The 1153433-nt window shown below is 45.1% G+C and overlaps 2 protein-coding genes, 1 long non-coding RNA gene and 1 pseudogene across 3 annotated transcripts; 1 reads left to right on the top strand and 3 right to left on the bottom strand.

The window, feature by feature from the left end:
- Positions 1–56938: 56938 nt before the first annotated feature.
- Positions 56939–73396, bottom strand: LOC143803911 (piwi-like protein 1 pseudogene; annotated as a pseudogene).
- Positions 73397–83589: 10193 nt separating this feature from the next.
- PLG (plasminogen) lies at positions 83590–263267 on the top strand. Its single transcript, XM_077289158.1, has 19 exons — positions 83590–83856; positions 109285–109420; positions 150250–150356; positions 151110–151224; positions 164547–164686; positions 165168–165288; positions 170638–170756; positions 174398–174560; positions 176162–176283; positions 182491–182656; positions 217375–217550; positions 232706–232854; positions 237954–238050; positions 252678–252798; positions 255759–255833; positions 257611–257751; positions 259524–259630; positions 260836–260981; positions 261772–263267. Exons 1-19 carry the CDS (start codon positions 83808–83810, stop codon positions 261931–261933), a joined length of 2412 nt encoding a protein of 803 aa, XP_077145273.1. The 5' UTR covers positions 83590–83807; the 3' UTR covers positions 261934–263267.
- A 2566-nt stretch (positions 263268–265833) lies between these two features.
- On the bottom strand, positions 265834–836723 carry SLC22A3 (solute carrier family 22 member 3). Its single transcript, XM_077289157.1, has 11 exons — positions 835969–836723; positions 626111–626214; positions 491304–491458; positions 452345–452513; positions 410674–410791; positions 360851–360948; positions 351575–351789; positions 341950–342058; positions 325053–325165; positions 292999–293098; positions 265834–267224 (listed from the first exon to the last, which is right to left on the bottom strand). The coding sequence occupies exons 1-11, from the start codon at positions 836386–836388 to the stop codon at positions 267146–267148; spliced, it is 1680 nt and encodes a 559-aa protein (XP_077145272.1). The 5' UTR covers positions 836389–836723; the 3' UTR covers positions 265834–267145.
- A 283926-nt stretch (positions 836724–1120649) lies between these two features.
- LOC143807527 (uncharacterized) lies at positions 1120650–1132211 on the bottom strand. Its single transcript, XR_013221756.1, has 3 exons — positions 1131932–1132211; positions 1129744–1129857; positions 1120650–1120983 (listed from the first exon to the last, which is right to left on the bottom strand). It is a non-coding gene; the product is annotated as an uncharacterized LOC143807527 (long non-coding RNA).
- Between the last annotated feature and the right edge of the window lie 21222 nt (positions 1132212–1153433).

Genomic DNA, 1153433 nt, shown 5'->3' with positions numbered 1-1153433 from the left:
TTGGAATGCAGACTTTGATAGAATGGTCTGCGGGTGTCATGTTACGTTAGCAGAGCCCCTGATGTGCCTAAACAGTAGAAACCCCAACCAATTGACCCCATTTTGGAAACTAGACCCCCCAAGGAACTTATCTAGATGTGTGGTGAGCACTTTGAACCCCCAAGTGCTTCACAGAAGTTTATAACGCAGAGCCGTGAAAATAAAAAAATCATTTTTCTTTCCTCAAAAATTATTTTTTAGCAAGCAATTTTTTATTTTCACAAGGGTAACAGGAGAAATTGGACCCCAAAAGTTGTTGTTCAGTTTGTCCTGAGTACGCTGATACCCCATATGTGGGAGGGAACCACTGTTTGGGCACACGTCAGGGCTCGGAAGGGAAGTAGTGACGTTTTGGAATCCAGACTTTGATGGAATGGTCTACGGGCGTCACGTTGCATTTGCAAAGCCCCTGATGTGTCTAAACAATAGTGACCCCATTTTGGAAAATAGAACCCCCAAGGAACTTATCTAGATGTGTGGTGAGCACTTTGAACTCCCAAGTGCTTCACAGGAATTTTATAACGTACAGCCGTGAAAATAAAAAGTCACTTTTTTTCCCCACAAAAATACATTTTTAGCCCCCAATTTTTTATTTTTCCAAGGGTAACAGGAGAAATTAGACCCCCAAAGTTGTTGTCCAGTTTGTCCTGAGTACGCTGATACCCCATATGTGGGAGGGAACCACTGTTTGGGCACATGTCAGGGCTCGGAAGGGAAGTATTGATGTTTTGGAATGCAGACTTTGATGGAATAGTCTGCGGGCGTCACGTTGCGTTTGCGTCAGGGCTCGGAAGGGAGGGAGCACCATTTGACTTTTTGAACGCAAGATTGGCTGGAATCAATGGTGGCGCCATGTCACATTTGGGACCCCCTGATGTGGCTAAACAGTGGAAACCCCTCAATTCTAACTCCAACACTAACCCCAACACAGCCCTAACCCTAATCCCAACCCTAACCATAACCTTAATCACAACCCTAACCCCAACACACCCCTAACCCTAATCCCAACCCTAAGCATAACCCTAACGACAACCCTAACCCCAACTTACCCCTAACTCTAATCCCAACACTAAGCATAACCCTAACCACAACCCTAACCCCAACACACCTCTAACTCTAATCCCAACCCTAACCACAAGCCTAACCCTAACCCCAACACACTCCTAACCCTAATCTTAACTCTAATTCTAACCCCAACTCTAATCCCAACCCGAACTTTAATTCTAACCCTAAGGCTATGTGCCCACGTTGCGTATTTGTGTGCGGATTTTTCCCCACCGTTTTTAAAAAATCCGCAGGTAAAACACTGCATTTTACCTGCGGATTTATTGCGGTTTTACACCTGTGGATTCCTATTGAGGAGCAGGTGTAAAACGCTGCGAAATCCGCAAAAGAATTGACATGCTGCAGAAAATACAACTCAGCGTTTCCGCGTGGTATTTTCTGCACCATGGGCACAGCGGATTTGGTTTTCCATAGGTTTACATGGTACTGTAAATGCATGGAAAACTGCTGCGAATCCGCAGCGGCCAATCCACTGCGGATCTGCAGCCAAATCCGCACCGTGTGCACATACCCTAATTCCAACCCTAACCCTAATTCTAACCCTAATTGCAACCCTAACCCTAGTTCTAGCCCTAACCCTAGTCCTAACCCTAACCCTAGTTCTAACCCTAATCCTAGTGGAAAAATAAATATATTTTCTTTATTTTATTATTTTCCCTACCTGTGGGGGTGATAAAGGGGGGGTTATTTACTATTTTTTTGATTTTGATCACTGTGATAGGTTGTATCACAGTGATCAAAATGTACCGGCATTGAATGAATGAATCTGCCGGCCGGCAGACTCGGCGGGTGCACTGCGCATGCGCCCACCATTTTGGAAGATGGCGGCACCCATCGCTGAAGACTGCCGGCATCGGGAGGGACGCCAGGACTCGGGAGGCACAGAAGGGGTGAGATCGGACAGCGGGGGGGACGGAGGACAGGTGGGGGGACAGAGGACTGAACAGAGGACAGGACGGGGAGGAGGACAGGACAGAGGGGAAAGGAGGGCTAGCGGCAGATCGTCGCTGTCAGTCGGCGGCAGGGGATGGATCGGGGTCTCCAGCCATGGCCAATGATATTGCAGCATCAGCCATGGCTGGATTGTAATATTTGAGCAGTTTGACTGGTGAAACATTACAAATTGCTCTGATTGGCTGTTTCATTTTCAACAGCCAATCAGAGCGATCGTAGCCACATGGGGCAAAGCCACCCCCCCGGGCTGAAGTACCACTCCCCCTGTCCCTGCAGATCAGGTGAAATTTTAGTTAACCCTTTCACCCGATCTGCAGGAACGCGATCCTGCCATGACGCCACATAAGCGTCACAGGTCGGATTGGCACCGACTTTCTTGACGCCTACGTGGCGTCACAGGTCGGGAAGGGGTTAAGCAACCGTATGAATTGACTATGTATACCTGCATGCTGTTTCATTTTGTTTTACAGAAGCGGATGTGTCGGGGACAATACTTTTCAAAAGGGGAGACATGGTATCCCACAAAGTGGCCATTTCTATGGGATACCGGAGATATAGTGTGTTTTCGTATAAATGCTGTGAATTTTTATGTGGACATTGCCTTTAAAATACATTGTGAGACCTGCTGACAGGCAGTACAAAAGGGTTAATCATCTCGCAGGCTTGATCAGGTGTCCCAGCTATGTTTTAATATGCAGAAGGTTCATGAAAAATACCTCAGGGTAGTCAGCCAATCACTGCAGCTCTACAGTCACATAGAAGGGGAGGAGCCAAGTCCTGTAAGATAGTTTTAATTTGAAGTGGGGTTGGTGGTCGGACATCTTGAGAAGAGGAAGCCATTTTGTAGGTGAAGGAATTACCTACCTTCTCCCTGCCTGCTTTGCTTTAAAAGGAGACTGTCACGATAAGGGGAGATAATGGTCTTCATGTGAGGAAGACTACTATTGCACCTCTAGGATGAAGCATTACCTCATCAGAAACAGCACAGTGCTGAAGAAGAAATATTCAGACTTAATAAAACCAGAGGTTACTAACATCTGCCTGTCTGCAGGTACACAGCAATCATCAACCGTGAGTGTAATCCTGCACCTCAGTTTCCTGCTGTTTGTAAATAATAATTTGCCCCATTGCCTTCATTAAAAAGACTTCTGTTTTAAATTCTTACAGCTGCTTCATGACTGGGGCTCAAATGCACCAACTACTACCACCATCATCATCTTCTGCCTAGAGGCAGCTACTGTGCAAACATTGTATTGTGGAGTTTCATGTGTGTGTAATTTGGGAAGGAAAGACTCTTCTCCTGACAGAAAGCTTGGCCACCATAAGATACATCATACCCTGTCAGGAGTACAACCCTCAGCCATACCCCACATGAGAACACCACAGTTAGGCTGCGTGTCCACGATCAGGATGGCCGGCGGTATCGCCGGAGCGGCGAAGCCGCTCCGGCGATAAGCCCCGCCCCCTTCTGGGACGCGATGATGCCGGATGTGTTAACTGTACACATCCGGGATCATCGCACCCCTCCCATAGGGCCCTGTGTTATGCCTTGCGGGGACGCTGCGTCCCCGCAAGGTGAACGGACATGCTGCGATCTGAAAAGACGCGCAGCATGTCCGGAGTCGCAGGCCCGCCGCGTGCGGGTTTCCACGCATAGTGGACACGGGATTTCAAAAAATCCCCTCCACTATGCTGGAACATCTGGACGCTGCGTGTTTGACGCTGCAGCTCTGCGCAGTGTCAAACAAGCAGCATTTACTGACCGTGGACACACACCCTTAGGGTATGTGTCCACGTTCAGGATTGCATCAGGATTTGGTCAGGATTTTACATCAGTATTTGTAAGCCAAAACCAGGAGTGGGTGATAAATGCAGAAGTGGTGCATATGTTTCTATTACACTTTTCCTCTAATCGTTCCACTCCTGGTTTTGGCTTACAAATACTGATGAAAAATCGTGACCAAATCCTGATGCAATCCTGAACGTGGACACATACCCTTAGACAACCTGAACACATGCAGGGATTGCCTGTTTGTTAGGGAATCCCCACAAGTATTCAGGCTGTCTAGCAGCCGCAAATCATGCAGCTGCGGGGACTCAAACATAATCTACGAACGCACAAGATAATCGGAGAACACCCTAGCATGCTTGGAAATCTCGAGTAACGAGCACACTCGCTCATCACTATTGCACACACACGCAGAGCAACCTGCATGTGTTAGGCTACTAAATGAGCACCGATGAGCAAGCAGGCTCCAGATCAGCGGGCGGCTGTTTATGGCCGAAGATTAGTTTGTGTAAGCAAATGTATCATCCCAAAAACAATATTTCATCAATGTAATGTATTCAAGTTTTAATTTAAAAAATATGTATATTTTAATTGTTGTTATAGTATAAAAAAAATCTTTAAAGCCAACCTGTCACCAGGTTTGGCCGATACGAGTTACGGTCATCACCTTTCAGGGATGATATACAGCATTCTGTAATGCTGTATATCTGCACCCGATCTGCAAGAGAAGAAAAATAACTTTTATTATACTCACTTGTGGGGTGGTCCGGTTCGATGGGCATTGATGTTCTTGGTCTGTCGCCTCCTATCTTCTTATGATTACTACCCTCCTTGCTTTGTGTGGATGACGCGTCCTTGCATCATCCATACAGTGTCCCCTGTTATGATCCCAGTGGCTTAGGATCACAAATCTAACCAGCTAAGTCAGAGACAATAGGACGAGCTCTGGGGATGTGGTAACTGGACTGACCGCAAAGCTGATCCTAACCAAACACACTAAAGGTAGCCGTGGAACGTTTCCTGAAATCCTAGACATCTCTTCACGGCCTGAGAAACTGACTACCCCTAGAGATAAAGTAAGACCTCACTTGCCTCAGAGAAATAACCCCAAAGAAATAGAACAGCCCCCCACAAATAATAACGGTGAGTTAAGAGGAAAAGAAAAACGCAGAGATGAAACAGGTTAAGCAAATGAGGCCCGCTAACACTAGATAGCAGAAAATAGCAAGGGATCTGTGCGGTCAGTAAAAAACCTATACAAAAATATCCACGCAGAGAATGCGAGAACCCCCACACCAACTAACGATGTGGGGGGAGCAACTCAGCACCCCAGAGCTACCAGCAAGCAGAGAAATCACATATTAGCAAGCTGGACAAAACTCATAATATTCTAGGAACATATTGAACACAGATGAGCAAGAATAAGCAAACAGAACTTAGCTTCTCTTGAAGAGACTGGTAACGGATGTAGACAGGAGCAAACAGAATAGCACTGAATACAACGACAGCAGGCATAGACTGAGATTCCAAGTGAGCTTAAATAGAAAACCAGCCCACAGATAACGAGACAGCTGATGCCAGTCACAAACCTGCAGAAAGACAGCAGTCACACAGTACCACTTGTGACCACAAGAGGGAGCCCAGAAATAGAGTTCACAACAGTCTCCGGCATCACGCTCCTGTCCTGGCGTACTTCTCTGCCCTGTTGAGGGCAGTGCAATGTACTGCAGCGTGCTGGCGCTCTTTGACCTTTCAACAGGGTAGAGAAGTACGCCTGAGCAGGAGTGCGATGCTGTAGACCCTGTGTGGATGGCGTAGGGACCCATCATCCACAGGTAGCAAGAAGGATGGCATCACAAGAAGATGGGAGGCGCCAGACAAAGAACATCGACACTCCTCGGGCCGGACTGCCCCGCCCCGCAGATGAGTATAAAAAAAGCTCTTTTTCAGGTCGGGGGACGATATACAACATTCTATAATGCTATGTATCAGGCCTGAAAGGTGGTGGCTGTATCTCATATCGGCCAAACCTGGCGACAGGTTCCCTTTAAAAGTATTGAATGTTTTCAATTTTTAACCGCTTTCTGCCAGCTGACGGAATAGTACGTCAGCTGGCAGTATCCCCCACTTTGAGGTGGGCTCCGGCGGTGAGCCCACCTCAAAGCTGCGACATGTTAGCTGTTTTCAAGAGCTGACATGTGTGCGCAATGGGTGCGAGCGAAATCGTGATCCGCCCGCGCCCATTAACTAGTTAAATGCCGCTGTCAAACTCTGACAGTGGCATTTAACAAGCGCGTCCGGAAGTACTCGCACCGCTAACCCCCGTCACGTAATCGGGGGTCATCGGTGCCTTGCCATCACAACCAGAGGTCTCTTTGAGACCTCTATGGTTGTTGATGGCAGATTGCTATGAGCGCCACCCTGTGGTCGGCGCGCATAGCCATCCTGCAATTCTATTGCATAGAGGTGATCTGAGCATCACCTCTATGTAGCAGAGGTGATCAAGTAGTGCATGCTGCTAGCCTCCCATGGAGACTATTAAAGCATGCCAAAATTAAAAAAAAAAGTGTTTAAAAATATTAAAAAATATAAAAGTTCAATTCACCCCCCTTTCGCCCCAATCAAAATAAAACAATAAAAAACAAAATAAACCTACACATATTTGGTATCACCGCTTTCAGAATCGCACGATCTATCAATAAAAAAATTAAAATGCAATAATGGGCTATCAAAAGAACGTATCTTCACCAAAATGGTATCATTAAAAACGTCAGCTCAGCTCGCAAAAAATAAGCTCTCACCCGGCCCAAGATCACGAAAAATGGAGATGCTACCGTTATGGTAAAATTGCGCAATTTTTTTCTTTTTTTTTTTTTTTAGCAAACGGAATATTTTTTACCACTTAGATAAAAGAGAACCTAGACATATTTGGTGTCTATGAACTCGTAATGACCTGGAGAATCATAATGGCCGGTCAGTTTTAGCATTTAGTGAACTTAGCAAAAAAGCCAAACAAAAAACAAGTGTGGGATTGCACATTTTTTGCAATTTCATCGCACTTACAATTTTTGCTCCCATTTTCTGTTGCACAACATGGTAAAACCAATGGCATCGTTCAAAAGTACAACTCATCCCACAAAAAATAAGACCTCACATGGCCATATTCACTGAAAAATAAAAAAGTTATGGCTCGGGAAAGAAGAGCAAAAAATGAAAAAAAAAACGAAAAAAGCTCAGGAGAGAAGGGGTTAAACACTAGGGGGAGCAGCTGCTGAAATTTGTCATCAAAACCTAGCATAGTGCTAGCTCGCACTTCAACTGCAGTAAATGTGGACGGGATCTGCTTCATGCATCTGATGCCACTACTCCCCATCTAGGGTTTTTGCACATGGAGGAGGCAGGCTAACGTTTAGGGCTCGCTCACACTGACACATAACATGGCCAAGTGCTTTGTGATGTTTTATCAAATTGCACTCGGCCCAGTGTTATTCTGTGGGGCAGAGCAGATGTGCGATTATTTTGTCATGCTGATTTGGTATGAGAAAATAATGGCAGCTTGCTGCAAGTGCATCCGATAATCAGATTGTACTCAGCCATTAACATGTGTGGGTAGAAGTGAAACATCGGATTGCACTCTGATGTAATCTGTTCTCACATAGAGGCAATGGAGGAGATTGCGATTTCCTCATGCGAGAGAATCAGATCACAGTAAGGGGACACTCGAATCACCCTCTAACAGAGCTTGATCTTGGTGTCATTAGCATAATCAGCCTCATTCTCTGGTCACAGAGGGTATACACCAGTGTGATCGAGCCCTTAGGATCACAGTCCAGCTTATTTTGTTGGTGACTGCAATATAATACTGACAGCTGAAGCTGGCCGCTCTGATTTTGGCTTCCATGCCAAGGGGAATATTCTTGTTTACATGCATTTTTTTACACTTTTTATTTCTTTTTGTTTTTAGAACTACAGGTGCTCCTCACAGAATTAGAATATCATCAAAAAGTTAATTTATTTCAGTTCTTCAAAACAAAAAGTGAAACTAATATTATATAGAATCATTACAAACAGAGTGATCTATTTCAAGTGTTTATTTGTGTTTATGCTGATGATTATGGCTTACAGCCAATGAAAACCCAAAAGTCATTATCTCAGTAAATTAGAATAATTAACAAAAAACACCTGCAAAGACTTCCAAAGGATATGTTCCCACGGTCAGGAACCGGCAGCACTTTGGATGCAGCACAAAACACAGCAGCTTTTGAACGCAGGTGACTCCGCATGTGTTCATTGAACCGTGCGGAATCACTGCGCCCTATACATTGTACGGGGACATTTATCTTGCGGAGACTGAGCGTCTCCACAAGATAACTTCTTCAAATCCCATCCGCTATGCTGCAACATCTGGCCACTGCAGGTTGGACGCTGCAGATGTACGCAGCGTCCAACCTGCAGCATTTACTGACCATGGGAACAAACCCTAAGGATTTAAAAAGGTCCCTTAGTCTGTTTCAGTAGGCTCCACAATCAAGGGAAAGACTGCTGACTTGACAGATATCCAGAAGGCAGTCGCTGACACACTCCACAAGGAGGGTAAGTCACAAAAGGTCATTGCTAGAGAAGCTGGCTGTTCACAGAGTGCTGCATCCAATCATATTAATGGAAAGTTGAGTGGAAAGAAAAAGTGTGGTAGAAAAAGGTGCACAAGCAATTGGGAAGATTTGGGGAAGATTCACAAGGAGTGGACTGCTGCTGGAGTCATTGTTTCAAGAGCCACCACACACAGACATATCCAGGACATGGGCAACAAGTGTTGCATTCCTTGTGTCAAGCCACTCATGACCAATAGACAACGCCAGAAGCGTCTTACCTGGACCAAGGAGAAAAAGAACTGGACTGTTGCTCAGTGGTCCAATGTGTTGTTTTCACATGAAAGTAAATTTTGCATTTCATTTGGAAATCTAGGTCCCAGAGTCTGGAGGAAGAGTGGAGAGGTACACTTCAAGTTTCACTTTTTGTATTGAAGAACTGAAATAAATAACATTTTTGATGATATTCTAATTTTGTGAGAAGCACGTGTATATACAGTTCAGCAGTCAAATCTCTCTGACTGTTGAACTCTGTACACTGACTCAGCGCTGCTTAGGGGAACCTTCCCTCACTTTACCCAGGTTGTACAGATGAGTTTTGTTTTATTTTCACATGTGATGTGTGTCCTTTCTTATTCAGATTTATTCTAACTGCCTTATCATATATTTACCTTGGGAATGGTGTTTTCCATTCCGAAAACAGGCTGTGCTAAACGCTAAGGTGTACATACAGTGGGGTAAAAAGTATTTAGTCAGCCACCAATTGTGCAAGTTCTCCCACTTAAAAAGATGAGAGAGGCCTGTAATTTGCATCATAGGTAGACCACAACTATGAGAGTCAAAATGAGAAAACAAATGTAGAAAATCACCTTGTCTGATTTGGCAAGATTTATTTTGGAAATTATGGTGGAAAATAAGTATTTGGTCAAAAGTTCATCTCAATATTTTGTTCTATATCCTTTGTTGGCAATGACAGAGGTCAAACGTTTTCTGTAAGTCTTCACAAGGATGGCACACACTGTTGGTGGTATATTGGCCCATTCCTTCATGCAGATCTCCTCTAGGGCAGTGATGTTTTGGGCCTGTCACTGGGCAACATGGACTTTCAACTCCCTCCAAAGGTTTTCTACGGGGTTGAGAGCTGGAGACTGGCTAGGCCACTCCAGGACCTTCATATGCTTCTTACGAAGACACTCCTTTGTTGCCCTGGTGGTGTGCTTGGGGATTATTATCATACTGAAAGACCCATCCATGCTTCATCTTCAATGCCCTGCAATGCTGCGGTAGGACCGTATGCAGTGAAGAGGCAGTGACCCACTAAGTTCAAACACAAAAGTCTCTTTAATGTGTTACTTCACACATAAAGGTGCATAGCATTTTATAGTACTTGCACAATTGGTGGCTGACTAAATACTTTTTTTCCCCCATTGTATATTCTATGACCACTGAATGGATTATCGGTGATACATGTCAGTATTATATGCTCAATTTGTGTATGCCACCTGTAGCTTATTATAAATTTTTTGGTTTCTGGACTATCCAAGATGGGAATATAATTGTCTATTAGACTACAACAGTGGTCCCCAACCTTTCTGACCTTGAGAGCTACATTCAGCTCTGCAAGAGGGTCGCGAGCCACATACAGCTCCTGCCCCCCTCACAGTAGTGGCAACCAAAGCCTCCATTATGGGTATAATGATAACCAAAGCTTTTCCACACAAATCACTCTAAAGCAGTGTACCAAGATCCAAGGGTTCCTACCAAACCGCCTTTCAGTATTCTTCCATCACGCACTCCCAACACAGTCATATCCATCTTCAAGCACCTCCTCTGACCGGTAGTATCATTCTGTCTCCAGCCTACCATACTTAAATTATCTCTAAACCTCCAAGACCAGTAAATGTGTACCCAGATGATCTGCTCTTCTGCTCAGGGCTACTCACAAAGTTCACCATTTTACCAGTTTACCAAATCTGGAGCTAATGCACCAAGCTGGCAGACAGCCGCCAGCCACAATTCATGGGACTGCGAGCCACATGTGGCTCCCGAGCTACAGGTTGGGGACCCCTGGAATACAACAAGATATGGTCTAGATTCCACTATTTATTTATATTGTTGTTGAGCGCCCGTATTATATATATATTTATATATATGTATATATATACAGTGGGGCAAAAAAGTATTTAGTCAGTCAGCAATAGTGCAAGTTCCACCACTTAAAAAGATGAGAGGCGTCTGTAATTTACATCATAGGTAGACCTCAACTATGGGAGACAAACTGAGAAAAAAAAATCCAGAAAATCACATTGTCTTTTTTTTTAACATTTTATTTGCATTTTATGGTGGAAAATAAGTATTTGGTCAGAAACAAACAATCAAGATTTCTGGCTCTCACAGACCTGTAACTTCTTCTGTAAGAGTCTCCTCTTTCCTCCACTCATTACCTGTAGTAATGGCACCTGTTTAAACTTGTTATCAGTATAAAAAGACACCTGTGCACACCCTCAAACAGTCTGACTCCAAACTCCACTATGGTGAAGACCAAAGAGCTGTCAAAGGACACCAGAAACAAAATTGTAGCCCTGCACCAGGCTGGGAAAACTGAATCTGCAATAGCCAACCAGCTTGGAGTGAAGAAATCAACAGTGGGAGCAATAATTAGAAAATGGAAGACATACAAGACCACTGATAATCTCCCTCGATCTGGGGCTCCATGCAAAATCCCACCCCGTGGGGTCAGAATGATCACAAGAACGGTGAGCAAAAATCCCAGAACCACGCGGGGGGACCTAGTGAATGAACTGCAGAGAGCTGGGACCAATGTAACAAGGCCTACCATAAGTAACACACTACGCCACCATGGACTCAGATCTTGCAGTGCCAGACGTGTCCCACTGCTTAAGCCAGTACATGTCCGGGCCCGTCTGAAGTTTGCTAGAGAGCATTTGGATGATCCAGAGGAGTTTTGGGAGAATGTCCTATGGTCTGATGAAACCAAACTGGAACTGTTTGGTAGAAACACAACTTGTCGTGTTTGGAGGAAAAAGAATACTGAGTTGCATCCATCAAACACCATACCTACTGTAAAGCATGGTGGTGGAAACATCATGCTTTGGGGCTGTTTCTCTGCAAAGGGGCCAGGACGACTGATCCGGGTACATGAAAGAATGAATGGGGCCATGTATCGTGAGATTTTGAGTGCAAACCTCCTTCCATCAGCAAGGGCATTGAAGTTGAAACGTGGCTGGGTCTTTCAACATGACAATGATCCAAAGCACACCGCCAGGGCAACGAAGGAGTGGCTTCGTAAGAAGCATTTCAAGGTCCTGGAGTGGCCTAGCCAGTCTCCAGATCTCAACCCTATAGAAAACCTTTGGAGGGAGTTGAAAGTCCGGGTTGCCAAGCGAAAAGCCAAAAACATCACTGCTCTAGAGGAGATCTGCATGGAGGAATGGGACAAAATACCAACAACAGTGTGTGGCAACCTTGTGAAGACTTACAGAAAACGTTTGACCTCTGTCATTGCCAACAAAGGCTATATTACAAAGTATTGAGATGAAATTTTGTTTCTGACCAAATACTTATTTTCCACCATAAAATGCAAATAAAATGATAAAAAAACAGACAATGTGATTTTCTGGATTTTTTTTTCTCAGTTTGTCTCCCATAGTTGAGGTCTACCTATGATGTAAATTACAGACGCCTCTCATCTTTTTAAGTGGTGGAACTTGCACTATTGCTGACTGACTAAATACTTTTTTGCCCCACTGTATATATATATATATATATATATATATATATATATATATATACTCAAAAAAGAGGCAGCACTCCATACTCAAAGTGAAAAATGTGGTAGGTTTAATCGACCCACATAGCCGGGTGACGTTTCAGCTCAATCTGAGCCTTTATCAAGCAGTGAGTAACCATACCTGTTACTTATTTATACATGCTTCAACAAGTGTTTCATTGAATCCAATCATAATTTGCATTTCATAATTATCTATAAAATTTTCACATTATTCATTTTATATTGGTGTACAGTGCTTATTAATAAAGTGCTTTGTGTTCTAGTGCTATAAGAATCAAAATTCCAACAACTCTTCAGGTAGTTTAACTTATTCAAACGCCATCATATTGATAATCGGTCCCTTTTTTATTAGTTTTTATTAATACCATCTCAGTTATACACTCACCCACAGCTGAAAGTAGGCTCATGGAGGACGCTGTATTTGAAAGTCGGCGTTCCCTAATGCACACTGCGCATGTCCAAGCTACATCATCATGCCAGGAAGTCACACAGACCAATAGAACGCTCCGTGTGGCAATTTTCACACGGCGCATGCGCAGTAGCGTCCGTGGTCGCCATATTGGTTGTGACTCCCTTTCTATTCACAGCGCTATTTTCCAGCTCCTGCGCAGTGATGAATATCAAATCTTCCAAGCAATAGTGCGCTCCTTATGGCGATTAACACATGGCGCATGCGCAATAGCGCTTATAATCGTCACATTAATAATAGCTATCTATCTATTAGTAGCCTTATATTTTATTTCTCATATAGCGTCGCTACCAATAAAGAGGCTTTATATTTAAGACCTCATCGACCTTGCCGGGTGGCCACAAATAGTTTTCTATTGGTTATTTTAAAGTTAATAGATCGGATATGTCACTAAATCCAACATATATATACCTTTTTTATGGGCAAATATAAAGTCATTTTGCTAGTTTTTTTTGGCAATTCATTTATGCTGAGCAAGTGATATTATAGTGTATCTTGGCCACACGGATGACCATATTCACCATACAGCCCCCGTGAGCCAATAGAGCCATTCTGCCCCTCAGTTGTCCCTCCGGACCAAAGTGTTGCAGCCATGACTTCTACATGATACACATACTCTATATTTGTTCTGCTTCTTTATAGGAGGTATGGATAAAAGGACAATATACCATATTAGGCATATTATGGTCATGCTGTTGTCTGTATACATAAATTACCAGCATATATTAAAGGCAACATACTGCCCCCAGTTGTCCTTCAGGACCTTAGTCCTACATCTCTTATCCCATAAATAAGAACAATTACTTTTTTATTTTATTAAGTGTTTTATTATTGAATTCAAGTGACACATCCAATTAAATACTAGCTATTATGCGGCCACACAACAATGTCCACAAAAAATATAGAAAATGGTAGAGAAAATTTCTTTAATCAATTTTTTGTCCTCCATGTGCCTCTTTCCCTGTACGTGAGATTCATTGTTTGAACTACCATCTGAGGAGTAGATACATAATATTAGTTACATCAAACTTTAAAAACATCCGGATATCTACTACATCAACAGAGAATGAAGTAACACTTACCCCCCTAAAACACCGTATATATATTAAAATCCACGTTTAAACCCTTTGGTTTGAGTGTTTTGAGTTCATAGATCCATTTGAGCTCCTTCTTTTTCAAGATTTGTTCTCTATTTCCTCCCCTCCTCTGAGCTGGGACCACATCAATTATCCTACATTTCAGATCTTTCTCCTGATGATTACTTTCTACGAAATGTTTAGGTACCGGGAAATCTTTTCTTTTTTTCCGAATCGTATACCTATGTTGGTTCATCCGAACCTTAAATGCACATGTTGTCTCCCGTACGTACCAGATATTACAGGGACACGATAAGAGGTATATTACATGGTCTGTGTCACATGTCAAAAATTCCTTTATATGATAAACTTTACCTGTTTCTGGATGTTCACAAATGTAGACCCCTTTATCATGTGTGAACAATTCACACATGACAAACAGGGAAAATATCCCCTTCTTTTTTTGCCTGTTAGAGTCAATTGTTGGTTCCCCGCTAGTGATCCAATATTGGATCTAACCAGATAATCCCCTATGTTTTTACTCCTTTTATAAGAATATAGCGGTGGCCTTGTAAATTCACTAATTCCAGGGTGACACCTACCCAACATGCCCCAATGTTTTGAAATGATATTAGTCACCTCCCTGCTTTCCTCTACATATGTGCTAACAAACGGGACTCGATTAATACTTTTTTTCTTTCTCGTACCTTTCATGATTAGCATCTTCCTTTCCTTTTTCTTTACTTCCTCCTTGGCTGATAACAATACTCTTTTAGGGTACCCTCTCTCTCTAAATTTTTTTATTAAGGACTCTAATGCTTCATCCACATCTTCCTCCCTTTTAACGATTCGGCGTACCCTTAGCAATTGGCTTAAGGGTATTGAGTCAACCATTTTACGTGGATGCTGACTATCATATGCTAGCAAATTGTTCCTGTCTGTTTTTTTGACAAAGAGTTTCGTCATCAACTCCTTGTCCTTTTGTAGAATCATTACATCTAGGAATTGTATCTCCTCGGTTGAAGAAACTAGTGTAAATTTTATGGTTTCATCTATTGTGTTGAGATATTGATAAAATTCATTTAGCATCTCATTTGTTCCTGTCCATAGGAGGAAGATGTCATCTATGTATCTCCACCACACCTTGACATATTGAAAGTGGTGGGATACATAGATGAGGTCCTCCTCCATGACCTCCATAGTCAAATTTGCATAAGAGGGGGCCATATTGGCCCCCATAGCTGTACCTCGTCTTTGAGTATAAAAACTATCCCCAAAAAGAAAATAGTTTTTAGTCAAGATTATTTCTAACAACTTTAATGCAAAATTGCTACCCTCCTTCGTGTATCCAGCTAGATCTAGCTTCTTTTTTATTGCACTGAAACCTCTCCTGTGGTCAAAAGACGTGTAAAGAGAAACTACGTCGAATGACGCCATAATTACCTCTTCACTCAAATTTATCCCCTCCAATTTTGTAAGGAAATCGGTTTTATCTCTTATGTATGATTTTCCTTGTTTCACAATAGGGTTTAAAATCTTATCCAAAAATATACCCATTTTGTTAAAAATTGACCCCACCCCTGAGATTATGGGGCGTCCTGGCGGGTTGTCTAGCCTCTTGTGTATTTTGGGAATTATATATATCGTTGATGTTCTAGGGGTTTCCACCCATAAATACTCATAAATTTGTTGGTCTATAATATGCATACCCAATGCTTCTTTTAGACATTTCTCTATTTCCTTACTAATGTTAAATTTAGGATCTCCATCCATCTTTTGGTATACTTCCCCATCTGCCAATTGTCTGCACATTTCGGCCATATACATAGCCCTGTCCATGACGATGACAGCACCCCCTTTATCCGCGGGTTTGATGATGATGTCGCCGTCACGGACTAGCTCCTGCAATGCCAAAACCTCATGCCTTAAAATATTGGGGTGTCTATATGTTTCCACTTTGTTATTTCTCAGATTTTCAACCTCTTTCATAACCACTTGCTCAAATGCTTCTATGGCTGCTGAATTACTAGTTGGAAAAAAATTACTTTTGTTTCTCAATTCCAAATTTTCCATATCAAACTCGCTTGTCCTATTTTTAGTAATAATATCCTTTTGATAAAACCATTCCTTCAATCTTATCGTTCTACAAAAACGCGCTAGGTCCACTTGCAGTTCAAACCAGTCCATGTGTGAACACGGACTGAATGATAGCCCTTTGCTCAATACAGATACCTGATTTGTGGTCAGTTCTTTACATGAAATGTTCACTACGAGTTCTGTTCCCGTTTCCTGAGGTTCGGTGGTCTCTGTGTTGGTTGCTGTGATTTGTTTCTCTCTGTTTTCTTTTTGTTTCCTATGGTGACGTTTACCTCCTCTCCTTTTGCGTCCTCCATTCCTCCTACATTCTCTATGGGAAATAATTAAATTATTAGTTGCAAAGTCATAAACATTGTTATCATTCCTTTTCTCCAATTGACCTCTCTTTTTCCAAGGCATTTTGGAGTTGTCAAATTGCCAGGCGTACACATGACCAGTTTCATAATCTCCAGTGTCTCTATTCCATTTCTTTCTCTTAGTTTCCTCTAGATCACCCCGAAACTTGCACAGATCCTTGTCTCTTTTCTCTTTAAATACTGTCCATTTCTCTATTTTTAAATCTTGTTGTATTTTGACTTCGCATTCTGTTATGTTTTGTTGTAATTTTTTGATGTCTTCCTGAAGGAACTCAATATTTAAAAGCATTATATCCATGGCATATTTATTGGAAATCATAGAAAATCTTGTGCAAAAAGTTGGATTATCCAAAAACAGGTTTGGTCTGATGTTAGATCTCAGCCCCCTTGGGATTTTATGTTCTTTACTAGCTGTACTACCCGGCTTCGCCCGGGTTAATGACTGCTGTTAGCAAAATAGAATGTGTTAACAAAAATTTATTCTGCACACAAAAACCACAAAACAAATAGATAGAAATGTAATTATTAAAAGGCAAAAACTAAGCAAATAGAAGCATTTCACAACATATATTAGCTTTGTTATACTGAGAATGTCTTTGTTGCCTATATTAACCAATCAGAGCTCAGGTTAATTAACTGTAGCAAAATAGAAGCTGAGCTGTGATTGGTTGCTATTGGCAGCCTGATAAATCCCCAGCCAACAGGAAGCCCTCCCCCCTGGCAGTATATATTAGCTCACACATACACATAATAGACAGGTCATGTGACTGACAGCTGCCGTATTTCCTATATGGTACATTTGTTGCTCTTGTAGTTTGCTTATTAATCAGATTTTTATTTTTGAAGGACAATACCAGACTTGTGTGTGTTTTAGGGCGAGTTTTATGTGTCAAGTTGTGTGTGTTGAGTTGCGTGTGGCGACATGCATGTAGCGACTTTTGTGAGATGAGTTTTGTGTGGCGACATGCGTGTAGCAACATTTTGTGTGTTGAGTTGCATGTGACAGGTTAGTGTAGCAAGTTGTGTGCAGCAAGATTTGTGCATGGCGAGTTTTGCGCGTGGCGAGTTTTATGTGTGGTGCATTTTGAGTATGTGCAAGTTTTGTGTGAGGCAACTTTTGCATGTGGTGCAACTTTTGTACATGTGGCAATTTTTCTGTGTGTGCAAGTTTTGCATGAGGTGAGTTTTCCATGAGGTGAGTTTTGCACGTGTGGCGAGTTTTGCGTGAGCCTAGTTTTGCATATGGCGAGTTTTGCATGTAGCGAGTTTTGAGTGGTGACTTTTGTGTTTCGACTTTTATGTGGCGAGGTTGGTGTGTGTGTGTGGTGAAATGTGTGCTGAGGGTGGTATATGTGTTCAAGCACGTGGTAGTGTGTGGCGCATTTTGTGTTTGTGTTCATATCCCCGTGTGTGGTGAGTATCCCATGTCGGGGCCCCACCTTAGCAACTGTACGGTATATACTCTTTGTCGCCATCGCTCTCATTCTTTAAGTCCTCATTGTTCACATCTGGCAGCTGTCAATTTTCCTCCAACACTTTTCCCTTCACTTTTTCCCCATTATGTAGATAGGAGCAAAATTGTTTGGTGAATTGGAACGCGCGGGGTTAAAATTTCACCTCACAACATAGCCTATGACGCTCTCGGGGTCCAGACGTGTGACTGTGCAAAATTTTGTGGCTGTAGCTGCGACGGTACAGATGCCAATCCCGGACATACACACATACATACATACACACATTCAGCTTTATATATTAGATATACCTGTATGTAATCTCCTGTATATAGTATATACCTGTGTGTCATCTCACCTATATATAGTATATATCTGTGTGTCATCTCCTGTATATAGTATATACCTGTATGTCATCTCCTCCTATACATAGCATATACCTGTGTCATCTCCTCCTGTATATACTATATACCTGTAGGTAATCTGCTCCTGTATATAGTATATACCTGTGTGTCATCTCCTCCTGTATATAGTATATACCTGTATGTCATCTCCTCCTGTATGTAGTATGTACCTGTATGTCATCTCCTCCTCTATATAGTATATACCTGTGTGTCATCTCTCCTGTATATAGTATATATCTGTGTGTCATCTCCTCCTGTATATAGTATATACCTGTGTGTCATCTCCCCTGTAAATAGTATATATCTGTATGTCATCTCCTCCTGTATTTGACCTCGTTCACACGTTATTTGGTCAGTATTTTTACCTCAGTATTTGTAAGCTAAAATGGCAGCCTGATAAATCCCCAGCCAACAGTAAGCCCACCCCCTGGCAGTATATATTAGCTCACACATACACATAATAGACTGGTCATGTGACTGACAGCTGCCGGATTCCTATATGGTACATTTGTTGCTCTTGTAGTTTGTCTGCTTATTAATCAGATTTTTATTTTTGAAGGATACCAGACTTGTGTGTGTTTTAGGGCGAGTTTCGTGTGTCAAGTTGTGTGTGTTGAGTTGCGTGTGGCGACATGCATGTAGGGACTTTTGTGAGATGAGTTTTGTGTGGCGACATGCGTGTAGCAACTTTTTGTGTGTCGAGTTGCATGTGACAGGTTAGTGTAGCAAGTTGTGTGCAGCAAGTTTTGCGCATGGCGAGTTTTGCGCGTGGCGAGTTTTATGTGTGGTGCCTTTTGAGTATGTGCAAGTTTTGTGTGAGGCAACTTTTGCATGTGTTGCAACTTTTGTGCATGTGGCAATTTTTCTGCGTGTGGCAATTTTTCTGCGTGTGCAAGTTTTGCGTGTGGCGAGTTTTGCACGTGTGGCGAGTTTTGCATGTGGAGAGTTTTGCGCGTGGCGAGTTTTGAGCGGCGACTTTTGTGTTTCTACTTTTATGTGGCGAGGTTGGTGTATGTGTGGTGAAATGTGCACTGAGGGTGGTATATGTGTTCGAGCACGTGGTAGTGTGTGGCGCATTTTGTGTGTGTGTTCATATCCCCGTGGTGGTGTGATTATCCCATGTTGGGGCCCCACCTTAGCAACTGTACAGTATATACTCTTTGGTGCCATCGCTGTCATTCTTTAAGTCCCCCTTGTTCACATCTGGCAGCTGTTAATTTGCCTCCAACACTTTTCCTTTCATTTTTTCCCCATTATGTAGATAGGGGCAAAATTGTTTGGTGACTTGGAAAGCGCGGGGTTAAAATTTCACCTCACAATATAGCTTTGACGCTCTCAGGGTCCAGACGTGTGACTGTGCAAAATTTTGTGCCTGTAGCTGCGACGCCTCCAACACTTTTCCTTTCACTTTTTCCCCATTATGTAGATAGGGGCAAAATTGTTTGGTGAATTGGAAAGCGCGGGGTTAAAATTTCACCTCACAACATAGCCTATGACGCTCTCGGGGTCCAGACGTGTGACTGTGCAAAATTTTGTGGCTGTAGCTGCTACGGTTCAGATGCCAATCCCGGACATACATACATACATACATACATACACACACACACACATTCAGCTTTATATATTAGATAATAATGTCCCAATGTTGTTAGGTGTAATTGTAGAGTAATCAAACGTCTAGAGTTATTCTCATATCTTTTTTTCATCTCAGTAATGGATGGTGTTTTAAGAAAAGCAGCATCTCCCATAGCGCCACTAAGTATGCGCTCCTCATCCTCAGGTGTGTAATTAAACACCCCAGGTTCCATAAAATTTTCATTCATGTTACCATAAAATGGCTTAACCCCTTCCCGACATTTGACGTACTATCCCGTCGAGGTGGGGTGGGCCCGTATGACCGCCGACGGGATAGTACGTCATCACCGATCAGCGGCGCTCACGGGGGGAGCGCGGCCGATCGCGGCCGGGTGTCAGCTGCATATCGCAGCTGACATCCGGCACTATGTGCCAGGAGCGGTCACGGACCGCCCCCGGCACATTAACCCCCGGCACACCGCGATCAAACATGATCGCAGTGTACCGGCGGTATAGGGAAGCATCGCGCAGGGAGGGGGCTCCCTGCGGGCTTCCCTGAGACCCCCGGAGCAACGCGATGTGATCGCGTTGCTGCGAGGGTCTCCTACCTCCTTCCTGGCTGCAGGTCCCGGATCCAAGATGGCCGCGGCATCCGGGTCCTGCAGGGAAGGAGGTGGCTTACCGAGTGTCTGCTCAGAGCAGACACTTGGTAAGCCTGCAGCCCTGCACAGCAGATCGTCGATCTGGCAGAGTGCTGTGCACACTGCCAGATCAATGATCTGTGATGTCCCCCCCTGGGACAAAGTAAAAAAGTTAAAAAAAATTTTTTCCACATGTGTAAAAAAAAAAAAAAAAAAAATCCTAAATAAATAATAATAAAAAAAAATATATTATTCCCATAAATACATTTCTTTATCTAAATAAAAAAAACAAAACAATAAAAGTACACATATTTAGTATCGCCGCGTCCGTAACGACCCAACCTATAAAACTGCCCCACTAGTTAACCCCTTCAGTAAACACCGTAAGAAAAAAAAAAAAAAAACGAGGCAAAAAACAACGCTTTATTACCATACCGCCGAACAAAAAGTGGAATAACACGCGATCAAAAAGACTGATATAAATATCCATGGTACCGCTGAAAACGTCATCTTGTCCCGCAAAAAACAAGCCGCCATACAACATTATCAGCAAAAAAATAAAAAAGTTATAGTCCTGAGAATAAAGCGATACGAAAATAATTATTTTTTCTATATTTTAGTTTTTATCGTATAAAAGCGCCAAAACATAAAAAAATGATATAAATGAGGTATCGCTGTAATCGTACTGACCCGAAGAATAAAACTGCTTTATCAATTTTACCAAACGCGGAACGGTATAAACGCCTCCCCCAAAAGAAATTCATGAATAGCTGGTTTTTGGTCATTCTGCCTCACAAAAATCGGAATAAAAAGCGATCAAAAACGGTCACGTGTCCGAAAATGTTACCAATAAAAACGTCAACTCGTCCCGCAAAAAACAAGACCTCACATGACTCTGTGGAGCAAAATGTGGAAAAATTATAGGTCTCAAAATGTGGAGACGCAAAAACTTTTTTGCTATAAAAAGCGTCGCTGGTTTCACACTTGCGTTTTTGTCTGCAGCGTTTTTTGCACAAAAAACGCATGCATTTTTTCCCTATATTTAACATTGAAAACGCATGCGGTTTTTTTGTACGCGTTTGGTCGCGTTTTCAAACGCATGCGTTTTTTTTCTGCATGCGTTCATTTTCAGAAATACAACCTGCAGTATTTTCTTGCGTTTTTAAGCACATGCGTTTGTTTGCGTTAAAAACGCATGCATTTAAACACACTGAAAAGCCACCCACCACCATCAAGGTGATAAAGGGATCCAAACCCTAACCCTAACTCTACCCCTAACCTCACCCCTAACCGTTTAATGAACATTTTCTGACAGTCATAGTGCCACGTATTTCAGTGCCACGTATTTCAGTGCCACGTATTTCAGTGCCACGTGTTTCAGTGCCACGTATTTCAGTGCCACGTATCACATATTTCAGTGCCACGTATCACGTATTTCAGTGCCACGTATCACGTATTTCAGTGCCACATATTTTAGTACCACGTATTTCAGTGCCACGTATTTCAGTGCCACGTATTTCAGTGCCACGTATTTCAGTGCCACGTATTTCAGTGCCACGTATTTCAGTGCCACGTATTTCAGTGCCACGTATTTCAGTGCCACGTATTTCAGTGCCACGTATTTCAGTGCCACGTATTTCAGTGCCACGTATTTCAGTGCCACGTATCACGTATTTCAGTGCCACGTGTTTCAGTGCCACGTATTTAAGTGCCACGTATCACGTATTTCAGTGCCACGTATTTCAGTGCCACGTATTTCAGTGCCACGTGCCACGTATTTCAGTGCCACGTATTTCAGTGCCACGTATTTCAGTGCCACGTATTTCAGTGCCACGTATCAGTGCCACGTATCACATATTTCAGTGCCACGTATTTCAGTGCCACGTATTTCAGTGCCACGTATTTCAGTGCCACGTATTTCAGTGCCACGTATTTCAGTGCCACGTATTTCAGTGCCACGTATTTCAGTGCCACGTATCACGTATTTCAGTGCCACGTGTTTCAGTGCCACGTATTTAAGTGCCACGTATCACGTATTTCAGTGCCACGTATTTCAGTGCCACGTATTTCAGTGCCACGTATTTCAGTGCCACGTATTTCAGTGCCACGTATTTCAGTCACGTTTAGGGTTAGGGTTAGGGGTAGGGTTAGGGTTAGGGCTAGGGTTGGAGGTAAAGTTAGGGTTGGGGCTAAAGTTAGGGTTGGGGCTAAAGTTAGGGTTAGGGTTTGGATTACATTTACGTTTGGATTAGGGTTGGGATTAGAATTATGGGTGTGTCAGGGCTAGGGGTGTGGTTAGGGTTACCGTTGGGATTAGGGTTAGGGGTGTGTTTGGGTTAGGGTTTCAGGTAGAATTGGGGAGTTTCCACTGTCCAGGCACATCAGGGGCTCTACAAGCGCGACATGGCGTCCAATCTCAATTCCAGCCAATTCTGTGTTGAAAAAGTAAAACAGTGCTCCTTCCCTTCCGAGCTCTCCCGTGCGCCCAAAAAGGGGTTTACCCCAACATATGTGTTATCAGCGTACTCGGGACAAATTGAACAACAACTTCTGGGGTCCAAGTTCTCTTGTTATCCTTAGGAAAATAAAAATTTGGGGGGCTAAAAATCATTTTTGTGGGAAAAAAAAGATGTTTTATTTTCACGGCTCTGCGTTATAAACTGTAGTGAAACACTTGGGGGTTCAAAGTTCTCACAACACATCTAGATAAGTTCCTTGGGAGGTCTAGTTTCCAATATGGGGTCACTTGTGGGGGGTTTGTACTGTTTGGGTACATCAGGGGCTCTGCAAATGCAACGTGACGCCTGCAGACCAATCCATTTAAGGCTGCATTCCAAATGGCGCTCCTTCCCTTCCGAGCTCTGTCATGCACCCAAACAGTGGTTCCCCCCCACATATGGGGTATCAGCGTACTCAGGACAAATTGGACAACAACTTTTGGGGTCTAATTTATCCTGTTACCCTTGTGAAAATACAAAACTGGGGGCTAAAAAATCATTTTTGTGAAAAAAAAAAAGAATTTTTATTTTCACGGCTTTGCGCTATAAACTTTAGTGAAACACTTGGGGGTTCAAAGTTCTCAAAACACATCTAGATAAGTTCTTTGGGAGGTCTAGTTTCCAATATGGGGTCACTTGTGGGGGGTTTGTACTGTTTGGGTACATCAGGGGCTCTGCAAATGCAACGTGACGGCTGCTGACCAATCCATTTAAGTCTGCATTCCAAATGGCGCTCCTTCCCTTCCGAGCTCTGTCATGCGCCCAAACAGTGGTTCCCCCCCACATATGGGGTATCAGCGTACTCAGGACAAATTGGAAAACAAATTTTGGGGTCCAATTTATTCTGTTACCCTTGTAAAAATACAAAGCTGGGTGCTAAAAAATCATTTTTGAGAAAAAAAATAAAAATTATTTTCACGGCTCTGCGTTATAATCTGTAGTGAAACACTTGGGGGTTCAAAGCTCTCAAAACACATCTAGATAAGTTCCTTAGGGGGTCTACTTTCCAAAATGGTGTCACTTGTAGGGAGTTTCAATGTTTAGGCACATCAGGGGCTCTCCAAACGCAACATGGCGTCCCATCTCAATTCCAGTCAATTTTGCATTGAAAAGTCAAATGGCGCTCCTTCCCTTCCAAGCTCTGCCATGCGCCCAAACAATGGTTTACACCCACATATGGGGTATCAGCGTACTCAGGACAAATTGCACAACATTTTTTGGGGTCCAATTTCTTCTCTTACCCTTGGGAAAATAAAAAATTGGGGGCGAAAAGATCATTTTTGTGAAAAAATATGATTTTTTATTTTTACGGCTCTGCATTATAAACTTCTGTGAAGCACTTGGTGGGTCAAAGTGCTCACCACACATCAAGATAAGTTCCTTAGGGGGTCTACTTTCCAAAATGGTGTCACTTGTAGGGGGTTTCAGTGTTTAGGCACATCAGGGGCTCTCCAAACGCAACATGGCGTCCCATCTCAATTCCAGTCAATTTTGCATTGAAAAGTCAAATGGCGCTCCTTCCCTTCCAAGCTCTGCCATGCGCCCAAACAATGGTTTACACCCACATATGGGGTATCAGCGTACTCAGGACAAATTGCACAACATTTTTTGGGGTCCAATTTCTTCTCTTACCCTTGGGAAAATAAAAAATTGGGGGCAAAAAGATCATTTTTGTGAAAAAATATGATTTTTTATTTTTACGGCTCTGCATTATAAACTTCTGTGAAGCACTTGGTGGGTCAAAGTGCTCACCACACATCTAGATAAGTTCCTTAGGGGGTCTACTTTCCAAAATGGTGTCACTTGTAGGGAGTTTCAATGTTTAGGCACATCAGGGGCTCTCCAAACGCAACATGGCGTCCCATCTCAATTCCAGTCAATTTTGCATTGAAAAGTCAAATGGCGCTCCTTCCCTTCCAAGCTCTGCCATGCGCCCAAACAATGGTTTACACCCACATATGGGGTATCAGCGTACTCAGGACAAATTGCACAACATTTTTTGGGGTCCAATTTCTTCTCTTACCCTTGGGAAAATAAAAAATTGGGGGCGAAAAGATCATTTTTGTGAAAAAATATGATTTTTTATTTTTACGGCTCTGCATTATAAACTTCTGTGAAGCACTTGGTGGGTCAAAGTGCTCACCACACATCAAGATAAGTTCCTTAGGGGGTCTACTTTCCAAAATGGTGTCACTTGTAGGGGGTTTCAGTGTTTAGGCACATCAGGGGCTCTCCAAACGCAACATGGCGTCCCATCTCAATTCCAGTCAATTTTGCATTGAAAAGTCAAATGGCGCTCCTTCCCTTCCAAGCTCTGCCATGCGCCCAAACAATGGTTTACACCCACATATGGGGTATCAGCGTACTCAGGACAAATTGCACAACATTTTTTGGGGTCCAATTTCTTCTCTTACCCTTGGGAAAATAAAAAATTGGGGGCGAAAAGATCATTTTTGTGAAAAAATATGATTTTTTATTTTTACGGCTCTGCATTATAAACTTCTGTGAAGCACTTGGTGGGTCAAAGTGCTCACCACACATCTAGATAAGTTCCTTAGGGGGTCTACTTTCCAAAATGGTGTCACTTGTAGGGAGTTTCAATGTTTAGGCACATCAGGGGCTCTCCAAACGCAACATGGCGTCCCATCTCAATTCCAGTCAATTTTGCATTGAAAAGTCAAATGGCGCTCCTTCCCTTCCAAGCTCTGCCATGCGCCCAAACAATGGTTTACACCCACATATGGGGTATCATCGTACTCAGGACAAATTGCACAACATTTTTTGGGGTCCAATTTCTTCTCTTACCCTTGGGAAAATAAAAAATTGGGGGCGAAAAGATCATTTTTGTGAAAAAATATGATTTTTTATTTTTACGGCTCTGCATTATAAACTTCTGTGAAGCACTTGGTGGGTCAAAGTGCTCACCACACATCAAGATAAGTTCCTTAGGGGGTCTACTTTCCAAAATGGTGTCACTTGTAGGGGGTTTCAGTGTTTAGGCACATCAGGGGCTCTCCAAACGCAACATGGCGTCCCATCTCAATTCCAGTCAATTTTGCATTGAAAAGTCAAATGGCGCTCCTTTCCTTCCGAGCTCTGCCATACGCCCAAACAGTGGTTTACCCTCACATATGGGGTATCAGCGTACTCAGGACAAATTGTACAACAACTTTGGGGGTCCATTTTCTCCTGTTACCCTTGGTAAAATAAAACAAATTGGAGCTGAAATAAATTGTGTGTGAAAAAAAGTTAAATGCTCATTTTTATTTAAACATTCAAAAAATTCCTGTGAAACACCTGAAGGGTTAATAAACTTCTTGAATGTGGTTTTGAGCACCTTGAGGGGTGCAGTTTTTAGAATGGTGTCACACTTGAGTATTTTCTATCATATAGACCCCTCAAAATGACTTCAAATGAGATGTGGTCCCTAAAAAAAAATGGTGTTGTAAAAATGAGAAATTGCTGGTCAACTTTTAACCCTTATAACTCCGTCACAAAAAAAAATTTTGGTTCCAAAATTGTACTGATGTAAAGTAGACATGTGGGAAATGTTACTTATTAAGTATTTTGCGTGACATATGTCTGTGATTTAAGGGCATAAAAATTCAAAGTTGGAAAATTGCGAAATTTTCAAAATTTTCGCCAAATATTCGTTTTTTTCACAAATAAATGCAAGTTATATCGAATAAATTTTACCACTAACATGAAGTACAATATGTCACGAGAAAACAATGTCAGAATCGCCAAGATCCGTCAAAGCGTTCCAGAGTTATAGCCTCATAAAGGGACAGTGGTCAGAATTGTAAAAATTGGCCCGGTCATTAACGTGCAAACCACCCTTGGGGGTGAAGGGGTTAAAATTGTTGAATACACATATAGCAAAAATAAGGATATTTTTCAGTGTGCAAAAATTTCCGGACAAAACCATAGTAAGAAAAAGAAGAACAGCACAACACTAGTACTTATCTTCGGGTGCAGGGCCCCAGGTAACCAGTCCAACGATTACACCAGATTCACATAGACTCAAAAAAGAGGCAGCACTCCATACTCAAAGTGAAAAATGTGGTAGGTTTAATCGACCCACATAGCCGGGCGACGTTTCAGCTCAATCTGAGCCTTTATCAAGCAGTGAGTAACCATACCTGTTACTTATTTATACATGCTTCAACAAGTGTTTCATTGAATCCAATCATAATTTGCATTTCATAATTATCTATAAAATTTTCACATTATTCATTTTATATTGGTGTACAGTGCTTATTAATAAAGAGGCTTTATATTTAAGTCCTCATCGACCTTGCCGGGTGTATACAGACAACAGCATGACCATAATATGCCTAATATGGTATATTGTCCTTTTATCCATACCTCCTATAAAGAAGCAGAATAAATATAGAGTATGTGTATCATGTAGAAGTCATGGCTGCAACACTTTGGTCCGGAGGGACAACTGAGGGGCAGAATGGCTCTATTGGCTCACGGGGGCTGTATGGTGAATATGGTCATCCGTGTGGCCAAGATACACTATAATATCACTTGCTCAGCATAAATGAATTGCCAAAAAAAACTAGCAAAATGACTTTATATTTGCCCATAAAAAAGGTATATATATGTTGGATTTAGTGACATATCCGATCTATTAACTTTAAAATAACCAATAGAAAACTATTTGTGGCCACCCGGCAAGGTCGATGAGGTCTTAAATATAAAGCCTCTTTATTGGTAGCGACGCTATATGAGAAATAAAATATAAGGCTACTAATAGATAGATAGCTATTATTAATGTGACGATTATAAGCGCTAGTGCGCATGCGCCATGTGTTAATCGCCATAAGGAGCGCACTATTGCTTGGAAGATTTGATATTCATCACTGCGCAGGAGCTGGAAAATAGCGCTGTGAATAGAAAGGGAGTCACAACCAATATGGCGACCACGGACGCTACTGCGCATGCGCCGTGTGAAAATTGCCACACGGAGCGTTCTATTGGTCTGTGTGACTTCCTGGCATGATGATGTAGCTTGGACATGCGCAGTGTGCATTAGGGAACGCCGACTTTCAAATACAGCGTCCTCCATGAGCCTACTTTCAGCTGTGGGTGAGTGTATAACTGAGATGGTATTAATAAAAACTAATAAAAAAGGGACCGATTATCAATATGATGGCGTTTGAATAAGTTAAACTATCTGAAGAGTTGTTGGAATTTTGATTCTTATAGCACTAGAGCACAAAGCACTTTATTAATAAGCACTGTACACCAATATAAAATGAATAATGTGAAAATTTTATAGATAATTATGAAATGCAAATTATGATTGGATTCAATGAAACACTTGTTGAAGCATGTATAAATAAGTAACAGGTATGGTTACTCACTGCTTGATAAAGGCTCAGATTGAGCTGAAACGTCGCCCGGCTATGTGGGTCGATTAAAGGGAACCTGTCACCTGAATTTGGCGGGACCAGTTTTGGGTCATATGGGCGGGGTTTTTGAGTGTTTGATTCACCCTTTCCTTACCCGCTGGCTGCATGCTGGCCGCAATATTGAATTGAAGTTCATTCTCTGTCCTCCGGAGTACACGCCAGCGCAAGGCAATCTTGCCTTACACAGGCATGTACTACGGAGGACAGAGAATGAACTTCAATCCAATATTGCGGCCAGCATGCAGCCAGCGGGTAAGGAAAGGGTGAATCAAACACCCGAAAACCCCGCCCATATGACCCAAAACTGGTCCCGCCAAATTCAGGTGACAGGTTCCCTTTAAACCTACCACATTTTTCACTTTGAGTATGGAGTGCTGCCTCTTTTTTGAGTCTATGTGAATCTGGTGTAATCGTTGGACTGGTTACCTGGGGCCCTGCACCCGAAGATAAGTACTAGTGTTGTGCTGTTCTTCTTTTTCTTACTATATATATATATATATATATATATATATATATATATATATATATATATATATATATATATATATTGTATATACAGTATATATATATATATATATATATATATATATATACAGTTATATGAAAAAGTTTGGGCACCCCTATTAATCTTAAGCTTAATATTTTATAAAAATAGTTTTTTTTGCAACAGCTATTTCAGTTTCATATATCTAATAACTGTTGGACACAGTAATGTTTCTGCCTTGAAATGAGGTTTATTGTACTAACAGAAAATGTGCAATCTGCATTCAAACAAAATTTGACAGGTGCACAAGTATGGGTACCCTTATCATTTTCTTGTTTTAAATACTCCTACCTACTTTTTACTGACTTACTAAAGCACTTTTTTTGTTTTTGTAACCTCATTGAGCTTTGAACTTCATAGCCAGGTGTATGCAATCATGAGAAAAGCTACTTAAAGAGGCCACTTGCAAGTTGTTCTCCTGTTTGAATCTCCTCTGAAGAGTGGCATCATGGGCTCCTCAAAACAACTGTCAAATGATCTGAAAACAAGGATTATTCAACATAGTTGTTCAGGGGAAGGATACAAAAAGCTGTCTCAGAGATTTAACCTGTCAATTTCCACTGTGAGGAACATAGTAAGGAAATGGAAGAACACAGGTAAAGTTCTTGTTAAGGCCAGAAGTGGCAGGCCAAGAAAAACATCAGAAAGGCAGAGAAGAAGAATGGTGAGATCAGTCAAGGACAATCCTCAGACCATCTCCAGAGAGCTGCAGCATCAACTTGCTGCAGATGGTGTCACTGTGCATCGGTCAACTATACAACGCACTTTGCACAAGGAGAAGCTGTATGGGAGAGTGATGCGAAAGAAGCCGTTTCTGCAAGCACGCCACAAACAGAGTCGGCTGAGGTATGCAAAAGCACATTTGGAGAAGCCAATTTCTTTTTGGAAGAAGGTCCTGTGGACTGATAAAACCAAGATTGAGTTGTTTGGTCATACAAAAAGGCATTATGCATGGCGGCAAAAAAACACAGCATTCCAAGAAAAATACTTGCTACCCACAGTAAAATTTGGTGGAGGTTCCATCATGCTTTGGGGCTGTGTGGCCAATGCCGGCCACCGGGAATCTTGTTAAAGTTGAGGGATGCATGGATTCCTCTCTGTATCAGCAGATTCTTGACAATAATGTTCATGATTCAGTGACAAAGTTGAAGTTACGCAAGGGATGGATCTTTCAGCAAGACAATGATCCAAAACACCGCTCCAAATCTACTCAGGCATTCATGCAGAGGAAAAATTACACTGTTTTGGAATAGCCATCCCAGTCCCCAGACCTGAATATCATTGAACATCTGTGGGATCATTTGAAGAGGGCTGTCCATGCTCGGCGACCATCAAACTTAACTGAACTGGAATTGTTTTGTAAAGAGGAATGGTCAAATTACCTTCATCCAGGATCCAGGAACTCATTAAAAGCTACAGGAAGCGACTAGAGGCTGTTATTTTAGCAAAAGGAGGATCTACTAAATATTAATGTCACTTTTCTGGTAAGGTGCCCATACTTATGCACCTGTCAAATTTAGTTTGAATGCAGATTGCACATTTTCTGTTAGTACAATAAACCTCATTTCAAGGCAGAAACATTGCTGTGTCCAACAGTTATTAGATATATGAAACTGAAATAGCTGTTGCAAAAAAAACTATTTTTATAAAACATTAAGCTTAAGATTAATAGGGGTGCCCAAACTTTTTCATATAACTGTATATATATACTGTATTCCTTTATATATATATATATATATATATATATATATATATATATATATATATATATATATATATTTTATATATATATATATATATATATATATATATATATATATATATATATATATATATATATATATACAGCTCTGGCGAAAATTAAGGGACCACCGCACAGTTTTATGAAAATCAGCTTCTCTGCATGTCCATCAGCCATTCCATTCTAGTGTCAGTTGAACTCCAACCAGAGTACACCTCATTCTGCTTAATCCATTAGAAGAAAGAAAAAAATACAGCAACACTTCAAAATCCAGTGACGAAAAAACTTTAGTCCTTTATTTCAAGCGAATTGCATGGACAAGGTAATGCAAGCAGGTACAGGGCAGATGGTACAGGCAGAGAAACAGGACAACGGCCGTTTCGCATTATACACGCTTCCATGGGTCCAGATAGACAAAACAGTATGTCATTTCCTATTAACCAACACACATATCGATATTTGCATATCATTAAGCAGCACCTGTGTCGATCATTGCATTAGCTGAAAAGTGAAAAGAGTGCTTGTAAAATAAAAAACAGTTTGATAAAAACTATTCATACAAAATGACAAAACATATTAAAAATAAAAACATATTACGTTGACAGCAGAATTTAACCAGTACCAACCAAACAGATTCTATAAAAAGCATGAAAAGTCTAATCTTTCATTTCATGCTTGGAACTGAGATAGGGTCAGATTAGGGCTTTTATTAGTGTGGGTATACCATCATTGAATCCACATATCCAGCTAAACCAACAGTCCTAAGGACTAATAACACGTATATAGATTGCAGTGCTAAGTAGGCAGGGGAGTGTATGTGCGTATATACACATCAGTGCAAGGCATGCAAGCACTGTATGTGGCTATATAGATATTGCATACATCAAGAGGGTCCATTACTGTCTACTGCTGCCTATTACATATATACCTAGCTCCAGGTATCAGTGACTAGCAATAATTTTTTTTGCACCTTAATCCAGATTATTTTATTCCAAAGCAATCCAGACCCCTTTTTTTTCACCATTTGCTTGTTGACAATGCAGACTACAGCCAGATCATTTTAATACTACAGCGTGAAAATCCAGCAATTTTAAATGGCTTTGCCCATCCCAGGCATCACATCTGAGTGCACAGAAAATTCTGGCATTTTTGTGGTACTGTAGTATTTTTTGGAGTGTCTTATAAAAATTCTTGACACCATTTTGCTGACCAAAAAATATTTCTCTGCTCTAAAAATTTTACAATTTTAGTCCTCCAAATAATTTTTTTGTAGTGTCAAAGCCTATAGATTGACACACTTTTGGTGGGCAAAAAAAAAATCCAAGCCATAAATTTAACAGTGTGTGTCAGTATTCCGGGTTTTCCAAGTCACCTTGTGAATGAACTTGCCCTTTGTTAAGATGGAGTTTCCTGTTTTTGTCTGCCCTATTTCCTGTTCATTTGTTTAAAACCCGGCTCAGGTGTTAGCTTCCTTGCTGGAGTATTCTGCTTCCGTTCCCCTTCAGCTCAGCTGCTTGCTCTACTGTGCTTCTACCCGTGGCTCTGGACATTCTCTGTGTATGTAAGCTACACTCTAAGTTATCTTTAGTCTGTTGACTCTAGAACTTAACCCTTGTTTCACTACTCCTGGTAAGAACTCTGTTTCTGAACTGTGTTTTTGAACTAAGTTGCTGGACTGTGTTTTGCTACTTAATCCTTCATTTACTCCCCCTGGTGGGAGCTGTTGGAAACAACATCAGTATAATACTTTAATGTGAACTTGTTTCTGGACTTACCCGTGTTCATGCCACACCTGGGATTAACCTGTGGACTTGTTCTGGACTTCCCTGTGTTTACTACATACCTGGATTTGACTCTTTCTGCACCGACAGTGGTTTGGATCTGCACCATGTCACCGTTCACACTCACCTTTTGATCACCTTGCCGAGGACTCTGCCTTAAGAACTCTGCCGATTTGCTATATATGTTTCAAGGACTTGTTTCATTGCGGGTTATCAGTATATTGTTTTGGGTGTTATTGCTGTCGTACAAATACACTATTTGCACTAAAGAAACCCGTCTCTGTCTGTTCATTGCCCCACGCTACTAGAATCCTCGAGTTCCTACAATAGTATTACAGGATACTCCAGCCTACAGAGGATTCTGCTGGGGCAATCAATGATACACGGGTAGACAAACTTTGCTATGATTAAATCCTTGCAGCAGGAGGTGGAGGCTGTACAAAATAAGATTAGAGAAATAGACTCCCGGGCTGGCCACAATGTGCAGGTGTTTGGTCAGGCTCTCCCAAGATTTGCGTACTTTAATAGAAGCTCAGGAGACCTCACTTGCTCAGCATACACCACCCAACAGTATGCCTAAATTGCCTCCATTCCGGTTTAATGGTGACGGAAGTCAATTCCGCGGGTTTGTTAATCAGTGCATATTATTCTTTGATGTACATACCTCCTACTATCAGTCTGATAGATCTAAGGTACTATTTATTATTATGTTGTTGACATCACAGGCACTGGCTTGGGCAAATCCTATGGTTGAAAGTCACGATGTAATAATTTGGATGATTTTCTGGCAGCTATGGTGCAAATGTTTGATGATCCCAACCGCCGTGCCTCTGCTGAAACTGCCTTGCTTTCCTTATGCCAGGGGAAACGTTCAGTCATAGAATATATTACTGAATTTAAGAGGTTAGTAGTGGATAGCAACTGGGATAACAATGCCTTATTGCCAATTTTTAAGAAAGAGTTGTCCAGTACAATCAAGGATGAGCTAGCTCGCTCAGAGTCTCCACAGGAGTTTGAATTCTTTTTACAACACTGTGTGCGTATTGATATCCGCCTAACTGAACGCAGACAAGAGAAATGGGCAGCTTGAAATCTCATCACTAATTTTGCTCTTCCGTCTAGGGAAACTACCAGCAAGAACACGCGGGAGGCTGAGGAGGTGCCTATGCAAGTGAACTCACTACAAAAATGTGAGAGTAATGAACGCCATGAATATCGTTTTCGTGAGTGCTTATGTCAGTGAGTGCTTATGTGCTGCAGTCAATCGGATCATTTCCTCATTAATTGTCCTAAATGTCCCAGGCGACCTAATAAGGTGTTGGCGGCAGTAGGGGATTATGACAATACAGACACTGAGTCAGAGGTTTCGGAGACCAGTTTACATCTAGATGCTGTGGCTCCCCTAACAGCGATGTCGACTTCCCCTAAAGAGGTGAAATATTCACATTGTTCTCTTCCTATTCAGATTCAGTGGGAGGGACAGTGGATATCAAGTTCTGCTATGATAGACTCTGGAGCAGGCGGGAATTTCATGGATTCTTCTTTTGCCAGGGAACATGGTATTAAAACACAACTAAGAGCCTCACCAGTCACCATGGAAACAGTGGATGGTTCTCCGTTAGTTTCCGGACCAGTAGACCGGGAGACGGTGCTTTTGAAGTGTAAGATGGAACCAGACCATCAGGAAACCCTTTCATTTATTATAGATAAAAAGAAAAAAATGATGCATGGCACTGCTACTAACTGTTTCTAATACCACCACAGAGATTCCAAGCTGTTGTGCCTGTATGCCTGCTGCTGGACACTTGGATGCATGCCTGTCAGTCCATGATAATCCAAAACAAAGAAAAAAAAATGGAGTGCACTCACCGGTCCAAAATGCAAACAGTCCTTTAATCAAAACATGTGCAGGTACATTGTGTGTCCTTCTGTTCCACGTTCTTCCAGTGTACCTGCACATGTTTTGATTAAAGGACTGTTTGTATTTTGGACCGGTGAGTGCACTCCATTTTTTTCTTTGTTTTGAACCCTTTCATTTATGTTAATAACTTCTCATTTTCCTGTAATTTTAGGAATTCCCTGGTTACGGTCACAAAATCCAAGCATCAATTGGGAAACCAAGGAAATATCCTTCCTCCCGAAGTGTAGTCCTACTATCAGTCCAACGGTAACGGCTCCAGTTACCCAGAATTTGGAGGAAACAATACAGGTAGCTACTCTCCCTCTGGTTTACCAGGAATTCTCAGATGTTTGTGACAAGAGGAAGGCAGACCAACTCCCTCCACATAGACCATATGACTGCCCCATAGAACTGCTTCCTGGGGCAGCGATTCCTTTCGGCCTTGTTTACCCGTTGGCAGCTCCAGAATTAAAGACATTACGAGAATATAGAGATGAGAATTTAGCCAAGGGATTTATCCGACCATCTTCTTCACCAGCGGGAGCCCCCATATTCTTTGTAAAGAAGAAAGATGGGACTCTAAGACCTTGCATTGACTACTGGGAGCTAAATAAGGTAACCATTCGTAACAGGTACCCGTTGCCGCTAATTCCTGAATTGTTGGAGAGAGTTCATCAAGCTAAAATATTTACCAAATTAGATCTTCGCGGGGCATATAATTTACTCCGTATACGTCCCGGAGATGAATGGAAGACAGCTTTCAGATGCCGGTATGAATATTTTGAATATTTAGTGATGCCATTCGGACTCTGTAATGCTCCTGCTGCTTTCCAACACTTAGCCAACGATATTTTCAGGGATTTACTGGATCATTATGTAGTAATTTACCTGGATGACATCTTGATTTTCTCTGATTCCCTACAGGAACATCAGGAACATGTCAAGACCGTGCTCAGACGTTTGAGAGATAATCATTTGTACATCAAACTCGAAAAGTGTGAATTTCATTGCTCCAAAATTCAATTTTTAGGCTATGTTATTTCTCCCCAGGGATTGAATATGGTGTCCAGCAAGATCCAGGCGATCATAGATTGGCCGGTACCAGGAAACATTAAAGAGGTACAACGAATCATTGGTTTTGCTAACTTTTATAGACGCTTTATCCGGAATTTTTCGGAAATTGTCCATCCCATCACTCTCCTCACTAAGAAGGGGAAGAAGTTTGTATGGTCTTCATATGCCCAGGGAGCCTTTGACCGCCTCAAGGTTTGTTTTACAACGGCTCCGATATTGACGCACCCGGATCCTGCACTGCCTTTTGTCGTGGAGGTGGACGCTTCTGACTGTGCACTGGGAGCAATCCTCTCACAACGAACCGGAGACAAAGGTTTGCTGCACCCGTGCGCCTTCTTTTCCCGCAGGTTATCATCTGCTGAACTGAACTATGATATTGCAGATAAGGAACTTTTGGCAATCATTTCCGCCTTTAAGGAATGGAGACATCGTTTGCAGGGAGCAACTCAACAGGTAGTAGTGCTCACAGATCACCGTAATTTGGAATTCCTTAAGTCCGCCAGATGTCTCTCTCCTCGACAAGCTAGATGGAGTTTGTTCTTGAACCAGTTTGATTTTATTATCTCATACCGCCCAGGTTCACGTAATGGGTAAGGCTGGTTTCACATTTGCGTTTTTTGCCGCTGCGTTTTAGCGCAAAAAAAGCATGCGTTTTTTCCCCTATATTTAACATTAAAAACGCATGCGGTTTTTTTAATGCATTTTGCCGCGTTTGACGACACATGCGTCGTTTCTATGCTTGCGTTTTGTTGCAGAAATGCAACATGTAGTAATTTCTAGAAGCGTTTTTTTGCCGCAAAAAAACGCATGCTTTTTTTGTGGCAAAAAAACGTATTGCTGTCTATGTAAACACATGCGTTTTTAAGCACATGCATTTGGTTGCGTTTTTAAACGCATGCGTTTCCATAGAAAAAAAACAGAATACACACTGATAAGCCACCCCCCACCATCAAGGTGATAAAGGGATCCAAACCCTAACCCTAACCCTAGGGATACTAACCCTAACCCTACCCCTAACCCTAGGGATGCTAACCCTAACCCTACCCCTAACCCTAGGAATTCTAACCCTACCCCAAACCCTAGGGATCCTAACCCTACCCCTAACCCTAGGGATACTAACCCTACCCCTAACCCTAGGGATCCTAACTCTAACCCTACCCCTAACTCTAGGGATACTAACCCTACCCCTAACCCTAGGGATCCTAACCCTACCCCTAACCCTAGGGATCCTAACCCTACCCCTAACCCCAACCCTAGCTATTTCTATTTATAGTGGGTTTTCTTGTTGATTTTGATGATTGGCAGCTGTCACACACTTCTCAGCATGCGTTTCAAAAATGCAAACGCAGGAAAAAACGCATGTAAACGCGGCAAAACGCCGGGGTTTTTTTACCGCATGCGAATGCGTCTAAAAAACGCAGCGTTTGCACGCGTTTACATGCGTTTTTTTCACCACCCGCGTTTGCGTTTTAAACGCTGCGTTTTTAAACGCAAATGTGAAACTAGCCTAAGCCGATGCATTATCCCGAATCCACACTATGGACTCCGTGCCTGGGACCCCGTCTAAGACCATCTTGTCTGATGCCAATTTCATAGGAATGCTTCAGGACCGGGACTTGTGTGAGGAGATCAAGCTGGCCTATGATGGTGACGTATTTCTTGCTGCCCCACCTGACAATGTGAATCCTGTCTTTCAGAATGGTGTATGGCTTAGAGATCGATGTATTTATGTCCCTGAGGCTGTGAGACTTCGAATTCTTAAATTGGTCCATGACTCCGTATTGGGTGGTCATCGGGGGGTACAGAAGACGCAGGAATTTTTAAGTCGTTTTTTCTGGTGGCCTACCTGCTTGAAAGATGTGAATGACTATGTCCGCTCTTGTGAGGTTTGTGCCCGGTACAAAGTTCCTCGTGTTTCACCTACTGGCCTTCTTAAGCCGCTACCCATACCATCTCGCCCTTGGGGGTCTATTTCGATGGACTTACCCACCTCTGGCAGTAAAAATACTATTTTGGTGGTAGTGGACCGTTTAACGAAGGCTGCTCATTTTATTCCCGGTACCGGTCTTCCCTCAGCTACAGAGACTGTGGATCTGGTTATCCAGAATGTTTTCCGGCTGCATGGGGTACCAGATGAGATTATTTCTGACCGGGGAATACAATTTACCTCTAGGTTTTGGAAAGGATTTTGTTCTGTGCTCCACATTAATGTTTGCTTGTCTTCCGCATACCATCCTCAGACCAACGGGCAGACCGAACGGACCAATCAAACATTGGAGCAATATCTATGCTGTTACATCACTCATTTGCAGGATGATTGGCTGAAGCTACTTACGTTAGCGGAATTTTCGTATAACAACTCACAGAGCAGTTCCACGAAGGTAACACCTTTTTTTTCCCCAATCTGGGATATCATCCGAATATTTTGCCTAGGTCTCCGGTTGCTACTTCGGTACTGGCCGTTCAAGACAGAGTGGCGGTGTTGCAACGTAATCTTGAAGTTTTGAAAGACTCCCTTACCGTAGCACAGGAGCTTTACAATAAGTCGGCCGATAGATTCCGGAAACCGGCACCTTTGTATAAGGTTGGAGACTCGGTTTGGTTGTCCACCAAGAATCTAAGATTGGGTGTTCCTTCGCAGAAACTGGAACAGAAGTTCATCGGACCATTCAAAATCACTGGGATTGTGAGCTCTGTTGCTTGTCAGCTGAAGCTACCACGAACTCTAAAGGTACACCCAGTATTCCATGTTTCTTTATTAAAACCGGTTTCTCTTGACACATTTCAGGGACATATCGTACCTCCTCCTCCACCAGTGTTGGTTGATGGCGAAGAACAATTTGTGGTACAGGACATTATTGATTCAAGACTTCATAGGAACTGGCTACAGTATCTAGTTAGATGGCAGGGTTACTCTCCTGAAAATGATTCTTTTGAACCAGTAAGTAACATCAATGCTCCCCTGAAGATTGCTCTGTTTCATCGTAGATACCCAGCAAGCCTGGTCCAGGATCATCCTGAGGCTGTTTCTACGGGGGGAGTAATGTCAGTATTCCAGGTTTTCCAAGTCACCTTGTGAATGAACTTGCCCTTTGTTAAGATGGAGTTTGCTGTTTTTGTCTGCCCTATTTCCTGTCTGTTTGTTTGTTTGTTTGTTTAAAACCGGGTTCAGGTGTTAGCTTCCTTGCTTAAGTATTCTGCTTCCGTTCCCCTTCAGCTCAGCTGCTTGCTCTACTGTGCTTCTACCCGTGGCTCTGGACATTCTCTGTGTGTGTAAGCTACACTCTCTAAGTTATCTTTAGTCTGTTGACTCTGGAACTTGACCCTTGGTTCACTCCTCCTGGTAAGAACTCTGTTTCTTAACTGTGTTTATACTAAGTTGCTGGACTGTGTTTTGCTACTTAATCCTTCATTTACTCCCACACTCTGGTGGGAGCTGTTGGAAACAACATCAGTATAATACTTTAATGTGAACTTGTTTCTGGACTTACCCGTGTTCATGCCACACCTGGGATTAACCTGTGGACTTGTTCTGGCCTTTTCTGTGTTTACTACATACCTGGATTTGACTCTTTCTGCACCGACAGTGGTTTGGATCTGCACCACGTCACCGTTCACACTCACCTTTTGATCACCTTGCCGAGGACTCTGCCTTAAAGGGAACCTGTCACCACGTTTTTGGAAGATGGGATAAAAATAGCGTTAAATAGGGGCAGAGGTGGGCATTACATTAGTGTGTTTGTTATGCGTTTATTACCCACCTAAGTTGCCGAAATACCTTTGCAAAGTCTCCGTTTTCGCCTGTCAATCAGGCTGGTCTGGTCAAAAGGGCGTCTTGTCTTCCCCCAGATTTTGCGTAGTTTTCCGTTGGTGGCGTAGTGGTGTGCGCATGCCCAAAGTCCTGAATCCTCTGCCAGGGGATTTAAAAGAGCGCGCTGTTCGTTTTCATTGGTGATCGGTGGGCGCGGCCATCTTCCTTTGGCCGCGCGTGCGCAGAAGCGGCGCTCTGCTGGCCGCGGCTGCAAGAAAATGGCCGCGGGATGCCGCGCGTGCGCAGATGGATATCGCGGCGACCATTTTCCTGAAGCCGCGGCCAGCAGAGCGCCGCTTCTGCGCACGCGCGGCCAAAGGAAGATGGCCGCGCCCACCGATCACCAATGAAATAACGAACAGCGCGCTCTTTTAAATCCCCTGGCAGAGGATTCGGGACCTTGGGCATGCGCACACCACTACGCCACCAACGGAAAACTACGCAAAATCTGGGGGAAGACAACGCCCTTTTGACCAGACCAGCCTGATTGACAGGCGAAAACGGAGACTTTGCAAAGGTATTTCGGCAACTTAGGTGGGTAATAAACGCATAACAAACACACTAATGTAATGCCCACCTCTGCCCCTATTAAACGCTATTTTTATCCCATCTTCCAAAAACGTGGTGACAGGTTCCCTTTAAGAACTCTGCCGATTTGCTGTATATGTTTCAAGGACTTGTTTCATTGCGGGTTATCAGTATATTGTTTTGGGTGTTATTGCTGTTGTACAAATACACTATTTGCACTAAAGAAACCCGTCTCTTGTCTGTTCATTGCCCCACGCTACCAGATTCCTTGAGTTCCTACAATAGTATTACAGTGTGCTGATCTATCTGTGGCCTACAAATTGTGGTATTTCAGGCCTACATTCTCCTTTTTTGCCTGTGTCTTTGTTCTGTTTCCAACATTTAATCTGTTATATCTGATTATTTGTTTGCATAATGCTGCAGGTTATTTATTAATTTGTCTGTACTGCTTTGGCTCCCTCTAGCTTCCAGAGTTATGTTTGCAGTCCTATTTTCTGTTTTCTCCCATTTCTTATGTCTGAATTTCCTCCCATTTTTGCAATGCATTATGGTAGCTCAGCCTCCGTATCTCTCCATTTTCCTTCACTCTGCATTCAAGGAATGACTCCTCCATTACGTCCCCCTTGCGATTGCATTGCTGGTATGTATTTGTGCTCTTTATAGTTAATTTCTGCTCTAATATTAGCCTAGCTTTGTATCCCAAGGTCAGTTATTAGCTTTGTAAATGTTCATGCATAATGTACAACATGTGTAGTATGTATTTCTGCTGTACCATGCACTGATTGTATGCCTTATGTTTGTTGACAGTTTCACCGCCATATACTATCACATTCAATAAAAGCACAGACTCAACCACAGTCTCCTTATTAGACTCCAGTATAGCGGTTTAGGTGTCTGTATAGCTACATGAGCCTGCCTTATTTAGTGAGGACAGAACAGTGATATGGCAGCCATCCAGCTAGTGGGAGTCAAGTCACCGGCTACACAGAGACTTAATACAGCTACAGCAATCTCTGCACAGCCAATCATTCCCCCAAAACACCATGTCCCACAAATCACACAGGACAAGATCTGTTACTTCCATCTCCTCAAAGACAACATCCTTCAGCAGTGCGGTCGCCATTGCCTGGGCAAATGCTGAAGCCGCCAAAATGCGAGCAAGCTTTGCTGACCAAGAGATGCAAGTTAAGTTAGAGAAGGCACGTATGGATGCCGCCTTAGAGAGCCTAGCAGCAAAGAGAAGCTGCCGCAGCCCTCGCCGAAGCAGAATTGCTAGAAGCCACGCAAAATCCTGAGCTGCATATCCGAATCAGTATGTCGAGTCTGGAATTTCCACTGCAAGATTCACTACAACACACATCTCAGTACATTAATGAACTTCCTGATCCAAACTATAACCCTGAACTGGTACCAAAACAAGAACACGACATCTCTAGTGAAGCGAGTGAGAGTCGTCATGAGGCTCAGCTCCAGGACAGAAACAAACTAGGAAACATGGAACAAAACAACTCTGCTAATGACTAACTTGCCCCTCACCAGGTAACTAGCGTAAATCACCTTGCTGACACATCGTACTGTACGTCAGACCGAAGCAATTTGACACCTTATGGCGCCACCCAGAGGATACTAACAGGTACGAACAGGGCGACCCATCACCTTTATACTCTGCTGACAATCTGTTCACAATAGAATTTGCTAAGTTCACACAACGTGAACTGGTTGCCAAGGGACTCATAAAATTCACTGACCAAGCTGAAGGTTAACGAGGTTTAGAAAGCTTCCTTCCAAACTAAAGACTAAAGTACTAAAGACTTAGGGCTACAACACAGGGAAGAGATAGACCCCTTAGTCAAATAGAGACTGGCCTCAAAGAGATCTGGAAGAGGCTGGATAAGTTTTACGGTTCAGCAGAGGTAATAGAAAGAGCCTTGTTCAAAAGAATCAATGACTTTCCTAAAATATCTAACAAGGGTCTCCAGAAACTTAGAGAACTTAGTGACCTGCTAATGGAAGTCCAAGTTGCCAAATACGAAGATGACCTACAGGGACTTGCGTTCCTCGTCACAGCCAGAGGTGTTAACCCAATAGTCCAAAAGTTGCCCTACAATCTACAGGAGAGGTGGTTCACACATGGTTCCACGTATAAATACAAACACAGTGTTCCATTCCCTTCCTTCTCCATTTTTGTAGACTTTATACATCAACAAGCGAGAATTAGAAATGATCCCAGCTTTGACTTTGCAATGTCATATGCCACACCGTCACCAGCTGCAAATCCACACAGATCGTCTGTGGCAGTGCACAAGACTTATGTTTCTTCTCCAGGTTCTAATTACAGGTCTGCTGGCTGCTCCCAATCAGAGACAAAGGTGCAGGACACTGACAAGTAGTGCCTGCTCCATCAGAATCCTCATCCTCTCCTGAAATGCAGAGCCTTCAGAGGAAAATCTATGCCAGATTGCAGAAGCTTCCTGAAAGAAAACGGTATCTGCTACAAGTGCTGCTCGTCCACAACACATCTCACCAAGTATTGCAAGGCAGTGTAAAATGCACAGAATGTGGCACCACAGATCTTAGCACTGCTCTACACCTTGGCCCAATTCCATGGAGTACACAAAACACAAAACATGCCAGCTGACAGTGAGCATGGCAGGGAGGAAAGGAGCACTGATGCAGCTACACCATAGATCACTTCACAATGTACAAAAGTCTGCAAAGGGACAATAGACAGTAGGTCCTGTTCAAAAATATGCCTTGTCAGAGTGTACCCAAAAGGCCATAGAGACCAAGCTGTAAGACTGTATGCTATCTTGGATGATCAAAGTAATCGATTCTTGGCTAGATCATCATTCTTTGACCTATTCAACATCAAAGGGCCAAGCACTTCCTACTCATTAAAGACGTGTGCAGGTACTGTGATAACAGCAGGCAGAAAAGCTACTGACTACCAAATCCAGTCCTTAGATGAACAATTCTGCCTACCACTACCTACGATCATTGAATGTAACCAGATCCCAGACAACAGATCTGAAGTTCCTAAGCCAGATGTAGCAATCCATCACGCTCACTTAAAACGAATAGCACACCTTATACCGGAACTCGACCATCAGGCCCAGATAATTCTGCTGTTGGGGAGAGATATCCTGCAGGTTCATAACGTGAAACGTCATATCAATGGACTCCACAACGCTCCCTATGACCTAGGATGGGTCATAATTGGAAACGTATTCTTGGGACGCATGCACGCCCCATCTTCTGTGACAAGCATGCTGACAAATACATTGGAGAAAGGACGCCCATCTCTGTTTCAACCTTGTAACATGAGTTCCATGTCAGGGAACTGCCACACAGCATCCAACTGCCCAATCATTTACCGTATATACTCGAGTATAAGCCGAGATTTTCAGCCCAAATTTTGGGGCTGAAAGTGCCCCTCTCGGCTTATACTCGAGTCATGATCGGTGGTGGGGTCGGCGGGTGAGCACTGTCATATACTTACCTAGTCCCGGCGATCCTGTCGCTCCCCCTGCCCGTCACACTGTCTTCGGTGCCGCAGCCTCTTCCCCTGAGCGGTCACGTGGGACCGCTCATTAGAGAAATGAATAGGCGGCTCCACCTCCCATAGGGGCGGAGCCGCCTATTCATTTCTCTAATGAAGCGGTGCCGGTGACCGCTGATAGAGAAAGAGGCTGCGGCACCGAAGACAGGCAGGGGGAAGGAGCGGGACGCCGGGAGCAGGTAAGTATCTCATAGTTACCTTCCCTCGTTCCACACGCCGGGCGTCGTGCCATCTTCCCGGTGTCTCTCCGCTCTGACTGTGCAGGCAGAGGGCGCGATGGCGCATATAGTGTGCGCGCTGCCCTCTGCCTGATCAGTCAGTGCGGAGAGACGCCGGGAAGATGGCGCCGAGGAGCTGCAAGCAAGACAGGTGAGTATGTTTTTTTGTTTTTTTTTTATTGCAGCAGCAGCAACAGCTATGGGGCAATAATGGACGGTGCAGAGCACTATATGGCACAGCTATGGGGCAATGGTGCAGAGCATTATATGGCACAGCTATGGGGCAACGGTGCAGAGCACTATATGGCACAGCTATGGGGCAATGGTGCAGAGCACTATATGACACAGCTATGGGGCAATGGTGCAGAGCACTATATGGCACAGCTATGGGGCAACGGTGCAGAGCATTATATATATGGCACAGCTATGGGGCAACGGTGCAGAGCATTATATATATGGCACAGCTATGGGGCAACGGTGCAGAGCACTATATGGCACAGCTATGGGGCAACGGTGCAGAGCACTATATGGCACAGCTATGGGGCAACGGTGCAGAGCACTATATGGCACAGCTATGGGGCAACGGTGCAGAGCACTATATGGCACAGCTATGGGGCAACGGTGCAGAGCACTATATGGCACAGCTATGGGGCAATGGTGCAGAGCATTATATATATGGCACAGCTATGGGGCAATGGTGCAGAGCACTATATGGCACAGCTATGGGGCAATGGTGCAGAGCACTATATGGCACAGCTATGGGGCAACGGTGCAGAGCATTATATGGCACAGCTATGGGGCAACGGTGCAGAGCACTATATGGCACAGCTATGGGGCAATGGTGCAGAGCACTATATGGCACAGCTATGGGGCAACGGTGCAGAGCACTATATGGCACAGCTATGGGGCAACGGTGCAGAGCACTATATGGCACAGCTATGGGGCAACGGTGCAGAGCATTATATATATGGCACAGCTATGGGGCAACGGTGCAGAGCACTATATGGCACAGCTATGGGGCAATGGTGCAGAGCACTATATGGCACAGCTATGGGGCAATGGTGCAGAGCACTATATGGCACAGCTATGGGGCAACGGTGCAGAGCATTATATGGCACAGCTATGGGGCAACGGTGCAGAGCACTATATGGCACAGCTATGGGGCAATGGTGCAGAGCACTATATGGCACAGCTATGGGGCAACGGTGCAGAGCACTATATGGCACAGCTATGGGGCAACGGTGCAGAGCACTATATGGCACAGCTATGGGGCAACGGTGCAGAGCATTATATGGCACAGCTATGGGGCAACGGTGCAGAGCATTATATGGCACAGCTATGGGGCAACGGTGCAGAGCACTATATGGCACAGCTATGGGGCAATGGTGCAGAGCACTATATGGCACAGCTATGGGGCAATGATGCAGAGCACTATATGGCACAGCTATGGGGCAACGGTGCAGAGCATTATATATATGGCACAGCTATGGGGCAACGGTGCAGAGCACTATATGGCACAGCTATGGGGCAACGGTGCAGAGCATTATATATATGGCACAGCTATGGGGCAACGGTGCAGAGCATTATATATATGGCACAGCTATGGGGCAATGGTGCAGAGCACTATATGGCACAGCTATGGGGCAATGGTGCAGAGCATTATATGGCACAGCTATGGGGCAACGGTGCAGAGCACTATATAGCACAGCTATGGGGCAATGGTGCAGAGCACTATATGGCACAGCTATGGGGCAACGGTGCAGAGCACTATATGGCACAGCTATGGGGCAACGGTGCAGAGCACTATATGGCACAGCTATGGGGCAACGGTGCAGAGCACTATATGGCACAGCTATGGGGCAATGGTGCAGAGCATTATATATATGGCACAGCTATGGGGCAATGGTGCAGAGCACTATATGGCACAGCTATGGGGCAACGGTGCAGAGCACTATATGGCACAGCTATGGGGCAACGGTGCAGAGCACTATATGGCACAGCTATGGGGCAACGGTGCAGAGCACTATATGGCACAGCTATGGGGCAACGGTGCAGAGCATTATATGGCACAGCTATGGGGCAACGGTGCAGAGCATTATATGGCACAGCTATGGGGCAACGGTGCAGAGCACTATATGGCACAGCTATGGGGCAATGGTGCAGAGCACTATATGGCACAGCTATGGGGCAATGGTGCAGAGCACTATATGGCACAGCTATGGGGCGACGGTGCAGAGCATTATATATATGGCACAGCTATGGGGCAACGGTGCAGAGCACTATATGGCACAGCTATGGGGCAACGGTGCAGAGCACTATATGGCACAGCTATGGGGCAACGGTGCAGAGCACTATATGGCACAGCTATGGGGCAACGGTGCAGAGCATTATATGGCACAGCTATGGGGCAACGGTGCAGAACATTATATGGCACAGCTATGGGGCAACGGTGCAGAGCACTATATGGCACAGCTATGGGGCAATGGTGCAGAGCACTATATGGCACAGCTATGGGGCAATGGTGCAGAGCACTATATGGCACAGCTATGGGGCAATGGTGCAGCGCACTATATATATGGCACAGCTATGGGGCAACGGTGCAGAGCACTATATGGCACAGCTATGGGGCAATGGTGCAGAGCACTATATGGCACAGCTATGGGGCAACGGTGCAGAGCATTATATATATGGCACAGCTATGGGGCAACGGTGCAGAGCACTATATGGCACAGCTATGGGGCAACGGTGCAGAGCATTATATATATGGCACAGCTATGGGGCAACGGTGCAGAGCACTATATGGCACAGCTATGGGGCAATGGTGCAGAGCACTATATGGCACAGCTATGGGGCAACGGTGCAGAGCATTATATATGTGGCACAGCTATGGGGCAACGGTGCAGAGCATTATATATATGGCACAGCTATGGGGCAACGGTGCAGAGCACTATATGGCACAGCTATGGGGCAATGGTGCAGAGCACTATATGGCACAGCTATGGGGCAACGGTGCAGAGCATTATATATATGGCACAGCTATGGGGCAACGGTGCAGAGCACTATATGGCACAGCTATGGGGCAACGGTGCAGAGCATTATATATATGGCACAGCTATGGGGCAACGGTGCAGAGCACTATGTGGCACAGCTATGGGGCAACGGTGCAGAGCACTATATGGCACAGCTATGGGGCAACGGTGCAGAGCATTATATGGCACAGCTATGGGGCAACGGTGCAGAGCACTATATGGCACAGCTATGGGGCAATGGTGCAGAGCACTATATGGCACAGCTATGGGGCAATGGTGCAGAGCACTATATGGCACAGCTATGGGGCAACGGTGCAGAGCATTATATATATGGCACAGCTATGGGGCAACGGTGCAGAGCACTATATGGCACAGCTATGGGGCAACGGTGCAGAGCATTATATATATGGCACAGCTATGGGGCAACGGTGCAGAGCATTATATATATGGCACAGCTATGGGGCAACGGTGCAGAGCACTATATGGCACAGCTATGGGGCAATGGTGCAGAGCACTATATGGCACAGCTATGGGGCAACGGTGCAGAGCATTATATATATGGCACAGCTATGGGGCAACGGTGCAGAGCACTATATGGCACAGCTATGGGGCAACGGTGCAGAGCATTATATATATGGCACAGCTATGGGGCAACGGTGCAGAGCATTATATATATGGCACAGCTATGGGGAAACGGTGCAGAGCATTGTATATATGGCACAGCTTTATGTGGAGTATCTATGGGGCAATGGTGCAGAGCATTGTATATATGGCACAGCTTTATGTGGAGCATCTATGGGGCCATAATGAACGGTGCAGAGCATTATATGTGGCACAGCTTTATGTGGAGCATCTATGGGGCCATAATGAACGGTATGGAGTATCTATTTTTAATTTTGAAATTCACCGGTACCTGCTGCATTTTCCACCCTAGGCTTATACTCGAGTCAATAAGTTTTCCCAGTTTTTTGTGGCAAAATTAGGGGGGTCGGCTTATACTCGGGTCGGCTTATACTCGAGTATATACGGTAATAGACTTTACTCACGACAGCAGTATAGTGTCAGGAAGCTATGAGGATCAGTTAAGGTGCACAGTCTTCCAGAGAACTAAGCAGGACAACCAAGTGGCAATGTCGTTAGACGACAAGTTGTTCTGAGAGGTAATGGACAAGGGAGATGAGGGACAAGATGAGACCAACAGCTGGGTCGCACCTCTTCCTTTCAAAATCCACAAACCACATCTACCGAAAAACAGAAATCAGGCATTAAAACGTTTCTCCTCTCTCAAACATAATCTACAAAAGAAACCAGAAATGAAAGATCACTTTTTCTCCTTCATGTCAAAGATTTTTGAAAATGTCATGTAGTGTCATGCAGAGCTAGCTCCCGCTCTCAAAAACTCTGAAGAATGCTGGTTCCTGCCCATGTTTGGAGTATATCACCCTAAGAAACCAGGTCAAATTAGAGTCGTGTTCGATTCCAGTGCTAAGTTTAATGATGTCTCCCTGAATGATGTTCTACTGACAGGACCAGACCTCAATAACAAACTGCTGGGAGTACTTATGCGCTTCGGTAAGGATTCCATTGCCTTCATGGCTGACATCCAGCAAATGTTCCATTTTTTCTTGTGAGAGAGAAAGACAGGAACTTCCTAAGATTCTTCTGGTACAGAGACAATGATCCTACTAAAGAAGTCACAGAGTATCGCATGAAAGTGCACATCTTTTGCAACCGTCCTTCACCTGCAGTCGCCATTTACCATCTCAAAAGGTCGGCTCAAGAAGGAGAAACAGAATACGGAGCAGATGTCAGACAATTCATAGAAAAGGACTTTTATGTCGATGACTGTCTGAAAACCATACCTTCAAATGAGACTGCCATCAGTCTTCTCAGGAGAGCCAAGGAGATGCTTGCCTGCTCGAACCTCAGGCTTCACAAAATAGCCTCAAACAGCCAAGAACTCATGGAAGCATTCCCTTCTCAGGACTTATGTAACAGTCTCAGAGATCTGGACTTGGAGTCAGACCCCGCACCAATGCAACGCAGCCTCAGGCTTCTCTGGAATCTACAGTCAGACACTTTCACCTTTCAGGTCAGCCTGAAAGAAAGGCCTTTCACACGTAGAGGTGTCCTGCCTACCATCAACAGTCTGTATGATCCCTTGGGTTTTGCTGCTTCTGTTACTATACAAGGCAAAGCCCTACTAAGAAACTTAACTAGGGAAACATCTGACTGGGATGCATCTCTGCCACCTGAAAAGAGAATCCAGTGGGAAGGATGGAAGAACTCATTAGCATTATTGATGAGCGAACGTGCTCGCCACTACTCGTTACTCGCCTGAGTATCACTAGGCTCGGTCTACTCAGCAAGCACCTAGTATTTCTGGGATTATTCGGTGGGAGCTCGGGTCTCCGCCCTGCAATTCTGGTGCTCTTTAGAGCGCCAATGACAGTGCAGGGATTGTCATCCATGCACTGTAATGCCGCAGCCATTTTTGTTGTGATATTACAGTGATTGGCTGGCTGCACAGTGTCATCGGGTCTATGAGAGACCTGACACTGCCCTGCTCGCCGCATTCTGCTCTGGACTTAACTAGTGTAGGGAGAGCTGCTGCTGAGATAGGGTCAGAATCGTGCTTTTAAGGGTATGTGCACATGTATCTGTGAGGGCTGCGGATTTTTCAGCAGCGGATTTGATAAATCCGCAGGGCAAAACCGCTGCGGTTTTTCCTGCGTAGTTATCGCGGTTTCTATTGCGGATTCCGCTGCGGGTTTACACCTGCAGTTTTCTATTGGAGCAGGTGTAAACCCGCAGTGGAATCCGCACAAAGAATTGACATGCTGCGGAATGTAAACCGCTGCGTTTCCGCGTGTTTTTTTCCGCAGCATGTGCTCTGTGGATTTCGTTTCCCATAGGTTTACATTATACTATACTGGGAAAGCGCTGCGGAAACGCTGCGGATCCGCAGCAAAATCCGCAGCGTGTGCACATACCCTTAGAGTTAGTGTAGGTCTGCAACTGTTCAGTCCACAACTCCTGAGAAACCAACAGTCCTTTTTAGGGCTAATCCGGGGGTCCCGAGGTTGTAGCGCTAGGTAGGCAGGGGAGTCTATGTGTACATATCCTCATCAGTGCATGGCCTGCAGGCCCTGTATGTGCATACATAGCTCTCACTGCATACCTCCAAAAGCTCAATTTCTGTCTGCTGCTGTTGCTTATTTAATATATATCTGGCTGCAGTTTTCTGTGGCTTTTTTTTTCTTCACCTGATACCTGCTCCTTTTATTCTAAAGCAATCCATAGCCCCCTTATTTTAACATTTATTTGCTTGTTCACGCTGCCTACTACAGCCAGGTTATTGAAATCTAAGAACGTGCAAATCTTTCTCTCTCAGACACCAGATGTGAGTGCGCCAAAAAATCTTTTTTGTTTGTGTGTGTCATAGCCAACTTGTTGACACAATTTAGTTGTGCCCAAAAAAATCAAGGCCACATTTACATCAGTCTGTTATCTGAGGCTGATGGCTGGTGTATCGGTGGTGGAAAAATTGTAGCTTTGCAGGCATAAGTTTCATAGTTCTGTTTGCTACGCTAGTTCACTCTTTTTTTTTATTTTAAAAATTCTCCAAAACTCCCCCAAAAACTATACAGTCTGTTATGTCAGGCTGAGGCATTAAGTATTATAGTTCTGTCTGCTAGTCTTGTTCCACTCTTTTTTGTTATTTGAAAAATTTTCCAAAACCCCCCAAACATTATACAGTCTGTTATGTCAGGCTGAGGCCTGTTGTGTCTGTGGTGGAAAAATCGTAGCTTCGCAGGCATAAGTTTCATAGTTCTGTCTGCTAGCCTTCTTCCACTTTTTTTTTTTTTTTTTAAATTATCAAAAAAAAAAAAAAAATGTATACAGTCTGTTATGTCAGGCTGAGGCCTGGTGTATCCGTGGTGAAAAAATCGTAGGCAATTATGCAGTCTGTAATGTTAGACTGAGGCCTGTTATATCTGTGGTGGAAAAATTTACCTTCGCAGGCATAAGTTTCATAGTTCTGTCTGCTAGCATTGCTGTACTCATTTTAATTTTTTGCCAAATTTCACATACAAGAGAAAAAAAAATTAGACTGTTATCTGTGGCTGCGGCTTGGTGTATCGGTGGAAAAATCGTAGCTTCGCAGGCAAGTTTCATAGTTCTGTCTGCTAGCCTTCTTCCACTTTTTTTTTTTTTTAATTATCCAAAAAAAAACAAAAATGTATACAGTCTGTTATGTCGGGCTGAGGCCTGTTGTATCTGTGGTGGAAAAATCGTAGCTTTGAAGGCATGCTGATCAGATATAATCATAGCTTCGCAGGCATAAGTTTCAGAGTTCTGTCTGCTAGCCTTGTTCCACTCTTTTTTTTTTTTATTTTAATAATTCTCCAAAACCCCCCAAAAAATTAAACAGTCTGTTATGTCAGGCTGAGGCCTGTTGCATCTGTGGTGGAAAAATTGTAACTTCGCAGGCATAAATTTCATAGTGCTGTCTGCTAGCGTTGTTGTACTCATTTTTAACTTTTTGCCAAATTTAACATACAAGAGAAAAAAAATAAGACAGTCTGTTATCTGTGGCTGCGGCCTGGTGTACTGGTGGTGGAAAAACCGTAGCATCGCAGGCATAAGTATTATAGTTCTGTCTGCTAGCCTTCTTCCACTTTTTTTTTTTAATTATCCAAAACCCCCCAAAAATGTATAAAGTCTGTTATGTCAGGCTGAGGTCTGTTGTATCTGTGGTTTGAAAAATCGTAGCTTTGAAGGCATACTGATCAGATATAATTTTGCTCCAAATAAATACATTTGTGTTGAGCTTTTGAAATAGTTCAGTAGGCCATTTAAAATGGTCAAGGGACGGGAAAGTGGATGTGATGTTGATGGTGCATGCAGAGGACGAGGCCATGGCCAAGCTGAAAGTGGGCCACAACAAAGACCCACATCTTGTAACTCGACTTTCCTGTCCCAGTTTCTAGGGGATCACAGCACACCACTATTAAAGCCAGAGCAGTGTGAAACGGTTGTTGGTTGGATAGCGGATAATGCTTCCAGTCACTTAGCCACCACCACCATGTATTCCACACGGTCAAGTCTGAGTAGCCGTGAGTGTGGACCGGATATTCCTCACCTTGATCTTCCTTCCTCCCACCATGCCGAGTGCCCTGAGACAACTGATCCCACACTTGGACACTCCAACTTGGACACTCCAAAGAGCTGTTCAGTTTTCCCTTTCAAGATTCTGGACTCTCAGCTGGTCAACTTGAAGTGGGGCCAGATGAGATCCCTATAGCGATGCCCAAAGCTTTGACCAGCCACGGTCACACGAAGGCGATGGTGGGAAAGTGTCACAAGAGGTGGACGATGATGAGACACAATTGCCACGAAGTCAGGAGGAGGAGCAGGGTGCAGATGTGGAAGACGAGGTGGTGGATGACATGGTGACTGACCCAACCTGGCAGGAGGAAATGCAGAGCGAGGACAGCAGCACACATGGGGAAGGAGGCATATCACCCCAACAGGCAGGAAGAAGCAGTGTGGTGGCCACAGACAGTAGGCATGCATCCTTTCCCCATAACACCAACATGAGGGAAGTTGCCATTCCAACTGTTAGATCTTCCCAAGTCTGTTTTTTTTTAAATACTCTGCTGATAACCCCAAACAGGCCGTTTGCAGCACCTGCCATGCCCGCATCAGCAGGGGCAGCAAAACTACCAGCCTAACCACCACCAGCATGATCAGGCACATGGCAGCAAAGCACCCGACTTAGTGGGCCCAACCCCAGGCTCCAGGAACTCTCTGCAGGTGACACCACTGCTTCTTCCACTGTTTTGTGTAGAAGCCAATCCCCAGTCCACCGTGCATGTGAAGATGCCTCTAGCCCTGCACTTGTTGTTGCCCACAGTCAAGCAGCACCATTATCATGCCCGCTCATGTCCTTATCCCAGTTGTATATACCCCAGTCATTGGAATGCAAACGGAAATACCCAGCCAACGCCCCAAAGGCCACAGTCCTAAATTCTAACATTTCTCTTCAGCTTACGCTCAAAATGTTTCCTTTTTGGCTCAGTGAGATGGAAGCTTTCCACAACCTGATGGTGGCGGCCATCCCAAGGTACTCAGTCCCCAGTTGCCACTATTGCTCCCGGTGTGCTGTACCGGCTTTACACCAGCATGTGTCCCACAACATTACCCGTGCCCTCAACAATGCTGTTACTGGGAAAGTCCACCTAACCACGGACACATGGACAAGTGCTTGTGGCCAGGGATGGTACATCTCACTGACGGCACACTGGGTTAACATAGTTGAAGTCGGGACCCCGGCGGACCTTGGGATGGAACACATCCTCCCCATGCTGAGGATTGTGGGCCCTACGTCAATCAGGGTTGCCCCAACAGTCTACAGCGTGTGCACCTCCTCCTCTTTAGCCTCCATCTCTGAATTCAACATATCAGTCAGAAGCTGGAAGCACTGCAGCACTGCCTCAGCCAATCGGCAACAGGCTGTGCTGAAGCTAATCTGCATAGGTGACAAACCGCACAATGCAGAAAAGTTGGGAACAGCGCTAAAAGAGCAGTCAGATATTTAGATGAAACTGCTGAACCTACAGCCAGGCATGGTCGTGTGTGACAATGGCTGGAACCTGATGGCGGCTCTGAGGCAAGGTGAGCTCACACACGTACCTTGCTTGGCCCATGTGCTTAACCTCGTGGTTCAACATTTTCTGAAAAGCTACCCGGAGCTGCCAGATCTGCTAGTGAAAGTACACCGTCTGTCTGCCCATTTTAGAAAGTCAGCTACAGCTTCAGCCGCCCTTGCCCTGCTTTAGCAGCATTTGCAGCTTCCGGCTCACCGACTGGTGTGTGATGTCCCCACGCACTGGAACTCCACGCTAAATATGTTGGAAAGGATTTGTGAGCAGAAGAGGGCAGTTGTTGACTACCAACATCAATAAGGCCGTGGATATTCAGTTCAGACTCCACACATAAGACCTCAGGAGTGGACATGGATGTCAGACATATGTACCATCCTACAAAACTTTGAGAACTGCACCAAGATGGTGAGCGGCGATGACACCGTAATTAGCGTCACCATCCCACTTCTCAGCATTCTGAAAACCTCTCTGCTCACAATTAAAGAGGATGCATTGCAGGCAGAGCACGAGGACATGGATCAAGGAACCATACAGGGGGATTACACTCATGCCGGCCTCATGTCTTCCCAACGCGGATTGGTAGGCAATGAGGAGGAGGAAGAATAGGAGCTACTTTCATGCGCTATAGACGGTACTACAAGCACAGCTGTCATACCGTCTGTTCAGCGGGGATGGCCTGAGACAGGGAGGATGAGGAGGACAGCATGGTCAGTTGTCCTGTTGGTGAGGACATGGAAGTCTTGCCTGTTAGCAGTCTGGCATGCATGGCTGACTTTATGTTGCGCTGCATTTCATGTGACTCTCGCATTATAAAAATGTTGGTGACACTCATTACTGGTTCGTGACACTTCTAGACTCACGCTACAAGATAACTTTCAATCTCTTCTGCCAGAGGCAGAGAGGTGTACTAAAATGTTGCAGTACCAGAGGGCCCTTATAGCAGAATTACTTAGAAAATTCCCATGTGAGAACGCTGGCAGCAGATGTCAAAGTTTGTTGTACAACCAAGGAGTCCAAGCGAGAGAGCCAGAAGTACAATCCAGCTCTGGCAGGGGAACAATGGCAAAGTTCTGAGACAGTTTTCTCAGACCCTCCCATCGTGCCAGCACAGAGTCAAGGGGTGCTGTCACAAGAAGTGCAATGTTTGGGAACATAGTGAGGGAGTACCTTGCAGATTATACAAACGTCCTCCGGGATTCCTCTGTGCCTTTTAATTATTGGGGATCCAAGCTGGACACGTGGCATGAACTGGATCTCTACGCCTTGGAGGTCCTGGCCTGCCCTGCTTCTAGCTTTCTGTCAGAGTGGGTTTTTAGTGCTGCTGGTGGAATTATAACAGATTAGCACATCCGCCTGTCAACTGAAAATACTGACAGGCTGACTCTTATAAAAATGAACAAGGGATGGATTTGGAAAGACTTCTGTAGACCACCAAGTGAAAACAGCGAAACATAACCTCTAATACATTCTATTTTTTGGGGAGGTGTATTCTCTTGCACCTCTTCACAACCACACATGGATGGGTATACGCTTCCGGATTTGGTCTGTTTGTTGTTATCCTCCTCCTTATCCTCATCCTCATCATCCACAACCAGTAGAACACCAGGGTGAACGGATTCCATGATGCCAAAGTCACAATTTTTTTTTGTGAAAGGGTGTTTTTATGATGCCCGTTTCTAATTGGAAACCAAAACAAATGTTACTCCCACAGAGGGAAATGTCATAAAAAAGAGATGTATGTCTATTATTCCCATTTATTCTTATATTTTCCATTTTCCCTGTCTCTGGACAGTCCTCAAATGAGGTAGTGTATACCTCTACAATAGAAAATTATTCAAAGACTTTTATATTATATTTTTATTTATAGCCCTGTCTCTGAGCAGTTGCTAGGGACAAACATATCTCGTTGGACACATTCTGGCTTCAAATCAATAAACCTGTGTTCGCCCCTCCCTTTTGTTATTTACTTTCATCAGTGGATTCACATTTCTTATTTATTCAGTTGATTTCATTATGATTTATCTTTATGTCTCCTCATTCTCCACCACTAGATCACCAGGATTAATGTCTTCTGTGCCGCTACAGGCAGTCCAGTTTTTGGCAAGCATGTCAATGATGCCTGTAGTATATTTGTAAAAAATGTATCTCCCTTGGGGAAATGTTTGTCAACCCATGCACTGCGTGTATGGGCATTACAAGTCTAGGAGACACACTCCTTTACATTGTGCCTATTTTTTCATGAGGCCTTCAGCAATGTCTCCTCATTCTCCACCACTAGATCACCAGGCTTAATGTATTCTGTGCTGCTATGGGCGGTCCAATATTTGGCAAGGGTGTCTTTGATGGCCATAGTATATTTTCAAAAAAATGTATCCACCTTGGGGAAATGTTTGTCAGCCCATGCACTGCGTGTATGGGCATTACAAGTCTAGGAGACACACTCCTTTACATTGTGCCTATTTTTTCATGAGGCCTTCAGCAATGTCTCCTCATTTTCCACTACTAGATCACCACGCTTAATGTGATCTGTGATGATACAGGCAGTCCAATTTTTTCCAAGCCTGTCTATGATGTCCATAAAAGATTTTTTAAAAAGGTACCCCCATGGTGAAATGTTTGTGAGTCCATGCACTTCGTGTATGGTCATTACAAGCCTAGTAGACCCACTCCTTATTATTGGGCCTAGTTTTTATTATTAATAATAATAATAATAATAATAATTTTTATTTATATAGCGCCAACATATTCCGCAGCGCTTTACAAATTGTGCTAGTTGGGCAGGGGAGTCTATGTGCACATATCCACATAACTTCAAGGCTTGCAGGCACTGTATGTGGGTGTATAGATCTCCCTGCATACATCAAAAGGCTCCATTACTGTCTGCTGCTGCGTATTTTATATATACCTAGCTGCAGTTATCCGTGGCAATTTTTTTTTTTTAAGATTATACCTGATCATTTTGTTATAAAGCAATCCATAGCCCCCTTTATTCAACATTTATTTGCTTGGTCATCACGCTGCAGACTACAGCCAGGTCATTGCAATACAAGAGCATGAAAATATAATTTTTTATCTATTTTTGGGGGGGCCCAGGCATTAGATGTGAGTGGGCCTCACAATCTGTCCTTTTTTGGGGTACTATCTGATATTTTGCAGTGTCTTATAACATTTGTGGACACCATTTTGCTGGCTATCATTGCTCTAAATATCTTAAAATTTTAGTACTCCAATTTTATTTTTGGGTGTCAGCCAACTTTTTGACAAAATTTTGGTGTGCAAAAAAAAGGCCATATTTTGATCAGTCTGTTATCTCTGGCTGACGCCTGGTGTATCAGTGGTGTCAAAATCCATGCTTTGCAGGCATACATTGCATTCTTCTGTCTGCTACCTTTGGTCTACTCAGTATTTATTGTTTTAAAAAAAAAAAAAAAAAAATTATATGGTCTGTTATCTCCGTCACGCCTGGTGTATCTGTGGTGTAAAAGTCTTCTGTTGCATACGTTGCATTGTTCTGTCTGCTAGCCTTGGTGTACTCAGTATTTATTGTTTTACAAAAAAAAAATGAAAGAAAATGTATACAGTCTGTTATGTCAGACTGAGGCCTAGTGTTTCTGTGGTGGAAAAATCGTAGCTTCGCAGGCATAAGTTGCATAGTTCTGTCTGCTAGCCTTGTTCAACTCATTTTTATTTTTTTTTCAAAAAATCAGAAAACAACAAAAAAAATGTATACAGTCTGTTATGTCACGCTGAGGCATGGTGTATCTGTGGTGGAAAAATCGTAGCTTTGCAGGCATAAGTTGCATAGCTCTGTTTGCTAGCATTGTTCTACTCTTTTTTTTCTTTTTTTAAAAATTCACCAAAAATCCCCCCAAAAAGTCCTCGACTTCAACCAACACCGCCCGGTTCATCTTGTGATCTTGAACAAGTTCTGCAGAAGAGCGTTCGCCGCGTCCTAATTTCTCCGGGTGTAAAACAGCAGCCAATTATTCATATCTCAGGGGCTGATCAGGACGGGACCTCTCTGCTCTTGCAACCAATCAGCAAACTGTGGATTATATTCAGCAGATTTGTCTTTTTGCATGATTTGTTTACAGAGGTGCGATTCTCCCTTCGAACTCTAGCAGTTCGGTATTGAAATTCAGCCTCCAGTCACGTAGCTCTTTCTGAACTCTGTCATCCTTGTGTATGTAGTTCATGAACTTCCCAACTTGCCGCTCCCTCTGTTCTGGTGGTAAGCGGGTGTGAACGGCCAGGTCTTTCATGATATTGAAGTCGTTTCTCATTCTGTCGGTCAGACCTGTTAGGTTACAGAACTCTGGCACCAGTATAATGGCTCCGTCTGTGGCTCCCGGCTTGGACCTCCAGGGGGATGTTCACTATTAGCGGCTGGATCATGTCTTTCACTTGTTCATTGTATTGGTTCTTATAGTAGTCCACAAAGCTGATCTCGCTTCCGTCTGCCTTCTTGAAGGTGGACGCTGTAGCCATGTTCCGGGCAATCTCATCTATATGGTAGGCTTTAGTGTTGGACTTGGTGAGGACGATCTGTCCGATCAGCTCCTTGCAGCAGGCGTCCTGGAACCTCTGAAGGCCACACGAGGAGTAGAGGCTGCTCATGATGTCATGCACAGTCTCGTTCCTGAGGACTTTATGGCTGACATCAATGCTCAACATGACGCTGGACTTGTACTGGAGTATGGAGGTGGAAAACCTTCGGGCAGATGGCGAGTCGGTGGGCTCTGACTTCGGTGGCATCGCTCGGGTTGTAATAGTTGCGTCTTATCTGCTTCATATCCATTATCTTCAGGAGTCTTTGGGAAATGATGTTATAGAAATGGAAGCAGGTGGGCGAGGTCGGTGGAAGCTTGTTGGTCAGGGTGATTGTTAATTGCACTTTCTCTCCATTTCGAGTTTGGCTGAACACCTCGGTGACCTTATTCAGTCTTTTTGGTAAAAACAACATGGTTCCATCAAACGCTCGTGCCTTCCCGATGGTTTCTTCATGATGGTACAGGAGGCCATACCGCAAACGCTTGGACTCCATGGCGTGGTTGAAGTCAAGGTGATACTGGTACAGGGCCTGCTGTGGGTGGGACACCAGCTTGATGTGGTTGGTCACAAGAGCAATCTTGGTTCCAGAGGCGCCAGCTTTTGATTTTTGGATGTGTTCGATAGTCTGCCGGGTGTTCACCCCGATGTCATGGAAGTCATGCCTACAGCCGCCTCGTTCCCCGATAGACACTTTTGCAAGTCCAGCTGACACCTGCAGAACCTCAGGCGATGGTCTCTCTGCTGCCTCTGCCGGCGGACCTATCTGTCACCCTCTTCTGACTAGCAAAGACTGAGACGCTGGATGCTGAGATATGACTGCTGGCCGGTCCTTAGGGCTGCTGTACCTGTCCAGGTGGTCTTTGTGGGGCCTGCTCCTGCACATGAGCTCAGCCGTGGGCCCGGGATCTTGCTCATCAGCTCATCTTTTACTTCGAACACAAACCACGCACTAATGTTTATTGTACCTAGTTTTTAATGAGGCCTTCATCAATATTTCCTCATTCTCCACCACTAGATCACCATGGTGAACATGTTGTATGCTGCTATAGCCATTCAATTTTTGGGCAAGGGTGTCTATGATACTACCCATAAATATTTTTTTAAAGCTGTAACCCCCATGGGGAAATGTTTGACAGGCCATGCACTTATATGGGCATTACAAGTCTAGGAGACCCACTCTTTTAAATTGGGCCTAGTTTTTAATGAGGCCTTCGTCCACCTCTCATCATTTTCCACCACTAGATCACCAGGGTTCATGTGTTCCGTGCTGCTATAGACAGTCAATTTTTTGGAAGGGGTGTCTCTGATCCCAATTAAATATTTTTTAAAAATGTATCCCCCATGGGGAAATGTTTGTCAGCCCATAAACTTAGTGTATGGGCATTACAAGTCTAGGAGACACACTCCTTTAAATTGGGCCTAGTTTTTAATGAGGCCTTCCTCCACCTCTCATCATTTTCCACCACTAGATCACCAGGGTTCACGTGTTCCGTGCTGCAATAGACAGTCAATTTTTTGGCAAAGATGTCTGTGATCCCAGTTAAATATTTTTTAAAAACGTATCCCCCATGGGGAAATGTTTGTCAGCCCATACACTTAGTGTATGGGCATTACGAGTCTAGGAGACCCGATCCTTTGTAATGGGACAGTTTTTTATGAGGCCCTCTTCCATGTTTCTTCCAAGGGGGATTGGGGTGCGTGCAAATTTGGGTCAAGGCGGCCCTTGCATTCAATGCATAAGGAAACAGTATGGCAGCACCAACTGAAGAATGTGAAGTGGGTTTTCCTGTGGCCATCTATTACCTGGGTTCAAAGGCTTATTGGGGTGCATATGACTTGGTAGCAGGGCAGGCCTTGCAGTTAATACATAAGAAAACAGTATGGCAGGACCAGCTGAAGAATGTGAAGTGGGTTTTCCTGTGGCCATCCAGTACATGGGTTCAAAGGCTTATCGGGGTGCATATGACTTGATAGCAGGGCAGGCCTTGCATTCAATTTTTTCAGGAAGCCCTCATGTATTGGGGTGCGTTGTAATTGTTGGCAGCTCAGCCACTCACTGCATAGGCAATAACAGCATAGGAGACCCACTGTTTAATAAGAATATTATTGCCGCCTGAGACCCCTCTAAAATAGGCTTTGTGACTTTAAGAGTCCCTCCTTCATAAATGAAACAAGATGTGTCTCCTTTTGTGTCACACACCACATGGCCAGCTAGGTTTGTTAAATGTTACAATGACATTTCCCAGTGAATGCATTTGTATTGGTTGAAAGCAATATTAAAGTTGAAAAACGCATCAAAAACGCTGCGTGTGAACATAGCCCAAGTGGTGGAGGAACATTTTGGTCTGGGGTTAATTATTTTGCCTTATATACAAGTCATTACCCTGGAAAGGATGTACCTTAACATAATTCAAAGCAAAATCCATTTTGGTTTCATTTTTGTATGTTTTTTGGTGCACCTGTAAAAATGGCATGAAACTCTGACAACAGCTCTGATAGCTGTGACCTTGGAGTCAGAAATGCTTCCAGGGGCGATCCCCATGATGTTTCTATGTTACTTGAGCAACGTTTCCATCATTTTCAGACGTTTTTAGACCTTAAAGGGAACCTGTCACCCCCAAAATTCAAGATAAGATAAGCCCACCGGCATCAGAGGCTTATCTACAGCATTCTGGAATGCTGTAGATAAGCTCCTGATGTATCCTGAAAGATAAGAAAACGAGGTTAGATTATACTCACCCAGGGGCAGTCCCGCTGCGGTCCGGTCCGATGGGCGTCGTGGTCCGGTCCGGGGCCTCCCATCTTCTTACGATGACGTCCTCTTCTTGTCTTCATGCTGCAGCTCCGGCGCAGGCGTAGTTTGTCTGAGAGACAAAGCCAGAGCCGCAGCGCGAAGAGAAGAAGAGGACGTCATCCTATGAAGATGGGAGGCCCTGGATCAGACCGTGACGCCCATCGGATCAGACCGTGACGCCCATCGGATCTGACCGCCCGCCCAGGTGAGTATAATCTAACCTCTTGTTCTCATCTTTCAGGATACATCGGGGGCTTATCTACAGCATTAAAGAATGCTGTAGATAAGCTCCTGATGCCGGTGGGCTTAGCTCATTTTCGACTTTGGGGGTGACAAGTTCCCTTTAAAAGGACCCCCGGGGGGATTGCGTTAAAAATACTTGGGTTTCCCATAGACTTACATTGAGCTCGTTGCTCGGGTCGAGTACCCTAGTATTCCAATTTGCTCGCAACGAGCACCCGAGCATTTTAATGCTCGCTCATCACTAGTTCTAATGTGAGTTGAGAATCTTCATCTTATCTTTTGTCATTATAAATAGACAGGTTTGGGAGATGTAGAAATATTACAAAAGTATTACCATATATACCAGTCTGCTCACAGTAGCATGACTGTTTGTGCAAAGAAAAAGAAAGTACAGCAAAACTAAAGAAATGAGCCGGAACATAAGTTAGTGGATGTGTAATGCATTAGAGCATGTGGACACCATGGACATTTCACAGGCAAAAAAAAAGAACAAAATGAGCACATACCCTATAGTAAGTAAATAAATATATAGTAAGAGTACATGTACTGTAAATAACACAGGGTATTTGGTTAAAACTATTTTGATCAAAAAGCGTCACTGTGACAAGGTATACCTAGTCAGGAGGTCCTATCCTGTATCTAGTATTAAATCCTTACCTGATGTCAGCCAACCTAAATGTGAATAAATGCAGTGCAGTACAAAGGCATGCCATCTCTCTCTTCTTCCTTCAATTTAACATCTAAGGGACATTCTCTGGTGTCAAAGCACTCCGCTGGAAAATCTTATCCTAGGGTCATTCATCTCTCTTCTCCAGTCACCAGGGAGTTAAACGTACTGCTGAAAGTCTATCCTGTTTCTACTGGTGGACAAAGTGGAGGCAAGATACCAAGGAATTCCTCACATCTTGCCCTCAGTGTGCGCAGTTCAAATCCTGTCATCAAGCACCTCTTGGTCCACTTCAGCCTCTTCTTATTCGACAAGAGCCTTGGGCTGGGACCTCTATGAATTTTGTTATTGATCTTCCTGAAATACAGTGGTTCACTACTGTCTGGGTTTTAGTACACCACTTCGCTAACGTCTTGTTTTGTGACTTTACAAGGTCTTCCATCCACCTGACAGTTGGTGCAAGCATTTTTTAATGAAACTTTCCTGTTCCATGGCCTCTCAGCTCATTTTGTCTTGGATCGTGATGTACACTTTGTTTCCAGATTCTGGAGGGCACTCTTGAAGAACTTAAATATTTCATAATTAGCAAGGCGAAAAAAAGACATTTGTTCATCCAGTTCAGCCTATATTCCCGCAGAATAAATCCCCAGATCTACATCCTTCTAAAGACCCTAATAACTGTAAGATACAATATTGTTACGCTCCAGAAAGACATCCAGGCCTCTCTTGAACCCCTCGACTGAGTTCGCCATCACGACCTCCTCAGGCAAGGATTTCCAGGTTCTCACTGCCCTTAAAGTAAAGAATCCTCTTCGATGTTGGTAGAAAAACCTTCTCTCCTCCAGACGCGGAGAATACCCCCTTGTGACCATCACCTTCCTTGGTATAAACAGATCTTCGGAGAGATATTTGTATTGTCCTCTTATATACTTATACATGGTTATTAGATCACCCCTCAGTTGTCTTTTTTCTAGACTAAATAATCCTAATTTTGCTAATCTCTCTGGGTATTGTAGTTCCCCCGTCCCCTTTATTAAGTTTGTTGCCCTCCTTTGTAGTCTTTCTAGTTCCATTATATCCTTCCTGAGCACCGGTGCCCAAAACTGTACACCGTATTCCATGTGTGGTCTAACCAGGGATTTGTACAGAGGCAGTATAATGCTCTCATCATGTGTATCCAGACCTCTTTTAATGCACCACATGATCCTGTTTGCCTTGGCAGCCGCTGCCTGGCACTGGCTACTCCAGGTAAGTTTATCATTAACTAGGATCCCCAAGTCCTTCTCCATGTCAGATTTACCTAGTGGTTTCCCGTACTGTGTCTAATGGTGATATTGATTCTTTCTTCCCATCTGTATAACCTTACATTTATCATTGTTAAACCGCAACTGCCACCTCTCGGCCCAAGTTTCCAACTTATCCAGATCCATCTGTATTAGAATACTATCTTCTCTTGTATTGACTGCTTTACATAGTTTTGTATAATCTACAAATATCGATATTTTACTGTGTAAACCTTCTACCAGATCGTTAATAAATATGTTGAAGAGAATAGGTCCCAACCCCGACCCCTGCGGTACCCCACTGGTCACAGCGACCCAGTTAGAGAATATACTATTTATAACCACCCTCTGCTTTCTATTACTAACCCAGTTACTTACCCATTCACACGCATTTCCCTCCAGATCCAGCATTCTCATTTTGTGTACCAACCTCTTGTGTGGCACGGTATAAAACGCTTTGGAAAAATCAAAATATACCACATCCGATTACTCACCTTGGTCCAGTCTATAGCTTTACCTCTTCATAAAAACTGATTAGATTGGTTTGACAGGAGCGATTCTTCATAAACCCATGCTGATATGGAGTTAAACAGTTATTCTCATTAAGATAATCCAGAATAACATCCCTCAGAAACCCTTCAAATATTTCACCAACAATAGAGGTTAAACTTCCTGGCTTATAAATTCCAAGTTCACTTTTAGAGCCCTTTTTTAATATTGGTACCACATTTGCTATGCGCCAGTCCTGTGAAACAGACCCCGTCACTATAGAGTCTCTAAATATAAGAAATACTGGTTTGTCTATTACATTACTTAGTTCTCTTAGTACTCGTGGGTGTATGCCATCCGGACCCGGAGATTTATCTATTTTAATCTTATTTAGCTGGTTTCGCACCTCTTCTTGGGTTAGTTTGGCGGCCTTTAATATAGGGTTTTCTTTGTCTCTCAGCATTTCACCTAGCATTTTATTTTCCACCGTGAATACCGTGGAGAAGAAGGTGTTTAATATATTAGCTTTTTCCCCGTCATCTACAACTATTCTTTCCTCACAATTTTTTAAGGGGCCTACACTTTCACTTTTGATTCTTTTACTATAGTTGAAGAACAGTTTGGGGTTAGTTTTAATCTCCTTAGCAATGTGCTTCTCTTTTTCCTTTTTGGCAGCTTTAATTAGTTTTTTAGATTAAGTATTTTTCTTCCTATAGTTTTTTAGAGCTTCAACGGTGCCTTCCTGCTTTAGTAGTTTAAATTCTTTCTTTTTTACTTTTAATGGCCCCTCTCACTTTTTTGTTTAGCCACATTGGGTTTTTCCTATTTCTTGTCCTTTTATTCACACAAGGTATAAACCGCTTACAGTGCCTATTTAGGATGTTCTTAAATATTTCCCATTTATTATCTACTAGATGGTGGCCCGATTCTAACGCATCCGGTATTCTAGAATATGCATGTCCACGTAGTATATTGCACAGCCCAAGTAGTATATTGCCCAGCCACGTAGTATATTGCCCAGCCACGCAGTATATTGCCCAACCACGTAGTATATTGCCCAGCCACGTAGTATATTGCCCAGCCACGTAGTATATTGCCCAGCGACGTAGTATATTGCCCAGCCTCTTAGTATATTGCCCAGCCACGCAGTATATTGCCCAACCACGTAGTATATTGCCCAGCCACGTAGTATATTGCCCAGCCACATAGTATATTGCCCAGTTACATAGTATATTGCCCAGCCACATAGTATAATGCCCAGTCACATAGTATACAGCACAGAGCCACGTAGTATACAGCACAGACACGTAGTATACAGCACAGACACGTAGTATATTGCCCAGTCACGTAGTATATTGCCCAACCACGTAGTATATTGCCCAGCCACGTAGTATATTGCCCAGCCACGTAGTATATTGCCCAGCCACATAGTATATTGGCCAGCCACATAGTATATTGCCCAGCCACATAGTATATTGCCCAGTCACATAGTATACAGCACAGAGCCACGTAGTATACAGCACAGACACATAGTATACAGCATAGACCCACGTAGTATACAGCACAGACACGTAGTATACTGCCCAGTCATATAGTATATTGGCCAGTCACGTAGTATGCACCATATCCCTGTTAAAAAAAATAATTAAAATAAAAAATAGTTACATACTCACCCTCCGTTGGCCCCCGGATCGAAGCGACCGGTTACCGATGCTCCTCGCGCCCTCCAGTCTGAAGAGTGCATCGTGGTCTCGCAAGATGATGACGTAGCAGTCTCGCGAGACCGCACATCATCATCTCGCGAGACCGCAATGCATGGAGCGGTCACCGGGGCGTCGCGAGGAGCGTCGGTAACCAGCCGCTTCGATCCGGGGGCCAACGGAGGTTGAGTATGTAACTATTTTTTATTTTTTTTTTGTTTTAACATTAGATCTTTTTACTGTTCATGCTGCATAGGCAGCATGAATAGTAAAAATTTGGTCACACAGGGTTAATAGTAGCATTAACCGAGTGCGTTACACCGCGGTCAACGCTGCCATTAACCCTGTGTGAGCGCTGACTGGAGGGGAGTACGTAGCGGGCACTGACTGCGGGGAGGAAGGAGCGGCCATTTTTCCACCGGACTGTGACCGTCGCTGATTGGTCGTGGCTGTTTTGCCACTACCAATCAGCGACTTGGATTTCCATGACAGACCGAGGCCGCGACCAATGAATATCCGTGACAGACAGAAAGACAGACAGACAGACGGAAGTGACCCCTAGACAATTGTATATATAGATATTCTTATTTCTGAAGACATTATTCCAGTCAACCAGATTAAGGGCATCTCTAAGCTGGTCAAACTTTGCCTTCCTAAAGTTCAGTGTTTTTGTGACTCCTTGACAATGAAAAGTCCCCCTAGCGAATTTCCCTGGACATCTTCTTGGCCTTTCAAAACTAATGGGCAGACTGAAAGAATTAATCAGTCCATGGAGCTGTATTTACGAATATTTTCTAACTCCCACCATATTATCTGGTCAGACCAGTTTCCATGGACTGATTTCATCAATAACAATTCTGTTCCAGAGTCTTCTGCGAAATCCCCATTTGCTGTTGGCTGGGGGCATCTTAGTAGGTGCACGCAATGCCTCTTTAAGACCAGGGGGAACACACATATCCACTAGGTACACTGCCAGGAAATGCATGGACAGAGGCAGGAAGCCGGAAGACACTATGTCTTTTAGTGGATGACAGCAGCCAAACAAAAAAAACGATATAAATCTGGAAATGCTGTAATCCCACCAACCTGAACAATAAGGTCATCTAATCACTTATACCGCACAAGAAATGGTATAAAAAAGCTAAAACCAATTCTTAAGCTGCTGTTGATTTGTTCCTTCTGCCTCCCAAAGATCGCAGTAAGGCTCAGCTCACATTTATTTATCCTGAGCTCTATGCTGAGCGCTTTCATCTGGATTTCCATGTAAATTTATGAAATATGCGATTCAGACGGATCCCCTGGTGGAAGATTCCTTATAATGAGGCAGATGGGGACACTGTGGATGCCCATTGCCATTAAAGGTATCTTGCTTACAAACTGAATTATTGATACTCATATTACAATACATACTAATTGAATTAATTTGCTCTCTCTCTGCACTTCCTCTATTTTAGCTGTAAATTTTTTGTTTACTGATTAACAAAAATATTTTCAAAACACTTAAATTCTGGATAATTATTCCTGTTAGGCTCTGGTCACATCTAAGCTCCATCATAGATTCTGGCAGATTTTATGGTAACAATACAGTATTGAGCTTTAAAAACTATTTCCTTTATCTATTACAAATTTATGAAACATGTATTAGCTACAATTGAAGTTTCCCTGTGTTGTTAAAGACCATCCTCTGCATTTGGAATCAAAACCTTTGCTCAAGTTGTAACTATTACAGATTGTTTCCGGTGATACTGCTTTACACAGTTTCAAGTATTGATTTTTTCACAAAGTATTTGTGCCCTAAATTTATGACATTTTACTTATTGTGTTGTTGAACATAGTGGACTTAACATTATTTGTGAAATCCATTATTATGAGCCTATTGACCATATAACAAAAAAAATCTGTGGTTACATTTTAACTTTAATGCTAACACATTGATCCAAAAAACTTCACAACCCTGATTTAAGCTTTGATAAATGGATTGACCAACCAGTTCTTTCTGTACTTTAAACACATTTTTGTCAACATTGGGCTCAAACAGATGTATTATACCAAATCTATCACACATTAGAGCACAGTGCTATGTATAAATACAATTCAATTTTTACTGTTGTTCCTTCTCTAAGCACTTTTCTTCCCTAGTGAGTGATCCAGAGTGTACATGCAAGGAAAACTGGAAGAAAATTACATAAGTAACAACATTTTAAACATTTGTCACAATACAAACTGTACACATTATTAAAGGGAATCTGTTATCAGGTGTTTCCTGTGTAATCTAAAAACAGCAAGGGATAGAGACTGAAACACATAATTCAGGGATGTATTACTTTGCTGCAGTTTTAAGGGTATGTGCACACGTCCGGATTTCTTCAACAAATTTCCTGAAGAAAACCGGAAATTTTCTGCAAGAAATCCGCATTTTTTTTTTTGCGTTTTTTTTCCGTTTTTTTCGCGTTTTTTTTAGCATTCTGCAAGCGTAATTAGCTTGCAGAATGCTAAAGTTTTCCAAGCGATCTGTAGTATCGCTTGGAAAACTGACTGACAGGTTGGTCACACTTGTCAAACATACTGTTTGACAAGTGTGACCAACTTTTTACTATAGATGCTGCTTATGCAGCATCTATAGTAAAAGATAGAATGTTTAAAAATAATAAAAAAAATAAAAAAAATGGTTATACTCACCCTCTGCACACAGCCGATGTCCTCAGCGGCGTGCGTTCCTATAGATGCCGGTGTGGTTCAGGACCTTCGATGACGTCGCGGCTTGTGATTGGTTGCGTGAGTCACATGAGCGGTCATGCAACCAATCACAAGACAGCGACGTCATCGCAGGTCCTGAACCACACCATCTATAGGAACGGAAGAGAAAGCATGCACCGGAGAGGCGGGAACACTTCGGGGGCCATCAGAGGGTGAGTATATCACTATTTTTTATTTTAATTCTTTTTTTTTTACCAATTATATGGTGCCCAGTCCATGGAGGAGAGTCTCCTCTCCTCCACCCTGGGTACCAACCGCACATAATCTGCTTACTTCCCGCATGGAGGGCACAGCCCCGTGCAGGAAGTAAGCAGATCAATGCACTCCTAGGTGTGCGGAATCCCAGCAATTCCGCATTTTTAATGAACATGTTGCTTTTTTTTCCGCGATGCGATTTTTTCGCGGAAAAAAATGCAACATTTGCACAAAAAATGTGGAATACCCTGTAAATAATAGGAGGCATATGTTAGCGTTTTTTTCGCATTTTTATCACGTTTTTATAGCGAAAAAACGCAAAAAAACCGCAAAAAATCCTGAACGTGTGCACATGGCCTAACTGTGAAGGATTTATCACTAAGAGATTAACATTGCCCAACTACCCCTCCCCCTATGATAAGCACCTCTCTGTCTATAGACTTTGTACACAGAGAGCCTGGTGTGGGCGGAGTTAGCTTTCTCAGCTCTGCTTCATTCTAAATCTAAAAGCTCTGATTATTTCAGAACTGCTGCACCCAGCAAACTAAGTGATACATTGCTGAAATCAGGGTCTCGTTACCCACATTACGCTGCTCTCAGATGTGGTAGCAAAAACCTGCTGGCAGATTCCCTTTAACTTGATCTTTGGAATCTGATAATGATGCTGCACTCACTTTGAGAATCCACTGTTAGAATGGTTATATCATTTCTAAAAAAGTTACTCCATCCGCTTAGCCTTATTGATAGACTTATTGACAGCTCCTCAGTGTACTCCCTCCTGCTGCCAAGATATCCTTATGTTCAATACAGTAAGGCTGGGAGGCAGAGAATGAATATTATTTGGTTGAGATGCGCGGACACTTGGATGTTCTGGTTCAGCCGAACAGTTACAAAAAGTTTAGGTTGGGTACCAGAATGGTACCCAGACCCCTTTCACTTGAATGGGGGGGCCCGAACATCCAGTGTTTGCCATGCTGTCATATATACATGACAGCGCAGCAAACACTGCTTCTGATTGGCGATAAAATCATTACTGCCGGTCAGAGAGCCGTTATTCCCATGCTGTCAAAAGACAGCATGAGAGTACAGCTGTGATCGGAGTTATAAAGTTTAATAGTGACAGTGACATCGAGGAGCATCACACAGGAAGTGAGCTCCCTGTCTGCTACCATAAGCACAATGCGATGCGATCGCATTGTGCTGATGGTCCCCATGGTGACCCTGGGCTGCAAGATGGCCACGGAGTCCTTCAGGGTCCTGCAGGAAAGGTGGCTTATAAGCTCCTGCTAAGAGCAGGCACTGATACGCCTCCTCACCTGCTTGTTAGACACTGCTCTGATGCCCTGAATTGCAGAAGCATTGCAGAGTATCAGATCAGCGATCTGTCAGTATAAGGATGATGTACCATGATTGAACAATGTAAAAAGGTTAAAAAAAACTAATTAAAAGTGTAAAAATATATTTTTTTTAAATCCTCAAATATATATATACAGTACAGACCAAAAGTTTGGACACACCTTCTCATTTAAAGATTTTTCTGTATTTTCATGACTATGAAAATTGTACATTCACACTGAAGGCATCAAAACTATGAATTAACACATGTGGAATTATATACTTAACAAAAAAGTGTGAAACAACTGAAATTATGTCTTATATTCTAGGTTCTTCAAAGTAGCAACCTTTTGCTTTAATGACTGCTTTGCACACTCTTGGCATTCTCTTGATGAGCTTCAAGAGGTAGTCACCGGGAATGGTCTTCCAAGAATCTTGAAGGAGTTCCCAGAAATGCTTAGTACTTGTTGGCCCTTTTGCCTTCACTCTGTGGTCCAGCTCACCCCAAACCAGCTTGATTGGGTTCAGGTCTGGTGACTGTGGAGCCCAGGTCATCTTGCATGTAGAGTCCATCCGTTCACCTATTCTGCATTGCACAAAGACACGGTGGTTGGAACCAAAGATCTCAAATTTGGACTCATCAGACCAAAGCACAGGTTTCCACTAGTCTAATGTCCATTCATTGTGTTCTTTAGCTCAAACAAGTCTCCTCTGCTTGTTGCCTGTCCTTAACAGTGGTTTCCTAGCAGCTATTTTACCATGAAGGCCTGCTGCGCAAAGTCTCCTCTTAACAGTTGTTGTAGAGATGTGTCTGCTGCTAGAACTCTGTGTGGCATTGACCTGGCCTCTAATCTGAGCTGCTGTTAACCTGCGATTTCTGAGGCTGGTGACTTGGATAAACTTATCCTCAGAAGCAGAGGTGACTCTTGGTCTTCCTTTCCTGGGGCCGTCCTCATGTGAGCCAGTTTCTTTGTAGCGCTTGATGGTTTTTGCCACTGCACTTGGGGACACTTTCAAAGTTTCCCAATTTTTCGGTCTGACTGACCTTCATTTCTTAAAGTAATGATGGCCACTCGTTTTTCTTTACTTAGCTGCTTTTTTCTTGCCATAATACAAATTCTAACAGTCTATTCAGTAGGACTATCAGCTGTGTATTCACCAGACTTCTGCGCAACACAACTGATGGTCCCAACCTCATTTATAAGGCAAGAAATCCGACTTATTAAACCTGACAGGGCACACCTGTGAAGTGAAAACCATTCCCGTTGACTGCCTCTTGAAGTTCATCAAGAGAATGCCAAGAGTGTGCAAAGCAGTCATCAAAGCAAAAGGTGGCTACTTTGAAGAACCTAGAATGTAAGACTTAATTTCAGTTGTTTCACACTTTTTTTGTTAAGTATAAAATTCCATCTGTACTGTATATATATATATATATATATATATATATATATATATATATATATATAGTGCCTTGCAAAAGTATTCGGCTCCCTGGAACTTTTCAACCTTTTTCCACATATCATGCTTCAAACATAAAGATACCAAATGTAAATTTTTGGTGAAGAAGCAACAACAAGTGGAACACAAGTGTGAAGTTGAGCGAAATTAATTGGTTATTTTAAATTTTTGTGGAAATTCAAAAACTGAAAAGTGGGGCGTGCAATATTATTCGGTGTGACATCATCTCCTAGGCCTTTAACCCCTTTCTGACATTGGGCGTAATTGTACGCCGATGTCGGACTCCCTCTGTTTGGTGCGGGCTCCTGCCCTGAGCTCGCACCTTTCCAGATGCCTGTCAGCTGATATATATAGCTGACACGTGCCCGCAACAGTCGTGGGTGGAATCACCATCCAGACGTGATTTTTAGCTAGTTAAATGCCACTGTAAGTCTCCGACAGCGGCATTTAACTCTTGTTTCCGGCAAGCGCAACAGAAGTCTCGCCCTCTGGTGACCCCATCATGTGATCGTGGGTCACCGATGGGTTGGCATGATAACCAGAGGACTCCAGCAGACCTCTCTGGATGTCATCGCCAGATTGCTGTGAGTGACGCCTAGTGGTCGACACTCATAGCAAGTGAGCATTTCTGCTACATACAGGTGATCTAATCATTGCCTGTATGTAGCAGAGCTGATCGGACAAGTGCATCTATCAATTTAAAAAAAGAATTAACTTGATCGTTAAACGGTGTAATGAGAAAAAAAGTCATAATGCCAGAATTACGTTTTTTCGGTTGCCGCAACATTGCATTAAATGCAATAATGGACGATCCGAAGATCGTTTCTGCACCAAAAAGGTATCAATAAAAACATCAGCTCTGCACACAAAAAATAAACCCTCACTCAACCTGAGATCACGAAAAATGGAGACACTACGGGTATTGGAAAATAGCGCTTTTTTAACAAACTTCGGAATTTTTTTTCACCACTTTAAAGAAAAGTGTTACGCACTCAGGGTGTGGGGATGTATAGTGGACTCACTAGACCACTGATGGAGTAGTGGTAGCTGTATACCCAGTACCCAAGAGACAAGAGAATGAGCTTCCAAAAACCAAAAGGTATTTATTTAAAGGAAGATTAACAAAAGAAAGAGGTGCCTGAGAGAAAAACCCTCTGGACCACGACACAACCACGTAGTGGAGCACCGGTCAAGGTGTACCTCTATACAGGGATTCCCCCTGTCGCAACAACAGGTGGCCTAAAAGCCGCGGTACCCGGACCAGAGCGATGACCCGTACAGACCGTATTAACAAGACGGTGGAATACTGGCTCAGTCAGTGGAGCAAATTCTGGAAGCTCCATGTAATCCCGGAAAAGCTAATACAGCTGGCAGTGATATCTGGATGGTTCCGTGAGGAGTGGCTTGGTCAGCCTGGAGTGGAAAACGGAGAGTCCAGAAGGATCCAGAATTGGAAAATGCCAATGGAGGATTCTGAGGAGACTGAGGCATTAGTATAACGCAAGTAACAAACTTCAGTTCGCAGAGCACAGCAGAGTGTGGCCCGAGCAGGAGGCCACAAACAACCTTAAGGGGAGGATGCCTTTTATGCAAAGAGCATCATAGCACAGACAGCCTTAATAGAGAACAGGTGCCCAGCTGTTTTAAGTATGTGGAGGAAGCGGTGCACGTCTCTAAGAGCATTTCCAGGAGACCTGCCAAGAGGATGCAAGCCGCTGATCGTCTGGAGCAATGGTCAGGGTGAGTAGTACCAGTGGAGCTGCGTGATAGGTGCCCATCTCCCTGCGAGCAGAGATCGGGCCTGCGGCTGAGGGCATGACAGTACCCTCCCCCTTACACTCTCCTTCTTATAACCTGCCATGAACTTTCTTAGAAGAACCAGGGCATTAATGTTCTACTCATGTTCCCAGGAAATCTCTTCAGGGTCGTATCCCTTCCAGTCAACCAGAAAGAGCAACCTGCCCCCTCTTTTTTTATGGCCAGGATGTTCGTCACTTCATAGATGCCCTCAGAACTGACAGGAGGAGGAAAATTGAAGTGAAGTGAAGCGACTGAGAACAACTGGCTTCAGCAAGGAGAAATGGAAGGAGTTATGGATCCGTATGGAGGCAGGCAACTTCAAACGATAGCACACATCATTGATCCGGTGGAGCACTTCAATGGGACCGATGAAATGAGGAGCCAGCTTATAAGAAGGGACCTTAACACAGATGTGCCTGGAAGACAGCCATACCGTATCTCCAAGTTGGAAAGGTGGCGGATCCAGACGTCTCTTATCCGCATGCTTCTTGGTTCGAACCGATGCCTGCTCCAGTGAGGTCCTGGTCTCTGTCCAGACCTTAGTGAAGTCCTTGGCCAGGGACTCAGCTACAGGATTGCCAGAAGCAAGAGGCAGTGGAGTCAGGATCCTAGGATGCTGTCCATAAACAATGAAAAATGGGGACTTAGAGGAGGACTCACCAACATGATTGTTGTAAGAAAACTCCGCCCATGGCAGTAGGTCAGAGGACTTGATTGGTGAGGACTTGATTCACTCTCTCCACTTGGCCTTTAGATTGTGGGTAATAGGCCGAGGACAAGTCCAGAGTGACATCCAACTGCTTACTGAGGGACTGCCAGAAGCGGGAGATGAATTGAACTCCTTTGTTGGAGACAATGTGGAGTGGAAGTCCGTGAAGCTGAAGGACATGCTGAATTAAGAGCTCTGCGAGTTGAGGAGTGGAAGGGAGACCAGACAGTGGAGTGAAGTGTCCCATCTTGGAGAACCGGTCAACAACAACCCAGATTACTGTACAACCGGACAATGCTTGCAGATCTATGATGAAGTCCATGGCAATGTGTTGACAGGGAGCAGATGGAATCGGGAGTGGGAGGAGGCATCCGTCTGGCAGTTTCTTGGGTGTCTTATTACGAGCACAGGAGGAACAGGCTGTAACTACATCCAGAACATCTTGGCGCAAGGTGGACCACCAGTAGTGTTGAGATATTAGTTGTAACATCTTCTTTTGACCGGTATGTCTGGCAAGCTTAGAAGAATGACCCCAGCATAGAACTTGCTTCTTATCTCTTTCAATTACAAGGGTCTTACGGGGGGAGCTGCGACAGCCAGACTGGAGCCACCGTGATCATCTTGGACGGTTCAATGATATGCTGAGGCTCCTCTTCAAGGTCTTCTGACAGGAAGGACCTGGAAAGTGCATCAGCGTTGACTAGTCTAACCAGCGGCGGACACCGCGTTAGATGCGCAGTACCACTGGCCCATCTTGGGACGCCAATTCATCAGGAACGTCTTCCTTATTTTTAATGACGTATTCCATTGAACTGCACTGAGTGGGTCTGGTCCATATACACCCTGTGCACTATTAATGCCAAGTGATTTATATTAGTTATTATCCTATTAACAAACTGAAGTCCTATACCTAGATGTCTCACTAGATGTATGATTGCATCTGGGAGATTACTCTCCCTAGAGAATTTTCTTTGTTCAGTCTCCACACACTTGGACCTACTTTGATGTATAGTGATACCTTTCTGATATATCACAAGAGCAGTCAGTTTACTGAAGAAGGTCTGGCATTGACCAAAACGTTTATTTATTTTGGACTGCAATAAATTATTTTCTTTCAAAGCATCAGCCGTTAACAAGTTGAGTGCCAAATTATTTACTATAATCCGAATGGCAAGGGATATTAGATCATCCAGGGTCTTGGGTAGGTCCTTGACTGCCAATTCATCCTTGATTCTTCCTGATAACCCTCGCCGGAAGGCTCTGACCAGAGGTTCATGTGTCCACTGGAGCTCCGAAGCTGGGGTGCAGAAACGGATGGCATACTGACCGACGGAGAGAGAGCCCTGTTGCAAATTGAAGAGAGACTCCATGGCAGATGTGGCACGACCAGGCTCATCAAATATCTTGCAGAACGTGTCCATGAATACCTGCAGATCAGACACGGTGGGATCATTCCGCTCCATTAGGGGGTTGAACCAGGCTAAAGCTTCTCCCTTCAGGTGAGAGTCAAGGAAAGACACCTTGACCATGTAGGTTGGGTAATGCAGAGACAATAAACAAAAATTCAGCAAGCATTGGTTGAGAAATCCTCTGCACAACTTGGGATCACTATGATAATGATGAGGCTTGCAGAGATGAGGAGAGGGTCTGGTAGTGGGCACAACCGTCGGATGCTGCACCGGAGGCTGTCAAACTGGGAGGGCAGCAACCAGCTGTACCTTAGTTAACCGGTCATCCATGGAGGTCATGTCGTCCAACAAGCGGGTCTGCATCTCACGTTGGCAAAAAGTTCCTGATGGAGTTCAGCTAGCTGTGTCGCATCGGTGGGCTCGGCAGCCTGTAGAGTAGACAGGCGGGTATCCAAGGTTTGCATGAAGGCCACTAACCAATCCTGGCTCTGACAAAGCGTAGCCAGCTCTCTCTGGACTGAGTATCGGGTATCAGCGGAGTCCATGGCCTGGGCAAACTGTTACGCACTCAGGGCGTGGGGATGTATAGTGGACGCACTAGACCACTGATGGAGTAGTGGTAGCTGTATACCCGGTACACAAGAGACAGGAGAATGAGCTTCCAAAAACCAAAGGTATTTATTTAAATGAAGCTTAACAAAAGGGACCCTCTGGACCACGACACTGAACCACGTAGTGGAGCATCGGGCAAGGTGTACTCCTATACAGGGATTCCCCTTACGCAACACCAGATGGCCTAAAAGTCGCGGTACCCAGACCAGAGGGACGACCCGTACAGACCATATTATCAAGACAATGGAATACTGGCTCAGTTGGTGGAGCGAATCCTGGAAGCTCCATGTAATCCCAGAAAGGCTTATTCAGCCTGCAGCGATATCTGGATAGTTCTGTGAGGAGCGGCTTGGTCAGCCTGGTCAGCCTTGGTCAGCGGAGGATTCTGAGGAGACAGAAGCATTAGTATAATGCAAGTAACAAACTTTAGTTCGCAGAGCACAGCAGAATGTGGCCTGAGTAGGAGGCCATGAACAACAGAATGAACAAGTTGCCCAGGCACCACCCTTAAGGGGAGGATGAGAACAGGTGCTCAGCTGTTTTAAGTATTGCAGGAAGCGAGGCACGCCTCCAAAGAGCATTTCCAGGAGACCTACCAAGAGGATGAAAGTTAGCAGACAAAGGGGCCGTGATCATCTGGAGCCACGGACAGGGTGAGTAGTACCAGTGGAGCTGCATGATAAGCGCCGGTCTCCCTGCACAGCGGAGACCAGGCCAGCGGCTGAGGGCATGACAAAAACCTAGACATGTTTGTTGTATATGAACTCGTAATGACCTGGAGAATCATAATGGCAAGTGAACATGGTAAAAAAAAACTTTGGAATTCCACATTTTTTGCAATTTCACATCACTTGGAATTTTTTTCCCATTTTCCAGTACACTATACAGTATGTTAAAACCAATGGTGTCATTCAAAAGTACAACTCGTCCCACAAGATACAAGCCCTCACATGGCCATTTTGACTAAAAAATAAAAAAGTTATGGCTCTGGGAAAAAGGGGAGCAAAAAATGAAAATGCAAAAACAAAAATACCACTGGTCGTTAAGGGGTTAAGACCCACTAAGACACACACCTGTGTCTTAGTATTAAGATTCTAGTGTTTAGTGTACTCCACCATTTGTGCTCCAACTTTGATTCTGCATACCTAAAGCTCAAGCTGGTTAACCCTCATTTTGTATCATTTGTTAAAATGCACAGACACAACAACTATAAAAGTCAATGTCCCTCAACAGGACAAACTAAAAATTAGCCAAATTTGTCAAATCAAAGGACCAGCTGTCTACCACAGAGCTGCGTATACCAGTACCACTGGAAATATACAAAAATAGACATAATAAACCAACAAGGCCAGAGCTAAATATATCAAAAATCAATTATCTCATATATTGGCCCAAATGCACAATGAAGATCCATATGAGATAACAACAGGAACAGTCTCACCCATCCAATGGGAAATAGGATCTCCACGGTAGTTCACAAAATCTCCTGTGGAACTAAGGGCATCACACCATAGGGACCAACATCCATCCAGGAGAGAACGAATGATTTTATGCCAATCCAACCAGGAACCGCCTCCCGACATGTTTCATTTCTCCGGGACTCATCAGTGGATATAGCAGCTGGGAAAGGAGAACTCCATCATGGTAGGTGATACGCAAGAGTCACCTGCCACAATCACCTGCCATGGTGGAGCTCTCCTTTCCTGGCTGCCATATACCCTGATGAGTCCCGGAAGAACTTAAATAAATTAACTTTTTGATGATATTCTAATTTTGTGAGAAACACCTGTATGTTATTTAATGTGTCAGTGTATTAATACACTCACACACCACTGCTATCTCTGGTGTCCAGTGTTGTTCCACTCCTTTTTTGAGCGACATCACCACTCTGCAGACTCTCCGGGTCATGATGGGTTCTGTGTGACCGGGAAGTGGATTTTACAATGTAAGCCTAGGGAGCGTAAAAGAGACTCTCAGCTCATGCTGCCTAATCTGAAGTGTGGTGATGGTGACATAATTAAGAAGAGGAGCAGAATGGCACTGGATCCCAGAGAAAGCAGCAGTAGGTGAGTATAATTATATACTCACACTACACATTTGAGAGTTCCTTTAACTGGATAGACATAAAAAAATCTAGTTAGGTAAAATGAGATTACCTAAGGAAGACAATGGTAAAAAGAGATTTCCAAAGGAAGAATATTGTAAAAGGAGATTACCAAAGGAAGAAAATAGTAAAAGAAGATTACCAAAGGAAGTTAACAGTAAAAGGAGATTTCCAAAGGAATGCAACGGTAAAAGGAGATTTCTAAAGGAAGAAACCGGTAAAAGGAAATTTACCAAAGGAAGCTAGCAATAAAAGGAGATTTCCAAAGGAATGCAACGGTAAAAGGAGATTACCATAGGAAGAAAATGGTAAAGGAAGATAACCAAAGGAAGAAAATGGAAAAAGGAGATTACCAAAAGAAGGCAACGGTAAAAGGAGATTACCATAGGAAGAAAATGGTAAAAGAAGATAACCAAAGGAAGAAAATGGAAAAAGGAGATTACCAAAAGAAGGCAACGGTAAAAGGAGATTACCATAGGAAGAAAATGGTAAAAGAAGATAACCAAAGGAAGAAAATGGAAAAAGGAGATTACCAAAAGAAGGCAACGGTAAAAGGAGATTACCATAGGAAGAAAATGGTAAAAGAAGATAACTGTTGTGAATTTGCTTTTTGCTCCCTCTAGTGGTTACTAGTTTTTTGACTCTGGTTTTTCTGTCATTCCTTTTATCCGCACCTGGGTCGTTAGTTAGGGGTGTTGCTATATAAGCTCCCTAGACCTTCAGTTCAATGCCTGGCAACGTAGTTATCAGAGCTAGTCTGCTGTGCTCTTGTCTACTGATCCTGGTTCCAGTTATATCAGCTAAGTCTGCCTTTTGCTTTTTGCTATTTGTTTTGGTTTTGTATTTTTGTCCAGCTTGTTCCAAATCTATATCCTGACCTTTGCTGGAAGCTCTAGGGGGCTGGTGTTCTCCCCCCGGACCGTTAGACGGTTCGGGGGTTCTTGAATTTCCAGTGTGGATTTTGATAGGGTTTTTGTTGACCATATAAGTTACCTTTCTTTATTCTGCTATCAGTAAGCGGGCCTCTCTGTGCTAAACCTGGTTCATTTCTGTGTTTGTCATTTCCTCTTACCTCACCGTTATTATTTGTGGGGGCTTCTATCCAGCTTTGGGGTCCCCTTCTCTGGAGGCAAGAAAGGTCTTTTGTTTTCCTCTACTAGGGGTAGCTAGATTCTCCGGCTGGAGCGTGTCATCTAGAATCAACGTAGGAATGATCCCCGGCTACTTCTAGTGTTGGCATTAGGAGTAGATATATGGTCAACCCAGTTACCACTGCCCTATGAGCTGGATTTTTGTATTCTGCAGACTTCCACGTACCTCTGAGACCCTCGCCATTGGGGTCATAACAGTTTGCCAGGCCAGTATTAAATGTTTAATGCGTTGCAGAAGAGGGATTATAAGAAAGAAGATTCTGAGTTTTTTTTTTTTTTTCTTTCTTCTTCCCCTTTACCTCAGAGTGGCTATGCTTGCTGCAGACATGAATGTCCAGACCTTGATTACAAGTGTGGACCAGCTGGCTACTCGTGTGCAGGGCATACAAGACTATGTTATCAGAAATCCTAGGTCAGAACCTAAAATACCGATTCCTGAACTGTTTTCCGGAGACAGGTTTAAGTTTAGGAATTTTGTGAATAATTGTAAATTGTTTTTGTCCCTGAGACCCTGTTCATCTGGAGACTCTGCTCAGCAAGTAAAAATAGTTATTTCGTTCTTACGGGGCGACCCTCAGGATTGGGCTTTTTCGCTGGTGCCAGGAGATCCGGCATTGGCTGATATTGATGCGTTTTTTCTGGCGCTCGGTTTACTTTATGAGGAACCCAATCTTGAGATTCAGGCAGAAAAGGCCTTGCTGGCTATGTCTCAGGGGCAGGACGAGGCTGAAGTGTATTGCCAAAAATTTCGGAAATGGTCCGTGCTGACACATTGGAACGAGTGTGCACTGGCCGCTAATTTTAGAAATGGCCTATCTGAAGCCATTAAGAATGTTATGGTGGGTTTTCCCATTCCCACAGGTCTCAATGATACTATGGCACTGGCTATTCAAATTGACCGGCGGTTGCGGGAGCGCAAAACCGCAAATTCCCTCATGGTGTTGTCTGAACAGACACCTAATTCGGTGCAATGTGATAGAAAAACCGCAAATTCCCTCATGGTGTTGTCTGAACAGACACCTGATTTAATGCAATGTGATAGAATCCTGACTAGAAATGAGCGGAAAATTCATAGACGCCGGAATGGCTTGTGCTACTACTGTGGTGATTCTACACATGTTATCTCAGCATGCTCTAAACGTATAGCTAAGGTTGTTAGTCCTGTCACCGTTGGTAATTTGCAACCTAAATTTATTCTGTCTGTAACTTTGATTTGCTCACTGTCGTCTTATCCTGTCATGGCGTTTGTAGATTCAGGTGCTGCCCTGAGTCTTATGGATCTGTCATTTGCTAAGCACTGTGGTTTTACTCTTGAACCATTAGAAAATCCTATTCCTCTTAGGGGTATTGATGCTACGCCATTGGCAGCAAATAAACTGCAGTATTGGACACAGGTTATCATGTGCATGACTCCTGAACACCGCGAGGTGATACGTTTCCTGGTTTTACATAAAATGCATGATTTGGTTGTTTTAGGGCTGCCATGGTTACAGACCCATAATCCAGTCCTGGACTGGAAGGCTATGTCAGTCTCAAGTTGGGGCTGTCGTGGTATTCATGGGGATTCCCTGCCTGTGTCTATTGCTTCTTCTACGCCTTCGGAAGTTCCGGAGTATTTGTCTGATTATCAGGATGTCTTCAGTGAGTCTGAGTCCAGTGCACTGCCTCCTCATAGGGACTGTGACTGTGCTATAGATTTGATCCCAGGCAGTAAGTTTCCTAAGGGAAGACTGTTTAATCTGTCGGTACCTGAACATACCGCTATGCGTTCATATATCAAGGAGTCTCTGGAGAAAGGACATATTCGTCCGTCTTCTTCCCCCCTTGGTGCGGGATTCTTTTTTGTGGCAAAAAAGGACGGATCTTTGAGACCTTGTATTGATTATCGGCTTTTAAATAAGATCACTGTCAAATTTCAGTATCCTTTACCGCTGTTGTCTGACTTGTTTGCCCGGATTAAAGGTGCCAAGTGGTTCACCAAGATAGACCTTCGTGGTGCGTACAACCTTGTGCGCATTAAGCAAGGTGATGAATGGAAAACCGCATTCAATACGCCCGAAGGTCATTTTGAGTACTTGGTGATGCCTTTTGGGCTCTCCAATGCGCCTTCAGTTTTTCAGTCCTTTATGCATGACATTTTCCGGAAGTATCTGGATAAATTTTTGATTGTTTATCTGGATGATATTTTGGTTTTTTCTGATGATTGGGATTCGCATGTGGAGCAGGTCAGGTTGGTCTTTAAAATTTTGCGTGAAAATTCTTTGTTTGTCAAGGGCTCAAAGTGTCTCTTTGGTGTACAGAAGGTTCCCTTTTTGGGGTTCATTTTTTCCCCTTCTGCTGTGGAGATGGACCCAGTCAAGGTCCGAGCTATTCTTGATTGGACTCAGCCCTCGTCGGTTAAGAGTCTTCAGAAGTTCTTGGGTTTCGCTAACTTCTACCGTCGTTTTATCGCTAATTTTTCTAGCATTGTGAAACCGTTGACGGATATGACCAAGAAGGGCTCCGATGTAGCTAACTGGGCTCCTGCTGCCGTGGAGGCTTTCCAGGAGTTGAAGCGCCGGTTTACTTCGGCGCCTGTTTTGTGCCAGCCCGATGTCTCACTTCCCTTTCAGGTTGAGGTGGATGCTTCAGAGATTGGAGCAGGGGCCGTTTTGTCGCAGAGAGGCCCTGGTTGCTCTGTTATGAAACCTTGTGCCTTTTTCTCCAGGAAGTTTTCGCCTGCCGAGCGAAATTATGATGTGGGCAATCGGGAGTTGTTGGCCATGAAATGGGCATTTGAGGAGTGGCGTCATTGGCTCGAGGGTGCTAAGCATCGTGTGGTGGTCTTGACTGATGCTCCTGGAGTCGCTGATCCTGTTGGTATTCTTAAAGATGGAGTTATCTTGTCAGCTATTTCTCCGGATCTGCGACGTGTGTTGCAGAGATTTCAGGCTGATAGGCCTGAGTCTTGTCCACCTGACAGACTGTTTGTCCCGGATAAATGGACCAGCAGAGTCATTTCCGAGGTTCATTCCTCGGTGTTGGCAGGTCACCCGGGAATTTTTGGCACCAGAGATCTGGTGGCCAGGTCCTTTTGGTGGCCTTCCTTGTCAAGGGATGTGCGGTCATTTGTGCAGTCCTGTGGGACTTGTGCTCGAGCTAAGCCTTGCTGTTCTCGTGCCAGCGGTTTGCTCTTGCCCTTGCCTGTCCCGAAGAGACCTTGGACACATATCTCCATGGATTTCATTTCTGATCTTCCGCTATCTCAGGGCATGTCCGTTATCTGGGTGATATGTGATCGCTTCTCCAAGATGGTCCATTTGGTTCCTTTGCCTAAGCTGCCTTCCTCTTCCGATCTGGTTCCTGTGTTTTTCCAGAACGTGGTTCGTTTGCACGGCATCCCTGAGAATATTGTGTCAGACAGAGGATCCCAGTTCGTTTCTAGGTTCTGGCGATCCTTTTGTAGTAGGATGGGCATTGATTTGTCGTTTTCGTCTGCTTTCCATCCTCAGACTAATGGACAGACGGAGCGAACCAATCAGACTTTGGAGGCTTATTTGAGGTGTTTTGTCTCTGCTGATCAGGACGATTGGGTGACATTCTTGCCGTTGGCTGAGTTTGCCCTTAATAATCGGGCTAGTTCCGCCACCTTGGTTTCGCCTTTTTTCTGCAACTCTGGTTTCCATCCTCGCTTTTCTTCGGGTCATGTGGAGCCTTCTGACTGTCCTGGGGTGGATTCTGTGGTAGATAGGTTGCAGCGGATCTGGAATCATGTGGTGGACAACTTGAAGTTGTCACAGGAGAGGGCTCAGCGCTTTGCCAACCGCCGCCGCGGTGTGGGTCCCCGACTACGCGTTGGGGATTTGGTATGGCTTTCTTCCCGCTTTGTTCCTATGAAGGTCTCCTCTCCCAAATTTAAACCTCGTTTTATTGGGCCTTACAAGATATTGGAAATCCTTAATCCTGTATCTTTTCGTCTGGATCTTCCTGTGTCGTTTGCTATTCACAATGTATTTCATAGGTCCTTGTTGCGGCGGTACATTGTGCCTGTAGTTCCTTCTGCTGAGCCTCCTGCTCCGGTGTTGGTTGAGGGCGAGTTGGAGTACGTGGTGGAGAAGATCTTGGATTCTCGCCTCTCCAGGCGGAGGCTTCAGTACCTGGTCAAGTGGAAGGGCTATGGTCAGGAGGATAATTCCTGGGTGGTCGCCTCTGATGTTCATGCGGCCGATTTAGTTCGTGCCTTTCATGCCGCTCATCCTGATCGCCCTGGTGGTCGTGGTGAGGGTTCGGTGACCCCTCACTAAGGGGGGGGTACTGTTGTGAATTTGCTTTTTGCTCCCTCTAGTGGTTACTAGTTTTTTGACTCTGGTTTTTCTGTCATTCCTTTTATCCGCACCTGGGTCGTTAGTTAGGGGTGTTGCTATATAAGCTCCCTAGACCTTCAGTTCAATGCCTGGCAACGTAGTTATCAGAGCTAGTCTGCTGTGCTCTTGTCTACTGATCCTGGTTCCAGTTATATCAGCTAAGTCTGCCTTTTGCTTTTTGCTATTTGTTTTGGTTTTGTATTTTTGTCCAGCTTGTTCCAAATCTATATCCTGACCTTTGCTGGAAGCTCTAGGGGGCTGGTGTTCTCCCCCCGGACCGTTAGACGGTTCGGGGGTTCTTGAATTTCCAGTGTGGATTTTGATAGGGTTTTTGTTGACCATATAAGTTACCTTTCTTTATTCTGCTATCAGTAAGCGGGCCTCTCTGTGCTAAACCTGGTTCATTTCTGTGTTTGTCATTTCCTCTTACCTCACCGTTATTATTTGTGGGGGGCTTCTATCCAGCTTTGGGGTCCCCTTCTCTGGAGGCAAGAAAGGTCTTTTGTTTTCCTCTACTAGGGGTAGCTAGATTCTCCGGCTGGAGCGTGTCATCTAGAATCAACGTAGGAATGATCCCCGGCTACTTCTAGTGTTGGCGTTAGGAGTAGATATATGGTCAACCCAGTTACCACTGCCCTATGAGCTGGATTTTTGTATTCTGCAGACTTCCACGTACCTCTGAGACCCTCGCCATTGGGGTCATAACAGATAACCAAAGGAAGAAAATGGAAAAAGGAGATTACCAAAAGAAGGCAATTGTAAAAGCAGATTTCCAAAGGAAGGCTACTTCTTTATTTGCAAGACATTAAAAAAATGTCAAAAAGTTTTATTTGTTGATTTATTCTAAATCTACTTCCACCAGGGTACACATTTAGGAAAGAATGAAAATATTGCTCATTAGTACTGGGATTTGCACACTCTTCTAACCAAACACGGGCTTACGACACTTCCTTTCAAGGCTATGTTTGAGCAATTTGAAGCATTGGAATCCAGAGTTCACCTGGATAATGATTGATTAGAGCTTGGAACTGTGTTTGCTAAACTAACTTTTGTGTCCATCACCCAAAGGGCATTTAAGTTATAGTTCTCCACTCATTCGTAAACCTCATCTAAAATGGTCACTAGCAAATCAGTGTTTCTCCTTCTTTTCTTGCCTTGTGCAGGTAAGTTATTTCAGTTTAGTTTCAACTGTTATTGCTTAGTTATTTAGCTACTTAGTAAATATTTACTTACCTCTATTGAGTCCAAGGTACCCAACATCTGTAGAAAAATATTTTGAATATGTCCATTGCTCTTTTTGGTAGAATTGATGCCATGGCTACATATTGATTTTACACTGCATAATTTCATATGGCATTGTAAAAAAAATATATTTTTTTTTTTTTTGGGGGGGGGGCATTTACATGAGCGCTCTACAGCTTGCTCACAAAGTGAGATAAGAGGCAAACTAATAGCAGCTACCTGTATAGTTTATATTCACCTGGAAAGAGTTCATGTAAATTGTATCTGACTGGAGTGTCAAGGTACTTAATCACTGTCAATATAGGAACTTATTCTAAGCTACACTGTAACAAAACAAAGGGTTAGCTATTTTCAGTAAGTCCATGTCAGGCATTTCGACTTTTAATCCAGTCCAGTTTTGCATAAAACAACATTTCTTAAAATGCCTATTACATTATTTGTTTTCAGTTTACACTGAGTAATTCAGTGTAGTTAATATAGTTCTGTTTCTGTTACATTTTTCATATATGTACTGATTATAATCTGAGCTGTGACTATTCAGAACCAGTATTAAAATTAGTTTTCTTACTGCAGTTTATTTTCGCATTTCAAATATGAGTGCAAATGATTGATTGCCATAAATAAGACTACCTTTCCGAGCCCTTTTTGAAAGAAAGCATTAGCTAAGTGTGTTGGTGACATAGTCATGTTAATAAATTGTTATTATTGTTTAATTTCTTATAATATTCCCTTTCCTGTAACCCTGTTCTTAGTGTGTTTTGATGATTGAAAAAGAAAAGAAAAAGCAAGTGTAAAATGTGGCCATAGAAAGTGGTCAGCAAAAAACCAACAAACATTAGATACTCCAGAGTAACAAGCTGATAAAGGTTTAACCCCTACCCCCTAAATAACACAAAATTCTAACACTTAAAAAAATGAGTTCATCCTAATTAAAAGGGTTTGTTCAAACATATTAGATGTACATTGACTGAGCGGCTCTTCTCCAATGGGATTGGTCAACTAAGGCTATTTTCACATTAGCGTCGTGCACTGCACGTCGCAATGCGACATTTCGGCGCACCGACGCATAATGTGGAAGCGCCACACAACGGGGGCAGCGAATGCTGTTTTTCAATGCATCCGCTGCTCCATTGTGAGGTGCGGGGAGGCGGGGGCGGACGACGCACCAAAAAACGTTACATGCAACGTTTTTTGGTGGCGACGGTCCGACGCAACACGGCGCAACCGTCGCACAACGGTTGCGACGTGTGGCAATGCGTCGCACTGCGTCGCTAATAAAAGTCTATGGAGAAAAAACGCATCCTGCAAGCAATTTTGCAGGATGTGTTTTTTCTGCAAAACGACGCATGGCGACGTGCAGTGCACGACACTAGTGTGAAAGAGGCCTTACTGTGTATGGTGACTCCCTAATCAGCCCCATAGAGCAAATTTTTGTGAAACTTGGGTTCATTTTGTTCTAGGGAAGATAAGAGGCAATCAGATGATTCTGTCAGTTTCCTCGCCTTTTTCAACTGAGAGCAAGCTTGTTTGTGGGTGGATCTAATGAAATAGCTATTGGCTGTCTAATGTTTATGGCTAGCCTTAGTTGGTCCAGCTTCTGGCACCCTCTGAAGATATGCTAATTACTTGCACTAACCATTGCAGAGAAAATGTAATATTAAAGGGATTCCATTAAATAAATAGATAACTACTAGGGATGAGCGAACATGCTCAGTGATACTCAGATATCACACAAGCACTTGGGTGCTTGGATGTGCTTGGCACTCGACGAGCATTTGCCAGTGCTCGATTTCAAACTCAAAACCCTGCCCCGCTTGTTTGGCACCTGTTACACAGCCAATAAGCATTGGGGCTTGCCTGTCAGTCGCTGCAATGCCGTAGCCATCTTGGTAGTAGCATTACTGTGACCGTATGACATAATCAGGGGTTATAAAAGAACAGGTGCCACCAGGCTTGTCACACTGACATCATTACACAGCTCTGTGACAGTTCTTATCGGAGAGAGTGTGTGTACAGTTTAGCGAATCAGAGTCCGGTAGTGTTGATTTTGGTTCTGAAGCTGAACCATCATACTAGCAGACTTAATTTTGTGCTTTACTGTTTGTATCACATACATTCTGCATTTATCCTAGATAAGGAGAGAGAGTTGCAGGAGCAGGAAGAGTGGCTGAATACAGTCTCTAGGCAGGAATTAAGGCTTTGCAGTCCATTGCTTAATTTACAGCTGCGGCAGTTGTCCACATTTTTTTGATGTGAAAAAAATGTCATCCTTAGAGTATTATGTGCTTTGTGGTACATTTCAGTGTTATAAAACATTCCCAAAAAGCATTGAAACATTTTTCTGTGTTCAATGACTCATCCATATACTATTACGTGCTATGTGGTACATTTTAGTGTTATAAAACAGTCTAAAAAATGTGTTGAAAAATATTTCTGGATTCAATTACTCATCCATATACTATTACATGCTCTGTGGTACATTTTGGTGACATATAACACTCCCAAACAGCATTGAAACATTTTTCTAGATTCAGTTACTCAACCATAGAGTATTGCATGATCTGTGGCACATTTTGGTGCGATATATCACACTCCAAGAAAGCTTTCAAAAATTTTTCTGGATTGAATTAGTAATCAATACAGTGTAACATGCTTAGTGGTCGGCAAGGTGACAAAGATAGCAGAATTTTGTGAGACTCCCGAGAGAAGACCGGAGAAATGCTGGTGCCAGATCAAGCTAGCGTGCCAACGAAGGTGGCAGCAGTCTGTGGTCTGTAACCGTCCGCTTTCCCAGAACCATCAAGGCCCAAACTCAGGCCGCATCTTTCACTGCTGAAATAAAAACCAAAATTGTCTTGCTACAGGTGTAGAAATATGGTTGCTCAAAAATTGGGTGTTACCATCACGACTTTATTTTGTATTTACTTTTTACAGCAAAGATATTTTGTCACACAGTTTTCTTTTACTTAACAATCTTTTCGGTAAAAGATATTTTGTTTCTTGCAAACTGTAGAGTTAAACAAATTTAAAATAATGGAGAACAAATGGGTTAACTGTCATATATACTGTAGAACTTGGTTTGTTTGAAATTTCATTGGTTTGAAATAAAACCCAAAATTGTACTGCTACAGGTGTAGAAATTTTAGTTGTTCCAAAATTGACTATTGTCATATATACTCTAGTAATTGGTTTGTGTGAAATTTTGTTGGTTTTAAATAACAACAAAAATTGTCTTCCTAAAAGTGTACAAATGTCGTCCCTTTGTACTCAGTTGTGCTAAGGAGGGGAATGAGAAGGAAAAGATGGAGGAGGAGGAGTAGATGATGGAGTGTAGTCATCATGGTGAAGGAAGTATTCACTGTAGGGACCTTGACACATATGGCAGTCTCATATACAGCTGCCTTTTCCGTGACCCTCACGTTACATTCATCTTGGCCAAAAAAGAGTATTGTTCACCCTGCTAGACCCACCCTGCAAAGAGAATGTTGGACCTTTTCATCCTAAGGTGGAGAGGTCGTCTAAAAAGGTGCTATAGCAGAAGGTCATTGTGGAAAATATGTTGAAAAAATTACAAACCACTCCGGCGCTACCCTAAATAGAAGAGGAGAAAGCTGTTTATGAACACTCAGTAAAGTAGCTGCTGGTATTAGAAGGACACTGTGCTGATTTCCGTCGATATAATGAAACAATAATAATAAACTTCTGTACCATGTCCTCACCAATCTCATATTAACAGTTCCCATCGAACACCATATCACATACATAGCGATCAGCTTTTGTTTTACTCTTTTCTGGCATATTTTTCTTTAAGCGAACGTGTCACATACAATTTTTAAAACGAGCAACAATACAGCATACAAAGGACAAATACTTTCACGCCATGACTAGATCACATATTACCACCACATAGTGACTGAATAATATCACATACAAGGAACAAATACTGTCACTCCATGACCAGACCATATGTTACAACCACATAGTGAACAAATAATACTACATACAAGGGACAAATACCGCAAGACCACATATTGCACCACTCCATGACCTGACATCATATTACCACCACATAGTGATCGAATACTAGAATACTGATCATTAATAAAAACTACAATACTAATATTGCCATAAGCGCCATTATACACAGGAGCTCTGTACATAGATGTACAGTGTATAGTGTCAGTGTATAGGTAACTCCCTGACTCACCAGTGACATTATCCACAGGAGCTCTGTACTGTATACAGTGTCAATGTAGAGGCAATACAGGGCTCACCAGTGACCTACCTACCCAGTAACGCTGTATATAATGTCAGTGTACAGATAATACAGTGATCACCAGTGACAGTAAACACAGGAGCTCATCCAGTGCAGACCGCCATCACTTCTACCAGCCAGAAGCACTCCCATTAAATGTTTTATTTCTGAAACTTATGGAAATGTGACTGTGTGAGCATGTTAAAGCAGCATTAATTCATTAAATGTGAGCATATATGCATGTCATGTTTTGTAAGTTTATTAATATATTCATCTTCTGTTGCTTTCTTCAGGATCCAGTACCTTTTCTTTTCTGCTTCTCAGTGACATCACTGCTCTGAAGACTGGCTGCACATGCTGCGCTCTGTGTGACCCGGAAATGACTTTTACAATGTAAGTCTATGGAGCGTTAGTATAAGGCACCATAGATTTACATAGTGAAAGAGACTTCCGAATCAGACATAGAGCATAAAGTGAGAAAACTAGTTGCAATTGCCGTGATGTCACTCAGAAGATTAGGCGGACAGTGTTGGACACTGGAGAGAGCGGCAGTAGGTGACTATATTAATACACTCATACTATATGACATGCACATATGCAGACATTTAATAAAAAATTAGTGGAAGCGCTTCTTTAAATGCGTTTTCCCACCAACAAGCTATGGATGTGTTTGAAAGAAAAAGTTCCTGTGCTGGGATAATCTTATCAATGTGCCCCTGCTGTGTACTGTGTAATGGCCGTGTCTGACTGTACAGGGACATGGTCTGATCATATCACAGCTCCTGGGCTGGAGAGGAAGTAAAAGATAGTATACAGACAGGCAGTATAGGATCACAGCTGATTCTTTTTGTGAGGTAAAAGAATTCACTTCCTGTTTTTAATCATGTTTTACCTCATAGAAAGAATCAACTGAGGTCCTCTGCTGTAATGTCTGTATACTTTTTTATTCCTTTCCAACCCAGGAGACATAGTATATCCACCATGTTCCTGCACGGTCAGACACGGCCATTACACAGTACACAGCAGGGCACATTTATAAGATTATCTCAGCACGGGAACATTTTATTTAAACACATCCAACTGTGGAACTAATTATTTTTCAAAGATCTATTGATTAAAATGTTGATTACAATTAACTTTCTTCTACTGAGTCACATGACGGCAATTCAGACTCTCTTGATCACACTGCACTTTGTGTGAGCCAAAAGTCTCTTTTATAATCTAAACTTCATTCTTATGCTCCACAAGTTTACATTTTAAAACCACTTTTCGGTCACACAGAGGAAAATGTGACCTAGAGATTCTAGAGAGCAGACGTCACTCAGAAGTGGATCGGAATAGTGCTGGATACTAGAGAAGATGGTGATAGATGAGTATATTAACACATTGACACTACAATATACTAATATTTACACAGGTTTAGGAAGTAAAATATTTAATTCTTTAATACAATTATTTTATTATAATCATGTAACAATTAGGTTGTTTGTGATCTGCTGCTCTACTGATGGCTCTCCAGTATATCACTAGAGATGGCCTGGATTGAGCCTCCTTCACTGCTTTCCTGCTTGTCTGTTGCTACTTCTTGCTTATTTTTGTGTGAAATACATATATATCTATATATGTGTATATGTACACCATATTCCAAATTATTATGCAAATTACATTTTTCTCAGATTTTCCTAAATGGTCGGTGCAAATGACAGTCAGTCTAATAAAAGTTATCACCCGTTAGAGTATACACTCACTGGCCACTTTATTAGGTACACCTGTCCAACTTCTTGTTAACACTTAATTTCTAATCAGCCAATCACATGGCGGCAACTCAGTGCATTTAGGCATGTAGACATGGTCAAGACAATCTCCTGCAGTTCAAACCGAGCATCAGTATGGGGAAGAAAGGTGATTTGAGTGCCTTTGAACGTGGCATGGTTGTTGGTGCCAGAAGGGCTGGTCTGAGTATTTCAGAAACTGCTGATCTACTGGGATTTTCACGCACAACCATCTCTAGGGTTTACAGAGAATGGTCCGAAAAAGAAAAAAAATCCAGTGAGCGGCAGTTCTGTGGGCGGAAATGCCTTGTTGATGCCAGAGGTCAGAGGAGAATGGGCAGACTGGTTCGAGCTGATAGAAAGGCAACAGTGACTCAAATCGCCACCCGTTACAACCAAGGTAGGCCTAAGAGCATCTCTGAACGCACAGTGCGTCGAACTTTGAGGCAGATGGGCTACAGCAGCAGAAGACCACACCGGGTACCACTCCTTTCAGCTAAGAACAGGAAACTGAGGCTACAATTTGCACAAGCTCATCGAAATTGGACAGTAGAAGATTGGAAAAACGTTGCTTGGTCTGATGAGTCTCGATTTCTGCTGCGACATTCGGATGGTAGGGTCAGAATTTGGCGTAAACAACATGAAAGCATGGATCCATCCTGCCTTGTATGGAGCATCTTTGGGATGTGCAGCCGACAAATCTGCGGCAACTGTGTGATGCCATCATGTCAATATGGACCAAAATCTCTGAGGAATGCTTCCAGCACCTTGTTGAATCTATGCCACGAAGAATTGAGGCAGTTCTGAAGGCAAAAGGGGGTCCAACCCGTTACTAGCATGGTGTACCTAATAAAGTGGCCGGTGAGTGTACATCGAATTTTATTGAAGAAACCTACCAATGATAACAGTATAATCTCCAAAATGAACAAAAACTGAAAATGCACTGTTCCAAATTATTAGGCACAGGAGAATTTCTAAACATTTGATATGTTTTAAAGAAATGAAAATGCTCATTTGTGGAATTTGCAGCATTAGGAGGTCACATTCACTGATCAAAAAAGCTGTTTAACTCCAAAACATCCTAACAGGCCAAGTTACATGTTAACATAGGACCCCTTCTTTGATATCACCTTCACAATTCTTGCATCCATTGAACTTCTGAGTTTTTGGAGAGTTTCTGCTTGTATTTCTTTACATGAAGTCAGAATAGCCTCCCAGAGCTGCTGTTTTGATGTGAACTGCCTCCCACCCTTATAGATCTTTTGCTTGATGATACTCCAAAGGTTCTCTATAGGGTTGAGGTCAGGGGAAGATGGTGGACACACTATGAGTTTATCTCCTTTTATGCCCATAGCAGCCAATGACTCAGAGGTATTCTTTGCACCATGAGCTGGTGCATTGTCATGCATGAAGATGATTTTGCTCCTGAAGGCACATTTCTGCTTTTTATACCATGGAAGAAAGTTGTCAGTCAGAAACTCTATATACTTTGGAGAGGTCATTTTCACACCTTCAGGAACCTTAAAGGGCCCGAACAGCTGTTTCCTTATGATTCCGGACCAAAACATGACTCCTCCACCTTCTTGCTGACGTCGCAGCCTTGTTGAGACATGGTGGCCATCCACCAACCATCCACTACTCCATCCATCTGGACCATACATGGTTGCTTGACACTCATCAGTAAACAAGACTGTTTGAAAATTAGTCTTCATGTATGTCTGGGCGCACTGCAACCATTTCTGCTTGTGAACACTGTTTAGGGGTGGCCGAATAGTAGGTATATGCACCACAGCAAGTCTTTGAAGGATCCTACACCTTGAGGATCGAGGGACTCCAGAACACCAGCAGCTTCAAATAACAGTTTGCTGCTTTGTAATAGTATTTTGGCAGCTGCTCTCTTAATCCAATGAATTTGTCTGGCAGAAACCTTCCTCATTATGCCCCTATCTGCATGAAGTCTGTCTGTGCTCTGTTTCAGTCACAAATCTCTTCACAGTATGATGACCACTCTTACGTTTTTGTGAAATATCTGTTTTTATACCTTGTCCAAGGGATTGCACTATTTAACGCTTTTCAGCAGCAGAGAGATCCTTTTTATTTCCCATATTGCTTGAAACCTGTGGCCTGCTTAATAATGTGGAACATCATTTTTAAGTAGATTTCCTTCAATTAGAATCACCTGAAAAACTAATTATCACATGTGCTTAAGATTGATCTCAGTGATCCATTGAGCCCTGAGACACAATACCATCCACGACTTTATTTGCATAATAATTTTGAACACAGTGTATGTGTATATATATATATATATATATATATATATATATATATATATATATATATATATATATATATATATATAGTACAGACCAAAAGTTTGGACACCCCTTCTCATTTAAAGATTTTTCTGTATTTTCATGACTATGAAAAGTGTACGTTCACACTGAAGGCATCAAAACTGTGAATTAACACATGTGGAATTATATACTTAACAAAAAAGTGTGAAACAACTGAAATTATGTCTTATATTCTAGGTTCTTCAAAGTAGCCACCTTTTGCCTTGATGACTGCTTTGCACACTCTTGGCATTCTCTTGATGAGCTTCAAGAGGTAGTCACCGGGAATGGTTTTCTCTTCACAGGTGTGGCCTGTCAGGTTTAATAAGTGGGATTTCTTGCCTTATAAATGGGATTGGGACCATCAGTTGTGTTGTGCAGAAGTGCGGTGGATACACAGCTGATAGTCCTACTGAATAGACTGTTAGAATTTGTATTATGGCAAGAAAAAAGCAACTAAGTAAAGAAAATGAGTGGCCATCATTACTTTAAGAAATGAAGGTCAGCCAGTCCGAAAAATTGGGCAAACTTTGAAAGTGTCCCCAAGTGCAGTGGCAAAAACCATCAAGCGCTACAAAGAAACTGGCTCACATGAGGACCGCCCCAGGAAAGGAAGACCAAGAGTCACCTCTGCTTCTGAGGATAAGTTTATCCGAGTCACCAGCCTCAGAAATCACAGGTTAACAGCAGCTCAGATTAGAGACCAGGTCAATGCCACACAGCGTTCTAGCAGCAGACACATCTCTACAACAACTGTTAAGAGGAGACTTTGTGCAGCAAGCCTTCAAGGTAAAATAGCTGCTAGGAAACCACTGCTAAGGACAGGTAACAAGCAGAAGAGACTTGTTTGGGCTAAAGAACGCAAGGAATGGACATTAGACCAGTGAAAATCTGTGCTTTGGCCTGATGAGTCCAAATTTGAGATCTTTGGTTCCAACCACAATGTCTTTGTGCGATGCAGAAAAGGTGAACGGATGGACTCTACATGCCTGGTTCCCACCGTGAAGCATGGAGGAAGAGGTGTGATGGTGTGGGGGTGCTTTGCTGGTGACACTGTTGGGGATTTATTCAAAATTGAAGGCATACTGAACCAGCATGGCTACCACAGCATCTTGCAGCGGCATGCTATTCCATCCGGTTTGAGCTTAGTTGGACCATCATTTATTTTTCAACAGGACAATGACCCCAAACACACCTCCAGGCTGTGTAAGGGCTATTTGACCAAGAAGGAGAGTGATGGGGTGCTACGCCAGATGACCTGGCCTCCACAGTCACAAGACTTGAACCCAATCGAGATGGTTTGGAGTGAGCTGGACCGCAGAGTGAAGGCAAAAGGGCCAACAAGTGCTAAGCATTTCTGGGAACTCCTTCAAGATTGTTGGAAGACCATTCCCAGTGAATACCTCTTGAAGCTCATCAAGAGAATGTCAAGAGTGAGCAAAGCATTCATCAAAGCAAAAAGTGGCTATTTTGAAGAACCTAGAATATAAGACATATTTTCAGTTGTTTCACACTTTTTTGTTAAGTATATAATTCCACATGTGTTAATTCATAGTTTTGATGCTTTCAGTGTGAATGTACAATTTTCACAGTCATGAAAATACAGAAAAATCTTTAGATGAGAAGGTGTGTTCAAACTTTTGGTCTGTAATGTATATATATATATATATATATATATATATATATATATATATATATATAAGCTGAATGTGTGGGTGTATGTATGTGTGTGTGTATGTCCGGGATTGGCATCTGCACCGTCGCAGCTACAGCCACAAAATTTTGCACAGTCGCACATCTGGACCCCGAGAGCGTCATAGGCTATGTTGTGAGGTGAAATTTTAACCCCGCGCTTTCCAATTCACCAAACAATTTTGCCTCTATCTACATAATGGGGAAAAAGTGAAAGGAAAAGTGTTGGAGGCAAACTGACAGCTGCCAGATGTGAACAAGGGGGACATAAAGAATGAGAGCGATGGCGCCAAAGAGTTTATACCATACAGTTGCTAAGGTGGGGCTCCGACATAGGATACTCACCACACACAGGGATATGAACACAAAATGCGCCACACACTACCACCAGCTTGAACACATATACCACCCTCAGCACACATTTCACCACACATACACCAACCTCGCCACATAAAAGTCGAAACACAAAAGTCACAGCTCAAAACTCGTCATGCGCGAAATTCACCACATGCAAAACTTGCCACATACAAAACTAGGCTCACGCAAAACTCACCTCATGGAAAACTCGCCACATGCAAAACTTGCACACGCGGAAAAATTGCCACATGCACAAAAGTTGCTACACATGCAAAAGTTGCCTCACACAAAAGTTGCACACACTCAAAACGCACCACACATAAAACTCGCCACGCGCAAAATTCGCCATTCGCAAAACTTGCTGCACACAACTTGCTACACTAACCTGTCACATGCAACTCAACACACAAAAAGGTGCTACACGCATGTCACCACACAAAACTCATCTCACAAAAGTCGCTACATGCATGTCGCCACACGCAACTCAACACACACAACTTGACACATGAAACTCGCCCTAAAACACACACAAGTCTGGTATTATCCTTCAAAAATAAAAATCTGATTAATAAGCAGACAAACTACAAGAGCAACAAATGTACCATATAGGAAATACACCAGCTGTCAGTCACATGACCTGTCTATTATGTGCATGTGTGAGCTAATATATACTGCCAGGGGGAGGACTTCCTGTTGGCTGGGGATTTATCAGGCTGAGAATTTAGTTTTCAAATACTGAGGTAAAAATACTGACCAAATAACGTGTGAACAAGGTCTAATACAGGAGGAGATGACATACAGGTACATACTATATACAGGGGAGATGACACACAGGTATATACTATATACAGGGGAGATGACATACATGTATATACTATATACAGGGGAGATGACACACAGGAATATACTATATACAGGAGGAGATGACACACACATATATACTATATACAGGAGATGACACACAGGTATATACTATAAACAGGAGGAAAAACACCACAAACACTATTCAGTGTAATGAAGTCCAAGTAATACAAAAGTATATTTCAAAGATATTTATTAGTAATTAACAAAAGATCAAATGGCAGAAGCATGGCTAAAAAGTGACAGATCTTACCACTACAAAACAACGGCGGACCTGATGGCGCAGGGGAGGGCGGGAGAGTGTGTGTATCCCTGCGCCATCAGGTATGTGATTGGAGATACTGCCACTGTGCATTATGGCTTTGTTTATTTATGGCCTTTGTTTACTGATGTCTGTAATTTAGTGATGTCTCCCAGGGTGTCCACATGCTCTTTCGCCATTGTTTTGTAGTGGTAAGATCTGTCACTTTTTAGCCATGCTTCTGTCATTTGATCTTTTGTTAATTACTAATAAATATCTTTGAAATATACTTTTGTATTACTTGGACTTCATTACACTGAATAGTGTTTGTGGTGTTTTTCCAGTTGGATTTCAGTGTGTCATTACATGTCCTGAGATTTGCTATGGGTTATATATGTACCTATGGTATTTAATGCCAATATGTTGCATTTCCATAGTTGTATGTGTTTTTCCATTTATTACTATAAACAGGAGGAGATGACTTTCAGGTATATACTATATACAGGAGGAGATGACACACAGGCATATACTATATACAGGAGGAGATGACATACAGGTATATACTATATACAGGAGGAGATGACACACAGGCATATACTATATACAGGAGGAGATGACACACAGGCATATACTATATACAGGAGGAGATGACACACAGGTATATACTATATACAGGAGGAGATGGCATACAGGTATATACTATATATAGGAGGAGATGACACACAGGCATATACTATATACTGGAGGAGATGACATACAGGTATATACTATATTCAGGAGCAGATGACACACAGGTATATACTATATACAGGGGAGATGACACACAGGTATATACTATTTACAGGAGGAGATGACTTACAGGTATATACTATATAAAGGAGGAGATAACATACAGGTGTATACTATATATAAGAGGAGATGACATACAGGTATATACTATAAATAGGAGGAGATGACATACAGGTATATACTATATACAGGAGGAGATGACACATGTATATACTATATACAGGAGGAGATGACATACAGGTATATACTATATATGAGGAGATGACACATAGGTGTATAGAGGAGATGACATACAGCAGGTATATACTATATACAGGGGAGATGACATACAGGTATATACTATATATAAGAGGAGATGACATACAGGTATATACTTTATACAGAAGAGATGACATACAGGTATATACTATATACAGGAGGAGATGACACATAGGTATATACAATATACAGGAGGAGATGACATACAGCAGGTATATACTATTTACAAGGGAGATGACATAAAGGTATATACTATATACAGGGGAGATGACATACAGGTATATACTATATACAGGAGATGACATACAGGTGTATACTATATATAAGGGAGATGACAAACATGTATATACTGAGGTGAAAATGAGAGATGTGAGGTGAAAATGAAAAGGTGTGAGTGCAAAATGAGAGGAGTGAGGGAAAATAGTGGAGTGATCGGAAAATGACAGATGTGAGGTCGAAATGACAAGTGTTAGGGGGGAATGAGAGGAGTGAAGGGGGAATGAGAGGTGTGTGAGGGAGGAAATGAGAGATGTGAGGGAGAAAATGAGAGGCGTGATGGTAAAATAAGAGAAGTGAGGTGCTATAACTAACCACAGATATTTACTATGCCCAGGCAATGCCGTGCTCTTCAGCTAGTACATATATACACCTTGAGCAAGTGGTAAATCTAAATTTAATGTCAACATATTTTACATGGTGAATCCTCATGCCAAAAGGAACAAATTTGAAGGGCAAGACTTACCAATTTGCAGAGTTCATTTTTCCTTGGCACCCTCATATCCCATATATATATATATATATATATATATATATATATATATATATATATATATATATATATATATATATATATATATACAATGGGTACGGAAAGTCCCCATTTTTCACTCTGTTTCATTGCAGCCATTTGGTAAATTCAAAAAAGTTCATTTTTTTTTTCATTAAGGTACACTCTGCACCCCATCTTGACTGAAAGAAAACAGAAATGTAGACATTTTTCCAAATCCATCTATATTATTTCAAAACACTGTTTTTCGGTGATTACTTTGTATCTCCATTCACACTGCACCCACACACACAAATGATACACCATTTGAAAGAAACAAACCACACATCCACAATGTGATGACAGAAAACACTTTAAACATTAATTTTCATAAAACTGCGGTAAGGAAAAATGACCTGCAGGTGGCACCACACTACCCCATGCATACTACCACTAAGGCTACTTTCACACTGATCCGTCGGTACGGGCCCGTCGCAATGCGTCGGGCCGACGTACCGACGGATGCTGTGAAATTCTGCAAGACGTGGGCAGCAGATGCAGTTTTACAACGGATCCACTGCCCATTCTGCAGTCCGGGGAAGAGGGGCGGAGTTTCGTCCTCGCATGCGCGGTCGAAAATGGCGGACGAGACGCACAAAAAAAGTTACATGGAACTTTTTTTGTGCCGACGGTCCGCCAAAACACGACCGATGAGACGTGCGGCAATCCGTCGCAACGCGTCGCTAATGCAAGTCTATAGAGAAAAAACGCATCCTGCAGGCAACTTTGCAGGATGCATTTTTTCTGCAAAACGACGCATTGCGACGTACATCACACGATGCTAGTGTGAAAGTAGCCTAAGCTGAAACAAATCCTAACCTTTGCCTTCGGGGCTTTCTAGCTTATAGAACTCCATGCCCAGCCGATTTCAGGCAGGTACATATAAAATATTTGCTACATATCTGGAAGTAGAATAAAAGTAAAACTTTATCTATTTAAGACTTCAGCTTTAAAACTGAAGATGAATGCAGCCTAAAAGGGACCAGACAGGTTCTGAACCATCAGAGTGTCCCTATTATTGGACAGTCATTGAAAAGTCTATCTTCCTTCTAAGGTTGCAGCTTATTGGTGACCTGGAGTCACCTCTGGTTCCAAGTAAAAAACTGCAGCATTGACATATCTCAGACTGTACATTGTTTCCCGATGGGAGAGAATGGTGGAAACAACCTTGCAAAACTTGAAAAAAAATATCCAACCATAGGGGAAAAAAAGGTAAAATAATCTGCAGATATTAATTTTTTTTAAAGGGATATTCCAATTTTTACACAATGGTGTAAATACACTCGGTTATGGAGTCAATTTGCCTTCATCATTTTTAGGCCACGTTTACACGTTCAGTATTTGGTCAGTATTTTCCATCAGTATTTGTAAGCCAAAACCAGGAGTGGGTGATAAATGTAGAAGTGGTGACGTGTTTCTATTATACTTTTGTAAAAAAGAAAAAATGGTCAGCACTCACCATTCCCGATGCTTAAAAAGTCTTTATTAGAACATGGACACGGACAGGGAGAGCATGGTGTCCATGTTCTAATAAAGACTTTTTAAGCATCGGGAATGGTGAGTGCTGACCATTTTTTCTTTTTTACTTTGGTCATATGTATATCTTTTGGTTGAAGCACCCCATAAGCCCATGCATTGAGTAGTGGGAATAGGAGCTGGTACAGCGCATCGTGGCACGCCGTTAGGTGATCGCAAAAAGCAGCAGTGCGAGTATTTATTCTTTTTATTGGACTATTTGTATTCTGTTTTTTTCATACTCAGCACGCTGCTGGCGTTTCATTCTAGGCGTTTACCTACAGGGTGATTAATCACCAGCTGTGTTGTTTTCCAACATGGAACCAGCAACCTTACCCCTCTCTAACGGACTGTTAGCAGGACGGGAGAATGTGGACTCTTTTTTTACTGAATGTGAGTCACAAGAGGATGTTTTTACTTTGAGCACTAAGACTTTGGAATATAGACTTTTTAATACAGCGGAGAGGGAAGTTAATTTGTTTTGGACTAATAATTCGTTGAAGTCCTATGTCGACTGTGGACGTGTACCCCGTGGCCTGAGGGTCTTAAAAGAGATGTCCCAGTTCAGAGATAACCCTGTTTTTGTCTTGGAGTGGGAAAAGATCTTGCTTAAATGTTCCCAGGACTTACTCCAATTAGTGTTACAACAAAACATCATGAATTATGAGACCACTAAACTCGAGTTGAATAAAACAAAGGAGGAGCTAAAAACTCGTCTAACGGAAGCCCAGTGGGCATTAGTTGACAAAAGATTGGACATCAAGCTGGTGAATTTGCAAACAGAAATCAAGCAGAGGAAGCGTGATAAATTCATCCGCGATAAGCATGACTTCGACACTGGTAAGGTGTTTACATGGAATAGATATGGCCACCAACAGAGTAACCGCAGATCAATGAGGAGGAATTATAGAGCCAGAAATTCTAAGAAAAACAACAGGAGAGACTATCTTACCACGGATTCGGACTCTAGCGCTAATGAAGACAGCTTGGCGGAGGTCACCATTGAGACCCAGACGGGTACAACCTTACCTGTTACAGCCCCTTTAGACGTAGGACACGCCGGGGGGGGCGCAAGAAATCCGCCCCGAAAAAGGAAACAGGTCTCATGGAGACCGATGGTATAAATAACTTACCGGTTCATACTGTGATAAATTTGACTGACCACGTTTTGACGCAGGCTCATTACATGGTTCTCTCTAAAGGTCTTAATTACTGCTTACCAGAATCGTTTGATCTAGCACAATTTAAAGTGGATCTTTATAAAGCGGTTAGGAAAATTCATTTACATAAATTTTTTAAAAACACAACACAAGAAGTGGCACATAGCAACCCGGGTGAGGTTCCATGTAAAGTGGGCCCTTTAGGGTTCATGGTGGCGGATGATGGGCATACACAGTCACGGCAGGATGCAGACCTATTGCTTAGTCTCTCAGACACTGGATCAGTGATAGCCCAGCCTCGTGCAACCCCCACGGAACGTTTTTTAGGGGGAGTAAAATCTACTTTTTCACCCCCCGTTTCCCCGGGTAGCCCCATAGACATTTTCGAGGCACGGGTCAGTAAGGATATGGAGGCGTTGCTTTATCGTACTACACCACCTAACCTCACTAGCATAGAGTCTTCCGCACTTAGAGAAATACAGGGTTGGTCTGACGTGATAGTGCGCCCCGCGGATAAAGGGGGTAATATAGTGCTTCTTTCCAAGGAGCAGTATATGATAGAAGCACTCAGGCAGTTGTCTGACACCTCTACGTATAAGAAATTAAAAAATGACCCCACACATAAATACAACAATGAGTTGCATACTTTTTTGCGACTGCAGGTGGAGAAACGTGTTCTCTCAACAAAACAAGCCGAGAAGTTGATAGCTGAATTCCCGAAAAAACCGTGTTGGTATTATGTTCCTAAGGTGCATAAAAGCCTAGTGAGTCCTCCAGGTCGTCCAATCGTGTCGGGGGTGGGTTCGGTTACAGAATCTCTATCCAGATATTTGGATTGATTACTAAGACCCCTATTGAACGATGTACCGTCCTATGTAAAAGATACTGGTCATTTTTTGCGCATTATGCGGGGCTTCCAATGGCAGGAGGGGTTTAATTTAACCTCGGTAGATGTGGAGAGTCTTTACACTCGGATCCCTCAAGATCTGGGGGTGGAAGCAATCAGGGAAGTTCTGATGCACACACCTACGGACACAAACACCATTGAGTTTATTTGTGATGCCTTATTATTTGTCCTTAAGCATAATGCTTTTCAATTCGACAACACATGGTATATACAGGAGGAAGGTACAGCCATGGGCACGTCGGTCTCTTGTACGTTCGCCAATCTATTTCTAGCTGTCCTCGAAGAAAGGTTTGTTTATTCAGTTTCTAACCCCTTTTTGAAACATATCAAACTTTTTATTAGGTATGTCGATGATATCATGATTGTATGGGATGGAGATCAGGCTAGTTTTGCACAATTTGTACAGTATTTGGGACAGGTCAACACGATGAATATGAGGTTTACATCCCAGTATGGGGGCAAAGCTTTGGAGTTTTTAGACGTCAAAGTAGAGATTGTGGATGGCACGGTTCACACCAGTGTTTTCCACAAACCGACTTCCACAAACTCTTTACTCCACTATGGGAGTGCACATCCCCAATATACTAAATGTGCCCTACCATACAGCCAATTCCTCAGGGTGAGGAGACTTAACAGCACAGTAGGGGGTTACAAGGAACAATCTACAGAGATGTATAAACGTTTCCGGGATCGGGGCTATCCTGCCCCGGTTTTGGATGCGGCTTTGGAAAGAGTTGAGGTGAACACAGGGCGTTCTACTTCGGATCTAGATCCTGGACGTAAGAGGGGAAAGGAGGGAAAAGAACATTTCGTTTTTTCTTTCAAGTTTAGCTCTATGGATAGAGAAATTAGGTCCGTGATTAGGAATAACTGGGATATCCTGTGCAGGGACAGTGATCTGGTTGATAAGACATGTAATGGTCCATTGTTCGCGGCTCGTCGCGGTAAGAATATAAAAGACCTGTTGGTACATAATCGAATACGGTCCCGTAGCAATAATTGGCTGTCGGGGAGTACTCCGAAAGGCAATTTTAAGTGTGGGCACTGTAGTTTCTGCCCCTACCACCTGACCGGGAAAACCTGCAAAATAGGCCCTATCGAGCACTTGGTACGTGATTTTATTACATGTAGAAGCACACATGTAGTATATGTGATATTTTGCCCTTGTGGCTTCTATTATATAGGTAAAACCTTCCGTCCACTTTTTGTGCGCATACGTGAACATTTTAACTCTGTACGTACCGGCAAAGGGGTCCCTCGCTTCATTCGTCATGTTAGACAGTTCCATAATGCTGATACTAAGTTGCTTTCTTTTGCAGGAATAGAAAGAGTTTCACTGCCACCTGGTGGCGGTGATTTGAATAGGACTCTTCTGAGAAAGGAGGTGATGTGGATTATACGTACAAATGCACAGGGACCGCTGGGACTTAACGAGAAGATCGACATGTCGGTCTTCTTGTGAGATTCCTTTCATTCTGCCGCTATTGTATTTACTGATTATCCAGTCTTATGTATTGTTTTTATTATGCACTTTGTTTGCTACGGTTTAATATGTGTTAAGTGTTTCACAATTAGTTCAATGGGAGGTGTCAGATGTGGTGTCAGAGGGAGGGGGGGAGGGGTTTTGGTAGCTATATCATTTGCCTCACTCCCCCCCCTCTGACATCGGGATCTGTGGAAGCGCATGTAGCGCGAAACAGCTGTCATCCCTGGACACCATGCTCTCCCTGTCCGTGTCCATGTTCTAATAAAGACTTTTTAAGCATCGGGAATGGTGAGTGCTGACCATTTTTTCTTTTTTACTTTGGTCATATGTATATCTTTTGATTGAAGCACCCCATAAGCCCATGCATTGAGTAGTGGGAATAGGAGCTGGTACAGCGCATCGTGGCACGCCGTTAGGTGATCGCAAAAAGCAGCAGTGCGAGTATTTATTCTTTTTATTGGTCTATTATACTTTTCCTCTCATGTTCCACTCCTGGTTTTGGCTTAGCTACTTTCACACATCAGGCACAATCCAGCGAATGTTTGAAAAACTGGATCCGGCGCAGATTGTGAAAAATTGATGCGACGGATCCGTTTTTTCGACGGATCCTGCTAGCATATCTAGAATATTGGATAAAAAAAAATTTGGAGCATGCTCAGTTTAAAAAAACAGAATCCGGCGCCGGAATCCATCATTTTCCGGATCCGGCACCTTCCGGCTCCCATAGACCTCCATCCTAGCAAACAGCCAGAAGCGCTTCCGGCTTTTTTGCCGGAGACAAAAACGTTGCTGTGGACGTTTTTTCAAGAAACCGGAAACAGCAGATTTGCCGGATCTTGCGAAAACCGGACGAAACGCAATGTCATCAGGCGCAATCCTGCACTAATACAAGTCTATGGGGAAAAAAACGGATCCGGCTGCAACATTTGCCGGTTACAGTTTTTTGAAAATTAGCCGGATTGAGCCTGACGCTGAAAACCTGATGTGTGAAAGTAGCCTTACACATACTGAGGTAAAATACTGACCAAATACTGAACGTGTGACTGCAGCCTTACTGTCAAAGTGGCACTGCTGTACAGGGAGCTGCTCCGTTCACATACATAGGGCTATGTTGCACTTCCCTACACTGCAGATAGAGGGCAGTGCTGCTGTGGAGGGGAAAAAAATGCTGCTGCCCCTGTTCTTTTGCAAGGTCCTGACAATCAGACCCCTTCTGATCAGTAAGGCTTCTTTCACACATCCGTCGGTACGGGCCCGTCACAATGCGTCGGGCCGACGTACCGACGGACGCTGTGAAATAACTGCAAGACGTGGGCAGCGGATGCAGTTTTACAATGCATCCGCTGCCCATTCTGAAGTCCGGGGAGGAGGGGGCGGACGCGACGCACAAAAAAAGTTACATGGAACGTTTTTTGTGCCGACGGTCCGACAAAACACGACGTGTGGCAATCCGTCGCAATGCGACGCTAATGCAAATTTATGGAGAAAAAACCCATCCTGCGGGCAACTTTGCAGGATGCGTTTTTTCTCCAAAACGACGCACTGCAACGTATGTCACACGACGCAAGTGTGAAAGTAGCCTAAGTAAAATACCATTATGTTTAATGTTGGGGATCTCCTTTAGGCTGGAGTCACACACAATGTATAAAAGAATCGGTCCCTTTTACACGGACGAGAATCGCAGAAATGTTCCCTAAACAGTGATTCATATGTCATCTGTGTGCAGTGCGAGGATGCGATTTTCTCACATGTAAGCATCCGTGTGACATCCGTATGGCGAGATTTTCTCGCCGGCTTGCAAAATGGACATATAGTGTGTATATATATATATATATATATATATATCAGTGAGACACATACCTCTCTGTGTTCATCATCTCATTAAATACATTTACATTTGACCAGCTTAATTTTCCTGAAATTGCGCCCCCGACAACCAATGTGCGAAAATTTCACATGGGCCAACTAGTTTACTAAAAAAGAAAAAACAAAGTATCACATGGTCATAAGTATTCAGATCCTTTGCTCAGTATTGAGTAGAAGTACCCTTTTGTGCTAGAACAGCCGTGCGTCTTCTTGGGAATGATGCAACAAGTTTTAGAATTATCACCAAAAGGTCTATCTTCGTCTCATCTGACCAGAGAATCTTATTTTCTCATAGTCTGGGAGTCCTTCATGTGTTTTTTAGCAAACTGTATGCAAGATTTCATATGTCTTGCACTGTGGAGAGGCTTCTGTCAGGCCACTCTGTCATAAAGGCCCAACTGGTGGAGGGCTGCAGTGATAGTTGACTTTGTGAAACTTTCTCCCATCTCCCTACTGCATCTCTCGTGCTCAGCTACAGTGATCTTGTAGTTCTTCTTCACCTCTCTCACCAAGGCTCTTCTCTCAAGATTGCTCAGTTTGGCTGGACGGCCAGGTATAGAAAGACATCTGATGGTCCCAAACTTCTTCCATTTAGGCCCCATACACACGTTCAGGAATTGATGCAGAAAATTCCTGGGAAAATCCTGACATTTCTGCCGGTTTTCTGCATGAAAACCGCATGCGTTTTTTGCGCGGTTTTGACGCGTTTTTTACGCGTTTTTGTCGCGGTTTTTCCCAAACATTTCCCAATGCATTAGACAGTGGAAAAACTGCGAAAAAAACGCAAAATTAATGAGCATGTCCGGATTTTTACCGCAATGCGTTTTTCATGCGGAAAAACGCACATCATGTGCACAGAAATTGCGGATTTCATAAAAAATGATAGGATGCTTAATGTATGCAGATTATTTGCGGTTTTATAGCGTTTTTAAAAAACGCTAAAAAACCGCAAATAATCTGCACTGTGTGAACATAGCCTTAATGATTATGGAGGCCACTGTGCTCATAGGATCCTTGAGTACTGCAGCAATTCTGTTGTAACCTTGGCCAGATCTGTGCCTTGCCACAATTCTTTCTCTGAGCTCCTTGGCCAGTTCCTTTGACCTCATGATTCTCATTTGGTCTGACATGCACTCTGAGCTGTGAGTTCTTATATAGATAAAGTAGGTGTGTGCCTTTCAAAATCAAGTCCTATCAGTTTAATTAATCACAGCTGGACTTCAATGAAGGAGTAGAACCATCTCAAGGAGGATCACAAGGAAATTGTAAATTTGTAAATTGTATTGTAAATAAAGACACAGAAAGTATAAAGTCATTTATTTGAAATATAAAATACACTTTTCCATTTTTATTTAAAAATAACAAACACATTTATAATCACCTATAGCCCATTCCACTGAAGCCCTCGTACTCATGTAATAAAACGAAAATAAAAAACAACAATATCCCTCACCTGTCCGTCGTTATGTCCAGCGCCGTAATCCATGTCTGGGGGATAAATAGTTTTCAACCTTGACTGTGCCAAGATCCGACCGTCCAGGCTGAAAACCACTGGGAGAATGAGCAGCTGCAAGTGCAACAACAGCACAGTAGCTGTGACGTCATCAAGGTTACTGGCTGGTCACTGAGGCTGCATTCCCAGCCAGGCCAATGAACTGCGGTGACCTTGTTGAGATCCCTGCTAGCACATTGAGAAAAAGTCTCATGGTATAGAGGCAAGTTCACCCGGAGAATTTCACCTCAGTGAATTTGAACTGTGGTGAACTCGCCTCTGCAGCATGAGACTTTTTTTCATTGTGCTAGCAGGATCTCTCCAAGGTCACCACAGTTCACTGGCCCGGCTGGTAATGCAGCCTCGGTGACCGGCAGTAACCATGCTGATGTCACCGCTAGTCACTGATGCTGCACTTGCAGCAGCTCATTCTCCCAGTGGTTCTCAGCCTGGATGGTCACATCTTGGCACCGTCCAGGTTGAAAACTGTTTATCCCCCAGACATGGATTACAGTGTGGGACAGAACAACAGACAGATGTTTTTTATTTTTGTTTTATTACAGGGGACGAGGGATTAATTGAAATGGGCTTTAGGTGAGTATAACTATTATTTTTAAATAAAAAAGTAAAAGTGTGTTTTTTTTTGTTTGAAATAAAGGTCTTTATTTTGGCTTTGTCTTCATTTACCATATAACTATAGGATTAGTAATGGATAGACATCTCTCCATTACTAATCCGTGGTCTTGATGTCACCAGACAATACAAAGGTGACATCAACCACACAAATATAAATCCCACTTGCCACCACTACAGAGCAAGTGGGAAGAGTCGGACAAAGTGCCAGAATTAGCGCATCTAGTAGATGCGCCCTTTCTGGGTGGCTGCAGGCTCCTACTTTTATGCTGGGGGGCCAATATCCATGGCCCTTTACCAGCCTGCGAATACCAGCCCCCAGATGCTGGTTTAGTAAGGCCGGTTGTCAGAAATGAAGGGGGTCACAGACAGTTTTTTTAAATTATTTATTAAATAATTAAAAAATTAAAATTATGGCCTGTGGATCCCTCTATTCTTGATAGCCCTCCACTGTGAATTTTGCCTGGCTGGTTATCAAAAATACAGGGGAACCCACACCATTTTTTTTCATTATTTATTTACAGCATGGTTACCAGCTGATGAATACTCCTATCAGCCATTCCTGCTCTCACAGGCGTCGGCTGATCGGAGCAGTAGTCCCATCAGCAAACAACAGTGACTGGAGGTGGACTTTATACCTCCGATCACACCTGCGGGAACCACGACTATCTGACCGGTAGTGATGATTTTACCGCCGTTCAGAGGCAGTGTTTGCTGAGCTGTCATGAACAGACAGTACAACTAAAACCAAGTGTTTGGGGGGTGAATCCAAACAGTGACAAAGATTTCCTGGTGTAATGCGTGTTTGGTCTCCATGTCCCAAACAGTAGGTGTTCGGTACGAACGTCAAACTTTACTGTTCAGGATCGCCCATCTCTACGCTCTAGCAATCCTACCAGCAGCTCTCACTGAAATTTTGTTTGGTCTCCCAGACCTTATCTTGACCTCCACTGTTTCTGTTAACTGCCATTTCTTAATGACGTTTATAACTGGGGAGAGGGCAACTTAAAAACATTTTGCTATCTTCTTATAGCCTTCTACTTTGTGGGCCTCACCATTTTCATCTTTAGGCCGGAGACACACTGGTGCGAGATACGGCCGAGTCTCGCTGGTTAAAAGCAAGCTGTGGCACCGGCACTCCAGAGCGGAGCGTGCAGCTGCATAGCAATACATGGAGCCGCACGCTCCGCTCCGGAGTGCAGGTGCCACAGCTTGCTTTTAACCAGCGAGACTCGGCCGTATCTCGCACCAGTGTGTCTCCGGCCTTAGAGTGCTAGGGAGCTGTTTAGAAGAACCCATGGCTGCTGTTTTTCGGCACGTGGTTAAAAGTAGGCGGGTTTTTATAAAGCTGATAAATTTGCATCACCTGGCCTTTCCTAACGATGATGGTGAACAAACCATAACCCTAACAGGCTAATTAAGGTCTGAATTATTGGTCAAAGTTACCTGAGCACTTAAATCTCCAAGGGTATCCAAACTTTTGCACCATTTATTTTCCTTTTTGAAATTGTTAAAATGCAAAAAAAAAAAAAACATGTGGTACATATTTTTGCATAAAATAGAAAGTAAATGTATCATTTTTAACCTTAGGCATTTTAGAGAACATTTAATCTTCAACTCGCTTAACTGTTCGCAAATACAGTAATTCTACATACCCAAACTTTTTCATGCTATTGCTATTGTGAGTGAGTGTATATATATATATATATATATATATATATATATATATATATATATATATATATATATATATATATATATATACTGTATATATACACATACATACACATATCTATAGATATACAGCTCTGACAAAAATTAAGATACCACCACATCAAAACCCTGTCATGGGCAGCCTAATCTCCAGACCTGAATCCCATTGAAAACCTCTGGAATGTAATTAAGAGAATGATGGATAGTCACAAGCCATCAAACAAAGAAGAACTGCTTACATTTTTGCGCCAGAAGCAGTGTGAAAGACTGGTGGAAAGCATGCCAAGACGAATGAAAGCTGTGATTAAAAATCATTGTTATTCCACAAAATATTGATTTCTGAACTCTTCCTGAGTTAAAACATTAGTATTGTTGTTTCTAAATGATTATGAACTTATTTCCTTTGCATTGAGGTCTGAAAGCCCTGTTTTTTTTTAAATTTTGTCCATTTTTCTTTGTCAGAAAAAAAATACTAAAATTATTGCTTGGAAATTCGGTGACATGTTGTCAGAAGTTTATAGAATAAAAGAACAATTTACATTTTACTCAAAAATATACCTATAAAGAGAAAAATCAGATAAACTGAACATTTTACAGTGGTCTCTTAATTTTTGCCAGAGCTGTATATAGTACAAATATTCTTGTCTATACAAATGTGTTTTACTTTAGTGTCTCCATAATATTGTCTCCATATGAGTTGTGATTACCGTAAGTGTGTGCAAAACCATTTCTATGTATCTGGTCATCTAGAACATGGAGGAGGTGGGGAAGAGGCAAGGCTGGCAAAATGGGCAGATGTTAAAGTAAAAGTTTTAGTGCACGCCTCGTATGCCACACTCCTCACTTTCCTTGAAAAACTGCTTTAAAAATTGATAAGTATGAATTAAACTAATTGTACAGCAAGAATGTTAAAAATTTTAGCATGAAGAGAGGACTACTTTTTCCTGACAATCCGGTGCCCATGGTATCTACTAATCTTCCACTGTACAAGAGCAACAAATGTTAATGCTATCTACAAAACATATTTAGCAAACATAGTTCAAATAATGATGGTATTAATACTAATTAAAAAAATTACAAAAGTATATTGTATATTACACACTTATGGGCAGGGGTTGACAACTTTATGGCAGCTCATCAGTGTAATCTTCACCAGCTCAGAAAAATAATAAACACTTTTTGTTCAATAGTTTTAAGTGATGAACTTGATAACTATGTGAAAACTGAAGGAGCATGGCTGGTGGGTAAAGAAAGAGAATTTTATACAACAGCTGATGATTTGGAATGTGCGAAGATGTGTGACGCTGAACAGAAGTTTACTTGCAGGTAAGTTGTGCATACAATTTTGAACATATCTGGGATCGTTCAGTATATATAACTATTTGCATTATGCACAATTCTGTTGTTAATTTAAGATGATATACTTTGCTATATTATAACCTAATGTGTTTTTTTTTTTAATTCCCAGAAACAATATTGTAAGATAATAATGATAATTTTATTTATGCTGCTCCAACATATTCCGCAGCACGTTTCAGTTAGGCAGGGACATACGAAAGTATTAACCCCCTTGGCATTTTTGTGTTTTGCTACTTCACCACCTGGGATTTCACAGTTTTTTTTGTTTTTGAGGGTTTACATCAGTTCATGTAAATAATCTTCAACTGTGAACAATTAGATTTATTTTTATTGTGAAGCAAACAACAAAGGAAAAAACTTGAAAACTTTAGTGTGCATAACTATTCACCCCCCAAAAGCCAGTACTTTGTAGAGCCTCATTGTACTGCAATTACAGCTGCAAGTCGCTTTGGATAAGTCTCTATGAGCTTCCACATCTTTCCACTGGGATTCCTCAAGGCAAAACTGCTCCTGCTTCTTCAAGTTAAATGGTTTCCTGTGGTGAACTCTGACCACAGACTCCCAATTGGATTAAGGTCTGGGCTTTGACTAGGCAACTCCAAAACATTTATACATTTCCCCTTAAACCACTCAAGTTTTGCTTTTGCATTATGCTTTGGGTCATTGTCTTGTTGGAAGTTGAACCTCAGTCGCAGTTTCAAATCACTGACAGTCTGAAACAGGTTTTGTTCAAGAATATCCCTGTATTTCACATCAAACATGTTCCTCTCGACTCAGACCATTTTCCTGTCCCTGCTGCTGAAAAATATCTGTACAGCATGATACTACCACCATGTTTCACGGTGGAGATGGTGTTCTTAGGGTGATGAGCTGTGTTGGTTTGACGCCAGGCATAGCGTTTAACTTGATGGCTAAAAAGTTCCATTTTGGTCTCATCTGACCACACCACCTTCCTCCATACATTTGCGGAGTGTCCCACATTTATTTTAGCAAACTCAAAATGAGCGTTACAATTTTTATGTGTAAGTAAAGGCTTTTTCTGCCCAATCTTCCATAAAGGCCACCTCTAGGGAGTTTCTCAAACAAAGAAAAGGGTGAACTGCACTAGTGGAATATACGGTATATATATCACACATGGAGTTGGTAGACCCTATATTTCTGAAGTATAGCAGTTCATCAACTGGTGTACGATGCTCAGCATAGAAAGGCAACATGTATGTGTTTTAACTGTTTGAAGAAAATGCGACACTCACCAAGTTGAAAACAAATATTCATAAATCCTTTATTCCACAATGCGGGGCATGGATAACAAATCGGACTTGCAGGTTATGGAGGCATGTGAGGACAGAAAAAGTGGACTACAGCCGTTTCGCATGTGATCGCTTCAACGGGTCCAGGTGAATAATTACTTTAGGTAATTTTGTTTAAAAGGATTGACCATACAAAAATACGTAATAAACACATGTGATAAATATTATGAAAAAAACATTAATTTTGTGTATACAACATTAATTCAGTAATTACATTCAGATAGCAACAAATTATTAATAGAGGAAAATAGATAGGTCTAATCTGTCATTTAATCCAATGAGACTTTGCGCATTGGTTTTCATGATCCACTTAGCTTCATGTCTAAGTAAAATTTTATTGTGGTTACTACCTTGAGGTGGGTAGTTAACAACTTCGAGACCTGCAAATTGCAAGGTCTCAGGATCAGAATTATGTTTTTCTTGCATACTGTATGTCTTATAAGTAGTGTTGAGCGATACCGTCCGATACTTGAAAGTATCGGTATCGGAAAGTATCGGCCGATACCGGCAAAGTATCGGATCTAATCCGATACCGATACCCGATACCAATACAAGTCAATGGGACTCAAGTATCGGACGGTATCCTGATGGTTCCCAGGGTCTGAAGGAGAGGAAACTCTCCTTCAGGCCCTGGGATCCATATTAATGTGTAAAATAAAGAATTAAAATAAAAAATATTGCTATACTCACCTCTCCGACGCAGCCTGGACCTCACCGAGGGAACCGGCAGCGTTCTTTGCTTAAAATGCGCGCGTTTACTTCCTTCCGTGACGTCACGGCTTCTGATTGGTCGCGTGCCGCCCATGTGGCCGCGACGCGACCAATCACAGCAAGCCGTGACGTAATTTTCAGGTCCTCAATGCCTAATTCTAGGCATTGATGATTTTAAAATTACATTCCAGCTTGTGATTGGTCGCGTCGCGGTCACATGGGCGACGCGACCAATCACAAGCCGTGATGTCACGGGAGGCAGGAAACGCGCGCATTTTAAAATTACGTCACGGCTTGTGATTGGTTGCGTGCCACCCATGTGACCGCGACGCGACCAATCACAGCAAGCCGTGACGTAATTTCAGGTCCTGTATGCCTAATTCTGCATTGAGGACCTGAAATTACGTCACGGCTTGCTGTGATTGGTCGCGTCGCGGTCACATGGGCGGCACGCAACCAATCACAAGCCGTGACGTAATTTTAAAATGCGCGCGTTTCCTGCCTCCCGTGACGTCACGGCTTGTGATTGGTCGCGTCGCCCATGTGACCGCGACGCGACCAATCACAAGCCGGAACGTAATTTTAAAATCATCAATGCCTAGAATTAGGCATTGAGGACCTGAAAATTACGTCACGGCTTGCTGTGATTGGTCGCGTCGCGGCCACATGGGCGGCACGCGACCAATCAGAAGCCGTGACGTCACGGAAGGAAGTAAACGCGCGCATTTTAAGCAAAGAATACTGCCAGTTCCCTCGGTGAGGTCCAGGCTGCGTCGGAAAGGTGAGTATAGCAATATTTTTTATTTTAATTCTTTCTTTCACACATTAATGTTGTTTCGATACCGATACCCGATACCACAAAAGTATCGGATCTCGGTATCGGAATTCCGATACCCGCAAGTATCGACCGATACCCGATACTTGCGGTATCGGAATGCTCAACACTACTTATAAGTCTAAGACATATGCAAGTTTCTAGTTTTTCTAGTTCAATATCTAGTTTAAAGGTCTTATTGTTTTTCCTATGTAGTAAAACAAAGAAGGATAGAATAAAGTATAAACTAGAAATTTAGTTTTCCAGGATATAAAATCCGTAGTTTGATATAAAATAGGTCCAATGCGTAGTCCACTTTTTCTCTCCTTGCATGGCTCCATAACCTGCATGTCCGATTTGTCGTCCATGCTCCGCATTGTGGAATAAAGGACCTATGAATATTTTTTCAACTTGGTGAGTGCTGCATTTTCTTCAAATAATTTATACACCTCTAGGGAGTGTACACTTATTGTGGTCGTATGGTCTGGTACTCCAGTCTCTGCTTGGGAACTCTGCAGCTCCTTCAGTGTTACCTCTGGTCTCTGTGCTGCCTCTGATTAATGCCCTTCTTGCCCAGGCTGAGCGTTTTGGTAGGCGGTCCACTCTTGACAAGTTTGTTGTGATACATTGTTCTTTTCATTTGATGATAATGGATTTGATAGTGCTCTGGGGATCATTAGAGATTGGGATTTTTTTTTTTATAACCCAACCCTGACTTGTGCTTCTCAGCAACTTTATCCCTGACGTGTTTGGAGATCTCTTTGGTCTTCATGGCGTCGTTTGGTAAGTGGTGCTTCTTGTTTAATGGTGTTGCAGCCTTCGTGACATTTCAGAAGATGTGGGTATATACTGACAGACCATGTGACACTTAGATTGCACACAGATTGACTTAATTTCACTAAGCATGTGACTTATGAAGGTAATTTTTCGCACCAGAAATTTTATGGGGCTTTATCGCAAAAGGGGTGAATACATATGCACATGACAATTTTTAGTTATTTAATCCCATAGATTTAATTAAAGCCTATATTTTTCTCACTTCACTTCTTCATCTTCTTCATCTTAGACTATTTAGTGCTGATGCATCACACACAAATTGAATTACAAAAATATTTAAACAGAGGTTGTAATGTAAGAAAAAAGAAACCAAGTAAGTGAATACTTTTTAAAGACACTGTATACAGACAATAAAGACATTACAAATTAAAATATTGTTCAACAGTTACAGGACAAGTGAAGGCTCGGCTCGCAGGCTTACAATCTCTAAGGAAATAGCGGGACACAATAGATAAAAGTGCTTGTCATGTATGGTCCAGCCGTGGTTATAATCAATGTGCTTTATTCTATAAAGCTGCATGAGGATGTTAGTGTTATATCAGTTGCAGAACTGAGAGCACTGGTTCTGGTGATAGAGATGAGGGAGGAGATAAAGGGTGGTGCAGAACTGTGGAGAGCTTTGTGGATGAGGGAGATACATTTATATTGTACTGTAGATGTTTAACAAGTGCAATGACTGCCACAAGGTGGAGGCATTGTTGTAATGGCTGGACAGAAATATAACTCTGGCTGCCGCATTCAGGATGACTTGGAGGGGAGAAAGTTTGGCTAACAGAGACTAATCTGTACTGATTTGCAGTATTTCAGCCGAGAATGATTAAGAGTGACAGTAAGAATTTTTGCAATTCGAAAGGTGAGAAAACGTCAGATTCTGGAGATGTTTTTAACCCCTTCATGACCTTGGGATTTTCCATTTTTCCGTGTTCGTTTTTCGCTCCCCTCCTTCCCAGAGCCATAACTTTTTTATTTTTCCATCAATTTGGCCATGTGAGGGCTTATTTTTTGCGGGACCAGATGTACTTTTGAACGACATAATTGGTTTTACCATGTCGTGTACTACGGGAAAAAATTCCAAGTGAGGCAAAATTGCAAAAAAAGTGCAGTCCCACACTTGTTTTTTGTTTGGCTTTTTTGCTAGGTTCACTAAATGCTAAAACTGACCTGCCATTATGATTCTCCAGGTCAGTACAAGTTTATAGACACCTAACATGACTAGGTTATTTTTTATCTAAGTGGCGAAAAAAAAATCCAAACTTTGCAAAAAAAAAAATAATTGCGCCATTTTCCGATACTCGTAGCGTCTTCATTTTTCATGATCTGGGGTCGGTTGAGGACTTATTTTTTGCGTGCCGAGCTGGCATTTTTAATGATACCATTTTGGTGCAGATACGTTCTTTTGATCGCCCATTATTGCATTTTAATGCAATGTCGCGGCGACCAAAAAAAAAGGAATTCTGGCGTTTCAAATTTTTTTCTCGCTACGCCGTTTAGCGATCAGGTTAATGCTTTTTTTTATTGATAGATCGGGCGATTCTGAACGCGGCGATACCAAATATGTGTAGGTTTGATTTTTTTAAAATTGATTTATTTTGATTGGGGCAAAAGGGGGTGATTTAAACTTTTATATTTTTTTTATTTTTTTCACTTTTTTTTCACTTTTTTTTTACTTTTGCCATGCTTCTATAACCTCCATGGGAGGCTAGAAGCAGGCACAACGCGATCACCTCTGCTACATAGCAGCGATCTGATGTTCGCTGCTATGTAGCAGAAATGCAGGTGTGCTGTGAGTGCCAACCACAGGGTGGCGCTCAAGGCTGCCGGGGATCAGTAACCATAGAGGTCTCAAGGACCTCTATGGTTACAATGTACAAGCATCGCCGACCTCCGATCATGTGACGGGGTCGGCGATGCGCTCATTTCCAGCCGCCCGGCCGGAAGCGCAGGTTAAATGCCGCTGTCTGCGTTTGACAGCGGCATTTAACTAGTTAATACGCGTGGGCAGATCGCGATTCTGCCCGTGCCTGTTACAGGCACATGTCAGCTGTTCAAAACAGCTGACATGTCCCGTCTTTGATGCGGGATCACCGCCGGAGCCCGCATCAAAGCGGGGCTTCTGACCTCGGACGTACTATCCCGTCCGAGGTCAGAAAGGGGTTAAGATGCATGTAGCACAAGTGAGTGAGTGATTGCATATAGGGAATATAGGAAAGTTCTGTGTCAAATATCATCCAAAGATGGCAAACTTCTGTTTTGGAGTTATGGTTGAACCACTCAAGGAAAATGTTAAAATGCAATATCAGGTAAGATAGCATAAGGACTGGAGGTAAATCAAACTGACCACATTTTCTTTAAAAGGAACTCTGTTTGCACAGAATGACTGTTCACACCAAGTGCAGGTGCCTGTTGCAGCCTTGGAGTGGCTAAACATATAAATGCCCCTTCCTCCTACTTATTTTCTCTCCAGGTCCAATCCCTCTTCTTTGATTGACAGCTCTGACTTATAGATGGAGAACAAGTAGGTCGGAAGGTGTACTTAAATTTTTGGCCATGACGGTGATGGTGATGACAGTCATTTCATGCACATGGCAAAGCTTGAACTGTGATTTGGCTGCATGCAACAATTGTGTATGAGACCTTAAAGTAACACTCCCTCTAACTTTTTCAGTCATTAAATTTGTGTGTACATGCATGATATGTAGTATGAGTGCATTAACCACTTAGTGACAGAGCCAATTTGGTACTTAATGACCAAGCAAATTTTTACAATTCTGACCACTGTCAGTTTATGAGGTTTTAGCTCTGGAATGCTTCAATGTATCCCACTGATTCTGAAAAAATTTTTGTGACATATTGTACTTCATGTTAGTGGCAACATTTCTTCGATATAACTTGCGTTTATTTATGAAAAAAAACAAATTTGGCAAAAAAATTTAAATTTTTCAATTTTTAAACTTTAAATTTTGTACACTTAAATCAGATAGTGGTGTCACACAAAATAGTTAATAAATAACATTTCCCATATGTCTACTTTACATCAGCACAATTTTGGAAACATAATTTTTTTTGTTAGGGAGTTATAAGGGTTAAAAGGGTTAAAAGTTGACCAGCGATTTATTTTTCCCAAAAAATTTACAAAACCATTTTTTTAGGGACCTCCTCACATTTGAAGTGAGTTTTTCGGGGGTCAATATAATAGAAAATAATCAAAAGTGACACCATTATAAAAACTGCACCCCTCAAGGTATGCCAAACCAAATTCAAGAAAAGAAGTTTATTAACCCTTCAGGTGCTTCATGAGAACTAAAGCAATGTGGAAGGAAAAAATGAACATTTTACTTTTTTCACAAAATTTTTTACTTTGGAACCAATTTTTTTTTTATTTTCACAAGGGTATCAGGAGAAAAAGGAACCACAAAATTTGTTGTGCAAGTTCCCATGAGTATGCCGATATACACCCTTTATGTGGGGAAAAGCCACTGTTTGGGTGCATGGCAGGGCTCAGAAGGAAGGGAGCACCGTTTGACTTTTTGAACGCTAATTTGGCTGCACTCAATGGTGGCGCCATGTCGAGATGTACCTAAACAGTGGAAACCCCCCAATTGTAACTCAAACACAAACCCCAACACACTCTAATCCTAATTCCAACCCTAATCATAACCCTAACCTGTCATGTCGGACGCTGTTCATTCTAGGGCGTTCGACAGACAGCGGTAATTCCGCTTTTGTCCACTATGCGCTCAGTGGCGTCGGCTAGATTTTGTCTAGCTGGTCCGGGGTTAATTTAGCTGGTGCTCGGATTGGAAGCTGGGCCAAGCCCACTGCCTTTAAATAGTTCTTCTGAACATTGGGCGTGGCCGATTATAGCTTCTGTCTAGTGCTTGGTTATCTCGGTCTGGAGTGGTGAGCTAGGAGTTGGAGTATCGTATCTGGTGGTGTATTTCCCTTTGTCTTATTTACTCCTTCCTATATTTGTATTTGTTTTGCCCTGTGCACTTATTGTGTATTCCTGAGTGATTGCGGCTTGGTTCATATTTTCAGTTATCCTTGTTTGTGCTAACTGTGGGTATTGGTGTATTTTCTCTTCACTGGGTGGTGGGTGGTTGGTTTCAGCCTAGGGTTGAAACAGGAGATAGGGTGAGGGTGGAGGCCTAGACATGCACACCATCAGTGTAAACTCTAGGAAGAGGGTCAGTCAGGATTTCCCTAGTCTTAGGGAAATTGCAGGGGCCCGGGTTATTAGCTCTTGCCCACCTAGGCTTCCCGTGACATAACCACAACCCTAACCCCAACACACCCCTAACTCTAATCCCAACCCTAACCGATATCCCAACCATAACCACATCCCTAACCCTAGCCCAACCCTAATTTTAGTCCCAACCCTAACTTTAGCCCCAATCCTAACTCAAGCCCCAACCCTAAGTTTAGCTCAGCCCTTACTTTAGCCCCGCCCTAACCCTAGCCCCAACCCTAACCCTAGCCTTACCCTAACCCTAACTTTAGCCCAACCCTAACCCTAACTTTCCCAGCTCACTAATGGAAAAATGGAAATAAATACATTTTTTTATTTTATTATTTTTAGCTGACTAAGGGGGTGATAAAGGGGGGTTTGATTTACTGTTTTTTTTTTTTTTATTTTGATCACTGTCATAGGGTCTATCACAGCGATCAAAATGAACCAACCAGAAAAATTTTCTATTGTTGCGCCCACCATTTTCTCCTGGAAAAAGATGCCGGCGGCTCGAGGGACTTCACGGGGGTTGCAGGGACAATGGAGGCACTGGGGGATCAAGGGACCCTATTTCTCTCTCTTCTGATGTGCGATCACATCAGAGGAGAGAGAAATTAAATGGAAAATCAGAGTTTTTGACGGTGATCACAACACTGAGGTCAGTAAAAACCGACCCAAATCATGTTCTCTGGGGTCCAGGCTACCCATGGTAGCCGAGACCCCAGAGAAATTCTGACTCTGGGGGGTGCTATACCCTTATTCCCCAGCGCCATTAAAAAGTGGTGCTGTGGCCTAAGTACCCTTAACTGCCACCTTTAAAAGGCGTATTGGTGGTCATTAAGGGGTTAAAACACTCACATACCTCTGATCTCTCCGGTATCCAGCACCTTTCTTCTCTGCTTCTTTGTGATGTTACGTCAATTCTGATTAGCCAGCTCATTCTATGCACTCGCTATGTGTGAGCTGGAAGACTATATTACAATGAAAGCCTATGGAGCCTTGCTCTGATGATCCTTAGGCTTTCATTTTAAAAGATACTTGTTGGTGCAGAGCGGTAACATCACAGGGAAGTAGAGAAGAACGGCACTGGACACTAGAGAGAGTAGCGGTAGGTGAATATATTAATGCACTTACACTACATAACATGCAGGTACATGCAGTTAATGAATGAACAAGTTAGTTGGAGTATCTGATTTCTGCTGCTCCTGCACTGATTAAAAGCACTTCACCATCATATTAAATGGTGCAGGTTTATTTTAGCAGTGCAGGGTGTAAGCTCAGTTGAGAGCTCCGGGAAGCTTTCCTGCATTAAGACTCTCAGTGGTTCAGTGTTAGTGACTCCCATCTCCTATATAATTTGGGCCCTGGCAAGCACTCAATGCCAGAGTTAGCTTATGCTGCATGATTGAAGGTTGTTGGTTGGTGATTGTTGTTTGAGAAAGCATTTGGTGGATTTATCTGTGACTGTTGCTAGGTTTTGGGTGTGTGCTAATTTCCACTCCTTCTCTTACTTTAGTTTTACCCCATCCTCCACTCCTCGGTGCATAACTCTGTTGTTTGTGTGAGTATATTTGTATGATTGGCATTTTCCTTTATCCCTGTTTGTGTTACCTTGTTAGTCTGGTTGGTGTATTACGGTACACTTCTACTCTCCTCTTCCCTGTGTGGAGGAAGTGTACAGACTGAGAGTGGATTCAGGAGCTAAGGAAAGGTACGTGGCCCCAGCGTCTTCACCATCAGAAGTATCGAGGGAGCAGGGCAAGCTAGGGCGTCCCTAGCGTTAGGGACAATGAAGGAGCCCCTAGTCCTGGGACACCCGACAAAAGAGCTATGACACTGCCAGTGTAAATGCACCCTTAAGTGTAACTGTAAACAGGTACACAAATGCAACAGCGCAGAGGATGAGGACACTGTGGTTACTTAACCAACAAATATTTATTTGATTAAAATAAATATAAGTGATGCCTGTGGCACAATATAAGGAATAAAGCAAACGCTGAAGGGACCGTGAGTTATTGTACAATATAATACAGCAACTCAGCTATACAGAATAATAACACCGTTCTAATCAGACACTATTGTTCAGTTATTACAATTAAATAAAATATTGTTGTCACTATCAGTCTCGCTACCACTGTCTCTCTGTCACTCTGCAGGCAATACGAGTCATAATACAGGCCCTAAAGGAGGGCTATGATACCAGGCCTTTAGGCAATGAGTCCCTTATCTATGAGTCACTTTGTACTCCAGACTCCTCCTCCTTAACTACTCTCTTGGGCCATTTATAATTACTAACTGCACCACAGCTATCACTTTCCCTGGTGTCTCCTCCTACAGGGAACATGCGCTTCACTCTTCAGTTCCTGCTGACTCAACTCTCCTTTCCCGTTTCCTATCATCTTTGACCAGCAGATGTCGGAGTTCGCTTGCAGACATTCTGTTAAGCATTAACTGTGTGTGAGTTCTGTGGGATAGCGCGCACTGCATGTGTTGGGGGACACTCCCTTGGCATGGGATCCAAGCACTCAGGCACAGTTTTCTCACATAAAAAGACTATTTGGTTTATCAAAGACTCATAAACCATATCACGAACAGTCCATTACATACTCTTTCAGGACATCACATTAAGTTTTGCATCATTAGTTTACACATAGTCATGCCTGTATCTCTCCAGTCACCGGGTGACTGCACAGTTCAGTAACTGTCCTTTATCAGGGCACATAGTTCTTTCCCCATATCTGTGGTGACCTCTCAGGAGCTGCTGCTCCACAGGCTGACTCCTCGTCAGTCCAAGGTCCTCAACACAGGTGACCTGTCCAGGTGCTATTCAGGACGTCCGTCCCCGACTGGGACCGTCCAACACCCAGGCCACCAGTACCAGAGTCCCACCATGTGCTCTTCAGGGAGACAGCACTCCCAACACAGGCTTCCAGGACCTTCCAGCACAGAACCATTCAAGTCCACACTCAAAGACCATATGACCAGACCTCACTCACATTATATGGTTGTAACCACTCCCCTAGATGGGAGAGTGTGTGGCTAGTTCGACCCGCCCATCTCTCATAACTAGCCCTGCCAGCCCCCCTTCATAATTATACCAACAACACAATTACTTGTAGGACTACAGGTCCCAGAACATCCTTACTTCAGGCTGATAGTGTAGAGTGTCTTTCCCTGTGACAAACATATCGGCCATTCACAATACTGCCGGATTTTAACTCATTACCACCGTTATGCCTGCGATTGCCATGCATTCCTATGGCCTCAATACGCCTCCATGCGTGTTCCACCTGTAACAGGGGTCACTGCATCACATATCCCCCCTCTGTTCAAACCTGTGGGGTTAAACATTTGTCACACACCAGGAATCTCGAGACCGGGTACCCAAGTCACCTTGTCCTACCAGTCGAGAGAGCCCTCTCAGTCGGGTTTGAGCATCCCTCCTCATCACACCCTTGTTAGGTTTTTCCTGCCGCCAGCGGTCAACATGTAGGCCTTGAGCTTGGGCCCTTATGTCACAGTCCGTTTGCGTCACCAGACCTTTAGTCACCGCCTTTTTCCAGTACGCCCCTTTACCCAACCTCTCTCTCCATGGCCGCTATCCACGGTTGGTGCGGTCCTGAGACCCACTTACAGTCAAACCTGCTGTCTGGTCTGGGTCTGAATCTGAGTCTGGTCCGTCTAACACTTAACATGGGCTACTGTCCAGGTCCGTCAGCCTCATACTGAGACTAGAACTGCCACTTGCAGATTCTCAGCATCCGAGTCTTGTTGAGTGTCTTTGGCTGTGAACAGTTCCATCACTTGGGCGCAGCAGTCCTGTGAGGCGCTGTCTTTCAAGCCTTAACTGCTCCATCTCTCTTAGATATGCCACCCGATACTCCAGTAGAGTCTGTAGACTTCCAAGACTCTCCTCTGTTCCCAAAACAAAGAAGGGAACCATACCCTTTTCCCGGGGTAACTGGTCTTCGTGGACACCTGGTATTCTCAACGTCACCACTCCAGACTTATCCACCATCTCTTGCATGGCTTGACCATTCCTCCCAATGACTCTTTTTACCATAGGAATAGGCGCCTGCATTACAGCTTCCTGAAGACTCTGAGCTTTCCTCATATGCTCCAGCCACCTAGCAGCGTCTTCCGCAATTTAACCATCCACTTTGTGCGCACCTATCTCAAGTGCATGTCACTCAGTGTAGCTACTCTCTTTGCTGTGACATCAGTTGTGGACAGAATCACTAACTGACTATTTTCTGGGGTCCAGTTCACCTTACACGCCCCACAGCCTTCTTGAACCTTTCATGCATAGACTCCCTGGCACATGCCTCTTTCAGGTCTTCAGGTACGTCTATCAAGCATTTAAACAGAGAAGTCTCTTTCTCTCCTGTTGTCATTAGACACTCATCTTGTTCAGTTTTCAGAGCCAACTTCCTCTGAATGTCACCAGCTTCCACATGTTTGGTCAGGATAGACATCCGTTGCTCCAACTTCTTCAAGGCTGTTACATTCATCGACTGCCAGGCGACCTCTGAGCTCCGCCACCTCTTTTCTAAGGCACCCACACGACACTCAGCAGCCTGTCTCCAAAGCTCCTCTTGCTTTAACCGTGTTTCTACAGTCTCCTGGACCCTCCTTAGTGCGCTTCCTCCATCCTCTGGATTGGTTGAGCCTTCATCACTTGAAGAGGTATCTGCTTCATGCCCCACTTCTTTCGTTGCCTTCTCCACTTCTGCACCCCCGGACTTCACCTGGGATTCAGCAATGGCATCTTCAACCCTCTCTTTGGTATCCGGGTACCCCAGCTCTTCTGTATAAGGTACTACTGAGCCTTCACCAGACTCCGCTATTTTACCCCTCTCTGTCACCACAGACGTGGGTTTACAACAGGTCAGTTCCTCATGAACTCCATGGATTCTCACGCCACCAGCGCTCTTCAGGTTTTCTTTGCCTCTAGCGCTATCAACTGCTCAGTCATCTGACTCCAACCTAGCGGTTGCTATGGGCAACATGAATGCACCCATCTTCCTGGTACAGTCTGGAAGAGAATCCACATCCTGAACAAAAGCAAGGGGCAATGTTTTTCCTTTATTCACTTCTTCACCAGGTGCAACTGGTTCAACTTCTTTGCTCCTTTAACGCCTCCGACACCGGGAGGACTTTCCCTTGTTGTGGGGCTCTTCTTTTCTGTACTTCATTACTTCCTCAGAGTCACAGTCACGCCCGGAGTCTGTGTCACACCCCACAGTATGGTGAACCCCCTAGTCACACTCTATCTGGGTGTCAACTCCACTCATTTTACCTACCACATCATTATCAGTCACATTGTGGTACCCATCAGGTGATGTCAGGTCAGTAAGTTGGGCAGGAGCATCCTTTCCTCCGGTCACCCTTATGTCTGACCCGTCAATTTTGGGAGGTATTACCGCCTTTAAGTATGCAACCCCACCAGCCGAGAGCCCTCCATTCTCCTGCTGTAGAGAAGCTCCCCTCTCCCACAGGTCTGTGAACAGCCTAGAGTTCCGACCAATTATCACCGGACTGACAATTATCACCGGACAGGGTAAGTTTGAGACTTTGGCCACATCATGTATTGCACTGTCCCTGGCCGTCTCGAGGACCACCCTGGCCACTGGATAACCCTTAGTGTGCCCATGGATGCAGGTGACCCTGACTTTCCTATTGGGTATTTCAAATCCATCGGGTGCCACCCTCGCTAGAGTCACCGGGATCCCAGAATTGACCAGTCTGCACATCTCTTTCTCATGCATCCGCAGGGCACACCTCCATAAACTCTCGCCGGGTGGGTAGCTCACATAGCAGACTGGACACACATAACTCATTTGCCCCAGGCACCAGTTAGTCTGTGGCACCCCTTCAGGATGCTCCGCAACCTTTTGGGAAACTACCATTCCCTGGGACTCCACCCCCTTTTGGGCCACTATTCCTGTTCAAGTTACCACCCCTTTTGGGATTCCACCCTTTTTTGGGCAACTATCCCTATTTGGGTCACCACCCACTTTTAGGGACACCACCCCTTTTATTTACACCACCCTTTCCCTGGGGTACACCCCGTGGACTCCCCCACGGTACTCTCAGGCCCCAGTTTGCACAGTCCACCACTATGACTGGGCGTGCACTGGCCCTTCAAGAGTCTGCACGATCTGGACTAACAATGTCTTTTCGACACCTCACCAGTTCCTGCTGGTACTGCCACAGCTCCTGCTGCAGTCACAAGCCATCTGTACCTCCGGCTGCCGATCACAAGCCGCTACTGCTGCCACTGAAGCTCCGGCTGCTGTGGAACCTCTTGCTGCAACTGCAGCTCTTTTCCACAAGGCTCTGTACGGCGCCACCACAGACTTTGCCGATCCACAGCAAGATGCTTGGCAGCTTCGTGGATCCACAGCAAACTTCATGGCCCTGCCGAGCCACAGCAATTAACTCCGCACGTGCTTCCTGGACTGTTTCCCACAGTCTAGTACCATATGTGGGATAGCACTCACTGCATGTGTTGGAAGACATTCGCTTGGCACGGGATCCAACCACTCACGCATGGTTTTCTCACATAAACAGACTATTTGGTTTATTAGAGACTCATAAACCATATCACGAACAGTCCATTACATACTCTGTCAGGACATCACATTAAGTTTTGCATCATTAGTTTACACATAGTCACACCTGTATCTCTCCAGTCACCGGGTGACTGCACAGTTCAGTAACTGTCCTTTATCAGGGCACATAGTTCTTTCCTCATACCCGTGGTTACCTCTCAGGAGCTCCTGCTCCACAGGCTGACTCCTTGTCAGTCCAAGGTCCTCAACACAGGTGACTTGTCCGGGTGCTATTCAGGACGTCCATCCCCGGCTGGGACCGTCCAACACCCAGGCCACCAGTACCAGAGTCCCAACACATAGGCTTCCAGGACCTTCCAGCACAGAACCATTCAGGTCCACAATCAGAGACCATGTGACCATGTGACCAGACCTCACTCACATTATATAGTTGTAACCACTCCCCTAGATGGGAGTGTGTGTGTGGCTAGTTCGCCTATCTCTCATAACTAGCCCTGCCAGCCTCCTTTCATAATTATACCAACAACACAATTACTTGTGGGACTACAGGTCCCAGAATATCCTTACTTCAGGCTGACAGTGCCTCTAAAATGTTACTTTAGCCCCAATTTTTTTCACTTTTCTATGAGGTAACACCAAAAAGTGGACCCCACGGTTTGTCAAAAAGTTCTATTTGGACAAATGGCAGGGCTTGGAATGGAAGGCGCAATATTTGAAGTTTGGAACACAAATTTGGCTGAAAGATTGCGGGCACCATGTCGCATTTGCAGAGCCTAATGTGCCTAAACAGCAGAAACCCCCAAGTGACGCCATTTGGGATACTACACCCCTCAAGGATTTTATCCAGGTTTATAGTGAGCAATTTAAACACACACTTACTATACAGAACTTGATAACATTAGATAATCATATTGAATATGTCCTCTTCGTCATCATTTTTTTGTAACTTTTGAAAAAACCCTAATCTTAACCCTAAGCCTAACCCAAACCCCAAGCCTAACTCTAACCCTAACAACAAAGAATGAAAGAAATGAAAATTCTAAAATATAAAAATGTAATCTTACTAAGGGGATGACACGCGGGCGTTGGGGGTGATCAAGGAGGTGCCCAGTGATGCACAGCACAAATGTTGTTCTATTTACTAATTAAATACAGCTTTTGATTATTGTGATAGGGTGTTATCACAGTGGTCAAAAGTCAGAAACCAATAGGAAAAATCCCTGCGGTTGCCAGATGCTGGCTGATGGATCTCGTCGGGCGCACTGCGCACTCGCCTGCCATTTTGCTTTATCTAGAGGAGGAGGATGGCCAGGGGAAGGAAGATCCGCTACTAAGGTACCATAGGTGTTTGGGACACCATTTCTCTCTCATCTGACATGTTATATCATGTCAAGGGGCAGAGAAATATTTTTTACATCGGATCTCACTATTTTTTTACGTGATCACCGACCGGAAAAAATGATCCCAATCGGAGAACGGGTTGTCAGCAATGATGGAATAAGGCCCCTTAGCGTCCACCATTTGTATGCATATTGGCTCTCATTAAGAGATTAAAGATTCTTCAGAAAATATGTGCTGCCGTCATTGGCTGTAGGCAGCAATGAAACCTGCTGCAGGACTGGTTCATTGGACATTTGGGTTTGTTGGTGCTCAGAAGTAAACATATTATTTTGTAATTTTTGACTCAAAAAGTACCTCCAGTCTGAATTATATAGCCACATTATAAAGTGTGATCCCTGTTTGAAGCCCATCTGTTACAGGGACACCAGCAACATGCTGCGTTAAGTAGTGACAAAAATCTAGATTTCAGCGTTAGGTCAGTTATTATTGGTGCAGTAGTTTTCATTGCATCACTAATTATTAGGCTATATTCACACATCCGTGTGATAAGTCCTTATGTTGTCATTATTTTCTAGGACAGCACACTGACCCATAGAGTTTCATTGAGTCATACACACATTAGTTTTTAAAAATGGGTCTGCGTCTCTGGTCCATGAGACTCGGAGCATGTCTTATTCTTGGAGAAACAGTAACTCTGGAGGGAGAAGTGCACAATGGAATTAAACCCTAATATAAGAGATTGATTATACTGTAGCTTTGGCTCACCTGGGGTTGTTGTGTAGAGACACAACCACCATAAAGACTCAAGTAACCACTGCCGCTGTCTCATGGCTAGAGGATAAATTCACGAATTGGAAGCTTTCCAAACTAGGATAAAAATCATGTTTAAAAGTTACTGTGCTTCTGGAAAAGAAACCTCTTGCTGTGATATTCCTTTAAGGTTCTTTATTAACCACTAAGTGTTTCAACGCCATACCGGCAGTTTTCTCAAGTGTAAGAAAATCAACAGGTAACACATATAGTACACAGACATACAGACATACAGTAGTGTTTAAACTAATAGTATTCAATATGGCTAATCAGATTAATCACTGTTTTTGATATAAATTATATTACCACATGTCAAACAATTTACCAGTTGGTGCAGTAGAGTCTAAGAAAACCAACAGACTCAGCATTCATGATCTGCATGTTTTTGAGTCTGTGTATTAGAATAATTAATTGAAAGGGTGTGTGTTAAAAAAATAGCAGTGTGGAGTTAAATTAGAGAGGTCAATCATTCTGTGAAGAAGCAGGTGTGAATCAGGTGGTCCTTATTTAAGGGTGAAGTCAGGACATGTTGTACATGTATTTCTCCTTGAAAGCCTGAGAAATATGGGTCATTCAAAACATTGTTCAGAAGAACAGCGTACTTTGATTAAAAAGTTGATTAGAGAGGGTGAAACTTATGAAGAAGTGCAGACAATGATAGACTGCTCAGCTAAAATCATCTCCAATGCTTTAAACTGGAAAGCTAAACCAGAGAGATGTGAAAGAAAATGGAAGACTACATTCGAATGGATGGAAGAATAGCCAGAATGGCAAAGGCTCAGCCAATGATCAGCTCCAGGATGATCAAAGACAGTCTCAAGTTACCTGTGAGTACTGTGACAGTTAAGGTACCGTTACACTAAACGATTTACCAATGATCACGACCAGCGATACGACCTGGCCGTGATCGTTGGTAAGTCGTTGTGTGGTCGCTGGGGAGCTGTCACACAGACAGCTCTCCAGCGACCAACGATGCCGAAGTCCCCGGGTAACCAGGGTAAACATCGGGTTACTAAGCTCAGGGCCGCGCTTAGTAACCCGATGTTTACCCTGGTTACCATTGTAAATGTAAAAAAAAAAAAACACTACATACTTACATTCCGATGTCTGTCACGTCCCTCGCCGTCAGCTTCCCGCACTGACTGTGTCAGTGCCGGCCGTAAAGCACAGCACAGCGGTGACGTCACCGCTGTGGTCTGCTTTTACTTTACGGCCGGCGCTCACAGTCAGTGCGGGAAGCCGCCGGCGGGGGACGTGACAGGCACCGGAATGTAAGTATGTACTTTTTTTTTTTACATTTACAATGGTAACCAGGGTTAACATCGGGTTACTAAGCGCGGCCCTGTGCTTAGTAACCCGATGTTTACCCTGGTTACAAGCGAACACATCGCTGGATCGGTGTCACACACACCGATCCAGCGATGACAGCGGGTGATCCAGCGACGAAATAAAGTTCTGGACTTCGAGCTCCGACCAGCGATGTCACAGCAGGATCCTGATCGCTGCTGCGTGTCAAACACAATGAGATCGCTATCCAGGACGCTGCAACATCACGGATCGCTGTCGTTCTCGTTGAAAAGTTGCTCAGTGTGACGGTACCTTTAGATGCCTGTGGGAAGCTAATCTCTTAGCAAGAAGTCACCACAAAGTCCCACTGCTAAAAAAAAAACATACCGAAGCGGATACAATTTGCCAAAGAACACATCAACTGGCCTAAAGAAAATGGAGAAACATTTTGTAAAATTGTTCTTTTAGGGTCCAAGTGCTACAAACAGTTCACGAGACGACCCCAAAACTCTGCATTCAAGGCACAGTACACTATGAAGACTGTGAAGCATGGTGGTGCAAGCATCATGATATGGGACTGTTTCTCTTACTATGGTGCTAGACCCATTTACCACATGCCAGGGATCATTGATGACCAGTTTGCAAATATTAAAATGCTTGAAGAGGTCATGTGCCTTACGCTGAAGAGGATATGCCCTTGAAATGGGGGCCAGCTCAATCCTCGGACCTTAATAAAATAGAACACTTGTGGGGTGACATAAAAAATGCCATTTCTGAGGCAAAGCCAACAAATCCTCCAAAATTTGGGGATATGGTCAAAAGCATTCTGGGCTGGAATAATAGTTGACAGGTGCAAGAAGTTGGTTGACTCTATTCAACATAGATGTGAAGCAGTTCTAAAAATCTGTGGGTATACAACTAAATATTAGGTTAGTGATTCACAGAAATGCTAAATCCTCCAAAAAATAGTGCATATTGTGAGTCTGTAAAGACAAATGCAGACACTGTTATTTTTCAGAACAGCCCAATGTTCATTTTTATTTTTTTTATTTTCTGTGAAGTAGTTAAAAATGTATATACATTTCTCTTCATATTTTGAATTAGAAAGCAGTGTGCAATGTTCCCAATGCATGGAAATAAAAACTATTTTAAAGGTTTTGTGATTAACTCAAGTTTTTGAATACATTGCTTGTATTTTGAACACTACAGTACTGGATACAACAGGACAATTAGGCTGGCCTCACACTCAGCGTATGTAAATACGGTCCGTTTTTTACGGTCGTAATATGCAGAAAAGTCCCCAAAATAGTGATCCGTATGTCATCCGTAGGCAGGGTGTGTCAGCATATTTTGCACATGGCATCCGTATGTAGTCCGTATGGCATGCGTACTGCAATATTTTCTCGCAGGCTTGCAAAACCGACATCTAATGGATTTATGTGCTCAAATGTTCGTTAAAACATATATACAGTATATATATATGTCATTGAGACACATATATACAGTTAGGTCCATATATATTTCGACAGAGACAACATTTTTCTTATTTTGGTTATAGACATTACCACAATGAATTTTAAACAAAACAATTCAGATGCAGTTGAAGTTCAGACTTTCAGCTTTCATTTGAGGGTATCCACATTAAAATTGGATGAAGGGTTTAGAAGTTTCAGCTTCTTAACATGTGCCACCCTGTTTTTAAAGGGACCAAAAGTAATTGGACAGATTCAATAATTTTAAATAAAATGTTTATTTTTAGTGCTTGGTTGAAAACCCTTTGTTGGCAATGACTGCCTGAAGTCTTGAACTCATGGACATCACCAGACGCTGTGTTTCCTCCTTTTTGAGGCTCTGCCAGGCCTTCACTGCAGTGGTTTTCAGTTGCTGTTTGTTTGTGGGCCTCTCTGTCTGAAGTTTAGTCTTTAACAAGTGAAATGCATGCTCAATTGGGTTGAGATCAGGTGACTGACTTGGCCATTCAGGAATATTCCACTTCTTTGCTTTAATAAACTCCTGGGTTTCTTTGGCTTTATGTTTTGGGTCATTGTCCATCTGTAGTATGAAACGACGACCAATCAGTTTGGCTGCATTTGGCTGGATCTGAGCACACAGTATGGCTCTGAATACCTCAGAATTCATTCGGCTGCTTTTTTCCTGTGTCACATCATCAATAAACACTAGTGGCCCAGTGCCACTGGCAGCCATGCATGCCCAAGCCATCACACTGCCTCCACCGTGTTTTACAGATGATGTGGTATGCTTTGGATCATGAGCTGTACCACGCCTTCGCCATACTTTTCTCTTTCCATCATTCTGGTAGAGGTTGATCTTGGTTTCATCTGTCCAAAGAATGTTCTTCCAGAACTGTGCTGGCTTTTTTAGATGTTTTTTAGCAAAGTCAAGTCTAGCCTTTTTATTCCTGATGCTTATGAGTAGCTTGCACCGTGCAGTGAACCCTCTGTATTTACTTTCATGCAGTCTTCTCTTTATGGTAGATTTGGATAATGATGCGCCGACCTCCTGGAGAGTGTTGGTCACTTGGTTGGCTGTTGTGAAGGGGTTTCTCTTCACCATGGAGATTATTCTGCGATCATCCACCACTGTTGTCTTCCGTGGGCGCCCAGGTCTTTTTGCATTGATGAGTTCACCAGTGCTTTCTTTCTTTCTCAGGATGTACCAAACTGTAGATTTTGCCACTCCTAATATTGTAGCAATTTCTCGGATGGGTTTTTTCTGTTTTCGCAGCTTAAGGATGGCTTGTTTCACCTGCATGGAGAGCTCCTTTGACCGCATGTTTACTTCACAGCAAAACCTTCCAAATGCAAGCACCACACTTCAAATCAACTCCAGACCTTTTATCTGCTTAATTGAGAATGACATAACGAAGGGATTACCCACACCTGTCCATGAAATAGCCTTGGAGTCAATTGTCCAATTACTTTTGGTCCCTTTAAAAACAGGGTGGCACATCTTAAGGAGCTGAAACTCCTAAACCCTTCATCCAATTTTAATGTGGATACCCTCAAATGAAAGCTGAAAGTCTGAACTTCAACTGCATCTGAATTGTTTTGTTTAAAATTCATTGTGGTAATGTCTATAACCAAAATAAGAAAAATGTTGTCTCTGTCCAAATATATATGGACCTAACTGTATATATTCTGTATTTATATTTAATTCAGCGCGATATATGTGAAAAGCCGGTAATTCAATTGCCGGCTTTTCATTTCTCCTTCCCAAACCCGACAGGATATGAGACATGGTTTACATACAGTAAACCATCTGATATCCCTTTTTTTTTTTGCATATTCCACACTACCAATGTTAGTAGTGTGTATGTGCAAAATTTGGGCGCTGTAGCTTGTAAAATAAAGGGTTAAATGGTGGAAAAAATTGGCGTGGGCTCCCGCGCAATTTTCTCCGCCAGAGTGGTAAAGCCAGTGACTGAGGGCAGATATTAATAGCCAGGAGAGGGTCCATGGTTATTAGCCCCCCCCCCTGGCTAAAAACATCTGTCCCCAGCCACCCTAGAAAAGGCACATCTGGAAGATGCGCCTATTTTGGCACTTGGCCACTCTCTTCCCACTCCCGTGTAGCGGTGGGATATGGGGTAATGAAGGGTTAATGTCACCTTGCTATTGTAAGGTGACATTAAGCCAGATTAATATTGGAGAGGTGTCAATTATGACACCTATCCATTATTAATCCAATTGTATGAAAGGGTTAAAAAAAACACACACATGATTACAAAGTATTTTAATGAAATAAAGACACATGTTGTTGTAATATTTTATTAGACTCTTAATCCACCTGAAGACCATCGTCCTGAAACAAAGTTAAAAAAACAAACAACAATATTCCATACCTTCCGTTGTTATGTCCTACGAAGTAAATCCATCTGAAGGGGTTAAATCATTTTACAGCCAGGAGCTGTGCTAATGCACTCGCTCGTGCCTGTAAACCCCCGGGTACTGAAAGGAAAGCTTGGTGATCTGTAGTTACCTTGAGTTGCGGTGATGCGCCCCCTGCTGGATGTCCTCATATGAACTCGAGCGTGGGAACTTTTCTAAGGCTCCAGTTCATGAGGACATCCAGCAGAGGGCGCCTCACCGCAACTCAAGGTAACTACAGATCACCCAGCTTTCCTTTCAGTACCCGGGGGTTTACAGGCACGAGCGAGTGCATTAGCACAGCTCCTGGCTGTAAAATGATTTAACCCCTTCAGATGGATTTACTTCGTGGGACGTGACAGATCATCGGAAGGTATGTATATTGTTGGTTTATTATTTTTCAGAGCGAGGGTCTTCAGGTGGATTGAGAGAGCAATAAAATATTAAAACAACCTGTGTGTTTATTTCATTAAAATACTGTTTAATAATGTGTGTGTGTTTTTTTAACCCTTTCATACAATTGGATTAATAATGGATATGTGTCATAATTGACGCCTCTCCATTATTAATCTGGCTTAATGTCACCTTACAATAGCAAGGTGACATTAACCCTTCATTACCCCATATCCCACCGCTACACAGGAATGGGAAGAGAGTGGCCATGTGCCAGAATAGGCGCATCTTCCAGATGTGCCTTTTCTGGGGTGGCTGGGGGCAGATGTTTGTAGCCAGGGGGGGCCAATAACCATGGACCCTCTCTAGGCTATTAATATCTGTCCTCAGTGACTGGCTTTACCACTCTGGCGGAGAAAATTGCGCGGGAGCCCATGCCAATTTTTTCCGCCATTTAACCCTTTATTTTACAAGCTACAGCGCCCATGTTTTGCACATACACACTACTAACATTAGTAGTGTGGAATATGCAAAAAAAAAAGGGATATGATTTGGTTTACTGTATGTAAACCATGTCTCATATGATGTCGGGTTTGTGAATGAGAAATGAAAAGAAAAGCCGGCAATTGAATTACCGGCTTTTCACTAACACCGCTGCGTATTTCTCGCAAGTCACACTGCTGGTCCGTGTGGAATCCGTATTTTTCTCGCCCCATAGACTTTCATTGGCGATTTTTTTTGCGCAATACGGTGACAAACGCAGCATGCTGCGATTTTCTACGGCCGTACAAGACCGTATATTACGGATGCATAATATATGGCAGATAGGAGCTGGGCCATAGAGATTCATTGGGCCGTGTGTAATGCGTATTTTACGGACGTAGTTTATGCGCTCATACGTCCATAAAACTCGCAAGTGTGAGGCCGGCCTTAAAGGCTGAAGGTGGGGGAGCGAGGACTAATGCAGGAAAAAAGCAGTAGAAAAAATGCTGCATTTATGCATACGTGTAAACACGGCCTCAACATTACATTTTTATTACATTTTTTAATAGGTTCAATAGTGAGAATATCAGTCACTCCATTTTTTTACATTTACTGATTCCCATAAATAATCTGATCGCTGTGTTGTGCGGGTCGTTACAATTACAGGGACACCAAACCTCTCCATGTTATTTGCTGGTTTGTGATGTTTATTATTAAAATAATTAAAACTGATATTTTTGTAATTGTTTTTCATTATTTTTTGTAATAATGATGAGCGAATGTGCTCAAATAAGGTGTTATTATTGCCTGAGAAACAGGCAATCCCTGCATGCGGGGCGGCTGTTGAACAGCCACGAGGCATGCAGTCGCGGGGACTCAACATATTTTTCAAGGACGCCGAAGTCACTTGATTAGCACACAAGCATGCTTGGATAACACATGGATCTGAGCGAATCGAGCATCCACCATATTGGCTCCTACCAGACTATCTAGTAGGACAGATATTGTCTCCATTTCTGTACCAATAATCACTTCTGCAGGTAGGATAAACACACCTGTGGAGGAGATATATACGCCCAGGTTGTAATCTTCCACACAATCTGGGGTCAGAAGTTTTCCGATGTTTTCTGGAGTTTAGGTATAGATGGACAAACCCCCCAAAAATTACCCTTTTAAAAGCACACCACCATTTTGCGGCGAACTGCAAGAGACCCATAATGCCCTCTTAACTGCATAGGTTCATTAAAGTACACGGGAGAACTTCAGTCTTAGGAAGTACAACGGGGGTTGGGTTAATACTGGTGGCCTCAAACGACGCTGGAGTCTCGTATAGGTCCAATGCGTCTTTTAACTGTTCAGACAGGCACTGACAAAACTGACCACTAAAGGCATGGTCATTCCACTGGGTGTTAATGGCCCACTTGCAGAATTCTGAACAAAATTCCTCTGCCGGTCCGTCTCCCTACTAGAGTTTACATAGTTTAGATTCCGCAAGGGAGACCTGGTCCAGATCATCATAAAAGAGGCCAAGAACCCCGAAAAATCCATCCACTGACAGAAGTGGTAATAAGTCGCATGGGAGTGAGAAGGCCCAGGATTGATGGTCTCCTTGAAGGAGGGAGACAACAATCCCCACCCTCTGTACCTCACTCCCAGATGACTGCAGATGAAGCCTGAAACAGATCTTACAGGCTTCCTGGAAAATGACAAATTTGTCCTGACCCCCTGAAAACCTATCCGGGAGTGCTACAGTAAGTTCCAGTCCAACTATCTGGTGTGTGCAAGGTAAGCAATGGGATCCATGTCAGGATCAAAAGATATGGGGCCTGTTTAAATGTCACGCTATGACGTTCTTTGGTAAGGAAGGGGGACCTCTATCTGTCCCTGGAACTGTGACCCTAATTGTTATGACCTGGTGGTTAAGGAGCAACATGGGACCGCAGTTCCTAATCCTAACACCAACACTAGAAGTAGCCGTGGGATGTTCCTGTCACTCCCTAGACACCTCGTCACAGCCTGATAACTAACTACCCCTAAAGATGGAAACAGAAAGCTATCTTGCCTCAGAGAATATCCCCAAAGGAAAGATAGCCCCCCACAAATATTGACTGTGAGTGGAGAGGGAAATGACATACACAGAATGAAAACAGGATTTAGCAAAGGAGGCCAAAACTACCTAGATAGACAAAGCAGGAAAGGATACTGTGCGGTCAGTATTAAAAGCTAAAAAATCCACGCAGAGTTTACAAAAATAATCTCCACACTGACTCACGGTGTGGAGGGGCAAATCTGCTTCCCCAGAGCTTCCAGCTAAGCTGAATATATCATACTGACAAGCTGGACAAGAAAAAACATAACATGAGCTGAACGATTAAGTCCACAGCAAGTGGACAACCAAAAGAACAAGCAATGACTTATCTTTGCTGAAATGGACAGGCTATCAGAGAAATCCAAGGAGAGATCTGAATCCAACCAAGAAACATTGACAGCTGGCACTGGCTGAAGCCTAGAGCCAGGCTAAATAGCAGAGCCAGGAGAGACAATCAGTGGAAGCAGCTGCTAATGCTAAACCCAAGGAGCAGCAGTTCCACTCAAAACCACCGGAGGGAGCCCAAGGGCAGAATTCACAAAAGTGCCATTTACAACCACCGGAGGGAGCCCAAGAACGGAATTCACAACAGTACCCCCCCCTTGAGGAGGGGTCACCGAACCCTCACCAGAGCCCCCAGGCCGATCAGGATGAGCCAAGTGAAAAGCACGAACCAAATCGGCAGCATGGACATCGGAGGCAACAACCCAAGAATTATCCTCCTGGCCGTAACCCTTCCACTTGACCAGATACTGAAGCTTCCGCCTCGAAAAACGAGAATCCAATATCTTCTCCACCACATATTCCAACTCCCCCTCAACCAACACCGGAGCAGGAGGATCAACAGAGGGAACCACGGGCACCACATATCTCCGCAACAAAGATCTATGGAAAACATTATGGATGGAAAAAGCAGCTGGAAAGGCCAAACGAAAAGATACCGAATTGATAATTTCAGAAATCTTATAAGGACCAATAAATTGAGGCTTGAACTTAGGGGAAGAAACCTTCATAGGAACATGACGAGAAGATAACCAGACTAAATCCCCAACACGAAGCCGGGGACCAACACACCGACGACGGTTAGCAAAACGTTGAGCCTTTTCCTGGGACAACTTCAAATTGTCCACCACATGAGTCCAAATCTGCTGTAACCTGTCCACCACAGAATCCACACCAGGACAGTCAGAAGGCTCAACCTGCCCTGAAGAAAAACGAGGATGAAAACCAAAATTACAAAAAAAAGGCGAAACCAAAGTAGCCGAACTAGCCCGATTATTAAGGGCAAACTCGGCCAACGGCATGAAGGTCACCCAATCATCCTGATCAGCAGACAAAAAGCATCTCAAATAGGTTTCCAAGGTCTGATTGGTTCGCTCAGTTTGGCCATTTGTCTGAGGATGAAATGCTGAAGAAAAAGACAAATCAATGCCCATTCTAGCACAAAAGGACCGCCAAAACCTAGAAACAAACTGGGAACCTCTGTCAGACACAATATTCTCCGGAATGCCATGCAAACGAACCACATGCTGAAAAAACAATGGAACCAAATCAGAGGAGGAAGGCAACTTAGGCAAAGGTACCAAATGGACCATCTTAGAAAACCGGTCACAAACCACCCAGATAAAAGACATCTTCTGGGAAACAGGAAGATCCGAAATAAAATCCATGGAAATATGCGTCCAGGGCCTCTCAGGGACCGGCAAAGGCAAAAGCAACCCACTAGCACGGGAACAGCAAGGCTTGGCCCGGGCACAAGTCCCACAGGACTGCACAAAAGAACGCACATCCCGCGACAAGGAAGGCCACCAAAAGGACCTAGCAACCAAATCTCTGGTACCAAAAATCCCAGGATGACCAGCCAACACCGAACAATGAACCTCAGAAATTACCTTACTAGTCCATCTATCAGGAACAAACAGTTTCCCCACTGGACAGCGGTCAGGTTTATCAGCCTGAAACTCCTGAAGCACCCGCCGTAAATCAGGGGAGATGGCAGAAAGAATCACCCCCTCCTTGAGAATGCCAACCGGCTCAAGGACTCCCAGAGAATCAGGCAAAAAACTCCTAGAGAGGGCATCAGCCTTCACATTCTTAGATCCCGGAAGATACGAGACCACAAAATCAAAACGGGAGAAAAACAGGGACCATCGAGCTTGTCTAGGACTCAACCGCTTGGCAGACTCGAGGTAAATCAGATTCTTATGATCGGTCAAGACCACAACTCGATGCTTGGCTCCCTCAAGCCAATGTCGCCAATCCTCGAATGCCCTCTTCATAGCCAACAACTCCCGATTGCCGACATCATAATTACGCTCAGCAGGCGAAAACTTTCTGGATAAGAAGGCACACGGTTTCATCAAAGAACCATCAGAACTTCTCTGAGACAAAACAGCCCCTGCCCCAATCTCAGAAGCGTCAACCTCAACCTGAAAAGGAAGAGAAACATCTGGCTGACGCAATACAGGGGCAGAAGTAAAACGACGTTTAAGCTCCTGAAAGGCCTCAACAGCCGCAGAGGACCAATTCATCACATCAGCGCCTTTCTTCGTCAAATCGGTCAGGGGCTTAACCACACTGGAAAAGTTAGCAATGAAACGGCGATAAAAATTAGCAAAGCCCAAAAATTTCTGAAGGCTCTTCACAGATGTGGGTTGAATCCAATCATGAATGGCCTGGACCTTAACAGGATCCATTTCTATAGCCGAGGGAGAAAAAATGAAACCCAAAAAAGAAACCTTCTGAACTCCAAAAAGGCACTTAGACCCCTTCACAAACAAAGCATTAGCACGAAGGATCTGAAATACCATCCTGACCTGTTTCACATGAGACTCCCAATCATCGGAAAAAAACAAAATATCATCCAAATATACAATCATGAATTTATCAAGATAATTCCGGAAGATATCATGCATAAAGGACTGAAACACAGATGGAGCATTAGAGAGCCCGAATGGCATCACAAGGTATTCATAATGGCCTTCGGGCGTATTAAATGCTATTTTCCATTCGTCACCCTGTTTAATACGAACAAGATTATACGCCCCTCGAAGGTCAATCTTAGTAAACCAACTAGCCCCCTTAATCCGAGCAAACAAATCAGAAAGCAAAGGTAAAGGGTATTGGAATTTGACCGTGATCTTATTGAGAAGGCGATAATCTATACAGGGTCTCAAGGAGCCATCCTTTTTGGCAACAAAGAAGAATCCAGCTCCCAACGGTGACGAAGACGGGCGAATATGCCCCTTCTCCAAAGACTCCTTTACATAACTCCGCATGGCTGCATGCTCTGGCACAGACAGATTGAAAAGTCGGCCCTTAGGGAACTTACAGCCAGGAATCAAATTAATAGCACAATCGCAGTCCCTATGAGGAGGAAGGGAGCTGGACTTGGGCTCATCAAATACATCCTGGAAATCCGACAAAAACTCAGGAACTTCAGAAGAGGGGGAAGAGGAAATTGACATTAAAGGAACATCACTATGTATCCCTTGACAACCTTAACTAGTCACAGACATAGATTTCCAATCCAGCACCGGATTATGCACCTGTAACCATGGAAAACCCAGCACAACAACATCATGCAAATTATGCAACACCAGAAAATGACAATCTTCCTGATGTGCTGGAGCCATGTACATGGTCAACTGTGTCCAGTATGAGGTTTATTCTTGGCCAATGGTGTAGCATTAATCCCCCTTAAGGGAATAGGGCTCTGCAAAGGCTGCAAAGAAAAACCACAGCATCTGGCAAACTCTAAGTCCATTAAGTTCAGGGCAGCGCCTGAATCCACAAATGCCATAACAGAAAAGGACGATAATGAGCAAATCAGGGTAACAGACAAGAGAAATTTAGGCTGTACAGTACTAATGGTAACAGACCTAGCGACCCTCTTAGTACGCTTAGGGCACTCAGAAATAGCATGAGCAGAATCACCACAGTAAAAACAAAGCCTATTCTGACGTCTGAATTCCTGCCGTTCTGCTCTAGTCAAAGTCCTATCACATTGAATAGGCTCAGGACTCTGCTCAGAGGACACTGCCATATGGTGCACCACCTTGCGCTCGCGCAGGCGCCGATCAATCTGAATGGCCAGAGACATTGATTCGTTCAAACCAGCAGGCGTGGGGAACCCCACCATAACATCTTTAAGGCCTTCAGAAAGACCCTTTCTGAAAATTGCTGCCAGGGCATACTTATTCCATTTTGTGAGCACAGACCACTTCTAAATTTCTGGCAGTATACTTCTGCCGCTTCCTGACCCTGACACAGAGCCAGCAAAGTTTTTTCTGCCTGATCCACAGAATTAGGTTCGTCATACAGCAATCCGAGCGCTTGAAAAAATGCGTCTACATTGAGTAATGCAGGATCCCCTGACTCAAGGGAGAATGCCCAGTCCTGAGGGTCTCCACGCAGCAGAGAAATGACAATCTTCACCTGCTGAATGGGGTCACCAGAGGAACGGGGTCTCAAAGCAAAAAACAATCTGCAGTTATTTTTAAAGTTCAAAAATTTGGATCTATCCCCAAAAAACAAATCAGGAGTAGGAATTCTAGGCTCTAAAACAGGAGTCTGAATGATATAATCCGAAATACCCTGTACTCTAGCAGCAAGTTGATCCACACGAGACGTCAATCCCTGAATATCCATGCTAGCACCTAACCACTGAGCCACCCAGAGGTAAGGGGAAAAAAAAAGACAAAACAGACTGCAAAGAAAAAAAAAAATAAAATGGCTCAGAACTTTTTTTTCCCCTCTTTTGAGATGCATTCAACACATTGTTGGCCAGCTGTACTGTTATGACCTGGTGGTTAAGGAGCAACATGGGACAAGCTCTGAGGAAGTGGTATCTGTACTGACCGCAGTTCCTAATCCTAACACCAACACTAGAAGTAGCTGTGGGATGTTCCTGTCACTCCCTAGACACCTCGTCACAGCCTGAGAACTAACTACCCCTAAAGATGGAAACAGAAAGCTATCTTGCCTCAGAGAATATCCCCAAAGGAAAGATAGCCCCCCACAAATATTGACTGTGAGTGGAGAGGGAAATGACATACACAGAATGAAAACAGGATTTAGCAAAGGAGGCCAAAACTACCTAGATAGACAAATTAGTAACAGACACAGAAATGACACCTATATAAAAGATATTATCACAGTGAAAGTAGAATTAATATCCAAAAATTATAGTCAATGGGTCAACCCTTGTGCCAAAATTATAGTGTGAAACCACTACCTAGAAGGAAAAGCTGCACCGAAACACAGAGTTGGACCAATAAGAAAGTGACAGGGAATAGTTATCACAAAATTAATTTTTATTGGTAGCAATAGTGACAAGCATAAAAATATATATGTTAAAAAATGTATATATTATAATTATATAGTACAATACAAAACTGTGCACAAATTAAGCCGCATATAATAAGGCAAGCCAATTTATATCAAAGATAAAGGGCAATCTATAGCATATATTATCCCGGGACAATGGATAAAAATATATGTGCAGGCAAACAACCAAATATAATACTATCACAAAAACAGTGTATAAAATCCGTAAAAAATATATATAAGGTGTAAAAAAGTGCTATGTGCAAGAGCCAATTTCCACCACAAGGTGGTGCAATAGGCCAAATCAAGAAAAACTGTGATAGGAATATAAAAAGTGCTATGTGCAATGACTGCTTACCATCACAAGGGGCATCTTGGTTCAAGGACCAAGTGAAAGTGCTCAGTGCTATATTAGTAAATATGCCAGATTACTTACAAATTATCAGGGAATGATTCCAAGGCTGCCAGTGGCTAAGTGTGTGCACCCTGACGAAGGACTGAGCATCCGAAACGCGCATCGGGGTGCACACACTTAGCCGCTGGCAGCCTTGGAATCATTCCCTGATAATTTGTAAGTAATCTGGCATATTTACTAATATAGCACTGAGCACTTTCACTTGGTCCTTGAACCAAGATGCCCCTTGTGATGGTAAGCAGTCATTGCACATAGCACTTTTTATATTCCTATCACAGTTTTTCTTGATTTGGTCTATTGCACCACCTTGTGGTGGAAATTGGCTCTTGCACATAGCACTTTTTTACACCTTATATATATATTTTTTTACGGATTTTATACACTGTTTTTGTGATAGTATTATATTTGGTTGTTTGCCTGCACATATATTTTTATCCATTGTCCCGGGATAATATATGCTATAGATTGCCCTTTATCTTTGATATAAATTGGCTTGCCTTATTATATGCGGCTTAATTTGTGCACAGTTTTGTATTGTACTATATAATTATAATATATACATTTTTTAACATATATATTTTTATGCTTGTCACTATTGCTACCAATAAAAATTAATTTTGTGATAACTATTCCCTGTCACTTTCTTATTGGTCCAACTCTGTGTTTCGGTGCAGCTTTTCCTTCTAGATAGACAAAGCAGGAAAGGATACTGTGCGGTCAGTATTAAAAGCTAAAAAATCCACGCAGAGTTTACAAAAATAATCTCCACACCGACTCACGGTGTCGAGGGGCAAATCTGCTTCCCCAGAGCTTCCAGCTAAGCTGAATATATCATACTGACAAGCTGGACAAGAAAAAACATAACATGAGCTGAACGATTAAGTCCACAGCAAGTGGACAACCAAAAGAACAAGCAATGACTTATATTTGCTGAAATGGACAGGCTATCAGAGAAATCCAAGGAGAAATCTGAATCCAACCAAGAAACATTGACAGCTGGCACTGGCTGAAGCCTAGAGCCAGGCTAAATAGCAGAGCCAGGAGAGACAATCAGTGGAAGCAGCTGCTAATGCTAAACCCAAGGAGCAGCAGTTCCACTCAAAACCACCGGAGGGAGCCCAAGGGCAGAGTTCACAAAAGTGCCATTTACAACCACCGGAGGGAGCCCAAGAACGGAATTCACAACACCTAATATTACGGATGTGTCAGAGGGTGCAGACTGTTGCACTGCATCTGTCTGCAGAAGGTCTCGGTAGTTTGATTTGCACACTAGTGGACACCTCCCCCGTTGCTAATGGCCACACCTGGACCTGGGTGTTTATAACTCCCATCTTCCTGTTGGGAGTTGCTGATGATATTTTCTATTTGCACTTCCCTGCCTGTTGAGGCTTGGAGCTGTAGCAGTCGGCTAGCTTTCTCTTGGAGTTTGAAGGATGATGGTGTTTTTCTCTGTGTCTACTCAAGCTAAGTGTTCCCTTGTTTTATGTATCCTAGTTGTCTTTAGCAGTAGTGAGGATTGACTAGCACTTATCGTGTCCTTCCTGGTGCAGGGCTTATTGCCAGGGTCAGGCAGGGATTAGGTATCCTTATCGGCGATAGGTGCGGAACCTATATAGGGATGATAGGACAGACAGAGTGATGTTAGATATGTCTAGGGGTTTCCACTCCCCACTTCCCTAGTGTTTGGTTCCCTTTCTCATCATCCCTTGCTGTTGCACTTAGTCTGTCCTACACTGTGTGTGACACCTAACTATCCCTGTCCCAGGGATACTCTTAAAGATAGAGAGGCTTACTGTGCTCCTGTTAATGTCCTAAGCTGTCCCCTCCACCTCTCCTAGAAGGCCTGGGACAGATATCTTAGTGTATATATGCGGAAGACTAACAGGAATGACAAAAAGCAACTTACATACAAAAACACTCACCAAGGGTAGAGAGGAATAAAGGGAAGGATAGGAAGCTACAAACCAAATGGGAATAGGATAATGGAGAAAGCATACACCCAAAAACAGCAGGCAACAATCTCCAGCAGCAACTACGAACGCCAACTTCAGAACATCAACTCCAGCAAGCCAGGAAGGAAAAATTTCACAGACAGGGATGAGAAGGTTAGGCCAGATTTTATAGAGATAGAAATCGAGCAGGTGAGGAGCAGCTGTAAGATGGAGCTGCATGTCTCTACATAGCATACAAAGAGTCATTAACATCTTCAGTGACAAAGGCAACAAAGTCCAATTTAATATGAGGAACAAAACACACAGGCTAACTGGAAGATTTGCAATTGACAGTAAAGATCAAATAACCCCAGATCTCCCATGAGGATGTGACACACTCCTGACATCAGCCAATCAGAAGAGACTTTTAAAACATGAATAGAACCTGATCTATGCTGCATATCTCCCTGCACCCTTGATATCTGTTTACATGTCTGCTGTATATTTCTACATGGAATACATTTCTTGCTTCTTTGAAACAAGAGCGTGTGATGAATTTCTTTCTATATGTACCAGGGAATCTACATCCTTGTATGGAAGCTGAGGTATGGAATGCAGCAGTTATTTTAGGGTGATTCTGCATAGTGAAAGGACACCACTGCTCACAGTCCAGCAATACAACAATAAACAATAGGCTGAGAATTATAAACTTAACATGTATATTACCAAATCATCGTGTTTATAGATTTATGCATCTGTTCATGTATCCATGACATTTATTGCATTATACGTTCTTGTTTTTCTTTGTATAGAAAAAACCCTTGAAAAAGGCCATAAAGGCCGAAATGTTGGGGATATTATTTTCTGTTATCTTAATTTTTCAGCTGTGGATTCCAATAAACCTGAAAATTTCTTTCATCACATGGACTACGGTTTTTTGATGTTTTTTGAGTGCTTGAGGTTATCTATACTGTATTATACAATAGGATGAGAAAGCCATAAAACATTGGACAAATACTACATTATGTGTCGTTCAACTAAAGTACTGAAGAAGATGAAATAGAAGATATTCATACCTGATGATGTGGTGGGACAAACACTAATACTTTACCAGTCACGTATGTACTGGCAAACTAAAGCAGTGACTAACTCTATCATGTAATTGACAAACTGGAGCTTGGGTTACTTTGAAATCAGCCATTAACAGCTGATGAGAGATGTGTGTCGCCATCTATGGACAATCAAGGAAGTTACTAAATTTGTCAGTAGGGAAAACTGGGGTACTGTATGAATTATTTCATTCCCCATGTAAAAACACTTGCAAGTGTGCAACCAGGAATGGAGCAAGAAGAGCAGTTTCTATATGTTCTTCGCTGCCCTGGGTCTGTTGGAGACCCATAAGGTCCATGTTGCCTGCAGCAGTATGTACAAGAGGAAAAGGAAGGGGAGCATCAAAAGGTGAATGTGGAGGGTTACATTGTGCTGTTTCAGGTACAGGCAGGGGCAGGGGGCAAGGCTGCCAGTCAATGTGAAAATGATCATAATGATAATGATCAAGAAAACCAACCCTTCACAGTGAGGTGCTAATTTCTATCATCGGACATTTACAATATGTAGCATACATATAACAAAAGTATCAGGAGACGAGATGCCAGGGCTGCCATTTTTGGACAAACGGTACTGCCTCATTCTTAAGATATTTATAAGTTTATTCCAATTGATCTTTCCTTCTCTACTTCTGCTATTATTGAGGCATATTGCCCATATAACCGTTTCTTATTGTTGTTGTTTTGCCGCTTTCCCAGTAATACCCATTTATGGAGAAACATCAATCATGTTTGTTCTCTTATAAAAAATCTGGAAGGGTACTGAATAAACTGTTTGTCCATAATGCAGTCAGATCCAGCCAATTGTTTGCTTAAAGAAAATATGTCAATAGAAAATGATAATGTTTAACCAGCCAATTTTGTGCTTAATGACCAAGCCAATTTTTACAATCCTAACCACTGTCACTTTATGTGGTTATAACACTGGAACACTTCAACAGATCCCGCTGATTCTGAGAATGTTTATTCGTGACATATTGTACTTCATGTTAGTGGTAACATTTCTTCGATATGACTTACGTTAATTTATGAAAAAAACGAAAATATGGTAAAAATTTTGCAAATTTTGCAATTTTCAAACTTTGAAATTTTATGCCCTTAACCCCTTCCCGACCTGTGACACAGCGTATGCGTCATGAAAGTCGGTGCCAATCCGACCTGTGACGCATATGCTGTGTCACAGAATGATCGCGTCCCTGCAGATCGGGTGAAGGGGTTAACTCCCATTTTACCCGATCTGCAGAGACAGGGGGAGTGGTACTTCAGCCCAGGGGGGGTTCACCCCCCCGTGGCTACGATCGCTCTGATTGGCTGTTGAAAGTGAAACTGCCAATCAGAGCGATTTGTAATATTTCACCTATGAAAATGGTGAAATATTACAATCCAGCCATGGCCGATGCTGCAATAGCATCTGCCATGGCTGGAGACCCCGATCTGCCCCCACCCCACCCCACCGATCGCCTCCCCAGTCGTCCTTTTTGCCCCGATCTCCGTTCCGCTCCCCTCCTCCCTCCTGTCGGCTCCCCCGGTCCTCCTGTCCGCTCCCCCGGTCCTCCGATCCCCCCCCCCCCGTGTTCCGGTCCCACCCCCCCATACTTACCTAGCTCCGATGTCCCTCCCGGTGTCCGGCCGTCTGCTTCATGGGCGCCGCCATCTTGGAAAATGGCGGGCGCATGCGCAGTGCGCCCACCGAATCTGCCAGCCGGCAGATTCGTTCCTGCACATTTTGATCGCTGTGATAAGTTCTATCACAGCGATCAAAATAAAAAAAATAGTAAATAAATCACCCCCTTTATCACCCCCATAGGTAGGGACAATAATAAAATACAGAAAATATAATTATTTTTGTTTTTCCATTAGGGTTAGGGGTAGGGTTAGGGGTAGGGTTAGGGGTAGGGTTGCACTTAGGGTTGCACTTAGGGTTGCACTTAGGGCTAGGGTTGCATTTAGGGTTGCACTTAGGGTTGCACTTAGGGTTGCACTTAGGGCTAGGGTTGCACTTAGGGTTGCACTTAGGGCTAGGGTTGCACTTAGGGTTGCACTTAGGGCTAGGGTTGCACTTAGGGTTGCACTTAGGGCTAGGGTTGCACTTGGGGTTGCACTTAGGGTTGCACTTAGGGTTGCACTTAGGGCTAGGGTTGCACTTAGGGTTGCACTTAGGGCTAGGGTTGCACTTAGGGTTGCACTTAGGGTTGCACTTAGGGCTAGGGTTGCACTTAGGGCTAGGGTTGCACTTAGGGTTGCACTTAGGGTTGCACTTAGGGTTGCACTTAGGGCTAGGGTTGCACTTAGGGTTGCACTTAGGGTTGCACTTAGGGCTAGGGTTGCACTTAGGGTTGCACTTAGGGTTGCACTTAGGGTTGCACTTAGGGCTTGGGTTGCACTTAGGGTTGCACTTAGGGTTGCACTTAGGGTTGCACTTAGGGCTAGGGTTGCACTTAGGGTTGCACTTAGGGTTGCACTTAGGGCTAGGGTTGCACTTAGGGTTGCACTTGGGGTTGCACTTAGGGTTGCACTTAGGGTTGCACTTAGGGCTAGGGTTGCACTTAGGGTTGCACTTAGGGTTGCACTTAGGGCTAGGGTTGCACTTAGGGTTGCACTTAGGGTTGCACTTAGGGCTAGGGTTGCACTTAGGGTTGCACTTAGGGTTGCACTTAGGGCTAGGGTTGCACTTAGGGTTGCACTTAGGGCTAGGGTTGCACTTAGGGTTGCACTTAGGGTTGCACTTAGGGCTAGGGTTGCACTTAGGGTTGCACTTAGGGTTGCACTTAGGGCTAGGGTTGCACTTAGGGTTGCACTTAGGGTTGCACTTAGGGTTGCACTTAGGGCTAGGGTTGCACTTAGGGTTGCACTTAGGGTTGCACTTAGGGTTGCACTTAGGGCTAGGGTTGCACTTAGGGCTAGGGTTAGAATTAGGGTTAGAATTAGGGTTAGAATTAGGGTTAGAATTAGGGTTAGGGTTGGAATTAGGGTTAGAATTAGGCTATGTGCACACGGTGCGGATTTGGCTGCGGATCCGCAGCGGATTGGTCGCTGCGGATTCGTATCAGTTTTCCATCACGTTTACAGTACCACGTAAACCTATGGAAAACCAAATCCGCTGTGCCCATGGTGTGGAAAATACAGCGCGGAAACGCTGCGTTGTATTTTCCGCAGCATGTCAATTCTTTGTGCAATTCCGCAGCGTTTTACACCTGCTCCATAATAGGAATCCGCAAGTGAAATCCACACAAAAAACACTGGAAATCCGCGGTAAATCCGCAGGTAAAGCGCAGTGCGTTTTACCTGCAGATTTTTCAAAAACTGCGGAAAAATCCACACAAATCCGCAACGTGAGCACATAGCCTTAGGGTTGGAATTAGGGGTAAGACTAGGGTTAGGGGTGTGTTGGGGTTACGGTTGTGGTTAGGGTTGGGATTAGAGTTAGGCGTGTGTTGGGGTTAGTGTTGGAGTTAGAATTGAGGGGTTTCCACTTTTTAGGCACATCAGGGGGTCTCCAAACGCGACACGGCGCCACCATTGATTCCAGCCAATCTTGCGTTGAAAAAGTAAAATGGTGCTCTCTCCCTTCCGAGCCCCGACGTGTGCCCAAACAGTGCTTTACCCCCACATATGGGGTACCAGCGTACTCAGGAGAAACTGATCAACAACTTTTGGGGTCCAATTTCTCCTGTAACCCTTGGGAAAATAAAAAATTGCGGGCTAAAAAATTATTTTTGAGGAAAGAAAAATGATTTTTTATTTTCACGGCTCTGCGTTATAAACTTCTGTGAAGCACTTGTTGGTTTAAAGTGCTCACTATGCATCTAGATAAGTTCCTTGGGGGGTCTAGTTTCCAAAATGGGGTCACTTGTGGGGGAGCTCCAATGTTTAGGCACACAGGGGCTCTCCAAACGCGACATGGTGTCCGCTAACGATTGGAGCTACTTTTCCATTCAAAAAGTCAAATGGCGCGCCTTCCCTTCCGAGCCTTGCCATGCGCCCAAACAGTGGTTTACCCCCACATATGAGGTATCGCGTACTCAGGAGAAATTGCCCAACAAATTTTAGGATCCATTTTATCCTGTCGCCCATGTGAAAATAAAAAAATTGAGGCTAAAAGAATTTTTTTGTGAAAAAAAAGTACTTTTTCATTTTTACGGATCAATTTGTGAAGCACCTGAGGGTTTAAAGTGCTCACTATGCATCTAGATAAGTTCCTTGGGGGGTCTCCTTTCCAAAATGGGGTCACTTGTGGGGAAGCTCCAATGTTTAGGCACACAGGGGCTCTCCAAACGCGACATGGTGTCCGCTAACGATGGAGATAATTTTTCATTCAAAAAGTCAAATGGCGCTCCTTCCCTTCCGAGACTTACCATGTGCCCAAACAGTGGTTTACCCCCACATGTGAGGTATTGGTGTACTCAGGAGAAATTGCCCAACAAATTTTAGGATCCATTTTATCCTGTTGCCCATGTGAAAATTAAAAAATTGAGGCTAAAATAATTTTTTTGTGAAAAAAAAAGTACTTTTTCATTTTTACGGATCAATTTGTGAAGCACCTGGGGGTTTAAAGTGCTCACTATGCATCTAGATAAGTTCCTTGGGGCGTCTAGTTTCCAAAATGGGGTCACTTGTGGGGGAGCTCCAATGTTTAGGCACACGGGGGCTCTCCAAACGCGACATGGTGTCCGCTAAAGATTGGAGCCAATTTTTCATTCAAAAAGTCAAATGGCGCTCCTTCCCTTCCGAGTTCTGCCGTGCGCCCAAACAGTGGTTTACCCCCACATATGAGGTATCAGCGTACTCAGAACAAATTGGACAACAACTTTCGTGGTCCAGTTTCTCCTTTTACCCTTGGGAAAATAAAAAAATTGTTGCTAAAAGATCATTTTTGTGACTAAAAAGTTAAATGTTCATTTTTTCCTTCCATGTTGCTTCTGCTGCTGTGAAACACCTGAAGGGTTAATAAACTTCTTGAATGTGGTTTTGAGCACCTTGAGGGGTGCAGTTTTTAGAATGGTGTCACTTTTGGGTATTTTCAGCCATATAGAACCCTCAAATTGACTTCAAATGTGAGGTGGTCCCTAAAAAAAATGGTTTTGTAAATTTTGTTGTAAAAATGAGAAATCACTGGTCAAATTTTAACCCTTATAACTTCCTAGCAAAAAAAATGTTGTTTCCAAAATTGTGCTGATGTAAAGTAGACATGTGGGAAATGTTATTTATTAACTATTTTGTGTCACATAACTCTCTGGTTTAACAGAATAAAAATTCAAAATGTGAAAATTGCAAAATTTTCAAAATTTTAGCCAAGTTTCCATTTTTTTCACAAATAAACGCAGAAATTATCGACCTAAATTTACCACTAACATGAAGCCCAATATGTCACAAAAAAACAATCTCAGAATCGCTAGGATCCGTTGAAGCGTTCCCGAGTTATTACCTCATAAAGGGACACTGGTCAGAATTGCAAAAAATGGCAAGGTCCTTAAGGCCAAAATAGGCTGGGTCATGAAGGGGTTAAATCAGAGAGTGGTGTCACACAAAATACTTTATAAATAACATTTATCACATGTCTACTTTACATCAGCACAATTTTGGAAACAATTTTTTTTTAGGAAGTTATAAGGGTTAAAAGTTGACCAACAATTTCTCATTTTTCCAACAAAATTTACAAAACCTATTTTTATAGGGACCACCTTGCATTTGAAGTGAATTTGGAGGGGTTAATATAACATAAAATATCCCAAAGAGAAATCATTCTAAAAACTGCACCCCTCAAGGTGCGCCAAACCACATTCAATAAGTTTATTTACCCTTCAGGTGCTTCACGAGAACTAAAGCAATGTGGAAGGAAAAAATGAACACTTTACTTTACTTTAAATCCACTGTTTAGTTCATGGCAGGGCTCAGAAGGGAGTGAGCACCATTTGACTTTTTGAATGCAAAATTGGCTGGACTCAATAGTGGCCCATGTCATGTTTGGAGACCCCATGATGTACCTAAACAGTGGAAACCCCCCAATTCTTACTCCAACCCTAACCCCAGCACACATCTAACCCTAAACGCAGCCCTAACCATAACCATAACTACAAACCTAACCCCAACATACCTGTAACTCTACCCTAATGCACCCCTAACCCTAATCTCAACCCTAACCATAATCCTAACAATAACTCTAACCCTAGTCCTAGCCCTAACCCTAACCATAGCACTAACCCTAGCCCTAAACCTAACTTTAGCCCAACCCTAACCCTAACTTTAGCCCAAATCACTTTAGCCAAACTCTAACCCTAATGGAAAAATGGAAATAAATATATATTTTTTTTATTTTATTATTTTCCCCTAACTAAGGGGGTGATAAAGGGGGGTTATATTTACTATTTTTTATATTTTGATCAATGTGATAGGGTCTATCATAGTGATCAAAATGAACCAATAGGAAAATGTTCCTATTGTTGCCAGATGCTGGCAGGCAGATCCTGAAGGGCGCGCTGCGCATGCGCCCACCATTTTCTCCCGGAAGAAGATGTCAGCGGCCTGGGGGGCTTCATGGGGGGATGCCTGGACACCATAGGCACTGGGGGGGTGATCGAGGGACACTATTTCTCCTCTGATGTGCCACCCACGGAAGAAGCAGAGGGCGAAATGCGCGTTGGGGCGCCAGAAAGGAATACCCGTCGGACCACGTGTAGGTCCTTTTTCATACAGTCAGTGGCCTAGGGAAAGGTAATATTATGTGCTATTTAGCATGCACTTTAAGGTGTACTATGATGATGTGAATTGTAATATTATCCCAGTACAGACGGAGTTTTAATATGGATGCTGTCTAGCACCTTTAATGTTTTCTTTGGTCTGTGCTCCATAATAATGAATGCTACTATGTATTGAATCACTCATTTATATGTATATAATTATTGCACATTTAGTTCATTTTTTTCCTGTGTATGCTGTACCTCAAGATCTCTATGCCTAGGGTCTTGTTCAGCTGTTCCTCTCTGATTTGGGTTGTATGTTTGTGAAGATTATTATGTGGTCATTTGGATCTTTTTAACTTTATTTAATAAATGATACATTTTAATGAATTTTTAATTGGCTGGCTTCCTTGAGTCAGCAGTGTAATTACTGCTGCCTGGGTTGTATATATCCCCTACAAGGCTAGGTGCTTAGTTTATACAGTCAGTTTAGGCTGACAGACACTATGTGTTCACACTGCTTTTCTTTTTCTTTTGTGTAGTTTTAGTTAAAAAAATCTAATATTTCTTGCAGGTCATTTCTGTACAGCACAAAAATTCAATTTTGTGTTACCCTCACTAACAATCAGAAATTGGCAGCTGTGCACAGACGAAATGATATAGCCTTGTATGAAAAAAAAGGTAAGTATCGGTACTTAGTATACTAAAATGGTATAAAAACTTCAGCACGCTTGTCATATATGAGTGAAGCTTTAGAAATTTCCTTTGACTAGATATAGGCCGAAAAACATATCTTAATTTGCTACAATTTATATTTTTACACTGGCGGTCCTGAATTGTAATATCTTGTAGAATGATAATTAGCATCTCCTATATAGATTACAGTTACATATAGTCACGCTAAATGATTAGAAAGGTTAGACTTTTTTTTTTTACATCCGAAAAATGAATAATTTTTCATCAGCATGCTAGATCTGGTTTTTAACCACCTTTGATCTGTGTGTCCATATTTACCATCCATATGACATCCTCAAAAAAAGAGACATTACATGACATCTGGGAAAAAAAAGAAATTACTTTCTTGTGACGTCCTTTTATTTTCACAGACCCATTCATTTGAATTGGTCAAGTTTTAAGTATGACTTGGATCAAAAATGGAATGTTTTTTTGGTTGCACATACTTAGCTTGTAAGTTTGTGGGGTTGAGCAGCAAAGTTGTAGCAGCGGCATAGCGCAATATTTGGCTCCATAAAATGTATGACCCAAGCCGTAAAGTGGATCTATGGTTTATATGACCTAAGATAAAAAATAACAGATTTACACTGTATATCCTAATATCCAGTTCTTGTTGGTCAACTTATGTACATTAAGTCTGTGAATTAATTTGTAATTTAAAAATGTATATTTCAACATATGATGTGATTAATTATGTAGTCTACCTGGAAAACTGCATCACTGGAGATGGAAAAGATTACAGAGGAACAGAATACAAAACACGTTCTGGGAAAACCTGTCAAGACTGGACAGCGACCTCTCCTCATACACCAAAGTATAGTACAGAAATGCTACATTTATGTATAAGTGAATATTAAAGCACGCATTGTAAATTGTTTTGTTGTTTAGCACATTTCCGTTCAAAATGTCAAAATGTATTTTGTATGCCATCATGAGGTCGAGATGATTTATTCTTTGCTAGATTAATCTACTATTAAAAACATGCTGCTAAATTTATTTTAAAATGATCTATAATATGTTTTAAAACAAAGTACCCCCCACAGGCTTGGTGTGCATAATCTAAAAGTCTCAACATTTTTGCTCAACTCAGGATATTTCAACATATTAAGCTTTTTGTTTTGTTGCATGCAAAAATTCTGGTGTAAACACTTTAAAGGGAACCTGTCACCCCCAAAATCGAAGATGAGCTAAGCCCACCGGCATTAGGGGCTTATCTGCAGCATTCTGTAATGCTGTAGATAAGCCCCTGATGTATCCTGAAAGATGAGAAAAAGAGGTTAGATTTTACTCACCTGGGCGGGCGGTCCTGGTACGATTGGCGTCGTGGTCTGGGGCCTCCCATCTTCTTACGATGACATCCTCTTCTTGTCTTCACGCTGCGTCTCCGGCGCAGGCGTACTTTGTCTGCCCTGTTGAGAGCAGAGCAAAGTACTGCAGTGCTCAGGCGCTGGGCCTCTCTGACCTTTCCTGACGCCTGCGCACTGCAGTACTTTGCTCTGCTCTCAACAGGGCAGACAAAGTACGCCTGCGTCGGAGACGCAGCGTGAAGACAAGAAGAGGACGTAATCTGATGAAGATGGGAGGCCTCGGACCGGACCGCGACGCCCATTAGACCGGACCGCAGTGGGACCGCCCATGGGTGAGTATAATCTAACCTCTTTTTCTCATCTTTTAGGATATATATCGGGGGCTTATCTACAGCATTACAGAATGCTGTAGATAAGCCCCTGATGCTGGTGGGCTTAGCTCACCTTCGATTTTGGGGGTGACAGGTTCCCTTTAGGCTATGTGCACACGTCAGGATTTCTAGCAGAAATTTTCCTGACAAAAACCGGACATTTCTGCCAGGAATCCGCATGCGTTTTTTTCGCGTTTTTTCATGCGTTTTTGACGCGTTTTTGTGCGTTTTTTTCCAAATGCATAGAATTGCGGATTTATGAACATGCTGCTTTTTTTACCGCGATGCATTTTTTTCCACAAAACCATGTGCACAAAACATGCAGAATGCATTCTAAATGATAGGATGCATAATGTATGCATTTTAATGAGTTTTTATAGCATTTTTATCACGAAAAAACCTGAACGTGTGCACATACCCTTAATGAATCGATCATCCTGATTCTATCCGAATGCAAAGAGGCCGTTTCCAGTAATCAATGCAAGGCTTAGTCTTGTTCCATTAGCCATCAATTTACTGTTAGTTGTAGATAATATATCAAGTGAACAACACATAACATAAATAAAGGCATTGCACAAACTGTAATTAATAAAATTTCACATTTCGCATCTTTTTTAATTTCCACTGGTCTATCTCCTCTTTTTCACTGCTTCTCGTTTTGATTAAATTCAATCCTTCAAGAGGATCAACCCTCCTATGCTGCCTATATGGGCATTTAGACCATAGAAAGTTGTATAAAATTATACCATGTTATCCTCGATCTAATTTCTAATTCTAGAAAATCCATTTTTTCTTAATATATACATAGTTATTAAGGTTGAAGGAAGACTTTAAGTCCATCTAGTTCAACCCATAGCCTAACCTAACATGCCCTAACATGTTGATCCAGGGGAAGGCAAAAAAAACCCATGCGGCAAACAGTAAGCTCCACCATGGGGAAAAAAATTCCTTCCCGACCCCACATACGGCAATCAGACTAGTTCCCTGGATCAATGCCTTATCAAGGAATCTAATATATATACCCTGTAACATTATGCTTTTCCAGAAAGGTATCCAGTCCCCTCTTAAATTTAAGTAATGAATCACTCATTACAACATCATATGGCAGAGAGTTCCATAGTCTCACTGCTCTTACAGTAAAGAATCCGCGTCTGTTATTATGCTTAAACCTTTTTTCCTCCAGACGTAGAGGATGCCCCCTTGTCCCTGTCACCGGTCTATGATTAAAAAGATCATCAGAAAGGTCTTTGTACTGTCCCCTCATATATTTATACATTAACATAAGATCACCCCTTAGCCTTCGTTTTTCCAAACTAAATAGCCCCAAGTGTAATAACCTATCTTGGTATTGCAGACCCCCCAGTCCTCTAATAACCTTGGTCGCTCTTCTCTGCACCCGCTCCAGTTCAGCTATGTCTTTCTTATACACCGGAGACCAGAACTGTACACAGTATTCTAAGTGTGGTCGAACTAGTGACTTGTATAGAGGTAAAATTATGTTCTCCTCATGAGCATCTATGCCTCTTTTAATGCATCCCATTATTTTATTTGCCTTAGAAGCAGCTGCCTGACACTGGCCACTGAATATGAGTTTGTCATCCACCCATACACCCAGGTCTTTTTCATTGACGGTTTTGCCCAGAATTTTAGAATTAAGCACATAGTTACATATCATATTACTTCTGCCCAAGTGCATGACCTTACATTTATCCCCATTAAAGCTCATTTGCCATTTATCAGCCCAAGCTTCTAGTTTACACAAATCATCCTGTAATATAAAATTAATATTGAAATTCTACTCTGAATGCCCCCTACAAGGTCATTAATAAATATGTTAAAAAGAAGAGGGCCCAATACTGACCCCTGTGGTACCCCACTACTAACCGCGACCCAGTCTGAGTGTACGCCATTAATAACCACCCTTTGTTTCCTATCCCTGAGCCAGCTCTCAACCCACTTGCACATATTTTCCCCTATCCCCATTATTCTCATTCTATGTATCTGCAGCACCCCAGAGTCCTGGTTGTTGCAGTGCTGTGGCTCCGCCACTACGGGGAGCTATGGTGCGTCTGATTGCACTAGGGAGTTTCTCTGATCAGGTACACTCACACCACACTTCACACTCCGGCCACCAGGGGGGGTGGTCCTATCTAGTAGGCCACTCCTCACAACTCTGGTAAAACTGGGGGTTGGACAGGAAGACAGAGAGAAGTAGCTGGGAAGAGCTAGTGAGAGGACCTGTCAGGGATGGGATCCTGGCAGACTCCTCAGAGCAGAACTAACCAGTAAACAATGGGAATACAGAAAAGGAGAAATACCAGAAGGGGTCTTGCTGTTAGACCGAGGCAACATCCTTCTGAGGCGCAAACAGTCGGTGGCCGGAACGCCGAGCAAGTAAGAGACTTTAAGTACATTGCAAACCATGGCAGGGCAGCTAACTACAGGTTGGCTGTCTCACTTAACACCTAAGCAGACAACGGAGGCAGCTGTGGGAGAGGGGCGACTCTAGGGTCCCGGAAGAACTCCAGGCCTACCCCGTCATACGGGTGCGTCCTACCATATCAACTGGAGGACGGAGGAGGAACAGTAGAGACAGAAAGAAACAGTTGTGAGGACTATCCCGGGAGCTCAGCAGGGAAGAACTACAACACACAGCGCTAGAAGGTAGATACTGATTCCCACCTGTAAAGAGAGCTCCTGATGTGTCGTTGGACCAGCCGGTCTCTGAAAACCCAGTTAACAGCGCTCTGGACTGAGGTCTCCCACATCTTCAGTAAAGAGGTAAAGAGACTGCAACCTGGTGTCCTCGTTATTTACCGCGACCTGCACCCCACAACTGCACCGCTATACCACCGTTAACAGCACCTATTTGCAACGGACGTCCCCCACTGACAGACAGGGCCACGGACCGGGTCTAGCCACCGTGACAACCCCAGGACTGAGATCCCAGAGGCCCGGCTCCGGGTACCCCTCGGCCCTGCGGCGGTGTGGGGGCGCTCCAAATCTTGGCGTCACGAACAGGATCTACTTAAGCCTGAAGAATCAGGTCATGTGTGCCTAGAGACTGTGATTTGTCGTGCTTGAACTGTACTTTATTGAGAGAACTGTGTGCTACTGCTTGCCGCGGAAAGTTACCGCCAAAATTCGCCATTGCCGCACGCGGAGGGAGGAGCCTTAGCTACGTGGGCGGGATCGGCCAAAAGAAGCGCGGAACGGAAAGCGCGGTGAGACGCCAATCCCGGAAGAGGAACTCCGACCTCCAGCAGGTTAGTGGGAGGAAGGGACGGCCATGTCCGAGTCGGGAGGAGAGGAGGTGGCGGTCGCAGCCGCGGACGCAGGGGCAGCTCCGGTCCCCGCAGCGGGCGAAGCCGTGGCCCTAATACCGCCACTGGCTGCCGCAGAGCCCGCTGCCCCCATCAGCCAGTCGGACACCGCCGCTAACGCAAAAGCCATAATGCCCTTCTCCATGCCCTACCTGCCCGGAGCGACCTGGCTCCCACGATACTCTGGGGAGGCGCATACATTCACTGACTTTAAAGAAGGGCTCTGCAGCCTACTCGAGTTCTATCCCCTAACCGAGCCTCAGAAGGTCCATATGATAACCGGTCAACTCTTTGGGGCGGCTCTGAGAGAAGTGAAATCCTGGCCCGCTGAGGATAAAGGAACTGCACAACAGATTTTTGCCAAGCTTAAAGCCACCTTTGATACTCGCACTGCCACAGAGATTAAACTGACTTTCTATGGATGCAAACAGAGGTCGCAGGATAGCTTACGGGACTATGCCCTTAATCTCCAGGAAGCGATGCGGGCCATTAAGCAGAGTGACCCCGGCAGCATGCAGGATGAGGATAAAATCCTGAAGGAGCGGTTCATCGAGGGGCTCCTGTGCAGTCACCAGCGGGGCCAATTGCACTTCCTGGCCATGCAAAATCCAGACTTGACTTTTGCGCAGTTCAAAGATAAAGCTATCCAGGCATTGCAGGAGCGGCAGCCCAGCCGCGCAGTGCCACCCAGGCGCCCCGCTCTCACCTACCACCAGGAGGTGGCATCGGATACCCCAGTTGCCGCGGAGGCCGACGCCCAGAGCTTCGAGGACGACTCCCCTGCAGGACTCCGTCTCCAGATGCAAGAGCTAACCAAGAGCGTTGCTGCCCTGGCCTGGACGGTGCAGTCCCTACAGGAGGCCCCCAAAGAGAAGATCCAGTTGGCTTCCAGCCCGGAGGATGTCCCTTGGATGCGACGGAGGAGGACTCCGCCGACCAGGAGCCGGCCCGACGATCGCTTCCACCAGGATGGACGACCCATCTGCCGCCGCTGTCATCAGGTGGGCCATCTTGCAAGGTACTGTCCTTTAAACGAGCAACCCCTGGGGCAAAGGGCCAACCCCCAGGAGTAGGACGGTCAGGCCCGCAGCATTGGAGAACCAAGTATATTGGAGGACGACCAGTTCTCCCTGTAGTGATTGATGGAATCCCCTTGAATGCTTTGCTGGACACCGGTTCTCAGGTGACGACTATACCTTACGTGCTCTACAAACGGTATTGGGAGGACGCTGATATTACTCGTGGCCCTGACGATGATTTCACCATAATCGCCAGTAATGGTCAGCCGTTGCCACAAGTGGGGTATAAGGAGGTCACCATCAAAGTGGGGCGGGTGGAATTGAAAGCCCAAGGGATTGTGATTGTAGATATTGATCGTCGAGAATGTAATCCCATGATGACTCTTGGTACTAATGTTATAGAAAATTGTCTTGCAGAAGTGATTGTTTTGTTGCAACAGGTGGCAGAAAACGCTGGCCACAGTGAGCAACGTGCCCTGCAGAAGGAAATCAGAGCTCTGATGCAGAGACAGCAGGTAGAGCTGACTGGTGGTGAGATTGGTCGTGTCACTGTAAGTGATTCAAACCCCATCGCGATACCTCCCAAGAGTGAAATGTTAATATGGTGTCGAGCAGCCATAGGCCTCAGGGGTAAGGACTACCAGGCCTTGGTGGAACCTGTATATTCAGACAATAGGCCTACTGTTCTGACAGCCCGGGGGGTGGTTGACGTCCGACAGGGGAGAGTGCCCGTACGTGTCCTCAATTGTGGGGAGGAAGAGGTCCACCTAACCAAGTATACCATGCTCGCCAAATTGTTCACTGTCAATAATAGTGTAATACAGACACCTGAACCCTTGGTCCCGTCAAACGTGGCGGAGAACAAAGGTTCTGCAGAGCACTCGAAAGACTGGTGTCGGGAACTGCATGTGGGCACTGACTCCACCCCGTCTCATCAAATACAGGGGGCTTACAGGGTGGTACACGAGTACGAGCAGGTATTCAGCAAACACCCCTCAGATTTTGGGCAGGTGAAAGGGATCCAACATGACATCCCCACGGGAGATCATCGACCCATAAAAGAGAGATATCGCCCTGTACCCCCAGCTCATTACCAGTGTGCCAAGGACATGTTGCGGGAAATGAAGGAGGCTGGGGTGGTGAGAGACAGCTGTAGCCCCTGGGCAGCTCCGTTAGTCCTCGTTAAAAAGAAAGATGGTACAATGAGGATGTGTGTTGATTACAGGCAGTTGAATCGCATTACACATAAGGACGCATACCCACTGCCCAGGATAGAGGAATCTCTGGCTGCTTTAAAATCTGCTAACTACTTCTCTACCTTAGATCTCACCAGTGGGTACTGGCAGGTTCCTGTAGCGGAGGCGGACAAGGAGAAGACGGCCTTCACGACACCAATGGGTCTCTGCGAGTTCAACTACATGCCCTTCGGACTGTGCAATGCTCCAGGAACGTTCCAGAGGATGATGGAGTGCTGCCTAGGACACATGAACTTTGAAACTGTGCTGCTGTATTTGGATGATGTCATTGTCTTCTCTAAGACCTACGAAGACCATCTGAAGCACCTGGCCGAGGTGTTCGAAGCCCTGTCCAAATTCGGCTTAAAGGTGAAACCGTCCAAGTGTCATCTGCTCAAACCTAAAGTGCAGTACCTGGGCCATGTGGTGAGCGCTGAAGGAGTGGCCCCAGACCCCGACAAGGTCACAGTGATCAAGGACTGGCCAAAGCCTAGTGACCTCCACGAAGTCCGGCAGTTCCTCGGGTTGGTAGGTTACTATCGGAGATTCATTAAGGATTTCACCAAGAAGGCCGCACCCTTGCAAAATCTGCTGGTGGGCCAACCAAAGAAGACCAAGGGGAGGAAAACCCCCTTTGATTGGAACGAAGAGCTGGAGGAATCCTTCACCTGTTTGAAGTCGGCACTGACGGGAGAAGAGATACTGGCTTACCCCGAATACGATCAACCGTTTGTGCTGTACACAGATGCCAGTAATGTGGGATTAGGAGCCGTGCTGTCCCAGGTTCAGAACGGCAAAGAAAAGGTGATCGCTTACGCCAGCAGGAAACTCCGTCCCACGGAAAGGAACCCTGACAACTATAGTTCCTTTAAGCTGGAATTCCTGGCCCTCGTCTGGGCAGTGACAGAGAGGTTTAAGCACTACCTGGCCTCCGCGAAATTCACCGTCTTCACGGACAACAATCCGCTAACGCATCTGGGTACTGCCAAACTCGGGGCTTTGGAACAGCGGTGGATGGCCCGGCTGTCCAACTATGATTTCACCATCAAATATCGGGCAGGACACCAGAATGCCAATGCCGATGCTCTGTCCCGAATGCCCAATCTACCAGAAGTGGGAGAAGACCCGGAGGCACTTGAAGAGGTGGAGCTGCCTGCCTTCCATCGCCCCAAAGCCACTCAGAACTCTCACCATGTGAAGAACAGGCACAAGAACCAACCGGATGCCACGCTGAATCCCCTGCCCCACCACGGATGGGCAGAAACCCAGGATAGTGACCCCGCGGTCCGTCAGGTGAAGGAACTCTTGACGCAGGCTGGGTTGCACCCTGGCCCAGATGATCCACAAGAAACTCAACAGCTGTGGAAGGGGAGAAGCAAACTGTTTATCCATGATGGCAAGTTGTGCAGGAGGAGCATCGACCCACGTACTCATGAATTGGTGTGGCAGATAGTGGTGCCAAGGCGAGATGCGCCCATGGTTCTGGGAGCCTACCATGATGGAGCCGGACACTTCGGATGGAGGAAGCTGGAGAAGCTGCTCCGAGGGAGGTTCTATTGGATTGGCATGAAGAGAACCATTGAGAAGTGGTGTCGAGAGTGTGGTCCGTGTAGTCTGCGAAGGAAGGACCGTGACAGTCAACGGGCTCCCCTGCGGCCTATCATCACCAAACGGCCGCTCGAACTGGTCGCGCTGGATCATGTGAAGCTGACGCCTAGCCGGTCGGGCTATATCTACGCCCTTACCATCGTGGACCACTACTCCAGGTTTTTGGTGGTTGTGCCTGTCAAGGATCTAACAGCTAGGACTGCCGCCAGGGCCTTCCAGCAGCACTTTTGTAGACCCCATGGCTACCCAGAGAAAGTACTGACCGATCAGGGGCCTGCATTCGAAGCGGAAGTGTTCCAAGAATTCTGCCAGTTGTACGGGTGTAAGAAGATCAGAACTACACCGTACCACCCCCAAACCAACGGGATGTGCGAGAAGATGAACCAGGTAGTAATCGATTTATTGAAGACCTTGCCTGTGGAGGAACGGAACCTGTGGCCGACAAAGTTGCCTGACTTGGTGGATATGTACAACCACATCCCAGTAAGTTCCACCAACTGTACTCCAGCGTACCTGATGCGAGGAAGGTCTAGTCGGTTACCCGTTGATCTGGACATGGGGGTCCTAGTACCCGAAGATACCTCGCCGGAGGCAGATTGGGATACAGAAAGGCAGCGAAGATACCGCGAAGTACAGGAGTGTGTGGAGAGAAGTCTCGCCCAGGCTAGGCAGAAACAAGAAAGGGACTACAATCAACACGCTCCTGCGATTCCCCTGTCACCTGGTGAGCAAGTGCTTAAACGAAAGAGGAGGTTACACAAGCTTGATGACCAATGGGAAGCGGAACCGTATACCATCTTGCCATCCGACTTCGACAACACTAAGGTCTGTCTCATCAGCAAGGACAGAGGGGAGACCTCGACAGCGGTATCCAGGGATCACCTTAAGGTCTGCCCCGATAAGTTGAAAGAGAGGGGCACGGCCCCAGAAATCTCCCCGCCGGTGGAAAAGGAGAAGATGTTCCATACTGTCCTTGGTGACTTTCCCCAGTCCTGGACTCAGATAAATCAGGCCATCGCGGTACCTGTTCTAACGTTTCCACAGCCGGACCCACCAGAAACAATGGTGGTACCAGATCATCCGGTCCCGCAACCTCAACAAGCCTTGCCTGAAGAAGCCATGCCAACCGTTGAACCGGCAAATCCTCCCTCTGCTATCAGTGAGCCTGCCGTACCCACTGTTGATAGCAGCAGCTCTGAGAGCCCCAACCTGCCAGTGCTACCTAGACTCACTAGAAGTGTAGTTAGAAAACAGCGCACTACACCAGCGGTAGCAAGCATAGCGGGCCCTGTTAGACCAATAGCAACCCCTGCGCTGCGAAGGTCCACACGCAGCACTCAAAATCAAACTCCCCTCCGCTACAAAACTTGGAGGTATTGATAGGGCTGCTATGTAATTGAAAATGTTTGTATGCATATCCTTTTGTTACAGGTTTTTAAATGGACACTAGAGTAATGGACGGTGAATTGCTCAAAAACTTCCACAAGGGGGGCCCCTTTGTTTACCCGGGGTCCCCGCTGTTTCAACCACTGAACTGAGAGTCATAAACTGTGCATGACCAAACTTTCGCAACGTTCAAGAATCCTCACCTCCCGTAAAGGGAAGCTCTGTTATGTTCAATTGTTATGCTATTTCAAAAATTTGTGTGTTTTCTGTTAACATGTATTATTGTTCTTGTTTTCCCAGTCCCGGAGTACTGGATTTAACCGGGGGGGAGTGCAGCACCCCAGAGTCCTGGTTGTTGCAGTGCTGTGGCTCCGCCACTACGGGGAGCTATGGTGCGTCTGATTGCACTAGGGAGTTTCTCTGATCAGGTACACTCACACCACACTTCACACTCCGGCCACCAGGGGGGGTGGTCCTATCTAGTAGGCCACTCCTCACAACTCTGGTAAAACTGGGGGTTGGACAGGAAGACAGAGAGAAGTAGCTGGGAAGAGCTAGTGAGAGGACCTGTCAGGGATGGGATCCTGGCAGACTCCTCAGAGCAGAACTAACCAGTAAACAACGGGAATACAGAAAAGGAGAAATACCAGAAGGGGTCTTGCTGTTAGACCGAGGCAACATCCTTCTGAGGCGCAAACAGTCGGTGGCCGGAACGCCGAGCAAGTAAGAGACTTTAAGTACATTGCAAACCACGGCAGGGCAGCTAACTACAGGTTGGCTGTCTCACTTAACACCTAAGCAGACAACGGAGGCAGCTGTGGGAGAGGGGCGACTCTAGGGTCCCGGAAGAACTCCAGGCCTACCCCGTCATACGGGTGCGTCCTACCATATCAACTGGAGGACGGAGGAGGAACAGTAGAGACAGAAAGAAACAGTTGTGAGGACTATCCCGGGAGCTCAGCAGGGAAGAACTACAACACACAGCGCTAGAAGGTAGATACTGATTCCCACCTGTAAAGAGAGCTCCTGATGTGTCGTTGGACCAGCCGGTCTCTGAAAACCCAGTTAACAGCGCTCTGGACTGAGGTCTCCCACATCTTCAGTAAAGAGGTAAAGAGACTGCAACCTGGTGTCCTCGTTATTTACCGCGACCTGCACCCCACAACTGCACCGCTATACCACCGTTAACAGCACCTATTTGCAACGGACGTCCCCCACTGACAGACAGGGCCACGGACCGGGTCTAGCCACCGTGACAACCCCAGGACTGAGATCCCAGAGGCCCGGCTCCGGGTACCCCTCGGCCCTGCGGCGGTGTGGGGGCGCTCCATATCAACCTTTTGTGTGGCACCATATCAAAAGCTTTTGAAAAGTCCATATACACTACACCTACTGGGTTCCCTTGGTCCAGTCCGGAACTTACCTCTTCATAGAAGCTGATCAAATTAGTCTGACATGATCGGTCCCTAGTAAACCCGTGCTGATACTGGGTCATGAGGTTATTCCTCTTCAGATACTCCAGTATAGCATCCCCTAGAATGCCCTCCAGGATTTTACCCACAGTAGAGGTTAAGCTTACTGGCCTATAATTTCCGAGTTCAGTTTTTGTCCCCTTTTTGAAAATTGGCACCACATTTGCTATACGCCAGTCCTGTGGTACAGACCCTGTTATTATGGACTCTTTAAAGATTAAAAATAATGGTCTATCAATGACTGTACTTAATTCCTGCAGTACTCGGGGGTGTATCCCATCCGGGCCCGGAGATTTGTCAATTTTTGTGATTTTTAGACGCCGCCGTACTTCCTGCTGGGTTAAGCAGGTAACATTAAATTGGGAATTTTTATCACTAGTCATATTGGCTGCCATGGGATTTTCTTTTGTAAATACTGATGAAAAAAAGTCATTTAGCATATTGGCTTTTTCCTCATCCTCATCCACCCTTTCACCCAGACTATTTTTAAGGGGGCCAACACTATCATTTTTTAGTTTCTTACTATTTATGTAGTTAAAGAATATTTTGGGGTTATATGTGCTCTCTCTAGCAATGAGTCTCTTTGTCTCAATCTTTGCTGCCTTGATTTGCTTTCTACAGAATTTATTTAATTTTTTGTATTTATTTAATGCCTCCTCACTACCTACTTCCTTTAATTCCCTAAATGCTTTCTTTTTGTCCCTTATTGCGCCCCTTACAGCTCTATTTAGCCATATTGGTTTCCTCCTATTTCTAGTATGTTTATTCCCATACGGTATATACTGTGCACAGGTCCTATCCAGGATGCTAATAAACGTCTCCCATTTTCGTTGTGTACTTTTATGTCTCTGGATATCGTCCCAGTTAATTGCACCAAGATCCTCTCTCATCCGTTGAAAATTTGCCCTCCTGAAGTTTAGTGTCCTTGTCACCCCTCTACTACACATTAACAATATGTTAATAAGCTGTTAATAATATCTATGGACTGAGCACTGTTCTGCATGATAATCTGGAAGGGGTTATTACCAGTGTGAGACATGTAATGGCTGACTGTTTGCTCGCCTTATCTCTCTGCAGAGCTGTTTGGGATTAGAACTAACAAAATACAGCAGAGCTGAACTTTGTCTCTTTACAGATATATTTGCAGCAGCAGTTGTCCTCTCAGTGCTTCAGTTTCCTTCTTATGCAGCCAATGTGAAGTCAAGGTCAGTACAGCAGAGCTTACAGCTCTGTGAGAGGACGCATTCAATACTGTCTGTAATAACATGAGGTTAATCTCTGCTGAATTGTGTTAGTTGAAATCAGGCACAGCTCTGTAGCAGATTTAATATCTCTATGAGAGGACAACTGCAGCTACAAATGTCTTTGGAATAGTACAAAGTTCAGCTCTGCTGTGCTTTGTTAGTTGTAATCAGATACAGCTCGGCAATGATATCAGGAGTGGAAAGTGTAAGTCATGACACTGGTAAAACCCCTTTTCATTTAAAATAAACTCTGGAGGCAGATTCTAATGGAGTTAAGTGTCCTGTCTATATAGTTCTTAATAGTTTACGTATTAAAAAGAATTACTAAAGGGTATTTATTTCTCAGAAATTATTAGCATACATATATAGCTCACATGACGTGTACACCACTAAAATAAATGATAAATTTAAGGGTAAAAGGGGAGGTGGGAATAAGAGGAAAGATGAATACGAACTGAATAAATATTATAATAATGTACAGACTGTGAGCCCCCGCGGGCAGGGTCCTCTCTCCTCCTGTACTTGTGTGTGCCTTGTTTTACTCATGTTTATTGTACTTGTCTATATTTGCCCCATTCACATGTAAAGCACCATGGAATAAATGGCGCTATAAAAATGTATTATAATAATAAATGGAAATATATGGATTTCTTTGAAATAAAAAAATTGGATCACAGACTGTATAATTTTATTCAGCTTCCTATAACCTACAGTACATGCCCATATAGACAGTTTAGGAAGGTTGATCCTACTGACAGATTCTTTTTAATAATACAAAATAAGAGTGTAAAATAAAAGTGAATGCCCCATTCTTTTCTAGCCTCTCCCAAGTCAATCTTAAAGACAGCATAGAGCCAGTCATAAAACAGGAGTTGCTGAACAGCTACCAATCAACATAATTATACTATTATAACTAGAATACATAGTAAGATGTAATGTCATAGTCTATGATTTTATGATAAAGTGACTGTTTTTTCTATTGTGTTTGATACCATTAGGGTTACTACAAAAACTGTGATCAGCAAAGTAAATCCACAATTTGGTATACATAAGCTTTTGTAAATAAGCTATTGCCTTAGCGTTTTTCATGGATTTTAAGAAATAATTAATTGGTCAATTTGAGTGATTAGTGTGTTTTTTTTAATACTAATGTTGCATTTGTGTTTTCCAGCTACAAACCTACAAATTATCCAAATGCTGGCCTGGAATCAAATTTTTGTCGAAACCCCGATAGTGATCCTAATGGCCCATGGTGTTACACTACAGACCCAAATCAACGCTTTGAGTTTTGTAATATTCCACAATGTGAAGGTCAGAAGGAGTAGCATAATTAAAGGAAGGGGATTCTGGTTTCAGAAAACCCCTGTACCCCCCAGGGCAGTTTGATTCAGCGCTGCTCTCAGCATTTTTTATTTTCTACAGTGCTGCTATCCCGTAGACAGCAGCACAGCCAGTAAGAGAGTTCAGCAGATCTGCGTGAGTTAACGGCACCAGCCACTCAGAAACACTAAGCTCAGTTATTGGCTGCAGCACAGTCGACATGATGTCAGCGCTGCAGACAATAAGAAACACTGGGAGCAGTGATGGATACTGGGCACTGGACCCTGGTAGGGTACATAATGCACAGTTTGGTTTTATGCAACAAACCGTGCCAGTGGGAAAGGGGTTTTCCATAACTGGAAATCCCCTATAATTGACAGAATATGTGGCATGCAAACCTCTTGAATCTCAAGACTGCTTGATCTAAGGATTTAAGGTTCTCACATGTTTTTTCCTTTGTTTCTTTGTACAGAAGATTGTTTTCATTGTACTGGAGAAAATTATAGAGGTAAAGTTTCAAAAACAAAGTCTGGATTGGAGTGTCAAAACTGGGATTCTCAAAATCCCCATACTCATGGCTATAAACCTGATAGGTAAAAAATCAATTAACACTAGACACAGTATTATTTCTTATGTTTTACTAAACATTTTGGAAAACAAGCATGATACAAAGTTTAGTTATGATTTTTTTTTTTTTTACAAATTGTTTACAAAATCCTGTCTGTGCGCTTTAAAAATATAAAGTTTTTTTTGTCATCAGGTTTCTCAGGGAAACAAAATATTCTGTAGGTTGTTATCCAATTTATTTGTCAGAGGCTTTATATAAATATTCACTGTGCATGGTGAGGTCTTTAGAATGTACTGCAACTTAAAGGTCTTTTCAACATTTTTTTCATATAGAAATGATGTAATAGTGGCTGTAGAGTGAAATAGAAATTTTTTGCCATTTTTTATTTAATTTCTCTTAATTGTTGAGATATTAACAATCAAAGTATTTTCATACCTAATCCATATAACTACGGAGCTAAAAGTTAAAGCTCTCCACAAAGTTCAGCTCAGCATGTGTCTCTGAGCAGCCGCCGGCACCTGAATGGCTGCTCTGAACGGCTTTACTTGGCGTGCACTCCTCTGTGTGCCAGCTGTCACCCGGACATCCGCGCTGCAATGGTCTGCCGCGCATGACCCTGCGTGCCCACCGATATCAGCAAGTCTCTCACGCAGCCACCCCGTCTATGCATGCTGTGGCCTAACGTGCGATCCGCACCTGCTCAGCGTTCTGGCGGGAAGACCTTTCCTGTTCCCGCACAGCACCTTTTTGCTAACTGTCCCTGGCCATGCCCCCTTTACCTAGGTTACCGGCTCGCTCCAGCTGCAATTGCATTCCCTCCAGCTGCAATTGCATTCCTTCCAGCAACTGGAGGTGCTGCCCCAGTATGTCTAGACCCGATACTTCAGCAACCCGTCCCTGCCTTCTACACCCACATCTTCCTTAAGCTCGCCATTCCACAGGCGAGAGCGCCTTTACTAGTCTTTCATAGTGCTCGACTTCTTGGATAATTTTCTGCCAAATAAACTGATCTTACTTGTAGCAGGTGAGAGGCACTCCAGTTGTGGTTCGCCTTGACCGGCGTAAATCGGGCTGACTCGTGGGCGGTAAAGGGATGCTCTGGCTCGGTGAGTCTGCCTCTCCAGCGACTTCCAGCATTGGCGACTCAGTGTTCGTCTCCTCAGAAGGGGTAGGTAGCAGATCATTGGCGGTTGAACACTACCTCCTTTCAATTGAAGTCAGGCACCGGAGCTGGGGACATCTTCCCGTTTTTTGGCAACTCTTCTTCACTTTTGGGTTCTTTGGACAAGCAGGGCCGCAACATGCTGCAATGGACTACTCTAGTGAATTCTCCCTCCTCCTGTTCAGGCTAAACATCATAGACCAGCCCATCAGTGCGGAGTCTGCTCCTACCGACTTTCCAATTTTCACCGCGACTGCTTATTCCGGACCAAGACTCGGTCCCCAGGTTTCAGGGCTGTCCCACGAATAGGTGGTGCTTAAGTTCCTGAAACTTCATATTCCACCGCATTCCTTAGCCAAGGGTGATACACCAATCTCTGTAGCTACCGGAATGTTTTCTCTGCATCGAAATGGGTTCCTTGCTCATGAGCCTTGGTGGCCACCATCTTGATCGCCTTCTCTGGGAGCACTACTTGCCAAGTGACTCCCTCCTCTCACAACAACTGCATTTTTCGATATAGCAATCCATCCTTCAAGCAAAGTCTTTCCCATTGTCCTAGAATTCGCAGGGTGCCTGAGGACAGCACATTTCTCTCCCTTCGACTAGGAAGTTACTTCAACGCCACCCACTGTCGCAGCTGAGCAGTCTCCATGTCCTGCTGTTGGAGTTCGATCCAGTCATACCGGGACCGCCCTAGTACTTGATCTTCGGACCCCTCTTCGATCTCTGCTTGCGTCACCACCAACAAGGTGAACAGGTTTCGGAAGCCAGGGATCTCCTCTGCATCAAGCTCTTCATCTCAGTCACGGTCAGGAAGTTCATGTGTCACCCTGGAGAGGGCGTCAGCATGGGTATTCTCGGCCTTGGCCTGGTAGAGAACCATGTACCGATACTTCATCATGCTGGTCACCCATCGTTGTTCCAGGGTCCCTAGCTTTGCATTCTCAAGGTGGGCCAAGGGATTGTTATCCGTCTTCACCAATACTTCCGATCCAGAAAAGTACTCTGCAAACTTCTACATCATAGCCCATACTAGGGCCAGAAGCTCCAACTTGAAAGAGCTATATTTGTGGGGGTTTCGCTCTGAATCATGCAGTGACCGTCTCGCATAGGCTAACACCCATTCTTTTTGTCCTTGTACCTGCGACAGGACTGCTCCTAGGCCGTGCATACTTCCGTCAGTGTGAAGGATGAATGGCTGTGAAAAATTGGCATAAACAAGTATTGGGGCCTTGGTGGGGGCCATTTTCAAAGCCCGGAAGGCCCCCACTGTTTGGTTTAGTTCATTGACCTGGCCGACTCTCCCTTTAACAGTTCCAACAAGGGGTTCAAAATACGGGTGAAGTTTTTCACAAATCTCCTATAGTAGCCAGTAAGCCCTAAGAAAGCCCATACATCTTTCACCATCATAGGAGTCGGTCATTCTCATGCAGGTCTTACTCATTCATTCGACACAATATGTCCCAAATACTCAATCTGCTTACGGAATAGATGACATTTCTGTGGCTTTACTTTCAGGCCATGACTCTGTAACCGACTCAGCACTTGTTCGAGTTGCTGTAGGTGCTCAAAGGTGGGTGTGTAGACGATGATATCATCAAGGTAGATCAAGGTAGCCTCAAAATTCCTATCTCCCAAACATCTCTCCATTAAGCGCTGGAATGTCCCTGGAGCATTAGTCAGACCAAAGGGCATACGATTGATTTCGAACAGTCCCATGGGCAATACAAATGCTGTTTTTGGCCAGTCATGTTCTGCCATTGGCACCTGCCAGTACCCGCTAGCAAGATCAAGGGTGGAAAAATACTTTGCTTGTCCCAGGGCAGTGAGGGATTCCTCAATTCGGGGCAACGGATAAGAGTCTTGCACTATGCAAGTGTTCAGCCACCTATAATTGACACAGAACCGCAGTGTCCCATCTTTCTTTTGAATCAGCACAATGAGGGCCGCCCATGGTCTCTAACTCTCTCGTACCACTCCACTTTGCAGCATATGAGCCAGCATTTCCTTCACCTCTTTATACATCTGGGGAGGTATATGATGATAACTCTCTTGGACTGGAGTGGCATTCCCAGTAGGAATTTCATGAGCAACGGTCTGAGTGCAACCGAAGTCATCTACATGGTGGGCAAAGACCTCCTGATAGCGCTCCAGTACCTCCTCACTGCACTTGTTGAGGTGATAGTCCCATCAGTTCCGCCCACATCGGCTCTAAAATTCTACGACCCTCTCCTTTGCTACCAGACAGAGACTCCAGTATAGCTGTACCTGCTAGAGTATGGAATCCCCTTGCATAACGGCCAGTTGAACTACGCCAGGTGGCATTAGCTTCTCCGGCATGCCCAAGATTTGGGCTACTTCACTCTTAGGTAGAAGGGTGAGACTTTTGGTCCCCAGATTGACACACTACACTACAATGTTGCCGTCTCAAACTGTGGCTAGGGTCCAAGTGACGAGCAATCCAGAGGGTATTTGATCCACTGTTTTTGGCTTCTGCATTGGGGTATGCTCTATGTAGTATGGGCCAGTGTCTATGAATGATGGTATAACTTCTTGTTCTAGTTGTTATTTAGGTTTTTATCTCCAGGAGGAGGTGAGAAGGGTATCTATCAAGGAAGTTGTTGGATATTTCTTCTAATATGGAAGAATGGACAGAGTGAGCTGGTACAATTCTGTTTACCTTATAAAATTGGGAGCGAGGGAGGCTGTCTTTGGTGGATTTTGAATGACAGCTAGTGTATATTAAGAAACTGTTGCGATTGGTTGGTTTGGAAAAAAAGTTCTTAATGACAATAGTATCTAAACAAGAGATTTGGGAAGTGTCAAAGTTAAGTTGTAGTTTCAGCCGGATGGAGTTTAGACTAAGGAGAAATTTGGTCAAGGTGTCAATGGAACCAACAGGTGGAATATGTGGAAAGCAGGTCAATGGTGTAGACATAATGGTTCACAAAGTAGTCCACATAGCTACTTGCGTAGGCTGATGGCAAATTAGAGCCTATAGCAATGCTACGTGTCCGCAAATATAAACCATTACTGAAGAGACTGAAGAGGAAGAAATTATCTTGTTAAATGATGGAAAGAAGCTTAATACAGAATAGGGAGTTGTCCCCAGAAAGATGAGAATTTTGGAGCATGGTGGTGACCAAAAGACTATTGGGAGACATTTTTGATAAATCTCTGATGATCTGGAGAAAATGGTCAGTATCAAGGATAAATGACCGTGTGGTCCTTATGAGTCCTAAAAAGATTGATAAAGGAGACAAGATGGAATCCATTGAGGTGACAATTGGGCGACTCAGTGGGTTATCAAGATATTTGTGTATTTTAGGAAAGATGTAAAATACTGGTATAACTAGGTGTGGCTAAGTGATTAGTGAGAAAAATGTCTTTCCTTTGGTCAATTATTTGCATACATATTAGTCAATAACCTTTTTACTACACCATCAAACTCCATATCAAAATGTATAACACATAATTCAGATCCACAAAATACGGAAAAAAAAGTGATGAATTTATAATAGAAAATAGACAATATTGTATTCAAAATTCAAAATTCAAATAAAGCAATTAAAAAAGGTGCCTCATGTCAACAGGAGAAACAAAGGGAAATAACACAAATTAAGTATAAAGAATCATTTCTTTGCGATAGTATACTTAGGATAAAAATATTCAGCAAGAACTCATAAAATTTATGGAGACCTTAGTATAGAGCAATAGAAATAGCTTGATAGCATGTATATAGACCTATTTGGCACAGTGCCTTTTGATTAAAGTATATGGGTCCACATGATCATTTATAAAATCAATAAGGTGCTTGAGTGCATACTATTTCTCGATGTCGGAAAGGGGTTAATGGGTTTCAGTAACTAACTTTTCTAGCTTGATTTCTTGTTTACATTTCCTATTGAGATCTTTACACTCCTGATATGCTATTTCTGACTTCTCTGCCTTCAAGGTTTTAAATGCCCTTTATTTATTATTGATAAACTTTGGTATAATGGTATAGTATTTGTAGTAGGAAATGTAATATTTATAATTTAGCCTAATATGGCCTTAAGCATGCATAAAAACTGTAGGGAAACATAGTGTACCAGGACATAGAGTGATATTTTTATGAAAAGATACAATGAATCCATGTAATATGTCTTAGTATTTCAGATTCAAAGATATTTCTTTTTCAAAAATATTTATTAATTTTTAATACTTTTCCAGCATTCCAGAGAAAAATCTTATAAATAATCATTGCCGCAACCCAGATGGAGAACCGCGACCATGGTGCTTTACTACTGATCCAAACAAGCGATGGGAATTCTGTGAAATTCCACGTTGTAGTGAGTTTATTTTTATTTTTCTTCTTTACTGTGTGTAGTATTAAAATTGCTACCAGATTTTATATTCTATTATATTCTCATTTTAATAGGATTTTGGTGAAATTATATTTTCTTTTGGAAACATGTATGAATATATAATGCTTAAATTCAAAACTGGTAGCAATTAGACTAAATCAGTCACCAAAAGACGATAGGCAAAAGACAAACAGACCATAAAAATAAACTGGTTAAGTCGATAAATATAAAGTAAGGTGCACAATAATATGTATGCCAACAAAAAAAAAGAGATTTGCTACATAAAATCAAAATCGTATCAATAAAGAAGCTTAAACCTTGATATAAAATAAACTTTAATAAATCTGACAACTAAAAGACATGAAAATGGAGACCACTACACTCCTGCAAAGATAAATTAATTTATAAGGATTTGCACTGGGGCTGTCAAGGTAATTGAGTATACAATGTGAACACAAACTCAAAGGTACAAAACACCTAAAGATGTCAATAAAATTACAGTTTTATCCCAGAGGAAACATACAGAGAGATATACCGTAGATGTCAAGTGCTTGAGCCTCAGACAGAAAATGCAAGGATATACCGTATGTGCTGGACAGGTAGTTTAGTAAAAAATCACTAAACATACAGTACAGACCAAAAGTTTGGACACAACTTCTCATTTAAAGATTTTTCTGTATTTTCATGACTGAAAATTGTACATTCACACTGAAGGCATCAAAACTATGAATTAACACATGTGGAATTATATACTTAACAAAAAAGTGTGAAACATCTGAAATTATGTCTTCTATTCTAGGTTCTTCAAAGTAGCCACCTTTTGCTTTGGTGACTGCTTTGCACACTCTTGGCATTCTCTTGATGAGCTTCAAGAGGTAGTCACCGGGAATGATTTTCAATTCACAGGTGTGCCCTGTCAGATTTAATAAGTGGGATTTCTTGCCTTATAAATTGGGTTGGGACCATCAGTTGTGTTGTGCAGAAATCTGGTGGATACACAGCTGATAGTCCTACTGAATAGACTGGTGGATGTTGTATTTTGGCATGAAAAAAGCAGCTAAGTAAAGAAAAACGAGTGGCCATCATTACTTTAAGAAATGAAGGTCAGTCAGTCCGAAAAATTGGGTAAACTTTGTAAGTGTCCCCAAGTGCAGTGGCAAAAACCATCAAGCGCTACAAAGAAACTGGCTCACATGAGGACCGCCCCAGGAAAGGAAGACCAAGAGTCACCTCTGCTTCTGAGGATAAGTTTATCCGAGTCACCAGCCTCAGAAATCGTAGGTTAACAGCAGCTCAGATGAGAGACCAGGTCAATGCCACACAGAGTTCTAGCAGCTGACACATCTCTACAACAACTGTTAAGAGGAGACTTTGTGCAGCAGGCCTTCATGGTAAAATAGGTGCTAGGACTAGGTGCCACTGCTAAGGGCAGGCAACAAGCAGAAGAGACTTGTTTGGGCTAAAGAACACAAGGAATGGACATTAGACCAGTGGAAATCTGTGCTTTGGTCTAATGAGTCCAAATTTGAGATCTTTGGTTCCAACCACCGTGTCTTTGTGCGACGCAGAAAGAGTGAACGGATGGACTCTACATGCCTGGTTCCCACTGTGAAGCATGGAGGAGCAGGTATGATAGTGAGTGGGTGCTTTGCTGGTGACGCTGTTCGGGATTTATTCAAAATTGAAGGCACACTGAACCAGCATGGCTACCACAGCATCTTGCAGCGGCATGCTATTCCATCCGGTTTGCATTTAGTTGGACCATCATTTATTTTTCAACAGGACAATGACCCCAAACACAGGCTGTGTAAGGGCTATTTGACCAAGAAGGAGAGTGATGGGGTGCTACGCCAGATGACCTGGCCTCCACAGTCACCAGGCCTGAACCCAATCGAGATGGTTTGGGGTGAGCTTGACCGCAGAGTGAAGGCAAAAGAGCCAACAAGTGCTAAGCATCTCTGGGAACTCCTTCAAGATTGTTGGAAGACCAATCCTGGTGACTACCTCTTGAAGTTCATCAAGAGAATGCCAAGAGTGTGCAAAGCAGTCATCAAAGCAAAAGGTGGCTACTTTGAAGAACTTAGAATGTAAGACATAATTTCAGTTGTTTCACACTTTTTTGTTAAGTATATAATTCCACATGTGTTAATTCATAGTTTTGATGCCTTCAGTGTGAATGTACAATTTTCATAGTCATGAACATATAGAAAAATCTTTAAATGAGAAGGTGTGTCCAAACTTTTGATCTGTACTGTAGGTCATGTTTGATATGAAAATCAGGGCAAAAAATACTGACAGACAAGATAGATTTTGGGGCTGATTCATTAAGGTTGCACAAAAATTCGACTTTCAGGTCTTGCTCACACCAGAAATGATTCTCTCTCCCAATCTTCTTTCTCATCAGAGTTTGAGCCAAGTGTCAGTTTACTGTGATCTGATTCTCTTACATGAGAGAATTGTATCGCAGGTATGGAGAAGACAGAGAACTTAATTTCTCTATCTTCTCCATTGTTTGAGTCTGTGTCAATTGGACTGTTGATCATTGTTATTAATAAAATACGTGATTCATCAAAGATTTTATGTCAGAAAATTTGTGTAAAAATCTTTGAATAGATGCAAAATTTTGGCATTTTATACCATTTTTGCTTGACAAAGTAGGTGGAGCTGAGGTGTGATGAGGTGTGAAATTCATATTAAATGGTAGCATACCTTACACCATAAATTTTACTCAAGTCTCTGAAAGATTCAGGTGCTCCACACTCCACCCCGCCTTGTCATCGAGACTGGTGTGAAAAATGCCAGTGTTGATGAATTGGGGCCAAAGTCTGTGGGCTCTATTCATGATTTGCATTTGTTTACGGCCACTTTTCTTTTTGACATGTGGTTTACGCTGACTTTTTTTGTGACAAATTCAATGGTACATGCATGAATTTTGTTCAAAACTCAGAACTATCTTTTTTTCTTCATATCGTTAAATGGTTTTGAGTTTTCTTAGCAGGAGAAGTCATACGTTTTGCAAAAAAAAGCTAAAATAACTAGTAGAGTTGTGCCAAATTTGTCTAAAACATCTGGAAAAGCCAAATTGACGTAAAAATTGGAAAACTAACTAACTCGCAAAAGAAACCTTGAAAAAAGTTTGATAAATTTGTCCCAATTCAAAAAAGTCATTAATTGTGATATAGTCATGCAGAAATACTAGTGGAAATACAATGAATCGGAGACGCCTATATATTATGAATTAATATGAGTTTCTTATTCAAGCAATGTAAGACTCACCTTGTCTGACCTAATAAAGACTCTATGTTTATGTCTATGCTACGTATCATTAATCTTATTAGTTATAGTATTGCTTTTATTTTTTGTGCAGTTTTTTTGATTAATCAAGGTCAACTCCCCTCAGATGACTAGGTAGATAGCAAATTCAACAGTGTAGTTTTATTTTAATATTTTTGTGTGATTACTTCTCTAATTTCTCTTTTCAGCATTTTATATTGTACATGGTAGGTAGGTGACATTGTGGTAAAATGTGCATATGCGTTAGATTCAAGTAAGCAATTTTAGTTATCATTCTAACGTTCTAAGAAATCGCTTTGCTAAATAATATTTTTCTACTTTTCACATTCCAGCTTCTAATACCCCACAATCACCACCAGGGTTGCAATGTTTATCTGGCAATGGAGAGTCGTACACTGGAAAGATTGCTGTAACAGTAACTGGAAAAATATGTCAATCTTGGAGTTCTCAGGAACCTCATACTCATGGGAGAACTCCAGATAACTATCCCTGCAAGTAAGGGATATTTATTTCACTACATTGACAAATAAAGTGGTTGTAAAATTTTAAGGTAAAAGATTGCCAAGGTAGACAGCATAAGGCCATGGAGCTCAGTGATTAGCTGCACCATTCATGATATCACCACTGCAGTTACATTAGCGAAGACTGGCAGGTCATGAGCTATAGACGTGACATCACAGCTGCAGCCACATCAACAAAGACTGGTGGGAGCAGCAGAGAGACAGCACTGGGGAGGCATTACGTAACTAATGATGATTTTTGCTATTTTACTTTGATAGCAGACAACCCCTCAAAAAGGACTGTACTTTTAACAAACTGCATACATCAATAGTACAAACAAATATAAGAAACTTTGTATTACATTAGAGAAATCAGCTTCCTTCCCCACTTTTCAGATACTTTTTCCTGTCCACTCTGCCTCCTAAACTTATCATCCTCTTTGAAAAAACATCTTGCTCAGACAAGAGAGACTACAGGCTCATGGTGATGTCACATTACAGAGGCCAGTATACTGTATGAAGAGGAGAGCAGGAGTGAGGAACACAGTGAAGGTACAGACATAGAAAGATCGTACTAAGCTTTCTAGCTAGTCTTTTACCTCACCCCAGAGCTGGATTCACATACACTCAGCACAGATTGGGGGTTTAATTTCCTTGCTCTGGCTTCTGTCAGTGTGCTACCTGAGGAATGAAGAGCAGAAATCCCACTCTATTTGCTGTGTATGGTAGAGATCATAGCAGCTAGTCTTATTCCACCAGCTCAGAGCCAATTGCAATTAAGGGATAAAGCCTGTAGAGGGAAAATATCCAGATTTACTGTATATTTTTAAAATAAGTAGTTAGCCGGGTATCATTTATTTAACATTTCACAAATACTTGTTACTATGTGTTGGTATATCAAATCAAATCCAAATAAAACACATTTGTGGGTGTAACGTGAAAAAATGTGGAAAAGTTCACAGGGTATGAATAGTTTATCAAGGCACTGTATAACGGTCAGATGAGGCTTTATTAATTTCTGAACAAATGCCACTACCTTTAATAACTCCTGAACTGCATTCCACAAAGTTGTCTATTGTCTCCCAAGTCCTGAATCCCCCTGTATAACCCCCAAAATATCTTGTGAAATGCTACTGCACCGTATTTAAATCTGATGGCCTGGTGCGATGGGCATCATTACTGAGGTGTCTGTGTCTCCTCTCTGCTTCTAATCACCATCCTCTGGCTTTCATTCATGTGCATCATTCCCAACAAAATCACGCGGTTGCACAGTTGCATCACCGGCTTGCGCTACTTATTGGCTCTGTTACATAGGAGCTGAAATGACGTGTCTCTGCACATACACAGTTATGTTTTATGCTCTGCCCAGTAGGGCAGAGCAATGTGTACCTGAATGAGCTGGCAATGCTACTGCACAGGCGCGTGACTTCTTGGGCTAATGGATGACGTAGAACGCAAAGGTGATTTGTTCATACACTACAAAACTGTTGACAGGTTGCCTTTAAATGCATTCACTACTGAAAAATTGCTTGTCGTCTGTAAAAATATGTATATTTTAAAATCTTCTAAATTGCCATAAATTAATCTGACTTCTAGAAATCTTGAAAAGAATTATTGTAGAAACCCAGATGGAGAGTCCATGCCCTGGTGTTATACCACTGACAAGTTAACACGATGGGAATATTGTGACATACCTAGCTGTGATGATAAACCCGTTGGTAAATACGTTTATTTCTTTATTTGAAATTGAAGATTTTCAGCTCCCAAGCAAATATGTGTTTAATGCATGGTGATAATCTTATTCCCAAAAGTTACTATTTATCCTGTTTCTGAAATATCGATTTGGGAACAGTTTTTATGAATGAGGACCGATGTATTTTTGTGTTGTCAAAGAAGGTGTATAATTACGTTATGTACACTCATTAATGTGTAAAATGTAACACCAAGAAGGAACAGTATAGGTTTTGTGGAAATCATAGGAACATACAGTTGTGGCCAAAAGTATTGACACCCCTGCAATTCTGTCAGATAATACTCAGTTTCTTCCTGAAAATGATTGCAATCGCAAGTTCTTTGGTATTATTATCTTCATTTAATTTGTCTTAAATTAAAAAACACAAAAGAGAATGAAGCACAAAGCAAAACATTGATCATTTCACACAAAACTCCAAAAATGGGCCAGACAAAAGTATTGGCACCCTCAGCCTAATACTTTGTTGCACCACCTTTAGCCACAATAACTGATCAACCGCTTCCGGTAACCATCAATGAGTTTCTTACAATGCTCTGCTGGAATTTTAGACCATTCTTCTTCGGCAAACTGCTCCAGGTCCCTGATATTTGAAGGGTACCTTCTCCAAACTGCCATTTTTAGATCTCTCCACAGGTGTTCTATGGGATTCAGGTCTGGACTCATTGCTGGCCACCTTAGAAGTCTCCAGTGCTTTCTCTCAAACCATTTTCTAGTGCTTTTTGAAGTGTGTTTTGGGTCATTGTCCTGCTGGAATACCCTTGACCTCTGAGGGAGACCCAGCTTTCTCACCCTGGGCCCTACATTATGCTGCAAAATTTGTTGGTAGTCTTCAGACTTCATAATGCCATGCACACGGTCAAGCAGTCCAGTGCCAGAGGCAGCAAAGCAACCCCAAAACATCAGGGAACCTCCGCCATGTTTGACTGTAGGGACCTTGTTCTTTTCTTTGAATGCCTCTTTTTTTCTCCTGTAAACTCTATGTTGATGCCTTTGCCCAAAAAGCTCTACTTTTGTCTCATCTGACCAGAGAACATTCTTCCAAAACATTTTAGGCTTTTTCAGGTAAGTTTTGGCAAACTCCAGCCTGGCTTTTTTATGTCTCGGGGTAAGAAGTGGGGTCTTCCTGGGTCTCCTACCATACAGTCCATTTTCATTCAGACGCCGATGGATAGTACGGGTTGACACTGTTGTACCCTCGAACTGCAGGGCAGCTTGAACTTGTTTGGATGTTAGTCGAAGTTCTTTATCCAACATCCGCACAATCTTGCGTTGAAATCTCTTGTCAATTTTTCTTTTCCGTCCACATCTAGGGAGGTTAGTAACAGTGCCATGGGCTTTAAACTTCTTGATGACACTGCGCACGGTAGACACAGGAACATTCAGGTCTTTGGAGATGGACTTGTAACCTTGAGATTGCTCATGCTTCCTCAAAATTTGGTTTCTCAAGTCCTCAGACAGTTCTTTGGTCTTCTTTCTTTTCTTCATGCTCAATGTGGAACACACAAGGACACAGGACAGAGGTTGAGTCAACTTTAATCCATGTCAACTGGCTGCAAGTGTGATTTAGTTATTGCCAACACCTGTTAGGTGCCACAGGTAAGTTATAGGTGCTGTTAATTACACAAATTAGAGAAGCATCACATGATTTTTCGAACGGTGCCAATACTTTTGTCCACCCCCTTTTTTATGTTTGGTGTGGAATTATATCCAATTTGGCTTTAGGACAATTATTTTTGTATCTTTTCATTTAAGACAAATTAAATGAAGATAATAATAACAAAGAATTTGTGTTTGCAATCATTTTCAGGAAGAAACTAAGTATTATCTGACAGAATTGCAGGGGTGTCAATACTTTTGGCCACAACTGTATGTAAGGGTCTGGCCCAGGGCAGTAGACATGGCCAACGACACCTGGCTTTCTGTGCTCTGGCCTCACCTCAAAGGAAAATTATCACCATTAGTCAGCATACCTGCATCTTCAGATCCGGCTCCTTCTGGGTCTTCCCTCCAGGCTGATTTGCATTAATTGAGACACAGTCCATTTCAACATCAACAAGAACATCTTTACTAGGTTCTTCACACAGTATATCCAAAGTTTTCACAGCTTTTACAATAGGCTTCATAAAACGGTGTTCCTTTCCTTTCCCTGCACTTCTCTCATGGTCTCATAGCACGGACCCAGGTGGGGCCATCCCTGGCAGTTCCTCAGCATCCTCCCTGCATCGCTCCACTATGGATACGCATCCCTCGGTCTGTTTCGCCCAGACAAAAGATCATTAGTTCCGGAGTCAGAAGCCACTGGCAGAGCGACCTGTCCTTCTGTGCTGTTTCCTGCGCTTGTACCACATCTCTACTGTCCAAACTCACAGCATCTGTAGATTCCTCTTCCTTCCTGAGGGTCTCTAACCAAGCGATGAGTTGCCACATACTGGAACCGCTATTGTCCCCCAACTGTACTGTTCTGATGATCTGGATGACTGGGCCCCAATACTTTAATGTTTTGTGGCTGCTCTGGAGCCCTGGACTTATAGCCCATGTGGACGGTTCGGGAGTCCCTCGTCCTCTGGCTCTATCCAAACACAGCAACTTACCATACAGCAGCCCCTCCTACTATTAACCATCTATTTACTCTATGCACTATCTAAGAGCTGTGTGCACTAAAATGCCCCCATCTAGTGGCTATAAACGGGTGTTACACTGTCCCTACCCACTAAACATTTACAATAAAAAATATGTACACTGCAGCAACAGTAAATACATACAATGTGGAACATTTCTACAGTAGCACAAATCAGCAATAAAACATTACATTAAACAGAGCGTATGGTATGGGGACGAGTAAGGAAGCAAAACACGGTAATACACATAATAGTGTAGCAGTACCAGATTATGGAGTGATACACCAAGTTAGTGTAGCAGTATCACATTGTACAGACAAATATACATAAAAGGCAAAAAGGAACAAAACAATGCACCATGTCCCCTACACATACATGGCAATTATATAAAATAATGACAAAATGGGAACAAAATTTTCAAAATATCTTGATTTATTCAGTATTGAATATGGGCTCCAGGTGAAGAAATCGCCACACTTACACTTCTTGGCATTAAGATTATTAATGGTTGTCTAAGAAATGTTCGGTCACGCTGAATGTACTAGGGCATGCAAATCATCAAAATTTTCTGTTGGCAGCTCTCTTTGCAATTGTTGACCAATCTCCTCCCAGATGTGCTCCATGGAGACAAGTCTGGAGGCCATGGTGGCACTTTTAAGCCACCGCAGGCTGCTCACAGTAGTACTGGCATCATGTGGTCTGGCATTGTCGTGTTAAAATACTGCCGTGTACGACCATGTCCAAATCAATATAGTGCTAATCTGTTAGTGTACCTGGAATACAGGCAAGATGGGACCGGCTCCTGTCCATTATGCTACCTCACACCATAATCGCAGGTGTAAGACTGGAGTGACTTCCCCTCATGAAGGCTTCTTTGTGGTGTTGTCCACATGTTCTCATCAGATTTGAAGAATAGCGTTTAGTGATCCAATGCGTATTGTAAGCGAAATTAGACCTCATAATACCAAGCCTGAGGTGTTAAATAGTGTCTAAACAAACCATCAGGCAAAACATTAGGCTACAAGCCAGATGTCCAGCTATAGGTGGTGTCCCATGAAATAACGCCACTGCTCTCAAAGACTATTATAGTGCCGAGAAAGTCGGCAATGGAGGCTGGAATGGAGGTCTATACTCGTTACAGATGAGTCCTGATTTTGGACACAGTGTTAGTTGGAAATTGGTCTGGAGACCACATGGGAAACACCATGAAGAGTTCTTCATGAGAGACTTTAATAGTGTCCCAGAAGCAGTTTTTCTACACGACAATGCCAGGCCACATGTAGCTGGTGCAAATGTGGGCATCCTGAGTGTCCCAAACTCACTACCATGTCCTGCAGCGTCTTCATATTTTTCTTCCATCGAGCACATCTGGGACTTCATTAGTTGGCTATTGCGATGGTAGATGGCAGCAGTGGATCTTAATGATTTGCGTACCCAAGCGCATTCAGCGTGGCAGAACATTTCTTAGCCAACCACTAATACCCTCATTGATAACAAGCCAAGGTACGAAAAACGTGTAGTTTTCATACTCGATAGTAAATAAATGTATGTTTGGAAAGTTTTGTTTCCATTTTTTCTCCATTTACATATCATTGCCATATCTATCTGTCCTGTAATTTCCATAGTGTTACGATTTTGAGGAGTGTAGTTAACTCCTTAAGTTCAAAAATTTTAATCCATTAAAATATAAAAATAAACTTTATAAATTTGATATCACAATTATTGTACTGATCTGGAGAATCATATTTGTCCCGCCATTTTTACCCTAAAATGAACGGTGTATAAAAAAAGTTATAAAACAATGATGGAATTGATTTTTTTTTCCGCCATTTCATCCCAGTTGGATTTGTAAAAAAATGTTTCAGTACATTATAATGTAAAATGAGTGGTGTCAAGTTAAAACCACAATTCATTATTCGAAAAACATCACTCATATGGTTATACCGATGGAAAAATAAGAAAGTTATAACTCTTGAAAGAAGTAGAGGAAAAAACAAAAGTGCAAAAATGAAAAATCAGCAGGTCTTGACAGGGATAAACAAAGTAATATTATGATTAAAAAAAACCCCACCAAATTAACATGATTGCGAACCGGAAAAAGTACTGATAAATAACTTGCTTCATTAATTCTTGAATAGCTCAAATCCTAAAAAAAACTGCATTGGACAATGGATGAATCCTTTACATTATTTGCTCTTATGGATATATTTCTGGCTAGGAGTGACAGAAGGTGTAGAATGAATTTCAGCCTCCCAAAAGGCCCACTGCAAAAATCAACATCTTGCATTAGCCAGAATTGCCAAATTGGTAGTTATATATTACCTATAGAAATACAAAACTTTGAATGTGAGACAAACTGCAGTACTCAGCAGTGGACACTAAAAATCACACAAAGCTGTTGAGTTCTGCATACATCCAGTGCTGAGAACGGCAGATACCAGATGTGAGGGGCCCCACCAATCTCATACTGATGATGGTGGATAGTCATCAATACTTTAAAGGGAACCTGTCACCCCGTTTTTTCCGTATGAGATAAAAATACCATTAAATAGGGCCTGAGCTGTGCATTACAATAGTGTATTTTGTGGACCCTGATTCCCCACCTATGCTGCCGAAATACGTTACCAAAGTCGCCGTTTTCGCCTGTCAATCAGGCTGGTCTGGTCAGATGGGCGTGGTGACATCGCTGTTCCTTCCCCCAGATCTTCCTTATTTTTCCGTTGGTGGCGTAGTGGTTTGCGCATGCCCAAGGCCCGAATCCACTTCATAGGTGTGGAAAAAGAGCGCGATCTGCGCTATTCCCCTGGTGATTGGTGGGGGCGGCCATCTTCCTGTGGCCGCGCGTGCGCAGATGGAGCGCTCTGCTGCCTGCGGCTTCAGGAAAATGGCCGCGGGATGCCGCGCGTGCGCAGATGGAGATCGCGGCGGCCATTTTCCTGAAGCAGAGTTCGCATCTCGGCTTCAGGAAAATGGCCGCCGCGATCTCCATCTGCGCACGCGCGGCATCCCACGGCCATTTTCCTGAAGCCGCGGGCAGCAGAGCGCTCCATCTGCACACGCGCGGCCACAGGAAGATGGCCGCCCCCACCGATCACCAGGGGAATAGCGCAGATCGCGCTCTTTTTCCACACCTATGAAGTGGATTCGGGCCTTGGGCATGCGCAAACCACTACGCCACCAACGGAAAAATAAGCAAGATCTGGGGGAAGGAACAGCGATGTCACCACACCCATCTGACCAGACCAGCCTGATTGACAGGCGAAAACGGCGACTTTGGTAACGTATTTCGGCAGCATAGGTGGGGAATCGGGGTCCACAAAATACACTATTGTAATGCACAGCTCAGGCCCTATTTAACAGTATTTTTATCTCATACGGAAAAAACGGGGTGACAGGTTCCCTTTAATGCCAAAGTTTTTGCATACGTCCTAAAATATGGGAGTAACTTCTTTCTGCTGCTATTTATGTGTATTGAATAGTCTAACCATTGCATTAATGCTTAAGTAAATTACTTGTGTATGTATGAAAGTCCTTTTTATTATTATATTTTACAGAAAAACCTGCACCCACCACATCAGCTGCAGTTTCAGATTGTTACTCCGGAAATGGAGAAAATTATAGAGGTACAATATACATGACGATTTCAGGTAAAAGATGTCAGGAATGGAGCTCTATGGTGCCTCATACACATGCGAAAACTCCCGATAAATATCCAAATGGGTGAGTAAAGTTTTCACTAGACTATATGACATTTCCCTTCACCACTTTGCAACTTTCTGTTTTTGCACTTTTCTCCTCCCCTTCTTCCAAGACCAATAACTTTTTTAGTTTTTTGTCAATATAGCAGTATCGGGGCTTGTTTTTATGGGACAAGTTGTACTGAATGACACTATTGATTATACCATATATTGTACAGGAAAACGGGAAAAAATTACAAAAGAGGTGAAATTGTGAAAAAAAAGTGCAATTCCACAATTTTTTTTTGCACTTTTATTGACCATGTTCACTGTATGGTAAAATTGATCTGGTATTATGATTCTCCAGGTCAGTACGAGTTTGTAGATACCAAACCTATATAGGTTATTTTCTATTTAAGTTGAGAAAAAAATTCCAAAATATGTAAAAAAAATAATTTTGCTCTGTCGCCATTTTCCAAGACCCGTAGTGTTTTCATTTTTTGGGATCTGGGGCTGGGCGATGGCTTAATTTTGGCAGCTTGAGCTGAAATCTGTTCTATGATACTACTTTGGGGTAGAAAGGATGTTTTGAATGCCTCTTATTGCATTTTATTGCAATGTTGTGATGGCCAAAAAAATGTAAATTTGGCGTTTTGATTTTTTTCTTGTTAAGCTGCTTACCGATTAGATTAATTAATTTTATGTTTTGATAAATCAGACATTTCTGAACTCAGCGATAATAAATACGTGTATTTTTCTTAATCGTTTTATTTTCAATGGGGCAAAAGAGGGGCGATTTGAACTAATTATTTTTTAATTTATTTTAAAAAAAGTCACATTTTTAGTGACTTCAATAGCCCCCTTAGGAGACTAAAAGCTGCAATTGTTGGATCACCTGTGCTACACATGGCAGGTCTATAGCATTGCTACAGTTGTGCTCAAATGTTTACATACCCTGGTAGAATTTTTACTTTCTTGGCCTTTTTTCAGAGGATATGAATGACAGCACCAAAACTTTTTCTCCACTCATGGTTAGTGGTTGGGTGAAGCCATTTATTGTCAAACTACTGTGTTTTCTCTTTTTAAATCATAATGACAACCCAAAATATCCAATGACCAAAACTTTTGAGCACAACTGTATATATAGTAGAAATCACAATCTCCTATCAACGCCAACAATGAGCCAGTGTTCACAAGAGATTCACAACCACAGACATGGGGGTCATCAGCAGACCCCCTGCTGTCATGAAAACCCATTGGTGCCCTGCGATCATGTGACAGGTGCACGGATGGCTGGGATTTATAACAAAATACCGGCTGGCGACTGTTAAATCTTGCTGTCAGTGATTAACAGGAGGATTTAACAATTTGACAGCTGAGGGTGGAGCAGCACTGTACCCGTGACTGTTAAGTGTATATATTTAAATCAGCCATCAAGTGCGGGAAAAGATGCAGGCTCATCGTCAGAGCCCGCATCAAAAGCAGGGACACAGCCTTTGATGTACTAGTACAACAAAGGTAGTGAAGGGGTTAAAGTGAACCTGTTGTGACCAGAAACATTATTTACCTGCAGAAATAGGCAGAACATATCCTTAGCCAACCACTAATACTGTCTTTGATAACAAGCCAAGGTATGAAAAACATGTATTTTTCATTACTCGATAGTAAATAAATGTATGGTTTGACAGTTTTGTTTCCATTTTTTCCCCATTTGCATATTATTACCATATCTATCTGCCCTGTAATTTCCATAGTGTTACAATTCTGAGGAGTGTAGTTAACTCCTTAAGCTCAAAATTTTCTAAGAATTTAAATATAAAAATAAACTTTATAAATTTGATATCGCAATTATTGTACTGATCTGGAGAATCATTTTTGTCCGGCAGAAATAGGGTTATTCTGCAGGTAATTAGTGTTACAATCATGTTAGGCAGCCTCACTGGAACTACATTGGCTACAGGGAGAAAATAATGGACTTATAGCCTCGCCTCCAGCCATAGGGGCAGTTGTAATACTTTGATAGACAGCTTGCATTGCCCACAAACAATGCACACATGTGGTGCCCACAATCGCTGCAGTGCATTCAGTCAGCCAAAGCAGAGGGGAGTGATTGTAGCCACGCTCGCTATATAGAGATAGCATACCAAACGATAGCTGAATTGTAAACCGTGAAGGAAATAAGTATTTGATCCCTTGCTGACAAAGACATGAACAGTCTATAATTTTAAGGGTAGGTTAATTTTAATATTGAGAGATAGAATATCAAAAATAAAATCCAGAAACTCACATTGTATAAATTATATAAATTTATTTGCATTTTGCAGTGAGAAATAAGTATTTGATCCCCTACCAATCATTAACCCCTTAATCCCATATGATGTACTATACCGTCGAGGTGGGGTGGGCCTTAATTCCCGGTGACGGTATAGTACGTCATACGCGATCGGCCGCGCTCACGGGGGGAGCGCGGCCGATCGCGGCCGGGTGTCGGCTGCATATCGCAGCTGACATCCGGCACTATGTGCCAGGAGCGGTCACGGACCGCCCCCGGCACATTAACCCCCGGCACACCGCGATCAAACATGATCGCGGTGTACCGGCGGTACAGGGAAGCATCGCGCAGGGAGGGGGCTCCCTGCGGGCTTCCCTGAGACGATCGGTACAAGGTGATGTACTCACCTCGTACCGAACGTCTTCTCCCTGCAGGCCCCGGATCCAAAATGGCCGAGGGGCTGTATCCGGGTCCTGCAGGGAGCACTTCCGGGTCGGAGCAGGCTGCAGATGAAAGCTGCAGCCTGCTCCGATGAAAGTATGATCACGGATCTGATAGAGTGCTGTGCACACTATCAGATCTGCGATCTGTGATGTCCCCCCCTGGGACAAAGTAAAAAAGTAAAAAAAAAAATTTCCACATGTGTAAAAAAAAAAATAAATAATTCCTAAATAAATAATAATAAAAAAAAAATATTATTCCCATAAATACATTTCTTTATCTAAAAAAACCAAACAAAAACAATAAAAGTACACATATTTAGTATCGCCGCGTCCGTAACGACCCAACCTATAAAACTGGCCCACTAGTTAACCCCTTCAGTAAACACCGTAAGAAAAAAAAAAAAAAAACGAGGCAAAAAACAACGCTTTATTACCATACCGCCGAACAAAAAGTGGAATAACACGCGATCAAAAAGACGGATATAAATAACCATGTTACCGCTGAAAACGTCATCTTGTCCCGCAAAAAACGAGCCGCCATGCAGCATCATCAGCAAAAAAATAAAAAAGTTATAGTCCTCAGAATAAAGCGATGCCAAAATAATTATTTTTTCTATAAAATAGTTTTTATCGTATAAAAGCGTCAAAACATAAAAAAATGATATAAATGAGGTATCGCTGTAATGGTACTGACCCGAAGAATAAAACTGCTTTATCAATTTTACCAAGCGCAGAACGGTATAAACGCCTCTCCCAAAAGAAATTCATGAATAGCTGGTTTTTGGTTATTCTGCCTCACAAAAATCGGAATAAAAAGTGATAAAAAATGGTCACGTGTCCGAAAATGTTACCAATAAAAACGTCAACTCGTCCCGCAAAAAACAAGACCTCACATGACTCTGTGGACCAAAATGTGGAAAAATTATAGGTCTCAAAATGTGGAGACGCAAAAACTTTTTTGCTATAAAAAGCGTCTTTTAGTCTGGTTTCACACTTGCGTTTTTATCTGCATGCGTTTTTTAAAAAAACCGCATGTGTGAAAAAATGCATGTAAACGCGGTAAAACGCATGCGTTTTTATAGAAAAACACAAGAAAACAAGAAAAAAACAAAAAACCCTAACCCTACCCCTAACCCTACCCCTAACCTGAAATACGTGGCACTGAAATACGTGGCACTGAAATATACGTTTATATACGTATATACGTATATAAGTGCCACGATATTTCAGTGGCCACGTATATAAGTGCCACGTATTTAAGTGCCACGTATTTAAGTGCCACGTATTTAAGTGCCACGTATTTAAGTGCCACGTATTTAAGTGCCACGTATTTCAGTGCCACGTATTTACGTGCCACGTATTTACGTGCCACGTATTTTTCAGTGCCTGAAATACGTGGCACTGAAATATACGTTTATATACGTATATACGTATATAAGTGCCACGATATTTCAGTGGCCACGTATATAAGTGCCACGTATATAAGTGCCACGTATTTAAGTGCCACGTATTTAAGTGCCACGTATTTAAGTGCCACGTATTTAAGTGCCACGTATTTCAGTGCCACGTATTTCAGTGCCACGTATTTACGTGCCACGTATTTTTCAGTGCCTGAAATACGTGGCACTGAAATACGTGGCACTGAAATATCGTGGCACTGAAATATCGTGGCACTGAAGTATTTACGTGCCACGTATTTTTCAGTGCCTGAAATACGTGGCACTGAAATACGTGGCACTGAAATACGTGGCACTGAAATACGTGGCACTGAAATATACGTTTATATACGTATATAAGTGCCACAATATTTCAGTGGCCACGTATATAAGTGCCACGTATTTAAGTGCCACGTATTTAAGTGCCACGTATTTAAGTGCCACGTATTTAAGTGCCACGTATTTACGTGCCACGTATTTACGTGCCATGTATTTTTCAGTGCCTGAAATACGTGGCACTGAAATACGTGGCACTGAAATACGTGGCACTGAAATACGTCGCACTGAAATACGTGGCACTGAAATACTGTGGCACTGAAATATTGTGGCACTGAAATATTGTGGCACTTAAATACGTGGCACTTAAATACGTGGCACTTAAATACGTGGCACTTAAATACGTGGCACTTAAATACGTGGCACTTAAATACGTGGCACTTATATACGTGGCACTTATATACGTTGCACTTATATACGTGGCACTTATATACGTGGCACTTATGACTGTCAGAAAATGTTCAGTAAACGGTTAGGGGTAGGGTTTCAGGTAGAATTGGGGAGTTTCCACTGTTCAGGCACATCAGGGGCTCTCCAAACGCGACATGGCGTCCAATCTCAATTCCAGCCAATTCTGCGTTGAAAAAGTAAAACAGTGCTCCTTCCCTTCCGAGCTCTCCCGTGCGTCCAAAAAGGGGTTTACCCCAACATATGGGGTATCAGCGTACTAGGGACAAATTGAACAACAACTTCTGGGGTCCAAGTTCTCTTGTTATCCTTGGGAAAATAAAAATTTGGGGGGCTAAAAATCATTTTTGTGGGAAAAAAAATATGTTTTATTTTCACGGCTCTGCGTTGTAAACTGTAGTGAAACACTTGGGGGTTCAAAGTTCTCACAACACATCTAGATAAGTTCCTTGGGAGGTCTAGTTTCCAATATGGGGTCACTTGTGGGGGGTTTGTACTGTTTGGGTACATCAGGGGCTCTGCAAATGCAACGTGACGCCTGCAGACCAATCTGTCATGATCTCAATGGCAAGAGAACATAGCATCAGCATATATAGGAACTAGCTCTTGGAAGATGGGAACTGAGCTGACCATGAACTAAACCTAACGCACAACTAGCAGTGGCCGGGTAGCATGCCTACGTTGATTCTAGATGCCCAGCACCAGCCGGAGGACTAAATAATGCTAGCAGAGGAAAATATTAGTCCTAGCTCACCTCTAGAGAAATACCCCGAAAGGAGACAGAGGCCCCCCACATGTATTGGCGGTGAATTAAGATGAAATAACAAACGTAGTATGAAAATAGGTTTAGCAAATTTGAGGTCCACTTACTACATAGCAGAAGACAGAAAGGACACTTTCATGGTCAGCTGAAAACCCTATCAAAACACCATCCAGAAATTACTTTAAAACTCTGGCATTAACTCATAACACCAGAGTGGCAATTCCTGTTCACAAGAGCTTTCCAGACACAGTAATGAAACTACAGCTGTGAACTGGAACAAAAATGCAAAAACAAACATGGACAAGAGTCCAACTTATCTAGTAGTTGTCTTGGAGCAGGAACAAGCACAGAGAGGCTTCTGATAACATTGTTGACCGGCAAGCAACTAACAGAGCAGCAAGGTTATATAGCGACTCCCACATCTTGATGGGAACAGGTGAACAGAGAAGATGAAGACACCAGTTCAATTCCACCAGTAGCCACCGGGGGAGCCCAGAATCCAAATTCACAACAGTACCCCCCCCTCAAGGAGGGGGCACCGAACCCTCACCAGAACCACCAGGGCGATCAGGATGGGCCCTATGAAAGGCACGAACCAGATCAGAGGCATGAACATCAGATGCATTCACCCAAGAATTATCCTCCTGGCCGTATCCCTTCCACTTGACCAGATACTGGAGTCTCCGTCTGGAAACACGAGAGTCTAAAATTTTCTCCACAATGTACTCCAACTCACCCTCAACCAACACCGGAGCAGGAGGCTCAACGGAAGGCACAACCGGTACCTCATACCTGCGCAATAATGACCGATGAAAAACGTTATGAATAGAAAAGGATGCAGGGAGGTCCAAACGGAAAGAAACAGGGTTAAGAATCTCCAATATCTTATACGGGCCGATGAACCGAGGCTTAAACTTAGGAGAAGAGACCCTCATAGGGACAAAACGAGAAGACAACCACACCAAATCCCCAACACAAAGCCGAGGACCAACACGACGGTGGCGGTTGGCAAAAAGCTGAGTCCTCTCCTGGGACAACCTCAAATTGTCCACCACCTGCCTCCAGATCTGATGCAATCTCTCCACCACAGCATCCACTCCAGGACAATCCGAAGATTCCACTGTTGTGAATTTGGATTCTGGGCTCCCCCGGTGGCTACTGGTGGAATTGAACTGGTGTCTTCATCTTCTCTGTTCACCTGTTCCCATCAAGATGTGGGAGTCGCTATATAACCTTGCTGCTCTGTTAGTTGCTTGCCGGTCAACAATGTTATCAGAAGCCTCTCTGTGCTTGTTCCTGCTCCAAGACAACTACTAGATAAGTTGGACTCTTGTCCATGTTTGTTTTTGCATTTTTGTTCCAGTTCACAGCTGTAGTTTCGTTACTGTGTCTGGAAAGCTCTTGTGAACAGGAATTGCCACTCTGGTGTTATGAGTTAATGCCAGAGTTTTAAAGTAATTTCTGGATGGTGTTTTGATAGGGTTTTCAGCTACCATGAAAGTGTCCTTTCTGTCTTCTGCTATGTAGTAAGTGGACCTCAAATTTGCTAAACCTATTTTCATACTACGTTTGTTATTTCATCTTAACTCACCGCCAATACATGTGGGGGGCCTCTGTCTCCTTTCGGGGTATTTCTCTAGAGGTGAGCTAGGACTAATATTTTCCTCTGCTAGCTTTATTTAGTCCTCCGGCTGGTGCTGGGCATCTAGAATCAACGTAGGCATGCTACCCGGCCACTGCTAGTTGTGCGTTAGGTTTAGTTCATGGTCAGCTCAGTTCCCATCTTCCAAGAGCTAGTTCCTATATATGCTGATGCTATGTTCTCTTGCCATTGAGATCATGACAGTTTGACCGGCCCACTAAAGGGTTAAAATCCTTGGCTGAGAAAGGAGAGAAATAAGTAGTCTGCTGAAATTTTTTTTTTTTTTTTTTTTTCTCTCCTTCTAATCTTTGAATGGCTCTGTGTCCACCTGTTTGTAATGGATCTTCAGAGTGTAACTGCAGGTTTGAATAATCTCGCCACGAAGGTACAAAAATTGCAAGATTTTGTTTGTCATGCACCTGTATCTGAGCCGAGAATTCCTCTGCCGGAATTTTTCTCGGGGAATAGATCCGGGTTTCAGAATTTTCGAAATAATTGCAAATTATTTTTGTCCCTGAAATCTCGCTCTGCCGGAGACCCTGCACAGCAGGTCAGGATTGTGATTTCCTTGCTCCGGGGCGACCCTCAAGACTGGGCTTTTTCATTGACACCAGGGGATCCTGCGTTGCTCAATGTGGATGCGTTTTTTCTGGCCTTGGGGTTGCTTTATGACGAACCTCATTTGGAGCTTCAGGCAGAAAAAACTTTGATGTCCCTATCTCAGGGGCAAGATGAAGCGGAAATTTACTGCCAAAGATTCCGTAAATGGTCTGTGCTTACTCAGTGGAATGAGTGCGCCCTGGCGGCGACTTTCAGAGAGGGTCTCTCTGATGCCATTAAGGATGTTATGGTGGGGTTCCCTGTGCCTGCGGGTCTGAATGAGTCCATGACAATGGCTATTCAGATCGATAGGCGTTTGCGGGAGCGCAAACCAGTGCACCATCTGGCGGTGTCCACTGAGAAGTCGCCAGAGAGTATGCAGTGTGATAGAATTCTGTCCCGAAGCGAGCGGCAGAATTTTAGACGGAAAAATGGGTTGTGTTTCTATTGTGGTGATTCTACTCATGTTATATCAGCATGCTCTAAGCGCACTAAAAAGCTTGGTAAATCTGTTTCCATTTGCACCTTACCGTCTAAGTTTATTCTATCTGTGACCCTGATTTGCTCTTTGTCATCTATTACCACGGACGCCTATGTCGACTCTGGCGCCGCTTTGAGTCTTATGGATTGGTCCTTTGCCAAACGCTGTGGGTATGATTTAGAGCCTTTGGAGACTCCTATTCCTCTGAAGGGGATTGACTCCACCCCATTGGCTAATAATAAACCACAATACTGGACACAAGTAACTATGCGTATTAATCCGGATCACCAGGAGATTATTCGCTTTCTGGTGCTGTATAATCTACATGATGATTTGGTGTTAGGATTGCCTTGGCTGCAATCTCACAACCCAGTCCTCGACTGGAGAGCTATGTCTGTGTTGAGCTGGGGATGTAAGGGGGCTCATGGGGATGTACCTGTGGTTTCCATTTCATCATCTATTCCCTCTGAAATTCCTGAGTTCCTGTCTGACTATCGTGACGTCTTTGAAGAATCCAAGCTTGGTTCGTTACCTCCGCACCGAGAGTGCGATTGTGCCATAGATTTAATCCCGGGTAGTAAATACCCAAAGGGTCGTTTATTTAATCTGTCTGTGCCTGAACATGCTGCTATGCGAGAATATATAAAGGAGTCCTTGGAAAAGGGACATATTCGTCCATCGTCATCTCCTTTAGGAGCCGGTTTTTTCTTTGTGTCAAAAAAAGACGGCTCTTTGAGACCATGTATTGATTATCGGCTTTTGAATAAAATCACTGTTAAATATCAATACCCATTGCCGTTGCTGACTGATTTGTTTGCTCGCATAAAGGGGGCCAAGTGGTTCTCTAAGATTGACCTTCGTGGGGCGTATAATTTGGTGCGAATCAGGCAGGGGGATGAGTGGAAAACCGCATTTAATACGCCCGAGGGCCACTTTGAGTATTTAGTGATGCCTTTTGGTCTTTCAAATGCTCCGTCAGTTTTCCAGTCCTTTATGCATGATATTTTTCGCGATTATTTGGATAAATTTATGATTGTGTATCTGGATGATATTCTGATTTTTTCGGATGACTGGGACTCTCATGTCCAGCAAGTCAGGAGGGTTTTTCAGGTTTTGCGGTCTAATTCTTTGTGTGTGAAGGGTTCTAAGTGTGTTTTTGGGGTACAGAGGATTTCCTTTTTGGGATATATTTTTTCCCCCTCTTCCATTGAAATGGATCCTGTCAAGGTTCAAGCCATTTGTGATTGGACGCAGCCCTCTTCTCTTAAGAGTCTTCAGAAATTTTTGGGCTTTGCTAACTTTTATCGTCGATTTATTGCTGGTTTTTCGGATATTGCTAAGCCATTGACCGATTTGACTAAGAAGGGTGCTGATGTTGCTGATTGGTCCCCTGATGCTGTGGAGGCCTTTCGGGAGCTTAAGCGCCGTTTTTCCTCTGCCCCTGTGTTGCGTCAGCCTGATGTTGCTCTACCTTTTCAGGTTGAGGTCGACGCTTCTGAGATCGGAGCTGGGGCAGTGTTGTCGCAGAAAAGTTCTGACTGCTCCGTGATGAGGCCTTGTGCCTTCTTTTCCCGTAAATTTTCGCCCGCTGAGCGGAATTATGATGTTGGGAATCGGGAGCTTTTGGCCATGAAGTGGGCTTTTGAGGAGTGGCGCCATTGGCTTGAGGGGGCCAGACATCAGGTGGTGGTATTGACTGACCACAAAAATTTGATTTATCTTGAGACCGCCAGGCGCCTGAATCCTAGACAGGCGCGCTGGTCATTATTTTTCTCTCGGTTTAATTTTGTGGTGTCATACCTACCGGGTTCTAAGAATGTTAAGGCGGATGCCCTTTCTAGGAGTTTTGAGCCTGACTCGCCTGGTAACTCTGAGCCCACAGGTATCCTTAAGGATGGAGTGGTATTGTCAGCCGTTTCTCCAGACCTGCGGCGGGCCTTGCAGGAGTTTCAGGCGGATAGACCTGATCGTTGCCCACCTGATAAACTGTTTGTTCCTGATGATTGGACCAGTAGAGTCATCTCTGAGGTTCATTCTTCTGCGTTGGCAGGTCATCCTGGCATTTTTGGTACCAGGGATTTGGTGGCAAGGTCCTTCTGGTGGCCTTCCCTGTCACGAGATGTGCGAGGCTTTGTGCAGTCTTGTGACGTTTGTGCTCGGGCCAAGCCTTGTTGTTCTCGGGCTAGTGGATTATTGTTGCCCTTGCCTATTCCTAAGAGGCCTTGGACGCACATCTCGATGGATTTTATTTCAGATCTGCCAGTTTCTCAGAAGATGTCTGTCATCTGGGTGGTGTGTGACCGTTTTTCTAAGATGGTCCATTTGGTTCCTCTGCCCAAGTTGCCTTCTTCTTCCGAGTTGGTTCCTCTGTTTTTTCAAAATGTTGTTCGTTTGCATGGTATTCCTGAGAATATCGTTTCTGACAGAGGGACCCAATTCGTGTCTAGATTTTGGCGGGCATTCTGTGCTAGGATGGGCATAGATTTGTCTTTTTCGTCCGCTTTCCATCCTCAGACGAATGGCCAGACCGAGCGGATTAATCAGACCCTGGAGACATATCTGAGGTGTTTTGTGTCTGCTGACCAGGATGATTGGGTTGCTTTTTTGCCATTGGCGGAGTTCGCTCTCAATAATCGGGCCAGCTCTGCCACTTTGGTGTCCCCGTTTTTCTGTAATTCGGGGTTTCATCCTCGATTTTCCTCTGGTCAGGTGGAATCTTCGGATTGTCCTGGAGTGGATGCTGTGGTGGAGAGATTGCATCAGATCTGGGGGCAGGTGGTGGACAATTTGAGGTTGTCCCAGGAGAAGACTCAGCTTTTTGCCAACCGCCACCGTCGTGTTGGTCCTCGGCTTTGTGTTGGGGATTTGGTGTGGTTGTCTTCTCGTTTTGTCCCTATGAGGGTCTCTTCTCCTAAGTTTAAGCCTCGGTTCATCGGCCCGTATAAGATATTGGAGATTCTTAACCCTGTTTCCTTCCGTTTGGACCTCCCTGCATCCTTTTCTATTCATAACGTTTTTCATCGGTCATTATTGCGCAGGTATGAGGTACCGGTTGTGCCTTCCGTTGAGCCTCCTGCTCCGGTGTTGGTTGAGGGTGAGTTGGAGTACGTTGTGGAGAAAATCTTAGACTCTCGTGTTTCCAGACGGAGACTCCAGTATCTGGTCAAGTGGAAGGGATACGGCCAGGAGGATAATTCTTGGGTGAATGCATCTGATGTTCATGCCTCTGATCTGGTTCGTGCCTTTCATAGGGCCCATCCTGATCGCCCTGGTGGTTCTGGTGAGGGTTCGGTGCCCCCTCCTTGAGGGGGGGGTACTGTTGTGAATTTGGATTCTGGGCTCCCCCGGTGGCTACTGGTGGAATTGAACTGGTGTCTTCATCTTCTCTGTTCACCTGTTCCCATCAAGATGTGGGAGTCGCTATATAACCTTGCTGCTCTGTTAGTTGCTTGCCGGTCAACAATGTTATCAGAAGCCTCTCTGTGCTTGTTCCTGCTCCTAGACAACTACTAGATAAGTTGGACTCTTGTCCATGTTTGTTTTTGCATTTTTGTTCCAGTTCACAGCTGTAGTTTCGTTACTGTGTCTGGAAAGCTCTTGTGAACAGGAATTGCCACTCTGGTGTTATGAGTTAATGCCAGAGTTTTAAAGTAATTTCTGGATGGTGTTTTGATAGGGTTTTCAGCTACCATGAAAGTGTCCTTTCTGTCTTCTGCTATGTAGTAAGTGGACCTCAAATTTGCTAAACCTATTTTCATACTACGTTTGTTATTTCATCTTAACTCACCGCCAATACATGTGGGGGGCCTCTGTCTCCTTTCGGGGTATTTCTCTAGAGGTGAGCTAGGACTAATATTTTCCTCTGCTAGCTTTATTTAGTCCTCCGGCTGGTGCTGGGCATCTAGAATCAACGTAGGCATGCTACCCGGCCACTGCTAGTTGTGCGTTAGGTTTAGTTCATGGTCAGCTCAGTTCCCATCTTCCAAGAGCTAGTTCCTATATATGCTGATGCTATGTTCTCTTGCCATTGAGATCATGACATTCCACCTGACCAGAGGAAAATCGAGGATGAAACCCCGAATTACAGAAAAACGGGGACACCAAAGTGGCAGAGCTGGCCCGATTATTGAGAGCGAACTCCGCCAATGGCAAAAAAGCAACCCAATCATCCTGGTCAGCAGACACAAAACACCTCAGATATGTCTCCAGGGTCTGATTAATCCGCTCGGTCTGGCCATTCGTCTGAGGATGGAAAGCGGACGAAAAAGATAAATCTATGCCCATCCTAGCACAGAATGCCCGCCAAAATCTAGACACGAATTGGGTCCCTCTGTCAGAAACGATATTCTCAGGAATACCATGCAAACGAACAACATTTTGAAAAAACAGAGGAACCAACTCGGAAGAAGAAGGCAACTTGGGCAGAGGAACCAAATGGACCATCTTAGAGAAACGGTCACACACCACCCAGATGACAGACATCTTCTGAGAAACAGGCAGATCTGAAATAAAATCCATCGAGATGTGCGTCCAAGGCCTCTTAGGAATAGGCAAGGGCAACAATAATCCACTAGCCCGAGAACAACAAGGCTTGGCCCGAGCACAAACGTCACAAGACTGCACAAAGCCTCGCACATCTCGTGACAGGGAAGGCCACCAGAAGGACCTTGCCACCAAATCCCTGGTACCAAAAATGCTAGGATGACCTGCCAACGCAGAAGAATGAACCTCAGAGATGACTCTACTGGTCCAATCATCAGGAACAAACAGTTTATCAGGTGGGCAACGATCAGGTCTATCCGCCTGAAACTCCTGCAAGGCCCGCCGCAGGTCTGGAGAAACGGCTGACAATACCACTCCATCCTTAAGGATACCTGTGGGCTCAGAGTTACCAGGCGAGTCAGGCTCAAAACTCCTAGAAAGGGCATCCGCCTTAACATTCTTAGAACCCGGTAGGTATGACACCACAAAATTAAACCGAGAGAAAAATAATGACCAGCGCGCCTGTCTAGGATTCAGGCGCCTGGCGGTCTCAAGATAAATCAAATTTTTGTGGTCAGTCAATACCACCACCTGATGTCTGGCCCCCTCAAGCCAATGGCGCCACTCCTCAAAAGCCCACTTCATGGCCAAAAGCTCCCGATTCCCAACATCATAATTCCGCTCAGCGGGCGAAAATTTACGGGAAAAGAAGGCACAAGGCCTCATCACGGAGCAGTCAGAACTTTTCTGCGACAACACTGCCCCAGCTCCGATCTCAGAAGCGTCGACCTCAACCTGAAAAGGTAGAGCAACATCAGGCTGACGCAACACAGGGGCAGAGGAAAAACGGCGCTTAAGCTCCCGAAAGGCCTCCACAGCATCAGGGGACCAATCAGCAACATCAGCACCCTTCTTAGTCAAATCGGTCAATGGCTTAGCAATATCCGAAAAACCAGCAATAAATCGACGATAAAAGTTAGCAAAGCCCAAAAATTTCTGAAGACTCTTAAGAGAAGAGGGCTGCGTCCAATCACAAATAGCTTGAACCTTGACAGGATCCATTTCAATGGAAGAGGGGGAAAAAATATATCCCAAAAAGGAAATCCTCTGTACCCCAAAAACACACTTAGAACCCTTCACACACAAAGAATTAGACCGCAAAACCTGAAAAACCCTCCTGACTTGCTGGACATGAGAGTCCCAGTCATCCGAAAAAATCAGAATATCATCCAGATACACAATCATAAATTTATCCAAATAATCGCGAAAAATATCATGCATAAAGGACTGGAAAACTGACGGAGCATTAGAAAGACCAAAAGGCATCACTAAATACTCAAAGTGGCCCTCGGGCGTATTAAATGCGGTTTTCCACTCATCCCCCTGCCTGATTCGCACCAAATTATACGCCCCACGAAGGTCAATCTTAGAGAACCACTTGGCCCCCTTTATGCGAGCAAACAAATCAGTCAGCAACGGCAATGGGTATTGATATTTAACAGTGATTTTATTCAAAAGCCGATAATCAATACATGGTCTCAAAGAGCCGTCTTTTTTTGACACAAAGAAAAAACCGGCTCCTAAGGGAGATGACGATGGACGAATATGTCCCTTTTCCAAGGACTCCTTTATATATTCTCGCATAGCAGCATGTTCAGGCACAGACAGATTAAATAAACGACCCTTTGGGTATTTACTACCCGGGATTAAATCTATGGCACAATCGCACTCTCGGTGCGGAGGTAACGAACCAAGCTTGGATTCTTCAAAGACGTCACGATAGTCAGACAGGAACTCAGGAATTTCAGAGGGAATAGATGATGAAATGGAAACCACAGGTACATCCCCATGAGCCCCCTTACATCCCCAGCTCAACACAGACATAGCTCTCCAGTCGAGGACTGGGTTGTGAGATTGCAGCCAAGGCAATCCTAGCACCAAATCATCATGTAGATTATACAGCACCAGAAAGCGAATAATCTCCTGGTGATCCGGATTAATACGCATAGTTACTTGTGTCCAGTATTGTGGTTTATTATTAGCCAATGGGGTGGAGTCAATCCCCTTCAGAGGAATAGGAGTCTCCAAAGGCTCTAAATCATACCCACAGCGTTTGGCAAAGGACCAATCCATAAGACTCAAAGCGGCGCCAGAGTCGACATAGGCGTCCGTGGTAATAGATGACAAAGAGCAAATCAGGGTCACAGATAGAATAAACTTAGACGGTAAGGTGCAAATGGAAACAGATTTACCAAGCTTTTTAGTGCGCTTAGAGCATGCTGATATAACATGAGTAGAATCACCACAATAGAAACACAACCCATTTTTCCATCTAAAATTCTGCCGCTCGCTTCGGGACAGAATTCTATCACACTGCATACTCTCTGGCGACTTCTCAGTGGACACCGCCAGATGGTGCACTGGTTTGCGCTCCCGCAAACGCCTATCGATCTGAATAGCCATTGTCATGGACTCATTCAGACCCGCAGGCACAGGGAACCCCACCATAACATCCTTAATGGCATCAGAGAGACCCTCTCTGAAAGTCGCCGCCAGGGCGCACTCATTCCACTGAGTAAGCACAGACCATTTACGGAATCTTTGGCAGTAAATTTCCGCTTCATCTTGCCCCTGAGATAGGGACATCAAAGTTTTTTCTGCCTGAAGCTCCAAATGAGGTTCGTCATAAAGCAACCCCAAGGCCAGAAAAAACGCATCCACATTGAGCAACGCAGGATCCCCTGGTGTCAATGAAAAAGCCCAGTCTTGAGGGTCGCCCCGGAGCAAGGAAATCACAATCCTGACCTGCTGTGCAGGGTCTCCGGCAGAGCGAGATTTCAGGGACAAAAATAATTTGCAATTATTTCGAAAATTCTGAAACCCAGATCTATTCCCCGAGAAAAATTCCGGCAAAGGAATTCTCGGCTCAGATACAGGTGCATGACAAACAAAATCTTGCAAATTTTGTACCTTCGTGGCGAGATTATTCAAACCTGCAGTTACACTCTGAAGATCCATTACAAACAGGTGGACACAGAGCCATTCAAAGATTAGAAGGAGAGAAAAAAAAAAAAAAAAAAAAATTTCAGCAGACTACTTATTTCTCTCCTTTCTCAGCCAAGGATTTTAACCCTTTAGTGGGCCGGTCAAACTGTCATGATCTCAATGGCAAGAGAACATAGCATCAGCATATATAGGAACTAGCTCTTGGAAGATGGGAACTGAGCTGACCATGAACTAAACCTAACGCACAACTAGCAGTGGCCGGGTAGCATGCCTACGTTGATTCTAGATGCCCAGCACCAGCCGGAGGACTAAATAATGCTAGCAGAGGAAAATATTAGTCCTAGCTCACCTCTAGAGAAATACCCCGAAAGGAGACAGAGGCCCCTCACATGTATTGGCGGTGAATTAAGATGAAATAACAAACGTAGTATGAAAATAGGTTTAGCAAATTTGAGGTCCACTTACTACATAGCAGAAGACAGAAAGGACACTTTCATGGTCAGCTGAAAACCCTATCAAAACACCATCCAGAAATTACTTTAAAACTCTGGCATTAACTCATAACACCAGAGTGGCAATTCCTGTTCACAAGAGCTTTCCAGACACAGTAACGAAACTACAGCTGTGAACTGGAACAAAAATGCAAAAACAAACATGGACAAGAGTCCAACTTATCTAGTAGTTGTCTTGGAGCAGGAACAAGCACAGAGAGGCTTCTGATAACATTGTTGACCGGCAAGCAACTAACAGAGCAGCAAGGTTATATAGCGACTCCCACATCTTGATGGGAACAGGTGAACAGAGAAGATGAAGACACCAGTTCAATTCCACAAGTAGCCACCGGGGGAGCCCAGAATCCAAATTCACAACACCAATCCATTTAAGTCTGCATTCCAAATGGCGCTCCTTCCCTTCCGAGCTCTGTCATGCGCCCAAACAGTGGTTCCCCCCCACATAGGGGGTATCAGCGTACTCAGGACAAATTGGACAACAACTTTTAGGGTCCAATTTATCCTGATACCCTTGTGAAAATACAAAACTGGGGGCTAAAAAATCATTTTTGTGAAAAAGAAAAATAATTTTTATTTTCACTGCTCTGCGTTATAAACTGTAGTGAAACACTTGGGGGTTCAAAGTTCTCACAACACATCTAGATAAGTTCCTTGGGGGGTCTAGTTTCCAATATGGGGTCACTTGTGGGGGGTTTGTACTGTTTGGGTACATCAGGGGCTCTGCAAATGCAACGTGACGCCTGCAGACCAATCCATTTAAGTCTGAATTCCAAATGGCGCTCCTTCCCTTCCGAGCTCTGTCATGCGCCCAAACAGTGGTTTCCCCCCACATAGGGGGTATCAGCGTACTCAGGACAAATTGGACAACAACTTTTAGGGTCCAATTTATCCTGATACCCTTGTGAAAATACAAAACTGGGGGCTAAATTTCATTTTTGTGAAAAAAAAAAAAAAATTATTTTCACGGCTCTGCGTTATAAACTGTAGTGAAACACTTGGGGGTTCAAAGTTCTCACAACACATCTAGATAAGTTCCTTGGGGGGTCTAGTTTCCAATATGGGGTCACTTGTGGGGGGTTTGTACTGTTTGGGTACATCAGGGGCTCTGCAAATGCAACGTGACGCCTGCAGACCAATCCATTTAAGTCTGCATTCCAAATGGCGCTCCTTCCCTTCCGAGCTCTGTCATGCGCCCAAACAGTGGTCCCTCCCCACAAATGGGGAATCAGCGTACTCCAGACAAATTGGACAACAACTTTTGGGGTCCAATTTATCCTGATACCCTTGTGAAAATACAAAACTGGGGGCTAAAAAATCATTTTTGTGAAAAAAAAAAATAATTTTTATTTTCACGGCTCTGCGTTATAAACTGTAGTGAAACACTTGGGGGTTCAAAGCTCTCAAAACACATCTAGATAAGTTCCTTAGGGGGTCTACTTTCCAAAATGGTGTCACTTGTGGGGGGGTTTAATGTTTAGGCACATCAGGGGCTCTCCAAACGCAACATGGCATCCCATCTTAATTCCAGTCAATTTTGCATTGAAAAGTAAAATAGCGCTTCTTCCCTTCTGAGCTCTGCTATGCGCCCAAACAATGGTTTACACCCACATATGGGGTATCGTCGTACTCAGGACAAATTGCACAACAACTTTTGTGGTCTAATTTCTTCTCTTACCCTTGGGGAAATAAAAAAATGGGGGTGAAAAGATCATTTTTGTGAAAAAATATGATTTTTTATTTTTACGGCTCTGCATTATAAACTTCTGTGAAGCACTTGTTGGGTCAAAGTGCTCAACACACATCTAGATAAGTTCCTTAAGGGGTCTACTTTCCAAAATGGTGTCACTCGTGGGGGGTTTCAATGTTTAAGCACATTAGGGGCTCTCCAAACGCAACATGGCGTCCCATCTCAATTCCAGTCAATTTTGCATTGAAAAGTCAAATGGCGCTCCTTCCCTTCTGAGCTCTGCCCTGCACCCAAACAATGGTTTACACCCACATATGGGGTATCAGTGTACTCAGGACAAATTGCACAACAATTTTTGGGGTCCAATTTCTTCTCTCACCCTTGGGAAAATAAAAAATTGGGGGTGAAAAGATAATTTTTGTGAAAAAATATGATTTTTTATTTTTACGGCTCTGCATTATAAACTTCTGTAAAGCACTTGTTGGGTCAAAGTGCTCACCACACATCTAGATAAGTTCCTTAGGGGGTCTACTTTCCAAAATGGTGTCACTTGTTAGGGGTTTCAATGTTTAGGCACATCAAGGGCTCTCTAAATGCAACATGGCGTCCCATCTCAATTCCAGTCAATTTTGCATTGAAAAGTCAAATGGCGCTCCTTCCCTTCCGAGCTCTGCCCTGCGCCCAAACAATGGTTTACACCCACATATGGGGTATCAGCGTACTCAGGACAAATTGCACAACAATTTTTGGGGTCCAATTTCTTCTCTCACCCTTGGGAAAATAAAAAATTGGGGGTGAAAAGATAATTTTTGTGAAAAAATATGATTTTTTATTTTTACGGCTCTGCATTATAAACTTCTGTAAAGCACTTGTTGGGTCAAAGTGCTCACCACACATCTAGATAAGTTCCTTAGGGGGTCTACTTTCCAAAATGGTGTCACTTGTGGGGGGTTTCAATGTTTAGGCACATCAGGGGCTCTCCAAATGCAACATGGCGTCCCATCTCAATTCCAGTCAATTTTGCATTGAAAAGTCAAATGGCGCTCCTTTGCTTCCAAGCTCTGCCATGCGCCCAAACTGTGGTTTACCCCCACATATGGGGTATCAGCGTACTCAGGACAAATTGTACAACAACTTTTGGGGTCTATTTTCTCCTGTTACCCTTGGTAAAATAAAACAAATTGGAGCTGAAATAAATTTTGTGTGAAAAAAAGTTAAATGTTCATTTTTATTTAAACATTCCAAAAATTCCTGTGAAACACCTGAAGGGTTAATAAACTTCTTGAAAGTGGTTTTGAGTACCTTGAGGGGTGCAGTTTTTAGAATGGTGTCACACTTGGGTATTTTCTATCATATAGACCCGTCAAAATGACTTCAAATGAGATGTGGTCCCTAAAAAAAAATGGTGTTGTAAAAATGAGAAATTGCTGGTCAACTTTTAACCCTTATAACTCCGTCACAAAAAAAAATTTTGGTTCCAAAATTGTGCTGATGTAAAGTAGACATGTGGGAAATGTTATTTATTAAGTATTTTGTGTGACATATGTCTGTGATTTAAGGGCATAAAAATTCAAAGTTGGAAAATTGCGAAATTTTCAAAATTTTTGCCAAATATTCGTTTTTTTCACAAATAAACGCAAGTTATATTGAAGAAGTTTTACCACTAACATGAAGTACAATATGTCACGAGAAAACAATGTCAGAATCGCCAAGATCCGTTGAAGCGTTCCAGAGTTATAACCTCATAAAGGGACAGTGGTCAGAATTGTAAAAATTGGCCCGGTCATTAACGTGCAAACCACCCTCGGGGCTTAAGGGGTTAAGAGTTCTGGCTCATACAGACCAGTTAGACGCTCCTAAACAACTCGTTACCTACATTAAAAACAGCTGTCTTACATAGTCACCTCTATAAAAGACTCCTGTCCACAGACTCAATTAGTCAGTCAGACTCTAACCAGTCAGGGACAAGATCTTAGATTTGCACAAAGCTGGAATGGGCTACAAAACCATGACTAAGACTCTGGGTGAGAAGGAGACAACTGTTGGTGCAATAGTAAGAAAATGGAAGAAATGCAAAATGACTGTCAATCGACATCGACCTGGGGCACCATACAAAATCTCACCTCATGGGGTATGCTTGATCATAAGGAAGGTGAGATATCAGCCTAGAACTACATGGGAGGGAACTTGTTAATGATTTCAAGGCAGCTGGGACCACAATCACCAAGAAAACCATTGGTAATACATTACGCCGTAAAGGTTTAAAATCCTGCAGTGACCGTAAGGTCCCCCTGTTCAAGAAAGCACATGTGCAGGCCCATCTGAAGTTTGTCAATGAACACCTGGATGATTCTGTGAGTGATTGGGAGAAGGTGCTGTGGTCAGAGCAGACAAAAATTGAGTTCTTTGGCATTAACTTAACTCGCCGTGTTTGGAGGAAGAAAAATTATGCCTACGACCCAAAGAACACCGTCCCATTGTCAAGCATGGAGGTGGAAACATTACGTTTTGGGGGTGTTTCTCTGCTGATGGCACAGGACAACTTCACCGCATCAAATGGGAGAATGGCTAGAGCCATGTACCATAAAATCTTTAGTGACAGCCTCCTTTCCTCTGCAAGGACATTAAAAATGGATCGTGGCTGGGTCTTCCAGCTAGACAATGACCCAAAACATACATCCAAGCCAACAAAGGAGTGGCTAAAAAAGAAGCACATTAAGGTCATGCAGTGGCCTAGCCAGTCTTCAGACCTTAATCCCATAGAAAACTTATGGAGGGAGTTGAAGCTCCGAGTTGCCAAGCGACAGCCTCAAAATCTTAATGATTTAGAGATGATCTGCAAAGAGGAGTGTACCACAATTTCTCCTGACGTGCGCGAACCTCATCATCAAGTACAAAAATCATCTGACTGCTGTGCTTCCCAACAAGGGTCTTGCCACCAAGTATTAAGTCTTCTTTGCCAGAGGGATCAAATATGTATTTCTTACTGCAAAATGCAAATAAATTTATATAATTTATACAATGATAGTCTGGATTTTATTTTTGATATTGTGTCTCTCAATGTTAAAATTAACCTACCCTTAAAATTGTAGACTGTTCATGTCAGTGGGCAAACTTACAAAATCAGCAAGGGATCAAATACTTATTTTCTTCACTGTACGTAATCAAATTAAATTATACTTAGGCCTTTCAAAGTGCATGGAGCCTATTAAAGTGTCACAGAATCAATTAGAGCCAACATAAGATACAACACTAACCTGAAATAATCATCAGATACAAAAGAGAAAATCTGTATCATGTATACACAAACGTCAACAAAGAGTTAACATTCGGAACAAATGATAAGGGAAAGTAAAGCATCATCACCAGAATATTGTTACAGTATTATATAGATATAGTAGAAATATTTCATGGTACATGTATGGTAGCATATACAGTAAATGATCACATTTGTCATAACAGTGACAATTAATATGTTACAATCTGCAGCATCTTAGGATGTACATGTAATATCTGTAAATAACCAGTAGAGAGCAGCAGACTGTAATAAATTGTGGTATGCTCCACAAATAATCCACCCTCCCCCCCCCCCAAAAAAAAAAAAAAAAAGGTGCTGCAGGCTGTATGGTAAATATGGTCAGAATATAATCAATGAAATATTTGCATTTTATAACTTTTTCCACACAATTTTATCACAAAAACTGAAGGATTTTCTAGTATCAGCAAAGTGAATGCAATTTTTGAAGTCTTATGCACTTTTTGCTTATTTTTTCCATGTCAATTATGACAGCATTTTTGTAGGATTTGTCACATAGTCTGATGAATGTGGGAAAAAAGCACATAAAAAACAAGCCAAAAATGCACATACCTTGTTTCCCTGAAAATAAGCCCTAGCAGGAATTTTCGTCCTTTCTGGGAGTAGGCTAGAAATAATAGCCCTACTTCAAAAATAATTCCTATATGTAGTTTAATGAGGAAGTGTCCAGGCAGCTAAAAAATTTAAAGAATACAGCAGGACCCTTAATTAAAGAAATCAGACATCCCCCCAAAAAATTGCACTCACCAGACCCCAAACTGGAGCTGACAAGTGCCAATGGTGGATGGGCTCTTGCACAGAGATCTGCATCGCTTCAATGTCCCTCGTCATTCCACCTGCATTGCACTGGGGCGCAAACACACAGATCAGGTCCCAGTATCTGACACTCATCCTGGATCCAGATGTAGAAGGTCTTTGCGATTAGCTCAAGCACCTTCTTGATCGTTGTATCTCTGTTGTGAAGCCATATCCACCTCCCTTTAGAACCCAATGGTTATCTCCACCTTCTGCTGCTAATTAGACTCCTTTGCTAAGGGTTTATATTCATTCCATGTCTGCAGCATGTTTCTTGTGTTAGCTCTTACTTGTCTCTGTCTAGTTGGAAGTACTAACAGTCAATTTGTACCTTCTCAGAAGACTCTTGGAGGATTGCTGGCATGACATCTCGGGGTCTTCATGCTAAGTGTTCCCTTGTTCGTCTACCCTTTCTGTCTTTAGTGGAGACTGACTAGTGGGCACCCCATCCTCTCCCTAACCAGGGCCTATCACTAAGGTCAGGCAGGGATTAGGTTCCTGCTCAGCAATAGGTGCAGAACCTATTTAGGGATGTTAAGGGCAGACAGGATGATTTTAGATCTGTCTAGGGGTCTCTACTTCCCACTTCCCTAGTAGGCTCCCCCTGCCTCTTCCCTTTGTTATGCACTTACTCCTTCCTCACCCAGCGCGACAGTATCACTTCACTGTCACTCACACATCGAGTCACAGTCTAATTCTGCTCGCACACACAGGTTACGTCCCAGTATTACTTCTCTCTCACAAACTCCGCTTGAGTGATACTGCTTCTGGCAAGCTGGTGTAGCCAACCACTATGAAATGCAGGGAGACGAGAGTGAGGCATCTTTGTACTTGCCAACTCTAATGTAAAGGGTCTGGTATGTGCAGTTCTTTTGGGGGGAGTCTGCTTTCTTTGTGGGTAAATAGCAGATAGAGAATAATGCATTTAAAAATGGAAATGAAAGTCTAAATACTGTATGTATTTAGCCAGAAGATGCCACCACATAAAACTGAGAAAAAGCAATAGATTGGGAATAAAAGGCCACCTGAAAGTTCATAGCATCTCATACTGTCAAGTGCAAAGCAGAAAAACGTGAGCGTTTATATTAATATGTCATTTTTACTAGGTCACTAAAATGAAAAAAAATTCTGCAATAATGTCTTTCATCCTGTAATAATATCTCTCATTATAGACCTTCCTGTTCTAATTTGGAATGGTATCATAATTAAACAAGCAATAATCTTTATTACAAAAAATCACAGAAGGAAAAAACAACAGTACGAACAAGCCCCTAAAAAACCCCGTAAAAACAGGGCAGCGTGGTTCAGACAAAGTGCAACTTGCATATACATATTATAAATAATTACATGCAGTATAACAAATACACGAGTACATAGCCATGTTAGAGATGATTACAAGGCAATGGAGTGAGTATAATGAGCAAGACAAAATAGTTGTTCGTAATCTGCAATAGGCAGTAATTCTTTTAAAACAGCTTAACCAAGCATAGTTCAATAATACAGACCATGTGCCATTATAGTTGGTAGAACCACACTACCCAGCACCCCTGATGGAGAACATTATTTCTGGAAGGGGCTGAGGATGGGCGACATTATACAAGGAAGGAGCGCATAAGGAGGGGGACATTATATCAGGAAGGGGCCCAGGATTGGTGACATTATAACAGGAAGAGACTCAGTATCTACCCAGTAGATATTAGAGCAGGAACTTAATACAATGAAAAACGATTTGCAGACATCAGGAAATAGTATCATGTGGGGGAAACCACTATAAGAGTTAATTCAGACCAATACTGCTACTTTAGATATAACAAATATAAATTGAAATTATATCATAATTAAACAAGCAATAATCTTTATTACAAAAAATCACACAGCAAGAAAAACAGACAGCACAAACAGTGCTCTGCAATACACTTCAGCTGAGTGTCATCCTTAGATGAACATCCAGCTAAAGTTGGTGCTGGCATTGGCAAGCCCTCATCCCACCCGGACCTGGTTGTGGTCACATCGTTCGCACTTGTTACTCCCCTGACACAAGCATTTTTTGATGTATGCTTTTAAGGGCTTTGGCAGACGGACAAAGCTTTTCTCATCCAAAAGAGTCGGACCGATAAATGACACTCTGATCAAACTATGATCAGAGTTTGATCAGAGTGTGGTCAAAGTGTGATCCTATCAGGGGCTGGCTGGCAATTTTCAGCCTGGGGGGCAATCACAAGGCAGTGGCCCTCGAGTTGCGGTGGCCCTCCTTTTTCCTGCCTATATCTGGCCACTGCATTAAAGTAGCAGAGATAACAGACTTTAAAAACAGGCTGGTACACAAATATGGGAACTGAACGGAGCTTGCTGCATAGATATGGGAGCAGAATCGAGCTTACTCCAGAGATATGGGAACAGAACGGAGCTTACTACAGAGATATGTGAGCAGTACAGAGCTTACTACAGAGATATGGGAGCAGAACAGAGCTTATTATAGAGATATGGGAGCAGAACCGAACTTACTAGATTCAGAGATATGGGAGCCGAACCGAGCTTACTGCAAAGATATAGGAGCAGAACCGAGCTTACTACAGAGATATGGGAGCAGAACCGAGCTAACAGCAAGGATATGGGAGCAGAACCGAGCTAACAGCAAGGATATGAGAGCAGAACCAAGCTTACTGCAGAGATAGGGGAGCAGAACCGAGCTTACTACAGTGATATGGGAGCAGAACCGAGCTTACTGCAGAGATATGGGAGCAGAACCGAGCTTACTACAGAGATAAGGGAGCAGAACCGAGCTTAATAAGTCTACTACATGGAACCAAGTCTGCTACATAGAAACTGGAGCAGAACTGAGATTACGACATACATACAGTACCATAATCTAGATTACTACATTGATAGAGTACCAGAACCAAGCTTACTGCTTAGATATGGTGCCATAACGGAGCTTACTTACAAACATACACACAACAATACAGCTACACAGTGCCTAGTACTATCTCCACTACACAGAGAATACATAATATTATAATATCACCATTACCTCTACATGAAACTACATTCTATACAAAGACCAATGATGCCACCATACACTCCCTGACAGAAGTTATGTCGCTTATCCATGTTATGTAAATAAAAGCTTATAACCTGATGTTAAATTCATCCATTGGTTGTATAAGTTATTCTTTTGAAAGCTGGAACCCTCCAAAATGTGATTTAGGTTAAGAAAATAAATTGTTATCAAAGCAGAAATATTGATCAGTTAATGGACACAGAATGGTCAGATTTTGGCATGACAAAATTTTTGTTGCCCACAGACAAATAATTAACTTAAAATACAAATATATGTTGCATAACATTGGTGAATGAAGTTGTGGTGCTCATCTAGATTCTTTGGTTTTGTCTTCCAAGCTTCCTCTTTCATCCTTCCCCAAACATGCTCAATGATGTTCATGTCTGGTGACTAGGCTGGCCACTCCTTGAGCACCTTGATCTTTTTTGCCTGGAGGAACTTTGTTGTAGAGATGGATGTATGAGATGGAGCACCATCCTGCTGCAGAATTTGACCTCTTTTATGATTTGGAATATAAGAGGTAGCTAATACTTCTTGATATTTTAGGCTATTGATATTGCCTTCCACCTTGCAAATGTTTCGCACACCCCAAAACTGAATGTAACCCCAGACCATGATCTTTCAACCACCAAATTTAACTGTCTTCTGGGTGTATTTTGGATCCATACTGGCTCCAGTAAGTCTCCTGCAGTGTTTGTGGCAGCTGTGGTGTAATTCTACTGAAGAGAAATCCATCTTCTGCTACTTTTCCAGTGTCCATCTATTTAGCAGGCTGTGGGAGTTTGCAAATGCCACACGGTTTTTTATTTGCCTTTTGTTTAGTGCTGGCTTCTGGGCACTGATTCGACCATGGAGGCCATTTTGAGACAGAATCTTACAAACTGTTCTAGTTGACACAGGTAAAGGTTTAGGTGTGCACTCAGCCTTAATATGGCGAGGTGCTGGTGTAACGGACCAATGGCCCAGAATAACAGTAAAAGTTAAATTCACTGCACTCTCTCAAGGTTTCTTATGCAAAGTCTGGTATAAATTTATTATACATAAACTGGGAGCGTAACAGAATATTACAGCATCTGTGATTTTTTTATATACAACGTTTCGGCTCAACCAGAGCCTTTGTCACGTAATCGCTTGTTCCAGCTAAGATAGTGATATACACAGAAGGCGGAAAGTCCCAGCGGTGCAATATAAGCTCTATTGTAATCTAAATGTCCGCCTATGGAAGATCCTGTCCAGTAGTGTGGACCTGCAGTGTCTGTTATGACAAGCGGCGCTCCCGCGCCTTGCTAACGATCGGCGTGTCACATGCGGTGAATTTAACCTTTACTAGTTGACACAGGGACTTGAGGTGACCAGACCTGTTGGAGCTCTGCTGCTGTGGAAGAGGGGCTTGCTTTGGATTTTATAACCAACAAACATTCCTCCTGAGCAGTTGTCTTGCGGGGTCTGCTGGACCTGGGCTAGTCAAACACATCTCCAGTCTCTTCAAATCTTTTTTTTAATTCTTTGTACTTGACGCTGAGACACAGCAGCTTCTGATTGGTCGCGTGACCGCTCATGTGACCGCTCACGCGACCAATCAGAAGCCGCGACGTCAGCCGCGACGTCATCGAAGGTTCTTCACGGGCTCATTCTTAGGAACGGAGGCTCCCGGTTACAGCGGTAAGGTCCAGGGGCCACCAGAGAGGTGAGCATATCCATATATATCCATATACTCACCTCTCCGGCGGCCCCTGGACCTTACCGCTGTAACCGGGAGCCTCCGTTCCTAAGAATGAGCCCGTGAAGGACCTTCGATGACGTCGCAGCTTCTGATTGGTCGCGTGAGCGGTCACATGAGCGGTCACGCGACCAATCAGAAGCCGCGACGTCATCGAAGGCCCTTCGCGCGCTCATTCTTAAAAACGGAGGCTCCCGGTTACAGCGGTAAGATCCAGGGGCCACCGGAGAGGTGAGTATATCCATATTTTTTATTTTAATTCTTTATTTTACACATGAATATGGATCCCAGGGCCTGAAGGAGAGTTTCCTCTCCTTCAGACCCTGGGAACCATTCCGATACTTTGCGTCCCATTGAAATGCATTGGTATCGGGTATCGGTATCGGCGATATCCGATATTTTTCGGGTATCGGCTGATACTATCCGATACCGATACTTTCAAGTATCGGACGGTATCGCTCAACACTACTGATCATTAATTTTACAAAAAGCACAACACTAAGTGCCATTGTATACAGGAACTCTGTATTTACGGTCAGTGTAAAGATACTACAGTGATCACTGGTGACATTATACACAGGAGATCTGTATGAGGTGTCAGTGTACAGGTAATACAGTGATCACCACTGCCAGTGACATTATACACAGGAGCTTTGTATATAGTATACAGTGTATAGTGTCAGTGTACAGGTAATACACTGACTCACTAGTGATGTCTCTAGCTGAAGTCCTTCATCTTTGCTTTTCATTTTCATCCAGCACAGACTGCCATCACTTCTTCCAGCCAGGACTCGTCTCTGCATAAAATAACACAGTTACCTAGAGCACGGCTTCCAGACCACATTCCCCACTTTTTCCCTTTCTTCTACACCATGTTCCAAATTATTATGCAAATTATATTTTTCTCGGATTTTCCTAAATGGTCGGTGCAAATGGCAGTCAATCTAATAAAAGTCATCACCCGTTAGAGTATACATCGAATTTTATTGGAGAAACCTCCCAATGATAACAGTATAATCTCCAAAATGAATAAAAACTCAAAATGCACTGTTGCAAATTATTAGGCACAGTGGAATTTCTAAACATTTGATCTGTTTTAAAGAACTGAAAATGCTCATTTGTGGAATTTGCAGCATTAGGAGGTCACATTCATTGAACAAAAAAGCTATTCAACTCCAAAACATCCTAACAGGCCAAGTCACATGTTACCATAGGAACCCTTCTTTGTTATCACCTTCAGAATTCTTGCCTCCATTGAACTTGTGAGTATTTGGAGAGTTTCTGCTTGTATTTCTTTGCATGAAGTCAGAATCGCCTCTCAGAGCTGCTGTTTTGATGTGAACTGCCTCCCACTCTCATAGATCTTTTGCTTGATGATACTCCAAAGGTTCTGTATAGGGTTGAGGTCAGGGGAAGATGGTGGCAATACCATGAGTTTATCTCCTTTCATGCCCATAGCAGCCAATGACTCAGAGATATTCTTTGCAGCATGAGATGGTGCATTGACATGCATGAAGATGATTTTGCTCCTGAAGGCACAATTCTGATTTTTATACCATGGAAGAAAGTTGTCAGTCAGAAACTCTATATACTTTGCCGAGGTCATTTTCACACCTTCAGGTACCTTAAAGGGCCCTTCCAGCTGTTTCCCCATGATTCCAGCCCAAAACATTACTCTTCCATCTCCTTGCTGACGTTGCAGCCTTGTTGGGACATGTTGGCCATCCACCAACCATCCACTACTCCATCCATCTGGACCACCCAGGGTTGCTCGACACTCATCAGTAAACAAGACTGTTTGGAAATCAGTCTTCATGTGTATCTGGGCCCACTGCAACCATTTCTGCTTGTGAACACTATTTAGGGGTGGCCAAATAGTAGGTTTATGCACCACAGCAAGCCTTTGAAGGATCCTACACCTTGAGGTTCGAGGGACTCCAGAGGCACCAGCAGCTTCAAATAACTGTTTGCTGCTTTGTAATGGTATTTTGGCAGCTACTCTTTTTATCCAATGAATTTGTCTGGCAGAAACATTCCTCATTATGCCTTTATCTGCATGAACTCTGTCTGCTCTGTTTCAGTCACAAATCTCTTCACAGTATGATGATCACTCTTAAGTTTTCGTGAAATATCTAATGTTTTCATACTTTGACCAAGACATTGCACTATTTAATGCTTTTCAGCAGCAGAGAGATCCTTTTTATTTCCCATATTGCTTGAAACCTGTGGTCTGCTTTATAATGTGGAACATCATTTTTAAGTAGTTTTTCTTTAATTAGAATCACCTGGAAAACTAATGATCACATGTGTTTAAGATTGATTTCAGTGATCCATTGAGCCCTGAGACACAATACCATCCACAAGTTTATTTGCAAAACAAAACAATTAAATCTTTATGACACTTAAATCCAATTTGCATAATAATTTGGAACATGGTGTACACTAGACATCTGAATACAGAGGTGCACCCACAAACAATATATAATTGGTTATTATGCAACCTCATAGATTGTAAGCTTGCGAGCAGGGCCCTCATTCCTTTTGGTATCTGTTGATCTATGTGTTTATTGTTATGCTTAATGTCCATTGTCTGTACAAGTCCCCTCTAAAATGTAAAGTGTTGGCACTATAGAAATAAAATTATAATTATTATTATTAACCGACCATTCCAAATATAAATTATAATCCACCACTGTGCACCCACTAACTATAAATAGCCACTTTCCCCATTTAATATATAAATTAATTAGCACCTGTACTCGTTCCCCCAATTCATTACCAGTCACTTCATCCTCAACGCCCCCCACTATGTACCTACCACTCTAACCCTAACCCCGATTCATTATAGTTACATGCCCCTCCCGCCCCAATTCATTGTCATGTCTTTCTCTCTCACCCTCTATTCATTATCAACTGCTCTACCCCACATTCAATACATCATTTACTCCCCCACCCTTAAAATAAATTATTTGTTCTTCCCCTAGATCATCATTTGCTCTCCCCACCCCCACCTTCAATTAAATTGCTGTCCCCTGTCCCTCACACTGAATTTATTATTTTGCAGTCCCCCCACTTTAATTTGAAGTCCCCTTACTTCATTCATTGCAGTCCCCTATCATCCCCTCACTTCATCTGCAGTGCCCCTTCATCATTTGCAGCCCCCTATCCCCCTTCCATTTCATCATGAGCAGTCCCACATCAGACACACTTCATCATGTACAGTCCTGCAGTCCCCTTCTCCCACTTCATCATGTGCAGTCTCCTTACCCCCCCACTCCATCGTGTGCAGTCACCCTTACCCCCCACTTCATGTGCAGTCCATCTTACACTCCACTTTATCATGTGCAGTCCCCATTACCCCCACTTCATGTGCAGATCACATTACCCCCACTTCATCATGTGCAGTCCCCCTGCCCCTTCATCATGCGCAATCCCCCTTACCCCCACATCATCATGTGCTGCCCCATTCCATCATGTACAGCCCCACTCTCCCCACTTCATCATGTGCAGTCTCCTTTATCCACTAAACTATCATGTGCAGCCCCACTCCCCCTTCATCATGTGCAGCCCCACTCCATCATGTACAGCCCCACTCAACCTTTATCATGTGCAGCCCCACTTACCCCCTCACTCCATCATGTGCAGTCTCCTTTAACCCCCAAATTCCATCATGTGCAGCCTCCTTACACCCCCCACTTCATAACTTGCAGTTACCCACCATTAAATTTATTTTATAAAGAAAACAAAAAATTTCTTCATACTTACCTCATCAGTTGCTCACCTGCAGTGCCTCTCTGCTTCTAGCATCCAGGTCATGTCGGCGTGTGCGTGAGGATGCCATCGCGCATGCCCAACACCTAACCTGGAAGTATAGAGAACATGAAGGGAGCAGTAGCTGCGCAGCCGTAAAGGTGACAGCCAAGCATAGCTCCTGGCCCCAGCGCAGACGTGTGCGCTAACTGTGATGCGGCTGTGTCTGCTGCCAGCCGCATCACAGTACAGCAGACATGGCTGTGCACAATTTGCTGTGTGGTTTTAGCCACCACCAGGCAGCCGGCCCTGAACAGCTGCTGGGGGAGCGGCCCGGGGGGCATTTGCCTCTTTGCCACCTGGGCCAGTCAGCCCCTGGATCCTATTCTCTTGAATGAGGAGAAGATGGAGAAATAGGTTTCTCCATCTTCTCCATTGGGCCAGTGTGTGATGTTATCCGAGTGCAGTCTGATGATTTCCACGCACTCATTGACTTGCACAGCCGACTGCGATCCAAATATCGTCCACAGCCTCATAGACTAAGATTGGTATGGGTGCGATACAGATGCGATATGTTTTGTGGTATAGTGCTAGGACCGATAATACGACATCTGCAATATATATTTCATTCTGTTCCTAAATATTGAGCTAATTAATGGAATTTTCGGGGCCAATTACAAACTAGTGAGGGAGCATTCTGTGCAGAACCCTCTGGCCTCATTCAGGCATCCGATTTACGCAATTGATTGCTACCTGTGGTTTACTTTTCACGGATAGCGCTTGTACCTGTGATATTCTATGGGGCCATTCACATGTCCATGCTTTTAGAGTGGAAAATTACAGTGACATGTCCAATTGTGACCTGAGGGTTGAATCAAAATCAACAATGCAAGTTTATGAATCCGTAAAAAAATTGCAACGCACTCAAATGACATCAGAGTGCTGTCCGATTTTCACGGATTGTCAGAAAGGAGAAGGTCAAGAAACCTTTTTTTTTTCACTTATGAAATTAACTGATGACACTCGAACCACAGAGTCAGATCAAAATAATCAGTCCGTGTTTTCCCATGTAGGATAAAAACAAAGTCTAAATGAGCCCTAATTGTGTGTAAAGTACTCGCTCATATGCAATGTGCATACTTGATATCATATGATACTCTCTCTTCCACTTCTCTCAATGGTCTCCATGAAGAAAAAGAGGTAGTTGGCATCTCAAGTATGCAAATCTCAGATAAGCAGTCATGTGAAGACCGCAAGGAATGTGAAACAGAGCGAGAACACAAAACACAAAAGCAAAATGTATTTATAGTACAAAAATAAACAAAAATGAACGTAGAGAAGTGTAATATGGGACTCACCCACTGAGTACAGGTAACACTGTATTTAGGCAGCACAGTGAATAGTGTAAAGTTTAAAACACAAAAATAATTGCAGTTTTACTTATACTCCTCCCTGTAAAGTGCTAATAAAATTAAGTAAATAAACTTTTTTTATTTCATGAATTTATTCAGCATTGGAATTATATAAATTTGCTAGTCACTTTCTTAGGGGATTTTCTTCATTTCTGTGAAAGAAAAATGCAGTGAGAGGCTATTTGCCTGCCTTACCTGCAAAGATATTAGAACATGTTGATTTGGAGTACAGATGTCATTTTTTTTAATTACAAGAATGAAGGCAAATCCCTTAATCAAATGATTTGTAACACTTCCCAACTCCCCATGCTGGACAAAATTATATAAAAATAAATGTTGTGTTACTTTTTAACTTGTATATACTGTTCCCTATAAGCTGTACACTCCGGACATGGTAGATAGAGGTAAAGAATATCATATTTTGCAGACCGTTAGCTCTGTAATTGGGCTCGTTAACCTCATTATTAGGCTGTTCTAAAACTTTATTTCCCAGTTAGCTTAGAAGGAACAATGATTTTATCTATGTATCAGAAAACAATGCTACTGACAAATGCAACTTGTTTCAAAACAAGTAAGTGTTTATGTCCGTACTTTGAAAAAAAACATACTGTATAAATACCTGGATTGCGTTGATAAAACAGTTATTAAAATGTTTAGTCATAAAGGCCAAAGCTCGCTTTGGCGTGAAGGGGTGAAATAATATTTTACTACAATATCGCGTTCTTTCGCCTACACCCTGATTCATCAGTTTTGGAGTAAAACTGTAACGCTCGCGCCGAGACTGGTTGGCACGGGCGTGCGGGGGGGTGGCCCCACTGGACCACAGACCAAACTTCCCTGGAAGGGGCGTAACTAAGTAGCTTCCTAGGTGTTCACTGGAGCCTCCGATGGTGAGGTCAGACTTGTGCAATAGGAAGCTACCACGTAACACTCCTGGGTGGAGTCTGACTGTGGATGCTGATCCCGCCGGGGACAAGACACAGGCAGGCATGGCAGTGACACTGGCTGACAGATGGGTACGGCAGAGGCCCTGACGGGCAGACTGGCTTGATGGAGATACAGGCAGACGGGCACGGCTGGCACTCTGGCAGACAGGCGGGCACGGCTGGCACTCAGGCAGACAGGGCTGATACTCTGGTAGGAACTGGTATACAGACGGGTGTATGGAAACAGGTAAGAACCTGTTCAGACTGGTGAATATAAAGAAACAGGTAGAGACCTGTACGGCAAGTTGGTGAACAGAGGTAGAGCAAGAGCGGATGCAAAGCAGAACCACAGGAGGCGGAGTAAGAGCAAGAGGTGGAGTAAGAGCAGAGAAGAAGAAGATGGAGCTAAGAGGGAGAAGGAGAAGGCAGAGGAGGAGGCGGAGCTAAGAGCGGAGATGCTGGAGGCGGAGCCAAGAGTGGAGACGCTGGAGGCGGAGCCAAGAGTGGAGACACTGGAGGCAGAGCCAAGAGTGAACCGCAGGAGGCAACGCCAAGAGCCAGAACCGCAGGAGGCAAAGCCAGGAGCAGAGAAGCATAGAGCCACAGGTAGTGGCAAACAGAGCAGAGAGATGCAGAGCCACTGATAGTGGCAAGCAGAGCAGAGAGGTAACGCAGAGGTAAACACAGCAGAGTCAGAATGGTAAACAAACAAAGAAGGAACAGGAACGGATATAGACCAGAGTACAGACACAGAAGTAACGGAACACAGATAAAGGCCTGCGAATTGCAGCCCTCAGAGACAGGAAACAGACACGACCTGGCATCTCAGTAGCAAATGCTAACTGAGGGAAATAGTTTGCTCAGGCATCCTTCAATGGGTGAGGATGCCTTAAGTATCAGAGGCCACTAGGCTATTGGCCAGGGACACCTTAGGGAGGTGCACACAGTCTCAATAAGAATCCGGAGTTGCTGCGCCGCCCCCCTATGCACACAGCCAGGAAGTGTACACAGAGTAAGCGGCCATGGAACACACGGCATGGAGCCGGCAGCAGACAGATCTCACAGCATGGCACTGGGTGACTGAGTTGATGTAACAGGCAGGTGGGGAATGGAAGGCCATGCAGTGATGCCGGCAGGGTTGTTACAAAAACTAGTTGAAATTTCTCAACATTTTTAGGCATCTAAAAAATGCAACTTTTTGCTTTATTACGCCAGCCAATTTTTGAAAAATGAGCGAAGTACAAAAGACAAAAAAATCATCAGAATTAACTTCACAAAAGTTGTGTAAATTACAGCAGAAATGTAATCCAGTCCCCCACTTGGGTACATTTTTTACACTGGCACAAGCCGCTTAATGAATTTTGCACATCTTACTCCAGCGCACACTTTAGCCAGACTGGCATGCAAAATGCAAACTACGGTAAATCAGCATATTACATACATGTATAATCCCTTAGGCTGTGTTCACACGCTGCATTTTTTGTATCAGAAAATGTACTGTTTGAATTGATTTCAATAAAAAATGTTACTTTTGGCCTTCGCAGGTGAATACCACATTAGAGCAGTTCATCTGTTTAGAGACTTAAGTACTTTTGTCGCATCTTTGCGTTGTGCTCTTGCCATTGGTTTAACTCTGCTGTTAAAAAATTAAAAATAATATTCAGAGTCAAGATTTGAAAGCTGTGCATTATGAAACACATTTTGTATTTGCAGGGGACTTGAAAGAAATTACTGCAGAAATCCAGATAATGATAAGAGTCCATGGTGCTACACCACTGACCCGAGTGTGCGATGGGAGTATTGTAACTTGAAGAAATGCATTGAAACGCCACAAATAGAACAACAACCCATTCAGACAACAAAACCAGCCATAGTGTCATCGAGCCCAGGTGAAGGAAAGTATAGCTATTGTATCAAACCTATTAAAGGGGTAATCATATCAATCATTTTGAGGCCACATTCACACGTTCAGTATTTTACCTCAGTATCTGTAAGCCAAAACCATGAATGGGTGATAATACAGAAGTGGTGACTAGAGATGAGCGAACATCGTTGGCTCCCTCCTTATTCGGCAAGCTATACCATACCAAATAAGCTGCATCGGGAACCTGGCTACCTGGAGCGCTCCCGATAATCAGTTGTCCGGCACTACAGCTGCATGTGTCGCGGTTGTGTCACAGTCACAACACATCCATGGAGAGCCTGTGTATTGGGCTCTCCATGTATGTGTTGTGACTGTGAAACAATCGCGACACATGCAGCTGTGGTGCCGGACAGCTGATTATCGGGAGCGCTCCAGGTAGCCGGGTTCCCGATGCAGCTTATTCGGTAAGCTCTATAGTTTGCCGAATAAGGAGGGAGCCAACGATGTCCGCTCTACTCTAGTGGTGACATGTTGCTATTATACTTTTCCTCTGATTGTTCCACTCCTGGTTTTGGCTTACAAATACTGACCCAAAACTCAATGTGTGCACGTGGCCTAATGCTATACGTTCAGAAAGACTTATGGTGTTTATAGCTGTAAATTGAAAATATTGCTCATTTTTTCAGATCTATGCAATGAATATAATATTTAATAGTGGTGCCACATCTTTAAGGCGAGTCTGTCAGTAAGCTCAACTTGTTAGTCAACCAAATAAACAACTATATGTGTGGTCGTGTGTCTGTATAAATACATAACACCTATAGATATGAAACAACAACCAATGATTTAAGATTAAAATATAAATTTTATTATAAACACAATAATAACAGTTTAAAATTCAGGAAAGGACCACCAGGTGGCAGTAGAATGCAGGTTGTCATACAAGGGCATGTAAATAAATTTGGAATAATTAATTTCTTAAGGAAATCAGATAATGTAACGAGCATGGAAATCTCACCATAAATGATCAAAAATTGAGGTAATTTTGCTTATATCGCACTGTTCACATTTCATAGTATATTCCATATGGAAAAGTAATAGATAAAATGAACATAGTGCATGTGGCAGAATTGATATTACAAATAAGTACTCAAAAAATAAATACAGTGACAAAAAAGTCAAATTTACCCAGAAAAGTCTAAATAAATAAATAAATAATTAATAATAAACTACCTCTAAAGTGCACCAAATAAATCACATTGCACTGCGTGTTAATAATCTAATATATAAAGCTGAATGTGTGTATGTGTGTATGTATGTATGTATGTCCGGGATTGGCATCTGAACCGTCGCAGCTACAGCCACAAAATTTTGCACAGTCACACGTCTGGACCCCGAGAGCGTCAAAGCTATGTTGTGAGGTGAAATTTTAACCCCGCACTTTCCAATTCACCAAACAATTTTGCACCTATCTACATAATGGGGAAAAAGTGAAAGGAAATGTGTTGGAGGCGTCGCAGCTACAGGCACAAAATTTTGCACAGTCACACGTCTGGATCCCGAGAGCATCAAAGCTATGTTGTGAGGTGAAATTTTAACCCCGCACTTTCCAATTCACCAAACAATTTTGCCCCTATCTACATAATGGGGAAAAAATGAAAGGAAAAGTGTTGGAGGCAAATTAACAGCTGCCAGATGTGAACAAGGGGGACTTAAAGAATGACAGCGATGGCGCCAAAGAGTATATTCTGTACAGTTGCTAAGGTGGGGCCCCGACATGGGATAATCACCACACCACCACGGGGATATGAACACACACACAAAATGCGCCACACACTACCACGTGCTCGAACACATATACCACCCTCAGCGCACATTTCACCACACATACACCAACCTCGCCACATAAAAGTCGAAACACAAAAGTCGAAACACAAAAGTCGCCGCTCAAAACTCGCCACGCACAAAACTCTCCACATGCAAAACTCGCCACACGTGCAAAACTCACCTCATGGAAAACTCGCCACACGCAAAACTTGCACACGCGGAAAAATTGCCACATGCACAAAAGTTGCAACACATGCTAAAGTTGCCTCACACAAAACTTGCACATACTCAAAAGGCACCACACATAAAACTCGCCACTTGCTGCACACAACTTGCTACACTAACCTGTCACATGCAACTCGACACACAAAAAGTTGCTACACGCATGTCGCCACACAAAACTCATCTCACAAAAGTCGCTACATGCATGTCGCCACACGCAACTCAACACACACAACTTGACACACGAAACTCACCCTAAAACACACACAAGTCTGGTATTATCCTTCAAAAATAAAAATCTGATTAATATCAGACAAACTACAAGAGCAACAAATGTACCATATAGGAATCCGGCAGCTGTCAGTCACATGACCAGTCTATTATGTGTATGTGTGAGCTAATATATACTGCCAGGGGGTGGGCTTACTGTTGGCTGGGGATTTATCAGGCTGCCAATTTAGCTTACAAATACTGAGGTAAAAATACTGACCAAATAACGTGTGAACGAGGTCTAATACAGGAGGAGATGACATACAGATATATACTATATACAGGAGGAGATGACACACAGGTATATACTATTTACAGGGGAGATGACACACAGGTATATACTATATACAGGAGGAGATGACACAGATATATACTATATACAGGAGAGATGACACACAGGTATATACTATATAGAGGAAGAGATGACATACAGGTACATACTACATACAGCAGGAGATGACATACCGGTATATACTATATACAGGAGCAGATTACCTACAGGTATATAGTATATACAGGAGGAGATGACATACAGGTATATGCTATGTATAGGAGGAGATGACATACAGGTATATACTATATACAGGAGGAGATGACACACAGATATATACTATATATAGGTGAGATGACACACAGGTATATCTAATATATAAAGCTGAATGTGTGTATGTATGTGTGTATGTCCGGGATTGGCATCTGCACCGTCGCAGCTACAGCCACAAAATTTTGCACAGTCACGTGTCTGGACCCCGAGAGCGTCATAGGCTATGTTGTGAGGTGAAATTTTAACCCCGCGCGTTCCAATTCACCAAACAATTTTGCCCCTATCTACATAATGGGGAAAAAGTGAAAGGAAAAGTGTTGGAGGAAAATTGACAGCTGCCAAATGTGAACAAGGGGGACTTAAAGAATGAGAGCAATGGCGCCAAAGAGTATATACCGTACAGTTGCTAAGGTGGGGCCCCGACATGGGATACTCACCACACACGGGGATATGAACACAAACACAAAACGCGCCACACACTACCACGTGCTTGAACACATATACGACCCTCAGCACACATTTCACCACACACACACCAACCTCGCCACATAAAAGTCGAAACACAAAAGTCACCACTCAAAACTCGCCACGCGCAAAACTCGCTACATGCAAAACTCGCCATATGCAAAACTAGGCTCAAGCAAAACTCGCAACACGTGCAAAACTCACCTCATGGAAAACTCACCTCATGCAAAACTTGCACACACAGAAAAATTGCCACATGTACAAAAGTTGCACCACATGCAAAAGTTGCCTCACACAAAACTTGCACATACTCAAAACGCACCACACATAAAACTCGCCACGTGCAAAACTCGCCATGCACAAATCTTGCTGCACACAACTTGCTACACTAACCTGTCACATGCAACTCGACACACAAAATGTTGCTACACGCATGTCGCCACACAAAACTCATCTCACAAAAGTCGCTACATGCATGTCGCCACACGCAGCTCAACACACACAACTTGACACATGAAACTCGCCCTAAAACACACACAAGTCTGGTATTGTCCTTCAAAAATAAAAATCTGATTAATAAGCAGACAAACTACAAGAGCAACAAATGTACCATATAGGAATCCGGCAGCTGTCAGTCACATGACCTGTCTATTATGTGTATGTGTGAGCTAATATATACTGCCAGGGGGTGGGCTTCCTGTTGGCTGGGGATTTATCAGGCTGCCAATAGCAACCAATCACAGCTCAGCTTCTATTTTGCTACAGTTAATTAATCTGAGCTCTGATTGGTTAATATAGGCAACAAAGACATTCTCAGTATAACAAAGCTAATATATGTTGTGAAATTCTTCTATTAGCTTAGTTTTTGCCTTTTAATAATTACATTTCTATCTATTTGTTTTGTGGTTTTTGTGTGCAGAATAAATTTTTTTTATCACATTCTATTTTGCTAACAGCAGTCATTAACCCTGGCGAAGCCGGGTAGTACAGCTAGTTCAATATAAAGTGCATATGTCAGGAAAGTATCCATTTAAAGTGAACGCTGTGCATGAGTAAACTATACAGATAAATAGATAAAATACCTCCAAAAATAGATATAATAAAGTGCCGTGCACAGTAAATAAAGGAGGGAAACAAGGATATAAATAAAAATCAAATAGTTACCAAGTACACCAAAATGTAGTCATGTGAAATGTTTCCATGGTCAGACATACCCTGATGATAAGCCCGCACGGCCCAACACGTGTATCGCTTCAGCTTTGACGAGGGAGATATCCTAAATAGCCTAAATATCAATGGGAACAGATAAATTGAAGAGACAAAAGCTAAGAAGCAATTAAATTCATTACCTCCTGTGGGATGAAATGCCGAGCCTCGACGCGCATTTCAGTGCGCTGCCTTTGTCTAGGAGTGGCATCACACCAACAGAAGCATGTTCTTATACCCATATGGGACCAATCAGCACAGAAAATACACATAAGCATTAATTAACAACTACCATAACTGTGCCTGAAGGTGAGTGGGGTCGGACGAATCATGATACTAAACCCCTTAGTGATGGAGCCAAATTTTTTAAATCTGACCAGTGTCACTTTATGTGGTAATAACTCTGAAACGCTTCAACAAACCTCAGTGAGTTTGAGAATGTTTTATTGTGACACATTATACTTTATGATAATGGTAAATATAGGTAGATATGTTTTGTGCTTATTTATAAAAAATATCAGAAATTTTAGAAAAATGTAAAAAAATTTGCAATTTTCAAACTTTGAATGATTATCTCTTTAATCCAGATATTCATACCACAGCAAGTCATTAATAAATAACATTTCCCACATGTCGGCTTTACATCAGCACCATTTGTAAAATATTCTTTTATTTTGTTAGTATTTTAGAAGGTTTAAAAATGTAGCAATAATTTTTCATTTTTTCAAGGAAATTTACAAAATTTATTTTTTTAGGGACCTATCCATATTTGAAGTGACTTTTGGGGTCCTAAGTATTGGTAAAACCCCTAAAGTTATATCATTTTAAAAACAGCACCCCATGACATATTGAAAACTGCAGTCAGGTTGTTTATTAACCCTTCAGGTGATTTTCAAGAATTAATGCAAAATGGCATGACATAAATGAAAACGTGTATTTTTACCACCTAAATGTCACTAACTTATGTTTAATCTGGTTTTTATTGAAAAGAACTTCAAAACAAACAAAGGATTCAACAACATAAAAAGTATTGAGTACAAAAAGAAATCTCATACAACTATATATCAAGACCTGTAACCAACAAGTCCCGAAATAGTATAACTTTCAGGTCAAAATCATTTTCAATCAAGTCCAACAAGATCTGAAAAGAAAAAAAAAATCCATGGCGGATGTAGGTATCCCCCTATCCAGGGAGACTGTATGACCTTTGGTGATACATATGAGGTATCCTCTGAAAGAGAGCGACCCAAACAAGAGGAACTAGGTCACTCCAAGTAATAATGGTATAAACACGAACGGAAAGAATGAGACTAAGAAGAGGAATATGGGGGAGGAGAGAGGATGAAAAAAAAGCGGGGAGGAGGCGGAACCAGTCTGATATAGAAGGGGGCAACTTGCACCCCTATAATGACATCCGTCTAACCCGTATTGTTCAATCTATCTTCCTTATGGCTTAGAAAAGAGGGATTGAAAGTCCTGAGAGTCCATATACAAAATCCAAGGACTCCAAACCTGCAGATATTTCTCCATTGAACCATTAACCTCAGCGGACAATTCCTCCATACTTTGAAGGCTGGTCATCTCCTTGACCCATTCAGACACACTAGGAGATTGGGAGGATTTCCAGTGTCTCGGGATCACAGTGCGCGCAGCAGTTAAGCAGAATCTTAGGAGCCCCTTTTTCTGGAAGCGAAACGAGCCCGGGAGGATAGAAAATAAAGCCACCTGGGGGAGTTGGTCACCAAATGACCGCTAATAGCTTGATAAGCGGAAAAGACAGAATCCCAAAATGGCTTAATATGCTTACATCCCCACCAAATGTGTAGCATGGTACCTCTCTCTACTCCACAACACCAGCACCTTTCGGAGACGGAGGGAAAAGCGGCATGTAAGACATCCGGACAGCGATACCACCTGGTGAGAATTTTGTAATTCTTTTCCTGTGCGGCACAGGCAATAGAGAATTTATGTGAATATACGAACGCCTTCCTCCACTCCGCCTTCGATATAGCAACTCCCAACTCACCCCTCCACCTCTCCAAAAACTTGGGGAACTTGTCTTTGGTATTTTGGTTCAAAAGAGCATATATTAAGGAGACAGCATGTGCAGGCGGCGACCCCAACAGGAAAAGCTTTTCAAACGGTGTAGGAAGGGAGGCGTATGAGCCTGCGCCCTCTGGAGACGAGAGGAAGGATTTTAGTTGGAGGTATTCCAACCAATCAGAAGGGCCCCCTCCCTCTAACAGCTGCACTGATTCGAAAGTGGGCATAGCCGAACCCTTGAGGACATGAAAGCATCTGGTATTGTCCCCTCTCTCCCACCCAAGAAAACGATCCCTCTCCACCCCCGGGGGAAACTCTGCGGGTCTCCAGGTCCCATCCTCTAAGTGTATCTTTAAGGAGGTCAGCTTCAGAACTGAATTGACCTCTACTTTTAGGGCTGATCCAGGGAAGGTTATGGAGTGGAATTGTAAAGCTAATTTGTTCTATTCCCACCCATTGTTTGTCTGAACTGTGGAACTGCCAGTCTAGCATGCGTGTCAATAGCGCTGCTCTGTGATACCATTTGAAATTTGGAAGACCTGCGCCCCCTGAGCCTTTGTGCCTATATAAAGTACCGATCTGGGGTCTACCACCCTCCCACACAAATCTCGAGATGGCTGATTGGATTCTGGAAAAGAAAGAAAGGAGGAGGAATCAGAGGAACTGTTTAATGTCACTAACTTATGAACAGGTCACTGTAGCCGTCAGACTCTAAGGCCGCTATTTGGTCATGAATTGCCATGGCAAACATCAGGATCACACAATCATGATCTGAAGGCACCAATTGGGATAAAGAGGAAGCCCCCACACTCTGTTAACCATTTATATGATGTAGTCACTATTGACAGCAGCATCTAAGGGGTTAAACAGATATGGACGGTGCAAACACTGATGCAGCAAGTTGTCAGCTATAGTGGACAGCCGGCAGCTGCTGGATTGTCACCTGTATAGGGATGCTATTCTCTTATATGTCAGGTCAGTTAAAAGATGTATTGGCGGTCATTAAGAGGTTAAATCAATACCATTTAACCCAATTTGAGGGGTGGGCCCAGTTAAATATATACCTTACTAACATCATCATCAACCCATCTAAAGCAAAGTTATACCAACAAAGGCGTGGCAACAAATCCTTCGGTGCCTGAGAAACCCGCCCATAACTAGTCATCCATTACAATCAATGAGGAATCATATCATACAGAGATCTATTGCACCCTCTAGTGGATCACTCAATGGTGTCCACTCAGGGTATGGCTGCAATGCCTATGTAGGTCAGCGCATGTTACATCAATGAAAAAGGGAGGGCACATCCAAAGAGGTTGGTCCAGTTAAGGGAACCAAGTCGCTACCCTCTAATGTGTGATTGTGGTGCCATCTTGTGGTTTCCTACTTTGTTAATAGTTTTTAATGCACTATTTTTATAATGTTGTAATTAATAAACATTTCTACTGTTTTTGCTATATGTGGTTCTCCTGTAGAACTCTACCAGCCATGTGTGCAATGAACTCAGACCATTCCTGGTAACCTGTTAAAGGGAACCTGTCACCCCCAAAATCGAAGGTGAGCTAAGCCCACCATCATCAGGGGCTTATCTACAGCATTCTGGAATGCTGTAGATAAGCCCCCGATGTATCCTGAAAGATGAGAAAAAAAGGTTAGATTATACTCACCCAGGGGTGGTCCCGGTTCTGTTCTGGTCCAATGGGCTACAAAATGCTGTAGATAAGCCCCTGATGCCGGTGGCCTTAGCTCACCTTCGATTTTGGGGGTGACAGGTTCCCTTTAAATGCTGCTGTTTGTCTATTTCATCAGCATTTACAGTGCATGTCTTCGGGGTGAAGGTGTGCTGGCTAACTGTCCATTGCAGCACCTTTCAACATGATTACGGGGCACCAAAGAGATGCCGTGATAGCCAGGGGTCTGCTAAAGACCAATGTGTATGTCGTCACGGTACTCCTGTGAAAGCCAAACATTGATAAGAGACAGTGTGTTTTGCTTTACAGAGCAGTACTGTAATATTGCATGCAAAGTACAAGCAATCAGGTTCCAGTCCCCTAAGGGGACTAATAAATACAATAATAAAAAAAAAGTTTTAAAAATTATGAAAAAAAGAAAAAAGCCAATCTTAAATCATTAGTTTTCCCCATTAAAATTGAATCAATAAGTAAAAAAATATATATTCCGTAAAAGTACAATCTATAAAATATAAACTTAACCCCTTCCCGACCCATGACGCCACGTAGGCGTCATGAAAACCCGTGCCAATCCGACCCATGACGCCTATGTGGCGTCATGGAAAGATCGCATCCCTGCAGATCAGGTGAAAGGGTTAACTCCATTTTCACCCGATCTGCAGAGACAGGGGGAGTGGTACTTTAGCCCAGGGGGGGTGGCTTCACCCCCCCGTGGCTACGATTGCTCTGATTGGCTGTTGAAAGTGAAACAGCCAATCAGAGCGATTTGTAATATTTCACCTATGAAAATGGTGAAATATTACAATCCAGCCATGGCCGATGCTGCAATATCATCTGCCATGGCTGGAGACCCCGATCTGCCCCCCCCACCCCACCGATCGCCCCCCCAGTCGTCCTTTCTGCCCCGATCTCCTGTCCGCTCCCCTCCTCCCTCCTGTCCGCTCCCCCGGTCCTCCGATCCCCCCCCCGTGTTCCGATCCCACCCCCCCATACTTACCTAGCTTCCATGTCCCTCCCGGTGTCCGGCCGTCTTCTCCATGGGCGCCGCCATCTTGGAAAATGGCGGGCGCATGCGCAGTGCGCCCGCCGAATCTGCCAGCCGGCAGATTCATTACAAGTACATTTTGATCGCTGTGATAGGTTCTATCACAGCGATCAAAATAAAAAAATAATAAATAAACCCCCCCCCTTTATCACCCCCATAGGTAGGGACAATAATAAAATAAAGAAAATATTTTTTTTTTTTTCCACTAGGGTTAGGGTTAGAACTAGGGTTAGAACTAGGGGTAGGGTTAGGGGTAGGGTTAGGGTTACGGGTAGGGTTAGGGTTAGGGGTAGGGTTATAGCATGTGCACACAGAGCGGATCGGCCGCGGATCCGCAGCGGATCCGCAGCGGATCGGCCGCGGATCCGCAGCGGATCGGCCGCGGATCCGCAGCGGATCGGCCGCGGATCGGCCGCGGATCCGCAGCGGATCGGCAGCGGATCGGCAGCGGATCGGCCGCGGATCCGCAGCGGATCCGCAGCGGATCGGCCGCGGATCCGCAGCGGATCGGCCGCGGATCCGCAGCGGATCGGCCGCGGATCCGCAGCGGATCGGCCGCGGATCCGCAGCGGATCGGCAGCGGATCCGCAGCGGATCGGCCGCGGATCCGCAGCGGATCGGCCGCGGATCCGCAGCGGATCGGCCGCGGATCCGCAGCGGATTGGCCGCGGATCCGCAGCGGATTGGCCTAAGGAAAACCAAATCCGCTGTGCCCATGGTGCGGAAAATTCCGTGCAGAAACGCTGCGTTGTATTTTCTGCAGCATGTCAATTCTTTGTGCGGATTCCGCAGCGTTTTACACCTGTTCCTCAATAGGAATCCGCAGGTGAAATCCGCACAAAAAAACACTGGAAATCTGCTGTAAATCCGCAGGTAAAACGCAGTGCCTTTTACCTGCAGATTTTTCAAAAATCGTGCAGAAAAATCTCACACGAATCCGCAACGTGGGCACATAGCCTTAGGGTTAGGGTTGGAATTAGAGTTAGGGTTGGAATTAGGGCTAGGGTTTGAAATAGGGTTAAGATTAGGCTTGTGGTTAGGGTTACGGATAGGGTTAGGGGTGTGTTGGGGTTACAGTTGTGGTTAGGGTTGGGATTAGGGTTACGGTTGGGATTAGGGTTAGGATTAGGGTTAGGGTTGGAATTAGGGTTACGGGTGTGTTGCGGTTAGGGTTGTGGTTAGGGGTGTGTTGGGGTTAGGGTTGTGATTAGGGTTATGGCTACAGTTGGGATTAGGATTAGGGGTGTGTTGGGGTTAGTGTTGAAGTTAGAATTGAGGGGATTCCACTGTTTGGGCACATTAGGGGTCTCCAAACGCAACATGGCGCCACCATTGATTCCAGCCAATCTTGCGTTCAAAAAGTCAAATGGTGCTCCCGCCCTTCCAAGCCCCGACGTGCGCCCAAACAGTGGTTTACCCCCACATTTGGGGTACCAGCGTACTCAGGACAAACTGGGCAACAACTGTTGGGGTCCAATTTCTCCTGTTACCCTTGTAAAAATAAAAAATTACTTGCTAAAACATAATTTTTGAGGAAAGAACAATTATTTTTTATTTTCACGGCTCTGCGTTATAAACTTCTGTGAAGCACTTGGGGGTTGAAAGTGCTCACCACACATCTAGATAAGTTCCTTCGGGGGTCTAGTTTCCAAAATGGGGTCACTTGTGGGGTGTTTCTACTGTTTAGGCACATCAGGTGCTCTGCAAATGCAATGTGACGCCCGCAGACCATTCCATCAAAGTCTGCATTTCAAATGTCACTACTTCCCTTCTGAGCCCTGACGTGTGCCCAAACAGTGGTTTACCCCCACATTTGGGGTACCAGCACACTCACAACAAACTGGGCAACAAATATTGGGGTCCAAATTCTCCTGTTACCCTTGTGAAAATAAAAAATTGCTTGCTAAAACGTCTTTTTTGAGGAAAGAAAAATGATTTTTTATTTTCACGGCTCTGCGTTGTAAACTTCTGTGAAGCATTTGGGGGTTGAACGTGCTCACCACACATCTAGATAAGTTCCATGGGGGGTCTAGTTTCCAAAATGGGGTCAATTGTGGGGGGTTTCTACTGTTTAGGCATATCAGGGGCTCTGCAAATGTAACATGATGCCCGCAGACCATTCCATCAAAGTCTGCATTCCAAAACGTCACTACTTCCCTTCCGAGCCCCGGCATGTGCCCAAACAGTGGTTTACCCCCACATATACTCAGAAGAAACTGGACAACAACTTTTGGGGTCCAATTTCTCCTGTTACCCTTGGGAAAATAAAAAATTGTGGGCTAAAAAATCATTTTTGAGAAAAGAAAAATTATTTTTTATTTTCATGGCTCTGCGTTATAAACTTCTGTGAAGCACTTGGGGGTTCAAAGTGCTCACCACACATCTAGATAAGTTCCCTTGGGGGTCTAGTTTCCAAAATGGAGTCACTTGTGGGGAGTTCCTACTGTTTAGGCACATCAGGGGCTCTGCAAACGCAACCTGATGCCCGCAGAGCATTCCATCAAAGTCTGCATTTCAAAACGTCACTACTTCCCTTCCAAACCCCGACGTGTGCCAAAACAGTGGTTTACCCCCACATATGGGGTATCAGCGTACTCAGGAGAAACTGGACAACCACGTTTGGGGTCCAATTTCTCCTGTTACCCTTGGGAAAATAAAAAATTGTGGGCTAAAAAATTATTTTTGAGAAAAGAAAAATTATTTTTTATTTTCATGGCTCTGCGTTATAAACTTCTGTGAAGCACTTGGGGGTTCAAAGTGCTCACCACACATCTAGATTAGTTCCTTGGGAGGTCTAGTTTCCAAAATGGGGTCACTTGTGCGGGAGCTCCAATTTTTAGGCACACAGGGGCTCTCCAAACGCGACATGGTGTCCGCTAATGATTGGAGCTAATTCTCCATTCAAAAAGCCAAATGGCGTGCCTTCCCTTCCGAGCCCTGCCGTGCGCCCAAACAGTGGTTTACCCCCACATATGGGGTATCATCGTACTCAGGACAAACTGGACAACAACATTTAGGGTCCAATTTGTCCTATTACCCTTGGGACAATAAAAAATTCTGGGCTAAAAATCATTTTTGAGGAAAGAAAAATTATTTTTTTATTTTCACGGCTCTGCGTTATAAACTTCTGTGAAGCACCTGGGGGTTATAAGTGCTCACTATGCATCTAGATAAGTTCCTTGGGGGGTCTAGTTTCCAAAATGGGGTCACTTGTAGGGGAGCTCCAATGTTTAGGCACACAGGGGCTCTCCAAACGCGACATGGTGTCCGCTAACGATTGGAGCTAATTTTCCATTCAAAAAGTCAAATGGCACGCCTCCCCTTCAGAGCCTTGCCGTGCACCCAAACAGTGGTTTACCCCCACATATGAGGTATCGGCATACTCAGGAGAAATTGCCCAACAAATTTTAGGATCCATTTTATCCTGTTGCCCATGTGAAAATGAAAGAATTGAGGCTAAAAGAAATTTTGTGTGAAAAAAAGTACTTTTTCATTTTTGCGGATCAATTTGTGAAGCACCTGGGGGTTTAAAGTGCTCACTATGCCTCTAGATGAGTTCCTTGGGGGGTCTAGTTTCCAAAATGGGGTCACTTGTGGAGGAGCTCCAATGTTTAGGCACACAGGGGCTTTCCAAACGCGACATGGTGTCCGCTAACGATGGAGATAATTTTTCATTCAAAAAGTCAAATGGCGCTCCTTCCCTTCCGAGCCTTACCATGTGCCCAAACAGTGGTTTACCCCCCACATGTGAGGTATTGGTGTACTCAGGAGAAATTGCCCAACAAAATTTAGGATCCATTTTATCCTGTTGCCCATGTGAAAATGAAAAAATTGAGGCTAAAATAATTTTTTTGTGAAAAAAAGTACTTTTTCATTTTTACGGATCAATTTGTGAAGCACCTGGGGGTTTAAAGTGCTCACTATGCTTCTAGATAAGTTCCTTGGGGGGTCTAGTTTCCAAAATGTGGTCACTTGTGGGGGAGCTCCAATGTTTAGGCACACGGGGGCTCTCCAAACGCGACATGGTGTCCGCTAAAGATTGGAGCCAATTTTTCATTCAAAAAGTCAAATGGCACTCCTTCCCTTCCGAGCCCTGCCGTGCGCCGAAACAGTGGTTTACCCCCACATATGAGGTATCAGCGTACTCAGGACAAATTGGACAACAACGTCCATGGTCCAGTTTCTCCTTTTACCCTTGGGAAAATAAAAAATTGTTGCTAAAAGATCATTTTTGTGACTAAAAAGTTAAATGTTCATTTTTTACTTCCATGTTGCTTCTGCTGCTGTGAAACACCTGAAGGGTTAATAAACTTCTTGAATGTGGTTTTGAGCACCTTGTTGGGTGCAGTTTTTAGAATGGTGTCACTTTTGGGTATTTTCAGCCATATAGAACCCTCAAAATGACTTCAAATGTGAGGTGGTCCCTAAAAAAAATGGTTTTGTAAATTTTGTTGTAAAAATGAGAAATCACTGGTCAAATTTTAACCCTTATAACTTCCTAGCAAAAAAAAAAAAATTGTTTCCAAAATTGTGCTGATGTAAAGTAGACATGTGGTAAACGTTATTTATTAACTATTTTGTGTCACATAACTCTCTGGTTTAACAGAATAAAAATTCAAAATGTGAAAATTGCGAAATTTTCAAAATTTTCGCCAAATTTCCGTTTTTTTCACAAATAAACTCAGAAATTATCGACCTAAATTTACCACTAACATGAAGCCCAATATGTCACGAAAAAACAATCTCAGAATCGCTAGGATCCGTTGAAGCGTTTCTGAGTTATTACCTCATAAAGGGACACTGGTCAGAATTGCAAAAAACGGCAAGGTCATTAAGGCCAAAATAGGCTGGGTCATGAAGGGGTTAATTAACCCAATTAGTAAACGGTGTAACTAGAAAAAAATCATAATGCTAGAATTGCAATTGCATAATTGCCGCAACAACACAAAAAAATGCAATAAGAGGCAATCAAAATATCATCATTACCCCCAAATGATATGAATTAAAATGTCAGTTCAGGGCAAAAGAAACAAGACCTCACATAGCTCCATCACCTGAAAACTGAAAATGTTATTGCTCTCAGAAAATGGCAACAAAAGGAAAATTTTGTTTTTTAAAATTCTACATTTTTTTTCATCACTTAAATAAAAGAAGAAATAAGCATGTTTGGTATTTCTGTGATCATACTGACCTAGAGAACATATCTCTAGGTCAGTTTTACCGTATAATGAATGCTGTAAATAAAAAAATAAGAAAACAATTGCGAAATTGCTTTTTCTGATATTTTGCAGCACTAAGATTTTTTTTTCCCACTTTCCAGCACATGGTGTCATTCAAAAGTACAACTCATCCCGCAAAAGATAAACCCCTTATTCAGCTATGTTGACAGAAAAATAAAAAAGTCATGGCTTTTTGTAGAAGGGGAGGAAAAATCAAAAGCACAAAAAAAGGAAAATCGCCTTTTTATGGTCTTCTCTCGTCTGGAAAAGCAAAATAATTTTTCCAGTCTATATCAAGATAGTTAAAGCGGTTGTCCAATATTGTCTGAAGCACAAACTAAAAACATCTACACACTGACCTCCCAGACTAGCGCTGCTTCTCTGATCTCTGAGCTGTGTTTCCCAGTGGAAGTCAGCTCTGATGAACGCAGATTGATTGCAGTCATAAGGAGACATATTATGGAGATTGAAGGAGCATCACTTCTCCATGAGCTAAGTATGTATTTTTTTTTAGTTCTGAACTTCAGAATGGAACTCTTAAGAAGGGGTTGTCATTGTCAGGTAATGTACAGCGCTTTAATATTTTTAAATGATGGAAAATCTCTGGTGACGCTTCCAAAAATAATTCTTTGTATGCATGTCTTCCAGACTGTATGATTGGTAAAGGTCAAGACTACCGTGGCAAAAAATCTGTAACCGTGAAAGGACATACCTGCCAAGCATGGAATTCCCAGACACCAAATACACATTCAAGCTTTACTCCAGAAACCCACCCAAACTCTGGCTTGGATAATAACGTAAGATACACTGAGAAATGTGTAAATTGCATATAACTGTATGAATGTACAGGTCCTTCTCAAAAAATTAGCATATAGTGTTAAATTTCATTATTTACCATAATGTAATGATTACAATTAAACTTTCATATATTATAGATTCATTATCCACCAACTGAAATTTGTCAGGTCTTTTATTGTTTTAATACTGATGATTTTGGCCTACAACTCCTGATAACCCAAAAAAGCTGTCTCAATAAATTAGCATATCAAGAAAAGGTTCTCTAAACGACCTATTACCCTAATCTTCTGAATCAACTAATTAACTCTAAACACATGCAAAAGATACCTGAGGCTTTTAAAAACTCCCTGCCTGGTTCATTACTCAAAACCCCCATCATGGGTAAGACTAGCGACCTGACAGATGTCAAAAAGGCCATCATTGACACCCTCAAGCAAGAGGGTAAGACCCAGAAAGAAATTTCTCAACAAATAGGCTGTTCCCAGAGTGCTGTATCAAGGCACCTCAATGGTAAGTCTGTTGGAAGGAAACAATGTGGCAGAAAACGCTGTACAACGAGAAGAGGTGACCGGACCCTGAGGAAGATTGTGGAGAAGGACCGATTCCAGACCTTGGGGAACCTGAGGAAGCAGTGGACTGAGTCTGGTGTGGAAACATCCAGAGCCACCGTGCACAGGCGTGTGCAAGAAATGGGCTACAGGTGCCGCATTCCCCAGGTAAAGCCACTTTTGAACCATAAACAGCGGCAGAAGCGCCTGACCTGGGCTACAGAGAAGCAGCACTGGACTGTTGCTAAGTGGTCCCAAGTACTTTTTTCTGATGAAAGCAAATTTTGCATGTCATTCGGAAATCAAGGTGCCAGAGTCTGGAGGAAGACTGGGGAGAAGGAAATGCCAAAATGCCTGAAGTCCAGTGTCAAGTACCCAGTCAGTGATGGTGTGGGGTGCCATGTCAGCTGCTGGTGTTGGTCCACTGTGTTTCATCAAGGGCAGGGTCAATGCAGCTAGCTATCAGGAGATTTTGGAGCACTTCATGCTTCCTGGCACCTGCTCACAGTGCCAAAACCACTGGTAAATGGTTTACTGACCATGGTATTACTGTGCTCAATTGGCCTGCCAACTCTCCTGACCTGAACCCCATAGAGAATCTGTGGGATATTGTGAAGAGAAAGTTGAGAGACGCAAGACCCAACACTCTGGATGAGATTAAGGCCGCTATTGAAGCATCCTGGGCCTCCATAACATCTCAGCAGTGTCACAGGCTGATTGCCTCCATGCCACGCCGCATTGAAGCAGTCATTTCTGCCAAAGGATTCCCGACCAAGTATTGAGTGCATAACTGAACATTATTATTTGATGGTTTTTTTGTTTGTTATTAAAAAACACTTTTATTTGATTGGACGGTTGAAATATGCTAATTTATTGAGACAGGTTTTTTGGGTTATCAGGAGTTGTAGGCCAAAATCATCAGTATTAAAACAATAAAAGACCTGACAAATTTCAGTTGGTGGATAATGAATCTATAATATATGAAAGTTTAATTGTAATAATTACATTATGGTAAATAATGAAATTTAACACTATATGCTAATTTTTTGAGAAGGACCTGTATGGTATATTTCCCAAGTTTCTTATATTAATTCATCTACTTAAATGATCTGTCCATTGATTTTTCTTTCGATTTGCTTTATGCAGTCTCTATCTGTACCTCATTACTATATTCCTATATACAGTGGGAATGGAAAATATTCAGAGCCCTTTACATTTTTCACTCTTTGTTTCCTTACAGTCATTTGGCAAATTCCAAAAAGTTAATTTTTTTTATCATTAATGGACACTCTGCACTCCATCTTGACTCAAAAAAACCAGAAATGTAGAAATTTTTGCAAATTTATTAAAAAAGAGAAACTGATATGTCATAAGTATTCAGACCCTTTACTCAGTATTGAGTAAAAGCACCCTATTGAGCTAGTACAGCTACGAGTCTTCTTGGGAATGATGCAACAAGTTTTTCACATCTGGATTTGGGGATCCTCTGCCATTCTTCCTTGCAGATGCTCTCCAGTTCCATCAGGTTGGATGGTGAATGTTGGTGGACAGCCATTTTCAGGTCTCTCCAGAGATGTTCAATTGGATTTAGGTCAGGTCCCTGGTTGGGCCAGTGAAGAATTTTCACAGAGTTGTTCTGAAGCCACTCCTTTGTTATTTTAGCTGTGTGCTTAGGGTCATTGTCTTGTTGGAAGGTGAACCTTTGGCCAAGCCTGAGGTCCAGATCACTCTGTAAGAGGTTTTCATCCAGGATATCTCTGTATTTGGCCGCATTCGTGTGTCCGTCAATGGCAACCAGTTATTCTGTCCCTGCAGCTGAAAAACACCCCCATAGCATGATGCTGCCACCACCATGTTTTACTGTTGGGATTATATTGGGCAGGTGATGAGCAGTGCCTGGTTTTCTACACACATACCGCTTAGAAGTATCACCAAAAATGTCTATCTTCTTTTCATCAGACCAGAGAATCTTATTTCTCATAGTCTGGGAGTCCTTCATGTGTTTTTTAGCAATCTCTATGCGGGCTTTCATATGTCTTGCACTGAGGAGAGGTTTCCGTCAAGCCACTCTGCCATAAAGGCCCGAGTGGTGGATAGCTGCAGTGATAGTTGACTTTGTGGAACTTTCTCCCATATCCCTACTGTATCCCTGGAGCTCAGCCACAGTGATCTTGGAGTTCTTCTTTACCTCTCTCATCAAGGCTCTTCTCTCACGATTGCTCAGCTTGGCTGGATGGCCAAGTCTAGGAAGACTTCTGGTGGTCCCAAACTTCTTCCATTTTGGGATTATAGAGGTCACTGTGCTCTTAGGAACCTTGAGTACTTCAGAAATTCTTTTGTAACTTTGGCCAGATCTGTGCCTTGCCACAATTCTGTCTCTGATCTCCTTGGCCAGTTCCTTTGACCTCATGATTCTCATTTGATGTGACATGCACTGTGAGCTGTGAGGTCTTATATAGACTGGTGTGTGCCTTTCCAAATCAAGTCCTATCAGTTTAATTAGACACAGCTGGCCTCCAATGAAGGAGTAAAACCATCTCAAAGAGGATCAAAAGGAAATGGACAGCATGTGACTTAAATATGAGTGTCTGAGCAAAGGATCTGAATACTTATTACCATATGATATTTAAGTTTTTCTTTTTTAATAAATATGGAAAAATTTCTACATTTCTGTTTTTTTTCAGCCAAGATGGGGTGCAGAGTGTACATTAATGAGAAAAAATGAACTTTTTTTAATTTACCAAAGGGCTGCAATGAACCAAAGAGTGAAACATTTAAAGGGGTCTGAATACTTTCCGTACTCACTGTACATATACAGTGGGGGAAATAAGTATTTGATCCCTTGCTGATTTTGTAAGTTTAAGATCTTATGAAGAAGAAAGTGTAGCAGCACTGCCCCATAAGCGAGATCAAACATGAAATTCAGAGGTCACTATTAGAGCCCAGTATTCTCGGGAGCTGCTCGCATCCAGAATGAAGACGGGAATATACAGCAGAGAATAGAAAAGAATGCGGCAACACTCACCGGACCTGTGATTCAGACTTTTCCTTTTATTGAAGAAACTGTGAACACTAGGGTTGAGCGAAACGGGTCGGCAATTTTCAGAAGTCGCCGACTTTTGGCAAAGTCGGGTTTCATGAAACCCGACCCGACCCCTGTGTGGGGTCGGCCATGAAGTCGGCGATCTTCTGAATCTGGAATCGGAATTCCGATACCGATTCCCGATATGTTTAAGATATCGGGAATTGGTATCGGAATTCAGATTTAAGTGTAAAATAAAGAATTAAAATAAAAAATATCGCTATACTTACCATCTGACGGGCCCTGGTACTAACCGGGAACCTTCCTTCCTTAGAATCAGCCTTCCAGGACCTCGCGGTGACGTCACAGTGACGTCGCGGCTTGTGATTGGTCGCGCGGCCGCCCATGTGACCGCTCGCGACCAATCACAAGCCGCGACGTCACCGTGACGTCACCGAAGGTCCTGGAAGGGCTGATTCTTAGTAAGGAAGGCTGCCGGAACGAAGCAGGGTGTGTCCGAGGGTGAGTATATACCTAATAGGAATATACTCACCCTCGGCTTCGTTCCGGCAGCCTTCCTTCCTAAGAATCAGCCCTTCCAGGACCCTCGGTGACGTCACGGTGACGTCGCGGCTTGTGATTGGTCGCGCGAGCAGTCACATGGGCGGCCGCGCGACCAATCACAAGCCGCGACGTCACCGTGACGTCACCACGAGGTCCTGGAAGGCTGATTCTAAGGAAGGAAGGTTCCCGCTTAGTACCAGGGCGCATCAGATGGTAAGTATGGTGATATTTTTTATTTTAATTCTTTATTTTACACTTAAATATGGATCCCAGGGCCTGAAGGAGAGTTTCCGCTCCTTCAGACCCTGGGAACCATTGGAAACCCAATGCACTGCATTGGGTTTCGAGTTTCGGCCGACCCCGACCCCGACTTTTTTATAGGATCGGCCGATTTCACTCGACCCGACTTTTGAAAAAGTCGGGTTTCGTGAAACCCGACCCGATCCTATAAAAGTAAAGGTCGCTCAACCCTAGTGAACACATCTTCACGGCACGGGGGAGACGACAAACAAGTGAGGTGAGCGGGGAGAGGACGACGGCCGTTTCACCTGCCGCATTCTTTTCTATTCTCTGCTGATTTTGTAAGTTTGCCCACTGACAAAGACATGAACAGTCTATAATTTTAAGGGTAGGCTAATTATAACATTGAGAGAATATCAAAAATAAAATCGCATTGATACGTGATATGTGGCTAGCATTTGGCTATTAGTTTTGTGTGTTTTTTCCTTGAGATTCATTGTTTATTTGGGTACAAAAAGTATGATAGAACCAAAAAAATAAACATTTCATAAATAGCACTGACTCACTAGTTTAAATGTCAGACCTTCCTTCAGCCTTTAGCAGAGACAGATCCACACAAGCAGGTCTTTTCACCTTGCACACTCTGTGTCCAAATGATATAGCTGGACTTCCTTATTACTTTAAAATATAAAATGTATTCTGTTTTTCTCTTTCTCATATGTAGTACTGCAGAAACCCAGATGGAGACATCAATGGCCCTTGGTGCTTCGTTACAACTCCTGGATCAGTAAGCTGGGATTATTGTGATATTCCTGCCTGTGGTAAACATTTTTTCAGTTACACCAAAACTTAAGTTTCATAAAACAAGTCATATCTGCTTTGAAGTTGTTATCTGCTGTCAACTACTATTGCTTTTATCCTTATTGGATAGGGAATAATATTTATTACATACAAAATGTATTTTTATATCATAAGTAATTGCTCAGTCGCCCTTCCCTATACAATGTTAATTCACCTTGCCGAATTTATATCTCAAGATAAGGTAATCTGGGATCGTAAAGGGGATGTAAGAGATAATCTATTATTTAATTCAGATTCTTATGTTAAATGTTTTTTGTAATGATAAAATGCTTTTTTGCTTTTTCTTTCTGTGTGTATATATATATATATTTATTTTTTTTTTGCATAAAATAAGTATTTGATACAATAGAAAGACAGAACCTTTGTTTGAAATTACAGAGGTCAGACGTTTCCTGTAGTTCTTGACCAAGTTTGCACACATATATATGAATATATACAGCTCTGACAAAAATTAAGAGACCACTGCAAAATTTTCAGTTTGTCTGATTTTTCTCTTTATAGGTATATTTTTGAGTAAAATATAAATTGTTCTTTTATTCTATAAACTTCTGACAATCTGTCTCCAAATTTCCAAGATATAAATTTTGTATTTTTTTTCTGAAGGAGAAATGGTCAAAATTTTAAAAAAAAACAATGCTTTCAGACCTAAAATAATGCAAAGAAAACAAGTTCATAATCATTTGGAATCAACCATACTAATGTTTTAACTCAGGAAGAGTTCAGAAATCAATATTTTGTGGAATAACCATGATTTTTAGTCACAGCTTTCATGCGTCTTGGCATGCTTTCCACCAGTCTTTCACACTGCTTCTGGCGCAAAAATGTAAGCAGTTCTTCTTTGTTTGATGGCTTGTGACTATCCATCATCCTCTTGATTACATTCCAGAGGTTTTCAATGGGGTTCAGGTCTGGAGATTGGGCTGCCCATGACAGGGTTTTGATGTAATGGTCTCTGAAATTTTTGCCAGAGCTGTATCTATGCACCAAAATGGTGCATATATCACAAAATGGTTCCTTTGCAACTTACAACTCATTCCACAAAAACAAGCCAACATGTAGCTATGTCAGCAGAAAACTAAAGAGGTAATGACTCATAGAATGTGATAATGAAAATACAAAAAAAAGTTTGAGCTAGTGTAAGGAAGTGAAGATGCTGTGCTGAAAAAATGCATTTAGTTGTTTTGCACATTTACTGCATTGCATGTTTAGTAATGTGCATTGTCATTTGATGAAGTTGTTGTCTGCCCAAGAATAAGTAGTAAGTAGGGATAGACAGTTAATAGTTGGGATTAGCCAAGAATGACGGGAGCTACGCTGGGGCACAGGAGACTACTTACTGGTAGTTATGCAGATAGGGCTGTCATGGTTCTCAATGGCAAGAGAACGTAGTAAAGCATACAAATGGACTAGCTCTTGGAAGATGGGAACTCGAGCTGACTGTGAGCTAAACCTACCGCACAACTAACAGTGGCCGGGTAGCGTGCCTACGTTTTATCCCTAGACGCCCAGCGCCAGCCGGAGGACTGACTGACCCTAGCAGAGGAAAATACAGACCTGACTTACCTCTAGAGAAATTTTCCCCAAAAGGCAGACAGTAGCCCCCACATATATTGTTGGTGATTTCAGAGGAAATTGACATACGAAGTATGAAAATAGGTTTAGCAAATTGAGGTCCGCTTACTAGATAGTAGGAAGACAGAAAAGGGAACTACACAGTCAGCTGAAAACCCTTTCAAAACACCATCCTGAAATTACTTTAAGACTCTAATATCAACTCATGACACCAGAGTGGCAATTTCAGCTCACAAGAGCTTCCAGCCTCAGAAATATACAATCACAGAGAACTGGAACAAAAATGCAAAACAAACTTAGGACTAAAAGTCCAACTTAGCTGATAGTAGTCTAGGAGCAGGAACATGCAACAGAAAGGCTTCTGGTAACATTGTTGGCCGGCATAGAAATGACTGAGGAGCAAGGTTAAATAGAAAACTCCCACATCCTGATGGAAACAGGTGAACAGAGGAGATGAAGCACACAAGTTCAGTACCACCAGTGACCACCGGGGGAGCCCAGAAACCAAATTCACAACAGTACCCCCCCCTCAAGGAGGGGGCACCGAACCCTCACCAGAACCACCAGGGCGATCAGGATGAGCCCTATGAAAGGCACGGACCAAATCGGAGGCATGAACATCAGAGGCTGTCACCCAAGAATTATCCTCCTGACCGTAGCCCTTCCACTTGACCAGATACTGAAGTCTCCGTCTGGAAACACGGGAGTCCAAGATCTTCTCGACAACGTACTCCAACTCACCCTCAACCAACACCGGAGCAGGAGGCTCAACGGAAGGCACAACCGGTACCTCATACCTGCGCAACAATGACCGATGGAAGACATTATGAATAGAAAAAGATGCAGGGAGGTCCAAACGAAAGGACACAGGGTTAAGAATCTCCAATGTTGTGAAATTGGATTTTGGGCTCCCCCGGTGGCCACTGGTGGAATTGAACTGGTGTGCATCATCCTCTCTGTTCACCTGTTTCCATCAGGATGTGGGAGTCGCTATTTAGCCTTGCTCCTCTGTCACTTCCATGCCGGTCAACATTGTAATCAGAAGCCTTTCTGTGCATGTTCCTGCTGCTAGACAACTCCCAGCTAAGTTGGACTTAGTCCTTGTTTGTTTTTGCATTTTGTTCCAGTTCACAGCTGTAGTTTCGTTTCTGTGTCTGGAAAGCTCTTGTGATCTGAAATTGCCACTCTGATGTTATGAGTTAATACTAGAGTCTTAAAGTAATTTCAGGATGGTATTTTGATAGGGTTTTCAGCTGACCATGAAAGTGCCCTTTCTGTCTTCCTGCTTTCTAGTAAGCGGACCTCAATTTTGCTAAACCTATTTTCATACTACGTTTGTCATTTCATCTAAAATCACCGCCAATATTTGTGGGGGCCTCTGTCTGCCTTTCGGGGAAATTTCTCTAGAGGTGAGCCAGGACTATATTTTCCTCTGCCAGGATTAGTTAGTCCTCCGGCCGGCGCTGGGCGTCTAGGGATAATACGCAGGCTACGCTACCCGGCTACTGTTAGTTGTGCGGCAGGTTTAGTTCATGGTCAGTTTAGTTTCCATCCTTCCAAGAGCTAGTTCGTATGTTTGCTGGGCTATGTTCTCTTGCCATTGAGAACCATAACAGTTTGACCGGCCAGAAGGGTTAAATTAATTGACAGAGAAAGGAGAGAAAAGAGAAGTCTGCTGAAGATTTTTTTTTTTTTTTTTCTCAGTTCTGAGTGTGCTTGTAATTGAATCTCTTGCAAGTCTGCCTATATTTCAGCCTTTCTCTCTCTCTCTCCTTCTAATCCTGGAATGGCTCTGTGTTCACCTGTTTAAAATGGATATTCAGAGTTTAGCTGCAGGTTTGAATAATCTCACCCCGAAAGTTCAAAACTTACAAGATTTTGTTGTTCATGTTCCTATATCTGAACCTAGAATTCCTTTGCCTGAATTTTTCTCGGGGAATAGATCTTGCTTTCAAAATTTCAAAAATAATTGCAAGTTGTTTTTGTCCCTGAAATCTCGCTCTGCTGGAGATCCTGCTCAGCAGGTCAGGATTGTGATTTCTTTGCTCCGGGGCAACCCTCAGGATTGGGCTTTTGCATTGGCTCCAGGGGATCCTGCGTTGCTCAATGTGGATGCGTTTTTTCTGGCCTTGGGGTTGCTTTATGAGGAACCTCAGTTAGAACTTCAGGCGGAAAAGGCCTTGATGTCCCTATCTCAGGGGCAAGACGAAGCTGAAATATACTGCCAGAAATTCCGTAAATGGGCTGTGCTTACTCAGTGGAATGAGTGCGCCCTGGCGGCGAATTTCAGAGAGGGTCTCTCTGATGCCATTAAGGATGTTATGGTGGGGTTCCCTGTGCCTGCGGGTCTGAATGAGTCCATGACAATGGCTATCCAGATCGATAGGCGTCTGCGGGAGCGCAAACCTGTGCACCATTTGGCGGTGTCTACTGAGAAGACGCCAGAGAATATGCAATGTGATAGAATTCTGTCCAGAAATGAACGGCAGAATTTTAGACGAAAAAATGGGTTGTGCTTCTATTGCGGTGATTCAACTCATGTTATATCAGCATGCTCTAAGCGTACTAAGAAGCTTGATAAGTCTGTTTCAATTGGCACTTTACAGTCTAAGTTTATTCTATCTGTGACCCTGATTTGTTCTTTATCATCTATTACCGCGGATGCCTATGTCGACTCTGGCGCCGCTTTGAGTCTTATGGATTGGTCCTTTGCCAAACGCTGTGGGTATGATTTGGAGCCTCTTGAAACTCCTATACCCCTGAAGGGGATTGACTCCACCCCATTGGCTAGCAATAAACCACAATACTGGACACAAGTAACTATGCGGATTAATCCGGATCACCAGGAGATTATTCGCTTTCTTGTGCTGTATAACCTACATGATGTGTTGGTGCTTGGATTGCCATGGCTGCAATCTCATAACCCAGTCCTTGACTGGAAAGCTATGTCTGTGTTAAGCTGGGGATGTAAGGGGACGCATGGGGACGTACCTGTGGTTTCCATTTCATCATCTATTCCCTCTGAGATTCCTGAATTCTTGACTGAATATCGTGACGTTTTTGAAGAACCTAAGCTTGGTTCATTACCTCCGCACCGGGAGTGCGATTGTGCCATAGATTTGATTCCGGGTAGTAAATACCCTAAGGGTCGTTTATTTAATCTGTCTGTGCCTGAACATGCTGCTATGCGAGAATATATAAAGGAGTCCTTGGAAAAGGGACATATTCGTCCTTCGTCATCTCCCTTAGGAGCCGGTTTTTTCTTTGTGGCTAAGAAAGATGGCTCTTTGAGGCCGTGCATTGATTATCGGCTTTTGAATAAAATCACGGTTAAATATCAATATCCGTTGCCACTGCTGACTGATTTGTTTGCTCGCATAAAGGGGGCCAAGTGGTTCTCTAAGATAGATCTTCGTGGGGCGTATAATTTGGTGCGAATTAAGCAGGGGGATGAGTGGAAAACCGCATTTAATACGCCCGAGGGCCACTTTGAGTATTTGGTGATGCCTTTTGGTCTTTCAAATGCCCCTTCAGTCTTTCAGTCCTTTATGCATGACATTTTCCGTGATTATTTGGATAAATTTATGATTGTGTATCTGGATGATATTTTGATTTTTTCGGATGACTGGGACTCTCATGTCCAGCAGGTCAGGAGGGTTTTTCAGGTTTTGCGGTCTAATTCCTTGTGTGTGAAGGGTTCTAAGTGCGTTTTTGGGGTTCAAAAGATTTCCTTTTTGGGATATATTTTTTCCCCCTCTTCCATCGAGATGGATCCTGTCAAGGTTCAGGCTATTTGTGATTGGACGCAACCCTCTTCTCTTAAGAGTCTTCAGAAATTTTTGGGCTTTGCTAACTTTTATCGTCGATTTATTGCTGGTTTTTCTGATGTTGTTAAACCATTGACTGATTTGACTAAGAAGGGGCTGATGTTGCTGATTGGTCCCCTGCTGCTGTGGAGGCCTTTCAGGAGCTTAAGCGCCGCTTTTCTTCCGCCCCTGTGTTGCGTCAGCCTGATGTTGCTCTTCCTTTTCAGGTTGAGGTCGACGCTTCTGAAATCGGAGCTGGGGCGGTTTTGTTGCAGAGAAGTTCCGATTGCTCCGTGATGAGACCTTGTGCTTTTTTCTCGCGTAAATTTTCGCCCGCCGAGCGGAATTATGATGTTGGGAATCGGGAGCTTTTGGCCATGAAGTGGGCTTTTGAGGAGTGGCGTCATTGGCTTGAGGGGGCTAGACATCAGGTGGTGGTATTGACTGACCACAAAAATCTAATTTATCTTGAGTCCGCCAGACGCCTGAATCCTAGACAGGCGCGCTGGTCGTTGTTTTTCTCTCGGTTTAATTTTGTGGTGTCCTACCTGCCGGGTTCTAAGAATGTTAAGGCGGATGCCCTTTCTAGGAGTTTTGAGCCTGACTCCCCTGGTAATTCTGAACCTACAGGTATCCTTAAGGATGGAGTGATATTGTCTGCCGTTTCTCCAGACCTGCGGCGGGCCTTGCAGGAGTTTCAGGCGGATAGACCTGATCGTTGCCCACCTGGTAGACTGTTTGTTCCTGATGATTGGACCAGTAAAGTCATTTCTGAGGTTCATTCTTCTGCGTTGGCAGGTCATCCTGGAATCTTTGGTACCAGGGATTTGGTGGCAAGGTCCTTCTGGTGGCCTTCCCTGTCTCGAGATGTGCGAGGCTTCGTGCAGTCTTGTGACGTTTGTGCTCGGGCCAAGCCTTGTTGTTCTCGGGCTAGTGGATTGTTGTTGCCCTTGCCTATCCCGAAGAGGCCCTGGATGCACATCTCGATGGATTTTATTTCGGATCTTCCTGTTTCTCAGAAGATGTCTGTCATCTGGGTGGTGTGTGATCGTTTCTCTAAGATGGTCCATTTGGTTCCCCTGCCTAAGTTGCCTTCTTCTTCCGAGTTGGTTCCTCTGTTTTTTCAAAATGTGGTCCGTTTGCATGGTATTCCGGAGAATATCGTTTCTGACAGAGGTACCCAATTCGTGTCTAGATTTTGGCGAGCATTCTGTGCTAGGATGGGCATAGATTTGTCTTTCTCGTCTGCTTTCCATCCTCAGACTAATGGCCAGACCGAGCGGACGAATCAGACCTTGGAGACATATTTGAGGTGTTTTGTGTCTGCAGATCAGGATGATTGGGTTGCTTTTTTGCCTTTAGCGGAGTTTGCCCTCAATAATCGGGCCAGTTCTGCCACCTTGGTGTCTCCCTTTTTCTGTAATTCGGGGTTTCATCCTCGATTTTCTTCTGGTCAGGTGGAATCTTCGGATTGTCCTGGAGTGGATGCTGTGGTGGAGAGGTTGCATCAGATTTGGGGGCAGGTAGTGGACAATTTGAAGTTGTCCCAGGAGAAGACTCAGCTTTTTGCCAACCGCCGGCGTCGGGTTGGTCCTCGGCTTTGTGTTGGGGACTTGGTGTGGTTGTCTTCTCGTTTTGTCCCTATGAGGGTTTCTTCTCCAAAGTTTAAGCCTCGGTTCATCGGCCCGTACAAGATATTGGAGATTCTTAACCCTGTGTCCTTCCGTTTGGACCTCCCTGCATCTTTTTCTATTCATAATGTTTTTCATCGGTCATTATTGCGCAGGTATGAGGTACCGGTTGTGCCTTCCGTTGAGCCTCCTGCTCCGGTGTTGGTTGAGGGCGAGTTGGAGTACGTTGTGGAAAAAATCTTGGACTCCCGTGTTTCCAGACGGAAACTCCAGTATCTGGTCAAATGGAAGGGATACGGTCAGGAGGATAATTCTTGGGTGACTGCCTCTGATGTTCATGCCTCCGATTTGGTCCGTGCCTTTCATAGGGCTCATCCTGATCGCCCTGGTGGTTCTGGTGAGGGTTCGGTGCCCCCTCCTTGAGGGGGGGGTACTGTTGTGAAATTGGATTTTGGGCTCCCCCGGTGGCCACTGGTGGAATTGAACTGGTGTGCATCATCCTCTCTGTTCACCTGTTTCCATCAGGATGTGGGAGTCGCTATTTAGCCTTGCTCCTCTGTCACTTCCATGCCGGTCAACATTGTAATCAGAAGCCTTTCTGTGCATGTTCCTGCTGCTAGACAACTCCCAGCTAAGTTGGACTTAGTCCTTGTTTGTTTTTGCATTTTGTTCCAGTTCACAGCTGTAGTTTCGTTTCTGTGTCTGGAAAGCTCTTGTGATCTGAAATTGCCACTCTGATGTTATGAGTTAATACTAGAGTCTTAAAGTAATTTCAGGATGGTATTTTGATAGGGTTTTCAGCTGACCATGAAAGTGCCCTTTCTGTCTTCCTGCTTTCTAGTAAGCGGACCTCAATTTTGCTAAACCTATTTTCATACTACGTTTGTCATTTCATCTAAAATCACCGCCAATATTTGTGGGGGCCTCTGTCTGCCTTTCGGGGAAATTTCTCTAGAGGTGAGCCAGGACTATATTTTCCTCTGCCAGGATTAGTTAGTCCTCCGGCCGGCGCTGGGCGTCTAGGGATAATACGCAGGCTACGCTACCCGGCTACTGTTAGTTGTGCGGCAGGTTTAGTTCATGGTCAGTTTAGTTTCCATCCTTCCAAGAGCTAGTTCGTATGTTTGCTGGGCTATGTTCTCTTGCCATTGAGAACCATAACACTCCAATATCTTGTACGGGCCGATGAACCGAGGCTTAAACTTAGGAGAAGAAACCTTCATGGTTCAGGGACAAAACGAGAAGACAACCACACCAAGTCCCCAACACAAAGACGAGGACCAACACGACGACGGCGGTTGGCAAACTGCTGAGTCTTCTCCTGGGACAACTGTGAGGGAGGCTGGACACGCGCGCTTTTCAAAATACGCGCATGTCCAGCCTCCCGTGACGTCACGGCTTGTGATTGGTTAATGGCGGCCATGTTGCCGGGACGCGGACCAATCACAGCAAGCCGTGACGTAATTTCGTCACGGCTTGCTGTGATTGGTCCGCGTCCCGGCAACATGGCCGCCCTGACCAATCACAAGCCGGGACTTCACGTAACCAAGTAAAAGCGCGAAATTTAAACAAACAACGCTGCCGGTTCCCTCGCTGAGGTCCCGGCTGCGTCGGACAGGTGAGTATAGCGATATTTTTTATTTTAATTCTCTTTTTTACACATTATTACATTAATGTTGTTGCGATACCCGATACCCGATACCACAAAAGTATCGGATCTCGGTATCGGAAATTCCGATACAGCAAGTATCGGCCGATACCCGATACTTGCAGTATCGGAATGCTCAACACTAATCAGCACCCTTCTTAGTCAAATCAGTCAACGGCTTAGCAACATCAGAAAAACCAGTTATAAATCGACGATAAAAATTAGCAAAGCTCAAAAACTTCTGAAGGCTCTTAAGAGAAGAGGGTTGCGTCCAATCACAAATAGCCTGAACCTTGACAGGGTCCATCTCAATGGAAGAGGGGGAAAAAATGTACCCCAAAAACGAAATCTTTTGAACCCCAAAAACACACTTAGAACCCTTTACACACAAGGAATTAGAGCGCAAAACCTGAAAAACCCTCCTGACCTGTTGGACATGAGAGTCCCAGTCATCCGAAAAAATCAAAATATCATCCAGATACACAATCATAAATTTATCCAAATATTCACGGAAAATGTCATGCATAAAAGACTGAAAGACTGAAGGGGCATTTGAAAGACCAAAAGGCATTACTAAATACTCAAAATGGCCCTCAGGCGTATTAAATGCGGTTTTCCACTCATCCCCCTGCTTAATTCGCACTAAATTATACGCCCCACGAAGATCAATCTTAGAGAACCACTTGGCCCCCTTTATTCGAGCAAACAAATCAGTAAGCAGTGGCAAAGGATACTGATATTTAACCGTGATTTTATTCAAAAGCCGATAATCAATACACGGCCTCAAAGAGCCATCTTTTTTAGATACAAAGAAAAAACCGGCTCCTAAGGGAGATGACGAAGGACGAATATGTCCCTTTTCCAAGGACTCCTTAATATATTCCCGCATAGCAGCATGTTCAGGCACAGATAGATTAAATAAACGACTAGTGTTGAGCATTCCGATACTGCAAGTATCGGGTATCGGCCGATACTTGCTGTATCGGAATTTCCGATACCGAGATCCGATACTTTTGTGGTATCGGGTATCGGGTATCGCAACAACATTAATGTAATAATGTGTAAAAAAGAGAATTAAAATAAAAAATATCGCTATACTCACCTGTCCGACGCAGCCGGGACCTCAGCGAGGGAACCGGCAGCGTTGTTTGTTTAAATTTCGCGCTTTTACTTGGTTACGTGAAGTCCCGGCTTGTGATTGGTCAGGGCGGCCATGTTGCCGGGACGCGGACCAATCACAGCAAGCCGTGACGAAATTACGTCACGGCTTGCTGTGATTGGTCCGCGTCCCGGCAACATGGCCGCCATTAACCAATCACAAGCCATGACGTCACGGGAGGCTGGACATGCGCGTATTTTGAAAAGCGCGCGTGTCCAGCCTCCAGTGACGTCCCGGCAACATGGCCGCCATTAACCAATCACAAGCCGGGACGTCACGGGAGGCTGGACATGCGCGTATTTTGAAAAGCGCGCGTGTCCAGCCTCCCGTGACGTCACGGCTTGTGATTGGTTAATGGCGGCCATGTTGCCGGGACGCGGACCAATCACAGCAAGCCGTGACGTAATTTCGTCACGGCTTGCTGTGATTGGTCCGCGTCCCGGCAACATGGCCGCCCTGACCAATCACAAGCCGGGACCTCACGTAACCAAGTAAAAGCGCGAATTTTAAACAAACAACGCTGCCGGTTCCCTCGCTAAGGTCCCGGCTGCGTCGGACAGGTGAGTATAGCAATATTTTTTATTTTAATTCTTTCTTTTACACATTAATATGGTTCCCAGGGCCTGAAGGAGAGTTTCCTCTCCTTCAGACCCTGGGAACCATCAGGAATACCGTCCGATACCTGAGTCCCATTGACTTGTATTGGTATCGGGTATCGGTATCGGATTGGATCCGATACTTTGCCGGTATCGGCCGATACTTTCCGATACCGATACTTTCAAGTATCGGACGGTATCGCTCAACACTATAAACGACCCTTTGGAAACTTACTGCCCGGAATCAGATCTATAGTACAATCGCAATCTCTGTGCGGAGGTAGTGAACCAAGTTTAGGCTCCTCAAAAACGTCACGATAATCAGATAAAAATTCCGGAATCTCAGAGGGAATAGATGACGAAATGGAAACCAAAGGTACGTCCCCATGAGTCCCCTGACATCCCCAGCTTAACACAGACATTGCTTTCCAGTCGAGGACTGGGTTATGAGATTGCAGCCATGGCAATCCAAGCACCAACACATCATGTAGATTATACAACACAAGGAAGCGAATAATCTCCTGGTGATCCGGATTAATACGCATAGTTACTTGTGTCCAGTATTGTGGTTTATTACTAGCCAATGGCGTGGAGTCAATACCCTTCAGAGGTATAGGAACTTCCAGAGGCTCTAAATTAAACCCACAGCGTTTGGCAAAGGACCAATCCATAAGACTCAAAGCGGCGCCAGAGTCGACATAGGCGTCCGCGGTAATAGACGATAAAGAGCAAATCAGGGTCACAGATAGAATAAACTTAGACTGTAAAGTGCCAATTGAAACAGACTTATCAACCTTCTTAGTACATTTAGAGCATGCTGATATAACATGAGTTGAATCACCACAATAGAAGCATAACCCATTTTTTCGCCTAAAATTCTGTCGTTCGCTTCTGGACAGAATTCTATCACATTGCATAATCTCTGGCGCCTTCTCAGTAGACACCGCCAAATGGTGCACAGGTTTGCGCTCCCGCAAACGCCGATCAATCTGAATGGCCATTGTCATGGACTCATTCAGACCTGTAGGCACAGGGAACCCCACCATAACATCTTTAATGGCATCAGAGAGACCCTCTCTGAAATTCGCCGCCAGGGCGCACTCATTCCACTGAGTAAGCACAGACCACTTACGAAATTTTTGGCAGTATATTTCAGCCTCATCTTGCCCCTGAGACAGGGCCATCAAGGCCTTTTCAGCCTGAATCTCTAAATGAGGTTCCTCATAAAGCAACCCCAATGCCAGGAAAAACGCATCCACATTGAGCAACGCAGGATCCCCTGGTGCCAAAGCAAATGCCCAATCCTGAGGGTCGCCCCGGAGCAAGGAAATTACAATCCTGACCTGCTGTGCAGGATCTCCAGCGGAGCGAGATCTCAGAGACAAAAATAATTTACAATTATGTTTGAAATTCTGGAAGCGAGATCTATCCCCGGAGAAAAATTCAGGTAAAGGAATTCTAGGTTCAGATATAGGAGCATGAATTACAAAATCCTGTAAACTTTGAACCTTCATAGCGAGATTATTCAAACCTGTAGCTAAACTCTGCTGATCCATTTTTATCAGGTGAAAGCAGAACCATTCAAGGATTAGAAGGAGAGAGAGAGACAAAGGCTGCAGAAAGCAGAGATGCAAGTGAATCAACTAATGAGCAAACTCAGGGAAAAAAAAAAAAAAAATTCTCTGCAGACTTCTTTTCTCTCCTTTCTTCTGCCAATTATTTTAACCCTTGGCCGGCCAAACTGTCATGGTTCTCAATGGCAAGAGAACGTAGTAAAGCATACAAATGGACTAGCTCTTGGAAGATGGGAACTCGAGCTGACTGTGAGCTAAACCTACCGCACAACTAACAGTGGCCGGGTAGCGTGCCTACGTTTTATCCCTAGACGCCCAGCGCCAGCCGGAGGACTGACTGACCCTAGCAGAGGAAAATACAGACCTGACTTACCTCTAGAGAAATTTTCCCCAAAAGGCAGACAGTAGCCCCCACATATATTGTTGGTGATTTCAGAGGAAATTGACATACGAAGTATGAAAATAGGTTTAGCAAATTGAGGTCCGCTTACTAGATAGTAGGAAGACAGAAAAGGGAACTACACAGTCAGCTGAAAACCCTTTCAAAACACCATCCTGAAATTACTTTAAGACTCTAATATCAACTCATGACACCAGAGTGGCAATTTCAGCTCACAAGAGCTTCCAGCCTCAGAAATATACAATCACAGAGAACTGGAACAAAAATGCAAAACAAACTTAGGACTAAAAGTCCAACTTAGCTGATAGTAGTCTAGGAGCAGGAACATGCAACAGAAAGGCTTCTGGTAACATTGTTGGCCGGCATAGAAATGACTGAGGAGCAAGGTTAAATAGAAAACTCCCACATCCTGATGGAAACAGGTGAACAGAGGAGATGAAGCACACAAGTTCAGTACCACCAGTGACCACCGGGGGAGCCCAGAAACCAAATTCACAACATAGGGCCCAGCTTGCAGCTGTAGCAGACCTCAGGTCTGAAGGTTGGCAGATCTGCATCTAATGGGTGTTCGTGTGGCAAGTGGGAGACCTGAGAGACAGATAGTAATATTCCGAGGAGAATAAAGACACCGTGAGAGGCCAGATTACAGGCAGGAAGTTTGATAAGAAAGGAATGAAAGAACATGGACTTAGTCATAGAGCAGAAAGCCCAAAAGGGTGGTATGGAGTCTCAGAGATGAGAGTTAATGGGAGACTATAGTGAAGAGGAGAAAAAGGAAGATAATATACACTCACTGGCCACTTTATTAGGTACACCTGTCCAACTTCTTGTTAACACTTAATTTCTAATCAGCCAATCACATGGCGGCAACTCAGTGCATTTAGGCATGTAGACATGGTCAAGACAATCTCCTGCAGTTCAAACCGAGCATCAGTATGGGGAAGAAAGGTGATTTGAGTGCCTTTGAACGTGGCATGGTTGTTGGTGCCAGAAGGGCTGGTCTGAGTATTTCAGAAACTGCTGATCTACTGGGATTTTCACGCACAACCATCTCTAGGGTTTACAGAGAATGGTCCGAAAAAGAAAAAAAATCCAGTGAGCGGCAGTTCTGTGGGCGGAAATGCCTTGTTGATGCCAGAGGTCAGAGGAGAATGGGCAGACTGGTTCGAGCTGATAGAAAGGCAACAGTGACTCAAATCGCCACCCGTTACAACCAAGGTAGGCCTAAGAGCATCTCTGAACGCACAGTGCGTCGAACTTTGAGGCAGATGGGCTACAGCAGCAGAAGACCACACCGGGTACCACTCCTTTCAGCTAAGAACAGGAAACTGAGGCTACAATTTGTACAAGCTCATCGAAATTGGACAGTAGAAGATTGGAAAAACGTTGCTTGGTCTGATGAGTCTCGATTTCTGCTGCGACATTCGGATGGTAGGGTCAGAATTTGGCGTAAACAACATGAAAGCATGGATCCATCCTGCCTTGTATGGAGCATCTTTGGGATGTGCAGCCGACAAATCTGCGGCAACTGTGTGATGCCATCATGTCAATATGGACCAAAATCTCTGAGGAATGCTTCCAGCACCTTGTTGAATCTATGCCACGAAGAATTGAGGCAGTTCTGAAGGCAAAAGGGGGTCCAACCCGTTACTAGCATGGTGTACCTAATAAAGTGGCCGGTGAGTGTATATGACATTGTAGTTACAAAGCTTGTATACTAAGTGGATGCCATATTGGGACACACACTCTTAAGGAGAAAGAGAGATGCAGACAATGGAATGAAGTCTATGACTCTTGCGCTTGGACTTTAGCGATGTTGTTGAGGAAGATTGGAAGAAACGTCCGTGATGATTCATACCTACTATCTGCTGTATATAATTTCTACTGTTATTCTTCAGTAAAAAGAAGTTTATTTTGAAACAGTGGTCTCCCTCACTTAACTCCTTAACATTTGGCCCTGGCCAGCCGAATACAGTGGCACTATGCGGTCTGCCAAGGCATATCCCTAAAGTAACAAAAGTCTGCACACCCAGCTAGGACCCTCATTTTCATGCAGCATGTAGTTACTTACATTAGTAAGGCCAAAAATAAACCAGTTACTAAGGAGTTAAACCTTTAAGTAGATATTAGATGATACTTTCCTATACATTATGCCATATATTGTCAAGTTTATTTTATCTGACCAAATTGTGTCCATTCAGCTTCAACTGAAATTGAATGTGGAAAAGCAAAGAAAAGGCAGAGAAAGTGCTTTGGAAGAATTGTCGGTGGGTGTGAAGCAAATCCCCACTCTTGGCCATGGCAGATCAGCCTGCGTACCAGGTATGTTTCTATGTCTCTAGGCTCAATTGCATACACAATTCACTATAAAAAGGACATACATTTAAAATAAATCACAGAAAAAAGGCAGCATGCCATGTCTAAATAAATGTACTAAAAGGATGCAGCACACCCCCATGGTAAAGGTGGGGATCAGCACAGGGACAAAATACTGATGAAGCAATGAATTGCAAATACACACTGGGTTGCCATTTATACCATTATGCGTGATGTATCGTTGTCCAGATAACTGCCCATTGCCAACACAACCACTATTAGCTCAGATGGGCTGCCCAGTACTACATGGTGGACCATTTATATGGATACACCTAAATAAAATGGGAATAGTTGGTGATATCAGCTTCCTGTTTGTGGCACATTAGTATATGGGAGGGGGAAAACTTTTCAAGATGGGAGGTGACCATGGCAGCCATTTTGAAGTCAGACATTTTGGTTCCAACTTTATTTTTTCCAATGGGAAGAGGGTCATGTGACACAGCAAACTTATTAAGAATTTCACAAGAAAATCAATGGTGTCTTTGTTTTAACATAACTTTATTCTTTCATGAGTTATTTACAAGCTTATGATCACTTATAAAATGTGTTCAAAGTGCTGCCCATTGTGTTGGATTGTCAGTGCAACTCTCTTCTCCCACTCTGGACACACTGATAGCAACAATGCAGAAGAAATGCTAGCAAAGGCTTTAAGTATCCAAACAAAGAGAAACTTGTAAATTACTCATGAAAGAAAAAAGTTATGTTAAAACCAAGTACACCATTGTTTTTCTTGTGAAAATGACTGGAAAAAGGCATCCATACTTACCAGTACCATGCCCAAACACAATGTGCTACAGGATGCTGCAGACCCCGATAATAAAGACATGGACAGCACAGCTGCCAAATACGAGAATACGAGCTGATCTGCAGCACCTGGCAGCATCCACTACTACACAGTGTACATAACTGAGCTGTTAACCTTCCTACATTGGTTACATCACCGAAGCTAATAACATCTTGTTGGCGGGGGTGTTGGGTGTCAGACCCCCACTGATCATATATTGATGACCTCTCCTAGGGATGGTTGTCTGTACAAAAGTAGGGGACAACCCTTTTAATTAAAACTTTTCTTTATATTAACCCCTTTCTGACCTCGGACGGGATAGTACGTCCGAGGTCAGTAGCCCCGCTTTGATGCGGGCTCCAGCGGTGAGCCCGCATCAAAGCCGGGACATGTCAGCTGTTTTGAACAGCTGACATGTGCCCATAATAGGCGCGGGCAGAATTGCGATCTGTCCGTGCCTATTAACTAGTTAAATGCCGCTGTCAAACGCAGACAGCGGCATTTAACTACCGCATTGGGCGGCCGGAAATTAGGGCATCGCCGACCCCCGTCACATGATCGGAGGTCGGCGATGCTTCAGCATTGTATCCATAGAGGTCCTTGAGACCTGTATGGTTACTGATCCCCGGCAGCTGTGAGCGCCACCCTGTGGTCAGCGCTCACAGCACACCTGATTTTCTGCTACATAGCAGCGAACAGCAGATCATTGCTATGTAGCAGAGGCGATCGTGCTGTGCCTGCTTCTAGCCTCCCATGAAGGCTATTGAAGCATGGCAAAAGTAAAAAAAAAAAAGTTAAAAAAAATGTGACAAAAATAAAAAAAATATAAAAGTTTAAATCACCCCATTTCGCCCCAATCAAAATAAATCAATAAAAAATTAATCATTAAAATGCAATAACGGGCGATCAAAAGAACATATCTGCACCAAAATGCAATCATTAAAAACGTCAGCTCGGCACGCAAAAAATAAGCCCTCACCCGACCCCAGATCATGAAAAATGGAGACGCTACGAGTATCGGAAAATGGCGCGATTTTTTTTTTTTTTTAGCAAACTTTGGAATTTTTTTCACCACTTAGGTAAAAAATAACCTAGTCATGTTAGGTGTCTATGAACTCGTACTGACCTGGAGAATCATAATGGCAGTTTTAGCATTTAGTGAACCTAGCAAAAAAGCCAACCAAAAAACAAGTGTGGGACTGCACTTTTTTTGCAATTTCACCGCACTTGGAATTTTTTTCCCGTTTTCTAGTACACGACATGCTAAAACCAATGATGTCGTTCAAAAGTACAACTCGTCTCGCAAAAAATAAGCCCTCACATGGCCAAATTGACGGAAAAATAAAAATGTTATGGCTCTGGGAAGGAGGGGAGTGAAAAACGAACACGGAAAAACGGAAAATCGCAAGGTCATGAAGGGGTTAATCGGTAAAACTAATGGAATAGAAACCTATAGAAACCTTCCCTGTGTGAAAAAGGTGTATAGACTTGACTTGCATGTACTAATGCATTTTCTTGTATCTTTGTCTCTTTGGACTGGTATACTGTGTGCTTTGGAAACAAGTTTTGTATTAAGCTATAGTAAGTTTATTAATGATGACTATTGTAGGTCCTTGTATATATACTGTGCTATTGCAGTTTATGCTCACTTTCTTGTAATTACTATGTATATTTGACAGTGGAGATCTTATGAATAGAAATACAAAGTGTATTAGAATGTTACATTATTTTTCATATCTTGTTTCCATCAGATTTTAATGGGGTTGTTCACTACTTTTTTATTAATGGCCTATCCTCAGGGTAGGCAACCAATATCTGGCTGGTGGGGGTGAAATGCGCAGTGCTCTACCAATCAGCTGTTACCAGCATCGGCAGCAGCCATTATTTCTGTAATGGCCGTGCCCAGGTACTACAGATTCACCCCCTAAATGAATAGAGGGTGGATCTGCAGTAGCCGGCCACAGTCACTATAGTTTTGATGGAGCTGCCAGATATTGGTAGCCTATCCTATCATTAAACAAAGCAGTGGCCAACCTCCTTAATGTGTTATTAATAATGTTGTGGTACAAATGTAAGTTCAGATATTGTTTTTACTTCCTAACCTATGGTTGTTATTTTCCAGCTATAATTTGCACTTCTGTGGTGGAACATTGATCGATCGCCAGTGGGTTCTTACTGCTGCACATTGCCTGGAACGGTATTTTCCTTACAAAAATTTGTGGCAATCATGCAGTTTAGATAAAATCCAGAAATAGCATAGCAAAATTAGCACGGCTGTTTAGAAATACTCCAGTGTTTCATGTCTGTATCGCCTATGTGCTTCCTTTTTTTTCTTGCTGTATACAGTATCAGTGTTTAAGCATCTGATTCTAAAGCATTGCTTCAGGGCAAGATTATTCTACAGCACGGAGGTGCCACAAATCAACACATTTATGGGTTGATTCAGTAAGGTATTTATGTCAGAATTTTAGGATAAAACACCTTAATAAGTCACAATATTTTTGCGTAATTTAGAAGTTGCACAAAAATATTGCGGCTTTTGCCATATTCACATCAATCAAAACATATGGGTGTCTATAGATGGAATATGGTGTGTCTACAGGCACCTATCAAATTGCTGAAAATTTCAGCTACTTTAGTGGCGTAACATACTCCAGTTTCTGAGTGGAGTACATTTTTGCCGGAGGTGCACATCACTTGTATGGTGCTCCTAATTCATTAAGTAGCATACAACCTCTCAATGAATTAGGCCGGGGTCTTGCAATGCAAGAAACTCGAGCGATACCCAATACCCGGCACTGCCACCGGCGGTCTGGACTGGAGCGTTCAGCTGCATAGAAATACATGCAGCCGCACACTCCGGTCCCGAGTGTTGGGTATTGGTGTGAGAGACTTGCTCGAGTGTTTTGCATTGCACTCGCAAGTGTGACACCGGCCTAAGGCTACTTTCACACTAGCGTTAACTGCAATACGTCGCAAATGCGTCGTTTTGCCGAAAATACGCATCCAGCAAAAGTTCTTGCTGGATACGTTTTTTCGTCATAGACTAACATTAGCGACGCATTTGCGACGCATTGCAAAACGTCGCGTCCGTTTTGCGACGCTTGGGCGTGTGGTAGCGGACCCTCGGGAGAAAAAAACGTTACATGTAACGTTTTTTGCTCCCGACGGTCCGCTTTTTCCGACCGCGCATGCGCGGCCGGAACTCCGCCCCCACCTCCCCGCACTTCCCCGCACCTCACAATGGGGCAGCGGATGCGTGGGAAAAATGCATCCGCTGCCCCCGTTGTGCGGCGGAGACCACGCTAGCGTCGGGAACGTCGGCCCGACGCACAGCGACGGGTTGTTCCCGACGCTAGTGTGAAAGTAGCCTTAGTCACATCTTACTCCATCAGCCCTGTTCACTATGGGAACAACTCCAGTCTTAAAAAGTCGGAGCCTAAAGTCCACATTCTGTTACATATTAGCAGTTGCTATTTCTATTCGGCTGTCATAGGTCTTTCTTTTTTAAAGGATTGTTCTCATCTTCCATCTTCAAGAGGGCACTGCTCCTCTGCCTCCCAGCTTCCTTTTTTGCCTAGGGTTTGGTGCACTCATGAAAATTGACAGTTTGGGTTGGCAGCACCGCTGAAGTGTTGGCCTGAACCATTTTTGCCTATGTGACCAAACACGGACATCTGAATGAAGCCCAAAGCTACTCTTATATGGGAATCTACTGCTTGATTCTGTTATTCCAGTTCTATGCAGCAGACACCAGACATATTTTAATTATTGTAGATACCCAGCGGGACGAGATTTGCTTTGTTTTACACTAGGATGTTTGCTCTTTTACTAACTATAATAATACTATAAGGCAATCATTCTCCTCAATATAATAACAATGGCATTTTACAGGAGTCCAATTTTCTAGAATATTCTGGATTACCTGCAGTATCGTCTAATTACAATTGTGTCTCTCATAATTTGGTGTACAGATCAAATCGACCATCATCCTATAAAGTGCAACTTGGAATTCACAAGGAAAAAAGCTCTGAGCCTTCAAAACAGGTTCTAGATGTTGAGAAGTTATTTTTGGGACCTTCAAAAGCAGATATAGCTTTACTGAAGCTGAAAAGGTAACTGACATTAATGCAGCATTGTACGTGGTAATTCTCAATACAATGTCCAGGTTTTACTGTGTTTCATGCTGTGCGGATTCATTTCATGACATTTTATTCAGTTTTTAGGCCTAGGGTATGACTTTATGTAATGTGCAACTGAGCTCATAGAAAGAGAAGTTCTAAGTACTAAATGACAAACCTATTTAAGAACAAAATATATTCATTCTTTCAGTCAGTGGATTTAAATTGTCACCAAGCATACAATAAATGAATTACATGGCCATTAGCTAATATATATTTAAAGGCAAGGAGGCAAAAAGAACTACCGTATTTTTCGGATTATAAGATGCACTTTTTTCCCCCCAATTTTTTGGGGAAAATGGGGGTGCATCTTATAATGCGGATATACCTTACCGGCCGCGATGGAGCAGGGTCCCGGGGTCGCTGCTGGAGGAGGCAAGAGTGGAGCGTTGCTGCAGGCTGGGATGAGAAAGTGTTCAGATGTGCGCTGCTGTGGGTGTCCAGTGCTGCGGGGGGTTCTGACGACCTTTTCTGAAAGCCCGGAGCCCTCGCACTCACATGGTTTACTGTGCGGTGGACTCCGGGAAAATGGCTGCTTGGGGCGGCGCATGTGCAGATGGAGATCTCAGCATCAGATCTCAGGAGATGAGATTTCAGCGCTGAGATCTCATCTACTGAGATCTTGGTGCCGAGATCTCCATCTGCACATGTGCCGCCCCCGGCAGCCATTTTCCCGGAGTCCACCGCACAGTAAACCATGTGAGTGCGAGGGCTCCGGGCTTTCAGAAAAGGTCGTCAGAACCCACCGCAGCACTGGACACCCACAGCAGCGCACATCTGAACACTTTCTCATCCCAGCCTGCGGCCTGCAGCATCACCCCACTCTTGCCTCCTCCAGCAGCGACCCTGGGACCCTGCTTCACTGCAGCCATCACCTCCAGGAAGCAATAAGGTGCATGAATTTGTAAGAAGCACCACCATTTTATTAAAAAAAGTATTTTTTTCCTATTTTTCTGTACAAAATTTGTGGGGCGTCTTATAATCCGCAAAGTACGGTACATACAACCTGCTATGACTCTATAATAGGGTACTATTAGTAAGTGAGCACTATTAGCTTTTACTAACACTTTGGTAGTTTTATACCCAGTTAAATTGAATAAATGTGTACCAAGCTATACAGATGACAAAATAAAGGGGCGCAGACTCATGCCCCTTTACATAACTGATCTACCGGTACAGGTCTGGAGCTGCAATGTGCTGCATTTACATTGGCAGCATATTTAGTTGATTGCCATAATCAAAAGTTATTACCGATCCACTGGATCCCAAAACTGGGCTTTGCAGAGCCAAATCTTAAATGAAGTAGATGAGCAAATGCTTGACCTTCTTTATATTCATTTTGTGGCACTGCCAGAAATATCCAAGGACTTGGCTTTCTTCAGCAATGAATGGGAATGAGTTTGAGCCTACATACCTCTGATCAATTCAAGACGGAGCTCTGCAGAGCTTGTTTCTCAGGATCTACGGCCCTGTTCTGCTGGTTGCCAGGAGTCTGACCGTTATGTACAGGGGTCAGCTTTTGATTCTGGGAATACTCCTTGAAATAGTAAAGAATTGTACCCCGTATTTATAGTATTCTCTAAGATCAGTGTTGCAGGCCAGGCAATCTCAGTTATAGGAGTTTATTTTGAAGTTTTAAAAAGCAAATCATATAGCCCAAATGTTCAGATCGCAAGCGTACATCTAACTGCCATTTTGTTCTACAGCCCAGCTGTAATAACAGATGAAGTTCTCCCAGCTTGTCTACCCCCTCATAATTATGTGGTACCAGATAAATCAGAATGTTATGTTACAGGATGGGGGGAAACTCAAGGTAAATATGCTGCAATTCTGTAGGCTAATCGTGTTGTAGACCATTGTTATTCAGTAATTTGCTGCTTTTGTCATTTATGTCATTGCCATTGAATTTTTTTTATAAATTTTGGACTTTACATAGATAATATCACTATATAATCATCATAACTATTAAAATAAATATGTCAGCACAAAATGACTGTTCAAATCAAGTACAGGTGCACCCTTGGTGTAGCCGAACAATTCAGTTACGGTACTTGTTTCCCATCGATCTCCTTCTTTGTCTTCGGTGAATTCAGATTTTCCTGTTCCTGAGATAAATGACAGAGGTTCTCATACAGTTCTATGGAGAGGTGAAGTGGGAGGATGTAGACCTGAACACAAATGTTCTGCTGCATGTTAAAAACATTTTTTAGAAATTTTTTTCATATCAAGATCTTTATTAAAAAATACAAACATAGTAAACTTGCAATTTTCACACTCGCCACTGGGGCTTTGTTAGACTCATACTTCCTGCTCTTTCAGGAAGAGGTTTAAGTAAGGCTCCTTATTAACAAAGGCAGGATAACATTGACAGGTAGCACCTGTTTATCATAAAATCAATGCATAACATTGACAGCAATACAAAAACAAAAAAACACACCAGTGACTCTTCTGCAAATCCATACCTTCAGGTAAATTGTGCACACAGGGTCATATAAAGTTTATCAAGAGTTTATAGCACATTCCCAATCATATGAACGCTATAATTGCTACAAAGATATCCATATATCTTGCATCACAATGGGACCACATGGATTATATGATAATGGGAAAATATCTGCACAATACTTCTCAGGATTTTTCCTATACCAGGTAATTACCTGTGGCCATTGTGGAGGAGAAGGGACCCACTGTTACACACCTCGACGCGCGTTTCACCGCCGCCTGCGATTTCATCACGAGGACACAGGCGGAAGTGAAATGTGAAAAGCAATGTTTGTATCTTGATGCAGAATGCCTAGTTGAATATTATTCTTCTATCCTTCAGTTCGGTGGAATAACTTTGGCTTACTTTGTGCATACATGTATTACACTTTCCGCAATATTAATATATTTTAGCTCTTTGAACCTTTTGTGTATCAGATTTCCTAAGAATTACATGAAAAATTCTAATATCCTATACCTGATATAAAAATTATATACTCTAAGTATAAGTACTAACAATATGTGTGATACTATCAGGCAGTGGTAAAGAAGGAGTCCTTAAAGAAGCTGGTTTCCCTGTGATTGAAAACAAAGTATGTAACAGTCCTGAATACCTCAATGGTAGAGTTACAAGCCGGGAGCTGTGTGCTGGGAATATCCAGGGAGGAGTGGACAGCTGTCAGGTATGAGAATTAGAAAACTGTAAACTGGTTCTATTTTATTGCAGATTTTATTTCTGAACTGGTGTATAAGCCAAAGATTTCACCCTTTGTTTGACTTACTATATACAGTATATCTATTGGAGGCTGTGGCTGCCTCCTTTTCTGACTGAGCACTCCTCCCATCAACCTAAGACTGTTTTTATTTAATGCTTGATCCTACCTGCCCTTTACATTTGTAGACTTTTAGCCCGGGAGAGGCAGGTTTGATAAATATTAGGTGTATGGTTCAATCAATGAAAAATCACCTTGTCGTGGCTGGTGGGCTCTCATGCATTGGCCAATTTATAAGCTAAACACCTTAATTTTTATAGGCATATTCTATATAGCAGTAATGCATTAAAAGTTCATATATTCCATGTTTTCATAGACGTTAGCACTGACAGAGTGCTGCATTCTTTCGTATCATATTAGCATATATTAGTATCATTTATATGTAATACTGATTACATACTTACACATAACACACTGATGCCATTTCACTGTGGTTTGTGGATCCATATTACAGATTGAAACAGTCCTTTCATCATGGAATTTGAGAGAACAGGACTCAAGACAAAATAATGGCGTATATAACAAAGATTCATAAATTTACAAAGACAGATCAATAATTAAATAAACTATTTACAATTTCTTATATATGTCAGAACTCAGAAGCTTTAACTGGCATATGTGAAATGGAGGCTATAAACACGAAATGAACTGAGCATTAGGGTGACTGTTTTTGTTAAAACGGGTTCATTTTTTCTTCCAGGGTGACAGTGGTGGGCCACTATCCTGTTTTGATGGAGAAAAGTATATTGTGCAAGGTGTTACTTCCTGGGGTCTTGGTTGTGCAGTCGCAATGAAGCCAGGTGTATATGTACGTGTCTCCATGTTTATACCATGGATTGAAACGACCATAAAGGAAAATTAATCAATTAATATTATCTTTGTGCTTCTCTTATGGAGGGAACTGACAAGTTACATTTTAATGAATAAAAAACAACTTTGTATCTACTGCTTTTATATATATATATATATATATGATTTTTACAAATATATGCTATTGACAAAGGAATCCACTTTTTTAAATGTTTTACTATGCTGATGTACACAAAGACACATAACTTCATTTTTGTGCTGATTTCTCTTTTTATAGCCCTTAATGAGTTTACCTTTCCTTGTACAGACTCATATCATGCAGAAGGGTGTGTGCCATCTCTCCTGTCTCTAGTGCCACCTGATTGATATGTTCCCCCTCAGCATGCAGATTTTGTTGTAGGCTCTCCTCTCTCTCCACAAAGCTTGTAGTCTTCCCCCTCATCTCTCTTTTATCTCTGCAGATTCTGGGTCCACTACTTCCTTTCTATTATTAATGTCAGGTTTATTGACATTTTGCACAAATAATACAAGCTGAAATACAAAATGAAGGTTAATGTCCAGAGTTCTGACCTCTCAGTAATAAGTAGATTTCAATGTTTAATAAGAAGATAAAAAGAAAACATGAAAAGGATTGAAATACAACAAGATAAATGGTAAGAAACAAGGGTAGGGTTAGGACAAAAGGGTCATAACTTCATCAGGCTCCTAGGAAGTTGGTTGTGCTGTACGTGTTTTCTAATACTTGTACTGCCAAATATAACTATCTTTAACACTTATCCTTCTACATTATTTCAAAAAACATTTTTTCGGTGATTACTTTGTATCTCTGTTCATACTACACCCACACAAACAAATGATACACCATTTAAAAGGTAAACTTGCCCCCTAGAGCAAGAAAATAGCCAAACAAACCACACATCCACGATGTGATCACAAAATACACTTTAAATATTAATTTTCATAAACCTGCAGTAAGGAAAAATGACCTGCAGGTGGCAGCACACTACCCCAAAGCATACTAATACAAAGCTGAAACAAATCCTAACATTTGCCTTGGGGGCTTTCCAGCTTGCCGAACTCCTTGCCCAGCTGATTTCACGCAGGTACATCTAAAATATTTGCTATATATGTGGAGTAAAAGTAAAACTTTACTCGCTTAAGACTTAATCTTTAAAACTGAAGATATAAATGAATGCAGCCTAAAAGGGACCAGATAGGTTCTGACCATCAGATTGGACAGTCATTGAAAAGTCTATCTTCCTTCTAAGGTTGCAGCTTATTGGTCACCTGGAGTCACCTCTGGTTCCAAGTAAAAAAACTGCAGCGTTGATATAACTCAGACTGTACATTGTTTCCGATGGGAGAGATTGGTGGAAACAACCTTGCAAAAATTGAAAAAAAAATCCAAATGTAGGGGAAAAAAAGGTAAAATAATCTGCAGATATTACTTTTTTTTTAAAAAAGGGACATTCCCAATTATTATACAATGGTGTAAATATGCTCAATTATGGAGTAAATTCTCCTTAATCATTATTACTGTCAAAGTGGCACTGCTGTACAGGGAGCTGCTCCGTTCACATACATAGGGCTTTGTTGCACTTCCCTTCACTGCAGATAGATGGCAGTGCTGCTGTGGATGGGAAAAAAAATGCTGCTGCCCCTGTTCTTTTGCAAGGTCCTGACAATCAAACCCCTTTCGATCAGTAAGTAAAATACTATTATGTCTAATGTTGGGGGATCTCCTTTAGGCTGGAGTCACACACAACGTATAAACAATTGGTCTGTTTTACACGGATGGGAATCGCAGAAATGTTCCCTGAACAGTGATCCGTATGTCATCTGTGTGCAGTGCGAGGATGCGATTTTCTCACATGTAAGCATCCGTGTGATATCCGTGTGACATCCGTATGACAAGTATGGCGACATGGTGTGCAAAGCAGTCATCAAAGCAAAAGGTGGCTACTTTGAAGAACCTAGAATATAAGACATATTTTCAGTTGTTTCACACTTTCTTGTTAAGTATATAATTCCACATGTGTTAATTCATAGTTTTGATGCCTTCAGGGTGAATGTACAATTTTCATAGTCATGAAAATACAGAAAAATCTTTAAATGAGAAGGTGTGTCCAAACTTTTGGTCTGTACTGAATGTGTGTCACAGAGTGACAGATGCGTGTATGAGCAGCTGCTAAGAGTGAATATAACGTTTGATGTATGAAAGAGGCCTCATGATTCATGGTATGCTGAAAAAAGAAAAAAAACTTGTGTTTATTGGAAATAATGCGATTCAGTTAAATTACTAGAATATTAAGTATCTACTCAACATATACCATATTTTCCAGCATACAAGACGACTTTTTAACACCTGAAAATCTTCTCAAAAGACGGGGGTCGTTTTATATGCCGGGTACGGCGTGTGCAGGGAGCGGTCCTGGATGGTTCCCAGGGTCTGGAGGAGAGGAGACTCCTTCAGGCCATGGGATCCATGTTCATGTAAAAAAAAAAGAATGAAAATAAAAAATATGGATATACTTACCTTTCGACGGCCCCCGGCTCTCAGCGGTGCAAGCGGCGGCCTCCGTTCCCAAGGATGCATTGCACGAAGGACCGGAGATGACGTCGCGGTCATATATTAAAGCTACATTTTATCTATGGACTTTGTTTTCTTATCAACATTTGAATTTATGGACTTTGATTGACACAAGACACACGGTCTCTACAATATCTACATGCTATCATCTATTTCAAAAGAATTATAATAAAGATTGTTTTAAAAAGAACCAAGCAGAAGACATCAAGATGAAGACCAGATGATTATGATCGGACCTGAGATGCTTCAATTAGATATAGGGAAGTATAATTATATATTTTATATGAACATTGGTCACGGCTTACCATAACATGAATTTACATATCATTATGTTATTGAGTATGTATAACAATATTATTATTATTATTATTATTAACATTAAATTATTTTGCCAAAGAAGAAAGAATATCTTATTATTAATATATTTACTTTGAGGGTTCCAATCAATGTCTGTCACCCTCAAAAGGGGGAATTATCAAATATTAATTATTAATTGAATTATTCTTATTCTCAATTCGGTACTGAGCACATTGCCTTTCGCTGACATTACAAAAGCTATTCCTGTATATAGAGTAAGTTAACACCATATAGAGAGAACACGTGTTCTATGGGACACATATGTAATCACATCTCTTAGGAGGTGGGGGTCTCTCTTTTATTCTCCACGGACTTCAGACTACTCACAGAAGGAATGAACAGCTGGTAGCCATGATGACTTCTACTCCATGACAAAGACAGACGCCATTTACTATTCAGAATCTCAAATGGACAATCTCTTTGTAACTACTTCACCTATTTTATGTTTTGCTGCAATGTGTTTTTTTTTGTGGACAATTCAATAAACCACTATATTTTTTATGAAAAAATCATGAAATTTTTCTTTAAGAGTATCGCATCTGGTAAAGAGTCCTGATTAAATAAATACATATTCGTAAAAAAAAAAGAGAGAGAGAGATTAACGTTTTAGACTGTGCTGCTGTATAAATGAAGATGTTCCAGAGTGGAAAAACAATTTTGCAGTTTTTATTTTGCATCCCTATTATGCCTTAGTGTGCAATGTCTAGACCAACCATACTTCATAAATCCTTTTAATGGGAATTTTAGGTGGCAGTGTAGGGTTTGTGTTGCTCTATCAACATACTGTTGTTTACAAGTGGATTGTATGAGGTACACCACATAACGGGATTCGTAACCCAGATGCGTTTTAAATGGAATAACCTCCCCTGTGTGAACAGACTGGAAGATTTGTGCCTCATGTGTGATACCAAACTTACAAATGACCAGACACGATTCTCATTTGGATTTAATATTTAAAGCAAATAGAAAAATGTGTATTAAATGATTACTTCACACTTACAAACATAAAAGTAACAGGAATATTTATTATATATAATAAATAAAGCATCTATCATGAATTATTACACTGTGAGACAGATCTTGTGTCCTGCTTGATTTTTACCATCAATATAATTTTCTGTATGAATTTCACATCTCCAGGTGTCACCGCCTAGAGATCCAACACACTGGGCCTGATTCATCAAAGCTTCCTGAATTCTGGGGTAAAAGCTTTGAAAAGTCACAAAATGTAGGTGCAACTTGGAGTGGCTCTAAAATGAAGCAACTTTTGATGTTTTCACACCAGTTTCTTCCAGCTCTGCCAAAATTAACAGAGCTGGGGAGGGATGGGGAACAGCGGGCTATGACACCACAGTTTGTCTAATTCATGATGAGCTCTGGCGTTCCCTACTCCAGAACTTCACTCCAGTACCTGATGGGAAAAAGATCTCTGGCACGACGCACAGAGGTGCATGCCACCTGTCAGATGCTCCAGATTCACGAAAATGTGTGTACTGTAACTCTTCATGAATCAGTTCCGTTTGACGCCAGTACGTCCCCTCATCAAGACCAGCATGAACAACCCTGGTCTTGATGAATCGGTGTCCCATTATTTATAAATAAAAGATGCCTGAATGCTGCAAATGACAGACGTCATTTTTTATTTAACAGGATCCCTAAGCTGTATGTTAATGGTGATTATAGTACATAGTGGGATACAGCATAGGTACTGAGTGTATGTTAACAGGGTAACAAAGACAATGGCCCCAATTCATCAAAATGTCAAGAAATCTAGAGCAAAACACTTTGAAAAATTGCTAATTTTTTGCACAACAAGGGGTTGCTTAAAAAAATTGTAGACTTTTGTTGTTTTTACGCCAATTTCTGCCACATCCGTCAAAATGGGTGGAGCAGGGGTGGGACTGGGTATGATGATGCCCACTCATCTAATTTATGATGAGTTGTGGAATACCTTATGCCATGACTATTACTCCAGTTCCCCTCATAGGTTAGACTCTGACGTCAGCACACCAATCTTGATGAATCAGGCCCAATGTGTGCAGTTTCCATTAATATATCAGCAGATTAAATTATATTTAAAACTTAAAATAAGAGTGCAGTATGTGAAAAACACAAATTCTGTTTTTAAAAAAGTTCATATATATTTCAATGTATAAAATAACATTACAATTGTTCACACTAGTTGGTACTGCAGCACAATATTTTTATACTTCCCGCTCTAGACCTAGTAAGCTATACACTTTATGGATACATTTACAAATTTATAAGCATATTTATTTCCACTGGCTTTGTAGCATTTTAAGAAGTGCTTGAAAAGTCATAATCTCAAGCCATCACTTTTTAGATGACTGTCAAGAATAGGTGTCTCCAACTTCTCTTTCTTGTTTCTCATTGACCTAAAATGAAAAGTTTTGATTAATTATTTCTACTGAATAACAATCATCCTAAAACTCATGAAAATAAGAAAATAAAAAATTGATAAATAAACTACAGGCTATATTGTACACTGTGTTCACAATTAGGTAAATTGTATTTTTGATGATTACTTATATTATTAAACAACTACAGCGCTGTTGGTCAGTCCAAAAGGTTAATAAACCTGAATATTTAAGAAGTTAAAAGCGAAGTTTTGTCTTTCGTGGGATAACATCAATGTGTATACTCGAGAACAAGCCGAGTTTTTCAGCACATTTTTTCTGCTAAAAAAGCCCCCCTCGGCTTATACTCAAGTGAGGGTCTCATAAGATGGAGGAGTGGCAGCGGCACAGTAGTTGCAGGCGCCAGCTTCCAGCAGCTGCCGGGCGATCACATGTGCCCGCTGCTTAAGTGTATGAATATTCACTGCCCTCCACTCTCATGGATGAGGAAGGCAGTGAGTATTCTGGCAGCTGTCCTCTGCTTGTTAGCAGCACATTACATCACTGCCATGCACTGCTTACAAGCATAAATCAGTTGCTGGTGGAGCGCCCCCACTGCCGCAGGGCCGCGGGGTACTCGGTACCGGGCCTCTCTGTCTCGGTTCTGGGATTGTCACGGTGGCTAGACCCGGTCCGTGACCCTGCTGAGGGGCGTCCAGTGAAAGTTGAGAATGATGTGGTGTGGTGCAGGTCGCGATGAATAACGAGGACACCAGGTTGCAGTCTCTTTACCTCTTTACTGAAGGCTTCAGGATTCTCAATCCGGAGTACGGTTAACAGGGCTGGCTGAGACCGTCCGGTCCGATGGCACCTCCAGAGTTCCCTTTGCAGGTGGAAATCTGTGCCTACTTTCTAGCGCTTGTGTGTTGTAGTCCTTCCCTGCTGTGCTTACGGGATAGTCCTCACAACTGTTGTGTCTGTTTCTGAAGTTCCCTCACAACTGATTCTGATGTTCTTCTCCGTCCCCCAGATGATATGGCTAGGACGCACCCGTATGACGGGTAGGCCTGGAGTTCTTCCGGGACCCTAGAGTCGCCCCTCTCCAACTATTGCCCCCTATGTCTGCTTAGGTGATTTGGGTGAGACAGCCCGCCTATAACTGACTGTCCTGCCATAGGTTTGAAGTAAGGCCTGGAGCTCAATACTTCCTCGGCGTTTCCGGCCACCGGCTACGCGCCTCAGTAGGATGTTGCCTCGGTCTTACAGCACGACTCCTACTGGTGTTATCTCCTTGTTGCGTTGATCTCGTTTCTCACTCTTCACAATAAACCTCGCTTCTTGTCCTTTCTTGGGGTACCGCCGCAATGAAGTGCAGGCGCGGTCCCGTCACGTTCTTTCTGTTCGCTAGGCCTCTGTCAGGATCCCACCCCTGACAGGGACCCCCCTGAATCTTCCCCTGCAACACCCTCTGCCACAGAATGTTGCCTGGTTCCAACCCAGTCAGCTTTTCTGTCTAACTTCCTATCTAACCCCCAGTTTTACCAGATTGTGAGGAGTGGCCTAATACATAGCACCCTTAGCTCCCCTTGGAGGCCAGACTGTGAAGTGTATTGGTGTCTGTGATACCTGGTCAGGTGAACTCCTTCAGTGCCATCAGACGTACCAACACCCCCCTTAGCGGCGGAGCATCAGTACTGCAACGACCAGGACTCTGGGGCGCTGCACTGGCATCGGAACAAGACACTGCGAGGGAGCGCAGGAAAGTAAGTAGGATGTTTTGGTTTTTATTATGTTTTTGTGATGGGGGCTATGCATACCAGGATAGGGATGAGGAGACCATGCACACCAGGAGGCCATGCCTACCAGGATAGGGATGAGGAGACCATGCACACCAGGATAGGGATGAGGAGACCATGCACACCAGGATAGGGATGAGGATACCATGCACACCAGGATAGGGATGAGGAGACCATGCACACCAGGAGGCCATGCATACCAGGATAGGGATGAGGAGGCCATGCATACCAGGATAGGGATGAGGAGACCATGCACACCAGGATGGGGATGAGGAGGCCGTGCATACCAGGATGGGGATGAGGAGGCCATGCATACCAGGATAGGGATGAGGAGGCCGTGCATACCAGGATGGGGATGAGGAGGCCGTGCATACCAGGATGGGGATGAGGAGGCCATGCATACCAGGATAGGGATGAGGAGACCATGCACACCAGGATAGGGATGAGGAGACCATGCACACCAGGATAGGGATGAGGACGCCGTGCATACCAGGATAGGGATGAGGAGGCCTTGCATACAAGGATAGGTTTGAGGCTATGTGCACACATCAGGAATTCTTGCAGAAATTTCCTGACAAAAATTGGACATTTCTGCCAGGAATCTGCATGCGTTTTTTTTGCATTTTTATGTGTTTTTGCGCGTTTTTTGTGCATTTTTTTCGTGTTTTTTCCCAATGCATTAAATAGCCGGAAAAACGCAAAAAAACCCACAAAATTAATAAACATGCTGCTTTTTTTACCGCGATGCGTTTTTTTTGCGGAAAAAAAACGCATCATGTGCACAAAAATTGCAGAGTGCATTCTATATGATAGGATGCATATGTATGCGTTTTTATCTCGAAAAAACACGAAAAAAAACGTGAAAAACCTGAACGTGTGCACATACCCTGAGGGTACCATGCACACCAGGATAGGGATGAGGAGACCATGCATACCAGGATGAGGATGAGAAGGCTATGCACATCCGGATAGGGATGAAGTGGTCACGCATACCAGGATAGGTTTGAGAAGCCTTGCATACAAGGATGGGGATGAGGAGACGATGCATACCAGGATAGGGAAGAGGAGGTCATGCATACCAGGATGGGGATGAAGAGGCCATGTATACCAGGATAGGGATGATGGGGGCATGCATACCAGGATAGGGATGAGGTGTCCATACACACCAGGATAGGGATGAAGGGGGCATGCATACTAAGATAAGGATGAAGAGTCATGCATACCAGGATAGGGATAATGAGACCATGCATAACAGGATAGGGATGAGGTGGTCATGCACACCAGGATAGGGATGAAGAGGCCATGTATACAAGGATAGGGATGAGGGAGCCATGCATACCAAAACCAGGACAGGGATGAGAAGCCATGCATACCATAAGATAGGATGCATATATGATAGGATGCATATGTATGCGTTTTTAATGCGTTTTTATAGCGTTTTTATCTCGAAAAAACGCAAAAAAACCTGAACGTGTGCACATACCCTGAGGGTGCCATGCACACCAGGATAGGGATGAGGAGACCATGCATACCAGGACAGGGATGAGGAGGCTATGCACATCAGGATAGGGATGAAGTGGTCACGCATACCAGGTAGGTTTGAGAAGCCTTGCATACAAGGATGGGGATGAGGAGACAATGCATACCAGGATAGGGAAGAGGAGGCCATGCATACCAGGATGGGGATGAAGAGGCCATGTATACCAGGATAGGGATGAGGGGGGCATGCATACCAGGATAGGGATGAGGAGGCCATACACACTAAAATTAGGTGCATAGGCTTATATTTGTGTTGGCTTATCTATGGTAAATCTTTCCATCTCAGTTATTTATTTTCATCTGTTAAAATGAGAATAATAACCATTGTAATAGAGACCAATATAGCCGCACTTTTCAATAGCAGTCATTAACCTTCCATCTATGGAGTCTGTCAATTTCTTAATCTGTTGACTATCAACTTTTTGGCAACACCAACCACATCCTCCTGACATTGTTCAGAGAGGTATACTGTTTTCGTTCACTTTAAATCTCGATTAAAAGGAGGGTGCACAAGATCTCAATAGGGTTTAGGTAATTTGCGGAAAGAGCCATGTTATTATTGTTTCATCTTTAATACCTTTACAGGTTAGCCAAGGAGTGGAAGACTTCTGTGCATGCAATGGAGCTTTGTCCTGTATAAAAATCATGGTTTTCTTGACAGATGCAGATTTTTCCTGTACCACTGCTTGAAGAATGTGTCTTCTAAAAATTGGTTTAGGAGTTGATTTTAACGTGACATTTTATCATTCATTTAATTTTTACATTGTGTTCGTTGCCATTTTTCTGTACCCTATTCTTGATTTACTAAATTTATTGTAATGGTTGCTGTGTTTAGTAAAATAACAACAATATTGTTGGTAGAAAAATGTATTCCTCTTAGGGATATATTAATTTTGGCATATATACAATTCTAGTAAATGTTATGTAACAGAGGAAAAGCTTTTTGTTACTAGCTTCATGAGCGACTTGCCTGGATTAATTCATTTGACTTAATTAGCTTGGCATACCATTGAGCATTTCCTAAACTCTGATATTGTTTTAGTTATTACTAGCTTTTTATTGTTTTTGACACTTACCAATAGAGATTGAATTTTAAAAAAAAGCAAATGTGCTGCCGCTAAGTATATTGGGGGCTCCAGACTTTAACTTGACTGGAGTTGTGGGAAAAAAAATCAAAACTGTCATGTTGGATGTTAACTTGAACAATATTTTGCTCTTACAGGAGAAAACTCTCTTTGAGATCAGTTTGACAATGGCCTCTCTTATGGCATCTCATTGCATAAATTGGGGTGCGTTGTACTGCAGAATAAGCCAAGGTACCAAACACAGCCACTCATTGTCCAGATTGTCTCTGTGGCTTAGGAAAATGAGTCCTAAAGGGAAATTAGAAAATGGCCTATTCTTTAGACATTTTACTTAAATGTATTTTTTAATATGCAAATACCCTCTTGAAAGATATTACAGTAGCCTGCTCTCTGATGCCTCAGCAGTGTAGGAAATAGTGCAGTTTTTTTTTTACTGAGACGTGAATTGAATCTCAAAATGTTTGAATTTGTGTGAACTCGATTCTACATGGATTGATCCGCTCATCTCTACTAATCACAAATGTTTTGTGAAAGTAGGCTTGCACAAATCCTTTGATCTTGTCATGAAATCCCACACAGACTCAATAATGCCGAGATTAGGGCTCCGTAGGGCCCATATTATGTTAGCTATAAAACAGTATGTAATTCAGAAGCGTAGCTAGAGTTTTGGTTCTGGGCGAGGGCAAAACTTCTGAGTCGGTCCCTAACCAAGTAACATTAAAACTATCGTGGCAATCCCTAAGGCTGGAGTGACACACATTGTATAAAAATACCGTCCGTTTATTACGGACCAAATATGCAGAAATGTTCCCTGAACAGTGATCCATATGTCATCCGTTGGCAAGGTGTGGCTGCGTATTTTGTGCATGTAAACCTCCGTATGGCATCCGTACGGCGAGATTTTCTCACCGGTTTGCAAAATGGACATATAATGGATCCATGGGCTCAAATATTCGTGAAATCATATATACACTCTCTTTCTCTCTCTCTCTCTCTATACATATATATGTCAGTGAGACACACACACATATATATATATATATATATATATATATATATATATATATACAGTCATGAAAAAGTTTGGGCACCCCTATTAATCTTAAGCTTAATGTTTTATAAAAATGGTTTATTTTGCAACAGCTATTTCAGTTTCATATATCTAATAACTGTTGGACACAGTAATGTTTCTGCCTAATGTTAAGGCCAGAAGTGGCAGGCCAAGAAAAACATCAGAAAGGCAGAGAGGAAGAATAGTGAGATCAGTCAAGGACAATCCTCAGACCATCTCCAGAGAGCTACAGCATCAACTTGCTGCAGATGGTGTCACTGTGCATCGGTCAACTATACAACGCACTGTGTTTTTTTGCCGCCATGCATAAAGCCTTTTTGTATTACCAAACAACTCAATCTTGGTTTCATGAGTCCACAGGACCTTCTTCCAAAAAGAAATTGGCTTCTCCAAATGTCCTTTTGCATAGCTCAGCCGACTCTGTTTGTAGCGTGCTTGCAGAAACGGCTTCTTTCGCATCACTCTCCCATACAGCTTCTCCTTGTGCAAAGTGTGTTGTATAGTTGACCGATGCACAATGACACCATCTGCAGCAAGTTGATGCTGCAGATCTCTGGAGGTGGCCTGAGGATTGTCCTTGACTGATCTCACCATTCTTCTTCTCTGCCTTTCTGATGTTTTTCTTGGCCTGCCACTTCTGGCCTTAACAAGAACTGTACCTGTGTTCTTCCATTTCCTTACTATGTTCCTCACAGTGGAAATTGACAGGTTAAATCTCTGAGACAGCTTTTTGTATCCTTCCCCTGAACAACTATGTTGAATAATCTTTGTTTTCAGATCATTTGACAGTTGTTTTGAGGAGCCCATGATGCCACTCTTCGGAGGAGATTCAAACAGGAGAACAACTTGCAAGTGGCCACTTTAAGTAGCTTTTCTCATGATTGCATACACCTAGCTATGAAGTTCAAAGCTCAATGAGGTTACAAAACCAAAAAAAGTGCTTTAGTAAGTCAGTAAAAAGTAGGTAGGAGTATTTAAAACAAGAAAATGATAAGGGTGCCCATACTTATGCACCTGTCAAATTTTGTTTGAATGCAGATTGCACATTTTCTGTTAGTACAATAAACCTCATTTCAAGGCAGAAACATTACTGTGTCCAACAGTTATTAGATATATGAAACTGAAATAGCTGTTGCAAAAAAAACATTTTTATAAAACATTAAGCTTAAGATTAATAGGGGTGCCCAAACTTTTTCATATGACTGTACTTAATACAGAGCTACATAGCAGAAAAGCCGGTAATTCGATTGCCGGCTTTTGCTATGTCCTTACCAAACCCGACAGGATATAAGACATGATTTACATACAGTAAACCATTTCATAGCCCGTATTTTTTACATATTCCTCACTAATAATGCTAGTAGTGTGTGTGCGCAAAATTTGGGAGCTCTAGGTGTTAAAATAAAGGGTTAAATCACAGAAAAAACTGGCGTGAGCTCCCGCGCCAGAATGGGAAAGACAGTGACTGAGGGCACATATTAATAGCCTAGAGAGGGACCATGGTTATTGCCCCCCCTGGCTAAAAACATCTGCCCCCAGCCACCCCAGAAAAGGCACATCTTACAGATGTGCCTATTCTGGCACTTAGCCACTCTCTTCTCACTCCCGAGTAGCGGTGGGATATTAAGCCAGGTTAATAATGGAGAGATGTCAATAAGACACCTATCCATTATTAATCCAATAGTAATAAAGGGTTAAATAAACACACACACATTATGAATAAAGTATTTTAATTAAATAAATACACATGGGTTTTAATATCTTTATTGTACTCTCAATCCAACTGACGACCCTCGATCTTCTGAAAAAAATTGAAAAAAAAAACAAAACACCAATATCCCATACCTGTCCGCCATAGTCATGTCCCACGATGTGAATCCATCTAAAGGGGTTAAATAATTTTACAACAAGGAGCCTGCTAATGCAGCTGCCCCTGGCTGTAAAAACTGGGGAATGAATGGAATGCAGCTTCGGTGACTTGCGGTGCTGCGCCCCCTGGTGGCATAAACTCATATGAACTTTAGCGTGGGAATTTTTCTCAATATTTCTCACGCTAGAGTTCATATGAGTTTATGTACAGTACAGACCAAAAGTTTGAACACACCCTCTCATTTAAAGATTTTTCTGTATTTTCATGACTATGAAAATTGTACATTCACACTGAAGGCATCAAAACTATGAATTAACACATGTGGAATTATATACTTAACAAAAAAGTGTGAAACAACTATAATTATGTCTTATATTCTAGGTTCTTCAAAGTAGCCACCTTTTGCTTTGATGACTGCTTTGCACACTCTTGGCATTCTCTTGATGAGCTTCAAGAGGTAGTCACCGGGACTGGTCTTCCAACAATCTTGAAGGAGTTCCCAGAGATGCTTAGCACTTGTTGGCCCTTTTGCCTTCACTCTGCGGTCCAGCTCACCCCAAACCATCTTGATTGGGTTCAGGTCTGGTGACTGTGGAGGCCAGGTCATCTGGCGTAGCACCCCATCACTCTCCTTCTTGGTCAAATAGCCCTTACACAGCCTGGAGGTGTGTTTGGGGTCATTGTCCTGTTGAAAAATAAATGATGATCCAACTAAACGCAAACCGAATGGAATAGCATGCTGCTGCAAGATGCTGTGGTAGCCATGCTGGTTCAGTATGCCTTCAATTTTGAATAAATCCCCAACAGTGTCACCAGCAAAGCACCCCCACACCATCACACCTCCTCCTCCATGCTTCACAGTGGGAACCAGGCATGTAGAGTCCATCCGTTCACCTTTTCTGCGTCGCACAAAGTCACTGTGGTTGGAACCAAAGATCTCAAATTTGGACTCATCAGACCAAAGCACAGATTTCCACTGGTCTAATGTCCATTCCTTGTGTTCTTTAGCCCAAACAAGTCTCTTCTGCTTGTTGCCTGTCGTTAGCAGTGGTTTCTTAGCAGCTATTTTACCATGAAGGCCTGCTGCGCAAAGTCTCCTCTTAACAGGTGTTGTAGAGATGTGTCTGCTGCTAGAACTCTGTGTGGCATTGACCTGGTCTCTAATCTGAGCTGCTGTTAACCTGCGATTTCTGAGGCTGGTGACTTGGATAAACTTATCCTCAGAAGCAGAGGTGACTCTTGGTCTTCCTTTCCTGGGGCGGTCCTCATGTGAGCCAGTTTCTTTGTAGCGCTTGATGATTTTTGCCACTGCACTTGGGGACACTTTCAAAGTTTGCCCAATTTTTCGGACTGACTGACCTTCATTTCTTACAGTAATGTTGGCCACTCATTTTTCTTTACTTAGCTGCTTTTTTCTTGCCATAATACAAATTATAACAGTCTATTCAGTAGGACTATCAGCTGTGTATCCATCAGACTTCAGCAAAACACAACTGATGGTCCCAACCCCATTTATAAGGCAAGAAATCCCACTTATTAAACCTGACAGGGCACACCTGTGAAGTGAAAACCATTCCCGGTGACTACCTCTTGAAGCTCATCAAGAGAATGCCAAGAGTGTGAAAAGCAGTCATCAAAGCAAAAGGTGGCTACTTTGAAAAACCTGGAATATAAGACATAATTTCAGTTGTTTCACACTTTGTTGTTAAGTATATAATTCCACACGTGTTAATTCATAGTTTTGATGCCTTTAGTGTGAATGTACAATTTTCATAGTCATGAAAATGCAGATAAACCTTTAAATGAGGTGTGTCCAAACTTTTGGTCTGTATATATATATATATATATATATATATATACCTATTCTATGTGTAGACATTTATTTTAGATATTCTATTCTAACCTGTCAGTGTGATTTTACTGTACACCGCACTAAATTACCGGCCTTTCTATAGAACACCGGTGCGTGTTTCTCGCAAGTCACATGCATGGTCCGTGTGTAGTCCATATTTTTCTCGCCCCCATAGACTTTCATTGGCGGATTTTTTGCACAATACGCTGACAAACGCAGCATGCTGCGATTTTCTCAGCCCGTAAAATACAGCAGAGAAATATACGGCTGATGGAAGCTGCCCCATAGAGAAACATTGGTCCGTGTGCAATGCGTTGGTCCGTATTTCTCTCTAGTGTGACCCCGGCCAAATAGTGGATATAGCCGAACCTCAGCAGACGACCCCGCTGTTACTAATAAAAATCTCAATACAAACAACAACACTGATATTATCACCATATAGTGACCACATAGTGGTAGATACCAGTCCTGCAGAACATGTAAGATTACATGTACAACTTACCTGGAGCAGCCAGTGCCAGGCAGCAGCTGCCAAGGCAAACAGGATCATGGGGTGCATTAAAAGAGGTCTGGATACACATGATGAGAGCATTATACTGCCTCTGTACAAATCCCTAGTTAGACCGCACATGGAGTACTGTGTCCAGTTTTGGGCACCGGTGCTCAGGAAGGATATAATGGAACTAGAGAGAGTACAAAGGAGGGCAACAAAGTTAATAAAGGGGATGGGAGAACTACAATACCCAGATAGATTAGCGAAATTAGGATTATTTAGTCTAGAAAAAAGACGACTGAGGGGCGATCTAATAACCATGTATAAGTATATAAGGGGACAATACAAATATCTCGCTGAGGATCTGTTTATACCAAGGAAGGTGACGGGCACAAGGGGGCATTCTTTGCGTTTGGAGGAGAGAAGGTTTTTCCACCAACATAGAAGAGGATTCTTTACTGTTAGGGCAGTGAGAATCTGGAATTGCTTGCCTGAGGAGGTGGTGATGGCGAACTCAGTCGAGGGGTTCAAGAGAGGCCTGGATGTCTTCCTGGAGCAGAACAATATTGTATCATACAATAATTAGGTTCTGTAGAAGGAAGTAGATCTGGGGATTTATTATGATGGAATATAGGAATATAGGCTGAACTGGATGGACAAATGTCTTTTTTCGGCCTTAATAACTATGTTACTATGTTACTATGTTATACAGTGGGTACAGAAAGTATTCAGACCCCTTTAAATTTTTCACTTTTTGTTTCGTTGCAGTGATTTGGTATATTCAAAAAAATTTGTTTTTCTCATTAATGTACACTCTACACCCCATCTTGACTGAAAATAAAACAGAAATGTAGAATTTTTTGCAAATTTATTAAAAAAGAAAAAAATTATTAAAAAAGAAAAAACTGAAATATCACATGATCATAAGTATTCAGACCCTTTGCTCGGACCATCATATTTACATCACATGCTGTCCATTTCCTTGTGATCCTCCTTGAGATGATTCTACTCCTTTATTGTAGTTCAGATGTGTTAAATTAAACTGATAGGACTTGATTTGTAAAGGCACACACCTGTCTATATAAAACCTCACAGCTCAGAGGGCATGTCAGACCAAATGAGAATCATGAGGTAAAAGGAACTGGACAAGGAGCTCAGAGACAGAATTGTGGCAAGGCACAGATCTGGCCAAGGTTACAAAAGAATTTCTGCAGTACTCAAGGTTCCTAAGAGCACAGTGGCCTCCATAATCCTTAAATGAAAGAAGTTTGGCACCACCAGAAGTCTTCCTAGACTTGGCTGTCCAGCCAACAGAGCAATTGTGGGAGAAGAGCCTTGGTGAGAGGGGTAGAGATGCAGTAGGGATGATGGGAGAAAGTTTCACAAAAGTCAACTATCACTGCAGCCCTCCATCAGTCGGGCCTTTATGGCAGAGTGGCCCAACGAAAGCCCACATAGAGTTTGCTAAAAAACACATGAAGGACTCCCAGACTATGAGAAATAAGATTCTCTGGTCTGATAAGATGAATATAGATCTTTTTGGTGATAATTCTTAGCGGTATGTGTGGAGAAAACCAGGCACTGCTCATCACCTGCCCAATACAACCCCAATAGTGAAACATGGTGGTGACAGCATCATGTTATGGGGGCATTTTCCAGCTGCAGGGACAGGACGACTGGTTGCAAATGAAGGAAACATGAATGCGGCCAATTACAGAGCTATCCTGGATGAAAACATCTTCCAGAGTGCTCTGGACCTCAGACCTGGCTGAAGGTTAACCTTCCAACAAGACAATGACCCTAAGCACACAGCTAAAATAACAAAGGAGTGGCTTCAGAACAACTCTGTGACCATTCTTGACTGACCCAGCCAGAGCCCTTACCTAAACCCAATTGAGCATCTCTGGAGAGACCTGAAAATGGCTGACCACCAACGTTCACCATCCAACCTGACGGAACTGGAGAGGATCTGCAAGGTAGAATGGCAGAGGATGCCCAAATTCAGGTGTGAAAAACTTGTTCCATCATTCCCAAGAAAACTCATGGCTGTACTAGCTCAAAAGGGTGCTTCTACTCAATACCGAGCAAAGGGTCTGAATACTTATGACCATGTGATATTTCAGTTTTTCTTTTTTAATAAATTTGCAAAAATTTCTACATTTCTGCTGTTTTTCGTCAAGATGGGGTGCAGAGTGTACATTAATGAGAAAAAAGTGAACTTTTTTTAATTTACCAAATGGCTGTAATGAAGCAAAGAGTGAAAAATTTAAAGGGGTCTGAATACTTTCCGTACCCACTGTATATTAGATAACCTACAGCTGACGTTCTTTCTGAGAGTCATTAACTTTTCTAGTCTTTTCCATCTGGCCCAGACCGACATGACAACTTCTGAAGCCAGGACTTACAACAAAAACACATCTGACTTCTCACATTTCAGGCACCGTCCCCATCTATCCGCAACCTGCAAAATCTCCTCATCTTGCTGATAACCCCAATACTGAGCCACTGCTGCAGTATGTGTTTCTATTACTGCACCTACTGTGAGGTGCTGTGTGTCATCTAAATGGTAATACAAACCTCTAGAATATATTAAAGCCCTGTGCAAGTGCGCTAGAAAACAGTGTACACATTTTGCCCCTTAGAAAGTAATAATGCCTTCTGTGAACCCCTTTGACAGTCACAATAACCAGAGTGCCCCTATAACAATAAGTGCCCACTTAACATTTAGTAATTTTCTGAGTCCCCCCATTCAGGTTCCCTCTACACTGCATGATTCTCCCCTATACACAGTACAATGCCCCCACACAGTACACTGATCCCTTAGTATCCCCAACACTGTATGATGGCCCCCTCACTGTAATCTCCAGCACTGTATTATGGCCCCCAAATTGCCTCCATATAGTATAATGCATCCCATAGTCCTCCATATAGTATAATTCACCCATCATAGGCCTCTATGTAACTCTCGATCGATGGCACGAGTGAGGATTGTGGCCCCACCGCACCACAAACCAGACTTATCCTGGAGAGGAGTGACTAAGCAGCTACCTTGGTGTTCACTGGAGCCTCTGGTGGTGAGGTCATGCTTGTGCGGCAGGTAGCTTCCAGGTACCACTCCAGGGCGGCGTCTGGCAGTAGCAGCTGACCCCTAAGGGGAGAGGACACTGCAACGACAGGTGCTGGCAAGCAGGACTGCCACTAGGAATTTCGGGGCCCCATACTGGCAAAATTTTCAGGCCCCCTCGAGACACTGCCCAGGCTCAACCTCAGCTCCACCTCCACCCTTCGAACCATGTATCGTCCCACCGCCCACTCTTGGAAAACCTCAACTTCTTTACCACATTCTCAATTAATCAGATATTAACAGTTCCCATCAAACCACATTCATAACCAGCAGCTTTTGTTCTGGCCAAAAGAATTTTTAAGCCACCACCATGACACGGTAGACTCTATTGGTCGAGCCCTACTCTACTCTAGCCTATTAAATATAAATATATTTGTATGTATTTTTTTTAAGGGAATGAGTCACATACATTTTTTTTAAAAATGACCATTAATACAACATAGAAGGGACAAATACCATCACACCATGACCAGACCACATATTGCCACGACATCGTGACCAAATAATACCACTTACAAGGAATAAATACCACCACACCATGACCAGATCACATATTACCACCACCATACAGTACACTAAAATACTGAGCGTTAATACAGTAAATACAAAACACAATACTAAGTGACATCATACACAGGAACTCTGTATAAAGTGCAAGTGTAAAGGTAATACAGAGATCACCGGTGACATTATGCACAGGAGCTCTGTATATAGTTCACAGGTAATACAGGGATCACTAGTGACATTATACACAGGAGCTCTGTATATAGTGTATAGTTTACAGGTAATACAATGATTATCAGTGACATTATACACAAGAGCTCTGTATATAGTGTCCATGTACAGGTAATACAGTGATCACCAGTAACATTATACACAGGACCTCTGTATACAATGACAGTGTACAGATAATATAGTGATCACTGGTGACATTATACACAGGAGCTCTGTACATAGTATACATATAGTGTCCATCTACAGGTAACACACTGACTCACCAGCTGAAGTCCTTCATCTTTGCTTTTCATTTTCATGCAGCGCAGACTGCCATCACTTCTTCCAGCCAGAACTCGTCTCTGCATAAAATAACACATAGTTACCTAGAGCACGGCTTCCAGAGCACATTCCCTACTTTTTCCCTTTCTTCTACACCACACATTTGAATACAGATGTGCACCCATTATATTTACATTCCCCTTCTGCCTCAATTCATTGTCATGTCTTCTCTCTCTCCCACCCTCTATTCATTATCAACAGCTCTCCCCACATTCAATACATAATTTACTCCCTCACCCTCAAAATTCATCATTATTTGCTTTCCCCCAGATCATCATTTGCTCTCCCCACCCTCCACCTTCAATTCAATTGCTGTCCCCCATCCCTCACTCTCAATTCATCATTTGCAGTGTACTGACCACTCCCCCCACTTCATCATGTGAAGTCGCCTTCCCCTCACTTCATCATGTGCAGTCCCCTTACCCCACTTCATCATGTGCAGTCCCCTTTAACCCCCATTTCATTATGTGCAGTTCCCCTTACCCCACACTTCATGTGCAGTCCCCATTACGCCCCACTTCATCATGTGGAGTCCCCTTTACCCCCCACTTCATTATTTGCAATCCTCCTTCCCCCTCAGTTCATTATTTGCAATCCCCCTTCCCCCACTTCATCATGTGTAGTCACTCTCACCCCCCACTTCATCATTTGCAGTTCCGCCTTCCCCCTTACCCATTTAATTCATTTTGGAAAGAAAACAAAAACTTTTTATGCTTACCTCACACACGTTCCCCAGCAGTGCAGCTCTGCTTCCAGCATCCGGTACATGTCAGCGCATACGCAATGATGTCATTGCGTACACGCCGTCCCCTGACACGAAGTACACAGAAGACGGGGGGAGTGGGACTGTGTAGCCATCAAGGTAAGATTGCAGTGCACAGCTCCAAGAAAGCTCCCGGGCTCCAGCCCTGATGTGTGCGCCACAGCGCGCACCACTTTAATGCACAATGGGGCCTGTTGAGCAGAAACACAAACGGGGCCCCAGACCTGCGGGCCCCTCTGTGCTCTTCTGCTCACCGGGCCCCATACAGCAGTAAGGGCAGTAATGCCTTGATGGTGGCCCTGCGGGCAAGTACTATAGATATTCTGTCTGGCTCAGCTGATGTATAGTCAGGCCAGTACTGGCGAGCATGGGTGATGTACAGACGGGCACGGTTGACACTCTGGCAGGCAGGCGGGCATGGCTGACACTCTGGCAGGCAGGTGGGTGGGCACAGTTCAAACTGGAGGGACAGGAACAGTTTCAAGAAGGACTGGGACACAGGCAGGTACAAGTGGGATACAGGGACAGGTAGGACCCAGTACAGATTGGACAGACAAGGAGCCACAGGTACAGAACAGATGCAGAGCTGCAGGTGTGAAACAGGTGCAGAGCCGCAGGAGCGGAACAGATGCAGAGCTGCAGGTGTGGAACTGATGACAGGACCAGATTCAGGCAAGTACTTACAATGAAGTAGCAAGTGTACACAAAGATCACTAACATTTTGCAGAGACAACAGAATAGAGATAGGTGCTGGTTCAGATATTGCAGTTTTTTTTAGTTAAGTGTCAGTACAGACACTGCAGGTCTTTAGCGATAGAAGCTGGTTCAGACACTGCAAGATTAGGTAATAGAGACAGGGACAAACACAACAGGTAGGGAAGGATCAATGCTTGGATATAAACAGGTACAGGGATAGGTCCTAATTCTTAATAGGACAGGTATAGGTTCAGGATACAGGATTCAGGCCTGGGTATACAGCCCCCAGGGTGACAGAAATTAGAACAGGAACAGTACAGGACCTGGCAACTCAGTAGTTGAACACAGACTGAAAGAGAATGTTGCTCAGGCATCTTTCCATTGGTGGAGATTAGTGATGAGCGAGTATGGTCGATGGTTTCTCCGAGCATGCTCGGGTGGTCTTCGAATACAGGTAGTCTCCTGTTTGTTAGGCATGTATTCAAGCTGTCTAGCAGCCGCAAGTCATGCAGCTGTGTCGAGTTGTCGACATAAACTAAATCTCCGAGCATGCCGAAATACTCAGAGACCACCAGAGTATGCTCGGAGAAACTCGAGTAATGAACATACTCGCTCATCACTAGTGGAGATGCCTTAAGTACCAGGTGCCTCTTGGCAACAGGCTGGGGACACATTAGGGATGCACACACTGTCTCTTTAATCAGGAAGAGTAGGAGCCGCCGCTCTAAGCATATAGCCAGGACATATGCGCACAGCAAGCAGAGGACATATGGTTTACAGCATACAGAAAGCAGAGGGCAGAACTCAGTGCATGACCAGAAGTGCTGAGTAAGTCGGTGTATCTGCCTATTGCGGGATGGGAAGCCAAACAGTGATGCCGGCAGGGATGTTGCACTCTATATAGTATAACGCACTGCACATAAGCCTCCATATGGTATAATGCATCCCATGGTCCTCCATGCAGTATAATGCACTCCCCATAGGCCTCCATATAGCATAATGCACTCTCCATAGACCTTAATATAGTTCGATGCACTCCCCATAGGTCTCTATATAGTATAATGCACTCCCCATAGGCCTACAAACATATAATGCACTCCCCAAGGCCTCCATACAGCATAATGCACTCCCCATAGGCCACCATATAGTATAATGCGCACACCATAGGTCTCCATATAGTATAATGCACTCCACATAAGCCTCCATTTAGTATAATGCACTCCCCTTAGGCCTCTATAAAGTATCATGCACTTCCCATAGGCTTCCATACAGTAAATGTGCTCCCCATAGGCCTCCATATAGTGTAATGCACTCATAGTAGACCTCCATATCGTATAATGCACTCCCTATAGGCCTCTAGCTAGTAAAATGTACTATCCATAGGACTCTATATAGTACAATTCACTCTCCAAAGGTCCCTATATAGTATAATGCACTCCTCATAGGCCTCCATACAGTATAATGCACTCCCCATAAAAAATACAATACGCACCGCTTCTCCTCTCAGCACAGAGGGCGCCAAGTACTGACATAATCGTGACCGCTGTCAGTGTCTGTGCCATTGACTTCAGAAGCAAAGGGAGAATGATGGGAGAGGGGCTCTCAGTCTTATCATTTCTTTCAACTGTATCATCATCCATCAAGTCTCCCTGCTCTGTCACAGAGTGTAACTGTATGGGTGTGCTGCGCACGCTGATACTGTTACAATAGAGTAGCTCCTGGTGGGCCCCTCAGAGCGTGGTCTCCGTGGCAACACCCTTTCCCCCCCCCCCCCTGGTAGCTATGCTACTGATATATATATATACTGTATATAAATAATAAATTATATAAAACAGATACAGGTGTCTATACAGTAAGTAATCAGCCCACAAAGAATGAAAGATAATCACTAGTGATGGAAGTAAATATTCGATGGTAAAACAAAGGCTCACCCTCCAAATGGTGGTGAGTATTTTATATGATTGATATTTTGTATATACTGTTTTATATTTAACATAATACAGTGTGTTCTATCTTCATTACCCTGGGGTTCCAATGGTAGCTCACCCACCAATTGTACATCTGGAATTATTGACATTTTACTGTTTTTAGTATTTATATTCTAATAAAATTTTTAAAAATTATTATTTGAATCTTTATACTTTGCACTGGCACACATTTTTTGGCTAATATTTGTTGAATTTGCCTCTGATGGCGATACTAATATTCATTATTCTGTACGTTTACGAATTTCAGGTTTTCATTCTTTTAGAACAGTGTTTCTCAACTCCGGCCTTCAAGACCCACCAACAGGTCAAGTTTTCAGGATCTCTTAGTATTTCACAGATGATAATTTCATCACCTGCTTCAGCATTAACTCCATCACCTATGGAAATCCTGAAAACTTGGCCTGTTGGTGGGTCTTGAGGACTGGAGTTGAGAAACACTGTTTTCGAATAAATTTGAAGCCAATCAGACATCCTCTTTATGGTATTGCATTTTAGATAAGTATCTGCCTATATTTCTCAGTATTGAGGACATCAAGAAGTGGCATTGTAGAGGATTGTAGACACAGTGGGTGGACCAAGAAAACTTAACACAGCAGATGAAAGACACATCAAGCATACATTCCCTAAAAATCAAAAGATGTCCCTTAGTGCCAGCAGCTCAGAACTGGCAGCAACACCCTGCTACACCTATCTACTGTTTGAAAAAGTCTTCAACTTCGAGAATTCCATTCATACAAAGACTTCAGCTCAAAACTATACCTTCGACGTGGAAACAAGCCCAAGCGACTCAACAGTCTGCAAAAATATATCAACTGGCGTGCAGGAAAATGGCAGTTTGTTTGCCAAAGGTTTGTTTGGAGGCAACATTGAAGTACACATGTGGGGTTGAATGCAAACATCCCCGTAGCAAAGCATCCCCAAGATAAGCATCGAGATAAAGCAGTTATTCCATGGCAAAGAACTAACATCCATCTTCTCTCTTCACACAGGTACTTCTGACCTCTGATTGCTGTCTCATCTCCTGCAATATATTCTAATGGTACAACTTCCCACCTCTGATTGCTGTCTCATCTCCTGCAATATATTCTAATGGTACAACTTCCCACCTCTGATTGCTGTCTCATCTCCTGCAACATATTCTAATGGTACAACTTCCCACCTCTGATGTTAGGGGTCGAGTTCCCGTCTCTGCACAGGGGGAATCTCAGGCCATGTCCGCTGCGGTCTCCCATTCTTCTCCTGCCGCAGTGGAGCCTGCTCAGCGGAGACGTTGGTCCCAGCGTCTTGCTCAGTCCCACTCTGTACAAAGAGTTACTGCTGCTTTTCCTGCTTCTGCCATTGAAGTCAGTGCTGGGCAGCGGCGAGCAGATGCTTCTGGGACTAAGTCCTGCTTTTCTCGTTCTGAGCATGCCCTGAGTAAGATCTCTCAGTGGGGATCGAGGGTCACATGGTCAGATACTGTAGCTAAGTCCATTGGTCCTTTCAGGAAGGTCCTGTAGGTGCTAGGACTAAGTCCTGCTCTGCACACACTGAGCATGCCCAGGGCAAGATCTCTCAGTGGAGATCTAGGGTCACATGCTCAGGTTTGGCAGTCTCTCATTGGTCCTTCTAGGAAGGTCTTTTACTTGCTGCAGCTATATAAGGCTCGCATGGCCGCACGGCCATGCGCTAGTATCAAATCTGTTATGTGCATGCGCCAGTGTGGTCACATTTATGTGTGTTCAGGGACTCGGCTGAAATAAGCCCCTAGAATGCCGGCACCTCCGGCGAGGAGATTGTGTGCGTGGATTTAGGGCCCCGGCTGAAATAAGCCCCTAGAATACCGGATCCTCCAGTGAGGAGATTGTATGTTTGCGTGACCACAGACTGCCTTCAGCTCGGCAGTTAGCTGTGAACTCCTGTGGGGTTAACAGGGCACAGGGTCTTGTTTCCGTGCGACTGTGAAGTAACAGAGTTCGCTTAAACCGCCATATAGTGCCGTCATTTGCTAGCAGCAGGTTCCTCCTGCACGGTGGACCCCGGGCTGCGAACGCACCAATAAAAACATCTATATTTAATCAGTGCGTTCCGCTAGCCCTAACATCAGATTGCTGTCTCATCTCCTGCAATATTCTAATGGTATAACCTACCACCTCTGATTGCTGTCTCATCTCCTGCAATATATTCTAATGGTACAACTTACCACCTCTGATTGCTGTTTCATCTCCTGCAATATATTCTAATGGTATAACTTACAAACTCTGATTGCTGTCTCATCTCCTGCAATATAGTCTAATGGTACAACTTAACACCTCTGATTGCTGTCTCATCTCCTGCAATATATTCTAATGGCACTACTTCCCACCTCTGATCGCTGTTTCATCTCCTGCAATATATTCTAATGGTACAACTTCCCTCTGCTTGCTGTCTGCTGTCTGTCATCTGCAGCTTTACAATCTTGAAAAATATTTTAATGTGCCTGCTAATTCATTGGTATAATTCATTTGGTGCATTGTACTTAATACTCACTGTTGCATATCCATGACTGGGATCAGTCTAGATGTTATCTGGTGGAAGGTGCTATAGCAAATAGCTGAAGCCAGGCCCATCTAACCACCCCCTGGTGTGCTGGCCCCAGCTGCCAAATTATCCCTGATCTGTTCCCACAATCCATCTCTTCTGACCCAGTATTCTGGACTATAAATTTAGACATCTCCTTAGGGCATGTTGGGGTGCATGCAAACATCCCCTAAGCAAAGCACCCCAAAGATAAGCATCGAGATAAAGCAGTTATTCCTATTCCATGGCAGTTAGTTAGGTAACTCACACTTTGCTCTCCCTTCTATCCATGTGCTTTAGTTCTATCCTCCTATTTCGTCTTGCCATCCACATTCACGGCACCATTCCCCCTCCATCATGACTCATATACATCAGCTCCTCTCTCCTTCCCTCTCCCATGTAAAGCTCCCATGCACTTCTCACCTTCCTGAAAAACCTCAGCCCATCTTGCCCAAACACACTGCACAAAAAAACTTCGTAAAATTCCAATACCTACTTGCTCTTTATCTTCCTACTCCTACTGATTTCAGGGGACATCTCCCCCTACCCTGATCCACCATCCCCCAACCTCAACCCCTACCCTACCTCACATCGAAACTTTACTAATCTTACCAATATTAGTTGCACTCCTTCATCTCCTTTTAATTGTGCCCTTTGGAATCCACGGTCTGTATGTAACAAGTTTCCTTTCCTACACAATTACATTTTGAAAAATGCTCTTAATCTTTTGGCCCTCATGGAAACTCTGACTCAGGACTCTGACACTGTCTCTCCTGCTGCCATTTCCCATGGTGGCTTACAAATCTCACATTCCCCGAGACCCACAAACAGACATGGTGGTGGAGTCGGCATACTCATATCCCCACAATGCACAATGCTCATCCCCCCAGTTCTATCACTCTCATTCCCTTCTTTTGAGGTCCACAACATCAAGCTCTTTCGTCCCCTCTCTCTCAGAGTAGTGGTCATATACCGGCCCCCAGGCTCACCCACCGGCTTCCCGAACCACTTCTCAGCCTGGCTGCCTCACTTCATGTCCTCAGAACTACCAACCCTTATCCTGGGAGACTTCAACATCCCCATTAACAGCCCCACTTCCACATCTGCATTCCAGCTTCTAACCACTTCTCTAGGCCTCTCACAGCTCTCAACCTCTGAAGCACACAAAGACGGTAACACCCTTGACCTGGTCTTTGTCTGGCTCTGTTCAATCTCCTACCTAGATAACTCACTGCTTCCCCTCTCTGACCATAACATTCTCTTCTTCACACTCACAATTTCTCGCCCACCCCAGCACACTCCTACCTACCACACATTCAGAAATCTACGTGCTATTAACCCTCATACACTTTGACTCCCTACACTCATCATTGTCCCCAATCTCCTCTTTTTCCTGTCCTTAATCTGGCTATACATCACTACAATGACACTCTTAGGCTACGTTCACATTTGCGTTGTTGGGCGCAGCGTCGGCGGCGCAACGCGACGCAGCCAACAACGCATGTACACAACGCAGCATTTTGCGACGCATGCGTTGTCATAAGATCCTACAGATCGGGACTTTCGGCGTAGGGAAAACGCTACAAGTAGCATCCCCTGCGCCCTGTCTTTTGCGTCTATATGACGCATGCGTCATAAAACGCAGTACAACGCATACCGGCGCATGTCCATGCGCCCCCCATATTAAAGAAAGGGGTGCATGACGCATGCATCGGTATGCGTCAACGACGCTGCGCCCAACAACGCAAATGTGAACGTAGCCTTAGAAGCATTCTTGACCAAGTAGCTCCCCTCAGTACCTCCAAACACAGAGTAAAACAGCCCTGGCTCACATCGCAAACCTGATTTCTCCTGTGATGCTCTAGGTGTGCTGAACGCTTATGGAGGAAAACTTGCACACCAGAAAACTTCATACACTTCAAATTTATGTTAATAACCTATAATTCTGCCCTTCGCCTCTCCAAACAGACCTATTTTACCACTCTGATCTCCTCACTATCCAACAACCCCAAGAAACTTTTTGACACCTTTCACTCCCTCCTCAGGTCCAAAAGCACAAGCCCCTATGACAGACATTTGTGCTGATGACCTTGTCTCCCACTTTATAGAGAAAATAGATAATATCCTTCAGGAAATCTGCTCCCAGCCACCAAGTGCAATGACTCTCATCCCTCCCTGCAATTCCCCTGGCTCACTCTCCACATTCGATCCCATCACAGAAGAAGTCTCCAAGCTCCTCTCTTCTTCTCGCCGACTACATGCACTACCAACCCCATTCCCTCTGATTTCCTCCAGTCTCTCTCTCCAGTCGTCACAACTCACCTAACTACAATCTTTAATCTCTCCCTCTCCTCTGGCATTTTCCCCTCCTCCTTCAAACACTCTATCATTACTCCATTACTAAAGAAACTCGCCTCGACCCATCCTGCACAAAAAACTACAGAGCAGTCTCCAATCTTCCCTTCATCTCTAAACTCTTGGAGAGCCTAATCTACTCTTGCCTTACCAGTTACCTCTCCACTCATTCCCTCCTAGACCCTTCACAGTCTGGTTTCCACCCCCTATGTTCGACAGAAACTGCACTCATCAAGGTGACCAACTACCTTCTGACAGCAAAATGTAACGGTGACCCCTCTCTGCTCATTCTTCTCGACCTTTCAGCAGCTTTTGACACTGTTGACCACCCTCTTCTACTCTCTAGGCTCCAGTCACTAGGCATTAAGGACACTGCTCTCTTCTGGTTCTCTTCCTATCTTTCTGACTGCTACTTTAGTGTTGTGTTCGCTGGCCCCACTTCATCTCCTCTTCCTCTCACTGTCGGGGTAGCTCAGGGCTCAGTCCTTGGCCCCCTTCTCTTTTCTCTCTACATGGCCCCAATTGAACAGACATCAGCAGATTTGGCTTTCAGTACCATCTTTATGCCGATGACACACAACTTGACAAGTCATCCCCTGACCTTACCCCCGCTGTACTACAGAACGCCAGTGACTGTCTGTCCGCACTCTCCAACATCATATCTGCTCTCTATTTGAAACTCAACCTCTCCAAAACTGAACTTCTTTTGCTCCCACCATTTACTAACCTCCCTAAATCTGACATTTCCCTCTCCGTGGGTGGCACCATAATAAACACCCCGGCAGCAGGCGAGCTGTCTGGGTGTTATGTTTGACTCCGATCTCTCATTCACATCCCATATACAATTTCTTGCCCACTTATGCCGCTTACATCTAAAGAACATCTCTAGAATCCGCCCTTTTCTCACCATGGAAAGAACAAAAACCCTCACTGTTGCCTTGATCCACTCCCGCATGGACTATTGCAATGCTCTATTAATTGGCCTCCCCCTTACTCGACGTTCCCCTCTCCAGTCTATCCTTAATGCAGCAGCCAGGGTTGACCATCTAGCTAACCGGTATTCAGACGTGTCCACTCCTCGCCAGTCATTACACTGGCTGCCCATTCATTATAGAATCCAATTCAAAGTACTTGTTCTCACCCACAAAGCTTTCCACAGTGTGGCACCCCCTTACATCTCCTCCCTCATTTCGGTCTATCGGCCTAACCGACCGCTGCGCTCTGCAAACGACTTTCGACTAACCTCTGCACTAATCCGTACCTCCCACTCCCGACTCCAAGACTTCTCCCATGCTGCACCAATCCTCTGAAATGCTCTTCCCCAAGATATTAGGATCATCCACAATTTGCATAGTTCCCTCAAAACACATTTGTTTGGAGCGGCCTATCACGTTCCCTAATCAGTCATTTGATGTTTGTGTGTGTGTAGCCCATTCACTACTTCCATCTACCCCCACCCCCTGAAGATGGCTGGACCATCATTGTAAATACATCATTGTAAATACACACCTGTACTTTGTATCTCCCCCACCTCATTGTAGATTGTAAGCTCTCACGAGCAGGGTCATCTTACTTTGCTTTAATTGTATTGTTAACGTCGTTACTTATGACTGTTGTGTTTCAAACTGTTAAACTATAAAGTGCTGCAGGATTATATTGGCGCTATATAAATAAAGATTATTATTATTATTATTATTATTATTATTAAGTATGCTGCAGGTTCCTTACAAGTTTGGGGCTGCATTTTAGAAAATGAAGTTGGGAATTTGATAAAGATTAATGGTGCCCTTAATGCTGAGAAACACAGGAAGATAACCTAACTTAACCATTATGCAATACCATCAGGGAGACGTCTGTTTGGCTTTAAATTTGTTCTGCAGCAGGACAATGCTCCAGAATATACAGCCAATGTCATTAAGAACTATTACTAGCATAAAGAGGAATAAGGAACCCTGCAAGTGATGATATGGCCAAAACCGTGCCAAGATTTCATCATCGAGTCTATCTTTGATCATATGAAAAGGCAGGATTTGCGTAAGCCAACATTCACAGAAGATATTTGGTTGGTTCTCTAAGAGTTTTTGGAGCAACCGCCCTGCCAAGGTCATTCAAAAACTGTGTATAAGTGTATCCAGAAGAATCGATGGCTTCATGCTGTTTTGAAGTCAAACAGTGGTCACAGAGAATATTGATTTGATTTAGATTTCATTTTTTTCCATCTTGCTGATAAAAAAATATTAACACTTCTACTGTTGAAAGCATTCTTAATTTGCAGCATTTTTTTTCCCACTGCCAGAAACTTTTGCACAGTATTGTACATGTGACACAAAAACATAACTTTAAAAATACAGAATTTTCTAATGATAGCTTCTTTTTAAAGAGCTAAATTAATATTATATATCCGCGCTAGGAAAACCCCTCTCTGTTTGTATGACTTAGTAATCCAAAAGATAATATTCTGAACCAGCCCTAATTGTTATGTATGATCTATAAGAAAGTAAGGGTCCTTTAATTTTTATTTGTTACCAGCTCTCACTAAACTCTTTTCAGAGTGACTTTCATAAAGAATACTACCAAAAAATAAACGTATAGGGTGATTATTCCATAATATGAGTACACACTCACCCTTCCAAGGAGATCATGGTATAACTCAATGTAGTTCTCCGTACGTTTATGTCCGTATTAATAATCTTTGTTCTTCGTCACGATGTCCGGATCAATATATGCCAAGGGTGTATACGCGTGGTAAGCGCTGCCCCGGCTGGTGACAGAGCTCGCCCGCAGTATTCGCTTGCAGTAACTAGCGCGAGGTGTGTGCGCGCTGTGGTACGTTAGCCGCTCGGTCTCCTGACAATGCCTGAGGAAGAAGTACGTTTACTTCGAAACGCGTCGGGCTGTCTGATCCATCGCGCTACCCATAGCGAGTCACGTGTGTCAACACGTGACTGTGACGTCACGCTAGGTCCTGCATTGTCAGGAGACCGAGCAGCTAACGTACCACAGCGCGCACACACCTTGCGCTAGTTACTGCAAGCGAATACTGCGGGCGAGCTCTGCCACCGGCCGGGGCAGCGCTTACCACGCGTATACACTCTTGGCATATATTGATCCGGACATCGGGACGAAGAGCAAAGATTATTAATACGGACATAAGCGTACGGAGAACTACATTGAGTTATACCATGATCTCCTTGGAAGGGTGAGTGTGTACTCATATTATGGAATAATCACCCTATACGTTTATTTTTTGGTAGTATTCTTTATGAAAGTCACTCTGAAAAGAGTTTAGTGAGAGCTGGTAACAAATAAAAATTAAAGGACCCTTACTTTCTTATAGATCATACATAACAATTAGGGCTGGTTCAGAATATTATCTTTTGGATTACTAAGTCATACAAACAGAGAGGGGTTTTCCTAGCGCGGATATATTATTATTTACATAATTTTTTATATATCTAACACGGAGAAGTGGTACGTGTCAATATCTGCTGCAGGAAATAAATATAGCAAGCGCCACTAGTATCTAAATATCAACTCCTAAATTAATATTATGTTTATTATGGAAAAATATAGAAATAGTATTTACCTTCCAAGATTTTCAACATCTTCAACTGTTTCTGGTAAAGAAATACCCATTGTCTCAGGCAATAACAATACTAGTCCACCACAAACAAGGCCAAGTATACCTACAGAAAACAAAAATATGCATTGCATTATATCAAATAACCATTGCGTAGATGATTTTACAATGTTTGCTTTTTTTCAAAATGATAGCTGTGTTACCGACATGGCATGTTTAAGAAGGTGCTTTGGTCAGACGAGACCAAAGTAGCACTTTTTTTAGCTAAATGCAAAATGCTATGTGTGGTAATAAAATAATTAACACTGCACATCACCTCAAAACACTATCCCCATCGTCAAATATAGTGGTGGCAGCATCATGCTGTAGGGGTGATTTTCTCCAGCAAGAACAGGGAAGTTAGTCAGAGTTGATAGGAAGACGGATGGAGCTAAATACAGGACAATACTGGAGGAAAACCTGTTAGAGGCTGCAAAAGACTTGAGACTGGGGCATAGGTTCACCTTCCAACAGGACAATGATCCAAAACATACCACCAGAATTACAATAGAATGGTTTAGACTAAAGCATATTCATGTGTTTGAATGGCCCAATCTAAGTCCATACCTAAATCCCATTGAGAAAATTTCTGTTCATACATAGTGATGAGTGGACCCGTGGATGTTAGGGTTCGGCAAGTTCGACAGATATACTGTTAAAAGTTTGGTTCAGGTCAAAACTTGACCCCTAACCTGAACCCAATGCAAGTTAATGGGGACTCAAAGTTTGGTGCAGTAAAATGGTTCTAAAATGGTCGTAGTAAGGGACAATTGCCCTGCAAACAAATGTGGATAGGTAATTTACTTAAATCCTTTAAATTTCAGTAAACATTGATTTTATTAGTTTCCCCAACAGACTTGATAGCATGAATAGAATGGTGTGAGGCTAGATAACACACAGTACAAAAAATGTAAGTCAATGTAGACTATTTTTATCAATGTCATGTGTAAATATCCACACATTCATTGAAACCCATCCAGAGTTAAATCACATTAGTGAGAAAAGCAGACAGCTGTGAGCTGTTGTTATTATTCTGGGAAGGGGCCAATATCCATGGATTTTCCCACACTATTAATATCAGCTCACAGTTGTCTGTTTAGCCTTTACTGGTTATTAAAAATGGGGGTCCAAAATTAGAATGATGTGGGGTCCCCCCTATTTTTAATAACCATCTGAGGGAAAGCAGACAACTGAGGGAAAGCAGACAGCTGGGGCTGGTGTTATGATTCTGGGAAGAGGCCAATATCCATAAAAGTTCCCAGCCTATTAATATCAGCTCGTAGCTGTCTGCATAGCCTTTACTGGTTATTAAAAATGGGACCCCTGAAAAAAGATTTTTGGGCCCCCAATATTTACTAACTAGCACAAGCTATGTAGACAGCTGAAGGCTGATATTAATAGGATGATAAGGGGCCAGGGATATTGGCCTCCTCCCAGACTAACAACATCAGCCCTCAGCAGTCCCCGAAATGCAATTTCTGGCACTTAGCCTTGACGTGTCCCACTTGCCCTGCCCTGGTGTGTTGGCAAGCGGGGTAATGGCTTGGGGGTTAATGTCAGCTGTTTCATGTCCGCTGACAAGCCCAGAGGTTGGTAATGGAGAGGCGTCTAAAACACCCACCCATTACTAACATCGTAGTCAAAAGTAATGAAAGGCACACACAGAGAAAAATCATTTATTTGAACAAAACACTACCCAAAAAATTCCCTCGTTTACCCAATTATTAAGAGAAGATTAAAAATAGAAAATCAAAGTAATCCTAACTTGTCCACCGTTAATCCATAATGATGAGGTCCCATGACGATCCCCAGGTCTGCTACATCCAGATGCAGTGCTGAGCGGTGACATTAGTAATGTGACCGCTCAGCACGAGCAGCTGGAATACACTGACAGTAGTGTGTGAATCTGGCTGCTGCGAGGAGCGATGACATCACTAAGGTTGTTACAGTTCATAGCCGATGAGCTGTGGGAACCTTACTGAGGCCACCTAAGTTGACAGGTGCCGGACTAATGAGCAGTTGCTTATTTGTCCGACACTCGCGCTGAACTTGTGAGAACTGGTGCACGTGAACTTAGGTGACCTTAGTTGACCTTACTAACAAACATGCAATCCCTGCATGTGCTACCTCTGTCAAACAGCAGCGAGACATGGAGCCGCGAGTACTCAAACATATTTTTCGAGGATACCGAAGGCACTCGGTTAGCACATGAGCATGCTTGGATAACGCCTTATCCAAGCACAACCGCTCTTCCCTAGTACCTAGATTACAGTTAGCACTCATATGTATGGCAATACTGTAGTGGGGAGGGTCTACTACATGTCTCCAGAAGTGCAATGTCTCCAGAAGCACAAGCTGAGCACAATATATTGGTTTGGCATGTTTGAAAGTTTCACTCTGCAACACCAACTGCAGTTTTTTCCTGGAAAAAAACAGAGATGTTAAAATCGTCACTATATCTATATAACAATTCTTAAAGGGTTGTAAATTTCAAAATGGGGTTAAGTGAGCAGGGTTCAATCAGGCGCTCTTCAAATAATGCCTGCAAACTATTTCAGGAAAATTTGGATTGGAAAGTCAAATAGTGTTCTTTTCCTCTGGAGCTCTTACGTGTGACCAAACTGCACAACACATATCATGTGTTGCCGCATCATGGTACCATAACTGCACCCGCCCCAACCAATGACAAAATAACAACCACAAAGCAAAATTTGGCAGTAAAAGGCCTCTGTGTATATTTTTGGGTTACCAATTAAATTAACCACTTTCTGACATCAGAAGTAATGATCCGTCCCTGTGCCCTGAGCCTATTTGACCAGTGACAGAGCATTACATCTGAGTGATCACCCGCGTACACGGGGGTGTGCAGGCAATCGTCGCCGGGTGTTAGCTGATTCACAGACCACTCCCGGAACTTTAACCTCAGAAATGCTGCGATCTGACAGCCTCTCTGCCTTTGGATTGGAGACCCTGTGGCATAATGCGGGGTCCCGATCCTTGTCATGGTGACGCGATGTTGTCATAATGACATCCGGGTCATCAGACCTAGCAAACTTGCTGATCATGCCCAGTGCATGATGAACAAGTGTGTGTCAGTGCAGAGCTGACAGTTTCTGCAGCATGGGGATGTTGCTTCATCTCCATTCTGCAGAAGTGATCAGCCTGTAAAAAATGATTGTTCCATAGTGGAACAAAGTAAAAAAATTTACGGTAGATAAAAGTAAAATTAAAAAAAAATAATTGCTAAAATATAAAAAAAAATAAAAATAATAATAATAGTAATAATAATAATAATAATAACAATAAAACAAAAGATATTGCATCTCTAAATAAATATTTGAATGAAAAAAAAACAATAAAAGTACACATATTTGGTATCGCCGCGTCTACAAAGACCCGGCCTATAAAGCTGTCCCACTAGTTAACCCCTTTAGTGAACACCATAAAAAAAATAAAAAAACAAGGCAACAATGCTTTATCATCATACTGCCAAACAAAAAGTGGATTAAAATGCGATATAAAAGACAGATATAAATAAACATGGTACTGCTGAAAACGTAATCTTATCCTACAAAAAAGAAAGCCACCATACAGCTCCATCAGTGGAAAAATAAAAAAGTTATAGCTCTCAAAATAAAGCAATGTAAGCATAAATATTTTTTCTATAAAATAGTTTTTATTGTATAAAAGCGCCAAAACATAAAAGAAAAATAAATGAGATTATGCTGTAATCGTACAGACCTGAAGAATAAAACTGTGTTATCAATTTTACCACACACGGAATGGCATAAACCCCCTCCCCCCAAAAAATTCCTGAATTGCTGTTTTTTGTTCATTCCGACTCACAATAATTGAATAGAAAGCAATCAAAAAATGTCATGTGTCCAAAAATGGTTCCAACTCCTCCTGCAAAATCAAGCCCTCACATGATTCTGTGGGCGATAATATGGAAAAATTATAGCTTTCAAAATTTGGTGATGCAAAAAATAGTTTTTGCAATAAAAAGCGTCTTTTAGTGTGTGACAGCTGACAGACATAAAACTCTATGTAAAGCTGGTATCGCTGTAATCGCACTGACCCGAAGAATAAAGTTGCCTAATCACTTATACCGCATGAGGAATGGCGTAAAAAATAAATAAAACTTATTCTTCACGTGCTGTTGATTTTTTTCATTCTGCCTCCCAAAGATCGCAATAAGGTTCGGTGCACATTTATCCTGCGCTCTGCGCTGAGTGCTTGCACCGCGGTTTCTGTATAAATTTCTGAAATATGTGATTCAGACAGAACCTCTGGTGGAAGATTCCCTATAATGAGACAAATGGAGGCCCTGTGGACGGCACCTGACCTGTGATCCGGTGGTGTCCGTCTTGTTAGGATTGCATAAAAGTGCCGTCGGCCACAGTTTTGTGCACTTCTGAAAAGGACACCGCTAAACAGAGGCCAGATGGAGTCCAGAGTAACTCTGCTGCCTCATTATAGTGAATGTGGGTCCCTCAGGGATCTGAATCCCATCAGTCGGAGATTTAGATGGAAACCCCAAAGTAAGTGGTCAGTGTAGAGTGCCGGATAAATGTGAACCCAAACGTTATGTAAAATGTTCCCAATAAAAGCTTCAACTCAATCCATGAAAAAGCAAATCTCCACTCAGATCTGTCATCTGTTAATGGAAATATAGGGGGCTTCCAAAGGCTCTGGAAAAGTGAAATGGCTACTCATACGCCAAAAGAAATTCAGCAAATTTTCCACTCCCACATAAAAATGTCCCCCTCCCTTCTGAGCCCCACAATGTACCTAAATCACATATTGCGTCCATGGTTGGCATTTCTGAAGTGATGAGAGCCTGCCTAACTTACGGGTGCGTGCCTCCAGAAGCACAGGTTGGGCATAATGTACTGGTGACTGCAACGTACTAGTCACTACTAGGGTTGAGCGAAACGGATCGTTCATTTTCATAAGTCGCCGACTTTTGGCAAAGTCGGCGTCTCATGAAACCCGACTCGATCCCTGTGTGGGGTCGGCCATGCGGTACGCAACTTTCGCGGCAAAGTCGCGTTTCAATGATGCTAAAAGCGCCATTTCTCAGCCAATGAAGGTGGACGCAGAGTGTGGGCAGCGTGATGACATAGATCTCAGTCCCCACCATCTTACAGAAGGGCATTGCAGTGATTGGCTTGCTTTCTGCGGCGTCACAGGGGCTATAAAGGGGCGTTCCCGCCGACCGCCATCTTACTGCTGCTGATCTGAGCGTAGGGAGAGGTTGCTGCCGCTTTGTAAGAAGCAGGGAGAGCATTAGGCAGGGTACATTCACCCCCAAACCGCTTGTGCTGTAGCGATTTCCACTGTCCAACACCACCTTTTGTTTGCAGGACAGTGGAAGCTACATTTTTTTTTCCTCAGCGCTGTAGCTCATTGGGCTTCCCTAAAAGGCTCCCTGATAGCTGCGTTGCTGTGTGTGTACGCCGCTGTGCAAACCAACTGCTTTTTTCAAAGCACAAATCCTGTTGTTCCTTCCTTTCTGCACAGCTATCTTGTTTGTTTGTCCACACTTTTCTGTGCAGCAGTCCTTTTTACAGCTGCCTGCCATACTTTTCTGAGATTACTGCAGGGAGATAAAGATTGGCAAGTCTGCCTCTGTGCCAGTGCTGTGTGTGGTATCTGTCTCTCATTGTGTGCCACAGAAAACCTAGTGTGTAATATTGTTTTTTTTTTTTTAATTCTCCCTGAAAAAAATAAATAAATAAATAGTGGGAGATAAAGATTGGCAAGTCTGCCTCTGTGCCAGTGCTGTGTGTGGCATCTGTCTCATTGTGTGCCACCGAAAACCAGTGTGTAATATTGGGCCATTTTTTTTTTGGTAAATTCTCCCTGTAAAAAAAAAAAAATAATAGTGGGAGATAAAGATTGGCAAGTCTGCCTTTGTGCAAGTCCTGTGTGTGGCATCTGTCTCTCCTTGTGTGCCACCGAAAACCAGTGTGTAATACTGGGCCATTTTTTTGGGGGGGGTAAATTCTCCCTGTTAAAAAAAAATTAATAGTGGGAGATAAAGATTGGCACGTCTGCCTCTGTGCAAGTCCTGTGTGTGGCATCTGTCTCTCATTGTGTGCCACCGAAAACCAGTGTGTAATATTGGGCCATTTTTTTTTTGGTAAATTCTCCCTGTAAAAAAAAAAATTAATAGTGGGAGATAAAGATTGGCAAGTCTGCCTCTGTGCCAGTCCTGTGTGTGGCATCTGTCTCTCATTGTGTGCCACCGAAAACCAGTGTGTAATACTGGGCCTTTTTTTTTTGTGGTAAATTCTCCCTGTTAAAAAAAAAAATAATAGTGGGAGATAAAGATTGGCAAGTCTGCCTTTGTGCAAGTCCTGTGTGTGGCATCTGTCTCTCCTTGTGTGCCACCGAAAACCAGTGTGAAATATTGGGCCATTTTTTTTTGGGGGGGGGTAAATTCTCCCTGTTAAAAAAAATAATAATAGTGGGAGATAAAGATTGGCAAGTCTGCCTCTGTGCAAGTCCTGTGTGTGGCATCTGTCTCTCCTTGTGTGCCACCGAAAACCAGTATGTAATACTGGGCCATTATTTTTTGGGGGGTAAATTCTCCCTGTTAAAAAAAAAAATTAATAGTGGGAGATAAAGATTGGCAAGTCTGCCTCTGTGCCAGTCCTGTGTGTGGCATCTGTCTCTCATTGTGTGCCACCAAAAACCAGTGTGAAATATTGGGCCATTTTTTTTTGGGGGGGTAAATTCTCCCTGTTAAAAAAAATAATAATAGTGGGAGATAAAGATTGGCAAGTCTGCCTCTGTGCAAGTCCTGTGTGTGGCATCTGTCTCTCCTTGTGTGCCACCGAAAACCAGTATGTAATACTGGGCCATTTTTTTGGGGGGGGTAAATTCTCCCTGTTAAAAAAAAAAATAATAGTGGGAGATAAAGATTGGCAAGTCTGCCTCTGTGCAAGTCCTGTGTGTGGCATCTGTCTCTCCTTGTGTGCCACCGAAAACCAGTGTAATACTAGGACATTTTTTTGGGGGGGTAAATTCTCCCTGTTAAAAAAAAAATTAATAGTGGGAGATAAAGATTGGCAAGTCTGCCTCTGTGCCAGTCCTGTGTGTGGCATCTGTCTCTCCTTGTGTGCCACCGAAAACCAGTGTGTAAAATTGGGCCATTTTTTTTTTTGGTAAATTCTCCCTGTTAAAAAAAAAATTAATAGTGGGAGATAAAGATTGGCAAGTCTGCCTCTGTGCCAGTCCTGTGTGTGGCATCTGTCTCTCCTTGTGTGCCACTAGATTGACCGCAACCTGATCCTATCCGCAAACAACTATAGGTAGCTGTGGAACGTTACCTGAAAATCCTAGACGTCTCTTCACGGCCTGAGAAACTGACTATTCCTGGAGGGAAAGAAAGTCCTCTCTTGCCTCAGTGGAATGAACCCAAAGATATAGAATAGCCCCCCACAAATATTAACGGTGAGTTAAGGGGAAAGCACAAACGCAGAGATGAAATTAGATTTAGCAAATGAGGCCCGCTAATACTAGATAGCAGAAAATAGGAAGGGAACTGTGCGGTCAATAAAAAAAACCCTATTCAAAATATCCACGCAGAGATTGCTCGAGCCCCCGCACCAACTAACGGTGCGGGGGATGCAACTCCGTACCCCAGAGCTTACCAGCAACAAGAAATCACATATTAGCAAGCTGGACTAGACTCATCATACACAGAAATCATATTGCAGGCAGATGAGCAAAAAATATTCAAACAGAACTTAGCTTATCCTGAAGAGGCAGAAAACGAGATAATCAGGAGTAATCAGAATAGCACTGAATACATTGACAGCCGGCAACAAGTGGAAGTGAAGCAGAGCTAAATAGGAAACTCCCTGGTGAATAACGAGGCAGCTGATCCAGCCAAACCCGCAGGATAATAAACCAAACCACCAGGGGGAGACAAAAAACCAAAGTCACACAATACCATCTGTGACCACAAGAGGGAGCCTGAAAACGGAGTTCACAACAGTGTGGCATCTGTCTCTCCTTGTGTGCCACCGAAAACCAGTGTGTAATACTGGGCCATTTTTTTTTGGGGGGGGGGTAAATTCTCCCTGTAAAAAAAAAAATAATATTGGGAGATAAAGATTGGCAAGTCTGCCTCTGTGCAAGTCCTGTGTGTGGCATCTGTCTCTCAATGTGTGCCACCGAAAACCAGTGTGTAATACTGGGCCATTTTTTTTTTTGGGGGGGGTAAATTCTCCCTGTTAAAAAAAAAATTAATAGTGGGAGATAAAGATTGGCAAGTCTGCCTCTGTGCAAGTCCTGTGTGTGGCATCTGTCTCTCATTGTGTGCCACCGAAAACCAGTGTGTAATACTGGCACATTTTTTTATTTTTTTTTTAAATTCTCCCTGAAAAAAAAAAAAATAGTGGGAGATTAAGATTGGCATTTCTGCTTGAGTGCCGGTCCTGTGTGTGCCATCTGTCTCAAATTATTGGGGCACAGAAAACCTAGTGTGTAACATTGGGCCTGATTTTCCTTTCAGTGTCAGGCACCTATAAAGGTATATATAAATCCTACAGAAGTTTGAGTTCACCTTATAAGTTGTTTTACAGTAACAAATACCGTTACTTTGGTTACATTTTGCAAACAATGAGGAAGTCTAGTGGAAGAGGTCGCGGCCGTGGGCGGTCATTGTCAGCTGGTAATGATGGTAGTAGTGGTGGAGCATCAGGTGGTCATGGTAAAAGCAGTACAGCACCTAAGTCTCGAGTTGTTGAGCCAGGTTCGTTGTCTGGCTACACAAGGCCTCGAACGCTCTCTTTTCTGGGAGTAGGAAAACCACTTTTGAAGCCGGAGCAGGAGGAACAAGTATTGGCTTTCATTGCTGACTCTGCCTCTAGCTCTTTCGCCTCCTCCTCGGAAAGTGCCAAATGTCAGAGCAGTGCATTGTCAGTGGATGCTCCCGGTCAGGAACAAGTCGCTTCCTTGTGTCCTTCACCCAGAACAACAGTGAAGGATGCGTCAGTCGACACAACAGGTTACTCCATGGAGCTCTTTACACATACCGTTCCTGGGTTAGACAGTGAAACAGTTAACAGGCCATGCCCATTAGAAGTTGAATCGGACATGGAGTGCACAGATGCACAGCCACAGCCAGATTACTATGCTGTTCCTTTGACTCAGACAGAACATTGCCCTCGCAGTGTAGTGAGGCAGAATCAAACCCAGCGGAGACTATGGTGCCCCGTCACGAACGCTATACCACCGGCTTACACGGTGACACAGACGAAGTTGCACACGACATAGAAGAGGAGGTCATAGATGACCCAGTTGTTGACCCCGATTGGCAGCCATTGGGGGAACAGGGTGCAGGCGGCAGTAGTTCTGAAGCGGAGGAGGAGGAGCCACAGCAGGCATCAACATCACAACAGGTTCCATCTGCCGGGCTCGTATCTGGCCAAAAACGCTTGGCAAAACCAAAACCAGTTGGAGGACAGCGTGGCCATCCGGTTAAAGAAGCTCAGTCTGCAATGCCTGAAAAGGTATCCGATAGTAGAAAGAGTGCAGTCTGGCATTTTTTTAAACAACATCCAAATGATCAGCGCAAAGTCATCTGTCAAAAATGTTCAACTACCTTAAGCAGAGGGCAGAATCTTAAAAGTCTAAATACAAGTTGCATGCATAGACATTTATCCACCATGCATTTGCAAGCCTGGACTAACTACTAAACGTCCCTAAAGGTTGCAGCACCCTCGGCCAATGAAGCTAGTCAGCAACGCTACATCCCTTCCCTCACTGTAAACCCACCATTTCCCGCACCACCTGCAGTATCTGTGCAGCTTTCGTCGCCAGGCCAAAGCAGTCAGGGAATCACCAGGTTCGCAGTAGGAAACACTGCATGTAGGGCACCGGCAAGAATACCATCTCCAACCCTCTCTCAGTCACCCATGTCCACCGGCACCACCGCTAGTTCCACGATCTCCAGCTCTCCAGTCCAGCTCACCCTACATGAGACTCTTGTTAGGAAAAGGAAGTACTCATCCTCGCATCCGCGTACACAGGGTTTGAACGCCCACATTGCTAGACTAATCTCATTAGAGATGATGCCCTACCGGTTAGTTGAAAGCGAAGCTTTCAAAGCGCTGATGGACTACACTGTACCACGCTATGAGCTACCCAGTCGACACTTCTTTTCTAGAAAAGCCATCCCAGCCCTCCAACAGCATGTTAAAGACCGCATCGTCCATGCACTCAGGCAGTCTGTGACTACAAAGGTGCACCTGACAACAGATGCATGGACCAGTAGGCATGGCCAGGGACGTTACGTGTCCATCACGGCACACTGGGTGAATGTGGTGGATGCAAGGTCCACAGGGGACAGCAATATTGGGGCAGTTCTGCCTAGCCCACGGTCAAGGAAAGAGTTGGCTGTAGGCGTTCGCCCCCCCTCCTCCTCTTCCTCCTCCTCCTGCAGAAGTGAGAGCTCGTCCACAGACCGCAGTCGCACATCCACTCCATCCACAGCTGCCACTGTTGCACACCAGGTGTGCCATTATGGGACAGCTAGTGGCAAGCGTCAGCAGGCTGTATTGGCAATGAAGTGTTTGGGCGACAACAGACACACCGCGGAAGTTCTGTCCGAGTTCTTGCAGAAAGAAACTCAGTCATGGCTGGGCACTGTACATCTTGAGGCAGGCAAGGTAGTGAGTGATAACGGAAGGAATTTCATGGCTGCCATAGCCCTTTCCCAACTGAAACACATTCCTTGCCTGGCTCACACCTTAAACCTGGTGGTGCAGTGCTTCCTGAAAAGTTATCCGGGGTTACCCGACCTGCTCCTCAAAGTGCGCAGACTTTGCTCGCATATCCGCCGTTCGCCCGTACACTCCAGCCATATGCAGAACTATCAGCGGTCTTTGAACCTTCCCCAGCATCGCCTAATCATCGACGTTGCAACAAGGTGGAACTCCACACTGCACATGCTTCAGAGACTGTGCGAACAGAGGCGTGCTGTTATGTTTTTGTGGGAGGATACACATACACGGGCAGGCAGTTGGATGGCAGACATGGAGTTGTCAGGTGTGCAGTGGTCGAAGCTACAAGACCTGTGTCAAGTTCTTCAGTAGTGTTGAGCGATACCGTCCGATACTTGAAAGTATCGGTATCGGAAAGTATCGGCCGATACCGGCAAAGTATCGGATCCAATCCGATACCGATACCCGATACCAATACAAGTCAATGGGACTCAAGTATCGGACGGTATTCCTGATGGTTCCCAGGGTCTGAAGGAGAGGAAACTCTCCTTCAGGCCCTGGGATCCATATAAATGTGTAAAAGAAAGAATTAAAATAAAAAATATCGCTATACTCACCTGTCCGACGCAGCCTGGACCTCAGCGAGGGAACCGGCAGCGTTGTTTGTTTAAAATTCGCGCTTTTACTTGGTTACGTGAAGTCCCGGCTTGTGATTGGTCAGGGCGGCCATGTTGCCGGGACGCGGACCAATCACAGCAAGCCGTGACGAAATTACGTCACGGCTTGCTGTGATTGGTCCGCGTCCCGGCAACATGGCCGCCATTAACCAATCACAAGCCGTGACGTCACGGGAGGCTGGACACGCGCGCTTTTTAAAAGGCGCGTGTCCAGCCTCCCGTGACGTCCCGGCTTGTGATTGGTTGCGCCGCGGTCAACCAATCACAAGCCGGGAGGCTGGACACGCGCGCATTTTAAAATTTTAAAATGCGCGCGTGTCCAGCCTCCCGGCTTGTGATTGGTTGATCGCGGCGCAACCAATCACAAGCCGGGACGTCACGGGAGGCTGGACACGCGCCCATTTTAAAATGCGCGCGTGTCCAGCCTCCCGTGACGTCACGGCTTGTGATTGGTTGCGTCTCCCATGTGACTGCGACGCAACCAATCACAACGCCGGAACGTAATTTTAAAATCCTGAAGGACCTGAAATTACGTCACGGCTTGCTGTGATTGGTTGCGTCCCGGTCACATGGGCGGCACGCAACCAATCACAAGCCGGGACTCACGTAAAGGAAAGAAAAGCGCGAATTTTAAACAAAGAACGCTGCCGCTTCCCTCGGTAAGGTGCAGGCTGCGTCGGAGAGGTGAGTATAGCAATATTTTTTATTTTAATTCTCTCTTTTACACATTTTTACATTAATGTTGTTTCGATACCGATACCCGATATCACAAAAATATCGGATCTCGGTATCGGAATTCCGATACAGCAAGTATCGGCCGATACCCGATACTTGCAGTATCGGAATGCTCAACACTATTCTTCAGTGTTTTGAGGAATACACACGGCTGGTTAGTGCAGACAATGCCATAATAAGCATGAGCATCCCCCTAATGCGTCTGCTGATGCAAAGTTTGACGCACATAAAGGAGCAGGCGTCTGCAGCCGAGGAAGAGGAAAGCCTTGATGACAGTCAGCCATTGTCTGGTCAGGGCCGTGTAGAGGACGCGGTAGCGGGTGAAGAGGAGGAGGAGGATGAGGAGGATGATGGGGATGAGTACTTTTTTAATGAGGAAGCTTCTCCTGGGCCAACAGAAATTAGTGGCGTTGCAAGGCCGGGTTCTGTTTTTTTAAGGGAGACAAGTGACGTAGATTTGCCTGTAACTGCCCCTCAAACCAGCACAACCGCAGATTTGACAACTGGAACTTTGGCCCACATGGCGGATTATGCCTTACGTATCCTCAAAAGGGACCTATGCATTATTAAAATGATGAGCGATGACGATTACTGGTTGGCCTGCATCCTTGACCCTCGCTATAAAGGCAAATTGCAAAATATTATGCCACATGAGAACCTCGAACAAATATTAGCAACCAAACAAGCTACTCTTGTAGACCATTTGATTCAGGCATTCCCAACACACAGCGCCGGTGATGGCTCTCACACGAGCTGCAGGGGGGTACAGGGCAGAGGTGTTAGAGGTGCACAAATCAGAAGTGGCGTTGGACAGAGGGGTTTTCTGACCAGGTTGTGGAGCGATTTCGCAATGACCGCAGACAGGACAGGTACTGCAGCATCTATTCAAAGTGACAGGAGACAACATTTGTCCAGTATGGTTACTAACTATTTTTCATCCCTTATCGATGTTCTCCCTCAACCGTCATTCCCATTTGATTACTGGGCATCCAAATTAGATATCTGGCCTGAATTGGCAGAATATGCATTGCAGGAGCTTGCTTGCCCAGCAGCTAGTGTGCAATCAGAAAGAGTATTCAGTGCTGCTGGTTCAATATTAACCGAAAAAAGGACTCGTCTGGCTATCCAAAATGTGGATGATCTAACCTTCATTAAAATGAACCACTCCTGGATTTCAAATTATTTTGCCCCACCTTTCCCGGCTGACACCTAGCTTTCCTATAAAAAGGTCTTGCTTGTGGACTGGTCTTACTGAGTGTTCCAATCTAGGGTTGAGCGACTTTCATTTTTTAAAGATCGAGTCGGGTTTTGTGAAAGCTTGTCAATCTTAATTAACTTTATAATAATAGTTGTTCAATGGAACTTGGGGGTCATTTGGCAAATTTGTGGGGAGTAGGGCTGGTTCAAGGTTTTAGTGGGCCCAGGAATCGTGGACTACGTCACGGCGGTGGAGCAGGGAGAGGTAAGTATTTCAACGTTGCAAGTGCTGTGATCCTGAGCAAGCAGGGGGGCACACTTGTTCGCATTGGCACTGGCACAGGGCCCCTCAAAGTACAGCGGTGTGTTTGCACGGCGGGGGCGCCTCCCACCAGCAGCGACACTTTTGCGTACTCTGAGGGGCCCTGTGCCAGTGACGTCGCCAACGAGTATGCCCCCCCACCTGATGAAGGAACCTGCACTTTCATCTGCACCTTCCTCTTTGTCCCTGTGTAAGGTGGTATAACATGCGAGAAGGGGAACCTTACTTTCAGCAGGGTCAGATTCTGGCTGTGTAGAGTGCAAGGGGAATGTAGTGGTCTAGGTCAATGTACCAGCAGACTCATCTAGCAGTGGCTGGGCAATGGGCAGGATGAGGAGGAAACAGATATAGGGCCAAAGAATAAAGTAGGCTACATGCAGTTCAAAATTGGTAACAGGACTAAACAGGCGGCATTGCTTTGTTCAGTGGAGTAGCAAACCCAGGAGCAGCAGACACTGTTTTAAGGGCCCAAACACACTAATAGGCCAAATGCAGTTTAATATCTGATACTTTAGGCCAAAAGCCTAAGACTGAAGCTCAGCTTTATTCAGTTGAGGGCAAACACCAGGGAGGGGCAGACACCGTTAGTAGGCCCTAACCACCAATTTTTAAAAATACAGCACTTAATGAGAGCCAGAAGGTTGAAGCTCAGCTTTATTCAGTTGAGGACAAACACCAGGCAGGGGCAGACACCGTTAGTAGGCCGTAACCAAAGTTGAAGGCCAAATGCACTTTAATATCTGATACTATAGGCCGAAAGCCAGAAGGTGGAAGCTCAGCTTTATTCAGTTGAGGGCAAACACCAGGGAGGGGCAGACACCGTTAGTAGGCCCTAACCACCAATTTTTAAAAACACAGCACTTAATGAGAGCCAGAAGGTTGAAGCTCAGCTTTATTCAGTTGAGGACAAACACCAGGGAGGGGCAGACACCGTTAGTAGGCCGTAACCAAAGCCAGAAGGTGAAAGCTCCGATTTAGACAGTGGAGGACAATTTGAATTAGGGACTGCAGACAGACTTAGTAGGCTGTCCCCTGTGGACCATGCATCCACCACATTAACCCATTGCGCCTTAATGGACACGTAATCTTCCGTGGCCATGCCTACAGGTCCATGCGTCTGTTGTCAGGTGCACCTTTGTACTCACAGATTGCCAGAGTGCATGGACAATGCGGTCTTTTACATGCTGGTGGAGGGTTGGGATGGCTTTTCTCGCAAAAGAAGTGTCGACTGGTTAGCTTGTAGCGTGGTACAGCGTAGTCCATCATGGCCTTATTAATAGTAAATAAAATATATAACTAGGCTCTATGAACTTTTAATTAGGTTCCAGGGGTCCACGGGCAGCATTGGTGTGGTCAGTGGAGGAGTATTGCAAGTAGGGGCCGCAGACAGGCTATCAAAGGCCTAAAATAACAAACAATAGGCAGGCATGGCAGTTTTAAATCGGTTACATGGATACACAGGCAGGCACTCCAGGCAGCATTGTGGTCAGTGGAGGAGTATTGCAGGTAGGGGCCGCAGACAGGCTATCAAAGGCCTAAAATAACAAACAATAGGCAGGCATGGCAGTTTTAAATCGGTTACATGGATACACAGGCAGGCACTCCAGGCAGCATTGTGGTCAGTGGAGGAGTATTGCAAGTAGGGGCCGCAGACAGGCTATCAAAGGCCTAAAATAACAAACAATAGGCAGGCATGGCAGTTTTAAATCGGTTACATGGATACACAGGCAGGCACTCCAGGCAGCATTGTGGTCAGTGGAGGAGTATTGCAAGTAGGGGCCGCAGACAGGCTATCAAAGGCCTAAAATAACAAACAATAGGCAGGCATGGCAGTTTTAAATCGGTTACATGGATACACAGGCAGGCACTCCAGGCAGCATTGTGGTCAGTGGTGGAGTATTGCATGTAGGGGCCGCAGACAGGCTATCAAAGGCCTAAAATAACAAACAATAGGCAGGCATGGCAGTTTTAAATCGGTTACATGGATACACAGGCAGGCACTCCAGGCAGCATTGTGGTCAGTGGAGGAGTATTGCAGGTAGGGGCCGCAGACAGGCTATCAAAGGCCTAAAATAACAAACAATAGGCAGGCATGGCAGTTTTAAATCGGTTACATGGATACACAGGCAGGCACTCCAGGCAGCATTGTGGTCAGTGGAGGAGTATTGCAGGTAGGGGCCGCAGACAGGCTATCAAAGGCCTAAAATAACAAACAATAGGCAGGCATGGCAGTTTTAAATCGGTTACATGGATACACAGGCAGGCACTCCAGGCAGCATTGTGGTCAGTGGAGGAGTATTGCAAGTAGGGGCCGCAGACAGGCTATCAAAGGCCTAAAATAACAAACAATAGGCAGGAATGGCAGTTTTAAATCGGTTACATGGATACACAGGCAGGCACTCCAGGCAGCATTGTGGTCAGTGGAGGAGTATTGCAAGTAGGGGCCGCAGACAGGCTATCAAAGGCCTAAAATAACAAACAATAGGCAGGCATGGCAGTTTTAAATCGGTTACATGGATACACAGGCAGGCACTCCAGGCAGCATTGTGGTCAGTGGAGGAGTATTGCATGTAGGGGCCGCAGACAGGCTATCAAAGGCCTAAAATAACAAACAATAGGCAGGCATGGCAGTTTTAAATCAGTTACATGGATACACAGGCAGGCACTCCAGGCAGCATTGTGGTCAGTGGAGGAGTATTGCAAGTAGGGGCCGCAGACAGGCTATCAAAGGCCTAAAATAACAAACAATAGGCAGGCATGGCAGTTTTAAATCGGTTACATGGATACACAGGCAGGCACTCCAGGCAGCATTGTGGTCAGTGGAGGAGTATTGCAAGTAGGGGCCGCAGACAGGCTATCAAAGGCCTAAAATAACAAACAATAGGCAGGCATGGCAGTTTTAAATCGGTTACATGGATACACAGGCAGGCACTCCAGGCAGCATTGTGGTCAGTGGAGGAGTATTGCAGGTAGGGGCCGCAGACAGGCTATCAAAGGCCTAAAATAACAAACAATAGGCAGGCATGGCAGGTTTAAATCGGTTACATGGATACACAGGCAGGCACTCCAGGCAGCATTGTGGTCAGTGGAGGAGTATTGCAAGTAGGGGCCGCAGACAGGCTATCAAAGGCCTAAAATAACAAACAATAGGCAGGCATGGCAGTTTTAAATCGGTTACATGGATACACAGGCAGGCAGCATTGTGGTCAGTGGAGGAGTATTGCAAGAAGTGTCTGACACAGTTAGTACTCCCAAAAAATAAATAGATGTTAATGTCTCACAAAACAACTATAAATAAAAAAAAGGGTGGCATGCTTAGGTACAGGGGTGGGCTCATCTGCAGAGTTTATGACAAAGTAATTTGGCAGTAAATTAGTATTTACTGGTGTCAATATAGGACACTGACCCAGACTACTGTAACTATCATCATAGATGTCAACAAATTGGTATTGATTGTCAGTGCCAGGCATTGAATGATGTCAGCGCATAGACTAAACATTGGTGGAGCTGTGCGAGATCATTTGGCACGTGGTAGAGCACAGTTTCAGCTGGGGGGGACTCTCTTGTGGCCGGCGGTACCGCCCCAGGGCCCCTCATGTTACAACGGTGTGTCTGACGTTGGGTGCGCACCACCACCGCCAGAGACATTACATTGTACTATGAGGGACCCAGTGGCAGTGCCGTCGACCAAAAGCGAGCACACCCACCTCTTCTGACAAACAGCACTCTAACTAACGGGTGCTTGCGCCAAGTGTCGAGAGTGAGACAACGGCCCCGTGGGGGGAGTTTTCCCATTGGGGGAGGTGTAAACATGTCGTATGCTGGTCAAACAGCTGCTGCAAATTAAGAGATTTTAACACTCAGTAAGACCAGTCCACAAGCAAGACCTTTTTATAGGAAAGCTAGGTGTCAGCCGGGAAAGGTGGGGCAAAATAATTTGAAATCCAGGAGTGGTTCATTTTAATGAAGATGAGATCATCCACATTTTGGGTAGCCACTAGCCAGACGAGTCCTTTTTTCGGTTAATATTGAACCAGCAGCACTGAATACTCTTTCTGATAGCACACTAGCTGCTGGGCAAGCAAGCTCCTGCAACGCATATTCTGCCAATTCAGGCCAGGTGTCTAATTTGGATGCCCAGTAATCAAATGGGAATGACGGTTGAGGGAGAACATCAATAAGGGATGAAAAATAGTTAGTAACCATACTGGACAAATGTTGTCTCCTGTCACTTTGAATAGATGCTGCAGTACCTGTCCTGTCTGCGGTCATTGCGAAATCACTCCACAACCTGGTCAGAAAACCCCTCTGTCCAACGCCACTTCTGATCTGTGCACCTCTAACACCTCTGCCCTGTAGCCCCCTGCAGCTCGTGTGAGAACCATCACCGGCGCTTTGTGCTGGGAATGCCTGAATCAAACGGTCTACAAGAGTAGCTTGTTTGGTTGCTAATATTTGTTCGAGGTTCTCATGTGGCATAATATTTTGCAATTTGCCTTTATAGCGAGGGTCAAGGATGCAGGCCAACCAGTAATCGTCATCGCTCATCATTTTAATAATGCGTGGGTCCTTTTTGAGGATACGTAAGGCATAATCCGCCATGTGGGCCAAAGTTCCAGTTGGGAAATCTGCGGTTGTGCTGGTTTGAGGGGCAGTTACAGGCAAATCTACGTCACTTGTCTCCCTTACAAAAACAGAACCCGGCCTTGCAACGCCACTAATTTCTGTTGGCCCAGGAGAAGCTTCCTCAGTAAAAAAATACTGATCCCCATCATCCTCCTCGTCCTCCTCCTCCTCTTCGCCCGCTACCGCGTCCTCTACACGGCCCTGACCAGACAATGGCTGACTGTCATCAAGGCTTTCCTCTTCCTCGGCTGCAGACGCCTGCTCCTTTATGTGCGTCAAACTTTGCATCAGCAGACGCATTAGGGGGATGCTCATGCTTATTATTGCGTTGTCTGCACTAACCAGCCGTGTGCATTCCTCGAAGGACTTGACACAGGTCTTGTAGCTTTGACCACTGCACACCTGACAACTCCATGTCTGCCATCCAACTGCCTGCCCGTGTATCCTCCCACAAATACATAACAGCACGCCTCTGTTCGCACACTCTCTGAAGCATGTGCAGTGTGGAGTTCCACCTTGTTGCAATGTCAATGATTAGGCGATGCTGAGGAAGGTTCAAAGAACGCTGATAGTTCTGCATACGGCTGGAGTGTACAGGCGAACGGCGGATATGCGAGCAAAGTCTGCGCACTTTGAGGAGCAGGTCGGGTAACCCCGGATAACTTTTCAGGAAGCACTGCACCACCAGGTTTAAGGTGTGAGCCAGGCAAGGAATGTGTTTCAGTTGGGAAAGGGCTATGGCAGCCATGAAATTCCTTCCGTTATCACTCACTACCTTGCCTGCCTCAAGATGTACAGTGCCCAGCCATGACTGAGTTTCTTTCTGCAAGAACTCGGACAGAACTTCCGCGGTGTGTCTGTTGTCGCCCAAACACTTCAATGCCAATACAGCCTGCTGACGCTTGCCACTAGCTGTCCCATAATGGCACACCTGGTGTGCAACAGTGGCAGCTGCGGATGGAGTGGATGTGCGACTGCGGTCTGTGGACGAGCTCTCGCTTCTGCAGGAGGAGGAGGAAGAGGAGGAGGGGGGGCGAACGCCTACAGCCAACTCTTTCCTTGACCGTGGGCTAGGCAGAACTGTCCCAATATTGCTGTTCCCTGTGGAGCCTGCATCCACCACATTCACCCAGTGTGCCGTGATGGACACGTAACGTCCCTGGCCATGCCTACTGGTCCATGCATCTGTTGTCAGGTGCACCTTTGTAGTCACAGACTGCCTGAGTGCATGGACGATGCGGTCTTTAACATGCTGTTGGAGGGCTGGGATGGCTTTTCAAGAAAAGAAGTGCTGACTGGGTAGCTCGTAGCGTGGTACAGCGTGGTCCATCAGCGCTTTGAAAGCTTCGCTTTCAACTAACCGGTAGGGCATCATCTCTAATGAGATTAGTCTAGCAATGTGGGCGTTCAAACCCTGTGTACGCGGATGCGAGGATGAGTACTTCCTTTTCCTAACAAGAGTCTCATGTAGGGTGAGCTGGACTGGAGAGCTGGAGATCGTGGAACTAGCGGTGGTGCCGGTGGACATGGGTGAGTGAGAGAGGGTTGGAGATGGTATTCTTGCCGGTGCCCTACATGCAGTGTTTCCTACTACTAACCTGGTGATTCCCTGACTGCTTTGGCCTGGCGACGAAAGCTGCACAGATACTGCAGGTGGTGTGGGAAATGGTCGGCTTACAGGGAGGGAAGGGATGTAGCGTTGCTGACTAGCTTCATTGGCCGAGCGTGCTGCAACCTTTAGGGACGTTTGGTAGTTAGTCCAGGCTTGCAAATGCATGGTGGATAAATGTCTATGCATGCAACTTGTATTTAGACTTTTAAGATTCTGCCCTCTGCTTAAGGTAGTTGAACATTTTTGACAGATGACTTTGCGCTGATCATTTGGATGTTGTTTAAAAAAATGCCAGACTGCACTCTTTCTACTATCGGATACCTTTTCAGGCATTGCAGACTGAGCTTCTTTAACCGGATGGCCACGCTGTCCTCCAACTGGTTTAGGTTTTGCCACGCGTTTTTGGTCAGATACGGGCCCGGTAGATGGAACCTGTTGTGATGTTGATGCCTGCTGCGCCTCCTCCTCCTCCGCTTCAGAACTACTGCCGCCTGCACCCTGTTCCCCCAATGGCTGCCAATCGGGGTCCACAACTGGGTCATCTATGACCTCCTCTTCTATGTTGTGTGCAACTTCGTCTGTGTCACCGTGTAAGCCGGTGGTATTGCGTTCGTGACGGAGCACCATAGTCTCCGCTGGTTTTGATTCTGCCTCAGTACACTGCGAGGGCAATTGTTGTGAAATTGGATTCTGGGCTCCCCCGGTGGCCACTTGTGGAATTGAACTTGTGTGCATCATCCCCTCTGTTCACCTGCTCCTATCAGGATGTGGGAGTCGCTATATAACCTTGCTCCTCTGTCAGTTTCTTGCCGGTCAACAATGTAATCAGAAGCCTTCTGTGCTTGTTCCTGCTACTAGACAACTCCCAGCTAAGTTGGACTTTTGTCCTTGTGTGTTTTTGCATTTTGTTCCTGTTCACAGCTGCTGTTTCGTTACTGTGTCTGGAAAGCTCTTGTGATCGGAAATTGCCACTCTGGTGTTATGAGTTAATGCTAGAGTCTTAAAGGAATTTCTGGATGGTGTTTTGATAGGGTTTTCTGCTGACCATGAAAGTGTCCTTTCTGTCTTCCTGCTATCTAGAAAGCGGACCTCGATTTTGCTAAACCTATTTTCATACTACGTTTGTCATTTCATCTAAAATCACCGCCAATATATGTGGGGGCCTCTGTCTGCCTTTTGGGAAAATTTCTCTAGAGGTGAGCCAGGACTGTCTTTTCCTCTGCTAGGATTAGGTAGTTCTCCGGCTGGCGCTGGGCATCTAGGGTTAAAAAACGTAGGCATGCTACCCGGCCACTTCTAGTTGTGCGGCAGGTTTAGTTCATGGTCAGTATAGTTTCCATCTTCCAAGAGCTAGTTCTCATATATGCTGGGCTATGTTCTCTCGCCATTGAGAATCATGACAGGCAATGTTCTGGTCTGAGTCAAAGGAACAGCATAGTAATCTGGCTGTGGCTGTGCATCTGTGCACTCCATGTCCGATTCAACTTCTAATGGGCATAGCCTGTTAACTGTTTCACTGTGTAACCCAGGAACGGTATGTGTAAAGAGCTCCATGGAGTAACCTGTTGTGTCGACTGACGCATCCTTCACTGTTGTTTTTAGTGAAGGACACAAGGAAGCGACTTGTTCCTGACCGGGAGCATCCACTGACGATGCACTGCTCTGACATTTGGCACTTTCTGAGGAGGAGGCGAAAGAGTTAGAGGCAGAGTCAGCAATGAAAGCCAATACTTGTTCCTCCTGCTCCGGCTTCAAAAGTGGTTTTCCTACTCCCAGAAAAGAGAGCGTTCGAGGCCTTGTGTAGCCAGACAAGGAACCTGGCTCAACAACTCGAGACTTAGGTGCTGTACTGCTTTTACCACGACCACCTGATGCTCCACCACCACTACCATCATTACCAGCTGACAATGACCGCCCACGGCCACGACCTCTTCCACTAGACTTCCTCATTGTTTGCAAAACGTAACCAAAGTAACGCTATTTGTTACTGTAAAACAACTTATCAGGTGAACTCAAACTTCTGTAGGATTTATATATACCTTTATAGGTGCCTGACACTGAAAGGAAAATCAGGCCCAATGTTACACACTAGGTTTTCTGTGCCCCAATAATTTGAGACAGATGGCACACACAGGACCAGCACTCAAGCAGAAATGCCAATCTTAATCTCCCACTATTTTTTTTTTTTTCTGGGAGAATTTACCCTAAAAAAAAAAAATGGCCAAGTATTACACAGTGTTTTCGGTGCCACACAATGACAGACAGATGCCACACACAGCAATGGCACGGAGGCAGACTTGCCAATATTTATCTCCCACTAATTTTTTTTTTGGAAAAGGGAGAATTTAGCAAAAAAAAAAAAAAGGGCCAAGTATTACACAGTGTTTTCGGTGGCACACAATGAGAGACAGATACCACACACAGCAATGGCACGGAGGCAGACTTGCCAATATTTATCTCCCACTAATTTTTTTTTTGGAAAAGGGAGAATGTACCCCAAAAAAAAAAAAAATGGCCAAGTATTACACAGTGTTTTCGGTGGCACACAATGACAGACAGATGCCACACACAGCAATGGCACGGAGGCAGACTTGCCAATATTTATCTCCCACTAATTTTTTTTTGGGAAAAGGGAGAATTTAGCAAAAAAAAAAAAAGGGCCAAGTATTGCACAGTGTTTTCGGTGGCACACAATGAGAGACAGATACCACACACAGCAATGGCACGGAGGCAGACTTGCCAATATTTATCTCCCACTAATTTTTTTTTTGGAAAAGGGAGAATGTACCCCCCCCAAAAAAAAAAATGGCCAAGTATTACACAGTGTTTTCGCTGCCACACAATGAGAGACAGATGCCACACACAGCAATGGCACGGAGGCAGACTTGCCAATATTTATCTCCCACTAATTTTTTTATGGGAAAAGGGAGAATTTAGCAAAAAAAAAAAAAAGGGCCAAGTATTACACAGTGTTTTCGGTGGCACACAATGAGAGACAGATACCACACACAGCAATGGCACGGAGGCAGACTTGCCAATATTTATCTCCCTGCAGTTATCTCAGAAAAGTATGGCAGGCAGCTATAAAAAGGACTGCTGCACACAAAAGTGTGGACAAACACACAAGATAGCTGTGCAGAAAGGAAGGAAAAACAGGATTTGTGCTTTGAAAAAAGCAGTTGGTTTGCACAGCGGCGTACACACAGGCACAGCAACACAGCTATCAGGGTCAGGGAGCCTTCTAGTGCATCCCAATGAGCTACAGCGCTGAGGAAAAAAAAATGTAGCTTCCACTGTCCCTGCAATCAAAAGGTGGTGTTGGACAGTGGAAATCGCTACAGCACAAGCGGTTTGTAGCTTTATGTACCCTGCCTATCACTATCCCTGCTTCCGAAGAAGCTGCAGCAACCTCTCCCTACGCTCAGATCAGCAGCAGTAAGATGGCGGTCGGCGGGAACGCCCCTTTATAGCCCCTGTGACGCCGCAGAAAGCAAGCCAATCACTGCAATGCCCTTCTCTAAGATGGTGGGGACTGAGATCTATGTCATCACGCTGCCCACACTCTGCGTCCACCTTCATTGGCTGAGAAATGGCGCTTTTAGCGTCATTGAAACGCGACCTTGGCGCGAAAGTCGCGTACCGCATGGCAGACCCCACACAGGGATCGGCTCGGTTTCATGAGACGCCGACTTTGCCAAAAGTCGGCGACTTATGAAAATGAACGATCCGTTTCGCTCAACCCTATTCCAATCTCTTAATTTGCAGCAGCTGTTTGTCCAGCATACGACATGTTTACATCTCCCTCAATGGGAAAACTCCCCCCACGGGGCCGTGGTCTCGCCACTTGGCGCAAGCACCCGTTAGAGTGCCGTTTGTCTGAAGAGGTGGGTGTGCCCGCTTTTGGTCGACGGCACTGCCACTGGGTCCCTCATAGTACAATAAAGTGTCTCTGGCGGTGGTGGCGCGCACCCAACGTCAGACACACCGTTGTAACATGAGGGGCCCTGGGACGGTACCGCCGGCCACAAGAGAGTTCACCCCCCCAGCTCAAACTGTGCTCTACCACGTGCAATCTTATCTCTCACAGCTCCACCAATGTTTAGTCTATGCGCTGACATCATTCAATGCCTGGCACTGACAATACCAATTTGTTGACATCTATGATGCTAGTTAAAGTAGTCTGGGTCAGTGTCCTATATTGACACCAGTAAATACTTACTGCCAAATTACTATGTCAGAAACTCAGCAGATGAGCCCACCCCTGTACCTAAGTATGCCACACTTTTTTTTTTGTTGTTGTTGTTTTGCGAGACATTAACATCTATTTATTTTTTGTGAGTACTAACTGTGTCTGCGGTCCCTCCGTGCAATCCTCCTCCACTGACCACAATGCTGCCTGTGTATCCATGTAACCTATTTAAAACTGCATAGAGCCTATTTTTATTTATTTTAGGCCTAGTAAGCCTGTCTGCGGTCCCTCCTTGCAATCCTCCTCCTCCGCTGACCACAATGCTGCCTGTGTATCCATGTAACCGATGTAAAACTGCCTTGAGCCTATTTTTATTTAGTTTAGGCCTAGTAAGCCTGTCTGCGGTCCCTCCTTGCAATCCTCCTCCTCCGCTGACCACAATGCTGCCTGTGTATCCATGTAGCCGATGTAAAACTGCCTTGAGCCTATTTTTATTTAGTTTAGGCCTAGTAAGCCTGTCTGTGGTCCCTCCTTGCAATCCTCCTCCTCCGCTGACCACAATGCTGCCTGCGTATCCATGTAACTGATTTAAAACTGCCTTGAGCCTATTTTTATTTATTTTAGGCCTAGTAAGCCTGTCTGCGGTCCCTCCTTGCAATCTTCCTCCTCCGCTGACCACAATGCTGCCTGTGTATCCATGTAACCGATTTAAAACTGCCTTGAGCTTATTTTTATTTAGTTTAGGCCTAGTAAGCCTGTCTGCGGTCCCTCCTTGCAATCCTCCTCCTCCGCTAACCACAATGCTGCCTGTGTATCCATGTAACCGATTTAAAACTGCCTTGAGCCTATTTTTATTTATTTTAGGCCTAGTAAGCCTGTCTGCGGTCCCTCCTTGCAATCCTCCTCCTCCGCTGACCACACCAATGCTGCCCGTGTACCCCTGGAACCTATTTTAAAGTGCATAGAGCCTATTTCTTTATTTTATGTAATATTAAAAAAGCCATGATGGACTACGCTGTCCCACGCTACGAGCTACCCAGTCGACACTTCTTTTGCAAGAAAAGCCATCCCAGCCCTCCACCAGCACCACCTCCATTGTCCATGCACTCTGGCAATCTGTGAGTACAAAGGTGCACCTGACAACAGACGCATGGACCTGTAGGCATGGCCACGGAAGGTTACGTGTCCATTACGGCGCAATGGGTTAATGTGGTGGATGCATGGTCCACAGGGGACAGCCTACTAAGTCTGTCTGCAGTCTCTAATTCAAATTTTCCTCCACTGTCTAAATCTGAGCTTCAACCTTCTGGCTCTCATTAAGTGCTTTTTTAAAAAAAATTGGTGGTTGGGGCCTAATACCTCTGTTTGCCGCTCCCTGGTGTTGTCCTCAACTGAATAAATCTGAGCTTCAACCTTCTGGCTCTCATTAAGTGCTTTTTTAAAAAAAATTGGTGGTTGGGGCCTAATACCTCTGTTTGCCGCTCCCTGGTGTTGTCCTCAACTGAATAAAGCTGAGCTTCAGTCTTTAGGCTTTCGGCCTATAGTATCAGATATTAAACTGCATTTGGCCTTCAACTTTGGTTACAGCCTACTAACGGTGTCTGCCGCTCCCTGGTGTTGTCCTCAACTGAATAAAGCTGAGCTTCAGTCTTTAGGCTTTTGGCCTATAGTAGCAGATATTAAACTGCATTTGGCCTACTAGTGTGGTTGGGCCCTTAAAACAGTGTCTGCTGCTCCTGGGTTTGCTACTCCACTGAACAAAGCAATGCCGCCTGTTTAGTCCTGTCCTGTTACCAATTTTGAACTGCATTTAGCCTACTTTATTCTTTGGCCCTATATCTGTGTTTCCTCCTCATCCTGCCCATTGCCCAGCCACTGCTAGATGAGTCTGCTGGTACATTGACCTAGACCACTACATTCCCCTTGCACTCTACACAGCCAGAATCTGACCCTGCTGAAAGTAAGGTTCCCCTTCCCGCATGTTATACCACCTTACACAAGGACAAAAAGGAAGGTGCAGATGAAAGTGCAGGTTCCTTCATCAGGTGGGGGGGCATACTCGTTGGCGACGTCACTGGCACAGGGCCCCTCAGAGTACGCAAAAGTGTCACTGCTGGTGGGAGGCGCCCCCGCCGTGCAAACACACCGCTGTACTTTGAGGGGCCCTGTGCCAGTGCCAATGCCAATGAGTGGGCCCCCCCTGCTTGCTTAGGATCACAGCACTTGCAAACTTGACATACTTACCTCTCACTACTCCACCGCCGTGACGTAGTCCACGTTTCCTGGGCCCACTAAAACCTTGAACCAGCCCTACCCCCCCACAACTTTTGCCAAATGACCCCCAATTTCCAATGCCCAACTATTATTATAAATTTAATTAAGATTGACAAGCTTCAGAAACAAGAATGGATGTTTTTGGCATTAAAATGGGCACTGTAGGTGTTTTCCTGGCCTCCACTCACTGCCGACTATGCTTCCCCATTGACTTGCATTGGGTTTCGTGTTTCAGTCGATCCCCGACTTTTAGCGATAATCGGCCGACTGCACTCGACTCGACTTTGGACAAAGTCGGGTTTCGCAAAACCCGACTCGATCTTAAAAAAATGAAAGTCGCTCAACCCTAGTCACTACAGCATACTTTTCACTACAACGGCAGTTTGCAATTTTCAACATTTATTGCTGCTTGTTTCAACATTTATTGCTGTTTGTTTCTGGAAATACTCATGGGTTCAAAATCATTACTACACCTGTAGATAAATTCCCCAAGGGATATAGTTCTGGGGTCACTTGAGTGGGATTCTGCTCTTCTAGCAATTAGGGGCTCTGTATATGGATCCACAAACAGTTCTAGGAAAATCTGCACTCCAGAAGGCAAATAGCGCTCCGTTCCTCCTGAGTCTCTCCGTGTGGCTAAGTAGTACTGTACAGCCACATATGGAGTAATGCCACGTTCAGTAGAAATAGTGGGACACTGCCTCAAAAGTAGTATTCTCCCACATATGGGGGTATGGGCGCACTCAGGAGGAATTGCACAACAAATTGTATGGTGCAATTTCTCCTGTTACCCTTATAAAACTGCAATATTTTGTGCTAAAGACATATTTGTGGGGAAAATTAGATTTTTTTTATTTTTACGGCTCAACGTTATAAACTTCTGTGAAGCACCTGAGGGTCTAATTTCCAAAATAGTGTCACTTGCGGGGTTTTTTCAATCTTTAGGCACATCAGAGGCTTTCCAAACACGACATGGCGTTCGCCAATTCTTCCAGCAAATTTTGCATTCAAAAAGTCAAATGGTGCTCCTTCACTTCCGAGCTCTGCCGTGCGCCCAAACAGTGGTCTTCTCCCTCATATGGGGTATCAGCATGCTTAGGGGAAATTACACAACAAATTTTGGGGTCCGTTTTTTCCTGTTACCCTTGTCAAAATAAAAACAATTGGATCTGAAGTATTTTTTTTGTGAAAAAAAGTTAAATGTTCATTTTTTTTCCACATTCCAAAAATTCTTGTGAAGCACCTGAAGGGTTAATAAACTTTTTGAATGTGGTTTTAGCACCTTGAGGGGTGCAGTTTTTTTAAATGTTCATTTTTTTTCCACATTCCAAAAATTCTTGTGAAGCACCTGAAGGGTTAATAAACTTTTTGAATGTGGTTTTAGCACCTTGAGGGGTGCAGTTTTTAGAATAGTATCATCTTTGGGTATCTTCTATCATATAGACCCCTCATAGTGACTTCAAATGTGATGTGGTTCCTACAAAAAAAAAGTGTGGTAAAAATGGGAAATCGCTGGTCAACTTTTAACCCTTATAACTTCCTAACAAAAAAATGTTGGTTCTAAAATTGTGCTGATGTAACCTAGGTATGTGGGAAAAGTTAATTGTTAAGTATTTGTGTGACATCTCTGTGATTTAAGGGCATGAATATTCAAAGTTGCAAAATTTCAAATTTTTGCCAAATGTCCGTTTTTTCACAAATAAACGCAAGTCATATCAACTAAATTTTACCACTATCATGAAGTACAATATGTCACAAAAAACATTCTCAGAAACACTGGGATCCATTGAAGTGTTCCAGAGTTATTATCTCATAAAGGGACAGTGGTCAGAATTGTAAAAATTGGCTTGGTCATTAGCGTGCAAACTACTCTCAGGGGTAAAGGGGTTAATAAATATTACTTTAAAATGTTCATTTCATCTCAATTCCAATAAAGAAAATATTAAAAACACATTAAGACCAATGTCCACCTAGCGTTAGCTAGGCGACCACCTACCAACAAAACACCTACCAAAAAAACACAACCATAGGGGCGGTCGGGACAATGATCTTCTTTCAGGATACTGAGGTAAACTGCCCGGGACTGGCATTTGCCGGGTTAGGTAGCTGTGTTTGAGCCTGCCAAAATACCCCTCTGCCAATTAGAATCCTATTGCCAGGCAGAAGCTAATCACGTGACCCCTGTTTTTTCCATAGCTAATGGGACACCAAATATATTCATTACCCTGAAAACGTATCCAATTACCTGGTGCAATCATCAAAAACTTGATAAAAAATCATCAATGCAATATACCACCCTGTCCATTGTACTCCTTAACAACAACCCACTACAGAAAAGTGGAAAAACAACTCAAAATAAAAACATGACAATGTGAAACCCATAGGTAACGACTTATTACAAAAAAAAACACCTTTGTTAAACTGAAATCCTAACAAATTAAATCCCACAGGCGACACTAGTAACAATCTAAAAGCCGATTTAATATCTGTCTTTGATAAGACCTCATGACCAAACTATCTCAACAAAGCCAGTGCTGTATCAAATGATGAACAACACACTGACGCCTTTGATATATCCACTGAGTCATTTAATGCCGTCTTCAATGGATAAAATAAAACCCAAGGGAGATAACCAAAAATTCTTAACTGATGGTGAAGAAAATGGGCCTTCCACCCTACCCTCCTCCACCTCCTTGCAAATTTTTGAAAGAACCACCTCTTTATTCAAATTGACAGATTTAGATTATCAGCCCATGAGCATCCACCACCATTAAATTCCACCAACATATTTTTCCTAAACATGTCATCATATAATAACCAGGTGCTCCCGCCAACATTCCTATTTGCTTCCAATATGATGTCCACATATTGGAAAAGACCTGAACATTTTTCAGGACACTTCTTTCCAATACAAATGGAAAAATACAGAATGCTTGCAACCAATGCTTTACAACAGTTTTTCTCTTCTCCTCCTTCACCTCTTTTCCTTCAGTTTTATATAAATCCTTGTAAATCGGCAGGAGGGAAAACAAATCAACATACTCATTTTGACAAATTTTTTCCTTGACAGGTGGCAAAAAATGAAAGCCCAGCGGTGAGATTTCGCAAGCCAAAGCTTCTTTGAAGCACACATCTGCAATGCCAGAGCCAACAATTCTGACTGGCACATTCCAATTACCAACATTAAGTTGATTAAATTCAACAACATTCGTACCACAATAAATGGCAGGATTAACCCATGTAGCTGCAGCCCTACCACCCACACATGTTTTCCTTATTAGGCTTTGGTTACCTTCTGCAAATTTAGCTAGGTCAGCAAGGCTTTTGAAAAACATCAACATGTTACACTACTAGCCCCACTATCCATGGGACTACTACCTCTCATAACTCAGCAGCACTGCTAAAGAAAACCCCTCAGCATGCTACGCTCCTGACATCTAAGCCGTTGATGGGTCCAACTTTACGCTCTGCTCTGCTCCATCTAGACCTTCCGCTTCTTGATACGTACCTCAGGCAGTGAATTGGATCTGCAGTCACCTTCTCTTCTTTTCAGAGACTCTTGAGGTGAATAGCAATGGCACTGCTTCCAGGTCCTCTTCAGTAACCTCTAACCTGCAGCCACAGCATTGTCATCTTTTCTCACCGCCTCTTCTATTCTTCACTCTGATGTCGCAGTGACAACTTCCCATGCGCCGCTCTGGGACCGGAAAGATGGGCTTCATTTTCCTGCTGGTTTTGTGCTAGTCCTCACACCTACTCTTCGCAGCTTTCCTCAGCAGCTGATTCTAAAGGTCTTCCATCAGAATGACAATGTTCTTCTTCCATGATCCTGAGGTAAACTTCCCGGAACTGGCTGTGTAGTCGGGGGTTAAGTAGCTGTGTTTGAGCCCGCCAAAATACCCCCCTGCCAATCAGCAGAAGCTAATCACGTGACTCAAGGAAATAAATCACCTGTACATAACAAATCTTATAACACAAATTAACCCTATAACCATGAAACAAAGAGAGAGATAGGAAAATGGAGAGTAGGAGCAAAGGGGGTGGGGGGAGCACGATCCCATGTGCCCCTAAACTATATGATTTCAGGAACTTTTAAGGAAAATTGTGTACCAAACTATGGGGACATTTTCACCTATTTCCTCTCTTGAAAATATAAAATCTGGTACTAAACCAACATTTTAGTGATAAACATGCAATTTTTTGTCCTCACTGTCCAGTGGTATAAAATTCTATGGTCGCACCATGCTCCATACATTTCTATATTAATTAATTGAGTTATGTAGTTCATAAATGTTTGCAAAATGGGGTCACTTATGGGTGTTTCTGCTGTTTTTACACCTCAGGGGCTCTGCTAATGTGACATTACACTCACATACCATTCCAGCAAGAACTTGCACTTCAAAATGGCGCTTCCTCCCTACTTTACTTTGGAGTGTGCCCGAACTGTAGTTTCTGACCACATATGGGATATTATCATGCTCAGGAAATATTGCACAACATATTGTGTGATCTGTTTTCTGAAATTACTCATTGTGAAAATTAAAAACTTGGGACCAAAGGAACATTTTAGTTAAAAAAAAATAACTTTTCAATTTTACAGCCACTATTTGTAAAATTCTGTGAATCACCTGTGAGTTTAAATTGCTGAATATAACCTTAGATTAATTCATTGAGAGCTGTAGTTTTAAAAATAATCACTTGCAGTGGGTTTCTGCTTTTTTGGCATCTCGGGAGCTTTGCAAATAGGACATGGCATTTGCAATATATTCTAGCCAAAATTGCCCTTCACAAGTCATAGTGCTCCTTTCCTTCTGAGCTTTACTATGCGCCCAAACAGTAGTTTCTGATCACTTATAGGATATCAGTGTACTTAGTATAAATACCACAACAAATCACAAAGTGCAGTTTATACTATTTTTTACTTTGAAAATTTGGGAATTTAAGAAACATTTTTGTGGAAAAAAACAAAATTTTTCATTTTCATTAAATAATGTTTTAAAATTCCACAAAGCAACTGTAGATTCTCGTTGGTCTCTACACCCCTAGGTGAATTCCTCCATGGGTGTAGTTTCCAAAATGGGATCACTTGTAAAGGGTTCCTGCTGTGTTGACTCCTCAAATGCACTGCAAATGCAACATGACATCCATAATCTACTGCAGCCAAATTTCCATTCCAAAAGTCAAATAGTGCAGCTTGCGCTTACAGCCATGTTCCCAAAGTGTCATTTCCAACAATATTTGGAATATTGGAAAATTTTGAAGAATGTGTACAACACTATTTTTTCACATCAGGGACATCAGCGTACTCAGGAAAAATCGCACAACAAATTTTCTGGTCCATTTTCTCCTGCTACCCTTGTAAAAATTTGAGGCTAAAGCAACATTTTAATTAAAAAATATAATTTGTCATATTTTTCTTCCAGTTTGCAATAGAGTTCTAATCCTCTTCATATGTAAAAAAAACCAAACAAAAAAAACCAAAAACAAAACAGCAGCCTTGTACACTGGCCAAATTGTGACCAGTAGAATATCTGGTGAAAGGGACTCATGGAATTGTTCCGTACCTGTTCTGGATCTTCTCAGTGTGAAAAGAACTCAACCCATTTAGGGATATCATTGTACCACTATTATTAGCTTGTTCATATCTTACCAAATATGATGAGAGGAAGTTCCACCCATAGTTCTGCTAATCGGAAAAGTAAAAATGGTGCAATAATCCCTCCCAGGTCGCACATGCCCGAACACAAGGATACACCAAAGTTTCTGTAACATTTAAAAGGGACTAAATTAGTTAATGTACATCTTTGAGTAAAATAACATCCAACTTTTTTGCTATAATTATAAATACATAGTTAAAGACAGTTCAGATGCTATTAAAAATATATAAAATTTAGCATGCAAAACTTTTAAGGCTTCTAAAATACCTACAATAGAAAAATGATTTTATGCTTAGTTTTTTTGCTATGTTCCTTGATTAAAACTTTCATCATTGGCTATAAGTAATAAAACAATCAGATCATTACTTGACCTTCATTTACTTGATAAAATTGTTAGATGTGTCCTCATACTGTATTATTGATAAGTCACCTCCTCGTCAGGTATTTGGTAGAGATACGTTCAGGATGATTAATTGTGCTTAGCAAAAACAGATGTTCACAGCTCAGCTCAAATTTGGGCAAAATTTACCATCCTGATATTCCCTAATAACAATGGGGCCGGCAGTACATTCATTTATACCTTAACAGCAATGATAGAGCTTGTATCTGGAATTAGTCACTGACACAGTTGGCTCCAAGTATCATGAGAAGATCTGGTTGAGTAATAATCTCCTTTTATCGGGCATATTTAAAATACTTTTGACATTCTAAGGTATTTCAGAAAAACTTTAGTTTTAAATAGATTTATCTACTTTTGAACACTTGAAAATCTTTTTATTGATTTTCAACCAAGGAACATTAACATTGAAAAAGTGACAAACATATAGCAGATAGTGTAGACATCGTAACACTTCAGATCAAGCCTCATTCAGATGGTTATTTTTGAAGTAAGTCTTATTCATATGTGTTTCATGAATAGAATAATCTATGGAGATAATCACATGTTCATGTTTTTTTATAAACTGCACAGAGCAACTGGGTGCAATTCTTAGTGTGGCAGCCCAGGAGTCCGATTGCAACAGTGGCATTGACTTCCTCAGGGGGGGTGATGCCATGCCTGGAAGCAAGGAGGGATCCCCTTAGCAGGTAAGACAATCAGCATGCAACACCTTTCCTGACTCCAGACCAGAAGGGGGAGCTCTAACCCGGTTTTCAGGGGAACTTCCCTATAAGTTCTGGTCTGTAGGTGGAGTTAGTCAGTTTCAGTTTCAGTGAGAGCAGACAGTGAAGGAGGAAGAGGCAATAAGTGAGGAGAATCTGGGGAATTGGAGCTGCGACTGAGCTCACCCCAGGAAAAAGCGCCAAAGACCGGACACCGGAGTCCATGGTCGTGTGGGAACTACAGACCACGCAGGAAAATCTGGAGGACAGGAGATTGCAGGTCTCCTGGCCCCAGCTGACACCCGGAGGCACAGCAGCATACTAGAGCCCGGAGTCACCATGAGAGAGTGACACCTGGAACAAGCTCATGCTGCCTGTCATGAGGGTAGTGTTTCACATAGTGGACAGAGAGGGACTTGAGGAGAACTAAAAGCACCAAGTGCCCAGAGGACAGCATAGTAGGAAGGCATCCAACCCCACCTGGCTAGGTGGACTCTCAATAGCTTCCAGGCTGCCCGGATCTCCATCACCAGCTGTGACTTGTGCCCCAGACTGCACCTTCAACCTTGGATTAAAGGTAAAGAAAACTGCAACCCTTGTCTCCTCTAGTCATTCCCGCACCCTCAGTCCTGAGTCCTGCACCCTAACGTCCACAAGTCCATTACAGAACTGTACCAGTAACCCTGGGGTGCCACTCCTCCTGTGGGGAGCAAAACCATCCCAGCTGCATCACCATTGGCCCCCTCGGTCTCCTAAAGCAGCGTTGGCCATTTATAGCCGAACACCACAGGTGGCATCACATACAATCCCTCAAACTACCCCTTTCTTATTTTTATTGCGTGCCCAGGGCCACGGACCGGGTCACCGCTGCCGTGACCTCCCTTTTAAGAGCTGTGCAACCCAGTTTAGAGTACCCCACGGCCCTAGCAGGTGTTACATTAGCATCTGTATTATCCTGTATATATACCCTGTACAGTACCACTTCTCCTGTCCTGTATACTGGGTGTAATCCTCAGTATCTGTATTATCCTGTATATAAACACTGCACAGTACCACTCCTCCTGTACTATATATACACTGCACAGTACCACTCCTCCTGTACTATATATATACTGCACAGTACCGCTCCTCTTGTACTGTATACTGGGTGTAATTCTCAGTATCTGTATTATCCTGTATATATAAACTGCACAGTGCAACTTCTTCTGTCCTGTATACTGGGTGCAATTCTTAGCATCTGTATTATCCTGTATATACCCTGCACAGTACCACTCCTCCTGTCCTGTATATATACACTGCACAGTACTACGTCTCCTGTCCTGTATATGGAATGTAATTCTCAGTATCTGTGTTATCCTGTATATATACACTGCACAGTACCATTCTCCTGTCCTTTACACTGGGTGCAATTCTCAGCATCTGTATTATCCTGTATATATACACTGCACAGTACCGCTCCTCCTGTACTGTATATTGGGTGTAATTCTCAGTATCTGTATTATCCTGTATAAATACACTGCACAGTACTATTCTCCTGTTCTGTATGCTGAGTGCAAATCTTAGCATCTGTATTATTCTGTATATGTACACTGCACAAGTACCACTTCTCCTGTCCTGTATACTGGGTGTAATTCTTAGCATCTGTATTATCCTGTACATATACACTGCATAGTACCACTTCGCGTGTCCTATATACTGGGTGTAATTCTCAGTATCTGTATTATTTTGATAATATACACTGCACAGTGCATCTTCTCCTTTCCTCTTTACTGGGTGCAATTCTTAGTATCTGTATTATTCTGTATGCCGTATATACACTGCATGGTATTACTTCTCCTGTCCTGTATATGGAGTGTAATTCTCAGTATCTGTGTTATCCTGTATATATACACTGCACAGTACCATTCTCCTGTCCTTTACACTGGGTGCAATTCTTAGCATCTGTATTATCCTGTATATATACACTGCACAGTACCATTCTCCTGTCCTTTACACTGGGTGCAATTCTTAGCATCTTTATTATCCTGTATATATACATTGCACAGTACCACTTCTCCTGTCCTGTATTGAGGGTTTAATCTTCAGTATCTGTATTATCTGTTATATATACTGTGAGGCATTGACAGGTGTTATATGCGAGGGTCGCTATGTGTCACCCAGGATGCGCATTGAAACATATTAATACCACTGGAATGCATTTCAGTCATAGCTATAGCTGTGATTGCAGTGCAAAATAAAAGTAAGCTTGGTCTTGGGCAAGCTATTTGCCGAAGGCAGATTTAAGAAAACCCGGCATGGGATGGTAGTGGGGCAGTTCACTCCCTCCATCCCAGGTTTTACAACTGGCCCATGGCCACAGATTCCATGTTAAAATCCCTGCAGCAAAGGGTTGAGTGTGTCAGTTTGGAGTTTGCAAGTTGCAGAGCAGGTGGCTCTGTGTAACCCAGGTCTGTGTGGAGCTAACTCAGAGACAGGAAACTCAAGGCGGCTGATGCACCCAAAAGACATGGCAGTGTCATTGCCCACGGAAACAGGTTCTGAGTTCAGGACTGTGTTTACGGAAACCAGGCTGCGATCCAGAGGACAATATTCCTTTGTGTGAATTTTGTTTTTAAATTAAAGACATTTGCTTTGAACTTTCCTGTGGTCCCTGCCTACCTGTCTCACTGCATCAACCTTGCTGCACTACATTACACTGCACAGTACCAGTTCTCCTGTCCTGTGTACTGGGTGTAATCCCCAGTATCTGTATTATCCTGTATACAGTATATCACCTGCACAGTACCAGTTCTCCTGTCCTGCATACTGGGTGCAACCATATATACTCGAGTATAAGCCGACCCGGGTATAAGCCAAGGCACCTAATTTTGCCACAAAAAACTGTGAAAACCTATTGACTCGAGTATAAGCCCGGTATGCCTTGTCCCCTCATCCCTATCCTGGTATGCATGGTACCCCATCCCTGCCCTTGTATGCATGGCTCCACATCCCTGTCCTTGTATGCATGGCTCCCATCCCTGTCCTTGAATGCTTGGCTCCCCATCCCTATCCTTGTATGCATAGCTCCCCATCCCTGTCCTTGTATGCATGGCCCCCATCCCTGTCCCTGTATGCATGGCTCCCCATCCCTGTCCTTGTATGCATGGTTCCCCATCCCTGTCCTTGTATGCATGGTTCCCCATCCCTGTCCTTGTATGCATGGCTCCCCATCCTTGTCCTTTTAGGCATGGCTCCCCATCACTGTCCTTGTATGCATAGCTCCACATCCCTGTCTCTGTATACATGGTTCCCCATCCCTATCTTTGTATCCATGGCTCCACATCCCTGTCCTTGTATGCATGGTTCCCCATCCCTGTCCTTGTATGCATGGTTCCCCATCCCTGTCCTTGTATGCATGGTTCCCCATCCCTGTCCTTGTATGCATGGTACCCCATCCCTGCCCTTGTATGCATGGCTCCACATCCCTGTCCTTGTATGCATGGCTCCCATCCCTGTCCTTGAATGATTGGCTCCCCATCCCTATCCTTGTATGCATAGCTCCCCATCCCTGTCCTTGTATGCATGGCCCCCATCCCTGTCCCTGTATGCATGGCTCCCCATCCCTGTCCTTGTATGCATGGTTCCCCATCCCTGTCCTTGTATGCATGGTTCCCCATCCCTGTCCTTGTATGCATGGCTCCCCATCCTTGTCCTTTTAGGCATGGCTCCCCATCACTGTCCTTGTATGCATAGCTCCACATCCCTGTCTCTGTATACATGGTTCCCCATCCCTATCTTTGTATCCATGGCTCCACATCCCTGTCCTTGTATGCATGGTTCCCCATCCCTGTCCTTGTATGCATGGTTCCCCATCCCTGTCCTTGTATGCATGGTTCCCCATCCCTGTCCTTGTATGCATGGTACCCCATCCCTGCCCTTGTATGCATGGCTCCACATCCCTGTCCTTGTATGCATGGCTCCCATCCCTGTCCTTGAATGATTGGCTCCCCATCCCTATCCTTGTATGCATAGCTCCCCATCCCTGTCCTTGTATGCATGGCTCCCCATCCCTGTCCTTGGATGCATGGCTCCCCATCCTTGTCCTTGTAGGCATGGCTCCCCATCACTGTCCTTGTATGCATAGCTCCACATCCCTGTCCTTGTATGCATGGCTCCCCATCCCTGTCCTTGTATGCATGGCTCCACATTTCTGTCCTTGTATGCATGGGTCCCCATCCCTGTCCAATATGCATGTCTCCCCATCCCTGTCTCTGTATACATGGTTCCCCATCCCTATCCTTGTATCCATGGCTCCACATCCCTGTCCTTGTATGCATGGTTCCCCATCCCTGTCCTTGTATGCATGGTTCCTCATCCCTGTATGCATGGCTTCTTATAGGTGAGTCGCCTGCCAGGGCCTGGGGACACTCGGTACCGGGTCCGGTCACACTTAAAGGGGATGTCACGGTGGCTGCGACCCGGTCTGTGGACCTGGGCGCCCAATTAAAGGGGAAAAGTCTTTTAAAGGAATTTGTAATAAAGTTTGTGTTTGTGATGCCACCTGTGGTTTTCGGTCAGTAGGGACCGACGCTGCTTAAAGGGGTCCTCTGGGGTGATGTTACTGCAGCATAGATGGTAACACTTCCCACAGGTGAAGCGGGGTCCCCAGGGCTCCCGGTGTGCTGTGTAGAGATGGTGTATGCTGGCAAATAAATGGAGGACACAGAGTTGTGACGTCTTCACCTGGTTTACTGTTGATAGTAGTCCACAGTCCAGGGTACCAGGAACAGGTGGTGATGTGGTCCGGCCAGCCTGGAGACAAACGGTAGATCCCTCTCCCAAGTGAGGTCCATAAGCCTTCCTATTCGCGCTCGTACGTGAGGTCCTTGCTGCCTGTGGCTTCCGTACAAAGTCCTCTCTCTCCTATCCTGGGACAGTTACCTGTATGATGGGCAGTGTGAGCCTTTTTATAGGGTCTCTATCATGACCCGGGCTCCAAGTATACTGCTACATCTTCAGATGTGGGTGCAGGCAAATAACATAAAGTCCTATGCCCTCCAGTTCTGCCGTGTGACCTGGAGTACAACACAGCCTCGGGCTCCCGGTGCCCGGTGTTGTGATTCGGTTATTTGGCTCCCCCAGTGGTCGCTTGTGGTACTGGTGTCTTGTGAGCTTTTCACCTGTTTCTATCAGGATGTGGGAGTTTCCTATTTAGCCTTGTTCCTCAGTCATTCCAATGCCGGCCATCAATGTAACCAGAGTCTTTCTGTTGCATGTACCTGCTCCCAGTCTGCTGACCAGCTAAGTTGGACATTTCTGTCCTTAGTCTATTTTTGTATGTTTTGTCCAGTTTGCAGTTATGTGATTCTCTGCAGCTGGAAGCTCTTGTGGGCTGAAATTGCCACTCCGGTGCCATGAGTTGGCACATGAGTTTAAGGTAATTTCAGGATGGTTTTTGATAGGGTTTTGTAGCTGACTGCGAAGTCCACTATTGTATCCTTCTGCTATCTAGTTAGTGGGCCTCGCTGTGCTAAATCTGTTTTCATACTACGTTTGTCTTTTCACCTTAACTCACCGTTATTATATGTGGGGGCTTTTCTCTGAAGTTGCACTCCAGCTCTAATTGCAGTCTCCTGCTTTCCTCTCCTCTTAACCCCTGAATGGCTCAGATTTTATCTGTTGAAATATGGATCTCCAGAGTCTGGCTACAAATTTGAATAATCTTGCTGCTAAAGTTCAGAATATACAAGATTTTGTTATACATGCTCCTCGGTCTGAACCTAAAATTCCTTTACCAGAGTTTTTCTCCGGAGATCGATCTTGTTTTCTGAATTTTAAATACAATTGTAAATTGTTTCTTTCTCTGAGATCTCACTCTGCTGGATATCCTGCACAGCAGGTTAAAATAGTGATTTCATTATTGCGGGGTGACCCTCAAAATTGGGCATTTTCATTGGCGCCAGGGGATCCTGCGTTGCTCAATGTGGATGCGTTTTTTCTGGCCTTAGGGTTGCTTTATGAGGAACCTAATTTAGAGATACAGGCTGAAAAGGCCTTGATAGCCCTCTCTCAGGGGCAAGATGAAGCCGAAATATATTGCCAAAAATTTCGAAAATGGTCTGTGCTTACTCAGTGGAATGAGTGCGCTCTGGCGGCAAATTTCAGAGAAGGTCTCTCTGATGCCGTAAAAGACGTCATGGTGGGGTTTCCTACGCCTACGGGTCTGAATGAGTCCATGACAATGGCTATTCAGATTGTTTACGGGAATGCAAACCTGTGCACCATTTGGCGGTGTCTTCTGAGAGGGTACCAGAGAGTATGCAATGTGATAGTTTTCTGTCCAGAAGCGAACGACAGAATTATAGGCGCAAAAATAAGTTGTGCATCTATTGTGGGAATTCAACGCATGTTATATCAGCATGCTCAAAACGAACAAACAAAGTTGCTAAATCCTCTGCTATTGGCACTTTGCAGTCCAAGTTTATTTTGTCTGTGACTTTAATTTGTTCGTTATCTTCTATTGTCGCGGATGCTTATGTGGATTCTGGTGCCGCTTTGAGTCTTATGGATTGGTCCTTTGCCAGGCGCTGTGGGTTTGATCTAGAGCCTCTGGAAGTTCCTATACCTTTAAAGGGTATTGATTCTACACCATTGGCTAGTAATAAACCACAATACTGGACACAAGTGACTATGCGTATGACTCCAGACCATCAGGAGGTGATTCGCTTCCTTGTGTTGTTTAATCTACATGATGTGTTAGTGCTGGGATTGCCATGGTTGCAAACCCATAACCCAGTCCTTGACTGGAAAACAATGTCTGTACTAAGCTGGGGATGTCAGGGAAATCATGGGGGCGCACCTTTGGTTTCCATTGCTTCATCTATTCCCTCTGAGATCCCGGCTTTTTTGTCTGATTTTTGTGATGTTTTTGAGGAGTCTACTCTTAATTCTCTTCCCCCTCACAGAGATTGTGATTGCGCCATAGATTTGATTCCTGGCAGTAAATTTCCTAAGGGTCGTTTATTCAATCTGTCTGTACCTGAACATGCTGCTATGCGAGAGTATATTAGGGAGTCCTTGGAAAAAGGACATATTCGTCCTTCTTCGTCTCCTTTAGGAGCAGGGTTCTTTTTTGTAGCCAAAAGAGATGGTTCTTTGAGACCTTGTATTGATTATAGACTCTTAAATAAGATCACAGTCAAATATCAGTATCCTTTGCCATTGCTGACAGATTTATTTGCTCGCATTAAGGGAGCTAAGTGGTTCTCTAAGATTGATCTTCGCGGTGCGTATAATTTGGTGCGAATTAAGCAGGGGGATGAGTGGAAAACCGCATTTAATACGCCCGAGGGCCATTTTGAGTATTTGGTAATGCCTTTTGGTTTGTCAAATGCCCCTTCGGTCTATCAGTCTTTTATGCACAATATTTTCCGTGAATATCTGGATAAATTCATGGTTGTGTATCTGGATGATGTTTTGATTTTTTCGGATGACTGGGAGTCTCATGTTCAACAGGTTAGGAAGGTTTTTCAGGTTTTGCGGACCAATTCTCTGTTTGTAAAGGGTGCAAAGTGTGTTTTTGGGGTTGAGAAGATTTATTTTCTGGGGTACATTTTTTCCCCTTCTTCTATTGAGATGGATCCTGTTAAGGTTCGGGCAATTTGTGACTGGACGCAGCCGACTTCTCTTAAGAGCCTTCAGAAATTTTTGGGCTTTGCTAATTTTTATCGTCGATTCATAACTGGTTTTTCTAGCGTGGTCAAGCCTTTGACTGATTTGACTAAAAAAGGTGCTGATGTTGCCGATTGGTCTCCTGCTGCTCTGGAGGCCTTTCGAGAGCTTAAGCGCCGCTTTTCTTCTGCCCCTGTGTTGCGCCAGCCTGATGTTTCACTTCCTTTTCAGGTGGAAGTTGAGGCTTCCGAGATTGGAGCGGGGGCGGTTTTGTCACAGAAAAGTTCAGATGGTTCAGTGATGAAACCTTGTGCGTTCTTTTCTCGAAAATTTTCGCCCGCCGAGCGAAACTATGATGTTGGTAATCGGGAGCTTTTGGCGATGAAATGGGCATTCGAGGAGTGGCGTCATTGGCTTGAGGGTGCTAGACATCAGGTGGTGGTCTTGACTGATCACAAGAATTTGATTTATCTTGAGTCGGCCAGACGTCTGAATCCTAGACAGGCGCGCTGGTCGTTGTTTTTCTCTCGGTTTAATTTTGTGGTCTCGTATCTGCCAGGTTCTAAAAATGTGAAGGCTGATGCCCTTTCTAGGAGTTTTGAACCTGATTTCCCTGGTGATTCCAAACCTACGGGTATCCTTAAGGATGGGGTGATATTGTCTGCTGTCTCCCCTGACCTGCGACGTGCTTTACAAGAGTTTCAGGCGGATCGGCCTGATCGTTGTCCGCCTGGTAGATTGTTTGTGCCGGATGAGTGGACCAGTAGAGTCATCTCGGAGGTTCATTCTTCTGCGTTGGCAGGTCATCCGGGAATTTTTGGTACCAGGGATTTGGTGGCTAGGTCCTTCTGGTGGCCTTCCCTGTCTCGGGACGTGCGTATTTTTGTGCAGTCTTGTGATGTTTGTGCTCGGGCCAAGCCTTGTTGTTCTCGGGCTAGTGGATTGTTGTTGTCCTTGCCTATTCCTAAGAGGCCTTGGACACACATCTCTATGGATTTTATTTCTGATCTCCCTGTTTCTCAGAAAATGTCTGTCATCTGGGTGGTGTGTGACCGTTTTTCTAAGATGGTTCATTTGGTACCTTTGCCCAAGTTGCCTTCCTCATCTGAGTTGGTGCCTCTGTTTTTTCAGAATGTGGTTCGGTTGCATGGTATCCCGGAGAATATAGTTTCTGACAGGGGATCTCAGTTTGTGTCCAGATTTTGGCGGGCGTTTTGTGCCAGGATGGGCATTGATTTGTCTTTTTCGTCTGCATTTCATCCTCAGACGAATGGCCAGACGGAGCGTACTAATCAGACCTTGGAGACTTATTTGAGGTGTTTTGTGTCTGCTGATCAGGATGACTGGGTCACCTTTTTGCCGTTGGCAGAGTTTGCCCTTAATAATCGGGCCAGTTCTGCCACTTTGGTTTCCCCTTTCTTTTGCAATTCGGGGTTCCAGCCTCGTTTTTCATCTGGTCAGGTGGAATCTTCGGATTGTCCTGGAGTGGATACTATGGTGGACAGGTTGCATCGTATTTGGGGTCAGGTGGTGGACAATTTAAAGTTGTCCCAGGAGAGGACTCAGCATTTTGCTAATCGCCATCGTCGTGTTGGTCCTCGTCTTCGTGTTGGGGACTTGGTGTGGTTGTCTTCCCGTTTTGTCCCTATGAGGGTCTCTTCTCCTAAGTTTAAGCCTCGGTTCATCGGTCCTTATAGGATTTTGGAAATTCTTAACCCTGTGTCTTTTCGTTTGGACCTCCCAGCATCCTTTGCTATCCATAATGTTTTCCATCGGTCGTTATTGCGGAGGTATGAGGTGCCAGTTGTGCCTTCTGTTGAGCCTCCTGCCCCTGTGCTGGTTGAGGGTGAATTGGAGTACGTGGTGGAGAAAATCTTGGACTCCCGTGTTTCCAGATGGAGACTTCAATATCTGGTTAAGTGGAAGGGCTACGGTCAGGAGGATAATTCTTGGGTTTCAGCTTCAGATGTTCATGCCTCTGATTTGGTCCGTGCCTTTCATAGGGCTCATCCAGATCGCCCTGGTGGTTCTTGTGAGGGTTCGGTGCCCCCTCCTTAAGGGGGGGGTACTGTTGTGATTCGGTTATTTGGCTCCCCCAGTGGTCGCTTGTGGTACTGGTGTCTTGTGAGCTTTTCACCTGTTTCTATCAGGATGTGGGAGTTTCCTATTTAGCCTTGTTCCTCAGTCATTCCAATGCCGGCCATCAATGTAACCAGAGTCTTTCTGTTGCATGTACCTGCTCCCAGTCTGCTGACCAGCTAAGTTGGACATTTCTGTCCTTAGTCTATTTTTGTATGTTTTGTCCAGTTTGCAGTTATGTGATTCTCTGCAGCTGGAAGCTCTTGTGGGCTGAAATTGCCACTCCGGTGCCATGAGTTGGCACATGAGTTTAAGGTAATTTCAGGATGGTTTTTGATAGGGTTTTGTAGCTGACTGCGAAGTCCACTATTGTATCCTTCTGCTATCTAGTTAGTGGGCCTCGCTGTGCTAAATCTGTTTTCATACTACGTTTGTCTTTTCACCTTAACTCACCGTTATTATATGTGGGGGGCTACTATCTCCTGTGGGGAATTTTCCTCTGGAGGCAAGCCAGGACTGTGTTTCATCTATTAGGGGTAGTTAGTCCTCCGGCTGGTGCGAGACGTCTAGCAAAAACGTAGGCACGTTCCCTGGCTACTATTAGTTGTGTGTATAGGTTTAGCATCGCGGTCAGCTCTAGTTTCCATCACCCGAGAGCTTGTCCGTTTTTCTATGTTTCTGATGTTCCCCTGCCATTGGGAACCGTAACAGCCCCGTTCCTGCGCTTCGGCTCTGACGGTGCCCGGCCACAGTTCCCCTCTGAGCCCTTTTCCTTACTCTGTGCTTCTTTTCTCTGTTGCTTCACTACATCCAACCTCTCGGGTTCACTTCCTTTCCCTGGAGCTGCAGCTAAGTCCTGGCTGCATGGCTTCGCTCTCTGCTCTCCACTCCTCTCACTTCACTGTCTGCTCCAGACTGATCTAACTCCTCCTCCAGACCAGAACACTTAAAGCTGGGGAAGCTCCCCTGAATCCAGGTTCAGAGCTCCCCCTTCTGACCTGGATTCAGAATGTGCTATATGTAGCTGCTTTACCTAGTAAAGGGAATCCTCCTTGCCTCCAAGCATGATATCGCCCTCCCCGAAAGGAATGCAACATCACTGTAACTACTGGTTACCTGGGGTGATACATACGCATGGTTTTTTATCCATTTTCCTTGTATGCATGGCTCCCCTTCCATGTTCTTGTATGCATGGCTCCTTTAAAAAGAAAAAAAACACATCCTACTTACCTTTCCTGCGCGCCCTTCCTGCATCTCGTTCCATGCCAGCAGCTCCTCTGGCCGAGTGATCACATGTCCCGGCTCATTAAGGTAATGAATATTCACTCTAAGCCTATGGGAGTGGAGAGAGGTGATTTTTTATTACCTTAATGAGCGGGGACATTTGATCACTCGGCCAGAAAAGCTGCTGGCGCGGAACGAGATGCAGCGAGGGCGCGCAGGGAAGGTAAGCAGGATGTGTGCTGGAGGCCGGGGGCTGCGACTGTAACTGTGCTCGCTATGAGAGAAATGAATATTCACTGCCAGCGCAGTGAATATTCATTTCTCTTTAGCAGTGGGCACAGGTTTTAGCCGCAGCCGCCGGCTCCTGCCTCTGTGACCCTCTGCTTTGCCCCTCCCGCTCCCCCGCTGTCTTTCTGGGACAATGACTCGTGTATAAATCGAGGGGGGCATTTTCAGCACAAAAAAATGTGCTGAAAAACTCAGCTAATACACGAGTATATACAGTATTCTGTATATACACTGCATAGTACCACTTCTCCTGTCCTATATACTGGGTGTGATTCTCAGTATCTGTAATATCCTGATAATATACACTGCACAGTGCAACATCTTCTGTCCTGTATACTGGGTGCAATTCTTAGTATCTGTATTATCCTGTGCATATACCCTTCACAGTACTACTTCAACTGTCCTGTATATGTGTAATTCTCAGTACCTGCATTATTCTGATAAAATATACTGCACAGTACTATTTTCCTGTTCTGTTGTTGGAGAGGCGACATGAGACTTTGTGAGGGTCAGTATTGTTTTTTTATTATTTCTATTCCTATGAGCCTTTGGATAAGGGATAACTTTCCATTCGCTGGGGATTCGATGCTGGGACCTCCACGATCCCGAGAATCGGAGCTCTGAACAGCACCATGCAAATAGAGATGTGGTCAATCATACGCACTGTGGCACCATTCACATGTGGCTCTTCAAATAACTCCTTTAGAGGGGTATGGCCAAGTAAAGCAAAATTCAGTGTTTGGTGGTGGGGAGTGTTATAGTATGTTGACTGGACGGGTCTGTGTGGCAGGGCAGCTTTTTTGTCTCAGTCCAGCCCTGCCCCAATGTATTTGTGTCCATTTAAAGTTCTCAAAATATTTGAGGTATTTCCATGTCATCAGTGCGGGTCCTGATCAATGACTACCTTTTCCAAGCATTCTCTATCTCTAAGCACTAGGCAATGTTGTCCCTTGTCGAAATTATTGTTTATTCTTACTATGGAGACATTACTCCAGAATCTCAGAGCATGCAATAGGTACAGAAGGGTGAGGTGTGGAGGTCTTAAACACAAAACAACATTTTGCCTTGCTGAGAACTTGCCTTTGCTCATCTCTAGCCGCTGCTGCTTTGGAAATTTTAGAAAGATACAGGAAAATCACTAATTTCAAGGTCAAAATGGAAAAACCTGCATTTACACTGCAAGATTATCGTGATTGATGATTCCTAGGAAAGCTCGTTTGAAGATAATCTTGCAGTCTAAACAAGATGTAAAATGCTCATTCATTGGGTGAAATAATATTTTTGTTTCCACAAGAGATCATTGTTCTTGGCAGTGCATTGTCTTGTGTAAACAGAATTTGCAATGCTGAGAACCATGGCAGACTTTGTGCACAGAGTGAGCTATTATGGATTGCTCAAGGTGCCGATGAGTAATATTTACCAATCGGCGATCATTTGATGCTGCCGAATTGGGTAATGTAAACCCACGTTAAATTGTAAACACTTAATGACACCCTCTCTTCCAATATAAACACACAAGTTGCCTCCAATTCCCCCCTTGATTGGTCCTGCCATTTTCTACACATTTCCATGGAATTAAAATATCACATAACCTGCGGGCGCTATACAAAAACAACTTTCCTCCCTTGCTGTCAAGCATATCAATGATGCTCTTGTCATGGTTACATTTTGTGCTCAGTAGTTCTCCTGCAGGGCTGCTACCCACCAGACTTCACAATAGCCCTTACACTAATTACATGTGTGTGTAAAAATGGTTGAAGAGCTGGCTTCTCATACCATCAGAATTCACAGACATTTGTGATGCCTGACTTTGCAGGGTGCCACACAATAATTGTATCATAAAGTAAAATTCTGAGCTTTTTATAGTCCTATACTTGCACTTGGGCTAGTTTAAATGGAACCTGTCATGTCATGTCTTGTCATGCTGCCCAAACCATGAGCAGCATGAATCAAAGCCTTGCTGCGTGACTGCAGCCAGATATGTTTTCTCTGAAGTGCTCCGGTGTTTCAGAGAAAACATAGTTCAAAGAGCAGGGCGGGGACCATAGAAGAATACGTGACTAGTCTGGTGCCCCTCCTCCGAATTGCATATGCTCTTGAAACTATGTGCTTATGAGAAAAACATACATGGTTGCAATAATACAGCCAGGGTCTGGTCCATGCTGCCAATGGTTTGGACAACATGAATCGACTGACAGGTTACCTTTAAACTAGCCCAACTGCAGATATAGAGCTATATGTGACATGCAGAAGTAGTGCTAAATGCTGTGCTTCAAAAGCATCCAGCAACTAGAGGGGTTAATGTGACACCCCAGGTTCCTGGTTGTCACAGTGGCATTGCTTTCCTCACGGGGAGAGTGATGTCACGCTTGGAAGCGAGGAAGGATCTTCTTTATCAGGTAAACACAAGCATGCAACATGTTTACGCTCCAGGCCAGAAGGGGGAGCTCTGATCCAGCTTGTGCGTGGATCCCCTATATATATTCTGGGATGGAGGAAAAGTGAGTTAGTTCCTGTCAGGGAGACAGAGGAGAAGGGAGTTGAGGGGCCATGCAGCCACAAGGGTGCTGCAGCTCCTGAAAGGAAAGAGATATAACAGAACACTGAACAAGCTGTAGAGAGCATGGAGGGGAAGAGAAGCACAGGAGAGTGAAGAACTAGGGGATTAGCTGCAACCGAGCTACCACCCTACTGAGCGCAGATACTGGTAGCCGGAAGACCGGGGTTGTGTCATACTCCAAGTGGCACAGCAGAAACCGGCAGGACAGCTGGATTATATGTCACCTGTCCACCTTACACCTGAGGACACGGTAGCGCATAGAGCTCGGGTCATGATAGAGACCCTGTGAAAGGGCTCGAGCTATCTGTTGTACGGGTAGTGTCCTACCAATCTGGAGGACAGAGAGAATATGTGAGGACCTTGTGAGAGGCTTAAGGCAGCAAAGGACTACACCACAGAGCTAGAAAGAAGGCTTCTAACCCTGCCTGATAATGGGGACTCCCAACTCGCTTCCAAACCGACCAGACCATACCTGCACCTGTGATCCGGTACCCTGGACTGTGGCTGCCTGAATCCTTCAGTAAACCAGGTAAAGAGACTGCAAACCTGTGTCCTCTGTTTCTTGCTTTACCACCCACCATCTTCATCTATACACTGGGAGCCCTGGGGACTCAGCTTCACCTGTGGGAAGCTATACCATCTTAGCTGCCATAACATCACCCCAGAGGACCCCTTTAAGCAGCATCAGTCATCACTGAACGAGAAACACAGGTGGCGTCACAAACAAACTTTATTCACAAAATTCCCTTTTACTTGGGCGCCCAGGGCCACGGACTGGGTTGCCACCACCGTGACATCCCCTTTAAGTACCGGACACGGCACCGAGTACCCCACGGCCCTGGCAGGCGTTCCGTTAACACAGTCATAGGAGACAGGGAGTGGTTAGCAGAGCCCCAGGGAGATTGTGGGAAACTTGTTTTCTGTTCTGGCAGCAGCCAAAGGGATGAGTAGTGTGTTTCTGTGATCTGTCTCACAAAAGTTCAGGCAAGTGAACCATGGGGACACAGGATTCCATTACAGAGTGGAGTTGGGCTAACCCCCTGTACTGCTAGTTGAGAAAGTCTATCAGGAGCAGTAAGATAAGGACTAGAAGAAGTTGTGTTACAGGGATATTCTCCCTCAGCAAACCCTCCCCTCTTCTCCATTATACTGTGCTAGAAGGAATGCTGTGTACTACTGTGCTTTTGTTAAGAGTCCTGATCTGTGCTGAACTGTGCTATCAAAGGAGACTGTTAGTCAATGTGCCTATAAGAAGCAGCTGTACTGTTTATAAAGCCTGTGTGTAAGAGACTTGAATTATACTGAATGTGCTGTGACTAGTGTTGAGCGATACCGTCCGATACTTGAAAGTATCGGTATCGGAAAGTATCGGCCGATACCGGCAAAGTATCGGATCTAATCCGATACCGATACCCGATACCAATACAAGTCAATGGGACTCAAGTATCGGACCGTATCCCTGATGGTTCCCAGGGTCTGAAGGAGAGGAAACTCTCCTTCAGGCCCTGGGATCCATATTAATGTGTAAAATAAAGAATTAAAATAAAAAATATTGATATACTGACCTCTCCGACGCAGCCTGCACCTTACCGAGGGAACCGGCAGCCTTCTTTGCTTAAAATGCGCACGTTTACTGCCTTCCGTGACGTCACGGCTTATGATTGGTCGCGTGCCACCCATGTGACCGCGACGCGACCAATCACAAGCCGTGACGTAATTTTCAGGTCCTGAATGCCTAGAATTAACCTAACGGCGTGCTCGTAACATATAAAAAGCTCATAATATCACTTTATGATACAATTATTGTGTAAATATCTAATAGTACAGCTGCTTTAACAGGGTTAGTGAATAGGCTTTAAACCACTTTATACACATTCTGCAAAAAAAGTTGTGGGTTCTAGAGTTGGAACTCACTGCTGATATACATTTATGGCTGATCGTGTCATATTAGCAACATTTCTATGTATCACATTTATGTCCTTTATTACCTCAGTGATGTTGGATATAGTTCCGTATTTATAAAATAAACTATTTCAAAGGCCATGGTGATTCCCAGTCGTCCTAAAGTGGCTAGCGTTATTTTTAGCCACAAATAATCTGCAAATGAATAGATATTTATTAGATTAGAGTCTGTAAAATGTAACAGTGTAATTGTTTCTAAAATCAAGTAAATAGTCTAGTAAGCGGTCGAGTGTGTATGTATGTCTATTTGAAATATACAAAATGGACAATTTATTAGAGATGCCCATGTACCAGCTTTGATCTTTATGAATTTGTCACATCACAGATTCCAAGGGGGGACTGGATTCATCAGAGTTTTTACGCCAGTATTCTGGCTTAAAAATCTTAAAAAGTCACGTAATTTTGGAGCAACTGGAGGCTGAGCTAAAAGATGCTACTTTTGGCTTGCAAACTTCATTTTCAGCCACCTCCGATAAAGTGGGCAGAGCTTGGTCAGGATGGGGTCATGGCAAACACCGTGTTACGGCTAGCGGAACACACCGAGTAAATATAGCTGTTTATTATAAATGGTGCGTTCGCAGCCCGGGGTCCACCGTGCAGGAGGAACCTGCTGCTAGTGAATGGTGGCACTGTTTGGTGGTATAGACTAGCTCTGTTACTTCACAGAGTAGCTATGAGAAGAAAGCACTGCGCCCTGTTAGCCTCACAGGAGCACAAGCTTGCTGCCGAACTGATAGCAGTCAGTGGTTATGCACACACGCAATCTCCTCACCGGAGGTGCCGGAATTCTAGGGGCTTATTTCAGCCAGGTCCCTGAATACATACATACAATCTCCTCACCGGAGGTGCCGGTATTATAGGGGCTTATTTCAGCCGGGTCCCTGAATCCATTCATACATAACCACTCTGGCGCAAAGCACATATTTGGATTGATACTAGCGCATGGCCGTGAGGCTTTTATAGCTGCAGCAAGTACAAGACCTTCCTAGGAGGACCAATGAGAGGCTGCCACAGAGCCTGAGCACCTTCAGGACCTTCCTGGAGAACCAATGGGCTTTGCTGCAGTATCCAAGCATGTGACCCTCAATCTCCAATGAGAGCTCTTACCCTGGGCATGCTCAGAAGGAGAAAAGCAGGACTTAGCCCCAAAAGCGTCTGCTCGCCGCTGCCCAGCACTGGCTTCAATGGCAGAAGCTGGAAAAGCAGCAGTAACCCTTTGAACAGAGTCAGACAGAGCGAGACGCTGGGACCGACGTCTCCTCTGAGCAGACTCCACTGCGGCAGGAGACGAATGGGAGACCGCAGCGGAGATGGCCCGAGATTCCCCCTGTGCAGAGGCGGGAACTTGATCCCTAACATTACCCCCCCCTAGGGCCCCCCCCTTGGACCTCGCTACGCTCGAAGGCAGCAATGAGCTGCGGAGCCTGAATGTGCTCAGCAGGCTCCCAGGACCTGTCCTCAGGTCCATAACTCTTCCAGTCCACCAAATAAATTTTTTTGCCACGTACCACCTTGTACCCCAAAATAGCGTTCACCTCGTAATCGTCCGTAGATGAACCCGATGTCCCGGCAGATGACTCGGAAAACCGGGACATGTATACGGGTTTCAAGAGGGACACATGAAAGGTGTCGGTGATACCCAGGCGTGGCGGAAGGGCTAAACGGTAGACCACAGGGTTAACCTGTTCGAGGACCTTGAAAGGGCCCAAGTAGCGAGGTGCAAACTTAGTGGACTCAACTCGCAGCCTGATGTTACGGGTGGAGAGCCACACCAAGTCGCCAGGAGCAAAGGTCGGAGCGGGGCGCCGATGTGCATCGGCGGAGGACCTCATTCTCTCCTTGGAGGCCCGAATGGCATCCTGAGTGCGGTCCCAAATATCCCGTGCCTCCACAGCCCAGTCTGCCACCCTGGAGTCAGCGGAAGACACGGGCATAGGCACAGGTACCCGCGGATGCTGACCATAGTTAAGGAGGAATGGGGTTTGTCCAGTGGAGTCGGCTACAGCATTGTTCAGCGCAAACTCTGCCCACGGTAGCAAGGATGCCCAGTCATCCTGCCTGGCTGAGACAAAATGTCGCAGATATGTGACCAAGGTCTGGTTGGCCCTCTCTACCAAACCATTCATCTCGGGATGATATGCGGAAGAGAGATTCAACTCAATGCTGAGAAGACGACAAAGCTCTCTTCAGAACCGAGATGCAAACTGGGGACTCCGGTCACTGACAATTTTGTCCGGCAGACTGTGTAGGCGGAAAATGTGTTTTATAAACAACGCTGCCAAGGCCCGTGCAGAAGTTAGCCGTGGAAGCGGTACCAAGTGCATAGGGATAGAGTAACCCAGCTGGTCGTTGTCGAAGATACTTATTTTTGGCGCAGGAGACACATGCCCGAATATAATCTCCGACGTCACGGACCATATGTGGCCGCCAGTACGTCCTCGCCAGCAGTTCAGAATTCCTCTTTGTCCCAAAGTGTCCACCAACCCTGGACGAATGAGCCCAAGAGAGAACCTCTGGTCGCAAATTAATGGGTACAAAAATCTTGCCCGAAGGCACAGACTCTAGCGAAACCGGAGCTACGGTTCTCAGGCTCTCAGAAGGGACAATAAGGCGAGGCTCCCCTTCCTCCTCCTCAGATGACACAACGGAATGAGAGAGGGCATCAGCACGAATGTTCCTCTCCCCAGTGAGATAATGGAGGGTGAAGTGGAACCGGGAGAAGAACAAGGAACATCTGGCCTGACGAGAATTTAGCCACTGGGCTGTTTGCAAATATACCAGATTTTTGTGGTCCGTGAAGACTTGAAAGGGAAAGCAAGCCCCCTCCAAAAGATGTCTCCACTCCGAGAAAGCCAACTTCATTGCTAGCAACTCCCTGTCCCCAATGGAATAATTCCTCTCCGCTGGTGTGACGGTCTTGGAGAAGAAGAAGCAAGGATGCTTCCGACCGTGAGCATCCTTTTGGAAGAGGACTGCTCCTGCACCAACGGATGAGGCATCCACCTCCATTATAAACGGCTTATCAACATTGGGACGATGTAGGATGGGAGCGCTAGCAAAATGAGACTTAATAGAAGAGAAGGCCCTGGAGACCTCTTCAGACCACAATTTGGGATTTGCTCCCTTCTTGGTGAGGGCTACCAAGGGAGCTACCAAAGTTGAGAAGTGGGAAATGAACTGGCGATAGTAATTAATGAACCCCATAAAGTGCTGCACCGCTTTAAGAGAATGGGGTTCTTGCCAGTCCATCACAGCCTGTAGTTTGGCAGGATCCATAGCCAATCCCTGGGCGGAGATGATATAGCCCAGGAAAGGTAAAGACTCTTACTCAAACATACACTTCTCCAACTTTGCATACAGGGAATTTGCTCGTAAGAGGTCGAAGACTCTGCCAACATCTCTCCGGTGGGAGTCAATATCTGGCGAGAAGATGAGAATATCATCCAGATAGACTACGACCGAGGTGGAGAGCATATCCCGGAAGATATCGTTGACAAAGTCTTGGAAAACGGCTGGGGCATTACAGAGTCCGAAGGGCATCACAAGATACTCATAGTGCCCATCCCTGGTATTAAACGCCATCTTCCATTCGTCCCCCTCACGGATGCAAATCAGGTTATAAGCACCCCGCAGATCTAATTTGGTAAATACCCTTGCTCCCCGTAGCCTATCAAAGAGCTCTGAAATCAGGGGCAACGGGTACTTATTCTTAACGGTGATGGCGTTAAGACCCCTGTAATCTATGCAAGGACATAACTCTCCGTTCTTCTTCTGCACAAAGAAGAACCCCGCCCCTGCAGGTGACACTGACTTCCTTAATGAACCCTCTTGCCAAATTCTCCTGAATGTATTGGGACATAGCCTCCTTCTCCGGGAGAGAAAGGGGATAGACACGTCCCCGAGGAGGTTCTGCTCCAGGCAAGAGATCAATAGGACAGTCATAGGGATGGTGAGGTGGAAGGGTGTTGTGAATTCCGTTCTCGGGCTCCCTCCTGTGGTCATGAGTGGTACTTTGTGAGTTCTGTTCATGGGCTCCCTCTGGTGGCTTTTAGTGTTACTGCTGGTCTGTAGCTGGACCCCAGCTGCCTCGTTTCCTGCTAGGCCTGCTGCCTATTTAACTCCATCTGGACCTTTACTTGTTGCCTGCTGTCGTTGTATTCAGTACTGGTTCAGATCTCTCTGGGACTTCCCTTGTGACCTGTCTCCTCGTCGAGAAGCTAAGTTCATGCTAGTCCATTTTTGCTCATTTCTATTTGAAAATGTTTCTCAGTATGTTATGAGTTCAGTCCAGCTTGCTTATATGCTATTTGATTGCTAGCTGGAAGCTCTGGGTTGCGGAGTTGCGCCCCTCACATCGTGAGTCGGTGTGGGGGTCTTTTTGTATTCTCTGCGTGGATACTTTTGTAGTATTTTATACTGACCGCACAGATTCCTTGCTATCTTCTGACTATTTAGTTATTAGCGGGCCTCATTTGCTAAAACCTATTTTCATTTCTATGTTTGTGTTTTCCCCTTAAACTCACCGTTATTATTTGTGGGGGGCTGCTTACACTTTTGGGAAAATTTCTCTGAGGCAAGTAAGGCTTTGTTTCTCTCTAGGGGTAGCTAGTTTCTCAGGCTGTGAACGAGGCGTCTAGGCCGAGTTAGGAACGCTCCACGGCTGCCTATAGTGTGGTTTGATAGGATCAGAATTGCGGTCAGTAAAGTTCCCACATTCCCAGAGCTTGTCCTTATTTTTGGGTATACTTATCAGGTCAGTTCATGTGTTCTAACCACCAGGATCATAACAGAAGGGTCTCCGCAGCCTTTTTGGAGAAGACGTCTGCATAGGACCAATAGCATTTGGGAAGAGAAGAAAGATCTGCGGGTGTCTCAGTGGTGAAAACCTGAACGCACTCTCTCACACATCTGCCCTTACATGATTCACTCCAACCCAAAATCCTCCCAGAGGTCCACTCAGTATATGGGGAGTGGAAACGGAGCCAGGGTATTCCCAGCAGAATCTCGTCCATTCCCTCGGGAAGGACAAGAAGGGAAATAATAATCTCCTGGTGGGAAGGGGACATGGATAACGTGAAAGGGACAGTCTGGTGTGTGATTTGTGTGGGAAGTGTCGACCCATTCACTACTCTAACAGTCACCGGTTTGGTGAACATCACCTGAGGTATTGCATGGCACAGAGCAAAAGCAGAGGACATGCTCCAGAGTCCACACAAAGCTCGACTGTTAGAGAAGATAAGCCTAATGTGATTGTCCATTTAAAGTACAACTTGGAGGAAAATGCCGCATGGTCTAGTGAACCTCCTCCAATGGTTACTAGACGCGATCGTTCTCCTGACCGCCGTAGACATTTATTGGCATAATGTCCTAGTTGTTGGCAATTTTTACAAACCACGGGTACCCGAGCGGGCCGGGAGTTAGGTCCCGCTCGAGAAACCTCCATGGCCTCATGGGAGTTGGACGCTTGAACGGAAGATTCTAGAGGTCTGGCGAAGGTGGGAGCCGGCCGAAACCTCTGCCTACACTGGGTCCGCTCCAACCTCCGATCGTTAAAACGGAGGTCGATGCGGGTAGATATAGTAATGAGCTCCTCCAGTGTGGCGGGAATCTCCTTGGTGGCCACTCCAGCTCTGAGACCAGAGTCCGGAATTGCACGGCGAACTGACTGACCATGGACGAACCCTGTTTTATTGCCAGCAATTGGAGCGCGGTATCGTGGGTGACACGAGGTCCCAAAAAGACCTGTTTCAGAGCGTCCAGGAAAAGAGGAGCACTCTGCACCACACGATCATTACGCTCCCATAGCGGCGTTGCCCACTCCAACGCCCTGCCCGACAAAAGGGATAAAATAAATCCCACTTTCGCCCGTTCCGTAGGAAAACGTGCAGCCAGGAGCTCAAGATGTATGGAGCACTGACTCACGAATCCCCGACATAGCTTACTGTCACCAGCAAACTTGTCTGGAACCGGGAGACGGGATAAAGTCGGAGCAGGGGTGGCAGAGGACAAACTGACTGCAGCTACACTTGCAGCCTGAACAGCGACTGCGGTAACATCCACAGCTGAGGTTGTGCACTCAAGAGCCGCCAACCTACCCTCCAGCTGCTGGATGTACCGCTGTAAACGCTGAACGTCCGCCATTTACTAGCCAGAACCAGGTGCTAGTATTCTGTTACGGCTAGCGGAACGCACCGAGTAAATATAGCTGTTTATTATAAATGGTGCGTTCGCAGCCCGGGGTCCACCGTGCAGGAGGAACCTGCTGCTAGTGAATGGTAACACTGTTTGGCGGTATAGACTAGCTCTGTTACTTCACAGAGTAGCTATGAGAGGAAAGCACTGTGCCCTGTTAGCCTCACAGGAGCACAAGCTTACTGCCAAACTGATAGCAGTCAGTGGTTATGCACACACGCAATCTCCTCACCGGAGGTGCCGGAATTCTAGGGGCTTATTTCAGCCGGGTCCCTGAATCCATTCATACATAACCACACTGACGCAAAGCACATATTTGGATTGATATTAGCGCATGGCCGTGTGACCATGCAAGCCTTTTATAGTTGCAGTAAGTACAAGACCTTCCTAGAAGGACCAATGAGAGGCTGCCAAAGAGCCTGAGCACCTTCAGGACCTTCCTGGAGAACCAATGGGCTTTGCTGCAGTATCCAAGCATGTGACCCTCGATCTCCAATGAGAGATCTTACCCTGGGCATGCTCAGGAGGAGAAAAGCAGGACTTAGCCCCAAAAGCATCTGCTCGCCGCTGCCCAGCACTGGCTTCAATGGCAGAAGCTGGAAAAGCAGCAGTAAGGCTGGAGTCACACATGGCGTAAGACAATACGACACGTATTATACGTCCGTACTACGGCCGTAATACGGAGAAATGTTCCCAAAATATTGATCCGTAGTCAGGGTGTGTCAGCGTATTTTGCGCATGGCATCCTCCGTATGTAATCCGTATGGCATCCGTACTGCGAGATTTTCGCGCAGGCTTGCAAAAGCGACATCTAATGGATTTATGTGCTCAAATGTTCGGGAAAACATATATACAGTATTTATATATATATATATGTCATTGAGACACATATATATATATTCTGTATTTAGATTTCATTCAGCGCGATATCTGTGAACAGCCGGTAATTCAATTGTCGGCTTTTCATTTCTCCTGCACAAACCCGACAGGATATGAGACATGGTTTTCATACAGTAAACCATCTCATATCCCCTTTTTTTTTGCATATTCCACACTACTAATGTTAGTAGTGTGTATGTGCAAAATTTCAGCGCTGTAGCTGCTGAAATAAAGGGTTAAATGGCGGAAAAAATTGGCGTGGGCTCCCGCGCAATTTTCTCCACCAGAATGGTAAAGCCAGTGACTGAGGGCAGATATTAATAGCCAGGAGAGGGTCCATGGTTATTGGCCCCCCCGTGGCTAAAAACATCTGCCCCCAGCCACCCCAGAAAAGGCACATCTGGAAGATGCGCCAATTCTGGCACTTGGCCACTCTCTTCCCACTCCCTGTAGCGGTGGGATATGGGGTAATGAAGGGTTAATGCCACCTTGCTATTGGAAGGTGACATTAAGCCAGATTAATAATGGAGAGGCGTCAATTATGTCACCTATCCATTATTAATCCAATTGTAGGAAAGGGTTAAAAAACACACACACACATGATTTAAAAGGATTTTAATGAAATAAACACAGCGGTTGTTGTAATAATTTATTGTTCTCGCAATCCATTTCCAGGCCCTCGCTTGGCAAAATAATAAACGCACAAGATACATACCTTCTGATGTCAGATCACGTCCCACGAAGTAATCCATCTGAAGGGGTTAATTAATATTACAGGCACGAGCTGCGATAAACCACTCGCTGGTGCCTGTAATCCCCGGGTGCTGAAAGGAAAGCAGGAGCTGTACTTACATTCAGTCGCGGTGAGGCGCCCTCTGGTGGATGTTCTCATGAACTGCAGCTTGGGAACTTTTTCCCACGCTCCAGGTCATATGAGGATATCCACCAGGGGGCGCATCACCGCGACTGAAGGAAATGTAGGTCAATTACCTACATTTCATTCATTCGCCGGGGAATTACAAGCACGAGCACACAGCTGCATTAGCAGGGCTCCTGCCTGTAATATTAGTTAACCCCTTCAGATGGATTACTTCGTGGGACGAGACGGTTCACCAGAAGGTATGTATCTTGTGCGTTTATTATTTTTCCAAGCGAGGGTGTTCCTGATGGATTGAGAGAACAATAAATTATTACAACAACCGCTGTGTTTATTTCATTAAAATCCTTTTTAATCATGTGTGTGTGTGTTTTTTAACCCTTTCCTACAATTGGATTAATAATGGATAGGTGTCATAATTGATGCCTCTCCATTATTAATCTGGCTTAATGTCACCTTACAATAGCAAGGTGGCATTAACCCTTCATTACCCCATATCCCACCGCTACAGGGAGTGGGAAGAGAGTGGCCAAGTGCCAGAATAGGCGCATCTTCCAGATGTGCCTTTTCTGGGGTGGCTGGGGGCAGATGTTTGTATCCAGGGGGGCCAATAACCATGGACCCTCTCCTGGCTATTAATATCTGCCCTCAGGCACTGGCTTTACCACTCTGGCGGAGAAAATTGCACGGGAGCCCACGCCAATTTTTTCCGCCATTTAACCCGTTATTTTAGCAGCTACAGTGCACAAATTTTGCACATACACACTACTAACATTAGTAGTGTGGAATATGCAAAAAAAATGGGGATATGAGATGGTTTACTGTATGTAAACCATGTCTCATATCATGTCGGGTTTGTGAAGGAGAGAGCAAAAGCCGGCAATTGAATTACCGACTTTTCACTAACAGCGCTGCGTATTTCTCGCAAGTCACACTGCTGGTCCGTGTGGAATCCGTATTTTTCTCGCCCCCATAGACTTTCATTGGCGTATTATTTGCGCAATACGCTGACAAACGCAGCATGCTGCGATTTTGTACGGCCGTAGAAAGCCGTATAATACTGAACCGTAATATACGGCTAATAGGAGCAGCCCCATTGAGAATAATTGTGCCGTATGTAATGCGAGTTTTACGTACGTAGTTTTTGCGCTCTTACGTACGTAAAACACGCATGTGTGACCCCGGCCTAACCCTTTGCACAGAGTCAGACTGAGTGAGATGCTGGGACCGACGTCTCCACTGCGGCAGGAGACAAATGGGAGACCGCAGCAGAGATGGCCCGAGATTCCCCCTGTGCAGAGGCGGGAACTCGACCCCTAACACACCGCTCATCAAATCCATAACAAGTGTCGACATTCAGTGTGCGCCAAATCTTATTCTAACATGGACTGGAGAAGAATTTGTGGCAAGGTGTACACTTCTTATCAGGAGCTTCTCATTCATGAATCAGGAGCGTCGGACTCCTGTGCTCTTGAGATTATTTTACTATAAACCCCACAAGGTTGGCAGTTTTTGAAATACCATCCCTAGCTAGTCTTGTACCAATTATTATGTCAAAGTCAAAGTTGCTCAGATCCCATCTGGCATTAAACAAAACATCAGGTTGTGTAGGCAGACATTTATAAAGGGCATTTTAGGTATTGCACCACCACTATAAGGACATAAGGCATCCCACCAACTGATCCCTTCTAATATCTTAGTACCTGTGGATATTGCAGCTGTTATTAAACATGCAATGCCTGCTCCAGCATTACTCAAGGCAAATGGAAGTCTTCTGCCAACACGATCAATAGAGAAGAGAATAAGGAAGGCAGCTGGTAATTCCACAACTGCAGAGATAAAAAAGTCCATATACAGACTTCCAGATACAATCCCCAGCCGCATGACAAGACCTTGGTAGATGACTGCACTTGTGAACCTGCAGGAAACGAAAAGAAGCGGAATGTTGGTAAGTTAGCCACGTGTAATGAAACCGCCATATTCACATACATACAGTATATACAACGGGCCATTACTAATCGAGAGGTAGCCACAACATGCTCAGCAGGGATAGAGATGGTGACACACGATCCCTTACAATGTCCCCATCTCTATCCCTTAATGATAGGTGTATGCAGCCATCATTTTCCCCCGAACAGCCGCTGGTGGAGCCAAACTATGCCTGTTGCTAATAACCTATTAAATGCCGCTGTCAGTCTCAAGTTACAGTGTGTGGCCTGGGGATGCTGGAGCCCTTTGTACCTACCATTACAATGCTTCTATGAAGACCAGCCTCTGCTAGGCATTCATAGGAGACTGATTTTTACTATAAGCTGTAATAAAGTTCAGGTTCAAGTCCCCTAAGGGAACTAAAAAATACAGTAAAAAAGTAAAAATAATATTTTAACCCCGAAGGTATTTTTATTTCTGCGTTTTTGTTTTTTGCTCCCCTTCTTCCCAGATCCATAACAATATGTCTAGGTTCTTTTTTATCTAAGTGGTGAAAAAAGATTCCAAAGTTTGTTTGTTTTTTTAAAAAAACCCACGCCATTTTCTGATACCCATAGCGTCTCCATTTATCGTGATCTAGGGTTGGGTGAAGGCATATTTTTTGCGTGATGTGCTGACATTTTTATTGAAACCATTGCATTTAATTTAATTTTAATGCTATTTTATGGCGATCAAAAAAACGTAATTCTGGCATTTTGACTTTTTCTAATTACGCCGTTTAGTGATCAGGTTAATTCTTTTTTTATATTGATAGAACGGGTGATGCTGAACGCGGCGATACCAAATATGTGTATTTTTTATATTTTTTTACTTGACTTATTTTGAATGGGGCGAATGAGGGTGATTTGAACTTTTATTTTTTTATTTTTTTAATATTTCTAAAGATTTTTAAAAACATTTTTCTTTTACTTTTCGCATGCTTCAATAGACTCCATGGGAGACTAGAAGCTGCAGTACTTTGATCGCCTCTGCTACACACAGGTGATGAGCAGATCGCCTGTGTGCAGCAGAAATGCTCACTTGCTATGAGCGCCGACCACCGGGCGGCGTTCATAGCAATCTGTCTATGAAAACCATAGAGGTCTGCTGGAGACTAGTGATGAGCGAATATACTCGTTACTCAAGATTTCCCGAGCACGCTCAGGTGTCCTCCGAGTATTTTTTAGTGCTCGGAGATTAAGGCTATGTGCACACGCTGCGGATTACTCTGCGGATTTTTCCGGACTGATTTTGGTAAATCCGCAGGTACATCGCACATTTGTTTGCGGATTTTGTGCGGATTCCACCTGCGGTTTTACACCTGCGGATTCCTATTATGGAGCAGGTGTAAACTGCTGCGGAATCCGCACAAAGAATTGACATGCAGCGGAATAAACAACGCTACGTTTCCGCGTGTTTTTTTCCACAGCATGTGCACTGCGGATTTTGTTTTCCATAGGTTTACATGGTACTTTAAATGCATGGGAAACTGCAACGAATCTGCAGCGGCCAATCCGCTGTGGATCTTCAGCAAAATCCGCAGTGTGTGCACATACCCTTAGTTTTCCTCACCTCAGCTGAATGATTTACATCTCTTAGCCAGCTGGATTACATGTAGGGATGCCCTAGCAACCAGGCAACGCCCACATGTACTTATGCTGGCTAACAGATGTAAATCAGTCAGCTGCGGCGATGAAAACTAAATCTCCGAGCACTAAAAAATACTCGGAGGACACCCGAGCGTGCTCGAGAAATCTCGAGTAACGAATATATTCGCTCATGACTACTGGAGAACTCTGGTTGTCATGCCAAACCATCGGTGAACCGCAATCACAAGACGGGTCATCGATGGGCGGAGTTTCCAGCGCACTTGCTGGAAGCGCAAGTTAAATGCCGCTGTCAGAGATTGACAGTGTCATTTAACGGGTTAACAGCCGTGGGTGGATCGCGATTCCACCCGCGTCTGTTGGGGGCACATGTCAGCTGTATAACCCCAAAACATCTTTGAATCGCCACCATATTTGACTGTAGGTACTGTGTTCTTTTCTTTGCAAGCCTCATTTCGTTTTGATAAACAGTAGAATGATGAGCTTTACGAAAAAGCTCTATCTTGGTCTCATCTGTTTACATGACACTTTCCCATAAGGATTTTGGCTTACCCTAGTACATTTTGGTAAACTGCAGCCTAACTTTTTATGTCTCTGAGTCTCCTGCCTTAGCTCTTCATTTAATTCAAATGGCAATGGATAGTTAGCGCTGATATTGATGCACCTTGAGCCTGCAGGACAGCTTAAATTTCTTTGGAACTTGATTGGGGCTGCTTATCCACTATTGCACTATAGTTGCGTTGGAATCTGTCATCAATTTTTCTCTGCCGTCCACATCCATGGAGATTAGCTACAGCGTCATGGGTTGTAAACTTCTTGATTAAGTTGCGCATCATAGACAAAGGAACATCAAGATCTCTGCAGATGGACTTGTTACCTTAAGATTGTTGATATTGTTCAGCAATTTTGGTTCTCAAGTACTCAGACAGTTTTCTTCTCCTCTTTCTGTTCTCCTTGCTTAGGCTACGTTCACATTTGCGTTGTGCGCCGCAGCATCGGCGACGCAACGCACAATGCAAATGTGAACGCATGCACAACGCAGCATTTTGTGACGCATGCGTCCTTTTTTTGCTTGATTTTGGACGCACAAAAAATGCAACTTGCTGCGTCTTGTGCGCCCTGACGCGTGCGCCGCAGCGACGCATGCGTCACAGTGACGCATGCGTCACAAAACGCAAATGCAACGCATGTCTATGCGCCCCCATGTTAAATATAAGGGTGCATGACGCATGCGGCGACGCAGCGGCGCCCGACGCTGCGTCGCACAACGCTAATGTGAACGTAGCCTTAGTGTGGCACACACAGGCAATCAATGCAAACATTCAGTCAACTTCTCCCCTTTTTATCTGGTTTCAGATGTGATTTTCATATTGCCCACAACTGTTACTTTCCACCGGTGAGTTTGAATGAGCATCTCATGCTTGAAACAAAGTTGTTTACCCACAATTTTGGAACGGTGCCAACAAGTTTGTCCTGCCTGTTTTTTCAGGTTTAGGTGAAATTATGACAAACAGAGAAATGATCCAGCTGGAAGTGGAGGCAGTTCAGACTTTGTGGGACTTTATTAGACAACTAAAGCGATAAATAGTTCTTCAAAAAGAAAAATGTTTACATAGTAAACACCCGGCACACCAGTGAGGAGGATCAACGCGTTTCAACTAAGAAGTCTTACTCATGATCTACCATAGTTTTGAAGAACTATTTATCGCTTTAGTTGTCTAATAAAGTCCCACAAAGTCTGAACTTCCTCCACTTCCAGCTGGATTATTTCTCTGTTTGTCTTCATTTGCTGTGGGTGCTCACCCCGTACCGTGCTGGGCGTTGGCAGGTCTGGGGATTTCGTCTAAGACCGGTAAGCTGACTACATTCCTTTTTTCTTAGGTGAAATTATGTCCAATTTGCCTTTTTTCTCCGTTTTTTGTGTTGTTCAGATACACACAAAATAAATAAACATGTGTATAACAAGACATGAAGACGTGTAATTGCAATAATTTTCTGGAAGAAATACTTCATTTTCTGGAACAATTTCAAGGGTGCCAACACTTTCGGCCATGACTATACTTGTTATTTGGTAATTGTATAACTATTATTTAAGTATTACTTGGAAAATGATCTTATAACTGAGATTTCTGTGAGATTTACTGTATATATTCTATCTGTATTTTTTGGCTCTAACAACATCAATTGGGCTCACGCATATGACCAACATTCTGGGGGGCAGCCCAGGTCCAAATCTTACCCTTGGGCCAATAAGATTCTAGTTATGCCATTTGGAGTGAGTTTTCATAATATTTGTCTCCTACTAGAATCAGGGTAAGGGGGGGGGGGGGATCCTGCTGCAGATAGGCACTGGATTGCCAGAAGGAGAGAGAAGCGACTGATTTCCTGAGACACATGTCAAATAATTTGTTATGCATTTTTAAGTTTTAATAGCAATACAAGACAAAGTAAAACCAATGGACAGAAGGTGATTTAGAAAAAAAATACTGAGAATGTTCAATACTTTGTGTCCTTAAAGAGGTTTTCCAATGAACAAAATTAATTTTGAAGTTGATTTTAATTAATACATCTTTGAATAATAACACTGGTCAACAGCATTTTTGGTGCCAAAGATATTTCATCGAATTTAGGGTATTTTTGGGGTGCTGATTCTGAATATGTAATCAGTTTTGCCAGATTGGCTCAAGTTTTTGAGATTTTTGGTATCTTATTTATAGCACTTGTTGGTAAATGCGACGCATCATCTCATTAATTTCTTTGGATTAGTACTTGAACTGAGCAGTTCTCAATATAGTTTTGTGTTAATTAGTGTTCTAAAAGTTTGTTCATAGCTTGATTTTTGCACTAACTTTATGTTGTTGTCTGTTTTCCAGTGAAAAGCATGAACTCATCAAGAAGAAGTTGTCTTAACGATCCAGACTCATTCTGTTACATTTGTGGTGAATACACACTGCCAAAACATAGAAGAAACATAACAGACTTCGTAAAAAAAGTGTATTTTGCCCATTTTGGGGTTATGCTTGGGGACCAAGACAAGTTTTGGGCACACAAAACTATATTGAGAACTGCTCAGTTCAAGTACTAATCCAAAGAAATTAATGAGATGATGCGTCGCATTTACCAACAAGTGCTATAAATAAGATACCAAAAATCTCAAAAACTTGAGCCAATCTGGCAAAACTGATAGCATATTCAGAATCAGCACCCCAAAAATACCCCAAATTCATTAAAATATTTTGGACACCAGAAAATTTTTTTTTTTTTGTTGACCTGTGTAATAATTTCCACAATTGGATGTGTTTAAATAAAATGTTCCTGTGCTGAGGTAATCTTATAAATGTGCCCCTGCTGTGTACTGTCTATGTAATGGCCGTGTCTCACCATGCAGGAACATGGTCTGATCATACCACAGCTCCTGGGCAGGGGAGGAAGCAAAAAAGACTACAGATAACACAGCATGGAATAACAGCTGATTCTTTTTGTGAAATATAGTATTTCCCTTCCTGTTCTTGGAGCGCCCCCAGACGCAGGGCCACGGGGTACTCGGTACCGGGCCTCTCGGTCTCAGTTCTGGGGTTGTCACGGATGCTAGACCCGGTCCGTGACCCTGCTAAGGGGCGTCCAATGAAAGGTGTGATGATGGTGCGTGGTGCAGGTCGCGATGAATAACGAGGACACAGGGTTGCAGTCTCTTTACCTCTTTACTGAAAGCTTCGGGATCCGCAATCCAGAGTACTGCTAACAGGGCTTGCTGAGACCGGCCGATCCGAAGGCACATCCAGAGTTCCCTTTGCAGGTGGAAATCAGTGCATACCTTCTAGCGCCTGTGTGTTGTAGTACCTCCCTGCTGAGCACCACGGGATAGTCCTCACAACTGTTGTGTCTGTTTCTGATGTTCTTCTCTCTCACAACTCGTATCTATTCTGGTGTTCTTTCTCCGTCCCCCAGATGATATGGATAGGACGCACCCGTATGACGGGTAGGCCTGGAGTTCTTCCAGGACCCTAGCGTCGCCCCTCTCCCACAATTGCCCCCTATGTCTGCTTAGGTGATTTAGGTGAGACAGACAACCTATAATTAACTGTCCTGCCGCTGTTTGAAGTATTGCTTGGAGCCTAATACTTCCTCGGCGTTCCGGCCACCGGCTACACGCCTCAGTAGGATGTTGCCTCGATCTTACGGCACGACTCCTACTGGCTTTATCTCCTTTTTGCTGCGATCTCGTTTCTCACTTCTCCACAATATACCTCGCTTCGTTTCCTTCCTTAGGATGCCGCCGCAACGGGTGCAGGCGCGGCTCCGTAACGTTCTGTTCTGTTCGCTAGGCCACTGTCAGGATCCCACCCCTGACAGAGACCCCCCTGAATCATCCCCTGCAACACCCTCTGCCACAGGGTGTTGCCTGGATCCAACCCAGTCAGCTTCTGACTAACTTCCTATCCAGCCCCCAGTTTTACCAGATTGTGAGAAGTGGCCTAATACATAGAACCCTTTGCTCCCCCTGGTGGCCAGAATGTGAAGTGTAAAGTGTGACTGTGATACCTGGTCAGGTGAACTCCTTAAGTGCCATCAGACGTACCATCACTCCCCTTAGTGGCGGAGCAACAGTACTGCAACGACCAGGACTCTAGGGCGCTGCACTTTGTTTTAAAATGTTTTACCTCAAAGAAAGAATCATTTGCAATCGCCTGCTGTAATGTAAGTATACTTTTCTGCTTCGTCCTGTAATGACACTGCCTGGTGTAATAGAAAGATAGCCTAGGGGGCACTAGCGGGAGCGCAGGGAGAGGGAGGAATGAGACACGCTGTGCACACAGGACCTGAACTAGGTTGGTCACGTGATCACTGCAGGGACAATGGGGCGGAGCTATGTCGCGAGAATGGGGAGTCTGCAAGAAATGCAGGACACAGAGTATAAAGACGTAAATGTAGTCAAAGGACAAGCCAAGGGTCGGGAGCCAGACGGGAGCGAGGTACCAAGGGGCAAAACAGCAGATTAGTCAGAGACAAGCCAAGGGGTCAGAAGCCAGGACAGACAGAGAAGTACCAAGCAGAAAACAGGGGCAGTAGTTAGGGGACAGAATCGGGTAATACACAGCAAAGCACATACACACTGAGGCACAGCAATTACAGAGAGTAACCTGGGTCAGCTACCACAAACTGATACATGGAAGTATAACCGGCTTAAAACCCAGAAATCATCAGCATTAAATAGCTGCCCCAGAACCAAAGACGGAGCCAGAACCAGCCCATCCAAAGTCATGACACCTCCCTGCCCAGGAGCTGTGGTATGATCAGACCATGTTCCTGCACGGTCAGACACAGCCATTACACAGTACACAGCAGGGGCACATTTATAAGATTATCTCAGCTCAGGGACATTTTTTTTAAATACATACAATTGTGGAAATGATTATTATTCCAAGATCTATTGATCAAAATGAACTTTGTTCATGGAGCAACCCCTTTAACCCTGCTGTGGAACCATAGGGTTATATAGACTCTAGTGCTGAATACATTGAAATATTTCTAAAACTGGTCAATCTCAGACATTGACCTTCTATGTATTTTCAAGTAACATATTTCTGCTTATGTCGATGATATTTTAATTTGTTTTTCAATTTTGTTTCAAAGTTATTTTCAATTTTCTGTGTTTGGGACTCTCCTGACCCCATAGTACCTTTATTGTCTGACTTTTAAAAAAAAATATTTTCTGTTTATTCACAGGTTTTGTAATATAATTGTAAATAAACAATGGCTAATCACGTCCAAGTGACACCAGCAGTGTTACAGGACAGCGCAAACGGTGCTATGTTTGTCCTCGGTCGAAGGACAAAAAGACGAGATTTGTTTCAAATGACTGCAAGAAGTTCATTTGTGAAGAACATGGCACTATGACGTGCAGTGAATGCATGGCTAAATTTATTCCTAGATCATTCGTCGTCATTATGTTTTTACTAAAATCCACACAGTTGCAGTTATTTCGCATTTTTTTTAATAGAATTTGAATACTTGTAGTTATTAGTGAAGCATTTTGGTATAAATTTCAGTTTGTGTTTGATGATGACAAATAAATCACTTCAAAGTTACGTTTGATTTCATAACTGTGTTTTGAAATGATGACAACATAAAACTTGATTATTCTGAACAGCCAGCATGTTCATTTTAATTAAATATGATGATTTGTGCCTGGGGTCATATAGACCCCATGGTACCAAAGCAGTGATTTTTTTCATGGTTCCACAGCAGGGTTAAAAGCACATGCTGTACTAATGTAACGGTGCCCTGTGTGATAGCTGTAGGCGAGTTTCATGTGTCTGACACCCCGACACGTCACAGACAATTGTGGGTCCTGGCTTAGTGTCAGTGTTGTGAGGGCCTTGTGCCCGTGCAGGCGATCAGTAGCGATGGTATTGGCCGGCCAGGACCATGAGTTCCACAGATTAATGAAGGAGACTTCCGTGCAAACATGGGAACTTTACTGAACTTAATAATTATGTACAAGGAATAGTAGTAGTCCCAGGGCCGGTACAGCACACTGTTTTGCCCTATTTTGTCACTGCCTAGCTTGTCGCCACAGTAGTTCAGTGACTTTTTCTATACCCGCTCAGTGGCTCCACGTCCTAACACTATGGATGCTCTGGATCCACCGCTCGGGACCCTCACTAGTCCCACAGTCTCAGTCCGATTTAGGTCAGTACCTTCGGCATTTATCAAGCTCAGGGTTGCTTCTTGCCATCCTATCCAAGAACTCCTTTAAGGTGAAAAGCCGCTCTGTCTCTTCTGTCAGTTCCCATCTCCTTCTAGCTGTGGATCACCCTTTAGCAGCACTGCACACTCCTTGCTCTCCAACTTTTCACTGACTCTATTCAGGAAGTAATCTGCCTTGCCTGTCACTATTCCCTACCACTGTGGGCTATTCCCAAATATTAACTATATCATTACTCTCTCTGCCTCTGCCGGCTACCCGTGGCTGGGCAGACTACAACTCCATACTAGCAATGTAAAACATCTCTATACACTAAACCTTTTACACTTATAATTCTTATCATATACTAACACATCCTGTACTGCACACTGCTTACATTACTTAGGCAAACATCTTATACTTCACGTTACACAAGATGCAGGCCATTATTCAGATTACCCATCACATCTTACACAGCACTGATGTCATCAAGGTGGAGCAGGGCAATATGTCCATCTCCTTACACTTACAAATCCTGCTAAATTTAAAAAAGGGCACAGAAGTCTGAATCTATAAGAAATGAAAATGTAGCAAATATTCCAGTGCTTGTCATTTTACAAAGGTATTTAATGCTTTCACTAATGATTAACATCAACAATACAAATGTTAGGCTAAAGCAAAATTGTACAAGAATTTTTAATGTAATTGTGTCTTACCAGGCATACATCAAAATTAAAGTGCACTTCCTCATTTGCGGTGTTCTGACCAGATCCATGCAAGCAGGATTTGTGACATTCTCATCAGGAACTGTTATCTAAAGGGAAATGCAAAATGATGGCATGCATGTTACAACAACTCATAAATACTAAATGCTGAAAAATATTGTAAACTTAGTAGTACATAAACAATTTGTGTCAGCAGTAAATAGTAAATAGATAGTCCCATGGATGTAGAATGTAATAAAAAGAATACATATAGTGTCTATTCATACTAGTTTTTGTATTATTATAAATGCATAGGCAAACAAGGCCTGGTGGAATAGTCGCAATTGTCACCAGACCTTACCCAGAAAGAAAACAATTCACAGTTGATAACATAATTATAATTCAACTGTATACCTACTTCTTCACCCCTTCCATACCTGTTATACTGTATATGTATTGTAATGCAACTACTTTCATGTCCGTGCATTAATGACGCAAAGACCCAAGAAAGTTAAACTTAAAGGGAACCTGTCACCTGAATTTGGCGGGACCAGTTTTGGGTCATATGGGCGGGGTTTTCGGGTGTTTGATTCACCCTTTTCTTACCCGCTGGCTGCATGCTGGCCGCAATATTGGATTGAAGTTCATTCTCTGTCCTCCGGAGTACACGCCTGCGCAAGGCAATATAGCCTTGTGCAGGCGTGTACTCCGGAGGACAGAGAATGAACTTCAATCCAATATTGCGGCCAGCATGCAGCCAGCGGGTAAGGAAAGGGTGAATCAAACACCCGAAAACCCCACCCATATGACCCAAAACTGGTCCCGCCAAATTCAGGTGACAGGTTCCCTTTAAATGTCTTTATTTGACGACTTACAAAAAACAGCTGTGGCTGTGATTACAACGCTCTCCAGCAGGCTCAGTTTCTTTCTGTGCACATCTTGAGAAACATATAATGACACTCATATATAATTCCTCTCACTCCACACACCCTGAAAAAGATATTATGAAACGTGCGTCGGGGTGGAGGGAAGAACTGCCAGACCCCGCAGCAACACGCTGGACCCTATATCTGGATTTCCATCTCCATAGGTAAATTCCATTTCTTTTTCTTACACTTGTTAAGTATTTCATGACAGGATCTTTAGGCTGATATTGACAACACTATATGGACACTTGAACACTCTGTCTGTCATGCTGATATTTCAAAAGGAGACTGTTGAGCACAACCAAGTTTGGGATTTTTTTCACTATTTTTTTACTACATGGTAGATAAGTCTATTGACAGGCAAATAGGATATAGTCCAGTATAGCTTATACTGACATTTATGTCAAAATAACACAAATGTGGTTGACTCTGGCAGGTCTTCCCTCACACAAGAGGCATCTTGTTAATATTTTTAATGAAGTTAATATGTTTTAAGAATGTCTAATAAAATAATGTGATTTTTAAATGAACACATTTCTTGGAAGTGGTTTTTGTTGTATGTCCCTGGTAATGCAATGATCTAGGTCATACTGTTGGATTTCTTTGATGCGTTGATGTAACCACAATTTTTTGGACTCTGTTTGATAATCTCATGATGCCCCTCACTGATTCACATAACCCATTCTGTTCAAACTTGGGCATTGAACATCTGTTTTCATGCAAGGTGCCTGTGACAGGGCATCTGCAATTTCTTGCAACTTCACGGCTTTTCCACTGAGAAACTAAAGTTTTGGAATGACAAAAAGCATCTGATGACCCAGGCATTCCCCTCCTTGGCATTTCTCAACCACACCAGAGGTAAAAGGTCAGTTACCAGGCGGAACTGTCACCCGAGTAAGTATTAGCGTAGTAACCCCAAGGCCCACTGTTATGACCTGGTGGTTAAAAGGCCACACTGATATGACCTGGAGGCTAAAACGCAACATGGGACGAGCTCTGAGGAGGTGGTATCTCTACTGACCGCAATCCCTAATCCTAACAACAACACTAGTAATAGCCGTGGGATGTTCCTGACTCTCCCTAGACACCTCTTCACAGCCTAAGAATTAACTAACCCTAAAGAAGGAAATAGAAAGCTATCTTGCCTCAGAGAAAACACCCAAAGGAAAGATAGCCCCCCACAAATATTGACTGTGAGTGAAGAGGGAAATGACATACACAGAAATGAAATCAGTTTTCAGCAAAGGGAGGCCAATACTAAACTTGATAGACAGAGAGAAAAGGATACTGTGCAGTCAGTATTAAAAACTACAAAAATCCACGCAGAGTTTACAAAAATGAACTCCACACCGACTCACGGTGTGGAGGGGCAAATCTGCTTCCCAGAGCTTCCAGCTAGCCTAAATATGACATAGTGACAAGCTGGACAAAAAGAGACATATTTGCAAAACAATAAGTCCAAAGCAAATGGACAAACAAGAACTAGCAGAAACTTATCTTTTGCTGACAAGGACAGGCCATATGAGAAATCCAAGGAGAGAACAAAATCCAACCTAAGACATTGACAGCTGGCATGAACTAAAGCCCAGAGCAGGTTTAAATAACAAACCCAGGCAAGGCGATCAGTGATGGCAGCTGCTACAGCTACCTAAAGGAGCAGCAGTTCCACTCGAAACCACCAGAGGGAGCCCAAGGGCAGAACTCCCAAAAATACCATTAGCAACCACAGGAGGGAGCTCCAGAACGGAATTCACAACAGCCCACTTAATGGCCAAGCACTACTCTGTTACGCTATAATTTTTATGTGCTGGGGTACATTTTTTACTCAAGAAGGTGACTGGATGTTCCTCCTGAGAGAGAACCACTCTTAAGCCTACTTTAGAGGCAACTGTCTGAACAATAAAACTGTTCCTAAAGTTAGTGCTAATGGAGACAGGCTGTAATCATGATTTCAGCTTCATGTACTGGATTGGTTCCTCCTCCTGAGAGTTCCACAGAACCATGACCGATTTTCTTCCATTTAAGAGATTGGTCAAAGGTGCCAATCTCCCAGCAAAATTAGAAATAAATTGTTGGTAATACCCAATGATGCTAAGGAATGCTCTTACCTGTTTCGTAGTGAGAGGACGGGGATAGTTTTGAATGGCCTCAATTTTGTTTATTTGTTTTTTCATAGTCCCATGGCCAATTACGTAGCCCAAGTTACAGGCTTCTTTGAGACCTCTTGCACATTTTTGGGGTTTGCCATCAATCCCGTGGCTGTGAGTGAATCTACTACCGTTTGCACCTGGGACAAATGGGTATGCCAGTTGGCACTATAGATGATATCATCCAAGTACGCCAATGTATATTTCTGATGGGGCTCTAAAACTATGTCCATCAGCCTCTAAATTGTTGCTGGGGCCCCATATAACCCAAAAGGCAAGGCAATATAATGATAGAGACTCTCCGGTGTAATGAAGGTGGTATTTTCTTTCAGTGACTATGTCAGATGCATCTGCCAGTAACCCTTGGTCTGATCAAGTGTTGTGAAGCACTGGGCCTTGACACGTCACTCAATTTCTGGAAATCGTTACAAAATCATAATGATCCGTCCGGCTTTGGAATCAGTACAATGGGAATAGCCCACTCATTCTGAGACTCCTCAATCACTCCTAGCTGGAACATTTGTTTCACCTCAGCCATGATGGCTTGCCTCTGGTCCTACTGCACAAGGTACAGTTTCATTCGTACCCCTACCTGAGGCTCAGTAACAATGTCATGGTGGATCACAGGGCAGTTCTGAAAATATTTCCGTATTCTGCTGCACTAATTATCGAGCCTCCTGTTGCTCCTGTTTAGAGAGAGCATCACTTATTTTTACTTCGTTCTGGGCCTCCTCCCAGACCACTGTAAGAGGGTCCACAGTCGATACGACTGGAGTTGTGTCTGTAACCATACGTTCTTGAGGTTTCCACACCGTTAAAAGGTTTACATGATATAGTTGCTTGGATTTCCTCTTTCCGGGCTGATATGCCCTGTAATTCATCTCCCCAGCCTTTCCCAGACTTTATATGGCCCTTGCCACTTGGCCATAAGCTTACTTTCTGTGGTGGGCACCAAAACTTAAAGATTTAAGGGTTTTGTTAAATCTTTCCACTAGACCATCTGTCTGTGGGTGGGACACAGATGTGCACAATTGCTTGATCGGGAGCAATTTACACAATTTCATCATGGATATAAAAGGAGTCAACTCATCCGTAAGGATCTCCTTAGGTACTCCAAGGCGACAGAACATAGCAAACAGCTCCAGGTCATTAAGTTTTGCCGAGGTATGATAAAGCAGAATTGCTTCCGGGTAACGAGTAGCATAGTCTACTACCACTAATATATGATGGTGGCCATGGGCTGACTTTACTGTGGGCCCTAAGAAATCCATGGAAATCCGCTCAAAAGGTACCTCTATAATAGGCAGAGGGACCAATGGACTACAGAAACTTGTAGTGGGTGTGGTCAGCTGACACTCTGGGCAAGACTCTCAACATCTCTAAACCTCTGCATAAATCCTGGGCCAAAAGAACCATTGTAGTATACTCTCTTGCATCTTTTTAACCCCTAGGTAGCCATGCAGCATGTGACTGTGGATCATCTCGAGCACCACCCGGCGGTATGATTGACGCACTGCCAGCTGTTCCACTACTTTGTCCTGGATTTTGCCAACTGGATATAGCAACTCTTGAGCCATCCCATTTACCTCTATCACCATTTCCTGTGCCCGGGTCAGTATGGGATCCTGGAGCTGAGCTGTTCTAAAAGTCCCCCCGGAAACTTCCAGCTCCAGGATATATGTGGTCTCCTTGACCTCTCCTGCCAATACTTCTAGGGGTTTACACTCTTTTCCCTATGAGAGTGATCCCACGGCAGGTATCCCCAACTCATGATCTTCAGGTTCTACTCCCAGACAGAAATTTTCTCTCCCACAGGGACCAGAACAGGGGCAAGTCTCTTCCCAAAACAGTCCCATAAGGAAGGGTCTTTACTATTCCTACCACATGTTTAACGTCCTCGCATGGAGTGAAAAGGGTAACCTCCACCATCTGATACTCTCGGAGTTCACCGTGTATACAAATGACCCCCATTTTCCTCTCAGTGGGTTCTAACCTGGAGATCAATGGCCCAAGGACGAGTGTCCCCAGGTTCCCTGAGTCCAAGAAATCCTCAGCCTTGTGTCTGTTGATGTGCACCTGAAACAGATGGTGTTCACCAGCAGGGACAATGGTGTTCGTGTTGCAGAATGTCTGAGCACACGTTGATACCCTGCAAGTATACCCACAGTCCATGGGTTCAGCAGTCAGGGGGCAGTTGACAGCCACATGTGTTGGCCTTTAGCACCACCAACACCTGATTGAGGCGGCACCGCTAGTCCACGAGTCCGGTTTAGGTGAAACTGGTCTCCTGCCACCCTCATTCCAGGGAACGCCCTCATTACGGGCTCAGCTCCAACTGACCCCAGCAGATGGTTCTGTCCCTTTTCCAGGCTGTTGGGCTTGAAAAAGTCAATGTGGGGCAGAGGCCCTATCCTGGATGGCTATATAACACTCGATCAGGCACATCAACTGATCTAGGTTAGCCGGGTTCCTTTGTCCCACCCAGCGCTGTATGGCTATCGGCAGAGTTCATACCACGTGGTTGACTACTATCCTCTCTATAATCTGGGCTGGGCTCAAGGTCTCAGGCTAGAGCCATTTTTTCACTAAATCCAACAAGTCGGGCCTTCATAATGGTCCACTGGAATACTCTCTGTATCCATACAAAAGTATTAACCCCCATCGTGACGAAGATCTCATCTTTGAGTTTTCTATAGTCATCCTCCTGGGTGGGGTCAAAATAGGCCTTCTGAGCATCTCCCATCAGGAACGGGGACACTACTTTAGCTCACCGGGAGATTGTCAATTTCTCATGCTCTGTTTCTAGGTCATCCTCCAGACTCGGGATGGACTTGGGTCGGTGGTGGGGGGCGTCTCTCGCAGGGCAACAATCTGTTGTAGAATCAGGCTGTTAGCCTGCTGCTGCTGTTGTTGCGTGTTTCGGCACTCTTGGCTCCAACGAAGGCAGAGTGCCGAAACACGCATTTGGATGGATCCAGGAGAGGGAGCTTTGCATTATACCTGTAAACACTCTCATTATCGTTCAAGCTTTTCCACACTATTATGAAATACTTCTCCTTTTAAACACTTGGCTAACATGTAGTTTCACCATGCCCTAATACTACTCTTTAGCACTATGACCATGTATACTAATATTGTGGATCAATAGTGACACCCACTGGAGAAGTGTTGCACCAGCACTTTATTAATACTTGTACTATCCCTGTCCAACACCTTGTATATATTTCATATGCATAACTGATCCTTTGTATACTTGAACGCATAGGTCTCAGCATTTTGACTCACTATTTAACATTTAGCCTTTTGCTCACTCTAGACTTTTTCATGTCTGGGTGTGCGGACCTGTTTTTATTAATTTTTATCTTTTTCATGTACATTGATTTGTTTACCTGTTATTATCACCTCATGTAATTTAATAAGCTACTACTATTTTTGCACTACATTGTGTATGGACTTTATGGTCGGCTTCTCTCCTTTTCTTTCCCTCAGTACATTTTCAAGTGTCTATTTATTTCACCCACGTCCAGTTTCTTGATTGCAGGATTATTGCTTTCACATAATTACCTACTTTATTAATACAATCGCACCCTGAACCAAGAACATTGGTTTGTTTTCGATTTTCCATGCTGCTGTTGTTGTTGCTGCTGAAACTTCTGCTTTTGTGCATTGGTGAGGACCAGCTGCTTTAGTAGTTCCTCCATCTTGTTCACGGGCCTGATTTGTAATGTTACAGGCTTAATCAAGGACATGCAGCTTTCTGTGTGGTATGCCTTAGTTCACACTGCCCACAATCTCCACCATATATAAAGGTACCTTCACACTAAACGATATCGCTAGCGATCCGTGACGTTGCAGCGTCCTGGCTAGCGATATCGTTTAGTTTGACACGCAGCAGCGATCAGGATCCTGCTGTGATATCGCTGGTCGTTGAACAAAGTTCAGAACTTTATTTGGTCGTCAGACCGGCGTGTATCGTCGTGTTTGACACCAAAAGCAACGATACCAGCGATGTTTTACAGTGGTAACCAGGGTAAACATCGGGTTACTAAGCGCAGGGCCGCGCTTAGTAACCCGATGTTTACCCTGGTTACCAGTGTAAAATGTAAAAAAACAAACAGTACATACTCACCTTCGCGTCCCCCGGCGTCCGCTTCCCACACTGACTGAGCGTCGTAAAGTGAAAGTGAAAGTACAGCACAGCGGTGACGTCACCGCTCTGCTGTTAGGGCCGGCGCTCAGTCAGTGCAGGAAGCGGACGCCGGGGGACGCGAAGGTGAGTATGTACTGTTTGTTTTTTTTACATTTTACGCTGGTAACCAGGGTAAACATCGGGTTACTAAGCGCGGCCCTGCGCTTAGTAACCCGATGTTTACCCTGGTTACCCGGGGACCTCGGCATCGTTGGTCGCTGGAGAGCGGTCTGTGTGACAGCTCTCCAGCGATCAAACAGCGACGCTGCAGCGATCGGCATCATTGTCGCTATCGCTGCAGCGTCGCTTAATGTGAAGGTACCTTAAGGCTGCAACTTTCACGTCTGTGCAGTAATGAGGCAGTGACCCAAGAAAGTTCAAATTAAATGTTTTTAATTGCCAACTTCCAAAATAAATCAAAACTTTATCATCTGGTTCGCAGCCAGAATATCCGTATCAGTTCGTTGCCAATGGTGACTGCACCACCATATAACTTACGGGTGCGGTAATGGCTATGTTCTGGTCTCTGCTGCTTGCAAATCAACACTAACACACCCAACCTTTACCTGAAAGTTTAAATTGGAATTGTGGCCATAGACCACTTCCAAAACCCATACTGGAGGGAGAGATCCGTCCCACTACCTTCCTACAGATTTCTCCAAAAATAAAAGCCCATGTCAGGTTTTCCTAAATCTAACTTGATTAAATAGCTTGACCAAGTCCACACTCACTTTCATTTTATGTTGTAACCAACCTTGGCTGTGATTATAGCGCTCCCCAGCATGTTGAGTATGTATCTATGCACATCCTAGGGGACACAACGACCCTCATATATAATTTTCCTCGCTGCTTCACTATATATATAATGTATATATAGTAAACAAAAAGGGAAACAGCACAAAAAGATGTAAAAAGAGGACTTTAATGCCCTGTCACAGGGCATTAAAGTCCTCTTTTTTACATCTTTTTGTGCTGTTTCCCTTTTTGTTTACTGGTTTACTGTCTGAAAGGCCATTGAAATGCTGGTCAGGGAAGCGTGCACGCTTTAAGGTATTTTTTCTGGTGCTGTTCCTCTTTTTCTACTTTCTACCTATGCAGCGCCCCAGAGTCCTGGTCGTTGCAGTAATGTCGCTCTGCCGCTAAGGGGAGTGATGTTACGTCTGACTGCACTAAAGGAGTTCACCTGATCAGGTAACACTCACACTACACTTCACACTCCGGCCACCAGGGGGGGTGGTTCTATCTAGTAGGCCACTCCTCACACTCTGGTAAAACTGGGGGTTGGACAGGAAGACAGGGAGAAGTAATTGGGAAGAGCTAGAGAGAGGACCTGTCAGGGATGGGATCCTGACAGATGCCTAAGAAAGGACAAGAAGCGAAGTTTATTGTGCCGAGTGAGAAAAGCAGGAATACAGCAAAGAGGCAATAGAATACCAGAAGGAGTCGTGCTGTAAGATAGAGGCAACATCTTTCTGAGGCGCAAACAGTCGGTGGCCGGAACGCCGAGAAAGTAAGAGACCTTAAGCATTACTTCAAACCACGGCAGGACAGCCAATTATAGGTTGGCTGCCTCACACATATCACCTAAGCAGACAACGGAGGCAGCTGCGGGAGAGGGGTGACTCTAGAGTCCCAGAATAACTCCAGGCCTACCCCATCATACGGGTGCGTCCTGCCATATCATCTGGGGGACGGAGAGGACGAGCATCAGAGACAGACAGAAGCAGTTGTGAGGACTATCCCGGGGTGCTCAGCAGGGAAGGACTACAACACACAGGCGCTAGAAGGTAGACGCTGATTCCCACCTGTGAAGGGGACTCCTGATGTGCCTTCGGACCGGCCGGTCTCAGACAGCCCGGTCAACAGTGCCCTGGATTGGACACCTGAAGCCTTCAGTAAAGAGGTAAAGAGACTGCAACCTGGTGTCCTCGTTATTAACTGCGACCGGCACTACACCGCACCACCACCACCATCCACATCTATTATTGTACGCCCCTCAGCAGGGTCACGGACCGGGTCTAGCCACCGTGACAACCCCAGAGCAGAGACTCAGAGGCCCGGTACCGGGTACCCCTCGGCCCTGCGGCAGTGGGGGCGCTACAATTTGGCGTCACGAACAGGATCTACTTAAGCCTGAAGAATCAGGTCATGTGTGCCTTGGAACTGTGCTTTATTGTGCTTGGACTGTGACTTATTGCAAAGACTGTGCATTGTTATTGCGCCAAGAGTTCCCGCCACAATTCGCCATCACCGCGCACGGAGGGAGGAGCCTCAGCTTCGTGGGTGGAACCGGTCAAAAATAAGCACGGAACGAGAAAGCGCGGTAAGGTGCCAATCCCGGAAGAGGAACCCCGACCTCCAGCAGGTTAGTGGGAGGAAGGGACAGCCATGTCCGAGTCGGGAGGAGAGGAGGTGGCGGCCGCAGCCGTGGACGCAGGGGCAGCTCCGGTCCCCGCAGCGGGTGAAGCCGCGGCCCTAATACCACCACTGGCAGCCCCGGAGCCCGCTGCCCCCATCAGCCAGTTGGACACTGCCGCTACCACAAAGGCCATAATGCCCTTCTCTATGCCATACCTGCCCGGAGCGGCCTGGCTCCCACGATACTCCGGGGAGTCGCATACCTTCGCTGACTTTAAAGAAGGGATCTGCAGCCTGCTCGAGTTCTATCCCCTGACAGAGCCTCAGAAGGTTCATATGATAACCGGCCAACTCTTTGGAGCGGCTCTGAGAGAAATGAAGTCCTGGCCCGCCGCGGATAAGGGAACAGCACAGCAGGTTTTTGCAAAGCTTAAAGCCACCTTCGATACCCGTACAGCTACAGAAATTAAATTGACTTTCTATGTATGTAAACAGAGACCGCAGGATAGCTTACGGGACTATGCCCTTAATCTCCAGGAGGCGATGCGGGCCATTAAGCAGAGTGACCCCGACAGCATGCAGGATGAGGATAAACTCCTGAAGGAGCGGTTCATTGAGGGGCTCCTTTGCAGTCACCAACGGAGCCAAATGTACTTCCTGGCCATGCAAAATCCAGACTTGACTTTTGCGCAATTCAAGGATAAAGCTATCCAGGCATTGCAGGAGCGACAGCCTAGCCATGCAGCACCTCCCAGGCGTCCCGCTCTCACATACCACCAGGAGGTGGCGTCGGATGTTCCATTCGCCGCCGAGGCCGATGCCCAGAGCCTAGAAGACGACTCCCCTGCAGGACTCCGCCTCCAGATGCAGGAGCTGACCAAGAGCGTTGCTGCCCTGGCCCGGATGGTGCAGTCCCTACAGGAGGCCCCCAAGGAGAAGATCCAGCTGGCCTCCCGACCGGAGGATGTTCCTTGGATGCGACAGAGGAGGACTCCGCCGACCAGAGGCCGGGCCGACGATCGCTTCCATCAGGATGGACGACCCATCTGCCGCTGCTGTCATCAGGTGGGCCACCTTGCAAGGTACTGTCCTTTAAACGAGCAACCCCTGGGGCAAAGGGCCAACCCCCAGGAGTAGGACGGTCAGGCCCACAGCATTGGAGAGCCAAATACATTGGAGGGCGACCAGTTCTTCCTGTAGTGGTTGACGGCATCCCCCTGAATGCTTTGCTGGACACCGGTTCTCAGGTGACGACTATGCCTTACGTGCTTTATAAACGGTATTGGGAGACCACCGATATTACTCGTGGCCCCGATGACGATTTCACCATCATAGCCAGTAATGGTCAGCCATTGCCACAAGTGGGGTATAAAGAGGCCACCATCAAAGTGGGGCGGGTGGAATTGAAAGCCCAAGGAATTATAATTGTTGATATTGACCGCCGAGAATGTAACCCCATGATGACTATCGGTACTAATGTTATAGAAAATTGTCTTGCAGAAGTTATTGTTTTGTTGCAACAGGTAGCAGAAACCGCTGGCCACAGTGAACAACGTGCCCTGCAAAAAGAAATCAGAGCTCTGATGCAGAGACAGCAGGTAGAGCTGACTGGTGGTGAGATTGGTCGTGTCACTGTGAGTGATTCAAACCCCATCGCGGTACCCCCCAGGAGCGAGATGTTAATATGGTGTCGGGCAGCCATAGGCCTCAGGGGTAAAGACTACCAGGCCTTGGTAGAACCCATGTATTCAGACAATAGGCCTACTATCCTGACAGCTCGGGGGGTGGTCGACATCCGCCAGGGGAGTGTGCCCGTACGTATCCTCAATTGTGGGGAGGAAGAGGTTCACCTCACCAAGTATGCCACGCTCGCCAAACTGTTCACTGTCAATAATAATGTGATACGGACACCTGAACCCTTGGTCCCGTCAAACGTGGCAGAGGACAACGGTTCTGCAGGGCACACGAAAGATTGGTGTCGGGAATTGCATGTGGGCACTGACTCTACCCCATCCCATCAAAAACAAGGGGCTTACAGGGTGGTTCACGAGTACAAGCGGGTATTTAGCAAACACCCCTTAGATTTTGGACAGGTGAAAAGGATCCAACACCATATCCCCACGGGAGATCACCGGCCCATAAAAGAGAGATACCGCCCTGTACCCCCAGCTCATTACCAGTGTGCCAAGGACATGTTGCGGGAAATGAAGGAGGCTGGGGTGGTGAGAGACAGTTGTAGCCCCTGGGCAGCTCCATTAGTCCTGGTTAAAAAGAAGGATGGTACAATGAGGATGTGTGTTGATTATAGACAGTTGAATCGCATTACACATAAGGACGCATACCCACTGCCCAGGATAGAGGAGTCTCTGGCTGCCTTAAAATCTGCTAACTACTTCTCTACCTTAGATCTCACCAGTGGGTACTGGCAGGTTCCCATGGCGGAGGCGGACAAAGAGAAGACGGCCTTCACGACACTGATGGGTCTCTGCGAATTCAACTACATGCCCTTTGGATTGTGCAACGCCCCGGGGACGTTCCAGAGGATGATGGAGTGCTGTCTGGGACACAAGAACTTTGAAACCGTGCTGCTGTATTTGGATGATGTCATTGTCTTCTCTAAGACCTACGAAGACCATTTGAAACACCTGGCTGAGGTGTTTGAAGCCCTGTCCAACTTTGGCTTAAAGGTGAAACCGTCCAAATGTCATCTGCTGAAACCTAAAGTGCAGTACCTGGGCCATGTGGTGAGCGCTGAAGGAGTGGCCCCAGACCCCGACAAGGTCACGGTGATCCAGGATTGGCCGAAGCCCAGCAACCTCCACGAAGTCCGGCAATTCCTCGGGCTGGTAGGCTATTACCGGAGGTTCATTAAGGACTTCACCAAGAAGGCCGCACCCTTGCAAGACCTGTTGGTGGGGCAATCAAAGAAGACCAAAGGGAAGAACACCCCATTTGATTGGAACGAGGGGCTGGAAGGGTCCTTCACTTGCTTGAAGTCGGCACTGACGGGAGAAGAGGTACTGGCCTACCCCGAATACGACCAACCGTTTGTGCTGTACACGGATGCCAGCAATGTAGGATTGGGAGCCGTGCTGTCCCAGGTCCAGAAGGGCAAGGAGAGGGTAATCGCTTACGCCAGCAGGAAACTTCGTCCCACGGAAAGGAACCCTGACAACTACAGTTCCTTTAAGCTGGAATTCCTTGCCATCGTCTGGGCCGTGACAGAGAGGTTCAAACACTACCTGGCCTCAGCGAAATTCACTGTCTTCACGGATAACAATCCGTTAACACATCTGGACACCGCCAAGCTCGGGGCCTTGGAACAGCGGTGGATGACAACTTCACCATCAAGTACCGGGCAGGACACAAGAATGCAAATGCTGATGCCCTGTCTCGAATGCCCAATTTGCCGGAAGCAGAGGAAGACCCGGAGGCACTTGAAGAGGTGGAGCTGCCTGCATTCCATCGCCCCAAAGCCACTCAGAACTCCCATCATGTGAGGAACAGGCACAAGAACCAACCGGATGCCACGCTGAATCCCCTGCCCCATCACGGATGGGCGGAAACTCAGGATGGTCACCCCGCGGTCCGTCGGGTGAAAGAGCTCTTGACGCAGGCAGGGCTGCATCCCGTCCCAGATGATCTACAGGAGACCCAACAGCTGTGGAAGGGGAGAAGCAAACTGTTTATCCATGATGGCAAGCTGTGCTGGAGAAGCGTCGACCCACGTACTCACGAATTGGTATGGCAGATAGTGGTGCCAAGGCGAGATGCGCCCATGGTTCTAGGAGCCTACCACGATGGAGCCGGACACTTCGGGTGGAGGAAGCTGGAGAGGCTACTCCGAGGGAGGTTCTGTTGGATTGGCATGAAGAGAGCCATTGAGAAGTGGTGTCGAGAGTGCGGTCCATGTAGCCTACGCAGGAGGGACCGTGGCAGCCAGTGGGCTCCCTTGCAGCCTATCATCACCAAACGGCCGCTCGAACTGGTCGCGCTGGATCATGTGAAGCTGACACCTAGCCGGTCAGGCTATATCTACGCTCTTACCATCGTAGACCACTACTCCAGATTTTTGGTGGTTGTGCCTGTCAAGGATCTAATGGCCAGAACTGCCACCAAGGCCTTCCAGCAGTACTTTTGTAGGCCCCATGGCTACCCGGAGAAGGTACTGACCGATCAGGGACCAGCATTCGAAGCAGAAGTGTTCCAAGAGTTCTGCCAACTGTACGGGTGTAAGAAGATCAGAACCACACCGTACCATCCTCAAACCAATGGAATGTGCGAAAAGATGAACCAAGTGGTGATCGACTTATTGAAGACCTTGCCCGTAGAGGAACGGAACCTGTGGCCGACAAAGTTGCCTGACTTGGTGGATATATACAATCACATCCCAGTAAATTCTACCAACTGCACTCCAGCGTACCTGATGCGAGGAAGGTCTAGCCAGTTACCCGTTGATCTGGACATGGGGGTCCTAGTCCCCGAAGATACCTCGACGGATGCAGATTGGGATGCAGAAAGGCAGCGAAGGTACCGCAAAGTACAGGAGTGCGTGGAAAGAAGTCTCGCCCAGGCTAGGCAGAAACAAGAAAGGGACTACAACCAGCACGCTCCTGCGATTCCCCTGTCACCTGGTGAGCAAGTACTCAAACGAAAGAGGAGACTACACAAGCTCGATGACCAATGGGAAGCGGAACCATATACCATCCTGCCATCCGATTTCGACAACACGAAGGTCTGTCTCATCAGCAAGGACAGAGGGGAGACCTCGACGATGATATCCAGGGACCACCTTAAAGCCTGCCCTGATAAGCTGAGAGCGAAGGAAATGGATCCAGGAATCTCCCCACCTGAAGAAAAGGAGAAGATGATCCACACTGTCCTTGGTGACTTTCCCCAGTCCTGAACTCAGATAAATCAGGCCATCGTGGTACCCGTTCTAACGTTCCAACAGCCGGACCCACCAGAAACAATGGTGGTACCAGATCATCCGGCCCCGCAGCCTCAGCAAGCTCAGCAGATCCGATCTGAAGATGACATGCCGACCGTTGAACCGGCAAGTCCTCCCTCTGCTATCGGCGAATCTGTCGTACCCACTGTTGGTAGCAGCAGCCCTGAGAGCTCTAGCCTGCCAGTGCTACCCAGACTCACTAGAAGTGTAGCCAGAAGACAGTGCACTACACCAGCGGTAGCAAGCATAGCGGGCCCTGTTAGGTCAATAGCGACCACTGCGCTGCGAAGGTCCACACGCAGCACTCAGAATCAAACTCCACTCCGCTACAAAACTTGGAAGTATTAATGAGGGCTGCTATTTAGTTGAAAATGTTTGTGTGCATATCTTCTGTTACAGGTTTTAAAAATGGACAGCGGAGTAATGGACAGTGAATTGCTCCAAAAACTTCTAAAAGGGGATCCCTTTGTTTACCCGGGGTCCCCGCTGTTTCAACCACTGAACTGAGAGTCATAAACTGTGCATGACCTAACCTTTGCAACGTTCAAGAAGTCCTCACCTCCCATAAGGGGAAGCACTGTTATGTTTAATTGTTTATAACCTTTCAAATTGTTGTGTTTTTCCTGTTAACATGTATTGTTGTTCTTGTTTTCCCAGTCCGGGAGTACTGGATTTAACCGGGGGGAGTGCAGCACCCCAGAGTCCTGGTCGTTGCAGTAATGTCGCTCTGCCGCTAAGGGGAGTGATGTTACGTCTGACTGCACTAAAGGAGTTCACCTGATCAGGTAACACTCACACTACACTTCACACTCCGGCCACCAGGGGGGTGGTTCTATCTAGTAGGCCACTCCTCACACTCTGGTAAAACTGGGGGTTGGACAGGAAGACAGGGAGAAGTAATTGGGAAGAGCTAGAGAGAGGACCTGTCAGGGATGGGATCCTGACAGATGCCTAAGAAAGGACAAGAAGCGAAGTTTATTGTGCCGAGTGAGAAAAGCAGGAATACAGCAAAGAGGCAATAGAATACCAGAAGGAGTCGTGCTGTAAGATAGAGGCAACATCTTTCTGAGGCCCAAACAGTCGGTGTCCGGAACGCCGAGAAAGTAAGAGACCTTAAGCATTACTTCAAACCACGGCAGGACAGCCAATTATAGGTTGGCTGCCTCACACATATCACCTAAGCAGACAACGGAGGCAGCTGCGGGAGAGGGGCGACTCTAGAGTCCCAGAATAACTCCAGGCCTACCCCATCATACGGGTGCGTCCTGCCATATCATCTGGGGGACGGAGAGGACGAGCATCAGAGACAGACAGAAGAAGTTGTGAGGACTATCCCGGGGTGCTCAGCAGGGAAGGACTACAACACACAGGCGCTAGAAGGTAGACGCTGATTCCCACCTGTGAAGGGGACTCCTGATGTGCCTTCGGACCGGCCGGTCTCAGACAGCCCGGTCAACAGTGCCCTGGATTGGACACCTGAAGCCTTCAGTAAAGAGGTAAAGAGACTGCAACCTGGTGTCCTCGTTATTAACTGCGACCGGCACTACACCGCACCACCTCCACCATCCACATCTATTATTGTACGCCCCTCAGCAGGGTCACGGACCGGGTCTAGCCACCGTGACAACCCCAGAGCAGAGACTCAGAGGCCCGGTACCGGGTACCCCTCGGCCCTGCGGCAGTGGGGGCGCTACACCTATATATATATATATATATATATATATATATATATGCCTTGACTACCGCAAAGTCCTTTTCTGTGGCCTCCCTCCTAACACCCTTGCACATCTCCAGTCCATCCTTAACTCTGCTGCCCGACTAATTCATCTCTCTCCTCGCTACTCCTCCGCTTTCTCCCTCTGCAAATCTCTTCACTGGCTCCCATTCCCTCAGCGTATCCAGTTCAAATTACTAATACTGACCTACAAAGCCATCCATTACCTGTCTCCTCCATATATCTCTGAACTAATCTCCCGATATCTTCCTTCATGCAATCTCCGGTCCTCCTATAAATTATGTATGGATTGGATGGTTTGTTACTGACATCTGGTGAGAATTTCATGTCAATAGCACCGTTAGAAATATATAGTTATTGAGAAAACTAGATGGTGGCCCGAGTCTAACGCATCGGGTATTCTAGAATATGTATGCGTAGTGTATAGCACAGCCCATGTAGTATATTGCACAGCCCACACAGTACATTGCGCAGCCCACGCAGTACATTGCGTGGCCAACGCAGTACATTGCGCAGCCAATGCAGTACATTGCGCGGCCAAAGCAGTACATTGCGCAGCCAACGCAGTACATTGCGCAGCCCACGTAGTACATTGCACAGCCCACGTAGTACATTGCGCAGCCCACGTAGTACATGTTGCATCCCATGTAGTACATTGCGCAGCCCACATAGTACATTGCACAGCCCACGTAGTACATTGCGCAGCCCACGTTGTATATTGCGCAGCCCACGTTGTATATTGCGCAGCCCACATTGTATATTGCGCAGCCCACGTAGTATATTGCGCAGCCCATTGCATATTGTGCAGCCCACTTAGTATATTGCGCAGCCCGCTTAGTATATTGCGCAGCCCACTTAGTATATTGCGCAGCCCACGTAGTATATTGCGCAGCCCACGTAGTATATTGTGCAGCCCACGTAGTATATTGTGCAGCCCACGTTGTACATTGCGCAGCCCACGTTGTACATTGCGCAGCCCACGTTGTACATTGCACAGCCCACGTTGTATATTGCGCAGTCCATGTAGTATATTGCGCAGTCCACGTAGTATATTGCGCAGACCAGGTTGTACATTGCGCAGTCCACATAGTATATTGCCCAGTCCACGTAGTATATTGCGCAGCCCACGTTGTATATTGCGCAGCCCATGTAGTACATTGCGCAGCCAACGCAGTACATTGCGCAGCATACGTAGTACATTGCGCAGCCCACATAGTACATTGCGCAGCCCACGTAGTACATGTTGCATCCCATGTAGTACATTGCGCAGCCCACGTAGTACATTGCGCAGCCCACGTAGTACATTGCGCAGCCCATGTTGTATATTGCGCAGCCACGTTGTATATTGCGCAGCCCACGTTGTATATTGCGCAGCCCACGTTGTATATTGCGCAGCCCATTGCATATTGTGCAGCCCACTTAGTATATTGCGCAGCCCGCTTAGTATATTGCGCAGCCCACTTAGTATATTGCGCAGCCCACATAGTATATTGTGCAGCCCATGTAGTATATTGTGCAGCCCACGTTGTACATTGCGCAGCCCACGTTGTACATTGTGCAGCCCACGTTGTACATTGCACAGCCCACGTTGTATATTGCGCAGTCCACGTAGTATATTGCGCAGTCCACGTAGTATATTGCGCAGACCAGGTTGTATATTACGCAGCCCACATAGTATATTGCCCAGTCCACGTAGTATATTGCGCAGCCCACGTTGTATATTGCGCAGCCCACATTGCATATTGCGCAGCCCATGTAGTATATTGCCCAGCCACGTAGTACATTGCGCAGCCCACGTCATATATTGCACAGCCCACGTAGTATATTGCGCAGTCCATGTAGTATATTGCGCAGCCCACGTTGTATATTGCGCATCCCACGTAGTATATTGCCCAGCTACGTAGTACATTGCGCAGCCCACGTAGTATATTGCGCAGTCCATGTAGTATATTCCTCCTATGGGAGGTGGAGCCGCATATTCATTACTGTAATGGGCGGCACCACGTGACCGCTCATACAGGAAGAAGCTGCAGCGCGGAGAGAACGCTTCGAGGGAGCCGGGTGAGTATTTTCTTTACAGCGGGGGGGCGCACAGGGGGTGGGGGGGGGGGGGGAACAAAGATCTTTATTTCTACTGCAAAAAAAAATAAATACAATGATTTTTAATTTCTTCTCTCCAGCGAACGCTGCTGGAGAGAACAAATGAATGGCGGCTTCAGCACCCAAAGCAGGGGACTGCGCTTACTGTAGCGCTGTCTCCTGCACGGTCCGTGTGGTACCCAGTCGGCACACAGGCGGCACACGGCTGCCGCACGTGTGCCACACTGATGTGCCACGTGAGATCACGGACACACGGACACGGATAACTCGGAACACGGAATTATCTGGACGTGTGGGACAGGCCTAATCATTAGCACCTATAGCTGCAATAATCACCACATGCACCCAGGGTGAAATCACAAACTGTGAGTAACCCAATATGGATGAAGATTATTTCCAACCAAATCATCTTGACTTTGGATTTAATTTAATAACAGGAACGGACATTTTTAACATCTTATTGCCACACGCTAGAATCAAAACATTCTGTTCATGATATGCTGGAACATTAGTTTTTTTCTACAGCAATGGCCCCATAAAATACTAACAATTCTACTTTTAGTACAATATACTTGACTAGACTGTTTTTATCTGAATTTTTTATTTATTTATTCAATTTACTATCTAATATATTTTATTAGCAAATACAGCCTCATTTAATATTACACGCATATTTACTGTCTATATTTCAGAATAAAATTGTTTCATTATTAACACTTTGAGAGTTAGCATACTATCCCATTGTGGTTTTTCTGTTTTCACACATTTAGGTATATACCTTTCTGACTTTCTTCTTTTTGAGTGCAGGAGTATCTCACACACACTTTTGTATAAACCGTAAAAAATAGGGAAGCACGGTGGCTCAGTGGTTAACACTGTTGCTTTGCAGTGCTGGGTCCTGTGTTCAAACCACTTACTACTGGATTGGCTTCTTCCATTCTTTCACGGCAGCGCAGAACAACCTTCTTTTTATTCTTCTGATCTACATCTTTCATACTGATCATGACCCCTTACATCTAAAATAAGCTCTGGAAGCAGATTCTCAGGGAGATCTGTGTCCCACCCATATATCTTAGCAGCTCATTTACATATTAAGAAAGATATGGATTTCTCTGGAATAAGACTTTTGATTGCAAATATGAAAATATTTTTTTCCACTTTCTGTGACCTGTATGCCTATGTACACGGCTTAGGAGGGTTGATCCTACTGATAGATTCCCTTTAAAGTGCTTTTATTGTGCAAAAGTAGTATCTATATATATAATTGCCTAAGGGGTACTTCCGTCTGTTTGTCTGTTTGTCTGTCTGTAACGGAAATCCCGCGTCGCCAGTCAGCGACGGGCACAGTCCAGCCTCGAATTCGCCCTTCCCTACTCCCCTCCCTACTCCCCAGTCAGTGCCCCATAGCGGTTTAGCAGTCCGTTAAATGGACTGCGTTACACCGCGGCATAATACAGCGGCCTATGCAGCATCAATAGTAAAAAGATCTAATGTTAAAAATAATTAAAAAAATGAAAAATCAGTATATTCTCACCTTCCAGTGCCTTTCCCACTCCTCGCGACGCTCCGGTCTCAAGAATGCATTGTGGCAATGACCGGAGATGACGTACTGGTCTTGCGAGACCGCTACATCATCACGTGTTATTGCTGCAATGCATTCTTGGGACCGGAGCGTCGCGAGGAGCATCGCTAAATGCCTGGGCTGGATCTGGGGGCCACAGGAAGGTGAGTATATAACTATTTTTTATTGTAATTATTTTTTTAACAGGTATATGGTGCTCACATTGCTATATACTACGTGGACTGTGTTGTATACTACGTGGGCTGTGTTATATACTACGTGGGCTGTGTTACATACTGCATCGGCTGTGTTATATACTGCGTCGGCTGTGTCATATACTACGTCTCTGTGCTATATACTACGTGGGCTTTGTTATATACTACGTGGCTGTGCAATATACTATGTGGCTGTGTTGTATACTACATGGGCTGTGTTATATACTGCGTGGCCTGTGTTATATACTACGTCTCTGTGCTATATACTATGTGGGCTGTTATATACTGCGTGGCTGTGCAATATACTATGTGGCTGTGTTATATACTACATGGGCTGTGTTATATACTGCGTGGCCTGTGTTATATACTATGTCTCTGTGCTATATACTACGTGGGCTGTGTTATATACTACGTGGGCTGTGTGTTATACTGTATACTATGTTGCTGTGCTATATACTATGTGGTAATGCAATATACTACGTGGCTGGGCAATATACTACGTGGCTGGGCTATATACTGCATGGCTGGGCAATATACTACATGGGTGTGCTATATACTACGTGGCCTGTGTTATATACTACGTGGGCTGTGTTATATACTACGTGGGCTGTGTTATATACTACTATACATATTCTAGAATACATTTAGTAACGCCAAAAATCATACTGACCCAGAAAATGAAGTTAACATTTTCTAAATAAATAATAATAATAATATTTACATGACATGGTGAATGTCAAAAAAGAAGTAAAAAAAACAATACCGGAACTGCTGTTTTGTGCATCATGTCATGTTTCAAAAATTGAACAAAAAGTAACTAAAATCTCATATGTAGGGTTGAGTGACTTTTACTTTTTTTTGATCGAGTCTGGTTTCGCGAAACCCGACTTTGTGAAATTCGAGTCGGGTGAAATCGGCCGATTATTGCAAAAAGTCGGGGGCCGACTGAAACACGAAACCCAATGCAAGTCAATAGGGAATCAAAGTCGGCAGAGAGTGGAGGACAGGAAAACACCTACAGTGCCCATTTTAATGCCAAAAACATCAATTCTTATTACTGAAGCTTGTCAAACTTAATTTACTTTATAATAATAGTTAGGCATTGAAAACTGGGGGTCATTTGGCTAAAGTTGTGGGGGGGTAGGGCTGGCTCAAGTTTTTCGTGGGCCCAGGAAACGCGGAATACGTCACGGCAGTGTAGCTGGGAGAGGTAAGTATTTAAACTTTGCAAGCTGTGATCCTGAGCAAGCAGGGGGGGCCCACTCATTCGCATTGGCACTGGCACATGGCCCCTCAAAGTACGGCGGTGTGTTTGACGGCGGTGGCGCCTCCCACCAGCAGAGACACTTTTGCGTACTATGAGGGGCCCTATTCCAGTGACGTCACCAATGAGTATGCCCCCCCACCTGATGAAGGAACCTGCACTTTCATCTGCACCTTCCTCTTTGTCCCTGTGTAAGGTGGTATAGTATGCGGGAAGGGGAACCTGACTTTCAGCAGGGTCAGATTCTGGCTGTGTAGTGCAAGGGGAATGTAGTGGTCTGGGTCAATGTACCAGCAGAGTCATCTAGCAGTGGCTGGGCAATGGGCAGGATGAGGAGGAAACAGATATATGCCCAAATAATAAAGTAGGCTAAATGCAGTTCAAAACTGGTAACAGGACTAAACTGGCGGCATAGCTTTGTGCAGTGGAGGACAACTGTAATGGGAGGCAGACACAGTTAGTAGGCCTAAATAAGTAGGCTAAATGCAGTTCAAAACTGGTAAAAGGACTAAACTGGCGGCGTTGCTTTTTGCAGTGGAGGACAACTGTAATGGGAGGCAGACACAGTTAGTAGGCCTAAATAAGTAGGCTAAATGCAGTTCAAAACTGGTAAAAGGACTAAACAGGCGGCATAGCTTGGTGCAGTGGAGGACAACTGTAATGGGAGGCAGACACAGTTAGTAGGCCTAAATAAGTAGGCTAAATGCAGTTCAAAACTGGTAAAAGGACTAAACTGGTGGCGTTGCTTTGTGCAGTGGAGGACAACTGTAATGGGAGGAAGACACAGTTAGTAGGCCCAAATAAGTAGGCTAAATGCAGTTCAAAACTAGTAAAAGGACTAAACTGGGGGCATTGCTTTGTTCAGCAGAGGACAATTGTAAGGAGTGGCTAACACAGTGAGTAGGCCCAAATAAGTAAGTAGGCTAAAAGCAGTTCAAAATTGGTAACAGGACTTATCTGGCGGCGTTGCTTGGTTCAGCGGAGGACAATTGTAAGGAGTGGCTGACACAGTGAGTAGGCTCAAATAAGTAAGTAGGCTAAATGCAGTTCAAAATTGGTAACAGGAATAACCGGGCAGCGTTGCTTGGTTCAGCGGAGGACAATTGTATGGAGTGGCTGACACAGTGAGTAGGCCCAAATAAGTAAGTAGGCTAAATGCAGTTCAAAATTGGTAACAGGAATAACCAGGCGGCTTTGCTTGGTTCAGAGGAGGACAATTGTAAGGAGTGGCTGACACAGTGAGTAGGCCCAAATAAGTAAGTAGGCTAAATGCAGTTCAAAACTGGTAACGGGAATAACCAGGCGGCATTGCTTTGTTCAGCGGAGGACAATTGTAAGGAGTGGCTGACACAGTGAGTAGGCCCTGATAATAAAGTAGGCTAAATGTCTGCCAAAAAATTTTTCAGAAATAACCTGGTGGCATAGCTAGGTACAGGGGTGGGCTCTTCTGCTGAGTAGCAGACAGTGGTAGTAGGCGCAACGTATTAACTTGTCTAAATGGAGGCCAGGGCCCCTGTATATTTTAACTACTATCATCTATCATTTCAACAAATTTGTATTGGCAGTGCCATTGAAGGATTTAACACTATAAATAGAATACCAGCGCACTACCAATATAAATAAATATATACGGGGTGCAAACAGAAGCGGTAAAAAACCATGAAGAGAAAAAAAAGGGAACAGAGCCGCTTCATGTGATTGCACACCACACAATATAGATAAATAACAAGGTAAACTTTTATTGACACATCAGATAAAAACAGTTAAAACAGGAATAAACCAACATCCCCACGTATACCCGCAAAAGTACAACAATGCAAGCAAATGAAAGCGCCATTAATCACAATGCTAAAATAGCAATAGATAACACAGTGACCTCATCAGTGTCCCGTGAGGCATAATGCATATATAACTAAACCCTGATAACATGAGGGGTATAATAAGCACCTCTACCAAATAGACATAAATCCAGTAACTGTAAGGGAGAAAGCCCATATGGGTCAATATGGCATATAAGAACCAAGAGGCGCCTGAGCAACTGGGTCCAGATAATGTGGTAGTAGAAACATAGGCCAATATAAGAATAATAACTGTGCATCCGCATCAATGCCCATAAATCGAAATATATCTACCACCAATAAAGAAAGTGAATCCAGGTCCCAGGAGCAGCCAAACAGAGCACAGAGAGGCGCTGTGAAAAAACCCAGATAAGGGTAAGAGGCGCTGAAGGCAGGGCGAGAGCGTGGGGAGGAAGCCCAACGCGTGTCGCCGTTACACGAACGGCTTCGTCAGGGGGAGGTGAGTTACAGCGGTCAACAACGGCTTAAATACCTTATGTGAAAATGAGCTGAGGGACGAGCAATGCCGAGAACCGGAACCGGAAGTGACGCCGGAAGGGCGGAAGAGCATGTAGTGGCAGACGTCTCTGCCAATACTACACAAAGCGCATGCGCTGAGGAGTCAGCGCCGCGCATTGTGTAGCAGAATAAGCGCAATACAAAATAAATGGCAGCGCGAATGAACATACTCGGTGGGAGCACCCGACTAGACCAGTAATGATAGTGGGGGACCCCACAAAAAATGGAAGAGCTGGACGGTACCATGTATATACCCCATCCCACAATGACGCAACCACATAAAACACATAACGAGACATACAAAAAGGTGAATACCCAAGCTGGTGTGAGGGTATGATACAGCACAGGACAAGTGATAACGAGCAAATACTGATGAGAAACATTCGACTGTGCTGAGAAACTTGAGGGAGGATAAAGAAAATAGCCAAAATAATAAACGAAGGAAAAAAGAAAAAGAAAAAAAGGGAATGAAAGGAAAATAGATAAAAGCAACACCTCTAAATTAAAGATAAATATACAAAAAATATACAAACCAACACACAAAATATAACATGGCTCTAAAAATTTATTCCATAATTTAGGCCGAACACAGCGTCACTCCCATACTGTGGGAGAATTATGAAATGAAAAAATTACCAAGAATAGATAAGGCAGAAAGTAAGAAGGACGTGGGACATATGCCACCTGGAAAACGGGGCGGCATCGTCTGACCATAGGGACCTGGATACAAGAGAAGGATGGACAAGGCCTAGCAAGACCAGTCAAAAACTAGCAAAAATGGGACAAAGGGTAAAAATGAATGAAGAGGTACCGCACCCACTTGCAGGTGAGGGCAAAACGTCCGACTCCCCACATGTACACCAAAACCGTGGTAAATTGGATGCTGGTACTACAGAAAAAAGATGACATAGAAATACTCTGATCCAAAGGATAAGACATAGAAATATAAATATCTCTTGAAACGATCAGAAACATAATATCCCGACAAATCACGTCCAGCTTGCTAGAAGAGAATCCATCTTCGTTCAAACAAACAAGCGGCAGTGCCGGGGGTTCCCATGTACATCACAGTCCAAGAGCACTTCAGATATACCTGTAGGTGACAAGTCCTCTTATGTCTATCATAAGTAAAATATCAGTGTCAGGGCATATAATGCCACCACGATCCTCTTGTTGACATAAAGCAGAAATAAGGATATCTAGTTCCACTTAGGGCAGCCCCACAAGTCCGTCCACAAGTAGTTCGCTGCCGAACGAAAAATCTTCATCCATATAAACGGAGACCTGTGCCACAGGTCCTATGAACAGTCTGTACCCCGGGTGGTCCAAACTTGAAGGAACACAGGTAGCATCTCAAAAGCATATAAAAGGTACAAAGGACAGCCCCAATGGTCATCTGGGAGGGACAAAAAAGACATCACGTTAGATTAATACAGGAAACCGGTAAAAAGAAGATCTTCATTAATCCCAGAGGGAGCAGTGGAATGTAACATAAAAATCCAACGGGCCTCTGCTTGTAAAAGCCTATTCTCCAATGATCCCCCTCTGTCAGACCCACGAATGCGCTCAAGTCCCGCCACCCTGGTGCTCGAATATCTACCGGCATGATATTTCAGAAAATGTGCTGCCACCGTAGTGAGCAATTTGTCCTTACGGAAGTCAGCCGCAGCTGTGCCAATGGTGGAAAAATGTTTCTGTATACGTCGGAGCAACTCCTGGGACGCCTGTCCCACGTATACCAATGGGCAAGGGCATATAATCGCATAGACGACATTAGTGGTCTTGCAGTTGATGTAGCTCTTAAGCCTATGCTCTTTTTGATCAGTTGGATTACAAAAATTATCCCTCACTGGGTGCATAAATTGACAGACGTTACAATCGCCACAAGGGAAGGAGCCCTTCAGTGAGATACCCCTATTTAGTTTCACCGTGGGTCTAACATAGTGACTTCATAGTGACCATGGCCTGCAAGCAGTCCTCTTTTTTCTTGATCAACAGCAGAGCTCGGACAGATTACATGACTCGTTTATAGTGGACCTCCTTGATTTCATTTTGAGACATAATTTCTTTCTGTTTGACAGGAATTTTTTTCTTCAAGTCTCTGGCGTCGCCATGGGGGCCCGTTGTGCCCCTGCCCTGGCTAACTTATTCTTAGGGTGGTGGGAGTCCACTGTGGTCTACAATTCCGTATGGTTCCTATCGAAGGTACGATGTTGGCGTAGATACATCGATGACGTGTTCTTTATTTGGACAGGTACCCAGGATGAGGTTGAGACTTTTATTGATTCACTTAACAACAATCCATATAACATCTTTCTTACCTTCTCATGCTCTCCCTCTTCAGTTAACTTCCTGGACCTGAATGTGACATGTCAAGATGGTGTTCTGTCCACTTGCCTTTATCGGAAGCCTACGGCTACTAACAACTTATTGGAGTTCCCTTTAGGAATAAATCACGTGTTTCGCCACCCTTTTCCATTGTTCCAGCCGTGAGGATTTTTTTCGAAATGGCAAGGAGGGATATTGAAAAGTTGCCCTCTAAAGTCCCCTTTGTGGACAATTTGACCGCACAAGAAAAACGCGTGCTATCTTGCCTTAAAAACAATAGCAACTTCATTATACGTGAAGCTGATAAGGGGGGCAACATTGTTCTCTGGCCCCATGAGCTATATACTAGGGAAGCACATAGTCAACTTGAGAACCCCAGATTTTATCGAAAACTTCCATCTGACCCTACGGGTGTCTATTCTACCAAATTAAGAGCACTTATTGACAGGGCCTTGGAATTGGGGATCATCAACACTGGTGAATGAGATTTTATCTGGGTTTAGCATCCTACCACATCAACCTTTTACATGCTACCCAAGTTACATAAGGACATACATAGACCACCTGGACGTCCCATCGTTTCTAGCATAGGGAGTTTATGTGAGAAGGCCTGCACTTATATAGATTTTTTCTTGCAGCCACTTGTGTTGGATCTTCCTTCGTATACCAGGGACTCATCCCATTTTATAGCATCTTTGCAAGATATCTCTCTGACCCAAGGTGAGATCATGGTGACCTGCGATGTTGAGTCTTTGTACTCTAACATTGATCATGACCATGGCCTGCAAAGCAGTCCTCTTTTTTCTTGATCAACAGCAGAGCTCGGACAGATTACATGACTCGTTTATAGTGGACCTCCTTGATTTCATTTTGAGACATAATTTCTTTCTGTTTGACAGGAATTTTTTTCTTCAAGTCTCTGGCGTCGCCATGGGGGCCCGTTGTGCCCCGGCCCTGGCTAACTTATTCTTAGGGTGGTGGGAGTCCACTGTGGTCTACAATTCCGTATGGTTCCTATCGAAGGTACGATGTTGGCGTAGATACATCGATGACGTGTTCTTTATTTGGACAGGTACCCAGGATGAGGTTGAGACTTTTATTGATTCACTTAACAACAATCCATATAACATCTTTCTTACCTTCTCATGCTCTCCCTCTTCAGTTAACTTCCTGGACCTGAATGTGACATGTCAAGATGGTGTTCTGTCCACTTGCCTTTATCGGAAGCCTACGGCTACTAACAACTTATTGGAGTTCCCTTTAGGAATAAATCACGTGTTTCGCCACCCTTTTCCATTGTTCCAGCCGTGAGGATTTTTTTCGAAATGGCAAGGAGGGATATTGAAAAGTTGCCCTCTAAAGTCCCCTTTGTGGACAATTTGACCGCACAAGAAAAACGCGCGCTATCTTGCCTTAAAAACAATAGCAACTTCATTATACGTGAAGCTGATAAGGGGGGCAACATTGTCCTCTGGCCCCATGAGCTATATACTAGGGAAGCACATAGTCAACTTGAGAACCCCAGATTTTATCGAAAACTTCCATCTGACCCTACGGGTGTCTATTCTACCAAATTAAGAGCACTTATTGACAGGGCCTTGGAATTGGGGATCATCAACACTGGTGAACGAGATTTTATCTGGGTTAAGCATCCTACCACATCAACCTTTTACATGCTACCCAAGTTACATAAGGACATACATAGACCACCTGGACGTCCCATCGTTTCTAGCATAGGGAGTTTATGTGAGAAGGCCTGCACTTATATAGATTTTTTCTTGCAGCCACTTGTGTTGGATCTTCCTTCGTATACCAGGGACTCATCCCATTTTATAGCATCTTTGCAAGATATCTCTCTGACCCAAGGTGAGATCATGGTGACCTGCGATGTTGAGTCTTTGTACTCTAACATTGATCATGACCATGGCCTGCAAGCAGTCCTCCTTTTTATTGATCAACAGTAGAGCTCGGACAGATTACATGACTCGTTTATAGTGGACCTCCTTGATTTCATTTTGAGACATAATTTCTTTCTGTTTGACAGGGATTTTTTTCTTCAAGTCTCTGGCGTCGCCATGGGGGCCCGTTGTGCCCCGGCCCTGGCTAACTTATTCTTAGGGTGGTGGGAGTCCACTGTGGTCTACAATTCCGTATGGTTCCTATCGAAGGTACGATGTTGGCGTAGATACATCGATGACGTGTTCTTTATTTGGACAGGTACCCAGGATGAGGTTGAGACTTTTATTGATTCACTTAACAACAATCCATATAACATCTTTCTTACCTTCTCATGCTCTCCCTCTTCAGTTAACTTCCTGGACCTGAATGTGACATGTCAAGATGGTGTTCTGTCCACTTGCCTTTATCGGAAGCCTACGGCTACTAACAACTTATTGGAGTTCCGCAGCTTCCACCCGTCCCATACGAAGAAAGGTATCCCGGTTGGGCAATTTCTTAGAACCAGGAGGAATTGCACGCGGGACGAGGACTTCTACAGGGAAGCACACGACTTGACCAAGAGATTTAAGAAGAGGACTTATCCCAACAAGTATATTTCTCAGGCATACCGGAGAGCCAAGGGGCAGTCGCAAGTGGCCCTACTACAGCCTCGAGAGAAAGTATTGGACAAATCTGTTCGTTTCATCACTGGGTTCAATACGCATTGGTCTCAGGTAAGGCACATCCTACAGAGACATTGGGGCATCCTCACAACGGATTTGTCAACATCACAAATCGTTAGTGAACGACCACTGATAACTGCGAGAAGAGCTCCTAATCTTTGTGACATTCTTACAAGAAGTCACTATGTTAGACCCACGGTGAAACTAAATAGGGGTATCTCACTGAAGGGCTCCTTCCCTTGTGGCGATTGTAACGTCTGTCAATTTATGCACCCAGTGAGGGATAATTTTTGTAATCCAACTGATCAAAAAGAGCATAGGCTTAAGAGCTACATCAACTGCAAGACCACTAATGTCGTCTATGCGATTATATGCCCTTGCCCATTGGTATACGTGGGACAGACATCCCAGGAGTTGCGCCGACGTATACAGAAACATTTTTCCACCATTGGCACGGCTGCGGCTGACTTCCGTAAGGACAAATTGCTCACTACGGTGGCAGCACATTTTCTGAAATATCATGCCGGTAGATATTCGGGCACCAGGGTGGCGGGACTTGAGCGCATTCGTGGGTCTGACAGAGGGGGATCATTGGAGAATAGGCTTTTACAAGCAGAGGCCCGTTGGATTTTTATGTTACATTCCACTGCTCCCTCTGGGATTAATGAAGATCTTCTTTTTACCGGTTTCCTGTATTAATCTAACGTGATGTCTTTTTTGTCCCTCCCAGATGACCATTGGGGCTGTCCTTTGTACCTTTTATATGCTTTTGAGATGCTACCTGTGTTCCTTCAAGTTTGGACCACCCGGGGTACAGACTGTTCATAGGACCTGTGGCACAGGTCTCCGTTTATATGGATGAAGATTTTTCGTTCGGCAGCGAACTACTTGTGGACGGACTTGTGGGGCTGCCCTAAGTGGAACTAGATATCCTTATTTCTGCTTTATGTCAACAAGAGGATCGTGGTGGCATTATATGCCCTGACACTGATATTTTACTTATGATAGACATAGGAGGACTTGTCACCTACAGGTATATCTGAAGTGCTCTTGGACTGTGATGTACATGGGAACCCCCGGCACTGCCGCTTGTTTGTTTGAACGAAGATGGATTCTCTTCTAGCAAGCTGGACGTGATTTGTCGGGATATTATGTTTCTGATCGTTTCAAGAGATATTTATATTTCTATGTCTTATCCTTTGGATCAGAGTATTTCTATGTCATCTTTTTTCTGTAGTACCAGCATCCAATTTACCACGGTTTTGGTGTACATGTGGGGACGTTTTGCCCTCACCTGCAAGTGGGTGCGGTACCTCTTCATTCATTTTTACCCATTGTCCCATTTTTGCTAGTTTTTGACTGGTCTTGCTAGGCCTTGTCCATCCTTCTCTTGTATCCAGGTCCCTATGGTCAGACGATGCCGCCCCGTTTTCCAGGTGGCATATGTCCCACGTCCTTCTTACTTTCTGCCTTATCTATTCTTGGTAATTTTTTCATTTCATAATTCTCCCACAGTATGGGAGTGACGCTGTGTTCGGCCTAAATTATGGAATAAATTTTTAGAGCCATGTTATATTTTGTGTGTTGGTTTGTATATTTTTTGTATATTTATCTTTAATTTAGAGGTGTTGCTTTTATCTATTTTCCTTTCATTCCCTTTTTTTCTTTTTCTTTTTTCCTTCGTTTATTATTTTTGCTATTTTCTTTATCCTCCCTCAAGTTTCTCAGCACAGTCGAATGTTTCTCATCAGTATTTGCTCGTTATCACTTGTCCTGTGCTGTATCATACCCTCACACCAGCTTGGGTATTCACCTTTTTGTATGTCTCGTTATGTGTTTTATGTGGTTGCGTCATTGTGGGATGGGGTATATACATGGTACCGTCCAGCTCTTCCATTTTTTGTGGGGTCCCCCACTATCATTACCGGTCTAGTCGGGTGCTCCCACCGAGTATGTTCATTCGCGCTGCCATTTATTTTGTATTGCGCTTATTCTGCTACACAATGCGCGGCGCTGACTCCTCAGTGCATGCGCTTTGTGTAGTATTGGCAGAGACGTCTGCCACTACATGCTCTTCCGCCCTTCCGGCGTCACTTCCGGTTCCGGTTCTCGGCATTGCTCGTCCCTCAGCTCATTTTCACATAAGGTATTTAAACCGTTGTTGACCGCTGTAACTCACCTCCCCCTGACGAAGCCGTTCGTGTAACGGCAACACGCGTTGGGCTTCCTCCCCACGCTCTCGCCCTGCCTTCAGCGCCTCTTACCCTTATCTGGGTTTTTTCACAGCGCCTCTCTGTGCTCTGTTTGGCTGCTCCTGGGACCTGGATTCACTTTCTTTATTGGTGGTAGATATATTTCGATTTATGGGCATTGATGCGGATGCACAGTTATTATTCTTATATTGGCCTATGTTTCTACTACCACATTATCTGGACCCAGTTGCTCAGGCGCCTCTTGGTTCTTATATGCCATATTGACCCATATGGGCTTTCTCCCTTACAGTTACTGGATTTATGTCTATTTGGTAGAGGTGCTTATTATACCCCTCATGTTATCAGAGTTTAGTTATATATGCATTATGCCTCACGGGACACTGATGAGTTCACTGTGTTATCTATTGCTATTTTAGCATTGTGATTAATGGCGCTTTCATTTGCTTGCATTGTTGTACTTTTGCGGGTATACGTGGGGATGTTGGTTTATTCCTGTTTTAACTGTTTTTATCTGATGTGTCAATAAAAGTTTACCTTGTTATTTATCTATATTGTGTGGTGTGCAATCACATGAAGCGGCTCTGTTCCCTTTTTTTTCTCTTCATGGTTTTTTACCGCTTCTGTTTGCACCCCGTATATATTTATTTATATTGGTAGTGCGCTGGTATTCTATTTATAGTATTGGTCTTGCAGGTTTCCCTTTGGTTGCCGTTCTGGCCAGCAGCACACAACTTACCAGAGTGTTTTCAGCTTTATAGCTTGATTATATGCATATTTTGATGTTGATGTTTTTTTGAGCTTTGCCGACTGTCATGGACTGGGAGGCGCGGGAAGCAGCATGGAGGGCTACTTCATCTAGTGCCTTCCTTGAGAATAATCAGATTTCCGGGGATGCAGATTTTTCTAGTCTAACTACTGAGCTAATTGCCTCACAGAAACATGGGATCAGATTGCTTTGGAATATCCGGTCTTTGGAAGAGTACCTAAAGCTCAATATTATTCCTAGGGGACTCAGGGTATCTATTTTTCCGGCTTGGGAGCCCTCCCCGAATTTTCGGACAATATGGGAACAAGGCCTGGTATGGTGTTCCAATATTTTGATTAATCTACTGATTACGCATGATAGAGAGCTTCTGACTACCGTTAAGGCTGAGATTATTAACTTGGAGGCTAAACTGAGTAAATTTGACGAGGTGTCTCAAGTCCAGCCCTTCAGAGTTAGACTTAAAGATCTGTTGGATAAGTATGATAAGGAGATTATGACTAAAAAACGTTCTAAATTTCTAAGAGACAAGACTGATTTTGATGAAAAAACGGCTTTCCCTTGGACACATCACGGCAATAAACGCCGGGGGTATAACCGGAGACCAAGGGGCTTCAACCCAGAAAGACGTTCACCACCCACAGATGGGCATACCTCGAGCGATTTTTTATCATCGGCAGAAAGCGAGATCGACCCAGGACCAGGCGAGGGCACAGGAAGCGGCATAACACCAACCGCCAGGAATTACAATTACAAGCCACCACGTCGCAATCCGCGGAGACATCAACAGAAGTGATTCCTTTAAATCCCGACAATGTCTGTGAGTATGATCCAGGAAACACTCTTCAAGTGGTTAATTTGTCTGATTATGTTCTCTCTGCAGATGAGATATCAGTCCTCTCCAAGGGCCTAACTTTCTCACCGGTCCAGCAGGTTGATAAATTTATTTTAATTAAAGATCTTTTTTTGTTCTGCCGGAAAATTGTGTTGCAGGTGCTTCATAACAAGTCTCAGGCTACCCCATTATTGGACCAAACGGAAAAAAGAGTCTTCCAGGACCTTATGGACCTGTTGCATGAGGGACAAGTGGACACAGGTAGGTCTAAGTTTCCCTTTAGGAATAAATCACGTGTTTCGCCACCCTTTTCCATTGTTCCAGCCGTGAGGATTTTTTTCGAAATGGCAAGGAGGGATATTGAAAAGTTGCCCTCTAAAGTCCCCTTTGTGGACAATTTGACCGCACAAGAAAAACGCGTGCTATCTTGCCTTAAAAACAATAGCAACTTCATTATACGTGAAGCTGATAAGGGGGGCAACATTGTCCTCTGGCCCCATGAGCTATATACTAGGGAAGCACATAGTCAACTTGAGAACCCCAGATTTTATCGAAAACTTCCATCTGACCCTACGGGTGTCTATTCTACCAAATTAAGAGCACTTATTGACAGGGCCTTGGAATTGGGGATCATCAACACTGGTGAACGAGATTTTATCTGGGTTAAGCATCCTACCACATCAACCTTTTACATGCTACCCAAGTTACATAAGGACATACATAGACCACCTGGACGTCCCATCGTTTCTAGCATAGGGAGTTTATGTGAGAAGGCCTGCACTTATATAGATTTTTTCTTGCAGCCACTTGTGTTGGATCTTCCTTCGTATACCAGGGACTCATCCCATTTTATAGCATCTTTGCAAGATATCTCTCTGACCCAAGGTGAGATCATGGTGACCTGCGATGTTGAGTCTTTGTACTCTAACATTGATCATGACGATGGCCTGCAAGCAGTCCTCTTTTTTCTTGATCAACAGCAGAGCTCGGACAGATTACATGACTCGTTTATAGTGGACCTCCTTGATTTCATTTTGAGACATAATTTCTTTCTGTTTGACAGGGATTTTTTTCTTCAAGTCTCTGGCGTCGCCATGGGGGCCCGTTGTGCCCCGGCCCTGGCTAACTTATTCTTAGGGTGGTGGGAGTCCACTGTGGTCTACAATTCCGTATGGTTCCTATCGAAGGTACGATGTTGGCGTAGATACATCGATGACGTGTTCTTTATTTGGACAGGTACCCAGGATGAGGTTGAGACTTTTATTGATTCACTTAACAACAATCCATATAACATCTTTCTTACCTTCTCATGCTCTCCCTCTTCAGTTAACTTCCTGGACCTGAATGTGACATGTCAAGATGGTGTTCTGTCCACTTGCCTTTATCGGAAGCCTACGGCTACTAACAACTTATTGGAGTTCCGCAGCTTCCACCCGTCCCATACGAAGAAAGGTATCCCGGTTGGGCAATTTCTTAGAACCAGGAGGAATTGCACGCGGGACGAGGACTTCTACAGGGAAGCACACGACTTGACCAAGAGATTTAAGAAGAGGACTTATCCCAACAAGTATATTTCTCAGGCATACCGGAGAGCCAAGGGGCAGTCGCAAGTGGCCCTACTACAGCCTCGAGAGAAAGTATTGGACAAATCTGTTCGTTTCATCACTGGGTTCAATACGCATTGGTCTCAGGTAAGGCACATCCTACAGAGACATTGGGGCATCCTCACAACGGATTTGTCAACATCACAAATCGTTAGTGAACGACCACTGATAACTGCGAGAAGAGCTCCTAATCTTCGTGACATTCTTACAAGAAGTCACTATGTTAGACCCACGGTGAAACTAAATAGGGGTATCTCACTGAAGGGCTCCTTCCCTTGTGGCGATTGTAACGTCTGTCAATTTATGCACCCAGTGAGGGATAATTTTTGTAATCCAACTGATCAAAAAGAGCATAGGCTTAAGAGCTACATCAACTGCAAGACCACTAATGTCGTCTATGCGATTATATGCCCTTGCCCATTGGTATACGTGGGACAGACGTCCCAGGAGTTGCGCCGACGTATACAGAAACATTTTTCCACCATTGGCACGGCTGCAGCTGACTTCCGTAAGGACAAATTGCTCACTACGGTGGCAGCACATTTTCTGAAATATCATGCCGGTAGATATTCGGGCACCAGGGTGGCGGGACTTGAGCGCATTCGTGGGTCTGACAGAGGGGGATCATTGGAGAATAGGCTTTTACAAGCAGAGGCCCGTTGGATTTTTATGTTACATTCCACTGCTCCCTCTGGGATTAATGAAGATCTTCTTTTTACCGGTTTCCTGTATTAATCTAACGTGATGTCTTTTTTGTCCCTCCCAGATGACCATTGGGGCTGTCCTTTGTACCTTTTATATGCTTTTGAGATGCTACCTGTGTTCCTTCAAGTTTGGACCACCCGGGGTACAGACTGTTCATAGGACCTGTGGCACAGGTCTCCGTTTATATGGATGAAGATTTTTCGTTCGGCAGCGAACTACTTGTGGACGGACTTGTGGGGCTGCCCTAAGTGGAACTAGATATCCTTATTTCTGCTTTATGTCAACAAGAGGATCGTGGTGGCATTATATGCCCTGACACTGATATTTTACTTATGATAGACATAGGAGGACTTGTCACCTACAGGTATATCTGAAGTGCTCTTGGACTGTGATGTACATGGGAACCCCCGGCACTGCCGCTTGTTTGTTTGAACGAAGATGGATTCTCTTCTAGCAAGCTGGACGTGATTTGTCGGGATATTATGTTTCTGATCGTTTCAAGAGATATTTATATTTCTATGTCTTATCCTTTGGATCAGAGTATTTCTATGTCATCTTTTTTCTGTAGTACCAGCATCCAATTTACCACGGTTTTGGTGTACATGTGGGGACGTTTTGCCCTCACCTGCAAGTGGGTGCGGTACCTCTTCATTCATTTTTACCCTTTGTCCCATTTTTGCTAGTTTTTGACTGGTCTTGCTAGGCCTTGTCCATCCTTCTCTTGTATCCAGGTCCCTATGGTCAGACGATGCCGCCCCGTTTTCCAGGTGGCATATGTCCCACGTCCTTCTTACTTTCTGCCTTATCTATTCTTGGTAATTTTTTCATTTCATAATTCTCCCACAGTATGGGAGTGACGCTGTGTTCGGCCTAAATTATGGAATAAATTTTTAGAGCCATGTTATATTTTGTGTGTTGGTTTGTATATTTTTTGTATATTTATCTTTAATTTAGAGGTGTTGCTTTTATCTATTTTCCTTTCATTCCCTTTTTTTCTTTTTCTTTTTTCCTTCGTTTATTATTTTGGCTATTTTCTTTATCCTCCCTCAAGTTTCTCAGCACAGTCGAATGTTTCTCATCAGTATTTGCTCGTTATCACTTGTCCTGTGCTGTATCATACCCTCACACCAGCTTGGGTATTCACCTTTTTGTATGTCTCGTTATGTGTTTTATGTGGTTGCGTCATTGTGGGATGGGGTATATACATGGTACCGTCCAGCTCTTCCATTTTTTGTGGGGTCCCCCACTATCATTACCGGTCTAGTCGGGTGCTCCCACCGAGTATGTTCATTCGCGCTGCCATTTATTTTGTATTGCGCTTATTCTGCTACACAATGCGCGGCGCTGACTCCTCAGTGCATGCGCTTTGTGTAGTATTGGCAGAGACGTCTGCCACTACATGCTCTTCCGCCCTTCCGGTGTCACTTCCGGTTCCGGTTCTCGGCATTGCTCCTCCCTCAGCTCATTTTCACATAAGGTATTTAAGCCGTTGTTGACCGCTGTAACTCACCTCCCCCTGACGAAGCCGTTCGTGTAACGGCGACACGCGTTGGGCTTCCTCCCCACGCTCTCGCTCTGCCTTCAGCGCCTCTTACCCTTATCTGGGTTTTTTCACAGCGCCTCTCTGTGCTCTGTTTGGCTGCTCCTGGGACCTGGATTCACTTTCTTTATTGGTGGTAGATATATTTCGATTTATGGGCATTGATGCGGATGCACAGTTATTATTCTTATATTGGCCTATGTTTCTACTACCACATTATCTGGACCCAGTTGCTCAGGCGCCTCTTGGTTCTTATATGCCATATTGACCCATATGGGCTTTCTCCCTTACAGTTACTGGATTTATGTCTATTTGGTAGAGGTGCTTATTATACCCCTCATGTTATCAGGGTTTAGTTATATATGCATTATGCCTCACGGGACACGGATGAGGTCACTGTGTTATCTATTGCTATTTTAGCATTGTGATTAATGGCGCTTTCATTTGCTTGCATTGTTGTACTTTTGCGGGTATACGTGGGGATGTTGGTTTATTCCTGTTTTAACTGTTTTTATCTGATGTGTCAATAAAAGTTTACCTTGTTATTTATCTATATTGTGTGGTGTGCAATCACATGAAGCGGCTCTGTTCCCTTTTTTTTCTCTTTATTGAAGGATTTAACAGCACAGACTACACAGTGGTGGAGCAGGGAGAGGTAAGTATTGCAAGTGGTAGAGCACTGTTCGAGCTGGGGGGGAACACTCTCGTGGGCTGCGGTACTGGCACAGGGCCCCTCATATTACGACGGTGTGTCTGACGCTGGTTGTGCACCACCACCGTCAGAGACACTTCATTGTACTATGAGGGACCCTGTGCCAGTGCCGTCGCCCAAGAGTGGGCACACGCACCTGTCCAGGCAAATGGCACTCGCATGGGTGCTTGCGCCAGGTGGTGACCACGGCCCTGTGGGGGGAGTCAGCCCATTTAGGGAGGTATAAAACTGGCCTATGGTGGACATTCAGCAGGTGCAAATGGAGGAATTGGAGAAGTCAGTAAGAGGAGGCCAAAAGCAAGACATTTTTCAGGCAAGCTACGTGTCAGCAGGGGAAGGTGGGGCCAAATAATTTGAAATCCATGATTGGTTCATTTTAATGAAGGTTAGATCATCAACATTTCGGGTAGCCAGACGTGTCTTTTTTTTGGTCAGTATTGAACCAGCAGCACTGAATACTCTTTCTGATAGCACACTAGCAGCAGGGCATGCAAGCTCCTGTAATGCATATTTTGCCAATTCAGGCCAGGTGTCTATTTTAGATGCCCAGTAATCAAAGGGGAATGACCTGTGAGGGAGAACATCGATAAGGGCGGAAAAGTAGTTCATAACCATACTAGAAAAATGCTGTCTCCTGTCACTTTGAATCAATGCAGCAGTACCTGTCGTGTCAGCGGTCGTTGCGAAATCACTCCACAACCTGGTCATAAAACCCCTATGTCCAACGTCACTTTGGATTTGTGCACCTCTAACACCTCTGCCATGTTGCCCACTACGGCTCGTGTGAGAACCATCACCGCCGCTGTGTGCTGGGAATGTCTGAACCAAACGGTCTACAAGAGTTGCTTGTTTGGTAGCCAATATTTGCACAAGGTTCTCATGTGGCATGATATTTTGTAATTTTCCTTTATATCGTGGATCCAGGAGGCAGGCCAACCAGTAATCTTCATCGGTCATCATTTTGAAAATGCGGGGGTCCCTTTTTAGGATACGCAAGGCATACTCAGCCATGTGGGCCAATGTTCCAGGTGTCAATTCACTGCTTGTGCTGGGTTGAGGAGCACTTTCTTGCAAATCAACATCACTTGTGTCCCGCAAAAACCCTGTACCTGACCTTGCAACGCCACCAGTTTCTATTGCCCCCTGAGAAGCATCCTCCTCCCATAAATATTCATCCCATCATCCTCCTCCTCCTCCTCTTCGTCTGCCACCTCTTCCAGGAGAGTTCCCTGAGCTGACAATGGCTGACCGTCATCAAGGCTTCCCTCCTCTTCGGCTGCAGATGCCTGCTCCTTAATGTGCGTCAAACTTTGCATCAGCAGACGCATTAGTGGGATGCTCATGCTCATGATGGCGTCGTCTGCACTTACCAGCCATGTGCATTCCTCAAAACACTGAAGGACTTGACAGAGGTCTTGTAGCTTCGACCACTGCACACCAGTCAACTCCATGTCTGCCATCCAAGTGCCTGCTCGTGTATGTGTATCCTCCCACAAATAAATTACAGCACGCCTCTGTTCGCACAGCCTCTGAAGCATGTGCAGTGTGGAGTTCCACCTTGTTGCAACGTCGATTATTAGGCGGTGCTGAGGAAGATTCAGCGATCGCTAATGGTTCAGCACACGGCTGGAGTGTACGGGCGGTCGGCGGATGTGCGAGCAAAGTCTTCGCACCTTCAGGAGCAGGGCTGGTAACCCCGGATAATTTTTCAGGAAGCACTGCACCACCAGGTTCAATGTTGTGATTCGGTTCGTGGGCTCGCCCGGTGGTCTCTTGTGGTACTGGTGTCCTGCAAGCTTTGCCTTCTCAGTTCACCTGTTCCTATCAGGATGTGGGAGTATCCTATTTAACCTTGCTCCTCAGTCATTCTAATGCTGGCCATCAATGTATCCAGAGTGATTCTGTTGCATGTTCCTGCTCCCAGTTTTCTGCTCAGCTAAGTTGGACACTTTAGTCCTTAAGTCTATTTTTGTATGTTTTGTCCAGTTTGCATTTATGTGAATCTCTGCAGCTGGAAGCTCTTGTTGGGCTGAAATTACCACTCCAGTGGCATGAGTTGTCACATGAGTTAAGGTAATTTCAGGATGGTGTTTTGAAGGGTTTTGCAGCTGACCGCGAAGTCCTCTGTTGTATCTTTCTGCTATTTAGTTAGCGGGCCTCTCTGTGCTAAATCTGCTTTCATACTACGTGTGTCTTTTCATCTGCTCTCACTGTTATTATATGTGGGGGGCTGCTATCTCCTGTGGGGACATTCTCTGGAGGCAAGCCAGGACTGTGTTTTCTTCTACCAGGGGTAGTTAGTTCTCCGGCTGGCGCGCGGCATCTAGAGACTACGCAGGAATGCCCCCTGGCTACTTCTAGTGTGGTGTGTAGGTTTAGCATCGCGGTCAGCTCTAGTTTCCATCACCCGAGGGCTTGTCCGTTTATTCTATGCTTCTGATGTTTCCTTGCCATTGGAAACCATAACAGTATGGCCAGCCCAAATGTTTAATCTATAGGCTGAAGCAGGAGAGAAAAGGAACTGGGTGAAACCTTTTTTTTTTTTTTTTTTTTTTTTTCCTTCCTCTGAAGTTGCACTCCAGCTCTAATTGCAGTCTCCTGTTTTCCTCTCCTCTTAACCCCTGAATGGCTCAGACTTTATCTGTTGAAATATGGATCCCCAGAGTCTGGCTACCAATTTGAATAATCTTGCCTCTAAAGTTCAGAATATACAAGATTTTTTGTTACATGCTCCTCGGTCTGAACCTAAAATTCCTATACCGGAGTTTTTTTCTGGAGATCGATCTTGTTTTCTAAATTTTAAATACAATTGTAAATTGTTTCTTTCGCTGAGATCTCATTCTGCTGGAGATCCTTCCCAGCAAGTAAAAATTGTTATTTCTTTACTGCGGGGTGACCCCCAAAATTGGGCATTTTCATTGGCACCAGGGGATCCTGCGTTGCTCAATGTGGATGCGTTTTTTCTGGCTTTGGGGTTGCTTTATGAGGAACCAAATTTGGAGATTCAGGCTGAGAAAGCCCTAATAGCCCTCTCTCAGGGGCAAGATGAAGCCGAAATATATTGCCAAAAATTTCGAAAATGGTCTGTGCTTACTCAGTGGAATGAGTGCGCTCTGGCGGCAATTTTCAGAGAAGGTCTCTCTGATGCTGTAAAAGACGTCATGGTGGGGTTTCCTGCGCCTACGGGTCTGAATGAGTCCATGACAATGGCAATTCAGATTGATCGGCGTTTACGGGAACGCAAACCTGTGCACCAGTTGGCGGTGTCTTCTGAAGAGGCACCACAGAGTATGCAATGTGATAGCTTTCTGTCCAGAAGCGAACGACAGATTTATAGGCGCAAAAATCATTTGTGCTTCTATTGTGGAAATTCTACTCATGTTATATCAGCATGCTCTAAACGAACAAAGAAAGTTGATAAATCCTCTGCTATTGGCACTTTGCAGTCCAAGTTTATTTTGTCTGTAACTCTAATTTGTTCGTTATCTTCTATTGTTGCGGATGCGTATGTGGATTCTGGCGCCGCTTTGAGTCTTATGGATTGGTCCTTTGCCAGGTGCTGTGGGTTTGATCTAGAGCCTCTGGAAGTTCCTATACCTTTAAAGGGTATTGATTCTACACCATTGGCTAGTAATAAACCACAATACTGGACACAAGTGACTATGCGTATGACTCCAGACCATCAAGAGGTGATTCGCTTCCTTGTACTGTATAATCTACATGATGTGTTGGTGCTGGGATTGCCATGGTTGCAAACTCATAACCCAGTCCTTGACTGGAAAACAATGTCTGTACTAAGCTGGGGATGTCAGGGAAATCATGGGGACACATCTTTGGTCTCCATTGCTTCATCTATTCCCTCTGAAATTCCTGAGTTTTTGTCTGATTATCGTGAGGTTTTTGAGGAATCTACTCTTAATTCTCTTCCTCCTCACAGAGATTGCGATTGCGCCATAGATTTGATCCCTGGCAGTAAATTTCCTAAGGGTCGTCTATTCAATCTGTCTGTACCTGAACATGCTGCCATGCGAGAGTATATTAGGGAGTCCTTGGAAAAGGGACATATTCGTCCTTCTTCGTCTCCTCTTGGAGCGGGGTTCTTTTTCGTAGCTAAAAGCGATGGTTCTTTGAGACCTTGTATTGATTATAGACTCTTGAATAAGATCACAGTCAAGTATCAGTATCCTTTGCCATTGCTGACAGATTTATTTGCTCGCATTGAGGGGGCGAAGTGGTTCTCTAAGATTGATCTTCGCGGTGCGTATAATTTGGTGCGAATTAAGCAGGGGGATGAGTGGAAAACCGCATTTAATACGCCCAAGGGCCATTTTGAGTATTTGGTGATGCCTTTTGGTCTGTCAAATGCCCCTTCGGTCTTTCAGTCTTTTATGCACAATATTTTCCGTGAATATCTGGATAAATTTATGATTGTGTATTTGGACGATATCTTGATTTTTTCGGATGACTGGGAATCTCATGTTCAACAAGTTAGGAGGGTTTTTCAGGTTTTGCGGACCAATTCTCTGTTTGTTAAAGGTTCAAAGTGTGTTTTTGGGGTTCAGAAGATTTCTTTTTTGGGGTACATTTTTTCCCCCTCTTCTATTGAGATGGATCCTGTGAAGGTTCGGGCTATTTGTGACTGGACGCAACCGACTTCTCTTAAGGGCCTTCAGAAATTTTTGGGCTTTGCTAACTTTTATCGTCGATTCATAACTGGTTTTTCTGGCGTTGTCGGGCCTTTGACTGATTTGACTAAAAAGGGTGCTGATGTTGCAGATTGGTCTCCTGCTGCTGTGGAGGCCTTTCGGGAGCTTAAGCGCCGTTTTTCTTCTGCTCCGGTGTTGTGCCAGCCTGATGTTTCTCTTCCTTTTCAGGTGGAAGTTGATGCTTCCGAGATCGGAGCGGGGGCGGTTTTGTCGCAGAAAAGTTCAGATTGTTCAGTGATGAGACCTTGTGCGTTCTTTTCTCGAAAATTTTCACCCGCCGAGCGAAATTATGACGTCGGTAATCGGGAGCTTTTGGCGATGAAGTGGGCATTCGAGGAGTGGCGTCATTGGCTTGAGGGTGCTAAACATCAGGTGGTGGTCTTGACTGATCACAAAAATTTGATTTATCTTGAGTCGGCCAGACGTCTGAATCCTAGACAGGCGCGCTGGTCGTTGTTTTTCTCCCGGTTTGATTTTGTGGTTTCGTATCTGCCAGGTACTAAGAATGTGAAGGCGGATGCCCTTTCTAGGAGTTTTGAACCTGATTCCCCTGGTGATTCTAAACCTACGGGTATACTTAAGGATGGGGTGATATTGTCTGCTGTCTTCCCAGACCTGCGACGTGCTTTACAAGAGTTTCAGGCGGATCGGCCTGATCGTTGTCCGCCTGGTAGATTGTTTGTGCCGGATGAGTGGACCAATAGAGTCATCTCGGAGGTTCATTCTTCTGCGTTGGCAGGTCATCCGGGAGTTTTTGGTACCAGAGATTTGGTGGCTAGGTCCTTCTGGTGGCTTTCCCTGTCTCGGGACGTGCGTACTTTTGTGCAGTCTTGCGATGTTTGTGCTCGGGCCAAGCCTTGTTGTTCTCGGGCTAGTGGGTTGTTGTTGCCCTTGCCTGTTCCTAAGAGGCCTTGGACACACATCTCTATGGATTTTATTTCTGATCTCCCTGTTTCTCAGAAGATGTCCGTCATTTGGGTGGTGTGTGACCGCTTTTCTAAGATGGTTCATTTGGTGCCCTTGCCCAAGCTGCCTTCCTCATCTGAGTTGGTGCCCCTGTTTTTTCAGAATGTGGTTCGGCTGCATGGTATTCTGGAGAATATCGTTTCCGACAGGGGATCCCAGTTTGTGTCCAGATTTTGGCGGGCGTTTTGTACCAGGATGGGCATTGATTTGTCTTTTTCGTCTGCATTTCATCCCCAGACAAATGGCCAGACGGAACGTACTAATCAGACCTTGGAGACTTATTTGAGGTGTTTCGTGTCTGCTGATCAGGATGACTGGGTCTCCTTTTTGCCGTTGGCTGAGTTTGCCCTTAATAATCGGGCCAGTTCTGCCACTTTGGTCTCCCCTTTCTTTTGCAATTCAGGGTTCCATCCTCGTTTTTCATCTGGTCAGGTGGAGTCTTCGGATTGTCCTGGAGTGGATACCATGGTGGATAGGTTGCATCGTATTTGGGGGCAGGTGGTGGACAATTTGGAGTTGTCCCAGGAGAGGACTCAGCGTTTTGCTAATCGCCGTCGTCGTGTTGGTCCTCGTCTTCGTGTTGGGGACTTGGTGTGGTTGTCCTCCCGTTTTGTCCCTATGAGGGTCTCTTCTCCTAAGTTTAAGCCTCGGTTCATCGGTCCTTATAAGATTTTGGAAATTCTTAACCCTGTGTCTTTTCGTTTGGACCTCCCAGCATCCTTTGCTATCCATAATGTCTTCCATCGGTCATTATTGCGGAGGTATGAGGTACCACTTGTGCCTTCTGTTGAGCCTCCTGCTCCTGTGCTGGTTGAGGGTGAATTGGAGTACGTGGTGGAGAAAATCTTGGACTCCCGTGTTTCCAGACGGAGACTTCAATATCTGGTGAAATGGAAGGGCTACGGTCAAGAGGATAATTCTTGGGTTACAGCTTCTGATGTTCATGCTTCTGATTTGGTCCGTGCCTTTCATAGGGCTCATCCAGATCGCCCTGGTGGTTCTTGTGAGGGTTCGGTGCCCCCTCCTTAAGGGGGGGGTACTGTTGTGATTCGGTTCGTGGGCTCGCCCGGTGGTCTCTTGTGGTACTGGTGTCCTGCAAGCTTTGCCTTCTCAGTTCACCTGTTCCTATCAGGATGTGGGAGTATCCTATTTAACCTTGCTCCTCAGTCATTCTAATGCTGGCCATCAATGTATCCAGAGTGATTCTGTTGCATGTTCCTGCTCCCAGTTTTCTGCTCAGCTAAGTTGGACACTTTAGTCCTTAAGTCTATTTTTGTATGTTTTGTCCAGTTTGCATTTATGTGAATCTCTGCAGCTGGAAGCTCTTGTTGGGCTGAAATTACCACTCCAGTGGCATGAGTTGTCACATGAGTTAAGGTAATTTCAGGATGGTGTTTTGAAGGGTTTTGCAGCTGACCGCGAAGTCCTCTGTTGTATCTTTCTGCTATTTAGTTAGCGGGCCTCTCTGTGCTAAATCTGCTTTCATACTACGTGTGTCTTTTCATCTGCTCTCACCGTTATTATATGTGGGGGGCTGCTATCTCCTGTGGGGACATTCTCTGGAGGCAAGCCAGGACTGTGTTTTCTTCTACCAGGGGTAGTTAGTTCTCCGGCTGGCGCGCGGCATCTAGAGACTACGCAGGAATGCCCCCTGGCTACTTCTAGTGTGGTGTGTAGGTTTAGCATCGCGGTCAGCTCTAGTTTCCATCACCCGAGAGCTTGTCCGTTTATTCTATGCTTCTGATGTTTCCTTGCCATTGGAAACCATAACAGTTCAAGGTGTGAGCCAGGCAAGGTACGTGTTTCAGTTCTGAAAGGGCTATAGCAGCCATAAAATTCCTTCCGTTATCACTGACTACCTTGCCTGCCTGAAGATGCACACTGCCCAGCCATGACTGAGTTTCTTGCTGCAAGTACTCGGCCAGTACTTCCGCGGTGTGTCTGTTGTCGCCCAAACACTTCATTTGTAACACAGCCTGCTGACGCTTACCACTAGCTGTTCGATAATGGGACACCTCGTGTGCAACACTGGCAGCTGCGGATGGAGTGGTTGTGCGACTGTGCTCTGTGGACGACCTTTCGCTTATGGAGGAAGAGGAGGAGGAGGGGTGGCGAACGCCTACAGCCAATTGTTTCCTACACCATGGGCTAGGCAGAACTATCCCACTATGGCTGTCCCCAGTGGACCCTGCATCCACCACATTAACCCAGTGCACCATGATGGACACGTAATGTCCCTGGCCATGCCTACTGATCCATGCATCTGTTGTGAGGTGCACCTTTCCACTGACTGATTGCCTCAGTGCATGGACAATGCGGTCTTTGACATGCTGGTGGAGGGCTGGGATGGCTTTTCTTGCAAAGAAGTGCCGACTGGGTAGGTCATAGCGTGGTACTGCGTAGGCCATCAGGTCTTTGAAAGCATCGCTTTCAACCAACCGGTAGGGCATCATCTCTAACGAGATTAGTCTAGCAATGTGGGCATTCAAACCCTGTGTACGCGGATGAGAGGAGTAGTACTTTCTTTTCCTAACGAGAGTCTCTTGTAGGGTGAGCTGGACTGGAGAGCTGCATATGGTGGAACTAGCAGTGGTGGTGGTGGTGGACATGGTGGATTGAGAGAGGGTTGGTGATGGTATTCTTGATGTTGGCCTACATACAGTGTTTCCTACCAATAACCTTGTGATTCCCTGACTGCTTTGGCCTTGTGACGATACCTCCACATTTGCTGCTGGTGGTGTCCTAACCGGTGGGCTTACAGCGAGGGAAGCAATGTAGCGTTGCTGACTACCTTCATTCTGAGCAGGTGCACCAACGGTACGTGACGTTTGGTAGTAAGACCAGGCTTGCAAGTGCAAGCTGGTTAAATGTTTACGCATGCACGTTGTATTGAAGATTCTTCCCTCTGCTAAAGGTCTTTGAGCATTTCTTACAGATAACTTTGCACTGATCATTCGGATCTTGGTTAAAAAATTGCCACACTGCACTCTTCCTACTATCGAATACCTTTTCAGGCATTGCACGTTGTGCTACTTTCACCAGATGGCCACGCTGTCCTAAAACTGTTTTTGGTTTTGACACACGTTTTTGGCCTGATACGGGCCTGCCAGATGACAGCTGTTGCGATGTAGATGGCTGCTGGGTCATCTATCACCTCCTCTTCAATGTCATGTGCACCTTCCTCTGTGTCACCGTGTAAGGTGCTATAGCGTTTGGGACGGGGCACCATAGTCTCATCAGGGTCAGATTCTGGCTCAGTACACTGCGAGGGCAATGTAGTGATCTGAGTCAATGGAACAGCATAATAATCTAGCTGTGGCTGTGCATCAGTGCACTCAATGTCCGATTCATCTTATAATGGGCTGTTAACAATTTCCCTTTCTAACCCAGGCACGGTATGTGTAAAGAGCTCCATGGAGTAACCTATAGTGTCGCCTGACGCATCCTGCACTTTTGGTTTGGGTGAAGGACACAAGGAAATGTCTTGTTCCTGACCAGAAGCATCCACTGACGACTCGCTGCTTTTATATTTGGAACTTTCTGAAGAGGAGGCGAAAGAGCTAGAGACTGAGTCAGCAATGAAAGCCAAAACTTTTTCCTGCTGCTCCGGCTTTAAAAGCTCTTTTCCTACTCCCAGATAAGGGAGCCTTCGAGGCCTTGTGTAGCCAGACGATGACGCTGGCTCAACACCTTCAGCCTTAGGTGCTATTGTGCTTTTCCCACTACCACCAGATGCACCACCACCACCATCAGTACCAGCTGGCAACCTACGCCCACGGCCTCTTCCACCAGACTTCCTCATTTTGGGGAAAATGTAACCAAAATAACAACCGTTACATGGCACAGTAAAACAAGGTAGAAGGTGTATATAAACTTGTTGAGAATTTGAGAATTTAAATCTCCCTTTTTATTTTGGGGAGACAGCACTACAACTCAGGCCCAGTGTATAACACAACACAATGTAAGTGGCAGAACGTGGCTGGCTGATACACGAGAAACTAAGAGGACTGAGGTATATCCACTTTGTGAGAATTTGAATCTCACTCTTTTTTGGGGGAGACTGAACCCAAACTCAGGCCCAGTGTATTTTACAACGCAATGTGAGTGGCAGCAAGTGGCTGGCTGATACACGAGAAACTAAGAGGACTGAGGTATATCCACTTTGTGACAATTTGAATCTCCCTTTTTTTGGGGTGAGACAGCACCACAACTCAGGCCCAGTGTATTTTACAATGCAATGTGAGTGGCAGCAACTGGCTGGCTGATACACGAGAAACTAAGAGGACTGAGGTATATCCACTATGTGAGAATTTGAATCTCACTTTTTTTGGGGGGAGACTGAACCACAACTCAGGCCCAGTGTATTTTACAACGCAATGTGAGTGGCAGCAAATGGCTGGCTGATACACGACAAACTAAGAGGACTGAGGTATATCCACTTTGTGAGAATTTGAATCTCACTTTTTTGGGGGGGAGACTGAACCCAAACTCAGGCCCAGTGTATTTTACAACGCAATGTGAGTGGCAGCAAGTGGCTGGCTCATACACAAGAAACTAAGAGGACTGAGGTATATCCACTTTGTGACAATTTGAATCTCCCTTTTTTGGGGGTGAGACAGCACCACAACTCAGGCCCAGTGTATTTTACAATGCAATGTGAGTGGCAGCAACTGGCTGGCTGATACACGAGAAACTAAGAGGACTGAGGTATATCCACTATGTGAGAATTTGAATCTCACTTTTTTTGGGGGGAGACTGAACCACAACTCAGGCCCAGTGTATTTTACAACGAAATGTGAGTGGCAGCAAGTGGCTGGCTGATACATGACAAACTAAGAGGACTGAGGTTTATCCACTTTGTGAAAATTTGAATCTCACTTTTTTTTTGGGGGGGAGACTGAACCACAACTCAGGCCCAGTGTATTTTACAACGCAATGTGAGTGGTAGCAAGTGGCTGGCTGATACACGACAAACTAAGAGGACTGAGGTATATCCACTTTGTGAGAATTTGAATCTCACTTTTTTGGGGGGGAGACTGAACCCAAACTCAGGCCCAGTGTATTTTACAACGCAATGTAAGTGGCAGAACGTGGCTGACTGATATACGACAAACTAAGAGAACTAACGTATATCCACTTTGTGACAATTTGAATCTCCCTTTTTTGGGGGGGAGACAGCACCACAACTCAGGCCCAGTGTGTAACACAACACAATGTAAGTGGCAGAAAGTGGCTGGAAGATATCTGAAAAAATCCATGGACTGTAGTACAATTTCAATCTCCCTACAATGATCTCAGGACAAGTATGGCAGCAATAAAAAGGACTGCTGCACACAAAAGTGTGGACAAATAAACAAGATAACTGCAGAAAGGAGCAACAGGATTTTTGCTTTTAAAAAAGCAGTTGGTTTGCACAGCAGCGTGCAAACAGCAATGCAGCTATCAGGGAGCCTTATAAGGCAGCCTAATAAGCTACAGAGCTGATGCACAAAGATATAGCCTCCACTGTCCCTGCAAAAAAAGGTGGTGTTGGACAGTGGAAATCGCTACAGCACAAGCTGTAACTATAACTATATCCCTGCTTCTGACGAAGCTGCAGCTCTATGCTGAGATCGGCAGAAGTAAGATGGCGATCTGCGTGCACGCCCCTTTATAGCCCCTGTGACGCCGCAGAAAGCAAGCCAATCGCTGTCATGCCCTTCTCTAAGATGGTGGGGACCGAGACCTATGTCATCACGCTGCCCACACTCTGCGTCCTCCTTCATTGGCTGATAAATGGCGCTGAACGCGTTATATGAAACGCCACTTTGACGCGAAGATTGCCGACCTCATGGCCGATCCCACACTGGGATCGGGTCGGGTTTCATGAAACCCGACTTTGCCGAAAGTCGGCGATTTTTGAATTTGTGCGATCCGTTTCGCTCAACCCTACTCATATGTACTCTAAAAATGGTACCAATGAAAACTACATGTCCTGCAAAAAAAAACCAAATCTGTTTACAGCAGTGTGTCAACATATGTGTGGCTCTCAGAATTGAAAGAGACAAAGCCAAATGTATTTTTTATGATGTTTTCATGCAAACTCCCTTAATTGTTTACTTTCTTTTGTGCATAGCTGGGACACATCATATTCCTGTAAAGAAGCTCCTACAAAGTGACCTTGTTGAGACATCCTGTAAAGATCACATGTGAATAAACAACCCCTCCTATGTGCAATAGTGTCTCCCTAAAATCAGTATTTGGGGATCCATTTTTTCGAAATGTATAACAGTAAATGAACCCCTTAGCAAAACTACGGATTGTTTCTAGAGGAAATGGTAAGTGCATGAAAAGATTTAGCCTGATATGGAATTGCTTTTCTTGGTTGCTTAATATAAAAGAAAGAGATTGACAAGGTGATAAACTTTTCTGCATTTTCTCTGTAGAAACACAAATAACCAAAGTTCCCATTGATCTCTCTTGGCACATCTGAAAGGCAATGAATTCCCTTAATTGTAGAAGAATGCTACACTGTGCTGAATGAGCTGTTGCTTTATGCCAATGAGTCATTGGAGGAGCATCAAAAACCTTTATCCTGCTTTTATCCAGCTCAACTTTGCAGGCATGCATCAGATCTAATGTGATGCAGGATAAAGTGACATAGCTTCTACATGAAAGAGGTTCAGTCCAAGGAAGCAACAGTCTGAATCTTAATGTGAAGAAAATAAAGTGACTGTAAGCTAATGACTGTGAAGTCAACCGCAAAAAGTGAGATGGTGTGGAAGCGACAAATAGCACAGAAAATATATTAATATACACCGCTTTGCAAATTAATTGGGACAAAGCAAAAAAATAAAATCTTATAATGCACTGTTACATACTAATTCTGAAAATTACCTTTTTCCACTGGCTAGTTGACCAAGATTTATTTATTATATATTAAAACTGGTTTGAATCACTGACTGGTTAGCAACTTAAGATTTTATTTAAAAAATGCTTTGTCCCAATTAATTTGCACAGCACTGTATATGTTGGTGGCTAAAATTTTCACTTGGGGTACCTGGCAGTAGTTTGGGGTGAGATACCTTCCATTGTGTGTAGCAATGTCGCCCATTATATGTAAAGCCTTGTCTTTCTCTTTCCGTATTAGCAGCCATCGAGGAGACTCTGGGATGAACCTATAAATACATCACATAGCAGATGGTTATATTTTCAATTTAAATTTGAGATGGATAATGCCATAACATTTACAAAAATATCTTCTATTTCTTCATTGAATCTGGACTAAACATGATATCAAATATCTTTCTTGTGCCAAGAAATCCACACATGTATTAAATGAGTGCTGCTAACCAAAATACCTATAATATTTATGCAGTTCTAAAAGTAGGAAAGCCACGTAGAAAAGCACAGTTGCACTTCCTAAATTTTAACAATATAAATCTTAATTATAAAGTAAACACAAAAGCCTAGATAAGACAAAGAAAACTATTTAAAAATGCACACATTGCACCAGAACCTTTACTTTAAGGTACCGTCTCACAAAACGATTTACCAACGATCGCGACCAGCGATACGACCTGGCCGTGATCGTTGGTAAGTCGTTGTGTGGTCGCTGGAGAGCTGTCACACAGACAGCTCTCCAGCGACCAACGATGCCGAGGTCCCTGGGTAACCAGGGTAAACATTGGGTTACTAAGCGCAGGGCCGCGCTTAGTAACCCGATGTTTACCCTGGTTACCGTCGTAAATGTAAAAAAAAAAAAAACAGTACATACTCACATTCCGGTGTCCGTCAGGTCCCTTGCCGTCTGCTTCCCGCACTGACTGACTCCCGGCCGTAAAGTGAAAGCAGACGTCACCGCTGTGCTGTGCTGTGCTGTACCCTGGTTACAAGCGAACGCATCGTTGGATCGGTGTCACACACACCGATCCAACGATGACAGCGGGAGATCCAGCGACGAAAGAAAGTTTCAAACGATCTGCTATGACGTACGATTCTCAGCAGGGTCCCTGCTCGCTGCTGCGTGTCAGACACAGCGATATCGTATGGATATCGCTGGAACGTCACGGATCGTGCCGTCGTAGCGACAAAAGTGCCACTGTGAGACGGTACCCTTAGGGATACAAACCATAAGACCACCACGATAACCAATAGAGACATAGAAATATTTGAAATAGATATTAATGTACACTACCCCTAAAGTGATGTCAAACAGCATTCAATAATGAAAAAAGGTGCAGTGCACATGTACAGATAATAATACATAATGTCACGGTGTTACCGCAACAGAGAGGAGCCAGAAGACTACAACGTCTGATTGCTCCTACTCCTACGCTGAGAAGAAGCACTTCTCCTTCTTTTTAATGGTGCTTTTTTCTTTTGGCAGAACAGGGGTTAATTGTCTATGTTGAAAACTCTGAGCTCTCAGCTGAGTTCAGCTAGCCACTCCCATCCCCTTTATAATGTGGGTCCTGATTCAAACCCATGTCAGAGCTAGCTTTTGCTGCATGGCTTAGGAGGAGAGCTATTCATATGAGAATAAGTTTTGGAGGAGTTATCTGTGACTGTTGCGTGGTTTGTAAGTGTGGTAATTCCCTTCCTTCCTCTTACTTTGGTTTTTCCCCCAACTTCTACTTCCGGGTGCATTCCTCTGTTTTATGTGAGTGAATACATGTGTACCTGGTATTTTCAGTTACCCCCTTGTTTGTGTAGCCTTGTTTGTCAGGTTGGTGTACTGCAGTGCACAGTATCGCCCCTCTTCCCTGAGTGGGGAAGACAATAAACAGTGGGCTAACTCAGGAGATAAAATATGCAGTATCAAAAAATATGAAAGGAGCCATGACACTATGCAATAAAGTGCCATCTGCATAGTCACTCAGGTGAATTTGCTCATAGGGAAAACATCTTGCTGTAATTAAAAATCTATTTGTATCTAAAGTTACAAATCTAGATCCTACATTCCAGATAAGAACTGAAAAACAGATCTTATTTAGGTGGAATTACCCAGAAAAAAACTTATTTCCCTTGCAGCAGCACAACAAACTGGGAATTTCTCTGATAGAAGAGGTAGAGATTTTAATTGATACCCAAACAATACATTTAAACACTTTGCATTTCTTCTGTCCAACTAAAGGTACCTTCACACGAAGCGACGCTGCAGCGATAGCGACAACGATGTCGATCGCTGCAGCGTCGCTGTTTGGTCGCTGGAGAGCTGTCACACAGACCGCTCTCCAGCGATCAACTATGCCGAGGTCCCCTGGTAACCAGGGTAAACATCGGGTAACTAAGCGCAGGGCCGCGCTTAGTAACCCGATGTTTACCCTGGTTACCAGCGTAAAATCTAAAAAAAACAAACAGCACATACTTACATTCACGTCCCCCTGCGTCCACTTCCTGACTGACTGAGCGCCGTACAGTGAGAGCAGAGCGGTGACGTCACCGCTGTGCTGCTTTCACTTTCACTTTGCGGCGCTGAGTCAGAGGAGGAAGCAGACTGCAGGGGACGCAATGTGAGTATGTGCTGTTTGTTTTTTTTACATTTTACGCTAGTAACCAGGGTAAACATCGGGTAACTAAGCGCGGCCCTGCGCTTAGTTACCCGATGTTTACCCTGGTTACCAGTGTAAAATATCGCTGGTATCGTTGCTTTTGCTTTCAAACACAACGATACACAGCGATCGGACGACCAAATAAAGTTCTGGACTTTATTCAGCGACCAGCGACATCACAGCAGGATCCTGATCGCTGCTGCGTGTCAAACGAAACGATATCGCTAGCGAGGACGCTGCAACGTCACGGATTGCTAGCGATATCGTTATAATGTCGTTTCGTGTGAAGGTACCTTAAGCTCAATAGGTCGAATGGGAAGCAGACTGACTAAGAGTGTGTTCACACAGCTTATTTTTCCAACATTTCAAACAGTAGATGCATCCTTTTCTTTAGAGTTTTGTAAACTTGACGCGTCTTTTGCTATCATTTTGGGTAGTTCCCAGTGTGTTTTTCTGTGCATTTTTCTGGTATTTTTCTGGTGTTTTTGATCTTTATAAAAAAAAAATAAAACTCTTATGAATTGCGCAAAAATAAAAAGCTGGGGCCATCTTTTTTTTCCTTGCCTGTCTCTTTCAGAAACAATTCTTATGTAAAGTAATGGGAAAGTTAGGGAATTGTTGAAGTAGAATGTAAATTTGTTTTCCCTTAATCATGTCAGTAGCACAAGGCTCAATCCCCTACAATATTTTCAATCAGTCTGCTAATAATATGCACAAAAGGGTGGAGTTGTGTCACCTTATATTGTGTCCAGGTGTCAATTAAAATTTCCACCAGTCCTACCAGACCTTCCCATCTGTTGTACTGCTGACAGGACTAAGGGAACACACATTTACATTCCAAATCATAACATCGCCTATTCACAATATAGGTGATAGATGTATGATCTTTGAAGGCCCCACTTGTGGCACTCCAATGTTTATTACATTAGAGGCCCCAAGTTCCACCTTTCTTTTACTACATTAAATCACATGAGATTGATTGAAGTATGGTGGTTTATTCAACACGTTTCAAAGTCTAAGTGACTTCTTCATCAGGAAAAACCACACAAGAGTTGTGTGGTATTTCCTGATGAAGGAGTCACTGAGACTTTGAAACGCGTTGAATAAGCCACTCTTCCTTTTATGAAACATCTTTGGATTTATCATCTATCTGCAGCGCAGACCATATCCACATTAACCCTTTCATTCATCTATATCCATAGAGGGGACATATCACCTGCACAGTGAACATATGGGATTAATTACTAACACTTCAACCTTCATTGAAGTAGGAGTTACATTGAACATATGGGATTAATTGTGTCTGGGAAAAAATAAAGTAATCATAACTAGAGAAGTGAGAAAGAGAACTAAAACTCAATTGAAGTAGGGACTTCCTGCATTGACCAGGTAATTACAGTGGATAAATATTTTGAGAAAAGACAGCAAGTCTGAGATTTCTTTAATCAGAGGTGGGGAAGTACGCTTCTCAGGATAAGTTTCCTCTGATCAAAGCCAGGTTTGCAGACCGTTTGTTGCCAGTAGTGAGTGATGAATATTGGGATTTTGTAGCAATCTGATATTTATTTAGATATATTTTCTACGTCGTGTGAAAGGGACGGACAAAACATATTCATTCACATCACGATAAGGCCATTCTAACCCCTCCAACTTAATATTCGTCCAATGGATAGGGCTATCCATGTCATGTTTTGTTTCTATAGAGAGGTAAAATAGCAATAAGAATCATGATGACAATATATTTTGCTTGGGACATTCAGGGGTGAAGATATCTTGGAAGTTGGGGATCTCATGGAATTCTGAAAGACCAGGCAAATTCCACAACCAGCCTGAATATGTGCTCATCAAGGGGGGGGGCGGGTGTGGGCTTAGCATTGAGCGAATAAAAATGAAAGTTTGGGTCTCTGCACTCTTTTTGAATTTACAACTGGAGGCTGATAATGGTGGGCATGGAGTTATTGCTTCCTTAGATGCCCATAAGGCATTCAATAGTGTGGAATGGGGGTACCTGTGGCAGGTATTGCTCTGTTTTGGCTTTGGCCCACATTTCGTGTCTTGGGTTCAGCTGCTATATGAGCAACCATCAGCTAGAGTGAGAGTGAATGGCGAGCTTTCTCACACGATTCAGCTGCATAGAGGAACGAGACAGGGGTGCCCGCTCTCCCCTCTTTTGTTTGCTCTGGCCGTGGAACCGTTGGCTGCCAAAATTCGACAGTCAACCGAGGTTTTAGGGTTCAAATATGGGTCAATAGAAGAAAAGATAGCGCTTTATGCTGACGATATACTGCTATTTCTGGGGGACCCGCACGACTCATTGAGCAATGCTATGCGGCTTGTTGAGGGATTTGGCTCTCTATCAGGACTAAAAATAAAATGGAATAAATCAGTTTTATTCATGGTGGATGATGTGGGGGGTGAGCTGGGTGACTCTATGGAAGGGGGTAGACTTAAGGTAGCAGACCAATTAAAATATCTTGGGATATCAATTTCTTTGCCAATTACAAATTACTTGCATAAGAATCTGACACCGGTACTGGAAACTCTTAAGGCTAAGGTAGGGGCTTGGTCTAAGCTGCATTTGTCTGTTGTGGGTCGAGTTAACCTTATCAAAATGATTCTGATGCCTAAAATATTGTATATTCTTCATAATTCGCCTATCTGGATACCACGTGGGAAATTCAAACTGATTAACTCATTATTTAGAAGTTTGGTGTGGGGGAGACAGCACCCACGAATTAGGTTGTAGACGCTTCAGCGGCCTAAAGACGCGGGGAGTCTGGCCTTGCCTAATCCTGAGATATATTTCCTTGCGGCCCAATGTCAACATTTAAAGGGCTGGGAGCAGGTGACATCCGCCAATGGCGTATAACTCTTAATAGAAAAGATCACCAAAAGAAATCCGGCGGTACAGTGTTTAGAGGATGGCTCCCTTGGGATGCTTGGGAAAATATATCCAACATTGCTTTTGATATATAAAATATGGGGAAGAGTCAAACATATTTGTGGGGTCACTTGTCTTACCAGGTTCTCTCCACTATGGTTTAATAATAATTTACCAGAATTTTTGGCAATGGGATGTATATCAGGATGTCAGGCTAAAGGGATTCAATATGTTTATCAGATTTTAGATCGACGGGAGTTGAAGTCCTTTTCCCAGCTGCAGTCTGAGTATGGCCTCAAGACATCCGGGGGTTATCAATATGCACAAGTTCAACATGCCTTTTTGGCTCAGAATAGGGGGGATTGCCTCAAAATCCAAAGTGACTTAGTATTGGAATATTATATCTGCGGTGCGGGAACATTGAGGGGTGTTGTCTCTTCCCTATATAAGGACTTACTCCATACTTACTTATTGGGGTATCCGTTTGGGGCGAGGGCTAAATGGGAAAGAGAGTTGGGTCGCTTTGAGGATGAAACATGGGAATCTGTTTTAGAATGGGTACCGAAGCTATCAATGAATGAGCCGTATAGACTTTCTCAGCTTTACGTTATATACAGAGTATATAGGTCTCCGGATGTCCTATATAGAGCTGGGTTGAGACCCGATTTGGAATGCCCTAGGTGTAGGAATGATAATGCTGGAATGTTCCACATGCTCTGGTTGTGTCCGAGGTTGACTGTTTTTTGGTTAGTGGTTCTCAGCCGGATAGAAGGGGCGTATAGATGTGTAATTCCAAGGGAACCAGTGGTGGGCGTGCTGGGATATGTGGATGAGATAATTGTAGATAACACATTGAAAATAGCAATCGCTAGACTGCTATTCATGGCTCGGAAGGTCATAGCAAGAAACTGGATGAAAGAGGAGCCTCTCTCGAGGGGAGAATACATCAAGTATGCGGGGAAGGTCATAGACTTAGAAAAGGGAGTATATCAGAAAAGAGGGAAAATGGTTCTGTATGACAAATTGTGGATGCCTTGGTTGGAATTGGGTTAGGAGGAGATTAAGGGGAAAAAGGCCTGAGGAGATTTCGTCTATAAAATAATGGTATATAAATTCATAGTGAAGGACACTATATTATTCTAAAGTATATAATGCTACAAGACATGCTAAAAGAAGGACGTGAGCTGTCTAAGTGGGAAAGGGGGGAGGGTTGGGGATGAAGGGGGGTGGGATGGGTAAAGGGGGGTTAATGCTGGGGGGGAATTGAAAAACACATGTGTTATTGTTACATGTTTATTGCATTTTATAAATCAATAAAAATCTATTTGATTAAAAAAAAAGTTTGGGTCTCTGTCTTGGTTCATTCTGGAAGTTCTGAGGAATTTCTGTGACATCAGGTTTAGTCATTTTCTTTCACTATTCCTTTTTTAAATGAGATTATACTGTATGTCATATAGTATTGTTCCAATTTTGTATCATCTTTATATATTTTTTATAAACAATGCCTAACATTCCGGATTAAATATATAAAATGTAATAGCTCTGTTCCTTTTGATCTGTAAACTGCACCCCTGAAGCCATAGGCTACCTGTAACATGTGTCCAATCGGTCTGTATAAATGATTGGTGGTGGCTAGGGTTGAGCGACTTTTACTTTTTCAGGATCGAGTCGGGTTTCACGAAACCCGACTTTGTCAAAAGTCGGGTCGGGTGAAATCGGCCGATTATTGCGAAAAGTCGGGGATCCGACCGAAACACGAAACCCAATGCAAGTCAATGGAGAATCAAAGTCGGCAGTGAGTGGAGGACAGGAAAACACCAACAGAGCCCATTTTAATGCCAAAAACATAAATTCTTGTTACTTACTCAAGTTTTTCGTGGGCCCAGGAAACGCGGACTACGTCACGGCGGTGGAGCAGGGAGAGGTAAGTATTTCAACTTTACAAGTGCTGTGATCCTGAGCAAGCGGGGGGGCACACTCGTTCGCATTGCCACTGGCACAGGGCCCCTCAAAGTACGGCGTTGTGATTGACGGCGGGGGCGCCTCCCACCGGCAGAGACACTTTTGCGTACTATGAGGGGCCCTGTGCCAGTGACGTCGCCAATGAGTATGCCCCCCCACCTGTTGAAGGAACCTGCACTTTCATCTGCACCTTCCTCTTTGTCCCCATGTAAGGTGGTATAGTATGTGGGAAGGGGAACCTGAGTTTCAGCAGGGTCAGATTCAGGCTGTGTAGAGTGCAAGGGGAATGTAGTGGTCTTTGTCAATGTACCAGCAGACTCCTCTAGCAGTGGCTGGGCAATGGGCAGGGGGCAGGAATGAGGAGGAAACACAGATATAGGCCCAAAATAAAAAAAAGTAGGCTAAAAGCTGTTAAAAATTGGTAACAGGAGTAAACAGGCGGCATTGGTTTGTTCAGTGGATGAGAACAACAATCAGCGGCAGACACCGTTAGTAGGCCCAATCAAACAAGTAGGCCAAATGCAGTTTCATATTCTAAATATAGGCCGAAAGCCTGAAGATTGAAGCTCAGCTTTGTGTAGTAGAGGAAAACAAGAGGCAGCAGCAGACAACGTTACTAGGCCCAAACCAAGAACTAGGCCAAATGTAGTTTCATATTGTTGTTACAGGCCGAAAGCCTGAAGCTTCAAGCTCAGCTTTGTTTAGTAGAGGAAAACAAGAGGTGGCAGCAGACAATGTTACTAGGCCCAACCCAACAAGTAGGCCAAATGCAGTTTAATATAAAAATTATTTAAACGAAAGCCTGAAGATTGAAGCGAAAAATAAACCAGGAGAACACCAAGGAGCTGCAGACACCTTTAGTAGGCCCCAACCCAACAAGTAGGCCAAATGCAGTTTAATATTTGAAACGGGACAACAATTGAAGTTCAGCTTTGTTCAGTGAAGGAAAAAAAAGAAGCAGCAGCAGACACCGTTATTACGCCCAAATAATAAAGACAGTGGTAGTAGGCGCAAAGTATTAAATTGAGGCCAGGGCCCCTGTATATTTTAACTATCATCTATCATTTCAAATAATTTGTATTGGCAGTGCCATTTAAGGTTTTAACCGCACAGACTACACAGTGGTGGAGCTGGGAGAGGTAGTATTGCAAGTGGTAGAGCACTGTTCAAGCTGGGGGGGGGGACACTCTCTCATGGGCGGCGGTACTGGCACAGGGCCCGTCATATTACGACGGTGTAATATGAGTTGTGGTTCAGTGTCTCCCCCCAAAAAATGAGGAAGTCTGGTGGAAGAGGCCGTGGGCGGGGGTTGCCAGCTTGTACTGATGGTGCTGATGGTGCTGCATCTCGTGGTAGTGGCAAAAGCACAGTAGCACCTAAGGCTAGAGGTGTTCAGCCTGCGTCATCGTCTGGCTACACAAGGCCTCGAAGGCTCCCTTGTTGTGAATTCTGCTCTTGGGCTCCCTCCGGTGGTTGCTAGTGGTAGTGCAGTGGTCTCTGGATTGTAATCTGGGCAGGTGTTTCTGCTTATTGCAGTTCTATTAGGTATTTAGGTTTGTAGGATCCTTCAATCCCTGCCAGTTGTCCATTGTATCTTGGAGGGATTGCATCTCTGTCTGGCTCCAGTTGCCCTGCTGTCATTTCAGCTAAGATAAGTGTCTGGTTATTTGTTCTCTGTAGCTCGCATGCAGTGTGCTTTTATGTGCAGTGCAATCTATTGTGTTTTTGTCCAGCTTAGACTTTGTGGATTTTTCTGTCATGCTGGAATCTTTGGAGATGCAGATATACATCTTATGTCTTTAGTAAGATGTAGTAGATAGTATATTCTGCTGTGGATTTTTCTAGAGTTTTAATACTGACCGCTTAGTACTCTGTCCTATCCTTTTCTATTTTAGTTAGAAGTGCCTCTTTTGCTAAACTCTGTCTTTTCTGCCTGTGTACGTATTTCCTCTTAAACTCACAGTCAATATTTGTGGGGGGCTGCCTATCCTTTGGGGCTCTGCTCTGAGGCAAGTTAGGATTTCCCACTTCCATCTTTAGGGGTATTTAGTCCTCCGGCTGTGTCGAGGTGTCTAGGCCATGTTAGGTACATCCCACAGCTACTTCTAGTTGCAGTGTCAGTATTAGGATTGCGGTCAGAACAGGTACCACCTACTCCAGAGATAGTCACATGCGGCTCCAGGGTCACCGGATCATAACAGTACAACTGGCCAACAATGAGTTAAATGCATCTCAGAAGAAGGGAAGAAAAGTGCTGTGCCATTTTTTTTCTGTAGTCTGTTTTGTCTTTCCTTCCCTCTTTACCTCTGGGTGACTGAAGAGCTGTGTGTTGGCATGGATGTTCAGGGATTGGCTTCTCGTGTGGACCAGCTGGCTGCTAGAGTACAGGGTATTTCCGATTATATTGTTCAGACTCCGGTTTTAGAGCCTAGGATTCCTACTCCTGATTTATTTTTTGGGGACAGGTCTAAATTTTTGAGTTTTAAAAATAACTGTAAACTGTTTTTTGCTCTGAAACCTCGTTCTTCTGGTGATCCCATACAGCAGGTAAAAATTGTCATCTCCCTGCTGCGTGGCGATCCTCAGGATTGGGCATTTTCCCTGGAATCTGGGAATCCTGCCTTGCTTAATGTAGAAGCTTTCTTTCAGGCTCTAGGGTTATTGTATGATGAACCAAATTCTGTGGATCATGCTGAGAAGACCTTGTTGGCCCTGTTTCAGGGTCAAGAAGCGGCAGAATCGTATTGTCAGAAATTTAGAAAATGGTCTGTGCTGACTAAGTGGAATGAGGATGCTTTGGTGGCAATTTTCAGAAAGGGTCTTTCTGAATCTGTTAAAGATGTTATGGTGGGGTTTCCCACGCCTATTGGTCTGAGCGATTCTATGTCTCTGGCCATTCAGATTGATCGGCGCCTGCGTGAGCGCAGAGCTGTGCGCGCTGTGGCGTTGTCCTCAGAGCAGACACCTGAGCCTATGCAGTGCAATAGGATTCTGTCTGGAGCGGAACAACGGGGATTCAGATGTCAGAATGGGTTGTGTTTTTACTGTGGTGATGCTTCTCATGTCATTTCGGTCTGCCCTAAGCGTGCTAAGACGATCGCTAGCTCAGTTACCATTGGTACCGTACAACCTAAATTTCTGTTATCTGTGACATTGATCTGCTCATTGTCGTCATTTTCTGTCATGGCGTTTGTAGATTCTGGCGCCGCTTTGAACTTAATGGACTTTGAATTTGCTAGACGTTGTGGTTTCCCCTTGCAGTCTTTGGAGAACCCTATTCCTTTAAGGGGCATTGATGCTACACCTTTGGCTAACAATAAACCCCAGTTTTGGACACAGGTGACCATCTGCATGGCGCCAGCCCATCGGGAGGATTGTCGCTTTCTGGTGTTGCATAATTTGCATGATGCTATTGTGCTGGGTTTTCCATGGTTGCAGGTACATAATCCGGTGTTGGATTGGAAATCTATGTCTGTGACTAGTTGGGGTTGTCAGGGAGTTCATGGTGACGTTCCTTTGATGTCAATCTCCTCACCCCCCTCTTCTGAAATTCCAGAGTTCTTGTCTGATTTTCAGGATGTGTTCGATGAGCCCAAGTCCAGTTCCCTTCCACCGCATAGGGACTGTGATTGTGCTATTGACTTGATTCCAGGTTGTAAGTTTCCTAAGGGTTGACTTTTCAACCTGTCTGTACCTGAACATACCGCCATGCGGAGTTATATTAAGGAGTCTTTGGAGAAAGGCCATATTCGGCCATCTTCTTCACCATTGGGAGCAGGATTTTTTTTTGTTGCCAAGAAGGATGGCTCCTTGAGACCCTGTATTGATTATCGCCTCTTGAATAAGATTACGGTCAAATTTCAATAATAGTGTTGAGTGATACCGTACGATACTTGAAAGTATCGGTATCGGATAGTATCGGCCGATACCCGAAAAGTATCGGATATCGCCGATACCGATACCCGATACCAATACAAGTCAATGGGACACCAAGTATCGGAAGGTATCCTGATGGTTCCCAGGGTCTGAAGGAGAGGAAACTCTCCTTCAGGCCCTGGGATCCATAGTAATGTGTAAAATAAAGAATTGAAATAAAAAATATTGATATACTCACCTCTCCGGAGGCCCCTGCACCTCACCGCTGTTAACCGGCAGCCTTCTTTGCTTAAAATGAGCGCGTTTAGGGCCTTCCATGACGTCACGGCTTCTGATTGGTCGCGTGCCGCTCATGTGACCGCCAGGCGACCAATCACAAGCCGTGACGTCATTCTCAGGTCCTAAATTCCTAGAATGAGGAATTTAGGACCTGAGAATGACGTCACGGCTTGTGATTGGTCGCGTGGCGGTCACATGAGTGGCACGCGACCAATCAGAAGCCGTGACGTCATGGAAGGTGCTGAACGCGCTCATTTTAAGCAAAGCAGGCTGCCGGTTACTACCAGGGCGCGTCAGAGGGTGAGTATATCCCTATTTTTTATTTTAATTCTTTATTTTTTACATGGATATGGATCCCAGGGCCTGAAGGAGAGTTTCCTCTCCTTCAGACCCTGGGAACCATACACTGGGAACTTCCGATTCCGATTCCCGATACCACAAAAGTATCGGATCTCGGTATCGGAATTCCGATACCGCAAGTATCGGCCGATACCCGATACTTGCGGTATCGGAATGCTCAACACTATTCAATACCCTTTGCCTTTGCTTTCCGATTTGTTTGCTAGGATTAAGGGGGCTAGTTGGTTTACTAAGATTGACCTTCGAGGGGCATATAATCTTATTCGTATTAAGCCGGGTGACGAATGGAAAACTGCGTTTAATACGCCCGAGGGCCATTTTGAATACCTTGTGATGCCTTTCGGGCTCTCTAATGCTCCATCTGTTTTTCAGTCCTTCATGCATGATATCTTCCGGAATTATCTTGATAAATTAATGATTGTATATCTGGATGACATTTTGATTTTTTCTGATGATTGGGAGTCTCATGTAAAACAGGTCAGGATGGTGTTTCAGATCCTTTGTGATAATGCTTTATTTGTGAAGGGGTCTAAGTGTCTCTTTGGGGTGCAGAAGGTTTCTTTTTTGGGCTTTATTTTTTCTCCCTCATCTATAGAGATGGATCCAGTTAAGGTTCAGGCCATTCATGATTGGATTCAGCCCACGTCCATGAAGAGTCTTCAGAAATTTTTGGGCTTTGCTAATTTTTATCGCCGTTTCATTGCTAACTTCTCCAGTGTGGTTAAACCCCTGACCGATTTGACGAAAATAGGCGCTGATGTGACGAATTGGTCCTCTGCGGCTGTCTCTGCCTTTCAGGAGCTTAAACGCCGATTTACTTCGGCCCCGGTGTTGCGTCAGCCAGATGTTTCTCTTCCATTTCAGGTTGAGGTTGACGCTTCTGAGATAGGGGCAGGGGCCGTTTTGTCTCAGAGGAATGCTGATGGTTCCTTGATGAGGCCATGTGCCTTCTTTTCCCGAAAATTTTCGCCTGCTGAACGTAATTATGATGTCGGCAATCGGGAATTGTTGGCTATGAAGTGGGCGTTCGAGGAATGGCGACATTGGCTTGAGGGAGCTAAGCACCGTATTGTGGTCTTGACCGATCATAAAAATCTGATTTACCTCGAGTCTGCCAAGAGGCTGAATCCTAGACAGGCTCGATGGTCTTTGTTTTTCTCTCGTTTTGATTTCGTGGTCTCGTATCTTCCGGGTTCTAAGAATATTAAGGCTGATGCCCTCTCTAGGAGCTTTTTGCCTGATTCTCCGGAGGTCCTTGAACCGGTCGGCATTCTAAAGGAAGGGGTGATCCTTTCTGCTCATCTTGCGACGGGTTCTTCAGGAATTTCAGGCTGACAAACCTGACCGCTGTCCTGTGGGGAAACTGTTCGTTCCTGATAAATGGACTAGTAGAGTGATTTCGGAGGTTCACTGTTCTGTGTTGGCTGGCCATCCTGGTATTTTTGGTACCAGAGATTTGGTTGGTAGGTCTTTTTGGTGGCCTTCTTTGTCGCGGGATGTGCGTTCTTTTGTGCAGTCCTGTGGGACTTGTGTGCGGGCTAAGCCTTGTTGTTCCCGCGCTAGTGAGTTGCTTTTGCCTTTGCCGGTCCCTGAGAGGCCTTGGACGCATATTTCTATGGATTTCATTTCAGACCTTCCGGTTTCCCAGAGGATGTCGGTTATCTGGGTGGTTTGTGACCGGTTTTCTAAGATGGTTCATTTGGTGCCTTTGCCTAAGTTGCCTTCCTCTTCTGATTTGGTTCCTTTGTTTTTTCAGCATGTGGTTCGTTTGCATGGTATTCCAGAGAATATTGTGTCCGACAGTGGGTTCCCAGTTTGTTTCTAGGTTTTGGCGTGCCTTTTGTACTAGGCTGGGCATTGATTTGTCTTTTTCTTCCGCATTTCATCCTCAGACAAATGGCCAAACCGAGCGAACTAATCAGACTTTGGAAACTTATTTGAGATGCTTCGTGTCTGCTGATCAGGATGATTGGGTGGCTTTCTTGCCATTGGCCGAGTTTACCCTTAATAATCGGGCTAGTTCGGCTACCTTGGTTTCGCCCTTCTTTTGTAATTTTGGTTTTCATCCTCGTTTTTCTTCAGGGCAGGTTGAGCCTTCTGATTGTCCTGGTGTGGATTCTGTGGTTGACAGGTTGCAGCAAATTTGGGCTCATGTGGTGGACAATTTGGTGTTGTCTCAGGAGGAGGCGCAACGTTTTGCTAATCATCGTTGGTGTGTTGGTTCCCGGCTTCGGGTTGGGGACTTGGTTTGGTTGTCTTCCCGTCATGTTCCTATGAAGGTTTCTTCCCCTAAGTTTAAGCCTCAGTTTATTGGTCCTTATAGGATTTCTGAGATTATCAATCCGGTTTCTTTTCGTTTGGCCCTTCCAGCATCTATTGCCATCAATAATGTTTTCCATAGATCTTTATTGCGGAAATATGTGACGCCCGTTCTTCCCTCTGTTGATCCTCTGGCTCCTGTGTTGGTTGATGGGGAGTTGGAGTATGTGGTTGAGAAGATTTTGGATTCTCATTTTTCGAGACGGAAACTTCAGTACCTTGTCAAATGGAAGGGTTACGGCCAGGAGGATAATTCTTGGGTTTTTGCCTCTGATGTCCATGCTACTGATTTGGTTCGGGCCTTTCATCTGGCTCGTCCTGATCAGCCTGGGGGCTCTGGTGAGGGTTCGGTGACCCCTCTTCAAGGGGGGGGTACTGTTGTGAATTCTGCTCTTGGGCTCCCTCCGGTGGTTGCTAGTGGTAGTGCAGTGGTCTCTGGATTGTAATCTGGGCAGGTGTTTCTGCTTATTGCAGTTCTATTAGGTATTTAGGTTTGTAGGATCCTTCAATCCCTGCCAGTTGTCCATTGTATCTTGGAGGGATTGCATCTCTGTCTGGCTCCACTTGCCCTGCTGTCATTTCAGCTAAGATAAGTGTCTGGTTATTTGTTCTCTGTAGCTCGCATGCAGTGTGCTTTTATGTGCAGTGCAATCTATTGTGTTTTTGTCCAGCTTAGACTTTGTGGATTTTTCTGTCATGCTGGAATCTTTGGAGATGCAGATATACATCCTATGTCTTTAGTAAGATGTAGTAGATAGTATATTCTGCTGTGGCTGTGGATTTTTCTAGAGTTTTAATACTGACCGCTTAGTACTCTGTCCTATCCTTTTCTATTTTAGTTAGAAGTGCCTCTTTTGCTAAACTCTGTCTTTTCTGCCTGTGTACGTATTTCCTCTTAAACTCACAGTCAATATTTGTGGGGGGCTGCCTATCCTTTGGGGCTCTGCTCTGAGGCAAGTTAGGATTTCCCACTTCCATCTTTAGGGGTATTTAGTCCTCCGGCTGTGTCGAGGTGTCTAGGCCATGTTAGGTACATCCCACGGCTACTTCTAGTTGCAGTGTCAGTATTAGGATTGCGGTCAGTACAGGTACCACCTACTCCAGAGATAGTCACATGCGGCTCCAGGGTCACCGGATCATAACACTCCCTTACCTGGGAGTAGGAAAACAGCTTTTAAAGCTGGAGAAGCAGGAAAAAGTGTTGTCTTTCCTTGCTGACTCACCCTCTAGCTCTTTCGCCTCCTCTTCCCAAAGTTCTAAATGTAAGAGCAGCCAGTCGTCAGTGGATGCTCCCGGTCAGGAAAAAGACGTTTCCTTGTGTCCTTCTCCCAAACCAAAAGTGAAGGATGCATCAGGCGACACTACAGGTTACTCCATGGAGCTCTTTACACATACCGTGCCTGGGATAGAAAGGGAAATTGTACACTGCCAATTACAAGAAGAATCGGACATGGAGTGCACTGATGCACAGCCACAGCTAGATTGTGATGCTGTTCCATTGACTCTGATCACTACATTGCCCTCGCAGTTTACTGAGCCAGAATGTGACCCTGATGAGACTATGGTGCCCTGTCTCGAACGCTATAGCACCTTACACGGTGACACTGAGAAAGGTGCACATGACATTGAGGAGGAGGTGATAGATGACCCAGTTGTTGACCCAGATTGGCAGCCATTGGGGGAAGAGGGTGCCACTGCCACTAGCTCAGAAGCGGAGGAGGATGATCCGCAGCAGCCATCTACATTGCAACAGCTGTCATCTGGCAGGCCCGTATCAGGCCAAAAATGTTTGCGAAAAACAAAAACAGTTTTAGTAGAGGGTGGCCATTCGGTGAAAGTAGCACAGCGCACAATGCCTGAAAAGGTTTTCAATAGTAGGAAGAGTGTAGTGTAGCAATTTTTTAGCCAAGATCAGAATGATAAGTCAAAAGTTATCTGTAAGAAATGCTCAAAGACCTTTAGCAGAGAGAATAATCTTCAAAATTTAAATACAACGTGCATGCTTAGACATTTAACCAGCATGCACTTGCAAGCCTGGACTAACTACCAAATGTCCCGTACCGTTGGTGCACCTGCTCGGAATGAAGGTAGTCAGCAATGCTACATTGCTTCCCTCACTGTAAGCCCACCGGTTAGGACACCACCAGCAGCAAATGTGGAGGTATCGTCATAAGGCCAAAGCAGTCAGGGAATCACAAGGTTATTGGTAGGAAAGACTGTATGTAGGCCAACAACAAGAATACCATAACAAACTCTCTCTCAATCCGCCATGTCCACCTCCACCACCGCTAGTTCCACCATATGCAGTTCTCCAGTCCAGCTCACCCTACAAGAGACTCTCGTTAGGAAAAGAAAGTACTCATCCTCTCATCCGCGTACACAGGATTTGAACGCCCACATTGCTATACTAATCTCATTACAGATGATGCCCTACCGTTTGGTTGAAAGCGAAGCTTTCAAAGACCTGATGGCCCATGCAGTACCACGCTATGACCTACCCAGTCGCCACTTCTTTGCGAGAAAAGCCATCCCAGCCCTCCACCAGCATGTCAAAGACCGCATTGTCCATGCCTTGATGCAATCAGTCAGTGGAAAGGTGCACCTCACAACAGATGCATGGACCAGTAGGCATGGCCAGTGACGTTACGTGTCCATCACGGCACACTGGGTTAATGTTTAGGATGCAGGGTCCACAGGGGGCAGCCATAGTGAGACAGTTCAGCCTATCCCACAGTCTAAGGAAACAGTTGGCATAAGGCCATAAGTTCGCCACTCCTCCTCCTCCTCCAGAAGCGAAAGCTCGTGCACAGAGCGCAGTCGCCCTACCACTCCATCCGCAGCTGCCACGGGGTGTCCCATTATCGAACAGCTAGTGGTAAGCGTCAGCAGGCTGTGTTTCAAATGAAGTGTTTGGGCGACAACAGACACACCGCGGAAGTACTGGTGCAGTACTTGCAGCAACAAACTCAGTCATGGCTGGGCAGTGTACATCTTGAGGCAGCAAGGTATTCAGTGATAACGGAAGGAATTTTATGGCTGCAATAGCCCTTTCAGAACTGAAACACATACCTTGCCTGGCTCACACCTTTAACCTGGTGGTGCAGGGCTTCCTCAAAAATTATCCGAAGTTACCAGCCCTGCTCCTGAAGGTGCGAAGACTTTGCTCGCACATCTGCCGGATGCCCATACACTCCAGCCGTATGCTGAACCATCAGCGATCGCTGAATCTTCCCCAGCACCGCCTAATAATCGACGTTGCAACAAGGTGGAACTCCACACTACACATGATTCAGAGGCTGTGCGAACAGAGGTGTGCTGTAATTAATTTGTGGGAGGATACACAGGCAGGCACTTGGATGGCAGACATGGAGTTGTCTGGTGTGCAGTGGTCGACACCATCATAAGCATTTACATCCCACTTATGCGTCTGCTGATGCAAAGTTTGACGCATATTAAGGAGCAGGCGTCTGCAGCCGAGGAGGAGGGAAGCCTTGATGACAGTCAGCCATTGTCTGCTCAGGGAACTGTCCAGGACGAATTGGCGGACGAAGAGGATGAGGAGGAGGATGATGGGGATGAATATGTATGGGAGGAGGATGATTCTCAGGTGGCAATAGAAACTGGTGGCATTGCAAGGTCTGGTACAGGTTTATTGCGGGACACTTGTGATGTTGATTTGCAAGAAAGTGGTCCTCAACCCAGCAGAAACAGTTAATTAACACCTGGAACATTGGCCCACATGGCTGAGTATGCCTTGCGTATCCTAAAAAGGGACCCCCGCATTGTTAAAAAGATGACCGATGATGACAACTGGTGGGCCTGCCGCATTGATACAAGATATAAAGGAAAACTGCAAAATATCATGCCACATGAGAACCTAGGTCAAATATTGGCTACCAAACAAGCAACTCTTGTAGACCGTTTGGTTCAGGCATTCCCAGCACACAGCGGCGGTGATGGTTCTCACACGAGCTGCAGGGGGCAACATGGTAGAGGTGCTAGAGGTGCAGAAATCCGAAGTGGCGTTGGACAGAGGGGTTTTATGAGGAGGTTGTGGAGTGATTTCGCAATGACCGCTGACACGACAGGGACAGCTGCATCGATTCAAAGTGACAGGAGACAGCATTTGTCCAGTATGGTTACAAACTACTTTTCCACCCTTATCGATGTTCTCCCTCACAGGTCATTCCCCTTTGATTACTGGGCATCTAAACTAGACACCTGGCCTGAATTGCCAGAATATGGATTACAGGACCTCGATTGCCCTGCTGTCAGTGTGCTTTCAGAAAGAGTATTCAGTGCTGCTGGTTCAATACTGACCGAAAAAAGGACACGTCTGGCTACCAAAAATGTTGATTAGCTAACCTTCATTTAAATTAACCAATCATGGATTTCACATTCTTTTGCCCCACCTTCCCCTGCTGACACGTAGCTTGCCTGAAAGATGACTTGCTTTTGGGGGGAGACACTGAAAGCCAACTCTGGCCCTGTGGTATAACACAACACTATGAATGTGGCAGAAAGTGGCTGCCTGATATACGACGCACTAGCAGTACAGCTGAATATACACTGTGTGACAATTTGAATCTCCATTTTTTGGGGGGAGACACTGAACCCTAACTCTGGCCCTGTGGTATAACACAACACTATGAACGTGGCAGAAAGTGGCTGCCTGATATACGACGCACTAGCAGTACAGCTGAATATACACTGTGTGACAATTTGAATCTCCATTTTTTGGGGGGAGACACTGAACCCTAACTCTGGCCCTGTGGTATAACACAACACTATGAACGTGGCAGAAAGTGGCTGCCTGATATACGACGCACTAGCAGTACAGCTGAATATACACTGTGTGACAATTTGAATCTCCATTTTTTGGGGGAAACACTGAACCCTAACTCTGGCCCTGTGGTATAACACAACACTATGAACGTGGCAGAAAGTGGCTGCCTGATATACGACGCATTAGCAGTACAGCTGAATATACACTGTGTGACAATTTGAATCTCCATTTTTTGGGGGGAGACACTGAACCCTAACTCTGGCCCTGTGGTATAACACAACACTATGAACGTGGCAGAAAGTGGCTGCCTGATATACGACGCACTAGCAGTACAGCTGAATATACACTGTGTGGCAATTTGAATCTCCATTTTTTGGGGGGAGACACTGAACCCTAACTCTGGCCCAGTGGTATAACACGACACTATGAACGTGGCAGAAAGTGGCTGCCTGATATACGACGCACTAGCAGTAAAGCTGAATATACACTGTGTGACAATTTGATTCTCCATTTTTTGGGGGGAGACACTGAACCCTAACTCTGGCCCTGTGGTATATCACAACACTATGAACGTGGCAGAAAGTGGCTGCCTGATATACGACGCACTAGCAGTACAGCTGAATATACACTGTGTGACAATTTGAATCTCCATTTTTTGGGGGGAGACACTGAACCCTAACTCTGGCCCTGTGGTATAACACAACACTATGAACGTGGCAGAAAGTGGCTGTCTGATATACGACGCACTAGCAGTACAGCTGAATATAAACTGTGTGAGAAATACTATCTCACTTTTGGGGGGAGACACTGAACCACAGCTCTGGCCCAGTGGTATAACACAACACTATGAACCTGGCAGAAAGTGGCTGCCTGATATACGACACACTAGCAGTACAGCAGAATATAAACTGTGTGAGAAATACTATCTCACTTTTGGGGGGGGAGACACTGAACCACAGCTCTGGCCCTGTGGTATAACACAACACTATGAACCTGGCAGAAAGTGGCTGCCTGATACACGACACACTAGCAGTACTGCATTATATAAACTGTGTGAGAAATACTATCTCACTTTTGGGGGGATACACTGAACCACAACTCTGGCCCAGTGGTATAACACAACACTATGAACGTGGCAGAAAGTGGCTGCCTGATATATGACACTCTAGCAGTACAGCAGAATATAAACTGTGTGAGAATTACTATCTCACTTTTGGGGGGAGACACTGAACCACAACTCTGTCCCAGTGGTATAACACAACACTATGAACGTGGCAGAAAGTGGCTGCCTGATATACGACACACTAGCAGTACAGCAGAATATAAACTGTGTGAGAAATACTATCTCACTTTTGGGGGGAGACACTGAACCACAGCTCTGGCCCTGTGGTATAACACAACACTATGAACCTGGCAGAAAGTGGCTGCCTGATATACGACACACTAGCAGTACTGCATTATATAAACTGTGTGAGAAATACTATCTCACTTTTGGGGGGAGACACTGAACCACAACTCTGGCACAGTGGTATAACACAACACTATGAACGTGGCAGAAAGTGGCTGCCTGATATATGACACGCTAGCAGTACAGCAGAATATAAACTGTGTGAGAATTACTATCTCACTTTTGGGGGGAGACACTGAACCCTAACTCTGTCCCAGTGGTATAACACAACACTATGAACGTGGCAGAAAGTGGCTGCCTGATATATGACACACTAGCAGTACTGCAGAATATAAACTGTGTGAGAAATACTATCTCACTTTTGGGGGGAGACACTGAACCACAGCTCTGGCCCAGTGGTATAACACAACACTATGAACGTGGCAGAAAGTGGCTGCCTGATATATGACACACTAGCAGTACTGCAGAATATAAACTGTGTGAGAATTACTATCTCACTTTTGGGGGGAGACACTGAACCACAACTCTGTCCCAGTGGTATAACACAACACTATGAACCTGGCAGAAAGTGGCTGCCTGATACACGACACACTAGCAGTACTGCATTATATAAACTGTGTGAGAAATACTATCTCACTTTTGGGGGGATACACTGAACCACAACTCTGGCCCAGTGGTATAACACAACACTATGAACGTGGCAGAAAGTGGCTGCCTGATATATGACACTCTAGCAGTACAGCAGAATATAAACTGTGTGAGAATTACTATCTCACTTTTGGGGGGAGACACTGAACCACAACTCTGTCCCAGTGGTATAACACAACACTATGAACGTGGCAGAAAGTGGCTGCCTGATATACGACACACTAGCAGTACAGCAGAATATAAACTGTGTGAGAAATACTATCTCACTTTTGGGGGGAGACACTGAACCACAGCTCTGGCCCTGTGGTATAACACAACACTATGAACCTGGCAGAAAGTGGCTGCCTGATATACGACACACTAGCAGTACTGCATTATATAAACTGTGTGAGAAATACTATCTCACTTTTGGGGGGAGACACTGAACCACAACTCTGGCACAGTGGTATAACACAACACTATGAACGTGGCAGAAAGTGGCTGCCTGATATATGACACGCTAGCAGTACAGCAGAATATAAACTGTGTGAGAATTACTATCTCACTTTTGGGGGGAGACACTGAACCCTAACTCTGTCCCAGTGGTATAACACAACACTATGAACGTGGCAGAAAGTGGCTGCCTGATATATGACACACTAGCAGTACTGCAGAATATAAACTGTGTGAGAAATACTATCTCACTTTTGGGGGGAGACACTGAACCACAGCTCTGGCCCAGTGGTATAACACAACACTATGAACGTGGCAGAAAGTGGCTGCCTGATATATGACACACTAGCAGTACTGCAGAATATAAACTGTGTGAGAATTACTATCTCACTTTTGGGGGGAGACACTGAACCACAACTCTGGCCCAGTGGTATAACACAACACTATGAACCTGGCAGAAAGTGGCTGCCTGATATACGACACACTAGCAGTACAGCAGAATATAAACTGTGAGAAATACTATTTCACTTTTGGGGGGAGACACTGAACCACAACTCTGGCCCAGTGGTATAACACAACACTATGAACGTGGCAGAAAGTGGCTGCCTGATATATGACACTCTAGCAGTACAGCAGAATATAAACTGTGTGAGAATTACTATCTCACTTTTGGGGGGAGACACTGAACCACAACTCTGTCCCAGTGGTATAACACAACACTATGAACGTGGCAGAAAGTGGCTGCCTGATATACGACACACTAGCAGTACAGCAGAATATAAACTGTGTGAGAAATACTATCTCACTTTTGGGGGGAGACACTGAACCACAGCTCTGGCCCTGTGGTATAACACAACACTATGAACCTGGCAGAAAGTGGCTGCCTGATATACGACACACTAGCAGTACTGCATTATATAAACTGTGTGAGAAATACTATCTCACTTTTGGGGGGAGACACTGAACCACAACTCTGGCACAGTGGTATAACACAACACTATGAACGTGGCAGAAAGTGGCTGCCTGATATATGACACGCTAGCAGTACAGCAGAATATAAACTGTGTGAGAATTACTATCTCACTTTTGGGGGGAGACACTGAACCCTAACTCTGTCCCAGTGGTATAACACAACACTATGAACGTGGCAGAAAGTGGCTGCCTGATATATGACACACTAGCAGTACTGCAGAATATAAACTGTGTGAGAAATACTATCTCACTTTTGGGGGGAGACACTGAACCACAGCTCTGGCCCAGTGGTATAACACAACACTATGAACGTGGCAGAAAGTGGCTGCCTGATATATGACACACTAGCAGTACTGCAGAATATAAACTGTGTGAGAATTACTATCTCACTTTTGGGGGGAGACACTGAACCACAACTCTGGCCCAGTGGTATAACACAACACTATGAACCTGGCAGAAAGTGGCTGCCTGATATACGACACACTAGCAGTACAGCAGAATATAAACTGTGAGAAATACTATTTCACTTTTGGGGGGAGACACTGAACCACAACTCTGGCCCAGTGGTATAACACAACACTATGAACGTGGCAGAAAGTGGCTGCCTGATATACGACACACTAGCAGTACAGCAGAATATAAACTGTGTGAGAATTACTATTTCACTTTTGGGGGGAGAAACTGAACCACAACTCTAGCCCAGTGGTATAACACAACACTATGAATGTGGCAGAAAGTGGCTGTAATTATTATAAAAAAAAAAAAAAGTACAGCAATAACACGCTCCCTAGTCCCTACAATGATCTCAGGACAAGTATGGCAGCAATAAAAAGGACTTCAGAACAAAAAAGTGTGGACAAATAAACAAGACAGGTAACTGTGCAGAAAGGAGCAACAGGATTTTTGCTTTGAAAAAAGCAGTTGGTTTGCACAGCACCGTGCACACAGCTATGCAGCTGCTGCACTAAAATACGACCTTCACTGTCCCTGCACAAAAAGGTGGTGTGGGACAGTGAAAATCGCTCCAGCACAAGCGGTTTGGGGTTTTATATTTCCTCCCTAACTCTGTCCCTGCTTCTGACTAACTGCAGCAAACTCTCCCTATGCTCAGATCGGCAGAAGATGGCGGTCGGCGTGCACGCCCCTTTATAGCCCCTGTGACGCCGCAGACAGCAAGCCAATCACTGCCATGCCCTTCTCTAAGATGGTGGGGACAGAGACCTATGTCATCACACTGCCCACACTCTGCGTCCTCCTTCATTGGATGAAAAACGGCGGTAACAGCGTCATGCGAAACGCGACTTTGGCGCTCTGATCATGTACCGCATGGCCGATCCCACACTAGGATCGGTTCGGGTTTCATGAAACCCGACTTTGCCTAAAAGTCGGCGATTTCTGAAAATGACCGATCCGTTTTGCTCAACCCTAGTGGTGGCAGCTAGTTGTTGTTCCTTTGTTTTGTTATTGTGGAAATAACAGTGACAGTACCGAGGTTTATACATTTCCCATGTGTTGGAATCGGAGCTGTATATACCATACACTCACTGTAAATTCCCAAACAACTGGCCTAGTAGTGGAAGCAGTGGCATTCTCGTCCATCACTCATCAACCAATTGCGTAATTGTCCTGACAATTAAAGGCAGTGGAGTTGAGTTCCTCTGACAAACTGGTGGCAGAAGTTGGATCTGCATGACATATCCCCCCCCCGGCTCTTATCCTCGACCACTGGTGACAGCAAGCAGTGTGATCTGCCTGACACCCCCAACTGTTATCCTTAACTCTTCAACGCCAATTTTAGACATCAACTGAAATAATTCTGGGCAACCATCCAAAAATAATTTATTGAAAGTAACTCAATATGTTATATATACCATAAAATGGTGCCATTGAAAAATTATACTATACTAATAAAAAATTTAAAAATTATGTCTGTCAATGACAAAAAGAAAAATATTTGCTAAAATAGGCTTAGTAATAAAGGAGGGATAAAATGCTTATGTACTATAGCGGTTAAGAGACTGTGTTATAAGAACAGATGTTTTACGGTCTTCCATGTTGTAGTTTAGATCATGACAATGTTGTAAATACTGTAGTTTAAATAGTGATAATTGGATCCTCGCGTTTGTTTCTGAGAAATGATCACTGCTGCCGATTTATAGTAAACTGTAGTCTAAACAACTTAGCCGCAACTTTAATGACTAATTGAAACATAAATCAAATGATAATTGTTAGGATTTTCGACTGTTCAGTTTACTTTCTATGTGCTGTTGTTTTATATTATGTTCTGTAGAAGCAAAGACTACATGGGTGAATTTATAAGGTATGTTTTTGACAGTGCAGTCAATTATTCCATCAAAAATCCAGTTCTAGCACATTTTGTACTTGTGAATCTCGTGTGCTTAATCTGTGCCAGCATACACAAAAACAGCAATGCAAAATGAATACTGCTTTTGATGCAGTCTTTGACAGCGCATTTAAATCAGTCAAGGCATGTTTTATGACAATAAACCCATAAGAAAAATTTGAAAGTCAACAGCTAGTTGATATCAATCATTTAGCAAAAGGCAACTGACATGTTAATCTAGAATTTGAAATGAGATGGAGATAGTTTAGCATTCTACTTTCTAACCCCTCAGTGACCAATACGTCTTTTTACTGACCTGAGATATAAGAGAACAGCATTCTCCGATGGGTGAAAATGCAGCAGCTGTCAGTTGTACACTATATCCGACCCTGCTGCATCAGTCATAATCAGTATTGGCACCGACCAGAGCCGTTTAACACCTTAGATGCTGATGTTAATAGTGACTATAGTGTCTAGATGATTAACAGAGTGAGGGCTCTTTCTTTAACCCCATTGGAAACCCCAAGATCTTGATTGTGTGGTCTTGATGGTAGTTGACAGCCACTCAATGGTTAGCACTGCAGCCTTGCAGACCTGAGGTTCTGAGTAGTGACGAGCGAATATACTCGTTACTCGAGATGTCTCGAGTACGCTCGGGTGTCCTCAGAGTATTTTTTAGTGCTCGGAGATTTAGTTTTCATCGCCGCAGCTGAATGATTTACATTGGATATTAATGTGTTAGTCTCTATTTAACCTATTATTCTTTTTACTGGCCTAAGCATTTAGGGTGACTTTATTTCAATCACCAAATCATCAAAAAATCTTTTTTGAGGCCATAGTTTGATATTTACTATATTTCTTCTGCAATTTTTTGCAGCTTTTTCTAGTTAGGTAGAACCATGTGTGAATGGTTTTGGGTTTGGGCGTGGGTAGTTGTTAGGGATACTTAAGGGTCAGGAGGGACAACCGCGAGGAGTGGGGGCGCCATATCGATTTTAGGGTGCCAACCTCCACTGTCAGGAAGGGCGAGGCTATTAGGAGCCCCTCAGGGTCACTCTAGGAATTTTTTACCCTCATTTTGTACATTTTTGAGCCTATCTGTACTACTGTACCCAGCCCTGGTGTTGGTAATTTACATTATTTTTTGAATTTTATGATGAGTATTTTAGTGAATATCTAATAAAAAGTATCTTTTCAGGTTTTTTTTCTTGTTGTGGTCTACCACTCCCCATGCCTCCCTGGGCCCATATGGACAAGGGGTGTGTGTAAAACTGTGCCAAGCTGACCTTTTGTGTCCCCAGGGGGTGCGAAACGTCACGTTGGTACAAGTGTAGTGACTTACCACGTGATCTCGCTGATGTAATATTGACATCAAGCTGGGTGGCGAGGTGTGGATCCTTCACACTATCTATATCCTATTCCCAGAGATGTATCTAGGTTTTCTGGCACCCGGGGCAAGAATTCAGTTTGGCGCCCCCCCCCCCCCCCCTCCAAAGCACATATGCAATTTTCACACTTAGTCATGTACTGACGTGCTGCTCTCCCTAATGCTCTCAATGTTCAATGAAAAACTGAGAAAAGCAGGAAGAGAAGCTCTTGCCACAGGACCATAATTATGAAAATCACATATGAGTGAAGCATCCAGGTGATGATTACTGGAACCTGCAGAGCTGAATCCTGACATTGCAGGCTTACGAATTCTCACAATGAATGCACTGCACACTTTTAGGTTTCTCCCTTGCTGGTGGACAGTCATGTCAGCACAAGCATGTGATTTATACACTCCCTGACAGAAGTTATGTCGCTTATCCATGTTATGTAAATAAAAGCTTATAACCTGACATTAAATTCATCCATTGGTTGTACATATTATTCTTTAGATAGCTGAAACCCTCCGAAATGTGGATTAGGTTAAGAAAATAAATTGGCATCAATACAGAAATATTGATCAGTTAATGGACACAGACTGGTCAGATTTTGGCAAGACAAAAGTTTTGTCGCTCGGTCATATAATGCACCAAATCCTAGTTTACATCCTCACCTGTGCTCAGTAAATGATCGGTTAATTATTGTGTGTGTATAAAAAGAAACTCAGAACCCCAGGCCTTCACTTGAACTGCAACTTGAGCTCTGACAACATGCCAAATATCCACCCTCCAACCAAAGCCTGGATTATCAAGGGGCTGAAGACCAGATACACTGCAGAGGTGGCTGGCACCTTTAATGTGTCTCAGCGTCAACTACAAAAAAAAGATTTGAAGAGACTGGAGATGTGTTTGACAAGCCCAGGTCCAGCAAACCCCACAAGACAACTGCTCAGGAGGAACGTTTGTTGGTTAGAAAATCCAAAGCAAGCCCCTCTTCCACTGCAGCAGAGCTCCAACAGGCCTGGTCACCTCACGTTCCTGTGTCAACTAGAACAGTTTGTAGGATTCTGTCTCGAAATGGCCTCCATGGTCGAATCCAGGGGCTGGCTGGCAATTTTCAGCCTGGGGGGCAATCACAAGGCAGTGGCCCTCGAGTTGCGGTGGCCCTCCTTTTTCCTGCCTATATCTGGCCACTGCATTAAAGTAGCAGAGATAACAGACTTTAAAAACAGGCTGGTACACAAATATGGGAACTGAACGGAGCTTGCTGCATAGATATGGGAGCAGAATCGAGCTTACTCCAGAGATATGGGAACAGAACGGAGCTTACTACAGAGATATGTGAGCAGTACAGAGCTTACTACAGAGATATGGGAGCAGAACAGAGCTTATTATAGAGATATGGGAGCAGAACCGAACTTACTAGATTCAGAGATATGGGAGCCGAACCGAGCTTACTGCAAAGATATGGGAGCAGAACCGAGCTTACTACAGAGATATGGGAGCAGAACCGAGCTAACAGCAAGGATATGGGAGCAGAACCGAGCTAACAGCAAGGATATGGGAGCAGAACCAAGCTTACTGCAGAGATAGGGGAGCAGAACCGAGCTTACTACAGAGATATGGGAGCAGAAACGAGCTTACTACAGAGATAAGGAAGCAGAAATGAGCTTACTACAGAGATATGGGAACAGAACCGAGCTTACTGCAAAGATATGGGAGCAGAACCAAGCTTACTACAGAGATATGGGAGCAGAACCGAGCTTAGTGCAGAGAAATGGGAGCAGAACCGAACTTACTGCAGAGATATGGGAACAGAATCGACCTTACTACAGAGATATGGGAGCAGAACCAAACTTACTACAGAGATATGGGAGCAGAACCTAGCATACTACAGAGATAAGGGAGCAGAAGTGAGCTTACTAGAGAGATAAGGGAGCAGAACCGAGCTTACTACAGTGATATGGGAGCAGAACCGAGCTTACTGCAGAGATATGGGAGCAGAACCGAGCTTACTACAGAGATAAGGGAGCAGAACCGAGCTTAATAAGTCTACTACATGGAACCAAGTCTGCTACATAGAAACTGGAGCAGAACTGAGATTACGACATACATACAGTACCATAATCTAGATTACTACATTGATAGAGTACCAGAACCAAGCTTACTGCTTAGATATGGTGCCATAACGGAGCTTACTTACAAACATACACACAACAATACAGCTACACAGTGCCTAGTACTATCTCCACTACACAGAGAATACATAATATTATAATATCACCATTACCTCTACATGAAACTACATTCTATACAAAGACCAATGATGCCACCATACACTCCCTGACAGAAGTTATGTCGCTTATCCATGTTATGTAAATAAAAGCTTATAACCTGATGTTAAATTCATCCATTGGTTGTATAAGTTATTCTTTTGAAAGCTGGAACCCTCCAAAATGTGATTTAGGTTAAGAAAATAAATTGTTATCAAAGCAGAAATATTGATCAGTTAATGGACACAGAATGGTCAGATTTTGGCATGACAAAATTTTTGTTGCCCACAGACAAATAATTAACTTAAAATACAAATATATGTTGCATAACATTGGTGAATGAAGTTGTGGTGCTCATCTAGATTCTTTGGTTTTGTCTTCCAAGCTTCCTCTTTCATCCTTCCCCAAACATGCTCAATGATGTTCATGTCTGGTGACTAGGCTGGCCACTCCTTGAGCACCTTGATCTTTTTTGCCTGGAGGAACTTTGTTGTAGAGATGGATGTATGAGATGGAGCACCATCCTGCTGCAGAATTTGACCTCTTTTATGATTTGGAATATAAGAGGTAGCTAATACTTCTTGATATTTTAGGCTATTGATATTGCCTTCCACCTTGCAAATGTTTCGCACACCCCAAAACTGAATGTAACCCCAGACCATGATCTTTCAACCACCAAATTTAACTGTCTTCTGGGTGTATTTTGGATCCATACTGGCTCCAGTAAGTCTCCTGCAGTGTTTGTGGCAGCTGTGGTGTAATTCTACTGAAGAGAAATCCATCTTCTGCTACTTTTCCAGTGTCCATCTATTTAGCAGGCTGTGGGAGTTTGCAAATGCCACACGGTTTTTTATTTGCCTTTTGTTTAGTGCTGGCTTCTGGGCACTGATTCGACCATGGAGGCCATTTTGAGACAGAATCTTACAAACTGTTCTAGTTGACACAGGTAAAGGTTTAGGTGTGCACTCAGCCTTAATATGGCGAGGTGCTGGTGTAACGGACCAATGGCCCAGAATAACAGTAAAAGTTAAATTCACTGCACTCTCTCAAGGTTTCTTATGCAAAGTCTGGTATAAATTTATTATACATAAACTGGGAGCGTAACAGAATATTACAGCATCTGTGATTTTTTTATATACAACGTTTCGGCTCAACCAGAGCCTTTGTCACGTAATCGCTTGTTCCAGCTAAGATAGTGATATACACAGAAGGCGGAAAGTCCCAGCGGTGCAATATAAGCTCTATTGTAATCTAAATGTCCGCCTATGGAAGATCCTGTCCAGTAGTGTGGACCTGCAGTGTCTGTTATGACAAGCGGCGCTCCCGCGCCTTGCTAACGATCGGCGTGTCACATGCGGTGAATTTAACCTTTACTAGTTGACACAGGGACTTGAGGTGACCAGACCTGTTGGAGCTCTGCTGCTGTGGAAGAGGGGCTTGCTTTGGATTTTATAACCAACAAACATTCCTCCTGAGCAGTTGTCTTGCGGGGTCTGCTGGACCTGGGCTAGTCAAACACATCTCCAGTCTCTTCAAATCTTTTTTTTAATTCTTTGTACTTGACGCTGAGACACAGCAGCTTCTGATTGGTCGCGTGACCGCTCATGTGACCGCTCACGCGACCAATCAGAAGCCGCGACGTCAGCCGCGACGTCATCGAAGGTTCTTCACGGGCTCATTCTTAGGAACGGAGGCTCCCGGTTACAGCGGTAAGGTCCAGGGGCCACCAGAGAGGTGAGCATATCCATATATATCCATATACTCACCTCTCCGGCGGCCCCTGGACCTTACCGCTGTAACCGGGAGCCTCCGTTCCTAAGAATGAGCCCGTGAAGGACCTTCGATGACGTCGCAGCTTCTGATTGGTCGCGTGAGCAGTCACATGAGCGGTCACGCGACCAATCAGAAGCCGCGACGTCATCGAAGGCCCTTCACGCGCTCATTCTTAAAAACGGAGGCTCCCGGTTACAGCGGTAAGATCCAGGGGCCACCGGAGAGGTGAGTATATCCATATTTTTTATTTTAATTCTTTATTTTACACATGAATATGGATCCCAGGGCCTGAAGGAGAGTTTCCTCTCCTTCAGACCCTGGGAACCATTCCGATACTTTGCGTCCCATTGAAATGCATTGGTATCGGGTATCGGTATCGGCGATATCCGATATTTTTCGGGTATCGGCTGATACTATCCGATACCGATACTTTCAAGTATCGGACGGTATCGCTCAACACTACTGATCATTAATTTTACAAAAAGCACAACACTAAGTGCCATTGTATACAGGAACTCTGTATTTACGGTCAGTGTAAAGATACTACAGTGATCACTGGTGACATTATACACAGGAGATCTGTATGAGGTGTCAGTGTACAGGTAATACAGTGATCACCACTGCCAGTGACATTATACACAGGAGCTTTGTATATAGTATACAGTGTATAGTGTCAGTGTACAGGTAATACACTGACTCACTAGTGATGTCTCTAGCTGAAGTCCTTCATCTTTGCTTTTCATTTTCATCCAGCACAGACTGCCATCACTTCTTCCAGCCAGGACTCGTCTCTGCATAAAATAACACAGTTACCTAGAGCACGGCTTCCAGACCACATTCCCCACTTTTTCCCTTTCTTCTACACCATGTTCCAAATTATTATGCAAATTATATTTTTCTCGGATTTTCCTAAATGGTCGGTGCAAATGGCAGTCAATCTAATAAAAGTCATCACCCGTTAGAGTATACATCGAATTTTATTGGAGAAACCTCCCAATGATAACAGTATAATCTCCAAAATGAATAAAAACTCAAAATGCACTGTTCCAAATTATTAGGCACAGTGGAATTTCTAAACATTTGATCTGTTTTAAAGAACTGAAAATGCTCATTTGTGGAATTTGCAGCATTAGGAGGTCACATTCATTGAACAAAAAAGCTATTTAACTCCAAAACATCCTAACAGGCCAAGTCACATGTTACCATAGGAACCCTTCTTTGTTATCACCTTCAGAATTCTTGCCTCCATTGAACTTGTGAGTATTTGGAGAGTTTCTGCTTGTATTTCTTTGCATGAAGTCAGAATCGCCTCTCAGAGCTGCTGTTTTGATGTGAACTGCCTCCCACCCTCATAGATCTTTTGCTTGATGATACTCCAAAGGTTCTGTATAGGGTTGAGGTCAGGGGAAGATGGTGGCAATACCATGAGTTTATCTCCTTTCATGCCCATAGCAGCCAATGACTCAGAGATATTCTTTGCAGCATGAGATGGTGCATTGACATGCATGAAGATGATTTTGCTCCTGAAGGCACAATTCTGATTTTTATACCATGGAAGAAAGTTGTCAGTCAGAAACTCTATATACTTTGCCGAGGTCATTTTCACACCTTCAGGTACCTTAAAGGGCCCTTCCAGCTGTTTCCCCATGATTCCAGCCCAAAACATTACTCTTCCATCTCCTTGCTGACGTTGCAGCCTTGTTGGGACATGTTGGCCATCCACCAACCATCCACTACTCCATCCATCTGGACCACCCAGGGTTGCTCGACACTCATCAGTAAACAAGACTGTTTGGAAATCAGTCTTCATGTGTATCTGGGCCCACTGCAACCATTTCTGCTTGTGAACACTATTTAGGGGTGGCCAAATAGTAGGTTTATGCACCACAGCAAGCCTTTGAAGGATCCTACACCTTGAGGTTCGAGGGACTCCAGAGGCACCAGCAGCTTCAAATAACTGTTTGCTGCTTTGTAATGGTATTTTGGCAGCTACTCTCTTTATCCAATGAATTTGTCTGGCAGAAACATTCCTCATTATGCCTTTATCTGCATGAACTCTGTCTGCTCTGTTTCAGTCACAAATCTCTTCACAGTATGATGATCACTCTTAAGTTTTCGTGAAATATCTAATGTTTTCATACTTTGACCAAGACATTGCACTATTTAATGCTTTTCAGCAGCAGAGAGATCCTTTTTATTTCCCATATTGCTTGAAACCTGTGGTCTGCTTTATAATGTGGAACATCATTTTTAAGTAGTTTTTCTTTAATTAGAATCACCTGGAAAACTAATGATCACATGTGTTTAAGATTGATTTCAGTGATCCATTGAGCCCTGAGACACAATACCATCCACAAGTTTATTTGCAAAACAAAACAATTAAATCTTTATGACACTTAAATCCAATTTGCATAATAATTTGGAACATGGTGTACACTAGACATCTGAATACAGAGGTGCACCCACAAACAATATATAATTGGTTATTATGCAACCTCATAGATTGTAAGCTTGCGAGCAGGGCCCTCATTCCTTTTGGTATCTGTTGATCTATGTGTTTATTGTTATGCTTAATGTCCATTGTCTGTACAAGTCCCCTCTAAAATGTAAAGTGTTGGCACTATAGAAATAAAATTATAATTATTATTATTAACCGACCATTCCAAATATAAATTATAATCCACCACTGTGCACCCACTAACTATAAATAGCCACTTTCCCCATTTAATATATAAATTAATTAGCACCTGTACTCGTTCCCCCAATTCATTACCAGTCACTTCATCCTCAACGCCCCCCACTATGTACCTACCACTCTAACCCTAACCCCGATTCATTATAGTTACATGCCCCTCCCGCCCCAATTCATTGTCATGTCTTTCTCTCTCACCCTCTATTCATTATCAACTGCTCTACCCCACATTCAATACATCATTTACTCCCCCACCCTTAAAATAAATTATTTGTTCTTCCCCTAGATCATCATTTGCTCTCCCCACCCCCACCTTCAATTAAATTGCTGTCCCCTGTCCCTCACACTGAATTTATTATTTTGCAGTCCCCCCACTTTAATTTGAAGTCCCCTTACTTCATTCATTGCAGTCCCCTATCATCCCCTCACTTCATCTGCAGTGCCCCTTCATCATTTGCAGCCCCCTATCCCCCTTCCATTTCATCATGAGCAGTCCCACATCAGACACACTTCATCATGTACAGTCCTGCAGTCCCCTTCTCCCACTTCATCATGTGCAGTCTCCTTACCCCCCCACTCCATCGTGTGCAGTCACCCTTACCCCCCACTTCATGTGCAGTCCATCTTACACTCCACTTTATCATGTGCAGTCCCCATTACCCCCACTTCATGTGCAGATCACATTACCCCCACTTCATCATGTGCAGTCCCCCTGCCCCTTCATCATGCGCAATCCCCCTTACCCCCACATCATCATGTGCTGCCCCATTCCATCATGTACAGCCCCACTCTCCCCACTTCATCATGTGCAGTCTCCTTTATCCACTAAACTATCATGTGCAGCCCCACTCCCCCTTCATCATGTGCAGCCCCACTCCATCATGTACAGCCCCACTCAACCTTTATCATGTGCAGCCCCACTTACCCCCTCACTCCATCATGTGCAGTCTCCTTTAACCCCCAAATTCCATCATGTGCAGCCTCCTTACACCCCCCACTTCATAACTTGCAGTTACCCACCATTAAATTTATTTTATAAAGAAAACAAACAATTTCTTCATACTTACCTCATCAGTTGCTCACCTGCAGTGCCTCTCTGCTTCTAGCATCCAGGTCATGTCGGCGTGTGCGTGAGGATGCCATCGCGCATGCCCAACACCTAACCTGGAAGTATAGAGAACATGAAGGGAGCAGTAGCTGCGCAGCCGTAAAGGTGACAGCCAAGCATAGCTCCTGGCCCCAGCGCAGACGTGTGCGCTAACTGTGATGCGGCTGTGTCTGCTGCCAGCCGCATCACAGTACAGCAGACATGGCTGTGCACAATTTGCTGTGTGGTTTTAGCCACCACCAGGCAGCCGGCCCTGAACAGCTGCTGGGGGAGCGGCCCGGGGGGCATTTGCCTCTTTGCCACCTGGGCCAGTCAGCCCCTGGTCGAATCAGTGCCCAGAATCCAGCACTAAACAAAAGGCAAATAAAAAAAGTGTGGCATTTGCAAAGTCCCACAGCCTGCTAAACAGATGGACGCTGGAAAAGTGGCAGAAGATGGATTTCTCTGAAGAATCTTCAGTAGAATTACACCACAGCCACAGCAAATACTGCAGGAGACCTACTGGAGCCCGTATAGATCCAAAATACACCCAGAAAACAGTTACATTTGGTGGTAGAAAGATCATGGTCTGGGGTTACATTCAGTAGGGAGGTGTGCGAAACATTTGCAAGGTGGAAGGCAATATCAATAGCCTAAAATATCAAGAAGTATTAGCTACCTCTTATAATCCAAATCATAAAAGGGGTCAAATTCTGCAGCAGGATGGTGCTCAATCTCATACATCCATCTCTACAACAAAGTTCGTCCAGGCAAAAAAGATCAAGGTGCTCAAGTACTGGCCAGCCCAGTCACCAGACATGAACATCATTGAGCATGTTTGGGGTAGGATGAAAGAGGAAGCTTGGAAGACAAAACCAAAGAATCTAGATAAACTCTGGGAGGCATGTAAGACTGCATTCTTTGCTATTCCTGATGACTTCATTAATAAATTGTATGAATCATTGTTGAACTGCATGGATGCAGTCCTTCAAGCTCATGGAAGTCACACAAAATATTAAATATAACTCTAATAGTACCACAACTTCATTCACCAATGTTATGCAACATATATTTGTATTTTAAGTTAATTATTTGTTTGAATATCACATCACTTTCTGTGGGCGACAAAACTTTTGTCTTGCCAAAATCTGACCATTCTGTGTCCATTAACTGATCAATATTTCTGCATTGATGCCAATTTATTTTCTTAACCTAAACCACATTTTGGAGGGTTTCAGCTTTCAAAAGAATAATTTATACACCCAATGGATTAATTTAACGTCATGTTATAAGCTTTTATTTACATAACATGGATAAGCAACATAACTTCTGTCAGGAAGTGTATACTTCTGGCCACATTCCGACTAGACATGTCTAGTGAGTGAGGCCACACATGTCTAGCCAACTGTAACAACCCTGCTGGCATCACTGCATGGCCTCCCATCCCCCATCTGCATTACACTCAAACTCACTTACTTCTCTGGGCCTTGTTGTGACTTCTCTCTGCTGCCAGCTCCATGCTGTGTGCCTCATGTCTGCTGCTTGCTCTGTGCATGCTCTGTCTGTGTGCATAGGGGGGCAGCGCCGGCAACTTCTGTGTCTTATTGAGTCTGTGTGCACCTTGCTAAGGTGTCCCTGGCCAATTGCCAAGAGGCTTCCTGTATTTAAGACTTCCCCACCCATTGGTGGGGGCCTGTGCAACTTACTCCCTCAGTCAGTTCTTAGCTGCTGAGGTGCCAGGCCCTGTCTCTGTTACTCTTATGTCCGTCACCCAGGGGGATGTTGTACCCTGGTCTGTGTCCTGTGTTTGCCATCCAGTGGGGCCTCGTACCCTGGCCTATGTCCGCCACCCAGAGGGGCATCGTACACTGGCTTGTGTCCATGTCTCTGTGCCTTGTCCTGTTCCTGACTTTGTCTTAGCCTAGTCCTGTTCCTGTGTCCGTTTATATCCCTGCCTTGGTTTCCTTTCCCTGCTGTACGTACTCTGTGTCTTGCTTTGCTCTGTTTTTGGCTCTGCTCACCGCGACCTTGCTTTGCTCCTTGCTCTGCATTCTGTGACCTTGCTCTGCTCTCTGTGGTTTTGCTCTAGTCTCTGCACTCTGTGTCTTGCTCCGCACTCTGACTTTGCTCTCCTCTCAGCTCTGCACTCTGTGGCTTTGCTCTCAGCTCTGCACTTTGTGTCTTGCTCTGCACTCTGACTTTGTTCTGCTCTCAGCTCTGCACTCTGTGGCTTTGCTCTCAGCTCTGCTCTCTGTAGCTTTGCTCTGCACTCTGACCTTGCTCTGCACTCTGTGGCTTCGCTCTGTGGCTCTGCTCAGCTCTCGCTCTGCGGCTCTGCTCCTTGCGGTTCTACTTGGCTCTGCTCCTTGTGGTTCTACCTGGCTCTGCTCCTTGTGGTTCTATGTCTCTTGCTCTTGGCTCCGCCTCCTGCGTTTCTGCCCTTGGCTCCACCTCCTGCACTTGGCTCCGCCTCCTGTGTTTCTGCACGTTGCTCTGCCTCCTGCTCTTGGCTCCGCCTCCTGCATTTCTGTACTTGGCCCCGCCTCCTGCATCTCTGTTCTTGGCTCTAGCTCCTGTGCTTTCGCTCTGCATCCGCTCTTGTGGTCTTTCTCTACCTATTCTTAAGTCTTCCTGTCTGAACAGGTTCTTACCTGTTTTACATACCTGCCTGCAGACCAGTCCCTACCGGTTCTTCCAATGTACCAGCCTTGTACTCCTGTCCTGCCAGAGAGCCACCCGTACCTGCCTGCCAGAGAGCCAGCAGTGCCCGCTTGCCTGTCTATGTTCCGTGCCCCGGTAGGATCAGCAGCCACAGCCAGACACCACCCTGGAGTGGTACCTTGTTGCTTCCTATTGCACAAGTCTGACCTCACCATCAGAGGCTCCAGCGAACACCTAGGAAGCTATTTAGTTATGCCCCTTCCAGGGAAGTTTGGTCTGTGGTCCAGTGGGGCCACACCCCCAGACGCCCACGCCAACCAGTCTCGGCGCGGGCGTGACATCAGCACGTGACTGCATGCATGTAAATCGCCGGTACGAGAGAATCTTAACAGCGTGCAGTGAGCACTGTGAGAATTCAGAAGTCTGCAGTCACATAGAATGACTGCAGACTCAGCATAAACCCGGACAATCCCATTAATGCTCCTAACATAAAGAAAAACATGAGAATTAGTCAGTATCACAAATAATATTTACAGCCAGGTACCTTATAGATGACGCTGTCTCTGGAGTCGTTCTTCTTTTCTTCATCTTGTCCAGACCCCATGAAGAGTTTTCCCATCCACAGCCATCTCTGCAGACTTCCATCTTCTCCGGTCTTCTGCTGCAAATCTCCATATGATGCCCTTAAAGATAGCAGTGTATTATAATGCTCCGGAATAAAAATATCTGCCCTACGCTGAGCCCCTGAATTAATAATTGCCACTCACTATATTGTATGTACAAAATATGACCTCCATACTGTCGCTCTTATGGTACATGCCCTCCACACTGCCTTCTCCTTTCCATACCGGGCCCCCTCTTCAAACTGTCCTCTCACACTGTGTTCTCCCTATAGGACCCAGTCTCTATATTGTTCCCTCTCATCACACTCCCCCCTCCTTGGTGTACTGTTCCCTCCTGGCTATACCTTTGCATTGTCCCCACATGCTACGCCCCCACTGCTCAGTGTCTATTCTTTGCCCATTCACTTTTCTCCCCATACTGTCTCCTCACAATATTCCCCCCTCCTCAAACTATTTCCTCTCACATTCCACCTGTTTACCATACCATCTCCTCATATATTTACCCCCTCCCTCTCTATACTGCCTGCTCACACATACCCCTGACTCCACATACTGTGTCTGCACACATCCCATCACCCTCACTCCCCATACTGTGTCTACATACATTTTTCCCATCACTACTCATACTGTATTCGCATACATTCCCACGTTCGCTCCCATATTGTCTGCACCCATCCCCTCACTCACCATACTGTGTCTGCATCTATCCCCCATACTGTTTCCTCATACATGCCCCTATACTGTTTCCTCATACATACCCTAAATCCCCCATCTCCAGTACAAATCTCCCCCCACACATTAAATCTCCCCATCCCCAGTCCAAATCTCTCTCCACACATTAAATCCACCCTTCCCCAGTCCAAATCTCCCCACACACATTAAATCCCCCATCCCCACTCCAAATCTCACATCACACATTAAATCTCCACTCCAAATCTCCCACCTCACATTAAATCCCCCATCCCCACTCCAAATCTCACATCACAAATTAAATGCCCCATCCCCACTCCAAATCTCCCCACACACATTAAATCCCCACTCCAAATCTCCCACCACACATTAAATCCCCCATCCCCACTCTAAATCTCACACCACAAATTAAATGCCCCATCCCCACTCCAAATCCCCCATCCCCACTCCAAATCTCCCCACACACATTAAATCCCCACTCAAAATCCCCTCATCCCTACTCCAAATTCCCCATCCCCACTCAAAATCTTCCCACACACATTAAATCCGCCATCCCCACTCCAAATCCACCATCTCCACTCCAAATCTCCCTATTCCCACTCAAAATCCCCCCATTCGAACACTAAATCCCCCCGTACACTTAATTTTTTGTGTCTTCATCTCCACTGGAGCACTTACCATCAGTGTTTGCCCCTGCAATGCAGACCAGTGACATCAGCAGCATGATCACATGACCTAATCACACTGCTGGCATCGCTCTCACCCGGCGGTCAGAGCTTCAATTGTACTTACATCTTTTAGACCCGAGTACTATTGAACAATGGCAGCCAGCACACTGTAGCTTCTCTGTGCCAGCTGTCAGCTTGACAGCTGGCACAGAGGACAGCCGACTACCAGTCAGAGGTGACAGAATGCAGCCACCGGAGGAGACACTGTGGACCGCCACATTAGGCTGCGCGACTGCGCCCCCCTGCTGGCTGCGCCCGGGGCACATGCCACTGCTGCCTCCTCTAGATACGCCTCTGCCTATTCCAGTGCAAACTCTGACGGTTTAGTAGATTAACCCCATTGATTTGTAATGGTGTGACAGGGACTGTCATATACATTCCCCTGAAGACAACAATTCTAGTGTGAATATTAATATGTGGTGGCATTGTGTTTCTATGGTATAATGTAAAATGCATAGAATGTTATTAGTACTGATCCTGCTCTGTGGGTACTGTATTGGTAGTGCCTAAGGTAACCAGGTACACTCATCTCAGGGGTAGATACAGTATAGAACATGGTTAAGTGTTTAGTTAATAATATATAGGAACATTAGGGCAAATATGAAGTGGCGGGTCTTATTAGTGTACAGTATAAGATACAATTAAATGTTTGGGGCTAGCCCATCATGGGAGGGGATATGTCAAGCAAAAAGTGGAATCACTTCCTGAGCCTGAGTTCAGGTTCATGCTGCAATGGGATGGAGGCATGTGGAGTACATAATGTTCTGTAACGTTCGGGGCTTACTGCTCAAACTAGGCACTGGAAAGTGTGCTTTAGTCCCTTCTATACAGAAGAAGCCAGACAGGGAAACATCTGAGGGAAATGTAGAGGATCTCAGGAGTCCTGTGGTGCTGGACAAGAAATTCCTGGGGATGATGAGAGGATCAAGTGTAGGGATCCAAGGTGAAAGGAAGCAGAGGCTTGAAATGTACTGTGTTGAAGGAACTGGAGGGTGCTGTGCCTGAACCTGCATGTTAAACACTGATATACTTGAACTGTCCAGTAAAGATGAACTTGTTAAAGCGAACTGGGTGTCCCTTGATTTGTGTGCAGCTGAACCTGGACCTGAAAACAAGAATGCAACAGAGGTCTCTGACATAAAAGCACACTACAGTCATGGCCAAAAGTTTTGAGAATGACACCAAAATTATATTTTCACATGATCTGCTGCCCTCTGGTTTTTATTAGTGTTTGTCTGATGTTTATATCACATACAGAAATATAATTGCAATCATATTATGAGTACCAATAGGTTATATTGACAGTTAGAATGAGTTAATGCAGCAAGTCAATATTTGCAGTGTTGACCCTTCTTCTTCAAGACCTCTGCAATTCTCCCTGGCATGCTCTCATTCAACTTCTGGACCAAATCCTGACTGATAGCAGTCCATTCTTGCATAATCAATGCTTGCATTTTGCCAGAATTTGTTGGTTTTTGTTTGTCCACCCGTCTCTTGATGATTGACCACAAGTTCTCAATGGGATTAAGATCTGGGGAGTTTCCAGGCCATGGACCCAAAATCTCTATGTTTTGTTCCATGACCCATTTAGTTATCACCTTTGCTTTATGGCAAAGTGCTCCATCATGCTGGAAAAGGCATTGTTGGGCGCCAAACTGCTCTTGGACGGTTGGGAGAAGTTGCTCTTGGAGGACATTCTGGTACCATTCTTTATTCATGGCTGTGTTTTTAGGCAAGACTGTGAGTGAGCCGATTTCCTTGGCTGAGAAGCAACCCCACACATGAATGGTTTCAGGATGCTTTACAGTTGGCATGAGACAAGACTGGTGGTAGCGCTCACCTCTTCTTCTCCGAATAAGCTTTTTTCCAGATGTCCCAAACAATCGAAAAGGGGATTCATCAGAGAAAATGCCTTTGCCCCAGTCCTTAGCAGTCCACTCCCTGTACCTTTTGCAGAATATCAGTCGGTCCCTGATGTTTTTTCTGGAGAGAAGTGGCTTCTTTGCTGCCCTCCTTGAAACCAGGCCTTGCTCAAAGAGTCTCCGCCTCACAGTGTGTGCAGAAGCACTCACACCAGCCTGCTGCCATTCCTGAGCAAGCTCGGTACTGCTGGTAGTCCGATCCCGCAGCTGAAACAGTTTTAAGATACGGTCCTGGCGCTTGCTGGTCTTTCTTGGGCACCCTGGAGCCTTTTTGACAACAATGGAAGCTCTCTCCTTGAAGTTCTTGATGATGCGATAGATTGTTGACTGAGGTGCAATCTTTGTAGCTGCGATACTCTTCCCTGAGGCCATTTTTGTGCAGTGCAATGATGGCTGCACTTGTTTCTTTAGAGATAACCATGGTTAACTGAAGAGAAACAATGATACCAAGCACAAGCCTCCATTTAAAGTGTCCAGTGATGTCATTCTTACTTAATCATGACTGATTGATCGCCAGCCCTGTCCTCATCAACACCCACACCTGTGTTAATGGATCAATCACTAAAACGATGTTAGCTGCTCCTTTTAAGGCAGGACTGCAATGATGTTGAAATGTGTTTTGGGGGTTAAAGTTCATTTTCTGGGCAAATATTGACTTTGCAAGTACAGTAATTGCTGTTAAGCTGATCACTCTGACATTCAGGAGTATATGCAAATTGCCATTAGAAAAAATGAAGCAGTAGACTTTGGAAAAATTAATATTTGTCTCATTCTCAAAATTTTTGTCCATGACTGTACATATGGACTTGAACACTGTGTATATGTGCAGTGCCAGGGTATGGAGAAGCAGCAGCTTGCCCACGGCTACTGCCCTAGGCACCTTACAGACTGATGAGCTGAAAAGCATAAAACATACAGTACAAATTTGTTGTGAACAATAACTTAACAATGACTTGGAAGTTGACATTCCTGTCTATTGTTTGGACAAATAAAGCAATTTCACTGACAATGTAGAAAACATATATTACTGAAAAAATATATTATTGTTGGAAAACATATTTTTGAATGTATTAAAAATCAATATCAGTAATTACCAGTAATAAAGAAGGAAGAGAAAGTTTGGCAATGAAATGGCGAGCTGAATGCCCCGCCATGTAGGAATCAAGTAAGCAATGCCAGGGATTATCATTACTCCCAATGTGAAAAACATCTGAACCACAATCCCAACGATACGTCTCTGTTTTGATCCAACCAGCTCGGTTACTGTGGAGAAAAAAAGACATGCAAACCAATTTTATAGTGCACATAAATAACTCATTTCTTACCTCCAGTCATAACATTCTTAGGCTATGTGCACATGTTGCAGATTTGTTGCAGATCCGCAGCGTTTTTTTCTGTGCAGAATTTCACCATATCCGCAAAGGATTGTTTAAGCAATGTTAATCAATGGGAATCCAGAATTGGTGTGCACATGCTGCAGAAAATTCCATCCTGATTCGCAGCATTTTATTTTCTGCAGCATGTCGATTCTTTTTGCGGAACTGCAGAATTTCTGCACCCATTGACTTACATTGAGTCAGTCAAATCTGCAGCAAAACCACAGGTGTAAAAAGGTTTACCAATTTGCTGTGGATTTGCATGCCAAAAACGCTCAGAAAGGAAGGAGGAAGAGTGTGTGGGTGGAGAATATGTGTGTGGGAGGAGACTATGTGTGTGTCTGTATGTATCTGTCTGCGGGTGTCTGTGTGTGTCTGCGGTTTTCTGCGTGTGTCTGCCGGTGTGTGTGTCTGTCTGCCAGTGTTTTTGTGTGCATCTGTCTGCGGGTGTCTGCGTCTGTCTGTGTGTATGTGTGTGTCTGTCTGCAGGTGTCTGTGTATGTATCTGTCTGTAGGTTTCTGCGTGTGTACCTGTCTGCGGGTGTCTGCGGGTATGTGTGTGTGTCTGTCTGTCTGCGGTTGTCTGTGTGTGTGTCTGTTTGCGGGTGCCTGTGTGTGTGCGTATCCAGGCATCGTATGAAGAGACTACTACTTCCATCCGGCTATGTCTGCTGTCACATATAACAGTGACCACATGAGCCGATAATGGGACAGTAGTGCCATCATTCTGCAACTGTGTTCAATAGTCAAACTAAAAGAAAACATTCATACTCACCAAACACCTAATCCCCGACGCACGCATCTCCTGCAACAAAAATAAAATAAACCAACATGTAATACTCCCTGTCCGCCATAGTCCATTTAATAACAAGTGTCCCATGATGATCTCACATGTAGAACAGTCACATCAGGAGATGTGACTGCTCTACCCGGTCTCCGGAGATACACTGACAGGAGGTAGTCCTCCCGCAGTGTATCGCTGCACTGCCATGAGAGTTCACCGGAGTTCATCAGCTGATCAGCTCCAGTTCTTACTTGTAGCACCGCTGCGTGAGAAAATTCTCACGCAGAGGTGCGGTAAGTGAGAACACGAGCTCCAGTGAACTCTCAGTGATACACTGCAGGAAGAATTACCTCCTGTCAGTGTATCACCGGAGGCCGGGTAGAGCAGTCACATCTCTCGATGTGACTTCTACACTCGAGATAGTCGTGGGACACTCGGTAAATGGACTATGGCGGACAGGGACTATTATATGTTGGTTTATTATTTTATTTTCCTTTCAGGAGATCCAGGGAGTCGGGGATTAGGCAATGCAGTAAGTATGGTAAATTCTGATTCAATAAAGGAGTCTGTGTGATTATTTCTATTAAAGGACTTTATTCTGGCTGTGTCTTTATTTACCATTTAACTATAGAATTAGTAATGGATAGGTGTCTTACTGATGCTTATCCATTACTAATTTGTGGGCTTGATGTTACCCGACAATACAAAGGTGACATCAACCCCACAAATATTACCCCACTTGCCAATGTTACAGGGTAAGTGGGAAGAGCAAGGCTGAGTGCCAGAATTGGGGCATCTATAAGAAGCACCATTTCTGGGGTGGCTGAGAGCTGAGGTTTTTGGTTTGGGGGGTGCCAACATCCATGGCCCCTTCCCAGACTATTAGTATCAGCCTGCAGCTGTCTGCCTACCCTTTGCTGGTTTGATTTTATAGGGGGAACCCATGTTAATTTTGGGGGGGTTCCCCTGTAAACAAGCCAGTAAAGGCTAAGCAAACATCTGTGAGCTGATATTAATAGCCTAGGAACCTTTCAGGATTTTGGCTCCGTCCCAGAATATTAACATCAGCCCTCAGCCGTCAGCTTTCCCTCTGCTGGTTAAGAAAATTACGCTGGAGCTTACGCAATTTTTTTTTTTAAATTTGATAAAAAATAAACAGACAATGCGTTTCATGCAGATTATGTGTGTGTGTTTTTATATAACTCTGTATTTATCATTTTAATAATGTGATTTCTAAAAAACACCAACCCAGTGAAACAATTGGTTAAATACCAGAAAATACAAATGACCTAAATATCGCCTATAAAGTACGTACAATAGACCTATCTCACCCCTGCACGGCTGTGGAGGTTGGCACCCTAAGAGATTATATTTTGGCACCCCCACTCAATGTGGACTATCCCTTACTCCCTTATAACAGCCCTATCAATATAGGTAGTTAAACAATATTAAATAGAACAGAGATGAAAAAAAAGATATTATACAATACAAACTAGCCATCATTATGGCATCTGGCATCTTGAATATCTGTGCTACCTCCTGATAAACCGTGACACTGGGGAAACGCATCAGGGTGCATCCCACTCATGCTAAGTCATACTCCATATTTCATATATTTCTTGAATGTTTATCTGCATACAGTAATGCTTGGCTTGGATGACTATCTGGCAGGCTAATTATGTTATACACTATTATGTCTTGCATCTGTGGAGTTTTGGTCATGATTCTGAATGAGATTTGACATTATCTCTGCTTGCTCTACAAAACTCCTACAGGGATTTTTTTTAGTTTGTGTTGTATAATATCTTTCTTTTCATCTTTGTTCTAATTAGTATTGTTTTCCCACCTACAGTATATTGATAGGGCTGTTATAAGGGGAGTGAGGGATAGTCCACATTGAGTGGGGGCGCCAATAAATCGTCTCGGTGCCAACCTCCACAGCCAGGCAGGGGTGAGATAGGTCTATTGTAGGTTTTTTGTAGGCGATATTTTGGTCATTTGTATTTTTGGGTATTTTACCAATTGTTTCACTGAGTTGGTGTTTTTTAGAAATCTTATTATTAAAGGTTGTTTTTAAAGGGAATATATGTTCACAATTTGAGTTAAGATTTCCTTGATCTATCTGATTTGGTACTACTACTGCACCAAGGTGGTGAGCGCTGATGACGCTATTGTCAGCGTAACCATCCTGATGCTATGTCTATTTAAACGTTCATTGCAAAATCTCAGGAAGCTTTGAGTGCTGAGCAGGTGGCTATGGAGCAAGATTTGACAGTGGCTGATACCACACAGCCCAGCCTCACACAATATTCTCAGGCCATATTGGGTGATAACAAGGAACTGCGCTACAGAGGGGATTCACAATCCCAGCTTTATGCCTGTCCAGCATGGATGGCCTGAACAGGAGGAGGAGGAAGAGGAGGTTATATGTCGTGAGGAGGAGAGGATGGTTATTGTTCTTCCTGGTGAGGACAATGAATGTTTGCTTATTTGTAGTCTGCCACACATGGCAGAGTTCATGTCCAGATGCCTTTCCCAAGACTCTCACATGAAAGACATTTTGTCCACCATGAAATACTGGCTGTGCACCTTTCTTGACCCACGGTACAAGGAAAAATTTGCTTCTCTCATGTCGGAGGCAGACGTGCCATTTTCAGTGCATGCATGCCAGAGGGCCATTGTGGTAGATTTGCTGAAAAGATTACCCTCAGACAACGCTGCTGGCAGAGGTACAGGCTCTTTTCAACCATAAGGATTACACGGGAGGGCCACGCACACCAGGTGCAACTTGTGGGGGGGGGGGGGATGTCCACCAACTGGGCAGTGCAAAAGAGAGACAATGGACAAGCAGGCATGCAATCCTTGATTCTGTTTAACAAATCTAAAGTTTTCCACGCTTACAGAGGATAACTTGCCTGCCTGAATGTGACAAAGCCACTAGCTGCGCAGGATGCCATTTATGACAATACACTAGAGGATGGACATAACAGTACATCGATAGTAAACTGGGCCAGTTTTTGGCACTGGTCCAATCTGCTGAGCCAAAAGTCCATGGGATCGGGACTTATGGTATCTTCTGGAGAAAGGACACAGACCAGGTATGATTTAGCTTGGCTGTTCAGGTGGTGCAACTCTGTTGCTAATGTGCATCAGGCTAGTGCAGCGGCACATTTGTGCATTGATTTATTAAGACTGGCATTGTGGCTGCTAATCTTAATGAATGGGGCCATTGTAGCAAAAAGTGGCAAATCTATTAAGGGGTGCATGCCACTCAATGAATTAAGTTCATCTTAAAAGTTCCGGTCGCATTCACCAGAAATGTACTCTAATCAGGTAATGTAACTTTTCACAAACTTGATGGGCGGGCTTAGCCCCACCCTGCCTCACCCATATTACCAATGCTAGTTAAGACTGGAATGAAAATGTCAAAAGTTGCAATATTTTTGTGCTCCGACTCTAGAACCTCCAGTCCCTCTATATAAAATCTTATCAGTAGCAACTGTCATCTCGTAACTCAGTAATGAACAAATCTGTCTTCCTTGAGTAAAGAATTAGCCCCAGAATTGAGAATTTTTAAAAGGAAAAAATAGTCCTGGCAGAGAAATAAATTTATCTATTAAAATATATTACAAAGGTGCATATTTTCACATGTACCATTGATTTAAACAGGGTACATGCAGCGCCCCAGAGTCCTGGTCGTTGCAGTACTGTGGCTCCGCCACTAAGGGGAGCTATGGTACGTCTGATGGCACTGAAGGAGTTCATCTGATCAGGTATCACAGACACCAATACATTTCACAGTCGGGCCTCCGGGGGGAGCTAAGGGTTCTATTCACTAGGCCACTCCCCACCATAGTGGGTAAACTGGGGGCCAGGCAGGAAGTTAGATGAGAAAGCTGACTGGGTTGGAACCAGGCAACACCTTGTGGCAGAGGGTGTTGTGGGGGAAGATACAGTAGGGTCTCTGTCAGGGGTGGGATCCTGACAGAGGCTTGGCAACTTGAACGAACGTAACGGGACCGTGCCTGCTCAGCATAGCGGCGGTGCCCAAGGAAGGATTAGAAGCGAGATAGATTGTGCTGAGTGAGAAACGAGATCACGCAAAAGGAGAAATACCAGTAGGAGTCGTGCTGTAAGACCGAAGCAACATCCTACTGAGGCGCACTACCGGTGGCCGGAACGCCGAGGGAGTATCATAACATTCAGCTTCAAGCAATACTCCAAACAGCGGCAGGACAGTCAGTCTAAGGCGGGCTGTCTAACTTAAATCACCTATGCAGTCTTGGGGGGGCAACTTGTGGAGAGGGGCGACTCTAGGGTCCCGGAAGAGCTCCGAGTAGTGTTGAGCGATACCGTCCGATACTTGAAAGTATCGGTATCGGAAAGTATCGGCCGATACCGGCAAAGTATCGGATCTAATCTGATACCGATACCCGATACCAATACAAGTCAATGGGACTCATGTATCGGACGGTATTCCTGATGGTTCCCAGGGTCTGAAGGAGAGGAAACTCTCCTTCAGGCCCTGGTAACCATATTAATGTGTAAAATAAAGAATTAAAATAAAAAATATTGCTATACTCACCTCTCCGACGCAGCCTGCACCTTACCGAGGGAACCGGCAGCGTTCTTTGCTTAAAATGCGCGCTTTTCCTTCCTTCCGTGACGTCACGGCTTCTGATTGGTCGCGTGCCGCCCATGTGGCCGCGACGCAACCAATCACAGCAAGCCGTGACGTAATTTTAGGTCCTTCAGTATTTTAAAATTACGTTCCGGCGTTGTGATTGGTCGCGTCGCGGTCACATGGGCGACGCGACCAATCACAAGCCGTGACGTCACGGGAGGCAGGAGACGCGCGCATTTTAAAATGCGCGCGTGTCCAGCCTCCCGTGACGTCATGGCTTGTGATTGGTCGCGTCGCCCATGTGGCCGCGACGCAACCAATCACAGCAAGCCGTGACGTAATTTCAGGTCCTTCAGGATTTTAAAATTACAATCCGGCGTTGTGATTGGTCGCGTCGCGGTCACATGGGCGACGCGACCAATCACAAGCCGTGACGTCACGGGAGGCTGGACACGCACGCATTTTAAAATGCGCGCGTCTCCTGCCTCCCGTGACGTCACGGCTTGTGATTGGTCGCGTCGCCCATGTGACCGCGACGCGACCAATCACAACGCCGGAACGTAATTTTAAAATACTGAAGGACCTAAAATTACGTCACGGCTTGCTGTGATTGGTTGCGTCGCGGCCACATGGGCGGCACGCGACCAATCAGAAGCCGTGACGTCACGGAAGGAAGGAAAAGCGCGCATTTTAAGCAAAGAACGCTGCCGGTTCCCTCGGTAAGGTGCAGGCTGCGTCGGAGAGGTGAGTATAGCAATATTTTTTATTTTAATTCTTTCTTTTACACATTAATGTTGTTTCGATACCGATACCCGATACCACAAAAGTATCGGATCTCGGTATCGGAATTCCGATACCCACAAGTATCGGCCGATACCCGATACTTGCGGTATCGGAATGCTCAACACTAGCTCCGAGCCTACCCGTCAAACGGGTGCCGTCCCAACCAGAACACCAGGGAGGGACGGAGGATTAGCAGAACATCATCTAATCGAGTTGTGAGGGAACTTAAGAAACAGACACAACAGTTGTGGGGACTTTCTGTAAGCACAGCAGGGAAGGACCGCAACACATAGCGCTAGAAGGAAGGCACAGATTTTCACCTGCTAAGAGAACTCTGGAGGTGCCATTGGGCCGGCCGGACTTGCGCAGCCTGGTTATCCGGATTCCGGACTGAGGACCCAGAGATCTTCAGTAAAGAGGTAAAGAGACTGCAACCTGGTGTCCTCGTTATTTACTGCACCGCACCACCACAGCCTCACCACCACCATCACTAATATCATTCATCTATCCACATCTCATTCACTGTGCGCCCCTTGGCAGGGTCACGGACCGGGGCCTAGCCACCGTGACAACCCCAGAGCAGAGACCCAGAGGCCCGGTACCGGGTACCCCTCGGCCCTGCGGCGGTGGGGGCGCTTCATACACATGACGGGCAAAAAGTCTAATGCAACAATAGCCTGCCCGAAACACCGGTGTGTAGTATGTGTCTAGAATTTGGCAATTTAAACAGGGAACAGAACTGCACAGTTACAGCTTAAGTCTACCTTCAACTACTTGTGCGGTACAAAGGCTGTGCAACGAGTGTATATGTTGAACACTCGTGTACTATATTGCACATATAAAGCCTATGAAAGAACCTAAGCTGTACCTGAAAGATACGCCCTACCTGCCTGAGGGGGTTGGCACCCTATTAACCTGCGCAGATGGCGCCCCCGCTCTTGTCGTCTGCCCCTATTAAACCCTAAAATAGAAAAAAGGGTAACAGACAAAAATAGCCTATAATAAAAAATTATTACCAAGGCAGGTGGGCCCTAAAGGCAACATAAAGTGCAAAATTAGTGCAAGAAAAGTGCAAAAATTGCCATAAACCCAGTGACATTAGATATGACCAAGTATGTAAACTTTTAGCATTTAAATATGCCTAGCTTATAGCCTTGAGTATGCTTTGCTCAACGCGTTTTCGCTCTGTAGGTTCATCAGGAGACATACCCATATCATACCTGAACAAAGTAATAACTTATCTGACTATGTTCTGGGGAGCGATAAGCCCTCTTTCGCAGTGGGGAACAATATCCATCCAACATCTGCCGGTCTCTATCAGCCTTGTTATAAGTGTGGTTACCTGCTCTTTATATCCTCATTGTATCCTCAATACTGAGCCGCTGCTGCCGTATGTGTCCCTATTACTGCACCTGCTGTGTAAATTCTAAAGCACCCCTCTATATTATAGTAATGCCGGGTACAAGTGCCCTAGAAAATAGTGCCCATATTTTGCTCCCTAGAAAGTAATATTGCCCTGTGTGCCCCTTTGATAGTCACAGTAACCCGAGTTCTCCTATAACAATAAGTGCCCACTTTACATTTAATAATGTCCTGAGTCTCCCCCTGTACAGCTCCACAATATGATGCCCCCTCACTGTATAGTACCACCCACACAGTATACTGACCCCTTAGTAGACTTCAAACTGTTTGATGGCTCCAGCACAGTATGATGGCCCCTTCACTGTAATCTCCACACTGTATGATGGCCCCATAGTAACCTCCATATAGTATAATGTGCCAGATAGTCCTCCATATAGTACAAGACAGTACACCTATAAGCAGACTCTGTAGTATAAGGCAGTATCCCTATAGGCAGACCCTGTAGTATAAGGCAGCACCCCCCCATAGGTAAACTCTGTAGTATAAGGCAGCACCCCCATAGGCAGATCCTGTAGCATAAGGCAGCACCCCCCACAGGCAGATCCTGTAGTATAAGGCAGCAACCCCCACAGGCAGACGAGCCAGATGAAAGGCATGGACCAAATCAGCAGCATGGACATCAGAGGCAAAAACCCAAGAATTATCCTCCTGGCCATAACCCTTCCATTTGACAAGGTACTGAAGCCTCCGCCTCGAAAAGCGAGAATCCAAAATCTTCTCAACCACATACTCCAACTCCCCATCAACCAACACAGGAGCAGGAGAATCAACAGAGGGAACAACGGGCACCACATATTTCCGCAATAAAGATCTATGGAAAACATTATGGATGGCAAAAGAGGCCGGAAGGGCCAAACGAAAAGACACCGGATTCATAATCTCAGAAATCCTATAGGGACCAATAAACCGAGGCTTAAACTTAGGGGAAGAAACCTTCATAGGAACATGACGGGAAGACAACCAGACCAAATCCCCAACCCGAAGCCGGGAACCAACACACCGACGACGGTTAGCAAAACGCTGAGCCTCCTCCTGAGACAACACCAAATCGTCCACCACATGAGCCGAAATCTGCTGCAACCTGTCAACCACAGAATCCACACCAGGACAATCAGAAGGTTCAACTTGCCCCGAAGAAAAACGAGGATGAAAACCAAAATTACAAAAGAAGGGCGAAACCAAGGTAGCCGAACTAGCCCGATCATTAAGGGCAAACTCGGCCAATGGCAAGAAAGCCACCCAATCATCCTGATCAGCAGACACAAAGCATCTCAAATAAGTTTCCAAAGTCTGATTAGTTCGCTCGGTCTGGCCATTTATCTGAGGATGAAATGCGGAAGAAAAAGACAAATCAATGCCCAGCCTAGCACAAAAGGCCCGCCAAAACCTAGAAACAAACTGGGAACCTCTGTCAGACACAATATTCTCCGGAATACCATGCAAATGAACCACATGCTGAAAAAACAACGGAACCAAATCAGAAAAGGAAGGCAATTTAGGCAAAGGCACCAAATGAACCATCTTAGAAAACCGGTCACAAACCACCCAGATAACCGACATCCTCTGGGAAACCGGAAGATCTGAAATAAAATCCATAGAAATATGCGTCCAGGGCCTCTCAGGGACCGGCAAAGGCATAAGCAACCCACTAGCACTGGAACAACAAGGCTTGGCCCGCGCACAAGTCCCATAGGACTGCACAAAAGAACGCACATCACGCGACAAAGAAGGCCACCAAAAGGACCTACCAACCAAATCTCTGGTACCAAAAATACCAGGATGGCCAGCTAACACAGAACAATGAACCTCAGAAATCACTCTACTAGTCCATCTATCAGGAACAAACAGTTTCCCCACTGGACAGCGGTCAGGTTTGTCAGCCTGAAATTCCTGCAGAACCCGTCGCAAATCAGGGGAAATGGCAGAAAGGACCACCCCTTCCTTCAGAATGCCGACCGGCTCAAGTACCTCAGGAGAATCAGGCAAAAAACTCCTAGAGAGGGCATCAGCCTTAATATTCTTAGAACCCGGAAGATACGAAACCACAAAATCAAAACAGGAGAAAAACAGGGACCATCGAGCCTGTCTAGGATTCAGCCATTTGGCAGATTCGAGGTAAATCAGATTTTTAAGATCGGTCAAGACCACAATACGGTGCTTGGCTCCCTCAAGCCAATGTCACCATTCCTCAAAAGCCCACTTCATAGCCAACAACTCCCGATTGCCGACATCATAATTGTGTTCAGCAGGCGAAGACTTACGGGAAAAGAAGGTACACGGTTTCATCAAGGAACCATCAGAATTCCTCTGAGACAAAACGGCCCCTGCCCCAATCTCAGAAGCATCAACCTCAACCTGAAACGGAAGAGAAACATCTGGCTGACGCAACACCGGGGCAGAAGTAAATCGGCATTTAAGCTCCTGATAGGCAGAGACAGCCACAGAGGACCAATTCGTTACATCAGCGCCTTTCTTCGTCAAATCGGTCAGGGGTTTAACCACACTGGAGAAGTTAGCAATGAAACGGCGATAAAAATTAGCAAAGCCCAAAAATTTCTGAAGGCTCTTCACGGATGTGGACTGAATCCAATCATGAATGGCCTGAACCTTAACCGGATCCATCTCTATAGATGAGGGAGAAAAAATGAAGCCCAAAAAAGAAACCTTCTGCACTCCAAAGAGACACTTAGACCCCTTCACAAACAAAGCATTATCACGAAGGATCTGAAATACCATCCTGACCTGTTTCACATGAGACTCCCAATCATCGGAAAAAATTAAGATGTCATCCAAATATACAATCATGAATTTATCAAGATAATTCCGGAAGATATCATGCATGAAGGACTGAAAAACAGATGGAGCATTAGAGAGCCCGAATGGCATCACAAGGTATTCAAAATGGCCTTCGGGCGTATTAAACGCAGTTTTCCATTCGTCACCCTGCTTAATACGAACAAGATTATAGGCCCCCCGAAGGTCAATTTTAGTAAACCAACTAGCCCCCTTAATCCTGGCAAACAAATCGGAAAGCAAAGGTAAAGGGTATAGAAACTTGACCGTGATCTTATTCAAGAGGCGATAATCAATACAGGGTCTCAAGGAGCCATCCTTCTTAGCAACAAAAAAAAATCCCGCTCCCAACGGTGAAGAAGATGGCCGAATATGCCCTTTCTCCAAAGACTCCATAACATAACTCCGCATGGCGGTATGTTCCGGCACAGACAGGTTGAAAAGTCGGCCCTTAGGAAATTTACAACCTGGAATCAAGTCAATAGCACAATCACAGTCCCTATGCGGTGGAAGGGAACTGGACTTGGGTTCATCGAATACATCCTGAAAATCAGACAAAAACTCTGGAACTTCAGAAGAGGAGGAAGAGGAGATTGACATCACAGGAACGTCATTATGAACCCCCTGACAACCCCAACTAGTCACAGACATAGACTTCCAATCCAACACAGGATTATGTATCTGCAACCATGGAAAACCCAGCACAGTAGCATCATGCAAATTATGCAACACCAGAAAACGACAATCTTCCTGATGGGCTGGCGCCATGCACATGGTCACCTGTGTCCAAAACTGGGGTTTATTTTTAGCCAAAGGTGTAGCATCAATGCCCCTTAACCCCTTCCTGACCTTTGACGCCACGTAGGCGTCATGAAAGTCGGTGCCAATCCGACCCATGATGCCTATGTGGCGTCATGGAATGATCGTGTCCCTGCAGAGCGGGGGAGTGGTACTTAAGCCCAGGGGGGGTGGCTTCACCCCCCGTGGCTACGATCGCTCTGATTGGCTGTTGAAAGTGAAACAGCCAATCAGAGCGATTTGTAATATTTCACCTAAAAAACTGGTGAAATATTACAATCCAGCCATGGCCGATGCTGCAATATCATCGGCCATGGCTGGAAACACTTATGTGACCCCCCCACCCCACCGATCGCCCCCCCAAGCCACCGATCTGTGCTCCGCTCTCCTCCGTCTTGTGCTCCGCTCCCACGTCCTCCTGTCCGCTCCCCCGTGCACCTATGCCACCCCCCGTGCTCCGACGCCCCCGTGCCCCGATCTCCCCCCCCCTTATACTTACCGAGGCTCCCGGTGTGCATCTGTCTTCTCCATGGGCGCCGCCATCTTCCAAAATGGCGGGCGCATGCGCAGTGCGCCCGCCGAATCTGCCGGCCGGCAGATTCGTTGCAAGTACATTTTGATCGCTGTGATAGGTTCTATCACAGCGATCGAAATAAAAAAAATAATAAATAACCCCCCCCTTTATCACCCCCATAGGTAGGGACAATAATAAAATAAAGAAAATATTTTTTTTTCTTTTTCCACTAGGGTTAGGGTTAGAAATAGGGTTAGAACTAGGGGTAGGGTTAGGGTTAGGGTTAGGGGTAGGGTTAGGGTTATGGCATGTGCACACAGTGCGGATTTGGCTGCGGATCCGCTGCGGATCCGCAGCGGATTGGCCGCGGATCCGCAGCGGATTGGCCACAGATCCGCAGCGGATTGGCCGCTGCGAATTCGTAGCAGTTTTCCCTCAGGTTTACAGTACCATGTACACCTATAGAAAACCAAATCCGCTGTGCCCATGGTGTGGAAAATTCCGTGCAGAAACGCTGCGTTGTATTTTCCGCAGCATGTCAATTCTTTGTGCGGATTCCGCAGCGTTTTACACCTGTTCCTCAATAGGAATCTGCAGGTGAAATCCGCACAAAAAAACACTGGAAATCCGCTGTAAATCCGCAGGTAAAACGCAGTGCCTTTTACCTGCAGATTTTTCAAAAATCGTGCGGAAAAATCTCACACGAATCCGCAACGTGGGCACATAGCCTTAGGGTTAGGGTTGGAATTAGAGTTAGGGTTGGAATTAGGGCTAGGGTTGGAAATAGTGTTAAGATTAGGCTTGTGGTTAGGGTTACGGATAGGGTTAGGGGTGTGTTGGGGTTACAGTTGTGGTTAGGGTTGGGATTAGGGTTAGGGTTGGGATTAGGGTTAGGATTAGGGTTAGGGTTGGAATTAGGGTTACGGGTGTGTTGGGGTTAGGGTTGTGGTTAGGGGTGTGTTGGGGTTAGGGGTTAGGGTTGTGATTAGGGTTATGGCTACAGTTGGGATTAGGATTAGGGGTGTGTTGGGGTTAGTGTTGAAGTTAGAATTGAGGGGTTTCCATTGTTTAGGCACATGAGGGGTCTCCAAACGCAACATGGCGCCACCATTGATTCCAGCCAATCTTGCGTTCAAAAAGTCAAATGGTGCTCCCTCCCTTCCAAGCCCCGACGTGCGCCCAAACAGTGGTTTACCCCCACATATGGGGTACCAGCGTACTCAGGACAAACTGGGCAACAACTATTGGGGTCCAATTTCTCCTGTTACCCTTGCAAAAATAAAAAATTACTTGCTAAAACATAATTTTTTGAGGAAAGAACAATTATTTTTTATTTTCACGGCTCTGCGTTATAAACTTCTGTGAAGCACTTGGGGGTTGAAAGCGCTCACCACACATCTAGATAAGTTCCTTGGGGGGTCTAGTTTCCAAAATGGAGTCACTTGTGGGGTGTTTCTACTGTTTAGGCACATCAGGGGCTCTGCAAATGCAACGTGATGCCCGCAGACCATTCCATCAAAGTCTGCATTTCAAATGTCACTACTTCCCTTCCGAGCCCTGACGTGCGCCCAATCAGTGGTTTACCCCCACATATGGGGTACCAGCATACTCACAACAAACTGGGCAACAACTTTTGGGGCCCAATTTCTCCTGTTACCCTTGTAAAAATAAAAAATTGCTTGCTAAAACATCTTTTTTGAGGAAAGAAAAATGATTTTTTATTTTCACGGCTCTGCGTTGTAAACTTCTGTGAAGCACTTGGGGGTTGAATGTGCTCACCACACATCTAGATAAGTTCCTTGGGGGGTCTAGTTTCCAAAATGGGGTCACTTGTGGGGGGTTTCTACTGTTTAAGCATATCAGGGGCTCTGCAAACGTAACATGATGCCCGCAGACCATTCCATCAAAGTCTGCATTCCAAAACGTCACTACTTCCCTTCCAAGCCCCGGCATGTGCCCAAACAGTGGTTTACCCCCACATATGGGGTATCAGCGTACTCAGGAGAAACTGGACAACAACTTTTGGGGTCAAATTTCTCCTGTTACCCTTGCAAAAATAAAAAATTCTGGGCTAAAAAAATATTTTTGAGGAAAGGAAACACATTTATTATTTTCACGGCTCTGCGTTATAAACTTCTGTGAAGCACTTGGGGGTTCAAAGTGCTCATCACACATCTAGATAAGTTCCCTTGGGGGTCTAGTTTCCAAAATGGAGTCACTTGTGGGGAGTTCCTACTGTTTAGGCACATCAGGGGCTCTGCAAACGCAACCTGACGCCCGCAGAGCATTCCATCAAAGTCTGCATTTCAAAACGTCACTACTTCCCTTCCGAACCCCGGCATGTGCCCAAACAGTGGTTTACCCCCACATATGGGGTATCAGCGTACTCAGGAGAAACTGGACAACAACTTTTGGGGTCCAATTTCTCCTGTTACCCTTGGGAAAATAAAAAATTGTGGGCTAAAAAATCATTTTTGAGAAAAGAAAAATTATTTTTTATTTTCATGGCTCTGCGTTATAAACTTCTGTGAAGCACTTGGGGGTTCAAAGTGCTCACCACACATCTAGATTAGTTCCTTGGGAGGTCTAGTTTCCACAATGGGGTCACTTGTGCGGGAGCTCCAATGTTTAGGCACACAGGGGCTCTTCAAACGCGACATGGTGTCCGCTAATGATTGGAGCTAATTTTCCATTCAAAAAGCCAAATGGCATGCCTTCCCTTCCGAGCCCTGCCGTGCGCACAAACAGTTGTTTACCCCAACATTTGGGGTATCATCGTACTCAGGACAAACTGGACAACAACATTTGGGGTCCAATTTCTCCTATTACCCTTGGGAAAATAAAACATTCTGGGCTAAAAATCATTTTTGAGGAAAGAAAAATTATTTTTTATTTTCACGGCTCTGCGTTATAAACTTCTGTGAAGCACCTGGGGGCTATAAGTGCTCACTATGCATCTAGATAAGTTCCTTGGGGGGTCTAGTTTCCAAAATGGGGTCATTTGTAGGGGAGCTCCAATGTTTAGGCACACAGGGGCTCTCCAAACGTGACATGGTGTCCGCTAACGATTGGAGCTAATTTTCCATTCAAAAAGTCAAATGGCACGCCTCCCCTTCCGAGCCTTGCCGTGCACCCAAACAGTGGTTTACCCCCACATATGAGGTATCGGCGTACTCAGGAGAAATTGCCCAACAAATTTTAGGATCCATATTATCCTGTTGCCCATGTGTAAATGAAAAAATTGAGGCTAAAAGAAATTTTGTGTGAAAAAAAAGTACTTTTTCATTTTTACGGATCAATTTGTGAAGCACCTGAGGGTTTAAAGTGCTCACTATGCTTCTAGATAAGTTCCTTGGGGGGTCTAGTTTCCAAAATGGGGTCACTTGTGGGGGAGCTCCAATGTTTAGGCACACAGGGGCTCTCCAAACGTGACATGGTGTCCGCTAGTGATGGAGATAATTTTTCATTCAAAAAGTCAAATGGCGCTCCTTCCCTTCCGAGCCTTACCATGTGCCCAAACAGTGGTTTACCCCCACATGTGAGGTATCAGTGTACTCAGGAGAAATTGTCCAACAAATTTTAGGATCCATTTTATCCTGTTGCCCATGTGAAAATGAATAAATTGAGACTAAAATAATTTTTTGGGGAAAAAAAAGTACTTTTTCATTTTTACGGATCAATTTGTGAAGCACCTGGGGGTTTAAAGTGCTCACTATGCTTCTAGATAAGTTCCTTGGGGGGTCTAGTTTCCAAAATGGGGTCACTTGTGGGGGAGCTCCAATGTTTAGGCACACGGGGGCTCTCCAAACGCGACATGTGTCCGCTAAAGATTGGAGCCAATTTTTCATTCAAAAAGTCAAATGGCGCTCCTTCCCTTCCGAGCCCTGCCAGGCGCCCAATCAGTGGTTTACCCCCACATATGAGGTATCATGGTACTCAGGACAAATTGGACAACAACGTTCGTGGTCCAGTTTCTCCTTTTACCCTTGGGAAAATAAAAAAATTGTTGCTAAAAGATCATTTTTGTGACTAAAAAGTTAAATGTTCATTTTTTACTTCCATGTTGCTTCTGCTGCTGTGAAACACCTGAAGGGTTAATAAACTTCTTGAATGTGGTTTTGAGCACCTTGAGGGGTGCAGTTTTTAGAATGGTGTCACTTTTGGGTATTTTCAGCCATATAGAACCCTCAAACTGACTTCAAATGTGTGGTGGTCCCTAAAAAAAATGGTTTTGTAAATTTTGTTGTAAAAATGAGAAATCACTGGTCAAATTTTAACCCTTATAACTTCCTAGCAAAAAAAAAATTTGTTTCCAAAATTGTGCTGATGTAAAGTAGACATGTGGGAAATGTTATTTATTAACTATTTTGTGTCACATAACTCTCTGGTTTAACAGAATAAAAATTCAAAATGTGAAAATTGCGAAATTTTCAAAATTTTTGCCAAATTTCCATTTTTTTCACAAATAAACTCAGAAATTATCGACCTAAATTTACCACTAACATGAAGCCCAATATGTCATGAAAAAACAATCTCAGAATCGCTAGGATCCGTTGAAGCGTTCCTGAGTTATTACCTCATAAAGGGACACTGGTCAGAATTGCAAAAAACGGCAAGGTCATTAAGGCCAAAATAGGCTGGGTCATGAAGGGGTTAAAGGAATAGGGTTCTGCAAAGACTGCAAGGGGAAACCACAACGCCTGGCAAATTCAAAGTCCATTAAGTTCAAAGCGGCGCCTGAATCCACAAACGCCATGACAGAAAATGACGACAATGAGCAGATCAAGGTCACAGATAACAGAAATTTAGGTTGTACAGTTCCGATGGTAACTGAACTAGCGATTCTCTTTGTACGCTTTGGGCAGAGTGAAATGACATGAGAAGCATCGCCACAATAAAAACACAACCTATTCTGACGTCTGAATCCCTGTTGTTTCGTTCTAGACAGAATCCTATCACACTGCATTGACTCAGGCATCTGCTCTGAGGAAAACGCCACAGCGCGCACAGTTCTGCGCTCCCGCAAGCGCCGATCGATCTGAATGGCCAGAGACATAGAATCACTCAGACCAACAGGCGTGGGAAACCCCACCATAACATCTTTAACAGATTCAGAAAGACCCTTTCTGAAAATTGCCGCCAAAGCATCCTCATTCCATTTAGTCAGCACAGACCATTTTCTAAATTTCTGACAATACAATTCTGCCGCTTCTTGACCCTGAGACAGGGCCAACAAGGTCTTCTCCGCTTGATCCACAGAATTTGGTTCATCATTAGTGTTGAGCGATACCGTCCGATACTTGAAAGTATCGGTATCGGAAAGTATCGGCCGATACCGGCAAAGTATCGGATCTAATCCGATACCGATACCCGATACCAATACAAGTCAATGGGACTCATGTATCGGACGGTATTCCTGATGGTTCCCAGGGTCTGAAGGAGAGGAAACTCTCCTTCAGGCCCTGGGAACCATATTAATGTGTCAAATAAAGAATTAAAATAAAAAATATTGCTATACTCACCTCTCCGACGCAGCCTGGACCTCCGCGAGGGAACCGGCAGCGTTGTTTGCTTAAAATTCGCGCGTTTACTTCCTTACTTGAAGTCCCGGCTTGTGATTGGTCGCGTGCCGCCCATGTGGCCGCGACGCGACCAATCACAGCAAGCCGTGACGTAATTTTAGGTCCTTCAGGATTTTAAAATTACGTTCTGGCTTGTGATTGGTCGCGTCGCGGTCACATGGGCGACGCGACCAATCACAAGCCGTGACATCACGGGAGGCTGGACACGCGCGCATTTTAAAATGCGCGCTTGTCCTGCCTCCCGTGACGTCCCAGCTTGTGATTGGTCGCGTCGCCCATGTGGCCGCGACGCGACCAATCACAGCAAGCCGTGACGTAATTTTAGGTCCTTCAGGATTTTAAAATTACGTTCTGGCTTGTGATTGGTCGCGTCGCGGTCACATGGGCGACGCGACCAATCACAAGCCGTGACGTCACGGGAGGCTGGACACGCGCGCATTTTAAAATGCGCGCTTGTCCTGCCTCCCGTGACGTCACGGCTTGTGATTGGTCGCATCGCATCGCGACCAATCACAAGCCAGAACGTAATTTTAAAATCCTGAAGGACCTAAAATTACGTCACGGCTTGCTGTGATTGGTCGCGTCGCGGCCACATGGGCGACGCGACCATTCACAAGCCGGGACGTCACGGGAGGCAGGACAAGCGCGCATTTTAAAATGCGCGTGTGTCCAGCCTCCCGTGACGTCACGGCTTGTGATTGGTCGCGTCGCCCATGTGACCGCGACGCGACCAATCACAAGCCAGAACGTAATTTTAAAATCCTGAAGGACCTAAAATTACGTCACGGCTTGCTGTGATTGGTCGCGTCGCGGCCACATGGGCGGCACGCGACCAATCACAAGCCGGGACTTCAAGTAAGGAAGTAAACGCGCGAATTTTAAGCAAACAACGCTGCCGGTTCCCTCGCGGAGGTCCAGGCTGCGTCGGAGAGGTGAGTATAGCAATATTTTTTATTTTAATTCTTAATTTTACACATTAATGTTGTTTTGATACCGATACCCGATACCACAAAAGTATCGGATCTCGGTATCGGAATTCCGATACCCGCAAGTATCGGCCGATACCCGATACTTGCGGTATCGGAATGCTCAACACTATTCATCATATAATAATCCTAGAGCCTGAAAAAAGGCATTTACATTAAGCAAGGCCGGATTCCCAGATTCCAGGGTAAATGCCCAATCCTGAGGATCGCCACGCAGCAGGGAGATGACAATTTTAATCTGCTGAATGGGATCACCAGATGAACGAGGCTTCAGAGCAAAAAACAGTTTACAGTTGTTTTTAAAACTCAAAAATTTGGACCTGTCCCCAAAATCAAATCAGGAGTAGGAATCCTAGGCTCTAAAAGCGGAGTCTGAGCAATATAATCAGAAATATCCTGTACCCTAGCAGCAAGCTGGTCTACATGAGAAACCAATCCCTGAACATCCATGCTAGCACAAGACTCCTCAGTCATCCAGAGAAAAAGAGGGAAGAAAAGACACAGCAGGCTACAGAAAAAAAAATGGCTCTTTCTTCCCTTCTTCTGAGATGCATTTAACTCATTGTTGGCCAGTTGTACTGTTATGATCTGGTGACCTTGGAGCCGCATGAGAGACTTTCTCAGGAGTAGGTGGTACCTGTACTGACCGCAAGCCCTAAACTAACACCACAACTAGGGATGTACCTAACACGTCCTAGACATCTCGACTGTTGTGAACTCTGTTTTCAGGCTCCCTCTTGTGGTCACAGGTGGTATTGTATGACTTTTGTTTTGGGCTCCCCCTGGTGGCTTTGTTTGTTATCCTGCGGGTCTGTGGCTGATCAGCTGCCTCGTTATTCACTTGGGAGTTTCCTATTTAGCTCTGTTTCACTTCCACTTGTTGCCGGCTGTCAATGTATTCAGTGCTATTCTGATTTCTTCTGACTACCTTGCTACCAGTCTCTTCAAGAGAAGCTAAGTTTCCGTTTTGTTCATTTTTTGATCATCTGTGTTCAATATGTTTCTTGTCCAGCTTGCTGGTAGCTCTAGGGGGCTGAGTTTCTCCCCCCCACACCGTTAGTTGGTGTGGGGGTCTTGAATTCTCAGCGTGGATATTTTGGTAGGGTTTTTTGCTGACCGCACAGTTCTCAATCTGTTTTCTGCTATCTAGTATTAGCGGGCCTCATTTGCTGAATCTGTTTTCATTCCTACGTGTGTCTTTTCTCCTTACCTCACCGTTATTATTTGTTGGGGGCTTCCTATATCCTTGCAGTTATTTCTCTTGAGGCAAGTGAGGTCTTGCTTTCTCTTTAGGGGTAGTCAGTTTCTCAGGCTGCGTCGAGACGTCCAGGATTTTAGGCACGTTTACCGGCTACCTTTAGTGTGTTTGGATAGGATCAGATTTGCGGTCAGTCCAGTTACCACCTCCCTAGAGCTTGTTCTTTGCTTAGTAACTTAGCTGGTAATTCCTGTGATCCCCAGCCACTGGGATCATAACAGTACAGCCGGCCAATAAGGTTTTTAATTGCATGGCAGAAGCAGGAGAAAAGAAGCCTTGAGAATTTTTTTTTTTTTTTTGCCGTGTGTCTAGCTGCTGTGTGTCTAGCTTCTCTCCTCCTCTTAATCTTGGTGTGGCTCTGAACTCAGCTGCTGATATGGATATTCAGAGTTTGGCCTCCAGTGTAGATCATCTTGCTGCAAGGGTACAAAGTATTCAGGATTTTGTTGTTCACAGTCCTATGTCAGAGCCTAGAATACCTATTCCGGAGTTGTTTTCTGGAGATAGATCTAGGTTCCTGAATTTTAAGAACAATTGTAAATTGTTTCTTTCTTTGAAACCTCGTTCCTCTGGTGATTCCGTTCAGCAAATTAAAATTATAATTTCTTTCTTGCATGGTGACCCTCAAGATTGGGCCTTCGCATTGGCGCCAGGGGATCCGGCATTGCTCAGTGTTGATGCGTTTTTTCTGGCCCTTGGATTGCTCTATGAGGAACCTAATCTTGAGAACCAGGCTGAAAAAGCGTTGTTGGCCCTCTCTCAGGGGCAAGATGAAGCAGAGGTGTACTGCCAGAAATTTCGGAAATGGTCGGTGCTTACTCAGTGGAATGAGTATGCCCTGGCTGCAAATTTCAGAAAAGGTCTTTCTGAGGCCATTAAGAATGTCATGGTGGGGTTCCCTACGCCTGCAGGTCTGAATGAGTCAATGACTCTGGCCATTCAGATTGATCGGCGTTTGCGGGAGCGCAAACCTGCGCACTATTTGGCGGTGTCTTCTGAACAGACACCTGAGTCTATGCAATGTGATAGAATTCTGACCAGAAGTGAACGGCAAAATTATAGACGGCAAAATGGGTTGTGCTTTTACTGTGGTGACTCAGCTCATGTTATCTCAGCATGCTCTAAGCGCAAAAAAAAGGTTGATAAATCTGTCACCATTGGTACTTTACAGCCTAAGTTCATTTTGTCTGTTACCCTGATTTGTTCCTTGTCATCTTACCCGGTTATGGCTTTTGTAGATTCAGGTGCTGCCCTGAGTCTGATGGACTTGTCATTTGCCAGGCACTGTGGTTTTGTTTTGGAGCCTTTAAAATTCCCTATTCCACTAAGGGGAATTTATGCTATGCCATTGGCTACGAATAAACCTCAGTACTGGACACAAGTGACCATGTGCATGACTCCTGTTCATCAGGAGGTGATTCGCTTTCTTGTGCTGCATAATTTGCATGATGTTGTCGTGTTGGGTCTGCCATGGTTGCAGACTCATAATCCAGTCCTGGATTGGAAAGCAATGTCTGTGTCAAGTTGGGGTTGTCAGGGAATTCATGGCGACGCTCCTGTGGTGTCATTTGCTTCATCCACTCCTGAAGTCCCTGCGTTTTTGTCAGACTACCAGGATGTATTTGATGAGCCCAAACTCAGTTCTCTACCTCCTCATAGGGATTGTGATTGTGCTATAAATTTGATTCCTGGTAGTAAGTTTCCTAAGGGACTTTTCAATTTGTCAGTGCCGGAGCATGCTGCCATGCGGAGTTATGTAAAGGAGTCTTTGGAGAAAGAACTTATTCGCCCCTCCTCCTCCCCTCTTGGTGCGGGGTTCTTTTTTGTGGCTAAGAAGGATGGTTCTCTGATACCTTGTATTGATTATCGCCTTCTAAATAAAATCACGGTCAAATTTCAGTATCCTTTGCCATTGTTATCTGATCTGTTTGCTCGCATTAAGGGGTCTAGTTGGTTCACCAAGATAGATCTTCGTGGTGCGTATAACCTTGTGCGTATTAAGCAGGGTGATGAATGGAAAACTGCATTTAATACGCCCGAAGGCCATTTTGAGTACTTGGTGATGCCTTTTGGACTTTCTAACGCTCCTTCTGTCTTTCAGTCTTTTATGCACGACATCTTTCGCGAATATCTGGATACATTTATGATTGTGTATCTGGATGATATTCTGTTTTTTTCTGATGATTGGGAATCTCATGTTAAGCAGGTCAGGATGGTGTTTCAGGTCCTGCGTGCCAATGCTTTATTTGTGAAGGGCTCAAAATGTCTTTTTGGAGTCCAGAAGGTTTCTTTTTTGGGTTTCATTTTTTCTCCTTCTACTATTGAGATGGACCCAGTCAAGGTTCAGGCTATTCATGACTGGACGCAGCCTACATCTGTTAAGAGTCTTCAGAAGTTCTTGGGTTTTGCTAATTTTTACCGTCGCTTCATCGCTAATTTTTCTGGTGTTGTTAAGCCTTTGACGGATTTGACCAAGAAAGGTTCTGATGTTACTAACTGGTCTCCTGCGGCTGAGGAGGCCTTTCGGGAGCTGAAGCGCCGGTTTTCTTCGGCTCCGGTCTTATGTCAGCCAGATGTCTCTCTTCCTTTCCAGGTCGAGGTTGATGCTTCTGAGATTGGAGCGGGGGCTGTTTTGTCGCAGAGAAGCGCCGATGGCTCTGTGATGAAGCCATGTGCCTTCTTTTCAAGAAAGTTTTCGCCTGCCGAGCGGAATTATGATGTCGGCAATCGGGAGTTGTTGGCTATGAAGTGGGCATTTGAGGAGTGGCGACATTGGCTCGAGGGAGCTAAGCATCGTGTGGTGGTCTTGACTGATCAAAAGAATCTGATTTATCTTGAGTCGGCCAAGCGGCTGAATCCTAGACAGGCTCGTTGGTCGTTGTTTTTCTCTCGTTTTGATTTCGTGGTCTCGTACCTGCCTGGTTCGAAGAATGTAAAGGCTGATGCTCTTTCTAGGAGTTTTGTGCCTGACTCTCCTGGAGATTCAGAGCCGGCTGGTATTCTCAGAGAAGGGGTGATTTTGTCTGCCATCTCCCCAGATTTGCGACGAGTGCTGCAGGAGTTTCAGGCGGATAGACCTGACCGTTGTCCACCGGAGAGACTGTTTGTCCCGGATAGATGGACCAGCAGAGTTATTTCCGAGGTTCATTCTTCGGTGTTGGTGGGCCATCCTGGAATATTTGGTACCAGAGATTTGGTGGCCAGGTCCTTTTGGTGGCTTTCCTTGTCGCGGGATGTGCGTTCCTTTGTGCAGTCTTGTGGAATTTGTGCTCGGGCTAAGCCTTGCTGTTCTCGTGCCAGTGGTCTGCTGTTACCTTTGCCTGTCCCGAAGAGGCCTTGGATGCACATTTCCATGGATTTTATTTCGGATCTCCCTGTCTCTCAGAGAATGTCTGTCATCTGGGTGGTGTGTGATCGTTTTTCTAAGATGGTCCATTTGGTGCCCTTGCCTAAGTTGCCTTCCTCCTCCGAGTTGGTTCCGCTGTTTTTTCAAAATGTGGTTCGTTTGCATGGGATCCCTGAAAATATTGTTTCCGACAGAGGATCCCAGTTTGTGTCTAGATTTTGGCGGATCTGTTGCGCTAAGATTGGCATTGATTTGTCTTTTTCATCGGCCTTCCATCCTCAGACGAATGGCTAAACAGAACGAACTAATCAGACCTTGGAAACCTATTTGAGATGTTTTGTTTCTGCTGATCAGGACGACTGGGTGACTTTTTTGCCATTGGCCGAGTTTGCCCTTAATAATCGGGCTAGTTCTGCTACTTTGGTTTCTCCTTTTTTTTGTAATTCCAGGTTTCATCCTCGTTTTTCCTCGGGTCAGGTGGAGCCTTCTGACTGTCCTGGAGTGGATGTTGTGGTGGATAGGTTGCATCAGATTTGGAATCATGTTGTGGACAATTTGAAGCTGTCACAAGAGAAGGCTCAGCGCTTTGCCAACCGCCGTCGCTGTGTGGGTCCCCGACTTCGCGTTGGGGACTTGGTGTGGTTGTCTTCTCGCTTTGTTCCTATGAAGGTCTCCTCTCCTAAGTTCAAGCCTCGGTTTATCGGTCCTTATAAGATTTTGGAAGTCCTTAACCCTGTGTCATTTCGTTTATACCTCCCAGCATCGTTTGCTATTCATAATGTGTTTCATCGGTCGTTGTTGCGGAGGTATGTGGTGCCTGTGGGTCCTCCGGTTGAGCCTCCTGCCCCTGTGCTGGTTGAGGGAGAATTGGAATACGTGGTGGAGAAGATCTTGGATTCTCGTATTTCTAGATGGAGGCTTCAGTATTTGGTTAAATGGAAGGGCTATGGTCAGGAGGATAATTCCTGGGTTGTCGCCTCTGATGTTCATGCGGCCGATTTGGTTCGTGCCTTCCATGTGGCTCACTCTGATCGCCCTGGGGGTTTTGATGAGGGTTCGGTGACCCCTCCTCAAGGGGGGGGTACTGTTGTGAACTCTGTTTTCAAGCTCCCTCTTGTGGTCACAGATGGTATTGTGCGACTTTTGTTTTGGGCTCCCCCTGGTGGCTTTGTTTGTTATCCTGCGGGTCTGTGGCTGATCAGCTGCCTCGTTATTCACTTGGGAGTTTCCTATTTAGCTTTGTTCTACTTCCACTTGTTGCCGGCTGTCAATGTACTCAGTGCTATTCTGATTACTCCTGATTATCTTCGGTTTCAGTCTCTTCAGGAGAAGCTAAGTTCTGTTTAATTATTTTTTGCTCATCAGTCTGCAATATGATTTCTGTGTATGATGAGTCTAGTCCAGCTTGCTAATATGTGATTTCTTCTACTGGTTTGCTCTGGGGTACAGAGTTGCTTTCCCCGCACCGTTAGTTGGTGCGGGGGCTCGAGCGATCTCTGCGTGGATATTTTTGAATAGGGTTTTTAATTGACCGCACAGCTCCCTTCCTATTTTCTGCTTTCTAGTGTTAGCGGGCCTCATTTGCTAAATCTAATTTCATCTCTGCGTTTGTGCTTTCCCCTTGACTCACCTTTAATATTTGTGGGGGGCTATTCTATATCTTTGGGGTCATTTCACTGAGGCAAGTGAGGACTTTCGTTCCCTCTAGGAATAGTCAGTTTCTCAGGCCGTGAAGAGACGTCTAGGATTTTCAGGTACGTTCCACGGCTGCCTATAGTTGTTTGCGGATAGGATCAGGTTGCGGTCAATTCAGTTACCACTTCCCCAGAGTTTGTAGTCGGTTTAGTTACTTAGCTAGTCCTACTTGCGATCCTTGCCACTAGGATCATAACACACACCCCCATGGGCAGATCCCATAGTATATAAGGCAGCATCCCCATAGGCAGATCCTATAGTATATGAGGCAGCACCCCCCATAGGCAGATCCTTTAGTATATAAGGCAGCTCCCCCAATAGGCAGATCCTATAGTATATATGGCAGCATCCCCCATAGGCAGATCCTATAGTATATATGGCAGTACCCCCATAGGCAGATCCTATAGTATATATGGCAGCACCCCCATAGGCAGATCCTATAGTATATATGGCAGCACCGCCCCATAGGCAGATCCTATAGTATATTAGGCAGCACCCCCATAGGCAGATCCTATAGTATATATGGCAGCACCCCCCCATAGGCAGATCCTATAGTATATATGGCAGCACCCCCATAGGCAGATCCTATAGTATTTATGGCATCACCCCCCCATAGGCAGATCCTATAGTATATATGGCAGCACCCCCCATAGGCAGATCCTATAGTATATATGGCAGCACCCTGTTGTGAATTCCGCTCTTGGGCTCCCTCTGGTGGTTATAAGTAGCATTTTTGTGAGTTCTGCTCTTGGGCTCCCTCCTGTGGTTTTGAGTGGTATGGCTGCTTCTTGGATTTAGCATCAGCAGCTGTTTTTACTGATCGTCTTTCTGGCTCTGCTATATTAGTCTGGCCTTTTCCCTAATTCAATGCCAGTTGTCAATTGTTGAGCTTGGAGTCATGGCTCTCTGAGGATTTCCCTGTCACTCTGACCATTTCAGCAAAGCTAAGTCCTTGCTTGTCTTTTGCAGTTCACTTGTTGTGGACTTTGTTGTTTAGCACTTTCTATGTTTTGCTCATTTGTCCAGCTTATCAGAATGTATCTAGTCAGCTAAGCTGGAAGCTCTGGGCAGCAGAGTTTGCCCTCCACACCTTTAGTCAGGTGTGGAGATTTTTGCATTTCTCTGCGGTGGACTTTTTCTAGTTTTTATTACTGACCGCACAGTGTTCTGTCCTGTACTAATTCTTTCTAGCTAGTAGTGGCCTCCTTTGCTAAATCTTGTTTCATACTACGTATGTCATTTCCTTCTCCTCTCACAGTCATTATTTGTGGGGGGCTGTCCTATCCTTTGGGGATTTTCTCTGAGGCAAGATAGCTTTCTTGCTTCTACCTTTAGGGGTAGCTAGATCTCCGGCTGTGACGAGGTGTCCAGGGAGTGAAGGCCCCGTCTCACATAGCGAGATCGCTAGCGAGATCGCTGCTGAGTCACAAGTTTTGTGACGCAACAGCGACCTCCATAGCGATCTCGCTATGTGTGACACGTACCAGCGATCAGGCCCCTGCTGCGAGATCGCTGGTCGTGTCGGAATGGCCTGGACCTTTTTTTGGTCGTTGAGGCCCCGCTGACATCGCTGAATCGGTGTGTGTGACACCGATCCAGCGATGTCTTCACTGGTAACCAGGGTAAACATCGGGTTACTAAGCGCAGGGCCGCGCTTAGTAACCCGATGTTTACCCTGGTTACCAAAAAAAACAAACACTACATACTCGCCTTTCGGTGTCCAGGTCCCTTGCCGTCTGCTTCCTGCTCTCACTGACTGCCGGCCGTACAGTGAGAAGTGAGAGCACAGCAGTGACGTCACCGCTGCGCTCTGCTCTCAGTGTACGGCCGGATCTCAGTCAGAGCAGGAAGCAGACGGCAAGGGACCTGGACACCGAAAGGCGAGTATGTAGTGTTTGTTTTTTTTGGTAACCAGGGTAAACATCGGGTTACTAAGCGCGGCCCTGCGCTTAGTAACCCGATGTTTACCCTGGTTACCCGGGTGCTGCAGGGGGACTTCGGCATCGTTGAAGACAGTTTCAACGATGCCGAAGTCGTTCCCCTGATCGTTGGTCGCTGGGGAGAGCGGTCTGTGTGACAGCTCCCCAGCGACCACACAGCGACTTACCAACGATCACGGCCAGGTCGTATCGCTGCTCGTGATCGTTGGTAAATCGCTTAGTGAGACGGGGCCTTGACAGGAACATCCCATGGCTACTGCTAGTGTCTGTGTTAAGATCAGGAACTGCGGTCGATATAGTTACCACCTGCTCAGAGCTAGTCGCATGTCGCTCCTTAATCACCAGACCATAACAGCACCCCCCTTGGGCACATCCTATAGTATATAAGGCAGCACCACCCTATAGGCAGATCCTATAGTAAATAAGGCAGCACCCTCCATAGGCAGATCCTATAGTATATAAGTCAGCACCCCCCCATAGGCAGATCCTGTAGTGTAATAAGGCAGCCCCCATTAAAAAAACACAATAAATACTGACCTCTTTTCCTCCTTGTTCCAGCGCTGCTCCCTGCTCCCGCTCTTGTTTTAACAGCGGGCGCCGTGTGGTGATGTCAGACGCTGACAGGGGGATGATGGGTGAGGGAGCGCAGCACTGCGCTCCTTCCCCCATCAATCTGGTGAGCTGTATTGGCTAGATGCAGATACAGCTCACCATGTGATGACGGGTGGGGGGCCCACTGCTGGCACCAGGCCCCCCGCCTGCTCAGGGGCCCCATAGCGGCAGAGCAGGGAGACTGATTCTCCCTGCTCTCCCACAGAATGCAACTGTATCGGCGCGCTGTGCGCGCCGATGCAGTTACAGTAGAGTAACTCCGGGTGGGCCCCTTCAGAGCGCAGGGCCCGGGGAGCCCGCCCCCTCTGCCCCCCCGGTAGCTATGCTACTGACAGAAGGACCTGTAAAGATGCCTACTTTTGATTGGTCAGCATCAAACAGGAGGCAAAAGTACATACTCCCAGTAAAATCTATCTAATAACATCCCCTTGGATTTGACTAAAGTTAACTCATTATGTGCCAAATACTTATTAGCTAATATCTCCACAATGGAGAAGCAAAATTAAAAAAAAACGAAATTTTGTACCGCTCTGCAGCCATTACTACATCATATGTCCTGTTAAACTTGAAATAATTGGTGAAAGGTCCTCTTTAATAGAGATGAGTGAACTTGCTCAAAAATCGTTCCCCAATTTCAAATTCGGGGAGAACATAACACATTCGGATTCGTGTTCGCTTTCACAACCATTTTTACTGAAGTTGGCAAAATTTGGTCACAGTTCAGTAAATCATCACATTTCCACTAATGTTTTTGTTATTACTTTGGCTAGGTTAGTGGTGCTGTATGGGAGGATGGGGGGACATGTTTGATGAGGGGAGGGAGGGAGAAGGCTAGAGGAGCGTTGCGCTCTTTTTTTTCCTTAACTTTATGTGTATTGATTTTGGCAGCCAATCAGAGTGCAGAAACCATCCACAATGCCATAACACAAGGTCTTCTGTGACTGGCTGCTGATGTCACATGTCCCTGGCCATATTAAATCGGAAATCTGGTATTGCTGGTGCCATTTTCTCAGTGTCACAGTGCAGAGAAGACACTCCTGATAGTGCTGCAAGTGAACTTGTCAGTTAGCTAAAGAGGATCCTTTCCTGTGTGAAATTGATCTTCCAGCATCTAACTAGATTGTGCAAAAATTGTTTGGCAGTCTCCGGAGGCACCATTTACTAGTCCAGATCGTTTGTGATAAACTGTGTTTCAGTGGCAAAGAAGGCCAGATTTCCACTTAAAAATCATTAGGCCTAATATTGGGGTGAAATCTGGAGGGCCAATTAGCTAATCCAAATTGTTTGTGATAAAACTGTGTTTCAGAGAAAGATTAGAAGGCCAGATTTGCACATAAAAATAGTTAGGCTTAATATTGGGGTGCAGCGAGGAGGCACAATTAGCTAATCCAAGTCGTTTGTGATAAAACTGTGTTTCAGTGAGAAATCAGAAGGCCAGATTTCAAAGCAGAATCCAGACCCTCATCACCAGATGTTAACCTCCGGGGGTGGAGGTCATCCTGATGACACTCAGATACCAAAGGCACACACGGACTGTACTGTATTGTCAGGGCAGCAAGAGGAGGAGGGTGACACTCAGGGTGAGAAGTATGAGAACATAGAGGATGATGATGAGGTTGTAGCTCCCATTTGATGTGAACCCAGAGGTATGCAGCTGAGTAGCTCAGCAGTGGAGTAGGACGAGGAGGTTCTCACTCAGACACAAAATGATGAAACTATGACAAACACTGAATCCTCAGCCCCAACTCTGGTTGTGGCCAACACTAGTCACGAGTGTGAAGTTCGCGGGGGTGGCACGGGTTGCTAGTCTGGGCCTTTGGTAAGATTGCAATGGATGACTTAAGTCAAGTTATCTGCCAAATTTGCAAAAAAAAACTCACTAGAAGCAAAAATTGCAATAATTTGATTACTACATGCATGAATCGGCACATGCGCAAACAACATGCTTTGGTGTGGGAATCTCACTGCGCTAAAATGGCGACTAGCAGGCCTCGCCAACCACCGTCTGACCCATCAACCACATTTGCTACTTTTTCCTACTCTGTCACCATGTCATGTCTTCTCACACAGGTCTGTGGCCGTAGAAACTCAACTTGTTTACCCCCTATAGTTGGGGTGTAAACCTCGCAGCAGCCATATGCTGGGGCAACCTCACACTCGTGCCTTGCATGACTCACATCCTCAACCTGGTGGTACAGCAATTTCTCTGCCACTATCCGGGCTCGAATGCGCTGCTGCAGAAAGCACGGTGGCTGTGTGCTCACTTTTGCTGATTGCACCCCACAGGTCATCGACTTGCCTTGCTATCAAAGTCTTTTGGCCTACAGGCTAACCTTTTGATTTGCGATGTTCTGACATTGTGGAATTCTAGTCTGCGCATGTTCCAGTGACTGTGGCAGCAGCGACTGTGGGAGCATCGATGAGCCCTGGTGCATAGCTTTGGCCAACACAGTATGGATGTGGTGCAAATTACGCATGCGGAGTGGACATAGATGAAGGACCTCTGCACCCCTCTGCACAGTTTTGAAATGGCTACTAAGATGGTTAACGCTGACTATGCCATCATCAGCATCACTATTTGGGTCATCTGCATGCTAGAGTCTGCATGAGAAGGTGGTGGTCCCAGAGGAAGAGATAGAAGCAGAGGAGGATGCATAAGAGATAACAAAATCTCAAATTTCTGGACTGTCAAAACACAGGCGGGTGCCATGGAAGAGTGACTTACAGCAATCGAGGTGGGCTCATGGTACCAGACAAACTGTTAGTAAAGGTGCAAGAGCCGAGGGCCAAATTGAGGAGGATGAAGTGATAGACGCGCACCCATCAAGAGATGAAAAAGATAATGACCCCCTCTTTGTTGTCCATGATTGCCGGGAGGGGACGGAGTCCTTGAGTGTTACCCCGCCACGAACATAGCATGGACAGGACCTCATTAAAGCGCCTGACACACGAGTGCCTTCTTGCTGCACTCTTCAACATGATGCCCGTATTCTTAGGGTTAGAAATAGTGCTGACTACTGGGTTGCCACTCTGTTAGATCCACAGTATAAGACTAAATTTAGCCAGATGCTTCCCCACCTGGAAAGGGACGCGTGCATGCAGGAGTATTGAAACAAGCTTGTAGATAGCAGTGAGGCAGTCCTAGAAGTCCAACCCCAAGAACATCAAGGCAGCAGCAGTAGTGTAAGTGGCATAAGCAATTTCTGTGAGTCATTTCACACCTTTTTTAAACCAGCCTGTGCACAAGCAGAACAGAGTAAATGTCTGACACATTGTGAACAACTGGAGAAGATGGTGCAGGAGTATCCGGAACTCAGAATCAATGACATCGGGGGGATTTGGACCCTTTTGCATTTTGGTCTTCAAAATGGAAGAGTGGCCTGAGCTCACCTGTCATGCCTTGGAAGTTTTGTCATGCCCAGTAGCCAACGTTCTCTCAGAACGTGTCTTCAGCGCTGCCAGTGGTGTCCTGATGGATAAGCACATCAAGCTGTCCCCTTAAAGTGCAGACCGCCTAACTTTCATCAAAATGAACAAGTCATGGATCTCCTCCGTTGCAGACTTGGCAGACTAAGCTATAGTGTAGCTTTTAGTGTTATGCATTGATCTCGCATTATTGCAGCCTGTGCCACTTTTGTGGTGGCTTCTGTGCCTGCGGTTGCTACTGCTGCTGATGTTACAAACAATATTTTTAAATGTGGAGACTCCAAGTTAGGTCTCCATCTGTTGAATTGCCTGTAGTAGAAGGTGTTTCATAAGCCTATTAAACTGTTTCTACTTTGTGGAAATTAATGCCACTTTAGTGACAATTATTTTTTGAAATGTCGAGACTCCAAGTTGGGTCTCCATCTGGTGGGTTGCCTGAAGGTGTAAAAGTTAATTATTGGTCTGCATTTAAAATAAAAATGTAGGTGCTGGAGGAGTGGGTTGTAGTCCCGGTATATAGAAAGGAATATCCAGTGCACTCTCAAAGTCGATATATTCAAGATATTTGGTAAACATCAAAGACGAATGAACCAGTTGAAAACAGATTAACGACAAAATAAGGAAGACATTTCAACCCGTTCCGGGACTTTATCATAAGGTTGCAGTATATCTGAATAACTAAAATACAGCATATGGAGGCATGAGCTTGTTATATAGGGATAACTTAGAAGAGTCCATCCATCTGGGGAAAAAAAAAAGTAAGGCAGGCATATCCCATGCCACTGCAGTGTCAATAGCACGGGATGTGCCTGCGGTCCTCTCTTCTATTCCCCATACAGATGGACTCTTCTAAATTATCCCTATATAGTGGTGTATGACATTTATTTTTTGAAATGTGGTGTCTCCAATTTGGGTCTCCAACTGTTGGTTTGCCTGTGAAAGTAGGGCTCCCAGACAAGCAAGCCTGCACTTACTTTCAGTCAACTCCTTGTGTTACTTTCCTTACATTTTTGTACCAATCGTACTTTGAAACTGATGTTTGTGCCTTCTGAGTGTGGCTGGAAATAACAAAAAAATGGAGATGTTGCATGAGGTATCAGGGCTCCCAGCTTAGAATTATTACACTGTTCCCTTAGCCACCAGGTCCTCATTGAAACTTTAATTCCAAGCTGTAAATGCTGAGCCAGACCCTGATACCTCATGCAATGCCCATGGCTGACTGCTTTTTTGCCATTATAAAAGGTTCTATTGTGGGTCAATTGATCAGTCAACTACCTGTGTTACTTTCCTTACATTTTCCCACCAATCGTACTGTTGGAAACTGATGTTTATGCCATCTGTGTGTGGCTGGAATAAAAAAAAATGGAGATGTTGCATGAGGTATCAGGGCTCCCAGCTAAGAAGGCTTACACAGCTCCCTTAACCATCAGGTCCTCATTGAAACTACCATTCCAATCTGTAAATGCTGAGCCAGACTCTGATACCATGGATGATTGCTGCTGTACCATTTGCAAATTTCAACTGTGGGTCAATTGATGCCACTTTTCATGTTGTCTACCCCTAATTTTAGCTGTTTGGGAAGCTTTGTACCACCCCTTAAGGTGTTGTGTATATGTTTGGCTTAGCCTCCCATTGAATCGAATTGGGTTCGGGTATGTTCGTCAAACTGTTCAGAGAACATGTTCGGCGAATGTCCAAATGTTTGGCATATCAAACCAACCCGAACCTTGAAAGGTTCACTCATCTCTACTCTTCAAGACTCATGGTTTACAACTGTAGTGCATCCTCTTACTGGACTTGTATTCTAATTTAACATGCCTATATGCCATGTTAGGGCATGTTAGGTTAGGCTATGGGTTGAAATAGATGGACTTAAAGTCTATCTTCAACCTTAATAACTATGTATATGCCAAAAATATAAAAATATACTAAGCGGAAGTACCTATGTCATTGCACATACTGTACATATGAAATATACATGAAGGCGTTAATGCATCAAACAGTCTGGGGCTGAATTTTGTCGTAAAACTGTTTGAAATGAGGCCAAATATTTGTGCAATTTGCACAAATCCTAATTGACACAAAAAAAAGTGGCTTACATTACAACTGACTGTGGTACATTTGTTGCCGTGACACATGGTATTTCATTGAAAGGGGCATGCCCATAAATTTGGTGCATTTTACTCTGGTGCTTTGTTCATCCAGACTGGTGTGCAAAACTCCAGTCTTGTTGAGGCTACATGTTTTATGCATGAATAATAAAGAGAATCAAGAGTTTTTTTACGTATAAAAAGTGTATATTTTTATTATTACATACAATTTTAATGATTTTTCAATAATGATAAATACAAAAGACAATTTGTCAATATGGAAAACAAGATGATCCAACTTGGTGATAATATAGTGTAAACGCTACAACATGGGACTGATTACATGTTGCGATTCCTCACTAGTTATCAATAGCTTATATAGGCATACATGGAGTAATCCCAATTGGATACTATTTGAATGGGAGCGGTGGCAACTGATATATATCAGGACTAATTGCGCTGTTAAGTTAACTGCGCTAATTTAGATGTCCCATCACATTCAAAAGGAAACCGCACATGAGCGTATAATGCAACGTAAAGAATTATTTACCCATGTCATTTAGGATATCAGACCCGGGAGCATACACTATTCCCCAATGTGAACGCTACAACACAGGACTGATTGCATGTTACGGTTCCTAACTAGTTATCCGTAGCCTTATAGGTATGTATGGAATAATTCCAAATAGATATTATTTGAATGAGAGCGGTGGCACCTAATACATATTAGTACTGGTTGCGCTGTTAATTTAACTGCGCTAATTCAACACCTAACGGTGTCACATCACATTCAAAAAGGAAACCGCACATGAACATGTAATAAGAAGTGAAAGTTATTTACCCATATCGTCCGAATATCAGACCCAGGAGCGTGCACTGTTCCCCGACGCGCGTTTCGCGAGAAAAAAGCCTCTCGCTTCCTCAAGGGGGCGCCCCCTTGAGGAAGCGAGAGGCTTTTTTCTCGCGAAACGCACGTCGGGGAACAGTGCACGCTCCTGGGTCTGATATTCGGACGATATGGGTAAATAACTTTCACTTCTTATTACATGTTCATGTGCGGTTTCCTTTTTGAATGTGATGTGACACCGTTAGGTGTTGAATTAGCGCAGTTAAATTAACAGCGCAACCAGTACTAATATGTATTAGGTGCCACCGCTCTCATTCAAATAATATCTATTTGGAATTATTCCATACATACCTATAAGGCTACGGATAACTAGTTAGGAACCGTAACATGCAATCAGTCCTGTGTTGTAGCGTTCACATTGGGGAATAGTGTATGCTCCCGGGTCTGATATCCTAAATGACATGGGTAAATAATTCTTTACGTTGCATTATATGCTCATGTGCGGTTTCCTTTTGAATGTGATGGGACATCTAAATTAGCGCAGTTAACTTAACAGCGCAATTAGTCCTGATATATATCAGTTGCCACCGCTCCCATTCAAATAGTATCCAATTGGGATTACTCCATGTATGCCTATATAAGCTATTGATAACTAGTGAGGAATCGCAACATGTAATCAGTCCCATGTTGTAGCGTTTACACTATATTATCACCAAGTTGGATCATCTTGTTTTCCATATTGACAAATTGTCTTTTGTATTTATCATTATTGAAAAATCATTAAAATTGTATGTAATAATAAAAATATACACTTTTTATACGTAAAAAACTCTTGATTCTCTTTATTATTTATGATTAGTTTGAGTTTAGTATACATACCCATAAATATATTGCTGGTCTCTTTATATATTCAAATGTTTTATGCATGGCTTGAATAAAAAATTAATCCTTATACGTACTTGTAGACTCCTAACATGTTTTTAGTCTCTTGGTTACGTTTTTAACACCATTTTAAACACTTGTACCATATGTTTCAGTCCTGTGGAAGAGGCCCTGTCATTATAAAATCCTGAAATGTTGGAAATACAAATAAGTTGACTATGGTACTTAATTCATGTGCATATCGTTCTTACCGTATATACTCGTGTATAAACCGAGTTTTTCAGCACATTTTTTTGTGCTGAAAATGCCCCCCTCGGCTTATACACGGCTTATACATGAGTCATTGTCCCAGAAAGACAGCGGGGGAGGGGGAGCGGTGGAGCAGCGGGTCACAAAGGCAAGAGCCGGTGGCTGCAGCTAAAGCCTGTGCCCATTGCTAAAGAGAACTGATTATTCACTGCGCTGGCAGTGAATTTTCATTTCTCTTACAGCATGCAGTTACAGACACAGCCGTCAGCTTCCAGCACACATTCTACATAACTTCACTGTGCCTTCGCTGCATCTCGTTCCAGCTCTTCCGGCAGAGCAATCACATGTCCCCCGCTCATTAAAATAATAAATATTCAAGTCTCTCCACTCCCATAGGCGTGGAGTGAATATTCATTACCTTAATGAGCTGTGACACGTAATTGCTTGGCAGGAAGATCTGCTGGCGTCGGAAAGAGATGCAGCGAGGGCACGCAGGGAAGGTAAGTAGGATGTGTTTTTTATAAGAACCATGCATACAGGGATAGGGGATAAGGAACCATGCATACAAGGACAAGGATAAGGAGCCAAGCATACAGGGACAGGGAGACATGCATACAAGGACAGGGACAGGGAGCCATGCATACAAGGACAGGGACAAGGAGCCATGCATACAAGGATAGGGGATAGGGAGCTATGCATACAAGGACAGGGATGGGGAGCCAAGCATACCAGGATAGGGATGAGGGGACAATGCATACCCCACTAGAGTCAATAAGTTTTCCGTGGCAAATTTAGGTGGGTCGGCTTATACTCGAGTATGTGCGGTAATTCCTGTGCATATTATTTGCATATTATTAACATGATTTCTATCACATTAAAGAAGTGTCTGTATAATTGATTTTGGCAGCCAATCAGAGTGCAGAAACCATCCACAATGCCATAACACAAGGTCTTCTGTGACTGGCTGCTGATGTCACATGTCCCTGGCCATATTAAATCGGAAATCTGGTATTGCTGGTGCCATTTTCTCAGTGTCACAGTGCAGAGAAGACACTCCTGATAGTGCTGCAAGTGAACTTGTCAGTTAGCTAAAGAGGATCCTTTCCTGTGTGAAATTGATCTTCCAGCATCTAACTAGATTGTGCAAAAATTGTTTGGCAGTCTCCGGAGGCACCATTTACTAGTCCAGATCGTTTGTGATAAACTGTGTTTCAGTGGCAAAGAAGGCCAGATTTCCACTTAAAAATCATTAGGCCTAATATTGGGGTGAAATCTGGAGGGCCAATTAGCTAATCCAAATTGTTTGTGATAAAACTGTGTTTCAGAGAAAGATTAGAAGGCCAGATTTGCACATAAAAATAGTTAGGCTTAATATTGGGGTGCAGCGAGGAGGCACAATTAGCTAATCCAAGTCGTTTGTGATAAAACTGTGTTTCAGTGAGAAATCAGAAGGCCAGATTTCAAAGCAGAATCCAGACCCTCGTCACCAGATGTTAACCTCCGGGGGTGGAGGTGATCCTGATGACACTCAGATACCAAAGGCACACACGGACTGTACTGTATTGTCAGGGCAGCAAGAGGAGGAGGGTGACACTCAGGGTGAGAAGTATGAGAACATAGAGGATGATGATGAGGTTGTAGCTCCCATTTGATGTGAACCCAGAGGTATGCAGCTGAGTAGCTCAGCAGTGGAGTAGGACGAGGAGGTTCTCACTCAGACACAAAATGATGAAACTATGACAAACACTGAATCCTCAGCCCCAACTCTGGTTGTGGCCAACACTAGTCACGAGTGAGAAGTTCGCGGGGGTGGCACGGGTTGCTAGTCTGGGCCTTTGGTAAGATTGCAATGGATGACTTAAGTCAAGTTATCTGCCAAATTTGCAAAAAAAACTCACTAGAAGCAAAAATTGCAATAATTTGATTACTACATGCATGAATCGGCACATGCGCAAACAACATGCTTTGGTGTGGGAATCTCACTGCGCTAAAATGGCGACTAGCAGGCCTCGCCAACCACCGTCTGACCCATCAACCACATTTGCTACTTTTTCCTACTCTGTCACCATGTCATGTCTTCTCACACAGGTCTGTGGCCGTAGAAACTCAACTGATACCATGGATGATTGCTGCTGTACCATTTGCAAATTTCAACTGTGGGTCAATTGATGCCACTTTTCATGTTGTCTACCCCTAATTTTAGCTGTTTGGGAAGCTTTGCACCACCCCTTAAGGTGTTGTGTATATGTTTGGCTTAGCCTCCCATTGAATCGAATTGGGTTCGGGTATGTTCGTCAAACTGTTCAGAGAACATGTTCGGCGAATGTCCAAATGTTTGGCATATCAAACCAACCCGAACCTTGAAAGGTTCACTCATCTCTACTCTTCAAGACTCATGGTTTACAACTGTAATGCATCCTCTTACTGGACTTGTATTCTAATTTAACATGCCTATATGCCATGTTAGGGCATGTTAGGTTAGGCTATGGGTTGAAATAGATGGACTTAAAGTCTATCTTCAACCTTAATAACTATGTATATGCCAAAAATATAAAAATATACTAAGCGGAAGTACCTATGTCATTGCACATACTGTACATATGAAATATACATGAAGGCGTTAATGCATCAAACAGTCTGAGGCTGAATTTTGTCGTAAAACTGTTTGAAATGAGGCCAAATATTTGTGCAATTTGCACAAATCCTAATTGACACCAAAAAAAGTGGCTTACATTACAACTGACTGTGGTACATTTGTTGCCGTGACACATGGTATTTCATTGAAAGGGGCATGCCCATAAATTTGGTGCATTTTACTCTGGTGCTTTGTTCATCCAGACTGGTGTGCAAAACTCCAGTCTTGTTGAGGCTACATGTTTTATGCATGGCTTGAATAAAAAATTAATCCTTATACGTACTTGTAGACTCCTAACATGTTTTTAGTCTCTTGGTTACGTTTTTAACACCATTTTAAACACTTGTACCATATGTTTCAGTCCTGTGGAAGAGGCCCTGTCATTATAAAATCCTGAAATGTTGGAAATACAAATAAGTTGACTATGGTACTTAATTCATGTGCATATCGTTCTTACCGTATATACTCGTGTATAAACCGAGTTTTTCAGCACATTTTTTTGTGCTGAAAATGCCCCCCTCGGCTTATACACGGCTTATACATGAGTCATTGTCCCAGAAAGACAGCGGGGGAGGGGGAGCGGTGGAGCAGCGGGTCACAAAGGCAAGAGCCGGTGGCTGCAGCTAAAGCCTGTGCCCATTGCTAAAGAGAACTGATTATTCACTGCGCTGGCAGTGAATTTTCATTTCTCTTACAGCATGCAGTTACAGACACAGCCGTCAGCTTCCAGCACACATTCTACATAACTTCACTGTGCCTTCGCTGCATCTCGTTCCAGCTCTTCCGGCAGAGCAATCACATGTCCCCCGCTCATTAAAATAATAAATATTCAAGTCTCTCCACTCCCATAGGCGTGGAGTGAATATTCATTACCTTAATGAGCTGTGACACGTAATTGCTTGGCAGGAAGATCTGCTGGCGTCGGAAAGAGATGCAGCGAGGGCACGCAGGGAAGGTAAGTAGGATGTGTTTTTTATAAGAACCATGCATACAGGGATAGGGGATAAGGAACCATGCATACAAGGACAAGGATAAGGAGCCAAGCATACAGGGACAGGGAGACATGCATACAAGGACAGGGACAGGGAGCCATGCATACAAGGACAGGGACAAGGAGCCATGCATACAAGGATAGGGGATAGGGAGCTATGCATACAAGGACAGGGATGGGGAGCCAAGCATACCAGGATAGGGATGAGGGGACAATGCATACCCCACTAGAGTCAATAAGTTTTCCGTGGCAAATTTAGGTGGGTCGGCTTATACTCGAGTATGTGCGGTAATTCCTGTGCATATTATTTGCATATTATTAACATGATTTCTATCACATTAAAGAAGTGTCTGTATAATTTTTATGAAGAAATCTATATTGGCTTATAGTTTTAGGCAAAATAATATTGTGTTTACTTACTAATAACATAGCATGTCATCCATGTTCCTTTCCCAAAAATACCTTGTAGAAACCGGAAAATCACCAAAACGTAAAAGTTTGGTGCAAATGCTACTACAATTCCACACAATCCAACTCCAAAAGACGAAATCAGGTATGTGATTTTTCTTCCATATCTAATATTAAAAGAGAGCAAATAAACAGATATAATTAAAATAATGATTTTGTTTCTATAATGAACAATTGTGTTTTACATAACTAAAGGGAATCTTTCAGTAGAATCAACCCTCCTAAGCCTTCTACATGGATATGTAAGTCATAGAGAGCTGAATAAAATACATTGATATCTGTAATCTGATGTTTTATTCCAGGTAAATCTATGTTTTTTCTGTTTATGTACACACAAGGTCAAAATTGTTGGTACCCATCGTTTAATTACAGAAAAATCCACAATGGTCACAGATATAACTTGAATCTGACAAAAGTAATAATAAATAAAAAAAAATCTATGAAAATGAAAGTCAGACATTGCTTTTCAACCATGCTTCCCCAGAATTTTTTTTTAAATTAAACTCATAAAATAGGCCTGGACAGAAATGATGGTACCCTTAACTTAATATTTTGTTGCACAATCTTTTGAGGCAATCACTGCAATCAAATGATTCCTGTAACTGTCAATGAGACTTCTGCACCTCTCGACATGTATTTTGGCCCTTTCCTCAAGGCCAAACTGCTCCAGTTGTCTCATGTTTGAAGGTTGCCTTTTCCAGATGGCATATTTCAGCTCTTTCCAAAGATAGGATTTAGGTCAGGGCTCATAGAAGGCCACTTCAGAATAGTCCAATGTTTTCCTCTTAGCCATTCTTGGGTATTTTTATCTGTGTGTTTTGGGTCATCCTGTTGCAAGACCCCTGAACTGCGACTGAGACACTGGGCAGCACATTTCTCTCTAGAATCCCTTGATAGTGTTGAGATTTCACTGTACACTGCACAGATTCTAATAACCCTGTGCCAGATGCAGCAAAGCAGACCCAGAACATAACAGAGCATCCTCCATGTTTCACAATAGGGATAGTGTTCTTTTCTTGATATGCTTCATTTTTCCGTCTGTGAACAAAGAGCTGATGTGCCTTGCCAAAAAGTTCCATTTTTGTCTCATCTGTCCATGGGACATTCTCCCAGAAGCTTTGTGGCTTGTCAATGTGAGAGGCAGAGTCAGGGCCATAGTCGTGGCTGAGTATATCTGGTTAAGCGCGCCCTGGCCTCCTGTCACATATCAACAATGTCCCTTTTCTTGCATACCTTCTGCTGCACCCTCTGCACCATCAGGGTCCCATCGGGGCTGCTGAAGTTCAGCTGCTGGTGTTGAGCACAAACAGACAGAGTACAATTCAAAGTGTAAGCAAATAACTTTACTTGGTTTCAATCGCAGCACATCCACATCAGTTACAGCATCAATACAGAGTATGGCATCTTTCACATCTTTTACTTTCCCTGTGTCTTCTCTTATTCCTTCCAGGACTTCCCTGGGTCGTTCCGAACCGTTCCATACTGAAGCATCCTCCTTGACCAGCATGACTACTCTTAGAGTTCCCTGATCTGTTTTGCACCAGACAGAAGGGCTTAAACACATGTAGATAGCTGCCACATTTTCCGAGCGACCTGCGTCTTTATCCTGCTGCACTTCTTTTGCTGTCCCACTGGCACTGGACGGCTGGGCCCTTATCATAGGACGCTGCGTGTCTTCTGCACTGTCCTGGTCTCTTAAGCCCCTCGGGATGCCGGGGGCTCCCTGGCTCTCCGAGCAGTCTCAGCTCCCAGTGTAATAATTATAGGGGATAACTCAGGAGACTCTTTGCGTGGATCAAGACAACTACAGGACACAGTTTTATAAGTGGTAAAGTCTATATTATCACACGGTGATTCAAACAGGTGCAGAGAGAAACTCAAGTCCACAACACTTGAAGTAAATATTACATGCAGCTTAGCAGTCTATAGGAATGGTATAAGTTGCATGGAGTGGGTCAGATTTAACTTTAGTCAGATGTGACATAATTTCAAGTGACATATTTAAGTGTATCATCTGAAATATACCACAATGATAACCCATGGTATATTCTCCTTCATGCTGTCATGCCCTGATCCATCTGCTTTCATTCACAGGTATGTCTGAACTATCTCCTACCCTGGAATAGCCACTGCACCCCTGAATTCCATGTACTTCTTCCCTCTGTTCTAAGTGGTACTTTGCTTGTTTTTCCCTGACTTTTAATTCCTGTATCATTGTGAAAATTTTCTGACTGCATATTGACATCTTTGTGCTCCTCACACCTAGCCCCATCTTTTGATCTTATCCTGCCTCTGTCTCCATCTTTGGTAGTCAAATCTTGTATTAACTGCAATCTGCTAATTGTCCCCTGCTGTGGACTTTCCTCCACCTCCTTCCTCCCCTCCCTGTCTCACCTGACTTCATTTCTTGGTCATTAGAATGGTATAAGTTGCATGGAGTGGGTCAGATTTGACTTTAGTCAGATGTGACATAATTTCAAGTGACATATTTAAGTGTATCATCTGAAATATACCAGAAATCGACCAGAAATCGACCAGACGGTAAGACTAATCACTGTATTCCAACTTCAATTACCTTTCTTTTCTTCCCTGCTCTTTAACCATGCTCACATTTCCCCCACCGTTTTTGCTCCACTAATCCTCACTCTCCTCTACTAACCCCATACCCCTGCACCCTCAAACCACATAACTATCTCCCCCTCTCTCTTACCCCCCCACCTCGCTCCATCTGCAGTCCTGCTTTCTAACCTCAGACCTCGACCACCAAAATATAATATAAGCCAATCACTCTCCTTCACCCACCTGCTTCTTTCTCTGCTTATTCTCACTGCTGGCGACACATCCCCCCAATCCTGCCCCCCCCTCAGTCATCACTAATCCTCACCCCTATCCTCACACTATGAGAAACTATCGCAACCCCTCACACTTAAAATCTGTGCCACTGACCCCCACCCCCCTGCTTCCTCTCTCTGGGGCACTTTGGAATGCCCGCTGCAACAAGCTCCACATGGTCCATGATCTCTTCACTTCCCGCAACCTTTTCTTTCTGGCCCTCACTGAGACCTGGCTGACGCCCCCTGACACGGCCTCCCCTGCTGCACTGAGTTACGGTGGCCCCCAATTTACCCACACTCCTCGCTCTGGCAACAGACATGGTGGAGGAGTGGGTATCCTTCTTTCTAAAAACTGTTCCTTCAACCCTATCCAACCCCCACCCTCCCTTATCCTCCATTCTTTCGAGGTTCACTCTGTCCGTATCTACACTCCCTCCAATCTCCAAATGGCTGTCATATACCGACCACCAGGCTCAGCCACTGCCTTCATCGACCAATTCTCCACCTGGCTCCTTCACTTTCTCTCTGCTGACATTCCCACCATCATCATGGGGGACCTTAATATCCCTACTGACACCCACCAGCCAGCAGCCTCCAAGCTCCTGGCCCTTACTTCATCCTTTGGACTCACTCAGTGGTCCTCCACAGCCACCCACACAGACGGACATACACTAGACCTCATCTTCACCCGCCTCTGTTCCTTATTTAACCTCACAACCTCTCCCTTCCCCCTATCTGACCACCATCTACTCACCTCCTCATCCTTGTCCTCCTCACCCGCCCCCCATGTCCAGCTATTACCACATCCTCGCAGAAACCTCGCACATCTAGACATTCACAGACTCTCAGACTCTCTTCTACCTCTGTCCTCCATATCTTCACTGCACGACACGGACAGCGCCACCGCTTTTTATAACTCCACCCTCACATCAGCCATAGACTCAGTCGCCCCTCTCATGCATGGCACAGTGCGATGAACCAATAGGCAACCTTGGCATAACAATCTCACAAAAAAACTTCGACAAGCATCCAGGGTTGCGGAGTGGCGTTGGAAGAAAACACGCCTGCCAGGCGACTTCAGTGCCTTCAAACAAGCTACATTTGACTTCAAATTAGCCCTCACCTCTGCCAAACAGACCAATTTCACTGACCTTGTATCTTCACTATCCTACAACCCAAAACAACTATTCAGCACATTTACCTCCCTCCTCCGCCCACCACTGCCACCTCCAACTCCCCTCATCTCTTCCGAAGACTTTGCCACCTACTTCAAAAACAAGATCGACCAAACAAGGCAAACCCTAACTGTTCCAACACCCCAACCACTCCATATACCAGACCTCTGCCCTTCCCTAATAACCTCCCTCTCCAACATCACTGAAGGAGAGCTTACTCGCCTCTTTTCCAAATCGCACCTCACCACCTGTGCACTTGACCCCATCCCCTCCCACCTGCTCCCCAACCTCACTAACATGCTCATTCCAGCCCTAACCCATCTCTTCAACCTATCGCTATCTTCTGGTACCTTCCCCTCTGCCTTCAAACATGCCACGATCACACCCATCCTCAAAAAAACTAACCTTGACCCAACTGCTATGCCCAGCTACCGCCCCATATCACTGCTCCCGTTTGCTTCAAAACTCCTTGAGCAGCATGTCCATGCTCAAATTTCCTCCCACCTCTCATCTTACTCTCTCCTTGACAACCTCCAATCTGGCTTCCACCCCCACCACTCCACCGAAACTGCTCTGACCAAAATTACTAATGACTAAGGGTACCGTCACACATTGAAATTTTCATCGCTGCGACGGCACGATTCGTGACGTCGCAGCGTCGTATAATCATCGCTCCAGCGTCGTAGACTGCGGTCACACGTTGCAATCACGGCGCTGGAGCGATGCCGAAGTCCCCGGGTAACCAGGGTAAACATCGGGTAACTAAGCGCAGGGCCGCGCTTAGTAACCCGATGTTTACCCTGGTTACAAGCGTAAACGTAAAAAAACAAACCGTACATACTCACCCGTCGGTGTCCTTCAGGTCCCTTGCCGTCTGCTTCCTGCTCTGAGTGCAGCCGTACAGTGAGAGCAGATCGCAGCACCGCTGCGCTCTGCTCTCACTTTCCGGCTGGCACTCAGAGCAGGAAGCAGACGGCAAGGGACCTGAAGGACACCGACGGGTGAGTATGTACGGTTTGTTTTTTTACGTTTACGCTTGTAACCAGGGTAAACATCGGGTTACTAAGCGCGGCCCTGCGCTTAGTTACCCGATGTTTACCCTGGTTACAAGCGAAGACATCGCTGGATCGCTGTCACACACAACGATCCAGCGATGTCAGCGGGTGATCAAGCGACGAAAGAAAGTTCCAAACGATCTGCTACGACGTACGATTCTCAGCAGGGTGTCTGATCGCAGTAGCGTGTCAGACACAGCGATATCGTAACGATATCGCTAGAACGTCACGAATCGTAACGTCGTAGCGATGGAAATTTCAATGTGTGACGGTACCCTTAGTCACAGCCAAAGCTAACAGACAGTTCTCCATCCTCCTCCTTCTTGACCTGTCCTCTGCTTTCGACACAGTCGATCACTGCCTACTGATACAGATTCTTTCTTCCCTTGGCATCAAGGACCTTGCCCTGTCCTGGATTGCCTCATACCTTTCCGACCGCACATTTAGTGTTTCCCACTCCCACACCACCTCCTCATCCCGCCCTCTCTCTGTTGGAGTCCCTCAAGGCTCTGTCCTAGGGCCCCTACTTTTTTCCATCTATACCCTTGGCCTAGGACAACTCATAAAGTCCCATGGTTTCCAGTACCACCTGTATGCGGACGACACTCAGATCTACCTCTCTGGCCCAGATGTCACCTCTCTGCTGTCCAGAATCCCAAAGTGTCTCTCAGTCATATCCTCCTTCTTCACCTCTCGCTTCCTAAAACTCAATGTAGACAAAACCAAACTCATCATCTTTCCCCCGTCTCACGTATCCCCCTACCTGACCTATCTATTATGGTAAACGGCATCACGCTCTCTCCCGCACCTGAAATCCGCTGCCTCGGGGTAACTCTCGACTCTGCCCTGTCCTTCAAACTGCACGTCCAAACTGTTACCACCTCCTGTTGCCTCCAACTCAAAAATATTGCCAGAATCCGTCCCTTCCTCAGCCCACAATCTACCAAAACTCTTGTGCATGCCCTCATCATCTCTGCCTCGACTACTGCAACACCCTCCTCTGTGGCCTCCCCGCTAACTCTCTTGCACCACTTCAGTCTGTCCTCAACTCTGCTGCCCGGCTAATCCACCTCTCTCCTCGCTACTCCCCTGCTTCTCGCCTCTGCAAATTTCTCCACTGGCTCCCAATTCCCCAACGAATCCAGTTCAAACTACTAACACTGATCTACAAAGCCATCCACAACCTGTCCCCTCCCTATATCTCTGAACTAATCTCCCAATACCTTCCCTCACGTAATCTCCGATCATCCCCAGACCTCCTACTCTCCTCCACACTTATTCGTTCCTCACACAACCGCCTCCAAGATTTCTCCCGAATATCCCCCATCCTCTGGAATTCCATGCCTCAACACGTCTGACTATCCACCATCCTCGGATCCTTCAGACGGAACCTGAAAACCCATCTCTTCAAGAAAGCCTACAGCCTGCAATAACCATTCTGCCACCTCGCCATCGCCACAGCAGCTGCCTCACCACCACCAGAGCTGCAGCACCTCTGACCTTCTGTCTCTTCCCCACTATCCCATAGAATGTAAGTCCGCAAGGACAGGGTCCTCTTTCCCCTCTGTACCAGTCTGTCACTGTAAACGTGTTTACTGTAAATGATATCTGTAGCTCTGTTTGTAACCCCTTTCTCATGTACAGCACCATGGAATTAATGGTGCTATATAAATAAATAATAATAATAATAATAATAGGAAACTTCAGAGGAAAATGCAATCACGCAGAACGTCTATGAACCACAATTATTCTTGAGGATACTTGACACGAATAAGTCCTTGCCTAGTCCAAAACACAGATAGATATGCTTATAAGGCAGTTCAAATAATATCTTAGCTCAACCAGGGAGGCCTGGGTAATAGTCTCAGGTTCTTGCAGAGCAGCAACAGCTTACATGTCCAGCAAATGCAGATGGAAGTAAACACGAGCAGCAGATGAAGGAGGATTACTGGAACTGGTGTATGCAGCAGGAACTCAGAGCAGAGTAGCAGAATAACCCCACAGGTTCACAGGAGCAGGTATATAGCCAGGGAGTAACCAGAGGTCAGGAGCTGGATGCAAGGCAGAATACTCTAGCACAGACTGAAGGCTGTGGTGGAGTTTTATAGCAGGAAGACACAGTGCACATAAGACCAAAGACGCCATCTTGGAAAAGGGCAGTAATGCACAAAAGGTAATAAAAAATGTTCAGAGTCCTGACATTACTCCCTCCTTAGAAACGGCCTCAGGACGATCCTGGACCTGGTTTCTCAGGGAATCTCTGATTAAAATGAGAAATCTTCTGTTGGGCATTGATGTTTTCCACAGGTTCCCAAGAGTCTTCCTCAGGGGGATATCCCTGCCATCTTATCAGATATTGGAGCCAATTCCTGCGAATCCTGGAATCAACAATTTTCTCCACCACAAATTGTTCTTGCCCATCAATCACCACAGGCTGCGGAGGTGGCACAACACGTCCCTGGAAGGTATTAGGAGATACAGGCTTTAGTAAAGATACTGTACATGAAAAACTGGGTGTACCTTCATAGTCCTAGGCAGCTTCAGCCGGCAGGCCACAGAGCTCACAATACCATTGATCTTGAAAGGGCTGATGAATTTCTGTCCAAGTTTTTGTGAAGGAACGTTTAACTTCAGATTCTTAGTTGCTAACCACTCGGAATCTCCCACCTTGAACATGGGTGCAGGTTTACGGAATCTATCAGCCGAACTCTTTTAACGTTCTTGAGCTGTGGTCAGGGATTCCTTCAGAACCTCCAGATTTTGCCTCATCGCAGTCAGCCTTTCCTCCACTGCCGGAACCGGAGAATTAATTGGAGACCTAGGTAAGATACACGGATGATAACCCAGATTGGCAAAGAAAGGTGTAAATTTAGTGGAGGTGCTCTGAGAATTGTTATATGAAAATTCGGCTAATGGCAGCAACTCCAACCAATCATCCTGGAGATGGCTGACATAGCATCTTAGATATTGTTCCAGCGTCTGGTTCTGGTCTGACCATTTGTCTGGGGATGGTAAGCGGAAGAGAGACAGACATTAATATTGAGTGCAGAGCAAAACTTCTTCCAGAATCTTGAAGTGAACTGCACTCCACGGTCAGAGATGGTCTCATCCGGAACCCCATGCAACCGAAAGACATTCTGTATAACCAAGTTCACTGTATGTTTAGCTGAGGGGAGGCCGGTGCACGGAACAAAATGAGCAGCTTTAGTCAGGCGATCAACTACCACCATGATTGTATTCATGCCCCCTGATGTAGGCAGCTCCACAATAAAGTCCATTGATATAGACCCCAAGGGCGGGACGGAACAGGTAATGGTTGTAGAAGACCCGTAGGTGCCACATGAGGAGTCTTGTAACGAGCACATACCTCGCAAGAGAGAACATAGTCCTTGATATCCTTCAGGCAAGTTGGCCACCAGAAGAATTGGCTCAGGAACTCTTGTGTCTTCTGTACCCCCCTGTGACCAGCCAACTTGGAGTCATGTACCAACTTGAGGATCTGCAGATGGATGACCTCAGGGACATAGATACGTCGATCTCTGAACCACATGCCACCCTTAAAGACAAGATTAATATCCACAGGTGGGTTGGCCAGAAATGCATCACCGTCATAGGCCTCCCTGCACTCCTTCCACAAGTCCTGATCGTGGATAACTCCGATGAAATTGGCATCAGATAGAATGGTCTTGGACGGGGCTCCAGGTACGGAATCCGCAGCATGGATAAAGCATCAGCCTTCCCATTACGAGAACCTGCACAGTACGCAATAACAAAGTTACATTGACGAGGAGAAAGACATCTAGCGGATCTAAGGAACTCTAAATTGCGATGGTCAGTTAGCACTATGATCTGTTGTGCAGCTCCTTGCAGATGATGCCTCCATTCTTTGAAAGCTGCAATAATAGCCAGCAATTCCTTGTCTCCCACGTCGTAATTCTTCTCTGCTGAGGTTAGTCTATGGGAAAAGAAAGCACAAGGATGTAGCAGACCCTTCTCTCCAGTTCTTTGGGAGAGAATAGCCCCCAAAGCATTATCAGAAGCATCCACCTCCACAGTGAATGAAAGTGTTGGATCTGGGTGTATCAACAGCGCTGCTGATGTGAAACAGATCTTAAGCCGATCAAAAGCTTCTTGAGCCTGTGATGACCACTTAAAGGGTTTTTCCTTTTTTGTCAAGGAAGTAATGGGACGGACAATATCAGAAACATTTCGAATGAAGCGTCTGTAGAAATTTGCAAAACCAATAAAACGTTGGACCTCCTTAACGTTCTTGGGTACCGGCCAGTCAAGGATCGCTTGAATCTTACCAGATTCCATGTTCAGCCCCTGGGGAGAGATGATATAACCTAAGAACTGTATCTCAGAATGATGGAACTCGCATTTCTCCGGCTTAATATACAGATGGTTCTCTTTCAGATGTCTTAAAACTGTTTTGACATGTTCTTCGTGTTCCTGTAGAGAGTCAGAAAAGATTAGTATATCATCCAAATAGATCACTACAAACTAGTCCAAAAAATCTCTGAAAATGTCATTAGCAAGGTGTTGAAACGTTGCAGGGGCGTTACAAAGCCCGAAGGGCATCACAAGAGATTCAAAGTGTCCATACCGGCATCTGAATGCTGTCTTCCACTCATCCCCTGGACGAATACGCACCAAATTATAAGCCCCACGAAGATCCAGTTTAGAGAACACCTTAGCATGGTGGACTCTTTCCAGTAATTCGGGAATCAGAGGCAAAGTGTAACGGTTTCGTACGGTTACCTTATTAAGTTCCCGATAGTCAACACAGGGTCTCAGGGTCCCATCCTTCTTCTTTACAAAAAAGATAGGTGCCCCTGCTGGTGAGGAAGAAGGATGTATGAAGCCTTTGGCCAGATTTTCATCAATATACTCCTTTAAGGCTTGAAGCTCAGGTGCCGCCAAAGGGTATACGTTACCAAAAGGAATAGCTGCCCCAGGAAGCAACTCAATGGGACAGTCATAATGCCTGTGTGGAGGAAGCTGATCTGCATTCTTCTTGTCACAGATGTCAGAGAACTTTTTATATGCTGGAGGTAAAGAAAATACCTGTACATGTGGTTCCGTGGCCGTGGACTCAGGGACAGCTTCTGTTAACGCTGAGTTGCTCCTTGTTGGAAAGATAATCTCCTTGGTCTCCCAGTTGATAATTGGGTTCTGAGAACGCAACCAAGGAATGCCTAAAATCACAGGAAAATGAGGAGAAGAAATTAGCAAGAAAGAAAGTTGCTCCTGATGATTAGGCTCCAACAAAATTTCAAGGGGTACGGTCTCCTGATCCACAGGCCCAGAGATTAAAGGTGACCCATCCACTGTTTCCATGGTAATTGGACAGAAATGCGATATCCATGAAATTGCCACCTGCACCAGAGTCAAGCATAGCTGCACTGGAAATCCACTGTCCTGAACACAGGATGTTAATAGGGAGAGAACAGTGAGAGTTCTTTTCCTTAAGCTCCTTGGGGTGAAGTCATAGAAAGGCATTTAAAGGCAGGTTACATTCAGAGATGTCAGATTTATCATCACAGTTGTCATACTCCCCTACTGCTGCTAGCACCTTGTTAGGCCGTCTAGGACACTTAGGACAATTGATCAAGAAGTGGTCAGACTGGCCGCAGTAGAAACATAGACTTTCACGAAGGCGATGCTCCCGGCGCTCATTGATCTCGCGCCTCTGAACGGAATCAATTTGCATGGGCACCTCCTCCACCTCCCGAGATGTTTTACCTGCAGGCTCTTTGGAAGGAAGGGAAAAGTTAGAAATATGGTTATATGCAGCAAACTTCTCCTGCCTACGCTCAGTAAGGCGAATGTCAATGCGCACGTCAATGCGCACAAAATGCTGTATAAATGTCTCTAGCTCTTGTGGTGACTCAGAGCGAGCTAGTTCATCTTTTACAATACTAGACAGACCCCTTTTAAAAACAGGCAATTGTGCATAACTGTCCCAATTGGTATCTACCGCTAGTCTCGTGAATTCAGTAGCATACTCAATAATACAAGACACCATCACGTGTATCTCAACGCAGTGATCCAGAACACTGCCCCTGGATCACTGCGTTGAGAAACACATGATGGTGTCTCCGCGGTGTTGGATGTTTTGATCTCCCCGAGGTCATTCATCCTTATGTTTATAGTCTTTTCACTAGGCACTGCTCCTAATAGCCAGTTTCCTACTCCACACTAATGAGGGGCAAATACCCCAAAACAGCTGTCTGTGGATGGATACCATGTTTTGGTATAGGTGGTTTTCCTTTATTGGATGCTGCCCGTCCCGTGGTTGTTCCTTCCCGGTGAAAGACCTGGCTATTCATTGCTTGCGTTGAGAAACACGTGATGGTGTCTCCGCGGCTTTTCTACATCCTTTTTTTTTAAGGCTAGAGTATCCTGTAATAATTATAGGGGATAACTCAGGAGACTCTTTGCGTGGAATAAGACAACTACAGGACACAGTTTTATAAGTGGTAAAGTCTATATTATCACACGATGATTCAAACAGGTGCAGAGAGAAACTCAAGTCCACAACACTTGGAGTAAATATTAAATGCAGCTTAGCAGTCTATGGGAAACTTCAGAGGAAAATGCAATCATGCAGAAAGTCTACGAAGCACAATTATTTTTGAGGATACTTGACACGAATAAGTCCTTGCTTAGTCCAAAACACAGATAGATATGCTTATAAGGCAGTTCAAATAATATCTTAGCTCAACCAGGGAGGCCTGGGTAATAGTCTCAGGTTCTTGCAGAGCAGCAACAGCTTACATGTCCAGCAAATGCAGATGGAAGTAAACACGAGCAGCAGATGAAGGAGGATTACTGGAACTGGTGTATGCAGCAGGAACTCAGAGCAGAGTAGCAGGATAACCCCACAGGTTCACAGGAGCAGGTATATAGCCAGGGAGTAACCAGAGGTCAGGAGCTGGATGCAAGGCAGAATACTCTAGCTCAGACTGAAGGCTGTGGTGGAGTTTTATAGCAGGAAGACACAGTGCACATGAGACCAAAGACTCCATCTTGGAAAAGGGCAGTAATGCACAAAAGGTAATAAAAAATGTTCAGAGTCCTGACACCCAGTCTTCACTGAACTCTAAATACGAAGTCATCCTATCTTATCCCACAGCAACCCCTCCTATGAGCTAACTGTACACTAATATGCCCCTTCTAATGCCCCAACTAAGGTACTACACTTTCCCTATAATAATGTAATTCACATTGTATAGCAGCACATAAAATGGCATATTAATTACGGCAACATAGCAGCACCCATGAACATATCAGCATTTACAATTATATAAAACATCCACATGTTCTAATGAGAACCGGGTCAGTTCTTAAAGGGGCGAGGAACAGTCCTTAGAGCCCCTTATATCAACATCCAGTTTGGCAAATTCCAGTCTGGCTTTTTTTATGATTTTTTCAACAGTGGTGTCCTCCTTGGTTGTCTCCCATGAAGTCCACTTTGGCCCATACAGCGACGGATGGTGCGATCTGACACTGATGTTCCTTGAGCTTGAAGTTCACCTTTAATTCGTTTAGAAGTTTTTCTGGGCTCTTTTGTTACCATTCGTATTATCCGTCTCTTTGATTTGTCATCAATTTTCCTCCTGCGCCCACGTCCAGGGAGGTTGGCTACAGTCTCATGGATTTTAAATTTCTGAAAAATATGTGCAACTGTAGTCACAAGAACATCAAGCTGCTTGGAGATGGTCTTAGGACTTTTACCTTTAACATGTTGGTCTATAATTTTCTTTCTAATCTCTTGAGACAACACTTTCCTTCGCTTCCTTTGATCCATGTTGAGTGTGATACACATCATGTCACCAAACAGCACATTGAGTATCTGTAGCCCTATATGCAGTCCCACTCACTGATTCCAAGATTGTATATGCAAATTGCCTCTTCTGAGAAAAAGAGGACTTAACTCTATAGCGCCACCTGTTGGAAGTAGCGATCCTACAAGTCACAATCAACCCTATAATGAGTTGTGCAATACGACTTAGAATAAAAGCCAAATCAGTATCTCAATTCGCAGACACGGTGTTTCGGGCTGTTGGCCCTCGTCAGTGCGAAGCATGAGAACTGATTTGGCTAGGTGAGAGGCTCTGGACTGGGGTCTAAGGGGTATCGTTTCTCCTTATGGAGAGTGACATACCATGTCTGGCTTGTCAAGGTAAGGAGGCTTATTTGCCATACAATGCTCCTCTGGGAAATTAAATATGCAAATTGCCTCTTCTGAGAATAAGAGGACTTAACTCTATAGCGCCATCTGTTGGAAGTAGCGATCCTATAAGTCACAATCAACCCTCTAACGAGTCGTGCAATATGACTTAGGATAAAAGCCAAATCAGTATCTCAGTTCGCAGACACGGTGTTTCGGGCTGTTGGCCCTTGTCAGTGCGAAGCATGAGAACTGATTTGGCTAGGTGAGAGGCTCTGGACTGGGGTCCAAGATTGTAGACACTTGTGAAGCTAGTTAGTGGACACACCTTGATTTAACATGTCCCTTTTGTCAGATTATTTTCAGGGGTACCATCATTTCTGTCCAGGCCTATTTCATGAGTTTTATTTTTTTTAAATTCTGTGGAAGCATGGTTGAAAAGCAATGTGTGATTTTCATTTGTTCATTTTCATAGATCTTTTATTTATTATTACTTTTGTCAGATTCAAGTTATTTCTGTGACCATTGTGGGTTTTTCTGTCATTCATTAAACGAGGGGTACCAACAATTTTGACCATGTCTGTAAATGGGCTGTCAAGATCTATTGGCCGAACTCTGATCTGCATAAGAATCTGCCTCCAGAACATATTTTAAATTAAAGGAGATGTTACCAGTGTGAGACACGTAGATCAAAAGAGCAGACTGTCAGTCATTACATGTAGATTATGGATTATAAATGGGGATTATGTAAGACAAAGAACTGAATTGATATGTTGTGGGTTTAAAATCCATAAATCTTACTAACTTTGCTGCTAATGTACTGTACAAATTTCTGCTTACACATTTTTTTATTGGGCAAAACAACATCACATCTGCTATACCTGAGCATATCTTATATTGTTGCATGCTTTAGATCAGGGGTGTGGACCTCAGGCCCCAGGGCCATTTACAAGGACCTTTTATCAGGCCCCCAAGCAGATTCTCATGGACTGCATTCTTAGGCAGGGAGGTATATTTTGACTACAACCAGCTCATTAATTTCTTCTTGCACTCTTAGCACAAACACACAGTGTTCACTACTGAACACTGAAGGGCATGCAATGAAAGATTACGTCCTCCTGACTCTAGTGCCAGAGTCAGAATGCATTTTGTGGGCGGAGTTTGTATGGCCCCCGAAGGATGGTATAAATATCCAAATGGCCCTTGGCAGAAAAAAGATACCTCACTCCTGCTTTAGATGAGTATGGATATACATCACCCTGTTATTCACCAAAGGTGCCCAGATAGGACACCACTACTTAATAATAAATAAAATGGAATCTGGCACTCTTTGTTTTAATAATGTAATGTTTTGGTAACTAACATCGACCTTCATAAGACTGAAATATACAATAAGAGAAGCAAATATAAGAAAAATAAGGAAAATTATACATATATTATGTAAAAAAAGAACATTATAGCACATATTGTGGGCAAGGCCGTGGCCATTTGTTAATGCTGGAGCACAAAGTTGTTGACTCCATCACTTACCCCAACAGGTCATGGGTGTCCCTTCTACCTGCGACCTGCCAGAGGCCAGCATCAACAGGGAACATCGGAGGTGCACTGATGTCACTGCATTGTGCCACCAGCATCCACTGCGAGATTGGATAGAAGAGGAGTAACATGCTTTGGAGGATGAAATGTCTGGATTAGGTGAGTATAGGGATTTTATTATTTTGGGGGGGTTGCGGGGAACCATCACACTATATAGGGTGCTGTGAGTTGGACCATCATCTATATCTATATATATAATTGTCTAAGGGTTTTTCTGTCTGTCTGTCTGTCTGTCTGTCCTGGAAATCCCGCGTCTCTGATTGGTCGAGGCCGCCAGGCATAACGCATCGGGTATTCTAGAATATGCATGTCCCCGTAGTATATGGACAATGATGATTCCAGAATTTGCGGCAGACTGTGCCCATCGCTGATTGGTCGAGGCAACCTTTATGACATCATCGTCGCCATGGCAACCATTATGACATCTACGTCGATACTGTGCCCGGCGCTGATAGGTCGAGGCGAATTCGCGGCAGACTGTGCCCGTCGCTGATTGGTCGAGGCAACCTTTATGACATCATCGTCGCAATGCTGTGCCCATCGCTGATTGGTCGAGGCCTGGCGGCCTTGACCAGTCAGAGACGCGGGATTTCCATTATGACATCTACGTCGATACTGTGCCCGTCGCTGGTCGAGGCCCAGGCCATATTCTAGAATATGCATGTCCCGTAGTATATGGACAATGATGATTCCAGAATTCGCGGCAGACTGTGCCCGTCGCTGATTGGTCAAGGCAACCTTTATGACATCATCGTCGCCATGGCAACCATTATGACATCTACGTCGATACTGTGCCCGTCGCTAATTGGTCGAGGCCTGGGGGCCTCGACCAATCAGAGACGCGGGATTTCCATTATGACATCTACGTCGATACTGTGCCCGGGTTTTTCTGTCTGTCTGTCTGTCTGTCCTGGAAATCCCGCGTCTCTGATTGGTCGAGGCCACCAGGCCTCGACCAATCAGCGACGGGCACAGCATGGCGACGATGATGTCATAAAGGTTGCCTCGACCAATCAGCGACGGGCACAGTCTGCCGCGAATTCGCCTCGACCAATCAGCGACGGGCAAAGTATTGACGTAGATGTCATAATGGTTGCCATGGTGATGATGATATCATAAAGGTTGCCTCGACCAATCAGCGACGGGCACAGTCTGCCGCGAATTCTGGAATCATCATTGTCCATATACTACGGGGACATGCATATTCTAGAATACCCGATGCGTTAGAATCGGGCCACAATCTAGTAGTATATAAGGGGCAGTGGGGTGGACCACCATACAATATAGCGTACTGTTGGGCGGACCATCATACTACCTAGGGGGCTGTTGGGAGGACCATCATACTATATGGGGGACTGTGAGGTTGACTGTCATCTATATATATAATTGTCTAAGGGTCACTTCCGTCTGTCTGTCCTTCTGTCTTTCTGTCTGTCTGTCACGGATATTCATTGGTCACGGCCTCTGTCTGTCATGGAATCCAAGTCGCTGATTGGTCGTGGCAAAATGCCCACGACCATTGCCACGACCAATCAGCAACGCGCACAGTCCAGAAGAAAGTGGCCGCTCCTTACTCCCCGCACTTACTGCCCGGCGCCCGCATACTCCCCTCCGGTCGCCGCTCACACAGGGTTAATGCCGGCGGTAACGGACCGTGTTATGCCGCGGGTAACGCACTCCGTAACCGCCGCTATTAACCCTGTGTGTTCCCAATTTTTTACTATTGACGCTGCCTATGCGACATCAATAGTAAAAAAATGTAATGTTAAAAATAATAAAAAAACAAAAAACCTGCTATACTCACACTCCGTAGTCCGCCGAGCTGCTCGCACCGGCCGCCATCTTCCGTTCCCGGCGCTGCATTGCAAAATTACCCAGAAGACATAGCAGTCTTGCGAGACCACTAAATCTTCTGGGTAATTTCGCAATGCATCCTGGGAACGGAAGATGGCGGCCGGCGCGAGCAGCTCGGCGGAGCTTCGGTGGATCCCTAGCGTCGGTAACCGCTTCCTGGATCCAGGCGCCAACGGAAGGTGAGTATATAACTATTTTTTATTTTAATTCTTTTTTTTTTTAACAGGGAAATCATGCCCACATTGCTATATACGTGGGCTGCGCAAAATACAACGTGGGCTGCGCAATATACTACATGGGCTGGGCAATATGCTATGTGGGCTGCGCAATATACTACGTGGGCTGTGCAACATACAACGTGGGCTGCGCAATATACAACGGGCTGCGCAATATACTAAGTGGGCTGCACAATATACAACGGACTGCACAATATACTAAGTGGCCTGCGCAATATACTAAGTGGGCTGCACAATATACTAAGTGGGCTGCGCAATATACAGCGGGCTGCGCAATATACAACGTGGGCTGGGCAACATACAACGTGGGCTGCGCAATATACTAAGTGGGCTGCGCAATATACAGCATGGGCTGGGCAATATACAACGTGGGCTGCGCAATATACAACGGGTTGCGCAATATACTAAGTGGGCTGCGCAATATACTAAGTGGGCTGCGCAGTATACTAAGTGGGCTGCGCAATATACAACGGGCTGGGCAATATACAACGTGGGCTGCGCAATATGCTACGTGGACCGCGCAATATACAACATGGGCTGCGCAATGTACAACTTGGGCTGCGCAATATACTTCGTGGGCTGCGCAATATACAACGTGGGCTGCGCAATATACAACGTGGGCTGTGCAATGTACAATGTGGGTTGCGCAATATACAATGTGGGCTGCGCAATGTACTACGTGGGCTACGCAATATACTAAGTGGGCTGTGCAGTATACTAAGTGGGCTGCGCAATATACAATGGGCTGGGCAATATACAACGTGGGCTGGGCAATATACAACGTGGGCTGCGCAATATACTACGTGGGCCGCACAATATACAATGTGGGCTGCGCAATATACAACATGGGCTGCGCAATATACAATGTGGGCTGCGCAATGTACTACGTGGGCTGCGCAATATACTAAGTGGGCTGCGCAGTATACTAAGTGGGCTGGGCAATATACAACGTGGGCTGCGCAATATACAACGGGTTGCACAATATACTAAGTGGGCTGCGCAATATACTAAGTGGGCTGCGCAATATACTAAGTGGGCTGCGCAGTATACTAAGTGGGCTACGCAATATACAACGGGCTGGGCAATATAGAACGTGGGCTGGGCAATATTCAATGTGGGCTGCGCAATATACTACGTGGGCCGCACAATATACAATGTGGGCTGCGCAATGTGCAACGTGGGCTGCGCAATATACTTCGTGGGCTGCGCAATATACAATGTGGGCTGCGCAATATACAACGTGGGCTGCGCAATATACAACGTGGGCTGCGCAATATACAATGTGGGCTGCGCAATATACAACATGGGCTGCGCAATATACTACGTGGATTGCGCAATATACTACGTGGACTGCGCAATATACTACGTCGGCTGTGCAATATACTACGTGGGCTGCGCAATATACTACGTGGGCTGCGCAATATACTACGTGGGCTGCGCAACATACAACATGGGCTGCGCAATATACAACGTGGCCTGCGCAATATACTACGTGGACTGCACAATATACAACGTGGCCTGTGCAATATACAACGTGGGCTGCACAATTTACAATGTGGGCTGTGCAATATACTACGTGGACTGCGCAATATACTACGTGGACTGCGCAATATACTACGTGGGCTGTGCAATATACTACGTGGGCTGCGCAATATACTACGTGGGCTGCGCAATATACAACGTGGGCTGCGCAATATACAACGTGGCCTGCGCAATATACTACGTGGACTGCACAATATACTACGTGGGCTGCGCAATTTACTACGTGCACTGCACAATATACTACGTGGGCTGCGCAATATACTACGTGGCCTGTGCAATATACTATGTGGCCTGCGCAATATACTACGTGGCCTGCGCAATATACAACGTGAGCTGCGCAATGTAATACGTGGGCTGCGCAATGTACTACATGGGCTGCGCAATGTACTGCGTTGGCTGCGTAATGTACTGCGTGGCCTGCGCAATATACTATGTGGCCTGTGCAATATACTATGTGGCCTGCGCAACATACAACGTGGTCTGCGCAATATACAACGTGGTCTGCACAATGTACTACATGGGCTGCGCAATGTACTGCGTGGGCTGCGCAATATACAACATGGGCTGCGCAATATACTACGTGGATTGCGCAATATACTACGTGGACTGCGCAATATACTACGTCGGCTGTGCAATATACTACGTGGGCTGCGCAATATACTACGTGGGCTGCGCAATATACTACGTGGGCTGCGCAATATACTATTTTGGCTGCGCAATATACAACGTGGGCTGCGCAATATACAACGTGGCCTGCGCAATATACTACGTGGACTGTGCAATATACAACGTGGCCTGCGCAATATACAACGTGGGCTGCGCAATGTACAATGTGGGCTGCGCAATATACTACGTGGACTGCGCAATATACTACGTGGACTGCGCAATATACTACGTGGGCTGTGCAATATACTACGTGGGCTGCGCAATATACTGCGTGGGCTGCGCAATATACTACGTGGGCTGCGCAATATACAACGTGGGCTGCGCAATATACAACGCGGCCTGCGCAATATACTACGTGGACTGCACAATATACTACGTGGGCTGCGCAATTTACTACGTGCACTGCACAATATACTACGTGGGCTGCGCAATATACTACGTGGCCTGTGCAATATACTATGTGGCCTGCGCAATATACTACGTGGCCTGCGCAATATACAACATGAGCTGCGCAATGTACTACGTGGGCTGCGCAATGTACTACATGGGCTGCGCAATGTACTACATGGGCTGCGCAATGTACTGCGTTGGCTGCGTAATGTACTGCGTGGCCTGCGCAATATACTATGTGGCCTGTGCAATATACTATGTGGCCTGCGCAATATACAACGTGGTCTGCGCAATATACAACGTGGTCTGCACAATGTACTACATGGGCTGCGCAATGTACTGCGTGGGCTGCGCAATATACAACATGGGCTGCACAATATACTACGTGGATTGCGCAATATACTACGTGGACTGCGCAATATACTACATCAGCTGTGCAATATGCTACGTGGGCTGCGCAATATACTACGTGGGCTGCGCAATATATTACGTGGGCTGCGCAATATACTATTTTGGCTGCGCAATATACAACGTGGGCTGCGCAATATACAACGTGGCCTGCGCAATATACTACGTGGACTGTGCAATATACAACGTGGCCTGCGCAATATACAACGTGTGCTGCGCAATGTACAACGTGGGCTGCGCAATATACTACGTGGACTGCGCAATATACTACGTGGACTGCGCAATATACTACGTGGGCTGTGCAATATACTACGTGGGCTGCGCAATATACTGCATGGGCTGCGCAATATACTACGTGGGCTGCGCAATATACAATGTGGCCTACGCAATATACTACGTGGACTGCACAATATACTACGTGGGCTGCGCAATATACTACGTGGACTGCGCAATATACTATGTGGGCTGCGCAATATACAACGTGGCCTGCGCAATATACTAAGTGGACTGTGCAATATACTATGTGGCCTGCGCAATATACTATGTGGCCTGCGCAATATACAACGTGAGCTGCGCAATGTACTACGTGGGCTGCGCAATGTACTACATGGGCTGCGCAATGTACTGCATTGGCTGCGTAATGTACTGCGTGGGCTGCGCATTATACTACATGGGCTGCGCAATATACTACGTGGACTGCTCAATATACTACGTGGCCTGCGCAATATACAACGTGGCCTGCGCAATATACTATGTGGCCTGTGCAATATACTACGTGGCCTGCGCAATATACAACGTGGTCTGCGCAATATACAATGTGGTCTGTGCAGTGTACTACATGGGCTGCGCTATGTACTGCGTTGGCTGCGCTATGTACTGCGTTGGCTGCGCTATGTACTGCGTGGGCTGCGCAATGTACTGCGTGGGCTGTGCAATATACTACGTGAGCTGTGCTATACACTACGCATACATATTCTAGAATACCCGATGCGTTAGAATCGGGCCACCATCTAGTACTATATAGAGGGCTATGAGATGAACCATCATACTATATGGGGAGCTGTTGTAGGTACCATCAAACTACATAGGAGCTGTGAGGTGTACCATCATAATATACTGTATAAGGAGCTGTACCATATGTACCATCATACTGTATGTGGTGATGTTGGGAGGACAGTTATACTATATAGGAGACTGTTGGAGGGACCATCACATTATATGGGGAGCTACGAGGTGGACCATCATACTTTATAGTGGGCTGTGGTGTGTGATGTGGACCATCATACTATATAGGGGTCTATAAAGTGAAACATCATAATATATGAAGGGTTTTGGGGGGTACTATAATACTATTTAGGGGCTGTGAGGTGTACCATCATAATATATAAGGAGCTGTGAGGTGTACAATTATACTATATGGAGAAGTGTTGGGGGGACCGACATACTATATAGGCAGGTGTTGGAGGGACCATCATACTATATGGGGGCTGTGCGGGGACGTCATACAGTATTTAGGCTATGGAGGATCTTCATAGTTAATGGGGATTTGCCATACTGTGTGGGGTGGCAGTGGGGGGACCATCTTATTGTGTAGGGTGGTTGTGGTGGAAATCATACTGTGTGGGGTGGTTGTGGTGGACATTATACTGTCTGGAGGTCTATGGGGTACATAATATTATGTTGGGGCAGTGGTGACCATCATACTGTAAGGGATGGTTATGGGTGACATCATACTCTATGGGGATGTGGGGTCCTCATACTATACTGGGGGCTTTGGTGATCATCACACTTTATATAGGGGTATGTGGTGGACATCATACTGTATGTGAGTCTGTGGTGCCCCTCATACTGTATATTGGGGCTATGATGACTACAATACTGTATGGGAGGTTGTGGTGACAATCTTACTGTGTGGGCTGCTGTGGGGCATCATACTTTGTTAAGGTTTGTGGGGCACTCATATTGTGTGGGGTTATCAGACTTTGTGAGGGCCTAATACTCTACTAGGGTCATTAAAGGGGTATCATAGTGAATGAGACCACTTAAGGGCTTCATTAGGACAAAATAATCTAAGTCTAAGTGCTGCAATACATTTCCTTCTCCATTTTTTAAAATACTGGAAGATATGCTCTTTTTTGACTGTAACATGAGTTTTTCTATGGGGCGCCTGTTATTTCTATGTACTATCCTTCTCAGGAGCATTATTACAATAAAGAGGCACTGAGGGTCATTATTCAAGGGAGGCACAATGGGTGATCATTATCATTTTAGGGAAGCAAGGAGTTATTATTAATATAAGAAAGCACAATGGATACTTTTATTGTTATAAGGAGGCACAGGGTAATTATTATAAGGTATCGTAAGGCCTCTTTCACATTTCCGTCGGTACAGGCCCGTCGCAATGCCGACGGACGTTGTGAATTTGTTGCAAGATGTGGGCAGTGGATGCAGTTTTTTGACGCATCCGCTGCCCATTCTACAGTCTGAAGAGGAGGGGGCGGAGTTTTGGCAGCGCATGCGCAGTCGAAAATGGTGTACGCGACGTACAAAAAAAGTTACATTGAACTTTTTTGTGACGACGGTTCGCCAAAACACGACGGATCCGTCACGATCCGTCGCTAATACAAGTCTATGGGAAAAAAACGGATCCTGCAGGCACATTTGCAGAATCCGTTTTTTTTCCCAAAACGACGCATTGCGAAGGATCTGTAAACACGGAAGAGTGAAAGAGGCCTTAGTTATGGTTTGTGCAAAGGTGGTAGATTGTGAGGAGAGTCCTGGAAAATCAGTAAATTGAAGATGTCTGAGTGCTACATTGTGCATACAAGATTTATGGATGGAATAAGAGGTCATAGTGGTCTGGACCGAATGCAAAGGAAAAGGGAAAATTAATGACAACAATCAGTGAGTACATGGCTGGTGAGAACCTGCACAATAATAGACATACAGCTGTATGAAAAAGTGTTTGTCCCCTTCCTGATTTCCTATTCTTTTGCATGTTTGTCACATTTAAATGTTTCAGACCACCAAACAAATTTAAATATTAGACAAAGATAGCACAAGTAAACACAAGATGCAGTTCTTAAATGAAGGTCTTTATTATTAAGGGAAAACGAAATCCATACCTACAGGGCCTTGTGTGAAGAAGTTAACTGCCCCTTTAAAACAAAAATTAACTGTGGTTGATCACATCTTTGGGAAGCAGAGTTCAAATTCCCTAGCCACACCCAGGCATAAATACCACCACACCTGTTCTCAATCAAAAAATCACTTAAATAGGACTTGCCTAACAAAGTGAAGTAGACCAAAAGTTCTTCAAAGGATAGACATCATTCCGCAATTCAAAGAAATTCAGGAACAAATGAGAAACACGGTAATTGAGATCTATCAGTCTGGAAAAGGTTATAAAGCCATTTCTCATGCTCTGGGATTCCAGCGAACCACAGCGAGAGCCATAATCCACAAATGGTGAAAACATGGAACAATGGCGAACCTCTCCAGGAGTGGCTGACTGACCAAAATTACCCCCAGAGTGATGTGACGACTCATCACAAAGGTCACAAAAGACCCCACAACAAGATCCAAATAACTGCAGGCCTTATTTGCCTCAGTTAAGGTCAAGGTTCATGACTCCACCAGAAGAAAGAGACAGGGCAAAAATGGCTTGCATGGCAGACTTCCAAGATAAAAACCACTGCTGAGCAATAAGAACATAAAAGCTCGTCTCAGTTTTGCCAGAAAACATCTTGATGATCCCCAAAACTTTTGGGAGAATACTCTGTGGACTGATGAGACAAAAGTTGAACATTTTGGAATGTATATGTCCCATTACATCTGGCGTAGAAGTAACACAGCATTTCAGAAAAGGAGCATCATACCAACAGTAAAATATAGTGGTGGTATTCTGATGGTCTGGGGCTGTTTTGTTGCTTCAGGACCTGGAAGACTTGTTGTGGTAAATGAAACTGAATTCTGCTGTCTGACAAAAAGTCCTGAAGGGAGAATGTCTGGCCATCTGTTCGTGACCTCAAGCTTAAGCAACTTGCATTATGCAGCAGGACAATGATCTAAAGCACACCATCAAGTCCACCTCTGAATGGTTAAGAAAAACAAAATTAAGACTTTGGAGTGACCTAGTCAGAGTCCTGACCTTAATCTGATTGAGATGCTGTGGCATGACCTTAAAAAGGCAGTTCATGCTCGGATACCCTCCAATGTGGCTGAATTACAACAATTCTGCAAAGATGAGTGGGCCAAAATTCCTCCAGAGCATTGTGAAAGACTCATTGTCAGTTATTGCAAATGCATGTATGCAGCTGTTGCTGCTAAAGGTGCCCTAACCAGTTATTAGGTTTAGAGGGCAATCACTTTTTCACACAGTGACCTGTGTTATGACCCCAATGGCGAGGGTCTCAGAGGTACGTGGAAGTCTGCAGAATACAAAAATCCAGCTCATAGGGCAGTGGTAACTGGGTTGACCATATATCTACTCCTAACGCCAACACTAGAAGTAGCCGGGGATCATTCCTACGTTGATTCTAGATGACACGCTCCAGCCGGAGAATCTAGCTACCCCTAGTAGAGGAAAACAAAAGACCTTTCTTGCCTCCAGAGAAGGGAACCCCAAAGCTGGATAGAAGCCCCCCACAAATAATAACGGTGAGGTAAGAGGAAATGACAAACACAGAAATGAACCAGGTTTAGCACAGAGAGGCCCGCTTACTGATAGCAGAATAAAGAAAGGTAACTTATATGGTCAACAAAAACCCTATCAAAATCCACACTGGAAATTCAAGAACCCCCGAACCGTCTAACGGTCCGGGGGGAGAACACCAGCCCCCTAGAGCTTCCAGCAAAGGTCAGGATATAGATTTGGAACAAGCTGGACAAAAATACAAAACCAAAACAAATAGCAAAAAGCAAAAGGCAGACTTAGCTGATATAACTGGAACCAGGATCAGTAGACAAGAGCACAGCAGACTAGCTCTGATAACTACGTTGCCAGGCATTGAACTGAAGGTCTAGGGAGCTTATATAGCAACACCCCTAACTAACGACCCAGGTGCGGATAAAAGGAATGACAGAAAAACCAGAGTCAAAAAATTAGTAACCACTAGAGGGAGCAAAAAGCAAATTCACAACAGTACCCCCCCCTTAGTGAGGGGTCACCGAACCCTCACCACGACCACCAGGGCGATCAGGATGAGCGGCATGAAAGGCACGAACTAAATCGGCCGCATGAACATCAGAGGCGACCACCCAGGAATTATCCTCCTGACCATAGCCCTTCCACTTGACCAGGTACTGAAGCCTCCGCCTGGAGAGGCGAGAATCCAAGATCTTCTCCACCACGTACTCCAACTCGCCCTCAACCAACACCGGAGCAGGAGGCTCAGCAGAAGGAACTACAGGCACAATGTACCGCCGCAACAAGGACCTATGAAATACATTGTGAATAGCAAACGACACAGGAAGATCCAGACGAAAAGATACAGGATTAAGGATTTCCAATATCTTGTAAGGCCCAATAAAACGAGGTTTAAATTTGGGAGAGGAGACCTTCATAGGAACAAAGCGGGAAGAAAGCCATACCAAATCCCCAACGCGTAGTCGGGGACCCACACCGCGGCGGCAGTTGGCAAAGCGCTGAGCCCTCTCCTGTGACAACTTCAAGTTGTCCACCACATGATTCCAGATCCGCTGCAACCTATCTACCACAGAATCCACCCCAGGACAGTCAGAAGGCTCCACATGACCCGAAGAAAAGCGAGGATGGAAACCAGAGTTGCAGAAAAAAGGCGAAACCAAGGTGGCGGAACTAGCCCGATTATTAAGGGCAAACTCAGCCAACGGCAAGAATGTCACCCAATCGTCCTGATCAGCAGAGACAAAACACCTCAAATAAGCCTCCAAAGTCTGATTGGTTCGCTCCGTCTGTCCATTAGTCTGAGGATGGAAAGCAGACGAAAACGACAAATCAATGCCCATCCTACTACAAAAGGATCGCCAGAACCTAGAAACGAACTGGGATCCTCTGTCTGACACAATATTCTCAGGGATGCCGTGCAAACGAACCACGTTCTGGAAAAACACAGGAACCAGATCGGAAGAGGAAGGCAGCTTAGGCAAAGGAACCAAATGGACCATCTTGGAGAAGCGATCACATATCACCCAGATAACGGACATGCCCTGAGATAGCGGAAGATCAGAAATGAAATCCATGGAGATATGTGTCCAAGGTCTCTTCGGGACAGGCAAGGGCAAGAGCAAACCGCTGGCACGAGAACAGCAAGGCTTAGCTCGAGCACAAGTCCCACAGGACTGCACAAATGACCGCACATCCCTTGACAAGGAAGGCCACCAAAAGGACCTGGCCACCAGATCTCTGGTGCCAAAAATTCCCGGGTGACCTGCCAACACCGAGGAATGAACCTCGGAAATGACTCTGCTGGTCCATTTATCCGGGACAAACAGTCTGTCAGGTGGACAAGACTCAGGCCTATCAGCCTGAAATCTCTGCAACACACGTCGCAGATCCGGAGAAATAGCTGACAAGATAACTCCATCTTTAAGAATACCAACAGGATCAGCGACTCCAGGAGCATCAGGCACAAAGCTCCTAGAAAGAGCATCGGCCTTCACATTCTTTGAACCTGGTAAATACGAGACAACAAAATCAAAGCGGGAGAAAAACAATGACCAGCGGGCCTGTCTCGGATTAAGGCGTTTAGCAGACTCGAGATACATCAGATTTTTGTGATCAGTCAAGACTAGTGTTGAGCATTCCGATGCTGCAAGTATCGGGTATCGGCCGATACTTGCTGTATCGGAATTCCGATACCGGGATTCCGATACTCTTGTGGTATCGGGTATCGGGTATCGCAACAACATTAATGTTAAAATGTGTAAAAGAGAGAATTAAAATAAAAAATATCGCTATACTCACCTCTCCGACGCAGCCGGGACTTCAGCGAGGGAACCGGCAGCGTTGTTTGTTTAAAATTCGCGCTATTACTTGGTTACGTGAATTCCCGGCTTGTGATTGGTCAGGTCGGCCACGTTGCCGGGACGCGGACCAATCACAGCAAGCCGTGACGAAATTACGTCACGGCTTGCTGTGATTGGTCCGCGTCCCGGCAATATGGCCGCCCTGACCAATCACAAGCCGTGACGTCACGGGAGGCTGGACACGCGCCCATTTTAAAATGAGCGCGTCCAGCCTCCCGGCTTGTGATTGGTTGACCGCGGCGCAACCAATCACAAGCCGTGACGTCACGGGAGGCTGGACACGCGCCCATTTTAAAATGAGCGCGTGTCCAGCCTCCCGTGACGTCACGGCTTGTGATTGGTCAGGGCGGCCATATTGCCGGGACGCGGACCAATCACAGCAAGCCGTGACGTAATTTCGTCACGGCTTGCTGTGATTGGTCCGCGTCCCGGCAACATGGCCGACCTGACCAATCACAAGCCGGGAATTCACGTAACCAAGTAATAGCGCGAATTTTAAACAAACAACGCTGCCGGTTCCCTCGCTGAAGTCCCGGCTGCGTCGGACAGGTGAGTATAGCGATATTTTTTATTTTAATTCTTTCTTTTACACATTTATATGGTTCCCAGGGCCTGAAGGAGAGTTTCCTCTCCTTCAGACCCTGGGAACCATCAGGAATACCGTCCGATACATGAGTCCCATTGACTTGTATTGGTATCGGGTATCGGTATCGGATTGGATCCGATATTTTGCCGGTATCGGCCGATACTTTCCGATACCGATACTTTCAAGTATCGGACGGTATCGCTCAACACTAGTCAAGACCACCACACGATGCTTAGCACCCTCGAGCCAATGACGCCACTCCTCAAATGCCCATTTCATGGCCAACAACTCCCGATTGCCCACATCATAATTTCGCTCGGCAGGCGAAAACTTCCTGGAGAAAAAGGCACAAGGTTTCATAACAGAGCAACCAGGGCCTCTCTGCGACAAAACGGCCCCTGCTCCAATCTCTGAAGCATCCACCTCAACCTGAAAGGGAAGTGAGACATCGGGCTGGCACAAAACAGGCGCCGAAGTAAACCGGCGCTTCAACTCCTGGAAAGCCTCCACGGCACCAGGAGCCCAGTTAGCTACATCGGAGCCCTTCTTGGTCATATCCGTCAACGGTTTCACAATGCTAGAAAAATTAGCGATAAAACGACGGTAGAAGTTAGCGAAACCCAAGAACTTCTGAAGACTCTTAACCGACGAGGGCTGAGTCCAATCAAGAATAGCTCGGACCTTGACTGGGTCCATCTCCACAGCAGAAGGGGAAAAAATGAACCCCAAAAAGGGAACCTTCTGTACACCAAAGAGACACTTTGAGCCCTTGACAAACAAAGAATTTTCACGCAAAATTTTAAAGACCAACCTGACCTGCTCCACATGCGAATCCCAATCATCAGAAAAAAACAAAATATCATCCAGATAAACAATCAAAAATTTATCCAGATACTTCCGGAAAATGTCATGCATAAAGGACTGAAAAACTGAAGGGGCATTGGAGAGCCCAAAAGGCATCACCAAGTACTCAAAATGACCTTCGGGCGTATTGAATGCGGTTTTCCATTCATCACCTTGCTTAATGCGCACAAGGTTGTACGCACCACGAAGGTCTATCTTGGTGAACCACTTGGCACCTTTAATCCGGGCAAACAAGTCAGACAACAGCGGTAAAGGATACTGAAATTTGACAGTGATCTTATTTAAAAGCCGATAATCAATACAAGGTCTCAAAGATCCGTCCTTTTTTGCCACAAAAAAAGAATCCCGCACCAAGGGGGGAAGAAGACGGACGAATATGTCCTTTCTCCAGAGACTCCTTGATATATGAACGCATAGCGGTATGTTCAGGTACCGACAGATTAAACAGTCTTCCCTTAGGAAACTTACTGCCTGGGATCAAATCTATAGCACAGTCACAGTCCCTATGAGGAGGCAGTGCACTGGACTCAGACTCACTGAAGACATCCTGATAATCAGACAAATACTCCGGAACTTCCGAAGGCGTAGAAGAAGCAATAGACACAGGCAGGGAATCCCCATGAATACCATGACAGCCCCAACTTGAGACTGACATAGCCTTCCAGTCCAGGACTGGATTATGGGTCTGTAACCATGGCAGCCCCAAAACAACCAAATCATGCATTTTATGTAAAACCAGGAAACGTATCACCTCGCGGTGTTCAGGAGTCATGCACATGATAACCTGTGTCCAATACTGCGGTTTATTTGCTGCCAATGGCGTAGCATCAATACCCCTAAGAGGAATAGGATTTTCTAATGGTTCAAGAGTAAAACCACAGTGCTTAGCAAATGACAGATCCATAAGACTCAGGGCAGCACCTGAATCTACAAACGCCATGACAGGATAAGACGACAGTGAGCAAATCAAAGTTACAGACAGAATAAATTTAGGTTGCAAATTACCAACGGTGACAGGACTAACAACCTTAGCTATACGTTTAGAGCATGCTGAGATAACATGTGTAGAATCACCACAGTAGTAGCACAAGCCATTCCGGCGTCTATGAATTTTCCGCTCATTTCTAGTCAGGATTCTATCACATTGCATTAAATCAGGTGTCTGTTCAGACAACACCATGAGGGAATTTGCGGTTTTTCTATCACATTGCACCGAATTAGGTGTCTGTTCAGACAACACCATGAGGGAATTTGCGGTTTTGCGCTCCCGCAACCGCCGGTCAATTTGAATAGCCAGTGCCATAGTATCATTAAGACCTGTGGGAATGGGAAAACCCACCATAACATTCTTAATGGCTTCAGATAGGCCATTTCTAAAATTAGCGGCCAGTGCACACTCGTTCCAATGTGTCAGCACGGACCATTTCCGAAATTTTTGGCAATACACTTCAGCCTCGTCCTGCCCCTGAGACATAGCCAGCAAGGCCTTTTCTGCCTGAATCTCAAGATTGGGTTCCTCATAAAGTAAACCGAGCGCCAGAAAAAACGCATCAATATCAGCCAATGCCGGATCTCCTGGCGCCAGCGAAAAAGCCCAATCCTGAGGGTCGCCCCGTAAGAACGAAATAACTATTGTTACTTGCTGAGCAGAGTCTCCAGATGAACAGGGTCTCAGGGACAAAAACAATTTACAATTATTCACAAAATTCCTAAACTTAAACCTGTCTCCGGAAAACAGTTCAGGAATCGGTATTTTAGGTTCTGACCTAGGATTTCTGATAACATAGTCTTGTATGCCCTGCACACGAGTAGCCAGCTGGTCCACACTTGTAATCAAGGTCTGGACATTCATGTCTGCAGCAAGCATAGCCACTCTGAGGTAAAGGGGAAGAAGAAAGAAAAAAAAAAAAAAAAAAAAACTCAGAATCTTCTTTCTTATAATCCCTCTTCTGCAACGCATTAAACATTTAATACTGGCCTGGCAAACTGTTATGACCCCAATGGCGAGGGTCTCAGAGGTACGTGGAAGTCTGCAGAATACAAAAATCCAGCTCATAGGGCAGTGGTAACTGGGTTGACCATATATCTACTCCTAACGCCAACACTAGAAGTAGCCGGGGATCATTCCTACGTTGATTCTAGATGACACGCTCCAGCCGGAGAATCTAGCTACCCCTAGTAGAGGAAAACAAAAGACCTTTCTTGCCTCCAGAGAAGGGAACCCCAAAGCTGGATAGAAGCCCCCCACAAATAATAACGGTGAGGTAAGAGGAAATGACAAACACAGAAATGAACCAGGTTTAGCACAGAGAGGCCCGCTTACTGATAGCAGAATAAAGAAAGGTAACTTATATGGTCAACAAAAACCCTATCAAAATCCACACTGGAAATTCAAGAACCCCCGAACCGTCTAACGGTCCGGGGGGAGAACACCAGCCCCCTAGAGCTTCCAGCAAAGGTCAGGATATAGATTTGGAACAAGCTGGACAAAAATACAAAACCAAAACAAATAGCAAAAAGCAAAAGGCAGACTTAGCTGATATAACTGGAACCAGGATCAGTAGACAAGAGCACAGCAGACTAGCTCTGATAACTACGTTGCCAGGCATTGAACTGAAGGTCTAGGGAGCTTATATAGCAACACCCCTAACTAACGACCCAGGTGCGGATAAAAGGAATGACAGAAAAACCAGAGTCAAAAAACTAGTAACCACTAGAGGGAGCAAAAAGCAAATTCACAACAGACCTGTAGGTTTGGATTTCTTTTTCCCTTAATAATAAAGACCTTCTTTTATAAACTGCATTTTGTGGTTACTTGCGTTATCTTTGTCTATTATTTAAATTTGTTTGGTGATCTGAAACATTTAACCCCTTTCTGACATCGGACGTACTATCCCGTCGAGGTGGGGTGGGCCCGTATGACCACCGACGGGATAGTACGTCCAGCGCGATCGGCCGCGCTCACGGGAAGAGCGCAGCCGATCGCGGCCGGGTGTCAGCAGACTATCGCAGCTGACATCCGGCACTATGTGCCAGAAGTGGTCACGGACCCCCCCGGCACATTAACCCCCGGCACACTGTGATCAAACATGATCGCAGTGTTCCGGCGGTATAGGGAAGCATCGCGCAGGGAGGGGGCTCCCTGCGGGCTTCCTTGAGACCCCCGGAGCAACGCGATGTGATCGCGTTGCTCCGAGCGTCTCTTACCTCCTATCCCTGCAGGCTCCGGATCCAAAATGGCCACGGGGCTGCATTCGGGTCCTGCAGGGACTACTTCCGGGTCCAGAGCAGTCGCTGGTAAGCCTGCAGCGCTGTCAGTCAGATCGCTGATCTGACAGAGTGCTGTGCAAACTGTCAGATCAGCGATCTGTGATGTCCCCCCTGGGACAAAGTAAAAAAGTTAAAAAAAAAAATTCCACATGTGTAAAAAAAAATAAAAAATTCCTAAATAAAGAAAATAAAATATTATTCCCATAAATATATTTCTTCATCTAAATAAAAAAAAAAAACAATAAAAGTACACATATTTAGTATCGGCACGTCCGAAACGACCCAACCTATAAAACTGTCCCACTAGTTAACCCATTCAGTGAACACCGTAAGAAAAGAAAAAAAAACGAGGCAAAAAACAACACTTTATTATTATACCGCCGAACAAAAAGTGGAATAACACGCGATCAAAAAAACGGATATAAATAACCATGGTACCTCTGAAAACATCATCTTGTCCCACAAAAAACAAGCTGCCATACAGCATCATAAGCAAGAAAATAAAAAAGTTATAGTCCTCAGAATAAAGCGATGCCAAAATAATTATTTTTTCTATAAAATAGCTTTTATCGTATAAAAGCGCCAAAACATAAAAAAAGATATAAATGAGATATCGCTGTAATCGTACTGATCCAAAGAATAAAACTACTTCATCAATTTTACCAAACGTGGAATGGTATAAACGCCTCCCCCAAAAGAAATTCATGAATAGCTGGTTTTTGGTCATTCTGCCTCACAAAAATCGGAATAAAAAGCGATCAAAAACTGTCACATGTCTGAAAATGTTACCAATAAAAACGTCAACTCGTCCTGCAAAAAACAAGACCTCACATGACTCTGTGGACCAAAATATGGAAAAATTATTGGTCTCAAAATGTGGAGACGCAAAAACTTTTTTGCTATAAAAAGCATCTTTTAGTGTGTGACAGCTGCCAATCATAAAAATCCGCTATAAAAAACGCTATAAAAGTAAATCAACCCCCCCTTAATCACCCCCTTAGTTAGGGAAAAATAATAAAATTAAAAAAATGTATTTATTTCCATTTTCCCATTAGGGTTAGGGCTAGGGTTAGGGCTAGGGTTAGGGTTAGGGTTAGGGCTATGGTTAGGGCTAGGGTTAGGGTTAGGGCTAGAGGTAGGGTTAGGGCAAGGGTTAGGGTTAGGGCTATGGTTAGGGTTAGGGCTAGGGTTAGGGTTAGGGCTAGGGTTGGGGCTAGGGTTGGAGCTAAAGTTAGGGTTAAGGTTGGGGCTAAAGTTAGGGTTGGGGCTAAAGTTAGGGTTAGGGTTGGGGCTAAAGTTAGGGTTAGGGTTGGGGCTAAAGTTAGGGTTAGGGTTGGGGCTAAAGTCAGGGTTAGGGTTTGGATTACATTTACGGTTGGGATTAGGGTTGGGATTAGAGTTAGAGGTGTGTCAGGGTTAGGGGTGTGGTTAGGGTTACCATTGGGATTAGGGTTAGGGGTGTGTTTAGATTAGGGTTTCAGGTAGAATTGGGGAGTTTCCACTGTTCAGTCACATCAGGGGCTCTCCAAACGCGACATGGCGTCAGATCTCAATTCCAGCCAATTCCGCGTTGAAAAAGTAAAACAGTGCTCCTTCCCTTCCGAGCTCTCCCGTGCGTCCAAACAGGGGTTTACCCCAACATATGGGGTATCAGCGTACTCGGGACAAATTGGACAACAACTTTTGGAGTCCAAGTTCTCTTGTTATCCTTGGGAAAATAAAAATTTGGAGGGCTAAATATCATTTTTGTGGGAAAAAAAAGATTTTTTTATTTTCATGGCTCTGCGTTGTAAACTGTAGTGAAACACTTGGGGGTACAAAGTTCTCACAACACATCTAGATAAGTTCCTTGGGAGGTCTAGTTTCCAATATGGGGTCACTTGTGGTGGGTTTGTACTGTTTGGGTACATCAGGGGCTCTGCAAATGCAACATGACGCCTGCAGACCAATCCATCTAAGTCTGCATTCCAAATGGCGCTCCTTCCCTTCCGAGCTCTGCCATGCGACCAAACAGTAATTCCCCCCACATACGGGGTATCAGCGTACTCAGGACAAATTGTACAACAACTTTTGGGGTCCAATTTCTTCTCTTACCCTTGGGAAAATAAAAAATTGGGGGCGAAAAGATCATTTTTGTGAAAAAATATGATTTTTTATTTTTACGGCTCTGCATTATAAACTTCTGTAAAGCACTTGTTGGGTCAAAGTACTCACCACACATCTAGATCAGTTCCTTAAGGGTTAATCCAAAAAAGTCCAACTATATCTCTATTTAATGGTACTTCCACAGTACATATAAACAACCACAAGATGGCAGTAAAATCACTGTTGATTGGGAGTGTAATTGATTATTTTTTGAAACCTTTGGTTATTAACCTTCCTTCCTATATCAAGGACACCACGTCGGCCCTACAACGCCTAGATCAATTGTATTTGGATGACAATATGATTTTCGTTACGGCCGACGTGGAGTCTTTATATACTTCTATAAGGCATCAGGATGGTTTGAATGCAACAAGATTTTTTCTAGATTCTAGTCCATTGGAATCTGACATGGTTGAATTAATCATGATTTTGCTGGAATTTTTGTTAACACACAATATTTTTACTTTCAATAACCGGACTTTTCTACAATTGCAGGGCACTGCGATGGGGGCCATTTGTGCCCCCTCGTATGCTAATTTATTTTTGGGGGCCTGGGAGAGGGAGGTGTTTCAAGGTGATCTCATCCAGGATATGTGTCACATTCATAACTGGATGAGATACATTGATGACGTTCTATTTATATGGGAAGGCTCGTTGGAAAGCCTGGAACAGATTATGCAACATCTTAACAACAACACCAAGAACATCAAATTATCATTCAAATCTGGAAGAGAAATTGATTTTCTGGATATTAAAATTGGAGTTGGTTCTAGTGGTGTGGTCAATACTGATGTTTTTAGAAAATCCACATCAACTAACTCGTTTTTATATGCAGATTCCTCCCATCCCGTCTCCACAATCCGTGGAATTCCGGTTGGGCAGTTTCTTCGGGCCCGGAGAATCTGCTCGGATGACAGCAATTTTGAAAAACAAGCCATGGACTTAACAAGAAGATTTACCGAAAGAGGATACAGCAAAAGGATGATTAAAAGAGGATACCTCAGAGCCTCTAAGACCCCGCGTGACCAACTACTATATAAAGACTCCTTCACTGCTAAAGTACAAGATCGTCCTGAACAAGTACGTTTTATCTCAACTTATAATAACAAGTGGAATGAATTTAAAGAAATTGTATTGAAACATTGGAAAGTGCTACTAGTGGACCCTACTCTACGACATTGCTTACCTGACCGTCCATCTTTTGTTGCTAAAAGATCTGCAAATTTGAAAGATACCTTGGTCCATAGCCATTATGAACCTATAAAAAAGAAGAACATAGGAAGACCTGGTTTCTTTCCGTGTGGTTTTTGCAAGGGTTGCTTTAACCACACAAAGGCAACAACCTTCTGTAATTTTGATGGTTCTAGACAATATGAAATCCGACAACATCTTAATTGTAGTTCTGAAGGAGTTATATACCATGCGCAATGCCCCTGCGGAAAAGTATATATTGGTCTTACAACCAGGGAATTGAAGGTAAGAACTAGGGAACATGTCAGGGACATTCTTAAAGCTAAAAAATTGGACAATGATGTGCCCCTTAAACCCATTGCCAGACATTTCAAAAGCTATCATGAAAGCAATCCTAGAGGTTTGGTAGTTAAAGCTATTGATCAGGTTTCATTGGGTATCAGGGGGGGAGATTTGGCCAAAATTCTTGCCCAGGTTGAGAGCAAGTGGATATATCGTCTGGGGACTTTAAGTCCTGGTGGCCTCAATGAAAATTTTGGTTTCTCAGCCTTTTTGTAGATAGCTTTTTCATAAATTTGTTCTTGAGAGGTATTGTTTTAGGGCTAGGGTGTTTTAATGGGGTTATTAGTATATACATTTTCATGTTTTTATTCATGGTTAGTAATTTTTGTGCATTTTATATATTTTATACAGTATTTTGTCGTGGTCTTTTGCCGCTGTTTTGTGAAGAATGGGAGAATGCTACGCTGATCTTCATGAAAAGGATTCGTATCAAGAATAATGAACAGAGTATATTTTATCTAATTTTGGCTAATACTATAGGATATTATATTGCTTATGTCTTTTTGACATTTTTGATATTTATATAATATATTTTTTCTAAGTGAGTAATGTTGTAGAGATGTTTTATTTTGATCTGTATCATTGACAATTTTGTGTATATATATTTATTGATGTATCATGTCATTAGAGTCGGAGTAGGTATTATATGCACCATATGCACTTTATTTGCACTAATGTATGCAGCTGTTTATTTATTTCTTTTATGGGCACTTTTTTTGTAATAAAGATATTTATTTGCAGATATATTCTCTCTGCATTTGTTTGCACTTCTTTTCACTTATATTGGCCTTATAGTGGGCTTATTTTGGTATCGGTTGTATGGGCAATAGCCCTCACTTTGTGCACTACACTGATAATGCGCTTATATCGCTGTTATTCACATTATAATAATTTATATTAGCACGCACTTTTCTGTATAATCGTATTATAATTCTTTTTTTGCACTTTAGTAAGTTATTTTATATATGCACGTATTAGATTACAGTCAATATATGTAATTTGGCATATTTTAGGCTGTATTGCACTTGAGCACTTTATTATTATTGTATTGGGATTATTGTAACTTAAGTTTTATAAATGATAATATTCATATTTTACTTCCTACTATTCCGAACTATATTTTGTATTATGGTGTGCTTGCGTGGACATTCCGCGCTGCACACCTTTAACAGCGTCATAGGTTATATCTGTTTGTTTCTTATCAGCGCACATTCCGGTTGGCAGTGCGCATGCGTGAGTCTTCCGCCCCGCACACTTCGGACGGCGCCACAGGTGGTATCTGCTTGCTATTGCTTGCGGTCCACCCGGCGGATGTCCGGAAGTGTCCTTTCATCAGGGGCTGGATAGATCTGCGCATGCGCCGCCCGTGTCATCTGTGGAATCAGCGGCCTCATTCTTTATTAGCAGCGGCATTTGATTGGCCCATTATAGTTTAAATACGTCACCCGGTCTGCTTGGAGACACGCCCCCGGAAGAAGCAAGGGCGAAACGCGCGTCGGGGCGCCGGGATAAGCTGCAGAGGAGACACGTTCATTTACTGCATCTGGGTAATAATACTTTGCACCGCTTTATTATTGTATACAGTGGTATCAGCTACATTGGATTTATAATGATTGTCACCATGTAATGTAGCTGGTAATGAAACAGGGGATACTTTGGTGTGATAATAGGGATGCTGATAGCACCATATGTATTGTTTTCCATGAGTCCTCTAGTTATCTCTTTTTGCAGGTGCACTTTTGTGTATTAGCTATGTTCCTAGTATAATGAGATATACGTGGCCTCCTACTGCTACTTTCCCATGGGGTATTATCCTGGTGGAATGTTGTAGCTTTTAAATTATATGTTGTTGTATTGTTTTCATTTTTTCAATAAACACTTGTTTTAGAATATTTTTCATATATGGTCGGCTTCTTTAGGGTGACAGTGATTTTACTGCCATCTTGTGGTTGTTTACAGTTCCTTAAGGGGTCTACTTTCCAAAATGGTGTCACTTGTGGGGGGTTTCAATGTTTACACACATCAGGGGCTCTCCAAACGCAACATGGCGTCCCATCTCAATTCCAGTCAATTTTGCATTGAAAAGTCAAACGGCGCTCATTCCCTTCCGAGCTCTGCCATGCGCCCAAACAGTGCTTTACACCCACATATGGGGTATCAGTGTACTCAGGACAAATTGCACAACAATTTTGGTGGTCCAATTTCTTCTCTTACCCTTGGGAAAATAAAAAATTGGGGGCGAAAATATCATTTTTGTGAAAAAATATGATTTTTTATTTTTACGGCTCTGCATTATAAACTTCTGTGAAGCACTTGGTCGGTCAAAGTGCTCACCACACATCTAGATAAGTTCCTTAGGGGGTCTACTTTCCAAAATGGTGTCACTTGTGGGGGGTTTCAATGTTTAGGCACATCAGGGGCTCTCCAAACGCAATATGGCGTCCCATCTCAATTCCAGTCAATTTTGCATTGAAAGGTAAAATGGCGCTCCTTTCCTTCCAAGCTCTGTCATGCGCCCAAACAGTGGTTTACCCCCACATATGGGGTATCAGCGTACTCAGGACAAATTTTACAACAACTTTTGGGGTCCATTTTCTCCTGTTACCCTTGGTAAAATAAAACAAATTGGAGCTGAAATAAATTTTGTGTGAAAAAAAGTTAAATGTTCATTTTTATTTAAACATTCCAAAAATTCCTGTGAAACACCTGAAGGGTTAATAAACTTATTGAATGTGGTTTTGAGCACCTTGAGGGGTGCAGTTTTTAGAATGGTGTCACACTTGGGTATTTTCTATCATATAGACCCCTCAAAATGACTTCAAATGAGATGTGGTCCCTAAAAAAAATGGTGGTGTAAAAATGAGAAATTTCTGGTCAAATTTTAACCCTTATAACTCCCTAACAAAAAAAAATTTTGGTTCCAAAATTGTGCTGATGTAAAGTAGACATGTGGGAAATGTTACTTATTAATCATTTTGCGTGACATATCTCTGTGATTTAAGGGCATAAAAATTAAAAGTTGGAAAACTGCGAAATTTTCTAAATTTTCGCCAAATTTCCATTTTGTTCACAAATAAACGCAGGTAATATCAAATAAATTTTGCCACTATCATGAAGTACAATATGTCACGAGAAAACAGTGTCAGAATCACCAGGATCCGTTGAAGCGTTCCAAAGTTATAACCTCATAAAGGGACAGTGGTCAGAATTGTAAAAATTGGCCTGGTCATTAACGTGCAAACCACCCTTGGGGGTAAAGGGGTTAAGTGCCACAAACATGTAAATGAATAGGAAATCTGGAAAGGGGCAAACACTTTTTCACACAATTGTATATGGTCTACAGAGCACCAGTATAAAACTAATATTACCGTTAAATTCTAATATAATTAAATCTGTCTTAGTTCAGTGTTTTTTGGTTAAAGTAGTTGTCCAAGCTTGAAGTTAAAGTCTTACGATTACAAGTTGGCAATCATGTACAGTAACGTAACTTGAACAGCATGGGCCCCAAAGCAGAAGCTCTAATGGGGCCCCCAATTATTGCAAGTCTTTAATAGCATTGCTTTTTACGTAGGCAAAAGGGACTTTTTGGACTCCCTTGGCTCCAGGGTCTGGATACAATTTCAACCCTCTCACCTAACGTAGTTACGCCCCTGATCATGTTACCGCAAGTATGCGATTTGCATACATGCGGTCATGTGCTAACTAGACACACTCAGCCTCGCTAAATACAAGTAAAATTAGCAAAGCAGAGTACAATTAGTGGGAATGTGGCTGGAGGTGTGAAAACAGTATAGTTGTGGTCACATGATGGCTGCTGCCAAAGGCGGCACCTAAGATTCGTCACAGTGTGCGCTATAATGATTCAGAAATCTGAAGTTGCATAGACTTTAACCTCTTAACCTGTAACAATCAGTATGGTGATATTATCAATACTGTATATGCTGTTAATATTTAGTTTGCGTTTGTTGGTATTTGTCTGTAATATTACAATACTATTATTTTCATATTACAGTATAATTATTTAATGTTAAGTAGCAATATTATTGGTATTATTAGAAATATTGGTCTTGTAGTAAATCTTGATTTCATCCAGGCAGGGTAATATTAGTAATATATCCCCAATTGATACTTGGAGGTGGGAACAGCATGGGCCTGTGTGATTTCAAATGCCAGGGTTGAATTTCAGTCCCAGTATGTCCCTGGCCCCTGATGTGCCTAACCAGTGAAAACCCACAACAAGTGACACCATTTTATATACTAGACCCCTTATGGAACTTATCTAGATGTGTATTGAGCACATTGAACCCACAGTGCTTTACAGAAGTTTATAGCATAGAGACGTGGAAATAAAAAAAAAATCGAATTTTTCCCAAATAAATCTTTTTTAGCTCCATATTATGCATTTTCATGAGGGTAAGGCCGGAGACACACTGGTGCGAGATACGGCCGAGTCTCGCTGGTTAAAAGCAAGCTGTGGCACCTGCATTCCGGAGCGGAGCGTACAGCTCCATGTATTGCTATGCAGCTGCACGCTCCGCTCCGGAATGCAGGTGCCACAGCTTGCTTTTAACCAGCGAGACTCGGCCGTATCTCGCACCAATGTGTCTCCGGCCTAACAAGAGATATTGCTCATGCAATATGTTGTGCAATTTCTCCTGAGTACGCCGATACCCCAGATGTGGGGAAAAAACACTGTTAGTGCGCATGGCAGGGCTTGGAAGGGAATGAGCGTCACTTGACTTTTTTAATGCAAAATTTGATGGAATAATTGGCGGACAACATGTTGCGTTTGAAGAGCCCCTGATGTGCCTAAACAGTGGAAACTCCCAAAAAGCGACCCCATTTTGGAAACTAGACCCCTTATGGAACTTATCTAGATGTGCGTTAGGCATCTTGGACCCACAGGTGCTTCACAGAAGTTTATAACGTAGAGCCGTGGAAATAAATAATCACATTTTTCCCAAATAAATCTTTTTTAGCTCCATATTTTGCATTTTAATAACGAAAACTAGACCCCTTTGGGACCTTAGCTAGATATGTATTGAACCCCTAAGTGCTTCACAGAAGTTTATAACATTAAGCCATGAAAATTAAAAAAATCACAATTTTCCCACAAACATCATTTTCAGCTACAAATTTTGTATTTTCACAACGGCAAAAGGAGAAAATGGTCCCCAAAGTTTGTTGTGCAATATCTCCTGAGTTCACAGAAACCCCATATGTGGTCGAAAACTACTTTTGAGGCACAGTTCAAAGCTCAGAAGGGAAGTATCCCCATATTACAATGCAGATGTACCCCCCATAAGGGACCACATTTGGAAATTATATCCGTTTGGGAATTTATCTACAGATGTGGTGATGATTTTGACTCCATGCCAGAAACAGGCAGCAGTAGATGTCGCTGAGTGAACATTGCAAACTGCCGTTGTAGTGACCAGTACGCTGTAGTGACCAGTACATTATTGGAAAAAAAAAACAATGTTCCAGCTCCAAATGAATAAAATGAAAAACTTTAATGAAAACATTAAAAACACAATAGAACAATGCTCCATGCAGACAACACCATAACCCTAGTGAGTAAAGCTACGCGTTTCGACCGGAAAGGTCTTTGTCAGCTTTGACAAAGACCTTTTCGGTCGAAACGCGTAGCTTTACTCACTAGGGTTATGATGTTGTCCGCATGGAGCATTGTTCTATTTTGTTTTTAATGTTTTCATTAAAGTTTTTCATTTTATTCATTTGGAGCTGGAACATTTTTTTTTTTTCCACTAATCTGCATCTTGTCAGGATCGGGTTCCGTGCTCTGCTGGAAATGGTGAGCTGGCTTTTTTTCTCTTTTTCTCTAAATGTCTTTTGGCGGGTGAGGAGCCATTTTGTTTTTCCAGAGTTTTTGTGCTATCAGTAATGTGAGAGCCCCCTATATTTCATGCAGATCTGAGTGGGGATTTTTTTTATTTTGGATTGAGTGAAAGCTTTTATTGGGAGCATTTTACATAACGTTTGGGATCACATTTATCCGGTGCTACACGCTGACCACTTACTTTGCGGTTTCCATCTAAATCTCTGAGTGACGTGATTCAGATGAAACCCCCAATAAATCCATTCATATAGAGATGCAGCAGAGTTATTCTGGATTCGGAAATCGGAGCTGGTGGCAGCGGGATTTGTCCTGTGCATTTCGGAGGCTTTGTAGCGACTGGCAGCATTGATAATTATTGTTCCCGCCTGAATGGGAGTAGTTATATCGCCCTCGCTGCAGTGTGCCCATTAGCCAGTACAAAGTAAGGCAGCTTTTCTGGTGACTAATTATCCTAGCTGCAGTACCCTGTCTGACCTGAGGGTAAGGGGGTGCCAGAGAGCTGCAAGTTCCAAACCAGATCTGGGAACTGGGATATAGATAAATCCCCTTCAGAAAAGAATTGGGCAACCAAACAACCCCAGTTCATAACAAATTGGTGTGAGCGGCGTACATGATAAAGGTATCCTCCCCATGAACCGTGACATATTGGTGGCAGAGCGGAGGAATAATAGATCATTAGTGATCTGGTTTGAGCAATCATTCCTCTCACTAAAAACTTGCACAGTTCTTGCGAGGTCTTGGCGCAAAAAAGTTTTGGAGAACAAGCTCAGTGTTTACTAGTCCTGAGACAATAGTGTGTTCTCGCAATTACCCCCTCCCCTCTGTTCGTTTTTCTGTCCAATCTTTTATTTGGCAACCATAGCTATGCTGGGAGAAACCTTTTATAAGAAGCAGACTAAAGATGCTCTTACGGTCTTATCCATATTGAAGCAGATTGAATCTGCGGGTAAAAACAAAGACCAACTGGTCGCGGATCTGGTGCAATGGGAAGCCGCTCAAGAACGCTCTCAGATCACAGTGGATGCAGAAGCCAGCACCAGCACAGGTGGTGCTGCGGCCGAGTTCCAACCACTGAATGCCAGCCCTACTTTCAACCAGGGCAGATTGGACCCCCACCTGCAGGTGGCCTTGGAACAACTCCCTGCCGACGACTGTGAGGGACATCTGCAGCTGATCCAGCAATACCACGAGGCGGAGAGAGCCGAGCAGCAAGCAGAGCGAGAGCACTGGCTGGAGATAGCCCGACTCCTGGGGTCGAAGTCATCCCAGTCCAGCGACAAGCCCAACAGTACTCAGACCCCTAAATCCTGGCAAGAGCACTTTTCTGTGATGGAAAAGGATGGGGACTTGAACACTTTTCTGCGGGCATCTGAGAAAGCCTGGCGACAGTACCGGCTGCCGGATAACCAATGGGCCCAATACCTAACCCAGGGCTAAAAGGCAAAGCTCTGGAGGCATTTGCTTCTCTCCTGCCAGACCAAGATGAAGACTATAAGGCCATCTAGCAGGCCCTGATAAAGAAGTACCAGCTAACTTCTGAGGTTCATCGTAAAAAGTTCCGGAAACTCCAACGTGGCCCACATGACAGTCATAGCGATGTGGTGAATGGACTCAAGACCCACTTTAACCAGTGGATCTGGACTGTCAGTGACCACCTTTGAGCAGCTGGGAGACCTGATGATCAAAGACCAGATCTTACGTACATCTTTGCCCAGTTGAGGTGCGACAGTTCATGATGAACAGAGAGCCCAAAGACGTGACTAAAGCAGCGCAGATTGCCGATGCCTATGAGGCCAACTCTAAATTGGAAGTGCAGAAGCCATTCACCGCCAGCTGGAGAGGGGGTAAGCCTGCAACCAACCCAAGTGCCCCTGCCAGCCAACTTACCAGAGGCCCTGTCCCTGTTGCCAACAGCATCAGACCTACCACCGACCTTCGCCAGTGTTTTTCCTGCAAGTGGACTTGGTGAGCGGGGTGAAGGAAGTGGAAATGGCCGATAACTTGCCCACTGATGTTTTATTGGGGACTGACTTGGGGAGGATGGTTGCATATTATGTCCCTGACTCCCCTTCCCAATTGAATGCTGATGATAGCAATGAGAAATTGCATGTGTTACCTGACAATGCTTTACCGATCAATGATGTACCTGATAACTAGTGTTGAGCGATACCTTCCGATATCGGAAAGTATCGGTATCGGAAAGTATCGGCCGATACCGTCAAAGTATCGGATCTAATCCGACACCGACACCCGATCCCAATGCAAGTCAATGGGACGAAAATATCGGAATTAAAATAAACCCTTTCTTTCCTTGTAGGTTAATTCTACATGAAGGAAAACAACTAAGAGTAATGTAGGATGTATTGGGGGAGGTGGCGGAGACATTAAAGGCACAGAGGTTTAGCCCAATCAAATAGAATAGCAGGATTTTTATATTTTTTTATGACGTTCGGCGTTAGAAAGATTTTTACTATGTTAATTTTTTATTTATTTTGCCAGATATTGATGTTTCACTACTTCCACGCCCTTCACCTTCTTTTTTACTTCTCCACACTTTCTTCTTCATTATCCTCATCATCAGCTTCTTTGACATCAACTTCTTCACCTTATTCATCTTCTTCTTCATCTTCTACCTATTATTTATTTTCTTACATTGTTCATATTCTTTTTATTTAACTATTATCTTCTTCGTATTCAACTTCTTCATCATATTCTTATTTGTGACAGGCATTCCCGTAGTTGTTATCTATAAAAGTTTGAAGATTACACCTTCCGTTCTGCCTGTCACAAAAGAGTTACATTTGTCCGCATTCAGTTTGGCCTGCAGCATCAGGCTTTATCCAGGGGCACCACGAGGATGAACGGACTCACCCCCATACACTGCTTAGTCTTCTTCTGCTTATAATTTAGATAATATCTTTTGCTCTGATATTTAGTCTTATGCTTAATGTTCTTCTGCTCTTTGTTCTGCAGCCTCTTGTTCTTCTGCTTCTCGGTCTTCCAGGTCGTCGTCGTCTCCATAGTCGTCGTCTCCGGGGTCGTCGTCATCGGGGTCGTCTTCAGGGTCATCGTCTCCAGGGTCGTCGTCATCTCGGTGGTTGTCGTCTCTGGTGTCGTCATCATCTTAGGGGTGGTCTTCCGGGTCATCGTCTTTAGGGTCTTGAACTTGGAAATGTAGCAGAAGGTACAAGAAGGCTGAGAAAATGCCGAGAAACAGCTGATGGAACTGGAACTCGGATGGCTACCCGAAGGTCCAAGAGCCAATGGAACTACCGAGGAACAGCTGACGTTACTGGAACCCGGTTACTAAGCAGGAGGTACCCGTGCCTGAAAGCACTACCAAGGACTATCTGACGTTGGTGGAACTCGGATACCCAGAGGGAGGCACCTAAGCCAAAGGCTCTGCCCAGAACCAGCTGACGGTACTGGAACCAGGATGGGGAGCAGAAGGTACAAGAGCAAAAGACACTGCCGAGAACCAGCTGATGGTGCTGGAACCCGGATGGGTAGCTGAAGGTCCAAGAGCCAATGGAACTACCGAGGACCAGCTGACGTTACTGGAACCCGGTTACTAAGCAGGAGGTACCCGTGCCTGAAAGCACTACCAAGGACCACCTGACGTTGGTGGAACTCGGATACCCAGAAGGAGGCACCTAAGCCAAAGGCTCTGCCCGGAACCAGCTGACGGTGCTGGAACCAGGATGGGGACCTATTCAAGCTTGTCTTCCTAGAGCCCCAACTAGCAGTGTTGGAGCAAAGGGTCAGCAGGGGGAGCAGAGTGTAGGCCGAAGCCTGCACTGGCGGCAGCTTTGGGTCTGTTGTGTTGTGTCTGCGTGGCTGTTGCAGGACACGTTGCCGGCTACACAGCAGGGGAACAGCTGGCGGTGCTGAACCCCACTGACACATTGGCGAGGTGTTTGGCTCTGTGCAGCCAGCACATCTGGGCCCCAACTGGCGGTGTTAGAGCCCAGGGTCAGCAGGAGGAGGAGAGGGAGCGGAGTGTAGGCCGAAGCCTAATTGAACCAATTTCAAAGGTAACCTTTAACCCCCCCCTCAGGTGTTACAAACTAGAAGAGCCACAGCTTATGCAGCAGTAGTGCTGCACAAGTCAAAGGTTGCTCTTTTAATTTTTCTCCTTGCACACGCTGAATGAAACACGTATAACATTTAGCCCTTTATACAGTCAAACTGTGTTGGAGGCGAGAGTTCCCTTCGTAATGAGACGCAGCACAGATGTCAAGAATCCCACCTTGGTGCTGGGCGCAGCCTCCTGAGCGTTGTTATTTGCTGTACAGGAGTCTGCGCTGTCGTGTTATCCCTTGGCCTTGCGCTGTTAGCGCTGCCCATCCTCTGACATCATTTCATGTCGGCCGGTGCGGTTTGCGATGACCATGAATCCCAGCCCCGCAGTGTCTTAACATTGTTAAAACACTGCTGGGCTGGGATTCATGGCCTGGCGCAGTACATATGTTCGCCTCTCGCTTGGGTTCTTACACCCGCTTCAGACTATGCGGCGTCAGCTGATCCCTTATCGCATGCCACGGCCATGAAGACGCACAGTCCGAAGAAGGCGGAAGGAGATGAGGGACAGACGAAGAAATGCACCGTTCATGCCCGTCAATCACACCCTCGCAGTCCAAATAAATAAGACACCGAGGGGCGTTGTGTGGGGCAAGGCGGCCGCAGAGGTGCAGGCAGCCAAACAATGATGCCAGAAGACGGGCAGCGCTACCAAGGGGGTTGCAGCGTGTCATTACAAAGGAAAGTCACACCTCCGGGACGGTTAAATGGTCACACAGAGGACACATTTTAGACGTGTTCAGTTCCACATGTGCGAGGAGAATAAGTTTATGAGCCACCTTGCACACATGCAGCATTACTGCTGTACAAGGTGGCTGGAAAACATACAAACGCCTGGGGGAGGGGGGACAGGTTCCCTTCAATTTCAGTTCTTGTGTCTGCGTGGCTGTTACAGGACACGTTGCCGGCTACACAGCAGGGGAACAGCTGGCGGTGCTGAACCCCACTGACACATTGGCCGGTGTTTTTCTCTGTGCAGCTAGCACATCTGGGCCCCAACTGGCGGTGTTAGAGCCCAGGGTCAGCAGGAGGAGGAGAGGGAGCGGAGTGTAGGTCGAAGCCTAATTGAACCAATTTCAAAGGTAACCTTTAACCCCCCCCCAGGCGTTTGTAGCTGAAAGAGCCATCGTGTACAGCACTAATGCTGGAAAAGGTAAACTTAGCTCTTTTAATTATGGTCCTTGCACATGCTGAACCTAACACTTATGAAATGTGTCCCCTCCTACCGTGATACCGTCCGGTTGGTGGAACTTTCCTTTGTCATGTGACGCAGCACAGCCGTCATTCTTACCCCCTTGGCGCCGTGCGCCGCCTCCTCAGCGTTGTTTGAATCAGTCCCGGAGCCTGCGCTGTTAGGTTAGCCCTTGGCCATGCACACATTTTGCGCTGCCCGTCTTCTGACATCATTTGGTGTCAGACTGGCTGCGCCTGTGCGGCTGCACTGGCCGAGATCCCGCCTCGCAGTGTCGTCTAATGTAATCCCACCGCGGGCCTGGGATCCGTGGCCATGCGCAGTGCATATCCTCACCTCTCACTCCCCTCCCTACGGCTTCTTCAGACTGTGCGGTGTCACGGCCGTGGCATGCTATTAGGGATCAGCTGACACCGCACAGTCTGAAGAAGCCGTAGGGAGATGAGTGAGAGGCGGAGGTTCAGATATGCACTGCGCATGTCCATGGAGCCCAGGCCCGCGGTGGGATTACATTAGACGACACTGCGAAGCGGGATCTCGGCCAGCGCAGCCGCAAAGGCGCAGCCAGTCTGACACCAAATGATGTCAGAAGACAGGCAGCGCAAGATGTGTGCATGGCCAAGGGCTAACCTAACAGCGCAGGCTCCGGGACTGATTCAAACAACGCTGAGGAGGCGGCGCACGGCGCCAAGGGGGTAAGAATGACGGCTGTGCTGCGCCACATGACAAAGGAAAGTTCCACCAACTGGACGGTATCACGGTAGGAGGGGACACATTTCATAAGTGTTAGGTTCAGCATGTGCAAGGAGCACCACGAAAAGAGGCACTTTTTCCCTTTGCATCATTACTGCTGCACAAGGTGGCTCCTTCAGTAACAAACTCCTGGGGGGGGGGACAGGTTCCCTTAAATTTAACTTGTTGTGCCTGCGTGGCGGTCGCAGTACACGTTGCCGTATACACAGCAGGGGAACAGCTGGCGGTGCTGAACCCCACTAACACATTGGCGAGGTGTTTGGCTCTGTGCAGACAGCACTTCTGGACAGCAACTAGCGGTGTTGGAGCCCAGGGACAGGAGGAGGAGGAGGTGGAGGAGATAGGAGGCATTGCCACACACACAGCTGGGGAACAGCTGACGTTACTGAACCCCAATAACAGAGGAGGGACTGTTGGGACTGTGCGTACAGCACTACCAGGCAACAACTAGCGGTGTTGGAGCCCAGGGACAGGAGGAGGAGGAGGTGGAGGAGGAGATAGGAGGGATTGCCACACACACAGCAAAGGAACAGCTGACGTTACTGAACCCCAATAACAGAGGAGGGACTGTTGGGACTGTGCGGACAGCACTTCTGGACGGCAACTAGCGGTGTTGGAGCCCAGGGACAGGAGGAGGAGGAGGAGGAGGTGGAGGAGATAGGAGGGATTGCCACACACACAGCTGGGGAACAGCTGACGTTACTGAACCCCAATAACAGAGGAGGGACTGTTGGGACTGTGCGTACAGCACTACCAGGCAACAACTAGCGGTGTTGGAGCCCAGGGACAGGAGGAGGAGGAGGTGGAGGAGGAGATAGGAGGGATTGCCACACACACAGCAAAGGAACAGCTGACGTTACTGAACCCCAATAACAGAGGAGGGACTGTTGGGACTGTGCGGACAGCACTTCTGGATGGCAACTAGCGGTGTTGGAGCCCAGGGACAGGAGGAGGAGGAGGAGGAGGTGGAGGAGATAGGAGGGATTGCCACACACACAGCTGGGGAACAGCTGACGTTACTGAACCCCAATAACAGAGGAGGGACTGTTGGGACTGTGCGTACAGCACTACCAGGCAACAACTAGCGGTGTTGGAGCCCAGGGACAGGAGGAGGAGGAGGTGGAGGAGGAGATAGGAGGGATTGCCACACACACAGCAGGGGAACAGCTGACGTTACTGAACCCCAATAACAGAGGAGGGACTGTTGGGACTGTGCGGACAGCACTTCTGGACGGCAACTAGCGGTGTTGGAGCCCAGGGACAGGAGGAGGAGGAGGAGGAGGTGGAGGAGATAGGAGGGATTGCCACACACACAGCTGGGGAACAGCTGACGTTACTGAACCCCAATAACAGAGGAGGGACTGTTGGGACTGTGCGGACAGCACTTCTGGACGGCAACTAGCGGTGTTGGAGCCCAGGGACAGGAGGAGGAGGAGGAGGAGGAGGTGGAGGAGATAGGAGGGATTGCCACACACACAGCTTGGGAACAGCTGACGTTACTGAACACCAATAACAGAGGAGGGACTGTTGGGACTGTGCGTACAGCACTACCAGGCAACAACTAGCGGTGTTGGAACCCAGGGACAGGAGGAGGAGGAGGTGGAGGATGAGATAGGAGGGATTGCCACACACACAGCAGGGGAACAGCTGACGTTACTGAACCCCAATAACAGAGGAGGGACTGTTGGGACTGTGCGGACAGCACTTTTGGACGGCAACTAGCGGTGTTGGAGCCCAGGGACAGGAGGAGGAGGAGGAGGTGGAGGAGATAGGAGGGATTGCCACACACACAGCTGGGGAACAGCTGACGTTACTGAACCCCAATAACAGAGGAGGGACTGTTGGGACTGTGCGTACAGCACTACCAGGCAACAACTAGCGGTGTTGGAGCCCAGGGACAGGAGGAGGAGGAGGTGGAGGAGGAGATAGGAGGGATTGCCACACACACAGCAGGGGAACAGCTGACGTTACTGAACCCCAATAACAGAGGAGGGACTGTTGGGACTGTGTGGACAGCACTTCTGGACAGCAACTAGCGGTGTTGGAGCCCAGGGACAGGAGGAGGAGGAGGAGGAGGTGGAGGAGATAGGAGGGATTGCCACACACACAGCTGGGGAACAGCTGACGTTACTGAACCCCAATAACAGAGGAGGGACTGTTGGGACTGTGCGGAAAGCACTTCTGGACGGCAACTAGCGGTGTTGGAGCCCAGGGACAGGAGGAGGAGGAGGAGGAGGTGGAGGGGATAGGAGGGATTGCCACACACACAGCTGGGGAACAGCTGACGTTACTGAACCCCAATAACAGAGGAGGGACTGTTGGGACTGTGCGTACAGCACTACCAGGCAACAACTAGCGGTGTTGGAGCCCAGGGACAGGAGGAGGAGGAGGTGGAGGAGGAGATAGGAGGGATTGCCACACACACAGCAGGGGAACAGCTGACGTTACTGAACCCCAATAACAGAGGAGGGACTGTTGGGACTGTGCGGACAGCACTTCTGGACGGCAACTAGCGGTGTTGGAGCCCAGGGACAGGAGGAGGAGGAGGTGGTGGAGGAGATAGGAGGGATTGCCACACACACAGCTGGGGAACAGCTGACGTTACTGAACCCCAATAACAGAGGAGCGACTGTTGACTGTGCGTACAGCACTTCTGGACAGCAACTAGCTGTGTTGGAGCCCAGGGACAGCAGGAGAAGCAGAGGAACACAGTGTAGGCCGAAGCCTGATTGGAGAAAGTCTAAAGGGAACCTTTAACCCCCCCCCAAGGCGTTTGTAGCTGAAAGAGCCAGCTTGTGCAGCACAAAGGATGCAAAAGGAAAAGGTGGCTCTTTTCATTATGCTCCTTGCAAACACAGAACTTAACACTTATAAAATGTGTCCCCTGATACCGTGAGACCATCCCGGAGGTGGGACTTTCCTTCGTAATATGACGCAGCACAGCCGTCATTCCTACCCCCTTGGCGCCGTGCCCCGGCTCCTCAGCGTTGTTTGATTCCTTCCCGGAGCCTGCGCTGTTATGTTATCCCTTGGCCAGGCACACTTAGCGCTGCCCATCTTCTGACATCATTTGGTGTCAGGCTGGCTGCGCCTGTGCGGCCGCGCTGGCCGAGAGCCCACCTCGCAGTGTCGTCTAATGTAATCACACCGCGGGCCTTGGATCCATGGCCATGCGCAGTGCATATCCTCGCCTCTCACTCCCCTCCCTACGGCTTCTTCAGACTGTGCGGTGTCACGGCCGTGGCATGCTATTAGGGACCAGCTGACACCGCACAGTCTGAAGAAGCCGTAGGGAGATGAGTGAGAGGTGGAGGTTCAGATATGCACTGCGCATGTCCATGGATCTCAGGCCCCCAGTGGGATTAAATCAGAAGACACTGCGAGGCGGGCTCTCGGCCAGCGCGGCCGCACAGGCGCAGCCAGCCTGACATAAATGATGTCAGAAGATGGGTAGCGCTAAGTGTGCCTGGCCAAGGGATAACATAACAGCGCAGGCTCCGGGACGGAATCAAACAACGCTGAGGAGCCGGGGCACGGCGCCGAGGGGGTAGGAATGACGGCTGTGCTGCATCATATTACGAAGGAAAGTCCCACCTCCGGGACGGTTTTACGGTATCAGTGGACACATTTTATAAGTGTTAAGTTCTGCGTGTGCAAGGAGCTAAACAAAAATAGCTACCTTTTCCTGGTGGCTCTTTCAGTAACAAACGCCTTGGGGGGGGGGACAGGTTCCCTTACATTTCAGTTGTTGTGTCAGCGTGGCGGTCGCAGGACACATTGCCGGCTACACAGCTGGGGATCAGCTGACGTTACTGAAACCCAATAACACTGGGTCGTATGTTTTGACTGTGCAGACGGCACTTCTGAGCCTCAACTGGCGGTGTTGGAGCCCAGGAATTTAAGTTCAGGTGGTAGAAAGATGAACACAACAGGAGACCTGGATAAGGTAGACAGTGACCTAATTATTTAATCAGGAAGAGGAGTGGCAAATTCCTGCGAGATCCAGGCCTTGTTCATTTTCAGGAAAGTAAGCCGGTCAACGTTATCGGAGGATAGTCGCATGCGACGGTCAGTTAGTACACCACCTGCAGCACTAAAGACGCGTTCCGATAATACACTAGCCGTAGGGCAAGCCAGCACCTCCAATGCATACTGGCTTAGCTCTGGCCATGTATCCAGCTTTGAGACCCAAAACTTGAAAGGTGAAGAGCCGTCTGGGAGTACAGCAAGAGGGCAAGACATGTAGTCTGTCACCATCTGACGGAACCGTTGCCTCCTGCTGACTGGAGCCGTCTGTGATGGTGTAGACTTTTGTGGCGGGCACAGAAAACTGTGCCACAGTTGGGCCATACTGGTCTTGCCTTGGGCAGAGGCACTGCTTCTGCTCCCTCTTTGTGCAGAGCCTCCACCACTGCCTGGACGCACTGAGCTGCTTTGTAATGCACTAGCAGCACTTCTCTCACTTGGAATGGAGAAAATGATGGAATTCACCAGTGTGTCTTGGTACTCCCGCATTTTTCGCTCCCGGTTCAACGGTGTGATGAGGCTTTCTACGTTGTCCCGGTAGCGAGGATCGAGGAGGGTGAACACCCAATAATCAGACATGTTGAGAATGTGGGCGATGCGGCGGTCGTTTCTCAGGCACTGCAGCATGTAATCCACCATGTGCTGCAGACTGCCAACTGCCCAAGAAACGCTGTCCCCTGCTGGAGGCGTGATCTCTGCCCGCTCGTCATCACCCCACCCTCGCTGTACACACTGAGTACTGGACAATTGTGTAACTCCCTCCTCTGGCCGGATGTCTTCCTCCTCCATTGACTCCTCCTCATCCTCCTCACAAACTGTCCCCTGCCTACGCGTTTGTGAGGAACCACGTGGCGCTGACTGTCCAGAAGATGATGGAAATGGTGAATCCTCATCCTCCACCTCTTCCACAACATCATCTCTTAGCGCTTGCAGTGATTTTTGAAGCAGGCAGATAAGGGGGACAGTCATGCTGACTAGTGCATCATCTGCACTCGCCATCCGCGTGGAATAATCGAAGGGACGCAAAACCTGGCAGACGTCATTCATAGTGGCCCACTCTGTGGTTGTGAAGTCTGAACAGCGCGGAGTGCGACTTCTTTGCGCCTGATGCAGCTGGTACTCCATTACAGCTTGCTGCTGCTCACACAACCGCTCCAACATATGTAACGTGGAATTCCACCTGGTAGGTAGGTCACATATGATGCGATGTTCCGGCAGGTGGTGTCGGCGCTGCAGAGCCGCAATGCGCGCTTTTGCTGTGCTGGAACGCCGCAAGTGAGCACACTCTAGGCGGACCTTGTGCAACAGTGCATCAAGATCCGGATAGTCCCTCAAAAAACTCTGCACGACCAAATTGAGCACATGTGCCAGACATGGGATGTGAGTGAGGTTGCCGAGGCCCAGAGCTGCCACCAGATTTCGGCCATTATCACACACTACCATGCCTGGCTGGAGATTCGCTGGCACAAACCACACATCGCTCTCCTGCTTGATGGCATTCCAGAGCTCCTGCGCTGTGTGGCTTCGATTCCCCAAATAAATTAATTTCAAGACGGCCTGTTGACGTTTGGCCACGGCTGTGCTCATGTCGGTCGTAACAGGTAAACGTTCATCACGGGTCCATGTGGAGGTGGACTGTGACGGCTCCTGCAGCGATGATTCTGAGGAACTGGTGTAAGAGGAGGAGTCAATGCGTACAGAATGGATTCCTGCAATCCTTGGAGTGGGCAGGACACGTCCTGCGCCACTGGCGCGGTCTGTACCCGGCTCAACGACATTAACCCAATGGGCAGTGAGGGAAAGGTATCGTCCCTGTCCATGTTGACTGGTCCACGCATCGGTGGTGAGGTGGACCTTGCTACTGACGGCATTCAGTAGCGCGTGTTTTATGTTTCCCTCCACATGCTTGTGCAGGGCAGGGACGGCTTGCCTGCTGAAGTAAAAGCGGCTGGGCACATTGTACTGTGGGACTGCCAATGACATCAAGTCACGGAAGCTGTCAGTCTCCACCAGCCTGAATGACAGCATTTCCAGTGACAGAAGTTTGGCAATGCCTGCAGTCAGAGCCTGTGCTCGTGGGTGGTTTGACGAGAAAGGCCGCCTTTTCTCCCATGCCTGTACTACCGATGGCTGTAGACTGGGCTGGGAGTGTGTGGATGACTGGGAAAGTGGTGCTGCGGGTGGAATTACAGCGGGTCTCTGGACAACAAGGCCAGAGGTTCTTCCACGGCGATCCTGGGAGGAAGCCGAACCAGCTGCGTGTGAGCTGGAGGAAGAGGCAACACGAGTTGAAGAGGTGGTAGCTGCCGCTGTTGGTTGGCCTAGCTCTTCAGTGTGTTTTTCTAACTCCGCCGCGTGCCTGTTGCGCACATGTTTCCACATGTTGGAGGTATTGAGGTTGCTGACATTTCGACCTCTTTTGACTTTGTGATGACACACCTTGCATTTCACATAGCAAATGTCATCTGCAACTGTGTCAAAAAAGGACCAGGCACTGCAAGTCTTGGGAGCGCCCTTTTTGGCTTTTGGAAGAGACATGCTCCTAACGGGTGCCAAAGCGGAGGCTGCAGGATCCGCAGTCTTCCCCCTCCCTCTTTGGGCCGTACGGGGAATCTCTTCCTCAGAGCTGCTCCCACCACCTTCCTGTCCCTCACGCCAACATGGGTCAAGGACCTCATCATCTACACTACCCTCTGCCCCCAACTGCTCCTCCTGGGTAGTCTCAGCAGCAGAGCACGCACCAGTAAGTGGCACCTGAGTGTCATCATCAGCGGATGCGGCCTGCGATGTGGTGACCGGAGGCACTGGCCCACCCGCCTCTTCAGAGGAAGAGAGAAAAAGCTGTTGGGCATCACTGCACCCTGCCTCTTCTTCCATTTCTCCAATGCTGCTTGGCTGGCCCCCTGTTTCCAAGCAAAGAGATTCAGAGAACAGAAGTAGAGACGGCTCCTGTCCTGGGCTCTCTATCTGCCTGGGCAATTTGGCAGGTGGTGAAGAGACAGATGGCTTCTCTCCAGTGCTCTGTGTCTGAGAGGATGTGGCACTAATTGAAGTTGATGCATTAGCTGCCATCCATCCAACAATGGCTTCAATTTGGTCTTCACGCAGCAGCGGTGTACGGCGCTCTGCGACAAAGCTGCGCATGAAAGACTGTTCCCTGGTGAAAGTGGGTGCTGATGTGTCACCGGTGCCCGCAGCAGGCACAGAATCCCCACGTCCTCTCCCTGCTCCGTGCCCACGCCCACGTGCCTTACTCACTGCCTTCTTCATCTTGGTTGACTGATAAAGATAAGCAGAAAAGTACTAACGGCTTTGTGTGCTTATTCCTGAACAACTCCTAACAGGTAAAAGAAACACTAATTTTCTAAAGTGTGGACTAGACTTTAATATGAGCTAATGTGGCCTACACAAATGTAAAGTGGTGTCACTGGTGTGTTTGGTGAACTTTATTATTTATTTATTTTTTGGGGGCTGAACTGACAACAGAGAGAGCTGCAGTCACACGGAGACCGTGCAGACAGCCGTAAACGGCGCTGCAGGGCCCAAAAACCCTCCTCTACGTTATCATATGTAGTGTTTTTCCACAAGTTAGCTGGAGACGGGTGGAGAGACACTAATAGGAATTTATTTAAAAAATGTGCAGCAGCCTGCACTACTTAAAACAAAAGGAAAATTGATTTTACGGTATGACGCAGTGAAGAACCCTGAGCTGGAGACAACCAGGCTATGGCTGCTCACAGACTACAGGGCGAGCTGCAGTCACACGGAGACCGTGCAGACAGCTGTAAACGGCGCTGCAAGGCCCAAAAACCCTCCTCTACGTTATCCTATGTAGTGTTTTTCCACAAGTTAGCTGGAGACGGGTGGAAAGACACTAATAGGAATTTTTTGAAAAAATGTGCAGCAGCCTGCACTACTTAAAACAAAAGGAAAATTGATTTTACGGTATGACGCAGTGAAGAACCCTGAGCTGGAGACAACCAGGCTATGGCTGCTCACAGACTACAGGGCGAGCTGCAGTCACACGGAGACCGTGCAGACAGCCGTAAACGGCGCTGCAAGGCCCAAAAACCCTCCTCTACGTTATCCTATGTAGTGTTTTTCCACAAGTTAGCTGGAGACGGGTGGAAAGACACTAATAGGATTTTTTGGAAAAAATTAGCAGCAGACTACACTACTTGGAAAAAAAAAAAAAAAAAGAACAGTATGAGGCAATGAACCACCCTCCCTGAACTGAATACAACCAGCTATGGATAGCCTATGGCTGCACTCAGACTAGAGAGTGGGCTGCACTCACACACACACGCACACAGACCTTGCAGATCGCTGTGAAAACAGCGCTACAAGGCAAAAGCAAGGTGATTAGTAGGTGAACACAGCGGTTGCTAAATTAGCCTTTGAAAAGCACAAAGAAGCAAATCGCTATCTCTAAACTGGCCCTCAGTCAGCAAACAGCGTCCTGTCACTAACTGAATTCACAGCAGAGTGAGCGCAAAATGGCGCCAGCGACTTTTAAACTGCATCATGACATCATTTCAGCAGCCAATCACAGCCTTGCCAGTAGTTTCAGGCCCTCCATGCTGAACAGGATGTGCCCACACTTGGAATCATTCTCATTGGCTGATTTCGTACAAAGTTGTGCAGTTTGAATGCTGGGAACTTCCGATTCCGGTATCCGATACGCGGCAAGTATCGGATCTCGGTATCGGAATTCCGATACCGCTAAGTATCGGCCAATACCTGATACTTGCGGTATCGGAATGCTCAACACTACTGATAACCATTTTTCTGAAAATGCCGAAGATAATACGGATGATGTTGAGGATGAAAATGTGCATGTTTTACCTGCTAACCATTTATTTACTAAGAATTATGTGTTCACAGGTGCAGGAGTGCTCAGCCACGTCACTCTGCGGGGTGGGATGGCTGAGGAACCCCTAACAGGAGCAAGCAATGGTGCTAAGGGAAATGGGAAGATGCATGGGAACCGTGAGGAAGGTGATGCTGTGCAACTGACCAGTGCCACAGAGGAAGGTAACTGTCCCAAAAGTACCACTGTTTCTGTGATGTTGGGGGTGGATGGGGAGGTAGAACCCATAGCAGCGCCGGCTGATGGGTCTGTGGAAATCCCCAAGGAGACAGCCTATGTAGCTGCTGTCACCCGTAGTCGGGGTACCCGGAACGCAGATAACGTTCTGCCTTCTGGACCCTCCTCAATCACAGGGGCGTCTGAACCAGAGATGGACCCAGAGCAGGTCCAAGAGGGTTCCCTTGAGGAAGGGACCCTGACATCACTTCTAGCTGCCCCTAGCCAGGAGTTCCAGGCCACTCTGCACTCAGATGGGAGCCTGGAGAATTTTGAGACACCTTGCCAAGACGCCCACCTCTGTGACTGATAAGGAGAGGGTGTTCTGGGAACGAGGGAGGTTGTACCGGGAGACAGTCCCTGGAAAATCCCAAAAGGAGTGGTTGAGGGAAAGACAGGTTGTCATCCCATACCAATTCAGGGGTGAGTTGTTGGGCATTGCCCATGAGATCCCGCTCGCTGGACACTTGGGGTTCAGCAAAACTTCTATTGGCCCAAGATAGGAACAGATGTGACAAACTACTGCCGCACCTGTATCACCTGCCAAAGAGTGGGGAAAGTGAGACCTGCTCTTAAGGCTCCCCTGATCCCTTTGCCAGTGATAGAGGAGCCTTTCCAGAGGATCACAGTGGACATTGTCGGCCCGCTGGCCGTCCCCAGCAGCTCTGGAAAGCAATACATCCTCACTGTGGTAGACTACGCTACCCGGTACTCCAAGGCAGTGGCTGTGTCCTCAACTAGGGCGGATAAGGTGGCGAATGCACTGTTGGCCATCTTTTCATGGGTAAGATTTCCCAGGGAGATGCTTACTGATCAAGGGACCCAATTCATGTCTCACCTAATGGAGGCGCTCTGTAAGAGAATGCAGGTGAAGTGTCTGGTATCGAGTGCATATCACCTCCAGTCCAATGGCTTGTGTGAGTGCATCAACGGTACCCTCAAACAGATGCTATGTCTGCTGGTTGAGACCCAAGGATGCGACAGGGAGCAATACCTCCCACACCTGCTATTTGCTTACCGAGAGGCTCTGCAGGCCTCGACTGTGTTCTCCCCCTTTGAGCTCCTGTACGGCAGGTGAGTCCATGGACCCCTTGGGTTGGTAATGGAACCCTTCTGAAGTGTCCATAGTGGAGTATGTCATGCGCTTCCGTGACAAAATGCAGACCTTGACGCAGTTGGTGCATGACAACATGACGCAGGCTCAGGCTGATAAGAAGCACTGGTACGACCACAACGCCCGGGAGCAGACCTACCAGGTGGATCAAAATGTGTGGGTGCTGGTCCCTGTACCAACGGATAAGCTTCAGGCAGCCTGGGAAGGCCCGTATGTTGTCCACCAACAGCTTAACCCGGTCACCTACGTGGTCACGCTTGACTACGCTTGGGGTAGGCAAAAGGCCTTTCACGTCAATAGTATGAAGGCTCATCACGAACGTGAAGCCTACATCCTACCGGTCTGCAGTCTGCCCGAAAATGGAGAGGAAGACCCCCTCCTGGACATACTGGCCCAAGCCAAGGCCAGTGGGTCCATAGAGGATGTGGAGGTAAGCGCCAAGGATGTGGAGGTAAGGTTGCTAACCGAACCCCAGTGGTTACAGTTGCAGACCACGCTGGAACCCGTCCGGGTCGTGTTCTCCAACTAACCTGGAAGGACTGAGTTAGCAGTCCACGAGGTGGACAATGGGAATCATGCCCCACTACGGCGAACACCCTATCAGATCTCCGATAAGGTGCAGCAGGTTATGCGCCAGGAGATCAATGAGATGTTACAGCTGGGAGTGATTCAACGGTCAAAGAGCTTGTGGGCCTCACCTGTAGTTCTCGTGCCAAAGAACGATTGGACCACCTGGTTCTGTGTGGACTACAGGGGGGCTGAATGCCATCACAGCCTCTGATGCGCACCCAATGACGCGCATCGAGAAGCTGCTTGAGCAGTTAGCTGGTGCAGAATATCTGATCATAATGGATCTGAGTTGAGGATACTGGCAGATTCCCCTGAGCCCCGAGGTGCAGGAGAAATCTGCCTTTATCAAACCCTTCAGACTATACGAGTCCATGGTCATGCCCTTTGGCATGAAGAATGCCAATTTCCAGCAGATGGTCAAACACTTGCTTCAGGGACTGGAGAAATATGTGGTGGCATACTTGGATGACATTGCCATCTTCAGCTCCTCCTGGGACGAACACCTGCAGCATCTTCAATGCTCAGGCGAATTCACCATGTCGGTCTGACCATCCACTACCTAGGTCACCGGGTAAGCGGAACGCCATAAGGTCAGAGCCTGGGAAAGTGGATGCGATCGCGTCCTGGCCCACCCCCAGGACCCTCCAGGACCAGGAAGCAGGTGATGTCCTTCCTGGGCACTGCAGGGTACTATAGGCACTTCGTACAGAACTATAGTAGCCTGACGAACCTCACCAGGAACAAGCTACCCCAAATAGTCGACTGGACCGACAGCTGTGAGGGGGCCTTCCAGTCTTTGAAAACAGCCCTGTGCAACTCTCTGGTGTTAAAATTAGTCGACAGCAGTTGACTGTTCCTGGTGCAGACTGACACCAGCGAGTTTGGCCTCGGGGCTGTGCTCAGCCAGGTCACCTTGAGGAACCAAGAGCACCCTGTGTTGTATCTGAGCCGGAAGCTTTTGCCAAGGGAAGTGGCCTATTCCACCATCCAAAAGGAGTGCCTGGCCATGGTCTGGGCCCTGAAACGTTTGCAGCCCTACCTGAACAGTTGCACCTTCACTGTGGTGACTGACCAAATCCCTCTGCGCTGGCTACCAGCCATGTGTGGAACCAATGGAAAGTTGCTACGCTAGATGTTATGATCCTTAGTGGTTGAGGATCACAAAATACTCCAGCTAAGTAACAAAACATAGGACAAGCTCTAGAGAGGTGGCAAACTGGACTGACCGCAAATCTGAACCTATCCAACACACTAAAGGTAGCCGGTGAACGTGTCTAAAATCCTAGACGTCTCGAGCCAGCCTGAGGAACTAACTACCCCTAGAGAGAAAGAAAGACCTCACTTGCCTCCAGAGAAATAATCCCCAAAGATATAGAAGCCCCCAACAAATAATAACGGTGAGGTAAGAGGAAGGCACATACACAGGGGTGAAAGCAGATTCAGCAAATGAGGCCCACTAATACTAGATAGCAGAAAATAGAAAAGGGGTCTGTGCGGCCAGTAAAAAACCCTTACAAAATATCCACACTGAGATTTCAAGAACCCCCGCACCAACTAACGGTGTGGGGGGAGAAACTCAGTCCCCTAGAGCAACCAGCAAGCGAGGAAATCACATTTTAGCAAGCTGGACAAGAAACATGATGAATGCTGATATTTAAAAAATAAACAAACAAAAACTTAGCTTGTCTTGGAGAGACTGGGAGCAAGGTAGTCACAAGGAATCTGAAGAGCACTGAATACATTGAGAGCAGGCAAGGAACTGAGTATCCAGGTGAGCTAAATAGGAAACCAACCAAGGATAACGAACCAGCTGATGCTGCCAACCTGCAGAAAGACAACACTACACAGTACCGCTTGTGACCACTAGAGGGAGCCCAAAAATAGAGTTCACAACAGCTAGAGCCTTGCCCTCCAACAGTACGACCTTACAGTGAAACGCAAAAAGGGCAGTAAGCATGGCAATGTGGATGGGCTGTCCTGCCGGGGCGAGCCTGCAGAGGTGCGCATGGAGGAGTACGGAGAGGTCATGCCTCCGTAGCGCAGTCCAAAAGGGGGCTGTCAGGAAATCAGAAAAATGTCTTGTTGTCCCAATTGCACTTTCGGAACTTTCCACTGCATTTGCTGTTGCAAAAGCAGAGCCCTATGGCAGGCACATGCCTGTGGGTGACGACAGCCCCCTTTCGCATGAGAAAAAAAACAGCTTTTCTCCTTCTCACTCTGCCTGTGTGTGTAATCCTATACCCTGTTATGATCCTGGTGGCAAGGATCGCAAACTGACCTGCTAAGTAACAGAAATCCTTAGGACAAGCTCTGGGGATGTGGGAGCTATACTGACCGCAACCCTGATTCTATCAATACACACTATAGGCAGCCGTGGAGCGTTACCTAAAATCCTAGACGCCTCGTCACAGCCTGAGAAACTAGCTACCCCTAGAGAGAAAGCAAAGCCTCACTAGCCTCAGAGAAATCACCCCAAAGTTTTAGACAGCCCCCCACAAATAATAACGGTGAGTTAAGGGGAAAACACAAATGTAGAAATGAAAACAGGTTTTTAGCAAATGAGGCCCGCTAACACTAAATAGTCAGAAGACAGCAAGGGATCTCTGCGGTCAGCATAAAATGCTATCAAAAATAATCCACGCAGAGATTACAAGAACCCCCACACCGACTCACGATGTTAGGGGCGCAACTCTGCACCCCAGAACTTCCAGCAAGCGAGAATATTACATATAAGCAAGCTGGACAGAACTCATCATATACAGAGAAACATTTTCAAGGAAATAATGAGCAAACATGAACTAGCAAGACTTAGCTTCTCAGGAGGAGACAGGTCACAAGGAAAGTCCAGAGAGATCAGAACCAGTACTGAATACAACGACAGCAGGCAAAAAATGAAGGTCCAGGTGGAGTTAAATAGAGGCCAGACTAGCAGAAAATGAGGCAGCTGGATTCCAGCTACAGACCCGCAGTACGCACTAAAGGCCACCAGAGGGAGCCCAAGAACAGAACTCACACAATACCACTCATGACCACAGGAGGGAGCCCGAGAACGGAATTCACAACAGTACCCCCCCCTTGAGGAGGGGTCACCGAACCCTCACCAGAGCCCCCAGGCCGATCCGGACGAGCCAGATGAAAGGCACGAACCAAATCAGCCGCATGGACATCAGAGGCGATAACCCAGGAATTATCCTCCTGACCATAGCCCTTCCACTTAACCAAGTACTGAAGCTTCCGTCTCGAAATACGAGAATCCAAGATCTTCTCCACCACATACTCCAATTCTCCCTCAACCAACACCGGAGCAGGAGAATCAACAGGCACCACATACCTCCGCAATAATGACCTATGGAACACATTATGAATGGCAAACGATGCTGGGAGGTCCAAACGAAATGACACAGGGTTAAGGATTTCTAAAATCTTATAAGGACCGATGAAACGAGGCTTGAACTTAGGAGAGGAAACCTTCATAGGAACGAAACGAGAAGACAGCCATACCAAATCCCCCACACGAAGTCGGGGACCCACACAGCGACGGCGGTTAGCAAAGCGCTGAGCCTTCTCTTGTGACAACGTCAAATTGTCCACTACGTGGTTCCAAATCTGTTGCAACCTATCCACCACAGAATCCACCCCAGGACAGTCCGAAGGCTCAACCTGACCTGAGGAAAAACGAGGATGAAAACCAGAATTGCAAAAAAAAGGTGAAACCAAAGTAGCAGAACTAGCCCGATTATTGAGGGCGAACTCAGCCAATGGCAAAAAGGACACCCAATCATCCTGATCAGCCGAAACAAAACATCTCAGATAAGTTTCCAAGGTCTGATTAGTTCGTTCAGTTTGGCCATTCGTCTGAGGATGGAAGGCTGACGAAAACGACAAATCAATGCCCATCTTAGCACAAAAGGACCTCCAAAATCTGGACACAAACTGGGATCCTCTGTCAGACACAATGTTCTCCGGAATCCCATGCAAACGAACCACATTCTGAAAAAACAGCGGCACCAAATCGGAGGAGGAAGGCAGCTTAGGCAAGGGCACCAAATGGACCATTTTAGAAAAACGATCACAAACCACCCAGATGACAGACATCCTCTGAGAGACTGGAAGGTCCGAAATAAAATCCATGGAAATATGCGTCCAAGGCCTCTTCACTGATGTAGGTTGAGTCCAGTCATAAATAGCCTGGACCTTAACTGGATCCATCTCAATAGTGGAAGGAGAAAAAATAAAGCCCAAAAAGGAAACCTTCTGGACTCCGAAGAGACATTTAGAGCCCTTCACAAATAAGGCATTGGCACGCAGGACCTGAAATACCATCCTGACCTGCTTCACATGGGATTCCCAATCGTCAGAAAATACCAAAATATCATCCAGGTACACAATCATAAATCTATCCAGATACTCTCGGAAGATGTCGTGCATGAAGGACTGAAACACGGAAGGTGCATTAGAGAGCCCAAAAGGCATCACCAAGTACTCAAAATGGCCTTTGGGCGTATTAAATGCCGTTTTCCATTCATCGCCCTGTTTTATACGCACAAGATTATACGCTCCTCGAAGATCTATCTTGGTGAACCAACTAGCCCCCTTAATCCGAGCAAACAGATCAGACAGCAATGGCAAAGGATACTGAAATTTGACCGTGATGTTATTTAGAAGGCGATAATCTATACAAGGTCTCAGAGAACCATCCTTCTTGGCAACAAAAAATAACCCTGCACCCAAAGGGGACGAGGACGGGCAAATATGCCCCTTCTCCAGAGGCTCCTTTATATAACTCCGCATAGCGGTATGTTCTGGTACAGATAAATTGAAAAGTCGTCCCTTAGGAAACTTACTACCAGGAATCAAATTTATAGCACAATCACAATCCCTATGAGGAGGTAGGGCACTGGATTTGGGCTCATCAAATACATCCTGGTAGTCCGACAGAAATTCAGGGACTTCAGAAGGAGTAGAAGCAGCAATTGACACCAAAGGAGCATCGCCATGAATCCCCTGGCAACCCCAACTTGACACAGACATTGCTTTCCAATCCAGGACTGGATTATGAGCCTGCAGCCATGGCAGACCCAACACGACAACGTCATGCAAATTATGTAACACCAGAAAACGAATCACCTCCTGATGTGCAGGAGTCATGCACATAGTCATTTGAGTCCAGTACTGAGGCTTATTCTTGGCCAATGGCGTAGCATCAATTCCCTTTAGTGGAATAGGAAATTGCAAAGGCTCCAAGATAAAACCACAGCGCCTGGCAAATGACAAATCCATCAAGTTCAGGGCAGCACCTGAATCCACAAAAGCTATAACTGAGTAGGATGACAGGGAGCAAATCAAAGTAACAGACAAAATGAATTTGGGCTGTGCAGTACCAATGGTGACAGATTTAGTGAACCTATTTGTGCGCTTAGAACAATCAGAGATAACATGAGTAGAATCACCACAGTAAAAGCACAACCCATTCTGACGTCTGTGATTCTGCCGTTCAATTCTGGTCAGAATCCTGTCACATTGCATAGACTCAGGCTTCTGCTCAGAAAATACCGCCAGATGGTGCACAGGTTTGCGCTCCCGCAAACGCCGATCAATCTGAATGGCCAACGACATAGACTCATTCAGACCCGCAGGCGTGGGGAACCCCACCATAACATCCTTAACGGCTTCAGAAAGACCTTTTCTGAAAATTGCTGCCAGGGCACACTCATTCCACTGAGTGAGCACAGACCATTTCCTAAACTTCTGACAGTAAACCTCTGCTTCATCCAGACCCTGAGAGAGAGCCAGCAAAACCTTTTCTGCCTGGTCTATTAGATTAGGTTCCTCATAAAGCAATCCAAGCGCCAGAAAAAACGCATCCACATTTAGTAATGCATGATCTCCTGGCGGCAGAGAGAATGCCCAATCTTGAGGGTCACCATGTAACAAAGAAATAATAATTTTAACTTGCTGAACAGGGTCACCAGAGGAACGAGGTCTCAGAGAAAGGAATAATTTACAATTATTTTTGAAATTCAAAAACCTAGATCTATCTCCAGAGAATAACTCAGGAATTGGTATTTTAGGCTCTGACATAGGACTGTGAACTACATAATCCTGGATACCTTGTACCCTTGCAGTGAGATGATCCAGACTAGAGGACAGACTCTGAATGTCCATGTCTGCAGCTGAATTCTGAACCACCCAGAGATTAAGGGGAGGAGAGAGGCTAGACACACTGCAGAGGAAAAAAAAAATGAACTCAGGATCTCTCTTATCCCTCTTTTGCGATGCATTAACTCTTTTATGGCCTGCTGTACTGTTATGATCCTGGTGGCAAGGATCGCAAACTGACCTGCTAAGTAACAGAAATCCTTAGGACAAGCTCTGGGGATGTGGGAGCTATACTGACCGCAACCCTGATTCTATCAATACACACTATAGGCAGCCGTGGAGCGTTACCTAAAATCCTAGACGCCTCGTCACAGCCTGAGAAACTAGCTACCCCTAGAGAGAAAGCAAAGCCTCACTAGCCTCAGAGAAATCACCCCAAAGTTTTAGACAGCCCCCCACAAATAATAACGGTGAGTTAAGGGGAAAACACAAACGTAGAAATGAAAACAGGTTTTTAGCAAATGAGGCCCGCTAACACTAAATAGTCAGAAGACAGCAAGGGATCTGTGCGGTCAGTATAAAATGCTATCAAAAATAATCCACGCAGAGATTACAAGAACCCCCACACCGACTCATGATGTGAGGGGTGCAACTCTGCACCCCAGAACTTCCAGCAAGCGAGAATATTACATATAAGCAAGCTGGACAGAACTCATCATATACAGAGAAACATTTTCAAGGAAATAATGAGCAAACATGAACTAGCAAGACTTAGCTTCTCAGGAGGAGACAGGTCACAAGGAAAGTCCAGAGAGATCAGAACCAGTACTGAATACAACGACAGCAGGCAAAAAGTGAAGGTCCAGGTGGAGTTAAATAGAGGCCAGACTAGCAGAAAACGAGGCAGCTGGATTCCAGCTACAGACCCGCAGTAAGCACTAAAGGCCACCAGAGGGAGCCCAAGAACAGAACTCACACAATACCACTCATGACCACAGGAGGGAGCCCGAGAACGGAATTCACAACAATACCCCTTCCCACCTCCTTCAGGAATTTATATGGCTATGTGCTGCGAAAGCCAGGGTCCTTAAACTCCTCATTCCCCCTCCCGCCTAATACTAACCAAAACTGGTACAGAAACTGCATGGGATTTTTTGTTCTTTTAAAGTTATGTAAATTGGCACCAATCAGGGCTAGAGACATAAGGATTATATATTCCGGATGTCCATCAAGAGATCTATAGCTCACTGAAATCGCTAGGAGCTAAACCCAACGAGTGCAAGGAGCAGGTTTCTCCAAAAGTGGGTCATGTAACTACAGTGTACTGTTTATACTTAAAAGAACCCCCCTGATCATGGTGTCGTCCGTATACAAGGTTCATACAGCGAGTTATGTATAAAAATGGTTTGTCATAGCTCTAAGAAAAGGGGAGGATTCAGCCTCTGAGTGAGGTCACCACAGGGGGAGTGCCTTAGTTTTAAGCTGGGAAATAAGTGAGTGAAGCAGCAGTCTTCCAGTATCTTTTGTCCGGGGTCTAGCTGCTATACAGATGTGTGCTATGCATCTTGATGTGTCCCCTGAGAACATGGTCAGCCAGGAGATTAAATGATCTGAATGAAATGTAAGTGTTTTTTCAACTTTAAACCCATTTTTTTTGTAATTGTACTGTACATACGATATTTGTCTTCTTTATAATATCTTTTTATACTTCTGTAAACACAGCCTACCTTTTTTGGAGTAAAATATAAAATTACTAGCTTTGTCTCTCCTTGTTCTATAACGTACGGTCACGTCCTCTGAAGTGAATTACGCTACTAATCAGGGTTGGCGCCAGACCCCTTAATAATTAAGAAATCGAAGCTGGTGGCAGCGGGATTTGTCCTGTGCATTTGGGAGGCTTTGTAGCAACTGGCGGCGTTGATAATTATTGTTCCCGCCTGAGTGGGAGTAGTTATATCGCCCTCACTGCAGTGTGCTCATTAGCCAGTACAAAGTAAGGCAGCCTTTCTGGCGACTAATTATCCTAGGTGCATTACGCTGTCTGACCTGAGGGTAAGGGGGCACCAGAGAGCTGCAAGTTCCAAACCGGAACTGGGAAGTGGGATAAAAATAAATCCCCTTCAGAAAAGAACTGGGCAACCAAACAACCCTGGTTCATGACAAATTGGTGTTAGCGCTGGGGATGATAAAGGTATCCTCCCTGTGAACCGTGACAAACTATATCGCATCTTGTTTTTTGCAGAAAAAGATTACGTTTTCAGCAGTAACATTTTTGTTTACATCCGTCTTTTTGATTGCGTTTTATTGCACTTTTTGTTTGGTGGTATAATGATAAAGCATTGTTTTTTTGCCTCTTTTTTTTTACGGCATTCAATGAAGGGGTTAACTAGTGGGACAGTTTTATAGAGCAGGTCGTTACGGATGCGGTGATTCCAAATATGTGTACTTTTATTGTTTTTGTTTTTTTTACATAAATACATGTATTTATTATAAAAATGTTTTTTTTTCTTTATTTGGGGATTAAAAAAATATATATTTTTACTCATTATAATATATATATTTTTTTACTTTATTACATTGTCCCAGTATGGGACATTACCGTACTTTATAATGTCAGATCGCTGATCTGACACTTTGCACAGCAGTGTCAGATTAGGATTTGACAGGTAGGGAAGGAGGCATTCCGGCCCCCGCTGAGCCACCTTCCCTCCAGGACCTGGAAGGACCCCGTGGTGCTGGGGGTCTCTATGGAAACCATCAGAACAATGCGATCTCATCGTTTTGTTCTGAGGGAAGCATGCAGGAAGCCCCCTCCCTGCGTGATGTTTCTCTATGCCGCTGTCACTACTGACAGTGGCAACAGAGGGGTAAATGCAGCAGAGGAAGGGGAGGTGTTGTGGGGTTTCAGCTGTCACATACAGCTGACACCCGGGGCGTGGCCAAGACTCTGATGCGGTAAACAGCAGAAGTCGGGACCTCTGAGGAGTAAACCTCTAACTCAACTTTAAGGCTACGTTCACACGATACTTTTTTTCATCCTTTTTTTTTCAGGTCCTGTTTTGAAAAACCGCAGCTAAATTCAGCGCTGATTTTAGCTGCGGTTTTTGATCCTTTTTCTTCTGCGGATTCCACTGCGGGTTTCCAAATGCAGTTTCCTATTGGTGCTGCTGGAAACCCGCAGCGGAATCTGCAGAAAGAAGTGACATGCTACTTCTTTTTTCTGCAGGCAAAACCGCTGCGGATTTGCCTGTGGAAAAAAGGATCGTCGGCACAGCGGGTCCTTTTTTCCATTGGGTTACATTGTACTGTAACCTACATGGAAAACTGCTGCGGATCCGCAGTGCAATTCCGCTGCGGATCCGCAGCAAAAACCGCACCGTGTGAACATAGCCTAATAACTACCAGAAGTCTTTTTCCCCAAACATTTATATAATAGACTTGTTCAGTAAATCACCAGGAACATTTTGAGATCTTCCATAAAAGAATTGAATTCTCCAATCTGAAGTTATTTACCTCAGAAACCAGCAGGTAAGCTGAACCGCAGGCCAAAGACATAACTGCCAAATGCACAGTTCAAACCGCTGACAAGCCACCATCTTGTAAAACAATGTATCCCTGCCAACAAAATACACTGATCCTGAGGTGAATAAAAAAACCGAAGCCCTGACTAGATCTGTCCAGCTGCCGCTTCAGCTTTCAAGCAACCGACCTGAGTGACAGCAGATGTACCGGGACTCAGGAAAGTTGCAGCTGGGAGTACCAGAGTGAAGCCGCAGGCAGCGGCTGACAACAGTGAGAGCTCTTTACAATAGCTCTTCGCCGAAAGTCTCGACACAGCAAGATAAAGAGTCTATCTTGCCTATATGAGGCTATACTGAGTGACAGCAGCGGACCGTGAACCAGGTGAGCTACAGCCAGAAATACCAGAGTGAAAACACAAGTAGCAGCTGAGAACTGTGAGAACCCATTGTAAGATAAGAAGTCCTGCAAAGCTTATCTCTATGAGGCTATACTGAGTGACAGCCATGGATCGAGATACAGGAGAGCTACAGCCGGGAGCACCGGAGTGAAAACCGTGAGATATCTTTACAATAGCTCATCGCCAGAAGACCTGTCATCGTATGAAAAAAAATCCTGCAGCGCCTGCTGCTGTGCGGCTGTGTGGAATGACAGCCGTGGACTGGAGCTTAAAGAGATAGGAGACTGAAGCCGCCGGAGAAGAGCTACATGCCGCGATCAACACCGCAGAAGATTTCCCTTGCTATCATTTCCCGGAGAACCCACGCCCAAAGACAGGAAGCATCGGACACCTTCAACTTGGTCAGAGACATAGGTAAGAGGGAGATACATCAGGACCCGAGAATAAAGAAGAACAGACCATCGGTGAAGAACACACATCACAGCTGAAGCTGGCACCGACTCCCACAACAGCAGACACCAGCAGTCTTATCACCCAAGACTAAAGGTACAGTCACACTCAGCGATGCTGCAGCGATATAGACAACGAGCCGATCGCTGGAGCGTCGCTGTTTAGGTCGCTGTAGAGACGTCAAACACAGCAGCTCCACAACGATGCAGGAGCGATCCTGTGACGTAACGGTGACTCACTTCTCGTTCTCACAGGTCGTTAGCTCCATGTAAAACATTGCTGGCATCGTTGCTTTTGCTGTCAAACACGACGATACACGCCGATCTGACGACCAAATAAAGTTCTGGACTTCTAGCTCCGACCAGCGATATCACAGCAGGATCCTGATCGCTGCTGCGTGTCAAACACAACGAGATCGCTAACCAGGACGCTGCAACGTCACGGATCGTTGTCGTTCTCGTTGTAAAGTTGTTTAGTGTGAAGGTACCTTAAGGAGCACTATTCCTGTAGAATGTAAGCTAATGGGCAGGGTCCTCGCCCCTCTGTATCAGTCTGTCATTGTTAGTTTGCTTACTGTAAGTGATATCTGTAATTTGTATGTAACCCCTTCTCATGTACAGCACCATGGAATCAATGGTGCTATATAAATAAATAATAATATTTCAACCATACAACCCTACAAATTCACTTCTAATATCTATACGATATTGGAGCCTGAACAGAATTAACCGGACATACAGGTTAAAAGTTATGTGCGGCTACTGACAGCAGAGGCTGATAACAGCGAGAAGCTTTTAGTAGCTCTTAATTTAGCAAACATTTTGCATAAGCCTGTGGATACAGGCCCTATGCTCCACCTTCACCGGAATGATTAGAGAGTAGACCGGAAAGGTATAGATTATTACATACATAATAGTAACATCGGAGCCTGAGGTGAAAGCAGGGCCGGCGTCAGCACCCGGCGCAACCGGGCACGTGCCGGGGCCCTGTGCAGGCAGGGGGCCCACTCGCCATCAGGGACACTGGCGCGCTATAGTGCCGGCCCCCGCGAGTGGACCCCCCGCCTGCTCCGGGCCCCGGCACTTGCGATACTTACCTCTCCCGGTCCCAGCGCTGCAGCGTCTTCCATCCTCTGACTGTGACGTTCAGGTTCAGAGGGCGCGATGACGTCACCAGTGCGCGCCCTCTGCCTGAGCAGTCGCAGCACAGAGCAGGAAGACGCCGACAGTGAGGAGTCCAGAGCAGAGCAGCGACAAGCAACGAGAGGTGAGTATTTCATTTTTTTTTATATATATATTTGGAGCAATATATGGGGACCATCAGAAGGGACCCATATATGGAGCATTATATGGGGCTAATTCTATATGGAGTATCTTATGGAGCCAATAATATAGGGAGCATCTTATGAAGCCAATTCTGTAGGGAGCATTATATGGGGACAATTTAAAATGGAGCATCTTATGGGGCCAATTCAATATGGAGCAGTATATGAGGACAATAATATATGAAGCATCTTATGTGACTAACTATATATGGAGCATTTTATATGGCCAATTATATATGGAGCATTATATGGGGCCAATTATTTTTGGAGCATTATATGGGACCTATTCTGTAAGGAGTATTATATGTGTTGTGAACTATACTTTTTGGCTCCCTCTTGTGGTCACTAGTGATTTGGCACTTGGATTGTCTTTTACCAGGTTGGTGCTCACCTGCTTCGTTAGGCCTGGGGTGTTGCTATTTAATCTTCCTGGATTCTCAGTCCAGTGCCTGGCATCGTTGTAATCAGTTCACTTCTGTTTGCTCCTGTCTTCAGGTCCTGGTTCTTTGCAAGATAAGCTAAGTCCTGCTTTCGTACTCTTGATCATTTGCATTGTTCATATTTTTTGTCCAGCTTGTACAATATGTGATTCCTGTTATTGCTGGAAGCTCTAGGGGGGCTGATATTCTCCCCCCACACCGTCAGTCGGTTTGGGGGTTCTTGGATATTCAGCGTGGATATTTTGCAGGGTTTTTTGCTGACCATATAAGTCTTCTTACTATATTCTGCTATTAGTCAGTGGGCCTCTTCTTACCTCACCGTTATTATTTGTTGGGGGCTTGTATTACTTTGGGGTCTTTTCTCTGGAGGCAAGAGAGGTCTTATTTTCCCTGATAGGGGTAGTTAGTTCTCCGGCTGGCGCGAGACGTCTAGGATCAACGTAGGCACGTTCCCCGGCTGCTGTTAGTGTTTGCGCTAGGATCAGGTATATGGTCAGCCTAGTTACCACTTCCCTATGAGCTGGTATTTTATGTTTTGCAGACTTTGCTGTAATCTTTGAGGTTCCCTGCCATTGGAACCATAACAGTATGCCAGGCCAATAAATAGTTAATGCATTGCTGAAGTGGGATTAAAAGAAAAGAAGTTCTGAGCTGTTTTTTTTTTTTTTTTTTTCTTCCTCCCCTTTATCTCTGAGTGGCTTGAAGCTTTGCTGCAGACATGAATGTTCAGACCTTGATTACTAGTGTGGATCAGCTTGCTGCACGTGTGCAGGGCATTCAGGATTTTGTTGTTAGCAGTCCTATGTCAGAGCCTAAGATACCTATTCCTGAGCTGTTCTCTGGAGATCGATTTAAATTTAGGAATTTTAGGAATAATTGTAAATTGTTTCTATCTTTGAAACCTCGTTCGTCTGGAGATTCAGCTCAGCAAGTTAAAATTATTATCTCTTTCTTGCGTGGCAACCCTCAGGATTGGGCTTTCTCGTTAGCGCCAGGAGATCCTGCATTGGCGGATGTTGATGCGTTTTTTCTGGCGGTCGGATTGCTTTATGAGGAGCCTAATCTTGAAATTCAGGCAGAAAAAGCTCTACTGGCCATCTCTCAGGGCCAGGATGAAGCTGAGGTGTACTGCCAAAAATTTCGGAAATGGTCCGTGCTTACTCGATGGAATGAATGTGCTCTGGCCGCAAATTTCAGAAATGGCCTTTCTGAAGCCATTAAGAATGTGATGGTGGGTTTTACAATTCCTACAAGTCTGAATGATTCTATGGCGCTGGCTATTCAGATTGATCGGCGTTTGCGGGAGCGCAAATCCGCTAAACCTCTGGCGGTGTTGTCTGAACAGACACCTGTCTCAATGCAATGCGATAGAATCCTGACTAGAACCGAACGACAAAATCATAGACGTCAGAATGGGCTGTGTTTTTACTGTGGTGATTCTACACATGTTATATCAGCATGCTCTAAACGCCTAACCAAGGTTGCCAGTCCTGTCACCATTGGTAATTTGCAGCCTAAATTTATTTTGTCTGTGACTTTAATTTGTTCATTGTCTTCCTACCCTGTTATGGCATTTGTGGATTCAGGTGCTGCCCTGAGTCTTATGGACTTGTCGCTTGCCAAGCGCTGCGGTTTTGTCCTGGAGCCTTTAAAGGTTCCGATTCCTCTCAGAGGAATTGATGCTACGCCACTGGCGGAAAATAAACCGCAGTATTGGACACAAGTGACCATGTGCATGACTCCTGAACATCGGGAGGTGATTCGTTTTCTTGTTCTGCATCAAATGAATGATTTGGTCGTTTTAGGTCTGCCATGGTTACAGACCCATAATCCTGTTTTGGATTGGAAGGCTATGTCTGTCTCAAGTTGGGGTTGTCAGGGAATTTATTGCGATTCTCCGCCGGTGTCTATTGCTACTTCTACTCCTTCAGAAGTTCCTGAGTATTTGTGTGACTATCAGGATGTATTCAGTGAGTCCAGGTCCAGTGCTCTTCCTCCTCATAGGGACTGTGACTGCGCTATAGATTTGATTCCTGGCAGTAAATTTCCTAAGGGACGATTATTTAATTTGTCTGTACCCGAGCATGCCGCGATGCGTTCTTATGTCAAGGAGTCTTTGGAGAAGGGGCATATTCGTCCATCCTCTTCCCCTCTCGGTGCGGGATTCTTTTTTGTGGCCAAGAAAGACGGGTCTTTGAGACCTTGTATAGACTATCGGCTTCTGAATAAAATCACTGTTAAGTTTCAGTATCCGTTGCCGCTATTGTCAGACTTGTTTGCTCGGATTAAGGGCGCCAAGTGGTTCACCAAGATAGATCTTCGTGGTGCGTACAACCTTGTGCGCATTAGGCAGGGAGATGAATGGAAAACTGCATTCAATACGCCCGAAGGTCATTTTGAGTACTTGGTGATGCCCTTTGGGCTCTCTAATGCCCCTTCAGTGTTTCAGTCCTTTATGCATGATATCTTCCGGAAGTATCTGGATAAATTTTTGATTGTGTATCTTGATGATATTCTAGTTTTTCTCTGATGATTGGGATTCTCATGTAAAGCAGGTCAGGATGGTGTTTCAGGTTTTGCGTGATAACGCTTTGTTTGTGAAGGGCTCAAAGTGTCTCTTTGGAGTGCAGAAGGTTTCCTTTTTGGGTTTTATTTTCTCCCCTTCTGCTGTGGAGATGGACCCAGTCAAGGTCCGAGCTATTCATGATTGGACTCAGCCCACGTCTGTTAAGAGTCTTCAGAAGTTCTTGGGATTTGCTAATTTCTACCGTCGCTTTATCGCTAATTTTTCTAGCGTTGTTAAACCTTTGACGGATATGACCAAGAAAGGTTCTGATGTGGCTAATTGGGCTCCTGCAGCCGTGGAGGCCTTCCAGGAGCTGAAGCGCCGGTTTACTTCGGCGCCTGTTTACTTCGGCGCCTGTTTTGTGCCAGCCTGATGTCTCACTTCCCTTTCAGGTTGAAGTGGATGCTTCTGAGATCGGTGCTGGGGCTGTTTTGTCGCAGAGAGGCTCTGGTTGTTCTGTGATGAGACCATGTGCCTTTTTCTCTAGGAAGTTTTCGCCTGCTGAGCGGAACTATGATGTTGGTAATCGGGAGTTGTTGGCCATGAAGTGGGCATTTGAGGAGTGGCGTCATTGGCTTGAGGGTGCTAAGCATCGTGTGGTGGTCTTGACTGATCACAAAAATCTGATGTATCTCGAGTCTGCTAAGCGCCTGAATCCTAGACAGGCTCGTTGGTCATTGTTTTTCTCTCGTTTTGACTTTGTGGTCTCATACCTGCCTGGTTCAAAGAATGTTAAGGCTGATGCTCTCTCTAGGAGCTTTGTGCCTGACTCTCCTGGAGTCTCGGAGCCAGCTGGTATTCTTAAAGAGGGTGTGATCGTGTCGGCCATATCTCCGGATTTGCGACGTGTGTTGCAGAGATTTCAGGCTGGTAGACCTGACTCGTGTCCACCCGACAGACTGTTTGTTCCTGATAAATGGACCAGCAGAGTCATTTCCGAGGTTCATTCCTCGGTGTTGGCAGGGCATCCGGGAATTTTTGGTACCCGAGATTTGGTGGCTAGGTCCTTTTGGTGGCCTTCCTTGTCACGGGATGTGCGGTCATTTGTGCAGTCCTGTGGGACTTGTGCTCGGGCTAAGCCTTGTTGTTCTCGTGCTAGCGGGTTGCTTTTGCCCTTGCCCGTCCCGAGGAGGCCTTGGACGCACGTTTCCATGGATTTCATTTCTGATCTTCCGGTGTCTCGGGGAATGTCTGTCATCTGGGTGGTGTGTGATCGTTTTTCCAAGATGGTCCATTTGGTACCCTTGCCTAAGTTGCCTTCCTCTTCCGATCTGGTTCCTTTGTTTTTTCAGAATGTGGTTCGTTTACACGGCATTCCGGAGAATATCGTGTCCGACAGAGGATCCCAGTTTGTGTCCAGAATCTGGTGATCTTTTTGTGCTAAGATGGGCATTGATTTGTCGTTTTCATCTGCCTTCCATCCTCAGACTAATGGTCAAACGGAGCGAACTAATCAGACACTGGAGGCTTATTTGAGATGTTTTGTTTCTGCGGACCAGGATGATTGGGTGACCTTCTTGCCATTGGCGGAGTTTGCCCTTAATAATCGGGCTAGTTCCGCTACTTTGGTTTCGCCATTCTTCTGCAACTCTGGTTTTCCGTGGTGGATAGGTTGCAGCGGATTTGGAATCATGTGGTGGACAACTTGAAGTTGTCACAGGAGAAGGCTCAGCGTTTTGCCAACCGCCGCCGCGGTGTGGGCCCCCGACTTCGTGTTGGGGATTTGGTTTGGTTGTCTTCTCGGTATGTCCCTCTGAAGGTTTCCTCTCCTAAGTTTAAGCCTCGCTTTATTGGTCCTTATAAAATTTTGGAAGTTCTTAACCCGGTTTCTTTTCGTTTGGATCTTCCGGTGTCGTTTGCCATTCACAACGTGTTCCATAGGTCTTTGTTACGGCGGTACGTTGTGCCTGTGGTTCCTGCTGTTGAGCCCCCTGCTCCGGTGTTGGTTGAGGGCGAGTTGGAGTACATGGTGGAGAAGATCTTGGATTCTCGTCTCTCTAGACGGAGGCTCCAGTATTTGGTCAAATGGAAGGGCTATGGTCAGGAGGATAATTCCTGGGTGGCCGCCTCTGATGTTCATGCAGCCGATTTGGTTCGTGCCTTCCACGCTGCTCATCCTGGTCGCCCTGGTGGTCTTGGTGAGGGTTCGGTGACCCCTCCTTAAAGGGGGGGTACTGTTGTGAACTATACTTTTTTGGCTCCCTCTTGTGGTCACTAGTGATTTGGCACTTGGATTGTCTTTTACCAGGTTGGTGCTCACCTGCTTCGTTAGGCCTGGGGTGTTGCTATTTAATCTTCCTGGATTCTCAGTCCAGTGCCTGGCATCGTTGTAATCAGTTCACTTCTGTTTGCTCCTGTCTTTAGGTCCTGGTTCTTTGCAAGATAAGCTAAGTCCTGCTTTCGTACTTTTGATCATTTGCATTGTTCATATTTTTTGTCCAGCTTGTACAAAATGTGATTCCTGTTATCGCTGGAAGCTCTAGGGGGGCTGATATTCTCCCCCCACACCGTCAGTCGGTTTGGGGGTTCTTGGATATTCAGCGTGGATATTTTGCAGGGTTTTATGCTGACCATATAAGTCTTCTTACTATATTCTGCTATTAGTCAGTGGGCCTCTCTTTGCTAAATCTAGTTCATTCTTACGTTTGTCTTTTCTTCTTACCTCACCGTTATTATTTGTTGGGGGCTTGTATTACTTTGAGGTCTTTTCTCTGGAGGCAAGAGAGGTCTTATTTTCCCTGATAGGGGTAGTTAGTTCTCCGGCTGGCGCGAGACATCTAGGATCAGAGTAGGCACGTTCCCCGGCTGCTGTTAGTGTTTGCGCTAGGATCAGGTATATGGTCAGCCTAGTTACCACTTCCCTATGAGCTGGTATTTTATGCTTTGCAGACTTTGCTGTAATCTTTGAGGTTCCCTGCCATTGGAACCATAACATATATGGGACTCAGTATACTGTACGGGGCCAATCATATACTGTATGGAGTATTATGTGAGGCCCATTATATATGGAGCAATAGATGGGGCCCATCATGTACTGTATGGAGAATTATATGTGGCTCACTATACTGTATGGAGCATTATATGGGTTCAGTTCCGTATGGAGCAATATATGCAGTTCATTCTGTATGGAGCACTCTGTGGTGCCCATCATACTGTATGGAGCACTATATGGGGCTCATTATTCTGTATAGAGGACTATGTGGTGCCAATTATACTGTATGGAGCACTACATGGGTCCATTATACGGTATGGGACAATATAAGGGGCTCATTATTCTGTATAGAGGACTATACTGTCCGGTTTCTGAGCTAATGTAGAATGTTCAATAGATATCACTCATGTAATATAAGAAGTAAGTGAAATCTTTGTCATTGTACTATACCTTTATTTCTCTGCCGTATCGGTGCATTATGAATTGTGGTATATGTTAAAGGGGCCCACTGGGACTCTTTCGCCCAGGGCCCATGAAAACCTGGAGCCAGCCCTGGGTGAAAGTCTTATATATATCAGGGGAACTGAGGTAAAACTCATTTTTTATCATTTCTGATAGCTTAGACCAATTGAGCCAATTTGCAGTTCTCATTAAATATATAGCTGTGACTATTCCTACAACTTAGATTATTATCTACTCAATTAAAAGCTTGGTCTTTTTGATCTATAGCACCAAAGTAAACCTTTAATTCTAGAATACAGTACAGACCAAAAGTTTGGACACACCTTCTCATTTAAAGATTTTTCTGTATTTTCATGACTATGAAAATTGTACATTCACACCGGAGGCATCAAAACTATGAATTAACACATGTAGAATTGTAAGTGTGAAACAATTGAAAATATGTCTTATATTCTAGGTTCTTCAAAGTAGCCACCTTTTGCTTTCATGACTGCTTTGCACACTCTTGGCATTCTCTTGATGAGCTTCAAGAGGTAGTCACCGGGAATGGTTTTCACTTCACAGGTGTGCCCTGTCAGGTTTAATAATTGGGATTTCTTGCCTTATAAATGGTGTTGGGACCCTCAGTTGTGTTGTGCAGAAGTCTGGTGGATACACAGCTGATAGTCCTACTGAATAGACTTAGAATTTGTATTATGGCAAGAAAAAAGCAGCTAAGTAAACAAAAACGAGTGGCCATCATTACTTTAAGAAATGAAGGTCAGTCAGTCCGAAAAATTGGGAAAACTTTGAAAGTGTCCCCAAGTGCAGTGGCAAAAACCATCAAGCGCTACAAAGAAACTGGCTCACATGAGGACCGCCCCAGGAAAGGAAGACCAAGAGTCACCTCCGCTTCTGAGGATAAGTTTATCCGAGTCACCAGCCTCAGAAATCGCAGGTTAACAGCAGCTCAGATTAGAGACCAGGTCAATGCCACACAGAGTTCTAGCAGCAGACACATATCTACAACAACTGTTAAGAGTAGACTTTGTGCAGCAGGCCTTAAAATAGCTGCTAGGAAACCACTGCTAAGGACAGGCAACAAGAAGAAGAGACTTGTTTTGGCTAAAGAACACAAGGAATGGACATTAGACCAGTGGAAATCTGTGCTTTGGTCTGATGAGTCCAAATGTGAGATCTTTGGTTCCAACCACCGTGTCTTTGTGTGACGCAGAAAAGGTGAACGGATGGACTCTACATGCCTGGTTCCCACCATGAAGCATTGAGGAGGAGGTGTGATGGTGTGGGGGTGCTTTGCTGGTGACACTGTTGGGGATTTATTCAAAATTGAAGGCATACTGAACCAGCATGGCTACCACAGCATCTTGCAGTGGCATGCTATTCTATCCGGTTTGCGTTTAGTTGGACCATCATTTATTTTTCAACAGGACAATGACCCCAAATGCACCTCCAGGCTGTGTAAGGGCTATTTGACCAAGAAGGAGTGTGATCGGGTGTTACGCCAGATGACCTGGCCTCCACAGTCACCAGACCTGAACCCAATTGAGATGGCTTGGGGTGAGCGGGACCGCAGAGTGAATGCAAAAGGGCCAACAAGTGCTAAGCATCTCTGGGAACTCCTTCAAGATTGTTGGAAGACCATTTCCGGTGACTACCTCTCGAAGCTCCAAACAGTATACAAAAAAGCAGCAACTGACAGCTCTTCAGTTGGTCGGGATGCACGCTCCAAAGTCTATAGACCCAATTTGGACAAATACTCATGAACTAAAGAAAGGCGAGCAACATCCAATCCGATGATAGGTCTGTTCATATTTAAGCGCCAATACAACATCGTTTTGTGACTGAGTAAAGGGGTTGTTTATATGGGGGAATATGCTGATTGGTGAAATGTAACCTTGACAACCAGATAGTCCTAAGGTGATTGGGATGTACTGTATATACAGGGGGTGTGTTTTAGTATAGTGTACCTAACGTCTGATGGATAAATATTTATCAAATGTGTTTTCTAGATTAGTATTGGGGCAATGTGATACATGTTTTGTACATACTGTGATTTTTTTATGTTATTTATGAGTATTTAATAAAGGCTGTTCCTTGATGGTGATTGGTGCTTATTCAGCTCCACACTATATAAGGTGGCTATTTGTACTTCTTTGTGTACTTGACAAAGACCAGGTTTGGTCGAAACATTGTATGTATTGAGGGCAGAATAAATAACTTTTTACTTTTTCACCTGGATTGGATGCTGCTCGCATTTCTTTAGTTGTACCTCTTGAAGCTCATCAAGAGAATGCCAAAAGTGTGCAAAGCAGTCATCAAAGCAAAAGGTGGCTACTTTGAAGAACCTAGAATATAAGACATAATTTCAGTTGTTTCACACTTTTTTGTTAAGCATATCATTCCACATGTGTTAATTCATAGTTTTGATGCCTTCAGTGTGAATGTACACTTTTCATAGTCCTGAAAATACAGAAAAATCTTTAAATGAGAAGGTGTGTCCAAAGTTTTTGTCTGTACTGTAGATTTCATCTATTTTACGGTGATATATGGTATTTACCAATACTACAGTAGTTGAAGTTAAATTTGCATCACTATAATTCATAAGAAACTCATAAGTAGACTTTATATCGAAAGATATCACATTTTAATATTTGCTTTCCACTCATAGTGAGACTGACTGGAGCATTGTACAAATTCTCTTGATATCTAGTCCCATAATTACTGACCTGGGTGCTATTTATGAGATTTTGCTTACTCTAAAAATATCAAAATTTGCTCTAAAGGTGTATCCTTTCTTTCTCCTTTTGTGGATACTTATACTTACTGAGATATATATATACTCTCTACTCTGTACCTGAATCTAACATAAACCAGTAGACTTCATACTTTATATTATAAGTGAAGGTCTATAGTTACTGTTGTTGATCTTTCTTTATTCAGAGCTAGTGTGAACTATAACAATAGGATTTATCCTTCCTATAACATTTTTTGAATTTTGAACAAAGCTTTACTTGGGTTTAACATAACTAATTGTTTACATAGAATCAGACCATATAGTCTTTATTCAGCAACTTTAATATTTTTCAGTCTAATAAGGAACTATCGTACTGCTACCCTTTCACCAAAATGAACAAAAACAGTTCAAAACCTAAATCTAACAAACCATCTATCTCTCATAAAGAGAATCTCTCACAACATCACTTGAAATCCTTCAGAAAACCTACCAAACACTGTCAGCCCATTTAAATCTAGATCCCCCCTAAAAAGAGATGAAAATACATATTCTATTAAAGCAAATATGACTCATACCTACAACAAAGCTGATAAATCTTGGGGTCCTTTAAAATCCCAGACAGAAAATTTATCCTCAGACCCTCAAACAAAAAAAATTGTAGACAGAAGAGTCAAACAAATATTTACACTCAAAAATTCCACTGGTAAAATCTTTAGATGAAGAAATAGACCTATTTATATAATCAAAAAGGAAAGAACCAGGTGATTGGGGTCACAAATAGTCCTCCTCTCAGGAGGCCTCTGAGGAGGAGGATGAATTTGATGACTCCCCTCCCCTCCCCTGCTGCACTCTCTTACGGTGGCTTCCACCTTTCTCACACACCCCGCCCCAGCAGCAAGCATGGCGGAGGAGTTGGTTTTCTCCTGTCAGATAACTGCTCCTTCACCCCAATCCCACTGCCACCCTCTGTTACCCTCCCTTCCTTTGAGGTGCACTCTGTGCGCATCTACTCCCCCTCCAACTGGCTGTCATTTACCGCCCCCCAGGGCCAGCCACCATCTTCTTTGACCACTTCACCACCTGGCTACTTCATTTCCTTTCTGCAGACATCCCCACTATCATCATGGGCGATTTCAACATCCCCATTGACACTTCCCTCTCAGCTGCCACTAAACTTCTATCTCTCACTTCCTCCTTCGGCCTCACTCAATGGTCTTCTGCAGCCACTCACAAAGATGGTCACACACTGGACCTCATCTTCACCCGCCTCTGCTCCCTATCTAACCTCTCTAACTCACCTCTTCCTCTCTCTGACCACAACCTTCTCACATTCTCATCTCTCTCCACTCCATGTCTACAATCCCCACCCCACAAACTTTCACACCCTCGCAGAAATCTTAAACATCTTGACCTACATTCATTCTCTGAATCCCTCCTCCCTCTCACAGACATAAGTTCCATACACAATGCGGATGACGCTGCCACTCTATATAACACCACAATAGCTGTAGCTTTGGAATCTGCTGCCCCACTTACACATACCAAAGCTAGCAAAATCAACAGACAGCCCTGGCACACCAGCCTGACCAAAGAACTGAGGCGAGCTTCCAGGGCTGCTGAGCGCAGATGGAAAAGATCCCACTCCAACGACCACTTCATCGCATTCAAACATTCTCTCACTACTTTCAAGGCCACACTCGCCACAGCAAAACAAACCTACTTCTCATCTCTCATATCCTCCCTGTCTCACAACCCTAAACAGTTATTCAACACCTTCAATTCTCTCCTCCGTCCCCCAGCACCTCCTCCCTCCCCACTTATCTCCGCTGAAGACTTTGCCTCATTCTTCAAGCAGAAGATTGATAACATCAGAGACAGTTTTGGTCAACAAGCCCCAGAGCCCTTCCTCCCAACTTCCCTACCCTCCACCTCCAAAACCAACTTCTCCACCATTACAGAAGATCAACTCGCCACTCTACTCTCAAGATCGCATCTCACCACCTGTGCACTTGACCCGCTCCCATCCCACCTCATCCCAAACCTCACCACAATCTTCATCCCAACCCTAACCCATCTCTTCAACCTATCACTAACAACTGGTGTTTTCCCCTCAAGCTTTAAACATGCCTCCATCACACCTATCCTCAAAAAGCCCTCTCTTGACCCATCCTCTGTATCTAGCTATTGCCCTATATCACTTCTCCCTTATGCCTCCAAACTACTGGAACAACACGTCTACCTTGAACTGTCCTCCCATCTCTCTTCTTGCTCCCTCTTTGACCGCTTACAATCTGGCTTCCGGTCAAACCATTCCACTGAAACTGCCCTAACTAAGGTCACCAATGACCTCTTAACCGCCAAGAGCAAGCAACACTACTCCGTTCTCCTCCTCCTCGACCTGTCGGCTGCCTTTAACACAGTGGACCATTCCCTATTATTACAGACGCTCTCATCCCTTGGCATCACAGACTTGGCCCTATCCTGGATCTCCTCATACCTAACAGACCGGACATTCAGCGTCTCCCACTCACACACCACCTCCTCACCTCGCCCCCTATCTGTCGGAGTCCCACAAGGTTCAGTCCTTGGGCCCCTGCTCTTCTCCATTTACACCTTTGGCCTGGGACAGCTCATAGAATCTCATGGCTTTCAGTATCACCTCTATGCTGATGACACACAGATCTACATCTCTGGACCAGATATCACCTCCCTACTAACCAGAATCCCTCAATGTCTGTCCACTATTTCATCCTTCTTCTCCGCTAGATTTCTCAAACTTAACATGGACAAAACAGAATTCATCATCTTTCCCCCATCTCACGCGACCCCCCAACGAACCTATCCATTACAGTAAATGGCTGCCCACTCTCCCCAGTCCCACAAGCTCGCTGCCTCGGGGTAATCCTTGACGCTGATCTCTCCTTCAAACCACATATCCAAGCCCTTTCCACTTCCTGCCGACTTCAACTCAAAAATATTTCACGAATCCGTTCATTCCTCAACCAAGAATCTGCAAAAACCCTAGTCCATGCCCTCATCTCTCACCTCGATTACTGCAACCTCCTGCTCTGTGGCCTCCCCTCGAACACTCTCGCACCCCTCCAATCTATTCTAAACTCTGCTGCCCGACTAATCCACCTGTCCCCCCGCTATTCTCCGGCCTCTCCACTCTGTCAATCCCTTCACTGGCTCCCCATTTCCCAGAGACTCCAGTACAAAACCCTAACGATGACATACAAAGCCATCCACAACCTGTCTCCTCCATACATCTGTGACCTCGTCTCCCGGTACTTACCTACACGCAACCTCCGATCCTCACAAGATCTCCTTCTCTACTCCCCTCTTATCTCCTCTTCCCACAATCGTATACAAGATTTCTCTCGCGTATCACCCCTACTCTGGAACCTTCTACCACAACACATCAGACTCTCGCCTACCATCAGAATCTTCAAAAAGAATCTGAAGACCCACCTCTTCCGACAAGCCTACAACCTGCAGTAACCACTGATCAACCAACTGCTGCACGATCAGCTCTATCCTCACCTACTGTATTCTCACCCATCCCTTGTACATTGTGAGCCTTCGCGGGCAGGGTCCTCACTCCTCCTGTACCAGTTATGACTTGTATTGTTTAAGATTATTGTACTTGTTTTTATTATGTATACCCCTCCTCACTTGTAAAGCGCCATGGAATAAATGGCTATAACAATAAATAATAATAATAATGACTCCTCTGTTGTGAATTTGCTTTTTGCTCCCTCTAGTGGTTACTAGTTTTTTGACTCTGGTTTTTCTGTCATTCCTTTTATCCGCACCTGGGTCGTTAGTTAGGGGTGTTGCTATATAAGCTCCCTGGACCTTCAGTTCAATGCCTGGCAACGTAGTTATCAGAGCTAGTCTGCTGTGCTCTTGTCTACTGATCCTGGTTCCAGTTATATCAGCTAAGTCTGCCTTTTGCTTTTTGCTATTTGTTTTGGTTTTGTATTTTTGTCCAGCTTGTTCCAAATCTATATCCTGACCTTTGCTGGAAGCTCTAGGGGGCTGGTGTTCTCCCCCCGGACCGTTAGACGGTTCGGGGGTTCTTGAATTTCCAGTGTGGATTTTGATAGGGTTTTTGTTGACCATATAAGTTACCTTTCTTTATTCTACTATCAGTAAGCGGGCCTCTCTGTGCTAAACCTGGTTCATTTCTGTGTTTGTCATTTCCTCTTACCTCACCGTCATTATTTGTGGGGGGCTTCTATCCAGCTTTGGGGTCCCCTTCTCTGGAGGCAAGAAAGGTCTTTGTTTTCCTCTACTAGGGGTAGCTAGATTCTCCGGCTGGCGCGTGTCATCTAGAATCAACGTAGGAATGATCCCCGGCTACTTCTAGTGTTGGCGTTAGGAGTAGATATATGGTCAACCCAGTTACCACTGCCCTATGAGCTGGATTTTTGTATTCTGCAGACTTCCACGTTCCTCTGAGACCCTCGCCATTGGGGTCATAACAGTTTGCCAGGCCAGTATTAAATGTTTAATGCATTGCAGAAGAGGGATTATAAGAAAGAAGATTCTGAGTTTTTTTTTTTTTCTCCTTCCCCTTTACCTCAGAGTGGCTATGCTTGCTGCAGACATGAATGTCCAGACCTTGATTACAAGTGTGGACCAGCTGGCTACTCGTGTGCAGGGCATACAAGACTATGTTATCAGAAATCCTAGGTCAGAACCTAAAATACCGATTCCTGAACTGTTTTCCGGAGACAGGTTTAAGTTTAGGAATTTCGTGAATAATTGTAAATTGTTTTTGTCCCTGAGACCCTGTTCATCAGGAGATTCTGCTCAGCAAGTAAAAATTATTATTTCGTTCTTACGGGGCGACCCTCAGGATTGGGCTTTTTCGCTGGCGCCAGGAGATCCGGCATTGGCTGATCTTGATGCGTTTTTTCTGGCGCTCGGTTTACTTTATGAGGAACCCAATCTTGAGATTCAGGCAGAAAAGGCCTTGCTGTCTATGTCTCAGGGGCAGGACGAGGCTGAAGTGTATTGCCAAAAATTTCGGAAATGGTCCGTGCTGACACATTGGAACGAGTGTGCACTGGCCGCTAATTTTAGAAATGGCCTTTCTGAAGCCATTAAGAATGTTATGGTGGGTTTTCCCATTCCCACAGGTCTGAATGATACTATGGCACTGGCTATTCAAATTGACCGGCGGTTGCGGGAGCGCAAAACCGCAAATTCCCTCATGGTGTTGTCTGAACAGACACCTAATTCGGTGCAATGTGATAGAAAAACCGCAAATTCCCTCATGGTGTTGTCTGAACAGACACCTGATTTAATGCAATGTGATAGAATCCTGACTAGAAATGAGCGGAAAATTCATAGACGCCGGAATGGCTTGTGCTACTACTGTGGTGATTCTACACATGTTATCTCAGCATGCTCTAAACGTATAGCTAAGGTTGTTAGTCCTGTCACCGTTGGTAATTTGCAACCTAAATTTATTCTGTCTGTAACTTTGATTTGCTCACTGTCATCTTATCCTGTCATGGCGTTTGTAGATTCAGGTGCTGCCCTGAGTCTCATGGATCTCTCATTTGCTAAGCGCTGTGGATTTACTCTTGAACTATTAGAAAATCCTATTCCTCTTAGGGGTATTGATGCTACACCATTGGCAGCAAATAAACCGCAGTATTGGACTCAGGTTACCATGTGCATGACTCCTGAACACCGCGAGGTGATACGTTTCCTGGTTTTACATAAAATGCATGATTTGGTCGTTTTAGGGCTGCCATGGTTACAGACCCATAATCCAGTCCTGGACTGGAAGGCTATGTCAGTCTCAAGTTGGGGCTGTCGTGGTATTCATGAGGATTCCCTGCCTGTGTCTATTGCTTCTTCTACGCCTTCGGAAGTTCCGGAGTATTTGTCTGATTATCAGGATGTCTTCAGTGAGTCTGAGTCCAGTGCACTGCCTCCTCATAGGGACTGTGACTGTGCTATAGATTTGATCCCAGGCAGTAAATTTCCTAAGGGAAGACTGTTTAATCTGTCGGTACCTGAACATACCGCTATGCGTTCATATATCAAGGAGTCTCTGGAAAAAGGACATATTCGTCCGTCTTCTTCCCCTCTTGGTGCGGGATTCTTTTTTGTGGCAAAAAAGGACGGATCTTTGAGACCTTGTATTGATTATCGGCTTTTAAATAAGATCACTGTCAAATTTCAGTATCCTTTACCGCTGTTGTCTGACTTGTTTGCCCGGATTAAGGGTGCCAAGTGGTTCACCAAGATAGACCTTCGCGGTGCGTACAACCTTGTGCGCATTAAGCAAGGTGATGAATGGAAAACCGCATTCAATACGCCCGAAGGTCATTTTGAGTACTTGGTGATGCCTTTTGGGCTCTCCAATGCGCCTTCAGTTTTTCAGTCCTTTATGCATGACATTTTCCGGAAGTATCTGGATAAATTTTTGATTGTTTATCTGGATGATATTTTGGTTTTTTCTGATAATTGGGATTCGCATGTGGAGCAGGTCAGGTTGGTCTTTAAAATTTTGCGTGAAAATTCTTTGTTTGTCAAGGGCTCAAAGTGTCTCTTTGGTGTACAGAAGGTTCCCTTTTTGGGGTTCATTTTTTCCCCTTCTGCTGTGGAGATGGACCCAGTCAAGGTCCGAGCTATTCTTGATTGGACTCAGCCCTCGTCAGTTAAGAGTCTTCAGAAGTTCTTGGGCTTCGCTAACTTCTACCGTCGTTTTATCGCTAATTTTTCTAGCATTGTGAAACCTTTGACGGATATGACCAAGAAGGGCTCCGATGTAGCTAACTGGGCTCCTGCTGCTGTGGAGGCTTTCCAGGAGTTGAAACGCCGGTTTACTTCGGCGCCTGTTTTGTGCCAGCCTGACGTCTCACTTCCCTTTCAGGTTGAGGTGGATGCTTCGGAGATTGGGGCAGGGGCCGTTTTGTCGCAGAGAGGCCCTGGTTGCTCTGTTATGAAACCTTGTGCCTTTTTCTCTAGGAAGTTTTCGCCTGCCGAGCGAAATTATGATGTGGGCAATCGGGAGTTGTTGGCCATGAAATGGGCATTTGAGGAGTGGCGTCATTGGCTCGAGGGTGCTAAGCATCGTGTGGTGGTCTTGACTGATCACAAAAATCTGATGTATCTCGAGTCTGCTAAACGCCTTAATCTGAGACAGGCCCGCTGGTCATTGTTTTTCTCCCGCTTTGATTTTGTTGTCTCGTATTTACCAGGTTCAAAGAATGTGAAGGCCGATGCTCTTTCTAGGAGCTTTGTGCCTGATGCTCCTGGAGTCGCTGATCCTGTTGGTATTCTTAAAGATGGAGTTATCTTGTCAGCTATTTCTCCGGATCTGCGACGTGTGTTGCAGAGATTTCAGGCTGATAGGCCTGAGTCTTGTCCACCTGACAGACTGTTTGTCCCGGATAAGTGGACCAGCAGAGTCATTTCCGAGGTTCATTCCTCGGTGTTGGCAGGTCACCCGGGAATTTTTGGCACCAGAGATCTGGTGGCCAGGTCCTTTTGGTGGCCTTCCTTGTCAAGGGATGTGCGGTCATTTGTGCAGTCCTGTGGGACTTGTGCTCGAGCTAAGCCTTGCTGTTCTCGTGCCAGCGGTTTGCTCTTGCCCTTGCCTGTCCCGAAGAGACCTTGGACACATATCTCCATGGATTTCATTTCTGATCTTCCGCTATCTCAGGGCATGTCCGTTATCTGGGTGATATGTGATCGCTTCTCCAAGATGGTCCATTTGGTTCCTTTGCCTAAGCTGCCTTCATCTTCCGATCTGGTTCCTGTGTTTTTCCAGAACGTGGTTCGTTTGCACGGCATCCCTGAGAATATTGTGTCAGACAGAGGATCCCAGTTCGTTTCCAGGTTCTGGCGATCCTTTTGTAGTAGGATGGGCATTGATTTGTCGTTTTCGTCTGCTTTCCATCCTCAGACTAATGGACAGACGGAGCGAACCAATCAGACTTTGGAGGCTTATTTGAGGTGTTTTGTCTCTGCTGATCAGGACGATTGGGTGACATTCTTGCCGTTGGCTGAGTTTGCCCTTAATAATCGGGCTAGTTCCGCCACCTTGGTTTCGCCTTTTTTCTGCAACTCTGGTTTCCATCCTCGCTTTTCTTCGGGTCATGTGGAGCCTTCTGACTGTCCTGGGGTGGATTCTGTGGTGGATAGGTTGCAGCAGATCTGGAATCATGTGGTGGACAACTTGAAGTTGTCACAGGAGAAGGCTCAGCGCTTTGCCAACCGCCGCCGCGGTGTGGGTCCCCGACTACGCGTTGGGGATTTGGTGTGGCTTTCTTCCCGCTTTGTTCCTATGAAGGTCTCCTCTCCCAAATTTAAACCTCGTTTTATTGGGCCTTACAAGATATTGGAAATCCTTAATCCTGTATCTTTTCGTCTGGATCTTCCTGTGTCGTTTGCTATTCACAATGTATTTCATAGGTCCTTGTTGCGGCGGTACATTGTGCCTGTAGTTCCTTCTGCTGAGCCTCCTGCTCCGGTGTTGGTTGAGGGCGAGTTGGAGTACGTGGTGGAGAAGATCTTGGATTCTCGCCTCTCCAGGCGGAGGCTTCAGTACCTGGTCAAGTGGAAGGGCTATGGTCAGGAGGATAATTCCTGGGTGGTCGCCTCTGATGTTCATGCGGCCGATTTAGTTCGTGCCTTTCATGCCGCTCATCCTGATCGCCCTGGTGGTCGTGGTGAGGGTTCAGTGACCCCTCACTAAGGGGGGGGTACTGTTGTGAATTTGCTTTTTGCTCCCTCTAGTGGTTACTAGTTTTTTGACTCTGGTTTTTCTGTCATTCCTTTTATCCGCACCTGGGTCGTTAGTTAGGGGTGTTGCTATATAAGCTCCCTGGACCTTCAGTTCAATGCCTGGCAACGTAGTTATCAGAGCTAGTCTGCTGTGCTCTTGTCTACTGATCCTGGTTCCAGTTATATCAGCTAAGTCTGCCTTTTGCTTTTTGCTATTTGTTTTGGTTTTGTATTTTTGTCCAGCTTGTTCCAAATCTATATCCTGACCTTTGCTGGAAGCTCTAGGGGGCTGGTGTTCTCCCCCCGGACCGTTAGACGGTTCGGGGGTTCTTGAATTTCCAGTGTGGATTTTGATAGGGTTTTTGTTGACCATATAAGTTACCTTTCTTTATTCTACTATCAGTAAGCGGGCCTCTCTGTGCTAAACCTGGTTCATTTCTGTGTTTGTCATTTCCTCTTACCTCACCGTCATTATTTGTGGGGGGCTTCTATCCAGCTTTGGGGTCCCCTTCTCTGGAGGCAAGAAAGGTCTTTGTTTTCCTCTACTAGGGGTAGCTAGATTCTCCGGCTGGCGCGTGTCATCTAGAATCAACGTAGGAATGATCCCCGGCTACTTCTAGTGTTGGCGTTAGGAGTAGATATATGGTCAACCCAGTTACCACTGCCCTATGAGCTGGATTTTTGTATTCTGCAGACTTCCACGTTCCTCTGAGACCCTCGCCATTGGGGTCATAACACTCCTCCCCAAATTTAAGTCCAGGCAAAACCCCTCTCAAAAGAGACCTGGTTCTTCCTACTAGCATAGAAAATAAAACTAATCCAGGTAAGTCCACAGAGGGCCTCTCTTTACTTAGAACTAACAATACAGAATCCTACATAATGGACCTTGCTAGCAAAATTAACGAAAACATGAAATTAAGTTTTGAGAAAAAGGCAAAACTCTTTCAATCTACTTTTAATCTTTTTAATAACAAGCTAGCAGACCACGAGAAAAGAATCGTCACTGTCAAAGAAAAAACTGAAAAACTATCTAAAAAACCCCAAGACTTAAGTCTTGAAATAAGCCAAATTAAATCCAAGTTAGCGGACCTAGAGGACCGCAACCGTAGAAACAACCTAAAAATCTGAGAATTTCAGAGAAAATAGTTCCCAACAACCTTTCTGACTATGCTAAAACACTCTTCAAGAAGAGAATCCCATCTCTTACAAATTCTGAATTGATCATTGACAGAATACATCGTCTTACCCATCCAGTATACATTCCGATAGATATCCCTAGAGATACCATCCTCCAAATACACTTCTTCAATACTAAAGAGAAAAATCAAAATTTCATCAGAGAAGAAAAAAACTTTCCCGGATCCATACAGTTACCTAAAAATCTTTACAGATTTATCTAAAACAACAATTGAAACCCGAAAGACATTTGTTGAAACTACAACTTCCTTTAGAAACATGGGAATTCCTTATAGATGGGGTTTTCCTCTGAAATGACGTGTTTCATTCAAGGGAAAAACCAATCCTCATTTTACACCTGAAGAGGGACTCAACTTCATCTCCTCACTAAACGACGCTCCATACACAAAGAATAATCCCCCTCTCAACAGTAAACACCGAAATAGACTCACCAAAATTTGTTTCATAGGTATAAATTATTTAGTTAGTTAAAATTTAGCTCCTTGGTGATAACTGATATACTTAATGTACTTTTTTATACACTTTCTATTAATAATGTTTAGTTAATTGTCACATTTTCATTTCACTCAAGTGTAATATACCAATACTGTTTTTTACTATTACTTGATATTGTTTTTATTTTATGTTTATAATCTTGAAGTAGTGCAAATACTTTGATTCCACATACTAAAGGTTACTACCTCAGGAGCTCTTTCGACATCTTATTTATTTTCCCCCAATAAAGGAGAATCCTCTAGTGGTTTGGGATAACTTCTATAGGACTCTAGTTTATTATTTTACTGTGTATTACTTTGATTTATTATATTTTGTCTATTTTGAACTCTATTGTAGAATTTACACTCTTGGTCTGCAAAATATTTTGAGGTACATTTCTGAGACACTTGGTTAATTAAAATTCTAAACTTACAATTCTAAACTATCAAAATGAGTATAAAACTCATGACCTATAACGTAAGAGGCCTTAGCAGCCCTAAAAAAAGATTACTCTTTGGAAACAAACTAATAATTTACATGCTGATACAATATGCATTCAAGAAACAAAATTTATGAAGGATAATCATCCTAAATTTTCTCATAAAACATATTTGAATCTACAAACCCCAAGAAAAATGCTGGAGTTATAACTGTAATAAAAAAACTCCGTATCTTTCGAGCTTATTGAAGAGCACGAAGCAGATATCATATACTAATCTGTCATCTAAACAACAAAATATGCACAATAGTTAACGTTTACACTCCAAACAAAGGTCGTATGAAATTCCTAGGCAAACTATTAAAAAAGTTACATCAATAAGAAGGGGAGAGTTAATAATATTGGGAGATTTTAACATAGTCCTATATGGTCACCGACATTCTTCTTCAACTAACCGATACAAGTCCACCACCCTCAATAATTGGTTATTCAAAAACAAACTCTTTGACATTTTTAGATGCATCAATTTTTCTGATGTTCATCAGTTGGCATCATGTATTGATTTATTGGTCACCAATATATTCACTCTTCCCAATTTAAAAAAAGTTACAATTGAACCAAGAACCATTTCAGATCATACCGCAGTCACCTGTGAATTTCAACTAGGCCCACCTTTACAAAACAACTTCTTGTGGAAATGTAACTCTACTCTTTTGTATAACCCACCCCATAAAGAAGTTCTAGAATCTTCTTTAAAAAAATTATTTTGAGGATAACAGTTCTGAGGCAATTAGCCCATTCACATGTTGGAATGCACACAAGGCCATTATGAGAGGCATTATGATACAACTTTCCTCTAGAGGAAAGAAATTAAGAAGGGAAAAAATCTCAGAACTTCAATTCTGAACTTCAATTCTTCATAAAAATCAAGAAATCAATACAATCTAATCTTTCTTCTTCCTCACTACCAATACAAAATTAACTCTCAAAACTAAGACAAGAACTAAAATCTGAAATATTTTCATTCCATGATTCAGCTATCAAAACTTCCAAATATAAACTACACACATCCTATAACAAAAACAAAACCAAACATACTGAATAAATTGCTATTAAGCTATATTCAGTCAAAAAGTGTCTCTTGTTTTTTGATTTAAAGATACAACTTTATTTAAACACATATAAAATACATATACAAATGGATAAAAATAGTGCCTCTAACCAAAAACAATTCTATACACAGGGCCAGCTGGAGAGTATACATACAGAAATTCAAATTAATGCAAACAGGATATGTAAATACTTATTATATTAATTACTCAGGAAAGATATGGAATACTAGCTGAGGAAAAAAAATGTTAAAATCATACTACCATCGTAGCTGCTCCTGCTGGGATGCTAGCTGAGGAAATTTCCAAAGTCTATAAATACCTACACTTATTTAAAGGATTATAAGGGAATTCCCTATTACATGGAAACAAACTACGGTATCTTTTTAAAGTGCAAAGTGCATAAAAGTCTCTAAATTTCCCATATCCATGTCACAATGTTCCATAGCAATATATACGGGAGCATCTCAAGAGTGCATGCAGTATAGGAAAAAACACTAGTAACCATAACAGCTAAGAGCTACTCACAATATCACAAAACACCGCACTATTAACCATGATGTGCACATCATGCGGTTTTAGAAATAATGAAGAGTTACAATCCCTCATAAACATATATTACCTGACTGTATGTGTCACTTCCAAAAGTGTGATGCCGCATGGCACGCTGTGCCTCCGAGATCCCCAACGCGCACATCATGGTTAATAGTACGGTGGTTTGTGATATTGTGAGTAGCTCTTAGCTGTTATGGTTACTAGTGTTTTTTCCTATACTGCATTGATTGAGGAACAGGAGAGGGTGCACTATGGCTGTAAATCAAATAATTGCAGGAGAAGGAGGCCGTTTAGATATATTCTTCTGTTATAAATGGTATATAATATTATGGATGCCCTGATAATTTATATTTGCATTTTTGATATGCACTAACCGAACTTTTCTCCTCAAACAGGCTCTTTGTTTCACAATCTTGGTCCTTGTGTCTCTCCATTCATTCAATTCTGATATGGGGGGTATATAATGCTAGTGCTATTCTTTTAACATTCACTGGTACATCCATTTTCCTTATTAAGTGGGCTTTCTGGGGGTTATTCGTCATCCACATGGCCTCTATATTGTGCCTAGGTACACTTTGCCGCATTGTATTCTCATCGCTCTATATGCTTCGGTCTCTTACTCTGATTCTAAGTGCCTTCTACACTTGGCGCATGCGCAACACGGCTCAATACTTGAGCCGTGATTGCGCATGCACAAACCTTCTCCATGGAGTTTCTGGATACTTCCGCCCTGCTTTCTCTCACTTGCGGCCAGCGCGCCTTCCGTTACACGCCTCCTTCTCCTGCAGCAACACAACGGTAGGCATTTTCGGATAATTAGAGTCTGTATTTAAACTTGGGTTACTCACCACGTAATCACTTCCCCCGACGAAGCTGCTGCGGCAGCGATACGCGTGGGGTCTTCTCCTCACACCCTATCTTTACTCTATGCCAGTTACTCATGGCATGTGGATCTGCCTGGCTATTTTAGCCTAGAAACCTTTTGGCTCCAATCCGTTCCAGCTCAGACTCAGCTGAGTATTTATGGTGTATTGCTCACATAGGAGCTTTTCTATTCATCTCTCATATGTGGTGCTGTGTGCATTGTATACACAGGAGCGTTGTCTCTCATTTCATATGTGTACCTCATAGTCAGCCCTGTGTATATACTTATACTCGATCATTGTATTGTATATAGGTCCACTTTGGCTATGGTGCATATATTTGTCAACGTGTGGCACTAGTTATAGATATGAGCCTGGGTGTTACATTTATGCATATAAATATCTTTCTGCATATACTCGTAAGCACGTGGTTTTATTTATTCATATGAGCATGGTTGCAATATTAATGTCCATCTTTTTGGCAGACATATCATGATTGTATAGGGGTGTTTTGTACACAATCGTATTTTAAGTGTTTTTATGTTCTTTGTGGTGTTTAATAAAAGTTTGTCATTTTTCCATACTATGTGGTTGTGCGAGCCTATATTAGTCCAATCCTTTCTTTTCTTCTGGTCATATATACATCATTGGACTAGGCACTGCACCCCTGTAAATTAATTATTTGATTTACAGCCATAGTGCACCCTCTCCTGTTCCTCAATCAATGTTAGTAGTTTAGCCCTGTATTCCAGGGCCTTTCTTGAGGGTTGCACACACTTATTAAGGTGGGGCTGTTGTTATTATTAACTTTGATCTTTATTTTCCGTTCAGAGTGTTTTGCTTACCAGTGGTTGTTGATATGGATTGGGAGGCTAGGGAGGCGGCATGGTCGGCCAAATCCTCTAGTGTTTTTAATACAGCGGGGGTCCCCACACCCATTGTGGAAAATGGTTTTTCTTCACTCTGTTCCGATCTAACCAGAGCCCACAAGATGGGTGTCAGGCTCTGGTGGAACATGAGAAGTCTAGAAGAATATATTAAATCTGGCTTTGTTCCCAGGGGTCTCCGCATATCCATTTTTCCGGCATGGGAACCCTCTGATGCTTTCCAACAGCTGTGGGAACAGGGGTTAACACGCTGTTCAAATATTTTGATGAATTTGCTACTTGAACATGATAGAACATTATTTGCATCCACTAAGATCTCAATTAGAGAGTTGGAAACTAAATTGGCAAGTTTTGATGAAGGCCAAGTTGTGACCTTTAGAAATAAATTGAAAGACACGCTTGATAAATATGAAACTGAAGTGACACAACGTAAATGTAAAAAGTTCCAGAGGGACAAAATGGATTTTGAACAAAAAACGGTATACAAATGGAGACATACGGGCAATGCCCGCCGCCTGAGACCGAATAGGGGTAGTTCTCCACCAATGGCCACGACATCCTCACGTAGAGAAGAAAGTTCCAGTGATGATTTTTTATCCTCCACCGGAAGCGAGATAGACCACGGACCAGACGGGGGGAAAACGTAAGAAACATGAAAAAACGACTAACCCGGTACAAAGGCCATACATCTCCTTACCATCACAAGTATCCCACCAGGCGGAAGTAGATGATCCGGATACTCCTTACCAGAGTACATCAGAGCAGGAGCTTGGACCTACGACATTACAGGTAATTAACCTTACTGAATATAGCCTCTCATCCACCGAGTTGTCCGTTCTTCAAACGGGTCTGTCATTTGTACCTACACATCCAGCGGATAAGTTTACTCTTATAAAAGATCTTTATCTTTTTTGTAGAAAGTTAACCTTCCAGGTCATGTACAGGAGACCCGACATCTTACAGACAATCTCCATGGATGAACGACAAACTTTTCAGGATCTATTGGAACTACTAGAAGAAAACGACTCGGGATCCAACAGAAGGAAATTTCCATACAGGAATAAATCCCTTAAAACGCCATCCTTTTCTCTGGTGCCGGCCATCAAAATATTCTTCGAAGTAGTCAAGCGGGATATCTTGGCCATGCCTATTCGGGTAAGTGGCCCTTCTATTCTGAATATAGAGGAAAAACGAGCCCTGACTGCCTTACAAAATAACAGGGAATTTACCATTAAAGAGGCAGATAAAGGAGGCAATGTGGTGTTGTGGTCTATCCAACTCTATGAAGATGAAGCTAAACGACAGCTTAATAATGTGCAGTATTATCAAAAGCTTCCTTCTGATCCTACATCCACGTTTCTCTCTAAATTCGAACGATTACTTTGCAGGGCCTTACAGCTCGCTATCATCACCCCACAAGAGAAACAATATCTGTGGGTGGAGAATCCGGTTACAGCAACATTCTATATGTTGCCGAAAATACACAAAGACAACTTTCGGCCTCCCGGTAGACCCATTGTCTCCAGTGTGGGCAGCATGTGTGAAAAGGCGGGTGAGTACTTGGACTTCTTTCTCCAGCCTATTGCCTCGTCTCTCCCTTCATATGTTCGTGATTCCTCACATTTTATTGAATTATGTGGTCAAGTTGAACTCCCCGCGGATTTCTTACTCGTTACCTGCGATGTGGAATCACTATATTCCAATATTGGCCACAAGGATGGGATTGAGGCGGTGGCTTATTTTCTGAACAAGAATAGTTCCACCGATAGGGGGCATGATTCATTCCTTCTTGAGCTGTTGACATTTGTCCTTCACCATAACTTTTTTCTTTTTGACAGGGTTTATTATCTACAGCGATCAGGCGTGGCGATGGGCGCGAAATGTGCACCAGCCTATGCTAATACCTTTCTTGGCTGATGGGAAGAAAAATTAGTTCATCCTTTACCATCATTCGTCGCCCACGTACACGCCTGGTACCGCTTTATAGATGATATTTTTATCCTTTGGAAGGGTACTAGGGAAGATTGCATTGAATTCTTTAACAACTTGAACTCTAATTCCCATAATATCTTCCTTACTTATTCTATTTCTGCCAGTGAAATTACTTTCCTTGATCTGAGGATATTTCCACACGAAAATTATCTGGCGACTAATCTATTTCGGAAACCTACGGCTACGAATGCACTTTTGGATTTTTCCAGTTTCCACCCCTGGCACACCAAGGTGGGTGTACCCACAGGACAGTTTCTACGCGTAAGATGAAATTGTACTCTTGATTGTGATTTCTCGATCCAGGCCCGGGATCTTTCAGATCGGTTCCGACAAAGAGGCTACCCTAAACGTGTTATTTCTACAGCTTATCAAAGAGCGAGGGGACAGGATCAGAAATCGCTTCTATCATCCAGGAGACAATGCCAGGAGACACAAACCAGATTCGTCACTGACTACAATAACAACTGGAAACAGGTCAGTGACATCCTATGTAAACATTGGCAAATTCTTCGTACAGATCTGCAAACAATGGAGGTCACGAGCAATAGACCCCTTATGACAGCGAGGCGGGCACCTAACCTTAGGGATCTACTCACCAGGAGCCATTTTAAAAGACCTACGGTGAGGCTAAACAGAGGTATTACTCTTAGGGGTTCATTTCCGTGTGGTGACTGCAACATCTGTCCCCACATGATCCCCACCCGTGACCTCTTTGTTCATCCCACCAGGCTCAGTAGACATCCCTTAAAGGCATATATTAACTGCAGATCTAGGGATGTTATCTATGCCCTCATCTGCCCTTGTAAAATGGTGTACGTGGGGCAGACCTCTCAAGAGTTGAGGAAACGGGCCCAGAAGCACATTTCAACGGTGCATCTAGTGGCCTCAGATCTGAAGAAGGGTAAAATCCTCACTCCGGTGGCTGAGCATTTTTTGGCCAAGCACGGGGATTCTTCGACCAACCTCAGGGTGGTGGGTCTGCAAAAACTCACCCCCAACGAGAGAGGGGGGGATAGACGCAAACTTCTCCTACAAATTGAATCCAGGTGGATTTTTCAACTGCATTCAGTAGCTCCATCTGGTTTAAATGAGGAGCTCCTCTTTACAGGGTTTCTGGGTTAGTTTATCTACCAGGGGTATGTTTGCTGATAGACTGTTCTATTATGACTCTGTTGTCCATCTTTTTTATCTCTAGCCTCGTATTGGGACTGTATATGCTCTTCTGGATATCAATTGGCTTATCAACGAGTCGGATATTTGATGTTAGGATTTCTCCTGTACATGACCTGTGGATACTTGGGATCCTCGACCGGAACATTATAAAGATGGACCAACGATGGATTCTTCTAACAAAGAGGGGCATGGCTATTGGTGGCATTTTCCCCCAGACCATGTTTTCAGGAAGAAAAACGGAGTGCAGAACGACCTATATACTGCACGAGTAGGGGACACACTGTCTACGTTCTGATGGACATCTTTTGCATGCTCTATTAGTCTAACAAGAAGACATACCCGATGCAGATAATGGACAGACTTTTACGCAAGCCCATAAATGGGGATTATATAACCTCTGTTTTTGGGCCGTTTAGATATATTCTTCTGTTATAAATGGTATATAATATTATGGATGCCCTGATAATTTATATTTGCATTTTTGATATGCACTAACCGAACTTTTCTCCTCGAACAGGCTCTTTGTTACACAATCTTGGTCCTTGTGCCTCTCCATTCATTCAATTCTGATATGGGGGGTATATAATGCTAGTGCTATTCTTTTAACATTCTCTGGTACATCCATTTTCCTTATTAAGTGGGCTTTCTGTGGGTTATTCGTCATCCACATGGCCTCTATATTGTGCCTAGGTACACTTTGCCGCATTGTATTCTCATCGCTCTATATGCTTCGGTCTCTTACTCTGATTCTAAGTGCCTTCTACACTTGGCGCATGCGCAACACGGCTCAATACTTGAGCCGTGATTGCGCATGCGCAAACCTTCTCCATGGAGTTTCTGGATACTTCCGCCCTGCTTTCTCTCACTTGCGGCCAGCGCGCCTTCCGTTACACGCCTCCTTCTCCTGCAGCAACACAACGGTAGGCATTTTCGGATAATTAGAGTCTGTATTTAAACTTGGGTTACTCACCACGTAATCACTTCCCCTGACGAAGCTGCTGCGGCAGCGATACGCGTGGGGTCTTCTCCTCACACCCTATCTTTACTCTATGCCAGTTACTCATGGCATGTGGATCTGCCTGGCTATTTTAGCCTAGAAACCTTTTGGCTCCAATCCGTTCCAGCTCAGACTCAGCTGAGTATTTATGATGTATTGCTCACATAGGAGCTTTTCTATTCATCTCTCATATGTGGTGCTGTGTGCATTGTATACACAGGAGCGTTGTCTCTCATTTCATATGTGTACCTCATAGTCAGCCCTGTGTATATACTTATACTCGGTCATTGTATTGTATATAGGTCCACTTTGGCTATGGTGCATATATTTGTCAACGTGTGGCACTAGTTATAGATATGAGCCTGGGTGTTACATTTATGCATATATATCTTTCTGCATATACTCGTAAGCACGTGGTTTTATTTTTTCATATGAGCATGGTTGCAATATTAATGTCCATCTTTTTGGCAGACATATCATGATTGTATAGGGGTGTTTTGTACACAATCGTTGTATTTTAAGTGTTTTTATGTTCTTTGTGGTGTTTAATAAAAGTTTGTCATTTTTCCATACTATGTGGTTGTGCGAGCCTATTTTAGTCCAATCCTTTCTTTTCTTCTTTTCCTATACTGCATGCACTTTTGAGATGCTCCCGTATATATTGCTATGGAACAATATGACTTGGATATGGGAAATTTAGAGACTTTTATGCACTTTGCACTTTAAAAAGATAGGTAACTTTATTGTACAAACATACCTTCACGGCACGGGGGTGTATCTATAAAAAAGAGTGCAGGCAGAACGACGGCCATTTCGCGCCCGTGTGGCGCTTCAACGGGTTCTACAGGTGGACGGATGTGACGGTTTAAGAAGTAAATGTGAACACACACCCTCCTCCCCATGACACACCTCCGTCCAACCACGGTACTAACAAATCATTTAAAAATTGAATTAAAAACAATTACATTCTATAAGCACAGTTGAACATATATATATATATATACAAATCAACACTACGGGCAAATATTACCGATTACTAATTGTTATTTTGCTTAGCTTAGATTAGGACTCTGTGGTACACTCAGGTTATGCTAGTTGCGTGATTATTGCTCAGTGGACAAAAAGGGTTAATTAACCCTCCCCAGTTTACATGTTCCCCTTCTATTTATATAATTATTTATTTATTTTAAGGGAATAAAGTTTGCTATCAGAACTACCCGGTTTTTAATAGTATATTACACTTGTTATATAAATTATTATAATATGAAGGTATAGTATGGGCCTTAAAGATGATATTATTTTACATCTAATTTTGTTGGTATAGGGACGCAGAATTTTATAGAAAGATGGACATATCGAGTTTATCGTTTAGTCCTGCGGGACCAGTAGCTGCAGTCCGCATAATCCATGAAGCCTCTTTCCTTAATAGTAAATTATGATGGTCTCCTCCTCTCCTAGGAACTCTTACTTGCTCTATTCCCGCAAATGACAATACTTCAGGATTCCCATTGTGTGCGTCCAAGACATGTTTGATTAGTCTTGGTACCCCCTTACCGGTTCTGACTGATCTCTGATGTTCACTGAAACGTACATATAAACATCTAATTGTTTTGCCTATGTAGTACCTGCCACAAGGGCATAGCACTACATAGACCACATATTTCGTTTGGCACGTAATAAACTGTTTCACAGTATGCTGAATGGGACCAATACATAATGTCTTGTCAATAGCATGGTACTTACAGTAGGAGCAATGTCCACACCGATAGTTCCCAGAGGGGGTACACCGTTCTAACCAATTACTGTTTTTTTCCTCACTAACCCGATTGCGCACTAATATATCCCTAACTCTAGTGCTCCTTTTGTTGGAGATTAAGGGGCCTTTCGCTACCATCTCACTCAATTCTCCGTCCCCATCTAATAGGTGCCAGTTATTCCGGATTGCGGCCCTAATCTGCCGGTCCATAGGGCCGTATTGGAAACAAAAGGTGAATCTTTTGCCTTTGCGGCTAGATCTATCTCTACTTTCCCCTTGTAAGTTTTTATTCATTTTTCTCCGTGCCTCCTGCCACAGGTAGTCTGGATAGCCCCTTTGTCGGATCCTGCGTTCGAGATCTCCTAACTGGCTTACCAAACCCTCCTGTGTATTGTTAGCCCTCTCAGTTCTAACTATCTGGCCATATGGTAAAGCACGTTTAGTGTGACCGGGATGGTAACTATCATAATGCATAAGGGCATTGGTGGATATCGATTTCCTGTATAGAGAAGTGTGTATTTCTCCTTCTTTTATCTGTACGGACACATCTAGAAAATCTAATTGTGCCCCCCCAAAAACTGAGGTGAAGGCCATCCCCATATTGTTGTTATTAAGGTGGGTAACAAAATCTCCAAAGCTCTCTTCCGTCCCGTCCCATATTATAAACATGTCATCGACGTACCGTAAGTACATCTTGACATGTTTAAGAAAGATATTTCTAGCTGAATATACATATTGCTCCTCAAAATACCCCAAATACAGATTAGCAAACGTGCATGCTGCCGGAGTCCCCATAGCTGTACCAACCATTTGGAGATACCAGAGGTCCAAAAAAGTAAACGCATTATGCGTCAAAATAAATTGGAGGCTGTTGCATATGAACTCAACTGTTCTGTTGTCTTTATCAGTGGTTGCTAAGATATTCCGTACAGCTTCTACCCCTTGTTTCTGTGGTATGCGTGTGTACAGATTTACTACGTCTATCGACGTCAAACTAAATGTGGGTTGCCACCTAAAGTTCTGGATCTGTACCAGAAATGCTCCAGTATCCTTAATATATGAAGGAATATGTGATAATAAAGGACGCAACAACCAATCGATGTATTTTGAAAGGGGTTCCGTTAGAGAACCCACCCCCGACACAATTGGTCGGCCGGGTGGATTCATCGTTGATTTGTGAATTTTAGGGACTTGATACCAATGTGGCTTTATGGGGAACTCCGGCAGCAGCTTCTCGGCTTTTTTACCCGAAAGGACTCCTCCCTCCACTGCTAATCGTAAAAGCGTTCTCAACTCGCCCTTGTATTTTGTGGTAGGATCGCTTCCCAGTCTTTTGTACGTTACAGTGTCACCCAATTGTTTTAGGGCTTCATTAATGTACATCTCTCTCGGGATTAGTACGGTTTTTCCCCCTTTATCTGCGGGACGGACAATCGTATCCTTCCAGCTAGAGATCTCTTTCATGGCCTTCTGTTCTTCAGATGAAAGGTTAGGGGGTGCTCTGGGATAGATCAAAGCCTCTACATCTCTCGTGACCTGTGTGGCAAACAAGTCTATGACATTCCCAGGTGACACTGGGGGCATATATTTTGATGAGACCCCGCCTGTAAACGGTACATTAGCATCAACCTGATTTCGCAAGGTGTTTATTGGATTTTCAGTAAGACTTGTTAACAACTCTGCCTCGGCATAGGTGTCTGCCAAGACTTCCAACCCTGCTCCCGCCATAAACCCCAGAGGTCCTATGGCACATGGTTTCTCTCCTTCCAAACTGGTCTGCCCATCCGGAACACTACGAAACTGCTTGTACAAATGAATTTTACGTACTGATTTAAACAGATCTATTTTAAACTGTGTAAAGTCAAAATCAACTGGGATGCAGTAATTTAACCCCTTTGTGAGTAATGATAAGTGTGCTGGATTCAGAATATGATCGGTCAAATTCACTACACATTGTTCATTGGGGTATCTTAACGTCTCTGTCTCCATGACACAAACTTCTTTTTCCGCTCCTGCATGACGCGACCGCCTTTTTCCTCCTCGGCGCGTCTTTCTCCGCCTAAAGGGAAATCTGGGTTAGAGGTTCCTGCTGCAGCTAGTCCTTCCATCGAACCGCCTGAAGCTGACATGCCCTCACTTGGACTTGAATCAGACTCCGTGGTCACATAGTCTTTTCTAAAGTTGAATTTGCGTTTCCCCGATCTTCTCCTATACCTGTTAGGCATTCCTGTGTCAGACATATGTTTTCCCTCTATTTTGGGTTGTTTATTCCAGGTAAATATTTGTCCTTGATCAAAATCTTTTTTATCCCTTATAAACTTATCTCGTTTCCTTTGCTTAATTTCAGCCTGTATAGGTACCAATTTTGTTTCCATTTTTTTATTAAATTGTGTCCATTGGCTCTCCGTCAGTCTTGTTTGCAATTCAGCTTGCGTTTTCTGTATATCGGTATCAATTTGCTCATAGTTCTGAATATTTGATTTTAATACCAGATTTAACAACTCCTGGGAACATTTTAACATTATCTGCTCCCATTGCATTTGGAAAGTGGGATCATTTGTAAAGTGTGAAATGTCCTTCCACACTCTAAGTCCTCGTGGGACCCTCCCACATTCCACATATGAAGTAAGTGAGTTGTTTGTCCAAAATAATCTTACTTCTCTTTCAGAGAGATTCATTAATTTCTGTTCAAGTGCTCTAGTGCTTAAAGTCTGTACCTCATCGGCCTGTTCACATTCTTTAAAATAATTGCTTACATCCACCCGGCCGGCTTGTAGTCCTGTTCTAACGGTCCCAGCTTCTGCCTCCATGTTAGTTGCAGATTAATGTCTTAGAATCACACTGGATGACTATAAGTTACCATAAACCAATCTTTCGGTGTGCTAGGTACTATAGAGCAATGTCATTATGCCAAAAAAAGAAAAAAACAGGTACCTGCACTACCGGTATGGTATGGTGTAAGCCTCCTGATTGAGTTCACTCCAGCTGGTCCGCTGACGTCGGGTGCTCAGGCCGTGAATGAAGACTCACTTGCGGTTATATAGAAGAAAGATATTTTGTTACCCACCTTAATAACAACAATATGGGGATGGCCTTCACCTCAGTTTTTGGGGGGGCACAATTAGATTTTCTAGATGTGTCCGTACAGATAAAAGAAGGAGAAATACACACTTCTCTATACAGGAAATCGATATCCACCAATGCCCTTATGCATTATGATAGTTACCATCCCGGTCACACTAAACGTGCTTTACCATATGGCCAGATAGTTAGAACTGAGAGGGCTAACAATACACAGGAGGGTTTGGTAAGCCAGTTAGGAGATCTCGAACGCAGGATCCGACAAAGGGGCTATCCAGACTACCTGTGGCAGGAGGCACGGAGAAAAATGAATAAAAACTTACAAGGGGAAAGTAGAGATAGATCTAGCCGCAAAGGCAAAAGATTCACCTTTTGTTTCCAATACGGCCCTATGGACCGGCAGATTAGGGCCGCAATCCGGAATAACTGGCACCTGTTAGATGGGGACGGAGAATTGAGTGAGATGGTAGCGAAAGGCCCCTTAATCTCCAACAAAAGGAGCACTAGAGTTAGGGATATATTAGTGCGCAATCGGGTTAGTGAGGAAAAAAACAGTAATTGGTTAGAACGGTGTACCCCCTCTGGGAACTATCGGTGTGGACATTGCTCCTACTGTAAGTACCATGCTATTGACAAGACATTATGTATTGGTCCCATTCGGCATACTGTGAAACAGTTTATTACGTGCCAAACGAAATATGTGGTCTATGTAGTGCTATGCCCTTGTGGCAGGTACTACATAGGCAAAACAATTAGATGTTTATATGTACGTTTCAGTGAACATCAGAGATCAGTCAGAACCGGTAAGGGGGTACCAAGACTAATCAAACATGTCTTGGACGCACACAATGGGAATCCTGAAGTATTGTCATTTGCGGGAATAGAGCAAGTAAGAGTTCCTAGGAGAGGAGGAGACCATCATAATTTATTATTAAGGAAAGAGGCTTCATGGATTATGCGGACTGCAGCTACTGGTCCCGCAGGACTAAACGATAAACTCGATATGTCCATCTTTCTATAAAATTCTGCGTCCCTATACCAACAAAATTAGATGTAAAATAATATCATCTTTAAGGCCCATACTATACCTTCATATTATAATAATTTATATAACAAGTGTAATATACTATTAAAAACCGGGTAGTTCTGATAGCAAACTTTATTCCCTTAAAATAAATAAATAATTATATAAATAGAAGGGGAACATGTAAACTGGGGAGGGTTAATTAACCCTTTTTGTCCACTGAGCAATAATCACGCAACTAGCGTAACCTGAGTGTACCACAGAGTCCTAATCTAAGCTAAGCAAAATAACAATTAGTAATCGGTAATATTTGCCCGTAGTGATGATTTGTATATATATATATGTTCAACTGTGCTTATAGAATGTAATTGTTTTTAATTCAATTTTTAAATGATTTGTTAGTACCGTGGTTGGACGGAGGTGTGTCATGGGGAGGAGGGTGTGTGTTCACATTTACTTCTTAAACCGTCACATCCGTCCACCTGTAGAACCCGTTGAAGCGCCACACGGGTGCGAAACGGCCGTCGTTCTGCCTGCACCCTTTTTTATAGATACACCCCCGTGCCGTGAAGGTATGTTTGTACAATAAAGTTACCTGTTTTTCAAGACCGGAGAGTTCGGCCGCATCTTTCTTCTATATAACCGCAAGTGAGTCTTCATTCACGGCCTGAGCACCCGACGTCAGCGGACCAGCTGGAGTGAACTCAATCAGGAGGCTTACACCATACCATACCGGTAGTGCAGGTACCTGTTTTTTTCTTTTTTTGGCATAACTTTAAAAAGATAGTTTGTTTACATGCAATATGGAATTCCCTTATAATTCTTTGAATAAGTGTAGGTATTTAAGATATCAGTATGACTTTGGAAATTTCCTCAGCTAGCATCCCAGCAGGAGCAGCTACGATGGTAGTATGATTTTTTAATTTTTTTTTCCTCAGCTAGTATTCCATATCTTTCCTGAGTAATTAATATAATGAGTATTTACATATCCTGTTTGCATTCATTTGAATTTCTGTATGTATACACTCCAGTTGGCCCCGTGTATAGAATTGTTTTTGGTTAGAGGCACTATTTTTATCCATTTGTATATGTATTTTATATGTGTTTAAATAAAGTTGTATCTTTTAATCAAAAAACAAGAGACACTTTTTGACTGAATATAGCTTAATAGCAATTTAGTCAGTATGTTTGGAGTGTAGCTCCCGCCTAGTATAGAAGAATGGGCTTGGGTTATATGCTTACATCCTATAACAAAATTACCAGATTAATGCTAAGCCGACTTAAAAAATTAAGGCAACATAACAGAATAGATAAAAACATCTCCACAAATGGTACACCTCTTCTACACCCATAAGATATAGTAGATGCATTTGCCAAATTCTATCATCATCTATATCATATTAATTTACAGCCATCTTCCCCTCAACCAGACAAAACTGTCATAGAATCTTTTCTATCATCCATTAATCTTCCTAAGATATCCCCAAAAGATTTAGATACACTAACATCTCCTTTTACAAATGAGGAAATAGCCAAAACCATCCATTTAAAATACATCAAATCCCCAGGCCCTGATGGCTTCAACAACGAATATTATAAAATCTTCAATAAGCTCCTATCACCTCATCTTTCCCAAATCTTTAATCTGGCTTCCTCCATAGGCTCCTTTCCCACAGAAATGTTAGAAGCCACTATTATCCTAATCCCAAAAACAAAAGGAGACAAAGATAATGTAACAAACTATAGACCAATATATCTAACTAATTCTGACATTAAAATATACTTAAAATCATAGATAACAGATTGAGCCTTATTCTCCCACAAATAATAAACAATGATCAAATAGGCTTTGTGAAAGGGAGACAAACCACTGACGACACCAGAAGAATAATTAACATTATTAAGATGATCAACTCTTCCAAACTCCCATCAACCATAATTACACTCGACGTGGAAAAAGCATTTGACTGACTAAGTTGGAACTATTTAAAACTTTCACGTATAAAATTTGGCTTCGATGAAAAATTCTTATCAATCATAATGGCACTATAATCTAACCCTAGAGCCAGAATATACTCAAATAACCATTTATCAACCCCATTCCCTATAACCAACGGTACCAGACTTGGCTGTCCCCTTATGTTTATATAATTTTTGGGGCTAAAGGTTCCATAGATAAGAGACAATCAAAAAATATTAGGAATAAAGACACCATTTCAGCAATTCATCATAAGCCTATTTGCTGATGACTTAATTTTACCTCTTTCTGACCTGTTAAACTCAACTATTGAACTTCAAAGAACTCTTAAACTTTTTTCAGAAGTATCTTATTTCAAAGTAAACGGCGATAAATCTAAAACCCTCCTTTTCAATCTAAGCGACACACAAATCAATGAAATCAAAGATATATCAGCTTTCTGTTACACAGAAGAGAACATTACATATTTAAGCTTAGCCATCATGAAAAACCTTAACTTTTTAATCCCCACTTACCTGAAGTCTTTAATCAACACTATAACTAAAGAGTTTTCCTTCTACGGCGATAAAGACTTATCATGTTGGGGTAAAGCCTTAACAGTCAAAACTTTTATTCTTCCTAAAATCCTATACGTCTTTAGAACTCTCCCTCTTATAATTTCAAACTCCTACTTAACAAGTGTTCAAACTTTAATTAATTCTTTAATCTGGAGAAATAAAAAAGACAGAATCTCGGCAAACATTTTATACAAAAATAAGTTATTTGGTGGACTGGGACTCCCAAACATCACAGCATACTACTCTAGCAACCTTATTAAACAAAGTATACATTGGCTGTCTCCTGATGAATCTCCGACCTGGCTCGAATTAGAAATCACATTGAATAACAATAAACATCCATGTGAACTCAAACACTTAGTTAACAAAAGCTTAAATGTTCAGGACCACCCTATCTTCATGGCCTCCATCTACGCGTATAAAAAATTGGCTAAACCTAAAAAAGGGATAAATAAATACAATTCTTTGCAAAATCTCCCAATATTGTTTATTTCCTCTTTATACAATCACATATCTTCCCCACGCTAGTCTGAATATGGTATAAAAAAATGAAAAGATATTTATGATGGGAAAAATTTCTCTCTTTTCAGTAATTTAAAAAATACATTTAAACTTCCTTCAACAACCTTCTTAAATTATATGATTTTGAAGGACCAAATTAGAGAATTCCTCCTCAAAAAAACTTCTTTTTCCGAGGCTACAATAAACCTCTTATGCAACATCAATCATAAAGTATTTTGGATCTCTAGGAGCATATATAATTGGTTTAATTATGATACTGAGCTAATTAAAAATTCTTATATGGTCAAATGGGAAGCAGACCTAAAAGGTGTCCTTTCCTCCCGAAAAATGGGAAAATGCATTAGCATACTCATACACCTCCAATATTTCCAAGTCACTTCAGGAATCCTTTTTCTAAATTCTTTCAAGGTGGTATTACACCCCCACCAGACTATTTCAAATCAACCCAAATAATTCCTCAATATGCTGGAGAAACTGTGGCAATACGGTAATATCCTACATATCTTTTGGAAATGCCCTAAAATTAAATGCTTATCGGCCCAAATTTTCAATCTTATTAATAATTTATCAAACAAGAATATCAAGAGCTCCCATCAAACAGCTTTACTATCTTTAGACATGGATGATGTTGATCTCTTTTAGATTTATTCTAATTCATATTTTCCAAGTAGTAAAACAAGCAATCGCATTTCATTGGAAGCAACAAGACCCACCTAAATGTTCAGATTTATTAGAAATAATTTCCCTCCATAAAACTTATGAACATAGGTTTGTAGGTTTGCAATAATCAATAATTGTTTTGATAAATACTCTAAAAAATGGACATGCTGGTCTGAAACCCATCTTTGACCTACTATCTTTGAATTTGTGTCTCAGATCTCTTTGTTTCTTAAGAGTGTTATAGATTTCAATTGTTATATAAAATGTATAAAAATGTAATTCTGTTTCACCAAATTTACATAATTCTAATGCATATCATTCAATACAAATGAATTACATGTAATAACTCAAAACTTCTGAGTTCTCCTCTTTGTCCCTCCCCTCTTCTTCCAATTCTCCTACCTTCTTCCTTCCCCTTCACCTCTTTCCTAAAGTTATGTTATGTTTTGTTAATGACAAAATGTTAATAAAAATTATTGGAAAACATAAAGCTGACACCCGCATGCGATTGCCGTGGCGCTCAGGATGATGCCGCAGTAATCGCGGCGCAATACTAGTACTGCTCTTGGCATAAATGCACCTCCCACAGAGCAGTTCTAGTACGGCGCAGGGGTTAAACACATTAAAGTAACACCATTACATTTTATGTGTAAGTTATAGCATTACTCACTTTCGTATTTAGCTCGCCTTTTCAGAAAAAAAACAGAAAAAATCATTTCACTATTACTTTTTATAATTGATGTTTTGCTTTTATAAATAATTGACCTGAACATACCTATGGATCACAGAGTACTCTCTATTAGGGTTGAGCGAAACGGGTCGGCCATTTTCAGAAGTCGCCGACTTTTGGCAATGTCGGGTTTCATGAAACCCGACCCCTGTGTGGGGTCGGCCATGAGGTCGGCGATCTTCTGAATCTGGTATCGGAATTCCGATACCGAGTTCCGATATGTTTGTGATATCGGGAATCGGTATCAGAATCCATATTTAAGTGTAAAATAAAGAATCAAAATAAAAAATATTGATATACTCACCCTCGGACACGCCCTGGTACTAACCGGCAGCCTTCCTTCCTAAGAATGAGCGCGTGAATGACCTGCGGTCACGTCGCGGCTTGTGATTGGTCGCGTGAGCGGTCACATGGGCGGTCACGCGACCAATCACAAGCTGCGACGTCATCTAAGGTCCTTCACGCGCTCATTCTTAGGAAGGAAGGCTGCTGGAAAGAAGCAGGGCGCGTCCGAGGGTGAGTATATTCCTATTAGGTATATACTCACCCTCGGACGCGCCCTGCTTCTTTCCGGCAGCCTTCCTTCCTAAGAATGAGCGCGTGAAGGACCTTAGATGACGTCGCGGCTTGTAATTGGTCGCGTGACCGCCCATGTGACCGCTCACGCGACCAATCACAAGCCGCGACGTCACCGCAGGTCATTCACGCGCTCATTCTTAGGAAGGAAGGCTGCCGGTTAGTACCAGGGCGCGTCCGAGGGTGAGTATATCAATATTTTTTATTTTGATTCTTTATTTTACACATTAATATGGATCCCAGGGCCTGAAGGAGAGTTTCCTCTCCTTCAGACCCTGGGAACCATAGTATCCCATTGCACTGCATTGGGTTTCGTGTTTCGGCCGACCCCGACCCCGACTTTTTTATAGGATCGGCCGATTTCACTCGACCCGACTTTTGAGAAAGTCGGGTTTCGTGAAACCCGACCCGATCCTATAAAAATAAAAGTCGCTCAACCCTACTCTCTATGTGTTACATTTTCCTCATATCTAAAATTTCCTGTGAAGTCACTTTTAATTATTGCTGATGAGTGCTATCTTTTGACATCATTATCACACACCATTTCTTTGCTTTGAAACTGTTGGTGCTTATGGATTTTGCTGCAATTTTTAAATAACCAGTATAACAGATTACTTAAAGGGGTTGTTCAGTTATATAGTAATGATGACCTATCTTACATAGATGGTCATCAATATCTGATCAGTGGCGTTCCAAAATCCAGTTCCCCCAATGATAGAGTTGCAGAGCTCCATTCAATGTGCAGGGGCCGCTACTGAGTACTGCAAATCGGCTTCTATTATGCACTACTTACTATAAGATTTGATATTACAATGTTGCTGATATGCTTTTGTTGTCTTCATCCTTTCTTTGTTCCAGCAACAGAAACACCTGTGATTTACACCATTGGCAGACACAGACTGAAGAGGACCCCTGTACACAAAGAGTACATATCTTTTTTTTTATATGCATGTGACAGAAGATGCTTGCTGCTGTGCATGTGGATGTAGGTCCCTTCCACTCTCGGTCTCCTGTGTGTTATGATCCCAATGGCAGGGGACCTCAAAGATTACAGCAAAGTCTGCAAAACATAAATACCAGCTCATAGGGAAGTGGTAACTAGGCTGACCATATACCTGATCCTAGCGCAAACACTAACAGCAGCCGGGGAACGTGCCTACGTTCATCCTAGACGTCTCGCGCCAGCCGGAGAACTAACTACCCCTATCAGGGAAAATAAGACCTCTCTTGCCTCCAGAGAAAAGACCCCAAAGTAATAGAAGCCCCCAACAAATAATAACGGTGAGGTAAGAAGAAAAGACAAACGTAAGAATGAACTAGATTTAGCAAAAAGAGGCCCACTGACTAATAGCAGAATATAGTAAGAAGACTTATATGGTCAGCAAAAAACCCTGCAAAATATCCACGCTGAATATCCAAGAACCTCCAAACCGACTGACGGTGTGGGGTGTTGTGATCCGCTTTTTGGCTCCCCTGGTGGTGGCTGGTGGTACTGGAGACTTGTGTGTGCTTTTCTTCCTCAGCTCACCTGCTTCCATCAGTTTTGGGAGTTCCCTATTTAGCCTTGTTCTCCAGTCACTTCCTTGCCGGTCATCATTGTAACCTGAGTCATTCAGTTGCATGTTCCTGCTACTAGTCTGCTGATCAGCTAAGTGGACTCTTGTCCTTTTTGTTTTGTTTTTCTTGTCCAGTTTACAGTTTTGTCATTTCCTGTTACTGGAAGCTCTTGTGGACTGAAATTGCCACTCCTGTGTCATGAGTTGACACAGGAGTCTTAAAGTAATTTCAGGATGGGTTTTTTGAAAGGGTTTTTCAGCTGACCGTGAAGTCCTCTTTTGTATCCTTCCTCTATCTAGTAAGTGGACCTCGCTTTGCTAAATCTACCTTCATACTGTGTATGTCTTTTCCTCTGAACTCACCGTTAATATACGTGGGGGCTACTATCATCTTTGGGGAATTTCTCTAGAGGTAAGTCAGGTCTGTTCCTTCCTCTTCCAGGCGTAGTTAGTTCTCCGGCTGGCGCATGGCATCTAGGCAGCCGTAGGAATGCTTCCTGGCTACTGTTAGTTGTGTGGTAGATTTAGGTCACGGTCAGCTTGAGTTTCCATCACCCGAGAGCTAGTCTGTTATTTTTGTGTTTCTGATGTTCCCATGCCATTGGGGAATCATGACAGTATGACCGGCCGCTGTTAAAGTAATTGGCAGAAGAAAGGAGAGTAAAAGAAGTCTGTAGATTTTTTTTTTTTTTTTTCCCCTCATGTTTGCTACTTAGTTGGCTCAGTTGTATTTCTGCTCTATTTACAGCCTTGCCTTTCTCTCCTTCTAATCCTTGAATGGCTCTGATCTCTCCGGTTTAAGGATGGACCCTCAGAGTTTGGCTGCAGGTTTAAATAATCTTGCTACGAAGGTTCAGAATTTACAAGATTATGTTATACGTACTCCTATTTCTGAACCTAAGATTCCTACACCAGAGGTATTTTCCGGAGATAGATCTCGGTTTCTGAATTTCAAATGTAATTGTAAATTATTCCTTTCTCTCAGACCTCACTCCTCTGGAGATCCTGTTCAGCAGGTTAAGATTGTGATTTCTTTGCTGCGAGGTGACCCTCAAAATTGGGCATTTTCATTGACACCAGGGGATCCTGCGTTGCTCAATGTGGATGCGTTTTTTCTGGCTTTAGGGTTGCTGTATGAGGAACCTAATTTGGAGATTCAAGCTGAAAAAGCTGTAATAGCCCTGTCTCAAGGGCAAGATGAAGCTGAGATATACTGCCAAAAATTTTGTAAATGGTCTGTGCTTACTCAGTGGAATGAGTGTGCCCTAGCGGCAAATTTCAGAGAGGGCCTTTCTGATGCCGTTAAGGATGTCATGGTGGGGTTTCCTACGCCCACAGGTCTGAATGAGTCCATGACAATGGCGATTCAGATTGATCGGCGTTTGCGGGAGCGCAAACCCGTGCACCATTTGGCGGTATCTTCTGAAGGGACGCCAGAGAAAATGCAATGTGACAGAATTCTGTCAAGAAGCGAGCGGCAGAATTATAGGCGCAAAAATGGCTTGTGCTTCTACTGTGGTGATTCCGCGCATGTTATATCAGCATGCTCTAAACGTACTAGGAAGGTTGACAAGTCTGTTTCTATTGGCACTTTACAGTCTAAATTTCTTCTGTCTGTAACTCTGATTTGTTCATTATCAGTTATTACCGTGGATGCCTATGTGGACTCTGGCGCCGCTCTGAGTCTCATGGATTGGTCCTTCGCCAGGCGCTGTGGGTTTGATTTGGAGCCTCTGGAAGTTCCTATACCTCTGAAGGGTATTGATTCTACACCTCTGGCTTGTAATAGACCACAGTTCTGGACGCAAGTGACTATGCGTATGACTCCAGACCATCAGGAGATGATTCGCTTCCTAGTGTTGTATAATTTACATGATGTTTTAGTGCTTGGATTACCATGGTTACAATCTCATAACCCAGTACTGGACTGGAAAACTATGTCTGTGTTAAGCTGGGGATGTCGGGGGGCTCATGGGGACATACCTTTGGTTCCTATCTCGTCATCTATTCCCTCTGAGATTCCTGCATTTTTGTCGGATTTTGGGGATATTTTTGAAGAGCCTAAAATTGGTTCTCTCCCTCCCCACAGAGAGTGTGATTGCGCCATAGATCTGATTCCAGGCAGTAAATTTCCAAAGGGTCGTTTGTTTAACCTATCTGTACCTGAGCATGCTGCCATGCGAGAATATGTTAAGGAGTCCCTGGAAAAGGGACATATTCGTCCTTCTTCATCACCTTTAGGAGCTGGGTTTTTCTTTGTCTCTAAAAAGGATGGCTCGCTGAGGCCTTGTATTGATTATCGACTCCTGAATAAAATTACTGTCAAATATCAGTATCCGTTGCCGCTGCTTACTGATTTGTTTGCTCGCATAAGGGGGGCTAAGTGGTTCTCCAAGATTGATCTCCGTGGGGCGTATAATTTGGTGCGAATTAAGCAAGGGGATGAGTGGAAAACCGCATTTAATACGCCTGAGGGCCACTTTGAGTATTTAGTAATGCCTTTCGGCCTTTCTAATGCGCCTTCAGTTTTTCAGTCCTTTATGCATGCTATTTTCCGTGAATATCTGGATAAATTCATGATTGTGTATTTGGACGATATTTTGATTTTTTCTGAGGACTGGGAGTCTCATGTTCAGCAGGTCAGGAGGGTTTTTCAGGTCTTGCGGGAGAATTCTCTGTGTGTAAAGGGTTCTAAGTGTGTTTTTGGGGTTCAAAAGATTTCCTTTTTGGGGTACATTTTTTCCCCTTCTTCTGTTGAGATGGACCCTGTCAAGGTTCGGGCTATTTGTGACTGGACGCAGCCTACTTCTCTAAAGGGTCTTCAGAAGTTCTTGGGCTTTGCTAATTTTTATCGTCGATTTATAACTGGTTTTTCTGGTGTTGCTAAGCCTCTTACGGATTTGACTAAGAAGGGTGCTGATGTTGCCAATTGGTCCTCTGCCGCTGTGGAGGCCTTTCGGGAACTTAAGCGCCGCTTTTCGTCTGCCCCTGTGTTGCGCCAGCCCGATGTCTCTCTCCCCTTTCAGGTTGAGGTCGATGCTTCCGAGATCGGAGCGGGGGCGGTTTTGTCGCAGAAAAGTTCCGATTGCTCAGTGATGAGACCTTGTGCGTTCTTTTCTCAAAAATTTTCTGCCGCCGAAAGAAATTATGATGTCGGTAATCGGGAGCTTTTGGCCATGAAGTGGGCATTTGAGGAGTGGCGTCATTGGCTTGAGGGTGCTAGACATCAGGTGGTGGTTTTGACTGATCACAAGAATCTGATTTATCTTGAGTCTGCCAGGCGCCTGAATCCTAGACAGGCGCGCTGGTCGTTGTTTTTCTCTCGGTTTAATTTTGTGGTCTCATATCTACCAGGTTCTAAGAATGTGAAGGCGGATGCCCTTTCTAGGAGTTTTGAGCCTGATTCCCCTGGTGATTCGGAACCTACAGGTATCCTTAAGGATGGGGTGATATTATCCGCTATTTCCCCAGATCTGCGACGTGCTTTGCAAGAGTTTCAGGCGGATAGACCTGATCGCTGTCCACCTGGTAGACTGTTTGTTCCTGATGATTGGACCAGTAGAGTCATCTCGGAGGTTCATTCTTCTACGCTGGCGGGTCATCCTGGAATTTTTGGTACCAGGGATTTGGTGGCTAGATCCTTCTGGTGGCCATCTCTGTCTCGTGATGTGCGTGTTTTTGTGCAGTCTTGTGATGTGTGTGCTCGGGCCAAGCCTTGTTGTTCTAGGGCTAGCGGGTTGTTGTTGCCCTTGCCTATTCCGAAGAGGCCTTGGACGCACATCTCGATGGACTTTATTTCTGATCTTCCTGTCTCTCAGAGGATGTCTGTTATCTGGGTGGTGTGTGACCGTTTTTCTAAGATGGTTCATTTGGTGCCATTGCCGAAGTTGCCTTCCTCGTCTGAGTTGGTTCCTTTGTTTTTTCAAAATGTGGTTCGCTTGCATGGTATTCCTGAAAATATCGTTTCTGATAGGGGTACCCAGTTCGTTTCTAGATTTTGGCGGGCATTCTGTGCCAGGTTGGGCATTGATTTGTCTTTTTCGTCTGCCTTCCATCCTCAGACTAATGGCCAGACGGAGCGAACTAATCAAACTTTGGAGACGTATTTGAGGTGTTTTGTGTCTGCGGATCAGGATGATTGGGTTGCCTTTTTGCCGTTGGCGGAGTTTGCTCTTAATAATCGGGCCAGTTCTGCCACTTTGGTTTCCCCTTTCTTTTGCAATTCGGGGTTTCATCCCCGTTTTTCTTCTGGTCAGGTGGAGTCTTCGGATTGTCCTGGAGTAGATGCTGTGGTGGATCGGTTGTATCGGATTTGGGAACAAGTGGTGGACAATTTGAATTTGTCCCAGGAGAGGACTCAGCGGTTTGCTAACCGCCAGCGTCGGGTTGGTCCTCGCCTTCGTGTTGGGGACTTGGTGTGGTTGTCTTCCCGTTTTGTCCCAATGAGGGTTTCTTCTCCTAAATTTAAGCCTCGGTTCATCGGTCCCTATAGGATTTTGGAGATTATTAACCCTGTTTCCTTTCGTTTGGACCTTCCGGCATCTTTCGCTATCCATAATGTGTTCCATCGGTCGTTGTTGCGGAGATACGAGGTGCCGGTGGTTCCTTCTGCTGGGCCTCCTGCTCCTGTGCTGGTTGAGGGTGAATTGGAGTACGTTATAGAGAAGATCTTGGACTCCCGTATTTCCAGGCGGAGACTCCAGTACCTGGTTAAATGGAAGGGCTATGTTCAGGAAGATAATTCTTGGGTAACTGCCTCTGATGTTCATGCCTCGGATTTGGTTCGTGCCTTTCATAGGGCTCATCCAGGTCGCCCTGGCGGTTCTTGTGAGGGTTCGGTGCCCCCTCCTTAAGGGGGGGGTACTGTTGTGATCCGCTTTTTGGCTCCCCTGGTGGTGGCTGGTGGTACTGGAGACTTGTGTGTGCTTTTCTTCCTCAGCTCACCTGCTTCCATCAGTTTTGGGAGTTCCCTATTTAGCCTTGCTCTCCAGTCACTTCCTTGCCGGTCATCATTGTAACCTGAGTCATTCAGTTGCATGTTCCTGCTTCTAGTCTGCTGATCAGCTAAGTGGACTCTTGTCCTTTTTGTTTTGTTTTTCTTGTCCAGTTTACAGTTTTGTCATTTCCTGTTACTGGAAGCTCTTGTGGACTGAAATTGCCACTCCTGTGTCATGAGTTGACACAGGAGTCTTAAAGTAATTTCAGGATGGGTTTTTTGAAAGGGTTTTTCAGCTGACCGTGAAGTCCTCTTTTGTATCCTTCCTCTATCTAGTAAGTGGACCTCGCTTTGCTAAATCTACCTTCATACTGTGTATGTCTTTTCCTCTGAACTCACCGTTAATATACGTGGGGGCTACTATCATCTTTGGGGAATTTCTCTAGAGGTAAGTCAGGTCTGTTCCTTCCTCTTCCAGGCGTAGTTAGTTCTCCGGCTGGCGCATGGCATCTAGGCAGCCGTAGGAATGCTTCCTGGCTACTGTTAGTTGTGTGGTAGATTTAGGTCACGGTCAGCTTGAGTTTCCATCACCAGAGAGCTAGTCTGTTATTTTTGTGTTTCTGATGTTCCCATGCCATTGGGGAATCATGACAGTGGGGGGAGAATATCAGCCCCCCTAGAGCTTCCAGCAATAACAGGAATCACATATTGTACAAGCTGGACAAAAAATATGAACAATGCAAATGATCAAGAGTACGAAAGCAGGACTTAGCTTATCTTGCAAAGAACCAGGACCTGAAGACAGGAGCAAACAGAAGTGAACTGATTACAACGATGCCAGGCACTGGACTGAGAATCCAGGAAGTTTAAATAGCAACACCCCAGGCCTAACGAAGCAGGTGAGCACCAACCTGGTAAAAGACAATCCAAGTGCCAAATCACTAGTGACCACAAGAGGGAGCCAAAAAGTATAGTTCACAACAGTACCCCCCCCTTTAAGGAGGGGTCACCGAACCCTCACCAAGACCACCAGGGCGACCAGGATGAGCAGTGTGGAAAGCACGAACCAAATCGGCCGCATGAACATCAGAGGCGGCCACCCAGGAATTATCCTCCTGACCATAGCCCTTCCATTTGACCAAATACTGGAGCCTCCGTCTAGAGAGACGAGAATCCAAGATCTTCTCCACCACGTACTCCAACTCGCCCTCAACCAACACCGGAGCAGGAGGCTCAACAGCAGGAACCACAGGCACAACGTACCGCCGTAACAAAGACCTATGGAACACGTTGTGAATGGCAAACGACACCGGAAGATCCAAACGAAAAGAAACCGGGTTAAGAACTTCCAAAATTTTATAAGGACCAATAAAGCGAGGCTTAAACTTAGGAGAGGAAACCTTCAGAGGGACATACCGAGAAGACAACCAAACCAAATCCCCAACACGAAGTCGGGGGCCCACACCGCAGCGACGGTTGGCAAAACGCTGAGCCTTCTCCTGTGACAACTTCAAGTTGTCCACCACATGATTCCAAATCCGCTGCAACCTATCCACCACGGAATCCACCCCAGGACAGTCAGAAGACTCAACATGACCCGAGGAGAAACGAGGATGAAAACCAGAGTTGCAGAAGAATGGCGAAACCAAAGTAGCGGAACTAGCCCGATTATTAAGGGCAAACTCCGCCAATGGCAAGAAGGTCACCCAATCATCCTGGTCCGCAGAAACAAAACATCTCAAATAAGCCTCCAGTGTCTGATTAGTTCGCTCCGTTTGACCATTAGTCTGAGGATGGAAGGCAGATGAAAACGACAAATCAATGCCCATCTTAGCACAAAAAGATCGCCAGAATCTGGACACAAACTGGGATCCTCTGTCGGACACGATATTCTCCGGAATGCCGTGTAAACGAACCACATTCTGAAAAAACAAAGGAACCAGATCGGAAGAGGAAGGCAAATTAGGCAAGGGTACCAAATAGACCATCTTGGAAAAACGATCACACACCACCCAGATGACAGACATTCCCCGAGACACCAGAAGATCAGAAATGAAATCCATGGAAATGTGCGTCCAAGGCCTCTTCGGGACGGGCAAGGGCAAAAGCAACCCGCTAGCACGAGAACAACAAGGCTTAGCCCGAGCACAAGTCCCACAGGACTGCACAAATGACCGCACATCCCGTGACAAGGAAGGCCACCAAAAGGACCTAGCCGCCAAATCTCGGGTACCAAAAATTCCCGGATGCCCTGCCAACACCGAGGAATGAACCTCGGAAATGACTCTGCTGGTCCATTTATCAAGAACAAACAGTCTGTCGGGTGGACACGAGTCAGGTCTACCAGCCTGAAATCTCTGCAACACACGTCGCAAATCCGGAGATATGGCCGACACGATCACTCCCTCTTTAAGAATACCAGCTGGCTCCGAGACTCCAGGAGAGTCAGGCACAAAGCTCCTAGAGAGAGCATCAGCCTTAACATTCTTTGAACCATGCAGGTATGAGACCACAAAGTCAAAACGAGAGAAAAACAATGACCAACGAGCCTGTCTAGGATTCAGGCGCTTAGCAGACTCGAGATACATCAGATTTTTGTGATCAGTCAAGACCACCACACGATGCTTAGCACCCTCGAGCCAATGACGCCACTCCTCAAATGCCCACTTCATGGCCAACAACTCCCAATTACCAACATCATAGTTCCGCTCAGCAGGCGAAAACTTCCTAGAGAAAAAGGCACATGGTCTCATCACAGAACAACCAGAGCCTCTCTGCGACAAAACAGCCCCAGCACCGATCTCAGAAGCATCCACTTCAACCTGAAAGGGTAGTGAGACATCAGGCTGGCACAAAACAGGCGCCGAAGTAAACCGGCGCTTCAGCTCCTGGAAGGCCTCCACGGCTGCAGGAGCCCAATTAGCCACATCAGAACCTTTCTTGGTCATATCCGTCAAAGGTTTAACAACGCTAGAAAAATTAGCGATAAAGCGACGGTAGAAATTAGCGAACCCCAAGAACTTCTGAAGATTCTTAACAGACGTGGGCTGAGTCCAATCATGAATATCTCGGACCTTGACTGGGTCCATCTCCATGGCAGAAGGGGAGAAAATAAAACCCAAAAAGGAAACCTTCTGCACTCCAAAGAGACACTTTGAGCCCTTCACAAACAAAGCGTTATCACGCAAAACCTGAAACACCATCCTGACCTGCTTTACATGAGAATCCCAATCATCAGAGAAAACTAGAATATCATCAAGATACACAATCAAAAATTTTTCCAGATACTTCCGGAAGATATCATGCATAAAGGACTGAAACACTGAAGGGGCATTAGAGAGCCCAAAGGGCATCACCAAGTATTCAAAATGACCTTCGGGCGTATTGAATGCAGTTTTCCATTCATCTCCCTGCCTAATGCGCACAAGGTTGTACGCACCACGAAGATCTATCTTGGTGAACCACTTGGCACCCTTAATCCGAGCAAACAAGTCTGACAATAGCGGCAACGGATACTGAAACTTAACAGTGATTTTATTCAGAAGCCGATAGTCTATACAAGGTCTCAAAGACCCGTCTTTCTTGGCCACAAAAAAGAATCCCGCACCGAGAGGGGAAGAGGATGGACGAATATGCCCCTTCTCCAAAGACTCCTTGACATAAGAACGCATCGCGGCATGCTCGGGTACAGACAAATTAAATAATCGTCCCTTAGGAAATTTACTGCCAGTAATCAAATCTATAGCGCAGTCACAGTCCCTATGAGGAGGAAGAGCACTGGACCTGGACTCACTGAATACATCCTGATAGTCACACAAATACTCAGGAACCTCTGAAGGAGTAGAAGTAGCAATAGACACCGGCGGAGAATCGCAATGAATTCCCTGACAACCCCAACTTGAGACAGACATAGCCTTCCAATCCAAAACAGGATTATGGGTCTGTAACCATGGCAGACCTAAAACGACCAAATCATTCATTTGATGCAGAACAAGAAAACGAATCACCTCCCGATGTTCAGGAGTCATGCACATGGTCACTTGTGTCCAATACTGCGGTTTATTTTCTGCCAGTGGCGTAGCATCAATTCCTCTGAGAGGAATCGGAACCTTTAAAGGCTCCAGGACAAAACCGCAGCGCTTGGCAAACGACAAGTCCATAAGACTCAGGGCAGCACCTGAATCCACAAATGCCATAACAGGGTAGGAAGACAATGAACAAATTAAAGTCACAGACAAAATAAATTTTGGCTGCAAATTACCAATGGTGACAGGACTGACAACCTTGGTTAGGCGTTTAGAGCATGCTGATATAACATGTGTAGAATCACCACAGTAAAAACACAGCCCATTCTGATGTCTATGATTTTGTCGTTCGGTTCTAGTCAGGATTCTATCGCATTGCATTGAGACAGGTGTCTGTTCAGACAACACCGCCAGAGGTTTAGCGGATTTGCGCTCCCGCAAATGCCGATCAATCTGAATAGCCAGCGCCATAGAATCATTCAGACTTGTAGGAATTGTAAAACCCACCATCACATTCTTAATGGCTTCAGAAAGGCCATTTCTGAAATTTGCGGCCAGAGCACATTCATTCCATCGAGTAAGCACGGACCATTTCCGAAATTTTTGGCAGTACACCTCAGCTTCATCCTGGTCCTGAGAGATGGCCAGTAGAGATTTTTCTGCCTGAATTTCAAGATTAGGCTCCTCATAAAGCAATCCGAGCGCCAGAAAAAACGCATCAACATCCGCCAATGCAGGATCTCCTGGCGCTAACGAGAAAGCCCAATCCTGAGGGTCGCCACGCAAGAAGGAGATAATAATTTTAACTTGCTGAGCTGAATCTCCAGACGAACGAGGTTTCAAAGATAGAAACAATTTACAATTATTCCTAAAATTCCTAAATTTAAATCGATCTCCAGAGAACAGCTCAGGAATAGGTATCTTAGGCTCTGACATAGGACTGCTAACAACAAAATCCTGAATGCCCTGCACACGTGCAGCAAGCTGATTCACACTAGTAATCAAGGTCTGAACATTCGTGTCTGCAGCAAAGCTTCAAGCCACTCAGAGATAAAGGGGAGGAAGAGAAAAAAAAAAAAACTCAGAACTTCTTTTCTTTTAATCCCACTTCAGCAATGCATTAACTATTTAATGATTTAATGGCCTGGCATACTGTTATGAACCCAATGGCAGGGGACCTCAAAGATTACAGCAAAGTCTGCAAAACATAAATACCAGCTCATAGGGAAGTGGTAACTAGGCTGACCATATACCTGATCCTAGCGCAAACACTAACAGCAGCCGGGGAACGTGCCTACGTTGATCCTAGACGTCTCGCGCCAGCCGGAGAACTAACTACCCCTATCACGGAAAATAAGACCTCTCTTGCCTCCAGAGAAAAGACCCCAAAGTAATACAGGCCCCCAACAAATAATAACGGTGAGGTAAGAAGAAAAGACAAACGTAAGAATGAACTAGATTTAGCAAAGAGAGGCCCACTGACTAATAGCAGAATATAGTAAGAAGACTTATATGGTCAGCAAAAAACCCTGCAAAATATCCACGCTGAATATTCAAGAACCCCCAAACCGACTGACGGTGTGGGGGGAGAATATCAGCCCCCCTAGAGCTTCCAGCAATAACAGGAATCACATATTGTACAAGCTGGACAAAAAATATGAACAATGCAAATGATCAAGAGTATGAAAGCAGGACTTAGCTTATCTTGCAAAGAACCAGGACCTGAAGACAGGAGCAAACAGAAGTGAACTGATTACAACGATGCCAGGCACTGGACTGAGAATCCAGGAAGTTTAAATAGCAATACCCCAGGCCTAACGAAACAGGTGAGCACCAACCTGGTAAAAGACAATCCAAGTGCCAAATCACTAGTGACCACAAGAGGGAGCCAAAAAGTATAGTTCACAACACCTGTGTGGTTGCTAGTGTTGAGCGATACCGTCCGATACTTGAAAGTATCGGTATCGGAAAGTATCGGCCGATACCGGCAAAGTATTGGATCTAATCCGATACCGATACCCGATACCAATACAAGTCAATGGGACTCAAGTATCAGACGGTATCCCTGATGGTTCCCAGGGTCTGAAGGAGAGGAAACTCTCCTTCAGGCCCTGGGATCCATATCAATGTGTAAAAGAAAGAATTAAAATAAAAAATAGGGATATACTCACCCTCCGACGCAGCCTGGACTTTACCGCCGTAACCGGGAGCCGTTGTAACTAAGAATGCGCGCTTGCAGGGCCTTAGATGAGGTCACTGCGCTCTGATTGGTCTGTAGCGGTCGCGTGACCGCTACGCGACCAATCACAAAGCAGTGACGTCACCTAACGTCTTTCAAGCGCTTGAAATACCTTAGAAGACGTCCGCAGCTTCTGATTGGTCGCGTAGCGGTCGCGTGACCGCTATGCGACCAATCACAATGCAGTGACGTCTTCTAAGGTATTTCAAGCGCTTGAAAGACCTTAGGTGACGTCACTGCTTTGTGATTGGTCGCGTAGCGGTCACGCGACCGCTACGGACCAATCAGAGCGCAGTGACCTCATCTAAGGCCCTGCAAGCGCGCATTCTTAGGTACAACGGCTCCCGGTTACGGCGGTAAAGTCCAGGAGCCGCCGGAGAGGTGAGTATATCCCTATTTTTTATTTTAATTCTTTATTTTACACATTGATATTAATCCCGATACCGATTCCCGATACCACAAAAGTATCGGATCTCGGTATCGGAATTCCGATACCCGCAAGTATCGGCCAATACCCGATACTTGCGGTATCGGAATGCTCAACACTAGTGGTTGCACAAGATGCACCAATGGTTTGTCCACCACTGCATCACTGATTCTAAGCTCCCGCAGCAGAAATAGCCCCATGTTCTGTTTACAAAGCATACTATTTAGAATGAAATCTAGTCTCTAAAGCAAATCTACTAATTACTACTGGAGCAGCACTGTGGGCTACCTACTGGAAAAATATATGCACAGGTACCGAGCTTGTACAAGAAAAAGCCCAGGCTGCTTTCACAGGTCAGGTTTGATTGAGACACAGAACAGACATTACTTATGATTAAAAACGGCAGGACACAAATCTCTTTAAAATATATACAATATATAAGTTGTATTGTTTCCAGAGGCATAGCTAGGGTTTTGGTTCGGGGGGGGCGAAGCTTCTGAGTGGGCTCCTGTGATGGTGTGATATGCTATGTGGGTATCATTTTGTGTATATTTCTATTTTACTGATTATCATGGTGTTACTGTATCTTGTAGGATGAGTTGTTATTTGCCATCTGATATTCTCCCCACAGTTCTGTATTGTTATCTCTCCACAGGGTCAGTGAATAATGTTGTTTGCTAATATGCTAATGACATGTTGACCTAGCTTGTTGAAACAATGAGCCCATGAGACCTTCCCCCTCCTGGCCTGTGAATGAGGGGGGAGACTTGTAAATATCAGGGAGGTGAGACACAGAGTTCAGTCTGATGTGGAACCATGATATGAAGAGCATATCAGAGAGAAAGAAGGGAATATGGACTGTTATCCTCTGTGCTGGATTGTTGGACTTTTATCATGTTACTGAACTGCATTTGTGTTCTGGACTATTTTTTATCCTTTGTGTGGTGGATCGTATATCTGGACCTTTCGTGTTTTTGTCTAAATAAAGATTCTTGGATCTTTTCACTCATCTCTCGCTCTGTTGAGTGTGTGATACCGGAGTAGGACCCTGTGACAACTGGTGGCAAGCAGCGGGATCAACAGAGCATAACCTAATGGAGAACCACACACAGAGTGAGTACAGAAATTGAACTGTATCCAGTTTACAGGAGAGAGCCAGAGACCTGGGCCTGAACTACCAGGGACTGACTAAAGAGGCCTTAATCGATCTACTGGTGGGTGCTATCCAGACCACCTACTCCCATATGTCTGAAGGACGAGCACTGGAGATGAGGACCCCAACCCCAAAAAGCCAGTGGGTGGTGTGGTACGAAGAAGAGATGGTGGTTCTGGGCCCAGGCGTCTCTCAGGAGTACAAGGAGGAGGCTGCCTGCCGGGCACAGCGGAGACAAGAAGCAATGGAGCTTGAAAGAGGGAGTAATGCAATGTGGAATGTAAACCCAACGATCCGGGAGCCTGTACGGATCACCCGGACAGAGTTTAAGCCATTTGATGAGGCTTCCGGAGATTTGGAGGGGTTCTTCAAGGACTTTGAGCAGCAGTATGCTGTGATGGAGGTGCCCCACTCTGGCTGGATGCGTTTGTTAGTGGGACTCCTGAACGGTAGCCTGGCGGAGGCTTACCGAACCATTGACTCACAGCGGAATCGGGATTATAACATTGTAAAGCAGATTATCCTGGATTACCATGCTATCACCCCAGACTCATATAGGGCCAAGTTCCGAGACCTCCCATGCACTACGGGGGGATCGTTTAGGATGTATGCACATAAGATGTCCCAGGCATGTCGGAGATTGCTGGAAGCAGAAAATGCCTTTACTGTGGAAGATGTTATACAGGCGTTCCTTATAGAACAATTTCTTGCCAAGTGCCCCGCAGAGGTGCGGGAATGGGTCCGGGAGTGCACGCCGTGCACCGTAGATAGAGCTGCAGCCCTGGCCGATGAAGCCCTTACTATCTGACCGCAATGGAGGAGGCTTCTGGACAATGAACCACGGCCTTCGACCGCGCCCCGTCCCCCTCCGATTATATCTGCCCCTCCACCCAGCCACAGGCCGATGACAATCGCAGCTCACAATCCTGGGCCCCAACAGTTCCGACCACAACCTGGGGGTATCACAGAGAGGAGATGTTACAGGTGTGGGCAACCTGGACATTTGCAGTCTGGCTGTCCCTCAAGGATTTGGAGGGAGCCCCACGCAACCCCACCTCGTCCAGTGCATCTTGTGCACTCCATCCCACCTGGGGAAGAGGAACCACCACCCCCACCAGAGTGGACCACCGACCACGGCACCATAGATACCCCTCCTGGAGTGTACGGACTCCGGCCTTTGTCCATCAGTAATACACAGCAATGGCATTACCACATGCAGGATGTCTTAATTGATGGATACAAAGTGTCGGGATTTAGAGACACGGGGCATTCCTGACTATCGCTGACCCCCGTGTAGTTCGACCTGAGGCAATTCACCAGGGCCCGGGAATTCCCATTGTCCTGGCGGGGGGTGTCCGCAAATATATACAGAGAGCTTTGGTACGTTTGGATTTCGGTTTTGGAGAAAAACTGTGTTGGATTGGCGTTATGGGAGGTCTTCCTGCAGATATCCTCCTTGGAAATGACATTGGGGAGTTGCAAAGTCATTTTGTGGGAGCAGAAGGTCCGTGGGCCTCTCCTTCTTCTGAAAGAACAATTGGAGGGAGATATCGCAGATACCTTAACACCCATCATTCCCTACGTTCTAGAGTTCAGAGACTGTCTCGCCCAGCTAGCTACCTTGGCTAATGAACATCAGCGAATGGCCCAGTCCAGTCAAAAAGCCTGGTATGACCATAAAGCCAGGACATGGGAATTTATGGACAAGTGCTCATGATTATTGCAACCCCTGCCACTGTACAAGGAACTATAAACAGTGGAGCAAAGTGGACTAAAGTGAGCAGGCCAGTGGACAGTGTATACCTAATGGCGTGCTCACTTATTATGAGGGGGGAGAGGTTGTGATGGTGTGATATGCTATGTGGGTATCATTTTGTGTATATTTCTATTTTACTGATTATCTGTTGTGAATTCTGCTCTTGGGCTCCCTCCGGTGGTTATAAGTAGCAGTTTTGTGAATTCTGCTCTTGGGCTCCCTCCTGTGATTTTGAGTGGTATGGCTGCTTCTTGGATTTAGCATCAGCAGCTGTTCTCACTGATCGTCTTTCTGGCTCGGCTATATTAGTCTGGCCTAATCCCTAATTCAATGCCAGTTGTCAATTGTTGAGCTTGGAGTCATGGCTCTCTGAGGATTTCCCTGCCACTCTGACCATTTCAGCAAAGCTAAGTCCTTGCTTGTCTTTTTGCAGTTCACTTGTTGTGGACTTTGTTGTTTGGCATTTTCTATGTTTTGCTCATTTGTCCAGCTTATCAGTATGGATCTATTTAGCTAAGCTGGAAGCTCTGGGCAGCAGAGTTTGCCCTCCACACCTTTAGTCAGGTGTGGAGATTTTTGCATTTCTCTGCGGTGGACTTTTTCTAGTTTTTATTACTGACCACACAGTTTTCTGTTCTGTACTAATTCTGTCTAGCTAGTAGTGGCCTCCTTTGCTAAATCTTGTTTCATACTACGTATGTCATTTCCTTCTCCTCTCAGTCATTATTTGTGGGGGGCTGTCCTATCCTTTGGGGATTTTCTCTGAGGCAAGATAGCTTTCCTGTTTCTACCTTTAGGGGTAGCTAGTTCTCCGGCTGTGACGAGGTGTCCAGGGAGTGACAGGAACATCCCACGGCTACTGCTAGTGTCTGTGTTAAGATTAGGAACTGCGGTCGGTATAGTTACAACCTGCTCAGAGCTAGTCGCATGTCGCTCCTTAATCACCAGACCATAACAGTACAACTGGCCCAAAATGAGCTGAATGCATCTCAAAAGAAGGAAAAGAAAAAGAGTTCTGAGCCATTTTTTTTTCTTTAGTCTGTTTTGTCTTTTTCCTTCCTCTTAATCTCTGGGTGATTCAGGATTTGGATGCGGGCATGGATGTTCAGGGGTTGTTTTCTCGTGTGGATCAGCTTGCTGCAAGAGTACAGAGTATTCAAGATTATTTTGTTCAGACTCCGGCCTTAGAGCCTAGAATTCCTACTCCGGATTTGTTTTACGGGGATAGAACTAAGTTTTTGAACTTTAAAAATAACTGCAAATTGTTTTTTGCTCTGAAACCCCGTTCCTCTGGTGACCCCATTCAGCAAGTCAAAATAGTTATTTCTCTGCTGCGTGGTGACCCTCAGGACTGGGCATTCTCCCTTGAGTCAGGGGATCCGGCATTGCTTAATGTAGATGCATTTTTTCAATCGCTCGGATTATTGTATGACGAACCTAACTCTGTAGAGCATGTTGAGAAAACACTGTTGGCCCTGTGTCAGGGTCAGGAAGCGGTAGAATTATACTGCCAGAAATTTAGAAAATGGTCTGTGCTCACTAAATGGAATGAGGATGCTCTGGCAGCAATTTTCAGAAAGGGTCTTTCTGAAGCCCTTAAGGATGTTATGGTGGGGTTCCCCACGCCTGTTGGTTTGAGCGAGTCTATGTCTCTGGCCATTCAGATTGATCGGCGCCTGTGCGAACGCAAAGTGGTGCACCATATGGCAGCGTCCTCTGAGCAGAGTGCTGAGCCTATGCAATGTGATAGGATTTTGACTAGAGCGGAACAGAGGGGATACAGACGTCAGAATGGGCTGTGTTTTTACTGTGGGGATTCTGCTCATGCTATTTCTGATTGCCCTAAGCGTATTAAGAGGGTCGCTAGATCTGTTACCATTAGTACTGTGCAGCCTAAGTTTCTCCTGTCTGTGACCCTGATTTGCTCATTGTCATCTTTTTCTGTCATGGCATTTGTGGATTCAGGCGCTGCTCTGAACTTAATGGACTTAGAATTCACTAGGCGCTGTGGTTTTTCTTTGCAGCCTTTGCAGAGTCCCATACCCTTAAGGGGTATTGATGCTACACTGTTGGCCAAGAATAAACCTCAGTATTGGACTCAGCTGACTATGTGCATGGCTCCAGCACATCAGGAAGATTGTCGTTTTCTGGTGTTGCATAATTTACATGATATTGTTGTACTGGGTTTTCCATGGTTACAAGTACACAATCCAGTGCTGGATTGGAAATCAATGTCTGTGACTAGTTGGGGTTGTCAAGAGGTACATAGTGACGTTCCTTTAATGTCAATTTCCTCTTCCCCCTCTTCTGATGTTCCTGAATTTTTGTCAGATTTCCAGGATGTATTTGATGAGCCCAAGTCCAGTTCCCTTCCTCCACATAGGGACTGCGATTGTGCTATTGACTTGATTCCTGGCTGTAAGTTCCCTAAGGGCCGACTTTTCAATCTGTCTGTGCCAGAGCATGCAGCCATGCGGAGCTATGTAAAGGAGTCTTTAGAGAAGGGGCATCTTCGGCCGTCTTCGTCACTATTGGGAGCGGGATTCTTTTTTGTTGCCAAGAAGGATGGCTCCTTGAGACCCTGTATTGATTATTGTCTTCTTAATAAGATCACGGTCAAATTCCAATACCCTTTACCTTTGCTCTCTGATTTGTTTGCTCGGATTAAGGGGGCTAGTTGGTTTACCAAGATTGACCTTCGAGGGGCATATAATCTTGTTTATATTAAACAGGGTGACGAATGGAAAACTGCATTTAATACTCCCGAAGGCCATTTTGAATACCTGGTGATGCCTTTCGGGCTTTCTAATGCTCCTTCTGTATTTCAGTCCTTTATGCATGATATTTTCCGCAATTATCTTGACAAATTCTTGATTGTGTATTTGGATGATATTTTGATTTTTTCCAATGATTGGGAGTCTCATGTGAAGCAGGTCAGGATGGTATTCCAGATCCTTCGTGATAATGCTCTATTTGTGAAGGGGTGTAAGTGCCTATTTGGAGTTCAGAAGGTCTCTTTTTTGGGGTTTATTTTTTCTCCTTCGTCTATAGAAATGGATCCTGTTAAGGTCCAAGCCATTCATGACTGGATTCAACCCACATCTATGAAGAGCCTTCAGAAATTTTTGGGCTTTGCTAATTTTTATCGCCGTTTCATTGCCAACTTCTCTAGTGTGGTTAAACCCCTGACCGATTTGACGAAGAAAGGCGCTGATGTGACTAATTGGTCCTCTGAGGCTGTTGAGGCCTTTCAGGAGCTTAAATGCCGATTTACTTCTGCCCCTGTCTTGCGTCAGCCGGATGTTTCTCTTCCTTTTCAGGTTGAGGTTGACGCTTCTGAGATTGGGGCAGGGGCCGTTTTGTCACAGAGGAATTCTGATGGTTCCTTGATGAAGCCATGTGCCTTCTTTTCCCGAAAGTTTTCGCCTGCGGAACGCAATTATGATGTCGGCAATCGGGAGTTGTTGGCTATGAAGTGGGCATTTGAGGAATGGCGACATTGGCTTGAGGGAGCCAAGCACCGCATTGTGGTCTTGACCGATCAAAAGAATCTGATTTACCTCGAGTCGGCCAAGCGGCTGAACCCTAGACAGGCTCGGTGGTCCCTGTTTTTCTCCTGTTTTGATTTTGTGGTCTCATATCTTCCAGGATCTAAGAATGTTAAGGCGGATGCCCTCTCTAGGAGTTTTTTGCCTGATTCTCCTGGAATCCTTGAGCCGGTTGGCATTCTTAGGGAAGGGGTGATTCTGTCTGCCATCTCCCCTGATTTGCAGCGGGCGCTTCAGGAATTTCAGGCTGATAAACCTGACCGCTGTCCTGTGGGGAAGCTGTTTGTTCCTGATAGATGGACAAGTAAGGTAATTTCTGAGGTCCATTGTTCTGTGTTGGCCGGTCATCCTGGGATTTTTGGTACCAGAGATTTGGTTGCTAGGTCCTTTTGGTGGCCTTCCTTGTCGCGGGATGTGCGTTCTTTTGTGCAGTCCTGTGGGACTTGTGCCCGGGCTAAGCCTTACTGTTCCCGCGCTAGTGGGTTGCTTTTGCCTTTGCCTGTCCCGGAGAGGCCTTGGACGCATATTTCCATGGATTTTATTTTGGATCTTCCTGTGTCCCAGAGGATATCTGTTATCTGGGTGGTTTGTGACCGGTTCTCTAAAATGGTCCTATTGGTACCTTTGCCTAAATTGCCTTCCTCCTCTGATTTGGTTCCATTATTTTTTCAGCATGTGGCTCGTTTGCATGGCATTCCAGAGAATATTGTGTCTGACAGAGGTTCCCAGTTTGTTTCCAGGTTTTGGCGGGCCTTTTGTGCTAAGATGGGCATTAATTTGTCTTTTTCTTCGGCGTTCCATCCTCAGACAAATGGCCAAACTGAGCGAACTAATCAAACCTTGGAAACCTATTTGAGATGCTTTGTGTCTGCTGATCAGGATGATTGGGTGGCTTTCTTGCCACTGGCTGAGTTTGCCCTTAATAATCGGGCCAGTTCGGCTACTTTGGTTTCGCCTTTCTTTTGTAATTTTGGTTTCCATCCTCGTTTTTCTTCAGGGCAGGTTGAGCCTTCTGATTGTCCTGGTGTGGATTCTGTGATGGACAGGTTGCAGCAGATTTGGACTCATGTGGTGGACAATTTGACATTGTCCCAGGAAAAGGCTCAGCGTTTTGCTAACCGCCGTCGGTGTGTTGGTCCTCGGCTTCGTGTGGGGGATTTGGTCTGGTTATCCTCTCGTCATGTTCCTATGAAGGTTTCTTCCCCTAAGTTCAAGCCTCAGTTTATTGGTCCTTATAAGATTTCTGAGATTATCAATCCAGTGTCTTTTCGTTTGGCCCTTCCAGCCTCTTTTGCCATCCACAATGTTTTCCATAGATCTTTGTTGCGGAGATATGTGGTACCCGTTGTTCCATCTGTTGATCCTCCTGCCCCGGTGTTGGTTGAGGGGGAGTTGGAATATGTGGTTGAGAAAATTTTGGATTCTCGTTTTTCGAGGTGGAGGCTTCAGTATCTTGTCAAGTGGAAGGGTTATGGCCAGGAGGATAATTCTTGGGTGGTTGCCTCTGATGTCCATGCCGCCGATTTGGTTTGTGCTTTCCATTTGGCTCGTCCTGATCGGCCTGGGGGCTCTGGTGAGGGTTCGGTGACCCCTCCTCAAGGGGGGGGGGTACTGTTGTGAATTCCGCTCTTGGGCTCCCTCCGGTGGTTATAAGTAGCATTTTTGTGAATTCTGCTCTTGGGCTCCCTCCTGTGGTTTTGAGTGGTATGGCTGCTTCTTGGATTTAGCATCAGCAGCTGTTCTCACTGATCGTCTTTCTGGCTCGGCTATATTAGTCTGGCCTTATCCCTAATTCAATGCCAGTTTTCAATTGTTGAGCTTGGAGTCATGGCTCTCTGAGGATTTCCCTGCCACTCTGACCATTTCAGCAAAGCTAAGTCCTTGCTTGTCTTTTTGCTGTTCACTTGTTGTGGACTTTGTTGTTTGGCATTTTCTATGTTTTGCTCATTTGTCCAGCTTATCAGTATGGATCTATTTAGCTAAGCTGGAAGCTCTGGGCAGCAGAGTTTGCCCTCCACACCTTTAGTCAAGTGTGGAGATTTTTGCATTTCTCTGCGGTGGACTTTTTCTAGTTTTTATTACTGACCGCACAGTTTTCTGTTCTGTACTAATTCTGTCTAGCTAGTAGTGGCCTCCTTTGCTAAATCTTGTTTCATACTACGTATGTCATTTCCTTCTCCTCTCACAGTCATTATTTGTGGGGGGCTGTCCTATCCTTTGGGGATTTTCTCTGAGGCAAGATAGCTTTCCTGTTTCTACCTTTAGGGGTAGCTAGTTCTCCGGCTGTGACGAGGTGTCCAGGGAGTGACAGGAACATCCCACGGCTACTGCTAGTGTCTGTGTTAAGATTAGGAACTGCGGTCGGTATAGTTACCACCTGCTCAGAGCTAGTCGCATGTCGCTCCTTAATCATCAGACCATAACATTATCATGGTGTTACTGTATCTTGTAGGATGAGTTGTTATTTGCCATCTGATATTCTCCCCACAGTTCTGTATTGTTATCTCTCCACAGGGTCAGTGAATAATGTTGTCTGCTAATATGCTAATGACATGTTGACCTAGCTTGTTGAGACAATGAGCCCATGAGACCTTCCCCCTCCTGGCCTGTGAATGAGGGGGGAGACTTGTAAATATCAGGGAGGTGAGACACAGAGTTCAGTCTGATGTGGAACCATGATATGAAGAGCATATCAGAGAGAAAGAAGGGAATATGGACTGTTATCCTCTGTGCTGAATTGTTGGACTTTTATCATGTTACTGAACTGCATTTGTGTTCTGGACTATTTTTTATCCTTTGTGTGGTAGATCGTATATCTGGACCTTTCATGTTTTTGTCAAAATAAAGATTCTTGGATCTTTTCACTCATCTCTCGCTCTGTTGATTGTGTGATACCGGAGTAGGACCCTGTGACAGCTCCTAACCAGGTAACTTTGATTACAACTAGGTGATGCCCCCTAATAGTGGAGGAGAACCTCAGCAGATGACAGCAATGTTACTGAAAATAATCTCTATATAAAGACCAATATTGATAACCGCTGATCAGTGATAGATACCAGTCCTACAGAACATATAAGTGATCACAGCACAGTTAAAGATATTGACTTACCGCTGTTGTTCTTTCTGATGGAATCGTTCACCTTTCACGTCTTTTCCATCTGGCCCAGACTGACATGACAACTTCTTCCAGCCACGACTCGGATGCAGAGATTACAACAAAGACATATTTCACTTCTCATATTTTCAGCACCATCCCCAATGGGACTATTCCCAACCTACACAAACTGCTCATCCTGCTGATACCTCAATGCTGCTGCCGTATATGTCCCTATTAATTCACCTGCTGTGTGGTACAATGTGCCTTCTAAATTCTAAAGCAACCCTCCAGAATATAGTAATGCCGGGTGCAAGTGACACAGAAAATACTGCCCACATTTTTTCCGATAGAAAGTAATATTGCCCTGTGTGCTCCTTTGACAGCAACAGTAACCTGAGTTTCCGTATAAAAATTAGTGCCCACTTTACATTTAATAATGTCCTGAGTCCCCCCTTTAAACCTCCCCTCTACACTATATGATGTATTCTTATACAGTCTAATGCTCCCTCACTATATATAATGACCCCGTAGTATCCCCCAAACTGTTTGATAGCTCTAACACTAATCTCCACACTGTGTGATGACTCCCTAGATAGCCTTCATATAGTATAATGCACCAAACAATCCTCAATACAGTATAATGCACTCCCCATAGGCCTCCATATAGTATAATGCACTCCCCACAGGCATATTCTACAGCATAATGTACCCCCCATAGGCAGCCTCTATAGTATAATGCAGCCCCTAATATAATGCACTCCCATAGGCAGACTCTATAGTGTAATGCACTCCCCGTAGGCAGACTCTATAGTATAATGTACTTCCCATAGGCAGCCTCTATAGTATAATGCAGAACCTAGTATAATGCACCCCCATAGGCAACCTCTAAAGTGTAATGTAGCCCCTAATATCATGCACCCCATAGACAGCCTCTATAGGGTAATGCAGCTCCATAGGCAGCCTGTATAGTATATTGCACCCCCATAGGCTGCCTGTATAGTATAATGCATTCCCATAGGCAGCCTGTATAGTATAATGCATTCCCATAGGCAGCCTATATAGTATAATGCATCCCCATATGCAGCCTGTATAGTATAATGCATTCCCATAGGCAGCCTGTATAGTATATTGCACCCCATCCATAGGCAGCCTCTATCGTATATTGCACCCCCATAGGCAGCCTGTATAGTATTATGCACCACCATAGGCAGCCTGTATAGTATATTGCACCCACATAGGCAGCCTGTATAGTATATTGCACACCCATAGGCAGCCTGTATAGTATAATGCACCGCCATAGGCAGCCTGTAAAATTCAGCCTCTATAGTGTAATGAACCCCCATAGGCAGCCTGCATAGTATAATGCATCCCCATAGACAGAGGCAGCCTGTATAGTATAATGCAGCCCCATAGGCAGCCTGTATAGTATATTGCAATCCCATCCATAGGTAGCCTGTATATTACATTGCACTTCCATAGGCAGCCTGTATAGTATATTGCACACCCATAGGCAACCCAAATAGTATAATGCATCACCATAGGCAGCCTGCATAGCATAATGCACCCACATAGGCAGCCTGTATAGTATATTGCACCCCATAGGCAGCCTGTATAGTATATTGCGCCCCCATAGGCAGCCTGTATAGCATATTGACCCCCCATAGGAAGCCTGTATAGTATATTGCACCCCATAGGCAGCCTGTATAGTATATTGCCCCCATAGGCAGCCTGTATAGCATATTGACCCCCCATAGGAAGCCTGTATAGTATATTTCACCCCAATAGGCAGCCTGTATAGTATATTGCATCCCCATAGGCAGCCTGTATAGTATAATGCACTCCCATAGGCAGCCTGTATAGTATAATGCACCCCCATAGGCAGCCTGTATAGCATGATGCACCCCATAAAAAATAATCCAATTCTCACCTCTCTTCCTCCTGGTTCCTCCGCTGCTTTGAGTGTCTGCACACATCTGGACAGCGGGTGCCGAGCAGTGATATCATCACGCCCGCTGTCAGGGTTGGCGTCGGTGATGTCAGAGGCTGACAGGGGGATGATGGGAGAGGGAGCGTAACCCTCCTCTCATCAATGTGGTCAGCTGTATCAGCCTGATGCCGATACAGTTGAACCTGCGATGATGGGCGAGGGGCCCACTGCTGACACTGGGGTTCCCCCATAGCCTGATCAGGGGCCCCATAGAGGCCAGACGGCAGAGCATGGAGATTCTCCCTGCTCTGCTGCAGAATGTAACTGTATTGGCATGCTGTGCACACCGATACAGTTACATAGCGTAGCTCTGGGTGGGCCCCCTCAGAGCACGGGGCCCGGGGCGATGGCCCCCTCTGCCCCCCGGTAGCTACGCTGATTGTTTCTTATGCTCATAAAATATAAAGCTGAAATTAATAAACAGCACAACGAGCAATCAAGGCCACATATAATAGTATAAAGTCATATGTATACCTCAGTCAATTGCAATAAATACCAATTGTAAAGACAAATCACACTAAGCATAACTACAGCTATGTCTCTTATAATGGGTTAAGTTTGGCTTATGTTAACATGTACTTGCAGTTATGTAGTATATACTGTATGTAGAGTTGCTTTTGTTGCTGAGTTGACAAGTCCATAGGATAGATGGTGGAAAGTATATTATCGCTCATTGTCTGACCTGTAAGACCGCCACCGATCTTAAATACAAAAGTTCTAAAGTCCCCTGTTTGGCGGGAGTTGTAGTGCACATTACCAGGCATGCACACTACCACTCCATTCACACATGGGTCTGTTGGGCACCCCATTCTTGAGATTAGTGAGAGAACCCATGCTATTATGCCTTTATCCGCTATTCGGTGGACAGGTGACAAGTGTGTTTTGTGGGACAATGTCTTTAATTGTCAGTCATAGTAGGCCAATCATGCCATACACATCTACCTTTTGCTAAAGTCAGATGATCATTTCCAACATGACTGATCATGTTAATATAAAACTTTAAAATAATGGTTGACTAAAATAGTTAAAGGGAACCTGTGATGTAAAATAACTCTATTAACCTGCAGATATGGGGTTGATCTGCATTTTAATAGCATTCCGACACCGTGATGTGCCAACACAGAAAGCCCCGCTCCCGAGAGGTATTGACCTTTATTCCCCCTGGCAGCATTCACCTCCCAGTCATAGAGAAGGCATCGGCACGGTTTCAGTCATCGACCAGTGTATAGAGTGTGTTGGGAGACTGATAGTCGTCCTTAATGCTGATTCTGCTGTCAGTCGGTGCCCGGATCGTGGTTACAGCTTACACTCTCTATATACAGAGCGGTAATGGAAACCATGTCAGCGACTTCTTTATGACTGGAAGCTGAACACTGCTGGGGGGAATAAAATTCGCCAGTGCCTCACAGAGCGCTATTAATCGGCAGATTATCCCCAAATTTGCAGGTTAATAGCTTTTTTCACATGGCTGGTTCCCTTTAAAATCTACTCTCTGCCAACTTTTGTGTGTTTTCTGATTTAAGTAAAACTTACTAAAATTGGCGAATGGGACACTAAGAAAAAAGTTGAATTGAAGTTTCTTACAAAGATTTATTGCAATATGATATTATTTGTTACGTTTACGCAATGCATTTTGGCAAAGAGAGAAACATATTGCACTTGGTTATGAAATTGAAATATTGTTTATACCAGAAAGGTTTTATCCTAATCAAATAAAGTACATAAAGAAATAGAATAGCAGGAAGTAGGCATGCGGTATTTATTACCTGTCAGCAGCATAACCCAATGTCAGAGCCCCTATCAAAAATCCCAAGTTCAGTGAAGCTTGTGTCAAGTCAAGTTTCCATGCATCTTTGCATACCAGGTTGTACTATTGGAAAACAAAGCACAGACCTGTTAATTCTTCTGATTAGATGAAAAAAATAACAATAATGCAAAGTAAATTGCCATTTTATTGAATTTGAAGACAAACCAAAATTAAACATTCAATACAATACAAAGTTAGGTAAAATACTGTAAGTATATAAATGGTGTCTACTGCTTTTTCAAGATCAGTTAGATTCTTTTTACTAATATTTTTAAAAAGTAGGAACGAGTTTAGGTGGTCAGCAAAGAAAGCAATATATATATTTTTTTATTGAGAAATGCTATTTCTTATGCTTTCTAGTATAATTTAAATGCTAATCTAAATGTTCTTTGATATGGTGCATGAGAAAATTACATGACTCTGCAAAATACCATAAAAATAAAAAATATATGCTGCAATACAAAGGAGGGTAAGGACAAAAATACATTTTAGGCCATGTTCCCACGGTGAGTTTTTGGTGAGGTTTTGAAGTGTCGTATTTTTTTAAAAAAATGCAAGTAACCTATTTTACTTAATGGGTACAGAAGTGGTGCAGAAAATCTGCAACATCAAAAACTGACTGAGGCCACGTGCACATGTTGGGCATTTGGTGAGTTTTTTACCTGAGTATGTGTAAGCCAACACCAGGAGGGAAACAGTCACCGGACAACTAATTGTCCAGAGTTGATGTTGATCTGATTATGCACTGCTGATCTTTTTGTTCTCCTACAGATAAGCACTACAGGAGGGTCTATCGAGATGGCTGTTGTCCGAATAATCAATCGAAACATTGTTTGTCAGCAGCCACGTAAAGTGTAATGATGATTGCAGCTTTGGCCAACAATCTAACAACAAATGAACACTCAGCTAAGTGTTCCTGTATAGGCAGGAGTCAGGATAAAAACAGTTAGTCAGATCATTAAACCAACAGCTATCTAAAGTGTATGGCACATTTTTGCAATGAAATAACCGCTGCATGGTGTCGGAAGGCTATTAACCTGCAAATCAACCCCATATCTGCAAGGGAAAGGTTATTTTCAAAACTTTGTGAAAAACTAAAAACATGTCTAAGCACTATCATCCATGTAGTTTCTACCAGTGCCGTTCTTTGCCGGCACAGAGTGGTCAGAGACCACTCTGGCTGCAGATTCAGCTGCTTCTTTTCCACTCTGCTCTGTTGATGGGGTGTACCTTCCGACATCATTCTCATTCATAGTCGGCTCTTCCAGTTAGAGAGCAGGCTGTCAATCAGAATGACATTGAAGTCCCACCCATTCATCAGAGTGTAGTGGAAAAAAAGCAGCCGCTCTGTCAGAAAAATCTGCTGAATTCCTGGCATGAATGGTCTGTGACTGCTCTGTGCCAGCGTTAAACTCCATCAGGCACAACAGGCAGGTAGGTAGCAACTGTCTGCCTGTTAGTGCTTAAGCATATTTTTAATTTTTCACAAAGTCCTGGATCTACCCTTTAATAGCGTTATTTTACATGACAGGTTCCCTTGAACTATTTTATCTTCAAGTATCTGACCGCGGACTTGGCCTCTGATAATCCGTTGTGACAGAGTCACTGGTAATGTAATAAAGGGGAGATATGTTTCACTACACCTAATGGCGTCAGTGATATAAAATCCAGAGTTTTATTTCTTCCAGCACAGTAAGTGTTATGAGGGTTAAGTTATGATATGGACTGGTTTTTAGGGGGACATTCATAGAGTGGGTGGGAGAGTGTCCCCCCATATCTCCCCCTACAGAGCTAGCACCACTGTGTGCTGACAGGACCTTGGTGAGGTCACAGTCATGTGATCAGTCACGTGTTTGAGGAGTCACATGGTCTGGGCTTAAATAGCTGAAGGAAAGAACTTTTAGTGTTCAGTGTGTTCACCTGGAGAAGGAGCACTGCAGGAGAGTGCGGCATGGACTAGTATACTTGAACCTTATGTGTTCTGTTAGCCATGAGTGGGAGGAACCCCGCTCACAGAAGGTCTGTGTTCTTTGTTCTGCCACCATTTTGTTTTATTTTGCTGTTTTGCCCTGAGGGCTGTATTTTCTTTACTATACCTTGGTTTATGCTGCCTAAAATAAGTCAAAGGAAGTTCTTAAAGCCGAAGTGTACCCGTGTCTACCTCCGTGTGCAGCCGAGTGACCCGCTCTACCACACTGTGTTTTACTCTCTTGTCTTGACTTACCCGTCTGGCATTTGAGCCATTACTGTTATCGAACCATGCCTTGACCTTACCCCTCCTAGTATCTGACCTCGTACCTCCTGACTACCCTGTCTCAAGGCTTGTCAGTGAGTAGTGACTCTGCGTCTCAGGTCTATGAAGGGCATTATACTGTATACAGGGAGGCTGTGGTGCCATTATATTGTGTATATGGTGACTATGTGGCTGTCATACTGTATGTATGGGGCTGTGCGGCCATCATTCTGAATGCAAGAGGGATGTAGGTTCATCACTGTGTATGTAGGTTCTGTGGCGGTCATCATTCTGTATTTAAGGGGCCTGTGAGTTCATCATACTGTAACTATGAGATCTGTGGGACAATCATTCTGTATGTAGGGAGGCTATGAAGCCATTATACTGTAAATAAATGAGCTGTATGGTCATCATGATGTATGTGATGAAACTGTGGGGCCATCATACTCTATGCAAGGGTGTTTGATAGCTTTCATTCTGTATGTAAGGGGGCTGTTGAACCAATATTCTGTATATTAGAATCTGTGGGGCCATCATACTGTATTTAAGAGGCTGTGGGTCGAACACATCATCTGTATGGGACTATGGATCTATCATATTGCATGTCAGGTGCTGTGGGACTATTGTACTCTATATACTGTATGTAGGCTGTGGACCATCATACTGTATGTAGGGGCTGTGGGGCCATCATACTGCATGTAGGTGACTCTGGGGCCATCATATTCTATGGAAGCTGTTGAAGGCATCATACTGTGAAAAGGAAGTTGTGGGAACATCGTATTGTGTATAAAGGAGCTGTGGCGCTATCATACTAAATATAAGGGTGATGTCGGGCCATTATACTGTATATAGGGTTTGTGTGTTTGCAATACCCTAGGTATCGCAATGCAACACCATTTACGTACTTGTATGACACTGTGATGTAGAAGAAATGAGGAAAATCCAGCTCCATGAACCGTGATTACTTTATTCACACAAAATACTTGGAGGACATACAGTCAGCAATACATCTTACATGACACGCAGCATCAATGCATTTCAGGTATCTCTGCATGAATATTTAGCACAAACTTTTATTTTCACAAGAGCTAATAAGAAAAATAATGTACTACACAATATTATACTCAGCTTGTCCTGAGTACTGTAATATTGCATTTTTGGTTTCTTTAATAGCCCCATATGTAGTAAAAGTCCCCAAAATGTCACCATCAAGACTGGATCTACGGTGACTTGCGTATGGTAATCTTACAAATGATTATGGTGAATTTTGGTGAAAAAAACACTGGATATATGTATGAGTCTGGACCATTACATTACTGTATTCTGAAAGTCTTAAAGGTAGTAGTAGGCGTAATATTAAGAATATTAAAATGGACCCCCATACGTCTTGGGCCCCTGTGCGGCTGCAGAATGTACCAATGATATGTCCATCCCTGAGTGATTATATTTTTACAATTTGGATTTGGGAGTGTAATGTGAAATATGTATTATTTATCTATTTTTTATGGAGCATTGATGTGGCAATACCAGTTTCATGTATATTTCTTGTTTTTCTTTTCTCATAAAAGCTACGCTTTTAATGGCAAAACATATTTTCTTTTTTTTCCCCTTTTTATTTACTTCTACAAACTTTGTTGAACTTTTTTATTTTACTTTTTACTTTGTTATTGGGCTTGAACATTCAATAGGTTGATTTATAGTATAATACACTATACGCAATACATTAACACACAACCTATTAGACCCAGCATAAGGCGATGCCTAATAGGCCAACACTGCTAACAGACCCACAGCAACCATCGTCACCCCAAACTTGGTTTGCAAGGGGACCAATGGGGCGAAAGAGAGAACACGCTCCTTTTCTCAACCATCTAAATTTTGCAGTCACTATTAATCATGATATCTAAACAGATTCATTGTAACGCTGGCCATTGCTGCAGAAGTTCAGCAGTCTGATACGCCAAGCTCCAGTGCGATGCTGGGCACAGCTCTTATGCCTGCCTATGCCAACCTATTCATGTACTCCCATTTGCACGAAGATCTTCCCTACCATACCATACATGTACCTCCTGTGTAGAGAGGGGTTTAAAAAGTACACACAAAGAAATATACTTTGGAAAAAAATATTAAAGGGGTTTTCCCATGAACAAAGTTTATTTTAATCAATAGATCTTGGAATAATAAGAAGTTCCACAATTGGATGTGTTAAATAAAATATATTCTCTTTTCCTTCCTGCCATGCCCAGGAGCTGTGGTATGATCAAACCATGTTCCTGCACAATCAGACACGGCCAGAGTACACAGCAGGGCACATTTATAAGATTATCTCAGCTCAGGAACTTTTTATTTATACACATCCAGTCGTGGAAATTATTTTTATTCCGGTTTATTAATGAAAATGTACTTTGTGGGGAAAACCTCATTTAACTGCTCAATTAGTGGGGAGGACTGTACATTCAGATCCACTTTATTTAACACCTTCTTGACATGCGGCATACATGTACTGCGCTGCGGGAGATGCATTTCCGCAAAGCGCAGTACATGTATGGCACCGCGATCACGAGGGCTCACACTGAGCACCACCATGATTGGGTGCGGGTGTCAGCTCTATGTGAGAGCTGACATCCTGCAGCAACACCAATGATTTTGGCTAGCACTGATCGTGGGCATTTAACCCCTCTGACGCCACTGTCAGTAGGGACAGCAGCATAGAAGAGCATCGTGCAGGGAGTGGGCTCCCTTCGTGCTTCCATCAGGACAGCGCAATGCGATTGCACTGTCCTGATGGTCTCCATGTAGGCCCCTGGCCGCAACATTTCGGTGTGGTCCTTAGGGGTCCTGCAGAGAAGGTGGCCTTGTGATTGTCTGCTGAGAGCATAAATGCCTCCTTCCCTGCCTGTTAGACGCTGCTCTGATGTTCTGCAGGGCATCATATCAGCAATCTGATGCTGTACAGTGATGTCTAGTGTTGAGTAGGGTTGAGCGACTTTCATTTTTTTAAGATCGAGTAGGGTTTTGGGAAACCCGATTTTGTCCAGAGTCGAGTCGAGTGCAGTCGGCCGATTATCGCTAAAAGTCGGGGATCGACCGAAACACGAAACCCAATGCAAGTCAATGGGGAAGCATAGTCGGCAGTGAGTGGAGGCCAGGAAAACACCTACAGTGCCCATTTTAATGCCAAAAACATCCATTCTTGTTTCTGAAGCTTGCCAATCTTAATTAACTGTATAATAATAGTTGGGCATAGGGAATTGGGGGAAAGTTGTGGGGGGAGTAGGGCTGGCTCAAGTTTTTCGTGGGCCCAGGAAATGCGGACTACGTCACGGCGGTGTTGCAGGGAAAGGTAAGTATTTAAAAGTTGCAAGTGCTGTGATCCTGAGCAAGCAGGGGGGGGCCCACTCGTTCGCATTGCCACTGGCACAGGGCCCCTCAAAGTACGGCGGTGTGTTTGCATGGCGGGGGCGCCTCCCACCAGCAGCGACACTTTTGCGTACTCTGAGGGGCCCTGTGCCAGTGACGTCGCCAACGAGTATGCCCCCCCACCTGATGAAGGAACCTGCACTTTCATCTGCACCTTCCTCTTTGTCCCTGTGTAAGGTGGTATAACATGCGGGAAGGGGAACCTTACTTTCAGCAGGGACAGATTCTGGCTGTGTAGAGTACAAGGGGAATGTAGTGGTCTAGGTCAATGTACCAGCAGACTCATTTAGCAGTGGCTGGGCAATGGGCAGGATGAGGAGGAAACAGATATAGGGCCAAAGAATAAAGTAGGCTACATGCAGTTCAAAATTGGTAACAGGACTAAACAGGCGGCATTGCTTTGTTCAGTGGAGTAGCAAACCCAAGAGCAGCAGACACTGTTTCAAGGGCCTAACCACACTAGTAGGCCAAATGCAGTTTAATATCTGATAGTATAGGGCGAAAGCCAGAATGTGGAAGCTCAGCTTTGTTCAGTTGAGGACAACACCAGGGAGGGGCAGACACCTTTAGTAGGCCGGAAAAGCCTATTGCATTTTTTAAAATGGTAATTTGGAGCAGAAGGTTGAAGCTCAGCTTTATTTAGTTGAGGGCAACACCAGGGAGGGGCAGAAGCCGTTAGTAGGCCCTAACCACCATTTTTTTTTTAAAAACACATAATGAGAGCCGGAAGGTTGAAGCTCAGCTTTATTTAGTTGAGGACAACACCAGGGAGGGGCAGAAGCCGTTAGTAGGCCCTAACCACCATTTTTTTTTTAAAAACACATAATGAGAGCCGGAAGGTTGAAGCTCAGCTTTATTTAGTTGAGGACAACACCAGGGAGGGGCAGAAGCCGTTAGTAGGCCCTAACCACCATTTTTTTTTTAAAACCACTTAATGAGAGCCGGAAGGTTGAAGCTCAGCTTTATTTAGTTGAGGACAACACCAGGGAGGGGCAGAAGCCGTTAGTAGGCCCTAACCACCATTTTTTTTTTAAAACCACTTAATGAGAGCCGGAAGGTTGAAGCTCAGCTTTATTTAGTTGAGGACAACACCAGGGAGGGGCAGAAGCCGTTAGTAGGCCCTAACCACCATTTTTTTTTTTTTAAAACCACATAATGAGAGCCGGAAGGTTGAAGCTCAGCTTTATTTAGTTGAGGACAACACCAGGGAGGGGCAGACACCTTTAGTAGGCCGGAAAAGCCTATTGCATTTTTTAAAATGGTAATTTGGAGCAGAAGGTTGAAGCTCAGCTTTATTTAGTTGAGGGCAACACCAGGGAGGGGCAGAAGCCGTTAGTAGGCCCTAACCACCATTTTTTTTTTTTTTAAAACCACTTAATGAGAGCCGGAAGGTTGAAGCTCAGCTTTATTTAGTTGAGGACAACACCAGGGAGGGGCAGAAGCCGTTAGTAGGCCCTAACCACCATTTTTTTTTTAAAAACACATAATGAGAGCCGGAAGGTTGAAGCTCAGCTTTATTTAGTTGAGGACAACACCAGGGAGGGGCAGAAGCCGTTAGTAGGCCCTAACCACCATTTTTTTTTTAAAACCACTTAATGAGAGCCGGAAGGTTGAAGCTCAGCTTTATTTAGTTGAGGACAACACCAGGGAGGGGCAGAAGCCGTTAGTAGGCCCTAACCACCATTTTTTTTTTTTTAAAACCACATAATGAGAGCCGGAAGGTTGAAGCTCAGCTTTATTTAGTTGAGGACAACACCAGGGAGGGGCAGAAGCCGTTAGTAGGCCCTAACCACCATTTTTTTTTAAAAACCACTTAATGAGAGCCGGAAGGTTGAAGCTCAGCTTTATTTAGTTGAGGACAACACCAGGGAGGGGCAGAAGCCGTTAGTAGGCCCTAACCACCATTTTTTTTTTTTAAACCACATAATGAGAGCCGGAAGGTTGAAGCTCAGCTTTATTTAGTTGAGGACAACACCAGGGAGGGGCAGAAGCCGTTAGTAGGCCCTAACCACCAATTTTTTTTTTTTTAAAACCACTTAATGAGAGCCGGAAGGTTGAAGCTCAGCTTTATTTAGTTGAGGACAACACCAGGGAGGGGCAGAAGCCGTTAGTAGGCCCTAACCACCATTTTTTTTTAAAAACCACTTAATGAGAGCCGGAAGGTTGAAGCTCAGCTTTATTTAGTTGAGGACAACACCAGGGAGGGGCAGAAGCCGTTAGTAGGCCCTAACCACCATTTTTTTTTTTTAAACCACATAATGAGAGCCGGAAGGTTGAAGCTCAGCTTTATTTAGTTGAGGGCAACACCAGGGAGGGGCAGAAGCCGTTAGTAGGCCCTAACCAAAGTTGAAGGCCAAATGCAGTTTAATTTCTGATACTATAGGCCGAAAGCCAGAAGGTGGAAGTTCCGATTTAGACAGTGGAGGACAATTTGAATTAGGGACTGCAGACAGACTTAGTAGGCTGTCCCCTGTGGACCATGCATCCACCACATTAACCCATTGCGCCGTAATGGACACGTAATCTTCCGTGGCCATGCCTACAGGTCCATGCGTCTGTTGTCAGGTGCACCTTTGTACTCACAGATTGCCAGAGTGCATGGACAATGCGGTCTTCTACATGCTGGTGGAGGGTTGGGATGGCTTTTCTCGCAAAAGAAGTGTCGACTGGTTAGCTTGTAGCGTGGTACAGCGTAGTCCATCATGGCCTTATTAATAGTAAATAAAATATATAACTAGGCTCTATGAACTTTTAAATAGGTTCCAGGGGTACACGGGCAGCATTGGTGTGGTCAGTGGAGGAGTATTGCAAGTAGGGGCTGCAGACAGGCTATCAAAGGCCTAAAATAACAAACAGTAGGCAGTCATGGCAGTTTTACATCGGTTACATGGATACACAGGCAGGCACTCCAGGCAGCATTGTGCTCAGTGGAGGAGTATTGCAAGTAGGGGCCGCAGACAGGCTATCAAAGGCCTAAAATAACAAACAGTAGGCAGTCATGGCAGTTTTACATCGGTTACATGGATACACAGGCAGGCACTCCAGGCAGCATTGTGCTCAGTGGAGGAGTATTGCAAGTAGGGGCCGCAGACAGGCTATCAAAGGCCTAAAATAACAAACAGTAGGCAGTCATGGCAGTTTTACATCGGTTACATGGATACACAGGCAGGCACTCCAGGCAGCATTGTGGTCAGTGGAGGAGTATTGCAAGTAGGGGCCGCAGACAGGCTATCAAAGGCCTAAAATAACAAACAGTAGGCAGTCATGGCAGTTTTACATCGGTTACATGGATACACAGGCAGGCACTCCAGGCAGCATTGTGGTCAGTGGAGGAGTATTGCAAGTAGGGGCCGCAGACAGGCTATCAAAGGCCTAAAATAACAAACAGTAGGCAGTCATGGCAGTTTTACATCGGTTACATGGATACACAGGCAGCTAGGTGGTGAGTGGAGGAGTATTTAAAGTAAGGACCGCAGACAGGCTATCAAAGGCCTAACATAACAAACAATAGGCTCATGGCAGTTTTACAGCGGTTACATGGATACACGGGCAGGCAGCTGGTGATGAGTGGAGGAGTATTTAAAGTAGGGACCGCAGACAGGCTATCAAAGGCCTAAAATAACAAACAATAGGCTCATGGCAGTTTTACAGCGGTTACATGGATACACGGGCAGGCAGCTTGGTGGTGAGTGGAGGAGTATTTAAAGTAGGGACCGCAGACAGGCTATCAAAGGCCTAAAATAACAAACAATAGGCTCATGGCAGTTTCACAGCGGTTACATGGATACACGGGCAGGCAGCTTGGTGGTGGTGAGTGGAGGAGTATTTAAAGTAGGGACCGCAGACAGGCTATCAAAGGCCTAACATAACAAACAATAGGCTCATGGCAGTTTTACAGCGGTTACATGGATACACGGGCAGGCAGCTTGGTGCTGAGTGGAGGAGTATTTAAAGTATGGACCGCAGACAGGCTTCGAAGGCCTAACACAATAAAATGGGCTGGCTGTAGGCACTTTAAAATTGGTTCCAGGGGTACACGGGCAGCAGTGGTCTGGTCAGTGGAGGCCTAGTGGAAGGAGGGACCGCAGACAGGCTTCGAAGGCCTAACACAATAAAATGGGCTGGCTGTAGGCACTTTAAAATTGGTTCCAGGGGTACACGGGCAGCAGTGGTCTGGTCAGTGGAGGACTAGTGGAAGGAGGGAGCGCAGAAAGGCTTCAAAGGCCTAACATAACAAACAATAGGCTCATGGCAGTTTTACAGCGGTTACATGGATACACGGGCAGGCAGCTTGGTGGTGGTGAGTGGAGGAGTATTTAAAGTAGGGACCGCAGACAGGCTATCAAAGGCCTAACATAAAAAAACAATAGGCTCATGGCAGTTTCACAGCGGTTACATGGATACACGGGCAGGCAGCTTGGTGGTGGTGAGTGGAGGAGTATTTAAAGTAGGGACCGCAGACAGGCTATCAAAGGCCTAACATAACAAACAATAGGCTCATGGCAGTTTTACAGCGGTTACATGGATACACGGGCAGGCAGCTTGGTGCTGAGTGGAGGAGTATTTAAAGTATGGACCGCAGACAGGCTTCGAAGGCCTAACACAATAAAATGGGCTGGCTGTAGGCACTTTAAAATTGGTTCCAGGGGTACACGGGCAGCAGTGGTCTGGTCAGTGGAGGCCTAGTGGAAGTATGGACCGCAGACAGGCTTCGAAGGCCTAACACAATAAAATGGGCTGACTGTAGGCACTTTAAAATTGGTTCCAGGGGTACACGGGCAGCAGTGGTCTGGTCAGTGGAGGACTAGTGGAAGTATGGACCGCAGACAGGCTTCGAAGGCCTAACACAATAAAATGGGCTGGCTGTAGGCACTTTAAAATTGGTTCCAGGGGTACACGGGCAGCAGTGGTCTGGTCAGTGGAGGACTAGTGGAAGGAGGGAGCGCAGAAAGGCTTCAAAGGCCTAACATAACAAACAATAGGCTCATGGCAGTTTTACAGCGGTTACATGGATACACGGGCAGGCAGCTTGGTGCTGAGTGGAGGAGTATTTAAAGTATGGACCGCAGACAGGCTTCGAAGGCCTAACACAATAAAATGGGCTGGCTGTAGGCACTTTAAAATTGGTTCCAGGGGTACACGGGCAGCAGTGGTCTGGTCAGTGGAGGCCTAGTGGAAGTATGGACCGCAGACAGGCTTCGAAGGCCTAACACAATAAAATGGGCTGACTGTAGGCACTTTAAAATTGGTTCCAGGGGTACACGGGCAGCAGTGGTCTGGTCAGTGGAGGACTAGTGGAAGTATGGACCGCAGACAGGCTTCGAAGGCCTAACACAATAAAATGGGCTGGCTGTAGGCACTTTAAAATTGGTTCCAGGGGTACACGGGCAGCAGTGGTCTGGTCAGTGGAGGCCTAGTGGAAGGAGGGACCGCAGACAGGCTTCGAAGGCCTAACACAATAAAATGGGCTGGCTGTAGGCACTTTAAAATTGGTTCCAGGGGTACACGGGCAGCAGTGGTCTGGTCAGTGGAGGACTAGTGGAAGGAGGGAGCGCAGAAAGGCTTCAAAGGCCTAACATAACAAACAATAGGCTCATGGCAGTTTTACAGCGGTTACATGGATACACGGGCAGGCAGCTTGGTGGTGGTGAGTGGAGGAGTATTTAAAGTAGGGACCGCAGACAGGCTATCAAAGGCCTAACATAAAAAAACAATAGGCTCATGGCAGTTTCACAGCGGTTACATGGATACACGGGCAGGCAGCTTGGTGGTGGTGAGTGGAGGAGTATTTAAAGTAGGGACCGCAGACAGGCTATCAAAGGCCTAACATAACAAACAATAGGCTCATGGCAGTTTTACAGCGGTTACATGGATACACGGGCAGGCAGCTTGGTGCTGAGTGGAGGAGTATTTAAAGTATGGACCGCAGACAGGCTTCGAAGGCCTAACACAATAAAATGGGCTGGCTGTAGGCACTTTAAAATTGGTTCCAGGGGTACACGGGCAGCAGTGGTCTGGTCAGTGGAGGCCTAGTGGAAGTATGGACCGCAGACAGGCTTCGAAGGCCTAACACAATAAAATGGGCTGACTGTAGGCACTTTAAAATTGGTTCCAGGGGTACACGGGCAGCAGTGGTCTGGTCAGTGGAGGACTAGTGGAAGTATGGACCGCAGACAGGCTTCGAAGGCCTAACACAATAAAATGGGCTGGCTGTAGGCACTTTAAAATTGGTTCCAGGGGTACACGGGCAGCAGTGGTCTGGTCAGTGGAGGCCTAGTGGAAGGAGGGACCGCAGACAGGCTTCGAAGGCCTAACACAATAAAATGGGCTGGCTGTAGGCACTTTAAAATTGGTTCCAGGGGTACACGGGCAGCAGTGGTCTGGTCAGTGGAGGACTAGTGGAAGGAGGGAGCGCAGAAAGGCTTCAAAGGCCTAAAATAACAAACAATAGGCTCATGGCAGTTTTACAGCGGTTACATGGATACACGGGCAGGCAGCTTGGTGGTCAGTGGAGGAGTAGGGACCGCAGACAGGCTATCAAAGGCCTAAAATAACAAACAATAGGCTCATGGCAGTTTTACAGCGGTTACATGGATACACGGGCAGGCAGCTTGGTGCTGAGTGGAGGAGTAGTGCAAGGAGTGTCTGTCCCAGTACTCCCAAAATATAAATAGATGTTAATGTCTCGCAAAACAACCAAAACAAAAAAAAAGATGGCATACTTAGGTACAGGGGTGGGCTCATCTGCTGTGTTTCTGACATAGTAATTTGGCAGTAACTATTTAATGGTGCCAATATAGGACACAGACACAGACTACTTTAAGTTGCATCATAGATGTCTACAAATTTGTATTGTCAGTGCCAGACATTGAATGATGTCAGCGAATAGACTAAAGATTGGTGGAGCTGTGCGACATAATTTTGCACGTAGTAGAGCCCAGTTTGAGCTGGGGTAGGGGGGAACTCTCTTGAGGCCGGCGGGACCGCCCCAGGGCCACTCATGTTACAACGGTGTGTCTGACGTTGGGTGCGCACCACCACCGCCAGAGACACTACATTGTACTATGAGGGACCCAGTAGCAATGCCGTCAACCAAAAGCGAGCACACCCACCTCTTCAGACAAACAGCAGTCTCACGGGTGCTTGCGCCAAGTCGCGATACCACGGCCCCGTGTGGGGAGTTTGGCCATTTAGGGAGGTGTAAACATGTCGTATGCTGTACAATCTGCAGCAGCAAATTAGACATTAGAAAAGTAATTCACAGGCAAGAGCTTTTCATAGGAAAGCTAGGTGTCGGCCGGGCAAGGTGGGGCAAAAGATTTTGAAATCCAGTTGTGGTTCATTTTAATGAATGTTAGATCGTCAACATTTTGGGTAGCCAGACGAGTCCTTTTTTCGGTTAATATTGACCCTGCAGCACTGAATACTCTTTCTGATAGGACACTTGCTGCCGGGCAAGCAAGCTCCTGCAATGCATATTCTGCCAATTCTGGCCAGGTGTCTAATTTGGAGGCCCAGTAATCAAATGGGAATGACGGTTGAGGGAGAACATCGATAAGGGATGAAAAATAGTTAGTAACCATACTGGACAAATGTTGTCTCCTGTCACTTTCAATTGATGCAGCAGTACCTGTCCTGTCTGCGGTCATAGCAAAATCACTCCACAACCTGGTCAGAAAACCCCTCTGTCCAACGCCACTTCTGATGTGTGCACCCCTAACACTCCTAGTCTGCTGCCCCCTGGAGCTCGTGTGAGAACGATCACGTGCGCTGTGTGCTGGGAATGCCTGAAGCAAACGGTCAACAAGAGTTGATTGTTTGGTTGCTAATATTAGTTCCAAGTTCTCATGTGGCATAATATTTTGCAATTTGCCTTTATAGCGTGGATCAAGGAGGCAGGCCAACCAGTAATCGTCATCGTTCATCATTTTCGTAATGCGTGTGTCCCTTTGTAGGATACGTAAGGCATAATCCGCCATGTGGGCCAAAGTTCCACTTGTCAAATCTCCGGTTGTGATTGGTTGAGGGGCAGTTGCAGGCAAATCTACGTCACTTGTGTCCCTCAAAAAACCAGAACCCGGCCGTGACACGCAACCAATTTCCTGTGCCCCCGTGAAAGTTTCCGCATTAAAAATATACTCATCCCCATCATCCTCCTCGTCCTCCACCTCCTCTTCGCCCGCTACCTCGTCCTGTACACTGCCCTGACCAGACAATGGCTGACTGTCATCAAGGCTTCCCTCTTCCTCTGGTGCAGACGCCTGCTCCTTTATGTGCGTCAAACTTTGCATCAGCAGACGCATTAGGGGGATGCTCATGCTTATTACGGCGTTGTCTGCACTAACCAGCCGTGTGCATTCCTCAAAACACTGAAGGACTTGACACATGTCTTGTATCTTCGACCACTGCACACCTGACAACTCCATGTCTGCCATCCTACTGCCTGCCCGTGTATCCTCCCACAAATAAATAACAGCACGCCTCTGTTCGCACAGTCTCTGAAGCATGTGCAGTGTTGAGTTCCACCTTGTTGCAACGTCTATGATTAGGCGATGCTGGGGAAGGTTCAAAGACCGCTGATAGGTCTGCATACGGCTGGCGTGTACAGGCGAACGTCGGATATGTGAGCAAAGTGCACGCACTTTGAGGAGCAGGTCGGAGAACCCAGGATAAGTTTTCAATAAGCACTGCACCACCAGGTTTAAGGTGTGAGCCAGGCAAGGAATGTGTTTCAGTTGGGAAAGGGAGATGGCAGCCATGAAATTCCTTCCGTTATCACTCACTACCTTGCCTGCCTCAAGATCTACTGTGCCCAGCCACGACTGCGTTTCTTGTTGCAAGAACTCGGACAGAACTTCCGCGGTGTGTCTGTTGTCGCCCAAACACTTCATAGCCAATACAGCCTGCTGACGCTTGGCAGTAGCTGGCCCATAATGGGACAACTGGTGTGCAACAGTGTCATCTGCCGATGGAGTGGTTGGCCGACTGCGTTCTGTGGAAGAGCTGTAGCTTCTGCAGGAGGACGAGGAGGAGGAGGAGGGGGTGCGAACGCCTACAGCCAACTGTTTCCTAGACCGTGGGCTAGGCACAACTGTCCCTAAATTGATGTCGCCTGTGGACCCTGCATCCACCACATTCACCCAGTGTGCCGTGATGGACACATAACGTCCCTGGCCATGCCTACTGGTCCATGCATCTGTAGTCAGGTGCACCTTTGTACTCACAGATTGCCTGAGTGCATGGACGATGCGCTGTTTAACATGCTGGTGCAGGGCTGGGATGGCTTTTCTGGAAAAAAAGTGTCGACTGGGTAGCTCGTATCGTGGTTCAGCGTACTCCATCAGGGCTTTGAAAGCTTCGCTTTCAACTAACCGGTAGGGCATCATCTCTAACGAGATTAGTCTAGCTATGTGGGCGTTAAAACCCTGTGTACGCGGATGCGAGGATAAGTACTTCCTTTTTCTAACCAGAGTCTCATGTAGGGTGAGCTGGACTGGAGAGCTGTAGATCGTGGAACTTTCGGGTGTGCCGGTGGACATGGCAGACTGAGAGACGGTTGGAGACGGTATTGTTTCCGCCGGTGCCCTACATGCAATATTTCCTCCTACAAAACTGGTGATTCCCTGACCCTGACTGCTTTTGGCTGGCAAAGAAACCTGCACAGATACTGCCGGTGGTGCGGAAAATGGTGGCCTTACAGTGACGGAAGGGATGTTGCGTTGCTGACTAGCTTCATTGGCCGAGGGTGCTACAACCTTGAGGGACGTTTGGTAGTTAGTCCAGGCTTGAGAATGCATGGTGGTTAAGTGTCTATGCATGCAACTAGTATTTAGACTTTTCAGATTCTGACCTCTGCTTAAGCTAGTTGAACATTTTTGACAGATGACTTTGCGCTGATCAGTTGGATGTTGTTTAAAAAAATGCCAGACTGCACTCTTCCTAGACTCTGATCCCTTTTCAGGGATTGCAGACTGAGCTTTAACCGGATGGCAACGCTGTGCTCCAACAGGTTTTGGCTTTGACACGCGTTTTGGTCCAGATACGGGCCCGGCAGATGGAACCTGTTGCGATGTTGATGCCTGCTGCGGCCCCTCCTCCACCTCCGCTTCTGAACTACTGCCGCCTGCACCCTGTTCCCCCAATGGCTGCCAATCGGGGTCAATAACTGGGTCATCTATTACCTCCTCTTCGAGCTCGTGTGCAACTTCGTCTGTGTCACTGTGTCGGTCGGTGGTATAGCGTTCGTGGCGGGGCAACATAGTCTCATCAGGGTCTGATTGTGGATCTGTACCCTGAGAGGGCAATGTGGTGGTCTGAGTCAAAGGAGCAGCATAGTACTCTGGCTGTGGCTGTGCATCAGTGCACTCCATGTCAGAATATACTTGTAATGGGCATGGCCTGTTAAATGTTTCACTTTCTAAGCCAGGGACGGTATGTGTAAAGAGCTCCATGGAGTGACCCGTTGTGTCGCCTGCTGCATCCTTCTCTCTTGTTGTAGTTTTTGCTGAGGAGGACAAGGAAGCGACTTGTCCCTGACCGTGAACATCCACAAGCGACGCGCTGCTTTTACATTTACCAGTTTCGGAAGAGGAGGCAAAAGAGCTAGAGGCTGAGTCTGCAATGTAAGCCAAAACTTGCTGTTGCTGCTCCGCCTTTAAAAGCGGTTTTCCTACTCCCAGAAAAGAGAGCGTTCGAGGCCTTGTGTAGCCTGACGACGAAACTGGCTCCACAGCTCCAGACTTAGGTGGAATATTTTTATCCCCACGACCACCTGATGCTCCACTACCACTACCATCATTACCAGCTGACAATGAACGCCCACGACGACCTCTTGCACCAGACTTCCTCATTGTTTTAAAATCTTAACCAAAGTAACTTTATTTGTTGCTATCAAACAACTTACACGGTGAGCTATAACTTCAGTATGATTTCAATATCCCTTAACAGGTTGGTGAGACCACAAGGAAAATCAGGCACAATGTTACACACTCTGTTTTCTGTGGCACAAAATCACAGAGATGACACACACGCAGGACTGTCACTCAAGCACTAATGTCAATATTAATCTCCCACCTAATTTATTTATTTTTTTTTCTCAGGGAGACTTTAGAAACCAAATAATATTAAAAAAAAAAAAAAAAAAGGCTTTCTATGGCCCACAATTAGAGAGAGAGAGGTGGCACAACCAGGAGTCAAGACTGGCGCACAAGCTGAAAGGGCAATATTACTCTCCCACTGTTTTTTTATGTATTTTTTGTTTTTTCAGGGAGACTTTAGAAACCCAATAATATTTTTAAAAAAAAATAAATAGGCTTTCTATGGCCCACTGAATGAGAGGGAGAGAGGTGGCACACCCAGGAGTCAAGACTGGCACACAAGCTGAAAGGGCAATATTACTCTCCCACTGTTTTTTTATGTATTTTTTGTTTTTTCAGGGAGACTTTAGAAACCCAATAATATTTTAAAAAAAAAATAAATAGGCTTTCTATGGCCCACTGAATGAGAGGGAGAGAGGTGGCACACCCAGGAGTCAAGACTGGCACACAAGCTGAAAGGGCAATATTACTCTCCCACTGTTTTTTTAGGTTTTTTTTTTTTTTCAGGGAGACTTTAGAAACCAAATAATATTAAAAAAAAAAAAAAAAAAAAAAAAATAGGCTTGCTATAGCCCACTGAATGAGAGATAGCACACACAGCAGTGGCACACAAGCCCTGACTGAGGCCAATATTTTTCTCCCACTGATTGATGTAGTGTTTTTGTGTTGAGGTAGAATTTAGAACACAAATCACGGAAAAAATAAATAGGCTTTCTATGGCCCACTGAATGAAAGGGAGAGAGGTGGCACACCCAGGAGTCAAGACTGGCACACAAGCTGAAAGGGCAATATTACTCTCCCACTGTTTTTTTATGTATTTTTTGTTTTTTCAGGGAGACTTTAGAAACCCAATAATATTTTAAAAAAAAAAAAAGGCTTTCTATGGCCCACAATTAGAGAGAGAGAGGTGGCACAACCAGGAGTCAAGACTGGCGCACAAGCTGAAAGGGCAATATTACTCTCCCACTGTTTTTTTATGTATTTTTTTTTTTTTTCAGGGAGAATTAGAAACCAAATAATATTAAAAAAAAAAAAAATAGGCTTTCTATGGCCCACTGAATGAAAGGGAGAGAGGTGGCACACCCAGGAGTCAAGACTGGCACACAAGCTGAAAGGGCAATATTACTCTCCCACTGTTTTTTTATGTATTTTTTGTTTTTTCAGGGAGACTTTAGAAACCCAATAATATTTTAAAAAAAAAATAAATAGGCTTTCTATGGCCCACTGAATGAGAGGGAGAGAGGTGGCACACCCAGGAGTCAAGACTGGCACACAAGCTGAAAGGGCAATATTACTCTCCCACTGTTTTTTTAGGTTTTTTTTTTTTTTTCAGGGAGAATTAGAAACCAAATAATATTAAAAAAAAAAAAAATAGGCTTTCTATGGCCCACTGAATGAAAGGGAGAGAGGTGGCACACCCAGGAGTCAAGACTGGCACACAAGCTGAAAGGGCAATATTACTCTCCCACTGTTTTTTTATGTATTTTTTGTTTTTTCAGGGAGACTTTAGAAACCCAATAATATTTTAAAAAAAAAATAAATAGGCTTTCTATGGCCCACTGAATGAGAGGGAGAGAGGTGGCACACCCAGGAGTCAAGACTGGCACACAAGCTGAAAGGGCAATATTACTCTCCCACTGTTTTTTTAGGTTTTTTTTTTTTTTTCAGGGAGAATTAGAAACCAAATAATATTAAAAAAAAAAAAAATAGGCTTTCTATGGCCCACTGAATGAAAGGGAGAGAGGTGGCACACCCAGGAGTCAAGACTGGCACACAAGCTGAAAGGGCAATATTACTCTCCCACTGTTTTTTTATGTATTTTTTGTTTTTTCAGGGAGACTTTAGAAACCCAATAATATTTAAAAAAAAAAATAAATAGGCTTTCTATGGCCCACTGAATGAGAGGGAGAGAGGTGGCACACCCAGGAGTCAAGACTGGCACACAAGCTGAAAGGGCAATATTACTCTCCCACTGTTTTTTTAGGTTTTTTTTTTTTTTCAGGGAGAATTAGAAACCAAATAATATTAAAAAAAAAAAAAATAGGCTTTCTATGGCCCACTGAATGAAAGGGAGAGAGGTGGCACACCCAGGAGTCAAGACTGGCACACAAGCTGAAAGGGCAATATTACTCTCCCACTGTTTTTTTATGTATTTTTTGTTTTTTCAGGGAGACTTTAGAAACCCAATAATATTTAAAAAAAAAAATAAATAGGCTTTCTATGGCCCACTGAATGAGAGGGAGAGAGGTGGCACACCCAGGAGTCAAGACTGGCACACAAGCTGAAAGGGCAATATTACTCTCCCACTGTTTTTTTAGGTTTTTTTTTTTTTTCAGGGAGACTTTAGAAACCAAATAATATTAAAAAAAAAAAAATAGGCTTGCTATAGCCCACTGAATGAGAGATAGCACACACAGCAGTGGCACACAAGCCCTGACTGAGGCCAATATTTTTCTCCCACTGATTGATGTAGTGTTTTTGTGTTGAGGTAGAATTTAGAACACAAATCACGGAAAAAATAAATAGGCTTTCTATGGCCCACTGAATGAAAGGGAGAGAGGTGGCACACCCAGGAGTCAAGACTGGCACACAAGCTGAAAGGGCAATATTACTCTCCCACTGTTTTTTTATGTATTTTTTGTTTTTTCAGGGAGACTTTAGAAACCCAATAATATTTTAAAAAAAAAAAAAGGCTTTCTATGGCCCACAATTAGAGAGAGAGAGGTGGCACAACCAGGAGTCAAGACTGGCGCACAAGCTGAAAGGGCAATATTACTCTCCCACTGTTTTTTATTTTTTTTTTTGTTTTTTTCAGGGAGACTTTAGAAACCAAATAATATTAAAAAAACCAAAAAAAAAAAAGGCTTTCTATGGCCCACTGAATGAGAGGGAGAGAGGTGGCACACCCAGGAGTCAAGACTGGCACACAAGCTGAAAGGGCAATATTACTCTCCCACTGTTTTTTTATGTATTTTTTGTTTTTTTCAGGGAGACTTTAGAAACCCAATAATATTTAAAAAAAAAAATAAATAGGCTTTCTATGGCCCACTGAATGAGAGGGAGAGAGGTGGCACACCCAGGAGTCAAGACTGGCACACAAGCTGAAAGGGCAATATTACTCTCCCACTGTTTTTTTAGGTTTTTTTTTTTTTTCAGGGAGACTTTTGAAACCAAATAATATTAAAAAAAAAAAAAAAAAAAAAAATATAGGCTTGCTATAGCCCACTGAATGAGAGATAGCGCACACACAGCAGTGGCACACAAGCCCTGACTGAGGCCAATATTTTTCTCCCACTGATTGATGTAGTGTTTCTGTGTTGAGGTAGATTTTAGAACACAAATCACGGAAAAAATAAATAGGCTTTCTATGGCCCACTCAGTGAGAGATGGCACACACAGGGATGGCACTGTAGCAGAAATGCCAATCTTAATCTCCCCCAAAAAAAAAACAAAAAAAAAAAAAAAACTGTCCTACAATTACTATCTCCCTGCAGTAATGTAAGCCAGGTATGGCAGGCAGCAATAGGAGTGGACTGATGCACAAATTAAATAAAAAGTGTGGACAAACAAAAAAGATAGCTGTGCAGAAAGGAAGGAACAAGAGGATATGTGCTTTGAAAAAAGCAGTTGGTTTCCACAGTGGCGTACACACAGCAATACAGCTATCACGGAGCCTTCTAGGGCAGCCCAATGAGCTACAGCGCTGAGGGGAAAAAAAAAAAAAAATAGCTTCCACTGTTCCTGCACACCGAAGGTGGTGTTGGACAGTGGAAATCGCTGCAGCACAAGCGGTTTGGTGGTTAGTGGACCCTGCCTAACGCTCTCCCTGCTTCTGATGAAGCGGCAGCAACCTGTCCCTAAGCTCAGATCAGCAGCAGTAAGATGGCGGTCGGCGGGAACGCCCCTTTATAGCCCCTGTGACGCCGCAGACAGCAAGCCAATCACTGCAATGCCCTTCTCTAAGATGGTGGGGACCAGGATCTATGTCATCACGCTGCCCACACTCTGCGTTCACCTTCATTGGCTGAGAAATGGCGCTTTTCGCGTCATTGAAACGCGACTTTGGCGCGAAAGTCGCGTACCGCATGGCCGACAAGCACAGGGGTCGGATCGGGTTTCATGAGACGCCGACTTAGCCAAAAGTCGGCGACTTTTGAAAATGATCGACCCGTTTCGCTCAACCCTAGTGTTGAGCATTCCGATACCGCAAGTATCGGGTATCGGCCGATATTTGCTGTATTGGAATTCCGATACCGAGATCCGATACTTTTGTGATATCGGGAATCGGTATCGGGATCGATATTAATGTGTAAAATAAAGAATAAAAAAAAAATATATTGATATACTCACCTCTCCGACGCAGCCTGGACCTTACCGATGTAAGCGGCAGCTTCCGTTCCTAAGAATGAGCGCTTGAAAGACCTTAGATGACGTCGCGGCTTTTGATTGGTCGCGTGGCGGTCACGTGACCGCTCACGTGACCAATCACAGGCCGCGATGTCATCTAAGGTCTTTCAAGCACTCATTCTTAGGAACGGAAGCTGCCGCTTACATCGGTAAGGTCCAGGCTGCGTCGGAGAGGTGAGTATATCAATATTTTTTATTTTTATTCTTTATTTTACATATTAATATGGATTCCAGGGCCTGAAGGAGAGTTTCCTCTCCTTCAGACCCTGGGAACCATACAGGATACCTTCCGATACTTGGTGTCCCATTGACTTGTATTGGTATCGGGTATCGGTATCGGCGATATCCGATACTTTTCGGGTATCGGCCAATACTATCCGATACCGATACTTTCAAGTATCGGACGGTATCGCTCAACACTAGTGATGTCCCATCCTGGGACAGTGTAAAAAGGTAAAATAATGATTACAAAGTGTAAACATATTTTTAAAAAATCCCCCAAAAAGAACACATATATATTGTTCCAATAAATACATTCATTTATGTAAAAAATAAATAAAAAAGTACACATATTTGGTATCACCGCATCCAGAACGACCCGTTTTATAAAATTTGTCCCACTAGTTATCCCCTTCGGTGATTACTGTAAAAAAAAAAAAAAAGAAAGAACAATGCAAAAATAATGCTTTATCATACCACCGAACAAAAAGTGCAATAAAACGTGATCAAAAAGACAAAAGTAAATAAAAATGGTACCACTGAAAGCGTCAACTTGTCTTGCAAAAAATAAGCCATAATACAGCTCCATCAGCGAGAAAAAAAAAAACAGTTATAGCTCAAAGAGTAAAGTAATGCAAAACTAATTATTTTTTCTATAAAATAGCTTTTATTTTGTGAAAGAGACAAAATTTAAAAATTAATCTAAATTGGGTATCACTGTAATCGTACTGATCCGAAGAATAAAGCGGTTTTATTAATTTTATCACAGCAATTCCTGAATTGCTGTTTTTTGTTCATTCTGTCTCCCAAAAATCGGAATAGAAAGCGATCAAAAAATGGTACCAATAAAAACGTCAGCTCGTCCCTGACGAGCCATCACATGACTCTGTCAGCCAAAATATTGAAAAATTATTACTCTCAAAATATGGTGATGCAAAAACTTTTTTTGCAATAAAAGCGTGTTTTTTAGTGTTTGACAGCAGCCAAACATAAGAACCCGATATAAATCTAGTATCGCTGTAATCATGTGAGGAGGTAGCGGGGACCCTCTTGTGCCTCCACTCCCCTGGTCACTGTCCACATATTACATGCGGCACCTCATGGTGTATTAATGTGAGATGCAAAGTTTATACATGTTTACTGATATTTGTGTACTGCAATGTAAAAGCATTTGCTATGTTTTGTGCATAGGCCTAGGCAAAGGTTAGGAAGTAGTGTAGGACCAAGGGGGATTAGAAGAGACATAGGGAATAGGATAGCATAGAATAGACAGGAGTGCTAGTGAGATACAGGCAGCATAGGAGTTAAGCAGTTGGGAGGAGTTGGAGCAGGGCAGTGCAGAGCCACAGGGATATAGGAGAAGCACTTCCTGTATAGGCAGCAGAGCCCGGGCAATGCAGCAGTGAGAGCAGAAGGTTCACAGGGGATAAAGCTGCTAGGCCCCAGACTGGGAGTCGTATAGGTGGTCACCAGCAAGAATAGAAGCCAACCTGAAGAGGATCTGGGGTCTAAGACTGGGGCAGGAGGAGCTGAGATGGTGATTCTGACACCTTTCCCAATTGGAACCGGACCTGGGACTGGTAGTAAGCTAGTGGGCCTGGAGCACGAGTGGGACTAAGATTGTCCAGAAGAGGGACAGGGATTGTCCAATAGTGGGTCACAGATTGACCAAGAGTGAGACAGAGGCTGCAGGGATATAGACAGAGGTTGCAAGGATATAGACAGAGGCTGCAAGGATATAGACAGAGTTGACAGGAAGAACCGAGTCTGCCCGGAAGGCAGAGAAAGATAAGATGTCTCTGTGTTTAACTTGTGCTGCCTGTGTGAAGAATGCAGATAAGAAGATGTCTCTGTGTTTGAACTGTGCTGCATTAAGCCCCCGTCTCACTAAGCGAGATCGCTAGCGAGATCGCTGCTGAGTCACAAGTTTTGTGACGCAAGAGCGACCTCAGTAGCGATCTCGCTATGTGTGACACGTAGCAGCGACCAGGCCCCTGCTGTGAGATCGCTGGTCGTGTCGGAATGGCCTGGACCTTTTTTTGATCGTTGAGGTCCCGCTGGGTAGCACACATTGCTGTGTTTGACACCTTACCAACGACCTCGTTGACGACTCAGACACTGAATCGTCATAATAGCTCCCATGTGACATCGTTGTACAGGTCGCTACAGGTCGCTGGTGAGATGTCAAACAGTGAGATCGCAGCAGCGATCGTTGAAAGATCTCACTGTTTGACATCTCACCAGCGACCACATAGCGATGCAGCAACGATCCCTGACAGGTCGTATCGTTGTCGGGATCGCTTTAGCGTCGCTAAGTGAGACGGGGCCTTAAGTGATGAATATACTGCTGTCTAGTAAAGTTAAGCTGTTGGAAAGATACCACATCTCAAAAGTTATTTGCAGAGCTCATGAATGCAGAGCCGACAAGACAGCAGCCGAGAAGCCCCTGACCATAACCGTGAGTGTGTTGCTGAGTACGCTGCACATGTAGCAGAAGGGACACTGTTAGTGTTGAGCGATACTTTCCGATATCGGAAAGTATCGGTATCGGAAAGTATCGGCCGATACCGTCAAAATATCGGATCCAATCCGATACCGATACCCGATCCCAATGCAAGTCAATGGGACGAAAATATCGGAATTAAAAGAAACCCTTTATACACTTGTAGGTTCATTCTACATGAAGGAAAACAACTAAGAATAATGTAGGATGTATTGGGGGACGTGGCGGAGATATTAAAGGCACAGAGGTTTAGCCCAATGTAATAGAATAGCAGGATTTTGCGTTTTTTTTTATGACGTTCGGCGTTAGAAAGAATTTGACTATGTTAATTTTTTTTTTAATGTCAGATATTGATGTTTCACTGCTTCCACGCCCTTCACCTTTTTTTTTACTTCTCCCACGCTTTCTTCTTAATTATCCTCATCATCAGCTTCTTTGACATCAACTTCTTCACCTTATTCATCTTCTTCTTCATCTTCTACCTATTATTTTTTGGGTTACATTGTTCATATTGTTTTTAGTTTACTATTATCTTCATCATATTCTACTTCTTCATCATATTCTTATTTGTGACAGGCATTCCCGTAGTTGTTATCTATAAAAGTTTGAAGATTACACCTTCCGTTCTGCCTGTCACAAAACAGTTACATTTGTCCGCGTTCAGTTTGGCCTGCAGCATCAGGCTTTATCCAGGGGCACCACGAGGAGGAACGGACTCACCCCCATACACTGCTTAGTCTTCTTCTGCTTATAATTTACATAATATTTTTTGCTCTGATATTTTGTGTTATGCTTAATGTCCTTCTGCTCTTTGTTCTGCAGCCTCTTGTTCTTCTGCTTCTCGGTCTTCCAGGTCGTCGTCGTCTCCAGGGTCGTCGTCTCCGGGGTCGTCGTCATCGGGGTGGTCTCCGGGGTCGTCGTCATCGGGGTGGTCTTCAGGGTCATCGTCTCCAGGGTCGTCGTCATCACGGTGGTTGTCGTCTCTGGTGTCGTCGTCATCTTAGGGGTGGTCTTCCGGGTCATCGTGTTTAGTCTCTTGAACTTGGAAATGTAGCAGAAGGTACAAGAAGGCTGAGAAAATGCCGAGAACCAGCTGATGGAACTGGAACTCGGATGGCTACCCGAAGGTCCAAGAGCCAATGGAACGACCGAGGACCAGCTGACGTTACTGGAACCCGGTTACTAAGCAGGAGGTACCTGTGCTGAAAGCACTACCAAGGACCACCTGACGTTGGTGGAACTCAGATACCCAGAGGGAGGCACCTAAGCCAAAGGCTCTGCCCGGAACCAGCTGACGGTACTGGAACCAGGATGGGGAGCAGAAGGTACAAGAGCAAAAGACACTGCCGAGAACCAGCTGACGGTGCTGGAACCCGGATGGGTAGCCGAAGGTCCAAGAGCCAATGGAACTACCGAGGACCAGCTGACGTTACTGGAACCCGGTTACTAAGCAGGAGGTACCCGTGCCTGAAAGCACTACCAAGGACCACCTGACGTTGGTGGAACTCGGATACCAAAGGGAGGCACCTAAGCCAAAGGCTCTGCCCGGAACCAGCTGACGGTACTGGAACCAGGATGGGGAGCAGAAGGTCCAAGAGCAAGTGTCTGCGTGGCTTTTGCAGGACACGTTGCCGGCTGCACAGCAGGGGAACAGCTGGCGGTGCTGGACCCCACTGACACATTGGCTGGTGTTTTTCTCTGTGCAGCTAGCACATCTGGGCCCCAACTGGCGGTTTGTTAGAGCCCAGGGTCAGCAGGAGGAGGAGGAGCAGGAGCAGGGGGAGGGGAGTGTAGGCCGAAGCCTGCACTGGCGGCAGCTTTGGGTCTGTTGTGTCTGCGTGGCGGTCGCAGGACACGTTGCCGGCTACACAGCAGGGGAACAGCTGGCGGTGCTGGACCCCACTGACACATTGGCGAGGTGTTTGGCTCTGTGCAGCCAGCACTTCCGGACAGCAACTAGCGGTGTTGGAGCCCGGGCTCTGCAGGGGGAGCAGAGTGTAGGCCGAAGCCTACTTGAACCAATTTCAAAGGTAACCTTTAACCCCCCCCTCAGGGGTTAGAAAGTAGAAGAGCCACAGCTTATGCAGCAGTAGTGCTGCACAAGTCAAAGGTTGCTCTTTTAATTTCGCTCCTTGCACACGCTGAATGAAACACGTATAACATTTAGCCCTTTATACAGTCAAACTGTGTTGGAGGCGCGAGTTCCCTTTGTAATGAGACGCAGCACAGATGTCAAGAATCCCACCTTGGTGCTGGGTGCAGCCTCCTGAGCGTTGTTATTTGCTGTACAGGAGTCTGCGCTGTCGTGTTATCCCCTGGCCTAGCGCTGTTAGCGCTGCCCATCTTCTGACATCATTTAATGTCGGCCGGTGCGGTTCGCGATGACCATGAATCCCAGCCCCGCAGTGTCTTAACATTGTAAAAACACTGCGGGGCTGGGATTCAGGGCCTGGCGCAGCACATATGTTGGCCTCTCACACTCGGGTCCTTACACCCGCTTCAGACTGTGCGGCGTCATCTGATCCCTTATCGCATGCCACGGCCATGAAGCCGCACAGTCCGAAGAAGGCGGAAGGAGAGGAGGGACAGGCGAACTGATGCACTGATCCTGCCCATCAATCACACCCTCGCAGTCCCAATAAATAAGACACCGAGGGGCGTTGTGTGGGTCAGGGCGGCCGCAGAGGCGCAGCCAGCCAAACAATGATGCCAGAAGACGGGCAGCGCTACCAAGGGGGTTGCAGCGTGTCATTACAAAGGAAAGTCACACCACCGGGACGGTTAAATGGTCACACAGAGGACACATTGCAGACGTGTTTTCAGTTCCACATGTGCGAGGAGAATACGTTTCTGAGCCACCTTGCACACATGCAGCATTACCGCTGTACAAGGTGGCTGGATAACGTAAAAACGCCTGGGGGAGGGGGGACAGGTTCCCTTCAATTTCAGTTCTTGTGTCTGCGTGGCTTTTGCAGGACACGTTGCCGGCTGCACAGCAGGGGAACAGCTGGCGGTGCTGGACCCCACTGACACATTGGCTGGTGTTTTTCTCTGTGCAGCTAGCACATCTGGGCCCCAACTGGCGGTGTTAGAGCCCAGGGTCAGCAGGAGGAGCAGGGGGAGCGGAGTGTAGGCCGAAGCCTGCACTCGAGCAAGTTGAAAGGAAACCTTTAACCCCCCCCCCCCCCAGGCGTTTGTAGCTGAAAGAGCCATTGTGTACAGCACTAATGCTGGAAAAGGTAAACTTAGCTCTTTTAATTATGGTCCTTGCACATGCGGAACCTAACAGTTATGAAATGTGTCCCCTCACAGCGTAAAACCGTCCGGTAGGTGGAACTTTCCTTTGTCGTGTGACGCAGCACAGCCATCATTTTTACCCCCTTGGCGCCGTGCGCCGCCTCCTCAGCGTTGTTTGAATCTGTCCCGGAGCCTGCGCTGTTAGGTTAGCCCTTGGCCATGCACACATTTTGCGCTGCCCGTCTTCTGACATCATTTGGTGTCAGGCTGGCTGCGCCTGTGCGGGTGCGCTGGCCGAGATCCCGCCTCGCAGTGTCGTCTAATGTAATCCCACCGCGGGCCTGTGATCCGTGCCCGTGCGCAGTGCATATCCTCGCCTCTCACTCCCCTCCCTACGGCTTTTTCAGACTGTGCGGTGTCACGGCCGTGGCATGCTATTAGGGACCAGCTGACATCGCACAGTCTGAAGAAGCCGTAGGGAGGGGAGTGAGAGGCGAGGATATGCACTGCGCACGGGCACGGATCACAGGCCCGCGGTGGGATTACATTAGACGACACTGCGAGGCGGGATCTCGGCCAGCGCACCCGCACAGGCGCAGCCAGCCTGACACCAAATGATGTCAGAAGACGGGCAGCGCAAAATGTGTGCATGGCCAAGGGCTAACCTAACAGCGCAGGCTCCGGGACAGATTCAAACAACGCTGAGGAGGCGGCGCACGGCGCCAAGGGGGTAAAAATGATGGCTGTGCTGCGTCACACGACAAAGGAAAGTTCCACCTACCGGACGGTTTTACGCTGTGAGGGGACACATTTCATAACTGTTAGGTTCCGCATGTGCAAGGAGCACCACGAAAAGAGGCACTTTTTCCCTTTGCATCATTACTGCTGCACAAGGTGGCTCCTTCAGTAACAAACGCCTGGGGGGGGGGGGGGACAGGTTCCCTTAAAGTAAACTTGTTGTGACTGCGTGGCGGTCGCAGTACACGTTGCCGTATACACAGCAGGGGAACAGCTGGCGGTGCTGAACCCCACTAACACATTGGCGAGGTGTTTGGCTCTGTGCGTACAGCACTTCTGGACGGCAACTGGCGGTGTTGGAGCCCAGGGACAGGTGGAGGAGGAGGAGGTTGGAGGAGGTAGGAGGGATTGCCACACACACAGCAGGGGAACAGCTGACGTTACTGAACCCCAATAACAGAGGAGCGACTGTTGACTGTGCGTACAGCACTTCTGGACGGCAACTGGCGGTGTTGGAGCCCAGGGACAGGTGGAGGAGGAGGTTGGAGGAGGTTGGAGGAGGTAGGAGGGATTGCCACACACACAGCAGGGGAACAGCTGACGTTACTGAACCCCAATAACAGAGGAGGGACTGTTGACTGTGCGTACAGCACTTCTGGACGGCAACTGGCGGTGTTGGAGCCCAGGGACAGGTGGAGGAGGAGGAGGTTGGAGGAGGTTGGAGGAGGTAGGATGGATTGCCACACACACAGCAGGGGAACAGCTGACGTTACTGAACCCCAATAACAGAGGAGGGACTGTTGACTGTGCGTACAGCACTTCTGGACGGCAACTGGCGGTGTTGGAGCCCAGGGACAGGTGGAGGAGGAGGAGGTTGGAGGAGGTAGGAGGGATTGCCACACACACAGCAGGGGAACAGCTGACGTTACTGAACCCCAATAACAGAGGAGCGACTGTTGACTGTGCGTACAGCACTTCTGGACGGCAACTGGCGGTGTTGGAGCCCAGGGACAGGTGGAGGAGGAGGAGGTTGGAGGAGGTAGGAGGGATTGCCACACACACAGCAGGGGAACAGCTGACGTTACTGAACCCCAATAACAGAGGAGGGACTGTTGACTGTGCGTACAGCACTTCTGGACGGCAACTGGCGGTGTTGGAGCCCAGGGACAGGTGGAGGAGGAGGTTGGAGGAGGTTGGAGGAGGTAGGAGGGATTGCCACACACACAGCAGGGGAACAGCTGACGTTACTGAACCCCAATAACAGAGGAGGGACTGTTGACTGTGCGTACAGCACTTCTGGACGGCAACTGGCGGTGTTGGAGCCCAGGGACAGGTGGAGGAGGAGGAGGAGGTTGGAGGAGGTAGGAGGGATTGCCACACACACAGCAGGGGAACAGCTGACGTTACTGAACCCCAATAACAGAGGAGCGACTGTTGACTGTGCGTACAGCACTTCTGGACGGCAACTGGCGGTGTTGGAGCCCAGGGACAGGTGGAGGAGGAGGTTGGAGGAGGTTGGAGGAGGTAGGAGGGATTGCCACACACACAGCAGGGGAACAGCTGACGTTACTGAACCCCAATAACAGAGGAGCGACTATTGACTGTGCGTACAGCACTTCTGGACGGCAACTGGCGGTGTTGGAGCCCAGGGACAGGTGGAGGAGGAGGTTGGAGGAGGTTGGAGGAGGTAGGAGGGATTGCCACACACACAGCAGGGGAACAGCTGACGTTACTGAACCCCAATAACAGAGGAGGGACTGTTGACTGTGCGTACAGCACTTCTGGACGGCAACTGGCGGTGTTGGAGCCCAGGGACAGGTGGAGGAGGAGGAGGTTGGAGGAGGTAGGAGGGATTGCCACACACACAGCAGGGGAACAGCTGACGTTACTGAACCCCAATAACAGAGGAGGGACTGTTGACTGTGCGTACAGCACTTCTGGACGGCAACTGGCGGTGTTGGAGCCCAGGGACAGGTGGAGGAGGAGGAGGTTGGAGGAGGTTGGAGGAGGTAGGAGGGATTGCCACACACACAGCAGGGGAACAGCTGACGTTACTGAACCCCAATAACAGAGGAGGGACTGTTGACTGTGCGTACAGCACTTCTGGACGGCAACTGGCGGTGTTGGAGCCCAGGGACAGGTGGAGGAGGAGGAGGTTGGAGGAGGTTGGAGGAGGTAGGAGGGATTGCCACACACACAGCAGGGGAACAGCTGACGTTACTGAACCCCAATAACAGAGGAGGGACTGTTGACTGTGCGTACAGCACTTCTGGACGGCAACTGGCGGTGTTGGAGCCCAGGGACAGGTGGAGGAGGAGGAGGTTGGAGGAGGTAGGAGGGATTGCCACACACACAGCAGGGGAACAGCTGACGTTACTGAACCCCAATAACAGAGGAGCGACTGTTGACTGTGCGTACAGCACTTCTGGACGGCAACTGGCGGTGTTGGAGCCCAGGGACAGGTGGAGGAGGAGGTTGGAGGAGGTTGGAGGAGGTAGGAGGGATTGCCACACACACAGCAGGGGAACAGCTGACGTTACTGAACCCCAATAACAGAGGAGCGACTGTTGACTGTGCGTACAGCACTTCTGGACGGCAACTGGCGGTGTTGGAGCCCAGGGACAGGTGGAGGAAGAGGTTGGAGGAGGTTGGAGGAGGTAGGAGGGATTGCCACACACACAGCAGGGGAACAGCTGACGTTACTGAACCCCAATAACAGAGGAGGGACTGTTGACTGTGCGTACAGCACTTCTGGACGGCAACTGGCGGTGTTGGAGCCCAGGGACAGGTGGAGGAGGAGGCGGTTGGAGGAGGTAGGAGGGATTGCCACACACACAGCAGGGGAACAGCTGACGTTACTGAACCCCAATAACAGAGGAGGGACTGTTGACTGTGCGTACAGCACTTCTGGACGGCAACTGGCGGTGTTGGAGCCCAGGGACAGGTGGAGGAGGAGGAGGTTGGAGGAGGTTGGAGGAGGTAGGAGGGATTGCCACACACACAGCAGGGGAACAGCTGACGTTACTGAACCCCAATAACAGAGGAGGGACTGTTGACTGTGCGTACAGCACTTCTGGACGGCAACTGGCGGTGTTGGAGCCCAGGGACAGGTGGAGGAGGAGGAGGTTGGAGGAGGTTGGAGGAGGTAGGAGGGATTGCCACACACACAGCAGGGGAACAGCTGACGTTACTGAACCCCAATAACAGAGGAGGGACTGTTGACTGTGTGTACAGCACTTCTGGACGGCAACTGGCGGTGTTGGAGCCCAGGGACAGGTGGAGGAGGAGGAGGTTGGAGGAGGTTGGAGGAGGTAGGAGGGATTGCCACACACACAGCAGGGGAACAGCTGACGTTACTGAACCCCAATAACAGAGGAGGGACTGTTGACTGTGCGTACAGCACTTCTGGACGGCAACTGGCGGTGTTGGAGCCCAGGGACAGGTGGAGGAGGAGGAGGTTGGAGGAGGTAGGAGGGATTGCCACACACACAGCAGGGGAACAGCTGACGTTACTGAACCCCAATAACAGAGGAGCGACTGTTGACTGTGCGTACAGCACTTCTGGACGGCAACTGGCGGTGTTGGAGCCCAGGGACAGGTGGAAAAGCAGAGGAACACAATGTAGGCCGAAGCCTGAGAAAGTCGAAAGGGAACCTTTAACCCCCCCCCAAGGCGTTTGTAGCTGAAAGAGCCAGCTTGTGCAGCACAAAAGATGCAAAAGGAAAAGGTGGCTCTTTTCATCATGCTCCTTGCAAACACAGAACTAAACACTTATAAAATGTGTCCCCTGCAACCGTAAAACCGTCCCGGAGGTGGGACTTTCCTTCGTAATGTGACGCAGCACAGCCGTCATTCCTACCCCCCCGGCGCCGCGCACCGGCTCCTCAGCGTTGTTTTATTCCGTCCCGGAGCCTGCGCTGTTATGTTATCCCGTGGCCAGGCACACTTAGCGCTGCCCGTCTTCTGGCATCATTTGGTGTCAGGATGGCTGCGCCTGTGCGGCCGCGCTGGCAGAGAGCCCGCCTCGCAGTGTCTTCTGATTTAATCCCACTGGGGGCCTGGGATCCATGGACATGCGCAGTGCATATCCTCGCCTCTCACTCCCCTCCCTACGGCTTCTTAAGACTGTGCGGTGTCACGGCCGTGGCATGCTATTAGGGACCAGCTGACACCGAACAGTCTGAAGAAGCCATAGGGAAATGAGTGAGAGGTGGAGGTTCAGATATGCACTGCGCATGTCCATGGATCCCAGGCCCCCAGTGGGATTAAATCAGAAGACACTGCGAGGCGGGCTCTCTGCCAGCGCGGCCGCACAGGCGCAGCCATCCTGACACCAAATGATGCCAGAAGACGGGCAGCGCTAAGTGTGCCTGGCCACGGGATAACATAACAGCGCAGGCTCCGGGACGGAATAAAACAACGCTGAGGAGCCGGTGCGCGGCGCCGGGGGGGTAGGAATGACGGCTGTGCTGCGTCACATTACGAAGGAAAGTCCCACCTCCGGGACGGTTTTACGGTTGCAGGGGACACATTTTATAAGTGTTAAGTTCTGCGTGTGCAAGGAGCTAAACAAAAATAGCTACCTTTTCCTTGTGCAGCATTACTGCTGCACAAGGTGGCTCTTTCAGTAACAAACGCCTTGGGGGGGGGGACAGATTCCCTTACATTTCAGTTGTTGTGTCAGCGTGGCGGTCGCATGACACATTGCCGGCTACACAGCTGGGGATCAGCTGACGTTACTGAAACCCAATAACACTGGGTCGTATGTTTTGACTGTGCAGACGGCACTTCTGAGCCTCAACTGGCGGTGTTGGAGCACAGGAATTTAAGTTCAGGTGGTAGAAAGATGAACACAACAGGAGACCTGGATAACGTATACAGTGACCTAATTTTTTAATCAGGAGGAGGAGTGGCAAATTCCTGCGAGATCCAGGCCTTGTTCATTTTCAGGAAAGTAAGCCGGTCAACGTTATCGGAGGATAGTCGCATGCGACGGTCAGTTAGTACACCACCTGCAGCACTAAAGACACGTTCCGATAATACACTGGCCGCAGGGCAAGACAGCACCTCCAATGCATACTGGCTTAGCTCTGGCCATGTATCCAGCTTTGAGACCCAAAACTTGAAAGGGGAAGAGCCGTCTGGGAGTACAGCAAGAGGGCAAGACATGTAGTCTGTCACCATCTGACGGAACCGTTGCCTCCTGCTGACTGGAGCCGTCTGTGATGGTGTAGACTTTTGTGGGGGGCACAGAAAACTGTGCCACAGTTGGGCCATACTGGTCTTGCCTTGGGCAGAGGCACTGCTTCTGCTCCCTCTTTGTGCAGAGCCTCCACCACTGCCTGGACGCACTGAGCTGCTTTGGAATGCACTAGCAGCACTTCTCTCAGTTGGAATGGAGAAGATGATGGAATTGACCAGTGTGTCTTGGTACTCCCGCATTTTTCGCTCACGGTTCAACGGTGTGATGAGGCTTTCTACGTTGTCCCGGTAGCGAGGATCGAGGAGGGTGAACACCCAATAATCAGACATGTTGAGAATGTGGGCGATGCGGCGGTCGTTTCTCAGGCACTGCAGCATGTAATCCACCATGTGCTGCAGACTGCCAACTGCCCAAGAAACGCTGTCCCCTGCTGGAGGCGTGATCTCTGCCCGCTCGTCATCACCCCACCCTCGCTGTACACACTGAGTACTGGACAATTCGGTAACTCCCTCCTCTGGACGGATGTCTTCCTCCTCCATTGACTCCTCCTCATCCTCCTCACAAACTGTCCCCTGCCTAAGCGTTTGTGAGGAACCACGTGGCGCTGACTGTCCAGAAGATGATGGAAATGGTGAATCCTCATCCTCCACCTCTTCCACAACATCATCCCTTAGCGCTTGCAGTGATTTTTCAAGCAGGCAGATAAGGGGGACAGTCATGCTGACTAGTGCATCATCTGCACTCGCCATCCGCGTGGAATAATCAAAGGGACGCAAAACCTGGCAGACGTCATTCATAGTGGCCCACTCTGTGGTTGTGAAGTCTGTACGGCGCTGACTGCGACTTTTTTGCGCCTGAAGCAGCTGGTACTCCATTACAGCTTGCTGCTGCTCACACAACCGCTCCAACATATGTAACGTGGAATTCCACCTGGTAGGTAGGTCACATATGATGCGATGTTCCGGCAGGCGGTGTCGGCGCTGCAGAGCCGCAATGCGCGCTTTTGCCGTGCTGGAACGCCGCAAGTGAGCACACTCTAGGCGGACCTTGTGCAGCAGTGCATCAAGATCCGGATAGTCCCTCAAAAAGCTCTGCACGACCAAATTGAGCACATGTGCCAGACATGGGATGTGAGTGAGGTTGCCGAGGCCCAGAGCTGCCACCAGATTTCGGCCATTATCACACACTACCATGCCTGGCTGGAGATTCGCTGGCACAAACCACACATCGCTCTCCTGCTTGATGGCATTCCAGAGCTCCTGCGCTGTGTGGCTACGATTCCCCAAAAAAATTAATTTCAAGACGGCCTGTTGACGTTTGGCCACGGCTGTGCTCATGTCGGTCGTAACAGGTACACGTTCATCACGGGTCCATGTGGAGGTGGACTGTGACGGCTCCTGCAGCGATGATTCTGAGGAACTGGTGTAAGAGGAGGAGTCAATGCGTACAGAATGGATTCCTGCAATCCTTGGAGTGGGCAGGACACGTCCTGCGCCACTCGCACGGTCTGTACCCGGCTCAACGACATTAACCCAATGGGCAGTGAGGGAAAGGTATCGCCCCTGTCCATGTTGACTGGTCCACGCATCGGTGGTGAGGTGGACCTTGCTACTGACGGCGTTCAGTAGCGCGTGTTTTATGTGTCCCTCCACATGCTTGTGCAGGGCAGGGACGGCTTGCCTGCTGAAGTAAAAGCGGCTGGGCACATTGTACTGTGGGACTGCCAATGACATCAAGTCACGGAAGCTGTCAGTCTCCACCAGCCTGAATGACAGCATTTCCAGTGAAAGAAGTTTGGCAATGCCTGCAGTCAGAGCCTGTGCTCGTGGGTGGTTTGACGAGAAAGGCCGCCTTTTCTCCCATGCCTGTACTACCGATGGCTGTAGACTGGGCTGGGAGTGTGTGGATGACTGGGAAAGTGGTGCTGCGGGTGGAATTACAGCGGGTCTCTGGACAACAGGGCCAGAGGTTCTTCCACGGCGATCCTGGGAGGAAGCCGAACCAGCTGCGTGTGAGCTAGAGGAAGAGGCAACACGAGCTGAAGAGGTGGTAGCTGCCGCTGTTGGTTGGCCTACCTCTTCAGTGTGTTTTTCTAACAACGCCGGGTGCCTGGTGCGCACATGTTTCCACATGTTGGAGGTATTGAGGCTGCTGACATTTCGACCTCTTTTGACTTTGTGATGACACACGTTGCATCTGACATAGCAAATGTCATCTGCAACTGTGTCAAAAAAGGACCAGGCACTGCAAGTCTTGGGAGCGCCCTTTTTGGCTTTTGGAAGAGACATGCTCCTAACGGGTGCCAAAGCGGAGGCTGCAGGATCCGCAGTCTTCCCCCTCCCTCTCCCTCTTTGGGCCGTACGGGGAATCTCTTCCTCAGAGCTGCTCCCACCACCTTCCTGTCCCTCACGCCAAGATGGGTCGAGGACCTCATCATCTACACTACCCTCTGCCCCCAACTGCTCCTCCTGGGTAGTCTCAGCAGCAGAGCACGCACCAGTAAGTGGCACCTGAGTGTCATCATCAGCTGATGCGGCCTGCGATGTGGTGACATGAGCCACTGGCCCACCCGCCTCTTCAGAGGAAGACAGAAAAAGCTGTTGGGCATCACTGCACCCTGCCTCTTCTTCCATTTCTCCAATGCTGCTTGGCTGGCCCCCTGTTTCCAAGCCAAGAGATTCAGAGAACAGAAGTAGAGACGGCTCCTGTCCTGGGCTCTCTGTCTGCCTGGGCAATTTGGCAGGTGGTGAAGAGACAGATGGCTGCTCTCCAGTGCTCTGTGTCTGAGAGGATGTGGCACTAATGGAAGTTGATGCATTAGCTGCCATCCATCCGACAACGGCTTCAATTTGGTCTTCACGCAGCAGCGGTGTACGGCGCTCTGACACAAAGCTGCGCATGAACGACTGTTGCCTGGTGAAAGTGGGTGCTGATGAGTCACCGGTGCCCGCAGCAGGCACAGAATCCCCACGTCCCCTCCCTGCTCCGCGCCCACGCCCACGTGCCTTACTCACTGCCTTCTTCATCTTGGTTGACTGATAAAGATAAGCAGAAAAGTACTAACGGATTTGTGTGCTTATTCCTGAGCAACTCCTCCTAACAGGTATAAGAAACACTAATTTTCTAAAGTGTGGACTAGACTTTAATATGAGCTAATGTGGCCTACACAAATGTAAAGTGGTGTAACTGGTGTGTTTGGTGAACTTTATTATTTATTTCTTTTTTGGGGGCTGAACTGACAACAGATAGAGCTGCAGTCACACAGAGACCGTGCAGACAGCCGTAAACGGCGCTGCAAGGCCCAAAAACCCTCCTCTACTTTATCCTATGTAGTGTTTTTCCACAAATTAGCTGGAGACGGGTGGAAAGACACTAATAGGATTTTTTTAAATTAATTAGCAGCAGACTACACTACTTGAAAAAAAATTAAAATTGATTTGGCGGTATGACGCAGTGAACAACCCTGAGCTGGAGACAACCAGGCTACGGCTGCTCACAGACTACAGGGCGAGCTGCAGTCACACGGAGACCGTGCAGACAGCCGTAAACGGCGCTGCAAGGCCCAAAAACCCTCCTCTACTTTATCCTATGTAGTGTTTTTCCACAAATTAGCTGGAGACGGGTGGAAAGACACTAATAGGATTTTTTTAAATTAATTAGCAGCAGACTACACTACTTGAAAAAAAATTAAAATTGATTTGGCGGTATGACGCAGTGAACAACCCTGAGCTGGAGACTACCAGGCTACGGCTGCTCACAGACTACAGGGCGAGCTGCAGTCACACGGAGACCGTGCAGACAGCCGTAAACGGCGCTGCAAGGCCCAAAAACCCTCCTCTACTTTATCCTATGTAGTGTTTTTCCACAAATTAGCTGGAGACGGGTGGAAAGACACTAATAGGATTTTTTTAAATTAATTAGCAGCAGACTACACTACTTGAAAAAAAATTAAAATTGATTTGGCGGTATGACGCAGTGAACAACCCTGAGCTGCAGACAACCAGGCTACGGCTGCTCACAGACTACAGGGCGAGCTGCAGTCACACGGAGACCGTGCAGACAGCCGTAAACGGCGCTGCAAGGCCCAAAAACCCTCCTCTACTTTATCCTATGTAGTGTTTTTCCACAAATTAGCTGGAGACGGGTGGAAAGACACTAATAGGATTTTTTTAAATTAATTAGCAGCAGACTACACTACTTGAAAAAAAATTAAAATTGATTTGGCGGTATGACGCAGTGAACAACCCTGAGCTGCAGACAACCAGGCTACGGCTGCTCACAGACTACAGGGCGAGCTGCAGTCACACGGAGACCGTGCAGACAGCCGTAAACGGCGCTGCAAGGCCCAAAAACCCTCCTCTACTTTATCCTATGTAGTGTTTTTCCACAAATTAGCTGGAGATGGGTGGAAAGACACTAATAGGATTTTTTTAAATAAATTAGCAGCAGACTACACTACTTGAAAAAAAAAAAAAAAAAAAAGAACAGTATGAGGCAATGAACCACCCTCCCTGAACTGAATACAACCAGCTATGGATGGCCTATGTGGCTGCACTCAGACTAGAGAGTGGGCTGCACTCACACACACACACACACAGACCTTGCAGATCGCTGTGAAAACAGCGCTACAAGGCAAAAGCAAGGTGAATAGTAGGTGAACACAGCGGTTGCTAAATTAGCCTTTGGAAAGCACAAAGAAGCAAATCGCTATCTCTAAACTGTCCCTCAGTCAGCAAACAGCGTCCCGTCACTAACTGAATTCACAGCAGAGTGATCGCAAAATGGCGCCAGCGACTTTTAAACTGCATCATGACATCATTTCAGCAGCCAATCACAGCCTTGCCAGTACTTTCATGCCCTCCATGCTAAACAGGATGTGCCCACACTTGGAATCATTCTCATTGGCTGAATTTCGGAATTTTGAATCTGGGAACTTCCGATTCCGGTATCCGATACGCGGCAAGTATCGGAATCCCGGTATCGGAATTCCGATACCGCAAGTATCGGCCGATACCCGATACTTGCGGTATCGGAATGCTCAACACTAGACACTGTATTTCATCTGTAGGGTGCTAGGGTGTGGGAACAGAGCAGCCCATTGTCACAACTACTACCTGACAGCCTTACAATTGCACTGACCCAAAGAATAAAACAGCATAAAAAATAAAACCAATTCTTCACCTGCTGTTGAGTTTTTTTCATTCTGCCTCCAAAAAGATCACAGTAAAGTTGGGTCCACATTTATCCTGCGCTCTACACTGAGCGCTTACCCTGGGGCTTCCGTGTGCATCTCTGAAATACATGATTCAGACAGAACCCCCAGCAGAAAATTCCCTATAATGAGGCAGATGGAGGCACTGTGGACGCCATAGGATTGGTGATCCGGTTGTCTCCGTCTTTTTAGGACTGTATAAAAGTACCATCAGCCACAGTTTTGTGCACTTCTGAAAAAGACACCACTGAACAGAGGCCAGATGGAGTCCAGAGTAACTCTGCTGCCTCATTGTAGTGAATGGATCCATCAGGGTTTCATCTGTCTCGTCACTCGGAGATTTAGATGGAAACCCCAAAGTAAGTGCTCAGTGTAGAGCACAAGATAAATGTGATCCTAAATGTTATATAAAATGTTCCCAATAAAAGCTCCAATTCAATCCTCAAAAAAAGCAAGCCCTCACTCAGGTCTGTCATCTGTTAATGGAAATATAATGGGCTTCCACATTACTCGTAGCACAAAGGCTCTTGAAAAGCGAAATGGCTCCCAAATCCAAATACCCCCCCTTCTGAGCCCCAGTGTGCCTAATCCACATTTAGCATGCACATGATTGTCATTTCTGTAGTGATGAGAGCTCGCCTAATTTACTGGTACATGTCTCCAGAAGCATGAGCTGGGAGTAATGTACTGGTCACTACACTGGCAGTTTGCAATTTTCACTCAGCCACATCCACTGTTGCTTGTTTCTGGAAAACACCCATGGAGTCAAAATCGTCACTACATCTGTAGATAAATTCTCCAAGGGGTATAATTTCCAAAATGGGGTCACTTGAGGGGGATTCTGCTTTTTTAGCACTTAGGGGCTCTTTATATGGAATCTGCAAACTATTCTCTCTGTATGGCTAACCAGTACTGTGCATCCACATATTGGATATTTCTACATTCAGCAGAAATTGTTGGAGAAATTTTGGTGCCATTTTTACCCATTTCCTAGTAGGAAAATGTAAAACTTGGGGCTAACACACAATCTTGGTGGTTAAAAATGTAAATGATTTTTTTCTTCACTTCACAGTGGTATAAAATTCTGTGACACACATGTGTTGTCAGTATAATCACTGCACCCCTAGATGAATTAATTGAGAGGTTTAGTTTGTAAAATGGGGTCACTTATGGGGGGTTCTGCTGTTCTGGCACCCCAGGGGCTCGGCCAATATAACATGGCACCCTCAAACAAGTGCAGCAAAATCTGCACAGTAGTATGGCATTTCTTCCCTTCTGGGGTATTGGTAAACTCAGGGGAAATTGCACAATACATTTTTGGGCCCATTTTCTCCTGTTAGCCTTGTGAAAATACAAAATTTGAAGCTGAAAAAGTTGTTTGTGGGAAAAATTAGATTTTTTTTTTTCATTTTCACGGCTTAATGTTATAAACTTCTGTGGGCACCTGAGGGTTCAAGTCTCTCAATACACATCTAGATAAATTCCCTAAGGGGTCTAGTTTCCAAAATGTGGTGACTTGTGGGGGGGTTTCCATTGTTTAGGCACATCAGGGGCTCTCCAAACGCGACATGGCATCCGCTAATTATTCCAGCAAATTTTACATTCAAAGAGTCGAATGACACTCCTTCCCTTCCAAGCCCTGCCATGCACACAAACAGTGTTTTTCTCCACATATTGGGTATCTGCACACTCCGAAGAAATTGCACAACAAATTGTATGGAGCAATTTCTCCTATTACTCTTATGAAAATGCAAAATTGGGAGCTGAAAAAGATGTCTGGGAAAAATTTTATTTTTTTATTTTCATGGCTCAACTTTATAAACTTCTGTGAAGCATCTGTGGGCTCAAGGTGTTCCATACACATCTTCCTAATGGGTCTAGTTTTCAAAATGTTGTCACTTGTGGGGGGTTTCCAATGTTTCGGCACATCAGGGGCTCTTCAAACGAAACATGGCGTCCGCTAATTATGCAAGTAAATATTCCATTCAAAAAGTGAAATGGCGCTCCTTCCTTTCCAAGCTCTGCCATGAGCCCAAACAGTGGTTTTCCCCCACATACGCGGTATCGGCATGCTTAGGAGAAATTGCACAACAATGGTCCATTTTTTCCTGTCACCCTAAAGGTCTAAAGGAAAGTTAAATGTTTATTTTTTTCCTTACACATTCCATTAATTCCTGTGAAGCATCTGAAGGGTTAATAAACTTCTTGAATGTGGTTTTGAGCACCTTGGGGGGTGCAGTTTTTAGAATGGTGTCACTTTTGAGCATTTTCTGTCATAAAGGCCCCTCAAAGTCACTTCAAATGTGAGGTGGTCCCTAAAAAAATGGTTTTGCAAATTTTATTGTAAAAATGAGAAATCTCTGGTCAATGTTTAACCCTTATAACTAGGGTTGAGCGACTTTTGCTTTTTTAGGATCGAGTTGGGTTTTGTGAAACCCGACCTTCTCGAAAGTCGGATCGCGTGAAATCGGCCGATTCTACTGTAAAGTCAATGTGGATTAAATGTTCGGCGACTTTTGAAAATGAACAATCTGTTTCGCTCAACCCTACTTATAACTTCTTAACAAAAAAAAATTGTGTTTTAAAAATTGTGCTGTTGTAAAATAGACATGTGGGAAATGTTATTTATTAACTGTTTTGTGTGATATGACTCTCTGATTTAAGGGCATAAAAATAAAAAGTTTGAAAATTGCAAAATTTTAAACAATTTCACCAAATTTCTGATTTTTTCACAAATAAACGCAAGTCATATCAAAGAGATTTTACAACTATCACTAAGTACAATATGTCATGAGAAAACAGTCTCAGAATCAGTGGGATACATTGAAACGTTCCAGAGTTATGACCTCATAAAATGACAGTGGTGAGAATTGTAAAAATTGGCTTGGTCAGGAAGGTGAAAACAGACTTCGGGGTGAAGGGGTTAAATAATTATACTTTTAAGTAACTCTTCAGAATAACCTGCCATGTGTAGGGTTGAGCGAAACGGATCGTTCATTTTCATAAGTCGCCGACTTTTGGCAAAGTCGGCGTCTCATGAAACCGAGCCGATCCCTGTGTGGGGTCTGCCATGCGGTACGCGACTTTCGCGCCAAAGTCGCGTTTCAATGACGCTAAAAGCGCCATTTCTCAGCCAATGAAGGTGGACGCAGAGTGTGGGCAGCGTGATGACATAGATCTCAGTCCCCACCATCTTAGAGAAGGGCATTGCAGTGATTGGCTTGCTTTCTGCGGCGTCACAGGGGCTATAAAGGGGCGTTCCCGACGACCGCCATCTTACTGCTGCTGATCTGAGCGTAGGGAGAGGTTGCTGCAGCTTCTTCGGAAGCAGGGATAGTGATAGGCAGGGTACATAAAGCCACAAACCTCTTGTGCTGTAGCGATTTCCACTGTCCAATACCACCTTTTGTTTGCAGGACAGTGGAAGCTACATTTTTTTTTTCCTCAGCGCTGTAGCTCATTTGGCTGCTCTAGAAGGCTCCCTGATAGCTGCGTTGCTTTGTGTGTACGCCGCTGTGTAAACCAACTGCTTTTTTCAAAGCACAAATCCTGTTTTTCCTTCCTTTCTGCACAGCTATCTTGTGTGTTTGTCCACACTTTTGTGTGCAGCAGTCCTTTTACAGCTGCCTGCCATACTTTTCTGAGATAACTGCAGGGAGATAAATATTGGCAAGTCTGCCTCCGTGCCATTGCTGTGTGTGGCATCTCTCTCTCATTGTGTGGCACTGAAAACACTGTGTAATACTTGGCCTTTTTTTTTTTTTTTTTTTCCTAAATTCTCCCTTTTCCCAAAAAAAAATTAGTGGGAGATAAATATTGGCAAGTCTGCCTCTGTGCCATTGCTGTGTGTGGCATCTCTCTCTCATTGTGTGGCACTGAAAACACTGTGTAATACTGGGCCTTTTTTTTTTTTTTTTTTAGGGTAAATTCTCCCTTTTCCAAAAAAAAAAATTAGTGGGAGATAAATATTGGCAAGTCTGCCTCCGTGCCATTGCTGTGTGTGGCATCTCTCTCTCATTGTGTGCCACTGAAAACACTGTGTAATACTTGGCCATTTTTTTGGGGGGGGGGTACATTCTCCCTTTTCAAAAAAAAAAAAAATTATTGGGAGATAAATATTGGCAAGTCTGCCTCCGTGCCATTGCTGTGTGTGGCATCTCTCTCTCATTGTGTGCCACTGAAAACACTGTGTAATACTTGGCCATTTTTTTTTGGGGGGGTACATTCTCCCTTTTCAAAAAAAAAAAAATTATTGGGAGATAAATATTGGAAGTCTACCTCCGTGCCATTGCTGTGTGTGGCATCTCTCTCTCATTGTGTGCCACTGAAAACACTGTGTAATACTGGGCCTTTTTTTTTTTTTTTTTTTAGGGTAAATTCTCCCAGAAAAAAAAAAAAATTGTGGGAGATTAAGAATGGCATTTCTGCTTGAGTGCTGGGCCTGTGTGTGCCATCTGTCTCAAATTATTGGGCCACAGAAAACCTAGTGTGTAACATTGGGCCTGATTTTCCTTTCAGTGTCAGGCACCTATAAAGGTATATATAAATCCTACAGAAGTTTGAGTTCACCTTATAAGTTGTTTTACAGTAACAAATAGTGTTACTTTGGTTACGTTTTGCAAGCAATGAGGAAGTCTAGTGGAAGAGGTCGTGGCCGTGGGCGGTCATTGTCAGCTGGTAATGATGGTAGTGGTGGTGGAGCATCAGGTGGTCGTGGTAAAAGCAGTACAGCACCTAAGTCTCGAGTTGTTGAGCCAGGTTCCTTGTCTGGCTACACAAGGCCTCGAACGCTCTCTTTTCTGGGAGTACGAAAACCACTTTTGAAGCCGGAGCAGCAGGAACAAGTATTGGCTTTCATTGCTGACTCTGCCTCTAGCTCTTTCGCCTCCTCCTCGGAAAGTGCCAAATGTCAGAGCAGTGCATCGTCAGTGGATGCTCCCGGTCAGGGACAAGTCGCTTCCTTGTCTTCTTCACCCAGAACAAGAGAGAAGGATGCATCAGGAGACACAACGGGTTACTCCATGGAGCTCTTTACACATACCGTTCCTGGGTTAGACAGTGAAACAGTTAACAGGCTATGCCCATTAGAAGTTGAATCGGACATGGAGTGCACAGATGCACAGCCACAGCCAGATTACTATGCTGTTCCTTTGACTCAGACCAGAACATTGCCCTCGCAGTGTACTGAGGCAGAATCAAACCCAGCGGAGACTATGGTGCCCCGTCACGGACGCTATACCACCGGCTTACACGGTGACACAGACGAAATCGCACACGACATAGAAGAGGAGGTCATAGGTGACCCAGTTGTGGACCCCGATTGGCAGCCATTGGGGGAACAGGGTGCAGGCGGCAGTAGTTCTGAAGCGGAGGAGGAGGAGCCGCAGCAGGCATCAACATCACAACAGGTTCCATCTACCGGGCCCGTATCTGGCCAAAAACGCATGGCAAAACCAAAACCAGTTGGAGGACAGCGTGGCCATCCGGTTAAAGAAGCTCAGTCTGCAATGCCTGAAAAGGTATCCGATAGTAGAAAGAGTGCAGTCTGGCATTTTTTTAAACAACATCCAAATGATCAGCGCAAAGTCATCTGTCAAAAATGTTCAACAACCTTAAGCAGAGGTCAGAATCTTAAAAGTCTAAATACAAGTTGCATGCATAGACATTTATCCACCATGCATTTGCAAACCTGGACTAACTACCAAACGTCCCTAAAGGTTGCAGCACCCTCGGCCAATGAAGCTAGTCAGCAATGCTACATCCCTTCCCTCCCTGTAAGCCGACCATTTCCCACACCACCTGCAGTATCTGTGCAGCTTTCGTCGCCAGGCCAAAGCAGTCAGGGAATCACCAGGTTAGTAGTAGGAAACACTGCATGTAGGGCACCGGCAAGAATACCATCTCCAACCCTCTCTCAGTCACCCATGTCCACCGGCACCACCGCTAGTTCCACGATCTCCAGCTCTCCAGTCCAGCTCACCCTACATGAGACTCTTGTTAGGAAAAGGAAGTACTCATCCTCGCATCTGCGTACACAGGGTTTGAACGCCCACATTGCTAGACTAATCTCATTAGAGATGATGCCCTACCGGTTAGTTGAAAGCGAAGCTTTCAAAGCGCTGATGGACTACGCTGTACCACGCTACGAACTACCCAGTCGGCACTTCTTTTCTAGAAAAGCCATCCCAGCCCTCCAACAGCATGTTAAAGACCGCATCGTCCATGCACTCAGGCAGTCTGTGACTACAAAGGTGCACCTGACAACAGATGCCTGGACCAGTAGGCATGGCCAGGGACGTTACGTGTCCATCACGGCACACTGGGTGAATGTGGTGGATGCAGGGTCCACAGGGGACAGCAATATTGGGACAGTTTTGCCTAGTCCACGGTCAAGGAAAGAGTTGGCTGTAGGTGTTCGCCCCCCCTCCTCCTCTTCCTCCTCCTCATGCAGAAGCGAGAGCTCATCCACACACCGCAGTCGCACATCCGCTCCATCCGCAGCTGCCACTGTTGCACACCAGGTGTGCCATTATGGGACAGCTAGTGGCAAGCGTCAGCAGGCTGTATTGGCAATGAAGTGTTTGGGCGACAACAGACACACCGCGGAAGTTCTGTCCGAGTTCTTGCACCAAGAAACTCAGTCATGGCTGGGCACTGTACATCTTGAGGCAGGCAAGGTAGTGAGTGATAACTGAAGGAATTTCATGGCTGCCATAGCCCTTTCCCAACTGAAACACATTCCTTGCCTGGCTCACACCTTAAACCTGGTGGTGCAGTGCTTCCTGAAAAGTTATCCGGGGTTACCCGACCTGCTCCTCAAAGTGCGCAGACTTTGCTCGCATATCCGCTGTTCGCCCGTACACTCCAGCCGTATGCAGAACTATCAGCGGTCTTTGAACCTTCCCCAGCATCGCCTAATCATCGACATTTCAACAAGGTGGAACTCCACACTGCACATGCTTCAGAGACTGTGCGAACAAAGGCGTGCTTTTATGTATTTGTGGGAGGATACACGGGCAGGCAGTTGGATGGCAGACATGGAGTTGTCAGGTGTGCAGTGGTCGAAGCTACAAGACCTGTGTCAAGTCCTTCAGTGTTTTGAGGAATGCACACGGCTGGTTAGTGCAGACAACGCCATAATAAGCATGAGCATCCCCCTAATGCGTCTGCTGATGCAAAGTTTGACGCACATAAAGGAGCAGGCGTCTGCAGCCGAGGAAGAGGAAAGCCTTGATGACAGTCAGCCATTGTCTGGTCAGGGCCGTGTAGAGGACGCGGTAGCGGGCGAAGAGGACGAGGAGGATGATGGGGATGAGTACTTTTTTAATGAGGAAGCTTCTCCTGGGTCAACGGCATTGCCACTGGGTCCCTCATAGTACAATGTAGTGTCTCTGGCGGTGGTGGTGCGCACCCAACGTCAGACACACCGTTGTAACATGTTCCCCCCCCAGCTCAAACTGTGCTCTACCACGTGCAAAATTATCTCGCACAGCTCCACCAATGTTTAGTCTATGCACTGACATCATTCAATGCCTGGCACTGACAAACAATACCAATTTGTTTGCATCTATGATGCTAGTTAAAGTAGTCTGGGTCAGTGTCCCATATTGACACCAGTAAATACTAATTTACTGCCAAATTACTTTGTCATAAACTCTGCAGATGAGCCCACCCCTGTACCTAAGCATGCCACCCTTTTTTTACTTATAGTTGTTTTGCGAGACATTAACATCTATTTATTTTTTTGGAGTACTAACTGTGTCAGACACTCCTTGCAATACTCCTCCACTGACCACAATGCTGCCTGCCTGTGTATCCATGTAACCGATGTAAAACTGCCATGAGCCTATTGTTGGTTATTTTAGGCCTTTGATAGCCTGTCTGCAGTCCCTACTTGCATTACTCCTCCACTGACCACAATGCTGCCTGCCTGTGTATCCATGTAACCGATGTAAAACTGCCATGACTGCCTACTGTTTGTTATGTTAGGCCTTTGTGAGCCTGTCTGCGGCCCCTACTTGCAATACTCCTCCACTGACCACAATGCTGCCTGCCTGTGTATCCATGTAACCGACGTAAAACTGCCATGACTGCCTACTGTTTGTTATGTTAGGCCTTTGGGAGCCTGTCTGCGGCCCCTACTTGCAATACTCCTCCACTGACCACAATGCTGCCTGCCTGTGTATCCATGTAACCGATGTAAAACTGCCATGACTGCCTACTGTTTGTTATGTTAGGCCTTTGTGAGCCTGTCTGCGGCCCCTACTTGCAATACTCCTCCACTGACCACAATGCTGCCTGGAGTGCCTGCCTGTGTATCCATGTAACCGATTTCAAACTGCCATGACTGCCTACTGTTTGTTATTTTAGGCCTTTGTGAGCCTGTCTGCGGCCCCTACTTGCAATACTCCTCCACTGACCACAATGCTGCCTGGAGTGCCTGCCTGTGTATCCATGTAACCGATTTCAAACTGCCATGACTGCCTACTGTTTGTTATGTTAGGCCTTTGTGAGCCTGTCTGCGGCCCCTACTTGCAATACTCCTCCACTGGCCACAATGCTGCCTGCCTGTGTATCCATGTAACCGATGTAAAACTGCCATGACTGCCTACTGTTTGTTATTTTAGCCCTTTGTGAGCCTGTCTGCGGCCCCTACTTGCAATACTCCTCCACTGACCACACCAATGCTGCCCGTGTACCCCTGGAACCTATTTAAAAGTTCATAGAGCCTAGTTATATATTTTATTTACTATTAATAAGGCCATGATGGACTACGCTGTACCATGCTACAAGCTAACCAGTCGACACTTCTTTTGCGAGAAAAGCCATCCCAACCCTCCACCAGCATGTAAAAGACCGCATTGTCCATGCACTCTGGCAATCTGTGAGTTCAAAGGTGCACCTGACAACAGACGCATGGACCTGTAGGCATGGCCACGGAAGATTACGTGTCCATTACGGCGCAATGGGTTAATGTGTTGGATGCATGGTCCACAGGGGACAGCCTACTAAGTCTGTCTGCAGTCCCTAATTCAAATTGTCCTCCACTGTCTAAATCGGAGCTTCCACCTTCTGGCTTTCGGCCTATAGTATCACAAATTAAACTGCATTTGGCCTTCAACTTTGGTTACGGCCTACTAACGGTGTCTTCCCCTCCCTGGTGTTTTTCCTCAACTGAATAAAGCTGAGCTTCAACCTTCTGTCTCTCATTAAGTGCTGTGTTTTTAAAAATTGGTGGTTAGGGCCTACTAACGGTGTCTGCCCCTCCCTGGTGTTTTTCCTCAACTGAATAAAGCTGAGCTTCAACCTTCTGGCTCTCATTAAGTGCTGTTATTTTAAAAATTGGTGGTTAGGGCCTACTAACGGTGTCTGCCCCTCCCTGGTGTTTGCCCTCAACTGAATAAAGCTGAGCTTCAACCTTCTGGCTTTGGGCCTATAGTATCAGATATTAAACTGCATTTGGCCTTCAACTTTGGTTACGGCCTACTAACGGTGTCTGCCCCTCCCTGGTGTTTTTCCTCAACTGAATAAAGCTGAGCTTCAACCTTCTGGCTCTCATTAAGTGCTGTGTTTTTAAAAATTGGTGGTTAGGGCCTACTAACGGTGTCTGCCCCTCCCTGGTGTTTGCCCTCAACTGAATAAAGCTGAGCTTCAACCTTCTGGCTTTGGGCCTATAGTATCAGATATTAAACTGCATTTGGCCTTCAACTTTGGTTACGGCCTACTAACGGTGTCTGCCCCTCCCTGGTGTTTTTCCTCAACTGAATAAAGCTGAGCTTCAACCTTCTGGCTCTCATTAAGTGCTGTGTTTTTAAAAATTGGTGGTTAGGGCCTACTAACGGTGTCTGCCCCTCCCTGGTGTTTGCCCTCAACTGAATAAAGCTGAGCTTCAACCTTCTGGCTTTGGGCCTATAGTATCAGATATTAAACTGCATTTGGCCTTCAACTTTGGTTACGGCCTACTAATGGTGTCTGCCCCTCCCTGGTGTTAGTCCTCAACTGAATAAATCTGAGCTTCAACCTTCTGGCTTTTGGCCTACAGTAGCAGATATTATACTGCATTTGGCCTACTAGTGTGGTTGGGCCCTTAAAACAGTGTCTGCTGCTCCTGGGTTTGCTACTCCACTGAACAAAGCAATGCCGCCTGTTTAGTCCTGTTACCAATTTTGAACTGCATTTAGCCTACTTTATTCTTTGGCCCTATATCTGTTTCCTCCTCATCCTGCCCATTGCCCAGCCACTGCTAGATGAGTCTGCTGGTACATTGACCTAGACCACTACATTCCCCTTGCACTCTACACAGCCAGAATCTGACCCTGCTGAAAGTAAGGTTCCCCTTCCCGCATGTTATACCACCTTACACAGGGACAAAGAGGAAGGTGCAGATGAAAGTGCAGGTTCCTTCATCAGGTGGGGGGGGCATACTCGTTGGCGACGTCACTGGCACAGGGCCCCTCAGAGTACGCAAAAGTGTCGCTGCTGGTGGGAGGCGCCCCCGCCGTGCAAACACACCGCTGTACTTTGAGGGGCCCTGTGCCAGTGCCAATGCGAACAAGTGTGCCCCCCTGCTTGCTCAGGATCACAGCACTTGCAGCGTTGAAATACTTTCCTCTCCCTGCTCCACCGCCGTGACGTAGTCCACGATTCCTGGGCCCACTAAAACCTTGAACCAGCCCTACCCCCCACAAATTTGCCAAATGACCCCCAAGTTCCATTGAACAACTATTATTATAAAGTTAATTAAGATTGACAAGCTTCAGAAACAAGAATGGATGTTTTTGGCATTAAAAAGGGCACTGTAGGTGTTTTCCTGGCCTCCACTCACTGCCGACTATGCTTCCCCATTGACTTGCATTGGGTTTCGTGTTTCGGTCGATCCCCGACTTTTAGCGATAATCGGCCGACTGCACTCGACTCGACTCTGGACAAAGTCGGGTTTCACAAAACCCGACTCGATCTTAAAAAAATGAAAGTCGCTCAACCCTAGCCATGTGTTTTTTCAAGACAGTTTCTAGCTTCTTTAATCTCCATTTCTCCACCTGAGTCATTGCTTCCTTTTCGCCTTTCCACAGACTTCAATATGCTGTGCAGCCTGACACCTCAATATGCTGCCAGTCCGTCTTTTGTTGAGCAATACTGGAAATGAGCTGTTTTTCAGATTGAATAATGAGTTCAGGAGACAAGGGGCAAGGAAGAAGTGGCTGAAAAGTGGAAAAAGATTTCTTTAAAAAGAAATATTACAAAGTTTCTCTATTCTCTTACACTATATTATATTTGTTTAACATTTTCATTTAAATTAGTTTCTTTGTTTCTTGACAATTAATGGCACTCTGTAAGATAGGCCAATATTATTAGATTGTGGGGGTCCATCTATGAGCTCTATGAGTTCTAGAACACCTTTGTAATTTACCAAGCACAGCTCTGAACTCCTCAGGATAGTACATCGAGTTTTAACCCCTCATGACCTTGCGATGTTACATTTTTGCACTTTGGTTTTTTCCTCCCCTTCTTCCAAGAGTCATAACTTTGTTTTTATTTTTTCATCAATATAACCATATGAGGGTTTGTCTTTTGCAAGTTGTATTTTTGAGTGACAGTGATTTTATCATAGTGTACTGGAAAATGGGAAAAAATTCCAAGTTCAGTGAAATTGCAAAAGAAACCTGCAATTACACAATTGTTTTTTTTTTAATTTCCATGTTCTTCTGCAGGCTTACTGCTGTCATGACAATCCAATGATGGCCTGTGATTACATAACGGAGGAGCCTATGAGCGGGATTTGTGACGCTCTTCCGGCTAGCGTGTGTTAAACCCAGCTGTCAGTGTTTGACAGAGGGATTTAACAGATTAACAGCCGAGGGCGGAGGTCCATCCACAACTGTTAAAGACACTTAATGACTGATTAAATCTGCCATAAAGTGTAAGGAAAGATGCGGGATCAGGGTTGAAACTTGTATCAGAGGCAGGGACACAACACTTACTGTAAATATATGTCAAGGAAGGTGTTGAAGACATGAAGGGGTTAACCCCTTCACCCCCGGAGCTTTTTCCGTTTTTCCGTTTTCGTTTTTCGCTCCCCTCCTTCCCAGAGCCATAACTTTTTTATTTTTTTGTCAATTTGGCCATGTGAGGGCTTATTTTTTGCGGGACGAGTTGTACTTTTGAATGACATCATTGGTTTTAGCATGTCGTGTACTAGAAAACGGGAAAAAAATTCCAAGTGCAGTGAAATTGCAAAAAAAGTGCAATCCCACACTTGTTTTTTGCTTGCCTATTTTGCTAGGTTCACTAAATGCTAAAACTGACCTGCCATTATGATTCTCCAGGTCACTACGAGTTCATAGACACCTAACATGACTAGGTTATTTTTCACCAAAGTGGTGAAAAAAAATTCCAAACTTTGCAAAAAACAAAACAAAACAAAATTGCGCCATTTTCCGATACTCGTAGCGTCTCCATTTTTTGTGATCTGGGGTCAGGTGAGGGCTTATTTTTTGCGTGCCGAGCTGGCATTTTTAATGATAGCATTTTGGTGCAGATACGTTCTTTTGATCGCCCGTTATTGCATTTTAATGCAATGTCGTGGCGACCAAAAAAACGTAAATCTGGCGTTTCGAATTTTTTTCTCATTACGCCATTTAGCGATCAGGTTAATGCTTTTTTTTTATTGATAGATCGGGCGATTCTGAACGCGGCGATACCAAATATGTGTAGGTTGGGGTTTTTTTTTATTGATTTATTTTGATTGGGGCGAAAGGGGGGTGATTTAAACTTTTATATTTTTTTTATTTTTTTCACATTTTTAAAAACTTTTTTTTTTTTACTTTTGCCATGCTTCTATAGCCTCCATGGGAGGCTAGAAGCAGGCACAGCCCGATCGGCTCTGCTACATAACAGCGATCATCAGATCGCTGTTATGTAGCTAAAATGCAGGTGTGCTGTGAGCGCCGACCACAGGGGGGCGCTCACAGCCACCGGCGATCAGTAACCATAGAGGTCTCAACGACCTCTATGGTTACCTTCCTGACTCATCGCCGACCCCCGATCATGTGACGGGGGTCGGCGATGCGCTCATATCCGGCCGGATGCGGTAGTTAAATGCCGCTGTCTGCGTTTGACAGCGGCATTTAACTAGTTAATAGCGGCGGGTGATCGCGATTTCACCCGCCGCTATTGCGCGCACATGTCAGCTGTAAAAAACAGCTGACATGTCGCGACTTTGATGTGCGCTCACCGCCGGAGCGCACATCAAAGCGGGGGTCCCGACATGTGACGTACTATTCCGTCACATGTCGGGAAGGGGTTAAAGAACCGAAAACCTTCTTTAATTAAATAAGTCATGAATACTCCAATCCAGTGAATAAAGGTGGACTAAACGACTATGATTGGATGATTACATCTACCATGGCGTCAACACAACAAAATCATATTTACTGCTGTAATTATATATGGTGTTAGGCCCTTCAAGAGTAAATTAAAGAAGCGGTAAAGGTGACAAATCACTTGAAAGGCTTGAAAGCAGCAAAGACACAAGATACTGAGTTACACATAAACTGCAGTGGCTATGCCAAGGACAGACATCTGGCTAGGATGTGTTCTGGGCTGTATTCCCAGAATGTCCTCTGTAGCAGGTGAATGTTTGGACATGCGTTAATAGAGGAAGACGTAATTTGGGCAACAAGGAGAGATCATTCTGGCCAAAAGACCTGTTGTGCTATATGCTGGAGCCATCTCTTCAATTATTTTTTGTTTTACACTTTAATCTCCACTGTTATGACCAATCCCAAGATACATAATAACATCTAGACCAGATATTTTCACAGTTATCACAGTTACATAAAATTAATTTGAACGGTTTTTAAACCTTGTTTAGTGAACAATGGCAGCTGTTCTAAAATATCTGAATTTCTCTATCAGGTGACTATATGCACTTAAAATGCTTTAAGTTTATATAGTTTATACTGTATAGATTGTCATTACTATATAAGTATCTTCAGACAAGGCAGAAATTACTTTGTGGTTCATATTAAAATCTGTGACAGTTTTGAGTACAATCCATGGCAAAGAGGTTTTTATATAGACAGGAGTGGTTAGGTGATTTAATGCAGAGAAGAGACTCCACGCTACACTATTCCTGCTTCATTGGCCCATGAAAAGCTACAGATTAAAAGTTAATTCTTCAAATTTTGCAGCATTAGTAAGTTAAATAAAATACATCATCAGATTAAAGAAATCTATATCCATTTTGCTACAGAGCCTACAAAAAAGGGAGCACCATACTTAGAGTAAGATATTACATTTTATTCCATAGATATAAAATTATTTATCACACAGTCATGAACAAAAGTGTTGGCACAATTGAAATTGTTCCAGGAAATTAAGTAATTCTCCCAGAAAATGATTGCAATTACACATGCTTTGTTACACGCATGTTTATTTCCTTTGTGTGTATTAGAACAGTACTAAGAAACAGAGAAAAAAAAGGCAAAGCGGACATACTTTCACTCAACCCCCAAAAATGGGCCAGACAAAATTGTTGGCCCTCTCAACTTAATATTTGGTTGTACACCCTTCAGAATAAATAACTGCAAACAATTGCTTCCTATAAGCATCAACAAGCTTCTTACACCTTTCACCTGGGATTTTGCCCCCACTCTTTTTTTTTGCAATCTACTTCAGGTCTCTCATATTTGAAAGGTGCCTTCTCTCAACAGCAATTTTAAGATCTCTCCAAAGGTGTTCAATGGGATTTAGATCCGGACTCATTGGTGGTCACTTCAGAACTCTCCAGCGCTTTGTTTCCTCCATTTCTAGGTGCTTCTTGACCTATGTTTGAAGTCATTTGTCCTGGTGGAACCTATGACCTAGTAAGCACACCCAGCTTTCTGACACTGGGCACTATATTGTGACCTAAAATCCTTTAGCAATCTTCAGATTTCATGATGCCTTGCACACAGTCAAGGCACCCAATGCCAGAGGCACCAAAACAACCAGAGAACCTCTTTGAACCTTCACAATATTTCACTGTAGGTACTATGTTCTTTTCCTTGTAGGCCTCATTCCGTTTTCAGTAAACAGTAGAATGATGTGCTGCTCTATCTTGGTCTCATTTGTCTACAATATGCTTTTCCAGAAGGAATTTTGGTTTACTCTTGCACATTTTGCCAAACTACAGTCTGGCAGTGGGGTCTTACTGGGTCTCCTGCCATAGAGATTAATTTCATTGAAATGTCAACAGATAGTTTGAACTGACACTGATGCACCCTGAGCCTGCAGGACAGCTTGAATTTCTTTTTAACTTCATTGGGGCTGCTTAGCCATCATCCAGACTATCATACATTGCAGTTAGTGATGAGCGAGTATACTCGTTGCTCGGGTTTTCCACAGCACGCTCGGGTGATCTCCGAGTATTTGTAACTGCTCGGAGATTTAGTTTTTTTTTACACAGCTGCATGATTTACAGCTGCTAGCCAGCCTGAGAACATGTGGGGGTCGACTGGTTGCTAGGGAATCCCCACATGTATTCAAGCTGTCTATCAGCTGTAAATTATGCAGCTGAGGCAAAGAAAACTAAATCTGCGAGCACTTACAAATACGCCGAGATCACCCAAGGGTACTAGGGAAAACCCGAACAAAGAGTATACTCGCTCATCACTAGTTGCAACCTTTCATCAATTTTTCTCTGTCATCCACATCTATGGAAATTAGCTACAGTGACACGGGTTGTAAACTTCTTGATTTTTCATACACTTGTCTGAAGGCACCCTTAGACTGCTGGCACCATGGACAAAGGAACATCAAGATGTCTGGAGATGGACTGGTAACCTTGAGAGAACTGTCCTCACACAGTTTTCTTCTCTCCTTTCTGTTTTCCCTGCTTAGTGTGGAACACAGGCAATGCAAAGATTGAATCAACAAACAGTATGTGGTATTGGCGTACTCAGGAGGAATGGCACAACAAAATTTGGGGTCTATTTTTTTTTTTGCTACTATAGTTATTTTTGTATTATAAACCTCACAATCAAAACATACATACATATCTGCTATTTGCATCTAATCTCGTCGCCTCCATAATAAATGGGATATTCATATGTATTAGGACACTTAACTCCTCTGACATGCAATGAATAGACTGAGTGAAACCCTTCCCTCACCCATAACCTCTTCATTAGATGTAATCTGTCTTTAGTCATATGTGTTTCTGATATGCAGAATATATCAGGCTGATATTGGCTTAACCAATCAAAAATCACTCCCATTTTGACCCCCTCCCCCAATTACATGCCACAATGTTAACAATATTCGCCATTCCCATTAATGATGAAATATGACAGCATAACTCCTGACTCTCAAATGTACACTCAAGTATACTGTGTCACTATTTTGAATATTTTCCTGACATTTTGTAGTTTTTCCGGTAAATAAACCCCTTTTTAAAACCATAGCAAATATAAAACAACAAAAAGTTACACTTAAACCTCCTAACCAGTGAAAGGCATGGCTATTAATTTGCCTGAGTTTGGAACCTATGACCAATGTCATTTTCCTTTAAGATTTATAGAAAACCGACAGTTAAAGCACATCCTGCAGAACTTAAATGCCCCTGGTTACAAGGGATCCATACAACAGACCAGATCTGAATTAGCCAGATCTTTAAGTACTAGGAGACAAGATAAAAACACAGTATCGTAGAAGTGTGATCAATGCCCCATCCTACAAGAAACGCCTCAAGTTCCAATTTCATGGCGGGGACCGTTCATTAGTGTCCATCCAAGCCAATACCTCGTCAGCATTATCAAACAACTGGATTTTCCCTGCTGCTGCCACTCTAAGAAGTGCTGGATATAACATAGAATATGGGATTTGCACGCAGTCTCCTTTTTACATCCATGAATTGTGCTCTCCTCCTTTGCACCTCTGATGAAAAACCTGAATATATGGACACACCAACACCACTAATAGTTAAAGCTTTGTGGTCTCTTGCTTTGAGAAGGATCATGTCCCTGTCACAAAAATGATGGAGTTCCATCTTAATAGGGTAAGGTGGTGCTCCAGGTGGACTTGGAAATGCAGGGACTCTGTAGGTGCCTTCTATGGCAAAGAAGGGGGCACAGCTCTCTTGCCAAGCATGTCCACAAGCCATGATTTAAAATTAACAACTGGGTCTTGATCCTCCGCCTTTTCAGGCACCCCCACAATGCACAGATTGTTTCATCGTGTCCTATTTTAGTTCGTCCATCTTATTAAGAAGCATATTAAGATTCAGATATTTTATTTTAATCTACGATAGTTCTGTATGACAGGTACAATGTCCTCCACCACACCATTGCCTTTTTCCACTTCCTCCATATTCTCATTGAATTTATGCATATACTGTCTGAAATAATTGATATCCTGTTTAATTTCACCAACTTGCCATCTATAGTGGAGCTACAGCCTTTAATTGCAGTGTAAATTTCTCTGAGAGATGGCTCCTTTTCAGTCTCCTGTGTTAAACCCATGGCTGCAAATATGGGCCTCCTCTTGGGATTTGGCTCTATCTCCCTCAAATGCAGCAGAGGAAGTGGTGCCGTGTCCTCCTCACCGTCTGAGTCTCCAGTTCTTGAGATGCTGTGCGCTGTGCGTTTTTTAAAGTGAGCAGGGGAGACGTCCACCAGCCTGGTGAATCTCTCCAGTTTAGCTGACGCATTCTCCGCCATCCTGACACTTTCAGGGCTATTGTGAGGAGAACCATCTTAGATACTGTTCTGTTGTGGTCCCTCTGCTTCTGAGCCTTATTACGTGTCATGCCAAACTGCACAAGATTCTTCACAAGGGTCTGTGGTCTCCTACGCACACTATGGTTTGGGCTGATGGTTGTATACTACCAGGATCATGAGTGGGAGATCAGTTCCATAGGTCCATCTTACATGGCCACCAGGACAGACCCCCTGATTACTTATTATTAGGATAAGTCATCAATATCAGATTGATGGGAGTCCGGAACCCAGCATTCCCACTATCTGGACCTGACCTCACCTCCTTACTGACCAAAATCCCTTACTGTCGGCCTTCTTTTCTGCTCGCTTTCTAAAACTGAACATGGACAAAACAGAATTCATCATCTTTCCCCATCTCACTCTACCCCTCCAGCAGACCTATCCATCAATGTCAATGGCTGCTCACTTTCCCCAGTCCCACAAGCCCGGTGCCTCGGGGTGATCCTCGACTCTGCCCTCTCTTTCAAGCCACATATCCAAGCCCTTGCCTCCTCCTGCCATCTCAAACTCCAAAATATCTCCCGGATCCACGCATTCCTTGACCGCGACACCACAAAAACACTAGTGCATGCCCTTATCTCCCGCCTCGACTACTGCAACCTCCTACTCTCTGGCCTCCCCTCTAGCACTCTGGCACCACTCCAAGCCATCCCACACTCTACTGCCTGACTAATCAATCTGTCTCCCCGCTATTCCCCAGCCTCTCCCCTATGCGAAGCCCTTCACTGGCTTCCTATCGCCCAGAGACTCCAGTTCAAAACCCTCACAATGACATACAAAGCCATCCACAACCTCCTCCATACATCTGTGACATGGTCTCCTGGTACTTACCTACATGCAACCTCCGATCCTCTCAAGATCTCCTCCTCTACTCCCCTCTCATCCCTTCTTCCCACAACCGCATCCAAGACTTCCCCCGTGCTTCCCCCATACTATGGAACTCTCTACCCCAACACATCAGACTCTCGCCTACCATAGAAACCTTCAAAAAGAACCTGAAGACTCACCTTTTCCGACAAGCCTACAGTGATCCTCAACCTACTGAACAGCCGCACAACCAGCTCTACCTTCTCCTAGTGTATCCTCACCCATCCCCTGCAGACTGTGAACCCTCACGGGCAGGGTCCTCCCTCCTCATGTACCTGTATGCCTTGTTTTTTGCTTATGTTTAATTGTATTTGTCTATATTTGCCCCCTTTTCACATGTAAAGCGCCATGGAATAAATGGCACTATAAAAATGTATAATAAACATTAAACGGAGCAAAGCGGAACTGTGTAGCTCCATTCAGTATATAGCGGGCATTATCAGATACTGAATATCAGCTCTTAATCAAGGATATTAATGACCTTTTCAAGGTTATTAATATCCTGTTCATGGAAAACTTTTCCAATATTGTTTGATGACAGTGATGTATAATTTAAAAGAATGATCAAGATCATATACAAGCTTTTGAGCAAAAAAAAATAATACACACAGAAATAGTATATACAGTGGGGATGATAAGTATTTGATGCACTGCCTATTTTGCAGGTTTTCCCAAATATAAAGAATGGAGAGGTCTGTAATTTTGCATTATAGATACACTTCAGCAGAGACATAATCTTAAAAAAATGCAGAAAACCACATTGTATGATTTTTACAATATTAACCCCTTTCCGGCCTCGGACGGGATAGTACGTCCGAGGTCAGAAGCCCCGCTTTGATGCGGGCTCCGGCGGTGAGCCCGCATCAAAGCTGGGACATGTCAGCTGTTTTGACCCTGTGGTTGGCGCTCACAGCACACCTGCATTTCTGCTACATAGCAGCGAACATCAGATCGCTGCTATGCAGCAGAGGCGATCGCATTGTGCCTGCTTCTAGCCTCCCATGGAGGCTATAGAAGCATGGCAAAAGTAAAAAAAAGTGAAAAAAAAAAAAGTGAAAAAAATAAAAAATATATAAAAGTTTAAATCACCCCACTTTCGCCCCAATCAAAATAAATCAATAAAAAAAAAATCAAACCTACACATATTTGGTATCGCCGTGTTCAGAATCACCCGATCTATCAATAAAAAAAGCATTAACCTGATCGCTAAACGGCGTAGCGAGAAAAAAATTTGAAATGCCAGAATTACGTTTTTTTGGTCGCCGCAACATTGCATTAAAATGCAATAACGGGCGATCAAAAGAATGTATCTGCAGAGAAATGGTATCATTAAAAACGCCAGCTCGGCACGCAAAAAATAAGCTCTCAACCGACCCAGATCATGAAAAATAGAGATGCTACGAGTATCGGAAAATGGCGCAATTTTTTTTTTTTTTTTTAGCAAAGTTTGGAATTTTTTTTCACCACTTAGATAAAAAAACCTAGTCATGTTAGGTGTCTATGAACTCGTAATGACCTGGAGAATCATAATGGCAGGTCAGTTTTAGCATTTAGTGAACCTAGCAAAAAAGCCAAACAAAAAACAAGTGTGGGATTGCATTTTTTTTTTGCAATTTCACCGCACTTGGAATTTTTTTCCCATTTTCTAGTACACGACATGGTAAAACCAATGATGTCGTTCAAAAGTACAACTTGTCCCGCAAAAAATAAGCCCTCACATGGCCAAATTGACGGAAAAATAAAAAAGTTATGGCTCTGGGAAGGAGGGGAATGAAAAACAAACACGGAAAAACTGAAAATCCCAAGGTCATGAAGGGGTTAATTTGCATTTTATTTCATGAAATAAGTATTTGATCACCTACAAAGCAGCAAAAATTCTGACTTTCAAAGACCTGTTTGTTTCACTCATTACCTGTATTAATTGCACCGTTTGTACTTGTTAACTGTATAAAAGACACCTGTCCACACATACACCTGCCAAAAGCAAAGAGCTGTATTAGGACATCAGGGACAGATCTGCACAAGGCTTGAATTTGGCTACAGGACCATAGACAAGCAGCTTGATGAGAAGACAACAACTGTTGGCACAATTATAAGAAAATCGAAGAAACACAAGATGACTGTCAATCTTCCTCAGTCTGAGGCTCCATGTAACATCTTGCATCCTAGGGTAAGGATGATTTTGAGAAAGGTCAGGAGTCAGCCCAGAACTATACAGAATGACCTGGTCAATGACTTGAAGAGTCCTGGGACCACAGTCTCAAACATTATCGTTAGTAACACTGTTGTGAAATTGGATTTTGGGCTCCCCCGGTGGCCACTGGTGGAATTGAACTGGTGTGCATCATCCCCTCTGTTCACCTGTTTCCATCAGGATGTGGGAGTCGCTATTTAACCTTGCTCCTCTGTCACCTCCATGCCGGTCAACATTGTAATCAGAAGCCTTTCTGTGCATGTTCCTGCTGCTAGACAACTCCCAGCTAAGTTGGACTTTAGTCCTCGTTTGTTTTTGCATTTTGTTCCAGTTCACAGCTGTAGTTTCGTTTCTGTGTCTGGAAAGCTCTTGTGATCTGAAATTGCCACTCTGATGTTATGAGTTAATACTAGAGTCTTAAAGTAATTTCAGGATGGTATTTTGATAGGGTTTTCAGCTGACCATGAAAGTGCCCTTTCTGTCTTCCTGCTATCTAGTAAGCGGACCTCAATTTTGCTAAACCTATTTTCATACTACGTTTGTCATTTCATCTAAAATCACCGCCAATATATGTGGGGGCCTCTGTCTGCCTATCGGGGAAATTTCTCTAGAGGTGAGCCAGGACTATATTTTCCTCTGCCAGGATTAGTTAGTCCTCCGGCCGGCGCTGGGCGTCTAGCGATAAAAACGTAGGCAACGCTACCCGGCTACTGTTAGTTGTGCGGCAGGTTTAGTTCATGGTCAGTTTAGTTTCCATCCTTCCAAGAGCTAGTACTTATGTTTGCTGGGCTATGTTCTCTTGCCATTGAGAACCATAACAGTTTGACCGGCCAAAAAGGGTTAAATTAATTGACAGAGAAAGGAGAGAAAAGAGAAGTCTGCTGAAGATTTTTTTTTTTTTTTCCCTTCCCTTCAGTTCTGAGTGTGCTTGTAATTGAATCTCTTGCAAGTCTGCCTATATTGCAGCCTTTCTCTCTCTCTCTCTCCTTCTAATCCTGGAATGGCTCTGTGTTCACCTGTTTAAAATGGATATTCAGAGTTTAGCTGCAGGTTTGAATAATCTCACCACGAAAGTTCAAAATTTACAAGATTTTGTTGTTCATGTTCCTATATCTGAACCTAGAATTCCTTTGCCTGAATTTTTCTCGGGGAATAGATCTTGCTTTCAAAATTTCAAAAATAATTGCAAGTTGTTTTTGTCCCTGAAATCTCGCTCTGCTGGAGATCCTGCTCAGCAGGTCAGGATTGTGATTTCCTTGCTCCGGGGCGACCCTCAGGATTGGGCTTTTGCATTGGCTCCAGGGGATCCTGCGTTGCTCAATGTGGATGCGTTTTTTCTGGCCTTGGGGTTGCTTTATGAGGAACCTCAGTTAGAGCTTCAGGCGGAAAAGGCCTTGATGTCCCTATCTCAGGGGCAAGACGAAGCTGAAATATACTGCCAGAAATTCCGTAAATGGGCTGTGCTTACTCAGTGGAATGAGTGCGCCCTGGCGGCGAATTTCAGAGAGGGTCTCTCTGATGCCATTAAGGATGTTATGGTGGGGTTCCCTGTGCCTGTGGGTCTGAATGAGTCCATGACAATGGCTATCCAGATCGATAGGCGTCTGCGGGAGCGCAAACCTGTGCACCATTTGGCGGTGTCTACTGAGAAGACGCCAGAGAATATGCAATGTGATAGTATTCTGTCCAGAAGTGAACGGCAGAATTTAAGACGAAAAAATGGGTTGTGCTTCTATTGCGGTGATTCAACTCATGTTATATCAGCATGCTCTAAGCGTACTAAGAAGCTTGATAAGTCTGTTTCAATTGGCACTTTACAGTCTAAGTTTATTCTATCTGTGACCCTGATTTGTTCTTTATCATCTATTACCGCGGATGCCTATGTCGACTCTGGCGCCGCTTTGAGTCTTATGGATTGGTCCTTTGCCAAACGCTGTGGGTATGATTTGGAGCCTCTTGAAACTCCTATACCCCTGAAGGGGATTGACTCCACCCCATTGGCTAGTAATAAACCACAATACTGGACACAAGTAACTATGCGGATTAATCCGGATCATCAGGAGATTATTCGCTTTCTTGTGCTGTATAACCTACATGATGTGTTGGTGCTTGGATTGCCATGGCTGCAATCTCATAACCCAGTCCTTGACTGGAAAGCTATGTCTGTGTTAAGCTGGGGATGTAAGGGGACGCATGGGGACGTACCTGTGGTTTCCATTTCATCATCTATTCCCTCTGAGATTCCTGAATTCTTGACTGAATATCGTGACGTTTTTGAAGAACCTAAGCTTGGTTCATTACCTCCGCACCAGGAGTGCGATTGTGCCATAGATTTGATTCCGGGTAGTAAATACCCTAAGGGTCGTTTATTTAATCTGTCTGTGCCTGAACATGCTGCTATGCGAGAATATATAAAGGAGTCCTTGGAAAAGGGACATATTCGTCCTTCGTCATCTCCCTTAGGAGCCGGTTTTTTCTTTGTGGCTAAGAAAGATGGCTCTTTGAGACCGTGTATTGATTATCGGCTTTTGAACAAAATCACGGTTAAATATCAATATCCGTTGCCACTGCTGACTGATTTGTTTGCTCGCATAAAGGGGGCCAAGTGGTTCTCTAAGATAGATCTCCGTGGGGCGTATAATTTGGTGCGAATTAAGCAGGGGGATGAGTGGAAGACCGCATTTAATACGCCCGAGGGCCACTTTGAGTATTTGGTGATGCCTTTTGGTCTTTCAAATGCCCCTTCAGTCTTTCAGTCCTTTTATGCATGACATTTTCCGTGATTATTTGGATAAATTTATGATTGTGTATCTGGATGATATTTTGATTTTTTCGGATGACTGGGACTCTCATGTCCAGCAGGTCAGGAGGGTTTTTCAGGTTTTGCCGTCTAATTCCTTGTGTGTGAAGGGTTCTAAGTGCGTTTTTGGGGTTCAAAAGATTTCCTTTTTGGGATATATTTTTTCCCCCTCTTCCATCGAGATGGATCCTGTCAAGGTTCAGGCTATTTGTGATTGGACGCAACCCTCTTCTCTTAAGAGTCTTCAGAAATTTTTGGGCTTTGCTAACTTTTATCGTCGATTTATTGCTGGTTTTTCTGATGTTGTTAAACCATTGACTGATTTGACTAAGAAGGGTGCTGATGTTGCTGATTGGTCCCCTGCTGCTGTGGAGGCCTTTCGGGAGCTTAAGCGCCGCTTTTCTTCCGCCCCTGTGTTGCGTCAGCCTGATGTTGCTCTTCCTTTTCAGGTTGAGGTCGACGCTTCTGAAATCGGAGCTGGGGCAGTTTTGTCGCAGAGAAGTTCCGATTGTTCCGTGATGAGACCTTGTGCCTTTTTCTCGCGTAAATTTTCGCCCGCCGAGCGGAATTATGATGTTGGGAATCGGGAGCTTTTGGCCATGAAGTGGGCTTTTGAGGAGTGGCGTCATTGGCTTGAGGGGGCTAGACATCAGGTGGTGGTATTGACTGACCACAAAAATCTAATTTATCTTGAGTCCGCCAGACGCCTGAATCCTAGACAGGCGCGCTGGTCGTTGTTTTTCTCTCGGTTTAATTTTGTGGTGTCCTACCTGCCGGGTTCTAAGAATGTTAAGGCGGATGCCCTTTCTAGGAGTTTTGAGCCTGACTCCCCTGGTAACTCTGAACCTACAGGTATCCTTAAGGATGGAGTGATATTGTCTGCCGTTTCTCCAGACCTGCGGCGGGCCTTGCAGGAGTTTCAGGCGGATAGACCTGATCGTTGCCCACCTGGTAGACTGTTTGTTCCTGATGATTGGACCAGTAAAGTCATTTCTGAGGTTCATTCTTCTGCGTTGACAGGTCATCCTGGAATCTTTGGTACCAGGGATTTGGTGGCAAGGTCCTTCTGGTGGCCTTCCCTGTCTCGAGATGTGCGAGGCTTTGTGCAGTCTTGTGACGTTTGTGCTCGGGCCAAGCCTTGTTGTTCTCGGGCTAGTGGATTGTTGTTGCCCTTGCCTATCCCGAAGAGGCCCTGGATGCACATCTCGATGGATTTTATTTCGGATCTTCCTGTTTCTCAGAAGATGTCTGTCATCTGGGTGGTGTGTGACCGTTTCTCTAAGATGGTCCATTTGGTTCCCCTGCCTAAGTTGCCTTCTTCTTCCGAGTTGGTTCCTCTGTTTTTTCAAAATGTGGTCCGTTTGCATGGTATTCCGGAGAATATCGTTTCTGACAGAGGAACCCAATTCGTGTCTAGATTTTGGCGAGCATTCTGTGCTAGGATGGGCATAGATTTGTCTTTCTCGTCTGCTTTCCATCCTCAGACAAATGGCCAGACCGAGCGGACGAATCAGACCTTGGAGACATATTTGAGGTGTTTTGTGTCTGCAGATCAGGATGATTGGGTTGCTTTTTTGCCTTTAGCGGAGTTTGCCCTCAATAATCGGGCCAGCTCTGCCACCTTGGTGTCTCCTTTTTTCTGTAATTCGGGGTTTCATCCTCGATTTTCTTCTGGTCAGGTGGAATCTTCGGATTGTCCTGGAGTGGATGCTGTGGTGGAGAGGTTGCATCAGATTTGGGGGCAGGTAGTGGACAATTTGAAGTTGTCCCAGGAGAAGACTCAGCTTTTTGCCAACCGCCGGCGTCGGGTTGGTCCTCGGCTTTGTGTTGGGGACTTGGTGTGGTTGTCTTCTCGTTTTGTCCCTATGAGGGTTTCTTCTCCTAAGTTTAAGCCTCGGTTCATCGGCCCGTACAAGATATTGGAGATTCTTAACCCTGTGTCCTTCCGTTTGAACCTCCCTGCATCTTTTTCTATTCATAATGTTTTTCATCGGTCATTGTTGCGCAGGTATGAGGTACCGGTTGTGCCTTCCGTTGAGCCTCCTGCTCCGGTGTTGGTTGAGGGCGAGTTGGAGTACGTTGTGGAAAAAATCTTGGACTCCCGTGTTTCCAGACGGAAACTCCAGTATCTGGTCAAATGGAAGGGATACGGTCAGGAGGATAATTCTTGGGTGACTGCCTCTGATGTTCATGCCTCCGATCTGGTCCGTGCCTTTCATAGGGCTCATCCTGATCGCCCTGGTGGTTCTGGTGAGGGTTCGGTGCCCCCTCCTTGAGGGGGGGGTACTGTTGTGAAATTGGATTTTGGGCTCCCCCGGTGGCCACTGGTGGAATTGAACTGGTGTGCATCATCCCCTCTGTTCACCTGTTTCCATCAGGATGTGGGAGTCGCTATTTAACCTTGCTCCTCTGTCACTTCCATGCCGGTCAACATTGTAATCAGAAGCCTTTCTGTGCATGTTCCTGCTGCTAGACAACTCCCAGCTAAGTTGGACTTTAGTCCTCGTTTGTTTTTGCATTTTGTTCCAGTTCACAGCTGTAGTTTCGTTTCTGTGTCTGGAAAGCGCTTGTGATCTGAAATTGCCACTCTGATGTTATGAGTTAATACTAGAGTCTTAAAGTAATTTCAGGATGGTATTTTGATAGGGTTTTCAGCTGACCATGAAAGTGCCCTTTCTGTCTTCCTGCTATCTAGTAAGCGGACCTCAATTTTGCTAAACCTATTTTCATACTACGTTTGTCATTTCATCTAAAATCACCGCCAATATATGTGGGGGCCTCTGTCTGCCTATCGGGGAAATTTCTCTAGAGGTGAGCCAGGACTATATTTTCCTCTGCCAGGATTAGTTAGTCCTCCGGCCGGCGCTGGGCGTCTAGGGATAAAAACGTAGGCAACGCTACCCGGCTACTGTTAGTTGTGCGGCAGGTTTAGTTCATGGTCAGTTTAGTTTCCATCCTTCCAAGAGCTAGTACTTATGTTTGCTGGGCTATGTTCTCTTGCCATTGAGAACCATAACATAACACCCTACGTCGTCATTGAAAAAAATTCCTCAGGGCATGCAAAATTTATCAGGGCACGCAAGGTCACCCTGCTCACACCATCACATGTCCAGGCCCGTTTGAAGTATGCCAATGACCATCTGGATGTTCCAGAGGAGGTATGGAAGGTCATGTGATCAGATGAGACCAAAATAGAACTTTTTGGTAGGAAGAAGAAGGATGAGTGCAATCCCAAGAACACCGTCCCAACTGTGAAGCATGGTGGGGAAAACATTATACTTTTGGGGTGATTTTCTGCAAAGGGGGCAGGAAGACTGCACGGTATTGAAGGAAGGATGGATGGGGTCATGTATTGGCCAACATCCTCATTTTCTCAGTAAGAACAATGAAAATGGGTCATGGATGAGTCTTCCAGCATGACAATAACCCAAAACACACAGCCAGGGCAAATAAGGAGTGGCTACATAAGAAGCATTTCAATGTCCTGGAGTGGCCTAGCAAGTCTCCAGACCTAAACCCAATAGAAAATCTTTGGATGGAGCTGAAACTCAATTTTACCCAGCGACAGCCCCGAAACCTGTAAGATCTGGAGAAGATCTACAGGTGCATCTCACAAAATTAGAATATCTTCAAAAAGTTAATTTATTTCAGTTCTTCAATACAAAAAGTGAAACTCATATATTTGATAGTCATTACAAACAGAGTGATGTATTTCAAATGTTTATTTCTGTTAATGTTGATGATTATGGCTTACAGCCAATGAAAACCCAAAAGTCATTATCTCAGTAAATAGAATACTTTATAACACCAGCTTGAAAAAATGATTTTAAAATCCGAAATGTTGGCCTACTGAAATGTTTGTTCAGTAAATGCACTCAATACTTGGTCGTGGCTCCTTTTGCATCAATTACTGCATTAATGCGGCGTGGCATAGAAGCGATCAGTCTGTGGCACTGCTGAGGTGTTATGGAAGCCCACATTGCTTTGATAGCAGCTTTCAGCTAGTCTGCGTGGTTGGGTCTGGTGTCTCTCAGCTTCCTCTTGACAACACCCCATAGATTCTCTATGGGGTTAAGGTCAGGCAAGTTTTCTGGCCAATCAAGCACAGAGATACTGTTGTTTTTAAACCAGGTATTGATACTTTTGGCAGTGTAGACAGGTGCCAAGTCCTGCTGGAGAATGAAATTTCCATCTCTAATAAGCTTGTTGGCAGAGGAAAGAATGAAGTACACTAAAATTTCCTGGTAGACAGCTGCGCTGACTTTGGTCCTGATAAAACACAGTGGACCAACAACAGCAGATGACATGGCTCCCGAAACCATCATTGATTATGGGTACTTCACACTAGACCTTGGAAATCAAGGGCCAAGAGTCTGGAGGAATAGTGGGGAGACAGACAATCCAAGCTGCTTGAGGTCTAGTGTCAAGTTTCCACAATCAGTGACACCCGCAGAGGGTCTCCAGCCATCCACCGCTGCACCAGGGCACATAGATTTAGCAGGCTTTACAGCCATTCTCACGCTGCATAAACAGTTTTGGCTTGAAAAAGGCATTCTGTTGCCGAAACGTCGCGGCTGAAGTATATCTGTGCATACCTATGTTGTACTCTTTTTTCCTTTGTTTTGGTGGATATTTTGTGCCTCTTTTTCCATTTTTTGAATATTGAACAATAAATTGTTCTCACTGAGTGCCGAAGGTTATTGCTTAAGGTTTGGGGAACCATGTCATCTGCTGGTATAGGTACACTATGTTTAATCAAGAAGACCAAAGTCACCGCAGCCTGTATATGGAGGAGTGGACCAAAATCATTGCTGCAGTGTGTGCAAACTTGGTCAAGAACTACAGGAAAAATCTAACCTCTGTAATTGCAAACAAAGGTTTCTGTACTAAATATTAAGTTTTGTTTTTCAATTCTATTAAATACTTATTTCATGCAATAAAATGCAAACTAATTATGTAAAAATCTGTTTTTTATTCTTAAATTCTGTCTCTCACAGTTGAAGTGTACCTATGATAAAAATTACAGACCTCTCTATTTCTAGTAGGTGGGAAAACTTAGAAACTCGGCAGTATCAAATACTTATTTTCCCCTCTGAATGTATATTCACAGTTTTTGCCCCATACCTGATTTCCTATTCTTTTGCATGTTTGCCACCTTAAATGTTTCAGATCACCAAACATATTCAAATATTAGTCAAAGATAACACAATTAAACGCAAAATGCAGTTTTTAAATACTGTCTTTATTATTAAGGGAAAAATATTCAAACCCACAGGGACCTGTGTGAAAAAGTGTTCGCCCCCCTTAAAACATAAATTAACTGTGGTTCATCACAACATTGGGAGGCCTGATTCCTGACACACCTGTTCTTAATCAAGAAATTACTTAAATAGGACCTGCCTGAAAAAGCGAAGTAGACCAAAAGATATTCAAAAGCTACACATCATGCCACGATCCAAAGAGATTTTGGAACAAATGTGAAGCAAAGTAATTGAGATCTATCAATCTGAAAAAGGTTATAAAGCCATTTCTCAAGCTTTGGGACATCAGGGAACCACTGTGAGAGCCATTATCCAGAGATGCCGAAAGCATGAAACAGTGTTGAACCTTCACAGGAGTTGCCGGCAGACCAAAATTACCCAGAGAGTGCAGTGAGGACTCATCCAAGAGGTCACAAAACACCCAATAACAACATCCAAACAACTGCAGACCTCACTTGCCTCAGTTAAAGTCAGTGTTTATGACTTCACCATAAGAAAGAGACTGGGCAAAAATTGATTGCTAGTGTTGAGCGATACCGTCCGATACTTGAAAGTATCGGTATCGGAAAGTATCGGCCAATACCGGCAAAGTATCGGATCTGATCCGATACCGATACCCGATACCAATACAAGTCAATGGGACTCAAGTATCGGAAGGTATCCCTGATGGTTCCCAGGGTCTGAAGGAGAGGAAACTCTCCTTCAGTCCCTGGGATCCATATTAATGTGTAAAATAAAGAATTAAAATAAAAAATATTGATATACTCAACTCTCCGACGCAGCCTGGACCTTACCGCTGTGAACAGGCAGCCTTCTTTGCTTAAAATGAGCGCGTTCAGCACCTTCCATGACGTCACGGCTTCTGATTGGTCGCGTGCCGCTCATGTGACCGCCACGCGACTAATCAGAAGCCGTGACGTCATCCCTCAGGTCCTAAATTCCTAGAAGCGGTGATGTCCAGGGGCCTCCGGACAGGTGAGTATATCAATATTTTTTATTTTAATTCTTTATTTTACACATTCATATGGATCCCAGGGCCTGAAGGAGAGTTTCCTCTCCTTCAGACCCTGGGAACCATACACTGGAAACTTCCGATTCCGATTCCCGATACCACAAAAGTATCGGATCTCGGTATCGGAATTACCCGTTACCCGATACTTGCGGTATCGGAATGCTCAACACTATTGATTGCAGTTGTTCCTGTGACTGGCTAGCCCAACCAGTTATTAGGTTTAAGGGGCAATCACTTTTTCACACAGGGCCCTTTAGGTTTGGATTTCTTTTTTCCTTAATAATAAAGACCTTAACTTAAAAACTGCATTTTGTGTTTACTTTTGTTAACTTTGACTAATATTTAAATTTGTTTGGTGATCTAAAACATTTACGTGTGACAAACAAATATGACTCCTAAAACAGTAATAGCACAGTGTTAAAACAAACAATAGTTTATAGCTACTGAACACGATTATACAATTCTGACTGCATGCATCCAGCACAAGGGGGAGCTTATAGAATATATATTTTCATCGCAGCTTTTGAAATCAGTAGAAACTTCATTAATACTTATGCAGGAAACTCAACAGAATGGCCGATGCCTGAAGGCATTTAGGAATACTTGCCTAACCAGCTAGGAGACTTAGCTTCTCTTTTGGAAGCACGACAGATTATCTAAGCTGGCAAATATGATTAAGGCACATTATGAAATCCATAAAGAATTGCATACAGGCCAGAAAAACATACTTTCCAGGAACACACACAGACAAAAGAGGGTCCATGTGCACGAACAGTAAATGGGCCTTTTGCAGTCTAATAGTTTATCATAATGCACCTTGTTTGTGTCTGTCTGTGACAGATGCTGCTTTGCAAGTGGAACTGTGCTCCCTTACCACTTGGGTCCTTGTGCAGCCACTCAGGCTGACTTAATGCTTGTCATCCCCTGCTTTTTAGGGTAGTAACCACGGTTGTACTGGCCTGGCAGAGTATCAGGAAAATTCCCGGTGGGCCCTGGCAGTGGACCAGATAGATGGTGGTGGGAAGAAGATGGAAAAGAAAAAAAAAGCCTGCGGATTTAGGGGCATAAACCCTTTAAAAGTGCAGTCAAAGTATGTGCAGGGGCACGCGCACGCAGCGGTCATTACCTGAACCACCGCGTCACTCTTCCCGATGAAAACTTATGGGGGCCTGTCAACGCCGCCGTATGATGTCAGTGTCATGCGCCGCATGTGACGGGCGCACACAAATCAGCTGCTGGCCTCTGCTAGATTGGCGCTCCAGAACTGCAAAGGAGGACGCCACCCGGCGACAGCAGCGCAGGCAGGTAATAGGAATTTTTTTTTCTCTATCTCTCTGTGCATGCAGCCAGGATAAGGGACCAGGATGGATGTAAGGGGGAGCCAGGATAGATTTATGGAGGGACAAGGATGGATATATGGAAGGGCCAGGATAGTTATATGAAAGGAGCCAGGATGGATATATGCGGGATGCAGGATAGAAATATGAGGGGCGAGACAAGGGACATATGGGAGCCGGTTATGAATATATGGAGGGGCCAGCATGGATATATTGGGGGGACTTGGGACATTTGGACATTTTGGAGCCAGGATAGATATATGTGGGCCAAGACAAGGGACCAGGTTGGATATATGGGGGATCCAGGATGGATATATGGGGGTTAGGACACTATATACAGAGCTCCTGTGCATAATATCAATGGTGATGATCACTGTATTACCTGAACATTGACACTATATAAAGAGCTCCTGTGTAAAATGTCACTGGTGATCACCTGTACACTATACACAATATACAGAGTTCCTGTGTATAATGTCACCGGTGATCACTGTATTACCTGCACACTCACAATATATACAGAGCTCCTGTGTATAATGTCACTGGTGATCCCTGTATTACCTGTAAGCTGTCACTAAGTGCAGAACACCTACATATAATGTAACTGGTGGTCACTGTATAACCTGTACACTGACACTATATACAGAGATCCTGTGTAAAATGTCACTGGTGATCACTGTATTACCGGTACACGATACACAACATACAGAGCTCTTAGGTATACTGTCACCAGTGATCACTGCATTACCTGTACACTATATACAGACCTCCAGTGTGTAATGTCACTGGTTATCACTGTATTACCTGTACACTGAAACTGTATGCAGAGCTCCTGCGTATAATGTCACTCGTAATCACTGTATTCTCTGTACACTATATACAGAGCACTTGGGTATACTGTCACCAGTGATCACTGTATTACCTGTACACTGACACTATAAACAGAGCTCTTGCGTATAATGTCACTGGTGATCACTGTATTACCTGTACACTGTACACTATATTCAGAGCTTCTGTGTATAATGTCACTGGTGATCAATGTATTACCTGTACACTGTACACTATATTCAGAACTCCTGTGTATAATGTCACTGGTGATCACTGCATTATCTGAGCACTATACATTACATACAGAGCTCCTGTTTATAATGTCACTGGTGATTGCTGTATTACCAATACCCTTATGCTAATACACTGAATACTATATACAGAGCTCCTGTGTATAATGTCACAAGTGATCACTGTATTACCTACATACTGTACACTATATGCAGAGCTCCTGTGTATAACGTCACTGGTGATCCCTGTTTATCTGCATGCTGATAATATATACAAAGCTCCTGTGTATAATGTCACAGGTGATCACTGTATTACCTGTACACTGACATTATATACAGAGCTCATGTGTATACTGTCACTGGTGATCACTGTATTACCTGTACAGTTTACATTATATACAGAGCTCCTGTGTAAAATGTCACTGGTGATTACTGTATTACCTATACACTATATACAGAGCTCCTGTGTATAATGTCACTGGTGATCACTGTATTAGCTGTACACTGACACTATATACAGAACTCCTGTGTATAATGTCACTGGTGATCACTGCATTATCTGAGCACTATACATTACATACAGAGCTCCTGTTTATATTGTCACTGGTGATTGCTGTATTACCAATACCCTTATGCTAATACACTGAATACTATATACAGAGCTCCTGTGTATAATGTCACAAGTGATCACTGTATTACCTACATACTGTACACTATATGCAGAGCTCCTGTGTATAACGTCACTGGTGATCCCTGTTTATCTGTATGCTGATAATATATACAAAGCTCCTGTGTATAATGTCACAGGTGATCACTGTATTACCTGTACACTGACATTATATACAGAGCTCATGTGTATACTGTCACTGGTGATCACTGTATTACCTGTACAGTTTACATTATATACAGAGCTCCTGTGTAAAATGTCACTGGTGATTACTGTATTACCTATACACTATATACAGAGCTCCTGTGTATAATGTCACTGGTGATCACTGTATTACCTATACACTATACACTATTTACAGAGCTCCTGTGTATAATGTCACTGGTGATCACTGTATTACCTGTACACTGACACTATATACAAAGCTCCTGTGTATAATGTCACTGGTGATCGCTGTATTACCTGTACACTGACACTATATACAGAACTCATGTGTACACTGTCACTGGTGATCACTGTATTACCTGTACAATGACATTATATACATAGCTCCTGTGTATAATGTCACTGGTGATCGCTGTATTAACTGTACCCTGTGATGCAGTGACCCCTGTGGCAGCTAGGGGGCGCTGTGTGTGCTCCTTGGGATATGCATGGAGGTGTATCTGTTGTTATAATGGTGGTGAAACAGTGACTGGCAGAATTGTGAGTGGCCGATATGTGTCGCAGAGGGAGTCTGCGTGGTAAGTCTGATGCAATGTTGTTGTTCTGGGACCTGTAGTCCCTCAAGAGTTTGTATAGTTATGAAGGGAGACTTACTAGGCTAGTTATGTGAGATGGGTGGGACAAACTAGCCACACCCACACACCCACACACTCCAACCTGTGGGAGTGGTTACAGGTATATAATGTGACCAGGGTGTGGGTCACATGGGTCTTGTGTGGTTCCTTTGTTGGATTTCCTGGGAGTAGGAATCCTGAGGAGCAGATGTCAGTGTGTTGGATTTCCTGGGAGTAGGAGTCCTGAATAGCACACTGGGCAACCTGTGTTGGATTTCCTGGGAGTAGGAACCCTGAAGAGCACACGCCAGTGTGTTGGACGGTCGCATGTGGGATGAACGTCCTGAATAGCACACAGTAAGACTATGGTTCTGGAAGGTCTGTGTTGGGGAAGCTATCGTCCTTCGGTGGCTCTGGACTGACTGATGTGTGCCAGCCAGGCAATTTGGTGAACCCCGTAAAGGCAGTTTCCCCAGGAGAGAGGACTGACGAGGAGTCAGCAGGTGGAGCAGGAGCTCCCATAAGGTACCATTGACTGTTGGTGCTTGTGATAGTCTATGAACTGTGTGGTCTCCCACGGCAACTGAACGGAGTGAGGTTCAGCGTGTTTAGAGACCGCGATCCAATGTCATATGCGCTATATGACTAGGGACATTGGTGAACTGTTCGGCGTACGGACACCCATGGTAACTGGACGAAGTGAGAGGTCCAGCATGTTTAGTGTCTGTGAGACAAAGCCGTATATAAAGTGTCTAAGATAAAGCTGCAAGTTAATATCACCAGTTGGTGCCTATTGTGTTCTATGAAATGTATATAATGAACTGTGTATAACTCGGCTTATGACACTTTATTAAACCGCATGGACTGTTTTGTGTGAAAAACCGTGCCCATGTGCTTTAATCCCGTGCCAAGTGAGTGTCCCCCAATACACTTAGTAAGTGCAACTGTTATGATCCAGTGGTAGGATCACCAAACTGACCTGATAGGTAAACCTGAATAGTAGGACAAGCTCCGGGAATGGGGGAACTATACCGACCGAAATCCTGATCCTATCCACACACACTAAAGGCAGCCGTGGAGCGTTACCTAAAAACCAAGACGCCTCATCACAGCCTGAGAAACTAGCTACCCCTAGAGAGAAAGCAAAGCCTCACTTGCCTCAGAGAAATAACCCCAAAGTTTAGGCAGCCCCCCACAAATAATAACGGTGAGTTAAGGGGAAAATACAAACGTAGGAATGAAAAACAGGTTTAAGCAAATGAGGCCCGCTAACACTAAATAGACAGAAGATAGCAGGGATCTGTGCGGTCGGTACAAAAAACTATCAAAAACTATCCACGCAGAAAGTACAAGAACCCCCACACCGACTCACGATGTGAGGGGCGCACTCTGCTCCCCAGAGCTACCAGCAAGCGAAAAATCACATATAAGCAAGCTGGACTGAACACATCATATACTGAGAAACATTTTCAAGAAAACATTGAGCAAAAAGAACTAGCAAGACTTAGCTTCTCAGAAATAGACAGGTCACCAGGAAAATCCAGGAGAGGTCAGAACCAGTACTGAATACAACGACAGCAGGCAACAAGTAAAGGTCCAGGTGGAGTTAAATAGGAACCAGCATAGCAGGAAATGAGGCAGCTGAGCCCAGCTCCAGACCCGCAGTATCGCTAAAGGCCACCAGAGGGAGCCCAGACGGAATTCACAACAGTACCCCCCCCTTGAGGAGGGGTCACCGAACCCTCACCAGAGCCCCCAGGCCGATCAGGACGAGCCGAATGAAAGGCACGAACCAAATCGGCTGCATGGACATCAGAGGCGACAACCCAGGAATTATCCTCCTGACCATAGCCCTTCCATTTAACTAAGTACTGAAGCTTCCGTCTCAAAACACGAGAATCCAAGATCTTCTCCACCACATACTCTAATTCTCCCTCGACCAAGACCGGAGCAGGAGGGTCAACAGAAGGAACCACAGGCACCACATATCTCCGCAACAATGACCTATGGAACACATTGTGAATGGCAAATGATGCTGGGAGGTCCAAACGAAATGACACAGGGTTGAGGATTTCCAAAATCTTATAAGGACCGATGAAACGAGGCTTAAACTTAGGAGAGGAAACCTTCATCGGAACATAACGAGAAGACAACCATACCAAATCCCCCACACGAAGTCGGGGACCCACACAGCGATGGCGGTTAGCAAAGAGCTGAGCCTTCTCTTGTGACAACGTCAAATTGTCCACCACGTGGTTCCAAATCTGCTGCAACCTATCCACCACAGAATCCACCCCAAGACAGTCAGAAGGCTCAACCTGACCTGAGGAAAAACGAGGATGAAAACCAGAATTGCAATAAAAAGGCGAAACCAAAGTAGCAGAACTAGCCCGATTATTGAGGGCGAACTCAGCCAATGGCAAAAAAGTCACCCAATCATCCTGATCCGCAGAAACAAAACATCTCAGATAAGTCTCCAAGGTCTGATTAGTTAGTTCGGTTTGGCCATTCGTCTGAGGATGGAAGGCCGATGAAAAAGATAATTCAATGCCCATCTTAGCACAAAAGGACCGCCAAAATCTGGACACAAACTGGGATCCTCTGTCAGACACAATATTCTCAGGAATAACATGCAAACGAACCACATTCTGAAAAAACAGTGGAACCAAATCGGAGGAGGAAGGCAGCTTAGGCAAGGGCACCAAATGGACCATTTTAGAAAAACGATCACAAACCACCCAGATAACAGACATCTTCTGAGAGACTGGAAGATCCGAAATAAAATCCATGGAAATATGCGTCCAGGGCCTCTTTGGGACAGGTAAAGGTAAAAGCAATCCACTGGCACGAGAACAGCAAGGCTTGGCCCGAGCACAAATCCCACAGGACTGCACAAAGGAACGCACATCCCGCGACAAGGAAGGGCACCAAAAGGACCTAGCCACCAAATCCCTGGTACCAAAAATCCCAGGATGACCCGCCAACACCGAAGAATGAACCTCGGAAATGACTCTACTGGTCCATCTATCCGGGACAAACAGTCTCTCTGATGGACAACGGTCAGGTCTATTGGCCTGAAATTCCTGCAGTACCCGTCGTAAATCAGGGGAGATGGCAGACAAAATCACCCCCTCTCTGAGGACACCAGCCGGTTCAGAAACTCCCGGAGAGTCAGGCACAAAGCTCCTAGAAAGAGCATCAGCCTTCACGTTCTTCGAACCCGGAAGGTATGAAACCACGAAATCGAAACGGGAGAAAAACAGCGACCATCGAGCCTGTCTAGGATTTAGCCGTTTAGCAGACTCGAGATAAGTCAAATTCTTGTGATCCGTCAAGACCACCACACGATGTTTGGCTCCCTCAAGCCAATGTCGCCACTCCTCAAATGCCCATATCATTGCCAACAACTCCCGATTACCAACATCATAATTCCGCTCGGCAGGTGAAAACTTTCTTGAAAAGAAAGCACATGGCCTCATCACAGAGCCATCAGAGCTTCTCTGTGACAAGACAGCCCCAGCTCCAATCTCAGAAGCATCAACCTCGACCTGGAAGGGCAGGGAGACATCCGGCTGACGCAAGACAGGAGCCGAAGAGAACCGACGTTTGAGCTCCTGAAAGGCCTCCACGGCCGCAGGAGACCAATTCGTCACATCAGAACCCTTCTTGGTCATATCCGTCAAAGGCTTAACCACACTAGAAAAATTAGTGATGAAGCGACGGTAAAAATTAGCAAAACCCAAGAACTTCTGAAGACTCTTTACCGATGTAGGTTGAGTCCAGTCATAAATAGCCTGGACCTTGACTGGATCCATCTCAAAGGTAGAAGGAGAAAAAATAAAGCCCAAAAAGGAAACCTTCTGGACTCCGAAGAGACATTTAGAGCCCTTCACAAACAAGGCATTGGCTCGCCGGACCTGAAATACCATCCTGACCTGCTTCACATGAGATTCCCAATCATCAGAAAAGACCAAAATATCATCCAGGTACACAATCATAAACCTATCCAGATATTCTCGGAAGATGTCGTGCATGAAGGACTGGAACACAGAAGGGGCATTAGAAAGCCCAAAAGGCATCACCAAGTACTCAAAATGGCCTTCGGGCGTATTGAATGCTGTTTTCCATTCATCGCCCTGCTTTATACGCACAAGATTATATGCTCCACGAAGATCTATCTTGGTGAACCAACTGGCCCCCCTAATCCGAGACAACAGTGGCAAAGGATACTGAAATTTGACCGTGATGTTATTTAGAAGGCGATAATCTATACAGAGTCTCAGAGAACCATCCTTCTTGGCCACAAAAAAGAACCCCGCACCCAAAGGGGATGAGGACGGGCGAATATGCCCCTTCTCCAAAGACTCCTTGATATAACTCCGCATAGCGGCATGTTCTGGTACAGACAAATTAAAAAGTCGTCCCTTAGGGAACTTACTACCAGGAATCAAATTAATGGCGCAATCACAATCCCTATGAGGAGGTAGGGCACTGGACTTGGGCTCATCAAATACATCCTGGTAGTCCGACAAAAATTCAGGGACTTCAGAAGGAGTAGAAGAAGCAATAGACACCAAAGGAGCATCGCCATGAATTCCCTGGCAACCCAAACTTGACACAGACATTGCTATCCAATCCAGGACTGGATTATGAGCCTGCAGCCATGGCAGACCTAACACGACAACATCATGCAAATTATGTAACACAAGAAAGCGAATCACCTCCTGATGTGCAGGAGTCATGCACATGGTCACTTGAGCCCAGTACTGAGGTTTATTCTTGGCCAATGGCGTGGCATCAATTCCCTTTAGTGGAATAGGGAATTGCAAAGGCTCCAAGATAAAACCACAGCGCCTGGCAAAAGACAAATCCATCAAATTCAGGGCAGCACCTGAATCCACAAAAGCCATAACTGAGTAGGATGACAGAGAGCAAATCAAAGTAACAGACAAAATGAATTTAGGCTGTACAGTACCAATGGTGACAGACTTAGCGAAGTTTTTTATGCGCTTAGAACAATCTGAGATTACATGAGCAGAATCACCACAGTAAAAGCACAACCCATTCTGACGTCTGTGATTTTGCCGTTCAATTCTGGTCAGAATCCTGTCACACTGCATAGACTCAGGCCTCTGCTCAGAAAATACCGCCAGATGGTGCACTGGTTTGCGCTCCCGTAAGCGCCGATCAATCTGAATGGCCAAAGACATTGACTCATTCAGACCCGCAGGCGTGGGGAACCCCACCATAACATCCTTAATGGCTTCAGAAAGACCCTTTCTGAAAATCGCTGCCAGGGCACACTCATTCCATTGAGTGAGCACAGACCATTTCCTAAACTTCTGATAGAAAATCTCTGCTTCATCCTGACCCTGGGAGAGAGCCAGCAAAACCTTCTCTGCTTGGTCTACCAGATTAGGTTCCTCATAAAGCACTCCAAGCGCCAGAAAAAATACATCCACATTTTGCAATGCAGGATCTCCCGGCGCCAGAGAGAATGCCCAATCTTGAGGGTCACCACGCAACAAAGAAATAATAATTTTAACTTGCTGAACCAGATCACCAGAGGAACGAGGTCTCAGAGAAAGGAATAATTTGCAATTATTTTTAAAGTTCAAAAACCTAGATCTGTCTCCGGAGAACAGCTCAGGAATAGGTATCTTAGGCTCTGACATAGGACTGCGGACTACATAATCCTGAATGCCTTGTACCCTAGCAGTGAGATGATCCACACTAGAAGACAGACTCTGAAGGTCCATAGCTGCAGCTGAATTCTGAACCACCCAGAGATTAAGGGGAGGAGAGAGGCTAGACACACTGCAGAGGAAAAAAAAAAAATGAACTCAGGATTTCTCTTATCTCTCTTTTGCGATGCATTAACTCTTTATCGGCCTGCTGTACTGTTATGATCCGGTGGTAGGATCACCAAACTGACCTGATAGGTAAACCTGAATAGTAGGACAAGCTCCGGGGATGTGGGAACTATACCGACCGCAATCCTGATCCTATCCACACACACTAAAGGCAGCCGTGGAGCGTTACCTAAAAACCTAGACGCCTCATCACAGCCTGAGAAACTAGCTACCCCTAGAGAGAAAGCAAAGCCTCACTTGCCTCAGAGAAATAACCCCAAAGTTTAGGCAGCCCCCCACAAATAATAACGGTGAGTTAAGGGGAAAATACAAACGTAGGAATGAAAAACAGGTTTAAGCAAATGAGGCCCGCTAACACTAAATAGACAGAAGATAGCAGGGATCTGTGCGGTCGGTACAAAAAACTATCAAAAACTATCCACGCAGAAAGTACAAGAACCCCCACACCGACTCACGATGTGAGGGGCGCACTCTGCTCCCCAGAGCTACCAGCAAGCGAAAAATCACATATAAGCAAGCTGGACTGAACACATCATATACTGAGAAACATTTTCAAGGAAACAATGAGCAAAAAGAACTAGCAAGACTTAGCTTCTCAGAAATAGACAGGTCACCAGGAAAATCCAGGAGAGGTCAGAACCAGTACTGAATACAACGACAGCAGGCAACAAGTAAAGGTCCAGGTGGAGTTAAATAGGAACCAGCATAGCAGGAAATGAGGCAGCTGAGCCCAGCTCCAGACCCGCAGTATGGCTAAAGGCCACCAGAGGGAGCCCAGACGGAATTCACAACATGCAACCTTACAACCCTTACACTAATACACTGTATACTATATACAGAGCTCCTGTGTATAATGTTACTGGTGATCACTGTATTACCTATATACTTTTTACAGAGCTCCTTTGTATAGTGTCACTGATGATCACTGTATTACCTATACACTATATACAGTGCTCCTGTGTATAATGTCACTGGTGATCACTGTATTACCTGTACACTAACACTATATGCTTAACTCCTGTGTATAATGTCACTGGTGATCACTGAATTACCTGTACCCTTACCCTAATACACCGTATACTATATACAGAGGTCTTGTGTATAATATCACTGGTGGTAATAACAGTGTTGATAGTATTGTGGTTTGTATTCATGGTCAGTATTGTAGTATTCAGTCACTATGTGGTGGCTAGTGTTGAGCATTCCGATACCGCAAGTATCGGGTATCGGCCAATACTTGCGGTATCGGAATTCCGATTCCGAGATCCGATACTTTTGTGGTATCGGGAATCGGTATCGAAACAACATTAATGTGTAAAATAAAGAATTAAAATAAAAAATATTGATATACTCACCTGTCCGGAGGCCCCTGGACATCACCGCTGGTAACCGGCAGCCTTCTTTGCTTAAAATGAGCGCATTTATGGCCTTCCATGACGTCACGGTTTCTGATTGGTCGCGTGCCGCTCATGTGACCGCCACGCGACCAATCACAAGCCGTGACATAATTCTCAGGTCCTAAATTCCTAATTCTATGTGAATGAATGAATGAGAATGAATGGAGCTGCAGTCAGGGATAAAACTTCCTCATTCTTCCGATCCATGCAGTTTCTAATGGCCGGACCTAAGCGATCACTTATCCTGTAGAACCCATGGATCGGTAACAACTTGTTTTAACCAAAGAAGACCTTTAATGTAAACTACAGTAATTGTACATCTCAGTTATGGTGGCACTCAGCAGATGTGCAGATGTCACCTATGTTTTACAGTCAATGCTCCACTATAGCAGGGATAATGGCTTACAGGTATTTGCATATAGCTGTAGGGTGGGCCCCTAGGGTCAATTCCCCCTGTTGACCCCAGACACCCCAGTCTGACCCTGGCAGTAATAAATTCAAAAAGATAGAGAAACACAGTGACAAGCAAATGGTAACAATGTTTTGTACTTTTGACTTTCAGGCTCCATATTTCGCCCTCCACTACTGCCTAATTTTAAAGACATCATCTTGGCCATCTCATACATAAATTTGATTTGCAACTATTTAGCATATGATAAGTTACGCAGATTCTAGTTATGTCACTGCATTGTTTCTGTTTTGCTCCTAAAAATCTACATTTTATTTTGTATTATTTTGTTACTATTTAATAAATCCACTTTTGGCTTTCAACACTGCCTGAATCCATGCTCTTGATCAGTTTCAAACATGTCTCGACAGAAATTTGATCCCAGTTCTCTTTTACACTTTCTCAAAGTTGGGGCATACTGGTTGACTAACTTGGGTATGTATACAGTTTATTATTCAACTCTACCTACAAGTGCTCAATTGGGTTGAGTTCTGGGGACTGTGGGCACCAAAGCAGCACTTCTTCTTCATTGTTATTGAACCATTTATTTGCCAATATCGACATATGCTTCAGGTTGGTATCCTGCTGGAGTGTTATGTTGTCCTTTTCATACCCATAGTACTCAAGAGTATGAAGTAATTTGTCTTGTAAGATACTTACATGTAGCTCAGCATTGAGACCACCATCAATCCAGGTCAAGTATCCAATGCCTTTGGCTGTGAAACAACCCCATATCATCAGGCTTCCTCCATCAAACTTGACAGTTCCTTCTATTTCTCGATCTGTTAGCCCGTTTTCCCTAGTTTATTCTAGTCTGTTGACGTTCGGCTCATCGGTCCAATCTTGTACTGTCCACTTTCCGTACTTTTTTGCAACCTTGAGCCAATGCTTCTTATGACGATATTGAAGTCGACGCTTCTTCACGTTTTTTACAGCCAGCATTCCAGACTTGTGAAATGTGTGTCACATGGTACTTGCATGGATTTCACTTTTAAGAAGCATACGAGCCACCTCCGCTCCCGTGTTTGTTGCATCAGAACTGATAGACCTTGTGATGATCCAAATTGTTGCGTTCAATATTTTGCATGGAAGTCCACCTTTTGGCTTTTGAATGGTTGGACGGACTTCATTTCGTATTTTTTCATCTGTAAGGCACTTGCATGATTCAAATTTATGTATGAGATTTATATATCACAAATTTATGTATGAGATTTATATATCACAAATTTATGTATGAGATAGCCAAGATGATTGTCTATAAAATGATGGTAGTCACATATTTGAAGCCGTAGTGGATGGTGAAATGTGGAGCCTGAAAGTCAAAAGTTAAAAATATTGTTACCCTTTTTCTTGTCACTGTATAAAAAAATAAAAAAATAAAACAAGTTGTGAGAACCAGGCTTCATTGGTGTGTTAATTACATGAATTCAACATGTTTATGTTTGCTAAAATGTGACAAGACAGTGCAAGTGCTTAATAGTGATGAAAAATTCTGATATTACAGTATACATTTGCTGAGACGCAGTCATTTATTATATTAAAGGCTCGTGCATTATCTCGGATGACTGCTATCCATAGTTTTCATGGATAGCACTCATACCCATGATATTCTACGGGGCTGTGCAAATGTCCAATTTTTTACCCACAACAATTGGTCAAAGGAAAAAATCAGAGACATCAGATTTTGATCAAAGTGTAGGATAAAATTGGCAATGTATGTCTATGGGTCAGTGGAAAACATTTGATCGCGGTATCCGGTGTTGTCTGGTTTTCACGGACTGATAGAATGAAGAAGGTGGAGAAAATGTTTTTTTCTCTCCACCTCTGAGAAAAACTGATGTCAATCTCATCAAAGTCTGACCAGAATGATCAGTCCGCTTTTCTCAGATGGATAGAAAACGGCCATGTGACCGTACCCTTACAGTGAGTATTCAGCATCACCTCTGCATCTATCAGGTAAATTAGGTTACTTGCGTTTTTTAATGCATTTTTTTACATGTGTTTTATTCTGTTTTTGAGGCTGTGTTTTTGTCTCCTTTTGGTATGTCATGTATTAAATAAATCTGCTTGGTTTTTGATACTTTCTGGTATCTGAATTTGAGTGGATTTTATGTGTTTTTAGTGCGTTTCTGCAGTAGAAACACACTAAAAGCGCATATGTTTTCCACTTGTGCATTTTCTGCATCTAATGCAATTCTATGGAGATAATGTGCACATAAAACTCAGCGTACCCACAAGAGAAATTGTTGCAGATTTAAAAAATGCACAGCAGGTAACATACGATACCACAATATCACAAAATTACAAGTGGACTCCTATACACCTGACATGAGCTCCTATCTGAGGCTCAAGTGGCAAGTTTCTCTGAGGGTCTACAAGATACACTGGTTACTTAATCTTTACATTGGTAATTTGATGCCTTCAGTCTCTCTATAAGCCATCACTGCTGCATAAGGCCATGTGCACACGTTCAGTATTTTTCGCGTTTTTTTCGCTATAAAAACGTGATAAAAACGCGAAAAAAACGCTAACATATGCCTCCTATTATTTTCAGTGTATTCCGCATTTTTTGTGCAAATGTAGCCTTTTTTTCCGCGAAAAAATCGCATCGCGGAAAAAAAAGCAACATGTTCATTAAAATGCGGGATTCCGCACACCTGGGAGTCCATTGATCTGCTTACTTCCCGCACGGGGCTGTGCACACCATGCGGGAAGTAAGCAGATTGTGTGCGGTTGGTACCCAGGGTGGAGGAGAGGAGACTCTCCTCCACGCACTGGGCACCATATAATTGGTCAAAAAATAAGAATTAAAATAAAAAATAGTCCTATAATCACCCTCGATGTCTTCCCGCCTCTCCGCTACATGCTGCCGTTCGGTTCCTATAGCTGGTGTGCGGTGAAGGACCTGCCGATGACGTCACTTTCTTGTGATTGGTCGTGAGCGGTCATGTGACCGCTCACGTGACCGTGACGTCATGGAAGGTCCTGCGCGCACACACCAGCTATAGGAAGAGGAACGGACGCCGCTGAGGAGATGTCTGGGTGAGTATAAGCATTTTTTTTATTTTTTTAATTATTTTTAAACATTCTTTATTTTACTATAGATGCGGCATAAGCAGCATCTATAGTAAAAAGTTGGTCACACTTGTCAAACAGTATGTTTGACAAGTGTGACCAACCTGTCAGTCAGTTTTCCAAGCGATGCTACACATCGCTTGGAAAACTTTAGCATTCTGCAAGCTAATTACGCTTGCAGAATGCTAAAAAAAACGCAAAAAAAAACGGAAAAAAAACGCAAAAAAAAAATGCGGATTTCTTGCAGAAAATTTCCGGATTTCTTCAGGAAATTTCTGCAAGAAATCCGGACGTGTGCACATACCCTAACACTTCTGCTCTGTCTCTTCCGGAGATCTCCACACGTGTTGTCTATCTCTCTACAGACTGTTCATATAGGCCACCACTTATTCCCGCTTTTCTGCTTGTCAAAATACAGCAGTGGTAGGCTCCTTGTCTGCATAAGCTGCATACCGGAAGGCTGGAGGATGCACGCAACCCAACACACAGCCGGGACACTTATATGATGCTCAGCCTTTTTCACAGAGTGACATGATTTCTACACACTCCTTATCTTTGACCTCGTGTCTCACCAAGTGATTCTGCATTCTCTACATTCTCTTTCATATGATTTCCTTCAGCATCTGAATACGCTTTAGACGACATAATCAATCTTAATGATGCTTAACCAGTGGTTAGCTTACTATCTGCTCCATGACATGCGACTGTCACCCCATTGGCGAAGCTGTCATACTGATTTCTGGCGCTTGACCTCAGTTTACCAGAGGGCATCCTCATATTCAATTATTACATACAGTCAGGGCCAATTTTAGACACAGTGGGGCCCTGGGCAAAAAATTAAAGTGGGGCCCCAAATGCTCTCTTATTTCTCCATCACACCAACATTTTAGTTACATTTACGTGCGCTGAGTTCAGGCTGTTAAATGAGCATGGTCGACAACATTGAAGCCTTTCAACGTTTGTTTCCTGGCCTCTTTACACCGGCTGAGGAAGAAGGATGTGCACAGAATGATCACTATTAGATCAATCTGTCCCCATACAGTATTATTTTATAGGCAGCACATCTGCAGTTTTCACCGGCGATGTGCTGCTGAGAACAATGAGTTCTGTTCTGGCATAAACAATCCAATCACTCCATGAATAGGCAGTATTTTGCTTGTTTAGTGTAATGAGCCCCATAGTCATCCACATAATATAATGCACACCCCATAGTCCTCCATATAGTATAATACACTCCCCATAGTGCTACATATAGTATAATACACATCCATAGTGCTCCACACAGTATAATACACAGCCCAGAGTCCTCCATACAGTACAATACACACCCCATAGTGCTCCATTCAGTACAATACACACACCACAGTGCTCCATACAGTACAATGCACACCTCATAGGGCTCCATACAGTACAATACACACCCTATAGTGCTCAATACAGTACAATGCACACTTCATAGGGCTCCATACAGTACAATACACACCCTATAGTGCTCAATACAGTACAATGCACACCGTAGTCTTCCATACAGTACAATCAGGGGTGGGATTCAAATTTTTAACAACAGGTCCTCTAAGTCGCGGCGGCCGAAATTTTGGCCACGCCCATTTTCAATAACCCCGCCCATACTAATAAGCCACGCCCAGTGGCACGATTCATATTTTTTGAAGCAGTTTGTCTCCCTTAATGACAAGAATACGTTGTGACATACGGTATTAAAGTCATTCAAAGAAACAAACGACTAAAGCAAATGTACTGCACAGGACAATTGTCCGTGTACAAGGTGCTTTAGCTGATCAGTCCACAACATCCTTAGTTAAATTACTAAAGTAGAAGTGTCAGTGCCGGCCGTAAAGCACAGCACAGCGGTGACGTCACCGCTGTGCTCTGCTTTTACTTTACGGCCGGCGCTCACAGTCAGTGCGGGAAGCAGACACCGGGGGACGTGACAGACATCAGAAGGTGAGTATGTAGTATTTGTTTTTTTTTTAGATTTACAATGGTAACCAGGGTAAACATCAGGTTACTAACCACGGCCCTGCGCTTAGTAACCCGATGTTTACCCTGGTTACAAGCGAACACATCGCTGGATCGGTGTCACACACCCCGATCCAGCGATGACAGCAGGAGATCCAGCGACGAAATAAAGTTCCAAACGATCTGCTACGACGTACGATTCTCAGCGGGGTCCCTGATCGCTGCTGCGTGTCAGACACAGCGATATCGTATGGATATCGCTGGAACGTCACGGATCGTGCCGTCGTAGCGACAAAAGTGCCACTGTGAGACGGTACCCTTACTGTAGGTGATCAATGTGGCGAGATGCTGCAGAGAAGCGAGTGCAGCCCCAGCCTCCTGTGATGCCACGTGTGAGACCACCTCAAATGAAACCGTGCACTCTGAACTACGCAAAACAAATCCCCCAAACTATACGGTGGAATTGCTTCCCCACCTTCATTTTACCTCACTGTGAACTTTTTTTTTCCTGGTTTTTCAGGACATTATATGGTAAAATGGGCTCATTCAGAACTAAAACTTGTCCTGCAAAAAAAGAAAAACAAAACCCCAAGCCCTTACAAAGGCTCCTGAAAGGTGTGGCAGAAAAAGAACAATAGCTGCAACATGAAGGGGTTAATCACCATGATTTGCAGATATTTTGGGTGCATTACAAAGGTTGCAAAAGTGTAGACAAGAAGAGCTGCAGAGTGTCAGATAATTGGAGATGGCACAGAACTGCAGCCGTTATAAAGGTGCCGTTACACTGAGCAACTTACCAGCGATCGCGACCAGCGACGTGATCGCTGGTAAGTTGCTGTGTGGTCGCTGGGGAGCTGTCACACAGACAGCTCTCTCCAGCGACCAAGCGACTTCGGCATCGCTGAAACTGTCTTCAGCGATGCCGAAGTCCCCATGTAAAAAAAAAAAAACACTACATACGCACCTTCTGTCGTCCTTCATGTCCCCTGGAGCTTGCCGTACTGACTGTCTCAGCGCCGGCCGTAAAGCAGAGCCCAGCGGTGAACCTGCAGTAACAGCGGTTCACCGCTGGGCACCGCTGTTACGGCCGGCCGGCGCTGAGACACAGTCAGTGCGGCAAGCGCCGAGGGACATGAAGGACGACAGAAGGTGCGTATGTAGTGTTTTTTTTTTTTTACATGGGGACTTCGGCATCGCTGAAGACAGTTTCAGCGATGCCGAAGTCGCTTGGTCGCTGGAGAGAGCTGTCTGTGTGACAGCTCCCCAGCGACCACACAGCAACTTACCAGCGATCACGTCGCTGGTCGCGATCGCTGGTAAGTTGCTCAGTGTAACGGCACCTTTAGAGGGAGCTGATAATAACAGCATGGCCACCTCTCCAGCACAAGCCTGGCCTGATGGGAGGCTACAGGCTGCACAGCTGCGGTACTTGTGTGAGGTGAATGCCCGTGTGCTGAGGGGAACAATACAGCGACACTTCAACCGCACCCGGCTGTGCCTTCCTGGAGACTGATAAATGATCACATCACTGGACTCACAGGCATTTATTTACACTCCACAGACTCACATCTCCCTCTCTCCTGTCTGCTCCTCCCACATGAGTCACAGTCACACTTCACTGAGCTCGCTGAATCTGATAGGCTGCAGGCGCCAGACAAGGAAGGAAAGGAAAAAAAAAAAAGATTCGGTTCACTCACGCTGCAGAGCCGGCTCACATCGTTCACAGCAGGGAGCCGGCTCTTTGTGTCGGCTCCTTCATGAACGACACATCACTACCTTCTTCCACGATCGGGTCCCGCTCCTCCCGGGGTGAACAATCCCCACCAGCAGCACAGCAACCCGTCCGGGGGCGGTCCGGAGGCGGTCCGGGGGCGTGGTAACCATTTTCAATTACCGGAACGCTGGCAGATAGAAATTTTAGTAAACAGCTGCCCCGTACCGGGTCGTACCGGCTGAATCCCACCCCTGAGTACAATGTACAACATTGTCCTCCATATAGAACAGTGCAGCCCCAAACAGGATTACAATGCAGCCCTACACAGGAATACAGTGCAGTTCTACACAGGAGTATAATGCAGCCCCATAGGAATGAAATGCAGCTCCATAGGAGTGTAATGCTGCCCTATTGGAGTGTAATGCAGCCCCATAGGAGTGTAATGCAGCCCCATATGAGTGTAATGCAGCCCCATAGGTATGTAATCCAGCTCCATAGGTATGTAATGCCGCTCCATAGGAGTGTAATGCAGCCCCATAGGAGTGTAACGCAGCCCCATAGGAGTGTAATGCATCCCCATAGAAGTGTAATGCAGTCCCATAGGTGCGTAATGCAGCCCCATAGAACATAATGCTGCCCCATAGAACATAATGCAGCCACATAGAATGTAATGCAGCCTGTAGTGCAGCAGGGTTGGTTAAGTGTGACAGACAGTGACCACAGGACAAGTTCACAGCAAACGTGTTTAATGTTCACACTCACACAGTGTACAGCATATGGTATCCTCCGGATTGCAATCGGGAAACAAAACAGTCCATTGGAGTCCGGTTGCCGAGAGTGATGGCACCACCATATCACGCTGCGGGGTGCCAGGAGTTCACTCTGCTGGCTCTGTGTTAGCTCACACAGGCTAAGCTTCTGCAGAGCCATCTGCTCTGCAAGTTGCAAACTCCAACTGATACACCCAACAGTCTGCTGCAGGGGTTTTAACAAGCAACTTGTGGCGGTAGGCCACATGGAAAACCCGGCCGGGGTAGGAAACGGACTGCCCCGCTACCTTCCTGTAGTCTATTTCAAAAGTTAAAGCCCATGGCAGTTTTTTCTAAATCTGCCCTGTACAAATAGCTTGCTCAAGACTACACTTACTTTTCTTCTGCACAGCTACACCTGTGACTGCAATGTACTCTTGAGGCCTCAATACATTTCTAAGCATCTTGGGGGACACATAGCGACCCTCGCAAATAACCCTGGTCGATGCCTCACAAGCCCCATAGAGTGTAATGCAGACCCATAGAACATAATTCAGCTCCATAGAGAATAATGCAGCCCCAAGAATATAATGCAGCCCCATAGAATGTAATGCAACCCCATAGAATGTAATGCAGCCCCATAGAGTGCAATGCAGCCCCATATAATATAATGCAGCTCCAGAGAATGTAATGCAGCCCAATAAAATGCAACGCAGCCCCATAGAATGTAATGCAGCCCCAGAAAATGTAATGCAGCCTCACAGAGTATAATGCAGCCCCACAGAATGTAATGAAACCCCGTAGAGTATAATGCAGCCCCATATACTATAATGCAGACCCATAGAATGTAATGCTGCCCTCATAAATAAAACAAAAATTCTTCAATTTAATCTGAACAACACTCAGGTGGATGAAATTCAGAAATTGTCCCCATGGAGTTGGGCAGAGAAAGACTTCACATATCTGGGCTTAAAATTTTTTAGAAATATCAACTCTCTGATTCATAATAATCTAAACATCCTAACAAAATCCTTATCTAATAATTTCATCTTTTATGGAGATAGAGGTCTGTCTTGGTGGGGGAAGATTATGATCATTAAATCGATTGTCTTGCCAAAAATCTTATATATTTTTAGATCTCTTTCTTTCGGCAATATCCACTTCATTCCTGACCAGCATTCAAACTCAAATCAATAGCTTTGTTTGGGGAGATAAAAAAGCAAGAATAGCTACCAATGTTCTCTACAAATGCAAACTTCATGGGGAATTGGTCTCCCTAATATTACTGCGTATTATTACGCTAACTTAATAAAACAGAGCATGCATTGGTGGCCTCAGGAATACAAAAGTTCTTGGTATGACCTCGAATTTTCCTTTAACAAAGGTTTTCCTCCAAACTTGTCTATTCTCAACCAACTCACTCACAAAAAAGTTATCTCTAACTTCCATCCCATTTTTCAAGCCTCACTTGAGGCGTGGAAAAAACTGTCAAAGCCCAAGAAAGGTTCGTCCAAAATAGATCTGATGAAAAAATTACCCCTTTCACTGATTTTTTTACATAAATAATTTCAATATAGATCCCTCATGGAAAGAGTTAGGGATCACAAAGTTAAAGGACATCTTTGATGGTAAATCCTTTTACCCTTTTTCTCACATCAGGAATCACTTTAATGTACCTGCCTCTTCCTTTTTACAATACACCATCCTAAAAGATTAAGTTAGAGAATTCCTTCTTAAAAAGTTGATCTTTTCAGAACCTTCCATTACCTGTTATGTAATATTAGCCATAACATTTTTTGGAGCTTCTCCTATATATACAAATCTATATATATAATCGTCTAAGGGGCACTTCCGCCTGTTTGTCTGTCTGTCTGTCTGTCTGTCACGGAAATCCAGCATCGCTGATTGGTCGCTGCCGGCAGGTGAATTCGCCCCTTCCTACTCTCTGTCAGTGCCCCCTCCATACTCCCCTCCAGTCAGCGCTCACACAGGGTTAATGGCTGCGTTACACCGTGTTATGCCGCGGTGTAACACAGTCCGTTAACGCTGCTATTAACCCTGTGTGACCAACTTTTTACTATTGATGCTGCCTATGGGCTTTGCTATATACTACATGGGCTGTGTTATACACTGCGTGGGCTGTGCTATATACTGCATGAGCTGTGCTATATACTACTTGGCCTGTGCTATATGCTACGTGGGCTGTGTTATATGCTACGTGGGCTGTGTTATATGCTACTTGGCTGTGGTATATTTCTCTGCTGTATCTGTGCATCATGAATCGTGGTATGTGTTAAAGAGGGGGGCCCACTGAGACTCTTTCGCCCGGGGCTCTCAAAAACCTGGAGCCGGCCCTGGCTTCACTGATTGGCCCAGCCGGCCGTGAACAATCAGCAACAGGTGCAGTCCGGCCACAAATCGGAGCAGAATTTGAACCACACTTTGCTAATTGGTCGCGCCCGCCCAGCCGGCCGAATCCTGTGTATAAATTGCATTATTCTGAAAACTTCATAAATAAACTACATACATATTCTAGAATACCCGATGCGTTAGAATCGGGCCACCATCTAGTGGTTCAATAATGACAGTGATATATCAAAATCTGCATATATGCTAAAATGGGAATCTGACCTACTCTTAAATGTCGACTTAGATGACTGGGAAATGGCTTTAACACTTACCTACTCATCAACAATTTCAATGGCTTTGAAGGAATCATTTTACAAACTTATGACAAGATGGTATTACACCCTGACAAGAATGGCCCTCATCAATCCAGAAAACTCTTCAAGTTGCTGGAGAGCATGCGGTCAGCAAGGGAACCTATTACATGTATTCTTGTTTTGCCCCCAAATTAAGCCTCTTTGGGCAAACATCTCTTTTCTTATTAGCCAAATTACAAAAAATAAAAACTTCATATTAACTCCCCAATTAGCTCTTCTCTCTCTGGAGTAAGACTGTATATAACCCGCCTAGAGACAATTAATAATCCATATTTTGTTAGTAACCAAATCCAATATTGCTTACTATTGGAAATCTCCGGATATTCCTTCCATTTAAGATTTAACAGAAGAAATTTCATTACATAAATCCTTTGAACACAAAATCACATTAGTAAACAATTGTTTTGATAAATTCTCGAAAAAATGGTTCCGTTGGTTGGAAATTTCTCCATAAGGGCTCGCAATTGTATTATATATATATATATATTACAGTACAGACAAAAAGTTTGGACCCCCCTTCTTATTTAAAGAGTTTTCTGTATTTTCACGACTATGAAAATTGTAATTTCACACTGAAGGCATCAAAACTATGAATTAACACATGTGGAATTATATGCTTAACAATAAAGTGTGAAACAACTGAAAATATGTCTTATATTCTAGGTTCTTCAAAGTAGCCACCTTTTGCTTTGAAGACTGCTTTGCACACTCTTGGCATTCTCTTGATGAGCTTCAAGAGGTAGTCACCGGGAATGGTCTTCCAACAATCTTGAAGGAGTTCCCAGAGATGCTTTGCACTTGTTGGCCCTTTTGCCTTCACTCTGCAGTGCAGCTCACCCCAAACCATCTCGATTGGGTTCAGGTATGGTGACTGTGGAGGCCTGGTCATCTGGCGTAGCACCCCATCACTCTCTTTCTTGGTAAAATAGCCCTTACACAGCCTGGAGGTGTGTTTGGGGTCATTGTCCTGTTGGAAAAAAAATGATGGTCCAACTAAACGCAAACCGGATGGAATAGCATGCCGCTGCAAGATGCTGTGGTAGCCATGCTGGTTCAGTGCAGCGCCCCAGAGTCCTGGTCGTTGCAGTACTGTGGCTCCGCCACTATGGGGAGCTATGGTACGTTCAGTGGCACTGAAGGAGTTCATCTGATCAGGTATCACAGACACCAATACATTTCACAGCCGGGCCTCCGGGGGGAGCTAAGGTTTCTATTCACTAGGCCACTCCCCACCAAAGTGGGTAAACTGGGGGTCAGGCAGGAAGTTAGATGAGAAAGCTGACTGGGTTGGAACCAGGCAACACCTTGTGGCAGAGGGTGTTGTGGGGGAAGATACAGTAGGGTCTCTGTCAGGGGTGGGATCCTGACAGAGGCTTGGCAACTTGAGCGAACGTAAAGGGACCGTGCCTGCTCAGGATAGCGGCGGTGCCCAAGGAAGGATTAGAAGCGAGATAGATTGTGCTGAGTGAGAAACGAGATCAAGCAAAAGGAGAAATACCAGTAGGAGTCGTGCTGTAAGACCGAAGCAACATCCTACTGAGGCGCACTACCGGTGGCCGGAACGCCGAGGGAGTATTATAACATTCAGCTTCAAGCAATACTTCAAACAGCGGCAGGACAGTCAGTCTAAGGCGGGCTGTCTAACTTAAATCACCTATGCAGTCTTGGGGGGCAACTTGTGGAGAGGGGCAACTCTAGGGTCCCGGAAGAGCTCCGAGCCTACCCGTCAAACGGGTGCCGTCCCAACCAGAACATCAGGGAGGGACGGAGGATTAGCAGAACATCATCTAATCGAGTTGTGAGGGAACTTAAGAAACAGACACAATCGTTGTGGGGACTTTCTGTAAGCACAGCAGGGAAGGACCGCAACACCTAGTGCTAGAAGGAAGGCACAGATTTCCACCTGCTAAGAGAACTCTGGAGGTGCCATTGGACCGGCCGGACTTGCGCAGCCTGGTTATCCGGATTCCGGACTGAGGACTCAGAGATCTTCAGTAAAGAGGTAAAGAGACTGCAAACCTGGTGTCCTCATTATTTACTGCACTGCACCACTAACATCACCTATCCATATCTATTATTCACTGTGCGCCCCTCGGCAGGGTCACGGACCGGGGCCTAGCCACCGTGACAACCCCGGAGCAGAGACTCAGAGGCCCGGTACCGGGTACCCCTCGGCCCTGCGGCAGTGGGGGCGCTACAACTTGGCGTCACGAACAGGATCTACTTAAGCCTGAAGAATCAGGTCATGTGTGCCTTGGAACTGTGATTTGTTGTGCTTGGACTGTACTTTATTGCAAAGACTGTGCTGCGCCATTTACCGCCAAAATCCGCCGCCATTATAGCGCTGAGGAGAGCGCAGGAGAAGAAGAGGGGCATGGAATGGGCGTAGGCAAGCTGGAGAGCGCGAACAACAATGGCCGCCCTGTCTAAATATTTCTGCACTGTGAGGATGTGTCCGTCAGCAGCGGAGATCCGCCTCCTGATTCTCAATGGAAGGCGGAGATCGAGAAAACGACACCGCCCACGAAGGAGAGAGCGGGAAAAAGACCAGGAAGTGACCCACGTGGAGGACACCATGGCCAGCAGCTCCGAACCCGACAGTGGGGTTGAAGTAGAAGTTTCCCCCAGCTACCCGGATGAGCACAGCAGCCCGTTCTCCGTGGACAGCACCGAACTCCTGCGAGTCGAGATGGAGAGCTTGCTCGACCAGCTCCTTCAGCTGAACATGAAGGCCCAGGCTCCGCACCAGGCAGCGCCGGAAGAAGGTCCTCAGGCGCCGGATCCTGCACCGTTACTGGAGCAGCCTCTGAGATCCTCGCTGACACCGCCGGAGGAACCCGCCGCGGAGGAGGAACCTGCATCGGCTGGTGAGTCCGCCGACCCCGTCCCGCTGGCCGAGGGTTTGCTGGTGGGTCCAGTAGCAGCACCACCTCTCCCGGGAACCTATAAACTCCAACGCCTGCTACCATGGGAGGAAGCCACGGGCATGGAACACCGTATGCGAGCCCCAATCACCCCCACTCCCCTGCTGTGTGAGGTCCACGCGGAGCGCACAGTGTGCCGCTGGGTGAACCCCGGATCCAATCTTATGGGGTTCCCCGGGGTGGAGACCCAGGAGGGAGAGATGGTGCAGGCCCTAAGCTGGGAAGAATATCAGGTCCAGCTAAAGCAGCAGTGGAAGGAAAAAGAAAAAAAGTACCAGGCCGGGCTGGAGGCCTACCATCGAAAAGACTTGGCGGTCAAGGACCGGGCCCGCAAAGACCCCACTGCTCACCAGGCCCTGCGCAGGCAGGGCATCATCACCACCTTCAAGCTCCGTGGGGGCTGGGGCTTTATCAAAGAACCGGGTCTGTATGCGGAGGTGTTTGTGAACCGGAGGGATGTTGAGTCGCACCTCAGGGAGGGCCACCCCGGCCGGGATCTCTATCCGGGGGATGAAGTCTCATACACCAGGCACTTTGGGGGAAAAGTGTGGTTTGCCCTGAATGTCCACAAGGAGCCAACCCCTGCGATGCCTCCGATTAGGGTGCCAGCGAAGCCGACCCCTGTAGCAAAGGTGTCCCCTTGAGGTCAGCCCGTGGTCGTGGCCAGGACCACCGAAGACACCCCCACGTGCACTATGGTCAAGACCACGACATGCAGCATTGTCACCTCCACCACCCTCGTGGCCAAGGAGGCACCTCTCTCGGTGGGTGGTGCCCGTGCTGCTGTGGAGCTGAAGACTGTGGGTACACAGACCCCCAGATGGGACGACAGACCCCCTTATGCAGTACCAGGTGGCTCACAATACCCAAAGGGGTTGCCCCCGCCGGTGCTGCCTCCCGGTTGGTTTGAGTAAATGTCTCAGTATTCTGCACATGTAAATAGTTCTTTAACTGTTTGTTCGTTTCCTGTTTTGCTAAACCCGTCCAGGGTTAACTCTTAAAGGGATTCCTGTGTTGACCCGGGATCCCTATTGTTTTGTTTATTTTTCTGAGTTTTGTTGCACAAGTTTCCAGAACTGCCGCAATCATGAACAGTGCATGATACAAACTTTTTGTAAATAGTTTGCACCTTATTGAGGGTGCTCCCTACTGGTTTTACTTAGAGAAGGACTCTTTGTGAAAATACCACACTGGAACCTTTGCTGAGTATGGACTGGTAGCTTGAGAAGATATGCTACCTCATAGAGACTTGGTCCCCTCTTAAAGGGGACGTTCATGTGTTGCACCTAGAGAATAATATTGCTTTAAGACTGAGAGATAGCAATAATGTTTCGCTAAAGAGAACGTGATGATAATGTTTATATGAGAAAGTTATATGTATCCAACTAGTTAATTGTGAAGAAATACTGATGATGTTCCTGAAAGAAAGTGAAAGCTAGAAGAAAGTTTAATGTTCTATAGGAAATGCTTGATAATGTTGATAGACAACGAGGATAGAAGGTGAACCCTGAGTCCTCCTAGGAGCCATGTAGAAATGGCTCAGTGCTCTTAAACTGAAAGTAATGTTATGCTCTATACTGTGTATAGTAGTTGAAAAGGCAGTAGGCCCGGGCTGAACGGGGCGGTCCTGTAACAGAGAGGAGAGGCAGAAGGTCTGGTGCCGTTAGGACAGGCGGTCCTGCAGATTTAAAGTAGGAGAATGAAAAAGTTAAATTGCCTTATAATGTGATTATAAGAAGGTCTTTAGTGGATTCAGAGTGTATGTCCTTAAAGGCAATGTTAAATTATTGTTCAACAATTTTGCACTTAGTAGAATACCCGGTTGGGTAAAAGAAAGTTATTTATAGCATGTTGCTATGACATTTAACCATGTTTGTAACGTTCAAGTGTCCTCATCTCCCATAAAGGGAAGCCTGTTTAAATATGCTTACTGTTATTGCACTCACGAAAATTGTATGTCTTTTTGCTAACTTGTATTGTTGTTTTCTTCTCAGTCCCGGAGTACTGTGTTTAACCAGGGGGGAGTGCAGCGCCCCAGAGTCCTGTTCGTTGCAGTACTGTGGCTCCGCCACTATGGGGAGCTATGGTATGTTCAGTGGCACTGAAGGAGTTCATCTGATCAGGTATCACAGACACCAATACATTTCACAGCCGGGCCTCCGGGGGGAGCTAAGGGTTCTATTCACTAGGCCACTCCCCACCAAAGTGGGTAAACTGGGGGTCAGGCAGGAAGTTAGATGAGAAAGCTGACTGGGTTGGAACCAGGCAACACCTTGTGGCAGAGGGTGTTGTGGGGGAAGATACAGTAGGGTCTCTGTCAGGGGTGGGATCCTGACAAAGGCTTGGCAACTTGAGCGAACGTAACGGGACCGTGCCTGCTCAGGATAGTGGCGGTGCCCAAGGAAGGATTAGAAGCGAGATAGATTGTGCTGAGTGAGAAACGAGATCAAGTAAAAGGAGAAATACCAGTAGGAGTCGTGCTGTAAGACCGAAGCAACATCCTACTGAGGCGCACTACCGGTGACCGGAACGCCGAGGGAGTATTATAACATTCAGCTTCAAGCAATACTTCAAACAGCGGCAGGACAGTCAGTCTAAGGCGGGCTGTCTAACTTAAATCACCTATGCAGTCTTGGGGGGCAACTTGTGGAGAGGGGCGACTCTAGGGTCCCGGAAGAGCTCCGAGCCTACCCGTCAAACGGGTGCCGTCCCAACCAGAACATCAGGGAGGGACGGAGGATTAGCAGAACATCATCTAATCGAGTTGTGAGGGAACTTAAGAAACAGACACAATCGTTGTGGGGACTTTCTGTAAGCACAGCAGGGAAGGACCGCAACACCTAGCGCTAGAAGGAAGGCACAGATTTCCACCTGCTAAGAGAACTCTGGAGGTGCCATTGGACCGGCCGGACTTCCGCAGCCTGGTTATCCGGATTCCGGACTGAGGACTCAGAGATCTTCAGTAAAGAGACTGCAAACCTGGTGTCCTCATTATTTACTGCACTGCACCACTAACATCACCTATCCATATCTATTATTCACTGTGCGCCCCTCGGCAGGGTCACGGACCGGGGCCTAGCCACCGTGACAACCCCGGAGCAGAGACTCAGAGGCCCGGTACCGGGTACCCCTCGGCCCTGCGGCAGTGGGGGCGCTACATCAGTATGCCTTCAATTTTGATTAAATCGCCAAAAGTGTCACCAGCAAAGCACCCCCACACCATCACACCTCCTCCTCCATGCTTCACGGTGGGAACCAAGCATGTAGAGTCCATCCGTTCACCTTTTCTGCGTCGCACAAAGACGGTGGTTGGAACCAAAGATCTTAAATTTTGACTCATCAGACCAAAGCACAGATTTCCACTGGTCTAATGTCCATTCCTTGTGTTCTTTAGCCCAAACAAGTCTCTACTGCTTGTTGCCTGTCCTTAGCAGTGGTTTCCTAGCAGCTATTTTACCATGAAGGCCTGCTGCACAAAGTCTCCTCTTAACAGTTGTTGTAGAGATGTGTCTGCTGCTAGAACTCTGTGTAGCATTGACTTGGTCTCTAATCTGAGCTGCTGTTAACCTGCGATTTCTGAGGCTGGTGACTCAGATAAACTTATCCTCAGAAGCAGAGGTGACTCTTGGTCTTCCTTTCCTGGGGCGGTCCTCATGTGAGCTAGTTTCTTTGTAGCGCTTGATGGTTTTTGCAACTGCACTTGGAGACACTTTCAAAGTTTTCCATATTTTTCGGACTGACTGACCTTCATTTCTTAAAGTAATGATGGCCACTTGTTTTTCTTTATTTAGCTGCTTTTTTCTTGCCATAATACAAATTTTGACAGTCTATTCAGTTGGACCATCAGCTGTGTATCCACCAGACTTCTGCTCAACACAACTAATGGTCCCAACCCCATTTATAAGGCAAGAAATCCCACTTAATAAACCTGACAGGGCACACCTGTGAAGTGAAAACCATTTCTGGTGACTACCTCTTGAAGCTCATCAAGAGAATGCCAAGAGTGTGCAAAGCAGTCATCAAAGCAAAAGGTGGCTACTTTGAAGAACTTAGAATATAAGACATATTTTCAGTTAACACTTTTTTGTTAATTGGATTGGCTAATAAAAGGAAAAGATTAATATGGGAAAAATAACACAGACATTAGACAGGGGAAGATTGGAAAAAAGTGTTATGGACAGACAAATCCAAGTTTGAGGTGTTTGGATCATGCAGAAGAACATTTGTGAGACAAAGAACAACTGAAAAGATGCTGGAAGAGTGCCTGACGCCATCTGTCAAGCATGGTGGAGGTAATGTGATGATCTGGGATTGCTTTGGTGCTGGTAAAGTGGGAGATTTGTACAAGGTAAAAGGGATTTTGAATAAGGAAGGTTATCACTCCATTTTGCAACTCCATGCCATACCCTGTGGACATTACTTGATTGGAGCCAATTTCATCCTACAACAGGACAATGACCAAAGCACACCTCCAAATTATGCAAGAACCATTTAGGGAAGAAGCAGGCAGCTGATATTCTATCTGTGTAATGGAGCGGCCAGCACAGTCACCAGATCTCAACCCCATTGAGCTGTTGTGGGAGCAGCTTGACTATAGGGTACACAAAAAGTGCCCATCAAGCCAAACCAACTTGTGGGAGGGGCTTCTGGAAGCATGGGGTAAAATTTCTCCAGATTACCTCAGCAAATTAACTGCTAGAATGTCAAAGGTCTGCAACGCTGTAATTGCTGCAAAGCGCACATTCTTTGACGATAGCAATGTTTGAAGGAGAAAATTATTATTTCATATAAAAATCTTTTTTTCGAACCTTGTCAATGTCTGGACTAGATTTTCAAATTAATTTGGCAACTCATTTGATTAATAAAAGTATGAGTTTTCATGGAAAACACAAAATTGTCTGGGTGACCCTAAACTTTGGAACCGTAGTATAACGGTAGAGTTTGGAGGTCAAAGGTTCGCTTTAAGTGATGGAGGCGTAGGGGCGTATGAGAAGACATCTGTTAAACTCTTGAGATCTTTGCAATAACAATAACATCTGAGTAATCTATCAATAAACTTGTAATCGTTAAAGGAACAGACAATAATAACAAATATATCTACATTACAAAAAGTTGTAGGTAAAAAAAAATCATCCTCTTAGACATATATCCACTGCAATTTTATGTAGATATTTTTAAATTTGGTTGAAGACCAAAAAATATAAATATATAAATTCTTAAGTCAACATTTTCAATGTACATTGAATAAGCCTTTAAATTTTGGAGGTAACCTACAGTATATCACAAAAGTGAGTACACCCCTCATATTTTGGAAATATTTTATTACATCGATTCATGGGACAACACTGAAGATATGACACTTTGATGAAATGTAAAGTAGTCAGTATACAGCTTGTATAGCAGTGTAAATTTGGTGTGCCCTATAAATAGCTCAACACAGCCATTAATGTCTAAACCATTGGCAACAAAAGTGAGTACACCCCCAAGTGAAAATGGCCAAATTATGTCCAATTAACCATATTCCCTCCTCAGTGTTATGTGACTCCTTAGTGTTACAAGGTCTCTGGAGTGATTGAGGAGCAGGTATGTTACTGGTCACTGGAAGTTCAACAGGGCACCTCATGGCATAGAACTCTCTGAGGATCTGAAAAAAAGAATTGTTGCTCTCCATATAAATGGCCTAGGCTCTAAGAAGATTGCAAAAACTCTGAAACTGAGCTGTACTGTGGTGACCAAGACCATATAACGGTTTAACAAGACAGGTTCCACTCAGAACTGGAGTTGTCATAGTTAGCCAAAGAAGTTGAGTGCATCTCCTCAGTGTCATATCCAGAGGTTGTCTTTTGAAATTTAGTGCTTCCAGCATTGCTGCAGAGGTTAAATCTGTGGGGGATCAGCCTGTTAATGCTGCATAAAATTGGTCTGTACCGCTGTCGTCCCAGAAGGAAGCCTCTTCTAAAGATGATGCCCAAGAAAACCCATAACAAGTTTACTAAAGACAAGCAAACAAAGGAAATGGGTTACTGGAACCATGTCCTGTGGTCTCATGATACTAAGATAAACTTATTTGGCTTAGATGGTGACAAGCATGTGTGGCAGCAATCAGGTGAGGAGTACAAAGACAAGTGTGTCTTGCCTACAGTCAAGCATGGTGGTGGGAGTGTCATGATGTCAGGCTGAATGAGTTCTGCCGGCTGTGGGAAGTTGAAGTTCATTCAGAGAGCCATGAATTCCAACATGTACTGTGACATACTAAAGCAGAGCAGGGAAACTGTGCCACAGGGCAGTATTCCAAAATGATATGACCCAAAACACCTCCAAGATGACTATTGCTTTGCTAAAGAAACTGAGGGGAAAGGTGCTGGACTTGCCATGCATGCTTCCAGACCTAAACCTTGTTGAGTATCTGTGGGGTATCCTTAAATGGAAAATGGAGGACCGCAAAGTCTCTATCATCCACCAGCTCTATGATGTCATCATGGAGGAGTGGAAGAGAATTCCAGTGGCAACCTGTGAAACTCTAGTGATCTCCTTGCCCAAGAGAGTTAAGACAGTGCTTGACATTTTGTGGTGGCCTCACAAAATATTGACACTTTGGACACAATTTGGCCATTTTCACTTAGAGGTGTACTCACTTTTGTTGCCAGCGGTATAGACATTAATGGCTGTGTTTTGAGTTACACTGACTACTTTACATTACATTACTTTACATTTACTTTACATTGTAGGTGTCACATCTTCAGTGTTGTCCCATGAAAAGATATAATAAAATATTCACAAAAATGTAAGAGGTGTACTCACTTTTGTGATATACTGTATATAATCTCACTTTACATAGAAACTAAGCTATCAGCTTTTCTTATTTTGTCTCTGCATCCATTGCAGCATTGAGGATCAAATCTCCCATACCAGAACAGGTGTAAGGCAAACGTCAGACCAACAGCAGCCAACTTTTCACTCCTGACTCATATTACTGTCTGCGCATTAGCATATGCAACACTAAAGGCATCCTGGCTTACTCCAAGGTATTTGCTGCTTGTCAGTTCAGGCTGGAATGTACAAGTAACATACTAGACTCTGCAGAATGGTGGAATACTTTTAAAAGAAATGCTATTTTTTTTCCTTGTCCTAGCTAAAGCCAACAAAGTTTATTAGAATGTTGTACAAAATGTATGGTAAAAGAAAAAGTAGCAATGGCAATGAATGGGATAGTATAAAAGAAAAAATTAACATGCCATGGCTAAACAAGTGAGAGCCATTAGTAGGAGTAGAAGCACCGCCACCAATGGCAACAGCCATCTGGGCTGTAGTATTATCTAACACAGGCCATAATTGGCCTCATTTCCCCTGGAAAGTGAGGAGTAAGGAGGAAGTAGACGGTATTATAGAATATATGTTGCATAATTCGTCTAGGTCAGAGTACGGTAATATTACCTTTACCAGCGACACCATCAGCTTAAGCCAATAGAGGATTAATTTTTTAATTGTTTTTTTCTTTTTTTTAAGTTAAAAAAAATATGAAAAGTCTGTATGTTGTATGATTAAATGGGCTGTCAGTTACTACAAGGTTACCATCCGTTACAAGGGGACAGGCACTTTGATATTACCAAGGCTTTGTTTGCGCTAAAGAAATTAAAAGGGGTTGGATACAGTACGAGGTGACTTCAGACTATTAAACACATAATTTCATAGCAATTGGAGCACCCACTATTAGCAACAAACCAATTTTTCATTAATTCGCCGAACGCGGCCAATTAGAATTTCAAAAGATTTGATCATTTAAGGAATTGTTGTTTCATTAAATAAACATTATTCTTTTTTGAATGAAAAGTTAAACAACCTTCTAAAATACTTTATGAAATATTAATAATTGATGGATTTAAGTTTACTGCCAAGCTGTGATCAAACTGTGTTAGGTTTTGTTTTTGGCAAAAATATTGTAAAATCAACACTGTTTTAGACAGTTTGGATAAATGAGGCCCAAAATTACTGTGAGAATATTGCAGTATACAAAAATCAGAAAAAAGCAAATGAGTCAATAAATTTATACATTAGAATTTTTTACAACTTACGAAATTACTTTGCATTAAAAATGTTTAACCGAACTCACTTACGCTCTATCATCCCAGACAACAATCCTATGTGCTGGAGATGTTTTGCTGAAGACGGAGACTTTCTACATATTTTTTTGTATGCAAATTGCCTCTTCAGAGAAATAGAGGACTTGAACTATATAGTGCCACCTGTTGGAAGTAGCGATCCTACAAGTCACAATCAACCCTTTAACAAGTCTTGCAATATGACTTAGGATAAAGCCAAATCAGTATCTCAATTTGCAGACACGGTGTTTCAGGCTGTTGGCCCTCATCAGTGCGAAGCATGAGAACTGATTTGGCTAGGTGAGAGGCTCTGGACTGGGGTCTAAGGGGCAAGGTTTCTCCTTATGGAGAGTGACATACCAGCTCTGGCTTGTCAAGGTAAGGAGGCTTATTCGCCGGGCAATGCTCCTCTGGGAAATGTAATCATTGCATGGCGAATAAGCCTCCTTACCTTGACAAGCCAGAGCTGGTATGTCACTCTCCACAAGGAGAAATCTTACCTCTTAGACTACATATTTTTTGGTCATGCAGACTTCTTACTCCTTTTTGGTTAAAAGTGCAACAAGCGATAAATAAGATAACTGATCTTACATTTGATTTAAATCCAGCACTTGTCCTTCTCCATCCCCATAAATTGTATAGACACTGTCCTAAGATTTTTAGTCAACCTCTCTCTGGTTCTAACAAATGAATGAAGTTATGCTAATGGAGGAACTCTTCCCCTCATTCAACAACTCTTATGAGAGATTACATAAGACCTAGTTCCATTGGATGGAGTCTAAATCCTCTGTGGAATATTAGACCCTCACGGGGGGAAATGAAGTTAGCCATCACAGAGTCTCACATCTTCCTCTCCCCCCAGTCCTTCCGATGTCCTCCTCCTACCGCTCTCCCCATATTTATTTTTCTTTCTCATGTTTCTTCTCAACCTTCCATTCTCTTCTTTTTATAATCTCTTTTTCCCTCAAATTTCCTTGGTGTAGAATCTTACTTACTGCTAAATGTTGAGGGATCTTTTTACCTGGTTTCTTTATATACAACTTGGTCTATAGACATAGAATGCCACTAAGATTTCAATGGAACGGTAACTGATGACTGTTCCATTTTTTTGCTTTTGTATTTTCTATGCTTTTTTATAAAAAAATAGATTTAGAAATGTATTAAAAAAACAATGTTTAACCGGTTTGGTTTTCCAGCTTGCATGTATAGTAATACATTGCAAGTTGCAAAATATTCTCACTTTTTGTAAACAACTGGTTGATTGAGCATACATGTTTATTTTACTAAACAGAGATGGGAACCGAGCCATTGGCAGATGCTTGTAACAGACACTGACAGCGGCTTATCTGCAACGCATCCAAGGATTAGGCAGGCTGAAATCCAGCCTATTTCATTCTTATTTTCCTGTATACAATTCAAATTATGGACCCATAACATCTGCTGTGCTTGGCCACTTTATACTTATTTGCACCAGAAAACTGTTACACATGACTATAAATTACATCATGTTCTGGAGAAAGAAAACAACCTACTACTCACTATGCTGCATATCAGTGCACAAGGTCCATTTGTTTTGTTCATTTAGGTTTTATTGGAATTTTATGTGATACACCAACACAAAGCAGCAAGTATTTGTGAAGTGTAAAGGAAATTATATATGGTATTCTAAATATTAAAAAAATATAAATCTGAAAATTGTGACATGCATTTGAATTCAGCCCCCTGTAGTCTGATACCTTATAGGACCACCTTTTGCTTCAAGTCTTTTGGGGTATGACCAGTGGCGTAACTACAAAGTTATGGGCCCCGGTGCGAACTTCCAAATGGGGCCCCCCCCGCCATAAAATTCAATGTAAGCCCCATAGAATACAATGCAGCCCCCCCCTCATAGTATAATGCAGCCCCTCCATACAGGGGCAGTGACAAAGACACGAGCAAATGGTGACGAGGGGGCAGAGGAGAGGGAACAAGGGGGCAAGGAAGACAGGCACTAGGGGACACATGGGGGCTAGGAGGCAGGGGAGAAGGATACAAGGGGTCTAGTGGGCAAGGGAGACTGACACAAGTGGGCAAGGGAGACTGACACAAATCGCACACGGGGACTAGTGGACAAGAGAGACTGGCACACGGGGACACGGACTAGTGGGCAAGGGAGACTGACACACGGGGAATAGTGGGCAAGGGAGACTGATACAAGGGGACTAGTGGGCAATGGAGACTGACACACGGGGACAAGGGACAAGGACAAGGGAGACAGGCACAAGGGGACACATAGGGACTAGTGAGCAAGAGACTGACACAAGGGGACAAGGGATACAAGCACAAGGGGACACACAGGGACAAGTGGGAAAGGGAGACTGACACACAGGGACTAGTGGGCAAAGGAGACTGACACAAGCACAAGGGGACAAAGGAGACTGACAGAAGCACAAGGGGACATAGGAGACAGGCACATGGGGACACACAGGGACTAATGGGCAAGGGAGACTGGCACACGGGGACACAAGCATAAGGGAGACAGGCTCAAGGGGACACACAGGGACTAATGGGCAAGGGAGACTGGCACACGGGGACAAGGGACACAAGCATAAGGGGACAAGGGAGACAGGCACATGGGGACACACAGGGACTAATGGGCAAGGGAGACTGGCACATGGGGACACAAGCATAAGGGAGACAGGCTCAAGGGGACTCACGGCCCCCTGACCTGCCAGAGCCGCTTGCAGCTGCGACCGTAGTAGTTACGCCGCTGCCTCACACACACACATACTACAGATATCACACACACACTACAGATATCACACACACACATCATACTACAGATATCACACACACATCATATTACAGATATCACACACATACTACAGTTATCACACACACACACTACAGATATCACACACACACACAGACATACTACAGATATCACACACACACACATCATACTACAGATATCACACACACACACACACACACTACAGATAACACACACACACACACTACAGATATCACACACACACACACACACACACATACACACACTACAGATATCACACACACACACACACACATACACACACTACAGATATCACACACACACACATCATACTACAGATATCACACACATACTACAGTTATCACACACACACTACAGATACCACACACACACACACACACCAGAGATACCAGCTCATATACACAACTCACAATCTCCTCTCTGGTACAGGGGTGGCTGATGTAAACCGGCTGCAGCTCCTCAGCTTCTCCTGACTAAGGCTAGTTTCACACTAGCGTCGGGAACAACCCGTCGCTGTGCGTCGGGCCGACGTTCCCGACGCTAGTGTGGTCTCCGCCGCACAACGGGGGCAGCGGATGCATTTTTCCCACGCATCCGCTGCCCCATTGTGAGGTGCGGGGAAGTGCGGGGAGGTGGGGGCGGAGTTCCGGCCGCGCATGCGCGGTCGGAAAAAGTGGACCGTCGGGAGCAAAAAACGTTACATGTAAGGTTTTTTTCTCCCGACGGTCCACTACCACACGCCCAAGCGTCGCAAAACGGACGCGACGTTTGGCAATGCGTCGCAAATGCGTCGCTAATGTTAGTCTATGACGAAAAAACGTATCCAGCAAGAACTTTTGCTGGATGCGTATTTTCGGCAAAATGACGCATTTGCGGCGTATTGCAGTTAACGCTAGTGTGAAACTAGCCTAAAGCGGCTCTGTCCCGCACCTCCCCCCTGCTCTCGCCTTCTGTCCCGGGGTTATTTTGGCTTTCTCTTAAAGGGAACCTGTCACCCCGTTTTTTCCGTATGAGATAAAAATACTGTTAAATAGGGCCTGAGCTGTGCATTGCAATAGTGTATTTTGTGGACCCCGATTCCCCACCTATGCTGCCGAAATACGTTACCAAAGTAGTCGTTTTCGCCTGTCAATCAGGCTGGTCTGGTCAGATGGGCGTGGTGTCTTCCCCCAGATCTTGCTTAGTTTTCCGTTGGTGGCGTAGTGGTGTGCGCATGCCCAAGGTCCCGAATCCACTGCACAGGGGAGTGAAAATAGCGTGATGTGCGACATTTCATTGGTGATCGGTGGGGGCGGCCATCTTCCTTTGGCCGCGCGTGCGCAGAAGCGGCGCTCTGCTGGCCGCGGCTTCAGGAAAATGGCCGCAGGATGCCGCGCGTGCCTAGATGGAGATCGCGGCGGCCATTTTCCTGAAGCAGAGATGCGACACCTCGTACACACCCGACTCCGCTCCGTACACCCCCGGCTCCGCTCCGTACACCTCATGCACACCCGGCTCCGCTCCGTACACCTCATGCACACCCGGCTCCGCTCCGTACACCTCATGCACACCCGGCTCCGCTCCGTACACCTCATGCACACCCGGCTCCGCTCCGTACACCTCATGCACACCCGGCTCCGCTCCGTACACCTCATGCACACCCGGCTCCGCTCCGTACACCTCATGCACACCCGGCTCCGCTCCGTACACCTCATGCACACCCGGCTCCGCTCCGTACACCTCATGCACACCCGGCTCCGCTCCGTACACCTCATGCACACCCGGCTCCGCTCCGTACACCTCATGCACACCCGGCTCCGCTCCGTACACCTCATGCACACCCGGCTCCGCTCCGTACACCTCATGCACACCCGGCTCCGCTCCGTACACCTCATGCACACCCGGCTCCGCTCCGTACACCTCATACACACCCGGCTCCGCTCCGTACACCTCATGCACACCCGGCTCCGCTCCGTACACCTCATGCACACCCGGCTCCGCTCCGTACACCTCATGCACACCCGGCTCCGCTCCGTACACCTCATGCACACCCGGCTCCGCTCCGTACACCTCATGCACACCCGGCTCCGCTCCGTACACATCATGCACACCCGGCTCCGCTCCGTACACCTCATGCACACCCGGCTCCGCTCCGTACACCTCATGCACACCCGGCTCCGCTCCGTACACCTCATGCACACCCGGCTCCGCTCCGTACACCTCATGCACACACGGCTCCGCTCTGTACACCTCATACACACACTGCTCTGCTACATCCACCCAAACCCCTCCTGACCTCACACAAAAGCTTACCCTCCTCCAGCATGATGACAAACAGCACTGCACTACTGTCCTGCACTACACGGAAGCCCTTGATCATGTGACTCCAACTCCTCCCCTCCTGTGACCTCATCACAGGTCCTGTGCGCACAGAGCAGTGGCAGCTATAGTAGTGTTGTGCGGCTCTCTGCGGTGGAGGGGCTCTGCTGCGGGTCAAGTGCAGTCCCACCCGTGATCGCGAGTGCACGCGCAGCAGGGCCTGTAAGGAAGAATTATTTAAAGGGCCGGCGGCCCATTTTGTAGCTTAGAGTTCTTAGGAGCCCGCCCAGTCTGCTGGACTGGGTGGGCCCCTAAGCACTGCGGGCCCCGTCGCAATTGCGACCCCTGCGACCGCGGTAGTTACGCCCCTGGGTATGACTCTACCAGCTTTGCAGACCTAGAGGCTGAAATTTGTACCCATTCTTCTTTGATAACTAGCTGTAACTCAGTAAGATTGGATAGAGCGCTGTCTGTGAACTGCAATTTTATGGTCACAGATTCTCAGTGGGGTTTAGGTCTGGACTGTAACTTAGACATTCAAACACATGAATATGCTTTGATATAAACCATTCCAAAGTAGCTCTGGCAGTAAATTTAGGGTCCTTGTCTTACTGGAAGGTACACTTGCACCCCATTTTTAAGTCTTTTAAAGCCTCTAACAGTTCCTACAGGATTGACATGTATTTAGCGCCATCCAGGGCCGGACTGGGACTAAAATTCAGCCCTGGCATTTGAAGTCACACAGGCCCACTTGTCACATGGTGACTGTATAATATCTTTGTACACTTGTAGGCTACAAGAAGTGAGGGGAGTGTAACACGACTATATAACATATAATTACAGCTGTATCCAGCATTACAGCTCAGCCCCCATAGACTGTAATACAGCACAGCCCCCATAGAATGTAATACAGCCAGCCCCCATAGAATGTAATACAGCACAGCCCCCATAGAATGTAATACAGCACAGCCCCCATAGAATGTAATACAGCACAGCCCCCATAGAATGTAATACAGCACAGCCCCCATAGAATGTAATACAGAACAGCCCCCATAGAATGTAATGCAGCACAACCCCCATAGAGTGTAATACAGCACAGCCCCCATAGAATGTAATGCAGCCAGCCCCATAGAATTTAATGCAGCACAGCCCCATAGAATGTAATACAGCACTGCCCCATAGAATATAATGCAGCACAGCCCCATAGAATGTAATACAGCACAGCCCCATAGAATATAATGCAGCACAGCCCCATAGAATATAATGCAGCACAGCCCCATACAATATAATGCAGCACAGCCACCATACAATATAATGCAGCACAGCCCCCATAGAATGTAATGCAGCCAGCCCCATAGAATATAATGCAGCACAGCCCCATAGAATATAATGCAGCACAGCCCCATACAATATAATGCAGCACAGCCACCATACAATATAATGCAGCACAGCCACCATACAATGTAATGCAGCCAGCCCCATAGAATATAATGCAGCACAGGCCCATGGAATGGAATGCAGCCAGCCCCCATAGAATGTAATGCAGGCAGCCCCCATAGAATGTAATGCAGCACAGCCCCATAGAATGTAATGCAGCACAGCCCCATAGAATGTAATGCAGCACAGCCCCATAGAATGTAATGCAGCACAGGCCCATAGAATATAATGCAGCACAGGCCCATAGAATGGAATGCAGCCAGCCCCATAGAATATAATGCAGCACAGGCCCATGGAATGGAATGCAGCCAGCCCCATAGAATATAATGCAGCACAGGCCCATGGAATGGAATGCAGCCAGCCCCATAGAATATAATGCAGCACAGGCCCATGGAAAGAAATGCAGCCAGCCCCCATAGAATGTAATGCAGGCAGGCAGCCCCCACAGAATGTAATGCAAGCAGGCAGCCCCCATAGAATGTAATGCAGGCAGGCAGCCCCCATAGAATGTAATGCAGGCAGGCAGCCCCCATAGAAAGTAATGCAGGCAGGCAGCCCCCATAGAATGTAAAGCAGGCAGGCAGCCCCCATAGAATGTAATGCAGGCAGGCAGCCCCCATAGAAAGTAATGCAGGCAGGCAGGCAGCCCCCACCCCCCCAGCTCCACAATCCAGTCATCAATCATTGATAAAAAAACAAACAAACACACTACTCACCTCTCTCCTCGTGCCCCGTGCTGCTCCGGTCTCAGCAGATGCAGTCTGCCCGCCCGGTCACACAGCAGGTGCGCGACGATATGACGTCATCGCGCACCCGCAGTGTCAGCGGCAGGCAGAGCGGGGAATGATGGGAGAGGGGGCGTCAGTGGATGCTCTCTCCTCCATCATTGCATTCAACTGTACCGGTGTCTATGACACCGGTATAGTTGAATGCGGGGCCGGGAGTGTGCCGCGACAGCGTGGGGAGTGTGCCGACAGCGGCACACTCGAGCGGCCCACTACTGCCATCGGCCCTTCTGGCATTTGCCAGAACTGCCCGATGGCCAGTCCGGCCCTGGCGCCATCCATCTTTCCATCAACACTGACCAACTTCTCTTTCCCAGCTGAAGAAAATCATTCTCTCTGTATGATGCCTGCAATAAAATTGCTGTGAAACCCGTCTGTGACCAGATCAGAGGAGCTGTAATCAGCTCCTTGCCCCACCGAGAACTCCAGCAGATAGCAAGCCACTTCTAGCCTGTGGCTTGTTGGAGACGACGCACGCAGGGGACGTTGAATGGTTCAATGTTGGCTGTTTTGACATTACAAGGGGCTGGCTGTGTGGACATTATGTGAAGCTGGCTGTGTGGACACTGAGGTGTTGCCTGTGTGGACATTATTAGGGGCTGGTTGAGTGGACATGGAGCGTATGGCAGTGGGAAATTATGAGGGGATGGCTGTGGCGGACATTATGAGGATCTTACTGTGGGGACATTCCAAGATGGATCAGCTGTATGGACATTACAAGAGGGGCTGTTTGGACAATAAAAGAGGGGCTGTGGGGAACATCAAAAGAAGGGATGTGGGGGACTTCATAACATGTGGGAGACTGTGGGGGGCATTATACTGTGTATAGAGAGCTGTGCTGGAGACCACACTATATAATGGGGGGCTGTGGTGGACATCAAACTTCATAGGGAGCTGGGGTGGACATTGTAGTTGTATATTGGAGGGCTGCTGTGGATATACTGTATGGGCGGCTGTGGTGATCATCATACCATCTAGGTGGACAGTTTGAGGAGAGGATACAGTTTGGAGAGGACAATGTGATTTGCAGAATGAGGACATAGAATGAAGAGGGGGACAGAAAGGATATGGAGAGGGCGCAGTGTGAAATGTGGGCACATTATGCAGAGAGGTTAGCATGACAGAGGATAGTGTGGAGATACAGAGAAACAGAGAACAGTGGATAGGGGACAGTCATGGTGTAGGCTGTAGTTCACAAGGACGAATGGTGTTGCAGTTTTAGCTGATAATGTCAGACAGTTGGGTTATTATTGTTATGCACGCAGGTGGCACATGTGGTTTTGTGGACCCACTGTGCCACGGGGCCGGGCTTGTGGACCCACTGTACCATTTAGCTCCTGATCATGAAGTCAGGCTTGGCTGCGAGTCCCCAGTACTGCAACTGCTAACTCCAGGGGTCAGGTATGCAGACACGGATAGGACTTGGGTTCCATTAAGGCTACTAGGTTCAGGATCCACTGGAGAATGGTTACTGACACAAAGACTCAGACAGGGCTGATTCGGAGCCTGGCTGTAGCTGTTCAGATATATGGGGTACTTGGATAGGCACACATTCAAATACATCGGCCTAGAATACCGATTCAGGAACTGGCCGCACACAGACCGGGGAACGAGGTTCATGTGCTGGCTACACTCAAGCCAGGGACTTTGCTTTCAGGACTGGCCACACCAGGACCAAGGACTTCAGGTTCAGGACTGGCCACACTAGGACCAGAAACTTCATGTTCAGGACTGGTCGCATAAGTTTCAGGGATTTCGGGTTCAGGACTGGCCGCACAAGGACCAGGGACTACGAGTTCAGGACTGGCAGCATAAAGATCAGGAACTTCTTCAGTACTCTGGCCACACCAGGACCAGAGGACCTCCCTACTCATTAGTAGACCACCACACTACCTAATGATTCAAGGATGCTTTGCACCTCCCTATTGGGGAGGGTGCCTTTTAAACAAGATGCCTCCCAGCTATTAGCTGGGAGCCATCTTGAAGTTGCACTCTAATACTAAATGCCTTCCAGCCATTCAACTATGTGCATGTGCTGCCCCTTGAAGAGCAGGGGAGCGCGCACATGCTAGACGTGTTACCGGGAACTGCGGCACCCACATAGCTGGAGACAGGAAGCACTTTGGGGACCACATCATGCAGAGGGCATTTTAATAAAACTTTCATTTTTAAGGGCACCATGTTGGAATTTGCATCAGAAGAGCGGAGAACAGGGAAGTCTGCAGAGAAGAGCTGTGAATGTCAATAGTCATTATGGCATCTGGACAAGACTGAGGTAAAAAGAAAGAAATGACTCAATCATAGAAGATGTCACCTATAAGGTACCTGGCTTTAAATGTGTACTTGCTATGTTCTTGTACTTGTGCTATGCTATGTTTCTTTGATGTCTTAGTGGTATTTTCCTGATGAAGAGGTCAGATAGACCTTTAAACGCGTTGAATAAACCACCAGAGCTATTCATTACATTTGAATCTGTATTATTGTGGCAGCACGGACTTAATCCACAAACTATAGTGCACATCATCTCAATAGAAACATACTGGGAGTTGTAGGTTCATGAGATATAAATGTATATGGCCCTGACTTGACATTATAAGATTGCTGTACTAAGCTTGGTGATGTATTCATGTATCTATGGTGGTGCTGGTCATGTATTCATGTACTGATAATGGATGTGGTGACATTACATGCATTGATGATAGTACTGATGCTGTTGTTGTTGTATTTATTTACTGACGGTGGTTCTCATGATGCATTCATGTACTGCTTATGGTTCTGGTGATGCATTAATGTACTGATAGTAGTTCTGATGATGCATTCATGTACTGATGGCGGTCCTGGTGATGCATTTATCTACTGATGTTGGCTCTGGTGATGCATTTACCTACTGATTTTGGTTCTGGTGCCATATTCATGTATTTATGGTGGTTCTAGTGAACTTGTTACTTACTAATAATGGTTCTGGTACTGTACAGTATTTATGTACTATTGATGGCACTATTGTTCTATTTATGTACTGATAATGATTTTTGTTTCATATTCATATACAGATACTGGTGCTGGTGATGAATACAACACCAGAACAACCATGACTACATGAATACATTAACAGAATCATCATTCGTACATTAATACATCATCAGAACCATTATCCGTACAGGAATATGGTACCAGGACCACCATCAGTTTTGTTGTAAACTGTATTTGTCACACGACAGATGTTTATAACCATCAGACTTATCCTTTTATCTATACTGGGGTCTATTTCCATTAGGATATCCTCCAAATGCTGGACACTTTAATTTAAACATGATCAAACAATGATTCTATATCCAGATTTGAAAACACACTCCCTGTTGAGCCTCACCCCTAAAATGCACCATTTTGTTTTAACATTTGCTGGCATTTTTGGGTGAAAATAGTAACAATTCTAGAGAGGTGGTTAACAGAGCAGGAAGAGAGGGCATTAGTGGACCCAGACTCAGACTGGCCCACCGGAGAACCGGAGGATTCTCTGGTGGGCCCAGGCACTGACACCTGCTGGCATACTGGCCAGCAGCTGCCTAGGGCCCCCACTGCTCCAGGGGCCCCTTGCCAGTGGCTATAGGGCCCCTGAGTCAAGGGGGCCCGCCCTGTGCCAGTAGCAGCAGCTGGAGACAGGATCCTGTCCCCGCTGCTAAAGCCAAATGAATATTCATGCTTCCCCATGCCCCTATGGGCGTGAAGAGGCATGAATACCATTTCTCTTTAATAGCGGGCAGCGTTAGCCACAGGGTGCAGCTAACACTGCCCGCATGAAAAGCCACACCACACACACACACTCACAAAGTACCGCACACTCACACACAGCACTGCACTGTACACATACACACACGCAGGCAGACAGACTCACAGAGCAGCTCACCTCGCGGCGTCCTGCTTCCTGTCTGAGACAGCCCAGCTGGATGATGTCATCATCCAGCGTGCTGCTGTCTCAGTGAGAAAGCTTCCAGGAATCCAGCGAGGAAGAGGCTGCTGGAATGAGCTGCTGCTGCGGGGAGGTGAGCTGTGTGGCGTGCCTGCCTGTGTGTGTGTGAGAGAGTGTGTGTGTGTGTGTGTGTGTGTGTGTGAGAGAGTGTGTGTGTGTGTGTGTGAGAGAGTGTGTGAGTGTCTGAGAGTGTGTGTGTGTGTGATGAGCTGCTGCTGCGGTGAGCTGTGTGTGTGTCGTGAAGGACAATGATATTGGTGGGGGGAGACAATGATGGAGGTGATGGGCAATGATGGTAGTGGGGAGACAATGATAGAGGTGATGGGCAATGATGGTGGGAGGGAAGACAATGATGGAGGTGATGGGCAATGATGGTGGGAGGGAAGACAATGATGGAGGTGATGGGCAATGATGGTGGTGGTGGCGAGGCAATGATGGAAGTGATGGGCAATGATGGTGGGGGAGACAATGATGGAGGCGATGGGCAATCATGATGAGGGGGGAATGATGGAGGTGATGGACAATGAGGGTGAGGGAAGGCAATGATGGTATGGGAGGCAATGATGAGGTGATAGGCAATGATGGAGGTGATGGGCAATGATGGTGGTGGGGAGAGGCAATGATGGAGGTGATGGGCAATGGTGGTGGTGGGAGGCAGTGATAGAGGTGATGAAATGGGCAATGATGGTGGTGGGGGGAGGCAATGATGGAAGTGATGGACAATGATGGTGGTGGGGGAGGCAATGATGGATGTGATGGGCAGTGATGGTGGTGGGGGAGGCAATGATGGAGGTGATGATGGAGGTGATGAATTGGACAATGATGGTGGGGGAGGAGGCAATGATGCAGGTGGTGGAATGGTGGAATGGGCAGTGATGGAGGTGGTGGGGAGAATGATAGGGGTGGTGGGGGAGAAGGCAATGATGGAGGTGGTGATGAGGACAATGATGGGATGGAGAGAGGCTGCATTATACTTTGAGGGGGCTACATTATATTCTGTGGGGGGACTGCATTATTCTCAGGGGACTGCATTATATTATCTGGGGCTTCATCATACTATGTGAGGGGGCTAAAGTATACTCTATGGGGGGCTGCATTATATTCTGTGGTGGGGCTGCATTCTCACAGTTGACTACAATATATTCTGTGGTGGCTGCATTATACTATATGAGGGGGCTGCATTATACCCTATGAGGGTGCTACATTATATTCTATGAGAGGGGACTGTGTTATATTTTATGAGGGTGCTAAATTATATTCTGTTGCTACATAATTAAGACGTGAACTACCTTATATTATACCCTGATATTAGCGCTTTTTACCGCACAATTGGTGGTCTTGTATCTATTTCTATGTAGCTACATAGTGGGCCCCAAGAATGATTTTCTCTGGTGGGCCCAAGGTGCTCCAGTCTGACGCTGAGTGGACCTATTACCTTAGTTTCTGATCATTCCTTTATCTGGGAGCTAAGGGTTCATTGGGGGGGCACCAGTGGCTTCATCTGCCTGAGGCACTAAAATACCTTTTCCTGACCATAAATGTTGTACTTGGCTGGCAGATACGAATAGAGTTTGCAATAGAGTTTCAGATTTTTATTTTTGGGCTTCAAAAGAATATTGGCCTTCTATGCAAGTAGGCTATAGATAAAACACAAGTGACACCACATGGTAGTACAATAGGATCAGAATTAAATATTCAGTGTAAAGTCTGTCTGCCCACAAGTTCATGCTGTAAGTTCTTAGGCATAATAATAGTGTAAGTGAATGACAAGGCTGCTGTAATCCTCCAGTTTTTGATAGATGAGGTCCACCCAAATAGTATAGTATAAAATCTATATAAACAACAAAATAGAGTAAGATGCGTTACCAGCAGTGAGTTTTATTTTTGCTTTGCTTTGCCAGCAGTAATTAAAAGGATGGTCCAGAGCCTAAAATGTATTTTCTAAAAATCTATCCTAACACCCTATCCACTTTTCTAATTTTCTTTATTATATAATTCCTTACACTTTTCCCTATCTAGCTAATGCCTAAATGTGTTTTCTTTGCTGTACTTTCTGTGATGTTTTGTTTGAAAAAAAAGTCTATAAAGGAAGGCTGGGACTGCACTCACTCCTCGCAGCATCCATTGCCTCTCCTGGATCAGTACATCATCAGGGAGCATCGTTGCAGTTATTTACTAGTTTTTGCATCATCACCCCCTCTGAAGACGTCCTGGATATCTGCATGATGGATGCTGTAGGACATGTGAGTGCAGCGCCGGCACTCTGCTTCGATCTCTGGCGTAGCTTCTAACTCAAAGAAAATTTTGTCAGGGGGCAATGGAGTGAGTGCAGCCCCAGCCTCCTGTTACATCACGTTTGAGACTCCTCTCAAACGAAACATCACAGGAAGTGCAGTAAAAAAACACATTTCAGGATTAACTAGATAGGAAGAAGTCTAGAATGTTGTGTAATAAAGCAAATTACAAAAGTGGTTAGAGTGCAAAGATAGATATTTAAAAGATACAATTTAGGTCCTGGACAACCAATTTGCGAACAGTACTAGGACTGTAAGCACATATACATGGCCATGATTCACTTACTTTTTCTACCTTGTGGAATGCTGTGGTGTGTAAACATCTGCATATTCAAAATTTTGCAATGAAATAATGACATATCTTGCAATCTTACTATTCTAAGTATGCTATACATATCTTCTAAATCTTACAATTATGGACAAATATTTTAGTGAAGTAGATATGAATACAGCGCAGAACAACCTCTCCTCCCATACAGTGAGAAAGTGTTCTCTCTAGACTATGCCAAGGGATCAAACTTGAAATAAGGTTCTAGAGGAAGTTCTACATTGCTCAGTGTTTCTATGGGTACAAAACAAGAAGAGGACAAAATGACTCAAGGTCTTATTGAGGCATGGTGAAGGTAACAATGACTGTATCCCGTCACTAATTGAAATCCTTTGTGCTGTGTGACTGATTAAATAAGATACATGATGATTTTCCTCAAGGTTAGCAAACAGGTTAAATATGCTTGACTAATTCTTACACTTGTTTATTTCATAGAAAGCTTTTCACCTGACATTTTAGAAAACAGAATTGATATGGTTTATCTACAAGAAAAGATTTTCAAATTAAATAGTTACAGTCAAAACAACTAAAGAGGATATGTTCACACAGCTTTTTGGTGCATTTTTTTTTTGCAACGTGGATTTTAATGTGAAAAAAAAACTTCTGTAAAAATGCTTAAGAAGTGACATGATATGTTTTTAAAAAACAGCCCTCACACCAGTGTGTGGTAATTGTTTTTTAGTTCTTGGGTTACTTTTACATCTGGCACCTGGAGTGCCACAGTTAGAAAAATACATTTAACCCTTTAGTTTTGAATCCCTCAGTTAACTCCTATTCTGGGGGCTTTGGAACAAAGCAGTTTTGTCAATGTTTGCATAACTACAGGGTGGGCCATTTATATTGATACACCTAAATAGTGGTTGGTGATATCAACTTCCTGTTTGTGGCACATTAGTATATGGGAGGGGGGAAAACTTTTCAAGATGGGCGGTAACCATGGCAGCCATTTTGAAGTTGGCCATTTTTGATCCAACTTTTTTCAATGGGAAGAGGGTCATGTGACACATCAAACTTATTGAGAATTTCACAAGAAAAACAATGGTGTGCTTGGTTTTAACATAACTTTATTCTTTCATGAGTTATTTACAAGTTTATGACTACTCTCAAAATGTGTTCAAAGTTCTGCCCATTGTGTTGGATTGTTAATACAACCCCCTTCTCCCACTCTTGACACACTGATAGCAACACTGGAGAATAAATGCTAGCACAGGCTTCCAGAATCCGTTGTTTCAGATGCTGCACATCTCGTATCTTCACAGCATAGACAATTGCCTTCAGATGACCCCAAAGATAAAAGTCTAAGGGGTCAGATCGGGAGACCTTGGGTTCCATTCAACTGGCCCACAACGACCAATCCACTTTCCAGGAAACTGTTCATGTAGGAATGCTCGGACCTGACATGAACATGGATATATAGGGGTACAAAGATAGTGGGGCCGTTCTTCATCAATGGAAACCTCAATGCCACTGGATATCTGAAATTGCTATATGATGATGTGTTGCCCTCTTTATGCACTGATGATGGCACATTCCCTGAGTTTTTCCAGCAAGATGGTGCACCACCACATTATGGGTATCAGGTCCAAGCATTCCTACAAGGAATCTGACCCCTTAGACTAGCATTTCTTCTGCGGTGTTGCTATCAGTGTGTCAAGAGTGGGAGAAGATGGTTGTATTGACAATCCAACACAATGAGCAGCACTTTGAACACATTTTATAAGTGGTCATAAACTTGTAAATAACTCAAGAAGTAATAAAGTTACGTTAAAACCAAGCACACCATTGTTTTTTCTTGTGAGATTCTCAATAAGTTTGATGTGTCACATGACCCTCTTCCCATTGGAAAAAATAAAGTTGGATCCAAGATGGCCAACTTCAAAATGGCCACCATGGTCACCACCCATCTTGAAAACTTTCCCCTCTCCCATATACTAATGTGCCACAAACTAGAAGTTGATATCACCAACCATTCCCATTTTATTTAGGTGTATCCATATAAATGGTCCACCCTGTATATTCATATAACCATTTCTCTAGACCAGTGCTTCCCTAACTCCATGGCCCCCAACACATTTTTTCAGGATTTCCTTAGCATTGCACAGGTAGAGAGCCTGGGACAATTCCTGATGCCATGATAATAATTCCGTCACCTTTGAAATCTTGAATACATGATGTGTTGGGGCCCATGAGGACTGGTGTTTGGGAAACACTGTTCTAGAAGAACAAATGGCTATTTTTATAGGTTTAAGGCTTTTTCAGGGTACTAATTATCTACAGAATGAAAGGGGGAGTTCAGAATTTTATTTTTTACAAATACCCTTATTTTACAGGGTGAGAGGGCTTTTATTAAATATGGCCCTTGCTACCTTCTTACTCAAGTAAGATGCTTAATGATTGTCTTGAAGGTCAGCAAAAAAGGTTGAATATGCATACTCCTCACATGTGAAATGTGGGCTATACTCACAGGAAAAGCCTCTCTGTGCAGTATATGTTCACATCACTGTATGTTTGGAGAAAAAAAGGGACAGCACTCGCACCAATGTTAATCAATGGAACTGTTCATATAACCTTTTTTTTTTCACGGACCAAATATATGCATGGAAAAAATGTAGCATCCGCTGATGAGACTTGCCTATCCAAAAGAAAAGTCAGATGCCTGGATGACCAATTTTTGCTGATACATTGCAATTCTTTAATATAAGAAAGTTTTCGATATTGTAAATGTTAATAACTGCTGATGTATTTATGTCAGATGTCACACCGATGACAATACAGATGAAAAATCATCCTTTTTTAGTGTGAAAATAGGACAAGTTTTTATATGCCCGTGTATTCTAGCCTATGTGTGGGGGAGGAGAGGGCACCGATTTACAGGCTTGAGAACAGGCAGTGTAATCATGTGTGCCTAATTTACAATACTCTTTAGGAAGGCAGAAAGGGCAAATGTGACATGGCATTCCAAAACCATTCCAACATACTCTGTGGAGCAAAGGTCGAATAGCACTCTTTCCTCTCTGAGCACTGCAGCATGTCTTAACAGTAGTTTACAACCACACATGGGAAGTTGCTGTACTCGGGAGAAATTATGTAACGAGCTATGGGATACTTGTTCTCTTAGGCCACGTTCACATGTTCAGTATTTGTTCACTATTTTACATCAGTATTTGTAAGCCAAACCTATGAGTGCTTGGAAATTACAGAAGTGGTGCACAAGATATATTTCTTTCCTGTATCAGAAGTGGTGCACAAATTTCTATTATACTTTTCCTCTGATCTGGGCTGCCGCCAAGAATTTCAGGGCCCCATAAAGGCAAAATTTTGGGGCCCCCTTGAGACTCTACCAAGGATCCCCCCCAGCCTCGCTTCCACCCCTCGAACCTTCCACAGTCCCACTGCCCACTCTTGGAAAAACTTCACTTCTGCACCACGTCCTCACCAGTCACACATTAACAGTTCCCATTACGAGATCACATACAAGCCAGCAGCTTTTGTTTTGGCCTAAATATTTTTTAATCCGCCACCATGACAAGGTGGACTCTTTTGACCGGGCCCTACTCTAACCAATTAAACATTTTGTAAAGTATCCAATACTCTTTAGGTATATTATTATTTATTTATCAATTTTTAAAATGACCAATAATACCACATACAAGGGACAAATACAGCCGCACTATGACCAGACCACATATTACCACCACATAGTGACCGAATAATACAATATACAAGGGACAAATATTGCCACACCATGACCAAACCACATAGAGATTGATTAATACCACACACAAGGAACAAATACCACTTCATCATGACCAGACCACATATTACCACCATAGTGACGGATTAACACCACATGCAAGGAACATATACCACCACACCATGACCAGATCACAAATTACCACTTTGTAGATTGTGAGCCCTCACGGACATGGTCCTCTCTCCTCATGTACCAGTCGTTATTTTTATTGTGTAAGATCACTGTACTTGTTTTTATGTATACCCCTTTTGACATGTAAAGCACCATGGAATAAATGGTGCTGCAATAATAAATAATAATGATATAAGAACATAATGATCCAATAATACCACATACAAGGAAGAAATGCCACCACACAATGGGTGGACCACATATTACCACCATGCAGTGACCGAATGCTACAATACTGATCATTAATTTAAAAAAAACCCACAATACTACTATTACTATAAGTGCCACTGTATTCAGGAGCTCTGTACATAGTATACAGTGTAACTGTACAGGTTATATAGTGATCACTGCTGACATTATACACAGGAGATCTGTATACAGTGTGAGTGTACAGGTAAGGCTGGTTTCACATTTGCGGTTGTGTCCGCAGCATTTGTACCGCATATATCCGCATGCGTTTTGTATTCCTATATTTAACATTAGGGACGCATGCATTTTTGCTTTTTCGCGTTTTGCCGCGTTTGACGACGCATGCGTCGTTTCGTCGTTTGCGGCTTGGCGCGGAAATACAACATGTAGTAATTTTTAGAGGCGTCAATTTGCGGCCTGGAAATGCATGTGGTCGATTGCGCAAGGATTGTGACAAAAAACGCATTGCTGTCTATATGAATGCATGCGTTTACAAGCACATGCGTTTGGTTGCGTTCATGAACGCATGCGTTCCACAAGAGAAATACATGTCTAGACACTGATAAGCCACCCCCCACATACAAGGTGATAAAGGGAGGGTAAAACATACATGTCATAAAACACAAAATTTGGACTGTCATTGGTTTTGATTTGGAACGTACCTTAATGTAACCAGCAGACGTTCCTCCGGTGGAATCGCTCTACGGAGCTGGGTGTCCTGTCTCCGTATGGCTCCTTGGACACGAGCAAGCAAATCCCGGAATGAGTCTTGCGACATCCTTGTATATTCATGGAATTTCTCCGGGTTGGCATTAAGCTTGGCATACAGCGTGTGATAGGCTCCACGGCTCTCGCGTAGTTCGATAATGGGGTGTCTCCAAAACGCCTACGTTGTCTCCTTCTCCATCTTTCGTGATTTCTGTTTTGCTCCCAAGCAAACGCACAGGCAAGAAACAGCTTGATGCTTAAATCCAGGTTGAAATAAAAGCTCTCCATGCGAAGATCCATTATGACTACTGTAGTGTTGAGCATTCCGATACCGTATCGGGTATCGGCCGATATTTGCTGTATCGGAATTCCGATACCGAGTTCCGATATTTTTGTGATATCGGAAATCGGAATCGGAAGTTCCCAGTGTATGGTTCCCAGGGTCTGGAGGAGAGGAGACTCTCCTTCAGGCCCTGGGATCCATATTCATGTAAAAAATAAAGAATAAAAATAAAAAATATGGATATACTCACCCCTCCGGCGGACCCTGGACCTTAGCGGTGTAACCGGCAGCCTCCGTTCCTAAGAATGCAGTGAGTGTAGGACCTGCGATGACGTTGCGGCTTGTGATTGGTCGCGTGAGCGGTCACATGAGCGGTCACGCGACCAATCACAAGCCACGACGTCATCGAAGGTCCTTCACTCTGCATTCTTAGGAACGGAGGCTGCCGGTTACATCGCTTAGGTCCAGGGTCCGGCGGAGGGGTGAGTATATCCATATTTTTTATTTTTATTCTTTATTTTTTACATGAATATGGATCCCAGGGCCTGAAGGAGAGTTTCCTCTCCTTCAGACCCTGGGAACCATCCAGGATACCTTCCGATATTTGTGTCCCATTGACTTGTATTGGTATCAGGTATCGGTATCGGCGAGATCCGATATTTTGCTGGTATCGGCCGATCCAATCCGATACCGATACTTTCGAATATCGGAAGGTATCGCTCAACACTAATTATGACACAGCATACAGGAGCAATATCTGAACATTTCAGCTGTTCAAGGGTCTACATATAGAGATTCCATAATACACGCCCTCTGTAGTCCCATTGGCGGTGTCTGGTTGTCTAGATTTTTCTCTTGTGAAAATTCACATCATGCGCACCAAAAACGCAAACGCAGGAAAAAATGCATATAAACACGTACAAATGCGGCGTTTTTTTAACCGCATGCGATACCGCATGCGTCTAAAAAACGCCACGTTTGTACGCGTTTATATGCGTTTTTTCCTCCACTTGTGGATGCGTTTTAAACGCTGCGGATTTAAACGCAAATGTGAAACTAGCCTAATACAATGATCAACAGTGACATTATACACAGCAGCTCTGTATATAGTATCACTGTACAGGTAATACATTGATGACCAGTGACATTATACGCAGGAGCTCTGTATAAAGTGTCAGTGTACAGGTAAGATAGTGATCACCAATGACATTATACACAGATGCTCTGTATATAGTGCTAGTGTAAGGTAATACAGGGATCATCAGTGACATTATACACAAGAGCTCTGGATATAATATACAGTGTATATTGTAAGTGTACAGGTAATACACTGACTCACCAGTAACTTCTCTAGTTAAAGTCCTTTATCTTTGCTTTTCTTCTTCATCCAGCACAGACCGCCATTATTTCTTCCAGCCAGGACTCATCTCTGCAGAAAATAACACAGTTTCTGTATATAGAGCACCACTTGCAGAGCACATTACTTATTTTTTTCCCAACTTGTACACTACACCAGATGAAGAAAAAAAGGCACAGTACCAGCATCTCCCTCCACTGAAAACAGTATCCTCAAAATACATCACTGCAGTAATAATATCCCTTAACTAGCCCATACAGTAATAACATCTCCCATCCTGGCCCCCTTGTATCTCATTCCTGGTTCCAGCTATATATTCTCCCATCCTGGCCCCATATGTTCTCCCATTCCCCATGTGGTGTCCCATATGATCTCCCCATCTGTGTCAAATGATCCTGCCACATCTGTGTCCCATGATCCTGCCCCATCTGTGTCCCATGATCCTGTTCCATCTGTGTCCCATGATCTGGCCCCATCTGTTTCCCATGATCCTGCCCCATGAGTATCCATCCTGCCCTATGTTCTTTCCCTATCTGTCTCCATCTTGCCCCATGATCCAGCACCATGAGTCCTTATTCTGCCCCATGTGTCCCATGTCCCATATGATCTCCCCATCTGTGTCAAATGATCCTGCCACATCTGTGTCCCATGATCCTGCCCCATCTGTTTCCCATGATCCTGTTCCATCTGTGTCCCATGATCTGGCCCCATCTGTTTCCCATTATCCTGCCCCATGAGTATCCATCCTGCCCTATGTTCTTTCCCTATCTGTCTCCATCTTGCCCCATGATCCAGCACCATGAGTCCCCATTCTGCCCCATGTGTCCCATGATGCTGCAACCGCCCCATCTGTCTTCATCCTGCCTCATCTATCAACATTTTGCTGCATCTGTCTACATCCTGCCCTGTGTCCACATATTGCAGCTTGCCACTTTCAGTAAAAAAAACAAACACTTTCTCCTTACCTGTCCGCTGTCCAGTGGTGTAGTCTCCTCCCTGCATGTGAAGTGCGGACTTACGGGTGCATTACAGTGATGTAATACGCCGGCGATGTGCTGCTGTTGTTAGCTGCCGGCTTTTTTTGTCGTGTGGGCCCACGCTGCAATAGATTTTAAACTCCACAGGAGAATCCTGCCACAGGTGCTCGATGAACCAAGGGAGGCCTGGTCCATGCCCCCTCTGCTCACCAGGCTCCATTTGCCAGTAAGGGCAGTAATGCCCTGATGGTGGCCCTGCCTCTGATTGTTCTACTCCTGATTTGGCTCACAAATACTGATGTAAGATACTGACCGAACACTAAATGTGTGAATGTGGCCATATAGTTATTGTAAAAATGAAAAAATATTGAGCAAAAATAACATTTTGTGGAAAATGTAATATCATTTTTTACTACCCAATATTTTCAAATGAATGCAACAATAAGGCTCTTGTTAGTTTCTCCCATTTATTAGCACTTACACTTAGGAAGGAAAAAAGGATCATCCCCGCACTGCAGCAAGAATAATTCCAAAAATTGTAGAGGTTTCAATGTGGTTTATTCTACGTGTTTCAGGGTTCAGGTGACCCCTTCATCAGGACATACAAGAAATATTGTACAAGAGTCATAGGTATCACGTCAGAGAGAAAGGGAAGCATATGGATTTTTATCCTCTGTCTCCTGGATTATTGGACTCTCATCTCCTTGGACATTTTATCCTGTTACTGTACTGCATTCGTGTTCTGGACTATTGTATCCTCAGTGTGGTGGATTGTTTATGGACCTTTTAGTTTTGCCTATAATAAAGGTCTTGGGATTGCGCTCTATCGATTGTGTGGTATCGGAGAAGGACCCCGTGACAGATGGTATTTTGTGCTGTGCAAAAGATTCATTGACCTGATGAATGAGCATTTTGCTTGCTCATCAGGTGATCGTCAACCAGTTTGCACAGCAAGATAAACATGAAAAGAGGGGTTTAAGAATGCTCGGTTATGAATGCCATTCAGTGACTTGTGTTTAAGTGTAGTAACAGATAACAGAGTACTTTTTATGTTCTTGCTATTTTGAAAACCTACAGAATTTGTCCAAAGCCACTGAGCTAAGGCTAAACTAAGTATACTGCTTGCACCAGGATTGAACTCGGGAAGATGGCAGCTGACCCTCAAGGAACAGGAGGCAGGAACAGCCAGGAATGGTAGACTTGGCAAGTAAAGGCTGACATAGTGACTGGCATGACAGACACACAGACAGGTACTTGCAGACACAACATGTCTTGCAGACATGTTATCTTGGCAGGCAGTGGTGTATCTAGGGGGGGCAGCCGGGGCATGTGCCCCGGGTGCAGCCGGCAGGGGGGCGCAGTCAGGCCGCCTAATGTGGCGGTCTGCAGTGTCTCCCCGGTGGCTGCATTCTGCCACCCCCGGTCTGGGAGTCAGCTGTTCTCTGTGCCGACTGTCAAGCTTACAGCCGGCACAGAGAAGCTGCAGAGTGCCGGCTCCCAACATGTGCCTGTAGGGTGGTTGCTGTAGGGTGCCCGCACTTCCTCTCACACAGATGCGCCGCTGACATCACCATTCAGCGGCTGACTATGTCAGAGGAAGGCGATGGAGATGCTGTGGCAGAGCGCGAAGAGAGGTGAGAGGGGTGTGTCTGTGTGTGAGTGCCTGTGTGTGTGTGTGCGTGTGTGGCGCGCTGCAGGGGAATGTGCAGAGAAGTGTTGTGAACTCTGTTTCCGGGCTCCCTCCTGTGGTCATGAGTGGTACTGTGTGAGTTCTCTCTTTGGGCTCCTCCTGGTGGCTCTTTTTGTTATTTTGCAGGTTTCTGGCAGGATCAGCTGTCTCGTCATCTGCTAGTTAGGTTTCCTATTTAATCCACCTGGTCCTTCATTCCTTGCCTGTTGCCGTTGTATTCAGTGCTATTCTGATTGCTCCTGTCTACATCCGTTATCAGTCTCTCCAAGAGAAGCTAAGTTCTGTTTGCTTATTTTTGCTCATCTGTGTTCAAGATGTTTCCTAGTATATGATGAGTTTTTGTCCAGCTTGCTAATATGTGATTTCCCTGCTTGCTGGTGCTCTGGGGTGCTGAGTTGCTCCCCCCACATCGTTAGTTGGTGTGGGGGTTCTCGCATTCTCTGCGTGGATATTTTTGCATAGGGTTTTTTACTGACCGCACAGATCCCTTGCTATTTTCTGCTATCTAGCGTTAGCGGGCCTCATTTGCTTAACCTGTTTCATCTCTGCGTTTGTCTTTTCCTCTTAACTCACCGTTATTATTTGTGGGGGCATCTATATCTCTGGGGGATTTCTCTGAGGCAAGTGAGGTCTTTACTTTCTCTTTAGGGGTAGTCAGTTTCTCAGGCCGTGAAGAGACGTCTAGGATTTCAGGAAACGTTCCACGGCTGCCTATAGTGTGTGCGGTTAGGATCAGGTTTGCGGTTAGTCCAGTTACCACATCCCCAGAGCTCGTCCTGTTATTTTCTACTTAGCTGGTTAGATTTGTGATCCTAAGCCATTAGGATTATAACAGTGCAACAGGCCAAAAGTGTTAAATGCATCGCAAAAGTGGGATAAGAGAAATCCTGAGTTCTGCTGCAGACATGGATATTCAGAGTCTGACTTCTAGTGTGGATCATCTTGCTGCAAGGGTGCAAAGCATTCAGGATTTTGTTGTTCACAGTCCTATGTCTGAGCCAAAAGTACCTATTCCTGAGTTTTTTTCTGGAGATAGATCTAGGTTTCTGAATTTTAAGAATAATTGTAAATTATTTCTTTCTTTGAGACCTCGTTCCTCTGGTGATTCCGCTCAGCAAGTTAGAATTGTTATCTCTCTGTTACGCGGCGATCCTCAAGATTGGGCCTTCTCCCTGGCGCCAGGAGATCCTGCATTGCTGAATGTGGATGCGTTTTTTCTGGCGCTTGGATTGCTTTATGAGGAACCTAATCTGGAGAACCAGGCAGAAAAGGCCTTGCTGGATCTCTCTCAGGGTCAGGATGAAGCTGAGGTGTATTGTCAAAAATTTCGGAAATGGTCGGTGCTTACTCAATGGAATGAGTGTGCCCTGGCTGCAAATTTCAGAGAAGGTCTTTCTGAAGCCATTAAGAATGTTATGGTGGGGTTCCCCATGCCTGCGAGTCTGAATGAGTCAATGGCTTTGGCCATTCAGATTGATCGGCGTTTGCGGGAGCGCAAACCTGTGCACCATCTGGCGGTGTTTTCTGAACAGAAACCTGAGTCTATGCAATGTGATAGGATTCTGACCAGAATTGAACGTCAAAATCATAGACGTCAGAATGGGTTGTGCTTTTACTGTGGTGATTCAGCTCATGTTATCTCAGCATGCTCTAAGCGCACAAAAAACTTTGCTAGATCTGTCACCATTGGTACTGTACAGCCTAAATTCATTTTGTCTGTTACTTTGATTTGCTCTCTGTCATCCTACTCAGTTATGGCTTTTGTAGATTCAGGTGCCGCCCTGAATCTGATGGATTTGTCATTTGCCAAGCGCTGTGGTTTTATCCTTGAGCCATTACAGTTCCCTATTCCATTGAAGGGAATTGATGCTACACCATTGGCCAAGAATAAACCTCAATACTGGACTCAAGTGACCATGTGTATGACTCCTGCACATCAGGAGGTGATTCGCTTTCTTGTGTTATATAATTTGCATGACGTTGTCGTGTTGGGTCTGCCATGGTTGCAGGCTCATAATCCAGTCCTGGATTGGAAAGCTATGTCTGTGTTGAGTTGGGGTTGCCAGGGAATTCATGGCGATGCTCCCTTGGTATCAATTGCTTCCTCTACTCCTTCTGAAGTCCCTGAGTTTTTGTCGGACTACCAGGATGTATTTGATGAGCCCAAATCCAGTGCCCTACTTCCTCATAGGGATTGTGATTGTGCTATAAATTTGATTCCTGGTAGTAAGTTCCCTAAGGGACGACTGTTTAATTTGTCTGTACCAGAGCATGCCGCTATGCGGAGCTATGTAAAGGAGTCTTTGGAGAAGGGACATATTCGCCCCTCCTCGTCCCCTCTTGGTGCGGGATTCTTTTTTGTGGCCAAGAAGGATGGTTCGTTGAGACCCTGTATAGATTATCGCCTTCTAAATAAAATCACGGTCAAATTCCAGTATCCCTTGCCATTGTTGTCTGATCTGTTTGCTCGGATTAGGGGGTCTAGTTGGTTCACCAAGATAGATCTTCGCGGTGCGTATAATCTTGTGCGTATAAAACAGGGCGATGAATGGAAAGCAGCATTTAATACGCCCGAAGGCCATTTTGAGTACTTGGTGATGCCTTTTGGACTTTCTAATGCCCCTTCTGTGTTTCAGTCCTTCATGCACGATATCTTCCGAGAATATCTGGATAAATTTATGATTGTGTATCTGGATGATATTTTGGTCTTTTCAGATGATTGGGAATCCCATGTGAAGCAGGTCAGGATGGTATTTCAGGTCCTGCGTGCCAATGCCTTGTTTGTGAAGGGTTCCAAATGTCTCTTCGGAGTCCAGAAAGTTTCCTTTTTGGGCTTTATTTTTTCTCCTTCTTCTATTGAGATGGACCCAGTCAAGGTCCAGGCTATTCATGATTGGACTCAACCTACATCGGTTAAGAGTCTTCAGAAGTTCTTGGGTTTTGCTAATTTTTACCGTCGCTTCATTGCTAATTTTTCTGGTGTGGTTAAACCTTTGACGGATTTGACCAAGAAGGGTTCTGATGTGACTAACTGGTCTCCTGCGGCCGTTGAGGCCTTTCAGGAGCTGAAGCGCCGGTTTTCTTCGGCTCCAGTTTTATGTCAGCCAGATGTCTCTCTTCCCTTCCAGGTCGAGGTTGATGCTTCTGAAATTGGAGCAGGGGCTGTTTTGTCACAGAGAAGCTCTGATTTCTCTGTGATGAAGCCATGTGCCTTCTTTTCAAGAAAATTTTCGCCGGCTGAACGAAATTATGATGTTGGTAATCGGGAGTTGTTGGCAATGAAGTGGGCATTTGAGGAGTGGCGACACTGGCTAGAGGGAGCTAAGCATCGTGTGGTGGTCTTGATTGATCATAAAAATTTGATTTATCTTGAGTCGGCCAAGCGGTTGAATCCTAGACAGGCTCGTTGGTCGTTGTTTTTCTCACGTTTCGATTTCGTGGTCTCGTACCTTCCTGGTTCAAAGAACGTGAAGGCTGATGCTCTTTCTAGGAGTTTTGTGCCTGACTCCCCTGGAGTTTCTGAGCCGGTTGGTATCCTCAAAGAGGGGGTAATTTTGTCTGCCATTTCCCCAGATTTGCGACGGGTGTTACAGGAATTTCAGGCGGATAGACCTGACCGTTGTCCATCAGAGAGACTGTTTGTCCCAGATAGATGGACCAGCAGAGTTATTTCCAAGGTCCATTTTTCAGTGTTGGCGGGTCATCCTGGGATTTTTGGTACCAGAGATTTGGTGGCTAGATCCTTCTGGTGGCCTTCCTTGTCGCGGGATGTGCGTTCCTTTGTGCAGTCCTGTGGGATTTGTGCTCGGGCTAAGCCTTGCTGTTCTCGTGCCAGTGGTGTGCTTTTGCCTTTGCCGGTTCCTAAGAGGCCTTGGACGCATATTTCCATGGATTTTATTTCGGATCTTCCGGTCTCTCAGAGAATGTCTGTCATCTGGGTGGTCTGTGATCGTTTTTCTAAAATGGTCCATTTGGTGCCCTTGCCTAAGTTGCCTTCTTCCTCCGATTTGGTTCCGTTATTTTTTCAGAATGTGGTTCGTCTGCACGGCATCCCTGAAAACATTGTGTCTGACAGAGGATCCCAGTTTGTGTCCAGATTTTGGCGGTCCTTTTGTGCTAAGATGGGCATTGATTTGTCTTTTTCGTCGGCCTTCCATCCTCAGATGAATGGCCAAACCGAGCGAACTAACCAGACCTTGGAAACTTATTTGAGATGTTTTGTTTCTGCTGACCAGGATGATTGGGTGGCTTTTTTGCCATTGGCCGAGTTTGCCCTTAATAATCGGGCTAGTTCGGCTACTTTGGTTTCGCCTTTTTTTTGTAATTCTGGTTTTCATCCTCGTTTTTCCTCGGGTCAGGTTGAGTCTTCTGACTGTCCTGGGGTGGATTCTGTGGTGGATAGGTTGCAGCAGATTTGGAACCATGTGGTGGACAATTTGATGTTGTGACAAGAGAAGGCTCAGCGCTTTGCTAACCGTCGTCGCTGTGTGGGTCCCCGACTTCGTGTGGGGGATTTGGTGTGGTTGTCTTCTCGTTATGTTCCTATGAAGGTTTCTTCTCCTAAGTTTAAACCTCGTTTTATCGGTCCTTATAAAATTTTGGAAATCCTCAACCCTGTGTCATTTCGCTTGGACCTCCCGGCATCGTTTACCATCCATAATGTGTTCCATAGGTCTTTGTTGCGGAGGTATGTGGTGCCTGTGGTTCCTTCTGTTGAGCCTCCTGCTCCGCTGCTGGTTGAGGGAGAATTGGAATACGTGGTGGAGAAGATCTTGGATTCTCGTATTTCAAGACGGAGGCTTCAGTATTTGGTTAAGTGGAAGGGCTAAGGTCAGGAGGATAATTCCTGGGTTGTCGCCTCTGATGTTCATGTGGCCGATTTGGTTCGTGCCTTCCATGTGGCTCACCCTGATCCCCCTGGTGGTTCTGGTGAGGGTTCGGTGACCCCTCCTCAAGGGGGGGGGGTACTGTTGTGAACTCTGTTTCCGGGCTCCCTCCTGTGGTCATGAGTGGTACTGAGTGAGTTCTCTCTTTGGGCTCCTCCTGGTGGCTCTTTTTGTTATTTTGCAGGTTTCTGGCAGGATCAGCTGTCTCGTCATCTGCTAGTTAGGTTTCCTATTTAATCCACCTGGTCCTTCATTCCTTGCCTGTTGCCGTTGTATTCAGTGCTATTCTGATTGCTCCTGTCTACATCCGTTATCAGTCTCTCCAAGAGAAGCTAAGTTCTGTTTGCTTATTTTTGCTCATCTGTGTTCAAGATGTTTCCTAGTATATGATGAGTTTTTGTCCAGCTTGCTAATATGTGATTTCCCTGCTTGCTGGTGCTCTGGGGTGCTGAGTTGCTCCCCCCACATCGTTAGTTGGTGTGGGGGTTCTCGCATTCTCTGCGTGGATATTTTTGCATAGGGTTTTTTACTGACCGCACAGATCCCTTACTATTTTCTGCTATCTAGCGTTAGCGGGCCTCATTTGCTTAACCTGTTTCATCTCTGCGTTTGTCTTTTCCTCTTAACTCACCGTTATTATTTGTGGGGGCATCTATATCTCTGGGGGATTTCTCTGAGGCAAGTGAGGTCTTTACTTTCTCTTTAGGGGTAGTCAGTTTCTCAGGCCGTGAAGAGACGTCTAGGATTTCAGGAAACGTTCCACGGCTGCCTATAGTGTGTGCGGTTAGGATCAGGTTTGCGGTTAGTCCAGTTACCACATCCCCAGAGATCGTCCTATTATTTTCTACTTAGCTGGTTAGATTTGTGATCCTAAGCCACTAGGATCATAACAGAGAAGTAAATGGTGTGTGTGTGTAGGGGGAGAAGAGGTCAATGATAGGGCTGATGGGGAGAGGGCAATGATGGGGCTGACGGGGAGAGGGCAATGATGGAGATGGTGGGCGAGGAGAGGGCAATGATGGGGCTGACAGGGAGAGGGCAATGATGGGGATGGTGGGGGAGGAGAGGGCAATGATGGGGCTGATGGGGAGAGAGCAATGATGGGGATAGTGGGGGAGGAGGAAATGATGGAAGTGGTGGAATGGGGATGGTGGGGGAGGAGGAAATGATGGAAGTGGTGGAATGGGCAAGGATGGGGATGGTTTGGGAGGAGGAAATGATGGATGTGGTGGAAAGGGCAATGATGGGATTGGGGGGAGGAAATGCTGGAGATGGTGAAATGGGCAATGATGGGCGTGATGGAGAAGGCAATGATGGAGGTGGTGAAGAGAGCAATGATACAACAATAATATGTGTGTGGACAATTTGAGTGGGGATAGGGGGAATTATGTGTGGGGAGAATTTGGGGATGGGGGAATTTATTATGTGTGGGGTGAGATTTGGAGTAGGGATGAGGGATTTAATGTGTGGGGGAGATTTGAGGACACAAAATGAAGAGCAAAAGGGTGGGCATATATGAGGAAACAGTACAGGGGAATGGGGGCATGTATGAGGAAACAATATGGGGGAATTGGGGGCATGTATGAGGAAACAGTATTGGGGAATGGGGGGCATGTATGAGGAAACAGTATTGGGGCAAGTAGGGCATGTATGAGGAAACAGTATGGGGGGCATGTATGAGAAAACAGTACGGGGAATGGGAGGCATGTATGAGGAAACAGTACTGGGGAATGTAGGTCATGTATGAGGAAACAGTATGGGGGAATGGGGGAATGTATGAGGAAACAGTATGGGGGAATTGGGGGCATGTATGAGGAAACAGTATTGGGGAATTGGGGGCATGTATGAGGAAGCAGTACGGGGGAATGGGGGCATGTATGAGGAAACACTATGGGGGAATGGGGGCATGTATGAGGAAACAGTATAGGGGAATTGGGGGCATGTATGAGGAAACAGTATGAGGGAATGGAGGGCATGTATGAGGAAACAGTATGGGGGAATGGGGGCATGTATGAGGAAACAGTATGAGGGAATGGGGGCATGTATGAGGAAACAGTATGGGGGAATGGGGGGCATGTATGAGGAAACAGTATGAGGGAATGGGGGGCATGTATGAGGAAACAGTATGAGGGAATGGGGGCATGTATGAGGAAACAATATGGGGGAATTGGGGGCATGTATGAGGAAACAATATGGGGGAATTGGGGGCATGTCTGAGGAAAAAGAATAGGGGAATTGGGGGCATGTATGAAGAAACAGTACGGGGGAATGGGGGCATGTATGAGGAAACAGTATGAGGGAATGGGTGCATGTATAAGGAAACAGTAGGGGGGAATGGGGGGCATGTATGAGGAAACAGTATGAGGGAATGGGGGCATGTATGAGGAAACAGTATTGGGGAATGGGGGCATGTATGAGGAAGCAGTATGGGGGAATTGGGGGCATGTTTTAGGAAACAGTATGGGGGAATTGGGGGCATGTATGGGGGAATTGGGGACATCTATGAGGAAACAGTATGAGGGAATGGGGGCATGTATGAGGGACAATATGGGAGAATGAGGGCACAGTATGAGGAGCGATGTGAAAAATGTATGTGGACAGAGTTCGGGGAGTGAGGGTGATGGGATGTGTACAGACACAGTATGGGGAGTTAGGTGAGCAGGTAGTATAGAAATTGAGGGGGTAAATATGTGAGGAGACAGTATGGTGAACAGGGGGATGTGAGAGGAGACTGTATGAGGAGGGAGGGGAATAGTGTGAGGAGACAGTATGGTGGGACAAAAGTGAGTGGACACAGAATAGAAACTGAGTAGTGGGTGCGTAGCATGGAGGGACAGTGGGAAGGCACAGCCAGGAGGGGACAGTATACCAGGAAGGGGGAGTGTGATGATAGAGTACAGTATAAATAATGGGCCTTATAGGGGGACACAGTATGAGAGGACAGTGTGAAGAGGGGGCCGGTATGGAAAGGAGAGGTCAGTGTGAAGAGCATGTACCATAAAAGGGACAGTGTGGGGGTCATATTTTGTGTAGACAATATAGTGAGGGGCAATTTTTTATTCAGGAGCATTTTAATGACACTTGTATTTTTAAGGGTATCATGTGGAAATTTTCTGCAAAAGAGCGGAGAAGATGGAAGTCTGCAGAGACGAGCTGTGGATGAGAAAACGCATCATGGGATCTGGACAAGATGAAGAAAAGAAGGAGAATGACTCCAGAGACAACGTCATCTATAAGGTACATCGATGTAAATGTTATGTGTGATGCTAACTAACTCTCAAGTTTTTATTTATGTTAGGAGCTTTAAAGGGGATGTCCAAGTTTGTAATGAATCTGCAGTTATTTTTTGTGACTGCAGACTTCTGAATTCTCACAGTGCGCCCTGCACACTGTCAGGATTCTCTCATGCTGGCGATTTAGATACATGCAGTCATGTGCTGACTAGACATGTGTGGCCTCACTCAATGAAAATGAACTGAGCGAGGCCGGGCACGTCTAGTCGGAATGTGATCAGAAGTATACAAATCACATGCTTGTGCTGACATGACTGTCCACCGGCAAGGGAGAATCCTAAAAGTGTGCAATGCATTAGTTGTGAGAATTCAGAAGTCTGCAATGCCAGGATTCAGCTTTGCAGGTTCCAGTAGTCGTCACATGGACACTTCACTCATATGCGACTTTCATACTTGTGGTCCTGTGACAATGAGCTTCTCTTCCTGCTTCTCTCAGTTTTTCACTGATCGTTGAGAGCATTAGGGAGAGGAGCTCGTCGGTACATGACTAAGTGTGAAAATCGCAGATGTCCTTGGTGGGGGGGGGGCGCCAAAATGAATTCTTGCCCCGGGTGCCAGAAACCCTAGATACACCTCTGCAGACAGATGTAGGTGGACACAGCTAATTGACCAGCAAGCTGGTGGACACAGCAGATATACAGGCAGGCGGGCATGGCTGATAGACTGGCAGGCCGGCATGGCTAATAGTCAGGCAGGTGGGCATAGCTGAAGTACAGAACAGGTATACTGGGATATGAGAACTGGAACCTGAGAACTAGTAAGCATGTTTTAGAAACAGACTAAGAACGTTGCACAGGCACATCCCGTCAGGTGGAGGTGCCTTGAATAACAAGTATCTCCCAGCCATCAGCCACGTGGCTGTGCTATATACTATGTGGGCTGTGTTATATACTATGTGGGCTGTGTTATATACTATGTGGGCTGTGTTATATACTATGTGGCTGTGCTATATACTACATGGCTGTGCTACATGCTACCCATTTTGCACTTTTACAAATGTTCTACGTTATTTCTTTCTAATGTTTACTTTAAAAAGTTTTCCATTACAAAATTGTCATATTTAATGTATGCAGTTTTTTCTTTGCAACAAGTTCAGCCAACAATAAAATGCCTACTGGTAACTGAGGAAGAGGGAGTAGGTCACAAAAATTGGCATATAAGGGGTTGACTTATATAAAGCCCCTCTGCAACAATCTGCCACAGATGCGAAGGACATCCCGCTCCTGTAAGTTCCGAATCTGGTGCCAATTCCCGGAAGCGATCCCACTGCAAACAAGACAAAGCATCTGCTATAGCGTTTTGGACACTTGGTACATGCACAGCCGAAATCCAAGAATTCAATTCCAAACATCTCAACACCAATTCCCTAACCAACCTGATCACCGGAGGGGAAGAAGAAGATAGGCTGTTAATTACTGACACCACGCTCAAATTATCGCAATGAAAGCGTACACGTCGATCCCTAAAAATGTCGCCCCACGATTGGGAACAATTCCAACAACGCCAAATTCCTAGTAAGCCCATTTTGTCGCCATTCTTCCGGCCACACTCAGACACTCCATTTACCTCCACAATAGGCACCATAACCAACTCCTCCCGCTGCATCCGTATATATCTCGCAATCAAAGGCATTCAAATCCTCCTGTTGAATCAACGCCCTGCCGTTATAATTTGTTAGGAAACGCTGCCACACTAGCAAATCGTCCCTGTGCTCTCTACTCAAGCGTATGAAATGATGAGCTGCACGGACTCCCGCCGTAGCTCTGGACAACCGGCGGCAAAAAATCCTGCCCATAGGCATGATACGGCATGCAAAATTCAGGCGACCCAGCAAGACTGCAACTCCTTCAACGTCGCTTTCCTCAATTTTCCAATTCTAATCACCTCCTGCTTAAGCAACAACAATTTATCATCGGGCAACCTGCATTCCATCTTACCCGAATCGATAAGAATCCCGAGAAAACTCAAAACCGTGCAGGGACCCTCTGTTTTCTCCTGCGCCAACGGGACGCCGAAATGCCCAGCCACCCATTCCATGGTGGCCAGCAAATTTCCACACACCGCAGAGTCTGGAGGACCCACAAACAAAAAATCATCCAAGTAATGAATGACTGAAGGAACATCAGAAACGTCTCTAACAACCCATTCTAGAAAAGTACTGAAAGTCTCAAACAGCGAACAAGAAATCGAACAACCCATAGGCAAACACCTGTCCAAATAAAAACCTCCGTTCCAACAGCAACCTAGTAGCGGAATGCTCTCCGGATACACTGGCAGAAGCCGAAAGGCCGACTCGATGTCTGTCTTTGCCATCAAGGTCCCTGCCCCGTACCTATGAACCCACTGCACTGCCGCGTCAAACGACGTGTAAACAACAGAACACAATTTCTCCGCAATGCCATCGTTCACAGAACAACCTTTCGGGTACGACGGATGCTGAATTAAGCGAAACTTATTTGGCTCCTTCTTGGGCACAACTCCCAACAGAGAAACAATCACCCCTTCCATGGGCAGCAAACTAAACGGCCCCGCCATTCTCCCCAGCTCCACTTCTTTCGCTAACTTAGCCGTAACAACATCCGCATGCAAACCCGCTGACCTCAAATTTTTTGTAGAAAAGGAGACCACATGATTCGGGCGAGGAATCCTAAAACCTTCCGCAAAACCGTCCCTAATGACCACCACCTTCGACCGGTCCGGATATCTACTTAGATAAGGGGCCATCTTTTGAAGCCTCACTGGCATCACCCCCATGACCGCTACCCACTAACGGCTTGCCCCTCGCTTTTTTGAAACATTTTGAGGCCCCGTGAGAGGACCCGCTACAATGGGAGCATACGTGCTTGAATTTGCAGGTATTGCCATACTTGCACTGGCCGTCATTAAACTGCCAGCACGTACCCGGTTTTTCTTTAACCCCCTGTGAACCCTGTCCTCCTCCTCCTCCCCCTTGTCCTGATTGCTGACTGCTACCCCCCCCGCCCCCTTGAAAGGACTGCCCGTACCGTACAGGAGCCATCACCTTCAGCCACAATCCAATGTCCTTTTGATCCCATTTAATCTCAGGCCTAACCGCCTTCCGCTGCCTAAATTGCTCATCATAGCGCAGCCAAGCCTGGCCGCCGTACGTATGATGTGCTTCACCAATGGAATCGAGGTAGCAAAAAAGATCCGAACAATTTTCCGGGAACTTTTCTCCTATCACACTGGCCAAGATAACAAAAGCCTGCTGCCAATTCACGAACGTCTGTGGAATCAAACGCCAACGTCTCTTTTCCTCCTCCTCCTTTTTGCTATCATCCTTCTTCCCTTTGTCCAAGTTAAATTTTTCCAAAGGGAGGAGGGAGAAAATCTCCACGTATTCGTCCTTCCAAATCTTTTCTTTTACCTCCTTCTTTAAATGGGAACCAAGGGGACCTTCAAAACACACGAAAACCTCCCCTTTCGCCCTATCGTCTAATTTCACCGCATCCTTCTTTCCTGTCTCCGTTTGAACTGACACTGACACCCCAGTTGCCTGAGCTGACACAGCAGCACCAGACTTCACTGCTTCGCCAGCGCCCCCCCCCCCCCCCCGCCACATTACCAGAATCTACCAACCAAGCCCCCGCGGGTGACGCCCCTGCGCTATCCGCCGCACCCCCCATCCAATCTCCTCAAAATATGCAACATACCTGCCAAAAGCTCTCTAACGCCAGGAAAACCTGAGCTAGCCTCCCCTACCCCTTCCGCTAACCCCGCCGCACCCAGCACCGAAAAAAGACTAGACATATACTCATGAGGCTGTGCGGGCGCTGTGATCCCACCAGCCGTGTCTCCGGAATCCCGCTGATCACCTCTGTCTGGATGTTCACTCCCCGATCTGGAGTCGTCGCTGCCACTGCGATGCCCCAGGCCAGCGCCCCTGGCCTCCACGTCACCAGGGGGGACCGAGACTGGCGAAGCGTTCCTGTCGCTTGACTTCCTGGCGGATCGTGACCTCTCAGCTGTTGGTAATCCTCTTCAGCCCACCGCAAGGCTGGCCTCGCCGGCACCCGCAGCACGACCTCCTCATCCCGAGCCCGGCTGAACCGCTGCTGTCAGCCTGCCCATCACCCTGCTCTGCTGTCTGGTGCCCCTGCCAGGCCCACCTGGGGATCGTGATCCCGGTGCGCCCGCCGCTGCACTCCCCGCCACGGAGCTCCTGGTCTCAGATGTTGTCGCTGTGCTCCTCCATGGCTCCTCCGCTGTTGCCGCCACTGCCCGCGCTGAACTCCAGCGGGTACAGGCTCCACTAGAGGGCGCCGCACTTCCAGCGCGCCCTGGACTAGGCCGCACTTCCGGTGCGGCCCTGACTTCCGGCGCAGCCCTGGCATCTGGCCACCCCTGACTCATTCCCATTCCGTGCCGCCGACTCGCACCGGCAGAGCCGCCAGGTGGATTCCTGCTGGAGGGGGAAGTGGGCGGGGTAATCGAGCCGCATCCCACAGCCCCCGCAGGGTCCCCGGAGGGGCTCCGCGACCTGCATCTGCCGCGCGGTGCCAAGTCGTCCTCCTGGTCCTGCTGCCCCGGCTCCCGCTGTCTCCCAGCAGCCTTGTCAGCTGCTCTTCCAGCCATCCATCGCTCCTGGACCGTGCTTCCCTGCGCAGCTGCGCCACAAGGCTGTCCATGGATGTCGTGGTGAGTACTGTGGTGTGACACGTCTTCTCTCCTCGGCAGTCACCACACTAATGAATTCTTCCCGCACTTTCCCAGCCCCCGCCTACTTGTGCCACCAAAAAACGCCCCCCCATTCAAAATTCCCACCAATCCCGTGACGATCCCTGTTTTTATTCAAACTACAAACCCCTCCTCTCAGCAACGCAGTCATGTGGGGGCTTCCATCAAGCTGCGCCCATTACAGCCCCCCTCTATAGCTATGACTCATGTAAGAAGGGAAATCTAGCATTGTACTATACCTATATTTCTCTGCTGTAGCTGTGCATCATGAATCGTGGTATGTGTTAAAGGGGGGGCTCACTGAGACTCTTTCACCCAGGGCCCTCAAAAACCTGGAAAAGGAAGATACATAGTCTCAATATCAGACACAAAAATGTGTCAAAGTAGGTCATAAAAGTCCTTGAGAGATGATATCACTGAGGACCAATGAGCCCCTTGTAAGACTTGACATGGAGAACAACAAGGGTCGACGGCCATAGGGTTAAGGTACTGAAACCCCACTCTTATCATGAGACAGATGAATTAAACACATCCTATGCCCCTTGCCTTTCATTTATTGAATAATGTATGGAATAATTTGTTTTCAGTACCTTATTGGAAACCAAACTTTGAAGTTTAGAAAGTCACAGCTGGCAGCCAAGTAAGCTCCCTGCACGCCCTACAGGCTTGATACTGTTTGAATTAATACTAAACTGTTTTTCACATACGGTACTTTGATATTGTAGAAAGGCTTGCATGTATTAAATAAGCTAAATTTAATAGGACTGTCAAATTTGCTTCAATAAAACTATTAAAATAGAAAGAAGTAACTTTAAACCAGCCAACGCAGGATTGGTATAGTCTGCACTGGGAAAAGTAACCTTCTGAAAATTACCATCTTTGCCAAATACCATCCTCCCATAGTTATAATAGAAATAGTTATGTATTCCCACCTCTTCAATTTGGAGAGTTTATTTTTTTAAGTGGTGTTAGTAGAGTCTGTACAATGATTAGGCCATTCTTCTCACAGGGACCTTACAAGAGTGAAAAGAAGCACAGTATGCACTGGCAGCCTCAGGCTTGTCCATTTTCCAGGATCAGGTCTAAGAGCTTGCAGTTAGATATTTTTAATTAAAAAACCTGATTAGGAGCTGAAGGTTTTTAAAAATGCAAAAAACGCACAGAACACTGACTGACAACAGGGAGGATGAAAACGGGCGTTTCTGGAAATGAACTTTTTATGGAGAGCAAAACATGGCCTGACATAAAGCCAGGTACTTACAGGTGCTTCTTAAAAAATTAGAATATCATCAAAAAGTTCATTTATTTCAGTTCTTCAATACAAAAAGTGAAACTCATATATTATATAGAGTCATTACAGAGTGATCTATTTCAAGTGTTTATTTCTGTTAATGTTGATGATTATGGCTTACAGTCAATGAAAACCCAAAAGTCATTATCTTAGTAAATTAGAATACTTTATAACACCAGTTGAAAAATGATTTTAAAATCCGAAATGTTGGCCTACTGAAATGTATGTTCAGTAAATGCACTCAATACTTGGTCGGGGCTCCTTTTGCATCAATTAATGCATCAGTGTCACATGGCATGGAGGCGATCGGCCTGTGGCACTGCTGAGGTTGCTTTCATAGCAGCCCTCAGTTCGTCTGCATTGTTAGGTCTGGTGTCTCTCATTTTCCTCTTGAAAATACCCCATAGATTCTCTATGAGGTTAAGGTCAGGCAAGTTTGCTGGCCAATCAAGCACTGTGATACCGTTGTTTTTAAATCAGGTATTGGTACTTTTTGCAGTGTGGATAGCTGTCAATTCCTGCTGGAGAATTAAATTTCCATCTCCAAAAAGCTTGTCGGCAGAGGGAAGCATGAAGTGCTCTAAGATTTCCTGGTAGACGGCTGTTCTGATTTTGGTCTTGATAAAACACAGTGGACCTACACCAGCAGATGACATGGCTCCCCAAACCATCACTGATTGTGGAAACTTCACACTAGACTTCAAGCAGCTTGGATTGTGTGCCTCTCCACTCTTCCTCCAGAGTGACTCTGGGACCTTGATTTCCAAATGAAATGCAAAATTTACTTTCATCTGAAAACTACACATTGGACCACTGAGCAACAGTCCAGTTCTATTTCTCCTTGGCCCAGGTAAGATGCTTCTGGCGTAGTTTATTGGTCATGAGTGGCTAGACACAAGGAATGCGACACTTGTAGCCCATGTCCTGGATACATCTGTGTGTGGTGTCTCTTGAAGCAATGACTCCAGCAACAGTCCACTACTTGTGCATCTCCCCGAAATATTTGGATGGCCTTTTCCTAACAATCTTTTCAAGGCTGTGGTTATCCCGGTTGCTTGTGCACCTTTTTCTACCACACGTTTTCCTTCCACTCAACTTTCCATTAATATTCATGGATACAGCACTCTGTGAACAGCCAGCTTCTTTAGCAATGGCCTTTTGTGGCTTACGCTCCTTGTGGAGTGTGTCAATGACTGCCTTCTGAACATCTGTCAAGTCAGCAGACTTTCCCATGATTGTGGAGTCTACTGAAACAGACTAAAGGACCTTTTTAAATGCTTAGGATGTCTTTGTAGGTGTTTTTTTTAAATTATTCTAATTTACTGAGATAATGACTTTTGAGTTTTCATTGGCTGTAAGCCATAATAATCAACATTAACAGAGATAAACACTTGAAATAGATCACTCTATTTGTAATGACTATATAATATGAGTTTCACTTTTTGTATTGAAAAACTGAAAAAATAACTTTTAACCCCTTAAGCCCCAAGGGTGGTTTGCACGTTAATGACCGCGCCAATTTTTACAATTCTGACCACTGTCCCTTTATGAGGTTATAGCTCTGGAACGCTTCAATGGATCCCAGTGATTCTGGCAAGGTTTTCTCGTAACATATTGGGCTTCATGATAGTGGTAACATTTCTTTGATATTACCTGCGTTTATTTGTGAAAAAAACGGAAATTTGGTGAAAATTTTGAAAATTTTGCAATTTTCCAACTTTGAATTTTTAGGCCCTTAAATCACAGAGATATGTCACACAAAATTACTTTATAATTATTACTTAATAAGTAACATTTCCCACATGTCTACTTTACATCAGCACAATTTTGGAACCAATTTTTTTTTTTTAGGGAGTTATAAGGGTTAAAAATTGACCAACAATTTCTCATTTTTACAACACCATTTTTTTTTAGGGACCACATCACATTTGAAGTCATTTTGAGGTGTCTATATGATAGAAAATAACCAAGTGTGACACCATTCTAAAAACTGCACCCCTCAAGGTGCTCAAAACCACATTCAAGAAGTTTATTAACCCTTCAGGTGTTTCACAGGAATTTTTGGAATGTTTAAAAAAAATGAACATTTCACTTTTTTCACAAAAAAATTATTTTAGCTCCAATTTGTTTCATTTTACCAAGGGTAACAGGAGAAAATGGACCTCAAAAGTTGTTGTACAATTTGTCCTGAGTACACCGATACCCCATATGTGAGGGTAAACTACTGTTTGAGCGCATGGCAGAGCTCGGAAGGGAAGGAGCACCATTTGACTTTTCAATGCAAAATTGACTGGAATTGAGATGGGACGCCATGTTGCATTTGGAGAGCCCCTGATGTGCCTAAACATTGAAATCCCCCATAAGTGACACCATTTTGTAAAGTAGACCCCCTAGGAAACTTATCTAGATGTGTGGTGAGCACTTTGACCAACCAAGTGCTTCACAGAAGTTTATAATGCAGAGCCGTAAAAATAAAAAATCATATTTTTTCTCAAAAATGATTTTTTGCCCCCAATTTTTTATTTTCACAAGGGTAAGAGAAGAAATTGGACCCCAAAAGTTGTTGAGCAATTTGTCCTAAGAACGCTGATACCTCATATGTGGGGGTAAACCACTATTTGGGCACATGGAAGAGCTCGGAAGGGAAGGAGCGCCGTTTGACTTTTCAATGCAAAATTGACAGGAATTGAGATGGGACGCCATGTTGCGTTTGGAGAGCCACTGATGTGCCTAAACATTGAAACCCCCACAAGTGACACCATTTTGGAAAGTAGACCCCCTAAGGAACTTATCTAGATATGTTGTGAAAGCTTTGATCCCCCAGTTTATAACGCAGAGCCGTGAAAATAAAAATTATTTTTGTTTCCACAAAAATTATTTTTTAGCCCCCAGTTTTGTATTTTTCCGAGGTTAACAGGAGAAATTGGACCCAAATAGTTGTTGTCCAATTTGTCCTGAGTACGCTGATACTCCATATGTGGGGGAACCACCGTTTGGGCGCATGGCAGAGCTCGAAAGGGAAGGAGCGCCATTTGGAATGCAGACTTAGATGGATTGGTCTGCAGGCGTCACGTTGCATTTGCAAAGCCCCTGATGTACCTAATCAGTAGAATCCCCCCACAAGTGACCCCATATTGGAAACTAGACCCCCAAAGGAACTTATCTAGATGTGTTGTGAGAACTTTGAACCCCCAAGTGTTTCACTACAGTTTATAACGCAGAGCTGTGAAAATAAAAAAAAAAATTTTCCCACAAAAATGGTTTATTAGCCCCTCAAATTTTTATTTTCCCAAGGGTAACAAGAGAAATTGGACCACAAAAGTTGTTGTCCAAATTGTCCTCAGTACGCTGATACCCCATATGTTGGGGTAAACCCCTATTTTGGCACAAGGGAGAGCTCGGAAGGGAAGGAGCACTGTTTTACTTTTTCAATGCAGAATTGGCTGGAATTGAGATAGGACGCCATGTCACGTTAGGAGAGCCCCTGATGTGCCTAAACAGTGTAAACCCCCAATTATAACTGAAACCCAAACACACCCATAACCCTAATCCCAACCCTAACCATAACCCTAACCACACCCCTAACCCGAACATGCCCCTAACCCGAATCCCAACCATACCCCTAACCCTAATCCCAACCCTAACCACACCCCTAACTCCAACACACCCCTAATCCCAACCATAACCCTAACCACACCCCTAACCCTGACACACCCCTAACCCTAATCCCAACCCTAATCCCAACCTTAAATGTAATCCAAACCCTAACTTTAGCCCCAACCCTAACTGTAGCCCTATTCTTAACTTTAACCCCAACCCTAACCCTAACTGTAGCCCCAACCCTAACTGTAGCCCTAACCCTAACTTTAACCCCAACCCTAACCCTAACTTTAGCCCCAATCCTAACTGTAGCCCTAACCCTAACTTTAGCCCCAACCCTAAACCTAACTTTAGCCTCAACCCTAACCCTAACTTTAGCCTCAACCCTAACCCTAATCCCTAAGTGGGTGATGAAGGGGGGTTTGATTTACTTTTATAGCTGGTTTTTTAGCGGATTTGTATGATTGGCATCTGTCACACACTAAAAGACGCTTTTTATTGCAAAAAATAGTTTTTGCGTCTCCATATTTTGAGAGCTATAATTTTTCCATATTTTTGTCCACAGAGTCATGTCAGGTTTTGTTTTTTGCGGGACAAGTTGACGTTTTTATTGGTACCATTTTCGGGCATGTGACATTTTTTGATTGCTTTTTATTCTGATTTTTGTGAGGCAGAATGACCAAAAACCAGCTATTCTTGAATTTCTTTTGGGGGTGGCGTTTATACCATTCCCCGTTCGATGAAATTAATAAAACAGTTTTATTCTTCGGGTCAATACGATTACAGCGATACCTCATTTATATCTTTTTTTTATGTTTTGGCACTTTTATACGATAAAACTATTTTATATAAACAATAATTATTTTTGCATTCCTTTATTCTGAGGACTATAACTGTTTTATTTTTTCGCTGATGATGCTGTATGGTGGCTCGTTTTTTGCAAGACAAGATGACGTTTTCAGCGGTACCGTGGTTATTTATATCCGTCTTTTTAATCGCGTGCTATTCCACTTTTTGTTCGGCGGTATGATAATAATGCGTTGGTTAAAGGGCCATTATTAAACAGTGGGTCTCCTAAGGTGTTGTAGCCTATGCTGTGAGTGGATGGGCTGCCAAGAATTATGACGCTGCACAATACCCCTTTCATAAGATGTCCAGGGGGGACTCCTGAAAAAGTGTTGCATTGAATTCAAGGCCTGCCCTGCTACCAATTCATATGCACCCCAATAAGCCTTTGAACCCACATACTGGATGGGCCCCTGAAAATCCACTTCACAATATGCATTTTGTACTCCGTACTCCTTTGTTTTACACATTGGCAGCAAAGCCAGCCCTGCTGCATAGTCAGTCATATGCACCCCATTATGCCTTGGAACCCACATACTGGATGGGCCAATGAAAATCCACTTCACAATATGTGAGTCGCCCATTCAGGGCAGTGGGATACTCGGTACCGGGTCCGGTCTGCAGGGTGAATGTCACGGTGGCTGCAACCCGGTCCGTTTCCCTGGGCCTCAATGTTAAAGGGAAAAATGTTCAAAGTTTGTCGAGACGCCACCTGTGGTGTTCAGTCAGTAGTTGGACCGATGCTGCATTAAAGGGGTCCCCTGGGGGATGTTGCGGCAGCACAGATGTTACACTTCCCACAGGTGAAGCGGGGTCCCCAGGGGTCCTATGTTGTGTGGCAAAAATGTTGTGAGCCGACGAATAAATAGAGGACACAAGTTTTACTGGTTTACTGTAGGTTGCTGGCCACAGTCCAGGGTACCAGGCATGGATGATGGTGGTCCGGCCGGCTCAGAGGCGACGGAGGGTCCCCTTCTCCAGGTGAGGTCTGTGAGCCTTTCCTCTAGCACCTGCAAAGGTAAAGTCCCTGCTGCCTTAAGCTTCCTACAGGGTCCTCCAGTTTTTCCCCTGTCCTGGGACAGGGACCTGCACGATGGGCAGCTTGAGTCTTTTTACAGGGATTCTAACATGCCCCGGGCTCCTTAGTTGCTGCTGCGTCTTGGTGTGATGCGGGCAGTTAACGTGTAGTGTCGTGCCCTCCGGTACTACTGTGTCCTAGAGTCCCACAAAAGCCTCGGGCTCCCAGTACCCGGCACTGTGCTTCAGCCCTGAGGGTGCCCTGCCACTGTTCCCCTCTGAGCTCCGTTCCTCTCCTATGCTCCGTTCATCTCCAGGTATTCCACATCCAACCCTTCAGGTTATCAGTCCTTTCCCAGAGGCTGCAGCTCCTTCATGGCTGCCAGGCCTCTCATGTCTGCTCCAGACGTCCTTCCACTTGTGTCTCTGAACAACTGTTCTGCTTGGTCTCCTAGGACCAACTCACTAGCTCCTCCTCCAGGTCAGGATACATATAGCTTAGGGAAGCTGCCCTGAATCCGGGTCCTGAGCTCCCCCTCCTGGCCTGGATTCAGAATGTGTTGTATGTGGGTGCCTTACCTTGTGAAGAGAACTCCGTTGCTTCAGAGCATGACATTACCTTCCCCGAAGGAAAAGCAACATCACTGCAGCAACCGGTTACCTGGGGTGCTGCATATGCATTTTGTACTCCCATACTCCTTTGTTTTACACGTTGGCAGCAAAGCCAGCCCTGCTGCATAGTCAGTCATATAGTAACATAGTTATTAAGGTTGAAGGAAGACTTTAAGTCCATCTAGTTCAACCCAGAGGAAGGCAAAAAAAAACCCATGTGGCAAAGAGTAAGCTCCACACTGGGGAGAAAAATTCCTTCCCGACTCCACATACGGCAATCAGACTAGTTCCCTGGATCAACGCCCTATCAAGAAATCTAGTATATATAACCTGTAACATTATACTTTTCAAGAAAGGCATCCAGTCCCCTCTTAAATTAAAGTAATAAATCACTCATTACAACATCATACGGCAGAGAGTTCCATAGTCTCACTGCTCTTACAGTAAAGAATACGCGTCTGTGATTAAACCTTCTTTCCTCCAGACGTAGAGGATGCCTCCTGTCCCCGTCTTAGGTCTACAAGTAAAAAGATCATTAGAAAGGTCTTTGTACTGTCTCCTCATATATTTATACAACGTAATAAAATCACCCCTTAGCCTTCATTTTTCCAAACTAAATAACCCCAAGTGTAATAACCTGTCTTGGTATTGCAGACTCCCCCAGTCCTCTAATAACCTTGGTCGCTCTTCTCTGCACCAGCTCTAGTTCAGCCATGTCTTTCTTATACACCGGAGACCAGAACTGTACACAGTATTGCCAATGTGTAAAACATAGGAGTATGGGAGTACAAAATGCATATTGTGAAGTGGATTTTCATGGGCCTATCCAGTATGTCGGTTCCAATGCGTAATGGGGTGCATATGACTGACTATGCAGCAGGGCCCCTGAAAATCCACTTCACAATATGCATTTTGTACTCCAGCACTCCTTTGTTTTACACATTGGCAGCAAGGCCAGCCCTGCTGCATAGTCAGTCATATGCACCCCATTACGCCTTGGAACCCACATACTGGATGGGCCCAGGAAAATCCACTCATATGTTTTAATGGTATGATGGTTCCCTCTTTGCAGAATTATTTACAGGAGAATTTGGCAATTTTATTTGCCATGTTTTTAACACTAAGATTCAGATACGGCTTTAAATAAGGCTAATACTTGCAATACAATGCAATTTTATTGCAAACTATAAAATATATTATAAGTACATATAAGGATTAAATACATACATTATAGTGATTATGTATATATGAAGATTAACTACGTAGAGTATACTTACATCATCCAAAAGAGGCTTTTAAACATCATCTGTCTGGAATATCAGAGAAGCAACACCAAAACAGAGAACCCCTGGGAGATTACCTACACTGCATGGGTGTCCCCAATTATGTACGTATCAGCACACTGTACATGTACAGGTACCCCAGTTTTGGCATCTGTCTTAGTCATGTTTCTCTCGTCTTATATAGTGATTTACACTACGTAGTAACTCTAGTTTCACCCAGACCTTCAAGTGGCCAGCTTTCAAGGTTGTATGAAACAGATATTATGGAGTCATCAGACGAGGGGCCATAAACCCCAAGAAAATAAAAGCCACAAGGATTTAGATCAGACCACCACAGCAGTAGCGTAGCTACTGGGGGGGGGGCAGAGGGGGTGGAAGCCCAGGGCCCGGAGCTCAGAGGGGGCCCACCCAGAGCTATGCTACTGTAACTGTTACATTCTGCGGCAGTGGGGCCCCCGCTGTCATCGGAAAATCAGCTGTATCAGCATTTAGCCAACACAGCTGATAGCATTGATGGGAGAAGGAGCGCTACACTCCTTCTCCCATCATCCCCCTCTCAGCATCTGACATCACTGACACAGACACTGACAGGGGGCGTGATGACGTCACTAGCCAGCGCCCAATATCAGGAGATGAGCAGGAGCCCAGAGCTGCAGAGGAAGAGAGGTGAGTATTTTTTTATTTGTTTTTTAGCGGTACTGCCTTATACTACAGGGTCTGCCTATAGGGGTACTGCCTTATACTACAGGATCTGCCTATAGGGGTGCTGCATTATACTAGAGAGTCTGCCTATGGGGGCTTCCTTATACTACAGAGTCTGCCTATGGGGTGAAGTCTTATACTGCAGAATCTGCCTTTGGGGGCCACCTTATACTACAGGGTCTGCCTATGGGGGGCTACCTTATACTACAGAGTCTGCCTATGGGGTGCTGCCTTATATTTCAGGGTCTGGCTATGGGGTGCTGCCTTATGCTAGAGGATCTGCCTATGGGAGGCTGCCTTATGCTACAGAGTCTGCCTATGGGGTGCTGCCTTATACAACAGGGTCTGCCTATGGGGGGCTGCCTTATTCTACAGAATCTGCCTATGGGGGCTTCCTTATACTACAGAGTCTGAATATGGGGGCTTCCTTATACTACAGCGTCATCTTATGGGGGGCTTCCTTATACTACAGAGTCTGCCTATGGGTTGCTGCCTTATAATACAGGGTCTGCCTATGGAGTGCTGCCTTATACTAGATGGTGTGCCTATGGGGGGCTTCCTTGTGCTAGAGTCTGCCTATGGGGTGCTGTCTTATACTACAGGGTCTACCTATGGGGCTGCCTTATACTACAGGGTCTGCCTATGGGGGGCTGTCTTTTACTACAGAGTTTGTCTTTAGGGGCTGCCCTATACTACAGAATTTGCTTATGGGGGGCTTCCTTATACTACAGAGTCTGCCTATGGGTGCTGCCTTGTGCTATAGATTCTGCCTATGGGGTCTGCCTTATGGTATAGAGTCTGCCTGTGGGGGCTGCCTTGTGCTATCAAGTCTGCCTATGGGGGCTGCCATATGCTACAGTCTGCCTATGGAGTCTGCCATATGCTATAGAGTGTGACTATGGGGGCTGCTTTATGCTATAGAGTCTATCTATGGGAGTGCATTATACAATATAGAGTAGGCATATGGAGAGTGCATTTTACTATATGAAGACCTATGGGGAGTGCATTATACTATATTGAGGACTATCTGGTGCATTATACAGGGTGGGCCATGTATATGGATACACCTATATAAAATGGGAATGGTTGGTGATATCAACTTCCGGTTTGTGGCACATTAGTATATGAGAGGGGGAAAACTTTTCAAGATGGGTGGTGACCATGGTGGCCATTTTGAAGTCAGCCATTTTGGATTTAACTTTATTTTTTCCAATGGAAAGAGTGTCACGTGACTCATCAAACTTATTGAGAATTTCACAAGAAAAACAATAGTGTGCTTGGTTTTAATGTACCTTTATTCTTTCATGAGTTATTTACAAGTTTTTCTATGTTTACAGCCATTGATATGTTAAGCAGAGGTTAACAAGTGAGGAGCGGATAGAAATTGTGTTGATGTCTGGTGAACGCAGTACCCGGGTCATTGCAGCAGATTTCAAAGAAAGACACCCTATGTAAGAAAACTTTCACCATTCCCATGTTATTTAGGTGTATCTATATAAATGGCCCACCCAAAATAAGTTTGCCTCATCACTGAACATAATGTTCTGTGTAAACTGAGGGTCCTGTTCCAATTTTTGGTTTTGCCCATTCTGCAAATTCAGCGCTCTGATCTGGCATCAGTCGAAGATCCCTTCGGTATATATTAGCTACTCACAAATGGCACACTTACAAAATCCAGCTGCAGCAGCATCTCAACGAGGATGACCCAGATCGGTGTGCTGAAAAGTTTTCCCCCTCCCATATACTAATGTGCCACAAACAGGAAGTTCATATCACCAACCATTCCCATTTTATTTAGGTGTATCTAGATAGGTGTATCAATATACTGTACATGGCCCACTCTGTACTATGTGGAGGCCTATGGGGAATGCATTATACTATATAGAGGCCTATGGGGAGTGCATTATACTATATTGAGGACTTTCTGGTGCATTATACTATATGGAGGCTATCTAGGGGGCCATCATACAGTGTGGAGATTACAGTGAGGGGGTCACAGTGTTGGAGCCATCAAACAGTTTGGGGGCTACTAAGGGGTCAGTATACTGTTTTAGTGGTACTATACAGTGAGGGGGAATTATACTGTGTATAAGAGAGCATTATACTGTATATAGGGGAGCTGTACAGGGGGAGACTCCAGACATTATTCAACGTTAAGTGGGCACTTATTGTTATACACTCCCTGACAGAAGTTATGTCACTTATCCATGTTATGTAAATAAAAGCTTATAACTTGACGTTAAATTCATCCATTGGTTGTATAAATTATTCTTTTAAAAGCTGAAACCCTCCGAAATGTGGTTTAGGTTAAGAAAAAAAATTGGCATCAACGCAGAAATATTGATCAGTTAATGGACACAGAATGCTCAGATTTTGGCAAGACAAAAGTTTTGTCGCCTGGTCCTATAATGCACCCAATCCTAGTTTACATCCTCACCTGTGCTCAGTAAATGATCAGTTAATTAGTGTGTGTGTATAAAAAGAAACCCAGCACCCCAGACCTTCACTTGAACTGCAACTTGGGCTCTGACAACATGCCAAAAATCCACCCTGCGACCAAAGCCTGGATTATCAAGAGGCTGAAGACTAGATCCACTGCAGAGCTGGCTGGCACCTTTAATTTGTCTCAGCATCAAGTACAAAGAATTAAAAAAAGATTTGAAGAGACTGGAGATGTTTGACAAGCCCAGGTCCGGCAGACCCCGCAAGACAACTGCTCAGGAGGAATGTTTGTTGGTTAGAAAATCCAAAGCAAGCCCCTCTTCGAACGGGCCTGGTCACCTTAAGTCCCTGTGTCAATTAGAACAGCTGTAGGATTCTGTCTCGAAATGGCCTCCGTGGTCGAATCAGTGCCCAGAATCCAGCACTAAACAAAAGGCAAATAAAAAACCGTGTGGCATTTGCAAAGTCCCACAGCCTGCTAAACAGATGGACGCTGGAAAAGTGGCCGAAGGTGGATTTCTGTGATGAATCTTTAGTAGAATTACGCCACAGCCACCGCAAATACTGCAGGAGACCTACTGGAGCCCGTATGGATCCAAAATACACCCCGAAAACAGTTAAATTTGGTGGTGGAAAGATCATCATCTGGGGTTACATTCAGTATGGAGGTGTGCAAAACATTTGCAAGGTGGAAGGCAATATCAATAGCCTAAAATATCAAGGAGTATTAGCTACCTCTTATCATCCAAATCATAAAAGGGGTTAAATTCTGAAGCAGGATGGTTCTCCATTTCATACGTCCATCTCTGCAACAAAGTTCCTCCAGGCAAAAAAGATCAAGGTGCTCAAGGACTGGCCAGCCCAGTCACCAGACATGAACATCATTGAGCATGTTTGGGGTAGGATGAAAGCGGAAGCTTGGAAGACAAAACCAAACATTCTAGATGAACGCTGGGAGGCATGTAAGACTGCATTCTTTGCTATTCCTGATGACTTCATTAATAAATTGTATGAATCGTTGTTGAACCGCATGGATGCAGTCCTTCAAGCTCATGGAAGTCACACAAAATATTAATATTACTCTGATAGCACCACAACTTCATTCACCAATGTTATGCAACATATATTTGTATTTTAAGTTCATTATTTGTTTGAATATCACATTACTTTCAGTGGGCGGCAAAGCTTTTGTCTTGCCAAAATCTGACCATTCTGTGTCCATTAGCTGATCAATGTTTATGCACTGATGGCAATTTATTTTCTTAACCTAAACCACATTTCAGAGGGTTTCAGCTTTCAAAAGAATAATTTATAAAATCAATGGATGAATTTAGCATCAGGTTATAAGCTTTTATTTACATAATATGGATAAGCGACATAACTTCTGTCAGGGAGTGTAGGGGAACTCAGGTTACTGTGACTATCAAAGGGGCACACAGAGGCCATTATTACTTTCTAGGGGGCGAAATATGGGCACTGTTTTCTAGGGCACTTGCACCTGGCATTACTATATTATAGAGGGTTGCTTTAGAATTTAGAAGGCACATAGTAACACACAGCAGGTGCAGTAAAACGGACACATACAGCAGCAGCGGCTCAGTATTGGGGTATCAGGAGCAGTAATAGGGACACATACGGCAGCAGCGGCTCAGTATTGGAGTTTCAGGGGCAGTAATAGGGACACATACGGCAGCAGCGGCTCAGTATTGGGGTATCAGGTGCAGTAATAGGGACACATACGGCAGCAGCGGCTCAGTATTGGGGTATCAGGGGCAGTAATAGGGTCACATACGGCAGCGGCTCAGTATTGGGGTATCAGGTGTAGTAATAGGGACACATACGGCAGCAGCGGCTCAGTATTGGGGTATCAGTAGGATAAGGAGTTTGTGCAGGTTGGGAATAGATGGTGATGGGGCTGGAATATGAGAAGTGAAATGTGTCTTTGTTGTGTTCTCTGCAGCCAAGTCATAGCTGGAAGAAGTTGTCATGTCGGTCTGGGCCAGATGGAAAAGATGGGAAAAGTGAATGATTCCATCAGAGAACATCAGCGGTTAGTCATTATCTGTAACTGTGCTGTAATCACTTATATACAGTATTCTGTAGGACTGGTATCTACCACTGATCATATGGCGGTAATGTCCATGTTGGTCTTTATATAGAGATTATCTTCAGTAACAGCGTGGTCATCTGCTGAGGTTCTCCTACACTATTAGGGTGCGTCGCCGAGTTGTAATCAAGGTTGAAGTTTTGCAACCCCCCCGACCCAAAACCCTAACTACGCCTCTGCCGTGTACGACCCGTTTTATACAGCAACTTTAATCCAAAAATCCAAATTTCCTAGGTTTATAATAGAAATGTATCTGTAAAAATTGGATGCTACTTGGATATTCCATGTAGGATCAGATTTTTTTCTCTCGCCCACAGACTTTAATGTGTGAGTCTCATCCCAGACTCGGTGGAAAGTACTGTGTGTGGCGATTTTTTTTCTCATGGACAGTCGGACCAAGAAAAAATCGTTCATCTGAGCAGCACTATTGTATAACTTTAATCAGTGTGCTGTGTGCGATCTGATAGATCAGATAGCACACTGACGATTTAAATGCTCATCTGGATGAGCCCTAAGGCTACATGCACACATCCTTGTGAGTGTTAAAAGCCAAGAGAAATAGACCAATTTTTTCTCATGTGTCACCCTAGTTGTACCTAATTGCTTATGTGTATGTAAAAGTGTCTTTTGCTTACAAACCAACAAAAACCCTTTGGAAGATCACGCTTTTACTCACGTTTATCACAAAGCAACAAATCCTTGATGTAAAATGAAAGCAAATGTGAAGCCTCCTATCTGCATCCGTGTCTCACTGATCCCCATAGATTTGAATGACCAAGTTTAATCCACGGATAGGATTATATTAAGGACACCATCACATTTTCAGTATTTGGCCAGTATTTTACATCCGTAATTGTAAGCCAAAACTAGTAACAATCAGAGGTAAAGTATAGTAGAAACATGTCACCACTTTGGTATTTTTCAACCACTCCTGGTTTTGCCTTACAAATACTGATGTCAAGTACTGACCAAATACTGCTAGTGTGACCGTAGCCTAAGATATGTAGTCTTCACTACCATATGTACCCCACATATAGCTTGCATCCCCCATATGCACCCCCACATATAGCTTTAGCCTGCACCCTATACGTACCATGCGCCCCCAATATGTACCCCCTCATGTAGCCAGCACCCCATATGCACCCCATACCCACCATATGTACTCTGCACCCCCACATCTACCCCACATATAGCATGCACCCCACAACCCCATATGTACCATTTAGCCCCAATATGTACCTCCACATATAGTCTGCACCCCCATATGTACCCCCAAATATAGCCAAACCCCCACATATAGCCTGCACCTATATATGATTACTAACATATAGCCTGCACCTCTATATGTACCCCACTTAAAGATTCCACCCCATATATACCCCATGTAGCCTGCACCCCTATATGCACCCCCAAATATAGCATGCACCTCCATATGTACCCCCATACATAGCTTGTACTATCACATGTAGCCTGCAGCCCCATATTTGTAGCCTGCACCCCATAAGTACCCTGCACCGAAATATGCACTCTGCACTCCCATATGTACCACCACATATTGTCTGCACCCCCATATGTACCCCCACAATATAGCATGCACCCCCAAACTCCATATAAACCCATCACTCCTATATGTACCCTCACATATAGCCTGACCTCTATATGTACCCCCATATATAGCCTCCACCCCATTTGTACCATGTAGCTTGAACCCTCATATGTATCCTTCACCCCCCATATGTACCACTACGTATAGCCTGCACCCCCATATATACCCCACATATTGCTTGCACCCCCACATATAGCTTGCACCTTCACATGTACCCAGCCATCCCTATATGTACCTCATATGTATCCTGCACCCCTATATGTGCGCTGTACCCCTATAAGTACCCTGCACCCCCATATATACCCCCGCACATAGCCTGCACTCCCATATGTACCCCTGCATACAGCATGCACCTCTACATGTACCCCCACATATAGCCTCCACCCCATATAGTTTGCAACCCCTATATGTACCCCCACATGTAGCTTGCACTCTCTTCATGTATCCATATATGTTACTAACACATGTATCCATGTGTTACTATTTGTGTGGGCACCTATTGTGCTTGTAGTGCTATGTACTGCTACTAAGTAAAGGTACATTAGCCGTAATATCTTTTATTGTCCTATTTTCTTTGACCTTTTTGTTCGGGTTTCTCTTTTTGGGTTTGCATGTATCCATATATGTAGCCTGCAGCCACATACATACCCTGTACCCCCAAATATAGCATACCCCCTATATGTACCCTGCACCCCCATATCTACCCCCATACATACCCCCATATATAGCCTACATTCCTATATGTATCCCCACATACAGTGACGTAAGTGTTGTAACTAGAGTCTGTTGGGCCCCGGTGCAAGATTTGAACAGGGTCCCCCATCCTGATATATATGTATATATGTATATGTGTATATATATATATATATATATATATATATATATATATATATATATATATATATATATATATATATATATATATATATATTCCATCCTGGTATATGCAGTTGAAAACAGAAGTTTACATACTGTACACTATATAAAGAGGTACATATGCATGTCTTTCTCAATATCTGACATGAAATTGGAATAAATCTTTCCCGTTTTAGGTCAGTTAGGATTATCATAATTATTAATGTTTGCCAAATGCCAGAATAATGAGAATGAGAGAATGTTTAAGACATTTTTAGAACTTACTGCAAAGTCAAAAGTTTACATACACTAAAATTTATATGCCTTTAAACAATTCTGGACTGCCCATATGATGATGTCATGTGTTTTGTAAGCTTTTTTTGGCAACATCTGAACTATTTAGAGACACACCTGTGGATGTATTTTAATACACACCTGAAACACACTGCTTCTTTGTCTAGCATCATGGGAAAGTCTCAAGAAATCAGCCAATATATCAGGAAGAGAATTCTGGCTCATCAGTCTGGCTCATCCTTGGGTACAATTTGAAGATACCTGAAGGTGCCTCGTTCATCTGTACAAACAATTATACGCAAGTACAAACAGATGGGAATGTCCAGCGATCGTACTGCTCAAGAAGGAGACGGGTTCTGTGTCTCATAGATGAACGTGCTTTGGTCCTTGGGTTCCATATCAACCCAAGGACAGAAAGCAAGAGACCTTGTGAAGATGATGGCGGAAGCTGGTATGATTGTGTAAATATAGACAGTGAAACAAGTACTGTATTAAAATGGGCTGAAAGGCCACTCTGCCAGGAAGAAGCCATTACTCCAAAAGAAGCATAAAAAAAGCCAGATTAATATTTTCAAATTCACACAGGAACAAAGACCTTAATTTTTGGAGACATGTTCTGTGGTCTGATTAAACTAAAATTGAACTTTTTATGCATAATAACCATTGTAACGTTTGGAGGAAAAAGGGAGAAGCTTGGAAGTCTAAGAACACCATCCAAACTGTGAAACACGGGGTGGCAGCTTCATGTGGGGTTGTTTTGTTGCAGAAGGGACTGGTGCTCTTCATAAAATAGATGGCATCATGAGAAAAGAAGATTATGTGGCAATACTGAAGCAACATCTCAAGACATCAGCCTGGAAGTTAAACCTTGGGCGGAAATGGGTCTTCCAAATTTTCAATGACCTGAAGAATATGGCCAAAATGGTAAGAAAGTGGCTTAAGGATAACAAAGTCAATATTTTGGGGTGGCCATCACAAAGCCCTGATCTCAATCCGATTGAAAATTTATTGGCAAAGCTGAAAAAGGCAGATGAGAGTAAGGCGACTTACAAACCTAGATCAGTTACACCAGTTTTGTCAGGAGGAATCGGCACAAATTCTGACAAACTATTGTAAGAAGCTTGTGGAAGGATAGCCCAAACGTTTCACCCAAGTCATTCAGTTTAAGGGCAATGGTACCAAATACTAATGAAATGTATGTAAACTTTTGACTTTACAGTAAGTAATAAAAATGCCTTAAAACATACTCTCTCTCATTATACTGGCATCTGGCAAATATTAATAATTATGGTAATCCTAACTGACATAAAATGGGAAAGGTTTTGTCATGATCCAGTCCGGGGTTTGTTTCTGATTATTCTCTCCCCGGGATGGTCATGCGGGGGATAAGCTTCCTGGACTCGTTTTGGGATCGGTCTGGCTATTTCGGTCTACTGTTACGGTGTCAGTTATAGTTCCTGTCTCTGGCTTGAGCAGCTGACCCATTATACCCTGATTTGTCCTCTGCCCGTTTACCTAGGTCCTGTTCCTGTGTTCCCCTGTGACTTTGCTCGTTGTAGTACTTGCTCTCAATGTTGTGACCCCTTGGCATTTGACTTGGCTTGTCCTCTGACCTGTTGACTGTCTTTCGTCTCTGGCTTTCCTGCTCCCAATCGGCTCTGACTTCTTTGGCTTGTTTCTGACCATGTGTATTGCTGTGACCTCTGGTACTTCTTTCCTTCTCTGTGGCTGACCCAGTTTTTTCTGTCTACTCTTTGTCCACCTAGTGGTTTCTGCCTGCTGCTCTGTGATTTCACTCTGAGTGTACCTGTTTTCCTTCACCCTCATCCCCTGGTGGAGGTTGTGTGCTACTGCACTGCAGCAGGCATTACATTATAACTGACCAATTTATTTAGAGGGGTTTATTCATTTTTTTTCCCCTGGCTATGGATCCGCTGCGCAGTCTGGCTGACCAGGTGTCCAGTTTGACGCAGATGATGCATGAATCATCAGTGGAACATGGGGCCCTGGCCATGTTGCATACTCAATTACAGAAAGAAATACCAGAGACTGGGGTGTAGGCTCACTTTTCAGCAGGGGAACAACAGTAAACATAATGCCAGAGCTACAATGGAATGGCTTACATCAAAGCATATTCATGTGTTTGAATGGCATAGTAAAAGTCCAGACCAAAATCCCATTGAAAATCTGTAGCAAGTCTTGAAAGACTCGCTGTTCATAGGTGCTCTCCATCCAATCTCACTGACCTACAACTAGCTTGCAAGGAAGAATGGACATACATTCCAGCCTGTAGATGTCCAATGCATGTAGAGATATACTCCAAAACACTTGCAGTAGAAATTGAAGCAAACGGTGATTATACAAAATTTTGCCTCAAGGGAACTGAATACAAATCCACATCACAATTTTCAGATTTATATTTTTAAACTATTTAGAAAACCATTTTTCATTTGCTTTACACTTGATAAATACTTGTTGCTTTGTGTTGGAATATCACGTAAATTTCAAATAAAAGACATTTAAGAGTGTAACGTGAAAAAAATATGGAAAAGCCTACTGGGTATGAAAACGTTTTCAAGGCACTGTATACCATATAACTGATCAATCACTGTCACTGCTGCTGCTGGCTCCCTGTACTATTTGCAGACTACTACACTCATCTTCTTCAATGCTGCAGTTGTACAGCACATGACCTGTCCGGAGTATTTGTCCAATATTCTAGTGCTTTTTCTTCCAATCTTTGTTTTTGAACTGTGAGCTCTGTAATGTTTTCTACATCTGCAGAGCCAGTGAGTTCAGTAATTACCTGCAGTGGTGCACTGTGGTTGTGCATCACTCTGCAGCTTGTAAGCAATCACCAGAGCTAGAGTGGAGATGTAGCGCTAGCCCTAAAAAGGGTGAGTAACAGGACTTTTCATTATTTTAATCCAAGGAATGGCTGATTAAAATGAACAAAAGAAAATCCAGAAAAAACCCTCAGAATAACTTATAAACAACATATAATAGAGGTTCATCCAGCCACTGGACTGTGTCTCGCCAGTAATTTGCACGCATTCTCAAAGCCATCCATCCAGCCATCCTCATCGCTTTCACTGCTCTGATTCCCCCAGTGTCATGCCATCACGTTGAACTGTCTCTTGCTACATTTCCAACAGTGCAGCATCCTCGTGTGGCTGGATGTTCTCCACCTGGCCTTAGGGAGGCATGGCCAGACTGTGCAGTAACTTATCCCACTGGGTTCTACAGAGTTTTGGTTGCCTGGCCAATCTCTTGCTAGCAGGAGATATATTATGCAGCTCCTCCCCTACACCTTGCCTGAACTTTGGTTCCTAGTCTCAGTCTGATTCTAGAGTTCTGTCAAGGTGCATGATTGTTCTGACTCGGCTGATACTGATTTGACTTGTTCTCTTGTTTTGTCTAGCCTCTCTGCTCAGAACCCCGGCTTCGTATTTTCACCTTGTAGTGTCCGCCCTGACCTCAGACTGACCATGTTTCTGTCTTTGCCCTTCGCGCTTCGTGTTGTGCTCAGCTGCTGCAGGTCTGGAGACTGCCCTGGAGAGGCACCTGGTGACTAAACATACCATTCCTATCCTCACCATCACAGGTAGTGAAGACCAGGTAGTCACTTAGTCATGCCCCTCCAGGGTAAGCCCGGCCAGTGGCGCAATGGATCCAAGCCCACAGCCATCACAGACTGTAATTCGCTATTACTATACTTGAAGGTGTTTTTGACTTTCTTTCAATCACTTTTTTAAATGTACCCATTCACTATACGGCTAAGTTAAGTCATCTAATAAAATAAGTGCATTATTAATTTCACACTATCTATTCATTATATGCATTGTTCTTATCGTGCTTAGCAGCCTAAGGAAGCTGTGGGATGAAGTTGGCAGAATACATGACTTATAGCATATGGACAGCAGAAAGTCCTTACAAATGTATATCTGATATCACTATGACAGCTCATATGATTAATCCTCATGGTTACAATCTGAACCCGATCTTCCAGCGTCCAGTTATTTTATTCTCACTGCTGCACAGTCACACTTGGATTTAAGATACAGAGAGAATTTAGTTGTCATATATTCCTTCAACAAGAGTAGAATGATAAATATACAAGTGTGTATTTGTCTGCTTCTTTGGAATTGTGGCATTCACACAGTGTACACTTTCAAATTGCAGTGGACATTGGATGAAGCTACAGAGGCTGCAGGGTTCTAAATGGCTTCATTTATCAGACTTACAGAAAACTAATTCACTGCACACAAAGGCGCATCTGGTATCCAAAAGCGTGCCCGCATCTGTGTCGCAACACTTGATAATGTCCAATTTACTCTTTAGAAACTAGGATTTAGAAAAAGAGAATGGGACTGGCATTCAGCCACTAAAACTAAATACCATTTTATTAGTTTGCTCAGTTGTTTTCACCCTACATTACGGTACAATCCTCAGCATTTACCCTAAATTATACTAGATCAGCATCATAGATAGTATTTCACTTCATTAGAAATGAATAACTAGCTAAAAAACAAATGGAAAAATGTAGAAAAAAAGTACATATTTTTAAACAGTGGGTACCATTAGAGCTACGATCTATTATTAAATCACAAAACCATTCACAAGTTGCTCCTAACATGCTGATATAATATTTTATCCTAAGCAACTTTTTTTTACTTTTTTATTTATTATAATATAAATGTAACAATAAGGAAAATGGTGCAACATGGATACGAGCAATCTACAAAAGATACATTTGTCATTTTAACATTATGGTAATGGGAATTCAATCGGTCCAGCGAGATACATACAAATGGAATGAATATATATCCCGAAAGGCCACCCTCCAGAGGAGAACTGGAGCATGGAGAAAAAAGGGGTAGATATCGTCCAAGCACTGGGATTCAAGAAACCAGCCGGATTGAGAAATAGAACATCATGTAACGGCACTACACATTTCTGGCATGGTCTGTCCCCTTCATGAGGTGCATGCAATTTAAGAATCCCTCACAGCTTTTTCCCTTTAGTGACCGGGCTAAATTTTTGAAATCTAACGAGTGTCACTTTATATGGCAATAACTCTGGAATGCTTCAACAAATAATACTGATTTTTTTCGCGGCATATTATAATTTATGATAATGGTAAATTTTGGTTGATATTTTTTATAAATAAGCAAAAACATAACAGAAATTTTACAGAAATGTCAACAAATTAGCAATTTTCAAACTTTGAATGATTATCCCTGTATTCCAGATAGTCATACCACAGAAAAATATTAATAAATAATATTTCTCACATGTTTGCTTTACATCAGCGCCATTTGTAAAATGTTCTTTTATTTTGGTAGCATTTTAGGAGGTTTTAAAATGTAGCAGTATTTTTTCATTCTTTCAAGGAAATTTACAAAAATAATTTTTTAGTGATCTATCCAGGTTTGACGTGACTTTGGGGGTTCTATATATTGGAACCCCCCAAAAGTGATACCATTTTAAAAACCACACTCTTCGACATATTGAAAATTGTTGTCAGGTAGTTAATTAACCCTTCAGGTGATTTTCAGCAATTAATGCAACATGGCATAACAAGAATGAAAAATTGTATTTTTACCACCTAAATATTTCTAGCTTGTAAATAGGTCATTATATTCGGCAGACTCTGAGGCCGCAATTTGACTATGAATTGCCATGGCAAACATCAGGACCACACAATCATATAGTCAGTGTGCCGATGGGGATAAAGAAGGAGCCCTTCATACTCTGTTAACCATTTATATGATGTAGTCACTATTGACAGCAGCATCTAAGGGGTTAAACATATTTGGATGGTACAAACACTGATGCAGCAAGTTGTCAGCTATAGGACAGCCAACAGCTGCTGGATTGTCACCTGTATGGGGAGGCTATTCTCTCATATCTCAGGTCAGTAAAAAGACATATTGGCGGTCATTAACCAGCTGTGACATAAGGTTGCAATAAAAACTATATTAAATGTAACACATCATAAAAGGCACATGTCAGTCACATTCTCAGGTGCTTGTTCATATACCCAATTAACTAATATAGAATTATATGAAATGTATAGAAATAAACATTTGTAAACATACACACACATATATACACTGGCATATAAATGTTTTGGTCACCAATGATCAAAATTACTGCTATTCTAAACAGGTAAGCAAGTTGAAGATGAAATGATCTCTATCTAAAAGACCTAAAGTTTAAGATGATACATTTCCTTCATATTTTAGGGAAAAAAAATGTTTCTTCTTTTACATTTTAAAAACTAATAAAAGGCAAATGTGTTGATGCACCCGGCATGGTTAGTACCTAGTAGTGCCTCCTTTTGAAGGTATCACGGCTTGTAAATGTTTTTTGTAGCCAGCCAAGACTCAATTCTTGTTTGAGCGGTTTTCATCTATTCTTCCTTGGAAAATTCTTCCTATTCTGTGAGATTCATGGGTCATCTTAAATGCACTGGTATTTTGAGGTCTAGCCACAGATTTTTAATGCTCAGATCAGGGGACTGTGAGGGTCAATGATAAACCTTCAGCTTGTGGCTTTTGAGGTAGTCTATTGTGGATTTTGACGTGTGTTTAGGATCGCTATTGATTTGTAGAAGCCATCCTCTTTTCAACTTCAGCTTTTCCTGAAATTCTGTACCCTTTTTTCTTCACATATACATTTGATCATTGTAGCCAAAAAGTTCTATTTTAACCTCATCAATCCACAGGACTAGTTTCCAAAATGAATAAGGCTTTGTTTAGATTTTCTTTTGCATACTTCTGAATTTTATGGTGAGGATGTGGTAGAGGTTTTCTTCTGATTATTCTTCCATGCCATCCATATTTGTTCAGGTGTCTCTGTACAGTATTACAATTTCCCTAGAGTCTGCTAAATCTTTCTGAATGTCTTTAGCAGTCAAGCTGACTTGAGGTTTGAGATTTCAAATTGAGGAAAGAGCAACTTGAAAACTCTTTGCTATCTTCTTATAGCCTTCTCCTGGTTTGTGAGCCTCCACCATTTTCATTTTCAGAGGGCTAGGCAGCTGATTGGAAGAACCCATGGCTGCAGTTTTTTGGCACAAGGTTAGAGAAGGCTTGGTTTTTATAAAGCTGGGAAATTTGAACTTAATATTTGGTACTGAAAACTTTGTTTGCAATTATAGAGGTCAGAAAATTCCTGGAGCTGGTAAATTTGCATCAACTGGTCTTTCCTAACAATGATAGTGAACAGAGTGCTTTCTCTGTTTTGCTTTCCTTATAATCTAGATGAGGATATTATAGTAATCCAGGAATAAAGGATAATTTAGAGTTACTACAAGTATGACAATTCCAGGACACGATTCCAAAACACTTCTAAAGGCACTCATAGAATTTCAAAATGATCCACAAAACAGACATACTCATGCATACCCACTATAACATCCAGAGAAGAAGTGCAATAAGATGCAAACTGAAGTAAAGCCCATTAGCTAGTAATCTAGGCGGAAGTTTTAACAACAGTTCTATCCTGACATTCAAGCTAGAGTGACCAGATCTTCTCAAATTTCCTTGACATACAAAATGTCATGACTCCCAGGTATACTGCTGTGGGGAGAGCTGCGTGCCACATCAAGGGACCTGAGAGCAGAGCAGCGGGGAACTCACCGGGTAACAAACAGGACCTGAACCACATGACAGGGAAGGAGGTGGTCAAGGGCGGTGCCAGATGCCAAAGTACAGAGGAGACGATATACACTGGAGAGTGGTTAAATGTGCCAAGATCAAATCCAAGAGATAACGAGGTAACCAAGGGGTGAGGCAGAGGGAAAGTCAGAAAGGGAGCCAAAGGTCAGAAAACCAGCAGAACAAACAAGCAGAGCATGGAGAGCAAAACAAGCAAATGCAAACCAAGCATACACTCAAGGGGTAAGACACACAGACTAAACGAAAGTATAGCTGACAGGGAATCCTAGTCTGGAGTGTGTATAAATACTACTCCCAGATCCAAAGAGAGGCCAGCAATATTAACCCTGAGAGAGCAGGACATGAACCATGTCCTATACCATGAAATAAAGAACTCTGTAGAAGGCGCGCTCCCTGGACATCTTGATCACATTGATTCTAAGGTAATATCATTGATGATTTTTTATTTAGTTGCCTTGTAATTTCAACTATTTCAAGGAGTGTTCATGGTGGATAGTGGTTTATTTACGGATAGACTGGCTTTCTGTATGTTGGTAGATGAGCATTATTGATGAGAGAGGCCAGTCATTATTATTATTATATTCCTAGTATTAGATGCCCAGTAGTGTTGAGCATTCCGATACCGCAAGTATCGGGTATCGGCCGATATTTGCTGTATCGGAATTCCGATACCGAGTTCCGATATTTTTGTGAAATCGGAATCGGAAGTTCCCAGTGTATGGTTCCCAGGGTCTGGAGGAGAGGTGACTCTCCTTCAGGCCCTGGGATCTATATTCATGTAAAAAATAAAGAATAAAAAAAAAAATATGGATATACTCACCCCTCCGGCGGACCCTGGACCTTAGCGGTGTAACCGGCAGCCTCCGTTCCTAAGAATGCAGTGAGTGTAGGACCTGCGATGATGTCACGGCTTGTGATTGGTCGCGTGAGCGGTCACATGAGCGGTCAAGTGACCAATCACAAGCCGCGACGTCATCGAAGGTCCTTCACTCTGCATTCTTAGGAACGGAGGCTGCCGGTTACATCGCTAAGGTCCAGGGTCCGCCGGAGGGGTGAGTATATCCATATTTTGTATTTTTATTCTTTATTTTTTACATGAATATGGGTCCCAGGGCCTGAAGGAGAGTTTCCTCTCCTTCAGACCCTGGGAACCATCCAGGATACCTTCCGATATTTGTGTCCCATTGACTTGTATTGGTATCGGGTATCGGTATCGGCGAGATCCGATATTTTGCCGGTATCGGCCGATCCAATCCAATACCGATACTTTCGAATATCGGAAGGTATCGCTCAACACTAATGCCCAGGGAGACGCGCTTTCCTATTTTGCACAGCATTTTTCTATGGTCATGGTTTTCTGTCTCATTCCCTTTCACCCATGTCTGTTATTTTAATAATAAAACTTTGTTATTTCTTGAGTAATTTGAACATTGTCTCTACCTGGAGCATAGATGTTTCTCTGTCCCCAATTACGACAAACATAATGCTCTACTGTATTTTTACTATCCCATAAAAACAAGAAGCAATAATATTTTGTGAAACCTCCTTGCATTCCCATTAGCAGACCAATCACTTTCAAATCTTCACAGATATTTAATTAACCCCTTCAAGACCCAGCCTGTTTTCACCTTTCTGACCATGCCAATTTTTACACTTCTGACCACTGTCACTTTGAGGTAATGACTCTGGAATGCTTCAACGGATCCTGATGATTCTGACATTGTTTTCTTGTGACATATTGAACTTCATGATAGTGGTAAAATTTATTTGATATGACTTGCCTTTATTTGTGAAAAAAAATGGAAATTTGGCAAAAATTTAGAAAATTTTGCAATTTCCAAGCTTTTAATTTTCATGCCCTTAAATCAGAGAGTCATATCACACAAAATAGTTAATAAATAATATTTTCCACATGTCTACTTTACATCAGCACAATTTTGGAACCAAAATTTTTTTTCGTTAGAAAGTTATAAGGGTTAAAAGTTGACCAGCAATTTCTAATTTTTTCAACAAATTTTACAAAACCATTTTTTTAGGGACCACATCACATTTGAAGTCACTTTGAGGGGTCAATATGAAAGATAATACCCAAAAGTGACACCATTCTAAAAACTGAACCCCTCAAGCTGATCAAAACCACACTCAAGAAGCTTATTAACCCTTCAGGTGCTTCTCAGCAGCTAAAGGAACGTGGAAGGAAAAAATGAACATTTAACTTTTTAGTCACAAAAATGATCTTTCAGCAACAATTTTTTTATTTTCTCAATTGTAAAAGGAGAAAATGGACCCCAAACGTTGTTGTGAAATTTCTCCTGAGTATGCTGATACCCCATATATGGGGGAACACCACTATTTGGGCATGCGGCAGGGCTCGGAAGAGAAGGAGCACCTTTTGACTTTTTGAACGCAAAATTGGTTGGAATTGATAGTGGACGCCATGTTGCATTTGAAGAGCCCCTGATGTGCCTAAACATTGGAAACCCCCCACAAGTGACCGCATTTTGAAAACTAGACCCTTCAAGGAACTTATCTAGCTGTGTGGTAAGCACTTTGAACCCCCAGGTGCTTCACAGAATTTTAGAACGTAGAGCCCTGAAAATAAAAAAAATCAAATTTTTTCCACAAAAATGATTTTTAAGCAATGATTTTTTTTATTTTCACAAGTGTAAAAGGAGAAAGTGGACCACAAAAGTTATTGTGCAATTTCTTCTAAGTACATGGATACCCCATATGTGGGGGAAAACCACTGTTTGGGCTCACGGCAGGGCTCGGAAGGAAAGGAGCACCTTTTGACTTTTTGAACGCAAATTTGGTTGGAATTGATAGCGGACGCCATGTCACGTTTGAAGAGCCCCTGATGTGCCTAAACATTGGAAAACCCCCACAAGTGACCCAATTTTGAAAACTAGACCCTTCAAGGAACTTATCTAGCTGTGTGGTAAGCACTTTAAACCCCCAGGTGCTTCACAAAAGTTTAGAACGTAGAGCCATAAAAAATAAAAAATCATTTTTTCCACAAAAATGATTTGTCTGCAATGATTTTTTTTTATTTTCACAAGTGTAAAAGGAGAAAATGGACCAGAAAAGTTGTTGTGCAATATCTCATGAGTACGCCAATACCCCATATGTGGGAGAAAACCACTGTTTGGGTGCACGGCAGGGCTCAGAATGGAAGGAGTGATGTTTTGGTTTGCAGATTTTGATGGAATGGTCTGCACTGCAGGCATCATGTTGCGTTTGCAGAGCCCCTGATGAGCCTAAACAGTGGAAACTCCTCACAAGTGACCCCATTTTGAAAACTAGACCCTTCAAGGAACTTATCTAGCTGTGTGGTGTGCACTTTCAACTGCCAGGTGCTTCACAGAAGTTTAGAACGTAGAGCCGTGAAAATAAAAAAAATCAAATTTTTTCCACAAAAATGATTTTTCAGCAATGATTTTTTTTTATTTTCACAAGTGTAAAAGGAGAAAATGGACCACAAAAGTTGTTGTGCAATTTCTCATGAGTACACCAATACCCCATATGTGGGAGAAAACCACTGTTTGGGTGCACGGCAGGGCTCAGAATGGAAGGAGTGATGTTTTGGTTTGCAGATTTTGATGGAATGGTCTGCAGGCGTCATGTTGCGTTTGCAGAGCCCCTGATGTGCCTAAACAGTGGAAACCCCTCAGAAGTGACCCCATTTTGGAATCTACACCCCTGAATGAATTTATCTAGAGGCATAGTTTTATAGTACTGATTATAATGCTTTTTGTTTTACTGGTGTATGAATTTATAATGTGGTGTTATATGTAAGATGTGCGGGGTACATCCGATTTATAAAAGTGTGTTGTGTCAACAGGGTATAAACAAATTTTTATCAATTTGTGGACATGTGGTATGCTTTGAAGCAATCCTTAATGCAAAGGCCAGGTTTCTCAGGGCAGGTAAATTGTGTCCTTTTGGATTCCCTTCTTGGAGCATACTCTGCACCGTTTTTGTGATCGTCCTGTCCTCGCTGTTTGGGGAACCTGTCCTGGGAAATGTTGACCTGGGACAATATGGGCACTATCAGATTCAGAAGTACTGGGACCCTCACCTCCCTGAGTGCCAAACATTAGGGCCTTGATGATTATCTCCTGAAACTGAAGGAAGGTCTCCGTATTGCCTGCAGATTGGAACAGCACGAAAGCATTGTACATTGCCATCTGTACAATGTGCACGGCCAATTTTTTGTACCACACTTTGTCCTTATACTTAACCACCAGCATGTTGTCGCTGCATTGGGTTCTGCTTCCCCCTTTTCTCAGCATTTGCCCAATTAGCGGCTTAGGGAGGCCTCGCTGATTTTTTCGCACGGTGCCACATGCAGCTCTACCTCTGGCAGAGAGGGCCTTGAAGAGTGGGACGCTGGTGTAAAAGTTATCAATGTAGAGGTGATAACTCTCATCCAGCAGTGGGTGCAGCAATCCCTACACAATTTTACCACTCACCCCCAGGATGGGGGGGCATTCAGGGGGGTTAATTTGGGTGTCCTTCCCCTCGTAGACCCTAAATCTGTGGGTGTACCCTGAGGTACTCTCGCACAGTTTGTACAGCTTTATTCCGTACCTGGACCTCTTACTGGGCAGGTATTGTCGGAATTTTAGCTTCCCTTTGAAGTGAACGAGAGATTCATCAATAGCGATGTCCCTCTGGGGTGTGTACGCCTCAGCAAATTTTCTGCTGAAGTGTTCAACCACTGGCCGAATTTTATGTGGACGATCAAAGTTAGGATCGTCTCAGGGAGGACACTGAGCATTATCATTGTAATGCAAAAATTGGATCCTTCAAAACGTTTCCTTGTCATGGCCATGTGGAATACCGGTGTACTGTAGAGATTATCAGTACTCCAGTATTGATGAATCTCTGTTTTTTTTTATTATGCCCATATGCAGCAAAATTCCCCAAAATATCATCATCTCTGCTGCATTTACAGCTGTCCATCTGGTGTATGATAACGTGGGATTTTTGGTGAAAAATTGTTGGGCATACAGGTTCATCTGGGCCACCATAAGATTTATTATTTCATCATGGAAAAAGAATTTGAAAAAGTCAATTTCAGTGAGGCCAATGGTGTCAAACTGGATTCCTGAGCTGCTGCTGAACTCCAGAATGACGGGCTGAAAATTTTCAGGGGGTACATACAGAACCGATTGCTGCAGGAGTTGCCTGGGTCGTAGGGCGCCTTGCTGGGGGTCCTTCCTCACCAGATGAGGAGGAGGAGGATGATGAGGAATAGAGGAATGTGGGATTTTCCTCACTGGCTGTATCCGTGTCGGACGCAAGGATGGCGTAAGCCTCCTCTGGTGAATAGCGCCTTCTTGACGAATGGGCCATTTTTATTTTTTTTCCCCAAACCCTGGGGATGTTTGTGTAAGTGGTGCTTTTACACGTGTAATGTGTGGGGCTTGTGTAATAGGGTACTCTTTATTTGTTTTCTATAAAAGATCGGTCGTCACTAACGCTGTGACGCCGGCAACGCTACCTTGCTACATCTAAAACTATGCTGTACTAACTACTATAATTATTTATTTCTAAAAAAAAAAAAAAAATCAGACGTCACTTAGACTGTGATGTCTCTACGCTAACTAGCTAAAAAGAGAAAAATCCCTGTGGCGCAGTCTCTGATCAGCAGCGATACTGATTAGAGCGCTGCGGAAACAGGAAGAGCACAAATGCTCTGCGCAGGACTCAGCGCACACAAAAAAAGCGCAAAAAAGTGCACTAAAAATTCAATTGGAGGTGGGGGAGGGGGTACTGGAACAGGGAGCACAAAGGGTTCACCACTGGGCTTATTGTGGGGATAAACCTCCTCGGTCCCAAATGTTTGATCAACTATATCTTGTGCAAAATTAGCTGCAGCCAGAATCCTCCACTCCAGCCCAGATGGTAAAGCGGGTTGTCATGGACAGATTCGTGCACTCTCTTTCTAGGTCGGCGCAGACCTAGGAAGAGAGATCCTCAAGATGCGGACGAACTGGTGGAAACCAGGTGTTGGTGCATTCCCATACTGGGGTTCCCAGCGGGAACCTGAGCCCCAAAAGAGGGGTAGTAGAGCCACCACTGAGGGAGTCATAGATCCCAAGGGGTCACTAAGGGGTTGTCAAAGGCCATGGGGAGAGACTTGCTTTGCTGGAAATGTCATGGTCCAGGACATATAGCTGCCCGTTGTCCCTTGTCCCACGAAGTGATGGACTGCAGCCTAGGGAGGCGCTTCTTCTACTATGCATATCCCACCTGCAGTGTGACTATCAGCCCGGAGAGGGGCCGCAGGCATGTCTTGTGACCAAAAACGAAGTGCTGATGTCAGGACTGTTAAGGTACCATTACACTAAGCGACTTACCAACGATCACGACCAGCGATCGTGATCGTTGGTAAGTCGTTGTGTGGTCGCTGGGGAGCTGTCACACAGACAGCTCTCTCCAGCGACCAACGATCTGGGGAAAGACTTCGGCATCGTTGAAACTGTCTTCAACGATGCCGAAGTCCCCTGCAGCACCCGGGTAACCAGGGTAAACATCGGGTTACTAAGTGCAGGGCGGCGCTTAGTAACCCGATATTTACCCTGGTTACCATTGTAAAAGTAAAAAAAAAACAGTACATACTCACCTTCTGATGTCTGTCACGTCCCCCGGCGTCCACGCGCTGCTGCAGAGAGCTTTCCCTGCACTGAATGTGTCAGCGGCGCCGGCAGTAACAGCGGTGACATCACCGCTGTGCTCTGCTTTACGGCCGGCCGGCGCTCACACAGTCAGTGCAGGGAAAGCTCCCTGCAGCAGCGCGTGGATGCCGGGGGACGTGACAGACATCAGAAGGTGAGTATGTATTGTTTTTTTTTTTACTTTTACAATGGTAACCAGGAAAAATATCGGGTTACTAAGCGCGGCCCTGCGCTTAGTAACCCGATGTTTACCCTGGTTACAAGTGAACACATCGCTGGATCGGTGTCACACAAGCCGATCCAGCGATGACAGCGGGTGAGCAGCGACAAAATAAAGGTCTGGACTTCTAGCTCCGACCAGCGATATCACAGCAGGATCCAGATCGCTGCTGCGTGTCAAACACAACAAGATCGCTATCCAGGACGCTGCAACGTCACTGCAACATTACGGATCGTTGTCGTTCTCGTTGAGTGTGACGGTACCTTTAGAGTCAGGGAGTTTGGTGACCCTGACAAGGGCTACACTCCCCCACCAATTACTCCCAGGAAAAATGTGGGCATCCGCTGTAGCCACGGGGACGCCAAGTACTATCCCATTGCCACAGTGACTATAAAAACTAAATGTGTGGTTGAGTTGCATGAGGTCAGGGTGGTTAAGGACATACTACACCCGGTGATAATAGGGCGGGGCTTTAGCCTGTTCTGGGACTTGTGGGAGAAATCGGGGATAACAAGTCTTCCAGAAAGAAGCCGGCAAAACACTGAGGAAACCAAATTGTAGATGGAGGTGGATGAGATCCCCTTGTGTGTCCTGGCTGGTGACAAGGATGAGATGGTGACCAGTGAGGCCAAGATTCCTGGACTGGGGGTTTCTGGTGGAAATTTTGGGACTGCACAAATGCGGGATCCTACCCTAAAAGGTGCGTTGGAAAATGTGACCGTGATAAATGGGTTTACCACAAGGTTTCCACATTTTGCATTAAATGGAGAGCTGCTGTATCGGGTCACTAAGCTAAGAGAAGAAGTGGTAGAGCAGTTGTTAGTACTGGGTCCCTATAGGCGCTGAGTATTAGACCTGGCCCATTCCCATATCTTGGGTGGACATCTAGTAGTAGACAAAACACAAGAGCGGGTCATTATGAGGTTCTACTGGCCTGGTTGTCACAGGGAGATTGTTTACTACTGCCGGTCCTGCTTTACTTGTCAGATTACAGCTCCCATGTCCCACTTTCAAAGCCCCCTTGTGCCATTGCCCATTATAGAGGTCCCATTTGATGGGATTGCCATGAACCTTGTGGGGCCCCTGGTTAAGTCTGCCAGAGGGCACCAATACATTCTAGTGGTGATGGACTATGCAACACAGTACCTGGAGATGGTACCCATTAGAAACTCCTCCGCCAGGAGCATAGCCCAAGAATTAGTCCATATTTTTTCTCAGGCGGGCATGCTGAAAGAGATCCTGATGGACCAAGTCACACTGTTTATGTCTGAAGTGATGAGGGAGTTATGTAAGGCTCTTCGGGTTACACAACTCCGCACTTCGGTGTACCATCTGTAGACGGACGGTCTGGTGGAGAGATTCAAAAAGACAGTAAACAGTCCAGGTTTCGCTGGCATAAAGAAGTCTGGTAAGGACTATCATGCAGTAGGCCTTCAGCTGGTGGTAAGGCTGAGTCCCCTTCATTACAAGAGATTCTTATCCTGTCTCCCGAAGGCAGTGCTGGCTTTGACAATTCCATTGTTGACCTCCGCATCTATGGTCACTACACGAGACAGTGTGCTGCCCAGGTAGGTGAAATTGTCAGCTGCTTTTAGGCTATGCTTCTTCATCGTAATTAAACAGAAACATGACTTTAATCAGCATGCTGAAAACCACCCAAAATTTACAGGGGGTGGATAGAACAAGTATAACTCCTGATGATACGAATAAAGGACTGAAAATAAGGACCGGTCGTTGATACACAATAACGAAAGAAGAGTGGGTCAAAGAAGGCCCAAAAAAATGACCATAAAGTCCCAAGGTAATAATATATAAGTGATCTTTATTACTTAAAAAATGACAAACAGGTTAGGGCACAACGTGGTGTAATGACAACAGGGGCGCACGGAGCCGGGGGACCATGCCCCCTGAAGAAGGAGAGCTTCCGAAACGTGCATCGGGGTGGGCGTACGGACTCTGGCAACCTGGTGTCCTACATCCCATTGGAGGTAATTAGCATTCACATACCTTTTCACAACTATTGTCTTTCAGTTTGAGGGGAATATGTAGCTTATACACATTGTACTCCATAATGGAACAGGTTTACACTCCATTTGACACTCTGTATGGGTGGCTTTCCCCTTTTCTGTAGCTATGTTGTGTATATTTAATTTACCCCCTGGGTGGGGAATGAATGATCCTCTGATGGCTTTTTGAAATGGGATGTGGGTAGCCTTGGTCCCCCGGCTCTGTGCGCCCTGTTGTCATTACACCACAGTGCGGTCTTGTACGCCATGCGGCGTTGTGCCCTAACCGGTTTGTCATTTTTTAAGTAATAAAGATCACTTATATATTATTACCTTTGGACTTTATGGTCATTTTTTTGGTAATGCATGGCTGCAGGTATGATTTTCCTGGAGCATGTTGGTACATAACTTTGGTCTTTCTAGTATTGATAATGAACCCGAAGTTGTCGAAAGCTTGTGAAAAACAGTCCATTTCATGCTGCATCTGCTGCTATGTGCTGGCATTTAGTGCGCAGACATCAGCAAAGAAGTCACTGATTACAGTTTCACACACCTTTGTAATAGCCTTCAGGCATCTAGGGTTGACTAGCTTGCAGTCAGTCATGGATTTTATCTTCACAGTTGCTAAAGGCATCTCTCAACATGGCAAAAAATAGCATTCTTAACACGGTCGGGGAGAGTGCACAACCTTGTTTTAAGCAATTTGCAACTGGAAAGACCTTCGATTCATCTCCATCACTCAGTACCTTCACCATCATACCATCAAGTAGCTGCCAGACGATTGTGATGAACTTTCTCGGCCTCCAGAAGACACGCAACTAAACTCATTAAGTTATTAATTGATCCTTGCGAGTACTGACCAATACAGAAATTAAAAGTCTTAAGAAAAGGTTTGCACTTTATACCTACATCTGATTTTGACATCTCCGACTGAGTAAAGGATCTACATCTGTTTGCACGAAAGCTTAAGTGGCATAAGCATTTTGCGAGACAAAATAGATAGGTCTATAAAGCGATCTAGGTATACCTTCTGATATGTTAGAAGATGTGAGGTTATTGAACAGCTTGGCAGATTCAGAACCAAATATAATGGAGAAAGGCCATTTTTCTAGTTTAAAAAAGAAAAGTAGTCAGTGTTATTTTTAATGTAACTGCAAGTACGAATTTTGGCTATGCCTACTGTTTAATGCTATATGCAGTGTGATATGTTTAATGGATTCCCTTTTAACATGACTGAAATTGTGATGGTTAAGACTAGAGATGAGCCACCTCCCTAGTGTTCGGGTTCGGTTCGTCGAACAGGGACGTGTTCGACGAACTGTTTGTCGAACGTTCAACGAACACCGTCGAACCCCATTGAAACCAATGGCAGGCAAACACAAACACATACAAACACATGGAAAACACATAGAAAACACCTTAAAAGGTGTCCAAAAGCTGACAAACTGCTCAGAAGACACAACAAACACATGGAAAAGTCATCACAACTACATATAGTCATGCGAAAAGAAAAGAGGTGGAGGAGTAAAAGGAGGAGGAGACACAGATATAGGCATGTCATGCCCTTCTAAAATCAAGAAAGGCTGGAGTAAAAATCTAAACTCACTCTACTAACACCCAGATGTCTTGACAAAAAAAATAAAAAAATAAATATCTTTAGGTAGAATGGCGGCGGGTCCATTCAGAACACTTTCCTTAGAAGACGTAGTGGTACCCCCATTGGGAGTTGTGCCAAAAATGAACCCAATACATTCAGACTAATCCACCATTTGTCATATCCAAGGGGCAGGTCAGTAAACGACAACATCGACGCGGAACCTCCTTTGACGAGGCAATCAGGCGGGTCAAGAAGTTGGTAAGGGGCACCCTAATGGCCAAAACATACATTGAGGGGGCGTTCCAGTTACTACCTGTGCCTCCAAATAGTGTCCTCCCATTGGGCTGCTTCTGTGAAGGAGCATACTACATAGATCGCTGATTACCCATGGGGTGCTCCATATCCTGCTCACTATTTGAGGCGTTTAGTTGCTTCCTCGAATGTGTCGTCATGGACGTTTGTAAGGCGGCACATATTATCCATTACCTCGACGACTTCTTATGCCTGGGCCCAAAAGATTCGCCACAGTGTGAAAACACGCGGTAGTCCACCTGTGAGAAGGAGAGAGCTGGAGGGAGAGTGGACACTCCAGAGCTGAGGGGTTAGATTGAGAAAGAAAGAAGGCGGAGTAGCTTGCTTCATGGGTGGGGTACTCTGCTGAGTAGCAGAAATTGCTACTAGGCCCAAACGGATTTCCTGGGCCAGATGCTGTTACAAAATAGTACTTAGGTAAACAGGTGGTGTAGCTTGCTTCATGGGTGGGGTACGCTGCTGAGTAGCACTAAACTCTACTAGGCCCAAAAGGATTTCCTGGGCTAGATGCCGTTAAAAAATAGTACTTAAGTAAACAGGTGGTGTAGCTTGCTTCATGGGTGGGGTACGCTGCTGAGTAGCACCAAATTCTACTAGGCCCAAAAGGATTTCCTGGGCCAGATGCCATTAAAAATAGTACTTAGGTAAACAGGCGGTGTAGCTTGCTTCATGGGTGGGGTACGCTGCTGAGTAGCACTAAACTCTACTAGGCCCAAAAGGATTTCCTGGGCTAGATGCCATTACAAAATAGTAGATAGGTAAACAGGCGGTGTAGCTTGCTTCATGGGTGGGGTACGCTGCTGAGTAACACCAAATTCTACTAGGCCCAAAAGGATTTCCTGGGCCAGATGCCGTTAAAAATAGTAGTTAGGTAAACAGGCGGTGTAGCTTGCTTCATGGGTGGGGTACGCTGCTGAGTAGCACTAAATTCTGTTAGGCCCAAAAGGATTTCCTGGGCCAGATGCCGTTAAAAATAGTACTTAAGTAAACAGGCAGGGGCGGATTATAAGAGGGTCAATCTGGGCGGTAGCCCAGGGCCCAGTGGTGTGGGGGGGCCCTGGGCTACCGCACAGATTGCCCGCTGGCCGCCGCCATCAGGGCATTATTACATACCTGTCCCTTACTGGTTTATGGGCCCCCCCGTTTCATAAGCCGCAGCTATGTGAGGAGGGAGGAGGAGGAGCGTCACTGTGACAGATGGCTGTGCTGAAGCAGCTAGTGCTCAGCCACAGGAGGGCGGGACTCCACCGTCCAATCCCTCCTGAGCGCGGGCTCAGTGCAGCATTCTCTCTCCACAGTCAGTGAGCAGCGCAGCCCCCGGTGAGTGTGTGAGCAATGCATGTGCTGGTGACACTGGTGAGGTGTATGGACGGTGTGAGGACAGGCTGCAGTAGTCCAGTCCCTGCAGCAGACGCATCATCAGTGAGCTGGCCGCTGTCCATACTATCAGCACAGGAGCCGCTCACTGAGGATTACTATGTCCTGACCCCTGTCTATAGATGGAGATAAGAGCACAGCCCAGTCTGTGGTGGTGACCCCCTCCCCCACCTCCTGCAGAGAAGCCTAAGGCTGCTGAGCCCACGCTGCCCCTCAGGACACAGCAGCTCTCTCTGAAGATTCCCACAGGTGTCTCTCCAAACTGCTCTGAAAAACGTTCAGACTGGAGCTGCTGAGTCCTGTCAGGGGGCAGATGGGACACAGCAGCCTCATCCTTCTCTGCAGGGGGTCAGTAGGACACTGTGCATCAGGCTTTATAGCTGAAGAATAGGCTCACCTTCCAGAGATATGTCACATCACCACACACTATGTATAGATATCTATCATACGTATCACACGCACTGTATATTGCAGGGGGAATAAAGGCTCTTAGGGTATGTTTCCACGTTCAGGATTGGGGTATGTGCACACGTTGCGGTTTTTGACGCGGATCCGCAGCAGTTTTCCATGCGTTTACAGTACAATGTAAACCTATGGAAAACAAAAACCGCTGTGCACATGCTGCGGAAAAAAACGCGCGGAAACGCTGCGGTTTATTTTCCGCAGCATGTCAATTCTTTGTGCGGGATCCGCAGCGGTTTGGCTCCTGCTCCATATTAAAAATCCGCAGGTGTCTAAAACCGCTGTGGAAACCGCACAAAAAACCGCAATAAATCTGCAGTACTTTTTGCACTGCGGATTTAATCACATCCGCTGTGGAAAATTCCGCAACGGAATCCGCAGCGTGTGCACATGGCCTTAGGCAGCACTTTGGACGCAGCACATGTCCGCGCTGCCGACTTTTGTGCACGCGGTGATTCCAGATGTGTTCACTGAACCGTGTGGAATCACTGTACCCTATAAATTAGACTGTGATATTTATCTTGCGGAGACTGATCGTCTCCACAAGATAAATAGACATACTGATGTCTATAAAGGCGCACCGCACGTGCGTATACGCAGGGAACCCGTGGGCATCTGTACACACATAGTGGAGACGGGATTTCTTGAAATCCCCTCCACTATGCTGGACGCTGCAGATTGGACGCTGTGGCTCTACGCAGCATCGAATCCACAGCATTTACTGAACGTGGAAACATACCCTTAGTCGGCGCTCACACTAGCCTAGAATACGGCTGAGTGCTATGTGATGTATATACTATGGACACACTGGGGGCAATGCTGGAGGACAAACTGGGGCAGATGATTGCTGGACACACTGAGGCAATGCTGGAGACACTGGGGCAGATTGCTGGACACACTGGGGGCAATGCTGGAGGAGACACTGGGGCAGATTGCTGGACACACTGGGGCAATGCTGGAGGACACACTGGGGCAGATGATTGCTGGAGACACTGGGGCAATGCTGGAGACACTGGGGCAGATTGCTGAACACACTGTCGGAGGCAATGCTGGACACACTGGGGCAGATTGCTGGAGACACTGGGGGCAATATGCTGGAGTCAGACACTGGGGCAGAATGCTGGACACACTGGGGGCAATGCTGGACACACGGGCAGATTGCTGGACACTGGGGCAATATGGTGGACATACTGGGGCAGATTGCTGGACACACTGGGGGCAGGACTGGAGGCATGGGCAGAATGTAGATACGGGGCATAATTGGAGAGACGGGGCAGAATGAAAGACATGGGGCAGGATTGGATCATGGGGCAGGATGGATACGATGGAGACAGATGGGGCAGGATGGGGAGATCATATGGGGTAGAATGGATACTCATGAGGGCAGGATTGGTGAACATATGGCTGGAGCCAGGAATTAAATAAACGGGGCCAGGATGGGGAATATTATTACCATAGGGGCTAATTAAGGGATATTATTACTGCAGTGATGTATTTATTTTATTTTTTTAGTATACTGTTTTAAATGGGGGGGGGGTCCGTTACTGTGTAGAGTGACACTATGTCGCCTTTTTTTCTTCATGTGGTGTAATGTAGAAGTTGTCAAAAATTAAGTAATGTGTTCTGCAAGCGGAGCTCGAGATAACTGTGTTATTTCCTGCAGAAACGAGTCCTGGCTGGAAGAATTGATGGCGGTCTGTGCTGGATGAAAGATGAAGGACTTCACCTAGAGACATCACTGGTGAGTCAGTGTTACCTATACACTGACACTATACACTGTATACTATATACAGAGCTCCTGTGTATAATGTCACCAGTGATCACTGTATTACCTATACATTATATACAGAGCTCCTGTGTATAATACCACCAGTGATCTCTGTATTATCTCTACACAGACACTGCATACTAAGTACAGATCTCCTGTGAATACTGGCACTTATGGTGATAGTATTGTGGGTTTTTTTTTTTCTTTTTTTACTGATCAGTATTGTAGTATTCAGTCACTATGTGGTGGTAATATGTGGTCTGGAAATGGTGTTGTGGTATTTGTCCCTTGTATGTGCTGTTTGGTCACCAAGTGGTGGTAATATGTGTTCTTGACATGGTGCGGTGTTCCTTGTATGTGATATTCGATTCTGTGGTTGTAATTTGTGGTCTGGTCATGGTTCGGTGGTATTTGTTCCTTGTTTGTGATATTGGTCAAAATATACCTAAATTGTATTGCATATTTTAACAAATATTTAATAGGTTACAGTAGAGTAGGGCCCGGCCATTTTTCTGGAATAATCTGGTTCTGGTTCTGGTACCCCCGTCACATGACCCCCGTCACATGACCCCCGTCACATGACCGGGGGGGCCCACAGTGTCTGAACAGCCCGGGGCCCTGGCTACCCTTAATCCACCCGTGTAAACAGGTGGTATAGCTTGCTTCATGGGTGGGGTACGCTGCTGAGTAGCACTAAATTCTACTAGGCCCAAAAGGAGTTCCTGGGCTAGATGCAGTTAAAAAATTAGTAATTAGATCAACAGGCGATGTAGCTTGCTTCATGGGTGGGGTACGCTGCTGAGTAGCACTAAATTTTACTGGGCCCAAAAGTATTTCTCGGGCTAGATGCCATTACAAAATAGTAGTTAGGTAAACAGGCAGTGTAGCTTGCTTCATGGGTGGGGTACGCTGCTGAGTAGCACTAAATTCTACTAGGCCCAAAAGGATTTCCTGGGCCAGATGCCGTTAAAAATAGTACTTAGGTAAACAGGTGGTGGGTGGCTGGGCTACTCTGCTGACTAGCAGACACTGAAGCTTTGGAGCAGACCTCTGAATCCCAGGCCATAGTATGAGTAAACACCTCTGCAGATGACCCCACCCACCTAGAATTGATGATGGCAACGTCATGTAAAACTCAGCAAGGGGACTAAATAAGAGTCTCCATTTTTTCAAAACATTCGGCCACAGACACCACTTAAGTGGCATCAATTTTGCCAGAGTTTTTTAAAACGGTTGGTGAAGTAATTTTCAAAAAACATCAAGCTTTTTGTCTCCCCAAGATGACATAGGGGTTGAAAAGTCCTTGCGGATCCAGGATTTGTTCATCTTGATGAACGTTAGTCTGTCTACATTGTCACTGGACAGCCGCGTGCGCTTATCTGTCAGCACACCACCAGCAGCGCTGAACACAAGTTCAGAGAGAACGCTGGCTGGGGCACAATAAGATCTCCATGGTGTGAGTGGTGAGCTCAGGCCATTTTTCAAGATTGGAAGCCCAAAATGAGCAAGGGTCCAGTTCCACAGTCATGGCATCGATGTTAACTTGGAGATACTCTTGTACCATCCTCTCTAGGCGTTGGCTGTGCATCAGACTTCTTGTCTCCTGTGACCTTGCAAAGGATGGTCTAAAAAAATCTTGAAACGATTGGAAAAAATTGCTGTTACCACCAGATACGATGTTACTGTTACAGTTAGAGTGATGACTCGATAGTCCCACGGTTGGCAAGTTAGAACTCAGAGATTGACTACGTGCACCACTGGTGTTTTGTAGAAAAGCAGATGTTAGATTCTGTAACAGTCTCTGCTGATACTCCTGCATGCGTGAATCCCTTTCCATGGCAGGAATTATTTTGCCAAATTTGCTTTTGTACCGGGGATCTAAGAGTGTGGCAACCCAGTAGTCGGCATTACTTCGGATTCTGACAATCCGAGGGTCATGTTGCAGGTAGTGCAGCAAGAAGGCACTCGTGTGTCTTGCGCATCCAGGAGGACCAAGTCCTTGTTGTCTTGGTGGTGGCGAGGTGAGAATCATGCTTCCTTCGTCTGCCCTCTCCCCCCAACCTCGCACAACATAAATTTGATCAAGGTCTCCCTCATCTGATGAGTCTTCCATGCCCAGCGCCAGTTCGTCCTCCACTTCTTCCTCACCTCCTGCACCTTCTTCAACAGTTTGGCTGCTACCATGCGCCCTCAGTAATCCCTCTCCCTCAGCCTCCAATGCCAGCCGCCTTGGCACTGCCAACCTTCTTGACCTTGGAGATATGATCCCTTCCGCATACGACTCCTCCTGTTCCTCCTCCTCCTCTTCCTCCTCCTCTTGTTCCACCACCTGACTCCGGACACTGTGTAAGGCGTGCTCCAGCATGTAAATCACCGGAATGGTCATGCTGATAATGGCATCGTCAGCACTAAACATCTTCGTTGCTATTTCAAAACTGTGCAGAAGGGTGCATAGGTCCCTGATCTGAGACCACTCCGGCAGTGTGATTTGCCCCACCTCTTGATCTCGTTGGCCCAGGCTATACGTCGTCTGTCTGCAGTGTGTCTTTCAGTCTGCCATCAAGGTCACTGGCAAATTCCCCTGCATATTCCATATATGTGAATTCCTGTATAGTGTGTATGTTACACTGAAGCCGTTCTGGCGGTACCTGAACCCTGAAGTAGCTCCGGCGGTATATGAATCCTGAAGTTGCACTTGTCTAAACAGGTTCTGATTCCAGTCTTGTCTGTGACTCTGAGTACACTCTGTGTCAGCAAACCTGACCCTTGGGGTTGGAAGTTGCAATATCGGGGACTGCCGAGCAATGGTACCTGGCGGCTATCTGCAGCTCAAGCCTGACTCCAACTTCCGGAGCTCTAGTGAAAACCAGATAGCCACTTAGCTATGCCCAACCTAGGCAAGCCCGGCCCCGTGGCACAGTGGGTCCATGATCCACATGCATCACTAAAGAGCATGACATTTCCCACCTAAAACTGGTATGTGTTTTTGGGGTGATATGCAGTGCCTTTTGGCCTCCAAACATGGTGTGTATTATGGCATCCAAACAGTTAAATTTTATATTCTCCCAGTATTCCACAGGCTTATCTAAATGTTGTTTAGCAAACTTTATACATGCTTGAACAAGTTTTTGTTCAGCAATGTAGTCTTGCATGGTGAGCATGCATTCAGGCTATGGAAGTTGAGTGCATTACTTATAGTTTTCTTTGAAACAATTTTACCTGCTGATTGCAAGTCTTTCTGTACCATTCCACTGGTGGTACTTGGCTCTGGGACAATTCTCATGATAATTCTTTACACTCCGCGTTCTGAAGTTTTGAGGGGAGAACCTGGTTGTGGCCGGTTTATGGTGAAATTATGTTTTCTCCACTTCTAGATTATCCTAGCCCCAACAAGGCTCACTGTAACCGTCAGTAGTTTATAAATTCTTCTGTAACCAATACCATCAATATGTTTTGTACAGTAAATAGGAGAACATGGAGTACATAGGTGCATAAAAAATTTATAATTTTACTAATCTAGTTTAAAAAATATATGTATATATAAAAACTTTTTTGCAATACAAAATACACATTCAGGGATTGACAGATATTGAGGTCACTGTCTTTAGATCTATAATTTTGCACATATCACACAGTAGCAAAATCAAGTGGGTTCAATATTGTTATGTCAATGCACAATTACAGGTTGAGACACTACATCAAAAATCTTATATACCGTATGTATCTATCACACAAACTGCGCATCATTTTGAAAAAGCGTGCCCCAGACCTGATAAAGTTTGTCCAACAAGAGGCTCAAAAGCACTGAAGTCAGTGTTTGTATAAAAATTGCACATGCCCCACATAATGCCAGAAAGAAAAGAAAGTGCAGTTGTGCAATGTATCAGGGAAAGGTACCGTTCCACAGAACAGACATCTTTATATTAGGCAAATTAATCTTTCCTTTGAGAAAGCAGGGCGCTACGCCCGCGAAACGTGCGTCGGGACTGCTTCACCTGACCTGGGCTATCACGCTTTTGTGTCTTGGTAAGGACCTGTCGGACATATGCTTAATATTAATTTTTGTTACAGGCACTGACTTCAGTGCTTCTGTGCCTCTTGTGGGCCTAACATTATCAGGTTTGGGACAAAATGATGGGCACTTTGTGCGATAGATACATATATAAGATTTTTGATGTAGTGTCTCTTAACCTTTAGTTGTGCATTGACATAACAATATTGAACCAACTCGATTTTGCTACTGTGCATATGTGCAAAATTATAGATCTAAAGACAGTGACCTCAATATCTCTGTCTATCCCTGAATGTGTCTTTTCTATTGCAAAAAAATTTATTATATATACATAGATTTTTTTTAAATAGATTAAAAAAATTATAACATTTCTATGCACGTATGTACTCTGTGCTCTCCTATTTACTGTGCATGTGTTTGGAGTTGGGGCTAGCTTAATTGAGGGCAGATCACTGTGTGATATCCCCATCTTGCATATAAATTACAACTGAGTTTTGTGTTTGTAACCATCAATATGTTTTGCAGCAATAAGGTTGCAAAGGTCTTGAGACAGCTCACTGGCTTTATCCATCATGTTTCTTGTTTGGCACCATGGTAATGAGACACCTTTTATAGGCCACCCTTATAGTCCATCAGTTGTACCAGCTATTATTATTTTCACTAAATGGCAGAATTGCTTTCTAATTACTGATTAGAAAACTGATTTCCCTGGGTTATTTCCCATTATTTCAAATAACTTACCATGTTTTGCAGATTATAAGACGCAACGGATTATAAGACAGTTTTGGAGGAGGAAAATGCACAAAAAAGTTGAAGCTGCCACGCTGCAGCTCTGCAGGTAAATGCAAACTCCACTAGATGGCAACAGAGTGGAGAGAGGGCTGAAATCCTGCTCAGAGCAGACCAGCAGAACTGCCACAAGGTGGCAGCAGAATAGTCAAAACAAGCCAGGTCGATACCAGAGAGTAGCATAGTACCAAGAGGAATTCCAAACACAGAGTCAGAGGAGCGCCAATAGGTCAGTGCCAGTCCATGGAAGAACTATCAGTAGGAAGAAACAGGATCAGGTCAGAGCCAAACAGAGTCGAGTACTGGAGAATCCATTTACACAGGGAAACACAGAGTCGGGTGGGGAAGAGAGGAATGAACAGACACGGGCAAAGACAGTTAAACACAGCAGGACAAATCAGAGTTTCACCAGAGCTAGCTACACACAGGCAGGAAATATAACTGACACTGCCTGCAGGATGCAGCGCAGAGATATAGCATACCTGACATCAGAACAAGGCAAACAGGCTTCACTTTACAAAGTGAACCACACCCATGGGTGGAGATATGGTGAGCAGCTGCCATGCAAAACTCTTCAGCTGCTGCAAAACTCTTCAGCTGCTGATATTAAAATCCTGCCCTGTCATGGCAGATTAACCCTCCTTACTACTATGTGTAAGATGCTCCATATATAATGGGCCCCATATACTACTCCATATGTAATTGGCCATATAAGATGTTCCATATGTAGTTGGCCCCATAGGATGCTCCATATCTAATTGGCCCAATAAGATGCTCCAAAAATTAAAATAAAAAAATTAAGAAAATGAAATACTCACCTCTCCCCGCTGGTTGCTGCTCTGCTCCGGACTCCTCTGCATTGCTGTTGTCTGGCTGTCTGCACTGTAACTGTTCAGGCAGAGGGCGCACAGTACTGATGTCATTGTGCCCTCTGACCTGAACGTCACTGTCATAGAATGTGGAAGATGCCACAGCGGTGGAACAGGGAGAGGTGAGTATCACAAGTGCCAGGGCCCGGAGCAAGCGGGAGGGCCCACTAGCAGGAGCAGGCACTGCCAGAGGCACCAGGCCCCCATAGCACACCAGTGTCCCTGACGGCGAGTAGGCCCCCCGCATGCTCAGGGCCCTGGCACTTGCCCGGGTGCTGACACTGGCCCTGGGTGCAGCCACCATGGCAAAGTTTGGAATGTACTTCCTGTATGCCCATGATTTTCAGAAAGGCCCTAACTTGTTTTTATTTGAGTAGTGTCAGTCAGTTCTGTATTGTGTCCACTTTATTGATCTGGGGTTTCATTTCACCTCTACTTACTGCATATCCAAGATATTTTGTCTCCTCTTTCCCCAGGGCACATTTGTTTGGATTTATAGAGAAGTCCACCTTCCTGAGAGCATCAAACACCACCTGTACCTTTCCTAGATGACTTCCTCAATCTGGGCTGAAGATGACAATATAATCCAGGTATTCCGCAGAGTAATTCTTATGGGATGCGAGGATCCGGTCCATGGCCCTCTGGAAGGTGGCCAAAGCTTCCTGCAGTGTGAACGGCATCCAGACGTATTGGAATGTCCCCTTCTGACTTAACAAGGAAATATGGAGTTTCAATAAGCTCCCTGTCTTGCCATGTCCTGATAAGGTTGACTTAGTAGACTAAGTACAGCTTTCATCTTCCTGGTTGTTGAACCCTGTAGCTGCATGAGCAGAAGAATAAAGAAAGCTGCACTCACCATTTTGATTAACATTAAGTATTTTTATTCCATGTTTTAGGACATGGACAGGGTATGCAGGGAGTTCAGGGAGGTTCAGGGAGGAAGACGTGAACTCCCTACATACCCTGTCCATGTCCTGAAACATGGAATAAAATGATTTAATTTTCATCAAAATGGTGAGTGCCGCTTTCTTTATTCTTCTGCTCGCAGTGCCATGCGATTGTTTATAGCTGAGCACTATACACCTTACCTATCAATAAGCCTGCTGTAAGTTTTCAGATCTGGCTGTTTTACTAACAGAAAGCACTGCAAACTTTGGTGTCATGTTATCTTTTTTGAACCTTGTAGGTCACTTCACCCAGCTTCTCTATCACCTAATAGGGGCCTTGACATTTGACCAAAAACCTACTCTGCACTGTGGGAATAAGCACGAGGACTTGGTCCCCTAGGCTGAACTGCCTCACCCTGGCTGATTAGTTGCAGACCCAGGATTAAGCCTCTTGTGCCTGGAGGAGATGTTCCTTTATGATGGGCATTACCTTTGCAACCCTCTCGTGCATCTGGGTGACGTGCTTGATGATGCTCCGATGTGGCATGACCTTGGATTCCCAAGTTTCCTTTGCTATACGAAGGTAAGCACATGGATGTCAGCCATACAGAAGTTCAAATAGAGAAAATACGGTAAAAGCTTGCGGAACCTCTCGGATTGAGAATAATAGATAAAGAAGGAGACAGTTCCAGTCTTGACCATCCTTTTCTATGACCATCTTAAGTATACTCTTAAACATTTTACTGAACCTCTCCACAAGGCCGTCTGTCTGGGGATGGTAAACTGTCATCTTCAGTTGTGTAATTTGCAAGGTCTTAAATAGGTGGGGCAAACTCCACATTTTCTATGATCACCCCTATCTCAGGAATGTCGGCCTCAGGATATACTACCTCTTCATCCCCACGATTACACAGAAGTGAAACCCATCAGAGTCTGGGCATGATGAGATTTTTGATGAGAGGCCTCTCCCACTCCCTCACAATTTCCAAAATAACACAAAGTCCTGATAATTGGGTGCAATAAATCCTGAACAGTGGCGACCTCATGGGACTCAGTACCTCATGCCATCTCAATGATCCCATTGGCCACTGGATAGTTATTAGCACACATGTGAATGCAGCAGGCACCCACTTTATTCCCAGGGAATATTTGAGATAGGTCTCAAAAAATTGCTAATGCAGACATCATAAACACCCTTAAAAAATTTGTAGTGAGGGTAGCATGATCACCCTGTTCATATGATGGTGAAGTAGGAGGATGACACAAAAAAGATGAGATGCTGAATCTTATATCCATGTTTGGGTGGGATGGGGTGCATGCGAATAGACCAGAGAAAAATAAAAACTTGGGTTGAGTTTATGTTATGCTGCTGTCATCTGGTGGTGTACAGAAGTCTGGCCCAATCCAGCTCTTGTTCATTTTGATAAGAGTCAGCTTGTCAGCATTTTCAGTTGACAGACAGGTGCACCGATCAGTTATAATACCCCTGGCGGCATTAAAAACTCGCTCTGACAAACTGCTAGTGGCAGGGGAGGCCAGGACCTCAAAGGCATAGAGAGACAGTTCATGCCACATATCTAGCTTGGATACCCAATAGTTGTAAGGCACAGAGGAATCACGGAGGATGCTAGTAAAGTCAGGAAGCTACTCCTTCAGCACCTTCCAAAACTTTTCACTCTTTTCCAGAGTACCCCGAGTACCCTGCCTGGGTGCTGGGAGGTTCTAAAAAAACTGACCCAGACTTATGAGACTGTTCCAATGCCTCTGCTGCATCTGGCGTGTGTCTTCCTAGTCTCCACTCCCTGCTGTCATATGGGAATTTTTTTTAATATTTCCTCAAGTAGTGCCTTCTGATACTGAAGCGTTTTATTATATCTCTCCACCACAGGAAGGTGAGATGTAAAGTTATCCTTGTACCATGGGTCTAGAAGGGCGACCAACCAGTAATTAGTGTTGGCCAAAATACGTCCAACGTGAGGGTCATGGGAAAGGTAGCAGAACATAAACACAGCCATGTTTGCCAGAATGCCAACACCCAACACTTCCCTGTCCCCACCCAGAGGGCAACTGTCCATGTTGTCCATGTCATCCTCCCTCTCCTCCTCATCTTCAGTCCATCCACGCTGAACAGACAGGATGAAAGTGTGTGGGTACTACCATCAGTAGCACAGGCAACCAGTTCCTTTTCTTCCTCCTTCTCTTCATCGCCCAATACACATTGAGAATATGAGATGAGGATGGGCTGTGCAGTATTACCACGTATAGTTTCTTGCTCCATCTCAGCTTGCTCCACCTGCAAAGCCTCCTATTTAACAGTGAGCATTTCAGTAGACAGAGAAGTGTGATGATGACATTGATTATGGTGTCATCGTTGCTCACCACCTTGGTCGAGTCCTCAACGTTTTGGAGAACTGTACAGATGTCAGACATTCATGCACACTCATCAGCTCTTATGTGCAGAGGCTCACCGAAATACTGATGTGCATGGTGTAGCTGATATTCAACTACTGCCCTCTGCTGCTCACAAACTCTTGCCAACATATGTAATGTTGAGTTCCAATGCATGATGACATCGTACACGAGTTGGTGACCTGGAATTTGCAAACACTGCTGCAGCACTGCCAGGGTGGCAGCAACTTTAGCCAACTTGCAGAAATGGACACACATGCAGCATACTTTCACAAGTAGCTCAGGCAGATCTGGGTAGGTTTTGAGAAACCACTGAACCATAAATTTGAGCACGTGGGTCAGGCATGGTGGGTGTGCGAGGCTGCCAAGCTTGAGAGCTGCCACCAGATTATGGCCATTGTCAAACATGACCATGCCTGGTTGTAGGTTCAGGGGAGATAGCCACAGATCAGTCTGGTCTATTAGACTTTTCAACAACTCCGCAGCTGTGTGCGGTTTGTCACCTAAGCAGGTTAGCTTCAGCATAGCTTGTTGCTGCTTGGCTGTGGCAGTGCTGCATTGCTTCCTTCTTGCGTCTGATGCTGACGTTTGTGAGATGAAGGAGGAAGTGCAGGAACTGCTGTAGAGGGTGGGGGCAACATTGATTGAGCCAGGACCTGCAATCAGTGGGACGTGTTCTGTCCCAGAGTCGGACTGGGTCCCGGCTTCCACAATGCATCCAACTCTTGAGACGGTAATCTATAAATGAGGCCAGAATCTATAAATGTAAATGTGAACAGCTTTTCGGAGTGTCCGAGAGTGGGACCACTTGTCTCTAGGCACTCGTCATGGTGGGAGGAAGGAGGATCAGGGTGAGGACTATGTGGTACAGAATCACGGCTACTGAGACTGGACTGTGTGGTAGACAGGGTGGTGCTGGCAAAGTGACTGGAAGCATTATCTGCTATCCATCCAACGGCCTTTTCACACTGGTCTGGCTTCAAGTGGTGTTCCGTGACCCCCTATAAAGTCGTACAGGGAGCTAGATCGACATGATGTGTGTGTTTGTTGTTCTCCCACGGCAGGCACAGTTTCACCTTGGCCACGGCCTTGGCCTCTGCTCTCACCATCAGCATCACATCCACTTCCCCATCCCTTACCACATGCCTTACACATTTTAAATTAGGAATTATATATTCTTGTTGAGAAAGCATTACAGACAGTATAACAATGCTAGCAAAATTTGTTTACTACTGATGTGCGTATATAATTGCAGTATCAATATAGCAATGCAATTACTTTTTAACAAACAATTTTTTTGGAGTGTTTGAGGCCCAATTCTAGCTCCATAAATGCTGTATAAAATTTCACTGCTCAAAAAAATTACAGTATTACAATGCCAGCAAAATTAACCCTATTCAGATGGACGTATAAGACTGCAGTGTAAATATACCAATGTGACTTATTTAACAAGCAATGTTCTGGGGGGAGTTTTGAAGCCAAACCGTAGCATGCTAAATGACTTATAAAATTTCACAGCTCCAAAAAAATGCTGTTTTACAATGCCAGGAAAATTTGCACACCTCCGATGGACGTATGTGACTGCAGTATAAATATAGCAAACCGATTTTTTTTTAATAAGCAATTAATTTTTGGGGAGTTTGATGCCCAGCTCTAGCACAATAAATGCTGTATAAAATGTCACAGCTGGAAAAAACTGCAGTATTACAATGGCAGCAAAATTTGCCCAATTGAGATGGACGTATATGACTGCCATAAACAGTGGGTACGGAAAGTATTCACACGCCTTTATGGCAGAGTGGACGGTTGGAAGCCTATCCTCAGTGCAAGACATATTAAAGCCTGCAAAGAATTTGCTAAAAACACATCAAAGGACTCCCAGACTATGAGAAATAAGATTTTCTGGTCTGATGAGACGAAGATAGACCTTTTTGGTGATAATTCTAATCGGTATGTGTGGAGAAAACCAGCCACTGCTCATCACTTACCCAATACAATTCCAACAGTGAAACATGGTGGTAGCAGCCTCATGCTCTTGGGGTGTTTTTCAGCTGCGGTGACAGGATGACTGTATGTCATTGAAGGAAACATGAATGCAGAAAAGTACAGAGATATCCTGGATGAAAACCTCTTCCAGATTGCTCTGGACCTCACACTTGGCCGAAGGTTCACCTTCCAACAAGACAATGACCCTAAGCAGACAGCTAAAATAACAAAGGAGTGGCTTCAGAACAACTCTGTGACAATTCTGAGAGCCCTGACCTAAGCCCAACTGAGCATCTCTGGAGAGACCTGAAAATTGTGTCCACCAACGTTCACCATCCAACCTGACGGAACTGGAGAGGATCTGCAAGGAAGAATGGCAGAGGATCCCCAAATCCAGGTGGGAAAAACTTGTTGCATCATTCCCAAGAAGACTCATGGCTGTACTAGCTCAAAATGGAGCTTCTACTCAATACTGAGAAAAGGGTCTGAATACTTATGACTATGAGATATTTCCGTTTTTCTTCTTTAATAAATTTGCAAAAATTACTACATTTCTGTTTTTTTTTAGTCAAGATGGGGTGTAGAGTGTAAATTAATGAGAAAAAAATGAACTTTTTTGAATTTACCAAATGGCTGCAATTATATATATATATATATATATATATATATATATATATATATATATATATATATATATATGTGTGTATATACACTCACCGGCCACTTTATTAGGTACACCATGCTAGTAACGGGTTGGACCCCTTTTGCCTTCAGAACTGCCTCAATTCTTCGTGGCATAGATTCAACAAGGTGCTGGAAGCATTCCTCAGAGATTTTGGTCCATATTGACATGATGGCATCACACAGTTGCCGCAGATTTGTCGGCTGCACATCCCAAAGATGCTCCATACAAGGCAGGATGGATCCATGCTTTCATGTTGTTTACGCCAAATTCTGACCCTACCATCCGAATGTCGCAGCAGAAATCGAGACTCATCAGACCAAGCAACGTTTTTCCAATCTTCTACTGTCCAATTTCGATGAGATTGTACAAATTGTAGCCTCAGTTTCCTGTTCTTAGCTGAAAGGAGTGGTACCCGGTGTGGTCTTCTGCTGCTGTAGCCCATCTGCCTCAAAGTTCGACGCACTGTGCGTTCAGAGATGCTCTTAGGCCTACCTTGGTTGTAACGGGTGGCGATTTGAGTCACTGTTGCCTTTCTATCAGCTCGAACCAGTCTGCCCATTCTCCTCTGACCTCTGGCATCAACAAGGCATTTCCGCCCACAGAACTGCCGCTCACTGGATTTTTTTTCTTTTTCGGACCATTCTCTGTAAACCCTAGAGATGGTTGTGCGTGAAAATCCCAGTAGATCAGCAGTTTCTGAAATACTCAGACCAGCCCTTCTGGCACCAACAACCATGCCACGTTCAAAGGCACTCAAATCACCTTTCTTCCCCATACTGATGCTCGGTTTGAACTGCAGGAGATTGTCTTGACCATGTCTACATGCCTAAATGCACTGAGTTGCCGCCATGTGATTGGCTGATTAGAAATTAAGTGTTAACAAGCAGTTGGACAGGTGTCATGTTCTCAATGGCAAGAGAACATAGCATCAGTATATATAGGAACTAGCTCTTGGAAGATGGGAACTGAGCTGACCATGAACTAATCCTAACACACAACTAGCAGTGGCCGGGTAGCATGCCTACGTTGATTCTAGATGCCCAGCACCAGCCGGAGGACTAAATAATGCTAGCAGAGGAAAATATTAGTCCTAGCTCACCTCTAGAGAAATACCCCGAAAGGAGACAGAGGCCCCCCACATGTATTGGCGGTGAATTAAGATGAAATAACAAACGTAGTATGAAAATAGGTTTAGCAAATTTGAGGTCCACTTACTACATAGCAGAAGACAGAAAGGACACTTTCATGGTCAGCTGAAAACCCTATCAAAACTCCATCCAGAAATTACTTTAGAACTCTGGCATTAACTCATAACACCAGAGTGGCAATTCCTGTTCACAAGAGCTTTCCAGACACAGTAACGAAACTACAGCTGTGAACTGGAACAAAAATGCAAAAACAAACATGGACAAGAGTCCAACTTATCTAGTAGTTGTCTAGGAGCAGGAACAAGCACAGAGAGGCTTCTGATAACATTGTTGACCGGCAAGCAACTAACAGAGCAGCAAGGTTATATAGCGACTCCCACATCTTGATGGGAACAGGTGAACAGAGAAGATGAAGACATAGTTCAATTCCACCAGTAGCCACCGGGGGAGCCCAGAATCCAAATTCACAACAGTACCCCCCCCTCAAGGAGGGGGCACCGAACCCTCACCAGAACCACCAGGGCGATCAGGATGGGCCCTATGAAAGGCACGAACCAAATCAGAGGCATGAACATCAGATGCATTCACCCAAGAATTATCCTCCTGGCCGTATCCCTTCCACTTGACCAGATACTGGAGTCTCCGTCTGGAAACACGAGAGTCTAAGATTTTCTCCACAACGTACTCCAACTCACCCTCAACCAACACCGGAGCAGGAGGCTCAACGGAAGGCACAACCGGTACCTCATACCTGCGCAATAATGACCGATGAAAAACGTTATGAATAGAAAAGGATGCAGGGAGGTCCAAACGGAAGGAAACAGGGTTAAGAATCTCCAATATCTTATACGGGCCGATGAACCGAGGCTTAAACTTAGGAGAAGAGACCCTCATAGGGACAAAACGAGAAGACAACCACACCAAGTCCCCAACACAAAGCCGAGGACCAACACGACGGTGGCGGTTGGCAAAAAGCTGAGTCTTCTCCTGGGACAACCTCAAATTGTCCACCACCTGCTCCCAGATCTGATGCAATCTCTCCACCACAGCATCCACTCCAGGACAATCCGAAGATTCCACCTGACCAGAGGAAAATCGAGGATGAAACCCCGAATTACAGAAAAACGGGGACACCAAAGTGGCAGAGCTGGCCCGATTATTGAGAGCGAACTCTGCCAATGGCAAAAAAGCAACCCAATCATCCTGGTCAGCAGACACAAAACACCTCAGATATGTCTCCAGGGTCTGATTAGTCCGCTCGGTCTGGCCATTCGTCTGAGGATGGAAAGCGGACGAAAAAGATAAATCTATGCCCATCCTAGCACAGAATGCCCGCCAAAATCTAGACACGAATTGGGTCCCTCTGTCAGAAATGATATTCTCAGGAATACCATGCAAACGAACAACATTTTGAAAAAACAGAGGAACCAACTCGGAAGAAGAAGGCAACTTGGGCAGAGGAACCAAATGGACCATCTTAGAGAAACGGTCACACACCACCCAGATGACAGACATCTTCTGAGAAACAGGCAGATCTGAAATAAAATCCATCGAGATGTGCGTCCAAGGCCTCTTAGGAATAGGCAAGGGCAACAATAATCCACTAGCCCGAGAACAACAAGGCTTGGCCCGAGCACAAACGTCACAAGACTGCACAAAGCCTCGCACATCTCGTGACAGGGAAGGCCACCAGAAGGACCTTGCCACCAAATCCCTGGTACCAAAAATGCCAGGATGACCTGCCAACGCAGAAGAATGAACCTCAGAGATGACTCTACTGGTCCAATCATCAGGAACAAACAGTTTATCAGGTGGGCAACGATCCGGTCTATCCGCCTGAAACTCCTGCAAGGCCCGCCGCAGGTCTGGAGAAACGGCTGACAATACCACTCCATCCTTAAGGATACCTGTGGGCTCAGAGTTACCAGGCGAGTCAGGCTCAAAACTCCTAGAAAGGGCATCCGCCTTAACATTCTTAGAACCCGGTAGGTATGACACCACAAAATTAAACCGAGAGAAAAATAATGACCAGCGCGCCTGTCTAGGATTCAGGCGCCTGGCAGTCTCAAGATAAATCAAATTTTTGTGGTCAGTCAATACCACTACCTGATGTCTGGCCCCCTCAAGCCAATGGCGCCACTCCTCAAAAGCCCACTTCATGGCCAAAAGCTCCCGATTCCCAACATCATAATTCCGCTCAGCGGGCGAAAATTTACGGGAAAAGAAGGCACAAGGCCTCATCACGGAGCAGTCAGAACTTTTCTGCGACAACACTGCCCCAGCTCCGATCTCAGAAGCGTCGACCTCAACCTGAAAAGGTAGAGCAACATCAGGCTGACGCAACACAGGGGCAGAGGAAAAACGGCGCTTAAGCTCCCGAAAGGCCTCCACAGCGTCAGGGGACCAATCAGCAACATCAGCACCCTTCTTAGTCAAATCGGTCAATGGCTTAGCAATATCCGAAAAACCAGCAATAAATCGACGATAAAAGTTAGCAAAGCCCAAAAATTTCTGAAGACTCTTAAGAGAAGAGGGCTGCGTCCAATCACAAATAGCTTGAACCTTGACAGGATCCATTTCAATGGAAGAGGGAGAAAAAATATATCCCAAAAAGGAAATCCTCTGTACCCCAAAAACACACTTAGAACCCTTCACACACAAAGAATTAGACCGCAAAACCTGGAAAACCCTCCTGACTTGCTGGACATGAGAGTCCCAGTCATCCGAAAAAATCAGAATATCATCCAGATACACAATCATAAATTTATCCAAATAATCGCGAAAAATATCATGCATAAAGGACTGGAAAACTGACGGAGCATTAGAAAGACCAAAAGGCATCACTAAATACTCAAAGTGGCCCTCGGGCGTATTAAATGCGGTCTTCCACTCATCCCCCTGCCTGATTCGCACCAAATTATACGCCCCACGAATGTCAATCTTAGAGAACCACTTGGCCCCCTTTATGTGAGCAAACAAATCAGTCAGCAATGGCAATGGGTATTGATATTTAACAGTGATTTTGTTCAAAAGCCGATAATCGATACATGGTCTCAAAGAGCCGTCTTTTTTTGACACAAAGAAAAAACCGGCTCCTAAGGGAGATGACGATGGACGAATATGTCCCTTTTCCAAGGACTCCTTTATATATTCTCGCATAGCAGCATGTTCAGGCACAGACAGATTAAACAAACGACCCTTTGGGTATTTACTACCCGGGATTAAATCTATGGCACAATCGCACTCTCGGTGCGGAGGTAACGAACCAAGCTTGGATTCTTCAAAGACGTCACGATAGTCCGACAGGAACTCAGGGATTTCAGAGGGAATAGATGATGAAATGGAAACCACAGGTACATCCCCATGAGCCCCCTTACATCCCCAGCTCAACACAGACATAGCTCTCCAGTCGAGGACTGGGTTGTGAGATTGCAGCCAAGGCAATCCTAGCACCATATCATCATGTAGATTATACAGCACCAGAAAGCGAATAATCTCCTGGTGATCCGGATTAATACGCATAGTTACTTGTGTCCAGTATTGTGGTTTATTATTAGCCAATGGGGTGGAGTCAATCCCCTTCAGAGGAATAGGAGTCTCCAAAGGCTCTAAATCATACCCACAGCGTTTGGCAAAGGACCAATCCATAAGACTCAAAGCGGCGCCAGAGTCGACATAGGCGTCCGTGGTAATAGATGACAAAGAGCAAATCAGGGTCACAGATAGAATAAACTTAGACGGTAAGGTGCAAATGGAAACAGATTTACCAAGTTTTTTAGTGCGCTTAGAGCATGCTGATATAACATGAGTAGAATCACCACAATAGAAACACAACCCATTTTTCCGTCTAAAATTCTGCCGCTCGCTTCGGGACAGAATTCTATCACACTGCATACTCTCTGGCGACTTCTCAGTGGACACCGCCAGATGGTGCACTGGTTTGCGCTCCCGCAAACGCCTATCGATCTGAATAGCCATTGTCATGGACTCATTCAGACCCGCAGGCACAGGGAACCCCACCATAACATCCTTAATGGCATCAGAGAGACCCTCTCTGAAAGTCGCCGCCAGGGCGCACTCATTCCACTGAGTAAGCACAGACCATTTACGGAATCTTTGGCAGTAAATTTCCGCTTCATCTTGCCCCTGAGATAGGGACATCAAAGTTTTTTCTGCCTGAAGCTCCAAATGAGGTTCGTCATAAAGCAACCCCAAGGCCAGAAAAAACGCATCCACATTGAGCAACGCAGGATCCCCTGGTGTCAATGAGAAAGCCCAGTCTTGAGGGTCGCCCCGGAGCAAGGAAATCACAATCCTGACCTGCTGTGCAGGATCTCCGGCAGAGCGAAATTTCAGGGACAAAAATAACTTGCAATTATTTCGAAAATTCTGAAACCCAGATCTATTCCCCGAGAAAAATTCCGGCAAAGGAATTCTCGGCTCAGATACAGGTGCATGACAAACAAAGTCTTGCAAATTTTGTACCTTCGTGGCGAGATTATTCAAACCTGCAGTTACACTCTGAAGATCCATTACAAACAGGTGGACACAGAGCCATTCAAAGATTAGAAGGAGAGAGAAAAAAAAAAAAAAAACTCAGCAGACTTCCTATTTCTCTCCTTTCTCAGCCAAGGATTTTAACCCTTTAGTGGGCCGGTCAAACTGTCATGTTCTCAATGGCAAGAGAACATAGCATCAGTATATATAGGAACTAGCTCTTGGAAGATGGGAACTGAGCTGACCATGAACTAATCCTAACACACAACTAGCAGTGGCCGGGTAGCATGCCTACGTTGATTCTAGATGCCCAGCACCAGCCGGAGGACTAAATAATGCTAGCAGAGGAAAATATTAGTCCTAGCTCACCTCTAGAGAAATACCCCGAAAGGAGACAGAGGCCCCCCACATGTATTGGCGGTGAATTAAGATGAAATAACAAACGTAGTATGAAAATAGGTTTAGCAAATTTGAGGTCCACTTACTACATAGCAGAAGACAGAAAGGACACTTTCATGGTCAGCTGAAAACCCTATCAAAACTCCATCCAGAAATTACTTTAGAACTCTGGCATTAACTCATAACACCAGAGTGGCAATTCCTGTTCACAAGAGCTTTCCAGACACAGTAACGAAACTACAGCTGTGAACTGGAACAAAAATGCAAAAACAAACATGGACAAGAGTCCAACTTATCTAGTAGTTGTCTAGGAGCAGGAACAAGCACAGAGAGGCTTCTGATAACATTGTTCCCCGGCAAGCAACTAACAGAGCAGCAAGGTTATATAGCGACTCCCACATCTTGATGGGAACAGGTGAACAGAGAAGATGAAGACATAGTTCAATTCCACCAGTAGCCACCGGGGGAGCCCAGAATCCAAATTCACAACAGACAGGTGTACCTAATAAAGTGGCCAGTGAGTGTATATATATTTATATATCACCCCTGCTAAACAGGCCTACTTCACAAATTGCATATCTGCCTTATCCCACAACCCCACACAGTTGTTCAACACTTTTAACTCCCTCTTCCGCCCGCCACTGCCCCCACTGAGTTCCCTAATTGTTGCTGAGGAATTTGCCATGCACTTCAAAAATAGGATAGACCAAACAAGGCAAGCCTTTGTTGTCAAACCACCACGACCCCTTTGTATACCGGACCAATGTCCAAACCCCATAACCTCTCTCTCCAAAATCACTGAAGGGGAGTTTGATCATCTTCTCTCCAAGTCACACCTCACCACTTGTGCACTTGACCCCATCCCACCTCCTCCCCAACCTCACCACCACACTAATCCCATCCCTAACCCATCTCTTCAACCTATCACTAACTTCTGGTACCTTCCTCACTGCTTTCAAACATTCCGCAATCACACCTATCCTCAAAAAGCCATCCCTTGATCCAAGCGCTATGTCCAGCTATCGCCCCATATATTTGCTCCCATTTGCTTCCAAACTCCTTGAGCAGCACGTTCATACTAAACTTTCCTCTCACTTTGCATCTAACTTTCTCTTTGACAACCTACAACCTTGCTTCCGTCCTCACCATTCCACTGAGACTGCCCTGACCAAACTTACTAACGACTTGCATACAGCCAAAGCTAACAGACAATTCTTTATACTTCTCCTTATAGACCTGTCCTCTGCCTTCGACACAGTTGACCACTGCCTACTACTACAGATCCTCTCTTCCTTTGGTGTCAAAGACCTTTCCCTGTCTTGGATCTCCTCATACCTTCCCAATCACACATTTAGCTTTTCCTACTCCCATACTACCTCTTCATCTTGCCCCCTCTCTGTTGGTGTCCCTCAAGGCTCTGTCCTTGGGCCCTTACTCTTCTCAATCTATACACTCGGCCTCGGACAACTCATAAGGTCCTATGGCTTCCAGTACCATCGATATGCTGATAACACTAAGATCTGCCTCTCTGGCCCAGATGTCACCTCTCTGCTCTCCAGAATCCCAGAGTGTATATCAGCCATCTCCTTCTTCTTCTCCTCTAGCTTCCTCAAGCTCAATGTGGACAAATCTGAACTAATTATCTTTCCTCCATCTCGCATATCTTCCCTACCTGATCTATCTATCAAAATAAATGAAATCACACTTTCCCCTGTCCCCAAAATCCGCTGCCTCAGAGTAACCCTTGACTCTGCCCTGTCCTTCAAGCTCTCGCCACCTCTTTTCGCCTCCAGCTCAAAAATATTTCCAGAATCCGTCCTTTCCTCAACCCTCACTCTACCAAAATGTTCTTGCATGCCCTAATCATCTCCCGCCTCGACTACTGCAACATCCTCCTCTGTGGCCTACCTTTTAACATTCTCGCACTCCTCCAGTCCGTCCTTAACTCTGCTGCCTGACTAATTAATCTCTCTCCTCATTACACTACTGCTTCCACTCTTTGCAAATCCCTTCACTGGCTCCCAATTTCCCAGCGTGTCAAGTTTAAACTACTAACACTGACCTACAAAGCCATCCATAACCTTTCTCCTCCATATGTTTCTGAACTAGCCTCTCAATATCTTCCCTCACGTAATCCCCGGTCCTCCCAAGACCTCCTTCTCTCCTCCACGCTTTTTCGCTCCTCACCCAATCGCCTCCAAGACTTCTCCCGAGTATACCCCATCTTCTGGAATTCTGTGCCCCAACATGTCCGGTTATCCACCACATTTGGATCCTTCAAAAGAAACCTGAAAACCCACCTCTTCAAAGAAGCTTACAGCCTGTAATGACCACACGGCCACCTTAACACCATCGGAGCTACTGTAACCCTCGACCTACTGTCTCCTTCCCCATAATCCTGTAGAATGTAAGCCCGCAAGGGCAGGGTCCTCTTCCCTCTGTACCAGTCTGTCATTGTTAGTTTTGCGTACTGTAAGTGATATTTGTATTTTGATGTAACCCCTTCTCATGTACAGCACCATGGAATTGATGGTGCTATATAAATAAATAATAATAATAAAGAATTATATATATATATATATGTGTAATCCAAAAAAACGAAGGCAGCACTCCAATAGGAAAAAGTGATGTGATTTATTGGCCCATGTGTGACGTTTCAGTCCAGGATGTGGAACTTTCGCAAGCTTGAGTAAGGTCCACATCCTGGACTGAAACGTCGCACATAGGCCAATAAATAACATCTACTTTTTCTATTGGAGTGCTGCCTTCGTTTTTTTGGATTATAGCATGAGGTTTGGTGCATACCTAGAAGGATTTTTTGCACCCTTTATTTTCTTTTGGTGCTGCTTTTTTGTTTTCTTTATATACATATATATATATATATATATATATATATATATATATATATATATATATACACATACTGTATATATACTGTGTGTATATATATATATATATATATATATATATATATATATATATATATATATTGTAGGCCATTTATATGGATACACCTAAGTAAAATGGGAATGGTTGGTGATATCAACTTCCTGTTTGTGGCACATTAGCATATGGGAGGAGGAAAACTTTTCAAGATGGGTGGTGACCATGGCAGCCATTTTGTAGTCGGCTATTTTGGATCCAACTTTATTTTTTTGAATGAGGAGAATTTCACAAGAAAAACAATGGTGTGCTTGTTTTTAACGTAACTTTATTCTTTCATGAGTTATTTACAAGTTTATGACCACTTATAAAATGTGTTCAAAGTGCTGCCCATTGTGTTGGATTGTCAATGCAACCCTCTTCTCCCACTCTTGATACACTGATAACAACACCGCAGAAGAAATGCTAGCACAGGCTTACAGTATCGGTTGCTTCATATGCTGCACATCTCGTATCAGCATAGATAATTGCCTTCAGATGACCCCAAAGATAGAAGTCTAAGAGAGTCAGATTGGGAGACCTTGGTGGCCATTCAATTGTCTCACGATGACCAACCCACTTTCCAGGAAACTGTTCATGTAGGAATGCTCGAACCTGACACCCAAGATGGTGCATCACCAGATTATGGGTGTCAGGTCCGAGCACTCCCACCCTGTATGTGTGTGTATATATATATATATATATATATATATATATATATATATATATATATATATATATATATATATATACATATTTATTTATACAGTATATATGTGTATGTGCATATATATATATTTTCCCCATATTAAAATATTGCTCTCCTTTATAATGTCCCCAACATGTGGCAATGTCCCCTCCATAGGCCATATAAACATGCCCACGACAGAAATGTTTTGGCATGTCAAATGAAGATGGACACATGTCCATCTGTTGTCTGTAGTTATATTCTCACATGGTTAATTACCATGTCAGGAGATCACCACACTGTCAGGAAAAAAGATCAAAGAGATCCTTTGTCCTACCACAGGGCTCCGGGTGCCAGCGCTGTTCTAGTCATATCAGTGCAGGTGCTCAGTGCTTCAAAGCACCCTGCCACCGTGCCAGGGTGCGAGTAGGGATTATGCACCGATAGCGCTTGCACCCTGCCGGCACGCGAGCGGACAATGACATGGCCAAATGGGAGGGGGCGTGGCCAAACTTGAGTGCGCCCCACTGGATACAAGTAACCAGCAGCGGCACTCCAACACTCTCTCTCTTCCTGCGTCCTCTCTTCTCCTGCCCCATCCACAAGTGTGCCTGCCTGCTCCACTGCTGTTCTCCCCTCTCTGTCTGTCTGCCACTGCAGTCTGTTCTCTCTCTTTACCTCCAGACCCACCTGTCTGCACACTGCAGCCCCTTCTACCCCTCTGCTTTCAACTGTCTCTCCCTGTCTAGCCCCACATGTCTCTGCGTATTGCTTATCCTGCAGCCAGCCTCCCTGCACAGCATCATCCACATAGCGCACCTCCTGCACCTTAACTTCTGATCCTGCATCCAGCCTGCAGCCACTGAAACCTCAACCATCAAGGAGCTGCTCCTCCATCCCTCCATCAGGATGGCTAAATATCACTGCTATTAATCCCTAATTTCCCAGAGGGATAGTCAGTGATAGGCGGGTGGGTTACTATGTTTTAGGTAAGTGGGTTGGAAATAAAATTAGCTTATTGTGGGGTTAATTGTAAATTAGTATATTTTTGTATACGGTGTTAGTGTGATTATTTAGTAATATATAACTAACTGTAGAAGTGTGTAATAAATACCTTTTATTGATACACTGGTTTTGTCTCAGTAAGGCTACTTTCACACTAGCGTCGGGCTCGGCCCGTCGCTGTGCGTCGGGCCGACGTTCCCGACGCTAGCGTTGTCTCCGCCGCACAACGGGGGCAGCGGATGCATTTTTCCAGCACATCCGCTGCCCTATTGTGAGGTGCGGGGAAGTGCGGGGAGGTGGGGGCGGAGTTCCGGCCGCGCATGCGCGGTCGGAAAAAGCGGACCGTCGTGAGCAAAAAATGTTACATGTAGAGTTTTTTGCTCCCGACGGTCCGCCACTGCACGACGCGTGCGACATGTGGCAATCCGTCACAATGCGTCTCTTAATGTTAATCAATGGTGAAAAAACGCATCCTGCAAACACTTTTGCAGGATGCGTTTTTTCGGCAAAACGACGCATTGTGACGGAATGCAGTTAACGCTAGTGTGAAAGTAGCCTAAGTCACCGTTCAGAGTTAGAATATAGTGCAAAGGAATCTGAGTAGTAACAGGTGAGGTATTGGCTGAATATTGATTGTTAATAGTCAAGCCTGACATTAATATATGGTATACCGCCCTGTAATACTGACAGCCAGACGCAATGTAGAGTTGGTGGGCGCAATTACTGCCTAAATTACACACGTGGTCAAAATTGATGATACCCTCATTTAATGACAGAAAAACCCACAATGGTCACAGAAATAACTTGAATCTGACAAAAGTAATAATACGTAAAAGATCTATAAAATGAACAAATGAAAGTCAGACATTGCTTTGTACTTGGATATAATCTAAGACCAAGACACTATAAACCATGGAACAGATTGAATAAGATTTCACACATGGTACAAATTGTATTAAATACATACCTGCATGGATTTCTTAGGGTTTTTTTCAATGTTAAATTATAATTCATGCATATGTATTTTATTCATGCATATGTATTTTACCCAAGAATAAATACAAACTCAACAGTCTGAAATGAACAATTACATGGCATATCGTATACACCTCCTTTCCTTAGGAAAAATAAAAGCATACTCTGTAATATCTGCATTATCTACATTTCATGTGATACTGAAAAACAAAGTAGCCTGCATTACTCTTAAATTAGCATTCTTATGCCGTGGAAGAAGGGTAAAAGAGGAAATTGGAAAATGTTAAAATATAACTTTTACTGTGCAATTATAAACATGGTGAGTAGTGTTGAGCGATACCTTCCGATATTTGAAAGTATCGGTATCGGATTGGATCGGCCGATATCCAAAAAATATCGGATCTCGCCGATACCAATACCCGATACCAAGACAAGTCAATGTGACACAAATATCGGAAGTGATCCTGGATGGTTCCCAGGGTCTGAAGGAGAGGAAACTCTCCTTCAGGCCCTGGGATCCATATTCATGTAAAAAATAAAGAATAGAAATAAAAAATATGGATATACTCACCCTCGGACGGCCCCTGGCTGTCACTGCTGCAAGCGTCTGCCTCCGTTCCTAAGAATGCAGAGTGAAGGACCTTCGATGACGTCGCGACTTGTGATTGGTCGCGTGACCGCTCATGTGACCACTCACGCGACCAATCACAAGCCACGACGTCATCGCAGGTCCTACACTCACTGCATTCTTAGGAACGGAGGCTGCCAGTTGCACGGCTTAGGTCCGGGTCCGTCGGAGGGGTGAGTATATCCATATTTTTTATTTTTATTCTTTATTTTTTACATGAATATGGATCCCAGGGCTGAAGGAGAGTCTCCTCTCCTCCAGACCCTGGGAACCATATGCACCGCACGCGCCTGGGAACTTATAGGAACTTCCGATTCCGATTTCCGATATCACAAAAATATCGGAACTCGGTATCGGAATTCCGATACAGCGAATATCGGCCGATACCTGATATTTGCAGTATCAGAATGCTCAACACTAATGGTGAGACAAAGCAAAAAGACAAAAAAGATTGAGGATCCATAAGCGTAAACGTTTCGGGTTAGAAATCTTTATGCAGAGCTGTTGTAGAAAGAGCTATCTTTCTGTAACAGATAAGAATAAGGGTTGCAGATTCGCATTTTTTTAATCTTTTTGCTGTTTCTCACCATGTGTTTAATTGCACAGTAAAAGTTATGTTTTAACATTTTCCCATTGGTGTTAGATCCCAGTCCTCATGGACACTTCTTCCATTTCTGACCTAGATACCAGTCTGGTATGTTCTTGCACCATATTCTGACCAAACAATGTCTACCAGGGTTCCTATGTGAATACAAGTGGTTTTCACACTGAATTGTCCTTTCTGGACGGTGAACTGATTACCTTAATTTCCTTTCCAACTTCTCATCAAAGTAAGTAGGTAGCAGTATATGCTTGGATACTATTTTTCTGAAAGACAAGTGTATCTTTCAAATGTCATGTGAAGGAGCCTTAAAACTGAGTTTGAACAGCAAAATTGACCTCTTCATCTACCACCAGGTAGATTAGCCACTCCATCAGTATCGACCACCCAGGAAGTTAAAGGGAACCTGTCACCCCCAAAATCGAGGGTGAGGTAAGCCCACCAGCATTAGGGGCTTATCTACAGCATTCTGGAACCCTCAAATGTCAACTTTAGCAAGGTTGGTTATCAAGAATAGAGGGGTCTCAAAGATGTGTTTTTAATTATTTAAATAAATAATTTAAAAAAAACGCGTGGGGTCCTCCAATTTTGAACAACCAGACAAGCTAAAGCAGACAGCTGGGTGTTCTCAGGCTGGTAAGGGACCTTGGATATTGGACACCCAGCCTAAAAATAGCAGCCTGCAGCCTCCCTGAAGAGGTGCATCTATTAGATATGCCAATTGTGGCGCTTTGCCCAGCTCCTCTCTCTTGCCCTGTAGCGGTGGCAAGGGAGTTCATATTTGTGGGGTTGATGTCACCTTGTATTGTCCTGTGATATAATGCCCATGGATAAGTAATGGAAATGCATCAATAAAACGCCTATCCATTACTAATTTTTTGGTTGTATGGTAAATAAATACACAGCAAGTATAAAGTATTTTATTTGAAATAAAAACAAAGCACACTTTTCCATTTTTATTTAAAAATAACAAACACGGCTATACTCCACTAACCCCCATTCCATTGAAGCTCTCGTCTCCTGTAATAAAAATAAAAAACAATCATATCCTTCACCTATCTGTCGTTCTGTCCCACACCGTAATCCATGTCTGGGGTTAAACCGTTTTCAACCTGGACGGTGTCAATATGCGACTGTCCAGGGTGAGAATCACAGATGAATGAGCTGATGTGAGCTCAGACTCAGTGACTGGCGATGGCATCATCGAGGTTACCGCAGGTTAGTGAGGCTATGTTCCCAGCTGGGACCCTGAACTGCGGGGACCTCCGTGAGATCACTGGTAGCACAGTGAGAAAAAGTCTCACAGGCAAAGTGGGAAGAGCTGGGCAAAGTGCCAAAATTGGCGCATCTAATAGATGCGCCTTTACTGCTGTGGGTGTGGGCTGCTATTTTTTGGCTGGGGGGCCAATATTTTTACCGGCCTGAGAATACCAGCCTCTAAGCTGTCTGTCTGCTGGTTGTCAAAAATGGGGGGGAGTCCACTCTGTTTTTTAAATTATTCATTTAAATAATTTAAAAAAAATGCGTGGGGACCTCTCTAACCTTGATAACAAACTTTGCTAATGCTGATAGCTGAGGGTTGCAACCCCCAGCTGTCAGTTTGGCCTGGCTGGTTATCAAAAGTACAGGAGAACACACACCATTTTCTTTAAATTATTTATTTAGAGTGCAGGCACCGGCTGATTAATACTCCCATCAGCGACCGCCTGCTCTCACTGCTATTAGCAGCAGCAGACATGGGCTGATGAGAGCAGTATTCCCATCAGCCAACACCAGTGACCAAAGGTAAACTTTTTACCTCCGATCTCAGCTCTGGGCTCACTCTCTTATTTGACAGCATGGGAACAGCAGCTGTCTGACTGGCGGTAATCACTTTATCGCCGATCAGAAGCAATGTTTGCTGCACTGTCATGCACATGACAGCATGGCAAACACTAGATGTTCGGTCCCCTTATTCAAGTGAATGGAGGCTGGGTACTGTTCTGGTACCCGAACCTGAACCTTTTTTAACTGTTCGGCCGAATTTGCCGGACCCGAACATCCAGGGGTCCACGCGTCTCTGTTTCCAATGTATTTATTAAAGGGGTTGCCCACTACTTGGACAGTTCCTTCTCATTGTTAATGTTTGGTCCTGCTAAAATAAAAATACCTATACTCACCTCTGGTGTCGTCAGCACTCACGTTCCCAGGGCTCATGTGAGGTTGTTAAGTCATGGGGCAGCACGGTGGCTTGCAGCGCTGGAGTCCAGGACTCAAATCCCACCAAGGACAACATCTGCAAGGAGTTTGTAAGTTCTCTCTGTGTTTGCGCGAGTTTCCTCTGGGCACTCCAGTTTCCTCCCACATTCCAAAGACATACTGATAGGGAATTTAGATTGTGAGCCCCATTGGGGACAGGGATGATAATGTCTGTAAAGCGCTGTGCAATATGTTAGTGCTATATATATATATTATATATATATATATATATATATATATATATATATATATATATATATAAAAAATAAAGATTATTATTATGTGATTCCTGACCCAATTAGCATAACATAACATAAAGAGAAAGTCAGTGTGCAGCCGCAGCTCTGTATTCCTTTTGAGGTGCTATACGTCCAGAGGCAGGGACAGTGAAGCCAGTGGTGATTGGGCGCTAAGCTTGTGTGACATCAGAACCTCACATGAGCCCCAGGAACGCAAATGCAGACACCATTTGAATGCCAACCGAGGTGAGTATAAGTGTTTTTATTTAACTAGACCAAAAATGAGGAGTGAGAAGGGGACAACCTTTTTAAACAGATCTATCTAAATTGTGTGGGTGACATTTGCCATTCTTAGATATGCATCACAGACTGTTTAACCCCTTTAACTCCCACCTTCCTTACCAGGCCCAATTTTTCAATTCTGAGCTAATAACTCTGGAGCACTTCAACGGATCCCAGTGATTCTGAGAATATTTTTTTGGTGATACTATATTGTATTTTATGTTCGAGGTAAATTTAGGTTGATACTTTTTTGGTTTATTTGTGAAAATTGTGAAGTTTTATGCCCTTAAACCAGATAGTTATGCCACACAAAACATTTAATAAACAACACTTACCACATACAGTTGTGTGAAAAACTGTTTGCCCCTTCCTGATTTCCTTTTGTTTTGTATGTTTGTCGCACTTAAATGTTTCAGATCACCAAACAAATTTAAATATTAGACAAAGATAACACAAGTAAACACAAAATACAGCTTTTAAATGAAAGTCTTTATTATTAAGAGAAAAAGAAATCCAAATCTAGAGGGCCTTGTGTGAAAATATGATTGCACCCCCTTAAAACATAAATTAACAGTGTTTTATAACATCTTTGAGAAGCTGAGTTCAAATTCCCTAGCAACACGCAGGCCTGATTACTGCCACACCTGTTAGCGATCAAGAAATCACTTAAATAGGACCTGCCTGACAAAGTGAAGTAGAGCACAACATGTTAGGGCATGTTAGGTTAGGCTATGGGTTGAACTAGATGAACTTAAAGTCTTCCTTCAACCTTAATAACTATGTTACTATGATACTATGTTACAAAATTGTCTGAAACGGATATCGGATGCCTTGTTGCATTTGGAGAGCCCCTGATGTGTCTAAACAGTGGAAACCCCCCACAAGTGACTCTATTTTGGAAACTAAATCCCTCAAGGAATTAATCTATAGGTGTGGGGAGCACCTTGCACCCACAGGTGCTTCACAGAAGGATAACAGGAGAAAATGACTGTACAATTTGCTGTGCAATTTCTTCTGAGTACTCCAATACTCTATATGTGATGGAAAACTACTGTTTGGGGAGACGGCAGGGCTCAGAAGGGAAGGAGTGCTATTCAAGCACAGGTTTGGCAGGAATAGACTACTGCACACGCCAAGTCGTATTTGAAGATGGTGCCAAAACAACAGAAACCACCCACACGTGACCCCATTTTGAAAAGTACACCTCTTGAGGAATATGTGTAGGGCTGTAGTGAGCATTTAAAACCCACATATGATTCACAGAATGGGTTGCAGAATTGAAAATTAAATTAGTTCTACTAAATTGTTGTTTTAGCCTCAAGTTTTTAATTTTCAAAACATCTATAGGAGGATATGGACCACATAATTTGTTGCGCAATTTCTCTTGAGTTTGTCAATATCTTATATGTGGTAGGAACCTATTTTTCATGCACAGTACAAACATACCTCCCAACCTTTGAAGATGGGAAAGAGGGCAATTTTTAGGCCACGCCTGACCACACCCATTCATAATTAGTCACACCCATATCCACGTCCCAACCACACCCATTTAGCACTGCCGATCACACTGTTTCATATACAATAATTATAAACAAAAAAATATGGCCACACAGTGCCTCATACTATATAATGGCCACACATGATGCTCCAAACTGTACAATGACCACACATGACGCTCCATACTGTATACTGGCTGCACATGACGCTCCATACTGTATAATGACCGCACATGATGCTGCATACTGTATAATGGCCGCACATGATGCTCCATACTGTATAATGGCTGCACATGATGCTCCATACTGTATAATGACCGCACATGATGCTCCATACTGTATAATGACTGCACATGATGCTCCATACTGTATAATGGCCACAGTTCTCCATACTGTATAATGACATACAGGCATGCAGCTCACACACAGGCACGCAGCTCACACCCACGCTCACACACACACACACACACACAGCTCACACACACGGCTCACACACACGCAGCACACACACAGGCACGCAGCTCACACCCACGCACACAGCTCACACACACAGCTCACAGCTCACACACACGCAGTATCACACATACACATGCAGCATCACAAACGCAGCTCACAAACACATGCAGCTTTGACACAAATGCATCACACACGCGGCCATCACACACACACGCAGCCATCACACACACACACGCAGCCATCACACACACACGCAGCCACACACACACACGCAGCCATCACACGCACACATGCAGCCATCACACACACACACGCAGCCATCACACACACACACGCAGCCATCACACACACACACGCAGCCATCACACACACACACGCAGCCATCACACACACGCAGCCATCACACACACACGCAGCCATCACATACACACGCAGCCATCACATACACACCAGATACCTCATACACACACACACATGCAGCATCACACAGCTCACACACACACACATCACACAATCTCCTCTGTAGTGCAGGGGCGGCTGATGTCCATGTGCAGCTCTTCAGTTTTTCCTGCTCAGAGCTCTGCACTGTCCCTGCACCTCCCCCGTCTCTCCTTCTCTGCCGGGATAGCAGATAAGAGCAGGAGAAGCCGTAGCTCCGTGCACACACAGGAGGTATGCTGAGTCGCTGACCTTTCATTTTGATTGCTGCTGGCTCTCTCCCTCAGCGTGGCAGCGCCGCTCAGGGGGCGGGGGGGGGGCGGTGTCAGTTGGGAGGTGACCCAGCTTTTATAAAAAAAAAAAACAGCCACAAACCTTATTCAGATGCCGCCCCCTGCTGCATTGTCCCCGCCCTAGGCACATACTGCGGGACAACTAATGTCCCGTCCGGGATCCCGGGGCTGACTGTCAAAATCAGGACAGTCCCGCGGGATCCGGGACGGTTGGGAGGTTTAGTACAAAGCACAGAAGGGAAGGATTGCCATATTAAAATGCAGATTTTGCTGGAATGGTCATGTCACATTGGCAGAGCCCCTTAGCTTCCAGAACTGCAAAACCCTTTATAAGTGACCCCATTTTACAAACTGTACCCTTCAGTGAACACAGCTAATGCTTCAGTGACAAGGACAGTGACACCACAGGTGTGTCACATAATGTTATACCATTCTGTGGTGAATAACTAATAATTGCATTTTTAGCACTAAAACATTGCTTTAGCCCAAGATTTTTCAATTTCACAAGGGCAAATGGCTAAAAAAGGCCTCATAATTTGTTACACAATTTTTGCTGAAAGTGGGAAAAAACATTTAAGGCTGTACAGTACTGTATGGCCACATGGCAGGGCTCTAGAGTGAAAGAGCTGTATTTGACTTTTGCGGTGTAGATTTTTCTAGAATAGTTTGAAGACTCCAATTGCAGAGCCCCTGTTGTGCCTAAATAGTGGCAACCCCCCTGAAGTGACTCCTTATTAGAATTTACATTTTAATTTACAATTTATTGAGTGTAATGACAATTTTTACGCAATGGGTGTTTTCCAGAAAGAAACACACAGTGGGCGTTGGAAAATGAAAATTGCAAATATGCCATTGTTGTGCCCAATACATTGTAGCACCCAATACAGTGTGCCCAGCTTGGGCTTAGAGAGCCACATACCCATAAAATAAGTGGCCTCTCCTCACTACGTTAATTTCAAACATGGGAATGCTAACTTAGGAGTGTAGATTTCACTAGATTTCTTTTGGTGGGAGCCATGTCACTTTTCCAGAGCATTTAGGCTACCAGTAACTTGGACACTCCCTTTATTCCTTTATTTCTGTTAACAGGTGATGGACCTGAGTGGGGATTTGTTTTTATGGTCTGAATTAAAGCTTTTAATTGTGGCATTTTGGGAGAACATTTTGGATCAGTTTACATATATCCGGTTCTCTATGCTGAGCTCTTACATGAGGGTTTCCATCTAAATATCTGAAACACATGATTCAGATGAAACCCCCTGACGGATACATTCACTAATGAGCCAGGAGTTACTCCGGACTCTGTTTCATCTCTGTTTAGTGGTGTTTGATTTTTCAGAGGTGAATAAAACTGTGGCCAGCCACGTTTTTGTGCGCTAGTAAAAAAACTCCAAAAAAGATGGACACCGCCAGATCATACTCCAGGCATCATCCATGGTGCCTCCGTCTGTCTCATTATAGGGAATCTTGCACTGGAGGTTCCGACTGAATCACATATTTCAGAGATTTACACAGAAACCCTGATGTAAGCGCTCAGCACAGAGTCCAGGATAAATGTGAGCGGAGACTTACTGCGATCTTTGGGAGGCAGAATGAACAAATCAACAGCAGGTGAAGGATTGCTTTTTTTTATTTTTTATGCTGTTCCTCTTGTGGTATAAGAGATAAGATGACTTTATTCTCCGGGTCGGTGCGATTACAGCAATACCATAGTTAAGTTATATAGTTTTTAATGTTTGGCTGCTGTCACACACTAAGAAACATTTTTTTTTTACAAAAAAAAGTATTTGCATTGCCATATTTTGAGAGCCATCATATTTCTGTATTTCTGCTGATAGTCATGCAAGGGCTTTTTTTTTCTGCTGGATGAGTAGGAGTTTTCATTGGTACCATTTTCGGCACATACAATTTCTTTTATCGCTTTCTATTCCGATTTTTGGAAGGCATTATGAACAAAAAACAGCAATTCAGAAATTGTTTTTTTTTTTTTTTTAGACATTCCTCATGTAGTAAAAGTGATAATACTGCTTTATTCTTTAGGTCAGTACGATAAAAGCTATTTAAAAAAAATTGTTTGTTTTTAATTCTAAAAGCTATAACTTTTTTTATTTTATGCTGATGGAGCTGTATGACAGGTTGTTTTTTGAAAGACAAGTTGTCATTTTTAGCTATACCATTTTTTATTTTATTTACATTTATCTTTTTTATAATGTTTTATTTCACTTTTTGTTTGGCAGTTTTGTGAAAAAGCATGTTTTGCCATTTTTTCTCACAGTGTTCACTAAAGGGGTTAAATAGCATGACAGTTTTATAGATTGGATCGTTCCAGATGTGGTGATACCAAATATGTGTACTTTTTTTGTATAAATGTAGGTATTTATTGGTATAATATTTTTTCTGTTTATTTTGTGATTTTTTTTAAATAATTTTACAATTTCTTTAAACTTTTTAAACTTTTTTTTACTTTTTTACTTAGTCCCTTTATTTCCATTCTTCAATGGATTCTATATTAGGGCGCAGTAAGATGGCCATATAAATCATACCATGATAGGATGAAAATGCATGGACTGGCCGGCGGCTCTCACAACCTGTGCATGACAGCTTCCTATTATTCTATGCAGCTGTCCCTCTTGGGTCGGGACAGCACTGCGTTATAATCTCGTCTGATTTATATGGCCGTCTGACTGCACCTGTACAGTGTTTTATTCTATTCGCTCCTCATACTCAAGTAAATAAGAGGGCTTTTCCATTACTTGCTTTGTGCAATGTATGGGACGGCATAAATAAAAAGTTGAGGAAGAACATATATGGACAATCCAGCAAAGCTCATTTCAAAGAGTGGCTACATAACCTTTTGCACATTGGAGGCCTTACACTTACACACTGATGTATTCCCATTTAATTGAGCTGCAAATATTAGTTTATACCATAAATCTTTGCATCAAAAAGTCAGTATCCATACCCATCCTCATGGATCTCAAAGAAACAGAATGAGGGCTCTTGCACAGAGGCTGTTAGGAAATGACAGGGGCTGTAAGGCAATGACCAAACCTGTACAGCTCCTTTACTATAGAGCCATACAGCCTCTGTGAACTGGTTTCGTGCTCTGTCAGATTCCATGTGCACTTCTAGAGAATACATTAACAGTTTCTGAAAATCCTGCACCTCTACCTCCAGGACTGCAGTCCAGTATACTTTTCTACCAATTAAAGGATTTCACTTGGCATAGGTGAAAATGAGGGCACGATATTAAAGGACTGTCCTACCAATTAAATTACATTTTTTGCATAGATCATAAAAATTATCAGTGTATGCCATTTATATATGAAATTAATTTATATTTACTCCCATAGTATACCGCCACCCAGTATTCAGTGTGTATAGCAATGTTAACATCACCTAATGATCTGGTGATGAGTGTTGGCTTTCAAGCTATAATCATTCAGTCACTCTCCCCACAGCCAGGTCTCTACATTGTGATCCTCTGTTCACTACAGAGCAGTCACCCGAGAAAGCTTCCTGCCCTGCTTGTCAGGGAAGCAACAGAGCCTCTGTAGTGCCATATAAATAGTATACAAAATAAAATACATTATTTATACTATTTTTTATTATACTATTTTTCTGATACATGGTGGTTCCTGTACTGGACCATCACCTGGGGCAAGCTTCCATCTTTGGATTTGAAACAGGGTTGTGCCTGGTATTTGCACATCCCTCCAATGTGAGCGCACTACCACATGCCCTGTCAGCCATCACCATCTCCCCTTTTGAAAGTGAGTAAGAAGGGACTATATTGTCAGAGGAAGAGAAAGTAAGAGGAAGTAGACTGATTTTGTCCATTCTGCCACCACCACTTTCGGCAATACAGATTACCAAAAGTGGAATACAAATGATGAAAAAGGTATATTTTAAGATAAACTACACATTAATTTTAAACTGTTATTAACAGTTTTGCAAAACTTTTGGAATGATGATGATTTATAGGATAATCCTTTTAGAGAGGTTAAGACAGTTGGGCCAAATAGTTCACTTGACCACTTGTTGTGAGATGTAGAAGAATACTGGTACCTTTACCTACTGCACAAGCTGATGCTTTGAATCACAAAAGCCACCAAATTCACACAAAGCAATTTAGTAATCAGAACACTTTATCAATTTGTCTATAAGCAATAATGGAAAGCTTCCTCATAAAGTGTAAGTTATAGTAAACTTTAAATTACCTGACTTATGATGGTAGTGCGGTATTCTTCATACACCCATCCATCCTCACACCGCTTTATGGGCAGCTTCTCCAAGCTTAGATTTGTGGCAGCGTAAATGGGGTTCTCACAGTTGAGTGATGAGCTATTGGTAGGCCAGGTGATGTCATAGGTGTGACATAGGATTTGTTCAGACTTGTCTACATGCAGCCTTGGTACAGTGAAGTTCCTCTCTTCTTCTGGACTCCATCTACAACTCTTACTGAGTTCTGCCACCTCTGAGCTCCTGCACCAGTAACTCTCTGGTATTTCTCCCAAGAACACAATGGCAACAAAAGAAAAGGCGAATGTTATGCCCGTCATACAAAGCAGGAGGAAGACCCTTTTCTGGTAGCGCCCAAACTCACCAGCCTCCTGTAGCACTTCATCAAAAGTGGGCATGATGCTCTTACCCTAGGAGATGGGTGGTCCAAGGAGCTAAATAAAGCTCTTTCAGTCAGATATGGTGGTATGTATACAGTCCTATAAGCAAGCATAGCATATGGGACAGGTGTAGTTGACAGAATAGCAGTAGGGCATTACATTCAGTCGTCCAGGAATATGTTGTGATGAGGAGTTAAGGATGCTTCTTCTGATCACCTTCTTTTCTTCTTCACCCTTTTCCTTTTCTCCCTGGCTGTAGGAGCAGATTTGGCAAGGAGTACAGTTTGTGTAGAAGAGGACTGCAGAGGTTCAGCACTTAGTTGTATGACTGCACTGAAAACAAACCCAGAACTGAGTGTGAGAAGAGAGGGAGGAGAAGACAGGCTGCTGGCAGCTGCATGTACTTGAGGAATGGGAAGGGGGCGCTGTTCACACACTTCGTAGTGCGCCTTTTTGTTTGCTCACATAGCTGCACAGTACACAGGTTACAGCTCGGTGAGGTGCTTCTCATGGTATCTCATGCACATTCCTTACAGCTCTTCAGTCCCAGCTTTCACTCAAGAACTCTCTGTTCTGTAACAAATAGTGTTAGCCATGCCACTATTCATAGTCTGCAACAAAAGAAGCCGATGGGCCTTTCATAATGATGAGATGCTTGTGAAGAAAACTTTGAAAGTAATTATAGGCTCCACGCTCACCGAAAAAGAATGACTTGTTTACATAAAACCTAACGTTTGTTAGATCATTAGTGCTGGACAAAGCAGACCGGCATGCTATTTATAAACCATGAAGGACTGCAAACAGCTCATTATAGAAATTGTCTGCTCCATACGTGAAAAGAAGTATCTCGGTTTTAGTAAAACACTATTTTAAAGTTGACAGAAGAGATGATACTCAACGAGAAAATGTCACATTTCAGTTTTGCCTTTCCTACAACTATGGTTTGGGTCTCCATACTCAACTTTCTTTGGACAATACAAAAAATCTCTGTCACGAAATGTTAAAGGAAGAAAAAAACCATAGTGAAGCAACAGATTGACAGTGGCACCTAAAGACAAGTGAACGTCTAGCTGGGTCCAGTTGGGTTGCTTAAACCGAATCTGTCAGGTTGGATAATGCTATTAACCTGTAGATATGTGGTTAATCTTCAGATTAATAGTGTTAGGCCGGAGTCACACTAAACATATGAAAATTTAATCCAAGTCCCCCTGCCGAGAGTCACATGAGTGTTCTCTGTGTGTAATGCATTTGCAATGCGATGGTGCGATTTTCTCCCACCCATGTATCCCTATGGCATCCATATGACATGCATATGGCTTTACATTTCTCACTGATTTTCCCCATTAAATGGCTCAATGGTCACAAATGAATCAAAACCTAATTAAGGAGCCCGTATATTAGTTCCACAAGAAGTTTCCTCCTCCAATCTTTCAAATCCAGTCCCTGCTGGTGTCTTGTTTTTGCTGGTTTGTGCAAACATGTGTGAGAGCCTAACCTTAAACACAACTGAGCGGGCTCTTCTACATTGGGTCTTGTCTCAACATTTTGGGAAGCCTTACCCAGTGATTGTGGATCCCAGGAGGCGCAGATGCCAGCTGACTAAAGGACACTTCCACCAACCTTATGGTTCGCTATGCAGCCATCCTGACAAGTTTTATCAGTACTGTCGGATGAGCCTCTCTACATTTGACCTTATTTTGGAGGCAGTGAGACCTGGCCTAACCTTCAAGGACACAAAGATGCCCAAATGTATTTCGGCAGAGGAATGTCTTTTACTTACACTACAGTATATATTCATACTTTATTTGTGGTATATTAAATCTAATTATCTTTTTTAAAAACCCGCTCCAGCCATACGTTTATTAAAAATATTGTGTGAATGTTTATGGCATCTTTACTTCAATAACTTAATCACATTTTGTCATTATCACTCCCTGATGTTTGACAAAATGAACTATTCCTTAGCATGTAATTGTGTTGACCCAGGGCTTAGTTTGCTATGTTATGTACTTTTATAATGGCCTACATTGTTAATATTATGAGTCAAGTAGTTTTTTACTGAATTTGTATTTGTTTATTGTTAATTTTAGATTTCTATCCACCAGTCTCTCCTATGCGGCATTTCGTCTGGAGTTTCTGATTAGGAAATTGACCATCTCAGGTATTGTACGTTCCACTTGTACTGAAATATGGGCCCGCCTTCATAATTCTGTTCTGCCTGAGCCCAAACAAGAAGACTGGCTGCGGATAGCCTGTGTCTTTGAGCAAACATGCCAGTTCCCCAACTGCATTGGATCCCTAGATCCAAGCACATCTGTGTTTGTAAGCCACCAAACTCAGGGTCCCAATATTACCAATATTATTATAACCAATTTTTTTCCATAGTGCTGTTGGCCCTGGTCGACAGCACATGCAGGTTTATAATTGTCGATATTGGGGCCTATGAAAGAACTGGAGACTCCAGAGTCTTCAATACTGCCATAATGGGTTGACGAATGCGAAATAATGATTTGGACTTCCCACCCCCATGTGTTCTCCAGGGTTCATGTTTGGAAGCGCTTCCTTATGCTATGGTTGCTGATGAGGCATTTCAATTGAGCCGCAATGTAATGAGGCCATATCCATGGAGAGGCCTTGACCACTGGCTCCGAATCTTTAATTATCAGCTATCCCACGCACGACGATTGGTGGAGTGCGCCTTTGGAATCATATGTGCAAAATGGAGGGTCCAGATGTCAGACATACAATTCAGTGAAGCAAATGTCAATGCTGTCATTAAAGCCTGTGTCATCCTTCACAATTTTACAAGGATACATGAATGTCCATCAAATGATGCTGATGATGGAGACTATGGAAATAATGGCAGGGCTCCAACACATGTTCCCAATCCACATAGTCAGCCATCTGGCCTTAAAGTGTGGGACATATTAACAAATTATTTTGTATCACAAGAAGGATATACTCCATGGCAAGACTATGTTGTGTCAATGTTATTATAACCTTTGTTCAATTCTTTTCATTAGGACACTGTTATGGAGTAAAGTGTGTGAAGACAATTTATGTGTTGAAATACACCCTGTATATCATAAGCCTCGACTATATATTTGTAAAAACTAAAATCACACATTCAAATAACAAGTTTATTTTCTACAACTGTGTTACAAAAAAACATATTCAAATCATATGGAAACTTAGGATAATATGCCATGGAAACATGAAACAAAGACATTACGCATTTCTGGCCCAAAGGAGCTCCCTGTTGTGGTACATGGTATAGGCCACTTGGATAATGGTATTCATACTCATGTGAATTTGTGTTTGACATTTGGCTAAAAACCCCAGAATGGCCATGTCAAACATACCCATGTTGAGACCACTCTCCTACACTGGGTAAGTTCAATTGGCCATATTGGGCAGGTGCAGCTGGATTTGAGAAGTGCGCAAGTAGTTGACGGTGTTGGTATAGGGTTTGATGTGGCTGAGGTGATGGGATCCGTTGGGGAGGCAGCTCTGAGAGTGCTATTGGCTGGTCATAATGGCTTCCAGGCATGTGTAGGTGGTTGTCGGTAGACATCTGCCATCTTTCAAGAAAGTTGAAAACCAGACTTGGATTATTATGTTCGGTGCATGAATCTATCACAATTTATACAGAACCTCTGGCACGCAGCCTCACCTAGCATGGAATTGTGCCCATATACAGTGCAAAACTCCGACCATATGCCTCCTCAACATCACCGTTAACAGTGCTCGATAGATGGTCCAAAACACCAATGTCTACTTGGCGCCTGTTACTGGTGGTGGGAAGCTCACTCCTGCACCAGACCCTGTGGTGAGGTATCAAGGGGTAGCGTAGGACTACTACTACATCCACGTTCATCATCATCTCGATTGGACTCCTGTCCTGCAGAAAGTCATGGTGGTGGTGTTTGGTTTGTTGCTGATGGTGCAGGAGAAAGTCCAGCCTCATCTTCAACTTGGCCAACAGGGTCCAAGTTGACCCCGGAATCTGATGCTGTTTCTCGTTCAGTAATGTTGGATTCAGTTCCGTTATTTGACAAAATTGAAAGGTACAAAATTATTAATTTCTGTACCTTTAGGCCAAGTATAAAAATGTACAGTACAGACCAAAAGTTTGGACACACCTTCTCATTTAAAGATTTTTCTGTATTTTCATGACTATGAAAATTGTACATTCACACTGAAGGCATCAAAACTATGAATTAACACATGTGGAATTATATACTTAAAAAAAAAGTGTGAAACAACTGAAATTATGTCTTATATTTAGTGTTGAGCGATACCGTCCGATACTTGAAAGTATCGGTATCGGAAAGTATCGGCCGATACCGGCAAAGTATCGGATCTAATCCGATACCGATACCCGATACCAATACAAGTCAATGGGACACCAAGTATCGGACGGTATCCCTGATGGTTCCCAGGGTCTGAAGGAGAGGAAACTCTCCTTCAGGCCCTGGGATCCATATCAATGTGTAAAAGAAAGAATTAAAATAAAAAATAGGGATATACTCACCCTCCGACGCAGCCTTGACTTTACCGCTGTAACCGGGAGCTGTTGTACCTAAGAATGCGCGCTTGAAGGGCCTTAGATGAGGTCACTGCGCTCTGATTGGTCCGTAGCGGTCGCGTGACCGCTACGCGACCAATCACAAAGCAGTGACGTCACCTAAGGTCTTTCAAGCGCTTGAAATACCTTAGAAGACGTCCGCAGCTTCTGATTGGTCGCGTAGCGGTCGCGTGACCGCTACGCGACCAATCACAAAGCAGTGACGTCTTCTAAGGTATTTCAAGCGCTTGAAAGACCTTAGGTGACGTCACTGCTTTGTGATTGGTCGCGTAGCGGTCACGCGACCGCTACGCGACCAATCAGAAGCTGCGGACGTCTTCTAAGGTATTTCAAGCGCTTGAAAGACCTTAGGTGACGTCACTGCTTTGTGATTGGTCGCGTAGCGGTCACGCGACCGCTACGGACCAATCAGAGCGCAGTGACCTCATCTAAGGCCCTTCAAGCGCGCATTCTTAGGTACAACGGCTCCCGGTTACGGCGGTAAAGTCCAGGAGCCGCCGGAGAGGTGAGTATATCCCTATTTTTTATTTTAATTCTTTATTTTACACCTTGATATTAATCCCGATACCGATTCCCGATACCACAAAAGTATCGGATCTCGGTATCGGAATTCCGATACCCGCAAGTATCGGCCGATACCCGATACTTGCGGTATCGGAATGCTCAACACTACTTATATTCTAAGTTCTTTGCTTTGATGACTGCTTTGCACACTCTTGGCATTCTCTTGATGACCTTCATGAGGTAGTCACGGGAATGGTTTTCACTTCACGGGTGTGCCCTGTCAGGTTTAATAAGTGGGATTTATTGCCTTATAAATGGTGTTGGGACCATCAGTTGTGTTGTGCAGAAGTCTGGTGGATACACAGCTGTTAGTCCTACTGAATAGACTGTTAGAATTTGTATTATGGCAAGATAAAAGCAGCTAAGTAAAGAAAAACGAGTGGCCATCATTACTTTAAAAAATGAAGGGCAGTCAGTCCGAAAAATTGGGAACATTTTGAAAGTGTCCCCAAGTGCAGTTGCAAAGACCATCAAGCGCTACAAAGAAACTGGCTCACATGAGGACCGTCCCAGGAAAGGAAGACCAAGAGTCACCTCTGCTTCTGAGGATAAGTTTATCCGAGTCACCAGCCTCAGAAATCGCAGGTTAACAGCAGCTCAGATTAGAGACCAGGTCAATGCCACACAGAGTTCTAGCAGCAGACACATCTCTACAACAACTGTTAAGAGGAGACTTTGTGCAGCAGGCCTTCATGGTAAAATAGCTGCTAGGAAACCACTTCTAAGGACCGGCAACAAGCAGAAGACACTTGTTTGGGCTAAGGAACACAAGGAATGGACATTAGACCAGTGGAAATCTGTGCTTTTGTCTGATGAGTCAAAATTTGAGATCTTTGGTTCCAACCACCGTGTCTTTGTGCGATGCAGAAAAGGTGAACGGATGGACTCTACATGCCTGGTTCCCACCGAGAAGCATGGACGAGGAGGTGTGATGGTGTGGGAGTGCTTTGCTGGTGATACTGTTGGGGATTTATTCAAAATTGATGGCATACTGAACCAGCATGGCTACCACAGCATCTTGCAGCGGCATGCTATTCCATCCGGTTTGCGTTTGTTGGACCATCATTTATTTTTCAACAGGACAATGACCCCAAACACACCTCCAGGCTGTGTAAGGGCTATCTGACCAAGAAGGAGAGTGATGGGGTGCTACGCCAGATGACCTGGCCTCCACAGTCACCAGACCTGAACCCAATCGAGATGGTTTGGGGTGAGCTGGACCGCAGAGTGAAGGCAAAAGGGCCAACAAGTGCTGAACATCTCTGGGAACTCCTTCAAGATTATTGGAAGGCCATTCCCGGTGACGATCTCTTGAAGCTCATCAAGAGAATGCCCAGAGTGTGCAAAGCAGTCATCAAAGCAAAAGGTGGCTACTTTGAAGAACCTAGATTATAAGACATATTTTCAGTTGTTTCACATTTTTTTGTTAAGTATATAATTCCACATGTGTTAATTCATAGCTTTGATGCCTTCAGTGTGATTGTACAATTTTCATTGTCATGAAAATACAGAAAAATCTTTAAATGAGAAGGTGTGTCCAAACTTTTGGTCTGTACTGTATGTCAAGCATCCACTTATGAACGGAGATCCAGAATGGGAGCTAGGAAATTCAAACGGTCATAATATATATATCTGCTTTTTACTGGCTGCTCCACCACTCCTGGCCCGCTGCAGGCACTCACAGTGGTTCTGATCACGGCAGCTGCACCACAGTCTTGTGACATCAGCCACTGCAAAGTAACACAATAAATCAATCTAAGTATGATCCCCTTGTTTGCATTAAGAATGATAGGTTGCAGTGTAAACTTGCCTTCAGTTTGCCAAGTGTGTTTGGACAAACATGCCAGTTATTCTAAATAACATCATGTGGAATAATGTTTTTCTTTTTTATATATATACTTACTAATGTGCTGCTGTGTCTCACGTGTACTTTCATAATAATTAAGGAACATCTGGCAGCATATGCGTCTCCAAGCTGCATCCTTTCTATTGCAATCCTTATAGTTGGCATCACGTTAGTCCCATATTTCAGGCCTCTCCTGCACCAGAGCAATCATCATTTCCACATTAATATGTCTGGCCATGTTGCTGGTATCCGTGGAGGCGTGTTCCTGACTTTTTTATTGGTTTCTAGGACAATCTGCATGCCAAGCTTCCCGTTTTTGCCTGATGTAATTTCCTGCCTTCAGGAAAATGTGTGAGTATTTGTCGCACGCTAAACGGATGATCAGTGTGGCGTCTGAGTTTTTCTCGCACCCATAAGTTTGCATTGGCGAGTCTCGGGCGATATACGCTTACAGATTTTTAATGCTCATCGAATATACCTGAGAAAAAGAACGCTGATGTGAGCTGCCTCATAGATTAACACTGGGCCGAGTGCTATGTGTTACGGAAGACAAAGCAAAGCACCAAGCTAGAACTCAAGCAGATTAACACTGTTGTCCAGCAAGGACTGGGAGGCAGGTGCTGGTTAATAAAGATTGAAACAAACACCTGACCCAAGACCAACCCAGCACCAGAGGAAAAGGACCAGCAGCCAGAAGACCACAAGAAAATGGCAGAAAGTCACAAACTATACAGATTCTAACACTATGCAATGTTTTCTCGCATAGTACTCAGCCGTATTCTACGGTAGTGTGACTCCGGCCTTAGGAACATGGTGTACTAAAAGCGCACCTCCTGGGAGAAAGTGAACTTTATTCCTGCCAGAAGCTGCTGGCTTTCAGTCATACAGGCGTGGCAGGTAGCTTCAGTCACCACTCGTAGCATTAAAAGCGGCGACTATAAGCAAATCTGGACACGCTTCACTGACAGCCGCTTCTCTACTGATGAACTGCAAAGCTGGAAGTCAGTCAAAGTGACAGTGTATGGTTACAGCCGCCGTTCACATTGGTGTGAGCGATGGCTGAATCCATCTCAGCACGACTGTATGGATGAAATCCGATGGCTTCCTCCAGGAATAAAGTACATTTTATCCCAAGGAGCTGCATTTTCAGTACAGGGGCTGAGCATCTTCCTATCGCTTTTTTAACCCCTTTACCCCCAAAGGTGGTTTACTAGTTAATGACCAGGCCAACTTTTACAATTCTAACCAGTGTCACTTTATGTGGTTATAACTTTAGAACGCTTAAACGAATCCCGTTGATTCTGAGATAGTGGTAAAATTTCTTCGGTATGTCATGCATTTATTTGTGAAAAAATTGGAAATTTGGCAAAAAAATTTAAAAATTTCTCAATAAAACACAGAGATGTGTCACACAAAATAGTTAATAAGTAACATTTCTGACATATCTACTTTACATCAGCACAATTTTGGAACAAATATTTTTTTTGTTTTTTTGCTGGGAAGTTATAAGGGTTTAAAGTTGACCAGCGATTTCTCATTTTTACAACAAAATTTACAAAACCATTTTTTTAGAGGCCACATCACAATTGAAGTCACTTTGAGGGGTCTATATGATAGTAGATACTCAAAAATTATATCATTCTAAAAACTGCACCCCTCAAGGTGCTTAAAATCACATTCAAAAACTTTATTAACCCTTCAGGTGCTTCACAGAAATTTTTGGAATGTGAAAAAAATGAACATTTAACTTTTTTCACAAAAAAATTACTTCAGATCTTAATTTTTTTTTATTTTGACAAGGGTGAGGAAAAAATGGACCTCAAAATTTGTTGTATAAGAGCATGCTGATACCCCATATGATAGAGAAAATCACTCTGCGCACAGAAGAGCTTGGAAGGGAGGGAGCACCATTTGACTTTTTGAATGTAAAATTTCCTGGAACAATTGACGGACGCCATGTCACATTTGGAGAGCCTCTGATGTGCCTAATCAGTGAAAATCCACCACAAGTGACATTATTTTGTACACTAGACCCCTCAGGGAACTGATCTAGATGTGTGGTTAGCACAGGTGCTTCACAGAAGTTTATAACGTTAATCCGTAAGAAAAAAAAATCAGTTTCCTTGCACAAATGTTATTTTAGCCCCAAATTTTGCATTTTCATAAGGGTAACAAGAGAAATTGCATCATATATTTTGTAGTGCAATTTCTCCTGGGTACGCTAATACCCCATATGAAGGAGAAAACTACTGTTTGGGTGCACAGCAGAGCTCGGAAGGGAAGGAGCGTCATTTGACTTTTTGAATGTAAAATTTCCTAGAATCTTTAGTGGACTTCATGTCTTGTTTGGAGAGCCCCTGATGTGTCTAAACAGTGTAACCCCCCCCACCCACACACACACACACACACACACACACACACACACACACGTGACCCCATTTTGGAAACTAAACCCCTCAGAAAATGTTTTTAGATGTGTGGTGAGCACCTTGAACCCCCAGGTGCTTCACAGAAGTTTATAGAGTTGAGCTGTGAAAAAAATAATATATTTTCCCCACAAAAATGTTATTTTAGCCCCAAATTTAGCATTTTCACAAGGGTAACAGGAGAAATTGCACCATACAATTTGATGTGCAATTTGATACCAAATATGGAAAGAGGTGAAAGATTTTGCTTGAAAAGTTTGAGGGTGCCATGTCACATTCATAGAACCCCTGAGGTGCCAAAGCAGAATCCCCCTATATTTGAACTAATTTTACAAACTACACTCCCCAATGAATTCATCTAGGGGTTCAGTGATCATATTGTCATCACATTTGCCTCACAGAATATTATGCCACTGAGCGGTGAAGAAATAATAAATTATATTTTTACCACTAAAATGTTGTTTTAGCCCCAAGTTTTTAATTTTTCTAAGAGCTAATAGGAATATTTTTTAAAACAAACTGAGATCCATTTTTTCCTGAGTGTGCCAATACCCTACATGTAATCAGGAAATATTTTTCAGGCACAGTGCAAAGCTCAGAAGGCAAGGAGTGATAGATTTTACTGTTATGGTTTGCAGGTACCATGACCCACTGGGAGAGCCCATGAAGTGCCAGAACAGCCAAACCCCCATAAGTGTCCACATTTTACAAACTACACCTCTCAATTCATCTAGGGGTGCAGTGATCATATTTCCACCATTGGTGTATCACAGAATTTTATACTGCAGCGCCCCAGAGTCCTGGTCGTTGCAGTATTGTCGCTCTTCCACTAGGGGGAGTGATGGTACATCTGATGGTACTAAAGGAGTTCACCTGACCAGGTATCACTGTCACACACTACACTTCACACTCCGGCCACCAGGGGGAGCAAAAGGTTCTATCTATTAGGCCACTCCTCACACTCGGGTAAAACTGGGGGCTGGATAGGAAGTTAGGAGAGAAGCTGCCTGGGTGAGACCCAGAGAAGACCTGTCAGGCAGACAGGGAGAGAAGGAGGAACATCTGAGCTGCAGACAGAGGTCCCTGTCAGGGGTGGGATCCTGACAGAGACAGAGCAAGAGATAGAACGTTACGGAGCTGCGCCTGCACTACATTGCGGCAGCATCCTAAGAAAGGACATGAAGCAAAGTATATTGTGGAGAGTGAGAAACGAGATCACAGCACAAGGAGATAACACTGGGAGGAGGGTCTGCCCCGAGATCGGCGGCCTCCTTCTGAGGCGCGTAGCCGGTGGCCGGAACACCGAGGGAGTAATTGGCTCTACGCATTACTTTGAACTACGGCAGGACAGTTAATTCCAAGTTGGCTGTCCAACCTTAATACCTAATGAAGACAACGGAGGCAAATTGTGGGAGAGGGGTGTCTCTAGGGTCCCTATAAAATAGCTCCAGGCCTACCCCGTCATACGGGTCATCCTATCCATATCATCTGGGGGACGGAGAGAGAATATCAGAAACATACACGACAGTTGTGAGGACTATCCCGTGGTGCTCAGCAGGGAAGTACTACAACACACAGGTGCTAGTAGGAAGGCTACTGGTTTCCACCTGCAAAGGGAACTCTGGATGTGCCTTTGGACCGGCCGGATTCAGCCAGCCCTGTTAGCAGTGCTCTGGATTGTGGACGCTGAAGTCTACAGTAAAAGGTAAAGAGACTGCAACCTTGTGTCCTCGTTATTTTCTGTGACCTGCACCATCACCATCTACCTTACTGGGAAGCCCTGGAGACATACTTCACCTGTGGGAAGGTACACCATCTAGCTGCCATAACATCACCCCAGCGGACCCCTCAGCAGCGTCGGTCATCCTGACCGAACACCACAGGTGGCATCACGAACACTTGACAGACTACACCTTTAATTGGGCGCCCCTTAGCAGGGCCACGGACTGGGTCGGGCCACCGTGACATCCCCAGAACCGAGACCGAGGGGCCCGGTACCGAGTACCCCACTGCCCTGCGCCTGGGGGCGATCCAACTTTGGCGTCACGAACAGGATCTACTTAAGCCTGAAGAATCAGGTCATGTGTGCCTTAGAAGTGTACCAGAATTGTGCTTGAACTGTGATTTGCTTAAAGACTGTGTATTTCCATTTGCCGCCAAAATCGCCACCATTACAGTGCCACGAGGAGCGCCAGAGAAGACGAAGGGCGTGCCATGGGAGGAGACTACCAAAGTGGCACCAAAAGTGATGACCGCCCTCTCGGACTACTGCTGCAAGAGGACGACGTGCCCCGAAGCACAAGAGGACCTCCCCCTGATTTGCAACGGCGGGAACCAGGACAAGAAGAAGCTCCACCCTCAGAAAATGGCAGAGCCATGTGCATGTGTAGCCACAGACCTCGAAGCAGCGAGGGTGACCAGCGAGTACCCGAACAACGACGAAGTGATCCCAGACTGTCCAGAGGCGGATCCGAACCCACCGCCGCTGGAGAATCCGAACCTCTTGGAGCCGCAGGCGGAAGAGCTGAGTCAACCTATCCCGAACGCGGAGCCAGCAGATGTGAAGCAATGGAAGTCGGAGCTGTGCCAGAGGGTCGCATTGGGAGACCCGTGGTCCAAACCGCAGCCGATTCCAGTGTCCTCATCAATGGAACAGATCGGCATCGGTGGAACTACATCAGACGCAGGTATGGAAAGCACCCCTGCTCTACCGACCGATCCTGCTCCCGTGACCGCTCCCCGTCCCGGCAGTGACCAATTCCCCGCCCCTGAGCTCGTCATGGTATCCCTTGACACCGTGGAGAAGACAGTGCCTCCGTTACCAACAGCTATGGGAGAAGCACTAAACGTGAGCTCCGAGGGGGTGATCTTCCAATGGGACGCGCCAAGGACTAGAGCAGACGGTTCCCGGGAAGAAGGAGTCTATATTGCTGCGCTCACCTAGGAGCAGTACAAACAATGCCTAATTTCACACTGGAAAAACCGAAAAGAGACAGAACAAAATGACCCACCGACAGTACCAAAGCCAAAGACCAAACGCGGTAATAAGAACTTGGTAAAACAGGGGACTGTACTAGCCTTTCACCTGAAAAGGGGTTGGGGCTTTACACAGGAACCAGGACTACCGACAGAGGTCTTCTTTACCAGTTACAACGTGAAGGCTCAACCTCGTGACAGATATGATAACCAAATCTTACGCAGGGGAGACAAGGTGACTTACACTCGCCATCGGAGTGCGCAAGGCTGGTGCGCTCGGAATGTAAAGCGATGCGCGCCTGCAGTAATGCCACCTGCTGTCCTGACTATGACTACCTCCGAACTGACAAATTCTAACACTACTGCCACTGTGTGTATTATCGCTACTACTGAACTCCCTACCAAAACTGACATTCGAATCCAGACTCCTGGTGACTTGACCGCACCTGAGAGACGAACCAATGACACTGACACGGCATCAGATGAGAGCACGGAACCGAAGCTTCCTTGGTTGAGAAGTGTTCCCCATCAACTGATGCCTTGCAACCTATTATGAGAATCAACCTCGGAACCCCGAACCATGTATATAGTTATTTTAAAACTTTTCCTTTTTTTGTTGCTGCTAAACCCGACCAGGGTTAATTCTTAAAGGGGTCCCTTTGTTGACCCGGCATCCCTATTGTTTTATGTTTTTGCACTAGTTTTATACGTTTATCAAAGACTGCCGAATCATGGACGGTGAATGGTTCACAAACTGTTGCTGTACATAGTTTGCACCTTCTTAAAGGTGCTCCCTACTGGTTTTACAAAAAAAAGAGCTTTTTGAAGAGACTGTTCTTGATTACAGCGCGGAAGTTCTTGCTTTAAACAGACTTGCAAATTGATAGTTTGCACTACCTCAGAAGAGACTTGGTTTCCTCTTAAAGGGGATGTTCATTTGTTGCACTTAGTTGAAACATGATAATGTTGCCTTAAATAGTTAGATAGTGATAATGTTTTACATAGTGATAGTATGTAGCTAGGAATAGGAAATGTCTTATAATGTTCTTGAATAAAACTGAAGTTAAAGCAATATTAGAATTTCATGAGAAGAAAAGCTGAAGAAAGATGCAGTAGGCCCGTAGGGGTAGACAGATAGTCCTGCATACGTGAAAGTGAAAGAGAAATAAAGGAAATGTTGATTTGCACTTTTGAGTTTTATGCCATGCCTTTAGTGGGTACACGCCCTTAAAGGAAAAGTACTGTTTTGTATTTGCACTTAGTAGATAGCATACCCGTATGGGTAATAACAGTTATTTATAGTTAGTTAATTAATAAGTGTTATTTAAAATCTTAAGCACAATGTAAATATGTTTTTGTTTGCAACGTTCAAGTGTTCTCACCTCCCATAAAGGGAAGCATTGTTATACTTACTTGTTTACAGCATTCCAAAAATTTTGTATGTCTTTTGCTAACATGTATTGTTGTTCTTCTTTTCCCAGTCCGGGAGTACTGGATTTAACGGGGGGAGTGCAGTGCCCCAGAGTCCTGGTCATTGCCGTATTGTTGCTCTTCCACTAGGGGGAGTGATGGAACGTCCGATGGTACTAAAGGAGTTCACCTGACCAGGTATCACAGTCACACACTACACTTCACACTCCGGCCACCAGGGGGAGCAAAAGGTTCTATCTATTAGGCCACTCCTCACACTCGGGTAAAACTGGGGGCTGGATAGGAAGTTAGAAGAGAAGCTGCCTGGGTGAGACCCAGAGAAGACCTGTCAGGCAGACAGGGAGAGAAGGAGGAACATCTGAGCTGCAGACAGAGGTCCCTGTCAGGGGAGGGATCCTGACAGAGACAGAGCAAAAGATAGAACGCTATGGAGCTGCGCCTGCACTACATTGCGGCAGCATCCTAAGAAAGGACACGAAGTGAAGTACCGTATATACTCGAGTATAAGCCGACCCGAGTATAAGCCGACCCCCCTAATTTTGCCACAAAAAACTGGGAAAACTTATTGACTCGAGTATAAACCTAGGGTGGAAATGCAGCAGCTACCGGTGAATTTCAAAAATAAAAATAGATGCTCCATACCATTCATTATTGCCCCATAGATGCTCCATATAAAGCTGTGCCATATATAATGCTCCATACCATTGATTATTGCCCCATATATTATCCATATATAGCTGTGCCATATAGAATGCTCTGCACCATTCATTATGGCCCCATAGATGCTCCATATAAAGCTGTGCCCCATATACAATGCTCTGCACCGTTCATTATGGCCCAATAGATGCTCCATATAAAGCTGTGCCATATATGCTCTGCACCGTTCAGTTTGGCCCCATAGATGCTCATTATAAAGCTGTGCCCTATATGCTCTGCACCGTTCAGTTTGGCCCCATAGATGCTCATTATAAAGCTGTGCCCTATATGCTCTGCACCATTCAGTTTGGCCCCATAGATGCTCCTTATAAAGCTGTGCCATATATGCTCTGCACCGTTCAGTTTGGCCCCATAGATGCTCATTATAAAGCTGTGCCCTATATGCTCTGCACCGTTCAGTTTGGCCCCATAGATGCTCATTATAAAGCTGTGCCCTATATGCTCTGCACCGTTCAGTTTGGCCCCATAGATGCTCATTATAAAGCTGTGCCCTATATGCTCTGCAGCGTTCAGTTTGGCCCCATAGATGCTCCTTATAAAGCTGTGCCCTATATGCTCTGCACCGTTCAGTTTGGCCCCATAGATGCTCCTTATAAAGCTGTGCCCTATATGCTCTGCACCGTTCAGTTTGGCCCCATAGATGCTCCGTATAAAGCTGTGCCATATATGCTCTGCACCGTTCAGTTTGGCCCCATAGATGCTCATTATAAAGCTGTGCCCTATATGCTCTGCACCGTTCAGTTTGGCCCCATAGATGCTCATTATAAAGCTGTTCCCTATATGCTCTGCACCGTTCAGTTTGACCCCAGAGATGCTCATTATAAAGCTGTGCCCTATATGCTCTGCACCGTTCAGTTTGGCCCCATAGATGCTCCTTATATAGCTGTGCCCTATATGCTCTGCACCGTTCAGTTTGGCCCCATAGATGCTCCTTATATAGCTGTGCCCTATATGCTCTGCACCGTTCAGTTTGGCCCCATAGATGCTCTTTATAAAGCTGTGCCCTATATGCTCTGCACCGTTCAGTTTGGCCCCATAGATGCTCATTATAAAGCTGCCCCATATGGAATGCTCTGCAGCATTCAGTTTGGCCCCATAGATGCTCCACATAAATCTGTGCCATATATAACGCTGCTGCTGCTGCAATAAAAAAACAAAACACATACTCACCTTTCTTGCTTGCAGCTCCTCAGCGTCCCGCCCCGGCGTCTCTCCGCACTGACTGATCAGGCAGAGGGCGGCGCGCACACTATATGCGTCATCGCGCCCTCTGATCTGCACAGTCAGAGCGGAGAGACGCCGGGGAGATGGAGCGGCGCCCGGCGTGTGGAAAGTGGACAGGTAAATATGCGATACTTACCTGCTCCCGGCGTCCCGCTCCTTCCCCCGGACAGCTGGTCTCCGGGTGCCGCAGCCTCTTCCTCTATCAGCGGTCACCGGCACCACTGATTAGAGAAATGACTATGCGGCTCCACCCCTATGGGAGTGGAGTCCATATTCATAAGTTTAATGAGCGGTCCCACGTGACCGCTGAACAGGGGAAGAGCTGCGGCACCCGAAGACAGTGTGACGGGCAGGGGGAGCGTCAGGATCGCCGGGACTAGGTAAGTATGCCTCAGCGCCCTCTCCCCCTCACCCGCTGACCCTGCCGCCGACCGTGACTCGAGTATAAGCCGAGAGGGGCACTTTCAGCCCAAAAATTTGGGCTGAAAATCTCGGCTTATACTCGAGTATATACGGTATATTGTGGAGAGTGAGAAACGAGATCACAGCACAAGGAGATAACACCGGGAGGAGGGTCTGCCCCGAGATCGGTGGCCTCCTTCTGGGGCGCGTAGCCGGTGGCCGGAACACCGAGGGAGTAATTGGCTCTACGCATTACTTTGAACTATGGCAGGACTGTTAATTCCAAGTTGGCTGTCCAACCTTAATACCTAATGAAGACAACGGAGGCAAATTGTGGGAGAGGGGCGTCTCTAGGGTCCCTATAAAATAGCTCCAGGCCTACCCCGTCATACGGGTCGTCCTATCCATATCATCTGGGGGACGGAGAGAGAATATCAGAAACATACATGACAGTTGTGAGGACTATCCCGTGGTGCTCAGCAGGGAAGTACTACAACACACAGGCGCTAGTAGGAAGGCTACTGATTTCCACCTGCAAAGGGAACTCTGGATGTGCCTTCGGACCGGCCGGATTCAGCCAGCCCTGTTAGCAGTGCTCTGGATTGTGGACGCTGAAGTCTACAGTAAAAGGTAAAGAGACTGCAACCTTGTGTCCTCGTTATTTACTGCGACCTGAACCATCACCATCTACCTTACTGGGAAGCCCTGGGGACATACTTCACCTGTGGGAAGGTATACCATCTAGCTGCCATAACATCACCCCAGTGGACCCCTCAGCAGCGTCGGTCATCCTGACCGAACACCACAGGTGGCGTCACGAACACTTGACAGACTACACCTTTAATTGGGCGCCCCTTAGCATGGCCATGGACTGGGTCGGGCCACCGTGACATCCCCAGAACCGAGACCGAGGGACCCGGTACCGAGTACCCCACTGCCCTGCGCCTGGGGGCGATCCAATACCATTGGGCAGTGAAGAAAAAATAACTACAGTTTTTTTCGAACTATAAGACATACCGGACCATAAGATGCACCTACGTTTTAGAGGAGGAAATTAGGGAAAAAAAATTGAAGCAAAAAAATGGTCAATTCTGTACTGTAATATCCCCTATCCACGTATATATGGTCCCCTCATCCCCATTCTGATACACATGGCCCCTCATCCCTATCCCATATTCAGAATATTAATTTCTCTTAAGTATCGGCACACGTGACCGATGGCCCCAGCAGAAAGCCGCTGGCTGACACTGCGCGCTACTGAAGAGGAATGATTACTCACAGCTCTCTGCGATGAATGGTCCCAGTGAGTATTCTGGCAGCTGTGCTCTGCTTGTGAGCAGCGCATGACGTCCCTGCATGCACTGCTTGCAAGATTTAAGCAGCTGCTGGCACTGGAGCAGGACACTGTGAGGGAGCGCCGTGCAGGTGAGTGAAATAGTTTAGTTTTTTTAATCTTTCCTGATGGGGCCAATTCTAAAAGAAAATGGATGGGACCAATCATACCATTAATGGGATGGGGTCAGTTATACCAAGATGCCAGAAAAATTAATATGCATTACCCTCCACGCCCATGCTTATTAATTTCCCTTTAACAGCGGGCACAGGAGATAGCCGGAGCCGCTGGCTCCAGCCTCCTGTGACCTGATGCTCCACTGAAACCACTCCCCCACTACAGCCAGAGCCCATACGTCCGGACTATAAGACACCCCCCCATTTTCCTCCACATTTTGGGAGGAAAAAAGTGCATCTTATAGTCCAAAAAATACGGTACATTTTTACCACCAAAATTTTGTTTTAGCCCCAGATTTTACATTTTCATACAAGAATTGGGTAAAATGGCACCAAAATTTGTTCCACAATTTCTACTGAACGTTGCAATACCCCATATGTGGCTGTACAGTACTACTTATCCATACGGATAGACTCGGGAGGGACAGAGCGCTATTTGTCTCCTGGAGCGCAGATTTTCCTAGAATAGTTAGCGGACTCCATATACAGAGCCCCGATTTGCTGAGCAAAAAGCAGAATTCCCCCTCTAGTGACCCCATTTTGGAAACTATACCCCTTGGGGAATTTATCTACAGGTGTAGTGATGATTTTTACTCCATGGGTATTTTTCAGAAAAAACAACAATGAATGTTGCAGAGTGAAAATTGCAAACTGTCGTTGTAGTGATCAGAACGCTGTAGTGACCAGTACGTGTCAGTCACCAGTACGTTATTCCCAGCCCGTGCTTCTGGAGACATGCACCCGTAAGTTAGGCAAGCTCTAATTGCTTCAGAGATGCCAAACATGGACGATATATGTGGTTTAGGTACACTGTGGGGCTAAGAAGGGAGGGGGACATTTGCATTTGAAAGCGCAGAATTTTCTAAATTTCTTTTGGCGGGTGAGGAGCCATTTTGCTTTTCCAGAGGCTTTGTACTACCAGTAACGTGGATGCCCCCTATATTTCTGTTAACAGATGACAGACCTGAGTGAGGACTTGCTTTTTTTTGTGGGTTGAGTTGAAGCTTTTATTGGGAACATTTTACATAACGTTTGGGATCACATTTATCCGGCGCTCTATGCTGACCACTTACTTTGGGGTTTCCATCGAAATCTCTGAGTGACATGATTCAGATGAAACCCTGAGGGATCCACTCACTACAATGAGGTAGCAGAGCTATTGTGGACTCTGTCTTGTCTCTGTTGAATTTGACTCATCTTACAACCGGTGTGTACCTTAAAATGGAGTCAATTTTGACTAGCTCTCTTAGTTACATACCATCCCAACCTGTCTTTGCGAAGCTGGCAGGACTGGCGTAAAAATGACAGAGTAGCTCGTTTTTTTCTCAGCTTTGAGTAGTGCAGAAATGTTGCAAGATTTGAATTAATTAGAGCCAAAGTATCTAGCGCTAGCACCGATCGCGGGCATTTAACCCCTCTGATGCCGCTGTCAGTAGTGACAGCGGCATAGAGTGGGGTCGCGCAGGGACGGGGGCTCCCTGCGCTCTCCCACCAGAGCAACGCGATGAGATCGCGTTGCTCCGGGGATCCGGAAGGAGTCCCCGGATCCAAGATGGCCGCGGGACTCCTTCTGGGTCATGAAATGACCTGGCTAGCCGGCGCCTGCTGAGAGCTGCTGAGAGCAGGCGCCGGAAAGCCTCCTGATTCCTGAACTTGCCTGTCAGATCGCTGAGCTGACAGAGTGCTATGCACACTGTCAGATCAACGATCTTATAGTTACATAGTTACATAGTTATATAGTTATTAAGGTTGAAGGAAGACTGTAAGTCCATCTAGTTCAACCCATAGCCTAACCTAACATGCCCTAACATGTTGATCCAGGGGAAGGCAAAAAAAACCCCATGTGGCAAAGAGTAACTCCACCATGGGGAAAAAATTCCTTCCCGACTCCACATACGGCAATCAGACTAGTTCCCTGGATCAACGCCTTATCAAGGAATCTAGTGTATATACCCTGTAACATTATACTTTTCCAGAAAGGTATCCAGTCCCCTCTTAAATTTAATTAATGAGTCACTCATTACAACATCATACGGCAGAGAGTTCCATAGTCTCACTGCTCTTACAGTAAAGAATCCGCGTCTGTTATTATGCTTAAACCTTCTTTCCTCCAGACGTAGAGGATGCCCCCTTGTCCCTGTCTCAGGTCTATGATTAAAAAGATCACCAGAAAGGTCTTTGTACTGTCCCCTCATATATTTATACATTAAAATAAGATCACCCCTTAGTCTTCGTTTTTCCAAACTAAATAGCCCCAAGTGTAATAACCTATCTTGGTATTGCAGACCCCCCAGTCCTCTAATAACCTTGGTCGCTCTTCTCTGCACCCGCTCCAGTTCAGCTATGTCTTTCTTATACACCGGAGACCAGAACTGTGCACAGTATTCTAAGTGTGGTCGAACTAGTGACTTGTATAGAGGTAAAATTATGTTCTCCTCATGAGCATCTATGCCTCTTTTAATACATCCCATTATTTTATTTGCCTTTGTAGCAGCTGCCTGACACTGGCCACTGAATATGAGTTTGTCATCCACCCATACACCCAGGTCTTTTTCATTGACGGTTTTGCCCAGAGTTTTAGAATTAAGCACATAGTTATACATCTTATTACTTCTACCCAAGTGCATGACCTTACATTTATCCCCATTAAAGCTCATTTGCCATTTATCAGCCCAAGCTTCTAGTTTACATAAATCATCCTGTAATATAAAATTGTCCTCCCCTGTATTGATTACCCTGCAGAGTTTAGTGTCATCTGCAAATATTGAAATTCTACTCTGAATGCCCCCTACAAGGTCATTAATAAATATGTTAAAAAGAAGAGGGCCCAATACTGACCCCTGTGGTACCCCACTGCTAACCGTGACCCAGTCCGAGTGTGCTCCATTAATAACCACCCTTTGTTTCCTATCCCTGAGCCAGCTCTCAACCCACTTACACATATTTTCCCCTATCCCCATTACTCTCATTTTATGTAACAACCTTTTGTGTGGCACCGTATTAAAAGCTTTGGAAAAGTCCATATATACTACGTCCACTGGGTTCCCTTGGTCCAGTCCGGAACTTGCCTCTTCATAGAAGCTGATCTGATCTAATACAGTGATGTCCCACCCTGGGACAATGGTAGAAAGTAAAAAAAAAAATATAGAAAGTATAAAAAAAAAAAAAAAAAATCCCCAAATAAAGAAAAAAAAAACATTTCCCAGTAAATCCATTTATTTATGTAAATTACAAAAAACTGTAAAAGTACACATATTTGGTATCGCCGTGTCCATAACGACCCGCTCTATAAAACTATCCCACTAGTTAACCCCTTCAGTGAACACCGCAAAAAAATAAATAAAAAACAAGGCAAAAAACAACGCTTTATTATCATACAGGCGAACAAAAAGTGGAATTACATGCGATCAAAAAGACGGATATAAATAACCATGGTACCACTGAAAACGTCATCTTGTCCCGCAAAAAAAAAGCTGCCATACAGCATCATCAGCAGAAAAATAAAAAAGTTATAGCTCTCAGAATAAAGCGACGCAAAAACAATTATTTATTTATATAAAATAGTTTTTATTGTGTAAAAGCGCCAAAACATAAAAAAAATTACATAAATGAGGTATCGCTGTAATCGTACTGACCTGAAGAATAAAGCTGCTTTATCAATTTTACCACACGTGGTAAACGCCCCCCCTAAAAGAATTTCAGGAATTGCTGGTTTTTGTTCATTCCGCCTCAGAAAAATCGGAATAAAAAGCGATCAAAAAATGTCATGTGCCCGAAAATGGTACCACTAAAAACGACAACTCATCCCGCAAAAAACAAGATCTCACATGACTCTGTGGGCCAAAATATGGATGAATTATAGCTCTCAAAATGTGGTGATGCAAAAACTATTTTTTGCAATAAAAAGCGTCTTTTAGTGTGTGATGGCTGCCAACCATAAAAATCCGCCAAAAAAACGGTATAAAAGTAAATCAAACCCCCCTTCATCATCCCCTTAGTTAGGGAAAAATAATAAAATTTTAAAAAATGTATTTATTTCCATTTTCCCATTAGGGTTAGGGTTAGGGCTAGGGTTAGGACTAGGGTTATGGCTAGGGTTAGGGTTGGGGTTAGGGCTAGGGTTAGGGCTGGGGTTAGGGTTGGGGTTAGGGTTTCAGTTAGAATTGGGGAGTTTCCACTGTTTAGGCACATCAGGGGCTCTCCAAACGCGACATGGCGTCCGATCTCAATTCCAGCCAATTCTGCTTTGAAAAACTAAAACAGTGCTCCTTCTCTTCCGAGTTCTCCTGTGCGCTCAAACAGTGGTTCTCCCCAACATATGGGGTATCAGCGTTCTCAGGACAAGTTGGACAACAACTTTTGGGGTCCAATTTATCCTGTTACCCTTGGGAAAATAAAATGTGGGGACTAAAATATCATTTTCGTGGAAAAAAAATATTTTTTATTTTCACGGCTCTGCGTTATAAACTGTAGTGAAACACTTGTTGGTTCAAAGTTCTCACAACACATCTAGATAAGTTCCTTGGGGGGTCTAGTTTCCAATATGGGGTCACTTGTGGGGGGTTTCTACTGTTTAGGTACATCAGGGGCTCTGCAAATGCAACATGATGCCTGCAGACCAATCCATCTAAGTCTGCATTTCAAACGGCGCTCCTTCCCTTCCGAGCTCTGCCGTGCGCCCAAACAGTGGTTCCCCCCATGTATGGGGTATCGGGGTACTCAGGACAAATTGGACAATAACTTTTGTGGTCCAATTTCTCCTGTTACCCTTGGGGAAAAAAAATTGCGGGCTAAAACATCATTTTGTGGAAAGAAAAAATGATTTTTTTTATTTTCACAGCGCTACATTCTAAACTTTAGTGAAACAATTGGGGGTTAAAAGTGCTCACCACACATCTAGATAAGTTCCTTAGGGGGTCTTCTTTCCAAAATGGGGTCACTTTTAGGGGGTTTCCACTGTTTAGGCACGTCAGGGGTTCTCCAAACGTGACATGGGTTCCGATCTCAATTCCAGCCAATTTTGCATTGAAAAGTCAAACGGCGCTCCTTCCCTTCCGAGCTCTGCCTTGCGCTCAAACAGTGGCTTATCCCCATATTTGAAGTATTAGCGTACTCAGGACAAATTGCACAACAACTTTTGGGGTCCAATTTATCCTGTTACCCTTGGGAAAATAAAAAATTTGGGGCAAAAGATCATTTTTTGTGAAAATTAGTATGAAATTTTTTTTACGGCTCTACATTATAAACTTCTGTGAAACACTTGGAGGTTCAAAGTGCTCACCACACATCTAGATTAGTTCCTTGGAGGGTCTACTTTCCAAAATGGTGTCACTTGTGGGGGTTTCCACTGTTTAGGCACGTCAGGGGCTCTCCAATCGCGACATGGGTTCCGATCTTAATTCCAGCAAATCTTGCATTGAAAAGTCAAATGGCGCTCCTTCCCTTCCGAGCTCTGTCATGTGCCCAATTAATGGTTTACCCCAACATGTGGGGTATCGGAGTTCTCAGGACAAATTGTACAACGACTTTTGTGGTCCAATTTCTCCTGTTACCCTTGATAAAATAAAACAAATTGGATCTGAAGTAAAAATTTTGTGAAAAAAAAGTTAAATGTTCAATTTTTTTTAAACATTCCAAAAATTCCTGTGAAGCACCTGAAGGGTTAATAAACTTTTTGAATGTGGTTTTGAGTACCTTGAGGGGTGCAGTTTTTAGAATTGTGTCACATTTGGTCATTTTCTGTCATACAGACCCCTCAAAGTCACTTCAAGTGTGAGGTGGTCCGTAAAAAAAATGGTTTTGCAAATTTTGTTGCAAAAATGAGAAATCACTGGTCAACTTTTAACCCTTATAACTCCCTAACAAAAAAAATTATGTTTCCAAAATTGTGCTGATGTAAAGTAGAAATGTGGGAAATGTTGTTTATTAACTATATTATGTGATATAACTCTCTAATTTAAGGGCATAAAAACTAAAAGTTTGAAAATTGCTAAATTTTCATAATTTTCGACAAATTTTTGTTTTTTTCACAAATAAATGCAAGTCATATCGAAGAAGTTTTACCACTATCATGAAGTACAATATGTCACGAGAAAACAATGTCAGAATCACCAGGATCCGTTGAAGCGTTTCAGAGTTATGACCTCATAAAGTGACAGTGGTCAGAATTGTAAAAATTGGCCCTGTCACTTAGGTGAAAACAGGCTTCGGGGTGAAGGAGTTAATTATCAAATCAAACAAATTTTGTTTACTGACTGTAAGGCCATGACCCAGGCCATATGAAGGGACTGCAGAATCCGTGAGAGACGGTGTGAACAGTAGGCTGCCCGTTATACCTTCCTGGAGCAGGTCTATTTACTTGAGGTAGAGTTATTAGGTTTAGGGATCAATCACTTTTTCAAACAGGGCTCTATAGATTTGAATCTATTTTTCCCGTACTAATAAAGACCTTTATTTAAAAACTACATTTTGTGTTTACTTGTCTTATCTTTGTCTAATATTTAAATTTGTTTGGTCATCTGAAACATTTAAGTGTGACAAACATGCAAAAGAATAGGAAATCATGAAGGGGGTAAGCACTTTTTTTCACAACTGTAACTCACATTTCCCAACATCGTAATTTCTTTCCGCAGGCCTGAATTAAAAAAGAAAAAAAACACATGGACGCAGGATATTCAGAGCTTTTGAGGCCTGTGATAAAACGATCCCTACCCTGACCTCTGAAGCATCAACTCCACAATGAATGGCTTTTGGAGATCGGGTTGGATTAAAACAAGAGCAGGCATGAAAAACGCTTTTAATTTTTTAAAAGCCCTAATAGCATCCAGCGACCTAACCTTGATATCAGCTCCCTTATGTGTAAGATCAGTAAGAGATTTTAACAATCTGAGAAAACTTCTTGTTAAATTTTTCATAGTAGTTGGCAATTCCAAGAAAACATTGCAAAGCCCTTAAGGTCAAGAGGTTGAACCCAATCAATTATGGCCTGCACCTTCCCAGACTCCATCATAAACTCTTCTGCTGACAAGATAAATCCCAAGAATGAAATTTCATGAACAGAAAAACACATCTCTCTAAATTAGCAAATAAAGAGTTCTCCCTCAACCTTCATAATATAGCACGGACATGTTCTTGGTGAGAGTCCAAATTGGGAGAGAACATTAGAATTTCATCCAGATAATTCACAACACATCTCAGAATGCAATCAGAAAAAATAGAATTCATAAAGTTTTGAAAAACAGCAGGTGCATTGGATAACCCAGATAGCATGACATGACTTTCAAATAGACCCTCAGACAATAAAAACACAGTTTTCCATCAACCTTCTGGAAGCGTATCAAACTGTAAGTCCCCACTAAGATCAAGTTGAGAAAACCACTTAGCCTCCAATACTGATTATGTAGGTTATGGATGAGTGAAAGTGGGTGAGTATTTTTAAGCATGATTTTGTTTAGTTCTCAGAATTAGCGACAAGGATGGAAGTCTCCATCTTTCTTTTTAACAAAGAAAATCCGGCAGCCACAGGAGAGGAAGGACAGATATGACCCTTTCGAAAACTTTTGATAACTTATTTTTTCATGGCAGTCCATTCAGGCCCAGATAAATTGTAAAGGTGAGCTTTAGTTTTTCATTAGGGCCAAAATTAATAGCACAATCATAGGGGCAATGGGTAGGTAGTATCTCTGCATCTTTTACTGAGAAAAAATCCCCAAAGTTTTTCATGAACCCCAGCAGATCCTTCAGACTAGCGGAGCATATGTGTACAGATTTTAGACATTTCTTGTAACAATTGGGCTCCATTTAACAATTTCCTTCTGATATCAATCAATAACAGAATTGTGTAGAAGCAGCCATGGTAGCCCCAGCACCAACCCAGCAGGTAAATTAGCAAAAACAGGAGATGGATTTGTAGTGAAGCGCTCCCTCTTGGAGCATGAAATCCTCCTTTTCTCTCTTGACCAAATGCTTGGCTAACTAGAGCCTGAAGACCCACCTCTTCCAACAAGACTACAACCTGCAGTAACCACCGATCAACCAAACTGCTGCATGACCAGCTCTATCCTCACCTACTGTATTCTCACCCATCCCTTGTAGATTGTGAGCCTTCGCGGGCAGGGTCCTCTCTCCTCCTGTACCAGTTATGACTTGTATTGTTTAAGATTATTGTACTTGTTTTTATTATGTATACCCCTCCTCACATGTAAAGCGCCATGGAATAAATGGCGCTATAACAATAAATAATAATAATAATAATAATAACTGTTTTGTCAATGGCGAAAATTTGAATGGGTCTTACCAATGCAATACCTCCAATTTATTTACTTTTTATTCCAGCCACACCCAGATGGCACAAACATCAATTTCATGCAGTACTATTGGTAGATAATTGTAAGGAAAGTAACACAGGTTGTTGACTGATCAATTGACCCACAGTAGAACGTTTTATAATGGCACAGAAGCAGTCACCATGGCCCATGCAGTACTATTGGTAGAAAATGTAAGGAAAGTAACACAGGTAATTGACTGATCAATTGACCCACAGTAGAGACTTTTATAATGGCACAGAAGCAGTCAGCCATGGCCCATGCATGAGAGATCAGGGTCTGGCTCAGCATTTACAGCATGGAATTGAAGTTTCAATAAGGACCTGATGGTTAAAGGGCCACTGTCACCCCCCTCCAGCCGTTATAAACTAAAAGAGCCACCTTGTGCAGCAGTAATGCTGCATTCTAACAAGGTGGCTCTTTTAGTTTTAGGTTCAAGTATACCCCCAAAAAAGCGATTTGATACTTAGCCATAATTGGTGTCTCTAGCCACGTAGGCTGGTCCTCCCTCCCCAGCTCGAAACGCTCCTCTGCCGTCACTCACATCTTCTTGGTCTTTCTGCGCCGCCCACTCAGCACTGTTTACGTTTTCAAACCGGCGCCTGCGCTGTGTAGTACTACACAGCGCAGGCGCCGGTTTGAAAACATAAACAGAAAGACCAAGAAGATGTGAGTGACGGCAGAGGAGCGTTTTGAGCTGGGGAGGGAGGACCAGCCTACGTGGCTAGAGACACCAATTATGGCTAAGTATCAAATCGCTTTTTTTGCGGTATACTTGAACCTAAAACTAAAAGAGCCACCTTGTTAGAATGCAGCATTACTGCTGCACAAGGTGGCTCTTTTAGTTTATAATGGCTGGAGGGGGGTGACAGTGGCCCCTTAAGGGAGCTGAGTAAGACTGTATGCACACGTTGCGGATTTTGATGCGTTTTTGATGCATTTTTGACACGCAGAATTGCATCAAATCTGCAGTGTAATGCACTACCAATGTTAGTCAATGGGAAATGGAGAATTGTTGTGCACATGCTGCGGAAATATTTGCAGCGTTTTATTTTCTGCAGCATGTCAATTCTTTTTGCAGATCTGCAGCGTTTTTGCACCCATTGACTACCATTGAGTCAGGCAAATCCACAGCAAAACCACAGGTTTAAAAAGATCTGTGGTTTTGCTGCGGAGTTGCGTGAGAGAAATGCTGCAGATCTCGAGGAGGAAGAGTGTGTGGGCGGAGACTATGTGTGTGGGTGGAGACTATATGTGATCGGAGAAGATGTGCGTGTCTATGTGCGGGTGACTGTGTGTATCTGTGTGTGTGCAAGTGTCTGCGGGGGTCTGCAGGGCTGTGTGTGTGCGGGTGTCTTTGTGCAGGTGTGTGTGTGTATGTGTGTGTTTGTGTGCGGGGGTCTGTGGGTGTGTGCATGACTGTGTGTGTGCGGGTCTGTATATAGGCAGTCATCGTCCGATGGGACTACTAGTCCCATCCAGCTATGCCTGTTACATTGACAACTGTTACGCCGCTGCCGCCTCCTCCGCCCACTCATACTCACCTGTCTTCGGCGTTCCGGCACGCCTTCTCTCCTGCGGCATCTTCCTCTCTGCGCTCGCTCCCAGCCTCTGATGCTCGTCGGGTGCGAGCGCACGCCAGATTCAGCACTACGCGTGCGCACTTCTAACCTTCCTGCTGGCGCTCCTTCCGTCCTCTCTATCATCTTGGAGGATCTTCACCCGGAAGTGCTGTGCTGCGCTGGTATGTAAGCTGCTTCCGTCCGCCCCTCTGTGCGTGAAGATCGCTTGTGTTCTGCTAGTGCTCTTGGCCTCTCGTCTGTGCTGTATGCTCCTTGATTCTGGTTCTCCCTTTGCCTCTTCCAGTACCGTTCCTGTGTCTCTGCAGCTCTGGTTCCCGCACTCCAGTGTTCCTGCCGTCCCTGTCTCGCCTGACCTGTATCATCGCAGTCCTCCTGCCGTCCCTGTCTTGCCAGTCCTGTATCACCGCAGTCCTGCTCCGTAGTAGTCCTGAGTCCCTGTTACTCTCTCGCCGCTCCTAGTTCCTGTGTTTCTGTGTGTGTCTGCTGCCCCAGTCTCTTCATTCCGGTATCATTGCAGTCCTGTGTCTCTCCTGCTCCCGTCAGGCTGGTGCCTCTTTTGTTTCCCCCGGTCCCACGTTTCCTTTTGTCTGTTCCGTCTTGCTTCCCCAGCTTCTGTGGTGATAGTCCCTCACGGGCCTGCCCCTAACTCTCCTTGTATAGGGGGCGGTCCACCTGGTCAGCTCGTACGTGAGGGGATCGCCATCACGGTCCAGTGGGTCCACTTTCCATCTTTTCCCTTGTGAATCCTCACAACAACTAGCCGATGATGGGACAGTAATCCCATCATTCGGCTACTGTGTTCAAATGTAAAAAAGACACATACACACATATACAGTACATACTCACCATACAGCTAATCCCCGACTCCCTCGATCTACTGTATAAAAAATAAATAAAATAAACCATTAGTATACTCCCTGTTCTGACGTAATACATTTAATAACGAGTGTCCCACGATGATCTCCCGTGTAGAGCTGTCACATCAAGAGATGTGACCGCTCTACACGGCTCGGGTGATACAATGATGCCAAGTATCCTCCCGCAGTATGTCACCTTACAACACAAAGGTGACATTAACCCCACAAATATTACCCCATATGCCAACGCTACAGGGCAGTTGGAAGAGAGAGGCTAAGTGCCGGAATTGGTGCATCTTAGAAATGCGCCATTTCTGTGGTGGCTGTGAGCTGATGTCTATAGCCAGGGGGGCCAATATCCATGGCCCTTCCTAGGCTATTAATATCAGCCCGCAGCTGTCTGCCTAGTCTTTTCTGGCTATTAATTATAGTGGGACCCCACGTTGTTTTTTTGGGGGCTCCCCTATTTTAATAGCCAGTAAAGGCAAAATATACAGTTGCGGGCTGATATTCATAGCCTGGGAAGCTCCATGAGTATTACTCCCTTTCCAAGCTATAAACATCAGCCCCCAGTTGCTGGCTTTCCCTCTCTGGTGCAGAAAATTGTGCAGGAGCCCACGCCATTTTTTTTTTTTTTTTTTATTAAACAGATATTGTGTTTAAGGCCGGGGTCACACTTGCGAGAAACTCGCACAAGTCTTGCACTGCAATACCCGGCACTGCAGCCAGAACTCGGGACTGGAGTCTATGTATTCTATGTATTCTATGTATTTCTATCAATTTCATACAGTACTATTGGTAGAAATATGTAAGGAAAGTCACATAAATAATTGACTGATCAATTGACCCACAGTATAACCTTTTATGTTGGCACAGAATCAGTCAGCCATGTCCCATACATGAGGTATCAGGGTCTGGCCCAGCATTTACAGCTTGGAACTGAAGTTTCAATGAGGACCTGGTGGTTAAGGGAGCCGTATAAGCCTTCTTAGCTGGGAGACCTGGTACCTCATGCAACACCTCCATTTTTTTATCTTGTTTTTTCCAGCCATGCTCAGATGGCACAGATATCAGTTTCATGCAGTAATATTGGTAGAAAAATGTAACACAGGTAGCTGACTGAAAGTAAGTGAGGCCTGCCTGTTTGGGAGCCCTACTTAAACAGGCAACCCACCAGATGGAGACCCAACTTGGAGTCTCCAAAATTCAAAAAATAATTGTCACCCCCCACTAAAGCGGCATCAATTTCCACTGAGTAGAAACAGTGTAATAGACCTTGGACATACCTTCTACTACAGGTAACACACGAGATGGAGCCCCAACTTGGAGACAACACATTTCAAAAAATAATTATCACACACCACTAAAGTGACATCAATTTCCACAGAGTGGAAAAATTATAATAGGCCTCTGACACACCTTCCACCACAGGCAACCCACCAGATGGAGACCCAACTTGGAGTCTCCACATTTCCAAAAAATGTTTGTAACATCAGCAGCCGTAGCAACAGCAGGAATAGAAGACACCACAAAGATGGCACAGACTGCAATAACGTGAGATCAATGCATGACATTAAAAAAGACACCAACATCTAGTCTGCCCAGTCAAAAAGAGAACGCTGACTGCTGGACATGACAAAACCTCCAAGGCATGACAGATGACATCAGACCACTCTTCTATTTTTGAAGAGCAAAATGCAAAAGGGTCCAAACTCCCCCTGATGGCATTAATATAGAGCAACACAAAACATGTCAAACTTGTACTCTATTCTGCTGGTGCACGGACTGGCCTAAAAAATGTGTGAAATGACTCACAGAAATTGCTTATGCCACTTACACTGCTACTGCTGCTGCTAATATTTTTGCGATGTCGCCTTGACATTCCCTGGGGTTGGACGTCTAGAACTGGAATGCACACTGTGTGCCTCACTGGTGTCTTGGGGAAAACCACTCTTAAGATTGTCTGCAAGCATGTTTCGATACTCCAGCATGCGTGCATCCCTTTCCAGGGAGAGAAGCATCTGGCTAAATTTACTCTTGTATCGTGGACCTAACAGAGTGGCAACACAGTAGACAGCACTATTTCCGACCTTAAGAATATGGGCATCATATTGAAGATAGTGCAGCAAAAAAGCACTCATGTGTCAGGCGCTTCCATGAGGTTTAAGTCTATGGTGTGTTGTTGGCGGGATAGCACTCAAGGTTTAATTCTTCTGCCCCCTCTCGCCAACCACGACAAGAGAGAGGGGATCATTATCCTCTTCATCTCCTGAATGTTAATAATAAAAGGGACTTGTGAACATTTGCAGATTATTAGGTATATCAGTGTGTACGTGTATACCTAAATTAGAGCATAAATTCTGTTTGCATAAGTACTGGACCAAAATACGGACTAGTCGCCATACACAGGGAGAAAGGAGGAGGTAAAGATATTTTACCATAAACAACTGGAGAGCCCACAGCAAATAACAGCTGTTATTTAGAAAATGTATAGGTAACATGCATGGGAAAACAGTGGACAATTACACATGAAAATGAATGGACAAACACAAAAAAAGTTGCACGGAGACAGGTGTATCCAAAAAATCCCACAAAATGGACATAATTATATAATCGGTGTAGTGGTAACAGCAAATAGATATAAACATATGTGGGGGAGCCTGCTCTATGTCAGTACATGTGGGTCTATTTAGAATGTGTAGTATGTACTAGCCATATACAGTAGTGCATGATAGTTTTATGTAGCTAACAGCAAGCAAAGTTTCATGGTACCTGTAAGTAGGATGCAGGCAGGGGCACTCTGGGTCCGTGTGTCCACCCCAGCGCGCTTTTTGGATGCTTATCCTTCAGGGGCATGATGATTGATATAATTATGTCCATACTGTGGCACTTTTTTGGCACACCTGTCTCCGTGCGCCTCTTTTTGCGATTGTGCATTCATTTCCATGTGTAATTGTCCACTGTTTTCCCATGCCTGTTACATATACATTTTCTAAATAAAGTTGTTATTCTTTTTCTTGCAACAGACTCTCCAGTCGTTTATGGCAAAATTTCTTTACCTCCTCCTATCTCTTGACTGGTGCGTGTCCATCACCTCTTCATGCTCCATTTGTTACTTGGTTACTGCTTCTTCACTAGCAGTTTATCTGGTACAATGAGCACCCTCGATCGCTGGAAGACACCCTCCCATTGCACCCGCACCATTGTGCGATGACAGTCCGGAAATACCAGTTCCTTTGCTCCAAGAGGTTATCTTCCCACTTCGCAGGCCTGTCGGTCACAGCAGGGAGACGCTCCAGCCGAAGAGAAAAAAGGAATTAAACAAAACTTTGTCTCTCAGGTCCAGACGGTAGTCCTTGGGGTTCAGCAGGTAAGGGTGGAATGTTCGGCCTCTCAATAGAGGACCCGCTTACAGTTCATGAGCTCCAGGATCTGTGAAGATGTCACCGCTGAGTGCTCCGCAGTGTGGGAGCTGGGAACAATCTGGATGTCAGCTTCCAAGAGAGAGGGGTAATCCAGGCAACCTTCTATATCGCATCTACAGGAGGACGCCAGCACACACAGACCTCTCTCTGCACCGACTGGTTTCCCGGGCTCTTTCTCTTCTCCTTCCCCTTCCTGTTCACATGACATAACAGGGGGGAGTTTAGCCAATACAGTTTGTTTCTCTGTAATCACATTCGGCATAGGTATAACTTCTGGCCACACGGGGGCAGTGTCTGTCACAGATTCTATGTCAATGATAACGGAACAGCCACAGCCGGCCAGCTCACTACAGCAATGCAAGTCGATGACCTGCAGGATGCGACTGGCGGAAGTGAGCACACAGCGACGGTGCTTTCTTCAGCAGCGCATCCAGGTCTAGATAGTGGCGGGAAATTGCAGGTTCAGGACGTGAGCCATGCAAGACACGTGTGTGAGGTTGCCCTGGGGTAGAGCCGCCAACATGTTTGCACACTGCCTTCCCTGGCTCCAGGTTCAGTAGAGACAGCCATTGCTCTAACTTGGCCTGGAAAGCTGTCCACAACTCTTAAGCTGTGATCTCTAAGATATATTAATTTGAACACTGCTTGATTGGGGTTAGCCATGGCTGCACAGTACGGAGGTGGGGGGATTCTATCTGCACTGTTGGAACGCGTGTTGGATTAAGGGAGAGGTTGAGGGCACAGGTGGAGGCTCTAGAGGAGGTGGAGGAACCAGAAGCAGTAGAGGAGCTGTTAAATACAGAAGTATGTCCCACAAGCCTTGGGGATTGAAAGACTTGTGGGGCAGCCCCTTGACCGCCTGCCCCCACAGCCACCAGAGTCACCCAGTGCCCAGTCAGTGAGATGTAATATCCTTGCTCATGTTTGCTTGTCTAGGTATCAGTGTTGGAATGCACCCTAGCAAAAATAGATTTTTTTCAGGTAATGGGTGATGTTATTGGTGAAATGCTGATGTAGCGCAGGCACAGCTTTCTTAGAGGAGTAATGGCGACTGGGCAACTGGTACCGGGGAACAGCGACTATCAACTTTATGAATCAGATAAATGTTAATTCACAGCACCTCATAGCATTACAGGGTTAACTTTTACCCACAGTAGGAGCGCACATCAAAATCCACAAAAATCCTCCCTGGAAAATGTCCAAACATCAAATAGAGACAGCGCTGCACACGTTGGTGAGTGTCATGTCTCCTTTATTCTGCCTTCTGTGGCAACGTTTCGATCTACATGATCTTTTTCAAGCACAGCACATGTCAAACTAACCCCATTTAAATAGTATGAAAAACCTCCCCCTCATTAGAATCCACCAATGAGAAATATCTATATATATAATTGTCTAAGGGGTACTTCCGTCTGTCTGTCCCAGATATTCATTGGTCAAGGCCTCTGTCTGTCATGGAATCCAAGTCGCTGATTGGTCGCGCCAGCTGCCTGTCATGGCTGCTGCGACCAATCAGCGACGGACACAGTCTGATTAGTCCCTCCCTACTCCCCTGTAGTAACTGCCCGCCACCCGCATACTCCCCTCTGGTCTCCCCCCGCAGACCCCGGCAGTACCAGTCTCCTGCCCGCAAACAGCTCAGGTGGTGGGCTCTACACTCCCACCAGCCTGGCACACCGCCTTCAGCCTCCCAGGACCGTCCCCTGCTTACCGTCACCCCGTACTTGAGAGCGATGGCCTGCACGGTGTCCCTGGGGCAGACCGGGTGCTCTATGTACATCTCGGCCCAGGGCGCCGTCACGCTGGCCGCGGCTGTAGCACCGGCCACAGTCCCGCCATCTTCTGCGGAGAAATACACGCTCCGGTAACGATAAGAGCACTACATGTGCTGAACTGGAGCCTCCACTGCCAGCAGCCGCCGGCAGGGGGCACTCCTCTTATCCAGCACGGGGAAGCGCGGCCGTGTTATCCCGGGACCCCCGTTGTGGAGCACGTGTCCGGGAACGCTCCGCCCCTGGCGGCATCTCCAGGCTGCATGGTGTGCACGGCAGACATGCTGCGACCTCAGGACACAGTAGCATTCATCTTATTTACTCTATCAGTGCTGTTATTATTTTATGGGCAGTATACCACGTGTGTGCTGTATACTACGTCACTGGGCAATATACTATGTGGCTGGGCAATATACTACGTGGCTGGGCAATATACTACGTCACTGGGAAATATACTACATCACTGGGCAATATACTACGTGACTGGGCAATATACTACATAGCTGGGCAATATAGTAGTGGCTGGGCAATATAGTAGTGGCTGGGCAATATACTACGTGGCTGGACAATATACTACATCACTGGGCAATATACTACGTGACTGGGCAATATACTACGTAGCTGGGCAATATAGTAGTGGCTGGGCAATATAGTAGTGGCTGGGCAATATACTACGTGGCTGGGCAATATACTACGTGGCTGGGCAATATACTACGTGGCTGGGCAATATAGTACGTGGCTGGGCAATATAGTACGTGGCTGGGCAATATAGTATGTGGCTGAGCAATATAGTACGTGGCTGGGCAATATACTACATGGACATGCATATTCTAGAATACCCGATGCATTAGAATCGGGTCACCATCTAGGCAATATACTACGTGGCTGCCCAATATACTACGTGGCTGGGCAATATACTACGTGGCTGGGCAATATACTACGTGGCTGGGCAATATACTACGTGGCTGGGCAATATAGTACGTGGCTGGGCAATATAGTACGTGGCTGCCAAATATACTATGTGGCTGGGCAATATACTACATGGACATGCATATTCTAGAATACCCGATGCGTTAGAATCGGGCCACCATCTAGTATCACAATAATTATATAACAACAATCTATTTCACATATTTAAAATATCCCAAGATGATCAGGAATCAAAATACTATCTTGAAAGTATCAGAAATATCCCTTTAGATTGCTCATCGCAATAGTGTATACAGATAAACAAGTCTCCTAAAGACCGCATCACACATCAACAACAGGGTAAATCTAAGGATTTGCGCTGTCATAGCGATCTTTAGTCTCAGAACTGTCCCATAGTCCTCTCATCCAATAAGCAAAATAGGTCTCGGCGCATGCCCCAGTGTCTCTTTCCAACTGGTTGTCAAACGATCTCCATCAGTAGGCACTGCGCAAGCTCCAATATCACATGATTAGAAAGTTCCTTCATTCATCAATTCTTCCGGACCTAAGTCCTGTGCAGACTCCAAGGTCACATGATATTGAAGATCCTTCATCCATTGGTTATTGCAGACTTAATATGTGTTCGTAGTTAATAAAATGCTCTGTGCATATTCCAGCAACATAAGATCACAAACGTCCTTCACTTGGTCGATGTAGGCAGGCTCAAAATATAATGATAATCTTCATCATTAAACTTTATATATGCCCCAATGTCAAATCCTCATAGGGCATAGGGGTACTTATTTAATTAAATGCTACGGATTTAATACACAATAATTACCGTAGATTAACCTTAATAACTCGTGGGCTCAATGCATCAATACCTTAATCATGTCAGCATGTATTCATCAACTGACGCATATAGATAAGTAAATCCAAGGATATAAATCCATAATATTCACGATAAATATATAATAATAGCCCCATCCAGGTTCTCAATATACAGTATATATATGTAAAAAAAAGGTCAGAGCAGAGTGGGTAATCCCCCTTCGATAACATCCTAAAAATTCATAACTCCACATCAGATATACCATAATAATTTTTTTCAATAAAGTCCCTTACTTTCATTGGATCCTTCAATAGGAATATCCCAATGTGCTCTCACCTGTACACCACAACATATATATCAAATCTATAAATCAATATACTTAATCAACCTTCACAGTATCTCAATATACATCATTTATCTATAATAATATAATAATAATCTTTATTTATATAGCGCCAACATATTCCGCAGCGCTTTACAGTTTAACACTTTCAAACACAACAGTCATAGGTAACAATGTTAACAATACAGTAATAAAGCAAAATAAGACAAAATAAGACGACCCTGCTCGTGAGAGCTTACAATCTACAATGAGGTGGGGGAGATACAAAGCACAGGTGTGTATTTACAATTATGTATTTACAATGATGGTCCAGCCATCTTCAGGGGGTGGGGGGTAAATGGAGATAGTGAATGGGCTACACACACACAAACATAAAACACATTTTTTCGTTTGCTACAAACATAAAATGACTGATTAGGGAACGTGATAGGCCGCTCTGAACAAATGAGTTTTGAGCGAGCGCCTAAAACTATGCAAGTTGTGGATGGTCCTAATATCTTTGGGTAGAGCATTCCAGAGGATTGGCGCAGCACGGGAGAAGTCTTGGAGTCGGGAGTGGGAGGTATGGATTAGTGCAGAGGTTAGTAGAAAGTTGTTTGCAGAGCGCAGCGGTCGGCTAGGCCGATAGACAGAAATGAGGGAGGAGATGTAAGGGGGTGCCGCTCTGTGGAGAGCTTTGTGGGTGAGAACAAGTAGTTTGAATTGTATCCTGTAATGAATGGGCAGCCAGTGTAACGACTGGCGAAGAGCGGACATGTCCGAGTAACGATTAGCCAGATGGACGACCCTAGCTGCTGCATTAAGGATAGACTGGAGAGGGGAAAGTCGCGTGAGGGGGAGGCCAATTAATAGAGCATTGCTGTAGTCCAGGCGGGAGTGGATTAGGGCGACAGTGAGAGTTTTTGTTGTCTCCATGGTGAGAAAAGGGCGTATTCTAGAGATGTTCTTTAGGTGTAAGCGGCACGAGCGGGCAAGAGATTGTATGTGGGAGGTGAAGGAGAGATCGGAGTCAAACATAACACCCAGACAGCGTGCCTGCTGCCGGGGTGTTATTATGGTGCCACCCATGGAGAGGGAAATGTTAGATTTAGGGAGGCTAGTAGAAGGCGGGAGCAGAAGAAGTTCAGTTTTGGAGAGGTTGAGTTTCAGATAGAGAGTGGACATGATGTTAGAGACTGCAGACAGACAGTCAGTGGCGTTCTGTAGTACAGCGGGGGTAAGGTCATGGGCTGACGTGTATAGTTGTGTGTCATCAGCATAAAGATGGTACTGAAAGCCAAATCTGCTGATGGTCTGTCCAATTGGGGCCGTGTAGAGGGAGAAGAGAAGGGGGCCAAGGACTGAGCCCTGAGGTACCCCGACAGAGAGTGGAAGAGGAGATGAAGGGGAGCCTGAGAACAGAACACTGAAGGAGCGTTCAGAAAGATAGGAAGAGAACCAGGAGAGAGCAGTGTCCTTAATGCCTAGTGACTGGAGCCTAGAGAGTAGGAGAGGGTGGTCAACAGTGTCGAAAGCTGCAGAAAGATCGAGGAGAATGAGCAGAGAGTGGTCACCGTTACATTTTGCTGTCAGAAGGTCATTGGTCACCTTGATGAGAGCAGTTTCTGTTGAATGTAGGGGGCGGAACCCGGACTGTGAAGGGTCTAGGAGGGAATGAGTGGAGAGGTAACGGGTAAGGCGGGAGTAGACTAGGCGCTCCAGGAGTTTTGAGATGAAGGGGAGATTGGAGACCGGTCTGTAGTTGTTTGCGCATGATTGGTCAAGGGTGGTTTTTTTTAGTAATGGAGTAATGATAGAGTGTTTGAAGGAGGAGAGGAAAATGCCAGAGGAGAGGGAGAGATTAAAGATTGTAGTTAGGTGAGTTGTGACGACTGGAGAGAGAGACTGGAGGAGGTGTGAGGGAATGGGGTCGGTGGTGCATGTAGTCGGACGAGAAGAGGAGAGGAGCTTGGAGACTTCTTCTTCTGTGATGGGATCGAATGTGGAGAGTGAGCCAGGGGAGATGCAGGGAGGAATGGGAGTCATTGCACTTGGTGTCTGGGAGCGGATTTCCTGACGGATATTGTCTATTTTCTCTATAAAGTGGGAGGCCAGGTCATCAGCACAAATGTCTGTGATAGGGTCTTGTGCTTTTGGCCTGAGGAGGGAGTGAAAGGTGTCAAAAAGTTTCTTGGGGTTGTTGGATAGTGATGAGATCAGAGTGGTGAAGTAGGTTTGTTTGGCAAGGTGAAGGGAAGAGTTATAGGTCCTTAACATAAATTTGAAGTGTATGAAGTCTTCTGGGGTCCACGGCCATCTTATCTAGTCGGCTGCGCAGCTCCTGCTCGACTGTAGCTATAATGTATGGGCTCCCTGCAGGTCCTGACTACAGCCCATACATTCTAGCCGTCTCAGTAGTGAATGTGCTAGAATGTATGGGCTCCTTTCAGGTCCTGTCAGTAGCCCATACATTCTAGCTGCTTCAATGCTGAAAACACTATACGCCCCGGGAACGAATGAGGTAAGTATAAGAAATATTTTTGTTTTTTTAAAATGGGTGAGGTGGGGGGGAGTGAGACTGCAGATGATGAATGTGTTTGAGGGGGTACTGCACATGATGAAATGATAGGGGGCTGCAATTGATGAAGTAAGGGGGACTGCAGATGTAGTGAAGGGGGATAGGGGACTGTAAATGATGAATTAAGGTGGACTGCAAATGATGAAGTGGGGTGATGGGGACTTCAAATGATGATGTGGGGGTGATGGGGACTGCAAATGATGATGTTGGGTGATGGGGACTGCAGATGATGAAGTGTGTTTGAGGGGGTACTTCACATGATGAAATGATAGGGGGCTGCAAATGATGAAGTAAGGGGGACTGCAGAAGAAGTGAAGGGGATAGGAGGCTGTAAATGATGAAGAAAAGTGGACTGCAAATGATGAAGTGGGGGTGATGGGGACTGCAAATGAAGTGAGTGTGAGGGATGGGGGACAGCAATTGAATTGAAGGTGGGGGTGGGAAGAGCAAATGGTGCATTGAAGGTGGGGAGAGCTAATAATGAATTTTGAGGGTGGGGAAGAGCAGTTGATAATGAATAGAGGGTGGTATAGAGAGAAGACATGACAATGAATTGAGGCAGAAGGGGCATGTAACTATAATGAATCGGGGTAAGAGTTAGGGCGGGAGGTACATAGTGGGGGCATTGAGGATAAAGTGACTGGTAATGAATTGGGGAAAAGCGTACAAGTGCTAATTAATTTATATATGAAATGGGGAAAGTGGCTATGTACAGTTAGTGGGGGCACAGTGGCGGATTATAATTTATATTTGGAATGGTGGGTTACATAACAACCAATTATATATTAAAGGTGGGTGAAGTGTTATGGTTCTCAATGGCAAGAGAACATAGCCCAGCAAACATACGAACTAGCTCTTGGAAGGATGGAAACTAAACTGACCATGAACTAAACCTGCCGCACAACTAACAGTAGCCGGGTAGCGTAGCCTGCGTTTTATCCCTAGACGCCCAGCGCCGGCCGGAGGACTAACTAATCCTGGCAGAGGAAAATATAGTCCTGGCTCACCTCTAGAGAAATTTCCCCGAAAGGCAGACAGAGGCCCCCACAAATATTGGCGGTGATTTTAGATGAAATGACAAACGTAGTATGAAAATAGGTTTAGCAAAATTGAGGTCCGCTTACTAGATAGCAGGAAGACAGAAAGGGCACTTTCATGGTCAGCTGAAAACCCTATCAAAATACCATCCTGAAATTACTTTAAGACTCTAGTATTAACTCATAACATCAGAGTGGCAATTTCAGATCACAAGAGCTTTCCAGACACAGAAACGAAACTACAGCTGTGAACTGGAACAAAATGCAAAAACAAACAAGGACTAAGTCCAACTTAGCTGGGAGTTGTCTAGCAGCAGGAACATGCACAGAAAGGCTTCTGATTACAATGTTGACCGGCATGGAAGTGACAGAGGAGCAAGGCTAAATAGCGACTCCCACATCCTGATGGAAACAGGTGAACAGAGAGGATGATGCACACCAGTTCAATTCCACCAGTGGCCACCGGGGGAGCCCAAAATCCAATTTCACAACAGTACCCCCCCCTCAAGGAGGGGGCACCGAACCCTCACCAGAACCACCAGGGCGATCAGGATGAGCCCTATGAAAGGCACGGACCAAATCGGAGGCATGAACATCAGAGGCAGTCACCCAAGAATTATCCTCCTGACCGTATCCCTTCCATTTGACCAGATACTGGAGTTTCCGTCTGGAAACACGGGAGTCCAAGATTTTTTCCACAACGTACTCCAACTCGCCCTCAACCAACACCGGAGCAGGAGGCTCAACGGAAGGCACAACCGGTACCTCATACCTGCGCAATAATGACCGATGAAAAACATTATGAATAGAAAAAGATGCAGGGAGGTCCAAACGGAAGGACACAGGGTTAAGAATCTCCAATATCTTGTACGGGCCGATGAACCGAGGCTTAAACTTGGGAGAAGAAACCCTCATAGGGACAAAACGAGAAGACAACCACACCAAGTCCCCAACACAAAGCCGAGGACCAACCCGACGCCGGCGGTTGGCAAAAAGCTGAGTCTTCTCCTGGGACAACTTCAAATTGTCCACTACCTGCCCCCAAATCTGATGCAACCTCTCCACCACAGCATCCACTCCAGGACAATCCGAAGATTCCACCTGACCAGAAGAAAATCGAGGATGAAACCCCGAATTACAGAAAAAGGGAGACACCAAGGTGGCAGAACTGGCCCGATTATTAAGGGCAAACTCCGCTAAAGGCAAAAAAGCAACCCAATCATCCTGATCTGCAGACACAAAACACCTCAAATATGTCTCCAAGGTCTGATTCGTCCGCTCGGTCTGGCCATTAGTCTGAGGATGGAAAGCAGACGAAAAAGACAAATCTATGCCCATCCTAGCACAGAATGCTCGCCAAAATCTAGACACGAATTGGGTACCTCTGTCAGAAACGATATTCTCCGGAATACCATGCAAACGGACCACATTTTGAAAAAACAGAGGAACCAACTCGGAAGAAGAAGGCAACTTAGGCAGGGGAACCAAATGGACCATCTTAGAGAAACGATCACACACCACCCAGATGACAGACATCTTCTGAGAAACAGGAAGATCCGAAATAAAATCCATCGAGATGTGCGTCCAGGGCCTCTTCGGGATAGGCAAGGGCAACAACAATCCACTAGCCCGAGAACAACAAGGCTTGGCCCGAGCACAAACGTCACAAGACTGCACGAAGCCTCGCACAACTCGAGACAGGGAAGGCCACCAGAAGGACCTTGCCACCAAATCCCTGGTACCAAAGATTCCAGGATGACCTGCCAACGCAGAAGAATGAACCTCAGAAATGACTTTACTGGTCCAATCATCAGGAACAAACAGTCTACCAGGTGGGCAACGATCAGGTCTATCCGCCTGAAACTCCTGCAAGGCCCGCCGCAGGTCTGGAGAAACGGCAGACAATATCACTCCATCTTTAAGGATACCTGTAGGTTCAGAATTACCAGGGGAGTCAGGCTCAAAACTCCTAGAAAGGGCATCCGCCTTAACATTCTTAGAACCCGGCAGGTAGGACACCACAAAATTAAACCGAGAGAAAAACAACGACCAGCGCGCCTGTCTAGGATTCAGGCGTCTGGCGGACTCAAGATAAATTAGATTTTTGTGGTCAGTCAATACCACCACCTGATGTCTAGCCCCCTCAAGCCAATGACGCCACTCCTCAAAAGCCCACTTCATGGCCAAAAGCTCCCGATTCCCAACATCATAATTCCGCTCGGCGGGCGAAAATTTACGCGAGAAAAAAGCACAAGGTCTCATCACGGAGCAATCGGAACTTCTCTGCGACAAAACCGCCCCAGCTCCGATTTCAGAAGCGTCGACCTCAACCTGAAAAGGAAGAGCAACATCAGGCTGACGCAACACAGGGGCGGAAGAAAAGCGGCGCTTAAGCTCCCGAAAGGCCTCCACAGCAGCAGGGGACCAATCAGCAACATCAGCACCCTTCTTAGTCAAATCAGTCAATGGTTTAACAACATCAGAAAAACCAGCAATAAATCGACGATAAAAGTTAGCAAAGCCCAAAAATTTCTGAAGACTCTTAAGAGAAGAGGGTTGCGTCCAATCACAAATAGCCTGAACCTTGACAGGATCCATCTCGATGGAAGAGGGGGAAAAAATATATCCCAAAAAGGAAATCTTTTGAACCCCAAAAACGCACTTAGAACCCTTCACACACAAGGAACTAGACCGCAAAACCTGAAAAACCCTCCTGACCTGCTGGACATGAGAGTCCCAGTCATCCGAAAAAATCAAAATATCATCCAGATACACAATCATAAATTTATCCAAATAATCACGGAAAATGTCATGCATAAAGGACTGAAAGACTGAAGGGGCATTTGAAAGACCAAAAGGCATCACCAAATACTCAAAGTGGCCCTCGGGCGTATTAAATGCGGTTTTCCACTCATCCCCCTGCTTAATTCGCACCAAATTATACGCCCCACGGAGATCTATCTTAGAGAACCACTTGGCCCCCTTTATGCGAGCAAACAAATCAGTCAGCAGTGGCAACGGATATTGATATTTAACCGTGATTTTATTCAAAAGCCGATAATCAATGCACGGCCTCAAAGAGCCATCTTTCTTAGCCACAAAGAAAAAACCGGCTCCTAAGGGAGATGACGAAGGACGAATATGTCCCTTTTCCAAGGACTCCTTTATATATTCTCGCATAGCAGCATGTTCAGGCACAGACAGATTAAATAAACGACCCTTAGGGTATTTACTACCCGGAATCAAATCTATGGCACAATCGCACTCCCGGTGCGGAGGTAATGAACCAAGCTTAGGTTCTTCAAAAACGTCACGATATTCAGTCAAGAATTCAGGAATCTCAGAGGGAATAGATGATAAAATGGAAACCACAGGTACGTCCCCATGCGTCCCCTTACATCCCCAGCTTAACACAGACATAGCTTTCCAGTCAAGGACTGGGTTATGAGATTGCAGCCATGGCAATCCAAGCACCAACACATCATGTAGGTTATACAGCACAAGAAAGCGAATAATCTCCTGGTGATCCGGATTAATCCGCATAGTTACTTGTGTCCAGTATTGTGGTTTATTGCTAGCCAATGGGGTGGAGTCAATCCCCTTCAGGGGTATAGGAGTTTCAAGAGGCTCCAAATCATACCCACAGCGTTTGGCAAAGGACCAATCCATAAGACTCAAAGCGGCACCAGAGTCGACATAGGCATCCGCGGTAATAGATGATAAAGAACAAATCAGGGTCACAGATAGAATAAACTTAGACTGTAAAGTGCCAATTGAAACAGACTTATCAAGCTTCTTAGTACGCTTAGAGCATGCTGATATAACATGAGTTGAATCACCGCAATAGAAGCACAACCCATTTTTTCGTCTAAAATTCTGCCGTTCACTTCTGGACAGAACTCTATCACATTGCATATTCTCTGGCGTCTTCTCAGTAGACACCGCCAAATGGTGCACAGGTTTGCGCTCCCGCAGACGCCTATCGATCTGGATAGCCATTGTCATGGACTCATTCAGACCCGCAGGCACAGGGAACCCCACCATAACATCCTTAATGGCATCAGAGAGACCCTCTCTGAAATTCGCCGCCAGGGCGCACTCATTCCACTGAGTAAGCACAGCCCATTTACGGAATTTCTGGCAGTATATTTCAGCTTCGTCTTGCCCCTGAGATAGGGACATCAAGGCCTTTTCCGCCTGAAGTTCTAACTGAGGTTCCTCATAAAGCAACCCCAAGGCCAGAAAAAACGCATCCACATTGAGCAACGCAGGATCCCCTGGAGCCAACGCAAAAGCCCAATCCTGAGGGTCGCCCCGGAGCAAAGAAATCACAATCCTGACCTGCTGAGCAGGATCTCCAGCAGAGCGAGATTTCAGGGACAAAAACAACTTGCAATTATTTTTGAAATTTTGAAAGCAAGATCTATTCCCCGAGAAAAATTCAGGCAAAGGAATTCTAGGTTCAGATATAGGAACATGAACAACAAAATCTTGTAAGTTTTGAACTTTCGTGGTGAGATTATTCAAACCTGCAGCTAAACTCTGAATATCCATTTTAAACAGGTGAACACAGAGCCATTCCAGGATTAGAAGGAGAGAGAGAGAGAAAGGCTGCAATATAGGCAGACTTGCAAGAGATTCAATTACAAGCACACTCAGAACTGAGAAAAAAAAAAAAATCTTCAGCAGACTTCTCTTTTCTCTCCTTTCTCTGTCAATTAATTTAACCCTTTTAGGCCGGTCAAACTGTTATGGTTCTCAATGGCAAGAGAACATAGCCCAGCAAACATACGAACTAGCTCTTGGAAGGATGGAATCTAAACTGACCATGAACTAAACCTGCCGCACAACTAACAGTAGCCGGGTAGCGTAGCCTGCGTTTTATCCCTAGACGCCCAGCGCCGGCCGGAGGACTAACTAATCCTGGCAGAGGAAAATATAGTCCTGGCTCACCTCTAGAGAAATTTCCCCGAAAGGCAGACAGAGGCCCCCACAAATATTGGCGGTGATTTTAGATGAAATGACAAACGTAGTATGAAAATAGGTTTAGCAAAATTGAGGTCCGCTTACTAGATAGCAGGAAGACAGAAAGGGCACTTTCATGGTCAGCTGAAAACCCTATCAAAATACCATCCTGAAATTACTTTAAGACTCTAGTATTAACTCATAACATCAGAGTGGCAATTTCAGATCACAAGAGCTTTCCAGACACAGAAACGAAACTACAGCTGTGAACTGGAACAAAATGCAAAAACAAACAAGGACTAAGTCCAACTTAGCTGGGAGTTGTCTAGCAGCAGGAACATGCACAGAAAGGCTTCTGATTACAATGTTGACCGGCATGGAAGTGACAGAGGAGCAAGGCTAAATAGCGACTCCCACATCCTGATGGAAACAGGTGAACAGAGAGGATGATGCACACCAGTTCAATTCCACCAGTGGCCACCGGGGGAGCCCAAAATCCAATTTCACAACAGTGAAGTCTGTATTCAGATGTGTAGTGTGGAAGAAAGGGAAAAAGTGGGGAATGTGCTCTGGATGCCGTGATCTAGGTAACTGTGTTATTTTATGCAGAGATGAGTCCTGGCTGAAAGAAGTGATGGCAGTCTGCGCTGGATTAAAAAGAAATGCAAAGATGAAGGACTTCAGCTAGAGACGTCACTAGTGAGTCAGTGTGTTACCTGTACACTGACACTATACACTGTATACTGTATACAGAGCTCCTGTGTATAATGTCACTGGTGATCATCACTTTATTACCTGTACACTATACACTATATGTCACTAGTGATCACTGTATTATCTGTACACTGTACACTATATACAGAGCTTCTGTGTATAAGGTCACCAGTGATCACTGTATTACCTGTACACAGACACTGCATACTAAGTACAGATCTCCTTTGTATAATGGCACTTATGGTGATAGTATTTTTTTTATTAATGATCAGTATTGTACTATTCAGTCACAATGTGGTGAAAATATGTTATCCGGCCATGGTGTGGTGGTATTTGTTCCTATTTGTTCCTTGTATGTGCTATTATTTGGTCACTATGTGGTGTTAATATATGGTCTGGTTATGTTGTGTTGGTATTTGTTCCATGTATGTAGTTGGTCACCATGTGGTGGTAATATGTGGTCTGGTCATGGTGTGGCGGTATTTGTTCCTTGTATGTGCTATTATTTGGTCACTACGTGGTGGTAATATGTGGTCTGGTCATAGTGTGGTGGTATTTGTTCCTTGTATGTGCTATTATTCGGTCACTGTGTGGTGGTAATATGTGGTCTGGTTATGTTGTGTTGGTATTTGTTCCATGTATGTAGTTGGTCACCATGTGGTGGTAATATGTGGTCTGGTCATGGTGTGGCGGTATTTGTTCCTTGTATGTGCTATTATTTGGTCACTACGTGGTGGTAATATGTGGTCTGGTCATAGTGTGGTGGTATTTGTTCCTTGTATGTGCTATTATTCGGTCACTGTGTGGTGGTAATATGTGGTCTGGTCATGTTGGGTTGGTATAGTTCCTTGTATATGGTATTATTGGTCACCATGTGGTGTAATATGTGGTCTGGACATGGTGCAGTGGTATTTTTCCCTTGTATGTGATATTGTTCGGTCACTGTGGTGGTAATATGTGGTCTGGACATGGTGTGGTGGTATTTGTGCCTTGTATGTAGTATTATGATATGACTCGTCTGCACTGTAGCGTCAGAGTGATCACAAGCTGCAGATAAGTCGTATAACACTGGAGGAAAGAGGCGGAGGGAGATGGGAACAGCCGCAGTAACTAACTGTGCATGCGCCAGATTCCCAGCCCCGCAGTGTGAATACATCAGAACACCTTGCGGGGTGGGATCACTATGTGAAGGAACAAATTATGAAAGGTTCTCCATTTTGTGCTTTTCGACTCCATTTTCTTATTGCTTAAAGATAAATTCTGTTATTTAATTAGGTAAAAGGTTACAGCTGCCATGAAGTAACTTTATCTTGTTGTTCACAAGCCTGTTATTCAACTAGGCTATGGTTCATAATTGGTATAAAGACCTTGAGTCTTCTGACTCGAGACAGATAATAGATTCGGGGGTGTATCGCTATACAAGACTGAGGCACCTGTTAGAAAAACACATACTATGCCAAGAAGATATGACCATATATGTAGTTTCCGTTTTTTCTGTATACTCATGGGTTAAGTTTTTCCTGTATTCTTATAGGTTAAGAACTGTGAGCGTGTTCTTATGCTGATTGGTTGAAGTTTAATTTCTATGATTATGAAAAGCGATACACAATAAAACGGGGGCCAGAGATCTGCTCGATCCCCCATACAGAGACACACGTCTCCGTCTGGTCATTTTCAGTTGCCGGCAACACCCTGTAGATTAATTTGGAAATCACTGAGTTAACCGTGAAGGATCAATTTAGATCCTCCCTCAACAGTTGGTGCCCGAAAATGTGGGGCCCCAAGCAGGAACGCCTCTGCCCCCCGGAGGACAACAAGACAAAGGACCCTCGGACCGGACACAGGCACTGGAAAATTGGGACTGATCATCCCCCACAACAACCACGGTAAGTTGGCAGTTATACTTGTTATGAACTGGTGGCCTAGGAGCAGCATGGACGAGCTCTGGAGTAGGTGGCCTCTATACTGACCGCAGACCCTGAACTTAACACATCAACTAGAAGTAGCCGTGGGATGTTCTTGTCACTCCCTAGACACCTCGTCACGGCCGGAGGACTAATTACACCTAAAGAAAGAAACAGGAATACTATCTTGCCTCAGAGAAAATTCCCAAAGGAAAGGCAGCCCCCCACAAATATTGACTGTGAGAGGAGAGGGAAATTACAAACGCAGACTGAAAACAGAATTAGCAAAGGAGGCCACGCTACCTAGAAAGAAAAGACAGGAAAGAGTACTGTGCGGTCAGTATAAAAAATACTACAAAATCCACCACAGAGAATACAAAAATCTCCACACCTAACTAAAGGCATGGAGGGTAACTCTGTGACTCCAGAGCTTCCAACTTGGCTGAGTAAATCTTAACACAGACAAAGCTGGACAAGAAAAAACATAGCAATTCACAGAACTATTAAGTCCACCGCATGTGGACTGCAAAAACAGAGCCAGGACTTATCTTTGATGATTTGGACAATCCAGAAGGAGAAACCAAGCAGAGATGTGGATCCCTAGAAAACAATGGACAACACTAAAGGAAGGAGCCAGACTAAATAGCCCCGTCCAAAGTGGAAGCAGCTGATGACTGTTGTGAAGGATAAACAGCAGCACTACCACTTATAACCACCGGAGGGAGCCTAAGAGCAGAACCCACAACAGAATTCACAACGTATACTGTCCAGACTGACCGTTTGGTGTGGTTTTCCTGTGTTTGTTGCTGCAAAGAGGATCTGAGGTTTGTCCCCGATGGTGGGGTGATTTTTGGGTGGAATCATATAGAGGTGTAGTTCCGTTGGGAGCCCAGTGCTCGAACCGTACCTCATAAGGGACGGACACCCCGGATTGACCAGTGATGTAATTCTCTTTATAGTCAAAATATCCTGAATTCCTGATCACTGTTAGAATCAGGCGCAGTGAGGTGATCGAAGATTGGGTAGGATGCGTAACTCAGGAATTATATATTTATATATATCCAGAGGTGTCCGGAGGGAAAGTCTAAGACACCCTCCTCCTTTCACTGAGTACCGCGTTTTTGGGTTGTCCCAGCGGGGGACAGGTAGACCCAGTGGAATAGACTATACGGCCGCTCTAGTACTATGCACGACAAAGTAAGGATATTTAGCTCTAAAGGAGAATCAGTTTCCGTGGAAGGAAAAGAAGACTTTGAATTTGTGTGATGAATCTGATATTGTTAGCCCAAAGACGGGGAAAATATTCTCAATTATGGGTTTTTCTAAGGTGTTCTGGTATGTGAATTGTGTGATGAAGGTTTTGTAGAAGTTAATTAAGTCTGAGAACTGCTGTATTCCGTTTCTGTGTTTATCTCTAAGATACCCGATGGGAGGGGTCAAACAGCTGCGTTATTGCTTTCTCTGTGTTGAGGAATGCTGTGATTTTTCTTATCTCGACTGTGTGTCTGGTATGGAGGGGGCACATAGCTGCGTTCTAAGTTTCTCTATATTTTCTGTCACGCTGGGAGATTTGTGTTTAAACAATAGTACAGAATAGTTGAAAGTGAAATATGGTACCTGGTTTTAGAAGGAAACTTGTAAGAGATTGTTTGATTATCAGTGTAATTGAAAGATTGGTAAAAGATTCACCTGCTTCAAGTTGAGTGGTTGATATATAGCAAATTGAGGATCAACAGAGGAAGTGAATTACGTTGAAAAAGGAAAGTTGTCTATTACTATGACAAAAAGCTGGATGTTTTGTGGTGCAAGAAGGAACTGAGAAAGTGACTGAGATTAATGTGTCGGGAAAGCAAACAATCAAAAATTTTGGACAGGGGGTCTCCCTGCTAGATAATATGGTCCCTCCCCAGGAAATTAAGCCTCTACTCCCGACTGTAAGCCCTATGCCCCTTAACCCCAAGGCACCAATATATCCTGGACTGCCGAGAAGTTCTATGGGCGTCTTATGGTAGTATTTAAAGATCTGGGATTCTCATTGTAAAATAAAGCCCATTCACACCTTTTTGTGACAGCTTTAATGTCCGGCCTTAAATCTGAATTGAAAGAGGCAATAATGTCAGTTAGACCTGATATCGAGACTTCCACTCCGGATGATGCATTGAAAATAGTAAAGAGTTTTCAAAAGAATTTAGCCCGTTCTGCATCAGTAGGGAAATTAAAGGTTAAATCAGTGGCCGCAGTGATTCCTACTCCAATCTCAGCCCCCCTCCCCCACAGCTGCAAGGACACAGCTCTGTTCCTTATCAGTGGCCCACATAACAGACTTCAGCTCCTGCCCTCCCTACCTTACACAAATCCAATATCTATTTTAACCCTATGTCTGGGAATCTCCCTCCCCAGCCCCGCCATGTCAATTCTCAGACCAAGAGCTTGTTTTAATCTGTGTAGATGGCAGACCCAATAAATATACTCTTATAAAACCCATCCCATTGGGACCCTTCCCTGAAGTCACGGCTCAGTTCGTAATGTCTCCTATATGTCCGGTAAATTTACTGGGGGCAGATTTGTTATCACAGTTCCGCTCCAGAATACAATTCCAAGATGATGGTCAGCTGGTACTTACGTTATATAACCCCTATGCAGATGAACACAATGAGATCTGTATCCTACACGCCCTTCCCACGGTTATGATGGCCCTGATAGGCCCAGATCCACCCCCAATAATGCCTGTGGAACCAGTAAAAGTGTTTCTCAAACCTTGTGCCTCTTTTCCCAAAGTCTATCAGTACCCTTTGAAACATGATCAGGAGCGGGGCCTCAAGGGGCAAATACAAATGTTACTCGATAATGGTGCCCTGGTACCCTGTGTTTCCCCATGTAACACGCCCTTGTTTCCCGTTAAGAAAAAGTCCCCACCCAGCCAACCCCCTGTGTACCGGCTGGTACAAGATCTACGGGCAGTTAATGCAGCTACTGTTCTAGAAACCCCGGAGGTGCCTAATCCACATACTCTTTTGTCCCAGATATCTCAGGATGCTGCTTGGTTCACAGTCATCGACCTTGCCAATGCCTTCTTCAGCATTCCATTACGCCCAAATTGCCAGTTTCTGTTTGCATTTATTTATCAGGGACGACAATTGACAGGAAGCCATTGTTGCCGCTGTTAGCCTCCTCAAGTATCTGGCAGATCAGAACTGTCGGGTTTCGGCCTCGAAACTTCAGTTCTGCCTTGGTCAAGTGATATTTTTGGGTCACTGTCTCCTTCAGGGTGTCAGACACCTCTTAAAAGAAAGAAAAATAGCCGTCAGCTCCCTTCCTTTTCCAAAAGATGAGACTGAACTCCAGCGTTTTCTTGGACTATGTACTTATTGTTGTCAGTGGATACCGGACGCATCCCGCATAATGCAACCTCTCTACAATGCCCTGAAAGACGGTTTAAGATATGCTGATGATTTTGGCAGATTCCACCCCGGATACGCTGTTACTATGGAAGACACTGTAGTGCACGGAGCTGCACTCCCTCCCTCACTGTCAGCACAAGAAGTAGAACTTCAGGCTCTGTCTACTGCATGTGTTCTGGCCAAAGACAGGCGGGCTAATATATACACGGACTCACAGTATGCATTTGGTATTGCTCATGATTTCTGAGCCCTATGGGCCAAACGAGGGTTTATTACTACCACCGGAACTCCAGTGAAAAATGCTGAAGCTGTTAAAACCCTCATGGACCCAATCAAATTACCTACCCAGGTGGCCATTATCAAGGTCAAGGCGCACGGTCCTAGGAAAAGTCCACACACTGTTGGTAACGCTTTTGTGGATATGCAAGCAAAAGCTGCTGCTCTCCTACCCGTTGAACCGACCATACCAACTATGGTAACCACACGCTCTCAGCGTAAACAGTTACAAGAAACACTGACTCTACAGGAACCTGATGATCCACGACAGACTGAGGTTTTCTGTCGGACCCCGCGAGACCGCTTAATGACGATGCAGAGAATGTCCCCAAAGGAAGAAGTGAAGCAGTGGAAGGCTGATGGAGCATGTAAGAGGACAATGGTCTCTGGAAAAAGGATCAACTTGTGTGTCTCCCTTAGCAAATGTACCCTGCTATTGCCACGTGGGCACATGGGCCCACACATCGAGGAAAAAAATGTACAAAAATTCTACTGGGCTCCAGGTATTTCTACAGTCCTGACAGCACTCAACCATGCATGTAACATCTGTCAGACCTGTGTTGTGAATTTGGATTCTGGGCTCCCCCGGTGGCCGCTTGTGGAATTGGACTTGTCATCCTCTTTCCTGTTTCACCTGGTTCCATCAGTAGTGGGTGTCGCTATTTAAGCTCATTTCTCTGGTGGTTTCTTGCCGGTCAACAATGTTATCTGATGCCTCTCAGTGCTTGTTCCTGCTTCTGACAACTACTAGATAAGTTGGACTTTTGTCCATGTTTCATTTTGCCTATTTGTTCCAGTTCACAGCTGAAGTTTTGTTACTGTGTCTGGAAAGCTCTCGTTGATCAGGGATTGCTACTCTGGCGTTATGAGTTAATGCCAGAGTTTAAGGTAATCTCTGGATGGTGTTTTGTTAGTGTTTTTCTGCTGACCATGAAAGTATACTATCTGTCTTCTGCTATCTAGTAAGCGGACCTCAAATTTGCTAAGACTATTTTCCTGCTGCGTTTGTTGTTTCATCTGAACTCACCGTCATTATATGTGGGGGGCTACTGTCTTCTTTGGAATATTTCTCTAGAGGTGAGCCAGGTCTTATATTTCCCTCTGCTAGCTATTTAGGTCTTAGGCCAGAGCTGGGCATCTAGCAATAAATAGGAAATGCTACCTGGCTATTTCTAGTTGCGCGGCAGGCTTAGTTCATGGTCAGTATAGTTCCATCTTCCGAGAGCTTGTCCCTCTATAGGCTTGCTATGATCTCTGCCCGCAGAGATCATGACAGTTTGACCGGCCAATAAAGTGTTAAAGACCCAGGTTGAGAAAGGAGAGTTATTAGAAGTCTGCTGGAATTTTTTTTTTTTTTTTTTTTTTTTTTTTCCTCCAGTTTGCCTTGCTGCAGTCTTTTTTCTCTCTCTCCTCCTAATCTCTGTATTGCTCTGTGTGCACCTGACGATAATGGATCTTCAGAGTGTAACTGCGGGTTTGAATAATCTCATCACGAAAGTACAAAATTTACAAGATTTTGTGGTACATGCTCCAGTATCTGAGCCGAGAATTCCTTTGCCGGAGTTCTTCACAGGGAATAGAGCTAGCTTCCAGAATTTCCGAAATAATTGTAAGCTTTATTTGTCCCTGAAGTCTCGTTCAGCTGGAGACCCTGCTCAGCAGGTTAGGATTGTGATTTCCTTGCTCAGGGGTGACCCTCAAGATTGGGCCTTCTCATTGCCAGCAGGGGATCCTGCGTTGCGCGATGTGGATGCGTTTTTTCTGGCCTTGGGCTTGCTTTATGAGGAACCTCATTTGGAACTTCAGGCAGAAAAAACTTTGATGGCACTATCTCAGGGGCAGGACGAAGCTGAGGTTTACTGCCAGAAATTCCGTAAATGGTCTGTGCTTACTCAGTGGAATGAGTGCGCCTTGGCGGCAACTTTCAGAGAAGGTCTCTCTGATGCCGTTAAGGATGTTATGGTGGGGTTCCCTGTGCCTGCAGGTCTGAATGAGTCCATGACAATGGCTATTCAGATTGATAGGCGTCTGCGGGAGCGCAAACCGGTGCACCATCTGGCGGTGTCTATGGAAAAGACGCCAGAAAGTATGCAGTGTGATAGAATTCTGTCCAGGAGCGAGCGACAGAATTTTAGACGGAAGAATGGATTGTGCTTCTATTGTGGGGATTCTACTCATGTTATATCAGCATGCTCTAGGCGTACAAAGAAGCTTGATAAGTCTGTTTCCATTGGCACCATTCAGTCTAAGTTTATTTTGTCTGTAACCCTGATTTGCTCTTTGTCATCCATTGCCACGGACGCCTATGTTGACTCTGGCGCCGCTCTGAGTCTTATGGATTGGTCCTTTGCCAATCGTTGTGGTTTTGATTTAGAGCCTTTGGAGACTCTTATTCCTCTGAAGGGGATTGACTCCACCCCATTGGCTAATAATAAACCACAATACTGGACACAAGTAACCATGCGTATCAATCCGGATCACCAGGAGATTATTCGTTTCCTGGTGCTGTATAATTTACATGACGATTTGGTACTGGGATTGCCATGGTTGCAGTCTCACAATCCAGTCTTGGACTGGAGAGCAATGTCTGTGTTGAGCTGGGGATGTAAGGGTATTCATGGGGACTTACCTTTGGTTTCTATTTCGTCGTCCATTCCCTCTGAAGTCCCTGAGTTCCTCTCTGATTATCAAGACGTCTTTGACGAACCCAAGCTTGGGTCGTTACCTCCGCACCGTGAGTGCGATTGTGCCATAGATTTGATACCGGGTTGCAAATATCCAAAGGGTCGTTTGTTTAATCTGTCTGTGCCGGAACATGCTGCTATGCGGGAATATATAAAGGAGTCTTTGGAAAAGGGACATATTCGTCCATCTTCTTCTCCCTTGGGAGCTGGGTTTTTCTTTGTCTCAAAAAAGGACGGCTCTTTGAGACCATGTATTGATTATCGGCTTCTGAATAAGATCACTGTTAAGTACCAATACCCATTGCCATTGCTTACTGATTTGTTTGCTCGTATAGAGGGTGCTAAGTGGTTCTCCAAAATTGATCTTCGTGGGGCGTATAATTTGGTGCGGATCAGGCAGGGGGATGAGTGGAAGACCGCATTTAATACGCCCGAGGGCCACTTTGAGTATTTGGTCATGCCTTTTGGTCTTTCTAATGCCCCTTCAGTTTTCCAGTCTTTTATGCATGATATTTTCCGCGATTTTCTGGATAAATTTATGATAATATATCTGGATGATATTCTGATTTTTTCTGATGACTGGGACTCTCATGTCCAGCAGGTCAGGAGAGTTTTTCAGGTACTGCGGTCCAATTCTTTATGTGTGAAGGGGTCTAAGTGCGTTTTTGGGGTCCAGAAAATTTCCTTTTTGGGGTATATTTTTTCTCCCTCTTCCATTGAGATGGATCCCGTCAAGGTGCAAGCTATTTGTGACTGGACTCAGCCCTCCTCTCTTAAGGGTCTTCAGAGATTTTTGGGCTTTGCCAACTTTTACCGCCGATTTATTGCTGGTTTTTCGGATGTCGTTAAACCACTGACTGATTTGACCAGACATGGCGCTGATGTTGCTAATTGGTCCCCTCATGCTGTAGAGGCCTTTCAGGAGCTTAAGCACCGTTTTGCCTCTGCCCCTGTGTTACGTCAGCCTGATGTGAATCTGCCTTTTCAGGTTGAGGTTGACGCTTCGGAGATCGGAGCTGGGGCAGTGTTGTCGCAGAAAGGTTCCGACTGCTCCGTCATTAGGCCTTGTGCTTTCTTTTCTCGCAAATTTTCGCCCGCAGAGCGGAATTATGATGTTGGGAATAGGGAGCTTTTGGCCATGAAGTGGGCGTTTGAGGAGTGGCGCCATTGGCTAGAGGGGGCTAAGCATCAGGTGGTGGTATTGACTGACCACAAAAATTTGATTTATCTTGAGACTGCCAGGCGCCTGAATCCTAGACAGGCGCGCTGGTCTTTATTTTTTTCTCGCTTTAATTTTGTGGTGTCATACCTACCGGGTTCTAAGAATGTTAAGGCAGATGCCCTTTCTAGGAGTTTTGACCCGGACTCTCCTGGTAATGCTGAACCCACAGGTATCCTTAGGGAGGGAGTAATTTTGTCGGCCGTTTCTCCTGATCTGCGGCGGTCCTTGCAAGAGTTTCAGGCGGATAGACCGGATCGTTGTCCGCCTGATAGACTGTTTGTTCCGGATGATTGGACCAGTAGAGTCATCTCTGAGGTACATTCTTCTGCATTGGCAGGTCATCCCGGAATTTTTGGTACCAGGGATTTGGTGGCAAGATCCTTCTGGTGGCCTTCCCTGTCACGAGATGTGCGAGTCTTTGTGCAGTCATGTGACATTTGTGCTCGGGCCAAGTCTTGTAGTTCTCGGGCTAGCGGACTGCTGTTGCCCTTGCCTATTCCTAAGAGGCCTTGGACACACATCTCGATGGATTTTATTTCAGATCTGCCTGTTTCCCAGAAGATGTCTGTCATCTGGGTGGTCTGTGACCGTTTCTCTAAAATGGTCCATTTGGTTCCTCTGCCCAAGTTGCCTTCTTCTTCTGAGTTGGTTCCTCTGTTTTTTCAGAATGTTGTCCGATTGCACGGTATTCCTGAGAATATTGTTTCTGACAGAGGTACCCAATTTGTGTCTAGATTTTGGCGGGCATTCTGTGCTAGGATGGGCATAGATTTGTCTTTTTCATCTGCTTTTCACCCTCAGACTAATGGCCAGACCGAGCGGACTAATCAGACCCTGGAGACATATCTGAGGTGTTTTGTCTCTGCTGACCAGGATGATTGGGTTGCTTTTTTGCCATTGGCAGAGTTCGCCCTCAATAATCGGGCCAGCTCTTCCACCTTGGTGTCCCCGTTTTTCTGTAATTCGGGGTTTCACCCTCGATTTTCCTCCGGTCAGGTGGAATCCTCGGATTGTCCTGGAGTGGATGCGGTGGTGGAGAGATTGCATCACATCTGGGGGCAGGTTATGGACAATTTGAAGTTGTCCCAGGAGAAGACTCAGCGTTTTGCCAACCGTCATCGTCGTGTTGGTTCTCGGCTTTGTGTTGGAGATTTGGTGTGGTTGTCTTCTCGTTTTGTCCCTATGAGGGTCTCTTCTCCTAAGTTTAAACCTCGGTTCATCGGCCCTTATAGAATATTGGAGATTCTTAATCCTGTTTCTTTCCGTTTGGACCTCCCTGCGTCCTTTTCCATTCATAACGTTTTTCATCGGTCGTTATTGCGCAGGTATGAGGTACCTGTTGTACCTTCAGTTGAGCCTCCTGCTCCGGTGTTGGTTGAGGGTGAGTTGGAGTACGTTGTGGAGAAAATTTTGGACTCTCGTGTTTCCAGACGGAGACTCCAGTATCTGGTCAACTGGAAGGGTTACGGCCAGGAGGATAATTCTTGGGTCAATGCATCTGATGTTCATGCTTCTGATCTTGTTCGTGCCTTCCATAGGGCTCATCCTGGTCGCCCTGGTGGATCTGGTGAGGGTTCGGTGCCCCCTCCTTGAGGGGGGGGTACTGTTGTGAATTTGGATTCTGGGCTCCCCCGGTGGCCGCTTGTGGAATTGGACTTGTCATCCTCTTTCCTGTTTCACCTGGTTCCATCAGTAGTGGGTGTCGCTATTTAAGCTCATTTCTCTGGTGGTTTCTTGCCGGTCAACAATGTTATCTGATGCCTCTCAGTGCTTGTTCCTGCTTCTGACAACTACTAGATAAGTTGGACTTTTGTCCATGTTTCATTTTGCCTATTTGTTCCAGTTCACAGCTGAAGTTTTGTTACTGTGTCTGGAAAGCTCTCGTTGATCAGGGATTGCTACTCTGGCGTTATGAGTTAATGCCAGAGTTTAAGGTAATCTCTGGATGGTGTTTTGTTAGTGTTTTTCTGCTGACCATGAAAGTATACTATCTGTCTTCTGCTATCTAGTAAGCGGACCTCAAATTTGCTAAGACTATTTTCCTGCTGCGTTTGTTGTTTCATCTGAACTCACCGTCATTATATGTGGGGGGCTACTGTCTTCTTTGGAATATTTCTCTAGAGGTGAGCCAGGTCTTATATTTCCCTCTGCTAGCTATTTAGGTCTTAGGCCAGAGCTGGGCATCTAGCAATAAATAGGAAATGCTACCTGGCTATTTCTAGTTGCGCGGCAGGCTTAGTTCATGGTCAGTATAGTTCCATCTTCCGAGAGCTTGTCCCTCTATAGGCTTGCTATGATCTCTGCCCGCAGAGATCATGACAGACCTGCAATCCAGGTCAACTTCAACGTGTACCCCCAAAGCACCTTGCTAAGCCCGACTATCCTTTCCAAAGGCTCCAGGTGGACCACATCACGTTGCCTAAGTCTAGAAGGTATGAATATTGTGTGGTGGTTGTCGACATGTTCTCCAGTTGGCCTGAAGCATTCCCAGTTACCAACATTACTGCAAAAACTACAGCAAAGAAACTGGTGATAGAAGTTATATGCAGATATGGTGTTCCAGAAGTCGTCGAAAGTGACCAAGGCCCGGCCTTTTCTTCTCATGTGTATCAGGAGGTTCTGACAATGCTTGGATCTACTGTAGCCCTCCATACTCCGTACCATCCACAATCCAGTGGGAAAGTTGAGAGGCTGAACGGCACACTGAAGGGACAATTGACCAAAATGATGCAGGAGACTACGGCTCCATGGCCAGAGCTCCTACCCATTGTACTGTACCATACTTGTACTACCCCTAAGGCAAAATATGGCCTGTCCCCATATGAGATATTGTTTGGTGCTAGGCCCCCAGTTGCAAATTTCCAGCCTCAGTAGTTATCAGAGGAAACTGACCGTGCTGTTCAATATGTTATTCAACTTAGTAAAATTCTTGCTAACACCCATGTTTTAGTTTCTTCTTCCCTTCCAGATTCAGCAGAAACCGACACTTGTCACAACTTAAAGTCTGGTGGTTTTGTGGTCGTGAAAAGCCATGTCAGAAAACACGGACTAGAACCCTTGTATGACGGTCCCTACCAAGTCCTCAGTATCACTCCTATGTCAGTAAAGCTGGAAGGAAGGCCAACGTGGATCCACATATCACGACGATGCAAGCTGGTCAAACAGAATAGTAGCAAATAAGGGGACATAATGTTTTGGTTCTTCGTATTTCCATATAATAATATTGGTAACCGCATGGGACAGCCTAAATTCCCCAATATCCTTGAGTAATAAGTTTGTACAATATCATGAAAGATTAGTAGTACAGATGGGTACAGCCAATAAAATTATCAGTTCTATTTTCATTTACCCTATGATTACACAAATGTGGGATAAATTGGTTAGGGCAACAGACTATCTAGATGATCAAATTTGGGATATATTGGATATACTTAATACTACTGTTGTTGTCCAAAACCAACTTATTATAGTCACTAATCAATATACTGTAGTACTGGATTACTTAACAGCAGCACAGGGTGATATGTGTCAGGTTATTGGACCCGCTTGCTGTTATTATATAGATCCCAATAGCACTATGAAGTTAAAGTTAGAGGATATTCAAAGACTCAGAGACTAATATGATAAAGACAATGACCGTAATAAGGACAGTTGGTGGGCAGACACCTTCTCCTTTCTTAATCCAGCCAATTGGTTTGAGGGATTTGGGGGCTGGATAGCTGAAATCTTTCAAAGTTTGTTATATATTGTTGCCTTTATCCTTGTCATGTATGTAATACTAAAAAACTTGTTCTTTGGTGTATTTCTGTATGTATTAGGAAACTCTGCACTAAGACAACTAATGATGATACCAAAAGCGTTGCCACCCCTGCTCTTCTCTACACCGATTTCACAAAGTTACCTGATGAAGATGTTGGAGCCAAACGCGTGGCTATCTTCAAAAGATCCCCACTACTGTTATCAACAATTGTTATTCGTAAATTCTAGCATACAGGGGGGACGGGTATGCCGCAACAGCCATGGCTGGTAACATGGCACCAGTCATGTGAAGACCAGTACCCCTCGAGCTTAGAGCTTGGGATAGTACCTCTGATGCTGGACATTAATTAACAAAATTTATCTAGGGGGGAATGTGAAGGAACAAATTATGAAAGGTTCTCCATTTTGTGCTTTTCGACTCCATTTTCTTGTTGCTTAAAGATAAATTCTGTTATTTAATTAGGTAAAAGGTTACAGCTGCCATGAAGTAACTTTATCTTGTTGTTCACAAGCCTGTTATTCAACTAGGCTATGGTTCATAATTGGTATAAAGACCTTGAGTCTTCTGACTCGAGACAGATAATAGATTCGGGGGTGTATCGCTATACAAGACTGAGGCACCTGTTAGAAAAACACATACTATGCCAAGAAGATATGACCATATATGTAGTTTCCGGTTTTTCTGTATACTCATGGGTTAAGTTTTTCCTGTATTCTTATAGGTTAAGAACTGTGAGCGTGTTCTTATGCTGATTGGTTGAAGTATAATTTCTATGATTATGAAAAGCGATACACAATAAAACGGGGGCCAGAGATCTGCTCGATCCCCCATACAGAGACACACGTCTCCGTCTGGTCATTTTCAGTTGCCGGCAACACCCTGTAGATTAATTTGGAAATCACTGAGTTAACCGTGAAGGATCAATTTAGATCCTCCCTCAACAACTAGATCAGTTGATGTGACTTGCAGGGCAGCGCGCATGGAGCATGACAGAAAAATGAGAGCACAGCGCAGGTGCCAGGTACATGCATACATACAAACAGAGGAGGTGGCACCCGTCGCACTGAGGGGATGATTGACGGCTGGGAGGCCATTTTTTTTAGGGACCACATCTCATTTGAAGTCATTTTGAGGGGTTTATATGATAGAAAATACCCAAGTGTGACAACATTCTAAAAACTGCACCCCTCAAGGTGCTCAAAACCACATTCAAGAAATTTATTAACCCTTCAGGTGTTTCACAGGAATTTTTGGAATGTTTAAATAAAAATTAACATTTAAATTTTATTTACACAAAATTTATTTCAGCTCCAATTTGTTTTATTTTACCAAGGGTAACATGAGAAAATGGACCCCAAAAGTTGTTGTACAATTTGTCCTGAGTACGCCGATACCCCATATGTGGGGGTAAACTACTGTTTGGGCGCACCGCAGAGCTCGGAAGGGAAGGAGCGCCATTTGACTTTTCAATGCAAAATTGACTGGAATTGAGATGGAACACCATGTTGCGTTTGGAGAGCCCCTGATGTGCCTAAACATTGAAACCCCCCACAAGTGACACCATTTTGGAAAGTAGACCCCTTAAGGAACTTATCTAGATGTGTGGTGAGCACTTTGACCCAACAAGTGCTTCACAGAAGTTTATAATGCAGAGCCGTAAAAATAAAAAATCATATTTTTTCACAAAAATTATCTTTTCGCCCCCAAGTTTTTATTTTCCCAAGGGTAAGAGAAGAAATTAGACCACAAACGTTGTTGTGCAATTTGTCCTGAGTACGCCAATACCCCATATGTGGGGGTAAACGACTGTTTGGGCGCATGGCAGAGCTCGGAGGGGAAGGAGCGCCATTTGACTTTTCAATGCAAAATTGACTGGAATTAAGATGGGATGCCATGTCGCGTTTGGAGAGCCCCTGATGTGCCTAAACATTAAACCCCCCCCACAAGTGACACCATTTTGGAAAGTAGACCCCCTAAGGAACTTATCTAGATGTGTTTTGAGAGCTTTGATCCCTCAAGTGTTTCACTACAGGTTATAACACAGAGCCGTGAAAATAAAAATTCTTTTTTTTTTCACAAAAATGATTTTTTAGCCCCCAGTTTTGTATTTTCACAAGGGTAACAGGATAAATTGGACCACAAAAGTTGTTGTCCAACTTATCCTGAGTAAGCTGATACCCCATATGTGGGGGGGGACCACTGTTTGGGCGCATGGCAGAGCTCGGGAGGGAAGGAGTGCCATTTGGAATGCAGACTTAGATGGATTGGTTTGCAGGCATCACGTTGCATTTGCAGAGCCCCTGATGTACCCAAACAGTAGAAACCCCCCACAAGTGACCCCATATTGGAAACTAGACCTTCCAAGGAACTTATCTAGATGTGTTGTGAGAACTTTGAACCCCCAAGTGTTACACTACAGTTTATAATGCAGAGCCGTGAAAATAAAAAATCTTTTTTTCCACAAAAATGATTTTTTAGCCCCCAGTTTTGTATTTTTCCAAGGGTAACAGGAGAAATTGGACCCAAAAAGTTGTTGTCCAATTTGTCCTGAGTATGCTGATACCCCATATGTGGGAGGGAACCACTGTTTGGGCGCATGGCAGAGCTCGGAAGGGAAGGAGCGCCATTTGGAATGCAGACTTAGATGGATTGGTCTGCAGGCATCACGTTGCATTTGCAGAGCCCCTGACGTACCCAAACAGTAGAAACCCCCCACAAGTGACCCCATATTGGAAACTAGACCTTCCAAGGAACTTATCTAGATGTGTTGTGAGAACTTTGAACCCCCAAGTGTTTCACTACAGTTTATAATGCAGAGCTGTGAAAATAAAAAATATTTTTTTTTCCCACAAAAATGATATTTTAGCCCCCAGTTTTGCATTTTCCCAAGGGTAAAAGGAGAAATTGGACCACAAAAGCTGTTGTCCAATTTGTCCTGAGTACGCTGATACCCCGTATGTGGGGGGGAACCACTGTTTGGGTGCATGGCAGAGCTCGGAAGGGAAGGAGCGCCATTTGGAATGCAGACTTAGATGGATTTGTCTGCAGGCGTCATGTTGCATTTGCAGAGCCCCGATGTACCCAAACAGTAGAAACCACAAAAAGTGACCCCCATATTGGAAACTAGACCTCCCTAGGAACTTATCTAGATGTGTTGTGAGAACTTTGAACCCCCAGGTGTTTCACTACAGTTTACAGCGCAGAGCCGTGAAAATAAAAAATCCTTTTTTTTCCCACAAAAATGTTTAGCCCCCCAAATTTATATTTTCCCAAGGGTAACAAGAGAACTTGGACCCCAAAAGTTGTTGTCCAATTTGTCCCGAGTACGCTGATGCCCCATATGTCGGGGTAAAGGTTATGATCCGGTGACCCTGGAGCCACATGAGACGTTCTCTGGAGTAGGTGGTACCTGTACTGACCGCAATCCCTGAACTGACACCGCAACTAGAAGTAGCCGTGGGGTGTACCTAACACGTCCTAGACACCTCGACACAGCCGGAGGACTAAATACCCCTATAGATGGAAATGGGAATTCTATCTTGCCTCAGAGCAAGGATAGGCAGCCCCCCACAAATATTGACTGTGAGTATAAGAGGAAGGACATACGCAGACAGAAAGCAGAATTTAGCAAAAGAGGCACTTCTAGCTAAATAGAAAAGGATAGGACAGAATTCTAAGCGGTCAGTATTAAGACCCTAAAAATATCCACAGCAGAAAATACAAAATATACTACATCTAACTAAAGACATAGAATGTATATCTGCCTCTCCAGAGAATCCAGCATGACTGAAAAATCCAAACAAAGTCTAAGCTGGACAAAAACACAATGGATTGCACTGAGATGTAAAGCACACTACATATGTGCTACAGAGACAAAAAAAACAGAACTTATCTTAGCTGAATTGACAGCAGGGCATGAGGAGCCAGACAGAGATGCAATCCCTCCAAGTACAATGGACAACTGGCAGGGAATAATGGATCCTGCACACCTAAATACCTAGTAGAGCTGCAATCAGCAGAAACACCTGCCCTGGATTACAACCCAGAGACAACTGCACTACCACCAAGAACCACCGGAGGGAGCCCAAGAGCAGAATTCACAATAGGTAAACCCCTGTTTGGGTGCACGGTAAAGCTCGGAATGGAAGGAGCACTGTTTTACTTTTTCAATGCAGAATTGGCTGGAATTGAGATCGGACGCCATGTCGCGTTTGGAGAGCCCCTGATGTGCCTAAACAGTGGAGACTCCCCAATTCTAACTGAAACCCTAATCCAAACACACCCCTAACCCTAATCCCAACGGTAACCCTAACCACACCCCTAACCCTGACACACCCCTAACTCTAATCCCAACCCTAATCCCAACCGTAAATGTAATCCAAGCCCTAACCCTAACTTTAGCCCCAACCCTAACCCTAACTTTAGCTCCAACCCTAGCCCGAACCCTAACCCCAGCCCTAACCCTAGCCCTAACCCTAGCCATAACCCTAACCCTAACCCTAACCCTAGCCCTAACCCTAGCCCTAACCCTAACCCTAGCCCTAGCCCTAACCCTAGCCCTAACCCTAGCCCTAACCCTAACCCTAATGGGAAAATGGAAATAAATACATTTTTTTAATTTTATTATTTTTCCCTAACTAAGGGGGTGATGAAGGGGGGTTTGATTTACTTTTATAGCATTTTTTATAGCGGATTTTTATGATTGGCAGCCGTCACACACTAAAAGACGCTTTTCATAGCAAAAATGTTTTTGCGTCTCCACATTTTGAGACCTATAATTTTTCCATATTTTGGTCCACAGAGTCATGTGAGGTCTTGTTTTTTGCGGAGCGAGTTGACATTTTTATTGGTAACATTTTCGGACACGTGACATTTTTTATCGCTTTTTATTCTGATTTTGTGAGGCAGAATGACCAAAAACCAGCTATTCATGAATTTCTTTTGGGGGAGGCGTTTATACCGTTCCACGTTTGGTAAAATTGATAAAGCAGTTTTATTCTTCGGGTCAGTACGATTACAGCGATACCCCATTCATCTCATTTTTTTGTGTTTTGGCGCTTTTATACGATAAAAACTATTTTATAGAATAAATAATTATTTTGGCATCGCTTTATTCTGAGAACTATAACTTTTTTATTTTTTCTTTGATGACGCTATATGGTGGCTCGTTTTTTGCGGGACAAGATGACGTTTACAGCGGTACTATGGTTATTTATATCCGTCTTTTTGATCGCGTGTTATTCCACTTTTTGTTCGGCGGTATGATAATAAAGCGTTGTTTTTTGCCTCGTTTTTTTTTTCCTACGGTGTTCACTGAAGGGATTAACTAGTGATATATTATTATAGGTGGGGTCGTTACGGACGCGGCGATACTAAATATGTGTACTTTTAATGTGTTTTTTTAAATTTAGATAAAGAAATGTATTTATAGGAATAATATATATTTTTTTTTCTTTATTTAGGAATTTATTTTTTTTTACACATGTGGAAATTTTTTTTTTTACTTTTTTACTTTGTCCTGGGGGGGGGACATCACAGATCGGTGACCTGACAATTTGCACAGCACTCTGTCAGATCACCGATCTGACTTACAGCACTGCAGGCTTACCAAGCGCCTGCTCTGAGCAGGCACTCGGTAAGCCACCTCCCTCCCTGCAGGACCCGGATGACGTGGCCATCTTGGATCCAGGCACCTGCAGCAAGGAGGAGGTAAGAGACACTCGCAGCAACACGATCACATCGCGTTGCTCCGGGGGTCTCAGGGAAGCACGCAGGGAGCCCCCTCCCTGTACCGCCGGCACACCGCGATCATGTTTGATCGTGGTGTGCCGGGGGTTAGTGTGCCGGGGGCGGTCCGTGACCACTCCTGGCACATAGTGCCGGATGTCAGCTGTGATAATCAGCTGACACCCGGACGCGATCGGCCGCGCTCCCCCCGTGAGCGCAGCCGATCGCGCTGGACTATCCCGTCGGTGGTCATACGGGCCCACCCCACCTCGACGGGATAGTACGTCCAATGTCAGAAAGGGGTTAAAATGCTTTGGTACAGGAAGTTCAATCAACCTGTTCTTATCGCACTTTTATGCTAGCTAATCCTCGCTCTTATTTGCATAGTAGTCTCCCCTAGAGGAGACCACATGGACAACACACCGCATATATCACAAAATTACTTGTACAGGTATAAGGAGACAGACCGGACCGTGGGTAACCATGCCGGGTCTGGAACTGAAGGGGCTGCATCCTCTATTCCCAGGGGGGAAGCTTTAACCCCTTAAGCCCCAAGGGTGGTTTGCACGTTAATGACCGCGCCAATTTTTACAATTCTGACCACTGTCCCTTTATGAGGTTATAACTCTGGAACGCTTCAACGGATCCTAATGATTCTGACATTATTTTCTCGAGACATATTTCACTTCATGATAGTGGTAAAATTTCTTCGATATAACTTGCGTTTATTTGTGAAAAAAAAAACAGAAATTTGGCGAAAATTTCGAAAATTTAGCAATTTTCCAACTTTGAATTTTTATGCCCTTAAATCACAGACATATGTCATACAAAATACTTAATAAGTAACATTTCCTATATGTCTACTTTACATCAGCACAATTTTGGAACCAAAATTTTTTTTTTTAGGGAGTTATAAGGGTTAAAAGTTGACCAGCAATTTCTCATTTTTGCAACACCATTTTTTTTAGGGACCACATCTCATTTGAAGTCATTTTGAGGGGTCTATATGATAGAAAATAACCAAGTGTGACACAATTCTAAAAACTGCACCCCTCAAGGTGCTCAAAACCACATTCAAGAAGTTTATTAACCCTTCAGGTGTTTCACAGGAATTTTTGGAATGTTTAAAAATGAAAATTTAACTTTTTTTTTACATAAAATTTACTTCAGCTCCAATTTGTTTTCTTTTAACAAGGGTAACAGGAGAAAATGGACCCCAAAAGTTGTTGCACAATTTGCTATGAGCACGCGGATACCCCATATGTGGGGGTAAACAACTGTTTGGGCGCATGGCAGAGCTCGGAGGGGAAGGAGCGCCATTTGACTTTTCAATGCAAAATTGACTAGAATTAAGATGGGACGCCATGTCGCGTTTGGAGAGCCCCTGATGTGCCTAAACATTAAACCCCCCCACAAGTGACACCATTTTGGAAAGTAGACCCCCTAAGGAACTTATCTAGATGTTTGGTGAGCACTTTGACCCACCAAGTGCTTCACAGAAGTTTATAATGCAGAGCCGTAAAAATAAAAAATCATATTTTTTCACAAAAATGATCTTTTCGCCCCCAATTTTTTATTTTCCCAAGGGTAAGAAAAGAAATTGGACCCCAAAAGTTGTTGTGCAATTTGTCCTGAGTATGCTGATACCCCATATGTGGGGGTAAACCACCGTTTGAGCGCATGGCAGAGCTCGGAAGGGAATGAGCGCCATTTCACTTTTCAATGCAAAATTGACTGGAATTGAGATGGGACACCATGTTGCGTTTGGAGACCACTGATGTGCCTAAACATTGAAACCCCCCAAAAGTGACACAATTTTGGAAAGTAGACCCCCTAAGGAACTTATCTAGATGTGTTGTGATATCTTTGAACCCACAAGTGTTTCACTACAGTTTATAACGCAGAGCCGTGAAAATAAAAATTATTTTTTTTCCACAAAAATTATATTTTAGCCCCCAGTTTTGTATTTTCCCAAGGGTAAAAGGAGAAATTGGACCACAAAAGTTGGTGTCCAATTTGTCCTGAGTACGCTGATACCCCATATGTGGGGGGAACCACCGTTTGGGCGCATGGCAGAGCGCCATTTGGAATGCAGACTTAGATGGATCGGTCTGCAGACGTCACATTGCGTTTGCAGAGCCCCTAATGTACCTAAACAGTAGAAACCCCCCCACAAGTGACCCCATATTAGAAACTAGTCCCCCCAAGGAACTTATGTAGATGTGTTGTAAGAACTTTGAACTCCCAAGTGTTTCCCTACAGTTTATAACGCAGCGCCGTGAAAATAAAAAATAATTTTATTTCCACAAAAATTATTTTTTAGCCCCCAGTTTTGTATTTTCCCAAGGGTAACAGGAGAAATTGGACACCAAAAGTTGCTGTCTAATTTGTCCTGAGTATGCTGATGCCCCACATGTGGAGGGGAACCAACGTTTGGGCGCATGGCAGAGCTCGGAAGGGAAGGAGTGCCATTTGGAATGCAGACTTAAATGGATTGCTCTGCAGGTGTCATGTTGCATTTGCAGAGCTCCTGATGTAACTAAACAGTAGAAACCCCCCACAAGCGACCCCATACTGGAAACTAGACCCCCCCAAGGAACTTATCTAAATGTGTTGTGAGAACTCTGAACTCCAAGTCTTTCACTATAGTTTATAACGCAGAGCTGTGAAAATAAAAAATCAGTTTTCCCACAAAAATGTTTTTTTAGCCCCCCAAATTTTTATTTCCCAAGGGTAACAAGAGAAATTGGACCCCAAAGTTTTTGTCCAATTTGTCCTGAGTATACTGATACCCCATATGTTGGGGTAAACCCCTGTTTGGGCGCACGGAAGAGCTCAGAAGGGAAGGAGCACTGTTTTCCTTTTTCAACGCAGAATTGGCTGGAATTGAGATCGGATGCCATGTCGCGTTTGGAGAGCCCCTGATGTGCCTAAACAGTGGAAACCCCCAATTCTAACTGAAACCCTAACCCTAGCCCCAACCCTAGCCCTAACCCTAGCCGTTACCCTAACCCTAACCCTAACCCTAGCCCTAACCCTAGCCTTAACCCAAGCCCTAACCCTAACCCTACCCCTAACCCTAGCCTTAACCCTAGCATCGCTTTATTCTGAGGACTATAACTTTTTTATTTTTTCACTGATGATGCTGTATCGTGGCTTGTTTTTTGCAGGACAAGATGATGTTTTCAGCGGTACCATGGTTATTTATATCTGTTTGTTTGATCGCGTGCTATTCCACTTTTTGTTCAGCAGTATGATAATAAAGCGTTGTTTTTTTGCCTCGTTTTTTTTTTTTTTTTACCGCGTTCACTGAAGGGGTTAACTAGTGGGACAGTTTTATAGGTGGGGTCATTGCGGACGCGGCGATACTAAATATGTGTACTTTTATTGTTTTTTTTAATTATTTAGATAAATAAATGTATTTATGGGAACAATATATATATATTTTTCTTTATTTAGGATTTTTTTATTTTTTTTTTAACCCCTTCATGACCCAGCCTATTTTGGCCTTAATGACCTTGCCGTTTTTTGAAATTCTGACCAGTGTCCCTTTATGAGGTAATAACTCAGGAACGCTTCAACGGATCCTAGCGATTCTGAGATTGTTTTTTCGTGACATATTGGGCTTCATGATAGTGGTAAATTTAGGTCGATAATTTCTGAGTTTATTTGTGAAAAAAACGGAAATTTGGCGAAAATTTTGAAAATTTCGCAATTTTCACATTTTTAATTTTTATTCTGTTAAACCAGAGAGGTATGTGACACAAAACAGTTAATAAATAACATTTCTCACATGTCTACTTTACATCAGCACAATTTTGGAAACAAATTTTTTTTTTGCTAGGAAGTTATAAGGGTTAAAATTTGACCAGTGATTTCTCATTTTTACAACAAAATTTACAAAACCATTATTTTTAGGGACCACCTCACATTTGAAGTCAGTTTGAGGGTTCTATATGGCTGAAAATACCCCAAAGTGACACCATTCTAAAAACTGCACCCCTCAAGGTGCTCAAAACCACATTCAAGAAGTTTATTAACCCTTCAGGTGTTTCACAGCAGCAGAAGCAACATGGAAGGAAAAAATGAACATTTAACTTTTTAGTCACAAAAATGATATTTTAGCAACAATTTTTTTATTTTCCCAAGGGTAAAAGGAAAAACTGGACCACGAACGATGTTGTCCAATTTGTCCTGAGTACGCTGATACCTTATATGTGGGGGTAAACCACTGTTTGGGCATACGGCAGGGCTTGGAAGGAAAGGAGCGCCATTTGACTTTTTGAATGAAAAATTGGCTCCAATCTTTAGCGGACACCATGTCGCGTTTGGAGAGCCCCCGTGTGCCTAAACATTGGAGCTCCCCCACAAGTGACCCCATTTTGGAAACTAGACCCCCCAAGGAACTTATCTAGAAGCATAGTGAGCACTTTAAACCCCCAGGTGCTTCACAAATTGATCCGTAAAAATGAAACAGTACTTTTTTTTCACAAAAAAATTATTTTCGCCTCAATTTTTTCATTTTCACATGGGCAACAGGATAAAATGGATCCTAAAATTTGTTGGACAATTTCTCCTGAGTACAATGATACCTCACATGTGGGGGTAAACCACTGTTTGGGCACATGGTAAGGCTCGGAAGGGAAGGAGCGCCATTTGACTTTTTGAATGAAAAATGATCTCCATCGCTAGCAGAGACCATGTCACGTTTGGAGAGCCCCCGTGTGCCTAAACATTGGAGCGCTCCCACAAGTGACCCCATTTTGGAAAGTAGACCCCCCAAGGAACTTATCTAGAAGCATAGTGAGCACTTTAAACTCTCAGGTGCTTCACAAATTGATCCGTAAAAATGAAAAAGTACTTTTTTTTCACACAAAATTTCTTTTAGCCTCAATTTTTTCATTTTCACATGGGCAACAGGATAAAATGGATCCTAAAATTTGTTGGGCAATTTCTGCTGAGTATGTTGATACCTCATATGTGGGGGTAAACCACTGTTTGGGTGCACGGCAAGGCTCGGAAGGGGAGGCGTGCCATTTGACTTTTTGAATGGAAAATTAGCTCCAATCGTTAGCGAACACCATGTCGCGTTTGGAGAGCCCCTGTGTGCCTAAACATTGGAGCTCCCCTACACGTGACCCCATTTTGGAAACTAGACCCCCCAAGGAACTTATCTAGATGCATAGTGAGCAGTTATAACCCCCAGATGCTTCACAGAAGTTTATAACGCAGAGTCGTGAAAATAAAAAATAATTTTTCTTTCCTCAAAAATGATTTTTAGCCCAGGATTTTTTAATTTTCCAAGGGTAATAGGAGAAATTGGACCCCAAATGTTGTTGTCCAGTTTGTCCTGAGTACGATGATACCCCATATGTGGGGGTAAACCACTGTTTGGGCACACGGCAGGGCTCGGAAGGGAAGGCACGCCATTTGGCTTTTTGAATGGAAAATTAGCTCCAATCATTAGCGGACACCATGTCACGTTTGGAGAGCCCCTGTGTGCCTAAACATTGGAGCTCCCTTACAAGTGACCCCATTTTGGAAACTAGACCTCCCAAGGAACTAATCTAGATGTGTGGTGAGCACTTTGAACCCCCAAGTGCTTCGCAGAAGTTTATAACGCAGAGCCGTGAAAATAATAAATGTGTTTCCTTTCCTCAAAAATATTTTTTTAGCCCAGAATTTTTTATTTTTGCAAGGGTAACAGGTAGAAACACCCCACAAGTGACCCCATTTTGGAAACTAGACCCCCCAAGGAACTTATCTAGATGTGTGATGAGCACATTCAACCCCCAAGTGCTTCACAGAAGTTTACAACGCAGAGCCGTGAAAATAAAAAATCATTTTTCTTTCCTCAAAAAAGATGTTTTAGCAAGCAATTTTTTATTTTCACAAGGGTAACAGGAGAAATTGGACCCCAAAAGTTGTTGTCCAGTTTCTCCTGAGTACGCTGATACCCCATATGTGGGGGTAAACCACTGTTTTGGCACACGTCGGGGTTCGGAAGGGAAGTAGTGACGTTTTGGAATGCAGACTTTGATGGAATGGTCTGCTGGCGTCACGTTGCATTTGCAGAGCCCCTGATGTGCCTAAACAGTAGAAACACCCCACAAGTGACCCCATTTTGGAAACTAGACCCCCCAAGGAACTTATCTAGATGTGTGATGAGCACATTCAACCCCCAAGTGCTTCACAGAAGTTTACAACGCAGAGCCGTGAAAATAAAAAATCATTTTTCTTTCCTCAAAAAAGATGTTTTAGCAAGCAATTTTTTATTTTCACAAGGGTAACAGGAGAAATTGGACCCCAAAAGTTGTTGTCCAGTTTCTCCTGAGTACGCTGATACCCCATATGTGGGGGTAAACCACTGTTTTGGCACACGTCGGGGTTCGGAAGGGAAGTAGTGACGTTTTGGAATGCAGACTTTGATGGAATGGTCTGCTGGCGTCACGTTGCATTTGCAGAGCCCCTGATGTGCCTAAACAGTAGAAACACCCCACAAGTGACCCCATTTTGGAAACTAGACCCCCCAAGGAACTTATCTAGATGTGTGATGAGCACATTCAACCCCCAAGTGCTTCACAGAAGTTTACAACGCAGAGCCGTGAAAATAAAAAATCATTTTTCTTTCCTCAAAAAAGATGTTTTAGCAAGCAATTTTTTATTTTCACAAGGGTAACAGGAGAAATTGGGCCCCAATGTTTGTTGCCCAGTTTGTTATGAGTACAGTGATACCCCATATGTGGGGGTAAACCACTGTTTGGGCGCACGTCAGGGCTCGGAAGGGAAGTAGTGACATTTGAAATGCAGACTTTGATGGAATGGTCTGCGGGCGTCACGTTGCATTTGCAGAGCCCCTGATGTGCCTAAACAGTAGAAACACCCCACAAGTGACCCCATTTTGGAAACTAGACCCCCCAAGGAACTTATCTAGATGTGTGATGAGCACGTTCAACCCCCAAGTGCTTCACAGAAGTTTACAACGCAGAGCCGTGAAAATAAAAAATCATTCTTCTTTCCTCAAAAATTATGTCTTAGCAAGTAATTTTTTATTTTTGCAAGGGTAACAGGAGAAATTGGACCCCAACAGTTGTTGCCCAGTTTGTCCTGAGTACGCTGGTACCCCAAATGTGGGGGTAAACCACTGTTTGGGCACACGTCGGGGCTTGGAAGGGAGGGAGCACCATTTGACTTTTTGAATGCAAGATTGGCTGGAATCAATGGTGGCGCCATGTTGCGTTTGGAGACCCCTGATGTGCCTAAACAGTGGAAACCCCTCATTTCTAACTTCAACACTAACCCCAACACACCCCTAACCCTAATCCCAACTGTAGCCATAACCCTAATCCCAACCCTAACCCCAACACACCCCTAACCACAACCCTAACCCCAACACACCCGTAACCCTAATTCCAACCCTAGCCCTAATTCCAACCCTAACCCTAAGGGTATGTGCCCACGTAGCGGATTCGTGTGAGATTTTTCCGCACGACTTTTGAAAAATCTGCAAGTAAAAGGCACTGCGTTTTACCTGCGGATTTACAGCAGATTTCCAGTGTTTTTTTGTGCGGATTTCACCTGCGGATTCCTATTGAGGAACAGGTGTAAAACGCTGCGGAATCCGCACAAAGAATTGACATGCTGTGGAAAATACAACGCAGCGTTTCTGCACGGAATTTTCCGCATTATGGGCACAGCGGATTTGGTTTTCCATAGGTGTACACGGTACTGTAAACCTGATGGAAAACTGCTACGAATTCGCAGCGGCCAATCCGCTGCGGATCCGCGGCCAATCCGCTGCGGATCCGCGGCCAATCCGCTGCGGATCCGCGGCCGATCCGCTGCGGATCCGCGGCCGATCCGCTGCGGATCCGCGGCCGATCCGCTGCGGATCCGCGGCCGATCCGCTGCGGATCCGCGGCCGATCCGCTGCGGATCCGCGGCCGATCCGCTGCGGATCCGCGGCCGATCCCCTGCGGATCCGCTGCCAAATCTGCACATGCCATAACCCTAACCCTACCCGTAACCCTAACCCTAGTTCTAAGGGGGGGGGGGTTTATTTATTATTTTTTTTATTTTGATCGCTGTGGTAGAACCTACCACAGCGATCAAAATGTACCTGAAAGGAATCTGCCGGCCGGCGGGCGTACTGAGCATGCGCCCGCCATTTTGGAAGATGGCGGCGCCCAGCGAGGAGACGGCCAGACACCGGGAGGATCGGTAAGTATGAAGGGGTGGTGGGGGGGTGGATCTGAGCACAGGGGGGGTGATCGGAGGACGGGGGGAGCGGACAGCAGGACGGGGGAGCGGGCAGGAGCACGGGGCAGCGGAGCACAGGACGGAGGGGACCGGACCACGCACCGGAGCACTGGGGGGGCGATCGGTGGGGTGGGGGGTGGTCACTTCAGGTTTTCCAGCCATGGCCGATGATATTGCAGCATCGGCCATGGCTGGATTGTAATATTTCACCAGTTTTTTAGGTGAAATATTACAAATCGCTCTGATTGGCAGTTTCACTTTCAACAGCCAATCAGAGCGATCGTAGCCACAGGGGGGTGAAGCCACCCCCCCTGGGCTGAAGCACCACTCCCCCTGTCTCTGCAGATCGGGTAAAATGGGAGTTAACCCCTTCACCCGATCTGCAGGGACGCGATCCCTCCATGACGCATACGCTGCGTCATAGGTCGGGAAGGCACAGACTTTCATGACGCAGCGTATGCGTCAAAGGTCGGGAAGGGGTTAACCCATGTGAATATTTTTTTTAACTTTATAACATTACCCCGGGGGGCATCATGTTATAGGGTAAGATTGCTGATCTGACACTTTGCAGAGCACTGTGTCAGATCAGCGATCTGATATGCAGGGCTGCAGGCTTACCAGCGCTTGCTCTGAGCAGGCGCTGGTAAGCCACCTCCCTGCAGAACCCGGATGCAGCCCCGTTGCCATTTTGGATCTGGGGCCTGCAGGGAGGAGACGCTCGGTACAAGGTGAGCACATCGCCTTGTATTGAGGGTCTCAGGGAAGCACACAGGGAGCTTCCCTGTACCGCCGGAATGCTGCGATCATGTTTGATCGCCGTGTTCCAGGGGTTAATGTGCCAGGAGAGGTCCGTGACTGCTTATGTCCGCTCCTGGCACATAATGCTGGATGTCAGCTGTGATAGTGAGTGCGGCCGATCACATATGACGTACTATCCCGTCGGTGGTCATACGGGTCCACCCCACCTTGATGGGATAGTACGTCATATGGGATTAAGGGGTTAAAGAGGTGGGCCTTCCCCTGCAGCCTGGGGCAAGCCCTAGGAAGACGGAGCTTCCTGCTGTCCCAAGGGGGCTGAGAGAGACAGAAAAGGGTGCGCTGAGACAGAGGAAAAAGTGCACGCACGAGGAAAGCTGCGCGCCAGGGCAGAGTAGCGTGCAGTCAGGTGACCAGCAAGGTTTTGCTCCCCATCCTGAGACAGAGTACCGGCGCTGTGACGGGCTGTGCTGCAGTTGGACAAGGGGTCCTGGAGACCGTTGTGTAGAGATAGCCAATCAAAGCGGATCAGAGCTGTGCAGAGCCGGGCACACAGAGCTGAGCGGAGCCAGGTGTCGCAGGAGACACAGAGAGGAGTGCTCCAGCCGGGAGCGCTAGCGCCAAGCAGATCAGCGTTGCCCGCCGCCAACAGCGTGGACTCAGGAGAGCGGGATGTGTGGTGTGTGCCCAGTGACAGCCAGGGTGTACCAGTTGCTGTGACGTGACCATGAGTACTGCATACGCGTAGCCCAAGAGGGATCACACATAGGACTGACACTCGCACCCTGATGTGGACACACAAGAGTTGTCCTGACCATCTGTTACCGGACTACATCCAGCTAATATAGTTAAAGAGTCACGTTGGGCTTCTACCGGACTGTGGCCTGTGCCTTTAATAGCCACATTAATATATGGATAAGGAGCAGTGGGAGGTACCGGAGACCGACCACTGCCGCCAGAAGATGGAACCAGCGACTACAATATCATCTAAGAGGAGGCACTACACCCGCCGTTGCCGGCGTAATTTAATGTGCAGCAGGAGCTGCAGTGCTGAGGACTACCTTATACTCTTGCCACCTAATTATTGTGTTTTGAACTGTTGTATTTTGCTGTACCTTTCACTCTTTACCTATCTTTAATTCCCTGCGTGTAGTATCTCCCCTGTAAATAAATCTGTTAACCCTTGCTCTGCCTCCTGTCCATGACAACATCCCGCGTACCTGCTAGCATATTACACAGGTATAGCGTTTACAGATAGTATATTGTTTCGCTGACTGTGGGTGAAAAAAATTACATAATTTCAGCATATTGCCACAACAGGCACATCCAAGGCAGGCAAAATTTCCCAAACTTGGACGACTCAGGGTCAATTGTAAGTCCCTTTTGGAACTACCAATGTCTGGTTTGTGTAACTCATCCTTTAAATTTTGACTTTTCCTAAACGAAAACAACGGTTTTAAATTCCTCAATATCCGTCTGCCCCTTTTCCAATAATGGCCAATGTTTCCTAACAACACCAGAGATCCTCCTACTAAAGTTATTATAAGTTATTACAAAGGGTATCTTCTTAGTCTCCTCAACCTGTTTCCTAGGTACTAAAGCTCCTCTCTTGATGTACCCAATGCGCATCGTTTAAATTCTATAAGATTATCCCTTGTGTAGCCCCTAGGTAGAAATATTTCACACATTTCTTCTACAGTAATCGATGGTTAATCATTGTGTCACAAGAGACTACCCTCCTCACTCTTAGGAATTGACTCCAAGGCAATGATTTCACCATGTTTCTAGGGTGCTCACTAGAAAAGGGTAGCATGTTGCTCCTATCCGTTGTTTTCACAAATAGATCCGTATTTAAGATACCATCCTTTTTGTATACCAATGTATCTAAAAACTGCAAACTCCAAAGAGCAATCCATAGTAAATTTTAATTCCTGAAATATTTTATTAAGGAATTGGTGAAATGCAACCAGCTCTTCTTTACTGCCATCCCACACAAAGAAAATATCGTCAATGTAATGCCGCCAGCCCCTCACATAGCGCCAAAATGATGACTTGTACATGTGTTTGCCCTCCAGGACAGCCATGCAGATGTTAGCATAAGTAGGGGCCACATTGGACCCAATTGCTGTCCTATGGCGCTGCAGGTAGTAATCATCCCCGAAGAGGAAGTAATTCCTCCTCAGGATGAATTACAACAGCGCCAGGGTGAACCGTGTACATTCCGCTCCATGTCAGAGCCGGCAAGCATCACATCAACTGCAGAAAGTCCTTTACCATGTTCAATGGAGGTGTACAAAGACACCACATCTAATGATGCCAAAAAAAGTAGATTCATCAACCTGTACACCCTCCAAAGATTTAATGAAATCACTAGTGTCTCTAGTATAAGATGGAGCTGCAATTGCAAATTGACGTAGCAGGTGATCTAAAAAGATGGCTACCTTATTACACAGTGATCCCCTCCCCGAAACGATCGAGCACCCGAGAGGGTTATACAGATCCTTATATATCTTAGGGAGTGTGTACAGGTTTGGGACAATAGGATACACAACCAATAGATACTCAGCTAATTTTTGATCAACACCCCCATTAAGAAGAGCTTCCTCAATCAAACGTTTTAACTCCAATTGAAACTTTTGAGTAGGGTTAAAAGACAATCTCTCATATACTTGACAATCTAACAACTGACCCAAAATTTCTTCTCGATAACAGAGTGTGTCCATCACCACAATTGCTCTGCACTTGTCAGCTTGTTTTATGGTGATGGACTTATCCTCTTTCAACACCTAAATCTCCCTTCTCTCTGATGAGTTCAAATTGGGTCTGCTGACCCTCAAATTAGATTTCCTAAATTTAGCCACATCAGCTGTTACCAGTTTAGAAAAGCTCTCTATGACAGGATCATGATCGGGCGGCACAAAATTACTCCTGTCATATAGGCCCAATCCACCGAGAGAAAGGCAACCCCTAGGTGTATCAGTCACTGTCCGTTTTTTTCCTGAAAAAAATGTTGTTAATCGTAACCTTCTATGAAATTTAAATAAGGCATTATCAAGATTAAACCAAATGGTGCTACTTGAGGGACAAAAAGACAGTCCCCTGGATAGCACCCATATCTGGTTATCAGTTAGAGAAATCGAATAAATATTTACAACCAATGGTTTCAACTCTCTCTGTTGTTCTTTGTGGTTGGATCTCGTTATCAATCGCAAGCCTCCTATTCCTGTGTTTCCTGCCACCCCTGTGCCCCCTTCAGCCGCACCGGGTTTTCTCTGTGGGTTGGCTAAAAAATCAGTTGAGCCGGAAGGTACATTCACACCTTCATCCATGGAATCAGACCCCCACCAGTGAAACCAAAAGATGTCTGTGGTGTCCCAGGCTTCTGTGATTTCTTGGGCTTCTTATTAGTCCGGGATTTACTAGGACTGGTTCTAAATTTAGGACCCATGCCAGTAGAGTTCTTAAATTGCCCACCAAACACTCTACCATTATTATAGCCCTCCAAATCCCTGTGCCATTTAGATCGTTTAGTGTCCTCCAGCTCGGATCTATATTTGGATAAATTGTCATTGACTTTTGACTCAATAGCTCATTCTTCATCCTCAGAGGTATTGTTAACAAGCAGAAGTCTAGTCTCATCATGCTTCTTCTTCAGAGTCTCTATCTCCTTCTTGAGAAACTCTATTTTGAGTAGCACAATATCAAAAGCATATTTATTACTGATAACTTCAAATTTGGCACAGAATTGGGTATTATTAGGTAGTAGTGTTGGACGTAAATTTAAATTAAATTCCAACACGTAAATTTCTAATTAGGGGATACCCGAGGGATAATCTTATAGAATTTAAATGATGGGCATTGGGTACATCAAGAGAGGAGCTTTTAGTACTAGGAAACAGGTTGAGCAGATTAAGAAGATACCCATTCACAATAAATTTTAATAACTTTAAGTAGGAGGATCTCTGGTATTGTTAGGAAACATTGTCCATTGTTGGAAAAGGGGCATAAGGACATTGAGAAATTTAACGCACCACGTTGTTTTTGTTTAGGAGAAGTCGAAATTTAAAGGATGAGCTAGTCAAATCAGACATTGGTAGTTCCAAAAGGGACTTACAATTGACCCTGAGTCGTCCAAGCTTTGGGAATTTCCCCTGCCTTGGATGTGCCTGTTGTGTCAATATGCTGAAAGGATGTCATTTTTTCACCCATAGTCTGGGAAATAATATACTATCCGTAAACGCTATACCTGTACAAGTAATTTTGTGATATATACGGTGTGTTGTCCATGTGGTCTCCTCTATGTAGGGGAGACTACTATGGAAATAAGAGCAAGGATTAGCAAGCACAAAAGTGCAATAAGAATGGGGTTGCTTGACCTTCCTGTACTAAAGCATTTTAAAAAGAAGGGTCATTCAGTTAATTAATTACGATTTAGAGCAATAGATAACATTCCTATAATGAGACGAGGTGGTGATCGGGTTGCAGTTCTGAAAAAGAAAGAATTAAAATGGATTTTTGAATTAGATTCCCTGAGGCCAAAAGGCATGACTATAGAATATAACCAACAAGGACGTTTGCTTTAATTTTTTGGTTTCATGCTGCTATTTGGGATGGTTTTTATTGTCCTCTTCTAGTGTATAGTTTTGAACTCTTTTTTAATTTATCCCAGATATTCCATCTGTTCATTGGGTTTATGTATGTATGAAGGAAATAGATGTCAGAACATGGAAGCTTCTTTTACCTCTCTATATTCAATCTACGCATGTGATGAAGTGATCCGTTAGGATATTTAAGTTTTGGTATCACACTAATATAAGGACGACTCTTCTTGTAATATGTGTTAGTGGTCGAGTTCCCTCTTCTGCACAGGGGGAATCTCGGTCCATCTCCGCTGCGGTCTCCCATTCTTCTCCTGCCGCAGTGGAGCCTGCTCAGCAGAGACGTCGGTTCCAGCGTCTCGCTCAGTCTGACTCTGTGCTAAGAGTTAGGGTACTGTCTCACAGTGGCACTTTGGTCGCTACGACGGCACGATCCGTGACGCTCCAGCGTCGCTCTATTATCGCTCCAGCGTCGTAGACTGCGGTCACACTTCGCAATGCACGGCGCTGGAGCGATAATTTCATGACGTATTTGCGATGTTGAAGTCGTACGGGACAGTCGTACGGGCATGTCACACAGGAGGTGCTCTCACAATTCAGAGCACATTTTGCATAATCTATGCGTGACGTTGTTCACAAGGGGCTTGTTGTGCTGCTTGCTAACTACACCTGTAATGTGCTGATTGGCCGTTGGTTACTGTGCGCGCATTGGTTGGAAAAATTGTCACCTGAGCGCTATTGTTCCCGACGCCACCTCAGCTTTCAAAAGTACCTTCTTCACTTTGTTCTTGAACACTTGGTGGAACTGGACGTCTGCTTTTGTACTTCCCAGACTTTCAATGATTTGCACCACAAATTCGAGGTATGTAAAGCGCTTGGGCGTGGTGGATGGAACGCAGTATGGTCGGCATGAGCGCTTCGTGCCCGCCGCTGTAGCGAAGCGGATGGCATGCTCAGTTTTGGGTTATGGTGGGTTGGGGCGTGGCAGATGGTACACTGACTGCTGTTTTGGAGTGGCGTTTGCACCTCTGTATGTGAACCTTTTTTTTTTATGTATTTGTCCCCCTTTCGCTGTTGCAGTTGTAATGTACTCTTTGTCAAACGCCTAACTTTTTTTTGTTATGTTTCAGATGTCTAATCGTGTGGAGTTTATCTGTGATTTTATAGAGATATACCAGTCTTTTCCCTGCCTCTGGAAGATAAAATCTCCAGAGTACTCCAACAGGAAAAAGAGGAAGGAAGGATATTCGAGGCTAATCCAATTTTACCATGTCCATGCACTAGAAGAGAAAGCAGACGAAGCTGTCGTAACAAAGAAAATTCAGGCGCTGCACACGGTGTGGAGGAAGGAGCTGAATAAGGTCCTGCACAGTTCAAAGTCCAGGGCTTCAACGGAAGAGGTCTACGTGCCCAAGCTATGGTATTTTGAGCATCTCAATTTTATTCGGGACCAATAGGTGCCACGGTCATCTTCGTCTATGCGCTCGTTCGCACCTGTGGAAACGACATTGTCACAGAACCTCGTCGAGCAGGACTCTCAAGGGCAACAAGTAAGTACCTCTTTGCACCACTGGTTCACCAATGTGTCCTATAATTATATATAATTTATCTGCATTTTCTGTTTTATCCATCAGATTATGCCATCAATTACAAGTTATAACATTTTCCTGTACAGAGAAGTAACCCAGTCGCAGAAAAGTATTAAATGGCGACCTTCATAACCCATACCATCTAAACTAATTGAAAATAGTATCGCTTCCAGCTACAGATAAGTATTCTCGCTGTAACTATTTCGACCATAATTAGTAATCAGGTTCCCCTACTAGTCTGAACAGTAGAGTGCAAAGTAATAAATAAATGGGAATGTTAAATAATATTACTAATATAATAATATATTACTACATTATCGCATGTATAAGAATATATAGTTTGAATGCGGTTAGGGTGGTGTAAATCGTTTTCCTTTTTTTTTAAACCTTCCTTTTTTATTCTCCCCAGGAGGACAGTGCACAGGACAGTGCACAGGACAGTGCACAGGACTGCTCGCAGAGTCAAACAGTGGAGGCTGCACCTGCCCCGACTCAATGGAGGCTAGGTTCCAGGAAGCGTAAAGCCACCTCTGACGTCTCCCTTGAACTTTTGACCCTGGCCAAAAAGGCCTTGACCAACAATGTCAGCCAAGCGTTGCAGGGGTTTGGACATTACATTGTCAACAAACTATCAAAAATGGACGAGAGACAAAGAACTCTTACGGAGCATGTTATTATGGATGCAGTGAATAAGGGTTCTGATGGCATGATGGACGAGCACACGCGCTTGATCTGTTCCCAGCCAATGGAGCGGCCAGAGTCGGCATATTGTCATGCTTGGCCACAAACACCTATACGCCCCAATGTCCCCGTGTCCCACTTCGGCCCGTCACCCCCTAACTCCTACCCCACCATTCCGTCTCACATGGCTTCGCGCATCATGCACCTTAATCATAGAAATGAAGAACCGGTGTATCACGAATTGTGATACATTGGTTTTTTATTGTTTTTTAGTTTTTTGTCTTGTTAATAATGTGTTTTTAATAAAACCTTTTTGCTTTAACTTCAATCTCGACAGCTTCATTGGTGGGTCTCGATCACAGAGACAAAATGGCTCCACAGCAGAGTATGACGGCAGCCATTTTGTGTCTGTGCTTCAGAGGTGTGTCATACTCCAGAACTGTACTTTACAAAAAACAAAACATTGCGAATGGAATAAAAGTAAATATAATTTTTTTAATTTCCAACACAAACTATAAACATAAACTATAAACATTACAAACAGACACTAGTTTTTAATTTGGCCCTGCCTCCAACTGTTGGCACATGTCCCTAAGCTTCTGCAGCTCCCCCATTGCCACATTCTGTGTCTAAGTCTAAGCCACATTCTGTGTCTGAGTGTCTAACAGCCTTTCAATTCCGGCTTCTAGATCCTCCATGGTCACACTGCCGGCTGCTGTGGATCAAAAAGCATAACATTAATAACACAGTTGTCTCCCGATACTGGGCTGGGATGACATCCCCACACTAGCGTTTAGGATGAATGAAACCTCTCTGTGGCGGGGGAGTCTCAGAAACTGCCCTTGCTGTCCCGTGTGAAATAGAGAGAGGCAGTGAGTGACAATCTTAAACGTGTTTAAAAAAACTTACGTGGCAAGACCTCATCTGGGGACATATTCTCCGAAGGAGAGAAGACCGGAAGTGAATGAGGGGGCCAGGACTGCGCGGACTCAGGGGTGGTTCCACAGGGACTCTCATCCTGCCTCCGTCCGTGACTATGTGCAGCTATAACATGAAGATCAAAAAAATATTCCTATTATTATTATTTCTTATTATATTCTTTACATATGAAATGTTGTTACAAAAAAAAAAAATTATCATGAACAATACAATTAACTTGGCAAACCTACTAGGATGTTGAGGCATGGACCCGGAGGGCACCGCTGGATCAGAGGCGGTGTGGGATGCCTCGTGGCAGCGGCGCTGTGTCTTTGCCTCTTCAAATGTTAAAAAAAAAACAGTCAGCGTATATCATACCGATCCCACGAGGACAGGCTAATAAAAATGCCCTATAAAAGTCCATGCAATGTACCCCCCATTCACATTAATCACCCTATTCACCCTCCGGAGTACCATACTCTCCGGTACCTGCGTACTCACCTCTGCGGATCTCGCGGCGAAGGTCCTGCAGGCGCTCAGGGCATTTAGACTTCAGATCACCCCATTTTTTAACGATCTGGGCCTTGCTTCGGGTTATTCCAATATGCTTCCTGAGGCCCTCAGACACCGCACGCACGACTTCCTCCTTGTGCTGGTTGCGGTGCAGCTCCAGCCCTGTGGTATTGTACTGCAGCTGATCCATTGTCCCAATCAAGAACTTCAGCTCCGGGACGCCCATTGGTGGATCACGTCGTGTGGCAGCCATGTTCAGGATGTCTGGGAACCGCCGCAGCGAGCGCAGGCACGCACGCACGCACACTGTAATGTACGTTCGTCATCGCGCCGTCATAGACTATGAGCGTACATTACGTGCCGCTCCGGCGTTATGTACATGGAGCGCCCCCAGACACAGGGCCGCAGGGTACTCGGTACCGGGCTTCTCTGTCTCAGTTCTAGGGTTGTCACGGTGGCTAGACCCGGCCCGTGACCCTGCTAAGGGGCGTCCAATGAAAGTTGTAAGTGGTGGTGCGTGGTGCAGGTCGCAATGAATAATGAGGACACAGGGTTGCAGTCTCTTTACCTCTTTACTGAAGGCTTCAGGGTCCGCAATCCAGAGTACTGTTAACAGGGCTGGCTGAGACCGGCTGGTCCGAAGGCACATCCAGAGTTCCCTTTGCAGGTGGAAATCAGCATCTACCTTCTAGCGCCTGTGTGTTGTAGTACTTCCCTGCTGGGCACCACAGGATAGTCCTCCCAACTGTCATGTAAATTTCTGGTCTTTCTCTCTCTCCCTCTCTCTGTCCCCCAGATGATATGGATGGGACGCACCCGTATGACGGGGTAGGCCTGGAGCTATTTTATAGGGACCCTAGAGACGCCCCTCTCCCACAGTTTGCCTCCGTTGTCTTCGTTAGGTGTATGATGAGACAGCCAACCTATGGTTAACTGCCCGGCCGTAGTCTAAAGTAATGCGTGGAGTCTCTTACTTTCTCGGCGTTCCGGCCACCGGCTACGCGCCTCAGAAGGATGTTGCTGATCTTGGGGCATGACTCCTTCTGGTATTGTCTCCTTTTTGCTGTATTTCCTTTCCTCACTTCTCCACAATAAACCTCGCTTCTTGTCCTTTCTTAGGAGTCTGCCGCTGTAAGGCACAGGCACAACTCCGTAATGATCTTGTCTCTTTCTAGGACTCTGCCAGGATCCCACCCCTGACAGGTCCTCTCGCTAGCTCTTCCCAGCTACGTTCTCCCTGACTTCCTGTCTGACCCCCAGTTTTACCAGAGCGTGAGGAGTGGCCTACTAGATAGAACCACTCCCCCTGGTGGCCGGAGTGTGAGGTGCAGTGTGTGTGTTACCTGGTCAGGTGAACTCCTTTAGTGCAATCAGACGTAACATCACTCCCCTTAGTGGCAGAGCGGCATCACTGCAACGACCAGGACTCTGGGGCGCTGCACTCCCCCCCGGTTAAATCCAGTACTCCCAGACTGGAAAAATAAGAACAACAATACATGTTAACAGGGAACACATAAAATTTCGAAATATCATAAACAATTAAACATAACAGTGCTTCCCTTTATGGGAGGTGAGGACTCTTGAACGTTGCGAACGTTTGGTCATGCACAGTTCATGACTCCCAGCTCAGTGGTTGTAACTTTTTAAAACAGCAGGGACCCTGGGTAAACAAAGGGGTCCCTTTGAAAGTTTTGGAGCAATTCACTGTCCTGTTATGGTTCTCAATGGCAAGAGAACATAGCCCAGCAAACATACGAACTAGCTCTTGGAAGGATGGAAACTAAACTGACCATGAACTAAACCTGCCGCACAACTAACAGTAGCCGGGTAGCGTAGCCTGCGTTTTATCCCTAGACGCCCAGCGCCGGCCGGAGGACTAACTAATCCTGGCAGAGGAAAATATAGTCCTGGCTCACCTCTAGAGAAATTTCCCCGAAAGGCAGACAGAGGCCCCCACAAATATTGGCGGTGATTTTAGATGAAATGACAAACGTAGTATGAAAATAGGTTTAGCAAAATTGAGGTCCGCTTACTAGATAGCAGGAAGACAGAAAGGGCACTTTCATGGTCAGCTGAAAACCCTATCAAAATACCATCCTGAAATTACTTTAAGACTCTAGTATTAACTCATAACATCAGAGTGGCAATTTCAGATCACAAGAGCTTTCCAGACACAGAAACGAAACTACAGCTGTGAACTGGAACAAAATGCAAAAACAAACAAGGACTAAGTCCAACTTAGCTGGGAGTTGTCTAGCAGCAGGAACATGCACAGAAAGGCTTCTGATTACAATGTTGACCGGCATGGAAGTGACAGAGGAGCAAGGCTAAATAGCGACTCCCACATCCTGATGGAAACAGGTGAACAGAGAGGATGATGCACACCAGTTCAATTCCACCAGTGGCCACCAGGGGAGCCCAAAATCCAATTTCACAACACTGTCCACTGCTCCATTGTCCATTTTTAAACTTGTAACAAAGATATTTACACAAACACAATTAGCAACTTTAGTTAATACCTCCAAGTTTTGTAACGAAGGGGAGTCTTATTCCTGTTGCTATGTGTAGACCTCCGTAGTGCAGGAGTTGCTATTGGCCTAGCAGGGCTCGCTATGCTTGCTACCACTGGTGTAGTGCACTGCCTTCTAGCTACGCTTCTAGTGAGCCTGGGTAGCACTGGCATGCTGGATCTTTCAGAGCTGCTGCTATCATCAGTGGGTACGGCAGATTCGCCGATAGCAGAGACAGGCTCCGCCGGTCCGACGGTAGGCATGGCATCGTCCGGCGGGGTCGGTGGCAATTGCGGGTCCGGAGGATCTGGCACCACGTCTAGTCCAGGCAGGTTCTGTTGACGAAACGTTAAGACCGGTACCACGATGGCCTGATTTATTTGTGTCCAAGACTGGAGAAAATCAACAAGAACAGTGTGTATCATTTTCTCCTCTTCTGCAGGTGGAGAGGCTCTTGGACCTGTTTCCTTCTCCCTCAACTTATCGGGGCATACCTTAAAGTGGTCTCTGGATATTGCCGTTGAGGTTTCCCCTCCATCTTTGCTGATGAGACAGACTTTGGTATTGTCGAAATCGGACGGCAGGATGGTATACGGTTCCGCTTCCCATTGGTCGTCAAGTTTGTGTAGCCTTCTCTTCCGCTTGAGTACCTGCTCGCCAGGTGGCAAGGGAATCGCAGGAGCATGCTGGTTGTAGTCCCTTTCCTGTTTTTGCCTGGCCTGAGTGAGACTTCTTTCCACGCATTCCTGTACTCTGCGGTACCTTTGCTGCCTCTCCGTATCCCAATCGGCATCCGGCGAGGTATCTTCGGGGGTCAGAACCCCCATGTCCAGATCAACGGGCAACTTGCTAGACCTTCCTCGCATCAGGTACGCTGGAGTGCAGTTGGTAGAATTCACTGGGATGTGGTTGTACATGTCTACCAGGTCGGGCAATTTTGTTGGCCACAAGTTCTGTTCTTCGACAGGCAAGGTCTTCAGTAAGTCGATCACCACTTGGCTCATCTTCTCACACATCCCGTTGGTTTGGGGATGGTACGGTGTGGTTCTGATCTTCGTACACCCGTACAGATTGCAGAACTCCTGAAAGACCTCCGCCTCAAACGCTGGTCCCTGATCAGTCAGTATCTTCTCCGGATACCCATGGGGCCTACAGAAGTACTGCTGGAAGGTTTTGGCGGCCGTCCTGGCCGTTAGATCCTTAACAGGTACAACCACCAGGAACCTGGAATAGTGATCCATGATGGTGAGAGCATAAATATAGCCCGACCGGCTAGGTGTCAGCTTCACGTGGTCCAGCGCGAGCAAGTCCTAGCGGCCGTTTGGTGATGATGGGCTGCAAAGGAGCCCGTTGGCTGTCACGGTCCTTCCTGCGTAGGCTGCACGGGCCACGCTCCCGACACCACTTCTCGATGGCTCTTTTCATGCCAAACCAATAGAATCTCCCTCGGGGTAGTCTCTCTAACTTCCTCCACCCGAAGTGTCCAGCCCCATCGTGGTACGCTCCCAGAACCATCGGCGCATCTTGCCTCGGAACCACTATCTGCAATACCAATTCGTGAGTGCGGGGGTCGATACTTCTTTGGCACAGTTTACCGTCGTGAATAAACAATTTGCTTCTCCCCTTCCACAGCTGTTGGGTTTCTTGTGGATCATCCGGGCCGGGATGCAAACCTGCCTGCGTCAGGAGTTCTTTCACCCGACGGACCGCAGGGTCACCATCCTGGGTCTCTGCCCACCCATGGTGAGGCAGAGGATTCAGAGTGGCATCCTGGTTGTTTCTGTGCCTGTTCTTCACATGATGGGAGCATTGAGTGGCTTTGGGGCGATGGAAAGTGGGCAGTTCTACTTCTTCAAGTGCCTCCGGGTCCTCCCCTGTTTCTGGCAAATTGGGCATCCGGGACAAGGCATCAGCATTCGCATTCTTGCGTCCTGCCCGGTACTTGATGGTGAAGTCATAATTGGACAGCCGGGCCATCCACCGCTGTTCCAAGGCCCCGAGTTGTGCTGTGTCCAAGTGCGTTAGTGGATTGTTATCCGTGAAGACGGTAAATTTTGCCGAGGCCAGGTAGTGCTTGAACCTCTCCGTCACTGCCCAAATGATGGCGAGGAATTCTAGCTTGAAGGAACTGTAGTTGTCAGGGTTCCTTTCAGTGGGACGAAGTTTCCTGCTGGCATAAGCGATTACCCTCTCCTTGCCTTTCTGGACCTGGGACAACACAGCTCCCAGTCCTACGTTGCTGGCATCCATATACAGTACAAATGGTTGATCATACTCAGGGTAGGCCAGTACCTCTTCTCCCATCAGCGCCATCTTCAAGCAAGTGAATGATCCTTCCAGTCCTTCATTCCAATCAAATGGGGTACTCTTCCCCTTGGTCTTCTTGGATTGGCCCACCAACAGATCTTGCAATGGCGCGGCCTTCTTGGTGAAGTCCTTGATGAACCTCCGGTAATAGCCTACCAACCCGAGGAACTGCCGGACTTCATGGAGGTTGCTGGGCTTCGGCCAGTCCTTAATCACCGTAACCTTGTCAAGGTCTGGGGCCACTCCTTCAGCACTCACCACATGGCCAAGATAATGCACTTTGGGTTTCAGCAGGTGGCATTTGGATGGTTTCACCTTTAAGCCAAAGTTGGATAGGGCTTCAAACACCTCGGCCAGGTGCTTCAGATGGTCTTCGTAGGTCTTGGAGAAGACAATGACATCATCCAGATACAGCAGTACAGTTTCAAAGTTCTTGTGCCCCAGACAGCACTCCATCATCCTCTGGAACGTCCCTGGGGCATTGCACAATCCGAAGGGCATGTAGTTGAATTCACAAAGACCCATCGGCGTCGTGAAGGCCGTCTTCTCCTTGTCCGCCTCCGCCATGGGAACTTGCCAGTACCCACTGGTGAGATCCAATGTAGAGAAGTAGTTAGCAAATTTTAAAGCAGCCAGGGACTCCTCTATCCTGGGCAGTGGGTATGCATCTTTATGTGTAATGCGATTTAACTGTCGATAATCCACACACATTCTCATTGTGCCATCTTTCTTCTTAACAAGGACTAATGGAGCTGCCCAGGGGCTACAACTGTCCCTCACTACCCCAGCCTCCTTCATCTCTCGCAACATGTCCTTGGCACACTGATAATGAGCTGGGGGTACAGGACGGTATCTCTCTTTTATGGGTCGGTGATCCCCTGTGGGGATATGATGTTGGATCCCTTTTACCTGTCCAAAATCTAGGGGGTGTTTGCTAAAGACCCGCTCGTACTCATGAACCACCCTGTAGGCCCCCTGTTTCTGGTGAGGTGGGGTAGAGTCAGTGCCCACATGTAATTCCCGACACCAATCCTTCGGTTGCCCTGCAGAACCGTTGTTCTCTGCCGGATTGGACGGGACCAAGGGCCCAGGTGCCTGTATCACACTACTATTAACAGTAAACAATTTGGCAAGTGTGGCATATTTGGCTAGCTGGACTTCTTCTTCCCCGCAATTGAGAACACGTACTGGCACCCTCCCCTTGCGGACGTCAACCACCCCTCTGGCTGTCAGCAGGGTAGGCCTATTATCCGAATATACAGGTTCTACCAGGGCCTGATAGTCTTTACCCCTGAGGCCTATGGCTGCCCGACACCATATTAACATTTCACTCCTGGGGGGTATCGCAATGGGGTTTGAATCACTCACTGTGACATGACCAATTTCACCACCAGTCAGCTCCACCTGCTGTCTTTGCATCAGGGCCCTGATTTCTTTTTGCAGGGCACATTGTTCACTGTAGCCAGCTGTTTCTGCTACCTGTTGTAATAGGACAATAACTTCTGCAAGACAATTTTCTATAACATTAGTAGCGATGGTCATCATGGGATTACACTCACGGCGGTCAATATCAACAATTACAATCCCTTGGGCCTTCAATTCCACCCGCCCCACTTTGATGGTGACCTATTTATACCCCCCTTGTGGCAATGGCTGACCATTACTGGCTATTATGGTGAAATCGTCATCGGGGCCACGAGTAATATCAGTGTCCTCCCAATACCGTTTATAAAGCACGTAAGGCATAGTCGTCACCTGAGAACCGGTGTTCAGCAAAGCATTCATGGGGATACCGTCGATCACAACAGGAAGGACTGGTCTCCCTCCAATGTATTTGGCTCTCCAATGCTGCGGGCCTGATCGTCCTACTCCTGGGGGTTGGCCCTTTGCCCCAGGGGTTGCTCGTTTAAAGGACAGTACCTTGCAAGGTGGCCCACCTGGTGACAGCGGCGGCAGATAGGTCGTCCGTCCCAATGAAAGCGATCGTCGTCCCTGCCTCTGGTCAGCGGAGTCCTCCTCTGTCGCATCCAGGGGACATCCTCTGGTCTGGAGGCCAGCTGGATCTTCTCCATGGGAGTCTCCTGTAGGGACTGCACAGTCCGGGCTAGGGCAGCAACGCTCTTGGTCAGCTCCTGCATCTGGAGGCGGAGTCCTGCAGGGGAGTCATCCTCCAAGCTCTGGGCATCGGCCTCGGCGGCAACTGGGGCATCCGACGCCACCTCCTCGTGGTATGTGAGAGCGGGACGCCTGGGAGGCACTGCATGGCTGGGCTGTCGCTCTTGTAGCACCTGGATGGCTTTATCCTTGAATTGCGCAAAAGTCAGGTCTGGATTCTGCATGGCCAGGAAGTGCAGCTGACCCCTTTGGTGGCTACACAGGAGCCCCTCAATGAACCGCTCCTTCAGGAGTTTATCTTCATCTTGCATGCTGCCGGGGTCATTCTGCTTGATGGCCCGCAGCGCCTCCTGGAGGTTAAGGGCATAGTCCCGTAAGCTATCCTGCAGCCTCTGCTTGCACCCATAGAAAGTCAACTTAATTTCTGTAGCGGTGCGGGTGTCAAAGGTGGCTTTAAGCTTTGCAAAGACCTGCTGTGCAGTTCCCTTATCCGCGGCGGGCCAGGACTTCACTTCTCTCAGAGCCGCCCCAAAGAGTTGGCCGGTTATCATATGAACTTTCTGAGGCTCGGTCAGGGGATAGAACTCGAGCAGGCTGCAGATCCCCTCTTTAAAGTCAGTTAATGTATGGGACTCTCCAGAGTATCGTGGGAGCCAGGCTGCTCCAGGTAGGTACGGCATGGAGAAGGGCATTATGGCTGTTGTAGCCGCAGCAGCCTCCGGCTGGCGGATAGGGGCGGCGAGCTCTGCAGCAATCGGCTGTGGTACAAGGCCCGCGGCTGTGTCTACTGCGGGGGCCAGAGATGCCTCTGGGTCTACGGCTGCGACCGCCGCCTCTGCTCCCCCCGACTCAGACATGGTCGCTCCTTCCCCCTGCTGACCTGCTGGAAGTTGGTGTTCCTCTTCCGGGATCGTCGCTTTACCGCGTCTTCTGGTTCCGCGCTCTTTTTGACCGGCTCCGCCCACGAAGCTATGGCTCCTCCCTTCGAGCACGACTATGGCGGATTTTGGCGGCAAATAGCAACACACAGTCTTTGCAATAAATCACAGTTCCAAGGCACACATGACCTGATTCTTCAGGCCTAAGTAGATCCTGTTCGTGACGCCAAGTTTGGAGCGCCCCCAGACACAGGGCCGCGGGGTACTCGGTACCGGGCTTCTCTGTCTCAGTTCTGGGGTTGTCACGGTGGCTAGACCTGGCCCGTGACCCTGCTAAGGGGCGTCCAATGAAAGTTGTAAGTGGTGGTGCGTGGTGCAGGTCGCGATGAATAATGAGGACACAGGGTTGCAGTCTCTTTATCTCTTTACTGAAGGCTTCAGGGTCCGCAATCCAGAGTACTGTTAACAGGGCTGGCTGAGACCGGCCGGTCCGAAGGCACATCCAGAGTTCCCTTTGCAGGTGGAAATCAGCGTCTACCTTCTAGCGCCTGTGTGTTGTAGTACTTCCCTGCTGAGCACCACGGGATAGTCCTCACAACTGTCGTGTAAATTTCTGGTCTTTCTCTCTCTCCCTCTCTCCGTCCCCCAGATGATATGGATGGGACGCACCCGTATGACGGGGTAGGCCTTGAGCTATTTTATAGGGACCCTAGAGAAGCCCCTCTCCCACAGTTTGCCTCCGTTGTCTTCGTTAGGTGTATGATGAGACAGCCAACCTATGGTTAACTGCCCGGCCGTAGTCTAAAGTAATGCGTGGAGTCTCTTACTTTCTCGGCGTTCCGGCCACCGGCTACGCGCCTCAGAAGGATGTTGCTGATCTTGGGGCACGACTCCTTCTGGTATTGTCTCCTTTTTGCTGTATTTCCTTTCCTCACTTCTCCACAATAAACCTCGCTTCTTGTCCTTTCTTAGGAGTCTGCCGCTGTAAGGCACAGGCACAACTCCGTAACGATCTTGTCTCTTTCTAGGACTCTGCCAGAATCCCACCCCTGACAGGTCCTCTCGCTAGCTCTTCCCAGCTACGTTCTCCCTGACTTCCTGTCCGACCCCCAGTTTTACCAGAGCGTGAGGAGTGGCCTACTAGATAGAACCACTCCCCCTGGTGGCCGGAGTGTGAGGTGCAGTGTGTGTGTTACCTGATCAGGTGAACTCCTTTAGTGCAATCAGACGTAACATCACTCCCCTTAGTGGCAGAGCGACATCACTGCAACGACCAGGACTCTGGGGCGCTGCACTCACATCCATCGAACGGCATTGACTATGAGCGTTCCTTCCGTGCCGCTCAGGCGTAATAAAATTTACATCTACCGACCGGCATATACTATGAGCATTCAGACCGTGTCGCTCTGGCGAGTTGAAATTAACCCTTATATGAACTTAGAAAAAACAACCATCAATAACGGGACTAATGCAAAACAATTTTATTAAACAAAAGAGAGTTGCTTATTCAAACTATGACATTGTGGAAACAAAAGCATAAAATATAGATTGTAGAGTTTACGCTAAACATACAAGTTTGTATTTATACGGCGTGATCTTGCCAGGGCACAGCTCCAGAACCATTAAAGTACAGGCAGTATTTTTCTCTACAGTCCCTTGCATCATCTGCCTGTCTGCCAGATCCCAGCGCTTGAAGACCTGCAAAATTTTCTTCTTGTGTCCGCCATTCCCCGGGCACAATATCTCCGGTTCTTGGGTCCACAGAATCAATAAATGAAAGAGGAGAGTAGGAGCTGGTATCGTGGCGTCTCAGGAAGTTATGCAGCACACAGCATGCCATGCCAAAACCACTAAGTCTATAGACGGCAGCTTCAAGTTGATAGCTGTGTGGAAAACTCTAAACCGATTCGCCATAATCCCAAAGGCATTTTCGACCACACGACGGTCCCTAGACAACCGGTAGTTATAGATTCTCCGCTCTGCTGTGAGTGTTCTCTGCGCAAATGGCTTCAGCAGATGTGGATGAAGAGGGAAAGCTTCATCAGCGATGAAAACAAAATTGAGGTTTCCTTTTGTTTCTTCATTTTGTGGCAACTGCAGTTGATTGTTCCTCAAGCCTTCCCCAAATGAAGTGTGTTCCAAAACACCACCATCGGAGACTCGACCATTCATGCCAACATCCACATCCACGAACTCATAGTTCGCATTGACAAGGGCCATGAGGATCAGACTGAAATATCCTTTGTAGTTGTAGAAAAAGGATCCCGAGTTGGCTGGTTGCTTGATGCGCACATGCTTTCCATCCAAGGCGCCACCGCAGTTTGGAAACTGCCACTGCTGCTCAAAATCGGAAGCAGTCTTCTTCCAGTCATCCGCCGTCTTGGGAAACTGCAAGATGAAAAGGAAACATGTACAAATTAGGACAAATATATTGGTGTGCACATACACTCTCATGTGGACATCCATAGAGTTTGAGTGATTGACGCGCAGTATGGAGCAGTCAAACAAAGTGAACGATCCTGAGTATGCAGGCAGCCATTTTATCTGACTGCTTCACTGACTGAGATAGTTGCTGAACACTATATTGACATAACATAACACAGCAGCAAAAACCAGTAGTAAGAAACATACAGTCACCTCCATATAATGCCTTAAGCTCTGCACAATGGCCTCGCATGTCTCCGGAATCATAACGCTCAGTAAAGGCCTGGAAACAGCAGCGGAAAACTGCAAATCCTGAAGAGACCTTCCTGTTGCCAGGATCCGCAGTGTCACCGCCAACCTTTCATCCACGGGCACGGCTGTACGCATAGGCGTATCCCGCCTTTGTATGAGTGGCGTAACAGCAGCAAGTATTATCTTGAAGGATTCCTCTGACATCCTAAGGTAGTTTCTGAAATCATGAGGGTTGTTATCACGTAGCTCTCTTATGAGACCCATGTGTGACAATGTTGACCTTTTCTGCAGCCAGCTCCTGGTCCACATGCGACGTTTTTGTTTTGGACGTCTCTCCTCTAGGAGCCGTGCTGCCTCAAACACCAGGGCAGCAGCAACGACAGACCTCTCACCGGAAGTCAGCATCCTTGCTAAAAAGAAAACAAACTTACAATAAATACATGTGCTAACAAACAAAATGTTTTGACCATTGATCTAAATATATATGGTGCTACCGGCATAAACGGGGCAGTCCACCGCGCTCGATCTGTAAAAGGATAAAATAGGCCACGCTACAGCTGTCAACTTGAGGCGCTCTGGCCTACCCTACTCTCCATAAGGAACAATCATCCACGCTCCAGCGGTAAACAGGAGGTAACATCCTCGTTGAAGGGCACTATCTGTAACGCTGTAGCATTGTACATACCTCTTGCGGTAAAAGTCTGTAGTTTAAAGTCCAGGGAATTTAGGAGTTCTGGTTCAAGCACGTGCTCCAGAATGAAAAGAATACAGCGCTCGAGAACCATGGTTTTATCGGCCGGGAACAATAGTACCACGTCTGTCGAATGAGCGCACAGTATTGTACCGCCCAATCAGCACACAGGAGGTGGATAATTTGGTGCTACTTCGTATCAAGCTCCTCCACCCATTACATCGTATACAATATCGTGCACACCTTTGTTACACGATGCGATCATGCCGCCACAGCGGGACACTTGACGACGAAAGAAAGTTTCAAACGATCTGCTACGACGTACGATTCTCAGCGGGTCCCTGATCACAGTAGCGTGTCAGACACAGCGAGATCGTAAGTATATCGCTGGAACGTCACGGATCGTGCCGTCGTAGAGACCAAAGTGCCACTGTGAGACGGTACCCTAAGTTATTCTCCTTGCACACGTCGAACTCAACACGTATAAAATGTGTCCCCTGATACCATTAAACCATCCCTGAGGTGTGACTTTCCTTTGTAATGACACGCAGCAACCCCCTTGGCGCCATGCGCTGCCTCGTCATCAGCGTTGTTTGAATCTGCCACGGACCCTGCGCTGCTATGTTCAACCTTGCCCATGCGCAGGTAGCGCTGCCCGTCTTCTGACATCATTGGTTGGCAGGCTGGCTGCGCCTGTGCGGCCGCCCTGCCCGACACAACGCCCCTCAGTGTCTTATTTATTTTGACAGCGAGGGTGTGATTGATGGGCATGAGCAGTGCATATCTTCGCCTGTCACTCATCTCCTTCCGCCTTCTTCAGACTGTGTGGCTTCATGGCCGTGGCATGCGATAAGGGATCAGCTGACGCCGCACAGTCTGAAGCAGGTGTAAGGACATGAGTGAGATGCGAATATATTTACTGCGCAAGGCCATGAATCCCAGCCCCGCAGTGTGAATAAATGAAAAGACACTGCGGGGCAGGGATTCATGGGCATCACGACCGCACCGGCTGACATCAAATGATGTCAGAAGACGGGCAGCGCTAACAGCACATGGCCAAGGGATAACACAACAGAGCAGACTCCTGGACAGCAAAAAGCGACGCTCAGGAGGCTGCGCCCAGCACCAAAGTGGTATTTTTGACAGCTGTGCTGCGTCTCATTAAGAAGGAAAGTCCCGCCTCCAAGACAGTTTGACTGTATAAGGGGCTAAATTTTATACGTGTTTCATTCAGCATGTGCAAGGAACAAAATTAAAAGAGCAATCTTTTACTTGTGCAGCATTACTGCTGCACAAGGTGGCTCTTCTAGTTTGTAACACCTGAGGGGGGTTTAAAGGTTCCCTTTCAATTTGCTCCAATTAGGCTTCGGCCTACACTCTGCTCCTCCTGCTGTCCCTGGGCTCTAACACCGCCAGTTGGTGCCCAGAAGTGCTGGCTGCACAGAGAAAAACACCCGTCAATGTGTCAGTGGGGTTCAGTAATGCCAGCTGTTCCCCTGCTGTGTACCCGGCAACGTGTCCTGCAAATGCCACGCAGACACAAAGCTGCCTCTAGTGCAGGCTTCGGCCTACACTCTGCTCCTCTGCTCCTCTGCTCCTCCTGCTGACCCTGGGCTCTAACACCGCCAGTTGGTGCCCGGAAGTGCTGGCTGCACAGAGAAAAACACCCGCCAATGTGTCAGTGGGGTTCAGTAATGCCAGCTGTTCCCCTGCTGTGTAGCCGGCAACGTGTCTTGCAAACACCACGCAGACACAAAGCTGCCTCCAGTGCAGGCTTCGGCCTACACTCTGCTCCCCCTGCTGACCCTTTGCTCCAACACTGCTAGTTGGGGCTCTAGGAAGACAATCTTGAATAGGTCCCCATCCTGGTTCCAGTACCGTCAGCTGGTTCCGGGTAGAGCCTTTGGCTTAGGTGCCTCCTTCTGGGTATCCGAGTTCCACCAACGTCAGGTGGTCCTTGGTAGTGCTTTCAGGCACGGGTACCTCCTGCTTAGTAACCGGGTTCCAGTAATGTCAGCTGGTCCTTGGTAGTTCCATTGGCTCTTGGACCTTCTGCTCCCCATCCTGGTTCCAGTACTATCAGCTGGTTCCAGGCAGAGCCTTTGGCTTAGGTGCCTCCTTCCGGGTATCCGAGTTCCACCAACGTCAGGTGGTCCTTGGTAGTGCTTTCTGGCACGGGTACCTCCTGCTTAGTAACCGGGTTCCAGTAACATCAGCTGGTCCTCAGTAGTTCCATTGGCTCTTGGACCTTCGGGTAGCCATCCGAGTTCCAGGTCCATCAGCTGGTTCTCGGCATTTTCTCAGCCTTCTTGTACCTTCTGCTACATTTCCAAGTTCAAGACCCTAAAGACAACGACCAGGAAGACCACCCCTAAGATGATGACGACACCAGAAACGACAACCACTGAGATGACGACCCTGGAGAAGATGACCCTGAAGACCACCCCGATGACGACGACCCCAGAGATGACGACATGGAAGACCAAGAAGCAGAAGAACAAGAGGCTGCAGAACAAAGAGCAGAAGAACATTAAGCATAAGACTAAACATCAGAGCAAAAGATATTATCTAAATTATAAGCAGAAGAAGACTAAGCAGTGTATGGGGGTGAGTCTGTTCCTCCTTGTGCTGCCCCTGGATAAAGCCTGCTGCTGCAGGCCAAACTGAACGCGGACAAATCCTGTTGTAACTCTTTTGTGACAGGCAGAACGGAAGGGGTAATCTTCAAACTTTTATAGATAACAACTACAGGAATGCCTGTCACAAATAAGAATATGATGAAGAAGTAGAATATGAAGAAGAATAATAGTTGAATAAAAAGAATATGAAGAATGTAACAAAAAAAAATAATAGGTAGAAGATGAAGAAGAAGATGAATAAGGTGAAGAAAAAGTTGATGTCAAAGATGCTGCTGCTGAGGATGATGAAGAAGAAAGTGTGGGAGAAGTAAAAAAGAAGGTGAAGGGCGTGGAAGTAGTGAAACATCAATATCTGACAAAATAAAAAAAATCTTAACATAGTCAATATCTTTGTAACTCCGAACGTCTTAAAAAAAGAAAAAAAAAAATTCCTGCTATTCTATTTGATTGGGCTAAACCTCTATGCCTTTAATGTCTCCGCCACCTCCCCCAGTACATCCTACATTATTGTTAGTTGTTTTCCTTCATGTAGAATTAGCCTACAAGGAAAGAAAGGGTTTATTTTAATTCCGATATTTTCGTCCCATTGACTTGCATTGGTATCGGGTATCGGTATCGGAGATATCCGAAATTTTTTGAATATCGGCCGATCCAATCCGATACCGATACTTTCCGATATCGGAAGGTATCGCTCAACACTATCAGTAATTCAATTGCTGGCTTTTGCTATCACCTTCACAAACCCGACAGGATATGAGACATGGTTTACATACAGTAAACCATTTCATAACCCTTATTTTATTACATATTCCAGACTACTAATGTAAGAAGTGTCTTTGTGTAACATTTGGTGGCTCTAGCTGTTAAAATAAAGGGTTAAATCACGGAAAAAATTGGCGTGGGCTCCCGCGCAATTTTCCCCGCCAGAGTGGTAAAGCTAGTGACTAAGGGCAGATATTAATAGTCTAGAGAGGGACCATGGTTATAGGACCCCCCCCTGGCTCAAAACATCTGCCCACAGCCACCCCAGAAAAGGCACATCTGTAAGATGTGCCTATTCTGGCACTTGGCCACTCTCTTCCCACTCCCATGTAGCGGTGGGATATGGGGTAATAAAGGGTTAATGCCACCTTGCTATTGTAAGGTGACATTAAGCCTGGTTAATAATGGAGAGGTGTCAATAAGACACCTATCCATTATTAATCCAATACTAGTAAATGGTTAATAAAACACACACACATTAGGAATAAAGTATTTTAATGAAATAAAGACACATGGTGTTGTAATAGTTTATTATACTCTCAATCCAATTGAAGACCCTTGTCATCTGAAAAAAAGTTAAAATAAAAAATCAACAATATCCCATACCTTCCATCGTTCAGTCTTGTCCCACGCTGTAAATCCATCTGAAGGGGTTAAATAATTTTACATCCAGGAGCTCTGCTAATACAGCTGTGCTCCTGACTGTAAAATATGGGGAATGAATAGAAGCAGGGGAACGTAGCTACCTAGACTTGCGGTTCTGCGCCCCTGCTGGTATAAACTCATATGAACTCGAGCGTGAGAAAATATTCAGAAAAATTCCCACGCTCGAGTTCACAGATAAAGAATTATATTAAACAGGGATCACCCGCATGCATACAAAATATACATTAAAAACCAAAAAGCAAAAAGAATATGCACAAAAACAGGGATCACCTGAACAACAATTTTTGTTATGAAATGGGATACCAAAAAAGAACAAACATAGGCCACACAATAAAAACATTTAAAAAATTCCAATAGGCACAAACGCTCAAAACCAAAAATGGTCCCTCCTGAAGTGACTCACATAGCACAGTAAAGAGATGATAAAGACAATAAATGCATTTGTCATAACAAAACAAAATGCATTAAAGTGAATAACTCAGATGCAGACAAAAATCATATAAATCTATGCTATACCAAAATAGGTGGACCCTATAAATAGTAGGTATGTTGACAGCCCTAGTGAAGCAATAGAAAATTGGAGGGTAAAAAAACCCATACAAATAGAGCCTAAGTGTGGAAAAATGGCCCTAGTACTAGATCATGATATAATTACAAATCGGAGAATCCGCCAGTATGATCAATAGATAAGGCCGTGGCAACTCTCAATCACCATCTGAGGCTAAATTGATATCCAGAGGAGGGGGAGTCCAGGGGAGGGGGAGTGTTCCACGAGTATCGACACCGCACGAGTGTCTTCCTCAGGGGTAAATGTGTGTCAAATGGCTGCCGAGAGCTCCTCTGAGGGCTCATACTCACTTGTGAGAAACTCGGATGAGTCTTGCACGGCAATACCCGGCACTGCACCCCACACTCAGGAGCGGAGCATGCGGCTGCATGTATTGCTCTATGCGGCCGCACATTCCGATCTGAGTGTCAGCAGCATCGCCGGGTATTGACATGCGAGACTCATCCGAGTTTCTCGCAAGTGAGTATGAGCCCTTATACCCAGTATCACAGAGCATAAAGTATTACCAGCTGACGGGAGCAGGTGCTGCATATCAATTAGAATATCCAAAAGAGGCGTGACTGGAGTCCGGCGTTCCTATTGTCCTAATGTGCCCAGGACACCAATCATGTCTTCCATAGTTCAATGACGCAAATAATGAAAAGTATAAGAGCCTTCACCGCGCATGCTCAGAGTGAGTCAAGCAAAGTATAGCTCACCCAGTGTGAAAATACACAGACGCACTATTGGCCAATCATGTCCTTTTAAGCTGTGGTGATGCAAAAACCAGTAAAACATAAAGATATTGAGAGCGAATAGGGATATAGGTGGTGCAGGCGTTAATTTGCTTAGAGAAATATTCAGTGTGCACGCTATGCGTGAATTAGCTATATGCAATTTCCTAAGTATAGTAATACGCAGGCGCACCATTATCAAATCATGAGCCTTATATTAAAACATACTCAATGTGCCAATGCGCAGATGCAACAAGTGCGAGCGCTATTGGCATAGGTGTCAAACAGTGCGCACACTCAAAGCAGTGCAGGCGCAACATACGCTGGTCAAATATCCCATGTCTCTATAAGATGCAAATATTGGGAAAGTATACACAAAAATGGGGGTAAATACTCAAACGCTAGAAAAAGATATAGACTGATAGTGCGCATATTCTGCAATAAATATAACAAGTAAAGCACACCAAACTCAGAATGCTAGATATATAAGTGTGCATACAATAAATAACACACCCCACTCGTTCGTGCACAAATATCCCCCTGACATGGGTCAAAAAATGTTGCGCACTACACATATGTAACAACTTGTACTCATGCCAGAATGGCAAACCCTGTGCCTTCTTCTCCAAGAAGTTCTTGTCTGCTCAGAGAAATTATGATGTGGGCAATAGAGAACTTCTTGTAGTCAACTTGGCATTCGAAGAATGGAGGCATTTTTTGGAAGGGGCGGCTCACCCGATTACTGTGATCACGGATCATAAAAATTTGGCATATATTGAGTTGGCGAAAAGATTGACCCCTAGACAAGCTCTTTGGTCGCTTTATTTTTCTCAGTTTCAGTTTTTTGTTACTTTTCATCCTGGTTCTAAGAACATTAAAGCCGATGCCTTGTCCCGAAGTTTTGATCCTGTGTCTCCCCCGAGCCACCGTCCTCCATTCTTCGCCTCGGGGTGGTGGTAGCGGGGATCTCATCTGAGTTGGAGCGAGAGATTGTAGGGGCTCAGTCCCGGCTTCCAAGCCAAAAGATAAGTTGTTTGTCCCAGTGCAATTTCGGGCCAAGCTCCTTCAGGAATTTCATGAGTCTAGGTTGAGTTCCCATCCTGGAATCGCAGCCACGCAGGAGACGGTGACAAGGGTTTTTGGTGGGCCTCACTGGGTTCTGATGTAAAAAAATGTATATCTGCATGCATGGTTTGTGCACGTTCAAAAAGTTCTCATAGCTGGCCGGCTGGGGAACTGGTGCCTTTACCGGTTCCTGAGAGGCCATGGATTCACCTGTCCATGAACTTCATTACCAATCTCCCTCCACCCAGGGATAATACTGTGATATGGGTGGTGGTGTACAGGTTTTCTAAGCAAGCCCATTTTGTTCCTTTAGCCTCATTAGCCTCATTACCCTCAGTTGAGACTTTGTCCAGATTGTTTGTTCAGCATGTGATCCATTTGCATGGGGTACCCCTGAATGTTGTGTCTGACAGAGGTGTGCAGTCTGTAGCTAAATTTTGGAGGGCATTCTGTAAGAAATTGGCCATTTTTTGTCTTTCTCTTCTGCATATCACCCAGAGAGTAATGGGCAGGCAGAATGCACCAATTAATCCTTGGAACAGATTCTTAAGTGTTTGACTTCTGTTAGGCAAGATGACTGGTGCAACTCTTCACCTTTGGCTGAATTCGCCTTCAACAACCTGCTATGTCAGTGCACTAGTATGTCCCCATTTCTGGTCAATTATGGCTTTAATCCTCATTTTGGGGAATTCTCATGATTGGTTTCCAGATGTCCCGGGTCAGAGGGATCTGTTCAGTGGCTAAGGGATCTGTGGGCTGAGGTACGGCTTAATATTTACAGAGCTCAAGGGAGGTATAAGTTGTTCGCTGATAGAGAGAGAACTCCGGGTCACATGTTTCAGGTTGGGGACAAGGTTTGGCTTTCCACAGGGAATATCAACCTGAAGGTTCCATCAGCCAAATTAGGCCCTAAGTTCATTGGGCCATACAAGATTGTGGAAATAGTCAACCCGGTAGCCTATAGATTGCGTCTTTCAGCCTCATTTAAATTATCCAATGTGTTCCATAAGTCTCTGTTAAAACCATTAGGCTCAGTTAAGGAAGATTCTGGGTCGGCACCTCCTCCGGTGTTGGTGAAGGGTCACAGGGAAAATGAGGTTGGACACATTGTGGATTCTCGGCTGGTGCGCCACTCTTTGCAGTACCTGGTGCATTGGAAAGGGTATGGACCGGAGGATCGCTCGTTGGTTCCTGATCACTTGGTGCATGCTGACCATCTGGTTCGGACATTCCATGCCAAACGTCCAGGGAGGCCTGGTGGTCTAGTGGCCCTCCGTTGAGAGGGGGGTACTGTCATGATCCTATGGAAGGATTTGAGCAGGAGCCTCAAGGGTTAATGCTGCTCACCTCCCTTTGGATTGTGGAGGGCTGTCTGTGGATTATCTGTTTGTCTGACCCGGCTTGGTTTCTGACTTCTTTTTCGGGTTGTTCCCTCAGCTTTGGTATTACCCGCTCAGTTTCCTGACACCCGTTTGTACCTGGTTATTATACGCTTGTTGGATCCTCAGTTGGTCACCTCCCTGTTGTACCCTTGGAGCTCCGCTGATCGCTTCGAGAGCTCCGGCAGCTGGCCCCGCCCAGGCCCTTCCTCCTGCGATCACATGCCGCAGGTCCTGCACGGTGGCGACTGTGCCATTCTGTGTCTGCGGGTGCTGTCTACCCATCCCTGTTCTGCTGTACGGAACTTGTGTGCGCACCTGGACAGGGCGGTCACAGGGTCCCTGATAGTACAGACTGTGTTGGATGTGCTGATGAAGGGGAAGTTTACCATTATTATTTGCCATGGGAAATAATATGGGAAATATATACATCTAATATATATACATCGTCAGAAGAGGCTAAATAAAGCTGCAAGCAAATAAGGGAGAGGCAATCTAAAATTCTCGGAAACCAATCTCAGAAAAACAGGTGGGGAATTTCTAGGAACGGTGGGATACTATCAGCGGGGTATCTCGAATTTTGCCATACCAGTCACACCCCTGACCAACCTTCTTAAGGACATGAAGACATCAATGACCAAATGGTCTCTTGAATCAGTGATGGCACTCCAAGAGTTGAAATTCAGGACAACAAGACTTCAACTTTCATGTGGAACACAGGCATGGGAACCTGCACAGCAACGCAGATGCCCTGTCTAGGCTTACCTGCTTGGTGACTGAATGGGTCATAACCCCCAGCTTTGGGCCGAGAGGGGGATATGTGACAAAGTCACTGGGGAAATATGTAGCACTGAGGTTGTTAGCCTCACTAAAATAAACCTAGGAAAAATCAGGGGTTAGTCAGCCATGTTTAGTGCTAGGATGATTAAACAGCTTTAGAGTGGGAGGAGTCCACAGGATAAATACCCAGCTTTCTAGATCATTTGAGTATGGGTGGGTCTGGAGATTTGCTTGTGTGTTAAGTAAGCTGGCCATATACAGATTGCAGGTCTCCTGGATTAAATGTCCTTTGCTAAAGGAATTGGAAGCTGGAATCTAAGCCAGGTGGTGTCATGACTCTGTTGTCGGATGTCCCAGGACCAGGGTCTCCTTCTCTGTCACTAATGATAGGGGCGCCCTACTCTCCCTGTTCCCCGGATTACTTCTGATGGTGAAGATGCCATGGTCACGTACCTTGCCTTAGTGTCACGGGTGTGTCAGATGCTACAGACAATCGCTCTGCATCTGGCTGCTGAAGGTCTCTGCATTTGGCATTGCAGATGCCTTCTTAATCCTTCTGACTTTTGGACCCAGTGGCAACTTCCCTCTGGCTCTAATTGACATACCTGCACTTTGGTGTTTATAGACTCTCAGTCAACTTCAGGGAGTCACTGGTGACATTCACTTTTTCCTTTGTGAAGGCTTGGAGCTCTTTTTCCTTTGTGAAAACCCTTTTTACGGGTTTTCTGGGCGATTGATTTATTTGCCCATTGATGCAGTTTTCATACTAACGTCTCTGTTTTTGTTCCGTTCTTTGTAGCTACTGATTGGGATCTATTGGACATAACCTAGTATCCATCGGATATATAAAATGCTGAACGTCGGACGTTTTTCTCCTGTACATGACCTGTTGTGGACCCTCTACTTGGGACTTTGCAGTCATACATGGAGACTCCATTCCGGATTTATTTGGGACCTGTTGAGCCTGGGATTGGACTCGTATTGGCGCAATTGGATTCGTATTGGCACCATTGGAAAACTATACCTTTGAATGTTCCAGTCCTTATATACGTACTGCAGCTAGTCCATATATTCCTGATTATTGTGATTTGGAACTAACTACTGGCCCGAGATCCTGGACTTTGGAACACATTATTTGGGTATATCTCATGCCTCTTTGGACGTTTGATGATGGACATTTGTCTGTATACGCCATATATTTGTGACATTTCTCTCCTATTGCTATAGGTTTGCCATCGTCTATCAACTAATGTATTCCTGTTTGCGGGCCACGAATACTTTTGTTTTTGTTTTTGTTTTTGTTTTTGCTCTTTACCTTTGGAACTATTTGTTTATTTCCTTTAGTGTGTATATATATGCTTACAGTTGGCCCTATATCAATCCGGGCTCCCCAGATAACCATCTATATATTTATTGCTGAATTTGATATATGTATTGTTAAATTTGGTATGCATTAACGATAATTTCATTCCTTCAGATGGCCCCTTTATTGTTGTACCCTTGGCTTGTTGTTTTGCACATGCTTGAAGGGTATATTCTACAGTTGTCGGACGTTTTCTTCCTAGGCACTTCTGTGCGCTTCTTACTTCGGTCTATTTGGACGCTTGCGCAGTGCGGCTCTGTTTTGAACCGCATCTGCGCATGCGCCATCCTTCTCCATGGAGAACCTCTACACTTCCGTTTTAGCGCTTCCTTTCCAGGCCTGGGAGCCGGCTCTTCCGGTCCGCACATACCACCCTTTTGCTACGCGGCTGCGTTCATTACAGATGATTATTGCGCTTATTTAAACGTAAGTATTGCACCATAATACCCACTTTCCCTGACGAAGCCGCTGCGGCGGCGATACGCGTGGGTTCTTCCCTGACGCCTCACTCTGATCCCATTGCCGTTTACCTAGGGCAGGGATCTCTGCCAGACCTGCTAGGCCCAGTTCATTTTTCTCTTTTCCTCAGCTGGCTGCACATTTGTGGCATATCATTGCTGAGCGTGGCTACCTACCCCTTCTGTGCAATATTTGTCTTACACCACATCTTTGCACTCCATTTGTGGGCTACATGGTGAGCTTTACATTTAATTATATATTGAGCGCTTATCATGTCTCTTTGATATATTTATTATATGGTTAGCCATTGCATATATACATCTTTAGGGACTCCGTCCTTTTTTGCCATTTTTGGGCCCATCAGGTCGTGTTTGTCTACTCTCTGCAGATTTATTATGTTTAAATAGAGGTGTCATGTTTACATTGGTTGTATTTTAATTGTTTTTATGTGTTTTCTTGTGGTGTTTAATAAACGTTTTCTACATTTTCATATTTGGTTGTGCGAGCCTTCCATAGTCCAATCTTTTTCTCCCTTCTCTGATATTTACATTATTGGACGTGGCTCGGCACACCACTTCCCCTGTTATTATAGGGGTTTTTCTGGCTGGAGTGCACCCTTTATTATTGATCATGCTGGTGCTGTTGGAGGACGTTTGGGTAACCTCGCTGAGTCTGCTCAATCTAAGTTGCTTCCCCCTTGCTTGTCTCCCTTCTTGCCTTTAGTGTACAATGGGGACTGACCAGTGCTTATCCAACCTTCCCTATTCAGGGCCTAGCTCTAGCGATAATACAGGGCTTAGGTTCCTGCTCGGCGATTGGTGGGAACCAATATAGGATCTGTAGGGTAGGCAGCGTACTATTAGATCTGTCTAAGGGTTTCTGCTCCCCCTTTCCCTATCGTTTGGGCTTCCTTCCTCTCATCGAATGGTGTTGCACTTAGTCATCCCACACTGTTCATGTCACTTAGCTCCTGAATCTGCCCTCAGTCTGTACCCTTCCCCCATCCAGCGAAGAGGAGAGTAGTAGTGTACCGTAATACACCAATCAGACTACAAAGTAATACAAATATACTCAAACATATAACAGGAATGCACCAGGGAGTGGAGGATGTGGATAAACCTAAGTAGGAGAAGAAACGTAATTATCACTCAAAACCTAGCAACAGTCATAGATAAATCCACCAAACCCCTTCCCCAATAACAACCAACAACAACCTCTAGTCATGCAGCATAAGCTAATCTGACAATGAGTGCTAGCCAGGGCCCAGTTTATATATATTTAGGAGATGAGAGTGACTAACAGTGCATAACTGAGAGCCTTAATGCAGAAATGCTTCCAGGATCTCTCAACTGAGCAAATTAACCACTGCACTGCTAAAATAAATTTACACTGTTTAATATGAAGTTGAAGTGCTTCTAATCAGTCTAATCAGTGCAGGAGTAGGAGAAATCAGACGCTGCGGTCTTCTGGCTCCTCTCTGTCGTGGTAAACCCGTGACACAACCTTGCTAAAGCTGACAGTTTAGGGTTGCATCATGCAGCTCTCAGTTTTGCCTGGCTGGTATTCAAAACTACAGGGAAACCCACATCATTTTTTTTTTTAATTAGGCGTTCGGTACAGACCCCAAACTTTACTGTTGTGGTTCGCCTATCTCTGTTTATCATAATTTTTTTACATTTAGAGATGGAATATATATCCGTTAATATTAAATCTATACTGGAAGATGACTTATGAGCATCCAAATAATAGGTAAACTCTATAGATAAAGTATTAATACATCTGAAAATGTCCAGCAATTTGTGCTTTGGTAACCAGTTCTTTAATGTTGAAGAGGAGCAGGATGAAGAAGGAGAATCTAGTAATGTGTCAGGAACTAAATTAATATCACCCAATAATATTAAATCTTATTTCTTTAATTACGATCCTTTCCCATAAGTTTATCAAGAAAATGAATTTGTTTTTTATTAGGAGCATAAATATTCACAGTTGTGTATAGGTGATTGTAAATGTAGCTGATTAAGATATGATATCTTTCCTCAGTATCAAAATGTTTGTAAACTAAGTTGAAAGATACTGCGCCCCTAGTAATTGTGGTTACTCCTGCTTTTTTCTTGTCATTAAGAGATTTGAATAAATGTGAATAATTTTTATGAAATATTTTGTTTGATTTTCGTAGTGTCCATTATGGACGTGATTCATATATTCACTTTAACCTGTACAAACTGGAATGAGTACTGTAAAAATGAAGTATTAAATAATACTTCATTCGTGAATCAAAACCAAACTATAAATAAATTAAACAAGAAGCAGTACTTATATCTGTTCTTGAGAAAACTAAAAAGTAAATCAACAACTAATACTTTTTGCTTGAAGTTCTCCTAGAGGAATCCATTCACCCAGAGGGTTCTCTTCCTTTAGGGAATAAGTTTGTGTAAAATTCAAGGACCAATAACCCGTTAATGACTGTCAATACATCTTTTAACTGACCTGAGATATAGGTACTGTAAGAAAATAGCATTCCCATACAGGTGACAATCCAGCAGCTGTCGGCTGTACACTATAGCTGACAACTTGCTGCATGAGCCACAATCAAAATTAGCACCGTCCATATCTGTTTAACCCCTTAGATGCTGCTGTCAATAATGACTATATCATAAAAATGTTTAAAAGAGTGTGGCTTCTCTCTCTTTATCCCGATCGGCCCCCTGAGATCATGATTGTGTGGTCCTGATGTTTGCCATGGCAATTCACGAGTAAATAGTGGCCTTAGAGTCTGCTGGTACGAGTGGTCTGTTCAAAAGTCAGCAACATTTAGGAGGTAAAAATACACTTTTTCATTCCTGTCATGTCACTTTGCATTAATTCCTGAAAATCACCTAAAGGATTAATAAACTACGTGATAGCAAATTTTAATATGCCGAGGGTTGCTGTTTTTAAAATGGCATCACTTTGGGGGTTTTTCCAATATATAGGACCCTTAAAGTCACTTCAAAACTGGATAGGTCCTTAAAAAAAATTTTTTTGTAAATTTCCATGAAAAAAATAAAAATTACTGCTACATTTTAAAACCTCCTAAAATGCTAACAAAATAAAATAACATTGTACAAATGGTGCTGATGTAAAGCCGACATGAGGGAAATGTTATTTATTAATGTTTTGCTATGGTATGACTATCTGAATTAAAAGGATAATCGTTCAAAGTTTAAAAATTTTAATTTTTTTAACATTTTTGTCAAATTTCTGATATTTTTTATAGATAAACACAAAACATATCGACCTAAATTTACTATTATCATAAAGTATAATGTGTCTCACGAATAGTGTTGAGTAGGGTTGAGCGACCTTTACTTTTATAGGATCGGGTCGGGTTTCACGAAACCCGACTTTTTCAAAAGTCGGGTTGAGTGAAATCGGCCGATCCTATAAAAAAGTCGGGGTCGGCCGAAACTCGAAACCCAATGCAGTGCATTGGGTTTCCAATGGTTCCCAGGGTCTGAAGGAGCGGAAACTCTCCTTCAGGCCCTGGGATCCATATTTAAGTGTAAAATAAAGAATTAAAATAAAAAATATCGCCATACTTACCCTCTGACGGGCCCTGGTACTAACCGGGAACCTTCCTTCCTTAGAATCAGCCTTCCAGGACCTAGCGGTGACGTCGCGGTGACATCGCGGCTTGTGATTGGTCGCGCGGCCGCCCATGTGACCGCTCGCGCGACCAATCACAAGCCGCGACGTCACCGTGACGTCACCGAAGGTCCTGGAAGGGCTGATTCTTAGGAAGGAAGGCTGCCGGAAAGAAGCAGGGCGTGTCCGAGGGTGAGTATATACCTAATAGGAATATACTCACCCTCGGCTTCGTTCCGGCAGCCTTCCTTCCTAAGAATCAGCCCTTCCAGGACCTTCGGTGACGTCACGGTGACGTCGCGGCTTGTGATTGGTCGCGCGAGCGGTCACATGGGCGGCCGCGCGACCAATCACAAGCCGCGACGTCACCGCGACGTCACCGCAAGGTCCTGGAAGGCTGATTCTAAGGAAGGAAGGTTCCCGGTTAGTACCAGGGCCCGTCAGAGGGTAAGTATAGCGATATTTTTTATTTTAATTCTTTATTTTACACTTAAATCTGAATTCCGATACCAATTCCCGATATCTTAAACATATCGGGAATCGGTATCGGAATTCCGATTCCAGATTCAGAAGATCGCCGACTTCATGGCCGACCCCACACAGGGGTCGGGTCGGGTTTCATGAAACCCGACTTTGCCAAAAGTCGGCGACTTCTGAAAATTGCCGACCCGTTTCGCTCAACCCTAGTGTTGAGCGATACCGTCCGATACTTGAAAGTATCGGTATCGGAAAGTATCGTCCGATACCGGCAAAGTATCGGATCTAATCCGATACCGATACCCGATACCAATACAAGTCAATGGGACTCAAGTATCGGAAGGAATCCCTGATGGTTCCCAGGGTCTGAAGGAGAGGAAACTCCCCTTCAGGCCCTGGGATCCATATTAATGTGTAAAATAAAGAATTAAAATAAAAAATATTGATATACTCACCTCTCCGACGCAGCCTGGACATCACCGCTGGTAACCGGCAGCCTGCTTTGTTTAAAATGAGCGCGTTCAGTACCTTCCATGATGTCACGGCTTCTGATTGGTCGCGTGCCGCTCATGTGACCGCCACGCGACCAATCAGAAGCCGTGACGTCATCCCTCAGGTCCTAAATTCCTAATTCTAGGAATTTAGGACCTGAGAATTACGTCACGGCTTGTGATTGGTCGCGTGGCGGTCACATGGGCGGCCACGACCAATCACAAGCCGTGACGTCATCTAAGGCCCTGAACGCGCTCATTCTTAGGAAGGGAGGCTGCCGGAAAGAAGCCGAGGGTGAGTATATTCCTATTAGGTATATACTCACCCTCGGACGCGCCCTGCTTCTTTCCGGCAGCCTTCCTTCTTAAGAATGAGCGCGTGAAGGGCCTTAGATGACGTCACGGCTTGTGATTGGTCGCGGCCGCCCATGTGACCGCCAAGCGACCAATCACAAGCCGTGACGTAATTCTCAGGTCCTAAATTCCTAGAATTAGGAATTTAGGACCTGAGGGATGACGTCACGGCTTCTGATTGGTCGCGTGGCGGTCACATGAGTGGCACGCGACCAATCAGAAGCCGTGACATCATGGAAGGTACTGAACGCGCTCATTTTAAACAAAGCAGGCTGCCGGTTACCAGGGGTGATGTCCAGGCTGCGTCGGAGAGGTGAGTATATCAATATTTTTTATTTTAATTCTTTATTTTACACATTAATATGGTCCCGATACCGATTCCCGATACAACAAAAGTATCGGATCTCGGTATCAGAATTCCGATACGGCAAGTATCGGCCGATACCCGATACTTGCGGTATCGGAATGCTCAACACTAGTCACGAAAAAACATTCTCAAAATCAATAATCCAGAGTTATTGCCACATAAAGTGACACTTGTCAGATTTTTTAAATTTGGCTCTGTCACTAAGAGTTGCATAAGAAGTGAACGGAGTAAACAAAAACATAGACAACTTATGCTCGATACAAAATTTCCAATTATGAAACCAAGTATAATAGATCCAGATCCTAACTTCAGAACAGATTTCTAAAATAAATGAAAATTTGGACAAAGGAAACAAAGGGAAACCACCCTGAGACAAGTTCAAAGTGTACAAAAGACCAGGTACTATTTAGCAATCCAGATCATTGTCTCTTCCTTTCTGTATTGACTAAATAAAGTTTACTATTTCCTGTGGAGTTAGGATGGGGATAGATCTGCCGTTATTTATTATAAAAAATGTAGTTGAAAAACCCCTCCTGTATACAATACCCAATTGGCGTAACAAATTTGTTACCTCACAAGGATCTTGTATATGAAATGGTGTTTTTAGAAACAAATTTACAAATATTTTAATCTGGTCATAAGGGTATGGAAGCAATTTAGCAATCTTTCTTTTCTTTTCTTTTCTGTAATAGAAATGTAGCAGGGGAATAATATCTCTTAGGACTTCTACTGGGATAGAAGTGGGACGAGGGAGTTGATGGATTCAGTCGCTTGTGGTTTCCAAGTCTGTCAATGAGGGCAGAGCTTCCACTAAGAATTTCAGGGCCCCATACTGTCAAAATTTTAGGGCTCCCTTGAGACTCCGCCCAGCTCTGTCTCCACCCCTTGAACCTTCCACAGTCCCATCGCCCAGCACTGTGAGGATTCGCCAGTCTCAGAGCCAGGAACGGCTGTCACTTGGCTGCAATGGTGTGAAATGCAGACTTCCGGACAGTGTCTGACTATAGGAACCGTTGGTGAATATCGGTATGCACTTGGAGCGCAGTGTGTGGAATGGTTGCGGGTCACTCAGCAGGCTCACAGTATGTATGATGATGCAGGCTGGAAGATCGGCGCCCAGTCCATTAACTGCAGGCAGAGCACAGACTGATTTCCCATTTCAATATCACCAACAGATAGCAAATGCATCAGGTGACTATTTAAAGGATGGTGGGAGTGGTCACGACCCACATCAGCTGACTAGCAGCAAAGCAGCTGCCAGCAAGGAAACTGACATTAACCCTTGCTGGCCTGAAAGTAAAAAAGCTACATTTAAATTATAGTGTAACCAGAGTTGCCACAAATCCAATCATGAATCATGACAGCCATTGTGGAAAATATGTTGAAAACATTCCCATCAGAAACAGCTAGAGGCAGGGGGCATACTTCCTTGCCAAACCAAGGAGGACAGGTGAGGGAGACACACCAGGTACAGTAAAGTCAAGGGTATACTGTCAAAGGCCTAGGTCAATTTCATGACACCCTCTCAGCATCCATGCCCCGATGACCGGGTATTTTTGTCAAGGAGGGAAAAGTTTTTGAAGATGGTCAATCAATACCTGGCTGACAAAACCAGCATACTCCCTAATTCCTCTGCAACCTTCAACTATTGGGTCTCTAAGCTGGACACCTGGCATGAGCTGTCCCTCTATGCCTTGGAGGTATTGTGTTGCCCTGCCACTACAATCTTTTATGAGGGGGTTTTTAGTGCCATCAGGGGAGGTTATAATAGACAGGCGCTTTAGAATGTCAACACAAAATCCTGACCGACTCGCTTTTATAAAAATTAACAAAGCCTGGATTAGCATTGACTTTTATATAGCACCAGATGACAACAAAACATAAAGTGTTTTTAATCTTCAATATTTCAATGAGGCCCACCAGTTGTTGCCTTCAAGGGTCTATGGATTACTGTATTATCCTCCTTATCATTTTTCCTAATTTTGCACTTTGTGTAAAGCCTTTCTGAGTGTAAGAGTGCATCAACTACACTTTCAAAATAGTTAAATGAGGCCCACCAGTTGTTACATTCAACAGTCTATGGATGAGTGGATGACCCCGCTTATAATTGTTTTCTGGCTTTGCACTATTGCAATGTCTTTATGAGTGTAGGAGTACCACAACTACATTTTCTTAATATTTGACTGAGGTGCATGGAGGACCCTGTTTGTAATTTTTGGCAGCCTTGACACTGTGTGCAGAGCTTTTATGAGAGTAGGAGTACCGCAACTACACTTTGTTCATAATATTTAAATGAGATACAACAGTTGGTGCCTTCAAGGGTGTATGGATGACCCTGCTTGTAATTTTTGACAGGTTTTGCACTTAGTACATAGCCTTTATGAGTCTAGGAGTACCACTACATGACAGTTTCAACAGATTATGTATGAGGCCCTCATTTATGTCTAATACATGGAGAACCTAAGTCCCTCTTTTATCTAATTTTTGGCAGTTCTTGCTTCCTTCATAAATCACACTAAAATGTCCAATTGTTTAATAAAAAAACATATTTGGTTTACTTAAGGCAAATCTGTCATCAGCAGGCATGGTCAGGTTGGCACTGCTACATTGATTTAAATGATCAAATCAACATATGTCCAATAATACCTAGGGCACTTCATCAAACTGTGACAACATATCCCACATCAATACATGTATGGGACAAAGAAGAGATCCCAATCACATATAGAAAAAATCATCAATTTTTATTAATCAAGCCATAAAGACAATAAACAACCATAAAAAAAACAATAAAAAAGCAAAATGCCGTCTAGGGGACACCAGAGTATTCCCCACACTCAAAAGGAATCAATAATAAATACAAACAATTCCTTATATCAACAAATCGGTGGTATGTAGTGTTCTTTAAAGTTTAACACATAATTATGCATATAACAGACCTTTATGAAAGTTGTAATCCTTCAAAAAACAAAAACCTATTCTGCCTACTCCTAAAATATGATCAAGTTCAAGATGCCAAGAAAAAAGTTCTATTAACAATTCTGTGTTTAAGTATCAACCAGAGACGTGGGAGACCTATCTCTATGGTTAATTACATAGTCCCCATCCAATGTGCACGCCAATTGCTTTACCCAATAAACAGTAGTAATATGAGAGGATGTGGCAGAATATGAAAGGTCAATAATTACCTAAGGTGTAGATGGTCCTGGTGTCCCCTCACCCTGACGCGCGTTTTGCCGCCTGCTTCTTCCGGGGGAGTCCTTCCCCCCCGCCGCTATCACAAAACTCGTCCCTCGCTGTTACCTCACACTGCCCTGACTAGTTTGCTGGCCAGCAAGGGTACTAGCCTCACCACTGCAGATGGTACAAACACAGGGGGTAGTGATAAGTATGAGATAGACAAGGTAAAAACACAAAATTTAGCTCCAGTCACCGCTGCCCAGCTGCACACCACAGAGGACACGGAAACAGGACCCTGAACTCCAGAAGTAGCTGATACAGCACTGATACCAGAGAGCTGCAAAATACAGGACTGCTCTGCATAGAATAACTCTATTATCAACAGTCAGCTGATGCATCAGGTGACTATTTAAAGAATGGTGGGAGTGGTTACCACCCACATCAGCTGACTTAGCAACTCAGCAGCTGCAGCACCCTGCCAACAAGGAAAACTGACATAACCCCTGCTGGCTAGTGTTGAGCGATACCTTCCGATATCGTAAAGTATCGGTATCGGAAAGTATCGGCCGATACCGTCAAAGTATCGGATCTAATCCGATACCGATACCCGATCCCAATGCAAGTCAATGGGACGAAAATATCGGAATTAAAATAAACCCTTTCTTAACTTGTAGGTTCATTCTACATGAAGGAAAACAACTAAGAATAATGTAGGATGTATTGGGGGAGGTGGCGGAGACATTAAAGGCACAGAGGTTTAGCCCAATCTAATAGAATAGCAGGATTTTGTTTTGTTTTTTATGACGTTCGGCGTTAGAAAGATTTTGACTATGTTAATTTTTTTTTTATTTTGTCAGATATTGATGTTTCACTACTTCCACGCCCTTCACCTTCTTTTTTACTTCTCCCACACTTTCTTCTTCATTATCCTCATCATCAGCTTCTTTGACATCAACTTCTTCACCTTATTCATCTTCTTCTTCATCTTCTACCTATTATTTTTTTCGTTACATTGTTCATATTCTTTTTATTTTACTATTATCTTCTTCATATTCAACTTCTTCATCATATTCTTATTTGTGACAGGCATTCCCGTAGTTGTTATCTATAAAAGTTTGAAGATTATACCTTCCGTTCTGCCTGTCACAAAACAGTTACATTTGTCCGCGTTCAGTTTGGCCTGCAGCATCAGGCTTTATCCAGGGGCACCACGAGGAGGAACGGACTCACCCCCATACACTGCTTAGTCTTCTTCTGCTTATAATTTAGATAATATCTTTTGCTCTGATATTTAGTCTTATGCTTAATGTTCTTCTGCTCTTTGTTCTGCAGCCTCTTGTTCTTCTGCTTCTCGGTCTTCCAGGTCGTCGTCGTCTCCAGGGTCGTCGTCTCCGGGGTCGTCATCATCGGGGTGGTCTTCAGGGTCATCGTCTCCAGGGTCGTCGTCATCTCAGTGGTTGTCGTCTCTGGTGTCGTCGTCATCTTAGGGGTGGTATTCCGGGTCGTCGTCTTTAGGGTCTTGAACTTGGAAATGTAGCAGAAGGTACAAGAAGGCTGAGAAAATGCCGAGAAACAGCTGATGGAACTGGAACTCGGATGGCTACCCGAAGGTCCAAGAGCCAATGGAACTACCAAGGACCAGCTGACGTTACTGGAACCCGGTTACTAAGCAGGAGGTACCCGTGCCTGAAAGCACTACCAAGGACCACCTGACGTTGGTGGAACTCCGATACCCAGAGGGAGGCACCTAAGCCAAAGGCTCTGCCTGGAACCAGCTGACGGTACTGGAACCAGGATGGGGAGCAGAAGGTACAAGAGCAAAAGACACTGCCGAGAACCAGCTGACGGTACTGGAACCCGGATGGGTAGCCGAAGGTCCAAGAGCCAATGGAACTACCGAGGACCAGCTGACGTTACTGGAACCCGGTTACTAAGCAGGAGGTACCCGTGCTGAAAGCACTACCAAGGACCACCTGACGTTGGTGGAACTCAGATACCCAGAGGGAGGCACCTAAGCCAAAGGCTCTGCCCGGAACCAGCTGACGGTACTGGAACCAGGATGTGGAGCAGAAGGTACAAGAGCAAAAGACACTGCCAAGAACCAGCTGACGGTACTGGAACCCGGATGGGTAGCCGAAGGTCCAAGAGCCAATGGAACTACCGAGGACCAGCTGACATTACTGGAACCCGGTTACTAAGCAGAAGGTACCCGTGCCTGAAAGCACTACCAAGGACCACCTGACGTTGGTGGAACTCGGATACCCAGAGGGAGGCACCTAAGCCAAAGGCTCTGCCCGGAACCACCTGACGGTGCAGGAACCAGGATGGGGACCTATTCAAGCTTGTCTTCCTAGAGCCCCAACTAGCGGTGTTGGAGCAAAGGGTCAGCAGGGGGAGCAGAGTGTAGGCCGAAGCCTGCACTGGAGGCATTTGTAGGTCTGTTGTGTCTGCGTGGCTGTTGCAGGACACGTTGCCGGCTACACAGCAGGGAAACAGCTGGCGGTGCTGAACCCCACTGACACATTGGCTGGTGTTTTTCTCTGTGCAGCTAGCAGTACCGGGCCCCAACTGGCGGTGTTAGAGCCCAGGGTCAGCAGGAGGAGAGGGAGTAGAGTGTAGGCCGAAGCCTAATTGAACCAATTTTAAAGGTAACCTTTAACCCCCCCTCAGGTGTTACAAACTAGAAGGGCCACGCCTTATGCAGCATTAGTGCTGCACAAGTCAAAGGTTGCTCTTTTAATTTTGTTCCTTGCACAAGCTGAATGAAACACGTCCAACATTTTGGCCCTTATACAGTCAATCTGTCTTGGAGGCGGGAGTTCCCTTTGTAATGAGACGCAGCACAGCTGGCAAAAATACCACCTTGGTGCTGGGCGCGGCCTCCTGAGCATTGCATTTTGCTGTACAGGAGTCTGCGTTGTTGCGTTATCCCTTGGCCATGCGCTGCCCGTCTTCTGACATCATTTCATGTCGGCTGGTGCGGTTCGCGATGCCCAAGAATCCCAGCCCCGCAGTGTCTTTACAGTGTTTCACACTGCGGGGCTGGGATTCATGGCCTGGCGCAGTACATATGTTCGCCTCTCGCTCGTGTCCTTACACCTGCTACAGACTGTGCGGCGTCAGCTGATCCCTTATCGCATGCCACGGCCATGAAGCCGCACAGTCTGAAGAAGGCGGAAGGAGCTGAGTGACAGCCTGGCGAAGATATGCACTGCTCATGCCCGTCAATCACACCCTCGCAGTCAAAATAAATAAGACACCGAGGGGCGTTGTGTCGGGCAGGGCGGCCGCAGAGGCGCAGCCAGCCAAACAATGATGTCAGAAGAAGGGCTGTGCTACCAAGGGGGTTGTTGCGTGTCATTACAAAGTAAAGTCACACCTCAGGGACGTTTTAATGGTCTCAGGGGACACATTGTAGACGTATTCTGTTCCACGTGTGCAAGGAGAATAAGTTTATGAGCCACCTTGCACACATGCAGCATTACTGCTGTACAAGGTGGCTGTAAAACATACAAACACCTGGGGGAGGGGGGACAGGTTTCCTTCAATTTCAGTTCTTGTGTCTGCGTGGCTGTTGCAGGACACGTTGCCGGCTACACAGCAGGGGAACAGCTGGCGGTGCTGAACCCCACTGACACATTGGCTGGTGTTTTTCTCTGTGCAGCTAGCAGTACCGGGCCCCAACTGGCGGTGTTAGAGCCCAGGGTCAGCAGGAGGAGAGGGAGTAGAGTGTAGGCCGAAGCCTAATTGAACCAATTTTAAAGGTAACCTTTAACCCCCCTCAGGTGTTACAAACTAGAAGAGCCACGCCTTATGCAGCAGTAGTGCTGCACAAGTCAAAGGTTGCTCTTTTAATTTTGTTCCTTGCACAAGCTGAATGAAACACGTACAACATTTTGGCCCTTATACAGTCAATCTGTCTTGGAGGCGGGAGTTCCCTTTGTAATGAGACGCAGCACAGCTGGCAAAAATACCACCTTGGTGCTGGGCGCGGCCTCCTGAGCATCGCATTTTGCTGTACAGGAGTCTGCGTTGTTGCGTTATCCCTTGGCCATGCGCTGCCCGTCTTCTGACATCATTTCATGTCGGCTGGTGCGGTTCGCGATGCCCATGAATCCCAGCCCCGCAGTGTCTTTACAGTGTTTCACACTGCGGGGCTGGGATTCATGGCCTGGCGCAGTACATATGTTCGCCTCTCGCTCGTGTCCTTACACCTGCTACAGACTGTGCGGCGTCAGCTGATCCCTTATCGCATGCCACGGCCATGAAGCCGCACAGTCTGAAGAAGGCGGAAGGAGCTGAGTGACAGCCTGGCGAAGATATGCACTGCTCATGCCCGTCAATCACACCCTCGCAGTCAAAATAAATAAGACACCGAGGGGCGTTGTGTCGGGCAGGGCGGCCGCAGAGGCGCAGCCAGCCAAACAATGATGTCAGAAGAAGGGCTGTGCTACCAAGGGGGTTGTTGCGTGTCATTACAAAGTAAAGTCACACCTCAGGGACGTTTTAATGGTCTCAGGGGACACATTGTAGACGTGTTCTGTTCCACGTGTGCAAGGAGAATAAGTTTATGAGCCACCTTGCACACATGCAGCATTACTGCTGTACAAGGTGGCTGTAAAACATACAAACACCTGGGGGAGGGGCGACAGGTTCCCTTCAATTTCAGTTCTTGTGTCTGCGTGGCTTTTGCTGGACACGATGTCGGCTACACAGCAGGGGAACAGCTGGCGGTGCTGAACCCCACTGACACATTGGCTGGTGTTTTTCTCTGTGCAGCTAGCAGTACCGGGCCCCAACTGGCGGTGTTAGAGCCCAGGGTCAGCAGGAGGAGAGGGAGTAGAGTGTAGGCCGAAGCCTAATTGAACCAATTTTAAAGGTAACCTTTAACCCCCCCTCAGGTGTTACAAACTAGAAGAGCCACGCCTTATGCAGCAGTAGTGCTGCACAAGTCAAAGGTTGCTCTTTTAATTTTGTTCCTTGCACAAGCTGAATGAAAGACGTACAACATTTTGGCCCTTATACAGTCAATCTGTCTTGGAGGCGGGAGTTCCCTTTGTAATGAGACGCAGCACAGCTGGCAAAAATACCACCTTGGTGCTGGGCGCGGCCTCCTGAGCATTGCATTTTGCTGTACAGGAGTCTGCGTTGTTGCGTTATCCCTTGGCCATGCGCTGCCCGTCTTCTGACATCATTTCATGTCGGCTGGTGCGGTTCGCGATGCCCATGAATCCCAGCCCCGCAGTGTCTTTACAGTGTTTCACACTGCGGGGCTGGGATTCATGGCCTGGCGCAGTACATATGTTCGCCTCTCGCTCGTGTCCTTACACCTGCTACAGACTGTGCGGCGTCAGCTGATCCCTTATCGCATGCCACGGCCATGAAGCCGCACAGTCTGAAGAAGGCGGAAGGAGCTGAGTGACAGCCTGGCGAAGATATGCACTGCTCATGCCCGTCAATCACACCCTCGCAGTCAAAATAAATAAGACACCGAGGGGCGTTGTGTCGGGCAGGGTGGCCGCAGAGGCGCAGCCAGCCAAACAATGATGTCAGAAGAAGGGCTGTGCTACCAAGGGAGTTGTTGCGTGTCATTACAAAGTAAAGTCACACCTCAGGGACGTTTTAATGGTCTCAGGGGACACATTGTAGACGTGTTCTGTTCCACGTGTGCAAGGAGAATAAGTTTATGAGCCACCTTGCACACATGCAGCATTACTGCTGTACAAGGTGGCTGTAAAACATACAAACACCTGGGGGAGGGGCGACAGGTTCCCTTCAATTTCAGTTCTTGTGTCTGCGTGGCTTTTGCTGGACACGATGTCGGCTACACAGCAGGGGAACAGCTGGCGGTGCTGAACCCCACTGACACATTGGCTGGTGTTTTTCTCTGTGCAGCTAGCAGTACCGGGCCCCAACTGGCGGTGTTAGAGCCCAGGGTCAGCAGGAGGAGAGGGAGTAGAGTGTAGGCCGAAGCCTAATTGAACCAATTTTAAAGGTAACCTTTAACCCCCCCTCAGGTGTTACAAACTAGAAGAGCCACGCCTTATGCAGCAGTAGTGCTGCACAAGTCAAAGGTTGCTCTTTTAATTTTGTTCCTTGCACAAGCTGAATGAAAGACGTACAACATTTTGGCCCTTATACAGTCAATCTGTCTTGGAGGCGGGAGTTCCCTTTGTAATGAGACGCAGCACAGCTGGCAAAAATACCACCTTGGTGCTGGGCGCGGCCTCCTGAGCATCGCATTTTGCTGTACAGGAGTCTGCGTTGTTGCGTTATCCCTTGGCCATGCGCTGCCCGTCTTCTGACATCATTTCATGTCGGCTGGTGCGGTTCGCGATGCCCATGAATCCCAGCCCCGCAGTGTCTTTACAGTGTTTCACACTGCGGGGCTGGGATTCATGGCCTGGCGCAGTACATATGTTCGCCTCTCGCTCGTGTCCTTACACCTGCTACAGACTGTGCGGCGTCAGCTGATCCCTTATCGCATGCCACGGCCATGAAGCCGCACAGTCTGAAGAAGGCGGAAGGAGCTGAGTGACAGCCTGGCGAAGATATGCACTGCTCATGCCCGTCAATCACACCCTCGCAGTCAAAATAAATAAGACACCGAGGGGCGTTGTGTCGGGCAGGGCGGCCGCAGAGGCGCAGCCAGCCAAACAATGATGTCAGAAGAAGGGCTGTGCTACCAAGGGGGTTGTTGCGTGTCATTACAAAGTAAAGTCACACCTCAGGGACGTTTTAATGGTCTCAGGGGACACATTGTAGACGTGTTCTGTTCCACGTGTGCAAGGAGAATAAGTTTATGAGCCACCTTGCACACATGCAGCATTACTGCTGTACAAGGTGGCTGTAAAACATACAAACACCTGGGGGAGGGGCGACAGGTTCCCTTCAATTTCAGTTCTTGTGTCTGCGTGGCTTTTGCTGGACACGATGTCGGCTACACAGCAGGGGAACAGCTGGCGGTGCTGAACCCCACTGACACATTGGCTGGTGTTTTTCTCTGTGCAGCTAGCAGTACCGGGCCCCAACTGGCGGTGTTAGAGCCCAGGGTCAGCAGGAGGAGAGGGAGTAGAGTGTAGGCCGAAGCCTAATTGAACCAATTTTAAAGGTAACCTTTAACCCCCCCTCAGGTGTTACAAACTAGAAGAGCCACGCCTTATGCAGCAGTAGTGCTGCACAAGTCAAAGGTTGCTCTTTTAATTTTGTTCCTTGCACAAGCTGAATGAAAGACGTACAACATTTTGGCCCTTATACAGTCAATCTGTCTTGGAGGCGGGAGTTCCCTTTGTAATGAGACGCAGCACAGCTGGCAAAAATACCACCTTGGTGCTGGGCGCGGCCTCCTGAGCATTGCATTTTGCTGTACAGGAGTCTGCGTTGTTGCGTTATCCCTTGGCCATGCGCTGCCCGTCTTCTGACATCATTTCATGTCGGCTGGTGCGGTTCGCGATGCCCATGAATCCCAGCCCCGCAGTGTCTTTACAGTGTTTCACACTGCGGGGCTGGGATTCATGGCCTGGCGCAGTACATATGTTCGCCTCTCGCTCGTGTCCTTACACCTGCTACAGACTGTGCGGCGTCAGCTGATCCCTTATCGCATGCCACGGCCATGAAGCCGCACAGTCTGAAGAAGGCGGAAGGAGCTGAGTGACAGCCTGGCGAAGATATGCACTGCTCATGCCCGTCAATCACACCCTCGCAGTCAAAATAAATAAGACACCGAGGGGCGTTGTGTCGGGCAGGGCGGCCGCAGAGGCGCAGCCAGCCAAACAATGATGTCAGAAGAAGGGCTGTGCTACCAAGGGGGTTGTTGCGTGTCATTACAAAGTAAAGTCATACCTCAGGGACGTTTTAATGGTCTCAGGGGACACATTGTAGACGTGTTCTGTTCCACGTGTGCAAGGAGAATAAGTTTATGAGCCACCTTGCACACATGCAGCATTACTGCTGTACAAGGTGGCTGTAAAACATACAAACACCTGGGGGAGGGGGGACAGGTTCCCTTCAATTTCAGTTCTTGTGTCTGCGTGGCATTTGCAGGACATGTTGCCGGCTACACAGCAGGGGAACAGCTGGCGGTGCTGAACCCCACTGACACATTGGCTGGTGTTTTTCTCTGTGCAGCTAGCAGTACCGGGCCCCAACTGGCAGTGTTAGAGCCCAGGGTCAGCAGGAGGAGAGGGAGCAGTTTGTAGGCCGAAGCCTGCACTGGTGGCAGCTTTGTGTCTGCGTGGCTGTTGCAGGACACGATGCCGGCTACACAGCAGGGGAACAGCTGGCGGTGCTGAACCCCACTGACAGAGTGGCGTGTGTTTTGCTCTGTGCAGCCAGCACTTCCGGACAGCAACTAGCGGTGTTGGAGCCCGGGCTCTGCAGGTGGAGCAGAGTGTAGGCCGAAGCCTAATTGAACCGATTTTAAAGCTAAACTTTAACCCCCCCTCAGGGGTTACAAACTACAAGAGCCACAGCTTGGGCAGCAGTAATGCTGCACAAGTCAAAGGTTGCTCTTTTAATTTTGCTCCTTGCACACGCAGAAAGAAACACGTATAACATTTAGGCCCTTAAGCAGTCAAACTGTTTTGGAGGCGTGAGTTCCCTTTGTAATGAGACGCAGCACAGCTGTCAAAAATCCCACCTTGGTGCTGGGCGCGGCCTCCTGAGCGTCGTTATTTGCTGCACAGGAGTCTGCGCTGTCATGTTATCCCTTGGCCTTGCGCTGTTAGCGCTGCCCATCTTCTGACACCATTTAATGTTGGACGGTGCGGTTCGCGATGACCATGAATCCCAGCCCCGCAGTGTCTTTACATTGTTAAAACACTGCGGGGCTGGGATTCATGGCCTGGCGCAGAACATATGTTCGCCTCTCACACTCGGGTCCTTACATCTGCTTCAGACTGTGCGGCGTCAGCTGATCCCTTGTCGCATGCCACGGCCATGAAGCCGCACAGTCTGAAGAAGGCCGAAGGAGATGAGGGACAGCCTGGCGAAGATATGCACTGCTCATGCCCGTCAATCACACCTTCGCAGTCAAAATAAATAAGACACCGAGGGGCGTTGTGTGGGCCAGGGCGGCCGCAGAGGCGCAGCCAGCCAAACAATGATGCCAGAAGACGGGCAGCGCTACCAAGGGGGATGCAGCGTGTAATTACAAAGGAAAGTCACACCTCAGGGACGGTTTAATGGTCACAGAGGACACATTTTAGACGTGTTCAGTTCCACGTGTGCAAGGGGAATAAGTTTCTGAGCCACCTTGCACACATGCAGCATTACTGATGTACAAGGTGGCTGTGAAACATACAAACGCCTGGGGGAGGGGGGACAAATTCCCTTCAATTTCAGTTCTTGTGTCTGCGTGGCTGTTGCAGGACACGATGCCAGCTACACAGCAGGGGAACAGCTGGCGGTGCTGAACCCCACTGACACATTGGCTGGTGTTTTTCTCTGTGCAGCTAGCAGTACCGGGCCCCAACTGGCGGTGTTAGAGCCCAGGGTCAGCAGGAGGAGAGGGAGTAGAGTGTAGGCCGAAGCCTAATTGAACCAATTTTAAAGGTAACCTTTAACCCCCCCTCAGGTGTTACAAACTAGAAGAGCCACGCCTTATGCAGCAGTAGTGCTGCACAAGTCAAAGGTTGCTCTTTTAATTTTGTTCCTTGCACAAGCTGAATGAAAGACGTACAACATTTTGGCCCTTATACAGTCAATCTGTCTTGGAGGCGGGAGTTCCCTTTGTAATGAGACGCAGCACAGCTGGCAAAAATACCACCTTGGTGCTGGGCGCGGCCTCCTGAGCATCGCATTTTGCTGTACAGGAGTCTGCGTTGTTGCGTTATCCCTTGGCCATGCGCTGCCCGTCTTCTGACATCATTTCATGTCGGCTGGTGCGGTTCGCGATGCCCATGAATCCCAGCCCCGCAGTGTCTTTACAGTGTTTCACACTGCGGGGCTGGGATTCATGGCCTGGCGCAGTACATATGTTCGCCTCTCGCTCGTGTCCTTACACCTGCTACAGACTGTGCGGCGTCAGCTGATCCCTTATCGCATGCCACGGCCATGAAGCCGCACAGTCTGAAGAAGGCGGAAGGAGCTGAGTGACAGCCTGGCGAAGATATGCACCGCTCATGCCCGTCAATCACACCCTCGCAGTCAAAATAAATAAGACACCGAGGGGCATTGTGTCGGGCTGGGCGGCCGCAGAGGCGCAGCCAGCCAAACAATGATGTCAGAAGAAGGGCTGTGCTACCAAGGGGGTTGTTGCGTGTCATTACAAAGTAAAGTCACACCTCAGGGACGTTTTAATGGTCTCAGGGGACACATTGTAGACGTGTTCTGTTCCACGTGTGCAAGGAGAATAAGTTTATGAGCCACCTTGCACACATGCAGCATTACTGATGTACAAGGTGGCTGTGAAACATACAAACGCCTGGGGGAGGGGGGACAAGTTCCCTTCAATTTCAGTTCTTGTGTCTGCATGGCTGTTGCAGGACACGATGCCGGCTACACAGCAGGGGAACAGCTGGCGGTGCTGAACCCCACTGACACATTGGCGAGGTGTTTGCCTCTGTGCAGCCAGCACTTCTGGGCCCCAACTGGCGGTGTTAGAGCCCAGGGTCAGCAGGAGGAGTAGAGGGAGCGGAGTGTAGGCCGAAGCCTGCACTGGCGGCACCTTTAGGTCTGTTGTGTCTGCGTGGCTGTTGCAGGACACGTTGCCGGCTACACAGCAGGGGTACAGCTGGTGTTGCTGAACCCCACTGACACATTGGCTGGTGTTTTTCTCTGTGCAGCTAGCACATCTGGGCGCCAACTGGCGGTGTTAGAGCCCAGGGTCAGCAGGAGGAGCATAGTGTAGGCCGAAGCCTGCACTGGAGCAAGTTGAATAACCCCCCCCCCCCAGGGGTTTGTAGCTGAAAGAGCCATATTGTACAGCACTAATGCTGGAAAAGGTAAACTTAGCTCTTTTTATTATGGTCCTTGCAAACGCTGAACTTGACACTTATGAAATGTGTCCCCTCACACCGTTAAGCCGTCCGGTCGGAGGGACTTTCCTTTGTCATGTGACGCAGCACAGCTGTCATTTTTACCCCCTTGGCGCCGTGCGCCGCCTCCTCAGCGTTGTTTGAATCTGTCCCGGAGCCTGCGCTGTTATGTTAGCCCTTGTCCATGCACACATTTTGCGCTGCCCATCTTCTGACATCATTTGGTGTCAGGCTGGCTGCGCCTGTGCGGCTGCGCTGGCCAAGATCCCGCCTCGCTGTGTCATCTAATGTAATCACTCTGCGGACCTGTGATCCATGGGCATGCGCAGTGCATATCCTTGCCTCTCACTCCCCTCCTTCCAGCTTCTTCAGACTGTGCGGCGTCATGGTCGTGGCATGCTATTAGGGATCAGCTGACGGTGCACAGTCTAAAGAAGGCTGAGGGAGAGGAGAGAGAGGCGGAGGTTAAGATATGCACTGCGCATGTCCATGGATCACAGGCCCGCAGTGGGATTAAATCAGAAGACACTACGAGGCAGGATCTCGTCCAGCGCGGCCGCACAGGCGCAGCCAGCCTGACACCAAATGATGTCAGAAGATGGGCAGCGCAAAATGTGTGCATGGACAAGGGCTAACATAACAGCGCAGGCTCCGGGACAGATTCAAACAACGCTGAGGAGACGGCGCACGGCGCCAAGGGGGTAAGAATGACAGCTGTGCTGCGTCACATGACAAAGGAAAGTCCCTCCGACCGGACGGTTTAACGGTGTGAGGGGACACATTTCATAAGTGTCAAGTTCAGCGTGTGCAAGGAGCACCACAAAAAAAGCCACTTTTTCCTTTTGCATCATTATTACTGCTGCACAAGGTGGCTCTTTCAGTAACAAACGCCTTGGGGGGGGGGGACAGGTTCCCTTAAATTTAAGTTGTTGTGCCTGCGTGGCGGTCGCATGACACGTTGCCGTATACACAGCAGGGGAACAGAAGGCATTACTGAACCCCACTAACACATTGGCGAGGTGTTTGGCTCTGTGCGGACAGCACTTCTGGACAACAAATAGCGGTGTTGTAGCCCATGGACAGCAGGAGGAGGAGGTGGAGGAGATAGGAGGGATTGCCACACACACAGCTGGGGAACAGCTGATGTTACTGAACCCCAATAACAGAGGAGCGACTGTTGACTGTGCGTACAGCACTACCAGGCAACAACTAGCGGTGTTGGAGCCCAGGGACAGCAGGAGGAGGAGGTGGAGGAGATAGGAGGGATTGCCACACACACAGCTGGGGAACAGCTGATGTTACTGAACCCCAATAACAGAGGAGCGACTGTTGACTGTGCGTACAGCACTACCAGGCAACAACTAGCGGTGTTGGAGCCCAGGGACAGCAGGAGGAGGAGGTGGAGGAGATAGGAGGGATTGCCACACACACAGCTGGGGAACAGCTGACGTTACTGAACCCCAATAACAGAGGAGCGACTGTTGACTGTGCGTACAGCACTACCAGGCAACAACTAGCGGTGTTGGAGCCCAGGGACAGCAGGAGGAGGAGGTGGAGGAGATAGGAGGGATTGCCACACACACAGCTGGGGAACAGCTGACGTTACTGAACCCCAATAACAGAGGAGCGACTGTTGACTGTGTGTACAGCACTACCAGGCAACAACTAGCGGTGTTGGAGCCCAGGGAAAGCAGGAGGAGGTGGAGGAGATAGGAGGGATTGCCACACACACAGCTGGGGAACAGCTGACGTTACTGAACCCCAATAACAGAGGAGCGACTGTTGACTGTGCGTACAGCACTACCAGGCAACAACTAGCGGTGTTGGAGCCCAGGGACAGCAGGAGGAGGAGGTGGAGGAGATAGGAGGGATTGCCACACACACAGCTGGGGAACAGCTGACGTTACTGAACCCCAATAACAGAGGAGCGACTGTTGACTGTGCGTACAGCACTACCAGGCAACAACTAGCGGTGTTGGAGCCCAGGGAAAGCAGGAGGAGGTGGAGGAGATAGGAGGGATTGCCACACACACAGCTGGGGAACAGCTGACGTTACTGAACCCCAATAACAGAGGAGCGACTGTTGACTGTGCGTACAGCACTACCAGGCAACAACTAGCGGTGTTGGAGCCCAGGGACAGCAGGAGGAGGAGGTGGAGGAGATAGGAGGGATTGCCACACACACAGCTGGGGAACAGCTGACGTTACTGAACCCCAATAACAGAGGAGCGACTGTTGACTGTGCGTACAGCACTACCAGGCAACAACTAGCGGTGGTGGAGCCCAGGGACAGCAGGAGGAGGAGGTGGAGGAGATAGGAGGGATTGCCACACACACAGCTGGGGAACAGCTGAGGTTACTGAACCCCAATAACAGAGGAGCGACTGTTGACTGTGCGTACAGCACTACCAGGCAACAACTAGCGGTGTTGGAGCCCAGGGACAGCAGGAGGAAGAGGTGGAGGAGATAGGAGGGATTGCCACACACACAACTGGGGAACAGCTGACGTTACTGAACCCCAATAACAGAGGAGCGACTGTTGACTGTGCGTACAGCACTACCAGGCAACAACTAGCGGTGTTGGAGCCCAGGGACAGCAGGAGGAGCAGAGGAACACAGTGTAGGCCGAAGCCTGATTGGAGAAAGTCGAAAGGGAACCTTTAACCCCCCCCCAAGGCGTTTGTAGCTGAAAGAGCCAGCTTGTGCAGCACAAAGGATGCAAAAGGAAAAGGTGGCTCTTTTCATTATGCTCCTTGCAAACACAGAACTAAACACTTATAAAATGTGTCCCCTGATACCGTGAGACCATCCCAGAGGTGGGACTTTCCTTCGTAATATGACGCAGCACAGCTGTCATTCCTACCCCCTTGGCGCCGTGCCCCGGCTCCTCAGCGTTGTTTGATTCTGTCCCGGAGCCTGCGCTGTTATGTTATCCCTTGGCCAGGCACACTTAGCGCTGCCCATCTTCTGACATCATTTGGTGTCAGGCTGGCTGCGCCTGTGTGGCCGCGCTGGCCGAGAGCCCACCTCGCAGTGTCGTCTAATGTAATCCCACCGCGGGCCTGGGATCCGTGGCCATGCGCAGTGCATATCCTCGCCTCTCACTCCCCTCCCTACGGCTTCTTCAGACTGTGCGGCGTCACGGCCGTGGCATGCTATTAGGGATCAGCTGACGGCGCACAGTCTGAAGAAGGCATAGGGAGATGAGTGTGAGGCGGAGGTTCAGATATGCACTGCGCATGTCCATGGATCTCAGGCCCCCAGTGGGATTAAATCAGAAGACACTGCGAGACGGGCTCTCGGCCAGCGCGGCCGCACAGGCGCAGTCAGCCTGACACCAAATGATGTCAGAAGAGGGGCAGCGCTAAGTGTGCCTGGCCAAGGGATAACACAACAGCGCAGGCTCCGGGATGGAATCAAACAACGCTGAGGAGCCGGGGCACGGCGCCAAGGGGGTAGGAATGACAGCTGTGCTGCGTCATATTACGAAGGAAAGTCCCACCTGCGGGACGGTTTTACGGTATCAGTGGACACATTTTATAAGTGTTACGTTCTGCGTGTGCAAGGAGCTAAACAAAAATAGCTACCTTTTCCTTGTGCAGCATTACTGCTGCACAAGGTGGCTCTTTCAGTAACAAAAGCCTTGGGGGGGGACAGGTTCCCTTACATTTCAGTTGTTGTGTCAGCGTGGCGGTCGCAGGACACATTGCCGGCTACACAGCTGGGGATCAGCTGACGTTACTGACACCCAATAACACTGGGTCGTATGTTTTGACTGTGCAGACGGCACTTCTGAGCCTCAACTGGCGGTGTTGGAGCCCAGGAATTAAAGTTCAGGTGGTAGAAAGATGAACACAACTGGAGACCTGGATACTGTAGACAGTCACCTAATTATTTAATCAGGAAGAGGAGTGGCAAATTCCTGCGAGATCCAGGCCTGGTTCATTTTCAGGAAAGTAAGCCGGTCAACGTTATCGGAGGATAGTCGCATGCGACGGTCAGTTAGTACACCACCTGCAGCACTAAAGACGCGTTCCGATAGTACACTAGCCGCAGGGCAAGCCAGCACCTCCAATGCATACTGGCTTAGCTCTGGCCATGTATCCAGCTTTGAGACCCAAAACTTGAAAGGGGAAGAGCCGTCTGGGAGTACAGCAAGAGGGCAAGACATGTAGTCTGTCACCATCTGACGGAACCGTTGCCTCCTGCTGACTGGAGCCGTCTGTGATGGTGTAGACTTTTGTGGCGGGCACACAAAACTGTGCCACAGTTGGGCCATACTGGTCTTGCCTTGGGCAGAGGCACTGCTTCTGCTCCCTCTTTGTGCAGAGCCTCCTCCACTGCCTGGACGCACTGAGCTGCTTTGTAATGCACTAGCAGCACTTCTCTCAGTTGGAATGGAGAAGATGATGGAATTCACCAGTGTCTCTTGGTACTCCCGCATTTTTCGCTCCCGGTTCAACGGTGTGATGAGGCTTTCTACGTTGTCCCGGTAGCGAGGATCGAGGAGGGTGAACACCCAATAATCAGACATGCTGAGAATGTGGGCGATGCGGCGGTCGTTTCTCAGGCACTGCAGCATGTAATCCACCATGTGCTGCAGACTGCCAACTGGCCAAGAAACGCTGTCCCCTGCTTGAGGCGTGATCTCTGTCCGCTCGTCATCACCCCACCCTCACTGTACACACTGACTACTGGACAATTGTGTAACTCCCTCCTCTGGACGGATGTCTTCCTCCTCCATTGACTCCTCATCCTCCTCACAAAGTGTCCCCTGCCTACGCGTTTGTGAGGAACCACGTGGCGCTGACTGTCCAGAAGATGATGGAAATGGTGAATCCTCATCCTCCACCTCTTCCACAACATCATCCCTTAGCGCTTGCAGTTATTTTTCAAGCAGGCAGATAAGGGGGACAGTCATGCTGACTAGTGCATCATCTGCACTCGCCATCCGCGTGGAATAATCGAAGGGACGCAAAACCTGGCAGACGTCCTTCATAGTGGCCGACTCTGTGGTTGTGAAGTCTGAACGGCGCGGAGTGCGACTTGTTTGTGCCTGATGCAGCTGGTACTCCATTACTGCTTGCTGCTGCTCACACAACCGCTCCAACATATGTAACGTGGAATTCCACCTGGTAGGTAGGTCACATATGATGCGTTGTTCCGGAAGGCGGAATCGGCGCTGCAGAGCCGCAATGCGCGATTTTGCCGTGCTGGAACGCCGCAAGTGAGCACACTCTAGGCGGACCTTGTGCAGCAGTGCATCAAGATCCGGATAGTCCCTCAAAAAACTCTGCACGACCAAATTGAGCACATTTGCCAGACATGGGATGTGAGTGAGGTTGCCGAGGCCCAGAGCTGCCACCAGATTTCGGCCATTATCACACACTACCATGCCTGGCTGGAGATTCGCTGCCACAAACCACACATCGCTCTCCTGCTTGATGGCATTCCAGAGCTCCTGCGCTGTGTGGCTTCGATTCCTCAAAGAAATTAATTTCAAGACGGCCTGTTGACGTTTGGCCACGGCTTTGCTCATGTCGGTCGTAACAGGTAAACGTTCACGGGTCCATGTGGAGGTGGACTGTGACGGCTCCTGCAGCGATGATTCTGAGGAACTGGTGTAAGAGGAGGAGTCAATGCGTACAGAATGGATTCCTGCAATCCTTGGAGTGGGCAGGACACGTCCTGCGCCACTCGCACGATCTGTACCCGGCTCAACGACATTAACCCAATGGGCAGTGAGGGAAAGGTATCGCCCCTGTCCATGTTGACTGGTCCACGCATCGGTGGTGAGGTGGACCTTGCTACTGACGGCGTTCAGTAGCGCGTGTTTTATGTGTCCCTCCACATGCTTGTGCAGGGCAGGGACAGCTTGCCTGCTGAAGTAAAAGCGGCTGGGCACATTGTACTGTGGGACTGCCAATGACATCAAGTCACGGAAGCTGTCAGTCTCCACCAGCCTGAATGACAGCATTTCCAGTGACAGAAGTTTGGCAATGCCTGCAGTCAGAGGCTGTGCTCGTGGGTGGTTTGATGAGAAAGGCCGCCTTTTCTCCCATGCCTGTACTACCGATGGCTGTAGACTGGGCTGGGAGTGTGTGGATGACTGGGAAAGTGGTGCTGCGGGTGGAATTACAGTGGGTCTCTGGACAACAGGGCCAGAGGTTCTTCCACGGCGATCCTGGGAGGAAGCCGAACCAGCTGCGTGTGAGCTGGAGGAAGAGGCAACACGAGCTGAAGAGGTGGTAGCTGCCGCTGTTGGTTGGCCTAGCTCTTCAGTGTGTTTTTCTAACTCCGCCGCGTGCCTGTTGCGCACATGTTTCCACATGTTGGAGGTATTGAGGTTGCTGACATTTCGACCTCTTTTGACTTTGTGATGACACACCTTGCATTTGACATAGCAAATGTCATCTGCAACTGTGTCAAAAAAGGGCCAGACACTGCAAGTCTTGGGAGCACCCTTTTTGGCTTTTGGAACAGACATGCTCCTAACGGGTGCCAAAGTGGAGGCTACAGGCTGCGCAGTCTTCCCGCTCCCTCTACCTCTTTGGCCCGTTCTAGGAATCTCTTCCTCGGAGCTGCTCCCACCACCTTCCTGTCCCTCATGCCACGATGGGTCAAGGACCTCATCATCTACACTACCCTCTGCCTCCAACTGCTCCTCCTGGGTAGTCTCAGCAGCAGAGCACGCACCAGAAAGTGGCACCTGAGTGTCATCATCAGCGGATGCGGCCTGCGATGTGGTGACCGGAGGCACTGGCCCACCCTCCTCTTCAGACTCAGAGAGAAAAAGCTGTTGGGCATCACTGCACCCTGCCTCTTCTTCCATTTCTCCAATGCTGCTTGGCTGGCCCCCTGTTTCCAAGCCAAGAGATTCAGAGAACAGAAGTAGAGACGGCTCCTGTCCTGGGCTCTCTGTCTGCCTGGCCAATTTGGCAGGTGGTGAAGAGACAGATGGCTGCTCTCCAGTGCTCTGTGTCTGAGAGGATGTGGCACTAATTGAAGTTGATGCGTTAGCTGCCATCCATCCGACAATGGCTTCAATTTGGTCTTCACGCAGCAGCGGTGTACGGCGCTCTGCGACAAAGCTGCGCATGAAGGACTGTTCCCTGGTGAAACTGGGTGCTGAGGAGTCACCGGTGCCCGCAGCAGGCACAGAATCCCCACGTCCTCTCCCTGCTCCGCGCCCACGCCCACGTGCCTTACTCCCTGCCTTCTTCATCTTGGTTGACTGATAAAGATAAGCAGAAAAGTACTAACGGCTTTGTGTGCTTATTCCTGAACAGCTCCGAGTCCTAACAGGTATAGGAAACACTAATTTTCTAAAGTGTGGACTAGACTTTAATATGAGCCAATGTGGCCTACACAAATGTAAAGTGGTGTGTTTGGTGAACTTTATTATTTATTTATTTTTTGGGGGCTGAACTGACAACAGAGAGATCTGCAGTCACACGGAGACCGTGCAGACAGCCGTAAACGGCGCTGCAAGGCCCAAAAAACCTCCTCTACTTTATCCTATGTAGTGTTTTTCCACAAGTTAGCTGGATACGGGTGGAAAGACACTAAGGAATTTTTTGAAAAAATGTGCAGCAGCCTGCACTACTTAAAACAAAAGGAAAATTGATTTTACGGTATGACGCAGTGAAGAACCCTGAGCTGGATACAACCAGGCTATGGCTGCTCACAGACTACAGGGCGAGCTGCAGTCACACGGAGACCGTGCAGACAGCCGTAAACGGCGCTGCAAGGCCCAAAAAACCTCCTCTACTTTATCCTATGTAGTGTTTTTCCACAAGTTAGCTGGATACGGGTGGAAAGACACTAATAGGAATTTTTTTAAAAAATGTGCAGCAGCCTGCACTACTTAAAACAAAAGGAAAATTGATTTTACGGTATGACGCAGTGAACAACCCTGAGCTGGATACAACCAGGCTATGGCTGCTCACAGACTACAGGGCGAGCTGCAGTCACACGGAGACCGTGCAGACAGCCGTTAAACGGCGCTGCAAGGCCCAAAAAACCTCCTCTACTTTATCCTATGTAGTGTTTTTCCACAAGTTAGCTGGATACGGGTGGAAAGTCACTAATAGGAATTATTAGAAAAAATGAGCAGCAGACTACACTACTTGAAAAAAAAAAAAAAAGAACAGTATGAGGCAATGAACCACCCTCCCTGAACTGAATACAACCAGCTATGGATGGCCTATGGCTGCACACAGACTAGAGAGTGGGCTGCACTCACACACACACACACACACACAGACCTTGCAGATCGCTGTGAAAACAGCGCTGCAAGGCAAAAGCAAGGTGATTAGTAGGTGAACACAGCGGTTGCTAAATTAGCCTTGGAAAAGCACAAAGAAGCAAATCGCTATCTCTAAACTGGCCCTCAGTCAGCAAACAGCGTCCTGTCACTAACTGAATTCACAGCAGAGTGAACGCAAAATGGCACAAGCGACTTTTAAACTGCATAATGACATCATTTCAGCAGCCAATCACAGCCTTGCCAGTAGTTTCATGCCCTCCATGCTGAACAGGATGTGCCCACACGGAATCATTCTCATTGGCTGATTTCGTGCAAATTTGTGCAGTTTGAATCCTGGGAACTTCCGATTCCTGGATATCCAATACGCGGCAAGTATCGGATCTCGGTATCGGAATTCCGATACCGCTAAGTATCGGCCGATACCCGATACTTGCGGTATCGGAATGCTCAACACTACTGCTGGCTTGAAAGGAAAAAAGCTACATTTAAATAGTGGAACCAGATGTAACAAATGGAAGTGGAGGCACAGGTGGTGAAGTGCACATTCGTTTATTGCTATTTTGGTGGAACCACTGGACCACGGTCTGGGGGGCTCTGAAGGGGGCGTGACTATGTGAACCCCTGACACCCATAGTAAGACCCCTCAAGCAGGATCAGAGTGGAATGTCACGGGGACACAGGGGCTACCTCCAGTTAGACCCCGGACACGTGGAAGCTGGCCCAGTGAAACAGGTGCTCAAACAGGGATAACAGGTAGCGTAGAACTCAACAGGCAGGACGCGGCTGGCCGGGACGGAGCTGGCAGGCAGTACTGACATTGCCGTGGGTAACGGAGAGAAGGACGTCTGAACTGGATGGAACTTGCACAAGTAGTACTGAAGTCATCTCAAGGATGGCGTAGCAAGCAGCAGATAATGTGAAAAGACAAGCAGTATTAGCTGGGTACTGACAGTATACCGGCAAAACACAATAGAACACAGGAATGTCAGATCACAGAACCGGAAACTATCAACAGGAAACACCTGTTGTTCCGGCACCCTCTCTATAGCAGAGGGGCCAGAAATAGCACACACACAAGGATATTATTGGCTAAGAACATCTTTGAAAAATGTGCGCTGTCTCTTTACGAGACCGGGAGTGCGTGTGCGCGTGACCTAAGCCTTATACCCGGGGATGTGCTGGCCACAGGAGGAAGCAGGTGCAGGGGAGAGAGCCAAGGCAGGATGACAGGGAGCAGACTGAGAGCGGGAACCCCGACAGGGGCCCCACGGAGGTACGGGCTTCACAGCGGGGCAACGGAAACCGCGGCGGGGACCCCGCATGGGCACAGGTGTTACACCAGAGCTGCCATGGATCCAAAAATGGATTGTGACAGCCATACAGGAAATTACTAGTGATAATCGAATAGTGAAATATTCAGATTTGGGAAAGTCGGCACTAATAATTTATAATATCTGTGTATTTGTACCAAATAACGAATCCAATGCAAGTCAATGGGAAAGCCAAATATCTTTCTACTGGACCTAAGAAACAAAACTGGGGGCATGGGAAAAAAGCTGAAATGCATGGGAAAGAGCTAAAACTAAATGGGAACAGCATAGAGAAGATGCCTGCATGCTTTTCTGACTCATATATGGTATCTGGAAATGATGTTGTCAGAGTACTGTGCCATTTTGTTGGATTTTTAAAAAGACCTAGTACACCAAGCCAAAACAAATTTTTAAAGGGAAAAATCCTAAGAAACATTTTTTCCTTCATAACTACATGTATATAACACTAAATAAAAATAAAAAATAAAAAATTTACCTCCCCTTTATGTTCACAAGGAGCGTTTTGGCTTTAGTTTTACCTTTAACATTTGTGAGGGTTCTCACTCCTACATTTGAGAGGTCCCTCCCTCATGCCAAATAGTTAGCAAGATAGTGGAATACATATTCCCCATCGCTTTACAATGCCATTTAAAACATGCCCATTTGAATTTTGATCTTTGTTCGCCACCATCACCATGTCCACCGCCATGTCATTATGTGGCTCTCGCTTACAATTTGCAGAGTGCCAGCAGGTGCCGTGAAGCCTGAGTTTGGTAAGGGTCCTCAGATGGCCATGTATCATACATTTGTGAGGGTTCCCACTCCTGCATTTGAGAGGTCCCTCGCTCATGCCAAATAGTTAACAAGATAGTGGAATGCAGATTTCCCATCCCTTTACAATACCATTTAAAACAGGCCCATTTGAATTTTGGGCTTTGCCCACCACCATCACCATGTCCACCGCCATGTCATTATGTGACCCTCACTTTTAATTTTCAAAGGGCCACCAGGTGCTGTGAAATCTGTGTTTTGTAAGGTCCACATTTTTGCCACCGAATCCCAATGGAACCACTGTCATAGCGGGTGAAACCGCTGTATGGTGAATATAACACAGGAGTTGGGTGAGCTGTATGATCAATGACAGTAAATTGGATTCTACCAGACACTAAAAGCATTAGAATTAAATTCGGAATACAGTGTATGCAAGCGATGGCCTGTATTGTGCTCAGTCTGTCAGGGCTGAAACTTATGTCAGGAACATGTACAAGCCTCATTTTACTTGGAAGCATCCTCCTCAAGGGAAATAGACAAGAGTGCCATTGACCAATTTGCACAAGCCTATGAACTTCTTTTGGAAACTACCTAACCAGGTAGAATGTATCTTTTGCATGATTTTGAGCAACAATGGAGTAATTACAGGATATGTTCCAGAGATTGTCGAGGTCTGTGGAGTGTATTACTCAGGTGACAGGCAGTGCTATAGAGCTCAGGTAAAGGTCTTAGTGTGGCAATGACCATGTTCCAATATGTGTAATGCTGCGGCCCTTATAGCTCTGTGGAGTGTATTAACCCAGTCTCTTAGACGTGCTTAAAATATACAGAAACTGGCCAAAACCCCACCGCCATTTTTTTGTAAGGACCCAAATGTAGAAAATGTAAGGGAAGCAACAGTTTAATGAAGACACAAGTCTCATTTAGGAGCCTGGAAAAGTCAGCAATAGTCTTTGTCCAGCACCGGACAATGTAAATTGCTACCTATTTCAACTAACAATTTGTGAACAGACATATATGCTGACAAGGGACAACTGAACTCTGCGCTGGGACAACGAACTGGACGTGGTTGCCGACTGTTGTGTCTGTGCAACTCCAGGTTGTGGACAGGAGGCCTCAGCGCCTCCTTCCTGGACAGCAGAGTGGGAATGACGTAACACAGGGGAAGGGCGAGTGGTTTCACCCTCAGACACATATTTTGTACCCAGGCGTTCCGCCCACCTACTGGGATGCTGTGTATATAAGCAGTATATGGCGTATGCTAACCGAGGTATTAAGTCGAATTTCCCTTTAGAAAGGGATGTGTGGGTAAGATTTTCGAAATAGCAGTATAGATATAGAGCATGTTTCATTACTCATATTATTTATTCTGTGTAAGGCTGAAACCTGAAGAATTGTGTGGAGCATATTAATGCACTGTAAATGCGGAGTAATGAAGATTATTGCCCCTGCTCAATTGTCACGTAAGATTATCTGTACCTCGATTTTGCCAGTCTTACAACTGCTAGATTAAAAAAATGCTATTTTTTAAACCAATAAAAAAGTTATGATTTTTTTTTCAATCGTCTTGCTGACACTCCAAATGCGGAGCAATGAAGAATATTGCCCCTGCTAAATTGTCACATAAGATTATCTGTACCCGGATTGCACCAATCGCAAAACTGCTAGATAAAGTTATGCTAATTTTTACCCCCTTTCCGACATCAGGCGTAATAATACGCCGATGTTGGACACCTTCCCTTTGATGTGGGCTCCGGCGGTGAGCCCACATCTTTCCTGGCACATGACAGCTGTTCTGAACAGCTGACATGTGCCTGTAACATCCACGGGTGGAATCGTGATCCACCCGTGGCTATTAACCCATTAAATGCCGCTGTCAAACTCTGACACTGGCATTTAACACGTGCTTCAGGCCAGCGTGCCGGAAATCCGCCCATCGGTGACCCCATCATGTGATCGTGGGTCACCGATCGGTTGGCATGACAACCAGTGGTCTTCTGCAGACCTCTATGGTTGTCAGTGCCGGATTGCTGGTGGTCAGCGCTCATAGCAAGTCAGCAATTCTGCTACATACAGGCAATCTGAAGCATGCCAAAAGTTTAAAAAAAAGTTTTTAAAAATATGAAAAATGTAAAAGTTTAAATCACCCCCCATTTCGCCCCATTCAAAATAAAACAATAAAAAAAAGGTTGGTATACCAGATCCTTAAAAACAAATTCTTTATTTGTAGTCATTTAAAACATGATATACGGCATGATCCTCAGAGAGTGGATGTGCACATGAGCACCGACAGTTCAGTGACACGTTTCGATCAAGAAAGATCTTTTTCACAGCTAACCTAACCATCATCACATGTGGCTTTTCAAGATGTATCAACCAATTACAATTCATTACAATTTTAGATCATGTGATTTGACATATTAAGGTCCTCATCCATATATTTTACAAACAGTAACACATTATACAAATTATATAAAACATGACATTACGTCAAAATTAAAACATGTATATATAACAACTATCATCAGTAATGACACATTATCTCATTTTTCTTACTTAACCCATTGGGATATCTGTTCCCAGGTTATATTTCCAAAATGCTTCCCGAGTTAATAAACGTCGTTTTATATCACCTCCTTGTCTAGAATTTTTTATTTGTTCAATACCTGAAAATAACAAAGATGAAGTGTCACTGTTGTGCTGTGTAATAAAGTGTTTTGACGCCATAGGAACATTGTGTGTACCCTTTCCACTATTGTTATATCCCTAATATGTTCTGATAGTCTAATCTTTAATTTTCTTGTGATTTACATCCAATGTAAATTAATTGACAGCTAGTACATTCAATTTGATATACTACATTTGTTGAATTGCAATTTATAAATTGCTTTATATTATAAATTTGAGTACCATCATTATTTTTAAAAAATTTGTAACTTGCGCATATTTGCATATTTTGCATTTACTTGCTCCGCATTTCACAAAACCCTTATACTTTAACCAATTATGCACAGGGGGCTTTGAAGAAAAAAATCCTGGAGATAATACACTTCCAATAGTAGGAGCTCATCTGGATATAACATTTATTCCAGGTTCTATCATTTTTGCTAGAACATCATCTTCATATAAGATCGGTAGACATTTATGAAGAACTAGATGGTAGCCCGATTCTAACGCATCGGGTATTCTAGAATATGCATGTAGTTTATTTATGAAGATTTTAGAATAATACATTGAATACACAGGATTCGGCTGGCCGCGACCAATTAGCAAAGCGTGGTTCAAATCCCGTGCCAATTAGTTGCCGGACTGTGCCTGTCGCTGATTGTTCGCAGCCGGTCACGTAGTATATAGCACAGCCACGTAGTATATAACAGCCCACGTAGTAAATAGCACAGCAACGTAGTATATTGCACAGCCCACGGAGTATATAGCACAGCCATGTAGTGTATAACACAGCCCACGGTGTATATAGCACAGCCACGTAGTATATAGCACTGCCCACGCAGTATATAACACTGGCCACGCAGTATATAACACTGCCCATGTAGTATATAGCACAGCCCCCGCAGTATATCACACAGTCCACGTAGTATATAACACTGCCCATGTAGTATATAGCACAGCCCCTGCAGTATATCACACAGGCCATGTAGTATATAACACTGCCCATGTAGTATATAGTACAGCCCCCGCAGTATATCACACAGCCCATGTAGTATATAACACTGCCCATGTAGTGGAGCGCCCCCAGTAGGGCTATGGGGTACTCGGTACCAGGTCCTTCGGTTCTCGGTGGGGATGTCACGGTGGCTGACCTGGCCCATGGCCCTAGGGACATCCGTTGTAAATGGGAAAAGGTCTTTAAAGGGATAATGGCGTTCGTGACGCCACCTGTTGTGAACTATATTTGTTGGCTCCCTCTTGTGGTCACTAGCGGTATGGCACTTGGATTATCCTTCCCCAGGTTGGTACCCACCTGGTTCGTTAGGCCTTGGGTGTTCCTATTTAGACTTCCTGGAAACTCAGTCTAGTGCCTGGAATCGATGTAATCAGTCTATGTCTGTTTTCCTCCTGACTCCTGGTCCCTGAGTTTTGCAAGATAAGCTAAGTTCTGCTTTCTTATTTTTGTCCTTTTGCATTTGCTCTTATTTTGTTCCAGCTTGTTCAAAATGTGATTTCTGTTTTTGCTGGAAGCTCTAGGGGGCTGATATTCTCCCCCCACACCGTTAGTCGGTGCGGGGGTTCTTGGATCTTCAGCGTGGATATTTTTATAGGGTTTTTTGCTGACCGCATAAGTCCTCTTCCTATTTTCTGCTATTAATCAGTGGGCCTCTCTTTGCTAAATCTAGTTCATTCTTACGTTTGTCTTTTCTTCTTACCTCACCGTTATTATTTGTTGGGGGCTTGTATAATAACTTTGGGGTCTTTTCTCTGGAGGCAAGTGAGGTCTTATTTTCTCTGAAAGGGTTAGTTAGTTCTCCGGCTGGTGCGAGACGTCTAGAATCAACGTGGGTACGTTCCCCGGCTACTTCTAGTTGTTGTGCCAGGATCAGATATGCGGTCAGCCAAGTTACCACTTCCCTATGAGCTGGTTTTTGTGTTTGCGGACTTAGCTGGAACTCCTGAGATCCTCTACCACTAGGATCATAACAGCCACCTGTGGTATTCGGTCAGGGTGACCGACGCTGCTTAGGGGTCCGCTGGGGTGATGTAATGGCAGCTAGATGGTATACGTTCCCACAGGTGAAGTGTATCCCCAGGGCTTCCCAGAGTGTAGATGGTGAATAGTGTGAGGCGCAGTGAAGAACGTGGACACAAGGTTGCAGTCTCTTTACCTTTATTGGAGGCTTCAGTGTCCACAGTCCAGGGTATGAACCACAGGGTAGGCAGAGTCCGGCTGGTCTGAAGGCAAATCCAGAGTCCCCTTATCCAGGTGGAAATCAGTAGCCTTCCTCTAGTGCCTGTGTGTTGTAGTACCTCCCTGCTGAGCTTCTCGGTAACGTCCTCACAACTATTGTAAATGTTATGTCTCTTTCTCTCTGTCCCCCTGATGGATAGGATAGGACAAACCCATGTGACTGATGGCCTGAGGCTTTTTACAGGGACTCTATCACGCCCCAGCCCCCACAAGTTGCCATCGTGTCTCCTGGGTATAAGGTCAGGCAACTAACGTGGAATTAACTGTCCTGCCAGTCTCTGAAGTAAAGCGTAAATATCCTTACTCCCTCGGTGTTTTGGCTACCGGATTCCTGCGCCTCAGAAAGGAGGCAGCCTTTTGCAGGGCAGAACTCCTTCTGGATTCCTCTCCTTTTGCTATGACTTCGTTTCTCACTCTCTGCAATACAGTTCCCTTCCAATGTCTCTTCCTTAGGATGCTGCTGTACGTGGGGCAGGCGCAGCTCCGTGGCCTTCTGTCTAGGCCCCTGACAGGATCCCACCCCTGTCAGGGACCCACTACCTGAGAGGAGCTCAGATAGCAGCTCACTGGGTGAAGCCCAGCTCACTTCTCCCTAACTTCCTGTCCAGACCACCAGTTTTACCTAATTGTGAGGAGTGCCCTAATAGATAGGAGCGCAGCTCCCCCTGGCGGCCTGGAGTGTGAATTGTGTTGTGTGGTTTGTGATACCTGGTAAAGAGATCGCCTTTATTGCCTTCAGACGTAACATCACTCCCCCTGGTGGAAGAACAACATTACTGCAACGCCCAGGACTCTGGGGCGCTGCAGTAGTATATAACACAGCTCCCGCAGTATATCACACAGCCCACGTAGTATATAACACTGCCCATCTAGTATATAGCACAGCCCCCGCAGTAGATCACACAGGCCATGCAGTATATCACACTGCCCATGTAGTATATAGTACAGCCCACGCAGTATATCACACAGCCCACGCAGTATATCACACAGCCCACGCAGTATTTAGCAGTGTGGGCACCAAATCCCTGTTAAAAAAAATAATTAAAATTAAAAATAGTGATATACTCACCCACCGGGATCCACCAAAGCTCTGGCGATGCGTGCGTGGCTGCCGCTATCTTCCGTTCCCAGGATGCATTGCGAAATTACCCTCGCGAGACCACTAAGTCTTCTGGGTAATTTCGCAATGCATCTCTGGGAACGGAAGATGGCGGCAGCAGCGTGCGGCTCGGCGGACTACGGAGGGTGAGAATAGCAGGTTTTTTGGTTTTTTTATTATTTTTAACATTACATTTTTTTACTATTGATGCTGCATAGGCAGCATCAATAGTAAAAAGTTGGGGACACACAGGGTTAATCGCAGCGGTAACGGAGTGCGTTACCCGCGGCATAACGCGGTCTGTTACCACTGCCATTAACCCTGTGTGAGCGCTGACTGGAGGGGAGTATGGAGCGGGCGCCAGGCACTGACTTCGAGGAGGAAGGAGTGGCCATTTTGCCACCGGACTGTGCCCGTCGCTGATTGGTCGTGGCCGTTTTGCCGCGACCAATCAGCGACTTGGATTTCCATGTCTGACAGAGGCCGCGACCAATGAATATCCGTGACAGACAGACAGAAGGACAGACGGAAGTGACCCTTAGACAATTATATAGTAGATGTTTTTTATCTCATTAAATTGGGGACTATAGCATAAACATACAAAAGGTTTTTTATTTTTATCCGTTTTGACATACCGGTAATTCTTTTGCGGCTTTAACATCTCTGTTTTTTGATAGAGCTATATTTTTTGTGCTTTTCAGAGTCCGTTCTGGATAATCTCGTTTTATCACTTTTTTATGCAAATTCAGTATGCATATGTTTTTCATTACTACAGTTCCTTTTTAACCTGATATGCTCTCCCACCGGAATTGATTTAATTGTATGTTTCGGATGGCTACTTCGGGCATGCAGAATTGTATATCCCCAGACTGGTTTTTGATAAGTTTTAGAAGCAATAATTTGTCCAACATTTCCCTGCAACTCTAAATCCAAAAATGATACTGTATGATGATTTTATTTAAATGTAAATGTGATATTATAATCATTGGAATTGATATATAAATTTTGGTATGGCAGATACATCGTCCTCCCAAATAATAAGGGTGTCATCGATTTATCTACCATACCATACCAGCTGCTTAGAAAAAAGATTATCAGTGGAATAAATAAATTGATGTTCCCAAAAAGCCATAGTGATATTGGCTAGCGATGGTGAGTATTTGGCTCCCATAGGGACACCCGCCTTTTGCAGATATATGACATCATCAAAAGAGAAAAAATTATGTTTCAATAAGAAAAAGACAACCTGTAACAAAAAATAATTAAATCTTCAGAGTATTGGCTGTAATTTCTCAGAAAAATTTCCAGTGGTTTTAATAGCTGAATCATGTGGAATACATGTGTACAATAAGACCACATCACAACACAACCATGAATACTCTCTTTTCCAGATTTTGTTGGATATCACCCCAACACATCTCTAGAGTCCTTCAGATAGCCCGGTACTTTTTGTACCAAGGGCTGCAAAAGAGAGTCTGCTCACTAGCATAGTTGTTCAATAAAAGAGCCGATTCCGGACACAATAGGTCTCATTGGTTGAATTCCTGTGTTTTTTTTGTATCTTAGGTAACCCATATATAATTGGCAAAACAGGATTTGAAACAATTAGGAAATCAGCCTGCTTCTTAATGATAACTCCCAGACTAAGTCCTTCCGAAAACATTTTTTCAATTTCTTTACTAAATTCAATTGTTAGATTACAAGATAATCTTTCATAAGTAGCTGCATCTGACAGTAATTCCATCATTTTAATTTTATAGTCCATAGCATTGAATACCCCTATCATTCCCCCTTTGTCACTTTTCTTTATTATTATATTGCTCATCTTTTCCAATTCTTTGAATGCGACTTTCTTTTTTATGGAAAGATTCCTATTGTTGTAGCTTTTATTCTTTCCATTATTTATCTTTTCTAATTTTTTAAGTTCTCTTTCAATGACCTCTTGAAATTTATCCATACAATCCACCCTTGTCTGTATGGGGTAGAAGTATGGATTTTCAACATTAAACGACTGAGATTGATTGATTGATTGATTGATTGATTGATTGATTGTATTTTTACTTTCCTCTTCATGAGTAGCCAAACTCTGTAGGCTAGATAACGCTAATTGCTCATTACAGTCTAGTCCATGAAATGCATTCACAATTTCATTTTCAGTTTGTTCTTGTAAAAACTCATCAGAGAAAAAAAGTTTTTGAACTGTTAAATTGCGAATGAATTTATTGATGTCCAAAATTGTAGAAAATAAATCAAAATTTAAAATTGGCACAAAATTTAATCCAAGAGCCAAAACATTAAGTTGATTTGGTGTCAATTGTTGGGAGGATAAATTCAGCACATTATGTTCTTTAAATTTCTCTGTTTCTTCTTTCTGTATCTGGTGGTCACACCTGGTTCTTTTGCGGTGTTTTCTACCAGCCCGCCTTCTGCATTTTTTGACATTTTAAATGATTTTCTAATTTTGATTCCAGCAGTATTGATTGAAATATCAGACATACTACAATTCGTGTCTGAACATTCAGGATCAGAGGAGGTGAACGCTACATGTGGCCTGTTGGTAGAGTAATTATGAGACTGGCTATGTTTCAAAATGGATCTATGGGTTCTTGGTGTTCTATCCCACTGACCTCATTCATAAATTTTGCCAGTGGCATAGTCATTCATGTCATGTGCAAACTTTCTTTTTTTATGGCTCATAATCTCATCTTCTAATGCTGCCAAATCTTCTTTCATTTTATTATATATTAATCAAATTGTGGTAGCGTTTTAAAATCTTCCACTGATTTTTTTCAGATTCTCAATTTCACTTTGCACTTCCACAAGTTTTGCTTCTTCATATTTAATTATAAGTCTCAATAAGTTTAAAGAAACGTTTGTGAGGATTTGATTCCATTCATTTTGAAAGTCTGCACTATAGATCGTAGTTGGCACTTTTTTTTTTAGATGTAACCTCCTAGGGACCATTTCCTTAGCCACATAATTTTGTAATGTGGTAAAGTCCCACCAGACTTTTGTTTCTTGTAGGTTTAATTTTTCAAATTGTGCCATTTGTGTGGTAAAGTTAAAAAAGTCACCAGTTTTAATTCATTCATCACCAAACACTTGTGCAGCTTTTGTTTCTATCCTCGGATTGCAATAAAGACATTCTGATTAATAAAAATTTGGTCTCAATGCTACACCATCCACTTTTAATTTAACAATATAAAATTATTATGATTGGACAAGGATCTGTTTGGAGATCACTGCAAATCCAAACTATTCACAATAACAAGAGAAAATTTGGGCTAAAAGCCCTAGCCAGCTTGTTACTGTGAATTAAAAGAATCAAACATACTTGGTATTGCCGGGTTCAGAATCGCCCGATCTGTCAATATAAAAAAAAATTAACCCAATCGCTAAACGGTGTAACTAGAAAAAAAGTAAAAACCCCAGAATTACGTTTTTTTTGGTCGCCGCAACATTGAATTAAAATGCAATAACGGGAGATCAAAAGATCGTATCTACACCAAAATGGTATCACTAAAAATGTCAGCTTGGCGCGCAAAAAATAAGCCCTCACCCAACCGGAGATCACAAAAAACAGAGACGCTATGGGTATTGGAAAATTGCTTTTTTGTTTTTTTTATAACTTTGGATTTATTTTCTCATTACTTAAATAAAAAAGTACCTAGACATGTTTTGTGTCTATGAACTCAAAATGACCTGGAGTATCATAATGGCAGGTCAGTTTTAACATTTAGTGAACTTATTAAAAAAAATATATATATTGTGAAATTGCACTTTTTTTGCAATTTCACCGTACTTGGAATTTTTTTTACCATTTTTCAGTAGATAATATAAAACCAATGGAGTCATTCAAAAGTACAACTCGTCCCGCAAAAAACAAGCCCTCACATGGCCTTATTGACCAAAAATTATAGAAGTTATGGCCCTGGGAAGTAGGGGAGCAAAAAACGAAAAATAAAAAATGAAAATACCTCCGGTCATAAAAGGGTTAAACCAATAAAAAAATTATGATTTTTTTTTCAATCGTCTTGCTGACACACTCCAAATTCAGAGTAATGAAGAATATTTCCCCTGCTAAATTGTCACGTAAGATTATCTCTACCTGGATTGCGCCAATTGCACAACTGGTAGAAAAAGATACGGTATTTTTTAAACCAATAGAAAATTATGATTTTTTTTTCAATCGTATTGCTGACACACTCCAAATGTGGAGTAATGAAGATTATTGCCCATGCTAAATTATCAAATACGATTATCTGTACCCAGTGTGAGGCAGTGAGGGGGATCACATGCAAGGGTCGATATGTATCCCCCAGGATGCGCATAGAAGCATATTAAGGCTGCTGGAGTGCATTACAGTCACAGGCATAGCTGTGGTTCCAGTGCAGAATAAAAGTAAATGTGGACCTGGTCAAGTTATTTGGCCAAGGCAATGTTTAGATAAACCTGTTAAGGGCTTTTATTTTTGGAGTGAACTATAGGATGGTAGTGGGGCAGTTCAATCTCTCCAGCTGGGTCTTACAAGTGGCCCATGGCCACATATTCCATTTTAAAAACCCTGCAGCAAATGTTTGGGTGTGTCAGTGTTGGTTTGCAAGCTCCAGAGCAGGTGGCTCTGCAATATCTGGCTTACGTGTTCAGTCAAGAATGCCTGGCGCCCCACAGCGTGACACGGTGGTGCAGTTGCCTTCGGCAACCGGACTCGGATAAGGTCTGTTTTGATGCCCTGGCCGCGATCTGGAGGATACCGGTTGTTTTCATTTGTAAGTTTTGGACATTAAAGACATTTTTCCTTGGAACATTACTGGGTCACTGCCTAATTGCCACACAGTGTGAACACTGCCACACTACAACTTGGTGGAGAATGCGGGCAGTGTTAATTGTTGCATGTCAGTTATTAGGCCTGCAACGCTGCAGCCTAAGCCTGCTGATAAGTTGGAGGAAATACTAAGACAGTTGTCTCTCTCTCAAGTGCAACAGCAGAAGTTGCGAAGTTTCAGCAGCAGCAGCTACAGCAGCAGCAGACCAACAATTTGATTCTGCAACAGATTGCGGCTCTGCGAGAGACGTCCTCCTTAGCGTCCACGGTCCGTTCGGAGGCCCGGTATAAAGTACAGTCAGCCTTGAGGAAGATGAGTCCTGAGGATGATTTGGCGGTGTTCCTCACCGTGTTCTCCAGCAGAGCTTGCCGACGTCCCAGTGGGCTGAAGTGGTGGCCCCCTTCCTGACGGGAGATACCCTGAAGGCATACTTAGAGCTCAGTTGGGACAATGCACTGGACTATGAGAAGCTGATAGGTGAGATCCTTGCCCAACAAGGCAAGCCCCATGCGTGCGGGCTCAGCGGGTCTTCCAGTAGTCCTTTGTGGAGTCTCGCCCCACCAGGTCTCAGGCATATGACTTGCTGCAGCTGGTAAAAAATGCCTTCAACCTGAGACCTTAACCCCTTTCCAGTTGGTAGAGAGGGTGGTGGTCGACCGGCTGGTGAGGACAGTGCCAGCAGCCATACAGCGTTGGGTGGGGCAAGGGGACCCAGGTACTCTGGGCCAGGTTGTTGGACTGATCGAGCGGTACATCACCACTCAGGACTGTCACGATTCACACCGTGACTGTCAGGATCCCTTAGCCGCTGCCCACAATCTGTCACGGACTGGGGTGACTTTAGACCAGCAGACGGCTATCACATGTGCAGGGGGCTTATCCTAGTTATCCCTCCACTGCCACAATGTGATGAAAAAAACACACACGAGGCTATTGACCTCTTAGTTTACAGCAGGGGCTTATTTTAGGTATCCCACTGCTCTTCAATATACCATGAACTGCAGGGATTTGTGTCTATCCCGCTTACAGTTCCACTTAACACTTGCAGCTCTCTGGCGCCCCCCTTACTCTCAGGTCAGATTAGGTACTGCACCTGGGGTAATTAGTCGCCAGAAACGCTGCCTGCTATGTACTGGCTATTGGGTGCACTGCAGCGATGCGATAACTACTCCCACTCAGGCAGGAACAATAATTATCAAGCCGCAGTCGCTACAGGGACCCCCAAAAGCCGGCACACGGTCGCTGCCACCAGCTCCAATTGAACGGGTCTGGAGCAAACCCCAAAAAAACAGTAGCGTAATTCCCTTCAGAGACAGGGTACGGTTTAGGGCAGGAAGAACGAACTAGTATTAAATAAGATACCCCATAAATGATTTTTAGGCAGTGTTTATAAAAGATTTTACAAAGATGTTACAAATGAGACAATTGCAAATATGTACAAGGTAATTATGAAAATAAAAGGATTAAAGGAAGAAACGATAACACTCACATTTCTCAGATCATTGCATGGCAGTCAGCCAGACATCCCAGCTCATTGGATGTGCTGCTCAGGGCTCACAGGAAAAGAGAAGAAGAAGACTGAGCCGGGAGATCTGGCCACAACTTTATAATCTACAGTCTGTGACCTCACAGAAAGGGCTGGCTTTTCCAGATCCTCCTACCTTTCAGTCTGAGTAACTTGGATACAAATTGGTCTAATGCTTATAACTCCGTCCCAGTACATATCAGAGTCATATCACACCCAGCATAGAGCTTGTATTAACATGAGCTTTCTAAGGAGATCAAATATGTCCTATTATTTACAGAGCAATCCCTACTTCTTCCCCCGATGGAGTTAGGCGACTGTGTTTAGAGTGATGGGTAGATGCTTCGACGGAGATAAAGAATATGTATTTATCATTCCACTATCCTAAATAGTTTGTCTAATATCTCACAATAACCGAACAAAGGACCGCATGGTTCTAGAAGTTTCTCTAACTGTTAAAGCTGAACACTTACTACTACAGGAACTGGGGGTCGTAAATGCCTTTCGTCAATAAAACTCCCCCACAAGGCAAGCTCTTCTACACAGACAGATAGAAACACAGGGAAGGAAAGAGAACCAGAGAGGGGGGGGGGGTTTAGCCCCCGCATGCTAGCAAGAAAACTAACTTATGATATTTCATACCATATCGTGACAAGGACTTTATGCGGGACTCTGCCTCATTACGGCTTTCACGCCGGGCAACGCAAACCCAGGAAATGGGGAAAGGGTAGCGTTCGCTTGCCGGGGACAGACAGCCCCGTGTCAATACTGAGGTGGTTCCCCTGGGTTGAGAGTGGCAGGAGATCAGGTTCCCCTAAAACAGTCTCCAAGACTAACAGTGTCATCACTATCATGTTCTGGTGATGCCAAGGGCCCGGACATGTGGCTGACAGCTGCCCCCAGACAGCTGAATCTATGGACTGCGGGTATACAAGTAGAGTCTCGATGTATGCCCAGCCAGTCTGCATTGCAACTCCAGGCACTGCAGGCAGCCAGCGAACCCCAACTTTGCCAGGTGCTCATCAATGGGCACCAAAAAAAGGCTCTCTTGGACCTGGGAACCCTAGTGACTCTGGTCCATTGGTCACTAGTTGCCGGGGATAACCCCAATGGTCTGAAAGTGGGGATTGTATGTATACATGGGGACCTCCGAGAATACCCGACAGTGGAGGTTGTTTTTTCAACTACGTGTGGAGATGAAACATGTGGTGGGAGTGGTGAAGACCCTTCCTTATGGGACTGTATTGGGAGGAGACTTTCCCCTGTTTTTGTCCATGTGGGAGAACCGATTTAACCCTCCCAGGGTAAATGTCATTTGGAACACTGAACCCAAAGATCCCAAGTCAGGGACACCTGCCATAGGGGTTACCAACCTAGAGACAGAGTTTAACTCCAATAGGTTTCCCCTAGAGGTATTGGCATGAGAGTTCAAGGAGACCCCTTTGATCCCAAAGCTGGAAGTGTCCGCTGGTACATTTGGGACAGCTTAGCTCCAGGATCCCATCCTGGCCCGGGCACGAGAGAGGGTGGTGGAAATAAATGGGTTGTCTCAACACCCGGGTGCAGAAACATTTTTCCTCGCATGGCTGTCATCCAAGAATTGTTGTATAGGATTGATAAAATCTGAGATGAAGTGGTAGAACAGCTGGTGGTGCCCCAGTTGTACTGTCAGGCCATGCTAGAGATAGCGCACACACACATGCTGGGAGGACACTTGGGGTAATGAAAACCCAAGAACGTATACTGCAGCAGTTCTTTTGGCCTGGGATTTATGCTGAGGTGAAGAGGTATTGTGAGTCATTTCCCAAGTGCCAACTGGCCACACCCATTGCGAAGATCCCTAGTGCATTGGTGCCTCTATCCATTATAGAGGTACCCTTTGAGTGGATAGTAATGGATCTGGTGGGGCCTATAGTGAAATTCACCCTTGGCCATTAACATATTCAGGTCATAATGGACTACGTCACGCGGTACCCTGAGGCGATGCCACTTCGTAGCACCTCGACAAAACTATTCGCCCACGAGCTGTTTGCAATGTTTTGTTGCCTTGGCCTACCAATGATGATCCTTACAGATCAGGGGACTCCTCTTATGACTAAGGTGACCAGGGAGCTATGTAAGCTGCTCTGAATTAAACAGCTACGCACGTCGCTGTACCACCCACAAACCAATGGGTTGGGGGAACGGTTTAATAAGACCCTTATGTCCATGCTCAAAAAAGGTGGTCTCCAAGAACGGGAGGGATTGGGACATGTTAATGCCCTATCTGATGTTCGCTATCCACAAGGTACCACAGGTTTCCACGGGTTTCTCCCCTTCTGAGCTATGGTATGGCAGGCATCCGAGGGGGTTGCTCGACGTTGCTAAGGAGACGTGGGAACAGGAGCCAACTCTGCATCGGAGTGTAATCAAGCATGTGGCAAGCATGCAGGACCAGATTGAGGCAGTCAGGCCCATAGTAAAGGAACATGCAATGGATACCCAGGCAGCGCAGAGCTGCACGTATAATAAAAGAGACACGGTCAGGACCTTTAAAGGAGGGGACCGGGTTTAGGTACTAGTGCCTACTGCAGAGAGTAAACTCATGGCCAAGTATCAAACCCCAAATAAATAAGATTGAGGCCATCCAAAACTGGTCCAAGCCTTTAAGTACAAAACAGGTGATGGCATTCTTCGGCATCATTCGCTACTACCTTCTGTTTATACCGAATTTTGCTGGGAGATCAGCACCCCCTAACCGACATGTTAATAGGTAAGAAGTTGGTTGTGGTCCGGTGGAATCCTCAAGTGGAGGAAGTATTCCACTTCCTGAAGTCGGCGTTGTGTGGACAGCCGGTCCTCATCAGCCCCAACTTCAAGAAAAGTTTTATCGTGCAAACACATGCCTCAGAGGTAGGCCTAGGAGCGGTACTGTTGCAAGAGGTGAACAGGGATGAACATCCAGTCACCAACTTGAGCAGGAAACTGACCCTGGCTGTCATGATCCAGGCCAAGTTTTGGTTTTGTCTTTCCTTTCCCGGTCTGATCATGTCAGGGGTTGACTTTCCCTGCCTTGTTCCCACGTCTGGTCTGCTGTATCTTGGTTCTGCTACCTGTGTTCAGTGCCAGTTATATTGCATGCCTTCAGCGTGCTAGCTGGCTCTGGTGAGTTCTTGATCTGTCCTGCTGAGCTTTCCTCACTCAACCTATGTCTCTTCAACTTCCACCTATCCGTTCCTGCCCCTTTTCCCTTGTGTGTTTTGGATTCCCCAGTATTGACTTTGGCTTGGCTCTGACCTGATTTTGTCACTCCCTTCTGGTGTTTCTGCTACTAACCGGTACTTGTCTTTTGCTCTCGTCTGACTCTGTTCCTTGGTTTTCCCTTTATACTGTGTTATAGTAATAATTATAGGGGATAACTCAGGAGACTCTTTGCGTGGAACAAGACAACTACAGGACACAGTTTTATAAGTGGTAAAGTCTGTATTATCACACGGTGATTCAAACAGGTGCAGAGAGAAACTCAAGTTCACAACACTTGGTGCAAATAATAAACGCAGCTTAGCAGTCAAAGGAAACTTCAGAGGAATCAAGCAGAAAGTCTATGAAGCACAGTTATTCTTGAGGATACTTGACACGAATAAATCCTTGTCTTAGTCCAGACACAGATAGAAATGCTTATTAGGCAGTTCAAATCATATCTTAGCTCAACCAGGGAGGCCTGGTTAATAGTCTCAGGTTATTGCAAAACAGCAACAGCTTACATGTCCAGCAAGTGCAGATGGAAGTAAACACGAGCAGCAGATGAAGGAGGATTACTGGAAACTTGTGTATGCAGCAGGAACTCAGAGCAGAGTAGCAGGATCACCACACAGGTTAACAGGAGCAGGTGTATAGCCAGGGAGTAATCAGAGGTCAGGAGCTGGATGCAAGGCAGAATACTCTAGCACAGACTGAAGGCTGGGATGGAGTTTTATAGCAGGAAGACACAGTGCATATGGGACCAAAGACGCCATCTTGGAAAAGGGCAGTAATGTACAAAAGGTAAAAAATGTTCAGAGTCCTGACAGTTATATCCTGGTATTTACTCGGCTCTCTGACTACACCGCTGCCACCTAGTGGTAGCTTTGCTGTATTACTGTGGGTCTGCTCCATAGCAGGATATTCAGCTCACTCTACACTCTGTTGCCATCTAGTGAAGTCTCTGTTACTCTGCATTAGCCCTCAGTACTACAGCGTGACATTGGCAGAGAAAAATGATAACACAGTGGAGAAGGAGTGCTTGGCGATTAAGTGGGCCTTGGAGTATCTACGCTATTATTTGTTTGGTGTCTGTTTCTATTGGTAACAGACCATTCACCCCTTGACTGGATGAGCAATGTAAAGGAGAGGAGTCCTCTGGTCACCAGATGGTTCCTGTCCTTACAAAACTTTAGTTTCTCAGTGGAACATCAGGCGGGGAAGTCACAGGGAAATGCAGATGCCCTGTCATGGGCACACTGTATGTGGCAAATGTTCAACCCCATAAGTTTGAACAGGAGAAGGGAATGTGAGGCAGTGAGGGGGGATCACATGCGAGGGTTGATATGTATCCCCCAGGATGCGCATAGAAGCGTACTAAGGCCACTGGAGTGCATTGCAGTCATGGGCATAGCTGTGGTTGCACAACTGTTAGATAAAGAAACGCTATTTTTTAAACAAAAGGGGATCACCTTTATGAGGTGTCATAGCTGTTTGCGTTCTGACTAGTGTTGAGCATTCCGATACCGCAAGTATCGGGTATCGGCCGATACTAGCGGTATCGGAATTCCGATACCGGGATTCCGATACTTGGCGCGTATCGGATACCGGAATCGGAAGTTCAATGATTCAAAATTCAGAAATTCAGCCAATGAGAAAGATTCCAAGTGTGGGCACATCCTGTTTAGCATGGAGGGCATGAAACTACTGGCAAGGCTGTGATTGGCTGCTGAAATGATGTCATGATGCAGTTTAAAAGTCGCTGGCGCCATTTTGCGATCACTCTGCTGTGAATTCAGTTAGTGACAGGACGCTGTTTGCTGACTGAGGGACAGTTTAGAGATAGCGATTTGCTTCTTTGTGCTTTCCAAAGGCTAATTTAGCAACCGCTGTGTTCACCTACTATTCACCTTCCTTTTGCCTTGTAGCGCTGTTTTCACAGCGATCTGCAAGGTCTCTCTGTGTGTGTGTGTGTGAGTGCAGCCCACTCTCTAGTCTGAGTGCAGCCACATAGGCCATCCATAGCTGGTTGTATTCAGTTCAGGGAGGGTGGTTCATTGCCTCATACTGTCCTTTTTTTTTTTTTTTTTTGAAGTAGTGCAGGCTGCTGCACATTTTTTCCAAAAATTCCTATTAGTGTCTTTCCACCCGTCTCCAGCTAATTTGTGGAAAAACACTACATAGGATAAAGTAGAGGAGGGTTTTTGGGCCTTGCAGCGCCGTTTACGGCTGTCTGCACGGTCTCCGTGTGACTGCAGCTCGCCCTGTAATCTGTGAGCAGCTATAGCCTGGTTGTCTCCAGCTCAGGGTTTTTCACTGCGTCATACCGCCAAATCAATTTTCTTTTTTTTCAAAGTAGTGTAGTCTGCTGCTAATTTATTTTAAAAAATCCTATTAGTGTCTTTCCACCCGTCTCCAGCTAATTTGTGGAAAAACACTACATAGGATAAAGTAGAGGAGGGTTTTTGGGCCTTGCAGCGCCGTTTACGGCTGTCTGCACGGTCTCCGTGTGACTGCAGCTCGCCCTGTAGTCTGTGAGCAGCCGTAGCCTGGTTGTCTGCAGCTCAGGGTTTTTCACTGCGTCATACCGCCAAATCAATTTTCTTTTTTTTCAAAGTAGTGTAGTCTGCTGCTAATTTATTTTAAAAAATCCTATTAGTGTCTTTCCACCCGTCTCCAGCTAATTTGTGGAAAAACACTACATAGGATAAAGTAGAGGAGGGTTTTTGGGCCTTGCAGCGCCGTTTACGGCTGTCTGCACGGTCTCCGTGTGATTGCAGCTCTATCCGTTGTCAGTTCAGCCCAAAAAAAATAAATAAATAATAAAGTTCACCAAACACACCAGTTACACACCACTTTACATTTGTGTAGGCCACATTAGCTCATATTCAAGTCTAGTCCACACTTTAGAAAATTAGTGTGTCTTATACCTGTTAGGAGGAGTTGCTCAGGAATAAGCACACAAAGCCGTTAGTACTTTTCTGCTTATCTTTATCAGTCAACCAAGATGAAGAAGGCAGTGAGTAAGGCACGTGGGCGTGGGCGTGGGCGCGGAGCAGGGAGGGGACGTGGGGATTCTGTGCCTGCTGCGGGCACCGGTGAGTCATCAGCACCCACTTTCACAAGGGAACAGTCGTTCATGCGCAGCTTTGTCGCCGAGCGCCGTACACCGCTGCTGCGTGAAGACCAAATTGAAGCCGTTGTGGGATGGATGGCAGCTAATGCATCAACTTCCATTAGTGCCACATCCTCTCAGACACAGAGCACTGGAGAGCAGCCATCTGTCTCTTCACCACCTGCAAAATTGCCCAGGCAGACAGAGATCCCAGGACAGGAGCAGTCTCTACTTCTGTTCTCTGAATCATCTCTTGGCTTGGAAACAGGGGGCCAGCCAAGCAGCATTGGAGAAATGGAAGAAGAGGCAGGGTGCAGTGATGCCCAACAGCTTTTTCTGTCTTCCTCTGAAGAGGCGGGTGGGCCAGTGGCTCCGGTCACCACCTCGCAGGCCGCATCAGCTGATGATGACACTCAGGTGCCACTTACTGGTGCGTGCTCTGCTGCTGAGACTACCCAGGAGGAGCAGTTGGGGGCAGAGGGTAGTGTAGATGATGAGGTCCTTGACCCATCTTGGCGTCAGGGACAGGAAGGTGGTGGGAGCAGCTCTGAGGAAGAGATTCCCCGTACGGCCCAAAGAGGGAGAGGGAGGGGGAAGACTGCGGATCCTGCAGCCTCCGCTTTGGCACCCGTAAGGAGCATGTCTCTTCCAAAAGTCAAAAGGGGGGCTCCCAAGACTTGCAGTGCCTGGTCCTTTTTTGACACAGTTGCAGATGACATTTGCTATGTCAGATGCAAGGTGTGTCATCAAAAAATCAAAAGAGGTCAAAAAGTCGCCAACCTCAATACCTCCAACATGTGGAAACATGTGCGCAACAGGCACCCGGCGGAGTTAGACAAACACACTGAAGAGCTAGGCCAACCAACAGCGGCAGCTACCACCTCTTCAGCTCGTGTTGCCTCTTCCTCTAGCTCACACACAGCTGGTTCGGCTTCCTCCCAGGATCGCCGTGGAAGAACCTCTGGCCCTGTTGTCCAGAGACCCGCTGTCATTCCACCCGCAGCACCACTTTCCCAGTCAACCACACACTCCCAGCCCAGTCTACAGCCATCGGTAGTACAGGCATGGGAGAAAAGGCGGCCTTTCTCGTCAAACCACCCACGAGCACAGGCTCTGACTGCAGGCATTGCCAAACTTCTGTCACTGGAAATGCTGTCATTCAGGCTGGTGGAGACTGACAGCTTCCGTGACTTGATGTCATTGGCAGTCCCACAGTACAGTGTGCCCAGCCGCTTTTACTTCAGCAGGCAAGCCGTCCCTGCCCTGCACAAGCATGTGGAGGGACACATAAAACACGCGCTACTGAACGCCGTCAGTAGCAAGGTCCACCTCACCACCGATGCGTGGACCAGTCAACATGGACAGGGGCGATACCTTTCCCTCACTGCACATTGGGTTAATGTCGTTGAGCCGGGTACAGACCGTGCGAGTGGCGCAGGACGTGTCCTGCCCACTCCAAGGATTGCAGGAATCCATTCTGTACGCATTGACTCCTCCTCTTACACCAGTTCCTCAGAATCATCGCTGCAGGAGCCGTCACAGTCCACCTCCACATGGACCCGTGATGAACGTGTACCTGTTACGACCGACATGAGCACAGCCGTGGCCAAACGTCAACAGGCCGTCTTGAAATTAATTTTTTTGGGGAATCGTAGCCACACAGCGCAGGAGCTCTGGAATGCCATCAAGCAGGAGAGCGATGTGTGGTTTGAGCCAGCGAATCTCCAGCCAGGCATGGTAGTGTGTGATAATGGCCGAAATCTGGTGGCAGCCCTGGGCCTCGGCAACCTCACTCACATCCCATGTCTGGCACATGTGCTCAATTTGGTCGTGCAGAGTTTTTTGAGGGACTATCCGGATCTTGATGCACTGCTGCACAAGGTCCGCCTAGAGTGTGCTCACTTGCGGCGTTCCAGCACGGCAAAAGCGCGCATTGCGGCTCTGCAGCGCCGACACCGCCTGCCGGAACATCGCATCATATGTGACCTACCTACCAGGTGGAATTCCACGTTACATATGTTGGAGCGGTTGTGTGAGCAGCAGCAAGCTGTAATGGAGTACCAGCTGTATCAGGCGCAAAAAAGTCGCAGTCAGCGCCGTACAGACTTCACAACCACAGAGTGGGCCACTATGAAGGATGTCTGCCAGGTTTTGCGTCCCTTTGATTATTCCATGCGGATGGCGAGTGCAGATGATGCACTAGTCAGCATGACTGTCCCCCTTATCTGCCTGCTTGAAAAATCACTGCAAGCGCTAAGGGATGATGTTGTGGAAGAGGTGGAGGATGAGGATTCACCACTTCCATCATCTTCTGGACAGTCAGCGCCACGTGGTTCCTCACAAACGCGTAGGCAGGGGACAGTTTGTGAGGAGGATGAGGAGGAGTCAATGGAGGAGGAAGACATCCGTCCAGAGGAGGGAGTTCCCGAATTGTCCAGTACTCAGTGTGTACAGCGAGGGTGGGGTGATGACGAGCGGGCAGAGATCACGCCTCCAGCTGGGGACAGCGTTTCTTGGGCAGTTGGCAGTCTGCAGCACATGGTGGATTACATGCTGCAGTGCCTGAGAAACGACCGCCGCATCGACCACATTCTCAACATGTCTGATTATTGGGTGTTCACCCTCCTCGATCCTCGCTACCGGGACAACGTAGAAAGCCTCATCACACCGTTGAACCGGGAGCGAAAAATGCGGGAGTACCAAGACACACTGGTCAGTTCCATCATCTTCTCCATTCCAACTGAGAGAAGTGCTGCTAGTGCATTCCAAAGCAGCTCAGTGCGTCCAGGCAGTGGTGGAGGCTCTGCACAAAGAGGGAGCAGAAGCAGTGCCTCTGCCCAAGGCAAGACCAGTATGGCCGAACTGTGGCACAGTTTTCTGTGCCCGCCACAAAAGTCTACACCATCACAGACGGCTCCAGTCAGCAGGAGGCAACGGTTCCGTCAGATGGTGACAGACTACATGTCTTGCCCTCTTGCTGTACTCCCAAACGGCTCTTCCCCTTTCAAGTTTTGGGTCTCAAAGCTGGATACATGGCCAGAGCTAAGCCAGTATGCATTGGAGGTGCTGTCTTGCCCTGCGGCCAGTGTATTATCGGAACGTGTCTTTAGTGCTGCAGGTGGTGTACTAACTGACCGTCGCATGCGACTATCCTCCGATAACGTTGACCGGCTTACTTTCCTGAAAATGAACAAGGCCTGGATCTCGCAGGAATTTGCCACTCCTCCTCCTGATTAAATAATTAGGTCACTGTATACGTTATCCAGGTCTCCTGTTGTGTTCATCTTTCTACCACCTGAACTTAAATTCCTGGGCTCCAACACCGCCAGTTGAGGCTCAGATGTGCCGTCTGCACAGTCAAAACATACGACCCAGTGTTATTGGGTTTCAGTAACGTCAGCTGATCCCCAGCTGTGTAGCCGGCAATGTGTCATGCGACCGCCACGCTGACACAACAACTGAAATGTAAGGGAATCTGTCCCCCCCCCCCCCAAGGCGTTTGTTACTGAAAGAGCCACCTTGTGCAGCAGTAATGCTGCACAAGGAAAAAGGTAGCTATTTTGGTTTTGCTCCTTGCACACGCAAAACTTAACACTTATAAAATGTGTCCACTGATACCGTAAAACCGTCCCGGAGGTGGGACTTTCCTTCGTAATATGACGCAGCACAGCCGTCATTCCTACCCCCCCGGCGCCGCGCCCCGGCTCCTCAGCGTTGTTTGATTCCGTCCCGGAGCCTGCGCTGTTATGTTATCCCGTGGCCAGGCACACTTAGCGCTGCCCGTCTTCTGGCATCATTTGGTGTCAGGCTGGCTGCGCCTGTGCGGCCACGCTGGCCGAGAGCCCGCCTCGCAGTGTCTTCTGATTTAATCCCACTGGGGGCCTGGGATCTATGGACATGCGCAGTGCATATCTGAACCTCCACCTCTCACTCATCTCCCTATGGCTTCTTCAGACTGTTCGGTGTCAGCTGGTCCCTAATAGCATGCCACGGCCGTGACACCGCACAGTCTGAAAAAGAAGCCGTAGGGAGGGGAGTGAGAGGCGAGGATATGCACTGCGCATGGCCATGGATCCCAGGCCCCCAGTGGGATTACATCAGAAGACACTGCGAGGCGGGCTCTCGGCCAGCGCGGCCGCACAGGCGCAGCCAGCCTGACACCAAATGATGTCAGAAGATGGGCAGCGCTAAGTGTGCCTGGCCACGGGATAACATAACAGCGCAGGCTCCGGGACGGAATCAAACAACGCTGAGGAGCCGGGGCACGGCGGCGGGGGGGTAGTAATGATGGCTGTGCTGCGTCATATTACGAAGGAAAGTCCCACCTCCGGGACGGTTTCACAGCTTCAGGGGACACATTTTAAAAGTGTTTAGTTCTGTGTTTGCAAGGAGCATGATGAAAAGAGCCACCTTTTCCTTTTGCATCTTTTGTGCTGCACAAGCTGGCTCTTTCAGCTACAAACGCCTTGGGGGGGGGGTTAAAGGTTCCCTTTCGACTTTCTCAGGCTTCGGCCTACATTGTGTTCCTCTGCTTTTCCACCTGCCCCTGGGCTCCAACACCGCTAGTTGCCGTCCAGAAGTGCTGTACGCACAGTCAACAGTCGCTCCTCTGTTATTGGGGTTCAGTAACGTCAGCTGTTCCCCTGCTGTGTGTGTGGCAATCCCTCCTACCTCCTCCAACCTCCTCCTCCTCCACCTGTCCCTGGGCTCCAACACCGCCAGTTGCCGTCCAGAAGTGCTGTACGCACAGTCAACAGTCCCTCCTCTGTTATTGGGGTTCAGTAACGTCAGCTGTTCCCCTGCTGTGTGTGTGGCAATCCCTCCTACCTCCTCCAACCTCCTCCAACCTCCTCCTCCTCCACCTGTCCCTGGGCTCCAACACCGCCAGTTGCCGTCCAGAAGTGCTGTACGCACAGTCAACAGTCCCTCCTCTGTTATTGGGGTTCAGTAACGTCAGCTGTTCCCCTGCTGTGTGTGTGGCAATCCCTCCTACCTCCTCCAACCTCCTCCAACCTCCTCCTCCTCCACCTGTCCCTGGGCTCCAACACCGCCAGTTGCCGTCCAGAAGTGCTGTACGCACAGTCAACAGTCCCTCCTCTGTTATTGGGGTTCAGTAACGTCAGCTGTTCCCCTGCTGTGTGTGTGGCAATCCCTCCTACCCCCTCCAACCTCCTCCAACCTCCTCCTCCTCCACCTGTCCCTGGGCTCCAACACCGCCAGTTGCCGTCCAGAAGTGCTGTACGCACAGTCAACAGTCCCTCCTCTGTTATTGGGGTTCAGTAACGTCAGCTGTTCCCCTGCTGTGTGTGTGGCAATCCCTCCTACCTCCTCCAACCTCCTCCAACCTCCTCCTCCTCCACCTGTCCCTGGGCTCCAACACCGCCAGTTGCCGTCCAGAAGTGCTGTACGCACAGTCAACAGTCCCTCCTCTGTTATTGGGGTTCAGTAACGTCAGCTGTTCCCCTGCTGTGTGTGTGGCAATCCCTCCTACCTCCTCCAACCTCCTCCTCCTCCACCTGTCCCTGGGCTCCAACACCGCCAGTTGCCGTCCAGAAGTGCTGTACGCACAGTCAACAGTCCCTCCTCTGTTATTGGGGTTCAGTAACGTCAGCTGTTCCCCTGCTGTGTGTGTGGCAATCCCTCCTACCTCCTCCAACCTCCTCCAACCTCCTCCTCCTCCACCTGTCCCTGGGCTCCAACACCGCCAGTTGCCGTCCAGAAGTGCTGTACGCACAGTCAACAGTCCCTCCTCTGTTATTGGGGTTCAGTAACGTCAGCTGTTCCCCTGCTGTGTGTGTGGCAATCCCTCCTACCCCCTCCAACCTCCTCCTCCTCCACCTGTCCCTGGGCTCCAACACCGCCAGTTGCCGTCCAGAAGTGCTGTACGCACAGTCAACAGTCCCTCCTCTGTTATTGGGGTTCAGTAACGTCAGCTGTTCCCCTGCTGTGTGTGTGGCAATCCCTCCAACCTCCTCCAACCTCCTCCTCCTCCACCTGTCCCTGGGCTCCAACACCGCTAGTTGCCGTCCAGAAGTGCTGTACGCACAGAGCCAAACACCTCGCCAATGTGTTAGTGGGGTTCAGCACCGCCAGCTGTTCCCCTGCTGTGTATACGGCAACGTGTACTGCGACCGCCACGCAGGCACAACAAGTTAAATGTAAGGGAACCTGACCCCCCCCCCCCCCCCAGGCGTTTGTTACTGAAGGAGCCACCTTGTGCAGCAGTAATGATGCAAAGGGAAAAAGTGCCTCTTTTCGTGATGCTCCCTGCACATGCTGAACCAAACACTTATGAAATGTGTCCCCACACAGCGTTAAACCGTCCGGTAGGTGGAACTTTCCTTTGTCGTGTGACGCAGCACAGCCATCATTTTTACCCCCTTGGCGCCGTGCGCCGCCTCCTCAGCGTTGTTTTAATCTGTCCCGGAGCCTGCGCTGTTAGGTTAGCCCTTGGCCATGCACACATGTTGCGCTGCCCGTCTTCTGACCTCATTTGGTGTCAGGCTGGCTGCGCCTGTGCGGGTGCGCTGGCCGAGATCCCGCCTCGCAGTGTCGTCTAATGTAATCCCACCGCGGGCCTGTGATCCGTGCCCGTGCGCAGTGCATATCCTCTCCTCTCACTCCCCTCCCTACGGCTTCTTCAGACTGTGCGATGTCAGCTGGTCCCTAATAGCATGCCACGGCCGTGACACCGCACAGTCTGAAAAAGCCGTAGGGAGGGGAGTGAGAGGAGAGGATATGCACTGCGCACGGGCACGGATCACAGGCCCGCGGTGGGATTACATTAGACGACACTGCGAGGCGGGATCTCGGCCAGCGCACCCGCACAGGCGCAGCCAGCCTGACACCAAATGAGGTCAGAAGACGGGCAGCGCAACATGTGTGCATGGCCAAGGGCTAACCTAACAGCGCAGGCTCCGGGACAGATTAAAACAACGCTGAGGAGGCGGCGCACGGCGCCAAGGGGGTAAAAATGATGGCTGTGCTGCGTCACACGACAAAGGAAAGTTCCACCTACCGGACGGTTTAACGCTGTGAGGAGACACATTTCATAAATGTTAGGTTCCGCATGTACAAGGACCATAATTAAAAGAGCTAAGTTTACCTTTTCCAGCATTAGTGCTGTACACAATGGCTCTTTCAGCTACAAACGCCTGGGGGGGGGGGGGGGGTTAAAGGTTTCCTTTCAACTTGCTCGAGTGCAGGCTTCGGCCTACACTCCGCTCCCCCTGCTCCTCCTGCTGACCCTGGGCTCTAACACCGCCAGTTTTTGCCCAGATGTGCTAGCTGCACAGAGAAAAACACCAGCCAATGTGTCAGTGGGGTTCAGCATCGCCAGCTGTTCCCCTGCTGTGTAGCCGGCAACGTGTCCTGCGACCGCCACGCAGACACAAGAACTGAAATTGAAGGGAACCTGTCCCCCCTCCCCCAGGTGTTTCTATGTTTTACAGCTACCTTGAACAGCAGTAATGCTGCATGTGTTCAAGGTGGCTCAGAAACTTATTCTCCTTGCCCATGTTGAAGTGAACACGTCTAAAATGTGTCCTCTGTGACCATTAAAACGTCCCTCAGGTGTGATTTGACTTTGTATTGACACACGCAACAAGCTCCTTGGTAACGCTGCCCGTCTTCTGGCATCATTGTTTGGCTGGCTGCGCCTCTGCGGCCGCCCTGACCCACACAACAGCCCTCGTTGTCTTATTTAATGGGACTGCGAGGGTGCGATTGATGGGCAGGATCAGTGCATCAGTTCGCCTGTCCCTCCTCTCCTTCCGCCTTCTTCGGACTGTGCGGCTTCATGGCCGTGGCATGCGATAAGGGATCAGATGACGCCGCACAGTCTGAAGCGGGTGTAAGGACCCGAGTGTGAGAGGCGAACATATGTGCTGCGCCAGGCCCTGAATCCCAGCCCCGCAGTGTTTTAACAATGTTAAGACACTGCGGGGCTGGGATTCATGGGCATCGCGAACCGCACCGGCCGACATTACATGATGCCAGAAGATGGGCAGCGCTAACGGCGCTAGGCCAGGGGATAACACGACAGCGCAGACTCCTGTACAGCAAATAACAACGCTCGGGAGGCTGCACCCAGCACCAAGGTGGGATTCTTGACACCTGTGCTGCGTCTCATTACAAAGGGAACTCTCGCCTCCATTACACAGTTTGACTGTATAAAGGGCTAAATGTTATACGTGTTCCATTCAGCGTGTGCAAGGAGAAAAATTACAAGAGCAACCTTTGACTTGCGCCAGCACTGCTGCTGCATAAGCTGTGGCTCTTCTACTTTGTAACCCCTGAGGGGGGGTTAAAGGTGACTTTTGAAATCGGTTCAATTAGGCTTCGGCCTACACTCTGCTCCACCTGCAGAGCCCGGGCTCCAACAACGCTAGTTGCTGTCCGGAAGTGCTGGCTGCACAGAGCCAAACACCTCGCCAATGTGTCAGTGGGGTCCAGCACCGCCAGCTGTTCCCCTGCTGTGTAGCCGGCAACGTGTCCTGCAAAAGCCACGCAGACACAACACACCCAAAGCTGCCGCCTGTGCAGGCTTCGGCCTACACTCCCCTCCCCCTGCTCCTCCTCCTCCTGCTCCTCCTCCTGCTGTCCCTGGGCTCTAACACACCGCCAGTTGGGGCCCAGATGTGCTAGCTGCACAGAGAAAAACACCAGCCAATGTGTCAGTGGGGTCCAGCACCGCCAGCTGTTCCCCTGCTGTGCAGCCGGCAACGTGTCCTGCAAAAGCCACGCAGACACAAGAACTGAAATTGAAGGGAACCTGTCCCCCCTCCCCCAGGCGTTTTTACGTTATCCAGCCACCTTGTACAGCGGTAATGCTGCATGTGTGCAAGGTGGCTCAGAAACGTATTCTCCTCGCACATGTGGAACTGAAAACACGTCTGAAATGTGTCCTCTGTGTGACCATTTAACCGTCCCGGTGGTGTGACTTTCCTTTGTAATGACACGCTGCAACCCCCTTGGTAGCGCTGCCCGTCTTCTGGCATCATTGTTTGGCTGGCTGCGCCTCTGCGGCCGCCCTGACCCACACAACGCCCCTCGGTGTCTTATTTATTGGGACTGCGAGGGTGCGATTGATGGGCAGGATCAGTGCATCAGTTCGCCTGTCCCTCCTCTCCTTCCGCCTTCTTCGGACTGTGCGGCTTCATGGCCGTGGCATGCGATAAGGGATCAGATGACGCCGCACAGTCTGAAGCGGGTGTAAGGACCCGAGTGTGAGAGGCGAACATATGTGCTGCGCCAGGCCCTGAATCCCAGCCCCGCAGTGTTTTAACAATGTTAAGACACTGCGGGGCTGGGATTCATGGGCATCGCGAACCGCACCGGCCGACATTACATGATGCCAGAAGATGGGCAGCGCTAACGGCGCTAGGCCAGGGGATAACACGACAGCGCAGACTCCTGTACAGCAAATAACAACGCTCGGGAGGCTGCACCCAGCACCAAGGTGGGATTCTTGACACCTGTGCTGCGTCTCATTACAAAGGGAACTCTCGCCTCCATTACACAGTTTGACTGTATAAAGGGCTAAATGTTATACGTGTTCCATTCAGCGTGTGCAAGGAGAAAAATTACAAGAGCAACCTTTGACTTGCGCCAGCACTGCTGCTGCATAAGCTGTGGCTCTTCTACTTTGTAACCCCTGAGGGGGGGTTAAAGGTGACTTTTGAAATCGGTTCAATTAGGCTTCGGCCTACACTCTGCTCCACCTGCAGAGCCCGGGCTCCAACAACGCTAGTTGCTGTCCGGAAGTGCTGGCTGCACAGAGCCAAACACCTCGCCAATGTGTCAGTGGGGTCCAGCACCGCCAGCTGTTCCCCTGCTGTGTAGCCGGCAACGTGTCCTGCAAAAGCCACGCAGACACAACACACCCAAAGCTGCCGCCTGTGCAGGCTTCGGCCTACACTCCCCTCCCCCTGCTCCTCCTCCTCCTGCTCCTCCTCCTGCTGTCCCTGGGCTCTAACACACCGCCAGTTGGGGCCCAGATGTGCTAGCTGCACAGAGAAAAACACCAGCCAATGTGTCAGTGGGGTCCAGCACCGCCAGCTGTTCCCCTGCTGTGCAGCCGGCAACGTGTCCTGCAAAAGCCACGCAGACACAAGAACTGAAATTGAAGGGAACCTGTCCCCCCTCCCCCAGGCGTTTTTACGTTATCCAGCCACCTTGTACAGCGGTAATGCTGCATGTGTGCAAGGTGGCTCAGAAACGTATTCTCCTCGCACATGTGGAACTGAAAACACGTCTGAAATGTGTCCTCTGTGTGACCATTTAACCGTCCCGGTGGTGTGACTTTCCTTTGTAATGACACGCTGCAACCCCCTTGGTAGCGCTGCCCGTCTTCTGGCATCATTGTTTGGCTGGCTGCGCCTCTGCGGCCGCCCTGACCCACACAACGCCCCTCGGTGTCTTATTTATTGGGACTGCGAGGGTGCGATTGATGGGCAGGATCAGTGCATCAGTTCGCCTGTCCCTCCTCTCCTTCCGCCTTCTTCGGACTGTGCGGCTTCATGGCCGTGGCATGCGATAAGGGATCAGATGACGCCGCACAGTCTGAAGCGGGTGTAAGGACCCGAGTGTGAGAGGCGAACATATGTGCTGCGCCAGGCCCTGAATCCCAGCCCCGCAGTGTTTTAACAATGTTAAGACACTGCGGGGCTGGGATTCATGGGCATCGCGAACCGCACCGGCCGACATTACATGATGCCAGAAGATGGGCAGCGCTAACGGCGCTAGGCCAGGGGATAACACGACAGCGCAGACTCCTGTACAGCAAATAACAACGCTCGGGAGGCTGCACCCAGCACCAAGGTGGGATTCTTGACACCTGTGCTGCGTCTCATTACAAAGGGAACTCTCGCCTCCATTACACAGTTTGACTGTATAAAGGGCTAAATGTTATACGTGTTCCATTCAGCGTGTGCAAGGAGAAAAATTACAAGAGCAACCTTTGACTTGCGCCAGCACTGCTGCTGCATAAGCTGTGGCTCTTCTACTTTGTAACCCCTGAGGGGGGGTTAAAGGTGACTTTTGAAATCGGTTCAATTAGGCTTCGGCCTACACTCTGCTCCACCTGCAGAGCCCGGGCTCCAACAACGCTAGTTGCTGTCCGGAAGTGCTGGCTGCACAGAGCCAAACACCTCGCCAATGTGTCAGTGGGGTCCAGCACCGCCAGCTGTTCCCCTGCTGTGTAGCCGGCAACGTGTCCTGCAAAAGCCACGCAGACACAACACACCCAAAGCTGCCGCCTGTGCAGGCTTCGGCCTACACTCCCCTCCCCCTGCTCCTCCTCCTCCTGCTCCTCCTCCTGCTGTCCCTGGGCTCTAACACACCGCCAGTTGGGGCCCAGATGTGCTAGCTGCACAGAGAAAAACACCAGCCAATGTGTCAGTGGGGTCCAGCACCGCCAGCTGTTCCCCTGCTGTGCAGCCGGCAACGTGTCCTGCAAAAGCCACGCAGACACAAGAACTGAAATTGAAGGGAACCTGTCCCCCCTCCCCCAGGCGTTTTTACGTTATCCAGCCACCTTGTACAGCGGTAATGCTGCATGTGTGCAAGGTGGCTCAGAAACGTATTCTCCTCACACATGTGGAACTGAAAACACGTCTGAAATGTGTCCTCTGTGTGACCATTTAACCGTCCCGGTGGTGTGACTTTCCTTTGTAATGACACGCTGCAACCCCCTTGGTAGCGCTGCCCGTCTTCTGGCATCATTGTTTGGCTGGCTGCGCCTCTGCGGCCGCCCTGACCCACACAACGCCCCTCGGTGTCTTATTTATTGGGACTGCGAGGGTGCGATTCATGGGCAGGATCAGTGCATCAGTTCGCCTGTCCCTCCTCTCCTTCCGCCTTCTTCGGACTGTGCGGCTTCATGGCCGTGGCATGCGATAAGGGATCAGATGACGCCGCACAGTCTGAAGCGGGTGTAAGGACCCGAGTGTGAGAGGCGAACATATGTGCTGCGCCAGGCCCTGAATCCCAGCCCCGCAGTGTTTTAACAATGTTAAGACACTGCGGGGCTGGGATTCATGGGCATCGCGAACCGCACCGGCCGACATTACATGATGCCAGAAGATGGGCAGCGCTAACGGCGCTAGGCCAGGGGATAACACGACAGCGCAGACTCCTGTACAGCAAATAACAACGCTCGGGAGGCTGCACCCAGCACCAAGGTGGGATTCTTGACACCTGTGCTGCGTCTCATTACAAAGGGAACTCTCGCCTCCATTACACAGTTTGACTGTATAAAGGGCTAAATGTTATACGTGTTCCATTCAGCGTGTGCAAGGAGAAAAATTACAAGAGCAACCTTTGACTTGCGCCAGCACTGCTGCTGCATAAGCTGTGGCTCTTCTACTTTGTAACCCCTGAGGGGGGGTTAAAGGTGACTTTTGAAATCGGTTCAATTAGGCTTCGGCCTACACTCTGCTCCACCTGCAGAGCCCGGGCTCCAACAACGCTAGTTGCTGTCCGGAAGTGCTGGCTGCACAGAGCCAAACACCTCGCCAATGTGTCAGTGGGGTCCAGCACCGCCAGCTGTTCCCCTGCTGTGTAGCCGGCAACGTGTCCTGCAAAAGCCACGCAGACACAACACACCCAAAGCTGCCGCCTGTGCAGGCTTCGGCCTACACTCCCCTCCCCCTGCTCCTCCTCCTGCTGTCCCTGGGCTCTAACACACCGCCAGTTGGGGCCCTAGGAAGACAAGCTTGAATAGGTCCCCATCCGGGTTCCAGTACCGTCAGCTGGTTCTCGGCAGTGTCTTTTGCTCTTGTACCTTCTGCTCCCCATCCTGGTTCCAGTACCGTCAGCTGGTTCCGGGCAGAGCCTTTGGCTTAGGTGCCTCCCTCTGGGTATCCGAGTTCCACCAACGTCAGGTGGTCCTTGGTAGTGCTTTCAGGCACGGGTACCTCCTGCTTAGTAACCGGGTTCCAGTAACGTCAGCTGGTCCTCGGTAGTTCCATTGGCTCTTGGACCTTCGGCTACCCATCCGGGTTCCAGTACCGTCAGCTGGTTCTCGGCAGTGTCTTTTGCTCTTGTACCTTCTGCTCCCCATCCTGGTTCCAGTACCGTCAGCTGGTTCCGGGCAGAGCCTTTGGCTTAGGTGCCTCCCTCTGGGTATCCGAGTTCCACCAACGTCAGGTGGTCCTTGGTAGTGCTTTCAGGCACGGGTACCTCCTGCTTAGTAACCGGGTTCCAGTAACGTCAGCTGGTCCTCGGTAGTTCCATTGGCTCTTGGACCTTCGGGTAGCCATCCGAGTTCCAGTTCCATCAGCTGTTTCTCGGCATTTTCTCAGCCTTCTTGTACCTTCTGCTACATTTCCAAGTTCAAGACCCGAAAGACGATGACCCGGAAGACCACCCCTAAGATGATGACGACACCAGAGACGACAACCACCGAGATGACGACGACCCTGGAGACGATGACCCTGAAGACGACCCCGATGACGACGACCCCGATGACGACGACCCCGATGACGACGACCCTGGAGATGACGACCCTGGAGATGACGACGACAACCTGGAAGACCGAGAAGCAGAAGAACAAGAGGCTGCAGAACAAAGAGCAGAAGAACATTAAGCATAAGACTAAATATCAGAGCAAAAGATATTATCTAAATTATAAGCAGAAGAAGACTAAGCAGTGTATGGGGGTGAGTCCGTTCCTCCTCGTGGTGCCCCTGGATAAAGCCTGATGCTGCAGGCCAAACTGAACGCGGACAAATGTAACTGTTTTGTGACAGGCAGAACGGAAGGTGTAATCTTCAAACTTTTATAGATAACAACTACGGGAATGCCTGTCACAAATAAGAATATGATGAAGAAGTTGAATATAAAAAAGATAATAGTTAAATAAAAAGAATATGAACAATGTAAAAAAAAATATATATATATACGTAGAAAAGAAGAAGATGAATAAGGTGAAGAAGTTGATGTCACAGAAGCTGATGATGAGGATAATGAAGAAGAAAGTGTGGGAGAAGTAAAAAATAGGGTGAAGGGCGTGGAAGTAGTGAAACATCAATATCTGACAAAATAAATAAAAAATTAACATAGTCAAATTCTTTCTAACGCCGAACGTCATAAAAAAATTAAAAATACTGCTATTCTATTTGATTGAGATAAACCCCTGTGCCTTTAATGTCTCCGCCACCTCCCCCAATACATCCTACATTATTCTTAGTTGTTTTCCTTCATGTAGAATTAACCTACAAGGAAAGAAAGGGTTTATTTTAATTCCGATATTTTCGTCCCATTGACTTGCATTGGGATCGGGTATCGGTATCGGATTGGATTCCGATACTGTGACGGTATCGGCCGATACTTTCCGATACCGATACTTTCCGATATCGGAAAATATCGCTCAACACTAGTTCTGACCCAATGTCAGATATGCCAGATAACCAGTGAGGCCAAATCGTGAGGTTACGCCCTTCATTGACAAGTGCGCTTGGAGAAAAAGGAAACTGCACACAGGTTGTGAGCAAAATCTCTTTATCTGATCTAATGGAGTATGAGGCAGTATTTTATATCATTTACAACAAATGTAACTCAATGTAATTCATGTAGCCCCCCCTTGTTACCCCGGGACATGCTGATCTTTATTTATCATGTTCCCAGAACATGTTGTTTGCTGACAATTGAAAACATATATAAGAAGTATAGTATCCTTGAAGAGGAGACTACCAGACTGTTTGCACAGCTAAACACATTCTAGCAATTAAAGGCAAAAGGCAAATTAAAGGCAAAACATTAGCCCTTCTATATCAATTTCCCCCTTTTGTAAATGGTATAACCTCTGCCACAGGGTCAGCTGATGTCCACAAAGGAGCTACTGTTTCATGGGTCTAGTACCCATAAGGGGGCTTCCTACCTGCTTCGCCCATCCACCCTCAGTGTGGACACTCACTTTCCCTGTCAGCAGTGGTCATCCAGGGTCTATGATACACTATGGAAGGCTCATTCTTAGATTTTTTTTCCTTACACATACATTATTCAATAGCTTATGTAATGCATATATTAGCGCTTTTACAGCGACATAAAGTAATAAACAAAACAAATAAAATTTGCATGCAAGTCTGTAAAATACCAAAAAATCCATCCCGCTTGGCCACTAAACCAATTGACTGGATTTAGAAAGGAGTTTCTGTACTGCATTAAGGTACCGTCACACTCAGCAACTTTGCAACGAGAACGACAACAATCCGTGACGTTGCAGCATCCTGGATAGTGATCTCGGTGTGTTTGACACGCAGCAGCGATCTGGATCCCGCTGTACCATTGCTGGTCGGAGCTAGAAGTCCAGAACTTTATTTCGTCGCCAGGTCGGCGTGTATCGTCATGTTTGACATCAAAAGCAACGGCGATAACAATGGATGTAATGGAGCTAACAACCAGCGAGAACGAGAAGTGAGTTGCCATTATGTCACTGGATCGCTCCTCATCGTTCTGGAGTTGCTGTGTTTGACGTCTCTACAGCGACCTAAACAGCGACGCTCCAGCGATCTAGTTTAGGTCGGCTCGTTGTCTATATCGCCGCAGCGTCGCTGAGTGTGACGGCACCTTTAGTCTCATTAAGAACCTCAAGGAACCTAGAAAATCTGAGTCCAAGACTCCTTGTTGTATGCAATGTCGTGTTAATACCTTCCTTGGCTCCAGGGGTAAGACTAAGTACAGTAAAGTCCTTGCAGATACTAGGCTGTGTGTACATATCCAACAGTCTTTCGGTTTTAGTCCTTCCATGTCCTTTATAAGAAGAGCATGATGTTGAATAAGTGTGTTGTCCCTGTCAACAAACTTTAAGGCTATGTGCACATGTTGCGGATTATATGCGTTTTTGCCACGTTTTTTCACAGCAAAAACTCTGCGAAAATGCATGCACAACATAACCCATTGAATTCAATGGAATTCCGCAAGGCTGTGCTAATGCTGCGTATCACATCGCAGAAAAATATGCACCATGCTCATTCTTTGTGCGGAATCGCAGCAATTCCGCACACATAGGAATGTATTGATTAGTTTACTTTCCACATGGGGTTATGCCCACCATGCGGAAAGTAAGCGGATCATATGCAGATGGTATATGGGTGTGGAGGAAAGGAGACTCTCCTCCAGGCCCTGGGAATAAAAAATAGTTATAATACTCACCTTCTGGCAGCCCCTGGACCCAGCCCAGGCCTTAGAGATGCTCCCAGTGATGCCTTGCAACAATGACCTATGATGACGTAGCGGTCTCGCGTGATGCTACGTCATCTGGGGTCATTATCGCAAGGCATGGCTGGGAACGGGAGTTGCCAGGAGCATCGTGAAGATTGGGAAGGCTGCGGGGGCTGCCGGAAGGTGAGAATATAACTATTTTTTATTCTATCTTTTACTATTGATGCTGCATAGGCAGCATCAATAGTAAAAAGTTGGTCACACATGTCAAACACTATGTTTGACAAGTGTGACCAACCTGTCAATCAGTTTTCCAAGTGATGCTACAGACCGCTTGGAAAACGCTAGTATTCAGCAAGCTAATTACACTTGCAAAACGCTAGTGTTTAGCGGGAATACGCATGCCAATTCCGCATGCGTATTTCCCGCGGCAGGGAGTTGCGGAATTGCCGTGGAAATGTCCACGGCAATTCTGAATGTGTGCACACAGCCTAAAAGTTTATCCAGTGTCTCTGTAGAGTGCAATATTCCTGCCACTGAGAGCAAGGTGATTAGAAGATCAGTTATTCTGCTGCTGAAAAGATCTTTTTTTGCAGTGACTGGAATGGTGGGCTTTCCTTCGAGTTTCACTGAGGTGAATGTGGTCAGCTGGACTTTAAAAGGAGCCGTCAAACCGTGGATATAGGCTCCTTCTCACGTGTCTGTGTATGACCACCCAATCACCTGGATTCAGCTGATTCACGTCTGCACTGGCATTAGGATCTGGATTGGATGAAAACACATGTTTATGCACCACATTAAGTATTTTCTGCAAGGCCTGGACATGGGCTGTCATAGCACCGTGTTGCATTTTTAGCACCTGTGGGAAGTACAGACCAGTCTTTGGCACACTACCAAACAGGACTTCAAAAGGAGACAGCTTATCTTCCTATTTAGAGTGTCTGACAGAAAAGAGTGCAAGAGGCAAGCACTCTACCCAGCTCTTTCCTGTCTCTGCCATGGCCTTTTGAATGTTCAGTTTAAGTGCCCCATTTAGTCTTTCCACTTTCCCACTACTTTGTGGTCTATATGGTGCATGCAATGCTTGCTGTATTCCCAGGGCCTGCATGACTTCCCTCATTATTTCTCCCATGAAGTGTGTACCCCTATTGCTTTCTATGGTTTCTGAGACACCATAGTAGCAGATCAGTTCCTTCATCAGTTTGGGTGCAGTCGTTTTAGCATTTGCACATTTTACCGGATAGGCTTCCGGGCAACCAGAGAAGAGATCTATACATACTAGGATATATTCATACACTCCTACTTGGGTAGCTGTATGTAGTCAATCTGCAGTCTCTGAAATGGATAGAGAGGTCAGGGTGTCACTTTCTTAGGGACTTTTACTATTTTACCTGGGTTGTGCTGTGTACAGATGAGGCATGATTGCACAAGTTTCATGGCTGCGTAACTGAAACCAGGAGCAATGCAGAAGGCATTTACCATGGTACACATGAGACTTTTTGAGGTGTGAGTGGGGCCATCTGTTTTTTGCGCCATGATTGGGAACAGGGACCTTGGTAGGTACAATTTATCCTTATTCTCCCATACTCCATTTGAGTTCAGCTCAGCTCCCATTCTCCCCCAGTATTCCTTCTCTGTTTGGGCAGCTGGAGGGATTTCAGGACATCTAGGCTCAGTGTGGCTGGAATACGCTGACTCTCTGCAACGTCCTCTGCTCCCTAGGCCACCTTGCTGCTACTTTAGCAGCCTCATCCACCCTTCTGTTGCCCTCTACCTCCACGGAATCACTGTTTGTGTGTGCTTTCACCTTGATTATGCCAACCTGGGCTGGTAACATCAATGCCTCCATTAATTGTTTCACCAGCACGCCAACAGCAGACTCAGGGAAATTAGTGACGTCTCCTTAGCTCAAGATGTTTTGTGCCAGTTGCACAACTGCTAGACAAATATGCAGAATATTGCAGAAATCTCAAACACCTCAATTTACACTGACTCACTTGAGTCCCTTCTCCCTCTTACAGACATAGCTTCCTTCCATGACACAGATGCTGCTGCCACTTTTTATAACACCACAATAACAGCTACACTAGATTTGGCTGACCCCTCACACATAGCAAAACTCGTACAATCAACAGGCAGCCCTGGCTGACCAGCCTGACAAAAGAACAGAGACGGGCTTCCAGGGTCGCTGAACAGAGATGGAAGATATCTCATTCTGCTGAGCACTTCACTGCATACAAGCAGTCCCTCACCAGCTTCAAGTCCACGCTCACTGCCGCAAAACAAACCTACTTCTCATCTCTCATATCCTCCCTGACTCACAACCCTAAACAGCTCTTCAACACTTTCAATTCTCTACTCTGTCCCCCAGCACCTCCTCCCTCTCCTCTCATTTCTGCTGAAGACTTTGCCTCTTTCTGTAAGCAGAAGATTGATAACATCAGACAAAGCTTTGGCCCCTAGCCCCCAATGTCCCTCCTCCTGACTTCTCAGCCATGCTGTTCCAAAGCCAGCTTCTCCACCATGACAGACGATCAGCTCTCCATCCTTCTGTCAAGATCACATCTCACCACTTGCACGCTTGACCCGCTCCCGTCCCACTTCATCCCTAACCTCGCAAAAGTCTTCATCCCAACCCTAACACAACTCTTCAACCTCTCACAAACAATGTCTTCCCCTCATCCTTCAAACATGCATCAATCACACCTATCCTCAAAAAACCCTCCCTTGACCCATCCTCTGTGTCCATCTATCGCCCGATATCCCTTCTCCCTCATGCCTCAAAACTACTGGAACAGCATGTCCATCGTGAAATGTCCTCCCACCTCTCCTCCTGCTCCCTCTTTGAAATGGTTACAATCTGGCTTCCGATCACATCTCTCAACTGAAATTGCCCTAACTAAAGTGACCAATGACCTACTAACTGCCAAGAGCAAGCGACACTACTCTGTCCTCCTCCTCCTGGACCAGTCTTCAGCCTTCGACACTGTGGACCACACCCTCCTGTTACAGATTCTCTCATCTCTTGGCATCACAGACTTGGCCCTATACTGGATCTCATCATATCTAACAGACCGGACATTCAGTGTCTCCCTCTCGCACACCATCTCCTCATCTAGCCCCCTGTCTGTTGGTGTTCCCCAAGGCTTAGTTCTAGGACCCCTACTCTTCTCCATCTACACATTCGGCCTGGAATAGCTCATAGAATCTCACAGTTTACAATATCATCTCTAAGCTCTAAGGACCTGACCTCACTTCCTTACTGACCAAAATCCCAAAATGTCTGTCTGCTATTTCATCTTTCTTTTCTGCTTGCTTTCTAAAACTGAACATGGACAAAGCAGAATTCATCATCTTTCCCCACTCACTCTCCCCCTCCACCCGACCTATCCATCAATGTCAATGGCTGCTCACTTTCCCCAGTCCCACACGCTCGGTGCCTCGGGGTGATCATTGACTCTACCCTCTCTTTCAAGCCATATATCCAAGCCCTTGCCTCCTCCTGCCGATTCCAACTCAAATACATTTCCCAAACTCGTACATTCCTTGACCATGAATCCACAAAAACACTAGTACATGCCCTTATTATCTCCGGCCTCGACTACTGGAGCCTCCTACTCTCTGGCCTCCCCTCTAGCACTCTGGCACCATTCCAATCCATCCTAAACTCTGCTGCCTGACTAATCCATCTGTCTCCCCCGTTATTCCCCAACTTCTCCTCTCTGCCAGGCCCTTCATTGGCTTCCTATTGCCCAGAGGCTACAGTTCAAAACACTAACAATGACCTACAAAGCCATTCACAACCTGTCTCCTCCATACATCTGTGACATGGTCTCCCGGTACCTACCCACACGGAACCTTCGATCGTCTCATGATCTCCTTCTCTACTCCATTCTCATCGCTTCCTCCCACAACCGCATCCAAGACTTCTCCCGTGCTTCACCTATACTCTGGAACTCTCTACTCCAACACACCAGGCTCTCACCTACCACCGAAACCTTCAAAAGGAACCTGAAGACCCACCTCTTCCAACAAGCCTACAACCTGCAGTGATCCTCAGTCTACTGAACCTCCACATGGCCAGCTCTACCCTCTCCTAGTGTATCCTCACCCATCCCCTGTAGACTGTGAGCCCTCCCGGGCAGGGTCCTCTCTCCTCCTGTACTTGTGTGTGCCTTGTTTTACTCATGTTTATTGTACTTGTCTATATTTGCCCCGCTCACATGTAAAGCGCCATGGAATGAATGGCTCAATAAAGATGTATAATAATAATAAAATAATAAGTTTTAAGCAATAGATGAGGAATATTATTGTTGTCATAAAGTATAGTGGACTCACTAGACCACTGATGGTGCAGTGACGGCTGTATACCTGATACTCAAAAGACAGGAGATTGGATGTCAATCCAAAAGATATTTATTAAAAAGGTTAAACAAAAAGGGAAAAGGTGTCAGAGGGAAGGAACCTCTGGATCACGGCAATGTACCACGTAGTGGAGCACCAGGCAAGGTGTACCCCTCTACAGGAGAAGTCATTATTATAGGGGACTTCAACTAACCTGAAATACATTGGGGAACAGAAACCTGCAGTTCCAGCAAAGGTAATCGGTTTTTGAAAACTGTGAGAGACAATCACCTTTCACAACTGGTTCAGGACCCAACAAGAAGGGGGGCGGGCACTGCTAGACCTAATATTAACCAACAGGCCAGACCGCATATCAAATATAAGGGTTGGGGGTCACTTGGGTAATAGTGATCACAAAATAATAAGTTTTCATGTATCCTTTAATAAGATATGTAGCAGAGGGGTTACAAGGACAGTAAACTTCAGGATGGCAAATTTCTAACGGATGAGAGATGATCTTAGTGCAATAAACAGGGACGATATCCTGAGACATAAAAATACACAAAGAAAATGGGAGACGTTTATTAGCATCCTGGATAGGACCTGTGCACAGTATATACCGTATGGGAATAAACATACTATAAATAGGAGGAAACCAATATGGCTAAATAGAACTGTAAGGGGCGCAATAAGTGACAAAAAGAAAGCATTTAGAGAATTAAAGGAAGTAGGTAGTGATGAGGCATTAAATAAATACAGAAATTTAAATAAATTCTGTAAAAAGCAAATCAAGACAGCAGAGAATGGGATAGAGAGACTCATTGCCAGAGAACGTAAAAATAATCCCAAAATATTCTTTAACTACATAAATAGTAAGAAACTAAAAAATTACAGTGTTGGCCCCCTTAAAAATAGTCTGGGTGAAATGGTGGATGAGGATGAGGAAAAAGCCAATATACTAAATGACTTTTTTCAACAATATTTACGCAAGAAAATCCCATGGCAGACAATATGATCAGTGATGATTCCCCATTAAATGTCACCTGCTTAACCCAGCAGGAAGTACGGCGGCGTCTAAAAATCGCTAAAATTGACAAATCTCCAGGCCCAGATGGGATACACCCCCGAGTACTGCAGGAATTAAGTACAGTCATTGATAGATCATTATTTTTAATCTTTATGGAGTCTTTAATAACAGGGTCTGTACCACAGGACTGGCGTATAGCAAATGTGGTGCCAATATTCAAAAAGGGGACAAAAACTGAACTCGGTAATTATAGGCCAGTAAGCTTAACCTCTACTGTGGGTAAAATGCTGGAAGGTATTGTAAGAGATGCTATGCTGGAGTATCTGAAGAGGAATAACCTCATGACCCAATATCAACATGGTTTAATAGGGACCGTTCATGTCAGACTAATCTGATAAGCTTCTATGAAGTTCCAGACTGGACCAAGGAAATGCAGTGGACATAGTGTATATGGACTTTTCAAAAGCTTTTGATACAGTGCCACACAAAAGGTTGATACATAGCATGAGAACAATGGGGATAGGGGAAAATATGTGTAAATGGGTTAAGAGCTGGCTAGGGGATAGGAAACAAAGGCAGTGGGGTACCACAGGGGTCAGTATTGGGTCCGCTTCTTTTTAACATAACTATAATGATCTTGTAGGGGGCATACAGAGTAGAATTTGAATATTTGCAGATGACACTAAACTCTGCAGGGTAATCAATACAGAGGATGACAATTTTATATTACTGAAGGATTTATGTAAGCTGGAAGCTTGGGCTGATAAATGGCAAATGAGCTTTAATGGGGATAAATGTAAAGTCATGCACTTGGGTAGAGCAAATAAGATGTATAATTATGTGCTTAATTGTTAAACACTGGGCAAAACCGTCATCGAAAAAGACTTGGGTGTATGGGTGGTGTTATGACCTGGTGGTTAAGAGGCCACACTGATATGACCTGGTGGCTAAAACGCAACATGGGATGAGCTCTGAGGAGGTGGTATCTCTACTGACCGCAGTTCCTAATCCTAACAACAACACTAGTAATAGCCGTGGGATGTTCCTGACTCTCCCTAGACACCTCATCACAGCCTAAGAGCTAACTACCCCTAAAGTAGGAAATAGAAAGCTATCTTGCCTCAGAGAAAACCCCCAAAGGAAAGACAGCCCCCCACAAATATTGACTGTGAGTGGAGAGGGAAATGACGTACACAGAAATTAAATCAGATTTCAGCAAATGAGGCCAATACTAAACTTGATAGACAGAGAGAAAAGGATACTGTGCGGTCAGTATTAAAAACTACAAAATCCACGCAGAGTTTACAAAAATGAACTCCACACCGACTCACGGTGTGGAGGGGCAAATCTGCTCTCCCAGAGCTTCCAGCTAGCCTGAATATGACATAGTGACAAGCTGGACAAAAAGAGACATATTTGCAGAGCAATAGAGTCCAAACAAATGGACAAACAAAAACTAGCAAAAACTTATCTTTTGCTGACAAGGACAGGCCATAGGAGAAATTCAAGGAGAGAACCAAATCCAACCAAGAACATTGACAGCTGGCATGAACTAAAGCCCAGAGCAGGTTTAAATAACAAACCCAGGCAAGGTGATCAGTGGAGGCAGCTGCTACAGCTACCTAAAGGAGAAGCAGTTCCACTCGAAACCACCAGAGGGAGCCCAAGGGCAGAACTCGCAAAAATACCATTAGCAACCACAGGAGGGAGCTCCAGAACGGAATTCACAACAGTACCCCCCCCCCTTGAGGAGGGGTCACCGAACCCTCACCAGAGCTCCCAGGCCGATCAGGACGAGCCAAATGGAAAGCACGAACCAAATCGGCGGCATGAACATCGGAGGCAACAACCCAAGAATTATCCTCCTGGCCATAACCCTTCCACTTGACCAGATATTGGAGCTTCCGCCTCGAAAAACGAGAATCCAAAATCTTCTCCACCACATATTCCAATTCCCCCTCAACCAACAACAGCAGGAGGATCAACGGAGGGAACCATAGGTACCACATATCTCCGCAACAAGGATCTATGGAACACATTATGAATGGAAAAAGAAGCTGGAAGGGCCAAACGAAAAGACACCGGATTGATAATTTCAGAAATCTTATAAGGCCCAATAAAGCGAGGCTTGAACTTAGGGGAAGAAACCTTGATAGGAACATGTCGAGAAGACAACCAGACCAAATCCCCAACACAAAGCCGGGGACCAACACACCGACGACGGTTAGCAAAACGTTGAGCCTTTTCCTGAGACAACGTCAAATTGTCCACCACATGAGTCCAAATTTGCTGCAACCTGTCCACCACAGAATCCACACCAGGACAGTCAGAAGGCTCAAGCTGTCCCGAAGAAAAACGAGGATGAAAACCAAAGTTACAAAAAAAAGGCGAAACCAAGGTAGCTGAACTAGCCCGATTATTAAGGGCAAACTCGGCCAACGGCAAAAAGGTCACCCAATCATCCTGATCAGCAGACACGAAGCATCTCAAATAGGTTTCCAAGGTCTGATTGGTTTGCTCCGTTTGGCCATTTGTCTGAGGATGGAATGCTGAAGAAAAAGACAAATCAATGCCCATTCTAGCACAAAAAGACCGCCAAAACCTAGAAACGAACTGGGAACCTCTGTCAGACACAATATTCTCCGGAATACCATGTAAACGAACCACATGCTGAAAAAATAATGGAACCAAATCAGAGGAGGAAGGCAACTTAGGCAACGGTACCAAATGGACCATCTTAGAAAAACGGTCACAAACCACCCAGATGACAGACATCTTCTGAGAAACAGGAAGATCAGAAATAAAATCCATGGAAATATGCATCCAGGGCCTCTCAGGAATAGGCAAAGGCAAAAGCAACCCACTGGCACGGGAACAGCAAGGCTTAGCCCGAGCACAGGTCCCACAGGACTGCACAAACGAACGCACATCCCGCGACAAGGAAGGCCACCAAAAGGACCTAGCCACCAAATCTCTGGTACCGAAAATCCCTGGGTGACCAGCCAACACCGAACAATGAACCTCAGAAATTACCCTGCTAGTCCATCTATCAGGAACAAACAGTATCCCCACTGGACAGCGGTCAGGTTTATCAGCCTGAAACTCCTGAAGTACACGCCGCAAATCAGGGGAGATGGCAGAAAGAATCACCCCCTCCTTGAGGATCCCAGCCGGCTCAAGAATTCCCAGAGAGTCAGGCAAAAAACTCCTAGAAAGGGCATCAGCCTTCACATTCTTAGATCCTGGAATATACGAGACCACAAAATCAAAACGGGAGAAAAACAGAGACCACCGAGCTTGTCTAGGATTCAACCGCTTAGCAGACTCGAGGTAAATCAGATTCTTATGATCAGTCAAGACTACCACGCGATGCTTGGCTCCCTCAAGCCAATGTCGCCACTCCTCAAATGCCCACTTCATAGCCAACAACTCCCGATTGCCGACATCATAATTACGCTCAGCAGGCGAAAATTTTCTGGAGAAGAAAGCACATGGTTTCATCAAAGAGCCATCAGAATTTCTCTGAGACAAAACGGCCCCTGCCCCAATCTCAGAAGCATCAACCTCAACCTGAAAAGGGAGCGAAACATCTGGCTGATGCAACACAGGGGCAGAAGTAAAACGACGTTTAAGCTCCTGAAAGGCCTCAACAGCCGCAGAGGACCAATTCATCACATCAGCGCCTTTCTTCGTCAAATCGGTCAGAGGCTTCACCACACTAGAAAAATTAGCAATAAAGCGGCGATAAAAATTAGCAAAGCCCAAAAATTTCTGAAGGCTCTTTACAGATGTGGGTTGAGTCCAATCATGAATGGCCTGGACTTTAACAGGGTCCATTTCAATAGCCGAGGGAGAAAAAATGAAACCCAAAAAAGAAACCTTCTGAACTCCAAAGAGGCACTTAGACCCCTTCACAAACAACGCGTTAGCACGAAGGACCTGAAACACCATCCTAACCTGCTTCACATGAGACTCACAATCATCGGAAAAAACAAAATATCATCCAAATACACAATCATGAATTTATCCAGATAATTCCGGAAGATATCATGCATAAAGGACTGAAATACCGATGGAGCATTAGAGAGCCCGAATGGCATCACAAGATATTCAAAATGGCCTTCGGGCGTATTAAATGCTGTTTTCCATTCATCACCTTGTTTAATACGCACGAGATTATACGCCCCTCGAAGGTCGATTTTAGTAAACCAACTGGCACCCTTAATCCGAGCAAACAAATCAGAAAGTAAAGGCAAAGGGTACTGGAATTTGACCGTGATCTTATTGAGAAGGCGATAATCTATACAGGGTCTCAAGGAGCCATCCTTCTTGGCAACAAAGAAGAATCCAGCCCCCAACGGTGACGAAGACGGGCGAATATGCCCCTTCTTCAAGGACTCCTTTACATAACTCCACATAGCGGCATGCTCTGGCACAGACAGATTGAAAAGTCGGCCCTTAGAGAACTTACAGCCAGGAATCAAATTAATGGCACAATCGCAGTCCCTATGAGGAAGCAGGGAACTGGACTTGGGCTCATCAAATATATCCTGGAAATCCGACAAAAACTCAGGAACTTCAGAAGAAGGGGGCGAGGAAATTGACATCAAAGGAATATCACTATGTATCCCCTGACAACCCCAACCAGTTACAGACATAGATCTCCAATCCAGCACTGGATTATGTACCTGTAACCATGGAAAACCCAGCACAACAACATCATGCAAATTATGCAACACCAAAAAGCGAATATTTTCCTGATGTGCTGGAGCCATGTACATGGTTAACTGTGTCCAGTACTGAGGTTTATTCTTGGCCAATGGCGTAGCATCAATCCCCCTTAAGGGAATAGGGCTCTGCAAAGGCTCCAAGGAAAAACCACAGCGCTTGGCAAATTCTAAGTCCATTAAGTTCAGGGCAGCACCAGAATCCACAAATGCCATAACAGAAAAGGACGACAATAAGCAAATCAGGGTAACAGACAAGAGAAATTTAGGCTGTACAGTACTAATGGTAACAGACCTAGGGACCCTCTTAGTACGCTTAGGGCAATCAGAAATACCATGAGCAGAATCACCACAGTAAAAACACAGGCCATTCTGATGTCTGAATTTCTGCCTTTCTGCTCTAGTCAAAATCCTATCACATTGCACAGGCTCAGGACTCTGCTCAGAGGACACTGCCATATGGTGCACCACCTTGCGCTCGCGCAGACGCCGATCGATCTGAATGGCCAAAGACATTGACTCATTCAGACCAGCAGGCGTGGGAAACCCCACCATAACATCTTTAAGGGCTTCAGAAAGACCCTTTCTGAAAATCGCTGCCAGAGCATACTCATTCCATTTTGTGAGCACAGACCACTTTCTAAATTTCTGGCAGTATACTTCTGCTGCTTCCTGACCCTGACACAGAGCCAGCAAAGTCTTTTCTGCCTGATCCACAGAATTAGGCTCGTCATACAGCAATCCGAGCGCTTGAAAAAAAGCGTCAATATTGAGCAATGCAGGATTTCCTGGCTCAAGGGAGAATGCCCAGTCCTGCGGGTCACCACGCAGCAAAGAAATAACAATCTTCACCTGCTGAATGGGGTCACCAGAGGAACGGGGTCTCAGAGCAAAAAACAATCTGCAATTATTTTTGAAGTTCAAAAATTTAGATCTATCCCCAGAAAACAAATCAGGAATAGGAATTCTAGGCTCTAATACCGGAGTCTGGACAACATAATCTTGGATACTCTGTACCCTTGCAGCGAGTTGATCCACACGCAAGAACAGACCCTGAACCTCCATATCAGCACCAAAATCCTGAACCACCCAAAGATTAAGGGAAAAAAAAAGACAAAACAAGCTACAAAGGAAAAAAAAATGACTCAGAGCTTTCTTTTCCCTCTTTTGAGATGCATTTAACACATTGCTGGCCAGCTGAACTGTTATGACCTGGTGGTTAAGAGGCCACACTGATATGACCTGGTGGCTAAAACGCAACATGGGACGAGCTCTGAGGAGGTGGTATCTCTACTGACCGCAGTTCCTAATCCTAACAACAACACTAGTAATAGCCGTGGGATGTTCCTGACTCTCCCTAGACACCTCGTCACAGCCTAAGAGCTAACTACCCCTAAAGTAGGAAATAGAAAGCTATCTTGCCTCAGAGAAAACCCCTAAAGGAAAGACAGCCCCCCCCACAAATATTGACTGTGAGTGGAGAGGGAAATGACGTACACAGAAATGAAATCAGATTTTAGCAAAGGAGGCCAATACTAAACTTGATAGACAGAGAAAAGGATACTGTGCGGTCAGTATTAAAAACTACAAAATCCACACAGAGTTTACAAAAATGAACTCCACACCGACTCACGGTGTGGAGGGGCAAATCTGCTTTCCCAGAGCTTCCAGCTAGCCTGAATATGACATAGTGACAAGCTGGACAAAAAGAGACATATTTGCAGAGCACTAGAGTCCAAACAAATGGACAAACAAAAACTAGCAAAAACTTATCTTTTGCTGACAAGGACAGGCCATATTAGAAATCCAAGGAGAAAACCAAATCCAACCAAGAACATTGACAGCTGGCATGAACTAAAGCCCAGAGCAGGTTTAAATAACAAACCCAGGCAAGGTGTCATGGTTCCCAATGGCAGGGACTCAGGCAAAAACGGACTAGCTCTAGGAATGATGGAATCTCAGATGACCGCGATGCTGAACCTAACACGCAACTAATAGTAGCCAGGGGGTGTGCCTACGTTTTATCCCTAGACACCTCGCACCAGCCGGAGATCTAGCTTACCCCTAGTAGAGGAATACACAGACCTGGCTTGCCTCCAGGGAAACCCCAAAAGTGATAGTAGCCCCCCACATATAATAACGGTTAGGTAAGAGGAAAACACGTACGCAGCATGAAAATAGATTCAGCAAAGAGAGGCCCTCTGACTAGATAGCAGAAAATACAAAAGAGGACTTCGCGGTCACCTCAAAACCCTAAACAGCCATCCTGAAATTACCTTAACTCCGTTATCAACTCATGACACCGGAGTAGTAATTTCAGATCACTAGAGCTTCCAGCAGCAAGAGAAATATAAATGCATGCTGGACAAACAAACACAAAAAATGCCAATGATCCAACTTAGCTGAATTGCAGACTTGGAGCAGGTAGCAAGCAACAGAGGTGCTCTGGTAACATTGATTGCCGGCACTAGAATGACTGAGAAGCCAGACTAAATAGGAAACTCCCAGTTTCCTGATGGAAACAGGTGCAAGACAAAAGTCAGCCAGTACCACCAGTAACCACCAGAGGGAGCCCAAAAACAGAATTCACAACAGTACCCCCCCTTAAGGAGGGGGCACCGAACCCTCATGAGAACCACCAGGGCGATCTGGATGCGTCCTATGAAAGGCGCAAACCAAATCAGAGGCATGAACATCAGAGGCAGTCACCCAAGAATTATCCTCCTGACCATATCCCTTCCATTTAACCAAATATTGAAGTCTCCGTCTGGAAACGCGAGAGTCCAAAATCTTCTCCACAACATACTCCAACTCACCCTCCACCAGCACAGGAGCAGGAGGCTCAACAGAAGGAACAACCGGTACCTCGTACCTCCGCAACAACGACCGATGGAAGACATTATGAATGGTGAAAGATGCTGGTAGGTCCAAACGAAAAGATACAGGATTAAGAATCTCCAAAATCTTATAAGGACCTATGAACCGAGGTTTAAACTTAGGAGAAGAGACCTTCATAGGGACAAAACGAGAAGATAACCACACCAAGTCCCCAACGCGGAGATGATGACCCACACGACGATGCCGATTAGCAAACTGCTGAGTCTTCTCCTGAGACAACTTCAAATTGTCCACCACATGACTCCAAATCCGGTGCAGTCTATCCACCACCGTGTCCACTCCAGGGCAATCCGAAGATTCCACCTGGCCAGATGAAAAACGAGGGTGAAACCCTGAATTGCAAAAGAAAGGAGAAACCAGAGTGGCAGAACTGGCCCGATTATTGAGGGCAAACTCTGCCAACGGCAAAAAGGCGACCCAATCATCCTGATCAGCCGACACAAAACACCTCAAATAAGTCTCCAAGGTCTGATTAGTTCGCTCCGTCTGGCCATTAGTCTGAGGATGGAATGCAGACGAAAAAGACAAATCAATGCCCATCCTGGCACAGAACGCTCGCCAGAACCTAGACACAAATTGAGACCCCCTGTCAGAAACGATGTTTTCCGGGATACCATGTAAACGAACCACATTCTGAAAAAATAAAGGAACCAACTCAGATGAAGAAGGCAATTTGGGCAAGGGTACCAAATGAACCATCTTAGAAAAACGGTCACACACCGCCCAAATGACAGACATTTTCTGAGAAACCGGGAGGTCCGAGATAAAGTCCATAGAGATGTGCGTCCAAGGCCTCTTCGGAATAGGCAAGGACAACAACAATCCACTAGCCCGAGAACAGCAAGGCTTGGCCCGAGCACAAACATCACAAGACTGTACAAAGGCACGCACATCCCGAGACAGGGAAGGCCACCAGAAGGACCTGGCCACCAAATCTCTGGTACCAAAAATTCCAGGGTGACCTGCCAACACATAAGAATGAACCTCCGAGATGACTCTACTGGTCCACTCATCTGGAACAAACAGTCTCCCAGGCGGACAACGATCAGGCCTATCAGTCTGAAACTCCTGCAAAGCACGTCGCAAGTCTGGGGAGACAGCAGACAAAATCACCCCATCCTTAAGGATACCCGTAGGCTCAGAATCACCAGAGGAGTCAGGCTCAAAACTCCTAGAAAGGGCATCTGCCTTCACATTTTTTGAACCCGGCAAGTATGAAACCACAAAATTAAACCGGGAGAAAAACAACGACCAGCGCGCATGTCTAGGATTCAGACGCCTGGCAGACTCAAGGTAAATCAGATTCTTGTGATCAGTCAAGACCACCACCTGATGTCTAGCACCCTCAAGCCAATGACACCACTCCTCAAATGCCCACTTCATAGCCAAGAGCTAACGATTACCGACATCATAATTTCGGGCGAAAACTTTCGAGAGAAGAATGCACATGGTCTCATCACTGAGCAATCGGGACTTCTCTGCGACAAAACCGCCCCCGCTCCAATCTCGGAAGCATCAACCTCGACCTGAAAAGGGAGCGAAACATCAGGCTGGCGCAACACAGGGGCGGAAGAAAAGCGGCGCTTAAGCTCCCGAAAGGCCTCCACAGCCGCAGAGGACCAATTGGCAACATCAGCACCCTTCTTAGTCAAATCAGTCAGAGGTTTAGCAACACTTGAAAACCCAGTTATAAATCGACGATAGAAATTAGCAAAGCCCAAGAACTTCTGAAGGCTCTTCAAAGAAGTAGGCTGCGTCCAATCACAAATAGCCCGAACCTTGACAGGATCCATCTCAACAGAAGAAGGGGAAAAAATATACCCCAAAAAGGAGATCTTCTGAACCCCAAAAATACACTTTGAACCCTTTACAAACAAAGAATTGGCCCGCAAAACCTGAAAAACCTTCCTAACCTGTTGAACATGTGACTCTCAGTCATCCGAAAAAATCAAAATATCATCCAAATACACAATCATAAATTTATCCAGGTATTTACGGAAAATATCGTGCATGAAGGACTGAAAGACTGAAGGAGCATTAGAAAGACCAAAAGGCATTACTAAATACTCAAAATGGCCCTCGGGCGTATTAAATGCAGTTTTCCACTCATCTCCCTGCTTAATCCGCACCAAATTATACGCACCCCGAAGATCAATCTTAGAGAACCACTTTGCCCCTTTAATACGAGCAAATAAATCAGTCAATAGTGGCAAAGGATACTGGTATTTGACTGTAATCTTATTCAACAGGCGATAATCAATACAGGGCCTCAGGGAGCCATCTTTTTTACCCACGAAAAAAAAACCTGCTCCTAAAGGGGATGAGGATGGACGGATATGTCCCTTTTCCAAGGACTCCTTAATATACTCTCGCATAGCAGCATGCTCAGGCACAGACAGATTGAACAAACGACCCTTGGGAAACTTGCTGCCAGGAATCAAGTCTATAGCACAATCACAATCCCTGTGAGGGGTCAGAGAACTAAGTTTAGGCTCCTCAAAAACATCACAATAGTCAGACAAAAATGCCGGAATTTCAGAGGGAGTAGATGAAGCAATGGAAACCAAAGGTACTTCCCCATGAGCCCCCTGACATCCCCAGCTTAACACAGACATTGTTTTCCAGTCAAGGACTGGATTATGAGTTTGACAACATCAAATTGTCCACCACATGAGTCCAAATTTGCTGCAACCTGTCCACCACAGAATCCACACCAGGACAGTCAGAAGGCTCAAGCTGTCCCGAAGAAAAACGAGGATGAAAACCAAAGTTACAAAAAAAAGGCGAAACCAAGGTAGCTGAACTAGCCCGATTATTAAGGGCAAACTCGGCCAACGGCAAAAAGGTCACCCAATCATCCTGATCAGCAGACACGAAGCATCTCAAATAGGTTTCCAAGGTCTGATTGGTTTGCTCCGTTTGGCCATTTGTCTGAGGATGGAATGCTGAAGAAAAAGACAAATCAATGCCCATTCTAGCACAAAAAGACCGCCAAAACCTAGAAACGAACTGGGAACCTCTGTCAGACACAATATTCTCCGGAATACCATGTAAACGAACCACATGCTGAAAAAATAATGGAACCAAATCAGAGGAGGAAGGCAACTTAGGCAACGGTACCAAATGGACCATCTTAGAAAAACGGTCACAAACCACCCAGATGACAGACATCTTCTGAGAAACAGGAAGATCAGAAATAAAATCCATGGAAATATGCGTCCAGGGCCTCTCAGGAATAGGCAAAGGCAAAAGCAACCCACTGGCACGGGAACAGCAAGGCTTAGCCCGAGCACAGGTCCCACAGGACTGCACAAACGAACGCACATCCCGCGACAAGGAAGGCCACCAAAAGGACCTAGCCACCAAATCTCTGGTACCGAAAATCCCAGGGTGACCAGCCAACACCGAACAATGAACCTCAGAAATTACCCTGCTAGTCCATCTATCAGGAACAAACAGTATCCCCACTGGACAGCGGTCAGGTTTATCAGCCTGAAACTCCTGAAGTACATGCCGCAAATCAGGGGAGATGGCAGAAAGAATCACCCCCTCCTTGAGGATCCCAGCCGGCTCAAGAATTCCCAGAGAGTCAGGCAAAAAACTCCTAGAAAGGGCATCAGCCTTCACATTCTTAGATCCTGGAATATACGAGACCACAAAATCAAAACGGGAGAAAAACAGAGACCACCGAGCTTGTCTAGGATTCAACCGCTTAGCAGACTCGAGGTAAATCAGATTCTTATGATCAGTCAAGACCACCACGCGATGCTTGGCTCCCTCAAGCCAATGTCGCCACTCCTCAAATGCCCACTTCATAGCCAACAACTCCCAATTGCCGACATCATAATTACGCTCAGCAGGCGAAAATTTTCTGGAGAAGAAAGCACATGGTTTCATCAAAGAGCCATCAGAATTTCTCTGAGACAAAACGGCCCCTGCCCCAATCTCAGAAGCATCAACCTCAACCTGAAAAGGGAGCGAAACATCTGGCTGACGCAACACAGGGGCAGAAGTAAAACGACGTTTAAGCTCCTGAAAGGCCTCAACAGCCGCAGAGGACCAATTCATCACATCAGCGCCTTTCTTCGTCAAATCGGTCAGAGGCTTCACCACACTAGAAAAATTAGCAATAAAGCGGCGATAAAAATTAGCAAAGCCCAAAAATTTCTGAAGGCTCTTTACAGATGTGGGTTGAGTCCAATCATGAATGGCCTGGACTTTAACAGGGTCCATTTCAATAGCCGAGGGAGAAAAAATGAAACCCAAAAAAGAAACCTTCTGAACTCCAAAGAGGCACTTAGACCCCTTCACAAACAACGCGTTAGCACGAAGGACCTGAAACACCATCCTAATCTGCTTCACATGAGACTCACAATCATCGGAAAAAACAAAATATCATCCAAATACACAATCATGAATTTATCCAGATAATTCCGGAAGATATCATGCATAAAGGACTGAAATACCGATGGAGCATTAGAGAGCCCGAATGGCATCACAAGATATTCAAAATGGCCTTCGGGCGTATTAAATGCTGTTTTCCATTCATCACCTTGTTTAATACGCACGAGATTATACGCCCCTCGAAGGTCGATTTTAGTAAACCAACTGGCACCCTTAATCCGAGCAAACAAATCAGAAAGTAAAGGCAAAGGGTACTGGAATTTGACCGTGATCTTATTGAGAAGGCGATAATCTATACAGGGTCTCAAGGAGCCATCCTTCTTGGCAACAAAGAAGAATCCAGCCCCCAACGGTGACGAAGACGGGCGAATATGCCCCTTCTTCAAGGACTCCTTTACATAACTCCACATAGCGGCATGCTCTGGCACAGACAGATTGAAAAGTCGGCCCTTAGGGAACTTACAGCCAGGAATCAAATTAATGGCACAATCGCAGTCCCTATGAGGAAGCAGGGAACTGGACTTGGGCTCATCAAATATATCCTGGAAATCCGACAAAAACTCAGGAACTTCAGAAGAAGGGGGCGAGGAAATTGACATCAAAGGAATATCACTATGTATCCCCTGACAACCCCAACCAGTTACAGACATAGATCTCCAATCCAGCACTGGATTATGTACCTGTAACCATGGAAAACCCAGCACAACAACATCATGCAAATTATGCAACACCAAAAAGCGAATATTTTCCTGATGTGCTGGAGCCATGTACATGGTTAACTGTGTCCAGTACTGAGGTTTATTCTTGGCCAATGGCGTAGCATCAATCCCCCTTAAGGGAATAGGGCTCTGCAAAGGCTCCAAGGAAAAACCACAGCGCTTGGCAAATTCTAAGTCCATTAAGTTCAGGGCAGCACCAGAATCCACAAATGCCATAACAGAAAAGGACGACAATGAGCAAATCAGGGTAACAGACAAGAGAAATTTAGGCTGTACAGTACTAATGGTAACAGACCTAGGGACCCTCTTAGTACGCTTAGGGCAATCAGAAATACCATGAGCAGAATCACCACAGTAAAAACACAGGCCATTCTGACGTCTGAATTTCTGCCTTTCTGCTCTAGTCAAAATCCTATCACATTGCACAGGCTCAGGACTCTGCTCAGAGGACACTGCCATATGGTGCACCACCTTGCGCTCGCGCAGACGCCGATCGATCTGAATGGTCAAAGACATTGACTCATTCAGACCAGCAGGCGTGGGAAACCCCACCATAACATCTTTAAGGGCTTCAGAAAGACCCTTTCTGAAAATCGCTGCCAGAGCATACTCATTCCATTTTGTGAGCACAGACCACTTTCTAAATTTCTGGCAGTATACTTCTGCTGCTTCCTGACCCTGACACAGAGCCAGCAAAGTCTTTTCTGCCTGATCCACAGAATTAGGCTCGTCATACAGCAATCCGAGCGCTTGAAAAAAAGCGTCAATATTGAGCAATGCAGGATTTCCTGGCTCAAGGGAGAATGCCCAGTCCTGCGGGTCACCACGCAGCAAAGAAATAACAATCTTCACCTGCTGAATGGGGTCACCAGAGGAACGGGGTCTCAGAGCAAAAAACAATCTGCAATTATTTTTGAAGTTCAAAAATTTAGATCTATCCCCAGAAAACAAATCAGGAATAGGAATTCTAGGCTCTAATACCGGAGTCTGGACAACATAATCTTGGATACTCTGTACCCTTGCAGCGAGTTGATCCACACGCAAGGACAGACCCTGAACCTCCATATCAGCACCAAAATCCTGAACCACCCAAAGATTAAGGGAAAAAAAAAGACAAAACAAGCTACAAAGGAAAAAAAAATGACTCAGAGCTTTCTTTTCCCTCTTTTGAGATGCATTTAACACATTGCTGGCCAGCTGTACTGTTATGACCTGGTGGTTAAGAGGCCACACTGATATGACCTGGTGGCTAAAACGCAACATGGGACGAGCTCTGAGGAGGTGGTATCTCTACTGACCGCAGTTCCTAATCCTAACAACAACACTAGTAATAGCCGTGGGATGTTCCTGACTCTCCCTAGACACCTCGTCACAGCCTAAGAGCTAACTACCCCTAAAGTAGGAAATAGAAAGCTATCTTGCCTCAGAGAAAACCCCTAAAGGAAAGACAGCCCCCCCCCCACAAATATTGACTGTGAGTGGAGAGGGAAATGACGTACACAGAAATGAAATCAGATTTTAGCAAAGGAGGCCAATACTAAACTTGATAGACAGAGAAAAGGATACTGTGCGGTCAGTATTAAAAACTACAAAATCCACACAGAGTTTACAAAAATGAACTCCACACCGACTCATGGTGTGGAGGGGCAAATCTGCTTTCCCAGAGCTTCCAGCTAGCCTGAATATGACATAGTGACAAGCTGGACAAAAAGAGACATATTTGCAGAGCACTAGAGTCCAAACAAATGGACAAACAAAAACTAGCAAAAACTTATCTTTTGCTGACAAGGACAGGCCATATGAGAAATCCAAGGAGAAAACCAAATCCAACCAAGAACATTGACAGCTGGCATGAACTAAAGCCCAGAGCAGGTTTAAATAACAAATCCAGGCAAGGTGTCATGGTTCCCAATGGCAGGGACTCAGGCAAAAACGGACTAGCTCTAGGAATGATGGAATCTCAGATGACCGCGACGCTGAACCTAACACGCAACTAATAGTAGCCAGGGGGTGTGCCTACGTTTTATCCCTAGACACCTCGCACCAGCCGGAGATCTAGCTTACCCCTAGTAGAGGAATACACAGACCTGGCTTGCCTCCAGGGAAACCCCAAAAGTGATAGTAGCCCCCCACATATAATAACGGTTAGGTAAGAGGAAAACACGTACGCAGCATGAATATAGATTCAGCAAAGAGAGGCCCTCTGACTAGATAGCAGAAAATACAAAAGAGGACTTCGCGGTCACCTCAAAACCCTAAACAGCCATCCTGAAATTACCTTAACTCCGTTATCAACTCATGACACCGGAGTAGTAATTTCAGATCACTAGAGCTTCCAGCAGCAAGAGAAATATAAATGCATGCTGGACAAACAAACACAAAAAATGCCAATGATCCAACTTAGCTGAATTGCAGACTTGGAGCAGGTAGCAAGCAACAGAGGTGCTCTGGTAACATTGATTGCCGGCACTAGAATGACTGAGAAGCCAGACTAAATAGGAAACTCCCAGTTTCCTGATGGAAACAGGTGCAAGACAAAAGTCAGCCAGTACCACCAGTAACCACCAGAGGGAGCCCAAAAACAGAATTCACAACAGTACCCCCCCCTTAAGGAGGGGGCACCGAACCCTCATGAGAACCACCAGGGCGATCTGGATGCGTCCTATGAAAGGCGCGAACCAAATCAGAGGCATGAACATCAGAGGCAGTCACCCAAGAATTATCCTCCTGACCATATCCCTTCCATTTAACCAAATATTGAAGTCTCCGTCTGGAAACGCGAGAGTCCAAAATCTTCTCCACAACATACTCCAACTCACCCTCCACCAGCACAGGAGCAGGAGGCTCAACAGAAGGAACAACCGGTACCTCGTACCTCCGCAACAACGACCGATGGAAGACATTATGAATGGTGAAAGATGCTGGTAGGTCCAAACGAAAAGATACAGGATTAAGAATCTCCAAAATCTTATAAGGACCTATGAACCGAGGTTTAAACTTAGGAGAAGAGACCTTCATAGGGACAAAACGAGAAGATAACCACACCAAGTCCCCAACGCGGAGATGATGACCCACACGACGATGCCGATTAGCAAACTGCTGAGTCTTCTCCTGAGACAACTTCAAATTGTCCACCACATGACTCCAAATCCGGTGCAGTCTATCCACCACCGTGTCCACTCCAGGGCAATCCGAAGATTCCACCTGGCCAGATGAAAAACGAGGGTGAAACCCTGAATTGCAAAAGAAAGGAGAAACCAGAGTGGCAGAACTGGCCCGATTATTGAGGGCAAACTCTGCCAACGGCAAAAAGGCGACCCAATCATCCTGATCAGCCGACACAAAACACCTCAAATAAGTCTCCAAGGTCTGATTAGTTCGCTCCGTCTGGCCATTAGTCTGAGGATGGAATGCAGATGAAAAAGACAAATCAATGCCCATCCTGGCACAGAACGCTCGCCAGAACCTAGACACAAATTGAGACCCCCTGTCAGAAACGATGTTTTCCGGGATACCATGTAAACGAACCACATTCTGAAAAAATAAAGGAACCAACTCAGATGAAGAAGGCAATTTGGGCAAGGGTACCAAATGAACCATCTTAGAAAAACGGTCACACACCACCCAAATGACAGACATTTTCTGAGAAACCGGGAGGTCCGAGATAAAGTCCATAGAGATGTGCGTCCACGGCCTCTTCGGAATAGGCAAGGACAACAACAATCCACTAGCCCGAGAACAGCAAGGCTTGGCCCGAGCACAAACATCACAAGACTGTACAAAGGCACGCACATCCCGAGACAGGGAAGGCCACCAGAAGGACCTGGCCACCAAATCTCTGGTACCAAAAATTCCAGGGTGACCTGCCAACACAGAAGAATGAACCTCCGAGATGACTCTACTGGTCCACTCATCTGGAACAAACAGTCTCCCAGGCGGACAACGATCAGGCCTATCAGTCTGAAACTCCTGCAAAGCACGTCGCAAGTCTGGGGAGACAGCAGACAAAATCACCCCATCCTTAAGGATACCCGTAGGCTCAGAATCACCAGAGGAGTCAGGCTCAAAACTCCTAGTAAGGGCATCTGCCTTCACATTTTTTGAACCCGGCAAGTATGAAACCACAAAATTAAACCGGGAGAAAAACAACGACCAGCGCGCCTGTCTAGGATTCAGACGCCTGGCAGACTCAAGGTAAATCAGATTCTTGTGATCAGTCAAGACCACCACCTGATGTCTAGCACCCTCAAGCCAATGACACCACTCCTCAAATGCCCACTTCATAGCCAAGAGCTCCCGATTACCGACATCATAATTTCGCTCAGCGGGCGAAAACTTTCGAGAGAAGAATGCACATGGTCTCATCACTGAGCAATCGGGACTTCTCTGCGACAAAACCGCCCCCGCTCCAATCTTGGAAGCATCAACCTCGACCTGAAAAGGGAGCGAAACATCAGGCTGGCGCAACACAGGGGCGGAAGAAAAGCGGCGTTTAAGCTCCCGAAAGGCCTCCACAGCCGCAGAGGACCAATTGGCAACATCAGCACCCTTCTTAGTCAAATCAGTCAGAGGTTTAGCAACACTTGAAAACCCAGTTATAAATCGACGATAGAAATTAGCAAAGCCCAAGAACTTCTGAAGGCTCTTCAAAGAAGTAGGCTGCATCCAATCACAAATAGCCCGAACCTTGACAGGATCCATCTCAACAGAAGAAGGGGAAAAAATATACCCCAAAAAGGAGATCTTCTGAACCCCAAAAATACACTTTGAACCCTTTACAAACAAAGAATTGGGCCGCAAAACCTGAAAAACCTTCCTAACCTGTTGAACATGTGACTCTCAGTCATCCGAAAAAATCAAAATATCATCCAAATACACAATCATAAATTTATCCAGGTATTTACGGAAAATATCGTGCATGAAGGACTGAAAGACTGAAGGAGCATTAGAAAGACCAAAAGGCATTACTAAATACTCAAAATGGCCCTCGGGCGTATTAAATGCAGTTTTCCACTCATCTCCCTGCTTAATCCGCACCAAATTATACGCACCCCGAAGATCAATCTTAGAGAACCACTTTGCCCCTTTAATACGAGCAAATAAATCAGTCAATAGTGGCAAAGGATACTGGTATTTGACTGTAATCTTATTCAACAGGCGATAATCAATACAGGGCCTCAGGGAGCCATCTTTTTTACCCACGAAAAAAAAACCTGCTCCTAAAGGGGATGAGGATGGACGGATATGTCCCTTTTCCAAGGACTCCTTAATATACTCTCGCATAGCAGCATGCTCAGGCACAGACAGATTGAACAAACGACCCTTGGGAAACTTGCTGCCAGGAATCAAGTCTATAGCACAATCACAATCCCTGTGAGGGGGGAGAGAACTAAGTTTAGGCTCCTCAAAAACATCACAATAGTCAGACAAAAATGCCGGAATTTCAGAGGGAGTAGATGAAGCAATGGAAACCAAAGGTACTTCCCCATGAGCCCCCTGACATCCCCAGCTTAACACAGACATTGTTTTCCAGTCAAGGACTGGATTATGAGTTTGACAACATCAAATTGTCCACCACATGAGTCCAAATTTGCTGCAACCTGTCCACCACAGAATCCACACCAGGACAGTCAGAAGGCTCAAGCTGTCCCGAAGAAAAACGAGGATGAAAACCAAAGTTACAAAAAAAGGCGAAACCAAGGTAGCTGAACTAGCCCGATTATTAAGGGCAAACTCGGCCAACGGCAAAAAGGTCACCCAATCATCCTGATCAGCAGACACGAAGCATCTCAAATAGGTTTCCAAGGTCTGATTGGTTTGCTCCGTTTGGCCATTTGTCTGAGGATGGAATGCTGAAGAAAAAGACAAATCAATGCCCATTCTAGCATAAAAAGACCGCCAAAACCTAGAAACGAACTGGGAACCTCTGTCAGACACAATATTCTCCGGAATACCATGTAAACGAACCACATGCTGAAAAAATAATGGAACCAAATCAGAGGAGGAAGGCAACTTAGGCAACGGTACCAAATGGACCATCTTAGAAAAACGGTCACAAACCACCCAGATGACAGACATCTTCTGAGAAACAGGAAGATCAGAAATAAAATCCATGGAAATATGCGTCCAGGGCCTCTCAGGAATAGGCAAAGGCAAAAGCAACCCACTGGCATGGGAACAGCAAGGCTTAGCCCGAGCACAGGTCCCACAGGACTGCACAAACGAACGCACATCCCGCGACAAGGAAGGCCACCAAAAGGACCTAGCCACCAAATCTCTGGTACCGAAAATCCCAGGGTGACCAGCCAACACCGAACAATGAACCTCAGAAATTACCCTGCTAGTCCATCTATCAGGAACAAACAGTATCCCCACTGGACAGCGGTCAGGTTTATCAGCCTGAAACTCCTGAAGTACACGCCGCAAATCAGGGGAGATGGCAGAAAGAATCACCCCCTCCTTGAGGATCCCAGCCGGCTCAAGAATTCCCAGAGAGTCAGGCAAAAAACTCCTAGAAAGGGCATCAGCCTTCACATTCTTAGATCCTGGAATATACGAGACCACAAAATCAAAACGGGAGAAAAACAGAGACCACCGAGCTTGTCTAGGATTCAACCGCTTAGCAGACTCGAGGTAAATCAGATTCTTATGATCAGTCAAGACCACCACGCGATGCTTGGCTCCCTCAAGCCAATGTCGCCACTCCTCAAATGCCCACTTCATAGCCAACAACTCCCGATTGCCGACATCATAATTACGCTCAGCAGGCGAAAATTTTCTGGAGAAGAAAGCACATGGTTTCATCAAAGAGCCATCAGAATTTCTCTGAGACAAAACGGCCCCTGCCCCAATCTCAGAAGCATCAACCTCAACCTGAAAAGGGAGCGAAACATCTGGCTGACGCAACACAGGGGCAGAAGTAAAACGACGTTTAAGCTCCTGAAAGGCCTCAACAGCCGCAGAGGACCAATTCATCACATCAGCGCCTTTCTTCGTCAAATCGGTCAGAGGCTTCACCACACTAGAAAAATTAGCAATAAAGCGGCGATAAAAATTAGCAAAGCCCAAAAATTTCTGAAGGCTCTTTACAGATGTGGGTTGAGTCCAATCATGAATGGCCTGGACTTTAACAGGGTCCATTTCAATAGCCGAGGGAGAAAAAATGAAACCCAAAAAAGAAACCTTCTGAACTCCAAAGAGGCACTTAGACCCCTTCACAAACAACGCGTTAGCACGAAGGACCTGAAACACCATCCTTACCTGCTTCACATGAGACTCACAATCATCGGAAAAAACAAAATATCATCCAAATACACAATCATGAATTTATCCAGATAATTCCGGAAGATATCATGCATAAAGGACTGAAATACCGATGGAGCATTAGAGAGCCCGAATGGCATCACAAGATATTCAAAATGGCCTTCGGGCGTATTAAATGCTGTTTTCCATTCATCACCTTGTTTAATACGCACGAGATTATACGCCCCTCGAAGGTCGATTTTAGTAAACCAACTGGCACCCTTAATCCGAGCAAACAAATCAGAAAGTAAAGGCAAAGGGTACTGGAATTTGACCGTGATCTTATTGAGAAGGCGATAATCTATACAGGGTCTCAAGGAGCCATCCTTCTTGGCAACAAAGAAGAATCCAGCCCCCAACGGTGACGAAGACGGGCGAATATGCCCCTTCTTCAAGGACTCCTTTACATAACTCCACATAGCGGCATGCTCTGGCACAGACAGATTGAAAAGTCGGCCCTTAGAGAACTTACAGCCAGGAATCAAATTAATGGCACAATCGCAGTCCCTATGAGGAAGCAGGGAACTGGACTTGGGCTCATCAAATATATCCTGGAAATCCGACAAAAACTCAGGAACTTCAGAAGAAGGGGGCGAGGAAATTGACATCAAAGGAATATCACTATGTATCCCCTGACAACCCCAACCAGTTACAGACATAGATCTCCAATCCAGCACTGGATTATGTACCTGTAACCATGGAAAACCCAGCACAACAACATCATGCAAATTATGCAACACCAAAAAGCGAATATTTTCCTGATGTGCTGGAGCCATGTACATGGTTAACTGTGTCCAGTACTGAGGTTTTTTCTTGGCCAATGGCGTAGCATCAATCCCCCTTAAGGGAATAGGGCTCTGCAAAGGCTCCAAGGAAAAACCACAGCGCTTGGCAAATTCTAAGTCCATTAAGTTCAGGGCAGCACCAGAATCCACAAATGCCATAACAGAAAAGGACGACAATAAGCAAATCAGGGTAACAGACAAGAGAAATTTAGGCTGTACAGTACTAATGGTAACAGACCTAGGGACCCTCTTAGTACGCTTAGGGCAATCAGAAATACCATGAGCAGAATCACCACAGTAAAAACACAGGCCATTCTGATGTCTGAATTTCTGCCTTTCTGCTCTAGTCAAAATCCTATCACATTGCACAGGCTCAGGACTCTGCTCAGAGGACACTGCCATATGGTGCACCACCTTGCGCTCGCGCAGACGCCGATCGATCTGAATGGCCAAAGACATTGACTCATTCAGACCAGCAGGCGTGGGAAACCCCACCATAACATCTTTAAGGGCTTCAGAAAGACCCTTTCTGAAAATCGCTGCCAGAGCATACTCATTCCATTTTGTGAGCACAGACCACTTTCTAAATTTCTGGCAGTATACTTCTGCTGCTTCCTGACCCTGACACAGAGCCAGCAAAGTCTTTTCTGCCTGATCCACAGAATTAGGCTCGTCATACAGCAATCCGAGCGCTTGAAAAAAAGCGTCAATATTGAGCAATGCAGGATTTCCTGGCTCAAGGGAGAATTGTTATGACCCCAATGGCGAGGGTCTCAGAGATATCAGCAAGTCTGCGAAGTACAAAAATCCAGCTCATAGGGCAGTGGTAACTGGGTTGACCATATATCTACTCCTAACGCCAACACTAGAAGTAGCCGGGGAACATGCCTACGTTGGTCGCTAGATGTCTCGCGCCAGCCGGAGGACTAACTACCCCTAGAAGAGGAAAACAAAGACCTCTCTTGCCTCCAGAGAATAGACCCCAAAAGTAGGATACAAGCCCCCCACAAATAATAACGGTGAGGTAAGAGGAAATGACAAACACAGAGATGAACTAGGTTTAGCAAAGAGAGGCCCGCTTACTAATAGCAGAATGTAGTAAGATAACTTATATGGTCAACAAAAACCCTAACAAAATTCCACACTGGAGATTCAAGAACCCCCGAACCGTCTAACGGCCCGGGGGGAGAACTCCAGCCTCCCTAGAGCTTCCAGCAAGGAAAGGATACAGATAATGAACAAGCTGGACAAAAATGCAAACAAAAACAAATAGCAAAAAGCAAGAAAGCGGACTTAGCTTAATCACGCAGGAACCAGGATCAGTAGACAAGAGCACTACAGATTAGCTCTGATATCAACGTTGCCAGGCATTGAACTGAAGGTCCAGGGAGCTTATATAGCAACACCCCTGACCTAACGACCCAGGTGAGCATACAAGGGATGATAGACATACCCAGAGTAAAATCACTAGTAGCCACTAGAGGGAGCCAAAAGGTAAATTCACAACAGTACCCCCCCCTTAGTGAGGGGTCACCGAACCCTCACCAAGACCACCAGGGCGATCAGGATGAGCGGCGTGAAAGGCACGAACTAAATCGGCCGCATGCACATCAGAGGCGACCACCCAGGAATTATCCTCCTGACCATAGCCCTTCCACTTGACCAGGTACTGAAGCCTCCGCCTGGAGAGACGAGAATCTAAGATCTTCTCCACCACGTACTCCAACTCGCCCTCAACCAACACCGAAGCAGGAGGCTCAGCAGAAGGAACCACAGGCACAATGTACCGCCGCAACAAGGACCTATGAAATACGTTGTGAATGGCAAACGACACCGGAAGATCCAGGCGAAAGGACACAGGATTAAGGATCTCCAATATCCTGTTAGGACCAATGAATCGAGGCTTAAATTTGGGAGAGGAGACCTTCATAGGAACAAATCGAGAAGACAGCCATACCAAATCCCCAACACGAAGTCGGGGACCCACACCGCGGCGGCGGTTGGCAAAACGCTGAGCCTTCTCCTGTGACAACTTCAAGTTGTCCACCACATGATTCCAGATTCGCTGCAACCTATCCACCACAGAATCCACTCCAGGACAGTCAGAAGGCTCCACATGTCCCGAGGAAAAACGAGGATGGAAACCGGAGTTGCAGAAAAATGGCGAAACCAAGGTGGCAGAACTAGCCCGATTATTAAGGGCAAATTCAGCCAACGGCAAGAAGGTCACCCAATCATCCTGATCAGAAGAGACAAAACACCTCAAATACGCCTCCAGAGTCTGATTAGTTCGTTCCGTTTGTCCGTTAGTCTGTGGATGAAAAGCGGAGGAAAACGACAAATCAATGCCCATCCTACCACAAAAGGATCGCCAGAACCTGGAAACAAACTGGGATCCTCTGTCCGACACAATATTCTCAGGAATGCCGTGCAAACGAACCACGTTCTGGAAGAACACAGGAACCAGATCAGAAGAGGAAGGCAGCTTAGGCAAAGGAACCAGATGGACCATCTTGGAGAAACGATCACATATCACCCAGATGACAGACATGCCCTTAGACACCGGAAGATCCGAAATGAAATCCATAGAGATGTGTGTCCAAGGTCTCTTCGGGACAGGCAAGGGCAAGAGCAACCCGCTGGCACGAGAACAGCAAGGCTTAGCTCGAGCACAAGTACCACAGGACTGAACAAATGACCGCACATCCCTTGACAAGGAAGGCCACCAAAAGGACCTGGCCACCAGATCTCTGGTGCCAAAAATTCCCGGGTGCCCTGCCAACACTGAGGAATGAACCTCGGAAATGACTCTGCTGGTCCATTTAGCAGGCACAAACAATCTGTCAGGTGGACAAGAGTCAGGCCTACCAGCCTGAAATCTCTGCAACACACGTCGCAGATCTGGAGAAATAGCTGACAAGATAACTCCTTCCTTAAGAATACCCTCAGGTTCAGCGACTCCAGGAGCATCAGGCACAAAGCTCCTAGACAGAGCATCGGCCTTCACATTCTTAGAACCTGGTAAATACGAGACCACAAAGTCAAAACGGGAGAAAAACAATGACCAGCGGGCCTGTCTAGGATTCAGGCGTTTAGCAGACTCGAGATACATCAAATTTTTGTGATCAGTCAAGACCACCACACGATGCTTAGCACCCTCGAGCCAATGACGCCACTCCTCAAATGCCCACTTCATGGCCAACAACTCCCGATTGCCCACATCATAATTTCACTCTGCCGGCGAAAACTTCCTAGAGAAAAAGGCACAAGGTCTCATAGTAGAGCAACCAGGGCCTCTCTGCGACAAAACGGCCCCTGCCCCAATCTCCGAAGCATCCACCTCAACCTGAAAGGGAAGTGAGACGTCAGGCTGGCACAAAACAGGCGCCGAAGTAAACCGGCGTTTCAACTCCTGGAAAGCCTCCACGGCAGCAGGAGCCCAGTTAGCTACATCAGAGCCTTTCTTGGTCATATCCGTCAGCGGTTTAACAACGCTAGAGAAATTTGCGATAAAACGACGGTAGAAGTTAGCAAAACCCAAGAACTTCTGAAGACTCTTAACTGACGAGGGTTGAGTCCAATCATGAATAGCTCGGACCTTGACTGGATCCATCTCCACAGCAGAAGGGGAAAAAATGAACCCCAAAAAGGGAACCTTCTGTACACCAAAGAGACACTTTGAGCCTTTTACAAACAAAGAATTTTCACGCAGAATCTCAAAAACCATCCTGACCTGCTCCACATGCGAGTCCCAATCATCAGAAAAAAACAGAATATCATCCAGATAAACAATCAAAAATTTATCCAGATACTTCCGGAAAATGTCATGCATGAAGGACTGAAAAACTGAAGGTGCATTAGAGAGCCCAAATGGCATCACCAAGTACTCAAAATGACCTTCAGGCGTATTGAATGCGGTTTTCCATTCATCGCCCTGCCTAATGCGCACAAGGTTGTACGCACCACGAAGGTCTATCTTGGTGAACCACTTGGCACCTTTAATCCGGGCAAACAAATCTGACAACAGCGGCAAAGGATACTGAAATTTGACAGTGATCTTATTTAAAAGCCGATAGTCAATACAAGGCCTCAAAGATCCGTCCTTTTTGGCCACAAAAAAGAATCCCGCACCAAGAGGGGAAGAAGAAGGACGGATATGCCCCTTCTCAAGAGACTCCTTGATATATGAACGCATCGCGGTATGTTCAGGTACCGACAGATTAAACAGTCTCCCCTTAGGAAACTTACTGCCAGGAATCAAATCTATTGCACAGTCACATTCCCTATAAGGAGGCAGTGCACTGGACTTAGACTCGCTGAAGACATCCTGATAATCAGACAAATACGCCGGAACTTCCGAAGGCGTAGAAGATGCAATAGACAAGGGCAGGGAATCTCCGTGAATTCCATGGCAGCCCCAGCTTGACACTGACATAGCCTTCCAGTCCAAGACTGGATTATGGGTCTGTAACCATGGCAAACCCAAAACAACCAAATCATGCATTTTATGTAGAACAAGAAAACGTATTACCTCCCGATGTTCGGGAGTCATGCACATGGTAACCTGTGTCCAAAACTGCGGTTTATTTTTTGCCAATGGCGTAGAGTCAATACCCCTAAGAGGGATAGGATTTTCCAATGGCTCAAGCACAAATCCGCAGCACCTGGCAAATGACAGATCCATAAGGCTCAGGGCAGCACCTGAGTCCACAAACGCCATGACAGGATACGATGACAGTGAGCAAATCAAAGTTACAGATAGAATAAATTTAGGTTGCAAATTACCAATGGCGACCGGACTAACAACCTTAGTAAGACGTTTAGAGCATGCTGAGATAACATGTGTAGAATCACCACAGTAGTAACACAAGCCATTCTGGCGTCTATGAATTTTCCGCTCATTTCTAGTCAGGATTCTATCACATTGCATTAAATCAGGTGCCTGTTCAGACAACACCATGAGAGGATTTGCGGTTTTGCGCTCCCGCAACCGCCGGTCGATTTGAATAGCCAGGGCCATAGAATCATTCAGACCTGTGGGAATGGGAAAACCCACCATCACATTCTTAATGGCTTCAGAAAGGCCATTTCTAAAATTTGCAGCCAATGCACACTCGTTCCACTGGGTCAGCACGGACCATTTCCGAAATTTTTGGCAATACACTTCGGCCTCGTCCTGGCCCTGAGACATCGCCAGCAAGGCTTTTTCTGCCTGAATCTCAAGATTGGGTTCCTCATAAAGCAAACCGAGCGCCAGAAAAAACGCATCAATGTCAGCCAATGCCGGATCTCCTGGCGCCAGCGAGAAGGCCCAATCCTGAGGGTCGCCCCGTAAAAAAGAAATAACAATTTTTACTTGCTGAGCGGAGTCTTCAGATGAACAGGGTCTCAGGGACAAAAACAATTTACAATTATTCCTGAAATTTCTAAATTTAAATCGGTCTCCGGAAAATGGTTCAGGAATCGGTATCTTAGGTTCTGACATAGGATTTCTGATAACATAATCTTGTATGCCCTGCACACGAGCAGCAAGCTGGTCCACACTTGTAATCAAGGTCTGGACATTCATGTCTGCAGCAAACACAAGCCACTCAGAGTTAAAGGGGAAAAGAAAAAAAAACGAGAGAGAAAAAAAAAAACTCAGAACTTTCTTTCTTATAATCCCGCTTCTGCAATGCATTTAACATTTAATACAGGCCTGGCAAACTGTTATGACCCCAATGGCGAGGGTCTCAGAGATATCAGCAAGTCTGCGAAGTACAAAAATCCAGCTCATAGGGCAGTGGTAACTGGGTTGACCATATATCTACTCCTAACGCCAACACTAGAAGTAGCCGGGGAACATGCCTACGTTGGTCGCTAGATGTCTCGCGCCAGCCGGAGGACTAACTACCCCTAGAAGAGGAAAACAAAGACCTCTCTTGCCTCCAGAGAATAGACCCCAAAAGTAGGATACAAGCCCCCCACAAATAATAACGGTGAGGTAAGAGGAAATGACAAACACAGAGATGAACTAGGTTTAGCAAAGAGAGGCCCGCTTACTAATAGCAGAATGTAGTAAGATAACTTATATGGTCAACAAAAACCCTAACAAAATTCCACACTGGAGATTCAAGAACCCCCGAACCGTCTAACGGCCCGGGGGGAGAACTCCAGCCTCCCTAGAGCTTCCAGCAAGGAAAGGATACAGATAATGAACAAGCTGGACAAAAATGCAAACAAAAACAAATAGCAAAAAGCAAGAAAGCGGACTTAGCTTAATCACGCAGGAACCAGGATCAGTAGACAAGAGCACTACAGATTAGCTCTGATATCAACGTTGCCAGGCATTGAACTGAAGGTCCAGGGAGCTTATATAGCAACACCCCTGACCTAACGACCCAGGTGAGCATACAAGGGATGATAGACATACCCAGAGTAAAATCACTAGTAGCCACTAGAGGGAGCCAAAAGGTAAATTCACAACAGAGAATGCCCAGTCCTGCGGGTCACCACGCAGCAAAGAAATAACAATCTTCACCTGCTGAATGGGGTCACCAGAGGAACGGGGTCTCAGAGCAAAAAACAATCTGCAATTATTTTTGAAGTTCAAAAATTTAGATCTATCCCCAGAAAACAAATCAGGAATAGGAATTCTAGGCTCTAATACCGGAGTCTGGACAACATAATCTTGGATACTCTGTACCCTTGCAGCGAGTTGATCCACATGCAAGGACAGACCCTGAACCTCCATATCAGCACCAAAATCCTGAACCACCCAAAGATTAAGGGAAAAAAAAAGACAAAACAAGCTACAAAGGAAAAAAAATGACTCAGAGCTTTCTTTTCCCTCTTTTGAGATGCATTTAACACATTGCTGGCCAGCTGTACTGTTATGACCTGGTGGTTAAGAGGCCACACTGATATGACCTGGTGGCTAAAACGCAACATGGGACGAGCTCTGAGGAGGTGGTATCTCTACTGACCGCAGTTCCTAATCCTAACAACAACACTAGTAATAGCCGTGGGATGTTCCTGACTCTCCCTAGACACCTCGTCACAGCCTAAGAGCTAACTACCCCTAAAGTAGGAAATAGAAAGCTATCTTGCCTCAGAGAAAACCCCTAAAGGAAAGACAGCCCCCCCCACAAATATTGACTGTGAGTGGAGAGGGAAATGACGTACACAGAAATGAAATCAGATTTTAGCAAAGGAGGCCAATACTAAACTTGATAGACAGAGAAAAGGATACTGTGCGGTCAGTATTAAAAACTACAAAATCCACACAGAGTTTACAAAAATGAACTCCACACCGACTCATGGTGTGGAGGGGCAAATCTGCTTTCCCAGAGCTTCCAGCTAGCCTGAATATGACATAGTGACAAGCTGGACAAAAAGAGACATATTTGCAGAGCACTAGAGTCCAAACAAATGGACAAACAAAAACTAGCAAAAACTTATCTTTTGCTGACAAGGACAGGCCATATGAGAAATCCAAGGAGAAAACCAAATCCAACCAAGAACATTGACAGCTGGCATGAACTAAAGCCCAGAGCAGGTTTAAATAACAAATCCAGGCAAGGTGTCATGGTTCCCAATGGCAGGGACTCAGGCAAAAACGGACTAGCTCTAGGAATGATGGAATCTCAGATGACCGCGACGCTGAACCTAACACGCAACTAATAGTAGCCAGGGGGTGTGCCTACGTTTTATCCCTAGACACCTCGCACCAGCCGGAGATCTAGCTTACCCCTAGTAGAGGAATACACAGACCTGGCTTGCCTCCAGGGAAACCCCAAAAGTGATAGTAGCCCCCCACATATAATAACGGTTAGGTAAGAGGAAAACACGTACGCAGCATGAATATAGATTCAGCAAAGAGAGGCCCTCTGACTAGATAGCAGAAAATACAAAAGAGGACTTCGCGGTCACCTCAAAACCCTAAACAGCCATCCTGAAATTACCTTAACTCCGTTATCAACTCATGACACCGGAGTAGTAATTTCAGATCACTAGAGCTTCCAGCAGCAAGAGAAATATAAATGCATGCTGGACAAACAAACACAAAAAATGCCAATGATCCAACTTAGCTGAATTGCAGACTTGGAGCAGGTAGCAAGCAACAGAGGTGCTCTGGTAACATTGATTGCCGGCACTAGAATGACTGAGAAGCCAGACTAAATAGGAAACTCCCAGTTTCCTGATGGAAACAGGTGCAAGACAAAAGTCAGCCAGTACCACCAGTAACCACCAGAGGGAGCCCAAAAACAGAATTCACAACAGTACCCCCCCCTTAAGGAGGGGGCACCGAACCCTCATGAGAACCACCAGGGCGATCTGGATGCGTCCTATGAAAGGCGCGAACCAAATCAGAGGCATGAACATCAGAGGCAGTCACCCAAGAATTATCCTCCTGACCATATCCCTTCCATTTAACCAAATATTGAAGTCTCCGTCTGGAAACGCGAGAGTCCAAAATCTTCTCCACAACATACTCCAACTCACCCTCCACCAGCACAGGAGCAGGAGGCTCAACAGAAGGAACAACCGGTACCTCGTACCTCCGCAACAACGACCGATGGAAGACATTATGAATGGTGAAAGATGCTGGTAGGTCCAAACGAAAAGATACAGGATTAAGAATCTCCAAAATCTTATAAGGACCTATGAACCGAGGTTTAAACTTAGGAGAAGAGACCTTCATAGGGACAAAACGAGAAGATAACCACACCAAGTCCCCAACGCGGAGATGATGACCCACACGACGATGCCGATTAGCAAACTGCTGAGTCTTCTCCTGAGACAACTTCAAATTGTCCACCACATGACTCCAAATCCGGTGCAGTCTATCCACCACCGTGTCCACTCCAGGGCAATCCGAAGATTCCACCTGGCCAGATGAAAAACGAGGGTGAAACCCTGAATTGCAAAAGAAAGGAGAAACCAGAGTGGCAGAACTGGCCCGATTATTGAGGGCAAACTCTGCCAACGGCAAAAAGGCGACCCAATCATCCTGATCAGCCGACACAAAACACCTCAAATAAGTCTCCAAGGTCTGATTAGTTCGCTCCCTCTGGCCATTAGTCTGAGGATGGAATGCAGACGAAAAAGACAAATCAATGCCCATCCTGGCACAGAACGCTCGCCAGAACCTAGACACAAATTGAGACCCCCTGTCAGAAACGATGTTTTCCGGGATACCATGTAAACGAACCACATTCTGAAAAAATAAAGGAACCAACTCAGATGAAGAAGGCAATTTGGGCAAGGGTACCAAATGAACCATCTTAGAAAAATGGTCACACACCACCCAAATGACAGACATTTTCTGAGAAACCGGGAGGTCCGAGATAAAGTCCATAGAGATGTGCGTCCACGGCCTCTTCGGAATAGGCAAGGACAACAACAATCCACTAGCCCGAGAACAGCAAGGCTTGGCCCGAGCACAAACATCACAAGACTGTACAAAGGCACGCACATCCCGAGACAGGGAAGGCCACCAGAAGGACCTGGCCACCAAATCTCTGGTACCAAAAATTCCAGGGTGACCTGCCAACACAGAAGAATGAACCTCCGAGATGACTCTACTGGTCCACTCATCTGGAACAAACAGTCTCCCAGGCGGACAACGATCAGGCCTATCAGTCTGAAACTCCTGCAAAGCACGTCGCAAGTCTGGGGAGACAGCAGACAAAATCACCCCATCCTTAAGGATACCCGTAGGCTCAGAATCACCAGAGGAGTCAGGCTCAAAACTCCTAGAAAGGGCATCTGCCTTCACATTTTTTGAACCCGGCAAGTATGAAACCACAAAATTAAACCGGGAGAAAAACAACGACCAGCGCGCCTGTCTAGGATTCAGACGCCTGGCAGACTCAAGGTAAATCAGATTCTTGTGATCAGTCAAGACCACCACCTGATGTCTAGCACCCTCAAGCCAATGACACCACTCCTCAAATGCCCACTTCATAGCCAAGAGCTCCCGATTACCGACATCATAATTTCGCTCAGCGGGCGAAAACTTTCGAGAGAAGAATGCACATGGTCTCATCACTGAGCAATCGGGACTTCTCTGCGACAAAACCGCCCCCGCTCCAATCTCGGAAGCATCAACCTCGACCTGAAAAGGGAGCGAAACATCAGGCTGGCGCAACACAGGGGCGGAAGAAAAGCGGCGCTTAAGCTCCCGAAAGGCCTCCACAGCCGCAGAGGACCAATTGGCAACATCAGCACCCTTCTTAGTCAAATCAGTCAGAGGTTTAGCAACACTTGAAAACCCAGTTATAAATCGACGATAGAAATTAGCAAAGCCCAAGAACTTCTGAAGGCTCTTCAAAGAAGTAGGCTGCGTCCAATCACAAATAGCCCGAACCTTGACAGGATCCATCTCAACAGAAGAAGGGGAAAAAATATACCCCAAAAAGGAGATCTTCTGAACCCCAAAAATACACTTTGAACCCTTTACAAACAAAGAATTGGCCCGCAAAACCTGAAAAACCTTCCAAACCTGTTGAACATGTGACTCTCAGTCATCCGAAAAAATCAAAATATCATCCAAATACACAATCATAAATTTATCCAGGTATTTACGGAAAATATCGTGCATGAAGGACTGAAAGACTGAAGGAGCATTAGAAAGACCAAAAGGCATTACTAAATACTCAAAATGGCCCTCGGGCGTATTAAATGCAGTTTTCCACTCATCTCCCTGCTTAATCCGCACCAAATTATACGCACCCCGAAGATCAATCTTAGAGAACCACTTTGCCCCTTTAATACGAGCAAATAAATCAGTCAATAGTGGCAAAGGATACTGGTATTTGACTGTAATCTTATTCAACAGGCGATAATCAATACAGGGCCTCAGGGAGCCATCTTTTTTACCCACGAAAAAAAAACCTGCTCCTAAAGGGGATGAGGATGGACGGATATGTCCCTTTTCCAAGGACTCCTTAATATACTCTCGCATAGCAGCATGCTCAGGCACAGACAGATTGAACAAACGACCCTTGGGAAACTTGCTGCCAGGAATCAAGTCTATAGCACAATCTCAATCCCTGTGAGGGGGGAGAGAACTAAGTTTAGGCTCCTCAAAAACATCACAATAGTCAGACAAAAATGCCGGAATTTCAGAGGGAGTAGATGAAGCAATGGAAACCAAAGGTACTTCCCCATGAGCCCCCTGACATCCCCAGCTTAACACAGACATTGTTTTCCAGTCAAGGACTGGATTATGAGTTTGCAACCATGGCAATCCAAGCACTAAGACATCATGCAAGTTATGCAACACAAGGAAGCGAATCATCTCCCGATGGTCAGGAGTCATACACATAGTCACTTGTGTCCAGTATTGTGGTTTATTCCTAGCCAATGGTGTGGAGTCGATACCCTTCAGAGGGATAGGAACTTCCAAAGGCTCTAGGCTAAACCCACAACGTCTGGCAAAGGACAAATCCATAAGACTCAAGGAAGCGCCAGAATCCACATAGGCATCCACAGTAATAGATGATAATGAACAGATCAAAGTTACAGACAAAATAAACTTAGACTGTAAAGTGCCAATTGCAAAAGACTTATCAACCTTTTTTGTGCGTTTAGAGCATGCTGATATAACATGAGCAGAATCACCACAGTAGAAGCACAACCCATTTTTACGCCTATAATTCTGCCGTTCACTTCTGGACAGAATTCTATCACATTGCATAATCACCGGTGTCTGCTCAGAAGACACCGCCAAATGGTGCACAGGTTTGCGCTCCCGTAAACGCCGATCAATCTGAATAGCCATAGTCATGGATTCATTCAGACCTGTGGGCGTAGGAAACCCCACCATGACATCTTTAACGGCGTCAGAGAGACCTTCTCTGAAATTCGCCGCCAGGGCGCACTCATTCCACTGAGTAAGCACAGACCATTTTCGAAATTTTTGACAATATATTTCAGCTTCATCATGCCCTTGAGAAAGGGCTATCAAGGCCTTTTCAGCCTGAATCTCCAAATTAGGTTCCTCATAGAGCAACCCCAGTGCCAGAAAAAACGCATCCACATTGAGCAGCGCAGGATCCCCTGGTGCCAATGCAAATGCCCAATTCTGGGGGTCACCCCGCAACAAGGAAATCACAATTTTAACCTGCTGAGCGGAGTCTCCAGCGGAGCGAGATCTCAGAGAAAGATACAATTTACAATTGTGCTTAAAATTCAAAAAACGAGATCTATCTCCAGAAAAGAACTCAGGTATAGGAATCTTGGGTTCTGACATAGGAGCATGTATAACATAGTCTTGGATATTTTGAACCTTAGAAGCAAGAGTATTCAAGTTTGTAGCTAAACTCTGGATATCCATTTCTTAACAGCTGAGATCTGAGCCATTCAGGGGTTAAGAGGAGAGAAAAAAGCAGCAGATTGCAATTATGGCTAGACAGAACTTCTGAGTTAAAAAAAAAAAAAAAAATGTCAGAAACTTCTTTTTTTTTCTCTCTTTCTTCAGCCAATACCTTTAATACATTCTGGCCGGCAATACTGTCATGGTTCCCAATGGCAGGGACTCAGGCAAAAACGGACTAGCTCTAGGAATGATGGAATCTCAGATGACCGCGACGCTGAACCTAACACGCAACTAATAGTAGCCAGGGGGTGTGCCTACGTTTTATCCCTAGACACCTCGCACCAGCCGGAGATCTAGCTTACCCCTAGTAGAGGAATACACAGACCTGGCTTGCCTCCAGGGAAACCCCAAAAGTGATAGTAGCCCCCCACATATAATAACGGTTAGGTAAGAGGAAAACACGTACGCAGCATGAATATAGATTCAGCAAAGAGAGGCCCTCTGACTAGATAGCAGAAAATACAAAAGAGGACTTCGCGGTCACCTCAAAACCCTAAACAGCCATCCTGAAATTACCTTAACTCCGTTATCAACTCATGACACCGGAGTAGTAATTTCAGATCACTAGAGCTTCCAGCAGCAAGAGAAATATAAATGCATGCTGGACAAACAAACACAAAAAATGCCAAAGATCCAACTTAGCTGAATTGCAGACTTGGAGCAGGTAGCAAGCAACAGAGGTGCTCTGGTAACATTGATTGCCGGCACTAGAATGACTGAGAAGCCAGACTAAATAGGAAACTCCCAGTTTCCTGATGGAAACAGGTGCAAGACAAAAGTCAGCCAGTACCACCAGTAACCACCAGAGGGAGCCCAAAAACAGAATTCACAACAGCAAGGCGATCAGTGGAGGCAGCTGCTACAGCTACCTAAAGGAGCAGCAGTTCCACTCGAAACCACCAGAGGGAGCCCAAGGGCAGAACTCGCAAAAATACCATTAGCAACCACAGGAGGGAGCTCCAGAACGGAATTCACAACAGGGTGGATGACAAACTCACATTTAGTGGCCAGTGTCAGGTAGCTGCTACAAAGGCACATAAAATAATGGGATGCAATAAAAGAGGCATAGATGCTCATGAGGAGAATTTTACCTCTATACAAGTCACTAGTTTGACCACACTTAGAATACTGTGCACAGTTCTGGTCTCCTGTGTATAAGAAAGACATAGCTGAACTAGAGCAGGGGCAGAGAAGAGCGACCAAGGTTATTAGAGGACTGGGGGGTCTGCAATACCAAGATAGGTTATTACACTTGGGGCTATTTAGTTTGGAAAAACAAAGGCTTAGGGGTGATCTTACTACAATGTATAAATATGTGAAGGGACAGTACAAAGACCTTTCTAACGATCTTTTTACTCATAGACCTGAGACAGGGACAAGGGGGCATCCTCTACTTCTGAAGGAAAGAAGTTTTAAGAATAATCACAGATGCGGATTCTTTACTGTAAGAGCAGTGAGACTATGGAACTCTCTGCCGTATGATGCTGTAATGAGTGATTCATTACTAAAATTTAAGAGGGGACTGGATGCCTTTCTTGAAAAGTATAATATTACAGGTTATACAGTATATACTAGATTCCTTGATAGGGTGTTGATCCAGGGAACTAGTCTGATTGTATGTGGAGTCGGGAAGGAATTTTTTTTCCTCAATGTGGAGCTTATTGTTTGCCACATCTTTTTTTTTTTGCCTTCCTCTGGATCAACATGTTAGGGCATGTTAGGTTAGGCTATGGGTTGAACTAGATGGATTTAAAGTCTTCCTTCAACCTTAATAACTATGTTACTATGTTACAGAGATTCTCTCATCACAACATCAGGTGGCCTAAATGCCGCAAATCCAGGACCAGAGGACAACCCGTATTGACAGACTAGAAACACTGTGGAATACTTGGCTCTGCTGGTGGAGAGAATCCTGGAAGCTCCATGAAATCCCAGAAAGGCTGATCCCGCCGGTAACAGTATCTGGAGGGTTCCGTGAGGAGAGGCTAAGTCAGCTTGGAGTGGGAACTGGAGTGACCAGAGGGATCCGGGATAGGAATCACCAGAACAGGATTCTGTGAAAATAGAGACGTCAGTATAGTGCAGAGCACAGCAGAGTGTGGCCTGAAGCTGAGGCAACATTCCTAGAGAATGAACACGTTGCCCAGGCACCTCCCTTAAGGGGAGGATGTCTTTTATGCACAAAGCATCACAGCACAGACAGCCCTAATAGAGAATAGGTGCCCTGCTGTTTTAAGTATGTAAAGGAAGCGGGGCGCGCATCCTAAGAGCATTTCCAGAAGGCCTGCCAAGAGGATGCAGGACCAGGCCTGTGGCTGAGGGCATGACAATTATTTAGCAATTAGATTAAAGAATGGATGTTACTATATGCTGGCACTGACGAGTATTATTTTGTGTAAAAAAGGCTGCTAGAAATGAATTTTATGTACAGTAGTTCACCGAAAAATTGTTTTGCATATCATGTTACTACCTAATATGTATTTCTCTCTACAAATAGCTAATTTGTATATTTCTAGTGGATGAAACCCTCCCTATTTCACCCTAATCCCACAGTCTGTTCCTTATAATACCTACTATACAACACAGTGGAAAATAGCAGAGATGCTATGATCAGAAAACCCACCCAGATGGCTGCTCTTCACCCACCCTCCCTCCTTCCTATTAAATTTTTCACTACTACTGAAATCCCCACCTAACAAACAAGTAATCTCTTCACAATCTTCAGCTCTTAAACAAGCTTTGTGGAATGAATAAACGCTCAGTATAAACTCCTATCACTCTCCCTATACTAATTTAACTGTCCCTACGTTCAAACTATGCTGTCCCTACTCTGTTTCCAGCTACAATGTGCGCAAAATGGCACCGGCAGCCTTTAAATATTCCCTATGATGCTGGAAGGCCAGCAAATCACAGTAATGCCACACCAAAGATGGCGCTGGCATTACTGATTGGCAAGACAGCCCAGCATGTTCATTGGCTGCAAATAAAGTGCCAAATATGCTGGGCGGGTCACTTGAATATACCGAGGCAAATATCTAATTACTCACCGAATAGCGAATAGCCGAGAAACTCGAGCAAGTCTCTGGCATCAATACCTGGCACTACCGCCGGCATTTCTATGCAGCTGAATACTCTGGTCCGAACTGCTGGCAGCAGTGCTGAGTATTGATTAGAGTTTCTCGCATTGCACATGCAAGTGTGACACTGGCCTAAGGCGGGTGTCCATTTTATATATACGCCTCTACAAGTAATTTTCAGCTGAAACACTAAAATGGCCGTGCATGTGTAAAGGTATTTACACTTTTAGATAACAGCCTTGTTCAAGATATAGGAAAATTACAAAAGACAATGTAAAGCAAAATTATAATACAATATGTTAACTCTAAGATATTTTTATTTTATACTGTACTTAATTATTTTGAAATGTATATTGAGAAATTATTTCAATATATTAGTGCTAAGTCTGAGCAGAGATTCATGCCCTTTAGCATGTCTGGAATCTAATTCCAGAATTCAAAAAGCTTCCTTACTAGAGATGAGTGAACTTGTTTGGAAAACGTTCACCAATCTCAACTTTGGCACAAACGTAGCACATTCGGGTTCGTGTTTGGATTCAAGAGCATTTTTACTCAAAGTCGCAAAATTCGGTCACAGGGCACAGAAACCATCCACAACATCATGACACAATGTTTTCTGTGATTAGCTGCCAAAGCAACATGTCCCTGGCCGTATAAAAAGCAGACATCTTGTTTTGCTGGCGCCATTTTCTCAGTGTCACAATGCAGAGAAGTCGCTCCTGCTCGTGCTGCAAGTGAACTTGTCAGTTAGCTACATAGGTTCCTGTCCTGTGTAAAATCGATCTTCCAGCATCTAACTAGAGGGTGCAAAAACTGTGTTGCAGGAGACCCATTTGCTAATCCAAATAGTTTGTGATACAACTGTTTTTAGAGAGAAATCAGAAGGCCAGATTTCCACTTCAAAATCATTAGGCCTAATATTGGGGTGTAGCCAGTAGGCCCAATTTGCTAATTCAAATAGTTTGTGATAAAACTGTGTTTCAGTGAGAAATCAGAAATCCATATTTCCACTTACAAATTGTGAGGACTAATACTGGAGAGCAGCCAGGAGGCCCATTTGCTAATCCAAATCATTTCTGATAAAACTGTGTTTCAGTGAGAAATCAGAAGGACAGATTTCCACTTTAAAATCGTTAGGCCTAATATTGGGGTGTAGCCAGGAGACCCAATTTCCTAATCCAAATCGTTTGTGATGAAACTGAATTGCCACATTTCCTCTTAAAAATCATTATGTACAACAGTGTTCTAAGAAAATAAATAGTGATTGTTCATTTAGTGACAGGTGACTGACAGGTATGGACCTAAGGTTGTGAAACAGCAGGTTACAAGATGGGAAGGGAACATACAACTTGAGTGGAAAAAAGTGAGGTTGTGGTGGAAGGAGGAATAGGCTTGGTGTTCAACATGTACGTTGGTTAGGTGTTAATGTTAATAAAAGCTCAACTGAACAAACACCGTCTCGTCCTATCCAAAGACCACTGACAACATTTGTTACTGGACGGGCTACTCCACTCCCTTTATTTGGAAGCTGCAAAGCGGTTAACATTGTAGATTAGAGCCATAAAGAGCATGTGCTCCAGTGGATGGCAAGCACTGCATCAAGTGGCCTCTCTTCCTCTTCCTCCACCTTAACATCATACACAGTACAATCCTCAGAGGTGGCACTCCATCACCCTTGTTTCCCATGGCGTCACTAATTTCCAAATGCCCAACTGATTGTGGAGAACCACAGTTGGGTCAGTCTGCAGAGCTGTTCACATATTCCATTCCGTGGGCACCAGGAGTCTGCTTCAAAAATTCACGGAATCCAGAGAAGAAAAGTATCTGCACAGATGCCCAAAATGTTTTCCTTTTGGATATAGGGCTGGATGAAGTGGGGTCTAAGCAAATTCCAAACCCTCTACACCAGATGGGAAGGGGATGGAAGTGAATCTGATGAGACTCAAATACCTGAGCCGCACACGGACTGTACTGTGTGTCAGGGCAGGAATAGGAGGAGGGTGACTCTGAGGGTGAGGAGTGAGAAAACAAAGAGGATGACGAGGAGGTGGTAGATCCCACTTGGTGTGAACCCAGAGGTACCCAGCTGAGTAGTTCAGGCAGCGGAGGAGGAGGAAGATGATTAGGTTACATTGCAGCTTCCCACACAGACATGAAGTGATGCAACCACAACAATTACTGCATGCTCAGCCCCAGCTCTGGCCAGCATCATTCATGAATGTGCAGTTTGCAAGGGAATCAAGGGTTCCCTAGCCTGGGCCTTATTTGAGATCACAAAGGATGATTCAACTCACCATGCCTGCCAAATTTGCAAAAGGCAAAGGCAAAAATTACAATGATTTGACAACTACATGCATGAATCGGCCTATGAGCAAACAACATGCCTTATCTCATTGCGCTAAAATGCAAACAAGCAGGCCTCGCTAAACACCGGCTGTCCCATCAACCGCATCTGCTGCTTCTTCCTCCATCACTGTGTCAGGTCTTCTCACACAGGTCTCCAGCTGCAGAAACTCCACTTATTTACCCCTTAAAGTCAGGGTGAGTGAAAACCCGTCAGCTGTTATGGGAGTGGACATGCCTGCTGTTTTTGTGTTTTTGAAACACATCTTTCTCAATCCACAAAAACATCTCCACCTGCATATCGCTCACAGTCCAGCAGTTTGTCCTGTTTGCCATACTCCATCCTCTCTCAGCACAGCAGCCAGCCCTCGGTCCTGCAGTTGTGGTCACATAAAATAATGTTTGGTCCTACACATGGCAAAGCTAAGAGCTTGAACTCCCCCATCTCCAATCTGTTGGCCACGGAAATGCTGCCTTTTCTGCCTGGTGGATACAGACCGTTTCAGAAAGTTGATGGCCGTCGCAGTCCCCCAGTACCAGATGTCCAGTCGTCATTACTTCTCTAAGAAAGCTGTCATTGTGCTACACCAGCATGTCACCGACAACATCACCCATTCCCTGAAAAATGTATGCCTGCCACGGTGCATTTCCCCACTGACACTTGGATGAGCAAAAATGGGCATTGGCATTGCATCTCACTGACTGGGCACTGGTTGACTCTGGTGGCTGTGGGGGCAGGCAGTCAAGGGGCTGCTCCACAAGTCTTCAAATCCCCAAGGCTTGTGGGACAAACCTCTGTATCTAAGCCATGGCTCACTGCAGACAGGCAGTGTTCAAATTAATATGCCTTGGAGATCGCAGTCACAGAGCTCAAGAGTTGTATCCAGACCGAGTTTGAGCAATGGCTGTCTCCACTGAACCTGGAGCCAGGGAAGGCAGTGTGCAATAACGGTGCAAACTTGGTGGCATCCTGTTGTGAATTCTGCTCTTGGGCGCCCTCCGGTGGTTGTAAGTGGTAGCGCTGCTGTCTCTGAATCACAGCATTTATCAGGTGTTTTCACTTTTTGCAATTTGGACAGGGCTATTTAGTCTTGCTTCACCCTTTAGTCAGTGCCAGTTGTCCATTGTTCCTGGAAGATTCACATCCCTGCCTGGTCTCTTCTGCTTTGCAGTTCTTTTCAACAAAGATAAGTTCTGGCCTTGATTTTGCTGTCCACATGCTGTGGTCTTATTGTTCAGTTATTTTCCATGTTTTGTCTTGTCCAGCTTGGTCTGTATAAGGATTTGTTTAGCCAAGCTGGTATCTCTGGAGATGCAGATATACCCTCCATGTCTTTAGTTAGCTGTGGAGTTTTTGTATTTTCTGTGGTCGATATTTTCTAGTTTTGTCAGGGTGAAAAGATATATCTTTATACACTTTTGTACTTTTATATTTTCATGTTGTGAAACAATAAGTTTTCCCTTTCTGCTAGCTGATGTAGATGTAACTATATTTAAAATGGCTGCCAGTATTCACCTATGCCCTACTTTTGTTTTTGAGAAGCTAAGTTTCGTTTCTGTTGAAGTCGAAACTTGAGAAATGTGAAGAGAGGAGGATCCACCAGATGACGTCAGGACTAATCAGAAAGACAGAATACTAGACATATATTGCTTAAACCCCGCCTATTGCACGCCTTCTGTTGTGAATTTGCTTTTTGCTCCCTCTAGTGGTTACTAGTTTTTTGACTCTGGTTTTTCTGTCATTCCTTTTATCCGCACCTGGGTCGTTAGTTAGGGGTGTTGCTATATAAGCTCCCTGGACCTTCAGTTCAATGCCTGGCAACGTAGTTATCAGAGCTAGTCTGCTGTGCTCTTGTCTACTGATCCTGGTTCCAGTTATATCAGCTAAGTCTGCCTTTTGCTTTTTGCTATTTGTTTTGGTTTTGTATTTTTGTCCAGCTTGTTCCAAATCTATATCCTGACCTTTGCTGGAAGCTCTAGGGGGGCTGGTGTTCTCCCCCCGGACCGTTAGACGGTTCGGGGGTTCTTGAATTTCCAGTGTGGATTTTGATAGGGTTTTTGTTGACCATATAAGTTACCTTTCTTTATTCTGCTATCAGTAAGCGGGCCTCTCTGTGCTAAACCTGGTTCATTTCTGTGTTTGTCATTTCCTCTTACCTCACCGTCATTATTTGTGGGGGGCTTCTATCCAGCTTTGGGGTCCCCTTCTCTGGAGGCAAGAAAGGTCTTTGTTTTCCTCTACTAGGGGTAGCTAGATTCTCCGGCTGGCGCGTGTCATCTAGAATCAACGTAGGAATGATCCCCGGCTACTTCTAGTGTTGGCGTTAGGAGTAGATATATGGTCAACCCAGTTACCACTGCCCTATGAGCTGGATTTTTGTATTCTGCAGACTTCCACGTTCCTCTGAGACCCTCGCCATTGGGGTCATAACAGTTTGCCAGGCCAGTATTAAATGTTTAATGCATTGCAGAAGAGGGATTATAAGAAAGAAGATTCTGAGTTTTTTTTTTTCTCCTTCCCCTTTACCTCAGAGTGGCTATGCTTGCTGCAGACATGAATGTCCAGACCTTGATTACAAGTGTGGACCAGCTGGCTACTCGTGTGCAGGGCATACAAGACTATGTTATCAGAAATCCTAGGTCAGAACCTAAAATACCGATTCCTGAACTGTTTTCCGGAGACAGGTTTAAGTTTAGGAATTTCGTGAATAATTGTAAATTGTTTTTGTCCCTGAGACCCTGTTCATCAGGAGATTCTGCTCAGCAAGTAAAAATTGTTATTTCGTTCTTACGGGGCGACCCTCAGGATTGGGCTTTTTCGCTGGCGCCAGGAGATCCGGCATTGGCTGATCTTGATGCGTTTTTTCTGGCGCTCGGTTTACTTTATGAGGAACCCAATCTTGAGATTCAGGCAGAAAAGGCCTTGCTGTCTATGTCTCAGGGGCAGGACGAGGCTGAAGTGTATTGCCAAAAATTTCGGAAATGGTCCGTGCTGACACATTGGAACGAGTGTGCACTGGCCGCTAATTTTAGAAATGGTCTTTCTGAAGCCATTAAGAATGTTATGGTGGGTTTTCCCATTCCCACAGGTCTGAATGATACTATGGCACTGGCTATTCAAATTGACCGGCGGTTGCGGGAGCGCAAAACCGCAAATTCCCTCATGGTGTTGTCTGAACAGACACCTAATTCGGTGCAATGTGATAGAAAAACCGCAAATTCCCTCATGGTGTTGTCTGAACAGACACCTGATTTAATGCAATGTGATAGAATCCTGACTAGAAATGAGCGGAAAATTCATAGACGCCGGAATGGCTTGTGCTACTACTGTGGTGATTCTACACATGTTATCTCAGCATGCTCTAAACGTATAGCTAAGGTTGTTAGTCCTGTCACCGTTGGTAATTTGCAACCTAAATTTATTCTGTCTGTAACTTTGATTTGCTCACTGTCATCTTATCCTGTCATGGCGTTTGTAGATTCAGGTGCTGCCCTGAGTCTCATGGATCTCTCATTTGCTAAGCGCTGTGGATTTACTCTTGAACCATTAGAAAATCCTATTCCTCTTAGGGGTATTGATGCTACACCATTGGCAGCAAATAAACCGCAGTATTGGACTCAGGTTACCATGTGCATGACTCCTGAACACCGCGAGGTGATACGTTTCCTGGTTTTACATAAAATGCATGATTTGGTCGTTTTGGGGCTGCCATGGTTACAGACCCATAATCCAGTCCTGGACTGGAAGGCTATGTCAGTCTCAAGTTGGGGCTGTCGTGGTATTCATGAGGATTCCCTGCCTGTGTCTATTGCTTCTTCTACGCCTTCGGAAGTTCCGGAGTATTTGTCTGATTATCAGGATGTCTTCAGTGAGTCTGAGTCCAGTGCACTGCCTCCTCATAGGGACTGTGACTGTGCTATAGATTTGATCCCAGGCAGTAAATTTCCTAAGGGAAGACTGTTTAATCTGTCGGTACCTGAACATACCGCTATGCGTTCATATATCAAGGAGTCTCTGGAAAAAGGACATATTCGTCCGTCTTCTTCCCCTCTTGGTGCGGGATTCTTTTTTGTGGCAAAAAAGGACGGATCTTTGAGACCTTGTATTGATTATCGGCTTTTAAATAAGATCACTGTCAAATTTCAGTATCCTTTACCGCTGTTGTCTGACTTGTTTGCCCGGATTAAGGGTGCCAAGTGGTTCACCAAGATAGACCTTCGTGGTGCGTACAACCTTGTGCGCATTAAGCAAGGTGATGAATGGAAAACCGCATTCAATACGCCCGAAGGTCATTTTGAGTACTTGGTGATGCCTTTTGGGCTCTCCAATGCGCCTTCAGTTTTTCAGTCCTTTATGCATGACATTCTTGCCGTTGGCTGAGTTTGCCCTTAATAATCGGGCTAGTTCCGCCACCTTGGTTTCGCCTTTTTTCTGCAACTCTGGTTTCCATCCTCGCTTTTCTTCGGGTCATGTGGAGCCTTCTGACTGTCCTGGGGTGGATTCTGTGGTGGATAGGTTGCAGCAGATCTGGAATCATGTGGTGGACAACTTGAAGTTGTCACAGGAGAAGGCTCAGTGCTTTGCCAACCGCCGCCGCGGTGTGGGTCCCCGACTACGCGTTGGGGATTTGGTGTGGCTTTCTTCCCGCTTTGTTCCTATGAAGGTCTCCTCTCCCAAATTTAAACCTCGTTTTATTGGGCCTTACAAGATATTGGAAATCCTTAATCCTGTATCTTTTCGTCTGGATCTTCCTGTGTCGTTTGCTATTCACAATGTATTTCATAGGTCCTTGTTGCGGCGGTACATTGTGCCTGTAGTTCCTTCTGCTGAGCCTCCTGCTCCGGTGTTGGTTGAGGGCGAGTTGGAGTACGTGGTGGAGAAGATCTTGGATTCTCGCCTCTCCAGGCGGAGGCTTCAGTACCTGGTCAAGTGGAAGGGCTATGGTCAGGAGGATAATTCCTGGGTGGTCGCCTCTGATGTTCATGCGGCCGATTTAGTTCGTGCCTTTCATGCCGCTCATCCTGATCGCCCTGGTGGTCGTGGTGAGGGTTCGGTGACCCCTCACTAAGGGGGGGGTACTGTTGTGAATTTGCTTTTTGCTCCCTCTAGTGGTTACTAGTTTTTTGACTCTGGTTTTTCTGTCATTCCTTTTATCCGCACCTGGGTCGTTAGTTAGGGGTGTTGCTATATAAGCTCCCTGGACCTTCAGTTCAATGCCTGGCAACGTAGTTATCAGAGCTAGTCTGCTGTGCTCTTGTCTACTGATCCTGGTTCCAGTTATATCAGCTAAGTCTGCCTTTTGCTTTTTGCTATTTGTTTTGGTTTTGTATTTTTGTCCAGCTTGTTCCAAATCTATATCCTGACCTTTGCTGGAAGCTCTAGGGGGGCTGGTGTTCTCCCCCCGGACCGTTAGACGGTTCGGGGGTTCTTGAATTTCCAGTGTGGATTTTGATAGGGTTTTTGTTGACCATATAAGTTACCTTTCTTTATTCTGCTATCAGTAAGCGGGCCTCTCTGTGCTAAACCTGGTTCATTTCTGTGTTTGTCATTTCCTCTTACCTCACCGTCATTATTTGTGGGGGGCTTCTATCCAGCTTTGGGGTCCCCTTCTCTGGAGGCAAGAAAGGTCTTTGTTTTCCTCTACTAGGTGTAGCTAGATTCTCCGGCTGGCGCGTGTCATCTAGAATCAACGTAGGAATGATCCCCGGCTACTTCTAGTGTTGGCGTTAGGAGTAGATATATGGTCAACCCAGTTACCACTGCCCTATGAGCTGGATTTTTGTATTCTGCATACTTCCACGTTCCTCTGAGACCCTCGCCATTGGGGTCATAACAGCCTTCCCCTAAAACATTATACAATGCTGTATCAGGAAATAAAGTTCAGTTGCTGTGATCGTTGCTGATACTTAAACAAGCTCGAGCATGCACTGAGATTGAACCAGCTTTTTGTCTGACTCATTCTTACCCGGTACCAAATGCTCATAGTCTAATTTGGAATGACTGGTGGATGAAAGGTATTGTCGTGACGACCCCGACAATTTGGCGCTTCCAACGTGGGGCGTGGCCAGCGATCCGAGACCCCCTGGACCCATCCCTGGATGTCCGTGGACGACACCCGTAGTGGCTGACCTCGAGGACTGATCACCCTCCAAACACAGTAAGTGGAGATCATATACTCTGTATGTGTCACACTTGCTAGTGTCTCAGCCGTTATTGGTTTGTCTGTGGTCTCCTTGGGTCCGAGGGGTGACCGGTCGAGTGGTGAGACCGAGCACGATCCCGTGCCATGCTTCAAACCAGCAACTGAGAGACGTCGCATCCTGCGCGTCCTCGTGTACACCATACCTACTCCACCGGTCATCGTACTCCATTCCACCACCCTACCCGTGACTATTGTCTAGTAGTGAAATAGAGTGAAAGATTGAGAAAGTTGTACATTGGGGGGCGGCTTAGAGAAAGGGACAGGAGACGCAGCCTCTGTGATATTGTACAGATAGGTAATTAAGACGTCCCGAGAGGGGACCACCTGTATTTCAGTGGAGGGGTTCTCATTAGGAGACCGCCTCCCAACGGTTTAGAATATCGTGACAGGATAGTCTGTAATCACTGGTGTTCAGGTTAGGGACAGGAAATATCGAGCATGAGGCTCTTTATTCCTAGTACGTTGAACGCGAGGTTCCGTGCTTTAGGACACAGTGTTGATATCGTTGTCAGCGGCCTGAGCTGCAGCAGGGCGCAGTATTCTGGGAGTCATGCTGCGTCTCTTAAAGCAGAAGAAGTCTGTGCCCCACAAGTTAAATGAGGATGCTGTGGAAGTCAAGACAATAGTAGAGTCACGGGAGGGCAAGAAGGCAGTCAAGAATGTTGGGAGGTTGTACAAGTATGTAGGACTGCCCTCGTCAGGGAGATTGCAGCCGTCTACATGGCACAATCTCATAGAGAACAAAAGGGGCATGTTGAAGGATAAAGGATTGTTAGAACAAGCGCAAGCTCATTTACGAGTTGCGTGAGGCTTAAAGAACGAGGGATGGAAAGAGGTTGATGGAGAAGGAGAATTAGTTTCCGTGGAAGGAAAAGAAGACTTTGAATTTGTGTGATGAATCTGATATTGTTAGCCCAAAGACGGGGAAATAAATCTGTCAGGAACGCAGGAAAGATATTCTCAATCATGGGTTTTTCTAAGGTGTTCTGGCACATGAATTGTGTGATGTAGTTTTTGTAGAAATTAATCAAGTCTGAGAACTGTATTCTGTTTCTGTGTGAAACCTTTCTAAAATATCCGATGGGAGGGGTCAAACAGCTGCGCTATTGTTTTCTTCTTTCTGTGCTGAGGAATGCTGCGATTTTCTTATCTCTGTGTCCCTGGAATGGAGGGGGCACATAGCTGTGTTCTCTTTGTATTTTCTTGGTGTAGTACGCGCTGGGAGACTTGTGTTTTGTTTAAAGCACCTGCTTCAAGTTGAGTGGTTGATATATAGCAAATTGAGGATCAACAGAGGATGTGAATTCTGATTGTTTTGTCATGTTGAAAAAGGAAAGTTGTCTATTACTATGACAAAAAAAAAAAACTGGATGTTTTGTGGTGCAAGAAGGAACTGAGAAAGTGACTGAGATTAATGTGTCGGTAAAGCAAACAATCAAAAATTTGGAACAGGGGGGCTCCCTGTTAGATGATATGGTCCCTCCCCAGGAAATCAAGCCTCTACTCCCGACTGTAAGCCCTATGCCCCTTAACCCCAAGGCACCAATATATCCTGGACTGCCGAGAAGTTCTATGGGCGTCTTATGGTAGTATTTAAAGATCTGGGTCTCATTGTAACAAAAAGCCCATACACACCTTTTTGTAGTAGCTTTAAGGTCCGGCCTTAAATCTGAATTGAAAGAGGCAATAATGTCAGTCAGACCCGATATCGAGACTTCCATTCCAGATGATGTATTAAAAGTAGTAAAAAAAAAAGGTTTTAGGAACTTACCCCGCTCTGCATCAACAGGGAAATTAAAGGTTAAATCAGTAGCCGCAGCGAATTCTGCTCTAATTCCAGCCCCCACTGCAGCTACAAGCTACAAGGACACAGCTCCGTTCCTTATCAGTGGCCCAAGTAACAGACTCCAGCTCCTGCCCTCCTCCCACCGTACACAAATTCAGTTCTCCAATACCTCTTTTAACCCTCTCCAATCTCCCTCCCAAGCCCCGCCATGTCAATTCTCAGACCAAGAGCTTGTTTTAATCGGTGTAGATGGAAGACCCAATAAATATACTCTTACAAAACCCATCCCATTGGGACTCTTCCCTGAAGTCACGGCTCAGTTCGTAATCTCTCCCATATGTCCGGTAAATTTACTGGGGGCAGATTTATTATCACAGTTCCACTCCAGAATATAATTCCAAGATGATGGTCAGATGGTCCTTACGTTATATAACCCCTATGCAGATGAACATAAGGAGATCTGTATCCTACATGCCCTTCCTACGGTTATGATGGTCCTGATAGACCCAGATTCTCCCCCAATAATGCCAGTAGAACCTGTAAAAGTGTTTCTCAAACCTGGTGCCCCTTTTTCCAAAGTCTATCAGTACCCTTTGAAACATGATCAGGAGCGGTGCCTCAAGGAGCAAATACAAACGTTACTCGATAATGGTGCCATGATACCGTGTTTCCCCATGTAACACGCCCTTGTTTCCCATTAAGAAAAGCCCCCACCCGGCTAACCCCCTGTGTACCGGCTGGTACAAGACCTACGGACAGTTAATGCAGTTACTGTTCTGGAAACTCCGGAGGTGCCTAAGCTTCCAGTTCCTATGGATCCAAATGGGGGAGGGGTAGGTGACATGGAAAAGGACACTCTTTTTTTTTCTTTCTAATATGGATCCAGAGGAACAAGATCAATTTTCCAAACCACATGATTGTCTAGAATTGATGTCTCAGGAAACGGCTGGTCTCCCTACTGTCTCTAGTGTGCCTATACTTAATGCTGATTTTGAGCTTTTTGTAGATGGATCCCGTCACCAAGATGACCAAGGACGCTTCTGTACCAGATATGCTGTGGTCTCAGAACATGAGGTAATCAAGGCAGAGTCAATGGCAGCTCATATGTGTGCACAAGAAGCAGAGATCAAGGCGCTCACAGAAGCGTGCAAACTAGCAGAAGGTAAGACTATAAATATCTACACTGATTCCAGGTATGCCTTTGGCATTGCACACGATTATGGGCCTATCTGGAGAGCCAGGGCTTTCCTGACAGCAAATGGCCACCCCATTAAACATGCTGAGGCAGTCCAGCAACTTATGAATGCACTACAGCTTCCCACCCAAGCAGGCATCATAAAGGTAAAGGCACATACCAAAGGCACTGATGGACAGGCAAAGGGTAACGCACTGGCACACCAGGCTGCCAAGAAAGCAGCAAGCACTCCTGTAGCCTCTAAAGTACGTCACCTGGACACCCCACCATCTCCACTTGTGTCAAAAGACATCTTAGCCCGGTTACAAGAACAGGCAAGTAAGGAGGAGAAAAATAGGTGGCAAGACATAGGGGCTTGCTCTGATACCGTCACTGGACTATGGGGGAGGGGTGAAAAGGTCTGCCTACTACAGGTACTGTACCCAATGATGGCACAGGTTCTACACGAGAATGTGCACGACTCGAAGACGGCCATGTGTGACACCCTACAGAAACAATGGATTGCCCCCGGGGTTTCCCACCTGCGCAGAAAGGCAGGTACAGAGCTGCATGATATGTGCCACACATAATCAGGGTAGGACAGTGAAAACTCCATCCAAACACACTCCCCGGCCCCTTTACCCATTCCAGAGACTGCAGATTGATTATATTCGGTTGCCTAGGGTAGGGACGTATGAGTATGTGTTGGTCTGCATTGATTTTTTCTCAGGTTGGCCAGGAGCCTACCCAGTTGCCAAAGCTACGGCAAAGACAACGGCGAAGAAACTGATGGCTGAGATCATATGCAGGTATGGAGTTCCTGAAGTCATTGAAAGCGATCGGGGTTCCCATTTTACTGGAGAGATCATGTCAGAGGTAATGGCAGCACTGGGGGTAAGTCAAGCATTGCATACTCCATACCATCCACAGAGCAGTGGAAGAGTGGAGAGACTAAATGGAACTTTTAAGCTTAAAATCCAGAAGGCAATGGCAGAGACTGGTAAACCATGGACAGAATGCCTTTCTCTGGCTTTGTTTTCAGTAAAGATATACCCCAAACAGGAAGACGGGACTGTCACCATATGAGATTCTGTTTGGCAGGGGCCCCAATCTTGGATGTTTCTTTCCACAACAGTTGCAGCTCAAGTACCAGGACTTGACTAGCTATGTGCAGGCCTTACATGGACACCTTGCCAAAGTGCATTTAACTGTCTTCAGTTCTCTTCCAGACCCAGGCAAGGTTCCTGGACACCATCCCTTGGAGCCAGGAGACTGGGTAGTGATAAAGCGGCACGTCCGAAAGAGCCTGGAACCAAGATTTGACGGACCATACCAAGTGCTCCTGACCACAGCCACAGCTGTCAAGCTCGAAGGAAGACCTAGTTGGATCCACGCCTCACACTGTAAAAGAGACTGAACCAGTGTTTAGTCACAGTAGTGACTGAAGGGAAATGTTGCTGTTGTTTTTGGTCCTGGGGCTGGGGGCCATCCTTGCCCCTACCTCTTCGGCCCCTATTGTAAATAAGAATCCCGGTGCCACTATTCTCTGGGTAAACTTAAAGGCCCCGGTAAATATCTGGCAATTTGATTTCTGTGATGTAGTCAAGTGCCTCGAGACTCAACAGGTGGTAGAGGGAATCATCCAGTTTTATATATGTGTTACCAGAAATGACAACAATAATTGTTATTATTGGTCAGATGCTGCCTGGAATACGGGGGATGATTGGGGATATAGACCTAGCGAAGCCATGTTCCCTAAGGATGGGACGGGTAGGAGTCTTCGTGGGAGAATGCATCTAACAGCCCTTCTACAACCACCTAGGGGCTGTAGATGGGGTAGAAACTGTCACCCCCTCCTCCTAAATCTTGAAAGCCCCCAATCTGCTGACCTGCAGACATTTGTACTGGGAAGGCATTTTCATAATACTGATGATACTATGGGAATTTAGGCCATATACAGCTCCAGGATATTAGCTTCAGACCAACCAAGGCCCCTGTTACCAGTACAGCTTAAACAGGCCCAGGTGAGCATTTGCAAAATGTAGTTAACGAAGTAATCCCCATTCCGGGTCTCAGTTGGCAAGAAGTTTTCTCCATAGAAACACAAACAGCCCCAAGGAAAAATTTATGGTTAGAATGGGTGAGATACAATGTAAGAGTTCAGAATATCTCTGTAGGATGTATTGCTTGTGCTGCTGCGAATACACATCTATACACACATGCATTGCTTTTTCCTGATGACAACACCACTGCCTGTGTCATGAATCTGTTGAAAGGTCTGAAGCCCACTGATTGCCCAGATTATGTCCCACTAATTCATGAGAAACCCAAACTAAAGGTCCCAGGAGAAGTAACAGTATTAGCTGACAATTACACCTGCTATAATTCCCACGACACCACAAGTACACCAGTAGGGATCTTCGAGACAGGTTTCTGCAAAGAGAACAGTTCTCTAGATACTGACTTGCTAATTAAACATACACAATATATGTACGACATTTATTGGTTATGTGGAGATGGTAAGCTCCGTCCTAGGTTGCCTAATGCCTGGACAGGTCAATGCACCCTTGTTAAACTAGCCATGCAGTTCAAGATTTTACCTTGGGATCCAGAGACACCTGATGAACCTACCAGAAAGAGGAGAAGCCTTGATCAGCTCCATATGAGTTATGAAGAAGATCCACTAGTATATATTGATGCCATTGGAGTGCCAAGGGGGGTGCCTGACCAGTTTAAAGCTCAGAACCAGATTTATGCCGGCTTTGCTTCTTTGATCCCACAGGTGCAGATTAATAAAAATGTTGATTGGATCAATTACATATATTATAGTGAACAAAGATTCGTCAATTATAGCTGTGATGCCTTTCAGGGTATAGTAGAGGAACTGGGCCCTAATACTAGAATGACCCTCCAAAACCGACTAGCCCTTGATATGATCTTAGCTGAGAAAGGAGGAGTTTGTGGGATGATAGGAGAAGAATGTTGTACCTATATCCCTCAGAACTCTGGAGTGAATGGAAAAACCAAGATAGCCCTTAAAAAGATAACTGGGTTAGCAGCAGAATTGAAAACTAATGCTGGGGTAGACACATCTTTCTTTTCCGGCTGGTTGGGTGGGCTCAAGGGATTCCTTCAACAAGCTTGTCTGGTACTGATTGCCCTCCTTATAATTGGATCGATAATTCTCTGTTGTGTTATACCCTTGTATAAAAAGGTTATTGCTAAAGCAATTCCGACTGGCACCTTCCTCAATCAAGAAGTAGACCCACTAGAGTACGATGGTACTGATCCAGGGGAGATCCCTAAGTACGTCCCCCTCAAGAAATTAGACAAAACCCCCTATTCTCAGATGACGCTAAGAGATTTAGTTTAGGGACAGCGGGAGAACTCCATGTGAGGTTAGTGGAGGGTTCAGCTGCCTGGAGGCCTCTCGCAAGGGGAGAGCTTCTGAGGTGTCTGAATGAAGAAATCCACCTCCCCTTTCCCCATCACATGGACAGTCTCGAAGGATCTTTCTTGAAGGGAAAAACTTAGTGTTTAGGGGGGATTGTCAGGGTGAAAAGATATATCTTTATACACTTTTGTACTTTTATATTTTTATGTTGTGAAACAATAAGTTTTCCCTTTCTGCTAGCTGATGTAGATGTAACTATATTTAAAATGGCTGCCGGTATTCACCTATGCCCTACTTTTGTTTTTGAGAAGCTAAGTTTCGTTTCTGTTGAAGACGAAACTTGAGAAATGTGAAGAGAGGAGGATCCACCAGATGACGTCAGGACTAATCAGAAAGACAGAATACTAGACATATATTGCTTAAAGGGCCACTGTCACCCCCCCCCCAGCCGTTATAAACTAAAAGAGCCACCTTGTGCAGCAGTAATGCTGCAGTCTAACAAGGTGGCTCTTTTAGTTTTTGATTCATTTATTACCTCAATAAAGCGTTTTAAAAATTGGCCACAAATACCAGATATTGTACCTGGAGGCGGTCCGAATCGTCCTCTATCAATCTCCCAACTGCCGTCACTCTTCTCTTCAGGGGCAATGGTCGCCGCCCCCTTCGCGCTGTTGCTTCTTAAATCCGGCACCTGCGCTCCACGGCTACTTCTAGTTGCGGTGTTAGGTTCAGGGTCTGCGGTCAGTACAGGTACCACCTTCTCCAGAGTACGTCCCATGCTGCTCTTAGGCCACCAGATCATAACAGTACAACTGGCCAACAATGAGTTATCCGCATCTCAGAAGAAGGGAAGGAAAGTGCTGAGCCATTTTTTTTTCTGTAGTCTGTTGTGTTTTTTTTTTCTCTTCCCTCTTTGCCTCTGGGTGGCTCCGGAGTTCGGCGCTGGTATGGATGTTCAGGAATTGGCTTCTCATGTGGATCAACTTGCTGCTAGAGTACAGGGTATTTCTGATTATATCGTTCACACTCCAGTTTTAGAGCCTAGAATTCCAACTCCTGATTTGTTTTTTGGGTATAGGTCCAAATTTCTGAGCTTTAAAAATAACTGTAAACTGTTTTTTTCTCTGAAACCCCGTTCCTCTGGTGATCCCATCCAGCAGGTTAAAATTATTATATCTCTGCTGCGTGGTGACCCCCAGGATTGGGCATTTGCCCTGGAACCTGGGAATCCGGCGTTACTTAATGTAGACACCTTTTTTCAGGCGCTTGGGTTATTGTATGACGAACCTAATTCAGTGGATCATGCTGAGAAGACCTTGTTGGCCCTGTCTCAGGGCCAAGAAGCGGCAGAATCATATTGCCAGAAGTTTAGAAAATGGTCTGTACTGACTAAATGGAATGAGGATGCCTTGGCGGCAATCTTCAGAAAGGGTCTTTCTGAATCCATTAAAGATGTTATGGTGGGGATCCCCACGCCTGTTGGTCTGAGTGATTCTATGTCTCTGGCCATTCAGATTGATCGGCGCTTGCACGAGCGCAGAGTTGTGCACACTATGGCATTATCTTCCGAGCGGAGTCCTGAGCCTAGGCAGTGTGATAGGATTGTGTCTAGAGCTGAACGACAAGGATTCAGACGTCAGAATAGGTTGTGTTTTTACTGCGGCGATTCTGCTCATGTTATTTCTGATTGCCCTAAGCGTACCAAGAGAATCGCTGGTTCTGTTACCATCAGTACTGTACAACCTAAATTTCTGTTATCTGTGACCCTGATCTGCTCATTATCGTCATTTTCTGTCATGGCATTTGTGGATTCAGGCGCCGCTCTAAATTTAATGGACTTAGAATTTGCCAGACGTTGTGGTTTCCCCTTGCAGCCTTTGCAGAGTCCTATTCCTTTGAGGGGCATTGATGCTACACCGTTGGCTAAAAATAAACCTCAGTTTTGGACACAGCTGACCATGTGCATGGTGCCAGCCCATCAGGAAGATTGTCGTTTTCTGGTGTTGCATAATTTGCATGATGCTATTGTGCTGGGTTTCCCATGGTTACAGGTGCATAATCCGGTATTAGATTTTAAATCTATGTCTGTGACTAGTTGGGGTTGTCAGGGGGTTCATGGTGATGTTCCTGTGATGTCAATTGCCTCCTCCCCCTCTTCTGAAATTCCTGAGTTTTTGTCAGATTTCCAGGATGTATTCAATGAGCCCAAGTCCAGTTCCCTTCCACCGCATAGGGACTGTGATTGTGCTATTAACTTGATTCCAGGCTGTAAGTTCCCTAAAGGCCGACTTTTCAACCTGTCTGTGTCAGAACATACCGCCATGCGGAGCTATGTGAAGGAGTCCTTGGAGAAGGGGCATATTCGGCCATCTTCTTCACCATTGGAAGCAGGTTTTTTCTTTGTTGCCAAAAAAGATGGCTCCTTGAGACCCTGTATTGATTATCGCCTCTTGAATAAGATCACGGTCAAATTCCAATACCCTTTGCCTTTGCTTTCTGATCTGTTTGCTAGGATTAAGGGGGCTAGTTGGTTTACTAAGATTGACTTTCGAGGGGCATATAATCTGGTTCGTATTAAGCAGGGGGACGAATGGAAAACTGAGTTTAATACGCCCGAAGGCCATTTTGAATACCTTGTGATGCCATTCGGACTCTCTAATGCTCCATCTGTGTTTCAGTCCTTCATGCATGATATATTTCGGAATTATCTTGATAAATTCATGACTGTATATTTGGATGATATTTTGATTTTTTCAGATGATTGGGAGTCTCATGTGAAACAAGTCAGGATTAGGGTTGAGCGACTTTCATTTTTTTAAGATCGAGTCGGGTTTTGCGAAACCCGACTTTGTCCAAAGTCGAGTCGAGTGCAGTCGGCCGATTATCGCTAAAAGTCGGGGATCGACCGAAACACGAAACCCAATGCAAGTCAATGGGGAAGCATAGTCGGCAGTGAGTGGAGGCCAGGAAAACACCTACAGTGCCCATTTTAATGCCAAAAACATCCATTCTTGTTTCTGAAGCTTGTCAATCTTAATTAACGTTATAATAATAGTTGGGCATTGGAAATTGGGGGTCATTTGGCAAAAGTTGTGGGGGGTAGGGCTGGTTCAAGGTTTTAGTGGGCCCAGGAAACGTGGACTACGTCATGGCGGTGGAGCAGTGAGAGGTAAGTATGTCAAGTTTGCAAGTGCTGTGATCCTAAGCAAGCAGGGGGGGCCCACTCGTTGGCATTGGCACTGGCACAGGGCCCCTCAAAGTACAGCGGTGTGTTTGCACGGTGGGGGCGCCTCCCACCAGCAGCGACACTTTTGCGTACTCTGAGGGGCCCTGTGCCAGTGACGTCACCAACGAGTATGCCCCCCCACCTGATGAAGGAACCTGCACTTTCATCTGCACCTTCCTCTTTGTCCCTGTGTAAGGTGGTATAACATGCGGGAAGGGGAACCTTACTTTCAGCAGGGTCAGATTCTGGCTGTGTAGAGTGCAAGGGGAATGTAGTGGTCTAGGTCAATGTACCAGCAGACTCATCTAGCAGTGGCTGGGCAATGGGCAGGATGAGGAGGAAACACAGATATAGGGCCAAAGAATAAAGTAGGCTAAATGCAGTTCAAAATTGGTAACAAGAATAAACAGGCGGCATTGCTTTGTTCAGTGGAGTAGCAAACCCAGGAGCAGCAGACACTGTTTTAAGGGCCCAACCACACTAGTAGGCCAAATGCAGTTTAATATCTGCTACTATAGGCCAAAAGCCTAAAGACTGAAGCTCAGCTTTATACAGTGGAGGACAACACCAGGGAGCGGCACACTCCGTTAGTAGGCCCCAACCAAAGTTGAAGGCCAAATGCAGTTTAATATCTAAAGGCCCCGTCACACACAGCGACGCTGCAGCGATACAGACAACGATGCTGATCGCTGCAGCGTCGCTGTTTTGTCGCTGTGTGGTTGCTGGGGAGCTGTCACACAGACCGCTCTCCAGCGACCAACTATGCTGAGATCCCAGGTAACCAGGGTAAACATCGGGTTACTAAGCGCAGGGCCGCGCTTAGTAACCCGATGTTTACCGTGGTTACCAGCGTAAAAGTTAAAAAAAACAAACAGTACATACTTACATTCCGGTGTCTGTCCCCCGGCGTTCTGCTTCTCTGCACTGTGTAAGCACAGCGGCCGGAAAGCAGAGCGGTGATGTCACCGCTGTGCTGTGTTTTCCGGCTGGCCGGCGCTCACAGTGCAGAGAAGCACAGCGCCGGGGGACAGACACCGGAATGTAAGTATGTACTGTTTGTTTTTTTTTACTTTTACGCTGGTAACCACGGTAAATATCGGGTTACTAAGCACGGCCCTGCACTTAGTAACCCGATGTTTACCCTGGTTACCAGTGAAGACATCGCTGAATCCGTGTCACACACACCGATTCAGCGATGTCAGCGGGACCTCAACGACCAAAAAAAGGTCCAGGCCATTCCGACACGACCAGCGATCTCACAGCAGGGGCCTGGTCGCTGGTACGTGTCACACATAGCGAGATCGCTACTGAGGTCGCTGTTGCGTCACAAAACCACCAGGGAGTGGCAGACACCGTTAGTAGGCCGTAACCACCAATTATTTAAAAAAACAGCACTTAATGAGAGCCAGAAGGTTGAAGCTCAGATTTATACAGTGGAGGACAACACCAGGGAGCGGCAGACACCGTTAGTAGGCCCTAACCACCAATTTATTTAAAGAAAGAACTTAATGAAAGCCAGAAGGTTGAAGCTCAGATTTATACAGTGGAGGACAACACCAGGGAGCGGCAGACACCGTTAGTAGGCCCTAACCACCAATTTATTTAAAGAAAGCACTTAATGAGAGCCAGAAGGTTGAAGCTCAGATTTATACAGTGGAGGACAACACCAGTGAGCGGCAGACACCGTTAGTAGGCCGTAACCACCAATTTTTTGTTAAAAAAGCACTTAATGAGAGCCAGAAGGTTGAAGCTCAGACAAGGCAACCTGGAGGAGAACACCAAGGAGGAGGAGAACACTCAGGAGGAGGACAACACCCAGGAGCGGCAGACACCGTTAGTAGGCCCTAACCACCAATTTATTTAAAGAAAGCACTTAATGAGAGCCAGAAGGTTGAAGCTCAGATTTATACAGTGGAGGACAACACCAGGGAGCGGCAGACACCGTTAGTAGGCCCTAACCACCAATTTATTTAAAGAAAACACTTAATGAGAGCCAGAAGGTTGAAGCTCAGATTTATACAGTGGAGGACAACACCAGGGAGCGGCAGACACCGTTAGTAGGCCGTAACCACCAATTTATTTAAAGAAAGCACTTAATGAGAGCCAGAAGGTTGAAGCTCAGATTTATACAGTGGAGGACAACACCAGGGAGCGGCAGACACCGTTAGTAGGCCCTAACCACCAATTTATTTAAAGAAAGCACTTAATGAGAGCCAGAAGGTTGAAGCTCAGATTTATACAGTGGAGGACAACACCAGGGAGCGGCAGACACCGTTAGTAGGCCGTAACCACCAATTTTTTGTTAAAAAAGCACTTAATGAGAGCCAGAAGGTTGAAGCTCACACAAGGCAACCTGGAGGAGAACACCAAGGAGGAGGAGAACACTCAGGAGGAGGACAACACCCAGGAGCGGCAGACACCGTTAGTAGGCCCTAACCACTAATTTATTTAAAGAAAGCACTTAATGAGAGCCAGAAGGTTGAAGCTCAGATTTAGACAGTGGAGGACAACACCAGGGAGCGGCAGACACCGTTAGTAGGCCTTAACCACCAATTTATTTAAAGAAAGCACTTAATGAGAGCCAGAAGGTTGAAGCTCAGATTTAGACAGTGGAGGACAACACCAGGGAGCGGCAGACACCGTTAGTAGGCCCCAACCACCAATTTTTTTAAAAAAAGCACTTAATGAGAGCCAGAAGGTTGAAGCTCAGATTTATACAGTCGAGGACAATTTGAATTAGGGACTGCAGACAGACTTAGTAGGCTGTCCCCTGTGGACCATGCATCCACCACATTAACCCATTGCGCCGTAATGGACACGTAACCTTCCGTGGCCATGCCTACAGGTCCATGCGTCTGTTGTCAGGTGCACCTTTGTACTCACAGATTGCCAGAGTGCATGGACAATGCGGTCTTTTACATGCTGGTGGAGGGTTGGGATGGCTTTTCTCGCAAAAGAAGTGTCGACTGGTTAGCTTGTAGCGTGGTACAGCGTAGTCCATCATGGCTTTATTAATATTAAATAAAATATATAAATAGGCTCTATGAACTTTTAAATAGGTTCCAGGGGTACACGGGCAGCATTGGTGTGGTCAGCGGAGGACGATTGCAAGGAGGGACCGCAGACAGGCTTACTAGGCCTAAAATAACTAAAAATAGGCTCAAGGCACTTAGAGTTATCTCGCAGGGGTACACAGGCAGCATTGTTGTGGTCAGTGGAGGAGGATTGCAAGGAGGGACCGCAGACAGGCTTACTAGGCTGTTGTGAATTTGGATTCTGGGCTCCCCCGGTGGCTACTGGTGGAATTGAACTGGTGTCTTCATCTTCTCTGCTCACCTGTTCCCATCAAGATGTGGGAGTCGCTATATAACCTTGCTGCTCTGTTAGTTTCTTGCCGGTCAACAATGTTATCAGAAGCCTCTCTGTGCTTGTTCCTGCTCCTAGACAACTACTAGATAAGTTGGACTCTTGTCCATGTTTGTTTTTGCATTTTTGTTCCAGTTCACAGCTGTAGTTTTGTTACTGTGTCTGGAAAGCTCTTGTGAACAGGAATTGCCACTCTGGTGTTATGAGTTAATGCCAGAGTTTTAAAGTAATTTCTGGATGGTGTTTTGATTAGGGTTTTTAGCTGACCATGAAAGTGTCCTTTCTGTCTTCTGCTATGTAGTAAGTGGACCTCAAATTTGCTAAACCTATTTTCATACTACGTTTGTTGTTTCATCTTAATTCACCGCCAATACATGTGGGGGGCCTCTGTCTCCTTTTGGGGTATTTCTCTAGAGGTGAGCTAGGACTAATATTTTCCTCTGCTAGCATTATTTAGTCCTCCGGCTGGTGCTGGGCATCTAGAATCAACGTAGGCATGCTACCCGGCCACTGCTAGTTGTGTGTTAGGTTTAGTTCATGGTCAGCTCAGTTCCCATCTTCCAAGAGCTAGTTCCTATATATGCTTATGCTATGATCTCTTGCCATTGAGATCATGACAGTTTGACCGGCCCACTAAAGGGTTAAAATCCTTGGCTGAGAAAGGAGAGAAATAAGTAGTCTGCTGAAATTTTTTTTTTTTTTTTTTTTTTCTCCCCTTTGAATGGCTCTGTGTCCACCTGTTTGTAATGGATCTTCAGAGGGTAACTGCAGGTTTGAATAATCTCGCCACGAAGGTACAAAATTTGCAAGATTTTGTTTGTCATGCACCTGTATCTGAGCCGAGAATTCCTTTGCCGGAATTTTTCTCGGGGAATAGATCTGGGTTTCAGAATTTTCGAAATAATTGCAAATTATTTTTGTCCCTGAAATCTCGCTCTGCCGGAGACCCTGCACAGCAGGTCAGGATTGTGATTTCCTTGCTCCGGGGCGACCCTCAAGACTGGGCTTTTTCATTGACACCAGGGGATCCTGCGTTGCTCAATGTGGATGCGTTTTTTCTGGCCTTGGGGTTGCTTTATGACGAACCTCATTTGGAGCTTCAGGCAGAAAAAACTTTGATGTCCCTATCTCAGGGGCAAGATGAAGCGGAAATCTACTGCCAAAGATTCCGTAAATGGTCTGTGCTTACTCAGTGGAATGAGTGCGCCCTGGCGGCGACTTTCAGAGAGGGTCTCTCTGATGCCATTAAGGATGTTATGGTGGGGTTCCCTGTGCCTGCGGGTCTGAATGAGTCCATGACAATGGCTATTCAGATCGATAGGCGTTTGCGGGAGCGCAAACCAGTGCACCATCTGGCGGTGTCCACTGAGAAATCGCCAGAGAGTATGCAGTGTGATAGAATTCTGTCCCGAAGCGAGCGGCAGAATTTTAGACGGAAAAATGGGTTGTGTTTCTATTGTGGTGATTCTACTCATGTTATATCAGCATGCTCTAAGCGCACTAAAAAACTTGGTAAATCTGTTTCCATTTGCACCTTACCGTCTAAGTTTATTCTATCTGTGACCCTGATTTGCTCTTTGTCATCTATTACCACGGACGCCTATGTCGACTCTGGCGCCGCTTTGAGTCTTATGGATTGGTCCTTTGCCAAACGCTGTGGGTATGATTTAGAGCCTTTGGAGACTCCTATTCCTCTGAAGGGGATTGACTCCACCCCATTGGCTAATAATAAACCACAATACTGGACACAAGTAACTATGCGTATTAATCCGGGTCACCAGGAGATTATTCGCTTTCTGGTGCTGTATAATCTACATGATGATTTGGTGCTAGGATTGCCTTGGCTGCAATCTCACAACCCAGTCCTCGACTGGAGAGCTATGTCTGTGTTGAGCTGGGGATGTAAGGGGTCTCATGGGGATGTACCTGTGGTTTCCATTTCATCATCTATTCCCTCTGAAATTCCTGAGTTCCTGTCTGACTATCGTGACGTCTTTGAAGAATCCAAGCTTGGTTCGTTACCTCCGCACCGAGAGTGCGATTGTGCCATAGATTTAATCCCGGGTAGTAAATACCCAAAGGGTCGTTTATTTAATCTGTCTGTGCCTGAACATGCTGCTATGCGTGAATATATAAAGGAGTCCTTGGAAAAGGGACATATTCGTCCATCGTCATCTCCCTTAGGAGCCGGTTTTTTCTTTGTGTCAAAAAAAGACGGCTCTTTGAGACCATGTATTGATTATCGGCTTTTGAATAAAATCACTGTTAAATATCAATACCCATTGCCGTTGCTGACTGATTTGTTTGCTCGCATAAAGGGGGCCAAGTGGTTCTCTAAGATTGACCTTCGTGGGGCGTATAATTTGGTGCGAATCAGGCAGGGGGATGAGTGGAAAACCGCATTTAATACGCCCGAGGGCCACTTTGAGTATTTAGTGATGCCTTTTGGTCTTTCTAATGCTCCGTCAGTTTTCCAGTCCTTTATGCATGATATTTTTCGCGATTATTTGGATAAATTTATGATTGTGTATCTGGATGATATTCTGATTTTTTCGGATGACTGGGACTCTCATGTCCAGCAAGTCAGGAGGGTTTTTCAGGTTTTGCGGTCTAATTCTTTGTGTGTGAAGGGTTCTAAGTGTGTTTTTGGGGTACAGAGGATTTCCTTTTTGGGATATATTTTTTCCCCCTCTTCCATTGAAATGGATCCTGTCAAGGTTCAAGCTATTTGTGATTGGACGCAGCCCTCTTCTCTTAAGAGTCTTCAGAAATTTTTGGGCTTTGCTAACTTTTATCGTCGATTTATTGCTGGTTTTTCGGATATTGCTAAGCCATTGACCGATTTGACTAAGAAGGGTGCTGATGTTGCTGATTGGTCCCCTGATGCTGTGGAGGCCTTTCGGGAGCTTAAGCGCCGTTTTTCCTCTGCCCCTGTGTTGCGTCAGCCTGATGTTGCTCTACCTTTTCAGGTTGAGGTCGACGCTTCTGAGATCGGAGCTGGGGCAGTGTTGTCGCAGAAAAGTTCTGACTGCTCCGTGATGAGGCCTTGTGCCTTCTTTTCCCGTAAATTTTCGCCCGCTGAGCGGAATTATGATGTTGGGAATCGGGAGCTTTTGGCCATGAAGTGGGCTTTTGAGGAGTGGCGCCATTGGCTTGAGGGGGCCAGACATCAGGTGGTGGTATTGACTGACCACAAAAATTTGATTTATCTTGAGACCGCCAGGCGCCTGAATCCTAGACAGGCGCGCTGGTCATTATTTTTCTCTCGGTTTAATTTTGTGGTGTCATACCTACCGGGTTCTAAGAATGTTAAGGCGGATGCCCTTTCTAGGAGTTTTGAGCCTGACTCACCTGGTAACTCTGAGCCCACAGGTATCCTTAAGGATGGAGTGGTATTGTCAGCCGTTTCTCCAGACCTGCGGCGGGCCTTGCAGGAGTTTCAGGCGGATAGACCTGATCGTTGCCCACCTGATAAACTGTTTGTTCCTGATGATTGGACCAGTAGAGTCATCTCTGAGGTTCATTCTTCTGCGTTGGCAGGTCATCCTGGCATTTTTGGTACCAGGGATTTGGTGGCAAGGTCCTTCTGGTGGCCTTCCCTGTCACGAGATGTGCGAGGCTTTGTGCAGTCTTGTTACGTTTGTGCTCGGGCCAAGCCTTGTTGTTCTCGGGCTAGTGGATTGTTGTTGCCCTTGCCTATTCCTAAGAGGCCTTGGACGCACATCTCGATGGATTTTATTTCAGATCTGCCTGTTTCTCAGAAGATGTCTGTCATCTGGGTGGTGTGTGACCGTTTCTCTAAGATGGTCCATTTGGTTCCTCTGCCCAAGTTGCCTTCTTCTTCCGAGTTGGTTCCTCTGTTTTTTCAAAATGTTGTTCGTTTGCATGGTATTCCTGAGAATATCGTTTCTGACAGAGGGACCCAATTCGTGTCTAGATTTTGGCGGGCATTCTGTGCTAGGATGGGCATAGATTTATCTTTTTCGTCCGCTTTCCATCCTCAGACGAATGGCCAGACCGAGCGGATTAATCAGACCCTGGAGACATATCTGAGGTGTTTTGTGTCTGCTGACCAGGATGATTGGGTTGCTTTTTTGCCATTGGCGGAGTTCGCTCTCAATAATCGGGCCAGCTCTGCCACTTTGGTGTCCCCGTTTTTCTGTAATTCGGGGTTTCATCCTCGATTTTCCTCTGGTCAGGTGGAATCTTCGGATTGTCCTGGAGTGGATGCTGTGGTGGAGAGATTGCATCAGATCTGGGGGCAGGTGGTGGACAATTTGAGGTTGTCCCAGGAGAAGACTCAGCTTTTTGCCAACCGCCACCGTCGTGTTGGTCCTCGGCTTTGTGTTGGGGATTTGGTGTGGTTGTCTTCTCGTTTTGTCCCTATGAGGGTCTCTTCTCCTAAGTTTAAGCCTCGGTTCATTGGCCCGTATAAGATATTGGAGATTCTTAACCCTGTTTCCTTCCGTTTGGACCTCCCTGCATCCTTTTCTATTCATAACGTTTTTCATCGGTCATTATTGCGCAGGTATGAGGTACCGGTTGTGCCTTCCGTTGAGCCTCCTGCTCCGGTGTTGGTTGAGGGTGAGTTGGAGTACGTTGTGGAGAAAATCTTAGACTCTCGTGTTTCCAGACGGAGACTCCAGTATCTGGTCAAGTGGAAGGGATACGGCCAGGAGGATAATTCTTGGGTGAATGCATCTGATGTTCATGCCTCTGATCTGGTTCGTGCCTTTCATAGGGCCCATCCTGATCGCCCTGGTGGTTCTGGTGAGGGTTCGGTGCCCCCTCCTTGAGGGGGGGGTACTGTTGTGAATTTGGATTCTGGGCTCCCCCGGTGGCTACTGGTGGAATTGAACTGGTGTCTTCATCTTCTCTGCTCACCTGTTCCCATCAAGATGTGGGAGTCGCTATATAACCTTGCTGCTCTGTTAGTTTCTTGCCGGTCAACAATGTTATCAGAAGCCTCTCTGTGCTTGTTCCTGCTCCTAGACAACTACTAGATAAGTTGGACTCTTGTCCATGTTTGTTTTTGCATTTTTGTTCCAGTTCACAGCTGTAGTTTTGTTACTGTGTCTGGAAAGCTCTTGTGAACAGGAATTGCCACTCTGGTGTTATGAGTTAATGCCAGAGTTTTAAAGTAATTTCTGGATGGTGTTTTGATTAGGGTTTTTAGCTGACCATGAAAGTGTCCTTTCTGTCTTCTGCTATGTAGTAAGTGGACCTCAAATTTGCTAAACCTATTTTCATACTACGTTTGTTGTTTCATCTTAATTCACCGCCAATACATGTGGGGGGCCTCTGTCTCCTTTTGGGGTATTTCTCTAGAGGTGAGCTAGGACTAATATTTTCCTCTGCTAGCATTATTTAGTCCTCCGGCTGGTGCTGGGCATCTAGAATCAACGTAGGCATGCTACCCGGCCACTGCTAGTTGTGTGTTAGGTTTAGTTCATGGTCAGCTCAGTTCCCATCTTCCAAGAGCTAGTTCCTATATATGCTTATGCTATGATCTCTTGCCATTGAGATCATGACACTAGGCCTAACATAGATAAAAATAGGCTCAATGCAGTTTTAAATAGGTTACATGGATACACAGGCAGCATTGTGGTCAGTGGAGGAGGATTTCAAGGAGGGACCGCAGACAGGCTTACTAGGCCTAAAATAACTAAAAATAGGCTCAAGGCACTTAGAGTTATCTCGCAGGGGTACACAGGCAGCATTGTTGTGGTCAGTGGAGGAGGATTGCAAGGAGGGACCGCAGACAGGCTTACTAGGCCTAACATAAATAAAAATAGGCTCAATGCAGTTTTAAATAGGTTACATGGATACACAGGCAGCATTGTGGTCAGTGGAGGAGGATTGTAAAGAGGGACCGCAGACAGGCTTACTAGGCCTAAAATAACTAAAAATAGGCTCAAGGCACTTAGAGTTATCTCGCAGGGGTACACAGGCAGCATTGTTGTGGTCAGTGGAGGAGGATTGCAAGGAGGGACCGCAGACAGGCTTACTAGGCCTAACATAAATAAAAATAGGCTCAATGCAGTTTTAAATAGGTTACATGGATACACAGGCAGCATTGTGGTCAGTGGAGGAGGATTGCAAGGAGGGACCGCAGACAGGCTTACTAGGCCTAAAATAACTAAAAATAGGCTCAAGGCACTTAGAGTTATCTCTCAGGGGTACACAGGCAGCATTGTTGTGGTCAGTGGAGGAGGATTGCAAGGAGGGACCGCAGACAGGCTTACTAGGCCTAACATAAATAAAAATAGGTCAATGCAGTTTTAAATAGGTTACATGGATACACAGGCAGCATTGTGGTCAGTGGAGGAGGATTGCAAGGAGGGACCGCAGACAGGCTTACTAGGCCTAAAATAACTAAAAATAGGCTCAAGGCACTTAGAGTTATCTTGCAGGGGTACACAGGCAGCATTGTTGTGGTCAGTGGAGGAGGATTGCAAGGAGGGACCGCAGACTGGCTTACTAGGCCTAACATAAATAAAAACAGGCTCAATGCAGTTTTAAATAGGTTACATGGATACACAGGCAGCATTGTGGTCAGTGGAGGAGGATTGCAAGGAGGGACCGCAGACAGGCTTACTAGGCCTAAAATAACTAAAAATAGGCTCAAGGCACTTAGAGTTATCTCGCAAGGGTACACAGGCAGCATTGGTGTGGTCAGCGGAGGATGATTGCAAGGAGTGTCTGACAGTTAGTACTCACAAAAAATAAATAGATGTTAATGTCTCGCAAAACAACAACAAAAAAAAAAAGTGTGGCATACTTAGGTACAGGGGTGGGCTCATCTGCTGAGTTTCTGACATAGTAATTTGGCAGTAAGTATTTACTGGTGTCAATATAGGACACTGACCCAGACTACTTTAACTAGCATCATAGATGTCAACAAATTGGTATTGTCAGTGCCAGGCATTGAATGATGTCAGCGCATAGACTAAACATTGGTGGAGCTGTGAGAGATAATTTTGCACGTGGTAGAGCACAGTTTGAGCTGGGGGGGGTGAACTCTCTTGTGGCCGGCGGTACCGTCCCAGGGCCCCTCATGTTACAACGGTGTGTCTGACGTTGGGTGCGCGCCACCACCGCCAGAGACACTTTATTGTACTATGAGGGACCCAGTGGAAGTGCCGTCGACCAAAAGCGGGCACACCCACCTCTTCAGACAAACGGCACTCTAACGGATGCTTGCGCCAAGTGGCGAGACCACGGCCCCGTGGGGGGAGTTTTCCCATTGAGGGAGGTGTAAACATGTCGTATGCTGGACAAACAGCTGCTGCAAATTAAGAGATTGGAACACTCAGTAAGACCAGTCCACAAGCAAGACCTTTTTATAGGAAAGCTAGGTGTCAGCCAGGAAAGTTGGGACAACATAATTTGAAATCCAGGAGTGGTTCATTTTAATGAAGGTTAGATCATCCACATTTTGGGTAGCCAGACGAGTCCTTTTTTCGGTTAATATTGAACCAGCAGCACTGAATACTCTTTCTGATAGCACACTAGCTGCTGGGCAAGCAAGCTCCTGCAATGCATATTCTGCCAATTCAGGCCAGGTGTCTAATTTGGATGCCCAGTAGTCAAATGGGAATGACGGTTGAGGGAGAACATCGATAAGGAATTATAAATAGTTAGTAACCATACTGGACAAATGTTGTCTCCTGTCACTTTGAATAGATGCTGCCGTACCTGTCCTGTCTGCGGTCATTGCGAAATCACTCCACAACCTGGTCAGAAAACCCCTCTGTCCAACGCCTCTTCTGATTTGTGCACCTCTAACACCTCTGCCCTGTAGCCCCTGCAGCTCGTGTGAGAACCATCACCGGCGCTGTGTGCTGGGAATGCCTGAATCAAACGGTCTACAAGAGTAGCTTGTTTGGTTGCTAATATTTGTTCGAGGTTCTCATGTGGCATAATATTTTGCAATTTGCCTTTATAGCGAGGGTCAAGGAAGCAGGCCAACCAGTAATCGTCATCGCTCATCATTTTAATAATGCGTGGGTCCCTTTTGAGGATACGTAAGGCATAATCCGCCATGTGGGCCAAAGTTCCAGTTGTCAAATCTGCGGTTGTGCTGGTTTGAGGGGCAGTTACAGGCAAATCTACGTCACTTGTCTCCCTTAAAACAACAGAACCCGGCCTTGCAACGCCACTAATTTCTGTTGGCCCAGGAGAAGCTTCCTCATTAAAAAGTACTCATTCCCATCATCCTCCTCGTCCTCCTCCTCCTCTTCGCCCGCTACCGCGTCCTCTACACGGCCCTGACCAGACAATGGCTGACTGTCATCAAGGCTTTCCTCTTCCTCGGCTGCAGACGCCTGCTCCTTTATGTGCGTCAAACTTTGCATCAGCAGACGCATTAGGGGGATGCTCATGCTTATTATGGCGTTGTCTGCACTAACCAGCCGTGTGCATTCCTCAAAACACTGAAGGACTTGACACAGGTCTTGTAGCTTCGACCACTGCACACCTGACAACTTCATGTCTGCCATCCAACTGCCTGCCCGTGTATCCTCCCACAAATACATAACAGCACGCCTCTGTTCGCACAGTCTCTGAAGCATGTGCAGTGTGGAGTTCCACCTTGTTGCAACGTCGATGATTAGGCGATGCTGGGGAAGGTTCAAAGACCGCTGATAGTTCTGCATACGGCTGGAGTGTATGGGCGAACGGCGGATATGCGAGCAAAGTCTGCGCACTTTGAGGAGCAGGTCGGGTAACCCCGGATAACTTTTCAGGGAGCACTGCACCACCAGGTTTAAGGTGTGAGCCAGGCAAGGAATGTGTTTCAGTTGGGAAAGGGCTATGGCAGCCATGAAATTCCTTCCGTTATCACTCACTACCTTGCCTGCCTCAAGATGTACAGTGCCCAGCCATGACTGAGTTTCTTTCTGCAAGAACTCGGACAGAACTTCCGCGGTGTGTCTGTTGTCGCCCAAACACTTCATTGCCAATACAGCCTGCTGACGCTTGCCACTAGCTGTCCCATAATGGTACACCTGGTGTGCAACAGTGGCAGCTGCGGATGGAGTGGATGTGCGACTGCGACCGGTGGACGAGCTCTCGCTTCTGCAGGAGGACGAGGAAGAGGAGGAGGGGGGGCGAACGCCTACAGCCAACTCTTTACTTGACCGTGGGCTAGGCAGAACTGTCCCAATATTGCTGTCCCCTGTGGACCCTGCATCCACCACATTCACCCAGTGTGCCGTGATGGACACGTAATGTCCCTGGCCATGCCTACTGGTCCATGCATCTGTTGTCAGGTGCACCTTTGTAGTCACAGACTGCCTGAGTGCATGGACGATGCGGTCTTTAACATGCTGTTGGAGGGCTGGGATGGCTTTTCTAGAAAAGAAGTGTCGACTGGGTAGCTCGTAGCGTGGTACAGCGTAGTCCATCAGCGCTTTGAAAGCTTCGCTTTCAACTAACCGGTAGGGCATCATCTCTAATGAGATTAGTCTAGCAATGTGGGCGTTCAAACCCTGTGTACGTGGATGCGAGGATGAGTACTTCCTTTTCCTAACAAGAGTCTCATGTAGGGTGAGCTGGACTGGAGAGCTGGAGATCGTGGAACTAGCGGTGGTGCCGGTGGACATGGCAGACTGAGAGAGGGTTGGAGATGGTATTCTTGCCGGTGCCCTACATGCAGTGTTTCCTACTACGAACCTGGTGATTCCCTGACTGCTTTGGCCTGGAGAAAAAAGCTGCACAGATACTGCAGGTGTTGCGGGAAATGGTGGGCTTACAGTGAGGGAAGGGATGTAGCGTTGCTGACTAGCTTCATTGGCCGAGGGTGCTGCAACCTTTAGGCATGTTTGGTAGTTAGTCCAGGCTTGCAAATGCATGGTGGATAAATGTCTATGCATGCAACTTGTATTTAGACTTTTAAGATTCTGACCTCTGCTTAAGGTAGTTGAACATTTTTGACAGATGACTTTGCGCTGATCATTTGGATGTTGTTTAAAAAAATGCCAGACTGCACTCTTTCTACTATCGGATACCTTTTCAGGCATTGCAGACTGAGCTTCTTTAACTGGATGGCCACGCTGTCCTCCAACTGGTTTTGGTTTTGCCACGCGTTTTTGGCCAGATACGGGCCCGGCAGATGGAACCTGTTGTGATGTTGATGCCTGCTGCGGCTCCTCCTCCTCCTCCACTTCAGAACTACTGCCGCCTGTTCCCCCAATGGCTGCCAATCGGAGTCAACAACTGGGTCATCTATGACCTCCTCTTCTATCTCGTGTGCAACTTCGTCTGTGTCACCGTGTAAGCCGGTGGTAGAGCGTTCGTGACGGGGCACCATAGTCTCAGCTGGGTTTGATTCTGGCTCAGTACACTGCGAGGGCAATGTTCTGGTCTGAATCAAAGGAACAGCATAGTAATCTGGCTGTGGCTGTGCATCAGTGCACTCCATGTCCGATTCAACTTCTAATGGGCATGGCCTGTTAACTGTTTCAATGTCTAACCCAGGAACGGTATGTGTAAAGAGCTCCATGGAGTAACCCGTTGTGTCTCCTGACGCATCCTTCTCTCTTGTTCTGGGTGAAGAAGACAAGGAAGCGACTTGTCCCTGACCGTGAACATCCACTAACGACGCGCTGCTTTTAAATTTTGCACTTTCAGAAGAGGAGGCAAAAGAGCTAGAGGCTGAGGCAGCAAGGAAAGCCAAAAATTGTTCTTGCTGCTCTGGCTTTAAAAGTGGTTTTCCTACTCCCAGAAAAGGGAGCGTTCGAGGCCTTGTGTAGCCAGACGATCAACCTGGCTCAACAACTCTAGACTTAGGTGCTGTACTGCTTTTACCACGACCACCTGATGCTCCACCACCACTACCATCATAACCAGCTGACAATGACCGCCCACGGCCACGACCTCTTCCACCAGACTTCCTCATTGTTTGCAAAACGTAACCAAAGTAACGGTATTTGTTACTGTAAAACAACTTATAAGGTGAACTCTAACTTCTATAGGATTTATATACACCTTTATAGGTGGCTGACACTGAAAGGAAAACCAGGCCCAATGTTACACACTAGGTTTTCTGTGCCCCAATAATTTGAGACAGATGGCACACACACGACCGGCACTCAAGCAGAAATGCCAATCTTAATCTTCCACTATTTTTTTTTTCAGGGAGAATTTACAAAAAAAAAAAATGGCCCAGTATTACACACTGGTTTTCTGTGGCACACAATGAGAGACAGATGCCACACACAGCAATGGCACAGAGGCAGACTTGCCAATCTTTATCTCCCACTATTTGTTTTTTTTTTTTTTCAGGGAGAATTAAAAGAAAAAAAAAAAAAAAGGCCCAGTATTACACACTGGTTTTCGGTGGCACACAATGAGAGACAGATGCCACACACAGCAATGGCACAGAGGCAGACTTGCCAATCTTTATCTCCCACTATTTATTTATTTTTTTACAGGGAGAATTTACAAAAAAAAAAATGGCCCAGTATTACACACTGGTTTTCGGTGGCACACAATGAGAGACAGATGCCACACACAGCAATGGCACAGAGGCAGACTTGCCAATCTTTATCTCCCACTATTTATTTATTTTTTTACAGGTAGAATTTAAAAAAAAAAAAAATGGCCCAGTATTACACACTGGTTTTCGGTGGCACACAATGAGAGACAGATGCCACACAAAGCACTGGCACAGAGGCAGACTTGCCAATCTTTATCTCCCACTATTTAATTATTTTTTTACAGGGAGAATTTGCAAAAAAAAAAAAATGGCCCAGTATTACACACTGGTTTTCGGTGGCACACAATGAGACACAGATGCCACACACAGCACTGGCACAGAGGCAGACTTGCCAATCTTTATCTCCCACTATTTATTTATTTTTTTACAGGGAGAATTTACAAAAAAAAAATGGCCCAGTATTACACACTGGTTTTCGGTGGCACACAATGAGAGACAGATGCCACACACAGCAATGGCACAGAGGCAGACTTGCCAATCTTTATCTCCCACTATTTATTTATTTTTTTACAGGGAGAATTTACAAAAAAAAAAAAAGGCCCAGTATTACACACTGGTTTTCGGTGGCACACAATGAGAGACAGATGCCACACACAGCACTGGCACAGAGGCAGACTTGCCAATCTTTATCTCCCACTATTTATTTATTTTTTTACAGGGAGAATTTACAAAAAAAAAAAAAAAGGCCCAGTATTACACACTGGTTTTCGGTGGCACACAATGAGAGACAGATGCCACACACAGCAATGGCACAGAGGCAGACTTGTCAATCTTTATCTCCCACTATTTATTTATTTATTTTTTTCAGGGAGAATTAAAAAAAAAAAAAAAAAAAAGGCCTAGTATTACACACTAGGTTTTCTGTGGCACACAATGAGAGACAGATGCCACACACAGCACTGGCACAGAGGCAGACTTGCCAATCTTTATCTCCCTGCAGTAATCTCAGAAAATTATGGCAGGCAGCTATAAAAAGGACTGCTGCACACAAAAGTGTGGACAAACAAACAAGATAGCTGTGCAGAAAGGAAGGAACAACAGGATTTGTGCTTTGAAAAAAGCAGTTGGTTTGCACAGCGGCGTGCAAACACAGCAACGCAGCTATCAGGGAGCCTTCTAGGGCAGCCCAATGAGCTACAGCGCTGAGGAAAAAAAAATGTAGCTTCCACTGTCCCTGCAAACAAAAGGTGGTGTTGGACAGTGGAAATCGCTACAGCACAAGCGGTTTGGGGGTGAATGTACCCTGCAAAACACTATCCCTGCTTCTGACGAAGCGGCACCTCTCCCTACGCTCAGATCAGCAGCAGTAAGATGGCGGTCGGCGGGAACGCCCCTTTATAGCCCCTGTGACGCCGCAGAAAGCAAGCCAATCACTGCAATGCCCTTCTCTAAGATGGTGGGGACTGAGATCTATGTCATCATGCTGCCCACACTCTGCGTCCACCTTCATTGGCTGAGAAATGGCGCTTTTAGCGTCATTGAAATGCGACTTTGGCGCGAAAGTCGCGTACCGCATGGCCGACCCCACACAGGGATTGGGTCGGGTTTCATGAGACGCCGACTTTGCCAAAAGTCGGCGACTTATGAAAATGAACGATCCGTTTCGCTCTACCCTAGTCAGGATGGTATTTCAGATCCTTCGTGATAATGCCTTGTTTGTGAAGGGGTCTAAGTGCCTCTTTGGAGTACAGAAGATTTCTTTTTTGGGCTTCATTTTTTCTCCCTCATCTATAGAAATGGATCCGGTTAAGGTTCAGGCCATTCATGATTGGATCCAGCCCACATCCGTGAAGAGCCTTCAGAAATTTTTGGGCTTTGCTAATTTTTATCGCCGTTTCATTGCCAACTTCTCTAGTGTGGTTAAACCTCTGACCGATTTGACGAAGAAAGGCGCTGATGTGACGAATTGGTCCTCTGCGGCTGTTTCTGCCTTTCAGGAGCTTAAATGCCGATTTACTTCTGCCCCTGTGTTGCGTCAGCCGGATGTTTCTCTTCCTTTTCAGGTTGAGGTTGACGCTTCTGAGATTGGGGCAGGGGCCGTTTTGTCTCAGAGGAATTCTGATGGTTCCTTGATGAAACCGTGTGCTTTCTTTTCTCGAAAGTTTTCGCCTGCGGAATGCAATTATGATGTCGGCAATCGTGAGTTGTTGGCTATGAAGTGGGCATTTGAGGAGTGGCGACATTGGCTTGAGGGGGCCAAGCACCGTATTGTGGTCTTGACCGATCATAAGAATCCGATTTATCTCGAGTCTGCCAAACGGCTGAATCCTAGACAGGCCCGATGGTCCCTGTTTTTCTCCCGTTTTGATTTTGTGGTCTCGTATCTTCCGGGTTCTAAGAATGTTAAGGCTGATGTCCTCTCTAGGAGCTTTTTGCCTGATTCTCCTGGGGTCCTTGAGCCGGTCGGTATTCTGAAGGAAGGGGTGATTCTTTTTGCCATCTCCCCTGATTTACGACGGGTTCTTCAGAAATTTCAGGCTGATAAACCTGACCGCTGTCCAGTGGGGAAATTGTTTGTTCCTGACAGATGGACTAGTAAAGTGATTTCGGAGGTTCATTGTTCTGTGTTGGCCGGTCATCCTGGGATTTTTGGTACCAGAGATTTGGTGGGTAGGTCCTTTTGGTGGCCTTCTTTGTCACGGGATGTGCATTCTTTTGTGCAGTCCTGTGGGACTTGTGCGCGGGCCAAGCCTTGTTGTTCCCGCGCTAGTGGGTTGCTTTTGCCTTTGCCGGTCCCTGAGAGGCCTTGGACACATATTTCTATGGATTTTACTTCGGATCTTCCGGTTTCCCAGAGGTTGTCAGTTATCTGGGTGGTTTGTGACCGGTTTTCTAAGATGGTTCATTTGGTACCTTTGCCTAAGTTTCCTTCCTCTTCTGATTTGGTTCCGTTGTTTTTTCAGCATGCGGTTCGTTTGCATGGCATTCCGGAGAACATTGTGTCCGATAGAGGTTCCCAGTTTGTTTCTAGGTTTTGGCGGGCCTTTTGTGCTAGGCTGGGCATTGATTTGTCTGTTTCTTCCGCATTTCATCCTCAGACAAATGGCCAAACCGAGCGAACTAATCAGACTTTGGAAACTTATTTGAGATGCTTTGTCTGCTGATCAGGATGATTGGGTGGCTTTCTTGCCATTGGCCGAGTTTGCCCTTAATAATCGGGCTAGTTCTGCTACCTTGGTTTCACCCTTCTTTTGTAACTCTGGTTTTCATCCTCGTTTTTCTTCAGGGCAGGTTGAGCCTTCGGATTGTCCTGGGGTGGACTCTGTGGTTGACAGGTTGCAGCAAATTTGGGCTCATGTTGTTGACAATTTGGTGTTGTCTCAGGAAGGGGCTCAGCGTTTTGCTAACCATCGTCGCTGTGTTGGTTCCCGGCTTCGGGTTGGGGATTTGGTCTGGTTGTCTTCCTGTCATGTCCCTATGAAGGTTTCTTCCCCTAAGTTTAAGCCTCAGTTTATTGGCCCTTATAGGATTTCTGAGATTATCAATCCAGTGTCTTTTCGTTTGGCCCTTTCAGCCTCTTTTTCCATCCATAATGTTTTTCATAGATCTTTGTTGCGGAAATATGTGGTGCCCGTTGTTCCCTCTGTTGATCCTCCTGCCCCGGTGTTGATTGATGTGGAGTTGGAGTATGTGGTTGAGAAGATTTTGGATTCTCGTTTTTCGAGGCGGAGGCTTCAGTATCTTGTCAAATGGAAGGGTTATGGCCAGGAGGATAATTCTTGGGTTGTTGCCTCCGATGTTCATGCTGATGATTTGGTTCGTGCCTTTCATTTGGCTCGTCCGGATCGGCCTGGGGGCTCTGGTGAGGGTTCAGTGCCCCTCCTCAAGGGGGGGGGTACTGTTGTGAATTCTGCTCTTGGGCTCCCTCCGGTGGTTGTAAGTGGTAGCGCTGCTGTCTCTGAATCACAGCATTTATCAGGTGTTTTCACTTTTTGCAATTTGGACAGGGCTATTTAGTCTTGCTTCACCCTTTAGTCAGTGCCAGTTGTCCATTGTTCCTGGAGGATTCACATCCCTGCCTGGTCTCTTCTGCTTTGCAGTTCTTTTCAACAAAGATAAGTTCTGGCCTTGATTTTGCTGTCTACATGCTGTGGTCTTATTGTTCAGTTATTTTCCATGTTTTGTCTTGTCCAGCTTGGTCTGTATAAGGATTTGTTTAGCCAAGCTGGTATCTCTTGAGATGCAGATATACCCTCCATGTCTTTAGTTAGCTGTGGAGTTTTTGTATTTTCTGTGGTGGATATTTTCTAGTTTTTTAATACTGACCGCATAGTACTCTGTCCTGTCCTTTCTAATTAGCTAGAAGTGGCCTCCTTTGCTAAATTCTCATTTCAGTCTGTGTATGTTTTTTCCCTCTCCTCTCACAGTCAATATTTGTGGGGGGGCTGCCTGTTCTTTGGGGATTTTCTCTGAGGCAAGATAGTTTTCCCTTTTCTATCTCTAAGGGTAATTAGTCCTCCGGCTGTGTCGAGATGTCTAGGGAGCGCTAGGTACATTCCACGGCTACTTCTAGTTGCGGTGTTAGGTTCAGGGTCTGCGGTCAGTACAGGTACCACCTTCTCCAGAGTACGTCCCATGCTGCTCTTAGGCCACCAGATCATAACAGCATCCCTTCGCTGGGGTAACCTTGCATACCTTGTGTTGAGTCCTTCTCCGTCCCTGGCTTCCTGGATGGGATCCAAATAAATAACACACAGCACAAAGGTTGTGTGTTCATAGACAGGGATAGCCCTGGAGCCCGTCTGACTCACTGGGCTCTACCCCCTCCTTTTTATAGCAAAAAGTTAAACATTTTACAGACATGCGTACAAGCGCTCATATTTCACATCCTTTTACAAAAACAGTCTATACTAGAGATAAGGTACAGCTTCTAGTATGTAGGTAAAAGGTTACAACACAGAAGGAATGCGTCCATAAAAGGAAATGTCAATTTTGCTTAAGTTTCCTGATATAAGCCAGATGTCTCAGGAGAAAGACACAATGGATTCTTTCAGTCTGATCTCCACAATTCCCCCCTTTGACATATTCTTTTATTTTTATTACCACAGGGCCAAAAACAAAGCCTTTATTTTTGGTATTACACATGTACATGCTTGTATTCAATAAGAGAATCAAATCTAGTATTAATTCTTCCGTTTAACTCTCGCAACCTTTTCTTTGTTTTGTAATAAGTTTGTTCATTCTTTTTTCTTTATACGGCAGTATACTAAAACATTTATGAAACAACAAAAAGTTAATACGGTAATAATAATTAGAATCACTAGAAGATAACATAAGAAAAGAAAAAAAAAAACAAAAAAACTTTATACTCTTGCATCTATTACACAAAGTTTATCTGTGCATACTGAGATACCCTTGAGCACAATCTGGAATAGTATGTATATGACTACAATAATCATAACTATATGTATTATGCTCTGCATAATCCCAGCAACCGACCCACCGATTCCTCTGAACCAGTTGGCTGGGTTAAGAAAAGAAAAGGTATCTGACCACCAGCTATCCTTATTCTGGTCATTATCTTTGTCATACTGATCTCTGAGTCGTTGTACGTCCTTTAATTTAAATGTCATACTCATAGTACTATTCGGGTCTATATAATGACAGCAGGTGGGTCCGATGATTTGACACATACCCCCTTGTGAGGCAGTTAGGTAATCCAATACCAGGGTATGTTGGTTGATGACTATTATAAGCTGATTCTGTACAGCTATACTAGTGTTTAGTATATCCAATATATCCCAGATCTGATCATCTAAATAATCCGTGGCTCTAACTAATTTATCCCACATTTGTGTTAACATAGGATAAATAAAAATGGTACTAGCAATTTTGTTAGGAATTCCCATTTGTACTATATGTGGCCTCCCCGAGGGACGTGGTGAGTTATCTGCAGCTCTTTTATATAGTGTGTGCTTGGGCACGGCTTGCATGTATCCATGATGCCTTTCCTTCAAGCTTGACTGATGTAGGTGTTGTCAACAGGACTTGGAAGGGTCCGTCAAACCTTGGTTCTAGAGCCTTTCTGGTGTGTCTTTTTACATAGACTTGATCACCTGGTTCCAACTTGTGACTTCCTTCTGTGTTGTCAGGATCTGGAAGGGAAGCAAAAACTTGTGCATGCACCTTAGTTAATTGTTTCTGAAGATTTTGCACATAAGAAGTCAATGACTCAATATTTAACACAAGCTGCTGTGGAAAATAACATCCTAAATTGGCAGTCCTGCCAAACAAAATTTCATATGGAGACAGTTTAGTCTTACCCCTTGGGGTATTGCGTATTGAGTAAAGGGCCAGTGGAAGGCATTCTGTCCAAGGCTTTCCTGTTTCAGCCATGGCTTTCTGTATTTTTCATTTTAAAGTTCCATTCATGCGTTCCACCTTACCAGAACTTTGAGGATGGTACGGAGTGTGTAACTGACTTTCAACACCCAACATTTTCAGTACATTGTGAAATATTTCTCCAGTGAAATGAGTACCCCTATCTGACTCGATCACTTCAGGGAGACCGTAACGGGGTATCAGTTCGGCAACTAGCTTTACAGCAGTGTTTTTAGCTGAAGCCTTCCGAACTGGATAGGCCTCTGGCCACCCCGAGAACATGTCCACACATACCAACACATACTCATACCCATTACTTTTTGGCAGCTGGATAAAGTCTATTTGTAATCGCTGAAACGGATAGAGAGGTCGGACGTGGTGCTTCATAGGGGTCTTTGTTGTCTGTCCGGGATTATGTGCCAGGCATATAGCGCATGCAGCACAATAGTCTCTTGCATAGTTGCCAAAACCTGGAGCCAACCAGACTTGCTTTGCCAGTAGTGTCATTGCATTTGCAGACACATGAGTAGGGTGGTGCAGTCCACCAACTACAATCGGGTACCAGGCTCTAGGTAGACATATTAGTCCATCTTTCTTCCAAATTCCTGCTTGTTCTTCTGCCCCTTCCTTTTTCCATCTATCCCTCTCCTCTTCTCCTGCATCTTCCTGTGCTTGTCTCAGTCTATCTTCAGTATTTTCTGTGAGGTTTACAGTATGAACCTGTCGTAAGGGTTTGACTGCCGCTGCTTTGGCTTCTTTATCAGCCCTATCATTTCCCCTAGATTCCCTAGTGTCGAGTCTCACATGTGCAGCTACCTTAATTACTGCTACTTCTTTTGTTTCTTGTGCAGCCTCTAAGATCTGTTTGATCAAAGAAGCATGTTTTACAGGTTGTCCTGATGCTGTCATGTAACCTCTAGCTCTCCAGATTACTCCAAAATCAAACACAATACCATGTGCATACCTAGAATCAGTGTATATATTAGCTGTCTGATTCTCAGCTATTTTTAGCGCTTCAATCAATGCTGTTAGTTTTGCTTCTTGTGCAGACTGTTTTGGTAGAAGTGGTTCTGCTTTGAGAGTTTCAGATTCTGACACAACTGCATACCCTGTATGAAAGTTACCTGTGTCATCTGCAAACCTACTACCGTCTATAAACAGCTCTAAATCTGGATTTTGAAGTGGTGTTTCGGATACATTGGGTAAGCCTGCCGTTTCTTGTAAAATGAGCTCTGTACAATCATGTGTGTCTGTAGGGAAAAAATTTGCGTGTGAATCAGTGTCCTTATTCCCCCCTTCAGACTCGAGAGGTAGCAGTGTTGCTAAATTAAGAGTCTGAAGCCTTGCAAATGTGATAGTAGAGGGGAGCAGCAAAGAACACTGTAGCCGCAAATGTCTGGCCATGGAAATGTGTTTTGGTTGGACCTGGTTTAATATCCCATAAACATCATGCGTAGTTTGAACTGTGAGTGGATACTCTAGGACAATTTCTGATGCTTTGTCCAACAATAGTGAGACAGCAACAACTACACGTACACAGGTTGGCGCTGCTCTAGCTACGGGATCTAACCTTGCTGAAAGATATGCAATTGGTCTTTGTTTCCCTGCATGCTTCTGGGTAAGAACTCCTGTAGCATGAGAATCAACTTCTGCAGCCATAAGCTGAAATGGTTTGGTGTAGTCTGGTAGCCCTAACGCTGGAGCTGAAACAAGGGCATCTTTTAATTGTTGGAACGAAATCTGACCTTCTTTTGTCAACAAATAAGGTTCACTTTTTACACAGTCATACAGTGGTTGCATTAGTTGACTGGCATGTATAATCCATTGTCTACAATGAGACACTATTCCTAAAAATGCTCGTAGCTGTTTATGATTTCTAGGCTCATTCATCTGTCTTATTGCTTCAGTTCTTTGAGGTGTAAGATGCTTTTTACCTTGAGAAATGCAATGACCTAGAAAGACCACTTTGGTCTGACAAACTTGTAGCTTTTGTCTATTCACTTTACACCCTTCTTTTTCTAGAAAACATAGTAAACTTACAGTGGACCTTTCTGCGGTTTCTAGATCTGGGCAGCAAAGTAGTATGTCATCCACATACTGTAAAATTACTACCTGTGGTTCAGGTTCAAACCTCTGAAGAACTGTTTGTAGAGCATTTGAATAAAGAGTAGGGGAGTGTATCATTCCCTGTGGAAGGCGTGTCCACGCCAACTGTTTGCCCTTAAATGTAAATGCAAACAAATGCCAACTATCTTGGTGTAAAGGAACCGAGAAAAATGCATTTGAAAGATCTATTACAGTAAACACTTGAGAACTGGCTGGTATCTGTGATAGTAACGTATGAGGATTGGGTACAACTGGGGTGATTGGATCTAGAACTTTGTTTATTTCTCTTAGATCATGTACCATACGATATTTGGGCATAGAACCCTTATCAAGAGTTCTCTTCTTGACTGGATACAGAGGAGTGTTAGCAGGTGATTGTATCTCTACCAAAACTCCTTTCTCTCTATATCCCTCTATCTGTTTTGTAATCGCTAATTCCTGCTGGGCACTCACAGGGTATTGTCTGAGCTGTGGGAGAACAGTTCCTGGTTGCACAGATAATTTTACAGGAGAAATATGCAATAATCCCACATCAGTGTCACCCTGTGCCCACAGTGTTTCTGGGATCATTGAGAGGTCTAGATCTGTAGTGTACTCTTTTTCTTCAGTATAATCCTCAAAAGCCTGAATTCTGACATATTGTTCTAATGATTCTGCATCATCAGGGATAGTCAGCATAACTGTGCCATCTTCCCTAAAATTGATGTTAGCTTCTAATTTCTTTAGGACATCAGTTCCTAACAGACATGTTGGGGCACCTCTGGCATACAAAAATCTGGATGCAAAACATTTAGGTCCTAATGAGACCTCTAGGGGCACAGTATATGGCAGTGTTCGAATTACCCCATCATAACCCTCAGCAAAAGTTGTTTGTTCTGAAATATCTTCCGGATTCGGAAGAAAATCTTGATTCAAAATTGAGGAAGTTGCACCTGTATCTATCAAAAATGGAATCTCTCTCCCCCCCACATTCGCCTGTATCATAGGTCTCCTAGCTGGTAGGGAAGTTTGTAACACATCGAGTCAATCTGAATCTGGTATGGGACCATCTATGATGGTAGATTTCTGCTGGTTGTCCGTTTGGGGAGGGTTATTTCTGGGAACAAATTTGCCTGACTTTATATCTGCCAACTTCTTCCTGCACTCTCTTTGGAAATGACCTGGCTTTTTACAGTAGTGGCAAGGAAAATTGTGTCTCACTCTTCCTCCTGTATTAGCTTGTGCTATTCTAACAGGCTTACGATTCTCTCTCATATCCATGGCTATTCCTAAACATCGTTGTTTCACAATATTTGGTTGTTCAATTGTTCTCCAATCTGGAGTAGAGGATTTAAATTTTTCTCTGATTTTCGGATCTAGCCCCTCTATTAATTGTTTTGTAAAAAGTCTCCTTACTGAAGCATCAGTCAAATCCAATCCTTCATCCCTAAAGCTATTTTCTAGTTCTTGACTATATTCTTCAATACTTTGCCCAAATTTCTGCATAATCACACCTGTAGACCCCCTTTCCCTCTGTTTTCCTCTCATGAAAATTATTAATGCCTCTGTGAACTGGGTACCTGATGCTTCTGTCTGTAAGGCACCCCCTTCTGCCACTGGTCTATTGGGCTGTAGGTGTGTCAATAATTCCTGAAAAAGTCCGGGGGACATTTTCATTCTACATAATTCTTCCCCGTCCGCCCAGACCCCGGCATGAGTCTGCATGATTTGTTGTATGTATTGTGCAAATCGGATAGGATATTGAGTGGGATCAGGCGCATTATGCAGGAGGGACATACCCTCAGCAGGGGACCAAGGAAAGTATTGTCTGGTCTGATGATATCTGGTGTTCATTACTCCGTCAGCACCAGGTTCCCTAAAGGGTCTTGGTACTACCCTAACAGGGGCAAGTACAGCGCCATATCTAGGTGTACCACAGGCTAGGCAATCATTTCTCCAATCTGGATTTTGTTGTCCACAGTGTGAACATTCCCATCCTCCTACCCCACCAAGATTGGGATACAAGGCTGGAAATTGTTTTCCTCCTTCTGCTCTTCCAGATGGTACAAATGATTGGGCTTTTGGATCTAGGTAAGGTGGCGGGATTATGTCACAACTTTTTCCCTTCCCCATGATCCATTTGGAAGTGTCTGGATCGTACTTCCAATTCTCCTCTTTAGCTGTTTTTGAGACCTCTATCATACAATGTATGATTTCTTCCCACCCATTGTCTTTGATAATTCCACCTCGTTCTTTACTCAGTTTTTCCCATTCTGTACTGAACATAAGTGCTTCTGAAATTCCCAATTTTTCTCTTACCCTCCTAATCTGCCTTCTGACTATCTTTCCACATCTTTCCTGTATGATATCTGCTGCTTCCACTTGTCCTAAGACGGTTTTTGTCTGTTTATTTCCCATTTTTCTTTTTCAATATTAGCTATTTCTACCCCAGGTGACGTTTGGACAATCACTTACTCTATGGTGATGTCTCGTTGCCTTCTCTCCTAGGGAGCTAAAATATTGAAAGGCTTGTCTGCTCCGTTCTTCCTAACGTGCAGAACGTACTTAAGTGCTATTATGCACGCAAACAGACCCAGCAACACCATACAGATCACAAAACTTTCTGTGTCAGTTAGCATACTTGTCCCAGGCTCATGAAACCGCGTCCTGGGCTCATTCTATCAAACCTTATCCAGAAATGAAGGAGGTTAAGCACTTAATGAGAGTCAAGCATGGGCGGAGGTCTCCCAGAAGGACGCAACCACATGACCCAGTTAGGCTGACTTCCGTGTATAAGGCTTATACCCCAACTATTTCGGCTTATTTTTCTACGCACTTTTGCTCTTCTTTCACAACATACCACAACCTTCACACTGTTCACACACTGCCAGGGACAGGACTCATAAATCTATACAATATGGTAACCCGAGTTTTATAGGTATCTACTCACTATTAGACTAACCCAGCGTGACACGGCTCATAGAGATCTTTCGGATAATACAGGGCAGATAAAAGAGAACTAATAATGTCTCTTACCTGGCCAGGTTTTTCAGTTCATTTGCCGTCCATTATCCCAGATCTCCGTTGTCCGTATCCGCAGGTAAATCTCGAGCAAATACTCTCGCCTCAGGTCCCTGTTCGGGCGCCAAGAAATGTTGAGTCCTTCTCCGTCCCTGGCTTCCTGGATGGGATCCAAATAAATAACACGCAGCACAAAGGTTGTGTGTTCATAGACAGGGATAGCCCTGGAGCCCGTCTGACTCACTGGGCTCTACCCCCTCCTTTTTATAGCAAAAAGTTAAACATTTTACAGACATGCGTACAAGCGCTCATATTTCACATCCTTTTACAAAAACAGTCTATACTAGAGATAAGGTACAGCTTCTAGTATGTAGGTAAAAGGTTACAACACAGAAGGAATGCGTCCATAAAAGGAAATGTCAATTTTGCTTAAGTTTCCTGATATAAGCCAGATGTCTCAGGAGAAAGACACAATGGATTCTTTCAGTCTGATCTCCACAATTTGTATGGCTCATGTCCTCAACCTGGTGGTACAGCAATTTTTCTGCCACTATCTTGGCCTGTAATTAAATTAATTAATAATACGGTAACTTTAATAATTGTGCTTTGTCTTGTATCTGTAGTTTGTTCTTGTTGTGTTTCCTCTCCAATTTTTTTGTTGTTGTTTTGAGTGGAAAATACATTCCCATTTTTTGGATGAGCACATCGTTGCTGTTCTAATATGAATGGCATTTGGTGCAGGTGGTGTGTGGGAACCTCCATCTGATTAAGTCAGAGACATCTGTGCTTTTGCACTTTATTCCATGGCGTCCTATTTTTAACATGTATGATGTTGATTTTTAGATGTCTCAATAAAAGTTATTGTTTTACATTTTTGGGGAAATTAATCCCTTCATGACATGGCTATTTTCCATTTTTGCATTTTTGTTTTTCCACTACTTCTTTCTAAGAACCGTGAATTTGTTATTTTCCCATCCACATAGCCATATAAGGGCTTATTTTTTGTGGGACAAGTAATACTTTTGAATGATACCATTCATTTTATCATGTGATGTCCTAGAAAGCAGGAAAAAAGTTCCAAATTGTGAATAAAAGTACAATTCTACAATTGTTTTTCTTTATTTCCCATCACTACACAGTAAATATGACCTGGCAAAATGATTCTCTACTTCAGTATGATTACGGAAATACCAAATGAACTTTTTTTTAAATTTGGAAAAAATTGTAAAAAATAAATTTTTTGTCGCCATTTTCTGAGACCCATAATGTTTTCAATTTTTAGTTGATGGGGCTGTGTGATGGCTTACTTTTTGTCAACCTGATCTGTGATTTAGTGAACATGGTAAAAATAAAAATAAAAACAACTGTGGCATTGCACTTTTTTTTGCAATTTCACCGCACTTGGAATTTTTTTCCCGTTTCCCAGTACACGATATGTTAAAACCAATGGTGTTGTTCAAAAGTACAACTCACCCCGCAAAAAACAAACTCTCACATTGCCATTTTGACCTAAAAATAAAAAAGTTATATGGTTCTGGGAAGAAGGGGAGCAAAAAACAAAAACATAAAAACCAAAATACCTTCGGGGGTTAAGGGGCTAAGCTGCAGCAATAACGCACATCCCAGAGAAGCTGCAGACAACTGTATACAGAATCATAGACTGACTGCTCCTGAGCCTGTCCCCAAGACATCACACACTGTAAGTATACACTCACTGGCCACTTTATTAGGTACACCTGTCCAACTTCTTGTTAACACTTAATTTCTAATCAGCCAATCACATGGCGGCAACTCAGTGCATTTAGGCATGTAGACATGGTCAAGACAATCTCCTGCAGTTCAAACCGAGCATCAGTATGGGGAAGAAAGGTGATTTGAGTGCCTTTGAACGTGGCATGGTTGTTGGTGCCAGAAGGGCTGGTCTGAGTATTTCAGAAACTGCTGATCTACTGGGATTTTCACGCACAACCATCTCTAGGGTTTACAGAGAATGGTCCGAAAAAGAAAAAAAATCCAGTGAGCGGCAGTTCTGTGGGCGGAAATGCCTTGTTGATGCCAGAGGTCAGAGGAGAATGGGCAGACTGGTTCGAGCTGATAGAAAGGCAACAGTGACTCAAATCGCCACCCGTTACAACCAAGGTAGGCCTAAGAGCATCTCTGAACGCACAGTGCGTCGAACTTTGAGGCAGATGGGCTACAGCAGCAGAAGACCACACCGGGTACCACTCCTTTCAGCTAAGAACAGGAAACTGAGGCTACAATTTGTACAAGCTCATCGAAATTGGACAGTAGAAGATTGGAAAAACGTTGCTTGGTCTGATGAGTCTCGATTTCTGCTGCGACATTCGGATGGTAGGGTCAGAATTTGGCGTAAACAACATGAAAGCATGGATCCATCCTGCCTTGTATGGAGCATCTTTGGGATGTGCAGCCGACAAATCTGCGGCAACTGTGTGATGCCATCATGTCAATATGGACCAAAATCTCTGAGGAATGCTTCCAGCACCTTGTTGAATCTATGCCACGAAGAATTGAGGCAGTTCTGAAGGCAAAAGGGGGTCCAACCCGTTACTAGCATGGTGTACCTAATAAAGTGGCCGGTGAGTGTATATACAGTATATATATACTATATATATATATATATATATATATATATATATATATATATATATATAGTGCCATCCAGGAGTGATCAGTCAGTGCCTATATCATAGTATAATGGCATATACACTGTACAGGACAATAGGTCACTGATATATACTATACTATTTGTACTACAGACATCTGATGTTATATACAGGATAATATGTGATGATATAAAATCTGATGGTTATATATAGCATGACATATTATTCTGTATATAACATCCAATGTCTGTACACATAGTATAGGATATATACTATACTATACTATGTATAGGATAGAATGCAAGCACCAGCTTCTGTGACTCAGTAGAACCCATGTTGATCCTTTGCGCATGCGAATTAGCCAATTTCCGGTTGGTGGAACGCACTGTCCACTTCCTGTATCATTGGAACACGGAGCATCTTAACGCGCACGCGCGGTTATGCAATTTGCTCGATATGACGCTTTATACTCACCGTAGGTGTGCTGGATATTTTGCAGCTTATTGCGTGTGCCTTTTTTTCCGAACAGCCCTATTAATGCCCCGTGATTGCCGCCAACAGGTGCAATCACGGTTGCATTCAGTAAGTGCACTTACGATTATATAAGAGCCATGGATCTGATCCCACCTGACTTCCCATGACGAAGCTACTAGACTCACTAGCGATACGCGTTGGGATGGGATAACCATGTCAGGCTAAACCCTTATTGATGGGCCTTCTCTTTCCAATGAAGCAAGTATGCATGGTCGGTGTACCATTCCTTTAAGTTAAATTACCCTTTCACATTGCTTTGGGTATGTTGTGGGCATTTTACCTAGTATAAATTTCCTTTGCACGTGATATTTTTCATAGTGCATCCAGATCTTTAACCATTGAAATGTGCATGATTTTATATTTTACATTGTTGCATTTCCTTCAACATACCCCATTGTAATGTGACGGCTATATCATTATACTAGATTTTATTGGCACTCCACACACCTGTCATATGTTTTCTACATATATTTTTTCTATATATTTATTTGAACCTCACGTTGGATGGCACTGCATACTCTATCTGTAGATCATTAAATCTCATGTCAGCCTGCTTCATGTGCACCTTACATCAGTTGCACATGTGTACTCTGTGTTTTTAATTGTTTTAAGTTTGTTTCGACACTGTTGACCACCCTCTCCTACTCTCTAGGCTCCAGTCACTAGGCATTAAGGACACTGCTCTCTCCTGGTTCTCTTCCTATCTTTCTGACCGCTCCTTCAGTGTTCTGTTCTCTAGCTCCACTTCATCTCCTCTTCCTCTCTCTGTCGGGGTACCTCAGGGCTCACTCCTTGGCTCCCTTCTCTTCTCCCTCTACACAGCCCCAATTGGACAGACCATCAGCAGATTTGGCTTTCAGTACCATCTTTATGCCAACGACACACAGCTATACACGTCATCCCCTGACCTTACCTCCGCTGTACTACAGAATGCCACTGACTGTCTGTCTGTCTGCAGTCTCCAACATCATATCTGCTCTCTATCTGAAACTCAACCTCTCCAAAACTGAACTTCTTCTGCTCCCACCATCTACTAACCTCCCTAAATCTGACATTTCCCTCTCCGTGGGTGGCACCATAATAACACCCCGGCAGCAGGCGCGCTGTCTGGGTGTTATCCTTCACCTTCCATACAATCTCTTGCCCGCTCGTGCCGCTTACACCTAAAGAACATCTCTAGAATCCGCCCTTTTCTCACCATGGGAACAACAAAAACCCTCACTGTCGCCCTGATCCACTCCCGCCTTGGCTACTGCAATGCTCTATTAATTAGCCTCCCCCTCACTCGACTTTGCCCTCTCCAGTCTATCCTTAATGCAGCAGCCAGGGTCGTTCATCTGGCTAATCGTTACTCGGACTCATCCACTCTTCGCCAGTGGTTACACTGGCTGCCCATTCATTACAGGATACAATTCAAAGTACTTGTTCTCACCCACAAAGGTCTCCACAGTGTGGCACCCCCTTACATCTCCTCCCTCATTTCTGTCTATAAGGCTAACAGACCACTGCGCTCTGCAAATGACTTTCGACTAACCTCTGCACTAATCCGTACCTCCCACTCCCGACTCCAAGACTTCTCCCGTGCTGCGCCAATCCTCTGGAATGCTCTACCCCATGATATTAGGACCATCCACAATTTGCATAGTTTTAGGCGCTCGCTCAAAACACATTTGCTCAGAGCGGCCTACCACGTTCACTAATCAAAGTCATTTTATGTTTGTGTGTGTGTAGCCCATTCAGTATCACCATCTATCCCCCACCCCCTGAAGATGGCTGGACCATCATTGTAAATACATCATTGTAAATACACACCTGTGCTTTGTATCTCCCCCACCTCATTGTAGATTGTAAGCTCTCACGAGCAGGGTCGTCTTATTGTGCTTTAATTATTGTATTGTTAACGTTGTTACTTATGACTGTTGTGTTTGAAACTGTTAAACTGTAAAGCGCTGCGGAATATGTTGGGGCTATATAAATAAAGATTATTCTTATTCTTATTCTTATTAAAGGCTTTTTTCATGTTTCTAATTTTGGTGTGTGCACCGTTTATTGCGCTTCTATTTCTTTCTACAAGTCATTAATGAACTGTCATTAATGTCTCTGCTAGCCAGTCTCTGCCAGTCAACTCATCCTTGATGCGACTAGACTGGCCATGCCAGAAGGTAGCCACCAGGTCCCCTTCATTCCAAGCCAGCTTTGCCGCCAATATATGGAAGAGTAAGGCATACTGGGCCACGGCATCTGTGCTCTGCCTTAGAGATAACAGGGATGAAGCTGCCGAGGAGGTGCGGCTATTAACCTTGAATACCGCTTGGAACATCTCCAGGACTCTCCCAAAATCACAGGTCTACGGAACTGCACACTCTCAATTGGAGTTTGCCGAGGCCAGGACTTGTCCAGACAGCAGAGAGACCATAAACGCTATCTTGGACTGGTCTGAAGGAAAGAGGTGAGCGTGGAGTTTGAAATGGATCTGATACTATTTTATGAAGACTCATATGGATCGCCCCCAGAGTAGGGGCAATGGGGTACTCGGTACCGGGTCCTTCGGTTCGGGGGGGTGTCCAATGGCCCTTTAAGGGGTGTCCAATATATGGAGAGTTTGTATAATGTTTGTGATGCCACCTGTGGTATTCAGTCATGGTGACCGACGCTGCTTAGGGGTCCGCTGGGGTGATGTTATGGCAGCTAGATGGTATACCTTCCCACAGGTGAAGTGTATCCCCAGGGCTTCCCAGAAGTGTAGATAGTGATGTTGAATGATGTGAGGCGCAGTGAATAACGAGGACACAAGGTTGCAGTCTCTTTACCTTGTTTACTGAAGACTTCAGCATCCACAGTCCAGGGTACAGACCACAGGGTAGGCAAAGTCCAGCCGGTCCGAAGGCAAATCCAGAGTCCCCTTATCAAGGTGGAAATCAGTAGCCTTCCTACTAGCGCCTGTGTGTTGTAGAACCTTCCTGCTGAGCAACTCGGTAAGGTCCTCACAACTTTCTTGGATGTTTTAGATGCTATTTCTTCCTCTATGTCCCCCAGATGGTATGGATAGGACAAACCAGTATGACTGATGGCCTGAGGCTTGTTTATAGGGACCCTAGAGATGCCCCGACCCCCACAATTTGCCACTGTGTCTTCTTAGGTATTTAGGTCGGGCAGCCAAATTGGAATTGACTGTCCTGCCGGTCTCTGAAGTAATGCGTAGAGTCAATTACTCCCTCGGTGTTCCGGCCACCGGCTAAGCGCCTCAGAAGGAGGCAGCCTTTACAGGGCAGAACTCCTTCTGGTGTTATCTCCTTGTGCTGTCACTTCGTTCATCACTCTCTACAACACAGTTCTCTTCGTGTCCTTTCTTAGGATGCTGCCGCACGTGGGGCAGGTGCAGCTCCATAGCTTTCTACCCCGCTAGGCCTCAGTCAGGATCCCACTCCTGACAGGGACCCTCCGTCTGCAGCTCAGATGTTCCTCCTTTTCCCCCTGTCTGCCTGACAGGTACTCACTGGGTCAAACCCAGGCAGCGTCTGACTAACTTTCTATCCAAACCACCAGTTTTACCCTTCTGTGAGGAGTGACCTACTAGATTTGAGCATAGCTCCCCCTGGTGGATTGGAGTGTGAAGTGTGGTGTATGTTTTGTGATACCTGGAAGGATGAACTCCTTTATTACCTTCAGACGTAATATCACTCCCCCTGGTGGAAGAATGACATTACTGCAACGACCAGGACTCTGGGGCGCTGCACATACCTCCTTGGGGTTTCCATCGTAGTGGAACGGAAGTGGAAGCTGTAGCTCAGCAGTTCGATCACAACCTGGTGCATAAAGCGGTTCCTTCGGAGAAGTTGACTGACCAGTGGGAGACTGGCCAGACATGGTAGAAGCAGAAGGCATTGTGGACATAGTGGCGGACAGACCCTGCAGCTGCATTAATACTTATGCTGAGAGCAGACCTTCTTGTACAATACTTGTACACTTGACTTGAGATTCCTGGGTCCCGATTGTGTCAGCGGGGTTCCATGACCCAAACGTAATGTAACACAGGTGGATGTAGACCCACTGTGCCACAGGGGCATTACTAGGTATCTACAGGATCTCCACTAGGGCCTCTGATGATGAGAATAGGCTGGGCTGCCAGTAGAAACCAGGTACCACTCCAGAACAGTCCCTGGGACTGCAGCAGCTGACCGGGGGGTTGTTAGAGGCTCAGGTACGTGGTACAGAAGGGCTAAGACAAAGACGAGGTCAGGGCAGGCAATACAAGTTCAATAGACATAGCTGAGGTCAAGAGCAGAGGGGGTCAGACAGGGCAGGTGAACAAGCTGGGTTGTTAACGGGAAGCAGAAAATGGTTGAATGCATAAACTAGAAAGGTGGTGCCTAATGGGGGGTTATATTCTTGAAGAGACTGGTCGCACCCTCTTAAAGCCAAATGGAAACAACATGCTTTTTCAGAAATGCAGAGGTGTGCTACAAGAAGCAAAACTCAGCAAGCTGACCTGACTCAAGAAGAAGCTGCAAGGTGACTATAGTGAGTAAGACGGCGCTGAGGAGACATGTGAGTTACTGCTGTGGTAATCAATAGACACCACGGTATTTTTCTACACGTCCTTTATCCAGCAATGTTATTGATTTATTTAGAAGAAATCATGTGACTGATTCCCTTAAATCCTATGTAAAACTTGTAACAAGAGTTGATGGCACAAGTCCAGTCATGATATTCTTATATAGCTTTAAAAAACACGTTTAATTAAACTATGTCAGGTCTGTGAATTTTAGAGCTTTATTTGGAATGGAAAAACTCAAACAATGATGGGCCTGTAGCTAAACATTACCTGCTTGTCTTTCCTAAATAATAATGTTCATGCCTATTAAATTTAGCTAATTAAGATTCTCAATCTGGGTTAGAGTATGCCCAATTTTATATTTGTTTCTTTGGCATTTATCACGAGCTAACGTTAACTTCCTTCTTCTAAGGTTAAGAATAACCTGTTCTGCTATGATACAAGAGGAGCCTGGCGTTGTTCCACATCTGAAACTAAAGTACATTCACTTGTGCCTTAATGGGGAATTCTGCTTTCACAACCAGAGGCATGGAAACACTTTTCCCTCCTGGGTGCAAATTACAAAGGATTATGAAACCTTAGCCTAAAAATAAACTAAAATAAAAGTAGGCATTGTCTGCAAATTCGGAAGATGTTTTTACTTCTAACATAAGGTGGGGAACTCGCTATTTAATTCTGCTATTAAAATGTATTTAAACATCTAATATGCCTATAAACGTTTATTAGGGAGACATTAGCATCTTTTTGGCAAGCATTTAACCGATATACCCTTGACACAATTACCACAATATATAGATTTTTTTACAATGATGAATAATGTCAGACACAATAATTTAGGCATTTAGGTGCATACTTCTAAATAATTCATTTGGCTGCAGCTTTTCAGTATGCCAGGCAACTGCAATGCCCAAAAATGCGGTAAAAATAGTCTTCAAATACCATGTACAATGTCTACCTGGATTCATGTGAAAATCAGATATGAACTAATAGACTTAGAAAATAATGGTGGGCACCATTCTTCTGGTTATTAGTATGGGACTTGTGGTGCTATTTGAAGGATCATTTTGAGCATAAACACTCGGGTGCTCAGCATAGGCAAAAATTCAGTGAATCCTAGAGATGAGTGAATAAACTTGCAAATTCCTAGTCCAGCAGCCAGATCAATTTTCCAAGGCTACTGGACAGGATACCTGCGAACTGACTCCTACCTGTCGGCATTCTTGGCTCCTCTTTTGATCAGCCAACCTGGCATGACATTACTATTTCAGCGCAATGCACACATGATGTTGCGCTAAGCTGGCTCATCAAAAGAGGAGTTAGGGAAGCCGTCTCTTCCTGGAGCTACCATCAACACCTTCTTGCAGTAGACAGAAATTGGAACCATGATAGAGACAGAGATCATGACAAGAACAGAGACTATGAGAAAGATCATAATAATGATCAAAACCGTTCAAGATACATTTATGTATGTTATACTTAAGGGGCTTATCCCATGAATAAAAGAACATTTTAATCAATAAATCATGGAAAACTAGGAGCTGGGACAAAATGCACCTCTGAAGTAACCTGTGTAACTAGCTGTGCCTGCCCATGTATAGATGCTGCGGCTGATGATCACGAATATGCAGGTTCCATCAAGGAGAGGAAGCATAAGTGAATACTATCTGTTGATGCCATGGGAAAGAGCTTGTCTACTTTTTTATCTGCGCTTACTACTTTACTTGCCTGTTTGTTGCATTAAAGGAACTAGTATCTCTGCTGTTTCTCCACTGCTGTGAGTTTATCATAAATCAAACCAGTGAAGTAAAAGCTCAGAGGCCAGACAACAAAGCTGAGCACTCGGCAATCCAACTCAAAGGTCCATAGCAGCTGCATGGTCTACCTCTACCAGCGGTATGCCACTGGGTGTAGTTTTCAAAATGGGGTAACTTTTGAAGAGTTTCACTTTCCATTCTACTGGTATCTCAACAGCTCTGTAAATGTGTCAGGAAAATATAGCTACATTTTAGTGAAAATTTGTTTTTTTTTCGATTTCACTGTTCAATGTTATAAAATTCTGTAAAGCAACTGTGGATTCAAAATGCTCAGCACACCTATAGATGAAGTACTTGAGGATTGTACTTTTAGAAGTTTCTGCTGTTTTGGTACTTCATGTGACATAGCGTTCACAATCTAGTAATCTATTCCAGCCAAATAGAATTACTTCTGAGATCCCCGAACTACCCAAACAGTAGATTCTGATCAGAAGAAAATGTGTAACAATTTATAACAAATTGTAAAGTCCATTGTCTCTAACTATAACTTGTAGAAATGAAATATTTGGGGCTAAAGCAACATTTTAGTGCAAAAAAGTCATTATTCATTTTAATGGTCCAGTACTTTAAAATTCTGTGAAACACTCCTGGGTTAAATTTGCTCGCTACACCCCTAGATGAATTCCTAGCACGGTACACTTTCTAAAATGGGGTAACTTTGGGGGGATTCTGCTGTTCTGGTACTTCAGAGGCTCTGCAAATGTGACATGGCATCCACAATTTAGCCAAACTTGTGATCCAAAAGTTAAATAGCGCTCCTGCCATTCCAAGCCCCATTATGTGCTCGCAGAGTAGCTTATGACCACATTAGGCATTTCTACACTCAGGAGAAACTGCATAACATACTGTTGGGTCTATTATCTCATATTACCTCTTGTGAAATGACAAATTGTGGGCTAAAGGATTATTTTAGTGGAAAGTAGTTTTTAATTTTGATGGCCCTGTGTTATAAAAAGTTGTGAAGCACCTGTAGGATCAATATTGTCCATACACCCCTAGATGAATACTTTGAGGGGTGTAGTTTCAAAAATGAGGTCCCTATTATGGGTTTCTGCTGCTCAGGGGGTCTGAATCTGAGAAATGATCTCTGCGATCTATTCCAGACAAAGTTGTGCTACATGTGCAGTATTCACTATTACCTCAGTACAAGTAAGCCAAAACCAACAGTGGGTGAAAAATATAGAAGTGGTTACTTGTTTATATTATACTTTTCCTACGATTGTTCCACTCCTGGTTTTAGCTTACAAATAATGAGGTAAAAAACTCTCCAAATACTGAACTTGTGAACGCAGCGTAAGGGAGCAGTTTTGGTTTTATTTACCACAGGATTTCCAGCAGCAGCACAGTAAAGCTGTAGAACACAATGAACAGGCAAGGGATGTATTACTGTCTACAAGCAGTGGCAGTTCCAGCAGCAGCAAATGCCCAGTATAGAATATGATGGGACAGACAAGGCGATGTGCATCTATGTAAAGCAAGTACTGGCAGCCCTGGAAACACAGCACAGTATAAATATAACATGATGGGCAGGGTATGAGATTCCTGGCTGTGTCAGGTCAACTATGCTAGCAGCTGAACAGAGTAGAAACAATGGACAGGCAGCAGATGTTACGGCTAATGTTATTTTTGACACCAGCTGTTGGTGAATGAAAATCAGCACTGAACTATGGCTGACTTACTTTCAAAAATTAAAGGTTTTTTTTCACACTTGTGGAGGACAACATAGTCAATTTAGACTTGACAAAGCCACCTGCCATGCTAAACACCCTCTCTGACATCTCTACTGGTCCAATCTATTAATACAGAAGTTCATGGGTTCAGGATAGACACGACGCAGTGAAAGTATAACTGAAGCTAGTTGTTAAGGCAGTGCATCACTGATTGCTGAGTGATGTGCGTGAAGTTGGTGCAAAGGTTTATAAGACATCTAATTCATCATGTCATATATACTGTAATCACTGTGTAAGGAGGAGGAGGTCCAGGCTGCAAGTACCTGTATTAAGCCGGGTCCGGAACAGTTGAGGCTGCATCCTCTGTTCACAGGGAAGCAATAGCAAGCTGGACCTTCCTCCTGACCAAGGGGATGGTGATATAAAAGGGGAAAGGGCACCCAGCAGAGCAGCTTGGCGCAAACGGAGGGCAGTGCACAGTCAGGCAAGCATCACGCTCCGCTTCCCCTCCCCACTGAGCACTGTCTCTGCAACAGGGCCCCACCGTCTACAGAGAGACCGCTGTAAAGAAAGAAGCCGGGCGTTCTGCAGCAGTCCAGAGAGAGACTTGGCAGGAACAGATAGTGCACAGCAAGGACCAGTGAGTGCTGCAACCCCCGGAGCATCCGTACAGTGCAGGCCCATGCTTCATTATCCCTTCTGCCACTTATTGAGACTGTGAGGAGAGACGAGCAGGGTGCCCGTTGGTCACCACGGAGTGAGGTGTGAAACGTTCCGGGCGAGTGAGTATAGACTTGCGTAATCCACATTATCAGCTCATACTTTCCCGCTCACGGCAGACTCTGACTTTGCCAGTGTATATTTGCAGAGCGACATTGGGCTCATACAGTACAGTGACTTGCACCCTTATCAGCCACTATAGCATATGGACTAGACCCAGCGGAAGGTACCGGACACCGACCGCTGCTGCCAGTAGACGGGGCATTGTTGCCCATAGGATTCCATAGGAAAAGATACCACATCAGCCATTGCTGACACCAGTGACTTCCCAGCAGGAGTCACAGTTTGAGGAACTTCTGATATAAGTGTTTCACAATAACTGTCGTTAACTGATCCTTTTTTTCTGAACTCTGCATATCCTTTGCAACTGAACCGTTTATTCCCGTTTAACCCATTGCGTCCACGCTGGAGTGTTCCCCTGTTATTAAACTTGTTAACCCTTGCTCTGCCTCCGGTCCGTTACTGCATCCCGCAACCTGCTCACAATTGCTTACTCAGCTATTTCTGGTGGTAGAGCTGCACAGTCAGGAGATTGCTAGCTCTGTGGGGAGTAACGAGGGGTCAGACTTATGGTTGGCCAACGACTGCTTTGTGAAAGCAGATAATGTACTCATTTTGACTCTTATTTGGAGGCTGAAAAAAAATCTCTCATTTTACTTTCATAATGAGTCTAAAATAGTGTTGAGCGATACCGTCCGATACTTGAAAGTATCGGTATCGGAAAGTATCGGCCGATACCGGCAAAGTATCGGATCTAATCCGATACTGATACCCGATACCAATACAAGTCAATGGGACTCAAGTATCGGACGGTATCCCTGATGGTTCCCAGCGTCTGAAGGAGAGGAAACTCTCCTTCAGGCCCTGGGATCCATATTAACCCCTTAGTGACAGAGCCAATTTGGTACTTAATGACCGAGCCAATTTTTACAATTCTGACCAGTGTCACTTTATGAGGTTATAACTCTGGAACGCTTTATCGGATCCCGCTGATTCTGAGATTGTTTTTTCGTGACATGTTGTACTTCAAGTTAGTGGTAACATTTCTTCGATATTACTTGCGATTATTTATGAAAAAAATGGAAATATGGCGAAAATTTTTAAAATTTTGCAATTTTCAAACTTTGTATTTTTATGCCCTTAAATCAGAGAGATATGTCACAAAAAATAGTTAATAAATAACATTTCTCACATGTCTACTTTACATAAGCACAATTTTGGAAACAATTTTTTTTTTTGTTAGGGAGTTATAAGGGTTAAAAGTTGACCAGCAATTTCTCATTTTTACAACACCATGTTTTTTTTAGGGACCACATCACCTTTGAAGTGATTTTGAGGGGTCTATATGATAGAAAATAACCAAGTGTGACACCATTCTAAAAACTGCACCCCTCAAGCTGCTCAAAACCACATTCAAGAAGTTTATTAACCCTTTACGTACTTCACAGGAACTAAAACAATGTGGAAGAAAAAAATTAACATTTTACTTTTTTTTGCAAACATTTTACTTCAGAACCATTTTTTTTAATTTTCACAAGTGTAAAAACAGAAATTTAACCACAAATTTTGTTGTGCAATTTTTCCTGAGTACGCCGATACCCTATATGTGGAGGTAAACCACTGTTTGGGCGCACCGCAGAGCTTGGAAGTGAAGGAGCACCGTTTGACTGTTTCAATGCAGAATTGGCTGGAATTGAGATCGGACGCCATGTCGCGTTTGGAGAGCCCCTAATGTGCCTAAACAGTGGAAACCCCCCACAAGTGACCCCATTTTGGAAACTAGACCCCCCAAGGAACTTATCTAGATGTGTGGTGAGCACTTTGAACCCCCAAGTGCTTCACAGAAGTTTATAACGTAGAGCCGTGAAAATAAAAAATCGCATTTGTTTTCACAAAAATGATTTTTTCGCCCACAAATTCTTATTTTCACAAGGGTAACAGGAGAAATTAGACCACAAAAGTTGTTGTGCAATTTCTCCTGAGTACGTCGATACCCCATATGTGGAGGTAAACCACTGTTTGGGCGCACCGCAGAGCTTGGAAGTGAAGGAGCACCGTTTGACTTTTTCAATGCAGAATTGGCTGGAATTGAGATCGGATGCCATGTCGCGTTTGGAGAGTCCCTGATGTGCCTAAACAGTGGAAACCCCCCACAAGTGATACCATTTTGGAAACTAGACCCCCCAAGGAACTTATCTAGATGTGTGGTGAGCACTTTGAACCCCCAAGTGCTTCACAGAAGTTTATAACGTAGAGCCGTGAAAATAAAAAATCTCATTTTTTCTACAAAAATGATCTTTTTGCCCCAAAATTTTTATTTTCACAAGGGTAACAGGAGAAATTAGACCACAAAAGTTGTTGTGCAATTTCTCCTGACTACGTCGATACCCCATATATGGGGGTAAACCACTGTTTGGGCGCACCGCAGAGCTTGGAAGAGAAGGAGTGTCGTTTTACTTTTTCAATGTAGAATTGGCTGGAATTGAGATCGGACGCCATGTCACGTTTGGAGAGCCGCTGATGTGCCTAAACAGTAGAGACCCCCCACATATGACACCATTTTGGAAACTAGACCCCTTAAGGAACTTATCTAGATGTGTGGTGAGCACTTTAAACCCCCAGGTGCTTCACAGAAGTTTATAACGTAGAGCCGTGAAAATAAAAAAATCGCATTTTTTCTACAAAAATGATCTTTTTGCCTCCAAATTTTTATTTTACCAAGGGTAACAGGAGAAAATGGACCCCAGAAGCTGTTGTACAATTTGTCTTGAGTACGCCGACACCCCATATGTGGGGGTAAACCACTGTTTGGGCGCATGGCTGAGCTCGGAAGCAAAGGAGCGCCATTTGACTTTTCAATGCAAAATTGACTGGAATTGAGATCGGACGCCATGTCGCGTTTGGAGAGCCCCTGATGTGCCTAAACAGCAGAAACCCCCCAAAAGTGACCCCATTTTGGAAACTAGACCCCCCATAGAACTTATCTAGATGTGTAGTGAGAACTTTGAATGCCCAAGTGCATCACAGAAGTTTATAATGCAGAGTCGTGAAAATAAAAAATATATATTTTTTAACAATAAAGATTTTTTAGCCCCCAAGTTTTTATTTTCACAAGGGTAACAAGAGAAATTGGACCCCAAAAGTTGTTGTACAATTTGTCCTGAGTATGCTGGTACCCCATATGTGGGGGTAAACCACTGTTTGGGCGCATGGCAGAGCTCGGAAGGGAAGGAGTGCCATTTTGGAATGCAGACTTTGATAGAATTGTCTGCGGGCATTATGTTGCCTTTGCAGACCCCTAATGTACCTAAACAGTAGAAACCCCCAACAAGTGACCCCATTTTGGAAAATAGACCCCCCAAGGAACTTATCTAGATATGTGGTGAGAACTTTGAATGCCCAAGTGCTTCACAGAAGTTTATAATGCAGAGTAGTGAAAATAAAAAATATTTTTTTTCCCACAAAAAAGATTTTTTTAGCCCCCAAATTTTTATTTTCACAAGGGTAACAAGAGAAATTGGACCCCAAAAGTTGTTGTCCAATTTGTCCTGAGTATGCTGGTACCCCATATGTGGGGGTAAACCACTGTTTGGGCGCACGGCAGAGCTCGGAAGGGAAGGAGCGCCATTTTGCAATGCAGACTTTGATAGAATTGTCTGCGGGCGTTATGTTGCGTTTGCAGACCCCTAATGTACCTAAACAGTAGAAACCCCCACAAGTGACCAAATTTTGGAAACTAGACCCCCTAAGGAACTTATCTAGATATGTGGTGAGAACTTTGAAAGCTCAAGTGCTTCACAGAAATTTATAATGCAGAGTAGTGAAAATAAAAAAATATATTTTTTTCCAACAAAAAAGATTTTTAGCCCCCAAGTTTTTATTTTCACAAGGGTAACAGGAGAAATTGGACCCCAAAAGTTGTTGTCCAATTTATCCCGAGTACGCTGATGCCCCATATGTGGGGGTAAACCACTGTTTGGGCGCACGGCAGAGCTCAGAAGGGAGGGAGTACCATTTGACTTTTTTAGCGCAAAATTGGCTGTCGTGTTTGGAGACCCCCTGATGTACCTAAACAGTGGAAACGCCCCAATTCTAACTCCAACCCTATCCCCAACACAGCCCTAACCCTAATCTCAACCCGATCCATAATCCTAATCACAACCCTAACGATAATCACAACCCTAACCCCAAAACAGCCCTAATCTCAACCCTAACCATAACCCTAATCAAAACCCTAAATCCAACACACCCCTAACCCTAATCCCAACCCTAACCCTAATCCCAACCCTAATCCCAAACATAACACTAATCCCAACCCTAATCCAAACCCTAACCCTAATCCCAACTCTAACCCTAACTTTAGCCCCAACCCTAACTTTAGCCCCAACCCTAACCATAACTTTAGCCCCCGTCGTCACAAAAAAAGTTCAATGTAACCTTTTTTTTGTACGTCGCGTCCGCCATTTCCGCGGATGCGTGGCCGTAACTCTGCCCCCTCCTCCCCAGGACATAGACTGGGCAGCGGATGCGTTGAAAAACTGCATCCGCTGCCCACGTTGTGCACAATTTTCACAACGTGCGTCGGTACATCGGGCCGACGCATTGCGACCGCCCCGTACCGACGCAAGTGTGAAAGAAGCCTTAGGCTACTTTCAGACATAGCGCATTTTTGAGCGCTATTTTGCGGGCGCTTTTCAAAAATGCGCAATGTCATTTTCGTCTGCCGGCAAAGTGAATGAGAAATTCACTTTGCCGTTCAGACACACCGCAAAAAAACGCGGCGCTTTTGTCTGCAAACACGCCGGCGTAAAAAGAATTGACATGTCAATTCTTTACGCAGCGGCGTGTCTGCGTATCCCCCTAGGGCCCCATATTACCTTCCACACACAGCGCCTTTGTCCTGGGTGTCGGCGTCTTTGTACGGAGGGGTTGACACCCAGGACCGGACGTGACGTCGGACAGGAAGAGGGAAGCCCCCGCCCCCCAGTGAAGCAGCATGGAGTCCTTCTGTGTGTGTGTGTGTGCGTGTGTGTGCGTGTGTGTGCGTGTGTGTGTCCCCATGCGACGCTAGTGCCACCATTGTGCTAAGTCGCCGTATGGGACTACTACTCCCATCCGGTATTAGGATGGGAGAGTTGTCCCTGTGTCCGGCGACTTAGCACAATTGTAAAGTTACACAAAACACCTACACACAATACACATACATGACACACAGTACATACAACATATAACACAGAGTATATACTCACCAACAGCACACTTGTAGGCGAAGCCCTCGATCCTCCAGGAAAAAATCCAAAAATAATAAACCAAATTCATACTCCCTGTCCGCAGAATCCATAAAACGAGTGTCCCACGCCGATCGGCTGCTCTCCGGCGATACACTGCCAGGAGCGAAGCTCCTAGCAGTGTATCGCGTACTGTTCCGGAGTTCAATGACTCCGGCGTCTCGGTTAACAGCAGTACAGCTGCGTTGAACTTTCCCACGCAGCACTGCCGTTAAGCGAGAGTGCCGGGGTCAATGACCGCCGGTAAACTCGCTCGCGCATGCGCAGTGACACACCGACAGGAACTATGGCTCCTGTCAGTGTGTTGCTGCAGCCGTGGAGAGCAGACATATCTCTGGATGTGTCTGTTCTCCATGGAAAATCTTGATACGTGGCACTTAAATATGTGGCAATTAAATACGTGACACGTGGCACTTATACGTGATACGTGTCACTTAAATACGTGGCACTGAAATACGTGATACGTGGCACTTTGATACGTGGCACGTGTCACTTAAATACGTGGCACGTGGCACTGAAATATGTGGCACGTGGCACTTTGATACGTGGCACGTGTCTCTTAAATACGTGGCACGTGGCACTGAAAGATGTGGCACGTGGCACTTTGATACGTGGCACGTGGCACTTTGATACGTGGCACGTGGCACTGAAATATGTGGCACGTGGCACTTTGATACGTGGCACGTGGCACTTTGATACGTGGCACGTGGCACTTTGATACGTGGCACTGAAATATGTGGCATGTGGCACTTTGATACGTGGCACGTGTCACTTAAATACGTGGCACGTGGCACTGAAATATGTGGCACGTGGCACTTTGATACGTGGCACGTGGCACTTTGATACGTGGCACGTGGCACTGAAATATGTGGCACGTGGCACTTTGATACGTGGCACGTGTCTCTTAAATACGTGGCACGTGGCACTGAAAGATGTGGCACGTGGCACTTTGATACGTGGCACGTGGCACTTTGATACGTGGCACGTGGCACTGAAATATGTGGCACGTGGCACTTTGATACGTGGCACGTGGCACTTTGATACGTGGCACGTGGCACTTTGATACGTGGCACGTGGCACTTTGATACGTGGCACTGAAATATGTGGCACGTGGCACTTTGATACGTGGCACGTGTCACTTAAATACGTGGCACGTGGCACTGAAATATGTGGGACACGTCGCACAAAAAAGTTACATGTAGTTTTTTTTGTGTCGACGGTCCGCCGAAGCACGACGCATCCGTCGCACGACGGATGCGACATGTGGCAATCCGTCGCAATGCGTCGCTAATGCAAGCCAATGGAGAAAAAACGCATCCTGCAAGCACTTTTGCAGGATGCGTTTTTTCTCCAACGACGCATTGCGACGGAAGCCAAAAAACGCTAGTGTGAAAGTAGCCTAACCCTAACCCTAGCCCTAACCCTAACCCTAAATTTAGCCCCAACCCTAACCCTAACCCTAACCCTAACTCTAACCCTAACCCTAACCCTAACCCTAACCCTAACCCTAATTTTAGCCCCAACTTGTCTTCTCCTGCCGGCCGGCAGATGGCAGCAGATGGCGGGCGCACTGCGCATGCGCCCGCCATGATGAAAAAGCCGGCTGGCAGGAGAAGACAGAAGAGGACCCAGGGACCCCGGGTGAGTATGATAGGGTCCCCGAATCCCCCTATTTCTCTGTCCTCTGATGTGCGATCACATCAGAGGACAGAGAAATAACTGATCGCTTTTTTTTTTTTTTTTTTTTGCGGTCGCCGGTAAACTGTTAATTACCGGCGATCGCAAAGCAGGGGTCGGTGCAAACCGACCCCGATCATGTTCTTTGGGGTCTCGGCTACCCCCGGCAGCCGAGACCCCAAAGAACATCCGGGTGCCGGGCGGCGGGCGCACTGCGCGTGCGCCCGCCATTTTTTCCCGGAAAAAAGATGGCGGCGCCCATGGGGAGACACGAGGAGCACCGGGGGAGGTAGGTAAGTATTGGGGGGCTATTGGGGGCCATCGGGGACCACATTTCTCTGTCCTCCGATGTGCGATCACATCGGAGGACAGAGAAATTAAACGGCAAATCGCGTTTTTTTTTTTTTGTTGCGACCGCCGGTAAACGGTTAATTACCGGCGATCGCAACTCGGGGGTCGGTAAAAACCCCCCGAATCATGTTCTCTGGGGTCTCGGCTACCCTCGGCAACCGAGACCCCAGAGAAAATCCGACTCTGGGGGGCGCTATTCACTTTTTCCACAGCTCCGTTAATTAACGGCGCTGTGGTTTAAGTACCCTTAGTGGCCGCCGTTAAAAGGCGTATCGGCGGTCGTTAAGGGGTTAATGTGTAAAATAAAGAATTAAAATAAAAAATATTGATATACTCACCTCTCCGACGCAGCCTGCACCTTATCGAGGGAACCGGCAGCCTTCTTTGCTTAAAATGCGCGCGTTTACTGCCTTCCGTGACGTCACGGCTTCTGATTGGTCGCGTGCCGCCCATGTGACCGCGACACGACCAATCACAACATGCCGTGACGTAATTTTCAGGTCCTGAATGCCTAATTCTAGAATTAGGCATTCAGGACCTGAAAATTACGTCACGGCTTGTTGTGATTGGTCGCGTCGCGGTCACATGGGCGGCACGCGACCAATCAGAAGCCGTGACGTATTTTTCAGGTCCTGAATGCCTAGAATTAGGCATTCAGGACCTGAAAATTACGTCACGGCTTGTTGTGATTGGTCGCGTCGCGGTCACATGGGCGGCACGCGACCAATCAGAAGCCGTGACGTAATTTTCAGGTCCTGAATGCCTAGAATTAGGCATTCAGGACCTGAAAATTACGTCACGGCTTGTTGTGATTGGTCGCGTCGCGGTCACATGGGCGGCACTCAACCAATCAGAAGCCGTGACGTAATTTTCAGGTCCTGAATGCCTAGAATTAGAAACGCGCGCATTTTAAGCAAAGAAGGCTGCCGGTTCCCTCGGTAAGGTGCATGCTGCGTCGGAGAGGTGAGTATATCCCTATTTTTTATTTTAATTCTTTCTTTTACACATTGATATTAATCCCGATACCGATTCCCGATATCACAAAAGTATCGGATCTCGGTATCGGAATTCCGATACCCGCAAGTATCGGCCGATACCCGATACGTGCGGTATCAGAATGCTCAACACTAGTCCATGACTTATACAATAGTTATCCTTTTGCTTGATACTAATGATATGCCTGTCATCCTACAGGCAATCAAGCATGCAGCATACCATGCTAGCCAGGGACCCATTTGGTTCACTTTTTGATCCCCGCTACAACAGTTGCATGTCATTTCCACCATCATCCATGTCATTTCGGCCACCACAATGATATCACCTCCCTAACCAGTGGTGGTATCGTGTCTGGAAGTAAATGGAGCTTCTTACACTAGGTAATCCACACATCCACACACAAGTCTGATCCCTGACCAGAAGGGGGTGCACAAGCACCTAGTTTGTAGGGTGACTTCCTCTTCTGGCTGGGGGGAGGAGTAAGAGAAAGGTTGTGGCTAAATCCAAGTCGGCTAAAGGACCAGGTCCCTCTGCCGACTTGGAAATAGCCCACTCTGTGTGAGAAAGCTAAATCCCAGTCGGCTAAAGGACCAGGTCCTTCTGGGCACTGGGATTTAGCTTTCTCACACAGAGTGGGCTATTTCCAAGTCGGCAGAGGGACCTGGTCCTTTAGCCGACTTGGATTTAGCCTGCTCTATATAAGAATGCTAAATCCCAGTAGATAGAAGGACCCTTATTGTATACAGATATATATGAATCCTGTCATGTGATTTTTTGCAGTAGTATTGAGCCGCAGACTAGATATAACATCTGATTACACATTTATTTACATGTGACAATTATACACACAAATTTTCCCCTTAATCCCAGTGTGTACAATATTCTGCGCCAATCTCATCCGCGTCCCGTTTTATTTACTGGTGATCATTTTTGTAGATCACACAACCACAGATTTTTTTCCATGCATGCACCTAGGAGTGTTTTAACCCTCGGGCAATTTTCCGTTTTTTTTTTTTTTAATTTCCTTCCCATAACTTATTTTTCCATCCACATCGCCATTGGGATTTTTTTGTTATTTTGGCGGGACGTTCTTATTGATACCATTTTGGCGCGGATACCATGTTTTGATCACCTTATTTCATTTTATTGCAATGTTGCTGCGACCAAAAAAAACGTAATTATGGCGTTTCTAGTTTTTTTTCTCGTTATGCCGTTTGCTGATCAGATTATTTTACATTTTGATTGGTCAGACCTTTCTGATCACGTCAATTCCAAATTTATTTATTTTTTTAAATGGAGCAAAAGCGATATTTTTTTTTCTGATATTTTTATGATATATGATGTAAGGCTATGTTCACATTTGCGGTCCGCGCCGCAGCGTCGGGTGCCGCATGCGTCATGCGCCCCTATATTTAACATGGGGGCGCATGGACATGCGTTGTGCTGCGTTTTGCGCCGCATGGCCGCAAGCGTTGGACGCAAGAAACGCTTCAAGTTGCATTTTTTTTGCCTCCAACTTTCGGCCAAAAAGGACACATGCGGCGCAAAACGCAGCGTTTTAGCGTGCGTTTTGCCACGTTTTTGTTTGCGTTGTGCGCTGCGGCGCCGACGCTGCGGCGCACAACGCAAATGTGAACGTAGCCTAACTGCATCATGTGTTGTGAAGGGGTCAATACTATAATTATTGGCCAAATGGACCAGGTCCTTCTGCCAACTTGGAAATAGCCTGCTCTCTGTGAGAAAGCTAAATCCCAGTCGGCTAAAGGACCAGGTCCTTCTGCCGACTGGGAAATAGCCTGCTCTCTGTGAGAAAGCTAAATCCCAGTCGGCTAAAGGACCAGGTCCTTCTGTGCACTGGGATTTAGCTTTCTCACACAGAGTGGGCTATTTCCCAGTCGGCAGAAGGACCTGGTCCTTTAGCCGACTTGGATTTAGCCTGCTCTATATAAGAATGCTAAATCCCAGTAGATAGAAGGACCCTTATTGTATATAGATATATATGAATCTTGTCTTGTGATTTTTTGCAGTAATATTGAGCTGCAGCCTGGATATGACATCTGATTACACTTTTATTTATATGTGACAATTATACACACAAATTTTCCCCTTAATCCCAGTGTGTACAATATTCTGCGCCAATCTCATCCTCGTCCCGTTTTATTTACTGGTGATCATTTTTGTAGATCACACAACCACAGATTTTTTCCATGCATGCACCTAGGAGTGTTTTAACCCTCGGGCGATTTTCCGTTTTTTTTTCTTCCCATAACTTATTTATTTTTCCATCCACATCGCCGTTGTGAATTTTTTTTATTTTGGCGGGATGTTCTTATTGATACCATTTTGGCACGGATACCATGTTTTGATCACCTCTTATTTCATTTTATTACAATGTTGTGGTGACCAAAAAAAAGTAATTATGGCATTTCTAGTTTTTTTCTCGTTATGCCGTTTGCTGATCAGATTATTTTACATTTTGATTGGTCAGACCTTTCTGATCACGTCAATTCCAAATTTATTTTTTTTTTAAATGGAGCAAACGCAATATTTCTTTTTCTGATATTTTTATGATATATGATGTAACTGCATCATGCGTTGTGAAGGGGTTAATACTATAATTATTGGCCAAATGGACCAGGTCCTTCTGCCAACTTGGATTTAGCCTGCTCACTGTGAGAAAGCTAAATCCAAGTGGGATAAAGGACCAGGTCCCTTGGAGTGGTTTAATACCAGACTTAGTAAGCTAAAACACCAGGTCCTTCTGCCCACTTAGCTTTAGCTTGCTGTATATAACAAAGTCTAGTGGGCAGCGCAGTCCACCAGTGATTCACCAATCTGATGCACTGTAATGATCCCACTGGTTCACTGTCGGACTTCCGTACTGTAGTGCCCCTGTGTCACGCTGGGGGCAGTCCGGCAATCCAACCTACTACAATGTTTCCGCCAGGTTATGCGTATTGCCGGTCACTGTGCTCCTTGAGTTCACCTCAAGTGACAGTTGACAGCTCAGAGGGTGCTGTGATAACCGCAAACTGCAATCTCCAGTGACCTCAGAGGTGGCGGCTTCCATGCCACCCTTAGTGTGTGTACGGCGGACACGGGGAGGGGTCACGTTTTATGATGTCACTGTGGCTTCTGTATGTATTGGAGCAGGGGATCGTCTTGGGACCTTGATGATGATGATAAATGGGTGAAAGAGGGTGTCTGTTTCTATATTTTAATTACCGTACATGTTTTTAATGTGTTTCTTTATTTTTACTTACAGTGTTAGTAAATGGGGTGTTTCATAGACACCTCTCTATTACTAACCCTGGGCTTGATGTCAGCTGTGATTTTTGACAAATCACAGTTGTAATTATACTTACAGCCCTGGCAAAAATTAAGAGACCACTGCAAAATGTCCAGTTTGTCTGATTTTTCTCTTTCTAGGTATATTTTTGAGTAAAATGTAAATTGTTCTTTTATTCTATAAACGTCTGACATGTCTCAGAATTTTCAAGAAATAAATTTAGTATTTTTTTCTAACAAAGAAAAATGGTCAAAATTAAAAAAAAACAGTGCTTTCAGACCTCAAATAATGCAAAGAAAACAAGTTCATAATCATTTAGAAACAACAGTACTAATTTTTTAACTCAGGAAGAGTTCAGAAATAGTGATGAGTGAACGTGCTTGCCACTACTCGTTACTCGCCCGAGTATCGGGGTACTCGGCGAGCAGCGAGCATTTCCGGTACTATTCGGCGGTAACTGCAGTCTCCACCCAGAAGTTTTAGCGGACTTTAGAGACCCAATCATGGTGCAGAGATTGTCTGCCAGGCCATGAAACGCGGCAGCCATCTTTGTTGTGTCGTGCAGTGATTGGCTGGGCCGTACAGCATCATCCCAAGTATAAGAGACCTGGCGCCGCCCTGCTCGCCGCATTCTGTTCCTGTTTCAGCGAGAATAGGGAGAGCTGCTGCCGAGATAGGGTCAGAATCGTGGTTTTAGAGTGTAGGTCTGCAACTCTTACATCCACAACTCCTCAGAAACCAAAAGTCCTTTTTAGGGCTAATTTGTGGGTCCCGATATTGCAGCACTAGGTAGGCAGGGCATAGCATATCCACATCAGTGCAAGGCCTGCAGGCACTGTATGTGCGTCCATTGCTCCCACTGCATCCCTCCCAAAGCTCCATAACTGCCTGCAGCTGCAGCTTATTTACTGTCTATATATTTATTTTTCCTTCATTTTTTTTCAAAAATCCCCCCCCCCCCAAAAAAAAAATACAGTCTGTTCTGTCATACTGAGGCCTGTTAAAAAGTTATAGTTTGTCAGGCATACGTAGCATAGTTGTCTGTGCGACCCTTGTGCTCCCTTTTTTTTGGTGTTTTAAATTCACTGAAAAAGGCCTCATATATCTGCGTGCTCCATGTTTGGTCATTGGAGGCCGGTGTACTTATTTTTTGACTGTGTGATAGTCAAATTCTATACAGCACTATTTCGTATCAAAAAAATTCAAAGGCTACAGATTTGCCAGTGTGGTGTTTCCGTTACAGCCGTCATATATCTCTGTGCTCCAAGTTTGGGCATTGGAGGCTGGTGTACTTATTTTTTGGCTGTGTGATACTCAAATTCAATACAGCACTATTTTGCATAAATTAACTTAAAAAAAAAATGAATACAGTCTGTTAGGTCAGGCTGAGGCCTGCCTGGTGTTTAGGTTTGAAAAATCATAGATTTGCAGGCATACTGATCACATATTATTTCGCTACTAATAAAGACATTTGTGTTGAGCATTTGAAATAGTGCAGTAGTCCATTTAAAATGGTTAAGGCAAGGGGCAAAGGACGGGGAAGTGGACGTGATGGTGCATCCATAGGATGAGGCCGTGGGCAAGGTGAAAGTAGGCAACAACAAAGACCCACATCTTCTCGCTCGACATTCCTGTCCCAGTTTCTAGGGTACCGCAGCACACAACTATTGAAGCCAGAGCAGTGTGTAACGGTTGTTGGTTGGATAGCGGATAATGCTTCCAGTCACTTAGCCATCACCACCACCACCTTGTCTTTCACACGGTCAAGTCTGAGTAGCCGTGAGTGAGGCCAGGATATTCCTCACCCTGATCCTCCTTCCTCCCACCATGCCGAGTACCCTGAGACAACTGATCCCACACTTGGACACTCTGAAGAGCTGTTCAGTTTTCCATTTCAAGATTCAGAAATCTCTGCAGGTCAACTTGAAGTGGGGAAAGATGAGATCGCATGTAGAGCTGCCCAAAGCTTTGACCAGCCCCAGTCACACGAAGGCAATGGTGGGAAAGTGTCACAAGAGGTGGACCATGATGAGACCTAATTTCTAGAAAGTCAGGAGGAGGAGCAAGGTGCACATGTGGAAGACGAGGTGGTGGATGTCATAGTAAATGACCCAAGCTGGCAGGAGGACATGCGTAGCGAGGACAGCAGCACAAATGGGGAAGGAGGCATATCCCCCAACAGGCAGGAAGAAGCAGTGTGGTGGCCACAGACAGAAGGCGTGCATCCGTTCCCTGTAACACCAACATGAGTGAAGTTGCCATTCCACCTGTGAGATCTTCCCGAGTCTGGCTATTTTTTAAAGACTCTGCCGATAACCCTAAACAGGCCATTTGCAGCACCTGCCATGCCTGCTTCAGCAGGGGTAGCAAAACAACCAGCCTGACCACCAGCATGATCAGGCACATGCAAGCAAAGCACCTGACTTTGTGGGCCGAACCCCAGGCTCGAGGACCACTGCATGCTGGTCACACCACTGCTTCTTCCACTGTTTTGCATAGAAGCCAATCCCTAGTACACCGTGCATGTGAAGATGCCCTGCACCTCTTGTGGCCCCCAGTCAAGCAGCACCATCAGCAAGCCCGTCCACGTCCTTGACCCAGCACAGCATTCAGTTGTCTATAACCCAGTCTTTGGAACACAAGCAGAAATACCCAGCCAACACCCCACAGGCCACAGTCCTCAATTCTATTATTTCTCTTCTGCTTGTGCTAGAAATGCTGCCTTTTAGGCTTGTTGAGACGGAAGCATTCCGCAACCTGATGGGGGCGGTCATCCCAAGGTACTCGGTCCCCAGTCGCCACTATTTCTCTCGGTGTGCCGTACCGGCATTACACCAGCATGTGTCCCACAACATTACCCGTGCCCTCAACAATGCTGTTACCGGGAAAGTCCACCTAACCACGGACACGTGGACAAGTGCTTGTGGGCAGGGACGGTACATCTCAATGACGACACACTGGGTTAACATAGTGGAAGCCGGGACCCAGTTGGACCTTGAGATGGAACACATCCTCCCCACGCTGAGGATTGCTGGCCCTATGTCAATCAGGGTTGCCCCCACAGTCTACAGCTCCTGCACCTCCTCCTCCTATTCATCCTCCATCTCTGAAATCAACACATCAGTCAGAAGCTGGAAGCACTGCAGCACTGCCTCAGCCAAGCGGCAACAGGCTGTGCTGAAGATAATCTGCATAGGTGACAAACCGCACAATGCAGAAGAGTTGTGGACAGCGCTGAAAGAGCAGTCAGATGTTTGGATGACACCGCTGAACCTACAGCCAGGCATGGTCATGTGTGACAATGGCCGAAACCTGGTGGCGGCTCTGAGGCAAGGTGAGCTCACACACGTATCTTGCTTGGCCCATGTGCTTAATCTCTTGGTTCAACGTTTTCTGAAAAGCTACGCCGTCTGTCTGACCATTTTAGAAAGTCAGCTACAGCTTCAGCCGCCCTTGCCGTGCTTCAGCAGCGTTTTCAGATTCCAGCTCACTGACTATTGTGTGATGTCCCCCATCCCCACGCGCTGGAACTCTACGCTGCATATCTTGGAAAGGAGCAGAAGAGGGCCGTTGTTGACTACCAACATTAACAAGGCCGTCGAATTTCAGGTCAGACTCCACACATAAGACCTCAGGAGTGGACATGGATGTCAGACATATATAACATCCTCCAAAACTTTGAGGACTGCACTAAGATGGTGAGTGGCGATGATGCCATAATTAGCATCACTATCCCGCTTCTCAGCATTCTGAAAAACTCTCTGCTCACAATCAAAGAGGATGCATTGCAGGCGGAGCACGAGGACATGGAGCAAGGAAACATACAGGGGGATTACACTCAGCCCAGCCTCATGTCTTCTCAACGTGGATTGGTAGGCAATCAGGAGGAGGAGGAAGAACAGGAGCTACTTTCATGTGCTATAGATGGTACTACAAACACATCTGTATTAGCTTCTGTTCAGTGGGGATGACCTGAGGACAGGGAGGAGGAGGAGGAGGACAGCATCGTCAGTCGTCCTGTTGATGAGGACACGGAAGTCTTGCCTGTTAGCAGTCTGGCAGGCATGGCTGACTTTATGTTGCACTGCATTTCACGTGACCCTCGGATTATCAAAATTTTGGGTGACACTCATTACTGGTTGGTGACACTTCTAGACCCACGCTACAAGGAGAACTTTCAATCTCTTCTGCCTGAGGCAGAGAGGTGTACTAAAATTTTGCAGTACCACAGGGCCCTTGTAGCGGAATTACTTAGAAAATTCTCATGTGAGAACGCTGGCAGCAGACTTCAAGAGTTTGTTGTACAACCAAGGACTCCAAGCAAGAGAGAGACAGAAGTACAATCCAGCTCAGGCAGGGGAACAATGGCCAAGTTCTGGGACAGTTTTCTCAGACACTCCCATCGTGGCGGCACAGAGGCAAGGGGTGCTGTCACAAGAAGTGCAATGTTTCGGAAGATGGTGAGGGAGTACCTTGCAGATCGTGCAAACATCCTCTGGGATTCCTATGTGCCTTTGAATTATTGGGTATCCAAGCTGGACACGTGACATGAACTGGCTGTCTACACCTTGGAGGTCCTGGCCTGCCCTGCTGCTAGCGTTCTGTCAGAGAGGGTTTTTAGTGCCGCTGGTGGAATTATAACAGAAAAGCGCATCCGCCTGTCAACTGAAAATGCTGACAGGCTGACTCTTATAAAAATGAACAAGGCCTGGATTGGGAAAGACTTCTGTATACCACCAAGTGAAAACAGCGAAACATAACCTCAAATACATTCTCTCTTTTGGGGAGGCGTATTCTTATGCACCTCTTCACAACCCAACATGGGTATACGCTTACAGATTTGGTCTGTTTGTTCTTATCCTCCTCCTTATCCTAATCCTCCTCCTCCAGAACCAATATATCACCAGCGTGAACGTGGTCTGTACGGTGCATTTTGGCCAAGGATGCTCTGATGGCACTCTTTTATTTTTTTTTAAAAAGGACAACACATTGGGGAACTGGGCATGACATTACATTGGGCCTACTTCTTAACTCGGTCTCCTGCAAACTGTCCTGTACCTGCCAGTAGATCACCAGGGTGAACGTGCTCTGTACTGTTATAGGCCAGTGAATTTTGGGCAAAGGGGCTGTGCTGGCAATATTTTTTAAAGTCCAAAAAGGACAACACATTGGGAAATTGGGCATGACATTACATTGGGCCTACGTCTTAACTCAGTCGCCTGTTGTGGATTCTGTTTTTGGGCTCCCTCTGGTGGTTACAAGTGGTACTGGGTGACTTTGGTGGGTTGCGGTCTCTGGTTTCCACCTGTCCATCATAGGCTGGGTGTTTCCTATTTAACCTGGCTTTCCTGTCATTCCCTTGCCGGCTATCAATGTAATCAGAGTGTCTCTGTTTGCCTCTGCTACCTGCTCCTATAATCTGCTGGACAAGCTAAGTTCTGATTTTCTTGTTTTTTGTGTTCTGCCTTATCATGTTTTTAGTCCAGCTTGCATACATATGAGTCTTTGCTGCTGGTTGCTCTAGTGGGCTGAAATTACTCCCCATGTACCATGAGTTGGCACATGGGTCCCAGTAATTTCAGGATGGTTTTTTGAAGAAAGGGTTTTTCGCTGACTGCCTAGATCTCTTTTATATCCTTCTGCTATCTAGCTTTAGCGGGCCTCATTTTGCTAAAACTGTTTTCATACCTGCGTATGTGCCTTCCTCTTAATTCACCGTCATTATATGTGGGGGGCTGCTATCCCTTTGGGGTATTTCTCTAGGAGGCAAGAGAGGTCTGCTTTTCATCTTCTAGGGGAAGTTAGTTCTCCGGCTGGCGCGAGACGTCTAGAGTCCCCGTAGGTACGTTCCCCGGCTGCTGATAGTGTTTGTGTTAAGTTCAGGATCGCGGTCAGCTCAGGTTCCATCACCCTAGAGCTTGTCCTATTTTTGTGCTTGCCCTTTTGGTGATTCCCTGCCATTGGAATCATGACAGTCGCCTGCAATCTGTCCTGTATCTGCCAATAGATCACCAGGGTGAACGTGCTCTGTACGGTGCATTTTGGCCAAGGGGCAGGGCCGGACTGGGACTAAAATTCAGCCCTGGCATTTGAAGTCACACAGGCCCACTTGTCGCCTGATGACTGTATAATATCTTTGTACAATTGTAGGTTACAAGAAGTGAGGGGAGTGTAACACGACTATATAACATATAATTACAGCTGTATCCAGCATTACAGCTCAGTCCCCATAGAATATAATGCAGCACAGCCCCCATAGAATGTAATGCAGCACAGCCCCATAGAATCCTGTAATGCAGCACTGCCCCATAGAATTTAATGCAGCCCAGCCCCATAGAATCATGTAATGCAGCACTGCCCCATAAAATCATGTAATGCAGCCCAGCCCCATAGAATCATGTAATGCAGCACTGCCCCATAGAATGTAATGCAGCCAGCCCCCCCCTACAATCCAGTTATCACCCATTGATATGTAATAATAAAAAAACAAAGTCTACTCACCTTTCCTCTTGCCCCGCGCTGCTGCTCCTGGCTCCGGTCTCAGCAGCTGCAGTCTGCCCGCCCGGTCACACAGCAGGTGCGCGATGATATGACGTCATCGCGCACCCACAGTGTCAGCGGCAGGCAGAGCGGGGAATGATGGGAGAGGGAGCGTCAGCAGACGCTCTCTCCTCCATCATTGCATTCAACTGTACCGGTGTCTATGACGCCGGTATAGTTGAATGCGGGGCCGGGAGTGTGCTGACAACGGGGGGAGTGTGCCGACAACGGGGGGAGTGTGCCGACAGCGGCACACTCGAGCGGCCCACTACTGCCGACCCTTCTGGCATTTGCCAGAACTGCCCGATGGCCAGTCCGGCCCTGCCAAGGGGGCTGTGATGGCACTCTTAGTTTTTTTAAAAAGATCCCACATTGTGGAATTGGGCATGACATTCCATTGGGCTGACTTCTTAACTTGCTCTCCTGCAATCTAAAATGTTCCTGCCACTAGATCACCAGGGTAAACATGCTCAGTACTGTTATAGGCCGTTAATATTTGGGCTAGGGGCATGCGATGGCACTAGTGTACTTTTAAAAAAGGTACTGTCGGGGTCGTCACGACAATAACCCTCATTCACCAGTCATCCCAAATTAAAGTATGAGCAGAGCATTTGGTACCGGGTAAGAATGAGTCAGACAAATAGCTGGTTCAATCTCAGTTGATGCTCGTGCGTCTACCAGTATCGGCCACGATCACAGCAACTGCGTTTATTTCCGGATACACAGTACTATATTGTGTGTTAGGAGAAGGAATGCATTGGGCGGGGTTTAAGCAGTATATGTCTAGTATTCAGTCTTTCTGATTTGTCCTGATGTCTCCTGGCGAATCCTCCTTTCTTCACATTCCTCAAGTTTCAATTTAAGAAGAAATGATACTTCTTTCCTCAGAGACAAAAAGTAGGGCAAAGGTGAATACTGGCAGCCATTTTAAATACAATTACATCTACATTAGCTAGCAGATGGGAAAAACTTATTGTTTCACAGTATAAGAATACAACAGTACAAAAAGTGTATGAAGATATATCTTTTCACCTTGACAGTACCCCCTTTGGGGAATTGTTTGGCAGATCATGCACTGTATTACAAGTCTCAGAGACCCACACCACTACATTGGCCCTAATTCTTAACTGTCTCCTGCAATGTCTCTTCCTTATCTCCGACAACATGACCTGGGTGAACATGCTTTGTATTGTTATAGGCCCGTGAAGTTTGGGCATGGGTGGCTGTGATGGCAATAGTATATTTTTAAAAAAGGTACCCCCCATTGGTGAAACCACATCCTTGATAGCAAACACTTCACATTTGTGTACCTTAAAGAGCTCACTGGAAAAGCTCCTTTTTGTGTTGCCTGGTTGCGCAAATTGGACACAATACACTTCATATAAATTTGATAATGCAATGATGTTAGTTTGGCTCAGTAGTTTATTACAAATATTTCTTTGTCCACTATATTAGTTTCTCTCCTTGAGAGCGATAACTTTGGCTGCCTCAAATGTACAAATGGCGAATATACAAATGGCGATTTGTAAACAAGATTGAAATACTGTACACCGAATGCATTCAGACAATCACATAGCTGCATGTCTTGCAAAACATTTACAAATGTGACAGACAATGCTCATAATGCACCATGTTGATAAATGTTTGTTTTCTCACTTCAGAAACAGTTTGAAGCCTCTATATGTTTGCTGTTTGTCGTTGTAAAACATTAAGGTTTACTGAAACTCTGCCTGTGGTGGTTTGATCTAAATCCTTGTGGTTTTTATTTTCTAGTGGTTTATGGCCACTCGTCTGATGACTCCATGATATCTCAGTTTAATACACCCGTGAAAGCTGGCCACTTGAAGGTCTGGGTGAAACTAGAGTTACTACATAGTGTAAATCACTATATAAGACCAGAGAAACATGACTAAGACAGATACCAAAACTGGGGTACCTGTACATGTACAGTGTGCTGATACCTGCATAATTGGGGACGCCCATGCAGTGTAGGTAATCTCAAAGGGGTTCTCTGTCTTGGTGTTGCTTCTCGGATATTCCAGACAGATGATATTTAAAAGCCTCTTGGTGATGATCTAAGTAGACTGTATGAAGTTAATCTTCATATATACACGTAATCAGTATATCTATGTAATCCTTATATGTAATCATTAACTTTTGTATGTTATTGGTAACATATACAAAAATGTACGCACTCACACTATTCAATCTTAATATTCCTTGAATTTTGTAGTTTGCAATGAAATTGCTTTGTATTGCTAGGATTAGACTTTTTTAAAGCCGTATCTGAACCTTAGTGTTAAAAACATGGCAAACACAATTGCCAAATTTCCTGTAAATAATTCTGCAAAGAGGGAACCATCATACCATAAAAAATACGAGTGGATTTTCATGGGCACATCCAGTATGTGTGTTCCAAGGCCTAATGGGGTGCATATGACTATGCAGCAGGGCTGGCCTTGCCGCCAATGTGTAAAACAAAGGAGTACGGAGTACAAAATGCATATTGTGAAGTGGATTTTCATGGGCCCATCCACTATGTGGGTTCAAAGGCTTATTGGGGTGCATATGAATTGGTAGCAGGGCAGGCCTTGAATTCAATGCAACACTTTTTCAGGAGTCCCCCCTGGACATCTTATGACAGGGGTACTGTGGTGCGTCGTAATTCTTGGCAGCCCATCCACTCACAGCATAGGCTACAACAGCTTAGGAGACCCACTGTTTCATATTGGCCCTTTAAGAAGATTAATGCCGCCTGATGCACCAGTAAAAATAGGCTCTGTGACTTTAAGAGTCCCTCCTTTATAAATGAAACAATATGGGTCTGCTTATGTGTCACACACCACATGGCCAGTTAAATGTTACAATGACATTTCCCAGTGAATGCATTTGTAGTGGTTGAAAGCAATGTTAAAGTTGAAAAACACTTCAAAAACGCTGCGTCTGAACTAAGCCTAAGAGGGAGAGGAAATTTTCGGCCTGGGGTTAAATATTTGGCCTTACAGGCCAGCAAAACCCATTTTGGTTTCGTTTTAATGTGTTTTTTGTGGCACCAGGAAAAATGGCATGAATCTCGGAAAAAAATTATTAAGGCTGTGAACTAGGAGTCAGGAATTCTTTCAGGGGCGATCCCCATGATGTTCCTGTGTCTTTTGAGCAGTGTTTCCATCATTTTTAGACCTTAAAAGGACCCCCGGGGGAGATCGTAGTAAAAGTACTTGGGTCTCCCATAGACTTATATTGGGTTCGCTGTTCTGGCTGAGTACCCGAGTATTCCAATTTGCTCGACCCCATCACTATTCAGAAATTAATATTTTGTGTACTAACCATAATTTTTAATCACAGCTTTCATGCATCTTGGCATGCTTTCCAGCAGTGTTTCACACTGCTTCTGGTGCAAAAATGTAAGCAGTTCTTTGTTTGATGGCTTGTGACTATCCATCATCCTCTTGATTACATTCCAGAGGTTTCCAGTGGGGTTCAGGTCTGGAGAATGGGCTGCCCATGGCAGGGTTTTGATGTGGTGGTTTCTTAATTTTGGCCAGAGCTGTATATATTACCCCAGTTGCCACTGCACACATGCAATCAGGAAGAGCTGAGTCGATGCTCAAGAATTAGCGCTTCTTAGGGTATGTTTCCACGGTCAGGAAACGCTGCTTGTTTGACACTGCGCAGAGCTGCAGTGTCAAACAAGCAGCGTCCAGATGTTCCAGCATAGTGGAGGGGATTTTATGAAATCCCGTCTCCACTATGCGTGGAAACCCGCACGCGGCGGCCCTGCGACTCCAGACATGCTGCGCGTCTTTTCAGATCGCAGCATGTCCGTACACCTTGCAGGGACGCAGCGTCCCCGCAAGGCATGTCACAGGGCCCTATGGGAGCGAGCGATCATCCCAGATGTGAAGAGTTAACACATCCGGCATGATCGCGTCGCAGAAAGGGGGCGGGGCTTCGCCGCTGCGGCGATACCGCCGGCCATCCTGACAGTGGAAATATACCCTAATAGATGCTCCATTTCTCGTGCGGCTGAGGACTAGTCTTATTAGTGTTGGTAGGGGCCAATGTCAATGGACCTTCACAGCTTTTTAATATCAGCCCTTAGCTGTCTGTTTTGCCGTAGCTGGTTATTAAAAATAGAGGGGGCCCCAATTAATTTTTTGGATGAGTCCACCCATTTTTTAATAACCAGCAAAGAAAAAGCAGACAGCTGTTCACTGATTAATAAGCTGAAAAGTTAAATCTTTATTGGGCCCTTCCCAGCATAATGAGACCAGCTCACAGCCAATGTGGTCTCGTACTTTCGCGTGGTAAAATGGGGGTAGTAAGCGGTAAAGGTGAAAAATAGAACAAAAAGGGGGTAAGCAGGACAATAGCCCTGAAAACAAATGTGGATAGTAAGATCACTTAAAATAACAGAGAATAAAAAGTAATAATAATCTTGAAAAAAGAGGCATAGGTCCAAATGTAGGAGGAGGTGTAGTAGGTGGATGAGCTTGAGGCGAATGTGGCGATGAAGGTGGAAGAGGCAGGGGATGAAGTATCCAACAGTTTTTTGGAGGATTTTTTTTTTTTTTTTTTTTTTTTTTTTTTTTTTTTTTTTTAGGGACAGCATTTAAAAGAACATAGTATAAAATAAAATAAAAAAGAACAATGTAGATACAGTAGTCGGATGTCCTAGTGGAGGAGGAGGTGTAGGTGGACATTGCAGTGTCGGTGGAAGAGGCAGGCCTGATGGTATCCAACATTATTTTGGTGGATTTTATTTATCTTCCTTTTTGGCAAGGCCCCAAAATAAAACAAATGGCAAATAAAATATAACAATGTCTGGGTGCAGATGGTACCTTTGTCTGGTTTGCCAAAGGCAAAGACAAGTCCTGTGGACTCCACTCCTGGTTTCTTTTAATGAATGCGAGAGTGGCCACGTTGGCTTTGGACAGGTGGATGCGCCTATGTGTGATATCCCCTGCTCTGATAAACAAATGTTCCAACATTACACTTCCCACGGGGCATGCCGGCACTTCCAAGCCTAGGCCATGTGTCCAGTTTGGAAACCAAGAAGTTAAATGGGCAGACCCAACTTAGTACATGCAGACGTGTGGACATAGACATGTACTCTTCCACCATGTTGTTATAACACTGGCACCTGGTTGTATAGACCGTATCAGATGGTGGTGCTGGATGCTGTGTCATGCTGATGAATTTTTTTCACATTTTAGCCATGTTAACCCTCCCTTCTGGGGTGGTGCCACAGCTGCGTTGGCGACTTCCTCCTCCTCTGCGTTGTGTTTCTTCTGTCAGGTGGGAACGCCGTCAGTAGTGCCTCTACCAGCATGTGCTTGTATTCACACATTTTGCCATCCCGCTCCAGTGACGGAACAAATAATGGTACTTTGTCTTTGCAGCAGGGATCCAGCAGGGTGGCCACCCAGTAATCAGTAAGGAAGATCTGGGCAACTCTGCGGTCGTTGCGCAGGCACAGCAGACTGTATTGGCTCATTCCGCCCTCTCTCTGTTGGAGTCTCTCAAGGCTCTGGCCTGGGGCCCCTACTTTTTTCCATCTATACCCTTGGCCTAGGATAACTCATAAAGTCCCATGGCTTCCAGTATCACCTGTATGCTGATGACACTCAGATCTACCTCTCTGGCCCAGATGTCACCTCTCTGCTGTCCAGAATCCCGAAGTGTCTAGCAGCCATATCCTCCTTCTTCACCTTTCGCTTCCTAAAACTCAATGTAGACATTACCGAACTCATCATCTTTCCTCCATCTCGCGTATCCCCCCTACCTGATCTATCTATTATGGTAAGCGGCATCACGCTCTCTCCCACACCTGAAATACGCTGCCTCGCGGTAACTCTCGACTCTGCCCTGTCCATCAAACCGCACGTCCAAACTCTTGCCACCTCCTGTCGCCTCCAACTCAAACATATTGCCATAATCCGTCCCTTCCTCTGCCCTTAATCTACTAAAATGCTTGTGCATGCCCTCATCATCTCTCGCCTCGACTACTGCAACATCCTCCTCTGTGGCCTCCCCGCTAACTCTCTTGCACCACTCCAGTCTGTCCTCAACTCTGCTGCCCGGCTAATCCACCTCTCTCCTCGCTACTCCCCTGTTTCTCCCCTCTGCAAATCCCTCCACTGGCTCCCAATTCCACAACGAATCCAGTTCAAACTACTAACACTGATCTACAAAGCCATCCACAACCTGTCCCCTCCCTATATCTCTGAACTAATCTCCCACTATCTTCCCTCACGTAATCTCCGATCCTCCCAAGACCTCCTACTCTCCTCCACACTTATTCCTCACAGAACCGCCTCCAAGATTTCTCCCCAATATCCTTCATCCTCTCGAATTCCACGCCTCAACACGTCCGATTATCCGCCACCCTTGGATCCCTCAGATGGAACCTGAAAACTCATCTCTTCAGGAAAGCCTACAGCCTGCAATAACCATTCTGCCGCCTCACCACCACCAGAGCTACTGCACCCCGACCTTTTGTCTCTTCCCCATTATCCCATAGAACGTAAATCCGCAAGGAAATGAAATTTCAACTCATAGCTGTCAAACAAGTTTATTACAAGACGAATAGTTAGAAATAAAAAAGAGAAATATATAAGTATGCATACATACAAATCAATAATAAAGAGTTTTAGAAATCAAAACAATGAATTAAACATTAAAGACAGATTGGTAAAAAATGTGTTTTTCTTTTGTTATTAAAGTCCACTGTGCTTTAGCTGCAAAAATTGTATTGTGGTGCTTAAAGGCAACCTGTCACCCCCAAAATCGAGGGCGAGCTAAACCCACCAGCATCAGGGGCTTATCTACAGCATTCTGTAATGCATTCTGTAATGCTGTAGATAAGCCCCCGATGTATCCTAAAAAATGAGAAAGAGGTTATATTATACTCACCCAGGGACAGTCCCAGTCCTGTCCGATGGGCATCGCAGTCCGGAGCCTCCTATCTTCATCAGATGACGTCCTCTTCGTGTCTCAATTCAGTAGACAGCGGGATGCCATACAGAAAAGAAAAACGATCACAATTGTGGGTATCCCCAACGTTTCGGCATCAAATAGCCTTTCTCAAGGGGTATCAGTTTATTTGTGATGCGACCAACAAGGTGAAAGGCTCCCGCTTAATCTTTTCAGCGTCCGGAACAAGGCTCCAAGTAAGGACAAAATGCTGCGGTCAGGTTTTGTCCTTGTCATTTTGTCCTTACTTGGAGCCTTGTTCCGGACGCTGAAAAGATTAAGCGGGAGCCTTTCACCTTGTTGGTCGCATCACAAATAAACTGATACCCCTTGAGAAAGGCTATTTGATGCCGAAACGTTGGGGATACCCACAATTGTGATCGTTTTTCTTTTCTGTATGGCATCCCGCTGTCTACTGAATTGAGATAATAAATATACATTTACTGCTGAAGATTTATGGTGTGCCGGAGTTATCTATAATACAGGTCCTTCTCAAAAAATTAGCATATAGTGTTAAATTTCATTATTTACCATAATGTAATGATTACAATTAAACTTTCATATATTATAGATTCATTATCCACCAACTGAAATTTGTCAGGTCTTTTATTGTTTTAATACTGATGATTTTGGCATACAACTCCTGATAACCCAAAAAACCTGTCTCAATAAATTAGCATATTTCACCCGTCCAATCAAATAAAAGTGTTTTTTAATAACAAACAAAAAAAACATCAAATAATAATGTTCAGTTATGCACTCAATACTTGGTCGGGAATCCTTTGGCAGAAATTACTGCTTCAATGCGGCGTGGCATGGAGGCAATCAGCCTGTGACACTGCTGAGATGTTATGGAGGCCCAGGATGCTTCAATAGCGGCCTTAAGCTAATCCAGAGTGTTGGGTCTTGCGTCTCTCAACTTTCTCTTCACAATATCCCACAGATTCTCTATGGGGTTCAGGTCAGGAGAGTTGGCAGGCCAATTGAGCACAGTAATACCATGGTCAGTAAACCATTTACCAGTGGTTTTGGCACTGTGAGCAGGTGCCAGGTCGTGCTGAAAAATGAAATCTTCATCTCCATAAAGCATTTCAGCCGATGGAAGCATGAAGTGCTCCAAAATCTCCTGATAGCTAGCTGCATTGACCCTGCCCTTGATGAAACACAGTGGACCAACACCAGCAGCTGACATGGCACCCCACACCATCACTGACTGTGGGTACTTGACACTGGACTTCAGGCATTTTGGCATTTCCTTCTCCCCAGTCTTCCTCCAGACTCTTGCACCTGGATTTCCGAATGACATGCAAAATTTGCTTTCATCAGAAAAAAGTACTTGGGACCACTTAGCAACAGTCCAGTGCTGCTTCTCTGTAGCCCAGGTCAGGCGCTTCTGCCGCTGTTTATGGTTCAAAAGTGGCTTTACCTGGGGAATGCGGCACCTGTAGCCCATTTCCTGCATACACCTGTGCACGGTGGCTCTGGATGTTTCCACACCAGACTCAGTCCACGGCTTCCTCAGGTTCCCCAAGGTCTGGAATCGGTCCTTCTCCACAATCTTCCTCAGGGTCCGGTCACCTCTTCTCGTTGTACAGCGTTTTCTGCCACATTGTTTCCTTCCAACAGACTTACCATTGAGGTGCCTTGATACAGCACTCTGGGAACAGCCTATTTGTTGAGAAATTTCTTTCTGGGTCTTACCCTCTTGCTTGAGGGTGTCAATGATGGCCTTCTTGACATCTGTCAGGTCGCTAGTCTTACCCATGATGGGGGTTTTGAGTAATGAACCAGGCAGGGAGTTTTTAAAAGCCTCAGGTATCTTTTGCATGTGTTTAGAGTTAATTAGTTGATTCAGAAGATTAGGGTAATAGGTCGTTTAGACAACCTTTTCTTGATATGCTAATTTATTGAGACAGGTTTTTTGGGTTATCAGGAGTTGTAGGCCAAAATCATCAGTATTAAAACAATAAAAGACCTGACAAATTTCAGTTGGTGGATAATGAATCTATAATATATGAAAGTTTAATTGTAATCATTACATTATGGTAAATAATGAAATTTAACACTATATGCTAATTTTTTGAGAAGGACCTGTATATTGGACTCTTTTTCTCCAGAGCACCCCTGCCTAAGTATAGTGAGCACCCTTGACTTTTGTTTTGGTCCTCTTCGTGTCTTCACGCTGCGGCTCCAGCACAAAGTACTGCAGTGTGCAGGCCCCTCTGACCTTTCCCGGCGCCTGCGCACCACAGCGTGAAGACAAGAAGAGAAAGTCATCCTATTAAGATGGGAGGCCCAGGACCGGACCGCGACTTGGATCGGACCGCCAGCGTGAGTATAATATAACCTCTTTTTCTCATCTTTTAGGATACATTGGAGGCTTAACTACAGCATTACAGAATGCTGTAGGATAAGCCCCTGACGCTGGTGGGCTTAGCTTACCATCGATTTTGGGGGTGACAGGTTCCCTTGGGGAGACTGAGCCGGGGGGAGGGAGAGCGGGGGAGGGAGAGCGGGGGAGGGAGAGCGGGGGAGGGAGAGCGGGGGAGGGAGAGCGGGGGAGGGAGAGCGGGGGAGGGAGAGCGGGGGGAGACAATTTAGTAATTATACTCATCTATCTGACATTATCAGACGCCCACAGTGTCATCCCTTTGGGTCCTCACATGGATTGTGGGGGCACCGCCATTCCACTTGGTGAAAAGAAGTCCAGTGATGAAATGACATCTGCAGGGAGGTCACTGCTCTGGAGGGCACAGGATGGGGAAAAGTCACAATACCTAGAATAAAACAGAAAAAAAATCATGCAGAAAACTGGATACAAGTAGTGGCTGACACCAGTGGCCACCGGGCTAATACTGACCAGCACAGAGTGCGAGGGGAGAATAAAGTCAGGGATCTGGAGACATTGTTGTAAAGCTGCTTCGCTCCCAGAGGTCATAGCTCAGTCATCAACCTGACAGCATGTGTCCCCAATAATATTAATGAGAACACATTTTATGTATAAAAAAAAAAACAAAAAAAAAAAAGAAAAAAAAACCAGGACCGACCCCTCACCACCAGGCAGAGATTCTCATGCTAAGTAATATCAATCCCTCAGATCTCCATCATCATTCATCCCCTCCCCTGTTCGCCCCCACACACGTAGCACTATACTTTCCTGCACCCCCCCACCGCAAGTGACATCACACACACTGACCTGCACACCACACAGACCCATGCGAGTAACATCAGCCCCATTCTCCCCAGGCAGCCCCATGCAAGCAACATCACCCCATTCTCCCCAGGCAGCCCCATGCAAGCATCACCACCCCATTCTCCCCAGGCAGCCCCATGCAAGCAACATCACCCCATTCTCCCCACACACGTAGCACTATACTTTCCTGCACCCCCCCACCGCAAGTGACATCACACACACTGACCTGCACACCACACAGACCCATGCGAGTAACATCAGCCCCATTCTGCAGGTAGACCCCCTGCACGCAGATCCCCCACGCATGCAACATGCCCCCCTTCCCAACAGACACCCAGCACTGCTAGCAAGGAACATGACCCCCTTCCCACTGAGACCCCCAGCATGCAGTCACCCTTCCCCAGGCAGGCCCCTCCAGCACGCAGTCCCATGCAAACAACATCTCCCCCTTCTCCCCAGGCAGATCCCCCCCCCAGCATGCACATGCAGCCCCATGCAAGCAACATCACCCCATTCTCCCCAGGCAGACCCATGCAAGCATCACCCCATTCTCCCCAGGCAGCCCCATGCAAGCAACACCCCCCCATTCTCCCCAGCAGCCCCATGCAAGCATCACCACCCCATTCTCCCCAGCTGCCCCGTGCAAGCAACACCCCATTCTCCCCAGGCAGCCCCGTGCAAGCAACATCACCCCATTCTCTCCAGGCAGCCCCATGCAAGCAACATCACCCCATTCTCTCCAGGCAGCCCCATGCAAGCAACACCACCCCATTCTCCCCAGGCAGCCCCATGCAAGCAACATCACCCCATTCTCCCCAGGCAGCCCCATGCAAGCAACATCACCCCATTCTCCCCAAGCAGCCCCATGCAAGCAACATCACCCCATTCTCCCCAGGCAGCCCCATGCAAGCAACACCACCCCATTCTCCCCAGGCAGCCCCATGCAAGCAACACCCCCCCATTCTCCCCAGCAGCCCCATGCAAGCATCACCACCCCATTCTCCTCAGCTGCCCCGTGCAAGCAACACCCCATTCTCCCCAGGCAGCCCCGTGCAAGCAACATCACCCCATTCTCTCCAGGCAGCCCCATGCAAGCAACATCACCCCATTCTCCCCAGGCAGCCCCATGCAAGCAACATCACCCCATTCTCCCCAGGCAGCCCCGTGCAAGCAACATCACCCCATTCTCCCCAGGCAGCCCCGTGCAAGCAACATCACCCCATTCTCCCCAGGCAGCCCCGTGCAAGCAACATCACCCCATTCTCCCCAGGCAGCCCCATGCAAGCAACATCACCCCATTCTCCCCAGGCAGCCCCATGCAAGCAACATCACCCCATTCTCCCCAGGCAGCCCCATGCAAGCAACATCACCCCATTCTCCCCAGGCAGCCCCATGCAAGCATCATCACCTCATTCTCCCCAGGCAGCCCCATGCAAGCAACATCACCCCATTCTCCCCAGGCAGCCCCATGCAAGCAACACCCCCCCATTCTCCCCAGCAGCCCCGTGCAAGCAACATCCCATTCTCCCCAGGCAGCCCCATGCAAGCATCACCACCCCATTCTCCCCAGGCAGCCCCATGCAAGCAACACCCCATTCTCCCCAGCAGCCCCATGCAAGCAACACCACCCCATTCTCCCCAGGCAGACTCCCACTTACCTGATCTATGACTTTGGAGAATGACCCCATAATACCCCAAATCTTGCACAAAAATCCTCGAAATCCAGCCATGACATCCACAGCCTCCTCCTGTCTGCTCTGCTCTATGGAGGAAGAGGCAAATCCTGCACAAAACACTCCAAAACCAAATCCTGCACGAAATCCCGCCATGACATCCACAGCTTCCTCGTGTCTGCTCTGTCTGTTCTATGGAGGAAGAGGCACCGCCCCTTCCGGTCACATGGGCAGAGGTCCTTTAGCCGACTTGGATTTAGCCTCTACCGTAAGAGAAAGCAGAGTGTAGTGTGAGGAAGGGAAGAGAGAGCACATGGAGTTTTCAGGGGTTGGAGCTATGGAACGCTCACCTTAGGATTACAATGAGAACAGGGCACCAGAGCCTAGGCTACCAGGGATTGCAAATCCTGGGAGCAGAATCTGGAGACCAGAGGGACTGCATGTCCTCTGGTCACCCCTGCAGCACCAGAAGCAACACATTACAGAGAGTTCAGAGCTGGAAGTACAGCTTCCAAAAGGGGCTCGCAATGTATGTATGCTGCAGAATAGACAAGCAGGGAGTACAGATCAGCTCACAAGCTGCTGAATCTCCAAAGAGAAAGACACAGAAAGGAAGGCTCATTCTACCGACTTAGTGGAGCAGACTCCAGCATCTTCCAGACCGGCTGGAGCTTGTACTCAGTGACCAGTACCCCTTGGATTCAACCTGCATCCATCATCAGTAAAGGTAAAGACTGAATTCCTTTGCCTCCTTGCTTCTTTCTGCTGCATTGCTCACTACAACTTCCATAATTGCCCCAGGGACATGCTCCTGCTGAGGGGAGTGATCCATCTTGCTGCATTACCATCTATCTATCTATTACCCCACTTGAAGTGCTAGCCATCCCTAGCCAGACACCTCAGCTGGCGTCACGATTAGTGATGAGCGCATGTACTCGTTGCTCGGGTGATCTCCGAGTATTTGTTAGTGTTCGGAGATTAAGTTTTCATCGCAGGAGCTAAATGATTGACAGCTACTAGACAGCTTGATTACATGTGAGGACTCCCTAGCAACCAGGCAACCAGCACATGTACTCCGGCTGGGTAGTAGCTGTAAATCATTCAGCTGTGGCGATGAAAACTTAATCTCCGAACACTAACAAATACTTGGAGATCACCCGAGCGTGCTCGGGAAAACCAGAGCAACGAGTACACTCGCTCATTACTAGTCACGATTAGTGTTGAGCATTCCGATACTGCAAGTATCGGGTATCGGCCGATATTCGTGGTATCGGAATTCCGATACCGAGTTCCGATACTAGGATACCGGAATCGGAAGTTCCCATAATTCAAAGAGCCAGAATTAAGCCAATGAGGAATCATTAGAAGTGTGGGCACATCCTGTTCTGCATGTTAGGCATGTAACTACTGGCATGGCTGTGATTGGCTGCTGAAATGATGTCATGATGCACTATAAAAGTCGCCGCCGCCATTTTGGGTTCACTCTGCTGTGAATTTACTTTGGGACAAGACGCTGCTGTTCTGACTGAGGAATAGATTGAGATAGCGATTTGCTTCATTGTGCTTTACCCAGGCTAATTTAGCAACCGCTGTGTGAGAACCTTGTTTTTGCCTTGCAGCGCTGTTCACGGCTGTCTGCAAGCTCTGTGTGTGAGTGCAGCTCACTCTGTAGTCTGGTCTGCAGCCACCGCTGGTTGTAGTCAGCTCAGGATGCATAACTGCCTCATACCGTTCCATTGTCCTTTTTTCAACTAGTGCAGCCTGCTGCACATTTTTTCAAATGTATCCTATTAGTGGCTTTCCATCCGTATCCTGCTAGATTGTGGAAAAACACTATATAGGATTACATAGAGGAGGTTTTGAAGAAGAAAGTGTGGGAGAAGTTAAAAAGAAGGTGAAGAGCATGGAAGTAGTGAAACATAAATATCTGACAAAATATAAAACATCTTAACATAGTCAATATCTTTGTAACTCCGAACGTCTTAAAAAAAAAAATAATTCCTGCTATTTATATACTTGATTGGCCTAAACCTCTGTGCCTTTAATGTCTCCTCCACCTCCCCCAATACATCTTACATTATTCTTAGTTGTTTTCCTTCATGTAGAATTAACCTACAAGGAAAGAAAGGGTTTATTTTAATTCCGATATTTTTGTCCCATTGACTTGCATTGGTATCGGGTATCGGCGATATCCGATATTTTTTGAATATTGGCCGATCCAATCCGATACCGATACTTCTGGATATTGGAAGGTATCGCTCAACACTGGTCACGATACAACCGTAAACTATTATCCCCTGTAAATATTCCCTTTTAATTTGTCTGGTCAGGGCAAGCACGTTGCAGGATATTCGCTACTGTGACATCCCTGATAGACTGCCTGCCTGGCAACCGAGTTCCCAGGCTCGCGTGACCGCGGCATCATTATCAGCATTAGTGGCAGCAGAGCAGTGTGGAAGACAGTCAAATAGTACAGCCAAATAAATAATTGACATCAGCTGTAGATGGATAAAAGTCGGAACTGATCTGTGCCTGATTCATTTTGACAAATGTAAGGTTTTACCAGCTTGTGAAGTATAACCTGGTCCAGTTGGGTGTGTCTCAGCCACCAGCTGTGCTGAATACTCTCCCTAAATGCAGGGCCGTATTTAGAGTTTATGCTGCCCTAGGCACTTTTCATGCTGCCTCCCCCATTGGGGAGTGTGACTAATGCAGACACTGTTGGCAGTGACTTAGGCTACTTTCACATCAGCGATTTTTGCCATTCGCAGCAGATCCGGCAGTTTTTCCTCATCTGCCGCGTAACAGATCACTTACGGTAACACTGCGTTCGGCCTCATTCATTCCCTATGGGATTTGCGGACATGTGTGGCACTTGCGGTTTTGCTGCGATCTGGCAAATGCGGTACTTGCAGCAATGGAAAAAAACGCTGCTAGCAGTGTTTTTTTGTCTCACCGTAAGTGCAAAACCGCAAGTGCCGCACATGTGCGTAAGTAGCCATCACTACCTGTCCTGAGCTAATGCTAGCTCATCCCTAACCATCCCTCTCTGACCTAAAACTACACTATAAAGCTTTAGAAAAACAATTTATTAACTGACATATTCCTATGATAATGAGGGCTCCAGGCTACAGCATAAGTGCATTGTTTTCCCTGCGGAGGGCTTCAGGAAGATGGCCGCCATAGGCGTTGCATGCGCAGACTGAGATTGCATCTGGACTAAGATCCCAATCTACGCATGCGCCGCCTTCGGTGGCCCACAGCTTCAGAAATATGGCCGCCAGGAAAGCAACGCACTCCACTTAGCTCACCGCCAACATCGGGCCCGCAGCATTACACCGCTCGGACACCCCCTCCTCTCATTCAGGGCCCACTGCATTGTCCCACTTCTGCCACTGCAGACTTCCAGAGGAAGGGACTCGGCCTCCTGTGATCCTGCTTACAAGACAGGAGACCATTATTACAGGACAAGGTATGTGATTACAGGACCGGGGATGTGATTACAGTACAGGAGACTGTTATTACAGGACAGGAGATTTTTATTACACGACAGGGGACATTATTACAACACAGGGGACATTATTACAAGACAGGGGACGTTATTACAGGACAAAGGATGTTATTACAAGACAGGGGACATTATTACAAGACAGGTTACGTTATTACAAAACAGGGGACGTTATTACAGGACAAAGGATGTTATTACAAGACAGGGGACGTTATTACAAGACAGGTTACGTTATTACAAGACAAGGGACTTTATTACAAAACAGGAGACGTTATTGCAAGACAAGGGACGTTATTACAAGACAAGGGACGTTATTACAAGACAAGGGACGTTATTACAAGGCAGGGGACGTTATTACAAGACAAGGGACTTTATTACAAAACGGGACGTTATTGCAAGACAAGGGACGTTATTACAAGACAAGGGACGTTATTACAAGACAAGGGACGTTATTACAAGACAAGGGACGTTATTACAAGACAAGGGACGTTATTACAAGACAAGAGACATTATTACAAGTCAGAGGATGTTATTACTGGTCATAGGACGTTATTACAAACCCAGGGAGGTTATTACAAGACAGGGGATGTTATTACTGGACTGGAGATTTTATTACAGAGTGAGGGACGTTATTACAGGGTGGGGACATGTGTATATATATCACACATACACTGCAAAGGGGGCACAGTATACACACAGATAAACTGCACGGGGGGCACAGTACACACATACACTGCACAGGGGGGGCACAGTATACACTGTGTGCAGAATTATTAGGCAAGTTTTATTTTAGAGGACTATTTTTATTATTGATCAACAACTATGTTCTCAATCAACCCAAAAGGCTCATAAATATCAAAGCTTAATATTTTTGGAAGTTGGAGTGGTTTTTTTTTAGATTTGGCTATCTTATGAGGATATCTGTTTGTGCAGGTAACTATTACTGTGCAGAATTATTAGGCAACTTAATAAAAACAAAATATATTCCCATCTCACTTGTTTATTTTCACCAGGTAAACCAATATCACTGCACAAAATTTAGAAATAAACATTTCTCACATGCAAAAACAAAACCCCCCAAAATTAGTGACCAATATAGCCACCTTTCTTTATGATGACACTCTGCAGCCTTCCATCCATAGATTCTGTCAGTTGCTTGTTCTGTTTACGACCAACATTGCGTACAGCAGCCACCACAGCCTCCCAGACACTGTTCCGAGAGGTGTACTGTTTTCCCTCCCTGTAGATCTCACATTTTATGAGGGACCACAGGTTCTCTATGGGGTTCAGATCAGGTGAACAAGGGGGCCATGTCATTATTTTTTCTTCTTTGAGACCTTTACTGGCCAGCCACGCTGTGGAGTATTAGAAGAAATACCAGTTAAATCAAAATATCCAACTATTTAGCATTACTCTTTTACAAATTACATGAACAGGAGAACCAAGAGTTTACTGAATAAACTATTTATTAAATCCAAAGAATTTTTACAATTTAAGAATGGATATTACATATCAAGTACATACAATGTGAACCACCCAGGTGGATGAATATGACCAAAGGTCCAGAGAAATCCGGATTAAGCAGGCTATTGCAACATACATATGAAAGCAGCAACGACTCAGTGTGATTTTAATCATGGAAGACTAACACTTCATGTTCAATGCTCATTCAATGAGCCGCCCGTTACAAAGCATAAGTACCCTTAAATACAATAGCCTGTTTGCATAACAAAATTAAAGGTGATAATTACCCATTACTAGTTTCCAGTTCTCCCGGGGACCTCGATCACCCCAACGCGCGTTTCGCGTGCTTGTGACAGCCTCGCTTCCTCAGGGGGCGTCTCACGCCCCCTGAGGAAGCGAGGCTGTCACAAGCACGCGAAACGCGCGTTGGGGTGATCGAGGTCCCCGGGAGAACTGGAAACTAGTAATGGGTAATTATCACCTTTAATTTTGTTATGCAAACAGGCTATTGTATTTAAGGGTACTTATGCTTTGTAACGGGCGGCTCATTGAATGAGCATTGAACATGAAGTGTTAGTCTTCCATGATTAAAATCACACTGAGTCGTTGCTGCTTTCATATGTATGTTGCAATAGCCTGCTTAATCTGGATTTCTCTGGACCTTTGGTCATATTCATCCACCTGGGTGGTTCACATTGTATGTACTTGATATGTAATATCCATTCTTAAATTGTAAAAATTCTTTGGATTTAATAAATAGTTTATTCAGTAAACTCTTGGTTCTCCTGTTCATGCACGCTGTGGAGTAGTTGGAGGCATGTGATGGAGCATTGTCCTGCATGAAAATCATGTTTTTCTTGAACAATACCGACTTCTTCCTGTACCACTGCTTAAAGAAGTTGTCTTCCAGAAACTGGCAGTAGGTCTGGGAGTTGAGCTTCACTCCATCCTCAACCCGAAAAGGTCCCACAAGTTCATCTTTGATGATACCAGCCCATACCAGTCCCCCACCTCCACCTTGCTGGCGTCTGAGTCGGAGTGGAGCTCTCAGCCCTTTACTGATCCAGCCTCTGGACCATCCATCTGGCCCATCAAGAGTCACTCTCATTTCATCAGTCCATAAAACCTTTGAAAAGTCAGTCTTAAGATATTTCTTGGCCCAGTCTTGACGTTTTATCTTATGTTTCTTGGTCAAAGGTGGTCGTTTTTCAGCCTTCCTTACCTTGGCCATGTCCCTGAGTATTGCACACCTTGTGCTTTTGTTACTCCAGTAACGTTGCAGCTCTGAAATATGGCACAACTGGTGGCAAATGGCATCTTGGCAGCTTCACGCTTGATTTTCCTCAATTCATGGGCAGTTATTTTGCGCCTTTTTTGCCCAACACGCCTCTTGCGACCCTGTTGGTTATTTGCCATGAAAAGCTTGATTGCTCGGTGATCACGCTTCAAAAGTTTGGCAATTTCAAGACTGCTGCATCCCTCTGCAAGACATCTCACAATTTTGGACTTTTCAGAGCCCATAAAATCTCTCTTCTGACCCATTTTGCCAAAGGAAAGGAAGTTGCCTAATAATTAAGCAAACCTTATATAGAGGTTTGATGTCATTAGACAACACCCTCCTCATTACAGAGATGCACATCACCTGATTTACTTAATTGGTAGTTGGCTCTCAAACCTGAACAGCTTGGAGTAGGACAACATGTATAAAAAGTATCATGTGATCAAAATCCAACTTGCCTAATAATTCTGCACACAGTGTACACATAGATACACTGCACAGGGGGGCACAGTATACACACAGATACGTGGCACAGTATACACACAGATACACTGCACAGGGGGCACAGTATACACACAGATACATGGCACAGTATGCACACAGATACACTGCACAGGGCGGCACAGTATACACACAGATACACTGCACAGGGGGGCATAGTACACACACAGATACACTGCACAGGGTGGCACAGTATGCACACAGATACACTGCACAGGGGGGCACAGTATACACAGATACAATGCACAGGGAGCACAGTATACACACAGATACACTGCACAGGGGGCACAGCATACACACAGATACACTGCACAGGGGGGCACAGCATACACACAGATACACTGCACAGGGGGGCACAGAATACACACACAGATACACTGCACAGGGGGGGCACAGTATGTAAACAGATAAACTGCACAGGGTGGCACAGCATACACACAGATACACTGCACAGTATACACACAGATACACTGCACAGGGGGGCACAGTATGCACACAGATACACTGCACAAGGGGCACAGTATACACACAGATACAATGCACAGGGGGCACAGTATACACACAGATACACTGCACAGGGAGGCACAGTATGCACACAAATACACTGTACAGGGTGGCACAGCATGCACACAGATACACTGCACATGGGGGGCACAGCATACACACAGATACAGTGCACAGGGTGGCACAGTATACACACAGATACGCTGCACAGGGGGGGCACAGTATGCACACAGATTCACTGCACATGGTAGCCCAGTATACACAGATACACTGCACAGGATGGCACAGCATACACACAGATACACTGCACAGGGGGGTACAGTATACACACAGATACACTGCACAGGGGGGGCACATTATGCACACAGATACTACTCGGGGGGGCACAATATGCACACAGATACACTGCACAGGGTGGCACAGTATACACAGATACACTGCACAGGGTGGCACAGTATACACAGATACACTGCACAGGGGGGTACAGTATACACACAGATACACTGCACAGGGTGGCACAACATACACACAGATACACTGCACAGGGGGGTACAGTATACACACAGATACACTGCACAGGGGGCACAGTATACATATGCATACACTGCAGACACCCATCACAGGGCAGTGACACCGGCGCCCAGCAGACCCGGACTATAAAAAAAAAACTAAAAACCCTGCCTTGCTCGGGTGCCCTCCCCCCCCCACGCATCCTACCGCCCTCAGCACATGCCCTCAAGTGCCTAGTGGCAAATACGGCCCTGCCTGAATGTACACTGGAAGCTGGAAATGACAGTACGTCGGTAGTAAACTGGGCCAGTTATTGCAATTGGTCCAATTAGCAGAGCTAGAAGTCTAAGGGAGCGGAGCTCAGAGTATCTGTTGCAAAAGACACAGTCCAGGTGAGACTGAACATCACTGTCCAGGTGGTGTGACTCTGCTGATATGCATTAGGTTGGTGCAACAGCAGATAAAACTACTAGTACATCATGTTATATATACCGTAGTCACTGCTGCTTCGGCTACTAGTTCTAGTCCTAGCAAGGGGACAGGTGAAAGAGTGCTGGCTTTGCAGGGAGTACAGATGGGTCTCCTCATAAAACATGCAGTTGGCAGGAGTCTGCCCTTCAAAAGCTTTATTAAGCAGGGAACTCAGCTTAGCCTAGTAGTACGCCAAATTGGACTCCCTTACAGAATGCAGACAAAATTCCCCCATGTTACTTTTATAGTGACGGTGTAAAAGCATGGCTATCCAATACATATCCCTCTTGTTTGGTGCTAGTGATATGCCTGCATCCCACAAGTATTCTAGCATACATCGTTCCACGATCGCCAGCACAAATAAGGGCATTGCTGGTTCATATTCTGCAATGTGAGGATTGGTCATCATGGCCAGCAATGTCATTATTTTCACTATCAGTCTCATCCCCTACTTGTGGTGGCTCAATATCCTCCTCCACATCCACCTGCTGCTCAAACTCTCCCTCCTCCACATTCTGCTGTATGTAACATGGTCCCTGAGAGTTCTGGACAACCCCACAATGGTGACGAACATGTAGAAATTGCTGTTCTTCCTCCATATCTTGTTGCATTCTTGTGTGTTTTTTGCAATATAAATATGAGAGGGATGACATAGCCAATGTCGTACTGACAACTTTAGTAGTCTCTTCAAAGAGACTCAGTAGGTGACATGCGTCCCTTATCAGCTGTCAATGGTGAATTTCTAAGTAACCCATGCTACAAGTTGGCTGCTGTATGATATAATAAGTCACTACTTACGCTGCTCATACAGATGTTTGATGCAATCATCTGCATGGTATAAGATATGCATACTACACAAAAGATGATACCAAGGTCATTTGTTGGTTATAGAAAAATACAAAAACTTTATTGGTAAAATATAGTGTATGGGGATACGGGAAATACATGTACAGAAATAATCACATCGTGAAATGCATTAAAACAATTGGCCACGCCAGGACCTGGTACCATATACAGGGGATAACAATATCCTCGAGGGAAGGTCCGAAACGCGCGTTGGGGCGGACGCGCTTGGCACCAGTCCATTTCCACTATTCCATACTCACCTGGTAAATATTTTCTTTCACCGCTATTACCACTCATTATGCTAAGTCTGGGTGGTTGAAGCTGAGCTACACATATAAGATGGCGCTGTTTTTTCTGTATACTATCTAGCGCTCAGGTTAATTTATTGTTAGTGAGGACTTACTGTATATATAACTATAGCACCCAGACTTTGTGGAAAAAAGATACTATGGTCATATTATGGTCAGATTGATATTTTGTGTAACATCAGCGGGTTTTATTAGAAGATGTTTTGTATAAGGGAAGGTGTAGGGGAGGATGACTCACCTTGAAACTTGTTAATATTGTTATCCCCTGTATATGGTACCAGGTCCTGGCGTGGCCAATTGTTTTAATGCATTTCACGATGTGATTATTTCTGTACATGTATTTCCCGTATCCCCATACACTATATTTTACCAATAAAGTTTTTGTATTTTTCTATAACCAACAAATGACCTTGGTATCATCTTTTGTATAGTATGCATATCTAGTTTTGATGATGGGTTGAAATAGTCCAGATAATCTAAAGCACATGATTGTGATTTCAATTTCAAAATGTGTAGCTGTTATTTAAAAATATACTATGGTATAAGATAGCAGCTGTAATTTTTGGCAAATTACATTAAGTGAATTAAAAACTTTGAAATTTGCCGGATTCAGCGAATGAAAAAATTGACACAAATGCGATTTGCATTGAATAGTTTTGATCATCTCTATTACATAGCTATGAATGTAGCATATCGCTGTACAGTTGCGATTATATTAGGGTGATATGTTTTTGTGTATCGCCCCCAGAGTAGGGCAATGGGGTACTCGGCACCGGGTCCTGCGGTTCGGGGGATGTCACGGTGGCTGACCCAGTCCGTGGCCCTCAGGGGTGTCCAGTAAAAGAGTTTATATATGGGCAAGGTGCAATAAAGAACGAGGAGACAGGTTTGCAGTCTTTTACCTTGTTTACTGGAGACTTCCGGGGGTATCCTCAGCCCAGAGCACCAGATGACAGGACAGGCAGAGTCCGGTCGGTCTGAAGGCAATTCCAGAGTCCCCTTATCCAGGTGGAGATCAGTAGCCTTCCTACTAGCGCCTGTGTGTTGTAGTACCTCCCTGCTGAGCTTCTCTGTAAGGTCCTCACTACTCTTGTAGATGTTCTAGATGTTATTTCTTCCTCTCTGTCCCCCAGATGGTATGGATAGGACAAACCCGTATGACTGATGGCCTGAGGCTTGCTTATAAGGACCCTAGAGATGCCCCGGACCCCACAAGTTGCCACTGTGTCTTCTTAGGCATTAAGGTCGGGCAGCCAACTTGGAATTGACTGTCCTGACGGTCTCTGGAGCAAGGCTTAGAGACAGTTGCTCCCTCGGTGTTCCTGGCTACCGGCTTTTGCGCCTCAGAAAGGAGCAGCTTGTTCCTGGCTGATCTCCCTCTGATATTCCTCTCCTGTGCTCTGCTTTCCTGCACACTCTCTGCAGTATGGTCACCTTTTAGTGTCTTTTCCCAGGAGTTGCAGCACTTCATGCCAGCAGAGCTCCTCTTCTTCTGTCTGCCTGACAGGAACTGAACTCCTTTCCCTCCAGATCAGGATGTAAATTGGGGAGTTCACCCTAAACAGGCTTAGAGCTCCCCCTTCTGGTCTGGAGTGTGAACATGTTGCATGTGTGTGATACCTGAATGTGGTTGTCTTTCATTGCCTTCAGACATGACATCACTTCTCCCCTGAAAGGATAATAACATCACTGCGACGACCAGGAAACTGGTGCACCACACTCCCCCCCCTGTTAAATCCAGTACTCCGGGACAGGGAAAAGAAGAACATCAATACATATCAGCAAAAGACATACAATTTTGAAATGCTATGAACAACTTATGCAAAAGTAGTGCTTCCCTTTATGGGAGGTGAGGACACTTGAACGCTGCGAAAGTCTCGGTCATGCACAGTTCATGACTCCCAGTTCAGTGAGTGCAAACTTGAAACAGCAGGGATCCTGGGTAAACAAAAGGATCCCTTTTAAAAGTATAATGAAAGTTTTGGAGAAATTCACTGTCCATTACTCCATTGTCCATTTTAAATCTGTAACAAAGATATATATAAAAACATTTTCAACCAAACAGCAGCAACCATTAATATTTCCAAGTTTGTAGCGGATTGGGTCTGATTTTTAGTGCTACGTGTAGACCTCCGCAGTGCAGGGGTTGCTAGTGACCTAACAGGGTCCGCTGTGCTCGCTATCGCTGGTGTAGTGCACTGTCTTCTGGCTACACTTCTAGTGAGTCTAGGTAGCACTGGTATGCTGGAGCTCACAGGACTGCTGCTACTAATTGTGGGCATGGCAGATTCACCGACAGCAGAGGGAGGACTTGCCGATTCAACTGTTGGCATGGCATCCTCTGTTGGAGTCTGCTGTGGCTGAGTTATGGCTGGGATCACTTCAGCTATTGGAATCTGTTGGTGCAAAGTCCCTTTTGGTTCCAGGTGATCTGGCATCACATTTGGTTCGGCGGTTTTGGCTGACAAAACGTCAAAACAGGTACCATGATGGCCTGATTTATTCGAGTCCAAGACTGAGGAAAATCACCAAGAACAGTGTGTATCACTTCTCCTCTTCCACGGGTGGAGACGTTCTTGGATCCGTTTCTCTATCTCTCAACTTGTCAGGGCATACTTTGAGGTGGTCCCTGGATATTGCTGTCGAAGTTTCTCCTCCATCCTTGCTGATGAGACAGACCTTTGTATTGTCAAAGTCGGATGGCAGGACAGTATATGGTTCTGCTTCCCATTGGTCATCAAGTTTGTGTAGTCTCCTTTTCCGTTTGAGTACCTATTCACCTGGTGACAAGGGAACTGCAGGAGCATGCTGGTTGTAGTCCCTTTCTTGTTTTTGTCTGGCTTGGGCTAGGCTTCTTTCCACGCATTCCTGTACTTTGCGATACTTTTGCTGCCTTTCTGTATTATTATTATTATTATTATTATTATTTATTGTTATAGCACCATTTATTCCATGGCGCTTTACATGTGAGGAGGGGTATACATAATAAAAACAAGTACAACAATCTTAAACAATACAAGTCATAACTGGTACAGGAGGAGTGAGGACCCTGCCCGCGAAGGCTCACAATCTACAATCTGCATCTGGCGAGGTATCTTCTGGGGTTAGGACCCCCATGTCTAGATCAACAGGTAACTTGCTGGATCTTCCTCTCATCAGGTATGCGGGGGTACAGTTGGTGGAATTCACTGGGATGTGGTTGTACATGTCTACCAAGTCGGGCAACTTTGCTGGCCATAAGTTCCGTTCCTCCACAAGCAAGGTCTTCAGTAAGTCGATTACCACTTGGTTCATCTTTTTGCACATCCTGTTGGTTTGGGAGTGATACGGTGTCGTTCTGATCTTTTTACACCCGTATAAGTTGCAGAATTCCTTGAACACTTCAGCTTCAAAGGCCGGTCCTTGATCAGTCAGTACCTTTTCCGGGTACCCGTGTGGTCTACAGAAGTACTGCTGGAAGGCTTTGGCTGCTGCCCTTGCTGTCAGATCTTTGACAGGCACAACTACCAGAAATCTAGAGTAGTGATCTACGATGGTTAGGGCATAGACATAGCCTGACCGGCTGGGTGTTAGCTTCACATGAACTAGTGTGACCAGTTCGAGCGGTCGTTTGGTGATGATGGGCTGTAGTGGAGCCCTTTGGCTGTCATGGTCCTTCCTAAGTAGGCTATATGGGCCACACTCTTGGCACCACTTTTCGATGGCTTTCTTCATGCCAATCCAGTAGAACCTTCCACGAAGCAGACTCTCCAACTTCCTCCATCCGAAGTGTCCTGCTCCATCGTGGTACGCTTCCAGAACCATTGGCGCATCTTGCTTTGGGACTACTATCTGCCATACCAACTCATGGGTGCGTGGGTCGATGCTTCTTCGGCACAGCTTACCATCGTAGATAAACAGCTTGCCTCTCCCCTTCCACAGCTGTTGCGTCTCTTGTGGATCCTCCAGGCCAGGGTGTGAACCTGCCTGCATCAGGAGCTCTTTCACCCATCGAACCACGGGGTCACTGTCCTGAGTCTCTGCCCATCCATGGTGGGGCAGGGTATTCAGCGTGGCGTCCTGCTTGTTCCTGCGCCCGTTCCTCACATGATAGGAATACTGAGTGGCCTTGGGGCAATGGAAAGCTGGCAACTCTATTTCTTCGAGTGTTTCCGAGTCCTCTCCCATTTCTGGCAAGTTGGGCATCCTGGACAACGCATCGGCATTCGCATTCTTGTGCCCTGCCCGGTACTTGATGGTGAAATCATAGTTGGACAACCGGGCCATCCACCGCTGCTCCAAGGCTCCAAGTTTCGCGGTGTCCAAGTGTGTCAGTGGATTGTTGTCCGTGAAGACGGTGAATTTTGCTGAGGCCAGGTAGTGCTTGAACCTCTCCGTCACTGCCCAAACGATGGCGAGGAACTCCAGCTTAAAGGAACTGTAGTTGTCAGGGTTCCTTTCAGTGGGACGAAGTTTCCTGCTGGCGTAAGCAATTACCCTCTCTTTGCCTTTCTGGACCTGGGACAATACGGCTCCCAGTCCCATGTTGCTGGCATCCGTATACAGCACAAACGGTTGCTCATATTCAGGGTAGGCCAGCGCCTCTTCTCCCGTCAGCGCCAACTTCAAACCGGTGAAGGATCCTTCCAGGCCATCATTCCAGTCAAATGAGGTATTCTTACCCTTGGTTTTCTTGGATTGGCCCACCAACAGGTCTTGCAATGGCGCGGCTTTCTTGGTGAAGTCTTTGATAAACCTCCTGTAGTAGCCTACCAACCCGAGGAACTGCCAGACTTCATGGAGGTTGTTGGGCTTTGGCCAGTCTCTGATCACAGTGACCTTGTCAGGGTCTGGGGCCACCCCTTCGGCACTCACTACATGGCCCAGGTACTGCACTTTGGGCTTTAACAGACGGCATTTGGACGGTTTTACCTTTAGGCCAAAGTTGGACAGGGCTTCGAACACCTCGGCCAGGTGCTTCAGATGGTCCTCATAAGTCTTGGAGAAGACAATGACATCGTCCAGATATAGCACTCCATCATCCTCTGGAACTTTCCTGAGGCGTTGCACAGTCCGAATGGCATGTAGTTGAATTCACAGAGACCCATCGGTGTGGTGAAGGCCGTCTTTTCCTTGTCCGCCTCTGCTACGGGAACCTGCCAGTACCCACTGTTGAGATCCAAGGTAGAGAAGTAGTTAGCAGATTTTAAAGCAGCTAAGGACCCTTCTATTCTGGGCAGTGGGTATGCATCTTTATGTGTAATGCTGTTTATCTGCCTATAATCAACACACATCCTTATCGTGCCATCCTTCTTCCTGACGAGGACTAATGGAGCTGCCCAGGTGCTACAACTGTCTCTCACTACCCCAACCTCCTTCATCTCTCGCAACATGTCTTTGGCACACTGATAATGAGCTGGGGGTACAGGACGGTATCTCTCTTTAATGGGTGGATGATCTCCCGTGGGGATATGATGTTGAATCCCTTTTACCTGCCCAAAATCTAGGGGGTGCTTGCTGAATACCCGCTCATACTCATGAACCACCCTGTAAGCCCCTTGTTTTTGGTGCGATGGGGTAGAGTCAGTGCCCACATGCAATTTCTGACACCAATCTTCCGTTTGTCCTGCAGAGCCATTGTCCTCCACCTGGTTGGACGGGACCAAGGGTTCTGTTGCCTGTATCACATTATTATCAACAGCAAACAATTTGGCAAGTGTGGCATATTTGGTTAGGTGGACCTCTTCTTCTCCACAGTTAAGGACACGTACTGGCACCCTCCCCTTGCGGACTTCAACCACCCCTCTGGCTGTCAGGAGGGTGGGCCTACTATCTGAATACACAGGCCTCTGTGACCGGAGGTAAATTTTTAGTGCCAGTTGCTGGAGCTCTGACCAGTGGTAATAATCTTACCGCTGATCAGAGCCACCGGTGTTTCTCACACTGTCATGCAGATGAAAGCGTGGGAAACACCCGATACGCGGGGTGCCTAACCCAAATAACACTGACTTCCTAGAGAAGTAGGAGGAATGAATGAAAATCCCTCAAACAAGAATTGAAAGACTCTTGGCTGGCTGAAAAAAGCATTTACAAGCTAATACTTCCAAACGGGGGTGCTATTAGGTACTAACCATGCAGGGTTCCCCAACTTTTGCATCGACCCATTTATCTTTCTGTAATTTTTAAAATGTAAAAGATAAAAATATATTATTTTTTTGCCTAAAATACAATGGAAATGTGTCATCTTTGACTTTAGGCCTTTTAGAGATCATTTAATATTCAGTTTGCTTAACTGTTCACAATACCAGCAATTTTGACCAGGGTGCCAAACTTTTACATGCCACTGTTTATTGGTCAATGATATGTATTTTTTTTTTTTAAATAGAACTGAGGAGCATAGTATCCCATATTTTTTTAAGTGTCAGAAATGTAATTTTGTACATTTTGAGTTGTTTGCCAATTATTCTCACTTTAAGAGATGAAAATAAACAATTGAGATGAGAAAATTAAAGTTTTTCATTTAGTTGCATGCTAATTCTACACACTATTAGTTGCCCAAAAACTCTGCTCACGTACTGTACATATTCTACAAGGAAAGATAAAAACTCACAATTACTTTCCTAAATATTCTGTTTTCAGATTTAACATTTTTAATTAACCAACAGCACTTAAGCTGTTCAATAATAAAATTGTCAAAAATACAAATTATATGGTAATTGCGCACACATATATTTATTTGATTGTTAAATGATTTACCAAGATGTGTGCTCATTTGTCTTCCAACATACTTCATCAGGACTTTAACAAGGGAGGCAAGAAAAATAACAGAGTAATGCTCCACTCTGAAATGTTCAAGGAAACATTATCAAGCTTTTACGTCAAAATGCTATCATATTACTGTGCAGTTTTAGAATGAAAAAGTTTCCTAGCATTTTGAAAGTACTGGATAGTTGCTAAGATCTCTCTATTTGGATATCATTCAGTATCAAATATTTATGCACCACTTGTTCTGTAGTATAGTGTGCCATTCCTATGCAGGAGATCTATCTTCTCTTTCTGATAGACTTTTAAAACAAAAAACATTGATGCTGCTATTAGACTGTGTGCACACATTGCAGATTTGGTGCGTTTTTGTCGCATTTTGTTCTGCACAGATTTGTGACAAAACCTGATGCCAGCAAAGTGAATGAGAAACCTGAAGTGTCATGCACACGTTGAGTATTTTTGACTTGCAGATTTGTTGCACAAAATAACCTGCAGCAGGTCAATTCTCTGTGCGACAACGCATCAAAAACACACCAAAAAGCCACTGTTTTTGAGGCTCTGTTTTCCTGCCAATAGATGCAGAAATGGCGCAGACATAAGTGAAGATATTAGAGACATATTTTCTCCACATTTTATGGCAATTATTTTTATGAGTTTATGTAATAAATCTCACCTTCACAGCAAGTAACAATTTATGTATTTATGTCAGAAACTAATTTATTTCAGCAGATACTGAAAAAAATGTACAACACAAACAACATATTTTGGACGTCACAGTTATTCTATCTCTCACCGGGACCAGAGAACATCTGGAAACTGTTTTACAATATCCAGTAGAAAAATGTAACATACTGCTACAAATATCATCTGTTAACTCATAAAGCATGTTTAAACACCTATTTCTCAAGACAATCAAAATATTAGGTGGAAAAAAAGTTTACAGAAAGTTTCTAGGAAATTAGAGTGCAGGAGAACAATAGAAATTATGGATTATATAGAGAAAAAAAAGAGTATATTAGATAGAAAAGTAGATATAAAATATGTTTTTCAGGATTATTGTACCTAAAAAGGCAACAAGCACTGGCTGGAGACTAAAATTCTTGGTCTCCAATAGTTACACTCTATAGACACCTCAGTCAATAGCTACAGTGGCATCCAATGCCTTTGATAGAGGAGGCTCTCGCTGCCCACACATGCTTTGGGGTAGAGTTGCAGCTAATGGCACGGGAAACATTTCATGGGTAGAGGGAAGAATGGATTCAATGACATTTCAATACAGGAAAAAAATATATTGGTACCGTGTTAGCCAGTAGCTAGGAAAAAATTTAGAATTGAGAGTCCTCAGTGGTTGATACCTTTTAACCCCTTAATTCCATATGACGTACTATCCCGTCGAGGTGACCTGGGACTTAATTCCCAGTGACGAGATAGTACGTCATAGGCGTTTGGCCGCGCTCACGGGAGGAGAGCGGCCGATCGCCGCCGGGTGTCAGCTTATTATTACAGCTCCCGGCACATTAACCCTTGGAACACTGTGATCAAACATGATCACAGTGTTCCGGCAGCATATTGAAGCATCGCACAGGGAGGGGGGTCCCTGCGTGCTTCCCTGAGACCCTCAGAACAACGCGATGTGATCGCGTTGTACCGAGAGTCTCCTCCCTGCAGGCCCCGGATCCAAAATGGCCGCGGGGCTCCTTCTGGGTCCTGCAGGGAGGTGGCTTTCAAGCGCCTGCTCAGAGCAGGCGCCAGGAAGCCTCCCTGCAGTGCCTGTCAGATCACTGATCTGACACACTGCTTTGCAAAGTGTCAGATCGGCGATCTGACACTATAGTATGATGTCCCCCGGGACAAAGTAAAAAACTTTAAAAAAAAAATATTTACATGTGTAAAAAAAAAAATCCTAAATAAAGAAAAATATATATATATTGTTCCAATAAATACATTCCTTTATCTAAATAAAAAAAATAAATAAAAGTACACATATTTAGTATCTCCGCGTCCATAACGACCCGACCTATAAAACTGTCCCACTAGTTAACCCCTTCAGTGAACACCGAAAAAAAAAACCAACGCGTTATTCTCATACCGCGGAACAAAAAGTGGAATAACACACGATCAAAAAGACGGATATAAATAACCATGGTACCGCTGAAAACGTCATCTTATCACGAAAGATGAGCCACGAAACAGCATCATCAGCGAAAAAATAAAAACGTTATAGTCCTCAAAATAAAGCAATGCAAAAATAATTATTTTTATATAAAATAGTTTTTATTGTATAACAGCGCCTAAACATAAAAAACAGATATAAATGAGATATCGCTGTAATCGTACTGACCCGAAGAATAAAACTGCTTAATCAATTTTACCAAACATGGAACAGTATAAATGCCCACCCAAAAGAAATTCATGAATAGCTGGTTTTTGGTCATTCTGCCTCATAAAAATCGGAATAAAAAGCGATTAAAAAAGTCACATGCCGGAAAATAGTACCAATAAAAACGTCAACTCGTCCCATAAAAAACAAGACCTCAAATGACTCTGTGGACCAAAATATGGAAAAATTATAGATGTGGAGACGCAAAAACTATTTTTTGCAATAAAAAGCGTCTTTTAGTGTGTGACAGCTGCCAATCATAAAAATCCGCTATAAAATTCAATCAAACCCCCCTTCATCACCCCTTAGTTAGGGGAAAATAATAAATTTTTTAAAAAATTATTTATTTCCATTTTCCAATTAGGGTTAAGGTTAGGGTTGGGGCTAAAGTTAGGGTTAGGGTTGGGGCTAAAGTTAGGGTTAGGGCTAAAGTTAACGTTAGGGTTGGTGCTAAAGTTAGGGTTAGGGCTAAAGTTAGGGTTGGGGCTACAGTTAGGGTTAGGGCTACAGTTAGGGTTGGGGCTACAGTTAGGGTTGGGGCTACAGTTAGTGTTGGGGTTGGGGTTAAAGTTAGGGTTGGGGCTAAAGCTACGGTTAGGTTTGGGGCTACAGTTAGGGTTGGGGCTACAGTTAGGGTTAGGGCTAAAGTTAGGGTTATGGTTGGGGCTAAAGTTAGGGTTGGGGCTACAGTTAGGGTTGGGGCTAAAGTTACGGTTAGGGTTGGACTAAAGTTAGGGTTAGGGTTGGGGCTAAAGTTAGGGTTTGGATTACATTTACTATACTACTATATTACTATTTATTTTTTAGCCCCCAGTTTTGTATTTTCCCAAGGGTAACAGGAGAAATTGGACCCCAAAAGTTGTAGTCCAATTTGTCCTGAATACGCTGATACCACATATGTGGGGGGGTGAACCACCGTTTGGGGGAATGGCAGAGCTCGGAAGGGAAGGAGCGCCATTTGGAATGCAGACTTACCGTATATACTCGAGTATAAGCCGAGATTTTCAGCCCAAATTTTTGGGCTGAAAGTGCCCCTCTCGGCTTATACTCGAGTCATGATCGGTGGTGGGGTCGGCGGGTGAGCACTGTCATATACTCACCTAGTTCCGGCGTTCCTGTCGCTCCCCCTGTCTCCACGGTCTTCGGTGCCGCAGCCTCTTCCCCTGAGCGGTCACGTGGGACCGCTCATTAGAGAAATGAATAGGCGGCTCCACCTCCCATAGGGGCGGAGCCGCCTATTCATTTCTCCAATGAAGCGGTGCCGGTGACCGCTGATAGAGGAAGAGGCTGCGGCACCGAAGACAGGCAGGGGGAAGGAGCGGGACGCCGGGAGCAGGTAAGTATGACATATTCACCTGTCCTCGTTCCACACGCCGGGCGTCGCGCCATCTTCCCGGCGTCTCTCCGCTCTGACTGTTCAGGCAGAGGGCGCGATGACGCATATAGTGTGCGCGCCGCCCTCTGCCTGATCAGTCAGTGCGGAGAGACGCCGGGAAGATGGCGCCGAGTAGCTGCAAGCAAGACAGGTGAGTATGTGTTTTTTTTTTTTTTTTATTGCAGCAGCAGCAGCAGCTATGGGGCAATAGTGGACGGTGCAGAGCACTATATGTCACAGCTATGGGGCAATGGTGCAGAGCACTATATGGCACAGCTATGGGGCAATGGTGCAGAGCACTATATGGCACAGCTATGGGGCAACGGTGCAGAGCACTATATGGCACAGCTATGGGGCAATGCTGCAGAGCACTATATGGCACAGCAATGGTGCAGAGCACTATATGGCACAGCTATGGGGCAACGGTGCAGAGCACTATATGGCACAGCTATGGGGCAATGCTGCAGAGCACTATATGGCACAGCTATGGGGCAACGGTGCAGAGCACTATATGGCACAGCTATGGGGCAACGGTGCAGAGCACTATATGGCACAGCTATGGGGCAATGCTGCAGAGCACTATATGGCACAGCTATGGGGCAACGGTGCAGAGCACTATATGGCACAGCTATGGGGCAACGGTGCAGAGCACTATATGGCAGAGCTATGGGGCAATGGTGCAGAGCACTATATGGCACAGCTATGGGGCAATGGTGCAGAGCACTATATGGCACAGCTATGGGGCAACGGTGCAGAGCACTATATGTCACAGCTATGGGGCAATGGTGCAGAGCACTATATGGCACAGCTATGGGGCAATGGTGCAGAGCACTATATGGCACAGCTATGGGGCAATGCTGCAGAGCACTATATGGCACAGCTATGGGGCAATGGTGCAGAGCACTATATGGCACAGCTATGGGGCAACGGTGCAGAGCACTATATGGCACAGCTATGGGGCAATGCTGCAGAGCACTATATGGCACAGCTATGGGGCAACGGTGCAGAGCACTATATGGCACAGCTATGGGGCAATGGTGCAGAGCACTATATGGCACAGCTATGGGGCAATAACGGTGCAGAGCACTATATGGCACAGCTATGGGGCAACGGTGCAGAGCACTATATGGCACAGCTATGGGGCAACGGTGCAGAGCATTATATATATGGCACAGCTATGGGGCAACGGTGCAGAGCACTATATGGCACAGCTATGGGGCAATGGTGCAGAGCACTATATATATGGCACAGCTATGGGGCAATGGTGCAGAGCACTATATGGCACAGCTATGGGGCAACGGTGCAGAGCACTATATGGCACAGCTATGGGGCAATGGTGCAGAGCACTATATGGCACAGCTATGGGGCAACGGTGCAGAGCATTATATATATGGCACAGCTATGGGGCAACGGTGCAGAGCACTATATGGCACAGCTATGGGGCAACGGTGCAGAGCATTATATATATGGCACAGCTATGGGGCAACGGTGCAGAGCATTATATATATGGCACAGCTATGGGGCAACGGTGCAGAGCATTGTATATATGGCACAGCTTTATGTGGAGTATCTATGGGGCAATGGTGCAGAGCATTGT

The sequence above is a fragment of the Ranitomeya variabilis genome, chromosome 2, assembly GCF_051348905.1.
Source record: "Ranitomeya variabilis isolate aRanVar5 chromosome 2, aRanVar5.hap1, whole genome shotgun sequence".
Lineage (NCBI taxonomy): Eukaryota > Metazoa > Chordata > Amphibia > Anura > Dendrobatidae > Ranitomeya > Ranitomeya variabilis.
Note: the sequence above shows the minus strand (reverse complement) of the source record. Positions and strands in the feature narration are given on the sequence as shown.

Coding starts and splice junctions, on each gene's coding strand:
- PLG (XM_077289158.1), top strand. CDS start 83,808: ATGGTCACTAGCAAATCAGTGTTTCTCCTTCTTTTCTTGCCTTGTGCA. Junction 151,225..164,546: donor ACCTCTCCTCATACACCAAA/GTATAGTACAGA, acceptor TGTGTTTTCCAG/CTACAAACCTACAAATTATC. Junction 165,289..170,637: donor CATGGCTATAAACCTGATAG/GTAAAAAATCAA, acceptor ATACTTTTCCAG/CATTCCAGAGAAAAATCTTA.
- SLC22A3 (XM_077289157.1), bottom strand. CDS start 836,388: ATGCCCACTTTTGATGAAGTGCTACAGGAGGCTGGTGAGTTTGGGCGC. Junction 360,949..410,673: donor TCACCCCAAACTACTGCCAG/GTACCCCAAGTG, acceptor ATTTCCCTTTAG/ATAACAGTTCCTGATGAGAA. Junction 293,099..325,052: donor ACTTCCTCTCATCATATTTG/GTAAGATATGAA, acceptor TGTTTTCTGTAG/GTATACTTGGCCTTGTTTGT.